Source organism: Peromyscus californicus, unplaced genomic scaffold, assembly GCF_007827085.1.
Source record: "Peromyscus californicus insignis strain IS unplaced genomic scaffold, ASM782708v3 Scaffold_5__1_contigs__length_169319896, whole genome shotgun sequence".
In the NCBI taxonomy this organism is placed as follows: Eukaryota; Metazoa; Chordata; class Mammalia; order Rodentia; family Cricetidae; genus Peromyscus; species Peromyscus californicus.
The window spans coordinates 89,604,981-90,711,188 of NW_026294573.1; the positions used below are offsets into that span (position 1 = coordinate 89,604,981).

The window sequence follows — 1,106,208 nt, forward strand, 5'->3', positions numbered from 1 at the left end:
GGTGATTGTGACAACTCTTTCACTTGTTACAAGTTCCTAGACAGAGTCATGTCAATTTTTCCCTGCTCATACTCTTGGGACCTATCGGACATCAGAAGCTGCTACATGAAGGAAAGAATGAATGAATGCGTGAATTATTAAATGCAGGAAAGGCGTACAGTAATTCTGCATTTGCGGTGCGCAGGGCTGAGTACTACTTCAACAGCCTGTGATTTCAAAAGGTCCTCAGGAGTCCGCACCACTGATCAGGCAGGCCCTTCGGGGAAGTTATGCAAATATTCACTTTGGGAGGCTTAGACACCCACCCTCCCCCCCATCCCCGAGAGAGGAAAAGAAGCCCAAAAGGTGAGCAAGCAGTTTTCAAGGCATGTTTTCAACTCCACGAGGCCCCGCGCATGTTTTCCTCTACAGTGTTTCCAATTACTGTGGCACTCTCGGTATCCAGATCCATCTCCAGCGAATTCCTCCGCAGCTCCTTGCCAGACATATGGGATCAATCAGTGCGCTTGTGAGGGACTGTTGACAGCATGACAGGCGAGGGGTTCTGGTGTCATGGAATCTCCAAGAGTCTTTAGCTGGATCCCAGGGAAGAGCGAGGGGGAGGAGAGAGATAGAGGAGAGATAGGGGAGAAGGAGAGGGAGAGGAAGGAGAGGACAGACAGAAAAGGAGGGAAGTGGCTCTGGCTTCACTGCCCCCTTCCTTCAAACATTTTATAGGCTTCGGGAGAGAGAGGGGAGGAGGAGAGAAGCGAAATAGCGGAGAGCCAAAGGACCAGAGCTCTCCAGTCCCTCCCGAGTCCCGTCCCTGAGCTGCCAGACGAGTCTGGATCGTGTCCCCAGTGTCACAAGCAAGAGCTCTGAGGCTCGCGGCTGCTATCCCCGGTCCCCTCCGCCTAGCTCAGGCTGCCAGGCTCCTCTCCACGCTCTGGGGGACTGTCGCCTTGCACTCTCCGGGGGGCCACCGCTCGGTCCCCAGCGCGATGTGGTCGTGCCTGGCCTTTTGTTGCTGGGCTCTGGCAGTGGTGTCCGGCTGGACCAACTTCCAGCCCCTGGCCCCGTCGCGCAACTTCAGCTTCCGCCTGTTCCCCGAGGCCTCGCCTGGGGCTCCGGGCAGACTGGCCGTGCCACCCGCGTCCGGCGAGGAGGAGGCGGTGGGGAGCAAAGTGGAGCGTCTGGGCCGCGCGTTCCGGAGCCGCGTGCGGCGCCTGCGGGAGCTCAGTGACCGCCTGGAGCTCGTCTTCTTGGTGGACGAGTCGTCCAGCGTGGGCCAAGCCAACTTCCTCAACGAACTCAAGTTCGTGCGCAAGCTGCTGTCTGACTTCCCCGTGGTGTCCACGGCCACGCGCGTGGCCATCGTCACCTTCTCGTCCAAGAACAACGTGGTGGCGCGCGTGGATTACATCTCCACCAGCCGGGCACACCAGCACAAGTGTGCGCTGCTCAGCCGCGAGATCCCGGCCATCACCTACCGCGGCGGTGGCACCTACACCAAGGGCGCCTTCCAGCAAGCTGCGGTAAGACCCCGACCCCCCCCCCCCCCAGGCCAGTGCTCCCGGGTTCCTCCCGCCCACAGCCCCTTCTCCAGGCCGGTTCAGCCCCAGCAAGGCTTAACACGCCCCAGGCGGGGGCGAGCGCTTTCAGCCGCACAAACTGGACCATTCTCCTGCTGTCCTTGTGTGGGTGCAGAGGGACAATGGATTTTAAATGTTTAGTGAGGTGTCAGGCATCTTAAAGGATCCCTTTGAAGGATCCTAGTAGGAAAGGATCCTAAATCTCCCTCTCATATCCACACTTGTGTGTGACCAAGCCGGAACAGGTATGGTTTCACAAAACGTCTGTGAAGACGGGACATGCAGTGAACTGAGGCCAGCCCTGGATCTTTGACACATTGTAGAAAGAGCGCACAGTAACTTCGCTCCCAGTCTATGTTTTGTTTATTTGTTTGTGACAGCCTCTCCTGCTTCCCAAACTGGTCGCCAGCTTACCACACAGCAGAGGGTATCTGAGTTCTGATCCTTCTGCCTTGCCTCCCAAGCGCTGGGATGACAGCCATTGGCCACCAAGACTTTAATGCTCCAAATCTTTAATAAATAAATGTTCAGCATCTGACAAAAGTCAGTTTCACATGGCAGACCTTTATAAAAATGTATCTTTTTCCTAACTTCAAAGTAATACGTAGCTAAGCATAATTTGGAACACAGAGAAATATTTAAGGCAGTCCAGCAAGTCAGTGTTTGTAGAGTAAATGAAACAGAAAGGAGTGGGGAACCCCTCATGATCTCTTCATCCTTAAAATTCCAGTTGATATACAGTTGAACATGGTTTAGTATGTGTATTCATATATTATTTCAACAAACTTGCTAGCCTAGGGTTTTGCAGCCTGCATCCTTCAGCCGTTACACATGATTCAAATGCACATTAGTTCATAGTATCCTGTGCCCTGACCATGGATGTCCGAAGAGGAAACTGGATCCCCTGAGTTACAGGCAGTTGTAAGCTGCCATGTGGGTGCTGGTACCGGAATTCAAGTCCTCAGCCTGAGCCAGTGCTCTTAACCACTGAGCCATCCCTCCAGCCTCATGACAACCGAGTGTTTTGAACTAATGTGTAGACAGCGCACCTTCACGTCTTTTAAATAAGGAACTCGGGAAGCCCCCTTTGATTACTTCCTTAGGAGGGCGTCCTAAGTCCTTTATTTGGTAAACTATACGAACATTTTTAACTTCTTAGTCTACTGTCACCTCTGCCACTGGAGAGTTGTATACACTTACATTCTCCTGTTATGTGCACCTGAATATATGATTTTTAAAAAGCATTATTGCTAACTTGATAGCTAACTAGAGGCATTGTTCTGGCAAGTTCAATTTTGATCATTTTTGAGGAGGAATATTAGCTACTGTATTTAGCGGGCATTTGTCTTTCTTTCTTTCTTTTTTTTAAACCTGGTCATAGTTTTTGCCCTTTTGCTATGACAGGGATATTTGTTTATTCTTAGTGGTTTGTATACACTCTTTTTGTAGTGAGGCCAGGAACCCTTTTTGTATATGCAGCAAATACATTTTCCAGTTTGCTGTATTTTATCTGTTTAGTACAGTCCCATTGAATGAACGGTTTAAACCTTCATTTGCTTAAATCTATCAAACTTTGCTTTTTAAGATCCAAACCTGGGTAGCTGTGGAGAGGTGGCTCCCCAGTTAGGAGCACTTGCTGCTCTTGTAGAGGATCTGGATTCATATCTCAGCACCCAGTTGGTGGCTCACAGCTATCCTTAAGTCCAGCTCCAGGGGATCCAACACCCGCGTCTGACCTCCCTGGGCATCAGGCAGGCACAATATACAGACATGCAGACAAAATACTCATACACATAAAATAAAGAAGTCTTTAAAAAATCTTGTATTTTCTTATATTGCTAGAATGACTGTCGGTTAGAACAACTCTCTTACTGCCCAAACCAGAAATGCTTTCCACCTAGCTGTTTTCTTAATCTGGAACTTGCTTAGGGGTCCCATACAAAGATGTCTCATTTTTTTAAATGTTTATTGTTCCAGCTCACTAGCTTGCTCCCTACTCACTCATTCTCTCCCAATTTATTTGAATGTCTCTTTTTTAAAAAGATTTATTTATTTTATAAAATGCACATGTGTGTCTGTGAATGGATGCCGGATCACCTAGAACTATAGTTACAAACAGTTGTGAGCTGTCATGTGAATGCTAGGAATTGAACTCAGGTCCTCTGGAAGAGCAGCCAGTGCTCTTAACCTCTGAGCTATGTCTCCAGCCCCAACTTGAATGTCTCTTTAACCACCTAGTAAATGTGAATGGGCACTTGGCCCCTCCTGGTCTTCTAGTTTATCCTCTCTTATCTTAAACTGAACCAAAATGATTCAGTTACCATAACTTTACAACATATTTAAATGTGAGATAGTGAAGAATTTCCCCTTTGTCTGTCTGTCTTGTCTTTTTCCATCAGTCTTTCCTAGGTGCTATATAATGTGAATTTTTAAATTATTTTTGTATAGTTTCAAAGAAACTAATAAGTTTTTTTGTTTCAATACACAAAATATTGAAGTGATTAGGAGTTACTACATTTTTATAATAGTGCTGTACTCATTTATACTTTTTTATATCAATCAATAGTTGTGTTTTTTCAAAAGTCCTGTGTAGCTGAAAGTTTTTCTGTGTCCCACCTGGTCTGCAGCCGCTCAGACCCAAGTAAACACACAGAGGCTTATATTAATTATGACTGCATGGCCATGGCTCAAGCCTTTTGTTAGCTAGCTCTATATTTTAAATTAGCCCATAACTATTAATCTATGTATCGCCACATGTTCCATGGCGTTATCTACGTCCCATTACATGTTGCTCCTTGGGCGGCTCTCTGGCATCTCTCTCTGCCTTCTTCCTATCTCTTCCTTTGAATTTCCTGCCTGCTGCTAAGCTGCCTTGCCATAGGCCAAATGGCTTTATTTATCAACCAGTCAGAACAACACATATCCACACTGTACAGAAAGATATTCCCCATCACTTCCCCTTTTCTGTCTAAACAAAAGGAAGGTTTTAATTTAACCTATTAAAATTAAATATAACAAAACAGTTATCAAGCAAGAATTACAGTTAAAATATCTAGTCTATTTGTATTTTGTAAAATTAAAGAAAATATTCTATCTATCTTATACTTGTGAGTATAAATTTCATATCTAATTTATCTTCTATCAGAACCATGGAAAATTATAATTATCTAGTCTTCAACTACATCAAAGACCCCAGAAGGATACAATATTACCTAAGTAAACAGGAAGAGCATTGTGAGCAACTTCCAAAAATCTAGAATGACAGAGACAGCTGCTTGCCTCAACAGTCATCCAAAGTTCTTTTCAACTTTCCCTTACGGTACTTGACTATCGGTCTCGTGCTAGTATTTAGCCTTAGATGGAGTTTACCACCCACTTTGGAATGCATTCCCAAGCAACTCGACTCCAGGAAGACCTGGCCCTGGCTCACCTGGGGCTGCTACTGGCCTCACACAGTCCATGGACTGGGCCTCGATCAGAAGGCCCTCCTGAACTCTCTCTTCAAAGTTCTTTCTAAAGTAACCACCTCCCCACAGTCCTGTAAATCCTTTTAAAAATTTAGACCGAATTAGACTCAACATTATTGTCTGTGACTCTATCCTTCGTGGACCAAGGACCAAGCCTCGGCTCTCATACAAGCTGTGTCAATGCTCTGCCACTGAGCTACAGCCCCAGGTTTCTTTTTAGCTTTTTATTATTCCTTTTAACCTTCTGTCACTATGAGACAGGGTCTCATTAAGTTGCCCAGACTGATCTTGTATTTATGATCCTCTTGCCTCAGCTTCCTGAGTAGCTGGGATTACATGCCTGTACCAAGAGGCCCCATTCATCTTTTACAGTTTTATTTTAAACAATTATTCTTGAATTATTAAAATATTTTTAATTTTTGCATCTATATCTCTTCTTCATGCATATATGCTGGTCATATCATCCCTTGTCTCTTCCCTCCAGCATGCCCTAGCCTCAGACCTCCAACATAGATCCCATCTCATGTCATGTCTTTATTTTTTTATTTTATTTATTGACTGATTGATTGATTTTGGTTTTTTGAGACAGGGTTTCTCTGCATGATACTCCTGACTGTCAGTGAACTTGCTTTGTAAACCAAGCTGTCCTCAGACTCACAGAGATCTACCTGCCTCTGCCCCCCAAGTGCTAGGATTAAAGGTGTGAGCCACCACCTGGCTTTTATAATCCACAAAGTCCAGTTAGTGCCACCATCTGCACATGTGTGTGTATAGGACAACTCTTACTATACTGACCAGGTCATCCTAGAACCTTCCCATGTAGCTGGGACTACAGACAAGGGCCACCAATACTTAGCAATCAGATTCTTAGTAAAATCTCTTAGACTCACTGTTTTATTTACTCTTTATAAATTTTACTTACTAATAATGTATAGGAAATGAAATAATCAGAAAAGTTTCCTGTAAACATGCTATGGTGTGTTGATGTGTTGATACATTATATATATGTATATACCTGCATATGTATGAGTGCTTAAGTAGTATTTACCTAAAAGTGAAGAAATTGTCCATTCTCTTTGGGTTTTTGTGTCACCATGCCCCCTTTTTTCTTCAGCCTACTGTTTATAACAGGAAATTCACTTCTACTCTACCAGTTCCTTTTATGGTCACATGATTTCTCATCCTGTGATTAGCTATGATTGGACAGGTAGGCTGCTACAAACAGCATATTATATGTTTGTCCATATCTTTGACCATCTTGTAAGTGCAAACTTTTAAAGGGACATCATCGCATCTGAGAGTATGTGTGTGTCAACTTGCTCAACAGAAAATGGCACCAGATTGCACTCCCATGTGTGGTGACCATGTTGGTACTAGGAGGCAGACTGGGCAACCCAGGCCAGGTTTTGAATACTCCTTGACTCTGTGTGTGAGGGAATGCATTCCTCTGTTAGCAAGGCTAAACATGTCCCCATGTACCCTGACCAGTTCTGTAACTCCCCGTTTTTGAATACACATTTGAGCAACTGGAGGATTGTCACCCATTTTTCACTTGGCATGGTTCTTTTTCTTCCTGGTTGGCAAAGACACTTTAAATCCTAGTGCAGCCCTCAGATGAGTTAGATGGTGCCTACCATGTTATCAATCCACTGATCCTGGTTTTCTTTTCCTTTTCTTGCACATGCTATGACACTTTAAAGGCTATCCCCTTAAGGGGTAAAGTAAGGACTGAGGGATGCTCTCTGTTTCTTGAAATAGTTGGCCCAGGTAGAATCTGCTTTTGAGCATACCCTGGTCTGACATCCACTCCCAATACTCATCAGAGCATCACAGCTGGCCCTGTTCTTAATGTCACTCATTGCCCTCTTTGCCAAAGGAGAACACAGCTGCATTTGGGAAACCGTGCCATGACCCAGCTCTTCTGTTTGGCTTCACCAGGCTTGCTCTGGGTTTCTGAGAATGATGATTCCTATAAGTGAAGTGGGGGATGCTTTTTTGGGCGAGGCCACAGTGCTCGCCTCAAAACCTGTCTTCAGCTTTCCCCTTCCAAATACTGCATACTGTCTTGGAAAGCAGAGTTGCCAAAACAAGGCTCCTGGAGTATTTATTCTCTTTGGCACCATCTGTGACTAGCAAGCAGAGGTTTCTCAAATGTTTCTCTTAACTGAACTTTGCCCTGACTTTATTCTCTTTCCTCATTTTGGTTATCAGAAGAGACAGAGGTCAGTGGAGCCAGTCCCTGTTCAGCCAGAAACCTACATGTCTTTCTTATAACCTTTGCAGACCTCTGATGGGCATACTTAGATATAAAATAGAGTATTTAGAGAAAAGTGATGGGAGAGAACCAGTTCTAGGAAATGGTGCTAGTGGGGCTATGAATGAATTTTTTTGCATAGAGAGCACACAGGTGCATTTCACTGCCAACTTAGTTTGCAAATGGTAAGCCGTAGAGTTTGGGTTCAGATATAAAACTTACACAATTCATTGGAAATGAGATCATTCACCAGATTCCCGTGTGTTTGCAGAATAGTGACTCTTGAACTGTTTGTGGCTTGGCCTTTATGTGAAGTACATAAATATACAAGCACAGATAAACACCTTTACCTCTTACAAGTTAAACACTTTATTTTTCTTCTTGTATATTTCTTTTACAATCTTATGTGTGTGTCTGTATGTGGACTTGTGCATACGAGTACAGTGCCCAATTTTGAAGCTGGAAGAGGGTATTAGATCCACTGGAGTTGGAGTTTTAAGTGTTTGTGAGCTGCCAACATGGATGCTGGGAACTGAACGCAGGCCCTCTGCAAATCATGTGCTTTCTTAACCACTGAGCCATCTCTCCAGTTTATTCCTTATTCCTCTCACATAAAACCTGACTCTGAAGAATTTCCATTACTAACATAAACCTTTCTCAGCATATTTTTGATAGCTTAAACAAGAAGGATAATAGCTTCCTGCTCTTGATATGTGGTGTTAGAACTGTTCACCCTTTTTTGGAGTGTGTGGGAGGATGCCTGTGCTCATCACACTTGATTTGAATGGGTGAACTTCAGTGTAGGCACACTTTCTTTAGCTGCTACCTCTGGCAGGCTTCAAAGAGTGTAGGGCTGGAATAGTGAACTCTGTAGCCAGCACTAGCCCTGGGATGTGGGCTCCTCCTGCCTTGCTATCGCTCTGTACACATTTCTATCTACATGTCCCTAATACAGTGCACTTTCCCTCCTTCTCTCCCCCTCCTCCCCCTTCTCCCCTCTCCCCATCTCATCCTCTGTCCTCTCCTCCTCTTCCTTCTTCTCCTTTGAATGTTTCTACTATTAGGAAGTCATTCTAAGATCTCAGACAGAACAAAAAGTAAAGACAGCCAACTCCACTTAAGGGAGACTCTTGTCACAGCCCACATAATATTTTCCTAAATGTCTCATTGAGAGAAACTTGAGCTTATGCTCACCCTTAGCTTCAGGGTGTTTTATCAATGAGAAGAAAGAGCAGGATAGATGCTGACATATCTGATGTATACCAGAGTCAATAAAATTGTGTTTTTAAAACTGTTCAACAGCATGGTAAATTGTCCAGAGGTATGCAGTATCAAAAACTGCCCACCATAGAACTGAAACTTCTTTGGCAATTTTATTTGTCATTACTTGGATGTTATGGCATACATCCTAATGCTAGCAACTGGGAGGCAGAGTCAGAAAGATCAGGAGTTCAAGGTCATCCTTGGCTTAGTCGCAAGTTTGAGGCCAGCCTGAGCTACATGAGACTTTATCAAACAATGTTTATAGGAATAAGGAAAAGCCAGGCAAAAAAAATATCCAGAATATGAGCAGTGTTTATCTACAGGGAATGTATTTACCAATTTGAATATCTCTGTTGCCCTCCATTTGTAAATGTAGTTATAGTGAGCGTGTTTAACTTACTAGGAAGTGAAGTATCAATCTCGTACTTAGCAAAGGTGACAGCAAGGGGACAACACCTTTGGGACTTTGAGAGGTACAACCTGCTATGACTGCTCTCAAGTATAAAATGCTTTTCCTTTTTTTAAATATTTATTTATTTTATGTGTGTGAATGTTTTGGCTGCAGGTATGTGTGTGCACCATGTAGGTGCTGGGAAGCAAGCCCAGGTCCCCCTGAAGGATAAGAAGTGCTCCAAACTGATGAGGCATCTCTCCAGTCCCCCCAAATCCCTTTAAAACATCAGCTTCTCCCCTTAATCTTCACGAGAATGTAGCATCCTACCCCACAGGACAGCTCTACTTGCAGAACCAAGAGAATGTCCAAGTTTATCGTCTGGAAGTCGAAATGAAAAAATTCCAGTCTTGTTTTGTCAGACGCCTGAGGCTGTAGCTTTGAGTCTTTCAGGGGTCACAAGCTGTGCTGGATGCTGGAGTCACCCTCTCTGCCCTCCCGCTCACTCCAGCTGTTCTTTACTCCCCCTAAATTCACACCGGCTCTTGAGACCCCAGGCACATAGAAAAACCTGCAAACTGGTGGCAGTAGCTCTTTCGGTGCCCGGAGACCTCTGTGAAGAGGAGACCCGATAGTCAAGATGTGACGCCAAGTGTGTGTTGAGGCTGCGGATGGTGGAAATAATTGACTCCTTGATGAGAAGTTGGGAGACAGTGGCCTTCCTTGGTTTGTCTCACATGGATAGGTCAGTGACTAATGTTCTGTCAGATTCTCTCATTTTTGCTAATAATGAGCATCAAAGACCATTTCTAGGGAAGAGAGATATCCTCTAACATTTGATGCTATCCCACGTAAAAGCAATTGCATCAAAGGATCCATTGTTCGTGCTTAGTTCTCCTTCCCTAGCTTCCCAACTTTACTTGTGAGTTTTGTCCTGTTCACTACAAGGCAGGCTCTTGGCTTCTTGTCATCAGCAGAGATATGGGTTGCTTGCTAGGGGCATCTCTTTTCATCTTGGCTCACTTGTTTTGCCTTATACCAATGTCATCCTATTTGCAGAATAAAACTGTACACATTAGTCCCATCCTATAGCCTCACCTTTCCAACTGAATCTGAAATAGACCTTGAGGAAAAGACGGCATTTCATTTGCTTATTTGTGGTTTTTCCACAGCACCATTTCCAGACAGGCTTTGTCTTTTTAGTTACATTTCCCCTTAAACTGTGCACTCTTGACTTCTGAGTATGGCTTCAAAAGTGATGATTTGGGGAGGTTGTTACTGGAATTTTCTGGCCCTAAAGATACTAGAGTTAAGGCTGTTTGTACACAGCTCAATCTAATTAGTAAAACCTCACATGGTAAGTAAGCTGCAAAGGACGTTATATGAGATTTTGTTTTCTCTTGCCCTAGATTCAGTGCCAAGACCCATGGCTTGCAGTAAGGAGCACTGTGCATTCCACATGTTAATGAGAAGCACTAACAATTGAGAAGAATATGTTCCTCAGAGTTCATGGGTCCCGTGCAGATCTGCCCCAGCAAAGTCAATCACATCCCTCCCTTCCCACTGCCTAACACCTTTCTCTGGCCTCTGTAAGCAGGCAAGAAGGAAACAGAGAGAAACAGAGCATGAATGCAAGTGTTGGATTTGGGTGGAGAGCAGTATTCTTATAGCAAAACAGATTTCTCCTATCTCTCGTGTTTTGTGTTTCCCTTGCTCCAGCTGGGTCGAGGGAAGACCCACATTCTATGTGCCAGTTGCTAATTTAGATGGACAAAAGCCTTGATTTGATTCTGTGACTAGAAATACAGTCAGTGTCTTGGTTTAGATTTGGACAGAAGTCTAGCCCAGGAAGAGCACTTGAATGTAAGAGGTAGCTGATCTGGGAGGTGATCCAAACAGCTATGGGTGGGAGAGGAAGGAAGCGAGACAAGGATGGGAAGGATTGCCAAGGACAACACAAGTGGTAGTTGGTGTTTAATTCCACTGTGGAGCACTGGGGGCCAGTGTCAGCTCAAGCCACAAGCCTTAAGCATCACAACTGGAGGCAGCAGGGATCTCAGGTCTTTAAAAAAGCTTCTGATGTCAAGCACTGTTGTGGGTTGCTGCGGTGGTTAATTCTGTCGCTGGCACATCCTCTGCACTCTAGCAGAGTGGTCTTCAGGCAACCAGCAAAGAGACGCTGGCATGAGAACTCTGGGTAGGAGGAAGGTGACTAAGTGGAACAGGTTAGGGTTGGGGCTACGGTTCCACAGTGCAGGAGATGCCATGCCATGTATGAGGCCCTGGTTCCAATCCCCAGCACTACAAAAGCAAAGATGTGGGACTTTACGTGGGAGGAGAGACATGGAAAACAGCTGCACCCCAGTGATGCTCTGGCCGCTAAGCAAGAAACCCACAGTGGCCTAAGATTACCGCTGAAGTGGAAGGTGAGAAAAGAATGGGAGGTTCTCCAGAGAACTCACCATGGCCAGCCTTTGACATCCCACAAACCCAGAGAGGAGCGCTGACATTTTTCCTTATTTCCTCTCACCTTTTCTATTTCAATATTCCCTGTCTCTTGTGGCTCTGAGGTTAAAGAACTGAAGATGAGATTTATCTGGCAAAAGTAGCCATCATACCAACAGTATATTTCTTTTCAGGAATTTTGCAAAGTGCTTCCTTTGACATTCTCCCAAAATGTAGGAAAAATAATGTTTTAGTTGCTTTTCCTATTGCTGTGGTAAGATCTCCTGAGAAAATCAAATTGTGGGGGAAAAGTTTGATTCCGGCTCACAGCTCAAGGGTACAGGCCATTAAGATGGGGGAGGTTACAGAAGCAGGAACATGGGGTGGCTGTCACATTGCATTTGCAGTCAGGAAACAGGGAGCTAAGAGTGTTGGTGTGACTATCTTTATCCTCATGCTCCATCTAGGTCCCAAGCCTGGGTGCTTCCCACTTTTCCATAGGTCTTCCCATGTCAGCTAACCTGATCAAGATAATCTTTCACAGGTTTCTTACTTTTCTATTGCAGTGATAAAACACCATGGCCAAGACAGCTTATTAAAGAAAGTGTTTAATTTGGCTCACAGTTTCAGAGGATAGAGTCCGTGATAGCAGAGCTGAGAGCTCACATCTTAATTCACAACCACAAGGCAGAGGGAGAGAAAATCCCAACAGTCTTTTGAAACCTCAAAGCCTGCTCCCTGTGACACACCTCCTCCAACAAGACCACACCCCCTAATCCTTCCCACACAATTCTACCAACTGGGATCAAGTATTCAAATATATGAGCCTGTGGGGGTCATTCTCATTCAGCCACACAGCGGGCATGGCCAGAAGCTTGTCTACTACGTAATTCTAGAGCCTATTAAGTTGACAATCATTATCAATCATCACAAATAATACAGGGAAACTAAGGAAACACAAATCCAGGGCCTTTAGTCCATAGCTCTTCCATGGCACTCATCAGCTGACGTTACATCTCTCCAGGACCTAGAGACAGCACTCACTACAGTCTCAGGATCCTTGCACAGTGACGTGTGTGGTTAATGTCAGCACAGTAATGGGTAGTCTGGTGCGTCTCTGATTTCTCTTCTGCTCCAGATCTAGAATGGTGCAGCTGGGATTCTCAGGGGTGCTCCTCTTTTTAAATAGTCAGTGAGTTGGAATAAACCCACCCTCCTGTGGGGGCAAGAGGAAGCACTGAGAATAATGTCACACAGGTATGCATCCACACAGCTTTAAAATCTGCTTAGGGAATCACATCTCAGCTCCTAGAAAGTTAGGAGGCTATGTGGTGAGTTCAGCGGGAATCTACATGCTTTAAGCTTCGAAGCACGTGTCCCTCTATGTCACCATCAATTTACCTCTAGCCTCCTCTAGAGCCCTCATCAGTATAGGGTCTGGGAACCATTTTTTTTTTTTTCTTTCCGTGACTGAGCAAAGCCAAGTCCTTCTTGTCTCTGATGGAAATGGGCAATTATTTGGCAGAGGATCACACTTCTCCAGAACCTCCGGAGCTACTTTGTCAGCCTCCACAAGCATGCTCAGTTCTCAATAAAATGTTGATTCTATTGTAACTGACACTTGTCAGGCCTGCTCTAGCAACATAGCAGAATTAAATCATTACAAATAAGTGCTAAGTGATGGTTAATTGCCTCTAAATAATTAACCTGTGTGAAGTCATGAAATCCCCAGAAGAACAAACTTCAGTTAGGTTATATTACTGTTATCATCCCCAAAGCACAGGGGACACAATGGAGTGGGTAAGACCGGGGTCATACTGTGGATAAGTGGGTGAACTGAAATTCAGGTCCAGGTAGTCTGCATGCAAAGCTACCTCTATTATCTACATTGTATTGTCAGAAGGTCTAGTGCATGCAAGATGTACTCATGTGAGCCTGATGGTGATGTTGGTTGAAAAGCCTTTCTGGAGAGGGCAGCTAAGAGAGGAGCCTGGGTAGACAGATGACAGAGGCATTATAGAGCAGACACACAGCCAAGACCCATGAGCATTTGAAGGCTGCCATTTTAAATGATGCTGTCTGAGGCGCCTGATAATCCCTATTGGTCTCCATTGTCCTCACTGGTTCTGCCCCCTTTCAGTCCAGAGAATTGCTTTTCCTGAGTATTTTCATGTGCTGTAGCTGTATCAGCTCCCAGCTCCCATGTCAATCACTGTAAAGGCCACGACCTGTGGACAATGCAGGAATATATCAAGTAGCAAAATATCTTTCCAAGTCTCCCTTATTAGTCTAGATTTTTGAATTCTTAGGTTTAACTAATCCAAGATCAGCACTAAGTCATATTCCTTATTGAGATAAAAATGTGATTCAAGCAAAAAAAGTCAACATTTTTAGTCTTAGACACCTTAAGTGCGACTGTCAATCATGCAGCTCAAGGTTAAATTTATGGATTTAATTGGTCTTTCAACTAAATTTCGTTTATCCTAATTTGATATCTTCAAAGTTGATCCCACCCCCACATCCCCACACACACATACACAAAAATATTTTTAAGTACTTATGTATTGAACTAGGCTTTTTTATAAAATCTAATTCATTAAAAAAAATACGTGTGCATACTGGTGTGTGTGTGCATGCTGGTAAGTGTGCATGCTGTTGTGTATGTGTGTGAGTGCATGTGGACATGCCTGTGTCCAGGCGTGAGCTACGGTGTGCATGTAAAGGTCAGAAAACAACTTCAGATGTCTGTCTTTACTGTCTACTTTGCTTGAGATGGGCTTTCATCTCCATCCAGCTCAGGAGAGTGTCATGTCTCTGCCTTCTGTCTCAGCATTGGGATTCCAGGCACATGAGCTGCTGAGTGGTGTGAGTTCTGGAGATCTGGACTCATTCTCTGATTTATACCCACTAAACTATCTTCCCGAGTCTCTAAAGTGTTTCGTGAAGAGTACTCATTGTTCTAAAGGTATGCACACAGTAAACTGTACAGGTCATTTAATCCCCTAGAGACAACACTGTACTCAAAATAACTTAAAGGTCCACACCATTGAACGATGACAGATGTAAATATCACAATAGTCTCTGACTGACAGTTTAAATGCAGACATCATTTGAGTAGAACCAGAAATAGTTGAGGCTTCAGAATCTATTTTGATTTTGGAATATTTGCATATATATAATGTAATATCTTGGAGATAAGACTTAAGTGTAAGCATGAACCTTCTCTACATTTCATACACATAGCCTGAAGGACAATTTATAGAATAGTGTTAATGATTTTTCTTGTGGACAGAAGTTTCATTGCTGGAATTTTCCACTCATGATGTCAGCTTGGCGCGAAAACATCCCTATTTTGCAGCATTTGGATATCAGATTCTTGGATTAAGGATCCTGCACTTGTAATGCATCATCTAATCCATGAATAAAACTCAACTGCAAATCATTTGGGGTTTAATTTCTGCTTTTTAAAGATATAAACAGAGTACTTTGCTCCATGTTTAATTAATGTGATTATTTGTACAAGCAAGTATAAAAAAGAAAAAAAACACAACAAACTTCCAAATATCATTTACTTGGAATGCTAATAAATGTCACAAATTAAATGTGTTTTCAAAAATAAATTTATGTAACTATAACAAATAAAATACATCATAAGTTCATGAACTTAAAAGTCTCCCTTCAATCCTCACCCCTTTGAGTGTTCCATTTCTTTGTAGATTTGACTTAAAATCTCTCTGGCTTTCTGAAGTGTTGCAGACTAATGTTGTTGAAGACTGCATATTTTCAATAGAACAATTGGCTTTCCTGCATTTTTCACACATTCTGAACACCTGCTGATGTTTTCCTTCCTGGTTATTAAAATACCGCATAAAATGCATCATTTCTTTCCTAATGACCTTGGATCATAAATAATAGCTTTTATACTTTCTCAGAAATACTCTTACACTTGAATTTTCTTAACTTCTACACCATCATGCCCTGTGTCTGATGCTCATTTGGAAGGAGAGTTGACCTGATAAATTTCTCCATCATTTTCTCTACTGGAAACATTTAAACATACCATTAAGTTATTTCTTCTTCTGGTGGGCTTTTAGTGCATGTCAATCAACAACACCTCTCACTGCGAATCGCCACCACCCTCCTCCCCTCCTGACCACCCATGGAGGTTGCCTTTTTCTGGCTTTATCAGTCTCTTGAAGGTTAACATGGCTCCTTTTGGTTTTCCTCCTAGCAACTTGAACTAAGGCACAAGGAGCCCAGAGAAAATACATTTTTGTTTTGTTTTGCTTGTTTTAGCAGTAATTAGGGAATATAGCGTCAATACACAGGAAACAGGAATCCCACCAATGTAAGGAAAGTGAGTAAGTTCATGCAGGGCGGACTAGACAACATGCTGTGTTGTCCAGAAACAGAAAATAGGGGGAAGATTGAAGGGAGGAGCCACCTCTATTCCTAGAGATCTCTTGTTTCTTTTTCCAGTTTTTTCTGGGGTTCAGCTTTTCTCCCTGACCTTGGACTGGGAAAGATATTCCTGTGTGCAAGTTCTGAGTAAACCTCCCACTTCCTTTAGGCCAGCTAAGTAGATATCCAGTCCTTATGGGCTACCAAGTGTGATTAAGGCATCTTTTCAAATTTTCCAAATCTTAAAAGTGAGCATGATCATAATGCATTATATACACGTACGAAACTGTCAAGAAGCAAATGTAATAATAATAAGAAAATGCTGCATTTGACTTTGAAAATCAGGTGGCAGAGTTTGTTATTTTCTAATAAACTGTAACCTAAGAAGATTTTTTAAATGAAAAACCCTTTAGTTCAATGATGACCATGAATTTTTAATTAACTTGCACTGTCTAACTCCCTAATAAAAATAATACAGCCGGCCGGGCGGTGGTGGCGCACGCCTTTAATCCCAGCACTCGGGAGGCAGAGGCCGGCGGATCTCTGTGAGTTCGAGGCCAGCCTGGGCTACCAAGTGAGTTCCAGGAAAGGCGCAAAGCTACACAGAGAAACCCTGTCTCGAAAAACCAAAAAAAAAAAAAAAAAAAAAAAAAAAAAAAAAAAAAAAATAATACAGCCGTTAGTAGTTTCAGATGAAGCGAGGAACTACAACTGCCATAGTTTTTATTCATATCCTTTTTTATGTTTGTGTGAGTTCATTGATACTTACTCGTGATATATAAGGAAATACTTCCTAATTTTTACTTTTGAAGTTGAATACTGAATAATTTCCCATACAAGAAGATCTTCTCCTAATGAGCATGTTTCAAGTATATGTTATCATGTAGACATAACCATGACTGGACTCTTCAAAGGTACCTTTTGTGTATCTGTGGAACCAGGGATAGAACCCAGGACCTGACACACATTAGAAACACTAGTGCTGTAGCACTGAGGTGCACCCCTAGCCCCAAAATGAATTTTTAAATCTATTCATGGTCACTTGTTACTATGACATTTTATAATTAGAATACTTATGCATATATTTTTTTCTCAACATCTCTCACTATTTCTTTATCCTGATTTCCTTCCATCTGAAATAGGATCTTTTTATTACTAGATTTATCTCTGTTTTTTGCCCAATCATATTAGCTGGAATTCCCACTCTTCAATAATGGGGACTTTTTGTCTCATTCTTGAGTTTAGTGAGGGTGCTTCAAGCATTATTTTGGCCATTAGTTTTATGGTAATTCCTATTTGTCATACTAAGTAAACATTTTTCTATTCTTTAATTCACTTGCAAAATTATAAGTGTATGGCCACTTGCCGATGATATTTGTAGCACTTGAGATTGTTTTTGTCCTTTGATTTTTCTATGTGAATCACATGAATGAATGATTCATATTTGATTTTGAGCACTAAATGCTATCTTACAATATTGTATAGACATTTAATATATCAATTACTATTATTTTTATTATACTGTGTGTGTGTGTGTGTGTGTGTGTATGTGTGTGTGTGTGTGTGTGTATGTGTGTGTGTATGTGTGTGTGTGTGTGTGTGTATGTGTGTGTGTGTGTGTGTGTGTGTATGTGTGTGTGTGTGTGTGTGTGTGTGTGTGTGTGTGTGTGTATGTGTGTGTGTGTGTATGCGTGTGCACCATGGTGCATGTGTGGATGTCAGAGGACAACTTGTAGGAGGAGTAGGTTCTCTCCTTCCACCATGTGGTTCCCGGTGGGACTGAATTCAGATTTGGCAGTGAGCACCTTTACTCATTGAGCCATCTTGCCAGCTGGGCTGTGGTTGTTTTATGAAGTTTTTCACATTAACAATGGAGTTTATTTTGATATTTATCTGAAGGTAAATTAGCAGCGTGCTTTCTGTGACAAGTTAGACGTGTGCTTGTCTGTGGTAGGTTAGCAGTGTGCTTGTCTGTGACAAGTTAGCAGTGTGCTTGTCTGTGACAAGTTAGCAGTGTGCTTGTCTGTGTTAGGTTAACAGTGTGCTTGCCTGTGATAGGTTAGCAGTGTGCTTGTCTGTGACAGGTTAACAGTGTGTTTCTCTGTGACAGGTTAGCAGTGTGCTTGTCTGTGACAAGTTAGCAGTGTGCTTGTCTGTGACAGGTTAACAGTGTGCTTGTCTGTGACAGGTTAACAGTGTGTTTCTCTGTGACAGGTTAGCAGTGTGCTTGTCTGTGATAGGTTAGCAGTGTGCTTGTCTGTGATAGGTTAGCAGTGTGCTTGTCTGTGACAGGTTAACAGTGTGCTTGCCTGTGACAGGTTAACAGTGTGCTTGTCTGTGTTAGGTTAACAGTGTGCTTGTCTGTGATAGGTTAATAGTGTGTTTGTCTGTGATAGGTTAGCAGTGTGCTTGTCTGTGACAGGTTAATAGTGTGCTCACCTGTGATAGGGCATTTGGTATTCTGATGGCTCTACTTTTACTATTCAGATTTTCTGGAGCTCTGGGTGAAAGGAGTGGATGTTGGAGGTTGGCATGAGTAGGAAATTGTTTGGTCCTTGTGAATCTGTTCTGTTGTTTTATAGTCTGGATTAGGTCTGCTACTCATCAACTCCTGTGCACACCATTTTCTGATTTGATGTACTGTCCCCATGGGTCCTTTTCAATCTGATATGTGTCCTTGTTTAATAACTAAGGCATGTACGTGGGTGGATGAACTGTGGACCCATAAATCTGAGATTAAGTTCTCCTCTGACCCTCTGGTTCCTCTGTGATTTGGCTAGACTGTCACAAATAGCCTAAAGACTCCCTGAGCCAACATTTTTTCCCATTCTAGAATTTCAGTCTGTGATGGTTGAGTAAATACTTGCAATAAATGAGACATACTAAATATGATTCATTTGAAATCACAAGATTAATGGAAAAGTTTCATTGCTGCACAATACTCCACTTAGGCTTCTGACATTTTTATCCAATTTGGTTTGTGTTCTTTTCTCCCACTAAATAGCAAGCGCAGTTAGGAAACACTCAACACAGTGCCTGGTGTGCTATAGACACCCACAATGGATGTGCTGAAATGAGCATGAAGATGATATTGGACAGTTTTCAGTTCAGAAGAGCACAACAAGATTCACTCTTTGGTCTTGAGTTTACTATTTTATCCTGCATGTTGGACATATAGAGAGCAAATATTATACCATGTATCTATCTGTTCATTTGTAGGCCTCACGTTAGTCTGGAGACAGGGTTTCATATATCTCAGACTGGTTTTGAACTCCTGATCCTCCTGCCTCCACTCTGGATTACAGGAATGTGTCACCATGCCTGGCTCCTAGTCACCAACAGAGTAAAAATGTAAGATTAATTTGTCACATTTAAGTCTACTTTAGGACACAGCCAGACATACAAGCATCAACCTTAATTTGATGGATTTAGAATGATGAAAGATGAACAGGTTCACCAAGATGGGTTTGTTTTATGGCTAATTAAGAAGAAGTTTCTACAAAACAAACTTTAAATCTAAACTATAGACTATTTAATAGGTAGACTATTAAAAGAGGATGGGAGGCATTGTTGGAAAAATGAAAAAGAGTTATGTGGAATTTTCAGGCACTAAAATAAGAAAGTATTTTCCATTTGGAAAGCCCCAACTGGGCCACCATAGCTGAACCAGAGTGAGGAGGTGGCATGGTGGACTCAAGAAGAGGCAGGCATGTGGGAAGGGAAGTGGCTAGAAGGCTTGTTTAGGACTGGATAGTAGAAGAGCTTGGGAAAGAGTTTGCGTTTCATTTTACAGATAGACAGATTGACAATATTGAAAGTTAGAAACATGATTGCATTGGATTTCAGAAAAAATAACCTTAATGGCAGGTCAGAAAATGGACTTGCAAGAAGAACCCCCTCCTCTAGAGATGCTTAAATGGCTGCCTGGAGCAAGGCTGAGGCAATGAGACTAAGCAGTAGGCAGGTAACATGGGTGAAATGCATTGGTTTGGGTGGTGACTAACAGTGTGATAGACCAGAACAAAGCCACCATATGTCACTCTGGAATTTTAATTTGGAAGACAGGGGATATGAGGTATTGAAGACAGAATTATTTGTGCATGAATTGGATATACTGTGTTTGGAAGACCTTGTAGTACATTCAGACAGAGATGCCCACTAGGGAAATCTTGGAGCTTCATGTGGGTGAACCTTGGAGTTTAATTTGATGTAGGCTTAGGAGTCGTTGACTTCTGGGGAAGGCACAAAGGAGAGGAAAAAGAAAAATATGAAATGATGCAACTCTACATGGTAGAAGTAAGCAAAAATCCCCTAAATACACTGTTAGGAGATAGTCGGATATTATGATGTGTGTGTTGTCAACCATACTCAAACACTCGTTTACACACATATATTTACAAAATACAGTATGTTCACACTTCAGTATTTCCTCATATTTATTTAACTGGTATTTTGTTGTTGGAATTGAATAGTTTCTGATCTTTTTATGATTTCAAATTACTCTAAGATGCAAAGCCTTTTGATTACTTGTGTATGGATGCATGGCTATTTCCTCATGATATCCAATAACTGTAGAATTTAAGAGCAAATTGTGTGACAAATGTAAGACTTGGATGACTTTCTCAAATGACATTCCAAATGTTAAAGGTTCCAGTGTCTTTCCCAGCAATCTCTGCTTCTCCACATGTTTAATAATTTAAAAATATTTAAATAACCATCGCATGTGAGAAGTCAAAAAGAAAGTTATTATTATTATTTAACTTAATATATTTTGGCATTAGTAAAACTAAATATTTTTATACATTCTACCAATAGACCACTTGCCCTCCTTCCATCCATCCATCCATCTATCCCTTCTATTTTTTTTTTTTTTGCTTTCTTTCATTGCCTTTGTTTGGTTTGGTCAAAATACACACCTAGTTTCCTGTTATTTTTCTCTTTTTAGTTAGATATCTGTAAATTTTCTTTATCTTTTAAGGACACTAAAATGTGTTTGATGAGCATGATGTGTATATTGTACAATTTGTTCTTTGTTTTCTAATAGAAAGAGAGAGGGAGAGAGAGAGAGAGAGAGAGAGAGAGAGAGAGAGAGAGAGAGAGAGAGAAGAGATCAGAGCAGTAACAAAACCAAGTATCACTTTCTAATGATATATCTTAGAATCTTTGTTAGACTTTTCAAAAGAATCTTAATTATTGGTGAAGAAAAAATAAATCACTGATTTATTCCTTATCTACTTGGGATCTGCTGAGTTTCTACAGTTTCTACTTTTGTCTCGAGATAAATAATTTAGGGCTGGTGAGATGGTCCAATGAGTGAAGGTTCCTGCCACCATGCCTGACGACCTGAGTTCAGTCTCCATGTCCCACGTGGTAGAAGAGAACCAACCACTGGAAGTTATCCTCCAACCTCCACTTATGTACATGGTACATCCATGCCCCACAATCAATAAACAAGCATCATTAACAATTAAGACTATATCATTTATTGCATGAATTATATAATTTTATCATAATGTTGTATTCATTGAAAAAGCAGAAAATTTCATTATTTCTAGATACTCAAGTTGATTTTGCATTTCTCTCATTTACAGAATATCAGAAACCTGCTCTAGATTTTCTGTGTTTGTCCTGGAGTGAAAATACAGCTCTCTTGGTCTGTACTGGCCAATCCTGTACCCTCTAGCCATGTTTGTCTACTTAAATATAAGTTAATTAAAATTAAGGACAATTATCAATTTGGTTCCCAGCTACAAGTGCTCCACAGTCACATGTGGTGAAGGTCATCATGTTGACACACAGATAACCTGCTCTGCTGCTGAGTTTTTGTTAACTTGACACAAGCCAGGGTCACTTGAGAAGAGGGAACCTCAACTGAGAAAATAACCCCATCAAATTGGCCTGTAGGCAAGTCTATGGGACAATTTTTTGATTTATTGGTTGGTGTGGAAGCACCCTGTCCACTGTTGGTGGTGCTACCCCTGGGCAGGTGGTCCTGGGTGTTGTAATAAAGCAGGCTGAGCAAGCCGTGGAACCAAGCCAGTCAGCGGTGTTCCTTCATGGCTTCTGCTTCAGTTTTTGCTTCCGGGTTCCTGCTTGGGTTTCTGCCCTGACTTCCCTTCATGGTAGAGTATAAACTGTAAGCTGAGATAAAGCCTTCCCTCCCAAAATTGCTTTTGGTCATGGTGTCTTATCACAGCAATAAGAAAGCTAACTAGGACAACTGCCAATCAGAACAGAAAGTTCTCCTGGGCAGTGTTGACTTAGCTCATCTGCATTCAAACCAACATAGAAGGTAGCTTATTCATAACCCTCATCCCTTGTCACTTCTGTCGGTTATCAGCTTATTTTAATAATAATGATAATGGTCATAATGGCAATAATAATAGATAGGAATATTGATAGCTAAGGACTCCAAGCACCTACTTCTCCCAGATGTTTGTTGTTTGTGGCAAATGGTTTACCTAAACGCATACCTTTGTTCATGGATAAGCAAAACAAAAGGGACAAGCCCTCAGATCCCTCTGGTTTCTTTGATTATTCTCTGATAGACATGATAAAGATTGGCTGTATGCCTTTAAATAAATAAAAAACAGATTCAGAGAGGCAAAAAATGGACAGACAACAAAGTGAAATTAAGACAAAACTGTAAGGAATAAAGAGAGAACCGAGTAAGGTAAAGAAATATTATAGCTAGAAAGAAAAAGTACAATTCTAATCTCAATTCTTTTATTATTTTAAAAATGGATTCTTTGAGAATTTCATATATGTATGTGTATATATATATGAATATATATATTCATATATATATTTCTTAATAGGTAGAAGGGAATAAAATAATAACATTACACGAACAAGCAACAACAAAAATGATATTCAAGAAAAGGCTTGAGATGCCCCCGCTGGATCCAGACGGCATTAGGATGAGATCAAAATTGAAGAAAACAAAAAGAGAGAAAAGAAAAACTGGAGTGGATGACATCCAGGAGATGGTGACCCAACAGAGAAACGTCTTCTCCTGTGAACTCCAGAATATACATAAAGAAAACATTCCCAAAGAATATCAGACAGCATAAAATGGAATAATAGCTGGAACTGGAGGAAAGTTGGAGTATGGAGGTGAGGGAGTCCTACATGTAACTTCCAGGGCTCAGTTTGTGCTTGATGTTTCCCAGCAAAGAAAAGCACTGGGTGGAAGTCAAGTGGAAACTCTGACTTGCTTTACTAACTTTCTGCTCCGTGGCAAAGAGGTCCTCAGACACAGTCACAGGGTGGATTTGTCCACCGTATGAAGTCATTAAAGGGTGAATAATGGCTTTCTCTAGTTGGCATCCCCAGGACAGGCTGGTTGTAACGGGTCGTTGCAGTTTGGGTCTCGAAGTGGCTCATGTTGTGTTCTGTAGTTTAAGGATCAGGGTTCAAGAGAAAGTGTTGTCTCTTTCTGCTTTTACTGTCGTCTCCAACTGTTTCCAGAACATTTTTGCAACAGCTCTTTGGAGGGAAAAAAAACGCTTTGGGTAGGGGTGCAAGTGGGGGGTGCAGTCTTGTGTAAGGATGATGGATCTCCCTGTTAAACCTGAATTGCACAATCCTGCATTTTTATCATTCTGATGACTATTGCTGGACTCAGGAAGCCTCTTTTTCTTGCCAGCTGTTTATACAAGCAAATCAGAGGCGTGATACAATGCAGATGGCGATAACCTTTTGCCATACAGAATCCATGTCCACTTTTGATTTGGCAGGATCCTTTGTCTCATTCAGTATTCTGAACACCCCCTGAAAAAATATGTAGCAGATGATGCAAACTGTTTCAGAAACACAAAAGAAAAATGCCAGACTTCTACCACATTCCACAGCCATTATCACAGACCCATTTGGCTCTGAAATCCTGGTATGAAAAAATGTTTTATTTGAATTATGTTTTAATTCAAGAATAATGAGCCAAATAGATGGGGAGAGCTGTAAATTATTTTCAGTAATACATCCTCCCTTGTCCATCTTTAATGCACATTCCAAACCCAGAGCTTGTGTAACTCTTTGCTTGGACCACTAGTCCTGCCATTATTCTTATCTTCAGCTTCATGGATTGACCTGCCAACAGACCTGACGGCTCCTGGAAATGCTGATCAGTGTCTCTGCAAAGAGAAAATAGCAGAATCATAGCTCAAGGTTTTGTCTGTTTTTTATTTTTTTTAAGATTTATTTATTTATTTATTTTTCCTCTGTGTATGAAGTGTTTGATCTGCATGTGTTCCTGGTGCCCGTGGAGGTCAGAAGAGGACGTCAGATTCCCTGGAACTGGAGTTACGGAGGGTTTTGAGCCACCATATGGGTGCTTAGAACTAAGCCTGGGTCCTCTGCAATAGCAACCAATGCTCTTACCCACTGAACCTTCCCTCTGCCTCCCACCCAGCTTAGAGTCTGTGTGTCTGATGAGCAGTGACTGTGAGAAGGACGTGCTGAAGTCCATGCAGACATGGAGGAAAGGTCTGGGGTCAACTGAGGCTGACATTCCAGGAAAGGTTGTGTTTGTAATGGAAGGCACAAAAAGAAAATTAAATGTTATATCATTTAAAATATTTTTTATTCGTTGAACTATTCATATATTTATACAATGTTTATTGACCATATCCACCATCTATTACCTCTGTCCAAATCCACCTAGAATATTTTTTGTATGAATAGTACACGTTTACACACTCACATTCCTACTACTTACTCCAGACCAACTCGTTCCAGTATCCTAGTTTCCCCCCTCGGTTCATTGAACAAACATTTATGAGCACATTCTTTACACATACACTGCTCGTGATAGCATGATCGAAAGTACCACGATGGAAAAGAACTCTGCTTCTCTCTTTCCCCTTTGATCATTACTCTCAGGTTTTCAGTGTCTTGCTTACAGTTAGCTGCCATGACCTTGTCAACCGGCCATTCAAAATGACCATGAGCACTGTGAAGTGTCTGTGGAGATGCAATTGCGACTTCTGAACGGAACTCGAGTCTATGTCTATCTCCATCTTTGCTCTTCACTAGGTTGCAGACACAACCCACTGCCTCCTGGAGGGCTGGAACAAAGTCTTTCCCTCCGACCACAGAAAAATAGAAGTTTACAAACAAATTACCTCATGTCATTCTAAACAGATAATTGAGCTTTTCCCCAGGAATAGTATTGAGCAATACATGTGTTCATATGGGTGTTTCAGGCCATTCCAATTATTGTTTGTTTGTAGAACTTTAATGTATACATACTACTAATATAAACACCCCCCCATATGTATAATTAAACTTGAGAAACTTAAGTGCATTCAATTTCTCATCTTCATCCGTACCCAAGCTGCCCCTCATTGGCCTGCAGAAGGAGTTTTGCAGCTGTCCCTGGTTTCTTTGTCTTTGCTAGTCTCAGGCCTCTCTGTTTTCTATGTGAGAAGCCTCAACCTGTGTTGTACATTTCCTGCCTTTGGACAGAAATCAAACACTTTCTTCACAAGTTTCTGGCACCTTCTAGTGGATAATGGTATTTAGAGAGCAACCAGCTCATTTCTACTGGGTTAGTCTTTGATTGATTGATTGATTTTGTGTGTGTGTGTGTGTGTGTGTGTGTGTGTGTGTGTGTGTGTGTGTGTGTGTGTGTGTGTGTGTGAAACTACTGGGTCAAACAGAATTTAGAGAAAAATTTCATGAGCTGATTCTCAAGCTCAGCTGGCAAAGGAAATATTTAAGTCTAACCACAAATACTTTAAAAAAAGAAAAAAGATGGTTAAAACTTCCTTTCCAAGATAAAAAAAGAATGTAAAGCAATAGCACCCCACACTGTGTGGTTATTAACCAAGAACAGAGAGACAGAGAATAAAACAAAAAGGAGAGGATTGATCCGTGAATGAGTGGGGGAAATAATTCTCTACTTGAATAAAAATGAAGGTAGTCTCTACTGTTCACTAAAGTAAAACAAAACTTAAGGATTTTTAAAATAACAATTTTAGTGTGACACATAGGCGAGTATTTGAGCAGGTTTAGAGTGAGGAGGAGGCAGAAGTCTCTGAGGCTTTCTCCTGAGCACAGAAAGAGCTGCTCTTTATTGGCCAATGTAGACAGAGTGTTCTCTAGATTCAGATACCAAGGAATTTAAATAGCCTGCCCTCAGTGGATCTCATGGGAGAAGACCACACTTGCAATTGAAACGCCCTTACCCTCGAAATGCCTGGCTGCCACTGCAAACACCCTCGAGCTGTGCAGCAAAGTCGCCTTCTCCTGTCATCCCTGCCCCTCATCTCTCGTCCTATAAATGTGTAGAGGTGCCGAGGTCCAAATGAGATTCCCTACTTACCTCCCAAGGTACCAGGGAGTCCCACTGGGGTGAGAAACTGTGTGTTGAGACGAAACATTTTCTTATGGGCTGGTGATGGCTTTTAAAACTCTATCTTACTAATGCTGAACGGAATGTATATTCGTGGACATTTCTTTACATTGTTTTGGGGGTGGAGCCCAGGTGTGGGTCATACTAGCCATGCGCTCTACCCCCAGCCTAGAACTTTTTCTTTGATACGCTCTTCCACATGATGAGGAAACAAGACTAGCCATCTACAAGCATCCAAGAAAACTCAAAACTAGAAGTTTCCAGTACTTCCCTTTTGACAGATGAGTCATGTTTAGACTTCCTCCTCTTTCCCCCTTTTGCAAAGCTGCCTGGGGAATGTTCACCCCTCAGATCTCTGAGCGTCTGTTTTCTGAGTTGTACAATGGCCTCATTCATGGTCAAGCTTCCATCCTGAATATCCAAATGGAAGAGGATCTGTGACTCTTGGGGCCTCAAGAGATGTCTATCTGTCATCTTCTCTGGGACTCAATTGGGTGTGGAGACAGACTGGTCCAGACTTCAGGGTCTCACTCAAGAGTATAACGTCTCCTTTCTCCAGCCTTTTCCCTCCCCTTCTCCCCAAAGGCTCTTGTCTGCGGATTAGAAAAGTCCCACACTTGTCGTGCAGTCATCCCAGACCACTTGTCCTTCATCAAGTGGACAGCTTTTTAAACTGTGAGATCCAAGACCATGAAGGCTGCTGATTGAGGCCCTGGTGTGTAGCTGAGGAATTTGAGGCCCTGGTGTGTAGCTGAGGAATGTCTGTTAACATTGTGTGTCCTGTTCTGTCACACACACAGCCTTCTTTCTAGGCTCCCATCTGATCTAGCTCGCAGTACTGGGCTTGATTCTTGGGGGCTGTGGTGACGTACTTAAACACCTCTTCTCAAACTGCTGGCCCTCTAGGTGGTTTCTGGAGTCATTTTCAGTTCGATTTTCTGTACATTCAGGTTTGGCCGGTTTAGTTGCAGCTCACAGTAGCTAAGTTCAGGTAAGAACAATTCAATTATAAGCAGCATCCACTGAGTATCTAGCGATAGACTTCATACAGATATTGGTCTTAACATCTGAAAACAATCTAGACCAGCTCGTGAACCTACTCCCTAAAGTAAGTGGAATCGAATTTATCCTTCAGACCATACCTTATTTTAATTTTGACAAATGTAGGGTATAATTGTTGCTGTTCTGGCCCACTTTCTAGAAAATGGGCAGTGGCCCTCCCGTTATTGCCTAATAAGCCAGGCTGCCTTCTAAGTAAGATCTGGCTAGAAAATGTATCCTGGTACTTCCTTGCCTTTCCCACAAAATTCTGACGAAAAGCCACAATAGAAAATTAGATGACAATGCTAGATCCACACCTGGAGTTCTTGTGCCTTTGAGGTTTGACATTGTAAAGCATCTCTGGCAACGGAGTGTTAAAAGCTTCATCTGTGCTTCTGTCCAGGGCGAAGGAACTACACACGCATCGTAAAACAAAATGACCTGTCCTAAAACAATAAAGCTCACATTTCAGGCTTAGTGAATCCATGTTTTCTCATGAAGATAGAATGCTGCCAAAACCTGCTGATTTTATGCGAATCTGGGTGGTCCGAAAAGATGAAGTAGTGGATCAATTCTACATTTTTGAAGGAGTAGTGGAAAAACAAATATAGGAAGAAGGTCAGCCATCATAAACCCTGGAAAAGACACTTTCTGATAAATTTTTCTAGTGGGGGTGGTTTCGATAGAGAGAGAGGTGCAATGTGGATGCATAGAACTCAGGGTTGGTTCACGTTTCCAGGACTGGAGAACCGATAGGTTAGCTTCACAGGAAGTGGCAATTATTGAATCAATGTCGTTCTGTAAACCCTTGTTCTTCATTGGCAAGCTCTGTGGCGATGAGGATGATGGTGACGTGGTTATAGCAATGATGATGATAACACATTGTACATGGTTTTGAGGCTCGTTTCGCATCTGCAAGGCCGTTGCAGATCCCAGTCTCTGCCTGTTTTCTGTTTTTCTCTCGCTGACCGGCGTCTCTCAGGTGCTGCCTTAGCCAGATAAGGAAGCAGTGGGTCTGGGGCCACTCACACTCGGATCTTTCCTGTGTCCTTACAGCAAATCCTTCGTCACTCTAGAGAAAACTCCACCAAAGTCATATTTCTCATCACCGATGGCTATTCCAACGGCGGAGACCCCAGACCCATCGCAGCGTCGCTGCGGGACTTTGGAGTGGAGATCTTCACGTTCGGGATTTGGCAGGGGAATATCCGGGAACTGAACGACATGGCTTCCACCCCAAAGGAGGAACACTGCTACCTGCTTCACAGTTTTGAAGAATTTGAGGCTTTAGCTCGCAGGGCATTGCATGAAGGTAATGGAAGTTAATAGCATTACAGGTACCTTGAAGTGTTGTTGTTGTTGTCTGGTTTTGGTTTTTGTTTTGTTTCTCTTGTTGCATGAAGAAGAATGATTTCAAACTCTCGAGGCTTGTGAGTGCTTTGGGTGTCCTATCATACTCTGAACTGCCCAGAGAGGGCATCCCGACCTGGCAGAAACCTTGTTTTGCTTTGTTTCTTAACAGCTGTGCTGAATTTTCCCTAGAACATCCATATGTTCCCACCTAGATCCATGGGATGAATTGAGGTGTGTTTGGAGGCCACACACAGAGTGGGGAGCCTTGACTGAGATCGCATTTACAGCTATCTGGACAGATGAAGTAAACATTCTGAGACATGAGCATTGAACCTCACCAGAATGTTTCCAGAAATACGCGGGGAGATAGGGCACTAAACACTTAACACATACTTCTTGCCCTGACAACTCGGAGATAAATCGCTTTTGTCTTAAGAACGTCAGTCCTAAAGGGGGTGAAAAATTAGCAAATGCATTCATGGGAGTCCTTGACGAACCGCGTATGAGGATGTTTAGATGTACCATTCTCAGTTAGATGGACTTGCCTATTGTAATTTGAATGAGGGGAAAAGAATGCAGACTGTGAGGAGTTGACAGGAGATTTAGCCATGTGCCAAATTGGGCATGATCCTGGCAGGTACTCAAGTGAGAAATTTGGCATAAGGTGGGAATCATAGCAATGGATTTGAAGCATCCGGTGAGGCTAAAAAAATAAACATACAAGCAAACAAACCAACCAAAACGACCAGGTTAGCCCTGGTGGAATTCCAAGAGAAGAGCTTCCAGTGGACTCTCAGGCTACTGCTGTGGGTCTAGCAAAAGGATCAGACTCTCTGGGGTAGGGTGGGGGTACTAGCTAAGCTTATTGGGGGTAAGAATCTTAGAAATGGAGAGGGACTTAGAGCAGGGCTTGAAAGTGGGGAGGAGGTGAGTGTGGGGAGCAAAACCAGGCTTAGGTTTAAATCCTAGGCCTGTAACTGAAGTTTAATTTTTAAGAGCTAAGTCATAAAAATTCAGAACTCTTGGATTTGGATCCTTGTTTCATCATCTACTAAGTGAGTGATTTGGGGATGAATTATCTGTCTTTTGACACTTCTCGGGTTTCTAGTTAGTGGAATAGGGAATGAGAGGAGTCTTACTTCACAGGCTTGCTACAAGAGTCAAATAGTTAAAGCACAAAAGGCATCTAGAAAATTGTTGATGAGGTGTGCAAAATGGACCATTGGGTAAAAGGTGCTCGCTGCCAAGATGGACAACCTGAGTTTGATCCCCGGGACCCACATGGTGAAAAGAGGGAACCAATGTATGCCCACATACGCACACTATATAGATGCAATAGAAAGAAAATTACTAATGGCATGTTTAAGGGCTCAGTAACCACTTCTTTTGCTATCAATTACTTATTAAATATAAATGCTAATGGGTCATTTGTTATTAACTGCTTCAGGCAATCAAGTATGGGCTTCAACCGTCTCCTCTTTCAAAACAGGAATTATGTAATAATGTGTACCCGGTTTTCTCAAGAGGATGAGATCTCTACATTTGACCAAGGCTGCAGTGTCTAGTACATGGCCATAAGTAACTGGCACTTCCTTTGTTTCTCCCTTTTTAGAGCAAGTGGTGTGCTAGCTGGGGAAGCAGGGAGGTTATAGTTGGGGACACTAGATGGTATATTATATAGTGGATGCTACTAGATGGTATATTATATAGTGGATGTTACTAGATGGTATATTATAGAGTGGGTGTTACTAGATGGTATATTATATAGTGGGTGTTACTAGATGGTATATTATATAGTGGGTGTTACTAGGTGGTATATTATAGAGTGGGTGTTACTAGATGGTATATTATATAGTGGGTGTTACTAGGTGGTATATTGTATAGTGGGTATTACTAGGTGGTATATTATATAGTGGGTGTTACTAGATGAAAGTATAAAGTTAGGGGTGCTGTGATCTATAGATGTTATATCAAATGAATCTCTAGTCCAGTTGTTCCTCTCTGTCTTACCGGACCAGTGACTAAAGTGAGTTAGTGAAGAAATCAGGGCAGACAGGGCTGTCAAGGAAAAGGCTGTTTAACTGTCACACACTGGACTTACAAGGCACCACATGTATTACACTAAACTAACATCTAGAGTGTGTCATACTTTGGTTGACTCTCCAGAGTTGGTAAGAAGAATCTCTGCTTTTACTGAAAAGATATGATGGCATCAGAGGTGAGTCTGATGTCCTCTCCTCCATACGCTTCAATTTGGACGGATCCACTTTCAGCCCCCAGACCCTCTGTTTCTGAACACTCTTAGTAGCCCCAGATTGCAGCATAGATTTCCACTTAACTCCTCTCCTGGGCCCGAATGCTACCATACCAACTTCGATAGCCAGGCTTTTCTTGCTCCCTAAGGTCTTCTGTTGCAAACAAACCTCTGGTCCAGTTTCTCAGAACTAATTCCCAGGGACCACAGTGCAAACCTTTCACCCACAGCTTTGCCGCTGAGCTGGAGTTTTAAGGCGGTGCCTCGTTTTTCTGATCTCCTTTCCTGGAGACGGAGCCTTCCCCTAACTTTTGTCCCTAGCTGCTGTACAAACTCAGCGTAAGTTCAGATGTTTCCTATTTGAGACCATCTCGCATCTCTTTCCCAGATCTTCATCTGCAGACTGTCTGCTTAGCCAGCAGTCACCCACTTGCATTCTTCCTAGGGGCCCATCCCTGAATCTGGACTTGGCAGCCTGACCCTAGTGCTGGAATTCAGGCTAAGATCTCTTAACTTCTTCAGCTGAAGATGTAGACTTACCGCTTGCTCCATTCGAGGCCATCCATCCTAGCTCAGTAATCTGCAGCCTTAACCCTGCCTTAAGTCTGTTTCTGAATGGCTCTGCTCAGGGATTCCTGGCATGCTTTCTTTCAGCTCTTGGCTCAAATACTCAGAACTGTCTCTTTCTGTATAACATGTGTTCCTATACTTAAAACTAAGAAGCAGGCTGGATGATGGCTGTGTCATTTAACTTATGTGGTGATGTTCTTGAATCAGATGACTACAGACATGATGTTATTTATTCTAGAGACAGTAGCCCGCAGTCAGCAGCACCCTTCCACAGTGGTCAGGATTGCGGTTTTATTTCTAACTTGAACAGGATTTGGAAAGTCTGGCTACTGCTGCCTGACCTCATTCAGAGGTCAGGGAATGCTGCTGTTGGAAGCCAGAGGAATGACCTGAAGGACCAAGGGCGTTGATTACCTGCTGCATCTGGAGCATTCATTCTGCGGTGCTCCATTTCTGCATGACCCTGCACGGCCTGGAACACTTAGGATGAAGTCCCAGACTGAAATAACTGAGTTGGCCAAAGCTAGCCCCCAGAGTGTATTCCTGCAAACAACACATATCCATGTGTGGGTGGAGGTAGGGAAGAGTGGGAAATCAGACAGCTCAGAAGAGCTATTTTCTCCATCTTGCTCTTGATTTGTAATGACTAGAGAATGGAACAATCAACTGTTATTTTTTTAATTGCTTTATATCTTATGTCCCTGGTAGATCTACCTTCTGGGAGTTTTATCCAAGAGGATATGGCCCACTGCTCTTATCTCTGTGAAGCTGGAAAAGACTGCTGTGACCGAATGGCCAGCTGCAAATGTGGGACACACACAGGTCAATTTGAATGTGTCTGTGAGAAGGGCTATTACGGGAAAGGTCTACAGTATGAATGCACAGGTGAGTCTCTGGTTTGGGTCCGACTATATCAGTCATTGGTTGCTGTGTAACAAATGAGCCTGAAACTCTATAGCTTTGAAAGTGTTGATGGTTGCTCACATGAGTCTGCTGGGCAACTCCTTTGGTCTCAGCTATCCTGCCATCAGCTATGAGGTGGTTAGGATCTTAAGTGCATTCTCTGAGATGTTTTGGAGTTGGCTGACTGTGGACTGATCTAAAACGACTTCTTCTGAGACATGGGAGTCTGTCTTATATGAGGAACTGGTGGTGGGAGCAGACGGACAGGCTGAAGAATGAGAGCTTGCAAGGTCTCAGAACTTGGAGAGAGAGATTTGAGGTCTTCTATCTGTAGTCACTCTGTCTTTTAGGTGCCTGAAGCTAAACTGTGCCTCAGTCTATTGGAACAAAGCCAGTGAGATTCTGGTTCCTGGTCTACAGATAGTTGTCAGATTATCACAAAACCAGCAGAATACACCCTATGGCCTTTTAGCTTGTCACAAGACTCCCCAAAAGGAAATGAAAAGGTTCTGAACATGCCGTCACAGAAACATAGAACTCACTCCATTGACATTTGTAATTTTCCTTCTCCACATGTTCTAAAAAGACCTTAACAGTCAATAATGAGACGTTCTCAGGAATCTTGTATGCTGCATTATATTTTAGATACGATTAATATTTATAAGTAGTCTGTAGTTTTTCTGTATTGGATTGTGTCCTTGCTTATGTTGATTTTAACTTAAAACAGTAGCTTCCAGATTTCTATGATGTGTTTGGAAAACTGTAACCCCATGGAACTTGTTTCCCCCACCCTCACGTAGGAGCAGGGCTCTGCTTTCCTCTGTACTACAAGGTTGCCTACTGGTTTTTCTTTTAATTCATGTAACATTATCTTGCTCTGATGTTTGGTTGGGAGGCCCGGGCTGCATCACAGACCCACGGAGCGCCCTCTGTACCTGCCATTCTTCTGCCGCTCTTTCTTCCTCCCTCCACTGCCTCTGTGTCGCTAACTCTCCTTTATTCTCGTTCCTCATCTTACTTCCCTTTGTGTCTGCTCTCTCCCTTGGCTCTGATGCCATATGGCAGCCACATCCTTGCCAGGTCTGACCATCCGTGTTCACCCAGCAGACCTGCTACTTTCTTGGCCCTATTCCCACCCCACCCAGCAGGCTTCCCTACTTAAGCAGAAAGGGGAGAGATCAACCCAATGGCCTCCCAGCTGGCACAGAGCCTCCTCTTGATTTTTCCCTTCTCTCAAATCTTCCCACACTCTCATCAACAGCCTGGCTTGGCACTCTCCACAACACCCCTTCCCTCACCCCTCCTGTCCTAACCTACCGAACACAGGCAGAAAACCCTATTTTCCTTGCTTGATGCTGTGTGGTCGGCATGCCTGCCTTCCGTGTGGTCCTAGGCTGCACTGTTTCTGGCCAAAAGACTGCTGTCATCACTGTGTGGCTGCCCAGCAGCATCGCTCACTATCGGCCATAGTCCCCGTTGCTTCAGGGCACTAGAATTTTGCATCCCATAAGATCAGCTGCAAGAAGAAAGAGGTGGTAGTTCACAACCCTCTGTCCCCCCTGGAAACTAAATGCCGAAAGGAGCAAGAGTCCACCACATGTAGGAGGTTGGATGCCATTGGAGTGTCCACAAAGGGGGTTGGAGGCCTTCTGTTGTTCCTTCCGGCCAAGCTCATGCACAGAAGGATTAGTCTTCCTCCCACTCTCCTGAATTAGCAAGCCTCCATTTGATGCTTTCTGACAGATGAGACAGAAGTCAGATATGGTTACACTGGTGTGAATACGCATATCATCATCTTCAGCTGCTGGTTTTAAGAGCTGGGGGAAAGTGGCATTGGAACTCTGAGATAACACACTGTGACTCTGCATAGTTGGAGGGGAGCACTTGTGGCTGGCCGCTCTGGCCCAAGAGGAAAAAAATAAAGCCAAGAGAAAATCAACAGCGTCCTTCCTACAGAATGAAAGACTCCAAGCCAGACCTGTCTTCCCAAAAGGCAGGGAGAAATATTAGGTCTATAGTATCCAGTACTGAATCCTTGAGAGCATGGAGTGCCTTCTAGAATCTATTTTGTTAACAAATATTATGGAGCAGCCTGTTCAACAAGGAACCAAATCCATGCTCATTGCCTTTGGAGCTACGCCCGAATCACACTGGTCAATTTGTAACTACAAACGGCAATGGATGCCATCAAGTACAAATGCCCTTGGTACGAAGCACAGGCTCTAAGGAAGGCTGAAACACTCCACTACGATGGAGGAGTCCCTAGGCTCCCACTGTGCTCCAGGGAGAGGATGCCAATATCCATTCAAAGTGTTAGAATACTTAATGCATTCCCTCATGGAAACATTGCCTTTCAGAAGCCAGCCATCCCTTTTCGGAGCCAGAAGCAACCTTAGAGATGTTCTGTTTTAAACCTCTCATTTTTCAAGAGGAAATTGAGGCCTTGGAAGATGAACATTTGCTCAGGATGACACGTCTAGCCATCAACAAGACACAGAAAGCAACCCAAGACACTGTTCTCCAAGTTCTGTATCACTTCTAAGCTGTTATGCTGCAGATTTTCCCAGTCTTTGAAAATAACCTCTTGTGCATCTTTCTTTTCTGAGACCAGAAATATGGAACTATGCTCAAAATATTTAAAGACATAGAAAGACCTGGCTTAAGTTAAACCTCTGCTAATTACTGTCAGGTCCAAAGGAAACTCCATTTCTGCAAATTCTGGTTAGACAAAAGTCAGCATTCCTCAGGAACTTGTGAAGCCAGTTCCCCTCTACCAAAAGATAGGACTTTGGACAAGTTAATCTCTTCTGACTCTCAGAGACCTTTTTTCTGCAAAATGGGCTTGATTACGGACACACACATGTACATGCACATACATGCACGCACACACACACACACACACACACACACACACACACACACACACACGTGCTGTATTAGTTACTTTTTCACTGCTGGGACAAAGCACCTGGCAGAAGCCACTTCAGGAAGAAAGAGCTTCACTTTGCTCACGGTTTGAGGATACAATCCATCGTGGTGGGGAAGTCATATCTCCAGGAGCATGAGGCAGCTGGGGACACTACACTTGCATTCAGGAAGTAGCGTGAGATGAATGCCAGCCCTTAGCTTGCTTATTCCGTAGGACTTCAGCCTATGGAAGGCTGCAGCCCGTATTTAGGGTGCGTCCTCCCACTTCAACTAACCAAGTGAAGAAACTCCCTCACAGACACGCCCAGAGGTTTATCTCCAGAGTGATTGATTCTAGATCCTGCCAGGTTGATAATATTAACCATCAGACACACACACACACACACACACACACACACACAGAGAGAGAGAGAGAGAGAGAGAGAGAGAGAGAGAGAGAGAGAGAGAGAGAGAGGCACATGTATGTCTATGCATACAGAGTTATATTGATATCATATATATAGACACACATGTAGATATGAACATAGACGTGTGTGTGTGTGTGTGTGTGTGTGTGTGTGTGTGTGTGTGTGTGTGCATAGACTGTGGAGTTAGTTGAGAAAATAAAGAAATACATTGCTTTCATTTCTGGCTCTATTGCTGGTCTTACAGTCTTCATCCTTGACCTCTCCGCCCAACAGGTATTTGGATTTTCATGATGATGACGACAATGTTAATGATGAAAGTGACAACATAATACCTGATAACAATATTAAATAATAAGAACTAGATGTGAGACACCTTTCCAAACACTGGTATATACCAACTCATTTAAGTATGGTCATCTCAAGTATGACCCACTTTAGAGATGAAGAATTGAAAAGTTGAGAGGTTGAATAACTTGGCCACAGAAACAGTTAGTAGAGCTGAGATGTGAACCCAAGTTATCTGGCTCCAGTATCTCTTTTCTAGTCCTAATAATAAACATTTAACAAATACTCTCAAATTAAAAACATAATGTCAAAGTGGACATAATATCACATGTCTATAATCTTAGTACTTGGGGGCCTAGGCAAGGAGGATCATGGGTTCAAAGCCAGGCTAGGCTATATAGCAAGATTGATGCCATATACATATATAATATTAAATTTTAAGTTAATTTATTCCCAATGATATTATCATTATTTGATCATTTCAATTTACAAAATAGCAGCTTCATATGGTTCAACCAAGAACCAGAAATAAAAAAGAACAGAATGAGTTATAGAAAACCCAAGCCTGGACACCACACATCCTTGCTTTGCAGTATTAAACTACAGTCCCTTCACCGGATAAGCTAAAACTCCACAGCGTGTTTGTATGATTTGAGGCCTCTTTTACCTTGTTCTAAACATCAGAAGGCTTACACTGTCCTCTGACTTCTACGCTATCTCAGTTCCCAACCTCTGTCTTCGGGCTCCGTTTCCGGCAGAGGACCTGTTGACTTTGTTCCCACTTCATCACACTGATGGGCAATGACTTCCTGACTTGTTCTGCATTCCCAACTGCTTTTCTTTAGACCCGGAAATAAATGTTCAAAAGAAAATGACATAGACCGCTTACCTCGTGTACGAGTCACTTTCCACATGGCTGGAACAAAACAGACATCATGACAGAAAGCAACTGAAAGCAGGAGTGGGGTATTTCCTCCTCCTGTTTGAGAGGATTCAGCCCACCAGCTCCACAACAACAGGAAGTTAAGGCAGCTGGCCGCAGGGCATCCCAGTCAGGAAGCAGAGAGTGAAGAATGCTGGGGCTCGCTCCCTTTCACCTGTTCACTCAGTCCGGGACCTCAGTCCATGAAATGGTGCACTCTGCGCTTGGGGGGGGGGGGGGTGTCTCTCTACCTCAATTTACCTAGCCCAGAAATTCCATCACAGACATCCCAGGAGGTTTGTTTCCATGGTGATTATAAATCCCATCAAATAAAAAATGAAGACTAATCATAACATCTAACATGTACAAAGCCTCACTAGGTTCAACCTCCAGCTTTTAAAAAAAAAGTCCTGGAAAAAGGAAATGGGTAAAAACTTAACTTTGATATCAGAATCTTCTGGACAAAACTCACAACTGAAACCTCAGACAACTTTTTTTTTTTTCCATGCCTGCTTCACCACCACAGAATTCCCTGCCAAAAGCAGGTGGCACAACATGTTTTTTGTTTGTTTGTTTGTTTTGTTTTTTTTACAATGTGGTTGATATATTTGAAATAAAAACATTTACATTTGGTTGACCTTGCCAACAATAAATTAAATGCAACATACAACTGATTTGCTAGAATAGCTATTTTAAGATGGACAGATCATCAAATCAGTTTCAAACAGTCAGGGAACTCTTGTAAATCCAAGTGGTTGCAGCTGTTCTGGGTTCCCCAGGAGAGGATTGAGAGATGAGAGACATGGAGTACAGGGCCAAGAGGCATCTTGAGGACACTGCTTCTTCCAGAGACTGACTCTTTCAGTGAATGTAGAAGGAACCAGCTGAAGTTGTACCTCCAAGGATGAGGCCCCTACATAACTTGAACAAAGTCCTAGCTATATTATATTTCCTCAAAGGAAGATACCATTCAGAAATAGAAATGTGCAAATATTTATATAAAAATGTCTTGTTATACATGTACCTAAATGCATCTAACTCCTCACCCCCACTCTACACACACACACACACACACCACAGACCACACACACACACACACACCACAGACCACACACACACACACACACACACACACACACACACAGAGGCATGCATGCATACACGCATGCCTGTATAGATATTATGTCATTCCTTTGGAAAGAGAGGACAAAGAATTCTAGAAATTCTTGCATGGAAACAAAAACATTTGGAAATCTTGTCCTCTGAGCAGAACTTAGCTATTCCCCCCTCTCACCCACCAAAAGGATCCCCAGCGGTACCTAGTGATGGATTTATAAGGTGTAAGGAATGTGTGCAATGAATTCCTCTTTGCTCTTTATGAGGGAACATTGCTAGTGTGTAGACATGGCTTCCTGTCAGCTCAAAGAAGTTTGAGCAGGCTGGTTTGCTCTGATTTCCACTCAGTGAGGTGAGTGGTCAGCCCTGAGGGTGTTTTCCAGTCAATCACAACGCTGTAGCAATAAAACACATAAAATTAGACCATGAGTATGTATTAGTTTGCATTAGTTCCCTTTCTGTTGCTGTGATGAAATACCATGACCAAAAACATCTTAGAGAAGAAATAATTTACTTTGGCTTATGGTTCCCGAGTCCACAATGTGGGCTTCAGGGAAATATAGCAGTCAGGGGCTATCTTTATCCATATACAGGAAGTGGGGGGGGCAGGAAGTGGGACAAGGTAAGCTATAAAACCTCAAAGCCTGTCCCCCAGTGACAAACTTGTAGCAAGCTGTACCTCTCTTCCTGAAGAATCCATAACCTCTGCAAACAGCGCCACCAACTGGCAGCCAAGCGTAATGCATGAATCTATGAGGACATTCTCATTCAAACCACCACTGATGGGATGTATCATAAAACTATAATGACAACGTAATTTACTCTGTAGAAATAGTCATAAGAATATATCCAGCAGCCTAAAGCTTTCAGGGAAAGAACTGCAACCAATAATTCTGCTTTTCCTTGTAAAACATGACTTCCCTCCCCCAGTCTCACTGCAAGGGGTTCTTTCCATTTATAATGACAAGGGGATAAGGAAAAAAACATTTAAAATCTGCTAAGCCATGCTGTCAAACATTTTGGATCATGTGTCAAAATATTGAACATCTGTGTATCCCTGATTAATTTCCAAGTAGGTGACTAAAGTTACTTCACGGGATTTTGAAGGAGAGCAATAACAGAGTGTTGACGTTTTAAGACAGATACTGCATCACTCTCAAATACAGCTACGGAAATTCAGGCAGTGTAGGAAATTTGATTCTGTTACCAGGGTTTTTAGAGGAAAATCCCAGAGCCTGGAATAATGGTAAAAAGCAGAGGGTTGTTTGGTATGACTATAATGGGAAAAGGAATGGATTAAGGGACACACTGGACCCTAAATCCACATTCAGGGTACGGATGTATGTTTAGATAGAGGGAGAACTGAGACAGGACGAGAAGAGTGCATAATTAAGCAATCCTGGTCCAGGTGTGATCTCTCTGATCATGGTCTCAGCCCCAGTCCTGTAAGGCGAGGAAGTCCTTACTGTTTGGGGGAACAAGAGAGTTCTCCGGAGATGATTATTTATGCTCTAGGGCACAGTCTGAGTCTCCTGGGAACTGCCCTTGCAGCCTGTCTATCCTGGGAGGAAGCCAGGGACTCCAGGGGAGGCTTGAAGACAGTGTCTTATCTTTGTGCCATTGGCTAGAGCAAAGGAGATTAATAGACACAAAATGAAGGCGCCAAGAGCAGGCTTCCACACTGCTTTTAGTTACCCGGGGGGCCTGGATGAGTGGTCAATGAGTCCCAGCAAAAGCAGCCTCCAAGGGGCTGTTGCAGCTGCTCAGCACGCTCATCTGGGAGCAAGCACATTTTCAAGCACGGGAACCTTGCCTTATTTCTGTTCTTCCTTCTACCACATACCTCTAATTTGTATGTCCCAAGCCCCTCCACTATTACAGCACTGTGCTTCACTGCCACCAGAGTTGTTGTGAAAAGCTACTTTTTTTCTCTTAAAGATGGTCAGCATTCCATGAACCATCTTTAAAACCCTATGTGTATGCATGTTTGACCAACTCCAGGACACCCCAAGACAGGACCCTTCCCAACTGTCAGATTATTCTGAGGTTGAGACCCCACCACTGGGGTGAGACACAGTCACCACTCTGCTGTAGGATAGAAACTAAGTGAATTTCCCACCATCCAAGTGTACTTGTATTTTTCTTTGGGCCTCCAGCTCACAAAAAAACGACATGGAGACTTAACTGTTAATTATGAAAGCTTGGCCTTAGCTTAGGCTTGTTTTTAACTAGCTCTTATAACTTAACCCATTGCTATTAATCTACATTCTGTATGCTGCTTCTTCTGTGTCTTCTGGTGACTCCCATGCACCTAGATTCTCCTCCTCTTTCTTTCTCTCCCTGGAAATCCTGCCTATACCTCCTGACTAGCTGTTGGCCGTTCAGCTTTTTAGTACACCAACCAGAGCAAATACATCTCCACACCGTGTACAAATATCCCACAACACCCAAGTGCTGGCTTGCCTGGTTTGGGCTGGTGTGCGTCCTTCTGGAAGAGTACATAGCCTTGCCCGACCACTTGCACTTTGTTGGCGTGTCTCTCAGTGTGACAATGGGAATATTTTCTTTCCACCTTTGTGAATGTACATTAAAATTCAATTTTAAATGTTCTATAACAAAAATTGCTGCTTGGTTGAATTATCACTATTATTTGTAGATGATTTTCTAAATATACATTTTGACTATAAGGATATTGTTAGAAATTCACCCCTTAGTGAGGTTAATGATTAATGTATACATGGATTTTGTTATTACTTATTACTCAAAGTTTGTTTTTACCTTAAAAACATGACATTAACTTCATTTCTCTGAAAAAGTCTTAATGGATTTTAGCATTGAAAACGTCCTTCATATAAATATATAATTGGGACTTGAAAGAGTTTGTTACTGACCTTGGGAGTCACAATAGTGCCCCAAGCCAGGTCCAGCCACAGTCCTCAGTCAGCTACCTAAAGGAGCAGAGTTGAATGTGGAAAGCTAAAAAAGGAAGAGGGACAGAGAGATCCAACCACCCCTGCCAGTCAGTCTTTAGGCCCTGAAGCGGGATGAAAGTTCAAACAGAGGGCCAAGGATGTGCACATCCAAGCAGTCACAGACAGCATGTGGTCCTGTCCACCACAGACCGCCGTGATCTGGGCTTCAGTCTCATGCTGCAAGGCAATCTAACATGTTGTTAAAATCATGTGGTCTCCTTTTGGGGAGACAAGTTTCCCCTCTGGCTGGCACCTTCTTCTCCCAGCATGAGATTCCTGGGCAAAATCCCATTTCTCTAGTGTCTATTGTTTTAATAGTCTGATAATCCGATTGAGACACAAGTGTCTCTGTGGAGTATCTTCATTTCTGCCAGGCCTATTACAAGCTGTGTTATGTTACTGGGTCTGAATTCTTGGAGTTCCTCCAACTTACATGCCAAAGGTGACATCAGTTATCTGTCATCAAAAAAGTGCTATTAATGGCTTATCAGCTGATAATTCCTTTGGGTCCCTTTTCAACTTTATCAAAACTAAAAAAAATAATGGAAATCATTTAACTTGCAAAAGGAGCTGGTACTGTGTCATTATTGGCAGTGTGTTCTCATTTTCCGAGAAGGCTCCAATGGGCTTTACAAAATGTACTACGGGCTGTCTGCTTCTGTCATTCTTGCCAGGTAAGTCCTGGAGTTCTTCTGTGCAACATAGTTCCTGAGGGGGAGGGGCACCTTCCAGGGGCCTTGATTATTGATTCATGAAGGGTTTGTACAGTGGCCATCTGCTACGTATGGTAACTAGGAAGGGATTGGCGAACAGTGAATGATTTCACCCTTTAGCTCAGTTTTGAAAAGGTGACTTGTTGAACATACTTTGATAGAACAGTGAGCCAGGCAGCAAAGAGTAATGTCTATAGTATGGAGGAATGGACCACAAGAAATCTCCATTTGAGAGAAGTGCCTTGACGATTAGGGCGAGTTTGCTACGAGCACTTTCATAGGTGGCTTTAGTTTTCAACTTGGCGTACCTGGGGAGAGGGAACCTCAGGTCAGGACTTGCTTCCATCTAATTGGCCTGTGGGCATTGTCTGTGGAGGTATTTTCTTGATTGCTCATTGATATAAGAGGGCCCAGCCCACTGTGGGCCGTGCCAGCCCTAGGCAGGTGGGCCTGGGCCAAATAAAGAAACCACCTTAGCCGAATGTGAGCTTATTAGAAGCTAGCCAGTAAGCAACATTCCTCCCTGGGGGGTCTCTGCTTTAGTTCCCGACTCCAGGTTCCTGCTTTGAGCTCGGGAACTCTTGTTCTGATTTCAAAATATGGACGGGCTGTAACCTATAAGCTAAAATAAACCCTTTTATCCCCCAAGCAGATTTTGGTCAGGTTTTTTTTTTTTTTTTTTTTTTTTTTTTTTAGTCAGATCATCAGAAAGCAATCTAGACCATGTAGTTTACTGGCATGGAATGCATGCCATGAGAATAATAGTCCAGATTGGCTGGTGTGCTGTGCTGCTCTGGGGGGTTAGTGTGAGCCACTGTACATTCACTTAATTTTCAGTTGTTACAGTTTTGGTCATGCAATCAATGGCAGTCCTATCTGAATAAAGTTTAGTCTTCATTCGAAAGTTGAGTCAAGGGCTCTGGGCTGCAGCTCTGCTGTGTCATGTTATAGAACTCCATGGCTAATAGTTTGTGACTCCTGGACCATGCCTGAGAAATTTCCTGATGGAGAGTAGCTCCATTTCTAGCCTCTTATTAACGGCCCTCCCTCCACAGGAAGTACACATTTCTTTTGAAAAATTGTAGACAGAGTGAAAGGTTGTAGATGGGGGTTCAGGTGGAAACTGGGATAGATTTTTGGGGGCGTGGGGTTTATTAGAAGAATTATTAATGTTAAAAACAAATGAACAACAGTATGTGGGGTCTCAGAAGAGCGTGCAGGCCCCAACACCAAAGTCAGAATGGAGAAGACTCTGAAGAGAAGAAATTGGGGCCCATGTGGCAGAAGTGAGGGTCTCTTTTACCTTTCTGAGGATGGAGGAAGTTTGAAAGCACATGGCTGTCTCCAGGCTCTGATTCCCAGACAGGACTCAGGGAAGGAGATGGGAAGAGGAGGTATGACCCCAATACCCAGGTTGATGTAAATCCTAACACCTGGGAGTCAGTCAGCTAGAGTTTCACAGGTAACATCTTAGTAGAGGCACCTGTGGGTATCTGTGAGCTGGGAAGGACGGCTGCTGTGGTACTGTGGCCTGAGCAGCGCTGGATTCCAACATCACATTTTTACATCCCAGTCTCTGTTTTAGAAAGAAATAGAGGAATAATATTATGGGACAAGGATGTGGAGGGGGATACACAAAGGATATTGGCTGTCCACTTTTTCTGACTTCTACACTGGACATGACTATGAGGGTGGGCCTCCCCTTCTCCAGGGAGAGTCTGCTTTTGGCTTCTGTGGCACAGACTGGCTTCAGCACCTTTCACATCAGGAGGGTGTTGAGTCCAAGTAGCCTTCTAGGCAGGATTAGTTAGTTTTAGAATTTTGAAAACAACTTTTGTGAATAAAATTATAACAAAATAAAAATTTAGACCAGGTGGTGGTGGTGCAAGTCTTTAATCCAGCACTCAGTAGGCAGAAGCAGGCATATCTGAGTTCGAGGCCAGCCTCTACAGAGCCAGCTCCAGGACAGCCAGGGATATACAGAGAAACCCTATCTCGAAACCTCCCCCACCAAAAAAACAAAACAAACAAACAAAAAAAAACCCTCAGGAAGACAGTTATGAAACACTAAATGTACATCGTTAAGTTGAACATAAATGTTTTATGATCTTAGAAGTAACCATAGGTTTTATTATGCGATTAACCTTTTAAAAATATGTTATTGTACACGCTTTTTTTTTTTTTTTTTTTTTTTTGGTTTTTCGAGACAGGGTTTCTCTGTGTAACTTTGCGCCTTTCCTGGATCTTGCTCTGTAGACCAGGCTGGCCTCGAACTCACAAAGATCCGCCTGCCTCTGCCTCCCGAGTGCTGGGATTAAAAGCGTGCGCCACCACCGCCCGGCACATTGTACATGCTTTAACATGAAAGGACGTTGTATATTTCATGACAGTTCTGGCCAGCAGACACAGAACGATTGAGAAATGACAAGTTACTTACATGGTAGCAACATCCTGAATAACATAATTGTTTTGAATCCTCGGCACAAACATTTTTAGGGACTTAGTTGAAAGCTTCTAGATTTGGAGAAAAACAGTGCACAGGGACCAGGTCAGAGGGCAAGAGAGATTTAAAAGGGGTTGTTTTGAGGATGAGTTTCAGAAAAAGCTAAACCTATTTTGAAGTAAAATCTAAGCCATTGAGAAGGAAAAGGACAGCCTTTGGAAGAGTTTTGCTGTGCAGGAGGGGGCTAGCTAAAATCCCCTCCTCCCTTTATTTTAAAGGTAACTCAAGGAGACATTGAAATGGATCATTGAAGATTGAGTATGGAGTTGACAACAAAGCATTCTTTGTTTAGTATCAGTTGGTTTCCTGCTGTGATAAAATACTAAGACCAAAAGCAACTTCAGGTGGGGGTGGGGTGTTATTTTGGCTGAAGTTCAGGGGTAATAGAGTCCACAATGGTGAAGGAAGTATGGCATGAGGGTGGGAGCAGGAAGCTGGCCCACCACGCTTCCGTCGGTTCTCGGGAAGCAGAGAGAGAACAGAGCAGCAAGCATGGCTAGACTCTAAACCGTCAAAGCCCGCCCCAGGCTCCATAGCCATCCCAAACAGCGTCGTCAGCTGGGCCCTGAGAACACATTAACCTGTAGAGGATGTTTCTCATTTAAACCCCCACCCCACTAATAATTCTTCTAATACGCTCCGCACAGTCTGCCTCAGTGTCCCCTGGAGAGCTTCTGCAGACAGTTGTGGAAAGCTGCTTGCAGGTAGTTTCTCAGACATGTCTGTTAGGAGGGTGTGAACGTGGATGCTCTAGAAATGATCTGTGCCACGTCCATATGCCGCTCACCGCCATGTCTTTACCTCCTCGTTTTCCTTATTTGCAAAAGAGGAAACAGTTCTAAAGAATTCAAGAAACATTTTTAGTGTCATCCCCGTCTAGGAAGGGGAGTTTGCACTTGGTGCAGGGAGAGCAGCGAGGAGGAAAACACTGTCACAGGGTGAGAGGAGACAGTGACCAGAGATCTTTGTGCAGGGAAACGTTCTCAAGGGTAAAAGTGGAGATTGGCCAGAGAGACCACTGCAGAGGAAAACGTTTTCATGGAATAAGAACGGAAGTGGACGAGAGGCCTTTGTGCTGACCTACATGTTTAGACAGGCTTATCAATACTTTGTAAAGTTTCCAGAACAGACAAATTCCTTGGGGAAGTATTTTCCTATTCTGATTTTTGACTGGCTTATTTTGATTAATTCTTTGTTCTTTACCAGAAAACCTCCGGGTGCATAATAATCTTAGAATCTGTTTAGCAGTGAAAAGTGATGTCTGCCCCAAGGGCCAGAGCTATGACCCAAAATTGTGTAGTAGAATAGATCAAATGGGATTAAAGAATAATAAACAAATCTATAAAAAATAACCCATGTTCTCCCAGGAGTAAACAGCCTTCCTTTCAAGGTCCCCAACAAAGCCCCATGCTTCTAGCTCCCTATCTCTTTGTGATCCGTGGCCATGCTTGCCTATGACATTTCCAATTCTAAGGAGAATCAATTTTACCTTCTCCCTCTTTTCATGCATTAATAGTATTTCAAATACCAAGGAGGCGAAATCGTAATATTTACTCTTCTTTAAATTAATATGTTGCCAGGTCCACAGGAGTTGTGAGAGAGGCTCCATCCTTGATGATCTTCAAGCTGGCTGCATTCTACCTAGCTACCTAGCACAGTTACTTTCAGTCCATGCATAGCTTGTATGATCATTGTCCATCAAAGAAATCGCTACTACGTACTTAGGTCCTTATTTTCTGCCTCAGTTTCCTTCTATGCCAAAGAGCTTAGGAAACAGAAATTGGTAAAGGAAAATGGGTTTAGTCACAGTTTGTCCAAAGCAGGGAAAGAAAGAATTCTAATTTTCTCCCTTGATGCCTGTGGCCATCTTACAAGTTGTAGAAAGCCTTTATACAAGAGCTAGAAGTTTGTAGCTTTAACTGTAACACACGTTAGTCAGTCCTTTCCCAGGAGCAAAGGGATCCAGGACCCAGGTTGCCTCCATTGTCTCTGCTCTTGCTTGCAAATGTAGTTTTATAATCCAAGTCAGAGAGGAGGAAAATGGGGTCTTAAAGACGCTCCGCTCTTGAAAGGGAAAAGAGTCTCAAGGAGCTTTGTGGAATACAAGATCCCCTCATTCCAGGCCTCACATAGTTCTTGGCTCTAGGTTCATTCTTTTGTTAGGTGGATAATAGATGTAATTGGGAATTTTTCTTTGGGTGTTGGTTTGAACTCCCCTTGAATGCCTGTTAAACACACTGTGATTGGTAGCGTTAATTGTGAACTTTACAGAATCTAGAATTGTTCAGAGGGCAGGCCTTTGGATATACCTATGGGAAATTATTGACTATTCAATTGAGGGGAAAAGACCCACCCACTGTGGGTAGCGCCATCCCCTAGTTGGGGTCCTGAGTGGTGTAGTGGACAAAGGAAGTGGAGTGACATTCATTTGTTGCTCCACGCTTCTTGGCTGTGGATACAGTGTGACCGGTGCCCTCAAGCTCCTATGGCTGTAGCTTTCCCATCACAGTGGGCTAAAATCTAGAATGATGAGCCACAATGGACTCTTTCTACCTTAATTCACTTTTATCAGAGCATTTTAGCTCAGCAAGATGAAAAGAAGCTAAGTGACACTGTCCTGAGATACTGTCAAAAACATAGATGAACACATCATTGTCTTTTCACAATGTCAGAGTTTATCAAAGAATAAATTTACAAGGTGCAATAGTTTCATTGGCAGCAATTTACCAGATTTTCCCATTTTATTGTTAGCCCTTGCCAAGGCAAATGCAGGTTATTGCACTCTAGTTATAATAACCATCAGTTCTCACATTTCATTTCATATAATAAATCTCTCTCCCTTGCCCTATTCTCTCTCTCCCCGTATGTGTGTGTGTGTGTGTGTGTGTGTGTGTGTGTGTGTGTGTGTGTGTAGGTTACACAATTCCATCTTGGAGGGAATCTCTTAAGACACAGGATGTTAAAGGAATGTTAAGCCTTCCAGCCTACAGGAAAGCTAGGCAAGCTCAAGAAGTGAACAACTCAAAGGTTTCAGGAAGTCCTTGAAACTGACTAGATACAGTCTATCCCTTTCTCCCAAGCACATATAAGCAGTAAGAACTTCTGAGAGACATTCTCAGATCAGCCAAGCCACTTAAAAGCAGGACCATCTGAGCTGCCTAGAAGAGACTCAAACTGGTCAAGCTTCTTGGAAGAGGCTCAGACCAACTGAGCTACCTGGAAAGGGAACGTTCCAACTTTTTGAACGGCTTAAAGTCATGCAGTGAGCTTCGGTGTTCCAGCTTTTGCTAGCCATCACCCACTGAGGGTGGGTCTTTGGTGATGCAGCTGTCTTTGAATCATTTCTGCTCCTGTAAGTAACTCCAGGAAAAGTCGTTGGTTCACCAAGCTGGGTTTTGGTGTTGTTCTTACTTTGATCTGTTGTTGGTTCCCTGTCTGGGGTGAGTTGGCATTTCCCTATTTCTTCCCAGGAACAGTGTCACACAACACAAACCTAGTAGAATCTACTAAGTAATGGGGTTGTGGCCAGGGAAGCTACAAGGATGTACAAGACATTGCATAAACCCGAGTTCCAGTATCAGTAGCACAAACAAACAAACAAACAAAAAACCTATTCAATATTGACAAATTAAAGTTGTGCGCTACAGTGAGATTTGCAAACACTGCTATCTCTCTTTTTAAAGAGTTTAAGAAGAAATACCAGAGGTATGTGGCTATGGAAAGGTTGGATTCTTGCTTGAGTAGAAACTTATACTGCAGCTTCCTCAAACTGCTTATAATTGTGAGGTCCCTCCTTGCGCCTCTTCATGTCCTTTGCCTAGAATCTTCCACAGCTTACCTGTGTTCAGCACTCACTAGTTCTCCAATACTCACAGCAAATGCTTCTCTAACACAGTATTGACTCTCATCTCTTCCTCCAAAAGCTTGTCGGTCTGACACAGTTGTGGATGCTTGGGTTCCCTTAAATACCTTCTCCCTGCTTACTTACTACATAGCATTAGTATTAGTATGCCTTCTTTTACATTTTGTAAATTGCTTCTGGGTGTGATTATTATTATTATCATTATTATTATTATTTTATAACCCACATTTCATGGCACATGAACTTGGAATGAACATTAAATTTTTAGTGAATGAATGAGTAAATAAATAAAATGAGTTGCATGTTTAGATGCTAGAGAACGGCATATGGGAACTCTGCTTGGCTTTCAATTTCCTGGGAATTTTCCATTCCTCTTATAGAGAACTAGAGGTGAACAAATCTACTGACCCTGAGCAGCCCTGGCTCAGAATCAAAGGGAACCATCTGGAAGGCTGATTTCAACAATAGGAAGTGGCTAATCACACATTTATCTCTTTCATGTTATCTGGGTACTGAGATTGCTTCCAAATTTCTTCTGAAGGTTTTCTCTCTCTCTCTCTCTCTCTGCAAGTTATTTGCCTGCTTTAAAGGCCTGTGATAATGTTTTGATTCATACAGCAGTCAACACAAGACCTAACATTCCAGGGTATTGTACATTTTCACCCTTTACCACTTGCACAATTTTAACATTTAACAAATGTACAAATCAAATCATGATTACTGTTATGTAGCACAACGTTAGCAGTTGGGAGGTTTTTATTAGAATGAGATTTACAAATCTTGTCAAAATACTGGGGAAGCTATATGAAAATAAATCATGAACATAGAACGAATTTTGAGAAAACGCATGCTGTATGTGAATATTTATGCCAAAAGGAGAAAAATGCCATAAAATAACATGTTTTTATCATTTTATGCTTAAAATAAAAAGAATTGTCTTATTATTTGCATGATATACTGTTCCCCCTTGGAAAGTCCAAAAGAATCAACTGTAAACCAATAACATCAGCAGAATAGGTTTGTAAGGCAGTCGGAGAAATACTTTGAAATCAATAATTGTCCTAGGACGGAACAGTAAACTTAAAAATGGTAAGATTCCATTAGGAGTAATAAGAAATGTATATGATTTCTAAGAAGAATTTGAAAAGGCTTTGTGTACACCTCCTGAGGAGCTGTGGACTGGACCAACGCAATTTGCCCTTTCTAGTCTGAAGAGTCCCCAGGCTCTTCTTCAGATTCTGGTCCATGTCTGGAAATGTCTATAAAGCAGAGAGAGCTAAAGGGTAATGGTGAGTCTTTTGTGGTATCAATGCCCACCCCCAGTGACACACCTCCTCCAACAAGGCTACACTTGCCTATCCTTCCCAAACAGTTCCACCAACTGGCGATGAAGTGTTCAAGCATACGAGCCCGTGGGGGCCATTCTCACTCAAACCACCACAGAGAGTGACACTGATGCCACCATTTTTGCTGCCACAAGGGTCACTCAGTTACTCTAATAGAACCCCAATAGTTCCTGCAACTCCTAGCACCCCTGCACCCCTCTTACCTCTGGAAACCACTAATCTGTTGTCTAATCACATAATGTCATTTCAAGAATGATATATAAATGGAATCCTGCAGCATGTTGAGACTGAATTGAAATCTAGTCTTTCCAGGGTCTGTTTTATTTCAATTAATACAATTATCTCCAGTTCCATTCATTTTCCTGTGAATATCATAATCTTGATCTTCTTTATTACTAACTAGGACTCCACTATGTGTACTTATCAAATTTTCTTTATCCATTTATCTGATTCCATGCCTTGGCTATTGGGAATAGAGTAAGGATCAGCATGGACCTGCCAGCATCTCTGTGGTTTGCTGACATAGCATCCTCCGGGTACACTGTTCAGTAATGGCACAGCTAGGTCATGTGGTAGTTCCGTTTTCAGCTCTTTGAGGATCCTCCCTATTGATTACAGCTCCCCATCGATTAAATTCCCACCAACAGTGTATAAGAGTTCCTCTTCCCTCACCCTTTCCAGCATTTGTGGTTGTTGTCTTGATGATGGCCATTCTGTAGAATCTCTGTGGGTTTAATTAGCACTTCCCTGGTTGCTAAGGATATTGGGCAATTTTCCAATTATTTATGGTTCATTTGTATTTCTTCTTTCTGTTCCACTAATTAGCCCATTTATTGATTGGATGGTATTTTGGGTGTTTGATTTTAGGGTTTCCTTATAGATCCAAATGCTATTTCCCTGTCCTTTGTACATTTGTCAGTGATTTTATTCCAAGTCTCTTGGCTCTCTCTTCATTCTATTGATTTTTTTCCTTTGCTGTGAAGAAGCTTTGAAATTCCATGAATTTGTCAGCTCTGTGAGATTTGCTGCTTCTGGGGTCCTTTTGATGAAGTCCTTGCTTGTTCCTTTAAGAGCGTTCTCTGTTTTCCTCTGGCTGTTTCAGAGTCTCACATCTTACACGAACATGCCTGATCTGTTTTAAATTGGTTTTTGTGGGGGGTGGGTGTGAAGAGATGTGGATCTAGTCATTCCTCTAAGTGTGGGTATCTGTTTTTCTTGGCACCATTATGAATGCTGTTGTACTTGAAGGAGTCCATCTATCAACATTTCCCCCTGAGTTTTAGACTTTTGCCTTCCTGACTTCCAAAGATTTTGTCCTATGTTCATTCTAAAAGCATTTTAGCCTTGCATTTATATTGACATCCGTGCCACATTTTACTTTTGAGGTGTGAGACTTACGTCTGGTTAATTGTTTTACCTGTGTGTACTGAGTTTCTTCATACTACTTCCTGGAAATATGGTGTGTTCCTCATTGAATCATTTTGTACTTGCCGGATGTGTTAGGACCCGTTTCTGAGATGCTCTCTGTTCCATCAGTTCCACACAGTGTCAACCCCTGTAGCTATGTGGAAAGTCTTGAAACTGGTTGTGCTCATTCTCCTGTATCAAAATCACTGTAGCTACTAGTTCTTCATCTTTCCATATAAAATGTAGAATAATACTATCTTCATGCACAAAGAATCTTGCTCTAAATTTCGTAGGCACTGCACTGTATCTTCACATCTACTTGGTAAAAATTTGACATTTTCATTATATTGAAACTTCAAATTTATGAACACAAAGTTTGCTTAGGTCTTTGGGGTTTTTTTCAGCATTTGTAATATCTCATATATAAGTTCTGCATGTGTTTTGCATAATTTACACATATGTGTTTTGTTTGTGAGCCACTGTGAGTAATTATTACTGCATTTTTAATTTCACCCGTGTGTTCATTGCTAATCTATGGAAATGCAATCAACTTTTGTTTGTTTTCCTTGTGTACGAGTTTTATTTAAGCCACTCGTCAGCTTTAAGAGAGGTTCTGGTTTTGATATATACGTTAGAACCTTCTACAAAAATATCCTTTAGCCTGGGATGATTTCCAATATCAAGTAAGTCTAACATCCCTGAAGTAAGTCTTACTGGTTCATGATGTGAAATTTATCTTATATATTGTTAATATGTTATTGAGAATTTTTGTGTTTGCATTTATAAGATATAGTAGTCTATAAAGTTTTTTTTTTTTTTGGAGACAGGGTTTCTCTGTGTAGTTTTGGTGCCTGTCCTGGATCTCGCTCTGTAGACCAGGCTGTCCTCAAACTCACAGAGGACCGCCTGGCTCTGCCTCCTGTATGCTGGGATTAAAGGTGTGTGCCATTGCTGCCCGCTGTCTATAAGGAATTTTACTTTTTTTTTTTTTTTTTTTTTTTTTTTTGGTTTTTCGAGACAGGGTTTCTCTGTGTAGCTTTGCGCCTTTCCTGGAACTCGCTTTGGAGACCAGGCTGGCCTCGAACTCACAGAGATCCGCCTGGCTCTGCCTCCCGAGTGCTGGGATTAAAGGCGTGCGCCACCACCGCCCGGCAGGAATTTTACTTTTAATTTGTATTTTATTAGTTTTTTTCTTTCTTTACACTTTCATTGTTTGTGGAAGTGGAAGTTTTCAAAACTACAAATTCAATTTCCCTAACAACAGAGCTATACAAATGACTTACTATTATGTATATCATGGTGGTGTGTAGTGTTTGAGGACCCGGTCTGCTTCTTTTTTTTTTTTTTCCTTTGTGTAGCTTTGCACCTTTCCTGGAACTCACTCTGTAGCCCAGGCTGGCCTCAAATTCACAGAGATATGCCTGCCTCTGCCTTCTGAGTGATGGGATTAAAGTGCTTTCGTCCTGCACAGGGACAGGGGTCCAGATGGAATGCTGTACTTTATCCCCGATATCCATTACACCTTTTCATCCATTTGAAGGTCTGTCTCACAATATTAGTTTGCAGCTTTGCTCACCCATGCAGGAGTAATGGGGGAAAAACAGCTTTCTAATTAGTTACATAACTTAGGATCAGAAATATCCAAGCCCTCAGTAATTTGGGGAATTTTCCTTTCTTCCACACCCTATTTTAGTGGGTGAAATGGGAGAAAGATAACGATATAGAGAAATCTCATGTGTTGAAAGCATTGCAGTTGCCAAAGTAAAGTACTTGCAACTTTATTTATGCAAATGTCATTTGGAAGACATGTCAGATGGTTTAATATGGAAGTCTAAAGAAAAAGAAAACCATTACATAATGACTTACTTCAAGAGCGGCAGACCAGACCACACAGGCAGGCTCATTCATTCCATCTCATGGAAACCACGAAGAAAGTCCTTTAAATCTGTTCATTGACTCCTTCAATTGTTTGTGGATTACTTTTTAGGTCTTCTGGTGGATAAGACTGTTGCCCAGTACTTGCTAAGATAGCTTACTTTGAAATGAGGCTGGAATTGCTAGTAACAAGTCAGAATAGGTATCACGACCAAGAATTATGAGTTACACTGTGTGCACTCATGCATATACACTGTATTCACACATACTCAAGTTCACATGTGTGAGTGTGGACAGGTATGTGTCCCAGTGCACATGATGAGATCAGTGAACAATCTTGGGCCTTGTTCCTACCCTTACACCTCACTTACAACAGGGATGTTTTGTTGGACGACCCTGGCCCAAGTTCAACTACAAGCTCTGTCTCTGCCTCCCATTTCACAGTCACAACAATGAACTACTGACAATTTTTAAAACTATTGATACCCAGGGAAAGAGCTCAGTAGGTAAGGTGCCTGCCTTGCAAGCATGAGGTCCTGAATTCAATCCCCAGAACCCATGAAAAATGCTAGGCATGTTGGTACACACTTATAATCCCAGCACTGGGGAAAAAGAGAAAGGGGGATCCCTGGGGCTCACAGGACAGATGGTCTACCTTCACTGGTGAGCACCATGCCAGGGAGAGACCCTATCTCAAATGAGATTGATGGAATTACTCAGGATGACACCCAAAGTTGTCCACTGGCTCATACATGATCTCTCTCTCTCTCTCTCTCTCTCTCTCTCTCTCTCTCTCTCTCTCTCTCTCTCTCTCTCTCTCTCACACACACACACACACACACACATACACACACACTTAAAAAAAAACTATTGTCAGGTGTGGTGGTGCATCCTCTAATCCCAACATTTGGAAGGGGGAGGCAGGTGGATCTCTGTGAGTTTGAGACCAGCCTGGGCTATGTAGTTAGTTGCAGGCCAGCCAAGGCTGTAAAATTAAATAAAAAAAATCAGGTAACAGAAATAGTAAATACCCAGTTTTAAAAAAAAAAAAAGGAGTGCAAGAAGCCACTTACCTGTAACCCTGGTAATATGGATATACAATAGTTCACCTCTAATGGCTCATGAGTTTAAAAAAAAAGGCTAATGTTTTTGAGCTGGAAAGGTAAGTGTGTGTGTGTTTCTATCTGTCTGTTTGCCTTCCTGCCTGCAAGCCTGCCTGCCTGTCTGTCCCTCTGTCTGTCTGTCTTTCTATCTATTCAATTCTTAATATATGACAATTTCCATACCAAGGCATCCTTTGAGGGCTTGGGTTGGTTTGTTTGACAGTTTCAGTAATACATCACTCTCCTAGCAAGATTGAACAGGTGCTTCCTATCGCAAGTGGGGTAGCCTGCAGTTAAGGCACCATTTGCTGTTAAGGCACCCCACAGTGTTCAAATTCACAATTTTGTTTAAATACTCTGGACTCTAGCCAAATGAACTGACCAACCCAGGGAGAGTGGCAGGACACTTACACATTCCACACAAGCACTGATGTGTGAGACTTCAGGGTCACTTAATTCACTGACACAATCGTAATGGATCAGAGTCACCGAATGGAAATGGAGCCCCTCTGTGTACAATTAGATCTTGTTCTTGTGAAAGCATCGGCTCATCGCCGGAGAAGGTGGTTCTTTCCGACAGCAATGAAGTCTGTGCTCAAAATCCTGCACAGCTTCCTGCAGGAACAGACTCTGTGTTCAGATCAAATGTGTAAGGTTGGGAAGATATGCGATGTTATTTTAACGTCACATTTGATGCCTGTCCTCGGTAGAACAGAGTGAAGGCTTCTGCATGGCACAACTCCACGGGCTGCCATTGCATTCTGCCTGGCTTCCTACACCACCAGATGCATCTCATGCAATCTCTCAGAAACTACACTCCTTAAAATTATTCACTAGCCTTTAGAGATGAGTCATGCAAGGATCGAGGCTTCCAATATCCATCATGATTTTAAAAGTTAATCTTAGAGCATGCGTAAAGAAGAACTTGATAGAGTGGCAGTCCGTGTATGTTGTGTGCTACATAGACACATAATACACCCTGGATAGTGTATGTCGATATTTAATGGGCCTGCCATTAGAGAGCACAGAGGCCTTTCTTTTTACAGATTCCAGAATAGTTGATGTATGAATCTACTTCAGTCAAAGGAATTCACTGTCAGCTGAAGAAAGATCTGATGTTTGTACATGAGAACAAGACTCACACTTCAGTAATAGTAGCTACTAACCACCAACATGTTTCTGAAAAGAGAAAGTGTTTATTTTAACAACAACAATGAGAGAAGTTAAGAAATAATATTTTGTTTACTTCCAGGAGCATTGCGTTTTAAACAGAAAACAAAACAAAACCATATACCTCTAGCAAGCCTTGAAAAACTTGCTCAAACCACAGATTTATTTCATCTTTTCATCTTTGCTTAGTTTGGGATGAGGATGTGTTTCTCCCTTGAAAGTCCAGGAAGCTAATTACACCTCTCCCCCTAGGATTGTGTAATGCCTCTAAATAGTTCTCTGAAGTCTGTTTCCCATCATCGCTGTGAATGTCACAATGTGTTTCCAAATGTGCTTTTAGATATTTTTATCCCAAGCACTATTCTCCAATATTGTAAACCCTTGTATTCAAGGAGGTTTGGCAAATACTAATGTAGGGTTAGTTTCTTCTCTAGTTATATTATTTTTTAATGTCAAATATCAAATCTGCATCCAGAATCTGACTGCCCTTTGTGAAGACTTCTTCAGATTGCTTTTTCCTATTCTATTTATGGAATCTTCACATACTACTTTTGGAAAGACCTTAGACATCGATAGCTTTAACTTCCTGACGTTACAGAAATAGAAAATGAAAAATCATATTCCAGCACCCCGTAGCTTGTGAATGGAAAAGGCGAGATTGTGGGTCGATTGTCTTGCCTCCAAGTCTAACATCTTTTCATTTCAGCCCATTGTTGCCCTTCATATTTTAGTGTGGTCTCCACCTAGGCCCACCCTCTGGCGGATGCTGTTTTCTCTTGCCCTCCTCTGATTGGATGACTGCTGACGGAGTCAGTGGGATAGACAGCTGTGGGATCCAGTGAACTGGAGAAGTCTGTGGACTTACCAAAGTGTGCTGCCCTCTTGAAGAAAGAGACAACTAAGTTGTTACACATGCTGGAAGCAGAGTGCAGGGGATGGTGATGTGTTGTGGGACTCCGAAGAGAAGGGGCACAATTGTCGAAAGAGCTGGGGAGACTGAAGAATAAGTGAGAGTCATAGAGGATGCCGGAAGTCCGCTTAGAGAAAGGGAAACCTTGCAAAGACAAGCTAAGTAGAGGACAAGAAAGGGAAAGAAATGGAGATGGTGGGGGAGGCAAATTCACCACGTGCTGAAGTATCTGTTGATTACAACACACTCATGAGACGAGAAGAACACCCCCCCCCCCCACGTACAGGGTTGGGAAATGATGAGCCGGGGAGCTGATTCAAAATTTACTGAATGGTGGATGGAGAAATGGCTCCGTCACGAAAAGTACTGGCTGCTCTTCCCGAGGATCTGGGTTTGATTCCCAGAACCTAAATGTCAGCTCACAGCTATCTGTCACTCCAGTTCTGGAGCATCCAATGCCCTCTTCTAGACTCCAGGAGCCCCAGGTATACACACAGTGTGCATACGTGCATAGGCAAAACACCTACATATAAAAATAAAATAAGTTTTAAGATATTTAGAAAACATTAATTAATATTTGACTCCTTTATTTGAAGAAGAGAGAGAGAGAGAGAGAGAGAGGGAGGGAGGGAGGGAGGGAGGGAGGGAGGGAGGGAGGGAGGGAGGGAGGGAGGGGAGAATATTTGTGTAGATACTCGTGTGTACATGAAGGGCATATGGAATGCCAGTGGAGGCCAGAGGTTGGTGTCTGGTGCCCTCCTTTACTGTTTGCTCTCAACATTTTTTGTCTTTGAACTTGGAGCTCCCTGATTCAGCTAGCCTGGCTGACCAGCAAACTCCAGTGACCTGCCTGTCTCCACACACCCTAGCATGGGGATTACAGATGTGTACTTCCGTGTTTGGATATTTTGTACCCAGATGATTAACAGTGTGAACGCTGGTCCTCAGGCCCACACAGGAGGCACTTTACTGAGGCCCCATCTCCCCGGCTTGGGAATTATACTTCTATGGCTACTGCCTGATGGGTTGGATGTGTCTTAAGAACTTAACAAAGCCTTTCTCTGTGAACATTTGCATCGTCATCAATGCTGTACAATAATCAACAGTGTCTAGTGTACATTCTTGGTTCTATTTCGTTGGAACACCTTTAGAAACAAACTCCTTAAAGAGAACGCACCCTGTGAGACTTACAGTGAATTCCCTCAGTTTACCCTATAGAAACATTACACATTTTTCATGGCTCAGGAGAAAGCCCTTTCCTCACACACCCGTCCACAGGAGGTGCTAACATCATTTGAGATGTTGCCAAGTTAAAAGGTAGCCATTCATTTTCACTTCATTCTAAGCAATAAACCGTTTGCCCTGTGATTGTCGGCAGCACACATTTCTTCCTCAGGAAAAGCTTCCTTCTTCATCACTTTATTGGTGCACTTATCTCTGTCTTGTGTTTTTACCAGTCCCACTCCCATTCTTCTTTCTCCTCCTTTCTCCCCGTCTCTACAGGGACTTGTTATGTAGCCCAGGGTAGCCCCAAACTCGCAATCTTTCTATCTCAGCCTCCTCAGTGCCAGGATTGAAGGTGTATGTCACAGCACCAGGCTGTTCTTCACATGGTTTTATTTCTCCATGAGATGGTAATTTGTTTCCTTCACCAGGACATTCTGAAGATTTTTTACATATGTTTTAACAGCATGCTATTTTCAAACTGTAAGTCTGACATATTTCAGGTTTCTATCTTATCCACAGGGTTAAATTAACTGCCTGTTTGTGATAACCGATCTGTTTGGCTTTGCCTCTGCCTCCTTCATTTATGGACTTTGGTATTTCAGTCTTCCTTGTTATTTCTTCTCTCTTTTTTGGTTCCTATTGTTCAGATTTCTTTGTATTTTTCTCTCTGCTGGCTTGGAAGTCATACATTCTTTCCCCATTCACAGTTACACAAGTCTTTTTATAAACAAATTGGATCCTGCGTTTTCTTTCCATTTCATCATATTGGTATATACGGAATGGATTGCTTTCTTCCTCTTGTCTACCTGTTCCTCTCATCTCTTAAATCTTTCTTCTTTATATTACCCAGAATCATTTTCTCTCTTATCATGTCTTTTTTGAGAAAAGGGAGTTTTACTTGATATTTGTTTCAATTTTCACAATTATTTTAGTGTGATACTAGAATGTTACTACATGTTCCAAAAGTAGTTTCTCATTCTCAAACAGTTAACACTATTTTCCACAATTTTGTGTTCTTGATTTTGATTTCCTTCTTAGCCAATGAAATACATCTTTTTTCCCCCTAAAGTCACGCATATCATCCTTCATTCTTGCCCAGTGTTATGACTATTTGGATTCATAGTATCCTTTTACATAACTATCTTCCTTGTACACAGCTATCTACCTTAATCCACGCTGCTTTTCTTTCCTGACATTTGCTTTTGCACTGGAGAATTGATGGACCTGCCCGATTCTCATCACTGTCTTCTTGATTTTTCTCATAAACTTGTGGTATGTTTCCTTCCTGGTGGGTGTGACTGTTGTTAATTTCGCTTGGATACTGCTGTGTACCTTCCAGTCTCAGCCTTGATATCGTAACAATGACTACGGTTGTGCCTGCTCAGTTCTGCTGTCCTGCATTTCTGTTGCCTGTCAGTTATCCCCAGTGGCAAGATTCATTCTGCAGTTGTAATTTACTGCTCTTGTGTATGACTGCCTTTATCTCCATCTGGCTCTCCTGCAAACGCCGGCTTCCCTTCAAAGGAGCCCTTGCTGTCTTACACTAACCTGAGGTTCCTAATCCTCAACGTTGGGGTGAAGATATGTCTGGTATAATGTGTAATTCAACAGCACTTCACTACTCACAAACAAAATGCTTTGAAGTAATAGTCCCTTCCCTTATGCCCAACTGTTTTTCATAGGCCAAGAGCGGTATTAGTATTTTTCAATGTCTCCCTCATTTTTAAAGTTTTAAGTGGATTCAGAGCTAGAATTTTCTAGCCTGTGCCACGGGAGTTAGATGGTCTTTTTTTAATGATGAATTTTAGAGCCGTGGTTGTTTTCCTAATAGCTGCTTTATATTATGATTCTTACTTTTGATGTGATTACTTCATGCTTTGGGCTTGGAAATACATGCTCCTTGGTTGTGGTTTTTCTCAATAATCAAACCCACCTCGTGGCTGTGCTTCATTTAATTGCTCAGCTGAGTGCCGCCAAGTCCCCTTTGTTATCGAATGTCTATTCTCGAGCTGTTTCACAGATGGGCAGCCCCAAAGGGCTGAAGCTACAAATTCAAAGTCACACACTGTCAGTACAGAGGGGTGACCGAAGCATGGTCAATTAGACTCCGCTTTTCATCTTCTCTCCCTGTGAGCCTGAAGAAGCGGGCTCTCTCATTACTTTTTCTTCAAAAGACCTTTTCCCATCAGTTGCGTTTTTCACTGTAGCCCTTCACTTTCTCTTCACCTCTTGTCAAGTGCTTCCCACAGAAACGACGACCCAGTGCTTTTGCACATCCACATCGAGGGGGCATGGGGGCCTTGAGGTGGCGGTGGAGTGACAGCACGGAATGGGGGAGATGAAATACAGATTTCCTGGGTGCTATGATTTGCTTAATCTACTGAGTGTCATTGAGTCCTTGGAGTCCCTTAACATACACTGCTATATTGAGTTTTTTCAAAAAATCAACCCAGGCATGGCAATAATGTCATATTTTATGACAGAAACTAGCTGTAGGCCAGAGAAGCTTTCATACCCTGCACATAACAAACAAAATATGTCATCCTTTAGGGGGTTTTGCAGCTGCTTTTGGAGCTGAAGAGATGGTTCAGTGGTTAAGAGCATTAGCTGTTCTTCCAAAGGACCTGAGTTTGATTCCCAGCACCCACATGGCAACCAACAGCTATCTATAACTCCAGATCCAGAGGATCTGATGCCCTCTTCTGGCCTCTGTGGATACTACATACACATGGTGCACATACAAATTTACAGGCAAACACACACATATAAAATAAAAATACAATAAATCTTTTTTAAAATTTTCTTTTTTGCTTGAATTATATAATAATTATTTCTATGTAGAATGATTATCTCCACCCCATTGTTTTCAACATTTTTCTAAGTTTCTATGGACATTACACATAAATGGACTTCTCTGGCTGCTTGTCTGCCCACAGCTTGCCCATCTGGGACATATAAGCCTGAAGCTTCTCCAGGAGGAATCAGCACGTGCATCCCATGTCCCGATGAAAACCACACCTCTCCACCCGGAAGCACATCCCCTGAAGACTGTGTGTGCAGAGAGGGGTACCGCACATTTGGTCAGACCTGTCAGGGTAAGCCACCCACTGCGAACAAACAGGAAATGCAAAGCTGACCTTGAACTCTGTGGAGCAGAGTGGTGGTTGCACCAGACTCATTTAGGATGGTCTCTAGCATCCTGTCTTTGGTCACACTGCGGTGGGGGTGGGGGTGGGTCATTTGCTTGTATTACATAGCATTTATTAGCACTCACGTAGGCATCCTGCTCTGGAGAAAGGATCCGAGATCATAGGAGTAATGTGATTGCAGAAAGCACGGATTAGTTCTTAGAAATGAAGAATGCTACAACTTCAGCAGTGAATTTGAACAGCAAATAAGCAAATAACCTGGTAGTGCTCAAATTCACTTTTTAAAAAGAGTTTGTTTCGTAAATATTTTTCCATCATGTCAAAAGTAGAAAATATTAACATAGTATGTAATGCATGATAAAAGCTGTATCTTTTTCCTGAGTACTGGGATTAAAGATGTGTGCTACTACACTTGGCTTTTTATTTCTTCATTATTTTATTCTACCTTGATTAAGAGATAAAATATCTAATGATCTATGAAAGTCAAGAACTAGGGACATAGCTTGGTGGTAGAGCATATGCTTAGCACACATGAGGTCCTGGGGTCCAGCCCCAAAGCTGGGGGAGAAAGCCTAGGAAAGCTTACATTTGTCTATACCAGTATCAAAATAAAGCCCTTTGAAGTCTGAAGTGTTCAGCCTATGTTACATTTTAATTGGTAATAAATACCTACGGGGAGTCATATGTAGGGATTCTTCTTCCAAACACACTTAGAAATCAGATGGGTCAAATGGGAGCACTGTGGGGAATTAAGATCTGTAAATATGGATGTATATATGGAGACAGACAGACAGACCAATAGACACATGGCATGCCTTGTTAAATATACTGAAACACTACAGTTCCATAGACAAAATCTGACTGTGCTCTTTGCTTTTCTCTCTGTTAGTTGTCCACTGCCCTGCTCTGAAGCCTCCTGAAAATGGCTTTTTCATACAAAACACTTGCAGAAACCACTTCAATGCAGCCTGTGGGGTCCGATGTCGCCCTGGATTTGACCTCGTGGGAAGCAGCATTCATTTGTGTCAGCCCAATGGTTTGTGGTCTGGGACAGAGAGCTTCTGCAGAGGTACGCAGTCTGGCCAGGTCATGTCGTTTCTTGGTTGTCTTGCCCGACTTTCACAATTTAGAGTCTAAGGGGCCAGTCAGTTATTTGCTTATATGCCTAAGGAAGTGAAAATTGGACGAAGGTTGAGAACTGCTAAGTTTGACTGACCTCATCATTGCAAACTATGCCATTCATATTCCTCTGATAAACAAGCTCTGATAAACAAGCAGGTGTCTCTTGAGCAGTGGTTCTCAACCCTCCTAATGCCATGACCCCTTAATACAGTTCCTCGTGTTGTAGTGACCCCCCAAAGTATAAAATTATTTTCATTGCTACTTCATAACTATAATTTTGCTACTGTTATGAATTGTAATGTAAATGTAAATATCTGATATGCAGGATATCTGATTAGTGACTCCAAAGGGGTCGTGACCTACAGGTTGAGAACTGCTGGTCTAGAGGTAAACAGGTTACTCCAACTTCAGTAGTCAAGGTGGGGTAACAAGAACATCAGGACTGGTGCCAAGTTTGGGGATTGTCAGAGTGAGGGCTAAATTCCTACCACAAGACAGGGCTTGAGTCATGCCATAATCCTTCAGTGGGAGCTCCTCAACTCAAATGTCTCTAGCTTTAGAAAGTGGAGAATTTATTATGGTGAGATTCCAAGGAGGCAAATCAAGTCAGTGAGAAAGAGAATGGGAACAGCAGTTGGGGTCAAGGCTTCCACCAAAGGCAGAGCAGTGTGTCAGATCACCCCATTTGGCCATCTCCATTACCTGAGTTCCTAGTTCTTACGACGGCATAGCCCTGATCTCCAGAGGCTTCACAAGGCGGGCAGGAGGAGGTTTTCCAAGGAAAGAGAAGAGCAAATCAAGGACTTGAGGACCTCCCTCCAACTGCCTGGCCCCCAAAGCTACTCTGTCTAGAGTACTAGAGTTGGGACATAGGTATATGTTAAAAGTAGTAATTGATTTTTCTGGAGTTCAGACTTACTTGGACATCTTGGTGGATTGATTTGTTACTGAAACTTACTCTGTTCATTGTCAACACCCTTTGCTGAGGACTTGACTTCAAGACTTTATAATTTCACCCAGATCACTGGGTAAAGGGTGTTGTCTCCGGGGAACCTCAGTGCTTCTATACCCATAGGGGATGCTCACTGACTTGCATTCCAAAAGCATTTGAACGTTCCACAGACATCCATTGTCTATGTTTATTAGCCACTAAAACTGAACCCAGTAGTAAATAGAAGATGATGCCAATCCGGTCTTATTCATGTAGCCTGCCAGAAGTCAAGGACAAACTATGGCCAGCGAATTGGCGGACAAAAATGGCCGACAAGGAAGCATAAAAAGTTGAACAGTGGAGCCTCCAAGGCAATGGCAGCAATCAAGGAAGACTAGGATTCCAAAGAATTGAGGGGAACTCTAAGAGTAATAAGAATCCTTAGAGCAAGAAGGGGGAAATTACAACTATTTGCACCATAAACACATACTTCAGAGCCAAATTAATTAACTGGAAAATGTAACCTGAGAAAGCCCCTTGAAAGTAGAGGGTGATTTCAAAGATAACAGAATTCTGAAGAACATGAATTGACAGAAGAGCAGACACTAGACGTGTCCTCTCTTGTTAGGAATTCAGAGAGTGACTGGAATTGTGGAGTAATGGTAACAGAAGGTCAAAGAATATAACCCCACGGTGAAATCTTGAAAATAAATATGCTTGCCGGGCGGTGGTGGCACACGCCTTTAATCCCAGCACTTGTGAGGCAGAGTGAGGCGGATCTCTGTGAGTTCGAGGCCAGCCTGGGCTACCAAGTGAGTTCCAGGAAAGGCGCAAAGCTACACAGAGAAACCCTGTCTCGAAAAAAAAAAAAGAAAAAAGAAAATAAATATGCTCAACCAAAGCCTTTAAATCTAGTTTAGCATCAGTTAGTGAATGCCAGAAGAAAACATTAAAAACAGATCGATGTCTGGAAATAATCTTAGTGACATTTCTGAACACCCCAGAAAAACGCAAAACAGCATTGGCTTCCTAGTTACAAAAAGCATTACCTCCAAGAGGCTCTGACGAGCCTGAGGCTGTTTACTGGGCATTCGAAATGTCTGGATTCTGAGAGAAAAGACTTAGACTATTGACTTCCAGTCTCAAGCCACTGTTGATGTGTGAAGGCAAAGGATGGACACTTTCCGTCAAGCAGTAAAACCCACACATCCTTACTAACATAATTGTTCTGACCACATCTGAAACATTTTCCTTGAAATCACCAAATGAGGTCACCAGTTCTGTGTGCAATCTCTACTCATTCCTCCAAATAGTGGACAGTGAAGAAGATGGACATTTTTAACTTTTCTACACCTGACTTTTCAAAGGAGAAAAGTGGAGTGGACAGTCCACTGTCCCTTCAGGGAAAGGTCTTGACTTTGCCTCCCTGCCTTCCGTAATCTAAACCCAAACTTTCTGTCCTACACTAAACAGCTGTCGATGTCCATAGTGCCTCTCTGAAAGCTGTTCCTCTGCAGGCCTTGTATTATGCCTTTGATCTTCATCCGCATAAGCCCTCATCTCTTGTCATGCTCTTCAGTCTGAGAGGCGTGGGCCTGGACTGTTTACTGCAGTCTTCCAGCCAGCCCTGATGCTCTGACAGGGCCACTCAGGGAAGCATGTGTGTTGTTGGGTTAGGAACTTGTTTTGGAGGTCAAACCCTACACAATTTTGGAAGGAAACTGAAAACAGAAAGCCCAGAAGAGCACCAGAGAGTCCCTCATGAGTCAATCTAGGCCTGTAGAGCTTTCAAAGTGGAAACCACCGGACACTCTCAGACACATGCTGGGGAGTCTAAGAGCCTTCTCCTCTGTGTAGCTATGCCCCTGTGGCTCCACAGCTGGAAGTGAACGTGGGCCACCATTGGTCACCAGGATTATCAGTGAGGATGTGGAGGCGAGTAGGGACACATTGGAAGGCACTGGGTCTACCTGCATTTGTCCGTCACTGAATCCGACTGCAGTGACCCCTGCCACACTTCTGCCTCCCAAAGCAAATGTAGGCTTCTCTTCTGAGCAAGCCTGACTTGAGACCACCATGGGGATTCTGGCCAACATATTTCTTTGTTGACCAACCTGTTACAATACAGGCTACCACAGCCATCCACATTGTTGATTAGCTGCTTGACTGTTAATACAGCACTGTTAATATAGACTTAATATAGAATATTTTTTCCTCCCCAATGTTCTGAGTTATAACTCTGGCAAATGAAATTTCAATTTGACAGAGATGCATATTGATAAACATATAAGCAGAGACCTGAATGGATCTCCTTTATGTGCTTCAGTTGCTATTCTAATATAGGCATAATAACATTAATTACAAGAGGGAAGACTTGGCAAGACTATGGATTGTAGGAGGCTTTTTTGTAGGGGTCACCAACCAGCTCCCAATTCATGACATGGAGACTTAATATTAGTTATGAATGCTTATCTTATGCTCATTTCTTGATAGTTCTTATAACTTCACGTTTCTCTTCATCTACATTTTGCCTTGGGGCTTTTAACCTTTTCTCTCTGTATGTCCTACTTTTCCTGCTTCTTCCATGTTTGGCTGCCTGGCAGCTGCCTGTCTATCTAGAACAAGGGGAAGCTCCCTCTTTTTCTCCCTCATTCTCACCTCCTTTTTCTCTCTCAAGCCTAGGTTCCTCCTTCTACTTATCTCTCTGCCTGGCAGTCCGATACATCCCTCCCCTCCCTACCTATTGACTGTTCAGGTTTATTAGACCAATCAGATGCCTTGGGCAAGCAAGATGAAACAAATACAACATATCTTTACATAATTAAATAAATGCAGCACAAACAATTGTGATACATCTTTACATCATTAACAAAGGCAGCAGAAACAAACGTAACACACCTTTACATAGTTAAAGTAAATATTCTGAGTCTTTGCCCAGTAAAATAATATTCCACAACAATGGATTGTCCTAAAATCCCACAGCTTCACCACCAAAGCCACTACCTAGCTCACCTTTAAGTACAGTTGTCCTGAATGAAGACCGGGTCCTTTCTTTCCCATATTATCAATGCCTTCTGGATTTACTTGATATCCAGTACAACAAAACATATACTTTGTCATCAACTCTAAAACGTATTTTTTCTTATTTTTGTGTCTGTAAAATTGGACTGCCCCTTAGAACCAGCAGCAGTAAACAGCTTCATGGGCACGAGTGTGGCTTTAGTAGTGACTCATAAACAAAGGTGTATATGGGACTCTGAGATGCTTCCATTGGGCAAGGCTGCTTCTGTTTCTGGGGGATAGTATGGAGAAGTAGTTTACAGGTATAGCTTAAAGGACAGAGAATACTTTTAATTGTATCATAGTTTTAATAAAAATCTAAGATTGAGTCAGGAAAGAATGACTAGTGGAAATTAGATCCTATGTTCCTTGTATTTTACATGTTTTATGCTATACTGTCAATATTATGTCGTGTTGAATGATGATTGACAGGCTTCATTCTTCTTTCTCTTAGTGGAGCACTTATTCCCCTTCATAAAGCACTTACAGCCATTTCTAATTGTCTTTGAATTATATGCTTCATTCTAAACCACTGAGGGAGTCTTGAGTGATGCCTCAATAACAACTAACTAAAGCACAGTAAATGAACTCCTGGGATACTAGTGTTTCTCCTGAGAAACAGTTTCAACAGCAAGATGCCTGCATTTAGCATCCGATGTGCTCTATTTCCAGTAATAGACAGAATCACAATTTGGAGATTGACAAGAAACATATATCTGAAAAAAATCCAATTCATGTTTAAGATGAAACCCACAGTCCATTTGTAGGTCTGTCATCATCTATATATAGATTGTTCTCTTTTGCAGGACTGAGTTCCTGCCTATATTTTTTAGTTTTACTCATTTTTTTCTAAATTATTAGCTGTTGTATAATCTATCAATAACAATTGTATACATTATGGAGTAGAATAATTCAATGCATGTATACAATGTGACATGGTCAAATTAGGGTAAGTTGCTGTTTTCTTCATTGACCATATTTGGAATTCTTTGAGACAAATATAAGTTGAGAAACAAAATAATTGTAAGTTTAATCTGTAATTAAATGTGTACCTATGAAGAATGGTGGTCAATACTCATTCTTGAATGAAGTGCATAAAATGTTTAAGAAATGGCTGTGTTTGCTTTGTTTTCCATGTGGAGCAATGAATGTTTATTAAAGCCAACATTTGAGAAGCAATACAGTTTGCATCTGCGACACCAACTCTAATGTGCTATGAGTACCCTTGAGAGATGTTACAGATCCATTCATCTTAGCTCTGGAAAGCTCTGATTTGTTTTTTGAGATTTTTTTTTTTTTTAGCTGAAGCAAAAAGTAGTTGTCTGATATTATTTTCCATTTTATATATCTAAATCATAGGAATTTATCTCACTTATCTTTTAAGACAACCCAGCAGTCAACATGACACTGTGCATGATGGACACATTCAATAACAGTCCTATGTGGCAGGCAGAATATTTTGATAAGTATTTTATTAATAGTTGACTCCAGCCCAAATTGTCCCACAGACAGCAGAGGACATGGTTTCATATTTATCCTCTCATTTAATTCTTGAATTTCCTCTATGGAGTAATAAATCTGAAATTTATATTTAATTCACTTAATATTTATGCTCTGCCAACTGATGTAATTTGAATGAGTTCCCACAGAATAAAGTCTGCCAGTAACTTCAGTAGAACGCTCACTTGAGGATTTTGCATGAGCTTTCCTTCCTGTTCTTTTAAAGTTTTCAAAATAAACAAATACACATTCTTGCATAAAAAACTTGCTCGTGCATGAAAGTACACTCGGAGTCCTCACAATATTCTTGATCTCCAAACACTGTGCTGCAGATTCTTTAGGGATCGCTATGCACTCTTCTGGCCTTCAGAGCTCTCCAGTGCTGTCTGCAGTCAAACGGGACTTAGCTCTTCCATAGGGCCTTTTTGTTTGTTTTGTTATTCAGTATCTTTCCCTGGAGAATTGGTACAGGGAACAAATGAATGATGCTTAGAAAGAATTTGACATGTGTACAGCTCCTGGCATCCAAGCTCTAATTACCAATACCTTGGAGTTTAAGGTTTTCCTCTTGTCTAAAAGAAAGACAGTATAGATATTCCAAAGCTGGTGGAGGAACTCCACTGTCACCAGAGACTAGGGTTTCTTTAGTGTTTCTACACTGTCATCTTAAAGCACGGCACTTTTCCTACAGTGCTGGTAAATATGCAACAGTTAGCTGGCGCAATCTCTCACACACCTCTGTCTGGGAAGAGAAGAAGAGGAAAAGGGAAAGACAGAAAAGTGCTCCATTGGTTGGAAAGTCCCACTCAAACTCAGCTGCATCTCATCGGCTCTCATCAACAGCAGTGAAGTTGGGAAACTATGATTGGGCACATTATGATGCTATGTTATGCTGGAAAAATGGCTACTGGGTGGGTGTGGTGGTTTGAATGAAAACGGCCCTCATAGCCTTATAGGGACTGGCACCATTAGGAGGAGTGTTCTTGCCAGAGTAGGTGTGGCCTTGTTGGAGGAAAGGTGTCACTGGGGGTGGGCCTTGAGGTTTCAAATGCTTAAGCCAGACCCGGTGTCACTCTTTTCCTGCTGCCTGCCAATCCAGATGTAGAACTCTCAGGTACTTCTGCAGTACCATGTCTGCCTGCATGCTGCCATGCTTCCTGCCATGATGGTAATAGACTGAACCTCTGAGCCTGTAAACTAGCCCCAGTGAAATGTTTTCCTTTATAAAAGTTGCCATGGTCATGGTGTCTCTTCACGGCAATAAAACCCAAATAAAGTCAGTGGGCAATTCACAGGCTCTGCCGCAGCGGCTGGGAACAAGCTATTTTGTTACATAGCTGTCATTATCTATTCAGAGGTAGACTCCACACACAGTCTAAATTCCCACCCATGGGCTACAGACTGTGGATTGTACTGGTGCAAGTAAAATGTAGGTTTGTAAGGATGCCACATTTCAAAAGAAATGATTGTGTGTTGTTTATCTCTTGACACTTTAAGAAAAGGTAATTGTCTTGTTTATAACACAAAGCCATTATTAAAGTAACAATTTCCACTTCTGTCTGTATTTAGTAAAACGCAATTGTTGACATTTTTTATAGTGAGAACATGCCCTCATCTCCGCCAGCCCAAACATGGCCACATCAGCTGCTCCACTGCGGAAATGTCCTACAACACCGTGTGCTTGGTCACCTGTAATGAAGGATACAGATTAGAAGGAAGTGCTAAGCTCACCTGCCAAGGGAACACCCAGTGGGATGGTACAGAACCCCGGTGTGTGGGTAAGTGGCCGGAAAGTGTGAGGTCTGAGCAGATTATTTGTCCGGGATTCTGCAAGGACCTGGAATTGAACACATGCTCCTGATGCATAGGAATAAACAGGTACATGTGCATACGTGTGGTGCTGTAGAGATGCATTGCCAAGTACATTGTGAAGTCACTGTAATCCTTCCAGCATTTTTTCACCTTTGTCATTTCAAACACATTTTCATCAGAACCATAAGACACTGATATCTAGGGGCTAAGAGCACTTACTGCTCTCCAGGTGATCCTAGTTCAATTCCCAGCACCACATGGAAGCTTACGACAGTCTGTAATTCCAGCTCCAGGGGACCCGAGCCCTCTTCTGGCATCTGCAGGCACCAGACATGCACATGGTGCACACACAAGCATGTGGACACAATGCTCACGTGTATAAAATAATGTCCACCATAGACCCGCAACCACCATGGAGAAACAAAAGAGACCGTTTTATGGAAACTGGGAAAAAAGGAGGATATGCGATCATTCATTATCATTAATAATGAATCACAAGACTAGAGATACTGATATTCAGTCTCATCGTGATTGGTGGACTACTAAAAAGTAAAATTAATCTACCCAAAATACTGAGAGTTCATCTGAGTCATAAGAACAGCAAGTAAGCAGCTTGTATTCATCCTATGAGAACTGGGACAGATGGTGAAAATCACATTCAAATGACTGGTTGAAGTGTGCTCGGGGTGTAGTTCAGTTGGATGCTTACCTAGCATGCAGAGTCCGGGGTTCATCTCCCTGCACCTTGTAAAGATGGACATTGTAGCACACACCTATAATCCCAAAAACTTGGGAAGCAGAGGCAGGAGAATTAGAAGGTCAAGGTCATCCTTGATTATATAGCAAATTCAAGAAATACCTAGGATATTTGAGTCACTGTTTCAAAAGACAAAACAAATAAAAATCCCAAAATAGCTACATGAAATACATAAGAAAAAATTTAAACAAATGAGTGAAACTTGTATTAAACCAACTAGAAGATGCTTCTGAAAAGCAAAAGGGGCATCTTAAGAACAGACATAATTTTATCAAAATGTTGTCTTCTCCAAATATATGTGCATACATAAAATGCAGCCTCATTCCAGAGCCTAAATGGAATTTTTCTTTTGTTCTTCCTTTTTAAATTAGAGAGTGGTTCCAAGGTTTTCCTAGAAGATGGTACAGTCTAAGATAAGCTTGAAAAAGAAGAGCAACAGGAAAAGAGGACAGAAGCTGTAACCAGTGGCCTCTTAGAATCTCTGCTACAATAAATTAATACACACACATGTATTCCTTCACACATGAAGTCCTAGCCTGGATTTACCACTTCTGTCTACAGTCTGCTTAATCTGCCGGCTATTTTTTGTGCTAAAGATAGGATGAAGCGTCAAAGCCCCAGTTGTAACACAGTTGTCCGCAGGGGTAAAGATTTTTCTAAAATATACTCACTTAAAGACAGAACCCCCTGTTGGCAGAAGTGTGGGTGAGCCAGCCCCAATGTTATGAGCATGGAAGAGCTGCCGCCATTACTCATCTGTCATGTGGCAGGATGGGCAGGGAAGAAATGCCCACCCCCATCAATGCCCGAAGCAGGTGGCAGAGCTGGCCCTGAGGTCATAAGAGCGGGAGAGCTGTCCCTGCCCCTTGTCAGAAGCAGCACTCAGGGAAGTGGCCCCTACACCTCACCTAGGCAACACAGTAGAGCTGGCTCTAAAGGTGTAGATGTAGGAGAAACAACCCTGAGGACATGAAAGCCAGAGAACTGGTCCTGCCCCTTGCTCATCACTACAAGGGGTGAACTAGCCAGGGCAATGCTGGAGAGCTCACCCTGGTGGTGAGGACAGGGGAGAGCTGGCGGGCTGACCAACCCTGCAAATAACCAGGCCCAGAATCAGGGCTATGAGTTGGCCCACCCCAACATCCACCCCATCTGTGATCTGTTGGAGAATGGGGGCAGGGGTGGGGTTGTCCTATGGATCCAGGACTGCAGGATCTCTATGACACAAGGAAGCAACAGGATGTCCAGGAAGGATCCCGGTGAGGGCCCAGTGTCGATGGTGGATGGTGTAGCAGAGACCAGGGGCCTTGAACCTTGAACCTTGAACCAGACTCTTTGTGATGAACACCTGCATGTAAAAATGTATGGATAAAGGGGTTTACTGAGGGACTCACTGTGTCACACTGCAGCTTCCATGATGAGATTTTCCCTTTCTTCCTTTTTTTCCCTTTTTTCTCTTCAATTTTATTTTGTTTTTTTTTTGGGGGGGGTGGAGGGGGTGGGATGGGGAGGCATGATGTAAAAGACACAAAGAATAAATAAAAAAGAAAGTTTTAAAAAAGACAGAACCCGGGCTGGAGAGATGGCTCAGCCATTAAAGGCTAGGCTCACAACCAAAAAAGACAGAACCCAAAAGCTGATAAAATAAAATCAGTTGCTGAATACATCACTGAATCCATGAAAGCTGGAGTCCAATTTATACTTCAACTACATAAATATTATCAACAATGAATGAAGTTTCCTGAAGCAGATGATAAAAGTCACAATCAGCAAAATGCCAGAGACTTTCCAGGTTTTGATACAATGGCAAAATAACAGAAGAGGGTCTGGGGATACAGCTCAGCTGGTAGAATGCTTGCCTACCCTGTAGGAAATCTGGGGTTTGATCCCACATAAGACCAGGTGGTTGCAGTTCATGCCTTCTATCCCAATGCTTAGGAGGTGAAAACAGGAAGATGAGAAGTTCAAGGTCATTCTTGACTGCATGGCAAATTTGAGGCCAGCCTGGACTACGTGAAGCCCTGTCTCAAAAAGAAAGCAAAACACAAACAAATTAAATAAGAGATAACCAAAGAGATAGCTCTACACTTTTTATAATACATTGTACATGCAGTATCACACACCATCATTTAGGGGTGGGGCTTGTCAGTCTAAGGTAGCACAGTTACATTTGAGGGTGAGGTAAAGGGACTCTGTCCTTTCTGTTTTGTAGGGGTGCAAATAACGTGCTGTCATTTCTCTGAAACAGAACGTCATTGTGCCACCTTCCAGAAGCCCAAGGGTGTCCTCATATCTCCACCTAGCTGTGGCAAGCAGCCAGCCAAGCCTGGGATGATCTGCCAGCTAAGCTGCCGCCAGGGATACGTTTTATCTGGGGTCAGAGAAATGAGATGTGCCACATCTGGGAAGTGGAGTGCCAAAGTTCAGACAGCTGTGTGCAAAGGTAGGTGCCTGCATGGGGCAGGAGAAAAACCAAATTCCTGGGCAATGGCATGTTAGTGTTGGGTAGGGATGCCCCTCTGGGGGTTAGGCTGCAAGTCCATGAGAAAATGGCAGGTTAAAAACCATGTAAGAACTAGGAAGGTTTCTGGTTCAAAAGTGAATTTGTAAAAATCCAGTTGGGAGAGGACGACAGAGGAAACAGGAAAATGAAGACGGTGTTAGTGCTGAGATCAGCTGAGAGTTTCCGTGGGGAGATGGCAATCTGTGTCTACTGCGTATTCAGCAGACAAGCCGGTACTGGCTTCAAGGAATATGAGCCACACGCGCTTTGAAGATTGCATCTTGTGACATTATCATTTGCCCCACAGCAAGAGCAACCTGTGTTGGAAATGAAAAACAAGAAAGAATCCTAAGAAGTAAAAATAGTGTAGAGATAGAGTCCTCCGAAATATAAATGTGTGTGTGTGTGTGTGTGTGTGTGTGTGTGTGTGTGTGTGTGTTCCAGAAGATAAGGAGAAAGTATAAAAATAAGAACTGGAGTGGATATTGTTGAAATATCACTAATTTGAAGTATCAAACTGAGAATTCCTTTGAAATAAACAAGTAATAAGAAACCTGAACACCCCAACTGGTCAACCCAAAGAGACTGAAGTTGGGAGATGTGAATGAGATCAAGGAACGCTACACCTATGTCATGAAGAGAAGCAGAAGCTGAAGGAAAGGGTGAATTTTCTTTCTTTCTTTTTTCTTTTCTCTTTTTTTTTTTTTTTTTTTTTTTTGGTTTTTTGAGACAGGGTTTCTCTGTGTAGCTTTGCACCTTTCCTGGAACTCACTTGGTAGCCCAGGCTGTCCTTGAACTCACAGAGATCCACCTGGCTCTGCCTCCCGAGTGCTGGGATTAAATGCGTGCACCACCACTGCCCGGCTAAAATTTTTGTTGTTGTTTCTTTTGTTTTTTTGAGACAGGGTTTCTCTATGTAGCTTTGGTGCCTGTCCTGGATCTCACTCTGTAGATCAGGTTGGCCTCAAATTCATAGAGATCTGCCTCTGCCTCCGGAGTGCTGGGATTAAAGGCGTGGCGCCACCCACCGCCCGGCAATGGTGAATTTTCTTTCCATCTTTCCTACCATAGAAAAGTCTCCCTGAAATGTCTGGGTCTTTAGCCTGAAACAGCCCTTGAGCCTTGGGCTAACAAACTTCCTCTGCGGGAAACGTCTAAGTTGCAGAGTGAATGAGGAAAACTTAAATTTCCAGAGAAAGAGAAATTGTACCAAAGAACCTGAGTCTGATTCACGTTACAGAAAGAAAAGCAACCATGCCTCAGGAGATGGGAAGAAGTAAATATAAACAAATTTCAAATCCAGCCAAACTATTACTTAACTATGAATGAAAACTGCAATACCATTTTGTTTTCAGATTATCAGTGTGCAGCTGTGCACTTCATAGGGGAAATATAAATGGAATAGAATTCCAGAGAAGCAATAAAATGAGACACAGTATAGGCAATCTAGATACATCTATCTGGGAAATTAGCAGCCCTCTTTTAACATGGTTTAGAAATAAAAGATGTATTCTAACCCCTAACAAGAGTTTGACTTCAAGTCACTACAGTTTGACTGTATAATGTCAGCAGACTTAACTCAGCATGCAACATTTGTAGTGTGTAAAGCTTTTCCTCTGTAAAAAGAATCATTAGCTTTAATTTGCTGTTTGTTTGATGGTACATTCTAGGACTGCTAATTAATTCTGATTGATAGCCCCATTTTCAAAGTGTAGTTTCTACCCCAGTCAGCTTTCATTTTCTCCCATTTATTTCTCTGTTTCATTAAAAAGAAAAAAATATTGATCAAGTTCCTACTGTATGCCAGGCACTAAATAAAACAGCAGGGTGAGAAATACTTTCTTCCTCCAAATAAAAGGGGGAGAAACTTCTGTTTCACAATGGCATGCCTGGTTTTCTGGTTGGGAAGAGGAGAGGCTCTGAGGACTCTGGGAGTGAGCGTGCCAAGTGCTTCGGGAGAGCCAGGGGCAGCTTTTGAGTAGGACGAAGGGATCTGCAGCTGCTCTTGAGGTATGGGGGAAGAGGGCATTAAGGCAGGCCAAGAAAAGAACCCGGGCAAAGGCCCAAGCACAGGGCCGACTGCGGAGTTCCGTGAGCTAACAGCAATCCCATGTGGAGCGTGAGTTCCCAGCAGCAGAATGTGGATGTAAGCTACATGGCTGGGCCAGTTCAGGAAGGGGTTTCTAAGCCACACAAGATAAACTATGCAAAGTAGTTGTGTGGTCCTAATCAATTAAAAATTGATAAATTGTTAAAAATTATAATGTATTCATATAACCAGATTTTTACCACCTTTTAAAAATAATTTAGAAGTACATGCCAGGGTGTTTAACTGAATTGTGTCTTTTTTTGGGGGGGGTCAGATGTGGAGGCCCCACAAATCAGCTGTCCAAATGACATCGAGGCTAAGACTGGGGAACAGCAAGACTCTGCTAACATCACCTGGCAAATCCCAACAGCTAAGGACAACTCTGGTGAAAAGGTAAGGTTGGCCTAAACACTCCCATCCCTTCTGATCGGATTCTAAGTAAAACCACACATGCGCGCAGTGTGGCAATTTTACTATACCCCAATGACATACCGTACCGTTTCTCTATTTCACTCTAAATATCAGCTCCTCATCTGAGAGAGCAACCAGCATTGAGTTTTTAAATAGAAGCATCAGACAGATAAAAATTGGACAGAAACTTTTCATTTAATGAGTTTGTCATATTGTTCTTTCCACTAAGACCCGTCATTGATAATTCTTCACTCCTTGGGTAGTTCTGAAAAATCTAAGAAAAGAAATGTGGAATCAGCCTTGATTCCTAGTCATGAACGTATTTTTTAAATGATGGACCCCGAAGGATGGCAGATTGGCCAAGCTGAAGGATGGACTGTCAGCATTTTTTAGTGTTCCTAAATCCAGCCTTCCTCAGTATTTTACCCATCTACGTGCTCTCGCTGGCTCCAGATGATCAACCATCAGCTGCTGGGAAGAGCTTCACTGAGGAATTAGCACTGCAGTTTCCTGTTACAGCTACCCTGTGTCCAGATGTGTGCAGATATCGGTCAACGGCGTTTTGCTTTCACAGCTGCATGTAAATATGTGGAAGCTCATCCAGGCGGGATACATTGGGGGTGGGAAGCAAAACAATAGTAATTATTCAGATAATTGTGTTGAATTCATTTACATTCAAAGTAGCTTTTAAAATTCTGATGTAGGACTAAATGTAAGAAGGTGTCCTCAGGCACAACGGGACACCTTTCTATTAAACATACAAATATGCGCCATCTTCACCAATATCAAGGGGTGCACTTTGGAATCTGATGAGACAGTGCAGTAAGTGTAGCACCTGTGTGTATACAGATGCAGAAATCGTGTATCCATTGGTCTCTGAGAAAAGTCAGCACAACCAGCATCAGCAGGAAGCAGGAAGCATGTCTTCCTTTCCCCTGCCCGCTCTCAGGCAGGGTCTCAAAGGCTGTACTAATACGTCACTGTCTTTCGTTCCCCATTGCCAAGAGAGTCAAGAATGTGTTCTTCAGTGTTACTTCCGTTTTTCTCAGTAACATCTCACACACTTGTAGCCAACTCACGCAGTTGAGTATAAATCACTTCCAGTGCCCGACCCTTGACTCCCAACCCAGCCATTGTCACTCTTCCAGATAATTCAACAAAAGCTAACTGCAAGACTATGAAGAATTTCCTGTGACAGCACGCATCCAGGGGTGTGTGGTCCTTTTAGGAAAGTTCTGTATGTAGGAGAGAGTGGATCCAGGGAAGCAGGACGTTGCCCAAAAGCAATGCCTGTCCTGGTTCAGAGAATCCTGTGCTGCCCATAGGCACTGAAGATCAAGTATACTGCCAAGGAATCTGTGGCTTGTTAGGTCAACCCTCATGTTCAGAAATTCAGACTTTGCAGAAAAGCCTCCTGCCTCTACAGGAGGCTCGTCGGCAGTAAGATGGTACAGTGGACATTTAGTCTCAATGTTGTCATCATACAGACTGTGTCTGATGACACCAAAGTGGGGTGAGTACATTTAGCCTGGATGAGTCAGGGTAATCTTCTAATTTGATGATCCTTAATTCAGTCACATCTCCTAAATGCCTTTTGCCATGTAAAGTAACTTCACAAGTTCCAGAGGGGACGTGGATGTCTTCTGGGGACTGTTGGGCCTACCACATGGAGAAGAACGCAAATGTGCCTAAAAGAAGGGAAATAGAAATGGAATGACCCGTTTGTGGAAGGAGAAGTTGGATACACAAGGAAAAGCTGTTGTGTGTGGCTCATGGTCAGAAAATGGTCAGACTCAAAGCATAGCTGGAGAGGTCTGCCAGAGACATAGAGATGCTGGAAGTCTGAGGAGAGAGAGGAGGAGAGCGCCGACCAGAGAAGTACAATAGGATTACTGGACAGTGTACAGGGCTGGTTTGAGACTGGTGATCGTTATAGCAAGATTAACCTGCACAGTTACGTTAATACCTTCAGAGGCAGTAGGATTGGGGGGACAGACACAAGGGGCAGGTGAGGTGGCTTTTCTGCAGCAATATAGAACAGTGAAAAGAGAGAGGCAAGGCAGTTCCAGAAGAACTTACAGTAACAACGCACAACACGACACGAACTCAAGGCAGGTTAAAGATGGAACAAACGAGGCTTCTGTGAGGACCCTTTCTAGACTGTTGCCTTTCTCTTTGGTTAGGACGGTTTTTAAAAGGGAGGTTTATTGGTGGGGGAAAATGATGCTAAATTACAGATACAATGTGATCAAAACTATAATTGTATGACTCACCTTGAACAAACTCAACTGGGACAGACACCAATAGGAAATAACTGTTTTTCCCCAGTCACGGGCTTGGTTATTTGGGATATAAAAACAACTTCTTTCTGTAATTAAAATCCACTTTCAAGGATTAAAAAGAAGAATCTCACTATCTAAATAAGAATTTGAATTTTATATGCACTTCAAAGCTTTATCCTGCTATTGCCCAGAGCTGACCCAAGGGACTGGAACGTCAGCTCTGTAGATGCCTTTTTATTTATTCTCCACCTCCTACCCATGCTTGGGCTTCCCTAGAGCCAGAGTTGGTACAATCAGCAGAATCATGTCCACCCCAACAATGCCATTGTCCTCCAGCACCAGCGATGCTTCATTATATGGCAAAGAGATTCTACAGGCATTGTTAGACAATAGATTTGGAGGTAGGAAGACTCCCTTTTACTGTCTAAGTGAGCCCTGCTTGATTACCACATCCCTTAAGAAAGAAGCACCAGTTCCAGTTCTGAGAGAGATGTTCTGATGGAAGCGGATCTAGAAGATGTGGAGTGAGAAGCGCTCTGTCAGCTTGGCTTTAGAAGCTGGAGGAAGCCTCCATTCTGGAAGTCTATTCTGGAAGCCTCTATGCTAGAAAAGCAAAGAGCCAGATTCAGCTCTGCTGATACCTTGATTTCAACCTTGTATGAGCCATTAGCATCTTGACCCTTGAGACTGTGGTGATAAGTGTGTGCTGTCTGAAGCTGCTGAGTCTGCAGGACTGTGTTTGGCAATAGGCAACAGTTGAGCAAGGAGTGATTGTGAAGACGGGTTCGCTTTCCCATGCTGCTGTCATCTCAATGTCTGAGATGCTCAGAGACATTAGCATGCACTTACTGCCTCTTTTATCCCTTCCATACACAGCTTCTGCAGGAGACCTTGCAGGGGTGCCCTCGCTCTGCCCATACAGTTCCTGAACATGGCACTGTGCTCTCGCAGAAAGTCTTCTGCCCAGTCAACTGCCCAGAACAGCTCAATCAGTGTTCTGTTTCCCTTAGTCTCCATGACTTCACCTTGCCAAAATAGGAGCCAAGGTTAACTCGTGATTAGCATGTGTATCAGTTACTTTTCTATTGCTGATAAAGCACCATGATTTAAAAGCAATTTATGGGGGGAAATAGATTATCTGGGGCTTATAATTACAGAGGGCTGAGAATCCATTATGGTGGGGAGGCATGGCAACATGCTGCAGGTATGGCAGAAGCTGATTGGTCACATCCTCAATCACAAACAGGAAACAGAGAATGACTCAGAAGGAGGGTGAGGCTATGGACTCTCAAAGCCCACCCCACAGTGATGTACTTCCTCCAAAAAGTCTACACCACCTCCCCAAACAGCAGCTGGGGATCAAGTGTTCAAATCCCTGAGCTTATGGGAACATTTTCCTTCTAACCACCACCACATCCTTCCTCCCTCACTACTCACATTTCTCAGCCAAGCCTCCTGGCTGCAACGTTCACCAGAGGAAGAGCAGACACCTGTCTACATTCATGTATGTCCCTAAACTCCAAGAGATGGTGATGGTCAGTCTCATCAAACACACACCACATTAGAGAGAATGTATGGGTTTCTACTGCCCAGCAAGCTTCCATCTATCAGTGGAGTGCAGAATCATGTAGGTGGAAGTTTCTGTCCTGCCAGCAACTCCCAAATACTCAGCAGCTACTTCTCAAGTAATTGACTTGGGGGCTTAATATTACTTATAAATGCTTAGCTGATAGCTCAGGCTTATTACTAGCTAGCTCTTGCATCTTAAATTAACCCATTTCTATTAATCTATGTATCGCCACATGTCTGAGAAGTTATGGCATGTTGCTCCTTGGGTGCCTGGCTGGTGTCTCTCACACTCTGTCATTCTCCTGTATCACTGCTTGGATTGCCTGCCTGCCTCTATCCTGCCTTGCCATAGGCCAAAGCAGCTTTATTTATTAACCAATGGGAGCAACACATATTCACAGCGTACAGAAAGACATCCCATATCAGAATTCCATACAGCTCAGTCTGCACTACTCGGGTGTTCTGGGCTATTGTCTGAAGCAGCTACTTCCCTATGGACAAAACCAGAAATTTTCAGAACTCTACCCCAGTGAGCACTCCTGTTTCCACAGAATCTCTCTGCTCCTGTGAGCTGATGAGGGTGCTGGGACCTGTTTGGCAACTTGAATAGCAGCCTCCTGCCAATTCATCTATCTGCAGGGGCTCTCTTGTAGAACATGGCATTATCTGGACTCTGTAGTCCTCTGTTCTGGGACTTTAGCTACAATCATAGACAGGGGAAATATACAATCTTTTAAATAACATTCTTAAAATACTTAGAAATCCATAATTATTTAATTCCCAGTAGGGAAAAAGTATAAAATTACTGGTTGAGTCTCTTGCAAGCAAAATAATCAAATGTATTAGCTGATCTTTTTAGCCATTTTAGGTTTTGTTGGTATATAATGTGCAAGTCTTATTCTAATTCATTATTGGTTAATTATTAGTTTTTCACATTATGTATATTCCCTCCCCAAATTACAACTTTTCGTGTTTGTTTCATAGCCACAGTTATGAGCCCTGTTTTTGAATGAGTCCACGGTCATGAAGTTGTGGGGTTTGCAGCTAGTCCTTTAATAGCAGGGGACCAGGACTTTTCTTATTTGTGAGGGGTTTAAGTTCACCTTTTGCTTGGTGTGTTTAAAATTCTTTCCTTCAGAAAAGTGTGTGCGTGTGCGTGAGTGTGTGTGTGTGTGCGTGCATGTGTGTGTGTGCATGTGCATGTGTGTGTGCGCGCGCGCGTGTGTGTGTGTGTGTGTGTGTGTGTGTGTGTGTGTGTGTGTGTGTGTGTGTGTGCAGTGAGCTTGTAGGACTTCCACATGTCCCAGAGCTTTCTTATTCCAGACCAGCATTTAATGATAAAGAGAATTTGGTAGGAGGTGCTATGCCTCCACTTCTAGATGGCCTTTTCTCCCTGAGTCTTGTGGACATGTTTCACTATGCGCAAAATTGTCTAAGATTTTCTTAGGTACTGGTTGCTCTGTCTTGACTTTTGCTTCATACATCGAGAGTCCTTTTCATAATATCTGCAGCCACACCTTCAGTTTCTTCAGCTTGGGGTTTTCTTCTGTGTTTTTAGCGTATTTTCCTCCTCTAACCATTCTGTTTTCTTTTTCAAGAATGTCCTGACTTTTTCTGGGAAGATGTGAACATTAACATCTATTTACCCCCAAATAGAGCACTAATGAGAGACAATGCTACTTTTCTAGCTTGGTGAATGAGTTTATTGGGTTTCAGTGACTCACAGGCAGCTCTGTAACCAGAAAGCCTACCCCAGCCTGACTGACCACTCACAAAATCTGCCTCCCTAGAGGGCACTGCCCAGCTTGCAGCTGTCTCCACGGTAGCATGTTCACCCCAGAAATTGTTGTCTTGTTTTATGACCTACTGGGTTTAATCAGCTCCCCTCACCCACCTGTGGGTCTGGGTGTTGGGGGATCCATTGTTGCATGGGCAACTCACCAGTGACTATAGCACTGAAGACAATGAGTCCCTGTCTCCTAGCAACCCTCAACTGGCATTCACTCCCATGGGAGGGCCATTCCCATGAGCCTCTCCCCGACCTATGACTGAATGTTGACCATCTGAGTCTCTTAATGGTTAAAAATAAAAGAGTACCATCAAGTACATATAAATGCTTATCACATCACTTCATAAAGGGCTCTCTAAGCTTATTTAAAATATTTTTTAAAATCTAATGGAAAATAAATATATTTTACTATATAACTATTTTTACTATGTATCTTTTAACTTTTTAATCTAACAATAAATATCAAACTCAAAAAGCACTTTAAACTTATCCAGGGTTATAATGTTTATTATATAACACACTGGTGTAACTTTTATTACATCACAATTGTCCAGTAGATAAAGAATGGAAACATGAGAATGTCATCTTTGCTGAAGAGAAGTTGGACCTGGCATGTAGAACAGTGTTGGATGGCTTTGCCTAGCATGTAACCCCAGTTTTGATCCACAGCACCACCCTAACACTCTAAAATAAAAACATGGTTAAAACAAGGGCCTACACCGTACTTCTCACTTTACACAGTTGAAGATATTTAATACAGACCTGAGAACTCTGACACTCACATCATACCCCAGACAGTGGGAATGCAAGTTGTTACCATAACTTAGGAAAGAAATGTTTATTTCCCATCAATAAAATATTGATAGTCTGAGGTCAGGTCTATACGTGAAGAGATATAATAAGATATAATAAGAAAATTGCAAAAAAAATGTTTAAATTGGAATATAAAACTGTTTAAAGAAGTAAAATTTGGAAACAAATAAAGAGTTCTTGAACATATTTTCCTGAAAGAAATCATATTTTGTACATGTAAAAGGCATCTTAAGTTCTAAAGATCACTCAAGAGTATAAAAGTGTTCTACTGTATTTTGCTTAAAATATAAGGAACAATATGTGTGCCACCTCTATAAACTGTGGAAAGAGCAGTCTAAAAAATACACCACACGGGTGGGCTTCAACCCTCCTTTCTCTTTATGGAATACTGTATCACCTTATTCCTTTGCTGATAGTATGTCACTCAGAAGAAGATGAATGTGCTACCGACATTATCAAATCTTTGTCCCCATAAGGTGTCAATCCACGTCCATCCGGCCTTTACCCCACCTTACCTCTTCCCAATCGGAGAAGTGGCCATCACCTACACAGCAACGGACCCATCCGGTAACCAAGCCAGCTGCACTTTCTACATTAAGGTCATCGGTAAGTCCTCCAAACCATGTGGATGGTTTACAAAAACAACCCTTGTATTCATCAGTATCCTCTGCCCAGGTTCTTCCTCCTGAACTTGAAACCCTTCAGGACCCTTTCTCATATCTCATAACTGTCACCGTGTCTACTTCTTGCCAGATGAGCACTTTGGAAAGTTCCAGATGGCTGCTATCTCTCTCTTCTTACTTGACATTAATTCTCAAAGTCATTCAAGCCTAGACTCTGTTCCCTTTATGCCTTTTGATTGTATTGTTGCCAAAGTCACCAACAATCTCTGTTGTGACTCTTACCTGCTGTTCCTATGATCCCCTCTGAGACCTGTGCCTGGATGTTGAACATCCGAGTCTCTTAGTTGTTAAAAAAAAAAAAAGTACCGTCAAATACATACAAATGTTTATGAAATCACTCCATAAAGGGCTCTCTAAGCTTATTTGAATTTTTAAAAATCTAATAGAAAACAAATATATTTTACTATATAAGTGCTTTGACTCATGTATCATTTAACCTTTTAACCTAACAACAAATACCAAACTTGAAAAAATACTTTAAACTTGTCAAAGGTTATAATGTTTACTATATAACATGCTATTATACAACATCTTTTTCTGGAGGAAATTATACTTTGTACGGAAGCTGATGGAGGCCTTGAAAAGTCATCCTGAGTTGACTTGGTTCGGGGTTCTCAAAGAGCACTGACCTGCCAGGAGCATGTCTCCTGTCTTTGCTTTATTTCGCTCCGGCTTTGAGTGCCTGCTGGGGCCAGGTGCTGTGCTGCTCAGTGGAGACTTGAGTGTGAACCAAAGCAACTCCATCGCTGGTTTGCAGAGTTAGCAATCTAAAAGCACCAAGCCCAAGTTACTATACTCATGAAATGGCAGGTGAGCGAGAAAGACAGAAATTGAGCATTTACTTGCAAAAACACAGGCTAAAAGAGAAGTACATACATTCTCAGGGTGCAGCTCATTTGATTTCAGAATGTGTTTTCATGCACAGACCCAAAAGTCTTGGCCTTGGTACTATGACTACAAGTTATTAACTTAATGACCTCAGGTAACTCAGGTAAGTTCCTTAAGTTTGTCTGGCCAATGTCCTCACGTTAAAAAAAAATTAGAGTAGTAGTTTGTACTCTCTCCTTCAGACTTCAAAGGTGTGTAATTAAGAACACTTTGAACATGCAAAATCTATAATCAGATTGAAATTCCTTCTTGTGCAATTTCTTTATTGTCATATATATGTGTGTATATATATATGTATATATATGTATATATATGTGTATGTATATATATGTGTGTGTGTATATATATATATATATATATATATATATATATATATATATAATTTCACCACATTCCATCAGTACTTTAAAACATGGCTTCCCATCCTACCTCAAAGCCATCTCTTCCAGGCACACTTCTGTTGTTGGGATAAAACACCCTGATCAAAAGCAATTGAGAAAAGGAAAGGCCTTGTTTGGAGTATTATTGCAGGTTACAGCTGATCACTGAGAGGTAAGTTGAGGCAGGAACACACAGCAGCAAGTCACATCACATCTACAGTCAAGAGCAGAGAGATATGCAAATGCACCCATGCTGTCTCCCTGCTCGCTAATGCTCAGCTAGCTTTCTTCCCTCTTCCAGAGTTCAGGACCCCTATCTAGGGAATGATGCCACCTGCAGTTAGGGAGAGTCTTACCATCTCAACAACCAGAACAGTCTCACACAGGCATGCCCACAGACCAACATGGTCCCTCAACTGAGACCCCATTCTCTGATGATTCTAGGTTGTGTCAAGTTGACAGTTAAAACTCACCAGCATGCCACCCTCCAATCTGAATTCTAATGCTCAGTCAGGCCATCAAACTTGAAGGTCACAGCCCGTGCCTCCAATCAGGTTTGGCCACTCATCCTTAACAAGCCAGTTAAAGGAGTCAGATCAATACTGGAAAGGAAAAAAAATGAATTCATTGTGGCTACATTGGAAAAAGGGATAAAGCAACCCCCCAAGTCTGTCTTTGGGGTCCTGAAGTGAGATTAGAGTCTAAATGATGGTCCAAGGATATGACCATCTCTAAGCAGTCCACCTCAAAAAGTGGCCCCACCCACCACTGACCCATCATTGTCTGGGCTTCAGTCTCATCCTGTAAGATGTCTAACAAGTTGTTAGAGCTTTGTGAAATCTCCTTCTGGGAGACAAGCTCCCTCTCTGGCTAGTGCCTTCCCCTTCTCCCAGCAGATTACCTGGGAACATTTGGGGTTCATTGTTTCAATTGTCTGACAGCCTGGGAGGCACAAGAGTCTCCTTGGAATATCTTCATTTCTGCCGGGCTGGTTACAGTTATTTTAAAGAGCAGTCATGACTTCTTTGTCTGATCCCATGTTCTGCAGATGTGGAACCGCCTGTCATAGACTGGTGCCGATCTCCACCTCCCATCCAGGTCTTAGAGAAGGAGCATGCGGCCAGCTGGGATGAGCCCCAGTTCTCAGACAACTCTGGTGAGGACGCACAGATCTTGTTGTCAGATGGGTAACGCTGGCCAGGTTTTACTCTTAAAAGAATAAATAACAGCTAAGAAGAAGGAGAAATAGCACCAAATGGTGTGTTTTAATACTCATATAATTTAATATTAGCATCTTTCTTAGCCATTGGGTTTTCTCTTTATTCAATACTCACTGGGCATGTATTAAACTTTTGCTAAGTTTTAAATTTGCAGGTTTTAATGTGTTTATTGAATTGAGTCTATGATGTCCTAGGACATAAAGAATGAGTTCCTATTGGCATCCCCAGTCAAATTCTGTGTATTCACATTCACTCCCAAACATCAACTGAATAAATTACAGCAGGTCATAGGAAGGTGGGGGGAAACCCAAGCGAATGTAACTGAAGTTCATTTTGAAAATTTGCCCTAAAACAACAAAGAAAGTCAATTTCTTAAACCACCAATATTCTAACAGATCAAATCAAGGATACTTCTGTTTATCAAAATTCCTTAAGTTAATAGGATTTTTGAGTCTATTATTTCTCTGGTACAGCCTAAATATTGATCTTTTTTTTTTTTTTTTTTTTTTTTTTTTTTTTTTTTTTTTTTTGGTTTTTCGAGACAGGGTTTCTCTGTGTAGCTTTGCGCCTTTTCCTGGAACTTACTTGGTAGCCCAGGCTGGCTGGAGAGATGGCTCAGCCGTTAAAGGCTAGGCTCACAACCAAAAATATTGATCTTTTATCCTCTAGTAGTAGACAAATCATGCTGATTGCTCGGCAAACTTGCACACATAGAAAATGAGAGCACATCAGATAAAAGGCCATAACTACAGAGTGATGCACCTCAGAAATCACACCCTTTCTTCCCTCCGTAGGGGCTGAATTGGTCATTACCAGAAGTCACACACAAGGAGATCTCTTTCCTCATGGGGAAACTATAGTGTGGTATACAGCCACCGACCCCTCAGGCAACAACAGAACCTGTGACATCCACATTGTCATAAAAGGTACTCTCTCCACCAGACCCTCTCCCAGCTGACATTTGTTATGTGTGATCACTGCAGTTCTCTCTGGGGGACAGGGGGAGATAGACAGAGTGCTGAGTTTTCCAGTTGAAATGCTGACAGATTGTAAGTTCCCAGTTGACATCCTTGAGCTTGTGCCAGATCTTCTGAAGGGTAGCCTTTAATTCCTGTGTTAACTAGAGCACCCTAGAGGAAAAGGACCAGTTACGAAGGGATTTCCTGAGTTGTCTTAGATGATATGGGCTGGAGAGCCTAACCATGGTTTCTGCACACTGGTGATGCAGCCATTACTCAGTCCAAGAAATTGGAAGCCAGAAGGGTGTATCCTCCATCCTCATGATGCAATGTTGAAGCTCCTTGGAGAGTCACTGGGAAACGAAAAGGCTGAAAGAACCTGGGTGTGTCCAGGAGTGACAGCAGCACCATGAGATGCACTAGTTCAGGAAGAATGAACACTCCTGCTGCCTTTCTCTTCCTCTCTTTCATCCCACCCCATCTCCCAGCCTATTGGATGGAGCTGCCACATTCAGGGCAGGTCCTTCCCCCTGGTGGTGACTCTCCCACTTGCCAGTCATCTCTGGAAACACCTTTCCTGACCCCTCCCCAGGGGGTTACTAATCATCTAGGCATCACTCAACCCAGTTAAGTTCCTAGTCACAGTTCATCATCACAACTGCGCTTTTATGAACCTTTTCCCCTGATACTGCAAAGAGTTGCTTTAAAGACCCCAAAACTGTCTTTGCCACATAATGCTAGTGGTACAGGTTTCATTTTTATTCAAGCAGTTATGGCAGAAACAGTAGTGCAAGGTCAGATACATGTTTGCTTTCTTATAAAATGTGCAGGACTCCTCATTGTACATTGGTACAACTTTTCAACATCTGCCCACAATACAAGGAACCAAAAGTAGTCAGTGTTGCTCTCCCAGACTGAGGCCCCTTGGGAAAATGTTTCTAGGGAGAGCAGGAGGCAGGAGGAGTCCTCTGCTTAGCTCAGCATTAATTCTTGGACTATGCTGCTCCAAAACTATAACGGAATAATACAGTGTTATTTCGGCACAGGTTCTCCCTGTGAGGTGCCCTTCACCCCTGTAAACGGGGACTTTATCTGTGCCCAGGATAGTGCTGGAGTTAACTGTACCCTGAGTTGCCGGGAGGGCTATGATTTCACAGAAGGGTCTACTGAGAAGTATTACTGTGCTTTTGAAGACGGTATCTGGAGACCACCCTATTCTACTGAATGGCCGGACTGCGCTAGTAAGTTCCAGTTCTCACCTTTTCAAGTGTACTATGATGTGCCTTTCTGTGCATCACACAGAAAGTGTGCCTTATAATGAGAATTAGCGGCAATGTGTATGGTTTAATATATTAGCCACCAGAGTCTGGCTAGAGATTGGGTTACTACAGAAAGGCAGAACTATCTTGACCTCATGATTTACCAAAAAAACTTGAAGAAGTTTGTGATCATGGAATTCTCAGACTGGAAGCATGAATCTGAAGTTTCTTAGTGAAAGAATTTATGTAACTGAATATCCAATGTAGGTGATATAATACAGTAGATTGTGTGGTGTCTTTAGATTTAACTTAGAGTCAGAGCTGCTAATTCTAAGTGTGGGGGTGGGTGGAGTGTGGGGGAGGAGTGGGGGGATGGGTGGTACTGGGTGGGATTCGAACCCCTGGGTCACCACATCCTAGACTCTGGCAGCCCACAATGCAAGCTTTTGCTACAAGAGCAACATTACCTCTGTGGAAATTATACTTTCAAAGATTGTGACTACGCATAATAGTTAAAACTTTTAAATGTCTGTTAGTTGAAAATGCAAACACATAATAAAAACTTACATAAATTTAAATAACTTTGATGTCGTCAAGATCAAAGGATCTCTTATTCTTGCAGTGCTCCTTTTCTCACAGGAGTGGAGGTTACAGAACATTAGATCAAAGCACACTCATCCCAGCAAAGGAGCCAGAGCCACTGGGCTGTGGTTTACTATGGCCGGTGGATGCCTGGAAACATTCACTGCCACCTCGCCCTAAGAAAACAAGCGTATAAATAATGTCAGAATCAAAAAAGAAAACTTTAAAATACTTTTTAAGTTAGCATGCAAGACATGAGCCCTCACTGTGGAATTACCATACACACGTCACGGCCCTTTGTAGAATTAGTCCTTCTCTAGGATCCAGGTTTGGAGTTTCAGTTTGTTCATAGAAAGCTAGATCTCTGCGCTGGGGATATAGCTCGGTGATAGACATTTACCTAGCACAAGAAGAAAGGAAGGGAGGGGACAGGAGGGGGGAGGGGAGGGGAGGGAGGGGAGGGAAGGGAGGGGAGGGGGAAGAAGGGGGAAGGGAGGGAAAGAAATTAAATTTGTCTTGGAAATTCTACCCAACTGAAGCTGTTTCCCCTAAACTTTTCTAGTAAAACGTTTTGCAAACCACGGGTTCAAGTCCTTTGAGATGCTATACAAAACCACTCGCTGTGATGACATGGATCTGCTTAAGAAGTTCTCCGAAGCATTTGAAACTACCCTGGGGAAGATGGTATGTCACCAGGAGGCCTTGGCTGTGTGGGGGACACTTAGAACACCCCTACGGCTGTCTTAACTTGTCTGGGTCAACTGAAATTCCTACTCCTAAATGTGTCCCTCTTGGGGGTCCAAATTTGCATTTAGAATTATTTATTGAGTTTAGACTTCTGAATTCAGTTTGCCTTAAAATGCTGAGTTTTGAAATACAGTGAACCAGAAAGTTAAAAAAAAAGGTTTAGAGTCTTTGTAGTTTAAAAAATACTTGTCTTATTTCAAGTATGACAGAAAATGCCCAAAATTATGTTATATTATTCTATGAAAAGAACTAATTGAACATTTAAAGATTTTCTTTTTTGTTGTTGCAATTTGGTTTCGATTTGGGGGTTTGAGAGAGGGTCTCATGTAGCCCACCCTGGCCTCTAACTCACTATGTAGCTAAGGATGGCCTTGAACTGCTGATCCTCATGCCTCTAACCTCCCTAGTGATGGGAATACACTTTAGTGGTTCTCAAGCTGTGGGTCGCAACCCCTGTGGGGTTGAACAACCCTTTCAAAAGGGTCACTAAGACCATCTTCATATCAGATATTTATATTGTGATTCATAACAGTAGAAAAATTAGTTATGAAGTAGCAATGAAAATAATGTTATGGTTGGGGGGTCACCACAACATGAGGAACTACATTAAAGAATGGCAGCATTAGGAAGGCTGGGAACCACTGGATTACAGGCATGTATCACCACACCCAGTAATTGTTACTGGGGCATTGTATCCAGGGTTTCACGCATGCGAGGCAAGCTCTCTACCACCTCAGCTACATCCCCATCCAAAAGGACTTTCTATTTTATGCATTTTTCTTTAGGTCTCCAGATAGCCATGCAATGCATTTAACTGAAGGCAGGGAACATGCTTTTGTCTGCCAGAATGGGTGGAGATTTGTTGATTTGCTAATAAACATTTTAAAGTGCTGCTTGTGAAATGCCAAGTGTTGTTATAAAGATGTCTGATGAATTAACTGGCATATACTTAATAAGCTCTTGTTTTAAAATGTTTTGCTTAAGTTAAGTTGGTAGAACCAAATTCCCAAAAGGAAAATCATAGTCATCATTGCCAACAGAGGGAAGACTGTGTTCATCTGGTCACTGTGAGTACAGGTCTATACTCTAAAGGGCAATGATAGTATTACATAGTATTACTCAATGACTCAACCCTGACTCAAACTAGTGAACTAGTCCTCCAATAATAAATAGGATTCACACTGAAAACTGTGTGAAAGTGAACTTCATTTGTGCTAGTGGCTTTCTTTTGTCTAAAACAAACTGCAAAAGATGGCAAAAGATGGATCAGAATGTGATATGAAATGTACTTTCATTTAATCAGTATTTAGTCAGTATCTATGGTCTATGGAATAAAGCAGGCCAAGCCTTATGCACTCATAGACTTCATATCCTAGTGAATAGAGAAACAATAAACCAATTACAAGGGAAATATACAGCATGCTGGGAGGTAAGTGCTGGAGAATAAAATAATTCAGAACGTGAGAAACCTCACCAGCAAGTGTCCTGTTTGAAAAAGGGACTGAAGGGATAAGACAAGGGGCTTCATGCAGAAGAAAGAGCAAGCACAAAGGCCCTGAGGCAGGAATGTCTTTGGGAATTTAAACCACTATAGAGTTGAAAATGGCAAGAGTAGGTGGGGGCGGGGGGTGGGGTGGGTAGTGGAATGAGCTAGGATAGGAGATGTTCCAAGAGTTCATGGGGGGCAGAGAAAATGGGAGTGAGAAGGAAAATCGGACTGTGGAGAGCCATAGAAACCGCTGTACTCTGAGATGGACATAGACTGGTTTTCTCATGACCTGGACCAGTAGGAGATGCGGAGGGTTGGAGCACCTAAGATCACACAGGAAACTAAAGCAGGAACAATGGGAGGGTTGCTTGGGCGGTAGTAACAGCTGTGAGAAGGAAGTGCGATCCGGGACATTCACAGACTCTGCTGGTCTAGCTGATGGATTGGGTGTAGATTATGGAGGAAGAGAACAGACAGGAAGCTGAACACAGCTGCAGGCTGTGGGCTCCCATAGGGTCCGGAAGTGAGGGAAAGAACCTTCACTGACTTGAATTTTACTGGTGGGGCAAAAATGACCACCAGTGCACAGGGATGGGGAGGGTGGGTGCCAAGAGTGGGGAGAGAGAAGCCGGGCGGTGGTGGCGCACGCCTTTAATCCCAGCACTCGGGAGGCAGAGGCAGGCGGATCTCTGTGAGTTCGAGGCCAGCCTGGTCTCCAAAGAGAGTTCCAGGAAAGGCGCAAAGCTACACAGAGAAACCCTGTCTCGAAAAACCAAAAAAAAAAAAAAAAAAGAAAAAAGAAAAAAAGAGTGGGGAGAGAGAAGTGCAGGGCATTTTTAGGTGACCTTAATTGATCTTGAATGAAATGTGACAGGATTGGCAAAAGCAGGGGCTGTAGGTCCTCTCAAGCCATCATCAGGTGAGAAAGTTGGGAACAGGTAAGAAAGGGGGGACAGGTGAGAAAGGGGGACGGGTGAGAAAGGGGGGACGGGTGAGAAAGGAAGTGACCACTTCAACCTGTTTAAGGTTCTCTAGCCAACAGAGTAGGAAGGTATCCAGGTGAACGGGCATTCCACAGGAAGGGGTTGTTTCATGGGGATGGACCACAGAATCTAAGACAGATGTGGGAAGATGGGAAGGGCTGAGGGAGAGAGAAGGCAGGAGACTTCACACATTACAAACTCCAAGGAGGCCACAGATTGCTGAAGAGGGTGGAGTCGCTGGTAGTGATGTAAGGTGAACACAGGAGTGATAAAGTCAGATAACTGGAGGACAAGTGAGCAGAGGAAGAGGAAGCTAAGGGGACGGAAGGTCAGCCAGGAATAGAGTGACCCAGTAAGAAATGTTCATGACGTGACTGCTACGAAGGACAGTGAGGGTGGAGCTGACAACTTGTGAGGCTTCGAGAAGGCAGCAGGGAGCAGGATGATCTGGAAACAGACGGAAAGTATGGGGCCATGGGGGCGATAGTTCCGGATCTGTGATGTTTCCAGAATCATTTTCCGAAAGATAGTCCAGGAATCGGAAAAGTTGTGTTTCATTTGGAGCAAAGGTGAAGAGAACAGAGAGAGATAGGACTCTAGCAAGTTTTCTCTTACAGGCTGAGTTCCAGAGAACACAAAGGAGAGCTGGGGAACTAGAGGAGGGAGAGGCATGACCTAAGAAAAGGGAGCTGTCCTAGCCAGGGTTTCTGTGATTGCGATGAGACACCATGACCAAAAGCAAGTTGGGGAGAAAAGGTTTATTTGACTTACACTTCCACATCGCTGTTCATCATCAAAGGAAGTCAGGACAGCAACTCAAACAGGGCAGGATCCTGGAGGCAGGAGCTGAGGCAGAGGCCATGGAGGAGTGCTGCTTACTGGCTTGCTCCTCATGGCTTTGCTCAGTCTGTTTTCTTACAGAACCCAGGACCACCAACAATGGGCTGGGCCCTCCTCCATCAATCACTAATTAAGCAAGTGCTTAAATAAATAAATAAATAAATAAATAAATAAATAAATAAAAAAGAAAATGCTGTATCTTTTCTTTTTAAAACAGCTGGATCTTGTGAAGGTATTTTATTAATTGAGGTTCCCTCCTTTCAGGTGACTCTAGCCTGTGTCAAGATGACATAAGATTAGCCAGCACAGGGATTAAAAAGTCTATACTGTGGTAGTCTCAGGTCAGAGAGATCCCAGGAGTCCTGTGCTTCTTCGGGTGGTTGACATAGGTGGAGATTAAAAAATAGAAGTTTAATCCTGGTGGCCTGAGACTGTGAGAGGCCGTAGGTGAGAGAGAGGAGGGAGAGGGGATGGTGGGGAGGAAGAAGAAAGAGAGGGAGAGAAAGGACTTTTCATAGCATGTAGAGTTCTGGAAACATGCGGGACCCTCCCTCTCCTCCCACTGATAGGAATGTGAGGTCCAGGGGAGCCAAGGGCTGGTCCCTCTCCTCCTGCTGATGGGGATGTGAGGTCCAGGGGAGCCAGGGTTCATCCCTCTCCTCCTTCTGGTGGGGATGTGAGGTCCAGGGGAGCCAAGGGCTCACCGGAAGCACACAGGGGTGTGGTTTCCATGCTCTTCCTCTCCATCTTCATTTGCAGGTCCCATCTTTTTGTAGTGATGCCGATGACATTGACTGCAGACTGGAGGACCTGACCAAGAAATACTGCATTGAGTATAATTATGACTATGAAAATGGCTTTGCAATTGGTAATGGCATTCTTTAGCGGTGGTGGTTTGCAAGATAGATCAGCAAAATGGAATGACTCCACGAGAGTGGTGGAAAACAGAAGAAGAAAATTTGCTTTTATTAATTTATTCATCATGTATTTTAGGATGACTATATGAGCTGATCGTGTGATAATTCACTATGGATAGCTTAAATTTTGGTATGAAATAAGTCACTTTAAAATATTAGCCAAAGCACTTCAGGATAAAGGTCACATGGTGATGACTATTTAAAAAGTGACCTATCATAGACTATAATAACAGTCGTAAGGTATTTAAGCAGTAATTTTTAGATGGTGTTCAAATGGCCTTGCAAGTAAGCCATTGATTCAAAATAGTTATACATAGGAAATAGCCATATTTCTCACCCAGGTTATAAAATCCAGTTATTAAAATCTAATATCTAAGTCTAGGCATAATTTTGAGTGTTTTTCCAAGTAGACTGAAATTTTTCTATCGAAGATTTTCTAAGTATGGTAAACCAATTTTCCATAATCGCTACATAGTAGTTGTGGGAAACTATGTAACTAAAATCACAAAAATATCGACCCTAGCTTTTTAAATACATACAAAAGCAAACAAATCTTTAAAGACAGTTTACCTAAGTGACAGGCTCACAATCACAACTACTGTGTAAAGGACAAAACTAAGCGTCAGTATGGCCAGAGCAACATGGGTATCACTTAATTAGTTGACACACTGGGGTTTTGTAATGAGTCAGATATTAAACCAAATGGTGCATATAAATTGTCCCATCTTATTACAGACAAAGCCATGAAGTCAGGCTCATTATCTCCATCTATTAATGAAGGAATCCAAGTTTGGAAAGATGAAAGCAATTTGGCCGAGGTTATACAATCATGGATCATACCTCATGAAGTGAAAATGTGGTGTCTGGCTGTTAATTTCAATGACATCAAGGGCACTTCATAAGTCAGACACATCCATGTCTTCTCCAGTGACACGAACCTTACAGGCTGCCTTTGCCGGCTTCCCCACTTTTAATATATGAGGCAGATATTCTGAATAATATTTACAAAAGAAAATCTGACTATGTTCATTAAGCTTATAAAGCCATTTTTTAAATTGGAGGAAGGTATAGAAGAGAAATGGAAATTGATTAGACTCCTGCACATCCTCCCCAATTCCCTCTAAAGTGGGGATAATTACCTGGTAACTTAAAGATGCTGTAAATCCCATATACTTTCAGAGGTAAATGGGTTATAGTCTCTAAATTAAATGCAAAAGCCTCCAAAAATGACAATGTAAGGCTATGGACCAAACCCACATGGACACCGGGGGCAACTGAGTAAACGGTTGTGGGCAGTTTGGTTTGTGACTTTAGAACCTGAACACAGGGAAAGAGGCACCTGTCTGATCACTTGTTTCTCTGCATCAGGACCAGGGGGCTGGGGTGCAGGCAACAGGCTGGATTACTCTTACGATCACTTCCTGGATGTTGTACAAGAAACACCCACAGGTGTGGGCAAAGCCAGGTCGGCACGGATCAAAAGAACTGTCCCGTTGTCTGACCCCAAAATTCAGCTAATTTTTAACATCACAGGTAAGGATAAACTTTCCATTTGCCGAAGTAATATGAGGTGAAGTCTGGGCTTGGAGAGCTAGTTCTGAAATCTGTTGTGCCTGGTGTTTATTAGGAACTAACCCTGGAAAGAACTAGAGAGAGCGTGGCCAACTAAGCATGGCCATGGTTTCCTGTTTAGTGTTGCCGATTTGTTTTCTGGTCCCTGGAATAACCAGCACCCTGCTTTACCTGTGTGTGACAGGGTGAACTAAGAGGCCTGTTTTAAAAAGCAAGACTATAGAATAATTCATCATGTCATAATGAATTCCCTCAACAGGTGATGTTAACCCAGCATCTAAGAAAAGGATCCAAACAAACATATTTTGTTCTTAATACTACCCACATGTGACTTATCCAGTCAGAACTGATTGGCTTTATTCTAAATTAATTTCTTTTTCTGAAGGACCTTAAGAGTTCCTTGGGGGTAAAAATTATTATTATAGTTAGTACCTAACACACCTATTATGTGAATGTGTATGTGTGTTTGTGTTTGCATGCATGTTTAATTTTGCTGTGTTGTTATCTCAGCTAGTGTGCCGCTGCCAGAGGAAAGAAATGATACCATTGAATTGGAAAATCAGCAGCGACTCATTAAGACATTGGAAACAATCACAAACCGCCTGAAAAGCACCTTGAATAAGGAGCCCATGTACTCTTTCCAGCTTGCCTCGGAGATGGTGGTGGCTGACAGCAATTCCCTGGAAACAGAGAAGGCTTTTCTCTTCTGCAGACCGGGCTCTGTGCTGAGGGGGCGCATGTGCGGTAAGCTTCCCCTGGGACCTAGCTGTTTACTGTGCACTGGGTCAAATGAGCTGGGTACAGATATTTTCTAAATGCGTATAAAGAGCATTGATATGAAACAGGCATTTTGCATTGTTCTGTGGTTATTACTACACTGTATTGTCTTGAGAACCTGAGTGTACACCATTGTTGAGGACAAGCCAAGTATTTTATGTGAGGGAAACAAGGCTAGTATTCAATTATAGCTCTTTAAACCTCATAGTGGTGCTAGAGAAATGACTCAGCATCCACATTTGGCAGCTCACAGCCACTGGTAACTCCAGCTGCAGGGGTTCTGATTCCCTCTTCTGGCCTCTACTGACACTTGTGTGTGTGTGTGTGTGTGTGTGTGTGTGTGTGTGTGTGTGTGTGTGTGTGTGTTTGTGTGTGTGTGTGTGTGTGCGCGCGCTCCAACAACAGTAGCTCACATATTTGACCATTTTTGTGTATCAGATACACACCTCTCCCATTTAATCTCGTTCAGCATCTCTATGGTGTGCTGTTAATATTAGTACACAGTACAGACTAGAAGAGTAAAGCCAGAGAGGTACTCACAGAAGGTGATGTAGCAGAGACTCCTAAGTATACAGCCAATTCTAAAATCTTGACTTTTTTTTCAATTAGGGTAAATTTCACATAAATACATACTTTAAATTGAACAATTCAGTGGCATTAAGTTCATTCGCAGGATGCAACCATTACCTCTGTCTATTTTCAGAACATCTTCAAAGTCTCTCATATTCGCTAGTCATTCCCCACCTTCTCCCTATCTCCTTAACTCTACTCCACACAGCTATAATTCCAATCTGGATAAGCTCCAACCTGTTTCCTAAAGAAGCCACCACACACACACACACACACACACACACACACACACACACACACACACACCGAACACAGTGAATGACATGAATCTCATCTTGGTTTCCTTTAAGTCACGGCCTTGTGTCCTGTCTGGGAAACCTCCTTTGACAGTGTGTACAGCCATCTGATATCATTTGTGCTTTCCCTGCGGTGACAAAATCAGCTCATTCAAAGCTGTTATTACGATCCTACTCTGGTTTCTTTTTCACTCTGAGAACAACCAGGAATCATCTTGACCACTGTCTCTCCTGTCTCAGTGGGGCCTTCAGAAAGCCTGTGCCAAACTTAAAATGCTTGTGCTGCATCATGGCTCAGGGCCATGAACTAATTCACCTGACACATTGGGGATAGAGAACTAGGGATCCATTTTTAATAAGCACCCGGGTAACTCGTTGTACTTATTAGCATCTCTGAGTCACCAGGTCTGGAGTTGAGGTGTCTCTCTAGAGTGCTAACTTTAATAACACCCTGCTCGGTGAGTTTAACATTCTCTTTGACCTCAGAAATTCCATGTCACTACAAGTTATAAAATGTGCCTGTTTCCTTGGCACCCCTAGATTAGAGGACGCCTTCATCGGGCAAGAACTCCTCTAAGCACGGCCAAGGCTCTTCCTCATCTGTTTTTGTCTTACTGTGTTGACGTGTCTCTTGTCTCTAGAAATGACACAGAAGTGGACATGTAGTTTAGTCTTATGGGGTGGGAGGAAGCATGCAGAGAGACAACTTAGAAAACATTTTCAATATCACCAAGCCATCACAAGTTCTATTACTGAAAGCTCTATCATAGAAACCCTAAGATTGGTCAATAAAACTTATGCATCTTCTCAAAAGGAAAATCTACTACTATTGGTTTTTAGAAATATGTTTCTGGAAGATCTACTCACTGTGAAGGTAAAACTTTCATAGTAAAATTTAACACATGAACAATAAATAGTACCTAGAAGCAAACTTCATAGGAAAAAAAGAACTGAAAGGTGCCATGGTGGGGGAACTTGAATTTCCTGGCCATTTTCTCCACAGTCAACTGCCCCCTGGGAACCTATTACTCTCTGGAACATTCCACCTGTGAAAGCTGCCTGATGGGATCTTATCAAGATGAAGAAGGGCAGCTCGAGTGCAAGCTTTGTCCCCCCAGGACTCACACGGAATATCTCCATTCGAGAAGCATCTCTGAGTGCAAAGGTAGAGGCTTCCTTCCACGCTTTGAAGAAGCATGGTGGCTGTACCCTATGTGACCGGCTGTAGAGGAGGAGTTCACGTCTCTGCCACACCTTCGACTGGGGAATCTCTACGCTGTATGCAGCTAATTTTAAGCAGCTCAATTTTGCTCACTGCATTGTATGTGTCTTTTCAGCTCAGTGTAAGCAAGGCACCTACTCTTCCAGTGGGCTTGAGACCTGCGAATCGTGTCCACTGGGTACTTATCAACCAGAATTTGGATCCCGGAGCTGCCTCTCATGCCCAGAACCCACCACAACTGTAAAAAGAGGAGCCATAGACATCTCTGCTTGTGGAGGTTATCATCAATGCTTTAGATGTTTATATTTATTTACATATGCTAAGTTCTCTGCGTGGAGGAGTGGGATGCTTTTAACAAACTAAATGTCCACAGTATGCAAAGAATGTAAATAACTGTTTCTTTACGGGGAGTTCTTTTTTTTCAGCTGGTCAGCCCTTCAGTATAAACAATGGGCTCTCTGTATATTGCACAAGACTTCTATCCCAGGCCTCAGTAAAAAGTGTGAGGCGTTCTGGTACCATAGAAATATAGGTTTCTGGTCCTGTCCCCAGAATTTTGATTCACTGGGTGTCATGTGCATTTCTACCTAGTATTCAGGTAATGCCTACTGTTACTAGTCCGGGGATCACACTGTGGCAGCCACTGGTTTAAATAGAAATGAAAAGGTCAGCATTCCACTTTGAATATCTCTAATATCCTGGCTGCATATAGTTATCCAGCCAGAAATTCCTGAAGATGTAAACAAACTAGAAGATAAAAACTTTACACTCTCAAAACCGGGACTGAGAGTCAAAATTGATCTGTTACGGGTTGGGAGACGCCTCAGTCACTAGATGCATACATACGCATGAATACACACACACATAAATGTATACAGGCACATGAATACATGCACTCACATAAATGTATACACACACATGAACACACACAAATGTGTACACACACATGAACACACACAAATGTGTACACACACATGAACACACACAAGAACACACACACAAATGTGTATACACACATGAACACACACAAATGTATACACACACACACACACACACACACACACACACACACACACACACACCACAGCAGCAGCAGCAGCAGCAGCAGCAGCAGCACCCTGTTGTAGAAACTCTGACAGTCCGTTTCTCTGTAAAGCTGGTGTAGTTGTATTCACAATAAAAGGTTGGTGGGCCGCGTCTACAGTATCACAGAGACTCACAAGCAGGGCTACGTGGTGACTCTTAAAAGCATGAGTCCTCCCATTCTTTACACTCTGCTTTAAAAGCCTGAGGTTTATGGCAACCCAGAGAGTAAAAGAGATGTTTTCTTATTGCAATGCTGCTGTTCCTAAGAACCAGCCCACTCTGGGCCAGTTCCCCAGGCTACAAAGGGAGCCATGCACACACTTCCTTCTTGAGCTACAGCCACACACAGCTACCACCAAAAAGAGACTGAGATTCCTCGCCACTGGCCAAGAGCGAAATGGAAGGGGTAGGCTAGAGATGCCTCTAAGGAAATGGAGTCCTCAGAAGTTAAGAGCCGTGGGCACAGGAGGATGGATGCTGAGTGATAAGTTTATACATCTTCCCATTTGTGTAAACTGTCTCAGGGGACCAGGGTCATGGTAGATAAGAGTTTTAGACCTCACACACTCCTTGAGCAGTGTCCATCAAGCTACTGTTTGACCAAAGAGTTGAGAAGAGAATTTCTCTAGCCTGTGCTTGAAGCCCATAAACCGTGCCTGTTGTGGCAAAGCTGCCTCCAATTTAATTTTAAAGTCAATAAAGTCTCACATTATGCTTGAAATGGCTTTGCTAGACACTCTCTGATTTTCTTAATGTGGGAACTAATTTTGAAAGAAAGTCTGCAGTAAAATAATTCTGCCCCTACCCCAACATCCTCCAACCACAAGCAACCGGAATTTTTGCAGGGAAGCGAGCTCACATTTGACTTTTCTTTCTTTTAGCTTTCTAAATAAGCCTTGAGGTTTGTCTGTTGCCAACTTTGCAATTAAGCAGTTCTAATTCCCAGAATGTGGCAGAAATTCTGGTAAATGCCCCGTGTCTCCTAGTATTCCTAGCATAGTTAGCCACATTGTCCTCACCATGGGTGAGAGGCAGGAAAAACTCAGCTCTCTCTTGTGGCGTTGGACCAACACTATTGTACTTTAAAACTGAAGTGTATGTGACTTACAAAATGGACCTTCACATATTTTCTCTTAGTTTTCAACTCCCTTCCTTCCTTTCTTTCTTCTTTCCTTCCTTCCATCTGCCTTTCTTTCATCATTATTTTCTTTCTATATTGATTTACATTTATAGATGTGTCAATCTGTATATGACAATTTTGCTGAGCTTGCCTTACATTTCTTAAAAAGAAAATACCTTTTTTGTCTCAGCATGCTCAAAATTAATTGTTATAATGACTATAACAATTATATGTCACACATTACTACTATGCCCATGCACTACAACCTTTATTCCTCTTCTCTCTTTTTACATATATCCTCTGGCTTGTGGCTACAAAACCTGAAAACTTTTGGCCCCATAAATGATAACTGGCCATCGTTGTTGACACATTCCACCCCATAGGACAAGGATTTATGAGGGCCAGAACGATATACCTCTCATTCTGAGCCTTCAGGGTAGAGTTAAAACAGGCATTAAATGACCTCTGGCATTGTCTTTGGAAACATATTACCTTATTCATTTATTCATTTTTGTATGTTTAAGGTGTGTTGCATGTGACATGCTGACACCATACTTATATGCTCACTGTAGTCAAATAAGTTAATGCATCTCACCATCTCTGTAGGGTGCTGTAGATGTAACCGTCTTGTTAAATAAGAAACACAGAGCCAATGCAGAAATGAAAGCCCAAGAGGTCAGAGCTAAGAGCTAAAAACCTTACCCTTCACTGCTGCTGCTGTCCTCTTCAGCCAAGAGACCTACTTCCTGTGTGTCTATCTTTATATAGACTTTCTGTTCTGCCTTCTCATTGGTTTTAAACCCAACCACATGACCTCCTTGTCACTGCCCATCTATACAGACCTCCAGGTCTTCTATGGTTGGTATTGAGATTAAAGGCGTGTGTCTCCATGCTGACTGTATCCTTGAACACACAGAGATCTGCCTAGCTCTGTCTCCTAAGTGCTGGGATTAAAGGTGTGCACCACCACCACCCAGCTTCTGCTATGGCTTGCTATTAGCCCTGACCCCGAGGCAACTTTATTTATTAACATACAAATAAAATCACATTTCAGTACAAATAAAATATCACCATAGGGTGGCTCCTGAAATCTATGGTAAAGGCTCCTGAAATCTATACCATTGATACTTCCCAGATTATAATATAGTATTATCAAGAATCCAGTAAATTTAGCCGGGCGGTGGTGGCGCACGCCTTTAATCCCAGCACTCGGGAGGCAGAGGCAGGCGGATCTCTGTGAGTTCGAGGCCAGCCTGGTCTCCAAAGCAAGTTCCAGGAAAGGCGCAAAGCTACACAGAGAAACCCTGTCTCGAAAAACCAAAAAAAAAAAAAAAAGAATCCAGTAAATTTATTTAAAGGCCAAATTTATTAGGCTCCATGGTTGTTTTTGCTGTCCTTAACACCATCAGTAAACAGTATTTGCAAGGTAATATTTTCTCCTGGCCATTCAGGTGTACTGTTTTAAAATTGACTTTACTACTAATATTGGTAGTAAATGAAATTTCTGTATTGTTTCCCCATGGCCAGGACATTCATACATATATATAGTCTGTGTATGTTTAGCTTTATATTAGGTACTAAGTAGTACTGCTATGAAAGCATGTGCCTTTGTTTACTGCATATATATGTACAGATGCACCATTTTTCATCTTATACTATCAGTTAATTAATTTAATTAGGTGTCTGGGACTTCCTTTTCCAAATAGAAAGAGACAACACAAGTGTTTCAGTAGCTTCTCACAACTGAAGGTTAGGGAGCTTATCTTAGATGTAATGAGTCATTTCACATGCACAATCTCTTTTTTCCTTTGTAGTGCCGTGTCCAGTAGGAGAATTCTCCCGTTCTGGGCTAACACCTTGCTATCCATGTCCTCGAGACTATTACCAGCCCAATGCAGGGAAGTCCTTCTGCCTAGCCTGTCCCTTTTACGGAACTACGACCATCACTGGTGCCACATCCATCACAGATTGCTCAAGTGAGTTCTCAGACTGTGTACTGGGGTCTTACCTGTGCCACTCTGGTCTCTTCTGTTCTGAACACCACCATTTCGGATGGATTTTGATATCTGGGTTCAATTCATCCTTCTATGGTCTTTTAAAACAATTTCATTACATTTGTTTATTTATGTAGTCATATGTGTGCACACATGTGTGTGCAAGTGTGTGTGCATGCATGTGTGTATATGCACACACACATGTGCAAGCCACAACCCTTGTGGGAAGGGTAAACAACAGAATACAAGGATCATAACATACAACTTCCCCCATGTGTGTCCTAGGATCGAACTCAGGCTACCATGCTTGATGGTAAGTGCTTTTACTCACTGAGACATCTTCCCGGCCCCCTTTAAGATCTCTTTGATGCCAAGACTAGAAGAATTATTTTGGAAACACTGCACTTGGTAACTTTCAAGTGTCTTTCTCAGGGTCTAGGATGGAGTGACATGCCACCCATGATGTTTTCCTGTTTAGTATGACTAAAACAAAATGCGTGTGGCGTGACTCACTCTGCAACCAGATCTTACCCTGAGTATTTCGAGAGAGTTTAGTTTTGAGCCACACCTACCACCCGCTGACATTTTGCCTGTCTGTTTTCTTAGGTTTTAGCTCCACTTTCTCAGCAGCAGAAGAAAGCATCGTGCCCCTTGCAGCCCCTGGACATACCCAAAAGAAGTATGAAGTAGGCAGCCAGGCAAGTCCGCTCCCTGAACAGAACGTTTTCTTCAGTGGGATGCTCAGGAAATAATTTGCCATTTTACATATTGCAGAATACTGGGGTTGAAACCTTCATCAGATTATGAGTACTATAAGGGGCTATTTAGTTACGATTCTTAATAAGAACTTTCAAAAAGTGAAACATTAGATGTTCTTAGTACCAGAAATTGGAGTTATTTTCCCAGAAATGCCTGCTCAACAGTATGTAGATGTGGGAGGCTTTGATTCACTAGTTGATCCATCATTGCAAAAGGGGGGCTTGATTTACCAAAGCCTCTTTCGGGGGGATAGAAATATAATTCAGATTTTATTTCAAAATTGTTAACATATTTTGGGACCAAAGAAATTGTTTCTTGGAATAATGTGTAAAGAATTAAGAATTGTCACTCAGGAACATAACTAAACCAATTATTTTCCTCTTGTGTGTGTGCATGTGCATACATGCTCATGTGTGTTCGCACATGTGTGCACACATGTGTATGGTACTTAGAACTGAACTGACAACCTCACAGTGCTGGCCAGGTGTCCTGCCAAGGAACTCCATTCCCAGGCTTGCTTCCCTCATTTTTTTTTTAAAGATAATCTGCTATGTCAGATATTTTGGGTAGAGTCTGCCATTTCCCTTAATTCATCCTACCCAAGAGTCAAGAGTCCCTTGGAATTGGCATTTTTAAAACCAATGATACGGTATTTCTTCTGTCAGCCTCCTGCAGCCCAACATAGAGAGCTGCTGGGGCTCTACGCATCACATTTGAAAATGAGGTGGGCGAGCACAGAAGTTTGTAGGAGCCTCTAACGCAGTGGTGTGATGGGGTCCACGGGCCACTTCTAAATAATCATGTATGGACTTCGCACTAGAGGCTCTGTTTTATCTGGCCTTGGTTGACCCCTGTGCTTTGCATACTTCAAATAAAATCTCTAATGGATTCTAACCTGCAACCAGCACTTAGGAACCCTGCATGCATTTACCTCACTGGAGAATCATTGTTTGTGCCCATACATGGCAGGCTCCTATGATATGGCAGCTAGCTTGAAGAAACTCACTCAGAAGCAACGTGATAACATTACAACCCCTAGGTGGGAATGCTCCGAAATGACCCGAGTGCTTCTCTGTAATACATGTCTTTTCTGCCCAGTAGGTCTTCCATGAGTGCTTCTTAAACCCTTGCCACAACAGTGGAACCTGCCAACAGCTGGGGCGTGGCTATGCCTGTCTCTGCCCACCTGGATACACAGGTGACATCAAGGAATGCTAACACATTTTGTGTGAAATTGGTGCAGCTTGAGTCAGACTATGGAATACTAAACACACAGCATGTAAAATACATTAGATCATGTTAGTAAGGAGAAATATGGGGTCGAACAAGATAAAATGCATGCATACCTAACAGTTTTCTTTGTACAGTTTGGAGAAAAGGGGGAAAAACTTCACTATGAAAGCTAACACCGTAGCTGGGGGTATAACTGGAATACAGTCCAGGAGTCGTATAACACAAATTAAAGGCATGACACTCAACTTGGTCCAGCACAAACATTTTAGAACAAATTCCTGGCTTCTCCCATTTGTTACTCAAGAGTGGAAGTTCTTGTTCATAGATGAGCTTTGTTGCTTTGTCTCTAGCTTCAGAACTTCATGGCTTTGGACTAGAGGCTATAGGAATAAGTAGGAATTATTTTTATTTGCAGTTTGGTTCATATTGCAGATGTGTCCAGAAACAATTTTAGGAGAAAACAAACTGTATTTTAAAATTGCAATTAATTTAAAACAATCCCTTATTTTCTCTAAAATAGACTTTTGCTTCAAAAAAAAGTATGCAGTGAATTCTGAAAGTTTTTCATGGAAAATTATATTTAAGTAGAATTCACCAAAAAAGAAATAAGCAAAAGGAAAATTGGAAACAAAGGCTAGCCAAAGGCTAGCAAGAATATTGGCATTCTGTTTATCACAGTTGGCTCATGTGTATGAGTTCTTTTTTAAAAAGAAAAGTGCTGACATTTCATAGGGTATATGGAATTTGCCAGGCATGATGGTACATACCTTTAATCCCAGCATTGGGAGGCAGAGACCAGGGATCTCTCTGAGTTCAGGGCCAGCATGGTCTACAAAGTGTGTTCCAGGCCTGCCAGGGATACACAGCAAGATCCTATCTAAAAAGACAGAAAGAAAAGGAGGAAGGAAGGGAGGGAGAGAGGGAGAAAGGGAGGAACGGAAGGAGGGAAGGTCTTCTCTGAGAATTCTACACTTCAGTGGTGGCTTAAAGAAGGAATACAGAATAGTGAATCTCATACATTAGTGTGTGCTATAGCTATTTGGAACGCTTGCCCAGCTACAGATCACTGGACCCTAGAGAGTCTGGTAGTCCCAGCATTCCTGATGCAGTGTAAGGTATGGCTTGAAATGCAGTGTTTCTCTTCTGTCTGAAGGTGATGCTGATGATCAAGTTCCCCTGGCGGGGAGGTTTCCTAGCAGAGCTAGCCCAGCAAACCTGTATGCACCCTATGGAAATCCAATGCCCACTACAGGGCATCTGGTTTAGGAGCTGAGATTTAGCGAAACTTGACCCCACTCCATCTCTTGAGCCAGGTGACCTTGGTAGCAACTCTATATAGTTTTGTGAGGTTTGCTTTGGTTAACATAATTTATGGCTCCTATTTATAACTGCCAGCTTCCCCCTCCATTCTCTTAATGCTTTGAGATATTTTGCTATTTCCCATGTAGTGTTGTAATGTATCTTAAATATGGAAACATATAGTGTCTTCATTAAACACAACTGGATGGTAGCTCTTCCTTATACATCTAGATTATAGAGATCATTAATTTCAGCTGACCATGCATATTTATTATTCTCTTGCTTTGATTTATTATTCAGTATTTGGTTTATATTTTAGGCTTAAAGTGTGAAACAGATATTGATGAATGCAACTCACTGCCTTGCCTCAACGGTGGAATTTGTAGAGACCAAGTTGGGGGATTCACTTGCGAGTGCTCCTTGGGTTATGCAGGTAAGGAGCAAGGCTAGTGTCTTTATAATATAAACTGGGTCTTGTTTTGGGTTATTTCTGTGCATTTGGAAAGTGCTCATTATATGGTCGTTATGTAAGGAGATATCAAATTTTCAGTATGAAATTGCTTATGGTTTATAAAATGGTAACATGAGCAGACCTGGTTCCCTCTTTATCTACAAGATGTGTGACTTCAGGGCCTCCAAATGTTTCTGAACCTGTTTTTTAGGTTCATAAATGGAGATGAGTTCTCACGGGATGCCAGAGAAGTACCGGGTCCTTCCCCAGCTCTTCACTGTCACCTTACCGACATTCTGAACTGGATGTGTGTGTGATTTTTCCTATGGATCAGTCACTTTTGTCATTATAGGCTCCGTTCCTCTCTTTTTTTTTTTAATTTAAAATTTTTTTCTTTCCTTTTACATACCAACCCCTGTTCCACCTCCCTCCCCTTCTCCTGCTCCCCCCACCTACCTCCACCCCACCCCATCCCCTCCTCATAGAGGGTAAGGAAGGCCTCCCTTGGGTAGTCAACACAGGCTGGCATAGGTTTGGGCCAGACCTAGCCCTTCCTCTTTGCATGAAGGCTGAGTAAGACCTCACACCATAGGGAATGGGCTGTAAAAGGTGATCATATATTTAAGTATGTATCATATTTAAGTCAGAGAATTGCAGCTTTCAACTATCCTCCCTCTAAAATAGTCCAGAAATATCAACCTCATTGTCAATTCCCTTGTTAAATTTCATTATAATGATTCTAGTATTGAGAATAGAGTCTTAGGAAATAGAATGTGTACCAGGCTTTTTCTTTTGGGCCATCAACCAACTTTTAAATCAAGACACAGAGACTTATTAGTTATGAATGCTCGGCCTTAGCTTAGCTCCTGTTTTAATCTGTTCCTCTTCATCGACGTTTTTGCCTCTTTCCTTCCATATGTCTTACTTTCACTGCTCCTCATGTCTGTCTGTCTGGCAGCTGGCTGGCTTCTGGCCCTGGCATATCCCTCTCTTTCTCCCTCCTTCTCTCTTCCTTATTCTCTCTCGAGCCTAGATTCCTCCTCCTGCTTGTTCTCTCTGCCCACCAGCCCCACCTATGCCTCTTCTACCTAGCTATTGGCTGTTCAGCCTTTTATTAGACCAATCAGGTGCCTTAGGCAGGCAAGGTGAAAGAAATGCAACACATCTTTACATAGTTAAACAAATGCAAGACAAACAAATGTAACATGTTAAATAAATGCAGCATCAACAAATGTAACAGACTTTCACATACTTAAAGTGATATTCTGCAGCATAAACAAATGTAACACCCCCCTCAAATAGTTAAATATTCTACAAGAATGTGATTTATGATCTAAGAAGTAGTAACCATCTTATAATATTGTTATGACAGAAATAGAGATCATATCAGCAAGTTATCTCTGTACCTAACTCATGAAATTATCCAAAAAATACATTTAAATAAGCATTGTAATCCATGCATGTATATTATTTTATGTATTTAATACATCTTTTATAATCCTTACAACACATTTCACAGTCACTAGATTCTGAAAACATTATCTCCAAAAAAACAATTTTATAATGAACTGAAAATGTTAATATAATTTATGGTGGCAATCCTTTGAACCAATTCCATTTTGTCCACTTGGGATCCATGATCCATGATAGCTCTAGTCTTAATGGGAGGGACACTGAGTTCATACAGTAGAATTACATGTTGTCTGGAAGACCAATTCAAAGATTTCTGGGTATTTTTATTTATAAGCTTTTTTACTAAAAAAAAAAAATCTTGCAAATAGAACTTCTGTGCAGTTTGAATAGTGATTCTGAAGCCATTTCACACTGGATTTTACAGTTTCACTATCAAATAGATTTTTATGCATATAGCTGCTATCAAAAACAAAAACAAAAAAAAAATCCATGACAGAATTAGAACAGAGAAGCAATTAGCTTTATAACTTCTTTCATAACTCATGTCCATTTTCTGCATTCAGTCCAACATCATCCCCTAGTATTTAGATTTCCTTGTTCTCTTTTCTACATATTATACTGTACCCTCATGCACATTTGTTTATATACATTCAAAGATTTGCATAAGGAAAAGTCCTAAGCTGAAAATCGCCTTGAAGTTCCCTCCAGTAGGCAATCAGGCAAACAGAGAATGTATGCCTATATATTTCCAACAAGAAAAGAGATCTTTTTTGTTTGATGTGTGCCAATTAAAGTGTGTGGTTTGTTTTAGGGGCATGTAACTGGAATTCAGCTCTATTTCAAGAGGTAGACCTGCTCAGATTCTAATTGAGGAGGCTGCAGATCAGCACACTTGCTACTCATTGAAGATATATGTGCAGCAGGTGGATCCGCTGCCAGATTCATTGCCATTTCAGTTTTATTTCCCATGCTCCTTCCCCTCGCTCTTTGCCTTATACATATGGTTGCATTCCCACATACAGTATAAAGATGATGTCTCTCTACATACATGTATCTACTTAAAAGATAATCTCCAAATTTCAGCTTAGTATCACCCAGGACTGTAACATAACTGTGAACAGAGTGGTAGATGCACACTATGAGGAAATTAGACCCAAGCTTCTGAATAGTATGTATTTATTAGACTCTGAAGGTACTGTGCTGCTTACTAAACATTAAATGTGTTTTAAGTATTTACTAAAAAAAAAGTACTTGTTCTAGTTTGATCTCTTGCTATGATAAAACACTGACAAAAAGCAACCTGGAGCAGAAGGAATTGTTTGACTTACACTTCAGATCACAATCCATCATTGAAGGAAGTCAGAGTAGGAACTCAAAGTAGAAACTTGGAGACAGGACAGAACTCTACTTACTGGCTCTCACTCGGCTCATGTGCATCTGGCTTCCTTATAATAGCCCAAACCCAGTTGCCTAGGGATGGTGCTGCTCACGGTGGGCTGGGCCCTCACACATCAATCTTCCAACATTACAATCTCTCACAGACCTGGTTATAGGCCAATATAATTGAGTCAGTTCTTCAATTGAGGTCCCATCTTCCCAGGTGACTCTAGGTTATATCAAGTTGACAATGAAAAGTAATATAACAGTATTTATTGTACTCTGTGTGAATATGTAGGTTTGTTAGAATTACTGCTTTCAAAATCTTTTATTGATAAAATTTCTCTTTAGTGTAGTTTGTGGTGGGATATATATGCTATTAGATGTCTGCTACATAATTCCGTGTGTGCCTTGGATTTAAGTATCCTGTACTCTTCCAACTGAGAAATCTTTGTGTACATCACTGAGTTTGAAGATTTGTCTGTCTGGTTTGTTTCTGACCTGTACTTGGTAATATCACAGGCCTGGTCTCTGTTCCTAGGAAATGGAGGAAAGGGCGTCAATGACATCAGTTGTCCTTTTACAGACCATGGGGGCAGCCGCACAGAAGTTTGGCTACTATTTTCTGGATTTGAAGAACAAAATAAGTTATTTTCTTTATTCAGTATTTTTCTCAAACATTTTGTCAGTTTGGGGCAGTTACAGCTCCACTTCAGAAGGAATATACAGCCAAGAATGAGCAACTAGTGAACAGATAATGTGAGAAAAGGACTTTAAGCAAGATCACACCTTCTTAAAAATATGGTCACATGTTCATGGATGTCATTTCTCACTGTATGCCAAATATGTTACATTTCTGGCTAAACTTTTTTTTAATTAAAAAATGGAAGAGAAATATTTGTGTCGATGTAACTGGCAAAAAGCAAAAAACATTTTACAAGCCCATTAGCCATGATTTCCAATTGCTCAGTTTTCATGCTAAACAACTTGCTTGAGCAAAACTTAACGCTTTCTCCAGCTCAAAGACCCTGTGATTCTCTGCAGGCCAACTATGTGAAGAAAATATAAATGAGTGTAGTTCCAGTCCGTGCTTGAATAAAGGAACCTGCACCGACAGCTTGGCAAGCTACCGCTGTACCTGTGTGAAAGGATATGTGGGTAAGAAGTTCGCATTTCTCTCCCTTGTTTCAAAATTCTGTAAATAAACATCAGTGTCTTTACTCACATATTATCTAACTGTTATATTTGGACTTTATGACCATACTGTTGGAAATAAGTCATGTAAATGATGTTCATAAAATGAGTGTAAATTGATATGAAATAATATATTTTGCAAACTGATGAAAGAAGTATGGTTAAAGAAATATGCACTTCATTTTCTGGGAAGAAGTCTGAGGGGTAAAACGCTAATGAAGGAAAAACACGAGGTCAAACAAGCAGAAAAAAAGGGAGCTAAATTCATTATCCTTCTAACCCTTATTTCAGCTTGATGCCCGTTGCTAACTATAGTTTCAGAAGGAAGATGAAATAAAGCTGAGCATCAGACCTGCAGAGTCCTGAAGTGACTCCACAGAGCCAGGGCTCATGCTCAGACGCATCATGAGCAGGGTCAATGGCAGCGGCGGCCCTGCCTGCCGCCTAGGAGTCACATCAGGGTCGTTTTTCCTGCCGAGGTGATCATCCCAGCTCTTTCTCGTCCTCACCCACCCCCAGGTGTGCACTGTGAGACAGACATCAATGAATGCCAGTCGAGCCCCTGCTTAAATAATGCAGTTTGTAAAGACCAAGTTGGGGGGTTCCTGTGCAAATGCCCACCTGGATTTTTGGGTACTCGGTGTGAAAAAAATGTGGACGAGTGTCTCAGCCGGCCGTGCCAAAATGGAGCCACTTGTAAGGATGGTGCCAACAGTTTCAGGTAAAAGGCCAAGTCTCGAGTTTCGCTTCATGCTTCCTTGACTGAACAGTCACCGTACAGTCTTAGTGGAGCATTGGCTGCAAAGCCCCGGGTCAGCTGTCCTCACACGCTCACCTCACCCAAAGGCAGGAACAGTAGAGTCTCGCCACCACTTGTGATAAGACAAGGCTAGGCCTAGATGTGAGCCTACAGTTTTTGTTGTTGTTGCGCGCGCGCGCGTGTGTGTGTGTGTGTGTGTGTGTGTGTGTGTGTGTGTGTGTGTGTGGTGTTGTTGTTGTTGTTGTTGTTGTTGTTGTTGTTGTTGTTTTTGAGACAGAGTCTCCTGTAGGCCAGTCTGACCTGAAACTTACTATGTAGTTGAAGATGACTTTGAACTTCTGATCCTCCTGCCTCTGCCTCCCTAGTGCCGTGATCAAATGCAAGTGCCACCATGCCCGGTGTTTTGCAGTGCTGGAGATGGAACCCATGGATCCCCTCAAGTCAGGCCAGCACCACTGAACTACACTTCCAACCCCAAACCTGTAATTTTAACATAGGCACCTCAAAGTGTTTGAAGTCTATGAGTTGGATACATGCCAGGTTTAGAAACTTTGGCTTTTGGGAAATCATAAAGGTGAAAGGAGGGTCTGGAGAGGTGGCATGGTTGTCGAGTGTTTGCCAAGAAACATGAAGTTTGGCTCCCTAGGACCTGTGTAACTGAAGCTCGGCATGGCAGGACCTATTTGTGATCCCAACGATGGGACCATGGAGACAGGTGGATTCTATAGCTCACTAGCCAGACAGATCAGCCAAATTGGTGAACTCCAAGTTCAGTGAGTGACCCTATGTTGGAAAATAAGGTAGAGAAAGATCTAGGAAGACAGTTGACATCAACCTCTGGCTACCACATGTCTACACACATACAGAAACACGCACATGCACAAAATAATGATGAAGGGAAAGACGTACAGCTCCAGCACATGGAAGTTAACATGTTAGCACTAGATTTAAAACAAAAAAATAAAACAAACAAACAAAAAAAAACGGTATTTTTAAGCATTTTACCTTTTAGCTGAAATGCTTGTACTAGGTAAGATAAAAATGGGCTTATATGGATCATACTGCCTGAGGGCCTATCCGCACTGAAAGTCCATGGTGTTCTAGCATCTACTTTAGGAAGTTTTCATCAAAAGAAATCTAACAAGAGCACAATAAGTAAAATCATAAAAGTTAAGCCTTTGTGGGTGAAATAGAAGTTCTTGGGGGTGTAAATGGACATTTCCTGTCCTGACTGCTTGGTCCCAAATAACCCACTCAGAGGCTGAATATGAATCATAAATGCTCAGTCAATAGCTCAGGCTTGTTAGTCGCTAACTCTTACACTTAAATTAACCCATTTATATTCATCTATAATTAATGCCACATGGCTCATGGCTTTACCTGTCCTCTAGCATGTCTTGCTTCCTACAGTGACTGGCTGCTGTCTTGTCACTCGGCCCTCCTTCTTCCCATCACGCTCAGTTTGGCTTTCCCACTTACCTTCCTTCCCAGCTCCCGGCATGTCAGATTTTTATTAACCAATGAGATTAATACATATTCATAGTGTAGAAACGGGTTGTTCCACAGCATATTCCCCTTTTTATCTAATTAAAAAGGAAGGTTTTAACCTTAATATAGTAAAACTATATACAACAAAAACAGTCATTAAGTAAGAATTACAGAGCTGGGCAGTGGTGGCACACACCTTTAATCCCAGTACTCGAGAGGCAGAGCCAAGGCCATCTCTGCGAGTTCAAGGCCAGCCTGTACTATAGAGCAAGATCCAGGACAGGCACCAAAACTACACAGAGAAACCCTGTCTCAAAAAAACAAACAAACAAAAAAAGAATTACAGTAACAATATCCAATCCATTTGCATTTGGCAAAATTAGAGAAAATACTTAATTATCTCTCTTATCTTGGTAAGTCTAAAATTTTGTATCTAATTTACTTTCTATTATAACTAAGGAAAAACTATAATTATAACTATTTAGTCTTCAACTCCATCAAAGACCCCAGAAGGGGGAAATGTTACCTAATAACAGGGACATCAGGCTGCCTGGACAGTCACCCAAAGTTCCTCTGTAACACTGGGGCATCCAAGTCTAGCCTACAGGCCTACCATATTTAACAGACTTTCTTGTGAAGCAGGGAATATTGAAGGACTGTCCTACCTTGTCTTGGCAAAGTTCGGCAGTCACCTTTCTTGTGTCCTGCTGGTCCAGTTTGGACAGTAACTGTCCGCAGTTAAGGCAAGGGCAGTTTCTTTGCCCACATGGCTAGCTTTTGCCCTAAAGAAAACAAACTCCATATGGAGTTTCTTCAATGTCCTTCATCCTTTTTGAAGTAATTGGTGCTGCCAGGAGTAGACATGTCTCACTGTCAAGAAAAGTCTAAGCTCTTAAAACATTTTAAATGCCATATTCTGTAGGTCTTTGAAGTGTTTGAAGCCTAACTAACCTGACTATAAGTTTGCTATTATGTATGACTATTAATATGTATTTCTTAATTATATATTACAATTTTTATAAGCTGCAGAAACATAATACCCCAGCAAGAGTAGAAATATACATAGTGTAACAAAATTAGCTTTAAATTTGTATAAATAAACCAAAATCCATATTAATGTAAAGTTAGTAGTTGCTTTTTGAATTAAAGTAGATTCAATAATCTACCCCTTTTATCCTATCATTTCTATATTCCCCCCTTTTTCTTTTCAAAACAAAATTCCTGAATCTAATATCTTTTGTTAAGCATTTCTCCTGACCATTATCCATCACAACTTGTAACCAACCCCTCAAACGATGACAAATCTCATAATTTACTTTTACGAATATGAGTGTAGTTTTCTAGACTACTTCCTGTTGATTGAGGGCACTGATAATCTCTGGGGGACCCTGAGAAAATTTAGGATGATGATCAAATCCTGACTGGAGTATTCTGTGAGGCTGGATCATCTCAGCCAGTAGCCTTGAAGCCTTTCTGGATGCAGAACTCAGAGGAAACTGCAACAGAGGTGCTCTGAAACATTGGATCATCTGGGCCATCCGTTCCCATTGGAGATTTTTCAGGGGGTCTTCCTTGATCCAATCTGATCTTTCTTAACCCAGAATGAATCCAGAGCCTTTCGTTTCCTGTGGAAATAAAAGCAGAACCTCTTTCCCAAAGTAACATATCTTTTGTCTTAAAATTTGAAGCCAAGATATTTTTAAAATATATAGGTTGATTTAATCCAGCAGTTTCCATAATCCAATGTCTCTTAGCACCTAAAAAATTCAAAGACAACATAATAATATATAGGATCCAGACTTTCTGTGTATTTCCCATCTTTCAGTGGCTTATTACATTTTTTTTTTTACTACTCTTATTTTTAAGGATTTTTTCTACCCTTTTGCTTTTCTCTCCTGAGCCTACATATATTTTTAAACACACTGTAATCTGTTTAGAGGAGGAGTTTTCTGTCTGAATCTGTCTTTACTGCTTATCTGTAACCTTTTCAGTCTGTATGAGCAAAAACCCTAAATCCACCATGCATCGTACTGGCAGAGCTTGCTAGCAACTAAGCCCACAGGGAGCAGCTGGAAGAAGCCTCTCTATCAGCTGAGCATTTAAATTTATGTTCAACCTCTGAGTTGGTTACTTGGGACCAGGCAGTCGGGACAGGAAATGTATGTTTACATTGGGGGAAAGACTTTGCCTTCCTGAGGGAGCACATAGGGTGTCAGTAGAATGCAATTTAAAAAACAGCCTCTCCAGTCATCTTCTGGAGTCCCCATGCATCCCCTAGCCTGCAGGGAGATGTGGAAGACAGCATTTCTGCAGTGCAGAGGATAGGCTGTTCTTGCTCATGAACTTAAGAAATACCATGGTCCTAAAGCTGCTGCTCGATCCAGCAGCTCGCAAAGTTAAAAGAAAAAAAAATCAAAGTCACCCCCTTACCTTTCACAGTCCCCTCCCAGCTCTGCCCTTGCCTATTATCACCCTCCCACAAACAGCCAAAGCTCTGTGCATTCAAATACATATATGGAAGATGGCTAGGCCAGTGAATGTATTGTCAGTGTGCAAGTGAAATGTTTACCAATATAACATCATCTTCTTATGGAAGTTCACATTTTCCAACAAAGAGTGCCTCACCATAGGCTGTAAGAAACTTTCAGGTGAACTATAAGAGTTCTAACCTCACCCCAGGGTTCAAAACAATGGAAGAATATATAATTCATCTAGAACCAGAAGAAAGGAGAGGATATGCTGTCTCTAGTCAGAAGAATATAGAGGATTAAGTGAGCATCATGGACAGAGCTATGGCAGTGTTGTCCTGCCAGATAAAGATGCTTGAGGCACTAGCCAAAACAGATTTACCATAAAGTGCAGAGACCCGGACAAGATGGCCCTCCATTCTCAGATTTCCTTCCACTGCCATGATCCCACACTAGTCACCTTCAGATCAACATGAAAGACAGCTCCAGGTGAATGTGCTAGTGTTGATAATATGACTTCCTTAAAAAAAGTGTTTCAGTCACACAGAAAATTGTGAAAAGTAATAAAGACATGCACTCAGCTCTATGATTAGCAAATCTCAGAATTTGCCTTATTTGAGTCACATCTTTTTTAAAGGAATAAGTTCTAGAGATAGAATTGAATACGGTTTGCATACACACACACACACACACACACACACACACACACACACACACACACACGTTCTCTTTCCTAGTGGCAATCAATATTCTGAAGTTTCTATATAGACAGATAGAACTCACTTATGTTTTATATTTTACATCCTAAATCACACCCAAAAGCAATAAACAGCAATGTTTTTAGGCGTTAGGTAAGTGGGATACACCCCATCAATACCATTTGTCATTTGTCACTCAACATTGTTGTCAAGTAGATGCATTTGCATTGTGTTTGTCACGATGGCTGCTGAGTATCTATGACACGGGTGTACCAGGGATGGCTTTCCCATCCACCCCACTAGAGCACTGCTGTCATGAACACAGGACAAAGGGTGTATAGCTCTTATGCAATGATTTTCTAGAGTAAACGATATGAAGTAGATGCACAGGGCTCTGGGGACAGGCTCTCGAACACCCTTGACACTGTAGGAGTGTAATTCTAATTTCTATCTCAGATTCCCTATTTCACAACACGATGGTCAGCATTTGTCATTACTGGATGTGGTTTTTGTTGTGGTGGTGGTGTTGGTGGTTGTTGTTGTTGCTGGGTGTGTAAACAATTGGTTATGACCACAAATCCTGACACATGAGTAAGAATGAGGTTGAGACTCTCACCCCACCACTGAGTAATAGCAGGACTTCCTCAAATGACTTAACTGCTGTAGCAGACTTTAACTCATCAGTGAAGTAACACCAGCATTACCCCATTACTGTAAAATTGGCATAATAAGTTAAAAGGCTTTAGAATAGAATCTTAACCGTGTTTTCCTAGGAATTTCTGTGGGGAAAGAGCTCACATAAAACAAATTTCACTTGGACCAGAATCCCTTTTTGCTTTTTTTTTTTTGTTGTATTTATGATGCAGAGTGTCTTAAAGGGGCTTACAATCAGATGAATGGAAAGGTGAACACATTTTATGTGCTTTTTGGATTAGGCAATAGGTTTTAGCATTTAAGTCTCTGAAGTCTTCTGAGACAAGGTTGTTGTAAGTTGGGGACAGTTTCTCTAACGGATCCTCTAATGGTTCCTGTTGCTGCATTTCATTTTCTTCCAGGTGCCAATGCCCAGCAGGCTTCACAGGGCCACACTGTGAACTAAATATCAATGAATGTCAGTCCAACCCATGCAGGAACCAGGCCACCTGCGTGGATGAGCTGAACTCATACAGTTGTAAATGTCGGCCAGGATTTTCAGGCCACAGGTGTGAGACAGGTATGTATGAACTTAGATGTGAGGCAGGTGTGTATGAACTCAGGTGTAAGACAGGTGTGTATGGACTCAAGTTTGAGGCAGGTGTATATGAACTAGGTATGAGAGAGGTGTGCATGAACTCAGGCATGAGACAGGTGTGTATGAACTCAAGTGTGAGACAGGTGTGTATGAACTAGGTATGAGAGGGGTGTGTATGAACTCAAGCATGAGACAGGTGTGTATAAACTCAGGTGTGAGACGTGTGTATGAACTCAGGCATGAGACAGGTGTGTATAAACTCAGGTGTGAGACGTGTGTATGAACTCAGGCATGAGACAGGTGTGTACGAACTCAGGCATGAGACAGGTGTGTATGAACTCAGGTGTGAGACAGGTGGGTATGAGCTCAGGTGTGAGACAAGTGTGTATGGACTCAGGCATGAGACATGTGTGTATGAACTCAGGTGTAAGAAATGTGTGTATGGACTCAGGTGTGAGAAGTGTGACTCAAAAGGACTGCTAACAATACTCAGAATAGTTCTAGAACAGTGTCGGTTTTTGCCAGTGTCATACACTGCCCACACACCAGAGGCTCTGCTAAGCGCTTGAGACTTATTTCATCTTCCCAGCCATCAATAAACTGGGTCCTGCTGTCAATATCCCCAACAGCATGCATGAGGAAACCGAGGCTTAGAGATCTAAGAGGGAAACGCAGAAAACAATTTGCCAGACCTCTCCCATGGTTCCCTTTAACCTTTTGGTTTTTGCTGCGTGCATCCAGGCTCTGCCACACACCAGCTGTTCAGTGATTATTCCTTGTAGATGTAACCAACCTTCTTATTAAATAAGAAACACAGAACCAATGCAAAGAAGAAAGCCAAGAGGTCAGAGCTAAGAACTAAAACCTTACCCTTCCTCCTGAGGTGGTCCTACCTCTCCGAACCAGAGCTACTTTCTGTGTTAAAGTCCTTACATAGAATTTCTGTTCTGCCTTCTCATTGGTTGTAAACCCAACCACATGACCGCCTCCTCACAGCCTGTCTGTATAGACCTCCAGGTTTTCCATGATTGGTATTGAGATTAAAGGCATGTGTATCCAATAATGGCTGTATCCCTGAACACACAGAGACTTACCCAGCTCTGCCTACCAAGTGCTGGAATTACAAGCGTACGCTACCACTGCCCTGGTTTCCTATGGCTTGCTAATAGCTTTGACCCCCGGGCAACTTTATTTATTAACATACAAATAACATTTTAATACAAATAAAATATCACCATATTTCCTCTTCTTTCCCCCCTCTTTCTTTCTCCTTTTCTTCCTCCTTTATGGTCTTGTGGCAATGTGTGTGTGTGTGTATGTCTACATGTGTGTGTGTCTACGTGTGTGTGTGTGCATGCATACATGTGAGAGTAGAGGCCAGAAATCACTGACAACTGCTCTTCATTTTATTTATTTTTGAGACAGATTCCCTCACTGAACCAAAAGCTCACTGTCTAGACCGGCAGACCATCTAGTTCTAGGGATCCTTCCATCTCTGCCTCCCAGAACATGCCACCATGTCTGACTTTTCATGTGGGTGCTAGGGTTGGGAAATCATGTCCTCATGCTTGCACAAGCTGGCACTTTACCCACTAAGACAGTGTTTCTCAACCTTCCTGATGCTGCCACCCTTTAATACAGCTCTTCATGTTGTGTTGACCCCAACCATGAAATTATTTCATTGTTACTTCATAACTGTAATTTTGCTACTATTATGAATCATAATGTAAATATCTGTGCTTTCCAATGGTCTTAAGCAACCCTTGTGACCCACAAGTTGAGAACCATTGTGCTAGGCCATTGCCCCAGTCCCAATATTGTTAATTTTAATGGCATTTTCATAATAGAAAGTTGAAACATTACAATTACATAAATTTATTGGAATATGAAGAGCATGTTATGACTATGAATACAATGTAGAATATTTAGAGAAATCTAGTTAACATATCTATTATCCCAACTGCTTCACACATTTTGTTGTGTGAAGACTTAAAATGTACTCTCAGCAATTTTGAATTGTATAAAGTGCTGCTATTAACCATATTTGCCATGTTATGCAGTTGAACTCAAGCAAATGAACCAACCAAAGTACTCATCTCTGAAATTGTGTAGCTTTTAATTATCATCTCAATTTCTTCCATGTGTCCAGAAAGGACACTAAAAAGCCATTTACCTTGGGCAGTGAAGGTTGATAGACAGATAAGTCAGAGAGTCAATAGATCAATGCTAATTTCCTTCCAAGGAGACTGAAGTCTTTGGGTAAAAGACTTTTGTGATAGAATAGGCTTTGCAGAGCTGAATAGGAGAAGGGTTGAATTGTTCGTCAGCTATGGAAGAGACATCCCTGAGAGAGGGCGAATGCTGCCCTTGAGTTAACTTTCTCCCTCCTCTGCAGCACCAACCCCTCTCTCTCCATAGTCCCTCCCATCAGCGTACACCCTGCCTTATCAGCTCTCAGCCTTTCTACCTCTACAATCCTGTTTTTCTGCTCCCTTGCACAGCTGTGTTCTCTCCTATTATTATGTATACTCACTGATTAAATATATATAAAATACATAATTTCATAAGAATGCGCTACTTAGTTTTGAAATCGCTACTCAAATCTTCATGTTTGTGAAGTTAACTTCTTTGGAGTTGGTGCTTCTTGCCCACTTCTTTCCCGGACAACTGGCAGTGCCCAGGAATGCCACATTCTGCACACTCTCCTTTTCGTTGCAGAACAGCCTTCAGGTTTTAACCTGGATTTCGAAGTTTCTGGCATCTACGGATATGTCATACTAGATGGAGTACTTCCATCTCTCCATGCCATAACCTGTGCATTCTGGATGAAATCCTCTGATGTCATCAACTATGGGACGCCGATCTCCTACGCTCTGGAGGGCGACAAAGACAACACCTTCCTCCTGACTGATTATAATGGGTAAGCAAAAAAAGGAGGGTGTCTCCTGACACCAGGTTAGAAGTGAATCCTGCCTAGGGCTTACCTTGGGAACCAGTGAGCATGAAGCCTTGGATGGCAGTCAACTAGAACACCTGGGCAAGCTCTCGGGGAAAGCCAAGTATGGGTGTTGTCATAGATGTTGTTTTATTTTCTCTTAACAATGCCCTGGGGAAATACTGCCCCTTCTACAGACCAGACAGCAGAATAAAATTTCAGAAAGCCTAAATGATTTGCCCTGCCCTGCCCCTTACAAGTCGTATCACGGGAAGGTCAGGTCTAACTCTCAGGAGGTTGGTGCTCTTCTTTATATAGCAGGATATCCAAAGATTAAGGGTTATCAGCAACACCTGTCTGTGGGAGACAGGTCTATTGAGTAAGAATCAGTGCAAAACCTCAGGGTACAACAACTAAATCTAACGCCCGAGACCTTCCCCCGCACTGTTGATAAAGTCATCCCAGTTGTATCTAGAGTTTTGCTGAAGAGTCGCGACTTGGACAGCCCCCACCACTGGTCACCTGTCCACACTTGTTACTGCTGAGCTGTGCACTGGCTTAGCCTTTGTGGTCCTATGAAAGGCCCCCCCAACACACACACACACACACACACACACACACACACACACACACACACACACACACATTCTTTTCCACACTTGCGTTCCTCAGGGAGGCTGCAAGTCCACCCCTCAGCGAGGCTGCACAGGATTCGATGGGGCCTTTCTTCTCACGCTCACCTACCGCGTTGACCTAACGAGCCAATTGCAGGTCTCAGAGATCTACTGGGATCTTTCTTATTCTCAGGCTTGGAGAGTCTCATTGTTTTGGTAGGAATCTCATCAAACACAATTCTTAGTGAACTTGAACTGCCAGGGGAGAAAAAAAAGTCGAGGCGTTGGCAAACACTTGAGGTACAATGTACATAAAGAAATGAACTGTTGCCTGCTTGGCTAGAGAGAGGAAAAGGGGAAACTAGAGAGGAAACAGTGTAGCAAGAATATTCCTCTCCTGTGGAGGTTGTTGCTAGTGTCTGAGAAGACTTACTCTCCTCCTCCACTTTCCACGATCATTTCTTCTTCTCCATCCACCTTTGGACACTTTCCATTTTAAACTGTTTACTGTCTTTACACCACTCCCCTGAGTGGTGGGGTTTCTGGAACCCTCGTTTGGTTCTTTCATTTGGACAGATGTATTTGGGCTTCCATATGGCCAGTCTGGCAACTGCCTTCGTCTGTTCAGGCTAATAGAAAAAGTCTGTGCTCAAGGTAGCCGCAGAACCAGGGTCTGGGGAGAGCCCTTCACTGGTTCACAGATTCTTTCCAGGGATGGTCTTCCTGTGCTCTCAAAGACTGAAGCCGCAAGGCGTCCCTTCTGACCTCTTTTGTAACCGCAGCGATCCTGTTCCGAGGGCCCTGTCCTTATGACCTAGTTACCCCAAAAGGCCTCTCTTCTTACGCTGCCAGACTGTTGGTTAGGACTTTGAACACATGAATTGTGAGGAAACACAGATGCCCAGTCAGTAGCATAAGCCCTGAAATATACTTCCTTCCTATGGATGTCCGAAGTTTGCTTCTGGTCTTGGAAAACGCCTATTCTAGAGGAAGACTCTCAGACAGTTGAGCAACTCTCACTCTTTCTTGACTTTCCAAAGGATGGTAAATCATTTCAATTATCTTGACTTATCCTCAGACTTTTTCTCACTCATCAGTGTTTACATTGAGCTAGAATTTAGTTTAATTAGTAACTCAGATAAGCTTCTAAAATATTATGAGATGGAGGCGGGAAATGACTAATGGTTTACACAAGTACTTCACACACACACACACACACACACACACACACACACACACACACACACACACATGATAAAGTGTAACATGCCCCAGGGAAAGAACTGTGGTGCCATTGACTGTATTCCCTGGAATCTTTCTCTCCACAGCTGGGTTCTTTATGTGAATGGAAAAGAAAAGATCACAAACTGTCCCTCCGTAAATGACGGCACTTGGCATCATATTGCAATCACGTGGACAAGTACTGGTGGAGTCTGGAGAGTCTACATAGATGGGAAATTATCTGACAGTGGTACCGGCCTCTCCATTGGCAAAGCCATACCTGGTATGTCTTAGCAAAACCAGTACATGTGTGTGAGACTTTGGAGGTGGCCGTGCTTACACGGACATAACATTGGCCAACTTTGCTGCCGTTACTTCCAAAGATCCACGGTTGTGTCTTTCCCTCACCACCCATCAGTTATCTAGACCGTAGCTGTTAGACCCTTTTCCCTGGGTGAACTGCGTGACTGTGTAAGCAATGCCTTTGGAGATCTTGGTTTGGCCAAGAAGCAAGCTGGGCTAAGAGTGTTTATTAAGCTGTCTTCTAAGGAAGCCATTGGCTATTACTGGACCCTGCTTGCTTGCCTACTGTTTTTTGGGGGCTATCTGTTTTGTTTTGGGACGACAGTGTATATAAGCTGAGCCGCTGGGTATATTTTTCAACTTTTGTGTCCTTTCTCAGGTTGAACTCAACCTTTCCTCTGAAGTCACTTTAAATATTCAGGGAGTGTTAGTTTGAAAATTGCCAAAGACTTACATGGCAAGAAATTTGACCTGTGTAGATTCAGCCATGGAAGAGTTATATAGACATCATTATCCTTCACTTTACTCATGTTTCCAATGCTTAAAAACATTATCTGGTTAAAATAAAATTCAACTAAAATAACTTAAAATATTTAAAATGAACTATTATCTTCCAGAAGCAAGTTATATTGAACCAAGGAAAATATACTAATAATTATATAACAAAAAATCAATCCTCATGAAAATGTGATGAGGTCACCTTTACAGAGCCACAAAAGGGATATTTAATTTATATTTTAGAAACTATGTCTCTTTGTTTTACTTTTTAATGCCAAAAGATTATAGAAATGACATTAAAATTTATTGATTTATGACTATAGAGAATATATACTGAGAACCCACCCCCTAATTAAGTTGGGCACTCATGAAAGGTACTGAACATTTAATAGTGAGCAAAAATCAAGTAATTGCTGCCCTCCAAAAGGATTGGTAATGGAGGAATGGTATATTGTTTTAGGTCTGTAATCACATGCAGTTCAAGCTGAGGTAACCACTGTAGGGGAATGGAACACATCTCCATGACAGCCCACAGCCAAGGAACTGTGTAGAGTAAATGTTAACAAAGGCTAGGGAGATGTCTTTCCTGAGTTCTAAGGCTAGTCAAACACTAACCAATGAAGAGGACTGGACTTTGTTGAAAGAATTGAACAAAGAGCAGTGGAAACATCTGGAATGTAGATGAAACAAGTGAATGTACAATGAACTGCACGAATCTGTAGAAATGGGTCATGGCCAATCACACAAAGTCTTATAGGGCAGGTTAACAATTGAGGTTTTCATCCAAAGTCAGTGGGACATCACTGATGGCCTTTAAAGTGGGGTAGTCATCCCAGGCATGGTCAGCATGGAGCGACAGGGTGCATGTGTGTGAAAAAAACCACACCATACAGCTGTATTCCTTCTGGCATTTTACTCCTTTGCCCTGAAGCTCTATCTTTCATCTGCATAAAACTAACTCTTCGTCAAGCACGTCTTCATAATCTCTTCTCCCCCTCCCCCTCTCCCCCTCCTGCTCCCGACGGGTCTTCCATTCTGCTTACCTACAGTTTTGTACTCGCTGCCCTAGAGTGGAAAGTGTTTGGTGTGCATATCTTCTCTTAGAATTACAAGCTTTCTGCTCTGCTTTTCCACCTGTGAAGTTCCAACCCTGATATTGTAGCCAGCACATCTTGAGGAGCTACTTAAGTAGCTGCAGCCTCCATCGAAGGCTGAAACAGAGTTGGCTGGATGAGAGAGTGAGTAAAGGCATCCAAGATGTGAGAACCTCTGAGATCAGAGGCAGGGAGCCATGTGTACTCTCCACTGGAGCCTGATGGGCTCACCCTCCAACCGCCTTGGACTGTCCACATAACTTAATCTCAATCTGTCCTTGTTGCTAAGCCATGCAATAAAGTTACATAGCTTCGCTGTCAATGACACTTTCATCCGTTTGTATCAGCTATACTTCCATTACATTGGCATTTGGGGAATAACAAAGCATTAGGCCAGTGTTCTTCTTCTTTATTCTCACGCTCCCTCTCCCTCTCTTTCTCTCTCTTTCCCTAGGTGGTGGTGCATTAGTTCTTGGGCAAGAGCAAGACAAAAAAGGAGAGGGATTCAACCCAGCTGAGTCTTTTGTGGGCTCCATAAGCCAGCTCAACCTCTGGGACTATGTCCTGTCTCCACAGCAGGTCAATTCCATTTTCAGTGTATGACAGTAATGAGATACAAAGGTACAAACCTAGTAAAACCATGAACAGTCTAATGTTGACATAGCTCATTGTAAACACCTAATTAGCAGGGTTTATCACCAATACTGGATAGCTTGGTCTGTGAGGCGGATGTTTCTACACTGATTTCCATTGGTGGCCCTTTTAGTTTCTCAGTGATATGACATTTAAATGGGAATGGGTATTTCATATATATATATACTTCTTAGATGGAAAGAACATAGAGACTATGCTTCGACTAGGTATAAGGACATCTGTAGATGGCAACAGATGGATTTGTATTTTAAGCCATGCTTGAGTCCAACAGTCTGAGATCCAACCACAGTTCAAGAACAGTATTTCTGGGATGGTTTCAATCATGTTACTCCATCTCTTTACACTTCATTTTTCTTAACTATAAAGGAGAGAAAAAGACATCTACATAACAGAGTTCTAGCAAGATTAACAAAAGACCACCTACACATTTGTGGGATTGTTTGCCCCATAGCGATGGCTTGATAAATATTCACTCTCAAAATCATACTGATAGATGGGGCTGGAGAGATGGCTCAGTGGTTTAGAACACTTGCTGCTCTTGCAAAAGACCCAAGTTCAGTTCCCAGAATCCATATTAGGCAGCTCAGAATTGCCTGTAACTCCAGCTACAGCTGCTATGATGCCCTCTTCTGGTCACTTTGAGCACCTGCACACAGGCACACACAAGCATAAATAGTATCTTTTGAAAAAAATATGACTTAACCAACCTTAACATCTAGACAAGAGACTCTGCAAAGGATTCAAAATTGCAGGCCATCATGAGTCTTTTAAGTGGGAGAAATACTAGGGAGACCTAATCATGGGAATTGGAAGGAAGTTTCCTGTTGCCTTTGCAATCATACTATACAAAAATATGCTTCTCTTCACCTCTGCCACAACAATCTGTGGCTGCTTCAACAGGGTTAAGTATTATGTGCAAGCTCCATTTTAGTAGAAGTTTTTTTTTTATGGTTATACTATAACTAGATTTTAGTAAGACTTCTTCCTAGTCTTTTTTTTTTTAATTTGTATTTTTATTTTGCAATACAATTCAGTTCTACATATCAGCCACGGATTCCCTTGTTCTCCCCCCTATGGTCCCCCTCACCTTCCCCCCAGCCCACCCCCCATTCCCACCTCCTCCAGGGCAAAGCCTCCCCTGCGGACTGAGATCAACCTGGTAGACTCAGTCCAGGTAGGTCCAGTCCCCTCCTCCCAGGCCGAGCCAAGCGATCCTGCATAGGCCCTTAGTAGAAGTTTTATCTAAAAGTGTGTTTTAAACTCACAGGTGAAGTCGCTGGCCAGCTCCTGCCTAGAGGAACTCAGTCGGGGAAACGTGTTAGCCTGGCCTGATTTCTTATCGGGAATCACAGGGAAGGTGAAGGTTGATTCCAGCAGCATATTCTGTTCTGGTGAGGATTTCTCTCTCACACCAACTTTGCCATGTCTTGACTCTTCCAGAATGGTCTGTCAAAAGCATGTAATTCAGAATTCTCTCGTAGCTACATCATGGCGCATGTCAATCTGCCCCTTTGCTAGGTTTCACATCTACCTCATGTCCATCCAAACGGTGTGGTGTTTTGAATATTGAAATTATTTATGTACAGCAGAGTACAAAGTAATTGGGTAGGATATTTGGATGAAGATAAAGTAAGATTTAAAAGATGGGGGACTCTGAGTTTGTATTGTTTTTATTTTTCCTAGATTTTTAAATTTTATTTTTATATGTATGTTTTTCCTGCACATATGTCTGTGCACCACATCAGAACCTGGTGCCCCTGAAGGCCAGATAAGGGCACTGGATCCCCTGGAACTGGAGTTAAGGATGGTTGTGGTCTTCATTGTGGGTCCTGGGAACTGAAACTGGGTTCTCTACAGAGCAACCAGTGCTCTTAACCACAGCCATCTATCCAGTCATGTTTTTGTTTCTAATAATCATCAAATTCCTTGGCTCCTACTTGAGATGAAGATACTTTTGTGAAACAAATAAAGTCAATGACTGTTCCCACCTACACCCTGAACATTCACTCTGGATAATCTATTTCCAAAAATCAGTGCATTTAACTGAATTTTTAAAGTGTTGTGGGATTCCTGACTTTAGAATGAACGGTGCACTACTAACCCCCAATGCCATTTGTTCCTTAAGAAATACCCAACAGGTTTCTGTTGAAAGGAGGAAAATTACTTGATGATGCAAATAAGATCTTTTTCTTATCATTTTGTTTGTCGGTGACTGGGGTACATGAAAACTTGATTTCAGTAAAGCTGGTTCCCTGATGGTACAAAAAGGGAGTTTGAGCTCTTGACTCCACGGCCCTGCTGCTGTGCTGCTGACATGCTCTGTACCTGTGCTCTGTGCCCTCAGATTGCCCATCTTTAGAAGGCTCCGTACCACACCTGAGAACTGCGTCAGGACATCGAAAGCCGGGCTCCAAAGTCAGTCTGTTCTGTGATCCGGGCTTCCAGATAGTCGGGAATCCTGTGCAGTATTGTCTGAACCAAGGGCAGTGGACACAACCCCTCCCTCACTGTGAACGTGAGTGGCCTTTGTTCAACTCACGTGGGTGGCTCTGGAAAGTTATGGGATCCACATAAGCACTTGGGGAATGCTAGATAAATGCTCACTATCTGCTGTCACAAGGACAGAGAACATCCATCAAGTCCTTGCCCTGTGTAAGAGACTGGGCCAAGCGCCATGTGGGAAGTAAATGATAAGGATGCAAAGAGACCCCTGACAAATGCATCTAAGGTGACAGCGAGGACCTAGAGATGAGGGAAATAAGGACCTGTGGGCTGGAGAGCCACCCTGAGGTGTGCCACTGCTGGATGAGGAAAGAGGAACAGGTGCCTTGAGCTGAGTGTATCCACTCATTCACTGACTCAACAGTATTTTAAATACTGACCTTATCTAAACACTGATACATGTTCTAGAGATGCTGACCCTGTCCTTGTGTTTACATTCTGGCAGAAGAGACAGGAGAAAAATAAACAAGCGCATACAATAATGTTTATTTATAATGAATAATAATGATAAAGGCCAGAAAATTAAGCAAGCAGTAGGGCCAGGGAGATGAAGTGAGGAGATTGGTACAGCCAGGATTCCTGCCTTGAATAGAGAATAGCAGCTGTCACCCCACACCACACACATTTATCTTCTTGTCTGTCCCCTTTACTGGACAGGAAGTGCCACAAAGCAGGAACCCCATCTCCTTAGTTCACTTCTGTAAGCTAAGTGCCTAGGACAGTGCCTGATGGGTGGTAAGAGTGCCACGGGTGCTTTTGAATGAATGAGTTGACTGCCTACTGTGAACCAGACAATGTGCCACATGCCGAGAGCACCTGTGTGGCTCCAGCAATGTAGAGCACTCTCTAGCCAATGATTGTATGCAGTCGGAAAAATCCCATGCATAAGGCTGCTACATGAAACGAGGTTCAGGCGAAGAAGATGTCCTTCGAGCGCTTGGCTCCCAGGGCAGTTGTGTTCCTCCTTCTCCAATCCAGGTATTCGCTGTGGGCTGCCTCCTGCCTTGGAGAATGGCTTCTATTCAGCTGAGGACTTCCATGCCGGCAGCACCGTGACCTACCAGTGCAACAACGGCTACTACTTGTTGGGTGATTCCAGAATGTTCTGTACAGACAACGGGAGCTGGAATGGCATTTCACCGTCATGTCTCGGTGAGATAAATGCTGGCAACTGCTGTGTGGATTTAGTCATGTCCTTTGGAAAACATTTACCACAAGTTCTAAAGGCTCTCCTGGCATCCCATTGTTAACTCCACCCTATCCCAGTAATCCCTGGGCAAAGGGTAATGGCAAAGCAGCTATTTCTTCCCCAAAGAGCCAAAAATGTTCCTCATTTTAATCAAGTTCAATAATAAGACTGTATCCTCATCCCTGTTCTTCTGCTTGCCTACCTATCAACTGAAGAGGTAGTAGATTCTACTGTTCATTTGCAATGTAATCACCATGGTTGCCTTTAAATTTCATAAAAATACATACAGTGGGTCTGGAGAGATGGCTCAGGGGTTAAAAGCACTAGCTGCTCTTCCAGAAGTCTTGAGTTCAATTCCCAGCAACCATATCGTGGCTCAGAACCATCTGTAATAAGACCTGATGCCCTCTTCTGGCATGCAGGTGTACATGCAGAGCACTCACACATAAAATATAAATAAATACGATTCAAGAATGCGTGCAGTGCTACGTGTTAAGTGATATGGAGTGACCTAAAGGCAAAAGCACATGTCTGACACATAAGAAGAACAAATCCCCTGGACAGTTTGTAAGGTGTCTTCATTTCAGATGTTGATGAGTGCGCAGTCGGCTCGGACTGTGATGAGCATGCCTCCTGCCTGAACACCAACGGCTCCTACATCTGCTCTTGCAACCCACCATACACGGGAGACGGCAAAAACTGTGCAGGTATGGGAGTTCTTGTCTCTGTTGCTCAATTCAAGTATGCATTTTAGGGGTACGTTATTTAAAAATAAGACAGGAGTCTCATGTTCAAAGGCCAAAGGGATAGGTGAGAAAGATAACGTTCTCATCAAGGACACATAGGAACCCATTAAAGACACAATTAATTAGCATTGAACTTTCCCTGTGTATTTCTGAAGCACAAAATTGAGCTAACTGTGTTGTCTGATGTTAAAGGAAGCTACGTAGTAGAAGAATAGCAGTATATTCAGAAATACCATTTAGCCTCATGGCCTCAAATAGAGCAAGGAAGATGCTTTTCATAGCTTCACCATCAACCTCTTTCCTCTGTCTTAGTCACAGAAAATTATGTCCTTGAGGGAAATTGACACCTTGCCTCAGGGCATCACCTTCCTCTGTTAGCTTTGGTAATGCTGGCCGGCGCTCAACTCGCTAATATATTCCTAAATTTCCTTTTTTTTTTTTTTGGTTTTTCGAGACAGGGTTTCTCTGTGTAGCTTTGCGCCTTTCCTGGAACTCGCTTGGTAGCCCAGGCTGGCCTCGAACTCACAGAGATCCGCCTGGCTCTGCCTCCCGAGTGCTGGGATTAAAGGCGTGCACCACATATTCCTAAATTTCTTATACGTGCAATGGCCAGAAAACAGGGAGACAGAGAGTAGAGAGGAATTTTTGAAAATTGGTCAAAACATCTGCCTGTGGACCCCCAAAGTAAAATATACCATTTGAGACAGACAGAAAAGACAGAAAGGGTTAGATGATGTAGGGATCCTGTTTCAGGGATGGGAGTAAGCATGAAACAGTAACAACAATAAAAACAAGCTGCCCAAGAGTCACACAATGGAAATAGAAATGTAAACTAGTTAAAACATAGACAATTTCTTGGTTACAGAGAATGTTGAATGTCTACCACGCATTATATGATTCTTGGGCTGAAAAGATCCACATGCTACCCCTGTACTATTTGAGACCTAGATGCAAAAATGTTCCACAACAATATCTTACTTAGACGCATTTCCTCTCTTTAAAAGATCAGTCTTAAATGGAATAAAACATAAGACCATTGTAAAAATATTTCCACTCAATGAGAAAGGAAAGTAATTCTGAAAATATGGAATGTGCCCCTTAAAGTGAGTTAGCACAGGAGCCAGGAAACAACTTCAAGAGGCATCTTATGCCTGATGGGAAACAGGCTCATTTATTATATTCTCATGTCCCCAAAGAGTTTGAGAACATAACTTTAATTTCTGTTTTATAATCCACCTTACAAATTTCCCATAAGTAACTTTTCTCTGTGTTTGACATTAGATAATATCTGCTATGGAAAATAGTGAGTATTTGGACATCATGTTTTTCTGCTCACTTAACGCTATTTTTCTAAAATTCAATCCTATAATTGCAATTACTTTCTGAGATTATTTCCTTTAAAATCCTTAAAGGGTTTGAGGGTATAGTTAAATACTAGAGCAGTTGCTGAGCACGCTCTCTGCTTGCCCTCTAGTGCTGCTAAGTAAATAAATAAACACAGTCTTTGATTTCCATAGACTAGATATCTTGAAGAAGATTAAGTCAACACAGCCTTCCTCCCTGCTCCTTTTTGTGTTACTTGTGGGAAGGTCAGAGGACAATCTGAAAGAATCAGTGCTCTCCTTCTACCATGTGGGTGGCAGGGATCGAACTCAGGTCATCGGCCTTGGCCGCAATCAAGACTATGCAATCTTTTTTTTTTTTTTTTTTTTTTTTTTTGGTTTTTTCGAGACAGGGTTTCTCTGTGTAGCTTTGCGCCTTTCCTGGAACTCACTTGGTAGCCCAGGCTGGCCTCGAACTCACAGAGATCCGCCTGGCTCTGCCTCCCGAGTGCTGGGATTAAAGGCGTGCGCCACCAACGCCCGGCCCAAGACTATGCAATCTTTAGAGCAGCTTGAAACCAAGTTTGCTGCTGTCTTTAACTGTGTCTGAGGTTGGGAGGAGGTGAGGAGGGAAAGCCTTCTGGGACATGTGCTCATAGCATCACTTCCCCATTAGATAACTGCCTTCATGGCCACATAAAATTTCCAAATTCTTAGTATTCATTTCAGTTTCAAAATACTACCATTTAGAAGCTAATGAGAAGGCTTGGCAGTTAGTTGAAAGTATACACTGCTCTATCACAGGACCTGAATTCAGATCCCAGTACCCAACCTGGGCAGCTCACAAATGGCTGTAACCTCTGCTCCAAAGACTCTGGCACCCTCTTCTGGCCCCCATGGGTACCTGCGCAGGCGCGCGCAGCGCGCGCACACACACACACACACACACACTCTCAGAACTTGGAGAACATACTGCTCTTGAAGAGGACCTGAGTTTGATTCCTAGCACCCATACTGGGAAGCTCACACCTATCTGTAAATACAACTCCAAGGGGATCCAACAGCCCTGGTCTCCATGGGTACCAGAACTCTGGTGTGTATACCCACATGCAGACATATGCACATAATTTAGACTAATAAAATAAATCATTTGAAAACAATAAAACTAACCTTAAAAAATATTGTATAAGTGCTATACAATGTATTTTCTGACTAATGTCCAGCAGGTCCCTGACCTTTGTGCCTCTTTCTTCAAAAGCCTTTGTCTCATGTTTACAGTTGGCTCAACTGCTGTAGAATTCTTTTGCTTTGTGACTTTGTATGGTTGTGTGAGTGCCACTTAATATCCCACAAAAACTTTCCTTCAAGAACCTGTAAAATGTAAAGCTCCAGAAAATCCAGAAAACGGCCACTCATCGGGTGAGATTTATATGGTGGGTGCCGAAGTCACATTTTCCTGTGAGGAAGGGTACCAGCTGCTGGGAGTGAGCAAAATCACATGTTTGGAGACTGGAGAGTGGAATCACGTCAGACCGTCCTGTGAAGGTACACTGAGAAAATGGCCTGGATTAAAGGGTTGGGCAGTTCTAGAAAGATAAAATGATTGATGTGGTAAGCTCTAAGTCATGTCAGTCTTTGTTCTGAAAGACAGAACAAAGTTTAAACAGGACAAGGGGATAAAATCTGAAAGCCATGCGCTCTCAGGGGGCTTTGCAGGGAGTTTCAGAAACCTCACTTTCTGTTTCCATCCTTCCAGCCATTTCCTGTGGTGCCCCACCTGTGCCTGAAAATGGTGGTGTTGATGGGGCAGTGTTTACGTATGGCAGGAAGGTGACATACAGGTGAGTGCTAACTTCAAAGGTAGGGTGCAAGACTGGGCATGGCGGCCCACTCCTTTAGTCCCAGCACTCGGGAGGCAGAGGCAGGTAGATCTCTGTGAGTTTGAGGCCAGTCTGGTCTACAAAGCAAGTTTAGGATAGCCAGGTCTACATAGAGAAACCCTGTATCGAAAAACAAAAACAAAAAGACAAAAAACAAACAAAAGATGTAGTACACTTGTTAATGGCATGTCAGCAGTAGTATAATACTAAGGGACAGGAAATAATCCCAGAGGATTTTTTTTAAATAAAGATTCAACGTTTTATTTTTAATTTATGTGTCTTTGTCTGTGTGAGTATATGCCCCATGTGTGCAGTTGCCCATAGAGGCCAGAAGAGGGCACCAGATCTCCTGGAACTGTAGTTATAGGATGTTATGAGCTGCTGATGTAGATGCTGGGAACCAAACTCTGGTCCTCTGTAAGAGCAGTGTACTCTCTTCACTGCTGAGCCATTTCTCCAGCTTCCCCAGAGGGTTTTTACTATTATTATTAATATAGAATTAATTGGGTTCAGTATAGTGTAAAGAAATCAAATCTGATAACCTACTGGTAGTCATATCTTTAAATATCCTGAACAATAGCCTGTTGTGGCCACCAGCACCCCCTGAGGCACCATGGTGGAAGGCACTCCCAACTGATGGATAACCTTGATCATTAACCACCTGAGAGTCCAAGCCTTATAGACCAGGGGCTTAGCCCACATCACTCTCAAACCCAGAACTGTCCATTCCCAGCTATTCATCCACGGCACTTATTGGAGACAAGCCAAAATTTCACATCTCACACTGTAGGATATGATATTCAACCTTGCAGAAAACACAATTTTAAATCATTCCAATGTGAAAAAAATCCCCAAATACATGAATTCCTTGTGTTTTTCTAAGGATTTGGGTACATATAAAATAATACAAAATAGGGCTGGGGAGATGGAGGACCTGAGCTTGAATCTCCAGAGCTCAGGCAGAGCTGGGTGCAGTGGCATGCATCTGTAATCCTCACACCCCTACAGAAAGATGAGGGGAAGAGACAGGAAACCCCTGGAACTCCCACACCTGCTCACCTAGCATACGCATCAGCAAACAACAGAAACCTGTCTCACACAAGAGAGAAGGCCAGGATGGATACCTGAGGTTATCCTTCAACCTCCCGGGTGTATAACATGGCATGTACATGGCTGCACTTACACACACAAACACACACTCATACACGCATGTTATACACTCACACAATTTTCAAGTGTGCAAAATAAAGCTATTCATATTCAGTCAACCCCTCTGTCTTCTCCAGGTGTGATAAAGGATATACTTTGGCTGGAGATAAGGAGTCAGCCTGTCTTGCTAGTGGTTCATGGAGTCATTCCTCTCCTGTGTGTGAGCTGGTCAAGTGTTCCAGTCCTGAGAGCATAAATAATGGGAAATACATCTTAAGTGGGCTCACCTACCTTTCTATTGCATCGTATTCCTGTGAGAACGGCTACAGGTAAAGGGTGGGCCACCAGCCTGACTTCCTACCTTCTCCTGCTGTTCCTAGGCTTGAGTGGATGAACTAGCTGACTTTCAAAGCAAATCTATACACATGGGGATAGTCTCAAATTTGTGTGCTTCTTGGAGCCTGATTTACAGCAAATGTCAGGGAGGTGGTCAATCTGTGGCTCCAGCAGTCCTCACCGTTCAACTGCTGGAGCATCCAGACTCTAAAGAGGAAAGCCAACTCGGTTGTGGAGCACAGTATCAACCTTTGGAAATGCCTTTCCTTGTATCTTTTTTTATATACACACACTTTATCAAGATTATATTTAACAGTACGTGGGTGGCATAGTGTAAGAAAAGCATGGAAGGGTCTTAATTCTATAAGTTCATTTGATAATTGTGTTTGTGTGTGTGTGTGTGTGTGCACACGCGCATGTGTGTGCAAAGAGGAGGAACAATAGAGAAAGTCAGGCTATACCCAGAAAGGTATTCAACAGATTCTAAAGTGAACAGATCAGGTGGATAGGAAGTAAGAAATGAAAGGCCAGTGAGAGCTCAGAGGATAAAGGTGCTTGCATCCAAGCCTGAGAATGTGAGTTCGATTCATGGGACCCACGTGATGGGAAGAAAGAACTGACTCCTTCAAGTTGTCCTCTGACCACACACACACACACACACACACACACACACACACACACACACACCAGCGAATAAATAAACAAATGAATTTTTTAAATGTTTAAAAAGAAATCATCGAGGCTGTCCGAATCATGCTGGAAGCACATGATATGGGATGCAGGGTTTGTGAAGTCAAATGACAACCAGAGGTCAGAGTCATGAGCTACACAGCCCAAATGCCAGGTCCTGGAAGGACAGCACCCTTGGGCCTTGGTGACTCTGACCACCTCTCTGTTAAGGTGTCCACCTTCCAGCTGGATAATAATTAGTCTATTAACATTTCTCATCCCCGTTATCTGCCAGTTGGAAGTCCTGGAGTTCCTCCTGCACCAACAGGCACATCAGACTTGAATTTTGCACCAAGTAGTTGTGATATTTCTTTATCCATTCATTGTTTTATTATGGTCTGGGTGATGAAAATTTCTCTTCTGTTCATAGAAAGCAATACAATGTGAAGAAGCGTGATTTTATGCACTAAAACTCATCGTACAGCCTGTATTTTCTTCCGATTTCCCCACAGCAGTAAACAATCGCCCAGTCAAAGGGATGGCCTGAGCCCTCTTTCTTCTCTGTAGCTTACAGGGCCCGTCCCTCCTTGAATGCACAGCTTCAGGAAGCTGGGACAGAGCGCCACCTACCTGTCACCTTGTCTCCTGTGGAGAGCCCCCAGTCCTCAAAGATGCTGTCATCACCGGGAGTAACTTCACTTTTGGGAACATGGTCACTTACACATGCAAAGAGGGGTAAGTAGAGCCTGAGAGAAGAGGAGTGTGGAGCATCAAGGACAGAAAAAGAAACTTCCTGGCAGCCACACCTGAGAACTTCCTGCGCTTATTTTCTGGGCACCGAGAAGAGGTACACTTCCCTGTGGAAACAGTGTCTCCCTGGAATATACTATCATTAGCAAGTTAAGATTCAGATATTAGCTTGGTGGTGGTGGCACATGCCTTTAATTCCAGCACTCAGGAGGCAAAGGCAGGTGGATCTCTGAGTTCAAGGCCAGCCTGGTCTACAGAGCTAATTCCAGGACAGCCAGGGCTGCACGGAGAAACCCTGTCTCGAGAAAAAAAAAAAGATTCAGATAATAGACAATAAGCAATGCAGTGCAAAATACCTTTATACTTTAACCAAGAATGTGGAAAAGGCATCGAAGCTGACATGTATCTGTCTGTCATCCACAAAAGCCAAGGCCAAGACTTCAAGTCAGGATATAAGGATGAGAAGTCAGCAGGTGGGGCTTGCCTTCTCTATTTGGATGATCTTACTTGGTTGACAGACGGTAGTTGGAAAAATGGGAAACAACTTACAAAGGCTTTTATTTAACCAGTGGCCTCATTTAGTCTCAGGCAGCGAGGCACTGAGTGTGGTTAAACCTCAGGAGGTCTTCCACTGTGGCCACTGTGTTTCTTCTCTGTGCACACCTTCTTGCTAAATGGTTTCCTCATCCGCCATGTTGGCACACTCTGGAGTATGTCCTTAGCCGCTGCTCTCTGGATTTCTGCTTCAGCTCTGTCCTTTGATAACTGTGGACCCTTGGGTAAGCAGCCTGTCCTTTCTGTGTCCTGAATGTCCTCCTAAGCCAGCTCACTAGAGGCTAACATTTGTGAGTGTCGTGAGGGAACAAAGATGATGACGAATGGTTTAGTGGGGAGGGGGAGGGTCAATGAAGCCTTAACTGGAGCAGAGGTGAGAGCGTGCAGATTCTGAATTGTCAGGGAGAATGCCTTTCACGTCATCTGTCCAGATGCTCTCACCAGCAGGTGGTAACAACACGTTCTTGAGGAGATCTTGAGCTTCAAATGCCAACATCAAAACTTTCTGAAATCCTAAATTAAGGCAACAACAGCAACTGATCCATAAAGAGCAAAAGCTGTACACATTACATTGGTGGGGCCCCATATCGTGTTTCCACACACGTGCATTTTGTGCTGTTTACCTGGAGTTTGAATATCTGTCTCCTCCGGTGTTTATCATTTCTTCCTGGGGGAAGTGTTCAAAATCCTTGCTTCCAGCTTACTGAAATGTATAGTCCATGATGGTCCCTGTATTCTTATTGCGATCCGACTGTAGCTTAGTTCTCATTGACCGACTTTTCCCCAAGCATCCTCGCCCTCATACTCACTGCCTCTGGCAACCACGATGTTATTCCAAACTTCTGTAAGATGGACTTCCTCAATTTTAGATTTTAATTTCTTAAGTGAGGAGGAGATCTCTAACATTAAATGTCCGTGAAGGGCTGGAGAGTTGTCTCAGCAGCAAAGAGCACTGGCTGCTCTCCCAGAGGACCCAGATTTCACTCCCAGCAACCACATGGTGACTCACAACCATCCATTAACTACAGTTCCAGGGTATTTGATGCCTTCTGGCCTCTCAGACACTGCACACATGTGGTACACAGACATACATGCAGGCAAGACACTCATACATGTAAAATAAAAATAAAGAAGAATTTTAATGTCGATGCAGTACTGACTTCAGAAGGCCTCCAGCATCCACTGCAGATTGACTCATGTAAGATTTCCCCCCGGAGCTAGTGGGTGGGTCAGTTAGTAAAGTGTCTGATATGCACACGTGAGGACCTAATGGGAAAAGCCAGAAGTGACTAATTAAGGCAATGTATGACTATCATATAAAATGAGAGAATAGAAAATCTATATGTAAAAATTCCCTGTAATTTTCCTATCTAGAAAAAGCAATAGCATTGACACTTTGTTTCATTTCTCCCCAGAATTTTGTATATATTTTTAATATTAACAGTCATGACATCCACAGATTTCTCTCTTCTCTTTTCTTCATAAATTATTTGCATGGCCAGAGGGTTTCCGGCTGGCCTATTGTTAAGCCTCTCCATTTTACAGGTGTTTATTTGCACAACAAATAAAGATAGCTATATAAATTCTATCCAACCCACTCTCTTGAAGAGGTTTTTAGTTTCTTTAGAGAAATTTCTTGTGGGTCACTTTACATGGTTCCATAAGAATCACACATCTCTTTATTAGTCACAACAGGCTTTTCTCCCCTCTGGGCTCTAGGGCTCGAACTCAGGTCCTCACACTTGCACCATGAACGCTTTCCCAACTGAGCCATCTCCCTAGACTCTTCCACACAGATGAAATTTGGAAGAAGAAATATCTTAGAGATACTGCCTGGTCTTCACAGGTAATGTCTGTGGATTCTTTTCTTATCAGTGAATAAATGGAAATTGGATCCTCCCATGTAAGTCTCATAGCTACTGAGGAAAGCTGATGGGTTTTTATAGTGGTGCTTCGTATACACACGAAGCACCAGTACAAATATGACTTTACCATTGTGATATGATTATCATACGAAGTCCATAATACAGGAGGGAACTGTCTTCACTGTTTGAACAAATGAACAGTAAGTACCCACAGTCACAGGTCACTACCTGTTGGTAATTCTTTTTTATAAAAGGCAAAAACCAACTATTAAGAGACAGTTTTCCTTTTCCAGAGTTCAAACTCTCAGTGATAGAAAGGACATTAAGCTCTTTTGTGGACGCCATCCTCTCCTTGGGGTTCCTCAGGGAGCAGCAACACTGGAGGGAGGCTTCTGTTTCGTCCCCTTCCCTTCTGGCCACATCTTTAGCAAAGTCTTTGAAATGTACAGACGTGAAAATAACCAAATGCCTTGTTTAAAATCGCCTGTGTTCCCATCGCTGAGACAAAAGTACATGCAGTTGGTTTTTGTTTTTTTTACTCTTACTCTCTGCTCTTTGGGGGCCCACCACCCAGCTCCCAAGTAAATACTCAGAGACTTACTCTTACTTATGAATGCCCAGTTTTAGCTTGGCTTATTTCTATCCGGCTTTTCTTAACTTACCCCATCTACTCCTTTGCCTTTGGGCTTTTACCTTTCTCTGTTCTATATCTTGTTCCTTCTTACTCCATGACTGGCTGTGTTGCCGGGTGGCTGGACCCTGGCATCCTCCTCTCCTACTTTTCTCGCTCCTTGCCCTCTTCCGAGATTTCTCCTCCTGTTTGCTCTCTCTGCCTGCCAGCCCTGCCTATTCTTTCTCTTGCCTAGCTATTTGTTCGGCTCTTTATTAGACCATCAGGTGTTTTAGACAGGCAAAGTAACACAGCTTCACAGAGTTAAACAAATGCAACGTGAAAGAATGTAACACATCTTTGCATCATTAAAGAAATATTCCACAGCACAAATGAATGTAACGTATCTTCAACTAGTATTCCACAACAAGTACATGTTAAATTTTTACTATAACTAAATCGATTTATGAAGGAAATATGATATGAAAGATTCTCCCAGAAGCCACTTTCCATATTCTTCTGCTCTTCTCAAGGTAACAATGCCTATTTTGCCATTATTACACACACATTTTGCATAGGCAAATATACTCTTAATTTACATGTTTATGCACATTTGTACATATTGTTTCATTAAAGAAGTGACGTTCAAATTTTTCATTTTCACATGAAATCACTTCTCTCTTTAAATACTGACCTTACTTTAAATTATGTATATGTGTGAATAATCTTCTCCCTAGATACATGCTAGTCCACTGAACCTCTTTCTCACTGCTATGAAAGACACCCTGTCAGAACGTGTCGTCTCTGGACTGCGGAGATGCTCAGTGGGTAAAATACTTGCTACACAAACATGAGGTCTGACTTCAGCTCCCCAGCTCCCAGATAAGAAGCCAAGCTGTGTGGCACATGTCATAAACCCAGTGCTGGTGGAGGCAGAGACAGGCAGATCCCGGAGGCTCCCTGGCCAGCCTCTCTAACCAAAACAGCAAGAAGGTTCAGTCGAGAACTTGTCCCAAAAAATAAACTGCAAAGCAATACAGACACCTGATGTTGACATCTACTCCCACCACACACACATACACACACACACACACACACACACACACACACACACACACACACACACAACATGTGTGCACAAGCACCATCTCTAAATTACCCATATCTCTACTGGGAGTAGGCTAATTCATTCCTACTTTCTTTGCTAGTAAAAGCAGAGCTGCACTGAGTACCCCTGCATGTTTCCTAGCACATATAGAAATGGAATGGATATCCTTGGCCTAGACATTGCAAGTTGTGACCACGATCATGGGATTTTCACATTTTGAGCTTTGCAAGATAGTAACAAATTGCCAAAATAAAAAGTGACTTTGCCAGCCCAATAAAGGTGTGACTTACAAGTAACTGTCAGCAGGTGGCGACAACACCTTCAGGCAAGAAGACCTTGACGGTCCAATCATTAACAGCTATATGGAATTTCAAATCTATTTTGTTAAAAATAGACAAATGAAGAGAGGGTGGAAAGACTGTAAAAGACAGAAGACCAGGAAGTTGGCTGTGATATTGAGTCTCTAGAAATGACAGGAAGCTGCACCCATAATACCCCAACAATGTGTCTGTCTAAACAAGACCTGAACAAGAACAATACTCATAGTCATGCCAAGGCAGAAGGGGAATTCTCACCGGCCCCAACCCCTAGACAAAGAATTATAGGCAGTTAAGGAATCCCGAATGAGGGAGAATTAGTCTTCCCTAGGGATGAGCCCCCTAACTGGTTATCCAACACCAAGTGGTCAGCCTTGAAATCATACATACAAGCAACAATTAGTGGGCTCAGCAGATTGTAGTTATATATTTATGCATATATATATATGTAACAATAATAATGAAAGAAAAGGAGGCCATCAATTTGAGAGGGAATGAGGCAGGAGAATATGGGAAAGATTAGAAGGAGGAGAGAGAAGGGAGTAAATGATGTAATTATATTTTAATTTAAAATTATAGTCTAAAAAACTGATACATGAAAGTCTAAGAATTATGTACATTGATGGGGGTATCATATAATGCTTCAATACATGTGTACCCAACATAATGCTTCCACCGGGTTAAATGCTCCTGTCTTCTCAGTTATTTGTCATTTCTTTATACTGAAAACTTCTAGAATCCTTTCTTGTAATTTACTGGAGTGTGGGGTGCACAGCTGTTACCTACAGTTTCATCTTTCACTCTGTGCATCTTTACCTTAGTGCCTACTGACCGACCTTCCCCTAGGCCTCCCAGCCTGCTCTTTCTGGTCTCTGATACCCAGCATTCTATGCTCTACACTTCAACAATAGCTGCTTTTTTAACCAGTATGTCAAGTTTTCTTCTAGTATCTCATTTACCGGTGCTTTATTCTTGCAGTTCCTTGTGGGTGCTGAACTTGTCATCATGGGAAACATGCCCATCGTGCTACCTAGTTTTGTGTCAACTTGACACACGTTAGAGTCATCAGAGAGAAAGGAGCCTCAGTTGAGACAATGCCTCCAGAAGATCTGGCTGTAAGCAAGTCTGTGGGGCCTTTTCTTAATTAGTGATTGATACAGGAAGGCCCAGACCATTATGGGTGGTGCCATCCCTGGGCTGGTGGTCCTAGGTTCTATAAGAAAGTAGATTGAGCAAACCCTGTGGAGCAAGCCAGTAAGCAGCACCCCTCCATAGCCTCTGCATCTGCTCCTGCTTCCAGGTCCCTGCCCTGCTTGAGTTCCTGTCCTGACTTCCTTTGGTGATGAACAGCAATATGGAAGTGTAGGCCAAATAAACCCTCTCCTCTCCAACTTCCTTTTGGTCATGTTGTTTCATCACAATATAGTAACCCTAACTAACCTGTGTACGTCTTGTGATTCCAGATTCTCTCCTTACAGAAAGCAAGGCTTGCTGTGTCAACAACAACCTCTCATGAGCTAACTCTCTGGATTCTTTTTTCTACCAGCTACCCCAGGGCCCTCAGTTTTATATTCATTTATCAATTTGAAAGGTTTTACATACAAAGCGAGTAGTATGAGGTCTAATGTGAAATCCATATGAGACACAGAATTATAGTTAGCTGGGGCCTCATTTTTCTGCCCAGCACCTCTGAAGGCACAGAGATGGATTGAATTTTTGCAAGTTCACATGTTAGCAAACCTCTTTCTAAAACGTGGATTCCTGCCAGACACTCCTGTTACTAATACAGTTCCAAGGCTGTGTTTCTTTTCTTCTCTGGTTCCTTTTTTAGACTAATCCAAAGGCAACCACAGCATTTATTGGCAAGCTTACTTTTCTGGTTTCAATGTCTGCCTCTTATTGGGAACATGGAGATTTCCTTTCTGGTCAGCCTAGCTATGCATTTAAAACAATGTCTGTTAGATGTCATCAAGTATTCTAGAGAGAGCGTTTACAGATTATGTGACAGCCAGAACCAGGACTCCGCTCTCATCCTCTCTCTGTCTTTTTCATTTGTATTTTCCTCTCAAGAGCTTGTCTGGCACACACAACCTCTCCTCCCTGCATCTTGCTGTATTAAGAATAGTATCATTTAAACAAAATGTGGTACATATGCACAATGGAATACTACTCAGCAGAGAAAAACAATGACATCATGAGGTTTGCAGACAAATGGATGGATCTAGAAAAAATCATCCTGAGTGAGGTAACCCAGACTCAGAAAGACAAACATGGTATGTACTCACTCATAGCAGGATACTAGATGTGGAACAAGGATGACTGGACTGCTACTCACATCACCAGGGAGGCTACCTGGAAAACAGGACCCCAAGAAAAACACGGGGATCGCCCAATGACAGAGAAATGGAATGAGATCTACATGAACAGCCTGGACATGAGTGGGGGTAGTGAAGGGCAAGGGTCGAGGGAAAGAGAGCTTGGGGGAGCGGGAGATCCCAGCTGGATCAACAACAGAGAGGGAGAACAAGGAATAGGAGACCATGGTAAATGAAGACCACATGAGAATAGGAAGAAGCAAAGTGCTAGAGAGGCCCACAGAAATCCACAAAGATGCCCCCACAACAGACTGCTGGCAATGGTCAAGATACAACCCGAACTGACCTACTCTGGTGATGGGATGGCCAAACACCCTAATTGTCGTGCTAGAAACCTCATCCAACTACTGAGGGATCTGGATGCAGAGATCCATGACTAGGCCCCGGGTGGAGCTCTGGGAGTCCAATTAGCGAGAATGAGGAGGGTTTATATGAGCGAGAATTGTTGAGACCAAGGTTGGATAAAGCACAGGGACAAATAGCCAAACGAATGAAAACACATGAACTATGAACCAATGGCTGAGGGGTCACCAACTGGATCAGGCCCTCTGAATGGGTGAGACAGTTGATTGGCTTGATCTGTTTGGGAGGCATCCAGGCAGTGAGACCGGGTCCTGTGCTCATTGCATGAGTTGGCTGTTTGAAACCTGGGGCTTATGCAGGATCGCTTGGCTCGGCCTGGGAGGAGGGGACTGGACCTGCCTGGACTGAGTCTACCAGGTTGATCTCAGTCCACGGGGAAGGCTTTGCCCTGGAGATGGGAATGGGGGGTTGGGCTGGGGGGAAAGTGAGGGGGGCGGGAGGGGGGAGAACAAGGGAATCCATGGCTGATATGTAGAACTGAATTGTATTGCAAAATAAAAATTAAAAAAAAGAGCTAATAGCCACATACATACATATGTACATACAAAAAAAAAAAGAATAGTATCATTGTATCCAAGCCATGACTTCTGTGTAATGGGACCTGTCTTGCTGTCTCCTTCCACATCCTGAGATGCTCTCAGCCTCCTGAAAGTGGAGTCTACTCCCTTTCAAGTCTCAAGTCTGCCTTCCCTCTGCCTGTCATCCTGTATAAGACACCCAGCCCTCCATACATCACGAACATGCACACATTCCTACTGTTGTCTCGCTGTTGTTAGTTTTAATATAATGTTTTTGTTCGTTCCTTGAGAATTTCATACATGCACACAATGTCCTCTGATTGTATTCACTCCTCCACTCCTCCCTATAACTCCTCTAGGATCCCCCTACTCCCTGAACCCTCCTCCCAACTTCATGGCCTCTGCTTGGTTTTGATTGTTTACCAACCACCGGGTCCAATTTGTACTGCCCAGATGTGCACGGATATGGAGCTGTTCCTAGAGTGTGGACCACCTACCTGGGGCCGCACCCTTAAAGGAAGCTGTCTCCCCTTCGCTTAGCATCCGCCAATAGCTCTTCAGCTAGGCGTGGATGCTGGACTGTTGTTTAGTTGGTTGATTGTTTTTAACATTTATACTGGTAATGAGCTTTGATAGAGTCTTTTCCTGAATCATGGGAGCAAGACATGGTCTCAAATTTCTGGAGAGGAGGCAAGAACTTCAAGAGATCAGAGTAGAATAACGGATGCCAGCCAAGGAAAGAAGCAAGCAGCTTCATCAAACTTGCCATTCCCAATTTATCATTTACCCAAACGTTTATTTTTCTAAATTTTTATCAACACCCACACGCCAGGGGCAAGGTGCTTCAGTTGTTTGGCCAAATATATGAGGTCATTAGTGTCTCATTTTTCTTCTCATCCTTAGGTTGGCATTCGTTGGTGTGAAACTCAGAGGCATGAAAGGGTTAATGATGTCATTAAAAACCCTCCTGAGTTTCCCTCTCTTGATTCTTCTCACATATAAGTTTCTAAATGCAATTATTGGTTCTATTAAAACAACAGCTTTGATCTTCGATTGTTGTTATGAATTGAAACAAGATCAATTACTGATGCTTCTTCACGCTTTCTATTATTGTCTTTAGCCTGCAGCTGTTTAATGAGCTGCTTTTGTCTTTTAGAAGGGGATCTGATGCCTCTCTCTGAGCTCACTCAAAAAGCTCCCAGGGCCCATGCTGGCAGTAAGCTTCCTCTAGGCCTGTGAATCCAACTGTTAAAAAATCACATCCAAAAAGTGTTCTGTCCATTTCCAAAGGACTCTTGTGTATTGCTGGTGTCCTAAGGCGTCCTTGGGATACTGATGGGTCGTTTTACCTGGAACATAGTATGTGTGTGACTGATTTTTAGTAAAAGTATTAAATATTGTCCTCAATACCTCTTGAATGAAAATACAAAAGGTTACAAAGAATTTAAGTGAGTATTCCTTCAACTTAGATTGATATGTTTTTCTCACATTTTAGACTTAGCCTAGAGTCACATTTTCTCACTTTGGTAGCCAGCATTTATAGGCATATGTTAACAATTGTAAATGTTTATCATCCTCTGAATGATCCCTCAACAAAATAAGTGAGTAAAAGATGTCCTCTATAGTTCGAATACACTTTGAAACTTCTAACAGAATTAAATAGTACAAGTGATTTGGGTTTTTTTTTTTAAGAGATTAAGTGATAGCTTATAGGAATTCCTCTTTTGTGTCACTTAGAATATATATCCTTCTTTATCATCTTAAAGTTCTGACATTTAAAAAATATGTTTATCTTTGTTCATGATCTAGCCTCACCTTCAGTGAGCACATTGTCTATTGATACAAAGCCCTGGAATGTTGGCACTTGGAAAATTACAAAGGCCTCAGGAACTCCATGTTAGGCATGGGCAGAGACCAGATGTGTATCTTACAATGCCCCACAGTTGGACTCAGCCTGCCACATCAAACCATTATCCATTGCAAACAAGTACTTCACTAGTGCTGTGTTTGTGCCCCAAGCAAGTGACTGGCCCACAGCTGGCTGCAAAGAGTCATGTGTGAAGAAATAAGTGTCAGCTGAAATGCAGAAAGGAAAACAGGTCTTAATCTAGACTGGGGATACTGAAGATTCTGAACGTGAATTCTTTACCTTTATATGTTTCAAGAGTGTGTGTTCAGTGGTCATTATCCATTCTATTAGAAAGCTGGCTTGCTGTGATTTTTTTCCATTATGAAAAAAGTAGTTGATGGAGCGTTCTCAGGAGGTCAAGGGTCAGAGCCCCCACCAAGACCCGCCAAATTATAAAACACTGTTTCCATTTTCTCAAGATGCTCTGTGGAATAAGGAAGATTCTAGAGACAGATGCTTCTGCCTCAGAACATCTGGAGCCAGGGAATAAAGGGAAAACTTTATGAACAATGGATTCCTACAAATCAGGGCTGTCTGAGTCTGTGCACATGAACTTCAGCCGGTGAACAGTGCCAGCCACATCAAGGGGTCGAGGACGGTGATGACGCATGTTTCAAAGTGTGTGAATGATTCAAGCTGAGCTGCAAAACAACAGGAGCCTCAGTAGGCAGACCTTTCAGCCAGGCCATGCCGCATGCAGGGACAGTCAAATCAGCAGGCCAGGCCTTGTGGTTTGTCAATAATAAAATGATGCTCTGAGCATACTGCTGTGGGTGCCTTTCTGTAACTGTTAGTGAAGATGTCATCTAAACACTTGCTAAGTCCACATCTACTTACAAAGAACTGGGTTTTTCCCCAAACTATGAACTGAAAAGGCTCTAAGTGGATACTTCACTCATCTATTGGAAGTATCTAAGAGTATTTATTCATTTAGACACCACTTCTGTGCATTGCATGGTGCATGACCATAGCTAAGGTGGATGCATAGTCTTCTACAGATATCTGTCATTTTTGTTGAATTGTCCATCAGTCTCCTATAGATAGTATGAATATTTCTGATGAAGTTGATGGAATCTCAGTTTCTCTCTAATAGATTATTCCTTTTAGAACTAAAAGGGACCTCAGTGAAAGTTTTAGTTACTAATGACTTGAGAATCTTTGCTGAAAGGTGGGCTAAATAATTTATACTCTGACAACTCTGTGTAGTTTCCCCAGCATGCCCACACACAGTAGTCTTGACTAACTAGTCTGAAAAGAAGAAAAACAAAGGGAGAAAGCAGCATTGTGGAAAAGACGGAAGTGTTGGAATCTAGTAGCCCAATTCGAACCTCACATCTTCTGCTAACAGCTGGGTGGTAGTAGGCAAGTGACTGGGCCTGTCTGATTCACCACTCAGCCAACTGTAAGATGGACCAATCACAATGTCTAACAAGGATTCAATTAGTCACCTGACTACTTTCATTCCCTTACTCATTATTAGTAGCAAAAGGACAGACTGATCGGATGTCAGATATCCCTTCAAAACTCTGTTGTCTAAGAGATTGAAAGTGAAAATCAGAATGCCTCAGATGCAGCTTCCCTAATACCGCACGGCCTAATGTTTTGTTCTGCATTGTGGAGATAGCCCTGGGGGGCATACTGTCAATTTGTCATCAGATATGGGCAAATACCTGGTACATAAAGAAAGGCTGGGAGCTATTGGGCAAAACGTATCTGTACATTCATTGCCTGGCGTAATAGACATATGCAGAACAAAGCTTTGTAACTCTAACCACATGGGCAGAGGTTTGAAAACACTGGAGCCTAGAATTATAATCACTGTTTTAAAGTTCACTGAATGTAAGTGGGCAGCTATAAGCTGTATTCAGGCTAAATATGGCCCCTTGAAGCTTTTTTTAATAAGAGTATGAAAATTAACAGACTAAAGCTGTGAAAGCTATGGAGGCCTGGTATTGAATTGAGTCATATAGGACCAAAACTTATTTCTCATTTTTATTTTAAAAATGAAAAATAGTTAGGGGCTGGGGATCAGGCTCAGCTAATAAAATGAGGACCTGAGTTTGATCCCAGCCCCTAGTTAAAAAACTGGATGTGGCTGTGGTGGTGGGGCCTGGGGCTCACTGACCAGCCAGCCTAGCCTAAGCAGAAATCTTCAAGTCCCAGCAAAAATCTCCTTCTCAAAAAATAAGGTGCAGGGCTCCTGATAAATGATCATGACCTCTGACCTCTCCAAGCATGTGTGCACATACAACTGCACACACACACACACACACACACACACACACACACACACACAAATCTGTAACAATCATTAGAGTTCCTTAAATAGCAAAAGTCTTAACTCTATTTCCTTTCTGATTGAGCATTAAAATCATTGGATCAATAAGCTCAATATTCAGATGCTAAATATTATTTTTTAAAAAAACTAAGAATAAAAGCAAAGTTAGTATTGGAAAGATTAAAAAATGAAAAGAGAAGACATAATGCCTTTTCTCAATACTGTACTGAGTTGTCTCTTTCTCTTCTATACCCACAGCTTCACCCTTGCTGGCCCTGACACCATCGTATGCCTAGCCAGTGGCAAATGGAATTCAAGTAATCATCAGTGCCTGGCCGTCTCCTGTGATGAGCCCCCCATTGTGGACCACGCCTCTCCAGAGACTGGTCACCGGCTCTTTGGAGACACTGCATTCTACTACTGTGCAGATGGTTATATCCTGGCTGACAATTCCCAGCTCTTCTGCAATGCCCAGGGGAAATGGGTTCCCCCAGTGGGCCAGGCTGTGCCACGCTGTATAGCTCACTTCTGTGAGAAACCCCCATCTGTTTCCTACAGCATCTTGGAATCTGTGAGCAAAGCTAAATTTGCAGTGGGCTCAGTCGTGAGCTTCAAGTGCATGGAGGGCTTTGTGCTGAACACCTCGGCAAAGATCGAGTGCCTGAGAGGCGGACAGTGGAGCCCTTCTCCCATGTCAGTCCAGTGCATCCCGGTGCGGTGTGGAGAGCCTCCAAGCATCATGAATGGCTATGCAAGTGGAACAAACTACAGTTTTGGGGCCGTGGTGGCGTATAGCTGCCACAAGGGATTCTATATCAAAGGGGAGAAGAAGAGCACCTGTGAGGCCACCGGACAGTGGAGCAGACCCATGCCCACCTGCCACCCTGTATCCTGTAGTGACCCACCTAAGGTGGAGAATGGTTTTCTGGAGGTAAGAGACCAGCTGCCAAATGATCCATGACTGTCAACACTCACAGGGCCGTGAGTGATGACGTTAACCACGGCTAACCCGGTGTTGAGAAGTAGAGGCATTAACAGATTGATCGCTGAAACACAAGTGCCTCGAATCTATGCACAGTGTGGACTGAATAAAGGGGAATCGAGATAATTGTGAAACCTTACAATATATATCTTTTAAATGTTTATGTTATGTGTATGGGTGTTTGCCTGCATATGTGGCTGTGGACCACGTGTGTGCCTGGTGTCTAAGGAGACCAGAAAAGGGCAACAGATTCCATGGGACTAGAGTTACAGACAGTTGTGAGCCTCCATGTGGGTCCTGAGAATTCAAACCTAGTCCTCTGGAGGGGCAGCCAGGGCTCTTAACCACTGAGCCGTTGCTCCAGCCTCCTCAGTATACACCCTTCTGCATTATCGTAACCTACAGACATTCCAAGGCCTTTGTAGCCGTATCTTTGCCTTAAGTATGAAGTCAGAGTAAGCCAATTTTAACGAAATGCCATTTTTCTTTTTATATAATTTGTCACCTAAATGGAACTCAGAGATATTTGTTGTCACTCTGGTTTTTAAATGAAGTATGAGGTGCAGTTTTTGCATTGCTCTTTTGAGATACCTAAAGGTAATTTCACTACGAAGAGCAAATTGTTAAGTGTGATACAAATATGATCTGCTTCCACACTAAAGTATCTTTCCAGTAAGTGTGTCAGGAGGCAAGAACAAAGAATATAGCAGTATCTCAGGGGATAAAGTGCATTCTGTGCAAGAGTGGGGGTTGTGAGCTTGATCCTCAAACCCCAGGGTAAGAAAATCCAGGCACCGAGCTGCACACCTGTAACCCCATATTGCCAGGCAGAGATGAGGCAGTCTACAGGGCTCCCTGGCTTGCCACCCGGCACCGAGCTGCACACCTGTAACCCCATATTGCCAGGCAGAGACCAGGGAGTCTTCAGAGCTCACTGACTTGCAGCCTGGCCTGCCTGACGAACAGTAAAGACTGTCTGAAAGAATAAATGAATAAAAGCAAAGTGGATGGCATCTAAGAAATGCCACCGGAGGCTGACTTCTGGACTTCACACACATTCGTCCACATATACCAAAAGAGAAGAGGAGGGGGAGAACAGTCTGGTCTTCCAATCAAAGGCTACAGTGCCATTGTAAATAGACAATATTTTAAGTGAAAGAGTTTTTAAAGCATCTATGTATTTTTTTAATCCTACCAAGTTCTCTGTGTATACTGTTGGTATTGCCCTTTGACTCATCAATCTGTATAGACCCCTGATCTTATCTCTTCTGGGTTCTGTAATAATTTCTACAGAGGAAATCACCTCATTGGATCTTCCACATTTTACTTCTGCATTTTCCCTTCCTACAAAACTTAGGGCAGACCTGTAGCAAACAGCACAAATCTTTACTCATGGAAGTCCTAATGGATTCATTGTAAATGTGGTTCTTTGGGTTCTGTTCGGCTAGCAATGCATTACATCTGTGGGCTTTTCTGTTCTGTGAGCTGTACTGACTCTTCTCTCTCTGTTGCTCAGCACACCACTGGCAGGACCTTTGAGAGCGAAGCGAGGTTCCAGTGCAACCCGGGCTATAAGGCAGCTGGAAGTCCTGTGTTTGTCTGCCAAGCCAATCGCCATTGGCACAGCGACACCCCTCTGTCCTGCACCCCTCTCAACTGTGGGAAACCCCCTCCCATCCAGAATGGCTTCTTGAAAGGAGAAAGCTTTGAAGTGGGGTCCAAGGTTCAGTTTTTCTGTAATGAGGGATATGAGCTTGTTGGTGACAATTCTTGGACTTGCCAGAAATCTGGCAAATGGAGTAAGAAGCCAAGCCCAAAGTGTGTCCCCACCAAGTGCCCAGAGCCTCCCCTCTTGGAAAACCAGCTCGTATTAAAGGAATTAACTTCCGAGGTAGGCGTGATGACCATTTCCTGCAAAGAGGGGCATGCCTTGCAAGGCCCTTCTGTCCTGAAGTGTTTGCCATCCGGGCAATGGAATGGTTCCTTTCCCATCTGTAAGATGGTCCTTTGTGGCTTGCCTCCCTTGATTCCCTTCGGCCTCCCTGCTTCTTCTGGAGCTCTTCATTTTGGAAGTACCGTCAAGTACTCGTGTGTCGATGGGTTTTTCCTAAGAGGTGATCCAACCATCCTCTGCCAGGCTGACGGCACCTGGAGTTCTCTGTTGCCTGAATGTGTTCCCGTAGAATGCCCCCAACCTGAGGAGATCCTCAATGGCATCATCCATGTACAAGGGCTTGCCTATCTCAGCACCACGCTCTACACCTGCAAGCCAGGTTTTGAGTTAGTGGGCAATACTACCACCCTCTGCGGGGAAAATGGCCAGTGGCTTGGAGGAAAGCCAATGTGCAAACCCGTTGAATGCCCAGAGCCCAAAGAGATTTTAAATGGCCAATTCTCTTACATAAGCTTTCAGTATGGACAAACCATCACATACTTTTGTGACCGCGGCTTCCGACTCGAAGGTCCCAAAGCCCTGACCTGTTTAGAGACAGGTGACTGGGATATGGATGCCCCCTCTTGCAGTGCCATCCACTGTAGTGACCCACAGCCCATCGAAAACGGTTTCGTAGAAGGTGCGGATTACAGATATGGTGCCATGATTATCTATAGCTGCTTCCCTGGGTTTCAGGTGGTTGGTCATGCCATGCAGACCTGTGAGGAGTCAGGATGGTCAAGCTCTAGCCCAACATGTGTACCCATAGACTGCGGTCTCCCTCCTCACATAGACTTCGGAGACTGTACTAAAGTCAAAGATGGCCAGGAATATTTTGATCAAGAAGACGACATGATGGAAGTCCCATATCTGACTCCTCACCCTCAACCTTTGGAAGCGACAGCTAAAACCTTGGAAAATACAAAGGCATCCCCTGCTACACATGCATCCCACTTTCTATATGGCACGATGGTTTCCTACAGCTGTGACCCTGGCTACGAACTGCTGGGAAACCCTGTGCTGATCTGCCAGGAAGACGGGACTTGGAACGGGAGTGCTCCTTCCTGTATCTCAATCGAATGCGACTTGCCTGTTGCTCCCGAAAACGGCTTTTTGCATTTTACACAGACTACCCTGGGCAGTGCTGCACAATATAGCTGCAAGTCCGGGCACCTCTTAGAAGGCTCCCACTTGAGACTTTGTCTACAGAATAAGAAGTGGAGCGGTGCTGCGCCACGCTGTGAAGCCATTTCGTGCAGCAAGCCGACCCCACTCAGGAACGGACTCATCAAAGGAAGTGACTACTCATACCTGGGGGTGTTACACTATGAGTGTGACCCTGGCTATGTGCTCAATGGCACTGAGAAGAGAACATGCCAGGAAAATGGAGACTGGGATGGGCACGAGCCCACATGTATTCCTGTGGATTGTGGCTCACCCCCAGCTCCAAACAACGGCCAAGTGAAGGGAGAAGAATACACATTCCAAAAAGAGGTCGCGTACTCTTGCAGGGAAGGGTTCATCCTTGAAGGGGCCAGGAGCCGTGTCTGTCTTACCAATGGAAGTTGGAGTGGCACCATTCCCAGCTGCAAGCCTGTCAGATGTACTGCCCCACCGCAGGTGGCAAATGGGGTGACAGATGGTGTAGACTATGGGTTCAAGAAGGAAGTAGCATTCCACTGTCTAGAGGGCTATGTGTTACATGGGGCTCCTAAACTCACCTGCCAGTCAGATGGGACTTGGGATGCTGAGGTTCCTGTCTGTAAACCAGCTACCTGTGTTCCTCCTGACGATCTTCCCCAGGGCTTCCCTAATGGCTTTTCCTTTTATCACGGGGGCCTCATACAGTATCAGTGTTTTCCTGGTTACAAGCTCCATGGAAACCCTTCAAGAAGATGCCTCCCCAATGGTTCCTGGAGTGGCAGCCTGCCTTCCTGCCTGCCTTGCAGGTGTTCCAGACCCAGCATTCAACACGGAACCGTCAATGCAACTGACTTGGGCTGCGGGAAGACAGTCCAGATTGAGTGCTTCAAAGGCTTCAAGCTCCTCGGGCTTTCTGAAATCACCTGTGATGCCAGTGGCCAGTGGTCCGGCTTCCCACGCTGTGAGCATGCTGACTGTGGTTCTCTCCCAACCATACCCAATGCAGTCGTCAGCGAGAGCAGCCCTCTGGAGGACAATGTGGTAACTTATAGCTGCAGACCTGGCTACATCATGCAAGGTAGTTCAGACCTGGTTTGTACAGAGAAGGGGACGTGGAGCCAGCCTTACCCAGCCTGTGAGCCCCTGTCCTGTGGACCCCCACCGCCTGTTGCCAATGCAGTGGCCACAGGAGAGGCATATACCTATGAAAGCAAAGTGAAACTCAGGTAAGACCATGGATGGCTACGGAGTCCGCAAGGAGCGTAGGCAGGATTATAAAAAGAAGCGAAGAGATCAAAATGCAGCTAATCTGGAAGAGAGCCACCATCCCTGGGCTTCCCTCCCAAACCCAAACTTCTAGCATTTGACTTTATTTACTCAGGATTATGTAGAAATCCATTTACTATACAAATAAATTTATGCCCTTTTCATGCTATGGTTTCTAACATAATCCTCATGGCGCTCATGAAGCCACAAGGTCCTCCAACTGGTTTCAATCATTTTTGAAACACTGAGCAATATGAATAAAGAGGCTAGCCAGCCTGTGCTACTCAAACAAAGTACGCAGTGCTCAAATAATGGAAACTCCTTGGTCTGAGGAGTATTATTAAGCTAAATATTAAAATAGAAGGTGTAAAAATTTGAAATGAATTTGGGAATTAGGAAATTTATTTGAATAAGTAGCCATCACATTCAAATAATCTCAACTGTCTCAAGGCTTTGTTTCTGTTCCTGGTGAACTGGGTCTTCCAGGTATTTACACCTCAGCTCTAATCGACAACTTAGCCCCTCTTCTGGAGCGATCTGCTGTGAACATTTTAGCCTGCCTTCCTGTTCCCTAACTGTAGTAAAATCTGGAGTCTGTGGAAGGATGGCGTGTGAGGAAGCTGAACAGTAGCAGCGGCCTGTGCACAAAACAGAAGGGCAAATGACCACTCCTGGACTCTGATGTACATTTCAAACTCCATGTGGATGTTGATGCATCAGGCGTTTTGCGACTCACAGTGTCACCTGCCCATCAGGATTCTCCTGGGGCTTTTTCCTTGGAGTGTGCCAGTGACACTGAGTAGCAGATCTTTACTTAGTTTCCACTAACCAGGTTGTTCCAATTGTATAAGACTTCTGTAATTACCTAACCTGGTAATATTTGGAATTTACAAGATGTTCTCCAATGATTAGATGGTTTGATTTAAAAGTAATGGTAGGAGCACGGATTCCAGAACACTCCCTCTAGAGTATACAGTTTTACCACATCCCACAGTTTTACCATAACCATGCAGAGTTATGTGGCTTCAAGGAAGGTATCTAATCTCTCTGACTCCAACCTCATCAATGCCAAATGGCAAAGAAGGCCCTAATGGTACCTGCTAATGAGGTGACAAGAGAATTTGATGAGCTGATATTTGGTTTTGGTTTTGTTTTTTTTCTTTTCCGAGACAGGGTTTCTCTGTGTAGCTTTGGAGCCTGTCTTGGACTGGATCTGTAGACCAAGCTGACCTCAGACTCACAAAGATCTGCCTGGCTCTGCCTCCTGAGTGTTGGGATTAAAGGTGTGGGCCACCACCACCCCACATGAGTTGATATTTACAAAGCACACCGAGGGATCACCAGAAATTAATCATTGCACAGAACCATTTGCTGCATGAGTATGCACATTTTTAAGTCACGGAGGGCTTTTAGAGCCAATTAGACTTGAGTTTGAACTATACTATAGCTACAACAATGCTTAATGAACAAGCTTAGAAGCAGTACTTTGTATAAGTACTGCAGACGGTGCTTGTTGCACAGTAGATAAACCAGAAGCAGTATTCTTGCCAGTGTCTAAGTATTAATAGTAATTGAACTTCTCTATAATTTCTTGAACTAGTGGCTGTTTTAGAATGAATGGATAAATAAAAGAAACTGACTTCAGCCACATCTAAGACTACTTTAGTCTTGGCTAATCTTGAATGTGGATTACTAAGAATTTATCTGGATGTTGTTCTATTAATGTTTCTGTGATATTATCCATCTGACCTTTGAGCCAGTTTTGAGGTTTCTCATAAAATGTCTCCTGAGCGTTGTGGCAGCTCCTTCAATCTGAGCCCAGGTCGGGGCGTAGCGTGCTCCTTTCTTCAGGCGTTCATTTTTCTCGTCTGCATTGCAGGTGTCTGGAAGGGTATGTGATAGATACAGCTACAGATGCATTCACCTGTGAGCAAGATGGTCATTGGGTCCCTGAAAGAATCTCCTGCATTCCTAAAATGTGTCCTGTACCGTCAAACACAACACGCATGCGTGTTCACGGAGACGACTTCCGGGTGAATAAACAAGTTTCTGTGTCCTGCGCAGAAGGGTTTACCTATGAAGGAGTGGACTTGTCAACCTGCCAGGTGAGATATGCCTCTGAATGGGAACGTGAAAGTCTATCTGTGGCTTTTGTGACTATGAATAAAATGCCCACCGTGCTGGCCAAGAAGGAAAGGCAAATGCTTCAAGTTTCGTTAGCATCCAAAGAGTTGAGAACTTTCTTAGAAATAGAATGTGGATCTGGGGAGATGACTCGGTGGTTAAGAGCACTGGCTGCTCCTCCAGAGGACCTGGGTTTGGTTCCCAACATCCACATGGTAGCTTACAACTGTCTGCAACTCCAGGTCAGGGGATCTGATGCCCATGTGCACAGAGAAACGTGCAGGCAAAACACTCCCACGTATAAAATAAATGTTTTAACAAAGAGGAAAAAAGAAATAGAACATGTATTTCCTCCTAATAGTCCCAATTTTAAACTAAGAAAGAGCCAATGTTGGGGGAAAAGTTTAAAACAAAAACAAAACAAAACAAAACAAAAAACCCGCAACATCTCTAATGAGATATTCACAGCAAAGCAACCAGACATCTGTGACAGTCTCAGAAGAAGGCCTGAATACTGGCTTCGCTGATAGACTGCTTGCCCAGTATGCCTGAGGCCCTGGGTTTTATCTTCACACCACATAAAACTGAGTATGGTGGTGCACACCAGTAATGCAGCACTTAGAGATGGAGACATGAAGAACAGATGTTATACAGGGAGTTTGAGGACAGCCTGGGCTACAAGATGAGGGAGGGGGAACCTGTACTTCAGGTTTCCTTATTTGAAAACAAGTGTGTAAAATAACATATATCTTATATAGCTGTTGTGAAAAACCACAGCATTGATGGGAGGAAACGCCTAACTTCTGCCAACTTTGACCTTTCAAAAGTCCCCAGCTGGTTTGTGCACACAGACACTCTTGGGCATAAAATGTATGGTTAGTTTGGCATGAAGTGTTTTGTGTGCATATTTAGCAGCTTGCTAACTGTAACACCTTGTTCAGGACGTGAACTGCCACACAGAGAGCAGGCCTTCCGAGCAGAGCCCCTTCTCCTAACTTGCTGGAGTCAGGCTGAGGACTGGGAGAGGAGGCTACAACAGAGCACAGGCATGCCCTTTCCCTCAGCATGCGGGTTTGAATGCCATCGCTCACATTTGGAGGTTCCTCAACACGTCATCCTTCGGCTTGGTTATTTGTCAGTCTGTGCTCATTGGAAGGATTCAGTTATTTAATGTGTCTAAGTGTCCAGAAGATGCCTGACACATAGTAGGGACTCAAGAACTTTTTTATTCCTCTTCTGATTTTCCATTTATAAACCATGCATCCCCATGATTGGCTACCGCCAAACCTAGAAGCAGAACCATCACACCGAGCAAGTACAATAGCCGTCCAAGGTGCCAGGCTCTCAAAATATGCCCCTTTTTATTCAGAGCCAAAGGTCATAAGGGGAAATTTTCCCCAAGACTTTGAGCTTCTTGAACACATAGGGCTTTACCATGATGAAGAGTTTTGATGTTCTCTGCATTGGGTTATGGAGCACTGGGTAGTTCCACGTGTGCTGTCTGGGGTCCTGGGACACTTGTAGCATGAATCTTAAAAGTTCTTATTAATAACTTTTAATAAGAATTAACCTGGGGCCAGTTATTGGGGTGAATGCTGGAGATCAGAGAACCAGAACAAACCACAGCTATCTCACCTCGCTGGATCCTCAGCTGGTCTTGTTACCTCAGACTGGAGGCCTCTGAGTCCTCATCCAGAATGGGTCTCAGCTGAATTGCTGCTCAAAAGCCTGAATGCTTAACCAGCCAAATGCTTAACCAGGCCAAATGCTTCTAGTTTCTGGCCCTCACGCCTTATATACCTTTCTGCTTTCTACCACCACTCCCCGGGATTAAAGGCTTGCTTTCTGGGATTAAAGGCATGATGAGTCACCATGCCTGTCTGTATCCTTGAACACATGGATTTCTGCCTCTGGAATGCTAGGATTAAAGGCGTGTGCTACCACTACCTATCCTTTATGTTTAATATTGTGGCTGCTCTGTCTCTGACCCCAGATAAGTTTATTAGCATGCACAATATTTGGGGGAACACAATACCACAGACACTGGTGGCTAAGTTCTCTTTCTCTGAATCAGTAGTTTATTTGTGGTAATCTTCATACCTTCTCACCCAAAGTGTGATTTCTGCCCTTTTTCCCAGCGGGGTTCTGCTTTAATTTTTGCTCTGAAAGGTAAATTGAGTCTTTCTAAGTAAGTATTCAGATACAGAAGTTGCATAGAACGGTGTTCAGTGCCTAGAAATATTTTTATTATAATGTAACAAAATTACTCAGCATGTCATACAATGAGTTAAATACAGTTGTTAAAAAATGAATACTGAAGCCAGGCAGTGGTGGCACACACCTTTAGTCCCAGCACTCAGGAGACAGAGGCAGGAGGATCTCTGAGAATTCAAGGCTAGCCTGGTCTACAGAGTGAGTTCCAGGACAGCCAAGGCTACACAGAGAAATCCTGTCTTGAAAAACAAAAACAAAAACAAACAAACAAAAAACAAAAACAAAAAAAAAATAAATACTGAAGAAAGCCTCACCTACCCAGAAATTAAGACACATTACAAATTACAAATTTTCTATTAGTGTGGTATTGGTGTAAATTTGGGGGGAAAAAAAAACAAAAAACATGAAATACAAAAAAAAAATGAGCTAAAAAGTAGACCTTGGTGAAGAAATCAAGGTAAGTAATAACTAATAAATCATTCTGACAATTAAAGTAACTGTCATGGAGAAAATTGAAATAATCAAAACCAAATAACAGATATTTCAAAAGCACACAGCAGAATGTAGTTTTAATTTTTTAATCCAAGAAAACAGAACAGAGAACTGACTGGGGAAAGAGGAGAGACCAGCTTGAGACAGGGCAAGGAGAGGGAGGCACGGTGGGGGAGGGGGTGTGGGGGAGGGTTGTGGGGGAGGGTTGTGGGGGAGTGTTGTGGGGGAGAGGTTCTGGGGGAGGGGGTGTGGGGGAGGGAGTTGTGAGGGAGGGTTGTGGGGGAGAGTTGTGGGGGAGAGGTTCTGGGGGAGGGGTTGTGGGGGAGGGTTGTGGGGGAGAGGTTCTGGGGGAGGGGTTGTGGGGGAGGGTTGTGGGGGAGAGGTTCTGGGGGAGGGGTTGTGGGGGAGGGTTGTGGGGGAGAGGTTCTGGGGGAGGGGTTGTGGGGGAGGGTTGTGGGGGAGAGGTTCTGGGGGAGGGGTTGTGGGCGAGGGAGTTGTGAGGTAGAGGTTCTGGGGGAGAGGTTCTGGGGGAGAGGTTTGGGGGGAGGGTTGTGGGGGAGGGGTTGTGGGGGAGGGTTGTGGGGGAGAGGTTTGGGGGGAGGGTTGTGGGGGAGGACAAATAACCAAAGTGTAACACGTGTGAGGAAGCCATGAGGAAACCCACTGTTTTGTATGCCAGCCTAAAAGATTCAAATTTTTCCACTAATCTTCAGAAATATTTGTGCAAAACTTCGGTTTGTTGAAGCATCAGTTAAAATACTGAAAAGCTGGGTGCAACTTCCATACATTTGGAGAATGAGTGGTTGTAATATGGGCATATTTATATGTTTATTTATATAAAATCACTTCTGTGTTATATGTATGTTAAAGAGTTTTGCCTCAAATACTGTTTAAAACTATTATCAACAACACCCTTCTAATGTCAGTTACATAGGGCTGTCCACACACACACCAAGCAATCAGTTCTGCTGCAGATGTTAGCTACGTGCCCCTGGTCAACTCTGACACTGTACCTGGAGGTTGTGCTGTGCCCCACAGGTTAAGGACTCAGTACCTAAGGCTGCCCACCTCAGTCACCAGGAGCAAGCCTGAGCCTCTGGAATCTCCTCTGACCTAATGAGGACTAGTCAGGGTTCCCTCTACCTGTTTCTCAGGCTGCAGGATTTCCTACAGTGTCTCACTGAACTCAGAAAAGAGGTCATTAGAAGAGCCTCCTTAGGAACAATAGATGAAGAGACACACAGGGCAAGGTATGGAGAAGTCAGGCAGGTGGCAGCTTCTGTCTGGTTCCTGCCGAGTTTAGGTGTGCCACCTCCTGGAGTGTGGATGAGTGTTGTTTACTGTTGCACAAGCCCCTGTGTGCCCAGGTGTCTAGAAAGTCTCTGACCTCTATTCTCTGGAGACTTAATAGACACTTCATCACACAGTCACAATCAGTAAAGCTGATGGTGTAGAAGTGTGATTGACAGTGGGGTATGTTCTAACCCTGAGAGGCCCAGTGAAGAAACCAAGCAAAGCTTGTCCAGAGTTTCCTTGGCCTTTCCAGGTAACTCTCCTTCCTGCTAGGTTCAGTCCAGGACCCCTTCTGAAACTGGGCACCTGAGTGCCAGAGAATGTGTTCTTGGACCACTCTAAGAGAGGCAGGGAAAGATCTGGGCTTTTGTGGCCTGTCTGGGAGAAAATGTTATGAGTAGGAGCAGTGGATAACACCAAACACACACACATACATACATGCATACACACACACACACACACACACACACACACACACACACACACACACACACACAATTACACTAAAAGCAAATAAATGCGTTAAGTTTTTAGAAAATTCATGTTAATATAGAGAACACCAAACCCATGCTTCAAACTTCGAGCTCATCACCTGGTGCTGCTATTTCTCAGAAACTTGAAATCAGGACATGGAAGTCACATGAAGGACAAGGGTGTACTGGGATGAATGGTGGAGTATTTACACCGACCCTCCCTAAGTCCTATAGACCAGCCCACACTCTAGTTAGTGTGTTCTAGTGGAGACTTCCTTATGGGATGGGTCTATTTGGAAGAAAGTGCTTGTTTTGTGTGTGTCGGGGATGTCAAGAAATGTTCAGCGCTGACTATAAGAAACCTTCTAATGGTTGATGTGTTTTGAATAACTACAGATAGATATCAAGCAACACAATTAGGGGGAAACCTTGGGTCCTTTTGACTCTCCATTTGGGGCTGAGTCTGCCATATAAATAACACACTCACGTATGAAGTCCTAACTGACTTACAATTGGTGGTCTGTCCTTTAGGCCGATGGTACATGGGAGCCGCCATTATCTGATGAATCCTGCATCCCAGTTTTTTGTGGGTACCCTGAAAGTCCAGAGCATGGATTTGTGGTTGGCAATATGTACAGCTTTGGAAGCACCGTTGTTTATCAGTGTGATTCTGGCTATGAATTAGAGGTAAGGTAACAAATTATTTAACAAAAATTAATGTGCTATTCTGATATGCTTAGGATTCTTTTTAATACTTGAATAAATTAATTTTACCAACACTGCTCCTAAAACATCTTATTATATTTTGGTACTTTATTCTCTTAACACCTTTTGGAAAACTAGTTAAGATGACTTAGAATTTTTAAACACACAAAAACTATCAGCCAGGTATGGTGACTCACACCTGTGATCTCAGCTGCTCCGAGGCAGAGACAGGAGGGTGACAAGTTCAAGGCCTGCCTAGACATCTGTCAAGGCTCTGTCACAAAGCAGACATAAAAGAAAGGGCAGGTGTGGCTCAGGGACAGAGTACTTATCTAACATATCCAGGGGCCTCATTCAATCCCTAGTTCAAAAAACAAACTGGGGCTGGAGAGATGGCTCATCCGTTAAGAGCACTTGCTGCTCTTGCAGAGAACCTGGCTTAGGCTCCCAACACCCATGTCAGGCAGTTCCCAACTGGCCCCACTATTTGTCACTACAGGACAGCCACCACAAGGAGGTACTTCCTCAACAGTGAGCAGCGTACAGGTACTGGCAAGCTCTCACCTGAGATGCCAGCTTCCCCTGAGATATGTGCAGCCTGAAACTTCTCAGAATTCGCCTAAGCAAACCCCAACCGTATCCTTAAGCTGACTCCTGACTGCAATATTCTAGTCCCATCAGCAGCACGTGCATCTCCCTGTGAACTTTAATGGGAGCTCTGAGGGGAATTTCTCTGATTATTATCTCACCATCAACTCTGTCTAGGAGAGCGGCTGTGAATCACAAGAGATTGTCATCTGGCTTTTCAGAAATCTCTCAGCGTTTGCAGTGGTGTGTAAGAGCAGGTCTACCTGAAGTATTCATTACCAGTCAGCTGTTAAATGTGTGTGGCACGACCCATTTTTTTTTTTTTTGACTGTGAAATCAAAGAGTTTTCATAAGACAGGGCCAGAAAAAACTGGGGCCAGATTTCTGTGGTTCTTAGTTTATTTCCTCAAAGGTTAAGAAAATAAACACAAAAAGAATGATGACAACCTAACAATGGATTGTGGGAGAATTCTCCTGTTTTTGAAACTGGGACGTTCCTTACATGAGATTACTGACCTTGAAATATCTTAAGAAAACATATATGTACTTTTGGAAACAAAATATACCACTAACTCATGAAATTTGTAGAAACTAATAATTTAACTTAAAATGTTGGGGGCAATGGCCTGCTGTTAACTATAAAGCTGAAAGTTTATTAGTAACTGTTCTTATTCCAAGCAACCAGTAAAATCACCCGAGACTCTTTTCAAAAGATTTATGCCCAGCTACTTGGAAAAACAACAAATACCAGTCTATAGTGTAAGATGAAAAAGACTGCCTGGAAGGCCTCATCACCTGAGATAATGGGAACCCAGAAGGGGCTTGAGAGATGGCTCAGCAGTCAAAAGCACCAGCTGCTCTTCCAGAGGACCTGGGTGCAATTCCCAGCACCCACACGGTGGCTTGCAGCCCTCTGTAACTCCAACCCCAGGGGATCCAATTCCCTTTCCTGGTCTCTGGGCAATGCACACACACGGTGCTCAGACATATAGGCAGGCAAAACATACACACACATACAATAAAAATAAGTAACTCCTTAAAGAAGGCATGGTGCCAACTAGAGGAAGTTTCAAAAGCCCTCAGAGCAGCGATACAGACGATCATCCCAACAGAGTGACATGCGTCAAACACATAGGAGGCTCATAATGATCCCAAAAAGCAGTGAGTTGGAGCTCTTCACAGATGCTGCCATGCAGACGCCCGTTGAGAACACATAACTGAAGAGGAAGGATTGGCTCCTTAAAGCAGACAGCATGTGCAGATAACCAAATGCTAAGTCACGGGACACTCACCTTCATAAGACACCCCAGTGAGTGAACAAAAGAGCAGAATTTACAATCCCTATGAACTGCTGCATTTAGGCATTGATGAGCTGTGCCTGCCGATGGCACACCCACAAAATAGATAGTAGGCATTAGGATCAGCTGTGCCTGCTGAGGGCACAACCACAAAATAGAGATAGTAGGCATTTAAATGGTGTCTCTGGATGGGAACAGCTCATATGTGAGAATGACTTGATTTTATCAAGCTTCTAAATCTGATAAATAGTGTCAGTGACATCTTGTAAAACAACCAGCAAAAGTGTGTCTGGGAACATCAGCAGAACAAATGACAAGTTTTCCAGATCTGAAACAAATAAATGGACAGGGAAGAGCAGGAGAAATAGAGAAGGAATTAGAGGTTTCGGAAGGTGTAATTTTTAAAAAATATATGACATATTATTATTTACTGTAGTCATGGTATTCTGTAGGGGCATGCTGGCTAGGTGGGGTTTTTTTTTTGTTGTTGTTTTGTTTTTTTGTCAACCTGACACAAGATGGGGTCATCTGGAAAGACGGAACTCCAATTGAGAAAATGCTTCCATCAGCTTAGCCTATAGACATATCTGGCATGTTGTTGACTAATGGTAGATGTTGAAGAGCCCCAGCCCACTGTGGGTGGTGCTACCTGTGGGCAAGTGGTCCTGGGTTATCTAAGAAGGCAGACTAGACAAGTCATGGGAACGAGCCAGTAAGTGGCATTCATCCATGGTCTCTGTATCAGTTCCTGCCTTTAGGTTCCTGCCTTGAATTCCTGCCTGATTTCTCATCATGAATTGTAAGCTGTATGCAGAAATAGCCTCTTTCCCCCACACTGTTACCTTTGGTTACAGTGTTTATCACAGCACTAGAAAACAAACCAGGTCAAAGGTTTTACATTTTTAACCAGCCTCCGGCACCAAAAGCTGGTGGATGGGAAAGTGGCTCCAGGTCAGGTCTTAGTCCCAGCAGACTCCTGTGACGGGCTGCTCTACCGAAGGATGCAAAGGACACTGAGGAACTGAGCTGTTCACCCTCAGCCTGTTGACACATACAGTGCAGTGAACTTCCTTGCTTACATAGCTCTGATGGCTGTGGACAAATGACGGCACCATTCTCAATGAGTTATCCCAAGTCTGTGCAGGGTAATCACCATCATCCACTCCCAGTGTTTGAATTGCTACCAAAACCAAGCAAAGCAATCAAGATACCCAATATCAATGATGTCACATTCTTCTACCATGTAAATATGCCCCCATTAGTGTGTGAGGTGAATACCTTTTTATGAGCTATTTGAATCTCAAAAAAAAAAAAAAGGTACCATGCCTGAAAAAAATACAGGAAACATATATCTAAAGTCAACTAAAGGATAAATCAAAATAAAAGAGTGGAGACTGGGCTGGTTATTTTAAAAATCGCCACTAGTGAATAATATAATGGTTGTTAAGGCTCTAAAGTGTCATATAAGAATCTGGACAGGTTGGTTAGAAACTTAGATGGGGCTGTGTGCTAACAGATCTAAAACTCACACTTGAGAAGAAGCCAGGCAAGTGAAGGGGAAGAGAAAGGAAAGGACAGACGTGCATATTGCCAGTTACTAAACAGGAAGTTAATAGTTACTGATAATTCGTTTGAATTTATATTAGAATAAAAATGACATGGTCAAACAGAATATTTATCATTGAAATCATTACAGGAAGAGAACAGTTAAGGACACTGGGAAAATGCCAAACTGTTGACCTAGCCACTTGACTACGGTGTGCTCTGTGAGTAACTGGTTAGTAAGCTAAGTTGGTAGGCAGTTGTCTAGTTCTTTTAAACTAGTAAGAAAGTAACATATAATTTAGGAAAATATTTTTCTGTCTACAGAAAAAGCACAAGAGTAGCTGGAGTTTTCTCCAGCTCTGCCTGGCCCATGATCAGGACAAATCTCTCTCACCTGCCAGTCCCACAGCCACTCAGACCCAACCAAGTAAACACACAGAGACTTATATTGCTTACAAACTGTATGGCCGTGGCAGGCTTCTTGCTAACTGTTCTTATATCTTAAATCAACCCATTTCTATTAGTCTATAAGTTGCCACATGGCTCGTGGCTTACCCGTATCTTAACATCTTCTCATGGCGGTGGCTGGCAGCGTCTCTCTACCTCAGCCTTCTACTTCCCAGAATTCTCTTCTCTGCTTGTCCTGCCTATACTTCCTGCCTGGCTACTGGCCAGTCAGCATTTTATTTATACAGAGTGATATCCACAGCACACAAGGGTTAAAATTTGTCTTTGGATGAATAATTGTGGAAGCTTTATTTTTCTTTCATATGTTTTTAACTTTTCTACAATGAATATTTTCTACAAAAATGTTACTATTTTATTAAGCAGAAGATAATAAAAAATGTGTTTTTAAAAAACAGTAAAACTTTTTAAAAAACAGTAAAACTTACGAACTAGGAGTTTTTTGTTTTGTTTTGTTTGGGAAAGTCAGGACAGGGCTATCTCATTAAAATCAATAAGATCTTTTCAAGTGAAGATTTATCAATAATTAAACTCACGGCTCAAGAAAAAAACAATACCTTCAAAGAGGACACTAAGGATATCAGTCGATTGGGATTAAAAACAAGAGTAAAGGATTAGCAGCTTCCTAGCTGTTGCTGATTCAGAACACAGCTGAAAAACATGGCAGGGGGCTGGAGAGATGGTTCGGCTGCTCCTATGGAGGACCCAAGTTCAGTTCACAGCACCCAAGTCAGCTGGCTCCCAGCTACCTGCAACTCCAGCTCCAGGTGAGCTGTCTCTCTCTTCTGGCCGCCATTAGCATCCATATACATGTGGCATACACTGGAATACATACAAGCATAAATAAAATTAGAAAGCAAACAGGTGACAAAATCTATGTGCTGAAAAGTCCACACTCAGAGGGAAGCTCCTGAAGACTTACTAGGGAGCAGGAGAGAGAATTCAGATAAGAATGCTCACTGCACAACCAAGAGGACCTGAGTTTGGAAAACCAATACTCTCATTAAAAAGCAGGTGTATGCATGCCTGTGACACCAGTGATGTGGGGAGTGGGGACTAAAGGACCCCTGGGGCTTGCTCCATGCTAGCCAAACTCCAGGTTTAATGAGAACTCTGTCTCTAAAGACCAAGGTCCACAGATAGATAGGTGGGTGGATGATAGATAGATAGATAGATAGATAGATAGATAGATAGATAGATAGAAAGATAGATAGATAGACAGATAGATAAAGAACAGGCTGACTGCCATTTGTGCACCATATACACCACACATGAGAGAGAGACAGAAACAGGGAGCAAAAGGAGCATAAAACCTGGTCTTTTTAATACATAATGTTATAAACCTTGAATTAGTTATTACTTCATAGTTGATTAGGGACATAATACAAATTGGAAATACAGATGGTTCTGGTAAAAGACAACAGAAAAACAGAAAGCAAAGATCTACAAAATTTATACTCAGGAATCAAAGACTAGTCCCTTAGATACCACAGGAGGCAAGCAGCTTTCATAGCCCTGAAAGCTATAGGACATTGGAAAAATATATTCGGATAATTACAAATTATTTTTCAAGAAAGTGGTATCTCAGAAGGCAGAGAAGCAAATTTTAGACTTTACCCAGATTATTTAAAACATTAAATACATAGGCCCTTAATAAATTTAGGTGCAATAGATAATTCTTGTGGTTGAAAATTTCAGTCCTCAAGCTAACACAGTATCTCATGTGCTTTGTTTTATGTATCAAGTATTGAAAGATAAATGCAATTCAAAATATTTTAAATATACAAATAAATTTATCTCTGACATTTCTAACCCATTCTTTGTGAGTCTTTGCTATGGATTATAATTAGCTGTCACTTAAAATGGTAGATGAAGCTAAGTCTGCCTTCATCACGTGATTCTGCCAGGGAGGAATTTTGGTGAAATTGTTTTTGAGAGTCTAAACTTTATACTATATTGATTTATTATATTCATTCAGCATTCCAGCACTAAGTCACTCAAGTCCATGACTAAGATGGCTTTGCAGTCCTTTCCTGTCTTTCTATTATGAAATTAGAACCTGTTCATGACCCTTCTCTGCTGCTTCACAGGGGAACAGGGAACGAATCTGCCAAGAGAACGGACAGTGGAGTGGACAGGTGGCGATATGCAGGGGTGAGTTCAAAGGCACCTAAGGGTCCCAGGAACAGTGCCAAGGACACAAGATAACAATGCACCTCCATTTTCTTTATATCTCCATTCTGTGCCTCAATAAACAAACACATAAACTACAAGAGAACACTTAATGGCTTTTGCTCAAGGTCCCCAACCAATTAAGGGTCAGAGAGTAACTGGAACATGGCATAAGGTTGCTGACCCAGCAACAACACAGGGTTTGTTTAGAAACTTGTGATTATTTGCACTTTTGTGGTGTTTTCTCCAAAAATAAGTGTAAACAGGCTTAGAACTGTTGCTTGTAGATGAAACCAGCCCTTAATGACGTCATTTTTGACTGATATTGGAACATCAGCCAAATCGATACCCACAGTTGAGCAAAACGTTGCGGGAACTCAGCTTATAAGAATAGCCAAGATTCCCTGATGATGTGTGGGTTAATCTCTGCCCACCACGTCTTCCCTATGTTTCAGCCACATATTCAGAGGTAGAAGAGTAAAATAACTTTGCATTTCCAAGAACCTTAAGTCTGTAATGAATATTATATGGTTGTGAAGCAATGAAGAAAAATGTCTTTTTTTGTTCTCAGAAACTTGGGTAAACACTATCATGAAAACATTTTTAAATATTCAGTACCATCTCAAGTCACAAAAATACATTTGTTTAGGACTTGGGGCAGTCCATAATAACATTTCTTTTTTTTTTTTAATTATCCCAGATTGCTTCTTTTGACTTCAAATATATTTTATTTAATAGCTGAATTAAATCACATGTCAAAATATAATATAGTCCCAAACATTTAACAGTCTCTATTTACTTATCACCTTTAAAATTTTTGCATTTCATATGTTCATTATACATGCATCATTACATAAAGGCATTTTATACAACTTTATGTCATATGCTGAACTTGCATATCCCAACCCCAGGAACATGCTATCTAAACTGCTCATGTTCAAAAGTGTTTGTGTGTGCAGGGAATAGGAGGAGAACAAAGAGGAATCCCACACATCTGGCTTCATGGTGTTGATGAGTGCTCGTTTTAAGTTATTAGTCATACAAATTAATTTCAAAAAATCAGACAACGCAAATCAGGAAAATATTTTTAAGGTCACCGCTCAGAGTAAAAACTACTAATATTTTGATATCTGTTATTTATTCACTTTTTAGGTATATGCAAAGCCACAAATATTTGTGGGGATGCAAGTATAGGTAGTGAGAACCTGATCTGAAAATCCTTATACAACCTGTGTAATGGTTGAGTTTGTTCCTATGTGTTATCAGATTTCAAGGGAGCCTGTGCGCATCAGTAGGGTGCCCTTGACAGTGTTTCTCAAAAGCACAGCCCACAGACTGGCAGCATCAGAGGCACCTGGAATCCTGTTCAAACTTGTTCATACTGCTTATAAAACAAGAGGAATCGACTAGAAAGTAGAGTACAGTGGGAAAATAGGAAGAATGGAGAACCATGAGCTTGAAGAAGGTCAGAGGGAAGAACGTTTTTGCACACCTTGTTTGAGAATCCTGTATTTTTATATGGTCTTACAAACCAAGTGTTATAAAAAAATAATAGTGTAACTAGTATCATATGGTAAGTTCACAGCCCATACCATCCCTTTATTTCATGCACATGTTCATCCAAACCCCTACCACATCCATCACTATTAGCAAACTACATAAAGACAAATGAATTACAAAGGACTAAATAGCAATCTTCACTTGGAGCATGTGGTAATCCAACAGAAATATACTGTATGTTTTTTCTATATCAATAAATGTTATTTGTTTCATTCATAAGTAGGCATATGTGTGTTAGGTATGTATATATATATATGTATGTGTGTATATACGTATATAATATACATTAATAGTCCACATGTGTGCACGCACAACTCACACACACATACACGATACAAAATACCTTCAGCAACTATAGCAAAAGAAGCAAAGGGCATTTGGGGAAGCATTTAATACAGGGATTTATTCTTCCTTTCAGAGAACAGATGTGAGGCTCCAACTGAGTTTCTGAATGGGAAGGCGGTCATGGAAAACAACACATCTGGACCCAGCCTGCTGTTTTCCTGCCACAGAGGCTACACCCTGGAAGGGTCCCCTGAGGCACACTGCACTGAAAATGGAACCTGGAGTCCCCTGATGCCCCTCTGCAAACGTGTGTGTTGACTTGAAGAGCTGTTTTAATCACATTTGGCTCCCCAATTAGCTTCCCGCGTATCTTAAATGAAGGGGAAACACTAATAAGTGAGATTGGTCCAGGGAAAGCCACCTCTGGCCATTAAGCCCAACTTTATAGGATATTTTAAATCTCTACTTGTATTATGTTATAGCAGTCTATCTAAGAATCAGCTTTTATCAGATACCTTGACTGAGTATAAGTGCAGGCATTTAGAGAAAATACAAATTAGTGAAAGTATTTCAAAATGAAGATATTGTGAATTCTATTGAGAGGAAGAAAGGAAGAATGGAAGAAGATATGGTTAAAGACCGATGTTACTACAAAACATAAATGTGGTTAACAGAGAGAATGTGGCCACTGTAAAGAAAACAACGCCAGAGGAATACAACTTGAGAGGGTTTCTGGCTGTTGTTGAAAGTATCGTAGTGCACAGTGGAGCCTTTAGAATTAAGAGGAGCCCTACCTCAGCGTGACTTGTTTTCCACCCACTTAAAATCAGAAAAACTGAAATAGCCTGAAGCCTGTGTCAACGTGTGACACACACTTGCTCTAAACCAGCTGAACACTGGCGTCACTTCCTGTGTTTCCCTTGGAACTGTGGGAGCATCCCGTTTTCCTCATCAGGCCCACAAACTCACTGTGAAGTTCTATCATTTTGTTCCTCAGTACAGGTCTGAAGTCAGGCTATATTCACATAGCAATGTCTGATAGCTCTCTGAAGGATGTTGGGTAAAAGGAGTTCCACAGAATTTATCATGCTGTTGACATCCATCAAAAATGGAGGGAATACTCAATGTGGTCCTTGATTTCTTAGATACCTGACTTTTAATCTGCACAAATAATTTCATGTGGAGTGAAGCAAATGTATGCTTAATGTTTGAAGTTCTAAACTGTTAAACCTTTTGCTGGGCATGGTGGACTGAGTCAGGAGGGATGTAAGTTTGAGACCAGGTTGTTTGAAATTTTTTCAAATATCCATATTGTTACTGTCATTGAGAATCGATGTTCTGCAGGCCAACTTTGTCTTTAAAGAGAGGAATTAGGGAGAGAGGGCTACTCAGTGAGCATCTGCCTTCCTTTTTACAGCAAATCCGTGCCCTGTCCCTTTCGTGATTCCCGAGAATGCTCTGCTTTCTGAGAGAGAGTTTTACGTCAACCAGAATGTGTCTATCAAGTGTAGGGAAGGCTTCCTGCTCAAAGGCGATGGCGTCATCACCTGCAACCCTGATGAGACATGGACACAGACCAACTCCAAATGTGAAAGTAAGTCAACGGGCAGAGCCCAGTGAGGGCCATTTAGTGTAGAAGGTTCTCCTAGATTTCTGAGGGTTTTTTTTCCTTTTTTTTTAAAGTATAATTTATTTACTATTAGTGTGGGAATGGGAAGAGGGAAGCTGGGAGGAAGGAGGAGGAAGAGAGAGAGGAGAGAGGAGAGAGGGGAGAGAGAGAGAGAGAGAGAGAGAGAGAGAGAGAGAGAGAGAGAGAGAGAGAGAGAGAGAGAGCGAGCGAGCAGGTATAACTTAAAGCATACATGTGGAGGAGGAGGTCAGAGGACAATCAGGTCCGAAGGATCCAACTCAGATTGTCACACAAACCTCACAAGTACTTTTACCTGCTGAGTCATGTTTCTGGCCCTGTGAAGTTTTTTGGGGGGGGTGTTTTTGTTTTAATTAATGTTTGATTCTATTTACAACAATAGTTTTAAACCTGGGTCTGCAAGAGCAGTAGACAGTAGACGCTCATAACCTCTGAGCCATCTCTGTAATCCTCTGAAATTATTTTCAGTGAAGTAACTTAGTTGTTCATAGTTAGATCTCTGCACTCTTTTAGTTACCTTCTGCACTGATGTTTAAAACAACAAAAACACATTTGAATACTGAACATTTTTTAAAAAATGGATTTTCCAGACAAAACTAAAACCTTCCTAATTAGGAGAGTAGGATTCACTGAGTAGATTTGTCAAAATGTGTGCTTTGGAGAAAAAGCATGACACTAAGCTTAAAATATATTTTTCTCCTCCACGTCACCAAAGTCTTCACATTATCCTTTAATGGGCTATGAGTACTTTATGCAAACAAAAATTACCCTGAGATGGTTTTCAACCTTGAACCTGCATCAGAAGAACTTCAAGAGCTCACTGGAACACGGATAGCTGGGCTCCACTTTCCAGTTTCCGGTTCTGGGTTTTTGGATGAGGCCAGACAGCATCAGTTTCTAACAATTCCTGGGTGTTGCTTACGGAGATTGTTATAGTTTGAATATGAAATGTTCCTCATTTACTTGTGTTTTGCATGCTTGGTTCCCTGCTAGCAGCAGGACTTTGAGAAGTTCTAAAAACTTTAGGTGGTGAGACCCAGTTGGAGAAAGTAGGTTACTGGGGCAGGACCTTGTCCCCAGCCCCTTCCTCTCTCCCTCTCAACTGCTATGAAGTAAAGAAACACTATTGCCACGTGGTTCCATGGTCACAACTATCTGTCCAAGCACAGGAGCTCAAGAACCATGGAATGAACCATGTGGAACCATAAGCCAAGATAAGCCGTTCATCTCTCAGGCCATTCCTGACAGGTATTCTGTTCACAGTGCTGAGTAAGCAGAGAAACACTGCTGGTCCAGGAGCACCATGCGAATCCATCCATGTTGCCACACTGCCTTCTGCAATCTAGAGACTTACCCTGCTAAGTATGATTCTCTCCTGACAGCTCTTACCGCGTTTCCACTTTAAACATCTCCACACCCGACATCCTACCTCTTGTCTCCCTTGTTTCCCCAGCTACTCTGTCAATAGCAGTCAGTAGACATGTTCATTGGATCTAACCACATGCAAGGCACTATACTACATGACGTAAGAACATTTTGCCCCAGATGTATTCCATTTCAAAACACTTGTGCTCCAATTAATGAAACCAAGACATACGCACATGAAGACTAGGTTTGAATTCTAGCCTCCAAAATTTTAACTCTAAACTTACATGAATGCCGTAGTATTCTTTGTCTTAGGATTCTCATTTGTTAATAGTAATAATACTACTTTTCTCCTGGGTTTGTTTTCAACTAGAAATCAGTTGATATATGCTGTATCAGCAGTTTCTCTAGACGGGAAGAAATGCCCGATAGCTTGACATCTCCAGAATTTTTAGCTAGCAACCAGGCTACTGCAGCATTAGACTGTATTTTTTTAAAAAAGCCAGAAAATTCCACACTGTATTTTTAGCTAAGATTTGATTCTCAGACACTTGAGAAATCTACCACTACTGAAAGGGAAAGAAGTAACTGAGTGTACATTAAATTTCTCTTTGGTCTTCTGGTCTGGTTTAAAGCCACCTGCCTGAAGGGAATCGGGCCAAGTGGCCTCATTCTGCCCACACATCTTCACCTTGGTTCTTGGCTCCCTGGTGCTTGCCATTCAGACCACTGGAAGTAAGAGCAGGAAGAGACGTGCGTTTGGTACAAATGCTTCTTCTGTGCATGCCTGATGACGTTCGGTATTCTAGAGTGGGCCACAAGTTGCCTTGGAGAGGAGACGGTTTCCATGATTGCTAATCCTCCAGCCTCTTTCGCATTTTCTATCAGACAGGAAGTTTTTGGATTAAAACCACACATCCTTCCCTTGTCTAGGCAACAACCTCCCTCCTCCTGACTACCTGCTTCTCATATTAATCCCTACAAATCAGAGATTAAAATTTAATGCACATGAGAATCACCCAGAGTGGGTATGTAAAATGCAGGTTCCCAAGTCAGAAACCCCAGAAATGTGTACTTAAAACCCCAGATGACTCCCATATGGGTGCTGTGATTATCAAACTGCTATAAGACAACCATCAGTTCCCTGTGATCTTTCTATAGGCTGTTGCCCCAGTTAGAAACCTTCCCCTCTGGCCCACCAGCACTCTCTAGCATGGTACAAATGCCACTTCACTGTGGTTCATACCTTGACAGCTCTAAGCACAGTTATATGTACCTTGGTGTTTTTATAGCATGGCATCTATCCTCATGACACAGCTCACAGGAGGCATCTGTCCTTCTCTCCTTATCTGAGCAAAGCATGACATTTATTTCTTCCCAGTCTCTGATACACCATAGGCATTTCATCTAGCCTAGAAGGAAAAGGAAATGTAGAAACATCACACAAATGTATTATTTCCTCTACTAAATCTTAATGACAGCATGATAATGAAATGCCTTTTGTAAGCAGGTCATGCAGTCTGAACACCTGTTAGATTTACACAAACTAGATACGTAGTAGAATACTGAGTTCAGCCCAGTCCTCAGTGCACCCCAGAATTATCTTGAGACATCTTAAAAAAAATCTTCAAAGCAAAATAGCTATAATAACCTTGATTTAAATATACTTGAAAAAAGGACAGTTACTTAATCTAACATAGATTCCCAAAGATATTTTGCAGTATCAAAAAGGGGTCTTGAATTTCATGAAATTCAGCCACAGGCTATTGTTGGCATCCATTCATTTTCTAAATGCATACTGAGCTCTTGGGCTGCCGGTGCTGTTCTAAGCAGTAACAGAACATTTCATAATCCGTAGGCTACGATGCTCCTTTTTGCCCTGTGCTAACTTGATAAGCATTCTGTTTCAACCTTCTCTGGCGAGTTATGAGAACTCATCCGTGTTCTCTACCTCCTGTCTTTCCTTGGGTTTCAAATAGCTCAGCCTGGACATTGAGTCACAGGACAAAGACCCTGTGGTATTGTAATCTAATTCCACTAAAATGGCAGATTATGCTTTCAATTCCGAGTATTCTAGACATTATGCAGGTGGAAGTATTTTTTGAATATATTTTATCTATGATCGTTAAACTGATTTCAGTCTTCATGGTAAGGCTGTGCTCTCAATCTTGGTTAGTTGGACAGGCTCAATTGTTATTTGTGTCTTCCTATAGAAATTTCATGTGGTCCTCCAAATCATGTAGAAAATGCGATTGCTCGGGGTGTCCATTACCAATATGGGGACATGATCACCTACTCCTGTTACAGTGGGTATATGCTAGAAGGTTCCCTGAGGAGTGTATGCCTAGAAAATGGAACGTGGACATCGTCTCCTATTTGCAGAGGTAAGAGAACATTTGATCATTTCCAAGTGATGCTGCAGAGAAATGTGTACAGAGGTCAATATGACCAACAATTGGTATGCGCATCGCTTTGATTTTCCTTGGTCTTAAATTTGGCTTAACAGCTGCATCATTTTCCATAATTTGCTATTTTACTTTTTTGAAAATCTGCTCAAAATAGAAAAAGGTAAGCTGGGTGGTAGTGACACATGCCTCTAATCCCAGCATCCAAGAGGCAGAGACAGGTGGATCTCTGTGAGTTCAAGGACAGCCTGGTCCACAGGGTGAGTTCCAGGACAGGCTCCAAAGCTACAGAGAGAAACCCTGTCTCAGAAAAGAAAGAAAGAAAGAAAGAAAGAAAGAAAGAAAGAAAGAAAGAAAGAAAGAAAGAAAGAAAAAAAAATGGAAAAAGATAACAAGATCTCCAAGTACACTCCTCTAAAGCTGATACTTTCCTAACAACATCTGAATGGTTTTTGAAATCACAGTTGTTTCATTCATTGTAAAACCATTTGCTAAAAACCAAGAACTATGTTACTGAAAATACAGTCTAAAGTAGTCAAACTCAGAGAGCTGTGGGGTGCAATGGTAGTTCAAGCCCTGAAGGAAGAGGCATATAGACATTAGTCACAGAATACAGAGTTTCAGTTAGTTGAGATGGACACACTCTGAAGAACACATCTGATGCATTTCCGCTACAGTTAACAGTATTGTACTGCAGTCTTGAAATTTGCAGGGAGGAATGAAAGGAGGGAAGGAGGGAGGGAGGAAGGGAGGGAGTGAAGGAGGGAAGGAGGGAGGGAGGGAGGGAGGAAAAGAAGAGGAAGGAAGAGGGGGAGAAAGAACTGGTAATTATGTGTGCTAACAAACAGTAATTGGCTTGACTGTGCTTATTTTATAACACGTGCATAAAACAGACTATCAAGTTCTAAGTTGTCAATACAGTTTGCATTTGTCTAGTTCACCTCCATAAAGATGGGGGCAGGTGTCATGGTAACAGCCAACAACTCGTGCCTCTCCTTATGTGTTGAAATTCTTTCTTGGTGTTTAACTGTATTTCTGTTCTCTAAAGCCTGCACCATTTATGACTTGTGAATGAGAAATCCTGCTGTCTAATATCAACTTTCCCAAATTCCCTGGAATTATGAATCACCTTGTTTCTTTCCAGCTGTCTGTCGGTTCCCATGTCAGAATGGAGGTGTCTGCCAACGTCCAAATGCTTGTTCCTGCCCAGACGGCTGGATGGGGCGTCTCTGTGAAGAGCGTGAGTCTGTCCTTGAATGTTTCTTTGCACGCCATCATTTGCTGAGAAGCTGCAGGCGTACGATAGTTCCTGGGAATGCCTTCACTGCCCTGCAGAACTGATGGTCTCAAATCCTTGCTGCAGACCTGAGTGTACAGAGCTACACTCATAGATTACTAGGCTGCAGAAGATCTAGCTACAATATCTATAACGTTGCGTATGCAGCTGCCTCATCCAAAGTCTCACATGCCTCCTGGTTAGGAAGGGGCTTGTGATCCTGCCACAGCGCTCTCTTCCCTTACCTCAGTTCAGTGATAACGAGCGTGGCCTTTGCTACAGTTGGAATGACTGTGCAGCATCCCAGAGCACTGTGCCTTTCACCATGGCTCTTGGTCATTCGAAAGTCACTCCTAATTAAGAAAATAGGGGAAATCAGAAGTCCTAATCTATACGATATTTAATAAATTAACAGAATTTTTATCTTTACTTAGAATATGCTTAGCTTATCAAGGGCATATAAATAACTTCTTTGAAATTTATTTAATTATTTGTGTACACGCATGTGCCATAGAGCGTGTGTGGAGGTCAGAGGACAGCTCTCAGAAGTTGGTTCTCTCCTTCCACCCGGGGTCCTGGGGCTCACGCCCAGGTCAATAGGTTTACTCGGCACGTGCTTTTACCTACTGAGTCATCTCGGTGGCCCTCGGTGAGTTGTTTGAAATGATTTTTAATGTCTAAAGTTGACTATTTCAATGTCCTAATGTGTCAGGATCAGACAGTTTCCTGTATGGATAGGCCATGCTGAGGCATTGGTGTGACAGCAGTCAAGGTAGACCAGTTGGGTTCTTTCCCCTAAACACAAGGCCAACTCTAAAACTTCATGTGACTTTCTCAACTGTTTTTTAAAGGAAAATGAGTAACGGCTGTTATCAAATCAAGTATCTTCACAGTGGCTAAGAAAAAAGAAGTGTCACTTTTTTCCTTCCTATCTTCATTCCTTTTCATGTGGGGCTGGCTCCCAGGCTTCAACGCTGTAATACTGAGGGTCCACAGATCCTGGGGTGCCCCAGCCACAGGCCAGGATTAGTTAGCTTAGCTTGCTGAGCATATGCCTGCCCTTCTGCATATAGCAGGGGCAGCACAGACTTCGACTGGCATAGAAGCTTTCTTGCAGAGGCTTTAAGATCCAGACTCTGGTTCAGTTGACCAGAGACGGGACCTGAGAGTCTGTGCTTCTAACCAGTTCCTAGTCCACTCAAGGCAATGATCTCACATACTTGAAACATCCTCTGCCTCTTCTAGAGGGAGTGATTGCTATGGAGGGTGGAGAGGAATGTCTGACCTGTAACCATCAGGCCTCGATTCCTGGGAAATAAAGAGTGAGTTGTCCTATTACCAAAACATTACAAACAAGAGCCTATGGTACAGCCCAGCCGTCGCCCATTCCCACATATAGTTCAAGAAGAAAGCCTGAGGCAGCCGAATCCTCTTACGGCATTTCACACAATTCTCAAAAGAAATTTGAAATGATGATAAATGGAGTTTGTTCTGCTTATGTTGCAAAGAGTGAAATCGGAGCACTTTGCAAACACCGGAACAGAGTGCCCTCAAGGAAAGCGTGCGTTTGGCCTCTGCAGTTACACCTGAGTCAGGAGCAGACTCCCACCTGATTGTGCTTTCCCAGCAATAGTTGTTAGTAAGCAGGGTGCATACGGGAAGGAAGAGCCTCCAGTGAGCCACACCAAGTTTCTCCTTCAGCAAGATGGATTTTGAACATTTGAGCAGGCCTGAACCTGGGCGCTGTGATCAAATCCTTTGTCAACACATTTTTATCTGTTCTGGTTATTTTGTTTTGTCTTTCAGCAATATGCATACTTCCCTGTTTGAATGGCGGGCGCTGCGTGGCCCCTTATCAGTGTGACTGCCCTGCAGGCTGGACTGGGTCCCGCTGTCATACAGGTAGGCTTCCTCCCGTGGTTCGTTTCTATAATGGTTTGGTTTCATGAAACCGTAGGAGACACTGATGGGCTAAACTTGGACTGAAAGGTGATGTTGCAACAGAAGGGTACCAGCCTTTCTCAAGAATGTCTCAGGACCACCATGTGACCAGTTCTAAACACTGAATTAGATCACCCTGAGAAACACCTTTCCAGAGAATGCACCAAAGAACACCATCTACATCATCAGCTCTCCTCGATCCTTCCTGAACAATGTCTCTCACACCCTACTGTACCCCATTAGCTAGTAAAAGACCTCTTCTCTGGATCCTATCCAGTATCTACTAGTTGGTCCTTAGTTCCATTTCCAGGCCAACCATCACTAATTAAGAGTCACTGGATGATCATTCCACTCAAAGGTATGGAGCATGCAGATGCATAGATCCACACTGTTGTGTAACTGCAACTCCACCACATCTGACAGAAGCCATAAGAGAACACAGGGGCATGGCTGGAAAGATGGACAGCATCAATTAGGAAACGCATGTGGCAAAGTCAAGGTGCTAGGCTATGCCGTGGGAGCAGAGGAGCCCTGGAGGGTTTTAGGCAGGTAAATGAGTGGAGACTGGAGAGATGGCTCAGTGGTTAAGAGCACTGGCTGCTCTTCCAGAGGACTGGGCTCCAATTTCCAGCACCCACACGGTGGCTCACAACTGTCTGTAACTTCAGTTCCAGGTGATCCTATGCCCTTTTCTGGCCTCTGTGAGCATTCAGCAAGCACATGGTACACAAACATACGCACAGACAAACCACCCAAGTACTTAAAAAGGTTTTTTTTGTTTTGTTTTTGAAAAGAAAATGTGGTTTTGGCAGCAGTAAGAGATTAGATGGGAAGTTATAGGTACACTGTAGACAAGAAGTAACAAAATCTAGAAAAATTATAACCCCAAAAAATGTTGGCTCTATGACAAGCTGGAAAAGTAGAATCAATGCCATTTGGTTACAGATCTGGTGGGGGGTGGGGCGGGACGGGGTGTGTGTGACGGGGGTTACAGGTAGAAGGGGAGGTGATTCTGCTCTTTCCAGTTTGGCCTCAGGAACTGAAACCAATGCCTGTTGTTTTTGTTTTTGCTCTTTTGGGAGGCCCGCCACCCAGCTCTCAAATAAATCACAGATAGAGGCTTATTCTTAATTATGAATGCCTTAGCTTGGCTTGTTTCTTGCCAGCTTTCCTTAACTTTAAATTATCCCGACTACCTTTTGCCTCTGCGCTTTTCCCCTTTCTTTTGTACATCTTAGTTTCATTCTTACTCCATGGCTTGCTGTGTAGCTGGGGGGCTGGCCCCTGATGTCTTCCTCCTTCTCTGACTACATCTTCCTACTTTTTCCCAGATTTCTCCTTCTGTACATTCTCTCTGCCTGCCAGCCCCGCCTATCCTTTCTCCTGCCTTGCTATTGGCCATTCAGTTCTTATTAGACCATCAGGTGTTTTAGACAGGCAAAGTAACACAGCTTCACAGAGTTAAACAAATGCAGCACAAACAAAAGTAACACACCTTAAATAATATTCTACAACAGATGCCATCTACTGAACTAGAAGAGCCAGGGAACACAGGTTGGTGTCTAGGCAAGGAGCTGAACTTGAGGAATCTGGGACACACAAGGGCAGTGGTCTGAATGGCAGTCACACGATAGTTTGGGTTCCCAGCAGACACATCTAGATTGAAGACAGATTTGTATATCATCAATAAAAGGCATTTAAGGAGGGAGGAAATGGCACTGTGCAGAAGACACACAGGAGTAGGTGGCCCACACAGGCATAAGAAGGAAGGAGGAAGCAGGTGGGAAATGAAAATACTGCTGGTGATGACTCCAACCAGGGGCCACCAAGCAGTGTGCTCCTGAGAGAGTCCCGATGTCTTATCTCCGCAAACAGAAACTGTGGGGTCTTGGATCAGGATGCTCCGGTTTTATTTTTTGCTAGGCTTTATTCTGTTTGTCTCATTTTTTTTTCTTTTCTGATTAAACTGCAAGTAAGTGTGCCCTGCTGACCCTCTCTTACTTACTCTTACTTAGTAAGAGGCTCCTGCAAGGGGCCAACCTCGTGTTTACGTCTCCCTTCTCCTCTTGACCCCTGGGTCTCGTGCTGGGTACCTGCTCGGCAGACAGTTCACTGTATTTTATGAAGGATGGGTTTTCATCCAGGAAAGGGCCTGCCTAGCTGTGCTAAGGTAAAACTCATGTCCGGTTCTTCCCTGTATGGACTCACCTTCCCTCATGACAGGTGTAATGGATAGTCAGTGGACTTTTATCAGTTTTTCGACTCCATGGTGTTTAACGACCAGACTTTGTGGGCTTGTGGAAAAGGCACCTGTGTAGCTGATCTTTGGGCATTCTCTCCGGGTTTCTTCATGACTAATTTTAATTTTAGCCCTAAATTAATTATTAATGCTGGTTTGTTTGTTTGTTTGTTTGTTGCTTTGTCTAAAAGAGCATGAGATGTGTCTCCTGGTCAAACACAAAGGACTCGGGCGCCTGTTTTATGTGTATGAGTGTTTTGTGTGCATATATGTCTGTGTACCACTTTTATGCCTGATGCCTGAGGAGGCCAGAGGAGGGCATTGGATCCCCTGGAACTGGAGTTACAGATGGTTGTGATCCCCCTTGTGGATAATGGGAATCAAACTTGGATCCTCTGGAAGAGTAGTCAGTACCCTTAACCACTGAGCCGTCTCTCCAGCCTCATGTGTTGTTCTGAGCACTCTGTGTGACAGACTTATTCTCCTGTCAGCTGGTGTCTGACTTAATCAGTTTAGAGTTTATTGCTGCCCCCACCCCCACCCCGAGCGCCACAAATTAACTGAGTGCATGAAAAACTTAGAGCTCAGAACAAAGCGCCAAACTGGTTGCACACATTAAAATAATACTAAAGTATTTTAAAAGACAACCCAGGGGGCTTGACATGATCAGTACAGCTGATCTTAGTGTGGTGAAACTTAATGGGGGGCTTGGTGTGAAAATCCAAGTAGCTCAGAAGGGGGACGGGAGGGCGTGATGCCACATATGGCTGTAAGGTGTGTGATGAGTGGTCTGTGGTGGCTCAGTGGGAAGAAAGGGCAAATCCTACCACAAGCTTCTGTGACATCTTCAGAATGTCTAAGCATTGACTAAGTGAATTCATGCATTTTTTTTTCATCACAGCTGTTTGCCAGTCTCCCTGCTTAAATGGTGGAAAATGTGTAAGACCAAACCGGTGCCATTGTCTCTCAGCCTGGACAGGACACGATTGCTCCAGGTAAGACAGCCCAAAACAAACGTTGAGCTACAACTCAACTGTATTTCAGGGACGATAGAAGTTCAAAAAGAGCCAGAAGGTATCTCTAGCTGTAGCGTGAACTTTGTTAATCACGGGATATCTAGGTGTTCTCTCTAAACCCAAAGCATGAAGAAGACAAGATCTCAAAAATAAACAGTACTAGGTTCCCTTCAGCGGCACATATACTAAAACTGGAACCATACAGAGACTGAGGTGGCCCCTGTGTGTAGGTGATGCATATGGAACTTGTGATCCTCCTGTCTCAATCTCCCAAGGCCTGGGACAGACTTTTCCATGATTAAAGAAAAAAATTCAGGGCTGGTGAGATGGCTCAGCAGGTGGAGATGATTTCTATGAAGACTGAGGACCTGAGTTTGATTCCTGGGACACATGTGCCGGAGGAAGAGTACCAGTTTCTGCAAGTTGTCCTCTGACCTCCACACATGAGCCGTGGTAGAGGCACACACATGTTCGCACACATGCATGCATTCACACTTACGCATGCATGCACGCACACATTAAATACATAAATATTTAAAAGCAGTAAAAATTTACGTAAATGATAGATAATATTCTTGAACAGAAAATAGAAAATAAATAATGAGTCGGGCGGTGGTGGTGCACACCTTTAATCCCAGCACTTGGGAGGCAGAGCCAGGTGGATCTCTGTGAGTTTGAGGCCAGCCTGGGCTACCAAGTGAGTTCCAGGAAAAGGCGCAAAGCTACACAGAGAAACCCTGTCTCGAAAAAAAAAAAAAAAAAAAGAAAATAAATAATGAACTTAATGTATTTTATTGAAAATGTTCTAGCAAGGTAGGGTATAATGGTGTACATCTTTAATCCCAGCATTCCAGAGGCAGTGACAGGAGGATCTCTGTGAGTTCCAAGCCACTCTGGTCTACATAGCAAGTTCCAGGCCAGCCAGAACTACATAGTGAAACTCTGTCTCAAAAAAATAACAAAAAGAAGGAAGGAAGGAAAGAAGAAGGGAGGGAGGGAGAGAGAGAGAGCGTGCGCCTCAGCCAACGTTTGAGCTTTTTGACTACAATATCACTATTGAAGTTGATAAAAATGTTTCCTAATACTTTAATTTTTTCATGCCCCTTCCTTCTCCCAAGGAATGACCCTCATCCTTAACAAGTATTTTTAGATGCGCCTACTGGGCTAAAATTTACTGCCCCCTCTCCATGAGTACCCCAAAATTTCTCCCCACCTCAACTTCATCGTTCCTCTTGAAGCTGTTGATTTTGTTGTTTTCTTTTTCTTCAGGAGGAGGAGAACGGGGTTTTGACACCCCCCGGCCCCCTCCGCCTCTCCCGAAGCAGGGTCATCTCCTCCTGGTAGCTCCTGGAACTCACACCAAGGAAGGCCAACACGGTGCTTGGGCTTGTTTGTTTTATAAGCTTGAGGTCGACTTCTTAATTTTGTGATCTGTCTTGTTATTCTTTGTGACATCCTTTCTTACATGTTTCCATTGTTTAAATATGCTTGCATTTTCTATATAAAAGTTATATTAAACGGATGCTGCTCCACCTTCACCAGATGTACATACTCTGCTGTCTGCTGAGAAAGTCCCCGGAACACATTTTTGTTCAGTTACTTAAAGATGACTTTCCATTAAAATATATTTTGCTACTAAATAAGATTTGCTGGAGAGTAGCTTTTTTCTGAGGTGGCTGGGGAAACAAAGAAGAGGACTCATAAACTTCCTTCTAACCCTCTGGCATAGCATGTGAAATGCACTGAACAGTTCCGATAAAAGAGGCCCCTCCTTTAGTCCTGTCTTGTTTACAGTGTGTGGCTGTAAAGGGCCCCTTTCTTCAGTAAGAGGACACCTGTTGGACCCAGTGCCCTCTGCAAAAACCTGACCTGATGTTGAGGGTGACTTGAGGATCCTTTTCCTCATTTGGAAAGCTGTGGACATCAACTTAGTGGTGGGGGGTGGAATGATCATGATTTATGAGTAAATATACTCTCTGAAAAATTCTCAGGCTCCTGGGTCCCCTGAAAAGAAGGGAGGGAGAGAGGGAAGGAAGGAAGGAAGGAAGGAAGGAAGGAAGGAAGGAAGGAAGGAAGGAAGGAAGGAAGGAAGGAAAGAAGGAAGGAAAGAAGGGAAGGAAGGAAGAAGAGAAAGAGAAAATTACAGATGGTAGCCAGGAGACAGTCCAGCTGCCCAGTTTCCATGACTTCATCTACGTCCATCATTACATCTATTTCAGAATAAAGACTTCCCAGACTCCAGAAAATGAAGACAAACCCTAGATTTTGTTTTAATACACTAACTATATAACTATATTGGCTCTGCTCTCTAGAAGAACTTCTTCCATGGGGCACAGGGCGCATGGCAGAGATACAGGACAGGTGACAAGGGTCTGGCTGTTCCTAATGGTCTCTTCGTCATTGGCTCATTCTCCTGACATGCCCCACTTCTCATTCTTACGTCCTTGCGGGCCGCTTGTCATTCAGTTTGTCTACAGTCTGTCGGCTTCCATCCTGTGTTGATCCTTGTCATTTATAACCATAAAAATGCAAAATACGGGTTAAAATCTATGATTAATAAAAAGAAAGCCATTGATAGTAACACTTGGTTCTCAGGGTACTGCTGATGAAACATACCCTGCCAAGCGGGGTGTGACTTCTGTAACTTTGAATAGGTTTAAAAGTTTAGACTTTGGATTCTTTTACTTTGAATGGACTAAAAGGGTTATAAATCCAAAGTAAGCCAAATTAGATGTGTTAGGCAAGGTTTTAAGGAAGCAACCCATCATATAAGTGAGGGGTTTTTTTATCTTTGGGGTGGGGATATATGATGTTTAGGGGGTTGCCCGTGTGCGTGCATGCACATGCACATGCACACACTGGTCTTCACCTTCCACCTTGTTTGAGATGGGGTCTCTCATGCACTGCGGCACACACCAGGCTTGCTGGACTGCAGGCTTCTAGGAATTCTGTCTGCTTCTGATCTCGCTGCAGGAGCCCTGGAGTTGTAGACATGTGCTCCTGCACCAGGCTTGGATCCCATAGTCCCCCCAGCAGAACAGCGACTGCCTTCAGAGCAGCTGTGCCTGCTTGCAGTAGAGCTCAGGAATGGACCCGCGGTAATCACCGCTCCCGTGGAGAAGGAGGTGGCGGGGCAGCTTTCTGGACCCTCACCTGAGACAAGGCCAAGTGAAGACATGTTTTAGGATAAGGCAGTTTTTATCAGTGAAGGTATGCACGGAGACAACACCCAGTGTTAGGGACCCTCAAGTACACTACCTTCATGTTTGCAGAATTAAATATTATGCAGCCCTCAAAAATAATGCAGCACCATGGAACCTGTCAGAAGCTGAAAGCCATGGGGTGACAGGAAATAGGTGAGAATTAGGATACGAAATGTTGTAGACCAGGGTGTAGTTCAATGACAGAATGGGTGCTTATGTGCAGGAGACCCTGGGTTTAATCCCAACTCTCTTCTTTCAAACTTCCTTGCCAGAAGACTTTAAAAAAATCTGTTTTAAAAATAAGAAGGAAAGGCTAGGTAGTGGTGGGGCACACCGTTAATGCCAGCACTCAGGAGGCAGAGCCAGGCAGATCTCTCTGAGTTCAAGACCAGCCTAGTCTACAGAGTGAGATCCAGAACAGGCACCAATACTACACAGAGAAACCCTGTCTCAAAAAACTGAAAAAAAAATAAAAGGAAGGAAAACACCCAACATTACAAGTCATCTATGTGCATTATATCTCAATTTAAAATGTGAGATGACTCAGAAATTTTAAAAGCACTTAATACTCTTGCAGAGAACCAAACTCAGTTCCCAACACCCACATCAGTTGGTTCCCAGCTGCGTTAGTTCAGCTCCACAGGATCTGAGGCCTTCTGCAATTACATTCATAGGCGCGCGCCCACACACACACACACACACACACACACACACACACACACACACAATTTAAAAAAAAAAACTGAATTTAAAAAAATGTAAAACAAGGTATGTGTGGACCCAAATATCTCTGGGTGAAGTCCCTGTGGCTTCTCCACAGAGAGAAAGTGGAACAGAGCTAGCCGTGATCTGAAGGAGAAGGAAGCAAACACAGGTGGCAGCACAGGGAAGTCTTCTATTTGTTTTTGTAAGATATGACGGGCCCTGGCGTGTTGTCACGGTCAACAGATGAAAGTCGAGGACAGTGTCATGTGATTTAAGATGGTTTTAAAAGTGAGACAGACAAGATCGGGCGTGTTTAGGGTAGGATGGCCATAGACTCCAAGAACACCTCAAAACAATTATCCACCATGATCAAGTAGGCTTCATCCCAGGGATGCAAGGGTGGTTCAACATGTGAAAGTCTGTCAATGTAATACACCATATAAACAAACTGAAAGAAAAAAATCACATGATCATCTCACTAGATGCTGAAAAGGCCTTTGACAAAATCCAACACCCCTTCATGATAAAGGTCTTGGAGAGATCAGGAATACAGGGAACATTCCTAAACATAATAAAGGCAATTTACAGCAAGCCAACAGCCATAATCAAAGTAAATGGAGAGAAACTCAAAGTGATTCCACTAAAATCAGGAACAAGACAAGGCTGTCCGCTCTCCCCATATTTATTCAATATAGTACTTGAAGTTCTAGCCAGAGCAATAAGACAACATAAGGAGATCAAGGGGATACAAATTAGAAAGGAAGAAATCAAACTTTCCCTATTTGCAGATGACATGATAGTATACATAAGTGACCCCAAAAATTCGATCTAGGAACTCATAGAGCTTATAAACACCTTCAGCAATGTAGCAGGATACAAGATTAACTCAAAAAAATCAGTAGCCCTCCTATATACAAATGACAAACGGGCTGAGAAAGAAATCAGAGATACATCACCCTTTACAATAGCCACAAATGATATAAAATACCTTGGGGTAACTCTAACTAAGCAAGCAAAGGACCTGTATGACAAGAACTTTAAGTCCCTGAAGAAAGAAATTGAAGATGTCAGAAAATGGAAAGATCTCCCATGCTCATGGATAGGTAGGATTAACATAGTAAAATGGCAATCTTACCAAAAGCAATCTACAGATTCAATGCAATCCCCATCAAAATCCCAACACAATTCTTCACAGACCTGGAAAGAACAGTACTCTACTTAATATGGAAAAACAAAAAACCCAGGATAGCCAAAAGAATCCTGTACAATAAAACAACCTCTGGAGGCATCACGATCCCTGACTTCAAGCTCTACTATAGAGCTACAGTAATAAAAACAGCTTGGTACTGGCATAAAAACCGACATGTGGACCAATAGAACCGAACTGAAGACCCTGACATTAATCTGCACACCTATGAACATAAGATTTTCGACAAAGAAGTCAAAACTATACAATGGAAAAGAGAAAGTGTCTTCAACAAATGGTGCTGGCATAACTGAATGTCAACATGTAGAAGACTGCAAATAGATCCATATCTATCGCCATGCACAAAACTTAAGCCCAAATGGATCAAAGACCTCAACATAAACCCAGCTACTCTGAACCTGCTAGAAAAGAAAGTAGGAAGTAGTCTTGAATGCATTAGCACCAGAGATCACTTCCTAAATATAACACCAGTAGCACAGACACTGAGAGAAACAATTAATAAGTGGGACCTCTTGAAACTAAGAAACTTTTGTAGGGCAAAGGACACGGTCAACAAGACAAAACGACAGCCTACAGAATGGGAAAAGATCTTCACCAACCCCACATCTGACAGAGGGCTGATCTCCAGAATATATAAAGAACTCAAGAAATTAGACATCAAAATACCAAACAATCCAATTTTTTTTAAAATGGGCTATAGAGTTAAAAGTGAGGCAAATGCCAATAGTAAGGAACAGCAGGAATATCCAGTTCACTCTTGAAGGGAAATAACTTCGACCCTCCTATCTGTACAATCAAGGTGATTTAGGGACGTGACTATAAGAAGATTCTTTTGTTGCTGTTGTTGTTGTTGTTGTTGTTGTTTTTCGAGACAGGGTTTCTCTGTGTAGCCCTGGCTGTCCTGGAACTAGCTCTGTATCCCAGGCTGAACTTGAACTCAGAGAGACCCACCTGCCTCTGCCTCCTGAGTGGTGGGATTAAAGGTGTGCAACACCACCACTGCCTGGCTATAAAGAGAATTTTAAGTGACTCCAGTCTGGAAATAGAGACAGGAAAAAAAAAAACCACTAAAAGTAAATCTACATCCTAAATCATGGTTTTGTCTCTATACAATTGGATTTCATATTACTTCTCTTATCTCTTCTGTTTCTAAATATTGTAGTTTTTTATACTGATAACACAGATCATTAAAAATACATTATTACTAAAAATTAGGGTTACATGAAAGTGCAGTAGCTTGCAGGGAGAGCAATTCAAAATAAATGTAAAGAAGAATAATTAAATTAAGGCCAGTACTAAAATGTAATTCAGCTTTGAATAGTTCAGTTTGTACCAACTATAAAGAGCCAGCTTGGTGTCTATGGACTAAAACGAAAAACCTAGAACACACAGACATAGGTGATAAGCTCTCACTGGTAGCTTGGGGCCTCTGAAAAATGGACCAAGACAGGGTTAGGCAAGTGAGAAGTGTATTAGAGGTGGTGCTTACGAGACAATGGGTAATGAGAACTGGGAGAAGCAAGGAGTTACTGACCTGTTAGTCACACACTGTTACTATGACAAAATGTCTGAGGTAATCAGCTTAATAAAAGAAAAGGTTTGTTTTGGCCATATTTCAGTCCAAAATTGCTTGGCCCTATTTCTATGGGCATGTTACCACAGGAGATGAGGGCAGGAAGAATGTGCTAGAGAAGGCCTGTTCACTTCATGGGAAAAAAAGACACAGACAGGCATGGGCCAGAGTCCCAAAAGTCCTCTGAAAAGAACAGCTCTGGTGGCCTACTTTCCTCTCGCCTCTCAAAGATTGCATCATCTCCCATCAGCACCTCCTGTGGGACCCACCTTCCAACACACAGACCACTCACTGCAGGCCTGACCCTAAGTGAGGAGAGGACAAACAGCATCAAGGACGGTAACATGGGATGTGACCGACAGGAATTCTTGGGGGAGTTCAGCAGGACCATCAGAGAGAAGTTGCCCCACAAAGAAGGAGAGAAGGGGTTCTAAAACTTATCCCTTGACCTCCACGCACACTGTGCAAGTGCATATGACCACACTCACAAGCATACCTCTCTCTCGTGTACAATAATAGTAAATTTAAACAATTTAAGTAAGGTATTAGTTAGTCGATGTCCCTATGAAAACATTTAATTTAGACGGAAATATGAAAAAGCAATCTGGTACTAAGAGAAAGAGAGAGAAAGGGGGGAGGGAGAGAGAGGCGGGGTGAGGGGAGGAGAGAGAGAATACTTATGAAAAATAAAGAATTAGCTAACAAATTGCCTAACAAATTGGCAAAGATTCTGGTAGTGATGTGATGCTGCTGATGCTGGTAGTGGTGGTGATGATGGTAGTGGTGATGATGCTGGTGGTGCTGGTGGTGGTGATGGTGGCTGTGGTGATGGTGGTGGTGGTGGTGGTAATGGTGGTGATGGTGATGATGGTGATGGTGATGGTGATGATGGTGGTGATGGTGGTGGTGGTGATGGTGGTGGAGGTGGTGGTGACGATGGTGATGATAGTGATGGTAGTTATGATGGTGATGGTGGTTGTGATGGTGATGGTGGTTATGATGGTGATGGTGGTTGTGATGGTGATGGTGGTTATGATGGTGATGGTGGTTGTGATGATGGTGGTGCTGCTGGTGGCAGTGGTATTTGCCTAATATAATGTGCAGTTGGCTATTGGATAAGATTTCTGAGGCCTCTGTAGTGGGTGGAAACAACCTGTCTTCAGAACAGTTGGTAACCATGGAACAAAAACATTTAAAGCAGGAATTTATACTTTTAGTTCAGTAATTCTCTGACTCAGAAGAAATCCCATAAGGAAACCTAACTTTGCAGTAAACATCTGTGCACAAAAACAATTATTACTGCATTATTACATCATTTAAAAAGGTGAGGGTTTATATCATTTAAAAACCTCTGTGGTTCATGGTTTATTTATGGGATTAAATATTAAAAAGCCATTAAGTATTTTGTAAATATATTAACAAAGATTGTTAATGACATGAAAAACCAGTACGACATGGTATGATTTGAAAACAGAACATAGAATGTGTTTCTATGGGTTCTCAGTTTACATACAAAGTACATGGAGAGCTGCCGAATTTCACTAATAGTTATTCTCTGTAAGACAGGGGACTGTGAGTAATTTTTACATCCTAGTTCAATTTTTCCCTCTATGTCTGACTTATTTTCAATGAAGATATGTCACTTTTAGAATCAGATGTGATGGGACAGGCCCACAAATTCCTGCACAGGGTGGGAGGACCCCAAGTTTGGGGCCATCCTTTCCTAGACATCAAGTGCCAAGCCAGCCTGGACTACACAATGAGACCCTATCTCAACATCAAAAATCAAAAGCTACATCACATTTATATTTGTAAATACACTTTCCTCTCTGTGACAAGTGATGATCTCCATAAAAACTCACTGAAATAAGATCCCTCCATGAATGTGTATGTACGTATAACTGGTTCACCGTATTTGTAGGCAGATACCATATAAATTTAAAACCTGCCTCTATTTAGTTTTGTTTAAACACACCTTCAGAAACCACTGGAGAAGAATTAAGATCACAATGGCTATTAGTTTTATATGACGTAGGAAGGCCTGGCCTGGTGGTACACAGCTGTATGCACAAGAGGAAGTTGTCTGATGATTAAACTAAGGTGTTTATAAGTCAAGCATTTAAACCAACCCTGTCATTTAGCCTCGTGTACTATATATTCTCCAGGTAAAGGGTTCCATAAGAGGCAGATATCTATAATGTCTCAAATTCCCCAGCCATGTCCTACCATAATTCATTCTGGGGTTCCTTAGCAACCAGCGTAACAACGGGCCGTGGATGACGGCTCCTGCAGTACTCTCCTCCTGGATACTTTAAGACAGTGACAGCAACCTCCTTTTCCTGTTAATGTTAGATAAGCCAATTCGAGGAAACCTTGGCCCAGTGTTTGGGTTTGTGCAAAACCTGAACGAACAATCAGTCCTGACCATGACCATGAGAAGTAGTGAGCCAACTACCACTGGGCTTCAGGGAAGTGAAGTCCCGTGTCCTCAGCCGCCAAAGCCACTTAAAATGCATGCCTTTCGGGGCCCAACATTTCTGAATACTTCAGGTTTTTGAAGAGTGAAACCACAGTAAATAGCTACCCCCCCCCCACCCCCAACAAAAACAGGCTGCTGGATGTCTGACCAGTTAGAAACCGAGCACTGCGGGCCTCCTCTTGTGCTCACCGAAACGTTTATCAAGTACATTTTCTCGTAAGTTCTAGGTCCTGAGCTTGTCTAATTACACACCCACTCCTCCATCAGTCATTAACATTTCTCTTTTCATCATGTCCGCTGGATCTCTTTGCTGTCCCAGCAAGGTTCAAGGGAGGTTAATGCTTCTTTAACTCAAAGTATATCCTATCATGGCGGGTAATTGGGAGCCGAGTCAAACTAGAAAAACCTGCCAGGAGAGACTGAGGCAAGAACCACAAAGAGGCTACCTGCATGCATTTCCCAAGAACACCACATTCTTCAAACTGATTCCTGTGAATGGATGACATGGTTCGAGGGGAGATACTCCCAAAGCCTTTCTTGACACACCTTGAAATTTGTATTCTGCTTTGTCATTTAAACTGCATTTTTTCCCTACACCATCATCTAAAGCTTCGAGGATTCAAAGCTCTTTGGACACCTGTCATTTTATAAGTAAGCAAATAAATCTCTGTGGGCCTCTTCTTGTTCCTGCTTCCTGCTCAGCCCCTCCCCAGCCTGCCTCAGCACATTCTACAAAGCTCCTCTTTCACTAAGAACTCAGAAGCACAGAGGAGTCATCGTGACCAACCCCAAACCCAGGTCAGGCTGGGCTAGGCCATCACAGCACCCTTTCCAGGGAACGATCCTCAGCTGGGCCCTGACCTCGACGTTTTCAACCTCATGGAAGGTTTATTAGTGTGGTGGTTTGTCATTACAGCCTATATGTGTGATGTTTGCGAAAGAAAATGTCCTAATCACAAGGCACCTCTGGTTTAGGAGAGAGTCCCACCAAACACCCCCAGGCTGTGTTTAAAGGACAGCCCAAATGTTCCTGAAGTCATAACTGCAAAACAAAGAGGCACTCATGATGAATGGCTTCCGGTCTCTGACTACACGATGATGGCCTCTCATCCGGAGGCCTTTGCACAAGGTATTTCCCTTACTGGTACCACCTCCCTCTACTCCCTGGTCCCACTAGCTTGACCATCATGACCCCACCCTCACAATACTCTCCCTACATTTGTTCTCATGTGGGTGCATGTTTGTGTGTGCATGTACATGTGAGGGGCAGAGGACAAGCTTGGAAGTCACTGACCTGTTTTTGAAACATGGTCTCTCACTGGCCTGAAACTCACCAAATAGACTAGGCTGACCTTTCACCAAACTGCAGGGACCCTCCTATTTCCATTTCCCCCAGCACTGAGATTACAAGCACTCACCACTATGCCTGGCTTCTTTACTGTGGGTTCTGAGGTGTAAACTCAGATCCTTCAGCTTGCAAGCCTTAACTGAGTGAATTATCTCCCCAAGAGCTAGCATATGTTCCTGAGCTCTCAAGTACTATTGACCTTGACATACACCAAGGTCATCTAATCTAGGAGAGTAAAAGAATGAACTCTGCCCTTTTCTGTCCCAAGGTCCCTTCTAGTCAGTGATGATAATGAATAGAACAGACAAATGAACATAGGTACCCAAACATAGAATGAAAACACTGTGTGTGTGTGTGTGTGTGTGTGTGTGTGTGTGTGTGTGTGTGTGTGTGTGTGTGTGTTATATTGAGACTCAGGAGAAACAATAAGTTTGATATTATCACTCTCACACATACACCACAATCTATTTATCACTATTCAAACAAGTCCATGACCTTGGTGTTGACTCACTGCCCAGCTTTGTAACCAAACAGACACCAAAACGTAGACCTAGACCCCAGGAACAGATGCCTATGGTACAGTGGTGTTTTACCCCTGTGTTATAAGAGTATCCTGCATGCTGGAATTGTGGAAGGGAAAACAGGTACATGCTGGAACTGATGCCTCACTCTGCACAGGCTGCCAAGATGGTCGAGCTGACAAGCCTAGAGTAAACACGGGCGGAAACAGGAAGACATGCTCCATATTGTATCCTGCTCTTGTGTGCATCTCTAGAGCCCTATACTATTTTGCTAATTCTATAGTTCCACTGAAGGCAAAACAGATGTTCACAACACAGTTGTGCTTCTCCCCTTCCAAGCAGCAGAACTGGTCTTCATGGTCTGGTCCACCGAACGACTGTCTGACTTCATGAACCTCCTCCAGAAGAGAAGTGTGCACTGGCCGGGAGGCGAAGCCAACTAGATCACAGATACTCCTGAAGAGTGCTTGTTTATGCTTTAGATTTCAGTCATGTTAATACACCTCCAAAGATTTCAGGATCCAGAGCCACAGCTAGGAGTAAAAGAGTGCATAGGACACACCAGAGCGGGACAGTTAGCTCTCTCCATTCCTAAGGACACACCAGAGCAGGACACTCAGCTCTCTCCATTCCTAAGGACACACCAGAGCAGGACACTCAGCTCTCTCCATTCCTAAGGACACACCAGAGCAGGACAGTCAGCTCTCTCCATTCCTAAGGACACACCAGAGCAGGACAGTCAGCTCTCTCCATTTCTATACCCTCTCTCTTAGACATGAAAGATTACAAACTATTGCAGAGAATTCTTTCTGCTTTCTCCCCTCATTTCACATCAGGATACATTTTAACTCGGGCATTTGACTCATTTTATTCCTGCTGCCTTCTCTCATATAGAATCTCCACACCCCTCCGGTTTCCCATTGACCAGTAAGTGTTGCCCGTCCAGTCCAGTCAGGAGCTGTCACTCATCTGACTCCCTCCTTGGAGAGAATCATTGTGTCTTTTTCATTCATTTATCCTTGGTAACACTTGGTGTCTAGCAAGCAATAAGCACCGAGGAAGAGAAAAACAGACTTAGAGGGAGAAATAATTCATACAATTTGGGTAAAAACATTCAGGAGAGTTTCTAGGAATATTACATCATAAAAAATAATGGAATAGCTTAGATAATGTTTTTATGTTTATATACATACAAACACACAGCTGATTTTTTTTTCTTCAGAGCAAAGCAACCTTTTTTATTTTTAATTGGAAGAAAGCACTTGTTGTGGCTTACAGTTCCAGAACGAGAGTCCGTAATAACAGGGAGTGGCATGGCAGGAGGCCAAAGCAGGAAGCTAAGAAATCGCATCTTCCGCTGCAACCATGAAGCAGACAGCAGACGGGAAGTAGGGTGAGCTTATGAATTCCCAAAGCTAACCCCGATGATGGACTTCCCCGAGCCAGGCTGTAGCACCTCCCAGAAACCTAACATTTTAATTCTGAGTTTATAACTTGTCTTTTCAACACCAAAGACAGAATAAATAGATCTGAAAGATATAATCATTGATGACCATACAGTGGAGGCTGGCTACGTTCATCGAGTGCCAAGAGTAGCTGTGCATGGCCACACATGGATGTAATGCTGAGGCTTGGAAAATAGTTCAATAATGAAAATTACTTTATCCAAAGAAATGTTCAGAAGCAGCATTAAATCACTGCCTTGTGAGGTTTCCAGTGTGAGTGACCACCTTGCTCGGGAGTATTGCAGCCCAGCTCCTCTGCAGCACTCACACTGTCTCAGGGGCTTCAGGTTCCATCACTGCCTATTGTTTATTGTTACACTCAGGGCTTTTAACCTTACACATAAAGTTATGCTGCATCTGCTGCCCGTAAAAACTCTACACTGTCTTTTATCTCCTCACCACCTAATTGTTCATTAGAAAGGTTTTGAATCCATGGATACAAGTTCTGAAAGTACTGAGCAATAAAATGTGTCATTTCTTCAAATGACAATGTGGCTGATTCACTCCCGAGCTCAGGTTACTTATTAGCATGTAAGCTCCTTGAACCTAACTATTTCATCCTTTGGGCTTCGTAGCACTTCAAACATATCTCCATTAAAGCACATCTCTCTTTGCAGGCTGGCTAGTTTATATGTCTGGGAATTTTTAATGGCAAGGCTTATTTTTTATTTATGGGTGCAGAGCTCTGGAACTCCACCACCCACATCAATCCATACCCAGACCCTACCAGCCGTGTGACTTGGACAAAGTGCTGTTCAAATGCCTCACTCTCCTGCTAGTGTAATGGGGCACTGGTGGAGAAAAGGCGAGGCCTCAGACTACAGGTACTCACCGAATCTGTTAGGTGAGTCAGCTTCTCTCAATAAGAACCCTTCTGAGTTAGTCCATGGTTTCACTAACCATTAATGAGACCAGGCTCTAAGCTCTGATTTCCTAACTCCATACTGGATCCACTGTAAACAGAAGTTTCTGTCCCACCGGCAACTCCCATATACAAGGCAGCCACTTCCCAAATTATCACACAGAGGCTTGTATTAATTATAAATGCTTGGCCGATGGCTCAGGCTTCTTACTAGCTAGCTCTCACGTTTAAATTAAACCATATTCCTTATCTATGCTTTGCCACTTGGTTCGTGGCTTGTTACCTCATTTTCTACACATCTTGCTTCCTCGGTGGCTGGCTCGCACCTGCTGACTCCACCCATCTCCTTCCCAGCATTCTCAGTTTGGCTTTCCCACCTAACTTCCTGCCCAGCTTTTTACTAACCAATGAGAACAATACATTTCATACTGTGGAAAAGGATTATTCCACAGCAATCCACCCAAGTGGGTTAAATTGAAGAAGCCTACACAGCTACCATCACAATTATATCTGCAGCTGAAAGACTCCCTTCCCAGAGGAAAGGACAGCCAGCATATGGCTCTGGAGTGCTCCCAAAACTCTTCCAGGAATGAAGAAGGACCAACATTAGGAGGTGTGGCCTTGTTGGACAAAGTGTGTCACTGTGGAGGTGGGCTTTGAGGTCTCATGTATGCTCTAGCCACGCCCAGTGAAACAGACCACTTTCTGCTGCCTGTGAGTCAAGATGTAAGGATGCTCAGCTCCTGCTCCAGGACCAGGTTTGCCTGCATGCTACCATGTCACACTATGATGATACTGGACTAAACCTCTGAAAATATAAGCCACCGCAATTAAATGTTTTCCTTTATAAGAGTTGCTATGGCCATGGTGTCTCTTCACAGCAGCAGAACACTGACTAAGACATGTGCTCTGAGATCTAGTGACCAAAACATTTTTTTTCCTAACCTCCCTTTCTGGTTCCCCTGTTACAATAACTACAATCCTCCTCACTTAGCTTCACAGGCCTGTGTTCAATATTCAGTTGAGGACTAATGAAATCTCAAAGAGGGGCACCCTACCAGACACCCCCAGATTAAAGTGTCTGAATCTCAATCATATTTTTCAACAGAGTTAAGCCAGTGAATGTGTCATATTCATCCAAAAACCATTTTTTATGTTTGTCACCTCTGAAATGGGAATACCTCTCACAACAGAAAGGCACAGTGTGAGTGTATGACACTGAGAGTTAATGATGCCTCTTTTTTTTTTTTGGTTTTTCGAGACAGGGTTTCTCTGTGTAGCTTTGCGCCTTTCCTGGATCTCGCTCTGTAGACCAGGCTGGCCTCAAACTCACAAAGATCCACCTGCCTCTGCCTCCTGAGGGCTAGGATTAAAGGTGTGCGCCACCACCGCCTGGCCTAATGATGCCTCTTACAAACTTAGATTTAATGGAAACTGATCAAACTAAACCCTCAGTGTCTATCACTGTCTCAGAATATCAGGCATAGGAAAACTTACAAGCTCAGGTGAATCAGTCACCCCAGACTCCAGGGGTCTTTTCTGCATCGAAGAAAGCTGTGTGATGCTTTTGTCTAGGAACCTTGTTCTTAAACTACTGGACTGCAGAGACAGCTCAGCTGGTAAGAGCATTTGGCTGCTCTTCCGCAGGACCTAGGTTCAATTCCCAGCATCCACGTGACGGCTCACAACCATCTCTAACCACATTCCCAGGAGATCTGAAGCCCTCTTCTGGCCTCCACAGGCACCAGGCACATATTTGGTGCACAGATGTACATGCAGGCAAAACACTCATACACATAAAGAATAAAACAAATGAATACTCTGCTATTTCTAAGAAAAAGTGAAAACAAATGAAAGCAGTGTTGCGTGAGTTCTCTGAAACTCTGAACTTGAAGGCACCTTCCTAAGCATTGGTTTTTGTTTGTTTGTTTGGTTGCTTGCTTGCTTGCTTTTTTTTTAATGAGTCACTTTGCACCGTGCACTGACTTGCTAAACTCTGAAGGGACCTCTTCATTGATTTTCCTAAGAACTGAGTAAAGAATACGAGAACAAGGAGTCAATTGAGAACTTCTCTTTGCTGTTTACAACAGGCTCATCCACTTTCACACATTCAGACTGCCTCTCCACCCATCACTGGCCATGTCATCCGTTCTCCGGTGAGTCACATAAACACACAGCAGGCATACCTCTTTGGCAGCAGTAACTGGACTCCGCCCTCCTCCCCTGCTTTGTCTTTCTGTTGCTAGTAAGATCATTCTTTTTCTCTTGTTTGCTTCTGCTTCAGATCATCTGGGAAATGTGTTCTCCCAGTACCAGCTTCTGCAGGGAACCAGTACTCTTCAGCCCCCTCCACAGTGCCATGCTTAGAGAGAGCCTTAGCTCAGCACTGTACGTCTTTAAGGATCATGGCCTGTCTTGATTTTCAAATCTAAGAATTAAGGCTCAGGTAGTGTGAGAGTTACCCTAGTGACATCATCGTCAGTGAGAGAGTGGAAAACAACCTCAGCCACTGCCTCCAGCCCTTCCTTCCTCCAGGTTCCTGGTTCCTTCTGCCCTGTTATCCTCTCTCAGCTCAAGAAGAGCAGAGAAATCATAACACCATGCATGGCATAGTCCTGGAGTATCTAAAAAGGTGTGGGCATGCACTGCACACTACTTTTATAACAGTGGCTTTGAAGATACAACAATGTGATCAGAAATAAGTTTAAAAATATGTGTGTGTGTGTGTGTGTGTGTGTGTGTACATGAACTGTGAACCAATAGCTGAGGAGCCCCCATGGTACTGGACTAGGCCCTCTGGATTAGTGAGACAGTTGTTTAGCTTGAACTGTTTAGGAGGCCCCCAGGCAGTGAGACCGGGACCTGTCCTTAGTGCATGAGCCAGCTTTTTGGAACCTAGTGCCTATGCTGAGACACTTTGCTCAGCTTCAGTGCAAGGAGGAGGAGACTGGACCTGCCTCAATTGAATGTACCAGGCTCTGCTGACTCCCCAGGGGAGATCTTGCCTTGGAGGAGATGGGAATGGGGGGTGGGATGGGGGGGGAAGGGTGGGGGTGGGAGGAAGGAGGACAGGGGAATCTGTGGCTGATATGTAAAATGAATAGAAAATCTCTTAATAAAAAACAAAAAAAATGTGTGTGTATGTCTTTGAGAGCAAGGAAGGGAGATGAGAAAATGGTTAAGTCAGTAAGTGCTTGCACCATGAAACTATGAGGCTCTGAGTTGGACCCCACAGAACCCACATAAAGAACCAGGTGTACCCCATCTCTAAACCACAGCACTGCGTAGCAGGGCAGAAATAGGTGGATCCCTGTAGAGCACAGACTGGGCAGCCTGCTGAAGCAGTGTGTATAAATGGAATGACTGAGGGAAATACCAAATACCAAATCTGAGCTCCACACACATGTGCACACTAAAGCACACACACACACACACACACACACACACACACACACATATGCCGCACATGGGCACACACACATACAGGGAGAAAAGAAGACCCAAAAAGAGAAGATGATGTGAAGAATCAACAATGGGCGTGGTCCACGCTTGTCCTTCGGCGTCCTCACTCAGTCAGACGGTAAGTTCCCACTCTTCGACAGTCTCCTCCGGGTTCCTGTCCTGACGAGATTTCTTCGTTGTCCAGTTTTCGCAGCACAGTTATATGGTATTGACTGAGGAGCTGTCCTTCTCCTCCCTGGGTGTTTGCCATGGTGACCGCCCTTCTCTCTCGAGCAAAAACATGTGGGAACACGTGCACAAATACACACACATGCACGAACAGACACACGATCCTATCAAGATTCAGTAATTCTGTATTATGTAAAGACAGTAAAATCAAAATTCAACAGACTTAAGTGGTGGGGTGCAAAGGGCCAGACGAATTGACTTCTGGTCAACCACTGGACCTCTTTCTTTCTAAATCAGGGTGGCCCTCCCTTCCCGGACTTCAGTGAGGACGCCCAGCATTATAGAGAAGCCAAGCCAGAACTTCCCGCTCTCTCCTCTTCTATATTCCTTTAACACTGCTTGCTTTTTTTTTTTTTTTCAAAAGTTCCACCTCTCTTTGGTGCTGATTCCTAAGTGTACAACACCTCTGGAATACACATTAAGAAATTATTTTCAGCACCTGCCTTTTTCTACCAAATGTCCATGCCCCTGCAGGTATCTTGTGCCAGGCAGACCTGCTTATGACATGCTTATACTACACACCCATTGTGGCAACAGTCTGACCTGATAGACGTCAAAGAGCACTCACTCACATCCCCAGTGCCATGCATGTATTTGTGGAAAAGCCAGTCATCTTGAAGGTAATTCCAGTCATTCCTCAGAGTGGGATGGAAGTCTAGTCTCTAAAAATCTGTTTCCCTACATCCTGCTCTTTCTTCCCAGCAGGAATCCCCACATGTCTTCCACTTAAAGCCTGGTGTTTCATTTTGAAATTTCAATATGTATAGTTTCAATTTTTGAAAGTGATTATGCAATCTCCCAGGCCTCTCTGCCTTACTTTGCTCTGTGTTTTATCTATTAAGAAGTAGAGTGATCCTACTGTGGCCAGGGTCTGCTGTTGTGGAATAGAATATTTGTTGAACTATGTAAAGATGTGTTACATTTGTTTAACTATGTAAAGATGGGTTGCATTTGTTTTACCTTATCTGCCTAAGGCACCTGACTGGTCTAATAAAAAGCTGAATGGCCCATAGCTGGGCAGTAGAGGGATAGGTGGGGCTGGTGGGCAGAGAAATAAGTAGGAGGAGGAATCTAGGCTTGAGAGAGAATGAGGGAGGGGGGGGGATGCCAGGGGCCAGCTAGGCAGCTGCCAGACAGACAGAAGCAAGAAAGTAGGACAAACAGAATGAAAGAAAGATTAAAAAGCCCCGAGGAAAAATGTAGATGAGGATAAACAGGTTAATATAAGAGCAAATGGCACAAGCCTAAACTAACACTGAGCATTTATAACTAATAATAAGTCTCTGTGTCATGATTTGGGGGCTGATAGTCCAAGAAAGTCTGCTATAGTCTGTGTTGGTGTCCATGGCCCGTATTGCCACTGAACAGTATGCGGATGTCCATGATCTGTACTGCAGTCTGAGCCCACGTTGATGTCCAAGGGCCATGCTACCTCTGGGGACCACATTGATGTGAGTGGCCTGCACTGCCGCCTGAGACCATATTGATGTCTGTGGTCTGGGCTGCCTCTGAGAGCCTTGTCTGGATCCATGGTCCTAAAGCAAATGAGAGCAGTGTTCGTGGTCTGTGCTGTCACCAGAAAACATGAAGAAGCCCGTGACCCATGCTCCCGCTGACTGTGAAGAACAAGGAAGCTACTTTTGCAGTGATACCGATGACTGCAGATGCACAGCTGAGAAAAGAGGCACGTGGAAGGCTTCTGTGACAACCCCCACCCTCATTCCATCCACTCTCCCCTCCCCTCCAAAAAAGTAACAGCCAAAACAGGAAGCCATGGGGAAAAAAAAAAAACTCTTTAAAAACTATGGTAAGGATGCTAAAGTGTAGCTCTCCACTATTGATGGCTTCTTGCAGGGGTGCTGGAGGGGAAGGACTCAATGCTATTTAAGGGGCAGGCCACTGGGAGTTTGATCATGCTCCAGTGAGTATACAGATAACACAAATTGGACTTGTTTTTTCCCCATTCTTTAAATTTAAATTTTTTCCGGGGGGGGGGGGTCACAAGGATGGGGGATGGACATGGAAGGACTCAAAAATGAGTGTGATCAGGGTACGTGATATGAAATTCCCAAAGAATCAATAAAAATATTTTTTAAGTAGACTGCCTCCAGATTATAAGGAGGGTGATCAACTACCAATGCCAGTGCCAAGGAAAACTCCTATCAGTGGTTTTGTTCAAGATTTATTCATATTAAGCAAATTTGGAATCATGGGCCATGCCTTGTCCACATCCTACACAAACCCAGCAGGCTCTGATACAGTTCTCAAAATAGACAATAACTGTCTTGGTTACTTTTCTATCGCTGTGACAAAACACCATAACCAAGGCAACTTCTAAAAGGAAGTGTTTAATTGTGCCTGTGGTTTCAGAGGGTTAGAGTCCAGGATGGCAAAGGCATGGTGGCAGGAATAGCTGAGAATGCACACCTTGACCCATAAGCAGAAGGCAAAGAGGGAACACTAGAAATGGTCCAAGTCTTTTGAAACCTGAGAGCCTGACCCCAGTGACACACCTCCTCCAACAAGGCCACACCTCCTAAGCCTTCCCAAACAGTTCCACTGACTGGGGACCAAGTATTTGCATGAGCCCTATGGGGCCATCCAACCACCACAATGACATTCAGTCAAGGCAGAATTATGTTGAAAACCAGCAGTGGCAATGGTGCAGGGTTTCACAGGAGACTGGTCATGCAAGAGCTAGAGGGTTGGGAGTGCAGATTGGTGGTGGAGCACTTGACTAGCAGGTGCTGTATTCTATCTCAGGGAAAGGTGGTGGGGAGGGGGAATGGGCCATCTTCATTTCCTTTCCCATTGCTATAATAAGATACTCTGATAACAGCAACTCAGGAGAAAGGGGTTATTCTGGCTCACAGTTCCAGGGAGACACAGTCCATCCTGGTGGGAAGATATGGCAGCAGGCAGGGAAGACATGGAGGCAGAAGCAGGAGACTGGATGGTCACATTGTGTCTGTACTGAGGAAGTAGAGGCAGTAGCAGAAAGTGGGGCCAATTATAAAGCCTCAGGACCTGTCTCCAGTGACCCACTTCCTCCAGGGAAGCTCCACCCCTTAAAGGCGCCACAGTTTTCCCAAACAGCACCACCAGCTTGAGACCAAGTGATTAAATGCAAAAGCCTATGGGGGCCACATCATATTCAAACTGTATCAGGAGGCTTCAAAAACAGAAAGAAGAAAGGAAGGAAGGAAGGAAGGAAGGAAGGAAGGAAGGAAGGAAGGAAGGAAGGAAAGAAAGAAAGAAAGAAAGAAAGAAAGAAAGAAAGAAGGAAGGAAGGAAGGAAGGAAGGAAGGAAGGAAGGAAGGAAAGAAAGAAAGAAAGAAAGAAAGAAAGAAAGAAAGAAAGAAAGAAAGAAAGAAAGAAAGAAAGACAGGCAGATAATAGGCTTAGCCCGGCATGGTAGTAAACGCCTTTAGTCTCAGCACTTGGGAGGCAGAAGCAGCTGATCTCCAGGTAACCTGAGTTCCATATTATTTTCTTTTAACTATTCATCCTTATCCCCCAGTATAAGCACCCAGTGACTAGTAGCTTAGTGTAGTTCATGGCTAACAGACTCATTTCCATAGATAATCTCATTTGATCCTTAAAACTCAGTAAGATCACCCCACTTGATGGAGTAACAGCCGTCAAACATGTTTAGGTCTGGAGTAGGCAGAGGCCATGGTGCCTTTTGAGGAACAAAATGGACTAGTAATATTTAAGTTATATAGTTCTTTATAGGTTCTGGGGTAGGCAATATTTGACTACAGAGCAAATAAAAGCCATGTGGGCTAATGAGGGAATGATTAGCCAAGACCCTTCAGAGAAAGAGGTGTGTGTGTGTGTGTGTGTGTGTGTGTGTAACTTTATTGAACTGGCTCATAGGATTGAGACTCAAGGACAACAAGCAGGTTGGTCCTTTACCCTAAGTCTCAGGATGAGAAACAGGGCAACTCATAATTCAAGGTCAAGAAAAGATGAGGTATAAAATGAGCAGAGAAAGTCCTCCCTCCCCCACCTATGTATGTACCATTCATGCCCTCAGCAGCAGGACAGTGCTCAGTCACACCCAGAAGAGCCATCTACTGAGTTAATCTCATCCTCCAAGACACACCCTGCAGGATCACTTGACCTGTGTATCTCATCGGAACATCTCAGCTTAGCTCAGGGAGTGCCAGTGTTTCAAGAGCAAAGAGCTTAAGACAAACAGCTGTGAGTGAAAAATACCCACCCATGAGAAGTCAAATGGCTTGATTTCTCTCTGCCACAGAGGCAGCCAGCAACGGAGTCAGCGTTATATGCTTTTTCCATGAAATGACGCAAACTCTTTAAATTGCATTCACTTGACGTGAAAATCCTCAAGGCAGAGTAATAATCGGGGCAATGGAAAAGTGGCAGTACTCTATCGAAGTCAGTGTAGAGGTTCCTCAAAAAATGAAAATAGAATTGCCATGTGACCAACCTGTGCCACTCCTTGCTGTATACCCAAGGGCCCACACAAATACTGGTATACCATGTTTGTTGCTGCAATATTCACACTAACCAAGACACAGAACCAGCCTAGATGTCCATCAACTGACAGTGGATAAAAAATATGTGCCACATGTACACAGTGCAATTATTTCCAGGTATAAAGAAAACAAATCATGACATTTGCAGGGGGAAAAAAATGGAAGAAACTGGAGATCATTAAGTTAGGTGAATAAACCAGACTCAAAATGACAAATAATACATGTTTGCTCTGAGACGAAGGCTCTGGATTTAACTGTATGTGGGGGTGGGGTCATGAAAGTAGGGAGGGGATGAGGAGGAGGGATGAAGAGAGCCTAAAGGAAGACATGTGGAAGAGAGGGTAATAACATGCAGGTGCCGTGAATGCAGAAGGAAGACTATCTGGGGGGACGTTGGGGACCAGCGAGAGGCGGAAATGGGGAAGGGGCAGGCAGTGGAGACACGCATGAGTAAGGACAATGTGCAGTAACATTTGTATGAAAATGCCATAATGAAGTGCATGGGTTTGTATGCTAACGTATGTATGCAAACCTGATTGCAACTGAAGTGGCCCTGGAATGATAGAGATACCTGATGCATCCCAGTCTTATCCGCAGAATCATGTATGACACATCCCAATCAGGAACATCCCAAAGCATCCAGAGGTGAAAAACCATTTTGTGTCCTGCTTGATACACTGGGATTCTCCTACTTATTTCTTGTGTCTCTCTGGGTATTTTTGTTATTTTTGACTAACTGTATCTTATTCTAGGACATGGGCTGTCAAAGCAAAGCCTCTGAGATAAATTCAGTTCAGTGTCTGCTTTTAGAAATAAAATACCTATCTGTGTATTGTCTCTAGCTGCTTTTGTATGACAGAAAATGTTTGCTAACCACTCTTTTAGAAGACCCGGCGATTCAAGCTGAGTGTGGTGACACAATGCCCTCAATCTCAGCCCTCCAGAGGCAGAGGCAGGAGGATGACCAGGAGTTCAAACAAAACAAAGATAGTGACTCTTCTAAAAATGCTAGTGAAAGGCAATTTGCAGAAACAGGCAACTTGAGCTGAGCCCAATAATAACAGGACTGCTATTGGCAGCTAACACTTCACCAAGAATATGAATCCTGTGCTGTCTTGTCAGTGATGTGCAGGGCAGTGGTCCACTGGATAAGGAGAACCATATGTCCTTTGCATCCTTGGCATCAATTTCCTAATTTCTCTTGAAAAGAACCACTTGAGATGACCAGGGGCTAAGTTTCTCCCCAGTTTAAGAAAAAAAAAAAAAGGTTCTGGCCATACCTCCCAGAATACACTCGTCAAGCAAAACAACAAAACAAAAATCTTCTGAAGACCAGAGTGTGGTTGCTGAGAACAGTGCTGTTACGAAATGTCTCCCACAGGCTCGTGTATTTGAAGAATTCATGGTTGGTGGGTTGTTTTAAAAGGTTGTGGACTTGGGGCCTTGCTGGTGGAGTCGAGCCAGAGGGTGAGAGTTCTCTCTGGTTCGAGCTCTAAATCTTCTGCATCCTGGTTCACCAGGCTGTGAGCAAGCTGTGCTACAAGCCGCTATTGAAGAGCCAAAATAAACCCTCCCTCCATTAAGGATGCTTCTTGGTGGGTGTTGGTCACGGTGACAGAGAGACTGAGACAGCTGCCTTGCTCAGTGGTTTACGGGGAGAGGCCACTCTAGGAGGGGAATTGTGTGCCCCTCTATCCCACGACTCAGTCACGGTTCCTAGTACAGGGTGTCAGTCAGGAAGAACACATGAATGACTGAAAAGATGTTTCTCCGGTTCAAAAGTATTCTCAAAGCACGTTGTTCTTTGCTGAGCACACTCCACATTTAGTGACTCTCCTCTCATGGCAGGCTAGAGGCTGGGAAGGAGTCCAGGGACGCGCTGACAACCATCTTCCTCAACTTAGGTGATGGGTTATTTTTTCATTGTTGTTAAATTTTCTTTAAATATATGTATGTAATTTTAATCAAAATGATAGAATATATGATATTTTACAAACATGTTTGTGAGATGCCTGAAGAAAAGTAAGCCCTTTAACTTTTTATTTTCATTCTCAGACAATCTGCTTTTCCTGTTGTTGCAAGTTTTCTTAGGGCAACATCTCCAAGCCTTGTGATAGCCACATTCGTCGTTATAAGACGCAGAATTGGCTGTGCACAATTGGAGGTCCAACCTGACCTATTCCGATCTTATTTGTAAGCTGCAATTTTTTGTTCCTTTTAATTTTTTGTTTGTTTGTTTTGTTTTTTTCGAGACAGGGTTTCTCTGTGTAGTTTTGGTGCTTGTCCTGGATCTCGCTCTGTAGACCAGGCTGGCCTCAAACTCACAGAGATGTGCCTGTCTCTACCTCCCAAGTCCTGGATTAAAGGCATGAGCTACCACCACCCGGCCTCCCTTCTATTTTTTTTCCCTCCTTTAGAATGAGTTTGTCCCCAGGTACAATGGTAGGTAATGGGAGGCAGAGGCAAAGGATCTCTGTGAGTCCAAGGCCAGCCTGGTCCACAAATCGAGTTCCAGGGCCATCTAGGACTACATAGAGATTCTGTCTCAGAAGAAGAGGAGGAGGAGGAAGAGAGGGGGAGCAAGGGAGGTAGGAAAGAAAGGAAGGAAGGAAGGAAAGAAAGAAGGAAGAAAAAAGGAAGGAAGGAAGGAAGGAAGGAAGGAAGGAAGGAAGGAAGGAAAGAAGGAAGGAAGGAAGGAAGCAAAGAAAGAAGGAAGGAAGAAAAAAGGAAGGAAGGAAGGGGCTGGAGAAAAGGCTCAGTGTTTAAGAGCACCCACTGTTCTTTCAGAGGACCAAGGTTGAATTCCCAGCACCTACATGACAGCTCACAGCTGTCTATAATTCCTGTTGCAGCAGATCCAATGCCCTCTTCTGATATCTAGGCAAGCATGCAGTACACATATACACACGCAGACAAAACAGTCATACACAAAAAAGTAAAATGAAGTTTTTTTTAAAGAAAATAATTTGTTTGTACCCATACTACCCTACCACTAATTTTATTTCTGTTTATTCATGAAAGAATAAATGCCCTTCTCAACAGGAACCTCCTCACCACAGCAATCAATGTCTTCCCCCTCTCTGCTCACCTGAAGCTGGGAACACTGGATCTCTTCCATAACTGGGATGTCTAATCACATGACCAAACTATGATAATTAGGCTGACTTCTGCCTTAAATGCTCTAGCATAGTAGCCTCCAATATTTAAAGTATTGGGCTATATATTCCAGTTTCAAACTTTCATCCCCCATGAATTTTTATATCATTAAGAAAATGGGTTTTTTGGTGTGTGTATACATCTGGGGGGCGGTGCACATATGTGTATGTGTTGTGTGGTTACACTCACCTGTGCAGGTATATGTGGAGGCAAGAAGGTTACACCTGGGTGTTTTTCCTCGACTACTTCTCCAGTTATTTGTTTATTTACTTGATTTCCAGTCTCTCGTTAAACCCAAAGTTTTCCTTTCCATTAGACTGGCTGACCCACAGCTGATGTCACAGACAAATGCCCTTTATGTAGGTTCCAGGGATCCAAACTCAGGTCCTCATGCCACTGAGTCATCACCCCAGCCTATGTGCACACTGTTTATTAACGATTCTTCTATAGCAGCATTATACATTCTAGCTATAAGCAATACACATGTATGGACCTCCTTATTAACTATCCCTTCTTCCTGTCCCTCTTCAGCACTGGGCTGCTCCAATCAGGCAGTTTGCCTGAACCTACCACAGTGACTCTTTCTTGTCACACTTTACAACTGTGAAGATCTTTCAACAGGAATCTGTGCCTCTCATTTTACCAATAAGAAAACTGTGAAACTGAGAGCAATTTTGGCTTTGGGGGTCACCCTGAAGTTAGGCATCACAGAGGTAAAGTAAGTTGGTGTCAGTCATTTTACAGCCTGATGAGCTAGCAACAGTCACCTTACAGTCTGATGAGCTGGTGTCAGTCAGTCACCTTGCAGTCTGATGAGCTAGGCTGCACCATCCTTGACAACACTCTGAGACCAAAGGGGTGTGGTGAGAGAAGTTTGGCCCGTTTCTGCACACTGCACAACAGAGGACAGAGACCTTGGATGTGAAGGCTCATGTTAGAGCTCCTCCTTCCCAGGACCTGGAAGGATGGAGTCACTCGAAGGCCACCTAAATGGCAAAGCTAATGAGCAATAACTGCTTTGGGACTCCTCATCCAAGAATGGATAAATCCCACCTTGGGAGCTATGGAGAGATAATGATGAAGACAGCATTTCTTGGGGATTGATTTTAAAAAGAGGTGTGTGCCTGTCCACATTCCCATTTTGATCAGGGACTATTTCTGCAAGGCTGACAATGGTGGAGATCTTGGACCCTTTCGTGTCCTTTAAATACCTGAAGTACATACAGAGTTGATAAATATTCGCAGAGGATACTGTCATTTCTACCTTTAGAAGTGAAGACTGTCTTCTGCTACACAGCTGAAGACAGAGGTAAAATATAGTCAATGAAAGAAGGAAGGTCAGGAAGGGATTGTAGACAGAGAGAAACAGACTTACACGCAGGACTTTCAATGTGTGGAGATGAGGAGTGAATTCTCTTTAGTGTCCCAGTCCTTGCTATTCAAGTCCCACAGAGACCTTGATTCAAGGTGAAGCCCTCATTGGCATCAAGTGGGGACTTGGTAGAAATTAGGACTTCAGACTCTACATCAGGCCCACTGATGAAGAAAGGACCTACCTTCATCCTGAGGCTGCATGTTACTTGTGTACATGCTGATGTTTAAAAGAATGACTATCAAGATTCATTTCTACCTGAGGCTCTCTGTAGACCCGGGAACGAGCTACATCAGCATGGCATTTGAACTGGAAAGAAACTCAGCCCCTGGTCATCTCATGTAGTGTTTTTCAAGTGAAACTGGGAAATTGATGCAAAAAACATATGGTTCTCCCTATCCCATGGACCACTGCCCTGCACTGACAATTTAGCACAGGATGCTTACTCTTGGCGAAGTGTTTAGCTGCCAATGGCAGTCTTTTATTGGGCTCAGCTCCGATTGTCTATTTCTGAAAATTACCTTTCACTAGTATTTATGGAAGAGTCACTATCTTGTTTGGTTTGGTTTTATTTGAACTGCTGGTCATCCTCCTGCCTCTGCCTCTAGAGTGCTGATGTTGCAGGCACTGCATCACCACACCCAGCCTGAATCCTTGTGTCTTCTAAAAGAGTGGTTAGCAACCATTTTCTGGAAAATACATTTTCTGGAAAATAAAAAAAAAAGTTCTGCAGCTCCCAACACGTCTCTCTGGATCTGAGCTGACTCCTTTTAGCCTGCATGGCATCATCACGATACTCATCCTTTATGAAGCATGGCAGGGCTGCCTCAATTTTCCTACTCAAGAGCACTGAAGACCCTTCTTTGTTGCTTATGAACGTCAAAGTCCTTCTTAGAAACCCTTCTGTAATCCAACCCTGTCTCTTTAACTCACCCTAGTTTTCTTAGACCTCAGCTCATTCTTACCCTACACAGGGAGAGCTCAGTTTTCAGACATTTGTCTTCCATAGAATTCACATTTCTATGTTAACATTTAACAACATCATCTTCCATAGACAGATTCATTTTATACCTCTTTATACATCAATGATTTTCATGACTTTGTTTGAAGCTAAGAAAAGTTTACAAAGGAAAAGGTAATGGTATTAGCTTTTATATTTTAATTGATTATGTAATAAATAATCATGGATCTGTGGTAGGAATAGACACATTGGAAATGCCTTAAGATTGCATTATCACACATGACTTCTAGTAGTTTCTATGAGAACTATTACAAAGCAATGAGAAAAATTGATAGTAAATTAGCTGAAGAAAAAAATTTTTTCCTTCTTTCTTCACCCACAAAATTAATTTGAAAAATACTGAAGAGTCTTACCGTGTAGCTGACCGCAAACTCGAAGTCCTCCTGCCTCAGCTCCTCAAGTGCCACCGTGCCTGAGTAGTATTTTAGTTATTTAATGGTTAGGTACATCTTTGTCTTTTATGTATTTTTAACCTTATATTTGTCATAATAGATATTTAAATCATTTTCTACAATAGCTTAGTTTGAAAACTAAAATTTACATTTGACACCAGGAAAAATTTAAGAATACATAAAGAGCCACAAAATAGTCACATATTTTAAAGCACGTGATGGAAAAATGACTTTGTGTCAAGAGTGTAAAGAATCCACATGTCGAAAATCTGCCCTTGGAACTGCTTTTCACTCCCGTGTAAAAAAAAAAAAAAAAAAAAAAAAAAAAAAAAAAAAAGCCTCTCACGTCCCTTCATGCACGTAGCAGGAGCTGAGAGAAACAGGCGAATCATCATTTCCGTCTTGGTCTTTCTTTAAGTCCTTGGCGTTTGCTTTTTTTCTTTTCTTTCACACACTACCCAAAAGGCGTAATTACCCAACAACCCCGCTGTCTTGGCTCCTTGAGCCTGTGCCAGTGAATACAGCTCCTTCCTGTCCTGGTCTTGGGTCAGAGGACACAATAGAGTTTTCTTTCCTGATAGTAAAGGAATCACCGACAGCAACAAGCTCCATGGAGATGCCCATTTCAATCCTAGATTTCCAGACAAACACAATTTTAAATAAACATTTCTTTTCTGAAAAAAAAATAATGTACTTGATGTTGTGTGTATGAGTTTTTCCCCCGCATGCATGCATGCGTGTCACATGCATGCTTCGCACCGAGGAGATTAGAAGAGGGAGTCAGTTCCACGGTACTAGAATTACAGAAGGATGTGAGCTACAAGGTGGGTGCTGGGGACTGAACCAGGAGCCTCTGCAAGAGCAACAAGTGCTCTTAACCGCTGAACCATCTCTCCAACCCCACAAACACATTGAGTTTTCTGACAAACCACTCGCTTTTTTGAGTATTGATATTGAAAACTTGTTATCTAGCAGCTGTTTGTTACATTCATTATCAATATCACACATTGTTCAGCCAATACACACAGAGACAGCCATACTAGGTTATAAATTATTAAAACACATGGCGGAAAACTGGGAGGGGGTAATAGCTCAGTGCTAGAGCCCTTGTCTAGCATAGTCAAGGCCCTGGCTTTGATCTATAGTAACGTGCCCCACTTCCCCACACTCCCCACACACAAAATCTTGCATGATGGTCAATAGCCTTGGGTCTCACTACTCTTTCCCTTTGTCCCACCCCACTGAGGCTGAACAAATCCCTCCTTGGGAACATCCTGGTTCTCTCCCAAACCCAACAATCAAAAGGGTTAATGAATGCCTGGCAGGAACTGAGCAGATACGCTGCAGGCACTTCCCATCCTGGCTGATTAGCACCAAGCCACTAAGGGGTTAAGTATATTGACTGTCACCCCACAGCTTTGGGGTGTTGAAGCTGCCATGCACCTTCCTGACATAGATCAATCCAGTTGTGTTTTGTTAGGTTTTGTTTAAATCTACACCAATACTGCTCAAATTCGAGCATGCAACAGAATCCCTAGAGGACTTGTTAAAGCATGTGCTGCTGGGCCTCACCCTCAGAGGTTCTGAGTAAGTCCAGGGTGGGGTCTGGGAATGTGTGCTGTTCCCAAGCCATGCTGATGTAGCTCATTCACTGGTCTACAGAGAGCCTCAGTTAGAAATGGATCTTGGTAATCACAGTTTTAAAATATTAACATGCACACAAGTAACATGCAACCTCGGGATGCAGGTCCTTTCTTAATCAGTGGGTCTGATGTAGAGTCTGAAGTCCTAATTTCTACCAAGCCCCCACTTGATGCCAATGAGGGCTTCACCTTGAATCAAGGTCTCTGTGGGACTTGAATAGCAAGGACTGGGACACTAAAGAGAATTCACTCCTCATCTCCACACATTGAAATGCCTACATGTAAATCTTTGTTTCTCTCTGTCTACAATCCCTTCTATCCTTCTTTCTTTCTTTCTTTCTTTCTTTCTTTCTTTCTTTCCTTCTTTCTTTCTTTCTTTCTTTCCTTCTTTCTTTCTTTCTTTCTTTCTTTCTTTTCTTCCCCCTCTCTCCTTGCTTCCTTCCTTCTTTCTTTCCTTCACCAACTCTATTGTAACTCTGTCTTCTTTTCTTCTTCTTCTCACCAGCTCCCTTCTCCCGTTCATCTCTCTACTTCCTTCTCACACTCACTCTCTGGTTTTCTTGCCATCTTTAGAAGTCTTTAAAGTCCTGGACTTCTCTCAGGACTGTGTCTCTGTGTCAGTTTTTTCAATAGCAAACAAAGTAATGCAGAACAAAAACACGGCTCTGATTGCTCATAAGGAAACTCTCCCCAGACTGTCTCCGACTTTCACGTTTCCAAGGACGATGTCGGGAATGAGTCTAGGAAAATGCGTGTGAGCACATGTTAGGGAAACAACGCAGCCAGCCAGGTCCAAAGGGAATGCCCAGACATCTCTTACTCTAAAAAGTTCTTAACTGGGACCATTTTGTCTGAGACTAGAAATGTTCCCTGTTTGTGAACTAATGTAGCAAACATTTTTTTTCAGATATGGGTTTTATAAACCTGTTTTCTGGCTTTTAATGCTGCTTAAACCCTAGTTGAGAACAAACAGGCTTCTGCGTGCCTTCCTCTGTACTCTCCTTGCCCTAGGGCTGGGCAAGCTGCTTGGCAGCCAATTCTGTGGCAATCTGCATGTCTTAGCACTGGAGGACAGAAGCATGGCTCAGCCTCACAACCCTCTGGTAACCAGAGACTGAGGCAGACGTTTGTCATTAATTAGCTGTGTCTGAAAGTTAATTCTGAACGATCTTCTTTAGTTTTGTCTCTCTCTGTGACAAGTGGCCGGGGCTTGAATTCTAAATCAGGTCTAGCAGCATAAAGCTTCAAAACCTGCTGCACATTAATCGCTTCACCTTATGGTGAGGAAACAAAACTATCCAGGAACTTGCAAGGCAAACCACATGGGAGCAATGCCTAGAAGTCAGCCCTCCGTTTGAAGCAGTAGTTGCTGAATGCCAGTACAAGTTTGCACCCCCAGAAGTCATTTACAGTTGTCACCACTCCGGGATGCTAGTGACACCAGTAGGCAGAACCCAACATCCCCATGCTGTTGAATATCCTACTATGCTAACAAGGTCCCCCCATCCGCCTTGATAGCAAAAACTATGGTCCAAAGCATCCATAGGGCTTCGGCTGGAAGGCCTTGCTCAGAGGATGCTCAGTCTGCATCACATCTGCTTCCCTTCTTGAATGAAAACTGAGAGAAAGGAAGGGGGAATTCATGAAGATAAGACCTTCAGTCTGTAATCATGAAGTTTGTTTTTGTATTTGGGGGTTTTGTTTGTGTTTTCTTGTTTTGATTTAAGCTGCAGTTTGCCAGACCCTGGTTGGAATGACAGAAGAATCAAAAGTAGGAAGGCACCAAATTCTAATGCCAACAGGGTCTAGAGAGCAATATAAGTAAAGCATTTCAGGGGGCAAAAAATGGGGGTGGGGATACTGGACGAAGACATCAGAAATACTTCTATTTGTTATAGAAGAAAATAGCAGCACACCCACAACCAAAAGTAGCATGTTGACCCAGTTCAGTCTTCCCAGTCAAGGAAGCCCAAGGTCATTAGCACAGGTGCACACGGCCCCTCCAGGCAGAACCACCAGTCTCTCAACTTGACCATCAACACAGGACTGGGGTCAAATTAGCACATGTGTACACGTCCCCTCCAGGCAGAACCACCGGCCTCTCCACTTGACCATCAACTCAGGACTGGGGCTATGGAAAACCCAAACAAAGATATTCCTCATTTTTCTTTTATTGGAGAAACAGCTATTTCTCACATCTTTTGTTGATCTTGTTGCTCTGAGAAATTGAGAAACAGAAGCCAGGGCCAGATTTATTCTGTTTCAATTCTGGAAAATTATAAATTGATTGCTTTTTGGTTTTTTATTTATTTTTTTTGGTACAGCTTGCTAGCAAAGAATTTTAATTTTTTTTACAGTTTTTTAAAAGCTGTAAACACAAAGATGGTGCTACAATAAAATGTTATGTGGCCCGTGAAGCCTAAAATATTATTTGCTACTTACAAAAAAAGTTTTTTTTGAACTCTCATCCAGTGACTGATGGAAGCAGATGCAGATATCCACAGCTAAGCCCCAGGTGGAGCTCCAGGAGTCCAATCGGCGAGAGAGAGAGAGAGAGAGAGAGAGAGAGAGAGAGAGAGAGAGAGAGAGGAGGGATTATATGAGCAAGAGATATTGAGACCATGATTGGAAAAAATCACAGGGACAAATAGCCAAACTAGTGGAAACACATGAACTGTGAACCAATAACTGAGGAGCCCCCATGGAACTGAACCAGGCCATCTGGATAAGTGAGACAGTTGATTAGCTTTTTAGGAGGCCCCCAGGTAGTGGAACCAGGACCTGTCCTGGTTCATGAGCTGGCTTTTTGGAACCTAGGGCCTATGCTGAGACACTTTGCTCAGCCTTGGTATAGGGAGGAGGGAACTGGACCTGCCTCAAGTGAATCTACCAGGCTTGGCTGACTCCCCAGGGTAGACCTTGCCTTGGAGGAGGTAAGAATGGGTGGTGGGTTGAGGGGGAAGGCTAGGGGGTGAGAGGAGGGAGGACTGATATGTAAAATTAAATTAATTATAAAATAAAAATATTTTTTAAAAAAAGTTTGCCAACTTCTGATTGTGTGAAAGTGAAGTTTCTTTATAGTCTAAGTGATTTAGAACAAAACAGCAAAGTTCTGGAATCTGTGAGTCATGAAATGAATTTACAGGAAGCTTATTATAGGATTAAAGTGTTAGTACTTTTCTACACAGCGTATTTTTTTTTATTCTTTGTGGATTTCACATCGTACACCTCAATCCCACTCATCTCTTTGTCCCTTTGTATCTGCCTTCTGCCCTTGCAACCTCCTCCTGAAAAGTAAAATAAAATAAAAATTAAAAAAAAAGACAAAAACAAAAATTTCATCATGGAAGCTGTAGTGTTACACTGAGTCTCCATACATCTTTACTCGCAAATGTTCGTTAAGTTGAGTCATTGGTCCTATAAGCGGCCTCTGGCTTCTGCTACATTATCAATCCTGGATCCTCACTGGGACTCCTCTTAGATATCCTGTTGTTGCCCTGTGTCATGGAGATCCTGCAGCTTTGGATCTGCAGGACTGGCCCCTTCACAGGCTCCAGCAGTTCATAGATGGGGTAGATGTTGGGGTGCGCCAACTCATAGCTATGGATCTGGGCCTGGGTGATAGCTGAGTTGGTCAGCCCACCAGCTCTCCTGCATCCTCACCACCAGGGCAAGCTCTCCAGCACTTCCCTGGCTAGCTTAACTCTTGCCACAGGCAACAAAGGGCAGTGCCAGCTCTCCCACTCTCACACCTTTGGGGCCAGCTCACCCACACTGATACTACCAGGGCCAGCTCTACGGCACTGCCCAGTCAAGGGACAGGGCCAGCTCTCCTACGTGCTGCAGGTGGCAAGGGGCAGGGATGGGCATCTTTTCCTCCACCACACCACTGCACGGCCAATGAGAGACAGCACATAATTTCTTCATGAACTCAGCTGTGCGTTTCTGATGTTTTCTGCTTAGGTGGGGGAGGTCAGAGAAGAAAGAAATGTGTGGAAATCAATGACCAAAGGATAAGGTCAAGATGAGAGAAACTGACGGCTGGCTTCTGAATCCAAAGCCCTTGGTTTTCAGGTTCTTGGCTTGCCAACTAGTTGCCTCTAGTCACAGCCTAAAGGTGAGACTAGGTTCAAAGTCTGCCAAAGTTCCAGGTTCTGAGGTGACCCATTCAGTGACGTCACAGGAAAGCTACCTTTACATTCCATCCAGAATGCCACGCTTACTGGGACAGCTACAGTGGTCCACCTGAACCAACAGGAGAGGGTTATCAGGAGTCCCAGATGTTAATCATGGTGCAGATGATCAATGACATGGTAAGTAGTTCGTTGGCTTCATGAGATGTTTCAAGATCCTTCAAAAGCAATATTCAGTGAGACTTGTTAAACACTTGGAATTATTTCCTCTATCCAGGATCCCGCCATCGCTCTCTGTCAAGGGAGATCGTTCCACTCTTTGGTTTGTTTTATGTCTTTTGTCTTGGGGTCTCACTAAAAGAAGAGCCCAAGTAACTCTGGCTGACTTGGAGTTCACTGTGTAACCTCAAAAGCATGGGAGAAGCCAGGTCGGTGGTGATGCAGGCTGGTACTTCCAGCTAGTCGGGAGACAGTGGCGGGAGAGTTGCAAGTTAGAAGCCAGCCTAGGTTATACAGCGAATACAAGGTCCAGCCTAGGCAAGACAGTACAATTCTGTCTCAAAATAAAAAGTAACAAGACGGCTAAAGACAGACTTCGTCTAGCTTGTGCTGTGTCCTGGGTTTAATTGCTAATACCACAGGAAACAGATGAAACTGGGAAACAGATGCCTGTCTGGGCTGCCTGAGAACCCAGTCACCCATCCTGCAGAAATACAGGCCCGGGAAGTGGGAGCACCTTCTTTGAATCATCAGTCTCACCTGCCTGAAACTAAACCGAACGGGAACTTAATTATCAAGTTCTCCTTGCTGAAGGGCAAGCATGCCATCTCTCGGGAATTAACTCCACCCCTAATGGGGATAGCTCTGCTCTGCTTAATCCAATTATGAACTAACCTGATTAACACCTAGTCCAGGGGTGCTTAAGGTGATGATGTTCACCACAGTGAAAAGAGTGCTTTTTGTCTTTTGATTTTGGAGGAATCAGTATTGGTTGAAGAAATATGCTCTGTAGTCAAGCTGCCAAAGTGAACAATCCCAGCCGCAGAACCACCACCCACTGGCTGGCTACAGGGAAGTTGGGGAATGTCTGCGCCCTTGGCTGTGAAATGGATAAGATGAGAATATACACTGAACACGGTGGGCATAAAGACCACAGTTCGGAACATCAGAGTGGATGAGCTAGTCTCAATTCCAGTGAATAATGAGAAAATCAACTGTGAAGAGCACTCACTTCCTGTAGCTAGCCTTCTCCCATCCAGTGGGCGTTCCACAAGGGCTTACCATCCGCAAGTGAGGGGCTGGGGAAGAATAGGAGTGAACCAGAGTGACTCCAAGAGGAAAAACCAGGCCCCAAAGAGCTAGTTTAGGACAGTCAGAAGCAAATATAAATACAGTGACCTGAGGTCCCAAGATGGAAGACTTTAAGTGATATCAACAATTATTGGAAATTTAACTTAGGGAGTTTAGAAAAAAAAGTCAAATTATTAAATAAACGGTATTGATTAAGACTTTAAGAGTGATCACTCCCATGAAGCAAGACATTTCACCACTGATACATTTCACCTGTCTTTAAAATTATTAAATACAGAGATCCAGCTTGCACAGTACTTCTCTTCTCACCTTAATACTTTCATTTCTTCCGGGCTGACCCACTTCCACCCAAAGGTAGCTGCTGCTACTGTGCCATTTGGTAAGCAGACTTCTAACTTGTCTGCCAATATATCACCACTCGTGTGTACTCACGCAAAAAAGCTATGTCTAGTCTCAGGCTCACTAAGAAAAGGTTGGACCAGCTGAAGGACAGAAAGGTAGGGTGCCTGGATTTGAAGACTTCCCCAATTCTTGTACCCTTCGCAAGATTTTCGTTTTATTTCTTGCAAGACTTTGTGAGAGTCCATGACCACGAACATTTCCCCATGTGTTCTGGTTTCAGGATGAATTGAAAGAGTTGTTAAGGGTTGCTGGGAGCAAGCTTGTGGTGGTGGAGTTCTCAGCAGCGTGGTGTGGCCCCTGTAAAAAGGTTGGCCCTATTTTCCAGGTAAGTATTTCCAGCATCTATCTCATAGCTGCCAAAGGAATTTTGGTCCCCCAAAGTTTTCCCAGCTACTCCTAAAAGTTTTTCTACTTCTGAACTATTCCTAGGGTGTAGTTCTGTTGTGTTGTTTGTTTGTTTGATTTTAAGCATCCCAGTGAACCAGAAGCTAATATCCTGGAATTTCATTAGGAGATAGCCAAAGACTGGGATTATTTGTCTGTGGGCAGTTCACCAAGGAACACCAGGATATGCTGAAGAATTACAGCGTACAAATGAATGGGAATTCATACCATTACATCTTACCCAAGTCGGAGCCCAGAACTTACAAATATTGAGAGACACCACAGATAGACACACTATTTATATTTAGCCGTATTATATGTCTGTGCACCACTTGCATGCCTGGTGTCCATGAAGGCCACAAGAGGGCATCAGTTCCCCTGGAACTCGAGTCACAGACAGTTGTGAGCTGCCATGGGTTTGCCCAGGACTGAACCCCGCTCCTCTGGAAGAACAACCAGTGCTCTTAACCACTGAGAAGTCTCTCCAGCCCCCACATCAGGGAATTTTAGTTTCCTTTCTCCTAGTTGTACAAATGTCTCCCGGTTATTTTGGGTCACCTTTGTGACATGTATTCCTTCCTTCAAACATGAAGAAGTTTTAATTCCATGATGACTGTCTTAGTTTCTATTGCTGTGAGGAGACACCACGATCACAGCAACTCTTATAAAGAAAGCATTTAATTGGGGTGGCTCACTTACAGTTCCAGAGGGTCAGTCCATTATCATCATGACAGGGAGCATGGCAGTGTGCAGACAGACATGATACTGGTTACATCTTGACCAAAAGACAGCAGGAAGTCAACTGAGACACTCAGTGGTATCCTAAGCATAGGAATTCTCAAAGCCCGCCCCCACAGTAACACACTCCCTCCAACAAGGCCATACTCACTCCCAGAAAGCCACATCTCCTAATAGTGCCACTCCCTACGAGATTATGGGGGTCAATTACATTCAAACGACCACAATGAGACAACTAAAAACCTTCTACTCTGTTTTCAGTGAGATTTTTAAACGTCTTGGATTTCCTCACTTGGCCTCTTGAATCTGCCAAAACTAATTCTAACAACAGTCACAACCATCAATATTTAGTTGTGAATGAACTTGTAGCAGATAAAGAAAAGAACTACATGACATTTCTTTTTTGGCATTTGTATATGTGTAGTGTACATGCATGTATGCAAGTTCACATGTGCAGGTCCAAAGTTGATGTAAGATGTGTTCCTCAATGGCTCTCCATATCACTTATTGAAGCAAAGTTTCTTGCAGAACTCAGAGCTCATCAGTCAAGCTAATCTGGCTGGCCAGATTGCTCTGGGGATCCACTGTCTCTGCCTCCTGCATGCTGAGCATATAGGCATGCACCATACCCAAAGGCTTTCACATGGGTTCTAGATATCTCAGGCTTTACACTTTCATGGCAAAGGCTTTACCCATTGGACCACCCCACCACACATCTATATGCCTGAAATTTTTGAACTATCCAGAAGGAACATTTTAGTGTTTGACAGACCACTCTGTCACTCAAAACTAAGAAAGAAGACTCCCTAACTATTCCACAGAAATAGCCAGTGCTCAGATACAAAAGTGTGAATCCACTCAGGTGACATACAGTTAAAGCTGTTGCCAGTAGCCAATAAAAGGCACATAATATGCCACCTAAGGGTGTGTGTGTGTGTGTGTGTGTGTGTGTGTGTGTGTGTGTGTGTGTGCATATGTGCAGGTGGAGGCCTAAAGACAACCTCAGCTACCATCATTCCTCAAACACCATCTACCCTCTATGTTGTTGTTATTTTGGTTTGGTTTGGATTTTTGAGGCAAGGTCTCCAACTGGGCTGGAACTCACTCAAAGGATAACCTGGCTGGTGGCTAATGAGCCCAGAGATCCATCTGTCTCTAGCTCCCCAGAGCTGGGATTACAAGTGAACACCACCACACCTAACTATTTTTCACATGGGTTCTGCGGATCAGAATCAGGTCTTCATGACTGAACATCAAACACTTTACTGATGAACATTTCTCCAGCCCTAAAATCCAAGTCTTTTTTTTTTTAACTGGTGGTGGATGTGGAGAAACTGTATATTACATTTTTGTTGGTAGAAAGGTAAAACTAGCCGGGTGGTGATGGTGCATGCCTTTAATCCCAGCACTCAGGAGGCAGAGGCAGGTGGATCTCTATGAGTTTGTGGCCAGCCTGGGCTACAGAGCGAGTTCCAGGACAAGCTCCAAGCTACACAGAGAAACCCTGTCTCAAAAAAAACAACCTAACAAAAAGGTAAAACTATATAGTTACTCTGAAAATAATTTAGTAATTACTTATAAGGTATAACATACATATATATATATATATATATATATATATATATATATATATATATATATATATATATATATATATATATATATTAGGATGTTAGAAGAAAAATAAAGGCCTATAAATAACTTAATATAGCATGTTAAGTTATTAATTAACCTGTGACCTAAAAATTAACATTCAATTAATCTATGGCCTAACAGTTGTGCTCTTGATCAAATAAAATGAACCTACTCATGAACATTCCTAGTATATATCTTCAATATTTAAACGCTAAAAGAAAAGTTCATGTCTTCCAATAGAAGAATGAAAAGGAATTCTATAGCCTTCATTTATTATATATGCAGATAAAACAGAGCAGAAGGACATTTGTCAAAGAGGGATTTTTTTCTGTGAATAAGTGACCTGGCCTAGAACTCCATATATTACCCAGCAGGCCTCAGGCTTGTGAGTCTCCTACCTCAGCCTCCCAAGCGCTGGGATTAGAGTAGCACCACCACACCCAGCTCAGAATCATTGTTTTAATCTGAGAAATATTCTCAAGCCCCAAAGATCTTTGTGTTTATTATACAGGAATTTTTTCCCATATCACCATTTTGAGGGACCACAGGAGAAAGAACCCCCACATAAATCACAATCCACACACAAAACTGCAGGAAGGATTGCCAGTGGCAGGGTTTCTCACACATCCACCTAAGCCCTCCCGTGTCTTGCAGCTTCCAGCTTCTCCCTCCCCGGGGAGAGCTCCAGCTGGTATTGACTCCACTTGGCCAAGCTTTGGACACCTTGTATGTCACCTTCCAGGAGTAGTTCCATTTGAGAGGGGTGACTACAAATGCTTGTGACATGATTTTTAAGCAAATCAAGAGACGATATATCAAGTGCCTATGGAGTGTGCACACAGCTGTCTGAACGTAAATCTGGGCTGACGTGAGACACCACTATCCCTCATCCTCACCCCAGAGCCAGGACCCTGCTGTCACCACTTCTGTAGAAAGCATTTCCAGAACAGAGTAGAAGCAGGAGCTAACCCCTTCCTCCTTCCTACCATCTTTCATGGCTTCCCATTGGCTAGTTGGAAGTCAGCGAACAAGGGAGTCTGGAAAGTCCAGTTTCCGTATACAGTAGATTGCAGGGAGTGCGGGTGGCTGGGAGAACACTAGGCTGGTGATGGTCGTCAAGAACCCTTCTACTGCCTCCAGAATCCACCTCCCAAACTCCTTCAAGATGAGAAGGTCAAAGCACCAAGTACACATCAGGTTCAGAGAACTGCATCTTCTGCCCAGATGCTAGGACCACGGCCCAGTTTCTAATGCTGATCTAAGCCCACCCCCATCGCCCCAGACAGATTTTGAAAACCATTACAGGTAATCCCTTGACACCTTCAGGAAAATCCTGTTTTGCCTCCCCACCCCCAACAGGGTAGGTCTGGCCCCCTGCACACAGCTCAGTTGCTCTGCTTTTGGTCCTCAAATCTAGAAACTCCAGTCTTCAGTTCTGTTCTTTGACTCTGCAGTGGATCCTTGCTGGACCTTGAGGGGCTTCAAGTTCTAGGCTGTAATGAACCTTCAGAAGGATGCTTGGGTCTCTTTAACAACCAAGTCATACATCTCTTTTTTTCCAAATGACGGTTTTGGTGCAAATGTTAATATTTATGTTATTTTATTCTTTTGTCTTGAAGGCAATGTCTTTAAAATACCAAAACGTCATGTTTGCTAATGTGGACGTGGACTCCTCTAAGGTAGGACTCTGAAATCATCTGTGTGGACCATCCAAACCTGAATGCAATGTCACTGAGTCACTCTGTGAAAGTGATGACACTGCCTGGTTAAAAACAAGTGGGGCTCCACCTCTTTGTTTTCATGATGAATGTAGCAAACTGTTTTACATAATTTTCTTCAAATGTTAGCAAATACGTGGTACTCCCTCCTGCTGTAGCAGACATCAGCAGTCAATTCCAACAGTCTCATCACTTGCTCCCCAGCCTGTCAGTGTAGGCCAGGGGTTCTCAACCTGTGGGGCACGCCCCCTTTGGGATCACATACCAGATACTTACATTATGGTTCATAACAGTAGCAAAATTATAGTTATGAAGTAGCAACTAAATAATTCTATGGTTGGGGGGTCACCACAATATGAGGCACTGTATTAAAGGGTCTCGGCATTAGGAAGGTTGAGAACTGCTAAGGTAGGCAGACATTACAATGAAGCCAAGGTGAAAAATTATTTTTAGGTTGTGGTAAGTTAATACTTTTCTAAAACCTAACTCAATAATTACAGACATTTTAACATGTCTCATTTTGGTATCCTAGGTGTTTGAGTTTTTTTGGGGGGGTGCTTATACAGCATAAAAAATTTCCAGGAAATCCTTCCCTCCTGTCCCTAGATCCATCCTCCCCCTTCTCCTGTCCCTCCCCCCAAAATAATCAGCCTCCTAGTCTCAAGCCAAATATGTCTTACTAATATTTATCTCCTAGGGATTATTCTTCCTAGGAGTTGTTAATTTATAATAAGGAAATGTAAGTGTATTAATTAGCTTTCTGACACTATAGAAAAATGCCTAAGAGAAAGAGAAAGGTTTATTTTGTCTCACCGTTTTGGAAATTTGAGTCCTTGGCCAAAGCCTAGTTGCTTTTGGACCTGTGGAAGGCAGCACATTTGGACTTGTGGAAGGCAGCACATTTTTTTTTCTTTAAGTTTTTCGAGACAGGGTTTCTCTGTGTAGCTTTGGAGCCTGTCCTGGAACTCACTTTGTAGACCAGGCTGGCCTCGAACTCACAGAGATTCACCTGGCTCTACCTCCCGAGTGCTGGGATTAAAGGCATGCACCACCACATTTGGACAGGAGCGCATGGCAGAACCAAGTGATCCCACCATCAGCAGGAAGAAAAAGAGAGAAAGAAGGATGTAGCTAGAGTTTTCCTGCCTGGCCCACAGTCAGGGTAAATCTCTCTCACCTGCCAGTCCCACAGCAGCTCAGACCCAACCAAGTAAACACAGAGACTTATATTGGTTACAAACTGTATGGCCGTGGCAGGCTTCTTGCTAACTGTTCTTACAGCTTAAATTAATCCATTTCCATTAATCTATACCTTGTCACATGGCTCGTGGCTTACCGGCATCTTCACATGCTGTTTCTCATCGTGGCGGCTGGCAGTGTCTCTCTGACTTAGCCTTCCACTTCCCAGCTTTATTTTCCTCCTTGTCCCGCCTACACTTCCTGCCTAGCCAATGGCCAATCAGTGTTTTATTTATTGACTAATCAGCAACAGAAGGAGCCAATGTCCCACAGTCCCCTTTAAGGGCATGGTCCAAAAGGACTAAAGGCCTCCTGGGAGGCCCCTCCTCTTAAAGGTTCTGCTACCTCCCAATAGCTCCATGCTGGAGACCAGACTAACCCAGGAGAGGTATTCCGCATTCAAACTAAAGCAGAAAAGATAGCAAGGGACCTACCCAAGCATCGGATTGAAGCTGAGCTTTAAAACCATCAGAAAACCAAAAGTTCATTATCTTCTGTGTCATAATTAGTCAGAATGTTGTCAATGACACAGACTTGGCATACTTGGGAAGATTTGAGCTCTTTGATAGTATTTGTATAAATTTTACTCACTGCTACAGCAGAGAGTTCTGATCCCCACATTCTTGCCAACACCCGTTACTCTCAGCTGTCCGATTATAGCTTTCTGTCTTTTAAGGCGAAGCAAAAGACACACTTTTCTAATAATAGCTTTTGGATTAGCTGTTGCTGTGGCAATTGTAACTAAAAATACAACTTAGTGTGTGTGCAATCCTCCTTTGTGTTTGTGTGCATTGTGGGTGGAAAAGAGTTGAAGTCAATCAAATGGTATATCAACGAGAGAGTTCAATTCCATTGTCAGCTAACTGTATTCACCTTCTAAACAAGGGGAATAAAAAATGCCATTTGGAAGCCAGTTGGTCTGGATTAAAATTATGGCATTCTGGCCCTTTCTCCTGTCCTTGGGCTCCAAATGATTCAGAAGTAAAGATGAGTAGTGAGGGAGAAAGGATACCAGGGCTTAAAGGGAAAACTGCTAGCCTTGAGTGTGTCTCGCCTGTCTTCAGTGCGACTGATGAAGACATGCCTGGTCCTTCCTCTTTTCGCAATATGGTATTTCCATAGAGGCTTCCTGGGGCTCCTCTGCCATCACTCAGCGTTGTTAAACACCCTCATTTAGTCACTCCTCATCCGTTCCATTTGACCTCCATCTCATCCCTCGCCTAGAGCTCTGGGATAAGAAACCCAAGAGTACCAGAATGGTCCTCTTTACACAGGGTTGTCCTGGAGGCTTTGAGAGTATGTTAGGAAAATCCCATGAAGTGTCAGGGGCCCTTGGGATTTAAGACACTGCTTCTTAGAAGTCACCAAGTAGCACACTTGGTACAGAGAAAGTCATCAAAACTGTGACTTAGTGACATGTCTTTTCTTTCCCAGGAATTGACTCAACTCTGTCATATCAAAGCAGTACCCACATTTCAGATGTTCAAGCACACCCAAAAGGTATGTTTCCATGGAAACCAGCAGGGATGGATTAGATGATACAACCATCAGAGCTAAAATAAAAACCCTGGTGTTCCTTGATTAGATGAAAATACTTGTTTTTTTTTTTAAATATAAGTCTTCATTTCAAACACAATACACAATAGTGAAAGATAAAGAAAATACATGACTTATAGTAAATCGCTCCCCATGTGAGGCATTCAAATCATAAAAAATCCCACTATTCCCTCTACTCTGGGACAGAATTATCAAGAACCTGCCAGAGAAGGGCATGATGAAATTCTCACACTAGAGTATATAGTCATTAACAGGATGTGAGGAAACATCTACCAAAACTTATCATAAAGCAATACAGCCTCATGACTGAGTATGCCTGGCCTGGGGTCAATCCCCATGGTCCAAACACCAGTTCTCCCATTCTTAGCTATGGAGCCCTTGGTGGCTTACTTAGTCCTTTCATGTCCTTGTTTCCCTATTTATAAAATAGAGATCACTATAAAATTTCCCTCATTTATTGTAAACATGAAATATGTTATCATGATTGAAGTGTAAGATCCCTCCTGACATTAGTGGTTTAATTAGTTGTCCTCTTGTAGATATGAATGGGATAAAATGGCTAAAGTATCAGCACATGATAAAGCTAGTATTTTCAGATATGACTGGAGGCATTGATAGTCACTCACACATGCTTCATGAACTATTATTTTGTAGCAAACTCAGGAGGCACAAAATATACATTGTCTTTCATACCAATATCTTGTCCCTGGGAACATATGCTGTAGAAACACCTCAAGGGAAAAAAACAGTAACTGAATATGTAATTGTAACATGATTTCTAATGTTGACAATAGAAGCAATTACAATGCCTTTTTCAGCAGAATGTCTAAGTGAGTTATGAGTCATCTATTCTATGGAATAGTTTGCAACTAAAATGTTATGAAAAATTTTGTGACATTTAAAAGTTATGCTTAGGTTTTATAGATCATGTCTAAATTGGGGGAAATGAAAGCATTTATTTGATCTACTGGCTGTACAACTATATTTTTTGTTTCTATTTGTTGGTAAGTATTTGCTGTAATATATTTGGTGCAATAGATTTAAGACATTTTTTAAACACTACATATTTCTTCCTGTGGCTTTTAGTTGAAAATAAAACTATTTAACATGTGTTTCCTCAACTTGCCCCACCTACATGTCTAATTGCCTGTGTATGTCATCTTTGTCACCATCTCAAACACGAGAGCATGTTCTTGTAAAATCAGTCACATCTGTACCCCTTGCCTACATCCCCTCCATCTGTTACCTTCTTCTGGCTTGGTGTTTTCCCACCCAGCATCCACACTCCCTTTGTCTATCAGGAGCCCTATTTCCTACCTTTAGTCTCAAGGCTCCTTTTCTAGGTTCCAACCTATCAATTAATTCTATCCCCCATCAGATATGGACCCCTTTGTTTAATCAAGCCAATTCATATCACACCAAAACTAATGCCAGAATTTGGTTGAAGGGGCTATGTCAAAGTTTTTTCTTTTGCTGCTGCTGGATTTACAGTCGAGAAGTGCAGGACAGAAGCTACAGCAGAGCTCATCTCCACATGGGGTCAGATAAAGAAGCTACCATGCAGAGGAAAGCAGAATCCAGCCAAGATATCAGTGCTTTAAACTCTGAGTTTGTTGGAGGTGTAAGGAGGGCTCAGCGGTTATGAGCACTTGCTGCTCTTGTACAGGACCTGGGTTTAGTTCCAACTACCCAATGGTGGCTTATACCTATCTACAACTCTAGTTCTAGAGAGTCTAACACTCTCTTCTGGCCTTCTCAGGGGCCAAGCATGCACAAGGTGCCCAAACATACATGCAGGTAAACACTCATGCACACACACACACACACACACACACACACACACACACACACATACACACACACACACATACACACACACACACACAAATAAATAAATTAAATAAATAAATAATAAACTCTGAATTTATCCACAACTTAAGCCTAAATCATTCCCATAGAGTCTCCATGTTTATAAACTGGATATATTTTAGCATCAACTACAACAAAAAAAATCTAATAAATTTAAGAAGAGGAAGAGAAAGAGGTTGGGATCCTATAATTAATTCCCCTCTAGAGTATGCCTTCAATGCATACTACTACTAGTCCCCACCTCCTCCCAACAGTGTCCTGGGGAGCAAGAGCTACCATGTGGACTCTTGTGGACACTCGACATCTGAAAATAGCACTAAAAGACTCAGATTTAAATTTGCTGATAGGCAACTATCAGAAAATAAAATTAACTGAATTGATGATATTACCAGCAGCTCCTGTAACTCCCTAACTTCTATTCCAGGACCACCCAATAAGCCTCTGATTATAATGTACATAGATATGTTCCAAAAAGTTTCCTTAAGAATTGACGTTTTCATTGAATACTATTAGCATAGCATCCTGATTATGGAGTTTAAAACCTAAACAGTTGGACTGGAGAGATGGCTCAGTGCTTAAGAGTCCAGTTCCTAGCACTCATGTCCTATGGCTCACATCCACCTGCAACTCCATCTCCAAGGGATCCAATGCCCTCTTCTGGCCTCTGTGGACACCAGCATGTACATGCAAATATACACAGACACACTGAGAGACATATAAAAGTCTCTTTTTTAAAACTAAACAATTTGAAATGATTTCTACAATGTATGAATGCATCTATTTCTAATCACGTATGAAAACCTGCTTAAAAAAAAAAAAAGCAACAAAACAACTGTCTACACCAAAGGCAAGAGCCAAGAAAAAGATGTGGAGATCTGAAGGGGGATAACACTCTAAACCTTTTACTTCTTTCGACTCAAACCTCAAAATGGGGTCTGAGCAGGTCTTTAGGGTTCCATGGGGCCCTGCTTTTCTCATTGTGTCAAGAGTTAGAGTTAAACCATGGCATGTCTGGATCCTTCTCCCCCAGTTTCTGTCTCACAGTGGTCTGCAAAGAGTCACTGCAAAGGAAGGGGCTTAGGGTGGCCAAGCAAAAAGATGCGTTCCTTTGAATGTCTTCCTGTTAGGAGAACAGAGCAAGAAAGCTTTCATTGGCACCAACTGTCTTCTAGAGAGTAGAGAAAAATGGAATTCATATCTTTGAAACTACTTCCAGAAATGGGCTCCACCCCTTCATCTGGGTCATGCAACTGGAAACTGACTTACTGAAGCAATTAAGTACTGTTTATCCATTTTTAAAAGCTAGAGTCCAGTTTCTATTGAGGGTTGTTTCAAGAAATGTCTTTATGATTCCAGCAAGACATCTGGCAAACAGCCACTGTGCACTGTGCCTCTTAAAGGTTCACAGTTAAAAAAAAAAAAAGCCATAAATCACCCTAGAACACAGGAGCCTCTCTTCCTCCTTTGGGAACACAGTGTGTGTCCTTGTGTCAGATAGGAAGAGCTAGGGTTCCCCTTTTGTTCTGTAGATGCCAAGAATCTCAGGCTTGCTTTGCTCCAATCCCGCGACCCCCACCTGCCGTGTCTCCAGCCTTTCCAAGTAGACATTTCCCACACTACGCCTTCCTTGGGCTTTCAGTCTTTTCTTTGGCTGTCATTCTTGCCCATGTCCTTTGTAGTGTATATACATCATGAGTAAAGTAGAACTCAAAAAAAAAAAAAAAAAACAACCGAAAACACATAAAACCATATATCATGACTGGGGCTGTGGTAATTAGTGGTCCTTCCCTGGCTGCTGGAAGTTTTCACATAAGAAGTTGTTTGGTGGGGATGCAATATAAGAAATGACTGTGGTGGGTAGGGAGATGGCTCAGTCAGTATGCTTGCCACAGAAGCACATAGACCTGATTTTGAAGCCCAAAACTCATATATGAAAAGCCAAGTGTGGTAGTGTGCATTTTAAATCCCAGTGCTGGAAAGACAGGCAGGAGGATGACTAAGGACTGCCGTCAACTAAGACCGTCAAATTGGTGGGTTCCATACCATGTGAGAGATGCTGTCTCAAAAAACAAGGTGGATAGTGCATGAGGAGTGATACCTGAGGTTAACCTCTCACCTCTACATACACCTGTACAAACGTGCATGCACACACACACACACACACACACACACAGAGCAAATTCCACATTCCAGTAATAAATCAGGTTGCTGTTCCTTTCTGTTATATTCCTTAGCGTTTTCATCTAAGGCATCATATCATGTTCCAGGAAGATTCACTGTGGTAAATACTGACTGTAGTGTTCTACTGTACATGCACTAATCTCCCTTTATCAAAAAAGAATTCATTCCAAGACCACCAGTGGATGCTCGAAACCACAGAATCTACTGAATGATCCTATCTATAACATGGAGGGGTTGCCCTATTCATCTTTACTGTAGATCTTAGAAATGTATATGATGCTTTTAATTCCTTAGTAAGTAAAGAATGTTTTACATTTCCATGTAAAATAAATATTTTATAGCTTCTCTTCGGCCACCAATCATTGCTCTTAACGGTTTGGGGTTATTACTAAGAAAAGCCAGGATTACTTGAACATAAGCACGTAGGTCTGATGATGAGATAACTGAATTCCTAATGGGCAGGCAGAAGGAACCATTCACTCCTCAAGCATGAAAGTTCATCATGTTTCTCAAAGCGGCATCTAATTTTAGGCTTTTTGTTTACTTCAGGAATTTTCTATGTAATATTTCAGATCATGGTTACCTAGGTAAGAAAATCATAGAAAGTAAAACTACATACAAGGTGGATCATATATTTTTATTATATATATAGATGATAAATTTTATGGGCCATTCTAAAAATCCACTAAAGGCTACAAACTCTCTTCAGAAAAAAAAAATGAACAAACATACACGTAATGATATTTGCAGATGATACTAAGGGATTCCGTGCCTCTGAGACTGAACAATGGCTCCACTATACCAATAACTTTGGTGTCATGCTAAGCAGATGTCTGCAGAACATAGGAAAGGAAGCAAAACAAAGAATTAGCAAGTCTTGGCCAACTGCTTATGCCTGAGCCAACTATCAAAACTTAATTTGCGACTTTTATCTCTTGCGTTAGAGTAAAATTGTTTCCCAAAGCGTTTAGATAGGCCCACTAGTAAGAGCAATGGAAAATGGGCATGTATGTGCTAATAAACAAATTATTCACAAGTGAATAACTTATAACACAAGAAATCATTTGCTGGACTCTCACATTAAGTAGGAGGAAGCTCTTACCCAGATGTCTGCAAACTCTAGGGCTCCTGTTGACATCACAGAAGTCATTTCCAACAAGCATCTGCCATAAAATAAAGCAGGTGTAGAGGCAAAAAGCATCCTACATCATTTGCTAGAAAAAGAATGGGACTGAAACAGAGCTCACACACAGTGGCCTAAAGACCAGGAAAAGATAATAGATGAAGCAATGAGGAAGGGGTGTGCCTGAAACATCCTTCCCAAATGCTTGTGCTCAACTACTTCAAAAACACATTATGCTTGGCCTTCTTCCCAGACAGTACTTGCAACTGGATCTCACTATCCCAGGAATTGGACCACTGTTGTTTGAGTCCTCTCTCTTCCTATTACTGAGCGACTTAGGAATGTAATAAGCCATCCTAAGGTTCATTTTCCTTCTTTGTGAGATGAATACTACATCACTCATCTTTGAAAATTTGTCTTGAAATTCTTCAAAAAACTGCACAGAAAATGCCAAGCACTAGACTTGATGCATACCTTACAATATGATCCTTATAGTTGATTTGAAGGTTATGGCTTACTGCTGAGTTGTTTAACAATATGGCTGATATCAGAACTTCAGGATCCAGCTATGTTCACCTCCCTACAATTTCATAAATAAATAGAAATTTAGAAATAAAGTTTGAGAGACCATTTAAACTCTTCAAATATGTACAACGTCTGCTTACATTGAGTCAGCATCACTTGCTTACTCAGTAAAATCCATCCTGCTACAGACAATAGCAGACAAAGGAGTTCTTTCTAGGGAACTAAAAAAAAAATCTCACCTGGTCCTCAGGTTCTGGTCAGCTGTCAGTCAGTCTCCAGAGCAGCTGATACTCTAGACAGAGAACTGTAGAGTTCAAAGACTAAGCAGGATGGAAGGAAAGTTAACAAAGTGAGGTAGCTTTCAGCTCAGTTTAGTAACCCTTAGTACCACTGCAAAGGATACTGCTGTTGCCTTAGCAACTGAGAGGCTCCTATGTGTGTCTTCTCTGGGATTAGCCAACACAAATCACCCTCCAGTGTTGTAAACTATGCTTTTATTTAATGCTTTACATTCTGTCCATTAAGGAGTTTTGTATTAATCTTTTAGTAGTTAAATTTCTATCAAAATGTCATTTATCTTGATTACTGAGGGTTTCCCACTCTTTACATTTTTTACCCAGCCCAGTTCTTCTCCTCTGAATTTTCAATTGGTGAGATATAGCAATGTTCCATTTGGTGATTTGTGAGAAATAAGAAGACCCAGGAACAAGTTATACTCAGAGTTAAGATTTATTGCATCAAAGAATATAGAATAAAAGCAACAGGAGAAGTACTCATTAGTGGGATCCAGAAAGATCTTTTGATGCCCTCTCTCATCAGTGGACACAGATTACCCCAGAGCCACACAAGGCATAAGCAACCAGACATTACCTCTTTTCTCATAATGAGTCATGCAGATAACCAAAATATGACCTTTATCATGAGTACTTGTGGTGCTAGCTGGTGCTCATAAAACTTAACGCCTGGGACCCACGTGAACAGTGGTTCTCTTGAAGTCTAGACCTTGAGGTGGCCCGCCCATGAAAGGATCTAGGGTTGCACAGATGAAACTTACCTGCCCAGATGAAGAAGGCCCTGCTGCTTTGCATGACTCTCAAGTCCTAAAAGGGAGCAAAGAGTGGTTGGTGGTTTCTCACCTATCTGAGGATGACAAACCTGGGCCCACGTTCCCCAGGATGTCCACAAAGATTGAGGGGAAAGCATGGCTGTGCCCTTAATCAGAGCACCCCAAAAAGAGAGAAGCTAGACATGAGCTTATTCATTCGTCTGGGCTTAAGAGGCCCTCACTCTGGGCTCTGTGAGTAGGAGTGGGAATGGAGATAAGCCAAGGGTTGTTGAAACCCAACACTGAAATTCTGAGCAGATTTTCCCAGTGGAAACATAAGGATGGGTATACGCCATTGAAGAGAATGACCCGAAAGCTGTGTTTACCCCAAAGAACATAGTCCCATTCCTCACCCCCAGTGACAGGCAGGAGATCATCTCCGGTAGCCACAGTCCAAAATGGCCTTTCCTATTCTCAAGGTGGCTGGAGATGAACTCCGACATCCCACCACATCCCCTTCAGTGGTAAGTCACACTGTATTGAGGACATAGCCCTGCAGCAGCTTCTCATGTCTGGTCAACAGAATCAGCTGGTGGCACAGGGTAAGAATTCACATACTCCAGCCAAAGCTGCCCCTCCACCTGTTCATAAACGCGCACACAGGAGCACAGCCATGCCAGTTTGTTTCCTTAATGCTGTCTGCTTTTGCATTTCCACAGGAAATTTGAATAGCCTACCAGGCCCTAAATGAGTAGTCTATGAACAAAAAAAGTTGGTTACTACCACAGAAAAAAGAATCGTATTTCTGTCATCATTTGTGTGGCTGATGCTCAAAGAGCAGGACATGCAGGCAGCTTCAAGCAAAGAAAGTCAGTTAGTGTTTTGCTGTTGTCTCGCAGTCAGAGCAAGTTCAAAAGGTGCCGTCCAGGAGAGATAAGTGGTGGGAACGGGAGTCTGACTCCAGCTATTTGCCCTTATCTTGAATTTGAGTGCACCTCTTCCAGGTGCCTCCTGGGTATATTTTAGCTCAACTCCAAAGGCTTTAATTGAACTACTTACATTATCAAGGTCCACTTGAGGCATAGGAAAGGCAACGAGGTTCAGATACCTGCTCATGATGTAAGTGGTCCTGAAGAGAGAAGTGGAAGGAATCGAGAGAGAATCCACAGCAGTCACCATGTCCCCTTCTCTTCCGTGAGGCAGCTTTAAAAGCTTCTATCATTAAACTTATCTTTTCCATCTTGTCCATACCGTCTAATCCCTCAGCAAATCCATCTATTTGAAGGAGAATGTATTCTCCTTTTCTTCGTGTTATAATAAATTATAAGCTGTATTACAAACATCTCTACAGTCATCCCCCAAGGAGGTCGTGTGTCACTTGGTGAGACTGCGCTGTTGTTTATTGTCGTATTGTTGCTGGTGCATTGGGGGTTGCGATTGTCCGTGTTGTTGTTAACTAAGTCCAAATGTCTGGGAAATTGATGAGCTCAATCTGGACCATGCAGCTGGTCCAAATAAAACTTCAATATTCACTTAACCAAAATGGTACAACAGCTGGCCAATGCATTTTATTATAATTATCCTATGTATGCATCATTAGTCTAATTTTGTCTCTCAGATATCTATTTGTTAGGAAGAGACCGCTGTCTCTGAGCCCTTTGCATTTTCCTGGTAACAGCAATAGACGGCCTGTAAATGTTAGAATGTCATTTGGCATTTGGCCTCTGGTTAGACCTAAGCGACAGGTAAATCAGGAAGGAGTCACTTTATTACTCTATTTTGTTCATTTGTTTGTTTGCTCCTTTTTGTTTTCGCTTTTTGAGACAAGGTTTCTTTGTATAGCCCTGGCTGTCCTGGAACTATCTGTAAACCAGGCTGGTCTTGAACACAAAGAGCCGCTGGTCTCTGCCTGCCTCCTGAGTTCTGGGATTAAAGGTGTGCGATATCACCACAAAACAAGCATTACTCTATTTATGTGTGTGTGTTTGGAAATGTCCATAATGAAAGCTGTTTTAAAACATGTTGGATTTTGGTATTTCTGTAGTACTGAATAGACTCTCTCCTCCCATTGGCCTCAGAAAAACAGCATCTTATTTTTGTTGCAATTATTTCCAGCATGCAGCAGTATCCCATGAAGAATGACCCTGCTAGGTGTGGTGGCACACCTATAATTCTATCTCTTGGTTGACTGAGGCAGGAGAATTGCAAGTTCAACACCAGCCTGGGATGCATAATGAGACCCTATCTCAAAGTGGGGTGGAGGGGGTGCATAGTGAGGCCGTATCTCAAAGCGGGAAGGGGGGCAGGCAGAAATATTTTAAAATAAAGGAGATGTTAAGAGAACTGTCAACTCACTTCCTGATGCTTCTGGTCAAAGCCTTTGAGAGACACAAGACAGTACCAGATTAAAAGGGGGAAACACTTTGGTCAGAATTCACAAGCCGTTTATAGTCGAATTTACATATCTGTGGATTCTACAGTCTTGCATTCAATCAATAGATCAAAAATATCTGAAAAAAAATACTTATACTGAAAATGTACAAGCTTCTCTTTCTTGTTATTTCTAAAACAATAGAGGGTAACAACTATTTACCCAGCATTTATACTGTACTGGCTGTTATAAATAATCTAGAGAGGATTTAAAAATTATGAGAGAACAGGCCTGGGTTCTAGGCATGCACTCTGGGGCATCTGTGGACTTTGGCGTTCCCCCTACTCCCTGGTGATATCCCAGGACAATTGCAGATCCGGTTATCAAGGCCATTGGTGGAATAAGCTATGCTCAGCAGCTTTTCCTCATTTATTCAGTTTGCTTATTAAGGTCCCAGATACAAAGCCCAACTCTGGACAGGGAGGTGAACTGTAACATTTGTCTTTGGTCGACTAGGCAAAGAAAGAAGACAGTAATGAGGCTGTAGCTTGGTGACAGAGCTCCTGGTGATCGAGCTCCTGGCTAGCATGTGGGAAGGCCCTGGGTTCAGTTCTCCAGCATAACAAAGGAAAGTAGAGGGAAGGAAGGAAGGAGGAAAAAGGAAGGCTGGCAAGAAAGAAGGAAGGAAGGAAGGAAGGAAGGAAGGAAGGAAGGAAGGAAGGAAGGAAGGAAGGAAGGAGGAAAAAGAAAGGCTGGCAAGAAAGCAGGAAGGAAGTTGTCTTAGTTACTGTCATGACACTGTGATAAAATACTCTGAGAAAATCAACTTAAGAGAAAAAGGATTCGTGTGCGCTTACAATTCAAGGTATAGCCCATCATGGCAGGGAACCCAAGGCAGGAAGAGCTTCAGCGGCTGGCCACATTACAACTGTGGTCAGAAAAAGAGAACACTGAGTGGATGCATGCCGCTCCTGTGCCTTTCTTCACTTGTACAGTCCAGGATCCCGGCAAATGGTGCCATCTACAGCAAATGGGTCTTCCTACCTCAATTGATGTAATCAAAGTATTCCTCATGGGCATGCCCATCTCCAGGTGATTCTAAACTCTGTCAAGTTGACAGTTAACACTAATCATAGGGGTGGGAAGGGGACAGACACGACACTTAATTCCTGAAATTTAATACAACCCCGAGTCTTGAACTCACACTTCAATGACCAAAAATGAGTGTAGCAGAACTCATTCTAATAGATACTAATTTGTATGAGAATTCCAAACTGGACACTAAAAATATGCTGAAAAAACTGTAGTCTCCCTCCTTGAGCTAATGTGCAGACTGATGACAAAATCAATTACGTCGTAGTGGCAAGTCCAGAGTGCGACAGGAAGGTGAAGAAGATGGTACAGAAGGCTTCATCAGGGAGGGATGGGACTGGATAGGGAGAAGCAGGGAGTGATGGAGTAGCATGGGTGAGTATCTGGAATAATTTCCATGCTTATATAACAACAGCATGGAATTATTATTAGCATATGAGCTCCTAAGAGGTTTTATCTGTTTTGTTCACAACGCCCTAGCTCACTGTAGGTACTCATTAAGTGCAGGTTCTAAAAGAAAACCATGTGACCATAACCAAAACATCCAAAGTCAGAAATGTTCCAAAATCTGATACTTCATACCAGCATGATGCTGAAAGACTGATGTTTCAAAGTTCACAATAAGACTTGGTTTTGTGAATAAAAATTAGAAAAAGCATTGTACAAGCTTACTGCCTTGGTAAGCCTTCATTGTCAACTTGACACAGGCTGGTGTCATCTTAGAAAAGCAGCAGCAACTGAGGAACTGCCCAAGTCAGGTTGGCCTGTGAGCATGCCTGTGAGGGACTCTCTTGATTATTGGCTGATGTAGGAGTACCCAGCCCACCATGGGTGGCACCATTCCTCAGTCAGTGGTCCTGGGCTGGTTAAAGGTAGCTAATCATGAACCAGGAAGTGATTGAGCCGACAAGCATCATTCCTCCATGGTTTCTCATTCCAGGTTCCTGCCTGACTCCTCAGTGACAGATTGTGACCTGGGAGTTGTGAGATAAAATAAACACTACCATCTTCCAAGTTGCTTTTGAAAAGAGTGTTTTACCATAGCAACATAAAGGAAACTAGAGCAGACTTCAGGTTGTGAGACATGTGAAACATAAGCAAATTTCAAGTTAGATTTGAGTCTCGTTCCCAAGATACCTCATTATTTATTTTCAAATATTCCAAGATCTGAAATGCTTGCAGCCAAGCACATTAGCTGAGTGGTCCTCAATCCGTGTTTTATAAGTAAGTCAGCAAATCCTCTGTGAAGTGTTGCTAGAGTTCAGGGTTCATGTGAGGAATGGTGTTGAGGTGGAAAAGACAAACTTCAGACATCATTAGAAGACTGGACTTTATGGAAGAAAACACAGAAAAAGCTTGGATGTCACAAGCACATTTGTGGTTTTGAGATTCATGGGAGGGGGGACATAAAAGGCACAAAACTGAATACAGAGAAAGTTATGTGGTGATTGCTATTTGTCCATCTTAAAGGTGGCTAGTTAGGAATCAAAGGTAATGTCACTTAAAGCCACCAGAATGGCTGACATTACAAAAACTGGTGATTCCAAATGGTGTCAAGGATGTGGAGCAACTAGAACCCTCTTCCTTTGCTGAGACAGTTAGTTCCTGGGACTGCACTTGTAATTCAGTTGGTAGGATGCTTGCCTAGTTAGCCCTGGATTAGTTTCTAGAACAGCATAAACTGAGTGTGGTTGTGCATACAGCAATTCATGGTGATCCTTGGGTATGTTGTATGGTGAAGACCAGTCTGGTTACATGAGATCCTTTCTGAGAGAGGAGGGGTTAGAGGAGAGAGTGAAACAGAGAGATGGAGAGAGAGAGAGAGAGAGGACTTCTATTCAAGTTTAATCCCATAATTCCATTCTTTAGGTATACAGCAGAAATGAATTCTTACATAGACAAGAATGTTCACAAAAGCATTGTTCCCCATAGCCCAAGTGGATAAATTATGTTATACTCATGCAAAGAAATACTGAAACACTTACAGACTGCTGCTGAACAGATAAATACCATGAGCTTGATACTGAGTTAAAAAAAAAGTTGAACATAGAATGCAGTCTGTAGGGCTGGAGAAATGCCTCGGTGGTTAAGAGCACTGGCTGCTCTTCTAGAGGACTCAGGTTCATTTCCCAACACCCACATGGCAGCTCACAACTGCCTGGAACTCCTGTTCCAGGAGATCCAACATCCTCATACAGACATACATGAAGGCAAAACACCAATGCACATAAAATACAAAAAATTAGTTTTCTTAAAAGAATAAAATCTGTAGAATTCTACTTGTAAATTTCAAAAATATGCAAAAAGCAACTCATTGTGAAGTACTCCGAAGTAAGGTTGCTTTTGAGCGTAATGATGTGAGAGGGTGAGCATGGTGTCTGAGTATGGTTATACAATGATTCCCTCACAATAATTCTCTAAGGTTTTACTTAGAAGTTAGGGAATTTTGTGCAATTCTGGCTCATGTAACAGGGTGGGTGACAGTCCCCTGTGGTAGATTCGATGTCTCTCTGGAAAGACATCAGACTCTACAGTAGCCACGGTTCTTATTGCTCCTGGCTGCCCTTGGTGGCTGACGAGTAGGAATCTCATAAGCCCATAATCATGGAGATCACCCTTCTCCAGAGCTGCGAGCCTTTCTTTTGCATTCCATAGCCTGTACCATCCCACTGTGAGACACAGCTTTTTCCAGTTAGAGAATTCTCTCTAGAGGGGCCCCCAACCTCTTTTTTTGTTTGTTTGTTTGTTTTTTGTTTAGTTCACACTGTCCTTTGAAGTAGGAAGTAGGCTGAAATAAAGCAGACAAAATACGATCCACTGAGTGTATCTCTAAAGAGATGAGGGCAATATCTTCTAATGGAGCCTTGGGAGTCCAGAGAGCCATCTAGAATTACACAGTGGTGGTCAAGGGAACAGATCTTTTCTCTGTGGATGCTGTTTCCCTCAGGTGGTCTCACTTGTCCCTCCAATTGCATCGGACTCCCCAGTAGCAGAAGAAAAGACAAAGATTTAGGAGGATCCTTGGACATAAAGTCCAAAAGAAGATTAAGTGGGACCACTATTCTTGCATAGCGATTCCCACCCTTCCAGCTCCCGTGGGAAACACAGAGACTGAAGTGGAATCCCAAACCTCCCACACCCTGCATTCCACTACAGTTCTGGCTTGAGACAAGGGTCAGTCCCTTTAAGACCCGATAGTGAAACTCCCTTCATGCCCCAGAGCTACTCTCTAGTTCCATAATATTAGGAAGAATCACCCCCTCTCCCCTAAAACAAGGTCTAATGTAGCCTAGACTGACCCCAAACTCACTATGAAGCTCCAAATGACCTTGAACTTTGGATTCTCCTGCCTTTACCTCCTGAATGCTGAGGTTACAGGTGTATACCACCACAGTCAGCTTATGAGGTGCTGGGGATCAAAGCGAGGACTTCATGTGTGCTAGGCAAACATTTTGCAGACTGAGCTTCCCCCAACCCTGAAAAGGAGACCCACTGACAAATCCCTTCTGATACCTTCCTCCCCTGGCCAAAAGCCAGGAGAACTATTTATAGGGAGATGACTACAGACAGGCACCTCAGATAAACCATGAAATTCTGCACCCACACATAGGTCACTCTATTCTCAAGACTCAAAAGAACATTGTGCTGTCTCAGAAGTGGAATGGAGGATGGGAAGGTAAGTGAAATGAAGCCGAGATGGAAAGAACCCACACCTGGGGTTGGCACTCAAGGCGTGAATAAAATGGCAGCCCCGGAGAGGATGCTGCTGTGTGGGGGAGCAGAGACGAGAGGTGCGGGGCCAGTTACTTCTCTGCAGCACACTGAGCACAGAGGTTTGTTCTGGAGTTTTCCAGCCCCTACTCCAAAGTCCTCACACATTCCTGGCTTCAAAACCTTCTTATCAGAAGCTCAAGTCTTCACCCAATCCTCATCTCAGTTTACTGACGTTCTTCCCTACATCCAAATAACCAATCCACCTCGTATTGACGGGGCAGTGGGCTTAAAGGGCAGGTTGACATCCTGGTTTCATTGCGTGTAATGTGTTTATTTTGTGTGTTCATGTGAGTGTATGTGAGTGCCTCTGGAAGCCAGAGGACAACCTCAGCATGGTTCCTCAGGAGCCATCCATCTTGGTGGTTTGGGGTCTCTCACGGGAGATCACCAATTATCTAAAACAGCTGACCATCAAAACCCAGGGATCCATCTGTCTCTACCTCCCCAGCTCTGGGGTTATCATCACACACACTCCACCACACCTCACTTTTCAGTTGAGTTCCAGGGAACCAAACTCAATACCTCATGCTTGTGTATCAAGCTCTTCTCCAGCTGAGCTATCTCCCCAAACCAAACGTGAGAGAGCTATTTAAAAGATGTTCTAGCAGGATATATTCGCTGTATGCATGTAATCCTAGTACTTCGTGGGTGGAGGCAGGAGGATTAGGGCTGGACTTCACGGCCAGTCTTGGCTGCCTAAGACCTGTCTCAAAAAGAGAAAGTGAGAGAGTTTATTATTTTATATACTACTAAAAAAATGTTGCAATTCAAATTTACCATCCACTAGAAAGTGCACCCTGAGTTAGGGTCGGGGAACAAGTGCAAAACATGCACTTGTTAAGAGTCAATTGTACAACCGTGAGTTGGGCAGGAGTCACAGAAGGACTTTTAGTTTTGGAAAATTGTGACTCTAAATGAACAAGCCCTTGATGCCAATATATAAAAAGCTCTAATTCCAAGGATTGGGCTTCTTCATCTCCAGCATGGTCATATGTTTTAGGTCACACATTAAGAAGAATTATAGAGGCCTGGAGAAATATTCATATCACCCATTTTGAAAGAGTAGCACATTGTCTATGGCCATACCACCTGAATGCACCCAATCTCGTGACAAATAATAAGAGGTCATGAATTTAATCTATTTAATGTGTATTTGTACTTGAAGTGCCTTAACAATTATGGAAATGAGCAACCACCTTACAGTCAAACACACAACTCCTTGACACGTTGATGGCTTTGCAGCGCTTGAATCAATAAACGTTTTTTGTGCCTTTGTGTATTTGAAACAGATTTTTGAACTTCATGGAGCGGATGTTAAAAAACTGGAAGAGAAGATTCAAGAGCTGATGTGAGCTGCCACCCAAAACCAAATATACCTGGGACATTTCTAAAGTGTCAGCAAGTGTTTGGTGTTCTGATTTCCAGCATGCCCTGTCTCTTACTTTCTCTCCGTCTCTCTCCTGATGTTTTGTGGGAAGAACTTGGCATTACAGTCCTCCCAAGACCTGGATTGAAACCATTGCTGTAGCAGAATTGTGTTACTTCCCGGGGCACGTTCCTTGGGTGATGTTTTTGTGACCTTTGCAGCAGAGCCCATATGAAGCTAAGTAACAGCAGGTCACAAGGATTTCCCAGAGATAGCCAAAGTGCAGTTTTTCCCATGATGAACTTTGCCATTCTTAGGTATGCCATTGTTGGGGTGAGCGGGGTGCTTCGTTTTGTCCTGTTTTGTTTTGTGTGGGGACCAAGAATCAAGCTCAAGGCCTCACACATGCTAAGCAAGGCCTCTTACCGTAGAACTACACCCACAGCCTGGGGGATACTACTTGTCCCAGATTGCTTTCTATTGTGTGATAAAACACCAAGACAACTTTGGAGCACACAGTCCTAAATGGGATGTCCTTATCAAGCCCCTCCCCTCAAGGCTCAGGGATGTATGTGGAAGATGAATAGCTCCAAGGAAACTGTTTTTCAGACACAACAGGACTGATGGACACACATAGAGACTTACAGACACTGTAACCACACATACAAGACCTGCACAGGGTCAAGCCAGACAAGGTTTCAGCATTAAGGGGGAAGTAGGCACAGGCTCCCACCCCTAAATGAGAAGGTATCTGCAATTGATACCCACCAGCAAGAGGAAAGTCAGTTTTCACCAATGGAGTCTCACTGGGAATATTAACCACACTTCAGGGCAGGGCCCATGGCCAGGAGTAGTTGCCCAACAAGAAATTAACTCAGCGGTATTTGTGTAGACTTTTGTATTATTTTGATTTGTTTAGGTTTGCTTTGTCTTATTGGTCTTTTGATTGTTATTTTGATTTCCCTTTTTGTATTTTTTTTTTGGGTGGGGAGAGGGTGTTGTGTGTGTTTCTTGTGAGTTTTTGGGGGTTTTGTTGTTGTTGTTGTTTGTTTTAAAGAGAGAAAGAAAGAAACTGTAGAGAACAAAAAGGGAGGTAGGAGGATCTGGGAGGAATTGGGGGAGGGAAGAACATCATCAAGCTATATTGTATGAAAAACACTTTTTCAAAACATTAAAAAACATTGAAGATAAAAAATAAAACACCATGACCAAAAGCAACTTAGGAAGCAAAGGGTTTATTTGGCTGAACAAACCACAGTCCATCACTGAGGAAAGTCCAGGCAGGACCTCAAGGCCAAGCAGGAAGCTGAAGGCAAGAACAAAGCAGCCACCAAGGAGGAATGTGCTTACCAGCCTGCATCCCATGGCTTACTCACCACAACAAATGAAGAGGTGGGAAAGATGGAGGAGTGGAGTGGGCTTTTTGTTGTTGTTTTTGTTTTTGTTTAATTAATATTTTTATTTTCTTTTGGTGGGGGGATGCTGCAAGGGAGAAGGGCAGATATGGAGGGATGGGAAATGAGTGGAATTGGGGTGCATGATGCGAAATTCTCAAAGAATCTATTAAAAATATGCTAAAAAATGATAAGAGAAAAAATTAGCATAAGCACATTAATATCTGTTATCCCTAAAGCACAAGAATAGAATTCATAAAGAGAACTGAATGGGTCCTTCCTCACATTGTACAACAAAAGCCAATTTCTGGAATCCCCACATTCTATACTGATGCAAATAAATCACAAAAAGCAGGATACAAATCAGGAGACTTAAGTAAAGTGGTTCAAAGTCCATACAACTCTGTACAAAAAGCAGAACTGTATGCCATTCTTATGGTATGATGGACTTCACAGAACCCCTAAATATAGTCACTGACTCTCAATATGCAAAGAGAGTTGTTTTACATATTGAAACTGCTGAATTTATTCCTGATAATAAAAAATTAACTTCACTATTCATACAATTACAGGAAACCATCAGAAATAGGGAATATCCTATATATATAAAACACATATCAGACCCCATAAGGGTCTGCCAGGACCTCTAGCACAAGGTAATGATGAGACTGATCAGTTACTAATAGGTAACATGCTAGAAGCCTCAGAATTTCATAAGAAACACCGTGTAAATAGCAAAGGTTTGAAGAAGGATTTCTCCATCACTTGGCAATGAGCTAAGGATATTGTGAAAAAAATGTCCTACCTGTCCCTTCTATAACCAAACTCCATTACCTGCAGGGAACAATCCAAAAGGTATACAAAGAAATGAAATTTGACAGAGGATGTGTTTCATTTAGCAGAATTCGAAAGATTAAAATATGTACACCACACCATTGACACCTATTCAGGATTTCAATGGGCAACTCCCATGAGTTCTGAAAAGGTTGATTCTGTGATTACATATCTATTAGAAGTTATGGCCATCATGGGAATACCTGTACAAATTAAGACAGACAATGCCCCAGCATATGTCTCAAATAAAACGAGACAGTTTTTTGCTTATTACAATATAAAGCATGTTGCAGGTATACCACACAATCCTACAGGGAAAGTAGTCATAGAAAGACCCAATCAAACTTTAAAGGATATGCTAAATAAACAGTAACAAGTAACAAAGACTCCTAGAAATAGATTGCATAATGCTTTACTAACCTTGAATTTTCTCAATGCTGATGAGAAAGGAACAACAGCTGTGGAGAGACATTGGACGACAGACAAAACTCCTGAGCTAAAACAACCAGTTTATTTCAAAGATGTGTTGACCTCAGAATGGAAACCTGGATATGTCCTACATTGGGGAAGGGGTTTTGCTTTTGTTTCTGTAGGAGAAGAAAAGCTATGGATACCAACAAAACTAATAAAAATTTGATTTGAACAAGAGAAACCCCTTGATGAGGAGAAGTAAAAGCTCATCCACCAATATGATGTCTCTACAAGTTGTAAGAAAAACTTAACAGATAAGGGTTGGGGCAGGGTTCTGTTTTCTGTCTTTACAGGATAATAGAAACACCCATCTTCCAGAAATCATAAGGCCTTGGATATCCAGACATATACAACAGAAGGAAAGAATCTATTGGTACCAATATATTCTACTGGGTAATACCTCACTGCCTAACGCCAATATCTCTTTAACTCTAGAATAGTTGTAGTCTCAATTCAATTATAAATCAAGCTGGCTTTGGAGTTGGAATTTAGCTCTCTCCTTCTCTAAACCCAATCATATTAAAAATTAGGAGATTCTGTCTCATATTTGAAGAGCCAACTGGTGTGAGACAGAAGAAAACCAATAATTTAGGGACCACTGTCATCTAGACTCTATGTCTTTCTATGCTTTTCCTTGCCTTTGAAGAATTCCATCTCTATCCAGTATAAATCCAAAACTTTCCATCTTGATATTGAAAATGTTCACGTTTTCCACAGTAAAAAAATAAGTCTTTTCCAATAGCAATCTCTGAAGTCTCCAAAAGGAAGATGGGGCCCCATAACAATGACTCTACCCAATACAGAATGATGCCATGGTATTCATAAATATTACTCAATGATCAACCTTGAACTGAAAACTCTCCAAGATAGTTCCATGATAAGATGGCCCATCATACTATACTTCTAGCCAGAATCTCAGACAACCTTAACTCTGAGACTAGCTACAGAATCTACAGTTAGTCCAACTGAGACCTAACTATCTGAGCTTTCTTATAGGACCCCACAGAGATACCATTGCCCCATAAACAGCAGAAAGCAATTCTAAGGAAACGACGTCCTTTTTCTCAAAGGTTTCATGTTTCTCAGGGTTATGGATAATGATTATAGGGTTGAGGATGGAAGAAAATATTGGACTTGGTGTTCTCCTTAAGAAAAAGGGGTCTCCAAAGCGAGTTCCAGGAAAGGCGCAAAGCTACACAGAGAAACCCTGTCTCGAAAAACCAAAGAAAAAAAAAAAAAGAAAAAGGGGAGTGGATAAGTATAGGATATTAAGGTAGATTATTGCAATACTAGTAAACTAACTTAGTAAATATCAGCTTTAGACAAATTGCAGTTATGGATTCTTGTATATTGATACAAATGTAAACGATTTTTATATTTCTATTTAATAATTTGTATATTGATACAAATACAGAACTATATTTGTTGTAATGTACATATATTTCTACTCTTATTTGAAGTGTGTGTATATTGATATAAATGTAAAATTATACTTGTCATACTGTGCGTATGTTCTACCTCTGTTTAGAGTATTTTGTATATTGATACATATTTAGGATTATTATCATATTACATATTGCACTATACATTTCTACTTCTGCTTAAACTATTTTGTGTATTGTCACAATTTTGAGGTCATTGTCTTTCTACTGTACATTTACTTACAGACTGTTTACCTTGTTTACATGAAGCCTTAGTCCTTAGGTTATTTAGGTAGATAAGACTTACAGATTTATAGTCACCTATGCTTGTCATCTCTATAGTTATGTTAATTAGGTTGTCCAGATTTACAGATATATAGGTCAGATGGACAGGTAATCTTCAAACGCTTCATAGACCTACAGAATATGGCATTTAAATAACTTAGAATTCTGTTGACGTGAGACATGATTGTTCCTGGCAGCACCAATTTGATCTGGAGAGAATGTTGGGCTTCTAAGACATTTCCCTTTGGAAGTTTTCTTCTTTTTGGCACAAAAACTGGGCAAAGAACTGCCCTTGCCTTGACTGCTGACAGTACAAATGCTGTCCCTCCTGAATGAACAGGACACAAGGAAAAGTGACTACTGAGCTCTGCCAAGACAGGGTAAGATGGTATTTCAAAATTCCTGCTTCTGAAAAATGGTCTGTCAGATACTCTAGGCCTGTAGCCAATTTGAATGCACCAAGGATGCTGAGCAACTTTACGTGACTGTCCAGGCTGCCCACTGTCTCTGTCTACTCTTGCAAGACTCCCAAAGTTGCTTTCGTCCATCTCCCATTTCTCAGGTATTATTATATTCCTTCTCAGGTCTTTGATGGGATTGAAGACTAACAGTTACAGTCACAATCTTCTCGTATCTTATCTAGAACATATTAAATATTAGATTCAAGTTCTTCAGGATAGGACACCTTTTGGAATGATCTCAGTAATGTGCCATTTACCTATGTTCCAGACTTCTCTGGATTTTAGTATGTGTCTCTTGTTTGATGTTGCTCTTGTTGGTTGTAGTTCCATTTGTTTGTCATTACCCTTTATTTCTCCTTGATAATTATTCCTATTGTATATAGTTTTATGTTAGGTTAGAACTTTCTTCCTTAGACAAAAGGGGAATTCCCCCTCCTGGGTCCTGCAACCAACTCCCTTATGCTTGTTGTGAGTTAACCCAAAATAAATCCCTTTGATTATTAGACAGACTATGTGCAATTGCCACAATAACCTGCAGTTTGAGTTCTGCAAGGTCCAGTAGATTAAACATATTGAGTAAAGTGAAGTAATTTGGAATAAAAGTTTGTCTTAAGAAAAAAATTTCAGATTTTGTCTGTTGTGCTCATCTTAATGAGTCAATTATAGAGTTGGAGGTGTGGTTGGGGGTAGAATATTTGCTTAGGATGATGAAGGCCTTGGATTCAGTCCCTAACTCTTCACCAAAAATGAAGCAACAGAGAAGGAAGAAGGGAAGAGGGGAGGAGAGGAGAAAGAAGAAGGATTGAGTATGGATGCAAATTGCAGCTGTCAAATCAGACAGATTAAAAGTGGATTAGTTCCCAAAGCGCTTTTTGCCCCTTTCTGTTTTTAAATACAAATCATATTTTTCTTGTTTTGCACTTTTTAGTCTATATCCTTGCCCCTGGAGGTGCAGACAGCAGCCTTTGTAGAGTAAGGAGACTGAACATAGCTTCTGAGACTACAACTACTTGTCTCAAACCTGGAACTCCCTTCCCACAGTTTGGCCTTACCATAGGACAGCCAGGGTTACATAGTGAGATCCTGCCTCCAATAATGACATTAATCCATTAATCACCTCCTAAACATCCCGCATCTAACACTGGTGCATTGGGGGGTTATGTTTCCAACATATTAACTCTTGGGGAACATAAACTATTAGCCAGCACTGTTTGCAAGGCAGGCAGACCCAAGTCAAGAACTAGTGTTTCAAAGCCAAATCTCAAAAGCCACTAGTCCCCTGGAAAGAGCAGCCTTGAAAATGTCTTTGAAGAGACAGAGCAAGGTGGAGAATGAACCCTGCCTGTATGTGACACATGAATTCTCCTGGTCCCTTAGGCATCTCACACTCTCTATATACAGGAGCAGGCAGGTGCCTAATTTGGGGCATTGTTTTTCAGCCTAGCCTTTAGCAATGGAACAGTACTCACCTCAGAACCCAAGAGATAGTATTGCTGTCCACAAAGGGCTGCCCCATCTCATCCTCAGCAGTTAAGATTTAAGTGTGACTTTGCTTGCTTAAAAGCAGGAGGTAGTGTGCCTTCCTATTGCAACAGAAGAAGAGAAAGAAATATAACTTGGCTTTTGCCTTACTATCCAATGCCAAGTTGTGGGTTTACGCATTTTTAAATTATTTTTTACTTACCAACACTATCATCTTCCAATAATACAAGTCAATCTACCTGTGGACCAGACTTTTCTTACAAAGAAAAGAATCAAGGCATGTCTACTGTCGTGCTGGTAGGCATTTCAGGAAGCTTGCTTAGTCACCTGTAATAGGCTCATGCCATCAAATCTTATTGTGAAGTCACATCTGAAAGCCAATGGGAGGGAGCCTCATCTGGGTAAGGCATGATGACCAGGTAATCTCAAAGAGAGGATGTGGAACCACAAGCCTCAGCACGGCTTGAAAGCTTCTTGGAAAGGCACACTCAGCCCCTTCCAGGTGCCTCAAGTTAGGAGACATACAGGAAATCTGGTGGTTCTGCTGTAAACACCGTACAGCTGAACATATGGGGGGGGGGGGTGCTGGAAATGGCTCATCAGTTAGGAGTACTTACTGCCCTTGTAATGCCCTGAGTTCCATTACCAGAACCCACATCAGCTTACAACAACTCCAGTTCCAGGGAATCTGGTGTCCTCTGACCTCCTCAAGGAGCTACATGCAAATGGTGCACATACACACACACACACACACACACACACACATACACACACATCTTTTTTTTTTTTTTTTTTTTTTTTTTTTTTGGTTTTTCGAGACAGGGTTTCTCTGTGTAGCTTTGCGCCTTTCCTGGAACTCACTTCGTAGCCCAGGCTGGCCTCGAACTCACAGAAATCCGCCTGGCTCTGCCTCCCGAGTGCTGGGATTAAAGGCGTGCGCCACCACCGCCCGGCAACACACACATCTTAAAGAAAGAAAAAGAGAATATGGGAACAAGAAGTCGAGAGGTCAAAGGGCAACAGACGGGGACCGAAATTGAAGCTGTGCTTTTCCACTTGTGTGTGCCCGATAACCAAGACTTGATCACATACTCAATAGAGCCTTGTAAATGCTGGTCATGTCAAAGGCTACATACGTGATTTCCCATAGGACATGATGGATGATCAGATATCCATGTCTACTTCTACCTAGGAGGCAGCCAGAAATGGAGAGTGAAAAAATAATGTGCTCAAATTTAATGTATTCCATACTGTATACCTGGCCCCGTGGGAAGGCTCAATATTGTCTGCACTATTCTCTAGTTCAGTGGCCCTCAACCTTCCTAACTCTGCGACCCTTTAATATGGCTCCTCATGTTGTGGTGACCCCCAAACATAAGACTATTTTCATTACTACTTCATAATTGTAATCTTGCTACTGTTATGAATCACAGTGTAAATATCTGATTGATATGCAGGATATCTGATATGTAGCCCCTGTGAAAGGGTAGTTCAACCTCCCTGAAGGGGTCATGACCCATAGGCTGAGAACCACTGATCTAGTTCCTCTGTGACAATGTAGTAGCAAATCATACAGTGCATGGTTTCTAGGCACTTTCCATGCTCCCACACAGACCACATTATGAGCGTGAGAATTATACAGAACTCACAGTCAAGCACAATAAACAGCAGCAGCACTCCTGATGGAGTCTACTCCCTGCTGTGACAGATTCTGCCAGTTAGTCACTGTGTTCAGCTTTGAATCTTCACCATGGGGGCAATGAGCAACCACGGAAGGACCATGTGCTCTGACGTTGGGCAGACCTCAGCATGCAGCCATGACTCCGCCACTGCCGAACTGGGGGCCACCATGGAGATCAGTCTTTTCATCTGTAAGCCGGCCTCCAATGGATACCTCCAAAAAGTCATTGAGAGTATTAAATGGATAGAGTATTAAATGGATACATGAAAAATTTGGGGTGGCACTCACCCAAAACAGGTGTTCGTGAGCCATGCTAGGAGAGGATGATGAAGACAGGCATATTTTCATCTGTCTTCCTAGTCTTTGAGCATAGTAACTTTCTTCTTTTTCTTAATCTTCCTCCCTCCCTCCTTCCTCCCCATTCCTTCCCTTCCTCCCTCCCTTCTTCCATCCCTCCCTTCTTTTGTATTCTTCAACAGCCTCTACTGTAAAGTGCAATGGAGAATATTCATCCTGTAGACACCCAGGGAAGTTGAAGTTTAAAAAAATCCCCAGTAGTTAGTGCTTTTCATAAGGTTTACAATGTTTAATCACAGAAGGGTAAGGTGTGAGAAAAAAAAAAACAGCGTTTGCAAATGACTGTGTATTGTCCCTTATGGGTCTTTAACAGATAAAGTTTGGGCAGATAAGAAATTCTAGAGAAATGCCAGCTACACCACTCCCATTAAACACCTGAAGGACTCAAGTCAGGACACCACCAAGAGAACTTCATAGTTGTGTTTGCCTCTCTCTCTCTCTCTGTCTCTCTCCTCTCTCTGTCTCTGTCTCTGTCTCTCTCTCTCTGCCCCCCCCACCTCACGGTCACTGTCTTACCACACAAGCTCTTAGCTACTACTCCAGCAACATGCCTGCATATCTGCTGCCATGCTCCCTGCCCTCAGGGTCACAGACTCTAACCCTCTAAAATGGTAAGTTCCAAATAAACTTATAAGTTGCCTTGGTCGCAGTGGTAGAAAAGTAACTAAGACAACCTACCATGAAATAAATGGATAAAGAGAATATGGTATGTGTGCACAGTAACATTTTATTCAGCCATAAAAAAAATGATGTCGTTTGCAGGAAAATGGATGCAACTGGAGATTATCCTATTAAATGGAATGACTCAGACTCAGAAAGACAAACAGCACATGTTTTTCCTTATTTGTGGATCCTGGATTTCATGGAGATACATGATTCATAAATGGGTGGATATGGGACAAAAAGGTGGAAGAGAGGCTTTCTGAGGGAATAAATGAGAATGATGGGGATAGGAATGGGAAGGTAAACATAGTAAATACAGTCAGCTATATGACATATATAAAAATGTCTATGAAACCCATCACTATGTACTGTGATTATACACCAATATGAATTGTCTACTGTTGGGAATCTCCAAACCCCACCCAGATGTTCCGCTGGGAACTTGGTCCCACTCCTCCCATCCAGACCCCGCCCCAGAAAACCCACCAAGCAGTGACTCCTCCCCCAGAGCTCAAGACCACACCTACAGGGTATTTAAGGTCTGGACCGTCGACCCTCTGTGTAACTTCTCTCCTGCTTCCTCTGCCCCCCACCCCAACCCCACCCCCGAGAGTCACCCGGGAGTTGCTCTGCTCAGATTAAACCTGGTCTTATTAATTCAGCCTGATCTGACTTATTGCATCGTTGAACTTACCCATTACCAGGGGATTTTCAAAATACTTATCTATTAAGAGAGAAATTTCAGAGAAATGAAGTAGTCACTCCGATAGTGAAGAGTAGTTTGGGTGTAAAAACAGCTCTTGACACATTGCTCAGGAGATAGTCTGTTGAGTATGAGCCCTCACCACAGGCACTGATCTGAGCAGCTCCACAGAGCTGCCCGGGAGAAGAGTTCCACGAGACCATCCCACGTGAGAATGGGCTCACTCTCAGCTGATGCACACTCACCATGCCAAAGGCCTGGTCATCCCTGGTCTAATTCGGCCACAGCTGTCATCCAACTTTTCTTTCCATAGTAAATCACTTTAATCAAAACTATCCAAGTCCTCACTGGTGCTCACTTTTCTAACCCCATTGCCTCTATCCCAAAGCCTTGCCTTGTGACTCTGTAGCTCTGGACAATTACCTGTGACAGACTTACCCTGAGCCAAGGTCTCCTTAACACCAAGTGTAACTCTGTGAAGGCGCAATTTGGTCAAGTTGCATCTTTAACCACGTTAGCATTTATTCTAGGTCAATTCAAATACGAAGTCAAGCTCATCTAGGTAAGAAGAATACAAAGATTGAGATTTCTCTTATTAACCAGGAAGGCTGCTCCATCTCCTGCTTACAAGGCTTAGAGACTAACAGGGGTCGGACAGGCTTTGGGGGTTGTTGGTTGTATCCACTGTTATCAGTACAATGGGGAAAATAAATACACTACAATTGCTGTGTCCTGGTCTACATCATTGGCAGAGCCTGATAGGGCTGGTGAGATGGCTCAGCAGGTAAAGGCACTCGCCACCACGCCTGCCCACCTGAGTCCAACTCAAACATCATTTGGTAGGAGAGAACAGACTCTTACACGTCATCCTGTGATACCACACACACACACACACACACACACACACACACACACACACACACACCACAAACAAATAAATGTAAATTAAGTTCTAAAATCAGGATGGGAGAGGATAAAGAATTACACTAGAGTGTGGCACAGGTGGGTCTGTCAGCAGTGTGAGCAAAGTGAAACCTTCCCAACACATTTCTGTTGTTTCCTTATTTGACCACCGGTTCACACAGTTTTTATGAGAAGCTTATCCACATGACACGGTTTGAACAAATGTTTTCAAATGCCCCAAGAGCATGAGCATCCATTTCCTTATGGTCAGTGCTGCTCTCCCAGCAATCTGTCAGAATCTGCCAACCTATGTGCCACAGCAAATCTCCAATTTCTCTTTAAAGTTAAGTTCCTGGGGTGGGGGGTTACTTGAAATCAGATAAAGGAAGGGTGGATTCCAGAAATGCCAGGCAGGAGATAAAGGTTATGCCTCTGTGCTGTGTCTGAGGTTGAATCTGGAATTGTGGATTCTTCTAGAAGCCAGATCTGCCACATTCCTATCCGAATTGCTCCTTACCCTGGGTAGATGAGGCTTCTCGAAGGTTCTGGTTGCCCTGCGCCAGTGGCGGCCTGCGAACTCTCGGCTGGAAAATCAGACACCATCAGGATACATCCATTCCTTTGAGTGCCGCCAGGAGCAATGATGCTGTTTCTTCCAAGCAGCTGCATTTTGTGGACACTGTGACCATAAAGCAGAGCAGCCCATCCCTCAAAAAACTGGTTTCCTGTCTTGCTGTGGGAGCTCTCCTTCCTACATGTGATCTTGCCATTGTAAGGTTATTCACTGTCTTGTAAAGTGTTCTCTTATAATTGTTGTCAGCCAGGAAGTATTTGTGATAGCATGGCTGCCCACTGATGTTGCACTAAATCACAGCTGTTTGTGTACCTCTCCATTAGGTACATTAGGTATCCATAAGGATATCTGCCTTCACCAGAACCCAGCAGAAGCTGCTCAACTGTGAGCTAAGTAAACGTCCTTCTTAATATGGCACTTAGCCTGGGGTATCTCATTATTGTCATAGAAATGAACGAGTATAACCCCCGCAATGTATCTTAGGCTCCGCTTCCAGGAATTTGACACTTGTTTACTCTATCACTGTATCTAAAACACTACCAGCTCTACAGTTGTCATTACATATCAACAAAAAAGAAAGATGCTGCCGAGGCGAGGCTACCAGGCCTTTCTATAGTGAAATCCTCATTTTAGGAGAGTAAGATGTGGGAAAATGAGCATCTTTGAACTAATTAAATATGACATGTAAATACAGAGACTGCCTTGCTACTCCGCAGGCATCCTAAAAGATTCTGACTAGCCTCGGCTGCATAGCATGCTGACATATAGGCAAGTTATCCTGCCTTTACGCAAAGTGATTGACAAACCTGAGACTTGGGTCTAAATTGAGTTTTAAAGGTATTTTACCTGTGGGTAAATTTTGTCATATTTCAAGACCTAAAAGGTAGCCATATGGGGAAGGAACTGTACCTTATCAATAGACAGATTTCTGTCAGAGCCTTTCAGCAAAATGATTCCTGTCCTTAAAGTGAGAATTAGCCTTTGGGGATAGTTTCCGACAGGGGCAGAAGTAAGGACAATTAATCTTCAGGGAAGCAATGTTCTTTCAGGATGAAGACAACAGTTTTTAGCATGACCACAGGGCTATATGTGATTGTACTCCCAGCTGCCTCTCTTCTCGTTGCCCCACCCCCCATTCTCACCACTGGCACTCCATTTTGCAAAATGATCTTAGCAGCAGACGTCAACAGACAAGAACCAGGGAAACATCATAATCAAGAAACAAACCAGTATCAACACTGTTGAGAATTCAACTGAAATGTGAGCAGGGGCTGGAGGGCAGCTCAGTGGTACAGCACTTGCTTTAACATATGTGAGGGACTGGGGTTCCTCCAGCACCGGGAGCAATGGAGAGGTACACAAACAGCTGTGATTTAGTGCAACATCAATGGGCAGCCATGCTATCACAAATACTTCCTGGCTGATAACAATTATAAGAGAACACTTTACAAGACACATCACAACTTTAGAGAAGTTAGGACCAGATAATTAGGTCATCATTAACTTTCTGAAATATATCATACTTTGTTGTGAGGACAAGTACTTTAGCGTATATGGAGTGAATAGGTTGTTCCTATGAATCTGGGACACATAACAGATCTTCACTGTCTCCAAGAAGATACTGTCACCGTGGGCAGGCAATCTTTGGTCACAGTGTCCTCTCTTTGGGGACTGACTATAGACACCAGGCCAACTAACATCTCCCCCAGAGAGCCAGCACAGTCCTCCGACAAACGCATTCTCTGCAGTGATGGAAGCAATCGGGAGCTTGGAGAGATGCAGACTTTTTCAACCGTGCAGTGGCAATATAAGATGTGATGACCTCCTTCAGCCAGCCACATCTACAAAGAGAGAGTACAATCACTGGGTGTACAGAGTCTGGAACCATGCAAGTCAGGAGTGAGGCTTGGCTATTTCCGGCCGTGGGATTTGGAGCAAGTTATTTCATATTGTTGTGCCTCGGTTTTCTTATCTATAAAATGGAGATGCCATATCTGTATTTCATAGAATCGATGATGTTCTTCATTATAACAAGTATCATATACTATAAAATAATAGCCGCCTGATCAAACTAAAGCATGAGTGCCCCAGAAAAATATCAGCACCGTGAAGGCAAAGGGTTTTATCTGCCTGTACACTGGCACGTCCCCAGAGCCCAGAACACTGCTTGACATGGTAGGAGCTCAGCACCTGGAGTTGAACGACTTAGTGCCTGATTCCACATGTGTTTAATAGAGTCGATAATAATGGGCTGAGAGAAGTCCACTGTGGAGGAGAGCAACTATAAATAAAGCTATAATTGTCTACTTGCCCCTTTTCCTGCTCAGCCTTTTAAACACCCCCAACATGATGAGGCAGTTTTAATGGAAATAAATGCTAGAAGCTGAAATTATACAATTAACTATGCTCAGCATAGATTTCAATAATTTATTGTTCCAAGGATGCTCACGGATCACCTAGCAACAGCAAAAGGAAAACACAGGTGTTTGGGCTCAGTTCACACTTGTTAACTAAGAAGATGAGCATTTTCCCCTTGGAAATTCTAAGCAGTTTTCAATGTACTCAAAAAAGGATAGCTGGAACCCAGGGGCTTTTGGCAACCTCTGTTCAGTCCCTTGCTCCTGGCCTTCAGCTCTTTTTGCACCTATACCATTTTATTCAGAGAGTAACCGTCTGAATCAAGGCTCCATAATTTACCAGCCTTGTGACTGAGAACTGGAGAGATGGCTCAGTGATTAGGGGCACTGGCTCTTGCAGAAGACCCACATGGCGGCTCACAACCAACCATAACCCCAGTCCCAAAGAATCTGCCTCCTCTTCTGACCTCCACGGGCACCAGACACACAGGAGACGCACACACATACATGCAGGCAAAACATACACATAAAATAAAAATAAATAAATCTAAAACAAAAGCAAAGGAAGGACACACCAGTGGACAAAGGAAGGACACACCAGTGGATGACAATGAGGAGTAAACAAAGAAGCAGTGCCCTGTAAGCAGTAAATGCTATGGTGTGTTAAACATATTAGCAAAATACGCTTTCATTCCCAATAAACTTTTTCTAATTGATTATATGATAGCTTAGGGCTATAAACACATTTATATCAGGCTTATAGTCACACATGCCTCCTCCCAACACTATACACAGAACCAAGCTTCCACCCACACTCCCACCCAGCTCACCTAAACCATAATAGCTAAAACACAGCACTGCCCTAAGTGAAGCCACTGGAGAGCCCCTAGATCCAGGCTTCCGAAAGGCAATCTCTGGGTCCCTCACGTGACCCATGGAGGGTCCCTTTAGGAATGACTCCAAGGAGCGTTTCCCTCTTGCATCATTCCCCTGGAGATCTGAGTTCTTGTGAGAGTGGGAGTGGCCTGAAGACACATTCCCACCTTTGGGGGTTAGTGTCTGGGATGGGATCAGGTGTGGCTGGTTCCCACGAGATGACAGGGCACAAGGCAGAGGAGAGAGACACAGAGAAGTGGGGTGCTAGCTCCCCACTCACCCCTGCCCCGCCCCCAGAAAAGCCAAGATGGCTTCCAGGCCAGCCAGAGCAGCAGCTGTCCACCACATGAAGAAAGAAGGTATTTTTTAAAATATTGTTTATGTTCACGCTGTGAGCCTGCCCAGAAATCTAAATATCCGGCTCTCCTCAGAAAATACTTCCTTCCTCGGTGGCTGTTTCACCCTCCTGGCATCCATGCAAAAGGAACAAGCATCTGGCAGTAATTAGGAACTGCCTCTTTCCCCGGCCTAATGAAACAGCTCTCCGGTCGTTTGTGTTGCATTAATTTCAATAGTCATCTCTGCCTCACAATTTCATAATAGCAACAGCTTCTAATTCCACTGAGACGCTTCATGCTAAACTTTCTGATTTCACTAAATGATGAGTTATATAAAGGTGCCTCACAGATTCAGGAGGCCTTTTCTCCGTTGGGTTGTTTTTGGCTGTGTCAGAACACCCAACTTGAAACCGTAGAAGCCAAACAAGAACCTAAGAGTCCAGGCACAGGAATAAGGCAGGCTTCTGAGAACTTCATCGGTGATCCAGCTCCATCCTCAGTGATGGCCAGGATGCCTTCTGCCCTGGTTTTACGTGTTTTTCATCTGAGGCTAGAAGCAAAATGTCTGAAGGATTTCTTGGATTTACCAGTACATACAAAGCTATCTGGAAGATGATTAAAATGAGATTATTTATTTCTCCTTTTCAGGTGTTTGTATTTCTCTCTGTGTGTATGTCTGTGTGTGTGTGTGTGTGTGTGTGTGTGTGTGTGTGTGTATCTATGTGTATGCTAGGTATCAAACACAGTCTTAAGAATGCTGAGTAAGTCCTCTTCCATCATGCTACACTCCAACTACAAGCTCATTTCTTAAAAATTATTAATTCATTTTATATTTGTTTTTATTTATGTATGTGTGGGTGCCATATGTATGAAGGTACCTGTGAAGGCCTGAAGAGGGTGCTGGATTCCCTGGAGCTGGAGTTACAAGCAGTTAGTTGTGAGCCAAGTAATGTGGGTGCTTGGAACCCAACTTAGGTCCTCTGGAAGAGCAGGAAGTGCTTGCTCTTAACTGCTAAGTCACCTTTCCAGGCCCTATTATTCATTTGGGGGGGGGGGGGTGTGAGTGTGTGTGTGTGTGTGTGTGTGTGTGTGTGTGTACAGTCATGTCAGAGTGTAAGTGTGGAGGCCACAGGACAACTTGCAGGAATTGGTTCTCTCTTTCCACCACATGGTTTCCCAGAGATCCAACTCAGTAATCGGGATTGATAGCTCTGTGCCCTTACCTGCTGGGCCATCTCACTGCCCCACAAAGTCATTGCTTCATGTCCGTCTCAGGAATAAAGTAAATTCTTCCAAGATCCTTAAAGCAAACTTTACTTTTATTTCATTGACCCAGATGGAGTCACATGCTTAATCCTGAAATAACCTGGCTTGAATCTGGGTTTGCATAGTCACCTGCAGAGATTATGTAAACCACACCCGGCTTATCAGCCTCCACACAATACCAAACATGAGGAGCACAGGATGAAGCGATAGGAAATAGGCCTTGGTTCCCTGCTGCCACAGGTATCTGAACCTCATGATTATTCCGAGCAATGAGTAATTGCTTCTCAAACTCCGTGTTTGAGAAACTTAAGACTTAGCAGAAGACAGAAGCCATTGTCCTCTAGCTATGCTGAAGACACCACCGGGGACTTCTTGCCTCCACCATGGCTGGGGCAAGGGCTTTGGACAGAGGCCTCCCTTGCCACATGGACCGGTGTTAGTTGTCAATATTTCAGAATCTGTGATCTAGAGAACCAGGAACCACGAGGAAAACCACTGGAGTGGCAAGTCTGGCTAGTCTCCAGGAGGGGCAGTACCAGCAGCAACGGGATACCCAGGTGTAAAGTTCACAGGTACAGGAAGCTCGGGTTATTTTGGATTTCAGATAAATAATAAATGACTTCAACATACTTACTTTTGCCCCCATACTAGGACAGTTTCCAAGCCTACTTCTAAACCTCTGCCGGGAATCCTGTGAGAACACACCATGCAATATAAGCTGCTATCACTCACACTTACGACCTTTGGTCGTACCCATCTCAGCGCCCACTACAGAGAGGTGAGCACATCCTCCAGCAATTGTCATAAAATATGAGCAAGCCCAGAAGAGTGGGTGGTACCACCGTCTAAAGTCTAGGTCTGAGAAGAATGGGGTTTTTGAAAGTGTCTGTCTGGTCCCCAGTGGAAGGAAAAGCATGCAATCTTTCCGGCCTCAACTGAACTACATTTAAAATGAAGACAGAATGCTATGTGACTTCAGTACTAAGGATTACAGGGCTGACAAGACGGTTCGGAAGGAAGATGGCACAGCCCAAGGACCTGAGTCGGGGGCATAAACCAATGGCGGAAGGACAAAGCCATCTCCCCAAAGTTGTCCTTGGACCTCTATGTGCATCCTCACACACACATACACACAGGTGTGTGCAGGCAGACACACACAATAACAGTAACAAATAAAATAATAACATTAAATATTACACAATTCTGGCATAGACAAGGCATAGACAAAAAAATTGTAGGATTTTTCCTGTCCTTTGGTCTATTCTGACGAATAAAACTAAATTCTTCTCATATGAAACAACTTCGCTATTGCTACACGGATACACTGAAAATCCATATTAACATTATTAATATTGTCTGCTTCTAAATTATACTGTATTGTTATTAACTGTCTTATTTCCCAAGAATAATATGTCTTCCTGTTGAATTCCTGCTGAATGGAAGGCCAGTGTTAATTCACCAGTTGCCATGGTAATGTAACTGGAAATATTCTGCTCTGCTCTCCCTAGATAACGAAGGAGGCAGACAGCATCACGAAATCCCTGCCTTAGCACGTACGTACGTACGTACGTACGGATGCCAGAGACTGGTGGGGACTGGGACTGTCACTTGTTTCAGCTTTTTGGGTTGGGAGTTCTCGCCAGTATGACTTTGCATTCAACATCCTCCTGCCTCCGCCTCAAAATGTTAGAAGCATAGGCATCTAACTATTCCTAGCATCTAGAGGCTTCTCAGCTGATATTATAGGTAGTTTGAACTTGAATGTGGTTCTTAGAAAGGAGGTAGGCCTCTGCAGATCTTCCAGCTCTCTCTTTACAGCTAGAGCTTCTCCCGTTGCTCTGGGATATAGTATGAAGCAGAGATTCCTCTAGCAACTAAAAATTCCAAACACAAGAACTCAGGAGGTTGATGAACTGGATCCTCAGGACCCAAGAGGAAAAGCCAGGCATGGTGCTGTGTGCTTGCGATCTCAGGACCAGGGAGGCCAAGACAGGCAGATCCCTGAGGCCTGCCAGCCAGGCAGTGTAACCACCAGCAAGGTCAAGGCCAGTGAGAGACCCTGTCTCCACAAACATGGACACCTGAGGAACAACATCTGAGGTTGCCCTCTGGCCTCCACATATGTGTGCACAGAGGCGCACAAACACCAAAAAAAACTTTAAAACAAACAAAAAGAAAAACGCTCTTAATGTGATGCTAATTCTTTTAAATTAAAAAAAAAAAAAAATCAGGCCGGGCGGTGGTGGCGCACGCCTTTAATCCCAGCACTCGGGAGGCAGAGGCAGGCAGATCTCTGTGAGTTCGAGGCCAGCCTGGACTACAGAGTGAGTTCCAGGAAAAGGCGCAAAGCTACACAGAGAAACCCTGTCTCGAAAAACCAAAAAAAAAAAAAAAAAAAAAAAATCAGGACTAAACCTGAAGAGAAAGTTGTTAGATTTCTTTTTTTTTTTTTTTTTTTTTTGGTTTTTCAAGACAGGGTTTCTTTGTGTAGCTTTGCGCCTTTCCTGGAACTCACTCTGTAGTCCAGGCTGGCCTCGAACTCACAGAGATCTGCCTGCCTCTGCCTCCCGAGTGCTGGGATTAAAGGCGTGCGCCACCACCGCCCGTCAGTTGTTAGATTTTTTACATTACTTTAAATACTTTATCTTTAGATTGTTTGTGCCTATTATTTATAGTTTGATTATAGCCAGTTTTTTACTAAACTTTTTTATTTTTTTGAGATTATAATATAATTACATCATTTTTCCTCTTCCCTTTTCTCCCAAGTATCCCCTTGCACTCTTAAATTGATGTCCTCTTTTTCTTTAGTTACTATTTGTGTGTGTGTGTATTTCTAACACATAAATATAACCTGCTCAGTCTGTATAATGTTACTTGTATATTTGTGTTCTCAGAGCTCCCCTTTGGATTGGATAACCAACTGTTACACCAGGTGTACAAAAGTTAGGTGGAGGCGGCCATGCCCCTGCCCTCTTTCTGCTTCCTGTGTACCCTGAAGTGAGCAGCTTTGCTCTTTCATATGCTCCCTACCATGTCTTTATCACATGCCGAAAATCAAGAGTCAGCCCTGGGCTAAAGCTTCTAAACGCCAGGAGTCAAATAAAGCTTCCTTTTTTCTATTGTTTATTTTTGTTATTTGTCCCAGGACAAGAGCTAACGAACACATCTTGGGTCTCTGTGACCCTGGATTTGGGGTAAGCATAACAGAGCAGTTACTTAGATTGTATACATTTAACATCATTATCTTCCTGAAAGCTACAGTCATAGCTATTCAAAATTTATCCACTCTAAAATGTATTCTTCCGATTAGCCATGTTTGACTCTTGTGTGTCCCAAATTAACAGCACTGCCTACATGTTTAAATTTATCTCGTCTTTGTTGCGTGTCAATGTATTTTCCTGGCCTTAAAGATGGTTCCTGTGCCTTAAAAAGGATTAATCAAAGACTATATTTTTTACATTCTTAATTACTGGGGGGGTATAAGTTGTGCCTGTAATAAAATATGTCCACTGTAATGCATTTTTCCATAAGCTGTAGAAAGTACATAGACCTGCATCCCCAGCAGTTTCCCTATCCCTCTCTGCAGTTTCCAGCCCCAGCAGAGATTTGCTTTGTCACTACAGACTGACCTATTTTACAACTTCCTATGAGCAGGCTCTTAAAATCTTCAATGTCTGGCTTCTTCCACTCAACATAAATGAATAATCATCTCTGACTGTATATATAATAAGCAGCTTACTCCTTCTTGTTGCTACATATTCTACCCTGTGGATATATCACCTTTATTATTATTTCATCTACTGATGGACGTTTGGGTTGTTTGGGACTCTGGTGAACAATTTCTTAGGAATACTCATAGGCAGCTCTTTGTGAGATTGCATTCCGAGTTCTTTTAGGTAAAACCTAGACATAGGATTACAAGGCTATATGGCAAATGTGTATTTCACTTCATTTGAAAACAAAAACAAATGGACTTACAAAACTGCTTTCCAAAGTGACTATACAATGTCCCATTCCTATCAGCAATGTCTGATTTCCAGCTGATCCACAATTGGTGGGTTTTTTCTCTCTCTCTTTTAAATTTAACCTAGCCTACGGAATGCATGTGGAATCTCAACTGATTTTAATTTGAAATAGCCTGATAACTAATGATGTTGAACAGCTCTCTGATCATATGCACATTAGCTATGCATGCACCCATCAGTGTGTGTGTGCGCACACGCGTGGGCGCGCGCGCGCACGCACACACACACACACACACACACACACACACACGAAATGTGTGTCAAGTTTTTACTTTTTTACTGGATGCTTGTCTTATTGAGTTATAAGAGGTCTTTATATATTTTGGATTAAAGTCTTGTTAGATGTATGTATTAAGCAGTTCTTTTCTACTCTGTAACTTGCCTTTTCACTTGTTTTTAGACATTCCTTTACAAAGTGTTAGAATTCCTAGCACTCCCCCAGCTACATGACTACACATGTGCTGTCCAGTAGCCAGGCAAAATACTTAGTCATTACCAGGGCCTTATGTCCTAAGTAATCCATGCACTGAGTGATTACAAAATTTGCGAGCAGCGTGATCACGTAATCTATGTGCATGTGTGGTGTAGCTATGTAAGCCCATATGCGCATATTGGGGGGGTGACTCTATAAAAGAGGGTTCCACCTATCCCTCTGCCCTTTTTCCTACATGATCATTCCCATAGGCCTAAGCACATCCCTTCTGTTCCCTTCCCCTAATAAACTCTTATAGTGGGTTTTGTTATACCTCGTGGCTTTTCTCAAATGGTAAACAGCGCTGCTTAATGAATAACACAAAGATCAATGGTTTTCAGTTTAAATATTCCATGTTAGTTTTATTTTCTGGCTATGACAATTTTCCATTGGAATACATATCCTTCCACAGATCTCTGCAAGACTTTTCACAGCTCTGTTAGGGTGATAGCTGTGTGTGTGTGTGTGTGTGTGTGTGTGTGTGTGTGTGTGTGTGTATTTCTGTGTGTGTGCATCTGTGTACAGGTGTATATACATGTGTTTTTTACCTTAAAATAATTAGCATTGCTGAGCAGAGTGGTATACACCTTTAATCCCAGCACTCAGAAGACAGAGGTAGGCAGATGTCTATAAATTTGAGGTTAGCCTGGTCTACATAGTTAAGTCCAGGCCAGCCAGGGCTGCATAGCAAGACCCTATCTCCAAAAGAAAGGAAAGAAAAAGAGGAGAAAGAAAATGCTTAGCCCTGAAAGTATGCTATCTTATGTATAAATTGGTTTTTAATATCTAAATAGTTAACATTCAAGGTACCGTAAATGGAGTTCATAAACTAGCATATTACGTATTTTTTTCATTGGTGAACTGAGGAGTACTAAAGACCTATGAATGACCTTAACAACGGTGCTGGCCTCCTCCTCTTCCAGAACAGAGCCTGAGAATCACCTCCTTGAACCTTCACCCCCACCCCTCCCCTGTTAAGCAGGAAGAATAGTATCTGCCACCTCTGGGTCACTGAAATGAACAGCAGGACACACCCAGCTCCTCCTGGCAGCGACACTGTCTCACACAGTTGTTTGTTCCTTTTCCTTCTACCCGGTTCCCTATCACTTTCTGACTCAGTTTATGTCACTTCACACACGCCGTCATCTCAACTAGCCTGCTGGACACTTTTTAAAATTTAACTAATGCTGGCCTCTCTTCCTAAAGACCTTAAGGTCAAGGCTGATCCACCTGTATGGACCTGATGAGCTGTCCCGTCAAATGCAGATTCCAAGGCTCTGTCTTAAAAGGCCATGCTTCTCCAAGTCTACCTCAGAGTGGCCGATGACTCTACAGTGCCACAGAGCTCCCTTACTATGCTGTTAAACCTGAGAATCACAAGAGAAAGGACCAGTTCCACAATTTTTTGAGCCACATTTGAAGCAAACTTTAAATACTAGCCAGGATGATGGACTCTGGCCAGGACCATTCAGGGGTTCCCAGAATATGGCAATGAGTCATATGTTGCAGAGGCTTATTGTGGGGGGCCCCAAACTGCTTGACCACACAGCTGCTGTGACAGGCTTAGATGCCCAAACACAGTTTCTGTGACAGGCTTACTGGCAGGCAACACCCAGACCCAGGAAAAGCCATAAGCTGACCCCACCGAGGGAGGGCCTACATCTAAAGGAAAGTACCTGATATTCCAAACATTCTAATCATTAGATAAGGTTAGACAAGATAGCCAGATGTCCCTGAATCTAGCACACACCTACTTCTGTTTTACAGATACCCCTAGACAAATGTCAGCCAATCAGGGTCCTGACCCTGGAAATCCTCTCACCCCAACCTCTGCTATGGTAAAAATCTCTACCTTGCCTGAGCTCAGGGCTCTCTGCTCTTACCCGCTGAATCAGACAGACAGACCAAGCTCAGAGCTTGAAAATAAAGGCTCTTTGCTTTTACATATGGGATTCTGTCTCCATGGTGGTCTTTTGGAAGTCCCCACAATCTAGGCATAACACTTACAAAGGCAAATCCAACCCATAAGGCCACAGTATTTCCAAACAGGGCCAATCAGGGGCAAGCATATATCCTGATGTACTTCCTTCCTGCGTATCTCCTACCTACATACAATCAGGGTAGCAGTTATAGTTACAACTTATTATATATATATATATATATATATATATATATATATATATATATATATATATATATATATATATATATATATATATATATATATATATATATATATATATCTTAGAACATATTAAGTATTAGATTCAGGATCTTTAGGGTAGGACACCTTTTGGAATGATCTTTGTAACATGCCATTTACCCACACTCTAGACTTCTCTGGATTTTAGTATGTGTTTCTTGCTTGATATTGTTCGCATTGATTGTAGTTCCATCTTATCTAGGTCATTATCCCTCATTACTCCTGGACAATATTTGATAGCCATCCCTTTGTATATAGTCTTGTATTAGGTTAGAACCTTCTTATTTAGACAAAAGGGGGAGATGTAGTGGGTAGCCATTCCAGCTTTGACCTAAGAGAAATAAATCTGTGGTCTGAGAAAAAAAAAAAAAAAAAAAAAACCTGCTTCAGAAGTCCTGCGGCTCCATTTTCTTTAAAGCAGAGTCAAGATCCAGACAAAGCAGACCAAGCTCTCCATGCCCACATGGTTCTCAGGCTGAGTACCACAGAAATCCGAAGCAAGCTTGTCATCCATGTCCCGCTTCTACTTTTCCTGATCATATGAAAAGATCCTTTTGATTCATCTAGCTGTCATGTCCCCTGCCTCTGGTACCCCCTGGATTTCCTCTACTGCTGACCTAATGATTCAAGCAAAGCTAACCCCTCCTCTCCCAGTCAAGCAAGGCCAGCTCCTTGGACATTTGCAGGAACCAGGGAGAGTAGGGGTTCTCTTCCTGCAGAGACACTGGGCTAGAGGAATCCAAGCATGGGGTACCTTTAGTGGAGACAGACATCCCACCAGAAGAGGACAAAAACTGAGATGCTGCCCCTGAGACCAGCAGCTTTAGGACCCTGGCAATGAGCTCCTCTTGGGTTTAAGTCAATTTGAGCTAGAGTTCCTTGCAAATGGGAGTACTGGTTAGTACCTGGAGTCAGTTCCTCAAACGAAGATCTTTATATCCTCTCTCCTCTTGCCCCATACTGCTCTACACAAATGGACCTTCCATTCCTGGGCTCCCATGAAACTCCTCTGCACACCACTCTCCACACAGAATATCGCTTCCTTACAACTGAAATCCTAAGGACCATTTCCCACGCACCTGTACACAGGGATCTTGCTTAAGGCCAGGTCCAGCTCACTTTTCTTGCACCCTTTGGGAGGAAAGCAGCCCTTTGCTTCTGAGATTCATGTTACAGCATCGGTGGTTTTTCGTTTGTTTTGTTTTGTTTTGACGAACTTCCTGATTACTTAAGACTAACACCTGTTTTCTAGTCTCCCCATCCACCCCAGCTCTGCCCTCACCTCAGACGTCTTTTAGTCCAACAGCCTGCAGTCAGTTCATGTGGTGCTAAGCAGTGAGCACAAATCTCAGTACTTTACACATGCATACAGTATTGTAGCTCAAGCCTTCAGCATGAGGTGGTATTATCTCCATTTCACAGGGGAAACTGGGGCATGGGAAAGCTAAATAAACTGGCCTAGAGTAACCCAGCTGCTAAGTGGGGATGCAGACAGGAGAGATGGCAGGGGGACTCTGAACATATTCTCTGACCTCCCAGTTCCTCATTCTGTATTTGCAACATCCTCCACATTTACCCCATGTGCGTTGGTACTGTACAGGTGCCAGGGAGTCGGGACTTCCTAAAACAGAGGCAGTGAGGGTCTGTGGAGAGGTGTCAGTTAAGGGAGGGACCCTTCCAGGTCCTACAGGTCAGTGATTTTGTGTCCTTGCTAGACAGATTCACCAACTACTAAATAGCCAGGAAGCTGGAATGTAGCTGGACTGAAAAGACCAGCTGAAAAGCATGTTATAGATTCTGTTCATCCAGTCGGGGTTCCTCTCTGCCTCAATTGTCCTCATAGGGAAGGCTACTGCCTTCAGGGAGGCATCCACTCTCAGTCCAGTGCTGTGCTCAGAATGCTCCTTCTTGTCCACATCTTCACTCATTACTCGCATTCCTCAGCCCTCTAAAAACTTCGCACAATTGGTTAAAAAATTCTGGTTTTCTTCTAGTTCTAAACAAGGGGAGAAGGGGGCGGACAGTTCACCACTTCCAGTGCTTATGGATGCAGATTTATCTAGATCTGCTCAGCTCTGAAAATGCAGGCTTGGCTACTTCCTCCCAGCATGCTAGCTCTCTGTCCAGTCTCCACCTCAGCTTCGAAACCTGCACATACAGACGCACTCAAGCCTTCGGGCTGCACAAAGCCACCTTAACAATGTCTTAACTACCATCACACCCCGTCCTCCTGCACATCACCCCAGGTATCACTGACACTCTTCTGGCGTCTCCCAAGGCAGAAATATCTCCGCAATGCATGTATACTGTCATTGTAAATACAAGGCAGCCAAACTCAGCAAGGCCCGCATGGCAACACGCAAGCCTAATTAGTGCTCACGATGGCTATAATTAGAATCGTTTATTGAGTCCTTCCTATGTGCCAAGCGCTGTCCTCGTCAGTTTTCAAGCCCTTAAATCCTTCAAGACAACGCTGTGAGCTGGACAACCCGATCTCCATTATGCCTGCGTGCGTATGGGGCACAAAACAAGGGCACTAAACGGCTCTGTCCCTCTCCAGCAGCAGGTTCACTTTCGAACGCTAAAGAATAAGGAAGGAGGGGAGAGAGAAGTGTCAGGGAAATCTTCAGAAAGGAGGGGAGGGCGCGCACTCAGACACTTCCTAGTCATCGTTACTCAGCACTTTGAGGTGAACCGCAGCATGGCCGTCCTGGTCAAAGGATACACCTCTGCCTGGGCAGTCCTAAAGTTGTCCCCAGCCCCAGTCTGGAAGTATCTGACTTACATCTGTTTGGGGCATGGCCAATGTGATCCTAGAGGGACTCTAGAGTGTGAGAGGGGGCTGCGATCAACCTCACCCAGCCGTGCACAGTGGACAGTGAAGGACGTTCAGTTCCTTCCCACCGTGTAAGTTCAGGGCAGTGTCTAGGAGCCGGGAGATCCCCGAGGCTGCTCCAGGCGCCTGCGCTAGCCCCTCCCCCTGGACGCCAAGGTCCCTGTTCGATCGCGCGGAACGCAGGGCCAGCACTAGGGCAGTCCCGGCGCTACTCAAGTAGCCGGCTATGGCTCCGCCCTCGGCAATCCTGACTTCCGCTCCACCCCTTGGAGGCGTGGCTTGGGCGTGGCCTGCCGAGGCGCCTTGGCGGGAGGCTGGGGAGCGCGTCCCCGCCGCGCGCGCCCCCGCCCGCCCCGCCCCGGCGTGCTCCTCCCTGTCGCTATAAAGAGAAGGCGGGCGCCGCGCTCGGCTGCAAGCTCCGTCCGGCGCCTCGGATCCGTTTCCATCGGGTTCTACAGAAACTCGTGTGGTTCCTCCCGGCGACAGCCAAAATGGTGAAGCTGATCGAGAGCAAGGTACGCGTGCCCGGGCGCCGCGCGCACCCCGCGGTGCTGTGGAGGCCGCCCTCTGTACCCCTGCCGGCTGAGCGGCCCGGGGCCTGTGCGCGCCCGGGGCTGCAGAGCACGCCCTGGGGGAGGGGACCCGGAGACCCTGGAACGCCGGGTACAGGAGGTGCACGCACTGGCAGCACCTGGGTTCCCCGAGCTGCGGTCTCCCGCACTCTCCTTACCGCCAGCCCGAATCTGGCGGAGGTGAAACCAGGGGACGGGGGTGTGGGGGTCCTCCAGTGAACCCGGGTCTGAATCAGGATTCGGAATCTCAGGGAGGAAATGGAGAACCGCCGCTCCTCGCGTATACGGTGCCATACGCAGCGCGGCGGTGTGCTGTGCCGCAGGGCTAGGCCGGAGTTTGCCTCCATCAGTGGCCCGCCACCTAGAGGACCACCAGTGCCCGGTCGGTGCACGGGGGCGGGTCCCTGTTGGAGACCCTTGGATGGGTGCCCCTCCAGGTGACTGCTAAGGAGAAAGGTCCAGGCCGCGCCCGCGGGACTCCTCCTCCTCCTCCTGCGGCTCAGGGCGTGTTTCCGGCAGCGTTAGCTTTGGAATGACTCAGTCCCCAATGTCTGGGCCCAAGGGGCCTCGCTACCCTAAGGTTTCGGTGATTGACCCACAGTAAGTGGGCTTTGCTGCAGTCGGGGAGTAGTCCACTACAAAGTCCTGGTTTTGCCCTTTGGGAAAAGAAAAAACTACCCAGGGGAAAAACTGTTGCCATATTCGAAGGTTACTGAGAACCAAAATATCCTCCAGATTGGGAAACCCAGCGCCTGTTACACTGTAACTACTCGGGGAATATTTGTAAAGTGGACCGTGAAAGGGGCGGTGGTGGGAATTGGTGTATGGAAGACTGCCTTACAGGGTAACCTAGTTAACTTGTTAACCCAGCTGACTAAGGGAACTCGAGGAAGGCAGGTCCACGCCTCCAGTTTTGAGCAACTGTTTGGGCCTGGTTGGGTCTCAATACAAATGAGTTTGCTCAGAATCTACCCACTCACTACCAGTGGTTTAGACTCGGCGCCCATTTGGGTCCTTACCAGTCTAAACTGTCTTCCTTACGGGACCTTTGCCATTCCAGTAGGAAAGGAGTACGTGGGTGACAGGAAACCAGTTATTCATAAAAGGCTTGGGCCCCAAAGGTTAATCTAATGAGCTTAAATTGGCTGCTTTAACCATGCGCAACAGCTGTTTCTGAGGACTGTATGGGTAGGTAAGGGCCCCTGGGGTCTGTCTCCAGACAGGAGTGGAGTGATGGACGGTGGTGTCTTGAAGAAACCAACAGGTGGTTTGCTTTGTTTATTTTTAAGACTAAAACTGCTATTTATTGAACTACACACAAGGCACTTTGCTCAGTGCTTTACAGACCGCTGTGTTAGACCAGGGTGTCGGCTCATGCCTCTAATCACTAGCACTCAGGAGGCTGAGGCAGGAGGATCACCACCGTCCTGGGCTACAGGTGAGAACCTGTCTCAAGAAGCAAAGAACACTTTGTATTATTTCCTCTGGGCTGGGTATGGGTTTGTGTTTGGGGCTTTCTGTTTCGTTTTAAAGTTATGTGTAGGGGTGGGGCATTCACTTGTGGGGATCAGAAAAAGACAGCTTGGGAAGGTTGGTTCACTCCTACCTTGTGGGTCCTGGGTAGTGAACTCGGTTCCTCAGTCTTTGTGGCAAGCACCTTAATCTGCTGAGTCACCTTGCCGGCCTCGGAGCTTGCGTGTGTGTGTGTGTGTGTGTGTGTGTGTGTGTGTGTGTGTGTGTGTGTGTGTGTGTGTGTATGTGTATGTGTGTGCGCGCGCAGATGAATGGTAGTGACTGCTCCTAACTGCTGCGTCTGTGTTGTTTTGTCTCCAGATCATTGTGTCAGTGATGCGACCATTTACTAATTGTGATTATTAGTTTCTGGAGCTCAGATTTGGGATTTGCTTCGTAGTAGATAATTCTGAATACTCTTCAAGCCTGTTCAGGCAAGTGTACGCATCTGGAGAAGAGAACTTGTTTATGAAGTTTGCACATCCCTGCCTCTGTAACTCACGTTCCCTGAAGCCAGGAATTAGGGTGGCAAGGCTCTTTTTCAGAGTCCTCGGTAGTTTGACCTAGATTTGATTCAGAGCTGTTTGGGGGAATCCTTGAGAGTGTTTGAAAATGCAGTTCGTCCTGCTTTTCATGCAGTCTCGTCAAATTTTTATTGAGGGTTAACTATGTTCCAGACGTAGGTGTCGTCAGACCAGCCTCCCATACCGTCTTGACCTTTGTCTTGTGGTAAAGAATGGGTGGTGTGGCCTGTCAGAAAATCATACAAGGGGAGGTTTTATATGAAATTTATCTGCATCAACCAGTGGTAGTTTGGAAGAGTAGTTTCCATTACTCTGCACTGCTTTCCTACTAACTCCTGACCCTAACACTTAGCTCTCTTCATACCCAGAACATGGGGTTGATGACCTGTATAACTAGGCTAATCTCTGGAAGTTGTCATAGCTATTCTGTACTGTTCTCAAAAATGACAGGTGATTATTTTTCTTGAAAAAATATTAGCTAGAAGTTAAAAACCTAAAAAAGTAATTCATTGTAGTCGGGGCTGAAGAGATGGCTCAGAGGATAAGATAAGAGCACTCACTGGCTGTTTTTCCGAGGATGGCTGTTCAATTCCTGGCACTCACGTGGTGGTTTGTAATCATCTGTAACTCCAGTTCCAATGCATCTTCTGGCCTCTGAAGGCACCAGGCACCAAGTGATGTACATAAATACATGGAGACAGAAACATGGATACACATAAAATTAAAATAAAAAAATAATAAAATAACTATACTCCATGAAAACTCATTAGGTTTTTTTGTTTTGGGTGTGTACATGTATGTTATAACTTTATAGCGGTGTATATATTTACTTTCCTTCATTGGGCCAGATCTAATATGATTCTTAATTTGTCTTTGTTGTTGTTTTGTTTTTTGTTTTTCCAGACAGGGTTTCTCTGTAGACTAGGCTGGCCTTGAACTCATGGAGATCCACCTGGCTCTGCCTCCAGAGTGCTGGGATTAAAGGCGTGCGCCACCACCGCCGGGCTGCCTTGGTTTTGGATAGCTAGTTTGACCCACATTTTTCCTCTGGAGGAAGTGTTGACTGCAGATATAGCTGTTTGTGTTTTGGGACTCATCTTTGTTGGCCCAGTTTGAGTTTTGGTCAGCACCAAGTGACAGATGCGGTTTAAACGAGTCCCTGGTAACTAGAATGTTAGGTTCCCAGGGTTACAGTATCAAGGCTTTGGGTAAATAATTCAGGGAGGCTGGTAATGAGGGTTTGTTTTTTTAATCATTTTTTTGCTGGGACTTTCATGTGATGGGTGTTACTTAAGCAAAACAGCCAAGAAGAATTTCTTCTTGAGGAACTAAAACTTGGGTTCATCTAAAAAACAGTGAGTTTTGGTCATAGGGCAAAAGCCAAAGGTTGAGAAGCAGTGTGATCCCAACTCTAGAAGCCCTGTGTAAAGCACCCCGAAGGGGCTGGAGAGCTGGCAGAGCTGTGCAGAGTGCTTCCTACTCTTCCAGCATGGCTCCAGCTCAAGGGGCTCTCATGCCCTCTTTGGGCCTCTGTGCACCAGCAGACACACACACACACACACACACACACACACACACACACTAAATCTTACAACAAAGCACACAAAAATCTGTTTATGCTAATAGTGACCTGAGTAGAAGGTCTGTCTCCTGGACTCTGCCATGGGGTCTGGGATCTTTCCCATGTTTCACCCTAGACAAGTTCTTTTATTTCCCCATTGGTTAAGTAACTTGTGACTTTTCCATTGCTTAACTGTGTCTTGGGCCTTCTTCATTCAGTCTTGGAGGCTTCTTTCGTCAGCCCCTAAGAATCCAGTGTCTGTCATAGGAAGCCGTCAGGGGCTGGAGATGGACCACAAGGGCAGAGCACTTGCCTAGCATGGGCAGAGCCCTGGGTCCACAGCACCATCACTACGCCCAGATTAGTCAGTTCACAATAGTTTATAAGGCATTCCTGGAGACGTGAAGACTTTCTCATTTCATCTTGTCAAGTATAACAGTACCAACTGTGTGCAAGATTCCTTTCAAGCCACTTTATTTGGTTGCTTTGGATAAGAAGTAGGCCCTAAGAGCAGAAACTCCTAGGTTGTACTTAATGGCTCTTTACTGTTTGTTTGTGTGTTTGCTTAGGTCTTTTCCTTTTGGCAGGGAGAGGGTTGATCTCACTGGCTGGCCTGAAACTGGCCAGTGTAGACCAGGTTGGCCACCACCTGGAGATGATCGCCTACCTCTGCCTCCTGAGAGGGCACTGGGTTTGAAGGCATGCATCACACCTGGCCGTGTCTTCTGGAAAGTGAAAGTATATAACACAGGTGTTTCTTTCTCCCTCCTCAGGAAGCTTTTCAAGAGGCCCTGGCATCTGCGGGAGACAAGCTTGTAGTTGTGGACTTCTCTGCCACGTGGTGCGGACCTTGCAAAATGATCAAGCCCTTCTTTCATGTGAGTCTAGGAGCTCTGGGCTTCGAGGCTGGCTAGTGGTCACAAGCTGGGGTGAAAGGACTGGTAATGAGTGGGTGGGTGTGAGGGCTGTGCTTGGTTTTCCTGTGTCATTGGCCCAAACGGAGTGGCTTTAACAACTTATATAATAAAGTTTGCTGGGGACAACTTTCGGGAGTTAGCTTTGTTTAAGTAATTTTTTTTTCTCTCTCTCTGTCTCTCTCCTATTTGAAACCTGGGCCTAGTGTGAAATTCAGGCCTCAGTTATAGTACCAAATTAGTCTACACTTGAGAAACTTCAGCTCAGAGACAGCTGTGTCCCTGATGCTTACCTAGTCTCAGCTGGATTTTTAGACCTGACTGGTGAGATTGCTCAGCAGAAAAGGGCACTTAAACAGCTTGCTGGCCCGGTGTGGGTCCTTGAAACCCACACTGAAGAGAACCAGCTCCCAAAAGTTGCCCTGTGACTTCCACGTGCATGTTATGGCATGCGTGCATACATACAGTAATAATAATACAGTAATAAATAAAAATTAAAAAATTTTTAGTATATGGAACTGGAGAGGTGCCTCTGGTTAAGAGCTGCTCTTCCAGGGGACTTAGGTTTGGTTCCCAGCACCCAAATGGAGGGTCACAACCTTCTATAACTAGTTCCGGGGCAGTCAGCGCCCTCTTCTGGCTTCTGCAGGCACCAGGCACACACGGTACACAGACGTGCATGCAGGCAAAACACTCATATGCATAAAATAAAAGTAAATAAATCTTTAATCTCTACATTTCTCTTGAAGCGTAACTATGTTGACTGCCATTATCTAGTTCTAACACTTTTTGGTTAATTTTTAATTTTCCAGTCCCTCTCTGAAAAATATTCCAGTGTGGTGTTCCTTGAAGTAGATGTGGATGACTGCCAGGTACGTAGTGAGAAATTGGATGCTGCCAAGCGTCTCAGAGTGGCCTGTCCTTTTAAGACTACCCTGTTCTTTAAAGTAAAGGTGTGAAGTAATACCCAAAGTAGGGGGCTGGAGAGATGGCTCAGAGGTTAAGAGCACTGACTGCTCTTCCAGAGTTCCTGAGTTCAATTCCAAGCAGCCACATGGGGGCTTACAACCATCTATAGTGAGATCTAGTGCCCTCTTCTGGCATGCAGGCATATATGTAGGCAGTACACTGTATACATAATAAATTAATAAATAAATCTTTAAAAAAAAAAATTTCCAAAGTAGGACTCTCTCTCTGAGAAGCTCTCTTTTGGAAGAGCAGGACATGTTCCAGTTATGGTTTTAACTCCAAACACAACTTCTCTGTCTCAGCTTTCCCGTCGCTAAAACGCGGCCGATACCAGTACAGGGGTTTGGTGGTGGTAAAGATATCAATATGTGGAAAATACACAGAACAAAACTGAGTGCATGTGGCACGTCGTAAAGAGGGTATCTAAACAGTAGCTCCGGGGTGATGGAGGCCTTTGTGTTGCATAGGCCTGTGTTCTACCACCATTCTGAGATGATCTGTAGATGAACTTTGCTCTCGTAGATAGTGGATTGGATGGCATCCTGAAATTGTGAGGTCACTTTTGAGATACTCTGAACTTCCTATGGCATGGGAGCTGTGGTCACAGGCTTATTCTAATGGTGCTTGCTCTGAATCAGTGAGAAAGCCCAAATGTTCCAATTAGAGAGGCCTGGGTGCCTTGGCGAGCCGGGAGAACGTAAGGGGAAAGTCCAGGCCTGGCTTTATTTAGCAGGTTCTTGTTATGCACTCAAGTTTTGTTCTGTGTATTTTCCACATATTGATATCTTTACCACCATCAAACCCCTGTACTGGTATCGGCCGCGTTTTAGCTATGGGAAGGCTGAGACGGAGAAGTTGTGTTGGGAGTTGCATGGAGTCAGTATTTAAAGTGGGGCGGCAGGGCTCCCCTGCCCTTGCTCTTACCGTCTCCCTCCCTCCTACACACACCCTTGAGGGGTGCAGATCGGGTTCTTAGCACATGACCTTTCCTCTCACAGGCCTCTGGGCTGGAAAGGCCCACTTGGGATGGAGCACCGGGGTTCCATGATGCATGAGCACTTTACTTGCCCTGTGGGGCAGGAAGAGGTAGAGAAAAACGTATTGGACTGGACTCTGGTACTGACTCGCTGGCTTCTGTTTTCTGCTAATCTCCCATCTTCAACAGTCAGCTCCCCAGCCCCAGCCATCAGCCTGGCAAAGGTTCTGGAGGGTCACATAAGGTGTACACCTGTCTTCTTGAAACACCCAGCTCCCGCCATGCCCAGCGTGTTTTTCTCTCGCACACTTTGGGACCTGTCTTCACTTGTGCTGTCCCTCTCCCTGACTGTCCTTTCCTGTCTGACGGAGCCCCAGTCATGAGCCTCACTCCTTTTCCATGTCCCCATCTCCGTTTACCTCTTCCGTGGCACACTCTGGGTTTCTTTTCCTGCCTTGGGATCATCTTTGCTTGTCCTCCTTCCCAGCTTACGGTGGTAAGAGGCGGTGGGTCCTGTGCCCGTGCCGCGCTACCCTTCTATATTGACAGTGGGGGCTTGCTCGAGTTACTTTCCTGTGCCTCCTCTCATCCTCTAAACATTCCCGCATCACACATAAGGCGCTTATCCAGATTGAACAAGACTGTAATTGTGAAGCCTTTGGAGTGCCTGGCTCCTAAGTACTGGGTGAAACCTGCCTGCTTTTACAGGTAGTGGGCATCCGACATCCAGCGTGCTCTGAAATCCAAACTGCTTGAATGCTGGCATCATCCAGGGGAAGTTTTCAGATTTTTTTTTTTAATGGACCAAAACAGTAAAGTCTGTGTAAATATTGCAAGATCTAAAACCTTGGAGCATACCTGGTCCCAAGCATTTTGACTAAGGGATACTCAAGTGTAACAACATCTCTTTGTCATTAGTCTTTGTAAAATGACTAAGGAGAGTTACTCTTCTTATTAGAAGTATCCAGAGTTAGGGAGGGAAATGAGAATATAACTTGCTTGTGGAAGCAAGAACATTCTTGTTTCTTGTTTTCACAAACCGTTTTGCCCGCACCCCCAGCCCCTTCCTGTATGGTTAATGACCCAGGAGACATTTAGCTCAGTTGACCCCATCAGATAATTACACAATTTCTTTTAAGTAATGGTATACTGGAGTCTAGTGGCCTCTGCATGTGTTATCTTGAACTGCCCATAGTAACTGAGAGAGGGTATTGACACTCGCCCTGGGTGGGGTGTGGAAGCAGGCTGCAACATGGGCCGTGATGGAGGCATAGGAAGGCCCTGTAGAACTGAGGGCAGGCACTCCTTCTGCCTCAGTCTCCACCCCCTATAAAGATACATAAAGCTGCTGGGGACATGGAATGACAGCTCCTTTGTGTCTGTTTGGAACTCTATCAGCACCCTAAATGTCTTTCAGAACTTGAAGTGACCCTGTGACAAATAAGAACCTTTAACTTTGCTTCTCCATACTCCAAAGACGGTGTCATAGAAAAACTAATAGAAAGTCCCCTCACCCACCTGAGTAGGAAGAAATCCTGCAACCGATTCGAATGGACAATTTCACCTGCACCCGCAATGTATAGGAAAATGATTTTATGATCACAGAAAAATACACATATAGGCCCTTTTAAAAATGATGATATTACAGTGGCGGCCAAGGGGATGTGATGCATATTTTGTAAATTAAGCCAAAAAACAAGACAGTCTGTAAGCTTTCAAATACCATGTATTTCAGCTTCGCTCAGAAAGCTAGACATGGATTAATATGAGTGCAGTGACTAAGTGTGGTTAACGTTACTGTGATTCTGTAGAAGACTATCCTAGCACTAAGTAAGGTTCAGTATAGACCTGTTATACACACTCAAAAAATCTGAGATTGGGCATTGGGGGAAAACACGTCAGCAGTTACCAGGAGTGGGGTGTGGGTAGTGATTAATTTCAACAAGGGCAGCTGGGAAAGCGAGGGGCTGGTCTACACCCTGCTGCTGGTCACATGACCCTGCATTGGTCACAACTCAGAACTTGTGAACTCTGGCAAAATGTGAGTTTTCCCGTATATAAGTTTTTAGTTTTTAAAAAGCAGGAAGTAGGGATGTGACCCCAGGTTAAAGGAAGGGATGACGAAAGAAACTCGGGATCAAGAATGGTGTGTCTGAGAATGTTATGGCTCACGCCTGCAGTCCCTAATCTGAACAGACTGCAGCATGAGATTCTAAAAGCAAAAGACCAGTCTGTGGGTCCCTCGGGTCACTCAAGAGAGTAGGCTCACGGCCCATGGAGCATTGACTGAGGGAGTGAAAAAAGACCTATAAGGACGACAGAGCTTTACGACAGGCTTTACTGAAGTCCATAAAAGCTTTATAGATGGCAGTGCTACTGTGTTTGTGGACATTGACTTGGCATCATTACAATGTCAATACTCCAGAATTTCAGTTTAACCCCGTCTGGAGCTGGTGTATTTGGGGAATTTATTTATGGCAATGCTCTGAAATAATACAGACAGGAAAATCTTGGACAGTGTTTTTATTTAAAAAGAATGGAGAAAAAAGGTGGTGGTGGGGACATTAGTAAAGCTGTATGCAAATGTATATTAAAACATTGTTTTAAACCCACACTACTTAACCATTGTTAATAATTAACCATTTAGAGTTAAGCTGTTGTTGGTCTATCTTGATCTCTACTGCTGTGTAAATCTAGAAAGTAAAACGTGTGGGAAGTACTGGACATACAGGAATGGTAGGTACTGTAAAATAGCTTTCTCTTTTGCTGCTAAACATAGAGACTGCAAGAGCTGAGGCCTTAGTAGAGGGGTGTATGAAGTCTGCCCTGGGTGGGCAGGGCTGGTGGGTTTGCTGGCATACAAATCATGATACTGAAGTACAGTCAGGAGTCTTGCCCCTGGGGTTGATGAGTGGGAGGAGCAGATCACACAAGTGTACAGGAACGTAGATGAGGATTGAAAGCGCACTAGGCAAAAACATCATTCCCATGTCAACTTGAATTGCTGGAGAGGCGACTGGTTAAGAAAGAGCACATACGCAGAGGACCCAAGCTGTGTTCCCAGCACCCACATCAGGTAGCTCGCTGTAACTCCGGTTCCAGGAGTCTGAGTCCCTCTGTAGGTATTTATACATTGCCTTAATTTGGGTTTCTTTATCCATGATGAAACACACCATAACCAAAAGCAACTTGAAGAGGAAAGAGTTTGTCTTGCTGACGCTTCACACAGTCCATCGCAGAGGCAAGTCAGGGCTGGAAGCTGGAGCTGATACAGAGGCCATGGAGGAGAGCTGCTTCCTGGCCTACATAGCCTGCTTTCTTATAGCATAGATCTTTAACAGAAGTATTGTTATTCATACAGTGGCCACTGTGGGATGGTAAAAAGTGGGGTGCATGAGTGTGTTTCATATGGGAAAGTCCGTATCTGTGCATGTACGTGTGCCTGTGTGTGTGTGTGAATGCGTGTGTGTGTGAGACAGGGCCTACAGCGTGCATTTTGAAAAGAAGGGTGTGCATTTAGGTGCATTCGTGATAAGATTAGTAAGTAATGGATAGCTTCCAGTTTTTCTTCATGAGTCAAACTAGAATTTTCTGGAACCCAGCAGTTCCATTTTATATTTTAAAACCTAAGGCTATATGTATTTATTCACAAATAAATATATATATTTATAATATTTATAATATATATAAATATATACACATAAGTTGGAAATGATCTAAAAGATTAAGAGGAGTTAAAATGTGAAATAAAATACTATATCACCTTTAAAAAGTCACTTTGACACACAGCAGAATGACAAAGTTCTTGGTTTTATTCCTTTTTCTTCTTTTAGATAGATTCATCTTCTGTATAAGCATTTTGCTTAAATGCATGTATGAACACTCATATGTGCTTGGTGCCTGTGGAGGGCAGAAGAGGGCATTGGATCCCTGGAACTAGAGTTAATTAATCCATTAATAAGATGATTTGAACCACCTTGTGGGTGCTGAGCTCAAACCCAGGCCTCTGCAAGAGCAGCCAGCCAGTCCTTTTAACTGCTGGGCTGCATCTCCAGACCCCATGAGAAAATTCTTAATGTTTTAACTAAAAATGTATGTGAAGATAACAGTTGCACACAGACACTTAAGAATATCTCATTAAGACCTCCTTTTTCAGTGTTTGTGATTTATTTATTTGTGTGGGGGTTGGTTTGTACACTGGGTCTTACAGTCCCATCTGGCCTTAAAGTGGCTATGTGGCTGAGGATAGCCTTCTCATGCCCCTGCCTCCACTTCCCAAGTGCTGAGATTTCAAGTGTGTACCGTCATGCTTGGCTAAGGGTAACTTGGGTTGTAATTAAATATCTGGCCCTTAGCCCAGCATCGTGTGTGCACGCCTGTTATCCCAGCACTCGGGAAGCTGAGGCAGGAGGATCTTGAATTCAGGCCAACTTTGGCAATGGGGCAAGATCCTACCCAGAGGGTTAGGATTATTTGCCTAGCATGTGCAAAGCCCTAGCTTCCAACCCCAGAAAAACAAATAGTAGTTACCCAGCCATCATCTGTATATACCCCACTCCCTTAGTAAAATTGGAAAAACTTAGCAAAAACCAGGAGCTGCTAATTCTCAGGAGCAGAAGACTATGTCATTTCCTCTCGATACTGAAATGTTGAGAACTTCACTGATTGAACAGCGTAGTGAGTGGCTGTGGCACTAGCTGATCCCAGGAGCCTCCTTTTCATTAGTGCCTGTGCTTGGACATAGGTGTTAGGAAGAGTTTCTCATGGAGAACGCAGCCCGTTGGGCTCTCAAAGTGTTGCCGCTGTATTGGTTGTATTGATGCTCATATGTTCAGAAGGTTCTGAGGCTGAAGTTTGGGATATGTAATGGAAAAGAGGTCTGGGTTTTTGAAATTTTCCGTCTGAGTCTAACGTTCACATTCTTGTTTTCATCCTCTCTCCCTGACCACTTTCCCTGATACCCCAGGATATTGCTGCAGAATGTGAAGTCAAATGCATGCCGACCTTCCAGTTTTATAAAAAGGGTCAAAAGGTATGTCTCTCTGACTTTCAGAACACCAGCCGGAGCTGAGTGTAGTGGCACACACCTTTAATCTCAGCACTCGGGAGGCAGAGGCAGACACGGATGGATCTCTGAGTTGGAGGACAGCCAGGTCTACACAGAGAAACCGTCCTCAAACACCAAAAAAAAAAAAGACAACAGCTGGGGCTGGGTGTTGTGGCACACTTGTAATCCCAGCACTGAGAGTGACCTGAAAGATGGCTGTAAGTTCAGGTCAGCGTGGGCTACGGAGTAAGACCCTGTTTCCAAAAACAGGAAGGAAAAAAAACACCAAGTGGGCAAAAGAATGTGTGTGTCAACACAAGTGACTGGAGTGACTCACCTGGGAGATGTGTGTCACCATTTTTTTTTTTTTTTAAACATTTTTTTTTTTAAGATTTATTTATTTATTATGTATACAGCATGTCTCCCTGCAGACCAGAAGAGGGCACCAGATCTCTCATTACAGATGGTTGTGAGCCACCATGTGGTTGCTGGGAATTGAACTCAGGACCTCTGGAAGAGCAGCCAGTGCTCTTAACCTCTGAGCCATCTCTCCAGCCCGTGTGTCACCATTTTATATTTCGTGACTGTAGAGCCTTGGCCTGATGTTGCATACTTTATTCCAGCACTTAGGAGGCCAAGGCAGGAGGATTGCTGCAAGTTTGAGGTTAGCCTGGGATACATAGTGAGTTGCAGGCTAACCTGGGTTACAAAGGGAAACCACATCTCAGCTAAAACTGTACGTGCAGAAAGCGCTGAAGTGACTTAAACACAAGAAGTGTGTCACCACTTTGTACACTCAAGATGCCGGGGCTGGGTGGGATACTGTGATCTCAGCACTTGGGAGCCTGAGGCACAAGAAAACACCTTGGGTTCAAGGCCAGCCTGGGGACCAGAAAAGACTTAGTCTCTTTTAAAAAAAAAAAAAAAAGGCATTGTCTTGCTTCCTGGACCTTTATGCATAATGCAGTGCCTAATTGAAAAATTCTTCTATTAAAGACCAGTCACTATCTCCATAGCTGGTTCATCATTCATGTCAGAAAGCATATTTTCCTAGACCTTGGCAGGTCATTACTGGAGCCCTTTGGTTTTTCTCCAAAGTGGTTTATTTTGGCTGTTAGTTTTGTCTTTCGTTTTGGTTTGTGTTTTTTGAAAACCATTATTCAAGAGTCTAAGTAAACTCCCACACTTTTTGTCCTTTTGTGACTGCAGCTCTGTGTAATGGCTCTGCTCACCAATGTCCTTTCATCTCTTACCAGGTGGGTGAATTCTCTGGCGCTAACAAGGAAAAGCTTGAAGCTTCTATTACTGAATTTGCCTGATCACCCTGAAAAACAGAACCAGCCACCAGCTGTTTAAACCTGTAACTTTTTTTTAATTTTCAAACAAATATGAAGTGTGAGGAGAGTCTATGCCCAACTGCCATCTGATTATAAATGACAATAAAATATTAATTCTACCCTTTTTAAAACTGTCTGTTGTCTTTTAATATAAATGAGAAATGGCCTGATCTAATCCCTTTATTTTTAGTAACATTTAGCCTTTGGTTTTGTTGTTGTTGTTGATTGTTCGTTTGTTTTATGATTTAAAAGCTAGGAGCCTGGAGAGGAGGCTCAGTAGTTAAGAAGAGCATTGGCTGTTCTCGCAGCAGACCTGGGTGGGTTTGCTTCACAGTACACATATGACAGCTAACCACCTGTTAATTCAGTTCCAAGGAATCCAATGTCCTACTGACCTCCCTGGGCACCAGGCATGCATGCAGTACATGTGTATACATACATGCAAGTAAAGCTATTAAAAAACTTTTAAGTCTTAAAAACAATTTAGAAGAAATACCAGCTTAATATAGTTTTAGAAAAATCTCATGCAGTTACGTTAAAGTCTTCAGGGATTTTTGTTGTTTTACTTTAATAAACAGAAAATTAGCAGATAAACAGACCCACTGTGTGGTCCTGACGGTGAGCATGACTGATGGTTCACTTGTGATGAAACATTACCATAGTCACTGATTTTTAAAAAGCCTGGTTTTAGTGGTGGTATGGGCCTGTGGGCTTCATGAAACTGTGTATACATACATGGAGATTCTAAACTGAGTAGGAAAGTGGAAATGATTCAGAAAACCTTGTAAACAGCAAGGGGATGGGGGCTGCCTGATGAAAGTTTTCAGGTTGATAGTGAAAACCATAGAATGCTCAGTCTTAGGCTAGACATCCCATGAATCTTGGCAATAGTCATTGTTGGTATAGATGCTATAGTTCCCAGTCACCAATGAAGACAGGCATACAAGGATTAAGTAATGTTCCCAACATCCCAGCTAGTCAGTGGATCAACTGGCATTTGAACTAGACAGTTGTGACCCCAGAATACATCACCCTTAGTAGCAATCCAAGGATGGTGTGTGGTAGTGATTGGGTCTAGGTTTCTTGCCTCTAATAAAGTTAGGGCAATAAACTTGGAATTCCTCAGTGATTGATTGACTGGAGGAATGTAGTATGTGCAAGGCCCTGTGGGCTTGACATTTAGCTGTGAATAGGACTGAGCATACAGCTTACACAGAAGAGAAGAAGGGGCAGTGTGGGGTGCATTTTATGAGGCAGGAAGAACCAGGAGACTGGCCACAGTAATAAGTAACAGTGAAACCTGCTCCAGATCAGGTGGTTGGGTAGGGTGCTATGAGATGGCGGGGCTGAAACTTGATAGACGAAAATGACTCCGACTGCCAAATGCCAGGGACTCGGCTTTCCGAATGAGAACACCAGGCACAAAGGGTCCAAGGTGAAGAGGGTGGTACAGAAACCATCAAAGCATGGAAGAAAGATGGAGCAGCAGAGCCCAGGCATCCCAGGCTCCACTTGTGTAGGTGATGGGAGGAAGCCGCCGGAGGACAGATAACTGGCTGTGATGGTAGAGATCCATTTCAGCGTGAGGCATGGAGGTCAAAAATGAAGCCAGGTGGACCTCTGTAGGTACCTAGGGCAGGTAAAATGACAGTAATGAGAGATGTGGGGAGGTTGATGGGATGGAGCGAGCAGTCTGAGGACTTGGGAGAGTTGGACCCAAGGAGGTATCCTCACTTTCTGAACTAAACACCTATGGTACTGTGGGGAGGAGGGTCTGAGCAAGCAGGTGAAGGTAATGAAGTCTCTAGGAATTGCAGGTGCTTTCAGGTTGCTCATTCAAATGAGAAGCCTGTGGAGGGCAGTTGGGTACTTACTTTATATTTACTCTGCAGCGCAGCACTGGGCACAGAGCTCAATCCCAGCCCCAACACAATGCTAGCATAAAACTCCACAAGGCTAGACAGGAACAGGAATTGGAAGACATTATCATGCAGATGCCCTTTAGGAACATTTGGGGAAATCAAGGAAGAGAATCCAGAGTGAAGATGGAGCCTAAAGAACTCTTAACATTTGGAGATGGGGGCGGCACAGACTAGGAACAGAGGAGACTTCAGGTGGCCAGAGCAGAAGCAGAGACCAAATGGTGCCGAGATTTGGGGAGATGGGGAGGAGGAGTCGTCTTAATGGGCGTAGGCTGAGGTGGGAGGAGCGGGGGGAAAGACAGACTCTTCAGTGCCGCTCGCTCGTACAAAAGGCTGAAATTGAATCTCGCTCTCATCCTGTACAAAAATCAACTCAACACGAATCAACGACTTCACTGTCAGACCAGAAACGCCATCCTTGGTGGTGACACCTGTTAGCCCAGAACTGGGAAGGTGGAGGCAGGAGTCAAGTAGCCTGGACGACCTAAGATCCTGCCTCAAAAACAAGTAAATAGGAATCTCACTTATACAACTAAGTAAAACATAGCTCTCTGAACAGATGAAGATAGGTCCCTTCTGTATCGCAGAATCTAATCAATATTTATATGTATAATTCATCTATCATTTGGCTTAAAAGGGCTTATTGGGAAATGTTATCATTTTTACTATTTTCTACAGAGAAAATATTTTACTGTTTAACCCTGGACTTTTAAATTATAACCTGTTTTTATGTTCAGACTATCTGAGTATTATTTCTCCTGTAGTTGTACATAAAATGTTTTTACATTCAAAAAAAGGACAAATACTATAGAATTGTATTACATGAAATATATAGAATATACAAATTCATAGAAACAGAAAGATTAAACGTTATCTCAAGACAGAGAAGAAAGGAATATAGAGCAATAATTTCCTAAGTACAGAATCTCTGTTTTGTGTGATGGGAAAACCCCACAAATGGACAGTAATATCAGGACATAATATCATGAATGTAATAAATCAATACAATTAATATAATTAATGAATATCATAAATATAATTATTGAATGAATACTGTGAATATAATCAATGAATATCATGAATGTAATTAATATGAGTGTAATTAATGAATATCATGAGTGTAATTAAAAATTTTTTTAAAAGAAACTAAAAAAAAAAGTAAAATAAATAAATAAATAAATGGATAACCAAAAAAAGTGGAAGCTGGTGATGCAGTAGAAACTCCCATAGTGTGATGGGGACGGAAGCCAGATTCGTGAGAACAGAAATCATTTCTTGTCATAATCCTATAGGAAGTCTCCCCTCTTTGTAAAGAAACATGTCTCAGGGTGATTTTGCATCTTTGTTCAGAGCAGCACACATGGTAAACATGAACAAAGGCATGCATTCACTAGTCCATTGGGCTGTGCTCTTGACCGGATGTGATGTGACCAGTTCCTCCAAGCTCCTATCACCTTGACTGTGATGGGTTGTGACCTGGAATTGTGAGCTGAACAAACCCATTCTCCCTTAAGTTGCTTTTGTCAGGGTATATAAAGTAAATGCTGTTCATACTAAGATAGGAAAAAAGTCTATGAGACAAATTGCAGAACGATACTGAAAACCAAAACAGTATGATCGTGTGTGTGTAGAACACAAGGCATGCTAGCTATCCCTACAAGCAAGCCTGCATGTAAATTAGCAGGAAAAGCTCTTTGAGGACACATTCCAGCTATGGACAGAGGTGACCAGGGAAGGAGTAGTATAAGGATAAAGCCTAGTTTTATCTGTAAGTATTTGGGTGTTTTATAACATTAACAAACAATTCCAGGTCACAGTTTGTCACTGCCGGAGGTCAAAGTGACAGGAGCTTGAAGAAAATGGTCACATCACATCCACAGTCAAGAGCAGAGCACAGTGGATTATGAATGCATACCTTTTCCCAGCTCACTTGCTTTCTCTACACTTACACATTTCAGGATTCCCTGCTTAGGGAATGGTGCCACCCACAGTGGGTAGGTCTTTCCCACCTCAATTGATGTAATCAAGATAATCCCCTACAGATGTGCCCACAGGTCAGCTTGATCTTGCTGGGACTCCCTTCCGAGATGATTCTAGAGTGTGTTAAACTGACAAATAAGACTCACCATCCATCCTGTGCAATCATTCTTTGTCTAACTACCTAAAGAACAATGGAAAGTGGCATAAATGATTTCAAAACTTGGTGCTAAAGGGACCAAACAGGTCAAACAATAAGATAAGTGACTATTATCCAGGATGGAGAACTTTTAATTTTATGGGTGGTTAGGTAAATATATATATAAAGAAATGGAAAAGAAAGAAAGGAAGGAAGAAAGAAAGAAAGAGAAAGAAAGAAAGAAAGAAAGCAAGAAAAGAAAGAAAGAAAGAAAGAAAGAAAGAAAGAAAGAAAGAAAGAAAGAAAGAAAGAAAGAAAGAAAGAAAGAGAAAACTATATTTGGTTTAATTAGGTTATCAGAGATAATTGCCATTTCAACTAACAGTTTGCATGCCTGTAGTACAACTATCAGAAGAACAAGAAAATTAACACAAATATTTTGGTTGTTTTATGCCTTTTGTAAGAGATGCTGCTATAGTGAGTGATGTGGAAACTAAATACCCTCCCATGTGCTACTGACATCTTTTCAGATGTTCTTTGAAGTCTTTGGTTATTTCTGGATTGTTGTCTTTTTCTTATTGATTTGTAGGAGTTCTTCATATATGCTAGTGTGAAACCATTGACTAATATTTTTATATAAATGGTGTACCTTGCCTTTTAATTCCAGTGGTATTTTTTATAAAAAATATAAGGATTTCAGGGCTGGAGAGATGGCTCAGCAGTTAAGAGCACTGGCTGGTCTTCCAGAGGACCCATGTTCGATCCTCAGCACCCACATGGTGACAGCTCACAACTGTCTGTTAATTCTAGTCCCAGGGAATCTGATAGCCTCTTCTGGCCTCCAAGGGCACCAGGCATGCAGGTGATGCATAGACATACATATAGACAAAATATCTACATATATAAAATAAATAAATAGAAACAGAAGAACACAAGGATTTCAAGTCAGACATGGTGGCACATGCCTATAATCCTGACACTTGAGAGGTGAAGGCATGGGGGATCAGGAATTCAAAGCTAGAAAATAGTGAGAGAGGGAGTGGAATGTAAAGATGTCTTAGTTTTAATGTAAACTACTTTATCTGTCATACTCTTCATCATTAGTAGCTTTTATGACTCACGGAAGCAATATTTGCCTCATTTGATAAAACCAAATAGTCTATGGTTCCTCTTGAAGATGTACTCTAGTTTTACATATGGATCTACAGTTCATCCTAAATTGCAGTTTGTGTAGGGCAGGAGATAAAGTCAAGATTTATTATTCCCTAGGAATATTCATTGGACTTAACAGTATCTACTGGGGAAATCATCTCCTCCCTGCTGCTCCATAGTACAATATTGTCAAACACATTATGCTGTTTATTTCAAAGGAGTTTTCCACTCACAAATGCACCTGCAATATGGACTTCAAGAAACATGTCCTTTATGGAAATAAAATGTGGCAGTTCCTCCAGAGTTGGGAATTATCTACCCCAAGATCCAGTTATCCCATTCTTGGGCATATACTAAAGGACTCTAGATCCTACAACAGAGATAGTTGCTCATTCGTGTTCATTACTGCTATATTCATAATAGCTAGAAAATGGAAACAGCCTAGATGTCCATCAACAGATGAATGGATAGTAAAAATCTGCTGCTTTATACAATGGATATTTAACCATTGAAAAAAAATGAAATTATAAAATATGCAGGTAAATGTTATTGGGTTTTTTTCCTCTTTGCTTTTTGGGGGACTCACTACATAACTCCCAAATAATCACATGAATTATCCTTATGAATGCCCAGCCTTAGCTTAGTTTATTTCTAGCCAGCTTTTCTTTCCTTAAATTAAATTAGTTGCCTCTGGGCTTTTACCTTTCTGTATTTGTTTATCTTTTCTTTCCTTCTTATTCCATGTCTGGCTGGGTGGCTGGGTGGCTGGGTGGCTGGGTGGCTGGGTGGCTGGCCTCCAGCATCCTCCTCTCCTCCTTTCCTTGCTCCTTCCTCTTCTCTTTTTCTCCTTCTGTTTGTTCTCTCTGCCTGCCAGCCCCACCCATCCCCTCCTGCCTTGCTATTGGCTGTTCAGCTCTTTATTAGACCAATCAGGTGTTTTAGACAGGCACAGTAACACAGCTTCACAGAGTTAAACAAATGCAACATAAAAGAATGCAACACATCTTTGCATCATTAAACAAATGTTCCACAGCATAAACAAACATAACACATCTTCAACTAATATTCCACAACAGGTAAATGGATGGAGCTAGAGAAAAATTGTAAGAGTAAGGTACCCCAAACCCAAAAAGGCAAATATTGTATGTTTTCTCTTATATGTGGATGTTAGCTTTTAAGCTTTTGGTATATATGCTATAATCAGAAAAACTACAGAAGTTAGGTACCTAGTAAGGAACAGGGGATGGGGGGAGATCTCCCAAGGAAAGGGAAATAGAATGTAGTGTTACAGAGAAAAGAAGAAGAGACTAAAATAGGCGGATTAAATGGGGAGGGGGTGGAAGAGAAGGGTAAAGGAGGGAATATGGGAAGGGACAACTAGCCCCAAATGCCATTGTAAAACCATATGGAAACCTACTACTGTAGAAGCTTCCTAAAATCATATATGAAAGGAACCTAAATGGAGTCACCAAATAATAGGGGAGACAATTTCCCAACTAGACATTTTATGCCACCAAGTAAAACCTCCAGTGCCAGGAATGGATTACACCTCATTGGGTCATTGGCCAAAGGGTTCCCATGGAAACTCCCAAACATCAGAGGCTATTGCTAAGGCTACTGGTTATTCTCCACAACCTGATGGTAAGGTCCTGTTGCTGAAGACCATACTTACTTATTGCCGGTGGCCATGTCAAAGGTGCAGCAGGTGGCAATTGAAGTTCAAGGTATCAGCCCACCAGGAGGAAACTCCCTGATGGGTGAATCTCATTTAGGCAAGGCCATGGGACTACAGACCCCGGAATGTCTTTTGCTTCTGCTGGGCCTTTACATGTTTGCTGCTGCTATCTTTCTCTGGTATCTGGCATAGTATAAATGGGTGTGGGGAGATCCCCACTGCCTGTAATATAGTGTGTTTATTTCATGAAAACATCCCAATTTACTGGGCATTTTTTTTAAATTGGGCATTTTTTATCTGTAGGTTGTCAAGATGATTCCTCCCTAAGCTGCACTGTCTAATTGATAATAATAACGATAGCCTATACAGAGTTTGGATAAATAAAAATAAACACAAGGAAATGTTTCATAGCTGAGGCCTAAGAGTTCCACATAGGAGCTGCTTTAGATCACAGCTCAGGTTGACAATTAAGGAAAATAATTGAATTCCCCAGGAACCAGGCTGGCTCTAATCCTCTTAATACTGAAAAGTTGCAATCATGGGTTTCAGTGTGCACCATTAGCTGAAACAAAGCTTCAAAATAACTTTAGGATGCTGGGCAGTGGTGGCACATGCCCTTAATCCCAGCACTTGGGAGGCAGAGGCAGGTGGATCTTTGTGAGTTCGTAGGCCAGCCTGGTCTACAGAGCGAGATCCAGGAAAGGCACAAAGCTACACAGAGAAAATCTGTCTCAAAAAATCAAAATAATAATAATAATAACTTTAGGTTAGACCAGATGCCTTGCTAATATTTTTTAAGATAAATAACCTCAAAAAAACAATCTAAAGTTCACAAGGACACATATCTGAGTTGTCTGATTCATTAGGCTAGGGTCGTAAATACAAAAGAGCCCAACTGTTAATTTATTGCACCCATTCCTGGCCTCAATTTTTCTGAAATGGGTATGCACCTTGAAGATTTAAAGTTCAGCTGACTGACTGTTTTTATGTATGAAAGTTTAGGTTTGTGACTCCTTTAAAATTCCTTATAAGATTACCTCTCAAGATAAATAATAAAGTGATTGATTCTTTCTTTGTAACCACAATTTGCAGCCTGTCAACAAAAAGGTTGGCTGAGAAAATATAGTCCTTGCTTGCTCATGACCTATTATCTGTGACAAGTTACCTAGATATATTGTATGTGAGTTGTCATGATGACTCTATTTATAATCATGTAAGGGGGATAAAAAATATTTTTACCTCTATCATTCACTTAAAATGAAATGTGCCGGGCGGTGGTGGCGCACGCCTTTAATCCCAGCACTTGGGAGGCAGAGCCAGGCGGATCTCTGTGAGTTCAAGGCCAGCCTGGGCTACCAAGTGAGTCCCAGGAAAGGTGCAAAGCTACACAGAGAAACCCTGTCTCAAAAAAAAAAAAAAATGAAATGTAACCTCTTTGTGACTCCTGTATTGCCTGAAAGAGTTTGTTGGGGTACATAAGCTGTAGAAAGACATGAACAAAGGGAGAATGGAGAATAAAGAAGGAAACCATCAAGAGAGTGTGTATCTTTTTCTCCAGCTTCCTCAGATAAAAAAGTCTAGTTAACACTGATGCTGTGGCTTTCCCTCTGAGCCCTGTGCTACCTGGAGGCTGGCCCCCCTCAGGCAGTGATAACTTATGTCATTGAACATGAAGAAGTCAAGTTGGTACCCAACTAGATGTTTCACCCCTACTAACTATTGTTCACAGTGCTGCAAGGTACTCTGAATGCTACTAGGGGGAAGAAGGTAATCATCCATATCACCCAGCTACAGACCATGCAACCTATAAACAATACAACCCGCCTGCAAGATATACTTGTGCAATAGTGGCACAAACGTTAGGGGAGCTACCCACCACTCTCTGGTTAGACTTAAGGCCAGCACCATGAGATGGAACTCATACCTAACACTGCTAAGTGTCCAAAAACCTGAGACTGGATAGGTCATGGGCCTAGAGGGAGCCTACTATTATTACTCTGCTAAAGGAACAGAGCAATAAAGACCCCTAACGATATATTGTATACCCATAGATCAATGTCTCACTCAGCTCTCATCAGAGAAGTTTCTGGAAATAGATTGTAACCAACACCAAGAGTGAGAAACTTTGGAGCATTCAGTTCTAAATGAGATGTCTTCATCAACCCCTACCCTTAGGGTTCAGATGACTATGTGGAAGAAGAGGCAGAAAAAAAAATCTAAGAATCAGAAATGATGTACCACTCCAAGGAAACAGTGCATGGTAGCATGCACAAAATCTGCACAGATTCAAGTCGGATGGAACCCCAGCATTGAAAGAAGGAAGTGGACATGGGCTTCTACTCCAACCAATAAATTATTTGCAATTGAACAGTAACCAACACTAAAGGAACTCCGTGTGTGTGTGTGTGTGTGTGTGTGTGTGTGTGTGTGTGTGAGAGAGAGAGAGAGAGAGAGAGAGAGAGGAGAACATAAAGTTAGATAGGCAGAAAGTGTCTGGGAGGAGTTGGAAGAGGAGAAAACATGATCAAAACATATTGTATGAAAAAATTTTAATTAAAAAAATGTTTAAATTATGTCCTTAGAGAATGCAAGCAGATTGGAAAACTTGCCATGAAAGATGTAAGGACTCTCAAGTGTACACAAGTCCCAGGCAAAGCACAAAGTCAGGGACAAGGAACCGAGCAGTAGATCATAGTATCCCTGTGCAGCTGAGCAGAAAGTACAATGAAAAGGGAAACTGGCCAAACAAGCTGTTTCCACATCCAAAGCTCTTCAGGTGTCGATATGAGTGAGAACTAATGATGCTTCCTTGTGGTCAAATAAAGTTCTAGATCTGCGACAACCAATCTTTGGTTAAAAGAGAGAAGTGGCTACCAGTAGGATTAGGGATTTTCTTTTTTCTTTCTTTCTTTCTTTCTTTCTTTCTTTCTTTCTTTCTTTCTTTCTTTCTTTCTTTCTTTCTTTCTTTCTTTCTCTCTCTCTTTTCTTTCTTTTTCTTTCTTTCTCTTTCTTTCTTTCTTTCTTTCTTTCTTTCTTTCTTTCTTTCTTTCTTTCTTTCTTTCTTTCTTTCTTTCTTTCTTAGGGGGGTAGTCCTAGCTGTCTTGGAACTCACTCTGTAGACCAGGCTGGCCTCAAATTCAGAGATCCACCTGCTCTGCCTCCTGAGTGCTGTGGTTAAAGGTGTATGTCACCACCACTTGGCCTTTAGGGTTAGAGATTTTCAGTACATTCTCCTGGAGTTTAGTGCACACACGTAGATCTGTGCACAGGTTCATATGCCTACACTGCAAGTGTACAACAGAGCATAGGCCTGGGACTTGGAATGCTGACGCTCTCAGCCTGAATAACAAGATGGAGCAAACTGGCAGGTCAGAGGGAGTGAATAAAGCTCAAGTCTGTGCAGTTGGGTGTACTTGGCTTCCCTGAACCTGTGTGAGAGCTTCAGAGTTCAGGGATCTGTGTACAGAATGCAGGTCCTATGTGAAGATGGAGCTGAGGACTCCGGGCAGAGAACTAAGGAAGATGCAGACCCGAGGCAACCCCTTCCCTTTCTGCTGCCCCTTCGTGGAAATGACTGCACCAAACAGCCAGGAACACAAACAGACCAAGCGTCGTTGCTCTGAAAGAAGGAAGCAGTGTGACAAGGAGCCAGTTAGATACTGCAGTGGCTTTTGGTTTGGGCTGCATACTAGCAACTTTCAAAAGTACTCATGACAGGACCATACCACCCTCTCCTGTGATCTGAAATGAAATGAAGTGATGCCACCTGAACCCAGCACACATAATTTTTAAAGTCACTCAGATGGTTGGTTTTAGTGAGTTTTTGTTTTGTTTTTGAGATGGGTCTGTTGTGATTTGAATGTGAAATGTTCCCCATGGGTTCACATGTTTGAGCACATGATCCCCAGCTGCTGGAGCTGTTCAAGAAGGTTGTGAAACCTTTAGAACATGGAGCCTTGCCGGAGGAAGTACATCAGTGAGGACCAGCTTCCTGTAACCCCTTTTTACTACTGCAGGGTGACAGATTGGCCTCATGCTTCTGTCATCCTGCCCTCTCAACCAGGACAGATTCATCCCCTCCGGAACTGTCAGTCAAAACAAAGCATTTCTCTCTGAAGTGGCTTTTGTTAGGTTATTTTCTCATCACAACAGAAACTTAACTAAGGCAGGTCTCTCTGGCCTACAACTTAATATGTTACTCAGGTTGGCTTCAAACTCACAGCAATTCTGACTCAGCCTCCTTAGAGCTGGGATCCTGGGCATGAACCACCTTCATAACTCTTCTTTGTTTGTTTGTTTTGTCTTTGGAGTAAACAGAAATTTATTCTCCACTTTACTCATGGTTTTGGGTGTTCTGTATGGCGTCTTCTCAAGGAATCCCTTGTTTATTTGTTGGTGGTGGTTGGTTTGTTTGTACTTTATACAATGTACAAAGTCTCATACATTGCAGGCTTGCTTCAAATTCACTTTGTAGCTGAGGTTGATTCTGAACTCCTGATCTTCCCACTTCCACCTCTCAAGTGCAGGGGTCACAGGTGTGAGCCAGCAGAACTACCTCAAGTGGCTCTTCACATTCAGTCCAGATAGAGAATCCTGCATCGATGGAAGACCCTTAAACTAAAGCCACAGCTGTCCAACTACAACTAAGACAGAGACTAGACCTCAAGAATGTGGGCCTGAACTTGTGGAAAAGACTCTTCAACCAATGATCAGATTCAGAATGGGTTGACTGGAAGAAGAAGACAAGGGATTATAAAGCAAGGACTCAAGCTGTGCCCATCTGTTAACTGATTTTTTTTATTTTATTTGAGATTTACTTATTTTATTTCATGTGTATGGGTGTAGTGGGTAGCTGTTCCAGCTTTGACCTGGAAGTACCACCCCCTTTGAGGCTTTAGTAACTGTCACGCCTACAAGCCAAGAGAGGACCCTGAAGACCTGAGATCTGAATGGGCTGGCTCTCTTGGTTCCTGGAGCCTGGACGCTGGAGGTAGACCAAGCAGAGTTCTCCAGAGAACACCTCCGGACTGCGCTACACCCTTCCCAGACCCTGTTACCTATCCCTTCACTTGTAAGTTACCCCACAAAATAAACCTCCCTTTTAACTATGTGGAGTGGCCTTAATATTTAAACCAATATCTGGTGAAAGTTAAAACCTTCCTTTTTGAAAAACAGAAAAGGGGAAGTGCTGTGGATGATTGCTTGATAAATAAACTGCTGATTGGCCAGTAGCCAGGCAGGAAGTATAGGCAAAACAAGGAGAGAGGAGAATTCTGGGAAGTGGAAGGCTGAGTCAGAGAGACGCTGCCTGCTGCCACTATGAGAAGATGTTAAGGTACCGGTAAGCCACGAGCCATGTGGCAACTTATAGATTAATAGAAATAGGTTAATTTAGGATATAAGAACAGTTAACAAGAAGCCTGCCATGGCCATACAATTTGTAAGTAATATAAGTCTCTGTGTGTTTACTTGGTTGGGTCTGAACAGCTGCGGGACTGGCGGGTGAGGGAGATTTGTCCTGACCATGGGCCAGGCAGGAAAACTCTAGCTACATAGGGGTATTTTTCCAGCACAGATGTCTGTGTACCACATGTACTCAGTGTCCCTGGAGGTCAGAAGAGGGCATCGGATTGCCTGATATTGAAGTTACAGATGGCCGTGAGCTACCATGTAGGTTCTGGGATGTAAACCAGCTTAACCAGTGCTCTTAACCACTGAGCCACCTCTCCAGCCCCGTGCTAGCTGATTTTTAAAGCTTCACAAAACATCACGTGATGATAGCCTGACTAAATTAATTCTTTAACCTATTATTTCTGCTTATTTTTTTTCACATTGTGTGTGTGTGTGTGTGTGTGTGTGTGTGTGTGTGCAAAAGAATGTCACAGAGTGTGTGTGTAGGTCAGCGGACAACTTTTAGGAGTCAGGTCAGTTCTCTCTTGTGATGTGGGTTGAACACAGGTCGACAGGCTTGGCAGCAAGTGAGTTTACCCGCTGAGCCATCCTGCCAGCCCTCGCCCATCAATTCTTTAAAGAGGGTTTTACCCTAGCAAACGTGGAGTGAGCACCTAATCTCGTAACTCGTAGGCATTGGTTCGGATACTGTGTTGTGTGGCTTATGGGTTAGTGGAGAGAGCAGGAACATCAGTGCAGTCAGTCATTAGTGGCGAGATCTTGGGTGGGTCTCACTCAGCTTCTTGGAGACTTGAGTAACTCCTCTGTAGGACAATATCTGTCTCTCTGGGGACCTGAAAAGATGAAACAAGATTGCATATTCAAAGCACTTTTATTGGTTAGATTTTATGTTGGAAACTACTTGGGTTAATACTGAATTTGAAACACTTAGGAAAGGTGAGGGGCAGACAGCAGTCATGAGCCACACCAGCACTTCTGTGGTGGATTGAATAAGAATGACCCCCATAGGCTCATATGTTTGAATGCTTAGTCCCCAGGTGGTAGACCTGTTTGGGAAGGAGTAGGAGGTGTGGCCTTGTTGGAGGAGGTATGACACTGGAGGTGGGCTTTGAGGTTTCAAACGCCCACAAGATTCCTAGTTAGCTCCCTCATGGTGGTGGATCAACATGTGAGCTCTCAGCTACTGCTCCAGTGCCTCCTGCCTTCCTGCATGCTGCCACTCTCCCCTCCGTGACGGTCAGGAACTCACCTTCTGAACTGGTAAGCTCTAAGTAAGCTCTTCTACAAGTTCTCTTGCTCATGTTGCCTGATGACAGGGATAAAGAAGTAGCTAAGACAACTTTCCTGAGCAGCCTGCCAGTCATCTCATTAGGACAGACGGCAGCCCCGGCCACCTCCACATCTGATGTTTTCAAATCCCTCCTGGTTCAAATTCTTCTCACGCCTGTTCCTTGGCTATGGATGAATAGGCTTTTTCTTGCTCCTCTTTGGAAATTTTATTTAGCTTGGCCCCTCACCTTCCTGTGTGAGGACCCTCAGCTGGTAGACCTTCCAGGCCAGACCATTTGGCAGGCAGGCTGGTGACTATACATCCATGGCAGCCCAGGAAGAGTAAAGCCACATGATGCCAGCACCCAGATCAAGAAGGGGTGCCTGCAGCAGTCAGGTGTCTCCATACCTCTGAAGTACCACGGTGGGACCCCCAACCATGAGGAACCACCATAGCTATTCAAAGAGCATTAATCCTCTCAGCTCTTTGTGTAGCCGTGACTGAAAGTGTCCACTAGAGGGCAGGAGACTTACATTTAAGTTGCACTTTTCCTTCCACAAACCAAAGACCTGGATACAATCACCAGAATAATAAATAGTAATTATGGCAGCTCACAACCATCTGTAATTCCAGTTCCAGGGGACTCGGCACCCTCTTCTGGCCTCTGTGGGCACCAAGCACACAAGTAGTGCACAGACACATGCAGACAGAACACCCACACATAAAATATTAGTTTATAAAATGAACTATACAGAGAGAGAGAGAGAGAGAGAGAGAGAGAGAGAGAGAGAGAGAGAGAGTGAGAGAGAGAGAGAGAGAGAGAGAGAGAGAGAGAGAGAGAGAGAGAGAGAGCATGTACCTATTGGATGATATAAAACCCTTGGCACAGCTTGATCGTCACAGCACTTGAGAGGCTAAGGCAGAAAGATCACAGCTGTTCTGAGTCCAGCCTGGGCTACAGAGAGAATCCTTTCTCAAAAAAAGAAAGTGTGGTATCCGTACCATGAAATTCTGCTTAACAGGAGAAAGCAGTGAAATGGAGGGACATGCAGTGACCCACGTGGTCCTCACCACCACTGCGCTAAGTGAGAAAACCAGACACAAAAGGCCACCGATTACTTAGCTGTGTTTATGTGCTACATCCAGAACAGACAAACCCACAAAGACTGAAACCAGATTGGTGATTGCCAGGGATGAGGAGCAGAGGAAGGAGGGACAAGGACTTCCTAACGGGCTCTGTGTGGGTGATAAAAGGGTTTTGGAAGGCAGAGGCCGTAGTTGACTAACATCAGGAATGAACTAGATGCTCACAACCTGCTTGAAAACTATACATAGTTGTGTCTCTACAAAAAGGCATGAGATAAAATAAATTTAAAATAAAATTCACCTGCTGTGAATATGTGTTGCTATCATTGGTTAATAAGGAAGCTGCTGTGGCCTGTGGCAAGACAGAATAGAGCCAGGTGGGGAATCCAAGCAAAGAGACAGACAGAAGGAAGGTAGAGTCACGGGAGATGCTGAGCACTGTTGGGGGAGCAAGATGTAATGAAACACAGGTAATGCCTACGAAGCCACGTGGCAAAGGATAGATTAGTAGAAACAGGTTGAATTAAGTTGTAAGACCTAGTTAATGATAAGCCTGAGCCATAGGCCAAACAGTTTGTAATTAATATAAACCTCTGTGTGTTTACTTGGGACTGGGCGGCTGTGGGACACAAGAAAACTTCTGCCTACATTCACCTTCATTTTAGGACTTGAAATTGTCCCATTTTCATAAATAATGAGTCCAGCTTACAAAGACTTCTTTCATCACTTTGACTACGATATAACTAGTCATCAAAGTGTTATCATTTGCTCTTTCTATTTGCTGAAAAGATAATGAGGATCAAAACCATGAACAGATATGGATATTCACCTAAGCACTGACAAGATCTCTTTGAACACTATAATAATTTCCTGTGATAAAATGTGTCCCTAAAGACCTATAATGCAATGAAGGCAAAAACCATTTTGGGTGCAGAAGCTGAATTATGTACCACAGTTTTTTGTTTGTTTTGTTTGGGTTCTAGTTTTTTTTTTTTCAAGGCAGGGATTCTTTGTGTAGCCTTGGCTGTGCTAGAACTCACTCTGCAGACCAGGCTGGCCTTGAACTCATCCAACTGCTTCTGCTTCCCAAGTACTGGGATTAAAACCCTATGCCCTACACCAGCTTCTGTGAAACTTTTGAAAAACACATTTCCCAGACTTCCTTGCAACTAAGAGACTGGACACCTACTTTGACCAATAAAACACATGTTGATAAAATTTTGTGGGCCCAGAGACAGGATGCAGGGACCTGCTTTGTGGGTGTGGCTCATGGCAAAGGTTACATATGGTTAATGAGCCAGGAGTTGCCCTGGAAGTTTCTTAATTTAACAATGGTTTCTCTGTTCAGTGCTCTGCTCAGCAATAACAGTATCTTTATTGGAATCTTCTAGGTATCCTAGAACCCCAACGCTCGATGAAATCTACCCTACTTGCTTGCTCAACTCCAGCTGCTGCCCGTCTTTGGGGATTGCTTTTCCTCGGGCACAGAGCAGTGAGGCAGCCGCCCAGAGGCACATTGCTGAAGCAGGGCAGGTGAACTACAAGTTCACCTCAAATGGCTTAAGTCACAGTCTTAACTCTGACATTCTATCTGATCTAGAAGCTGAGAAGTGAAGCTAGCAAGGAGGGAGGTATGTGTGCTGCAGAGTCAGTGGTAAGGAATGTTCTGGAATACAGAGAATGGCACACACCAAAGTTCTCAGGAGAAGAAGACACCGGGGCCATTCACATCATCATTCACAATACCCAAAAGATGTTAACAAGCTAGTGTCTACCACTTCATAAATGGATAAATGAAATACAGCATGCCCACACAATAGACTGTTATTTCCTTTTTTAAAAGGTATGATGCTGTGAATATACTTAACACTTTTTTAAAAAATAGTTTATTTATTTATTGTCTATACAGTGTTCTGACTGCACACCAGAAAGGGGCACCAGATCTCATTATGGATGGTTGTGAGCCACCATGTGGTTGCTGGGAATTGAACTCAGGACCTCTGGAAGAGCAGCCAGTGCTCTTAACCTCTGAGCCATCTCTCCAGCCCTACTTAACACTTTTGAAATACACATGTCCTAGCTAGGTTTATGTCAACTTGACACAAGCTAAAGTCATCTGAGGGGAGGGAATCTTAATTAGGGAAATGCCTGCATATGATCCAATTGTAGGGCATTTTCTTAATTAGTAATTGATGGTGGAGGACCCAGCCTGTTGTGGTGGTGCCATCCCTGGGCTGGTGGTCCTGGTTCTACAAGAAAGCACGCTGAGCAAGTCATGGGGAAGAAGCCACTAAGTAGCACCCTCCATGGCCTCTGCATCAGCTCCTGCCTCCAGATTCCAGCCCTGCTTTATAGTTCCTGTCCCGGCTTCCTTCAGTGTTAGACTATGATGTGGAAGTGTAAGCTAAATAACCCCTTTTCTCCCCAACTTGCTTTTGGTCACAGTGTTTCATCACAATGATAGAAATTCTAAGACAACACACTATAAAACCATTAATATTATTTGTACATTGCAGGTGCAATAGAGTTTAAACACACAGTACATACACGTGTTCAATAGAGTTTAAACACACAGTACATACACGTGTTCAATAGATTTTAAACACACAGTACATACACGTGTTCAATAGAGTTTAAACACACAGTACATACACGTGTTCAATAGAGTTTAAACACACCGGAAAAGAAGATGAAAGAACGGACCACGCAATCCTGATGACCTGAATTCCATCCCCAGAAGTCATGTTAAAAAGCCAGATTCAGCAGCATGCATCTGTAATCCCAGCACGTCTGTGTTGAGATGTGCATGGGTTACAGCTCTGGAGGGAAAGGTATCCTAACTTGTCAGGAAGTGAGGCTATACCTGCAGCTGTGAGGAGAAAGGTGTCCTGACTTGTCTGGAAGCCAGGCTATACCTGAGGCTGGGGTCCAGTGGGGGATGGTCTCCCCACAGGATGTGGCAATCCTGCTCCTCTCCGAGGGACAGCCTATAGCTGAGTTCTGCTCAGTTCCCAAGAGAGTTGCCCAGCAGAGAGTCTGCTCCATGCTGGTGAAAGATCTTCACCCAAAACTCTTTCAAGCTATGTGTTTGAGAAGGAGGAATCCAGGAGAGTGGCTGCCTCTGCTATGGTGGAGGAGGGCAGCTGCCAACTGATCAGGCAGAGGGGCTTACATGTAGGGCTTCTTATGGATGGAGTTTTTCCAGGGAGAAGATTTTCAAGGAGAGAATTGGGCAGATTTCGATACCCTAAAGTCCGGACAAGCTCAGATTGGCTGGATTTCGTGCTCAGGGATTGGTTGGTTTTCTTCTCAGGGATTGGTTGGTTTTCCTGCTCAGGGATTGGTTGTTTTCATGTTCAGTTGGTCAGGGGCAGATTTGGCTCTGGTTTCAGGGCCAAAGTATATATCTTTCACTGGCCCTTTTCAGCCTTTTGGCTCTAGTTTCAGAGCCAGGGTGGGTTTCTTTGGCTGCCCCTTTTATCCTACAAGATGGGAATCAGAGACAGGAGAACTAACTGGCTGGGAGCTTGGCCAGCTAGCCTGGAGTACAGCAAGATGGCAGAAACAGCCAGAGCGGCCCTCAGGAAAACAAGGCAGAAGAGAACCCATTCTGGAAAACCTGTCATCTGGCTTCCACGTGTGTACCATGTCTCTTTCTCTCTCTCTCTCTCTCTCTCTCTCTCTCTCTCTCTCTCTCTCTCTCTCTCTCTCTCTCTCTCTCTCTCTCTCACACACACACACACACACACACACACTTAAATCTTTTGTTTAAAAAATAATTAAAATAGTAAAACTTTTGCACATTTCCCCACAACTGTTTGCTTGTGAACGCAGAGTGACTAGCGCATACCTGATCCACTAGTTTGAGCTCAGGTACGCAGTCCTTGTTTTCACATAACTGCTCAGCCGTATCCTCCCGGCAGAGGCAGGTGTCTTATTCTGGGAGGCTGAGAACACGTCGTTTATGAGGTTGTCGGCTGAGACACACTTCTTGACACCCGAGTCTTTCCATATCACAGCTGCACTCATGAAGACACTGCCTCTTACCACAGAGACACACAAATCACAGCCCATCAGAGGAGAGGCCACCTCCTCCTCACTGGAACCGGGACCCAGGGAGGCCTCGCTTCCCTCGTGATCCTGTCCCTTGGGGTTCTCTATGGTTACCGCACTGTACTGTAGGGATGGGATCATACCAGACAAAAATTGCTGTAGGGAGAGGAAAAGCTATGACCAGAGTACTGAGTTTTCCTGAAGTCTCCAGGGGAACATCGGAGCTGAAGTCCTTCTGCAGGGCAAGGTCCATCCCCCACGCCCACAGAACACCTAGATGTCCATCACATCAGCTGCCCTAAGGGCTTCCTCTTCATGTCTTCAGACCTCCACCCACCAAGGCTGACCTTTCTGTGACAGACAGCCATGGCAATCAGTCTCTCCAGAGCAGGACCCCGGCAGTGAGTGACACCAGTTGCCAGCGACACCTCACTGAATAGCTGTAGCTGAATTCCTTTGCACCTTGTGGTCCTGAGTCCTGGGAGTAGGGGGGACTGTACCTAATTCCTTTCACTATAAACACCAGTGAGGGCTATGGAAATGGGGGCGGGGTGGCCCCCTTAGAAGCAGCCCTGCTACCTGACTTCACAGTCATCTACGACAAACAGTACATCACAGGTGCAGTGGTGTTAAACACACAGAGGAAAAGATGTTTACTCTAATAGCATATCAACTCATTCCTCCGCCCGGCCTGACACCCCAGCTTGGACCATGATTTCCTGATTTGTTGGGGGGTCTGCTGGGACAATGAAGGGCACCCTACTGTGACAGCAGTCCTGCCATTTCTCTGCCTCATCCCAGCCTGTCATTTATTTCTAAAGACTCCCCGAGATGGCATATGGCTGCCCTTTGTTTCTTACACACAACAGGAAAAAAAAAGTTTATTCAGTAAGTGGTAGTGTGACAATTAGAAAATTATCTACAGGGAAGCATAGCTCCATTCTTGCCTTATACCTAATACTTTAATACTACAGTAAATTCCAGGTAAGGTAAAAGAAAGACGGCGGGGGGGGGGGGGGGGGGAAGCTGGGACTAGTGGCCAACGACCGCTACCCCAGCGCTAGGAAGGTGGAGGCCGGAGGATCAGGGCTTCAAGCCAGCCTTGGCTGTCTACCAAGTTTGAGGCTAGCCTGGGCTACAAGAAATCATACTATGAAAAAACGAAAACAGAATGAATGAAGCTCTCTCTCCTACCACTTGTCCTCTAACGAGAGGCTGGGGCAGCCGGAGCACAGGGCAGCTGCTTCTCCAGGGCAGCAGGTGTGATGGGGAGAGACAGTGCAGGGGTTCCTCCGTCCTGTCTTCTTGCTACGGCCACTTCAGGTTTGACTAGAATCTTATCTCCCGTAAGCAGAATCCCATGGGAAATTACCTCACTCTCTTCTAGGAACCAAAGGTCAGGATGTCCTAGCTACCTATATTAGCTTCTGTCACAACTGCTTGCTCCAAACTGCTTACTTCTATGAAGCTCCCCTACAGCTGCTGCCTGAGCCAGATGCCCGGATGTGGTTTCTGCTTTAAAAAAAAAAAAAAAAAAAAAAAAAAAAAAAGACCCATGTTCTGGACACTCGAGGCTATACCCAGACACTTGGGTGTGGTCCCAGCCAGCTGGAATAAAGATTTCTAATTGGCTATAGTAGACATCTCTGCTGAGCACCCTGTAACACTGTAGAAGTGTACAAGTGTACAAGTGTCCTGCTGCTCCTCCGGACTGATGGAATCAGAATGCTCAGGGGAGACACTCAGCAGTGGGGCTTTAACTGTGTCACCAGGAAGATCACCAGGATCACGAGGGAGGCTCGGACATTCTGTCCTCCCCATCTTAGGTCACCTGGTATGGGTTGAATGCTTTAATGCATGGTCCCCAGCTTAGGACCCTGTCTTAAGGGGTTATGAAGTCTTTGGGAGTTGGCCATTAGTAGGGTTGGAGATGGTTATTGGAGACTATACCTACTGTCTTAGTTAGGGTTTCTATTGCCGTGAAGAGACACCAAGACTTTATAAGGAAAAAAATTTAATGGGGTGGCTTACATTTTCAGAGGTTCAATCCATTATTATCATGGTGGGACACATGGCAGGCATGGTGCTGGAGAGGGAGCTGAGAGTTCTCCATCTTGCACAGACAACAGGAAGTAGTCTGAGACGTTGGGCATGGCTTGAGCCTATATGAGACTGCAAAGCCCGCCTCCACAGTGAAATACTTCCTCCAACAAGACCACACCTACTCCAACAAGGCCACACCTCTTAATAGTGCCACTCCCTTTGGGGGGCATTTTCTTTCACCCATCTTTGGTTCCCATCACTCTCTGCTTCCTGATGGGCCTTAATATGAACAATGTTTACCACGAGCTTCCCCACCACAGAAGAGAAAGAAGACCCAGAGTAGGAGAGAAGGAGGAAGAAGAAAATAGGACTTCTCCATGTGCCAAATCCGAACATGGACATGCTAATGGGAAACCAACAAGAAAGCGAGTCAAGCATGGCCGTGTGCCTATAATCCTAGCACTCAGGGTGAAGATGGGGGTCTGAAGCAGGGGGATGGCCATGAATTCAGGGCCAATCTGGGCTACAAAGTGAAACTGTCTCAAAAATTGAAAAACAAGATAAAAAAGGAAGGAAAGGAAGAGATGAAGGGAAAGAGGAAGGGAGGAAAGGAAGAAGGGAGAGGGAGGGAGGAAGGGAGGGAGGGAGGGAGGGAGGGAGGGAGGGAGGGAGGGAGGGAGGAAAGACAGGGGAAGAGGCAAGTTGAGGAGATGGCTCAGGCAGTTAAGTGCTTGCTTATTCAAGCATGAGGACTTGAACACAGATTCCCAGCCTCACATAAAGGGAAGGCTGGGAGACATGAGTCTGTGAGCTCAACGCTGTGAGCATAGAAATCTGCAGATCCTGGGAGCTCAGTGGCCAGCTGACCTAGACAAATTGATGCACTCCGAGGTCATCAGGAGTCTCTGTCTCAAAAACAATGTGCAGAGTGATGGAGGGCAGCTGCCATCAACCTCGGACTCCCATGCACACATGCACACACATGTGCATCCATACACATGTGCACATATAACTCATGAACGGAAGAAAGGGAGGGAGGGAGAGGTCAATTCAGGGTCAGTTCTTGATTCTGTATATGCCTAACAATGGAGCTTTTCCAGGAATAAACTATCGTTTTCACAAACAATGGCATTTTCAGGTGAGATTTCCCCATCAAGTATCTGACTCCCTCCTGCTGCCAGAAAGGGTCAGAGACACCCCAACTATAACACCTAATACAAATCCCCCGGCCCCCACCCCCCACTGTCACCTCTCTCCTTCTTGTCTCTCTGAATGGAACTGTCACAGTCTACCTGACATGTGCTAAATCGTATCCCCTCAACCCCAGTTCACTTGCTGAAATCCTAAATCGGGAGCCTACAATGTGCCCTACTTGGAAGTACGTTTATTGCCAATTTAATTAGTTGACTTAAGATGAGATTAGGTTAAGCACTACTCCAATGGCTGATGTCCTTAGAAGTGGGAAATGTCAACAGAGACATACATAAGAACATCACAAGGAAACAAAGGTGAAGCGATTCCTTCATAAAATATAGATCACCGAGTAGCGAGAGCAAGCCACAGATGCTAGGCAAGGTGTGTAGAGCAGACTGTCCGACACAGTCCCCAGAAAGTACCGTCTCAGCTCACACTTGATCTTGGACTCCTAGTCGCTGTGAAACAACCAGAACAATGTCTGTTGTGTAAGCCAGCCAGTTTGTGGGCTTTTGTAAGAGCAGCCCCAGTGAACTAATTACACTACCCAGTGAAGGAAGGTTTACCCTCCCCTGTCTCCTCACCCATTGCTCTACAAGAGTGCTGGGCAGGTGGCCAGTAGTAAGTGTTGTGTTAGAAGAAAGAAAAGGACTTACTTGAGCAAGCAGAGCCAGGGCAGGTCAAGGCTAGCCTTAGAAGAGGCAGTGTCTGCCATCCAAAGAAATGGCAGGGCTGGCCAACAGAGGGTGAGGGTACCCATAGCTGGGGGCAAGATAAACACCCACTTATTGTTTAGTTGGAAAAGGCCGAGACCACAGAGGCCGCTCAAATGTCAAAGAGGTGGGGCTGGCGGGAAGCCAGCGATCCCCTGGACTCTGTCCCCATGGCAGACTTGGTGGCTGAGTTTTTACCCGGGAGGTGTGTCGGGGGTGGGGAGGGGGCGCTGCATGGAGACCCTGGGGTGATCCTGGACACACCGGGAGTCCCAGCTTTTAAGGCTGCTGAAGGTGTTTCTCTTTGTGAAGGTTGCTCATTAAACCAGCGGGGTTCTGATGACCTGCTAAGTCAAGTTCAAAACATGTGTGCTGAGCAGGCGCCTGGCACTCCTCAGCCCAGCTCGGCTCTGCCAGGAAACTGGAATCTTGCTGTAGCTCTTGGAACTGCATTCTAAACTTGACCATCACCAGGTAAAGCAGCCGGAATAAAAGCTTCTTGGGCTGCCGGAAAGATCCCAGGGGCTCTACTAGCCTTTCCCTTCAGCACCCGCTCCTACCCTCTACTCCATCCTCACCTCCTCCTACCCTCTACTCCTTCCTCTCCTCCTCCTACCCACCCCACTTCCTCACTCCCTGCTCTCACCTCTCTCCTCTTAACTCCTGTTACTTCACTCTCTTCCTTCTCCCTCTGCTCCCCCTTTCTTGACCCCTCCCCAAATCTCCCTCTTTCCTTAAGAACTAACCTTTGCTGCTTCTCATTCCTCCTATTCCCACCTCCCCGTTCCAGTCCCTTCAATTTCTCCCTCCCGCTCCCCTCATCTTTCCAGCTTCTCTTCTTCCCCCTGCCTCCCCCCCACCCTCTCCTCTTCTTTCCCCCTCCCCTCCCTCTGCCTCAGCCCTCAGTGTTTGCTTTTCTCCCGGATGCGGATGAAAGGGTTGGCCTGCCCGTGCCCTGCCCTACCCAACTTCTTGGAGCTGGGGGCCTGCTTAATGGCTGAGGCTTCCCGGACTCAGGCGTCAGGTCAAGGGCCTCCTATCAACATCCAGTTCCTTCGCGCCCAGTATGAAGGTCTGAGGAGACAGCAGAGGACCCAGGCCCACCTGATGGTGTTTCCTAAAGGTAGGGCTGGGCAAGTTCCGGAGAGAAGGGCCCTTCTGTGGGTGGAACAGATGACCCAAAGTCCAAGGAGAGCAGGGCCATGGCTGGGCCAGTCTCCTGAAGAGGAAGAGAAGAGCTGCTGTTGACCCAGTCAGAACTGAGCCATGGAGGCTAGATCAGGGTGGATCTGCCCAGTCTGTCCCTTGGCCAAGAAATAGAGGCCTCTGCCAGGTATTTGGCCAGTGGCCACTGTTCCTGGTCTGTGTGCCTATTTCTCCTTGGTCTGATCTGGCCAGACCGGTTAGGTGAGTGGGCTTGGCCCCCTGCTAGGCTAAGTGTGTGTGTGTGTGGGGGGGCAGGTGATGGAGGCTCAGCCTCTTGACTGGATCCACATGCAAAACTGAGAGAATGGCTTTGGAGAAGATGCTACTTTCATTGTCTGGAAACTGACGGGGCCTGAACTCGGGGCTCAGGGAGACAGAGTTCTATGTTCTACAGTGATAGGTATCACATCATAGAATGGAGTGATTACATACATAGCCTTGGAACAAAGCCTGAGTTTACAGTCCCCATCCCCCTACAGACCCAATCAAATCAAAACAGATGTAAAGCTGAAACACGGGGAAGGAGGAAGGAGAGATGGCTCAGTGGTTAAGAGCACTTGTTGCTCTTTCAGAGGACCTGGGATCCATTACAGCACCTACACGGTGGCTCACGACCATCTGTCCCTCCAGTTGCAGGGGATGTAACCTCCTTTTCTGATCTCCACAGGCGCCGGGCGTGCATGTCGTTCAACATAGGTACATGCAGGCAAAACACTTACACACATAAAATAAAATTCATCTTTAAAAGCTTTTTAAAAAGAAAGGAAAAACATAGTATAAAACTTCTGTGTTCTTGAATATTCTCTTTTGCTTGAAGATGGAAGACAGACCCTATTCTAAAGTATTTGTGGGCAGGGGCTGCAGCAGAAGATTCCATTATATGGTTTGGGGCCACGGGCATCTGCCCTCTCCCTCCCTCTGGACCCTCCTTTCTTCTCTTCCTTTGTGTGTGTGTGTGTGTGTGTGTGTGTGTGTGTGTGTGTGTGTGGTGTGGTGTGGTGTGGTGTGTCTGTGCGTGTGGTATGTGTGGTGTGGTGTGTGTGTGTGTGTGTGTGTGTGTGTGTGTGTGTGTGTGTGGTGTGGTGTGGTGTGTCTGTGCGTGTGGTATGTGTGGTGTGGTGTGTCTGTGCGTGTGGTATGTGTGGTGTGTGTGTGTGTGTGTGTGTGTGTGTGTGTGATGTGGTGTGTCTGTGCGTGTGGTATGTGTGGTGTGGTGTGTCTCTTTCTCTTTGTCCTGTGTGGACCACACCCTGGAACTGAAAGTTAAGAGGTCCTACTATGAAGACCTGCCTGTCTGTCTCTGCGGCCACCCCCCACCTCCAGGACCCCCTCTTGGTAGATGAGAGAGGATTCTGGTTTCCTATGTTTCCCAGCCCCTCCCCATCTTTCCTCATCCTCTAGTTCCTGCAGAGCATCTGAGTACCATGAAGGCCGGTGGGTGTGCCTGCCATGCTGAAAGCTAGTGCAGTTCTAAGTGTGAGCAGGTCACCCTCCTCTCTGGGGTCACGTGTGCGGAATGGCTGCATCTGCTCTTCTAGTTCTTCTGGTATTTTTGGATTTATCAAACTGGGGCTCAGAGGGGCTTCCCAATGACATCATTCCTGCAGTACCTTCTCTCCATTGTGCATTGTTAGCAATGGGGCTGAAGCCTGTTCAGAGAAGGAACAGGCGCTTCTCAAAAGTGTCCATGGACTCTCTCCTGCTTTGGGTGACAAAACCATTACTAGAAGTGTAGGACACAGACCCCATAAGCTAAGAAAAATATTCTCCTGTGAGGTGTGTGTATGAATTTCAATGGGAGTATGTTAATCAGTTGTCCGTCATGTAACAGAACATCAGACAGAATAAACTAGCAGGTCTGTTTTGGCTCGTGGTTCCAGAGGTTCCATCCCAGGGCCACTTGGTCGTGTTGTTTTAGATCTTTGTCACCACAGTACATCATAGTAGAAGCATGTGGTGGTGGTGCTCTACTCATGGTAGCCAGGAAGCAAAATGGAGGGAAGATACTCATGTCTGGTACCCCTGGAGGGCATGTCCCTGTGAGCCAACCTCCACTGAGCAGGCACCTGGCAAAGTTTCCACAATCTTCTGATGACATCGAAGCCGGGGACCAAGCCTGTAAAGTGGGCTTTTGGGATGCTTAAGATCTAAATCACAGCAATGTGTGTGTGTGTGTGTGTGTGTGTGTGTGTGTGTGTGTGTGTGTGTGTTGTGTGTATTTGTGTGTGAGTGTGTGTGGTATGTGTATATGTGGTGTTTTGGTGTGTGTATATACCCTTTATCTTTGTCATTTTTAAATACTAATTCTCACTTCTTCCTGGAGCTCACACACTCGCATTGAAATTTTTACTTCATTTATGCTTGAGTTTTTCCATAAATTTGATTAGCAAATGAAATATTTTCATTGAAAAAAAATATTTTCATACTGTATGTTCTGATCATGCTTTTCCTCTCCCTCAGTTCCTCCCAGGTGCTCCCCACCTCTCTCCCCACCTAACTTCAAGTCCTTTCTCTCTCTCTCTCTCTCTCTCTCTCTCTCTCTCTCAACAAACAAGAAAACACACATACAAAAAATAAATTTATAAAAACACAAAACTGGAAACCAAAATACATAAACAAAAGACCAGTAAGACAAAAAACAATGCCCAAACAAAGTAATATGAGACAAAAAGTCTACGTGATTACCATGGAGTTTGTTTACTCCTGGGCATGGGGCCTGCCCTGAAGTGTGGTTAATATACCCAGTGAGACTCCATTGGAGAAGACTAACTGTCCTATGTAGGTGGGTACCAATTGTAGAGAGCTTCTTGGTTGGGAGTGGGAGCCTGTATCCACTTTCCTCCCTCAGTGCTGGGACCCTGTGTGGCTTGAACCTGTGCAGGCCTGTGCATGCTGCCACAGTCTCTGTGAGTGCTTATGTGCATCAGTCCTGTTGTCTCTGGAGGATGCTGTGTCCTTGGAGTTATCCATCTCCTCTGGCTCTTACAACTCCCTGGGCCTTGAAAGGGCCCTGATGAAGACATCCCATTTAAGAACAGGTGCCAGCATCTGTCACTCTGCACATTTTCCAGGGAGCACCTGGACTTTTAACACGCGTCTTTGCTTGTTGCCTTTCCTCGATATTAGGACCCATCTATAAGGTTGTGAGTATTCTCACTGCTATATTTGTGGAACCTCAAATAAAAAAGGCCTTGGCTATAGCAAGTGCTTGATAAATATTTGTTGAATTATGAGTAATTGTAATTATATGTTGGGGAAGAGTACATGTGTGTGAAAAAGAGTACACACATGCCAGGTCATGTGCGTTTGCATGTGTGAGTACACATGTGCAATGTTCTGGTATCTGGCCCCCTTGGCATTCAGGATCCCCCTTCCTTTAATCTGAAACCTATGGGTTTCTCTCAAAGGGAGCTACCCAGAGACCTCCCAATGATGACACTGCTGTGCCTTCTCTTCTCAGAAGGGGCCATGCTTACTCCAGCTGAATCGATGACCAGTGCTGTTTGGATTAACAAGGGGAGAAAGAGCTCACTGTCCCCGGATGAGACTGACTCTGAGGTTGAGGGGACATTGGAGGAAGTGGACAGAAGCTGCCATCAGGCTCCTGAGACTCCATGGCACACATACCTAGAGATGCACCGCTTGGTTCAAACCCTCCATCTGGAAGCCAGCCACCAAGGGAACCGCAAGGGCTCCCTTGTAGAGTCAGAACCCAGGCTCTCTCCAGAAGGAGACCCTAACATGTTGGAAAACAATCACAAGACTCATCAAGAAGCCAAAATCCCAGAGGTGGCCCAGGGTCAAGGTCAGGAGGATAGTATCCCATTACAGGCAGCGGGCTCCAGTTTACAAGCCAGCATCCAGCATCTTCCTTCCACAAAGAACCGACACAGGTCTGGAAAACCAGCTCACTATCCATTTCCCCAGAAGAAACATCCCAGGATCTCCCAAGCTGCCCGGAACCTGGGCTTATATGGCCCACCCTGAAGCTTTCCGCTCAGCCAGATGTCTCATCCTTGTGACCATCCATCAACTCAATCAGGGAAGGACACAGAGCCGCAACCAGACAGAGCCTTGAACAATGAGCAACAGTTGGACTGCCCCGATTGTAGGAATCATGGGAAATGAACTTCTTAATGGGAAATGGTCCTTTCCTTCAAATCCAGGAGAATACCCATCAGACTGCTGACCGTTAAGATGAACGTGCTCTCTTTTCCACGCAGCCCAGTTTTAGTCGTCTAGGGGGACATTACCAACAGTCCTAGATGCTTTTCCATGGCTGGGACCAGTAGAACATTTGTTGGTCCCAGAAGTAAAACAGGAACCTTAGCCAGAGGGATATTTTCACAATGTCTGGAATATTGTGGTTATAGGAACTCTTTTTTTTCCCAACATTTTCTGATTCTTTGTATATTCTGGGAAGGTCTCTGAGAATTTAGAACATTTTTTCTAGTAGCTCTGTCTGGGGATTTAGACGATTCAGTTATTAGTAGTGATCACATTATTTCATCTTAAGCCTCCAAGACTGTGGTCGTCCCTGGTGAAGAGGATCAGATCCGTTCCACCTACCATCTTGTGTGCTCAAGGAGTCCTTGGGAAAGAATGCTTTTTCTCAGCTGTCACAGAGATGGTACATACCTGCTTCACTACAAATCTGTTTCCTGTCAGCCTTCCCTTCTATCTTTTTTTTCCATTCTTCCTACCCTTGTGTTCTCTTCTGTCAATTGACTTCATACTAAAATCCACCAACCACTAGCCAGGTGTGGTGGCAAATGCGTGTAATCCCAGCAATCGGGAGGAGGAGGCAAGACCGTCAAGAGTTCATGTCTGTGTTATCTGAGATCCCCCAACCAAACAACAAACACACAAAATAGCTGCCATTGTTGAAAACCCAGTCATCAGAGCTGAAGGGAGGGGGGAAGGGGCCCTTCCTGCTTGGAAAACAGGTGTCTCCACAAACTACCTCCTTTGCAGCCTCCTGATCACTCAGGTCCCTCCTGAAAGGCCTAGCATGCTTTGGAGTAAGACATCTATTAGAAGAGCTATTAGCATGAACACCATGCACAGACAGACAGACAGGCAATAACAGGGCTCTGAAGGGAGTGCAGGCTCACAAGCTAGGGCTGATATCTTGCAGATCTCAGAGGAAGGGGCAGGTTTTACGTGGTCAGTCTTTCTCTGAGATTTGTGGGTTGCAGGGGTGGGGGCGGATATTCTGGAGTAGGAATGTGGGACTCTGAGGCTTTGGGGGGTTGGGAGGGAAGGACACATCTGGTTGAGATGTACCCGTTACCCGTTATACAGATGTGGGATGTGTCACCATGGGCAGCCGTCTGGTATTCCAGTCGGATGGGAGGATGTGCCACCACAGGTAGTCCTCTGGTGCCCCAGAAACTGACAACCTAGTTAGTTGTTGAAGTGAGAATGGCACCTGTCATTCTCCTGAAATTTGGGCATCTGGGGAGTTTGTCTATAGACTCATGGGCTCTGGGAGGGGCGTCGGTCTCTCTGTAGCAACAGGAATCCCAGAATCAACTGTGGAGACAAAGGCGGCTGTAGATGAGCATACCCTGGGCAGTGTTTGGTCTGAGAATTTGTGTTTCTTTCCTGGAGTCTCACACAGATTCACGACCCAGCTCAGCTTGAAAGCGGCTTGTCAGTGGCTGTGAGACTAGAGAAATGAGAGGCTGCTGTGAGCAGGTGTGGCCTGATTAGCCCCAACCCAGAGTCCTGCTCCCCAGTATCCAATATGCGTTTTTAAACAAAGCGAAGCCTGCGTCCTGGAGTGTGTGTGAGGGTGGGATCCCTCTTTCCTGGTCCATGTTTAGGGTTGGCACCAACAGCAACTCCTCCCATACCAGATTCTCTCTCCATCCACATGCTCCCAGGCCCCCTGAAATCCACTGCATTTTTAGGGAGTCACTGTTCTTCCTTTGGTGAACAATAAGTAAGATATGGTTGTGTTTTTAATACTCTAATAAAAATCAAGGACATTTTCTGGAAACAACAACAACAACATTCTTTTTTTTTTTTCTTCTCAATTCACATGTAATTGTTCTCTGATGCTGATATTGTGTGTGTTCATGTACAAGTGTGTGCACATGTGTGTGGAAACCAGAGGTCAACTTCAGATATTATTTGTCGGGAGTGGTTCCCTTTGGGGTTTTGGTAGCTTTTGTTGTTGTTTTGTGTGTACTTAAGTGTGTGTTGGTGTCAGCATGGCAGGTGTGCACCTGTGCACGTGCACTGAGACGAGAGGGGGTGCCAGGCACCCTCACGTGTGTGAGGCACCCGCTGAGGAGGGTGCCAGGTGTCCTTCTCTAGCACTCTGCCTTACTCCCATGAGACAGTGTCTCTTCCTGAACCTGGAGCGAGGCTGGCACCAGCAAGCACCAGTAATCTTTGTCTCCATCTCCCACAGTTCTGGGGTTACAGGTGTGAATGACCATGCATGACCAGCTTTTGACGTGGGTGCCGAGGATTCAAACTTAGGTCCTCGTGTTTATACAGCAAGCTCTCTTAACCACTGAGCCATACCCCTAGCCCCTACCTTGTTTTTTGAGACAAGGTCTCTCCCTGGGGCCAGTTTGGTTAGATTGACTGAAATCCCAGAGATCCCCCTGTCCCGGCCTCCCCATCACTGGGATTATAAGCAAGTGCTACACTGCTCAGCTTCTTGTGTGAGTACTAGGGATCCGAACTATGGTCCTCGTGCTTGCACAGTGGTGGGAGCCAGGCTACTCCGAGGCTTTCTCAGAGGCCCAGATGGAAAGGACAAAGGGAATGCTAGTCCTGTGTCCTTGCCCAGAGACTGTCTTGGCAAGGTCTGGTCTGGGGCTGGGACTGGGGCCTGGGCCTTGAAGGAGTTAAGGTTTCTGTTTCTGGGGAAGCTTGCTTTCTCCTCTGAAGGGCTGTGGTTATCAGTCCCAAGGCAGCTGTGTCTAAGGGTCCTGTGTTCTCTTTGCTACACTGTCTCTGTTGATGTTGGCCCATTCTCCCCTTACAAACCGTGTATAAGATTCTGTACTTTCTCTCTCTCTCTCTCTCTCTCTCTCTCTCTCTCTCTCTCTCTCTCTCTCTCTCTCTCTCTCTCTCTGTGTGTGTGTGTGTGTGTGTGTGTGTGTGTGTGTGTGTGTGTGTGTTTCAAGACAAGGTTTCTCTGCACAGCCCTGGTGTAGCAGGAATCTTAGAGAGTCTTATTAATAAAATCAAACCCGGGGCCAGTTATTGGGGTGAAATGCTGGATGGTCAGAGAACCAGAACAAGCCACAGCTAACCTCACCTGGCCAACTTCTCAGCTGATCTTGTTTCCTCAGACTGGAAGCCTCTGTGTCCTCATATCCGAATGGCTCTCAGCTGAACTGTGCTGCTCAAAACCTAAAAGCTTAACCAGCCAAATGCTTCTAGTTTCTGGTCCTCACGCCTTATATACCTTTCTGCTTTCTACCACCACTCCCTGGGATTAAAGGCTTGCTTTCTGGGACTAAAGGCGTGTGTCACCATGCCTGGCCATTCCCAATGTGGCCTTGAACTCACAGAGATCCAGAGGGATTTCTATCTCCAGAATGCTAGGATTAAAGGTGTGAGTGCCACCATTTTCTAGCCTTTGTATCTAGTGGCTGTTCTGTCTCTGACCCCAGATAAGTTTATTAGGGTGCTCAATATTTTGGGGAACACAATACCACCACACCCTGGCTGTTCTGGAACTCACTCAGTAGACCACACTGGCCTGAAACACGGAGATCCACCTGTCTCTGCCTCCTGAGTGCTTGGGTTAAAGGCGGACTTCTTAATAAACTTGCTTGGCATCAACCATCAGCTTGTGCAAGACCTCCCAGTCCCAGTTACTGCTTTCTTTCTTCTCATCCCTGGTCCTCCCACTCTACGCCTCCCCATCTAGACCCTTATCCCCATGGGTCCAGGTCAGCACAGTGAGAATTTTGCCGACTGAGCTGTCTCCTCAGCCATTCTGCTTTTGTTTTAAATAAGTAACTACCCTTTGTATAGCTTTTAAATCTCCCTCATGTTCCAAAGCACATCCAGCAACCAGGGTCCTGCTTATGAGACAACGAAGAACATGCAGTAGGTAGAGTTGGCAGTCTGGGTTTTAATCCAGCTGTTCTTGATGAAGTAAGGTTTGGGACAAGTCACTCCATCCTTCTGTTTGGCTTGCATCATCTGTGAAGCGAGGGAGACAGTCCTGCCTTCGGAAGGACTGGGAATAGTGTATAGCGTTCCTAACATTCTCACTAAGAGGGATGGTTTCTATGTTTTACAGCCCCTTACATCTCTCCCCTGTATCCCCCTCTCAGCATCCTCCTCCAATAAGCTTGCCTCTGCTCTGAGGATTGACGGTCTCTAGCCACACCCCCTAACCAAATTCAATCTGTTCTTCTAAATGTTGCTGTTCTTTTCCCCTGCAGCATTCATGGTGATGCCCTTGACCTCTTATGCTTCTTTCCTCCTCCTCCTCCTGCAGTTTGGGGGTCTCCCCACAGTCTAAGAGCTCCTTCATATCTGAATCATCCTACTCTCCAAGCCCACACAATACATGGAGAGAGTACTCAATAAAGATCTTGTGTGCCCAGTACCTGTGGGCCTGCTGAATGAGTGAGAAAATGTGTGCCACACTCCCTTAATCCCTCCCACTTAGCCAACCCCCCCCCCCACAAATTCAAAGACTCTTCCAGACTTTGACTGTCTACTCTTTCTTATGTGTCCCCTGCCGGGGCAGCAGTAAGGTCCCAGTGGGCATAAGGGCAACAGATGGTGACATGTTTAGGAGCTGAAAATATGGTGTGATCCAAACACTAACCAAAGGAGGGGCAGACTCGAAGGCCATGCATCAGGGTTTGCTGTGGTGACAAGCAACCCCAGATCTCAAAACAAAAGCTAACTTTCACCGCTGTGCACTGGGACTCTCCTCCATGGACAGTGTTACCCCCAGTCCCAGGCCACCACCAAGTCACTACTGGCTCCCCCAAGCAGTGTAGCAGAAGCTAGTGAATTCAGTGTACTGGTTCGTTAATCACTTTTGCTCACATTTCATTGTCCAAAGTCAGCCACACAGTTACCCCTACGTGCAGTAAGATAGTCATCCCCTGTTGGGATGGCATGCCCTTGGAGGGCATGAAGAATTGGAAATGTGACCAGAGATGTCAGGGCCAAAGTCTGGGCTCTCAAACAAACTCTGCCATTGGTCTTCAACAGGCCAATCAGGGGAAAAAAAAAAAGTGGTGGCAGAAAGCAGAAAAAGGCGATTTATTGAATGTGGCCACATTGGGAGGAAGAACAGTGACTCCTCGGGTCCATCTTCAGGGGTCATAACATGTGGTTTACATTTAGAGGCAGGAGGTATGCATAGCTAAGTGGTTTCTGTCTCTATCAAAGTATAGTCTGCCCATCACCTTCTGGGCTCCAGTGTGCCACCAAGATCTGCACAAGTTTGTTTTTGCCTATAACTGCCCAGACTGAGTCATCCCTGTGTATAAGTGAGCTGAGAATTGAGTGTTGGGAGACCGGTGGGGCTAGGCTGATCTTTGTGTTAGTCCCCATCTTTCCCACAATGCTGCTTCAGCTAAGAACATTAGACCAGAAACACATCATTCACACACTTGGGCTGTCAAACCTGCTCCAGGCAAAAGGCTCAGATTACCACCTGGGCGCTCTCTCTCTCTCTCTCTCTCTCTCTCTCTCTCTCTCTCTCTCTCTCTCTCTCTGTCTCTCTGTCTCTGTCTCTCTCTCTCTCTCTCTCTCTCTCTCTCTCTCTCTCTCTCTCTCTCTCTCACACACACACACACACACACACACACACACACACACACACACACACACACCGCACGCACACACCACCCGCTTCACTCATTCTGAGTTCTGAGTTTCTTTCCTGAGCAGGTCACGCTGGTCCCATAGTCTCCACTCAGCAGAAGGCTTTCCTGAGGTGGGAAACCACCAACTCTCATTGTAGACACTGTGAGAGGTGGGCAGTCTGCACTCAGGGGATCCTTGCCTGCCATGTCGGTACTACACCACAGGCTTCCACCTTCCTGGGGTGCAGAGCAGCGAGTTGGAGTTCCAATTCCCTGCTGCTGGAACCCCAATGACCCACGCTGAATCGGACTTCCCAGATACAATTGGAGGTGATAATATTTCTGGGACGGCTGGAGAAAGAGTTTTCCCTAAGCTAGGAACAAACGTCTATAACAAAAAAAGTCTTATTAAGAGTTGCCTGTACAGCGGGATCCAATTTCTCCACTAGGAGGCGGGCTCTCCACCCTGTCAGATTGCCCAACTTCGGGCTTTCTGATAGTAAAGCTGTGTGTGCAGTCTAACTTGTTTTTGTGTTGAGACAGGGTCTCTTTACATAGCCCTGGCTGTCCTGGAACTCACTATGTAGACCATGCTGGCATCGAACTCACAAAGATCACCCCGTCTTTGCCTGAGATTAAAGACAATCACCATCGTACCCGGCATCCGACTCTTAAAGACTTGAATTTAAAACTCCATTTCAAAGCAGCTGATTTGGCACATGCCTGTACTTTTAGGTGATGCCCTCGGTAAACTCCAGCATTTGGCATGCCCAGGAACCACCTGAAACACTTCTTAACAGATCGCAGGTCTTTGCCATCAGAGCCACCAAACTGCAATCCGGGGATGGGGGTGGGGTGATTTGCATTGGTAGCAAGCCCCCAGGGGACCTTGATGGTGTTGACCTGGGAACCACTCTGAGGGCTACTGTTCTTGGGAATGTGGCCAACACTGGTGGTTTTTAGAATGCAGGTTTTTTGTTTTTTGTTTTTTGTATTTGTTTGTTTGTTTTTTTAGACTTTTGTTTGTAGTAGCGAATTATAGGGATTGTTTTGAGGAAAAAGAGGTAAACGCCCATTGGCACCAGAACTATCCAATTACAGTTGCTTTTCATTGGTGTAAGCCACGGGATCCAGCCTCACTCAGGCTGAGAGATGGAGAGAGAGCTGTGTGCAGGGATGGAAGGCTGTGACATTATCCTGCCTGTGCCTCTGCTGGCTGGGTGAGAGGCTCAGCCCCCACTCTTTTGTAGGAATTCAGTTCTGCCGTGGACCCCCAGGTGAAAGGGAGAATTTCCTCCCAGAATCTGAGTGAGCTGTTGATTGATGCAAGAAAATAACAAAAATCCAGTCAGGCCCGGTAGAGCAGAACTATAAGCCCAGAACTCCAGAGGTGGAGGGAGGAAAATCAGTAGTTCAAGGCTAGCCCAGGCTACCTTGTGAATTTGAGGCCAACCTAGTCTACACGAGACCCTGTCTCAAAAACAAACAGGACTGGAGATATGTCTCAGTAAAGAGCTTGCTGGGCAAGCCTAAGGACCAGAGCTCAGTCTCTCAGAACTCGTAAGGGAGAAGCGACAAGAAGCTGGACATGACAGCGTGTAGCTTTGTAGCCGCCGGCCGATCCAGAACTAACTGTATAGACCAGGCTGGCTTCAAGGTTAGAACAATGCTCCTGCCTTGGCCTCTCCGGTGCTGGGATCACAAGATACCTGGCTAAACTCTGCACTGTGCTAAACTATTTCTTTCTTACTCTTTCCATCTACTTAGTCCTATACCGTCATTGCCGGAAAATCTCATAATTTATTTATTTTGCCTGGAACTCACTCTGTAGACTAGGCTAGCCTCAAACTCACAGAGATTTTCCCGACTCTGCCCTGCTAGGATTAAAGGAAGGCATGCACCACCACAAGTGACACTAGTGAAATTCATGCTGCTAACTAGAGGCCAAAGAAAACCACAGAATGTTTTGCAAATGCCCCTTCCTTCAGTCCAGCCTTTGAAACATTGGTTCAGCCTCTCTGATCTCCCCAAATATCCATTTACCCATCTCACTTACTTTCAGTGTTCTATTTCTCCCCATACGTTCCTGGAAATTCTCAACTGCTATGAAGGTGTTTTCCCCACAGCTAATGAGCAGAATTCCTTGATAACATTCAAGGAACTGAACCAGTAATTTTAGTACTTGGAATTAGGGTGGTAATCATCACATGGAGTTTCCTCTAGAACTTCAGTCCAGAAAGATGATTCATCCACTGGGTACTTATTCACCCTTTCATCTCTCCTTTATCTGTATCCCAATAACCCCGTCACCTGGCTATGTTTGAATTCACCCCCTGAATTCCCTAAACCCAGGTTCATAATCAAGGCCTGGTAGCTTGCCAAGTCCCTCAGCCCCAGCTGAGAAATAAGAGGAGGAAAATGCCAGTCGTGGGGAAAGCTGTGGCTTCTGCCACCCCAACCTCTAGATTAGATAATATTTCTAATCCTTTTTCTTTTTGTTTAAAGACCCCTGCCTACCTGGATATGCTTGACTTGATCATGGTTGTATTTTGTGTTGTTCTTGTTTTTTGAAAAAAGATCTCATGTAACCTGGGCTGACCTTGAACTTGCTATCAAGCTAAGGATGACTTTGAACTTCTGATCTTCCTGTCTCTACCTTCTGGGTACTAGGATGATAGGCATGTGACACCACACTTGGTTTATTCAGTGCTGGAGATGGAACCAGGGATCCAAGGTTGATGACATCTCTATGAGACCAAGCATAGCCCTTGTCAGGGCCTTCAGGGACCCTCTCCTTTGGGTCTCACTGTCATTCGACTTGACTTTTTTGGGGGTGGTCCTTTACTGAAGTCAACCTCAATCTTATTTCATCACACCAGCTCTGTAGTCAGAATGATCAGGAAGTGGTCCACGTGAGACTCACGGCTGTTGCAGAGTGTGTGTGCACTGTGAAGATGTGTCTTTACCAAGATGCCTCCTGTTTGGTTTAATAAAGAGCTGAATGACCAATAGCTAGGCAGGAGGTATAGGCGGGATTTCCAGGGAGAGAAAGGAAGAAAAGGAATAATCTAAGCATGCAGGAAGTGAGGAAACACAAAGAGGTACAAGATGCAAGAGAGGTAATGCCACATGATAGAACATAGATTAATATAAATGGGTTAATTTAAGTTATAAGAGCTAGTTAGTATAGCATGAATCTTAAATGGTCTTATTAATAAAATCAAACCTGAGGCCAGTTATTGGGGTGAATGCTGGAAGATCAGAGAAGCAGAACAAGCCACAGCCACCTCACCTTGCCAATTCCTCATCTGATCCTGTTTCCTCAGACTGGAAGTTTCTGAGTCCTCATCCAAATGGATCTCAGCTGAACTGCTCAAAAGCCTAAAAGCTTAACCAAAAACTTCTAGTTTCTGGTCCTCACACCTTATATACCTTTATTCTTCTCCCATCACTTCCTGGGATTAAAGGCATGAGTCACCATGCCTGGCTGTTTCCAGTGTGGCTTTGAACTCAGATCCGGATGGATCTCTGCCTTAGGAATGCTAGGATTAAAGGTGTGTGTGCTGCCATTTTCTGGCCTCTGTATCTAGTAGCTGTTCTGTTCTCTGACCCCAGATAAGTTTATTAGGGTGCACAATATTTTGGAGAACACAATATCACCACAAGTTAGGAACAAGCCTAAGCTAAGGTTGAGCTTTTATAATTAATAAGAAGTCTCCATGTTGTTATTTGGGAGCTGGCTGGTGGGACAGAGAAAGACTCATTACACATGGCACCCAATGTGGGGATTGAATATTCAAACATAGGGCCTGAGAAAGCTAAGAAAAGTTCTGGACAAGAATCCACTAGGAGGGCTGGAGAGATGGCTCAGAGGTTAAGAGCACTGACTGCTCTTCCAGAGGTCCTGAGTTCAACTCCCAGCAACCACATGGTGGCTCACAACCATCTGTAATGAGATCTGGTGCCCTCTTCTGGTCATACATGCTGTATACAAAATAAATAAATAAATCTTAAAAAAAAAAAAAAAGAATCCACTAAGATGTGAATTCCTAGTCCTGCAATCTCTCAGGCCGTCTGATTCTCAGTATCACACAGAGATGTATCTCCTGGCTGCTGCCTGTAGGCTGGAGCCAGCTGCCAGAGCCATGCATTAGTGCCATGTGCTAAGCTGAGCCATGCAGTGGCTGACATGCAGTTTACGATTTGTCTCGCATGATCAGAGAACAATACAGGCACTACAAGCCAGGGCCAGACACAGAAAACCTCTTTTAAAAAAAAAAAGCTACAATATGTTTAAAAATGTGCTTAGATGTCTGTGAAGAGACACCATGACCACATCCACTTTTATAACAGGAAAACATTTAATTGGGGGTAACTCACATTTTCAGAGGTTTAGTCCATTATTGTCATAGTGGGAAGCAAGGCAGCATGCAGGCAGACATGGTGCTGGAGAAGGAGCTGAGAGTTCTTATATCTTGACTCACAGGCAACAGGAAGTAGTCTGAGTATCTTAAGCATATATGAGACTTCAAAGCCTGCCTCCACAGGAACACACTTCCTCCAAAAAGACTACATCTACTCCAACAAGGCCACACCTCCTAAGAGTGCTACTCCCTTCAGGGGACCATTTTCTTTCAAACTACCACACAGAGTCTAGTATAGAGAGTACATGCCTGTTCTAGGTTCCAACCTTCTCCAGCATGCCCAACTGCCAGAGATAAAGGGAACAGACTCGGAGAAAGTCATACACCATGTTCACGAGAAGGGTGAATTTTAAACGTATCAGAAGCTGAGCATGGTGCTTTGGGCCTGTAATCCCAGCATTTGGGAAGCTGAGGCAAGAGGATGGATGCAAGTTCAAGTCTTTTGTGGGCTCCCTAGTGAATTCCAGGCTATCCAGCTACAGAGTTGGCCCTTGGAGATGATACTGTCTGCATGCCACACATATCCCTGTGCCTCAAAGGTATACAGCCTGACTTCTTTTTTCAATAGCAGTCCACCTGTTTGCAACTGGCTCATGCTGAAGACAGAGCTTAGCTAGCTATTGAACTGAGATGAGGAGAAAATTGTGGGAGGAAGGGCTTTGGTGCAGGCTGCCTGGCTTGGAATCCTCTCTGTCGCTGTCCACTGAGCATGTCACTCAGATTCTGAACACATGTCTCTTCACTTGTAATGTGGAGACTGTGCTAAAAGTGGTATAAAAAGTGGCTGAAGTAATCCATGTGATGCATTCACCATAAAGTCTCCTACAGAGCCAGCAGGTAAGAACTGTGGGCTGTTACTACTGGGAGAGACATGCAGGGGTTTCCTGTCACCTGGCCACAATGGTCGCTGCCACATTTGACCCGAATGTAGAATTTAAAAGTACTAGTTTTACTACCTTATTATAAATATTTTGCTTTTTTCTTTTTATTATTGTTACTGCTTTTTTGAGACGGCATCTCGCTATGTAGCCTTGGCTGGCCTAGAGTTGGCAATGGAGACTAGCCTGGCCTCAAACTGATACACCTCTGCTCCAGAGTGCTAGGATCAAAGGTATAACATGAATTGCTAAAAGGTCTTATTAATAGAAAAAAATCCGGAGCCAGATATTGGGGTAAAAGCTGAAAGATCAGAGAAACAGAACAAGCAGCCATGTTCTTACCTCTACAAAATCCTCAGCCTCAAGACAGTGAGTTCCTGTTTCCTCACACCTTATATACCTTTTTCTGCCCTGCCATCTTACTTCCTGGGATTAAAGGTGTGTGTGCTTCCCAAGCAAAGGCATGAGATCTCAAGTGCTGGGATTAAAGGTGTGTGCCACCACACCTGACTCTGTTCCCAGTGTGGCCTTGAACTCACAGGGCTCTAGATGGATCTCTGTCTCCCGAGTGACAGGGTTAAGGGTGTGTGCCACCACTGCCTGACCTCTATGTCTAATCTAGTGGCTGGCTCTGTCCTCTGATCCCCAGATAAGTTTTATTAAGATGCACAATATATCACCACACAAAGATGTACACCAGCAACCCAGCTTTGTTTCATTTTGAAGATTTATTTTTATTTTGTGTGTGTATGCCACAGGTGTGTGTGTGTGTCTCTCTGTGTGTGTGCCACAGATGTGTCTGTCTCTCCCTGTGTGTATGCCACAGATGTGTTTGTCTCTGTGTGTGTATATGCACAGATGTGTGTCTCTGTGTTTGTGCCACAGATATGTGTCTGTCTGTGTGTGTGTGCCACAGATGTATGTCTGTCTTTCTGTATGTATGCCACAGATGTCTGTCTCCTTGTGTGTATGCACAGATGTGTGTCTGTCTCTCTGTGTGCACAGATATCTCTGTGTGTGCACATTTGTGTGTCTGTCTCTCTCTGTTATGCCACAGATGTGTGTCTGTCTGTGTGTGTATGCACAGATGTCTGTGTGTGTGCACAGATGTGTATCTCTCTGTTATGCCACAGATGTGTGTCTGTCTGTGTGTGTATGCACAGATGTCTCTGTGTGTGTACAGATGTGTGTCTGTCTTTGTGTGTGTGTATGTCACAGATGTGTCTGTCTCTCTGTGTGTGCACAGATATCTGCCTCTCTGTGTGTGCACACAGATGTGTGTATTTGTCTCTGTGTGTGCACAGATGTGTGTCTGTCTCTATGTGTATGCACAGATGTGGTGGACCCACAGAAGCTAGGTGTCAGGTTCCCCAGAGCTAGAGTTCCAGGCAGCTGTGAGCTACCTGACATGCATTCTGGGAACCGAAATCAGGCTCCTTGTAAGAACAATAAGAGCTTTCAACTGCTGAGCCATCTCTCCAGCTCCTTGTTTTGTTTTTGAGACAATATCTATGTAGCCCAGGCTGGCCTGAAACTCACTATGTAGACCAGGCTGGTTTTGAACTTATGGCCATCTTCCCGTTTCTGCCACTCAAGTAAGTACTGGGATTGCTGGTGTGAGTCATCACACCAGGTCGCACAGTGGTTTCTCATTGAAGTGTTTGAGAAATTCCTATCTATTCTGAAGGGTGGGAGCCCCCAAGGAAGGCGCTTGGCTAGGGACTGCTTTTCCTTTAGGGACCACTGCCATCGTGTGGCCACTAGTGGGCAAAGATGAGCATCAGCTAACTGAAAACAGCAGAGCTCCACCCTTCCCATGGTCAGCTGAGGCAGTGGTCCTCAACCTTCCTAATCTGTGACCCTTTAATACAGCTCCTCGTGCTGTGGAGACCCCCAACCATACAATTACTTTCATTGCTACTTCATAACTGTAATTTTGCTAGTGCTATGAATTGTAATGCAAATATCTGTGCTTTCTGATGGCCTTAAGTGACACGTTAGGGGGTCTCGACCCACTGGGTGAGAACCACTGAGTTAAGAGACTTCTGTACTACACAAATGCCCTACCACAGAGATATACCCCCAATTCTCTGTTTACTTTTTGAGACAGGGTCTCACTAAGTTGCCTAGGCTAGCCTTGTATCTGTGATCCTCCTGTCTCACCCTCCCAAGTAGCTGGGGACACAGATCTGCACACTAGGTCAGGCTGGACCATTTGGTTTGAATAGCCCAGTGATGCTTTTCAGACCTGTGACTCTCAAGTATGAACGCCATTACTGAGCTGTTACTGTCGGTGATCTGTTTGCCTGACTATTTATTGCTCAACAGCTGGGCTCTCTTCCCAAGATGCCAAACTCACAGTAATGCCAAGCAATAAAATATTCATCTGGTGACAAGACATTAAAGAAGTTGGGCTGGAGTTTGGTCTAAGTGCTCAGCGTCAAAACCAAAGGTGTTGGGAGAAAAAAAAAAAACAACAAACAAACAAACATATGTCTGACTTTTTAAAAGAAACTTTCAAGTTTGAAAATTACATGTACGTGTGTGTATCTGTATACGAGTATGTGCACATGTGTGCAGGTGCTCACACAGGCAAAAGAGGACATCCCCTGTAGCTGGAGTTATTGGCAGTTGTGAGCTGACTGACCTTGGTTTGGGGAACCAAACTTGGGTCCCCTGCAAGAGCAGTCCGCATTCCTAACCACTGAGCCATCTCTTCAGCCCACTGTTGAATTTTTACGTTAAGCCAGCTCATCATTGCTACTACTACACACAATAAAAATTTCTTGATGTTTGAACAAATTTCTTTATCTTGCCCTGAAATTAAAATTTAAACATATATGGATACAGTTATCTTCCTCTTTTTTCCTCCTGGAGACAGAGTTTCTCTGTATAATAGCTCTGGCTGTCCTGGAACTCAATTTACAGACCAGACTGGCTTCAAACTCAGAGATATGCTTGTCTTTGCCTCCTGAGCACTGGGATTAAAGGCATGCTCCACCACTGACTTTTTTTTCTTAATTTGCTGTCTTCGGTTAGAGGTACTTCATTTGAGAATCTAGGAGGCATCTCAAAGCTGTTTCACCAAGACCCACAGATGGTGAACTGCGGTACTGGGGTGATGCACAAAAGCTCCCCAGAGCCACTGTATCTGCAGCACCCCAGGGGTTCTGTTTTAAAAACTGTATTCTGCATGTATTGTTTTGAGATACAATCTCATGTAGCTCAGACTGATCTCAGTTACTGTGTAGCCAAGGCTAGCCTTGAACTCCTGATCCTCCTGTCTCCGTGTAAGTATGTGTTATCACCCCTGGCTTGTAGGGGTTTTGTTATTTTGGTGCACTTTTTGGAAATAAGTTGAATATAACCCTGTCTGGCTTGGAACTTGTTGACCAGGCTGCCTTGAACTTGTGGCAATCCGCCTGCCTGTGTCTCCTGAGTGCTGGGATGATGGATGTGTGACACCAGGCCCAGCCTCACGAGGCTTGTTTTTTTGTTTTTGTTTTTTCGGTGCTGAGGACAGAACCAGGGACTTACATGTGTGAAGCAAGAACTGTACCACTCAGCCCCATTCCTGGCCAAAGTCAGAACTCTCAACAAATAAAGTTGAGAAGATGCTGTCCATGACAGGGTGCCACAGGAGACCCCTCCCAGATGTTCAGAGTAAGAGGATCTGGCTGGAAATCCTGGGTACAAAAAGACCGAAGAGTCCCAAGTGGGGACAAGAAGGCAGAGGCTGCTGGAAAGCATAAGAAAGAGGCAGGGCTGGGAGACACAGGAAACTGGGGGACAGGGTTCAGGAAGTGCAGGGGCTGGGTGAGGAGATGGAGTACCTGGAGACTGATGGGAAGGGAGGAGAGACAGGCAGATGTGGAGGAGGAAGGGAGTTTCCTGAAGAACTCCTGCTTTTCTGTGCTTCTTCAAGCCCGTAATTCAACAGTCCTTCATAGAGGACAGCCAAACACAGATGCATGCTGGGAATGTGATAAGGATTAGCACTAAGGGCAGAGGACTCTGCTTGGTTGGTAAAGTGCTTGTTGGGCAAATACAAGGACTTGGGTTCGATTCCGAGAACCCATAGGAAAAAGCCTGGCACAGTGGCACACACATGATCCCACTGATAGTGAGATGGAAGCAGGTAGATCCCTGGGCCAGCCTAGACTACTTAACCAGTTTCAGCCCCGGAGACATCCTGCCTCATAAAACAGCTCTTGAGGTTCAACGGCTAAAGTTGACCTCTGACCTTCACATACACAGTGTGCACCCACACGAATGAGCTCCAAGCCTACACCGGAGGCATAGCTTGCAGGTTCGTTTTGTTTTGTGGACTCTGAAGTCCAACTACTTCATCAAGGGACACCTGTGTCATTTCTGTGGGTCCTGACATAGGGCTTGTCACAGGGATGTTTTATTAGCTACCAGTGCTTCTTTGGTCCCATACATGGGGGGAAGCTGAGGCAGAGACCCAGGACATCGGTGTGCCCCTCAAAGCTTGGCCACCCGATCTCCCAACCTCCTTCCACAGTCAAACAAATAGCCATCCAAAAAAAAAAAAAAAAAAAAAAAAAGGAAAAAAGAAAAACACCACACACATGTTGAATTTTAATGAGAAAATAATTGTATAGTTGCATCGAATGCCTCACAGTCACTATAAAACTGAAGCAGAATAAAAACATTTAAGTGGTTAACATAACACAGGAAAGCCAGGTACAGAGTATAATTTTTTCAAACACAGTATTGCTGCTTGCCCCGCCCATCCCACCCCACCCTTCCTCCAATTTAAAAAAAAAAAGGAAAAGTCATTTGGATAAAGAGCAACACAAAATAAAAATTGGCAGCTCACTGAGTGCTTAAAATTCAGGAATTGGTTTTATAACTGAAACTGGGTACATTCACCATCTCTAACACTTAAGCTATTTTTTTTCAATACATAGTTTAAGTCCATTCTTCAGGTGAAAAAAAAATATTTTTGAAGACAACAATCAACACTGTTTTGGTGTTCCTTATTCTAGTGTGTGTATGTGTATGTGGTGTGGTGTGTGTGTGTGTGTGTGTGTGTGTGTGTGTGTGTGTGTGTGTATGTGTGTGTGTGGACACTGATCTATATACTGTTTCTACGCCATTGCCTAGGGTGGGCAGCATGCATGGGTCAGAGGAAAGGACATGCACTGTGTCCTGCTTCCGTCATTCCTAGATAAGAAAGCCAAGGCCGTCAGTCATTGGCTCTGGAGGAAAGTGATTGTATTAACACTTCGGTGTGGAGTTCTTTCAGGAAGGTTTTTAACATCTACAGAAGCTAAACATTTCTTAGGGCTGAGACTAACAAGTGTGTGTGCTGATGCAGGGGAGAGCTAAGCGTCTGAGGCAAAACTAGTGAGGAGCCTCTCACCTCAGGTTTATGGGGCAGGACAGATTTCCATCCAGGGATCTGCTGGTTCATGTTGGGAAAGTGACAGGGGCCCACGTGGGATCCTAGAGCCTAGCACAGAGATGTGTCCAAAGCAATGGCTCAAATGTGTCTTGAATAAGGAAAACAATTCAACAACACCCTCCCGCCCCCAAACAAAAACATCTCCCAGAACACAGAGAGAAGCTGGCTCTCCCATGGAGCTGCGATTTCCATTTTAATAGAATACACCTGTCAGCAAGGAGCGGGAGGAAACAGATGGCAGTCATTAGAATTCAGGGAAATGGGTAACACTGGGAAATGGAGGCGCCAGTGAAAAAAGCTGTGTGACCAGGAAAGAGTCGCAGAAACTGGGTGTCTCCTTATCTACAAAAGGCGTGTGGCGCAGGGGACCCCAGCTCTATAAATCCCCGACCTTCAGAATTTCTTGCTCAATCTACTGCAGTCAAAAGAGTACTTCACCTGCCACCGAAGTAACTCCATGGATTGTGTGGCCCCCCCGACTGACTGCCAACTCTCTCCTCAATGTGACCTCCGTGTGGGTCCAAGGTTCCCTTCCAAACAGGACATGAAATGTAAGGAAATCATGAGGCCTGTTTCCTCTTGTGAAAACTGAGGAAGTTGGTAGCTGGTTTACACTGCCTCCAGTCTCCAGCAGATCCAGAAAACATGAAGCAGGTCTTTTCTTGTATGACCCAGCACTATCCTACCCTCCAGCCGTTCTAACTACCACTGTGTGGGGCCATGGGACTCTGCAGCTACCCTTTCCCCATGTGTCCTTGTCCCTGTATTTCCCAAGGGAAGGAACACCCACATCACTGTGTACTCAAGCCTGGCATTTGGGGCCTCCAGCTGGAACTCCTTAGACGAAGATGTGCCCGCCAGTGTGGCCATCCACCTAGCAGGACTTCTAACCTGACATGGATGTCATGTTCCAGGACATTAGCTTCTGGACGAGCCTCCCTTATTAGAAAGCAAATTCCCTGCAGCAGCTCCTCATTTGTCTTCTGTCCCCAATGTCTAGCATTTTAAAAACATCATGTCTAAAAGAATGAACCATCTAAAGACAGTGTGCGCTTCCCTCGTACAATTTGGCTACCATCTGCAGAATTTGGCTTCGAGTTACAGGGTCCCTTGGCAGTTTTTAAAGATCCTGATAAGTCACTCGACAATTCCTTTTTACCTTGTGCCCACTACTTATCCATGAATAAGCTTTCCCCTAAAGTCAACACTAGTCTAATAAAAAGAGCAAAGATAACATGTGGAAAGGTATATATAAATATGGTGGAGTCGCTACTTATTAGAATAACATATTAAATCTTATGACATAACATAAAAACAAAAATGAATTTCAGCAAGGTCTGATTTAATTATTGCTTTTAAGAAATAGTTTTTAAAATAAAGGAAAAATAATGAAGACTGGTTAGTTCTTTTTTTTCTCCTTCCCCTCCCTCTTCCCCGCCCCCTCCTTGCCAGAAATGAAACATTTCCGCATCCAGAAACTCAGGGCACCTGATGAGTGAACCCCTTATTCATATTGCTTTAAATGAGAGAAAGAGTAAAGCTGAATCCTCTATAGCTCATGAGGCATGAATACAAAGCATGAGAATAAATAGGCCGTGTTCTAAATGTCAAATTATCAATACAAAACTGCGCAAAACTTCACAATCATGACTCATGCAAATACCATGTTAAGTCAGTTCAATATTAGAAATACTGCGTCAGCCCTGTGCCTTTATATCCCTTTTCATAAAAAAAAGAAAATTGTCACTCGCTCCTGATGCTGGCAGACAGCTGTGGAGGAAATACTGTCCACCCAAGTGTCACAGTCAACACACACACACACACACACACACACACACACACACACACACACACACACACACACGCCATACCTTACTCATGAACATACACCCTTTATACAGGCACACAAAGGCATACACACCATCTTTAGGATTTTTAGCTGATTCCACGTCTGTACTTAAATTTCTATTCTATAGTTTTCTCTTTGTCATCCTGAAAAACACTGGTTGTTCAGCAAAAATAATTTCTCTTCCCTCCTTTCCCGCTCTTTCCCCCTCCCACCCCATTTCTCTCTCTACCTCCAAGACTTTAATGTTGCCTTTCTCAGATCCAAAACAGTCCATCCTATGCCCCAACCACCTCTAAGGCCCATTTTAAAATACAAAATAGTTATAAACACTGTGTTCCTGATCATCTACCCTTCTAAGGCAGAGTCTGCCCCCTTTTGTTTCCAATTATTGCCATTCTAAAAATACCCCTACCATCTTGAACCAAGCTGTTCAATGTGTACAGATTTTATCCATGTTCCTATTCCCCCATCCCATCATAAAAATAGTCATTGCCCACTAAATATAGTTTTCATATGAAGAAACATAACTGTGAAAGTGTGTTTCCCTAAACTGATCAGTCACCAGGATAAGCAGAGAAGGTCCTAAAGCTAATAACCCATTTGGTTTGGCTCTCTCCCCCACCGTTCTCAACCTCCTACTGTAGAATAGATTGCATCTGCAACATGAAAAGATACTGTCTTTAAAATGCAGATTTTATATATTGTGACCATTAAGTGTTCCCAATTAAAAATGATTACACATGACAGAGATTGAATCCTCATCGCCCTTTTTGGGCAACTGTGGAAAGAAACACCATTTGTTTTACAGCTGCTGGAGAAAAATGGAGTCAACCCAACACGTCTGATGCCTCAAGAGAGAAAGGGGCGGGAAGCTGGTGTGGAGGAACAGACAGCCCTGTTTGTTGCCTTGGAATGACTGTGTCACCGTTGGCTCCTCCTCCTCCTCCTCACCCAGCCCAGGCTGGCTTCAGTTCTGCCTGCAGCATGACACTTTTGTCATGCCTGGGTCCCTTTGGACTGGTTGTGGAATGGTCCAAAGCCAGGGACTTCTTTGAACCACAAAGAAATCCTTTCTCTTCTGACTCGCGGGTCTCAGAGTTTGATGGGTGGACTTCCTCTTCGCTTTGCTTTTTGTTTTGTTTTTTGTTTGTTTGTTTGTTTGTTTTTTAAATCATTGTGTTTTGCAGCTTCTGGTCTACATGAGGATTGTTGAGTTTGTATGCACTTTAATAAATAGTTAGTTAAAATGCTTCTGAATTGATAATCTCTTGGTTTCTTTGCAGAAACTCCTTCAGCAAAGGAGTTTCCTGGGCTGAAGGAAGTTTATTCGTCGCCTTCCTCCTCCTGGTTGGCATAAATCCCTGCCTCCCAGCGCAAGGCCAGAGCGCTCTTTCTTCGATTAACCCGTGTGGCCTCCAGGACCTGAAAAAAGAGGGAAAGAAATTAACAGGGTTCACAAAAACCAACTTCCTCTTTTTCTTTACTCCTTTCCATTTCCTCACTCAATGCCATGTTCACGAGACGAAGGTGATACAGGATCTGGTACTGCTGAGCAGAGACTGAACAAAGGGAGCTGGGGATGGAAGAAGCTGGATAAGGCTTCATTTCAAAGCAAAATCCACTAATTATCTGACACATGGCTTCCAGTATCTTTTTTTTTTTTGGTCACATATTTACTAGTTTCTTTAAACTAGACTTGACTCTGCCTCAGGTTTTTTGGGGGGCTGTTTTTGTGGTGCTGGAGACTGAACCTGGAGCATTGACCACACCGGGCAAACACTCTTAAGGCTGAGCCCTACCTGGTTCCCAGAGCTGAACATTCTAAAGCAGCTCTCTACAAGCTGTCCAATCCTGTTGTGTACAGACCTTTACAACATACTGAAACTTCATCTGGGCCATCCAAAGTGGCAGTCACTATCCACATGTGGCCACTAAGCCCTTGAAGTACAGGCAGCTGAGAAATGAAATATTTTAGTGAATTATAATTTAAATTTAAATAAGCCCCTGGGGCTAGCAATCACCATTTTGAACAGCACAACTCCAAACCCTCTTAACTGACTCATAAAAGTCATCAGCATTCTGGGGTGTGTGTCATCAAAGTCATATGTACTAATAAGAAAAGAAATTAAAGGTGACAACATCAAGGCCTAGTAGGCTCGCCCCCATGGAGGTGGGACCTTCCTCCCTCCTGTTTATTAGAATCATTTGTGGCCTCCCGAGAGAAGACATCAGGTCACCTGCTCCGGTTTTTAGTTTGCATAGGATGGAATCCACACAAAAAGGCATGTGAGGGCCAAGACACAGGTCAGGCCACAGTAACAAAAGCAGACTCATGGACACCAGAGTGCTCATACAGGCTGCAGAGTATTTGACTTCAAAAGTCCTACTTGGTTTTCCGAGCTGCGACAAACACTGCTTCTTCTACAAACGATCATTCAGGCAAGGGAGAGTGACGTTGGCAACTCCAGAGAGGTAGGAAGATGCCACATGGAAGCAAATGCTGGGTAGACTGAAAAACGGAGGTCCATCCCAGCATGCTACTTTGCACCTGTGTCAAATGCAAGGACTACCCAGAGCTTCTGGATGCTTCCATCTGGGAGGTCTTCCCCAGGTCTCCCAACATAGGACAGCTGGACTTGACAGGTGGGATGCAGCAGTCACGCCTTGGCTGTGTGAATGCTGCACCGTTAAGAACCATAGCCATGTCATGACCAGTCCTGTGCATACGCACACATTGGAAGAAGCATTCTGCCCAGCCTGGTAGCTACACAGGAGCTTTCGGGCCACTGTGTGATAGCATGGGAATGAGTGACAACACCGATGAGTTGTAATTCCCGAGCCCTGCACTTCAGTTTTGTCTCTTGTTCACCTTGTATTTCAAGTTTCTTTGTTGGCTCATTAGAGACTGCACTTGCCCTAACAGCATGGGCTTTCTCAGAAGGCAGTATGGCCTCTGAAGCTCGATGAGGTCTTGGTTTTAAATCGTAGCGACAGTGTGACCTTGTGTGAAGTCACAAACTCCAGTGCCTCAGTATCCCCATGTCAAATGGGCATAATAAAAGCCACAGCATCGAGTCTGCCTGAGGGACAAACAGTTTCAGGAGCACAGGGCAGTCCTCAAATAATTCTTCCCAGCACCTGAAAGGGTACAGACCCCGGAGTGGAATATGAGCACCGATTTTGTAAGGAAGGCTGTGATGTGTAAATTGCTGGGGTTTGCCTTCCAGACGTAAACTGAGACATTCCCAGGAACAGGAAAATAAAGCCAAGGTTCTGAAAAAAAAAGCTTTCCTTAAAAAATAAAAATAACAAAAAGGGTTTTTGTCTTGCTAGTTAAACCCATTTATCCCCCCGCCCCAAGATATATTTATTTTTATGTGTATGAGTGTTTTTGCCTGCATGGATGTTTGTGTACCACTTGTGTGCTCAGGGCCTGCAGAGAGCATCAGATGCCCCTGGAACTGGAGTTGCAGACAGTTGTGAGCCCCCATGTGGGTGCTGGGACTGAAGCCAGGTCCTCTGGAAGAGCAGCCAGTGCCCTTAACCATTGAGTCGTCTCTCCAGTGACCTCTTTTCTATTTTTTTTTTTGAGACAAGTTCCTATCATGTAGCCCAGGCTATCCAAGAGCTCACAATCTACGTATCTCAGCCCCCAGAGTACTAAGATTAATGGCATGCAGGTACCACACGTGGCTTTAAGTCTCGTTTTTAATGTTTAGTAAATCTCAGTCAAATTTCCCTACTTCAGAAACCCATGTTAACATCTATCCCATCATTTCACCAGTATTGACTAGGTTCCCAACACGTCACAGGAACAGTGTAGCATGTGGAGGTGTGAGAGTTCCTTTCCTCATAAAATTCAGTAACAAAAGGTGCAGCAGGCAGGAAAATTATATTTATAATTGTAGAAACATTTAGCAAAGCTTGAATTTGAACATATATTGGTCAAGAACTCAAATAGCTCATCTACGCAATAATGAGCTCTTAATTCACCCCCGCTAATTTGGATGCCCTTCTCATGAAATACCCAATTTCTGATAAGATCTAAATCTCCCAGTAAGGACACAGAAAAGAAAATGAATGAGCCAGTACTGAAATGGCTGAGAACCTCAGTGTAAAGCTGCCCTTGGGCTCTGGAAGCTTAGAACTGGGGACTATCTTGGAGTAGAGTCCTGCAATAGGACTTGGGAAGATCCAAAAGCCAAGCCCTCGGGGGAGGTATGAACAAGCTCTTGTTCTACAGGTCATTCAGATGTGGGGGAGGGTGTATGTCTAAATTGACAGCAAACTCTGAACTCATGATATTTCTATTACTGCACCTTAACTTTCCTTCCTAAAGCCTTTGCTGGGCCCAAAGTGAATGTCTCTGGGGCTCTAGACATAGCACACTTTCAATCCCAAGTACTCGGAGCCAGTTACTACCGTAATGCTCAGGTCTGTCCTGGAAGCTTCACGCCATTACTGCTCACATTTACTTCCTAGGAGGCTGACACCCGGGGAGGGTAAGTAATTTGGCCCTGCATTTCTCAGTCAGCGGAAGGAAAGGCCAGGATTTAAACTCAGCTCTTCAGGTATGGCGTCAGTGCTCGAGGCCATCAAGCCACATGGCTACTCAACAGCTGTGAGACTCGGGGAGCAGCAAGCACCAGCAAGCACCTTTTACAACCCAACTTAAGGCTTTCTTACTGTTTTCACCAATTAATTCAATCTCGGGTCTGGTGGAAGAAAGACAATCACTTCTTGTTGAACAGCCTCTAAAACGAATATTCTTTCTAATGCTTGGGCGTTTCAAGACAGTTGTTCAACTTTTAGGTGGCAGTCTAGTGAGGGTTATGAAGCAAAGGACTCCATCAGTATTCAAGCTAACATGGGATCCTCCTACTTCAACTGAAGGCCGACTGGGCCCAAATCTGTCTTCCTCACACATCCTTGGCCAGAGTTTCTCTGTTCTAAACCATACTGACTCAGTGAGGATGGGAGAGCAGGGCCTGGTTCTCCAAGGGCTGCTTCCTAAATGAGGACCGCAGTCAGACAATGGGGAAGGTACATGCCGTGATCGTCTCAGCGTTAGCTTTAAATCTTACACACCCGTCACCAATAGACCAAATCTACAGCTACAAAATACGGTGACTTTGCTAATAATGAGCCATCATCAAAATACATGTGGTGCTGGAGGCTGATACAACCAACTTGAAGAACATTTGCAAGAGCTGGTAAATGAAAGTATGCCCAATTGAAGGTAGAGACGTTGTTCCGTATGTGCCCAGGAAGATGTGTGGTAATGTTCACCGGTGCTTGCAAGAGGAGCTGGCTTCAATCCCCAGCACAATACAACAGTGAAACAAACAAAACCCCAGAAAGTTCACCAGAAAGGACTTAATCTACAGTTCCATCAACATGAAATTGATAGGGAAGGATGGACTCATTCAACAGAACACTGTTCAGCAGTTCTACCGAATACCCTAGAACCACCAGTTAAACAGGGACATATCGAAGAACAGTGGAACAGGAGCTGCAGAGATGGTTCAGTGGTTCAGAGAACTGGCTGCTTTTGTGGAGGACCCAGGTTCGAGTCCCAGAACCCACATGGCAGCTTACAACCATCTGTAACTCCAGTTCTAGGGGATCCAATGCCACCTTCTGGTCTCCAAGGGCACTGCATGCACATGGTACACAGACATACATGCAGCCCAAACATCACATACACGAGATAAGAGATAAAACTAAATTTGAAAATAAACACATAAAATAAAAGCAGATGAATAAAGTAAGAAGAGAATACCATCATGTGACTTAGCATTTATAGAAAGTTTAAAGCATGCAAAAAACCCCTAAGGTGTTCCTTCTGTGTGCAAGCACAGGTGTAGTTTAAAACCATGCACAAGAATGATCCCCATCCCACGAATGGTGATCCCTGGGAGGAGAGAAAGAGTGACAGAAACAGAAAAATGGGAACTGGGAGAAGCAACGAGAGGGCTTGACCTGAATTTGCCAATGCTCCGGAATTACAGGAACGGGACAGGGACAGAGGCAGACGGCTCCATGATGTCAGGAGCAGCTGCCTGCTGCTGCCTTCTTGGGCTCTACTATAGTGTCCAACTCACAGTCAACCCTCCATAAATTGTGAACTGGGTGGATGAATGATTCTCTCTACAGTTCTGTACATTTGAAACAATTCTTCTGAAATAAAAGTTCAATACTATAGAAATGAAAAATTACAGGAAAAACAGAGAAATGTGGGGGGGGGAAGAAAACGCTTTTTTAAAAAGAAAAAAAAAAAAAAGGACTAGAACCATAACTTAGAGAGTGCTTGTTTGATGTGTGTCAAGTCCTGGATTCAATCCCAAGCATGCATGCATATGTATGTATGTATGTATGTATGTATGTACGTGTATATATACATACAGCATTTAAAAAATTTTAATTTGGGGGGCCAGGGGGGAGACAGAGTTTCTCTGTGTAGTCTTTGCTGCCCTAGAACTCTCTATGTAGACCAGGCTGGCCTCAAACTCACTGAGATGCTCCTGTCTCTGCCTCCCAAGTGCTGGGGTTGAAGTCATGTGCCACTATGCTGGGCTTTAAATATTTTAAATTTGTTTAATGTGTATGTGTCCTGGATTCAGTCCCTATTGTGTGTGTGTGTGTGTGTGTGTGTGTGTGTGTGTGTGTGTGTAATGCTGCATTTTAAAATTGTTTAAAATGTTAAGCTCATGTGTGCATGTATGTGACCATATATGTGTGTATGTGTATGTATGTACGTACACATTCATCAGGTGCCTGCAGAGGCCAGAAGAGGGCATCAGATCCTCTGGAGCTGGAGTTATGGGAGATTGTGACCCACCAGATGTGGATGCTAGAAGACAGACTCCCTCTTATCCTCCGCAGGAACAGCAAGCATTCTTAAACTACTGAGCCATCTCTCCAGCCCCAATAGTACTGCATTCTTACAGCACATGTATTTGTGAAATCTGTGTAAAAGGAAGTTGTCTGGGGAAGGAGATGGTTTGGACCATGGCTCGGCTGAGCTTCCAAAACAAAAATACAGGTTCCAAGATTGGAGAGAGGAGGGAGAGCTCGGGATGGTTTGCCTTTGAAATAAGTCACCCACATTCATAGAGCAGGGCTCTCTGGGAATCGTGTTAAGGTTAGTAGAGGACTAGTCAGAATCCCGAGCTCAGTCTGCAGCGGTGGCACTGTGTGCTAACCAGACCAGAATATATTTGCTACTTGTGCCTGAAGAAAAAAGGAGTCTACACAGCCTGTCAACAGTTGCCCTCTAGTTCAACGTCTTCCAGATCCACGGGTGACAAAGGTTTTCTCCAACCCCCCCCCCCCCCCCCCCCGCCCCTTCCCAGCACAGTACAGCACAGCACAGCAGTGTTCACTGTTGTGTGGACTCCAGCATTTGAGTCAGAAGGGCAGGCAGAAAACACACGTGGAGAGAAGGCATTTTTCTTGCCATTCTTATTGAACACGGCAGGAGACAGCAGACCACCACAGTGTGCACCAGGATCAAGCATGCATCAGAACCCAGACAGACAAGTTGAAAAGTACCTCGGAAGTCACCTTGCAAGACAGTAACTTAGAGGTGTACTGGCAGAGAGGGAAAAAACCAGGGTTAGTACATGGCAGAGACACATTCACAGACACCCCTCCCTTGGCGCCTGGGTACTGGCATCATGCCAGAAGTGAGGAGGAGGGATGAGGCTTGCGGGTAGGTGCCATTACATAACCTCTGCGAGAGTTGCTTCATCTGATATTTGTTTATTTAAAAGAAGCCTGTATCTCTTGAGGCAAGGAGATACTCTATTACTCATTAATAAAAATATCAGATAAGCCAGGCTTTGTTAATTCAAGATGTTGTTGTTGTTTTTATTTTCTGCACGCTGAATTAACAAGATTTCTTCTCCCCCCTTGTCCAACCAGCTGTCCACCAGCAAGGACCTAGGTGGCCACGCCGGATTTGATGGATTCTGTAACCCAATAGCCCTTGCTTTCCCTGTGGGCTTCTCTGAACCTTTAACAGCCTTGTACCCCATTGTGTCATTACAGCAAGACCCCATTAATCGAGGGAAGAGAGGAGGACATGGAGGGGAAGGGGAAGAAGTGGGGCAGGGGCAGGTTTGTGGAGGCCGGTTCTCTAAACCCGCCCTGAGGGTGGTACCATCTCACTAAGGAGACCGACCACAGCTTCCCTCATCAGAACCTCGTGGTCCGGTTAAGATTCCAAGCTTGGGATGGTCCTTGGAGAATCATTTGAAATGATTATATTTAGGACTGGTGTGGAAATGGAATGGAGATAACACAGAACAGGGTCGCCAGTCCAGACGGGTGAAGACTGCCAGGAGCGGTCTGCCCGAGTTCTGAGTGGGGGAAACCTTTGGACAGTTGTCATGTTCTTTGTCAGACCTTTTTTCTTTTTTTTTCTTAAACAAATGAGGTCATCCACAGATACTAACTTCCTGTCACTGACACGGAGCCTCCCAGACAGTCCCAAAAAGCTCAGTGTTTCAATTTCTACCTGTCATCAACTGAGCCCTCAAACAACCCCCTTGTTCCTAGCAGGAGAGGATAGTTCAGAAACATGACAAAGGCCACCAAAGGCAGTGTGGCTTTCCCACATTCCTCTCTGGCCAAGGATTCTACCAGTCAGGACCCAGTCAATTTATCTTTTGTATGATTTTTTTTTAAATTTACTTATATTTTGAGTCAGGGTCTCCAGCCCCGATTGTTCTCAAACTCCCCGTGTAGCAGAAGATGACCTTGAAGTTTTGATCTTCTTGCCTCTGCCTCCTGAGAGCTAGGATTACAGGTAAGTGCCACCAAACCCAGTTTATGAGGTGCTGGGGATGAAACACAGGGTTCCATCATGCCAGGCAGGCACTCTAAGAAATAAGGGAAGTCCTCAGCCTTGAGTTCTCATCAAGTGCAGAGACCGAGGAAACAGGCCCTTGAACCGTGGATAGGGTTCTAGAGACCATCATTGCTCTGATGTGGCTTCTAGTCTTCAAAGGAGCATACAGAAAGGCCATCAAGGGTGATGCTACAACTGAAGATACCAGCACGTGTTATGGGAGGCCCTTGGCGGGTAGAAAATCAAAGAAGCCACAGGTCACCCTGCGAACAATGTGTGTGAACGGGGCCAGGAGAACAGAGTTGCATGGCTTCGACCAGAATCACCGTTAGCTTCCTAGAGACAGGAGAGCCAGCTACATAATGACGGCTAAGCAACCCATCTCCTCCTTATTATCATCCCGATACCCGAGACAAATAAAAATGGAGATGGGGTTAGGGACCAACTGCGGGGAGGGGGTGAAACTTGTTCTTTTCTACACAGGACAGTGGGAAGGTGCCTTGCATGAGAAGGGCTAGTGGGTGCTTTGGAAATCAATTTTGGCTGATGCCCGTATAATTTCTCAAGAAGCAATTTGAGCATGGGTTTTTTTGAGATTTGGGCCTCTTTTAAAAGGGGGCAGGGAGGGGTGCAAGGGATTGGATAGATTTTTTTTGTCCTGTTCCCTAAAAATTTTTCAACAATTGACAGATTTTTGCTCTATTGTGATACCAGGAAAAGCTCAAGACACCCCGCCTTTAAATAATAATAAAAACAAACCGATTCACTAGCAGGTTTCTTCCTTAGCTGACATGTTGGATTGCTTGCTTGGGTGGAATAGAGACAGGAGGCCATTAGTACATTAGAATGTTGACTCCAGGCAGCCTCATTCATTCAGAGGCAACTCTGGTTGGCATTCCCTAGGTGGGTGCCTGAGTGTCAGTGTGCCTTAAGGAGGGGTCTAGATTTCTGCCTATGACACGAGTATCTCCTTCCACTGTCCCAGGCAGACCTTGATTGTGTTATCTTCCTATGTCAACTTCCCAGTGTCTGAGATTACAGACCTGTGCTACCAGGCATGGCCATGTGCTGCCCTCACGTAATATCTGCACCCCTGTGCAAAGAGCACACCCGAGAAACATAGACTGCACTGAGGAAGCATGTGTGCGGGTCACAACCGAACAGTCCATGACTCTTCGGCTAGCTTCCAGCAAAGCGGCCGATGTACGCTTTTGAATCACAGGGAGAGAAGAAATCGTATGCTGCTAAGACTGCACTTCAGACTGGGACCAACAACACCAAAAGGGGGACTGCCCAAATAATAGGGCTGCTCACATGACTTAGTAAACATAAGCTGCTGCTGGCAGCGGCCCGGTGAAACCCAGTACAACCGGCTACCCAGGGCAGGCCTCTATCCAGAGAGGCCCCTTGGCCTTGCAGGGCAGCTAAGCAAGCACTCCTTCATGATTAGGCAGAGGGATGTGTGTGCTTTCATCTTCTCTTTATCACTCGGATTGAAAAGAAGCCTTCAGCATTTGGCATTCATTCCAGAAGCCCTTGAACTTGGAATTATCCAACCAGGACATGAAAGGCATAGAGTTGGCAGGGACTTCCCATCGTGAATCACAGAGCATTTGAGCTGAGGGTGATTGCACAGCTTATCCAAACTGGGACACTCTGAAGAGTGAGAGGGGATGTTGTACACATAAACACACCGGGACAACAGGCAGAAACTAGGTAGTTTATCAATCCGAGCTGTTTGTGACCTCAGTGTAATGGTGTGTGTGTGTGGGGGGGTGTACTTTGATGAATTAAATACTGATGCCAGAGACTCTCAAGTGTTTGTATGAACTCCAGGGCTGCCCCCAGACTTGTGAGGGATATTTCAGCATACCTCATAAGTCTTTTACTGGACAAGGACACCAAAGAGCAGATGACTTCCTTCATAGAGCACATGACCAGCATGTGCACAGTTCTGGGGGGTTGAAGGTAGATGGGGAGTTATGTGGTTTTTAGCTGTCATTTAAAACGGCTCTTTCCTGTATGACTACACTCACAAAGAGCCCCAAACACAGTTAGTACCTTGAGCAGTGTGCAACACATAAGGATTGATCACGGCATAGATTCTGAAACCTGGGGGTGCTTCCAGAGAGGGTGCACTTTTCTTTACTGTAGGGCACAAGCACACTATCTCCCTCCACACCCACCATCTCAGGTACCAGACTTGCCCACCACCTCAAGCTTGACTTAGCCGCCAAATGACCAGCTCTTGATGATAGATATTTTTGAGATACGAAACAAGCCCCCCCCCAAAGTACGTTAAACCCCTCATTTAACAATAAGTTTCAGATCCACGATGCAAGAGAACCAGACAAATGCACACACATCCAGGTCTGAACTAGGACACAAGCGGGCCACACTGACAGTCACCCTCAGAAAAGCGAAAGGAAAGGAGGAAAAACTTACACTACTATCATCCATTCTCTCGCGCCTTTTAGATTTGTGTGTCTCATAGTCTTCCATGAGGGTCTGCATCAGGTTCTTGGGCCGCTGGGTTCCGGCGGCCTCTTCAGGGGCTAAGTCAGGCTGCAAGCTGGGACCTTCAGTTGTGGGGGATGGAGGAGGTCTGACTTTCTCTATTTTCCCTGAAACAACATGAAGAGAACAAACACCCTTTCTAAGCTTGTCTGCTCGGCACTGCTTTTAGAAAGAAAGAAACTGGTTCACACACACACACACACACACACACACACACACACACACACACACACACACTTGCAAAATCGAGAGCAGAACAGAGTCATGGTTAAGTGGAAAGGTTTCATTACAAGATCAAACATTCAACACACATCTCAAGGCCACCAGATCTAAAGAGTCAGTGAACTCAAATAGGCCCGGCAGGCATTTTGCAACATGTCAGACAGACAGACGGACGGACAGATAGGACATTAGCTCCAAGGCTGTGGCGACATGAATTCTCTGAGATCATATCGTAAGAGGTGGCAGCGCCATAGAGATCAACTTTTTACAGGTGAGGAAGCTGAGATTCTATGAAGGCCATCCAAGGCCACCCATGATCCTGACATCCTCTGTCCTCTTCATCAGAGGTAACCAATTATCAGCTGACCTGTCCTGCTACAACAAAGTCTTTGACTGAGAAGGAGACTCCAGATTCCCAGGAGACACTAGTCTTAATTGGGCAGCTTTTTGCATTTACCTTACCTGCTAAAGACCCAAAGACGCCCTAGACTTTTTGGAATGGATGACAACAGAGTCGGAAAGGTAAGATTTTAGCTTTTGAGATTGCCCCTTGGGAGTTGTCAGGTGGGCAGATTAGAGTAATGGTTAATTAAACAGTAGCGTGGGGCCTCTAGGCACATTCTCTAAAACTGTCAGCATCCTTCAAAAACACATGTCAGACAGACAGACAGACGAGGGCTCCAAATGTCCAAGGGACATGTATTCTATCACAGACCACGACAGCAGGAAGTCAGAAGGATTGGCACTTTGGAAACTATGTTTACAGTATCTCATGTTGTCAAGGATGGCCTTGAACTCATTATAATAGCCCAGACTGGCTTCAAAACTCACTTCTCCTGCCTCTGCCTTCCAGGGGCTAGGAGTCCAAGCTTAGCCACAATGCCTGGTTTCTGCAATGCTGGAGACTGAACCCAAGCAAACACTCTACCAACTGAGTACCTCGGCCCCCAGAGAAGCACTTCTTGCAGGTGGGAAAGGCCTGGCCTTTGCTTCTGGATCAAAGACATGCATGGGTCTTAGTGTCACAAAACTCAAATGCATCTCTGAGAGGGTGCAATGGTGGGCTGTTCTCTTATGACGGCCACTGTGGATGACATGGTTGGGGTCTGCGACAAGAAGTATACAGCAAACGCACTGAATAAAGGGGTCCACTCATATCCAAAAGTTGGGGTAAAGTCCCAATTCCTTCATCTTTTCCTCACTTCACATCCCAGATGTCTAATGTGACACCCATCATGTAGAAGGGCTTGCAGGGAGGCTGAGATCGAGGTTCTGGGAGGTAGGAGGGAGGCAGGGAGCTGCAGCTTTTAACCCACACGCTCTCCTTTTGAGGGGAGCTGGGATGTATGGAGCCAGAAAGCCCAGGGTTTGATTGCTTGTTTTTTGTTGTTGTTTTTGTTTTATTTTCGAGACAAGGTTTCTCTTTGTAGCCCTGGTTGTCCTGGAACTCCGCTCTGTAGACCAGGCTGGCCTCGAACTGAGAGATCAGCCTGCCTCTGCCTCCCGAGTGCACCACCATTGGTAAAAGCCTAGGTTTTTAACTCTTACTCTTCCTTGAACCCTCCAAGCATTTGGAAACAGGCCTCCTTTAAAAGCTCCACTTCAACTCTGAGCTAATCATTCAAATTCTCTCTGCTTTCATTTCCATGTTTGCGAAAATGAGTATTTTTGGAAGGAGTGGTCTCTGTGACCTCTTCTAACTCATTGTACTGATTTTAAGGAGTGAGGGGGAGACATGGGACCAGGAATCACACTGAGGATTAGGTGAAAAGTAGCTATTGGCATAGAGAAGAGAGCTCTCCTCTACATAGCCACAATTACAATAATAAGTTATTGAAACTCATTACTTTTATCTGCAGAAGTGAGATAAAGTCTTTATATGCTAACAGTAAAATAATATTTCAAAGTCTTCAAATTCATTAGCTATATCTTTTGCTCTTTAATTATGGAAATAAGGTAAGATGGTAAAGACCACATACATGTCACAAACATCATCTAGACAAACATATACCAAGATTTTATCACCATCTCTCCATCTGAAGACTTGCTGAATTTTAAAAACTAATTCTAGACTTAAAGTCATTTCAGCCCTGAGTACTTAGTATATAGCTCTAAAAATTACTACTGAGCTTTTAAGTTAAAAAAAAAAAAATTGAAGCTGGGTGGTGGCGGCATACATTTTTTTCTTTTTTTTTTTTTTTTTAAGATTTATCTATTATGTAACAGTGTTCTGCCTGCATATATGCCTGCAGGCCAGAAGAGGGCACCAGATCTCATTATAGATGATTGTGAGCTACCAGGTGGTTGCTAGAACTTGAACCTCTGGAAGAGCAGCCAGTGCTCTTAACCTCTGAGCCATCTCTCCAGCCCCTTTCTTCACGACAGTCTTTTTAACTGAAGCCTTAATAAACATTACAGAGGATGCTCTAGATTCTAGACTCTAGAGCCAGTACGCTGGAGTCTGGACCCACTACTTACCAGCCAAATAGCTCTGAGCCAGTTACTTACTCTTAGTAAAGCATCCAATGATTGCAACTGCTATTTGACTAGAATCTGAAGGAATAATGCAACTGTGAGGTGAGAATGTGTAATTCCTTGGGCATTCTACATACTATTTGTGTAAATCCATAAAACCAGAACTAGGTATCACATTGCCAGGTTGATGACTATTGCTTTTCACCTGACCTCTCAAGTGTCCAGGTCATCTCCCATCAACCCCTCTTCCAACAGTAAATGTCTAGGAAGCAGAGGAAAAAGTCTACGTCTAGCTTCTGTTTCTCACACTGACATCTTCGCCAGATAAGATTTTATTTACAGGTCTGTGAAAGCCATTTTCTTACAGTGCCCTGTATCATCTCCAGCTGCTGAAGTGCCTGCCATCTCGAAAAAACTGTAAAATCACAGGAAGACACAGATCATTGCAATCGTCTACGAATCCTTTTAATTCACAGTGGAGTTTCTTCTGTCCTGACTGCTGGATCCCAGGAGAATAAGGCACAAGGTAAGATTCAATGTGTACTTAATAAGCTAATAATTCTATTGTAAAATGTGCATAATTGCCTTAGAAAGCAGTTGTATGCTAGGATCAAGCCCCCATCCCAAGAAAATCCCAGGAAAAAGGTCAAGTGCCTTCTCCAAAGCATGTAAAATGAAACAGTCTAGGATGTGGGTGTGGTGGCTCATACCTGTAATCTCAGTACTTGGGAGCCAGAGTCAGGAGAATCTTTATGAGTTTGAAGCAGCCCATGCTACACTGGTAAGTTCCAGGACAGCCTGGTTATTCCATAGTCTAGCCAACAAAACCCATCGCTGGAGCAGGAAGTAATACCAGCAACAGTCACTAGAGGTCGCATGAGAAGCAAGGCTGGCTTAGCAGCGGGGGGGGGGGGGGGGGGGGGGGCAGTCTCCAAAGAGGGGTAATTGACAGAAGAGGCTTCAAGTATTCAAGCCTGAGGAAGGACTGTCACAGGCCCCAGAGACAAAGGAGAAACTGTGTCTCATCCTCAGACTTCTGGTCATCAGCCTTGGCATTTTCACAAGACGATGCCTTGGTCAGCCTTCTCTGCTGGACCCTAAGACTGCCAAGCATCCTCCCTACAGAATGGTTCAAGTCATGCCTTAGAATCCAACCTTAGGAGTCACACAGGCCGCTGAAAAGCTAGAGAGGGACTGCCCCACAGCTGACTTGTTCCTCAGGGTCCTGAGTTCAGTGTCAAAGACTTCTCACAAAGGATGATGGGAAACTTCTGGTACTTCTCCTTCCGGCACCACGCGGTTCATGGGGTCATTACAAGACTGTAATACATATGGTCTGTGCACATGTCTGGGCAGTCAGTCACATTAATCTATGGCCTCCGACAGGAGGGTCCTCCAAGTTCTGTGACCTAGGAGATATACCCCAATAGAATTCCTAAACTGTTGACTATCCTTGGTGTTGTGGTATACATCTCATTGCTCCAGTATCCCCCACTTTCATCCCAGGTTGGCCTATCAAACCTGGGATGAGCTCCTGAATTTGTCTATTCACTTGGTGAATGATCAAGTACCTGATGACACCCGATCATGGCCTCCCTAGTCTATGATTAGCATTCTGCCATCCAGACTGTCTCTGGAATGGGCCTTCTCACAAAATGGAGCTCTTGAAGGATCAGTCTGGGTCCCTGGGAAACAAGAGCAGACCATGCCAGGCAGAATTCAGGGTGGGCCCGTGTTGGTTTAGGCTGAAGGCTGGGACTGACATTTACAAAGCGTGGAACAGGTTCAGTGTGACCTCTGCAGTTGTCACAAAGAAACCAACAGGACAAAATCAGCCTGGGGTCCTAAGTAGAGGAAAGGAAACATTTCTAACTTATTTCATAAACATAACCTTGCCTAAAACAATGGAGTAAATTTGTACCTCACACTTTGAAGATAATTGAGGGCAGGTAGCTGCCCATGGCTGGATTGATTCCTACTAGCTTGGCTATATGAAATAATCCTCAATGTTACAAACAAATCAACAGCATTGCACAGGCAAAACTGTCAAACACTGGGTTAAAAAAGGAGTCAGCAAGATGACTCAGCAGGTGAAGGCATTTGCTGTCAAGCCTAAGGACCTGAGTTCAACATCTGGGATCCATACAGTAGGAGGAGATAACTGACTCCTGCAAACTGTTCCCTGACCCTACCTGTGCATCATGGCATGCTCATGCCCACAGCCATTGTGGTAGTTTGAATGTAATTGGCCCCCATAAGCTCATAGGGAGTGGCACTATTAGGAGGTGTGGATTCGTTGAAGTAGGTGTGGCCTTGTTGGTTGGAAGTGTGTCACTGTAGAGGCACGCTTTGAGGTCTCGTATGTTCAAGTTATACCTAGTTCAGCTAACTTCCTGTTGCCTGCAGGATCAAGATGTAACTCCTTCTCCATTCTCAGCTCCTTCTCCAGCACCATGTCTGCCTGCATGTTGCCATGTCCTGCCACTGATGATAATGGACTAAACTTATGAAATTGTAAGCCACCCAATGAAATGTTTTCCTTTCTACGAGTTGCTGTGGCCATGGTGTCTCTTCACAGCAATAGAAACCCCGGCTAAGACACCCAGCCTATACCCACACACAATAAATATATGTCTATGTGGTGGTTTGAATAAGAATTGCTCCCATAGGCTCATATATTTGAATGCTCACTCACCACAGAGTGGCACTATTTGAAAGAATTAGAAAGATTAAAATGTGTGGCCTTGTTGGAGGTGAACTTTGAGGTTTCAGAAGCCCATGCCAAGCCCATGGTCTTTCTCTAGACCTGTTAATCAGATTGTGGCTCTCAGCTACTGCTCCAGCATCTGCCTGCCTGCAGCCATGCTTCCTGCCATGATAATGGATTAAACATCTGAAAGTGTAAGCAAGCCACCAATTAAATTTCTTTTAATTTATTTATTGTTCTTTTATATACATTGGTGTTTTGCCTGCATGTATATCTGTGTGAGGGTGTCAGATCTTGGAGATACAGACAGTTGTTAGCTGCCATGTGGGTGCTGGGGATTGAACTCAGGACCTCTGGAAGAGTAGCCAGTGCTCTTAACCACTGAGCCATCTCTCCAGCCCCTTAATTTTTTTTTAATAAGAGTTGCCACATTTATTGGCCTCCTGAAATTCACTTAACCCCCTTTGAAGATACCTTAAAATTTATGAGCCTTAATGTAGCCATTATAAGACCATTAGTTATGCTCCTTGTGAGCTGCCTGTTTTTTCTTTATGGTTCTTAGTTGTTCTTTTGCAGAGCTACCAGCTTAAGTCATGCTGGGATCAAGAAAAATGGGCCTTGGCGGTTCGTGTTCCTAGAGTTGTATCCATGCCAGTGGATGCTCACATGCTCCAGAAGAGAATTTGACATCGCTCCTGCCATTGTTGCTGTTATAGCAGTAGTGGCCACAGCTGCTACTATTTCTGGGATTAGCATCTCATAATTGGTTACTACAGCTAGCACATTGGAGACCCTGGCAGCAAAAGTAGCTACCACAGTTAATTAATTTTTCATTCTATTGGGCATAATAATTTAATTCAATAGTTATATACAGTTCGATTGGCTTTGAAAACTATAAATTTATAAACTCAAGATTCATTTGCTTTTGGGATACCATCTTACAAGGACTCCAATTTGCAATAAGGCTCATTAAGGAAGGGAATGGCTCAGTTGCCTTTAGCCTACTGGCTATGGGTGGTTTAGGACTTCTGTTGGTCTTTTCTGTGTCGAACACACAGATTGCAAGCCCAGCGCCACTTTGAGATCTTTGGCAACAGTTAACTCTGCAGCTCACACACAATTGAGCCTGTATAATAATGAGTATCCAGAGATGGGTAATGCCTGAGGGGTGCTCACCAACCTAAGACAGAGCACCTGTGTGGCCTGGGCAGGCATCTCCATGACAGGTAAGGTGACCTGCTGACGTCCCATGTAACCTAAGTCAAAAGCTCATTTTCTAGTAAAAGGGGGACCTGTAGGGTCCTTCTCCCCCCCCCCCCTTTTGGATAACTGTTGCCTTGCTTGCTGATCTTGACCTTGATATCCTCCCTATGCTAATTCCGTGCCAGGTTCCACCCTCCTGAATGCTTAAGGGAAGTTCCTTGTCTGTGTATCCTGCATAATGGGCCTTAACAGTTTAGATGAAAGATTGTAAAACATTGGTAGCGAACTTCTGCCCTCTGGGGTTCTCCTATTGTGCTGTAAGCCTGTATTTAAGACCTCCTCCCTCCTTCAATAAAAGGCATTGGGGGGGGGGGGGAGTTGCCTTAGTCCTGGTGTCTCTTCACAGCAATAGAAACCGTAATTAAGACAGTATATAGACATATATACAAATAAATAAATGCAATAAATAAATGTAATAAATACTTTAAAAGATGTGTTGGTGTGTGAGAGAGCCTTTATGAGAAGACTTCTAGTTTCTGTGTTGATATGGCTGTGAGCCTCTAATCCATGAGTGGGAGTACAGATCACTCAAATTCATTTAACAGGAGAACCCTGCTTCACGGAATTCCTATTAATATCAGAAGGAAAATCCTATTAATATCTCATGAAACACAATTCTCTAATATATACTAGCTGACCAACTCCAAGACAAGACTTGGCACAGGTTCAGCTAATATCTAAGCAAAGGCATAAAGCTGTGTACCAGAATTTCCTCTTTTGTTTTTTGTTTTTTCATGTTTAAACCAATTTATTTACCTGTGGAAGAACAATTATACTGGTCTCATTGAGTAATGGAGTATTATATAGTCACTACCAATCATGTTTTAGCCATGAATTTAGAGGAACAGCTAAGGGGAAATAAGGAAAGGCAGGCCACAAAAGCAGATTTACTGAGAGTAAGTTGGGTGTGGTGGTAAATTCTTGTAATCCTATCGTTAGGAAAGGAGAGGCAGGAAGCTCTCAAGTTCAAGGCCAGCCTGGACTAATATAGTGAGAATTTATCAAAAAAAAAAGGAGGAGGGTGCTGGGTATGTAGCTTCAGTGGCGGAGTGTTTGCTTAGCATGTGTGAGACCCTGGGCTCCATCCCCAGACTGCCTAGACTCAAGTACTACTTCCCCAGTCTTTAGCTGTGGTAAACATGAAAGACATGGGGCTCAAAATCAGTCAGCACCAGATGAACAGCACTGTCTGGTCAGCAGCAGAACAGCCTCCCTAAGGAGGGCCAAGCCCTGACCTCTGAAACCTGTGATTATATTGCCATTGTTAGGTCAAGAAACCCGGGACAAGTCTCACTTGGTACCTGTGGCTCCACCCAGCACTTCTCACCGGGTACCCTTCCCTAAAACTCCCCCTCCGAGGGGTGGGGCTTTCGCTTGTGGTCCCTCAGCTTCTGATCCCTATATAACTCAGCCATTTTGGACCAAGGGTCGCTTGCTCTCTTGGTTCTTGGCTGGCTCTGCTCCTGGATCTCTCTTGCCCTGCTTGCCCCCCCCCCCCCTCTTTCCCCATGGCCCACTCCAGTCTAATGATCATGTTCAATCTGGACTCTTCCAGATGCCTCTCCCTCATATCTACAATTAAAAACCCTCTCCTCAACCATACCTTGGAGTAGCCATGTCCCCATTTTTCGGCCATACATGGTGATCCTCCTGCCTCAGCCTCCCCAAATGCATCTGCCTCAGCACAAATGAATTTAAAATATAAAATAAATCAGATTTCTTTTTTTTTCTCCTTTTTTTTTTTAGAGTCTCATATAGCCCAGGCTAGTCTCAAACTTCTGATTCTCATTTCCACCTCTCAAGTGCTGGAATTACAAAGGTGTTCCATCCCACTCAGCTTGGAAATATTTGTTTTAAATATAATTAGTTCGTGCAGCAATAGATTGGATCAGCCTGCCCACCTTAACCTTCACACACGCAATGAGCTTACATATGTCAGAACTCACAGCTGCAGTATAGAGAGGCAGGCTGAGAAGTGAAGGGCGCTAGAATTTCCCTTTGAACTAGCCAATCCTGTCTCCCAAGACAAACAGAGAGGCAAAGACAGCCAGGAAGTCTGAATGTGTTTCCTATCTAAGTACCAGAAATAGTTAAAGCATTTTCTGGTCCAGAGAAGACCTCTGTGCTTGGTTGTGCTTTGGGGTTTCCCTTGGGTAGGCTGCACTGACAGGGGGCAGAGAAAAGAATCTGTAATTCCTCCCACTCACAGAAGGCAGGGAAGGCTGTGTCTACTGGGACACAGCATGTCATCCCTAACCAACTCAAGTCTTCCTCAGGACCATCCCTCACTTCTAGAAAGCCTGGGATGCAGACTCCAGGAGTTTAGATAGTGTTGTCTGAATATGTAAACCAGGTTTGAATCTGGGTGATTATCGCACCCTATCTGGAGAGTCTGTGGTCATAACTCAAAGATCCTTTGTTTCTAACATTTCTCAAGAGAAAAAGCTATCACCCACTCAAATTTTAAAAAAACCAAGCCAAACTGAACAAAAACACCCACCAGATGACGTGCCTTGGCCTGTGCCTGTCAATGGTGGCTTTTCTTCACACAGCTTGGGGGTGAGTCGGCAAGCTTCTAAGGCCACTCACAAGTCCCCAGAGAGCCCAGAGCTGCAGTTTCCACTTCCTTTCTTCTTGGTGAATGAGTGACCTGCTCATCAGCAGCCCCCCAAATATATGGGCTTGTGTGGCTCCTGCTGTGACCCCCACGCCATGAGCATATCTTCCTTCTTTCATCTCTTCCTTTGAAGGCCCCCGTGGAGAATGGGTTGACAGGAACTTTAGATCATAAACAGAGTCAGGAATAAGAAACACCCTGGAAGGTGGAATAAGTCTGAAGAACTGTCAACTATGGTTGCTTCAAAGTAAGTTGGGGTGGGGGGTCAGGAACTGCTGACTCTGGGGCTACTCTGTGAGCCTTGCTGGAAGGGAGGTGGAACCCTAGGAGGGAGGAGCTCTGTCTCTCTGAAGAAGATGATTGGTTTAAGATGCCATTAGAAAACAGAAATGTAGCTGGGGTGGTGGCGGTACACACTTTTACTCCTAGCATAGGGTTTCTCTGTGTAGCCTTGGCTGCCCTTGGTAGACTTGCCTTGGTAGCCCAGGCAAGCCTCCGAGACCTGCCTCGAGAGTGCTGGGATTAAAGGTGTTGTGTGTTCTGAGATTCTCTCTGAAAGAGGTAGGGAATGCTTTTATGCTATCATGGGTAAATTTACTGTCACCGAGGACATTTTAGCATGGACTGTCATCCTTTGGATTTTGACATAGTTATGGAAAACTCCTTCCCTTAATTCTAAGTAAGTTCTCAGCTGGAAAAGGAAATGACTTCATAAAGCACCTTCAGGTATTTAACTCAAGGTTAAAAGAACAGCTCATCGGTGGCTCTGTTGGCGTCTCTAGGCCTTTTCTTAGAGCCTGGCAGCAACCATAAATCAACAGTAATAAGCCTTAAAAAATAATTTTAAAGATTTATTTATCTTATGTGTATGAGAGTTTTGGCTGCATGTATTTATGCACAGCACGTACATGCCTGGTACCTGCAGAGATCAGAAATGGGGTTTTCATCCCCTTGAACTGGAGCTGAATGGCTGTGATCCAACATGTGAGTGAGTGCTGGGAACCCAAACCAGGGTCATCCAAAAGAGCAACAAGTGTTCTCCACCACTAAGCCACCTCTCCAGTCCAGTAATCCCGATTCTTGGGAGCCTTTTATGTAGAAGACACTGTCTTACATTTTTGGTAAGGTTGTTACTATATTGTTCCCATTTTTATTGATGAGGAAACAGGTTTGTAGAGGTGAAATGAAGTATTCACACTGCTAGTGAGCAACTGAACTTCAGATGTGACTCCAGAGAAGTAACTAACTCATTTAAAACACCTATCTTCCTTGACTAGTTCTTTTGTATAATATATGACTTTATGTTTGAATAACGGGAAATAAGAAAGAGACTGGTGCTGTCTAGGAGACCTGATGCCAGATGCATACAAATTTTGGGAAATGTCCACCTTCTCCTTCAAGGCCAAAAGAAGGAAAGGAGCATTACGTAGACTGCAGATGGGTTCTTTGGGTTTCTCTGGCACTTTTTCCTCCTGCCTCCCTCCCTCCCCCAGTCTCCTCAGTAGAGGCTTATTCACAAAGATCAAATGCATCTGAAATGCCAATCTCCTTGGAAGCACACAAGACTAGTAAGAGTCGCAGTCATATCCTGTCCAGGCTCCAGCAGTCACGGGTCGGGACATCCTGCTCCCAAGCTGGCTTTGATTAGCTCACATTTCTCAACAGGGATCTTGCAAGAATTAGGCCTTTTGATTCACTTCCTCTTTGTAAGATTCAGACTGTAGACTTTTCCTTGTATGTGGCTGAGTCTGATCCCTGGGAAAAAGTTGCCTTAATTCCCAGAGCACTGAGTAGCCATGCACATGTTAGTAATGAGGACCCCATGTGGTGCCTCCCACCAGGTAGGAGCACAACCAGGAGGCAAGGCAGATAGATACCCAGGGTCAGTCAGCAAAAGAGCTAACACAACTTGAAAATGGAAGAAACTGGCTTCCATAGGAGGGAATTAAACTGAAGTGGAGGGTTTGCTTTCTTCAAAATGGTGTTAACTGAAAGCCATAACAACTTACAGGCTTGCCACAGAGGATAGCCTGGAGTCTAATCCTTCTCAGAATCGAGAATGACAGGTTTGAGCATGATAGTTACCCTTTTCAAAACCTTTGAGAGTGATGTCCAAAAATAAGATTGCACTCATGTGGGCCTTGCTTATCGATTTCTTTTAAATGGTGGGTACTTTATAAAGGAAGATATTTGCTGGCTTCAGATCAGTAAAATACAGGGAAGTTCAAAGGGACAGAGAACACAGAAGGCAGTCGTTACGCTCCAGGACTATCAGTGACCAAATGTCATTGACTCCAATCTCATGACACCAAGTGTGTTCAGTCAAAAGAATAAAAACTAATCCCGGCTCATATTCAGATTAATCCAGTTCTTTTGTAGATTTGGGGTATGCACCCAACTCTGGCTAAGCGTCTTCCTGGGAAATGAAGTGGCAGAGAAAACTCACAAGGCAACCAGTCTAGACAGCTAACATGCCCCCATCTGCTTAAATCTTTGGACAGTGCCAGCAATTTAGCCTATTTGTAACTAAGGCATTGACATTCAGTTCTGAAAACACCAACGAGCCATCCAAGTCACCAGGGTAGCTTTGCTTCACCTCTGCCGGCAAACCACACACACATAGGCCATTGATAGCCTAGAACTACATAGATAGATGAATAGATGAATATAGATAGACAGATTAGATAGATAGATAGATAGATAGATAGATAGATAGATAGATAGATAGATAGATATGAGAGAGAGAGAGAGAGAGAGAGAGAGAGAGAGGAGAGAGAGAGAGAGAGAGAGAGTTAGAGAGTTAGTTCCAGGGCAGCCTGAACTAAGAGTAAGACTTTGGCTAAAAAAAAAAAGGTTTATGTGTATGTGTGTGTGTGTGTGCACACATCCATATGTACACATCTGTGCATATAGCCTCATGTCTTCATATCATTGATATCATAAAGGGCTGCTGGGAGGAGTAAGTGACACATGAGAAAATATGAATGAAGTAACTAATATTGCATACTGCTTTAAGGTCTTGTTAAGTTGCAGCTAACATGATTAGATTTACTCGGCAAAGAATGTTCAGGAAACAGAGCAATGGATGCCAAGCACCTGCTGGACATTCCACATAAAGCTTATGCTGCTTCACACAGCCAGCTGGACGTCTCTGAGCTGTCTAAACTGGGCTTGCCCTATTTCCTGGTGGAGAGCCTTCTTCCACTTACAGTCTAGAAGAATCCCCCCAGCAGCTGCCAGTGGGGCAATGAAGCTTGGCCTCCTCTGGCTCTTTTAGCACAGAACAAACCACGGGGCTCCAGTGCATAGGTACCATTCTAACATTCATCAGTACTTTTTTTCTGTCTACAATTTCCCTTTATATTTGAAGATAATAAAGAAGAAGAGGTAACAATCCAGTTAATACTTTCTATATTAAGGTAATGATCAATTCATGCGGAACTATAATCCAAACTGACAACAATGTTCCCTCTAAATTTTTCTTTGGGTGGGGGTGCATGTTGAGACAAGTTCTTATTATGTTGTTCAGGCTGACCCAGTGATCTTCCCATCTCAGCCTCCTGAGCGTTAGAATTTCAGACATATATCACTAAGCCTGTCTACATCTCATTTTATGCAAGGTGTATAATGATCCTATCATCCTACTATTAAGAGTACTCAAAGAAGTAGGGCTCAATGGTCACATCTACTGTTTTTTTTAACCACTCCCCGTAATGTACCACTTCACCTTGAAAACCACCCAGCTTGCTGTATCAAGTCAATATCTGGTGTGAAAACCGAACTATAAGAAAACGAAGTTGCTCATCACCTCCCTGAATTTCCCCCGCTTTCTTAGAACCTAGAAGTGAAACCCAGGCACCTAATAATAGATACAGGCACTGAGAACTGTCTGTTGGCCTCCACAATATGCAAAGACTTGGAGGGGCCCTTAATTATCACTTGAGTTTTTAAAGATGTTTGAGTATGCACACCCCATTCTCTCCTCAAGGGTATTTTACCCTAACGTATGGGTTTCCCCTTTAAATCCGGCTCATACACCTATCAAGGGGCTCCTTTTTTTTCTTCTCCTTTCTTTCTCTCCTTTTTGAGGTATGGGGATTGAACCTATGGCCTCGTGCATGCTAGGCAAGTGCTCTACCACTGAACTCCCCCAGCCCTTTCCTTACTTATTTTGAGAAAGGATCTTGTTAAGCTGCCTAAACCAGCCTTCAGCTCACTCTAGCACAGACAGGCTTTGAACATGAGACCCCCTGCCTCAGCCTCCCAAGCAGATGGAATTATAGGCCTTGACCACTCTCTTATGAAGGAGAGCAGGACTGGAAAACACCTTCCAAACATCTTTTCAATACTTAGCAGATGGAGTTTTTTTTTTTTTGTTTTTTTTTTTTTTAGCTAACAGTGGGAAGAACTTGTACATCTCTTTCTCTAGCACACCCGTTCTCAGTGAATTTCATCTGCTTACGGTCTTAGGATTCAGCATGTGGCCAGCATGATTTCTACCAGATAAGGAATAAGTCATTTTTTCATCACCTAATATCATTAATCTGATCTGAATCACACAGAAAACCAACTGAGTCACTTCTGGCAGGAAACATGAAGCGGTGCAGAAGAAACGTAGCAATCTTTCATTCATAAAACCCATATTAGAGCCAGAAGTCCTAACCCACAAATTGCCAGAGTAATGTGTCAGCTTCCTTCTGGTCAAGCAATACTCCAGAGGTTTCCAGGCACAGAAAGAAAGAAAAGTGAATTTTTATTCACTTACATGTTGGTTCCTCTCTTCATGCTGTAATTCTAGGAAGCAGAAGTATCTTTCCTGCATATTCTGGCTATAAATATGAAGGAACGGGGGTCTGTGTGCATCACGCTATAACAAGGCCAGGCCAGAAGGCAGAACACACTCAGATAAATCACTGTCTTTTTTTTTTTTTTTTTTTTTTGTTTGTTTGTTTGTTTGTTTTTTGAGACAGGGTTTCTTTGTGTAATAGCCCTGGCTGTCCTAGAACTCACTCTGTAGACCAGGCTGGCCTTGAACTCACAGAGATCTGCCTGCCTCTGCCTCCTGAATACTGGGATTAAAGGCGTATACCGCCACTGCTTGGCCCGTTTGTTTGTTTTTTGAGATGGGATCTTTCTACATAGCATAGCTCTGACTATCCCAGAACTCACTCTGTGGACCAGGCTGATCTTGAACTCATAGAGATCCTCCTGCTACTGCCTCCTGAGTATTGAGATTAAAGGTGGGTATCATACCTGACAATTACTGTCTTCTTAAAGGGACTAAAATGAATGCTGTGTGGATAAGACATGGAGAAGGAGATCAGCATTCACACAGAAGAAGGTTCTAGAGAAACTGGGACCAGGTTGCTGTGGGTCAAGGGGCAAACACACTGGGACCCTGGTTTCTTGTAGGGAAGCCCAATCTTAGTAGGGAAGCCTGACAAGCACATCGGGTAGGGGATCCAGACAAATAGCAGCATGTCATGTCCTCACGTAGAACAACTGTTCATGCAGCAGAAGGAAAGTTGAGGTCAATATGGTGGGAGATGCCATTGAGAGACTGAGTGGAGAATCCAAAATACCTCCTGCCATGGTCTGCTATTTGGGAACCCCATGCCTCCATTGAAATGTAGGTACCTATGTTTGCTTTTAGGAGGGAGCCTTGGGGAGGTGATGGACTGAGTCAACATGTATAGGATTAATGTCCTTATGAAAGAGGCCACAGGGACCTAGCTGCATTCCTCTTTCCCACCATCTGAGGGCATCAAGAGGGGGTTCCATCTATAAACCAGGATATGGGTCCTTGCTAGCACTTTAATCTTGGACATCCCAGCTATAAAGTTGTAAGAAATAAATTTCTATTGTTTATAAGTTACTCAGCCCAAGGTGTTTTGTTATAGTGGACTAAATAGTCCAAATTGTCCATCGACCATATGGACTTCAGAAAAGGTTTTATAATGAAATAATGCAATGGGGGGGGGGCGGTGTTAGGCAGAGTAGGTTGTAACTGGTGGTTGGGAGGGAACCATGGTACCTGCCTTCCATGTAAGCAGAAGGAACCAAGACGCTCACAGACTGTCCCTTGGTCAGCGAGGCTGCCAACTTCTGGGTATCACTATTACTTGCTTGTGCAGTTGCTCCCAAGCTGGGGCTGAAGTCAAGCGGTACAAAGACTTTTCTCCAGGACAGGATGCTCAACTGCCATCCACATCAAGCCAGCTCTCAGGCCAAAACAATTTCAAGTGAATTTGACAATTGAGAATTGTCAGGAAAAGCCAAGTTCTTGTGGCTAACCACTGACAAAAAACTTTCCCCGACAGTTTTCTTGCCTTAAGCACTCAGCTGGCCCTGGCCTGGGACCAGAAGGAATTAAAAACCCATCAAGGAAATCTCTGTACTCTTCCTCCCCCACCTCCCTTCCCTTTCCTTCCTGAACAACTCAGTCCAAGAGTCATAAGGTGATGCTTAAAAAAAAAATATGATGCCTGCAGAAGCTGGGAGGAGCCACCGTGAGTCAGACCAAGGTGGGCAAGGGACAGCAGTGACACGGATAGGGTCTCTTTACCAAGAAAGGTAAATAGAATGGGGGGGGGGCAGACAATGGCAATCACCTAGAAATTAATACTAGCACTTAATTTAATGAAGGAAACAGGAGTGTGGTTCCACAGTGTGGCTAGTGAGCTCACACAAATAACATCGATGACAACAAGAAGTTGAAATATGGAGAAGGAAGCTGTAACTCTGGAAAGGGAAGAAGTGTTTTGTAGAACATGGTCCTCTAAACAAAACACCCGCCACCTGCATCACACAGGCTGGACCTGCTTGCAGAAGACCATCACCAGTGGGTATGTTGACTGTTTGCTCAGAGAAAGAGGGGGTGGGGAGGGGCACTGAACCCTCACCTGAGCTTCCCAGTGCTCCCTCTTGCCCCTCCCAGGCATTTGTATGCAGTTCTGCACACAGCCTCCAGGCCTCAGGAGTCTCTAGAATATATAGGCTGGGGAAGGCTAACCAAAGGAGGAGCTCCATTTACACAGCTATGGGGAAGCTATCATCCAAGTGAGGCAAAGACTTCATTCAGTGTGGCAGCCTTGGGGTCAATATGCTCCTGTAAGCGACCCTGCACCCCTGCTCTGTAAATAAGCTCAACAAACTCATAGGGGACCTTGGGAGCTTATAAAGAGGGAGTGGAAATTGTTTGTCTCCCCAGGGAAGAAATCCTTATGATAAATGTGAATAACTCTGTTAAATCAGAATTAAAAGATCCCTGGGTGAGTAACTTTACTCATCATGCACCCCTGACAATCCGAGTTTGGATCCCAAGAACCTGAGTGAAAAGCTAGATGCAGTATTGCACACTTGTATTCCCATGTCCCTACAGTGAGAGTCTGAAGGCAGAGATGGGAGAATCACAGGGAAGACTGTAGACTGGCTAGTTGGGGTACACAGCCCAGGTGCAGGAACAAGGGCCTGCTCAACAAGGTGGAAGATGAGAATTGATTTCTGAAAGTATCTACTAATCTCCAAATGCACACCATGACATAAGCACACTCAGTCTCTCTCTCTCTCTCTCTCTCTCTCTCTCTCTCTCTCTCTCTCTCTCACCAATTTTTTAAAAAAGATCTACATTAACCCATGGTTTCCTAGATATAGATAGATAGATGATAGATAGATAGATGACAGATGAATAAATACGATAGACATACAGATAGATGTTTAACCTCCGATTCTGTCCATTGAGGCTGCCCATGACCACTAATAATCCAACATTAATGTGCATGTCGATCTTGAAGTATACATCCTGTTCCTCAGCAAGAGAAGAAACCCTCTTTGCTCTAAGACTGATTTCAAGACCAGGCAAGCACAGGATAAAGTGGAGCATTGTGCGATCACTAGAAGGAAGGCAGTGCTCGAAGAATAACCGCTTCTCAAAAAGACAAGAAAGTGGCCTGGAGGGGATTCCCACAGCTACAACTAAACAAAATTACGATAAAAATAACAAGACGAGTGATACCAAATTATTGAATGTAATGGGATTCCATGACACCATACTGATGTACATAAATCCTAGACTTCAAGTCTGATAAGAAGTAGGATAAAAAATCCAGAGTCAAATGTGTCTAAACAAAATACATATTAATTACAAAAGGAAAGCCTAGTTTCTCTGTGAGAAGCCTTACAAACACTCCTTAATCAAGTGATCAAAAGTAATATTGAATGGTCAAAGCTAAGATCTGCCCATTCTGGAACGAGTTAATACCATGTGCAACTTGCTTAGACACTGTGAGGATGCAGCATCAATTTGATGCTTGGGCGGTAGGGCATTGTGGTGCCAAGTGACTCTCAAACAGCCCAGAATACTTTTCTTGAGAACTCTCCTTTAGGTTTGAGATTACCTCAGAATTTAAAAGTTAGATATAAAGAGTGATCCTGTGCCACTGTAGATTTGATGGAGGTCAAGTGTTAATATGAAGGAACTTAGATCTCAATGATCCAAGTTAAACAGTAATTATACTTTAAGGTTGTGCTTCTTAAACTGTCTTTGATGAAGGATCAGTTTCCCCATAAGTCCACTATACAATACGCAATCCCACACTTGGATTTCAGGATGCTTTCTTCTAAGGTCTGCACTTATCTCAGCATGAACCATAACAATGCAGGGACTAGCTTTGACCACACCCAGAGAAGCACATCTCTAAGATAAGATGAGCAGACCCCCAATTGCTATAATATCCACATGGGAAACAAAAGCTTCTGGTCACATTGTTAGCCACAGTGGCATCCACAGCATTGCCCTAATCGATACCAGCCGTCTATACCAACAATTCAAGAAAGGGGCTGCCCAGACAACGAAAGGAGATTAAATGTGTCCCTTTTGCTTGTGGTAACTTCACTTTTCTAAATGGACAAGAATGGGTGGAAATACCCTGATTTCTGAGTATGCACGTATATAGTCTGAGCTTGGGAGGTTGGGGAACCATTCTGAGAAAATGTCTGAGGAAGACACTGTTAGGTCATCTCACGGTGTGAGCATCACAGAGAAAACTAAGAAACCAAGATGGTTATACTTTCACACTGGGTGGTATCTTATGGGATCACTACCTTATATGCGGTCTATCATTGCAGGGTTGTAACTGGCTGTGATCACATAAAGAAAGCCAAACCCAACCGCAAGAAGATGAACAGAATATCTGCAGTCTGCAACCCCGAGTCACTGCCGGGAATAAAGCCAGCATCCCAAATGGGGTTGGTGGAATACGTTCTCCCAAATTAACTTTTGAAGACACAGACGGCACACGGGCCCATTCAACCACACTTGGCCAAGAAGCAGCCCTCCGGTGGGGGGGAATAAAAGAATCTATACAATAAATCAAGACAAGGCAGACTGAGAGGCAAGGAGCCCCTGGTATCCACTGAAAAACAGCAACCACCACCTCAGCTTGGCATCCTTGCAGTGGACACCCTAACACCTCTGTTGCTGAAATCCCCCTGCCACAGGCACAGTGGAGGCTCCCCACAGAACCGTGTAAGCAGCAGGCGCTCTGTGTGACACCTGGGCACAGGTTGTGGTTGTCACTCACCTGGAGCAGTCTTGTAGCAGGCGGTTCTAGAAGGCAGCGATGGGGCGTTCTTGGCCCTGGGGCTCGGGACGCTCTGCGCCACTTGCCTCTGCCGCTTCAGCTCCTCTTCCCTTTCCTGGGCGGCTCGGATCTCTTCCTCAATCATGGACAAAGTCCGCTGCTTCCTCGACCTCAGTTTGAAGGGCCCGACCATGACGTCAGACTCTTGAGTAGCCAGGAGGGAGGCTGTGCTTCTCAGCTCGGCTGCCTCCGAGTACTTGCTGAAATAGCCTCCTTCGGGCCTGCTCTCTTCCATGTTGACCGGCCCACTGGGCTGCACAGCTGTCGGTGGCTGCGAGGGCCTCTTTTCCCTGAGTGCCCTGTCCTCCACGGGGAGGATCTTTGGTAATACATCCCTTTTCTCTTGAACGGGAGAGGACACCTGAGGTGGCGCAAACATGCTCTGGGGTTTCTCGGAGGCGGAAGCCTGGCTTTCGGCTTCCTCGGCGGCTGCTTCAGGTCCCTGCTGTTCCGAGCTCTCCTTACTGGAGCGTGGCTCATCCTTATCCACCTGCTCAGCTATGGCTTGTTGAATGGCATTCTGCACCAGGAGCCCAGCCTGATATTCCAAGGGGTCATCAACTGATGGGGAATCTCCCAGGGTGGAGGAGGGAGAATAGAAACCATGGTCGCTGAATGACTTGGAGACCCCTTCTCGACCCTCTGCGGGGTTGTCTGTTTGGGGAGTCTGAGGCAGAGAGAAATCAGCCAGCGAGTTTTCCTGAAGGGCATTGGGCGTCTCGTTGGAAGCCCCACTGTCACTGATGTTGTCCATGCTGAAGTCATTGGACAGAGTCTCCAGGACAGCGGTGTCCTGAGACCTCACTGACAACTCATCCAAACCTGAGTCTAGCTCCTCTTGGGTCAAAGATACATTGACGGATCTTGAAAACTGGTCCAAAATCCCGTGATCTTCATCCTTGACTACAGTAAGAACGGCCCGGGCACTCGTGAACTCTCCATCCTCTGCCCATAGTTTAGACAAGGGCCCACGTTTGGAAGGCTCACTGTATGGCCCTTCCTTTCCCTGAGTGGCAGTGCTACCCGGGCCTGATCCTGCAGACTGGCTCTCAGATACACAGGACACTTTCTGCCCCTTGGCTGCCAGTGTGCTACTGTCTTCTGAAGGTCCCCCGACAGTAGGTGGCCGCAAGATAGTTGGTGGCTTGTCTGAGTTGATGGATCCAAGGGGTTTGTAGAAAGGCTTGATGGAGAACAGCCTTGGTGTGCTTTGGCCCTTGGCCAACGTTTGCCTGGAATTCTCCATCAGCTGGAACTGCTTGCGTGCAGCAGAGAAGTCAATCTGCTCAGTGACGACATCCTCCTTAATGTGTTCAATGCCATCTAGATGTTCGTGAGAAGCTGGGGCTGTGCAGAGCTGGGGCAGGGGCAGTTGCTGCTGCTGTTGCTGCTGCAGCTGTTGCTGCTGCAGCTGCTGCTGCTGCTGCAACTGTAGCTGTTCCTGCTGTGCCCTTCTCTCTTTACGCTCCTTGTACTTTCTGTGGGACTCCAGATGTTCCTCATCCAGCTGTTCCTCAATAGTTTTTTCCTGGGGGGGATTCCACCACTTGGCGGCAATGCCAGGATTCTTCTTCACAGCCTGACTCCGAATGAGCTCCCTCCGCTCCTTCTCCAGCTCCAGCATCTCTTCGGAGGGCCTCACTTTCCGCACGCAGAACTGCTCCTTCTCGCGCTCGTCCTCCTCAAAGAGTTTGGAGGGTTTCTTGTCCTCGTGGAAGGCACGCAGCTCAAACTTGGCCTCCTTCTTCAGCGTGGTGAGCGTGAACTCCCCATCTCGGGAGGAGCAGTGGGAGCTGGTGGAGGAGCTGGGACTGGCAGGTGCCTGCAGGCCATCCCCCAGCATGCCTTGGGGCTGGTCAGTGGAGTGTCCATTGGCTCTTTCTCCTTCAGCCATGGTGTCAGAAGGGCTTCTGCTGAGCTCAATGTGAGGAGGCACCTGCCTGCCAGATGCTTCCTCAGTGGGTTCTGCCTCGGTAGCTGAGTGGGCAGGTGTATAGGCAGGTGAGCCCAGGCTGCTCACCAGTATGGCTGCACCAGGCTCTGGGGAGGAGATTCCGTTGTAAGTTCCATCCACGGAAGAGTCACAGCAGTTGGCCTCCAGCACCTCGTCTAGATATTGGATCTCTCGGGCGACATCATTATCTAAGGACTCATGGTGATCAGTGAGGAGGCCATTGTGTGAGGGCGAATAAAAAGGGGAGGAGTGGTCCTTGGAACGGGGGGTAGAGGTGATTCCAGGTGCACTTTTACATTCTGTCACAGACACCTCAATTTCCATGTTTTTGTGATCTGGGGAGAGAGGGGTGGCAGCAGGCTCCAGGCGAATGTCACCACAGCTGTCTCCCTTGTTTCTCAGCTGATTAGCATCCTCAGAAAGCTGGGGAGGCTTCTAGAATAAGGAGAAAACACAAGTAAGAGTTAAATACACATTTTTGGATACAGATGCAAAGAAACTCACTCATAAATAACACAAAGGAAACGGGAAAGAACAGCGGCACCCACTTTTCTTCTTTTGAATAGAGATCTCTCTTCTAATAATCCTCTAAATATCCATTCTGTGTGTTGACACGTGCCTAACTCTCCTGGTTAGCTTTAACTATCAACTTGATGTAGCCTAGACTCTTCTGAGTAGAGAGCCAGAACAAAAGAATTGGCCCGTGGGCATGCCTATGGGGGATTATCTTGTTGGTTAATTGATGTAGAGGCACATCCCACTGTGGACAGTGCTATCCCTATGCAGACGGGCCTGAACTATATAAAAAAGCTAACTGACTACAAGCCAGGCTCTGAACCAGCCAACGAGCAGTGTCCTCCAGGGTTTCTGCTGTCCTTCTTAACAGTGAAGTGAGTTCCTTGGCTGGAGGAAATGTCGTGTGGACTAGCAAGCAGGCCCAGGTTTGAGTTCCTGCCTTGACTTCCCTCAGTGATGGACTATCATCTAGTATTGAAAGCCCAACAGACCCTTTCCTCCCCTAAGTTGTTTTTGGTCAGGGTGTTTTGCCACAGCAATGCAAAAGAAACCTGACCACTAGACCTCTCACATTTACAGATTCCATTTTGTGCACTCGGGGTTTAATAAATACAAGCTTCATTTGGAAACTTTATTTTCTAAAGGAGAACAGGGGGTCAGCAGGATAGTTTAGCGGGTAAAAGCACCTGCCATTCAGCCTGAGGAGCTGAATTATCCATGGGATCCACAAGAACCAATTCTCACTAGTTGTCCTCAGACCTCCACATGTACACTGAGGTATGCATGTATGTGCATGCACGCGTGTGTATACACACACACACACACACACACACACACACACACACACACACACACAAATAGAAATGTACAAGGAAATAAAAACTAAAGTAGAAGACATTGCATGGTTAATGTACAGCCATCACAGTCTATCACAGGCTTCTGACGAGACTATTCCCAGGCAACCCCCAGTATGTAAAGATGGTCTTTCTCCAGAACTACTTTTCTTCTCAAAGACATGATTCTTGGTCAGATATAATGCAACTATTCTGGAGATAAGAAACTTTCGGGACTCTTTCCATAATATATACTAGAAAGCAGTAGATTGCTGGCTTCTCACAAGCTGCAGTTCCCCACTGCCAAGGCTACAATCGACTGTATACATTACAAACACTGTAACCAAGGCCACCGACTGCACAGTTCTGTTCTCCAGGACTGCATAACACAACCCTCCTCAGCTGCCCCGTGCTTTAAAGAGCTAGTGACCAGTGGCCATTTCTAAAATGTTTTCTACAAGATATAATCTGTGGTTAATAAGAAAATGGGCCGGGCGGTGGTGGCACACGCCTTTAATCCCAGCACTCAAGAGGCAGGGGCAGGTGATCTCTGTCAGTTCCAGGCCAGCCTGGTCTACAGAGTGAGTTCCAGGACAGCCAGAGCTGTTACACAGAGAAGCCTTGTCTCAAAAACAAACAAACAACAACAAAGAAAGAAAGAAAGAAAGAAAGAAAGAAAGAAAGGAAGGAAGGAAGGAAGGAAGGAAGGAAGGAAGGAAGGAAGGAAGAAAAGAAAAGAAAAAAGAAAGAAAGAAGAGAAAATTGGATTTTATGCTTCTTAATGCATCCCATTTTCCTCCCAGTTGTGTATCTGTGTAGTCTTGTTATCTGGCTGCTCATCTGTTACTTTGAGTTTTTGTTTTGTGTTTTTTTAAATTATCTATTATATATACCCCCATCCAGTCGTAGTGGTACACACTTTTATTCACAGCACTTGAGAGGCATAGACAGGCTGATCTCTGTGGGTTTGAGTCCAGCCTGGTCTATAGAGAGAGGTTCCATAGCACGCATAGCCCCCCCCCCCCCCCCCAAGGTTCACTCTCCAGCACTGGAAGGCGGGAGTTTAAAAACAAATTACAGAATTTTTCAATGCAGAAACTTCCTGGCAGACATGCAACTCCAGCCCTCATGGGCTAAAGCTGGCTCACTTCGTGGAAAGTGATTACAGAGTAAGCAGACCAAGCAGGGAAGGGGATGGAAGGTGACAGTCACACCAGCTTGGGCTAGCCAGTGATTAACTACAGGAAAAGCAGAAGGTCCCTTCTCTCTCTTTAACTTTAGGAAGGAAAAGTGGGAAATGAGAAGAAGCTAGTGGGAACACAATAAAGTTAAAAAAAAAAGTCACGGCTTGCTGAAACCCCTCAGAACTGAGAAAGAAGACACTGTAATACAAAGGAAGAGAAACCGAAAGGTATTTACTCACTGATGCACTCACCAAACAGGCAGGAAGTGTATTTTAAGAGTCTGGTGACCAGCTCTGTCCTGAAGGAAAATTGGATTTCCCATGCTGCCCGTGGAGCACAAGTTTATTCCAGAGTTTACGTAGAGTGAGGCCAAATGAAGCCCCTGACTCTACTCGGGCCCTGTTGGTCCCTAAAACAGGAGCGAGCACCTGGAGGCCTGTCTTCCACAGCACTTCACAGCTCAAGGGTGCCTGCCACGCTGCTCCACTGACAGCACTTTCCAGAATTCAGAAATTCTATCTAGATCACAAAGGAATACTTCATGAACTGGAAGCGGCTGGATATGATATGTTGAAAATCTGAAAAGAGCATTTGGCAGTATATTTTGGCTGTGTCGTCCCCCCCCCCAAAAAAATGGGCTTTGAGTTAGAAATGACAACACAAATACTGTGTCTTCTGTCATCTGTTAAACTGAGATTTAAAAAAAAAAAATGGGTTTGAAATGCCTCAGTCAGTACAGAACTTGCATGAGGACCTGGGTTTGAGTCCCAGAACCTGTGTGAACAAGTCGGCTGTGGTAGCACATGCTTGTAATCCCTGTGCTGGGGATGCAAAGACAGGATTCCAGGGCTTGCTAGCCAGCCAGCCTGGCCTAATTTGAGAGCCCTAAATCCCAGCGAGCAACTCAAAAATCAAAGGACACAGGAATTTGACCTCAGGCCTTCACAAACATTCTCACCCATACACACACAAGAATATACCCAAATGATAACCGGGCACGGTGGCTCACCAGATAATCCCAGAACTCGAGGCTGAGGCAGGAAGACCGCCAAGAGTTTAAGGACAGTCTGTGTTACAGAGCAAGACCTCACCTCAAAACAACAAAAGTTACTTAAAAATAATGGTAAAATGGGCAGGCAAGATAAAAATACCAGTCACCAAGCCTGATGACTTGAGTTCAATCCCTGGGACCTGCTTGGTGGAAGGAGAATGCCAGTTCTGACAAACTGTTCTCTCATCTCCACACAACACAAATGATGGCAGATGGCATGCATGTGCACCCCCACCTCGCAAAGTGATAAAACATAACTTTAAAAAACTGATTGAAAATCAAAATTTGGAGGCCAGGTGTGGTGATGCATGCCTTTAATCCCAGCACCCAGGAAGCAGAGGCGGGTGGATCTCTGTGAGCGTGAGGCTGACCTTATCTACATAGTGAGTTCCAGGACAGCCAGGGCTACACAGAGAGAACCTGCCTAGAAAAACAACAATTAATCTAAGTTTGGGCCCATGGTATAGCTTGAAGAGATTGCTCTCCAATACTTTTTTTTTTTAAGCTTCACACTAGAAGGCATAAACAGGAAAGAGTTTCCCTTCCTGTGAGTTACAGACAGTCCAATCTTTTTCTTTCCTGATTGATGCTCCATTCTCTCCCCTTCAGGGAACAGCTGCTTCCCAGGCGATCTGAGAAGAGCTCAGAGAGACACGGCAGCATTAACGATCCACACCTAGCTCCAGAAGTTAGGCAACAACTGTGGCAAAGGAACAAATGCCCCAGGCCTGATACAATCAAAGCCACCAACAACCTCACCAGGTGAAGGGGAACCGGCTACGGAATCCGGACGGCAGCAGTCCGGGCTTGACATCACTAATGATGTCTTGTTTCAACCAGCCAACGCTTACTGCTCCCTTTGAAGATTAGGGAAGAACCAGAGTTTTCTCCAGGCCCAGTTTCAGATAAAACGCACAACCCTGACATTGACTAGAAAATCCTTTCAGAGGTGATCTCCTCTAATGTAATAAAGAGACGCGAAAAACCACCAAGTGGGGTTTTCTGAGGTCAAGGAAAAAGTAAGGTGCTAAGGGCTTGTGGGTGATCTTTTGCCTCCCCCAGACAACCCTCCAGGTAGAGTCTTAATACCATGGTACATAATACCTGCCCTCCAACTGGCTTCCCAGACTAGCCAGCAGCTGGTGAGGATGTCTGCAATTTACTCGGAATTCTTGGGCAAAGGCAATATAATATAATGCAGCTGTGTGCTTCTGAAATGCATTTAAATTGCATTCCAGGGGCAGACAGCCATCCTAGCTGAGGATAGAAACTTAAGGAGTGGTCTCCCGGATCATTCAGGAATCCCACACTACAAAGGTGGCTTCCTCCAGCACTTCCGGCTTCCTTTAACCCTGCAGACTCCAGAGGATTTGCTAATTGGCATAATTAAAATGAGAAATGGGTTAACATTAGAGAAATCAGTGGCTTGTCTATTAGCATAATGAATGCTAGAAATGGGTGAAGTGGGGGACACCCCCCCCACCCCGGTCTGGGGATGAAGCCACCATCTGGACTGGAGACTCCCCTGACCTTGCATGAAAAATGTGAGCCCCAGGTTGGTCCTGGCTTGCAGAGTCTCAGGGTTGCTGGTTTTTGAGGTCTGAGAACTAAAAGTCTGGTTTCCAACCTTGGCTTCAGAGGACAGGGGGTGTTTAGTGTGGTAACAAAATCCATCCCGTGGAAAACTACGACATCCCCCTTCAGAGAACTGGAGTGTGAGCTTCTGGGGCCTTAGAAAGCTGAGGCTTCTGTGAGAGTCCCAGATCAGGATTTTATAGCTATTTTTATATTGTTTGCTTAATAAATGTCAGTGTGAGTGCTGGAATTTGGCTCCAACCCTGCTTTTAATATAACCAAGTAATCCCTTTGCATCTAAAGCTGCCATTGTTTATCAAAAGAGAAAAAAAAGTTCAACAGTCAAGCAAATCAGTTTAATAGAATTTACAGCTCCAAGATTTAGGCCCTGGAGTCAGTCTTGGGTCTTCCAATAAGGATTCTGTCAGGCATTTTATACCAGCCAATTTTGAGCTCTCCTGCAGATGCAACTCCTTGGTAAGCTCTCGAATATTTTGAAAATTAAACTTAGAAAAAAGGTATCTAAACTGCATTAAGAAAATGGTAAAATGGTTAATGTAAATGTTAAAAAAATGTTTACTTTTAAGCAATTTTACATTGAAGTGCAAATGACCAATATTAACTTCTTTCTCGGAGGAGACTGACTATCTTGAGAAGAGAATTGCATTGGATTATGATTTTCAGAACAAAAAGTGATAACATGAAGAAATTAAAAGAATCAATCCAGAATGTCAGACCCAAAGTACTTCTATTCTCCCAAGCCCTCCCCACATCGGACCCTCCAATGTTTATTTTACTTCAAAGCTAAACACATTTGGGAAATGTTACTTGTTGCTAAAGCCAGGAGAAAATTTTCATGAAATGTCCCTAACAGTCAAATCTTGGGAGCTGGAGAGATGGCTCAGCAGTTAGGGGAAGTTACTGTTCTTGCAGAGGAACCTAGTTCAGTTCCCAGCATGAAGGTGAGATGTTCACAATGCTCTAGCTCCAGGGGACCTGATACCCTCTTCTGGCCTCTGTGGGCACCTACACTCCCATGCACATATCCACACACAAACATACTTACATAATCAATTAAAAACAAAATTAATACCCAGCAATTGGGAGGCAGAGGCAGTCTACATTTCGAGTTCTAGGACAGCCAGAGCTACACAGTGAGAGAGACTAACACAGTTATTATATATTTTTTAAAGCAGAATCAAATCCTGAGGATGCACTGGATGCGCTGGGGGTGTAGCTCAGTGACAGAATGTGGTACAGGGAAAGCCCTGGGTTGGTTCCCTCCCAGGTATGTAGAAAACATCAGTACAGGGATCACTTGTGTGAAATGGAACCTGTCCACCCTCAGTGTTTAAGTAGCCATGGAAATGTTGCCACGAGTGAGGTCGCACAGTAAGCCTGTCCTGTGGGCACACTGAGTGCCATATAATTAACATCGGTCTTAGGTCTTAGCAAGCCACAGCATGCACCCATATGTGTTCTCAGCTGACACACAGAAGACCAGGCCTCTCTGTTTTAAGTTGGAAAAGAGGTTTCACTATTTTATGACTTTGGAATTAAGTGGTTTAGAGAAATAGAGAAGACATTTCCCTAAGATCACACCTGGCCAGTAAATGTCACAGCTCTTCTTAATTTTATCCCAATGTGTCAAAAGGTTTTCTTCCAATATGACTGAAGGCTTCCAGAATGACATGGGAAAGGGCATGAAGAATGGTCGGGGTGAGAGAGTGTCTGTTTGCCTTTGTCTCCCATCCTTGCTACCTTGAATCTCCTTAGGTGAAATTAAACTCAGACTTCGGGCTTAAAAGTCACCCCTTCCAGGCTGGAGAGATGGCTCAGAGGTTAAGAGCACTGGCTGCTCTCCCAGAGGACCCAGGTTCAATTCCCAGCACCCACATGGTAGCTCACAACTGTCTGTAACTCCAGTTTCCAGGGGATCTGACACCTTCACACCAATGCACATAAAATGAAGTTAAATAAATTTTTTTTAAAAAAAGTCACTACTTCTTTCTTTATCCAGATGAAGGCAGACTCCCTGGAGATGTAACTTCTGTTTTTCTCCTGGAGTTCTATGTGTGTGTGTGTGTGTGGGGGGGGGGGGGGGGGTTTCCAGATGGAGATGTAACATGGCAGTCGAGGCGCTGGCCCTTTGGGCTAGCTTTGCTTCTGCTGACAACTTCTCAGGGTGAGATGACCACGACTCCTACCCATACCACAGTCAATGAATGGCACACGTGAGAACCTAGAAGCCGATCCGGTTTGCACAAAAAACACAACACTGGTGGCTGACCCCAGCCCCAGCCAGGCAATGGACAGCAGCATGCTCTTTCTACCTGGACCTGCTGCTGAGCACACCATTCTCAGGAAGAACTAGGAGGAAGCACCTTTCCTCAGCAGGCCACACACCAGAAAGATACACTTTACTACAAGGAAAAGAAAAGTTGGTGCTTACGTTAAAAAGACAAAAAGCCAGGTAGGCATCCACATTTCTGTCTCTCTCTCTCTCTCTCTCTCTCTCTCTCTCTCTCTCTCTCTCTCTCTCTCTCTCTCTCTCTCTCTCTGTGTGTGTGTGTGTGTGTGTGTGTGTGTGTGTGTGTGTTCTGCTTATAGGAAGATTTATTTATTTTATGTGTATGAATCTTTGCCTTCAGTATATATGTTCCTGAAAAGTTCAGAAAAAGACCTTGGATTCCTGAGACCTGGAGTCAGGGACGGTTGTTACCTATGGTACGGTTAGCTACCATATAGGTGTTGGGAACCAAACCCTGGTCCTCTGCAAGAGCAACAAGTGCTTTTAACTGTTGTGCCATCCCTCCAGCCCTTTACTCTGCTTAATATGCCCAGAAGTGATTGGGCAGCCTCAGACTCCAGATGTTGTAAACCACAAGTCCATCCTGCCCTTATGTCAAAGCATGAGCCAAAGCAAACCTCTCCAAAGGAGCAGGAGGAGTTGGAAAGATGGCTCGTTCATAAGAGTATATACTGCTCTTTCACTGCATCTACACCCAGAGGCTCAGAACAACCTGTAACTCCAGCTCCAAAGAAAACAACGCCATCTTCTGGACTCCTATGGCATCTGCACTCACATGCACATACCCTTCCCCACATACACATGGTTAAACTATAAATATTAAAAAAGGGGCTGGAGAAACGGCTTAGCAGTTAAGAACATTTGTTGCTCTTGCAGAGGACCTAGTTGGGTTTCCAGCTCCCAGTGGTGGCTCACAACCATCTGAAACTCTAGTTCCAGGGGATCCAACGCCCTCTTCTGGCCTCAAGGACGACTACACACATGATAACTTACATATACATAAGATGAAAAGAATAAGTCATCTTATTTTTTTTAAGGAGTAGTTGTTTAAGTTCCAACACTTCAAATGTCTGCTCTCTTCACAGTGACTCCATCTCCTCACTAACCACGGGGTATGTCTCCTCTTGATGGCGTCTGGCCCACCACTACCTCCCAGGCTCCCAGCCTAAATGCAGTGTGACCCAAATTGCTCCAACACCAGGTGCCTGCTGCATGACCAGGTTTCTCAGTTCTGAATAACCCAGATTACTTCCTGCTGCAGCCACTATAGTTAAATTAGAAATGCTTTTCCCCAGGTAATAGGTGACCTGATCCTTTAATCCAGTTATTTTTAAGTTCCATCAAAAATATGCACTCATTGCTGGCCTAGGAACAGAGGCATGGTTATAGAATAAAACTTCCTCATAGCTGGGAAATCAAAGGACATCTCTGTCCCCCTTCTTACCCTCCCTGGCTTGCATAAGTCACATGTTTGGTAAGCAGGGCACAGTTGCTACATAGCAAAGGACTGGCTCCTTGGGCCACGCGTGCCTGCCTCGAGGATGGCTGTTTCCAGACTCTTAACTTTCTGAACTCAGATGCCTTCTTCACAAGTACCAATCTGAGGTGATACAACCTGGCTGCTGCCTAGGACCCCTTCCCAGCTGAATGTCATCAGCCCTGGAGGAAGCAGATAGAGCTCCAAGTCGGGGTGTCTATACAGAGGAAAGCAATGGGGTCTGAAGGAGGAGATATGGGCTGAAGAGGTTAAGCACTGTCCCGTAAGACTGCTGTCATTCTAGAGGCCCAGCCTGAGATTCCCTCATGGTGACATATTTGCTTGAGGCTAAGGAGTGTCCTCAGAGCTATGAAGGGATGGCCCACTCCCAAGAAAGGATCTGGTAGCCTCAGGGAGATGGAGTCCCCATTCATATAAAAAGAACAAGAGGCCCAACATGATGGTATTGAGAGCCTCAGCAACCATAGGAAGCTTTGGACCTTCTTGCACGGTGCAAATGATGCCGGCTGCCAAGAGTTTACAAAGAGAGCTGAGCCCACGGAAGGTCCTGAGTGGGTGGCTTGCAGCTCCTGTGATCCTGTGTGCTGCAGATGGTGGAACAGAGCTCAGGTTAGGACTGAGCAGCCAGTCCACACCCCCTGGAAGGCACAGAACAGGAATACTAGCCTTTGTTAATTCTACTTTAGGGAAGCACAGCAGAGGGGCCACATTCCACGCCGGAAAGCCCTTTCCTTTTCCACCTCCCAGCAAAGATGGCTTCCGGCCCGTGGAATTACCGGTTTGTGTTGACTGTGGGAAACAAGACAGCAAACCACTCCTGACAGAGATCAGCTCCCCCAGCTCTCAGCTGAAGGAAGGCAGGCAGCCAGACTACAGACCCCAAACCTTCCTGAGGCAGCTGCAGGCTAAATTTAGACCAGGAAAGCTCAGGTCATTGCTATGACCCCTGAAAGGGGCTATTACTAACAATGCCTGAGCGTCTTTCCCTCCCTAAGACATCTTGCCAGAAAACCATCACAGCATTGTGACCTGGGGGGGGGGGGGGGACATGCACAGTTTTTGTAATGAAACACCAACCCTTTGGTGGCTAGAAGTTCCAATCCCGTTGAATAAATAGGCCCAGCCGTTTTTCCCCCAAGAGAGCTTCAGTGGGCTTAGTCTGAACAGCAATCACCAGGCAGCCCTTTTCCCTGTCGTTCTCAGGTGGAGCTCTAAGTGGATAAAAACACTTCTAGAAACCATGAACAGGGAGCAAAGTCACCTGTGTCTTGGCTCACGTTCCCATGGAGAACTTTTACGGTAAGGGAGTTTCTGGACCACAGCCTGCCCTGTTAAGAACGACCCTCCCACTTCCAGCCAGGCTGGAAAACCAGACTCATCACGCTGCAGCACATCTAACATCTGGAGAATGTTAAGATGCTGTTTGATTAGCACATTTACAGCTTGGGCTTTCTGTGAAAGAAACTGGAGACGTGTGTGGTGGGCTGAGGAGTGGGCAGGGACGCAAAAGGAAGGAAGTTGTTGTGTTTGCTGAGGCCCGCTACTAAAAGAGCTGTTACTTCTTTTTCTCTTCCTTTGAGACAGGGTCTCACTTTGTAGCCCAGGCTCGACTCAAACCTGCTATCTGTCCTCTGGCCTAGCCTTCAAGAGTTAGGATGACAGGCGTGCACCACCCTGCTGGCCCTAAGGGTGCTTTCTTTCTCTCCCTTGGAGACTCCTTACAGGAACCATTGAGACTAGCTCCTAGCTCCAGGTTCCCATGAATAAGAGTGATAAGGTTCTCTCAAGACTTCTCACTAGGGCTACTTTGAAGGAAGTCCCCACCCCTGGAATAAAGCAAGGCTGCATAAGGAACTCTTGGCCTTTGCAGCCTGAACTTTTTAAGTAACAAATTCAGCAGGCACAAACACACCTAGTTTAGTTCTTTCTAACTTAGCTACAGGTCTCTTGCCTTTTTTTTCGTTTTCTTTCTTCTCTGTGTAGCTTTGGCTGTCCTGGACCTCACTCTGTAGACCAAGCTGGCCTTGAACTCACAGAGATCCACCTGCCCCCCACCCCCACCCCCCGACTCCCAAGTGCTGAGACTAAAGGCATGTGCCACCACCCAGCGCTCTCTTGCTTTTAGGTAGTTCTGAGTCTTGGGTCCTGCCTAGCCAACTGGTCGATGACAGGAAGAAAAGCTGAGTACCACAGTGGACCCAGTAGAACCCACTCTGATGAGGCGAGTCCAGAGAAAAGAAAACTGTGCTGGGGTGGGGGAGTCTAGCCGCCTGTGCACAGAGAGATGAGTCTGGGCAAGGAGCAGGGCCTGGGAAGGGTATCCTGGAGTGTCATAGAACCTCCAGGAACAAAGTCCCAAGTCCCCCTTTGAATATGGTTAACCCCATACCATGGAAATGGAAGGCGGGCTGTAGAATTCAGCATTGGGTTCCTCGAACAGATACAAGACATCTAGAGAACTAGTTACCAGAATCACGGGGTCCCGAGGCGGAGGCAGCTTTCTCTTGTGGAAAGGAAAAGCACACAAATTCTCATAGACTCGCTCACACGGGGTCTTGAAAGCATTTTCTGTCACACATGCAGCTTTGGTCTGCCTCTTAGCACCAAGGCTGGGAGCGTGACAAGATTCGCAGGAAGAAAAAGAGACGCAGTAAGTGCTCAGCTGCCCACCAGGCATCAGGCGAGGCCTCCACCACACAGCGATACAATCCAGACCCTGACTCCCTCCTCCGAGAAGACTCTGGCCTCGAGAGAACTTTCTCCTTCCAGATCGGAAAGCAAAGGACCATGAGATCGGTCAGCAGAGCAGATGTATCTTACCCTGCCCAGAGAAGCAGTCCGGGGCGCGCGCCTCCAAGCCCGCAGTCAGAACCGCCTCTTTCTCCAGACGGATTCCAGCGCTCACACTGGCTCAGCCGGGACAAATTCCTTTGGAGTCTCCGGACTGGAGACTGTGATGTCACCGCGGGCCCTCCCTCTGTTCCCTAAAAGGCCATTCACACCAAGAAGGACTTTAGTCCCCTTCAGAGAAGCCTGGCCCCTCCCTAGCCGGCCCAGGCGGGGAGGGCAGCGGCTTTCCTTCCAGAGGCAATGAATGCTAGTGGCCTCTGTCGGCCTCCAAGGCTGTGCAGAGAAGAGCAAGAGCCTGGAGGTGCCGATGGGATCTGTTATTGCTGCTTCTTTGAAACTCAGAGATAGGCCAGCGCTATGGAGTGCAAAAATTGGAAGGATTCCGGCCGAAACTACAACCTTTTTTATTCTTTTCTACAGGGTCTCACTGTGCAATCCTGGCTGGCCTGAAACTCATAATGCAGACAGAGCTGGCCTCCAGCTCTTCCTGCCTCTCCTCCCTCAAAGCTCAGGTTAAAGGTCTGTGCCTCCACCGCACCAGGCCAAACACTACAAACTCTTCAGGACCACTTGTACAGGGACAGTCAAAGAAAAATAAGTACCAGAAGTGAGTGTTTACTATAACTGAGACCAGACAGTATATGCAATGAATGTGTCTTGGTTAGGGTTTCTGTTGCTGTGATGAAACACCATGACCAGAAACGACCTGGGAAGGAAAAAATTTATTACAACTTAAAACTCTCAGCACATTCCACTGAGAAAGTCGGGGCAGGAACCCCAGGCAGGAACGTTAGTGTTAACAGGGAGGGTGCTGCTTACTGGCCTCCCCTCTATGGCTTGCTCAGTCTGACTTCTTTTTTTTTTTTTTTTTTTTTGTTTTGTTTTTGTTTTGTTTTTTTGAGACAGGGTTTCTCTGTGTAGCTTTGCGCCTTTCCTGGGACTCACTTGGTAGCCCAGGCTGGCCTCGAACTCACAGAGATCCGCCTGGCTCTGCCTCCCGAGTGCTGGGATTAAAGGCGTGCGCCACCACCGCCCGGCTCAGTCTGACTTCTTTTTTTTTTTTTTTTTTTTTTTTTTTGGTTTTTCGAGACAGGGTTTCTCTGTGTAGCTTTGCGCCTTTCCTGGAACTCACTTGGTAGTCCAGGCTGGCCTCGAACTCACAGAGATCCGCCTGGCTCTGCCTCCCGAGTGCTGGGATTAAAGGCGTGCGCCACCACCGCCCGGCTCAGTCTGACTTCTTACATGCCCTAGGACCATCTGCCCAGGGATGGCGCTGCCTCCAGTGAGCTGGGCCCTCCCGCATCAATCACTAAACGAGAAAACGCTCCACTGTCTTGCTCCATGGACAGGCCAGTATAACGGCATTTTCTCAATTAAAATTTCCTCTTCCCAGATACCTCTAGGTTTGTGTCAAGTTGAACAACCAGCATACAATGTGATAGTCAATTTCTTACTTTCCACATTATCTGACAAGCACTTTCTATGTTATTTAATGGCATCTATTAAATTAAATTACTTAGGAATTCATTTGCTTTTGTGGGTGCTAAGAATACAACCCAGGGCCTTGCACATAGTTGGCAAGTGGTCTACCAATGAGTTACACCCTCAACCCTTCTGTTGTGCCTGTTGTTGGTAAATTCCAGACAGGGCCTCACTGAATTACCCCGGCTGACTCTGAGCTCACTTGGCAGCCTAAGGCAGACCTTGAACTGGTGATTCTCCTCAGCCTCCCAAGTAGCAGGTATGAGTACAATGCATTTTAAATGATTGTATGATAGCTATAGAAGGCTGGGTGCAGTGGCTTCATCACTGAATGAAGAAAAAAAAAAAAAAGAGGAGGACGTGACTGTTGCTAAGGGCTGAGGATGTTATTGTAGATGTAAGAGAGAATATAGGCGGAGAGAGATACTTCTGGGAGAGTCCAGACTGGACCTTGCCTGCAGACTGAGCCAGCAGGCCATGAGAGAGGGGGAAAGGGGGAGCAGAGTGCAGGAAGGCTAAGAAGCTAGGAGACCAGAGGAAGAGCCAGGGACCAAGAGAATAACGTAGCCAAAATAGCTGAGCTATATAGGGGCCAGAGGAGCTGGGGGAAGGGCTGCCCAGCCCCTGGGCTGAAGAGTTCTGGGTAGGGGGCGGGGTATGCCAACCAGGAGGACTACCTAACCCTTAGGGTCTGAGGGATGCTGGAAGAACCGGACAGCCAGCATCAGCTTTGGTATGTTAATAGGCACCTCCACGAGCCATTTGTCCCCAAGTTTGAGCCCTAACAACCACCCCATAGCTGACCAAGAAAAGAGCAGTGTTTGCTTTGGTAGAGGTGCCGCTTCCCTGGCTTGTTCTGCCAGAATCAGACTTCACAGCTCTAGTAAGTATCCTGGAGAGTGTCTGAGGAGACCCACTGGCTCCAAACCCTGCCTCCAGGTCCTACCCATCTCCTTCCCTGGAACTGCAGATTGACCTGGAAAAATTCAGGGCCTAGCTGAGTCTCTGGCTGCTTGGAAAGTGAGTCAGAATCCCAAGTCAATTCAACACCGTGATGAACTCATATTCTTTAATGAGAAAGACAAACGCCAGGTTTACAGTAAACTGGGCAGGAAAAGAACATCAAGGCTTCACAATTGTGAGAGGCCAGCTGGTCTGGGGTCAGTCTGAGAGCAATTTGTTCTGATGATAGAGTAAACAGCCCCCAGACTGCAGGCAGGGTTCCCTGTGGCCCGCAAGTCAGTCAGCAACACAGACCTCGTGGGCCCCTCCTGTGCACAAAGGTCAAGGAAGAAACAGCCAGAGGGGATGGAGCTGGTGCCTAGAGGCTTCCTCTGACAGGAAAGTTAAAGTCTTCCCTACAAATATTTATAACATCTAAATGACATTTTTTTTAATGTGCTTAACATTTGGATATACCGGGAAATTTCTTGAAGCCTGCACTAGAGTTCTCGGGGAACTCTTGGGCCCTTTGGAATAATCGGAATGTTCTGCTAGGTAGCTGAAGGCATTTCAAGACACCACTTAGCAATCTTATGTAAGATGAGGTGGGAAAATCACACACTGAGGAACGCCACTGGTCTACTTAGGCATGAGGGATCAGTATTGGTTACCATGTTCCAGATACTCCGGAGGCTGAAGCAGGGAAATCCCTTGAACCCAGTAGCCTGGGGCAGCCTGGGCAAGAGCAACACCCCCTAAAAGAAAACAAAGACTGAGGAACCAGAAGAGGATTTGCAGCTCACTGTGAGGCAAGGGTGACATCTGGCACCCACTAGATAATCACTCCAACCCTATTGTACCAGTGGGAGATTTGTGAGAAAAACGATTGTAAATCTTCTCTACGCATACAAGAGAAAACAGCCCTATCTTTAAAATTCTCCAAGTAGTAAGAATGCTTATGACGTGAAGTCCATCGGATGCAACAGCCCATTAAATGCACACTTGTTCATTCACGAGCACACCAACGTGCACACTCACGGGCTTCAGTTGGGTCCTTCCCACAGATTCATATGCCTGTGCCAAAGCCCTAGCACCCAGAAGCCTGGCTTCCGATTTGAGCCATTACAAATAACAATAGTAATAGTAACAATAGCAGTAGGGAGGCTTCGCAGTTCAAGTGAGGTCATAAGGGCGGGGCCCAACCCAGGGAGACCAGAGGAAATTCAGACACAGAGAGGTGAGCAGGATACAGAGAAATTACCCTGCATCGACCAGGAGGAGAGGCCTGAAAAAGAGGCCCCCCTGAACCCTCAGAATGAGCCAACTGGGAGGACACCCACACCCTGCCTGCACTTCTGACTTCTACAACTATGAAAGTGTAAATGTTTGCTGCTTAGCTATGGAGGGTGGTACCTCATCAGTGTAGTTCCATCAAAGCAATACACACACACACATGCTCATGCACTCATATTACACACACACACACACACACACACACACACACACACACACACACACGAGTCTATGCAGTTATTCATACAATGCACACACACTGCCCAGCCGCAAAAAGAGGGCAGAGCTTAGAAAAACAAAACAAAACCCAGTTGAAAAGTCACTGTTACGAAATGGTTTAGCCTCAGAGGTGAGGCGAGAAATGAAAAGGGCTAGCCAGGTGTGGGTTTGAGAAGGATGAACTGAGATGACCCATGGATGACCGTCGAGTCCCCACACAGAAATGTTCGCAAGTCCAGCAGGGACCCACTCACAGCTGCTTGCTCTGGTCAGCCTCAGCACAGGCTGGGGATGGATATTCTGAATTTATTTTTTAAAATGTATACTGCCACTTTAAGCGTTAAAAACCCAGTCTTGGGAAAGCCTCGCACTGGGAAAATGGAAGCCATTTTAAATCTTGGTCCCGTTTGACTGGTGTATTCGCGACTTTCTTTGAAAAGAAGCTAAAGGAAGGGAGGGTTTATTCTGCCCGCGGTCGTAGGGTACAGCCCTTCACAGCGGAAAAGTCAGGGTTGCACGAACCGAAGGCAGCTGGCCACTCTGTGTCCACAGCAAAAGCAGAGGGTTGGTGTTCAGTCTGCTTTCTTCTTGTCATCCAGTAGTCTAGGGCCCCAGCCTTGGGAGGGTGCCACCCACACTGAGGGTAAGTTTTCACACCTCACAGATGTCTGGAGAGGTTTGTCTCCAGGGTGACTCTAGACCAAGGTGACAGCCAGTGTCAACCACTACAGTTGAGAAGCCAAGTGCAAACGAGCCAGCAGGTAAGTTTGAAGACAGTTGACCCAGCAATCATCCATTTGCATGAACAGTGGGTGCCAGGTGGGTGCTCTATTCCCTTAGTCACCTTCTAGCCCACCTTTCATTAGATCCCTCTAAAAAAGGAACCCCCCAGCTCACGGTGGCCACCACATACTCTGGTGTACATCCTCAGAGACAAACAGCTAGCCAGCAACAGAGCTTTGGCTAGAGCTTACAACCCACCCATCAGGCAGAGCACTGCCTCTGCAGGTTGCAGGTGGGAAGAGAGGTAGACTCAGGAAGTGCAGAAGAGGCAAGAGGAACATCCTCAAAGCATGAGCAACACCAGCAACAAGCTGCCCTGGACCCCTAGGGATTGTTGTTGCCCCTCCTCTCTGGGATTCAACGTTTTCTGGCCTGTAAAATAAGGGAAACAAGGTAAACCCACAAAATTCACTGCCCGATTCTCCAGTATCAGCATGAACAGAGAGCAAAGGTGAGATCATTTGGTGTAGGCTGTCAGGATGTGTGTGTGACAGAATCAGAGAGAGAGAGAGAGAGAGAGAGAGAGACGGAGATGGAGACAGAGACGGAGATGGAGAGGGAAGGAAGGAGGGAGAGACAGAGACAGACAGAGAGTCAACAGAGCCAGTGGCTGCGGCCTCTAAAACGGGTTAGGAATACTTTCACCAAGAGAGAAGTTGAGTCCCTGGAAGAAAGACTAGCTTCATCTTAGACACTCCCCTTGGCAGAACTTGATCACTTTGGTGGAAGGATTTTATTCTGCTCCCTGTAAACGCTCTATTTACAATGGCTACAAGTCACCAGTGCCTTACTGTATAAATTTTTATTTTTATATATGCATATACGCAGGCAGGTATATGCATACACGATTCCTGGTAACAATAATTTTCTTCGGAACGGAGACCCAAGTGACCCTCTTTTCTCTGTCCCTCACTGGACCTTCTGATCTTCACATGTGCGTCTATTTATTACTTTCTGAAAGAAGGATTAAGTACATAAAAAACAGAGAGAGAGCCAGATGCTGTGGCACACATCTGTATGTAACACTGACGCTTGGGAGGTGGAGGGGTGGGGGTCAGAAGCGGCTCACAGTGAGTTTGAATTCATGATTCTCATGCCTCCACCTCCCAAGTGCTAGTAATACAGGCACACACTACACACCTGGCTTTAATTACCAGTGTGTGTGTGTGTGTGTGTGTGTGTGTGTGTGTGTGTGTGCGCGCGCGCGCGCGCAGGTACAAGCTTCTGTGGAGTGTATCTGATATAAGTGTGCCACAAAGTAGAGGGGATGCCAAAGCATGTGCAGAGAGGCCAGGAGGGACTTGTGTGTCCTGCTTTATCCCATTCCACCACACCGTATTTTCCTGAAACAGGGTCTCTAAATGGCCAGCCAGCCTGGAGATTATCTGGTCTCTGACCCCCGACCCCAGCACTAGGGTTACAGGTCTGAGTAACCATACTAGCTTCTTCCTGGATGCTATGGATTTGAACTCAGGTCCTCAGGCTTGCACAACAGGTTACTTACTCAACAAGCCATTTCTCTCTCCCCTCGATCTCTGTTTTATGATTCGCTCATCCAACAGTGAGACCTTGACTCAGGATTAACAGATGATATCCAGCTTGGCCTTCTGTCCAGTAAATTCTTGAGTATGTCCCATCGTAGGAGCAGACTCTCCCCTCTCCACAGCTGCATGACAATACAATCCCCCTTCTTCATGGAAGATAAGCAGCTGGGACTGTCCATAGACATTTCCCTTTCATGAGCTGCCCTTTCCCAGAAAAAGTTGCGCAATGCTCTGAGTAACTAAATTCTTCCCCAGGAGTCAAATGTCACAGAATTTAATTTCATGAACTATGTCACTGGCATCTCAGGAAACCCCCATTGATAAGCTTCCCAAGATCCGAACAGCCAAATAAAGATTTGGAGGCAGAACTGATTATTCTAAATAATAACCTTTAGCTGGTACAATGGCACACACATGTGATCCTGGCACCTGGGAGGCTGAGGCAAGAAGATCATGAATTCAAGGCCAGCCTAGGCTCCATAGTGAGATTATTTCTCAAAATAAAATGGCTTTCCCCCTTCTCTATTTAAAAGAACTAATAAATCAATCTAGTAACTTTCTCACTCACCTAAAACACACACATACACACACACACACACACACACACACACACACACACACACACACACACACGACCCCATCCAAGTTCAGTGATTTGAAGTCAACTCTCTGTTTTTTGTAAAATATGTCAAAGTTTTGAGTGAACTTTCAAAAAGAATATTTTGGACTTCCTAAATCTAGTCTTCTGTAAGCAAAGGCTACATCCTTCTTTTAGTGTAATGAGTGTTTAAAGTGAAGCCAGGAACTGAGACAGACTGACACTGTACTTAGGCAATCCCAAACCCAGCACCAAGTGGGTGCCAGTCCATGCCTATGCCGTTCAGTTCCGTTCCTCACTCAGTAGGGCCCAAGGCCCCAGAGCCGAGGCCCCAGATCCGTAGGAGAACTCAGCGGGGAGGAAAGATGGGAAACAGACCAGGCAGTAGGTATTAAAAGGGTTTAACCTTCTCCTCCCTTAGTTAGGTAGTGCTCACAATTCCAGAGAAGAGAATCAAATACAGCAGTGCTTTTGAAATGACGGAACTGATACATTCAAAAAAAAACACCCAACAGAAAAGACCTACTGCTTTCCAATAGGAAAAGCTAGCCTCTGAGGGAGCAACTGTTCCCTGAATACAAGGAAATCAGTAGAAGGCTCTAGAAGGTTTAGATTTCTGCACTGTTCTGCCATTGGGGACATGAACATCAGCCGGAACTGCTGCCTGCTCAGAACCCCTAAGTTTCTTCAAAGCACACAGTATTGGGAGTGAAGCCGGACTGCAGCCAGCAATCTCAGGTCAAAGTCACCCTACAGGGAAAAAAATCTCCAGGAAGTCCAGATGTGCCTCTGACAGAGCTTCTCTGCCAGGATGGAGTCGGGGAGGTGGTAACTCAGGATCAGGGTAGTGCTGGGAGCACCGGCCCAAATAAGGACACAGTATGGCAGTGGCCAAAAAGCTATAAAGACTCAAGGCAGGGACTGGGCAGACTGGTTCGTGTCTGTAATTCCCACAGTGGAGGCTGAGGCAGGAGGATTGCCCTGAGTTTGAGGCCAGCCTGAACTACATAGTGAGTTTAGGTCCGAACCAGGCCCCCTCAAGTTTTGTGACACCCATTTTCATGATGTAAACCAATGTCATCGTCTACACAGATCTCTGAGCCTGGTTACCAGAGTACATTTATAGTTTAAGATAAGTGATCTTGGGGCTGGAGAGATGGCTCAGAGGTTAAGAGCACTGGCTGCTCTTCCAGAGGTCATGAGTTCAATTCCCAGCAACCACATGGTGGCTCACAACCATCCGTAATGAGATTTGGTGCCCTCTTCTGACCTGCAGGTGTATATGCAGACAGAACACTGTATACATAATAAATAAATAAATATTAAAAAAAAAAAAAAAAAAGATAAGTGATCTTGACCTTGAGAGGCTGACTCTGGTTATGGTTCCAATTCCAAGTTAGGGGGAACATCTGGACGCCTGCCTCTTATCCACAGCTCTGCCCCTCTCCAGAGTACTTATGGAGCGGCTCTGACCGACCATACTCTGTGAAGTTCAGGCAGCCAACTCTGGGGGCAGCTAAGGGATGGCCACCTTCTTCCACCCGTGCCCTCCTGGCTCCCAATGCCAGGAAGGGAACCTCTGCAGCAGAAAGGCAGGGCCTGCATGACAACCAGAGACAGAGAGGCAGGCTCAACAAGGAGTCATGGAGACGGTCATGTAAAGAATGGTGGTCCTTCCCATTTGCTTTCTTGACCCAGCAGAACCTAACCCCGTCGGCTCTGTTTCTGTTGTTGTTTGTCTGATTGGTTGGTTGGTTGCTTTGTTTTATGATTTATTTTTATTTTTTATATGCATTGGTGTTTTGTCTGCATGAATGTCTGTGTGAGGGTGTCAGATCCCCTGGAACTGTATGTAGTTACAGACACTTGTGAGCTGCCACATGGGTGCTGGGGGGAACCCGGGTCCCCTGGAAAAGCAGCCAGTGCTCTTAACCGCTGAGCCAGCTCTCCAGCCTCCCTGCTCGGCTTTACAGGCCATCTCTCTGCCATGCCTGGCCATGGGATCACCGCAGCACAGCACTGCGGTTAAGAGTCAAATGGTGAAACTGACCGTGGAAACAGGGTAATATCTGAAACCCAGAAGCAAGGCAAGGGTCACTGTGCTGGCCGATTCAGCATCTGCTTCACCTTGTTCACCCACTCAGGTCCCTTTGATCTGGGGCCACTTGCTGCTGACCCCCGTGCTACGGTCTGGTATGCACTCGGGGTGAGATGATGCAGTGGGAAGTCTGGAGGAGAGAAGGACATGGTTTGAACCTCTGGTACCCGCTGATGGTTTGAAACCTATGCAAAGGACATGCTCCTTGACATCTGGATTTCCTTCTCTGCTAAATGGGCTTAAGACTGTGTTGTATGGGGCCACTGAGGTAGCTTGTCTCACTAGCCTAACAATCTGAGCTTGATCCCCAGAACCCAGGGCGACAGAAGAGAACCAGTTCCTGACCTCTGAGTACTCACCATGCAATGGGCTCTCTCGCTCACTCACTCTCACTCTCATAAATGAATACACTGTTTTAAAGTTTTAGAAGAATTGCAGTTGAAAGTTGAATCATGTTTCCCCAAATTCGTATCCAACTAGAATTTCAGATCATCACCTTAGATGGAAACAGGGTCTCTGCAGATGTAATGTGCTACTGTGAGGTCATACTGGGTGAAGGTGGCTCTCATCACAAAGAGTCACCTTTGTAAGAAGAGATGCCATAGCGATACAGAGGAAGGAGCCGTGTGAAAATGCAGGCCAACTCCCAAGTCACGCATCTACAAACCAAGAGTATTCAACCACAGGAGTCAATAATTGAGACACAGGGTACCCGCCATGCTTCATTTCCTCCTGGGCTAGCAGCATATATCCTGTAAGTCTGTCAGTCACTACGACTGTGGTGGTTTGTTAGAGAAGGGATAGGAGGTGAACGTGCTGACCTCACAAGGCCATCACGAGGATGACTCGGAAATGCCAGGCCCTCAAAATGAGGCCCTCCAGCATGAGTTGCCTACTGGTCTTCATGCAGAGTTTTAAAGCCAGAAAGAGCAAAGGAATACATGAGAAATAGGGCTTCCTCGGGTAGCGGCCCCTGCAGACTTCCCAACTACCTAACTGGAGCAGAAGCCTGCATGATACAGCTGAATGAAGAGGCCAGTGTACAAGATATCTGGTCTGGAACTGGTGATGGGGGTGTCCCTGTCAAACTGGAGAGGCACTGTAAGAGCCCAGAGTTCCCAAAGGTGTTGGCCAAGGCTGCTGAGTGGGTGAGCAGAACCTTTATTGTCTGTGATACACCAGGTATCAGACGTGATCTTCACACACAATCACGTTGGTTCCTTAAAATAAGCCCAAGAAGCCAGTATTTAAAAAAAAAATTTTTTTTTATTTCATTTTTTATTTATTTTATTTTGTTTTGTTTTGTTTTGTTTATGGAGACAGGGTTTCTCCATGTAGCTCTGACTGTTCTGGAACTCACTCTGTAGACCAGGCTGGTCTCGAAATCAGAGACCCACGTGCCTCTGCCTCCTGAGTGCTGGGATTAAAGGCGTGTGCCACCAACCACCCAGCTTAAAATGTATTATTTTATTTAAGACAGGATCACATTGTGGAGCCCTCGCTGGCCTGGAATCCTCTATGTCAGTGTTTCTTAACCTTCCTAATGCTGGGACCCTTTAATACAGTTCCTCATGTTGTGCTGACCCCCAACCATTAAATTATTTTGTTGTTGCTTCATAACTGTAATCTGCTACTGCTATGAATCGTAATGTGAATGTCTGATATGCCAGATATTTGATATGCAATGCTCCCCCCTCCCCAGGTCTGGACCCACAGGTTTAGAACCACTGCTCTATGCAGACCTGGTTGGCCTTGAACTCAAAGACAATGGCCTGCCTCTGCCTTCCAAATCCCAAGATTAAAGATGTGTGCCATCATTCCAGGCTGATATTCTTGCAACTATTTTATGGCTTAAGAAAGTGAAGCTAAGAGAGTTGTTGTATTTGTATTTCTTTCCATCTATCTATCTATCTATCTATCTATCTATCTATCTATCTATCTATCTTTTTCTCTATCATCTCTCTATCATTTAGCAGTACTAGGAACTGAATCTAAGGTCTCATGAACAGTAGACACGTATTCTACCATTGAACCATATACTCAAGCCCACTTTACTTTTCTATTTTGAGACAAGGACTCACTAAGTTAAGTTGCCGGGGCTGGCCTGGAATTTATGACCCTCCTTCAGCCACTTGAGTAGCCAGGATTACAGGCTTGTGCCGCCCAGCCCAGTTAGGTTCAGAGAATTTCCTTGTCTAAGGGCCTCAGCTGAATGAATGGCGAAGCTGGAGACAAGGCATCCCGGCTCAGGGCTTTCAGCCACTAACTCTTTTACATGTAAAAGTAGAAACTGGGGCAACCTGAACTTGAACCTCATCTAACAAGCAGGACTGGCCACTGGATCATTTTTCTCCCTCACCAGCTACAGTCAGCCCTACACAATTCTAGGTTCCCTGTGGATGGATTCAACCAAGCATGACTGGAAAAATACCAGAACGATGTGTTGGTACCAAACAGGTACAGACTCTTCCCACATGTTATTCCCTAAAACAACACATCAGACCAACTCGTTACACAGCATTTACATCATCTTGGGTATTAGAAGTATTCTAGAAGAGATTTAATATGGTAGGCAAATCCTATGTGGTAGCTCAAAAATCAGTGCTCCATGAACACAGAACTGTACACTAAATGCTTTCTAGAATTAATAGCACCACACACCATGCATGCGTGTGTGTGTGTGTGTGTGTGTGTGTGTGTGTGTGTGTGTGTGTGTGTGCGCGCACGCGCGCGCGCATGTGTGCTGGCATTACAGAAAAAAAATGGCACAGATAAGAATAATGGAGCAATTATTAGCCTAAAACCTGCACTGTGTGGGCACTCTGCTAGCCTTTGACATGCGCTGTCTTCTATTCTTCCAGCAGCTCGGTAAGGAATGCTAATCTCCAGTCCACAGATAAAGACACTGACGCTCAGAACTCAAGTAATTTGCCCAAAGACACAAAGCAAGTTTAGGCAGAACAGAGAGAGAGCTAAGCCCTGCTCTGTCTGGTCTCCAAAGTCTGCTATGGAGAAATGAATCTTGGCACCTCTCTGTCTGCTGCCCCACAACACATGGTATGCCATGGCTTGATAAGGAATGAACTGGAGTGGGCAGGAGAAATCGGTTAAGAGGGGTCAAGAGCACTTGCTGCTCTTGCAGAGGACCAGGGTTCAGTTCCCAGCACTCACATGAGGGCTCACAACTGTAATGATACTGAGGCACACCGGGACCTTTGGGCCAAGGTGCCCCACAAGCGGGTGAGAGACAGAGAAACCATGCAGGCAGCACTCAGTGAAGAGTTCTATTTGGTGGGAAGAGGAGAGGGGGAGAGGGAAAGAGAGAGGTAGGGAGGGGGGAAGAGAGGAGGGTGCACATCTCGTGGGAATAGAAAGGGGGAGAGGAGTTTTCTCTTAAAGCAGGCTTTATGTCAGGACGCAGGGCGGGTCCCCAAGGGGCGGGTCAGAACGCCAACAACAACTGTCTGAAACTCCAGTTGCTGGGGGCCCAATACTGTGGACACAGGGCCTCTACATGGTGCACATTCATGCACAGAGGCAAAATACTCATAAAAATAAACCTTAAAAAAAAAAAGAGGCTTTAATTTCAGCACTAGGGAGGCAGAGACAGGCAGATCTCTGTGAGTTCCAGGCCAGCCTGGTCTCCAGAGTGAGTTCCAAGCCAACCAAGGCTACATCGTGAAATGTTGTCTCAAAAACAAAAACAAAGAGTAAAGAACAAAATAGAAGGCCAACAAAATGGCTCAGCAGGTAAAGGTTCTTGGAGCCAAACATGACGACCGCAGTTCTATCCCTAGGAAGCCCATGGTAGAAGGAGAAAACTGATCTCTCAGGCTGTGAGATCACATGCACACCCACACAAGCAAACAAATAGGAACTTTTTTAAAAAACATACAGGAGACCCTTTACTGCACCTCAGCTAGGAGAAAACGCTGGGCTTGGCCACCCAGCCCTCGGGATGCCTGGCATTCTCAGTCTCCCTAACACTCTAAGTGAGTTTTCTTCAGCTGAGTGGTTGGAATTCTCCAGATAGTGTAGGAGCCCCTCCCAAGAATGTCTGTTTGTCGTGTACACAGGTTCCAGCACAATAGCTAAGGATCTTGGAACAGCCAGGCCATTCCGGATATGGACCTCTCCCCAAACAGGCAGGACAGAGAAGGTGGGGGGTTGGAGCATCTAAGAGCAGGAAATTGTGGCGGTAGTGGGGGCTTGGTGTCTCAGGAACACAACCTACCAACAGTTCAAGCTGTGAGACGCTGCGTGGTTGGAGGGACCGAAGGGTGACTGCAGCCAAAGTGTTGCTTTGATGTATAGACTTCCTGCCTTACACTGGCTCAGCTTGGGATGTTTTTACTCCTGTGCGTGCGTGTGTGTGTGTGTGTGTGTGTGTGTGTGTGTGTGTGTGTGCGCGCGCGCGCGCGCGGCGCGTGTGCCTGTGTAGACCAAACCTACAGTTTCTGAGCTACATCCATAGTCTTTTTGTTGTTGTTTTTGAGAGAGGGTTTCTCTGTGTATCCCTGACTGTCCTGGAACTCACTCTGTAGACCAGACTGGCCTTGAACTCACAGAAAACCACCTGCCTCTGCCTGCCAAGTGCGGGCATTAAAAGCGTGTGCCACCACCGCCCCGCCCATAGCCCATTTTAAATTTTTCGTTTGAAGACAGGGTCTTGCTAAATAACCCAGACTACATAGCCCACATATGTCTTGAATTCACCATCTCCTGCCTCAGCCTCCCTCCCAAACAGCTGACATTACAGGTCTGCAGCGCCAGGCCTGGCTGAACCTTTTACTTTTCAGGGGTACAGAAGTGATGGGCATTCAGCAAAAAGCCCACGTTGCATTCCGAGCTCCCCACCCTGAACCCCTCGGGACTCTGCGGTAACTTCCGCTTTCCTCTGCTTCGCCGAGTTCGGTGTTTTTCATACTCACCTGTGAGTGAGAGCACGCAATATCTGGCACCACATTCCTCCACTCACCCGCAAATGGACACTTAGAGTGACTCTGGTTTGCTATCGTGGATAATGTTGCTGTCAACATTGACTACAGACATCTCCTCAGTAGACGCCTTTCATACTTTAGCCGTATATCCAGAAACGGAATTTCTAGATCATAGAGTATTTTTTTTTTGCCTCTTTGAACCTAGACTTAAACCAAGCCAAAAGAAAACAACAACACCTGCCCCGTCATAACAGGAAATTATGCCCCGGCCACCCTTTTCAAACCTTACCTCCTTTCCAGAGCCATTCTCCCTCTGGCCCCTCCCATTGCTGTGTGAACCCCTCCCTTCGGCAAAGTCAGTAGGTTTTGCACAGGGAGGATCAGATCAGTCAAACCTGCTCCCCTAAGACATACAGCATCTGCTTCATCACAGCCTGCAGGTCTTTCTAGAGAGCCTGCCAGGTTCGGGCAGATGGCCCCTGTGAACAGCGTTATCTTTTGTAAATGTTTTTTACCAGTAATGGTCAGGGGCTGTCACGGTCACCCACTGTCTTCTAGGGCTAAGGAGGCCTCTTCCAGACTTTTGTTTCCTAGAAGGCTTGAAATCCCCCAGCCTGACCATAACCTTTAACCTCTAGAAGTTTCTGAAGTTTTAGTAACATTCTACAATCTTTCAAATTACAGGTCAAAATTACCACAATTACTAATTAGTACTTAAAGCATTGTTCTTAAGCCCCCATGAAAAATGCACTCTATGTTAGACTTTTCTCCTAACACTACACGCTTAAGTCTGCCAGTAATTGTTGAGGGGAAAAAAAATGGGGTGGGAATATAATTTCCATATACTTTAAAAAACTGAGGTGCAGGGCTGGAGAGATGGCTCAGTGGTTAAGAGCACTGGCTGTTGTTCTTCCAGGGGACCCGAGTTCAATTCCCAGCAACCACATGCCTGATCACAACTGTTGGTAACTCCCAGCTCCAGGGAATCTGGCACCCTCACACAGAGAGCAGGCAACAACACCAATGCACAGAAGATAAAAAATAAATAAACCACTCTGAAAATAAATAAAAAACTGTGGTGCAATCATATAGGGCATCCTAGTTGTTATTTTAAAAGCATGTAAAATATACAACCCGATGGTGTCAGATGTAGTCACAACATTGTGTGGTAACTGGCACTGTCTCCAAAACACATGCTCACCACACAAAGCTAGAACTCTGCGTTCATGAAGGAAGATGGACCACGGCTTCTATGAGGTTAATTGGGACATAGAACCTAGGCGGTCAGATTTATCTCATCACAAGACTGACGGTAAAATAATTAGAATGCATCATTGTAGCGGAGTCCGGGCTCAACAAGCCACTTCCTGAACACCAGCATTTAACACCTGCCATTGTTTTAAGGCATCTAAAAAGCAAAAAACAAACCAAAACAAAAACCATTTACTTATTTAACTTGCAGATCTTAAGCATACACACGGGCCTCATTTGCACTGTGTTTAGGAATTAGTATTATTTCAAAACACCATCACAAAAAAGACAGCTCTCTTCTTAAAAAAAAAAAAATCTTTTAAACCTAACAATTTAATAGAATTATAACTAATAATTTTAAGGGAAATTAAATGGCTGATTATTTTGAAAGGAAACTACGGTCTTTGCCCCAGCCTCCAAGGATCAAGATCCTTTCTAAACCCTCTTTTAAGCCAAGTAACTAGAATGCTTTCACATCTTTGTTACCATCCGGCTTGGGTGGAGATTAAGTCCCCACAGAAGAATATGTCCCCAGATAATGTCAATCAGCGCTCACAATTTAGAGATAATCCCTTCCTTGAGAAGTCTATTTTCAGTTTACCCTAGCCTTGGGTTAATTGATGATTTACCTTCCATTAGGAAACCCCATGCACTTCAAAACACTAGGACAGACGCAAGTGAAGGAAGGAGGTTCCTTCACCCTGAGGGCTAATTGCTGGAGCTGAATGTTTCCTTTTGGAGACAGCAGGTCTCCTTTTAACAAACAAGCCGTTTCTTTACTTCAGAACTGAAGTGGAGATCCGATTCCTGGGGAGTTGGTGGATGCATGTGCACAGACAGAGAGCAACATGAGTCTTTGTCCTCCAGACCTCTCAGATCTTCATTGCAGGCACTCTCTCCCCGCTTTGCCTAGCCCTACATTGCTGTTCCTGGGATAGGCATGGGTCCTCTCAACATGCCTGAAATGTAGGATTACTCTGGATCAGAACCAACACTGAGCATCCCTTTCCACTCTCTTCCCAATGGCACCCTCCTCTGTACATTAGCAGGGGACTCTTCCCTTTGTCTCATTCTTTGCAGCCTTCCACACGCCCTAGCAATAGTGACATCAGCCCTAAAGTGGTTAGAGGTTCAGTCCTTCCCACTTAGACCAGCACCTTTCCCCCACCCCCAAAGCTACTTTTCCCAGGATAAAAGCGCTCTCTCTCTCTCTCCAATTCTGGCCTCAGGCTCTGATCTCCCAGACTTACAGTCTTATATGTGGGGCTCAGGATATGACTTTAAAGATACCCTGGATCATCCCAACAAGGTCTCCATTGCAGAAGCAGCCAGGGTGCTAGACCCGTTTTCCTCTTCCAAACCAGACTACATCATTACGTTTGTCAGGAAAGCTAACACTCGTCGATGCTAAAGTATGCAGAGGCAACCAACCACTTGAGAGTTGCTCAAACAATAAAGGGTGTTGGGTCATGTCATGGTTTTTATAATCGTAGAGTGCAGAACAAGGCTGGGGTAGGGATTTGGAATTATGTGCCTGGATTGCTTGCTTCATCAACAGATGCTTCTTCCTATAGCATATTTCATTCTAAAAAGATTCTGAAAGGGTGGGATATAGCTCAATTGGTAGAGTGCTTGCCTAGTGTATACCAAGGCCTGGATTCCAGCTAGCCCCAGCACAGATAAACCAAGTATAGTGGCTCATGTCTGTAGGTAGAGGCAGGACCTAGATCAGAAGTTTAAAGCCATCTTCAGCTACATGGTGAGTTTGATTGAGCCTGGGATACATTAGACCCTGTCTCAAAATCAATCAATCAGTCAGTCAATCAATCAATCAATCAATCAATTAACGGGACAGCAAATATAAGATGATTCTAAAACGTTGATGAAGCCAAGTGTGGTAGCTCTCACCTTTAATCCCAGCACTCAGGAGGCAGAGGCAGGAGGATCTCTGTGAGTTCCAGGCCAGCCTGGTCTACATAAAAAGTTCCAGGCCAGCCAGAGTTACATAATAATTAAAAATAATAATAAAACGGTGATGGAAATAAAGAAGGGGGAGAAAGAGGAGAGAAGAGAGACATCTCTTTCAGTAAGGCACAATGAGATACAGCCATACTTAGATGTTTCATTAGCTCTGTGGGTTAGCAGAATGAATGAGCAGCAGGACATGATAAAGAGGCCTAAGTATTCCGGGTCTCAGACTTACTAACTTGTAGCCTCCGCCCCCAAGTAAATGGACTTTTGTTGAAAATTAACTGTTAACTCTTCCTTCCTTCTTCTTTCCTTTCCTCTTCCTCCTCCTCCTCCTCCTCACCTCTTCTCCATCAGGGGTCTCTTGTAGTCCAGACTGACCTCTAGCTCTCCGTACAGCTGACGATGACTTAGAACTCCAGGTCTTCCTGCTTCCGCTCCTACCTCCCAAGTGTGTGCCACCACACTCAGCTAATGATTTCCTTAAAGACATACACACAGTATGTGGGCACATGTAGATACGTGACCGGAGTTCCTGAAATCGGCAACCATCTGGTGTTTTGCTTCATTTGTTTTGATTTTAAAAACAGGTCTCATGCCAAGTGCGTGGGACACATCTGTAATTCCAGCACTCACTCTGGAAACAGAGGCAGGCAGGATATCTGTGAGATGCAGGGCACCTTGGTCTACATAATGAGTTCTAGGACAGCCAGGGCTACAAAGTGAGACCCTGTTTCAACAACAACAAAAAGACAGGGTCTCGTTATGTTGCCTTAGCCCTGGTTGGTCTCAACTCACAGAGATCCTCCTGCATCTGCCTCCCCAGTTTTGGAATTAGGGTGTGTACCATCATGCCCAGCTCTCACATGATGTTAATATTAAAGCCTGACTGGTACTTTGAAAAAAAAAATGCCTAATGGCCTGAGTTCAGTTCCTGGACCCCAACTAGAGGTGGGAGGGCAGAACCAACTCCACAAAGTTGTCTTCTGACCTCCACACAGGTTCCACGATACATGAGCCCGTCCCCGCCCCCCACCAATACACATATCTCACACACATATACAAACGAAGATAATAAAATTTTTGAAAAGTTAAAAAAAATAGGTAGCTTCCACTAAGTACACTGAAGTTAATTCACATTTCAAGTGGGGTCAACAAAGCAGCCCAATTAGAGTACTGTGGGTAGCAGAGGCTGTAGGGCCAAGGCTGGTCTCCAGCTTCTGCCTCCACCTGCGAGTGCTGGAATTACAGACATGCATTACCCTGCCTGAAAGCAACCCAATTTTAAGTGGTAATACAGCAAGCATTCTGCAGCTCTAATTGGATGCTATGCTGTATTGCAGAGAGGCCCGGGGCATAACTCTGCCACAAATCTGTTCTATGTGCTCTTTCCTGGTGTCATTAACCCAATGACTTTCTCCCAAGAGGATCTGAAAGAAGACACAGGCTGCTTAGGTATTTAAGCCTCTAATTTATTAGTCCCCAGGACAAATTCTTCTAAAAACCAACCGACTGCCAGGTATCCAGAGCTGGCCTGAATATATAGTCTGGAAGTTATCAAAACCTGGCTCCTTCTACCAGCTTCTCTTATAAAACAGGGTGTGCTTGGCTGGGTGACACAGTATATAAACTAAGGGGCAATGATATCATGAGCATGAAAGAATTTCCCAGACTATAAAAGACAGCCTCAATATAGTCTCAGGCACACAAGACAAACTTAAATTTCTCTGGTACTTTGAAGACTGCAAAGTCTATTGCCCTTACAGTCCACAGAGATACACAAAGAAGCAAAATTTAAGGACAACACACATTTGCCAGGTACACCTGTCTCCAGTGAGTCAGGTTGGAAGCGCATTCCAGCCAAGCAGAAGAGTTGGGTTTTGAAATTCGTTCCATTCCACATCTGTGAGCTTTGGCAGTTTCCAATCTTGACTCTGCCTTCTTGGAATTCCTAAGCTGTCTCTGCTCATCCCAAATATTTGGGTCTAAGGGGTTTCCAGGCCATTGGAGCTGATAAACCAAGGGCTTATACCAGCCATTGAAACCATCCTTCAGGACTTGATAAGGTGAGGCCTCCATGGGGCTAAATAAAGATCATTGTTGAGTCGCCTGAATTGTTTTCACCAGGGATGTTTACCCAGAACGCAGCTACAAGAGCTGAGCTTAGAGACTTGACGATTTGTGTGCTCTGGGAGAAATCTGAAAATACCAAACCTGGAACAGTTTCAACTCAAATCTCAGAATGTTTGACGGTAAATACCAAAAACCCCGACAACAACAAAAACTAGACAGATTGTAATTCGAGATTGGACTGAACTCAAAATACAATGATTTGCCAAAAAAAAAAAAAAAGTCAGAGCTGTTAAAAGTTTCCTGGGCTGCATTTAGATTTTAGACAAGGAAGAGTTGAAACGTGTGGCCAGGTGACAAACTATAATTTGGGAAGGATTCTGGGAGGGATTCAGTAGGCTCCACTGTTTTGGGGTCACAGCTGGGTGCTCTGGCTGGAGTTCAATCCCCACTGTAGTGACAGTGGAGCTGATGAAGCCCTTAGGTGGTGATTAGGTCCCAAGAGTTCCATTCTGGGTTATCACAGGGGCAGGCAGGTCAGAATCAAAAAGCCCGCTTCCCCTTACACGCTTGCTCTGCCTCACTATGGGATGGTACCACCCTTCATCCAGAAGCAGGAAGGTCCTCAATAGATGCTCACGATCTTGCATTTCCTATCCTCAAGAACCCACAAGGAACAGGAATCTAGGGCTCTGCTTTGATTGTCCTGGACCCTGGAAGAACCCAGTGTTGCCTTGGGCCTTTAAGAGATGGTGGTCCAAGGCTTTAAGACTGCAATTCCACAAACCCATACAACTACTGGAGGGCTGAGGCCTGCTGCACAGGTCTCTGCCCCTGTCTAAAGAGGACAATAGCAAGACGAGTCCATCTTTTTCCTGGTCTAATGACACCTATCCTGCCCTTTTGAACCTTAGTGAGAGCTGAGGTCCAAGTTCTAGCCATCGGTAAATCAGATTTACAAAAGACCCAAGGCTGGGCCTGGATGATGGATCAGTCAGTTAATGCCTCGTGAGCACAAAAACCTGTGTTAAATCTGCAGAATTCACACACACACACACACACACACACACACACACACACACACACACACACACTCTCAAAGCTGGGCTTGGTGGTGTGTGATTGTAATCCGGTGCTAAGGGGGCTGAGGCAGGTGGATGACTGGGATTTGCTGGCCAGCCAGCCTATCCTACTTGTCAATCTCCAGGCAATGAGAGACTGTCCAAACATAAAAAAATGACAGTGATGAGATTGTCCTCTGTGCCCTCAGGTCTCCACACAGACACAGATAGACAGACACAGAGACAGACAGACAGACAGACAGACACACACACACACACACACACACACACACACACACACACACACACACACGGACAAACAGAAGGCTCGAGGTTGTTTGCTAAATAAAATCTATTACTCAGTTCTTAGTATCTTAAAAAATATATTTTATTATAGCTGGGTGGTGGTGGTGCACGCCTTTAATCCCAGCACTCGGGAAGCAGAGGAAGGCGGATCTCTGAGTTCAAGGCCAGCCTGGTCTACATAGTGAGTTCTAGGACAGCCAGGGCTACACAGAGAAACCCTGTCTCTTAAAATGAAAAAAAAAATTTATATGTACAGGTGTTTTGCATGCAAAAAGTAAATCTGAGTATCAAATGCATGCCTGCTGCCAATGGGAACCAGAAAAGGACATTGGATCCCCTAGGACTGGAGGTGTACATGGTTGTGAGCCACCATATAGATGCTGAGAATCGAACCCAGGCACTCTAGAAGAGCACCCAGTGCTCTTAACTGCTGGGCTGTCTCCTCACCCTCCTCTCAGTATCTTTCCAAATGAAGTGCCTAAGACTAGAATATATATACACACACAGGGCTGGGCGTCACATAGTTCTAAAGTGCTTGCCTAGCTTGCACAGGCCCCGAGTCTGACCACCAACACCACTGTATAAACACACACGTTCTACATGTCCTCTGTATGCGTGTATATACACATATACACAAGTGGGATTTAAATTATCCTCTCAGCCCATCCTCTCACTCCTCCTTCCCTCCCTCAGCAACCCTCTAGGCTTCTGCTTTCAGAACTCAACTGCACAGCTCAGCAGTAGGAAGAGACGGGAAAGGAGGAAATCAAAAGCTATTCACAACTGACTTTGCTCCTATTCACAAGAAATGGGCCTGAGTTAAAAGTCCTCTCCGTCGTCACAGTGCAAAATTGCTATGGTTCCTATCAGTCAGGTCAGAGCAGCTTGACAGCACACCAGCTTTATTTAGACAGGATATCCTGAGTTCTGGTCCTCTTTGACCATTTCTCATTTTTCAGACCTTATTTTCGGGGGACTTCTGAACCCACTGATGCACGGCAAATGAGAGTCCGTTATACCTTGTGCTCCCACACCAGCCCCCGGGGCAGGCCTGTTCATTAAACATCGATGATGTAATGCCAGCCGATGAGGCAATGCCAGCCAGCTGCTAGAAGAAGCCCTGGTGTAGTGTCTGGGCACCTGGAAGGAGGAAGACCTGCTCAGGTTCATCTTAGGGAAAGAAGGATGATAGTGCCTCTCACCTTACTGTTCTGTCCCCGGGAGCCCGGGAGGCTCAGAAGAACATCTCATTCACGGCCGCCCTCGAAACCTGAGTACTTTTTCCTGACAGCAATTTCACTGGTCCAGGGGAAGTAGCTTTTCCCTTCTGGGTACCAGATGTCAGTGAAAGGAAACCCTGGAGGAAAGCCAACAGCAGAAGCTCATGGAAGCAGAGGCTAAGGCTAACTGCGGCTCCAATACGGTAGAAGAAAATGGAAAACATCAGCCTTGTGCTCCTACAGCATTAACTAATGCATTCGTGATTTTCAGACTTAGCCAGGCATTCAAGCTGGGACCGGATTCTCCTTTACCATCGGAACAAAACTGGGCACTAATCTTTGGTGGTGGTAACGGGTGGGTGACTTTTTAAAACTCGGTCTCTAGGTTGCAATAGGAAGCTGTGATTTTTAACCATCGAAAATTAAGAAAATGGGTTAAAGCAAAGACTCAGTGGTTAAGAACACTGGCTGTTCCTTCAGAGGACCTGCACTCAATGCCCAGTACCCCCAATGGCAGCTCACAACTGTCTCTAAGGGATCTGATATCCCACTCTAGAACCCAGACATGACCCCTGTAAGCTGTCTTTTGACTTCCACGTGTGTGATGTGGCACTTGCCACACTCCTGCTGAGTGATAAGTAAGTGTGGGGGGGGGGGCTTTTTTTTTTTTTTTTGGTTTTTTGAGACAGGGTTTCTCTGTGTAGCTTTGCGCCTTTCCTGGAACTCACTCTGTAGTCCAGGCTGGCCTCGAACTCACAGAGATCCGCCTGGCTCTGCCTCCCAAGTGCTGGGATTAAAGGTGTGCGCCACCACGACCCAGCTTAAAGTATTATTTTTAAAAGAAAAATTAAAAAATAATTTGTATATAGTAATACAGTTTGCATATAAAATAACACCATAGTAGAAGGATTTGGTGTAGTTTTTTAAAAGAGAAGGGAGGAATTACTTTAGGTTAGGACTTAAGATTTTTTTTTGGTAACAAAAAAAATCAGTACATTAAAAAAAAAAACTATTTATAGTTGAGCATGGTGGCACAAACCATTAATTCCAGAACTCAGAAGGCAGGCAGGCAGATCTCTATGAGTTCGAGTCCAGCCTGGTCTACAGAATGAGTTCCAGAACAGTCAAGACTATACAGAGAAATCCTGTCTCAAACAAACAAACAAAAACAAAACAAAACAAAACAAAAAAACCAACAACAAATAAGGGGGCTGGAGAGATGGCTCAGAGGTTAAGAGCACTGGCTGCTCTTCCCGATGACCTGGGTTCAATTCCCAGCACCCACATGGCAGCTCACAACTGTCTGTAACTCCAGTTCCAGGGGATCTGACACCCTCACATAGACATACGTGCAGGCAAAACACCAATGCACATAAAACATAAATAAGTTCGTTTTTTTTAAAAAAAAAACGCAAATAGAATAAAATAATAAATACGAAATTTATTATTATTTGTGTGCACAGGCATGCATGCTGTGGAGTGGATGTAGAGGTCAGAGGACAACTATGTAGAGTCGGTTCTCTCCTTCCACTTTTACGTGGGTTCCAGGGATCTTTTACCTGCTGGCCATTGCGCCAGTTCAGTTAATGCACTTTTTCTAACAGCATCAGGAGATATAATCCACATGCCATAAAATTTACCCTCTTAAAGGGTGTAACACATGGGTTTTTAGTAGATCCATAGATTTGTGCAGTTATTACCACTGCTAAGTTTTTATTCAGCGAATGAATAATTTAAAAGTTTAAAAGTGGCCCAGCTTTGTGAGTCAGATTGCAGTCAGACACTTTTGTTTGTTTGTTTTGTTTTGTTTTTTGAGACAGGGTTTCTCTATGTAGCTCTGGCTGTTCTGGAATTCACTCTGTAGATCAGGCTGGTCTCGAACTCAGAGATCTGCCTGCCTCTGCCTCCTGAGTGCTGGGATTAAAGGTGTGCACCACCACCACCTGGCTGTCATTTCTTTTCAAAGAAACTAATGCATACCTCCAAACCACAACCACCATCCATCCATGACATCAGTAATCTCATCCTGCTTTTCAGAAGAACCAACCAAGGTCTGGGTTGGTGTAGAGCCAGCATCCTTAACCAGTCTGATAATTCTCAAGTTCTATTAAAAGAGGCTGACACAGTGAAGTTCCTTCTTCATTACATCATTCCTGCTATGAATAAGAAGAAAATGTCAATCGCCTTCCTGTTCATGTTTATGATGAAACTGCTGTCCTGAGCCAAAAAGTCTTTTTCTCCAGTGAGTAGGAAGGTCTACCCTTAAGGGTGGGAATGCATCTGACTAACTTTGGGTCCCCAGCAGCTGACATATAGAATCTCAACAAATGACTGAAGTTACAAAACAAACAAACAAACAAAGCACTGCTGCCATGCATTAGCCATGGGCCAGCAAGTATCTGTCTCCATCAAGGTCACTGCTAAATAGAAGAGAGATCAGCTGATGGAACAGAATGGAGCTAAGTCCTACCAGCAGAATCAGAGGCATCCCTTCGGGAATGGAGACTTGGAGGCTGCTTCCCCACAGGCCTTCACTCCTTGTTTGGGCCAATGGATGACAGATGTCTGAAAACGGTGAAGTTGGGCATGCCTGCCTTCATACTGCATCTGCCCTCTTCTGTGCAGATTCCTGTGTAACTCTGCACACAGACACCTTAACCATTTAAGGGGTGTCTGTGGAAAAGCTGGCAATACAATCCACCTCTTCTCTCTTGTCCCGCTTCAAAGCTAAGGACACTAAGTAAGATATTTATTCCAAGGACAGGGAGCCTTTATAGCAACCAAGGCTGCTCTCCAAATTGAAGCAATTAACCCATGGTAGGAATCAAGATTTGTATGATTCTATCCTGAGAGGAACTAGACCGCCCCCTCAGGTAATAGTGATTTTCCTAGAGTACAGATTCTAGATTCTGTTTTCGTTTATTTGTTTTTCGAGACAGGGTTTTGCTGTGGGATGGTCTGTATGGCAAATGTGTTGTTGATTGGTCAATAAATAAATCACTGATTGGCCAGTGGCCAGGCAGGAAGTATAGGCGGGACAAGGAGAATAAAGCTGGGAAGTGGAAGGCTGAGTCAGAGACACTGCCAGCTGCCACGATGAGAAACAGCATGTGAAGATGCCGGTAAGCCACGAGCTACGTGACAAGGTATAGATTTATAGAAATGGATTGATTTAAGATATAAGAACAGTTAGCAAGAAGCCTGCCATGGCCATACAGTTTGTAACCAATATAAGTCTCTGTGTTTACTTGGTCGGGTCTGAATGACTGTTGGACTGGCAGGTGAGAGAGATTTGCCCTGACCGTGGGCCAGGCAGGAAAACTCTAGCTACAAATGGCGTCCAACGTGGTGGCAAGAGTTTCCACCTAAAACCTGAGAAAAGATTCTAAAATGGAGCTAAAAACAGCTTCCTAATTGTCTCTCTCAAATGAGCGGCAGCTGCCGGTTTGAGCTACTTTTGCGTTCCTAGCGTGCGTGCTTGACCTGCAGTATGGCGGGAATGAGGCCTCTGCAAGTGGCACATTAAGCTGCGTGGTGGATTTAGACTTTGCTAGTACAAAACAAAAAAAAAAAAAAAAAGAGGTTTCTGGGCTACATGCTGCTTGGATAAAAGCATAGACCCACGATAGCTCCCAGAGCTGGCAGAAAATGTACTACTGCCATGTTGGGAAGCTGAGGTGGGCGGAGCCAGCAGCCACAGCTGCTGCAGCTTAAAGCAATAGATTCACAATAAGACAGATTCAGATGTAATAGTTTACAATGTGTGTAAAATATACGTAGGCTTGAAAGAGACAAAAAAAAGGTGATATATACAGTTATATAAACAAATACATAGTTTTAAGAAATAAAGTCTTTAAAGAGACAGTAAAATTAATATAAAAAATAAGCCACGTGAAGATGAATATTACACAGAGAATCTGGATTGTGTTCTCTTTGGGATTTTTAACTGCTGAAAAACATTTGATCGTAAAAGATGTTGAGTTAAACCAATATGTATATTTTAAAGATACCTTGACTTCAAAATTTGGATGTAAGGATGTGTTGCTTTGGAAAGGAGACTCTTGCTTTTGTTCCCACAGAAAGCCAGAGGCTATGGATTTGTTCCAGATTAAGATACATCTGATTTGACCAGCCAAGACCCCTGAAAGTTCTCCGATGACACCATGGCCCAGATGATCCAACATCCAGAATGGTTTGAAGGCAACTGGCTCAGACAATACAGCCTCATGGACTATTCCATAATCCTAAAATTTTCTTTGTGTCCCCATAAGATACTGCACCCCCCTCCAGCAGGAAGTAGTAAGAGAAGCTACACCCAAATTCCCAAATTATATGTGATTTTACTTTGTTAAGGTTAAAACCTTCCTTTTGAAAAAAAAAAAAAAGAAGAAAAAAAAAAAGAAAAAGGGAAGTGCTGTGGGATGGTCTGTATGGCAAGTGTGTTGTTGATTGGTCAATAAATAAATCACTGATTGGCCAGTGGCCAGGCAGGAAGTATAGGCGGGACAAGGAGAATAAAGCTGGGAAGTGGAAGGCTGAGTCAGAGACACTGCCAGCTGCCACGATGAGAAACAGCATGTGAAGATGCCAGTAAGCCACGAGCTACGTGGCAAGGTATAGATTTATAGAAATGGATTAATTTAAGCTGTAAGAACAGTTAGCAAGAAGCCTGCCACGGTCATACAGTTTGTAACCAATATAAGTCTCTGTGTTTACTTGGTCGGGTCTGAATGACTGTTGGACTGGCAGGTGAGAGAGATTTGCCCTGACCGTGGGCCAGGCAGGAAAACTCTAGCTACAGGGTTTCTCTGTGTAGTCCTGGCCATCCTGGAACTCACTCTGCAGACCAGGCTGGCCTCGAACTCAGAGCCGATGGCCTCTGCCTCCTGAGTGCTGGAATTAAAGGCATGTGCCACCACTGCCTGGCTTGAGTACAGATTCTTAAACTGTGGGTCACAACTCCATTTGAGGTCATGTAACTGAATGTGGAGGTCATGAAGAGTTTAGCAAAAGTAAAGGACTTCTGAATGTGTGGGGACCACAAACTAACTCACAATCAAACGTGTAATGAATGTGAGCTGTCTCTGGGTGTGCATGCCCTTTGTTGCACCCCACAACTTCACTGCAGCCTTGGTTCTGAACACACAGCATATGCACTTTGCACTGCGCGTTACATCACATCACACAGCACAAATACCTGAAATACCTTAACTCTGACTAGGGACGTGTATGTTATGAGTTGCAGTGTTTTCCTGTGTATACATACAAAGTTTTCTGCTCTTATAGTAACAGTTTTAAGCTGGGTGGTGGTGGCACATGCCTTTAGTCCCAGCACTCGGGAGGTGGAGGCAGGTGGATCTCTGTGAGTTTGAGGCCAGCCTGGTCTACAGAGTGAGTTCCAGGACAGACTCCAAAGCTACACAGAGAAACCTTGTCTTGAAAAAAAAGAAAAAGGGAAAAAAAAGAAAGAAAGCAAAGAAACAGTTTTAATTACTGAAAACAGATTCTGAATGTTATCCTACTGTCCTTCCTCAGCCTGCAAGTAGCAAAGTAGTGTAATGTCTCTTTGGGTTGTATTGTGTTACAATATTTTTTAATGACCTGCTCTATCTAGTATCTATCTATCTATCTATCTATCTATCTATCTATCTATCTATCATCTATCACCCATTCATACTGAAGTAACGGGATTTGAACCTAGGACCTCGCACACACTGGGTAAGGGCTCTACAACTCGGCTGCATCCCCACCAGACCGTTTGCTTTTAGAAATTGCTATTAGAGCTGGTCATGGTAACACATCCCTATAATCCAGCACTTGGTAAATGGAAGAAGAATCATCAAGGTCACCCTTGATTAGGTAGCAGGCTCAAGGTCAACCTGGCCTACATAAGAATCAACCTCATTAAAAAAAAAGAGCAAACTATAACGACATATATGTACACTAATCAAAAAAACTACTTAAAAGTTTAATTGGTCAAGATAAACTAAGAGCGAACACAGGATCTTGTACACACAGAATCGTGCAGCTCACTGCTGGATGACCGGAAGCCACGTGCCTCACCATGCACGTGCTGAGGGCGGCAGAGGTTCACTGCTTCAGAGGCCTGACTGAACACTGAGGAAGGTGAAGACTAGGACATGGGCCCCTTCAACAGTGTGCTGCACCCACTCTGCTACGGTTTCTGTGTGAACTTTCCCCCCTAAAGGCTTTTGTCCTGTTATAGGCTTGGTCCTGTGATGGCCCACCTTGTCAACCTGACTACATTTGGAGTCTCTTAGGAGACACAGCTCTGGGCATATGTCGTAAGGAGGGAAGAGCCACGGTGAATGTAGGTGGCACCACCCCATGAACTAGGATCCCAGACTGAATAAAAAAAAAAAAAAAAAGGAACAAAAGATAATGAGCAAAGCACCAGCATTCACGTCCCCCTGCTTCCCGACCACAGATGTGACGTCACTACCCAGCAGCCCCCTGTTCCGGCCATGCCATACTACCTTCATGAACCGTATTCCTTCTCAAATGCTGACTAGCAATAAAGCCATCTTCCCTTAAATTGCTTCTCTTGGGTGTTTTGTCACAGCAAAGAGAAAAAAGTAAGCAATACAGTCCCTGGTACAAGCAGCCTCCAGAGGTGGGGCCTTGGGGAAGGGCTTGGATAATGAGGGCTCTGCCCTCATCCATGGTTCCAAGTCTGAACGGACTACTGAGTGAAAGGTAGGTAGGCTCTAACTGGAGGAAGGTTCTAGAGCATGCTCTAGCAATCGTGAAGTCTGCTCCACCACACACCCCTGCTGTCATGATATTCAGGACCACGGCAATGGAACAAACAAGTTGACCACTGAAACCATCAGCCAAACATATCTTTGGTCTCTTTAAGTTGGGTATTTGTCACGGCAATGAATATGGTGAACATAGAGCCCTCACACCTCAACACGGGATAAGAAGTGGCCTCCGCGGGGGAACTGTACTCAAGTGCTTCAGTACTCCTTCTTCCAAGGCTTCGTGATGCGACCCCTGAGAGCTGGAGACGGGACACAGACCCTATGAACGCCAGCCAACTGCTCTACAACTGAGCTACACTCCTGCTCTCTTCTAAGTCTCTTAATAGTCATTACTTTTTCCACTGCAAAGGCTGAACATTGTACATTGACCTAGAAAAAAAAAATGTCTGATGCCCCAAAATAGTACAAGATGTGGTGGGGGCAGGGAAAGAATTATAGCCATTCGTTTTCAGACTTAAAAAAAAAAAAGGCCATCTTCCCCACCTTCCCACTTCCTTTGTGTAACTCGCTGAGGACAAAAGGACAATTGTCATGCTTGACAGAGGGCCAGATGGGGTCTCCTTTCAGAGCTTTGGGTGTATAGGAAATCTCTCAGGATTACAAGGAAACCCAGATACAGGCTTGGGTGGCTGAAGGGAGGGCCGGCCCATCTCTGTTTCAAGGCCCGTCACTAGTGAAAATGCAAACGGATCCAGTTCAAAAGAGGGCAGTCCTCGGGACTGTCCAGCATGGAGCTCACAGCTAGCGGAGTCTGCAAAGTCAGTCAGTCAGTGTCTTCTTGGGCTGAAATCCTGAAATGAATGGAGTCCCATCCTGGGCCATGTTATTAAGAATGGTCTCCTCAGTCGGGCGGTGGTGGCGCACGCCTTTAATCCCAGCACTCGGGAGGCAGAGGCAGGCAGATCTCTGTGGGTTCGAGACTAGCCTGGTCTACAAAGCGAGTTCCAGGAAAGGCGCAAAGCTACACAGAGAAAAAAAAACAAAAACAACAACAACAAAAAAGAATGGTCTCCTCACAGTGTCCCCTATTGACATGGTTTTCAGAGAGAGGTCTCCATGGGGATTTTCTCGGCTTTGGGGGCATCCTTCTGCTCTTAGGCCAAAGTCGCAGGCAAAAGGGAGCCATGGTCTTGCACTGACGTTTTGCACAAGGTGGAAACAGGAAACCGCATCGGCCAAATGACTTGAGATCATGAATTCAAATTTGTTACTCTCTGATTTTCTTTGCTCCATCTTTTTTTCTTTTTTCTTTTTCTCATCTGACCAACCAGACAAACGCCCACACACCGGGAGGGGAAACACCATGGTCAGTGGTGAGAATAAATATTCACACGAAGTAGCAGAAGAGCATCCAAGGGGTGTGGGCGCACATCACCATCATGTGAAATAGCATCCTAGCTTAGGTGTGGACCCATGGAGGCCGCAAGCAAGAACTGCACAAATGCTTTGCTGCCTGTGTTCCCGGGAACACTATTCACAACAGCCAAAAAAACTAAAACAAAACCATGTCTGTTGACTGGTTAGTGACTGGAAAATTAAATGTGGTCTTTATAAGCGATGGAATAGTATTTGATTATAAAATGGAACAAAACCCCGACACACACTACAACTCAGATGAATCTTGAAATCAGTATGATATATGAAAAGAATGAATATTTCCTGATTTGTTTGATCTCTTTTTTGCCCAGCCCTCTCTCCTCTCTCCCTCTCTGTGTGCAATAGATGTGAAGGCCAGAAGCTTATGTAAGACGTCTTCCTTGATCATTCTCCATCTTATTTCAGGGTCTCTCATCAAACCTGAAGCTCAGCAATTTGTCTAGACCAACTGACCAGCAAGCTCCAAGGATAAATTCCCTTTCTCTACCCCCACCCAGTACTAGGACTACTGGTGTACGCTGCTCTGCCCTACTTTGTGGGCACTGGGGATTCAAACTCAGGTCTTCCTGCCTTCATTGCAAGCATTTTACCAACAGAGTCATCTCTTCTCAGATGCCGGGTCCTCTTGTCATAGATAAGCATAGAACTGGCTTTTCTTATGTCCCATCAGCCTAATGCAGGGAGTCCACAGTCACTTGATTTCTATTCTTCTCTAAGATATTGACACATCGGGTGTTTGTCATTTGTGGTCATGCCTCTGGCACCTACAGGCCTCTATTCCCCTAAGAGAACTATTCCTTGAGACACTACCTTCTGCCCTGTGCCTGAGGAAGCTCACATCCCTTTCATCTCTAGGAGGGAACATGTGACTCAACCTTGGTCAATGAAAACACTCATCTCCACCCCATGTCCCACCCACCCTGGGCAAAGAGGTGCACCAGAATCGATCAGAGCCAGTGCAGGTCTCTGAGACTTGTTGGAACTGTAAGCAGCTGAGAAAACAGGCAAAGGGCCGGTGCTGAAGTGGGTCATCTTGATGCCACCAGCAGAGGAGAGTTCAAGAGAGCAACAAAGGCTGAATACAGAAAAAGGACGGCAGTGACGTCATGGGAAGCCCTGGACCTCGCAGTTCCTGAAGTCAGTTGTGGTGTCTTCCAATAGAGCCATTAAGACTCGGCCCCATGCCCTGCCTTCAAAACAGGGTCTCACGTAGCCCACTGGCCTGAAACTCTCTATGCAGCTGAAGCTAGCCTTGATTCTCCTGCCTCTGAGTGCTGGGGGTACAAGCCTGTGCCACCACACCTGGATAAACTCCCCTTCTTAAACCAGTTTGCACTCCGAAGCAAACAGTCCTTGCTTCTAAGGGTATTTCAGAGCTTTTACCACCACACAGACCTTACATTGGAAGTTCACATTTAAGCTTTGAGGAACAGCTGTTGAACATTTCTTCAGATTTTAAAAAACATATTGCATGATCCCTATCACTTTACATCCATGAATTAAAGCAGAAAGAAACAATCACACCATTTCCCCATTTATAACTCACTGAGGAGGGGTTCAACACATCAGATCTTGCTTCTGACATCTCAAACAACGTATGAGCCACCGGGCAGTGACTAATCATTGTGGCTGGAAGAAGCTCATGTATACAGATGCATACTCCCTTCGCTTCTTTACAAGACTACCTCTACACAGGCAGGTTAGAGTCCTGATTCTGACCCAGGCTGAGACACACAGATGTGAAAATGACCCCCAAACCTCCACATGGTAGAGTACCTGGCCAGAAGGGGATCTGCAAGGGGATGCAAGAAATGGTTTTCAAGCAATAAAGAAGGAGCTCCCCCTCGCCTTTGCTCATGCCTGCCCTCACTGCCAGCACAGTCAGGATCAGGCTACACAACTGGAGCAGATTTTACAGCCCAACATGCACGCCATGAGCCTGGCTTTTCAGCAATGCACCTGAGATCTTTACACGCTGGTTCAGAAATCATTATACACTAAATCATCTGCTTAAAAACCCCAGAGAACAGCCTCCCCGAAAAGAAAGTGCTGTGTAGGTAAAGGAGAAAGGGGCAGGGGCAATGAGCAGGGAGGACAAAAACATTGGCAGTCATACAGCTTCTCACTTTAGCTTTCTTAAAGAAACAGTGTCCACAGCAGCACAGCACTGGCTTACAGCGGGAAGGGCCAGGGAGGTGCTTTCTCTTCCTGGGTGACTCCAGGCCTTGAGTTCCTAAATGACATGTCCTTAAGGAAGAGGGGGCTGCTGGGGATAGTGGTACACGGCTGGAATCCCAGGCCTCGGCAGGAAGCTCACGTTCAAGGCTACCCTCCGACACATAGTGAGTTAGAGACCAGCCTAGGTGACTTGAGACCCCGTCTCAAAGAGAGAAGAGAATGGGGAGTTGGGGGAATATAAAGGGAACTAACCGAAACAAACAACTAAAATAAAGAACAGAGAGGAGGGCTGGGAATGTAATAATTCAGTTGGTGGAGTGCTTGCCCAGGTGCACAAAGCCCTGTATTTAAACCCCAGCCCTGCATACATAAGCCAGGCTCATTAGGGCACGTCTTCAGTCTTAACACTTGTGAGGTGGAGGCTACAGGATCAGTAAATTCAAGGTCATCCTAGGCTACATAGTGAGTTCAAAGTCAGCTTGAGCTACATGAGACATTGTCTCTAACTAACTAACTAACTAACTAACAACTAACTAGAATAAATGTGGGTCAGAAGACAGCTCAGCTCAGTGGGTAAAAACACTTGCTGCCACAGCTGGTGACCTCAGTTGGATCCCGGGGCCTCCATGGTAGAAGTAAAGAATTAGCTCCCTACAAGCTGTCCCCTAACCCCCACACCCACGTCCTGGCATTTGAGGACACTCCAACACATACACACAAAATAAATAAACAAATGTAATTAAAAGTAGAAATCAGCCTCCGAGTTTGAGGCCCGCCAGACATACATTCTCAGTGGCAACTCCATGACCCAGGCGACCTACCGTGAAGAGGGAGAACAGCATCCAGGTAGCAATCATGACCTGCCGCCCCTCTGTGACACCTAACCTTGAGAACCAGCTGCTCAGAAAGCTTCACCGGGGTTTCTCTTTCTCCGCTCACACATCAGATGTGAGGACACAGCCACCACCAGGTCGGTCACAGTGCTCAGGTGAACGGGACGGGCTTGTAGCTCACACCTGCGAGCTCGTATTGGATGGACACTGCCCCAAGAGACACAGAGTGCAACGAGAACCCGCCCAGCTTCTCCGATTCGAAGGTACAGCTTGGAACCATGCTGGAGCTTTCAAGGGCGAATGAAATGGGAGTCGACTGTATTTACTCTTACACACCTACTCACGATCGTCTTACACTTATCAGCCCGATTATGATTCAACAAGTGTGGGCTATCCGTTGAATTTAAAAAGACTTTAAAGTCCTGGGTGAGCAGGGCTTCTCTTTGTGGTTTTCATTAAGTGACCCCACGGCTTGTGGCTTGTTTTATGATGTAAATGGCAGAGAGTGACCTTTAAGACTGCTTTGGCCTCTCGTAAAGCTGCTGGCTCTCCACAATAAGGAAGGGACACTGGACACTGTGTTTACAGTAAAGAGAAGTAACTCAGTTGGTTCCAACAAAGGCACCTTTACAAAGACTGGGAGAAAACCTGTTCCGCTGAGGTGAGGCCGGGGCACAGAAAAGGCAGGGCGACTGGCGGAAATTGATAGCAAACGAAGGGCAGATGCTCCGGTCAAGGAGAGGAGAGACAGGTTCTAGCCTCCTAGGCGGGGCTAGGTCCCAGTTCTGCTGAGAACTGGATTTGAAGGGATTTTTACTTTACATTGCCCTCTTTCTTTCTTTCTTTTTTTTTTTTTTAAGAGAACTAATGGTTAAAAGTGTATGTGTTGGGGGTGGGGGAGGTGTCTGTTCTTAGCTTCAGTTAAGTGGCTGCTTCCCTCCTTCTAAGGCTAAGGGGTCACCCCCTGACCTCATCCACTGGCCCCTGGAGTCTAGGATTTTCCTTCTTGAAGCCTCCCCCCCTTTTTTTGAGACAAGATCTCACTCTACAGTCAGGTTGGTCTTCTACAATCCTCCTGCCTCAGCCTACTGAGTGGAGGGATTACAGGCATGCACCACCATGTCCTTAGCTTGAAACTGAATGTCTCCCAAAGGCACACTTGTTGCAAGCTTGGCCCTCAGCGTATGGTGCTGTGGGAATTGGGACCTTAGGAAAGCCCCTGTTATGGTAGAAGACATTGCTAGGGACATGCACTTGAAAGGGAGATTGGGACCCTGGCCCCAGCTGTCTCATTTTGTTTTCTGCTGCTGTGAGGCGAACTGGCCTCATCCGACACATGCTCCCACCATGATGCGCTGCGCCCCCACCATCCCAAGGTAAGAAGGCCAGAAGGCTACAGTCTAGAACTTCTGAAACTGTGATTCGAGGAAAACTTTCAGTCTTTTAATTTGATGAGCTTGGGTACTTTGTCACAGTAATGAGAGCTGACTAACATCAGTCTTGTGGCTGATTATATTCATGCCATCTGCTTGAAGCAGTGATCTTCCTTCAGCTGGTTTTACTTACGTGTGTTGTATCATCTCTAAATATCATTCCCACTCTACTTTTTTTTTTTAATTTTTATTTTTATTTTGCAATACAATTCAGTTCTACATATCAGCCACGGATTCCCTTGTTCTCCCCGCTCCGGCCCCCTTCACCTTCCGCCCAACCCACCCCCCATTCCCACCTCCTCCAGGGCAAAGCCTTCCCCGCAGACTGAGATCAACCTGGTAGACTCAGTCCAGGTAGGTCCAGTCCCCTCCTCCCAGGCCGAGCCAAGCGATCCTGCATAGGCCCCAGGTTTCAAACAGCCGACTCATGCAATGAGCACAGGACCTGGTCCCACTGCCTGGATGCCTCCCAAACAGATCAAGCCAATCAACTGTCTCACCCATTCATAGGGCCTAATCCAGTTGGTGACCTCTCAGCCATTGGTTCATAGTTCATGTGTTTCCATTCGTTTGGCTATTTGTCCCTGTGCTTTATTCAACCTTGGTCTCAACAATTCTCACTCATATAAACCCTCCTCATTCTTGCTAATTGGACTCCCAGAGATCCACCCGGGGCCTAGCCATGGATCTCTGCATCCAGATCTCTCAGTAGTTGGATGGGGTTTCTAGCACAACAATTAGGGTGTTTGGCCATCCCATCACCAGAGTATTAAAAATCCTGCCAGGAAGCCGGGCCCATGATGACATATGCCTTTAATCCCAGCACTCGGGAGGCAGAGGCAGGTGAATCTCCATGAGTTCAAGACCAGCCTGGTCTACAGAGTAAGTCCTAGAATAGGCTCCAAAGCTACAGAAAGAAACCCTGTCTCAAAACAAAATCCTGCCAGGAATTTTCTTTGTATGTGTAAGTTAGTATGTAACTATTTCCCAAAAGCTGAAGACAAATATTCCAGCCCAGAGACCATCTGGTTTCTGTGTATTAAGAACAACTGAGTTGATTTGTTCTGTGTACAAATTCTTAGCTGTAAATAAACCTGGGAGCCAAGGGTGATTGAATAGGAAGGTGTGTGGGGTAATAATAAATGGTTGGTGTCCGTAGGAATGAGTAACAAAGTCGGAGAAAGATGAGTAAAGGTATGGTTATATAAATGAAAAAAAAATCCTGCCAGGCATATCTCATCTTGGCTTCGGCCCCAATTTCAACAGGTAAAATAGAAGACAGTAGTTATTTGACATATACCCACATGGTCCTCAACAAATAATCTATTTTCCCTTTACTCTTTTCTTTTTCTTGGTATAGGGGGTGGATGGATGAGTTTCAAGACAGAGTTTTGAGCTAGGTATGATGATGCACACCTTTAATCCCAGCACTCTGGAGGCAGGGCCAGACAGATCTGTGAGTTCAAGACCAGCCTGGTCTACACAGTGAGTTCCAAGACAGCCAGGGCTACATAGAAACCCTGTCTCAAAAAAAAAAAAAAAGACAGGGTTCAGGGTTTGGAGACATAGCCCAACTGTCCTTGAACTTCCCCACCCCAACCCTGTGTGGTGCTGGGAATCGAACCCAGGACCTCACACACGATAGGCACCTGGGAACAATGACCTCTGCACTCTTTATATACCAAACTGGAAAACATGAGCAGTCCCCTCTCTTGTACTGTTCTGAAGGAAACAGCATGTGGGGATTGCATGTCTCTTCTGAATTCACGTTCTATGACATACCAGTGACCAGATATTAGCTATCGTAAGAGCATTTACACCACAGAGATTGATCGCAACATGGTCCTCCAACTCTTGGGAAGTCACTAGTTCCAGGGAGAGGCAGACTCCGAAACATCAGGCTGGGCCATTGGTTCTGAGACTCTGCTAACAGGGGGCTTGTGCAGTCGCTATGAGAGCCCCAAAGCTGAGGGTGGCCAAGGAAGGCTTCCTCCAGGGAAGCTGAATAAACTGTCCTATGAGGGAAGGGCAGAGTTAGCTATGCTAGAAAGGATGACTGGAGTGGCGGCCGTGCGGGACATGGGTGGAGAGTGACAAGATTTCTATGTAGGAAGAGTCACAAGAGCAAGGACATTGGGGCCGAAACGGCACATTTACAGACAGCTGTTGGTGCTTTGGCTGTACTCGAGTGATATCTGGGATGCCAGAAATAAGGCCAGAACCACATGAGTGGTATGTGTGTGTGCTCAAGTGTGTGCACACGTAAAATCCTAGCATCCTAGCTCCTGCAGGCCTTGAATGCCAAGGATTTGGTGTTTTTTTCTTAGGGCCTAACACCTGAGACAACTAAATACACTATGTAGGACAGGGGTGGAAAATGCTGCCTGTGTCCAGATGCCAAATGGTGTCAAGGAGGTTCAAACTGATGTGGCTGCCCAAGCCAGGCTGATACAGCCGTATCATTTAAAGCAACTTTATAAGCTAATGAGTGTCTACATGCACATGTACACGCAGGCACATGCTGTGGGGGCATGAGCATGTGCTCATAGGTGTAAAAGCCATCATCAGTAGAACCAGAACAAGGAATGCCATGTTGGAAAATTAGATGGTCCCGGAGTCATTCTCTATATCTTTGCAAGGAACTGTCTACGTGCACTGGGTCAAACACACTTTAGATTCTCAGCAAGAAAGTATTTAGCAATTGTTCTGTGCCAGACTCTCTCACAGACTTATCTCTTCCGAGAATAATAAAAAGTTAGGTTAAGGCTTAAACTGTGGGACTCTTATCACACACCCTCTCACTTCCCAGTCTCATACAACTTTAACTCTTTGTAATTTTCTCTCAATAAAAATTGATTTTATTTCTCTATTTTATTATTACTATTTTCCTTTGTATTGAAAAAAAGGAGAGTTTCTCTATGTAGTCCTGGCTGTCCTGGAACTCACTATATAGACCAGATTGGCCTCCTGCCTCTGCTTCCTGAGTGCTGGGATTAAAGGTGTGCTCCTGGGGTTGGGAATTTAGCTCAGTGCCTAGCAAGTGCAAAGCCCTGGGTTTGGTCCTCAGCTCCGGGAAAGCTGTGCTCCTCCTTGTCCAGCTTATTTTTAATATTTTATCTTGCGTTTGCATGTGTCTGTGTGTGTAGATACGTGCACACGAGTGCAGGTGCCTGCAGAAACCACAAGAGAGCATCAGATCTCTGGAGCTGCAATATAGGCAGCTACCTGATATGGGTGCTGGGAATCAAACCCAGGTCCTCTGGAAGGGTGAGTGCTCTTAAATGCTGATCCATGTCTCCAGCCCTTTCTCTTTTCTAAATATGATGTTTGGGTTATATTACTTTTTCTTTTATGAGTTTAGACACTATCCATTGACTTCCCCTTTGCCCTCTCAACATTTATATTTGCTTAAGAACTTTTGATTTATTTGTTCTTACATGTATCTATGGTCACAATTATGTAAATTTTGTACTGCTTGCCTAAGCAGCACAGTATAATTCATTTTTCTGTTAGTTTTTTCTCTCAAGTTAACACTTATCTCGAAGTCCTCAAATGCTGAGTTTTCCAGATACTTCATAACTGTCCCAGAACTCCAGATCTGTGCAACTTCCCAGAGAGATGTTTTTGTTGGTTGGTTGGTTGGTTGGTTGGTTAGTTGGTTGGCTTCTACAAGACAGGATTTCTCTGTGTAGCCCTGCCTATCATGGAACTCACACTGTAGACCAGGCTAGCCTTGAACTCAGAGATCTACCTGCCTCTACCTCCCTAGTGCTGGGATTAAAGGCGTGTGCCACCAGACTTTTTGGATTGTTAGTGCGTTGGAAACGGTATCTTCTCTGCTTTGTCCCAAAGATGCGTGCCATGTCATTTCACCCTCTCCCGAGAAGGAACCCTGGTGTTCTACCTGCCTGTCTTCTGCTTTCTTCACTCACACACTCATCGTGCTGGAGCACATCCTCCAGCACCTCTCTCTTGACCTTTCTCACGTTCTATTAATTTTATATAAAGTTATCTAGGCACAGACTTAATAATTCTATGGATTTATCAAAAGCAACCAGTTCTTCAAGTCCAGCCCTTCAGCCTGCTTCTCTGCAATTCTTCCCAGCACCAACGTCTTTCAGGTTGTTTTTGGTATCAATTGTATATGTTTTGTGATTACTCACTTGTTGACATCGTTTACTGACTTTATTGAGGACTTAGCAATGTTTTTATTATGGAATGAGATGCCTTTACGGAATGAGAATAACCTTCCCTTATATAACTACACGGAAACTTAGAAAGAACAGACTCTGAAGTGAGGTGTCATTACCTCCAGCTGAGTCACGTGGTAAATTATGAATCTCTTTTCCCTTTCCTGATCCTCCTATTTTCTCCGGAGTGAGTCACAGTGTTTCCTCAGCTTTTGTTTTGTTTCGTGTTCTCCGCTGTGGAGATCTCACCCAGGCCTCACCCATGCTGTTCCCAGTGCCCCACCACTGAGCTGTATGTCCGCCCAGCCTTTGAGTCGTATTTTATATAGCTCTCACTAGCTATTCTAGCTTCTACTGCTGTGGTAAATACCCTGACAGAAAATAAAGTAAGAGAGGAAAGAGTTTCCTTGGCTCACAATCCAGGTGGTAGCCCATCCTTGCAGGGAAATCGAGGCAGGAACTCAAGCAGCCAGTCACATGACACCCACAGTGAGGAACAGAGACACGAATGGACCCTTGCTTGTCTGCTACTCAACCGGCTTTCTCTACTCTTAGACAGTCCAGGGCTCTAACCATAAAATCTGCCACCCACATTCAGGGTCTTCGCACGTCAATTAACAGTCGAGACAAACTCTCACGGTCAGTCCCACAGGCCAACCTAGTCTAGAAAAGTCTTCATAAAACTCTCCAGGCCAGGCACAGGTGCCCACCTTTAATCCCAGCACTTGGCAGAAGTAGGTGTGAATTCAAGGCCAGCTTGGTCTACACAGTGAGGCCCAAGCCAGCCAGGGCTACACACTGAGAACCTGTCTCCAAAACAGAAGACCTCTTAACAGGTGCTTCTAGGCTGTACCTAGTTGACAGTTACAATCAACCATGACACTAACTTACCTTCGACTTTTTGTCATTCCTTCAAATCTCTTCTCCTGGCAATGAACAGTGCGGGGTATTCTGTCAATCCATTGAAAGAACAAAACGGCCTCGCAAACCGTGACACATTTAGGAAGCACAACGGGTGGTCACTCTGGGATTCCCCACCACCAGCACCCGGACGTTTCCGGTCTCTTTCATGCTGTGTCTGCCGCTTCCTGTACCACTTGTTAGCGTGCTTCCTCACCAGCAGTCACTGTTTCCTGAAAACTTACACCGTTCTACCCTCGCCTTTGATCAAGAGTTTGACTGGGAATAAAATTGTGGCTTAAAAATAAAATGTCAGCAGGCAAAAGGCGGACAGAGGTTAAAAAAACCAAATATGAAAACCTTCGGGTTGGAGAGATGGCTCAGGGGTTAAGAGCACTGGCTGCTTTTCCAGAGGACCCAGGTTCAGTTCCCAGCACCCACATGGCAGCTCACAACTGTCTGTAACTCCAGTTCCAGGGTATCTGACATCTTCACATAAATGCACATAAAATGAAGTTAAATAAATTATTTTTAAAAAAGAAAAAGAAAAAGAAAATCTTCACAGTGTCCATCCAAAGCCATCAGTTGGGAAGGCGGGGAGCCATCCAGTGTATCACAAACAGTGTAAACCACTCGGGAAGATTTTGGCTTTCTCTATCCTGACGGAATCTCCACATACCTCTTCAGCCTTTTGCCTCACATTTTGGGACATCCCCTCCCTTCCTGTTCTGCCTATAGTTGTAAATTTAGCTCCCTTCCCCTCCTCCCAAAAAGGTGCACATAGCTCACTGTAAAGACCAGAGGATCAGTGGGTGTGACAATAACTAAAGAAAAGCTTCTGGGCGAGGAGCCCAGGTACTAAACTGGACGGGAACTAAGTGACAGGAAACAGTGAGCCTTCCTGTCTCTTGGGCTGGGTTACCTCTGTCAAAAGGCCTTGTCTGTGCACAGGAAGAGCAGCGCTTGGGAAGGGGCTGTTGGCACTAGGGACTGCCAGCCCTTTGGCCTGGGTGTTCTGCGGAAGGGTCACATTCATAGAATATTGCCTCAAGCAGCCATCAGAAGCCTGGCCTGCCACCGCAGACACTGGAGGCCGAGAGCTCTATTTTAGGAATGTCGTCGTCCACTAAGGAAAACATACTCCAAAAACAGAAATACATGATTATAGGTGACAGGCAAGCCAACCTAGCCTTTCCAAAAGTTCTCCTGACACTGTGAGTTCCAAAACATAAACACTCTGCCCCGAGGTGTGAATTTTTCCTTTGTAAGAAAACTACCTTCGGATTCACCACTTTCACAGTGGAAGACCTTGAATTAATATGATTGTAGTGAATTAATATAATTCCAGAAAATGAAAGCAAGGAAGTATCTGAAGAATCACTTCCTCCTATTTATTACAAAGCACAATATCCTTTCTGTAACTCCTCCAAAGCCATACCCACGCACCGGAAGGTGGTAACAGCAGCTGTGCCCACTCACAGCTTTGTCCAAGGAGTTCAACTTCAGCTTATCCAGAAATTAAGATTGGGCAGGACTTTCAGAGGAAGAATCAGAACCTGCCCAGAACAGCTGCGATGGTGACTCTCCAGTCAACTGGATGAGATTTAGCACCACCATGGAAACAAACGGACAGGCATATCTGTACGGAAGTCTTTGGATAGCGTTAACTGAGGAGGGAACCCCACTGTAAATGTGGGCAGCACCAAGCATGAACTCTGGTCCTGAACTCAACACAAAGAGAGAAATGGGGCTGAACACCAGCATTCATCTGGCTACTTCCTGATCTAGGAGAGGAGAGAAAGTGCCTACGGTATTTGATGCTGCCATCCCCACTGTAGTCCCCATTGGGTCACTCCCTTGTCATTCTGATTATCCCCAATAGTTAGAAGTGCATCGGCGTTTTCTGCAGAATCTGTCCCATAAGGAAAAGAGATGAACGTTTATGGGATGGATAGATTTTTGTCTCCTCTGTCCTTATTTCCCACACCCTTAGGAGAGACAGAACACACTGACATCCTGAAAGCAACTTTTTTTTTTTTTGCCTGTTTGCATCATTCACACTAATCTCCTTATGAAGTGTGGCCTTCAAATGGCAAGTGGGTTAAGAACGGTGATGGCTGACACATGGGTCCCCAGAGTAGCCTCATTCAAAACCCAGCGTGTATGATTGCTGGATAGGATGGTCATAAAACTGAATGATGGTAAGCTGAGAACAAAGTCAGTTATGTGCTAGGAAACCCCAACACACACACACACACACACACACACACACACACACACACACACACACACACACACACCCCTACTTCTCAGCAACAGGGACAGACAGAGGCAGATGCACAGTGTAATAACACTCTCAGAAAATGATAGTGATAGCTGGGGATGTGGTCCAAGGATAGAGAGCCTGCTTAACATGCTTGAAGCCTATAATTCCAGAACTCAGGAGGTACTACATGCAGGAGGATCAGAGTTCAAAGGGAGTTTGAGGCCAGCTTGGGCTAGAAGAAAAACCCAGAAGTTAAGATTATCTAATACCGGGGCTGGAGAGATGGCTCAGAGGTTAAGAGCATTGACTGCTCTTCCAGAGGTCCTGAGTTCAATTCCTAGCACCCACATGGTGGCTCACAGCCATCTATAATGAGATCTGGTGCCCTCTTCTGGCATGCAAGGATACATGGAGGCAGAATGTTGTATACATAATAAATAAATAAATCTTTTTTAAAAAATAGATTATCTAATACCTTATGTTTTTTTCTTTTAGGTTTTCAGTTTGCACCTGTGTGTGTGTGTGTGTGTGTGTGTGTGTGTGTGTGTGTGTGTGTGTGTGCCACTGGATCTCATGTCCACTAGGCAAGCATTCCACTCCTGAGCCACCTCCTCATCCCCAACATTCTAGTCTGAAGATTCGACATCAGAAAGTGGCATTTGCTCCCTTCCACAGCTGATTGTTGAGCACATTACTGAGACTTTGAAGGCACTTGATCAGGATTTACAAATGAGAACTATGTCTTGGCAGGCTACTGCGGAATAATTATTGAAGGTGACAGAGTACTGGTTTTGAAAACAGGTGTCTTTATTCAGTTGGGGTCAAACTGTCTATGGCAATATTTCCAAATAACTACGCAAGTTTTCGAAAACCAGTGGTCATGTGAACTAGCTACTGTCAGACACTTTGGTAGAAAAAATGCAGCTAATTGTATTTTGGCCATGGGGTTAGGAGGCCACCACTGCCCAGAGGAATGTTCTTGAAGCAAACACTCCACGAACACCCACATGTTGATTCTTGTCTACATTGCACAGGGCAGCAGCTGACCTTTGAAAGTATAAATGTGTCTCCAGCCATTATTTTTAATGATCCGAGTCAACATTGGTACAAGGGTGAAAGTGAGATGCATTTGAGATGTCTTCTTAATTAAAATAAAAGCCGCCCAAATCTGCCAGAAAGAGTTTAATTGAAAATTACCCTCTGCATGAGAACCAAAATAAAATAGCAAATGGATAGATAAAACGAATGCTTAGAATACCTGAAAATAATTTTTCATCTACATTTGAGAATAAAAAACTCTTTCCCAATCTGTTTTCAATGCACAATAACATGAAAGAATTTTTTTTAATTTAAATTCCTGACTGGGTGTGGTGGTGCACGCCTTTAATCCCAGCAACCTCCCGTGCTCCGAAATGTAAATTCCTAAGAACTGACTAGCACAGTGTTGGATGCCTGTAATCCCAGCACTTGGGAGGCAGAGGCAGATGGATTTCTGTGAGTTTGAGGCCAGCCTGGTCTACAGATTGAGTTCCAGAACAGTCAAGGCTACATAGAAAGACCCTCCCCGCTCAAAAAATAAAAATAATAAATAATAAACAAACAAGAACTAGAAAGATGGTTCAGCAGAAAGTGCTTCCAGCTCTTGCAAATGACACGGATTCAGTTCCCAGCACCCACATCAGGTTGCTCACAACCACCTGTAACTCCAGTTCCAGGGGACCCAACACCCTTTGACCTCCATGGGCACCTGCATGCACACACATGTAATACATAGACGAAGGTAGGCACATACACATGCATATAAATAAAAATAATAAATAAATTTTTTAAAAATTAACTACTGGGGTTGGAGAAATGGCTAAGCGGTTAAGGGCACTGGCTGCTCTTCCGGAGGGACCTGGGTTCAATTCCCAGCACCCATATGGCAGCTCCCAACAGTCTGTAACTCCAGTTCCAGGGGATCCAACACCCTCACACAGACACACGTGCAGGCAAAACACCAACGCACATAAACTAAATAAATCTTAAAAAATTCCTTTCATTAAATACAACACAATCATTTTCTAAATGGAAGCATACATAACTTTAGGACGACTGTTCACAGGAAAAAGAGACATCTAGAAGCTCTCATGTATTAAGTGCACAGTACCCAAGCGTCTGCCACATGCCTGGCCCAAGCTGTTCCCTGCTCTGTGTACCAGGGGGTGGTAACCACAGTCTAGCGCATGGGCCCAGCCACTCACTGCTGGCTCCAGAAAATGCAGTTCTACCAAGATACCGCTAAGCCTGCTCATTTACGCTGTCTGAGGGTAAGGCTGCGTTCAACAGCAAAGCTTAGTTATCTCCAGAGACCACATGGCCAGCAGAACCCAATAAACGCACAGCTCGGCCCTCTGCAGAAGACCAGCCCGAAGGCTGTCTGAGTCCAGCCTTAACTGGAGAACAGGGCAGGCAGGGCTGGCTCAACACTTGCCCAAGAAGCTCTGGCCTCCCAGTACCAGGAGTTATGAAACAGGAAGCCAGTCTCGCAAAAGGAAGAGCCCCACCCCAAGGGTCAGAGACCCGAGGCTCCTGCCCAGCCTCTCCAGTCATGTGACATACAGTGCAGGTTGGCAGGCTGTTTGCTGCCTCTCTGGGGATTCCTACCTGTCAAGGGAGAGTATTGACCCATGTGACATGCCTCCCTCAGCCGAGAGGAAAGCACCATGAGAAAATACAGCTTGCCGGAGAACGCGGACAGCTCAGAAGCTGTCACGGAGTGTACAGTCTCCAAGTGCCAAGTGCTGGGTGCTTCTGTGTGTCCCTTCATGGCGTCTGCACACCTGCTCTGTTAGAGAGGTGTCATGGTGACCCTCTTTCACAGATAAAGGAAGGAAGGCTCAGAGAGGGTAAGGGCTTTACCTACTGTCACACAGTAGTGATAGCGTAAACTGAGCGAGCCTCAAACCCGAGACTGTCAGACTCTTCTGCCATTAACCAGCAAGAGTCCCGAGTCTCCAAGTTCTCAGTCACTGTATGGTAGCTACCAGCTCGGCCCATTTCTCTGAAAATGACGACTGGAATTATCCTGAGACAAATGCTAGGCCTGAGCTCGGGACAGAGGTGTTAGTCAGCCTGTGGGACAACATCCTCACTCATCTACTGCAGGTTATGAATGACCCATGAAATACAATGAAAGTCTATGCAGAAAGGTGGCAGAGCCCTGAATCAACAACACAGCCGTTGCACCTTGAGAGATTCTAGGATCAATTTCACATGAATAAATAAACCACCAAGTGTGGCTTGAAGCAGGCATGGTGGCACACACTTCCAATTCCAACAGTTAAGAGGCTGAGGTAGGAGGATTGCTGTGAGTTTGAGGCTAGTTTGAGATAGATAACAAAACTCTTTCTCGATAAAATAAATCGTTGGGTCTGGAGAGATGGCTTGGTGACTAAGAGCACCTTCGGCACTCCAGCTGCAGGGGACTTAACTCCTCTCCGGCTCCTTCAGGACCATGAACTCATGGCACATACCAACAGACATGATATACACTCATAATTAAGAATAAAACTAAGAGGCTGGAGAGATGCACAGCAGTTAAGAGCACTGGCTGCTCTTTCAGAGGACCAGAGTTCAATTCCCAGCACCCACATGGCAGCTCACAACTGTCTATGACTGTTTCAGGGGATCCAACGTCCTCTTCTGGCCTCCTTGAGCACCGGACATGCAGGTGCATATATTCAGGCAAAACACCATACACATAAAATGAAATAAAAATTTAACATTTTAATAAAATGATTTAATTAAATTTTATTTTGAGAGCCGGGCAGTGGTGGCGCACGCCTTTAATCTCAGCACTTGGGAGGCAGAGGCAAGCAGATCTCTGTGAGTTCGAAGCCAGCCTGCTTTACAGAGTGAGATCCAGGAAAGGTACCAAAACTACAGAGAAACCCTGTCTCAAAAAAAAAAAAAGTGATTTTATCTTGAAAAGTGGTTTGCGATATGTACAAGGTTAGGAGGCAGCCTCAGTGGTCTTGTTTGGTCTATACTTCTAGACATTACACATGCAGAATTCAGGACCATTCATGGCTACTTAGCAGAGTATACCTAACAAAGATGTTATAAAAAACTTAAAGCAATAATGATCTAGGATGTATTACCTACGTTTTTAGTTTACACTCCAGGTTTCAAAAATGGAGTGTTGTTTGGCAATTTGTGAGGTTATTGTTAGCTTTACCCTTCTGAGAAGTGATTTGGGCATGCATGTCTTAGGAGCTAATTTTTATTTAACCAAGGATGCTCATAAAAAAACTAAGTATGAGCGCCCACCTTCTAAGTTCGCTAGGACTCTGCCACCCCTGGAGGGCCTTGTTTTCTTCTTTCTTAATGAATTGTTTCTGTTTCTAAATCACAACAACAATAATAACTATCACAGTGATATTTATAGAGACAAATGCTAGAAGGCCCTAGATGAGAGAGCTGCAGACACAGCTCAGAGGGTAGAGCACGTTCCTCAAAAGCGGAAGATCTGAGTTTGAACCCCCAAACCCATAGAAAAGTGGAGAGAACTGATTACCAAACATTGTCCTCTGACCTCTACCCATGTAGGGCTGCTGCACGAGTGTGCACCCACTACAGTAATTAAATAAATAAAAACTTAAAAGAAAAAAAACAAGCAAGTTACTAGATCACCCTTAACATGAACTATCTAACTAAAATCCAATGGAATATTAAATAACCATTAAAGAACACACACACACACACACACACACACACACACACACACACACACACACACTCACACACCCTAAATAACTAAATAAACAAACAGTTGTCATTTTTAAAAAGAGCACATACCCAAGCATGACAAACAGGAACTCAAGAATGAGAGCCATCTTTAGAAGTCTGTCTAGAGTGTCAACAACAGGCTGAGACTGAATTTTCTTTTCATTATCTTTGCACTGTTTTTGTTGCTGTTTCTTTTTTTCGGTTTTTGATCCAGAGTTTTTGCTATGCAGCCTAGGCTGACTTCAGACTTAGGATCCTCCTGCCTCAGCTCCTCGAGTGCTGGACTGCAGGCCTATGATACCATGCCTAGCATTTTCAGTTTCTTTTTTTTTTCTTAATCTACCTTTGATAATGGGCAAGTGGTGTTTTCCTAGCTGGGAAGGAATGAATCACATAAACATCTGAGTCAGGCTTCAGATACTTCTAGGTTCCAGCCTGACGCTTCCCATCCATGGAATGTGCAGAGAAGACGCCTAACCTAAGCACGCTGAATTCTGTTTGCGGCAGCAACACCGTATTAGTTAGTTTCACAGCACTTTGGAATGGCCAGTCCCCTCAGAAGAGCAGGGCTGGATTAGCGTGTGACAGGGCTGACCCCCTAAGTTTATGCCAGTGTCTTCCCAGGATGATAACCGACAGCATAGCCTTGCTGGTACTCAGGAGAATGCTGCATTTCTTTTTTCTTTACCTATTTACAATTCTAAAAATCAGAACATTACCAGGGAGTAGCTCCATTGGCGGAGTCTTTGCCTAGCTTGAAGCCCTGGGTTCGATGCCCGGCTAAACAATGCCCAGCTAAACCAAGACAGGGTGATCATACACACCTGTCATTCCAGCACTGAGGAAGTGGAGGCAGGAGGATCATAAATTCAAGGTCACCCTTAGTTACACAGTGAGTTAGAGGTCAGCTTGGGATATATGAGACCCTCTCATTTTAAAATTAGAATCAATATAGAGCAAGCATATAATATTTTTCTGAGTCCATTGTAGACTCCATTGTTTTGACTTAGTGACTATTTCCTAAAAAAAAAAAAAAAAAAAAAAAAAAAAAAAGCCAGCCTCCACCTTCATCAGTTCTAGTTCTTGAATCCCAGACCCCACACAAAATGGCCAATTCAGGGTCCAAGTTCCATTTTAGGTCTCATATATCATTAATCTCTTCCTATGTGGAACACTTTATTGATACACTCTTACTGTTCATGACTTTTGAACATCAAGACCAGCTATTTCATTGAGTGCCCCCTAGTTTAAGATAATATAAAAGGCAGAAAATTTTCCAAGCAGGGTTAGAAAGATGACTCAGTGAGTAAGAAAACTCATTGATCTTCCAGAGGACCCAAGTTTATTTCCTGGCACCTACATTAGAAAGTTCATAACTGCTGTAACTGCAGTTCTAGAATATTCAATGCCTTCTGGCTTTTGAGTGCAGTGTATTCATGTGTGTGCATGCACACACACTCACACTTAAAAAAAAAATAAGGTTGGAGAAATGGCTCAGGGGTTATAAGTGCTCTTCCAGAGGACCTAGATTCAATTTCCATCACTCACATGGCAGTTCACAATGGTCTATAACTCCAGTCCCAGGAGATTGCCACCCTCAGACACGCAGGCAAAACACCCATACAAATAAAAATAAATAAAAATTTAAAACATTATAAAATAAAATGTAAAACATCCTTTTTAAAAAAAATTTATATGTAACAATCACCAGGGCAAAACCAGCAGATTCTCAGAATGTATTTACTCATCTCCTTTTAAGAAGCACATTACCACCTGGGTGGTGGGGGTGTCTTTAATCTGAGCATCGGGAGACAGAGGCAGTCAGATCTCTGAGTTCGAGGCCAGCCTGGTTTACAGAGAGATCTAGGACAGTGAGGATTACACAGAGAAACCCTGTCTCTTTAAAAAAAAAAAAAAAGGACAAAAAGGAAGGAGGAGGAGGGTACCCCTCAAACAGGTTTTCAGAACTTAGAAAACTTAGGGAGAGAGTCCTATAATGAAGACATAAAAGATAACTCTTTTATCTGCATATGTTACAGATGAGGTGACATTCAGATGTCTAACCTTTTGTCCCTGAGGACACTGAAAATATATATATGATTTGTCCTCTAGTGCTATCCTTGGAGGGGGCAGCTAAAATCTATTCTTAAATGTTCTTTGTTCATTTAATCAAACATTTTCAATTGAGATAAAACAATTTAGACCCACTCAACCCAACAATTGGATATCTACAAAGTGATCTAAAAAGTGTTACAGGCCCATGTGGGACTTCCATGTCAAAGTCATATCAGCCCTAACAGTGCTCAGTTCAGGCCAGGAGCCGCACTGCACAGGTCTCGGCTCAGAGGCCTTCCCCGTGGGAGAAGAGCCTGCTGTCCTTTTATTTAATCATCTTCTTTCCTGAAGGCTGCATTTCACGGGAGGCTAAGCCAGCGATGACGCACTCTTGCTCAGAGCACTGTTGGTTAAGATGGACTCACAGATAGAGGCCTCGGGCCTGAGTGCTGAAGTCTCCCGGTGCTTTGGAATGTATGATGAGGTCATTATGAGAGAAAGACAGAGTCCATTGTAATTTTCCTTTCTTGTACCTGGCAAGCCCAAGAGTAGAAACCTCTCCTTAGGCAACACTCTGCAGTGGGGGCTAGATGCTGGGCGAAATGTCTAGAAATAAGCAGTGTCTCTCTCCTTTCAGTCCTTGCCTCAGATTTCTATTTTCTAATAAAATGATTCACCTCAGAGAATCAAAATGGAGTTGGCATTGCAGAGTTAAGCAAGGAACGTGGGAAAGGTCATCGGAGGTGCCACATTAGGGGAGACCTAGGGTAGAACTTAGGAGGGGAGCCAGCCTGGGGGTTGATAGTTGGGAGGTAAGCAGAGGTCACAGGGAAGTGGAATTAACTAACCCAAGGGCAGTTGGAGAATGGGGCTCTCTGGCATTACTTGAAAGTTGGCAGCACTGGAAGGCCTTAACTCGCAGAGACAGATTATGCCTCCAAGTAGCTCACACACACTGATAGAGCATTTTTGCCCCTGAACAGGACACTCTCATCCTAGGATCAGCTCCAAATCCCACTCAAACCAATGTCTCCTCCAGCACCAGCTCTGTCCTTTCAACAAAGCCTTAGCTCAAGTCTTCAAGACGCCAGAAGAAAAGACACGCTGTTCCTCTTAGTTCCATCTTCAATTTCTTTTCCTATTATCCACTTGATTCGAGAAAGATCTAAATTTAATAGCAGTCCTCTGCTGCAGATCTCTGAGATCAGTGACTTGGCCCTTGGGTTCTGCTTACTTCTTGCATGGTTCAGAGCAAGCTCATCATCCCGAGAAAGAGTAAACGGACCTACTTAGGGTCTTTGGAGAGGATGTGTCTGCTTTCCCGGCCAGGGGTCGTGTGACTACCTTCCACACACAGGGGGCGGGGTACGCTGCAATGAGACCCTCTTTGATGCTGCCAACCCTCAGAGACCATCCCATTGTTCCTCTTTGGTGCCACCCTGCTTGTGAGTTGCTGTTTACGAGAAGCCAGAGTTGACTTGGTAAATTCCCAGAGCATAATGTAAATGCCAGATCTTAAAAGGCTGCTCTGGAGTCCTGCCCTGGCAGTGCAGAAAGAAAGAAAAAAAAGAGGAAGAAAGGGAAGGGAGCCAGGAGGGGGTCAAACACAAGGTTAGAGGAAAGGGAATCATTTTGTTTGTTGGCTTTGCTGGACTCCATCAATGCAAGTGACTCCGAATCCATCCTCTAGGTCTCTGAGAAACTAACCAAAGGAGACTGGTCAGAAACCCTGTGATCTGTCTACATTAGGTTGCGTTTCTTAATATGGCATCTGTGCTGGTTAGTTTTTTTGTCAACTTGGTACAAGCTACAGTCACCTAGGAAGAGGGAACAGATGAGGAATTGCCTCAATCAGATTGGCCCATAGGCAAGTTTATTGGGGAATTTTCTTGATGAATGATTGCTGTGAGAGGGCCCAGCCCTCTGTTTGAGGTGCCATCCCTGGGCTGGTGGTCCTGGGTTCTACAAGAAAGCAGGCTGAGCAAGCCATGAAGGACAAGCCAGTAAGCAGCTCTCCCCCATGGCCTCTGCATCAGCTCCAGCCTCCAGGTCCGTCCTTGACTTCCCGCACTGATGGACTGTGACTGGGTCATGGTCTTCATCACAGCAACAGAAAGCTAACAAGGACAGCATCTGGATGCTCCGCCTTACCCTGCCCTTTCCAGGTTACGACATTACTGAGAGTCACCACGGCCTTACCGCACAGAGGTAGAGGAATTTATTCTCTCAATTTTTCCATTTCTTCAATTTCCTGCCTTTGTCTAGACTTCAATACCAATAAGACGCCTAGTGCTAAAACTATGCAGACAAGTCAAGCAGATAACACATACACCTTTAGCTTTCCTGATACAAGACTAACCTTGAAAACGTAGATGGAGAAATGGGTATTCTGACTTACGATATGAAGTTGAGTGAGTCAGGTTTTACATAAATGTTTGTTTCCCTTGTCTCCTTTCAAAACACAACAAAAGGCTTAGAGCCAGGGTCGGGTTGGCGGCACAGAGCTAGAGTCCCAGCACTGGGAGGGTGGAACCCGAAGGACCAGAAATTCAAGGTCACAGCAAGTTCAAGGCCAGTTTAGGACTCAAAGAGACTCTATTAAAAAAAAAAAAAGGAAGGAAAGAAGGAGCCAGTGATATGGTTCTTAGGTAAAGGTACTTGCATTTGCTGCTAAGCTTGATGACCTAGTACAACCCCTGGGACCCACATGGTGGAAAGAGAATGGATGCTTGTAAATTGTCCTCTGACTTCTACACATACTCTGTGTTGTTACACACACACACACACACACACAAAGAGAGAGAGAGAGAGAGAGAGAGAGAGAGAGAGAGAGAGAGAGAGATAATGAAAATATTTTAAAGAAAACATGAGAGATGAAAACTCCAATAAAGGCATGCCCAGGATTCAAGGACATAGCGTAGGCATATCGAGAAGTGTCACATTAAGACCAGGCTCTCCCACCTCTCTCCAAGATCAGGAATTAATGAGTAAAGCCCAGGGCGAAAATCAACCCATTTACTTTATTAAGCTTTGAAACAGATTTGCCACCACCACCGGCTTATCGCAATGACCCAGTTGTGCGTGTCTTGGTCTTCTTATCTATAAAAAACTAACGGATTTGACCAAAGAATTGATAAGAACCGTCTTTTCATTTTCTAAAATTTAAATGACGATTACTCTAAAATCTGTTCTTGTTCTTTGAGGACTGCCCAAACTGCCGCCTACTAGATAGTGAGGTCTAGGATGGGTAGACTCCCCTGACTTTGGCGGTCTGGATCCTTCTGGAATTTTAACAGAGTGTATGTGACCTTGAACACTTACTTACATCTTTTGTTTCTTCATTTCTTTTTTGCTTTTTTTTTTTAGGAGACAGCCCTTCAGGCTGGCCTTGAACTCCCTATGTAGCCAAGGCTAGCCTTAAACTCCTTAGCCTCCCATCTCTACATCTTAAGAGCTGGGATGACAGATGTGAGTGACCGTACCCAGCTGTTTCTTTGTGTGCGGTATGGCGTAGGTGTAGGCAAGGTCACCATCAGTCCAGCCCCTTTCAGGAAGATGAACACACCAAGGTGAAATGGAAGTGTTCCCACAATGGGCTCCATGCTGAGCTATCCCATCACTCTGCTGAGCCATAGTCACATGCTTCTCTCTGTGCAGGGTGCCAGGATGCCCGTCGGGCGGGAACACTGCCAACCCCTTCCTCTCAAGGCACACAGTTACTTAGCAAGCAGCCACTCACAATGACTCAGGGCAATAAAGGGAAGACAACCCTGATCTAATCAAATGACAATTAAAAAAAAAAAAAGAGAGAGAAACAACCACTTGATTATGACTTATCCAAAGTAAAATGCTCATAAAACCTCTAAATCATGCTTGTTTCCTCCTGATAAATCAGACCACATGGAAACTGAAGCGTGTGAGCGAGCCACTACCAGGATTCAGTTGGTAGCAGCTTTATCTCTAGCACGTTATTTTTGTCTGCAAGGTTCTGCAACCAGGTGGACCCTGGGAGAGCATCATCCTTTTCTCCGCACCTCATCCACGTCTCAGCATTAGCGGTGAGAAAGCCAGAATGAAAACGCTTGTGTCATTTAATCACAGGGTGAACGGGAGTTTGTAGGGTCAGCGAGAGCTTACACTTCAGAAGCCCATCTGATGGTGAAGACAGCTAAAGGTTCTGCTCCATCGAAAACAAGGAGGAAGACATGGACAAGATGGCAGTCAGTAATGGCACTGGCCACCGAGCCTGAGGACCCGAGTTCAAGCCCTGGAACCCACATGGAGGGAGGAAACAAGTCCCTGAAAGTTGTCCTCTGACCTCCACATGCCAAGGCGTGCATGCCTGCATATACACAAACAGACACACAGATACATATTCATGCACTAAATACATAGATGTAAAATATGGAAGGGTCGAACCGTGTTAATAAGCCACAAGAATGACTTGCAGTGGACGTCACATACTAAAACACATCTGTCTGGAGAACATCTGTCTGCATCCCTCTGCTGTCATTGGGATAAACATATGTTTTAAAATAAACGTTAGCCAGGCATATTGGCTCACACCTGTAATCCCAGCATTTGAGAAGCTGAAGCAGAAGGGGCTGCTGAGAGTAGGAAGTCAGCCTGAGCTACAGAATGAGACCCTGCCTCAGAAACAAAAACAAAACAACAACAACAACAAAAATACAAGTCAATGCATTTGATACTGAATTTGGAGAAAGATACTTGACTTGTTAGGGTTACTATCGCCGTGATGAAACACCATGACCAAAGCAACCCAGGGAGGAAAGGGTTTACTCAGCTTACACTTCAATATGACAGTTCATCACCAAAGGAAGTCAGGACAGGAACTCAAACAGGGCAGGACCCTGGAGGCAGGAGCTGATGCAGAGGCCGTGGAGGGGTGCTGCTTACATGGCTTGTTCAGCCTGCTTTCTTGTAGAACCCAAGACCACCAGCCCAGGGATGCACCACCCAAAATGATCTGGGCCCTCCCACATCAATCACTAATTAAGAAATGCCTTACGGCCAGATCTTATGGAGGCATTTCCTCAATTGAGGTTCCCTCCTTTCAGATAACTGTAGCTTGTGTCAAGTTGACATAAAACTATCCAGCACAGTAATTTATGTTTATTGAAAACTAAGTATGTGCCAGCCACTTGGGATGTTATTATGCTTTATTATATATTATTATTATTATTATCATTATTATTATTTTTATTACTACTGCTACTTGAGATAGTGTCTTGCCATGTTGCCCATACTGAACTAAACTCAAACTTAAGATCCTCCTGGTGCTAGGATTATAAACAAGCATTACCTCTCCTGGAATTGGAGTTATAGATAAATGTGGGTGCAGGGAACAGGACGTGGGACCTCTAAAATAGCAACAAGTGCTCTTAACCACTGAGCCATCTCTCTATTCCCTTGAATTATGTTTTGTTTTAGTTTATTTTTAAGGAATTGATTTTGTGTTGTAGTGTGTGTGTGTGTGTGTGTGTGTGTGTGTGTGTGTGTGTGTGTGCATGCGCGCACGCGCGCACATAGAGGCTGAAGAATGATGTTAGGTTGTCTTCCTCTATGAATCAATCCCCACTTTATTTTTTGAGACAGGGTCTCTCCCTGAACCCATTGTTCACTGATTGGCTAAACTGGCTGGCCAGTGATCTCTGGGGATCTACTTGTCCCCAGCCTCTCAGCACTAGGGTTACAAATGTGTGCCATGCACTGCCACACGGGGATTTTTGTGGCTGTGCCAAGGACCCAAACTCAGTTTCTTATGCAGGCTGACACTCTACTAACTAGAGCCATCTCCCCAGCCTCAAGGAAGCCCCAGTTGTGGCCAGTCATAGTGGCGCACGCCTTTGTCCCAGTAGTGAGGAGGCAAAGGCAAGCTGATCTCTGTGAGTTCAAGGCCAGCCTGGTCTACATAGTGAGTTCCAGGACAACCAAAGCTACATAGTGAGAGACCCTGTCTCTAAACAAAGCAAAACCCCCCAAAATAAAAGAAAGCTCCAATCTTAAGAACATCTCAGCTCTACCTCCAGAGTAGCAGGAACAGGGGAGTCCATATGACCTTATAACTAGTGTTACCAATCCCACTGACATTCCATTTAGCAACCACATCACTATTAGGGGATATTTTGGTCACACTCTGATACTCCTGAGACTGTCAATAAAGTTTACTCTGAATCAGGGGGTGGAGTTAGCTACTAGCTGACCAAAATTATCCCTAGAGGTTTGGAGGACCCAGGATATACAGAGAGACACAGGAAGTTGTGGGGAGGGGCTTAGAAAATTCTCGGCCCTTTTGGATCGAGGAAGGAGAGAGAGAGAGAAGGACACCGGTCACTTCTCCACCATTTCTCTGATCAATCAGATTCTCACCCCGACATCTGACTCGAGTTTTTATTGATAAAGAATAATTAAATAACGCTTCATCTGAGGCACCAAATGTATCGAGCTTTCTTGTTGGACTCTCTTTGGATCACCAGCCCCCAAATAACGACACGGAGACTTCTTATTAATTATGAATGTTTGGCCTACAGCTTAGGTTTGTCCCTTCCTAACTAGCTCTTATAAGTTAAATCAACACATTTATATTAATCTACGTCCTATCACTTGTCGTTACCTCTCTTCCATCTTGCACCTCCTGTTTCCTCTCCGTGTCTCCTGAAGTCTCCTATGCGGGTAGATTCCTCCTCCTCTTCCTTTCTCCCTGGAAATCCTGCTATGCTCTCCTGCCTACCTTTTGTCCATTCAGCTTTTTATTTCACCAATCACAGCAATACATCTTCACACAGTGTATCCCGCAACACACCACCATCCGCACTCCAGTGATGCTCGGCCACCCTTTAAATGCATAATGAGGAAAAAACATAAAAAGAATAAAACACAAAACCGGCCCAGTGAAATCTGCTGGAGACCTCATCCTTTTTAACTAATTCATTGTGGAAGTTTATTTGAACAAAGTATAAAACCCCAGAAAGTTATGGAACCCTGATGCAAGTCAGACCCAATCTGGGAAATGCTCATTTGTTAAATTCAGGCTTAGCCATGGCAGCCACATCATTGTCAAGAGATTTTGGCAAAAAGAAATGCTTCAAGATTTAGATACACAATCTACAAGCTTCATTTTCACTTTAAAAAAAGACTCATTCTTTTTATTTTAATTATGGGGCAGAGGGAGGGGGTGTTGTGGGTATGTGCCCATGAGTGCAAGTGCTCACAGAAGGCAGAGGTGTGTCCCCCTAGAGCTGGAGTGACAGGACTTGGTGAGCCACGGGGCTTGGGGAACCAAACTCCAGTCCTCTGCAAGAGCAATCAATAAACACTCCTTGAGACCACTAAGCCTTCTCTCCAACACCTTCATTTTCACTTTTTTTTTTTTTTTTTTTTTTTTTGGTTTTTTTGAGACAGGGTTTCTCTGTGTAGCTTTGCGCCTTTCCTGGAACTCACTTGGTAGCCCAGGCTGGCCTCGAACTCACAGAGATCCGCCTGGCTCTGCCTCCCAAGTGCTGGGATTAAAGGCATGCGCCACCACCGCCCGGCTTCATTTTCACTTTTAATGACAACTAGAAAAAGTACATTTTAGGACAAAACAACATACCCTACCAACTACACAGAGACTGAGCAATGCTCAAACAAAATTCTTGACTAGAGCTAATCAGGGAGCTGAGGCAGGAGGATTGCCACAAGTTCTACATGGTAAGATTTTTAAGAAAGGAGGGGCAAGGAAGGAGGACAGAAATATAACACAGGATAACACGTGCATGTTGAAAAAGCCCCCAGGAGCACCTAAGAAGCCTCCCTTAACCCAAGCAAAACTCAGAAATGTTCAAGGTAAAGCACAAACTCTCAGAGCATTTGGAGGGAAGTCTTCATTAATCCTAGTAACCAAAACCACGAAGCGATACCCTCGGGGAAAGAGGAGCCCGGCATACTTCTCCTCTCTCACAATATTAGCTTACAGCTTTGCAACAGTCGGGGTGGAGGAGGAAATTCCTGGTTCACATCCACCCCCATCAGGTGCCTTTTTAAAGAGGACTGTGTACAAAGCATTTTAAAAGTCTATTGTCGGGGGGGGGGGGGGGGGGGGGGGGGGACACTCAGATGCTCTGTTGTTTCTTCTCACAACTGATAACGGATTCAATCGCCTTGAAGTGGGAAACACCCACCCAACAGACAAACAGGAAAAGAGTAAGGAATGTTCTAGAGCAGCAGTTCCCAATCTGTGGGTCACAACCCCTTTGTCAAATTCTATCTCCAGAAAAAAAAAAAAAAAGACATTACAATTCGTAACAGTAGAAAGATTACAGTTATGAAGTAGCAATGAAAATAATTTTATGGTTGGGGGTCAGCACAACATGAGGAACTGTATTAAAGGGTTGAAGCGTTAGGAAGGTTGAGAATCACTGCTCTAGAGGATGCTGCGCCCCAAATGTACATTCTAGAACACCTTGGGGAGCTCCTTAATAGAAAAATGTTTTATCCATCAGTTCTACTCATTTCACTTTGTAGTTTTTAAAGCCTTCCTTGTGACCCAGGGTGAAGCTGTTTGTAGCTGTTAAGGATGTTTAGTTCAGGGGTGGAGCACGTGTGTTGCCAGTTTTAATCCCCAGCACACACTAAAATGACTATCAGTGTTATTATTACTAAAACAACAAGAGCATTCTGTTATCCTGGATTAAAATAACCCACACATGAAGTCCTTAACTGCCCTGAATCACTGACACTCCAAAGAGACTGAGCCCGGCATCCAGTCTCCCTGCTCTGCCTGGAGCTAACTCTTCCGTTTGAGGCACTGGACAAACAACAGACTGAGAGATGGTCGTTTTCCTTCCTCCTTCTGTATCTCCCCAACGATAAGAAAGTCCGGGCTCTGCGTGCCTTCATCATCAATTATCTGATAAATGAAAGCTACTATCTTGTCTCTGGACATGATAACAAGGCTCACAAACAGGATGCTGAGCAGAAACTACTGACCCAGAGGGAGACAGACCAACACTTAAAAAACGGCAGCAAAAGCCGGGCGTGGCAGAACACACTTTTAATCCCAGCACTGGGGAGGCAGAGGTAGATGGATCTCTGTGAGTTCAAGGCCAGCCTGGTCTACAGCATGAATTCCAGGACAGCCAAGACCCAGTCTCAAAAAAAACAAAAAAAAAGAAAAAGAAAAAGGAAAAAGAGAATGAAAAATTGCAGAGAATACAGATGCTCACATTTCTGGTCATATTAAGAACAAATTTTACAGACAGCCAGATGGACTGATGTTGTGTAGACAGTATTTTGCTTCCTGATTCTCAGTACTACATGCCAGGTTGTCCATTAAACTCCATGCCTGTGTTTCCCAGCTTAACCCTCCTAACTGTGAGCTAAGTGCCATTCTCCGAGCTGTACAGGTGGACACCGAGCTTCCCAAGGCCCAGTGTGCTTGAGCGGACAAAGAGAATGACAAAGCCAGAATTTGAAACTGGCTCTGGAGTCTCTGTTTAAATCTATCCTCTCATGGAACAGCCCTTCATCTGCCCCGTGAACCACAAGGCAGCCAGCCACCTTGTCAATCTGCATCTCTCCTTCTTCTATGGCTCCTTGAGTAGATGGCTCACATCAGACACATTTTCACTCTGAGTCTTTCCTGAAGGTTAAGCTCCTTCAGGGTAGGGACAGAGAATTCTTCTGATCTCTTGGGGGCCTTAGGAATGGAACATGCCTCTCCGAAGCAAGAGCAACAAGATGGACCCACATGACCACAGAAGGATGGAGTGGACTTTAAAAGCATACCATGAACTATTTATTACTTCATTATTTTTCTAGTCCTGGGATTACAACCTACACTTACTGAGTTTTGAAAGGAATAAAAGAGCTTGGGTGTGATGGCACACGACTGAAATCCCAGAACTTGGGATGCTGAGGAAGAGGGAGCACCTCGAGTTCAAGGCCAGCCTGGACTATATAGCAAGTTTCAAGTCAACCCAGACTACATAGCAAGACTCTGTTTCAAAAAAGGGGTCGGGTGGGGCAGTGAGATGGCTCAGTTGGTAAAGGGACTAGCCACTAAACCTGCCAATCTGAATGAGTTCAATCCCCAGAACCCACATGCTAGGGAGAACAGATTCCAGAAAGTTGTCTTCTAACTTTCACACGCACACTGTAGCATGCCCACGTGCATGCACACACACACACACACACACACACACACACACACACACACACACACACACACACACACACACACTAAATGTGATTTTCTTTTTTTTTCTTTTTTTGGAGCTGAGGACTGAACCCAGGGCCTTGTGCTTGCTAGGCAAGCGCTCTACCACTGAGCTAAACCCCCAACCCCGTGATTTTCTTAATGAAAGACAGCTGAGTGTAGAGGCACAGGACTGCAGTCTCAGATATGCTAGAGACTGGGGAAGGGAGGAGCTACGACGTAAATTCAAGAATTTGAGACCAGCCTAAGCAACAGAGCACAGGGCTCAGCCTCACAACCCCCCCAAACCTTAGGTGACTGTGCAGAAGGACAAATACCAGGCCTGCTGGGGCCACGGTACGAGACTGTCTCAACAACCACCTTCCTCTTACAGCCAAAGAGGAACGGCTTGACTGTAACCCCAGCACTTGGGAGGCTGAGCAGGACCCCTGAAGTCCAAGGCCAGCATGGGCCACACAGGCACTCTCAAAAGCAATCAGTTAATTCAGGGCATAAAATCTTGCCACTTGCCACAATCTGGATAAACCCTGAGTGAAATAAGCCAGTCTCAAAAATCAAATACTCTGTGATTTGATGCATTTGAGGTTTCTAGAATAAACAAATTCAGAGAGACTCAAAGTAGAGTTTGGTGTGATGGGGTGCACCTATAATTCCAGCACTTGGGAGGTGGAAGCAGGAGGATCAAGGGCTGTATAAGCAGATATCTAAAATAAATAAATAGATAGATAGATAAATAAATAAATAAATAAATAAATAAATAAATAAATAAATAAATAAAAAAGAGAGAAAGAAATGCTTTTCTGTACTATGCGTTCACAGGCTTTCAGGCAGAAGCCACACTGCTGTCATGGATATCGGAAAGCTGGCTCTCTAACAGAAAGTCATTTCCTGATGTGACACCAAAAGCATTCTAACAGGGACAAGCCTTTCAAGGCTGCTTGCTAGTGCTGTGTGCCACGTGCAGAAACTCACAAGTCCGAACACTCCCTTACCAACTGAGAAAACAAAGTCCAAGAAAGTATGTCTTCAAGATTCTGATGGGCTCCCCTTCCTGCTTCAGAAAGTGTGGAAGTGGGGGTGCTGTCCCAATCCCTGCACAGCAATTCAACTCATATCCTCATATCAGTCCAGAAGCTGAACACACAGCTCTGATGACCCCGTCTGTGGAGGCCAGAGGTTGGATCCCTCTGGAGCTGGAGTTACAGGCAATTGTGAGCTGCTCAAGATGAGCACTGGGAATTGAACTCAGTCCTCTGCAAGAGCAGTAAAATCTCTTAGCCACCAAGTCATCGCTCCACTCCCCACTGGGTATTTCTTAACTGAATGGAGCGTTTGGACCTGCAAACACTCTGAGTATTTCCGGCTCACTGCGGTGTCCTCCCTCTGGGGAGGACAAGCATGTCACCATCCTGGGGGCGGGGGGTCCAGTTGGTTTTTCTCCTCTAGCTTTCACAAATCACTTTTTCACGAGCCCTTCTTCAACAACATTAACACCTTCCCAGCTTCCTTCATTTTCTCTTCCTGATTCCTTCAGTGGGCGGCTGTGGTTCTCAATGCTTGGTCTGGATTGGGCGTTTGATACTAAAGCTCTTCCTGGCTTTTGTTAAAATAGGGATCAAAGCCATTAACATGAAGACATTGGGTATTCTAGAGCAAGCCCTTGCTGCCTTCACCCAAGAGTGTTTTGAACAGTTCCTTAAAAGCTCCTAAAAAAGTGAACAGACTTCAGGGACTCTCTCTGCTCCAGGTCCGAGACTAGGTGTAGGCAGCCATAGTAAACTGGTAGGACAGGCACCTGAAACTACAGACAAATCCAGGGAGAACACCGGGTGTGGTGGCACACGCCTTTAATCCCAGCCCTCAGGAGGCAGAGGCAGGTGGATCTCTGTGGATTCAAGGCCAGCCCAGTCTATAGAGAGAGTTCCAGAGCAGCCAGTGCTACCTAGTGAGACACAGGTCTTAAAATAAAAAGTAAATGGTAATAATGAAGTGTTGGGCAGGGTGTGCTGATGCTTGCCTTTAATCCTAGCACTTGGGAGGCAGAGTTAGAAGGATTTCTGTGACGTCGAGGCCATAGTGAGTTCCAGGACAGCCAGAACTACATGAGAGCCTGTCTCAAAGGGAAAAAAAATGTACATAGTCTGTAGCAACCATTAAATTACTGATCACAGTAGCAAAACACACAGGCTGTGCATGATCAAGACACCTATAGTCCCAGCTACTTGAGAGGCTGAGGCAGGAGGATCACTAGAGCCCAGAAGCTCAGGGCTATCCTGGGGAACAAGGGAAAGCATCTCAGGAAAAACAAACATGTGCACAAGGTGCGCTCTGACCTTGCTTCTCTTCCTCTTGTTCATGTACCTTCTAGACTGGTATATGTTTAAATGGGGGCTAGGGTGTAAAAGTTCTGTGGTAGGGTACACACTGAGTATAGACAAGACACCCAGCAGCCCAGGGATGACTTTATTGAGCTCTGGGGGCTGAGGGTGTAGATTAGTTCATTAATATTGTTTGCCTAGCATCCACAAAGCCCTGGGTTCAGTCTCCAACACTACATAAAACAGGTGTGGTGGTGCATACCTATACGCACATGGGAGATAGACAGGAAAATCAGAAATTCAAGACCATCTTTGGTTTCATAGTGAGTTCAAGGCCAGCCTATGCTTCATGAGATCTTGTTTCAGAAAACAAGAAAAACAAACAAACAAACAACTAAGCTCCAAATTATTTTCTCAAGACAGTTGCTAAGAATCAGTTGGAGGTACAAGCCTTCCCTTTGATGACCTAGCTGGTAGTCCTGCATAGCATCCTCTCATGGTCCACTCTCCTTTTACTACTGGAGTGGCTCCTGGTTTTCTTCATTAGGGCCCTTTGGAGCAGATCAGCTGGAAAAACCCAGGCTTCGCTGCCTTGAGAAGCCACATTCCACTCTGATCTGAGGCCCAGAGCTCTGGCTCCTGAGTCCAAAGGCTGGAGCTGAATGTTCTGCAACCAGCTGGGTGCTGCCCGTGACCTCTTCTCCAGCCAACGGCCCCGCCTCTCATTTGCAAGGGAGATGAACATTATGAAAAAGAAACCGCACAGAATTCGCAAAGGGCTTTCTTTTCCTTGGCATGACCCCATGATAAATCTGGTTTGCTTTCAAAACCCAATTAAAAAGTAGCAGAAAGTGATTCTTTTACTAGGAAAGGCAGGAGGACATGAGACAGAGGGGGGGAAATGGAGTAAAACAAGAAAGTAGGTGAAGGCTGCTGTAGCAGACCTCCAGAGGACTCCCAGCTGGGGATAACAAGGATGTAAAGCAGAGGGAGAGCGCTTGTCTAGCACGTTGGAGGCCCTGTAGATTAACAACGGTTCTTTAATGGATATAATACTACTTCAAAACACTGGAGGGAAGGCCTCAAGACTGCGTGGGTTCCATCCAGGTCTTGACTCAGGTTCAAAAGAAGGAAGGATGGAAGCGAAGGGGACAGAGGGAACGGGGCACAGCATCTAATGAAAAGGTGGGAGTACCGGCAGTGGTACCCAGGAGATCAAAAGGCTCTGCAGGAGAAAAGCAGCAGCAGCAGGACTCCCGGGGCTGCAAGTCCACTTCTGCCCCCACTCCCCAGCCTGGCATTTCTTCGCCCAGCCTCCAGGTGGCACGGGTGGCCTGGCACAACCTGCTTGGGTACTACTGAAAGCTACGGCAGTCTGGGGCAAGTCTCAAGAGTGAAATAAGGAAATACAGCGCAAGTATTGACGGGGTGGTGGCAGACAGGACTGGGTCACTTGTTTAGACACCCATTCAGTATCTCCTGTGTACTAAGGCCAGTGACATCTCGAGGTGCTAGGAGCATCACAGGTGTTTCTGATCCGTGGCTTTCTCGCTCAAGTCCCAAGAAGAGTTTACCAGCTGCATTCAGCACAGCAGTCTGCAGCATCTAAGACATGTTGGCTAGGGATAAGGTGATCAGCAAGCAGGCTAGGGTTCCTTTCTTGTTCTCTTCTTTTCTTTTCTTTTTTTTTTAATGATTTATTTATTTTTATTTTCATGTGCATTTGTGTTTTGCCCGCGTGCATGTTTGAGTGAGGATGTTGGGTTCCCTGGAGCAGGAGTTGCAGACCGTTGTGAGCTGTCATGTGGGTGCTGGGAATTGAACCTAGTTAGATCCTCTGGAAGAGCAGTCAGTGCTCTTAACCACTGAGCCATCTCTCCAATCCCTTTTCTTCTTTTTTTAAAGAGAATGATAAATTCGCTTTTTTTTTTCAAATTTTATTTATTTAGTTGTTTGTGTTTGTTTGTTTGGGGGCAGGCTCTCTCTATATAGCTCCAGCCGCCCTTGGAACTAGAGATCCACTTGCCTGTGTCACCGGCGTACTAGTTATTTTATTCTTAAATAGTTTTAGGTAGCCCTAGCTGGCTCCTATTTCACTATGCAGCCCAGGATGACCTTGAACTTCTGATCCTCCTGCCTCCACTTCCAGAGTTCTGAGATTACAGACAGACCTATACAACCAAATTCTCTGTAAGGAATCAAACCAAGGTTTCATGAATGCGAGGCAAAGCACTCTACTGACTGAGTCATGTCTCAGTTCCAAGACCCTTTTGGTGGTTTTTTGTTTCTTTCTTTTTTTGAGAGAGGGTCATAATATATACCCCTAGATGGTCTGACACTTGCTGTGTAGACCAAGCTGGTTTGAATTCACAGAGATCTACTGTTGCATGAATCTTAATTGGTCTTAATAAAAACCCGGAGTCAGATATCAGGGTGAAAGTTGAAAGATTGGAGAAACAGAGTTAACCACTTCTCAACTCACCAACTCCTCAGCCTGCAAGAGCCTGAAAAGACCTGAGTTCCTGTCTCCTCCTGCCTTATATCCTTTCTCTGACCAGCCATATCATCTCCTGTCTCAACCTTCCTAGTGCTGGGATTAAAGGTGTGAGATCCAAGTGCTGGAGTTAAAGGTGTGTGCCACCACTGCCTGGCTGTTTTTCTTTTAGACTAGGTTAATCTTGTGTAGCCCAGCGTGGCCTTGAACTCACGGAGATCTACACAGATCTCTGCCTCTGCCTTCTGAGTGCTAGGATTAAAGGCATATGCCACCACTGCCTGACCTCTATGGCTAACTCTGTGGCTAGCTCTGTCCTCTGGTCTTCAGGAAAGCTTTTATTTCTTAGATTACAAGCAATAATCTGCTTGTCTCTACCTCTATTTTTTAATATTATATTTATTTTAATTATGTATATATTTGTGTGGCTGTGTATGAGTGTGTACATGTGAGTGAAGTACCCTCAGAGGCCAAAAAGGGCCTTGAACCTCTGGAGCTGGAGTTCCAGACAGTTGTGAGCTGCTCACCATGGGTGCTAAGAATCAAATCTGGGTCCTCTGCAACAGTAATATGTGTTCTCAACCAGCCCCAAGGTCAAAGTTCCTTAACATAGTCATTATTGACATGTAGAACAGGGTAGTTCTCTGTTGGGGTGAGGAGGCTGTCTGGTGCACTGCAGGATGCTTAAATGCACCATGGTGTGTACCAACTCTCAGCCTCACTAAGGTAGACCCCTCTTTCAGTTCCAGTCCTAAAGTTTAGACAGTTTTCATGCCCAGCCTACTTCCAAATCAGAAGGAACAGAACTTCCCTGCATATAAATCCTTGGGAATTTTGTCAAAATGCAGACTGTGACTCAACAGATCTGAGATGGGGCTCTGTCCTCCCTCCCCTCCTTGGTTCCTCCCACCACCAAGTGCTGGGTCTCCACACTAGGCTCACACCCTGTGGCAGAAGGTCTCAAGCTTCTTGGCCTTACCAGGAGAGGCAGTTTGAAAGGCAGTACCCAGGCTCCTAACTGTGTGGTTCCCAAAGACCATACGTGGATGGAGGGACTCCTACACCCATGAGACCAATGTGGAAAGATTCCTGCAAGTTCACAACGAGCCTGAGCTCCAATATGAAAATTCCATCTCAAAAATAAATAAATAAATAAATAAATAAAATAATAAAATGGAAAAGAAAAAGAAAAGAACCAAACAAAAACCAGTGTGTGACTCTAATCCTAACATTTCTGCTAGGACTCCGGGTTCCCAGAATCTCCCACATCTGTCATTCTGGGAATGACAGAGGTATATGCCCAAGTCAATAAGGTGCATTCCTAGGAAAATCTACTTAGTGCAGAGCTTGGATCATCCTTAACGAATCCCAAGGAAGGATGCTGGATCATCACTGGACCTGAACTGGACAGTCTCCCTCTACCGACATCTGGGGGGAAGGGTTCCCTGCAGCAGCCATTAACTGAAAGGAAGACTTTCTAGAAACTGTCAGGAATAGCACGTTCTGCTTCTAATCACGTTGTGTGTGAATCCCTGGTTACTATTTCAAAGCAGCGTACTTCATGGAGTGTTTGGTCCATCTTAGCCTAGGATAGCTGGCTACTCTCATTTGGTAGAGAGATTTGGCCTAAGAGTAGAGAATGTTTTTTTTACCTGTCTGATTTTCAAAATGGGCTGACAGGATGGCTCATTGAGTAGAGAGCTTGCCACGCAAACCTGACAGCTGGAGTTCTATCCCCAGAACCGACTCCACAAAGTTGTCCTCTGACCTCTGTCCATATGGGCATCGTGGCATGCACATGCCCCTACACACATCATACATATGAACAGTAATAAATAAAACTTTAGGGTCGGTAGACAATAAGTAAAGCACGTGCTACCAAGCCTGAGGACCTGAGTTTGATCCCCAGAACCCACACGGTGGAAGGAGAAAAGCTCCTTCCACAGGCTGTCCTCGGCAGCGGCACGCAACAAGTGTCCATAAACACACAGACATACACACACACACACACACACACACACACACACACACACACACACACACTTAAAAATATATTCTGTGCTGGGCAGTGGTGGTGCGTGCCTTAATCCCAGCACTCGGGAGGCAGAGGCAGGCAGATCTCTGTGAGTTCGAGGCCAGCCTGGGCTACAGAGCTTGTTCTAGGACAGTCAGAACGGTTACACAGAGAAACCCCATCTCAAAAAGACAAATATTAATAATAATATATTCTAAAAACCTGTTTTGTACTGTGCAAGAATTAACTCAAAGTTAATGCTTCCGCTAAATTCACCTCATTGAGGTGCCACAAAACAATCCATAAAGACATCAGTTAACTGACAGAGTGGACTGCATTATCTGGGCTTCTCAGGTTTTTTTCTAAAACTTTTTTTTTTTTTTTTTTTTGGTTTTTTGAGACAGGGTTTCTCTGTGTAGCTTTGAGCCTTTCCTGGAACTCACTTGGTAGCCCAGGCTGGCCTCGAACTCACAGAGATCCGCCTGGCTCTGCCTCCCGAGTGCTGGGATTTTTTATTCCAACTTTCATTGAATGTTATCACTTCTCTGCCTTAGCCATCCATATTAGTTCCTTAAGTTACCTGTAGCTCTTTGGGAAGGAGATTCCCAGCAGTACCCATCACACTGTGGGTCAATGAGTGAACTTAAAGCCAAGATTTGGGTTCTGAAAAAAGGTCCATCCTCCTCATGTTTGGCCTATGACTTCTCAAGTGAAAGTGAAGGAAGGCCAGTGTAGCCGGGTGGTGGTGGCGCACGCCTTTAATCTCAGCACTCAGGAGGCAGACGCACGTGGATCTCTGTGAGCTCAAGTCCAGCCTGGGCTACAGAGCAAGTTCTAGGATAGCCAGAGCTACACAGAGAAAAGTCTTGAAGGAAAAAAAAAAAGTTCAATGTGGAACCAAAAACAGTACAAGGACTTGGAGAAGAAGTGGGAGAGAATGCCAGGCAAAGCAAACACCAGCAAATGAAAAGGAGAGGATTTGAGGCAGGCATCAGGCTCAGAAAATCTCCACAGTCAAACTCCTACATCAGTGTAAAGGATGAATGATGGGCCTCCTACAGTCACTGGCATTTAAAAAAATAGCTTAAAAAAACCATTTACCGCCAGATGTGGTGGCATACACCTGTAATACCAGGACTCTGATGACCCAGGCAGGAAGAAGAGTTCCAGGCCAGGCTGGGCTACATAATGAGACTTTGCCTCAAAATTCTGAAACAGACCATGTCGGTCTTAAAGTATAAATAACAGTTCGGTTGTTAATCTTTACCCCAGGGGTTGGTTTTCATTCATTCATTCATTCATTCATTCATTTTTATAAAATATAATCAGATCAAACAAAAAGTATCACAATGAAGTTGGACAAGATAAACCAACAGAAGGAAAAGAGCCCAAGAGAAGACTCATAAATCAGAGATCCACTTGTTCACACACTCAGTGAAAACACTAAACTGTGAGCCATCATATAAAACATAGAGGACCTAGTACAGATCTGTGCAGGCCCTGTGCATGCTGCCTCAGTCTTTGTTGAGTTCAAATGAGCTTTGCTCATGTTAATTTAGGGAGCCCTGTTTTCTTGGTGACCTTTATCCTCCCTGGCTTTTACACTATTTCTGCCTCCTCTTCCACAGGGTTCCCTGAGACCTAAGAAAGAATTTGATGGAGACATCCCATTTAGGGCTCGGTGTTCCAAAGTCTCTCATTCTTTTTGAGTAATGCCTGTCTGTGGTCTCTACATTGGTTCCCGTCTGCTGCAGGAGGAAGCTTCTCTGGTGATGGTTGAACAATGCACTGATCTATGAGTATAGCAGAATGTCATTAGGTATCATTTGATCATTACATATTTTTTTTTCTTTTTAGACCAGTATTATTTGGTTTTACCATAGGTTCCTGGGCTATCTAGTTTCAGGGTTTTGGTCACCCAAGCAGTGTCTGGGTATGTGTTCTACATCTAGGACCTTTAGTCAAATCAGCTATTGGTTGGTTATTCCCACAAATTTTATGCCACCATTGCCCTAGCATATCTCGCAGGCAGTATACCTCTGTAGATAAAGAATTTGTGATTGGGTTGGTGTTTATGTTTTTCTTGTGGTAGCAGGCAGAGTACCTTCCTGTACCAAAGACAATGGACCGCAGGGTTGAAGGCTCTCTGTAGGCACCAGCTCAACATCTCCATGCTCAACGAGCTGTGTAGGTGGGGCCTTGCTGTCCATTTGTGGATATCAGTCTTACATGTTCTTGGAGAAAATTGTCTTATAACAAGGAAATTCCTCTTGCTCCTGCCTCTTTGTCTTTTTAGTTTTTGTTTTTCCAGTGCGAGGATGGAACTGGGGCCTCGGGCATGCATGCTAGGTGAGCACTCTACCGCAGAGCTACATCCTCTGGCCTTGAGAGAGGAATACATAAGGAAGGGCTTATCTCATCCTCCACTATGGGGATTTTGAACTATGCTTTCAACACCCACAGTGCTGGTGGCCAGAAGACACCTGATGTTTAAGGAGTTCAGTGGTTTTCTTTTTTCTTTTTCTATTTCTTTCTTTTTCTCTCTCTTACTGCTTTTAGCTTCATAGAAAATCTGCCTCTGGGTGTTGAGTTTGTAAGTATAAACAAAACATACCATTTCCTATCAAAACTTACTGAAATTGTTGAACTTCATATACATACATATATTAAGCAGTCTTTTCAAACTGCCAGTGGCTGGCACAGACTCTACCCAGTTATCTCAGCACACTGGTGACCCCTGTTCTTCAGCCACTCCAGGAGCTGACTGGAGTTGCAGCATCAATTCTACGGTGTTGGAATAGGTGTCCATTAAAGCATGGAACTAGACATCAAACCTTCGGTCTTGAGGAGTTCATTTTCAGCAGAGCTCCTGTTTTGACTTCAAAACCTCTTAGCCTGACCTCCATCCAAACTCAGTTTCATCTTTATCTAAACTTCTCATTACCCTAGTAAGCAGAGGTCACTAATAACAACTGTGATAGAAATCTGGGCCACGGGTATTTTAAGAGCCCACTAATTTTCATTTAAAAATGAGTGGGTTAGTTTTTTTTTTTTTTTTTTTTTTTTTTTGAGACAGGGTCTCACTATGTCGCCCTGACTGACCTGGTGATCAAGCTGGCCTCAGACTCATAGAAATCTACCTTCATCTGACTGCTGGCATTAAAGGCATGCCCCCTCCCTTTAAGACAGAGTCCATTCTGTAGGTCAGGCTGACCTGGATCTCAAAGTCCTCTGGCAATCCTCCTCCTCCTTCTTCTACTATACTAAGAGTATATATAGGCCTGAGCCGTGTGCCCTAAAGGAGGCCCCCGGAACTACGAGGACAACATCAACAGTAACTAGAAAGTCCACAGTGCTAGTGGGTTAGCCCATATTGAATGTTTGAGAACTAGAGCAAGCAGCGGGGTCATGTTCCCCTCATTTGATCAGAAAGTTAAGACAGCCTGCTTCACCTTACTCACTGGAGAGCCTCTGGCTCCTGGGTCAGAACAAACCACTTATGGAAGTTAAATGAATTCTGACAACACTACACCACACTCCGCAGGCAGAAAGCAACATCAACTGTCATGCCAGAGCTATGAGATAATGGGGATTTCAAAATGTTTGTCCTCACTCGAAGTCCAGCCAAGCCTTTCACAACTGCACCGCAGCATCCCAGAAAGAAACCAAGCAGAACTCCACGGTGCATTCTGATGGGCCGGGGATGGAGACCTAGGCAGGGTTACTTTTGATGCTCATGGCTCAGAGCTAATTTTGTTGCCTCAGTAAAACTAACGGGAGGGGGGGGGGGGTCCACATGACTTTTGAGGTTCCTCTATCCAAAGGAGAGCATTCAGAAAGAAAGAAAGAAAGAGAGAGAGAGAGAAAGGAAGGAAGGAAGGAAGAAAGGAAGAAAAAAACTAAAGAGGAGAGAGCAAGCTGTAGCCAGTTGATCAGAACACGCACATCTACGTCATAAAATGATAAAACAAATTCCTTCCCATAATACTACAAAATCTAGTTGGTCAAAATTGGGAGTGACGCCAGACTGGAAGAGAGGATGTTTGGTTAAAATGGAAACTCTGCCAGGGAAGCAAATGTGATGCTTAAGTGAACTCATCAGAACAAAGACAAGCCGGTCCCCAGGGATGGAGATGGCAGGTGCGCACCTCCTCACCCTGTGAACATGTGCTGAGACAAAAAGAGCTCCCAGGGAGAAGACAAACGTGTTCACAGATTCAAAGACATAATATGCCAGCCGTGTAGACGTGTAGGCAGATAAAATCATTTTTCAAAGACAAATGCCAATAGTAAATTTGCCAGGGTGGTTACCACTGAGCTTGGAACCGACACAGGGAAAGGCGCTAATTTGTCAAAGTCTTCAGTATGCAGTCTTTGGGGACAAATCACTACCGGGCCTGGGGAGAGTGAGTACACAATGTCATCTCTTTCACAGACACCCCCTTTATGTGGCTTGGGATGATGGATCCCTTGGGCTGGTGAGTGTCCTGCATCTGTGCTGCGGAGCTCGGCGACCCGGCTGCTGGCCCAGCCCTTTTGGCTCATCATTGGTTGCTCGGACACTTGCCACCGGCTCTCATCCGGCCACCTGCACCACTGCTCTCAAGTGCGGGTTCCAGTTCTCACGGGCTTCCTTTCAGTCCCTTCTAATCCACTGGCTTTCTCTAGAATTTCCCGGGCCGCCAGAGTCTCCCTGCTCTTATCCCCGCCGGCGTGCCGCCTCCACAGACTTTACCCGTGGCGCTTTCCTCCGCGATCTGCTCCTAGCATTTCCCTCAAAGTGTTCCCAGAGACTCGCGCCGGATGAAACACCAGATCTGAACTCCTGAAGGCCGAGCCCAGGACAGACGAACCTGCTCAGCTCGAACCCCAACTGCCCCCTGGCCCAGAACCATTGCTTCCTCCGTTAGCTAAATTCAGTACCCTGGATTCCAGACCAAAATTACTCCAGCTGACCAGGGACCAGACTACCCTAGGCCTTAGTTTCCCCGCAAAGCTCTGGACTTCCCAAGATGCCGCCAGCGCCTCCACCCGAGCAGGCATGACCTGCGCCCTTTTGGCTAGCTGACTTCGGTGGCTCCATCCTTCCCGGCTCTTGTGCACAGCCACATTTAATTTCACCGTTTTCCCTGCACATCTCGGTGGAAGGCGGGGCTGTTTATTTTTTTTTAAGTATATGTGAATATTGAATAAAGCAGTCCGAAGCCCGACGCTGCCCCAAACCTAAGAAATTCAAAGACACATGGACTCTTCCAGCCCGACCAGATACGATCCACTAGGCAGAGACTTGCATACTCTGAGCCCCTCAATAACCACTCTTCCCCCATGCCGGAGAGCATGCAAACCCCAGAATTCTGAACCGCCGGGCCCCAACTTGAACACCCACCTTCGAGGGCGCAGTCCTCCGCTCCGCTCCAGCGTGGCGCGGTCACTGCCTGCTGCTCCCGGCGTCCCGGGAATGACGCGCCACAGCCCCAAGCAGGGGCGAGCGCATCTGCCGGGAGCAGGAGCTCCTGGGCTGGCCTGGGACCCGGGAGCCCCGCCCACCCGTCCGGCCCGCCCCATTCCAGGCCAGTGGTCCGCCCCTCCTTTTTCACTGCTCCTCCCCATTCATCCACACCTCCTCTTGGCAGATAGGACAGAACCTAAGTCCCAAGAAAAGAATGAATGAATGCACGCATCCATGACTGCATGAATGAATAGAGAAACTGAAGGGATGGAGAAGTGTCGAGAGAACGTGTTTCCTAACTGGGGAGGGCGCTGTGTGTCCGGAGTGTGTTAGTGCATGGGTGGGTGTGCCTGTGAGGGCGTTGCTGTATGTATATGTGTGTATGAGAGTGTGTGGAAGTGTGTGAATGCCTGTGAGCGCTCACAGAGCCTAGATGCCGAGCTCCTACCTCAGCGGGGAGAAAGCCATGGTCCCCGGGTAAGAGCCACCGCACCGGGGTTGGTTGGGAATTGTATCTGGGTTATAATAAGGATTTAATGTGGTCCAGAGGCTGAGATGCGGGCCTAGAGCCTGGGATATCATTGGTTCACCCATGCTTCAGGCTGCGGTGCCTGAAGCTTCGTGGTGTCAAAGCGCGCCTGTTAGTGCCCCCGGTGGAAGGAAGCAGCCGACACAGAGCATTGGGCTCCATTAGGCAGGTGGCCAGCCACCCTCATCTCAGAGAGGTCTGAAATTTCAGTCTGCCGTCCCTTCCCCCTACATGAATATTTAAGTAATGTTAATGACCCTTTGAGAACCGACCTGTCCTTAGAGAGGACACCAATATGCCCATAAATGTCCCACACAGAAAACAGCATTTTCAAAAAGCAGGCTATTGTGTGTCTTACTCGGCTTTGGGGAATGTTCTCTGCAAAGGATAAAAATCACAGAGTGCAGTCATTTTCAACTTTTCCCCAGTGATCCACAGCCATCCCAGTCTGATTCCTCTACAGTCCCTGGGGCTTTCCCAATTCTCCCCAGCCACCCCACCCCCACTCACAATCACAGGCCCCCAGGGATCAGCTTCTGAAAGTCAGTTTGAATGACAAATACAGCTGGGGAAAGTCACTGTCCCAGCCTGATTTCACTTCCCTAACCTCCCCAGGTCCCAGATTTCCAATACAAAGAAGCGCTGCCCCTGCGAGGGGAGTTTCCCTGAAAGCTGCCTTCACTTAAGGACCTGGGAACCAGGCCTTCTCCAAGAAGGGCTTTCTCTTGCCTGAACCTTACCTCCACAATGACCCAGGAAACCCAGTCAGCAGGCTTCTTTTCCTTAGCAATTAGAGGACTTAGTACCCGGTTTTGATTTAGTTTGTTGGTTTGGGGTCTTTGGTCTTGTGTCTCTATAGTTCTAGCTGGTCTGAAGAGGCCATCATGCCTACCTTTACCATTGGTTTTTCATAGTTTTTTTTGTGTGTGTGTGTGTGTGTGTGTGTGTGGTTTTTCGAGACAGGGTTTCTCTGTGTAGCTTTGGAGCCTGTCCTGGAACTCACTCTGTAGCCCAGGCTGGCCTCGAACTCACAGACATCTGCCTGCCTCTGCCACCGGAATGCTGGGATTAAAGATGTGCGCTACCACCGCCCAGCCCGGTTTTTCATAGTTTTTAGACACGACTGAATTTCAGTAGTATTTATTGACTAGCATCAGCTTAACCTTTCTTCCTTCCTCCCTTCCCGCCTCCTTTTCCTCTTTCTTTCTCCCCGCTTCTTTCTCCTTCCCCCCTCCCTGGCCTGTAATCTCAGCACTTGGGAGACTAAGGTAGAAGGACTGCTATCACTTTGACACCAACCTGGATAGTTCCGGGCTAGCCTGGGCTACAATCCGGTGAGTTCTGAGCTAACCTGAGCTACAGTGTGAGATCTTGTCGCAAAAAGAAAAAGAAAGAAAGAAAAACATTTGGGTGCCCTGCATCCTGAACTATATTGAACACATCAGTATCACAGGAGACTGCTCTCTGCAACAATTGTGCGTGGTTATCACAAGTACCTGTCTTTATGGACCACAGACTGGACAAGAAAGGCCTTGGAGGTCACAGCAAAGGTGAGGCTTTATACAAACCCTCCCCCCTCTTCTCATATATGCCTAAATTAGAGTGAGAATAAAATTTATTAATGTAATTTGCTTCATCATTAGGATGAGTAAATGTTGAATTATTTCTTTTCCAAAGCAATGTCAATATTCTGTTTAAAGTTAACTTAAACTGGGCAGTGGTGGCACACACTCTTAATCCCAGCACTCGGGAGGCAGAGGGGCAGCACACACACACACACAAAAACCAAAGAAAGTTAACTTGAAAGTTTATATTATGAAGGGAATACAGACTCCATCTTAGAATAGGGCCACCATCTTAGATCACCTGCTGTACTCAGTTCCAGGAAGGACCTCAGGAATGTGCCATGACAACTTGACAGATACAGGGCAATATGCTCCTGTAGACACTCTGTCTGCGGTTTATGGCCCTTGAAGAGATCTAGATAATCCTGCTGAGCAGCCCAGATAATCCTGCTCAGCAAGTTGTGATTCCCCACCAAAAAGTCCAATCCAATAGTTTCAAATGTGGTTTCACGCCGAAAGTCTAGACCAATAATTTCAAAAAATCACCTTGCCCCATATCCCTTCTACCCAATCCCAAGTTGCTAAAGCATGTAATTCCCAGTTTGCGGTTTTTCCCTATAAAAACTCTCTACCCCTGGGCCACCACTGCCACATTTCCCTCCGAATTTCCCTCCTGCAGTGGCTCAGGTTTGAACCTGACAATAAAAGGATCCTTATGTGCTCACATCGGAATCCAGCTCCTCAGTGGTCTCTGGGGGTTTCACAAAAGGGATACAACAATATCAGTGTACAGAAAAACACTGGTAGGAAAAAAAGCTTGTTCAACACATGTTCATGTTATATTGGAAACCTTTTCTGTTACTTTTCAAAATATTGAAGAAGTAGCTATGTTTAAACTTCTTTTTGGTGTTTTTTCCCGTGTGTGTGTGTGTGTGTGTGTGTGTGTGTGTGTGTGTGTGTGTGTATGTGTGTATGTGTGTGTGCTCCATGTGTGTCCAGCAGCCAGAGGTCAGTCTTGAACGTCATTCCCCAGTCGTTAACCATCCACATTGTTATTTTGAGACAGGGTCTGTCATTATCCTGGAGCTCACCAAGTAGGCTATCCTGGCTGGCCAGAGGGCCCCCAGGGGCCTTCCTGTCCATTGCTCCCCAGTATTGGGATTATAAGTATGTGCCTCCAAGCCTGGCTTTTGTCCATGGGTTCTGGGAATCAAACCTAGGTCCTCATGTTTGCATGGCAAGTACTTTACCGGCAGAGCTATCTCCCCAGCTCCAGAATAATAGTAAAGCTGAGAGTACTTAACAAACAGGCACATCTACTCTCCTCTCCTGCATGTGCGTTAGAAGAAAATAAATGGCTACTACTTCTGTGGAAGAAACATGACCTGAGGAAGTAAATGTTACCTCTGTGAAAGCCCTGTACTGTCCAGGACCGACAGCCCTCCATGGCGAGATCCTTCCACAGAAATTTCAACTAGGTGAACATTTTTCTCTTGTGATGCCTCTCCTCTGCTGTTGGTCCACTTTAAACAATGCCTTGGGCGGGAGTGGCCGTTGGGGGACCCAAGAAGTAAGACAGAGGACGAAAGCGACACACAGAGCAGTCAGAGGAGACACAGACCCATAGAACCCGTTCTCCCCTCCCCTCCAAACTGAGCAGAATGAACCAAGTCCATAAGGGCCTAGCAGTGGACACGTGCCCCAAGCTCGGAGAAGGGAAGCTTAAAGAGACATGAGATTGTCCCTGAGAGCTGATCTGAAAACCCAGAGGCCAAGACTGTCCGCCGTGAAAGGGAATTTACCACCTCATCCTTCTAACAAGGAACAAAACAAAAAGCATGAGCTGGGGGTTTCGTGCTGGGCGTGTTCCCAGTAAATCAGAAGCCAGCCTGGGTGCTACATAGTGAAACCCTCTCACCCCATCACCACCACCAAAAAAAAGAAAGAAAAAAAAGACATGAGGACAATCTGGCTGTGACATCTGTCACTCATGATTGTCTGGGCTGATTCAGCTGGTCTGTGTTAGGAGGGAGTCTCGTTTCTCCCTCCTGGGTCCATGAGTTTCCCCCATTTAAAGCTGCACCCCTAGTTGATGTACCCTCCCCTGACAGAGAGGGACCGTTCTTCACTCAAGAGTGTTGAAGCAGCTGTTGGTCGGCCCCACCACCTCCTCATCCCGTTAGAACCTCCAAATGAATACACAAACAACTACAAAATAAAGAATAAGATCACCATTCTAGAGCCAGGCCTGGTGAGAGGACCCAGCAATTTCTTGACACAGGAGGATCTCAAGTTCAAGGTCAGCCCAGGCTAAGTGCCAAGACCTTCGCTCAAAACGAATAGACAAACAAACAAGAAAACATTTGGGTGTGGTATCTCAGGACTAGAATCCTAGAATTTGGGAAGTTGAGGTTAGAGGATTGTCATGAATCTGAGACCAGCCAGGGCTATGTTAATAAACTCTGTGAGCCAGTGTGAGCCAGAGTGAGACCACGTCAGAAAACAAACAAACAAACAAAACAAACAAAACCTCACCCTTCTAAAGAACAAAAACCTTGCTCTTCTAGAAAGAGACAAACAACTAACTCTTCCAAAAGGTTAGAACATAACAATAAGTGGGGACCCATGGGTAAGATGCCCTAAATCAGTGGTTCCCCTGTGTGTGACTGTGTGTGAGTATGTTTGTATGTGTGTAAGAATATGTGTGTGAGTGCAGGTATGTGAGTGTGTGAGAATGCACCTGTGTGAGTGTGCATGTGTGTGAGTGTGTGTGTGAGAATGCACCTGTGTGAGTGTGCATGTGTGTGAATGTGTGTTGTGTGTGAGTGTGTATTTGTCTTGAGCTCTTTCCCCTGGGTGCTCTGGATCCAGGAATCTGTATTTGTCTGTTTGCATTTGTTTCTGCCCCACAGGCTGGTTTGGGGAGCACACAGTCGCCCCAGGTGGGGAAGAAGGGTGTAAGCAAAGGGGACAGCGTCCTCTGAGAACACTTGGCTCGGGGACTGTGTTTACTTCAGCTCCTGGCTCCTGGTGCAAGTTGCCCGCTGCCAAGCCCACCTTTCCTTTGCTTCCTCTCTGGGGTCTCCCACTTCCTGTGCCCAGAGAAGTTTCTTTCCTGCCTATTCCATGTTTATTTCCTTTTCCCACATCCTCACCCTTGGCCTCTCCTCTGCCAAACTCTCCGACATAAGGAAGTGGTGACCTGATTCCATTCACCCAGCTGTTTCAGCCTTTTAAAACAGCTCTTTTAAAAATGTGCCCATGCTGGCCAGTGGTGGCACTCACCTTTAATCCCAGCATTAGGAAGGCAGAGAAGAGGCTCTCTGTGAGTTCTAGGCCAGCTTGGTCTACAAAGTGAGTTCCAGAACAGCCAGGACTACACAGAGAAACTCTGTCTCACAAACAAACATGTGCCCAAGAAGGCCACTCGAGGTGGCCCATGCTTGTAATCACAACACTCTTGGACTGAGGACGGCTCACTTACATAAGTTCAAGGACAACCTGGCCAGTTCCAGGTCAGGCAGAGCATAGTGTGAACTGTCTTTAAAAAAAAAAAAAAGACTCAGGCTATCATCCCCATGGTAAGGAAAGAAACAGTAAATTAAACTAGTTATGATAGCACATGTATATAATCCTAGCCTTCAGGAAAATGAGGCAGGAGGATCTCAAATTTGAAGCCCACATGGACTCCATAGTGAGTTCCAGACCAGTCTAGGTTACAGAGTGAGACTTTATCTCAAAAACTAAAAATCCACTGGGCATGGTAGTGCACCCCTAAAATTCCAGCACTCAGGAGGTCAGAAGTTCGAGCTCATCCTTGAATTCACATAGTAAGTAAGTTAAAGGCCAGACTGGGCTACATAAGACTATCCAAAACAGGGACTGTGGAGGAGAGGGGAGCTTAACAGGTATATACTTGATGCTGGTGGGCCTTGAATGTCTTGGCTGCAGAGGCCTGTGCACTCATCTGCTGTTAATAAGTGTACCCTCATGGGAGCTGGAGGGATGGTGCAGCGGTTAAAAGCACTGGCTGCTCTTCCAGAGGACCTGGGTTCAATTCCCAGCACCCACATGGCAGCTCACAACTGTCTGTAACTCCAGTTCCAGGGAATCTGATACCCTTACATAGATATGCATGCAAGCAAAATGCTGATACACATGAAATAAATAAATAAATAAATAAATAATTTATGAAATAAATAAATAAGTAACACTCATGTATTAGTTTGGTCATTAACAACGAAATCCTAGGAGGTCCAAGTTCTTTGTGTTCTGGCTGAGATCTTATCATTGTTTAGCTAATGAAGCATTTGTAAACTCTAGTAAACACTCCAGAGGTGATGCCCTACTGGAGAAACAACACAGAACAAAGTGTTCTTTAAGTATGGTGCTACAAACCCAGAAGATGTTTAATATACTTGGAATGCATGTCGCCTGCTTACACTCTGGGCTAAGCCAGAGCCAACAGCAAGGAACTCTAAATTTTCATCCAGACTTCTCACCAGTGACCTGGGGGTCCAGGCAAATCTATCTTTTGATTCCAACGATGCTTAACTCTTCTCAATGTCAAGTAAGATGGAGAATTTTGCTAGCTTGTGTCTGTTTTTGGATTTGATGCTGGGAATCAAACCTAGGGCCTCACTAAGCAAACACTGTACCACTGAGCTACAGACCCAGTCTAGAAAGCTATGTTTAAGTTTATTGGTGTCTTGTGTCTTGGGTTTGGCATTTTTTTTGTTTTGTTTTTGTTTTTGTTTTTGTTTTTCGAGACAGGGTTTCTCTGTGTAGCTTTGCGCCTTTCCTGGAACTCACTTGGTAGCCCAGGCTGGCCTTGAACTCACAGAGATCCGCTGGCCTCTGCCTCCCGAGTGCTGGGATTAAAGGCGTGCGCCACCACCGCCCGGCCTGGGTTTGGCATTTTGTTTGTTCTTTTGTGAACCAAGGTAGTTTTGAACTCCTGGAGATCCTGCCTCAGCCTCCCCCTCAAGCGCTGGGATTATAACATGGGCCATCATGTCTGGGATTTTTGTTGTTATTTTGTTTTGTTTTTGTTTTTGTTTGTTTGTTGTTTTGGCTTTTTGAGACAGTGTTTCTCTGTGTAGCCCCTGCCAGCCTGAAACTTGTTCTGTAAATCAGGCTGGCCTCAAACTCAAGAGACCCACCTGCTTCTGTTTCCCAAGTGCTGGGATTAAAGGCGTGCACCACCACGCCCGACTGGGCTTTGTTTTGTAAAGGCAACAGGTTAGGAGTTTGACTAGTATAAACAAAGCCTTAAGTTTGATGGCCAGAAAAATAAAACAAAATAAGAGACTATAGAGTTTTCTTAGTAATTTCCAAACTTTTTCCTCCCTCCAAACTTTTAAATACAGACTGTTAATTATAGAAAGAACTGTGAAGATTTTTGGTTATATCAGGGGACTAAAACAAAAACAAAAAAGACTAACTTGGCATTTAAATTTGTAATAATCCTGATTATTGAAGAGGTGGTATTTGCAGCGATCTTTGATTTACTCATCAAAGGTTTAAAAAACATTTTTTTTTTAAATGTTGCTGACTTAGTTGTTAAGAGCACCTGTTGCTCTTGTAGGGGAACTAAATCCACATCAGGCCACAACCACCTGTCCAGAGGATCTAATGCCCTCTTTTGACTTCAGCAGACATGTGCACAGACATACAAGCAGACAAAACACAACCACCCCAACATAAACTACTAAAAATGTTGTTTTAAGCCCTGTCAGATTGGGACCATGGCCAAGACAAAATCACTTTAGAGACCATAGTAGTTGGGCTGGCACCAAGCCATGGAGTATGATGACTAGTATTTGATCCTAGGGACCCACAAAATGGAAGGAGAAAACTGACTCCTGCAAGTTATCGTCATCCTCTGACCTCCACATGTATGTATATTCATGGCATGTTCGCACACACACACACACACACACACACACACACACACACACACACACACAAATAAATACAGCTAACTTTTAAAAATTAAAAAGAAAAAGAAACTCCAGTTGACACATGTGGACTTGCGGGTTTATAACCCCAGCAACCAGAAGACTGAAGCAGGAGTTGAAGACCGTAAACAATGGCGATCAGAACACTCAAGCAAAACTTTCTTATAAGAGAAAGAAACCACAACAACTTATAATAAAATAAACTACGACGTACACAACATGGGTTTTTATCTTAACACATCTTCTTAGAGCCCCGTCCACTGCTCCGGCACTGGCTACTAAGTAATTCATAGGCAAGCTGAGATAAAACTGCGCACAGAGGAGGGAGAGCAGGGTCCTCACATGCTGGGGGGGGGGGGGGGGGGGTGCTGCTGCTCCTGTGCTCCTACGCCAGGCTTTGGCTTTTTGTTTTTTGTTTTTCCTCCCTTATATGGCTGAGGACAAATCAGAACGTTAGTTAGAGCTAAGATAAAAATCCAAGGACACTAAAGTCATTCTTCTTATTTTTCAATACGGCAGAATGACAATTAAAAAAATGAATAAACAAACAGAGCCAGGAGCACAGAGCTGTGTTTAAGTCTTGCTCCTTCACTGTGTGAGTTTGGGAAAACTGCTCAGCCTCTCTGTTCCTCCAAATCCTCCCTAATCTTTTCTAAGACTTATGCCAGGCAATTATTATACCCCCCTCCCCCTACAATAGAACTAGTCTGGCTGCCTGGGTGTGGTAGTGCATGCTTTGGACTGTTTCTTGGCCCCAGTATTCTGTCAGATAGCTGAAGCAGGAGGATGGAGAGAGAGAGAGAGAGAGAGAGAGAGAGAGAGAGAGAGAGAGAGAGAGAGAGAGACTGTTAGTGCTTGGCAGACTGTTTTAACCAGTGAACCAATCATCTTGTCTGAGTACATGCTTTCTCTTTCGTTTGCTCTTTTAGGTATTTTGAGACAGAGGCTCACTGTGTAGCTCTGGCTAGCATAGAACTCATTTTTTAGACCAGTCTAGCCTTGAATTCACAAAGATCCTCTTGCCTCTACCTCCAGAGTACTAGAATTAAAGGCACCACTCCTGGCTTTTTTCCCTTTATTTTTAATTACAAAATATGTATTTATTTTATGTATGTTAGTGTTTTGTCTGCATGTATTTCTGTGTGAGGGTGGTTGATCCCCTGGAACTGGAGTTATAAATAGTTGTGAGCTGCCATGTGGGTGCTGGGAATCGAACCCTGATCCTCTAGAGGAGCAGCCAGTGCTCTAAACCTCTGAACTTTCTCTCCAGCCCCTGTTTTTAGTTTTTAAAAGATCGTTTTATGTATGAATGTTTTGCCTGTGAGTATGCATTTGCCTAGTACCCACAGAGGCCAGAAGAGGGTACTGGACCCCCTGGAACTGACTGCAAGCCACCATATGGCCATTAGGAACAGAACTCAGTTCCTCTGCAAGATCCACAGATGCTTCTAACTGTTGTGCCCCTACGTACATTTACTGCAGCTGGATATGGTGGCACACGCCTGCGATCCCAGCACTTGGGAGGGAGGTAGAAGCAGTAAGATCACGAGTTCAAGTCCAGCCCTGGCTACATAGTGAGCCTGGGGCCAGCTTGGGCTACAAGAGACACTAAAAAACAAAACAAAACACAAATAATTTACATAAATGTCTTGATGGTCGTTGCAAATTTTGTTTTGTTTTGTTCCAGGTCACTCCCCGTGCTCCAGGCAAGTGTTCTACTGAGCTACATTCTTGGCCCCATAGTGTGCTGCTTAACCATAGGTTTTTACTACAACAGACATTAGTGTCGGAGAAAGCACTGGAGAATGGGTAGGAGAGATGGGGAAGGCAAGGTAGAAGCACTAGGTGCTCGTTTAAACAACCTTCAGTGTCTGTGAAACAAGGTGGTTCCTCCTGTGAATCCAGCAGTTGTTTCTGGGGCCTGGGCTGGAGAGTGAGGCCTTTGTGCTCTCTTAACTATTTCAGCAACATGGAGTCTAAGGTGAAGGACCTCATGAATTCTAGTCAGACTTTTGGAATCTTCTCTGATCATTTGGAGCGACAACTGAGGCCCACAGGTGCTGGATAGACAACCCAGATCCCTGCCTAAGTGGGATCCAGGTTGGCCACCTTTCCATAGCGCTTCAGGCCGGTGGTTTCCGTGGTTGCTGTCTGTGGGTTCTGAGTGTGGCTTGACTTGGTTCTTTCTGTTTGAAACCACAGGCTCTGGCTCTTCCACGTGAACCTTGTTTCCAAACCAGCTGGCGCAAATCACTGTTAAGATAACGTAGGTGTCTCCCCTGGGCTGACACAGAAGATACAGATAACACCAAGAGAGGGCTTCTAGAGCCTTCTTGTCACCAGACACTCCCATCGCAGAAATGCTCACAATGTACTTGGAGGAAACACACGGATGTACCGAGGAAATATCTGTGAATGTTTCGGAACTTTTACGAGAAATATCCCTGCCAGCGCCATCTATTTTAGGAGGTAATCACTCACTGAGAAGTTTTCTTTTCTTTTCCTTTTCTTTTTTCTTTTTTCTAAAATACAGTGTCTTGTTATATAACTGAGGTTGGCTTTGAACTCAAAGATTCTCCTGCCTCCTGAGTACTTACTGGGGATGCCCAGTATGCTTCACCATGGCTGGCTTTTGAGAAAGAGAGCATCTTAGCAAGTAGCGAAGTTTGTAAAAGTGCAGGAATATTTCACCAGGGGCTGGCGTGGTGGCTCGGTGGGTAAAGGTACCTGCCACCAAGCCTGATGACCTGAGTTTGATCCCTGGAACCTGCACAGCAGGAGAGAATTGAGTGTGGAAAGTTGTCCTCCGACCTCCACACTCACAGGCCCGTGCACACCCACCGACACCAACCTACACCCACTCGATAAGTAAATAAACGGAATAGAAAAGAATATTTGTCAACATTTTAGGAGCTGGAATGATGACTTGACCTGCAGTTCCAGCTACTTAGAAGGATGAAGCAGGAGGATGAAAAATTCAGACTCTCAAAGTGAACTCAAGGCTGGATTAGGAAACAGAGTGAGCCCGTCTCAAAATTTAAAAAAGGCTGAAAGTATTCTTAATGGGAAAGCACTTTCCTAGCCAGCACAAGATCCTAGGTTCAATCCCTGTCACCACCTAAAACAGAGAGGGGGGGGGCTGGCATGGTGGCACGGCGACATACACACGAGGGTGGCATGGTGGCACACATATGTAGGGCTGGCATAGTGGCACACACTTGTAATTCTAGTGCTTGGGAGGTAGCAGGATGATCAGGAATTCCAAGTCATATTCAGCTACATGACAGGTTCAAGTCCAGCCTGGGCTACATGAGACTATGTCTCAAAGGGGTTGGAGAGGGGAATGTAAGGATTTGGTCCTTAATTATGTCATCAGCCTTCGACGGCGTCCCAGCCTAAAAAGCGGGTGGGCTCTCTGTCTTTCTCCTTTCCGCTCCTTCCTCCTGTCGGCCCCCCCTCCCTCCCCCCTCTGTCTCTGTCTCTGTCTCTCTCCCCCCCCCCCAATAAAGCTCTAAAAGGTAACCATGGCTATGATTCTTTCAATCAGCACGCTCCTCCGCCGGCATAGCTGCTGCAGGCGGTGACCAGCCACGAGGAGCAGCACCGTAGCATAACCAACAGGGAAGGAAGCTAATGGGTTCTGGGCAGAGTTTTCTATGATTTTACTTTGTAGAGAAACTGGATCCAGTTGAGGACCTTAATTCCTAAGGAAATGTGCATAGAGAAACATTTACTAATAGGTCACCAGGGCTTCGCTATGTGGCTTAGACTGACTTCAAACTTCAGGGCAGGCATTATAGGTACAGGCCACCATCACACTTAATAGTTACCAGTATATTGTGCACACTGAAACTACACCTTTGTCTGGTTGAAAGTTTCATAAAATATATGCCTTAAATAATTACGACTGGAGTCCATAGTTTGGGAGTAGGCTTTCTCACCGGGCCTCAACAGACCAAATGCACTGGCTAGTTTTAAGTCAACTTGACACAAGCTACAGTTATCTGAAAGGAGGGAACTTCAATAGAGAAAATGCCTCCATAAGATCTGACTGTACCATTATCGTCATGTCGGAAAGCATGGCGGCATGCAGGCAGACCTGATGCTGGAGAGGTAACTGAGGTTTCTACATCTGGATCCACAGGCAGTAGGAAGAGACAGTGAGCCACGAGGCCTGGCTTGAGCTTCTGAAACCTCAAAGCCCACCCAGTAGTAACACACTTCCTCCAACAAAGCCACATCTACTCCAACAAGGCTATACCTCTTAATAGTGCCACTCCTTATGGACCAAGCATTCAAACACATGAGTCTATGGGGGCCAGTCCTACTCAAACACCCAGAGTCAGGTAGGCATACTTGCTGGACCCAGGGACCCTGAGGGAGAGACAAAGCCTCTAAGATATAAAAATCATTTGCTACATAGAATTTGCAGGAGTTGTGGAGTTTGCTGTACAGATAGGCTCTTCTTGCAGTACAACCCAACTCATCGTGTTCAAATACCAATGTCACAGCTACTCAGCTGCCCAACCATGGCCACACTGTGGCTCAGTTTCCTCATCTGTGACAGGAAGAAGCAGAAGCATCCACCCCTTCAGTTTCTCTGTGACTACTAAATAAGTATTAGTGCCACACAAAATGGCTGGTACCTAGTAAGCACTCAATAAATATTAACTAAGATTGAGAAGTGGCTGTAAATCTCAGCAGATAAGTGCAAATGCTATGTAAATGCTAGATAGTAAAACACCAAGTTAACAAGAATAAAGCTCAGGTGGATCTTTAAAAAAAAAAAAAAGATCTTACTGTAAGGCATTTTCTTAATCAGTAATTGCTACGAGGGCCCAGCCCATTGTGGGTGGTGCATCCCTCAGCTGGTGGTCCTGGGTTCTATAAGAAAGCAGGCTGAAGCAAGCCAGTAAGCAGCATCCCTCCATGGCCTCTGCATCAGTTCCTGCCTCCAGGTTCCTGCCCTGTTTGAGTTCCTGCCCTAACTTCCCTCAATTAGGGACAATGATGTGGAAGTATAAGCCAAATGAACCCTTTCCTCCCCAGCTTGCTTTCGGTTGTGGTATTTTATCATAGCACTAGAAACCCTAACTGGAACTTCAGAGCAAAATCAAAATGGAGCCATCCAAATGGAAGTTATTTGTCATCAGACTGAAAGCAAGTAAGACGTTATACAAGCCTTTAAGAAATCAGGCCAGTGAGAGACAGCCAAGTTTTCCAAGCAGAGTATTACAAAGGGCTTCTGCTTCAATGCTTATGCCCTTTCATCCTTTGGCTCACAAAGGAACCTGAAGTGGATCTGCAGCTAACCCATCACTTCCATTTTTCTGTCTCCCAGACCCCTCCTCTACAAAGGAAGCAGCCCCGAGACAACCAATACGCCTTTGCCGCTTGTTTTTGTCCTTTTTATCTCCTTTCAGACTACAAAACCATCTGTCCAGCCGACGGTAGCGTTTCTCATATCTTACAGAAGTACTGCCTGATTCTAGAATCAAAAACAAGGCCACTTAAGATCATCAAACCAAAGCCAGGCATGGTGGTGGCTCACGGCTGTGATCCCAGCACTTGAGAGATTCAGACAGAAGCGTTGCCACAAGTTTGAGGCTAGCCTGGGCTACATAGCAAGACCTTGTCTCCAAAAGCCCAATAAAATTTCAAGAAACAGATGTTTGAGCTAAACTGTAGTTTTTATTTGCACACTTGTCAGTTTTGAAATTAAAAAAGAAAAAAATCCAAACCCCCAACTAAATAAATAAATATCAAAGCACAGTAATCGCCATGTTTGCAGCACTCTCCTGCCTCCGACTTCTAGACTCAACAAATAAAACACAGACTACCCCGTGAAACTGAACTTTAAGTCAATAACAAGCGAATTCACACTGTAACCCAGGCTGGCCTGGAATTCACTATGTAGCCAAGGCTGACCTCCAACTCCTGACAATCCTCTTGCCTTAGCCTTCTCAGTGTTAGGATGAGTCATGAGTCATCCCTCTTGGCTGCGAAGTATCTCTCTGTCTGGTTCAAAACCCGGCTTCTGGAGCTTTGGTAGGTGAGCTAACTTCACCTACCGCAGTCTTGACCACATCTGTGAAAAGGATTAGGAATAGTTTTCCTTTGTAGTGTTGTTTTGAGGATTATATGGGATAGACAGAAGAGAATAAGAACAAAAATAGAGGAGATGGTGCGTGTAAGGGTTTGGCACAGTTCCTAGCTCAAAACAAACAATCCATTCTGACTGTTACTATTAGCGAGAGAACACAGTGAGAAAACAGAAACGGCTCAAAACGTACCTGGGGCCTTTCATGTGTCACCCATGACCCTCATCGACACGTACCTGAGGTGCTGTGACTTCATTTAGTGGACACTCACTTCAGTTGACACTAAGAGGCAGCACACAGGAATAATAGCTACAGTGTCGATGGAGTATAGTCGCTTATGACAAGTCCTTTCATATGTATTTCACTTAAAATTTTTTGGTTTTCTTTTTTAAAGATTTATCCATTTTTATTTTATGGGAACGGGTGTTTGCATGTATGTGCACCACACGCACGCAGTGCCGACAGAGGCAATTGAATCCCCTGGAACTGGAAGTGGAAGTAATTGTGAGCTGCCACATGGGCACTGGGAACCAAACCTGGGTCTTCTGGAAGAGCAGGCTGTGCTTCTAACCACTGAGCCATCTCTCCAGCTCCTTAGCCTTGAACTCTCTATCCTCCTGTCTCTACTTTCCAAGTGTTAGAATCACAGACATTTCCATTCCGGGCTGGGTTTTTTTTGTTTTGTTTTGGGTTTTGTGTAATTTTAAATGTAATATTTTAATTTATTCTTTGAAATTTTCATATATGTATCTTGATCATATCTATCTCTTACTTTCCCCCTTTTGCTCCCCCCAACACCTCGTTCTCCCAGCTCCATAACTTATTTTTTTAAAAATAATTTCCTCGGCCGGGCGGTGGTGGCGCACGCCTTTAATCCCAGCACTCGGGAGGCAGAGCCAGGCGGATCTCTGTGAGTTCGAGGCCAGCCTGGGCTACATAGTGAGTTCCAGGACAGGCGCAAAGCTACACAGAGAAACCCTGTCTCGAAAAACCAAAAAAAAAAAAAAAAAATTTCCTGACTCACATTAGTGCTGCCTGTATCACAGGGATGTGAGCCACACCCTGGAGTCTAGGCAGCCTGCTGGAGACCACACCCCTTTAGAAAAATAACTCTCCCTTCTCCAGCAGCCATCAGTTGCCAATAGCTCAGTTTATAAAGTCACTATGCAGATCGGGCTGGCCTCAAACTCACAGGAATCTGCCTGCCTCTGCGCCCAGATGCTAGGACTAAGGGGGTGCACCACAATATCCACATTTTTTATAAAAAAGCTTTTTCAACTTTTATTTTCATTTTGTGTATGGGGTGTTCTGCTTACATGAATGTCTGTACACCATATGCATGCAGTGCACCCAGAGACCAGAAGAGGGCACTGAATGCCATGGAACTGGAGTTACAGATGGTTGTGGGTTGTCATGTGGATGCTGGGAATCTGTCTTGGGTCCTCTGGAAGAGTAGCCAGCACTCTTAACTACCGAAGGAAGTGTCACTCCAGCCCCGGTACTGGACTTTCAACTGGTTTGATTTTGTGCAGGTCTTGTGTGGGTAACCACAACAACCACATCACATTGAGAACACAGTATTTCATGTATTCTTCCCATACCCTGGCTCTTGTATTCTTTCTGCCCTCTTCCTCTTCAGTGAGGTTCCCTGAGCCTTTCAGAGGTGGAATAGAGGCTGACTTTTTTAAGATGGGCTTTTCTTGTGTGGCCTAGCCTGGCCTCACATTCAACATTCGGAGGTTACACGATATGCTGGCATTATAGGCATACACCATCCCATCCAACTACAAATGTGTGTATTATGTAAAAAATGAAGGACAGAGTCTTTCACACAGCTCATGATAGACTTGAACTCACAGTAATTCTCCTGTCTCAGCCTCCTAAGTGCTGGGATTGCAGGTGGAAGCAATCACACTCAGATAAAAATATCTTTGGACTTGGGTTTTTCTTTTTCTTTTTTCTTTTCTTTCTTTCTTTTTTTTTTCTTTTTCTTTTCTTTTTTTTTTTTTTTTTTGAGACAGAATCTTGACATGCAGCCCTGGCTGACCTGGAACTTGCTATGTAGACCAGGCTGCCCTTGAATTCACAGAGATCCTCCTGCCTGTCTTCCAAATGTCAGGATTAAAGGCGTGCACTACTACACCCCCTTGAAAAGATGTCTTTTGAAGAAAACTTAAGACGTTACTCTCAAAGAGGAAGTACTGTGAAAAGTGTGCCATCTGAGTCCGGGCTGCCTCCTCCCCACCACGGCCAACCCCCACAGCCAATCCACTACCTTAAATAGACTGACTCAGAGACCTAAAAAAAGGAAGGCATGGTGAAAATGTCCTTTAGCCGGGGAACAAATTTAGAGCAACCTCTCTGTGAGTGCACAGCGTAGACCGACTTCTGGGCCCAGATGTGTCTTTTTGTCCTGGGCCCCCAACACAAAACAATGCCACGCAATGTTGCCATCATCGAGAACAAAGGGCGAATGAGTCTCCACCACGGGCAACAAAAGGCTCTCCAGAGTGGCTTTTTATACCCAAAGCCAAAGAAAGCTATAACCTGTGACCTCTATTCACCACAGGAAGAGTCAAAACGCTTTCCCTGCTTTTGTAACAGAGAACATCTGCCCGTCTCAGGGGACAATGTCTCTCCCAGTGACACGTTTCACACGGAGAGAAGCATTCTATTTGCATGCGGCTGTCCACCCAGAACCTTCCTTGACTTGGAACTGTGTCCTCAGCTGCTCTACCCACAGCCTCTAACTTGCCTACTGGGTGCCAGTCTTGTTTGTGGCTTAAGCAAGGGAAAAGTACTGAAGATATAATGAGAATATAAGGCTTTTTTTTCTAAAAGAAATCATGATGTTGGTATGTTTGTGCTCCTCTTCAGAAACACTCTCTCTCTTCCTTTTTTAAAGATCAGTTTTCATTATGCAGCCCAGGCTGGTCTCAGACTCACAGAAATCTGCCTGCACCACCACACCAGGCTAGTTTTTAGTCTTAATATGCATAGAACAAGAGAACATAGTGGAACCCACTCCCTTAGCATTGAAGAAACCATGTATTATTATCCAGGAGATGTGTTGTTATTGATAGAAAACGGAGCATTTGATGATCAGGTTTCTAGGAGAGAAGAGGTTTTGAGGGTGCAATACAAGCCACTCACAGCAGAAAGGCGGAGTCGGAAGCAGCTTTGAAGTGGGTCTTCCCAGACCTGGCCTGGCCTGGCCTCTCCCAGCCACACCGAGGAGTTCTTCCCTGGGCAGGGTTTTTAAAGGACAGGTTCAAGCAGGAGGGCTGGGAAGTGCCATCTGTTCCCTTTCACCTGACCCAAGTGGGCTTGTAATAACAAATTACATCCCAGAGTTGAGGAGGTCAGCGAGGATATTTTCTTTTCATTATAAGTAATTAGACAACGACGACGGGAAAAGAGCTTAGTCGGTAAAGTCCTCGCAAGCTTGAAGATTGGAGTTTGACCCACAGAAACCAAGTTAACAAGCCAGGCATGGTGGTGTGTGTTCAGACTCCCAATGCTGGGGAGGTGGGAAGGGTCCCTGGGACTCCCAGGGCAGCCAGCTTAGACTACCTGGTGAGCTCCAGGGCCGGTGAGCAACCCTGTCTCAAAACCAAAGGTAAATAGTATCTGAGGAGCCATGCCAAATGTACACACACACACACACACACACACACACACACACACACACAGATTACTTCAGAATTACTAGAGAAGTAACATTACATCATGGACCAGATGAGAGTAACTCCGCAAAACAAACACATTTCAATAAAAACAATCCAAGACCTTCTAGCTTGTTTGCTGTCCAGATTGACCCCGTTTTCCATACAAGAGGTCATATTCATACTGCTACTCACATCTTTCAAGATTGAATTGTTTCCAGGAACACCTAACCTCTTCCTTGGAGGAGTTGCGGCATCTTCGAAGGACATATCATCACAGAGCACCCATACATGGATGGCCTAACTGTCTCCAGATGGAAGTTCCTGGTAGCCTGGTTACTCTGTCCACAGGCCTTCCAGAGTTAGCTTGTTAAAGACTGTGATCTATTGTCCATGTGGGCTCAGAAGATGAGAGCCCATTTAGTCTATAAACTCTGTTGTGACTTTTCCTGGTAAACAGAAGAGCTCTTTAGTACAGATGTTGCTGGCAGAGGCAAACTTTTGAGACCTCTTCTTGTCCTCTTGTACTCTTCTTTTTCTAATGTTTTTTTTTTAATTTATATTTGTTTGTTTGTTTGTTTGTTTTAAATCCAGGTTTTCACAACCAGCCTGGCTGACTAGACTAAATGCTGCTCGTTCCAACAGGGTGAAATTCCAAAAGAGCAACTGTGCATCCCTAACTCTGTAACACATTTCCCGAATGGTTAAGTACGGCCTCCTCTCGTCTGCTACCTCCCTGGAAACTTGTGTTTATCGTAGTGTTACTGACAGCAAGCAGGAACAACCCCTAAGTCCATCAACTTGTGAAAGTACAAAACCAAAACTAAACAGGGCTGGGGAAGTAGCTCACAGCAGAACACTTGCTTAGCATGTGCCAGGCCCTGGGTTCCTGCCCCAGTACCCCAAAACAAAACCCCAAACAGTGGCATACTGGCACACTCATTAACCAAATGTTATTCAGCTATAATAGGAATGAAAAGAGTGCTGCCTGGAGCTTCCTTGTGTGTAGACCTCCCTCCAGATCATACTAATCAGGCACAAAAGATCACCCTGTAAGACTCCACAGCCTGGAGTTGGGCTGGGGGCGGTGATAACAAGGAAGAGAGCATGTAGGGTCTCACTGGAATGATGAAGATTTTTGTAAATTTATTTTTATTTTATGTTCATTGGTGTTTGCCTGCAAATATGTCTGTGTGAGGGTGTCAAAAGCCTTGGAACTGGAGTTAAGACAGGTTTGAGCTGCCATGTGGGTGCTGGGAATTGAACCCGGGTCCTCTGGAAGAGCAGACAGTGCTCTCGACCTTTTGGCCATCTCTCCAGCCCTGATGAAGATATTTTTAAGGCTGGTGGGATTGGACATGTATTTGAGTGGTAGAGTACTTGCTTTTTGCTTACAATGACACATTTGCTAAAAATTATTAAAGCAAACACATGGATTATCTTAATGACACAAAAAGTATATGCCTTAAAAAGTTGTGTTTTTTAAAAACTAAAGGGAACTAAGTGGATGTGGTGGCAGAGGCAGAGGCTGAAATAGAAAAGTTAGGATTCAAAGTTGCCCTTAGCTACATAGAAAGTTTGAGGTCAGCCTGGGCTACATAAGACTTTTATTTTTTGTTAGTTTGTTTTCTAAGACAGGGTTTCTCCGTGTAGTCCTGGCTGTCCTGCAACTCGCTCTGTAGACCAGACTGGCCTAGAACCCAGAGAGATCTGCCTGTCTCTGCCTCCCCAGTGCTGGGACTAAAGGTGTGCGCCACCACTTCCTGGCTTATTTTAAGGGAAGAAAAAAGAAAGAAAAGAAGGAAGAAAAGGAGGGAGGGAGGGAGAGGGGGCAAAGGAAGGGAGGAGATAGATTTTTTTTTTTAAAGGAACTGAAGTTTCAGAGCCTCTAGAAGGTGGAAAAAGTAACTGTGTGCTACAAGAGAATCACGCTGTGTAGCCCTGGCTGGCCTAGAACTCACTTTGGAGAAGCAGCCTGACCTGGAACTCACAGAGATCCACCTGCCACAGAATTCTTCCTGCTTCTCCCTCTTGAGTGTGAGTTCTGGAAGGAAAGGCATGCACCATCACACCTGGTGAGATTTTCTTTTCATTTTTTTTCCAATTTTCTTGTATTTTTTGAGACAGGAACCAGTTAAGTAGTTTAGACTTACCTCAAACTGCCATGTAGCCAAGCTGTTTTTAAACTCTCAGCAATCCTCCTGCCTCCGCCTCAGTCCTCCTGACTTCCTGCACCACCACAAAGGGACTGAATCTAGGACCCACACATGCTAGGCAAGATTTCTACTCCCCCTCCTTCCTTCCTTTCTTCCTTCCTTCTTTCCTTCCTTCCTTCCTTCCTTCCTTCCTTCCTTCCTTCCTTTCTTTCTTTCCTTTTTTTAATTTATTGCATCTAGTTATGATGGAGATGTACTAGGTCTTGTGAGAACATCCAGCAAGAATACTGGACAGAAAATGTCACAGGAGGAGGGAACATCTGAGTGCTCAACTTGAAGAATGAACCAGGCTGGGAAGGGGCGGAGGGGAGGAGCTAGCTAGCTAGGAAACTGTGAGTAAAAGCCAAATTGGTTTGTTTTTTGTTTTTAAGTAGGAACACTTCCCCAGTGTGTGTGTGTCATCCTTCAGCAGGGGACATGCTAATCTTTGCCTCATTCCAATTTTAGTACATGTAACGCCAAACTAAGCAGAGCCACGGGGCTTTAAAAAACGAGGCACCTGCCCTTGAGTTTGGTCTGTTCTAAGGAGTGAGGAGGCTGGAAGGGCTTCAGACAGAGGGACTCATGGGATTGAAAGGGGACTGGCTAAGGACTGGATGGAGAGGGTGGGGAAGGACGCAGAGATGGAGTGGAAGATATGGCGAGAAGTGCCCTGGAGTCGAGTGAAGAAGTCTGAGCCTCATTCCCTGTGCAGAGGGAGCTGATCAACCATGTCTGGCTTTGCAGGCCTGTAATCACAGTTACTTAAGAGACAGAGGCAGGAGGATGGCAAATTCAAGGCCTGCTTGAACAATCATAGTGTGACCTTGTTTCCAAAGGATATAGCTCAGTTGTAGATTGTCTAGAATGTTCTAACATGTTCAAAGTCTTGGGTTCAATGCCCAGGACTACAAAACAAAAAGAAATAGCCAAGAAATGACAAGACAGGCAAGTCCCTAAACTCTGTCTTGATCACTTAGGCCCAGTGGTGCAGACCTACTTGGAAGGTTGGCAAAACAAAGTAGCAAGGTCGAGCCTAGTCTGTCTCTTTTTCTGCTTCTGTTTGTTTGTTTTTAAGGAGCTGCGATTAGAGCTCAGCAGTAAAGTATTTGCCTAGTATGTGTTCAATCCCAAGTATTTTGGGGGTGGGGGTGAGCTCTCATTTTTAATTTCAGATCTTCTGAAATCTGAACTTTAAAAGCAGCAGCCTGGAAAGTTCCTGTTTCTGCTGCAAAGGGGATTCCCATAGCCAGGCAAGTTTCAGCAAACAATAATCCATACCATTCACATACTTATTCACTCAATGTCCGAATAAACATTAACACAGAAAAAGTCAACTCGAAGCGCTCCTGAAGTCTGACTGTCCTTTTCTCGTGGTGAGCAGTGATGACACAAGCTGAAATAAAGTCAACACTTCTCCCCAAACAAAGGATGAGCACAGCGAAGTGAGCTGCTGGGACGGATCTGTGCAGTCTGGGTTTTCAGCCTCTGTAGCGTTGGTAGTCAGCAAGTGTGAGCACTGTTCTCGGTAGACACACAGGATCTCACTCGATAGCTCTGGCTGGCCTGGGACTCACTATGTAGACTAAGCTGCCTTGAACTCACAGAGATCTGCCTGACTCTACCACCATACCAGACCACATGGTAGAACCTTTAGTGTATTAGTCTCCTGGGGTGGCTATAACAAATTGCCACAGACAGAGTACTTTAAAAACCACGGAAATTCATTTTCTCGCATCTCTGGAGCGCCACCATCTGAAATCATCATCATTATTGCTGCACTCCTCACCAGGCTCCAAGGAGGCTCCTTCTAGCATCTTCCAGCTTTTGGAGCTTCGTCAGTTTGGAGTTTAGTCTTTTCGGTGTGCTAGGGCTTACACAGAGCCCTCACACATGGGCTGCCCCTGAGCTACCCTTCACCTCCCCATTCGGTTTTAGCTTGAGGCTGCAGAACTCCTGTTTCGGCCGGCCTCTGTCTCTTCATATGGCCTCCACACATGCCTGCTTCTTTCTTTTATCTCTTAGAAAGACACATGTCATTGGCTTTAGCACCATCTGGTAAAAGTGGAGTGATCTCATCTCAAGATTCTTAATTTTATCTACAAAGATACTTTCTCTAAGTTAAGATCACATTCACAGATGCCTGAAGTTAGGACAGATGTTTCTTAGGGTTGGGGTGGGCAATGGTCTTTATTTTAATTAGCTAACAAAGTAGTAGGTTTCTCTAAGGAATCTTTATATTTAGTTTTGGTCCATCCCCCCCATCTCCTCAACCTCCACCCCAGTGTATAGACCCTCCCACCCACTATTCTCTCCCCCCACTTTCATATCACATGTGTTTTATTACCTGCTCTCCCCAAAAGTCTTTTTTTTTTTTTTTTTTTGCCTCCTCATGGTTCCCTTTCTAGTTCCTGGCCTCTATACCCATCTCTTCCCACTCATCAGCTTTTTTTCCTCAGCTTCCCATGTGCTGGGCTTACAGGAAGGATTACCAGGAATGAATTTATTTTATCCCCTCTCCCTGTAGCCCTGGGTTGCCTTGAATTCACAGAGATCTTCCTGACTGTCTCCAGAGTGCTGGGATTAAAAGTGTGTACCTCCACACCTAGCTGATTTTTAAAATAATATTCTTAATCATGTATGTTGTTTAGATCTGTGCATGGGTGTATACATGTATGTATGGGCATGCACATGTATGTACAAATGCCCAAGGAGGTCAGAGGTATCAGTTCTTCCTGGATCTGGATTGTGCACCACCTCACCTGAATGCTTAGAATCGAACTCTAGTCTTCTGGAAGAACAGTGCATGCTCCTAACTGAAGAGCCATCTCTCCATCCCCCTGAAGTTTTTTAGTAGTATACATTAATTGTTCAAAATGACAGGCTTCATTCTGGCATACCTGGATCATATTAATCCCTTTATTACCCTCTCTTGTCTCCCTTTTCTTCTCAAATAATCCTTTAGCTATGCAGTGTTTTGAGACAGGGTTTATCTGTGTATCCCTCACTGTCCTAGAACTGTAGATCAGGCTGGTCTTGAACTCACAAAGATCTGCCTGCCTCTGTCTCCCAAGTGCTGGGATTAAGAACGTGTGCCACCACTGCCCAGTAAGATGCAGTGTTTTACAATTCACAATTCAACCCACTACACTGAGCAATTTTAAACTATCAAACAGGTTCATATGATGCTCCTGTCTACACTGATATATTTAGAAAGTATTTTAAATATAAAAGTTGGGGTCTAGGGCTTAGTTGATAGAGTGCTTGCCTGGCAAAAACAAGGCCTTGGGTTAAACCCCCCAGTATCACAAATAAATAAATACATAACAAAATGGAAATAAGCTCTTCATTCAATGCACATAGTGTGGGTTGATCAAATCTTCTCCCGCCCCCTTTCCCTCCTTCCAGTTCCTCCTCTGTCCCTCCTACCACCTTTCCCTGTCTCGAAACGACAACACAAAACAAAAGGAAGGCTTTTGTGGTCTTATGTTTCCAGAAGAAAACATTCAGAAATGGCCCGTACTGAAAATTCAAGTCATCCAAGGAGAGACAGGAGGAAGTCCTCCGCATCCAGGCTTTGTTAACTAAAACACAACAGAAGAAGAGGAGGCAGCTTCCTTCGTACCCAACCCAGTACGGCGGAGCCGCTGGTCCTGTTCATTAAAGAGCCCTTAATCCATGTGATGATTATACATTTCATGCATTTCATTTGCACGGCGCTCATTTCATTAACTTCAGATGACTCATTTTGTAAACCTCTGGCCATCACTATTCCTGCCTGAGTGGGCCATGTGCTGCCTTCCTGCTGACATCACTGGAAATCTTGAGTCTGAACCAAAGCTGCCCTGTGCCTCCATGACCTTTCTCCACAATGCACAGTGGGGCCGGACTTCTCAAAGCTCAGAATATTCATGGCTGCTGCTCTGACCCCATGGAGGCTACCGTTTGAACTTAGCCTATTCTTAGATGTTCATGAATACCCTACAGCAGGCCCACTGGAGATCAAGACATAGATTTTTGGCTTTCAAAAACTTTGCGAGGGCCAGTGAGCTGGCTCAGCAGGTAAAGGTGCTTGCAGCCAAACTTGACATTTTAATTCACTCCTCAGAACACGAACGGTGGAAGGAGAGAACTGACTCCTCCGAGTTGTCCTCTGACCTCCATTTGTGTTCTGACACATTGCAGGACCACTCACGCACACTCATAGTCACACAAAATAAATAAAAATGTAACAAGATTTTAAAAAGCTTTCCTTGTCTGCTCCTAGATTTCAGGAAACCCTGTGTCTGTTTGCCTCAGTAGAGAGAAGGTCAGCGGGGCAAAGGGAACAAGCCACTGCCTCAGTGTGACATACAGATGACCTTGGAGAAGTCACCTGAGAAAGGTCTTACCTCAATGGCCATGTCTGCGTCGGTTCCTATGGGATCTGCAGTTGCCTCATCCCCCTGTAGCAGCGCACTGGACCACCCGGATGCTGGAAAAAAAAAAGGGTATTTGAGCCAAGTGGATTTGTCCGAACTGATGGAAAGCTACAACAGCTGTCATTTTGCAGATTAAAACCCACGTGACTTGTAAGGGTTTACAATGAGTGGGAACTAGCATGTGGCTCCAGATCTACCTGTTGGCTGCTGGTTACTGACAAAGTTTCCTTTCCAAGATACAGTCTGTTGGCCTATCCTTTGTTTTTACCTAATTTCTGACTTCGGAGTCCTGTTCAAGCCCTGTACCTTTTTGTTACTCTTTGAGACATGGTCTTGGTTAGCTCAGGCTTGCCTGGAACTTGCTGTGTGGCAGAGGCTGGCCTTGAGCCCTCTCTTTCCAGCCCCCTCCCCAGGGTTGGTATTTCAAGCCTGTACCACCAAGCTTCAACTGTATTATAATCCTAGAATCTGGAAGGGACTAGAATGATTTCCATAGGCACACAAGCCTCACACTGAGGCCCCACTTGGGGCTTAGAGTGAACCCCAAGCACAGAAATACGCACCCCTAGTTCAGTACCCAACAGAAGCGACGCTAGTGCCGGGCATGGTGGGCCACAACTGTAATCCCGGCACTCGGCAGGGGAATCAGGAGTCTCACAACAGCCTGGAATAACAGCAAGGTCAAAGCCAGCCTAGATAACTTACTGAGATCCTGTCTCCAAATATTAGGGAAAAAAAAACACCCACAAAGCAACAACTAAATGACTCTAGATTAGTTCCTATTTTCAGTTCCACATACACACCAGAAATAACCAGTCATTTACCATCATTTTTTTGTTTTTTTAAATTTAATTTATTTACTATTATTATTTATTTTTTTCTGTCATCAGCTTGATACAGTACAAATTGTTATCCTAGGATAGAGAAATGTTTCACTGATGCTTGCGTAAAACCAAAACTTATTTTAAGCCACAGTCATCCTAGGGTCCCCCCTGCTATGGAGCCTCCCTGGATCTGTGGGTTGCAGTCTGATTGTCCTTTGCTTTATATCTAGTATTCACTTATGAGTGAGTACATACCATGTTTTTATTTATTTATTTTAGCTTCTTTGTTTGGAGACAGAGTCTTGCTATGTCACCCAGACTAGCTTGGAATTCTTGACAGCCCATAGATCAGCTTTGGTCAGAAAAGCTTCTTACGTGCAGTGGGTCACAGCTGCTGCAGAGCTTCATGACTGGTCAAAATACCGAGAACAAGTAATTGCTGAATGTTCAGCCCTAAATGGGACATCTCTATCACGCCTTCCAAGGCTCAGGAAACATCAGGGACAAGGAGGAGGAAAGAAAGTACAAATTGAAGGAAGGGCCCTAGGATGTTATGGAATGCTGACTCCCACGAAGGAGATGGTCATGGCACTCACAGCAGCTGGCATTGCTTCAGGAGACCTGTACAAGACTGGGTTGGCCAACATTCCACCATGGAAAAGGCAGGATCTTATGAGGCTCCACTCCTTCCTGAGGAGCCACAGGCAGTTGATGGTTGCAGGGGGAGGGAGAGACATTTTCTTCAGTGATGCAGCCACTGGTAAAGTGCCTATGATGCTGTAAATAATCCCTTACTCAGCTTCTGTGAGTATCACCAGTTAAACTCGCTGATTCACATACATGTGCATGCATGTGTGTGCGTACACACACATACAAAGTAAAGAAAATGTGGGTCTCATATGACAGAAGGAAAGAAAGGAAGAAATACAGTTAGAAGAGGGAATGAGCTTGAAAGAAGTTGGAACAAGAAGCGGAGAAGATCCCTGGGGATACTAAAAAGGACTTTTGAGAAAACCAATGTCCACAAATCAATGTTAAATTCTCCTGAGGTGTTATGATGTATTTGTCTCTTTCTCTCAAAACTGCAGTGGTGACCTGTTCTACCTGCTCTCTTACGTGGTGTCATCTGGTGAAAAATGAATAAAGTCCCACATGTAGAGTCAGAATGGAGAGAAGAGCGCTGTGCAGACATAGGAATGCCCCAAGTATATGTGGACTCCTAGGAAGACCTTGTAACAATGTCAGAGAAGGTACTTAGCCACACTCTACATACAATAGGGCTACAGGCCAACTTTATTTGGACAGTAGAGAAAAGGGGACCCCGTCATGATGAGGACTCAAAGATGCAAGACAACAGACAGTTTTTATGAGACGATGTGATGCTTATCCATCTCAACATGCCACTTCCATTTTCAAAATGGTGGCTGCCACCCTGTCAGCGTGTAAACGCATCATGACCGGGAGAAGAAGGAGAACTGATCTGTGAACTCTTCAGCTCCAGCACGCTGCAGTGACTTTCAACATCTGCTTGCATGTCAAGTTCCAGAGAAGACTTTCCATCCCACCAAGATCCATGACTTATTACTATTGCACAAATGCTCAAAAAGCTCAGATGTGGAATGTTAAAAGACATTCCAGACACACACACAGCTATTACTAGTTACAAAGTACAATCTCCTTTTCTATGAAGAAGATATTGGAAAAATTTGACCCAAGTCTGGAATTCTATTATACATGCATGCACACACAAACACTGTATTTCGATATAAAGTGACCCTCACTTTAGCTTTTTGAGATAGGGCCTCATTATAACTTATGTTGTTCTAAAATTCACTCTGTAGATTAAACTGATCTCAACTGACGTCAAAGCAATGCTCCTGCCTCAGTCTTCAAGAATTAGCATGAGCCAATAGGCCTATCTCCATAAACTACTTTTTTTTTGGTTTTGTTTTAAAAATTACTTTATTTATTTACAAGTGTGTGTATGGCAGGGATGGGATGTCCAAAGAGGCCAGAAGAGGGTATTGGATCCCCTGGAGCTGGAGGTTCAGATGGTTTAGAGCTACCTGACAGGGGTACTAAGAACTCTTGTCTTTTGTCAGAGCAGCGAATACTCTTAACCATCTCTTCAGCCCTTGTTTGTTGGGTTTTTGAGATGGAGTCTCATGTAACTCATGTTGGCCTTGAACTCATACATAGGTAGGGTGATCTTGGATGTCTGATCCTCTGATATCACCTGAATACTGGGATTACCACCACATCTGGTATTCATGAGGGGCTTTTAAATAATCACTTTCCTCTCATGCTGCCTTTTTACAGCTCAACCCACCCCACCCCCCCACCCCCTAGTGCTGGAGGGTGAACCCAGGCCAGGGCCCTCTGCTAGCCAAACTCGCTTAATATGTCATTGCTCCAATTTTTATTTATAACTTCTCTGAGAAGAGAAACAATATTTGATATTATTCCTACAATCTAAAAATACCTTTGTATTTTTTATTCCGTGTTTGAAAGAACGGATCAAACCTTCAGGGGGAAAAAAACCATCTCCCTCCCAGCAACAGTAAGTTTTCATTTCCTTGTTGTTAGAGATACAGAGAGCCGTCATCCTGTGGCTCACTGTACTTACACACACTCCATCGGGGACAGTTTTAGAAAGGTGTCTCAGGCACAAAGGAATTGATGGCTGTGACCGATTTCTTATCGCTTTTGTTGCATCTTCTCACCTGGCTAGAGTCAGATGAGTGAGATCTCTTTCCCGGCCTCTTACCTTCCCCCATCTGCAGGCACTGACTGGGCTCTGCTGTCTCACATGGCTCTTCCCTGTTGATTACACTGTTGAGCATGTGTGAGAGAGCTGACAGGGCAGAGCAACCGAAATGAAACAACCAAGCCTGGGAGAAGCCAGGGACTCCAGATAATCTGAGAGAGGGACCTGGGCTGGGAGCAGGCAGGCAGAGGTCTGCAGTACAGCAGCCCGTAGACAACACAGCTTTGTGTGTTTGAACACATGGAGACATTGTAACACTGACCAATGATGATAACATGGCAGCAGTGAAGGAGGTCTTGGGGGTGCAGCAACTTAGGGGACTCTGAGGATAAGTATGGGGGAACTTCATTTGAGTCATTGTTAGTACAAACGGGGAAAGAGGCGGGTGGGAGATGGCTCAGATATAGGAGCTGAGATCGACTACGGAAACAACAAAGTGATATCTCCATTGTTACCCTCAGTGGGGATGTCATTCAAGGTGTTTGAGGATGCAGGCAATAGGTTAGTAAGTGGAGGCCTTAAAAATAGAGGACAGAGCTATTAAAGACATGCCTTTAATCCAAGCTCTCAGAGGGAGGAGGCAAGTGGATCTCTTGAGTTTGAAGCCAACGTGGTCTACATAGTGAGTTCTAGGTCAGCCAGGGATACATAGTAAGACCCTGTCTCAAAACAAAACGAAACAAAACACCCACAAACAAACAAAAAACCCAAAAGACAGATTGGTTGGTGCAACATAAAGTCTCAAGCTAGGATGGCGTTAGAGGTGGCCAAGTCACTGGCCCTATCACACTAGTCAAGCTCTGTAATTCTTTTGACATTCCTCTGTTCCCGAGAGGGTCACAGAAGCACCATGAGTCATGAAAATGTCCAGAACTCAGAAAGGGGAAAAATTTCCCTCCTTACTTAAATTCATTTTTTTGTTGTTCCTCTGGGTAGCCCAGGTAGGCCTTGAACCTCCAGTCCCCCTGCCTCAGCATCCTGCATGTTGGAATTACAGTCCTGCACCACTATGCCCAACTTCCCTTCACCTTTGAGAGAAGCCTTCTCTCAAAGCAATCCGCACCCCAGCCGATTCTCAAACTCTCACTGGTCAGAATGCAATGTGAACCGAGTCCTAAAGCAGCCATGGGAAAGAGATTGAACATATCAAAACTTCCCAGATCCACCTCCTGGGGTGGGGAGGGTCTCAGCACACGGCCACCTAGAAGAGGAACAAATGTGCAAAATGGGTTCTTGGCCAGCGAGAAAGAAAGGTGCTGACCAGGAGATGAGTAGCCAGTATAGTCATCCTGTCACAAGACGACAAGCACGTAGATCACTAGTGAGAAATGCGTATTTGAACGCATGAATAACTCAGGCCCTTTGGGGACTCAGCCCTCCAGGACCAAACCTTCTACGGCAGTGTCTAGCCTCAGCCCTACAATGGTGTCTCTATCCTCACTGGGGGTTGGGACTTTCGCTGACGATTCTGCAGACTAATAGTGTCTGATCAGAGCTGATTGTAGTTAAGTGGGAGTGTTGTAAATCCAAGAACCAAAATTATCTTGGTCTATCTTCAGTCTTCTTAATAGCCATTTATCACCTGCCTCTGTGCCTGATTTAATATTCTTTGACTCTGAGGTCAAACTTTTGGATATAGTAACTAAAAACAAAAACAGAACAACCACAAAAAACCATCAGTTTCCCAGACCCCCAAGGTTGAGCACTCAACAGAGAACACCTCAGCTCTGCAGCAGAGATATCGCTGCGGTAACCTGCCTACTCTTTGTCCTCACTAGTGTGTTGTTAAATGCACTGATTTGTGTCTGTCTCTTATCTTATGGCCCTAGAAGTTCATATAGCTGCTTCCATGGTGAGTCATGTCATTCAGGGCAAGCTGAATCTGTGTTCTCAGTCCACGGCCACTCATTTGGCTCAGAATACACTATCTTTTATTCTTTTTGGAGCAAGACTTGTGTTTGGCATTGGCAGAGCTCACGGTTCTGACCTTTAGCCTCATTTCTCGGGACATGAGTCGGGAGAGCCCTGTGTGTGTCTACCATTCTTTGCTGTCAAGGCTGCCTCACTGGCCCCATATCCATTAGCTTATAAGCACCCGTGGCAGGTCCTGGGCCTGATATAGACTTGGTTTTATTCCAATGAGAAGGGTTAACTTAGGATGGTCAGTTTGGGGAATGGGAGCTTGGCAGCACTCAAAAGAGACAAGAGGGATGAAGCTAACGGTAGAGGGCAAAGTCCCATGTCTTAGCCCATGCATTCAAGGCCAAAATAATGGCAGCCCGTGGTTGGCCTCATGCTCCAGGGCTGGGAAAAGACCTCCAGGTAGGGACCACATGGAGATGCTATCTATCGACAGACAGATATAAATCACCAGGGGTGTGTGTGTGTGTGTGTGTGTGTGTGTGTGTGTGTGTGTGTGACCTGGAGTGCTTTGAGGAGAGAACCTGCCACTCCCCAGCCCCATCCCTGAGTGGGCACAGTGAGTCCAGTACCCCATGGAAGCTCATTAGCCCACACTGAATGAGAACGGAAGAGGCTTCAAGGCTGCAGACTTTGTTGTTGTTTCTCTGCAAGGAACCCGATGAGTTCTCCGCTCCTGCAGCCCCTTCCCATGGTCACAGTCCTGCCACTGCACAAGGTCAAGCTCATAGGACAGCTGCTGTGAACTGAGGACCAGCTGAGCCACAAACAGGATGGAGAATTAAGGCCCCCAGCGTAGAGGAGACCGTAGAAGGCCCTCGAGCACTACAGCGACTCTCTTGTTCGCTGGGACTTTCTGGATTCCTTCTCCACGGCTTTAGATGATCCATCACAGTTATTGATTCAGATCTTAATTCATTGCAGTTTTTCTCCTCTTCATCAGCCCGATGACCTTGGCAGCCAAGGAGCCATGGGAAGTGTAGAGTCAGACCTTTGAACTCTGTGCTTCTGAGGAGGAAAGAGCCTGCCCAGGTCCCTTCGAGGCTGTCCCTTGACAGAGAAGAGTTGTCTCTCTCCCATCCCAGGCTTCTTCCTGGGGCACACAGTCTTAGTTCTTAGGGGCCATGTTCCATCTTTTTCATCCTCATCCTCACCCAAGCCTCTGTGTGGAGAGCTCCAGAATTGATCTTCCTTTTAATTGCCTTTGGCTCCTAGGATTTTAAAAACATCGCATTCTGTTCTTGGAGGAGTTCTCAGCTGGGTGGTTACAAAAAAATTAGCGGAACTTCAGAACAATGATTTGCCTTTAAACACGGGCTCTCGGAAGCCTCACCCGAGGATAAGCTGATGGGGCCTGCTTCCTCTGGGTGGGAAGCCCTGCCCAGGGATTGGGGGAGTAGAGCAGGATGTCACCCACCCAGCCTGACCTATTCCAGGTAGTGTCTCATCCTTCCTGAGGCCCAGCTTTCTCCTGCTTGGGGCGGATGGTGATGCCAGGCCCTGAGAGAGCCTGTAGAAGCAGTTGTGGCAGGGGCCTTCCTCCTCCAGGATGCCTCTTAACCTGGAGGGTTCATTGGGGTGGAGAAGCAGCTTCCCCTCTTAAATGACAAAGAGTTTTCTTCCAAATGGCCTAGCAGTCGTTGGGACCTCACTTTCTACCTCTACCTTCCTACCCTCCCTGAGAGGGGGAAGCCTCCCTAGGTGCCTCTGAGGAGGCTGTGGTGGCTCACATCTGTAATCCCAGCATGAGGGTTCTGAACTAGAAAGGAAGGTTGTGAGTTCTAGGTCAACCTGAGCTACAGAGTGTTTAAAATCAACACCAAAAACACTCCCCCCCGACCCCCATCCGCAAACCAAAAGACCTAAAACAAACAAAATAAATGACCAAAGAAAAGTCTATAGCTTGCCAGCTTGTTGGTCTCAAACCTGGGGCAAACAACTGAGGTGCCTAGTTAACATATCAAAGAGGACCTGGCAGTCAGGTTTTCCCAGCATCCCTCAGTCCCTACTTGTTAGAGGGTGTGACTGGCAATCCATGCCCTCTACCCTAAACTTCTCCAGTTAGGGGCTGGTCTGCCCTTCCCCCAGCTGCCCTTCCCTATATAATACAGGCATTTGGTTACCCAGCTCTTTTGTCCACCCTTTACTCTCCTGACTCTCCCCTTTCCTCACATGCCTGGCTCCGGGGCGTGTTCACTCTGGACTCTTGCAGATGCCTCTCTCTGGCTGTGCTTCCCTCATCTACAGAAGAGACCCAGGAGCAGTCATGTCCTTTCTTTCTTATCTTTTCTCATTCCGTTGCCCTGTGCCTTTTTGACACCATAGATTTTATTCACCAACATGGCAGCCAAACTCTACCCAAGAGATACGTGGGACAAGGATTTGCCTATGTGTGTGTTTCACTTATGCCTCCTGTAACCCCATCAGCCAGATACAACATTATCCCCACTTTGCAGATGAGAAAACTGAGTCTGAAAATTATTGAGCTAGCAAGTGGTAAAAATATCCATGTGTCTGTGTTCTTTAAAGATGTATTTATTTAGTTTTTTTTTTTTTTTTTTTTTTTTTTTTTTTGGAGACACAGCCTCTCTACATAGATAGCCCTGGCTGTTTTGGAACTCACTATGCTGACCAGGCTGTCCTTGAACTCACGGAAATCTGCCTGTCTCTGCCTCCCTTGTGCTGGGATTAAAGGCACGTGTCATTATACTCAGCAAGATTTATTTTTACTTGACATGGATGAGTGTTTTGCCTGCATACGTGTATGTGCACCACTTATGTACTAGTGCTCACGGAGGGCAGAGAAAGCATCAGAGCTTCTGGAACTGAATTACAGATGCTTGTAGACCACCATGTGCATGTGGATGCTGGCAACCAAACGCAGGGCCTCTGCAAGAGCAGTAAGTGCTCTTAACTCCTGAGCCATTGCTCCAGCCCTGTTTTTGTTTTGAGATAAGGTCTCACTCTACAGTCCAGGGCTGGTCCCCAAATCACGGAGATCCTCCTGCCTAGCTTCTTACGGAATCAATGTTTCTGAGCACGTAGGCTGTTTGCCTATCCTATAAACTTTGCTAAAACCCCATGATGAGTGTTGTGCTTGTCTTTAGAGATGGGAACAGGATTCTTGAGGACACGGTGGAAAAGAAGATCCAAAGAGAGGGGATTCCCTGGGGCTTCATGTCAGGCTGGTGTCTGAGTTCTCAAAGCTCAACTGGGAGGAAATTTGTTATCACTGCTTTAATTACATCCTCATTTACTAAGTAACTGTTCCTTGCAGACAATTTAGTAACCCATCCAGCAAACAAAAAAGGCCCCCTGCTGTGGCTTCCAGCCTAGCAGGGACACAGAAGAATCAATATGCAATCAGTTTCTTAGTTGTTAAAACACACCTACCCTTCAGCAGGGCCTCGGTCAAGGGCTAACTGTAACACAGAAGACTGCTAATCAAGTCTAGTTTGGAGACCAAAATATAGGAAACAAATATCCATAGTTACCAGTTGAGATTGCTACTATGAATAGAAAAGATTTCAACCGTGGGGTCCCTGGAGCACACACAGCCAGGCGGGCCCCTGGTTCAGGCCCACCTGGTTCAACAAGTGTTACCATAGGGCTCAGGGGCTGCTCTGTGGCAACCAGGATTCAAACAGTAAGGGGTGGGGGGGAGGGAAAGCGCTTACACTACCTTTGGTGGTGGCATGCCTATAGTCCTAGCTCACAGTGACAGGCAGATCCCTGGGGCTGGCTATTAGCCAGTCTAGTCTAGTCTACTGGAGAGTTGGAGGCCAATGAGATATGGTTTCAAAATAAAAGATGGAGGGTGCCTGAGAAATGATATGTGAAGTTGGTCTTTGACCTACACACACACACACACACACACACACACACACACACACACACACTCACTCACTAATGTGTCACTGCACAGACACTCATTCACTCGTGTCACTGTACACATACTCACATGCACACACACAAATATGCATATACTCAATATACACACATATGCACACATTAAAACACACACATGAACATAGACATACTAAAATGCACACATATGCACACACACATGCAAACACTGACATGCACACATGCATACACACACTAAAATACACACACATACACCAACACACACACACAGAGCTCCAGGACACAGTGCTCTGGGAATCTAGGACAATCTAGTTTGCAGAGAAAAAGCAGACGAGCAGAGCTCTAGGAAGACAGAAAGGATGAAGCATATGAAAGCATCCTGGGCCTCTGAGCTTCAGCTTGGGGTTAGAAACCCAACAGAGAGCCCAGGGCACGCTCTCCATGTGGTACCTGGGATGAGAAGGCAGTTTGCCGTTTCTGCCTGACCCTCTTCCTCTAAGCGTGAGGTGAGGAGGAATGACGCTGTCCATAAAAATAGCTATTGCTTCATCAGTGTCTGTCATGTGTCTCCATTGTTCTGTACTTCATACATACCGTATCATTAAAAATATTTTTTAAAACTCCAAACAACATAGGAGCTGTTGGGCTGGGGATGTAGTACTTGCCTTGTGTCCACAGAGCTCGGGTTCCATTACCGGCATCACATAAACCCAGCGTTTGGTAGGTAGAGGCAGGAGAATTAGGAGTGCGGTAGCATCCTAGGTTACACTGAGACCTTGAAGAGAGCCTGGGATGCACAAGACTCTGTCTCAAAGAAAGTCAGGGGGCTGGGGATGGCTTAGTAGTTGAGAACTCTTGCTGCTGTTGGCGAGGACCCGAGACTTGAGTTCAGTTCTCAGTGCCCACTCCAGCTCAAGGTGATAGGACGCCCCCATCTGGCCTCCACAGGCACACACATATGTGGCATACGTATACCATACACATAAATAAAATTAGTAAGTAAGTAAATCTTTTTTTCTTTCCTCTTTCCGGAGCTGGGGACCGAACCCAGGGCCTTGCGCTTGCTAGGCTGTACCACTGAGCTAAATCCCCAACCCTGTAAGTAAATCTTAAAACAACAACAGAACCCAAGTTACATAAAAAATAGGCATCATCACTGTTTAATTTTTATGAAATAAGTAGACAGCAAAAATGAGACTTCAAGCAGGTATGGTGGCTTGTGCCTATAATCCCAGCACTCAAGAGGCTGCTGCAGGAGAGACTGTCTCCAATTCAAGTCCAGCATGGACTGTATAGAGAGTTCTAGGCCAGTTTAGGGTACAAAATGAGACCTTGTCTCAAAAACAAACAAGGAAAGGAAAGGCCGAGGGGAATGCAGGAACTTTCAAGAGATCAGCAGTTTGCTTAAGAACATATGCACATAGGCACCTTTGAACTTGTGCACACAGACTGCACACTCACAGCCCATGGACATATTCATACATGTGTGCACATGCATGTGTGTATGTGTGCACAAGCCTGCACATATGTGGACACGAAGCTAGCTCTATCTGCCCAGAGGACTTATGCCTCTTCTGAAGGGGAAAAGCTGTCTTCCCTACAGCATCAAAAGACTGGATCAGAACACTGGGTGTTTCATCTCCTGCTCTATTCTCAAAGGTCTTCTCAGCATCCTTCTGTTTAGGAAGGAAGTCACAGGAAGGCGAGAGCAGAAAAGCTGCCTGGTGCAATTTTAAATGAGTTTTAGAAGACCCTTGTGTCTAAACTCATTCTGAAACCAGTTGTTTCTGCAGGCCTGTGCCTGTGCTTAGAATCAAGACCCTTTCAGGCAACCGTGTGACCCACAGGCATCTCAAGGACTGTTCCCCCGAAGAGTTCCCATTGGGGCAAGAGACTAACAGTCTGGTTTACTCTTTTATTCTTTTGTAAGGTTTTCTACTTCAGTAGGGTTTCTCTGCAGGTCCAATAAAAAATTCTGCTACGCTCTCCACACACCTGAGCAGACAGACAGGTTGGATGACCTGGTTTGCATAGGTGGAAAGATAATTGATATTTACACACACACACACACACACACACACACACACACACACACACACACACACACACACACACTATGAAATCAAATCCAAATCCAAACCCAAGCCACTGTCTTGGATCCAGTCTCCATTCAGAGAAAATGCCTTAGCCAATAAATAAAACTCCAGGACTGGAGAAATGGTTCAGCAGGTGAGAGCATTTGTCGCTTTTACAGAGGATGAGTGTTCAGTTCCTAGTGCCCAAACAGCAATTCACAACTGACTCTAAATCCAGTTCCATGGGATCTCATGCCCTCTTCTGGACTCCTTAAATCTCCGCACATATGTGGCAAACATTCACACACATAAACATTTTTTTTAAATGTTAAATAATTAAACCTCTAGGGCAGTCGGTGATGGGGGTCACATTTGGCCTTTGGATTCTTGGGAGAGTCAGCCAGGTGAGTTGTGTGCTTTCGTTTTCCTGCAACAGTGGCAGACAGAATCCTGGGGGATGCTTCCTTCCCACCTTCCAGAGCCACCCTCTCCACCCCTACTCCAGAGCACAAGCCTCTCAAGTTCCTGTCTCAGGTCTGTCCTCTCTCATGTCCATCAAAAACTTTCCAAAATGTAGCCATGGTCACATTGTTCCCTCCTTGTATTTCTGTTGTGTGCCAGGCTGGGGCTGGGAGACTCTGATGCAAAGGTCCAGCCCTGTTCTCAGGGATCGGCAGGCAACATGGGAGGTGTCCCAGGCAACCTGATTTCCATCACTGCCCCATCTTCTGGCCTCCTTTATCACACAAATCTTCCCTAGATAAGTGGGCTGGATGTCACATGTCCACTCAAAGTTCTAGATGTCTTTCCAGACTTCCTTTTCTCCTCTGGCTTTGGAGGGACATAGTATAGTGAGCTCATTCAGGCATTCAGAAAACCCACTTGGAACAGATAGAAAGGAATTAAAAATGCCTCTGTGGCCAGGCGGCAGTAGTGCACGCCTTTAATCCCAGCATTCGGGAGGCAAAGGCAGGCGGATCTCTGTGAGTTCGAGGCCAGCCTGGTCTACAGAGCGAGATCCAGGACAGGCACCAAAACTACATAAAGAAACCCTGTCTTGAAAAAAAAAAAAGCCTCTGTGTAAAGTTCATGAAAGGTCTGAGGGTAATCCTTAGACCCCTTGATCAAATGGTGACCCTTCTAGATTGTGGCCATGTTATGGTAGGTTGTCATGGCAACTTTAGCACATAAATACATATGGGTACCACTAGGCAAAGGCATAAAATGAGAAAGCCCTGCCCCACGCTGGTGTGAAGAGAAGGCAGTTAGCAGAACCAGGTAAGTGGTAAGGTTGTATGTCAGAGCTTCCTATCAGGGTCAGGCCCAAGGAAGGGATACCACGGGGAGGGAATAGGTGTCTTCTTGGGCAGGAGCTTAAAAAGGCTGTGTGTAGGAGCACCAGCAGGAGTCAGACTGCAAAGAAAATAAGAATGAGTAATGGAGGCTGGGAAGGCAGGAGGTGGTCAGAATGAATTCCAGGACTTGGCTGGGTTGCTGAATGCTATCAGCAGTCAGTCTGTGATATGTGTGGGGTGGAGGTGGGGTGGTTTGTTAAAAGGATTTGAGTCTGAGTAGCTATGGGCTGGGTATCCTGAAGACAGTAGATTAGTTCATGATACAAGTTTATTCTTATTCTTATTCTTATTCTAGCATACTTGTATGATTGGGAACAGACAAGGCTAATAGTCATCAAAGTTAAAACCTCCACTGGGAGTCTGGTTTGATCTACTGCAGAAGTCAGGAGCTGGACCCCAGACACTGCCAAAGTTGATTTGGGATGTTGCCACAAGGCAACACAAGAGCATTTACGACCCGAAGACATCTTTCCTCAGCGTGTGTAAGTTCACCCAACTTGTGAACACAGACTCGAATTTTTAGAGCACACACAACTCACAAGGACACAGGCTCCCTTGGTGATGTGCTAGCACACACGGCTCACAAGGACACTGGCTCCGTCGGTGATGTGCTAGACTGTAGGGAGAAAAGTCTGAATGTCACTCCTTCCCCTCCTTCCCTCCAGCTGTTAAAAAGAATTCCACTTTGGCTAGCTCCATGTCTGTCCCTTCCTTGCCTTTTAAAGAGAGTTCAGCACTTGCCAACCCAGTAGCCAGGCCTTTATAATAGACATTTGGGACACTGAATAGGAAGAAGCAAGCTTAGAGGCAGGAGGAAGGCTGAATGGGGGAAACAGATGCAAAGCTGCCTGGTCTGAGACACGGAAACAGGAAGAACAGGGAGAGAGATGGAGAGAAGGGAGGGCTAGTGGATGGATGGAGAGAAGGGAGGGCTAGTGGATGGATGGAGAGAAGGGAGCGCAGTAGATGGTGTCGGCCTTGGACTCCTGCCTCTTAGCAACACTCCCAACTCCCTTCTCAGTTATAGCTTCACGCACAAGAGGGAAGTGCTCCACCACTGAGCTAAGTCCCCAGCCCCCTCCCTTTATTTCCGTTTTTATTCATGTGTGTGTCTCCAAATGTGTGTGCCGTGGCACATGTGCAGAGATCAGGAGTAGGTTCTCTCCTTCATGGGTTCTGGGGACTCGAACTCAGGTCGTTAAACTTGTGCTTTTACCCACTGAGTCATCTCACTGGCCCTCACATGAAATAAATTCTTTTGAGTACTCTGTCTCCCCCACCTCCCCTTAGTCAGGGATGCAGGGCCGCTCCTCTTAGAGAAGCTGCACCCTGGACTGGCGCTTCTGTCAGAATTAGAGGGGAGGAGTAGATGCCCATACGAAGCCCTGGACCTTCAGAGAAATCGCCCCTACTGCCCTGAGAGTAAGTCCTACACTAGGCGAAAAAAAATTGTCCAGTGCTATGGGGGAAATGTGGAAAATGCAGAGAAAGCGTACGGATGTCATCTTTTTCTTTTCCCATGAGTAAAGCCGTTACCAAAGAACTACAGGATTCTGAGCTGGTGCTGATCCCACAGTGAACCAAAGACAAAGAGTTTGGACAAATGCATCAATCCCTGTGCATGTCACTGTCCTGTCTGCACCTCTCCACTCAAGCGACTTGCGGCATCGGGCCGATTCTGCCTGAGGGGAGACAGAGCGGGAGACAGAGCTAGCTGTGTTCTGTGTAGTCAGTACTATGGACCTTTGCTTAACAGACAGCTGAGTTTGGGAACCATTTTACTTGTTTGTTTGTTTGAGACAGGGTCTTGCTATGCAGCCCTGACTGGCCTGGAGCTCACTATCTAGACCAGGTTGGAGTTGAATTTGCAGCCATCCTCCTGCCTCTGCCTTCCAAGTGCTGGGACTGCAGACATGTACCATCACCACACCCACTTGGAGCTGTTTTCTTACAGCAGTAGCTCCTATAGCAACAACTAAGAATCTGAATAGTTGGCTCTAGAACATCTCCAGGTCTGTGTTTAGACCGGGCCAACATGGGGTACCCTTATGTAGCATCACATACAAGCAGTGTTTATGTGGCTCACACTGAGGGGGGCCCTTATCTGCCTAAGGCCTTCTAGTAAATCTGTAAAGGAATCCCACATTACACAGTGGTGAAAGTCAGGAGTTTTCTTCTCCCGAATTCTTTCTATCCTGGAATAGTACAGAACTCAGGAAGGAGACCGCCATATTTCTCCCCTTTGGTAGGTGTTGAAAGCGGCAATTAGCAATGGAGAGGAAGATCTAGTGCTTCATCGTCTGGATTCAAAGTCTCAGGAGAGAACATCTCTGTGCGTGTCTGTGAGGGTTCGCAGAGGGGTGTAACTGGAGAGGGAAAGCCCCACCCTAGATGTGGGCGGCACCATCGCCGGGATCTGGGCTCTCAGCCTGAATAAAAAGGGGAAGCCAACAAAAGGCGCTGAGCACAGACATCTCCTGGGTTCTGACTGTGGACTCAACGTGACCAAGCAGTATTACTACCTCTGCTTTCCCTGCCGTGCTGGACTAGACCCTCTCAGCCCAAAACAATCCCTTCCTTCTGTAAGCTGCTTTTGTGGTTTGCTGCAGCATGGAGAACACTGAGTGATGCAGGATCTTTGGAGACACTGAGATAGGATCTATGTGCCCACAAGGCCAGTGTCAAAGGGCAGCTGCCCACATCAGTTTGCCATGTAATTAAGAGGCTGGACTGAACGGAACTGACAGCAGATTTGCAGGGTTCCTCTGGGTGCACAGTCACACAGTCAGCTGAGGCTGGAAAAGACAAATCTCTCTACATCCTTCGTGCTGTTCCTGAGATCAGCCAAGGGCCCTGTGAAGGGTCTCTTACCTGAACAATGTACTGAAGGTGACATGTTGGGGTGATAAACTCTAGACAACAAAGCTTATTATTGTTAAGCTAAGGTCCATTCCCCTGACAAATGTGAGGACTCAAGGTGCATGGAATTTGGATGCATAATTATAAGGGATGACAGAGTGAAAGGAGAAAGCAGAAGAGAATGGGGGCCCTGTCCACAGCATCCTCTGAAGTTGGAGAATATTAGTCATGAGCTCTGAGCATGTGATCCACAAACACTTGCCTCCTTTGGTTACCATGAGAACAGATGGCAGAAGGGAACAGCCTATTTTTTCTTTCTCCTTCCTTCCTTCCTTCCTTCCTTCCTTCCTTCCTTCCTTCCTCCCTCCCTCCCTCCCTCCCTCCCTCCCTCTCTCTTTCCAAAACAAGCTTTCTCTGTATAACACCTCTGGCTGGCCTGGAACTCCCTTTGTAGATCAGATTGACTATGAACTCAGAGATCTGCCTGCCTCTGCCTCCCGGGTGCTGGGATTAGAGGCGTGCACCACCACAGCCTGGTCAGTATAGCCTATTTTCAAACAAAGGTGGGGAGTAGATTTGCTGAGAGAAGTACTGGCCAGTAACTAAAGAAGTATCCTTTTCTCTGAGACTCAGTTGGCCAGGGTATGGTGCTTCATTCTTGGAGTCCTGGTATTTAGGAGGCAGGGGAAAGATATTCAGGAGTTTAAGATCATTTTTGGTACATAGTGAGTTTAAGATCAGCCTGGGCTGCAGGAGACCTTGTAGCAGGCTTTCTTGTCGGGCTACCTTTGGATCACCATCCCCCAAATAACAACATGGAGACTTATTATTAATTATGGAACCTCGGCCTTTAGCTTAGGCTTGCCCCCAACTATCTCTTATAACTCAAATTAACCTGCTTCTGTTTATCTACATTCTGCCACGTGGCTTTTATCTTTCCTCAGTAGGGCACGTCCAACTTGCTCCAAGTCTGCTGGTGAAATCCACAAGCCCAGATTCCTCCTCCTCTTCCTCTCCCTCCGCAGAAATGCTGTCTGTCCTCTCCTGCCTAGCTATCGGCCATTCGGCTCTTTATTAAGCCAGTCAGAAGGTGCCTTGGCAGAGACACAGCTTCACAGTGTAAACAAGTATTCCTCAACAAGACCCTGCCTCAAACAAAGATGGACGAAACAGTACAACCACATCAAAGGATCCACTCTATCCTTGGGTTCCAAAGTATCTAGAGTTCTTTACCTATCAAACATCTTTCCCTTCTTTGAGTTTTCTTTCCTTCCTTCGCTTCTTCCCTCCCTCCAGGCCTTTCTTTCTATCCCCTCCCTCTCTTCCTCCCTCTTCTCCTTCCCTCCACCCTCCCCTCTTCCTCCACTCTCCCCTCTTCCTCCACCCTCCCCTCTTCCTCCATCCCTCTTTTCTTTCACCCCTATCTTAAAATTTTAACACTCATAAGGAAGCTTATTTTTTTTTGTTGTTCTTTTGTTTTTTGTTTTTCAAGACAGGGTTTCTCCTCATAGCCCTGGCTCTCCTGGAACTCACTCTGTAGACCATGTTGGCCTTGAACTCATAGAGATCTGCCTGCCTCCACCACTGCTGGGAATAAAGAGATCCGCCTGCCACCACCACCACCATCTTGGAAGTTTTTTGTTTTTGTAATTTGGGCTTACATACTAGATGGAAAAATATTAGATATGGTCTGTCATTCAAAAGTCCTGTAGATTGATGAGGCATGGCAAACGAGAATAGCATATAATTACAGGGACAATGAGTTGCAGCAAATGCCCCATGTGATTGCTATATAAAATCAGTCAAAATATTTTTTTCAAAGTCAAAGAAGTGATTAATTGCATAAATCAACGAATCTGGAATTAATAAGTTCCTATTCAAACTGAGGAGTTTATTGTTTCTGAGAGAGGTTGGGAGTGTGACGCGGTGGGACATCATCACCCGTATCGGGCCTTGGATTCAATCTCTGGTACCCCCAAAAGAAGTTTCCATGAAAAGAGACAGCACTTGGGGCAGTGGTAAACTGTTTGGACCCCCAGGACTTATGTAAAAAGCCAAGCATGGTGACATGCATCTGGAATCCCAGACTGGGTACCAGGGAGAAAGGTGGATCTTGGGGGATTGCTGGCCAACCAGTCTTGTCAAAACCAGCAAGTTCTGGATTCGGTGAGAGATCCTGTCTCAAAAAATCCGGTGGAGAATGTGGTGGAGAGACACTAGACATCAAGCTCTGTGTTTCCCCTGACAATAACCAAACTACCAGAGAGAGCTTCCAAATGATGCCAAGTCCATGGAGTTCAAAGAAGAGGAAGAAGAGAGCAGGAAAGTGAGAAGAGGAGACGAAGGGAAAGGAAGGTCCTGCCTCAGAGAGTGTCAACATTTTGAAACTTATTTTCAAAATTATGTCATAGGCCCAGCCCAAGGCTTGCTTTAATTGGCACAGACAAGGGGATTAGAGAATCTAAGTCAGGGAGGTTGTTGCCCTGAGAAGCTGTGCCTGGATGTCCCAGAGGATGCTGGGAAAGAATCCTGGGAAATTCCTGTCAGGAAGTCGGCAGGACCCCTCTGTGGGAAGCACTTTGAGCCTTTTATTTTCAGAATTCCTCTGCTAAAGGCCACCAGCAAAACCGAGTTCTGTTCACAGCCTTGACAGCAAAAGAAGACAGATCAGAATGTCAAGGCCAAGAAAATGACTGAAAAATTGGGAGGTTCACTATGAACTGTAGCAGAATAATTCAGGAAAACACATATAATAACATCTAATCAAATCCACTTCTCCCCCTAAGCTTTTCCATGGCTTTTATGCCCTTCAATTTCTCCAGCACTGATTCAAAGAACACATTATTCCAAGGCTTTATTAGACATTACCTCTCTTTGTATTTTGAAGCACAGCCCCAGGTTAATTGTTTTCAGATCTGGGTCTTGGTGGTGGTGGGGGTCATATTTCTTTTGAATTTGATGAAGAATTACCAGTTGGAGCCAGTTTAATGAGGTGAGAGGGATGTCAGATTAACTGGGAGGTCTGTGGCAGGATAAAAGACAACTCAGTAGAGTTTTATAAGGCAATTAAAAATATTCCACATGGGGGTAAAAAGCCTAAATGCATTTTACCTCATTGCAGGTAGCAAATGCCTCGTTTAGGCCTATAATGCAGATACGCCCTGCTTTCTAAAGTCTGAACATACAACCTTCCTAGAGTCATGAAGCATAAATTCCTTAACATAAAAAGGAGCTGCCTTGTATTACTTGTGATTTGGGGGGTGTTAGATGTTGGCCCTGGGGTCTCATGCATGCTAAGCAGGGAGATCTACCTTTGAGCTACACTCCCAGCCTTTCAGGGGTAAGTTGTTGTGTGCATACTACCTCTAATCAATGAATCAGCTAATTAGCTATTTCTCTTTTCTTTCTTTCTTTTAATGTTTCAGCTTTTCTTTCCCTCTATTTGTGTATCTGTGTGCATATATGCACATGTGTGTGGGTGCCCAAAGAGGGCAGAAGTTGGTGTCAAATCCTCTGGAACTGGAGTTACAGGCAGTTGTGAGTACCCTGAAGTGGGTGTTAGGAACCGAACTTGGGTCCTCTGGAAGAGCTGCATGGACACCTAACTACTGAGCCATCTCTCCAACCACAAATTAGTTTACTTACTTTTCATTGCTGGGATGGATCCAGAGCCTGGGTGCATGCTAGGCAAGTGCTCTATTACTTGGGCACACCCTGAGCCCTGTATCACTTTCAATACATCGATCTCACCTGACTCACAAAGATTCCACATACAAGGAGATGTTCAGGATTGTAATTTTTACTTAGAGATCCATCCAAGAGACTAGGACTGTGCATCCCAACACTAGTTGATTTTTACCTACCCCAATAGTATTATTACAGCCAGATGGAATCAAGGCTTCCAAAGGCAATGGAAGAGTTAGCTTTAAAAAAATGGCCAAGAACCAAAGGTGAAGCCACACACACCCTAGGAGGATTTCAGCATCCAGGCTTCTAGGCTTTTGAATAATTTTTTACCTTGATGCTGAGAAAAGAAAAGGTGGTGACTTATTCAATCAATTCACATCTCAATCATTGTGGGTTTGTAGAAATTATTTCCTTGGTGCTAATGGGCACCTTTATTCATGATTTTATGTAAAATGTCTTAGGAGGAATATTCACACCCAGAGAGATCCTGGGGCCCAGCCTCAGACCAAATTTTGAATCTTCTCGCCACAAGGAGAGCCTTCTGATCTAAGCACTGACCTTTTTATTCTAGTTGGCCCTTAGGGAGATGAGTGCCCGCAATGTGCTATTAGTGATTAGGGCAGAAATAGAAGTATACCCACATCCACATAATGGAATGCTATGCTACCATGCAATAATGCCAACAGCACACTCCATTGGGTGGATACACACACACACACACACACACACACACACACACACACACACACACACACACGTGTGTGCGCGCGCGCGCACGTTAGTATAGGAACCTTTCTAAACTGTGTCATTAATTAAAGAAAAGTACATGGTGGTCTATATAATATCACTTTTGTTAATATATCCAGAATAAGTTTTAATCCTCCTGCCTCCACCTCTCAAATATTAAGATTGCAGGTGTGTGCCATCATGCCCTGTTCATGTGGCATGATGCACTATCCTTTCTGTAGACTGGTCTTTCCTCCTTACAGCTCTAGGGGACTAAGGATGCCAAGCAGGACATCTGGTTCTGCAGAAAAGGAAATAGAGGCACAGATCATGGAACTAGCCAGCACCTGCTTGGGATAGTGGGCCCCTAACCACAGTGAGATTCTTCCTCTCAAATGGGGTAATGTTTGGGAAAGCACCTTGTGCACTGAGATGACAGAGCTGGAAATAACCAGCTAGAACAGGTTGCTCTGTACGGGCGGGCAGGCGGGCGGGCGGCACCAGTGCCCTGTAATCAGCCAGCCAGAGCTCCTGCCTGGTGAGTGGCACTTTCCTTTTTTAAATAATGCTGGGGATTATAGTCAGAGCTCACAGGTGCCCAGCAAGTGCTCCAGCCCTGAGCTTCAGCCCCACACCTGGGAGCCTATATTTTAACAAGAGGCCCAGGCACTCAGTCATAGGATCTACGTTTGGAAGCCCTGTGCTAGTGAGAAAGAGGGGCTTTTGAAGGCCAAGTCCACGCAGGTCTGAACACACCACGTGCAATGTAAGTTGGTGGAGTGCGAGCATCAGCGGAGCTCTTCAGCCCTCCTGAGCCTTGGATGCAAAAGAAATGTGAAGAGCTTGTTTGCTTTCTTTCTTTCTTTCTTTCTTTCTTTCTTTCTTTCTTTCTTTCTTTCTTTCTTTCTTTCTTTCTTTCTTTCTTTCTTTCTTTCTTTCCTTCTTTCTTTCTTTCTTTCTTTCCTTCTTTCCTTCTTTCCTTCCTTCTTTCCTTCCTTCCTTCCTTCCTTCCTTCCTTCCTTCCTTCCTTCCTTCCTTCCTTCTTGGCAGAATCTCAATATGTAGCCCAGGTTAGCCTCAAATTCAGGATCCTCCTGCCTCAGCCTTCAACTGGCTAGGATTTGGGGTATGTTCCACCTCTACCACGTGAGGTTGATATGGAGACTTTTCAGCATATTTAGACCTTCCAGTTACCTTGAGAAAGAGGAACTCTGCACAAAACAACCTGGACAGCTTAGTAAGCTTTTGTTTTGTTTTCAAAGATTTATTTTCTCGCCGTGTGTGTGTGTGTGTGCGTGTGTGTGTGTGTGTGTGTGTGTGTGTGTGTGTGTGTGTGTGTACGCGCGCGCGCGCATGCGTGTGCTTGCTTGTGGGTACATACATGTATGTTTGGATGTCTGTGGAGGCCAGAAGAGGGTGTCAGGACCAGAAGCTGGATTTACAGACAGTTGTGAGTCTCCATGTGGGTACTAGGAACCAAATTCCAGTCCTCTGCAAGAGCAGCAAATGCTCTAACCACTGAACCATCTTTCCAGTCCATAAATTGGTCTTCCTTTCTTCGTCTTTACCTCTCTTTCTTATTTATTTGTTTTGTTTTTCTTGAGATGGGGTCCCACAATGTAGCCCTGGCTGCCCTAGAGCTCACTCTGTAGAACAGGTTGGCCTTGACCTTACAAAGACCATCCTGCTTCTGCCTCTTGAGCTCTGGGATGAAAGACTGTGTGCCATCCTGAGTTCTTATATATATGTGCATGTCACTTCATCAAGATGATTGCTTCATTGAAAAATAAAATAAAATAAAACACTAGAAGTCATGCCTTAAAATGGACAAGGAATCCCAAGGAGAATTCCACGAGAAACAAAGATGACTTAAAGATATGAGAAATGCATCTCTACTCAAAGGTTCAAGATGACGAAATAGAAGGCCACAGGGGAGACCAAAAACCTCAAGATTCTTCTTCAAGGATGGTGGAATGCCTCAGACTCTGAAAGGCTGAGCTGAGGTGGGAAAAGAGCCTTGGGTAGCAGCATCAGTAGCATGGGGGTGGTAGCTAGCTGAGACATAGACGCTACTTTCCAAAGAGCATCTATGTCCATATCTTTGGAAGCAGTTGGTGAACTGGGGACAAGGTTTGACATAACACGAGGGCTTTCCATTCCAATGAGTTTACTGAGTCTGGGCAGGACACTGAACAAGGCGCTGGTGGTGTGCCGAAGTTGGTTGAATAGATGAGCCTGGCCTTTCAAGATATTTGATATCCCAGTCATTTCTTCTGAGCACAGCTGACCTCTACAGCATGTCTCATCCTGATACGTAGACTGTGGGCACTGGGAAGGACGGGGCTTTCCTTCTTCTCCCTCTCTCTACTCCATCCATTACTGAAAGGCAAACATCCATTTATTCACTCACCCACTCACCTCTAGGGTTTTCTGGTAAACGCTCCTTCACTCTTTCCAGTGTTATGGTTTGGGGAAAAGTTACCATTCACCACCACCCTTCCCATCACATTCCAGGCCAGGCTATCTGAAGTGTCTCTGGGCCCTGGTCCAGAAATAGACTGGGCCATTGCTCAGGATGACCACTCAAGGGCTCTTCTCCTAAACCCAGCAACTGTGCCTCTTCGTCCTTATTGTGAACTGAAAATGAAGAAGTTAAAGACAGCCATGTCTCCAGCGGTGGAGAGAGCCTGCCTGAATGCATGCTGACCAAAGAGAGAGGCAGGGGGTCAGCAGCATAGCTCGGGCAGAATTTGGAATCCCTGGTTAGTCACACTCAAGCCCTGGTTAGTCATAGTGCCCAGCTGGCTCACTGCCCTTCCTGTCATCAGACTGTGTGAGTTAATAAACACCCATTTTTTTTTCCAGACCAGTTCAGATTTGGCTTTGTGTCCTGTAACCCAAAGACTCCTGACTAACATATGCTTGGGCCTCCCTGGAGCCAGAGCATCACGAGGAAGCACGTGATCACTCTGTACCTCCCTTCTGTCGATGTTTGAAGTCTGAGCGATCTGGAAGGTGCATGTAGCCTAGAAGAGAGGTGGTGGAACAGGGGCATGGGGCTGCCCGATTCTGCAGGAGCACCAGCATGGGGCAGACTGTTCAAGTCCACAGGAATGGAAGCATAAGAGTCCAGATCAGCCCAGCTCCAATAACAGTTGGAGTCAACACTAGATCAACTTCATTCCAATAAATAAATCTTGAAGTGGAGTGGTTCCCATAAAAACTGAGTGTGTATGTGTATGTGTGTGTGTGTGTGTGTGTGTGTGTGTGTGTGTGTGTTGTGTGTGTGTGTATGTGTGTGTGTGAGAGTGTGTGTGTGGTATGTGTGTATGTGTGGTATGTGTGTATGTGTGTGCATGTGTGGTATGTGTGTATGTGTGTGCATGTGTGGTATGTGTTCACGTGTTTTCATGTGTGCATGTGTGTGAGTGGTATGTGTGTGTGCCCATGTTTATTTAATTTGCCCATGTTGGGTGTTCTAGTCTCTCACTCTCTATTTTACTCCCCTGAAGTAGAGTCTCTTACTGAACCTGAAGCTGACCATTTGTATCAGTTCCTTTTTTTCTATTGCTGTGCTAAAACACCATGACCAAGGCAACTTATAAAAGAAAGCATTTGATTCAGCTTAAAGTTTCAGAGGTTAGAGTCCATAGATGATTCAGCAATAAAGTTTCAGATGTTAGAGCAAAGACATGGTGGCAGGAACAATGTGGAGCTCACATCTCAAAACTACAAGCAGGAGTCAGAGAGTGGGCACTGGAAATGGCAAGAGTCAAAGCCTGTCCCCAGTGACACACCTCCTCCAACAAGGCCACACCTCCTAATCCTTCCCAAACAGTTCCACCAACTGGGGACCAAGCATACAAACATATGAGCCAGTGAAGCCATTCTCCTTCAGCCCACCATACCATTTCAGTCAGGCGGACTGGCCAGTGAACCCCTGGGATCTGCTCGTCTCCACTTCCCAACACTGGGGTGATAGGGACAGGCAGCCATTTCCCTCAGAATCCGTTGGTAGTTGTCCTAGTTTACTTTCTTGTAGCTCAGGCTGGTCTCAAACTCATGTAGTAAGGTGACCTTGGACCTCAGCCCTCCCGAGTGTTGGGATTGCAGGCATGCACCATCATGCTCTGTTGATTCAGCGTTAGAGACTGCATCTATGGTATTATGCATGCTAGGCAAACACTCTTACTAACTGAGCTATATTCACCCTTCCCCCAAGACAGCTGTAAAAAATATTAATTTATGGGCATGTGTGCAGGTGCATGCATGTGTGGTACCTGTGGAGGTCAGAGGAGAGTGTCAGATCTCCTTGAGCTGGGGTTACAGGTGATTGTGAGCTCCCTGGGTTCTGGAAACTGAACTTGACTCCTCTGTAAGAGTAGCAAACCCTCCTAGCTGCTTGCTTTAAGAAAAGTCAAAATGTGGTTTGTTTTGTTTTTGTTTTTCTGGTTTTCTATGTGTTTCCCTGGCTGTCCTGGAACTCACTCTGTAGACAAGGCTGGCCTTGAACTCACAGAGATCCACCTGCCTCTGCCTCCCAAGTGCTGGGGTTAAAGGTGTGCACCACCACTGTTTTGTTGTTGTGTTTTTATTTTAATTTTTTTCTTTTATGTGCGCTGTTGCTCTGCCTGCATGCCTGTCTGTGTGAGGGTATCAGATCCTCTGGAACTGAAGTTACAGACAGTTGTGAGCTGTCATGTGGGTGCTGGGGATTGAACCCAAGTCCTCTGGAAGAGCAGTCAGTGCTCCCACTGAGCCATCTCTCCAGCCACCCGCTTCCCCAAATGTGTTTTTAAAAAATTATTATGGTCCACTCTTCAAACCATGCTGGTGGATCTCCACCCCTCCCCCCATTTTAAATCACTCTAATATTAAAATTAAAAGGATTCAGGGAAATGAGAGCGGCATGCTCCAGCCATCTAAACAGTATGTGTCACCATGCTGACTCATCTCTCCAGCTGCAACCGAACTTTTAAGACTGTAAATTCAAAGCACATTGATGTCTGTAGTTTTCAGAGCCAATCTCAGGTATTTGTATCCATGAAAAGCATTTGTACACATACATACTTTGTGTATGCATGTCAAGTTGAGCAGGATAAGAGATACCCAGATAGGTGGGGGGAAAAAAACAAACAAACATTGTTTCTCGACATATCTGAGAGGCTGGCCCCCAAAGAGTGAGTGTATACTGGAGGATTGGGTAAAGATCTGCCCTCACTGATGTGGTGGGCGGGCATCATCCCATCTACTGAGGGCTGGATGAAGCAAACAGGTGGAGGAAAGACCAGTTTGCTGTCTGATTCAGCTGAGACACCCAGCTCTGGTCGTTCCTGCTTCTTAGACCTTTGGACTCAGGCTGGGACTTACACCTTAGACTCCCCTGGCTTCTGGATATTAAGTTTGGATTGGACTATGCCACTGACTTTCCTGGGCCTCTATCTTGAAGATGGCTGGTCTTGGGGTGTCGTAGCCTACCTAAACAAGTGTGAGACAGCCCCTTATTATCCACCTCTTCACATGCACCCACATTTATCCTATTTTTTTTTAGCCTTAGGGAATGAGTCTGGACAATGACTAACATGCATGCTACATAGATGTTTGGATGCATGAATATACACATAAGTATATATGGCTTTGCAAAATTATCTAAAATGTCAGTAGAGCACAACTAAGCTGAGAGTCACCTCTTACAAAAACATTTCTCTGCAGATGTGGGATTTGGCCGGAGACAGCTGTGGGACACATGTCTCACTTTCTGAGTGGCTTGTTTCCCAGCCCAAAGCAATCTCTTTTGATGAGCAATGACTTACTATGTCATCGGCTTTACTTGTAGAGTCAGGCTGATGCTGAGCCCCATGCTTTGGTACTGAAGTTTTATGACCAAAAATATGTTTATTATTATTATTATGGTCACTCTGCAAACCACCTAGGGGGTTTTCTTCCCTTCTCCTTTTTATCACTCTGCCATTAAAAAGGACAGGGATCAAGGAAGAGAGAGTAGCTTACTCTGGCAGTCTAAGCAATCTGTGTCACCATGCTGATTCAACAGAAGACTCAATCTGGTTTCCCTTTCTCTCTTAGACTGACACTGAGGCCTCTGGATCTTTGTTTTGGTGGCGTGCATGGTTCTGACTGCATGTAAGGCAGAGGTAAAGCCATGAGGCATGCCTATGGGCAATACCCGCAGACACTGACTTCCTGAGAGTGCCCTCTAGAACTCTGGACTGGGGACTGTTCTCAACCCTGGCTCCTCCTCCAGGCAGGGCCTTGACAAGAGCCTCACGCTACAGTCTTTTGGCTTTTGGTCTCTATGTTGTCAGCAGAGTCAGGTCCAAATCTTGGGCCAGTGCATGATGAGCTCTTGCTCTGCCCTGGACCCCATTCGTGCTTCACATTTTTGGTTTGATTTTAGGCTCTGGGAGTTGGGAAGAGTATCTGTGTGCACATCACCGTGTTTCCAATGTCAGGCACAGTGCCCAGCACACAGTAATTGCTTTATAAATGTTTGTTCAGTGACAGCATCTGTATACAATGAGAAGCTGTGGCCCAGCCCAAAGGTGGTTAAACGCCACTAAATCCAGCTTCAAGCCAGACACTTGTGCCAATTACTGGCTACATCTCGGGCACATTAGTTAGTCATGCCAAGCCTAAATTTTCTGTATCATAAAGCAGGGGTAATGATACCTGTGTCACAGGGTTATTAGGAGATTCATAGTAGACAGTACTCATGGCAGCATGTGGGCACCATGTTATCTTTTCCACTATTTTCTGCCTCCCTTGTGAGAAGATTATATATGCTCATTCAGTGACAAGAAACTTGGAGAGCTACTTCGTAAGAAGGGTGTATTGCTCTATCCCTCCCATGCCAGGCCCAGGGGAACATAAACTACAGGTGCCGTAGTTAAGTGTGAAGTATGTGAGTCAAGGGGGGTTCCGCAGGCGCTATTCACTTCTGTGTCAGAGACCATGCGTCGTCGTCACACAGCGGGATGCCGTCCTCATCCCGAGTCCTAGAATAAAGCCGTCTAGAACAGAGCTGTAACCACACCCATGAAACATAAAATATGAGCAAGCTAGGTGTGGTGGCCCACGCCTATCATCTCAGCACTTGGGAGGTGGAGGCTACCTCTGGCCACATAGCAAGTTCAAAGTTAGCCTCAGCTACATAAAAATCAAAACCAGCACCCAAACAGAAATAATGAAAGAATTATGAGCAATCACGCCCCACCGCCAGAGCTACACAATACAGTGACATGGCCTAGAGAGAAAGTAGACTTATACAAAGTGCACGCCACAAAACAGGGATTAGGTAAACCCTTCAGGACGGATGGACACGTCCTGAAGCCTCTCTCACACCCCCTGTTCCCATACTTTTGTGTTTGTAGTGTGACAGTCAGTCAGTTTAATCACTGCAGTAAACTCAGGTTGCATTTTATGGCATAAAAGGGAAACAGAATTATTATTTCAAATATTTTTATTGATTTACTCGTGTGTGTGTGTGTATGTGTGTGTGTATGTGTGTGTGTGTGTGTGTGCTATGTGCTGTAAGTGTGTGTAGATTAGAGGGCAACTTTCAGGAGTCGGTTCTCTCCTTCCACCAGTTGGGGCCCAGGAATCAAACTCAGGTCCTTAGGTTTGGCGGCAAGTGCCTTTACCCACTAGCCATCTCGCTACCCTGTAGCTGGAGAATTTTTCTCTGGGTCCCACCAAGCCCCTGAAGTCCCGTAGCCCAGTTATAAAATAAACACACAGACTTTTATATTATTTAAATTGTTTGGCCTAATGGCTCAGGCTTCTAGCTATCTAGTTCTTATATCTTAAATTAACCCATTTCTATAAATCTATACCTTGCCACATGGCTTGTGGCTTATCAGTTTCTTATATGTTGGTACTCATGGCAGCATCTCCTGACTCAGCCTTCCTGTTCCCAGAATTCTCCTCTCTCCTTGTCCCGCCTATACTTCCCACCTGGCTACTGGCCAATTAGCATTTTATTTATACAGAGTGCTATCCACAGCACTCCCCCAAAAATCATTTTTACCGGAGGTGAAGCTGAATCACTCTACCAGGGTTTACCAGTAGCACTTAGAACTCCACTCAGCATTCCTTTCCTGGATTATTCACTCCCACCGCTAAGTCTGTATTTACTGGACCCTTTTGTCTGTGTTTACAGAGCTATAACCAGAGAGCAGTGTGCCATGTGTCCTGTCCTTACCAGTGTGCAGTGACCGAAGAACACACCAGGCCCAGGGCAATGGCATGTTAGTCACCCTGCTGTCCGTGGCGGAATGGGTGAGGACTATCACCTTGATGTCCCTCCCTGTAGATGGCAGTGTGTCACGTGCTGTGGCTTCCCATTCACCATGCATACGCCTGGTAGAAGGGACCAGCATTGCTCTTCTTAAACAGGTAAAGCAGTAGGGGTTTTGAGAAGTGAAAAGGCTCCCCATGGGCCACAGCTCATCCAGCTACCAGTGACACCTGGACTGGAAGCAGAGGCCCCAGCCTTCGGGACAGTGACCTCTCCTCCATGTTAGGGTGTCCCCATGCTCATGCGTAGTCACAGTCCGTCCCTTCTGCTTATCCTAGACTGAGTCATGTTCAGCCTGTGCTGGCACAACCCCTCAGACTGGGGTCTCTGTTTCTCTTACATCAGCAGGCGGCCCAAGGACTGCCCTAGGCTAAGGAGTGAGAAGAGGCAGGGGGCACTGGGAGAAGGCAGCATGGGCTTATTTTTCTTCACCAACTTCTCCCCAGTGAGCATTTTATTTGTGTGCATGTGAGGCCCTGCAGTAAGCACAAATGAGTGTTCGTGAGCATTCACAGGGTAGCCCCTTTGTCCTAAAGCAATTCAACCTTAGCCAGAGGACAGACCTGTAAACTGTAAGCTGCATGCATGGAAGGCTTTTCTTAAGGGACTAGAAAAGAGAGTGTTAGTAGATATGAACTCTGGTGAGTGTGAGAGCAGGCAGCAGTAAGCCTGGCCTAGAGGGATGAGTAATTTTTCTGTAGGCAGGCATGGCAGAGAACATTTTAGAGGAACAGGACGTTCAGGACAGGGAGATGGTCCATGATGGAGCAGGGATTGCGCAGTGAGTCAGATGCCTGGAAGCCTGGGTTGAAACCCAAATTTACAGCATGTAAATCCCAGCCTAAGATGGTCTTTTTTTTACCCTTATAAGGTCTCTCTCTCCTCTCTCTTTCTCTCTCTCTCTCTCTGTCACACACACACACATACACACACACACACACACACACACACACACACACACACACACTCAGGGTTGGTTGGTTTGTTTTTATACAGGGTCTCATGTAGCTCAGGCTAGCCTCAACTTACTATGTAGCAGAAGGCAACCTCAACCGCCTAATGCTTCTACCTCCAGAGTGCTGGGGTTACAGGTATGTGCCCGCAGATTGGCTTCTATAATGGATATATCTTAATCCAGCACTTGGGAGGCTGAGTTCTGCACCAGCCCGCGCACTGTGAGACCCTTTCTCACAGCAGTAACAACAGCAACAACCAACTCTTCAGTTTACTCTTAGCCCAGAAAAGCTGAGCTCTGGGAGACAGTTCAACTCTTTCTTGGGTGTGTGAAGGCGAGAGACAAAAACTCCAAGTAGCCTGAAGATTGGAAAATAGCTTCCAGGGATGAGCAGGCCATTAGTCCAGACAACAGGGAGATTTCCCCTTTTTTGTAAAGAAGGGTTAAGAATAAACACAAACTAAGCATAGATGAGGGAACAAAGCTAAATTTTGAAACTCAAGTGCAGATAAAGAAACAGTGACGTTCACTGCTTAAGCTATTTAAGAAGCATCATCTATGGTCCACACGGTTCTGGGCATTTGAGCAAGATCATCGAATGAAAATCCATGCTCTTCTCAAGTTTTGTGTATTTGCTTCTTTGTTTTGAACTACATATAGTTCAGGCTAGCCTGAAACTTTTTATATAGCCCAGGCTGGCCTGGAGCTTACTGCAACCCTCCTTACTGAGCCCTCCAGAAAGCTGGAATGACAAGCCTGTGCCTCCATGTCTGACTATTGAAACTTCCCTTTGAAGGGAACTCACAGCATCAGTTCGTGTTTTCTATCTGCCTAGGGCATGATTCTATGTGAGTAAACACTTGCTGACTCAGAGTCTCTGCACACACCCAGACTTCAATCTTGAAGGGCCTGTGAAGGCCATGACCATGGCATTGCAGAGGACCAGTGGAGGTAGGCCTTCAAGATAAGCATGACATCTTCCTATGCAGATCCTGGATTGGAGGAAACCTCAAGAATGACTAAGACTAAACTGTTTGCAAGACCAGAAAACTTGGTGTTTCTCGCCCATGGATGTGTGGACCAAGATGGGTACCTGTTACCCACTGTGGCTGATATTTAGGAGTTAAGTGACTGAGAAAGGCACAGGAAGGTGAGATAGAGGAAGAAGGTCTTCAGGAGGCTTGCAGTCCCTCAGGCAAGACACCAGACATAAGCGGACCCCTTGGCCTGGACTACCAGATGTGGAGCTGTAGAGTCTTTGCCCTGGCTGCTCCTTTAGTCTGGGATATTCTTGGCCTGGTGGCCTTCCTCCTCTCGGGATGTCAGCTGGAATGCTTCATCTTCAGTAAGGCCTTCTCAAGAGGCATGAGCATGCCTTTGTCAGTACACATGCGCATAGATGTGTTAGGTCTCACAGGCTGTCCATATGTCTAGAAACGAGCTCAACCTGGACTGTAGAAGGATTTCTGGTGGGTAGATAAACTCCAGCACTCCTCAGGAACTTGTGAAGCCAGTTCCCCTCTGGCGAAAGCAGCCATTTCCCTCCCTGCTGGAAAAAGGGCTATGCGGCTTCTTGAGGCATCTATCAGCATATCAAAGCCCATGCTGGCCTCCAGGCTCTCTCAGTATCACAAGTCCCTATGATACATTTCCAAGTCCATGCTAGTTCTTCCCTCCCCGCAGTCCCTCCTCCTTTCAATCCACACGATTTGTCCACCACCTCCTCTCTCACTGTCCTCTACTGCTCAGTACTCTCCTGCTCTCGTCTTCTGCTCAGTACTCTCCTGCTCTCGTCTTCTGCTCGGTACTCTACTGCTCTTGTCTTCTGCTCGGTATTCTCCTGCTTTGTTTACTTCTCAGTATTCTCTTACTATCCTGCTCTCTCCACTGCTCTTTCCTGCTCTCCCCCTTTCCTGTCCCTGACCACATCCAGGCTGTTTCTCTTTCTCTCCACTCTGCCTCTCCCAGATGCCTCTGGATATTTTCTCTCTCTTATTCACAATAAAAACTTGGCCCTAATAATGGAGTGTTTATTTCAGCAGTTTCTCTACTCACTGCCTCACATACAATATACACGTGTGCATATCTGTCTGTGCACATGTATATTGTGTTTGTGCACACTCAAAGTGCCCAAGAGTGTGTAGGGAAGAACCACCAGGCCAGAGTCCTTGCATTTGACAACCCCACAGTGGCTTTCTGGCACTGTCTCTTCTGAGCTTATGTCTCACTGCTGATACCAAGCTCCTTAGTATCAGCAAGTAGGAGCCAAGACATGAGCTAGGACACTCCATGAAAAGTGGGGGATTGTGATGCTGCTGAAATAGATCCTGAGATAGACAATCTGATGGCTAGCTAGCCTACCCTATGCCTGACAAAACAGCCTTTTTGGTTACCAACAGACTACCGGGTGCTGAAAAGCCCAGGAAGGCTCTTGACCAGCTCTGACCATCACATAAGACTCCTGAGGGCTCCCTCCCTAATTTCTTTGTGCTGACTGTGGGGCTGGGAGCCAGTTCTAAGTGGTAGATGCTGGAGTGGGTGCAGTGTAGAAATTCTCACACTCCGTGGAAGGTGCAATCAGACCTCCCAATTAGCCAGAAAAGTGGGACTTGTGCCTTGGGAAATTCCTGCCTCCTTCCTGCTGCTGCTGTAGTTTGAAGTCCCCAGGGAAGCCCCTGACAGCGGCAGCGGTTGCTTCAGTGTAGGCTGTAAACAGGAAGTGGAGAGATCTGCATCAAATGGTACATCGTTGTCATACACCGGTCACTGTCCATTTTCATTTTCTCTTCAACCCCTGGTTTCAGTTTCTATTTACTGCAGGTCGAGAGGTTTCCCCTGTCTATCAGGCCTCCTATAGCCACTGAGGCTGCAGGACAGGACAGGTCCCTACTGCTCTGGTGACTTCCAAACGAGCCTGAAGTCAATGCCTTGCAGATTCTAAGGGCTGCCTATTTCTTATTATCCTTTTTTTCTGGGAGAAAAGCCAAGGAGGCTAGTTCTGGGCAGGTTTACAGAATTCCAAGTTTCTTTTGCAGACCCCAGAATCTCAGTCCTAAAACCATTATCAACCATCAGTCCATCCATCAGTTCATCCACCCCTCCATCCATCCATCCATCTATCCATCCACCTACCCACCCACCATCCATCCACCCATCAATCCATCTATCCATCCATCCATCCACCCACCCATCCACCCATCCATCCACCCATCCATCCACCCATCCATCCATCCATCCATCCATCCATCCATCCATCCATCCATCCATTTATCTATCTAACAAATATTTATTGGGTCCCTTTTGTGTTCCAAGCACTGTGCTGGACACAGGACCTCCTGAAGAGAAAGAGGTTACATTCTGTAGTCACAAAGTCTATCACCTAGTAGAGACCGTCAGTACCCAGATACTCATAGGCCTACCCAGCCCGTTGAAGCAGAGACCCACTTGGCTTCCATGACATCTCAAGCCACACATTTAAATATAACTCCAGTAGATGAGTCCACAGCTTTCTGTTCCTGTTACAGCTTTCTTAAACAAGCCCTTCCTAGTGACTCGAAGACTCAACCAATTTTTTTAAAAATACTTCTATCTTCAAAAAAGCGTCCAGTCGGGTTACCCTTGCCCATGGGCAGCCGTAGTGACTTCTCATAGCATTCAGAAGAGACAAAAGTGGTGGAGCGAGACTGTGGAAGCTAAGTCAAGTGCTAGTGCTTCAAGCTTGGCTTTCTCCCTGCACAGATACTCTTGGAACCCAGCTGCTGAGCTCCAAACGGCTCCTTGCCATGCGAGGATGCTGTGGGGAGAGTAGGTGGGTGCTGTAACTGACAGCCGCAGATGAGGTTCTACGGGACAGCTGGCATCATGCCCTAGAGCTGAGAGCAATAAAGCCCTTGAGGTGTCTGCGGTCCCAGCTACTGTCTGTCCATATTGGGAGAGACCCTGAGCAAGAACTGCATACAGAACTCTGAGTGATGTTGATGACGACAACAATTACAAATATGATCAGTCCTCAGAACCCACAGAGGATTGGTTCTAGGACCTTCAGAGGGTATCAGATCCACTGAAGCTCAAATCCCTCGTGTATACAGCATGGCATTTGCATATAATGCACACATCTTCCTGTGTACCTTATACAGTACAATCACTACACCACGCTCTGTGCACAGCTATGCTTTAGGGAGTGATGAGGAAAGAACATTAGCACACATTCAGCAGAGATGCATTTCCTCCCAAAATTGTAGTCCATCTTGGGTGGTTGCATTCCTGGCTGTAGAACTTGGACATCGAGGGCAGATTGCAACTATTTGGGCTTTAAGTCACTATGTACAGGCAATCTGCTCTATCGCCTAAGGTAACAGAACAGCACTCAGTCCCAATGACTCTGCTGCTGGAGGATGGGCTAGTGGCCTAGCAGTGTTAGACCTCCTGGAAGTCCGGGAGAGATGCAGACCTTGGATCTACCTGAGCCTAGCCCTGCCAGACCCTGCATTTGAACAAGAGTCCCAAGTACTTTCCATGCTGATCAAATCTTGAAAGGTACTAACTGCTCAGTGATATATATATATATGTTTTTAGGTACCTTCTTTTCATGTTGTTATATATATAAAAAAAAATGGCCCAGCGGTTGAGAGCACCATCTGCTTCGCCATTCCCAGCACCCACCTGGCAGCTCAATTCTGTCCCAGAATATCGGACTCCCTCTCCTGGCCTCTGAAGGCATGCACAAGGCACACCGACACACATGCAGACAAAGCACCCACACACATAAAATAAAAAAGTAAATCACAGCCGGGCAGCAGGGGCACACGCCTTTAATCCCAGCACTCAGGAGGCAGAGCCAGGCGGATCTCTGTGAGTTCAAGGCCAGCCTGGTCTACAGATCGAGATCCAGGACAGGCACCAAAACTATATGGAGAAACCCTGTCTCAAAAAATAAACAAGTAAACAAACAAAACAAAACAAAAAAGTAAATAAATAAAAATTTAAAGATAAAAATAATCCAAACATACAAAATAAGGCAATGCATATCAACACACCAGCCTTACTCCCCACCTCCCAGGTTTGACAGATTAAAAACAGCAAGCATAATCCCTGTGTTGAACACTGTCTTAACTTCTTTTCCTATTGCTTGGACAAAATTCTCTGACAAAAGCAATTTAAGGGAGAGGGGTTTGTTCCGGTTCGCAGTTCCAAGGTACAGTCCATTGTGATGGGGGAAGCCAATGTGGTCAGAGCTAGAAGCAGCTGGTCACATCACATCCACAGCCAAGCAACAGAGAGCAATAAATGCCTGTGTTCTGCTGGCTGTCTCCGTTTCTACAGTCCAGGATCCTCTGCTCAGGGAACGGTCCTGCCCACAGTCAACATCACTCTTCCTACACCAGTGACTGTAATCCCCCACATCCATGACCTGAGAGGCCCATTTCTCAGGCAATTCTAGATTCTGTCCAGCTTGATAATTAGCATTAACCACCACGGACACCATGCTAAGTTCTTCTTAAATATAACTCATTTCACCTTCCTGGCAGCCTGATGAGAGTAAGACACTATCATGTCATACATCCTTATATTAAGGAGGAGGAAACTGAGGACAGAGAGCTGCATTACCCACAGAAGTTCAGGAAAGTTCATTAGCAACAGTGGTGGGGGCCTGTGTGAAGGACCTGTGCCCAGGCTTAGGCTGTCCTGCTTCTGGGCACTTCTGTACTGCTTCCCTCCTCCCCATATTGAAAGTCTATCAAGTCTCCTTTGGTCCACAGTGACCTCCATCCTAACTGCATCCAGAACACCTGGCTGCCCCTCAGGCTCTGGTCACACCTTAGTTTGTTTCTGGGATGTCTCGGGTTACTCTTTCTGCAGCCTCTGCCTCCTGCATCATCCCTGTCCACACCGTTCTAGGGCCTTTGCTCTGCCTAGCAACCAAACAGGTCAGCTTGAACTCCAAAGCCCTTGAAATCGGGTCTCCTCTCCAATATCCAACAGACATCAGACTATGACACAGAGGTATCACCAAGTCTCCATTAAGACACACTCAGCTTTGCAGCTGGCGTGCACATCCCCTCCTGCCTGACTCTGCCTCCTCCTTTGCCTGGTCTCATTTGGTAAATTCTTCCTTTAGTTAAGTATGAGCTCATCTCTGAACGTAATGAACATTTCATGGGATCTTAATATCATCTTTAACTCTCTTTACATTTACAGTTTAGTAGTATTGAGTATATTCATCCTGTGGTGCAACTCTAGCTACGGCCCTTCTCTCGAACTTCCCCTTCATTCCAAACAGAAAATCTGTCCCCATTAAACACTAACTCCCCATTCATCCCTTCCCTGGTCCTTGGCATTCTCTCTGCTACTTTCTGTCTCCAGGACTTTTACCAGTCTGGGAAACACACATACGTAGAACAGTACAACATTCGCCACTTTCTTACCTGGATCCCTTAATTGGTATAATTTGCCAATGTCCGTGTGGCAGTACACCTCAAGATTTCATTCCTTTCCATGGCTGAATAATATTTCACTGCATGGACATATTCTATTTTGTTATAGCTATCTGTTAATGGATAATGAGGGGTTTCTCCATCTTTTGACTGTTTGGAAGAATATTGCAATGAATATACAAGTAATCTATTCAAATTTTTGTTTTCAATTATTTTTATTATTTTGTTGTTTTGAGAGAAGGAGTCCTGTAGCCTAGCTAGCATTCAAGAAATTCCTGCCTCCTAGACATGTGGGTCCCATCTGGTTAGATCTGATTTTTCAAGAGAAGATAAAAATATGGGAATGGTTGGTTCCTGCACAAAGGAAAGTCAAACCAAACCAAGACCCTTGTGTGAGCCAACTCAGTATGTCCGTGGCCTGTAGTATGTCCGTGGTCTGTCCTTGAACTTGCAGATTATTACTTATTCCCAGAGGAACAATCTGATCATCCACAGCCTGGCCTCCAGCCACTTCTTCAGTCCCTTCAGAGTCCTGGGTCCTACCCTATCAGACTACCCTCCTCCTGTCTGGAAGGTTCTTCCATAAATGTACCACTACACCCCACTTAAAATAGTCTAAACTCTGCAATGTAGATGTTGTTTCCATTTTTCAGATGAGAAACAGGCTTGAGACTGACTATCTGAGGGTGCCCCACTGACTAACACCATGCTTTGGATTTTACTTCATTCCCAAATCCCAAGCTCACACTTTCCTGCAAGAGCTGAGAGGGTCAGAACCTGGACTGTTTCTGCCTACTCCAGGTGCTTCTGGGTGTTGTGCCCAGGACCAGATACACAGCAGACTTACCTTAATAAGCTTAATAAATTATCGTCACAGTAAGTAGTATAATACATAGGAAATGCCTCAGGTTGGCCCACACACCAATTAAATGGGGAACTATGGGAGGGGCCCTCATCATTATTGGTTTTTAAATGTCTCCCCAATTCTATTACATCAAAAGCAAGAAAACAGAAACAAAAATAGAACTCCAGGGCACGGCGCTTCCTGAGAATTGTCCAACTCTCGAAAGCGTTCACCACACCCTGCAGACGATGCTGTGCTCGGAGTATGGCTTGTCTCCTCTAAGATGCTCACCGAGAGCCGAGGGCCACTGTAGTGGATTTGGAGGCGGGGTCTTTAGGATGTGATTGGTTAGGCAGTAAAGAGGAATCAAGTCTTTTCTCAAAACAGCGAGTTCTTGCTCTCCAGGGACTGTGTTAGTTACAGAGACAGTGGGCTATTATCCAGGGAGAGGGCGCTCATCTGATTTGTCCCCCTGAAGTCACCTGCTTGTCTTTTCACCTTCCACCACGTTATGACACAGCTACTCCTGGCAGCTCTGGACTCTCCAGCTTCCAGACGGGAAGCTAAATACTAAGTTTCTGTACTTCGCAAATTATCTAGTCTCAGGTATTTTGTTATAGCCACAGAAAATGGACTAAGATAGGAGAGACTAGGTCTCAGGCAGAAGCCGGGCTCATCTGATAGGAAAGAGAAAGGTGAAGGGGAGGAAAGGAAAGGGAGGGGAGTAAGAAGCAAGAAGCACCGTGGGTACTGCCCTTTCCCTCAGCTCCCCTTATCCCCTGGTGATCAGCCAGGTCACAGTTCACACTGGCTCTTCAAGAATTCTCTGAGCCGGCACCAGGGAGAAGCCATCTTGAGGCTGAAGGTGAGCGTGCTTTACCATGGAACCATGAGTTCACCAGAGGCCCCACAGGCTTGCGTTCTGCTCCCCCCATCCTCAGCTCTCTGAAAACTCACATCTGCCATCCATTTTATGCAAGTAACACAGCAGGAGCCAATCAGATCGGACTCTGGGGGTAGAAACACTGCTTATGCCCAAGTCAGCTCTGGTAGAGCAGATGTTACTGCTGTGTGGTGAAGCAGTCCGGATCTTGCTGCAGAGTCTGAGTGTGCTGCTGACGTGCGTGACTTCCTTGTTCAGTCGGGACCAGTGTGACGGATAGGCACCTGGCTCAGCAGAGAGAACATGAAGTCACTCTAAGCTGTGCTGGAACTTCAGCTGTCCCTGCTCTTCCTGTCACTTTGAGCAAGTCATTTCAGACTTCTCACTCTGATCTTTGAAAGGAGAAACTGGGATCTTACTTTTTAAAAATCCAAACAGGGGAAGAAGTGTTTCCTTGGCTTTTAGGGTGGCTGACAGTATGAGACACTGAGGCCCATGCCAAGAGAATGATTATCATTCTGATTCTCTTTCCTTTTGTCTGATCATGGTAGACGTAGAGTAATAATTACGACCATGTTAGCTACCATAGTTTTCCTTTTTCTGAACATACAAGAGCTGTTCTCAGGTGACTTCATTGCTAGGAGTCATCTGGGAATCAACAATGTTCATTTATTTTGAGTTACTTTCATGGCATGTGATAACTATTTAAGGTAGTGCACTAAAGTTTACTCTTGAGTAAGTTTATGTGTGCCAAAATATTAAACAATACCACACACTCTGATATGTGCACAAGGTAAAATTAACTGACATGACCCTCTAAAGTCCTGAGTTGTGGGGGACTGAGTATGGGTGTGTCAGCTCCCTGAGATGGGGCTAGTACTTAGCATTTCAGGAAATGCTAATGTGACATTGACATAGACAGGTCATGTAGACTGCAGAATTGTCCTCACCTTGAGGTTGTCCTCAGCCTGACTGAAGGACCCTGGCCTGAAAAGAATAGGTCAGTGGGGCTGACGAAATGGTTCAGTAGGTAAAAGGTGCCTGCTGCCAAATCTAAGGACCAGAGTTCAATCCCCAAGACCCAAATGGGAGAAGGAGAGAACTGACCCCACAAGTTGTCCTCTGACCTCCACCCCCAAATAAACAAATAAAATAAAAACGTCCAATCTGACACCAAGCCTTGGAGGGAAAGGTCCCTGCCTCACCAGTCCTCCAAGCTGCCTGTCTTTGATGCTCATTCTTATTGTCGGTAAGACAAGAAAGTGAGCACAAATACCAGACCTAAGAAACACAGTAAAGGAGTACCAATCAAAGCAGAGGAACGGTTACATTTAAACTTCAGTGAAGATGAACTTTGAACCGGCCTTCTTTTTTTTTTTGGGGGGGGGGGGCGTGTTTCTATGTAGTTTTGGTGCCTGTCCTGGATCTCACTCTGTGGACCAGGCTGGCCTCGAACTCCCAGAGATCTTCCTGGCTCTGCCTCCCGAGTGCTGGGATTAAAGGCGTGCACCACCACCGTCCAGCGAACCGGACTTCTTTTTTTTTCTTTTTTTTTTTTTGTTTTGTTTTTCGAGACAGGGTTTCTCTGTGTAGTTTTGCGCCTTTCCTGGGACTCACTTGGTAGCCCAGGCTGGCCTCGAACTCACAGAGATCCGCCTGCCTCTGCCTCCTGAGTGCTGGGATTAAAGGCGTGCGCCACCACCGCCCGGTCCGCGAACTGGACTTCTAATGAATAGGTGTTGACATCACCTTGTTTCTCTTCAGGAAGTGTTGCAGAGACACCCCCAGCCTACAGAGGGCGCTGTTATCCCCGACTATTTTCTCAAGTGTTTAAAGGTTCAAATAACTGGTGCCATTTTATCTTTTCTTGAAAGAATGACCCCTGCTTTTCCAATCTTTCTACATCCAATTTCATGGTCATTCTTACATCACTTCCATGACAGAGAGCCTTCTGTTGTGGTGCGCCTTGGAAGGCTGAATGCAGAACTTGTCACCTGGAACTCCCGATCAATGTTCTGCTCTGCTATGTGCATAGGGTAATTACTATGCCCTTAACATCGATGATGTCAGCCTCACAGGGTTGGTGGATTAAAGAACGTCATACTCCCCAAGGGGAATGCCCCACCCCCCACATACACATGAACCTTGAGGGTGCTGAACTTAATTCCTTACCAAAGTTCTGGTATTTTCCTTCATTGGAATGCCCTAGAGTCGTGGGTTATGTATTGTGATGTACTGTCATGGCTGTGGTCTAAGCCTACACGTTCCACATTATAATTTTGTTTGTTTGTTTTGAGACAAGTTTTCTCTGTGTAGATATGGCTGCCCTGAAATACACTCTGTAAACCAGGTTGGCCTTGAACTCATAGAAATCTGCCTGCCTCTGCCTCCCAAATGCTGGGATTAAAACTGTGTGCCACCACTGCCCAACTGACATTATAATATTCTTTTCATCAAGGAAATAATGTAAAGAAAGCCTTGACATGGACTGGAGTGATGGCTCAGCAGTTAAGAGCACTGGCTGCTCTTCCAGAGGACCCAGGTTCAATTCCCAGCACCCACAAGACAGCTCACCACTGTCTGTAACTACAGGGGATCTGATACCCTCACACAGACATACTTCCAGGCGAAACACCAATGCACATAAAATAAGATTAAATAAATAAATAAAAAGAAAGCTCTGCCACCCACAGCACAGGATGGATCAGGGGAAACACAGGCCTACAAACACTTGGGCTGAATGCTTAGATACTTAGGAGCCATGTAGTTGCAGCATCTCTAGCACTTACGATAGGGACAAGAGGTCTTTGCATTTCCTCCACTTTGTATTGGTTCAAATTCCTATCAGCTCCAATCCGGCAATTGAATAGTCTACAAGGCACCATCTATGTTTCTGCCTTTTGTTAATTTCCAAGCATAAAGACATCCCTCCAAGTCTACCTTGAAATCCAAATGGATAGGCACCCTCAACTAATTTAATCTACTGTATGTCCTCTAAGAACACAATTTTCTGTGACACTTCCATAAGTGATGTCACATGCATTTTTTTTAATTCTTTCATGCCACAATTTAATTTTTTTTTTTTTTTGATGTACCTACTGTGTGGCAGGTCCTGTCCTACCTAGGCCAAAAGATGACAATTTACAGTCAATAGGCCAGATTGGGCCTAAAACCTGCTTTGTGAATCAGATCATTAAAATCCAGTCACAGTGTCTCATTTGTATGTTGTGTAGGGCTAAGGTAAGTAATTATGACAAGGACCACTTGGCTCACAAAACTAAAAAATAGTTCCTATCTGCTATTGTATAGAGCAAGCTCATCAGTCCTGGTCTAGATCATGTAGATACAGTGATGAACAAGAGAGACAAGTAGCTGTGTTTCTTTGGGAGTGTCTGGATAGTGAGCATACTGAACGAAGATTACTAACTTAACCTAAGGGGAATCCCAAGTTTACCCAGGAGATAACACTCTGAGCCACTGCTGGGACTTGCAAGAAAAATAAAAAAACAAAACCCACAAGACAGGTATGGAAAGAGATACACAAAAAAGCCGGAGAGAGTCATGCTGAGAGATTGGATCAGTTAGTGTGGAAACCAGCTAAGACAGGCAGGCTACCGGGAGCACCCGGACGTGTGGGCCAGACAGCACATGGGTCAGAATCACCTGAGACACTCTTTAGACGGAAGATTAATGGTTGCCTCTGGGAATCTACGTTCCATAGGTAGGACTGAGCTTTCCTCTCATTCCCAGGCACACCCAGGTGATTCTGGAACAATCCACAGTCTGGGAGCTATTGGATTCATCTTAGGTTGTAGGGGGTGACTGGAGGCGCCTCCAACGTGGTCAAGCCCAAAGTCCATTTAGAGCAAGTGAGAAGCGGAAAGAATTAGGGCCCAGACACACAGAGGTAGGTGCAATGAAAAGGCAGTTTATTGTCTGTTAATACTGTACAGAGGAACAGAGAGAAGCCACGCGGACAGCATCAGATGGCGCTGGCAGTGATTTTTTTTTTTTCTGAAGTTGGTTTTTGTTTTGTTTTGTTTTCATCTGAAGGAAACAGAACAGTCAAAGTACACTTCAGGTTACAAAGTACAGCAGCTAAGCCCAGCAAGTCTAATTCAGAGTAAGCACAACAGGCTCCCAGCCCCCCACCCCACTGACCAACCACACAATGGATGTATATACAGAGGTGCCACTCACCCCGACTGAGCAGCTAAAGCTGAAAATCCCATCAACAACCTACATTCAACTGAAAAGCTGCATCAGACACAACATTTTCTGGAACCCTTGTTAAGATTTTTGTCTCTCCTAAGCCAGGAGTTTGAATGGAAGAAAGAATGTTCCAGAACCCTGAAAAGACAGAACTCTTCTTCCCACTTGTCAGAATAGGATAGCATGGAATTCAGTGGAGCTACATGCAGAACAGTTCAGATCAGACAGTGCCTGGTGACCTCTGACCTTTTTATATAGAGACTTGGCACTGCAAACCTAAGTGATATTGCCCTGCCCACCCAATCTGGAAGCCAGGAGGTTTCCTTGGTAACAAGAGTGTCTGGCTTTCCCTCAGCACCAGGCAGCACCTTCAGGCAATTGCATAGTTCTTTTTGCTTTTTGCAGCGGTCTCCATGGCAGTGAGGTTCACACATGGGCTTGAGTTGGGCTTGTTTTGGGGGATGGAGGTGGGGTGTGGATTCTGGTGATGAAGATTTTAAAATTATTTGCCCGGAACCACAGGGGTTATTTTTATTGAAATAGAAAGAAATGTTTATGGCCTTGCCTTGCTAAGAAAGGATCTTGGTCTCTTGGGGCAGGGAAGGATGCTATCTGGGAAGCAAGTCAAACAGGAATGGTGGGAAGGCTCTGAGGTTTGACCCGCTCTGTCAACTGGATACAGGAACAGGCATGGGTGAAGAGTTTCATCAAAAACAGAGTGTGACAAATGGGGACTCATAAATTTGTCATAAAATTGGGCAACAGACTCAAGAACTGTACAAATTCACAATCCCATCTATGGGCAAAGATAAAATTCTTTCTGGTTTTTACGGATCTCAGCAAGCACAATGCAACCTCAGCAATGGATACAAGGCCAATGAGGTGAGTTTGATGCTGTCTCTATTTCTGCATAGACTATAGATCAGGTACAGCCAGCCTGCAGCTCATACACTGTAAGCATCCCTGATAGTGAATACCCAAAATGTTTTATGTGACATCATCATTTGACAATGTCAAAAGGTTGGACACCTCTGCCAGTGCAGATGGTTATATACTTCCAACTCATCATCTCATATATCTTATTCCATATATGTATAAATGTACCACAGGGAATGGTCCCTTAATCATATATGTGAAAGAACTGGACTTGGATCACTGCTAGGTTTCTCTTGCATAGAAAAATGCATCTCCTTCCCAAAGGCAGTTATATATTATTAAAGATGTGGTCCAAAGGGCCATCAAGCTAACACAATCTAATGGGCCGCGCACAGAAAGCTCAGTCTTACAGCATACATCTGTTGGAAACCTTGGATTTCATGCAAAGGCAGTATAAGGCTGAGTCACGAGAGCTGGGTTAGTGCTATAGAACTCACCAGAAAGAAACCATAAGGGAATGGAGAAATAACTCAGTCAATCAAGGGTGTTTTCAAACACAAGCTCCATAATGCATATAGATTTCACTATAAAAATATTATTCTTTAAAAAAATACATAAATGTAAATAGTCCATTTCTATAGTGGCTCCTTACCCCACCCATTTCATGCTACTCATTTTAGACCACAGTAAATACATGCCCTGAAGGGTGGCCCCATAGAAGTCTATGTCTGTTGCTTTTCCGAGCTAGTCCTTACAACTTACAACTGTGCTCCTGGACCCGGGTAGGGGGCCTAACAGGGTCTCTCACAGCAGGCAGTCCAGTGAGGAAGTCTCTGTAAGAAGACATGTGCTCCCCATGACCTGCCCCTGGAAGGTCAGAGGGATTCTGCAGGCTCAGATGGGAACGGAAACACATTCAGTTGGTGGAGGGGGAGAAACAAGGCCCAGGCTCTGTCTACGGTAACCCCTCTGGGCCACACCTTCAGGTTCTGCCTGAAGCTCCTGTGATGCGATCACAGTTCTGGGTTGGAGTGGGGAAGAGAATGTTGTGTCAACACAGCTTTGGAGTACAACCTTTGATCTGTTTGTTTGTTTGTTTGTTTTTTCAACAGGACAGAAAAGGAGAACATAAACAGCACTGCTAAGGCAACATATCCACTGGCACATCAGAGCTTTTTTTGTCATTCATTGTGTTGACATCACAAGGCAAATACATTCTGTAAACATATATGCTATACAGTACATTAACCGTCCAAGAAAAGGAAACGAAAGTCACCCTGTATGTCTTTTTTTTTCTGGGATTCTGTTCTTTCAAGTCAGAAGGAGTTGCCGGGAATCTAAAGGAGAATTTTATGCTTGGTAAGAGAAATGCTTTTCTTTAGATTATGAAAAAAAAAAAAAAAGTGCAGTGACTTGAAAAAAACCCAAGCGCCCCAGGTTACCATTCAGAGGCAGTAGGGGAAGAAATGACCATTCACACCTCAGCTGTAGAAACTTAGAAATAGTCACAAAATATAAAAAAGTCATTGACATCAGGAAACATTCTGTTTTCCTGCTTAGTAAGAGAAAACAGTGAAAAATTATTGTTATCATCTTCATCATCATCATTATTACAAAAGTTAAGGCTGTCCAGATCTTGGATGCAGAAAGTCTGTGGTCCCTTAATTATGTATTTTCACATTGACAGCTAGGTTTTTGTGTGGCAGTTCTGACCCTCTGGTGTTAGACCGGCATGGGGAAGGGACTCATAGGCCTCTTAAATTGTGTTCACATGAAGTTGGGGGAGTTGGCCGGAGGACCACCAGTGCAATTTTCTTTTAAACATTTCGGGATGTAATCTTTATACCGCGCTGCATCCAAACAGGCAGCATTTGGGGTTTTCATGATGTGGGATTTGAGAAGTTTGCTGAAGCCATAAAAATCCACACTCTTCTAAGGAGGGGCTTTAGTTTTCCCTACAAGGTGCAGGTAGGTTTTCCTGGTAAGTCCTAAGGAAGGCTAGGCTATGAAGGTGAGCTGCCAGCAGGAACCTAAGATCCGATTTTTCTCATTATTTTGAGCTGTTTTCTATGTACCAATCGCGCCAAAGCCCCTGCAGTGTTTACTAACCCAGTAGAAGAAAGGATGCTTTCGCAGTCTGTCCTAATCAATACACCTTGATTAAGAGACCACGAGTTTTCAAATAATTAACTGCATATTTATAAAGTTTTTGAAACCCATCTCTTTAAAAGACTGGGAATTTATGGATTCAGTTATAAATGTAGGTGTTACAAAAATACAATATGAAACTATTCACCTTGGAATGGCTTAAACTGTAAACGGACACCACAGGAAATGAGGGCGCATCTTCCAGGGAAGGGCACACTAGTGAGTTAATCTCTGCAGGTAGACGGCCACACAGAGAGAGAGCCCAGTGTCTAGGTTTTAAGTAAGAACAACACCAACAAAATATGTCCTCAGTGTACATTCTGTCTACTTTCATCCATGCTTTAAATGGACAGGGTCAGTGTTTATTAAGAAGGAAGGGCCAGGACATGTACTTTGGCAGTTTGCCTCGATCACCTCACTCTGTCTTCTGCTTTTCTGATACCCATTTTTTTTTTCCTGGCCTTAAGTAATTTACAGTTTGCATGAATGTTCTGTGGTTCCTGCGAAGAAACTTCTTTAGGAAGTGAAGGAGTTTGGCTTCAGAGTTTTGTCCCAGAGATGACACTGTATCCCTTGGAAGCTCTCTCTATTGTGCTTTTCCCTTTTTATAAACTTTCAACACAGCAGGGAATTTTTCGGACCTTTCCTGGACACCGCCAATGATAAGTGGAATCACCGGATACTAGCCAACCATCTGAGAAGCAATTTGGGTTTTGTTGATACATAAGGAAAATAATATAATTATGGGTAAAAGATTAAAAAAGAATTCCCTAAGGAAAAAAAATGACAAGACTATTCAAGCCATAAAGATTCTTTAGCTATGTCGGGCTAGACTTGGTCATTGTTACTGTCAAAGAATCTGATTAAATACTACTGAAATAAAAATAAATATCTCTTTCCTCCTTTTTTGACTCTTATTTAAAAGGGAACTGATTGTATAATATATATATGTATATGTATATATTAGACACATATATATGTGTATATCTGTACATTTTTGTCTTGCTTTTTTGTTGCTTCATTTTTTGTTTTTGAGGCAGAGTCTCGCTATGTCACCCTAGTTAGCCTGGACTTGCTATATAGATGAGGCTGGCCTCAGACTCACAGGGATCTGCCTGCCTCTGCCTCTCTGATGCTGGGATGAAAGATGTGCTCCACTCTGTTGAGTGGAACGGATTATACTTTAAAGAACAGCCTAACTAACATTAGCTCAAAACAAGATTGTGGCTTTTGCAACTTCATCATGGGTTCTTTACTCTGGTTATGTAACCACACAACCACATACCTTACTGATAGAAGGGGTAATATCACAGACAATAATGAGAGAGAGAGACAGAGAAACACACAGAGAGAGACAGAGACAGAGGGACAGAGAGAGACAGAGAGATAGAGACTGTCAGTAGTCATGGGAAAGGCAGAGTCACAATTACAAGCCTGCTTACATTTTCATCATCAAGGCCATGACTTGATGCTGTAGGTGGGCTGATTGAGGATTTGCTGAGCCTGAATCCCCCACAGAGACTGGAATAGTATGCAAACATCAGCCATATTCAAATATACTTTCATTTACTGTAGCCACAAATAATTTTAATAAGGGCAATATGTCTTACTTCGATTAAATGATATTCTTTAATAGCAAAACTTTAGAGCAAATCCTAACTTGGAGTTTGCCAGTCACTTGCTCATAATAATAATGACCCACAGATGACGGCAGGTTATCCTTGGTCCTTGAGATCTTATGAAGAGTAGGAGGTACAGACTGTTGTCTTCATAGATAAGCAGTTCTCTTAAGAAGAGCAGGGGGGATGTGTCCTAGAAGCTCCAAACGTAAAGCCCAGGGGTCCTGAGCTCTGCCATCCTCTCCCTCACTGTGCTTTTGAAACCTCACATTGAGCAGTCAGAATCCCCAAGAGAGTAAAGGAGGCAGGCGAAGTGAACTTTTAGATTGTGCATTTCCCAAATGAATTCTTAAAACAATAGATTGTCTAAAGCCTTGGGCACTAGTTTCTCCTTTTGTGGAAATGCGCTTATCCACATGGCGTTTTATTCAAGGCTTGTGTGCTATCTAATCACCTGTGGGGGAAAGTGAAGCTGAGGGCAGCGAGGGCTGTTGGCACTGACCCAGGCTTCCGGATAACAGAGTCACTGCACTCTGACCCAGGGTTCCAGATAACAGAGTCACTGCACTCCACTGCAGCTGCTTTCCCGGCTGCCCAGACCTAGGGTAATGCTACAGTTCTCTCAGGGAAACCATGGAGGGGACATCTGAGAAATTAGTTCACTTCCTTTCTTTAATTTTTCTTGTTTACATATTAAAGATTAAAAATGACTCATGTGCTGGGCGGTGGTGGCGCACGCCTTTAATCCCAGCACTCGGGAGGCAGAGGCAGGCGGATCTCTGTGAGTTCGAGGCCAGCCTGGTCTACAGCGCGAGATCCAGGAAAGGCGCAAAGCTACACAGAGAAACCCTGTTTCGAAAAACCAAAAAAAAAAAAAAAAAAAAAAAAAATGACTCATGTGCTCAATAAAATGAAACTACTTGAGAAAAAAAATGTCATTTTTCTCTAATCATAATAAATATAATTTTAAGCCAAGAAATGAACAAAACGACAGATTTATCCTCCAACAAGCTAAATGGGACAAATTTAGTTGCCTCTGCAATTCTTCAAGCTTCCTTATTTTATTATTTTTTCTGAGCTACTTTTTAGATATGTTGAGACTTGATGTGGGAGGTCAAGTATACGGTTCTTGAGGCTATATTCTGTGGGAACATACATGATTCTATTATTGATTTATACATAATTTATGCATATTATGAATGTCTGGGTAAATAAAGTCACCTCTCATTAAACAGTTAACACCATCACCACCTCATCTTATTCCTGTATTAGAGTTTTCTTTTCTAAATTCCTTCCCTTTGGTTTCACTAAATGCATGGCTGTCCAGATTGGGGCAATGCTAACAATGTATTTGAAGGGCTGTTCATCATGTTTTAGATTAAAAAGAAATTCCTCAATATTCTAGAATTTCCAGAAATTGAATCGAAGCTTTAAGAAGCCCAGGAATGTGCCACTCAGTCAGACCATGTGGAAGAATTTAAGATCTTTCTTTATCTTTCAACATTTCTCACAATGAAAAACATTTGTTTGTTTTTTGTTGAGACAGAGTTTCTCTGCGTAGCCTTGGCTATCCTGGAACTCACTCTGTAGACCAGGCTGGCCTCGAACTCACAGAGATCCATCTCATGTGCCACTACTAGTAGCCAGGATGTTTTTTTTTTTAAAGAGTGGAGAAACCTACACCTTGAGGTTACCTGAAACATTCTCTTACCCATGGGGACATTAAAAAACAAAAGAAAGCACAGATGTGAGACAAATCTACCAGGCACAGGAGATGGACAGCTAATGCGTACAGCACCATCCTGGATACAGTGGGGGGTGTAACGACAGCCCCCAAAGGTCAGAAAGACTGCTTTAAGAAATATGGTCACTGCAGAGAGACTTCTCAAAATGATCCCCTCTTTGAAAATAGATGAATTCAATCAGAAAATATCCATGAAAAAGAAAACAATATAAAACTTTACATTTCGGGGGAGCATGGAGACAAGGCTTATGGATTGGTGAGCACTACGGACACTGAAAACAGTGCTGGCCTGAGGTCCTTAGAAAATCCTGTATAAAGGGTTCATTGGGCAAGCCAGAGGAAGGGAAAGAGCTGCTGACTGGCGGGTGATAAATCCGTCCCTACACTTCAGCTGGGACAGGCGCTGGGTTCTTTGCTTTCGAGTCAACTTCATCTCGGTTTTAACAGAAGGAAAATACAATACTGTAATCTGGAAGCTTATGTAAGGCAGCAAAGAAAACGTGTCATCCTAGAACAGCCAGATTAGGTAGAGTAGGTCCGCTTTTGGCTATGCTAGCAACCGGCTAGAGCCCACAGCATTTTGCTACACAAGATATATAAAAAAAAAACAAAACAAAGATCCACACAGCAAAAGAGGCAGGTGAGAAGCCAGGGGCATGGCAGTGTGTGTGTGAGTGTGTGTGTGTGTGTGTGTGTGTGTGTGTGTGTGTGTGTGTGTGTGTGTGTGTGTGTCTATGTGAGAGGAACACACGCCAAAATGAAAACCCCCGGTGCCAATGGGTTTGAGTCCAGTCAAGTCAGTTAAGGCTACTAGATAACCAGTTGCTATGAAGAGTCCTCTCCCATCGAGCAGTAGGGCACTGATTCACTCTTGAAGACACAAGGAAAGGTTTAGAGGAAAAAGTAAGTTCTCGGGGAGAAAAAAAATGGAGCACACACATGCACGTTGTTTCCCAAGTGAGAAGGAAAGATGTGAGTGAGAGATCAAAGCAAATCCAACTGCGAGGCAAGGCAGGCGTCTGCTTCCAGTTCACAGTATCTCAGTTAGTGGTACAGTGAGGTCTACTTAAGAGGTGGAGAGTAGAGAGGCTGCCCGGAAGAAAGGGGAGGAGAAAGAAGTGGTCACATGACAACACAGCATTGACACCGCTTTTTCTTTTGGGTACCTGGGGCCGGCTCTGTGGCCAGGCTCTCTTCCTTGCCTTCTGGGGATGAGGGTTCTGTGGTATCTGACACGGGCCTCCCGGACACCAGCTCAGCTGCGTTCCCGTCGATTGTGGACACATCCGTCACCGTCTTCTCTCTTAGCGACTTCTCATCGTCTTCATCGATCAGGACTAATTCGGCCTTGATGGTTTCGTCGTAGCCTAGCACCTTTTTAGTCTCCTCTTCATCTTCGATGTTTTGGTAGCCCATAAAAATCATGGTGACGGGTTGATCCAGGTTCGCCTCTGGCCCTTCCGTGCCGGAGGGCTGGGCCTGCTGCGCGGGGTTTCCCGAAGCTTGATCTTTCCTGGATTTTTGCACCATTTCTAACTTGGCTTCTTTGCAGAGCATGTGTTCCTTGGGATGGCCCAGGCTCCCATCTGCAACAACAGTCCTTTCCGACATGTGCCCCCTGCAGCTCGATTGTCCAGCCTTCTGAATTAGTTCTTCCACATCCCTTGCGCTTAGTTTGTGGACTCCGTTTTCTACCACGGTGCCTCCTGAGTGCACCTCATACACTACTTTGGTACCATCATCATAGACTTTGACTCCTCTCTGATGGACCCCCTCTGGGCCAATGGTGGATGCAGAGAGAATCTTGGTCTCTCCTGTTTGTTTGTCTTTCTCCACATTAATTTCCATGGCGTATACAGCTTGAATGAAAACAAGAGAAAGGAAGTGCATGTTACAACAAAAAAAGCCAGTGAATGGTTAATTGCCAAACAGACAGAAAAAAAAAAGTGGTTTGTGCCCTTCCTATCGTAACCACCGAGCATCCTGAGTAGTAGCAGGAGGTGTGCAGTGTGGACAGAGATGGTGTGTGTATTCTTCACACAGCAGCTTCATGCACTGGGAAGACAGATGCAGACAGTGACCACATCTCAATGAGCTCGGACTTTTTAGGAGACCAGCTAAAATAAGAACCTTCAGATCTAACAGGACAGAATCTATCAGGGAAGGCCAGCGACATGCAAGCGATTCTGACTGAGATCTGCTTAGGCTTATAGACAATTTCCAAGATGTGCCTACATTCCAGAACCTTACAGTTGTTTTTCCAACTCTTTCACCAAATGTGCACCTATTTTTTCCTCCCCATTTCGTTGGACCTGTTAATGCAGAAGATGCCGAGTGTTTTGCCCGTGGGACATAACTGTCCTCCCCTAGGCTACAACCAGCTACTCGTAGAAACTGAAAGAATAGGAAAGCATGGTACTGTGTTCTCTGAGAGTCATCCAGTCATTAGCTGACCTCCAGCCAAAGTGGGAACTTACCATATACAACCCTAGGATGAATTATTTGTATGACAGAAAGCATCCTTCAAATGGCTCAGTGACCACAGCACCATATGGAAGTCACAGAGTCATTTTAAAGGGTTATTTTCAAATCACATGAGATGGAGTACATCTGTGTCACTTAGCAAAACTTCTAAAAAAGAACCAGTGAAAGAATAGGTTGTCACGGCACCTATAACATAGGAACTGAGGATGATGCCCAGAAGGTCCTCTGTCCTTTCTCTCTCCCCCTCCTCTCTCTCTCCTCTCTCTCTCTTTCTTTCCTCCCTCCCATTCCCTAACACCCCAAGTCTCTCTCTTTCAGCTTTTCGAGACAGGGTTTCTCTGTGTAACAGCTCTGGCTGTCCTGGAACTCACTCTGTAGACCAGGCTGGCCTCGAACTCACAGAGATCTGTCTGCCTCTGCCTCTGCCTCCCCAGTGCTGGGATTAAAGGCATGCAACACCACCGCCCGGTGCTCTGTCCTCTCTTATCTGCACAGTGCTAAGGCTCATGACTCTGTCCCATTATATTTTCCCTTCTGTTATCTTTTCTTCTGCTCCGATCCATACTGTGCCTGATGCTCCCCACCATGAGACTCTCCGCTCCTTTTGTCTAGGCTGAGGAAGAGTGTCATCCAAGGGACCTGATGCTGGTTTGGTGTTCCTAAGTACCAGCTCTCCCCTGTCCTATAGCCTCTTGGGATGCCCAACGTTTGTGTCCATTCCCTCGGAGGCTCCTGTGAGACACATGTTGTGGATGGAATGGTGGCCCACGGAGCCACCTGGCTGCAGGCACCCTTCACGTAGTTGCCACTCAGACCCACTGGACTCAGCAGCTTCAAAACCCTTACATCTTTTTCTCTTAACTCCTCCCTCATCTTGGTGCAGGGTGACACTAGTCCCACAGTTTAGGTGCTTAGTTGTTAAGCCAGAAGCCTGGAATCACGTCTATCCCTTCTTTCTCATCCCTCACATGCAGGCACTGAGAGCATCTGCTGAGCATCATTACCAGGTTTCACATTTCAGTGACTCTTCTGTTTCCCCACTCAAGTCCCGAGGACGACGCCTATGGACAGAGGGCCCAAGGCAGACTGGGGCCTGCTTTTGTATGGCCAGGAGGAAGAATGGTTTTCTATACTTTTTAAAGGGTTGTATAAAAAGAAAGAAGTCATTTGGGAAGTGGAGACAGGGGGATTAGGAATTCAGGGTCACTCTCCACTGCACAGTGGGTTTAAGGCCAGCATGGGCCACCTGAGACTCTGTCTCAAAAAGGGAAAGGAAAGAAGGAAGGAGACAGAAGGAAGAGGAAAGAGGAAGAGAGAGAGACTCAGAAGGAGGAGAGGGATAGAAGGGAAGAGGAAGGAAATGGAGAGAGGAGGAGAGAAAAGGGAGAGAGACGGAGGGAGAGAAGGAGGGGAAAGTGGAGAGGTAGGGAGGGAGGGTAGGAGAGAGAGAAGAAAGATGAGAGGGAGGGAGATTGCTAACAGAGACTATGTGGTTCACAGAGTCTGAAATCTTTACGAGCGGCCATTTACTGGGGAAGCCTGCTGAGTCTGGAGCATGCCTGACCTGCCCTTCTCAGAAACCTGCTCTTGTCTGGGCGGGTTAACCACCAACTCCCCGGCTCAGCACACAGTTCCTGTCAGCATCTGTCCCCATCCCTCCTTCCTCCTCATCTCATAGTCTGTCTTACTTTCCATACACGCTGGCCACCACAAACCTCACTTTATGTTCACGACACTGACCAGACTATTCTGGGCCTGTGGTTCTTCTGCCTAACCTGCTTTTCACAGTTCTGCTCCAGTAATCTTCTAGAATCTCACATACTTGCTCGTCAATGCCTGAACCCCTGCCCTTTTCTGAATATCTACAACCTATTAAGAAGATCCTTGTTGCTTTTTTAGCTGTCAAATCCTCTCTCTCTTTTCTCCTCACATAGAAACAAATCACTCCATCACATGTCTAAATAGTTCCTGATTTAACGATTCTCCCCTGCAAAATCCTTTGCACTTTCTACACATCCAAATACAACAACACAGTCACCAAGGTCAAGATCAACTGCCCCTTCTCCCAGATGTGGACGGATGCTTTCTTCGAACCTCCCATCTCTAAGTCATCACTTTCTTCTTGAGACTCCATGGACACTTTCTAAACTTGTGAGGACACTGAATAATTTCTACCCAGCAGTGTGTGTGTATAGTCTAGGGTGACTCTGAACTCCAAATCTTCCCAAGTGCTGAGACAATAGTGTACACCACCACTAGTATTTGTAGGGATGATTTATCAGCTTCCTGTATTTATATATATATATATATATATATATATATATATATATATATATATATATATATATATATAATGGTTCCTCGCCTACCTTCTTTGTGTGATCCTCCATCGCCAGCCCCTACCCAGAACCTTTTCTACAGAAGGTACCTGATAGATACATTTGCCAAATAAATGTAACTAAATGGTCTTCACCAGTCACAAATACCAAAGAAAGGTGCACAATTAATGCTTGTAACAGTTTAAGACATCAGCAATAACATTGTTCCAGTTGCTTGCATGATAAGATACAATCTGTTCAAGGTGGACATTGAGCTAAAATGATTCAGAAGAAAAAGTCCAATGCCTAGTTTTCACAATATCCATTTTGAATGTTTTAGTTGCTTGGCATAAAGATAACGATTTTTTATCAAGTAACACTATGGGAAGCCAACCATTATTTGTCACAGAGGCACATGGGTTCACACACAAAGACTGTGATATAAAAATTGTATTTATCTCAGTGATTTCCTGATTTTCCATACAGCATGTGGTCAGAGAAACAAAATGTGTATTTACAATTTTACATGGACTCCAAAGCTTGTTTTTAAAATATTACAATTGAATTAAAATTCAGATTTGGATTAAAATATAGTTCATCACTATTAACATAATGATTGACGGTGGTAGGTAGAATAGTGAATTCTCTCCCAAACTTCCAATGACACGTGAACAAAATGATATATTAACCTGTCATCAGTACAGAGTATGGAACAAAATATTTCTATGCTGGTGTGTCAGGACACAAATGATTAACGGGGGGATGTTTAGAGACGACCCCCTCTCTGCCCAGAACACTCTCATAGTTGGTCCATTATCGCTCCTTCCCCATCACTGCACCCAGCCTCCTGGATGTTTAGAGATGCCCCTCTCCCTGCCCAGAACACCCTTATAGTTGGTCCATTATCGCTCCTTCCCCATCACTCTGCACCAGCCTCCTTTCCCCTTTGCCTGGAACTAGAGGGTAGGGAGGTGAGTAGTCCTTCTCTGGAAAGGTGATGTAGGTCCACGGTAAGAAGTGGACAGAGTTTAGTGGGAGGGAGGGTAAAAGCTGGGTGGCATGCGGAAAGGTGGTGAATGAAGCTGGAGTAGTGGTGAGAAAGGAAAGCGGATGATGGAATCCGAGAACTACTGCTGAATTAGTGGAGGTGGGAAGTAGACATCAGGCAGGAAATCCAATCTCAGATTCCTTCTTAAGAATCCATATGATGCTCAAGCTGGCTTCAGGTTTGCTTTCCAGCCTCACCCTCTGGAGTACTGGATTACAAGCACGGACCACCACACTGGCCTCTGGATTCCTTTTGATTTTTTGTGTGCCATTTTAAGTGTTATTAAATGTGACAGGACACTGGGACAGGACCACATGTGGACACAGTTTCATGAGGGGTGTATATGCATATTTATAAAGTACATATTGTACATGACCAGTTCAATGTTTCTGTCACTGAGCACAGAAAATTTTAAGCATGTTATGACTTAGCTTTATGTTATAAAATACAATATACACAAGTACTTTGTCCTTCTTGACAAAAAATAAGGCTTCAAAAGGAAGCATAGATTTTTTCCTTTCTTTTTTTTTGTAGCAGTTCATCAGGGATGTGGTCCCAATTTCTCTCTGCCTTTACTCTTCTTTGGTAAAGGGTACTGAGGAAGACTCACTGAGAATCTCTGACTTAATTAAAGGCAGTGCTAAGTCCTCCTGGATGGGAACGTGGGAATATCAGCTAAACTTCCGGAAAGCTACACAGGAGGTAAGGAAGCTTACCTTGGTGTTTTTAAATGAGATTCACATTTTGCTTTTGTTCTCAAACAGTAACAACAAACTGAACGAGGGTGGAGATGGATCAGTAGGGTACAGTCACTTCCGTTTTAACTTCATTTTCCCTGTTTCTGTCGGGGTTAAGATTGAACCCAGGGCCTTATGCATGCAGCTCCAGTCCAAACTTTTTTTTTTTGAGACAGGGTCTTGCTACGTAGCCCATTTTGCCTCAAACTTGCTGTCTTCCTCTTCTGTCTCTTGAGTCATAGGGCTGCAAGTGTGCTCCACCACAGTGGGCACCTTTTGGGGAGTTTTTTTGGTTTTGTTTTGATTGGTTTGTTTGCTAAAAGAGTAACTGTTCTGGAGCATCCAGTATTGAACTACAGCCCTTTGCGCTCTAGACAAATGTTTTACCATTCAGCTACATCTGCAGTCATCGTTTTATTTTTTAAGACATAGTCTCATATAGTCTAGGTTGTCCTCAAACTCACTATGTAGTACAGAATGACCTTGAACTCCTGAACCTCCTCCCTGTACCTCCCAAGTGCTGGGATGACGGATGGGTACCACCATACTTGGCTCCCTGACCCATTTTACTTTTATTTTGAGACATGGTCATACTCAGTTGCTCAGGCTAGCCTTGAACTCTTAATCTTTTTGCCTCAACCTCTCCAGTCATGGGATTACAGGCTTCTGCCATCAGGCCTGAGAGCATTTTGTTTTCAATGTATACAATTTTAAAACATTGTGTACAAAGAAATTTCTATCCGAAGCCTCTCCCTTCTGGCATGCCTTCATCTCTAGCCTCCCCACACGAAAGGTTTCTGTAGTTTGTGCCGAGGTGAGACTCATGAGGGAAAATGAGGAAAGTGCTTTCTTGGCCAGGAGCCCTGCCAGGACTGTGCAAGAGCCCTGTGGATGTGAGAGAATCTGAAAAAAGGCTTCCATGGTTCCTAGAAAAATGACCTGGGAGTGAGGGACACGAAACTCAAGACCGTTTGATGGGAGTCTCACTGAGAGGCTGCTTAGCGTTGGGAAGTACGCTGCTAGTGATGAGAGATTCAGTTGTTGGGTTTCAAACCTCGTACATTGACATCAGGAAGAGCGGCGCACGTGAAACCGTTATTGTCTTCCACTAATTCAGCAAGACAGCCGGGCAGTGTGTCTACTTCACTGATAAATATCAAGGGCCAATGCGACTCGATTCTCTAAAGAAACACAAACGAGCGGCTATTTTGGTGATTTGACTGGAAGCCTTAGTTCTCATCCCTGACACCCAAATGACAGAAACCTTTGTGATGGCAGAGGGCTTTGGGCAGCCCGAAGAGACGGGTCTGAGCAGTGGTTAATACTTAGTTTCAGTTCAGACTTATTCCCAGGCTTCCCTTTAGCTCTGGCAAACAGAAGGCAACTGTAAGCGTGGATGCTGTCTATAACAGAGAACAAGAGCACCTGACACAGGAAAGAGCAGGAGCAACCAGCAGGATCCTGCTGCAGAATCAGTCCAAGCACACAAACTCAAGAGGATGGAAAATTCCATTATGGTACAATCCCCTGATTCAGGCTTGAACTCCTAGCTTGCTTCCTTTGCCTCTCAGAGGTCATGTGTAAGTAGAAGCAACACATGCCTCACTGCCATTTGTCAGTGTGATGGGAGGTGTCCAAAGGGGCAGCAAGACAGTGGACCTGAACATGTACCCAGGTCATACCCATCTTTGGGCCCCATCATTCTTCATTTACACCGTGTTGGTGCAGCCTGGGTGGTTCATGAGCCAGTGACGTGTGGAGTACACAGGAGAGCAGTAGCAGGCAGATCATTATAGTCACTCACAATGGAGGATGTTGAGCTGGGGATATGTTGCCTGGAAGATCCCTAGCAGCCAGCATTATAATCTCTCACAGGCAAGTTATGCATATGCCTGGCTTATTAAGCAGACATACCTATAAGTGGTCTTACCCCTCTGAGCATATGGTTATATTCACACCTTCTCTTGAGGTTGGAGTGTAAGATTGGCCATTGTGATATCAACAATGAAAACAAGGGAATCAATTCAGAGTGGCTTTCCTCTCTCATCTCACAGGTCAATCTCTTACTCCAAAACCAGGCTGAAAAATGTTTCTTGACCCAGTTGTTTCCCCGAGACCTTAGTATTCTGCAGCACAATAGGGTGTCTATAACATGTATAGCTGCATGTAAATAGTTAAATCCGTAACTAGCATGCGCATAGAGTAAATGACAATATTTTATGAAGAAGAAGAAGAAAAGAAGAAGAAGAAGAAGAAGAAGAAGAAGAAGAAGAAGAAGAAGAAGAAGAAGAAAGGAGAAATTAAAAGGTTTCCAACATGAAAAAATGGCCAATGCTTATACAAGGATGAAAATATTGATATTCCTGATTTGATTACTACATATTTCATATCTATTCTGAATTATCACTTTTCATCCCATAAATACACGTAATTATTCTGTATCAATTAAAATAACCCAAACACCTAAAAATAAATAAATAGATAGATAGATAGATAGATAGATAGATAGATAGATAGATAGATACTAACAGATGTGTGATGTTGATGGGTAACAAAGGCAAATCAAGTTTCTTATCATTGGCTTCACCCCTTTTTGGTTAAGAAAAGCAAGCCAAGCTGAACAGTTCCAAGAAGCACATTGTAGAGGAGACACAGAGCCCCAGTGAATCAAGCCTTGAAAGTCATCCAGCATCCTGGGCTACGGCTGCTCTGGGCTTTGAGCACTGGGTCTCAGTGCCCTTCCCCAACAACTTTATCTCAAGAATCCTAAGCTTCATAGAAGACGCTGGAGGTTGGCACTCAGAATTCTGATTTTTAAAAAGGAGAGATGCTAGACTCCATAGGAGTGTGATAGTCAGGATAACAACCCTAGAGAGAGTTTTCAAAGAGCAGAGGCCACCATGTGCTAGTATGGACCCATCACACCGAATCTACACAGGGGAATCTCATTTTGTTTTAATTCAAACTCCCTAGAAAGATTAGTTAATGTTAAGTACATGTTGATTACAAAGATGTTGTGTTTCTGTGGACAAGATGGAAACATGCTCTGGATATTGGGACAGTCATCAAATCTTGATGACAGTTATGGTATTCACTAATCTGATTACCGGAGTAGGCCAGTTCAGACACCCACTTGACTATTGCTAGTAGTCTAAGGTGGGGTCATCCTTGTGGATTCCTGGGAACTTCCCTAGCACCCTGTTTCTCCCTGTTCCCATGATGTCTTCATTTATCATGGTATCTCTTTCCCTGCTCTCCCACTCTGTTCCTGTTCCAGCTTGAACCTCCCATTCCCTTATGTTCTCATCCCCCATACCTTACCCCCACCCCCACTCCCAGTTTTCATCATAGAGCCTTCATCCAGTAACTGATGGAAGCAGATGCAGAGATCCATGGCTGGGCACCAAGACCATGCTTCAGGAGTCCAACTGATAGAGAGAGGAGGGATTCTATGAGCAAGGGACATCGATATCATGATGGGAAAATGTACAGAGACAACTAGTCAAACTAGTGGAAATTCATAAACTATGGCCCAATAGCTGTGGAGCCCCCATTGTACTGGACTAGGTCCTCTGGATAGGCAAGACAATTTAGCTTGAACTGTTTAGGGGGCTCCAGGCAGTGGATCAGGATCCATCCCCGGTGTATGAGCAGGCAGGCTTTTTAGGGCCCAGTGCCTATGGTGGGACACCTTGCACAGCCTCGGTTCAGGGAGGAGGGGCTTGGCACCACCTCAACTGAGTGTACCAGGCCCTGCTGACTACCCATGGGAGGCCTTGCCTTGGAGGAGGTGGGAATGGGGGGGTGGGCTGGGGGGCAGGAGGAGGGAGGAGAGTGGGATCTGTGGTTGGTATGTAAAATGAATAGAAAATTTTTTAATAATAAAAAAAAAACTTGATGACTGATTACGCCCATAGGTGTTAATTTAAAGTTACCAAGAACCAAGAGATCTTTAATGGTGCATGTAACCTCAGTGCCCTGACTTTGTTTTTTATCAGTAAAACAATAAAGACTAACGTCTTCTTTTCATAGTTGAGGTGGAAATCAGCCATGAAGAAAAGGGAGGTTCTGAGGTACCATAATCAAGAAGTATAAAGCCCCTAACAGTGGAGAAAGAGTTTTCTGCTTTCAAAACGGTTAAACCCTTGATTCAAATCTGATGCAGAAACACAAGATGCAAACACCAGTGCTTCTGGGCTGGAAATAAGAAAGGATGCTAGAGGTCTAGCTGTCAAAACATGACACCATTCCCTCCCTCCTTCCTGTTGCGGCTCTGGAAAACTCCCAACACTCAAGAGAGACGACTTACAAGAGGTTAATGGTCATGTCCGATTGACAAAGGCAGCAGGACACACAGCCCCTCCTAGTATTTCTCTTTGCAGAGTAAGAAATAAAAGCATTGAGTGGGGGCTGGGGGGATGGCTCAATGGGTAGAGTGACAGCATGGGACCTGAGTTTGGGTCCCTAGGATAAAAAAGCAGAGGGTGGCAGTGTGTGCCTCTAAGCGTAGTGCTGGGGACACTGAGGCAGGAGGATCTCTGGGGTTTGCTGGTCAGCCAGGCTAGCCAAATCAATGACCAGCAAGCAGGTTTTGCAAGAAACCGTGTCAACAAACAAACAAACAAAACAAAACAAAAAACAGAGAATGATTGAAGAAGACACATGACTTGGATTTCCGGCCAGCCACTATACACATCTGCACACATGTGTATCCACCCAAACAAAAGCATTCTGAAGGCTCTTATGTGAAAGGCATGGAAGCAACCGAGGGGAACAGACTACATGTTTCAGTTGAAAGCATTCAGACACACTGCCTGTCATGGAATCGACAGTGATGCTAAGTGGGGTCCCCCATAAAACAACACCGAGGCTTCGCTTTGGACAGGGAAGCGGAAAGGCAGTGGCGACCGACACCATGGGTACCCCAGCCTGTGGCATCATGCTTTGAGAGAGAATCTCGGTCTACCACAGAGCATCCTGGAGGGCTCTGAGTATTGCTCTGAGTTTAGAAGACCGGAAACAAAGTGAGGTGTGCTTGTGGGAGAGAGAGAAGAGGGTGGTAGAAGTTTTGTCAAAGCAACCAAGAGACTGTGCAGTGTCATTGAGGGGTATCAGGTACAGAACAAGGACCAGAAGGTGAAAGAGGAGGTAGGAAATGACAGTCCTGTCGGGGAAGTGTTCTAACAGAACCAAGCGGAGACGGAACGGGCCACTTGGGTGGAGGTTAATCTCTGGTCACTAAGGGATAGAACTGTGGCTGGAAGGCTCCAGGGTTTCTGTTTAGATAGGGGCTGGAATAGGGCTTCATAATTCTGAAAAATCAATGATTCTAAACACATTGCATTTAGACAGAATCCCAAGCCTTCCAAATTCCAAACAATCAGAATGTGAGCAATAACACTAAATAGAGATGTTCAAAGGGCCTGAGGTTGTATGAATTTCCGAGAGGACATTCCTAAAGCAAAATGGGCGGTACCGAGGAATTCTAGCAGCAAATGTTCCTGGTAAGTCTGATGCACACCCTGTGATCAGTTCACTGTGAGCCATAACTGACAATGAATATGAACAGCCCGGTCCAGAAACAGCCTGCGAACCAGCTGACCACAAGACATTCGATTCCTTCGGGAGCTGCACTTATACATAAATACATTCTTAGCTTAATAAATGTGGATATAAATTTACTTTCTAAAAGGCTCTGGTCATCTTGTACTTCTGAAAATATATTTTCCACCTGGGTCATTATGCATTCGTGGTCTCCTCAAATTGGCAAGGTGTCAAGTTGTAAGGGAAGGTATAGTCTTACATGTGGCTTCAATTGCATGGGTGCATTACCGTTGAACTTTACACTTTACACTGCCTGGCTATCAGTGCTGCCCCAATCCCTCCCTCCCTCCTCCTCCCTCTTCTCTCTTTCTTTCTCTTTAAGACAGGATCTCTCTACATAGTCCTAACTGTCCTGAAACCCACTGTGTAGACCAGGCTGGCCTCAAACCCACAGGGATCCTTCTGCCTCTGCCTCCGGAGTACTGAGATTAAGGGTGGGTGCCACCACACCCAGCTTCCATTTCTACCTCTCGACATGAATTCGGATATACCCTCTCTGTGGGTTGACTGGCCCTTTAGCGGGATCATACATGTCCTTTGAGGAAAAGAACCGAAAAGCTTCTTGCCACCAATTGCCAGGATCCACCAGCACCAAGCTTGTATAACAGAAAGACGTGGTTTTTCAGCATTTATTACCCCAATTGACCTTAGACATCACCCTGGGGCACTCCAAAGAGTCCCCAGCATGACAGCTAGTGAGTCTTTTCTAGAACTTCGAGCTTCAGTTCTAGCTCACCCCGACTCTAGATCCCCAGGGTTGGGGACCTGTCCTGGGTGTGGCCAAATGCCACTTACAGCCCCACCAGGCTCCAGAATTCTTGAAAAAGCAACGTGTAAGGAAGTGTTGAAAGACATCTGTTAGTCACTGAAATTTAGTTAGTGGACATGCCACCTGTGCCAATGATTAGCTTTCTGTGTTGCCTTATAGTAAAATAAGGAGGGACTTCTTGCTTCAAAAAAAATTCAGGTTAACCTGTATAAGGTTTATTCTGGTTTAAAAGCCCACAATTATTTTGTTTTAGTAACTATGTCATTGTGAGACTTATTTTAAACAAGAACTTACCGAGATCAGATAAACCAAAACTCAGTGTTCATATTTGAATCGGCCTGCACTGCCACTAAGTACAACTCAAGACAACTCATTCCTTCATTCACCCTGACCCATCTTTCTGAGCAGAGTAAGTGGTTCGGTGGAGAGAGTTATTGTGTGTGTCCCTGTGTTCTCATCTCTGGGGCATTTATGGGTGTGGCTCTTCATGTTCTACATTCACAAATATGGAGTCTGTACAGTTCCCTATGGTCAGCAACATTAGCAAGAAGCACACATTCATTAAATTTCTGCTTTCCTCCCCAAATATCCCCCAATAACTAAGAACTCCAGAAAAGTAAAGAGTTAGTGGTACATACTCATATTACGGGAAAGCTCGATTCTCAGTAGATTCATATGCTTTGAAAATCCTTCCCACCCAGCCTCAATCACAGCCCCTTTCCAGATGTGCAACATCAGTGAGGAAAATTAAAAAAAAAAAAAAAAACAAAAAAACCTGAGACACAATACAGGTTTACCTTAAGAGCAGAGCTAGGTACAATGACCACAGATACTAAAAAAATATGTCCCCTTTCCACCAAAGCTGGAGGGACAGTGCCCTGTGATTTCTTTATAACTCCTTCCTACTAGTCCTCAGCTGCCTTTGGGGCCAGAGTCGGCCCTGTGTGGCCACTGTCCATCTGAGACTGGGCTAAGGAGAAGCCTCCCTGTGTGAGGACACCAGGACCCCATCTCATAAACCAAGCTCAGAAGAGCACAAGCCCCCTGGACAGTCCTGGATTTGAAGCTAAAAAGGGTCGCAGGACTTACCAGCTGCTCTGCAGGCCCCTGCCTGCCCTGGTGATGGATCTGCTGTGGGTGAACAGATTGGCAGGTCAGGGAGCTGAGAGGAAATAGAACTTACTGCATTTGGTAGCAGAAAACAGGGAATACAACAGATGCAGTGTTGGGAGGCCCAGTGAGTTCACTGCCCAGACAGCAGCTTGCTTGCCCTACATAATGGACAAGAGGATCAGAGTCAACAGAGCCGAGCGTTAGCCCAGTGGCTGGAAGTCAACAGAGTCGCTGAGGCAGGAGGGATGCTGGCCAGACAGCTCAAGCCCCAGGAGTATCTGTCTATGGGAAGAGTCATCAGAAAGATCCAGAGTCCAGACGATGGAAAGGAGCAAAGACAGCCCAGCTCCTAGAGGCACTGTGAACTTGGTACAATTGAGCAAGCATGGGACACCCACTGAAATGTGCACGGAATAGTGCATTCCTCTTCTCTGCTCTCCATCCTGAGCTCCCCTTGTCCCCCCTGCAATGTTGGGGCTGAATCCAGGGCCTTGTACATGCTAGACAAGTCTGATACACTGACACCCTCTGGTAGAGAAAAGCAACAGTAGCTACTGCTGAGTTCCCTGCCCCACTGGGTGCTTTCATCCATCTGAAACTCCCCAAAAGAATCCCCATCCTTGAAAGACCAACTACATCCCCCCACTGCCAACCCCCCCAAAAAAAACCAAAAAACAAACCCAAAACCTGTTTTTCAGAAAAATTGAAATAATCTCTGGACACACTATATATATATAAAATTTATCTCTCTTCTCTCTCTCTCTCTCTCTCTCTCTCTCTCTCTCTCTCTCTCTCTCTCTCTCTCTCTATATATATATATATATATATATATATATATATATATATATATATATATATATATATTGAGACAGGGTTTCTCTGTGTAGTCTTGGTTGTCCTGGAACTCGTTCTGTAGACTAAGCTAGCCCTGAACTCAGAGATCCACCTGCCTCTGCCTTCTGAGTGCTGGGATTAAAGGTGTCTGCCACCACTGCCTAGTTCTTTTTTTCTTTTCTATGAAAGTGAAGTTTTTAAAAGAATCAGTTACTGTGCTACTGTACAGTAACAGAATCGGACTCGTTTGCAGCCCCTAAATACTAAGTAGAAAATCTATTTTTCAAAGTGGGTCTAACGGCTCGCATATTGCTCTGTAGTTTCCTTCTGGCAAAAGATATTTCAACGCATAAATGACTTTTGAAAATTATAAAAACAATTTCACATACATGGCTGTTTACACTCATGGTCTAGATCATTTCTTTACAATTCACTGCCTGATGATTCCCAGACGAAAGGTAACCACATGGAAGGGTTTGCTCTGACTTGCCCCCGTGCTTTCTTTTCCAAATTGTTATCATTTGTTTTCTCTAACACTTTATGCCCTCCCTGCCATCATCCTCACTTTTCTGAAACACAAAAACCAAGCATCTACCCCAGGCTTACCCCTGTGCAATCCACTCTGTGCGCGGCATCCTACGCATCCTAGGCGCCTCCCCGTCACTCCCAGGATAAAGCCATGCCTTCCAGGTTAAGAACATCTGTGTTTGCACTGCAGCGTGACACTTCTGTACTCTAGTCTAAAGACATTTCCTATGACTCTTAGCCGTCTTTCCTGTCCTGTTAGACTAGAAAACCCAACGAAAACAGAGACTGCTCTCTGCTCATCATGACTTCCCGGGGACCTAGGCCAGCACCAAGTATGTACTCAACGTATATTGTTAAATAAGTTAAATCAGCTCATTTGTAGTATAGATACAAAGACAACTCATGACAAGATCCAGAACTAAAGCCAAGCAGAAAGCAAGGTCACAGTGGAAGGCAGTTTCTAAGTGAGTGGGAAAGCAATCCATTCTGAAGATTTTTAAATGCTGTTACTTCCAAAATATAATTTCTTCACGTCTAAGAAAGAGTGACAAATGTTTTTAGTGTTTTTTTTTTAGCTCAGTCAATCCACTGTGTATTGATACCTAGAGACTGTAGAGCACATCAATCTATAGTGAATCAACACAAAATTTTAGAAACAGAGATTTGTGGCTTGCCCACCAACTGTATTATCTGGTTTATGTAGTCCCTGATTGTACCAATAAAACATAAATGCAGGGAAAGTGGAGGAAAGTCAAATATATTCTCTGAACTGGAAACAGAGCTTTCTGAGATATATTCACTCAGAGGACCACTTTTTATACACATTAGAGAAAACTCCAGTCTTTATCCCATGTTTTTGCTACTTCAGGCTGAGGTTCCAAATAACACTGCCAAGTGAACTCACTGTTGGCTCAGCAGAGGATGTGAAACTGGACTAAGGTGGGAGACCCTCACCTGCACTTGGGGATAAACACCTTGACAAGCCCACTTAAGAGGTAAGACATGAGGGGAATGAACACTGACAGGTATGCCAAAGTATCAGAAGAGACAAGGAAATCCCTGGAGTCAGACAAAAAGACCTGGGCATCTCCCAGAGAGAAGCAGGGAAGCAAAGAAGGAAGATACTAGAAAGCTGGGCTCTGTACGATGCTACGCCTTCGCGTGCATCATGGTTAAGTCCGAGGATCTTGGAACGACAATCACTCATTAGTAGTTACATGGAACTACTCCATGTCCCTTACATACCCCCACCAGAATCAGTGCTGTACTCATCTGCAGCTTCTCTTGTATTCTGCCTTGTGGCTTCCTACCTACAGTTCACTCAGGATCCTGGATGGTAGCCTTAACTCCTCCCACTTCAGGTCTCCATCAGTTCTTTGCCTGTTCCCCATCTCATACCTACCTTAACAACAACAACAACAAAAAAGTATGTGTGTATCTTGAGTGTACACACATGTGTGCATACATGCATGCATCCTCAGAGGCCAGAAGAGGTTGTCAGGTGGCCCCCTCTGTCTATCACTCTCCATTTATTCCTTTTAGGCAAGGTCTCTCCGTGAACCTGAGGGCATGCATATTCTTGGTTAGGTTGGAAGCTAACAAACCCCGGCAATCTTTCTGTTTCCATCAACCCTTGGAGACGGGATTACAGAGATGCCTGGCTCATTATATTGGGGCTGGGATCTGAAATTTGGTCCTCATGATTTCAGAGTCCGTGCTCTTAGATACTGGGTCATTGCTCCAGCTCCTTACCCTCTTTAACCTATTCTGTTGCTTTAGTACTGGCAGATCTTTTTTTTTTTTACTCCCCCTTCCCGTTTTTTAGCCTTCACACTGGAAAGACCTATAAACAGACACTGGACTAGGATCAGTTTCACTCTATGGCAACCAGGCCATGCACTGACTCACATATGAGTCTGAACAGTGCAGGATGTACTGATATTGGACCATCATGTTCTTAGGGCAAAGGTGGAATTTCTCTAAGACAATGGATTTTTTTTCCATATCAACCATGTGGGATTGAAAAAACAGGACACAATGCAGATAAGGTGCCTTTTTATGCCTGTAATTCCAACATCTGGGAGGCTCAGCAGGAGGATAGCCAGAGTTCAAGCCAGCCTGGGTAACATACCAAGTTCCAGGCCAGCCCAGGCTACAGAGTAATGCCCTGACTTAAAACAGGAAGAGCAGCAACACCCGGACAGATGTGGTAGTGCATGCCTGTAATCTCAGTACTCAGGACGAAAAGACAGGAGAATTGCCACAAGTTTGAAGCCAGCCTACTGTGTGTAGAATTCCAGCCCAGCCAGGGCTAGTCTAAGACTATCTCAAACAATCCCCCAAAGCAAAGTAAACAAGGAAAGTGGGAAGACACTGGACTGGAGTAAGGTTCATATTCCTTTTCTCCTTCCCCAGCTGTACAGGCATTAGAGTTTGGATCCCAGGCAGGAAAGCCAGATTTGAATATCCTTTTACTTCAGGGAGGAAGTCAGGCTGGGCGGTGGTTATAAAGATGCCTGAAGGGGAATCTGTGAAGATGAGTCTGGATTGGAGCCAGGGGTTGAGTAGCCATACAAACACTGGATATTTTTCTCTAACCTTGAGCTTCTGTGACTCCTGAACTCAGAGTGCAGCTGTCTCCCCTCTCTCACGCTCTCACTGTGGGGAGGTATGCATGTCCCAGACAAGCACAAGGCAGGGCCAGCAGACATGAGCCAGTCTGGAGGGGTTAGAAGTATTTTGCTAGCAATGGTTCATGAAAAGATGACGAAGCTATGAGGGACTAGAGCAGCTGAGGAGAGGGAAGATGAGCAGACCAGATTTGTAGACCTTCTGAGTGTCACTAAAGACTTCCAGACATCTCTGGAATGGTATCTCTGTATTGGGTAGCCATTCCAGCTTTGATCTGGAAGTTCCAAACCCCATTGAGGCTTCGGCAACTGTCACGCCTACAAGGCAGGGCCAAGGGAGGAACCTGAAGACCCGAGATCTGGATGGGCCAGCGCTCTCTCTGTTCTGGGACCCTGGACGGTGGAGGTTGACCGAGCAGTGCTCCAGAGAACACCACTGGACTGCGATACACCTTCCCCAGACCCCGCGACCTACCTATCCCTTCATTTGTAAGTTACCCACTAAATAAATCTTCCTTTTAACTACGTGGAGTGGCCTTAATAATTTCACCAATAGATCTCAGCAAGTGTGACTTTCTGTATTCAAATGAAATAGAAGTTCAAGCCATCAAGACCAAGTAAGACATCAGAGACGGGTCACACATGTATCTAGTACATTCTATGTTAAACATAGTGTTGCTAGGGTGAATGTTTTAGCAGATAGAAGCAAAAGTCACTTACAGACACAAGACTGTGCTTCTGAAAGAGCCTGTAGCTCAGGGCTTATGACCTATCCTACTCCAGGAGGCTGCTTCTGGCCAGAAGTGAATGAATGATGAAGGTACCCTATTCTAATGTCCACCAGCTACAAGCCCAATGACCACAACTCTTGGGGGGATTGGGAGCTATGTGACTTCTGCTAGGAGACAAGGGATGGAGAGCAAGACATCAGAGGGAGACCAGAGTAGCCTCCTCAAGTACATCAAGTGCACATCTTTAATACCAGCACTCAGGAGGCAGAGGCAGGTAGGCCTCTGTGAGTTTGAGGTCAGCCTGGTCTACAGAGCGAGATCTAGTCAGGACTACATGAGACCCTGTCTTAAAACAAAAAAACAAAACAAAACAACTCCCCCCCAAAAAAAACAGGAGAAAGAGGAGGTAAAGGAGGTGGACGAGGAGGAGGAGGAAGAGGAGGAGGAGGAAGAAGAGGAGGAGGAGAAAAGGAAGAGGAAGAAGAAGAAGAAGAAGAAGAAGAAGAAGAAGAAGAAGAAGAAGAAGAAGAAAGTACTAAACCTTATTTGTTAAATAGCCAGGAAGTCTGTGAAAGCTCAGCACACAGAATAGCAAATGGTCTTTAGCTGGTCTTAGTCACTAAGGTGCCCTTTTTCTGTCAACACCAGGGGTCTCTCAGCATTGTCTCTGCTGTCAGAGAAGATAGAGCACACCACATATGGGGCAGATATTCAGAGTGCATCTTTGTTCCAGCATAGCTAAAACACTGCAGTACTTATGAAGAACACGTACAGCTAGAGCTGGAGGCGCAGCCTTGGTGAGAACTCTTGACACATGACTTAGAGATAGACAACCAAATATTGAGATTTCCCAATCAAGGTGTGGAGGTTTTGGTGTGGCTCCAGGACACCATCGACTGGGATAGGACAGGAATCTAAGCTCAGCAGCCAACAGCAAGACTGGGATAGGTCCAGGATGCACATGCTCCTTTACTTGTTTTGGCCAAGGCTTCACTTAAGATATATACTGTAGGTATATACTGTGCTGACTAACTTAGTTGTCAACCTGACATAATCTAGAACCAGCTGGGAAAACGGTCTCAAGGAGGGGTTTTTCTAGATCAGGTTGGCCTACAGGCATATGTGTGGGGAATTGCCTTAAATATTTTTTTTAGATTTATTTTATGTATATGAGTGTTTTGCCTGCATGTATTATGTGTCCCATATCCATGTCTGATGCCCTCAGAATTCAGAAGATGATAGTGGGTCCCTTGGAATTGGAGGGCACATTGTGCATGTTGGGAACCAAACCTGGGTCCTTTGCAAGAGCAAGAAGTACTCTTAAATGCTGAACAACCAATTTCTCCAGCCCCTTGGGAGATTGTCTTATGTTAATTGATGTGGGAAGACCTGCCCACTGTGGGTGGCACCATCTCCTAGGTAGGGGATCCTACATGGTATAAATGAAGAGAGGTGGTTGAGTTCGAATACGCAGGTAGGCATTCACTTCTGTCTGCTCTTGACTGTGGCTGTGATGTGACTAGCTGATGTTCCCGCTGCTTTGACTTCCCTGCTGTGATGGACTGTAACCTGAGATTGTGAGCTAACAGAAACTCTCTTCCTCCAAGCTGATTTTTTTGGTCCCGGTATTTATCGCAGCAACAGAGACAAAACTAAAGCACATACCATATGCAATTTATACTCACATAAAACACTGAAGGCTCTGGTAGGTAACCATGTTATTTAAAGAGCAGAGGGACACATCACAGCTTGTTCGGGAAATTGTAACCAAGAGTGGAATGTACTGTTCTTCCAAGCAGGGCTTCCATAACATCAAAACCCATCAAAGACTCAGCAATATTACCACTTCCTCTAATATATGTGGGATCATATGCAGGGGGGTATCCAAAGAAGACCTGTTGTGTGTGCGTCTGCAAACACACACACACACACACACACACACACACACACACACACACACACACACACACACGCACACGCAGGCACGCACCCACCCTCCTCATCAGTACTCATAGATAGAGGACGCTGGAATTGACTCTTTGCAGCATCTACACAGTTCATACAGTCTAAGCTAGAACTAGATTCCTTAGCCAGCATGTCTATGTCTCTGAAACTGAGGTTTTTCCTTTCAGTATCATTATTCTAGAATAATTTCTTACTAAGCCTTAGTAACAAGTTGGTTACTAAGAGGGTCTCATCAACTTAGAATCTTTGAAACAAAGAATTTGAAAATAGACCTCTCAATGTCCCCCAAGTGGGATGCATTTGGGGGTTTTATTCTCAGATCATAAAATGACCTTGACATGGATCATATTCTTATTAGCATGTGTGCCCTTCTTCAGACGTCTTCCTTTGCTAGTAGGTGTGACTGATGGAGGTCATGAAGGCTTAGAACCACAGGGGTCAGTAATCACAATGTAGGGTGACAGGTAAGACCACAGAAATAGCTCCTGAGGATCCCTGAAAATCATATCCTCCTAAGTCTGAGGTCACCCATCTCTGGGGTTCCAATGTCTTTTGTCAGGATGCCTCCTGCCTCTGTGAATACTTGCAGGGTCCAGAGAAAACACTGGGAAGGCCTCAGGAGGAAATGAGCAGGGACTTTTGGGATGTAAATGAAGGAAACAGGAGTAACAAATTACAACTTGGCTCCATTTTGGCTTATTAAGTAGTAGACTACTCAGACATCCATGCCAGACACAGCCAGCTCAGGGGCAGGATATACAGATTCCTTCCCTACTCTGACAATCGGAGAGAAGTCCAAGGATGGTCGTGGTTAGAGGATGGGGTAGCAGGAGGCAGGAAAGGGTACATCATGAAAGGACAACATGACTTCTGCAGATGCAAGTGTCTGTGGGTCCATGCTCCAGCCACAGCATGGCCTGGCCATGATTCCACGTCCCTGATACCATAACCTCTGCTGCTCTCTGTGCAGAGCTCCCAGGTCCCCGTGGCCACCCCCTTCATCTGTGTCCCAGTTGAGTCACAACCTAGAGGGGCTGGGCTTCTCTCCTAGAAAATGCAGTTGGTCCTTTTCTCCCAGAGTTCCCGCTGGTATGTCCCTGCTTCGGGTTCTGAGAACAGAAGGTTTCATTTATGTCCTTCTCAAAGATCACCTACAAGGGAGCTCAAATCCAGGGCTTTCACTTGCTGGGGGTGGGGGGTGGGGGTGGGGTTCATGATACCTTCTCTGTTGCTTTATTTTGCCTATCTTTTGCACCAGTCAGAACTGTCCTACATGCAAATATCTGGTCTGTGGTCGATCCAGAAGAAACGTATTACACATCATCATATTTTTAAGAACTGTCCTCCATTTTTTTCCCCTCAATGACAATGGGAAATGTTCCGATACCAACTCCTCTGACCCCCGATCATCTTCCTGAGCTAGAGGCTGACTGTGTAAGAGCCACAGGAGAGGCAGGTAGCAGCTGATGCTCCCATGTGTCCTTGCATTTCAAAGCCCATCTAGTGAGGACCACGATGAAAACAGCAACTTGGAGTTGGTGGCTGAGGTCAGGGGATGCAGTGAAACACAGAGGCATAGTCCCATGTTCATCCCCACATCCTAGGAAGGCAGAGGAAGGGAGAGGAGAAGGACCTGTCCCTTCTCTCTGGCTGGGAATAGGGCTACTAGAGTCCTATTCCCATTTGCCCGGGCTCAGGGTCAGATATCATGGAAGGAAGGGAAGCTATGCCTCGCCCAGTTTCCCTGGAGGGCTTGAGAGACTCGAGTGGCCTTGGATGATGGAGGGAATGAGGCCCTCCACCCTTTCAAAAGAAAGCTCCAGAGGCCTTAGAAGGGTTTCCTGAACACCAGATCACCTCTGATGTGACCTGGAGACTTAGTGACTGGCGAGGATGGCCTGGTTCCTGCAAGGGACTTAGCTGACTTCAGCACATTCTTTTGCCGACCCATTTCAAGAAAAGTCCGGACAGCAAGTCTTTGGGGGAGGCTTGAGCTGGGGGAAAAAGCTGGCCAGTGTGCTAATAGAAGCATCAAGTCAAGAAGCAGAGGCAGTAAAGGTGGCAACGTGGGCCCCTTGAGGCCCCTTGCCAGCTAGGCTGCTGCCCCTTGCCTGGGATGATGCCCTTGGGAAGTGCCAGTTCACATCTCTCTCCTGGTGAGTCTGTATGAATGAGAAGCCCTCAGCAGACCGGGAGGAAAGCATCCGTGGATAGCCAGGGCAGAGTGCACTTACCTCCATCAGCAGTGGAGAGACTCTGTGGAGACAAGAGCAGGACAGAGTGTCACTGTGTGTGTGTGGTGTGTCCTAACCCCAAGCCCCAGACACAGAGCCAGAACCTGGCAGGCAGCAGACAAGACCCAAGCTTGCTTTTCTTCTGGGATCAGTTAAGGATCTGCCATTCTCAACTTCCACCGGATGTCAATCAGTTTATTGGAAGATCATTTCAATCATCCAGCAACAATTCTGAGTTGTGCTGGAGATGCTATGTTAGAAAATTCCCATCTTGAACTTAATTTTATATAGCTTTTTTTTTTCTCTCATCACAAAGACAGGAGGCAGAAAATGGGGTCATGAGAAATTAGGGCCTCTCTGGTGTTACCGCTAAGAGCCCTGGGGGAATTCCATGCATTTACAGGGTTTGTATTGGGAGTTCCGCCCATTTGCTACAATGTTGTCTCTGGCCCTTTCATAAGGGAAAGGCTCCAAAGGCGAATTCTAACTAAAGCTACCCGAGGTTGTCTAATCTGCTTAAAAGGAACTGGGTTTATAATTCTGGCACCTAATTTGAAGACTTTTCAGACATTTGGGAGATATGGGGTGTAGACAGTAGCAAATACATAGGATTCACCTAACAGACTTGTCTCCATGCCTCCCAGTGAAGACAGGCCTCTCTGCTGCTGGGATGGAACCTGCTCCTGGCATGTCTGCCCTCTTCAGTGTACCGTTCAGATTTCTCCAATACAGTCTATCCCAGTGGTTCTCAACCTGTGGGTCATGACCCCTTTAGGGGGTCCCATATCAGCTACCCTGCATGTCAGATATTTACATCACAATCCCTAACAGTCGCAAAAGTACAGTTATGAAGTAGTAATGAAGTAATTTTGTGGTTGGGGTATCACCACACCATGAAGAACTGTATTAAAAGATTGCAGTATTGAAAGGTTGAGAACCACGGCTCTGCCTACTTCTCCCGGGGGCTGCCTCCCATTCCCTGCGGTTAGAGAAACCCGGCTTTCTTCCTTCACCTTCTGCAGGTCCTTGAAGGATTTCTCTGTCTCCTTCAGTTTCTCGAGGATGAGCTGCTCTTTGGCAGATATCTGGGACTCTTCACTTTCGAGCGCTTGTATTTCCTGCTCCAGCCTGGAAGACACACAAACAGAGGACAAGAGGCTTTATTGTCCTGCCATCCATTGGCAAGGAAGCAGCCACCTTCCTGCAGAGCAACCTGTACCTTCCATTGTTCACTACACTGAGAAACCAGGCCAAGGTTTTTCCATTACGGAGTATCCTGTGCATCCAACTTGGTTGCCAGGAAGACACCGATCAAAGGAAAACCACCCAGGACTGCCTCCATTGCCTCATGGCCACTGCTCTGCAACATGTTTGGTGTCTGTCCATTGCCCTGGCACCCCAGCAACCCTGATGATGTGCGTATTTCTTATTCAGGGGTAGATTGTGTTCACACAGCTCAGGACATACGACCAGTAGGAAACAGCTTCAGATTCTCCTAGCTGTCTCAGAAGAATGTCTCTTTTCTCTGGATGGCCAAAGGGCAAAGGGCAAAGGGCAAAAGGCCAGTGTTCCTCAAAGGAAGTATACTGCTAAGAAGTGGCTGGTGGCCAGAACCCTGGAGTTGCTGTCTCTTCCTCAGGGATCTCTACTGCCAAAAACAGACACAATGGATGGGACAGAGGCAACTGCTGTTTCTGGATAGTTTCTTAGTTGCTTCAACTATTCTATATTGTTTCAAGAAGGGAACTTTTTAGCACTGCCAAGAGAATATTCCAGAAGAGCAGCTATGGCTGTGCTTGGGGGTAAATCTCAGCATTTGTACTCTTCTAGTATAATGACAGGAATAATGATTAGCTGTTGAGTACTTGCTCACTGTTCCGAGAACTAATCCACACGGTGTGTGTGGCTACTCTTGGTTGTCAATTTGACTACATCTGGAATGAACTACAAGCCAGACATGGAGGGCACACCTGTGAGAGATTTTCTGCTTGGTTTGAAGTGGGTGAATCCACTTCTAGTCTGGACCTTTGAGTCAGGAAGACCTACGTCTTTGATCTGAATCTTGGGGTGGGAAGACACACCTTTAATCTCGGCCATACCTTCTTCTGGAAGTCTATATAAAAACACAGAAGAAGGAAGCTTTTGCTCTTTGCCTGCTTGCTGTAGCCTTACATCCATTCCTTCATTGGCATTATAGCCTACTTCTTCGGGACTCCAGCATATACTGAAGACCAGCTAAGACATCTGCTTTGTGGACTGAGCAACTACTGGATTCTTGGACTTTCCGTTCACAGCCAGCCATTGTTGGATTAGCTGGACTGCAGTCTATAAGTCATTCCAATAAATCCCCTTTCTCTATATATATTCACTCTATAAGTTGTTGCTCTAAAGAATCCTTACTAATACATATGGGTCATTCATTTAACCTTCCCAAGGACTTTGTGAGAAGGGAACCCCATTTTAGAGATGAGATCACCAAGGATTTGTGTGGTTTAGTAGCTATTTCAGAGTTTTGACACAAGAATGCAAGCAAGCCAGGAGGTCTAACGCCAGCCCCCCACCCCACCCCCAGTCACTGTCCTAGCTCTTACTGCATTGGTTCCACAATGTCTCACATATTCCTTGTTCAAACACATTGCTTGTATTGGGATAGTGGGCCAGTGCTGTATTGCAACCAGGTCACGGTGTATTATGCAGAGATAGATGTCTTCTGTCTAAAAGACTCTACACTTCCGGTCCTCTTGAATTTTTTGATCTGAACTTCTAGTTCATTCATTCATTCATTCGTTCATTCACCCATTGGTCAATCACTCATCCATTTTTGCTGGTCGCCATTGCCCATGGCCATCATGGAAGCTTTGCTATAGTTGACACCTGACTAGGTAGATCTCCCTTGTTCTCCTCCTCGCCATCGTCTCAGCTCTCCTGGGAACTGACCACCAAGTATGTTAGATTCACACTTGAAACGAAGAGCTCTGAGTGAGAGTTCTGAGAGGCAAGGGGCATCAAGGCACAGGCGTGAACTGATTAGGGTGAGTCTGTGCTGCAACCTCGGCTTTTGTCCCTGGATGTGAGAAATGTACATTCCACAAATGACCACACTGTCAGACACACTCATTAGACTGCTCAGGAAGAGTGGGAGCCATGCAACTTACAGCACCCCAAAGTATCCTCTCAATGTGGCCTCTCAGTGCCACCTGACCCCCTCCGTCTCTGTCAGGTTTCCCTTTGGGCTTAACTCGCACGCACAGCGGCTCTCTTTGCTCTGACACACTACACTTCTCTCTCCTCTGGGAAACTCATCGCACACCTAGAACCATTCTTAACTCAAGTGCCCCCACCCCTCAGTTTCCAGAGAGTCACCTGTAGGGGTGACTTCCCTTTTTCTGTACCCCTTTCTGCTGTTTTATTTGCTCTAAGACAGGACCTCAGGGATCCCAGTCTAGCCTCACACTTCTGACTCTGCCTACTGAGAGCATGTACCACCATGCTTGGTTTATTGTCCGTGGAACCCAAGGTTTTACATATGCTAGGCATCCTTAGTCCCACTCCTGCATCTTTCTTAACCCATTACTCTTATTTATCAGCATTTTATCAAATCTACTGTAGGTTACAGTACCTGTTTTCTTTTTTCTTCTTCTCTTTCTTTTTGTTTTTGGTTTTTTTGTTTTGTTTTGTTTTACTGTTTTTCGAGACAGGGTTTCTCTGTGTAGTTTTGGTGCCTGTCCTGGAACTTGCTTTGTAGACTAGACTGGCCTTGAACTCACAGAGATCCACCTGCCTCTGCCTCCTGAGTGCTGGGATTAAAGGCATGCGCCACCACCACCCAGTTTAGCAGCAGTTTTCTGTAGAGGTGACTTTCCTCTTGGAAGAAAGCTGCAGCATCTCTACTCTGGTTGTTTATAACTCAAGGAAACAAGTACTGGTGTTATTGACATCTAGCAAATGGAGACTGGAGATGCTAATAAACATCTTATGATACACAACCAGTCCCTGTAAAGAAGAATGACCTGGCCCCTAAATAGCAGAAGGCATTACTAATTTCTCCACCTGGATTAAAAATTTATCAAGGTGGGGAGGGACACACATTCTCAATATCCAAACACTCGATGAATTAATACAAAAGCTGAACCAGCTTGCACAAAGGCTACGAGATGAGGTAATCAGAATTCCTGAAACCAGAGAACATTCTCCAGCAAGCGTTGACCAGGGAGGCTGAGTGTGGGTTGAATGCAAATATGATCCAAATGAGAGGGGCTGAGTGCTACAGAGGTATGGATGCAGATGTGGAACTCTTTTACTGCCCCAAATGTTCAGAAAAATCTTCTGCATACATCTCTGTGAATTATTCTAGGGAGAAATTGATGCAAGGCATGAGAGCAGAACAGGAGCAACACACAGAGGACAGCTGAGGTGACCTATAAATCACAGCAATGCAATTTCTGGGCCAGAAATCTCTTAGACAGGATGCATGGAACTAGTGACCAGGTAAGTTCCAAGATTTCACCTAAATCTCAAAAGAGTATCTCAGCAGATGCCTCAGATATTATCCTTTAACATAGTCTGTCCCTTGAGGACTGCAGAGGTAGCCCAGTGGTTAAGAGCATTTGTGGCTCTTTCAGAGGACCTGAGTTCGAGTACCAGTACCCATGTCAGGTGGTTCACAACTGCCTGTAACTCTGGCTTCAGGGGATCTGATGCTGTCTTCTGGACTCCATGGACATTGCACTTACACAAGCACATACCCACACACGAGCACACACCACACACAAATGTAATGGTGGTGGTGGTGGTGGTGGTGCGTGTCCATCCCTCTCACCTTTGCCTCCCCAGGAAGAACAACCTCTTCCCTGGACCACTAATGTTGATCTTAGCCACTGACTTGCTTTCATTTCCCTCGACTTTGGATTTAGCCACGTGATGTGTGTTGGCCAATGAAATTAGAGCAAACAAGACAGAAGCACAAACAGAGGCTTGTGTAGGTTTGCATTGTGCTTGTCTCCGTGACCTCTTGGCCAGAGCCAAGAGACGATGAGGTAACCTTGGCCTCAGAAAGAACGGATCCGAGTTTTGCCCATGGTTAGAAGGCATGCCCAGTCAACGCCATGCTGTAACCCAGAGCCACTCAGCAGAGCCCAGCTTGCGAAAGAGTCAGAAAGAATAAACAACTTTAAACTTCGGACAATGGGTGTGAGGGAGGTTGTGCTTGAGTGAGACAGTCTCTTTATGCAGCCCTTGCTGGAACTCTGTATGTAGAGCAGGCTGGCCTCGAACTCACAGAGATCTGCCTGCCTCTGCCTTTCCATCTGCCTCTGCTTCTACCTCTCAAGTACTAGGATTAAAGGCTTGCACCACCCTACCTTGTCCTTTGTTTTGTTTTGAAAGGGTCTTGCTACTGTATCCCTGGCTGCTCTTGAATTGATAATTCTCCTCTGAGTGCTGGGGTTACAGGTGGATAGAATTGTTACATAGTATTATTGTAGTAACAATTGAGACTGGCCCATATGTGTGTGCATGAAATTATAGATACTTATATTCTAATATATCCCTATAATGTATATCTCAATTATAGTTGATATATGTGCATGTATACATGTATGTATTCATACATGAGGGACGTTTTTATTTATCTAATACTACCTAAGGTTGAAAGATTACAAAGAACTTAAGTTAGCCTGCTGCTCCCTCCAAATCTAAATTGTAAGTAGGTCACCCTTTAATGAAGATTAAGACTGAAAAAATAGGAAAGTATGTCATTGGGTGGTAGGGTTATAGACTATTTTGGTTTTGTTCTTATAAGTTTAAGTATCTGCTCAATTTAAAATATGGTGTGGTTGGGCATATAGCTCAGTGTTAGAGTGCTTACCTAGCATATTTGAAATCCTGGCTTTGATCCCCAACCAGACGGCTCAGTGTGTAAAGGTGCTTGCCTCTAAGTTTGGCAACCTGAGTTCAGTCCTTGGGATCCACACAGTAGGAGGAGAGAGCTGACTTCTGCAAGTTGTCCTCTGACTTCTACGTGTCCATTGTGACACACATGTTCCCACTCCCCAGAACGTACACACACAGGAATTAAATAAAAACACAATAAAAATCACATGTTATTTATCTAACTATGTGGCCTGATTTAGAGACAATTAATTGCCTTTAAAACACCCCCTGAGGACTTGTGCTTGGAAGGCAGTGTCTTCCAGGAGGTGGGATAAACAGGGACCAGGACCTCAACTTCTTGGTGTCAAGTCAAGGGGTTAAAAGAGTGCTAACAGCTATGTAAATACAAACCCAACATTTACTGAGCTTGTTTGGTTGAAAGTGGAAGCAAATACTTCAAGGGATTATAAAACAAATCAAAATTGTGTTAAATATGACTGACTTAAAAAAAAAAAAGTATGGGGAGCTTCCTTCTGGGGCAGCAGCCCCAGGTAGTCGAGAACTGTGACCCGATGACCACGGGCTGCCTTGCATCTCCACAGCCTGCCCCTGTTCTTTCGGTTTCAGGGAGCTCAGCTGTATGGTTCAGATGCTAAAGATTTGGGTCGTGATACTGTGCCACGTAACTGAGAAGGAAGGGAGAGAGAGAGAGGAAAACAGCGAAACCAAACCTTTGCGATACCAACCAAGTTTTACCCCAAATGTCATGACTAGAGGGAACGTGAGTCTATGGAAGCCCTTTAAGCAAGCCAGGTCTAAGAAGCTGAGTTTCCTTACAAAATACCTGCGGCTTTGGGCCAGGTGCTAAGGGCACTGGGTGGCCCAGGCCACCACTTTGCTCATACAAACCCGAGTCTCAGAACTGGGGAGCACCGTAAGAAACAGCGTCTCGGGGTTAAATGTGCTGCCGCTATGTAGTTTCGTGACTGAAACCTAACTCGGTCTCTGGGTGCCAATTAGATATTGCTGTGCTAAAAATAACGAATGGGCAGTAAGTGTAATTTATACACAAGGTTAATCGAGGCTCTATGAGCTGTGATAGGTACACACACACCAGCCTCTGGTCAGTCTCCTCGGTTCCTTCTGAGCACAGAGCAGACTGTAAAAGGCCGTAAGAACTCAGTGCAGCTGCAGAACACAGGAGATGGTTTGGATCATGGCTAAAAGGTCTTGTAAAACGTATCCCCCCAGCATCCTCATGAAAGAACACAAAGGGCCTCTGGCTCTATAAAGCACATCCATCATCCCCTGTTTAAAATTCACTCGTGCGTTCATCTAGCTAGCTTTATGCAAATACTGTCTCTGGACCAGGCAATGTGCTGAGCCCCAGAGACAGGAAGATAAATCAAGCACTGAGTCTGCTTGTGAATGCCCTCGGTCGAGCAATGAAATCCACCCACATAACCAAACACACTAGATGGAAAGGGCAACAGCAGGGTCAGGAACAGTGTGTTGTGGCTGTGTGTGCTAAAACCCCAAGTTGTCTGCCCAGCGTCCTTCCTTCTTCCTTAACGAAAGCCTGTTTTGCAGGGGAGGGCGATGAGCTTGGTGGAAACGTACATACCACAGCTCTCACTGTAGCCAAAGGCACCCATGAGGCAGTTTGGGGGGACAGCATGTGCATAAAAGTGTGTGTGTGTGTGTGTGTGTGTGTGTGTGTGTGTGTGTGTGTGTGCGCGCGCGCGCGCGCGCATTGGGGGCAGGGACTTCCAGAAAAGCTCTGTAAATGTAGAAGGAGTGTTGCTGTTAGTGGCACACACCTTGGCCTCCCTCTTCTTCTTCCAGGTTCCCTCATGGGAGAGTGTCACAGCAGCTTCCAGTCACTGCCCTGACACCACTACAAGCTCAGTGGCTTTCAATATAGAGTAGCTTGCATATCCAGGGGTCAACCACCCGACATGCGGGGGTGGGGATGGGGCACATCAGGCCAACGTCAAAGTGTTTGTCAGAGTTCTGTCCCCTTCTAGAGGCTCTAGGGGAGCATGCATTTCCTCCTCTTTGCCCACTCTGTCAAGCCATCTGCATTTCTTGATTCATAGACCTCTGCCTCCGACTTTGAAGTACATGGCTCGTCTCTCTGACTATTTTTCTGCAGTCAGCCCGCCCTATTCTTCTACTCCACCTCTTGGCCTACTTGATAGGATTTGGATAGTGTGCTCCCCACCAGCACTGAATGTGCCTGGCCCTGCTGTGGCAACCCTAAGGTAGTGAAATTTTTAAAAGATGGGTCCTTCTTACAGGTGTTCAGTCACGGAGGGAGCTACCCTTCAAAGGGGTTGATGTAGTTCTCAAGAGGTCCCATTTAGTTCCTGCAGCATGTTGTAGTAGATGAAGCTAGCCTGACTCATGAATCCTTCTTATTTCCCCTTCCACCGTGTGGTTCCTTCCCATTTGCACCCACTCCCATCATCATGGCGAGAAGTAGTCCAGGGGATCCTCACCAGAAGCCGGAATAATGGGTTCTATTCTTTGACTTTCAACTTCAGAAACTGCGTTACATTCACTTGTTTTTCTTCCTAAAATGCCCGTGGTATTTTCTAATAGCCACGGAGACAGACAAACACAAGCCTTATTTCTCCTCCGTTAACTTACCACAGTCACAGATTTAGAGGTTAGGATGTGAACATCTTTGGGGGTTCACTGTTCTGTTGGGGACATGGCGCTAGAGGAGCAGTCATATCATGCCCGCAGAGGCAAGAATGTGCTAAGGACAGTTAAATGCAGAAAGCCAGGAACAGCTTGGCGCCAAGAAGCCATAACGGAACACCCACCCCACCTCCGGATCATCTGCTTCGAGGTCCCTTTTTATGAATTGAAACCACTGTTGTGACCACAGCCTAATGCAATTTCCAACCTCTACAAGATGGGAAGAAAACTTGGTTGGGTAGACCACACATTAACTAGGCTTTTAAGGATGCAAAAGAGAAATAAACATGCTAGAGAGAGGATACATCTCAGAACATCAATCTTCCTATTTGCTCAGTGGCCTGTGGTCTTGCATGGCCTTTTCAGCCAGGCCAGGCTCCCTCCAATTGCATGCCTTCAGAGAGGCATCAACATTCCTGTCCACACCCCAACAATTCACTGTGCTGTTCAATTTCTTTTTCCTCACCCCAAAATGCCTAGATTTCAAGGCTCTGTTGAAAGTCAACTTTATTTCAAGATGTAAACAAAGAGAGGAGATGGGAAAGGCTGGCCAATATGGACACTCGGTACTTCTTCCCACGATCCTCTTGCTCTTGCTTCCCATGGTCCTCTGCTACATCTTTGCCCTCTGACCTACAGAAGCCAATACATGTTTTCTTTTTCTGAGTGTCTTTCAGTTGAATCCAAAAGAGAACAATCTTACTAAAAACTTGGTTTCTGGGGCTGGAAGATGGCTCATTGCGTAAGAACACACACTACTCTTCCAGAGGATTTGAATTTGGTTCCCAGTACCCATAGCAGGTAGATAACAACCTCCAAAAGCCTGACACCCTCTTCTGACCTCTGCACACAAATACATTCATGTGCATGCACCCATACACACACACACACACACACACACACACACACACACACACACACACACACACACCTGCACACGCACACGCACACGCACAAATAAATTGATTAAATAAAATCTAAAAATGACTCAATAATCTCACACAATTGCATATAAAACAATATGGGTACATCTGCAGCAGAACTATTATATCATTGTTGATAAAGAAAGAAAATGAAGTCCATCTAAATTGACAAGGAACCCTTCCAAACACTGAATTCCTTGGGAACCAAGGTCTAGGGAACTGATTATATGCGGCAGAACACAGATGTGGATTGAGGACTAGTGGTAGGGTATGGGGTGGTGGGGAGAGTACAAGAGGAAAGTGGAAAGAGCCAGGGGCAGGGAGATGTCCAGGCTCCTTCATGAAGAGAACTCTGCACCAACTGTGAGTGAAGGCAAGACAAATATCAAAGGAATGTCCGTGGAATCTCTAGGACCCGGAGTATATTCTGGAGCAAGCAGGTACTCTACCATTGGGCTGTATCTCAGAACAATGTTGACAGTGGATGGAGCCTTTCCAACCTTTCTCACTACTGAGGGACACACAGGAGTGCTCCACACCGCTGCTCAGTTGACATGAGTGTGAATCTCAACAAGCACTCTCAGAATGAAAGCCGATGCTGCCGGACTAGCCGAGGGTACTGAATTCACCTGAACCCTTCTCTTGAACAGCAGTTTCACAGCTGAGCAGTCAAGTGAGGCACCTGTCTGCCCAGCCTGCCAAAATGAGAGTCACAGGAAGAGCTGTTCAGAGAAGCAGGCTGCCCCCCACCGCCCACCCCCGGTTGCTCAGTTCCCACAATTCCCTGCTTCATGGCAACTCAGTCCCTCGGGCAGAGCAGGGTATACAGCCACAGGGGATAAAGCCCACTGTGCTGACTAGTCTTATGTCAACTTGACACACAAACTAGAGTTATCTGAAAGGTTAGAAACTTAATTCAGAAAATGCCTCCATAAGACACAGCTGTAAGACATTTTCTTAATTAGTTATTCACGGCGGAGGGCCCAGCCCATGGTGGGTGGTGCCATCCCTGGGCTGGTGGTCCTGGGTTCTCTAAGAAAGCAGGCTGAGCAAACGATAGGAAGCAAGCCAGTAAGTAGCAGCCTCCATGGCCTCTGCATCAGCTCCTGCCTCCAGGTTCCTGCCCTGTTTGAGTTCCTGTCCTGACTTTCTTCACTGATAAATAGCAATATGGAGGTGTAAGCCAAATAAATCCTTTTTTCCCCAACTTGCTTTCTGGGCACGGTGTTTTTTCATTACAGCAACAGAAACCCTAACTAAGACACCTACATTTCTCAGCGTTTTTTTTTTTTTTGTTTGTTTGTTTTTTGTTTTTTGTTTTTTTGTTTTTTGTGGCCACATGTAGCCTGTTCTGACCAAAGGAAAGTAAGTAAAAGTATTGTAAGGTAGCTTCTAGAACCTTCCTTAGTCCTTGCTTCTTTCAGCTTTTCTTTACCCTTCTGCCTGAAATGCATCTGTGGAGGTAAAGCTTTATATACCATTTTGAACACACAGGACAAGGGCCATCTTTACAGTTAGGAGAGGTGACATACTAGAAGACAGGGTCCCTGACTCACTCCCAGAGGACACCACCAGATGGCTCATGGCTATGTGTCTGCTGGAGGGAGAAATAAACCTCATGTTTAAGCCAGTCACTGTAGCTGTCTATCACACAAATCTACATCTTATCCCAGTCAATACAAGACACATGTATTGAGTGAATGCTTAGAAATTTTCCAAGATTCAGGGCTGAAGATTGTGACAACTCAGAGCCGTAACAGTGAATCAGCAGAAGGGTTAAAAAAGGGGGAGGGCCAACAGAGAGGGAGAACAAGGAATAGGAGACCATGGTAAATGAAGACCACATGAGAACAGGAAGAAGCAAAGTGCTAGAGAGGCCCACAGAAATCCACAAAGATACCCACACAACAGACTGCCGGCAATGGTCGAGAGACAGCCCGAACTGACCTACTCTGGTGATGGGATGGCCAAACACCCTAATTGTTGTGCTAGAAACCTCATCCAACTACTGAGGGATCTGGATGCAGAGATCCATGACTAGGCCCTGGGTGGATCTCTGGGAGTCCAATTAGCGAGAATGAGGAGGGTTTATATGAGCGAGAATTGTTGAGACCAAGGTTGGATAAAGCACAGGGACAAATAGCCAAATGAATGGAAACACATGAACTATGAACCAATGGCTGAGGGGTCCCCACTGGATCAGGCCCTCCGAATGGGTGAGACAGTTGATTGGCTTGATCTGTTTGGGAGGCATCCAGGCAGTGGGACCAGATCTTGTGCTCATTGCATGAGTTGGCTGTTTGAAACCTGGGGCCTATGCAGGATTGCTTGGCTTGGCCTGGGAGGAGGGGACTAGACCTACCTGGACTGAGTCTACCAGGTTGACCTCAGTCTGTGGGGAAGGCTTTGCCCTGGAGGAGATGGGAATGGGGGGGGGGGCGCGTTGGGGGGAAGGTGAGGGGGACGGGAGGGGGGAGAACAAGGGAATCCGTGACCAATATGTAGAACTGAATTGTATTGCAAAATAAATTAAAATAAATTAAAAAAAAATAGATGGATGCATAAAAAAAAAAAAAAAGGGGGAGGGCAAGACTTAATTCGTTACTGCTAATCAACCTTTGTAACTAAGGCTTGGCTAGAACTGTGCCCGGAACTTGCAGTGAAAACCTCAGCAGGGGATCTCAACTGACCAGAACCAGAAGCATCTTTCATGTCATTGACTGGGAGCTGAGCTTTATCAGGATGAACCTTAAACACTGGCCTTCACAGTGTGGCCTCTTTTTTTTTTTTTTTTTTTTTTTTGGTTTTTCGAGACAGGGTTTCTCTGTGTAGCTTTGCGCCTTTCCTGGGACTCACTTGGTAGCCCGGGCTGGCCTCGAACTCACAGAGATCCGCCTGGCTTTGCCTCCCGAGTGCTGGGATTAAAGGCGTGCGCCACCACCGCCCGGCACAGTGTGGCCTCTTAATCACCACATACAAAAGTCACTGGTGACTTTGAGGCTCCAGTTCTACCCTGGAAGCTAAACACAGATATGTGTCTCAGAAGGGACTGTAGAAATGGAAACAAAGGTAAAGGGCAACCGTGAATTTTGCCTGTCTGGGATTTTCCATTTTCCTCAATCCCTTTCTCCGTAAACAATTTCCAGTTCATCTAGTGAGAAAAAAAATTTTTTTCTGTGGGTTTCCCTGTGGATCTGGTAAAACTACTGATCAGAGGGTCCACCTCCCTGGCCAAGGAGTAGAGGCCGCCTAACCAAAACCAGTGTGGTGGCCCTGTCCTTCCAGGATTCAGCAGGGGAGGTGGATCAAGAGTTCAGGGCTGCTATGGGATGTTCTGTATGGCAAATGTGTTGCTAATTAGTCAATAAATAAAACACTGATTGGCCATTGGCTAGGCAGGAAGTGTAGGCGGGACGAGGAGGAGAATAAAGCTGGGAAGTGGAAGGCTGAGTCAGAGAGACACTGCCAGCCGCCACGATGAGAAACAGCATGTGAAGATGCCGGTAAGCCACGAGCCACGTGGCAAGGTATAGATTTATAGAAATGGATTAATTTAAGCGGTAAGAACAGTTAGCAAGAAGCCTGCCACGGCCATACAGTTTGTAAGCAATATAAGTCTCTGTGTTTACTTGGTCGGGTCTGAGAGGCTGTGGGACTGGCAGGTGAGAGAGATTTGTCCTGACTGTGGGCCAGGCAGGAAAACTCAAGCTACACAGGGCCACCCTCAACTGTACCATGAATCTGAGGCCATTCTGAGCTATGTGAGACTATGTCTCAAAACAAATAAACCAACCAACCTAACTTACCTAGGCCAAGTATGCTCTTAGCCAGAAATCTGTTTTTGAAAAGAATAACCCAAGAATAGAGAGAGCAACGTGTCCGATCGATCCCACTGTAGGGTCCTGTTGTTAATTTCTGCTGTCTAGAGCCCCAGACTTTCTGAGACCCCATTCACTGATCCTGGCCTTTGCTCTAAGAGTATTTATTGTGCAGATCCGTCTTTCTCACTCTGACTTAGTATTTCTCCGTTTCTCTATCATAGGTAGAACATCGGGGAGAACATTGTTTTCATCAAGTAGGTAGCTAGCACATCCATTATCCACATTCCAGGAAGATGTGCATCTGTTTCTATGGCACTCCCCAAATATTTGTCATCTGTGACTCCCATTCACAAGGAGACCACTTCCTTTTATTGGAATGAGTGTCTCTGGAGTCACCGTAGGTCGTGTGGCACTTTACAATGAATAATGTTCGGGGCCCTTAAATAAACAGGATTTCCATTAGTCCTTCTGAGAGAACAGGTCCTCCCCGACTGGAAGGTGGCCATGGAAACTTGAGCCCATTTCACTTCTCCCACGTCACCCCTTGGATGGGGCTATGACCGAGAAGAGAAAGGCCCTTCTGAGAATTCCAAATGTCCATGTTACATCCTCTCCATAGGAAAAGCTCTGGCCACTCATCGCCTCCTCAAATCCAATCCGACATCCCAGGCTGGAAGTCCACACCTTCCAGGCTCTGCTCCGACCTCTTCCCAGGCTGCGATCCCGCCCCCGACCCTCTGTGCCCCTGTGGTACGGACAGCAGTGGAGAAGCCAGGGCTCATTACCACATCTCCTTCCCTTTCCTCTCTGCCTTCCGTTCATTCCCACGGAACCCGCTCTCAGTAATGCCCACGCCATCCCAACTGCCAAGTCTAACGGATCTTCATGGCCTTTTTATTTGGTTTGTTTGTTTATTTATTTAGTAATGTGTGGGGTCAAATCCAGGACTGCATGTATGCTAGGCAGGCACTCTACCACTGAACTGCATGCCATGCCATGCTGTGGATTTCTTGGCTTAATAGCCAAGGCTGGCTTGCAATTTGCTATGTTTACAATAGGCGCTAATTAGCAATCATCCTGCCTCAGTTTCCCAAGTATTAAGATTACAGGTTTGCCCTAGTAGTCCAAACCTTTTTTTTTTTAATTGATTTTTTTTTTGAGACAGGGTCTCATTATATATCCTTGTCTGGCTTGGAATTCTCTATGTGGACCAAGGTGGCCTCAAACTCAGAGATCCTCCTGCATCTACCTCTTGAGGGTTGAGATTAGAGGCTCCCAATCTTTATTTTTAAATGTACTGTTGATGACCCTTCTTCTCTTTAGGGGTGTATGTCAGGGTGTTATATTCTCAATATGTGTCCCACTTCTCTCCTTTTTCTCCTGTGTGTATGTACATGTTTGTGTACAGAGGGGTGCACGCATGTGGAGGCCTTAAGTGAGTGCCAAGTGTCTTCTATCACCCTTCACCTTATTCTTTGAGACAGGCTCTCTCACTGAATCTGAAGCACCCTGATTTCGCTAGATTGGCTGATCAGCAAGCCCCAGGCACCCTCCTGTCTCTGCCTCCCCAGTGCTTTGATAGGGTACTGGTGTGTGTTACCATGCCTGGCTTTCCCAGGCTAGGGCATCAAACTCAGGACCTCATGCTTTCCCAGCAAGACCTCTACCGACAGAGCCTCCTTCTCAGCACCTACCTTCACCTGCTTCTCTTCATCGTTTGTTTGGCCCACTGTTCTTGCTCAGCATTTCTAACTGGCAATTGTGTCTGGCCTCGTGTTGGATCATTCCTGCCTACAAGCTGATGCCCTGTTTCATCTGGATTCTCAGCACCACTCCTGACCCCAACCTCCGTGTACAACTGCCTTTTAAGTCCTCCAGATGCTCCATCCACAGGCACCTCCAACTCAGCCCAAGAAAGATCAGCCTCACCTCCTTCAAGCTTCCCCCTCTCTGGCATTCTGGTTTTAGCTCAGTTCCTAACACCAGGATCAATCCACTCAGCCTAAGACACCCTGAATGTTCTCTTGACCTCTGACCTGCTGTTCTTTGGCAATCACCACACAGATATGGAGGATCCTTAACTGATGATAGAGTTACCCAAGAAATCCACCATAACACATGGAACCTCCCAAACAGAAGAACTCAGCAATCCAGTCTACGGCACAGTATCAGTTATGCCCATCCCCCTGAACTCCATGGTTACTAGGAGCTGTATCTGTCGCCACTGCCTAGCATCTAAGAGAGACCTTACCATGTGTGACTAGCCTGGGAAAAATGAAAATTTAAAATTCAAAGCATAGTTTTTTATGATGTGAATCCCTTCAGTGCCACCATGAAGTTGAAAAACTGTGGCCAGAATCATTGTACATCAGAGTTCATATAAATATGAATATATATATATATATATATATATATATATATATATATATATATGAGTCCATTTGCTCCACAACTCTTGCATCCCATTTTCTCTTTAACCCTAATGCAGACTGCCTCCCTAAATGCCTGCAACGGCCTACTAAACAATATGCTTGTCTCCACACGGCCCTAGCACCCTCAAATCCAGAACAGGCTTGGACCATACCACAACGCTCCATCCCTGCTGGAAGTCACTCTCGGGCCTCTGATACGATCTGTTAACTCCAGGGAAAACGATTTCTTAGTGGATCAATCCCTGCGCACACTGCTGCCTGTGCTGTGCTCAGTGACTTTCCCGTGCCCCTCTGTCTGGATTGCCTTGGCTCTCTCCTTTCCCCTGGGCTCACTCTCTCAGAATCCACTCAGGGTTCGTTCCCTTCTGCAAGCCCTGCTTGTACACGGCCTCTTTGCTGCTTTAGCTCAGACACACTTCTACCCATTGCATTTTAATCACTTGCTGATGGATCTGCGGCTCCCTCCCCAGCAGGAGTTAGCAATGATGCTGAGGATCATTGCTACCCCTTCTGCTGCTTTGACTGTGGCTTCTAGCATTTAGCTAGCCTTGCAGATGGCATGGAACTGATTCATTCATTGAAAGTTCTCCGTGAATGTTGATTCTGTGTATGTATGATTTCCATGAACGCACAAACGGTTCTCAAGCAGACACAGCCTCTAGACTCAATCTGTGCATCATTTTCTTCAGTAGAAAATGGCTCTGAAAAGAGCAAATTCAAAATAGTGACACTTCTGGGTTACGCAAAACAGTTGCTTAAGAAAAAACCTGTCTGCTTGTGGGATAATACAAAAAGGAATTGCAACGTTTTCTGTGATTTTCATTTCTTTTAAGAAGTTTTTTTTAAATAAATTATATGTATGCCTGTGTGACTCTGTGGGTTTGTGCATGTAAGTACAGGTGCCTGTGGAGGTCAGGGGCATCAGATCCCCTGGAGCTGGAGTTAAGGGCAGGTGTGAGCCACTGGATGAGATGGGTTCTGAGGACTGAACTCAGGTCCTCTGTAAGAGCAGTGTGTGCTCTTAACTGCTAAACCATACCTCTAGCCCCTACTTTCTCTTTCAGATACCTCCAATATATAATTTCATCGGACTGCAGGTATGTGTGTCTTTATATGTGTAATCAATTTTTCTTTATTCTCTCAGGGTCACCTAAATAAAAGCATACGTGCAGATACCCTGGTAAGCAGGCATGGGGCCGGAGTGATGTAAGTGTTGGCATTGACTTCATTTGTCCGGTGATTCCCTTTCATTCACGCCCCACGGAGGAAGCATCTGGCCTCCTATACCAGATTGCGAAAGTTGTTTACGTGGTACATTCCTGTCTTCCAAATCCCTGTTTACTCATTGTTTGTATCTAAATTCAGCACTCCATGTTAGCTCTCGAGCTGACTCAGGGTTTCCCATTAGGGCGTGGTGTGTGTGTGTGTGTGTGTGTGTGTGTGTGTGTGTGTGTGTGTGCGCACGCGCACACATGCTCATTTTCACCCAGATAGCTTCATCAACACATCTTCACTTGCTGTCTGTATTAGAAGTCATTCTTGGGGAGACAAGCAGTGCTTCCAAGACTTGGAAGTTAGAATCTTAAAGACTGACTCAGGGCTGGAGAGATGGCTCAGTGGCCGAGAGCACTGGCTGCTCTTCCAGAGAACCCGAGTTCAATCCCCAGTAACCATAAGGTGGTTCACAATCAGCTCTAACTCCAATCCCCAGGGATCCAACACCCTTGTCTGGACTCTGTGGGCACACACATGTGGCATACATTCACACACGTTTAAATAAAAATAACTAAAAAATAAGGATTAAACAAGATTCACCAAAAGAAATGATTATTTAGTATCTAACACAAGTGGTGGTAAAAATAGCTCACATTCTCTGAATATTTCCCGAGCTAGACAGCAGAGGAATGATAGGCACGGTTCCGTTTCTTACCATTAGAACCCACACCCGGCAGAGGAAGAGCTGGAGGCTGAGGGAGGCTGAACAGCTATGAGCTGCCATCCATCAGATGCAGAGCTGGGTTTGCTGGAGCCTTGAAAATTAACTGCCACTCAGCACAACCCTGTTTCCTAAGAAGAAATGCAGCGTTCCTGTCCTAATGGTCTTCAGTTCTTCCTCACTTTGGGATAGAATCAGCTCCTTCCAATACTTTAAGCACAGGGAGCTGTGCTGGTTGAGGAGGGGGCTGATTGAAACCTCTGCCCACACCATCTCTTGCCTCAGATTGACTGTTCACTGGAACAGAAATAGAAGCTGGGTACCACCCCCCTTGAAAACATAAACAGCATCTCATGTGTTATGGGCTACCTTCACAACGCCTGGGAGAGTGTTCATCCACATCCAGAGCTCACATTCTACTGCAGAAAGAAGATTCGAGAAAGGAGCCCTTTCCTCCTGTGGCCGTCTCCACCATGGGCATCCATGGGCTGCCTAACCAGCTACCAAAGAACAAACAGGGCCTCTGCTATTTGAGCCCTAGAAGGGAGGATGTCAGCCCTCCTATACCCTTCAGAAGGTATAGATGACAAGTTCATTGAGCCTGAGCCCGAGGCTCAGAAAATGGTCAGAGTGGGGGGCAGAAGGAGGAGATAGGAGGCTAGGTAAATACAAACAGACCTTCCTGAAGGAAACTTCGTCAGAGCTTTTGGGTGTTCCTAGCCATGTTTTCCGTGCTTGACATTACCAGGTGACAGCTCCTTTTCAGTGGAGAAGTTTGTCTCTCCGCTGGGACAATTCCAAAGTTATTCTAAGAGTTCCTGCACTGAGCAGATCAAGCCAATCAGGAAGCTCCCCCGAATGGGCTCCGCTCAGCGGGTTGTTTCCCACTTGGACACTTCCTGGCATTGTTCTCTGGCTTGTTCTCAGAGTCACAGAGCAGGGCCCTGCCCCTTCCTCTCAGAAGCTGGGGACTGTGGTCAGGCTGCGGCCCAGCTATGGGTTGGTTGCCCTACACAAGGCTGGGGACCAGACATCTGGCAAGGGGGGAGGCCTGTAATGAAAAAGAGCTCTTAGCCCAGGTGAGCAAAGCAGAACTTACAGCACATGGAATGCTTGTGAAGCAGGGGGTCCTGGGATTTTGAGAGACAAGTCCAAAATGGCCAGTGTCATTTGTCAATGTTTACCAAGTGAGAGCTGAGCTTGAGGCAGGGATGTTGCTGGGTTTCTACACGGGGGTGTGGGGGGGTGTATCCTCTGATGGGGAAGGTGTGTTAACAGTTGTGGCATAGCACTTAGCAGAGCTAACATCCCAATTATGAAGTGCTGTGGGACCGTGTCTCCGTCAGGGTTTCTACGACTGCAATGAAACACTGTGACCCAAAAGCAAGTTGGGGAGAAAGGGTTTATTTGGCTTACACTTCCACATTGCTGTTCATCGTTGAAGGAAGTCAGGGCAGCAACTCAAACAGGGCAGGAATCGGAGGCAGGAGCTGATGCAGAGGCCGTGGAGAGGTGCTGCTTACTGGCTTGCTCCTTATGGCCTGCTCAGCTTGTCTTCTTATAAAACCCAGATTGGTCAATCCAGGGTGCATGATCCACATTGATCTGACCCCTCCCACATCATTCATCTCAAGAAAATGTCCCATGGGCTTACTCACAGGCCACTCTAGCTGGGGCATCTTTTCAGTTTGAGGTTCCTTCTTCCAAAATGACTCTAACTTGTGACAGGTTGACATGAAACTAGCCAGCACAGACTACAACCAAGGAGGACATTCGTCAACTGCCTAGGGCATGGCAGGGCAGAATTTCACAACCTTGGCACATATCAAACGAGATCTTACAGGATGAGAAAAACTGCTGAGGCACAGAAGTGTTCAGAGGGCATGCCAGCCAAGGTGGCAGTGTGGACGAAGGAAGCAGAAATGCACAGGGAGGGGGCAAGTGTGTGGATGAGACTCTCTGAAGAGATGGACTACAACAGTGTGTACTCATGACAGGAAGTGGTGGGAGGGCCAGTGTGGTGGCTTCTGAATGACACATTCAGGAGATTAATCCTGAAAGGCAACAGGAAATCTAAGTTTCTTTTTTGTCTATTTTAAAGAAGTAATGGGGGCTGGGGGCTAGAGAGCAAGCTCAGCAGTTAAGAGTACTTGATGCTCAACCATGAAGATTTGAGTTCAGATCCCAGCACTCAAGTTAGGTGGCTCACAAACACCTGTAACTCCAGCTCCAAGGAATCCAGCGCCCTCTTCTGGCCTATGTGGGCACTGCACACACATCTGACACATATATAAATAAAATAAAAAGAAAAATTTAAGTGATTGGATCAACTATGTTCTAGAAAGCCCATGCTGAATTGTGTTTATCATGAACCATAGCTTCATTTACTGACTGTTATAATCACATTAATGACTTCCTAACCAAACTTTGTGTATTAGTGTGGCCCCGCAGGCTGGGATGAGAAAAACAAAAAAGCAATATTAAACAGTGAAACTGTGTCTAAAAATAAATGAGGTTGCACAGTGTCTAGAATTTGTGTGTGTTCAGCAAGACCTGGGGTTCCTCCTTCTCAGCCCCACCTCCCTGTCAGCCACGTTCCTACAGCAGCAGAGCTGTCCAAGGCCCACAGGGCCCACTTCCTGAGAAAGCAGAGGACATTGGACTGCAGGTGGCGGAGTCTCCACTCTGGAGATCTCAGGTTGAGTGTCAGTCAAGGAATGGATTTGAACTTCAAGCCCCTAACTTCAAGTCTCCCAAGGACGGAAATGGTCTCAACTCCACAAGTTCGCACTAGAAGGACAATATGCCCCACTTTAGATGCTGCTCAACACCCTTACCAGGTCACAGCAGGAAATCTTTGGAGCCACAGTCTGAGGATGATTATGGGAGTTGCGGGGGGGGGGGGGGGGGGTTCCTAAGCAAACTCAAGCTTCTCTTCAGTGGCTGAGTCAGTGGCACCCAACAGTGCCTCCTGCTAGGGCTGTAGACACATCGCAGCCCAGCACTGCTGACCCCTTGGAGCCTCCCTGACAGCTCTGTCATTTTTCTCTCTCACAGACATAACAGAAATATTCTATCTTTAAAACGCCAGGGAGAGTCCCTATGGGGCTTTTTCCTGTGCCTTGGGATTTTGAGGTAGAAGCAGCTACAGCCTGGCTCAGGCTCACGTGTGCCCCCTAGTGGCTAGAAGGTACAAAGGCCCAGGATGGACGGCTTTGGAGGAGTCCAGCTGGTCTGAGCCCTAGGTGGTCTCTGCTTAAGTGAGCTGAGATGGCCAGTGTCTTACCATATTTATTATGGTATTTTCAAACAACAACAACAAACACCTTTAGAAAATAGTCATAGAACTTGAATTCTAGCGACCTTTGTCCCTGTAGATATCACTCCTGCTTTGTGACAGCTATTATGATGAGAATGTGATGCTGAGAAAGATGTAGATGTCTGGGTTTTCCAGCTCACATGCTCTGAAGGGTAGAGTTTCCCTCACACCAGGAACTCCCTAATGGAAAGTTCCAGATGCAAAATGATTCATGCATAGGGATCAAAGCCAAAGTGAATAGGATGCCTTAAGCTAAGTTAGAGTTTTTGTAATACTTAAGTTCAGGTCCAAAGGAAAACAATGCCCCTTAAGAGTTCTCTTGTGCTGTGCTAGACATGTAGCTCAGTGGCAGAAATACTTGCCCAGCATTTGTGAGAACCTAACTTCCATTCCAGAACTGGGAAAATCAAAACAAAACAATTTACCTATAGACTTAAGCTTTTAATTAATGCCTTGAGTCAGAGAGACAACCTGATAGGCCATTTGAAATGTAAATCCTGGGAACAGGGACATAGACTGAACATTTTTTTTCAGAAATGCTTGACTAATTTTGAATTTCAGCTTTCGCAGAGTCTCACGTAGCCTGGGTTGGCCTTGGATTCACAACATTCTAAGGGTGACCTTGAACTTTTGACCCTGTTGTCTCCACAGACCAAGTGCTGGGATTACAGGCTTCGGTTTCAGATTTGGGGATAATTATACATGGTAATGAGATTTCTAGAAGATGGCACGAAAATCTTAGTTCTATTTTCCATGTGCTTTATTCATGTAGCCTGATGGTAATTTTATAAGTTCAATGTTTTAAATCATTTTGTGCATGAAACGAAGGCTCTTGCTATGAAATTTTCCAGTTGTGGTATCATGATGGCACCCCAAGGAGTTTCCAACTTTGGAGCATTTCCAATTTAGGATTTGGGGATTAAGGATGCTAAACCTGTAGGACATAGTGTGCTAAAATTATGTAATATGTTATATATGTACACACACACACACACACACACACACACACACACACACACACACACACTGTTTAGTGAGACCTTCCCTCTGCCTTCCCCATACTAGGGTTTTTAGGTGTTCACTAGCACAGCCAGCTCTAGAACAATAGATATTCTTACACAGCCCACTTCTTCCTGTTGGCTTATATGCCCCAGCACTGGTCATCTCTGTATTTGTCAGCTCCACTCTAGAGGTCATCTCCCTGTCTCTGTCTTTCTTGGCTTCTGAAACTGTTCAATTACCCCCTGAAAGCACAGGGAAGCCTCAGTACAACCCCAACCACAACTGAGTCCAGGGCAGACTAAACTTGACCTGTAAATAAGACAGGTGCTTGGGTGTGGGAGGTCTCTGGCAGAGGCCATGATCCAGGACTGGCATCACATGATTTTGTGTGAGCAAACAGATGCATGATCACATGGGTCACACTTGAGAATGCTTGCATTTCCATGAAGCCCACACTCTACCCAACAGTGGTAATGATGGCAGCAGTGAACACGTCCATGAACACTTTTGAGAGTATGATACACTTTTCACAGTAGCTGGGATTATTTTATTCCAGCATTAAAAAGGAGAAAATTGAGAGGAAGGGAGAAAGAGAGAGAGAGAGAGAGAGAGAGAGAGAGAGAGAGAGAGAGAGAGAGAAATCTAAACACCTGTCATGTCAGTGAGAATTCATGCAGCCTCCTTGCTCATTCAGGCAGGGGATCGAGTAGGGCATCCTGTAAATAGGCTGGATTAGGAGTCCCACTAATCTGAGATTTTTTTTTTTGAGATTTATTTACTTTTTAAATTTTATGTGTATGAGTATTTTGCCTGCATGTATGTCCATGTACTGCATTCAAGGGGTATCCTCAGAGGCCAAATGAGGGTATAGGATCCCCTGGAACTGGAGTTACAGACTATAAACCATTGTGTGGGTTCTGGGAATCCAACTCAGGTCCTTTGGAAAAGCAGCCAGTGTTCTTAGCTGCTAAGCTGCCACTCCAGCCCCTAATCTGACTTTTATAAACAGTTCTCTGCCCTTTCCTGGCTGAAACACTGGGTACATTATACATCCCTCAGTTTCCCCACTTGTGAAATACTGGCAGCTATGGATCTGAAACTAAAAATTATGAAGATTAAATGAATTTGAGTTTGAAACACTAAGGATACTGCCCACTGTGGTAAAAGCACTGTTTAAAGCTTTGTTCTTCTTGTCAATTTCATATAAATATATAAAAATATTTAAAGACTAGTCTGTTAAATGCAGCTTACACTGCTTTACAGGGCAAACTAAAACATACTGGTTAGTAAATTCATATTCACCTTCTCAATGCTGTTCTTTAAGTTTGTGGCCTAAAAGATCCAGCAACATCTGCAGATTCTCGGGTCAAACTGAATTTTCAGAGAGCATGAGTCTTTATCAATTCAATACTTACAGGAACACTAAAGAATGGATATTGGCTTCAAGAATGGCGACTGGATACACGGGTGAATATCTACATTTAAAATAACTGAGCTGGGTTGAGGATGGATCTTGGTGGTAGAACACTTTGTCTAGTATGTGAGAGGCCCTGGGCTCGCTTTTCAGTACTTCAAAGATCAAAATAAAATAAGTTTAAAAATTCCAGAAAATCATATTCAGTTTCCCCATGCAGGGCAGGCTTGCATGCTTGGGAGGCCATCTAGTGGTGGGCAATGTCACCCCGCAAACTGAGCCAGTCTGGAAACTGTCCCTTGCATGTTTGGTCATGGATGATGACTTGGGAAGACAAAGTTCATTTTATCGAATCAAAATGTCCTCAACCTGATTGGTTGTGAGGCTTGACGCTCACCTTCTCCACAGCTCTAAGCTGCTGCTTCTGATGCCGCCTCTGACTCAGACACGGTGACCTCAGGGTTGGTGAAGTGACTTGTTTTATTTGTGTTCTGGTGTCCTGGCACACCCATTGTTGGTACACTGTCTTCCTTAATCCTGCCAAATTCAACCTAATGTAGTACACTGCCCAGTTGGTTCCCAGGCTGCCCTTGAATTATTTCCCCGACCTTTGCTCTAATGGCAGCATGGAAGCAGATTCCTAGCTTCACCAGTGGGTTTATTATAACTCTCAAACTCTTTTTTTTTTCCCTCCAGACAGGGCTTCTCTGTGTAGCCCGGGCTGTCCTGGATCTCACTCTACAGACCAGGCTGGCCTCGAACTCACGGAGATCCACTTGCCTCTGCCCACCAAGTGCTGTGATTAAAGGCGTGCACCACCACCACCTGGCTTATAACTCTGATACTCTTAATAATGCTGCCTGATCTCTAGGCTAAATTCTACCTCCCTCCACTCAGCACCCAAAGCCCTCCATGACCTTCTCTTATGAGCTTCTTCTTTTGCCTTTTTCTTTGGAACCCCTTTTGTGGTTAGGCTTGAGATGATCACCTTTAAAAGGCTAGTAGGACCTGTGAGAAGAACCACTCCATGGCAACCACTGTTGTCATGGGAGATGCACTGTGTGAGCATAGAGACACGCCGTTCACACTTCCGTCTCCAAGCTTCCCTTCCTCTCCAAGGAGAACCAACACAGCAGAGATAGCAAGGGCCCCCAAGAGCATCTTGGCCCCATCAGCCATTTGTAGCAAGTGACAGAACTGGGAATAGCCAAGTGGGCCTGGTCTGCATACGGCATCCACAACACCCTACCCACATTGCCAGCTAAGCTCCATTCCCACACGCACATGGCCACTGGTTCCTAAACATGACATCATACCACAACTCAAATCCAACTCTGGAGCTGGGATCTTGCTTAGGGCTGGAAGAGACCAAAGCCTTGCTGAGGTACGGGAAGGGTCTTCATTTTCTAGTGTGGCTCCTTCTAATACTGAGCTTCAGCTCACACCCCAATGCAGCACTCACAGTTTATGTTCTCTGACCGTAAAGTTTCCTTCCAGTTGAAACACATTGAAATTGACTGTTTTTTGTTTGTTTGTTTGTTTTAATGGGTCAATCATGATGTTAAAAGATTCTAGAATTTATCATCTAAGATTCTAGCTTTGTGTGGTGGCTCATGCATATAATCCCAACACTTAGGAAGCTGAGGCAGGAGGCTAACCATGAGTTTGAGGCTGGCCTAGACCAGATAATGAGTTTCAGGCCAGTGTGTGCTATAGTATGAGATCCTGTCTCAGAAAAAAAGAAGAAAAAAGGTTCTATGTAGGGACAAAAATGTCTCAAGTCAAGAGTAAGTTCATTTTAAAACTGAATTATGGGATGTATGTGCCCAATAGACCCCTACTAGTAACCTCAATTCCAGCCTATGTCCAGAAGCTTCAGGACAGCCCTGAAAATCCAAAATTAAGGAGGAATGCAGAGTCGTCTCCCATGGTGACTGTTTCCATCCCTGCACCTCTAACCTATTTTGGCACCAGTGTAAGCATTTAATTAACATTTACTAGGTGAATGAATCAATCTTACTAAGATTAAACTCAGCCAACCTCCAGGGAGATAAAAGCCTAGATCTTAAGACTCTAAATTTCTACCCCAAGGACAGATACAGCATCTCTCAGCACCTACTGAATGCACATTCCATCTGCTGGGTGCCTAGGCCGAGGGAAAGAGCCTCACCTCTCTCGCAGCACCTAGCCACTGGTTCCCACGATGCTCCGTGGGTCCTTATGTAATAATTCCAATCCAAACAAATGTTACATCAACCACTTCTGAGCGATGTGGATGTTTTTGTCCCTGCTTCTACATAAATTAAAACCATGCCAATACAAATATCGCCTTCCTTTGGTTCCCGTCATGACTAGACATCAATCAAAGTAATAGAGGCAGGTATAGTAATCCCAGCTCTCAGGAGGCTGACAGGGGCCTGAACAAAGGATGAGACAAGGGCCCAACTTCCAGCTGGAAATATCTGCAGAAAGAGATCTGCACAGCATTTACACCCAAAGCACCTGGGACCATGTCCCTTGAACTTCCTTTTCTTCCTCCCCTCTGTAAATACACAGGAAAACTCTGAGCCAGAACGTGTACTAGGATCTGAGAGTACAAAGATGAGTGTTACATTCTCAGTATCTCCAGGGGACCTAGGCTAGCAGAGGAAAGAAACACGGCTTCTCACATGCTGATGTAGTAAGTTCTGAGCTAACAGTGCCTTTGGGGAACATTAAACCAGGCTTAAACCATGAAACCACCAGGGCTTACAGAGAGAAGCATCTGTTTTTTTCCCCCTTTTCTTTGATTTTTTTTGAGACAGGGTCTCTCTATGTAGCCCTGGCTATCCTGGAACTTGCTATGCAGGCCAGACTGGCCTCAAAATCACAGAGATGCCTGCCTCTGCCTCCCCAGTGCTGGAAGTAGAGACGTGCGCCACCAGCCTGGCAAAAAGCAGTAAGTAGCTTGAAGAATGAGCACTGGCTAGCCAAGAGGGCTGCAGCTAATGAAAGTTCCTGGATCTAGAGGCAGTCTGTCCAAAGAGCAGGACGCACAAGGAGTTGGATACCTTCAGGGAACTGCAGATGGTGCCTGGGTGGTCAGTGATGGGAGGACCACGGGAGGACAGACCAAAGAAGCCGGCCGAGGTCCCATCTTCAATGGTTTTCTTAGCCACACCGGGGAGTTCAAACTTCATTTCATGCCCCAAGGGGAATAGAGAAAGGGTTTTAAGGGGGACAGTGACATCATGAGGCATAAACTTATCCTTCTGGAGTTGGGCAAGAGGCTATTGCAGTAATCACAAATGATGATGGCGGACTGGACTCAGGCTATGACAGTATGAAGGGGCAAGAGCCAAAAATTAAAGAACTTGTCATGGTATAAAGTAACGAATTAGATGTGTGTGCGCGCATGGGGGAGGGGGAGGTTAAGGGTCAAGGACAATGCTCCAATTTTTGTCTCAAACAACTCTGTGGATAGTTATACCATTTCAATGAAATTTAGCACCAACAAGAAAGAACCAATTAGAGATCAATGAACTTACTCTTGCTTTGTGGTACTTACAATCAAACCAGGGCCTTGCATGTATGAGGCAAACTACTCTACCATCGAGCTATGCCCCAGTCCTTAGGTTTTCCTTTTTCTTTTTTCTTTTGCTTATTTGAGACAAGGTCTCACTTAACTAGTCCTGACTGATCTGGAACTCATCCTCTTTAGCCTACCAAGTGCAGGGATTGCAGGCTGGTGCCACCATGTCCACCTAAACTCAGGGTTTAATATGTGGACTTACCACGCAGGCACACATACATATACAGAAAGTTTTGTAATCTTAAAAAAAAAAATCTGTTCTAGTGGAAAGTTCGAAAGGAAGGAAAATGTGTCGAGTTATAGGTGTTTGGGGATCATCCAAAAGGCAAGGACAGGAGGCGAAGCTGACATATGAGGGACTGAAGACGAAAACTGAGCTGAAAGACTGTTCCCACTGCCAAAGCCACGGCAGCCAACGATTTCACTCGGAGATAAAGAGCCGTTATGAAGCAGACAGTGCCGAGATAGGAGCATCAAAGGACCAATACACATTTCAGGGCTGGAGGCAGGGAGAAGGCACAGCAAGTCAAGGATGCTGTGGTTCTGAAGACCAGGAAGAGTATGCACTACATGAAGAAATAAGAAGTGACCGACAGTTTCGATCTCAGTCAACCAAGATCCAGATTTGAAAATCTCCATTGTACTTAGCCACTAACCTGTCACTGGTGACTTGGCAAGGACAGGTCATTGACAGGTAGAGAAGTGAGTGGGAGGTGGAGACACTACTCGGGAAGTCAGGTACAAGGAGGACACGTGCTGACCAGTAAAGACAGGACAGAGCCTGTGGAATCTGAAGGTGGACAGCGGCCTTTTAAAAAACAAGTTGTCATTGCAGACAGGCGTCCCTAGGACCTTAACAAAGTGCAGTTTTGTGTTTTTGTTTTTGTTTTCTAATCAAACTTGAGAATTTTTTTGAAGGTTAAGTAATTAAACAAACAGTGGTATGTCCTGACAAAAAGACATTCATCTCCTATGACTATGAACATAAACTAGTCCGGGCAAGAAATATTTCCAACATCCATAAAGACACAATTATGAATTCAGCACTCAAAAGATCTGTTTCCTCATCAATGCTGACGGCCTGGATAGAAAATGTGTGAGAGCAATAGGGTGTACTCAGTGTGAATGCGCAGGTCAAGTTGTCCTTGGAGTTGAAAAGTTGGGAACTTGACCTGGGTGCTGTTCTGACCTGAGGCAGACGGGAGGGGGGCACCTGTTGCAAGGGAGGGTAGACACCACTGCTTCTCTGTGGCCTTTCTGTTCATCTTGATATTCCATTTGTTTTTTAAGTGCATCTTTGTATTCTTGTTAGAGAACAGAGAGAGACCTACAGAAGATTTCCCTATTAAATCATCCCTTCTGGGTTTGTGATGTTATCAGAGTTGTGTCTGCATCCATTGGCCACAGGATACATATGGAACACGAGTGCCACGTTCCTGAGATAGGAGAATTCTCCTGGTGACTCAGCAGCTAAAGGAGTGTGCTTTGAAGAAGCCAGGCTTAATATCGTCATTGTAGACTCTTTGGTCTCTATTTATTTACTTACTTATTCATGCAAGGGTGGGGACTGGACCCAGAACATTATGCATTCTTGACAATCACTGCACTGCTGAGTTACATCACCAACACCACCCCTTTTATGCCTTAAGAGAAAAGTATAAAACCCTGAAAACGTGGGTGTAGTCTCACCTGAAAGCAGAGGGTAGAAGGAGCCCCCACATGAACTTTTAAGCGTCAGAATCTCACACAATGAAGAGCTAAATTCATTCTTCTTCCCCAGACCAACTTCTCTCTCCAGGCTCCCTCCTACAGCCTGACAAAAATTCTTGGGATGTCCCCAGGGAAGAGAAATCTTGTTTGTTTACATTTATAGGCTCATTTGGGACATTCACTCATTTTCTCAGGATCACAAACCAAGATATCTGCAGGGCCAGTGTTAGAACATCAGCATCTTAGGTTTCCTCACACTGCTTAACTGCCCTGAATTCCTGGGATGGGAGGCTGAGATGGACCACATTCCTATTCCAGAACAGCTCCTCATACCATTCATAGGACGCCAAGGTGGATTGTGGGGATCTGGGGGCTGCGGTTCTGCTGTGGTGTTGACTCAAGGCAAAGAATGGAGGCTTTGAAAGAACACAGAGGACTTGAGTTTAGTTTGTAGGGAATGCCTGGCCAGCTGGGCCGTTCTGAGAGCCCTGTGACCTCAGCCATGCTCAGCTTCTCCACCTTTAAGTTGAGAGGTAGGGGAGGGGATTCGTTTTTGAGATAAACAAAAGAAGTATAAAATAATGACAACGGCAACATTGCAACATTTAGGAAAGGAAAAGTGATTTGGGGCATATGGTCACCTTTCTGACATTCATTTTGCAGCAGGCACACTTTTTAAACTTTATGTGGTCACTAGAGTTTATCACACTCTGTCACAGCTGATGCTAACACTTGGCTCATGATACAAGCATCTCACTGTGTGATTGCGACAAAAGCCCACTTGTCTCTTCCCTCTTCTGTTAGATGGGCCCATGGGAGCTGGAGGGGCAGCCGAGTGGTACAGCCTTTACTTATAGCCTGGATTCAGTCTTTAGCACAGGGGAGACAGACCACCCACTTTAGTGTCACAATCACATCCAATTTACGTAAAGAAAGTTTTCAGATGCTTTGTTCATGATTCCCATCCCTTGATTATCACAAAATGATACAGACTTGCCTAACCAGGAAAGAACCCGTGAGTCATACATATAAAAAAAAATAACTAAGCTTTAAAATTCTTTGACAATTTCATTCACGTATACAGTGCATTTTGGCAATTTCCAACTTTTTAAAAGAGCTACTTGCTGAAGAAATGCGCGTCTCTCCCTCATCCAGTCCGGTCTGTGCACAGCAGTCTGCTTTCCTCTCAAATCTGTCTACTCCATTGTCCCGTTTCTTCTGCGCTCAGGGTTGTTCTTTTTCAGTTTCTATCTTACCTGGCAGGCTTCTCCTGGGAGAAACAGCCCTGGAATTCCTGCTGAGGAGTGTGTGTGTGTGTGTGTGTGTGTGTGTGTGTGTGTGTGTGTGTGTGTGTAAAAGACAAGAGCCTTCCCAGGGCCCCTTGGCAGGAGGGAAGCTGGGCAGTGCTCTGGAGCCTGGAGCCGCTTCTCAGAATCTTTTCTCACAGGGCACTGCCACGGCCACCTTTCCTTGACCCATTTTCACTCTTCCGAGAGGAGTTATCCACCACTCCACACTTGACGGGAGACTGAGCTCCTTGGTGCCCTGCTCCATCACCTCAGGCCTCGCGTGAGGTGGTTCACAAATGAGGTAGAGTGAGAATCTTCATGATCAGCAAGGATGAAAGTAGCCACGGATGCTTGTACATAGTGCTGCTGCCCCAGGACGTGGCCGAGGGACCATAGAGACAGAAGTCTTTTCAAGGAGTGGCCTCTCCCCGCCTCGTGTGGTGCTGCATCTCCTAATGTCACAAAGATGCCACGTGGTTCATCTAGAATAACTCAATGCCAATGACATCTAGAGTGGTCTGGCCCTGGCATGTAGAATCTGGCTAAGGCAGCATCATAGTTAGTTTCAGCTGTCAACTTGACACATCTAGGAAGAAGGAACCTCAGCTGAGGAACTGGCTCCATCAGACTGGCCTGCAAGCATGTCTGTGGGACATTTTTTTATTATTATTACTAATTGATGCAGGAGGGCACAGCCCACTGTGAGCAGTGCCATCCCTAGACCTGGGCTACCTAAGAAAAATAACTGGTATGGAGGGGGGCAGAGACAAGCGGGTCTCTATGAGTTTAATGCCAGCTTGGTCTATATATTGAGTTCCAGGCCAGTCAAGGCTACATTGTGAGCCCCTGTTTTAAACCAAAACCACAACCAAAACCAACCAACCAAACAAACAAAAAACCAGGAGAATGAGCCTGGGAGAGAGTCAGTAAGCAGTGTTCTTCCACGGCCTCTGCTTCAGTTTCTGCCTCTAGGCTCCTACCTGAGTTCCTGCCTGACTTCCCTCAGTGATGGACTGTGATGTTAAAGTGTAAGCCAACTAAACCCTTTCTTCCCCCAGGCTGGTTTGGTCAGTGTTTTATCACAGCAACAGAAAGTAGACTAGCACCGATGGCAGCTCTCATGCCACACAGCACAGCAAAAGCGATATTCCTACTGAAGTGTCCCCATAACCCTCTGGGCACCAGCAGTCTTCAGACATCACCCCCTTCCCCTTTGTCTTTCTCCACTTGAGGAGAACAAGATGAGGATGCCCAGAGTAGGTTTTATTCTAGTAGAGATTCTGTTTCCAAGGAGACAAAGTGGCCTGGCAGTAAGACAGGAGATGTTCTGGTCAGCAGGAAGCAAGTGGTCCCATGAATCCTGTGGTTTTAGAAAGGCCACATGCAGGCCTCCATTCCTTAATACTCTGTTATGCAAATAAAACTGAACATGTGCTCAGTATGTTTAAAAAAAAAAATCTCAAAAAGGGAATGAGAACTGCAAGTGTGGGAAACGCGCTGCTAATTCACCTGCCCCTACTCAGCTTTGCCGGGACTGCCTGTCCCTCTGCGGTCACTCGCTCGCACTCACTGCCAAGGTTTACAGTTTCAGCTTTCGGTGAGGGAGCCTGGAAGTCTGAGCTGCTCTAGGCGGGAGAAGGAAGAGCAGTGCATGAATGTGCTAAGGAATTGGATCCTGCAGATGAAGGGGGGTTTTAGCTTCTGTATCCTATCTGTTTCCTGGAAGGGTCCAAGTCTGGACCTAAGGGCAAAGAGAAGCTGGCTCTGGGCCTTAGTGATGGAGACATCCAGTCTGCCTGTTTATGCTGGTGCAGTCCCTTTCAAAGCTTGCCTTAGTCTCCTGTGGGCACTGGACGGCTATCACCAGACCCAACTGTAAGATTGTCATGTTGTCACTGGGAAGGACTGACACCATATGCTGTGGTTTGGATATGGTCCATCCACAAAGGTACCTGTTTTGAGAGTCTAATTTCCTGTATGACAATGCTGAGAGAGGGTAGAACCTTTAAAGGGCTGGGTTCAGGTAAATTTTGTTTAGGTCACTGGGAGTCCTGCCCTTTAAAGAGATTAAGGTATTTTTGTGTGGAGATTCTGAGTTAACTACTGTAAAAGCCAGGTATTAAAAGAGAGCCATCCTGGTTCCAGGATCATTCTCCAATTCATGTCTGCTGTGGGATGTTCTTTATGTTAAATGTGTTGCTTGATTGGTTAATAAATAAACACTGATTGGCCAGTAGCCAGGCAGTAAGTATAGGTGGGATAAGGAGAGAGGAGAATTCTGGGAAGTGGAAGGCTGAGGCAGAGAGACACTGCCAGCTGCTGCCATGAAAAGCAAGATTTAAGGTACCGGTAAGCCACGAGCCACATGGCAACTTATAGACTAATAGATATGGGTTAATTTAAGATAGAAGAACTAGATAACAAGAAGTCTGCCACGGCCATACAGTTTGTAAGCAATATAAGTCTCTGTGTGTTTACTCCGTTGGGTCTGAGCGGCTGCGGGACTTGGCAGGACCCAGAGAGAAGGGTGAGAAAGATTTGTCCTGACCATGGCCCAGGCAGGAAAACTCTAGCTACACATGTCTTCCCCCCCCGCCGTTTTTCTTTATTAAGAAATTTTCTACTCACTCTACATACCACCCACAGATCCCACTTCCTCCCTCCTCCCATCTCCCAGCCCTCCCTCCCAAGCCACCCCATATCTCCACATCCCCCAAATCAAGGTCTCCCATGGGGAGTCAGCAGAGCCCCGTACACTGAGCCTAGGCAGGTCCAAGCCCCTTCCCACTGTACCAAGGCTGCGCAAGGTGCCACACTACAGGCATCGGATTCCCAAAAGCCTGCCCACACACCAGGGATGGATCCTGATCCCCCTGCCTGGGTGCCCCCCCAAACAGTTTGAGCCAAACAACCATCTTCCGTGTCCAGAGGGCCTAGTCCAGTCCCATGGGGGCTCCACAGCCACTAGTCCACAGTTCATGGGTTTCCCCTAGTGTGGCCGGTCATCTCTGCACTTCTTCCCCTCATGATCTCAACGTTCCCCGCCTGCAGAATCCCACCTCTCTCTCATCAATTTCCGATTCATGTCTTAGCATGGCATCTCTTCTTTCACACACACCTGCTTTGCTGTCATCTAACATGATGTGAGGTCATCAAGGGATCCTCACCAGAACTGGTACCATGTCATTTGGTGATTTTTTTTGTGTGCCTCTACAACTGTTAAGATAAACATCTCTCTTTATAAAGTATCCATCCCTGTGCATTTCATGCATTGCATTGTAATAGCGGAGTAATACTCTATTTCACACACTCCTTCAGGATGGATGACAAGTGAAAAGCATGTAAATATTATCAACAGAAGGGTCAACACTTCCACTCTACCAAGAAAGTAGGAGGGTGAGAAATGATATTACAAGCTATAGACACACAATGCTTTCAAATTAGAAAAGTTGGTTGTAGAGGAGAAACTTGGGGTATGCCAATAATAAGCCAAAAGGCTTGGAATCAACTATCAAAGAAGTTGACTTTGCCGAAGGCCTTCAACTGCAGCAGCTGTCTGAAGGTTGGAAAACTGCAAACATTCTTCACATTAGGCTCTTACATGGGCTCTATGCATGAAATGTGCCCACCATCTTCACAGTTCTGGATCTAAATTACTAGACACCAAACAAGGTGATGTGGATGTAGTGGTTCTCAACCTTCCTAATGCGGTGACCCTTTAATAGAGTTCCTCACGTTGTGGTGACCTCAACCATAAAATTATTTGTATTATTTCATAGCTGTAATTTTGCTGCTGTTATGAATCATAATGTAAATATCTTTTTTTTTTTTTTTTTTTGGTTTTTCGAGACAGGGTTTCTCTGTGTAGCTTTGCGCCTTTCCTGGAACTCACTTGGTAGTCCAGGCTGGCCTTGAACTCACAGAGATCCGCCTGGCTCTGCCTCCCGAGTGCTGGGATTAAAGGCGTGCGCCACCACCGCCCGGCTTAATGTAAATATCTTATATGCAGGATATCTAATATGAGACCCCCCCCAAAGGGGTCATGATCCACAAACTGAGAACCACTGTTCTAATGGTGCCTGGAGAGCCAGGGTAGAGCACAGTGCTTGTGACAGGATGTTCCTGTCACTGAGTCACGTTGAAAAGCTGGAGTACAGTTTAAGAAGTCTTGCTCCCACACCTGTGCTGGTGTCCAAAGCTGACACAAACTGTAAGCTTGCAAGCTTCTACTGTCTATGAAGATGGTCTTGGCTGTGTTGTCCCAGAAGGTAGGGGAGGGACCAGAGAGAGGCTGGGAACTGCAGGAACAGAATTTTCATCCCAAAGTAGGGTCCTTTGCAATAAGGAAACTTTTGCAATCTGAACTAGTTTGATCTTGCAAGTCCCCTGTCACTTTTCAGCCTTTGAGGAGAGAATGCCTATCTCCTCTGGCTCCCCAGGACCATGGCAGACTCAGCCAAGAGTCGATCCAGATAACTGACTCACGCATACTCAAGGGTCTGTGGTCTTATGAGTTCCCTTAAAAAGGACTGCCTTTGTAAAGCCAGTACAATGGTGGGTGAAAAAAAAAAGGGCAGACATTTTACTTAAACTCAGAGCTGACTTGTCTCAATGCCTCAAGGTGGGTGAGAATCTCTTCAAGGTTCCGTACTCTAAAGCTCCCTACTGGAGAGATTTTCATCTTATAGTCAAGATTCGTGCTCTGGTTTGCCTTTTTTTCTTCAAGTTTTGAGTTTTGTTGTTTTGGAGAAAGGATCTCACTATGTAGCTCTGGTTGTCCTGGAACTCATTCTGTAGACCATTCTGTCCTTGAACTCACAGAGACCCGCCTACCTCTGTCTTCTATGCGCTGGAATTAAAGACCTGTGACACTACACCCAGCCAGTTGTTGCAAGATATTTGATTACATTATGTAAAGATATGTCATTGTGATTGGTTTGATACAAAGCTGAACAGCTAATAGCTAGGCAGGAGGTATAGCAGGGACTCCTGGACAGAGAGAGCTCTGGGAAGAAGGAGCTGCCAGTCAGACACAGAGGAAGCAGGATGGGCAGGACAGAGTAAAGGTAACTGAGCCATGTAAAAGAACGTAGATTAAAAGATATTGGATATTTAAATTTTAAGAACTAGTTAGGAACAAGCCTAAGCTAAGGCTGAGGTTTCATAATTAATAATAAGTCTCCAGGTCATTTTTTTGCGAGCAGGTGGCCCAAAGAAAAAATTCATTTACAGCCAGTTTTGAATTTTGAGACAGGCTCTCAATATGTAGCTCAGGATGATGGCCTTAAACCCATGATCCTCCTACCTCAGTCTTCCCAGGTGCTAAGATTATATTAAGATTCCTTAAGCATCTCCTAGAGATAGTTTCATAGACTTTTCCTCCAGTGTGCAGCTGTGTTCAGGGGCAGGGCCTTGGGGCTATGACTTAGTAGGATATGAACCCACGGCAGCTGTGTTCAGCATCGAGGCTTCGGGCTCCTTCTTAATAAACAGATAATGAATCCACGTACAGAGTCCCAGCCTCACAGGGATTGGGGGAGGGCTTTACAACACAAGTGAGCTCACTCTCTGCTTCCTGGCTACCTCGAGGCAAGCACCTTTGCTCTGCTACCACACACGCCACCATGACGTTCTACACTACAGGTCCAGGAACAACGGAGCCAAGTGTCCATGGACGCAAATCTCTGAAACCATAGCCCAAATATGTTTCTCACCTTTAATTTGACTTTCTCAAGTATTTTGCCACAGTGACTGAAAACAACCAATAACAGATAACTCCATGCTTTATATGTGGTTCCCTATTTGGAGGGATTTTGTTACTCAGCAGACAGCTGATATGGTCTGAGTCTTTTTCTTTTTTTCTTTTCTCTTTTTTTTGTTTTTTTTGTACTAACTAGGGTTGGGGCATGGTACAACTGGAAACTATCCCTAGGTTGAGCCAGACATACTATTAAGTTTCATGCAGGGTATAAGGTAGCCTCCAACAACAAATAATTATGGGCCCTAAAATGTCAATCATGTTGTTGAGAAACACTGCTCCAGAGAGATGGAAGAGACAGTAACAGTGTGGTGCTTATGGACAGCTTGCTATACCTGGCTCTTCACAGGTACACAGGATCTTTACATACTACACCCACCCTGAAAGGCTGGGACCATTTTCACCAATGCACAGTTAACAAATCACATGGGTAGTCAAGATCAAACATGCAGAACCAGGACTCCAAGTTTGGTCAAATTTGGTGGTGCGGGCTCACCGCCACTGTGCTATGCTGGGAGGCTTTTACATACGGTACACCATCTCTAGCAGAGAGTCAGGCTGTATTCAGGTAAGAAGATTCACTCAGGAGTAAAGAGCTCTAGAAAGAGACCAAAGGGAGCCACACCTGACGTGGAGCCTACATTTCCTGCATGAACCTGAAGGAGGCAGTCTCTCCAGTCATGAAAACTGATATGGGGAGGTTGGAGCATCCCTCTCCCAAGTCATGGGAAAACAATGTATTGCTCAGTAAGAGGCTTTTATGGCACTGAGGAGGAGCATGTTGCCTGTTCATCTTCCTACATGTTAGTATGAATGTTAGTGTCATAGGTCTCCAAATATTTTGTCATAAAATAATAGTTGTAAGAAAACTAACACTAGAAGATCAATTGCTGCATCTAGTACATTTGTATGTAGTACAAAGTATTGTTTTGGCTTGGGAAAATGGCACCTCTAAATAGGTTGTATTTGGGAGTGTGCCACATGTGGGGCAGGAACCCAGGCGGGGACAGCAGGGATAGAGCATGCCGATGTGGATTGTCCCACTGGTGCTTCAAAAGAACAGCACATCACAGAGCTAAAAATAGCAAGCACAGAGAACACAGTGAATCCCAAGTAAGCATCCTTTGTAATTTCAAAGCAGATTTCTGTGGGTGCTGGTTCCAGAATAGCTGTGAGTGAGGGCTGTCTCAGTGGTTGCCAAGTCCCATAGCACAACACACACATACTTAAGCCTCAAGTGTCTACCTCTGTTTTGAGACCCTTAATAATGTAGAGAATTAAATGGATTGTGATAAGCACCAGAGACAACCAGAGAAAAAGTGGACTAGCCTACTTGTATCTTGACTTTTTTTTAAAGCTTCATGGCCCTCTCCTGGTTAGCAACCAAGACTTCAATATTTTATACAATGAATATTTGATGTGACATATTTTCGAACTGATAGCTGTTCGGATGAGTTAGTCATCTCTGAGGTGAATCAGTTACTTACAAATGGGTCTTTTGTTTCATGAGAACCTAAACATCTCCCCATATTCTGACCTGTATCCAAAGCCACTTCCTGCCACAACAGTGAGATTTCTTTGCACAGGTGTGTTTGTTTAAAGAAAAGCTCTCTAGCCAATTCCTCAAATAAAAGAACCTCATGGCTGGAAGATCCCAAGAGACCTCTCACTGAAGAGGTGAGGAAAGAGACCAGAGACAGTGAGAGATTGCCCAGTCACACAGAGAATTGCTTGCAGAGCTGAGAGTTCATTCCGGTTTTCATTTACTATTCCAGGAGGTTTCCCACCTTCATTGGGGTAATTCCCCGGAGTAGGATAAAGGAACAGATTTCGTCTATAGTTATCATTAATCAAGGAGATTTAAGAGCACACTACATCTTTGAATAAGACCTACTCTATGATGGGTAAGCTCCACCGTCAACTGGACTAGATTTCGAGCCGCCTAGGCAGTTGGTGAGCCAGGGCGCCTCCTCCTTCTCTTTCTCTCTCCATCCTTTCTTCCTCCATTTTCCTCTTTTTCTCCCTCCATCTATCCTTCCTGAGTGTATCTGTGAGGCTGTTCCCAAATGAGACTCACCCTGAATGTGTGCAGCACCGATTCTAGGGCCTGGGTGGAATAAAAGAAGAAAGCCAGCTGTCGGCCGACATTCTATCCTTCCGGCTCCTTTTCTGTCGTGAAGACAGCCACTCCCACATAGGCCTACTGCTCCGAGATTTCACCCAAGTGCACAGAGCCTGACAACCACAGATCCACCCCTCCGGAACCAGGATCCGAACCACCCCTCCCTTTCTCACGCATGTGTCAAACATTCTGTCACAGCAAAGAGAAAAGTAATGAATGCATGACTGAATTAGAAAGATACACAAGTGGGAAAAAACCACCAGGCAAGCAACAAGCCCTGTTGACGGGAACAGATAGGAAATAGACCAAGCTAGTGTGGATCTAGCTGCCTGAAATCTCCAGAGCATCAGGGTGAGGTTCTGTGTGACCCCAGGGGCACACTGAGACACTGATAGTAGTTGACCATGGGATTCCTCAGTATAACATCCCAACAGGAAACAATGCATTGAGATTGGTTTTTTAAAACACAGGAGTGTGTATAGAGTCTGCTCTCAAAAGCCCTCGTCAGTTTTTTAGCCTCATCGATCGCCACATTCAGCAAGTCAAGAATATAATCATACCACAACCCAGGCAAGAGCAGAAAACACTGACAAGCTAGCTCTCTGCTACAGTGGTGAGGCTCTCGCCCTCCTTTTCAGCCACTCTGATGGCATGACTTGAGGCCATATTGCTTATAACTTTAGCCATCAATCTTTGAAAAATAATAGAAATTTCTGGGCTTTGAGGAGGTAGCCAACTTCCTTGACCTGCGTCTGTATTAGCCTAGGAGGCCGAGGTTGTTTCTACTGAAGTTCAAGGGGTCGGAGCTCTGCCAAGGGGCCTCTGGGAAAGAACTCAGCTGTGTGGTGAGCGGCTCTCACAGCAGTCCCCAAAGGTGGTTTCAAATGTCCTCGAGTCAAAGCCAGAATCAGTCTGAACTCAAGGGTCACGGCTGCTCTCCTTCAGTTTTGTGTGTTATGTTGATTTTCCTGGCTTTAGTGCTGGAACTGAATCTTGCACTCTATTTTTCCTCTGTGTCCAGCAATCCTTGTATAATATAATTGTATGGAATATGCTTAACATTTTTAAAAACAGTTATACATTGTGTGTGGGAGTGGGTGGGTGAGAGTGGACGGGCATGGACATGCCACAGTGCTCATGTGGAGGTTAGGAGACAATCTTTGAGGGTCAGTTCCTTTCTTCTATCACATGGACACCAGGAACTGAGCTCAGGTTATCAGGTCTGGGGACAAGGGCCTTTACCCCCTGAGCCACGGACTCCTTACTTGAGTCACGGAATGCAAACTTCTGGAATGAGACCTATGAATTATTTTTTAAACCTCCCTTCTAGATTTATTTTCCCCACCTTCCCTCTCTCCTTCCTTTCCTCTGTCCACCTTCCTCTGTATGTCCTTCTTTCCCCATAGGCTAACTTGAAAAAAATCTAACCAGCAAAGACAATAGTTCTGAAAGGCAGATGTTTCACACCAAGGCACTGCCAATGTTTAACTAACATTTTAGAAGAAAATTCACCCAAAGGCCTGAGATTTCCCACACTGATCTAGGCTGTAGGAGTTAAAAAGTGTATTTTTGTCCTTTCTTGATGTTTAGGGAGATAGTCATGTCAAACTGTAAGTCTTCATGTTATATTTAATCATATTAACCATATTCAGATTGACCTAATCATAAAGAGGACATCACCTGAATTCTAGACACACTTAAGGTTCTGGTGGGCCATCACCACCCCCTGTTTTTTATAAATGAAATGACCCAAGTTTACCCTCATTTTCCCGTGCAGAAAGTGCCTGTGTTCTTTGATTACAATGCTCTTTCCTTCCTGCAGACTTTTTTGGTTTCATTTCATTTTGAGAAAGGGTCTCATATAGCCCAGGCTGGCCTCAAACTCTCTAGGTGGCAGAGGACGACCTTCAGAGTATAACCCTCCTGATTCCACTTCCCAAGTTTTGAGAGTACAGGTGTGCACCACCATAACAGGTGTCTATGGTGCTCGGGCTCAAACCCAGGGCCTTGTGCATGCCAGGCAAGTGCTCTACCGACTGAGCTACATCCCAGTCTAGATGGAGAGTGGGTCTCAGGTAGCCAGTGCTGGCCTAGGATGACCTTGAACTGCCGGATTCTTTTGCTTCCACTTCCAGGGTACAGAGACTACAAAAACCACATCACCATGCCTGGCTTACTTTAGTATCTGAAAACAGAACCACGTGTCCCTTTTAGGTGAACCTAATGCATTGCAAGGGAGTGCCTCAGCGCAGGGGGCGGAGCGCTAAAGAGCTAAAAAAGAGCTCCAGAGCCATGTTTGGTGGCACAGATTCCTTTATTTGGAGGCTCCGTGGCATCCTGTCTGTAAGTCACTTCTGGGTTTCCTGTTCGGTGAAGGTCCGGTTCTGGACAGGACCCCCAGACCTCTCCTTTTCTCTCTGTTCTCTTCTTCCATCGCCTCTGCCCTACTGTGCTGTTAAGGGTTTTTACTCTTTCTCAACCGCTGGCTCTTCTGCAGTTTCCTTTTTCAGTTCAACCATCATGATTGTGGAAGAGGACTTATTCACCCCACCCTTTACCCTTCTCTTATCTGTCTGTCACCTCTCCTTAACTGGGCGTGGCTACCAGCATGCTTCAGCATCTAGTTTATGGGCATTCTAAGGATAGGCCTTGTTTCTGCTCGGCTCTCTGGCTCCTTTGTTATTGCTGTAGAAAGACAATAAGAGCAGTCTGCTAGCCTGTTGGTGTACAGAAATAAAAGCAGATGCATCCCACCTACAGCTTAGAGCCAGTTAGCTGAGCTCAGCCAAAGCCAGCAGGGTCCTGTGGCCAAGCCTTAGACATTGTCACACAGCAGAGTGCCAGCTTATGTGTCCCCTGAGCCTGACAGCTGTTCCAACAGCCCTCTAGGAGACAGGACTTACTGAGCCCAAGCACAAGGGAGTATCTCAGGGGAATGAGGGATGGCAGTCCCTTGTCTTCCCTTGGGGCTGGGGTGTGAAGACAGGAAAGCCTAAATAGGTTGAGCATACTTAATCCGAAGGCTTGATATTGGAAATGCTTCCACCTCTGAATCTTCATGACCCCTGACAAGCAGACCTCTCCATACCTGCCCTCCACTGGGCCAATGTACAAAGTTTGTTTTAAATGAAAAATCATTAAAAGATATTGTACAGAGCTACCTACAGACTATGTATAAGGTATGTGTATAAAACAAACATATTTTGTGATTCCATCTCCAAGGGATCTCATTGTCTATAGGCAAGGATTCTGAAATTAAAAATATTAAAATCTCATATGTAAACATCTCTGATGCCAAGTGTGTTGCACAACGGTGACTCCGTCTACAGAGGAGAGAATACCAGAGGCAGGGAGGCAGAAATCAAATTCCAGAGTAGGAAGGACCGTCAGGAGGCCTGGAGGAGGAGAAGGTGCCCAAAACAGCCTTGCTCATAGACAGGAGCCCTGAGAACACAGATTCTCTGGTGCACACCCAGGGCCCATGAGGCCAGTGCCTGGCAGACCATGACAGGAGCAGGCAAAGCATCCCCTGACTCAGCTCAGCCACTCGCTCCGACAGGCCACCATGGTTCCTTTACTCTGTCTGGGCCATTTCACTCTTCAAGGGGCTCCCAGAAGGTCCTGCATACCTATGTGTGAGCTCTTCATCCTCTTGATTCAAAGGTGGGACGATCTGCTCAATTTTTCTGTAGCTGGCCATGCCCATCTGAACCCCTAGCTCTTACAACACACCCCATGGGTTGACTTTGCCCAAACTTTGCCCAAAACACACACACACACACACACACACACACACACACACACACACACACACACACACACACACACTTTTTCTTGACCATGTCTCCCACAAGCAACAGTCAGTCAAGCTGTTCTGAATGGTCTTTAGGAGACACGAGGGCTTGGGCAAATCAGGAGCACAGGCTGAAGTGTGCGTTGGGGTCTTCAGCCAGCTTGATTATCCATGCAGTGATACCACTGGCACCTCTGAGATGCCTCCGGTCTTCAGCTTGGAGTGTCCACAGCGAGTAGCAGCTTAGCTGGTATACTCTGCTGTGTTTGTGTGATAGCTAATCTTGTCTGTCAACTTGACTGCAACTGGGATCTACTAAAAGGCAAGCGCAGGCCACTCCTGTGAGGGACTTTCTTGACCAAGGTACTTGAAGTGGGAAGAGCCACACCAAACAGAGGCAGCACCTTCTGGTGGCATCCCAGATCATAGGGCATGGAAGAAGGAACGCTTTGCTTTTTGTCTGCTCGTCTTTGCTTTTGTGGACAACTTCATCTAACCTATGGCTGTGACGGTTGCGTTCCTTAGTATAGTAGTACCACCAGCTTCTCTGGGCCTCTGAATGTAGACTGAAGACCAGCATCTCTCCCAGAATCCTTCAGGCCGACAGTGCCAGATTGGAACTGTGGACTGAGTAGCTACCAGATTCTTGGTATTTCCCTTGGGAATCAGCCATTGTTGGTCTACCTAGACCTTATCATGTAAATCAATCTAATAAACCTCTCTTTCATACATACTCATTCTCTCAGTTCTCTTCATGTAAAGCACTGGTTCTCAACCTTCCTAATAGTTCCTCATGTTGTGGTGACCCCAACCATGAAACTATTTTTGTTGCTACTTCAAAACTGCAAATTATTTCCTGTTATGAATCATAATGTAAATATCTGATATGTAGGATATCTAATATATGACCCAAAGGGGTTGCAACTCACAGGTTGAGAACCACTGTTCTAGAGACCTGACACACTTGTTAGTTGGAGACAGGATATGACTATGCATCCTAAATTGGCCTTGAGCTGGAGTATCTCCTGTCTCCTGGTGCACCGGCCAAGCCTTTGCTTCAGCCTCAGGAGGAGATGGAGGGCCAGAGAGAAGGTCTCAGGCAGAATTTGGTGGAATGGGTTGGCTGGAAAGACTCGGTTCCAAGGCCTGTATGCACACCACCTTCCATCCTCAGCTCCTACATCTGTCTCGGTATCCTGAGACCTGGGAAGGCTGGAATTGCCAAAGAGAAAACTCTGGTTTTGCTCCTGACTGGATCTGACTAGTTTCCTGGCCACAGACAGGTCACCTGTCTTCTATACTGAAATAGTCAGAACCTGGTTGAGGGCAGTCAGGGAAGCAAGGCACTCCCTGAGCAGTTCAAGGAGGCCAAGCAAAGTTGATCTACCGAGCTCAGGCACGCAGCCCGTTCTTTCCTATGCTCTCTTCATCTCAGTTCTGAGAGCCTTGGCTACAAAGTCTCCCATCTCAACTGATCACATGTGGTAAATCTATGCAGAAACCTGTCACAGTGGCCACAGCAGTCAACAGCTGGGCCCACAAAGGAAAAAGAAGAAGCTGATGGGAGACCTCAAAAGAGGGCATTTGGGGAAGGGCAAACTGCTTATAACACCTCATTGGTGAGGGAAGGCATCTCCATACTGTACTACAGACAAATACAGTATTAGTATTATGAGGAATAACACTGATTCACACGGAAAAGTCAGACAACACCAGTATCTATTTAGGAAGGCAATTCTACAGCCCCAGGGAAAGGTCAAAGCATGGAGAAAGCGCCCCCTACAGGATGGCCGGCAGTGGTTACTGCAGTCTGGGAATCACCTACCTCTGAATGTTATCTTCAAGCTGCTTGACTTTGAACTCATCCTCCTCAGACTGCCGTCTCCTGGCTTCCTCCTCCTCTGCTGTTCCCGCAGGCACACCCTGCAGCAGCCATTTTTCCCGAAGGACTTTGGACTGTGGGAAGGAGGGAAGACAACAGATAAATGACATCTTTCGGCCCACATTATTCTCTGGACTAGCAGGGCTTCTGCATCAGATCTGCTCCTCAACAGTTCAGGCCTGACCACTGCCTTCACCCTCCCAGACATGGCTATCTACTTCTGCCAGGCCAAGCCAGGATTCCTGGGATGTTTCTTTTCTACATCTTTTTTGTTTTGTTTTGTTTTTAAATTCAGCTGTGTATTTATTGAGACCTTACCCAACACTACGTGGCTGCCAAAAACAAACAAACAAGCAAACCCAAAACCAATTCCTTCCACACCTTCTCTCCAATAAGGAGAAAATGAAGACATAGTTTCTGCACACATATGCAGATAGGTGCATATGTGTGTATTTCCCCATACATGTGGTTATATATGTATGCTCACACACATGCACAAACATATAGATGCACCCCCACACAATGATTCTGGGAATTCAGAAATTAGGGAGAGGGATAAAGAAAGTGTTGCTATATTTATGAGATGGGTCTAAAGGGCTTCATTGATGAGGTGATAGTTCAATAGAGAATCGCAAGAAGTCAGACACCAGCTTTACTGATGTGATGATCTGGAGAAAGGATGACCTTGAGAGAGCTGGTGGTGGTGTCTGTGCTTCCTAATATTAACCATTCTTTAAGAAAAAAACTCAAAATAGAGTAAAGATAACAAATCTATCTAGATATATAATCAGGACTATTTTGACATATTTCCACATTATCAAGGCTTTTAAAAGATTAATTTAAAAAATTTTTTGTGACTATGTGTTTGTGTATGCATGCACATATGTGATTGTAAGTGCCCTAAGAGTCCAGAAGAGGGTGTTGGATCCCCTGAAGCTAGAGTTACGGCAGTTGTGATGAGCTGCTGGTTTTGACTGCTGAGAACCGAACTCAGGTCCTCTATAAAATCAGTATGTACTCTTAACCATGGAACCATCCATCTAGCCCTGGCACCAAAGCATTTAAAAGCAAATCTCAAACACCATGCTATCTCATGATATTTGAATATGAGTCTCCAAGAAGAACATTTTTCTATGCAACTCTAGTCCCACTGTAAAATTTTCGAAGACCATGTGATATCCAGTCCATATTGAAGTGTTCTTTTAAAAAAGTCCAATGTCGTTGTCTCCTCTTAAGTAGTGGGTGTGGTGGTGCATGCCTTTAATTCCAGCACTCGGGAGGCAGAGACAGATGGATCTCTGTGAGTTCAAGGCCAGCCTGGTCTACACAGCAAGTTCCAGGACAACCAAGGCTACATAGAGAAACCTTGTCTTGAAAAACCAAAACCAAAACCCAAAAACAAAAACAAACAAAACAAAACAAAACAAAACAACAAAACCTTTAGGGACTCAATACAGTCCCAGCAGTGTCTCTAAAATCATATACCCCTCATGTGCCAGTGTATGAATACATTATAGAGGGGGCCCAAACCTTTTCATTTCAGTTCCATGGTGGGAAAAGAATAATTACTGCTTTGGGAAATGAGATTAAAAAACAACACATGACAAGTCCTGAAAATGAAGAGCAGGAACATAGGCAGGCAAGTAGCTCTCACTTTGGGGTCCCTACATGGAAAGTAGCAGTTACTAGATGTCTGTAGAGACTGGTCTTGTGCATCATGGTTGAGGACCAGAGAGTACCCGAAGTGGATCAGTGGTCATGGGAATGAACCAGTGTGAGGGCTCAAAGGACCAGTTCTTTCAAGTAACAGAAGGTAACAGGAAAACAAGAAAAATGGTCAATAATGCTGGATTGAGGGATTAGTAAATAGTTTCATTATTAATCACTATAGATACCTGCTTGATTACTCTCACAGTGTGCTAAGAGGCAAATTTAGGGGCTGGAGAAATGGCTCAGCAGTTAAAAGCACTGATTTAGAGGACCTGGGTTCAATTTTCAGTACCCACATGGTGGCTAGCAATCACCTGTAACTCAAGTTCTAGGGGATCAGACTCCCTCTTCTGACCTCCTCAGACACTAGGTGTGCATGTGGTACACAGACATACATACAGGCAAAACACTATGCAAATAAAATAAAATACAAGCGAACTTACATTTACTCAACTTGAAGTTTTCTAATACAATGTGAATTTTCTCACATCTAAGTGATTGTTGTATAGTTAAAGTAACTGGAGATAGTTTCTCACATCTAAGTGATTAAATTGTATAGCTGAAGTGACTGGAGATAGTTTCTCACATCTAAGTGGTTAAATTGTATAGCTAAAGTGACTGGAGATAGTTTCTCACATCTAAGTGATTGCTGTATAGCTAAAGTGACTGGAGATAGTTTCTCACATCTAAGTGATTGCTGTATAGCTAAAGTTACTAGAGATAGGATTTGCTCCCTATCTGTCCTGGTCAGCTCTGTCAACTGGACACAGCCTAGCATAATCTAAGAAGAGAGTCTCACTTGAGGAATTGTCCAGGTCACATTGGCCTGTGACAGGTCTGTAAGGGACTATCTGGTTGTTAATTGATGTAGGAGGACCCAGCCCACTGTGAGTGACTGATATCATTTCATGGACAGGTGGTCCTGGGCTGTATAAAGAGGATAGCCAACCACAATCCTGAGAGCAAGCCAGCACATAATTTCCTCCATGATTTCTGCTTCAAGTTCCTGCTGTGGATACCGTTCTGTATAAATAAAACACTGATTGGCCAGTGGCCAGGCAGGAAGTATAGGTGGGACAAGGAGAGAGAAGAATTCTGGGAAGTGGAAGGCTGAGTCAGGGAGACACTGCCAGCCGCCGCCATAACAAGAAGCATGTGAAGATGCCGGTAAGCCACGAGCCATGTGGCAAGGTATAGATTTATAGAAATGGATTAATTTGAGATATAAGAACAGTTAGCAAGAAGCCTGCCATGGCCATACAGTTTGTAAGCAATATAAGTCTCTGTGTTTACTTGGTTGGGTCTGAGCAGCTGTGGGACTGGCAGATGACAGAGATTTGTCCTGACTGTGGGCCAGGCAGGAAAACTCTAGCTACAAGTTCCTGCTTGAGTTCCTGCCCTGACTACTCAGTGTCGGGCTGTGCTCTGGAAGGGTAATCAAAATAAATATTATGCTGCTTTGGGTGAGAGTGTTTTTATCAGAAATAGGAAGGATGCTAGAACACTAACTCAGTTCAAGATTACCCAAGAGTCACTTCGGGGGAGGCTGAATGTATAGACAATGGTAAAGCATGTGCTTAATACATATGAGGCTCTGGGTTCTGTCTCTATCACCTAAAAACACCCAGTAAGATTTACAAGCACATTAGGCAACTTCACTGCTCTCTCACATGGATAACTATTCTCCATCGTCCCCAGCAATGGGTTCCACACTGATGCCACCCTACCCTCATCCCCCAGTCCCTCACAGTCAGGTGGTGTACCATGTGTCCATCCACAAGGTTAACAGAGGAACCTTGTTGTTGGTCATAACAAGTAACTGCTGAAAGAACAGATGACCAGAAAGCAAAGTTCACGCACACTGCATGTTAGCAAATGCCTAATTGTAGGCTAATGAAGCAAAGAAAGACTTGAAGACGGTCTGCCCAAATCTTCCTCCTTTACAGCTAAAGTCACTGACAGGAAGCAACTTTTTGAGTTGATCTAGGTACACACTAAGAGGGGTCTGGAGCAGGATGGAATGTGAGAGATGGATCAGAATGAGCAAAGCATCTCTCTCTCTGTCTCCTCTCTGTCTGTCTTCTTTCTTCTTCTTCTTCTTCTTCTTCTTCTTCTTCTTCTTCTTCTTCTTCTTCTTCTTCTTCTTCTTCTTCTTCTTCTTCTCTCTCTCTCTCTCTCTCTCTCTCTCTCTCTCTCTCTCTCTCTCTCTCTCTCTCTCTCTCTCTCCCTCCTAATCAGATATTTGTCATGTTTATAAAGTCATATTTAGCAATCTTTTCACTTTGCAAGTCTAGCATTGATGTTGGATTTAGACAACTCCCTTGTCTTCAGGCTATGCAGATATTCTCCTGTGACTTATTCCTGTGGTTTCACGAGTTTATCCTTTACTCTAGATCATGCATCCATCTATAATCTGACTGAAGTTATCATTGACTGCATTTGTGGGTGATGGTTAGACTGTGGATAACTTCACACTTCTAAAAGAAAGTGACTTAAGACTCAGGGTGAGGCAATAGCTATTTTTGTACTTTCCCCCCATTTTTTTGGTGTGTGTGTGGTATGCATGTGTATACGCACATTTCTGCGTGTGTGTGTGTGTGTGTGTGTGTGTGTGTGTGTGTGTGTGTGTGTGCATGCATGCACACATATATATCCACGTTGAGACCTGAGGCTGATATCAAGAACCAAGTCTTATTACTTTTTCCACCTTACCCACAGAGGCAGGAACTAAGCAGCCAAACCCAGAGCTTGCCAATATAGCTAGTCTTGCTAGCCAGCTTTCTCTGGCGAATCCCGTGGCCTTTCAAGGCTGGAACTTCAGGCAGGTCATCATGCCCAGCTGGAATTTGCATGGGTTTCTGGGAATCCAAACTCAGGTATGATGCTTGCACAGAAATCACTCTTCCCACTGAGCCATCTTCCCAGCCTGGCATCTGTGTTTTGACTCACTCACTCTCTTATATTCTTTCCCTCCCCCTTCTCCTAACCCTTGAGTCTTTTCCTCCTTTTTATACCTAATAAGATATTGTTTTGGTTTGGAGGTTTTGTTTGGGTTTGTTTTTCATAATTTAGGGAGAAGCCAAGCCAAAACTTCTAATGAAAGAGATGGAGCTTCATTCTTCACTCCAATTCTGATCACAGTGCAGAGACATGATAGGAAAAGCTTGGTGGCAAGAACCTCCACCACTGAATCTTCTTACTGGTCAGAATGTTTAAAATTTTGACATTGGAGTTTTATACATACAAATAACAAAGAAAAATCTGAATTAGTGTCAAAATAATAAAAGATACCTTAATACCTTTGCAACAAGGCTCCTGATACCTTTGGGCTATTCGGCAAATGACCTTAATGGGTTGACAACAAATATTTTTCTCAGTGATAATTTAGTATTCTCTCCTTTCTCCTCTCTCTCTCTCTCTCTCTCTCTCTCTCTCTCTCTCTCTCTCTCTCTCTCTCTCTCTCTCTCTCTCTCTTTCTCATTCTGTTGTCCCTAAAGGAAAGGTTGTGGTCTTCAGAATGTAATGACAACTTTTACAGCCTAGGACAGGAGAAAACTCTAGTCAGAATTGCCTGCCCGTGAATAAGTATTGAAGATGTGATACATGTTGAAGATATGATATTAGCAATTTGTTCCTGACAGTGCTGATAAACACTTCATAAATGTGGCAGTCCCAAAGGAATGCATGTTGTGATATACATGGAACACACACTCTACCCTGGGTCTTTGAAAAGACTAATAAAATAGACAAATCTTTGGCCATTTAACCAAAAGGCAAAAGAAAAATATTAAGTTCAGTTTGTGCTGGTATAAGACATCAGATGATTTATTTTTTAATTCATATTATCACAAGTCATAGTATATAAAAAATAAAAATAAATCATTGTTTCCATAGATTAAAAACCAAAACCATTTTTCAAAAGAATAATAATGATGACTCTTGTCTCATGAAATATTACATTGTATTAACACAACTCTAGGGATTAAATGAGAATGGTACCAGCTCAGGAGTGAGCAGATAAATGGAATAAAAATAATCACAAGGTGTGGACTTGGGTCTAAGGATGAAATATGCATGTCATACAGATGACATTTAAATCAATGAGAGAAAGGATGAATTAATAAATCATGCCGATGGTTCGCTGTGAGTAAAAACGGAAAGCTTTATTCTCATCTCATGCCTTATTGGAAAATAAATTCTCGATGAATTAAAACTGCTGAAGTAAAGGCAAGCCTGTGGGCAAACATTTGAGATGAAAATCTTCCTAAGTATGATTTTAAAAAGCCATAATGTTATATAAGATTTCATAAAAATTAAAAGTTTGGCTTGAGAATTCAAAAGTGCCTTCATATAAAATTTTTTTAAAAGATAATTTGGATTCAAATGTCAGTATAAATTAATTTCATTCCAAGGCTGAAGCCTGTGACAAGGACTATACACCTTAATCTACAGAAATATATCAGGAGGTTATATAAATCATATGCTCTGTGGGGGAAATATCTGGATGGTAAGTTGTTCGGTTGTTTTTTTTTCTGATGTCCTTATTCTTTGTTTTTGAAATGATGATACAATTCTTCATTGTATTGAAGTTAATGGAGCTATCAAAACGGCTTACTGGACTGATTTCTGAGTATTTTCTGGGAATTCTTACATAAAAACATTAATTATCAACTAAAGATGAACATCTCAAACACAGCATCTCAAGGTTTCCTGTCATGGGCATAGCAGGTAGGGTCTTAGCATTTCATACACTGGTCATCTGCCTCATTAAAGAATTTGCTCACAGTTGTCACATAAAGTCACGGTATCCTATTCTGTGGCATTACCGTGCGCTCCTAAACGTCTCAATGAGTAAGACTATTCAGCAAATACACACATGCCCAAATCACTACTTTGCTTTCTACTTATTTGTTTTGACAGGAGACCAGTAGCTCTGTCTAAATAACTCATATCTCAGTGCATGACAATAACCATCCATAATTCACTTGATAGGTGAATATACGTGAATACAGATATGAGAGGGGTACAAAGAACATCAAATTGTATCTTAACGGATATGAAACCCAGCTTTAACGCTTTTCTAATTTGCCTTTGCACAGAGAGTATTTATTTTCTCTAAGAGTGTCTGGGATTTTGTGAATTAGTGAAATAAATGTCAATTACTGACATCTTTCCTACCACTCACTACTTTAAAGAACCTATAATAATCATGTTGACATGTCTCCACACAGTCTAAATCTTCCGTAGCCCCAATATACTGAGAGTCGGAGAGGCAGTGGTGACGGCAACTAGACAAATCACCTAAAAGGGACCATCCCTTCAAAGAGAACAGTGTCCTGGAGAGCCTTGTCCACAGAAACAGACACCGCCCTAGATTTCAACCTAGGCTCCCTCACTTAGCAGACTGTGTGCTCCTGAGCAAATTCCTTGCCTCCTGAGTTTGTTTGCAGACTGCGAGATGGGGAGAGTGACACCTACCTCGTGATGATTATTGAGAGTTTATATTTAAAGTCCCAGGCACATGCTAGGTACTTAAAAGGAACAGTGAGTATTACTGAGTGGATGGGAGGGTGTGGAGGCTCCTGGGATGTGGGAGGAAGCTAGCAGCTCTCCTCTGAACAGTTCACGCAGGAAGGAGTACAACCTCAGCGCATGATCCTCCACCTAGGGGTTGACCACCAAACTGGCAACTGATGGATGGTAGGAAAGATGACTCACTACTCAGTTTAGTCAACGGTCAGTTCATTTAAAATGGAACTCACTCCCTTCTGGTGACTGAAGTGATCTGTCCCTGCATCAGGTACCCTCTTCCTTCTGTGGAAATCAGATAGCTACTTTAGGAAGACTGAGCTTAGAACAAAGGGAGATGGAATCATAGCTGCTTTACATGGGCACAGCAAGGCCTCTCCTTGCTTTATCAATATTCTTGCTTCCCTAGTGTATAGAAACGGGATACTTTTCTGGGGGGTACCTGATGCAACTGCCACCTTTGGAGCTTTGGGTCTTTCCTTTTTAGTTTTCAAGGCTAGCAATCCATCCTCATTCTACATAAGCCTTCCTCCAAGAGAGGAAAAGGCAACATTGGTCTCTGCTTACTAAACTCACAGTCACCTTCAGCCCTTCCCATCCTGTTTCAAGATCACCGTGACGCAAGTGTTGCATTACCTTTCATAGCCAGACTCAGAAACTGCCTGATGCTCATGTTGCCAAGTCCCTTAGGGAACCCCAGTACTTCCTCCCATAAAATGAAGTTCTATTGTTTCTTTAAACTGGATGGGAGGATGAGAAATGGATAGACGCAATACGAACAAAGCAGTGTAAGACTATGCTGGACACCAGCAATAAACGAGTCCCTGGCATCTTATCTGGCACTCAGAACAATGACAAGGGGAAGAAGGAAACATGGTCTCCGACATGTCCACCCTCTGACTTTGAATTAGGGAACACGGAGGCATTGCGCTGTGCTGAGACTGGGAGGAGAGAGACTGCCGGCCGAAGCACCCACTCTTATCAGCAAGTTCTCCTTTTAGCCCATAATTCACTGAGTTCTCAGTATACATCTTTCTTACACAGCGGGTGAATTGCCTCCCTCTGGGCCAGAGACTCTGCTCTCTCCAGATTGGCCTTGTGCAATCTTGTTAGTGTTTGTAAGCCCCGCCTCCATAGAAAGATGATCCTAATTTTAGCCCCAGCCCTCCCCCGGGAGGGAATGCTGTCAGGAGACAGGGACAGCATCTGAACACAGTGCTGCGAGCTACTACAAGGACAGGCTAGAGATGGAGGGACAAGACAGACAGAAACGGACAGTCAGCACCATGCTGCCTTTTCTTCCTCTAGAACACATGTATGTCTCTGGTTAAAGTTCATGGTGAACTCACAAGTATGCCGAGCAGATATAGGTCAGACTGCTCTTTGAAATTACGAGCCAGCTTGCTCATGATTCTCACTCTGAGGATTCTTTTAGCACAACCTGGTTTTCCAGAGAATGAGACATGCAAGAGTACAGGCCCACTCCGTTTCAAAGAGTCCCGAGAGTGCACACATGGCAGCACCCCATGAGCGGCCCCTCTCAACCTCCCAACCTCCTCGGAGAAAAGCGATTCTGCACACACAAATCATGGCAACTTGAGGCCAGCGGGATGCTTTCCTTAAAAAACAAAAAAGCTCAGGAACAGTCAAAGGCAAGCAACAACTCCCGGCTGGTCCATGGACGTGGCCACATTATTATCCGAACACACATTCAGGCACTGGTGGGGCGTCCGTGACAGTGACGGAGCTGTCTCCTCTACTGTAATCAATCACAGTGCTTAAGTGCATTATGTTTTAAAGGGGAAAAATATCCCAACAATCCCCCTTCCCTCTCGCTTTTTAATAAGGTACAACAGACACTTAACCAAGTCAAATCATTTGAAAGCCATGTTTGACCAATCACTTGTTCTAGCAGGACATTGCTGACGTTGTAAAGTCAAAATAAAATAGATGAACAATCTGAAACATGCAGTGTCGTCCTTTTATCAGACCACACGGTCTGGTCTCATTTCTCCCCCTACCCCCACCCCCCAGCAAGAAAGATTTTTTTTTCATTTCCAAAAAGTCCATTATGTGAAGTGCAGCTTTTGGAGTCTCCGAACAAAACACACAAGAGAAACGACACGGGACCGTGGGGAGTCTTCACATCCAGTTCCTCTATATAATCGACCACGTTGCACAGGAGCAGTGGCATCTCATGCCTGTAGAAATCAGAATGCTCTAAGGATGCCTGACTCTGAGAAAGATTACAAGGAAAGCCAAGAGACACCCTCCTGGTTGCTCGGAACAGGCTGGTTCAGGCAGCGCTGCGCCTCCACGCCTCCACGGCAGGGCAGACTCTGCCCGCCTCTGAGAAGTGTGGTCTGCAGGGCTAATAACGCCCAGGTTCCTGGGCTGCTTACCTTGGAATGCTGCAGCAGCAGGACCTGCTCGTCAAGCTGTCGTCTCTTTCCTTCTATTTCTGTCTGCCTCTTTCTTTTCTCCTTGAAAATGAAGGGAGAGAGAGAGATGCTGTCAGAGTGGGTGGGTGTTGGCTCCAGGAATCTGAAGGCAGGCAGAGGGAGTGGAAACGGTACACATCTGTGCAGACACTTCCAGAGAGGCTGGGCACACGCAGCGTCACCTGCTCCACCGTTGCCGGGTGGATTGCAGGCAGCAGCCTTCTCTGAATATGTCTGCGGTGGGCTCCATGAGAAACAATTTCATTCAGAAGGAAAGGACACACACACACACACACACACACACACACACACACACACACACACACACTGTTCTCTGTGTTGTGCAGGGCTAATTTGGAGACAAAGAATAAAAATGTCTTCAGTGTTGCTACAAACTGCAGAGAGGATGAAATGGTGGTAGGGGGGATTCTAGGGTCGAATTCTTTTCATCCAAATCACATGCAGATATAATACAGTGCAATTTTAAATTTGGAAGACTAAATCATCAAGCTGGACACACCAAACAATGCAAATGAGAGGGGTGGTCCCTGCTTAAATAAGCCTTGTGGCAAAGCATTTCATGTGGTGGGTGGGGCTTGCTTGAGGTTAGGGTAAATAAAACATGGAGGATCTGCCTGGGTTCAAGTGTTGGCCCTGCCCATTACTAGTTCTGTGCCTTTTAAGCAAGTTTTTACCCTCCCCTGGGTCTCCTGAATGGAGACTGCCCAAACCACATGGCTGAAATGTGTCTTATAAGTGAGATGATACATACAGAAATCCCGGAACAATGCTTGGTATGCAGCAAGCATTCATTCACCACTGTCTGCTATTATTTGTTTGCCACACATTCATTTCTAGGAAATGCCTAGAAACCTGGTTGAAAGGGATGTATTTCTACCATAACTGTTCCACTGGAATGCACACTTCACATTTTTTTTTTCTCAATACTTCTCCAGTGCAGACAATAAACAGCGCAGGAATGTGACTCATCAGAACAGAGCAGCCCGCCCTTCCCACAGCAGACTTGCCTTGTTTTGTTGCTGAAGTATACAGGGGTGTTTTATTGAGACATGCTCAGCGGTGGATCACTTTCCTTTACTCACAGATATAGGGGGAAACTTGTTAGGCAGGACATGTTGGCATTTCACAACACAACAGCCAAACCCTGGGGGACGCAGTGATGCTGAAGTCTGGCTGCCACGCTTGGTGTTAATGGAAGCTTTGCTTTTACGTAGTGCCATGTTTCCGGGGATGTAATCCTATCACTGCTGTTCAAATCAATGTCATACATGCAATACATAAACTTTAAGAAACATCAGCTCATAATCTTGAGCCACTAGAATGCAATATCTAAGTAGGGACAGAATCTCATAGCCAAACCAGACCTGTGGGTGTTTTAGGAACCATTTTCCAAAGGACTCTAATCAGTAGCATGTAACCAATGCTACAGAATCCCAGAGTATGACCCAATGCGTGACGTTTCTGGCAGTGGACAGGAAAAGCAGGGCTCAGTAGGAAAAGCCTACCCCCCCCCCCCTCAGCATCTCTGAGGAACTTCACCATAACGAAAGACCTCCACCCAGGCCCTGGGAATACTGAAGAGTAAATTTACTAGAAGCTATCATTCATTGTCATTGACTACCAAGACGCGCAGGTTTCCTGCGTTTAAATCCAGAACAAGATGCAGTGTGATATGTATACAAGACGTCCATGATTCAGCACACGTTCTATGTGTATAGTCTTCCCCCAAACTTCCCTCTGCTTTCCCACCCCTGTGCCTTCATGTGTATGGAAAACCTCACTCCTAAGATGCCCTCATGCCGACAAACCATTCCCTGAAGAGGAGAATTAGTACCAATTAAACTGACAAGTGAGATGGGCCGTCACAGTATGCCGCCATCACAGTCTGCCATCCACCTCTCTTCAGAACAAGACATGAGTCAAGCCACAGGAACTTGAGCAGGGCGCTGTAGAGGAACACATTTTTCGTTCCTGACACCTGCTTACATGGACCACTGAGGACTCAGCCCGTCTCTCACTTGACTAGTTTTTGTATGCAGATTTCTTCTTCCCTAAACCAAAAGCAAACCAGGAACTCTTGAGACCTTCGGCCTCACCAACCCAATAATCCTGTAATCCTGCCACTCCTGTAATAATAATCCTGCCACTCCTCTGAGCTCCACATTCCCACACTGAACATCCCAAAATAGCTATGGATGGCGAGTCAGTGTTCTGTTACCATGAATACATGCAACTGGCATCTCACTCATCCTCCTCATCCTCTCTTCACATCCAGCCTTTCTGTATTCATCTCAGCAAGTGACATTACTCCCATGAATCATCCTATACTCATTTTCTTGAAAGAGTCCTTTGGATCCCACCCCCTGTTTTCTGTGTGTTTTTCTTAAGGCCATCAATGTAGACATTCTACATTAAGACCTTTAGCATACCAGATATTTAAATGCTTGTACTTCAGTTCCATCTGGATTACTGTAGTGATTTCCTCACTGGTCCCCATTAACCAAGTCTCCATCTAAAGTTGTTACCGGAAGGGTACTCTTTCTTCTTTTTATTGATTGGTTTTTTTCGAGACAGGGTTTCTCTGTGTAGTTTTGGTACCTGTCCTCGATCTCACTCTGTAGACCAGGCTGGCCTCAAACTCACAGAGATCCACCTGGCTCTGCCTCCCAAGTGCTGGGATTAAAGGCGTGTGCCACCACAAGGTCAGGGTGGCCTTGAACTCATCATTTTCCTGCCTCAGCCTCCTGAATGCTAGGATTACAGGCATGTATCTTCATATAAGGCCACAGCAATATTCCACTATGAAAATGTAGCTGTCCTTAGCCTTTACCTAAAACCCAGACTGTCTTTACTACTATACTATCAAGACCAGATTCCTCAGCATGGCCAAAGGCTGTCCTCTATCCCACAGCTTCACCATGAGGAGCAACCCCCAGCCTATATTCTTCCACCCCAACTACCCCCTGCAGCTTCCTGACCTGCTGAGCCAGCACGTGTCTCCCTGGTTTCACTCCTATTGCCTTCTCTTAGCAATAATGGAGGCCTCCTACTGCTCCATTTGACAAGAACTATTCACCTTTGAAAGCACAGCTTAAATATCCACCAGGCTGTAGTGACAGCCTGCTCTTGGGTTTCTCTTCCTAGTCATCCTTCCTCGGAGGAACGCAGGTGTACAAGTCACCCGAGGGACACCAGTCAGTGCTAGTCACACCCCTGCTCATCTTGACTGACAGATTTAAACAAGAGTCATCTGAACCAATCACACACCTTCACCTTGTTGCAGTGTGTGATTGATGTAAGGGGCAGCAAAGTGACCCAAGCAGAATGGATAAGAGATGTTTCCAAGGACAGACACCAAGTATTAGGATAGGAGAATGAACCCCTCCTTTCCTCTAGAGCACTGAGGTGACATTTGTCCCCGTGGCTGTTCTGCCAAGTGACATGGAAGTGGTGCATATATGTTGGGGAAAATGAGGTCAACACAGAGAGAAGCAGGACAAAAGACAGAGAACAGGATCCTAAAACATTGTTGGGGCCCCAGGTCTACTCAGGCATAAAGCCAGAGCCAACCTTGGAGTCCCTAAACTACCAATACTGAACTATCTACCTGTTGCTTGAGCTAGTTTGAGTGACTTGTATGTCACATCTGAAAGCAGGCTGTGATTACAGAAGCCTTGTCTGCTCCCTCCCAAGACCTCATCACACCCTCCTTTCTCCTTTCTCTTCCTTCTCCAGAGGGTGAGAGTTTTTTCTTTCTTTATGGACAAGGCCTTTTTGTATAACCCAGGCTGACTTTGAACTTGCCATCCTTTCACCTCTAGGGATGTGGGTCTTTCTACATTAGTACTTCAAAGACTTCATTCATCTACCAACTTAGATATCTTCACCCTCTATCAAACTATGGACTGCTGGAGGGCAGGGACACTGGTTAAAGCTAAGGACACTGTAGGATAAACACATGTAATAGACACCTGCTGAACAGCTCTAAATGAATGGACAGGCCTCTTTGCGGTCCTCTGCTTGGGTTTCCACTTAGCCATATCTCTCACTCAGATGCATTATGAATTAGCACTTGTGATCAATGGCAACAAATATATTATTGAATACACATTAGCTATTAGTCAGCAGAACTGAGTGTCATAATGATGGAGGTATTGATCCATATGGATCACTATTGCTGTGCATATGGGAAAAGGGTTGAAAAAGCTAATTTGGGAAAGGATCAGGGAAAGCAGAAGTAGTAATTGCACAGGAAAGCCTAATGGGCAATGGTAGCAACCATTGGGAGGGTCAGTTCTCCCCAGGAGATATCTGGAATGAAGTGAACTCAATCCATTAGGAAGATCTCCGGGTGCCCCCCTCCATCTGGGAGGCCTCACAAGCCATGCCCATTGTCTTTCTGTAAATCCTATGCTTTCCTAGCAGATGTTTTCTGGCATTGCAACCTTATAAACACTGCAGACACTCAGTGTAGTAAGGCCGGAGTGAAGCACACACTGTTCAAAGGTGCTAGCGAGTTCTGCGGGAAGCGGCAGTGGAGGGAGTTAGGGAAGCCTCTCTCCGCCTCGCTGCAACTTAAGGCTCCCGTCTACTCCTGCTGCATGCCATGCTGTCTGGGCACTGGGAAGTGTAAGGTGGTAGCTGGGGGCTCGGGAGGTCTGTTATCACTTCACTTAACAAAAACTCTTCGACATCATTGCTTAAAATATCCACGAAGCCATAGTGGCAGCCTGTGGATTGATCCAAGGATTGGCTAAGCTGCCCTCACGAGGAGCCGGGAGAGGCAGGAAGAGTCTGAGTTGGGGGGGTTGCAAGAAGCAGATACATCATTTCCTCTTCTGAAGCCCTATCCCGACTTAGGCTCACACTCAACGTCCCAGGGCCCAGTAATGGGAAGACCTACTCAAAATACTGTTCCTATCCAGAGATATCAAAAGAAGAAAAACATGCGAAAAGAAAAAATGGCAAGACAAAAAATATAGAAGTATAAAAGGTAAATGTAATATGTCTTCCTCTGATCCCTCAAGAAAATCCTGCTTTAACTCCACTCATGGTGAACTGAAGGGAATTTTGTGTCCCTCGCCCCTCACAGAGCCAGTAGCCCTGACTTTCTGCCAGCTGCTTCCCAGGCTTTTTGCAACCCAGAACAGAGAAAGAGGTACAGTACTGAAAACTGCAAGGAACAGTTTTAAATAGCTTCCCTTTGGAAAGGGAATGGGGGAGGAAGAGATGCCACATAGGAGAGAAAAGGAGAGAAGGTATGAAAAAGCAAAGGACAGGCAGGGCTTGAAGACAGATTGGTGTTTATGAGACGGAGGTGGGCTGGGGAGGGAGCCAGAGGTAGCCTGCTTCCCTGGCATGACTGAGGTCCTAGGTTCAATCCCGGCACTGCAAACAAACAAGTATAAAAATGAAGAGGCTGAGATGGAAGGTTTGGGAAAGATAGCCTCAAGCTCCTGTTTTGTGGCTGATGATAAACATCTCTGTGGCTGTTCCCCTAAAAGAATCCAGTGGGGTGCTGAGATTACCCCGTCAATTAGACTGTATTTCTTTGCGACTTTGAAGTCTAACTGGATCACCAGGGTGCCCAGGTTTTATATAGGTTACACTAAGACATAAAATGTCACTTGAAAATTAAATTCTGGAAAATCAACTTGCAAATGGGGATTGGAGGAACTTCATCTATTAAGGAATCAGAATGTCATTCCAGGCATGGCTGCATTATAATTACCTGTTTAGCGCTCCTGTGGTGTTGATGCTATTTAGGTATCTGAGGACAGAGAAGGAGGATGGGCTCTCTGAAGCAGGGTGGCAAAGCACAAAATAATCCAGGCGGTGCCCACTCAGCTTTGCCCAGCTGCCTGTCCAGTTCACAATAGATGTTGGGCTTGCTTAGCAGACCTATCACTGTTCAAGATCAGTTATCTCATCTCACTTGCCATTAGACATTAAAATTCTCACTCTCCTGGCTTGAATGTCAAGGTCACCGATCAAGATCTTTACTACGTTCAGGCTTCCAAAGTAGTTAGCCGAACACAGAGAGCACTCCTGTTTGTTAGGCCACTGTGATGTCTATTTGCTGTGAAATGAGTGAACCAGTTTCTTAGTTACCATTCTCTCATAAAATAAAGCAGTTAATTGAAGGCTTGATTACAGTTTCAGAGGGTTAGTCCATGATCGTCACGGCAGGAAGCAGACAGGCATGGCGCTGAAGCAGGAGCTGAGAGCTTTACATTCTGACCTGCAGGTAGCAGGCAGAGAGAGCCCACTCCCGCTGACACACCTTCTCCAACAAGGCCACACCTTTCAATCCTTCCCAAACAGTGACACTAACTGGGGACCAAGCATTCAAACATATGAGCCTATGGGGGCCATTCTCATTAAAACTACTACATCGGTAGTTAAGTGTATAGATGGGTACACTGAAAACTAAGGTAGCATATTGTGTGTGTGTGTGTGTGTGTGTGTGTGTGTGTGTGTGTGTGTGTGTGTGTGTGTGTTTGGATCTCACAAAAAAATAAGGACTAGAAAGAAACTGGAATGTGCTTAAATGGTAACCTTAAAAAGTATTAGCCAGGGCTATAGAGAGCTCAGTCAGTAAAGTGCTTGCCTTGTAAGCACAAGGATCTCAGTTTAATCTCCAGGCACCTAGAGCTTGCATTAAAAAGCAAATTCCACCTATTAGCGGTAGCGCACGCCTTTAATCCCTCAGGAGGCAGAGGCAGGTGTATCTCTGGGAGTTCGAGGCCAGCCTGGTCTACAAAGTGAGTTCCAGAATAGCCAGGACTATTACACAGAGAAACTCTGTCTCAAAAAGCAAAATACAAAACAACAACAAAAACCCCTAACAAATTCCAGCACTGAGGAGGCAGAAATAGGCAGATACCTGGGGTTCACTGGCCAGGCAGCAGAGCTGAGTCTACTAGGCAAGTTCCAAGCTAGTGTGAGGCCCTACTCCCCACTGCTCCCCAAAAGAAGGTGGACAGATTTTGAAAAACAACAGCAAAGCCTGTTCCCTGGCCCCACCGTGCACAGCCACACATATGCATGCACACATGTACCCATGCTTGGACATGTCCACCCCACACACAGAGGGAGGTGCTTAGCCAAAAGAACAATTTAGATCTCCTATAATCTAAACTGCTGCTCACCAGGCACCCGTTCGACTTACAACATCTTCACATGGCATGGAAAATTCTACAACTCTACCCATTTCCTGTGGCTTAGTTTTGATTGGCATTTTCATTTATATAACTTTTCTTTTATGCAACCAGTTTTGACCTCTAGTTGCTATCTGTGGTAAATGAGGGAAATGCCTGTGTTGTTTTTTTGCTTTGTTTTTGTTTGTTTTGTTTTGTTTGTTTGTTTGCTTGTGACAGAAATTGTAAGGCCAAGAGAAGACTTTTAAAGAGACAAAAAATATACTAATTGATTCAAATTTTAAAACTTGCTTTTGAGAGGGAACTCAAGAAACATCATGAGGGGTTAGATGAAATACTATGACACTGAACTATTAACATATGTAGCTTATTAATATAAAGCCAAATGCAAACCACAGCAATTTGCTTCAGATCTTTTATGGGCACTTTATCTCACACACACACACACACACACACACACACACACACACACACACACACACACATACACACACACACACACACTGAAATAAATGTTTAAATAAATATAAAATTAAAGTATCCAAGGGAGAATATGTGTAGGCTTATGCAAAAACTGCCTCCTTTTATGTAAGTGACTGAACATGTGTAAATTTTGGTATTCAGGGAGATCCTGGGATACCAAGGGACAAGCATAATAACAATAGCAATAAGATTTATCAAGGGTCAGGAATTTTTGCAAGGACTGCACTTCACTGAGTACTCAGAATAGTCTCAGACATATATCTTCAGTTGCCTCAATTTTGTTAATGAACACAACCAAGCTTGGTGGATATGTAGAGTGCCCAAGGTCATGAGAGACAAGCAGTGGCCAAATGAATTTGAAGTGGAGTCATTCTGGTCCTAGAACACTGCCTGAGAGTAACCACCACTCCTCATGTACATACACATACATACACATATACATACACATACATACACATATACATATACATACATACACATACACATATACATACACATATACATACACACACATACACATATACACATACATACACATGTGCATATACATACACATACACATATACACATGCTGCCTGGACATCTCCACATATGGATGCAAACACCTTCCAGAGCAAATGAGATATTGAAGATGCCACACATTTTTGATGTAGAATCCACCCACCCCTGAAGAAGGAGGCTTTTAATAAAATTGTAAGCCTTCCCCGGTGTTAACACAAATGGTCAAAGCTGTGTTTGAACCACCAGCAATATCTGGTGAATTACAGAATGTCCATTTCCTCCTTGAATCCTTGTGGCAGACACTTTCAAGGGACTGAATGGCCTAATAAATAGAGCCAATGTAAAATATTTCTATTCCATTTGGATGTTTCTTTGTCAGGGGAGGGTCATGGGTTCAGTAAGAACGGAGGGGAGACTCGAGACCACTGAATACTAGAAGATGTCTCCCTAAAATCAGGTGTCTGGAAGAAGGGACGGAGTGTTCCACCAAGCTGGCTGTCTTGTCTCACGAAGATGGGCAAGGCCCAGAGGAAAACCCGGAAGGCAAGAAGCACTTGGACATTCCATGGATCTCGTAACAAGCAGTGTTGCTATGGGCTCCTATCCAGTCTCCAAGCTGCAGACCATGAGGCAGCTCCGGGGTTAGGGCATACCTAAAGCGCATACCTAAAGTGTCTCACAGTAGGATAGGAAACATAAAATAGGGTGTATAAAAATATGGAGAAATCATCATACATCCAAACCAAGAAATGTGAACACTCAGAAACTAGCGTGAATCCAGAGACATTGTTGCCTTTTCTCCTGTTGATCTTAGCCCAAAGGCAGGGATCACTGCTTTTTGATCTGGGTCAACTGTGCTTCTGTTTGTTTATTGTTGATATCTGATTAATCTTTATGATTTATAAACATTTTTAACACAGAAAAGCATAAAGTAAGTCACTCAGAATATCCCCACACAGATAAGTACTTGTTAGCACTGGAAAATATAAATACTATCGATACGTGCACTAACGCACAATGACAAATTCCTACAATTCATACAAATAAAATTAACCCAACTGCTGCTTCCCTCCCAACATGCCCTCCCCATTCATCTGTTCCTTCAGGCAATAATTCCTATCAGTTTTCTGTGGTTTCTACTAGAAAAGGAAAATGAGTGCCCCAACATGCTATAGTACCCCAACATGCTAGGGTACCCCAACATGCTAGGGCACCGCAACATGCTAGGGTACCCCAACAAGTGCTACAGTTGGTGGGTCCTTTACAGATAGCATCCATGACCTGCTCTCCACAGCATGCTGTCTTCATTGTGGTCCGTTTACAGGTTTCTCTCTGTCAGCACATAGAGCGCACCTTATTCTTTGAACTCTTACATGGCACCTCGAAGATGGATCTTAACTGATCCCACCAGCTAACTGCTGATTCATTACCTAGGAGCTCTCTGTATTTCATTTGTCATCATGAACAGAGATTCACTGGGCTTCCCTCTACGCACATCTGAGATGTACTTTTGTGATGGCATCCACAGGGTACAATTCAAGCAGCCAGACTTACTAAGTTGAGACATGTGAACATTTAAAACTTTAGTAGGGACAAACTGCCCTCCCTCAAAACCCATTTGCTGTGTTTCAAAGGATATAATTCTAACAGGAGTTAAAACTCATTCAACTAATACATTTTGTCAGTTTTTGTCATTTTTAGTCATCTTTGGGGGACCCCAAGGGACTTTAAATGAAAAAAACTACCTACCACTTCATTAATAACTGCTATAGTCTCAAAACATGCTGGTAATTAGTTCTTCTCCTGGACCTGTGTCTCTTCTTGTTAAAACGACACTAAGTTTTAAAACAGGACTAGAGCTTGGTGTGGTGACGCACTCCTCACTTGTACTTAGAGCTCTGGGGAGACAGGCAGGGGAATCGCCCATTGGAGGCCAGCCTGGGCTACACAGTGAGAGCCTGTCTCAACAAAAAAAAAGCAATGGCTGCTACTTTGTGCACAGATGTCTAGGATGAGCCCACTGAGTTTCCCAGAGAACTCAGATTGACTTCTAGGCCTTGAACCATTAATATCAGAATGGTCTGAGAAGAGACTGATCCCTTCTGTCATTTCTGAATTCCGTAGTGCAAAAGAACATTTTCCAAGCACCAAAATTCTTTCTAGATAGGCTCGGGCTGTGTAAAAAGTGAAAACACAAGAAATGCCACGAGTACATGATTTTAGGACGGGAAAAGACTGTTTTAAAGGCCGTATGAGGAAACCCACAAAATATAAAATTGGTGATGTTTATTACGAAAAAATTTTAAACTGGTTTTTGGAGTGCCAATGAATCGTAGTAACTCAAAGGCAAGTGTTAACTAAGGACAACACTTGCAATGTATGCCAAATGGTCAAGAGTTTAGTAAACAAAGGATTTATTATAACTCAATATGATTTATAAGGAAAACAGAAACATATTAGCATAGGAAAAAATAAAGTATAGGGAAATGTTCAACATTTTTAAATAACCACATAAATGAAAAACAACTACTAAAATGTCATTTTCCATTCATAAAATGGATACCGTCCTTGGGGCTAGTGTGGGAAAATCAACACCCTTTCTATCACATTTTAAAGATGTTCATTTGATTTTACATGTATGATTGTTCCGCCTACATGTGTGTATGGATACCATGTGAATGCCTCTTACTCATGGGAGTCAGAAGAAGGCACTGGATTTCTTGGAACTGGGGCTCCAGATGGTCCTAAGTCATCAGGTGGGTGATGGGACCTGAACCCAGGTCCTCTGCAAGAGCAACAAATGCTCCTGACTGCTGAGCTATTTTTCCAGCCCCTCTTCTTCCAATTCATAAAATGTATTTATTTATCTTGTATTTTTTTATGTGTGCTTGTGGGTGGGTGGGGCACACTAGTGCCATGGTGTGAGTGTGGAGGTCAGAGGATAAGTTGTAGGAGTCTTCTACAGTCATATGGGTTCTGGGGATCAAACTCAAGCTGTCAGGTTTGGTGGGAAATGCTTTTACCCACTGAGTCACCTCGCCAGCAGCTCTTACTCTTTCTGTAATCTCTGACAGACAGATAAATAACAGCCACCTCCACAGAGCTCATCACCTGCAGCGTTTTTCTAATTTATTCGGTCCCAGTCAATAAGTCAACAGATGCATGCTCCATCAAGAGCATGTCTGTCTGTCTGTCTGTCTGTCTGTCTGTCTCATCTATGGTTTAACTCTCATGCCTGGAACCAAGCCAAACATAACGTATGCCTAAATAAGGATTTCTTGATGGATTAATTAAAAATAAATAAATCAAATCCAGCCATTAAAATCTATTTTAAAAAGCTGGTAAAGAGTAGCGTTTTCAGTATCAAAATATCACTCTTTTGGAAGACTGGAGACAAACCCATGGCCTTATGCATAGTGAGTGAGTGTTCAATCACTGAATTGTCCCCCAGACCCACAGAGGGGAGGGGGGGAAGGGAGAGGGGAAGAGCAAGGAGGGAGAGGAAGAAAGGGAGAGGGGAGGGGGAGGACTGATTCTCACAAGTCAGGTTTAAAAATCAGTCTGACCTCCAGGTTTGTTGTTGTTTTTGTTTGTTTGTTTGTTTTTCTCACTATGCAGTCTAAGCTGACTCATGCTCCTGCCTCAGCTTTTGTTACTAGAACCTAAAGCATACATGGGGGGGGGGGGGTTGGGTTCTCTCCCACTTACATCTTCTGTCCTTCACACAGTAGCAGTGGGGCTCAGGTTTGGGCTTGTCCAGGAACAGAGTCAGCTCTACCTGAGCCCAGGTAGCTAGAGCTCTGTCCTGGGGGAGCTATTGAGGGAGGAAGGTGGGAATCCACATCAAGGCCAGCTCAGAATAAGGTGAAACGTTCTTTCTGCCACCATTCTTTCCCCAGATTCTGTCTCCCTCAGGATGGGGGATCCTCTAGAGTTGTGGCTGCAGTCCGGGGCAAGATTCAAGAACGCAGACTACTAGAGCCATGGAGGTGGCGCCCCAACCCCGTCACTAACATCTGCCTTCCAGCTTCAGATAGGTTGAACCTGCGTGAGCCAGCTTGAGGTCTGCCACCTCAGTTTGACTTTAATTCCCCCCACAATATGTAATCCTAAGAAATCGTTAAGGTCACCTGAGGAACATTAAACATTCCAGGCCCCAGCCTCCGAGATTTGGATCTTACTGGTCTAGTACTGGAGGCTTTAAATGCTCCCAGGGAGTTTCAATGTCAGCCAAGGTGGAAAGTCCTTGCTGGGCATGGTGTCTTGGCTCGGGCTGTAAGCAATGGCTTTGGCTTCTGTGAATCTGGGATCTTTCAGTCGACTGAACTATCAATGTTATTAGAAGGCGTGGCAGGTCCGCCACATTTCTATATTCATGGCTAAGTCCTGGCTTTTGCTAGTCAAAATGTAGGTCCCTGCCAGAGGCTGGTGGGGTCTGAGGCACAGGGACAGGAAGAGCCTGTCTTTGGCACTCGGGACCGTCAGTGCTGCCTCCTTGTGGCAATACTTCTCATCCTCACCCACACATACCTGATTGCCCTTCCATGAGGCCTCTTCTACCTTTATTTTATATTACTTTTTTTTCCTTCCTTCCTTCCTTCCTTCCTTCCTTCCTTCCTTCCTTCCTTCCTTCCTTCCTTCCCTTGAGACAGTGTCTCAAGTAGCCCAGGCTGACCTTGAACTCTCTGTGTGGCTGAGAATAACCTTGAACTCCTGATCCTCCTGCCTCTACTTCCTGACAGCCGGAATTATACTGGGGTACCAGCACCCCCAGTTTGGGAGGTGCAGGGGCCTGAGCCTTAGGCACGCCAAGCAGACACTTGACCAGCTCAGCTCCTCAGTACCTCGATGACTATTATCTACCTGGGCCAGGGATGATAAACCAGGCCAGAAGGCCAAGATAAGAGGGAGTTACAGAGCAGTGGTGGACATCACCAAGACGGTCCAATCGAATCTGACTTTGAGCCGAAATAAAAGACTTTTGTGCTTCAAACATTCCCTTAATCACCCTAGTGCTACACTGCATTTCAAAATCCAAGAAGGCGGCATGGAAGAAACTCTCCATCTTTCAGATCAGGTACCTGTCATGTGGCCTCCATGAATGGACAACAAATTGGATCATCTGCAGAGCTGAGGGGTTGTGACAGAGCCTGTAAGGCCATCCTGGTGGGGGCCAAGGACACATTTGACCTGGGCAGATGACACCCTGAGGTCAGGGAGAACATCTGTTATACCGAGAACCTGTGAGATCAGGTGCTCTCGGGGTTGGCGTGGCCTCCTGGACCAGCAAAACGGGCATGGGCCCCTGCATCACCCTTCTTGTTCTTACTCTGTCAGTCACCTTGACCAGAATCTAATTTCCGGTGCCTAGCCAGTGTGAAGACTGGAAAACAAACATTAATATGGAATATTTGATGCAAGTCTGGTGCAATGAAAAACTTAAAAAAAAGTGTAAAAAAGAAAAATCATAAGCATGGAAGGTGACAGGCTTCCCCACCACTACCATAGGTTTCTACTTCTTGTGTGTGTGTGTGTGTGTGTGTGTGTGTGTGTGTGTGTGTGTGTGTGTGTGTGTGTCTTTTCCAGAAAGGGTGTTTTTGAGGCTTTTTGTAGAGTGTGATTTTGTATTTTGACACAAGAAAGCCATCTAGCTGGCAGGAGAAAATGATCACCACAAAACAAACAAGGTTAATGAAGGGATACCAAATCATAAGGAGGAAGACAACTCCTCTCAGATTCCCAGCTGGGTGCTGAGGCTGCATGCTTAGGTGTGGTTTGAGAGGTCTGCCTGCTGCAAACGTAAGTGACTGAAGCCTGGGGTCCAGGGGTCCAGGGGCTCTGGGTCCTGCATTTAATCTTCCCAAGATTCCCGCCTCCAAGCAGAGAGCTCAAAGTGTCACAGGTAAACCCTAGACACTGGGCATTGCATTTTTCAGGAAGTAAAATATTTCGGTGAAAACTGCCCTTCATCCCTTCTGCAAGGATTCTGCATGGTTAACCTCTGCTCTCTAGTTGTAGATGGGTTGGCAAACTTGGTCTGCAAAAATTCACACAGTGAATACTTCTGGCTTTACCGTCTCTATCACAACCCCTCAGCTCAGCAGACAGTCCAGCTGGTTGTTCTATCTGCGGCTATGGCACAGAATCAGCAAGAGACAATGGATAACCCAGCAGGCACAACCCCATGAGGAGCAGCATGCCCCATTATAACAAGGCTTCAAACCCTTGGAACCTGTGACAGGGACCTTACTTGAAAGAAAGGTCTTATGCACAATGTAACTAAGTCAGGGATCTCGAGATGCAGAGAACATTATGCAGCCGCCTCCTCAGGGGCCATATTTCTGGTGGAGCTGAGTGCCATATGCCTGTTACATCATCAGCCACAGAACACTCGTGCAAAAATAGAAACTGTCCAACCAATGAAAAGTTGCCTTGGCCAACATTCAAACAGGAACAGTCAAGCGAGGCAAAGAAGGAATGTTATTTGATGTGTGGTACACTGTCGGCCCAATCATGATGCTGTCCAGAAGAAAGCAAGGGACCAGCCTTAGCCTGCTGTATTCCTTAATCCTAGCAGGAAGCGGGGAGGATGTGTAAGGAAGGCTCTGTCAGATGCCACTGTACCTGTGTCTCGCGTCGCCATGAGGAGGCTTCACCATCCTGCTTTGCGGATGAAGGAACGACAGCTCAGGAATGCTGACGTCACAGAGGCAGAAGGGAGAAGGACTATTGTTACTTGCCACAGCTTTATCAGGCCCTGCAGTCACACTGTGTGCTCCCCAAAGTCAAGGTTTCAGTGACAGAGGATGGCCAGTCCTTGGCCAATCAAGGGGACCTGTGCAAGATCCGCAGTAGCCACAGCCACCTTGTGTGATGCAAAGCCCTTGTCAAGCTAGCGGCCCCACCCTTGGGCACCGTTTAGAATTTGCCTGGGGAGCAACTGTAATGCCAACCTGTTGCCTACCCACTTCCTCTAGAGTAGCAGTTATCAACCTGTGGGTCACGACCCCTTCGGGGGTCGCAAACTCTTTCACAGGGGTCACATATCAGATACTTTTTTTTTTTTTTTTTTTTATGATGGGAACAAAAATATACCTAAAAGCGAAGCTTCTGGAAAAACCATTTGTTCTTCCCTGTCTTGTATCTTTCCTCAAACTTGACCTTGGTCTCCCGCCTGGCCTTGCATTTCAGGGCTGGGTCTCTAAAGACATCCTTGTTGACAACTGTTTTGTCCAAGGGGATGTCCACAGAGTACCTTGTGGGCATGAGGTGATTGTAGTTATAAACTTTCACAAAGGACTTGATCTTTGACCTCTTGGAGATTTTCTTCTTGCCCATGGCAGCTGTCACTTTTTGGGGATAGCGGTCAATTCCAGCCACCAGGGCATGGCTGTAAGGGTGGTCTGAGGTGCCATCGTCAATGTTCTTCACGATGACGGCTTTGTATCCAGAGTAGCGTCCAGCCAGGACCAGCACTACTTTCCCGGGTTTCATGAACTTGCCCATTTCGACAGCAAGGAGCCGGTACCCAGCAGAAAGCGCATATCAGATACTTACATTACAATTCATAATAGTAGCAAAATTACAGTTGTGAAGTAGCAACAAAAGCAATTTTATGGGGGCTGGAGAGATGGTTCAGTGGTTAAGAGCACTGGCTGCTCTTCCAGAGGACATGAGTTCAATTCCCAGCACCCACATGGCAGCTCATAAATGTCTGTAACTCTGGTTCCAGGAGATCTGATATCCTCACACAGACACACACACACAACACCAATGTACATGAAATGAAATTATTAAAAAAAAATTCTATGGTTGGGGGTCACCATAACATGAGGAATTGTATTAAAGGGTCAAAGCGTTAGGAAGGTTGAGAACCATTGCTCTTAGAGTCAAGGCCCTATTACCATACTCCTTGATCTCTTTTTATTCATTTTCCTACGTGTATGTAGAGTGTATATGTGTGTGTTTAGGTATGTTTTGCATGTGTGTGGGTACACATGTGTGGGTGCACATATGTGTGCATGTGGAGGCCCATGGTTGATGTCAGTAATCATCCTCAATGGCTGTTCTACTTTATTTACTGAGGCAAAGTCTCTCAGTCAAACCCAGAGATCACCGATACAGCTAGTCTTGCTAGCAGCTTGCTCTGAGGACCCCCTGTCTCCCCATGTTGATGCTGGAATTACAGGCAGCCACTATGGCCACCTGACATTCAGTGGGTTCTGGGGGTCTACACTCCAGTGCCCATGCTTGTGGGGCAAACACCTTAACCACCAAACCATCTCCCCAGCCCCAGGCCTCAATCCTGACGCTGTGATGCTGTGATGCTCTCCCAGCCTGAGTCTTGTCTTCATCCCAGAGCTCTCTCCACTGTTATTTGGCAGCTCCAGCTCCTACACAGGACCTCAGAGACATAAGGATGGGGAGGAAGAGCCTACTCTCCTCTCAGTCGCCACTTTCCTGTCTCCCTTTCATTCTTCAGTTCTCAATCCCAAAGCCACACCTTCACCCACTCCATCTAAAGTCCCTATCCCTCCATGCTTATTTCCCACCTTGGTGTTTCTCACGTCTAAAACGATCTCTGTTTACTCATTTGCTGCTTTTCAAATCCATTGTCTCTCATTAGGGTTAGATTCCCTGAGTCAGGATTTCTGAGACTCATGAAGGGGTCTGATGCATGGTAACCACTCACTTCACAAATTAGTCGATTCTGTTGGCAGCAAGGATGCTGAGCTGGGGAGAGCTCTTCCTGAGGTTATGGATGGGGTCAGGGAGCAGGCACTCTGACCCCAGAACACCCTTCTTCTGCACTGTTCTAGAAAGCAGGCAGCCTGACAGCATGGCTTCTCCTTCTCCCGCACCACATAGTAAGAAATGTCCAGTACAGGCTGAAGCATGCTGCCTCTCTCTGCCGCTGGAGGCCCTGGCAATTACAGCGAGAAGCACTCCCAGCCTGTACATCCCGAGAATCTCTGAGTCTAGTTAATAGAGCCATTTTTAGCAAGTCGAGCACTTCTGTAGACGTCTCACAGCAACCCAGGGAAGCTGATCTCTCCTAAATTATGAAGAATCTTTACTTAGCTTTCTGCCACCTCCCAGGACACCCTCATTAACTCCCTGGCAAAACAGCCTCTCTGTGGTCACCCGCAGTATGAAGGAAAACAAAGGGGAATCAGTGGGCACAATCCCTAGGCTGGATTTCCCCACCAGTGACCCACAGGACCCCTTTGTGTTCCTCAGGAAAGACGAAGAGAAGACAAAGCTGAGCCTTCACTAATGTGCCTGAATTTGCGGCTGTAAATATCCAGACAGGAGGGGGACATGTAGGATGTACTTGGGTTAGTCTGTTCCAGTAGATGCTATGCTCACTTTCATCACTGACTTGAAACACACACACACACACACACACACACACACACACACACACGCACACGCACACGCACACGCACGCACGCACTCACGCTCGCCTTTCCAGTACTTGATCATGGGGGACAAGACTCCCATTCATGAAGCAGAGCTACCACAGCACAAGCAAGGCCTCACAAGAGCTACAGGGCATGTCACATTTGAGTGACATGTGTGAGCTTTCCTCCCTCTCATACCTGTAAACATTTGTGGTGGTTTGAATGGCCTGTCCCCCACAGTCTCAGGCATGTGACTACTTGGTGGTGGTATTGCTTGGGGAGACTTAGGAGGTGTGGCCTTGTTGGAGGAAGTGTGTCCATGGAGGTGAGCTCTGAAAGTTTAAAGACTTGAGCCATTCCCAGCGTGCTCTCTCTGCTTATTGATGGGTGTTCAAGACGTGAGCTCTCAGCTGTTCCTATCGCCATGCCTGCCTGCTATGGTGGTGATGGACTCTGATCCCTGGCACCATAAGCCCAAATAAATCTTGCCTTCTGTAAGTTGCCTCGGTCATGGTGTTTTAATTACAGCAATAGAGAAGTAACTAATACAACATCCCACGTGGGTGTGCAACGGGGAGTTTGACACACGCACCAGTGTACTCAAGTACTTGTGCAAGCACCCATGCACAGGAACACAGATAAGATGGGCATTTCCATTTCTGAAATATCTTTTAATTGCCAATCATTTTAGATTCGTAACAACGTGAGAAAAACAGTGCAGGAAGTTGCTATTGTGGTTTCTTTTCTGTTGCTGTGACAAAACACTCAGACCAGGAGCAACTTAGGGGGTGGTATTTATTCCATCTCACACTTCCAAGTCACAGTCCGTCACGGAGAATAGTCAGGGAAGAACGCAAGCAGGAACACTGCTGCCTGGCTCGTTCTTGCTCACGCTTAGCTAACTTTTATGTACAGCCCAGGACCAGCTCCCAGGGACTGGTGCCGCCCATGGTGGGCTTGGCTCTCCTAGATCAATTAACAGTCAAGACAGTTCCCCACATGTTCACACGATGATCTGATCTGGAAAGCCCTCAGTGGGGACTCTCTCCTCAGGTGATGCTTGGCTGTGTCAAGTTAACTGAGCACTAACTAGGACACTTGCAGTACATCCTTTAACCAGTTTCCAACACCACATTTTACGTAACCATGGTGCATCTGCAAAAATCAAGACATAAGTGGTGTTGTGGTGCTACTGGCTAAATTATAGACTCTGGAGTCTACCTGTTCTCTGTGGTGATATTTTATTTGTGCCAAAATGTGGTGATATTTTATTTGTATGTTAATAAATAAAATTTGCCTGGAGATCAGGGGACATAGCCAGCTATAAACAAAAGTCAGGCAGCGGTAGCACATGCCCTTAATCCGATCACATGGCAAGCAGAGTCTCTGTATGTTCAAGGACACAGCCAAGCATGGCGACACACACCTTTAATCCCAGTACTAACCATAGAGACCTCGAGGTCTGTACAGACAGGCAGTGACAAGGAAGTGAGGTAGCTGGGCTAAGAGCCAATGAGAAGGCAGAACAGCAAGGCAATAAAGGCGCAGGTTAGATAGGAAGAGGTTCTCTTGGGAAGCTACGGCAGCATGGTGAGCTAAGGTTAGCTGGTGGCTCTCACTATTTCTCTGATCTCTACGGCTTTCACCCCTGTATTTGGCTCTGTGTTTTTTATTTAATAAGATTGTTTAGAAATTTGTCTACAATTCTCCCCGCACAAACACCTTCCCCCACCCCCACACATACACACACACCTCTGCCTGCCTCTGTTCCAGAATCCAATCCAGGGCATTTCTATTTTGAAGATCTAGGTTGGCACACCCCCTCATTTCCTTAGATTTGGAAATAGAGGAAGTGGCTCTCAGAGCAAGAAGATGCTGTGATTTCTCACGTCCATCTTGCCTTCACGTTCATGACAGCACAACTTGTGCCTCAGTCTGCTTATCTGTAGAATGGAGCTTGGCTGAACTTGGCCACCACATTGGGCAGTTTTCTGGGATACAGGAAACCAGGGGCTGCCATCTTAGTGGTACTCTTGCTGATCATGAATTTTATGGATCAGAAATCTGCATTTTATGAGTCTTTTAAGATGTCTGGGTTTCAGATTGAGGCATGGCAATCATATTTAAAATGTAATTTCTAGGTTCACTTTTCCTAACTTTAAAAGGACATCCCTGGGGTCTCCAGAGATGGCAGCATGCTTGTGGCGCAAATATGAGGATCCGGGCTGGGACCCTTCCCCCACGCCCGCAAATGGACTCCTGTGACGCCATTGCTTAAGGGTGCAGACAGGAGGGTCCCTGGAGCTCGCTGGCCGCTTGGTCTTGACAAATCAGTAAGCCAGGTTCAGTGAAAGACATTGCCTCCAAAATCAAGGTGAAGATTATTTCATGAAGAAATCCAATGTGCACTTCTGGCCTCTATCCACATGCACTGAACCACTGAGCCATCTCTCCAGCCTCCATTCCTCCTCAGAGTGAAACTGAGGCTTACAAACATTATAACTTGGCTATTTCTACAATGTATTAAGTGAATGAGCTGGGATTTGAACTCAAGTATGGAAACTTGCCAAATCTTAAATCTGGAACATTCTGGCATTTCTGGAGTAGTAAAAACTACGGCATGGTACATGATGTCTTTGACTCCTCAAGAGAATCAAGACCTTGCTGTTTCATGCTGAGTCCTTTCTACCTGACTTAGTCTTGCCAATTAGTGAGGCTTCCCCTTGTCTCTCACACAGGTGGGTCACTGGAATTAGAATGAAAGAGAATCTGTCAGAATTCTCCCCAAAAGAAAATATTTATATTCTGGCATCTGGTCTGGATTTAAGAGTTTGTAAGGCTCTGCTGCTTCAAAATAATTGGCTTTCTAAATTTAAGTGACAGCTCAAGTTACTCCAAAGGAGAAACTTTTTTATCTTTCTTTCTTTCTTTCTTCCTTCCTTCCTTTCCTTTCCTTTCTCTCTCTCCCTCCCTCCCTCCCTCCCTCCCTCCCTCCCTCCCTCCCTCCCTTCCTTCCTTCCTCCCTCCCTTTCTTTCTTTCTTTCCTGGTCTAACAAAAAGACGACGTTAGCATCAGAATGAGAGTCATATATTGACTTAAAGAGTTTTCTCATCACAGAAATAGATTGTTTTAAGTTCAGTACCTTCCAATGACCACCCAGGAATGCTGGGCATGCCAGTTATAAACAGCCAAGAAGGCTAGGGCTAGACTTTCAATATCATTATTCTAACTGATGCTGTGACCAGTTTTCAGCCTCATGGGATCATTGGTAAGATGGTGAGTTCTTCCCTGCATGGAAGATTGTCCTGAATTAACACGCAGCATGTGGTGGACTCTAAAACCCAGCCCCTTTCCTTCCTCATCCCCAGTGCTATTCTCCCAAGTAGGTTTTAGAGCTATTGGCTCAGCCTTTGGAGCTCAAATCAAATGAACACACTCCAGTCTCTTCAGAACCACGGCTTAGGCTGATGTTATTCTTCCCTTTTCCTCACAGCTCTGTCTCCCCCAGCTAACTAAAGCAGGAAAGGCAGGGATGAAAAGGCTTTACTCAGCCTTGCTTGGCAGTTGGACCAAGATCAGAATTTTAAGCATAGATGTATGATATACAAGGCTCACCAATCCGAGAGTCTTTCTAGTCAATGAAAGTCAATGAAATCTGTGTCTCTAAAAAAAAAGTCACATTCAGTTTCTAGCACAAACACATAAAGTGAAAGCTGGTTACTCTCAAAATCACTCTTGAAAGACACTTAGAACGTTCATGAATGCCAACACTGTCTCACAAGGAATCCATGCAATCACCCTTTCCTCCTAACCATGGACCAAGTCATCATTTCTCTGATGACCACATAAAGCTGGTTTGTGTTTAGGGGCCATGAAACATGAGAAACATCTGTTTATTTAAACACTAAAATAATTAACAGGGGCCAAGAGAGATTTCTGCAAATTCAAGAATGTGTCAGCAAATACCTGACAAGAAGCAACCTTAGAGAGGAAGGACTTATTCTGGTTCATGGTTTGAGAGAAAGCCCATCATGGCAAGGAAAGAATGGTTGGTAAGAACAGCTCCTTGTTGTCAAGGTAGGACCTCCTTCACATCTGGGCAGATCAGGAGGCAGAGAAAGTGGGTACAAGTACTTGTTTGTCTTTTTCCATCCTTTGTATTAGGTCTGAGAACCTGGTACATGAAATATGCTACTCATACTTAAGATGAGTTTTCCCTCCTTAGTTAATTCTCTCGAGAAACACCCTTAAGGTCATGCTCAAAAATGTGTCTCCTAGGTGACTCCAAAGGGACATCATTGGCCAATAAGAACTGACATGAAGGTTAACTATCACACATGAGTCTCTTATCTCACACTCACTCAGGTATGTGCACATAGAGAAATAGTCCCCTTATCTCAATAGGTTGGTTTTTTTCTTCCTTTCAGTCTTTTGCCTATTTTTTTTCTTTTTTTGCCTAATTGGATTCACTTATGTTACATGCCTACATGACCAAATTCTATATCAAGGATTATTTTGTATTAGTTATTTTCATAAAAAATAATGGACAGTCTAGGGAGATTGTTCAGTGCTTGCTGTGCTAGTGTGAGGACCAGAATTTTTATTGTGAGGACCAGAACTCTTATCGTGAGGACTAGAATTCTTATTGTGAGGACCAGAACTCTTATTGTGAGGACCAGAATTTTTATTGTGAGGACCAGAACTCTTATCGTGAGGACTAGAATTCTTATTGTGAGGACCAGAACTCTTATTGTGAGGACCAGAATTCTTATCATGAGGACCAGAATTCTTATTGTGAGGACCAGAATTCTTAATCCCAGAATCCACACACACACACAAAAAGAACCAGGCACAGTGGCATGTGCTGGTTATAACAATGTGGAGGAAGTAGGGAAAAGCTTGCTGGTCAGTCAATCTAGATTAATTGGCAAGCTCTAGGCCAGTGAGAAACCATCTCAAAAACCAAGGTGGGTGATGTCTGAGGAACGGCATCTGAAATTACGCTGTGCACCTCTCCACACATACAGTTAATGACTGGTCAACTGATGTTCTACACCCCCCCACACACACACACAGTTAATGACAGGTCAACTGATGCTCTGCACCACTACACACACACACACACACACACACACACACACACACACACACACACACACACACAGAGTTAATGACTGGTCAACTGATGCTCTACACCCCTCCACACACACAGTTAATGACAGGTCAACTGAAGCTCTACACCCCTCCACACACACAGTTAATGACAGGTCAACTGAGGCTCTACACCCCTCCACACACACAGTTAATGACAGGTCAACTGATGCTCTACATCCCTCCACACACACAATTAATGACAGGTCAACTGAAGTTTTGTCAAGTGAATGAGATTACTAAACACAACCTGGTCTCTCAGTCCTGAGACCTGAAATGGAGACATTAAAACAAATCACATAGACACACCTCAATGCTCTAGCCTGGAGAGAGGTTGTGTAGTCCTAATAAAGAAGTGAGAAAACAACAGACCAAATGAAAAAGTACAACATGGAAGACTCCTTTGTATGCAGAAATACTTCTTGTTTTGCTCCCCACAACCCCAGAGCTTTACCGCAAATGGGGGGACTTAGGAACCACAGTTAGCCACAAGTCACAACAAAGCAGGACATCCCTCAAATTCCCTTAACTAAATTTGTCACCAGCTGTGGTCTTTGCTCAACAGTGCTGGAGAAACCAAGATACATAGGTTGAGCTTAAGTCTTAAAGCCTTCACAAGCTACAGGGAAGCAGGTGTCTTAGTTAGGGTTTCTGTTGCACCATGACCAAAAAGCAAGTTTGAGAGGAAAAGGTTTATTCGGCTTATATTCCATACTGCTGTTCATCACTGAAGGAAGTCACAACAGGAACTCAAACTGGGCAGAAACCTGGAGGCAGGAGCTGATGCAGAGGCCATGGAGGGACGCTGCTTACTGGCTTGTTCAAAGTCACAGCTTGCTTAGCCTTCTTTCTTATAGAACTGTCAGCCAGAATCACCAGCATAGAGATGGCACTATCTATAAATCACTAGTTAAGAAAATGCCCTACAGGCTTGCCTGTAGCCCAATCTTATGGAGGCATCTTCTTAATTGAGGTTCCCTCTTCTCAAATGACTTTAACTTCAGTCAACTTGACATAAAACTAGCCCAGACAGTAGGTAAGGTAATAACTCACTGAATTCTATGAGTCTAACAAGATAATCTTGTAAGAAAAGCAGATTCCTGGTAGAGAATGACCATAGGCCCTTATGGGGAGTGTGTGAGACTACAGAGTATGAGATGGGCATCTCAGGGAGAGACAGCCTTGACCAATATCCAAGTTTAATTTAACCAACAGTAGGGAATTTTCCTTATCCTAAAAAATTTATAGAAGTAAATATTTCTTTCATATGCTAATCAATAGCTGTGAACAAGAGCTGATGCAGAAAATGAACTCCTATGCAATCAATAACTACAGATTCACCAACTGCATCATATTTCTTCCACCTCTCTTGACCACTTGTGATAAAAGAATCCATTCACAGAAAAATCTCAACACCCTAGCACCACATCACTACCTCTGGCAAGGCCATTTCAAGATTCATTTTTTAATTACAGTTAATTGACCTTATTTTAGGTCTGTTTCTGCAGTTTCTTTATTCTCTCCTGCTACTAGATTCACATGCTGGTCTTCTTTACTTTCCATAGAATCAGAAGACATGATCTCATTCGTTCATCTCAATGTCAAAACTCTCATCCTCTTTCAAGAAAGCCAAAAGGCAGCAAGCCTACATGAACAGTTCTTCTTGATGAATGAATCTCGATCTTGTGAAATAATGTTGAGAGTTGAGCAAATACTTCTGGCTAGGAGGGCAGCTGCACCTTAACCGACAGAGTGCCACACACCGGCCATTCCCGTGTCATACACTACTCTAGAAGGACCATTAGCTGGGCAGGGGAGCAAGTATCATGAACAAATCAAGTGAATGGACCACTTATCTGTGCTGCCAATTAGTCACTGCCTGATACCTTGATGGATAAAATAGAGCTGAGATGTGCAATACTGTGCTAGCTGAGAGAGTCTTATGCATGGATAAGCCCTGACAAGACACACATGCCCACTCTGCCCCTGAAGTAAAAAATGGAAGGGATAGGACTAGACTCAGTTTCGGTCAAGGCATGCTTGGAAATCTGGACCAAGTAGGACGCACCTCCTTATTAAGAGATGTTGCGTACCACCACTTTATTAAACCATAATAATTCCTAACTGCCTTATACATCCATATCCTTATACCCACAGATAAGCATAGCTCTCACCCTTCATCAAAAAAGCTGTTGCTTCTTTTTTTTTTCTCAGCAAAGACTATTACAGAAATCCACAATGAGCCAAAATGCAGGCAGTAACTGGATGTGGGATGCCCGGCCCTAACTGATACATCTACAACACAGTCCCTGTACCCACAGCTCAGGAAACATCACAGAAGAGGAGGCAGAAAGACTGTAAGAGCCAGAGGACATGTGAGAAAGAGGATGTCTGATGAAGACGGCATCTTCTATATATGACAGGGAAGCTGCATCCGGGAAATCTCAACAACGGCCACCCAAACAAGGCCTAAAACATGATAGAACAAATTGACATGCTAATGTAGATGAGAGAATTCTCACAAGCTCCCACCCGTAGAAGAAGAGCCCTTGGGAGAAGGACGAGCCTCTTGACAGGTTCGCCAGTCCCAAGAGGTCAGCCCTAAACACAGAAGCAACAGTCTATGATCTCTGTGGATTGTGGTTATAAGCTTTATAAGATCCAACACGTGGGTCCCAGGTACTGAACTCAGGTCATCCGGCCTGGCACTAAGTGCCTCTACCCACTGGGTCGTCTCACTAGCCCTTAAACTTCTTCTAAAATTACCCACTTGATCCACTCAGTATTCCACCCATGCTTTTCCTTTTTGTACATCTGAAGCCTTTGCATGCAGGTGTTATTGAATGGCTGGTAGATTTTTTTAAATAAAATATTAAAATGAAATGTATTTATTTATTAGTATGTGTGCGCCGCACGCATGCATGGGCACGCATACGCCCTTGCAAAAGCACGCACGTGGAGGTCAGAGACAACCCTGGGATCCAACCCTGGTCACCAGGCTTGATGGAAGGCACTTTTACCTGCTCAGCCGTCTTACCAGCCCAGCAACTAGACTTTTAAAAACATTGTAATTCTTCTTTATTATTGAGAATCTCATATGTCTATCATAACAACATATGACCATGTCAACACCCCCCCCCATTTTCTCCCTCCAACTCCTCTCATATAGCCCAGCACAATGAATCCCTTCCAGCTTCATTTTCTTAAAAAAAAAAATAATAATAACCCACTATGTCTAGCCAGTCCTGCCTATATGTGCATGGAATGGGTTCACCCAATGGAACATGGGAAACCTACCAGCGAGAGTACCTCAAGACAGACAGAGTCCTTCCCACGGCAGCTATCAACCTCCAATAGCTCCTCAGCAAGGGGCAGGGCTTATTCCCATCTGTGTGGAATTTTTGCTGGCTTGATCTTGTGCATGTCTTGTGCAGGCCACCACACCAGTAGCTGGACTTTCTAACAGAGCAATTTGAGTCTTTGAACTAATTTAAATCTACAGTGGAATCCCAACCGGAGTTGAGAAAGACTCTGTCTCACCACCACTACCATTAGCACCCGCATCAATAAGTGAAGAACCGTAAGGACTCTCTAGTATGGAACCCCAAAGCGTTCCAAAGCGGGGCTTAATAGTTACTAGTCTAGCAACCCTTGCTAGCATGCTATGAGGTGTTCACCACTCATCGAAGCAAGGACTCATGTTTTTATCTCCACTTGGTTAAGTAAACCATGTCCTTGAGAAGACCATACTTTGATAATCAGGGCACTGACATGTAATCAGGCTCTTTTGAATCAATTATGTCCACTCACAGGAGATGTGAAAGGCTACCGGGTCTCAGTGATGATCACCAATAGAAATACCAGGTAGTACAGCCTGGTTCACCCACACTCCATTTCTACCCTGTTTATACTCCAAGGCAATTCTTGTCACTCTCTAGCTTCTCTTCTTTTTTTTTTTTTTTGTTTTCCGAGACAGGGTTTCTCTGTGTAGTTTTGCGCCTTTCCTGGAACTCACTTTGTAGACCAGGCTGGCCTCGAACTCACAGAGATCCACCTGCCTCTTCCTCCCGAGTGCTGGGATTAAAGGCATGTGCCACCACTGCCCGGCTCTTTAGCTTCTCTTAATTCTCCATTTTCTTCCAATTCTTCCAGAGAAACTTAATTCTCTAGCTCCTTTTTGCAAGTCAAGAACAAACCAAATGATAAAGTAAAATTAAGTAATTATCACAGCATCAAAATGTGTTTTCCAGCATAATCATACATAATAAAGTAGCATTGCCATTATCCTCTAGAATCCTTGAGGAGTCCAAGAATCCCTCTGGGAGGCTCCATGAAACACTTCAGTAGCTCCTTATTGCCCGACTAAACATGCCATGCCTCAAGAACTGACAATCACAACTGAAAAACAGAACAACACTGTATTCTGAATTCAGTTTTAGAATTCTGTATTATTTCCTTACTAGGTTTCCAAGGCATCTTTTTCTAAGTTCTTTGGCCATGTATACTAATTCATCATGTATTTTAAAAGATAATTGTGGGTTGGCCTGTGAAGGTGAACTCTTTTAGATTTAAGTTCTTAGTCATACACTATCTTGGAGCAAGTCTTCAACGTACCTTCTAGGAATATCAAAGCCATCGCCCCTTATTTAAATATGACATCATTCACGGCAATCACAATTGCCGTGTCTGCCCTAATGATCCAATCTTACACTTTATATTCTCTTGATATGTAAAATCGATGTGTGTCTAGACCTGTGTCATGGCTGCTGTGTGTATATCTGCCTGTACTTGGATGACTCAGCGTCAACAATTATTAGCACCATAACCGCCATAGATTGAGAAAAGCTGCAAGTCATGTAACTGTCAAAGCAGCATAATGACTTTGACCAAAGAATTCTTCTGGAGACATTTGGTTCTAGAGATGGAAAGGGCCAAATGTGCCCATTAGGAACTTAGTTAACACGCTCTGCCAATCAAACCCAGCCTCTTGTCTCAACTCCAGAGAAGACTTCGGAAAGCCAAAGTGATGATATCAGAGGTCGTGGTGACGAAGGCGTTCGGTTGGATCCTCCAGCTTGCCCCTGCACAGTCCAGGAAGCCCCATTCCCATCTGTCTCTCTCTCTCCAAACCCCGCCCACTCAGAGAGTCTCCAAACAAAGGAAAGGTGCCAAAAGCCCAGTTCTGCATTCTTGGCAAGTATTGCAACTTCCTCCTCTGCAGCCGCCGGCTGCCCAAGTCCCCACCTAAGTGTTCAGTTTTTGTCCCTACTTGGGCATAAATCCAGCTTGTGGCAAACACATCATCACCCCTGCCTACAATCTATAAAACCTCCTTACTTTAGTCCAATTTCTCTGGCCTTGATCTCTGAGACAGGTGAACTCGCCAGGGAGTTACTTTGTTCAATAAATCTGTTGCTATACATTTTCAATTCGGTTTGATTTGGCTTACTGTGTCGGGGGAGAAATTTATTATTGGGGGCAGAAAACCTCTTATCTTGGTGCTGAAACCCAGGAGAAGTGGAGCTCCCAGCTGTGAGCCAGGTCCTCTGGCCCAGTGGGGTGCTGCTCCTCTCCCTCTATCTTTCTCTCTGCCAAAGCAGATTGACTTTTGACTTGGGGAAAGTCCATTTCCCAGCCACCACCTAAAGAGGTACCAGGTACTTCTTCTGGGTCCAGGGCCCCTAGGATCCCCTGCCAAACCTTGGCTGCACCAGAGCAAGCCCATTCTGGAGCAGAGATGGTCTCTGTTCCTTCCCAAGGCTATCCCACCTCCATTGCTCAACCCCAGGCTACCACTTGGGATACCTTGCCCCAGTCTTTGGTCTCTGGCACAAGCTTGGAAAAGGACAGTGCCAAGTCTAAGTGTGATTCTCAGTAACCCCTGAGGTGTCTGCTGTGAAATTTATCCAAACTGGGACTGTCTTGAACTATATGCCCTAAATGCCCGATTTTTCTTTGTTCTTTGGCCTGGCCTCAGTACACTCTAGATTACCAGTCAAGATGGCCACCAGAGGCCACTCTTGACTTTAACATCTTCCGTGATCTTGAGAATTTCTGCCGGCGTATGGACAAATGGTCTGAGCTTCCTTATGTCCAGGGTTTTTGAGCTCTGTACTCCTGCCCCTTTCACTATAGCTAGTGCTCCATGGCCCAGGTCTTTTGGGCCTGGGTTGTGGTACCTCCAGATGCCTTTTCCTCTGGGGACTTGGACCCTGAGCCCCCTGCCCTGACTAAGTCACCCAAGTCACTGGCACCCCTACCCCTTCCCCAGTCCTGCCTACCCTTCTCCCTTCCTCATCTGCCACATACTCCACCTAGTGGCCAGCCTTTTTCCTTTTACCCATGCCTTCCTCTTTCTGCCCCTCCATGACAAAGGTTCCCCCCTTACCCACCTTCCTCTCTCTCTCCCTCTCCCTCCTCCTAAGGCCCCTCTTTCTTCTCTATCACCGCAGGCTCCACCTAATGGTCTACCCCATCTCCTAGATCCAGGCCCTCTCCATCTTCCTCCCCTCTCCTTGCCTTTCTCAGATAGGAAAGCCAGCAGCCAGTCCCACGGTAACACCACTGTGCCTGCAAAATTTAAGTTCAATGATACACAGCCGGGTGGTGGTGGTGGTGGTGGCGCACACCTTTAATCTCAGCACTCGGGAGGCAGAGGCAGGCAGATCTCTGTGAGTTCGGGGCCAGCCTGGTCTACAGAGGGAGTTCTAGGACAGCCAGGGCTCTATAGAGAAACTCAGTCTCAAAAAACAAAAAACGAAAAAATAAATAAAAATAAAAATAATTCAGTGATTCACAAGGTACTCTTCCCTTAAAATCCCAACACTAGAGACAATAGGAAAAGTTGTGTCTATTTTGTGTAGATGGATGGATCTGCGCCTGTAAGTTTTGTTGCGGACATGGAGCCACACAAAACGGTGTCAGGCTCAGTTAAATGTATAAATGCCTGTGACCACTCCCCTGCATGCGTGTTTCTGACTGCTCTTCAGTGTGTGAGCTTACTATGTTCCATGTGTCTTGGTTGTAGCTCAGCTGTTACTACTGACATTAGCTGCCTGGGCTCAGAATTTACCTCTGGGATTTCTGGCCACTGAATATGATGTAATAACAGAGATTCATACATCATTTGGGTATAAATAATATTAAAATGGTTTTATGCTATTTTACTTTATTTAAAAAAAATTGCTGCAGAATTGGGTTATTGCTCAGCCTCTTTTTCAGACCCAGGCATGTTTTTAAAGTCTCTATGTCCAAGGTCAAAAACTGGCAGGCAGAAAAAAATGAGCAAAATAGCTAAGGGAATTTGGTGTGGTTAAAATCTGTAACACAAGTTACTTAAAACTCGTGTCTTGGAGTTGGGGCCATTCTGGGAAACAAGACATGGCTTGCCGCCATCTTAACTAAGGGCAGCCACATGGGTGGTCACCATTTTGACTAGGGTTGGAGAAGATGAAATGTCATGGTCTTACAGCCATCTTGATTGAGGGTGACCACACAGTATGAGACAGCCAAAGAGACAACAGGTCTCAAAGGACACTTTTAAATTGGGGTAAGATTTTTGTGTAGTTCTTGTCCTATCTTAGAAATCAGGTTTATAAAAGATAGGATTTAAAACAATGCTGGTTTAATGAGCTTTTAAAACTGCTCCTCCATGCATTCACATACAAGAATGTATCTTGCTGGCAGCCAGACTTTGTAATGTACTAGTAATCCACTTGGTGTTAATTTTAGAGACACTGAATTGTTTACACTGCTGAAACTTGGTTTTGCCTTCTACAAATTACAGTTGTGCTCTATGTCTTCATTCTTGAAATAAAATATTTATTATAATATCCAAACTTTAGTTGGATATTACTAGAACCCACAGTTGAGAGATCTTAAACTTCTTTAAAAGGAAATTCTAGAGTTTTACAAAAAGTTTAAATAAACTGGATATTTTTAAGAAACAGTTTTTAAAATGTTTAAATTTATAAGGCATAGGATATTTTAAATTTTATAAGGTATTTTATTATAATGTCTTTGTTAATATATGATCTTAATAAATAGGTAAATAAAAAGCTAAAACTTAGGCCCACAACAGAAAACCGAAGTCTGAGGTATTCCTATCTTATGATGCAATAAAATGATGACCTCAGCAGTCTAGCAAACAAAGTTGGAACCACTGGCTTAGAGAATGTCTCTCCTTACTTCAGGTCTATTCAAGCTAACAGAGACGTGTTTAAAGATATATGTCCTCCTTGTTTTTGCTGGCATTGTTAAGCCATAGCTATTTAGTAAACTGAGTCACACAGGGAACTGTTATGTTCTGTAACAGCACACAATGTAAGGACCAAGGAAGCCCCCAGTCTCTATGTAGGCTTTGCTTATAAGTCTTACCTTGATACTAAAAAAGCTCCAAATCAGAAATTGTTATTTTATTATAAACTGTTAAAGATGATTAAGTCTTGAGGTGTTCAGAACTATAGTTGATAATGGCCCTCAAACTGTCATAGATTAATAAAATATGGCATTTAAGATATTTTAACTTATATGACAGACAAAGACTCCCAGATCCCAGCAGTGACCCCCAAAGCCTCCAAGAAGACAATGGACAGAGTGACAGATGACTCCACCTGGACTGTGGTAACACTAACCACTGGGAAAAACTACAAATTATGGACAAGCAGGACACTGGAGAGTTGATTGCCCCATTTTGCCCAGACAAAGTAAGGTCAGTCCCTCCCCTCCTCATGCGCAGAAAAGTCTCTCATCTTCTGGATCTGGTAGCCAAGGCTGCTGACCTAGTACCCCTATACCCAATGCCATGGAGATCACAAGAGCCTGGGATAACTGTCTAGGTAAAGGACTATGGACTAGTGTCTGTCGTTTTGGTTGGTCTTTCTTGAATCTCTGGTCACGTTAATGGCTAGACTAACTGTGGTTTTTGTCAGCTAGGGAACAGCAGATGATCAACTCCTCCTCCCCACCAAGGCTACAACCATGTTGGTAGTTCATTAGTTAAGTTTCTTGTTAAAAATACAGACAGGTTTGCCTTGTACACAGGCTTTATATTAAAGGATAAACAGGTTTCAGATGTAACTTTCCACTAAAGGAACAAGGTTTGCAATGATCATTCTCAGTGATAACTACTTGTAAATGATTAGATGGAAAGAAAGGGTTAAAGTCTATGCAAGTTTTGAGGGTCTAAGAAAATATTTTAAGATATATAAAGGTCTGAAGATGTGAAGGTTTAAGTAAGTTCTGAGGGTCTCAAAATAATTTAAGATGTAAGTACAAGTTGGAAACATATAAGTAAGTAATTTAAGGTATATGAAAATGGAAAATGTTTCAGATTTCTTTCCCCTTATGCTCTCGTTACACTAAGATTTCAAAAGTTCAAAGTTTTAGCATTGATAAATGGAGTTCTGATAAACTGACAGAGCACTGACTACTTACTATTCAGTCACAAGCTCAAGATTTTAAATTTCCTTTGGTCTTCTAAGAATAGACTTAAAGGTTCGTTTCATCAGGCTAAAACATTTATCAGGCACTCTAGACACAGGAAAAAATGTGTATGCTTTTTAACCTGAAGCCATAGCCTTTGCTATGATGCCAAGGTGTAAATCTGTTCCAGCTGTTTTACAGACACCTGCATGTACCTGGGGAAAGAGTGCCTCTACTCCATCAACGATTCTGGTTGCTAGAGACCCGGGTTGTGTCACTCCAGAAACTGGGGAGGACCTAGGTGTAAGCGACCCACTTCCTCTCCCTTACTCTGGAGGCAGCCCTCCTTTTTTGCCTGGCTCACCCCTATTATGGGGTCATTCTCATTTGTCTACTTTTCTTTCTAGTCCCTTGCCTTCTCTGCCTTCTCCAGGAACAAATTTTCAGGGTTTCCCAGGTAATGGTTAACTGAATGCTTCTTCACCCCTATCTCCCACTGAGCACGAGCCCACCGACTCCTGACTCCCTCTCCCTACTTCCTCCCATGCCAACAGGAAGTAGCCAGATTTGAACCAGCACCCATATACCCAAAAAGGTCAGGATGTTAGGTTGGAGCTTCTGGCTCACCCCTGCAGGGTCCTGGAAGCCCCATTCTTCATCCCCTCTCTCTCTCTCTCTCTCTCTCCAAACCCCACCCACTCAGAGAGTCTCCAAACAAAGGCAAGGCACCAGAAAACCTAGTTCTGCATTCGTGGCAATATTCCAACTTCCTCCCCTGATGCTGCCAGCTGCCAAGTCCCCGCCTAAGTGCTCAACTTTTGACCATACTTGGGCACAAACCCAGCTTGTGTCGGAGATGTCATCATCGCTGCCTGCAATCTATAAAACCTTCCTGCTTTAGTAGGGGTGCATGACTTCTCTGGCCTCTATCTCCGAGACCAGAGAACCTGCCTAGGAGTTGCTTTGCTCAATAAACCTGTTGTTATACTTTTTCAAATCGGCCTGATCTGGCTTGCTGTGTTGGCAGAGGAACTTTTTATGGGGGCGGGGCTGGGGGGGGGAGAAAACCTATTAAAAGGCAATGATAACCACACGTCACTGGAGGACTAGAGGGGGCCCCCAGAACCACACCCCTAAACAGGCTCCAGAGCTTAACCATAGATTAAAAAAAATCTGCTCCCCTGACATCTGTCCAACCTCTGGTAATCTACCAGGGAGACAAAGGGCAAAGAAGAAAAGGAGAGGAAGAATTCCACAACTCCTGTAGAGGGAGAAGAACTGGTGGTGTTTCCATAAGAGAGGCCACATTAACGTTCTCCAGGCTCGTGACCTTGAGAATTCTTGCAACCCAAAACTGTAGCAGTTCAAAGGCTGTGAAAAGTACAAATCAGAGCAAAACATTTCTTTTCTCTTTGTTAAAACAATTCAGAGAGTATTCTCCATAAAGAGCATTCAAAATTCCTATTATTCACCCCCCACACATACACATGAATAATCAAGGTAAGAAATGGGCTAGTGTATCTGTGTTCTGTGAACCTTTTGTGAGCCTCCTCCAGATTTCCTACAGTGCCAAGGAAGGCCACCTTTCTATCAGGCGGCCAGCTCCAAGAGCGAGCAGCCTGCCTTCCAGAAGTTTCCTCGGGATCTTAAGTCTCCTGTTGCTCCCCAATGGTTTCCATCATGATGACTGTACTGCTAACACACTTGTCCCTTCTCCTGTCCTGTGGCTTTTCAAAGAACTCAAAGTTACCTCAAGGCCTTCTAATTTACATATAAAATGAAGGCGAAGCCAGGGCAAGGACAGCCCCAAATTCCAGTGTTATTTGTAGGAGTTATAACTAGAACCTAATTATTCTGTTGAGCTCCAAGTCTGGAGCTGGTCGGAACCATGTGTCCTCACATGGGTTCAGAGCAAGGCCCACCTGACCATCTCCCATCAGAGGTGTGGCACAGAAGGGATTTAAGCAAATGGATTCTAGATGCTGCTCTGGGTGTAGACGGGGGCACATTCAATCCTTTTGGCTGTATCTGTCCTGCTCAGAACATGTCCCTTCTTCAGGGGCTGCCCAGCATCTCGAAAAGCAGCCTCCACGAGTGATGTGAGAATGAGCCTATGAATTCAGGCCAAAGCCGACCTAAAGGGAATTGCTGATGTGTCTGGGCTTGTGACACAGAAAATTAGAAAGTTGAGGACAGCAAGGTTTGAGAAATCCATGCACCAGAAGAACAGAGGCAGCCGAACAGAGAGAGAAGGAAAAGAGAAAAAGTGGAGGAGAAGAGGAAAGAGAGGAAGAAAGATGGGCAGAGATAGAAAAGGCAGAAAATTTTCTAGTGGCTTTTTGGAGCTTCTATCCAGCACAGCTACATTTGTTTCTGGTTCTGGGAACTAGCCCTGTACCTTTATAATGACTCCCCTCTTCTTCGTTGGACTAGCCCATGCTGGGCTTCGTTTCTTAGAACCTCTGGCTCCCCACTAATACATTTCTCATGTAACATGCAGCCGTGGATCTGGTATTACTTTACCCTTCAAATCTAATTAGGTGCATGAGCCGATAATGAATAAGGAAAAGGCACTCAGGTCTCAAAGGAAAAACATTAACTTAGGAAAAAACTATTTTTTCATTGAAAAAAAAATCCAATGCCTTTGGTCCCAAAGTGCCACGGCAAGCAATGGAATCTGAGACATTTTATGTTTCTGACACACAAAAAAGATCATCTTACAAAGTCCCTCCAAGATTGCTGGAGTCATGTCCGGGGAGGCAATGGAAACAGCTGGGCAGCAGGCCTGGCGAGGCACAGGATAGCTCCCCGTTTTATGGGTTCCCCAGACTTTTCTAGTCAGAGAACACAGAAAGAGCATCATTGTGATCTGTGCCCCACAGTCCGGTGGCCCCCCCATCTATAGCAGGGTGTCTTTTCCTCAGTGTTGTGAAATGAAATCTGTGATGGCGAGGCCATGCCCTTCCCATAACCACATTCTCATCATTAGCACATTATCTAACAAAAGTAAGTTTTTCATCATTGTTGAGTGAATGCATGAAAGACTAAACACACAGCAGTCTATGAGCGAACCTAAGCGGGGCGAACCCCAGGGGCTCAGCTACGTAGGGTCTGTGGTGAAGGAGGCAGCCTGCTCATTGGGTCAGGTTGGACCACCGTTAATTCAGCCACTCAAGGAAAATGATGCCACTCCTCCTCTCCAGGTTGAGTGATCAGGAGGCTCCTTCTGTGGGCTGTACCTGGTGCCACCTGACAGCTCACGAGGCTTCCATTTTCCTGGATGGTGATGATCCTGGAGGTGGAGCCTGTGCCTGGCACGGAGAGAGGGGAACGCTTCTAAAATGATCTGAAACTCAGGGGTCTGAAATAGACTCACACGCATGAGTGAGATCCAGGTGTGTTGTGGTCAGGAGATTCTGTGGTGGTCAAAAACTAAGGAAGACAAGCTTTAGTAAGCAATTCCGGAAGCTTCAGTTGTCACTGTCAACTTGACTGGATCTAGAATCATCTAAGAGGGGGTGTGGTGGTTTGAAAGAAAATGGCCCCCACAGACCCATAGGAAGTGGCACTATTAGGAGGTGTGGCCTTGTTGGAAAAGTGTGTCACTAGGGGGTGGGTTTTGAGGTCTCAGAAGCCCAAGCCTGGCCAGTATGTCACTGTCACTTCCTGATGCCTGTGGATCCAGATGTAGAACTCTGTTACCTCTCCAGCACCATGTCTGCCTGCATGCCGCCATGCTTCCTGCCATGATTATAATGGACTTAATCTCTGAAATTATAAGCCAGCCCCAATGAAATGTTTCCTTTATAAAAGTTGCCATGGTCATGGTGTCTCTTCACAGCAATAAAACCCTAACTAAGCCAGTGGGTGAGGCATACCTCTGTGTTTGTCTGTGAGAATATTTCATGGCTGTCTTAATTAGGGTTTCTATTGCTGTACTGAAACACCATGACCATAAAGCAAGTTGGGGAGGAAGGGGTTTATTCAGCTTGCACATTGCTATTCACCACTGAAGGAAGTCAGGACAGGAACTCAAACAGGGAAGGATCCTGGAGGCAGGAGCTGATGCAGAGGCCATGGTGGGGTGCTGCTTACTGGTTTGCTTCCCCTGGCTTGCTCAGCCTGCTTTCTTACAGAACCCAGGACCACCAGTCCAGGGGTGACACCACCCATCATGAGCTGGGCCCTCCCCCATTGATCACTAAATGAGAAAATGCCTCACTGCTGTGGGATGTTCTGTATGGCAAATGTGTTGCTAATTAGTCAATAAATAAAACACTGATTGGCCATTGGCTAGGCAGGAAGTGTAGGCGGGACAAGGAGGAGAATAAAGCTGGGAAGTGGAAGGCTGAGTCAGAGAGACGCTGCCAGCCGCCACGATGAGAAACAGAATGTGAAGATACCGGTAAACCACGAGCCATGTGGCAAGGTATAGATTAATGGAAATGGATTAATTTAAGCTGCAAGAACAGTTAGCAAGAAGCCTGCCACGGCCATACAGTTTGTAACCAGTATAAGTCTCTGTGTTTACTTGGTTGGGTCTGAGTGGCTGTGGGACTGGCGGGTGACAGAGATTTGTCCTGACTGTGGGCCAGGCAGGAAAATTCTAACTACACCTCACAGCTGGATCTCATGGAGGTATTTCCTCAGCTGAGGCTCCTTCCTCTCTGATGACTCTAGCTTGTGTCAAGCTGACACACAAAACCAGCCAGTGCAATGGCCCACCATGGATGTGAGGGGGACAATCCTGTGGGCTGGAGGCTGGGTAGAATAAAGACGAAGGAAGAGGAGGAAGCCAGCACCCCTTCTCTGCTTCCTGGCCCACTGTGATGACCTGAGCTTCTTGGCTACACCTCCCAACCACGGTGGATAGGCACCTGAAACCAGAACCCAAAGAACCAGCACCCCTTCTCTGCTTCCTGGCCCACTGTGATGACCTGAGCTTCTTGGCTACACCTCCCAACCACGGTGGCTAGGCACCTGAAACCAGAACCCAAAGAGCCCCCTCTGTCCTTAAGCTGTTAATTTTGTTCTAAATATGACTCTAAACATTCCAGAGCTGGAGTGTCCAACTCCAAGTCTGAAGGCTGTTTGAGGCCTGGGACAGCGTACTGTGTGGATGTGTCAACAAAATAAACCTATATATGCAACCTGTGAGCTGTTGTATACTTTTGGTTTAATGTGCAGTTGGAGACAATTCTTTGTCCAAAGTGGCCTAGAGAGGCCCAGAGGAACGCGACTATTTTATATTCTTGCAACCCAACACAGGCCTTCTGTAAGGTACGCATGTGTTCTGACTTTGCCATGTCACCGATCTGCTTTGCCATTTGCAACAGTTATATAATATTCCACACATATCAATCATATTGAACACTTTTCTTAATGAACCAACCCCCAGTTTTTATTTTATATACAATTCCAAACTAAATTTTCTTAAATTTTTTTTTATCATAGTGGGTTACAGAAGAGCATTTTCATGAAAGTATAAATAAACTAAATTTTCCAATCCCTCTTTTTTCTTTTTTTCTTTTTGAGACACGGTCTCATTGTGCAGCCTTGGCTAGCCTGAAACTTGCTATGTACACCTGGGTGCCTCAAACTCATAGCGATTCACCTGCCTCTGGCTCCCCAGTGCTGGGTTTAAAGGCGTGTACCACACTGGGCCACACCCTCTTTCTTGCTGCACAAGGCCCTCACTTTTACTTTTCATTTAAAAGAGCTAAGCTTTTGGTGGTTTGTGGTCTCACAACACCAGAGAACTCAAGACCTGTCTATTCTAATTCATAACGACGGATCTCTACATAAACAGTGTTATGGAGAAAGAAAAGAGGCCCCCATAGCTGGGCACACATAATGCACTTGTATGACCCAGTTGTTGGGAGAGAGGGAGACGGGGCCAGAAGGGAGGATCAAGGACCTCTCGGAACCGGCAGAGTTCACTAAGGTGTGTGGAGAAGTGGCCACTGAAACTCACGCTCCTCTGGCTGTGCAGGTCTATCCGCAATAACGGGAAACACAGGTGGAGGTACAGGGGCAGGTTGTCAGGGGCAGGTTGTCAGGACCCTGCCACCTAACCCTGAAGCCTGGAGCAGAGTCTTCTCTCCTCCCCAGTTTTCCCAATAGCTAACAGTATATTACAGAAACCTAGCAGGTGCTGCTGGAGTCAATTTGAGTCTTTGAAGTTTACTGCTAAAAAAAAAAAAAAAAACAAAAAAAAAAAACCCAAACACACAAAACTGAAAACTTATTTCTCATCTGGATTGTAGGAATGTAGAGGCTTCTGTGAAATTGTCTTTAAGGGAAGTTTTAAGCGCATTATATGTCTTGAATAATTGAGTTTGAGTGAATAACTTGGAATTGTGGGATTGACTGTAACTGTTCACAATCAACTAGTGTGGATTGCTCCTCCCTCCAGGGCTTTTATGTGATGTGTCGCAGCAGAAAATGCTCTGTAGGAATTGTCATCATCGTCGGAGAAGCCAGATAATTCAGTGCTACTAACACACGTTTGCCTCTCGATTCTAAAACAGAATGTGATTTGTTTTGGGACTTTAGGACTCACGACGGGGTGCCTTCCCTGTCGATCTTCTTTCTCACTCTATGTATGTGTGCACGCCTGTGTGGCTGGGTGCACCACACGAGTCATAGTGTGTATTTGCAGGTCACGGGACAACCTCAAGTATCCGCCCTTGCCTTCTGTACTGTTTGGAGACAGGGTCTCTTGCTCTCCCTGTGCGTATTGCTAGGCTAGTTGGCCATCAAGGTGACAGATGTCCCTGCTTCTGCCTTCCTCCCTGACACAGACACACCACACCTGGCTTTATGTGTGTCCACATCCTCACGTATGTGCATCAGGTGCTGCTTCACCCACCGAGCTCTCTTCCCAGCCCAAACTCAAACTCTGATGACGATGCCAACCCTGTCAATATGAGCCCAGCCGGAGCTGCTCTTATTATTCTGAGAGCACTGAAGTGTGGAATCTGTACATGCCTTAGTGTCTTTGAGTTTTCCCATTATGGGTTGTTAGTTTAGAAAGGAATGTAGATAATTAAAGATTTTCATTAAAACACGTTTTTAAATTAAACACAGGTCTAGTAAAAGAAAGTCAACATTTAGATAAAGGAGTTCTTGAGTATCCACCTTCCAGTTAAAAAAAAAAAAATAGACCGTGCCAGCATTACCAGAAGCCTCTTGGGGCTGGTCAGCAGATCTCCCTCCACTTGTCTGGAACCCGACTGCAGCTTTTTGTGTTATGACTCTCCATAGCCCCTCAGGTTACAGGATGCTGTGGCTCACAGCCATTACTTGTACCATTAAAAGTCTGGGTGGTAAATAGTCTCTGAAAGCCTTATTTATACCTCTCCTGTTTCACTGCTGCCCACAGTTAAGAAGCACTCATTAGCGTATGTATTAATATGTCTTCTCATTCCTGAGAAATATGAGAGAATGCGGTTAAGAAATTTCCTCCACGAGGGGGCGCCACATCACTTTATGTTCTCAGCAGGCGAAGTCAACCCTTATCTAGCCCAGTGAGGCTAGAGGACATATGGGAATTCCACTGAATGATTTCTTTACCTTACTGCGTTTCACGAAATGGCTGGCTGGCTTAAATTCAATCCCCAAAGGTTGCCAAAAGTCCCGAGGAGCAGCTGCTTCCAAGAGCGAACCTGTGTGTCAACGACTTCTCCACTAAGAACCAAAGTCCGTGAAATTGAGGAATGGGGGTGCCGAGGACATTTGGAATGGACAAAGGGCCCTGTTTCCAAGCCTAAATGAAACACAGCTGGCTTACAGCTGTGCTACTTCTTCACCGCACACGGAGTCAAGTCACAAAACAGAACGAAGCTTTCTGTGATCACCTCTGGGACGTTAGGGAATTCTGTGCCTCCCCGGCAGGCCACCAGCTACGAGCTTCCTGTATTCCCTTTGACCCACGTCCTGGATATACTCGGGTCCAGCTCATCAGAGAGGTGCATTTCTACAAGTTCATGTGATACACCTTTTTATTTTACTTCTTAGTCTCCGTGTGTGTGGTGGTCAGAGGACAACCTCAGGTGTCAGCAGTCACTTCCCACATGGACATGGGGTCTCTTGTTCACCACTGCACAAGCCAGGCTCATTGGCCCATGAGTCCCCTGTCCCATCTCTCATCTCACCATGGGAACATTGAGATTACAGACACGTGCTGTTGTGTTTGGTCTCACGTGGGTTCAGGGCCTCACACCTGCTTCGGTAAGTCCTTTAGCCACTGAGCCCTCTCCCCTGCCCATCATTTACCTTAACGCTTTTGTTTCTGCTTTTTGGTTTTGGGTTGTTTGTTTGTTTGTTTTTCCTGATCTTTAAAGCTATAAAGACATCTGAACTCTTTAATCACAGCAGGTTAGGCTTTTAAAATGACACTTGCCCCCTCTGTGGTTCATAGCTATTTACATGTTCCTGGCCTGACAGTTCTCTGCATTGGAGCAAGCTTGGATGCCAAGTGTGCATTAGGGCAAGACATTATGGTGATGTATGGGGCATTCCTACTTCAAAACCAGCCTCACATCATGCCAAAAGGCCAGCGACTGCGCCCAAGTGTCAAGCAAACAGCCACAGCAGTGCCAACGGGACTATTTTCGCATTTTAAATGCTTACTGAAATTCAAATTTTAACCATGGATTTATAAGCATAACTTACATTGATTACGGGAGCCTTGTGTTGCATGTCACTTTATTCAAATCATTTTATTGGTTCTTAACGTTCTGGTTTACTGATTTGGACACCTCAATGGGGGTGAATACATTCAGCTGAATACAGCTGAGACAAGACCATATACCCTGTAGTTTGGTTTTATTTGTTCTTTAGAAAAGTGTGGTTTACTCCCTCCAGGCCAATGGTATAGTTTCAGACTCGGTGAAACATGTAGGACAATCCTGAGGACATGGGCTTTTGAGTCAGACAGCACCGAGATCAGGAAGTGGCTTTGGGAATGTCCTTAGTCTCTGATGAGACTTCCAGGTGACAGCCCCTCTGACCTCACGAGAAAAGTCTCATTCCCTTGTCTTTTCAATCCTGTCACTAACTGACGTTCTGGTCATTTACCCTTATCAAGTGATGACTTCATCTTCTGGTTCACAGAATCCACATGAAATCCCACAATCACCCTGGGTGACTCATCCAATTCCTGTTCCCACGACTCCATTTCTAATGACTTTCATCCCCATGCTCCTCATCCACCCACATTCAAGGCCAAACTCTGGCCTCTTCACAAAATGAAATGTCTAGATGCAACAGCCCAGACTCCAACTGCAGCATCTCATCCTTCCTTGTCTCTCACTAGCTTATTCTCATCACATCGACTCTTGACCTCACCTCCAACTTCTTCCTCTTTCTCTCTATACATCACGGCTCTTCCAGCTTCCCTTCATCTCTTTTCAGCTAAGATAATGTGGGTCACTAGTATCAACAAGTGTTATCTTATACCCCTAAGGAACTTTTGGCTTCCTCTTGGCTATGGTCATCTGGCAAAATCCCAAATCAAGGTTAAGCCATCCTTCATTCCAAAGATCAAATACCTTCATGGAAATATTAACTACATGCATATCTCAGGCAAGCTCTCAACACAGTCTAAGAATCTTTGTGTTATTATGAGTCAGTGAAAGACACATCCATCCCAACTCAATCTTACACCTTACATAGAAACTCAACATAGATGCTGTTGTCTGTAAATAAGGGCTAATAACTATCCCTTTGAGTTCCATTGCTTCGTGACTTCCGAGGAACTATCCTTTATCCTTCTACCCATCCATAGCTGTCACCTCTTTCTCTTCTCCGTATTCTTTCATTGAAGGATTTAGACTTTTTCTATGTAAACCCTATGTCCTCTCTAATGAGAGTCTTGACTTTCTTCTTTCCCACAGCCACACTACTTGCAGAGACAAAGACTGCATTCACCTTGCCCACTTCCTGTCTACTGGATCTGCTTCTCCATTCTTCTCATGGCTGCTAGTGACCTTCAGATTGGTATGTTCAATGGACAATGAACACTTTCCAGACTTGTTGAGTTACTATCAACAGTGTTTGGCATCGTGCATAGTCCCCTATTCCTGAAAAATTCTTTCATTGTCTCCAACCATCCTTCTTCTGCTTCCTGATTGCTCTCCTAACCCTCTGACTGCCTCATAACCTAAATGTGGGCCATCAGACTGACTTTATGTTCTTTCCCTGGATAACATCATTCAGTTAGTTCCATGGCTGTGGTCCCCAAACCAGATCACACTCATTAGTTACATACTTCGATAGCCATTTGCCACACCAGGCATCTCACCTATGTGTTTTAAAGATATGATATTGATATATCCATACTGTTTATTGTTCTCCCCACATGTGTTCATTATCAATTCATCTGCGTATGAAACGTGGATATCAACTCTACTTCTACATACCTCTCATTCCTTATTCAATCAGTCCCAAGATCCATCAGTTAATTCAATGCCATATTCACCACGTCTATCCCTTCTTCCCCATCTCCACAGCCACTTTCTGCCTTCACATGGTCCTTAACTTATTCTTTGATCAAAATTGGTATGGATGCCTCTGAGTGATGTTCCTGACAGTCTTTTATCTCTCCCAATTAAACCCACATTGTATACTACAGCAGAATACTCTCTCAAAATGCATACCCAGCTAGACTACTTCCTGAGAGAGAGAGAGTCCCATTATCCACGGATTGAAATTCCCATTCTTTATCTGCCATGACATACAAGGCCACAGTCTACCACTCTATCGCCCTTGCTCCCATTTCTTATTTTGACCTTCAATCCAGTTACAGCAGCTTGCGTAGAAAGTATATTGCCCAATGTAGTGACCACAAGGAAATAATGTCTTCTGGACACAGCAGGGCAGCTGTCCACATGAGCTCACAGCAGTTGTGACAACATATATGAGACCTGTACAAGCCCAAGCCAGAACAAGTGCCACATAGGAGGTGGGCATGAAGCTCATCCCTGGCAGTGGCATTATTGGCAAGTGTCAGCTGCTGGGAAAGGAAGAAACAGTTTTCTTTTAAGAGTATAAACAGCCCCTGGTAAGTTGACCACAGTCTAGTGGAAAATCACACATCCAGGAATACTTGAGCAACACCAACAGTTGGTCTTGGTGTTTAGTTGTTTTGTTTTGACATCAAGTTGGGTGGGTAGGAAAGGGGTTTGTCTGAGACATACTGGGGTGGGAGTGAATATGATCAAAACATGTATAAAACTCTCAAAGAGCTAATGAAAATTTTTAAAGAAAATACATTGCCCGACACCTGATAGGTAAGTCTTGGTGTCAACCAAGTAAACTTGAGTGGCCTTTTACTAACTTGTGACCATGGCTAAGTTGGCTAGTCTCTGAGAGTACCACTTGCTTCTCTCTTGGAGTACATATAGCCCTTGTAAATCCTCTTTACCAGTCATTTTTCCACTGGACCATCTGTAAATTCTCAGCGCACACAGACCCTTAGTATTCAATCTGCATGTAAGTGGCTGAGTAGAACAGGTGATTTTCCCCATGCTTGGAAGCCCGTCTTCCCTTATGACTAAATATTGCACCATTGCATCTATTTGTTAGGAAAGTCAAGGGCATTCAGAGTGTTAGAGTCTTCCAACAATCATGTTCAGACTTAGTATACCCGACTTGTACTTGGATGTTTCTAGATTTTCTTTTTTTTTTTCTTTCCTTTTTAAAGATTTATTTATTATATATACAGTGTTCTGCCTGCATGTATGCCTGCATGCCAGAAGAGGGCACCAGATCTCGTTGTAGATGGTTGTAAGCCACCATGTGGTTGCTGGGAATTGAACTTAAGACCTCTCAAAGAGCAGCCAGTGCTTTTAACCTCTGAGCCATCTGTCAAGCCCTCTAGATTTTCTTTACTTGAAATTTCATCGATACTTGGACATCTAGTGTACATTTAAGTCCACGGGAAATTACACTTACATGATGAACTAATGGAGCACTAAAGACAGCAATGTGACTGAGCCAAGCTTTGTTGTGATGGCACAAGAGGGCGCCAAGTACCTTCTTTTATGTGGGATAGGCTTCCCATCTGTGTCTTAATGTGAATCTGGGAGATTTGAGATGTAATCATTCAGGGCACTCCTGTTGCACAGGAGTGTTTAAGGGTGGGTCAATGAAGCTCAGTTATAGCATTCGTACAGATCTGAACCCAACCGAAGTCAACTGCTGGGCCAAGAGTTCAAAACAGAGAGTAAAATAATGGCACAATCATAGGCTGGGTACCGAAGATGTAACTCAGTTGGTAGCATGCTTGACTGGCATGCATAAAGCCTTGGATTTTAGCCCAAATTTTGCATAAACTGGGCCTGGCAGTACATACTTGTCATCCCTGCATTTGGGCGATGAAGGCAGGAGCATCAGAAGTCTAAGGCCAGCTTTGAGGCTAGCCTGGGATGCATGAAACCTTGTTTTAAAAAAAAGAATAATGAAATAAATAAAAAGAGCAGATTGAGTACATATGACCAAAGAGCATCACAGGGGACAACTATGAACCATCTTGTAGTGACCACAACTAACTTTATCAATTGTGGTACAGAGCATGCTCTTGGACCTGCCATAAAAAAGATGAGGTTATAAGCCTCTTGACAAGCCCAGAATGGCCTGGAAGAGCTCCCAAAGACCTGGGTAATTCTGAATGGGTGCCAGCTCTGTAGCATAGACTGAGCACAGGCATCCAGATCAGGTCTCAGGGCACCTCCTCTTCCAAGCTTTCCTCATCTCCAGCTATGTTTAAAGGGAGGGCATAAAATAGAGGAAATCCTGACCTTGGGAAGTTAGGCATTAAAAAGCAGTAGCTTCAGCAATGAGCCAGGAATTTTTAACTAAGAAAGGAATAATGCAAGAGAGGCCACTGTTGGCAGCTGGAGTGGAAATATGACCATTTAGTCTAAACATGTGATTCACACATCTCACTGGCTTCTCAATTACAGGAATCCCAATTCATTACATCGAGCTGAGTGATGGGCAGTCTTGTAATGTTGGTGGATATCTCTTGGCTCTTGACAAATCAAACTACAGTAGCCACACAGTGGTTTTTTTCTTTCACTCCCTGTGGGAAAACTTCTGGGGGAAATCTAGGTCACTGATAGTCTGCCGCTTGATTTACAGCAATGACCAATTTCAAACTTGGCTTTATCTGATCGTCTCAGGAAAAATATTTCCAGGCACTATGAGCAGTCTTGTTAAATTGTGCAGACCTGCAACCATTTTTCAAAAATCACTCGACCATCAAAGATTTGATTTGGCCCACTTAATCTGTGCTGACCTCAGTTCATTGTGCAAGGCCAAGGCCTCTGCAGTCCAACCTACCAATGAAGCCTCCCAGCTGTGCTTTGAACTGCATTTCCCCGAAGCACTTCCGTAGTTTTTATCTAAATGCTATCAAGAGAACAGGTATTGCTATTTCCACACCAAGGATGTGAAGATTCCAGCACAGGAAGATCACGTGACAAGGCAGGGATGCCATTGCGTCGGAGTGTGGATTGATGGGCTGGTAGTCTTGTGCCAACTTCCAGATGTTAATGTGGCATGCACACCTACTGTAGAGAAGCATAAAGATGCCAACAGGAGGGCCCTGTGGCTTCCCTTCAGCCTGTTCTGATTCATGTGAATACTGAGCAACGTGGCTACAGACGAAATAAACCTGGATTTTGCCAAGGATGAAGTGAATGGTGTAGCGGTATTTAGGCCTTCCATCTGCTCAGTGGGACGACAACAGCTGTTCCTCATCAGTCCCTCTTCACATCCTCTGCCCCTGCCTTTCCCAGATCCTACAGCTGGATCTGTGAGTGCCCCGACCACAGGCCTCAGTCCTAGCCAATGGCTGAGCCAGTCCAAACTGTGGGAAGTGTGTCCTATGCCCAGGAAAAGAGGAACTCAAGACCTTCCGTTTCACTGTTTTTTTCCTCAACCTCTTGGGTTCTGTAAACAACCCTCATCCCCAGATGTAAACCTGGTGACCAAGCAAGAAAGATCAGGATTCCACAATACCTTTCCTAGGTGTTTCTGTCCTCGGCATGACTCATTATCCATTCCCCAGTTGCAAGATGCACTCAACTCCCGCGAACCCCCTGTTCCTGCCTTCGACAGACCTTGGATCCAGCTGCCCAGTCCTGCCTCTCTGCTAGCAACCACTACCCTCTGACTGGACACCCCACTGCTCATCGGCCATACCATCATCCTTCAAGACTGTTGCTCCTTTGGCCAGCGGACTCCAGTCACATGCTCAAGTCCAGCCTTGGAGGTTTGGTCAGAGACCCTTTCCTTCATATGTGGTCTCCACCCTCATTCTGCCAACTGCCTCATGTTTAGTTTCTCCTAGATACTCCATAATTCCATGATAAGCCTTTAAAAATACAATATAAAGGCCGGGCGGTGGTGGCGCACGCCTTTAATCCCAGCACTCGGGAGGCAGAGCCAGACGGATCTCTGTGAGTTCGAGGCCAGCCTGGTCTCCAAAGCGAGTTCCAGGAAAGGCGCAAAGCTACACAGAGAAACCCTGTCTCGAAAAACCAAAAAAAAAAAAAAAAAATACAATATAAACAACAATATCAGTAACAAAGATGATGATTGCTATTATACAGAGGGTTCCATCTATAAATATTTACTGTATTTTAGCACAGTAACTTTCTAGCATGCATTGGAAGCATGATTTAATTTATAAAAAGGAATACAGTTTATAGAAACGAATAAAGCCTAATACTGCTTTTATACTGCCACAAGCCATTCATTCCAGTGTCCTTTGTGTGTCTGGCACACTCAGTCCCCTTTCTGGTCAGCTTTTCGACTCCATAAACAATAACCAGAGCCATGTGGTACACTCGCCTTCACCTGACCCCTCACCTTGCCCTCTCCATGTCATCTTGGTCCGGCACACCTAACTCAGATGAAGTGCAATAAATTTGCCAAGATGGCCTTCGTTCCAACTTCACTGAGGAAGCAGAAGCAGACAGAAGGGCCTACCCACAGTGCCCTGCTCATCCCAACTCTGCTGCTCTGGTACAAAACAAGCCCTGTAGGGAAACATGTGGTGTCCTCCTCATTCATCAGCGGGGGACCATCCCATTCTCCACTCCAGTGGTCCCCCTCTCTTGCCTCCTTCTTGTTTACCAGATCATTCTCAAAGATGCTCACACCATATTGCCTTTATTGATCGTGACTGTTTTCTTTTCTCATTAACATCAAGACACAGTGAAGAATCGACACCCCTCTTGGCTCCCGGTCCCCTTATTTCATTCTCCCTTAAATTCTACCCATCTAGGGTTCCCCCAACTCTCTACCACAGGAGCTCCCAGCGAGGAGCCTCCATTGCTAAATCCAGTGTACAATCCATGGGTCCCAAATTTCTTAGCCTCAGTCAGCACTTGATAAACATGACTCTCTCTCTCTCTCTCTCTCTCTCTCTCTCTCTCTCTCTCTCTCTCTCTCTCTCTCAGCAATTCTTTAACCCAGGGCCCAAGCTTGGTTCTCACCTACTCACTGATTACCCCTTCTTCATTTCATTTGCTGATTCTCTGTCATCCCTCCTAACAATCCAGAGCTCTAACTTCTGACACCTTCTCCATCGACCGTGAACAACACGGTGCCCTTCCAACCCCTGAACTTAAAACACCATCCTAAGTAACAATGCCTGCTAACACACTTGTCTTTTTGAACACTTCACACACACACACACACACACACACACACACACACACACACACACACACACACGTCTATCTGAAGTCTATGTGCTCCTGAAATTCGTATGTGAAAAACCTGATCACTGATGAGGTGATATTAGATGAGGCTTTGGAGTGTTCAGATTACAGAAGCAGTGAATGAATGAATGGGACCAATTCCTTCATGAATGAACTGTTCTGTGTTAGTTTCCTTCGTCTGCATTGCGGCTAGTGTTTAAGCAATCCACCCTTTCACCAATGAATTGACCCGTTATTTTTGTCTTTATTAAGTTCTCGCACACATTGGGATTCTCCTTATGTATAGAAAAAGGAAAGAAGGACAGCTGGGGCAATGGCTCAGGAGGTAAAGTGTGTGTCACACAAGCATGAAGACCTGAGTTAAGAGCCCCAGAATCCACCTAAAAGAGCCAGGTGAAGGAATGCTTGCCTGCATCATTGAAAACAATGGAGTAAGAGAGCAGGGCTTTCCTGGTAGCCAGTCTAGCAGATTCAGTTTGCCTCAGGTTCAGTGACACACTTGTCTCCAAAAACAAAGATGGAGGCCAGGAGTGGTGGCACCTGCCTTTAATCTCAGCACTCAGGAGGCAGAGGCAGGAGGACACTCTGTGAGTTCTGGACCAGCCTAGTCAACACAATGAGTTCCAGGACAGCCTGGGCTACATAATGAAATCCTGTTTCAAACCAACAATGAAAGATGACTATTCCTCCACATATATGCACGCGCACGCGCGCAAGCACACACACACACACACACACACACACACACACACACACACACACACACACACACAAGCACACACCCCAGGAGAGGAAACGGAAGGCAGGAAGAAGCAGAGTAAGGTTTCAGAGGCTTGCAATGTCCCCTTCCACCATGCAAGAACGCAGAGATGTCATCCGAACCTGGAAAGAGGACACCAAATGCGGTGTCATTTCAGGCTTGAACTTCTCAGCCTCTAACACCATCACCAATAGACTTCTAAGCCATCCAGCTCATGGCACTGGGTTGCGGTGGTCCAGACAAAGACACTGCACACTTTACACTTCCACTTGAGCATCAAGTGAGCAGCTCTTACTCAACATTTCCAAACTGGGCTCCAATTTCCCTTCCTACCAGGTCCCGCCCAGAGGTGTGTCCAGTTCATTATACTGAAACTCCATCCTACTTGTTGCTTGAGCTGAAACCTCTGGGGCTTCATTAACTTTTTCCTTTCTCTCACATCCTACTTCTCCTGGATGAGAGACTCTCCAGAGCTTGCTTTATCCGGAACTCACTACCTCCTGGGAGACTCTTCGGGCTCTCAGGGGTCTCCTCTCCCCACGCATTACCGCAGCGTCCCTCTAACTGGTCCCCCTGCTTCTGCCCGCTTCCTTAATAACTAGTCCCACCACACACCACAGTCATCCTTTGTAAAAAATAACCCAGGCTGTGCGAGTCCTGTGCTTTAAACCTTCCACAAGTCATCACCCCTGCAGACAGACGCTGCATCATCCAGCTGGCCTCCCACATCTTTGGTCCCATTCTGCCAGTCCCCTTTCCCCTACTCCACTCCTGCCCCTCTAGCCTCCCCACCCCTTCTTGAAAGCACCAGGTCTGCTCAAGGCCAGTGCCTCTGCTGTGCCTTCCCCAAGCTGCGTCTCCTGCAGGTACCCATGTGGCCCCTTCTTTGCTCTGACATGCAAATGTTTCCTTCCTAGAAAGGCCTTCCCTGAACAGACTATAAAGTGATCTCTCTCCTCAGCACTCTCCAACCCCAGGACTGCAAGGGACATAGTATATATCTACTTGATCTATAAATATTTATGTATTTAGGTCTTGCTAAATACAGTCCTGGCTAACCTGATACAATAAGGAACCCCGGGCTGGCTTTGAAGTAACGGCAATTCCTATCTTAGCCTTTTGAGTGCTGGGATTACCCAGATGGACCACCAGGTCCAGCTAACATTTACTTATTCATTTAACAATTATTCTACCTCATCTGTTTGGGACTGCAAGCCCTGTGAAGGCAGAGACTACACTGTACTCAGCATCCAGATACATGATATCAGCAACACAGACATTAAAAAATACTTGCAGCCTGAATTACAACAGACTCAGACTCACACATTCATTAACCATGTATGACCTCAGAGTATAAAGTTCACTTCAATAGGATTTCTTTTACAAATAAATTTAAAAGACAACTTTTTAAAGGTTTATTCTAGTTTTATAGTTGGGTCATGTCAAAGGTGGAGCCTATATTGATCCTCACATTTTGTCGGAACAAAAGGGGAATCCTAAGGCATCAGGAAAAGCAATAAAGTCTTGATAACGGGCAGTGAGGAAAAAGATGTTTCACCCTGGACAGGCTTGGTGTTCAGTCCAGACTCAAGATGTAATGGCCCCAAATCCCACAGGTACGAGGAGTCTAGGAGGTAAATTACTCCACACAGGTACCTTTCAGGTAAATAAACTCGTTCAAAGGCAACACTGGAGAACGGTTCCACCATGCAACAGGTATCATGGGAACTGGTAAAGTATTTAGAAAATATCCCCTAGTTTAAAATCGGAGACATGCATATACCGGAGGTCAACTGGTCCCCTTCATCAGATGAGCAAGGCTGCTCCCACGCCATCCCAGGCATCTATTCAGTCCTTGCCTCAAGAGACACAGACCCACCACCCGCCAAGTTGTTAGTTCCAAATTAGAGCAGATCTAAAGATGGACCAGCCCTCTTCTCTCTGCACCTTGTGTTCATAACCTCCTCCCTGAAGCTGGTGTCTGTTGGTTCGGGTTTTGATCCTATTTTGTGGCTGTTAGTGAAGTTCAAGTCTGATAGGACTAAATACAACCCAGGTTTTCAGTCCTGCCACTTACCTGGGAAACAATCACACTGGAGTTCAAAAAAAAAAACATTTAAAGATCAACTGCCTTTCAACATGACAATTCTAATTCGTGTCTCTTTATCCTTGGAAACGTTTCTATAGAAATTAGAAAGCATCTTCCTCATCGCCCTAGTGTGCGGCAAGAGGGCAGGGTTGGTGCCTTCTCTTCTAATTTTGAGAAAATATCTCATTAAACTACCCAAGTTGACCTTGCATTCACTCTGTAGCCCTGGCAAGCCTTGAACTCATGACCCCCCTGCCTCAGCCTCCTTAGTAGCTGGAATCATGAACCTGGGCCAACAGTCCCAGCTTTTGGAGTCATTTTGAGCCAACAGAGGTCATATGATGCAGCCCCACACAGCACATCCTCCTGCTTCCTCCAGCAAGGCTCAGGCTTGACTTAGGGCAGTCATCACAGAAAGCGGTGCAGCTGTAGGAGCTGGTTCCCTAACATACTCTGCAGGTAGAGCCCATGTCCCAAGAACTCCCACTCTTGACTCGACTCCTTTTCCATAAAGCTAAAAATCCCTGTAGACTGCTGGATCTCAGATTTTCTAATACTTACAGCCAAATGGACTCCTAACAAACTATTATGTAGTCAATTAAAAATTACATTCATGAAAAGCTTGCAACAAACAAGAAAATGTTTATGAAAATGGTAAGTAAGCCGGGTGGTGATGGTGCATGCCTTTAATCCCAGCACTTGGGAGGCAGAGGCAGGCGGATCTCTGTGAGTTCAAAGGCAGCCTGGTCTACAGAGTGAGTTCCAGAACAGCCAGGACTGTTTCACAGAGAAACCCTGTCTTGCAGAAAAAAAAAGTAAGTGAAAAGCTTAATGCAAAATTTACATAGAATGTAATTATAACTCTACAAAATCTATGCAAAGAAAATCCCCCACCATTTGTCACAAGATGAGACTTTGTTTTCTTTCTCTCCATTTGTTTGTTTGTGGTGTGTGGGGGAGATATGTGGTGTGGGGTATGTGTGTGTGCATATGTGTGTGTGCATGTGTGCACTTGGCATATGTGTGTGTGTTTGTGGTGTGTGTGTATGTGTGTGCGTATGGTGTATGGGTATGTATATATGTGTATGTGTGTGTATGATGTATGTGTGTTTGTATGATGTATGTGTGTGTGTATGTGTGTGTGTATATGTGTGTGTATATGGTGTATGAGTGTGTGTATATGGTGTATGTGTGTGTGCAGGCACTTTTTGCCATGGTGTACACACGGAGGTCAAAAGACAACTTTGGGAATTAGGTCATCTCCTTCCATGTGAGTTCCAGGGATCAAACTCAGGCCAGCAAGCTTGTGCAGCAAGCACCTTACCTGCTGAGCCAGCTCATAGACTCTGTTTCTCTTTTAAAACGTTAAAATATTGACTAGGCTTGATATCTTCTGCCAATAATCTTTAAAATTATTTTTTCTACTTCTGGGGAGTACATTATACATTTTATTTAAAGATTTGTTTATTTCTAACTTTCATGTGTATGGATGTTTTGCTAGCATGTAAGTCTGTGTACCACATGCATGCCTGGTGCCCACAGGATGCCAAAAGATGGCTTTGGATCCCTTGGAAATGGAATTAAAGACAGTTGTGAGTCACCATGTAGATGCTGGGAATCAAACCCAGATCCTCTGCAGGAGTGCCGATAACCACTGAGCCATCTCTTGGCCCCCATGTGTTTTATTTGAAAAGAAAGTGGGGGGGGGGAGAAAACTATTAAAATTTTAGGTTTTTTGCCCTGGAAAACTGAAAGAAAAGCATCAGCCAGCTACGATCTGGGTAAATGTACAGGAAGAAACTTGGCCAGCTCTCTCTGATCTGCCTCAGTATTTTGATTTGTCAGCTAACCGGAGAAAATACTGTAGACATTGGGAGTTGTATCAGTCTACTTTCCACCGCCACCAAAGACACCGGAGAAAAACAGTGGTTAAGAAGGAAACGCTGGCTTGGGTTTCAGTCTGTGGTCATTAAGCTCCTTTACTTTGTGGTGAGATAGAAATCTTGGGGGAGCATGGTAACCAAGAAGCAGAGAGAGAGGAGAGAGAGAGAGAGAGAGAGAGAGAGAGAGAGAGAGAGAGAGAGAGAGAGAGAGAGAGAGAGGAGGGGATTGGGTGTAGTAGGTGACTGTTTGAGCCATGCCCTGAAGCATCGCCCTTAGTGAGGCAGCTGGAGCTGCTACACCTGCCTATGACCTTGAAGTACCTGCCCCTGAGGTGTGGCCACCGGGGACCCTTAAGACCTGGAATGCACAACGCCCTCTCTCTTGGCTACCTCGTGGTTTTGGATGCTGAGATCTTGGACCAAGCTGTTCATAGTGGGACATAGCTCAGCTTTCCTGGACCCCATGATAAATCTCCCATGGTTGTGAGTTTACCCCAAAATAAATTCCTTTGATCATTAAATAAGCTCCATAGATTAATCCCATTAGTTGGGGGCACAATCCCTGTGACCTAACTTCCTTCTCCTAGGCCCTACTTCCTCAAGGTTCTGCCATCTGCTATAGCCTCAGAGGCTGGAGACCAAGTCCTAATAACATGTGGGTTTGGGGAAGATGCATTCAATCAGGGCAAAAGTCCAGCAGGGAACTAATAAACTCTCCTCAGCTCCCCAGGCACCAAAGACAACCTCTTGACTTCCGTCCTGGTTCTTCACAAATCATCAAGATTGTTGACTAATGAAGAAGGACCAAACAAGTCCAGTGCTTCTGCCGTGGAATGATAGGCTTGTCTTGGTCACAGAAATGCTGTCTTGGAGGAAGAAGCAATTAAAATCAGACTCCCTGAAATCCAGACTGGTATTTTGACTTGCGGTTAATTAACTGCACGCCGATTGTGTGCAAATGGAATTTTAAAATGTAATCAAAATACGTGGATGATCCCATTCCTGCCCTGCTGTGACATCATGCTGGCCATGTCATTTCCTCAATACTGTGCTCTGTTCCTTGAAGGAAGCCACAGGAGGTCAGAACCTATTTTCCTCAACGGTGAGAGGACACAGACAGAAGAATGTCTAGGCAGCTGGAATTTTCCCTCAACTCAAGGAGTAGCTGGAAACTCGGTTGCATCCAGAAGCCCTTTGGGAAAACAATGTAAGTGGTTTTGGCAATGGCTGTCTGCACAACTCAGACACTCACATCAGCTGTCAGAGCCCCTTTGAGTTATCGCTCTCTAGAGCTGCCTGGGAGAAGGTGAGGCCTCTAGGGTGGCCAGAAAAACTGATACTTGTCAGGGCTGGAGAGATGGCTCAGCAGTTAAGAACACTGACTGCTCTTCCAGAGGACCAGGTCTGATGCCAGCACCCACCACACACTGACCGCATGCTGTGGGACTTCTCACCACAGCAGCCATTTGGGGACCCTTCCTGCAGGCCAAATACCTCTCCAGGTCAACTGGCCAAGCCTAACATCTCACAGGGAGGAGGGCTTCCATCTCCTGTTCTGCACCCCCCACCCACCACTGTTCCCCCCCCCCCCCACACACACACACACATTCCGTGTAACCACTCAGGAAACTGGTCTGATCTCTGTCCTCCATTTAAAAGCTGGACATCAGTGATCCCTGCCCCACTCTTACCATCCCCTTTTGAAGCCTTGGGTCCTGTTCCAAAGTCCCAGGACTATGGCTGAGAGCCTGCTCCCTGCTAACAGGCCTGAAGTGGCTATTGGTCTACAATCATCAGGTTTTTTTGTTTGTTTGTTTTGTTTTATTTTAAAGTAAAGCAAAAGGTTTTTATTTGCATTGACTGTGCTCGGGATGGGTGGCCCCTATGTGCTGCCTCCCACCCATTTCATCTGTCCAACTCTGCTTCAGCTCACAAACAGTTTCCACAGCCCTGTCTGGATTCTTAAAGTAAGTAATACACTTCTGTGGCTATGGATGCTCCAGGTTTAGACATAGTTCACGGGCTTCCTTCTGAACCAACTAATGTCTTATCCTACTGCTTAGGTGGACTCTCTCTCTCTCTCTCTCTCTCTCTCTCTCTCTCTCTCTCTCTCTCTCTCTCTCTCTGTGTGTGTGTGTTGAAGCTGGAATTACTGCTGGTTGTGAGCCACCTGATGTGGGTCTAGGAAAAAAACCCAGGTCCTCTGGAAGAGCAGCAAGTGTCTTAATCCTGACCATCTCTCCATCTTCTCCACTCTCTTACCCGAGTTCCCTTTTAAAGATGTGCCTTCTCCCTGTTGGGTCCAGGCCCCCTTGTGCTCTCCCTTGAGACAGCTGTGTGTCTGCTGCGCTGACATGTCTCACAACAATGGGAGCTGTGCCTGTGCCTTTGCAGTCTGTCCCATCATCATCTCATGTCCTAACCTTCCCACCATCCCATGATGTCATCTCAATATCCTGAACCACTGGAAAGCTTTGCCTGCTTTAAATGGCATGAGGCTTTACAGCTCATTCCCCACCTAAGCTGACTGTCCCTGTCAAGGCTTTGGGTCCCCAGACAACATTTGGCCCACCAAGGTGCTTAGGATCCATAGCAAAAAAACAAAACAAAACCAGAATCAGGCTGTCTGTCACTGGCTCAGCATTAGTCACATAGCCTGGTGACCCAAGTTCCTTCCCCAGAAGCCTCATACAGGTGGAAGGAGAGGACTGTCTCCACAAAGTTGTCCTCTGACCCCCACATGGGCCCTGCAGCGTGCATACCTTTCCCATCATGCACAGACACAGTAACAATAAATAAATAAAAACACACAGACTCTCCACTGGCTGCAGAAAACTGTACTGAGTTCTCGACTTCCTACAAATGTTTAATAAAAAACAAAAGATTGTAAGTAGCTCTTCAGAAATGAGCAACGGGGGGCAGAAAGCCACTGCAGAATTAGACTACTTTTGATTCAGTACAAAGGAAAATAAAGTCAAAATGAGGGAGGGGTTTTCTTTCCAGTCCTACCAGGGTTCAGCTGGGAGTACCGGCTGCCTCGAGGGCTGTGTTGAGAAGGATCCTAAGGCCAAGTCTGAGGTAAGCAGGAAATACTTCCATGATCTATTAATGACCTAAGAGCACAACCGCGGGGTGGCAGCAGGTGAGACACTTGTTAGCCAAGCCTGTTGGGGTCACAGGCACGGGCTTCAGGGTTCCAATTTGGACTCATACCTTGGGTCTGAGTTTAACGCTCTGAGGTTAACACGAATCGCTCGTGAAAAGAAGGAAGGCAACACCTCTAACCGAGTACCCATGCTTCCATCAACTGAGGTGACTTTTGCAAAGATCCTGCAGTGTGCTGCTCATTGTATGTGCCCAGCGACAGGATAGCAGAAGCCTTTGTGTACCAGTTCATCAGCCCTTAAAATACTCCACGGACTTAAAGGCGTGTTGTCGTCCATTTTACATCCTCTGTACAAATTCATAAACCTGGTCCTGGAGGAGGAGGAGCTCGGGAGCTGTCACTGATGGGCAATACAGTATTTCTGCCTGCTGATCTCTGACCCCAAAGCACACCACGGGCAGGCAGTAGGGAAGCTAAGTGGCTCCAGATTAAATTCTTAGCTTTCCCTAAAATAAGTGCAGGCTGAGTCACCCCCTTTATTCCCAGGCTCTTCTGAAAGTTGAGGATGTCATTGTCCAGAAATAGCCTTCACATTCCAACATTAAACTGGCTCTCCAAAGGATACAAGGTCTCCAGCAGAAGAGGGTGAAGATAACTGCTGTGGGTACCAGTCCACTGGAAATGTCTCCAAAGCTTATCAATGGACGCTTATGTGGACCAATGCTCAGGATGCATGGGAGCCACCACAGAAGTCTTCTGGGATGTTAACCGCATTGGCAGTGATGGGACTAGGAAGGCTCACACCTCATCCTGTCTCACAGCAGCCCCTGAGAAACCACACGTCTCCAGGTTCTACCACATATGGGACCAATATGAGTTCCTGCCTTGAACACTACTTTACCCTACAGGCCTTATTTCCCAGCAGGCTCTAGCCACAGTAGACTCCAGGACACTTCCAGATGTTCTTCTCTTCCATCTCACACCTATTGACTTAGGCCTGCTAGGAAATCTGTGAATCTCTGCAGCTCTGTGGCTCTGTGGCACAGACATGGGTCAGGGACCCAGAAGAGAAATGCAGGCATCGGGGAGGTGCGTTGGAACAGCAGGCAGCTGGCACAGAGCAGGAAGAGTGTGGGCTCTGCATGGAACCCTGCCAACCTGTGACAAACCTCCTCTCAACTGAGCCTGAGCCCCCGTGGGAATTAACACCTGCCCTGCTCATGATACCCCAGCATGATGAAAGAGAGAGAGAATTATGTCATCTAGGGACAACTGTGACCCTCTGGGGACCATTTTATTCGCTATTTATGGTAAGCTAGGAACATCCCAAGTTAAGGAAGAAAACACAGACGGTAGGGTTATAAGTGATTGAATTCTTGTTCTGAATTCTAGCGAGGTCACCACTTGTCTCAATGCTTTCAACCAGCTTGGAGTGATGTCTAACACTGGTCACAGGGTGGTCTGAGATACTGTACTGCTTTCTCCTTTCAGACAAAAGACAGAGGGGCCAGGAATGCTGAAGATCTGGGACTAAGGAAGGCCCCTGTGAAAGCAGGATGGAGGCCTGGAGCAAATGGCTCTTTCTGCACATGCTCCTGAGTCCCTTCCCTTGGGGCCCACAGCTAGAAAGAGAGCAGGGTGCAGACACAGAGTGCCTGTGAATGGCAGGGACCCAGAGACGGGGTGTGTCTTATCCCCCCAAGTCTTCACTTCCAGCTCCTCAGAAGGCAACCCACTCAGTCTTTACAGAAGAATCAAGTCAAAATGACGTCACCAGGGCAGGCTCTGAAAACAACCGGTGTCCCGATACACGGGGGAAACCTGGACACAGAGAAGGAAGATGATGTCAAGGTGACTCTCTGCACACCAAGGAGAGAGGAGGCCTGGGTAAAAAATCCTTCCTCACAGTCCTCAGAAGAAACCACTCCCACTGCACTCATTGATCTCAGACTTCTGGTCTCCAGAACTCACTGAAGAAAAGCAGGCAAGGGAAAGCGACAGGAAGCTAGCTAGTTTGCGTTTTTTTTTCCTCCTTTTAAATGCTCTGCCTGACCTGTCCCCATCAGTGGACTACAGCACCTCCACTAGACCATGCAGGATGCAGTCATTTAGAAGAGCTGTTCGTCTGGAAAACTCTAACATGCATGCAGCTGTACCGACCTTGTATAACGGGGGCTCCAGCTGCAGCTCAGCTAACACTGCCAAGACCCTCTCTCAGAAGACTGTTCACACCCGTCCAGCTGCAGTTCAACTAACACTGCAGAGACCCCCTGTCAGAAGACTGTTCGCACCCAGCAATACCACATAGTTTGTGCACCAAGGACAACTCCAATCCAGCTAATGTCCTTTGCTTGTTTGGTTGGTTTTGTTTTTGTTTTTCGAGACAGGGTTTCTCTGTGTAGTTTTGGTGCCTGTCCTGGATCTCACTCTGTAGAGCAGGCTGGCCTCGAACTCACAGAGATCCACCTGGCACTGCCTCCTGAGTGCTGGGATTAAAGGTGTGTGCCACTGCTGCCCGGCACAGCTAATGTCTTTTGCTCAACCCTAAACAACAGCTTCAAAGTTCTTCCTCAGATAACGTAACAGGTAGCTACTGTCTGAGTTTCACATACAACATGAAAAGTCTTTGCCACCCCAGGCTCTAGGCATCACCTTTTTTGAGAAATCTGTACTTTTGTAGGCAATTCTGGAAATTAAAACAAACAAACAAAAAAACCCAGGGCTGGAGAGATGGCTCAGTAGTTAAGAGCACTGACTGTTCTTCCAGAGGACCCGGGTTCAGTTCCCAGCACCCACATGGCAGCTCACAGCTGTCTGTAACTCCAGTTCAGGGGACCTGACACCCATGGCAAAACACTAATGCACATAAAATGAAAATAAATAAATTTAAAAAAAGCTTTAAAAAACCCAATACAACAAATTCAACAAGATTTGATTTTTAAAATATTTGATTATGTATATGTGTTGGGGGATATGTATATGTGAGTGCACGTTCCCACAGAGACCACAGGCATCTTGTTCCCCTGGAGCTAGAGTTATAAGTGGTTGTGAGCTGCCTGACATGGATGCTAGGATTTGAATTCAGGTCATCTGCAAGAGCTGTAAGAGCTCTTACCTGCTGAGCCATCTTTCCAGTATCCCCCATCTCTACCAAGGTTAAAAGGAACAAATCATTAAGTCTGAGAATTAACACTTCAAGGAATGAATCCCTGATAATATAAAATTGGGAAATGCAGTTCGTCTGTAGCCCTTACTTTACACATCCTTCTCCAAGAAGCTTATTTTTGATATTCCTTTGTTTGAGACAGGTCCTATGTATCCCAGGCTGGTCTCTAACTTACTATGTAGTTGTCTTAGTTAGGGTTTCTACTGCTGCGGAAGAGACACCATGACCATGGCAACTCTTATAAAGGAAAACATTTAATTGGGGTGACTCACTTACAGTTCAGAGGTCCAGTCCATTATCACCATGGTGGGACATGGCGGCGTGCAGGCAGACATGGTGCTGGAGAAGGAGCTGAGAGTTCTACATCTTGCAGGCAACAGGAAGTGGACTGACTGTTACACTGAGTGAAGCTTGAGCAAAGGAGACCTCAAAGCCTGCCTCCACAGTGACACAGTGACCCTTCCTCCAGCAAGTCCACACCTCCTAATAGTGCTACTCCCTATGAGATTATGGGGGCCAATTACATTCAAACTTCCACAGTAGCCAGAGATGACCTTGAACTTCTGGTTCTTTTGCCTCCATCTCTCAAGAGCTGGGATTACAGACATTGACCACCATGCCTGCTTTATGTAGTACTAGGAATTAATCACAAGGCTTTGTGCATGCCAGCTAAAGTACCAACTGAACCATATCTCTAGCACATCAAAGGGGGTTATTTTATCATCCAGGGGGCGCTTGGCAATGACAAAGATTATTACAATTAGGAGAAGGGGAGACCAGGGATGCTACTAGTTGTCATGTGAGCAGGGGGCAGCCCCACAGCAGAGAACGATGTGGTCTGAAATGTTAATGGTACCTAAAGTTCAGAGGAGAAATCCTGAACTTCACTGTAGGCTTCTCTTTCTCTGTGTAGCTGCTAAGAAGCAGCCCAAACAGAGTGTTGGGGTCAGGACCTGGAAGCAGAACCCGCCCATCTACAGAGCAAACAATTTGAGTGTCCACACTGCTCTCTCCAGCATGGTCACATGTCCAGCCCAAGGCCTGTAGTTATTATGTTTTTTTGAACTTGATTTCACAACATGACTGTCTCTCCAAACCTTGGGCAATGTGAAAATATTACAGAGACACCAAAGGCCCTGGGGAAATTTCCAGGCTGAACAATTCCAAATTGCAGCTGACCTTTCTGAATAAGGCATGGAAGGAAAGGACAAAGGAAGCGCCTGATGCTTCACGGGAGCCCAAGGTGGATCGACTACCACTGGCCATCAGTGGCTTTCACTTGATCCCACTTTATTGGCAAATCAAGGCAGTGGCCTGATGGGTTCCAGGAGGTGGCAGACCCTGAGGAAAAGGTTTGGTTGGCTGGAAACCACCTCTGCTTGGCTCCTTCCTCAGACACAGAAAACATAGTTGGTGTGTTCTCTGACCTCTACTCCGACACTTCACCTTTAAAGTTCTCCAGAGGAGAAAAGTAAGCATTCTAGTAAGTTCTATGGAATACAGAAAACTCACATGGAAAATCTGCAGTGCTTTTTCCCCCTTCTGTCCTCTGTCCTTATCAGTAGAAAAAAATGTTTTGAAGTATATTGACATTTTTAGATGAGCCGAACTACTACCCAGAGGACCATGTTATCAGGTTTCCTAAAGACAAGAGGCAGCTGGCTTAGGTGACAGGGACTTCAGGGGAAATTCGCATACCAGCTCTTTAGTAAGTATTAAGTCTCTTCTCATGGTGCCCCAAACTGGTCTCCATAATTTACAGCAAACACTTTTCAGCCTCAGCCATCTCCATGGCCCCCTTAGGTTCTTTAACTAAAAGCTTTTTACAACCTTTACTATAATTACAGTCACAGAAGATGAGCTGCACAGAGACCAGAGATCAGCAAGTATTTTAGGCCTTAGAGGTCATTTGGACTCTGCTGTGATAACCCCATTCTGTTGGCTTCCCACAACATGGCCACATGCAACACAGAAGTAAACATGCAGGACTGTGGTCACAAAGCTTCACTGGTAGGTAATAAAATTTGAATTTCATGACACTTTTATGTGTCATGAAATATCCCTAAATTTTTTTTCAGTAATTTAAAACCGTGTAAACCTGACTTCTGAAGGGAGGCTGCTGAGCGTCTCTGATGCATGGGGGTACAGGTTATTGGCTCCTATTCTAAATCAAAAATTGCATTTTTGTGGGGCTACAGAAATGGGTCAGCAGTTAAGAGCACTCTTTGCTCTTCCAGAAGACCTGGGTTCAGTTCCCAGTGTCCACATGGCAGCTCACAACTGTCTGTAACTCCAGTCCCAGCAATCTAATGCCCTCTTCTGTGTTGTGGAATAATCTTCTTGTACACTGTGAGTATGTGTCACTCTGATTGGTTTAATAAAAAGCCAAACAGCCAATAGCTAGGCAGGATTTTGGGGGCAGAGAGGATGCTGGAAAGAAGAAAGGAGAAGCCAGCCAGACGCTGAACAAGTTGAGCATACAGAGTGGGATTGAAGTAAAAGCCACATGGCATAACATAATAAAAAATGGATTAATTTACGTTATAAGAGCTAGTTAGAAACAAGCCTAAGCTATTGGCCAAACAAATTTCATAATTAATAATAAGTCTCCATGTCTTTTTTTGTGTGTGTGTGAGCTGGTGGCCCAAAGAAAAATCTATCTACACTTCTGGTCTTCACAGGCACCAGGGATGCAAGTGCTTCACAGACACACATGGCTTAAGTATATTTATTATACTTAAAATAAAATAAAAATAATTCTGCATATTAAAAGAACTGTGAGTGCCTCTGTTATTGCTGTTTTTAATTATGACAACATATTCTCCATTTCAGATTTGCTATGTAGAATGCACTGTCTCTCTTGTCTCCTTACCATTCAGAAATCACCATAGTGAAGTAGATGAGCGAAAGAGCAAGATAAATAAATCAACTATATCAGTTACTTGTCCCATCACAGCAGCTAAAAAAAAACAAAACAAAAAAACCCCCTGACTAACCCATCTTCAGAAAGGAACAGTTTATTTGGGCTTCCAGGGCACACAGTCCAACATTACTGGGTGGGGATGGTGGCAGGAGGGGCAGGTGGTCCTGGCTTGAGGCTGGTGGTCACATTGCATTCATAGTCAGGGAATAGAGAAAAATAAATGCTGGTACTCGGCTCGCTTCCTTCTCTTATTCAGTCCAGGACCCCTGCCCATGGAATGGTGCCACCAACAACTAGGGTGTGGCTTCCCACTTCAGTTAACCAAGTCTAGACACTCCCTCACAGACATTCCTGAAGACGTATCTCCTTCTAGAGTCTATCGAGTTGACAATCAATGAATCATCACATCCACTATCACAGCATCATCAGCGTATCCAGACTAGGAACGGGGTGACTGTGACTGTGGTGTGAGTCATTCACTGCTCGCTAGGAGGCACCATACTGTTCCACGAAGTGTAAGATCTGTGGATTGCTGAAGGCTGATTGTCAAAGCTGTTTTTATGGACTGCTGAAGGCTAACGTTTCTTCTTTTTACTTTAAGTTTATTTTATTTCATATAGATGAGGGTTTTGCCTGCATATATGTATCTGCACCATGTGCAGGCCTGGTGCCTGCAGAGGCCAGAGGACATTGGATCGTCTGGAACTGGAATTAGAGACAGCTATGGGTCATCATGTGGGTGCAGGACCTGAACCCAGGTCTTTCTGCAAAAGCAGCTAGTGCTCTTAACTGCTGCGCCGCCTTTCCAGCCCTGAAGGCTAACATTTCAGGGCTGTTTTATAACTCAGTATAACCAGTTTTCTTATTTAGCCTTTACAGTTTTCTGGTATTCAGATGTTGAGTCAGAAAAGAGGAATGGAGGAGAGCAAGGAAACACACTGATTTCTCCATCCACTTGGTCTCCTGCCCAAATATATACCAGGCCATTTCTTGTTCTTTTCTGAAAGGACATGACTGCTTTCTCATGGAATATAGATGTCTAGCTGGTGGGGGTATTTTTGTTTTTTTGCAGTGCCAAGAACTGCACCATGAGCATTTTGCATACTGGATGGCTGCTCTAGCACTGAGATATGACCCCATTCCCTGTTATTTTATTTTATTTTTAAGATAAGAGTTAATTATGTAGTTCAGGCTGGCCTTGAACTCTTCATCTTCTTACATCTGCCTTTCAAGAGCTAGGATTAAAGTTTGTGCCACCATGCACAACTTCACAAAACATTTCTTGAAAGTACATATTAACACACCAGGGAGACAAACATATATTCTTTCAGCACATGTCCATGTCCTGTGATCTTCCAAATGAGCTATTTAAAATCAAAGGCATAGTCCAGGGAGAGGGCTCAGTGGGTAAAGGTACCTGCCACCAAACCTGATGACCTTTGTCTCATCCCCAGAACCCATCCATATGAAGGAAAGGGAGAACAGATTCCCACATGTTGTCTTCTGACCGCCTCAAACACACACACACACACACACACACACACACACACACACACACACACACACACAACACACACCCCCCACAACGCAATTAAATAAATAAAGTGACACATTCTTTTTTGCTTTTCTGACAGACACCCAGATGAGGATGAGGTGGATTTTAAACCTGTCTGTGAAGATGACACTGTGTGAAGCAGTTGGGCTTGCCAAAAGACAAACAAAAGCAGTCCAGTTAATTGTGAATTTCAGATTATTACTATAGGTACACCCATGCAACAACTCGACACCCTACGTCTTAAAGTGCTAAAAGCAGGGACGGTACGGTGGAGGAGCCAGGCAGAAGGGGGAGGTGTTGACAAGGGAGACGCAAACATTCATCACATGAATCTGAGGACTGGTGTTCAAGACAATCTCACCATGACAGAAAGCTCCAGCTCTCCGTTTCAGCCCACACTCCAAGTCTTAATCTACTGGGACTCTGCACATGCAGAAGGTAGGATCAAGCGAACTGCCTAGATTGTGGTTTAAAGAACAATGCCTCCTGGGAGAGCTTTGGGGGAGGTCAAATTATCCTACTCTGTTCTGGCAGCTACACAAATCTATAACATATTAAATTCAGACGTCAAAAAGCTGATGTCAGTTTTGCTCTCTGTTTATTAAATTCTCTTTTTTAGAGGGATTACAGTTGGGATTTCTTACAGAGAACTCCTGATTGCCCCGGCATGCTGGAGAAGGGACTGATTCCAACAGCAGCCTTGACTCTGAGCCCAGTCTGTGTGCTGTTTGTTTACTTGTTTGTTTTTTAGTAGTGGAAAGATCCCAAAGGGCCTTTGAGTGTATGACAAATAGGCTTTTTTGTGGGTGCATCTCACCATTCTGTCAAACAGACATACATGTCTTTATATCTCACTTAGATCTAAGCGGTAATAGCCCTCCACACCCACCCAATACACTATTGCTGCAGGATTAAAAAAAAATGTACTCTGAGGGCATTTGTGGAAAAGTGATGGCCCAGGATGGAGCTGAGGGTAAGTGGGGTGTCGTGGGGAATGAAGCTGATTAGGTCCATTTTAAAATCTTGTTATGTTTAATTTAAACCATTTAGACAGCAACAGAGGTTTTTTCAAAAGTCAGACTTTGGGGTTCTCTTGTAAAGGTAGAGGACTCTAGGCTTGAACCCTATAAATTAGTCACCTGGAATTAGGAATGACTGCTCCTGTCCCCAAGAGCCTGGTCTTTCTCCTTTACCATGCTCTCAAGGGCTTGGCTATACCAGTCTAGCTCCTGTGGATATCTAGGGTTTATCCTAATGTAAAATACTCCATACAGTGCTTCCTACCCAGATAATCTGAAAATCTGGGACACTCACTTTATCTCCTCCCAAAGTAGCCACAGTGTAGAGTGACCATCTTTTGCTCAATTTTTGGACCTCCTGAATACCTGTCTCTAAAAGAGAAGGTGACCAATTAAGTTAGAATGTCCCCCCTAGGCTCATATATTTGAATGCTTGGTCCTCAGGTAATAGAACTGTTTCGGAAGGATTAGGAGGTGTGGCCTTGTTAGAGGAGGTGTATCACCTGGGATGGGCTTTGAGATTTCAAAAGCCCACAGTATTCCCAGTTAGTGCATGCGCCCTGCCTCTCTCTCTCTCTCCCTCTCTCCCTCTCTCCCTCTCTCCCTCTCTGTCTCTCTCTCTCTCTCTCTCTCTCTCTCTCTCTCTCTCTCTCTCTCTCTCTCTCTCTCTCACACACACACACACACACACACACACACACACACACACACACACATCACACTTTCTCACTCATCGTTGTTGTCATGCCTGCTTGCTGCCAGGCTCCCCACCACGGTGGTCAACGGTCATGGACTCACCCACTGAACTGTAAGCCCCCAATAAACTGTTTCTTCTATAACTTGTCTCAGTTCGGGTTTTTATTGCTGTGAAGAGACACCATGGCCATGGCAACTCTCATAAAGAAAACATTTAATTGGGATCACTTGCTTACAGTTTCAGAGGTTCAGTCCATTGCCATCTTGACAGGAGCTTGACAGTGTGCAGGTAGACATGGTGCTGGCTACATCTTGACCAGAAGGCAGCAGGAAGTCAACTGACACACTGGGTTGTATCCTGAGCATAGGAAACCTCAAAGCCCGCCCCCACAGTGACACATTTCCTCCAACAAGGCCACGCCTACTCCAACAAAGCCACACCTCCTAATAGTGCCACTCCCTATGAGCTTATGCAGGCCAAATACATTCAAACTACCACAGTATTTTAGCACAGTAACTTAGAAAAGTAACTAAGACACCCACTCCACTTAAAAAGATTCCTTCACTAGTTCAGGCTGCTTCCAGCTTTGGCTTAGGGAAGAGTAGAAAGCTTCGACTAGCCAGAGGTAACTAGAAACATGTTAAGCAGGAAAGGCGGTAACTGAGGGATGGAAATCACTTTCACCTTGGCCTCCTCTTCTCTGTTTTCAGAGGCAATGCTTTCTCTTCATTCCCCCTCCTCAGATCCAATGCGGGTCTGATGTCCTTCATTCTCACTGCTGATAAGGCTGGGGGGAGGGTGTTTCTATAGTTGGGAGGATTCAAGAGTGTGTCCTATGCCCAGTCTCCAGGATGTTCTCATGACTCTGTACCACACTCACCCATCTATTGTTAGTATGATGGAGTTTTGAAGTTTTACTTGATTCTAGCACTGGGTTTTGAACATGCATGTGTGGACTTCTACATCCATGAATAGGTTTCACCCCATTAAAGAGGGCAGATGTTATCAAGTCAGGGGGCAGAAACTCAGGGAAACTGCATGGGGCAGAAACTCAGGGAAACTGCATGCCTGACTCCATGCCACTCAGTCAAGAGCCACCTTTCTTAAGTCCCAGCCTCACTCTCTTGTCACGTGTGGAACCCACACGTTATCACAGCTACCCAAAGCCTGAAGACCTGACTGGTAGTTATCGGCTTCAACGTTGTCCACTTCAGCACTCAAATCCACAAAAAGGAAGGAAAGAAAGAAAAAGAAGCCCCCCTCCCCGCCCCCGCCTTTGCCCACTGGGTTAAGCTTTCAAGCATACGTTTTTCTCTTAAGAATAACTTTTTTTGGTAACCCTCAAAGTTTTATATTTCAGCCCTGGACTTAAAAATAAAAGGAATACTTATGTGACTGGTTATAATTTAGCAGGGGTGGGGGGGGTGGGGGGAAGAGGGTTCCTGCCACCACCTAGAATAGTAAATAAACCAGTAAAAAGGCTATTCAATTTTCCAGCAAGAAAGTGGGGAGGGGGCAGGTTTTACAGATGCCTTGAAGACATTTGGTCAAACACAGAAGGTCAGGCTGGAGGGCCCTCAGGGTAATGAGACCATCTGCAGCAGGGGAAGTGAGGAACAGAAAGATGGACTCCATGGAGGGCTGGCCTCAGGCCTTTCAGACATATCTGGGGTTTTAATCTGGAGACTCAAATGGCTTTTCTTCTTGCTTCCATGTTAGACAAGGGAAGGGTGCTGCCCCCCACCCCATGCCTTGCTTCTAGCTTATGAGATACTACAGGCACTGAAACTCAAGTGCTGTGCAAATAGGCTGTTCTCTGTCTCCCATGTCTTTCATTCTGTGTATATACGTGGATGCATGCTCACATGTGTATGCGTGTTCACAAGTGTGTGAGTGTGTGTGTGTGTGTGAGTGTGTGTGTGTGTGTGTGTGTGTGTGTGTGTGTGTGTGTGTGTAGGTGATTGTCAAAGGATAACTTTGGCTATCATTCTCCAGGTGCAATCTATCACTTTTATTTTTATTTTTATTTATTTATTTATTTTGAGACAGGGTCCCTCATTGGTCTGGAGCTCATTAACTAGGTAAGACTTTCTGTCCAGTGAGCCCTAGGGATCTGCCTGTCTCTGCCCCTCCAGTTCTGGGATTACAAGTCTCACCACATCCAGCTTTTCCCCATAGGTTCTGAGGATCGAATCCAGGTCCTTGTGTGTGTAAGAGAGGTGCTTTACGGACTGACCCATGTCTCCATCGCCTGCCATTCTGTGTGTGTCTCTGTTTACTAATCCTTATGAACACAGGACTGCTGGAAAACACAGAGGTAATGATTAACCCCGGACACACACAGCTGGGACATGTGCCTCCTCACATCAACCTCTGCTCCACTGGCCTTTCTGGCTGAAATCAGACTCATGTGTGTGGTATTCCCAAGCTCAGAGCATGCCTGAGAGACCTTTTCTCCAGCCAGCGCCCTGTGCTCTGTGGCCTGTCACCCACAGTCTGCCCTTGTCCTCTCAGGCTCCATCCAGCACAGGGCAGTGTCTGTGCTTTGTATTATGTGACAAATAGAGACTGGGTAAGTGAATTCTTCCAGAAATGAAGAGCTGGCTCAGACAATGGATGTCCCTACAAATAGAGACACCTGGATGGCATCCTTGGGAGAATAAACTCCTTTTGGATACACCAAAGACAAGCCATACTTGTGTGCACGCACGCATGCGCGCACACACTCACGCAGGCTGGAGAGACTCCTTAACTATCAGGAAGTCATGCACATCAGCTGCTGCTCATCCTGACTTCCTACTGGAGCCACCACAGGTGAAGCAGCTGCTTTGAACCCACTGAAGGAGGCCCCGTGAGACTTGATTGGCTAGTTCGCAGTGAGCTATCTGCACCTCTAGATAACATCACCACATCCCGGACTTCTCTCCAGGGGCCTCCCAGGGCTGCTGGCAGCAGAGCTAGTTATTAGGTGTGGTTTATGCGTGCATGTGACAAGGTGCTCACTTATGCCAGAGGTTGACTTCTGATATTTTTTGTCACTCATCACCTTAGTTTCTGAGGCAGTCTCTTCACTAAACCTGAAGCTCCCCACTTCAATTAGACTGCCTTGCCAGCACCGGAAGAGCACCTCCGCCCACCCCACCTCACCCTTGCACTGGGGTTACAGTCCACTCCACCATGCCTGGTTTTGATGTGGGGGGGGGGCAGGGATCTGAAGACAGGTCCTGGTGTTTGCACAACAGACACTTTACCAACTGAGCTACCATCTCCCTAGCCCTTGAAATCTCCTTTCCTGAATCTCTTGTCTTCGATGAGCCACCCTGAGAAAGCTTCCTCAAGGGAATTTTATAGGGCATAGTTTGGGTCGGCCCAATCCTGTGCAAACCTCAGCATGAGTAAAGACACCAACGCTCTCAGCCCATCCCAGTTCCGTGCAGACCCCTACAGCCTGCCCAGACAATCCAGGCACCCCCCCCCCCACCTCAGCCAAGTCACTCATCTAATCCCAAGAAATTCTCTTAAAAGTTGTCTTCAAGTGATGAACAGAATTTTTGCTTGACTTCAGTAGAACTAAGCAAGTAGTCAAGGTAAACGATGGCTTCTCCCCACAAATCCTTAAACTCTAAAGGTCAACCACAGAAACTAGCGAATTAACCACTAAGTCCCATCCCCAGAATAGGCCTTCTCTTGGTCAGGTACCTGATGTGTGATCCACCAGCACCATCTTCACCTGGGGCTGTTTTAAGTTCTTGTTCAGCGAGACTGAATTTGTGTTTGGTGTTTTTAACTCTCAAGCATGCCATGATGAACTCATGCCCTGTATCAAGACTCAGACCGTCATCTGTCTTTACTACTGATCTTCTTCAACTTGAGCGATGGTTTTCAAAGTGTCTTCCCCAGAACAGCAGCTGCAGCTGGAAACAGCTGGGAACTTGCTAGAAAAGCAAATTCTTCTGTCTCCTTCCCATGTCCACCCATTCAGACTCTGTGGGAGTGGGGAGCATCAATCTGTGCTTTAAGGACATCTCCGGTTGATCCTAAAAGGAATGTGCATGCTATTCTGTACTACACAGGGTGCATGCATGTGCGTGTGTGCACATGCGCACACGTGTGTATGCACACACACACACACACACACACACACACACACACAGACTATCACAATCTGTCACTGCTGCTCTAAGTGCTTTGGCCAGCCTTGGCTTCCTGTACCATTACCTGAAGCTGATAATAACTTAGGATCATCTGGAACATCCGGAAGTGAGGCAGACTCAGATTCGCACAGCTGACTTAACATGTCAGATTTGCATATCTCAGGTAAATGTTCTTCAAGATTCTTCTATAATAACAGGGTCTTCGAGGTTGTTAAGTTAGAAAGCAGCCGCCTTCCCGCATGTAAACACTCTGACTTACAATCCTATCCGCAATTTCAAGGGGCTCAACCTGGTATCAAAACTATAGCAAAAGGGTATTGTTTTTCATGAATCCAAACATCAGGATACGAAAGCCATCAATCCTTAAGGAAAATACAATCTGATTTTGCAACCTTATGAATGACCTGGGAGAATATCCAGAGGACTTACTTTACAGCCTCCATATGTATGAAATTCAGCTAAATCAGTGCATATAGAAAGCAAACTGTAAAGTTCAAAGCCCTACCCATCTAAAGGTCACAAAATGCCAACCTGTTGACCAAAAGGAATGGCACGTGACCACAAACCTTTTCAGTGCTTAAACTCATTCATATTCTTTGTTTAAATTGGAGGTCCTACGCTTAAACATCAGTTTTCTGGCTTCTCTTGGAAACGAGTTGCTGTAGTAACACAGGACCCACGTTCTCACACAGCGTAAATCACCTGCATCTTCACCGCTCCGTGACACCTGCTCCATAGGGTCCCGACTTTCCCTGATTTAGGTTGCACACTTGCTCCTGCAATCCACTGAGCTCACAGCTACAAAAGATCCTCATCATGGGGGCTGGAAAGATGGCTCAGTGGCTAAAAGCACTTGCTGGATGAGCATGAGAACCTGAGTTCGAATCCCAAGACACGCACAAAAAGCCAGGTGTGGTTTCACACAGGCCTAGAACCCTGGTGCTGTGGCAGCAGAGACAGGAGGGTTGCCAGGGCTCGCTGGCCTCAGGCCTACCTCCAGGTTCTGAGAGAAACCCTGTCTCAAAGGCGTAAGGTGGGGAGTACAGAGCAGGACAGCCAGTGTCGTTCCCCCCCCCCCCCCCCCCCCCCCGCCCCGGTCATTACTGCTGCCAGCCTACACTGAGAACTCTACGCAGATAGCACGTTCACCCGCAATTTCCTAATTTGGCAAAAATGTTGAAGTTGACAGAACTGTCCCTTTGTGACTCTTTTCTATTTCGAGATACACGAGTTGTTTATTTACTGTAAATAGAAACCTTCTGGGCATGCTCACTGGATGTCTGCTCTGAGCGCATCTGAAGAAATTTCCCAAATCTCCCTGACAGTACTCCACGATGAGGAGTCTATCCTTACCCCCATCTCACAGATGAGGGAACCAAGGGACAAGGACATTGTGCAGATACTAATGAGAAAGCTCGAACCTGAGCCCAGAGCCCCTGCTCCTAACTACCCTACCAAACTATGCAAGGCCCTGGCAACCTTTGAGAGCCCTGTCCTACGCATCATGCCCATGTGTCATCTCAGCACAAGTCACGTCACATGAGGTCATTGTAATGAGTACCTGTTCCACCTATGACCTTGAGGTACCAGCCCCTAGAGCGTGGCCTCAGGGCTAGCTTAAGACGTATGCCTCATTCTTCTCTCCCTCATGGGCTTGAGCGGTGGGGACTGACTCAGGCGGCAGAAGCAGCATGGGACAGATCATCAGCCTTCCAGGACTCTGCGATGGAATTGCCATTTATCCTGTTTAGTGAGTTGTTTTCCCCAATATAATTTCTAAATAAATAGTTCCAATATCAGTATCTGTGGATTAGCTCAACAGGTCATGACTACCAGACTGCTCCCAATATCCCCCCCCAAAAGAATCAGTGATGATATGGGAGTAGTTCCAAGGACCAACCGCAGTGGTCCCCCAAAGTACTGGATAGCTCCTATAGAAAGGTGGGTGTGCCTGCACTGTTAGATACGGTCATTCATAACCCATAACTCCCATTGCTTGACTTTTTAGAAAGTGCTGCCAGGCGGTGGTGGCGCACGCCTTTAATCCCAGCACTCGGGAGGCAGAGCCAGGCAGATCTCTGGAGTTCGAGGCCAGCCTGGTCTACAGAGTGAGATCCAGGACAGGCACCAAAACTACACAGAGACAAACCCTGTCTCGAAAACAAACAAACAAACAAACAAAAAGTGCTAAGTACTCTGCTTTCCACAGCACTTTAAAGTCTGGAGAACAGCTGCTCCTTGTCCTAGGAGACTCAAGCCCTAAAATTCCCAGATACGAATAACTATCCAGAGAGTTCTGTGACCCTTGCACATGCTTGTGTAAGGCTCCCTCAGCACACTCAGGGCCTGTAATGACCCTGAGAGGTCCCAAAGTGACACCTATTCACCGGGCAGCCTTGCAAACTCAAGCCAGGGCAAACCCTTCCTCTCCCTGATAACCTTACTAAACGATTTCTTAGGCCCTGACTTGGAGTTTCAAAGGCAGGGTGCGGTGTCATCTCTGTCTCCGAGATGGAAGTAGATAACAGATAAATGCCCCAGATTCTTAATTCTCCAGTTCTTTGTCAACTCACCAGTGACACAGGTCCACAAGGGATGTGTATGTTAGAATCAGTGTTGGTTACTAAACGGTTGAACTTTGGGTCTCTAACCCCTCTGGATCCCTGACTTGGGATGCCAGGGTGAGTCATAGGTAAATCCAAGCAAGGACTTTTCTGCAGCTTAGGCAGAGCAACCTCAGTGGCATGACTCAACTGGAGGCTGGTGGCCTCCTGGGACCTTAGGCTCCCATTGAACTTAAACCTCAGAGACGTAGCACTTGAAGGAAAGTCAGGGCATGAAAGGTTGAATCTAAGGAAAAACCGAACCAATATTTCCTCTAGACCTACTCAGGACAAAGAGTGGGAGCAGGTGGAAGCCATCGACACACTAACTGAACCAAGGACCAAGAGAGAGGAATGGAAGGATGGAATGAGAGACAGGGGAGAAGAGAGGGAGAGAGAGAGGAGAGGGAGAGGGAGAGGGAGAGGGAGAGGGAGAGATTAAGCAAGATCTCAAGATCTCAGAGGGTCCTGATTTGATAAAGGCATAGCCAAGCCTGTGTACCTCCAAGCTCACCACCCTCCTCCCAGCCCAGGAGGATAGGATCCAGGCTGGATATGCCATTGACACTAGAAATTAGGCAACAGGAGAGACCAAAGCTTCCCCGAGCTCTTCCACATCGCACTGTGTGGGTCTGGATGCTCCACTGTGCGGTGGAGAGAGAGACTCCACAGGTCAGACTGAATGCAGCATAGGGACCATTTGTGTGAGTTCTGAGCTTGTGTGCAAGTGCAAAAGGGAGATTTTTATCATTCCACAGAGTGGGTTCCTAATACAGGACAAAACTCCACAAAGACAACTGTAGGTTAGATTAGCATTCCATATTTCAGCCCACATTGATACAGTTATGTTTCAGGCCTTTTCCATGAGACACTTGGGGTTTACCCAAGACAGCCTCTATAACGTTTAGTCATTTTGACTCATGCCCAAGGAAAGCTATCTCCCCCTTGGATATGGAAACAGAACAACACCCTCCCCTCAAGTCAGTTTCCATTGAGATGGAGCAGCTTCTTCCCCAAGAGAATGTTATTCACTGGGTTAAAGTTTAAAATATTGGGATTCTCCACGCTCTGGACCCGGCTTGGAAGAGTTTTCGAAGGATATAGGTCTCCTGGTTTACTCAAGTTTTTCCAGTGCTACACCTTCTGCTGCTGTGTCTGGGGCTCACACTGAGGCTGTAGACCACCTGCACAGTGCCCCCGTGAGAAAAGATGAGGTACTGCAGCCATCTTCCATGGCAGTTCATGGCCTGAGGGCTGAAACCCTGATTTTGGCACTGTTTAAAGTTCCAACAGTTTTCTGACTGGCCATCTCTAAAATGGTTTAGGAGAGTAATGTCTACTTTTTAAACTTCCTGCTAGAATTAAGTGAGATCATGTATATTAACAGGGTTTCATGAGGAGCTGGAGAGATGGATCAGCAGTTAAGAGTCCTTTCTGTTGTTGCAGGGGACCCAGGTTCAGTGCCCGGCATCCCCATCAGGCTGGACTCAACCACTTGTAACTCCACTTCCAAGAGACCCAACTGCCTCTGGACACCTCAGGCCCCTACAATCACATGTTGCACATAAACTTACACATATACACATAAGTAAAATTAATACATTTATAAAAGCATGTCATGGCAGCTGGGAAGATGGCTCAGTGGGTAAGGTACTGACTGTGAGTGGAGCCCTGAGTTCAGAGTCCTAGCATCCATGTAAAAAGCCAAGCATGGAGGCACATGTCTATACTTCAGTGCCGGAGCCAGAGACAGGCAGATCTTGGGGCTGGCTGGCCAGTCTAGCAAAACTGGAGCACTCTAGGTTCAGTGAGAAACTCTGGCTCAGAAAAGCACATAGAAAATAAGAGGAAGATACCCAACTTCTGCCTCTGACCTCTACACACAATGGCAAAGGCTACTGCATCTGCACACACACACACACACACACACACACACACACACACACACACACACACACCACACATACACACACACACCACACACACACACACACACCCGTCTTTCATGTTCTTACTGCCAGCTACTGACTTAACTTCTCGCTTTTGCCTTTCTCTTCCCCACACTAATTGTTCCAAAGAAATAGTAAGCAAACAAAAATAAATAAATGCCCATGGCCATCAGGAAGGTTATGATGTTAGTGTTTATGTTATTTTATCCGACCTCTAAGCCTTGTTCAAGTGACTACTCTTGGGGCCCAGGAGTGGGGGGCACTCACATGCCTTGAGACTGTTTTCCATGTCCTACACTTGAGATCGTGGACACTGTCCTGCTTGTAACTCACAGTAATTGTTCACATGCTCTCCCAATTCTCGGCTGTGAGCAGCTTTGTGCTAAATCGAAGCCAGCACTTAACCCAAGGCCTTGCTGAATGTACAACGTTTAATAAATGGGAATCCTTGTATCATTTCTCCTCACTCACTCTGTTGCCTGGAGCATTTTGTTGGTTCTAAAGGTGTAATTGTGGGAGTATCCTCAGAGAGGAAAGGCCCAAGGAGGAGGAAAGATGCTTTCGAAAGATGGAGTTGATCTTCTGAAAGGATGTGAGAACCTTCTTTTCTCATTGGTTGGTCTCTGGGCTGACTTAGCAGACACAGTTGAGGCACTGTAGCCACTTAGTAATTCACACTGGGTGATTCCCACCCACCATCCTGCAACAGATATCCCAGGTCACCGGACACCTGACCTTTCAAACATTAAGCTTGAGGCCGGGAGTGGAGGCACACACCTTTAATCCCAGCACTCAGGAGGCTCTGACAGGTGGATGTCTGTGAATTCAAGGTCAATCTGGTCTACATAGTGTGCTCCAGGCCAGCCAGGGCTACATAGTGAGACACACACACCCTTTTCAAATCAAGCATGCAAGGGCACTTCCTAATGGTAGTTGTCAGCATTGGTGATACCTAGGAGAGAGACACTCCACAGAAACCTGTGGAATGAGCAGATGAATGGACCTTCAGGTCCCAATCCCTGCTGCAGAAGAAGTGACCCTGGTTAGAACTGACCTCCCTCAGAGTTGAAAAGGTAAACAGCTGTCCCCTGCTCTCCCAGCTGTGTAGACGAGCTGAGGGCTCTGCTTGAACATCATTCCATGGCAACTGTGGGCCAAAGTGCCTCACCTCCCTAGTCTTCAAAGGTAGCCCACGAGATAATCTCCTGGGCCCAGTTTATGAAGGAAAAAAATTGAGGCTCAGACTCAAGACTGAGCAAGACCCAGGAACCCAAGTAGGTGAAGATGTGAAAGATCTTCTCTTCCCTTTTATCTCCAGAGGGACTTCAGGCATAATAGGGTCTAGGGAAGGACTATAAGCATCTCAGAGCCCCCTGAGAATTCTGGGAAAGTGGCCAAGAGAGGCAAGGTTTGCTGAATCTGGGAAGTGTGGACTAAGCCAAAATGTGGCATAAAATTATATCCTGATTGTAGCCACAAAGTCTACTCTCACTGTTCTCTTCTGTTTCTTAACACCACCCCCGCCCTCTCTCTCTCACACACACACACACAGAGTGATAACACTTTGACAAATTTCCCCAACACGGATTTTTGCTGGCGTTAACTCCCCTCCATCCCCAAACTCCTCAACAATTCCTCAGGTCCACGGGATGAACTCAGGGCCACAAGTGAATGGGCGTGGGTGGGTATTTATCTTCTTATCTGCTCAAGAGAACCCTGAGGGTACCCCTAGACCTTTCTTGAAAATCACCTTGGCCATGGCTGAGGTTACTCCAGCCCCCTTGGAAGGGGTGACCCTGGTGTTAGCGACTGTTGGCACTGTGCTCAGAAAGCAAGTCCTTTCATGGAGTCAGCTGTCCCCCAGGCATCCGGGGACACTGGTCATACAGAGGCAAGAAAATGCGACAACTGTTGCCAACAGCCAGCAGCAGCAGCAGCCCATGGGAGCGGCTGAGTTCTCCGGAGCAGACACTTGTCCACAGTTGAAGCAGCCCATTATCCAGTTACACAAAACACCCACCAGCTCCATGGCACCATTTGTAGCAGATTCAAGACAGACTGCCACATTGGCTTGACACTGACTTCAGAATCCATGAGCAACTTTATTAACCACCCAAACGCCCATGCACTGCATGGAAAAGGGAAGAAAAGAGCAAACAGCCCCCCTAAGTTCAAGGACCAACTCCAAAGACAGCCTCAGAGGCCAGTCATGGTATTTCACCATGACCCACGTTCAGCGTTCTCCTTCTGGGCATAGCCTTTCAGATTAGAATAGTTTGAGAAAGGGGGTCTCTGAGCTACTGAGCCTACATTAGGCCTGCATGCATTTTCCCTATGAAGACTCCATCCAAAGGCGTTTGAAAACACTTTCATACATACATCGCTTCCAAACCGTTACACAGTATTTCTCCAACAAATTTATGTGTTTCCAGGGAACTCCCGGAGTACAGGGGAAAAAGTACTTAGGTGAAAGAATGTCTGGAGGTTCTTTCATGCCAGCATTCTAGCAGACCTCCTTTAATTTGCTATTATTTCATAGAGCGCCAGTAACCATTCCCTCATCTGCAAAGGAAATATATAATCCAGCTGTGGTGGCTCCAGTGAAAACCACATCTGTGGAACACTGGCAGAGCTGGCGAGGCCTCTCCAATCCAGGCAGTGTGAGACAGCTCTCGTCTGAACCCGGGATGCACATGGTATGGTGCTCTGAAAGTGCAGAACTTTGCCAAAGCCGGATGCTCCTTTGTATGCTGAACCAACGGTTTTCAGATAATCCACACCCATGAGAATGAGACACTCCTGAAATATCACTCCCAAGCCCCAGCTGTAAGAAGCCCCTGCCCACTCCAGGGTGGTGGCCTGTGCCAGAGTCCTTGCTAATGTCAAACAGGGGAAGGAAACCCTTCACTCCTGGTTTCTGGGGGAGGTTGTACCAGGCAGTTGGCTGGCTGGGTAGCTAGCAAGGCAGAGAAGATAGCCACTGTGGGGTCATCGTTCTCTCCCTTCTCCGGCCAACGTACTTCTGGGCACTGGGTGATAATATTCCAGGAGTCCCCCTCAACACACACACACACACACACACACACACACACACACACACACACACACACACACACACACACACACACACACTCCCCCCTCTCTGTTTAGTCTATCCCTGAAGCGCGGCAGCAAGCCTCTTATTTCTAAGCCAATTTTCCATGTTCAAATCTTCCTAGTCCCAAGTGCGCCCCAGGGGTTTAGTCTACAGACATATAAAGGCAAAAGGCAGCGTCGCCAAACCTGGGCAGACTTTCACCCCAGCACAGGGCCTGCGGCTACTAGGCTGGCATGTTGCTGGCCTTGAGCCCACTGGTCCCCGTCCACCCCAGACAATAGAGCAAGAAAATGAAATGAAAAGTGGACTTACTGCTATGGCTTGCAGCCTCTCCTTGTGCAATTCCGCCTCTGCCATCCTGGAGAAGGGCACACGGGCAGGGGAAGAAGGAAGAAAAACAAAACACACGCTGTAGTCACTCAAGGAGATGGAAGGGCACTCGTGGGGGGCTCAACGACCCCGGGGACAGCCGAGGGGCGTGTGGGGTCCGCTCCCGGGGGGCGGGCAAAGCTGTGCGCAAGGCTGGCTCAGAGCTCAGCCCGGGTCTCCGCCGGCACCGCCGCCTGGCTGCGCCCCAGCGCGCCGCCGCGAACTGCAAGATCCCGGGCTCTACCGCCACCGCTACCACCGGCCGCGCCAGCCGGGGACGTGGGCCGCCGGCAGCCTCCCGGAGAGCGCGCTCGGCCGCGCTAGGTCCCCGCCCTGACGTCTCCGCGCCTCGCTCCGCCCCTGGGGTGTGGGGGACTCGTGGCCGCCGCTGTCGCTCGCGAGTGGGGCACCTGGAGCGCCGGTGATAAGCGAGCTGGGGGGCTGGGGGTGGGGGGCGCACAGCTGGCGCGCCTCGGTGGCCAAGCGCGTTGCGCTCGGGGTCTAGACAAGACCAGGCGGCGCCTCTCCTCTGAGCAGAGATGCCAGCAGAAGGGGCCTTTGGCAGAATGCGGCCCCAGCACGTGTCCTTACATGCCGACTGCGGCCACCCAGTATCCCCAGCGCCTTCTAGCTGGCTCCAGATGCTTGGGCTCCACGTGGGGACATTTCCAACAAATAAATGCTGTCTTGTTCATGTGCTTCGGACGGCAGGGCCCTCGAGGGCAGGGTTTATCACCAGATAGGCCACCCTTCTAGTGACACACCAACTCTAGACAGCTCTGAGTTTGAAGCCCTGGGTGCCTTCCTGGACAACTAAGTCACTCGGAGCCTCAGTTTCCTTATCTTAAAAAAAAAAAAAAAAGGGAAGGATTGCCAATGACTTCAGAGACATCCTTAAAAATGAATGTGATAGGGGCCTGAGGAGATGGTTCAGTGGGCAGAGCACTTAAGGGTGAGGACCTGAGTTCATATTCCCGGCACCCACGTAAAGGTCACGTGGTCATGGGCACACCTGCGGTAAGAGGGAAGCCTAAGAGCAGCAGCTCAGGCACTTCTCTGATGACAGGGATGCGATGACAGTCTGATGCGCAGGCGCCAATAATAAGCATGCTAAGAAGAAATGGCTCTTTTCCATTTAGCTATGTATTTTAAAAGATACCAAAAAAGAATGTTTGGTGACGGCGGCTAAGGATATTATAGCTCAATTGTAGAGGCTTGCCTAGCCTGTACTGAGTTAGTTCTCGGTTGGATTCTTGGGAATGAGGGGGAGGAATGATGGCGCCGAAGAAGGTGAATGTACTTAAAGTCACCAAAATGTATGTGTAAAAATGGTTAAAACAGCAGATTGTATACTGTGTACATTTAACAGCAATTAATTTTCATAAAAAGGGCAGGGGAAGGGAGATGACGAAGGAACAGGGCCTAGGCAACCCTTCAGAAGTCATCATTTGTAAAGATTTGAACTTTACAGCAGAAAAATTAGGGTTGGGCCACAGTGCTCAGCACACTCACCATGCTAGTCACAGCCTACGAGCTGAGAGAGCCAGGATGGGAAATCTAACTAGGGAGAAAGTAAGGACACAGATGACGTAAAAGATCTGAAGAGAAGAAGGAAAAAAAAAATGGAAGATTTACACCAAAAGCCACCACAGAAGGACAGGAAATTGCATCAGGGTCACGTGCTTCTGTGCGGTTCAGGAGAAAGTAGGCTAAAGAGAAGCTGTAGGCTTCGGGAGTGAGGAGCTATGGGTGACTCTGGAGAGCAGTTAACGCAGAGGGCAAGGCAGGAATTGCTTGGGAGGGGGACAAGAAACGGTAAGAGGTGGAAAACACTCTGAGTACAGCTACGTTTTCCAGGTCTTAGGAAGTGCAGAAGGAACAGGAAGGGAGTCAGTGGAGAGAAGGGTTTTTAGATCAAAAAGATTTGAGGACTTGGGGATCAAAGGGAATATTAGACACGAGAGACGCTAGAGCCAAGGGAAATTCACATTAGGCAGAGTGGCCTCAGGTTGGACCAGAGGGCGTTTTTGTTAGCAGTCCTCACCAGGTCCCCCCTGGAAAGAAGGAGGAATGCAGCAGGGAATGAGCAGCAGGAAATGGGGAAAGACAGGGAGGAAGTTTGAGTTAGAAAGAAGTTGGGGAAGTTCTCCTTAGTTGGCCTGACTTTCCCTGCAGAAGGAAGTGGTTGAGACTCATGGGATTGGAGGGAAAACTTGAAATGCTTTATAAAGGAGCCGTGGGAATTGGGGGACAGTAAAACATGGATCCTGGGACTGGATGGATCAGTGGTTAGGAGCCCTGGTAGATTTACCAGAGGGTCTAGGTCCAATTCCCAGGACCTACGTGGCAGCTCACAATTGTCCATGACTCCAGTCACAGTGAATCTGATGCCCTCTTCTGGCCTCTGTGAGCACTGCACACATGTGGTGCCCAGACATACATGCAGACAAATATAAATAAATTTTTAAAATTGGATCCTAGGCAGACATCTGCATTAGAATTTTATGAACACATGCATAGAATTAAATTTCTATATGGTAAGATGGGAATTACAGATGGACTTGGAAACATTTTATTAATGGAGTTCACAGGACCAAAGACTTAATTGTGCGTATTTCCTCAGTGGTTTTTAAGCACCTGAGGCCCACTAAGCCATGATTATGCTTGCCCAGAACTGAGGACTGTCAAAGCAAGTATGGCAAAATGTCAAAGAAGAGAGGGAATTTAGGATGCCTGACATTGGGTTTAGCCCAGTGAGGAAGTTTAGGAGACACAGATTATTTTTAGCTGCCCAACTGGTGAACCCTTTTCCATCTTTGGGGGGCTCCCACATTTAAACCATATGAGAAGCAGAGCCATATACCATCACAGAAGTGGGGAAATGCCAGACACCTGCTTCCCCAGATCTCCCGGAAGCTATGCATGGCTTGCAATCTGGGCTTAGCCAAACACGTACACCTGCCAAGAAGTTTGAAGACAGCATTTTTGAGAATTTTTTCAGGCTGGTAGCTCATCTTAGGTCTTGCCCATGAGCCAAGCCTCTTCTATAGAGCTCTCAATTGTTCTGCAAGCTACCAAAGGCAAGGCAAGTGCCTCCCCTCTCTCCCTTTGTCAACCAGAATTCATTTCAGTTGTTTGTAACTAAGGACCCCTGGTGAAACAGGAAGACATATGAGATGGATGGCTGAGGTTCGGCCAAGAAGCAGACGGAGACTATTTTCTCTTCCAACACTGTTCCCTTCCAATCTAAATTCTAGCATTTAGAAACCATTGGACCTCTCATAAACAGAGACATTTATAACCCAAATTGTGTCTATTTTTTTTAGACAGGGTGTCATGTGGCCCAGTCTAGCCTCACACTCATTATGTAGCTATGGATGGCCTTGAATTACTTATCCTTCTGCTTCTGTCTCTCTGCTGATAGGGTTACAGACATGCACCACCATGACTGGTTTATGGGCTGTTAAGGATCCAACACAGGGCCGTGTGCATGCTACACTCTACAAATTAAACTATATCCCAATAATACATTTACTTTGTAGCTATTCAATACTAGATATCAAGTGATGGCCTGATATTACAAAGGTTTGACAGTCCAGGGTCACAACTATATTGGCTACTATTTTCCTTCCAAACATTTAAAAGTTGGTATGACACCTTACAGTGGTACATAATCTGTGTCACAAATCACTGGCTCTTGTTGGGACATTAAATTGTGCTGTGTAAGTACCATCCAGGTGGTGGGATGATTTCTTTGATAGATGCGACACTGTAAAGCACCACACAAACTGAATACAGAATGGTTGATGTGCAAAATAAATGTTTTGATGATAAAAATTTCTGGAATCTATTTTAGGACAGGCGTCCCTTGGGAACTGCAAATGAGCACAGACTATTTTCCCTGTGGGGAAGCAGGAGCTCGGTAAGCCAAAAGAGAAATGATTTTCCAAAGCCCATCCTTTAAGGAAAGTCAAAGTCTTGTTGAGGAGTCGGTATGAGTGTGAAATTTATAAGCAACCTAAAGTGGTTTGGAAGGCATGCCAGCCTCTCCTGAAACATTTGTCGTGGCTCTCTTTTGCATGAGATCATTGAAGAATATATGGTCATTTAAAGCATATGTGATAAGTGGGATCTAGAGGGAGAAAAAGGACAAGAAAGTAGGAGGGAGACTATTGGGGATGTGGAAGGGGAGAGGAAATGAGAACAGAAGGAATATGGCTTATGTGCGATGAAAGTACATTATGGAAATGTATGGAAATGTCATTATTGAGTGTCTTTGTATAGTTAGTATATATTACTTTTTAAAAGTACATGATTGTTACACAGAATCCAAAGGAGGAAACAGTGCTTGGTGTCCCCTTGGCTCCTGTGGTTATCAGTGCTTTGGAAAAGTTGACGGGCCTCCAAGAAGATGCTGTTTTTCTCTGTGGATAAAAATGAAAGAAACACAAAGGGAGTCCTTATGGAGCAAGAAGACAGAGAAAGGTTCAGGTGCAGAATGCCAGAGTGAGATAAAGTAGGCCATAGCTACTTGAGTACAACTAGAGACCAAGGCTTCTACATAGCAGATTCGGTGGGAAATCTGGCTCAGCATGAACATTGGTATCCAGTACGATGGCTTCCTTTTCTCTTGGTTGGCTTTGACAATAGCACTTTCACTTGACTGATGTGAGTCGCTGGAGAGAACAGGGCGGCATAAAGACAGTGGACAGGAATTCATGTTGGATGTTTAAGAATCATTTCATACATACCTCACTACAATGTGTTTGGAGACAATATTGCACAATTTATAAGTTGGCTCAGAATAGTCTTGAAAATAAAAGCTTTGGAAAGTGGAATTAGGAAGCGGGAGGTGGGCATGACATAGAATAAACATGAGTTGTAAAGCCAAGTTGGAATCCTAAGGGTACTGTGAGAAATGGGGATAACAGGTCAAGGGTTTGGATGAGCCTCAGTGAGTGCTCCAGATGTGGTAGGTCTTAAGAACTCAGCCTAATCATTGCTAGATTCAAAGTTCACAGACCAGACTGATTGAATGACTTGGTTTTATCCAAACATTATTTTAATGCATCCTTTTTTTTTTAAATAAAGAGAGGTAGCCTATCAATATTTTTTATTTCATTTTATGTATATGAGTTTTGGTATACATGCATGCCTGTGTACCACTGCTGTGGGATAATCCTACTGTATACTGTGACTATGTATTGCTCTCACTGGTTAATAAAAAGCTAACAGGCTGGTAGCCAGGTAGGAAGTATAAATGGGACAGCCAGACACAGAGGACTCTGGGAGAAAGAAAGGCAGAGTCAGGAGACACCAGCCAGCTGCCAAGGGAGCAGGATGTATAGAAAATGAGATAGTAAGCCATGAGCCATGTGGCAGAGGGTAAATAAGAAATATGGGACAATTTGAGTGTAAGAGTTAGCTAGTAACAAGCCTGAGCTATCAGCCGATCATTTATAAGTAATGTTAAGCCTCTGAGTGGTTATTTGGGAACTGATGGGTGGGAGAGAAACATCTGACTACACATCACATTGATGTAGTACCTTCAGAGGTAGAAAAAGACATCAGAATCCCTGGAACTGAATGGCTGAGAGCCATCATGTGAATGTTGAGAACCAAACTTGGGTCCTCTGAAAGAGTTGGAAGTGCTCTTAACCAATAAGCCTTCTTTTCAGCCCCAGAAATTTCATGACTAGATTCTCCTTCTAATGATTAATATGCACCTATAGTCATCATTTGGAGTGAGTTAATTTAATAAGTCTAAATAAAAAGATCCTTTAAAAAATTTTTTCTGACTCTACCTCCTGAACCGGGTACAGGTGTGTGACACCATCTCTGGTTTACACAGAGCTGGTGACTGAACCCAAGGCTTCCTGCATGCTAGGTGAGCATTCTACCAACTGAGCTACATCCCCAGGCCCAGGAGAGAATTGTTAAGTGGTGATAGACTAAGTCCCAGGAGAAGATGGGAAAATAATTATTTCTGAATATTTGGGGAAGGATCTCATGCCTACATAGTAAAAGTGCTCAGCTGTAGAGCTGATTCCAGGTTTGGGGGTGAATGAGTTACAAACTGGAACGATCTCTGGGAAGGTCAGATCTACCCTAGCCTGGTGATCTGATGCCACTAGACACAGTTGGGTCACTGGTTTCATTGAGAGCTTAGAAGCCAGTCCAGTTTGTCCCAGCACAATGACCACGATGTGCCCTGTCAGCGTGGAATCCCGTTTTGTAGTGTGGTCATCAACACTTTCATTATTATCCATGATTCCATAATGCCCTGTGCATTCTACAAGTCAGCACTGCTGACCAGAGGAGAGATTTCCTGCAAGCTTGGCAGTGGACAGATGATGGCCTGCCACTGCAATCCTGTCCAGCCCAATGGCTGGGGGACGGAGAGGGAGACTGGAAATGGCCTAGGTTCTGAGCCTACCACAACCAGACCCTGAGCACAGGTCCTGGTGCCCGTTTCATTCAGAGGACTCAGCCAGACAGTTCCAAAAGTCACTCCTGGCTGGTGAACAACCCCCAGGGGCGCACCCTGGTCATATTGCTTTTCCCTGGAGCAGTCTGGGGTAGAAAGAACATGAGACAGAGGCTGCAATCCGGGCTCTCATCCCAACTCTGCCACTGAGGATGACTGCATACGAGCCACCTGAGGGCTCTAGACTGAGTTCTCCTATGTGTACGTCAGGGCTAGTTTTTCTGTTTGTCACCTGGGAATAGGGATAGCCAGCTACTGACCTGCTTCCTGCTAGAACAGTAGGGTAAAGGGCCAGAATGAAAGATAAGACTCCGAAGTCAGTGCCATAGTTAACTTTCTATGCAGTGATAAAGGACTACAAACAAAAGGAACTTGGGGGACAAAGGGGTTTGTTTCATTGCAAACTCCCAGGTCATGGGCTATCATCACAAAGGGAAGTCAGGGCAGGAACTCAAGCAGGCCAGGACTGGAAGAACTGAAGTAGACATTGGATGAATGCTCGCCACTGGCTGGCTCCCATGGCTTGCTCAGTTTGCTTTCTTATACTACCCAGGACCATCTGTCCCTGAGTAGAACTGCCCCTAGCAGGCTAGGCTCTCCTATCTCAACCACCACTCAAAAATGCCCCCGTAGACTTGTTTATAGGCAATTTGATAGAGACATTTTTTTTTTCTTTCAACAGAAGTTCCCTTTTCCCAGAGGACTCTAGCTTGTGTTAAGGTGACCCAAAACTAACGAGCGCAGTTAGTGACGTAGGGATATGGTGAATATGGGGGGCATATTTGAGCAAGTGCATAGGCTCAACACGGTAGGATAAAAGCCTGTGCCTTTTCATAAGACAAAAATAAAAGACGCTTTGAGTTCTGGATGGGTCTCCAGGAGAACTGAACCAATAAAGGGAAACTACCACGGGTATCTGGGGCTTTCTTTGACTCCCAGATGACCCCTAAGTCGTAAGCAACTGAAGACAAACAGCCCCACATCTTGGCCTCCACACTTAGTTAGCTTATGGAAACGCAGAAAAGGCGACAGTGGTCTGAGGATGCAACGAGAGAAACAGAGAAAGGCAGCGGGGAGGAAACCGAAAGTCTTGGATCTGTTTTGGGCCCGTTGTGTGTGTGCCAAGCCTATATTTGAATGCTGTTTGGCATGCATTTGCTTCCACGGGTTCTTCTTTCTGCCTTCATTCAAGGGCTAAATTTATCCCACTAGAGGGGAAGGCATACTTGAGGAGGTGGGGAGAAAAAGTTGTAGACACAAAGGCGGCTGCCTGTTGGGGAGCCAAAAGCACCAGGGAGCTCCCTGCAAAAAAAGGCAGGGAGCCAGCACTCCCAGGGAACCTTCCCGAGACCCTGAGCACAGGTCCTGAGCTGACCTAACCGTGGAAGGCATCCATGCCTTTCCCTTCTAGGAAAGGTACAAGCAGGAACCAGACTTCACATCTTGTGCTTTGGAGAAAGTAATTCCCTGACTCCCATGAGTCCACAAGTCTGACCCAGCCCTTCAGGAAATGGAGATGCTGTAGCTCTCCAGACCCCTCCTGGGACAGCAGCATCTGCCCCCAAGGTTCTGATGAAGAACTGATCTTGCTGTCTGTTGGATTGCCACTGCAGTTGTTTGGGGAGCTGCTTGCCAAGGGTGGGTGTACAGAGGAAGAACTCTGTATTCACCATCTGGGTGGGACTGGGTGCTGTGCAGCCATCACTAGGGAGAAGATGGCTGACCCTTGCTGGAACTGGGGAGCCCTGTGTTGTTGCTTTGTGTTTTCTCCTGTTTACACTCAGTTTTCCACTTTGCTTTCTAATTTCTTACCTCTCAGTCACCCATAGCATCTTTGCAAATGGACAAGTCATTACACTAGGTAGCTTTTCCTGTGACCATAGTTCCCATAGGACAGGCAGTGGCTTTCTGTCTGAACACTGCCTCCATATTTTATGAGATATCATTCTCTTTGTTAAGATAGGTGAGGGAAGATCCTCAAGACTCTGGGATGGCTCCCCTCTGTTTTAGCCTCAACTAAGCCACCAAAGTGTCTTGCCGGAGTTTCCCCCCATATTTGGCATCCTGGACCCTCTCCTCCTCCCCAGAAAACCTGATACCTTCTTCATCTGTTTGTACCACTCCAAATTTGGTGCTTTCTCATACCATGAGCTATGCCTGGAATGCAGCCTCCCCCTCCCTCTTCGAACTTCCCAAGTCTCCTCTTGTTAACTTCACAGAGCTCCCAAAATCTCACCCACTCAGAGTATGCCTGTCTGTCCCTTGGGGAAGAAATGGTTATCCCACCTAATTCCTGACATAATGTGCCACCGGCAAATTGACGGCTCCACTTGTCCTTCTTTCTAAACTCTAAAAATCACAGTCACAGCCTTGAGGGAGATCTTGTCAGGGTCTTGTCCCACAAGCCGCCATTATGGTTGTTTGTAAGGAAGGAAGCTGTTTAAGCTAGGAGGAGCCATGGATTAGACAAACATGGCTGAGAGAGAGAGAGAGAGAGAGAGAGAGAGAGAGAGAGAGAGAGAGAGAGAGAGAGAGAGAGATCAGTGTGGATGGGTTTGCATGCCACAAATCCTATGTGGAGATCAGAGAGGACGGTTTTGTGGAGATGGTCCTTTCCTCCCAACTTACATGGGTTCCGGGACTGACTGAACTCAGGTTGTAAGTCTTACATTATCCAGGGTCAAGTGTCCTACCTACTGAGCCATTTCAACAGTCTGTCTGTCTCTGTCTCTGTGTGTGTGTGTGTTTCTTTCTGTGTGTGTCTCTCCTTTATTTTTTGATTAATTTTATTTATTTATCTACTTATTTATTTATACCTCCATCCAAAAGAGTGCCTCTAAGCTTTAAGGTGGCAACAGGTAGGACTGGAATCCCGTCGAGACTGTTTGTTAGGAATGGCAAGCTCTTTTTCCACAACAAATGTCTATGCAGGCAGCACTTCATGCATAAGTTCCAGAGTTCCAGGAACTCTCTGAGTCCTTCCAAGCACCTTTCTAGAAGACCCATGGATTTCTGGCTTAATAAGCTAACAAGCAAACAACAACAACAACAAAAAATGTCAGCTCCAGAACTCAGGCTATCAGAGGGCAAGGACAGTGGTGTGATCGCTAAGAACCTGGAATCTCACCTTGGTCATTCATGCCAGCACATCAAGACACTGAGAAACTCCTGCTCAGCACCAGAGGCCCAGATCCAGCCAGTGGCTACCAGGCTGCCCATTGTCTGAGCTCTAAGAGCTGTGGTCCACACTTCCACTAACAGTCACTGGCAGAGAAAGACAAGACATGGAAAAAAATAAAAGCCAGCAAATTCCCTCCCTAGGAAGGCTGCTCGCTGACTTCTTCCCAACCACAGCTTCCTATCACTCACTGTCCACCCAGCCTTGGGTCCCCCAGGCTGGCCTTTTCTCTGCAGCTCCTCACAGCAGGGAACACTGCTATCTACCCTTACCTCCCAAGATTAGCTTGGAACTGTTTTCTGTTCTAGGGGGAAACAAAAGCAAAATAGAAGGAGAGCTTATTTCAATAAAACCCGGGGCAGCCTTGACACGGTAATCATATGATTTCTTCATATCTCTCTCAACCAGTGTCCGGTTCCGCTTCATTAAGCGCCATTATGAAGAGCCTCCAACACTGGAAATCTCCTTTGCAAAGGCTTGCCCAGCCTTCCCCTGAAACCACTGTTGGGTGAAGTCATTTGACTTCCAGTTGGGAACTTCCAGCCAAAATCCAAAGCTTGACTCAAAACCATTGGGCTCTCTGCTTCCAAGGAAAACAGTCTGTCACCGAATTGAAGGTGCTGTTAGCTTGGTTCAAGCCAACACAAATGCAGCAGGCTTTTCATTAATAAGGGGACAGCAGCCTTCCAAGGTGGCGACCTAAAGAGGCAAGTGACAAAAGGGTGTCTGGTTTCAAAACCCCAGCCCTCACCAACCTCAGAGTAACCTCCTCGGGATTTCACACTTGCCCTCTGAGCAAAGAAAGCCCAACACTTGATAATCTCATTATTTATAGAACAGCGCAGCAGCCCAAGCCTACAAAAGCCATGTATTTGATAAGAATATGACCATGGGCGTGGGCTAGGCAAAGACATGTACAAGAGTCAAACTAGTGTTTTTCATGAGTTGTAACAAGACAGAGACAAATTGGCTCAAATAAAAATCTGAGTTTGCAAACATTTTTCTAAATGAAGTAAAAGCTTGAAGATTGAATAAAATATTTTGCATTGAAGTAAAAACATTTTTTTAAATTCAATATGCGCATAGCACCATGCCCCTGAATCCACTCTAAGTGCTTGGACAAATGTTAACTAATGTAATCTCCGTAACATCCCGGCTCTTGTCCCTATTTTCTCAAAGAGGAGGTTGAGGCACAGAGCGCTTCCGGTTGCCTGGCCTCTAAGTGGCTTTCGCTATCATACCAGATGCTGAGCTTGCTGGAGGGTGTGCCTTTGTAAGACTAAATGTTCCTACCGTTTGAAATACTTCATCATTTCTGAGGAATAAGATCTCAAATAACAGTCAACTGAGTCAACTTCTCCCTTCATTTTGTTCTGTTCTCTCTCCCCTTCCCTTCCACCAGCCCGCCTCCCGTCTTGGCATACATACTGGGCCCACACTTTATATGGGGTATTGTCTCTTTTACTGGAAATTAGTGGCTTTTTTGCACTTACAGACAGGGAAAGGAGACAGTGGCCCAAAGCAGAGAGATCCATGATATCTTTCGAGATTTTCTGAATATAACTCAGCACGGGAAAGGGAGAGAGTTGCATGGGCTGGTTTAGGTGTGGGAGGAGATTTGGCTTGAAGGAGCAGTGGAGCCATGCAAACATTACGGGGGTGGGTGATCAGGCTGAGGGACCAGACAGCCTTTGAGATGCAACTGTGCTCTGGATATTGGGCACGCAGAAAGGGGACCACGATGGCAGGGGAGGAGTGTGGGACAAGAAGCCCACTGAAGGGCTCAGCCAAACCCAGGCCCTCCGAGTTGGTACCAGTAAGGGAATGAAGCGTACCTGGCTGCCAGAGGTGAGGAAGGGATGCAGGAATGGGTAGGGAGATGTGACAGGGGGTCTTGAAGAGATCTCTAGGGCTGTGGTCTCAGCGGGCAGAACAATGGCAGCCTGCAGAGATGCTGTCATCCATAGAAACAGGGACTCCTGGGAAGTGTGTGGCATTCGGGTGCTGAGGGCCACATGTGCACTGATAGAAGTAGGGCCCAGACATTCCAGGAAACCTCACCCTTGCTTAGAGGGGGAAAGGCACGGCAGGGCACGGCAGGGCATACGAATCCAAAGTCCCCCCAGGAAGTTACAGGAGACATGGGGGAAACAACGGGGACCCCGGGAGTTCAAACTACAGCTTGAATGCTTACAAAGTACGATGTAAGGCCCAGAAATTTGCATCACATTTCTTAGGTGTATTCCTTCATTTAGAAAATGGAGTAAATGGTGTTTAACCTGTATTTGTATTTTCAGGGTAAAACAGACAACCTGCGTTGACATGACGTTTTAGATTTCCAGTGCTGTGGCGATAAAACACAATGACCAACAGCAACCTGGGAAGGAAAGGGTTTATCTCAGGCTCCAGTGGTAGTCCAGTCTGAAGGGAAGCCATGGCAGGAACCGAAGCAGAGGCCACGGAGGAACGCTGCTGCTTGCTGGCTTGCTTCCCCTGTTAGCTTTTCTATACCACCTGCTAGGGGTGGCTCTGCCCGCGATGCTCTGGGCCATCCCTCACCAATCATTAATCAAGAGAATGTCCCCACAGACTTGCCTACAGGCCAATGTAATGGAGGTGTTTTCTTAATTGAGGCCCCCCTCCCAGATGACCAAAGCTTGTGTTAAACTGACAAAAACCTACGCTGTAGATTATAATAAGCCTGTGCTACAAGTCTGTGCCTGGCATGTCCCAACACCCTCATAAAAGCTTGTAAAGCTTGTTAGCAGCGTGCATACAAAAGGCGTCATGTGGGACCAGAGAGATTGCTCAGCAGGTCCAAAGTTTGTCCTTTGACTTTCACATGTGAACTGCATAAACACCACACATATCACACACACACACACACACACACACACACACACACACACACACACACACACACCACTACCACACCCGTAGAGAGAGGAAGAGAGAGAGAGAGAGAGACTAAAAATAAATAAATAAGTAAGTGTAGTTTTAAAAAAGGAGTGGCAGCCGGGCGGTGGTGGCGCACGCCTTTAATCCCAGCACTCGGGAGGCAGAGGCAGGCGGATCTCTGTGAGTTCGAGGCCAGCCTGGACTACCAAGTGAGTTCCAGGAAAGGCGCAAAGCTACACAGCGAAACCCTGCCTCGAAAAAATCAAAAAAAAGAAAATAAAAAAAAATAAAAAAGGAGTGGCTTAGGCCACTGGTGCCAGAAGGTGCTGGGTTCAACACCAGCCACACATTTGTAGAACAGGTAACTCGCCTCTCTGTTCCCAGTACCATCCTTGGTAAACTGACGGTAGCAGTAATTTCTGTCCTATGGGGTCCATGAGACGGTCTAAATTGTTTTTTATTTTTCTAATGACGAGGAGAAATGATGGGATTGAAACATTGTAAAGTGGGAACCCAAGGCATAGGATCTCACACAGAGAGCAGGTAGCTGTAGGCCACTATGCAAATGAGCAGCAATGAAGATCCCACCAGCTTTGCCTTAGCAGTGTTTTCATGATGCTGCTCATTCCACACCCTCCACACCCCACACACCACACCCCTACACCTCCACACCATATCCCCACCCCCACCCCACAGACCATATCCCTACACCTCCACACCGTATCCCCGAACCCCACCCCCACACACTCTACCCCTAAACATACCATACCCCACATACTTACACACCATACCCCCACCCCCACCCCACACACCATACCCTTAAACACACCATGCACCCATACAGACACCACACTATACCCCCCACAACTACCCCTCTACCATACCCCATATACCTCCACCATACCCCCCACACTCCCACACACCATACCCCCAAATACACCAAACATCCATACATGCACCATATCTTCCCTTACCATACTCCCGTACCCCCACACACCATATGCCCCCCACACGGTACCATACCCCACATATCCCCCATATACACCATAGGCCCCACATCATACACCTATCCAGACACCATACCATATCCCCCCACACCCACACACATACCATACCTTACCCCCAACAGTCACCCCCATACACCACATCCCCACACCACACATATACACAAACACACAACACACACGCACCATACCCCCACACCACGTACACACACACCACACACACACACATCATCATACCCCCACACCACATACACACCACACACACCATACCCCACACCACACACACACACACACACACACGCACCCCACACCAGACAGCAGACTCAGGAGAACACCTCTGCTCACAGCTTGAGCCTGGGGCAGGCAGGCTGCAGAGAAGAGACTGCAGTGAGTTAACAAGATGCAGAGCTGGCTGCGGTCTGCTGACCGCTCACTCCTCTCCCGTCTGCTTTGGCTGTGGGCCTCTGAGTCATTACACCTGCACCAAATCGAGGGCCAGGAACCTTGGCATCTCTTGGTGTTTGGAAAACATTCAAATCATTCGTGCCAAACGCAGGGACAACACTACTATTCTCACTCGGGAGAGTCACTGGCTCAGCAGCTTGATGCACAAATGGCCCTTTTATGGGCAGAACTGGTGACCCAGAGCCCACAGTCTGCAGAGCTAAGTGCTAAGTTTGTGAGTTTTTCTTACCCGTTTTCTGAGAAGACCCCAGGGGGTGGCCATGAGTGTACGATTGACGGATCTGATTAGAGAAGTCAGAGACTCTGCCTGCATCTTCCTGGGATCTAGCTACAGAGATATAGGCTGAGGCAGCTTTCTGTGCAGAGTTATGCCAGGCATGTTGCAGGTCTGGGGATGATCGAGAGCCACATGGCCTCCATCACAATCCATAGCTGTCTTGACACCGACTCCTGGCCTTGTAGGCTGTGTCTCTTAGGCCCCCAGGTTTCTCTCCCACCAGAGTTCTCATGCTTAGATGCTCACAGTGGACCTGTGCCCAGGAAAATCACGGCAAGGCTTGTTTTCGATGCAGATTCACAACAATCCAAGACCCACTGAACACAGAATCAGCTCTTAGAAAGTCCTCACATGATTCATGAAAGGAAAAGTATCAGCTCAGGATCCCAAGACCAAGTCCTCAGCACAAAGGAGATTTATTTGCCCCAGAGAGACAGAGGGCAGGGATAAGGGGCAAAGACCAGAGTGGAGGAAGAGAGAACAGGGGAAAGGGATATTTGTCCCAGAGGAACAAAGGACTGCCTCTGGATAGAGGGAACACAGACGTGGCACATAGGAAACCGGTAGTTTATAAAAATACAAGGGGAAATGCCTTGTTAGAATGAGGTGTTTACTTTTAATTGAGCATGTTAGTTAGGTGAGTCAAACGGGGCTTTTGCTTGCTGGATTTTAATCCTTTGATAGCTGGACCTTGGTAGTCAGCCTCAGGAGGAGGGAGTGGCCAAATAAGGGGCTAGCTTCAGGACTGTAGTCTAACAGTTTTTAGCAAGGCAGAGGGAATGGGGGAGAAGGGCAAGGCCTGCCAGCGCCACATGCTCGAGTGGGCTGGTGTCCCTTCAATTTATGTGCACATCTGCTCTACATCGCTGTTACCCACACACTGCCACCGTCTTCATGAGGTCAGGGGTGCCTACTGCTTTTACCAGTCTGTCAGGATTGGGTCAGTGGATTGTTGACATCTCCTCTGAGATGGAGGGAGTGAGGAGGGCCAGTGAGTGTTCAGATGCTCCCCAAAAGCCACATGTAGTCAATTTCATCCTAATCCACGCATCACCTGGGGCCTAGGGGCGGGACTAGAGTCTATAGGCTGAGGAGGGCCAGAGAAAGAGGCTTTATCTGTGTGGCTGTGGCGAAGCCATCATCCATGTTGGATAAAGAACTTCTAATGTGGCTGTCTGGAGGTCATGCTCCTGTGAGCAGCCCCTCACCCACGCTCTGTAAGTAAGCAGGGTGAACTGGGGTGGGGTCATTCTTTGTTTTGTTGTCAGGACCTGGGGAGAGGGGTGGATGGTGGTCACTGTTCCCTCAGGGAAGGACTTCGAACAACAACATTCAAGGTGAGAAGTACCACTGCCAATCCACCACAGTCTTCAACTGTGGAGACTTCGGAATTATACCCGTGCCCAGGACCCTCTCCAGACTGTCCAAGTATCTGTTCTTAAATTGCCCAAGTGATTTTTTATTTTTATCATTCAGTCAGGATTCAGAACAACTCATGTCTTTCATGATGGGGGTGTTGGTGATTACAGGTAACATTGAACAAAGTGCTTATCAGTCCAAACTCCTGTATCACTATAGTAACACACTGGAGCCCTGTGGAGAGAAATAACCTTTACTTCCCTTCAGAGATGAAGAATTAATACACTGCCTATGGTTATAAAGTCCCATGGTAGGGTCAGAATCTATATTTGTGTGTATGTGTGTGTGCTTGTGGAGGCCAAAGACTGATAACAGGGTACCATTTTCTACCTTGTGTTTTGAAACAAGGTCTCTGGCTGAGCCCATAACTCACCCATTCACCTAGACTGGCTGGCTGGCAATCAATCCCCAGGACCCCTCCTGTCTGCCTCTTCAACAGTGGGGTCTCAGGGGTACACCGCCAGAGTTTTTTGTTTGTTTGTTTTGTGAGTTCTTAGAACCCAAACCCACGTCCTTAATCATGTGTAGCAAGCATTATACCAACTGAGCAATCTCTCAGCCCCAGAATTTGCATTTTTAAAAACTATCCCCTAGTTACTGATCCTGCCCAAGACTGATTTTATCCGAATCTCTCAAGGTGAAGCTTAGGCACCCACGGGTTCTACTTAGCGAGTGAGTCCTCTTCTTCCTGAAGTGTAAGAAATGAGGATCATAGGTTATCTACTCCTAAGGGGGCTTCTTTAACTTCGATCATTGGAAAACGAGAGGAAACAGAAATCTTTGGGGAGCTAGCATGAGCTTACAGCTGCGACTTTGGATGTCCCATTCAGTACCGTTCAGAAGCACAGCTGGTCATAATTTGCCCAGCACAGCTGTAGACCCTGAAGCAGTCACCTCTCTCCTCACTTCTAACTGGTCAGAGCACCTAAGCACACACGGTTCAGTTTTAGTCCAGGATTCACTTTGGGGCTCCACGTGGTCCCTGACTCAGGTTTCTTTTTCCTACGTATAACCCACCCTTCCATTCACTTGCCTACCCTCTCCATTCCATTCATCCAACGGTTCTCTACCCACCCATCTATCTCATCCTATCCATCCATCCATCCATCCAACCATCCATCCTTTCATCCATATGTGCTATCCCAGTCTCCCATCTAGCCACCCACTCACCCATCCCTTTCTACATCACTCAACATCTTTATTACTGCACTGACATCTGGGTTGCAGAACTGAGTAAGGTATTGGCCTCGATGAGCAACACTGATAGGCCTTTAAGGAACAATGGATACGCTGTGTGACAGGGCTCAGTTCAAAATGTGATAAGAGGGAGGAAGAAGGGGGGAGGCCAATCCTTGGGGCCTGGAGGAGCTGCTGTAGCTCAGTACAAAAAGGTTTCTCCAAGCCGGGCGGTGGTGGCGCACGCCTTTAATCCCAGCACTCGGGAGGCAGAGGCAGGCGGATCTCTGTGAGTTCGAGGCCAACCTGGGCTACCAAGTGAGTTCCAGGAAAGGTGCAAAGCTACACAGAGAAACCCTGTCTCGAAAAAACCAAAAAAAAAAAAAAAAAACCAAACAAACAAACAAACAAAAAAAAGGTTTCTCCAAAGAGATGCAGTAAGAATGGAAACTCGGAGGCTGCATGGGCGTCCACATCAGAGGGTACAGGGTGTGCAAAGGCCAGCATGCTTGTGTTTGGGGCACTGGAAGTCACACTGTTCTGCAGAGAAATGTAGAGGAAATGGACTTCCAGGAAAGGGCAGAGCAGCCATGACGTGAGCTCCATTCCCAGCCTCCTTTAGCAGGCTAGCTCTTCCAAAGGCAATGGGAAACACTGAAGGGTGAGAGCAAAGGACTATTTCAGAAGGATCACAGACTACTTGGCTGAGAATGAATTGCTGTGTGGAGACTGAGGCCAGGAAACAATTTTAATTGCATGCACAAGAAGTCAGAGTCCTGGGTGGGAGGGGTCTTGCTATGCAGACCAGGCTGGCCTAGAATTTGATCCTCCTACTTCTTCCACCCAAGTGCTGGAATCACCATAGTGTGCCATCATATCCAGCCTGACAATAAGACCTTGGAACATAATAAGTATGACCATTGTAATGAGTTGGATAGTAGCTCTCCAAAAGATGATCCAGTTCCCAACTCCCAGGACCTGTGAATGGGACCTAATTTGGAAAATAGGATCTGAAGATGTAATTAAATTAAAGATCCTGAATTTAGGGATATCCTAAACCTAAGGATGGATATATTTATAAGAGAGAAGGGACTGATTGGAGACAACATAGCTCCATGAACAGAGATGGAGATTGGAGCGATGTGTCTATGAGTCAAGGTAATCAGGGGTTCCAGCAATAGCAGAGTGGCCTCTTCCATGAATGCTACTGTAGTCTATTGACTGTAGTACTATTCTCTATTGGCTCCTCTCTCCTCTTGGGCACATGCCTGTCTGACACCATGAGATGTTTTTCCATCTCTGAACTCTCCCCTGGCCCTAAAATTTTAATGCTTGCTCTGGTATTATGTCTAAGCATCCATGTCTCCTTCATGGCCCTGTTCCCTTACAAGCCTGCCCCCTAGGTAAATGGCTGCTAGGAACACTGTCTCTTCCAAGGCAAAAGATCACATGCTCCATGTGCCTCTCCCATTTCCCCCTTTACAAGGAGCTCTTTCTCATTGGGGGATGTAGCTCAGGGAGGTAGCATTTGCCAAACATGCATAGGATGTGGGTTCCATCTCTAGCACAGCAAGAAAACAATGCATGCACAAGTCCTCTTTACTCCTCTATCTTAGACTCCTCTAAGGTAGAATGTTTTCCTGACCAAGAGTGAATAAGCTCCACCCACCTGGCTTGGAGTGATGAAATTCAGACTCTGACATATTGCTGCCACACAGACATGTATATGACTTTTTGCCAGCTGCTGAAATGCCCTGCATAGCTCTGTATGACAAATATCCTATTGAGCACCAAATGATCAATTAATTTAAATGTAAGTATTAGTATGTATAGTATTAGAGTGGACTTTTCTTATACTTTAAGATAAAATAGTACTAGGAAGTTCTAAGCTGTTACAGACATTAGAAAAAAAAATTTTGATTCTATGTGTATGAGTGTTTGCTTACATTCATTATTGGTGTTTGCAGAGGCCAGAAGAGGGCACCTGATCCCCTGGTACTGAAGTTACAGGTGGTAGTGAGCTGCCATGTGGGAGCTGGGAACTGAACCTGAGTCTTCTGCAAGAGCAACAAGCATTGTTTAACCACTGTGCCGTCTCTCTAGCCCCAATGCATATGTCTTTAATCTTTTTTATGGGAACTTAGACCTCCAGTCTAGACTGTCTTAGACAGCAGTCACAGGGCAGAGCAAAGAACAAGGGCAGGGAGGGTGGGGTACCACAGATGCGGAAGCAGAACAGAAGCCACCTTCTTCTGTGGACTGAGACTCATTGCCAAAAGAAAAACTATTAAGAAACATAATCATGTAAGCAATAACGAGAAATATAAAATCTGGGCAGTTCCTAGAGGCAGGGAACCTCCTTTGGAAGTCTCTGAGTTCATATGACAAAATGCCATTTTTACACTGTTTTCTCTTGGTCCTTAGACATCATTTCAGAGTATCCTGCAAAGTGACACATTCTGTTCTCATTTCCAACATAACTATCTGCTCTTGTATTCCAAACATTACAGGCTGCATTTCCAACAATACAAGTTGCTTTTTAAACAGCAATAATGTTATTTGAGGAGAAATTTGCCATCTAACCCTATTGATTCATCTGTGTTTTGAATTACCATAAATATAAGAGTTGTCGTTTATCTCAGCACTCGTTTACACATAATCTAATTATATTCAAATAGATCTAAGACATAAGATATTTATTACAGTTATTCCTAGGCACTCACATTTAGTTATCTGACTTAATGTTGATTCTTACTCCTGTGGTCTAGAGAAAGAACACAATAAGAAATGATTGACTGAATCTGACGTCTGGCATGATCTTTAATGAGTGTAACCCATATTCTTCATTCAAATGATAGTTCAATAGGGGGAAGGTGGAACACACTCACACTTTTCCATGTAATGTGTTGAAACAATTTGTCCTGCCCCCCCCCACACACCTCACAGAGAATTCAAAGATGATTTGAATTTGTGTCTTCACTAAAAACAAGAAAAATACAGTAGTAAAAAAAAAATGACCTGGATGAGATTGGGAAATATGTGCATATGCCTTGGAAGGGTAGAAAGTTGGGTCGATGTGTCCTGGTTGGTTCACTTACCAATATTTAATGAGCACTTACTATACAGGGCACAGCACTGATTTGGGGCTCAATGTGCTGAGTGGAAGGGAACCCCTTTTTTATATAGCTTTATAGCTGTGTACCATATATCACTTTCACTAGACTCAAGGGAAGAAGAAGCCTGAACCAGCCCACAGAACGAAGTCCTTCGGAGTGTAGTTCATTCTATTCACTGTCAAAGCATCAGGACAACATGAACCCAGCATCCTCGTCTGCAGAGAAGGAAGAGCAGCAAATCCTAAGGTTGTCATGGGGATTCTAGAAAATTCTCTGTGCAAAGTAAAGACTGACATAATGAACACCAACCTTGGCTTCTGTTCCGCTCCCACATCTGTGGTGCCCCACCCTCCCTGCCCCTGCTCTTTGCTCCGCCCTGTGACAGCTGTCTAAACCACGGGCATGACTTCTGTGAGCTAGGCTACTCAGCCTAGATTCCATAGAGCCAGTGGGGGAATTGTTTCCCCGAGGTTTAATTGGAAAGTACTGTGGCCAAGAATAAAAATAGACCCACGAAGCTCCAGAATTCATGACTTCTAAGACGTTCTGAAAAATGCCTTATGTGGCAAAGCCACTGGGGCAGAAATCAGACTAGTAACTGAGGGGGCCCGAGGGCGGAGGTAGGGCTCAACAACACCGGCCCGAGGGTACATTGTGTAAAGGCAGAATTGTTCTGCCTCTTATTTGGGAGGTGACTGCACCTCTAGATATTACTCCCAACTCAGTGACCCAGATGCTTCATAAGGGCAAATCTTACTATATGTAAATCAATAATTCTAACTTTAAAAAAATTATATTTTGGGACTTTTTAAACTTCTTTTAGGAAAGCAAAATCTGTGATTGAAGTAGGAAATGAGCCGTACTTTTGAGAATAGTCTTACATGTAACTGGCTACAGGAGAAGACAGACTTCCATAATCCCCTTAAAGGACCAGAGTTCTCTGCCAATCAGAGGCAAGGGAAATATCCATCCAGGGAACTCAAGAGGCATTTCAGAGAGAAGGGGACATTCGCCTAGACCTAATGGACTTCGGTTCATTGTTTACTTTCTTCTCCCCTAACTACAAAGACTATATGAAACCCAACATATCTTTACACACGACATGCAAAATATGTTACAGCTTGATCATTTTTCTGTTTGTTTGTTTGTGGCTATTGAGATGTAATCTCATGAAGCTCAGGCTGGCCTCAAACTCTCTCTGTGTAGCAGAGGCTGTCCCTGAACTCTGTAGCCAAGGCTGACTTTGAGCCCTTGCTTCTCAATGTCAGGATACAGATGTGTGCCACCAGGTCTGGCTTGTTTTTCTAGTTCTAAAAGCTGTAATATAGAGACATATTTGCCAGAAATTGAAAGATTCATGTTTCTTTTCTTTTCTTTTCTTTTCTTTTCTTTTCTTTTCTTTTCTTTTCTTTTCTTTTCTTTTCTTTTCTTTTCTTTTTTTTTCCAGACAGGGTTTCTCTGTGTAGCTTTGCGCCTTTCCTGGAACTCACTCTGTAGCCCAGGCTGACCTCAAACTCACAGAAATCTGCCTGCTTCTGCCTCTCAAGTGCTGGGATTAAAGGCGTGTGCCACCACCGGTCGGCAAGATTCATGTTTCACACTATCTTGCCATGCAGACAGATGATCAACGTTAAAACTGTGGTTTTCAGTTTGTGCTACTCAGGGAACTGGTTGGCTTTACATGATCTTTATAAACTGTCCTCTCATTCTATGAAATGGAAAAAAGAGCAATGCCATTAGAGGTCATTCAAGTGTATGGGAGCAGGGGATACAAGAATCTGGGTTCTATAAACTGTTGGTCACTTCACAAATTAGGAAAGAAAAAAAAAAGATCAAGCCAGGCCTGGTGGTGCAGGTGTGTGACCCCAGCTACTCTGGGGGCCAAGGAAGAAGAATTGAAAGTTAAAGGCTCACCTGGGCTAAAGGAGAGTTCAAGACCACCAAGGGCAACTCAGTGAGACCTTGTCTAAAAATAAAGAGGGGTTCAGCAATAGAGTGCTTGCTTAGCATGCAGGGGAATCCTAGATTCTGTTTCCGGTCCCACAGAAAAATACAGTTGCTCTTAGATCTATAATAAGATATCAACTTTACTATAATGATTGAGTTATTTTCCTTTCTGTGAATCAGTAGACGATCAACCATCTAGGAGAAAAAAAAAAAAAAAAAACAAGCAAGGACAAGGAACAGCTAGAATGAGAGCAGAAGCCACAAACACACAAACAGAACCGTGAGAAGATGGTTTCACCGCCCATGCTAGAAGAAGGGCAGATGAAAACAGCACCATCGTGCGCGGATTGGGCCAGCCAAGCGTACCACGTTTGCTAGTATGGTGTTAATGAGGGTATAGGGAACCCAGCTACCTCTGGGATAACTACTAAAAGTTAACTACATCTTAAGTAATATGAAATTATTTTAAAAAGACGTGTCTTTGAGTCATATGATAAAAGTTGAAATTCTGATTGGTGGCAAATATTTAACTTTGTTAGAATCCACATTCCATGAAAAAAGTCTCAGGGAAATTCCATATCTAAGGAAAATAGGAATATAGAACGTGAGGGTGGGAAGAGATTTTGCGGGTCTCCAGAGAACAGAAGACACCCTGAAGTAACTAACAGGTAAAGCCGGCCCACTGCTTTTGTAGGGTATATTTTTTTGTCATCAGGAAAGGGGAAGCTAGGACAAGCTGAGGAAGAATACAGCCTACTTTTCCCTCCCTCTACTTACGAGAGCAGAAGTTGAATGTTTCAGGAGCCACATAGCAGCCAGTCACCACAGGATCCTACAGCCCCGAGGTCCCCCTCAGGCCTCGGTTCTAAGCAGTAGAGTCTCCATGGCTCCGTTCAGGTGGGCACAGCCTAATTTCTCTCCTTGAAGAAGTGACAAGTTCTGCCACAATGAACACACACTATGAGTCCAAGAGTCAGGGGCACAAATTTCGGCTTCAGTGTTTTGTTTCGAAAATCCCAAGTGACGTCTTGGGCAACAGTCAAGATGTGGACTATGAGACCTGTTTTCTGGATTACCATGGAAGATGGATGAACTTCAGCCTTAGCCAGAAAACAAGCGGGTTTTGAACTTGCCTTCCTGGGCCAATTGCTTTTCTTGTCACTTGGACAAACACCTACAGAAAGCTTGCAGGAGGAAAAGTCTGTCTGGGCTCCTGGTTTCAGAGGGCAGAGGTCTATTCTAGCAGAGAAGCTGGTGGGACAAGCATGGCAGAAGGAATGTGGTAGGGGCTTCTCACGTCCTGACCAACCAGGGAAGCAGAAAGAGGAGCTATACTAGAACCAGGGGCACATACAGTCTTCAAAGGCCCACCATCATGACTTACCTCTAAAAACTAGGCCCTGCCTCCTAAAGGCACCTAATTTTGGAGGATTGATATGGAGATGGAATCATGCATGTGAGATGATCAAGACATGTGTGTACATGTCTTTACAAATGTAACACTTTTCAGATCCATATTACATACTTGTCTGCGTATCATGGGGAATTTGACCCACACATTCCAGACTCTTTTACAGTTAAGTCATCAAGTCATGTAGATATGGAATCTGTTGTTTCTTTAGTGATGGGAAGGATTTAACAGATGTGGAAAGACTTCAAGATCCAGCTCCATAACCTTCTGAAGTCAGCTGTTTGCTTTCCCCACTATTTGGGTTCTTCTCTTGAGTAGATCCACACAGTTGTCCCACAATTCCTGCCACTAATATGGCACTATCCTCAGTCCATCTATCACATTGCAGTCAGGGTGGCATTTCTAAAATGAAGTGGTTCTGGACATCATTTTGCTTTAAACTCTTGAGAGGACTTCCCTTGCCCTCAGAATGAAAATCCCCAAGTCCTTAATACTACGATCAAGCTACCCAATGACCTGATTGCAGCGTCCATGGTCAAACTCAGCTTTACACTTCTATTACTGTGCAGGGCACTCCTCCATTTTTTTTTAATAGTGCATTCCTCTGGTTGGGGTATTTGCGTCGTCTCCTTTCCCCTCTTCCCATATCAGGTCATCATTTAGTTTCTTCCTACTTACTCTAGTTACCTTTCTGTTGCTGTGATAAAACACTCTGACCAAAAGCAAATTAGTGGAGGAAAGGGTTTATTCAGCTTACACTTCCATGTCATAGTGCATCACTGGGGGAAGCAAGGGCAGGAACTCAAGCAGGCACGTAAAGCAGAAACCATGGAGAAATTCTGCTGGATCGCTAGCTTGCTCAGGCTCATCCTCAACTAGTTCCTTGTGCAACCCAGGACCACCTGCCCAGGGAGTTGTACACCCACAGTGGGATAGGCTCTCTTACATCAACTAATAATCAAGGAAACCCCTCACAGATATGCCCACAAAACAACCCAATAAGAAATGCAATTATTGAAACCTTTTACAGGTGATTCTAGGCAGTGTCAAGTTGATAGTCAATGCTAACGAGGACATTACTCAAAGTCAACATTGACATTGCACAGAAGAGCTTGAGAAAGCAGAAGCCCCTATTCCATCCCAGTCCCCTTGGATTAAAATCATCAATAAAACAAGACTGATTCCTGTGTGACTGTTAAGCACATGAAAGTCTGAGAGCTTATGATCTAGGTATTGTCTACCCATGCTTATTTTAGAGGCCACCTCCATCCCAAAGCCTCTCTTTGTACCAGCACTACCTGGTCTATGCCCAATGCCTTTCTATGACTTCCTATCATCATATATGTGCTTCTCTCCACATTATTGGACACAGTATTCTATTGTGGGTTCTTCTATTCCTAGTACACAGTCTGGTTAGTACGTGTTAGGTATTCAAACAAAATCTCTCCTGAGTAGATACAAAGAACCATCAGATCAAATAAAAGTTCGAGTAGACAGGGTTCCTTGGGAAAACTCTCTGCTGCTGCTTAACGTCCCTTAGACTTTCTCCCGTTCTGGCTCTTCCTACATGTTCAACTGTCAACAGCTCAGATCAAGGACACCCAGTTCTCAACATACTCCCTCGGACCAGTTGCCATAGACCTTTGAACAAATGAGTCTTCCAGTTCTTTACCTGGCTGTGGATTCAGCTCAGCCTAGAAATAAAAGCTCTGGATCCCGACAACCTTTTTGAAGGGTCCCAAACCCCTTAGAAGTCCTAGTTTCGTCTTGCGGGGCTTCCTGCCGGAAGCCAGCTTCTCTGTTTGTGAGCATTTAGCTCAGTGCTGCTCAGACCACTGCGAAATCTCAAGCACATGGGGGAGGAGAAAAGTGCTTGGAGAGGCCCAGGCACGTGGCCACTCCGAAACCTTGGACCACTGTGTGTGGGTGTGACTTCCAGAAGCAAACCCAAAGGGCTACTAGCCAAATAGCAGCATGGCCAGGGGTTCCCTCCAGAGACTGGCCAGCCCTGAGGGCAAAGGAAAACAAACAAAAGACACATTCTTTGGGCTCTTGAGTGAAACAAAGACCCTACTGAGAACACTCAAGATGTAGTAAAAGCTGTAAAAGCCGCAGAAATGGGGGCCCCTGTCTATGGAGCCCACATCTGGTTTCAATGTAAACATCCTTAAAATGTTTCCAGAATGAATACACATTTGAATAACTGAGTACTAAAGTGGCCCCCTCACTCATGAATATGGGAGGAAAATGCAGAACCAGGAACATTCTTGCTCACACCTAATTCCATGCGTCCCCTACACCGTTTAGACCCTTTTTGGGGTACAGTATACATAGAAAAGCATTTAAAGGCAAATGAAACAACTGACTGCCTGCAAAATTCAGGGCTTCCAGGCTGGTACAGTTTGAAACATGCCCATGAACTTTACACCTTAAATAGATGGTACAATCGGGTAAGCAAGAGGCAGAAGTGAGGATGTGGTGGAGACAGACGCATCCCTGGCTGCACTGGCTTCTGTCTTACATTGCTTGTTGTTTGAAATCCTCAATATAAACATTGAAGCTCAGAGATTGAAAAGCAGTGGCCACGCTACAGTTTTTCTTTTAGAGTGGGAGAGCAAACTATGTCTTTCAAAGGAAGAATATAAAATAAGCTAGGCATGATGGCATATGCTTTTCATCCTGGCACTTAGATGAGGCAGGAGGATCATCATAAATTTGAGGCCAGTTTGGGCTCTAGAGGAAGATGCTGCCTCCAATGAACAAATAAATGCAATAAGGTTTTAACACAAAATTGGTTGTTGACATTTAAAAAATGTCTACATGTCTGTTGCTCCAGTATCGACTACCCTAATGCATTGAGCCCAGGTGGTTCATCGAGGCTAGCTTCCTGGTGCTTGTGTATACACACAGCCTAGAGTAGAGCCCTGGGGCGGGGGTGAGAAGATAATGAATTTTATCTCTCCTGGTTGGCCACCTTGGTCTTGAATGATTTTTTTCCTAACATAATGAAATTTCTTTACATTGCTTTTGCAAAATTATATAAATTGTGTGTGTATATATGCATATTCCATTTCCAGAGCATAAATAGGCAACTTTCAGCATTATGACAAAATGCCATGCACACACCACGATCCTGCTTCTACTACAACAGCGTCAACACCAATCATTTGATCAAGGTAGGAAACGCAAACACGTGGGGAGATGGCTCCGTCAGAACAGTGCTTTCCCGAAGGACTTACATTCAGATTGCCAGCATCCAGGGAAGAAGCCAGGTGTGGTGGTGCACATCTGTGATCCCTGGATACACCATCAGCTGGGGTTTTGCTAAACGCTGCTTGTATGAGCAGAGGTCATCAAATTCTAATCAGAGTAAAGTTCCCTGAGGCTCCACCGGATAGCCGTTCAAGCCAAATCAGTGAGCTCAGGGTCCAGTGAGAGATCCTATCTCAAAAAATCACGACAGTGACTAAGAGTATGCTTAATATCAGCCTCTGGCCTCCACACACACCTATGCATACACATGAACACATATACATAAAAGAAAAGAGGGAAGGAAGGAGGAGAAGAAAAGAGAGCAAGTGAACAAAGGTAAACTGGGCTTGGCATTTTGTAGCCTTCCCTTTACCCCCTTTTTTTCTTCTCCCTTAGCGCATCACGACCTGAAGACCCTGTCCTGAGTGAGAGTAAGAAGCTGGGCTGGTGCCACGCACCCTGCAGAAGGGCAGCTCAGTTCCCAGACCAGATGAGAAGAGCACAGAGCTGAGCACATGCCCCTCACCGAATGCTATCTCCCTCCTTCCTCTGGTCATTCAGTCAAAGTAAAAAGACACAAGTCTACTTCACCTAATGACTCATCAAACAAGAGTGCTGGGAGAAATTAAACACGTAAATACCAAGATGGCCACCAGCTTCCGCGGCAGGAAAATGACTTTCAGCTGGTAAATATTTTAGTAAAACTGGTCAAGGGAACAACTTGGCAGCTGGTGTCCTTTGAAATGATGGAGCCACAGTATTTCAGCAATGAGAACATTACTCTTTGAGTGGAATTTGCTGACCCCCTGCTCATACAAGCAGCATTTAGCAAAACCATGGCTGATGATGCATCCCACTCACAGATGCCGTTTACCACATGCAAATGACCAGCAGGAAAGACAGATTTTTATGTTCATCTTTTGAGTCCACACAGTTGGGTAAGATTTTAGGCCAGTTCTTCATGAACCCTGAGGTGAAGCTGCCAGTCACTTTGAGAAATAGAATACATGTTCGATAACATTTCTAGAGTAAAATGCCCACTTTAGAAGTATTGGCAATAAGGGATCCCTTAGCAGAGGCTTAGTCACTGAGAATCCTACTGGTGGTGTGGCTTGCTGTCAACCACTCATAAGACACGGGCATCTGCCTAAGAAGGACACAATGAGGAATAAAGAAATATAAAATGTCTTGGCTTTTCCCTGTTAATGGACCAAGATCCTGAGACTTGGTAGGTCAAAGGCCTAAGGGAGAACCTACTGTTCTTATTCTGAAAACAAAAAATGGACATGGCATTAAAGCCAAATTCTTCTACCTGTAGGTAAGCACATCTCTCAGTCCTCAACAGAGAGATTTTTTTCCCTCCTAGTAGATGGTGATTAATACAGAGACCCACAATTAGTCACTGTGCAAAGCATAAGAGATCATAGAGTGTCCATCCCTAAATGGAACATCTCTAACACACACACACACACACACACACACACACACACACACACACACACACACACACAGGGGTCATTGTAAGAGAGAGGCCATGATGGCTACAGCAAACAGCGTTTTTCAGAAACAGCGGGTCATTGGTCCCTATGAGCTGGCAGCAGCTGTGACAGCATGCACAAAACCTGAGCAAGACCAAGCCAGACAAAACCCCAGCATGGAGCGGTGAGGTGGTCAGGAAGCCCCTCCTCCAGCTGAGAGGCTATTGATGGCGGCTAGGAGAGGGGAACTCAGCTGTCTTTGAGGATTCAGATCCTGGGAGGCTACCCAGGCCCCAGGAGATAGCCCTGGATCCATGCACGTGCTGGCACCACTAAGTGAGTTTAAAAAGAAAAGAACGCATGAACTTGGGAGGAAACAGTAGTGATGGAGACAGAAGTTGAATTGAAAAGGAGAGAATAGGGGGTGGACTAGATCAAAACATAGTATATGTCTATATGAAAGTCTCCATCAATAAAAAAATGAATATTCTCAGAAGGAAAAGAGCCTTGGCTCTCACTAGCAGTAGTAGTAACTGTGCATCCAAACCTGAGGTCAAGCCTCTTCGCTATTCAGCAGGAGCTTGTATTTCCAGTGTGATCTCTCACTGTCCTCTTAGGAACTTCCTGGACTTGTTCCCACCCCCCAGGGTTTGCTTTGCTTATGTTCCTTCTACCATCTCTGCCATGCTGTGGCCCCTGCCACTCTATACCATTTACAAATTCCACTAGAAGACTGGGATGATGGCTCCTCCCCCTCTGTACCATTGAGAAATCCACTAGAAGACTGGGATGGTGGCCCCTCCCCCTCTGTACCATTGACAAATCCACTAGAAGACTGGGATGATGGCCCCTCCCCCTCTGTACCATTGACAAATCCACTAGAAGACTGGGATGGTGGCCCCTCCCCCTCTGTACCATTTACAAATTCCACTAGAAGACTGGGATGATGGCTCCTCCCCCTCTGTACCATTGAGAAATCCACTAGAAGACTGGGATGGTGGCCCCTCCCCCTCTGTACCATTTACAGATCCCACTAGAAGACTGGGATGGTGGCTCCTCCCCCTCTGTACCATTGAGAAATCCACTAGAAGACTGGGATGGTGGCCCCTCCCCCTCTGTACCATTTACAGATCCCACTAGAAGACTGGGATGGTGGTGCACACCTTCAATCCTGGCACTCCGGAGGCAGAGGCAGGCGGATCTCTGTGAGTTCCAGGCCAGTCAGAGCTACAGAGAGAGACACTACCTCAAAACCAAACAAACAAAATGTCCTCCTAAACCCAAACTGCCTAGGGTTGAGTTCTAAGTGACCACCAACTAGCTGTGCCATGTTGGACATGAGTTTTAATCTCTCCATGCCTTTTTTCCCATTATCTACAAAATGCAAATTAAAAAATAGTATTATCAAATAAGATTGACATGAGAAGTGAGACTGTATTCCTAAAACACCAGAGTATCCAACCTGAGGTCCAGAGGCCAAACGTGGCGGAAGGCAGTTGTGAATTCAGCCCAACACAGAACGGTAACTGTACTTAAAATCTTTTGCATTTTTTTTTTGTAACTTTGTAAAGGCCATTATGTCACAATGTTAATAAAAGGCTGGGCACCCCTTCCTCAGGTAGATTTTTTGAGTGTGAGGACACTTCAGCAGGGTACTCATAATTATTCATCAATAATAACTAATATTTATATCTGTTAACTCTGACTTTAAAATTGAATTGAATTAAATGATTAAATATGAACATATTATTTGGGAGCTTCTATATTGCTCCATTTTTTTCTACTTCTTATGCACTGTTCTGAATAGCTGACTTGCTGGGGTGGGGGACACATTCCTTTCTCACATGGAGCTATCTGGCCAGTGTCTCTAAGCGGCACCTAGTACCCTCTCAGCCTGTCGGCCTCCCAAATCCATTATCAGGGAGCAGGTCCTGGAGCAAGAGGTCAAGCAGATAGGACTTCCTGGGACTGAGATCCCAGGGGATTCGACATTGTCATCTGTTCCCTGATGGGGACACTGTAAGTGGCTGTCACTCCCTTTTACCTAAGGGAGAACTCCATATAAGGGAAGGCCAAGCAGGTCTGTGAAGCTGCCTGAAGTGTTTCCTCAGGCTGTGAAGCCTCCAGGGAGGGCGCAGCACCCCTTGGCAAGGATTCCAGCGCACTCCATCTAACTCCAGCCGGAACAAAGCACTACTGTTACCTCAGAGCCGAGCTTCTTGGGATGGTAAAAACCTACACTCTACCTTTTCACTAGCATGGGGGCAGCTGGCTTTCCTGCGCTGCTTTGGATGGAGTCACAGAACACAAATAAACTGTGTTCTGGCCTTTGAATGTAGGAAACCCAGAGCTAGGGTACAGTGCGGTCACTGATGGGGCGATTCAGACAGTCACGTAAATCAAATGCTGAAGCCAGGGGGCCTGATGGCTGCCCCTGCAAGGCTCCTGAGAGGAAGAGCATTAGGGAGTCATTACTGCTGGCCACTACCCACCTCAATGTGTTTGCTGCTTGTGACTGGAAGATTTTTGCCTGTTTTTATTGCAGCTAAACATCTAGTAGCTGAGGGTGAGGAGATGGTTTGGCGGTAAAATCCTCCCACATAAATGTGAGGAGCTGAGTTCCACCCACATAGAAAGTCAAGTGAGCAGAGCAAGCCTGTAATTCCAGGGGAGGCCGAGACGGGAGGATTCCTGGGGCTCACTGGCCAAATTGCCTAGCCAAACTGGTGAGCTCCAGGCCTGCAAGTAACCCTGTCTCAAAAAATAAGGCAGAGAAACTGTTGAGCCAGACACCTGCCATTGATCTCAGGCCTCTACACACATGTGCACAAACATGAACACATGTACATTCAAAAATGATCTGACAGCTGAATAATGTGTTGGACATCTAAGTAGCCCTGAGGCTGGGGAGGGTGTGAGAGCAGTGTGTACTCTGCCATTCACCTCTGGCCCTCATTAGGATTAGGTGTACAGGTATGCATGTACACACACACACACACACACACACACACACACACACACACACACACACACACACACACTGTAGCAAGCACATACCCCAGTTACGGGGGAGGAATAATCACTCTTGATTCAGACTTGGTATAACACTCATTTATTCACACAGTAAGATTACAATCAATATTCATCCCGTCTTCCAAATGGAAGCAGAAGTACCTCTCCGGGTGTACAGGTCCAGACTCGCCACGTCTGTTCCTCTGGATCTTGGGTCAGCCTTCCTCAGGTCAGCCACGTCTGCACTGGGGACAGGATCTCACGTCTCTGGCAGAGGAGAGTCGTCTCGCGCGAGGGCCTGACGAGCTCTGTTGGTCGGGTCTGAGGCTTCATCTTTTAGATTCTTTCCTGGCTAGGTTTCTAGTCTTATCCCTACTTCCACACATAGCTTATAGCTTATCACTACTCCATTTGTGGTTTAATTACATCACTCTATTGCTTATCACTCCTGACCAGGGTTGTTCACCCTAGGCCTTACATGTGTTCCTCACACACACACACATACCACTAGAGATGACTTCAGAGGTCCAGGAAGAAGGGAATTGAGGCATTATCCCCTCAGCCAAGAAACAACCTCCAAGAAGAAGAAGAAGCCTGGGCTACATGCTCCATCACTGGTCATGTGATGTACACATGATGTGGACCTTCTAGCTTCTTGAACCCCAAACTTAAACCTTTCAGTGAAGACCAGAGTAGGTAGCATCCCAGAGACTGAGGTCCTGATGTTACTGTGAAAACACTGGCCATGCTCACAACATTCCTGGAGTTCATTACTACATTGCAGCAAGCGGCATAAAGATTTTGGGGAAGTGGGAGACTCCAACCACAGTTCCCTCTATCTATCCCTGATGAGAGGCTAACATAGTCAGTGGCGAGCTTAGCTCCTCTAGCCTTCAAAGTGTTTCTGAACTCATCAACGATGAGATCTAGCAGAGATCTACCAACCTGCTGACCACCTCTGCTCCAAAGACACTGGAAACTGAGGCAGACGTGACCAGGCTGAGCAGCTACACAATGATTTTTATCCCAGTGTTTGTCTTTATCCCGGTGATTGTCTAGGCTGTGAGAAACATGTTCTGTGTTTGGGAACAGCCTCATGATTCCCATTCCAATTATTCTTAGCAACTGGAAATGTCTATGATTTTTAGGTAGGAATTTCAGTCACTGCTCTTTAAAGCCAACAATATCACCCTGTTACTCATGTATGCTTTCCCTTTCTCCTTACGTTCAGAGGGAGATTTTTAGTTTATTTTTTCCAATAATGATTTAATCTCTGTGTTCAGCTCTGCTGTTATTGACTGTTTAATCAGAATTTGACTTCTGCTCCTGGGTTTCTGGCTTTCAGGCTTATGAACCCACTCTGTGGTTCTATTGTACCTTCACCATGCTTCTTTCCCCATCCCTCTGTCCTTGTAGTTTTCTATTTTTGCTTTTCTAAAGGTCCTCCAGGACTGAAGAGCACACTTGCAGATCAAGGGCAGCAAAGAATACACTTTGTCATTTGCTGGGATGATTCAGTAATCACTGCTGAGTTCTTATGACAAGCAGTATGCAGAGTCTCAAGGTTGGAAACAGAAATGTACACAAGATCTATCCCTTCTTGTCAAAGTGCATGTGTGAATGTGTGCGCAGATATGTACCGAGAAGGTCGTTCCGTTCCGGGGCTGGGAAGATGGATCAGCTGGGGAAGTGCTTGCTCTGAAAGTGTGAGGACCTGAGTTCAGATCCCCAAGCACCACATAAAAAAAAAGACGAACAAAGCAGCACACATTTGTAATCAAAGCCCTGGGGAGGTAGAGACAGGAGGATCCCTGAGACCTACTGACTAGTCAGCCTAGCCTAGTTCCAGGCCAACTCCAAGTCAAGTGAGAGCCCTGTCTCAAAAAGAAACAAACAAACAAATCCTAGGTGGCATTCTGGGGAACAACAGACAAGGTTGTCCTCTGGCCTCCAGAGGCATGTACACAAACATATGCATGCATGTGTACACAGGAACACACACATAGAAGAATGACATGTTAGGGGTAGGGGATGTAGCTCAGTGGTAGAGCATTTGGCTGATAAAACTGAGTCCCCCGAGTTCAATTCTCAATCCTGGGGAAGATCTCTACCATTAATATTCATAATCATGATGCTAGATAGAAAGTGTCAACTTCCATTAAAAAGATTTAAATCTCAAAAGATACTGAGACTTCTGTGCATTTCAGGTTTTTTTTTCCTTCCTGTGTCTACAATAGATGTTTGCAGCACATTTTCTACTAATTCTAAGAACAGGGCTCATTTGCACAGTTTTGTTTTTCAATGTAATTTTTAAATAAAGTAAGCTCTCCTTAATCTGCATGTCAGCAGCCACACTCAGGCTGGGGTTGGCAATTTTGATATCAGTCTTTCACTTGTGTGATGGCCTCACGGCTCCAGCTGGAGGACAGGTGAAGTGACAGTTTTAGATCTAGTGCAGCTTGGATTCTGTGAGCCTCTTGACTCAACCGATGTGAGAAAGAACTCCAGGGAGTGCAGACACTTCTGCCCCAGATCTGACTTCTTAGACCCCTCTATCTGCTGCGTGGAGGGAACCACACTTCCCAGGATGCATTGACGGGAGAGAAGAAAAGAGCCCTCTTTCCTTTGCTCTTGTTTAGGGGAATTTCTGAGACTAGTGGTTAGGGAAATGAGGGTGGAAGGGAGACAGCATCCTGGCTGTCTTATGAGGAAGTAGCCACATAGATACAGGAGATAAGGAGGCACTCTCCATTCTTGTCTCTCTTTGCCCTGCCCCCACCCCAATGCCGCTGTTCCTTCCAGGAGACCATGAGCTGTATGACCTTAAGTCTTTCATTCAGTTCCGGGCTGCATATTGCCTCTTGTTCTAAATCTTTCTGGGGAGTTGGACGAGCTACAGCAGGGCTGTGCTCCAGACACTCTTCCTCTGCTGTCCGCAGATGCTTTCTTAATCCTCCCTATCCCAAATATGACAAGCATAAATCAAAAATAGAAGCACAGTTAACCATACAAGGGCTCAGCATATGGTTATGCGGTCTGGGTCAAAGGAATATATAATCCTGCGTGCATATTATAAACTCCCTGTTAATCTGCGACTTATGAGCCCAAGTGGGAACAGTCAAGGTCTGTGTGAGATCCTATAGGACAAAGACAGATGAGTACATCGCGTGCTAAGAAAGAAGAACAGACTTGGTTGTTAGGATTCAGATGTTTGCTCTTTCATGGAGTATGGAAAGTATGCTAAGCCTTATGCTGAAGGTGAGGATAAAAATACAAGCAAGACGTGGTTCTTGTTCTCAAACTGAGAGTGTGCATGTAGTATAAATGTGTTGTGAAAGTAAACACCAGTGGGCTGGGAAGATGCATGAGCTGCTTGCTGCCTAAGAATAAGGGCCTGAGTTTGGATTCCCTAGCACCCACGTAAGCAGCCAGCTGTGATAGTGAATCCCTCTAACACCAGTCCCCAGATAGCAGAGACAGGTGGATCTCCAAGACTTGCTGGCCAGCCAGCCAAGCCAATTGGTGAGCTCCAGGTCAACCTATGAGACACCCTGTCTCAAAAAGAGAGAAAGAATGGAGAGCAATCAAGGATAACCTGTGACTTTAACCTTAACCCTCTACAGGCTATTGCACAGGTGAGCACACCCTCCCATACACACATACACACCCACTCTTACCATACACACATGCATGCACACACTCACACAAGTGCACACTAACAACTACAATGTAAGGCAAAAAGTGTTTATTGCCTTAAGAAAGTCTTACGACTCTCCAGCGGCTCACTGGAACTTAAAGAAAGGTGTGTTTTCGTTGTCATCATCATTTGGCTGTGATGGATGTCCCTCTGCCAGCGTAATTCAGTGGAAAATACAATGTTCTGAGTAACTGATAAGGAATTTAACATCTGCATCTTCCCCCCACATTCCCGCATTCACAAATATCGATGCAAGTTGGGCTTAGAACTAAACCTAAATGGTAAGACTATAGCAGTCATAGAAGAAAACACTTTCATGATTATGGAGTAAATAAATAACTCTCCTCAGGATAGAAAATAGCGCTAATCAGACCTGGGGAGATGGCTCAGTCTGTAGAGTTCCTGCTGTGCAAGTACAGGGATCTGGATTTGAGTCCCCAGAACCCATATAAAGAGCCAGGAGTGAGAATATGCTCCATCACTGGGGGGCAGAGTCAGGCATGGCCATGAACCTCATTGGCCAGCCAGTCTAGCTGAATCAATGAGCTTTAAGTTCAGGGAGAGACTCTGTCTCAAAAAATATAGGTGGACAGTGTTACAGAAAACACACTCACTGCCCTCCATATGCATCGTACTCACATGCACCTACTTACACACCCACGCTAACAGATGTACACGCATCACAAGACAAAAAGCACTAATCATAAAAAAATGAGAAATCAGATTTCATTTCAAGTAAAATTTCTGCCCTTCAAAAAGTAACATTATAATAGTAAGTATATACACAGCAGGAGAAAAGATATATTATGTACAATATATATAAGTACATATTACATACCTATTCATATTATTTATGTAACATTTTATATATATATCATATATAGAAAAGTGTCTTTGTGTGTCTTCCTGTTGTTTTGATAAAATAGCCTGACAAGAGTAACTCGGAAGAGAAGGGTTTATTCAGGATCAAGAATACATTCCATCATGGTGAGGGCTTACGGGTGGCGGGAGCTGGAAGCAGCTGGTCACGTCACACTCACAGGCAGGAAGCAGAGAGCAACAGGCGCTTGTACTTAGCTCACATTCTCCTGGCTATTAAATCCAGAACACAACCCTAGGGAATGGCTCTGCCCACTTTCAGGACAGCCCTTCCCACCTTAGTTAACCTACTCAATGTAATCTCTCACAGGCATGCACAGAGGTTAACTAGTGCCTCACAGGTGTGCCTAGAGACCTGTGATTCCAAATCCTGTCAGGCTGACAACTAATAAGAACCATCATAAACAAATGGGGGAAATAGACGTAGACTTGATAAAGGACTCATATTTAAGACATCTTTGAAAAAGCCCTACAATCAAGAGACAGCCCAGTTTCAAAAGGCAGGAAAAAACGCATAAACAAACACTGCGCTAAAGAAGTACATGTTGGGGCAGGCAAGATGGCTCAGCAGATAAAGGTGCTTGCCACCAACCCAACCCCAGGATCTAAGTTCAATCCCTAGACTCACATGATGGAAGAAGAGAACATTGTCCTCTGACTTCCGGGCAAATGCTGTGGTATGTGTGCTGCACACACACAAAATAAGTTTTTAGAAGAATGCAGATGCTGAAAAGCTGATGACATGCTGGTCAACATTAGAACTCAACAGTGAAACACAAGGGTTAAAATACAATGAGGGGTAGGGATGTAGCTCAGTAAGGGAGCTCTTGTCTGGCATGCCTGGGTTTAATCTTTGGCATGGGATGTGGAGGGCTCAGAGGAGTGAGATGTGTTTATGTTCTCCAGAATGATTAGAACAGAAACAAACCCATTAAGCAGAACCAAATGTCTACCAACTTGTGGAACAAAAGTACTATCCCATTATGATGATGGGAGTATACTACAGTACCACCACTTGGGACAAGACAGGTCACTCTCTTATGTAGCACATTATTGCAAAGCATGTACCCAGGAGTGATGGAGACAATATTCACCAAAAAAAAAAAAAATATGCTAGGGAATATTCATAGCAGCCCTATTTAGAATGATTCCAAGCAGGAAGAAACCCAAAGATGCATCAAATGAAGTACGATAGAGTCGCACACTGGAGAGGACTCAGCCATGCACTAGTGAGACATGGGTGTGTCTCTATGGCGTCATGCTGAGCGAAAGCACTCAGATTCAAAAACGTTGTACTGCCTGATTCTAAAACAATGATAGACTCAGAATGCTGGAAAGCGACCTACAGGGACTTACTAAGGTAAGACAAGTTCTGGTTTTACACAGTGTTGGCTACCAAAGTCCTGCCGAATGAGCGCTTAAAATCCGAGTGAATGATCTCAGTCCAATTTCAAACTCCTAATTAAATAAAACAAAAGTCCATGCTGTCACATAAGGCATTATCTTCTGTTATCCTCTATTTACTCATTCCACAGGGGCCATGCTGGTCCTTTGTGTCTTGAGTATAGCCAGCAGTCTCCTGACTCAGGGACAAGTCCTTGATATTGTGTCTACATCTAGAACGTTCTTCCCCATATAGCTACACAACTTGTTTCCCTACCTCTATTGGATTTGCACACATGCCACCCTACCGAAGAGTCCCTCCTCAACCGTAGTTTCTCCCCTACTTCCTCTCCCAACTCACCCATGTTGGCCACAGCACTCATGGACACCTCATAAATAAAAATGTCCCTTATACCTGTATTTACTGTTTGTGTGTCTCCTCCAGCGTGAGTATCTTAGCAGCAGTGACTTCATTTTGTTTGCTGCTGTTTCCTGAGCGGCTAGAACTATTTCGGGCCCAGAGGAGGGATCCATGAAGTCGTCACCGAATGAATAAAAGAGAAAATGAGTCGAAGGTGACAGTCGAACAGATGAAAACCATCATCTGAGGCTTTTTAAAACTGAGACTTCTCTTTCACATGACAGGCCAAAACACTGCATTTTAAGATCCAAATAAAATGAATAGCAGATGTGTTGAAGGAAAAATAAACAACCTACTTCAAAGAACCCTGTGATACTTTCCAGGACCTGCACAACCAGCTCAGACAAACCTTTTAAGATGAGAAATGGAGCGGGATGGTATATGAGACTGCCTTTTGTGTGCAGCGTGGAAGCTCCCGGGGCTGAGATGCCCCGGGGTGACTGAGTTCTGTAGTCCTTTCTTGGGGCACAGCTAAGGCTGGCCATGGAGCTGTCATTAGCATCCACAGTCAGAACGGGGTGCCTGAAAGTTATTGTCTAGCACAAACTAAGGGGGATGTGGTGTTCCTTAAGCTTTACTGTGGTCTCACAGTGTGGCAGGGTTCTGGATCCCAAGACTGATTCTGCCACCCATTAGTGACCTCAAGTGATGAGCTGAAGTCTCAAAGGCCCTTGTAACTCCAGTTCCTCTGTGGACACCACAAGCACAATACATACATACATACGTACATACATACATATGTGTATATATATATGTGTATATATATACAAAATACCCATATACATAAAAAATTAAGATTGAAATGCATATTATATATACATGCTGCTATATCTTTTCATAATTGGTAGCATTCTCTAAAATGCTCCACCCCCCCTTTGCCTTCCTTTCTGACCAGTGGTTAAGTGATTGGATATAAACACTCATATTTCCCTAAACACACTCCAGTGCTCTCCCAAAGTCAATAATTGAACCGGTACTTGAATGGGTGAAAGTTCATCTTTATCAGCTAAGCCTGGTGCTTTATGTGAATCGTTACATATTTGCAAAGTAGATTGTCCTTCCACTATGTGTACCTCTGTCACTTAGAAGCACAGGGACTTAACGATCTGTTTAGCAACAAAGTGAGTTAACAACTTCAGTCTTTCCTTAGTCGCAATGTATCATGAGCATCAGATGGATACAAACTGAAAAGAGCAAAATTGAACATGCAAGAGAACGCGGTTTATCTTGATATTGGGCCCTGAATGCTGACCGTATTAAACAGAGACGCTGGGGCTCAGAACAGGGGTAGAGAACACCTCAGATGTCACCATCCACAGGACACAGGACTCGGGAAACTGGCAGACATGCTGCAATGAAGAAAAACAGCTAGCTGAGTTACAGGGGCAGCATTCAAGCCTCGGGTCTGGAGCTGAGCCGCTGTGTCTCGGGTGTGTGGTTCAGCACTTCTGGGCTTGTGTAAAAGACTAGTGTGAAAAAGAGCTCAGTTCCCTGGAAACAAAATGTCCAATAATTGCTGTGTTCCTAGTAACTATTCTCTGTTGACCCTATTTTCTTTTGGAGACTACGCTCCTTTAAAAATAAATCAACAAGATTGTCAGGGATTATGTTTTCCCAAGTAAAACATTAAAAAAAAAACACTACCTTCCAATTGTTTATCACTATGATATAGAAATGTGTCAGGTGTTTGCATGTAAGCTGACCTACGACCCTGAGGCCTTGCTCTGGCCACGCCTTAGTCCTGACTAGCTTTGTCAATTTTCTAATATGCTATATAAACAATCTCTGAATAAAGGTTAATTTATTCTCTTTGTTTCTGTCCATTTCTCAAGAAGAAGGGAGTAATCCCAAAGTCCCGCCTGTACCTCTGACTTCTTCTGACTTCAAGTTTCTCAGCAGTAGGTGTGGGCAACAGTGAGAAAACAGAAAAGGAAGACTTGATGCGTCCCAGAGCTGCGTCTTTATCTTTAAAGGGGAAATAGGGATCCTGTCTCCCAGGCAAAGGCAAGGTCTTACGGGGAAGTATACAGCCAGCGCGGCCAGCAAGATGGTTCAGTGGGTCAAGGTGCTTGCCGAACAACCATGACGGCCTAACTTCCCTCACTGGAGCCCATGGTGGAAAGAGGAGAGACTCCAATGCTGTGGGATGTTCTGTATGGCAAATGTGTTGCTGATTAGTCAATAAATAAAACACTGATTGGCCATTGGCTAGGCAGGAAGTGTAGGCGGGACAAGGAGGAGAATAAAGCTGGGAAGTGGAAGGCTGAGTCAGAGAGACACTGCCAGCCGCCATGATGAGAAACAGCATGTGAAGATGCCGGTAAGCCACGAGCCATGTGGCAAAGTATAGATTTATGGGAATGGATTAATTTAAGCTGTAAGAACAGTTAGCAAGAAGCCTGCCACGGCCATACAGTTTGTAAGCAATATAAGTCTCTGTGTTTACTTGGTCAGGTCTGAGTGGCTGTGGGACTGGTGGGTGATAGAGATTTGTCCTGACTGTGGGCCAGGCAGGAAAACTCAAGCTACACTCCAAAGTTGTCCTTTGACTTCCATATGCAGGTGCTACACTGCATGTGTCCACACTCAAACACACACATCATATACAAACACACATCATGATAATAGTAATAAACTAGTAATAACAAATTTAAAAATAACAATAAAATAAACACACAGAAAATATAATATATCACTTTCAATTGGTGCTCAGTTAATGAGTATTACGTTTTATTAACAATTCTGGTATCAAGGACACTTTCCATTCAGAAGCCAACTGTATAATGATGGTCTGTGCCTCTTACTGTCTGGATGATTCAGTCAAGATTTTTATACTTGATAAACTGTTGCTACCTGGTCTCAGACTTTGGGGATGGGACTGCACCACCTAAGTGTAACCGCTTGGGGAATACACAGTTAGAATGAAACTTCCAGTTAGATTGAGGCTGCCCGTTTGAACAGAAATGACCTGGATGAACAGGTACCTCTATTGGTTCTTCAGGAAGAACAAGCTTTGGAATCCAGTGGGTGAACTCTGAATAGGTTTCCAAAGCAATGCAGTGTCAAGATTCACTATAATCATGCCCTGTGATAGACAGGCAGGATTCCGGTTGGACTGTCAATCACTTCAGTAAACAGATCCAGCTTAGATTTGCACAGCCCCAAACCTGGGTGTAATCCCACTGTCTTCCACCTTCCACTCTGTGGGTCTGGCTTCCTTCTGTCTGACCCACACTTTCCCTGCATACTTCATTTCAGTGTACAATGGCGGTGGCTCTGTTTCATTTGTGTCTCTTTTCAAACACACCCTGGTGGTTTCAGTGACACTTCTCTGCATGATCCAGCCAGACCTTCCCCTTGGCCACATGTCTGTGGAGTCAGTGCGCCCACTAATTAGTTCCCTCAAGATTTGAAAGGACATAGTCCCAGCTATGATAGAATCCACTGGCCACTTCTTCTGATTACCACTCAGGGAACCTGGGGACTGGCCCTACATGTTGTTCATTCTGACCACTAGTCCTGACATCTTTTGTGCCTCTCTAGAAGCCACTTGAATCAGATGGCTCCCAGGGGCCCTTGAGTTTTTTCTGATCCAGAATAGCCACCACTATTGTTTTTCCTGTATGACTTGGGTTTGTAATGACAAAAGATGGATGCATCTTGGCCTTTCCTGGACGATGAGACTAAAGGATGTGGCACACTGTCCTCCTGATTGATCAGTTTTCAAATGCTCTCAAGTTCATAAAGAAGTTGAAGATTAGAATGACTAAGGTTAAGCAGAGGACACACACACACTGCTCAGAGACTCGGGTCACTAAGGCTGTTTAACCCTTTCCTGTACACTGATCATGCGCAATGCACAAACAGCAACGTGGTCAAGGGGAGTAAGGCTTTCTGCCGCCTTCTGGAACGGAAGGGACTAGTCTTTTCAAAGGACCTGTGTCCTCACCTCCTAGCAAAACAAAAGTCTCTCCTTTTGTTTGTTTGGCTTTTATTTTTGTTTTTAGAGGCAGGGTTTCATGTAGCCCAGGCTTGCCTTCACCTTGCTGTACAGCTAAGGTGAAAGACCTTGGAATACTGATCATCCAGTCATCTAGCTTCTACCTCTCAAGTGCAGGGATTACAGACATACACCACTTATGTCCACCCTGAAGGGTGCCTCGTCTTGCTTGGATTATCATCTGGCCAGGGTGACTAAATGGAGATTTGATGTTTGTTTGTTTGTTTAAGAAGACTAACCGCTCTCCCAACATCCACACCATCTATTAAACATGTCTTCCAATAAGTTAGCACTTCATTCGATTTAAATGTAAATGATCAATGGCTCCCATGTTTGCTGTCCTTATAGAAAAAAAAAAAGAAAGGTTTGTTCTAGGCCATGAATTTACTCTCATGCCCATTCACAAAGGTTTATATTTATGGTCATTCATTTTGTTTTACACGAGACTGGCCCCAGATTCTATTTCCCGTATAGATGAACAAAGGACAAGGCTAAACACTGGGGACTTGAACCCTGCTTATGCCTGTGAAGAGTCTGAGTCTGAGTGGTTGGTGGTTTTCCAGATTCTCAGAACCAGTGCGAATTTGGCCCAGAGCCCATGAGCAGGCAATGACCTCAGCACAAACTAAAGATAACCACCGTGGGAGAAATATTGACTCGGCTTTCCTTACGTTTGGCCCCAGTCCCTCACACTTGAAAACCAGAGGGATACCCGCATCTTCCCAAGCCTATTGCATACAAATAGAAAGTGAACTCAGATTCTCACGCGAAAAATCAAAGAAACCGTGGCTCCTTTTTCTGCTTCTGGTCTTCATCAGCGTGGTGGGAAAGAGCATCACAGAGATGCACTTCTGCCAAGCCCTTGAACAGTCCCAATGGACACCCCAGGAAAATTACTGTGTGTAAGTCAACTTTGATACCGTTTCCCCTTTTCTCCCTCACCACCAAAGCACATTTATGAAGAGTGCATTGTAAAGGAGATATAAAGTGTGTATGTGTAGACATATATGTAACATATGAGTAATATGTGTAGGATATGCTATTTTGAAATCTTTTTTGTTTTGTTTAGAAATACACTGTGAGCATCCTTTCCTGCCCCACTCCCCCAAAAAGAGCAGAATAACTTAAGGAGGAAAAACTTTCTTTCTTTCTTACTTTTTCCTTTTCTTTTTTTTCTTTTTGTCTTTCCACACCAGAATTTACTGAATGACAATAAATTCATAGGGTATATCAGTTTTGAGAAGCAACTTTTTTTTTTTTTTTTTGGTTTTTCGAGACAGGGTTTCTCTGTGTAGCTTTGCGCCTTTCCTGGAACTCACTTGGTAGCCCAGGCTGGCCTCGAACTCACAGAGATCCGCCTGCCTCTGCCTCCCGAGTGCTGGGATTAAAGGCGTGCGCCACCACTGCCTGGCTGAGAAGCAACTTTTTAATTGTGCATCAAGAAGTCCCATTAGGAGATCACTGCTTCACTCAATGATTGACATGCTGTGCAGCTGTGGTCATTTCATTCATCTCTACTGTATCCAGATCTGCAGCTTTGCAATGGAAATGGTTCTACTCTAGCCTAAGGTAGGCGGTAGACATGGTGTTACCTGGGACTTTTATTTTAGCCCATGAAGCTGCCTTTAATACAGAGTCTCTAGATGTAGGGAGTTTCTGGAATATGGCTTCTCATACTTCTCAGAGAGCACACTGGCTAAGTATACAAATGCGCGCGCGCGCACACACACACACACACACACACACACACACACACACACACAGCCCAAGTTCTACTTAAATTCAAGTTGCTATACAGTAGGGTCAGCTGGACATACTTCTGGATCTAGTGTACATGGCAATATATAGACCCGGAAGAGGACTTTAGCCAAAAAACCAAGAGAAGAAACCAGGTAGCCGGAAAGAACAGACTACTTCAACCTCAGAGAATGGGCTTGTTGTGTATCTAGTCTTGCCCAAGGTAACAGCTGAAAAGCCAAGTATTCTCATCCACCCTCTTGGAAAACAGAATGACCTACCAAAAAGGCTCATGCTTCAGAAGACCTTTTCTCCCCAGGTCACTTGAGCAATGTAATTGTCTTTGACAAGATGGAAACAGAGATGCTTCTGTCTACTTCTCTGGGATAAAGATGGCTGAGTTCATTGCTACAGGCCCTGGGGATGACTCGGTGGAAGGGCCTGCTCTCCACAGCTACAAATATCTTTGTCCATACTGCCAAACAATTCAGGAGCTGAGCGATATTAACAAACTGGAAATAGTAAGAAAAATTCTTTTTATCTCCTCCGCAGCAACCAGTTGACATCCGTATATAAGTAAGCTGCTGAAAATATCAGTGATTAAAGCATATGGAACTAAAATATTGTAGAAACTACTTGACTAGCTCTTCCTGTCTCTTCATACATCCAAAAGAACTATTGACTCTTGACTAGGAACTATTAAAATTCCTAGATTGGATAAAATTATCTTCGAAGAGAGAACATAGTATATCTAGCCTATAATGTGGTGGGCAGTCATATGTGGTCACTTTAAACACCTGAAATTTGTTAGTTAGCTAGTACAACTAAGGAAATACACTTTAATATCATTGAATTTGTAATGAACTTGAATTTAAATGGACATGTGTCCAAAAGCTACATGTTAGCACAGTTCTATTTAAGTTTCAGTGTTCAGTTGTAATCTATTCTTTTCTTACTGTCTCCAGAACGCCCTTTCTGATGTATTACTTACTCCTAAGTGGTTATCTGGATTGACTCTTCAAGATAAAGCTGAAGGGGAAAAATGACTACACAATTTTCACAAAACCATCTAAAGCCACTGCAGGGTGACAGGGGTGGTTATCTAAAAATGGACATAATCAAGTCATAGTGCATCTTAAATGAGATGAATACAAAATGACCTCCAGACTCTGCCAAGGAAAAGGGAAGTTAGTTATAATTGTGGTCTCCCTGTTGAGTTGACTTTAAGTCTAGGTTAAATCATCTAGAATCTCTTCTAGGTGTTCCTATGAAATTATTCAAATATGCTGCATCTCCTTTGCAATGGCGGGTCCATTACTGAGTATGCGGTTGGACTCCTCAGAGCCATGCTCCAGTCTCCTATAAACTCTTCCTTTGTGGTCTGAAAGAAACTGTGATTGTGACCAAGTAGCTGACAGCAGCAACTTTCTGTTTCCTGCCAAGGGAACACCAAACCCAAACATCTTTCCACTGTCCTGTTGCACAACCACCATCCCTGGTAGCAGAAAGAAAAAAAAAAGATGGTTTCCAGATTGATCCTCCAAATGACTATTAAATGCTCTGATTAACATTAAGGGAATGTGTAGGGATAGTGAGTTCCTTTCTCTGGGAGATAGAAGCTACAGGGTTATAAGCCATGAGTCAGAAGGGACTCACTATGGTTCAGTGTTACTGCACAGATTAGGAACTAGCCCAACACACTAACTGCAAACAGTGAGAAGCACTTTGAAAAGGTGGAAACAATGGCCACTCTGTGAGTCTCTGCTTTGTGGAAGGCTAAGACTGTATTCCTCTCTCTTCATTCATCTTGTGCATCCATTAATCGAGATCCAGCCTTCCTTCCCATTCACTATTCAAGATCTATCACCCCAGAGTGTTACAGGTCATTGCAGGGCTTCCTGAAGATTCTGGAGGAGAGATGGAGGTCAGTGGTCCAGATACACACTGCACTTTGAACTATCTAGTATGTATTCTATCTCTTCAATAGTCCTCCTTAGCCAAACCAGTGGGAAGGGAAGAGAGGACATCAATCCACTTCCAAGAAGCATAGAAACCACTGGTTCACATCTCTGGCTCTCTAGCCCTCTGTTACAACCTTCTAGATCCATCCCTTTCTTATATACACTAACAGAACATCCTTTTCAAAACTCTCTTACAGCATACATTCCATTCGGATAAAAACTCCTTACCCAGACCTGTCTACATGGATGAGAACTACCTACCTCCCAGACCTCACCTCCTACCACACATCCTTCACTGCACTGTGAGTGTGGAGGTCTCCCTGGAGAATTCATCATCTCATCCTGCTCAGTTCTACAGTGGGTCTTTGAATATGCATGTCTTCTGCTAGAGACATTCTTCAACCCTGCCTTTTGAATGACCTGCCCTCTCAACAGAGAAAGGGGGCTTCTCTAAAAACTCCAAGACAAACACCTTCCTCTAACAACCCTTTCACTCCAGTGATCATCCAACCTTCCCCTGACTTTCTTTTGCCCCTAGAATTCACCATTACCCCAATTTCACTGTTTTTCCTACTTAACTATATGGCTGTTTTCTTTCTGTCCTGAGTAGCAGGTAAACTTTGGATGAGCAGGTTCTCTTTCTGTCTTGGTGACCCTTATCTCAAGCATCCATGTGCTGGATGAGCAATGGATAAAATTTAACTCTTTATTAACCCTTCTAGATCTACACACTGAATGTCCATCCACATAAGCAAACAAAGGATCCTCCATGTATCACCATCCACCTTCCAGAGAGAAGAGAAATCTGTGCTAACAGCAAACTTGTAAGAATGGGTGAGGATACCGTGGGGCTGAGCTGCTTAGGGCCACAAGCTAAGATTACAGATGTTTTAACTCCAATGCTGTTCTCATCAGTCCACTTGACCCACTCATCTCCTGTGGCAATGTTCCCAAGAGTTCTGGGGAAACGATGGCACAGGATATGTGTGAAAGGACTGTTATTATTTTATTTTTCCTTTTCTTTTTCTATTTGGGATAAGTTAATTTTAATATTTACTTACTTACTTACTTATTTATTGTTTTTACATTCTAACCAAAGTTCCCCCCGCCTCCTCTCCTCTCAGTTCCTCCCCACCCATACCCACTCCTCCTCCTCCTCTGTTTCTTTTCAGAAAAGGAAGGACAGGCCTCCCATGGATATCAGCCAGCCATGGTATTTTAAGTTGCAGTGAGACTGGGCACTTCCTCTCCTATTAAGGCTGGATGAGGTAACCCAGGAGGAAAGGGTCCCAAAAGCAGGCAACAGAGTCAGAGACAGCCCCTGCTCCCACTGTTAGGAGTCCCACAAGAAGACCAAGCTACACACATAACATATATGTGGAGTGCCTAGGTCAGTCCCATGCAGGCTCCTTGGTTGTCAGTTCAGTCTCTGTGAGCCCCTATGAGCCCAGGCTAGTTGATTGTGTGGGTTCTCGTACAGTGAAGGACTGTTATTCTATTCTATTCTCAGGTCTCAGTTGATGTGAATGAACACTGGCCTTTGCACAATTTCCAGTCCAGCTTTGTGGATGGAGATAGATCAATGCTAAGGTTACCCCACGCCTTGTTCAGCATCTCAAACAAAATAAGACAGTAACTTTGCCCTCTCCCCTCTGACACATAACTGTTAGCTTACACCATGGCTGTTAACGGTCCCTCTCTTTACTTGAGAACATGTTGAAGGTGTACTATGTTTAATCTGCTGTGATTTATATAATAAAAATTTTCACAATCTTTAGTATGTAATTACCACTAGTAATAAATTAGATTTAATATAACTACATCTGAGGTCCAGTGGGACAAAGGGCAGTTAGGCAATCAGGTTATGCAAAGAAAGACATACTCTAACTTAGAATTTCACTTTAATTTAAACGTGACAGGAGAGCAGAAGAGGGACAGTTGGAGGGAAGGAAAGGGATCAGCTAAAGGTGGGGGAGGGGCAGGGGAGGATGAAGGAGGGGTCCAACATGAGCCAAGTGCAATGGCGTGTGACAATGTCATAATGAAACCTGTTATTTTGTATACTAACAAAAAACAATAAAATTGAGCATTATAGTTCATCATTCCTTCTATAAAACCTCAAAGAGTGATCACGTTTGGGAATTGGAGTCATGAACAACTTTTTTCTTAAATTTCTTTGTTTTTGGAAGAATGAGATGGCGAGAGTGAGAGGAAAAGGATGAATTTGCTGAAAACTAAGCCGTCAAAAGCGTTTGAGACTGCTGTCCAGCACAGAAGAGGGAGGGGCACGTCCAGTGTGAGCTGGCTCCTTCATGTGGTTTCTGAGGGCACTACTAAGAACAGTCAAGGAAGAGATGGGACCGTTAGGGGAAAAAATTTAAAAAGCAAACCAGTTCCTTCTGTCATCATTTCAAACTAGTTCTTCGCCGTCGGGCTTGGGTGCCTGAGGTAACTGGTGTCCACACTAGGCGGTAAGTCGACATCTGCGGGACCCAGGACTAACTAAGTCCAACGTAAGGAAGCTTGGTTAGCATTGGATGGCGGCTAACTAGGAAGCCGGAAAAGCTCTTCAAGAATCGCTGTCTAACTCTGTGCCAAATGATTTGTTCATTGTGCAGGATGAACAAGCGTATAGGAACCTTGCATTACACGCTTCTTTTTCATTGGTAATTGAGTGTTATTTGAGATGATGTCATTGGCTAGAGAAAGTAAAGCCACCTCCACACTGGCAGGAGAGAGAGGGGTTCATAACTCGGTGAGCCCACTTAGCCTAACACCTTTGGAAGGGACTGTGGCCTCATTCCTTTTAGCAAAGCATCCCACCAAACAGAGAAAAGGATATCTCTCCTGTATCTATAAAAGAAGGCAAGTATGAGTTTTTAAGAATAATATAATACTTCCATTAGTTCTTTGATCATTTCATACAGTACATTTTAAAATTATTTTGGGGACCTTTTTATTTTTATTTTATGTGTGTGGGTGTTTTGCCTGCATGTATGTCTGTGTGCCATGTGCATGTAGTGGCCATAGGGACCAGATAAGGGTGTTGGATTCCCTGGGACTGAAGTTATGGACAGTTGTTAGCTACCATGTGGGTGCTAAGATCCACTTTGGGACCTCTGGAAAAGCAGCTAGTGCTCTTAACTGCTGAACCATCTTTCCAGCCCCCCACATGGCATATTTTGACAAATATATTTAAATATTTCTAAAACCGAAGGATACCTAGAAATAATCCTAGATATATGATGTCAACTCCAAGTGCTCAGAAGCACACTGACAGAGGACAGCAGTCAACCTGTTGTAGAAGAGTTTCATGGTCTGTCCTGGGTTGTTTATTCTCCTAGTATTTCATCCCAGGCAACATTCTAGAATAAGCCCGCACGCTGCAGTATCCCTATAAAAACAGCAAGGAGGAACAAAACACCTTCCAGAAACGGCTCATTGTCTCACAAAAACAATTGGCCTCATATTTTAGCCTAGGTCCAACTTCTGGCCAGTGTTTCTTTGTAGGACATTTAAGAACTGGGATTTTGTTTGCATTTTATTATGAAGATTCACTATTGATTACCTGGTGCTTGGCTGTCCACCTGGATTTCTGCTGGAAGGGTTAGATGCTCAGGATCCACATTGCCATTTCTTTACTTTTTATTTCCTTTGACTATAATTCCTATACCCCTTCCTCTCCTCCCTCCTTTCACCAAGAGAGCTCCTGCTCACCAGCAATACCCCACTTCCAATGGTCTCCTATGCAAGGGGGCTTTTCAGTCTCCTCAAGGAACTTGATTATCACTTTAGTTTATTCAATAAGTATTTATTAGATGCCTACTTCCTAAGTCACTAGAACAGTCTGGAAACTCAGTGAAATACAGTATAGAAACTCTGTGTGTTCTTTTGTGAATATGGTGGGGTGGGGGATCAAACTTCATATTGTTTAGGACCACCTCCTGCACCAATTCCCCAGTACAAAATTCCTCTTCTTTAGAAAACAATAGCCTCTGGGACAGAGATGTATTCAACAGTAGGCTGTTGTTCTTTGAAGATGACAAACACCAACCCTGGAGCTAGCTGGCACTCTGGGAGCATCGGTCTCCCTGGTTTGGGCACAGTTATGAAAATGTGTGTGGTTTTAACTGATGCTCACTTGGAGTTGTGGTCTATCATACCGCACTGACAGAAGAATTCCTTCTGGCCTTGTTGGCTAAAGAGCTGGCAGGGGTCAGATTTATTCATTGATCCGAAGCTACCTATGGAAGAGACCCAGCCCTCACGGCGCCTTTGTTCCAAAAGACCTAGTCCTCATGATGTATTTGATCTACTGGCCTGTCAGTACCTGAGTTCCTTTTTACTGGTATCGTCAAAGGATCAGGGGATTTTAAATGTTGGAAAGGTGTGTGCGTTAGTCCCCATTGCTATGAGCTAACATAAGAAGTGACAAGGGAAGAGAGGTTTGCTTGGGCTGTGGTTTAAGAAGCAGTGCCATCCATCCTGGAGGGGGACGAAGGGAGCTGGTCACATCTGCAGTCAGAAAGCTGAGAGAGAGGTGTGCTGGTACCCGCTTGCTTTCTCACTTTTACACGGGCTGGGATCCAGTCCAGGGAATACATCTACCCATATTTAGGGTGGGACTCCCCACCTCAGTCAACCAATTCTAGAACCTCCCTGGAAGACACACCCAAAGATTTGTCTCCTCGGTGGTTCTTGATCCTGTCAAACTGACAATTGATATTACTCATCACAGCACACGTCCATATCAAGAACAAGAAGCCAGTTTGGAATATGTCAGTGGTGCCTCTGAAAGGCCCAGATGGCCTCAGCAGCTCCAGCAGTAATTCACACTGCTCACTGACAGAGGAAAGGCCTTAACAGGAGATAAGAGAACTTATCAACTGACTGGCTGTCGCCTTTGATAAAGGGGTCACTAAATAGCATGAAATACACTGCAGTCAAAATATCTCAACAATTCCCTCAGAGACAGTAAAAATCCCAGGAGCTTTTGAAATAAAGTTGCAGCCAACAGAGACCAAAATAACCCCCTTCAGGGCTACCTCAGCTTAACATGCTAAAATATCCCAAGACCTTTCTCAGCACACGTGTTATTCAAAGGTCAAAAAATTCCCTGTACAAATACCTAAAATATCTAGAGGACGTTTCAGCAAAATGCCACATCAAACTGTTCCTCCTGTACAATGCAGGGCTTATTTCTCAGAATGAGGGAATCAGTGGGTCTAATGTACCACTCCCCTAGGTCCAACCAGCTCTGGGAAGGCTGATTCTTCATCTACTAGGCGAGATGAGACTTTCAATGGCCTTAACCAGGAGAAAAAAATTGTTCTACAGATGCCTTCATTAATATTTATCCCTGGGATAAGGTTATGTGTCTTTCCACTGATAATGTGAATTCTAACGAGTCTGTAGGGTTCCTAAAAACTCATGAGTGAAAAACTGACCCTCAACACTTAGAGGGATCTAGAAAGATCCCCACAGAGTTTCAAAACTTCAAAGTGCTGGGGTAGATGACTTCAAGCACAGCTGACAGCAGGGATCAATTGCTGTCACCAGAATGAGGTTCCGATTAACTCACTTCTTCAACTTCTGCCTTCTGCACCTGTGAGCATTCTCCATCTGCATGTGGTGGCAAGATGCGTCCGTGACTCCCACTCCCAGCACCTCTCAGCTCTACCCTGCCGATCAACTTTGAGGTGTGAATAAGGCAAGGCAAGCTGCTACCTCCTAGAGCCCCTGCTTCCCCATCTCTGGAAAGGGGGAGATAGTGGCCCCAAATCATAAGCATAGGGAATGCTTAATGCAGAGAAAAAACTTACTACACGGGATTGTGGTTTGCCACACCCCACTGACAATAAGGAACGTACAGATCGGTGGTAGGAAATTCTAAAAGAGGCTAGAGAGATGGCTCAGTGGGGAAGGTGCTCGCCATGTGTGCAGGAGGACCCAAGTCAGATCCTGACACCCATGTAAAAAGCCAAGCATGGTTGCACTTGCCCATGATCCCAACACTGTCTTGGGTGGAGACAGGAGGATCACAGGGACTTGCTGGCTGAAGTTCCAGGATCAATCAATGAAAGATCCTGTCTCAAAGGAGTAAGGTGAGAGCAACAAAGTAGAACGTTGGTCTTCCTCTGGGTTCCATGTGTGCATGGGCATGGGCATTAGAACACACACATGCACATAACACAAACACACGCACATGCACACACACACACACACACACACACACACACACACACACACGCATGCACACATGCACAGCCATAATGGTAAATGTTTTTTAAAGACTCAAAGCTATGAAATCTGCACAGGCTTCATGGCCTCTCCTAGAATACTCTTGCTTCTCCAGAAGCTTAGGACTATCTTTCAGTCTGATAATAGAAGTGGAGAGACTCAAGAGAGGGGTCGGACCCTGAGGCATGACCGGGAGTTCCGTGGTAGGAAGAAAGCCCTCTGCAGGGCCCCTGCATTCGAATTTCCTCTAAGATGCCCCAGGTGGCTGATCTCACACAGAAACTTTGAAATGTGAGTTCGAATTTGTTTTTTAGGAGAACACACAGCTAGTTATTTTGGAACAATTTTATCTTTTTTGGTAGACTGTGTTCCTGTAGCAGGCAATGAATTGCCAAGCATGAAGCTGGGCCACCCAAAAAGAGAGTGCAGATTTAAAACTTAATTATTTGCAAGTCACTCACAAGCATTTAAACATCAACCATCATAATCATAAAAAATTGGCCATGGAGTTAGTTGGGGGGTGTGTCGGTACATTCTCACCTTGTTATTTTTTTTTCACTTTACATTACGAGCTTTGCCACCAGTAAAATGGGACAGTGCCAATTAGATTGAATAAAGGTTCCTTTCTGCGAGTAATATAACGGAATGGAATGCCTGCCTCCCAACTGCCTGTGCCCATCAGCTTCAGCTCTCCTGAAGAAGTCTAACTAATCCTCAGAGCCCATGTGAGATCATGGAACTTTGGAATGTTGATAACATAAGCACACTTAGAGACCAGCCCATTGAACTGCTTCAGTTGACCGGTGAGGGAACTGGAATCCAGAAAGTGGAGTGATTTGCTCCAAGTCAGGTGGCTGGAGTCATACACTCGCCTCCTCTCCAGGCTCCTTCCAGACCAGTCACCAACATGACACCCCTCCTGGGAATCCCCTCATGCTCACGGGAACCCCATTAAGTTGGCAGGACTTTGAGAAGAGCTGTGGTCTATGCCCAAATAATTTGAATCAATTCACTGCCATAGTCTCAGCAAAGAAAAGGGGAGGTTAGAAGGCAGAGGGTGAGAAGCAAGGATGATTTAAACAGCGAGGTAAAACGTGCCGTGATCTACTTGTAAAATCAGTGGGTTTTTTTTTTTCTATTATAATATGGTCACATAGGGCTGCTCATATATAAAGTAATCTTTTTCTCTCTGGTTGCTTGGTGAGATGGGACGATGAGCATTCAAGACCCTTCTGGACTATGCTGTCCAACAGAACTCTCTGTGATCGTGGAAGTGTTTCAAACATCACTGTTAAGTACCCCATCCCCCAGCCACATGTAGCTACTGAGTAGTCACATGGTGGCTGAAGGTTTCATTTACTCTTAATTAATTTAAGTTTAAATAGCCATCTGTGGCCAATAGCTACTCTGTTGGATTCCAGAGCTCTAAATAAACGAAGCTGCCAAAACATATCAACTTGACCTAAAAGCTTGTTCTAATTTAAGAAATGTGCAATAATGGATGTTGAAATCAGATTTCTCCACAAAATATGGCAGTGCCAAAAATAACTAACAATCAGGGTTCTTCAGCTGTAAGTAGTGGAAAGCAAACTCAACTAATGTAACAAAAGATGTGTTTGGGATATTAGGGGTCCCGGCACATCTCTGGAAGTCCAGCAAGCCAGGCTCAGTGGCTGTATGGCCAGAGACAAGTTAGCGTCACCCTGCAGAGCGGGGCTCCAGGCCATCAGCCCACAGCTTGCTCTGCTGACCCCACAGACGCTGGGCTCTGGGAAGACCCCCTGCCACTGCTGCTCCTAGAAACTCCTGAGCCTGCTGTCACAGAGCTGCCACAGTTGGTTCTTGTGGTGCCCGCTGCTTTAAGCCACTGACTTAGGACTTCAAACCCGGGGCAGGGACACGGATAGACCAAGTCCAGCCTGTGTCTTTCTTCGCCATTGGTGAAGGGGAGGCTGGAATAACAGGAAGCTGGCCTCTGCTGTGGATGGCAAACTCCCAGCTGAGTTCCTGCAAATGAACCAAACGTCTATGCTATGGTGTCTTCTTTCTAGGAACGAGGTCAGTGTGTGAAGGCATGAGGTCTCTGGAGTGATGGTTAGAGCTACAGAGAGAAAACATGGGACCTGGGGAGGGGGATAAGCAGATTGTGTGTGTGTGTGTGTGTGTGTGTGTGTGTGTGTGTGTGTGTGTGTGAATTTGTGTCTGTGAGGTTTTGTGTATGTGTATATATGTGCTTGAGCTTATGTATATTTTGTATTTTTGTGGGGAGGTTGTGCTTGTCTTATGGGTATATGTGTCTGTGTATATGTATTTGTGTGTTTATGTCTATTCATATATGTGTTTGTGTATATGTGGTTGTGTATGTGTGTTTGTTCGTATGGGTATTTATATGTTTGTGTGTGGGATATGCATGTGTATCTTTGTATGTTTATATATGTCCATGTTTGTATGTTTGTGGGTATATGTGTGTATATATGTTTTTATGTATATGTTCGCATGTATTTGTATCTATGTGTTTTTCTGTGCATATACATAAGTGTGTATTTGTATTTGTGTTCTTCTGTGTATGTGCATTTATATGTGTGATTTTTTATTTTTCTGTGCATATGTATATGTATGTCTATGTTCTTCTGTACATGTGTATGTGTGTGCTGTATATTTGCATTCATGTGTGTATTGTGTTTCTGTGTGTGCGTGTATGTGTGTGTGTGTGTGTGTATGTGTGTGTGTGTCTGTATGTGTGTGCATAGTCTTTGGGATCATTGTGAAACACAATTCCAGGCACTCTAGCATTTTAATATATTCTTTAGTGCACTTTGTGTACTTTTTCCTCTCCCTCCTCCCCTCCAACCCCGTTGTTGTTGTGGCGGTGTTTTATTTTAGACAAGTGTCCCCATGTAGCCTGCCCACTTTGACCTTAATCTAATGAGCCTCCTGCCTCAGCCTCCCAAGCTCAGATATTAACCTCATCCTTTAACCGTGCATAATTCTCTGTCGGATTTTTGACATCTGTGTGGTACTCCACCATATTGTTATTTTTGATATCTGTGTGGTATTCCACCGTACTGTTATTTTTGACATCTGTGTGGTATTCCACCGTACTGTTATTTTTGACATCTGTGTGGTATTCCACCGTACTGTTATTTTTGACATCTGTGTGGTACTCCACCGTACTGTTATTTTTGACATCTGTGTGGTATTCCACCATACTGTTATTTTTGACATCTGTGTGGTATTCCACCGTACTGTTATTTTTGACATCTGTGTGGTATTCCACCGTACTGTTATTTTTGATATCTGTGTGGTACTCCACCGTACTGTTATTTTTGATATCTGTGTGGTTTTCCACCATACTGTTATTTTTGACATCTGTGTGGTATTCCACCGGACTGTTGTTGCAGAGTGCCATCCTCTGAACATCACAGCTGTTCATGTCTTAATCAGGACCATGTGACTACCTGCAGAGCCCCTCAGGATCGAGCCTATTGACATTCCCCCACAGAGGAGCGTGGGGAGGGCCATTAGGGCTCACTTGGGATTCTAGTCACTCTTTCTACCTCTCCATCCCAGCTCTGTGCAATTCTGTGTGAGATGCATGTGATCCCAGGGTCCTTGGATGTTAACCAGGGGTTGGGGATAATTCTGTCTATGAAGCTCTAGGGATTACCCATGCTGGGGTGAGGCTTTCCAAGGGTTTGGTAGTTTGGGGATCAGCTATCCTTCTGTAGGTAGCCCCTTTAACTGTAAGTAAGCTCAATAAATTCATTGGTTCAGCAAGCTGGGCTTGCGTGAAACCGTGCTCTGGCCTGTTGACAGTCCCCTACTGGGATGTTTGTGACTCCCGGAAATGTTGACACAACATTTGCACATTGCACCTGACTTTACGGAACCAGTCCCCGCAGCTGGTCAGTTAGATTGTTTACACTTTTTCTTTTACGTTTTGCTGCAAGAAGCGTGCCTGTGCATAGATCCCCATGCACTCACATGTCATCCCTTTAGTCAAGAGGGCAGCAGTTGTGCAGACCTGAAACCCGGAGTGCATATCCTCAGAACTCACACAAAAGCCAGGTGGGTGTGGCAGCCTGCCTATAATTCCAGAATAGAAGAGTGAGTTTAAGAGCAGCCTATGCGACATAGTGAGACCCTGTCTCGTAATAAAATGGAAAGGTTGTAGAGACCAATGACACAGCTCGGAAGAAGAGCCCTACCCGACCTACTTTGCTTCTTTATTGCTGTGATAGAACACTGACCAAAACCAGCTCTGGAGAAGAAAGGGTTTATTTGGCTTACACATGCAGGTCACAGTCCATCGCCTGGGGAAGTCAGGGCAGGAACCTGGAGGAACCGAGACATAGGACATGGCAGAGCACTGTTTACTGCCTTGCTCTTCAGGCTTGGAGTCAGCTTGCTCTCTTACACAGTCCACTACTTGCCTAGGGATGGTGCCACTCACAGTGGGCTGGCCCTCCTACATCGATCATTAGTCAAGAAAGTATGTCATGACCACAGGACAACCTGATGGAGGCAACTGAGGTTCCTTTTTTCCAGGTAACTCTAATTTGTGTCAATTTGACCAAAACTAACCATCATAAGCCCCACCTTGTATATGCAAAGCCCTGGCTTCAAGCACCCAAAGAAAAGTAAAGTATAATAAAAGGAAGGGAGGGAGGAAAAAACTCAGTAATCATACAGGCAAAATACCTATGCACATAAAATAAAAATAAAATCTCAAAAAGTGCTTTTTTTTTAACGTTTGAAGGGTGAGAGGAAAGAAAACACCTATGTAACCCAGGCTGGTTTCACACTCACTGTGTAGCCAAGGATGATCTTGACTTCCGGGTCCTTCTGGCCTCACCTCCCAAAAGGTGGAATCACAGGCACGCGCCACCATGCCCCACTGAAAACCCCACACTCTGCAGCCGTGGGCATGTGTCCTCACCTGCACGTGTTTTGGAATGACTTGCAGGAATCTTGTGAGAACTAGACGAGTAACACAACACACAGAGCAACGCCGGGCGCATGGTAAGGACTCCGTAACGTCAGCCATCGACATGCTATGCACACAAGGCGAGAGTCTGGCGTAGCATGCTCTGGTCTGTTCCAGTTTGCGTTCCTCCTGCAGTGCCACACTGTTTTAATTACCGTAGATTTATACATTGTCTTTTGATCTGGCGAGGCAAAACCACCCATCTCATTTTCCTTGGTTTTTCATATTTCTCTTGGCTCTCCTCACCCATTTATACACACAAATGAACTTTAAGCTCTGTTTGTGAAGTACCACAAAATTACACTGGGATTGTAACTGAAGCTGTATTAATTCTGTATATTATTTTAGAAAAGTGTGGCATCTTTGCAATATGAATTTCCCATCCAAGAACACAGAGTTACTCTTTGTTCTATATTTAAATCTTCTTTTTATCTTTTACCATGTTTATATCATATTTATGCATATATCTCTTAATTTTCATCTTGTATGCTGTTATTTTACTTGGCATTCCTAATATTTATTAATATTTTTATTACTAGGATTATATATATTTATAAGTAGATGATATTAACATGTTTTATTTCAGTCTTCATTTTGAACCCCCTTTACTACTTCTTTTTTTAATTTAATTATGTATTTATTCAAAATATCTGACCCATGCACCAGAAGTTCCTCAACCCTCAGGACAAAGTCCAAACTCTGGAACCATCATACATTCATTAACATATCTCAAATATTTAAAATTTAATTTAACTGTGTGTGTATGTAAATGTGTGTGTGTGTGTGTGCACGCGCACGTGCACTGGTTTATGTGCAAACGTGTATTTGTGCACATGGAGGCCAGAGGTTAAGTATCTTCCCCAGTTTTCTTCCACCTTATTATTTGAGACAGGGTTTTTCCAGATTGGCTAGACAGATGGATCCAAAGTCATGATCCAAACCAGCACAAATCCCTTCTGGAGGAAGCCTGTTTACTAGCCACGCTTGCTCTGTTTATTGATGTTTCTCTGCAGTTCTACACTGCCTGACACGGAGGAGATGCTAAGTACATATTTGTTTATAGGGAAAAGTGTTGGAGGACTGGGGAGATTGCCCGCTACACAAAGTGTTTGCCATTCAAGCGTGAAGGCTGGACTTTGATCCTTAGAACCCACATAAAAGCTGGGCACAGAGGCACACATCTGCAGTCCCAGTGCTGGAGAGGTAGAGGAGTGAGGATCCCCGGGGCTTGATGGCTTGAAGTTTCAAAAGATGCACACCATTTCAAGTCTCATTCTCTTTCTGCCTTGTGCTTATGGATCAAGATGTGAGATCGCTTCAATTTTTTTGGGGGGGGTGAAGTGCAAATGTAAATTTAACAAGAAGTTGTAGATTTTCAATACTGTACACAAACTCCTTTGTTACAAATAAATATTTATGCTTCTAAAAAACAAAAAAAAGATGTGAGATCTCAGCTACCACTCCAGTGCCATGTCTGCATGCCTGCTTCCATGCTCCTGACCATCATGGTCATGGACTCTAACCCTCTCAAACCATGAGCCCCAAATTAAATACTTTCTTTTATAAGTTGCCTTGGTCATGGCATTTTGTTATGAGAATAGGAAAATAACTAAGAAGTTGATGTTACGGTTCACACTCTAGCTTCCCTCCGTAGTTTTGTGACCTTGGGCAGAGGACTTGGCCTCTATGAGTCTCAAACTGTCTATCTTTAAATAAAGTAGAGCTTCAAAGATTTAACTGCCTCACAGGGGTTTGTTATGAGGATTCAAGCCGTTCGTGAGTGGTGGATAGCACGGGAACACTTCAGTATTTGGAAGGTATTTAGTCTCATCACCCAGCACCAGCTGGTATCTGATAAGGCTTATGGTGAACCAAGTCAGCTTGTAGAATTTTGCTCTCTTAGGGGAAAAGTCCAATGAGGCAATCTTAAGATTTCTGTATTGAGAAAGTTCTGAGAACCAGACCTTATAAAATTAATGCCACAGCAGAGCAAATGAGCAATGTCTCAGTAAGTCACATAATACGACATCAACTCAGAAAAGTCACTTATGGGTCAAAAAACATCAAATTATTAGTATATGTGCAGTCCTTCAGGCCTGCTGAACAACATCCCATCAAGACAGAAACTTCTTTGTGGTACCAAGGAGCCTCCCCTAAGTGCAGGGGAAGTCACTCCTTACTTGCATGTCATTCCAGAGGGAAAGACAAAAGTGGCATTGGCCTCTCCTCAGGTGCCATCTTGTGCTGGCATCTGTTTCCGGGTAGGTAAGCTCTCCCCCAGGAAGGCAGTGATGCAGTGAGCAAGTGTCTGCATTCAGGGACCAGGCCTCACAGTATCCATTTTGTTCTCTACCTCATTTGTCCTCCTGGCAGCAGGTCCTGCCACGAGTAGGTGGGGAAGGATGTTGTCCTAACAAACATCCCACAGCCTGGAAGATTCCAAGTCTGTGGAAGGGCTGAGTTAGAAGACAATGTGTGGCTGGAGGCAACCACGTCTCACCGAGATCCTCAAGGTGGAATGAGACGAGAGCCCGGAGGTTTGACGCTGAAGGGATTGGATAGAATGCTACACGGGGTGGGAAGTTGTGTGGCCGGAAGACCTACCTGGCAAGAAGAGAGGGCTTGTATAGAGGAAGATGTAGAGCTTAGAGAGAGTGACTTAACCTGTCACCTAAGATCAGATTGGGAAGGGTCGGCGGAAGAGCTTAATATTGAATTTTAGGGTGTTTCTTTATGTATTTCTTTATAGTAACTCACATGGCTCAAAAAGCAAGAGACCCCACAGTTCAGGAGTTTGATCCACTCCCACTCCCAGACCCCAGTCACTCACATCCCAACTCCAGAAGCAACTGATATTTCTTATATACACCTAGGGACATTATATGCATATATAAGAAAATTGTGTGTGTGTGTGTGTGTGTGTGTGTGTGTGTGTGTGTGTATGTGTGTGTGTGTATAGTGTGTGTGCGTATGTGTGTATGTGTGTGTGTATTCTTTTCTACAATGCTAGCTCTACTTTTTTCTTTTTTTCCTTTTTTGGTTTTCTGAGACAGGGTTTCTCTGTAGTCCTGGCTGTACTGGAACTCACTCTGTAGCCCAGGCTGGCCTCAAACTCAAAGATCTGCCTGCCTCTGCCTCTCAAGTGCTGGGATTAAAGGTGTTCACCACCACTACCCAGCTAGCTTTTCGTATCTTACAATATAGGTTAGAGATCATTATCATCAGTATGTAGAGCTTGCTTTATAAATGGATGCATAATAATCCACTATGTGGATACATTTTATCAGTTACTAATTAGAAAAAATGAACAGAAACTTTAAGTAATTTCCTGTGTTTTGCTACTATATACAATCCTACAAAGAATAATTTTACAAATAAGTCACTGTACACGTGTGACTATATTTATAAAACAGACTCCTTAAAATGTTCAGTGCTAGGTCAAAGGGGAGACTAGTAAGTTTAGATTCTAATCTGTGCTGGAGATGCACTGAAGACTATCTAGCTATAGAGCATATACACACACTATATTGAGGAAAATGTCATACACATAACTAATTAGATAAGGTAGATGACAAGAGGAAAGTGTCTAAAGGTACTCTGAGTCTATTAATAAAAATTGGACAGTAGCAGGCATAATTATTTTTCTGCTTCCCATTTCTTCTACTATGCAGACCTTCACCATGGTCTCACCCAGACTGGTATGAAATGGCTGGGTATGACTTTAAAGAACCAGAGAGAGTGTGGTGGTTAGCTTTTCTCAACTTGGTACAAACTAGAATCACCTGTGAAGAGGGAACCCCAGCTGAGGAGTTACCTCCATCAGATTGGCCTGTGGACATGACTGTGAGGCATTAAAAAAAATACGAATTGATACAGAAGGGCCCAGGCCACTGTGGGCGGTGCCGTCCCTACACAGGCGGGCCCCCGGCTCTATAGAAAAAGAAACTGAGGGCCGGGTGGTGGTGGTGCACACCTTTAATCCCAGCACTCAGGAGGCAGAGGCAGGTGGAACTGTGAGTTCGAGGCCAGCCTGGTCTCCAAAGCGAGTTCCAGGAAAGGCACAAAGCTATACAGAGAAACCCTGTCTTGAAAAAACAAAAAACAAAACAAAACAAAACAAAACAAAAGAAGCCAAGCAAGCCAGTGAAAGTGAGCAAGTGAGCAGCTTTTCTCTGTGCTCTCTGCCTTAGTTCCTGCCTCCAGACCCCTGCCTTGTCTTCTCTCAATGATGGACTGTAACTTGTAAGGCAAATAAAACCATTTTCTCCTCCCACACTGCCTTTGGTCAGGGCAACAGAAACCAAAGTAAGCCAGAGATTAAGAGACATCATCGGGTAGATATTGATAGAAAGTTTTAAGGGTAGGGCTAACTAAAAAGCTAATTTAAAAAAACAGACAACATACTCCCAAGTGAAGAAAATCTCTGTTCTTCTAATTGTCTAAGAAAAGTATAATGTAAATGTTAATCTGGGGAAAAACAAAATAGTGGAAAGATTCACCTTCATTTTGTTTGGAGCCAGAAGCCTGGAGCTAGACTACCCTGATGAGGGGTGAAAATGAAAGATAAATAATAACATAAAACCAATCTGTGCAGGGTTTGTCCTCAGAACCTGCCGCGTCCATCAGTGATCTTGGCTGTTCCCTGTCATCTAGCAGTGACTGTGGGAAGGAGACGAAGTGCCTGCTGAGGCCTCTGCAGAGTGAGCCCGCCTGCAAATGCCGAACTCCCGAGTAATGCCGGGCGCTCAGCTTGGTGACTAGCTGCGAATTTCTTTATGAGGAATAGGCCTTGGCTGCAATCCCACAGTCAACCATCCAGTTAATTTTTTAAGTGAGAGCTACAACAAGGGAGTCAAAGCCGATGACCATGCAGCAGAATGCAAGTGAGCCCTCAGCTTGAAAAATCCAGAACATCTACACACTGCATGGCCTCTCAGGGAGCAGGCTCTAAAGTATTTAGGGTGTGTGCGTGTGTGCGTGTGTGTGTGTGTGTGTGTGTGTGTGTGTGTGTGTGTGTGTGTGTGTGTGTAGGTGTAGAAGAAACCTGTCTTTCTCATTGCTGGATCACTAATGGTTAGATAACGCCAAGAACATAGTAGGCATTCAGTGAATATTGAATGGATGAAAAGAATGAGTTTCTAGACCATGAATGAGTGAATGAATGAATAAATCTTGTATGTGCATACCTGTGCTTATATTTGTAGATACTATTACATAACACTAGCCTCAGCAATTTGTCTTATTTTTTAAGATTTATTCATTATCTTATGTGCATGTGCTTGAGTGTATGTATTTAATCCAATAATCCACTTACCATCTCTATTTGTACATTCTGCTTTAGAAGTACCTCAGAACTAAGGTATTGTGAACTAATTTTAACCTTCCATTCTTTCCAAGCCTATTCATTCTCATTCATCCTGTTTATTTTAATAAGCACTAAATAATAAAAACATGAAGGAGTGCTATTGAAGATAGGTAGCACTATTGAAGAAGTGCTATCTTCAATAGCCATCCACGGAGTTTACCATGTAAAACGTCACTCTCCACTCCAGAATGAGTGAGAAGGAGTTGTTTTCTAGTTCAGGATTTTGGTTATGGTGTTGGTCTACACAATGACTGAATTATGGGTTGGTACCCAAAACTTCACTTCTCTCATCCTTTAGGACAACAGGAAAGAGTCTAAGAAGAAATCCAAGCACCAGAACCAGGTAAATCCTCATCTGTTTGTTGGAATCATCAACAGGGTTCAGAAGCATCAGTCTTGTCTTCAAACACCAAGTCTCCATGAATCCTCACCAATACAGTGCAACAACATTCTTATGGTGACTCTCGTCCACAAGAAGATGGCTATTATTTAGTGATTTTAGCCTTCTGGGAATTTGATTGCAGAGTTAGAAGCCAGGCAAAGCTTCAATCACCTCTCGGTTTGTAACTATCTTTTACAGTGACGACATCAGGGTCAAAGGTTAAGTCACGGGCCTTAGAAGACAACCGGCCCAGGGTTCACAAGCTCCTGGCATCACTTCTTCCTGGTGTTACTGGAGCAAACTTTTGTTGAGTGCAAACACACAGTGATTGTCAATGCAGATGCTGAGGTGGACAGACAGGCTTTCCATCTTGCGCTAACTCACAAAACTTCATTGTGTTTGTGTCTTACAGTCCCGTTTCCACACTGAATCAGGGCTGAAGTGAGTGATTTTCAAAAACAGGAATTATTTGTATGTGAGATTAAGTTCTAGAGTTTGACCATGGACTTTGAACATGTTTTGATTTTACCTGTGAGCACATTTTTTTTCCCTCACTAGAATGTGTTTTTTATTTTTGCTTCAGTTTCAACTTGAGGAGTGTGAAAATCACTTTTAAATAGTTTATTTTACAGGTGAAAATGTAAGAGGAGACACAGTAAACACTGAAATCCAATAAGCAAAAGGAAAACAGCGTTGAACAGGGACCACACATCGACACCAAGGCCAAGGGTAAGGTCAGACTCCCCGAGCTGGGAAAACACCGATGCCTGCCAAGGATTTTTAACCTGTGAAGACTCCAGCAGAAGTTCATTGAAAAGTTAGACCAAGGGCCTGTGGAGATGGTGAGCGGTTAAAGGGCCTGCTGAAAAAGCGTGAGTGAGGACTGGAGTTCAGAGTTCCCAGGAGCCCACATAAATGCTAGGTATGTGTGACAGCGACCTGCATCTCCCACAAAGGAAGGAATGTGGACACGAGATTCCCAGAGCGAGCTGGCTGGCAAGGCCGGCCGCATTGGCAAGCTCTGGTTTGACTGTGAGATCCTGCCTCAGAGAGTAAGGGGAGAGTGACGAAGGATGACTCCTAACATCAACCTTGTGCCTCCACGTGCATGAGTGTGCAAAACCACGAGTACACACACATATCACACACACACACACACACACACACACACACACACACACACACACACACTAGAAAGGGGGTAGGGGAAGAAAACTTCGAGCAAGAAGTGTTTCCACAGCCATAGGTGAACTTTCCACGATTTTAATATCAATGTACTTTGAAGAAAGTAACTGGGGCAAGAAATACCTTGGGAGTTAATTGCATTACACACATCTTCGTGGGAAAAAAAAAATTACTTAAAAACTGAAAAAGTAAAGTAGCTGAAGAGCTAACAGTGGTCTTCAGTAAAGTACCCGATACTGTAGAACTAAGGCAAAACCAAGGCACAAAAAGAGAATAAAAAGTCATGTCCCGGGGTTAAAGGCAGCCCCACTACAGTGGTTTGTGTGGCACTGGGGTTCGAACCCAGGGCTTCGTGCACACTTCTGTGGTCTCCTTCTCTCTGTCCGCATCTTTCCTGCACTTTCACATCCTCCAAACTTCCTTCTTTGTTCTTGGTGGCGCCGGCAGCACACCTGGGTAGATATCTCTCTGTGCCTTGGCACGAGGCACACCACATTAAACACCTCAGACAGAGACTCCAGACCTCGTGGAAACACTTTTCTGTGGATGGGGCAGACTGCTCAATCTGGAAGCTCACTCCTAGGCCTGGCCTTTTTTTTTTAAGTTTTTTTTTTTTAAGTTTTTTGGTTTTTTTTGCTTTTCATTTTACATACCAACCACAGTTCCACCTCCCTCCCCTCCTCCTGCTCACCTCCCACCTTCCCCCAACCCCACCCTCCGTCCACTCCTCAGAGAGGGTAAGGCCTCCCATGGGGAGTCAACAAAGTCTGGCATATCAAGTTGAGGCAGGACCAAGCTTGTCTCCCTGTATCGAGGCTGAGCAAGGTATCCCCCCATATGGAATGGGCTCCAAAAAGCCAGTTCATGCACTCGGGATAAATCGTGGTCCCCCCCCTGCCAGAGGCCCCACAAACTGCCCAAACCACACAACTGTCACCCACTTTCAGAGGGCCTAGGTCAGTTCCATGCAGGTTCCCCAGCCATCAGTCCAGAGTCAGTGAGCTCCTACTAGCTCAGGTCAGCTGTCTCTCTGGGTTTCCCCATCATGATCTTAACCCCTTTGCTCATATAATCTCTCCTCCCTCTCTTTGACTGGACTCCGGGAGCTCCGCCCAGTGCTTCGCTGTGGATCTCTGCATCTGCTTCCATCAGTCACTGCATGAAGGTTCTATGATGACAATTAAGGTAGTCATCGATCTGATTACAGGAGAAGGCCAGTGCAGGCACCCTCTCCACTATTGCCTGGAGTCTTAGCTGGGGTCATCCTGTGGGTTCCTGGGGATTTCCCTAGCACCAGGTTTTCCCCTAACCCCATAATGGCTCACTCTGTTAAGATATCTCTTTCCTTGCTCTCCCTCTCTGTCCCTCCCCCAACTTGACCATCCCATTCCCTCATATTCTCTTGCTCCCTCCCCTTACCACTCCCCAACCCCAGGGCTCCCAATTTACTCAGGAGATTTTATCTATTTCTCCTTCCTAGGGGGATCCATGTATGCCTCTCTTAGGGTCCTTCTTGTTACCCAGCTTCTTTGGGCTTGTGAATTGTAGCCTGGTTATCCTTTGTTTATGTCTAATACCCACTTATAAGTAAGTACATACCATGTTTGTCTTTCTGGGACTGGGTTACCTCACTCAGGATGGTTTAAATTGGGAATCAATCCACCTCATGATCCAGCAATACCACTCTTGGGCATATACCCAAAGGATGCACATTCATACCACAAGGACATTTGCTCAACTATGTTCATAGCAGCATCATTCATAATAGCCAGAACTTGAAAACAACCTAGATGCCCCTCAACTGAAGAATGGATAAAGAAAATTTGGTACATTTACACAATGGAGTACTACTCAGCTGTTAAAAAAATGACATCATGAAATTTGCAGGCAAGTGGATGGAACTAGGCCTGGCCTTTTTAGAACAGGCTCCTGCCAGGCTTATGAGTCCAAGCAGAAACCACAGGCCACCCACAGAAGCCGATGACCACATTTTTCTCATTGTCTCTGCTTTCCAGAGGGAGATGACCTTCTGTGTCATCCAGTGCTGTCTTTCTCGAGTGACTCACCAGCCTTTTGGACCTGTACTTTGCTGTTTCAGTCAGACCTGCTCCTTCAACTGTTTCTGCTGTCTTTTCCTGGGGCATCTGGGACACAGTCTGCTCTCTGCCTCAACTTCTTCCTGGCACCAGTGAAGGCAATTTGGGGGCTGCTACTCCATAATTTAGGCCACTCATATTGACCTCACGAGTGACTACCACTCTGGACCCACAGCTAGCCAAGACAAGGAAGACAAGCTGCCTCAACTCTACCACTGAGCTACATTCTTACCTAAAAAGCTACCCTGCCAGAGTCTCCTGAGTTGAGAAGTCATAGAGTCCAATGGCCTCGGTTGTCTCTGGCTCTCCACAGCTTTCACCATTACCAACTAAGGCATACTGGGCTGAGGGTCAACTCTAATCTAAGCTCTTACTGACTTCTCTCCAGTAACCAAGTTGTTCTGTCATGCTGGTCTGCTGCTCGGATCTCACTGGCTTTCTTTTCTTTTCTTTTTTTTAGACAGGGTCTCATATATCCCAGGCTACCCTGGAATTCACTATATAGCCAAGGATAACCATAAGCTTCTGATCCTGTCTCTACTTCTCAAATACTGGGATTATAGGTAGGCATAACTACACTCAGTTTATGCAGTGCTGGGGATCGAACCCACAACTCCTTGCATGCTAGGCAAGAACTCTGCCAACTGAGCTGCATCCCAGCCCCTCTCACTGGATTTTAATGCCACCCAAACCAAGGCCAAGTTTTCCCGGTTATTTTAAACACTGGATAGTAGGTGAGCAAGCATTCTACAGGGAACCAGACCTTCACTGAAGACAGCTCTACTATCCCCATTCCCCATGACTTCGTCTTCTTTCCCTTGCCCCATTGCATTGCTGGGATGCCAGTACACCTGATGGCCAGCCTGCTCCATAGAGACGCTGACTTTCTTGAGGTGCATCTGGGGCTGCCTGTGTTGTCTTTCCTCTCTTGCAGACTGTGGGTTCTGCAGACCTTCCTGGAGTCACTTCTGTTCTCAAAGGGAGAAGAGCTTTCGATCGCTAGCATGCACTATGACCTTCTTGTGAATTACTAAATGTGTGATAGTCCCTACTCTCTAGGATGAAAACTCTCACACAAAATTGATTTTTCCCCTTGCAAGAGGCAGGTCTTTCTTGGTTCTTGACAACTGTCATTTGTCAGATTTAGAAAATAAAACTATAGAAAATCCACTAGAACTTGAATTTAGGGGAATAGTAGCTATTTTTTTAAATCTGTAATTCAGCTGTACCTAGGCATTCTATATTGTATTTGGCTCTAGCCAAATGTGACTGGAGTCCATGTGCACTAACCAACTTAGCTTCCTTGGTACTGGACATAGACTTCTTCTGTCTAGTGGACATGATGTCACATGCTTGGAATACTAGCATTTGGGAGGTGAATGTGGGTGGATCAGGAATTTGGGGCAGCAGCATCTACATAACAAGTTACATAGATACATACATGCAATCTGTATACATGATCAACAGTAAAGCCATCCTAGGTTATATGAGACCCTGTCTCAACAGACTAACAAATAAAAAAAAATAAAACCTGTTCATCTGTCCACAGGTTTGGAGTGGCTAACAGATGTAAGCACAGCAATGTCTCGCCTAGTAGTGTTATAGACTAAGGAAGACAAATTAGGACTTTTCTTGGGGATGACATGTTACAAAGAAGAGTGAGTTCTACCAAGCCAAGTTATCACAAGAACAAAAAACTTTCCCACATTTTTACTTAATTATCATTCCTAGAATCACATCATGGAACTGTTCTGGCTTATTTAAACTTTTATATCCACCATGGCTGACTGCAATGGCTTTTCTTGTTGTTAACTTCACTACATCTGGAGTTAACTAAAACCCAAGTGGTTGGGTACACCTGTGAGGGGTTTTCCTTAATGAAATCATTGATTTGAAGTGGAAAGAGCCACTTTCAATCTGGATCTTTTGAGGTGGGAGGATCCACCTTTCATCTGGGCCACACCTCCTGGTGACAGGCTATAGAAGGAACACAGAAGAAGGGAGCTTGCTCATTGCCTGCTCGATCTCACTGGCAACTCCATTCTTTTAGGAGCATTAGTGCTACTCCTTCCGGATTCCAGCATGCACTGAAGACCAGCTGAAACAGCCAGCCTCTTGAATTGAACAACTATTGGATTCTCAGACCTTCTGTTAGTAGACAGCCATTGTTGGACTAGCTGGGCCACAGCCTGTAAGCCATTCTGATAAATCAAGTGTGTGTGTGTGTGTGTGTGTGTGTGTGTGTGTGTGTGTGTGTGTGTGTGTATATATATATATATATATATATATATATATATACACACACATATATGAGTTCTGTTCCGCTAGAGAACCCTGGCTGACACACTGACATAGCAATCACTCACACAGAAAAGATTCAAACACTTCTCGCATGATGTCAGAGCTGAGAAAATGCTCTAGCCATTCCCATCCACCTGGCAGGACAATCCTGGCCTAGCAGCATCAAAAACATGTGGACACCCAAAAGGGGTAAGAAACAGTGGGGAAGACATTTGCTTATAGACGTGGTCAAAACCCGTATTCTGGGGTCCACTGTTCTAATATATATTACATTGCATGAAAATGAAGCAATGATATCATTCTTTTAAAAAAAATACATTGTTCTTGAGACTGAAAAGATGACTCAGCAGTTAAGGGCATTTGCTGCTCTTCCAGAGGATCCAGGTTTGGTTCCCAACTCCCAAATCCAGCAGCTCATAAGCACCTACAACTCCAGTTCCAGGGGGTTTGACCCCTTCTTCTGTGCTCTGTGGGTACCTGCACACATGTGGCACACAATAATTCATGAAGGCATACATATACTCATAAAATAAAATAAAAGTCTTTTTAATTGACAGTATCATATATAAATAGTAAATTTTAGCCATGTTCTTCCCACCCCCCTTTCTCAACTCCCTTCCTTTTCCACTGGAATCCTTCTTCTCGACAAGACCCCCCATGCACTACACACACACACACACACACACACACACACACACACACACACTCACACACTCACACACTCACACACTACACATACACACACAACACACACTCACACACACATTATACACACACACACTACACTCACACACACCACACACCACACACCACACACCACACACACACATACTTTCATGTCTTCTTTTTGTGTGTGGCCCACTGAGTCTGAGTTTCTTGCCTGAGATGGGAGGGAGGTAATTTACTGGAGCATGAACAACCTATCAATGTCTACACCACCAATGAAAATGCCACCAACAGTAACTCAAGTCAATAGTGCCTCAAGGAAGGGCAGGCCCTGACTCAGGATGAACATTCTTGAGATGCTTCCAACCTTCTGAACTGAGTGACAGATAAGAGCTCTAGAGTGGAAAGTGAGACAAGCTGGCCACCAGAAGGATACATTTTCATCTGTGCATCAGAACCCACAGCTACTCAGAAGGGGGATGGGGGAGTCATTCACCTCTTCCATCTTTCCTCTATAGGAGCCAGCCTCCCTCTCTCATCAGACTGAAGGGGTGTTTGAGCCCCCCCCCCCCCGTCCTCTCCCCCCCCCCTACCCCCACCCCGGCTTGTCTTCTTCTCTCCTGCCTGGTAAATCTGAACTGGTCTGACCTCTTGTCCTCTTTTAGAGTTGTCAAACTCAAACAGGGCCAGAGCTCTTGCTCTTTTCCTGCGCCCAAAGATAGCTGTACCTGTGTCACGTACGAGTGAGGACTCGCAGGAAACAGGAAGGGACCAGAGCCACTGCCTTCACGCCTGCCTCCTAGGAACTCTGAGTTTTAGCCTAACAGATTTTCCCCCTCTCAACTGATTCAAAATGAATATGAGGCTGGGTGTGGTGGTGCACACCTTTAATCCCAGTTCTCAAGAGGGAGAGAGAGGCAGATGGATCACTGTGAGCTCCAGGCCAGCCTGGTCTACAGAGTGAGTCCAGGCCAGCTAGGACTCTCTTTCCAGTTTGCCTTTCCAGCATTCTATACCATTGGTAACTTTTTTGGTAGGATTTGCTAATGAGATCCTGAAATTGGATTTGATTTTCTTGGAAATTCATTTGATTTTAAACAGGGCACTAGTAAGAGCTTCTTTTCTTTGTGCTTTATTTGCCAATATTCTTAAATAAGTTTGTTTTTAAAGTGGACTTTATATTACTCTTATTTATAGAAATAAATAGGACATATTATTTTCTCACCATAATCAGACAGCCATGAGGCATATCCTTCAGACAGATTTAAACGTAATTGTAAAATGACCAGCCAAGTACTGTCTGAAAACACTTTCCCACCACCTGTTGATGCCCACACTTTAGGACACACTGACTTAGATATTCCCTAGCCTCTGTTTTTGCCTCCATTCCTTTGATCCATAGTACAGCAGCCAAGAAAAGAAAACACCAAAGGAAAGAGATGTTCTGTCTTAGAGTATGTGAAGAGCTTCCAAGTGAAAGGAGGAGGGGAATATTCAATAAATGCCTACCATGTGCCAAGCATCATGATGGATGGCTAAAATACATTATTTGGTCCAAACACCACAATAGACCAGGCAGTAGAGTTCCAGCCTTCACCTTAAAGATTGAGAAAGGGTTCTAAATTGCCCGGCAACTTAAGTGAAGTCAAATCCAATATTTCTATTCACTTGTCTAAAGTGTGCAGCCCATCAGAGAAAGATTTATTCTTCATTGTTTTAGAAAGCAGACGGAAGATGAAATGTTACATTAAGTGTATTTCAGCCCAACAGAACTGTCCTTGGAAGCAGGCTGCCTTGGGAAGCAGGAAGCTTCCTTTCTTCTGGTGGTGCAGAGACTGCAGCTGGAGACCACCTAGACTGGAAGCCACAGAGGCTGCCTCCCCAATTGGGAGGTGGGTAAGGGGCCCAAAAGACCTTCGGCATCCAACTCTCCATGACTCCAGCCTCCATGGCTCCTTTTGCTAATACCTTCTTTCCAAAGAAGAAGTCAGTCGCTGACTTGTTTGAATGTCAGCGGGGTATTAAACACTACTTTGGGACACCCCAGTCTTTCTGCAGCCTTTAAAAGAGGGGGGGTTCACATGAAAGACAGACAGGAGGCATCAAAACAATGATTTCCAGATGGCCCTGACTAGTTGAATTATTTAAAAAAACATGTCACTGGACCGCTGACAAGCTTCTGGAGACCAGGAAAATTCATTCCATAAGTCTATCCTCACCACCTTGGATAGGGATGAAACAGCCTCGCAGCTAAGAAATATATTGAAATGTGATTTGAGTATCAGCAAAAGACTCTAAAATTATTCTTCTCCTTTGTCAATAGATACTACCACTGACTGCAGGACAGCGCGTGGATGATGCTTTACTAAGTCCTTCAGCATCTTTTTTACCTCTTTAGCAATGGACTTTGGCCAGAGAAGTCCTGGTAGGTAATACAGAAAGGGGACACAAAGATAGAAAAGACTCTCATATTGCTACTGTTTCATGAGGTGATCAAGTGTGCCCTTTCAAAGCACACTTGCCCATTCAAAATTACAACTTAGTCCTTTAAAGCCTACTTTTTAAAATATGCATTTTTAATGTGTACAGATATTTTTGCCTGCATGTATGTCTGCATACCACATGCAGGCCTAGTGCCTGCAGAGGCCAGAAGAGCACGTCAGATCCCCTGGAGCTGGAGTTACGGGTAGTTGTGAGCCACCATGGAGGTGCTAAGAATCAAACCAGGTCCTCTGGAAGAGCGGCAAGTACTCTTAACTGCTGAGCCATCTCTCCAGTCACTGAAGCTGACTGTTTATGTGAGCTGCATACACACATGCATGAGCATCCAAGCGGGCCCCCGGGACAGGCACATGCCATGGGGGTGATTCTGTAAATCACCACTCCTTTGGAGTAAGTCTTCATTAACAATTACATAAATTACGTAATTCATTAATAATTGCATAAATAAACATCCAGGCCGCAGTTTCACTCTCTGCTGCTCTGAAAGCCAAACCACTTGAGATCCTCCCGCCATCTCCCTGAGGGCCCTCATGAATGCAACAAAAACGGGCTCAGAATTCTCTGGAAAAAGCCAATGCATACTCAGCCCTCTCCTCTGTGTCTCTTGTCTCTTAGGCGAAGCACAAGCTTTCAGAAGGCAGCTTTCATGAGAGGACAGGATATGACCTTCCTCTCTTCTCATAGTCTCTGGGCACCCTCCCCCATCACCTCTCTAATTTAGAGATTCAAGCCGTGGGCCTCCAACATTACACTGGAGTGCGCTTGGAAATACAGACTTAATGCCATCCATCAGATATCTGTCACACAACAACAAAACGTGATCAAATTAACAGTTTACAAGTATAGATTAATATCATTTCAGAACACTATGCAGCTTCATGTTCAGAACGCAGAGATGCCCCGAGCTCCAGGGTGGCCGCTCAGATGCCATTTGGATAAATGTGAATCTCATTTTCCTTTAACTCAAGGTGACCGCCACCAACCCACCCCCCACGCACACCTTGTTTTGTTTCTAATGAAAATAGTCATTGACTTTGCCTGCCAAAGATAATGACACCCAAATATGAACATCCTAGAGTTGAGGACCCTTTCCCCCATGAATTCCTGCTGAGGCTGGCATGACGATCACAGTACTGTGTTCCTCATGAAATACTCCTAAACGATTTGTACATACGAGGTGCTATGTACAAAGTCAAGATGCAAAGAAGGTTTGAAATTGCGGCCATGTGAGGGAGATATTTGAACGGGATGTGTCCCCACAGGCTTGAGGATTAGAACTCTTGGTCCAGCTGGCGCTGTTTGCGAAGCTTATCGGGTGTAGAGCCTTGCTGGAGGAAGTACATCAAATCTGATGTTGTATAGCCTCACCCTGTTTCTTATTTTCTCTCTCTGCTTCCTGTGTGTGGATAAAATGAGACAAGTGTCCCTCTAGACTGCCAGGCCAGCCTCAGCATCCTGCCTGCATGTCTTCCCCACCAGGGCAGACTGATTGCCCCTGGAACTGTAAGTCAAAACAAGCCTTTCTTCCCGAGGCTGCTTTTTGTCAGGGTATTCTATCACAGCAACAGTAACCCAACAAATACAGGAAGGAGTGGTTATAAACTGTAGTTCTACTGAGCTTTTGTCTCTCTTTTCAAGGAAGTATAGGCTTCATCCTTGAGCAAGGCCCAGTGAGCCAATGGTAGATGCTACTGGCCGCTGTTCCAAGAGGCATGAAACTTTCCTGGGCTGAAACGGGTTTTCAACACAGGTCCAAGCAGATTTCTTGCTATTTACAATGATCATACTGGTTACCCAGAGTAAGGAGGAAAAGAAAGGAAATATATATCTAAGGAAGACAAAAGGGACATCAAACACCGTACATTGTCATATGAGTCTGTCAGTGAGCCAGCAAAGTCACCAGAACAGGAATTCTCATCAGACTGATTGACTCTCCAATTCTTTGTACTGATTCATGCCCTGGATCTTGGGTCTCCATCAAAGCCTTGGCGAGTGATAGCGGAACCAGCCTGTGAGGTAGGATGCTGCTCAAGCCAGTCTTCACACTGCCCAGGAAGTCATGTCTACTTGCTGGTTGTGAGTTAGTTTCCTAGATCTCTTGTACCCTGTTGCCAAAAGCTGACTTAAGGCAACAAGACATCTGTCCCAACAGTTCTGGAGCCTTCACATCCAAAACTTCAAGGTCTACCAGGCTGCTTCCTTCAGAGGTTCTGAGGGAGAACCTGCTGGAAGCCTTCCTCCTTCCTTTGGAGAGCTAATAGAAAGTCGTGGCATCCATTGGCATTCTACTCTCGGCTTCCACCCATCTTCTCTGCATCTCTCTCCTTTTTATAAGGATGGCTGTTGCTGAATTAGGGAAATCTAGAATGATCTCACTTTAAGATCCTTAACTGCATCTACAAAGGTCCGTTTTTCCAAGTAAGATCACATTTACATGTACTGACTGTGAGGACCAGCATGTGTCTTTTGGAGGGCCACCTCTCAGACCAATACACTTTGTGGATGAAGAGTTTACTTTTTAACTGTCCCATCCTAGTGAGATGTGTTTTTCTCTTTGGCATTAGGCACCTATGGGCTAACAGAGCCCCGGTCTCCTTGCTGGATTTGCTGACTCCTGCCATCCATCATTTTAGGCTTTTTGGCTGATTCCTTCTGTTCACGCCTTTGCCCAGGATCGTGTCTGACAGCTCTTGAATAGAAGACAGAGGTTCCACTTGACAAGAGGTAGAAATGGACGATACTGATGGAGAAACATTCCCTAGCCACAAGCAGTAGCTCTGGTGATCAATCAGATGATCAAGTCACCCAATGGGCTCAAAGGCCAAAGCAGCAAGAATAGGGTGGTAGCACTCTTGTACAAGTCACATGGGAGGCAGTAGGAAACCTGAGAGGTGAAGCCCGTGTCAGCCCTGGGCTGGGTCTCACAGGGGTCCTAGAGAGATCCTCATGAGAATCACGCTCAGTGCCAAAAATCAGGACCAGAAATTAGGACAACAAAACAGACATGTGTAGCATGAATCTTAAAGAGTCTTCTTAATGAAAATAAACCTGGAGCCAGTTATTGAGGTGAATGCTGGAAGATCAGAGAAGCAGAATAAGCCACAGCTTCCTCGCCTCGACAGTTCCTCAGCTGATCCTGTTTCCTCAGACTGGAAGCTTCTGAGTACTCATCCAGAATGGATCTCAGCTGAACTGCTGCTCAAAAGCCTAAAAGCTTAACCAGGCAAAAGCTTCTAGTTTCTGGTCTTCATGCCTTATATACCTTTCTGCTTTCTGCCATCACTTCCTGGGATTAAAGGCGTGAGTCACCATGCCTGGTGGTTTCCAGTGTGGCTTTAAACTCACACAGATCCATATGGATCTCTGCCCTGCAAGTGATAGGATTAAAGGCATGTGTGCCACCATTTCCTGGCCTCTATATCTAGTGGCTGTTCTGTTCTCTGAGTTTATTAGGGTGCACAATATTTTGGGGAACACAATACCACCACAGACATGTAGCACCCTGGGATGGACTGTTTCCTCACCTTGGTCAGGATCTCTTTGTGCCACAGTAATCCTGCTGGAGGGAGGCAACTGCAAGGCAGAAGCCAGTCAAGGCCCCCAAGCTCAGCCCCTCCACAAGCTCAAGCACCCACCATGGGTGACCTTCCTCACCCTCACCTGCCCTGCTTCATTTCCCTTGCCTTCTAGATCTGTCTTTGGCAGGTACAGTTCAGTCTTCTGCCTTCTCCTGCTCACCCTCCTAGCTTTGTCTTGCGTCACACCATCCCTGACTTTGCCCTAAGCATGGGATTCAAATGATGCACACTGGCAACCAGAGAGGAAGGCTTCCTGTGCCACTGAAGTAGGAAGCGGGCAGAACCCTCAGCGGCTTTATTTTTGGCCCTCGCATCACCAGTTGAAATGCATAAGAATAGATGTTCAGAGGCTTTCTAAGAATGCTCATGTGCACAAAGGCTGGTCTGGACTGGCTTCAGAAAGCCAACCTAAATTCCATTCTGGGAATTGAATGGTCTCACAAAATCTTCAGCTGCTAAATAAAAAAATCCCAGTGACTGATAATAAAGGCTCGATGGCACACATGTCTTTACAGTGTTTATACTTAGCAAACATTTTCCACTCTGAGATGAGTTCCTGCCAAGAATATCACATTCCAATACATTTTGCCATACGATGCTTGATGCTTGTTTTATTGTTCCCCCAATCATCGTGGCCATAGAATGTGGAGTTTATGATGGAAACATGAGGAATGAATTCAATATTTTGTCTTCAGTCTGTCTCCAGATTAAGGATATTTATTGAAGGCCTACTGTCTGTAGTAAATTCAGTCAGACTAACAGAAAACAGACCATAACCTTATAGCATGAGATGGAGGTTTTTTTGAATGGGGAAGAGACATAGGCAGTGAGGAGAGCAGCATTAGATTTCGGCAGCTGGTGCCTTCCTGAAGTCTGGTCACCTAGACAACAGGAAGTGACTGGAGGCTCTTGTACAGGGAAGCTGGTGATGCTTTATGAAGAAACCTGGCAGCGAAGCTCACAACAGTTTAAAGGAGGAAGACAACATTGTCAGGAGAGGGTGGGGCCTTCCTATCTGCAATTCATGGACAATTAGATGGGACAGCAAGGAAGATGAAGACGAGCCACAGAGATCCAACCAGAAGGACACAGGGCTTGCCTTGGGTTTGAGTCCTCATTCCCATGAGACTATTTTCTCAGCATCTAAGTCCCTAAGTTATTCTGAGGGATAAATGAGATCATGGATGGCACAAGGGAATCACTGAGCAGATGGCTTGCAGTATCTGAAGAGCTGGAGACTGGGATGCAGGTCCCCCGATGTACCAACTGCATCGAACAGGATTCTTTTTTTTTTTTTTTTTTTCAAGACAGGGTTTCTCTGTGTAGCTTTGCGCCTTTCCTGGAACTCACTCTGTAGCCCAGGCTGGCCTCGAACTCACAGAGATCCACCTGCCTCTGCCACCCGAGTGCTGGGATTAAAGGCGTGTGCCACCACCGCCCGGCTCGAACAGGATTCTTTTATCGCAGAGAAACTTATGGAAGAAAGGGGATTGAGTGGAAGGATATTAGTTACCTCACACAACCACCAGGAAAGCTGAAGAACCACATTGGGAAGACAGACAGGAGCTGCTAGGCACCTAAGCAGCCTTTGATCACAACCCAAAGCATGTTCAGAGTGAGATCTCCTGCTGCTGGGCACAGAGGGCCAGGCCATGTGTCATGCCCATTGTCTGACTACAGACACAGATGCTGTCCCTGAAAACACTGCCCAGGGTTACAGCTCATCTGCCATTAGAATGCTGTCCATACTTCTTTGCCCTTAGCACCTGCCTCTAGGTCTGGGGTGGGGTAGGTTGTCCAAGCCTAGATTGAGATCCACATCTCCAAATGAGCTGTAAGCAGATAGCCAGTGTTTTCAGTTTTCCAAATGAAAAACTCTCTAGCCAGTTTATGCTATAACAAGACATCAAGTCTGGGTAGTTTATAAGTAACAGAATTTCTCATAGTTCTGGAGAGTGAAGTCCAAAATCAATGCTCTGGTACTTTGTGAGTGGTAAAGTCCTTCTTTTCTGTTTTGATTTTGGTTTTCGAGACAGGTTATTATATAGTCCAGGCTTGCCTTGAACTTAATATATAGTAAAGGTTGGTCCTGTGTTGCGGGATATTTGATCACACTGTGTGAAAATATCTGTTTTACCTCACTTGCCTAAGGCATCTTGTGATTGGCTTAATAAAGAGCTGAGTGGTCAATAGCTAGGCAGGAGAAGATAAGAGGGACTTCCAGGGAGAGAGAAGAAGTGGGGTGGGGGGAATCTGAGAGGTGGGGGATTTGCCAGCTAGATATGGAGGAAGTCAGACGTAAGGTACTGAGGAGAGGCAAAGAACCACATGGCAGAATGGAGATTAATATAAATGTGTCAATTTAAGTTTTAAGAACTAGTTGGGAACAAGCCTAAGCTAAGGCCAAGCTTTCATAATTAATAATAAGTCTCCATGTCATGATTCAGGAGCTAGAAGTCCAAAGAAAGTCTGACCAGAGCCATGAACTCCTGATTCTCCTGCCTCCACCTCCCAATTGCTGGGATTACACATACGCATCAACATGCCTGGTGAGTCTTCCTGTAAAATCCTTACATGGCAAACAGGCAAGAAGAAGCCCAAGTACTACCCACCCCCAACAGGAGCACTAACCTTAATAATTTAACCACTGTCCACCTTCTCAGCACGATCGAACTGACGGATCACAGGGATTCACAAGGATTCACAGGGTCACCTTCAGCCCATGGCAGAGGTCAAAGCTGTATTCCACCAAGATGAACGGGGAGTTTTCCCAGTTTGGAAATGGATTCAAAGGTCAGCCAGAAACACGACAAAACTCCAATCGTGTTACTGACTAGTACGGGAGGCCATGTGGTGAGAAGGGGGAGAAATGGTTATTTAAATGCTGGACACTGTAGCCCACACCTGTAAGACAGTCTGGAGACGCTGAGGCAGGAGGATCATGAGTTAGAGGCCAGCCTAGATGACATATCAAGATCCTGACCGGAAAAATAAAAAGAAAGGAAAAAAAGGAAGGAGAAGGCTAGGAATGATGAAATAGAAAGTCCAAGGCCACAGTTCGACTTCCAGAACCCCAAGAAAACAAACTGATTTTAACAGCCTTATTAAGACATCATTTACACACCACAAAGTTCACCTGTGTAGGTTTTACTATCCAATAGTTTTTAGCATAGTTGAAGTATTGTGCAACTGCCATCCACTGAGGGACACTTGTACTGGATCTGCTTCTTACTATTATAGATAAGGTTGTTATAAATATCCATAGACTGTTTGGGGGTGCAGATGTTTTCATTTCCCTTGAAGAGAGATGTAGTAATAGATTCACTAGGCTCTTAGGCCACTCTGGTTTATTATTTGTGAGCAACTGCCAAATGGTTTTTCAAAGTGGCTGTACCATTTTACATTTTCAGTAAGGTAAGACTCTGCTCCAGTTTCTCCACATCCTTACCAACATCTGCTCTTGTCTGTAGTTTTGAGTTAGCCATTTTAATCTGCAAGAGTAATAAACTGGTTTTTGGTTTTTTTTCTTTTATTTATTTTTTAATTACACTCATGATACTAATTACATTTGTGGTATTCATTGATTACATTTGCAGTATTCACTCAATAACTATATTTATGATATTCATTAATTACATTTATCATATCCTGTCCTGATACTACTGTCCATTTGTGGGGCTTTTCCATCACACAAAACAGAAACTCTGTACTTAGGAAATCATTGCTCTATATTCCTTTTTTCTCCATCTTGAGATAACATCTAATCTTTCTGTCTCTATGAATTTGTATATTCTATATATTTCATGTAATACAATTCTATAGTATTTGTCCTTTTTTAATGTAAAAACATTTTATGTACAGCTGCAGGAGAAATAATACACAGATAGCTTGAACATAAAAATAGGTTATAATTCAAGAGTTCAGGGTTATTTGAAACTGGAAAATATTTTCTCTGTAGAAAATAGTAAAAACGATAACATCTCCCAATAAGCCCTTTTAAGCCAAATAATAACTGAATTATACATATAAATATTGATTCTGGGATAGAGAAGAAACCTATCTTCATCTGTTCAGAGAGCTACGTTTTACTTAAGTTGTGTAAGTGAGATTCCTATTCATCTTCCCCTTCACTGTTTGATTTACGGCAGACATTTTTCTACAGGCTAATCCATAATCTAAAAAGATTTTAGCCTCCCCTTCTGAAAATACAGCCAGCATTTTCTTTCATCAGCTTGATACGGTATAAATTCTTATCTGAATAGTGAAATATTTCACTAAGGTTTGCCCAGTGATTGGGCAAAACCAAAACTTATTATAAGCCACGGTCATCCTAGGGTCCTCCCTGCTAGGTAGCCTCCCTGGATCTGTGGGTTGTAGTCTGATTGTCCTTTGCTTTATATCTAGAATCCACTTATGATGAGTACATACCATGTTTGTCCTTCTGAGTCTGGGTTACCTCACTCAGGATGATATTTTCTAGTTCCATCCATTTGCTTGCAAATTTCATGATGTCATTGAATAAACTGGTTTTTAAGTTTGACTGGGGGTATCCAAGAAAACCAAAGCTAAATACACCATTGTCATCAGCACCATCACTTTATCATCACAATCATTACCATCATCATCACCACCATCTCATTATCACCACTGACATTACCATCATCAGCAGCACCATCAATTTATCATCACAATCATCACCATCATTGTCACCACCATCATCATCACTACCACCATCATTATCACTCTCATAGAGTCAAGTCATAAAAACCAAAACATAAAATGGTTTTTTGTTTTACTTAGAAATTAAAAAGGAGCCTTTTAAAAAGAAATTATTAATTTCATCTTGGACAGAACTAAGGACATCTTCTGGGAGAACATCAACCTTCCAAGCCTTTTAAGCATCTCTGTCTCAAGTGTGACTTAAATCTCTCCCTACAAGTCCCACCACTTTCCCTTTGCCCAGGTTTGCCCTCCTGATGGAAAGACAGGGGGGTGAGTTGGTTTATTCCTTCATTCCTTTCCTCCTGAAGTGGGACTCTGGGGTCAAGCAGAAAGACTGGGGATTTAGAATGATTCTGTTACTGTTCTTATGTACAATTCATTTGGTTCAGTCGCATTATGCAGTAGGGACTGCTATCATGTTCATTTGAAGAAGCAGGAGGGACTGAGAGTTTAAATAATTCAACTGAGAACAGGCAAAAGGCAGGTTCAAGCTTAAGTAGTTTGTCTTTCCTTTAAAAAAATAATCTGTGCTCTTCCCTGGCACTCTATATTCAGAAAGGGACAAATATCACCTTACTAAACTAGGCAGTTTTCCCACGGAGAGGTATTTGGCTTCAATTGTTGGTTCCTTTTAGAATGTGTGACACATAGCAATATTCTACCCCACTCAACATCCTCTGAAAGCCCTCAGCATGAGTCATTGCAGAAACAGAGAGAAACTGTTACAATCGGAACCATGGATGGTGGTACAGCAAGGTGTGGGTGACACCATGACACCTCCTGCTGAGTTGGGCAAGGTAATCCATGGAAGGACAGCAAGTTGAGAATTTTGCACCAGAGAAGAGAGTCTGCCTGAAAATCAAGCCAGGTTCCAGAAAGTGACAAATATGGGGGATGGTGGAACCTGGGATAGAAGCAATGGTATCCAAGATCATAGGTTTGCGGGTAGAAATAGAAAGTAGTGGGGGGGGGGGACTAATATCAACTGAAGGAGAATATGTGGGAGGCAGTAAATGACGAAGGAGATTGCCCACTCATTTGATGGCCTACACTGTCACATATAACAGTCACAGGGTTAAGTTCTTTACAAACACATGACCTTATTAGGCTCCAGAGTCTTTAAAGATTCAGTTCTATGTGTTAGCACTGTAATTCTCCAGATGTGGTTAGAAAACTGGGTCAAGGGCCTGCAGCTGCCTAGTGTCGAGCATGATCTGATGCTCACAGCCATGCTCTCACACAGTTAACTCTCCTGGCTCTCAACAGGTGGGACTGGCCTCAGGGAAACGGGAGTGGGTTAAAGCAGGCCACTGGAGACCTGCCACGCAGGAATGGAGACAGAGCTTGTCGAGCAAGTGAGAGCTGAGTCCAGGTGAATGGAAGCTCAGGGGACTCTGGGTTTTTGTGGGTATATGTTGCCCTTGGGTCCTCTCAGGACAGAGGGACAGCCATGGAAAACCCCAACAGTGACCCAGCTGGAGAGTGTCACAGGTGTGGAATGAGACTATCTTTCCACATTCAACCAGATGTATGTCAATACTGCAAACCTTTATAAGAGAGAGTTCACAATCCAAGGGCATCTGATTTTAATCACACATCAGATATAGGAGGTAGCTCAGAAGCAGGGCTTCATTTAGTTGTGGCTTCAGACACGTTATAATAACCAAGAGAGTTTGAAAGAAGCATCATCATGGATGAGAACCTACTGCATCATGTACCAGTCCCCCTACCCTGCTGGCCAAGCCCCTGCTTCAGGCTCTCCCCAGGAAGATCTCTTCTTCCTTTCCACCTTGGACACACCCATCTTCTACCCTAAGCTCTATCCCAAGTTAGGAAATCATCATTTTCTTCTTAGAGAAAGGTTCCTATCCCACTGTCCCAAAGCTGAAAGGCTGCAGTGTGAGGCCTAAGACATACGTGCCTGGCCAAGATACTTTCTGGAAGAGACCAATGTGAACCAGAGACACATGAGTCCTTCCCCACTGTTCTCAATGGCTGAGGACCTCTGGACTTCCCATGAAACTCAGGAGAGTAGACCTGATAACTAAGTAAACTAAGACTGAATCTCACACCCCCAGACAGACATAGAGACCCAGAAAAATTCTTATGTAAGAAATACATCCAAGGATGATATAATTCAACTATCTTATGTAGATTAATTGAAGTATTTTCAATCTATCACTTAGATGAAGACTATTTTTCTTACCTTTGTAATTGCTATGAATGACCTTTGCCACCATCAACCCGAATCATTTACAAATATTAAATTTATAGACTTAAGTATATCTCTACATGTAGAGTCCTTCCCATTGACATCATTCCCTTTCTTTAATGTTCTAATTTCTGATATGAATAAATAATCACAGTTATTCCCAGCAATTCTAAATTAGTCCCTAGAGTTGACAATTTGTCCATTTCTTAGTTTTTTTGGCATAGAAAAAAGATGTTATTTTGCCCAAAATTTTGTCATTAGTCAACATCATTTTGAAACATTTTAAGATACAATGAATGAAAATATCATAAAAGTATGTTTCCTGAAATATGCAATAAACATCCTAGACTTAATAAGACCCACCCTATGATCCTATAAATTGAAAACAAATAAGAACAATCCTTGAGTCATAAAAAAGAAACAGACCAAGCTGAAACTGTTTACAACAAATAAAACAAAATAAATTATCTGATGCTGAATGCATTTTCTTGGGAGTATTGACCTGAATGCTCTCAGTTCCACCAAGAGAACTGTAAGTTATTTTTTATATACATTTGAACTCCTAAGTTTAACCAGATGGGAAATACTTTAACAAGATGATAAAAAAGAAAACCACTCCATTATGTTGAAGGATTTATTTACTAACCATAAAAAATACTATAGATTTGTTTTATTATGTCCAAATATCATTTTTATATCCCAACCTTACATTATCTCTTAAAATTTAACACTTAGTTCAAAATCTTCTTTTGAACATTTCCCCATCTATAAAAAGTTGCATTTAGTGTCAATTTCCAAGTGTACCGCACACATGATCCCGTTCTCTTTTCCTGTCATGATTCCAGCTGTGCTATTGACCTAATGCATTTTTGCCAGCTATATTCATGTTTTGATTTTTTTCAATGAAAAGACCATTTTATTTGCTATTAAATGCAAACTCTAAAAGCATAAGATGGGAAATGGAGGGAAAGAAAACCAAGAAATGATTCATCTGCTTTCCTACATTGAAGAGTATTCCAACTCAAAGACCCCCAGACCAAACAAAGCAGCCAGAAAAACATCTTCAAATAAATACAAGGGGAGGATGCCAAGAACTTTCTAGAATAAACATTGAGAAACAGCCTGGTATTCCCAGGGAGGAACTGAGTATGTAAGAGTAAGCATGGAGTCAGATCCTGGAGGACTTTGAGACGTGGAACAGTCACATTCAGAAAGACACTGGGAATCTTTAAGGACTTTGACAAAAAGTCATTTGAATCCTTTTTCGTGTATATCTAAAGTAAAGTGAATGTGGTGTTATTTTGATCTCTTATCATTTGTTATGATATTTTAATATGTTATCAAAGTGACGTCTATCTGTTAACAATTGAGACATGAAGATACAGGGCAATGAAAAACAGGGAAAAAAATCCCTCCTCCCATCACGTGTAAGCAGCCTTCCCGAGTATCTCAGCCCCTCCCTCCTGCCCATGGGGACATTTCTGACAATTTACTTTCTACTGTGCTTTTAATCCGTCTTCATGGAATAATATGTCTTAAGTGGTTTCCCATAATCACACTCCTGGAAAATATGGATATTCATGATAGAATAACCTTCCATCACAAAATTTTGTTTAACCACTCAATTTTGTAGTCAATCATTTGACTACAATTTTCCATGATTATAAATCATGTTACAATAAACAATTTCATACAAAAATTCTTTTATTTATACCTCTGATTATTGCCTCAAGGTAAAACTCTGAAAGTGGAATTACACAGCAATAACTGGGTTCCAGTTTTCATTTATACTGTCTAATTGTGCACTGGCTGGTACCAGAGAGAGGCACCAATGTACATCACTAACCATTGTGCCAGCTTTTCAATCACATTCCACCCTCGTGACATTCTACAATCCCAGCATTTTGCTGCTTTCGTGGATAAAGGTTATCTGTCTTTGCTGATTTAATGTGGTCATTCTGGTGACTTATCTGTCTTTTGTGCATGCCTCTCCTGAGTGCCATTAATTCTGAACAGTGGCCCACCTTTTTTTTTTTTTTGGTTTTTCGAGACAGGGTTTCTCTGTGTAGCTTTGCGCCTCTCCTGGAACTCACTTGGTAGCCCAGGCTGGCCTCGAACTCACAGAGATCCGCCTGGCTCTGCCTCCCGAGTGCTGGGATTAAAGGCGTGCGCCACCACCGCCCGGCTAGTGGCCCACCTTTTAATAGTCTACATGCCACAACCAAAGTGTCATCTTTTCCACATGTGTATTACACTTGTATACCTATGTGTATGAGTATAAGTGTACTACAGGTGCAGATGTGTCCATGTGTGTGCACACGAGCATGCCAAGTACACACACTGAGGTCAGAGAACAACTTGCAGGAGTTGGTCTTCTCCTTCTACCAGTAGGCCCTGGGGATCGAATTGAGGTGGACAGGCTTGGTAGCAAGCACCTGTACCCACTCAACCATCTCAGTGGCCTCACCTTATCTTTCAAGACAGGGTCTTTTCCTGAAGCTGGCACTCACCAATTATCTGGACTGGCTGGCCAGCAAGCCCTCCGGTACCTCCTGTCTCTACACCCTACACTGGGGCTATAGACCACACTCGGCTTTTTTACATGGATGCTGGGAATCCACACTCAGTTCCTACGCCGCAGACACTTTAGCCATAGGACCATCTCCCTAAATGCTCACAGTGTCATCTGGAGCCTTTCAGTTTCCTCTGTGGTAGTGTATAGAATTTTACATTCTTATGTAGCAAAATTATATATGTAAATATTATATACTCACATGGTGTTCAGTTTCATAGTGTTTTCCTTTTCTCTTTTGTGTGAAAAAATGACAGTTACTTCCTGCCTAGTTCTCAGAAGGAAGTATCAGTTTCTCAGGGCTCTATTTACCAATGTTTGCTCAGACTTCTAGTACAGGACAAGGCACATCATGAAGCCCTACTTAATACTAGTGAAGAAGAGCCAATAAGCAAATACCCACGTCCCACAAGATGCAGTTTTACCAGCTCCTTGACCTGTGTACCCTAGGCTGTGTCTCCATAGATTCATGGATTTATCAGGGTGAGCTGGGAGATAGAGGGGACATATGGCCAAGTGAAGCATTTTGCTATAATTCTTTGTCTGCCTCACACAGAAACTCCCATGATGGTGGAGCTAGAAAGAAAACAAAGTCACTTAATGGGTCTCTACACTGGTCACAGGGAATGGACAGAGAGAAACATCTGAAATATCTTCAATTGTGTTTCAGCTCCACAAAGTCTTTTTATGCAGCTGTGACCTCTGCCCTGTGATGCAGAAACTATTTGTAGTCTCAGGTCTCAGTGCTGTGTGCTGACATCATTTTGCACAGAAGTCCAGGATAGTGTGTGGAGCCCTGAGGGTGACCCTGGGTGTCTTTCTCAATCACTTCTCCACCTTACTGTTTGAGACAGGGTCTCCCAATGAACCTATGGCTCATCGATTCAGTTATTACTGGCTAGCAAGCAAGTCCCAGGAATCCTCCTGTCTCAGCTTCCCTTACCATGTGTTCTGCTTCTTACATGGGTTCTGGAGATCTGAACTCAGGTCTTCATGGTTACACAGCAAACACTTGCCATCTGAGCCGTTTCCTCAGCTCACAACATGCTATCGTATATCATGAATACAATGTACAATCCACCACAGGTCTGCATGCATAATTTGGAAGCAGAGGCCAATGCTAACTAATAATGGTACAATGTCTATGTGGTGGCAGATATAAATAAGGCAGGAAATCAATCACCATTAATGTATTAAAATGAATGGTAATTGAATGAAGTTCAGAAAAAGCTCATTCACTTGAATGATTTGGCATTTTGGGGTCATTTAAGAAGGCTCCCATTGGAAGTTTCCATAATGTTCACTATAAAGGAAGTATTTAGTAAGTAAATTAAGCAAATTCACAAGAAGAATCCTTAGATTTTTAAACAGTGAAAAGCAACGTTGTACCCTTCAAGGACTTTAAAAAGGATGTATTTCCATTAAGAGTACTGACAGCTAACTTATGAAGATCTGACCTGTTCCTGAAGGCAAGAGAAAATGTTCCTGAAAAGTAACATTCTCCAGGTCCTAAGTTACTTTATAGCACTAATGACTCTTTTTTTGCCTTAATGAAGTTGAAATAATATAATTTGACAGGTGATTTATTCACACAGTGGAATAAAAGACAGAAAAAAAAAGAATAAAGCCCACAGCACACTGTGTTTCCTTCCCTCCTGTCTCATGGATCCAGGTCAGGCCTCCTTTCATCAAACAGGCAGTGTTAACATCTTGACCACACTTACAGAGATGCTGAGCACATCCAGTCACACCTGTAAAGACCTTAATTTTTGGGAGCACAGAGGTCCTTGCGCTCACTGACGAGCATTAGGGAAACCAGGAATGTTAAACATGCAGGGTTGTCTTTTCAAAGGGAGAAATACATAACCTGTTTCCCCAGAAGGCTGGGAATGGAGGTGGCTAATAGCCTAGGTGATCCCTGCACCATCTGCAGGGCCAGGCCATACCTGGCTCCCCCAGGCTCCCACAAGCAGGACTGGAGGTGGCTGATAGCCTAGGTGACCTCTGTGCTATCTGTATGACCAAGACCCCACCAAATCCTTCCTTAGTACCTTCAGATAACACATGTAGCCTACCTATAGAACCCATCTTCATGGAAGAAGTGACATGTCCTTCAAGAAGAGTTTTGATGTAATCATGTCTCCTTGTGCACACAGGACTGTGTTACACCAGGAAACGTTTTTTCCAAATTGTATTATACTTATAAATGCCTAAAATAAACTGTCCAGTGTCAGACTCAAAGTTTGAACCAACGCCATCTATTGAATTGTGTTGAACCAGATTGCCTTCTTGCCTCACACACATTGTTACTCTGCTGGCCCTGGTGTTTGCAGAGGGCCGCCACCACCACCACCACCACCACCACCACCACCACCACCACCACCACCACCACCACCACTACCACACCCACACACACATTTGATCCTCACATATTAATCTATAACCTATTTTTTCCATTGTAGTTTTGAAGTGACTCTAACAGGACATAGAAAACTCTGACTTCTACTTCATGACTGCACACTACTCCATTATATAGAATGCTATAATGAACCACTTTCTATTAATAAGTATCTTCCAGCGTATCTCCTAGAAGCAAAACCTGGCAGAGAGACCCTTAAGAAGGTGATTTATTGAGAAAGGCTTTTAAGAGAAAGGAAATGTCTGCCTGATCTCACATGGAGCTCTGGAGCATGAAAGTGCTGCCAGACCCAAATTTGACATGGGGGCCGGGGATCCCACATCAGGTCCTGATGCTTGTGCAGGACTGATTCACCCACTGAGCCATCTCCACAGTCCTCAAAATGTTCTTAAAGTCATAGATGCTGTTCGCTTTAACGACATCCATATTTTAGGTCGTATTTCCTCAGTCTCCAACACAGCAAAAATTCAATGATGGCTTGTTGTTGTTGTTTTGATTTTTAGGGTTTTATTTTTTTACACCCAAATCTTTAATTCAAATAGAATTTGTTGTGTATAAAGAACAAATTAGTAAAATCGCCTTTTCTCCCTCCTGCCTAAAGAGCGCTTGTGGAGAGCTGCAGCGATGCGCAAGAGAAAGGCTTAAGGTGAGAGGAGCCAGGAGCCAGAGATCCACCAGCCGGACTGCCCACCACGTCTGCCCCTGCACAGCAGAGTGGAAGCCTGAAAGAGCATCAAACTTCAGGAAAACGAAGACCGGAAATGTTGCTCAAACAACAACAACAAAACAAACAAACAAACAAACAAACAAACACCAAAGATACAAGCGCCAAAGCAGTTCCTGAAACCAAGCCAGAAGATCTTCCACGTTGCAGAAGTCTGCAACGTGGAAAATGCTGGAGATGGAGAAGGCAGCATTACCGAGGAACCCATCCCTAAGAAAGAAGCTGAGGAAATAAAAGAGCAGCTGGATGGAGACGCCAAAGAAGATGGAAGAGAAAGGAAAAGAGCAGTGAGAGCAGAAGAAGAAGATGGTGAGAGAGGTCAGGAAGAAGGGAAAGGTCTATAGGGGAAGAAGACGGCAAAAAAAAAAAAGGACGGAGATAAAACAAGGTGAAGACGGAGAGAACAAGGAAGTGAAAGAGAGGAGGTGAAGAGGGAGACAAGAGGGTGGAGATGAAAAGCGGAAGACAAAGATGAACCAGGAAAAGATGAAAAGGAAGAGGAAAATGGAAAAAGGCAAACAAGAGAAGGCAGGAAGGAGGACGATGATGAAAAGGAAACAGGAATAAAGGAGGAGCTGGAGAGATGGCTCAGCCGGAAGAGCGCTGACTGCCCTTCCGGTGGTCCTCGGTTCAATTCCCAGCACCCACGCCGCAGCTCACAGCTGTCGACAACTGTCGTCCGGTGGGATCTGATGGCTTCTTCTGGGTTCCTGATGTACATGCAGACAAAACACCCACGTGCATAAAATGCATCGATGATAAATACTGAAAGTGAAAAGGAGAGGAGGTGATGGGCGAAGGAAAAGAAAGATGGAAACAAGGAGCAGTCTGGAGAAGAAGCTGAAAACGGAGGAGAAAAAGAGGCATCTCTGGGTACTGCCAAAACTTCCCTATGTGACATCACAGCTAGGTAACATGTACCTTCCTGTCGTAATGTTATTAGAGACAAATATTTTATCAGCTATTTTATAAACAGTGCTTTTCTTTAGCATTATTCAACCTCATAAAATCATCATACGCATCATTAGTTGCAAAATACAAGACAGCATGCTTTTACACATTTTGTGACTGGAATAGTGTAAAACATAAAAAATGTATACTTGAGAGTTTGTCTGGCATTGCATTTTGTGTAAGTTATGGATTAAGTCTTTGAGTTTTAGTTTTATTCTTAGACGTGATAATTTTGCAAAGTAGAAGGATTTCAAAAGAAAGAGTTAGGCTGTCTAGGTTGTTCCCAAAGGTCAGCCATTTTCACGTCAGGCTGAGTTAGAATTGCCAGGACCAAACACGACAACTCTACTAGTAGCTTGGAAGGAATATAAAGCTTCAATTTCATTTTTTTTTTGGAGACTTTTTTTTTTTTTTGGTTTCCCTGTGTAACCCTGGCTGTCCTGGAACTCACTCTGTAGACCAGGCTGGCCTTGAACTCACAGAGATCTGCCTGCCTCTGCTTCCTGAGTGTTGGGATTAAAGCAGTGCACCACCACTACTCAGTTTCAATTTCATTTTTCAAAGATATATGATTTTTTTTTCAGGAAGGCAGTTTTGGTTTAAGTTTTGTTGCAAATATAATGAAATGGTTTCACAAAGTTTTTTTTTTTAAAAGAACAAACTATGGATCAAAGTTTCAAACTACTTTTCCAGATGGTATTCTACTGTCCCTAATACCATGCATTCATTAAAGTGGTAGTTGTTCATTAAATGAAATTGAGCCCACGTGACTGGATGGGTTTCTGCAGGTACTGGGGCACAATTCGAGAATCTCCTCCTTCATAATGACCTGTTCATCTACCTTGGCCTCAGTGCTGGGCAGTTTCCATTGCAGTTGGTCCAGGTTTTAATGTTAATGGGACAGCAATCCCTGACATATCTTCCTTCCACAATTCTTCTCACCTGCTCTGGAAGACAGCTTTATTTAGACAGTAGAGAAACCTTATTTCTTTAGGCATGACTTTCCATTTACAGATTAATTTAGGGAAAATATATCTTGATAATATTGAGAATCCTCTCCAAGAACAGACATCCATTCAGCTTAACTTTTGTGTTTCCCAACAGTGCTCTGGAGTTCTGTCTTAAACACTTTTGTTACATTTGTTACTGGATACTAGATCTTTTATGTTGCTGATATAAACAGGATCATTCATTATAATTTAAAGCTCATTTTCAATCTCTCCGAATTCTAGAAATAAATTTCTGTAAGTAACCTGGGTTGGCATTTTGTTGAATCCAAATTTTAAGAGCTATTGTGAAAACGACTCACATGAATATGTAGTTTAGGAAGCAATTGTGTGTGGTGTGTAAAAAAACAAATTTCAGATGCTGGCATCTTCTCAGTGAGACATGGACATGACAGGAGTCCTCACGGTTCTCATCCTAGCCAGGAGGAAGTTGTTGCTCTGGGTGTGTGGTGCAGGCCATTCTTGACTCCAAGCTTAAGTGTACAGATATCCATTTGGTATTTTAAAGAAAGGATGTAAACTTATGATCAGGACTATAAACCCACTGGTTGGAAACACTAGATCCTAAGCAAAATAAACATAGACAGAGCTAGGACAAAGCACATAATATACAATTTCTAAAAGCCAGTAATAAAGAGAAAAATCTTAAAATAACCTATTAAAAAAGGACATATTATGCACCAAGGATCAGATGACTGATATTTCGTTATAAACAACAAAAAATATCTTTCAGTCTTTAAAGTATCAAAGGAACACTCTCAAATTTTTAAATGTAGAAGGCATCTTTCAAAAATGAAGATAAAATAATTGTTTTTTCTGATAAACCAAAGGTGAGAGAATATATTGCTATCAGATTTGTGTAACAATAAGTGCTAAAGAGAGTTCTTTGGGTAGAAATAAAGCATATTTGATGAAAAGTTATATTACATAGGGAGAAACCAGGTGCTAGGGAAGTTCCCAGGAATCCCCAAGGATGACCCCAGCAATAGTGGAGAGGGTGCCTGAACTGGCTTACCCCAGTTCAGTGTATTCAGATTGGTGGATGAATAACCTAACTGTCATCATAGAGCCTTCATCCAGTAACTGATGGAAGCAGATGCAGAGATCCACATCCAAGCACCAGGCCGAGCTCCAGGAGTCCAGTCAAAGGGAGAGAAGAGGGATTCTATGAGCAAGGGGCATCAAGACCATGATGGGGAAACCTATAGAGACAACCGAAGCCGGGCGGTGGTGGCGCACGCCTTTAATCCCAGCACTCGGGAGGCAGAGCCAGGCGGATCTCTGTGAGTTCGAGGCCAGCCTGGGCTACCAAGTGAGTCCCAGGAAAGGCGCAAAGCTACACAGAGAAACCCTGTCTCGAAAAAAAAAAAAAAAAAAAAAAAAAAAAAAAAAAAAAAAAACCTATAGAGACAACCGAACCAAACTAGTGGGAACTCATGAACTTTAGACCAACAGCTCTGGAGCCTCCACTGGATTGGACTAGGCCCTCTACATAAGTGAGGCAGTTGTGTAGCTTAATCCTCTTAAGGATCCCCCTAGCAGTAGGATCAAGATCCACCCCTGGTGCATGAGCTGGCTTTTTGGAGCCTACTACCTATGGGGGGGGGGGAATACCTTGCACAGCCTTGATGCAGGGGGAGGGACTTGGACCTGCCTCAACTGAACGTACCAGGCTCTGCTGACTCCCCATGGGAGAACTTGCCTTGAGGAGGGGAAGGGAGATGGATTTTTGGGGGGAGGCTAAGGGGTAGGAGGAGGGAAGAGAAGGGAATCTGTGGTTGGTATGTAAAATGAATAAAAAATTTCTTAATAAAAAATCACTCAAACCAAGAAAATTTAGATTACACAGAAGAATGAAGGATAGTAGAAATGGTAAACACAAACGTATCCTTTTTTCAATGATAACTTTAAATATTATTGACTTTTTAGCCAAAAAATTGCAATGCACTATGGGGTTTGTAGCCTGTATTAGATAGATAGCAATAACAACCCAGAGGCAAGAAGGAGGTAGAAGAGGCATATGTATATAAATTGTCACATTATGTTTAGAGTGGCATAATGTTATTTGAAGAATGCATATTCTTAGTTGAAGGTAAACGTAATGGGCTTAAAAATGTATGGTACAAATGCTACATTAGCAACCACAAATATATTAGCAGAATGCTGTGGGATGGTCTGTATGTCAAATTGCTCTGATTGGTCAACAAATAAAACACTGATTGGCCAGTGGCCAGGCAGGAAGTATAGGCGGGACTAACAGAGAAGAGAACAGAGAAAACAGGAAGGTAGAGGGAGTCACTGACAGCTGCCACCATGACAAGCAGCATGTGAAGATGCCGGTAAGCCACGAGCCACGTGGCAAGGTATAGATTTATGGAAATGGATTAATTTAAGCTATAAGAACAGTTAGCAAGAAGCCCTGCCACGGCCATACAGTTTGTGAGCAATATAAGTCTCTGTATTTACTTGGTTGGGTCTGAGCGGCTGTGGGACTGGTGAGTGACAGAGATTTGTCCTGACTGTGGGCAAGGCAGGAAAACTCTAGCTACAGTAGAATGTGTAGCAAACACAGAGGAAAGAATCATTAAAAGTCAGATAATGTAAAAGAGAGAAAAAAACTTAGATTTCTAAACAGAAACAAAGATAATAGATTTCCACCACCAAACTGATAATCGCAATAAACACTGACCATCTCAATATCATAATGAAGAGACAGGATGCTCTAATGGGTTACAAAAAGCCAGAATTATGAAATCATTCAATGTTGTTCACATACACACAAAAAATAACACAGTAAATATAAAAACATAGAGACCAAAAAAAGGACATGAGTTTGTGAGGAGGATGTTAGGGTGGATCCAGGAGGAGCTGGAGGGGACTTGGGGATGAAGATGATTGAAATGCATTTTGTGTGTGTGTGAAATTCTCAAAAAATAAATTTAAATACTATATTAGAAAAACTACAGAGACATTAAAAGTGAAATAATGGAAAATTTTGTCAACTGAAAACACCACAGGAGGCTGAAACAGTTTGTCACCCAGGATCCATGAGCCACAGAGTTAATAGTTAAAAAATTCAAGGTAAAGGGGAAGTGGTGGTGATGCACGCCTTTAATCCCAGCATTGGAGGCAGTGGTAGGCAGATCTCTGTGAGTCTGAGGACAGCCTGCTCTACAGAGCTAGTTCCAGAACAGCCAAGATTGTTGCACGAAGGGACCCCGTCTCGAAAAACAAACAAACAAACAACCACAAATTCGAGGTGAGTTGAAAATCACAAGAGATGAGGAGAGAGTTTCTGCTTCCTACCCAGTCACACAGTGATTTAAGCTTGCTCTCACTGCCTCTGCTCATGCTGACAGATTAGGGTTATCTGCAGAACATAGAAGTACTGTAAGTATGCTTACGTGTGTGTAAATAAAATGTGCAACACTCACACACCTGAGACTGGCGTGCTTGGGGACAATTTATATACTGTATATTGTTGTGTTTATGCTTTGATACCTGGCAATTGCAAGCCAGTTGCAATTTTTTCCACTATCCCTTCAATTTTTCCACTCTCTGCATCTACAGGATTCACCAGGCCTCTCCTGGAGGCCCTTCAGAACCATTTTCATAGCCTTTGCTCTGAGGCATACACATCCATTCTTCATGATGAGAAGGGGCTAGTGTGCCTATGTACAGAGGGGCATAGTTACTGTCTCAGAACATATAACAATATAAAACTGGGGTCTTGCTTCACTTCATAATGGTACAGAATGAGGCCATAACTCATAAGCCATTCCCATGAGCACTGTGTGCTGGAAGACAGCTCTTAAGATTTGCATCACCATAAGCTATGCATATTTACTTATTTGGAGCATTTAATTGCAGGCACCCATATATCTTAGGTTGGCTTATTTTTTAAAATAGTTTTAGATCTATTTTACTTTACGTGTGTGGGTGTTTTCCCTGCATGTATACATATGTACCATGTGGGTGCCTATTGCCTGTGGAGATCAGAGGAGGATGCTGGGTCCCCTGGATGTTGTGAACAACCACATGGGTGCAGGGAACTGAACCTGGATCCTCTGAAATAGTAGTAAGCACTCAACCTCTCTGAGCCATTACAGCCCCTTGGGTTAGTTTTAATCTTTGATTCGGTTTAAAAGGAAAAAACTCAACATGTGCATATGAGATAAATTACTGTTGGGTATTTGTTACAGATTATGAGCCTTGAGTATTCTTCCTGGTTATGTAATATTAAGCTACACCAACTAAGAGAATGTAAAATGTCATTTCCAAACTGTAAACTGTTTGAAAGCTAACTGGATCTTTTGAGATTGAGAGGTACAAATCTGCAACAGTTCAGAATAGCCCTTGGAAAATCCAAGAGGAGTTGCAACCATTTTTAGTCAACATCCACGAACAAAAAAACCTTTTTGTTCTAACTTCAGAATTACATGAAGATACATTTTAATATTTTCAAGATATGTTTGCCTGTATCTAGTCTCTTTTAGGGTGCTTTACTATTAGAGTTTTTGAAAGCATACATGTCTAAGTGGTGAGACTTTTAAAAATGTCACCTTGGTCATAATCCAAGGCCGGGTGATACACCAGTTAGCAGTAGCAGGCAAGGACAGTTTCCTGAGAGTGGGGACAGGTAGTCCTGCTGACATGGGGATGACCTGGAGCATCCACACGATGGACGGTCCCAGGCTGAAGCATCAGGCTTGCTGAGTTAAGACTGAACGTTCTCACTCCTGCGGTCGGTACACGTAGAGGAGGCTTTATTTCCAGGACAGGCCTGGCCTCCTCCCAGCCCTCCGCTATTCTTCTTGTGAACTTGGGGAAGGAAGTGGGACTGAACCAGCACTAGTTCTCAAAGTGAAGAACCCCCAGAGAACGCACGACTAATCCGCTCCTCCAGGGACAAGCTTAGTCTCCACAGAAGATTCAGAAGGCTTGAGACCCACAGGGCAAAAAGCCTTCCTATACTGGGATTTAACAGCTCATGTGAATCTCACACTGAACTATGGATCTTAGCCTTTCATGTGCCTAAAGGTGAAATTTCTGTTCTCTCACCTATTAATGCTTATGTCTTGTTTTCATGATTTTGTGAACTCTGGCAAGTCATGGGAGTACTGTTTACTGTGCCCTCCTCAGGACCCTGGTATACTGTGCTGTGCCCTCCTCAGGACCCTGGTATACTGTGTTGTGCCCGCCTCAGGACCCTGGTGTACTGTTTGCTGTACCCTCCTTAGGACTGGTGTACTGTGCCCTCAACAAGGCTTTTTAGAAGGTCTTACTTTCCTTCTGACCAACTGGAAATTTGAGGAAGCACTGCAGTGAACTCCTGTGCTGTTCATCATTAGTCCTCTCTTGCAAATGGGATTCTGCAGTGTCTACATCCTCCCTCAGGGTAGGGGGACATTACACCCCTTACTACTGGTGGTGGATGTACAGAAAACTACAGTATTGTAGTCAGTGTTAGATCACTTGCTATGAAGAGACACCATGATCACAGCAATTCATATAAAAGAAAGCATTTAACTGGGGCTTCCTCACAGTTTCAGAGGTTTAGTTCATTATCGTCACAGTGGAGAGTATGAGGTCACACAGGCAGACAAGGTTTTAGAGAAGTAGCTGAGAGTTCTACATCTGAATCCACAGGCAGCAGAAAGAGAGAGACACTGGGCCTGGCTTGGGCTCTTGAAACCTCCAGGCCCACCTCCAAGGACACACTTCCTCCAACAAGGCCACACCCACTGCAGCAAGACCACACCTGCTCCAACAAGACTACTCCTACTCCAACAAGACCACACCTGCTCCAACAAGGCCACACCTCCTAACCCTTTCAAATAGTGCCTCTCCTTGTGACCTAGCATTCAAATCTCTGAGCCATAGAGGTCATTCTCATTCAAACTACCACATACAGGATCCTCAAAGATGACCATATCGACAGGAGTCTCAAGAACTCATGAGCAATCATTACAGCCAAATACACTTGCACAAAGGATCATAAAGGCTATAACACAGTGTACCTTTCCTCTGAGCTTCAACTTTTTCTTATCTTTTCTTTGGTACCAAATTTCTTGGCAGCTTAATAAATCAGAGCATTTATTTGCCTTTCACCCATACCATAAATATTCATTAGCATCTACACTCCAGAAAGTATATCTTGGCCCCTATTTTAGGATTAATATTGCTGCCCCATTTCAATGGAGTCAAAATTACACTATCTCAAACAGGGGGTGCAAGAGAACACTCATAACTCTTTCCACAGACACATCTAAGAAGCTCTTTCCAACTTTTTGAAGAACTATTTTGAAGGACCAGATCATTGTCTGTTTCTGATTCTAACCTTGTAAGACCTTGGACTCTAAGCTGCAGCAAGGCTCTGTGTGCTAGCCTATGAAGCCCCCACCTCCCAGGTCAACACTCTTCAAAGTTTGGCCTGGGGACCAGCACCAGACTATTGTTCATCCACTACCAGATCTGGACAGAAATGAAGAATCCATGTTCATCAAGTTTTGTAGCAAGTTAAACAGAACCTGGGGTGTAATTTATTTAAAATAACACTCACCTGCTTTAAGAGTATAGTTCAATTAATTTTGACAAGTATATGTAAATGGCAAATGTATAGAACCACAGGGTTTCCATTGCAGTCAAAACAGAGACCACCTCCATCCTGATGTAACTCCCTCCTCCTTTGCAGGCTGGGAACAACCTTGACCTCAGGTAATCACTGGTCCTCTTCCTATCCATGTACTCCTCCCTTTCTAGGAATATAGACAGGTAGATCATGTAGACCAGAGTCTTTAGGGCTCAGCTTCTCTACTATAAGATTACTCCAGGATTTGTGTGTATCAGTAAGTTATTTATTTTTTTTAGTTCATTGTTGGGGATTGTGCCCAAGGCCTCACATGTGCTCCATCACTAAAACATAACCCTGGGCCTTCTTTTTATTACTAAGTATTATCCTGGTAGACCATCATTTACTTATTCACTCACCTGCTACTGGGTGTTTGGATTGTTAACAGTTCAGGGCTCTTGGGAATTAAGCTGCTTCGAGCACATACATACAATTCTTTGAATGTTTATAGATTCCATTTCTCGGATAAGGTATTGTTAGATCCTATGTTATATACACATTCATACCCTTTTTATTAATCTGGCAAAATAAGCAATGTCTATTTAATAGTAAAAGCTTATGCATTTATTTTTGTGTAGCTTTAAAATATTAAAGCAATTCATTTGTGAGGAATATTGGTCAGATAGTCTGTTAAATTTGTATAATTCATTTTTATTGTATTTTACTCAAACATTGGCTGTCACAAATGGGACAACTTTGTCAAACACACACACACACACACACACACACACACACACACACACACACACATACACACACACACCGAAACTCAGGAACCGTTATGGAAGAGGAGGCAGAAAGATTCTAAGAACCAGAGGTCAAGAAGAACTGGAGGGAATCGGTGTCTTTTGGACATGACAGGGCCACTACACTCATGGTCTTATAGCAACTGTGGTTGCCTGCAGAAGACTTCCACAAGATCAAGCCAGTCAGCACTCTAACATGGAAGAAGAAGGGAGTTCATGAGCTTCCACCCCTAACTGGGGGCTATTGATGGTTGATGGCTTCTGGGGGAGAGAGGGTCCATTTTCTTTAAGGGTGTAGCCCATTGGACTGACCATGCTCTAGTAGATGGCCACACACCCATGAGTATATAAGTTGTACCAACTGAATTCAGTGGGTCACTAATTAATAAAAATTGTGAGGGGTGGAAAGATCTGGGAAGAGTTAGGGTGAGGAGTTGGAGTGAACATTATCAAAACACATTGTACAAAGTTATTGAATTAGTAAACAATATTGTATATGTATGTGTATATAAAACAGTGGCTGTGAGAGATTCACAGTGTTTCATGAACTGATTACTCACCTCAGATAGTTTGGAACCCTTTGCTCTAGCTGACAACTATCTCTTGCCTTTGTACCTGCTAAGTCTCAGATTAGAGATGCCAATGAGTTTTATACCTAAAAATAGAGCCAAAACCTCCTTGCTTCAAATATTGAGCCATTTCTACAGACCAACATATATTCAGGGTTTCTGGGAGCAAGACCTATACACTGGCACCTCAAACTTCTGCAGTGTACAATCAGAGCAGAGAGCCAACACATCAAATACCTCAGGGAAAGATGTTCTTGAAGGTCTATCAGCTCTGAGGTGATCTGGGGCTACGAAAAATTATTGGTTCAGAAGAGAGAAGAGCCCGGTGTAAGAAAGGATTCCTCTCTACAAAGAGCTTGGCAGCAAACAGCATCCTGGCTTGCCTTCCATTCATTGGGCTAGGAGATGCTAATGAGTCTCCTTTGCGCAAGTCAAGATGCCAGTGAGAAAGTTTAGACCACTCTCGTATCTGCTCACATTACCAAGCATTTGTGTGCTTTGGGCCCTAAGATAAGCACTTTACATGCAGTATAATACTCCTCTTTGTCTGTGGGTTTACTTTTTCTGGTCTCAGTTATGCTAGGTCAACCATAGTCCAAAAATATTTTTACAGTTCAATGAGGAATTAAGCTACTGGAGGAAGACAGACCACATGCACACAACTTTCACCTCAATACATTGCTATAATAATTCAACTCTGAGCCGGGCGGTGGTGGCGCACGCCTTTAATCCCAGCACTCGGGAGGCAGAGCCAGGCGGATCTCTGTGAGTTCGAGGCCAGCCTGGGCTACCAAGTGAGTTCCAGGAAAAGGCACAAAGCTACACAGAGAAACCCTGTCTCGAAAAACCAAAAAAAAAAAAAAAAAAAAAAAAAAAAAAAAAAAAAAAAAAATTCAACTCTGCATTGCTGTTTATTTCATGCAACACATAATTTATAAGTTTAACTTTATTACCAATATGCATATGTTGAGGAAAACAGATAGACTGGGTTCTATGGTATCTACAGTTTCAGGGATCCACAGGGCGGGGGTGTTAGGATGTGTCACTATTTTATCACAGCTGACACCATGCCCATTCACATTTACAGACATTGACTCGGGGAGACAGACATTGACTCGGGGAGCAACAAGTCACCGACCCAGAGCCACACTCCTCACTGTGGGAGGAAGAACATGAATGCCAGCGGGCCTGATGCTGCTGTAACAGACTCGACACACAACTCCCTGGCTCCAACCTCTACCTCTATCTTCCTGTGACCTTATCTTCCAGGTCTCTGTGTCTCAAATCTCTTTCTCTCTCTGCTGTCTTCTAATAAAGGACAGCTGACATGAATTTAGAGTTCCCCTTAAGTGACACATTATCTCATCTTCATATCTTTGCTGTTCAACCCACTATAGGAAGAAAACTCAGAGACAAAGAAAAAACGTCAGAGATAAGGGAGGGACATTGCATGGTGATAATATGTCTCCACTTAGTGCAGAATACAAAATGGTACTGAACCATTGGGTCCAGAGTATATGACACAGAATTAAAAAAAAAATGATCAATTGCCCTTAAAAAAATCCCTACATGTGAACTGCTGTACTAGCTGTTCCCAATCTCAGGTCTGTAACTAAGAAGTCATTTGACAATGGGCAAGACTTTCTCTGGGCCTGAATCATTATGTGCAAGAAAGAAAAGCAGCAATTTAGTTAAAATATGAGCAAGCCCCTTCCTGTTGTAATATTTCATGTTTCTATTCATCTAAAGGCCAAACATGCTACAGATAAATGGTTCTGTAAGAAGCATGCTTTCAGCAGAAGACATCATGATTGGGTTATCTAGGGAACTGTGTACAAGGCTATTTTTTTTCCAAAAGTGAGCAAGGCAAAGTGATCCAGAAACATCAACACAGCAAATATTGTGAGAAATGTCACCACTGACACCATTATCATGGTTAACATGCCAGTCACTAGAGTTTACAGACTGTGTTGAGTGACATTAAGCTGCCAGGCTATATTATCAATCAGTGTACTCTTTGGGATGCTCTCAGCCAAGGCACCTGGCACAGACAATGGCCCCTGATTGCCTTGGATAGTATGAAACAATGAAATCAGGTCAGATTATTTTGTGTTATTGACCATAATGTTTTTCCTTTTTAAAATTAAACTTTTTTCCGTATAATATCTTTTGATCTTATTTTCCCTCCTCTCCAAACTCCTCTCGGATCCTCCCTACTTCCCTACCCACCCAATTTATGTGTACTCTTTCTCTTTCTCTATTTCTCTTTCAAAAAAACCCACTACAAAATAAAAAAAAATCTAATAAGATTAAAAAAAACCACAAAAACAAAAATTACACATACACACACAAAATGGAGTTCGTATTGACTAACAACTCCTTGGCATTGAGGCCTGCCCTGCGATGTAGTTGATATAGCCAGTGACACTCCATTGGAAAAAAGTAACTTTCCCGTTGCCAGAGGGTATCAGTTACAAATAACTTCCGGGTTAGCTGTGGGAGCTTGTGTCTACTTCCCTCTCTCAGTGCTGGGCTTGAACCACTCGGCTTGAACCTGTGCAGGTCTTGTGTGTGCTGCCACGGTCTCTGTGAGTTCATAAGTGTCAGTCCAGTGGTGTCCGGAAGACACTGGTTCTTTGTAGTCATCCATCACCTCTGGCTCTCACAATCTCTCTGCCTCCTTTTCTATCGGTCCCTAAGGGAGGGGTTTGATGAGGACACCCCATTAGGACTGAATGCTCAAAAGTGTCTCATTCTCTGCACATTGTTCAATTGTGGGTTTCTGTCTTCTACTACAAGAAGCTTCTCTGGTGAGGGCTGGGAGAGGCATTGACCTATGCAGAGAGCAATATGTCATTAGAAGTCTTCTTATATCTATGTTCCTTTAACAGAATAATAATAGTAGACTTTCCCCTAGGCCTGTGACCTACCTAATCTCAGATTCATGGTCTCACTAACAGTTTGGGGTAGGGGTTCCATCCTATGGAGTGGGTTTAAATCCAATATAAAAAAGAAAAATGTTCGGTTACTCTCCTAACATTTGTGACACTAGTACACCAGTTTATCTTGCAGGCAGGTCACTCTTGTAGGTCTCACAATTTGTAGTTGAATGGCATTCCCTTTCCCCTCTGGTAGCAGGCAGAGTTCCTTCCAGTAATCACTGAACACTAATCAGCAGAGGTGAAGCTTCTAGTTGGGCGTGAGTTCAGTTTCTCCATGTTTGATGACATAAGTAAGTGCTGTCTTCAGCAAAAGGGCCATACCATCAGGTTACAGAGAACAACCAACAGCCGTAGCAACAGCCTGTGCTCTTTGGGGGTTCCTCGGGACCCTTTTGGCCAATGTTTAAACCTGAATTCAACATGATTCCAACTATTTCTGGCACAGGAACTTTTACTTGGTGTCTTAGAGTTTCTGTTGCTCTGAAGAGATACTTAGGACTACAGCAACTCTTATAAAGGAAAACATTTCATTGGGGGTTGGCTTACAATTCAGAGGTTTAGTTCAATGTCATCATAGCAGGAAGCATGGTGGTATGCAGGCAGACATGGTGCTGGGGGTAGCTGAGAGTTCTACATCTGGATCCAAAGGCAACAGGAAGAGAGAGCACCACTGGGCCTGGGGTGAGCATCTGAAACCTCAAAGCCCACCCCCAATGATATGCTTCCTCCAATATGGCCACACCTCCTAAAAGTGCCAATCCTTATGAGCCTATGGGGGCCATTTTCATTCAAACTACCATGCTTGGTGATATAAGATGTCTAGCTGAAGCATTGTCTTCCCAATTATTCATTGATCCTATTTAGGTTCCTTTCATATATGTATCTATTTTGGGAAGCTTCTGTAGTAGTAGGTTTCCACATGGTTTTTCAGAAGGCCTCTAATGTTAATTTTTTATTATACTTAATTTGTATGTGTGTGTGTGTGTGTGTGTGTACATATAAGGGAGGGATGTGTATATGCCACAACCCTCATGTGGAGGTCAGAGGACAATTTGCAAGTGTTGATTCTCTCCTTTCACAGTGTGGGTCCCAGGGATCAAACTGAGGCCATGGCCCACTGGCTCATCATGTTAAATTTTTTCACTTTGGAAAATGACCATGAAGTATTACTGTGATGCTTTGTCACTCAGCCCAATGGCTTTAAATGACGTATAAATGACAAAGCGGGGTACTATCTCTTCCTGGCAGAAATCTAGAATCACCTGGATTCTCCAAGCAGGTTTCCTTTGGGATGGAGAGAAGGGTGTTGAATAACTTAACTTGGACACCTCCAGACTCTACAGTCTTCTGAGCATTCCCCACAAAGTCAGTACCATCTGATGCACAATGACTTGGAATAAGGCATAGAACTGAGATTTAGTATAGTTAGTGGTGTTTTTTAACTATCTGCCTATTGCCCTTGAAAATTCTCAGCTCCACAATTCAAGTCTCAACCTAGCTCATCTACATTTTCTGTGAAAAATTAAGAGTGTTACAGAAAACAACAACAACAACAAAAACTACTGTGCTCTAGCCAATGCTTTTTGTCATATTTATCCCTAGGTTCGCCCTTGTTCACCTTATCCTTTCAATTAGGCTTTCCTACTGGACCTGTGCCATCTGCCAGCAGGAACTGTTTGTCTCATCTACACATCCCCTTGTGCCCCCAGGCTTAGTGCAGTGCCTGTCATGGCTTACAGCCTGGGAACTCTCACGGCCATCTGAATTGCATTGTTAAGTGAGGCGAACACTAGCTTATCATAAGCATTAGATGGTATAAAAATACTCAATAAGGGCTGGTGAGATGGCTCAGTGTGTAAAGCCCTTGCTGTGCAAGTCTGACAACTTGAGTTTGACCCCTGAAACCCACAGAAAGGTGCAGAGAGAGACTCAACACCATAAAGTTTTACTCTGACTCCCACCTGGCACGTGCCCCTTCCTCATACATGCATAAGATGCACACACTTCCACACACAATAAATTAAATTAATGAGTGAATAAACAAAGAGTACATAAATACAAATAATAAGTGAGAACTATTGAACATAACTCTGTTAGAAATTAGTGAAATTCTTCTATCTGATGAAATATCACAAAGCTATGAAGATGACATTTTGAAAATGTTCAGATGTAATACAGGTGGTATAGCATATATTATACTTTATCCACTTTGTACTCAGCACTAACTGGGCTCCTCTATCATGTGGCCATTTGCTGTGCCCTCAAAGAGCTCGTGGCCCAATAGAAGAGAAGCAATGGATGAATTAGAACAGGAAGCAATGTTTTTAATAGTTTCTTCAGCACGTATATCTCGAAAGATGACAATCTGCAAAAGTTAAGATAATAACCAAACTGAGACATATTTACTGTTTTTAAATTATGGTAATATATATATAGTTATTAATATTGATTTGAAGCATAATTAACATTATCTATGAACAACACTGAAAAATAAAGGTCTCTATTTTTCTTATATCTTTTCTTTTGCTTCTTTTATTATCTCAGCATAGGTGTCTGAACCTGGCATAGATCTAGGGACCCAAACTGGACTTGGGCAGTTTACAAAGAAAGAGAGAGAGAGAGAGACAGAGACAGAGAAGGAGGGAGAGGGAGGGAGGAAGGAAGGAAGGAAGGAAGGAAGGAAGGAAGGAAGGAAGGAAGGAAGGAAAGAAGGAAAGAAGGAGGAAAGAAGTTGTGAGGGGATGGGGGTTAGAGGTGATCAGGGAAGGGTAGGACGAATATGATCAAAATACATTGCATGCATGTATTAAACACTCAAGTAATTAATAAAATATTGCCATTTAAAATTAATTTTTAAAAAAGAATCTGGGGAACCTATGAGCTAGGGTAATAAAAGGAGAAACCAATTTACTCTCACTAAACTCTAACTGAAATCCAGCATTTCTTCAAATGTAGACAACAGAACACAGTGAGATCAGCAGCAGCCGTGACTTTGTCACCAACAGGATTCACAGGGACTTTCACACTATTACGTTGTTTGCCGCTGTATTGAAACAACTGTGACGAACATCGCGGCTTTCAAATGGGTGTTTAAACCATTGTTGTATTTGAGTTTAGTTCGGAAATGAAAAGTACATCCTTTGCAAGACCACAAATTGATGCTTAGAATATTTCAATGTAATTAATTAGTGTGTGTGTGTGTGTGTGTGTGTGTGTGTGTGTGTGTGTGTGCAAACACACTTTCCTATGTAGTCAGAGGACAACTTTGAAGTATCTCTTCTCAACTTCTACCCTATGGGTCCTAGGGATTGGATTCACATCATCAGCCTTGGTGACAAGCACCTTTACACACTGAGCCATCTCACCAGCCCAGAACTATATAATTTGTGGAACATTTTTAAGGAGTCTATAGGCCTTGCCAGATTACGGGAGAGAGTCACAGCTCACGAAAGTCTGACTCTTGCTTTGTGTCCTGACAGTAGCTGTTTTCAACTGTGTGGTTGAGGTCTTTCTCTGAGATGACATTCAAAGACAGGAGCATTGGGACTCAGTTATATGTGGAGCGCCCACCTGAGTCCTGAGCAGGACCACACCTGCTGTGCAGCCATGTGTGGGGAGTACAGATGATGCTGCACGTTTCTGCATCCCTTGTGGCCACCCTGCTCTGTGCTCTTGAATCTGGGCATGTCTCTGCGTGTGCCTGGGTGTCACCACTGGGGAATGCAGTTCAAATCTAATCTGCACGATTTGAATCAAAACCAAACCATACACATTCTGACGGGAGGAAGCAGCTGGGCAAAGCCAGGTATAACAGCAGTGCTCAAGAATCTTGGTGGACTGCAAAGCAAATGTGAATCACTCATAACTGACTAGCTCCCAGAATAAATGTCAATGAAGTATAAAATAGCATTAGCATATAGGGGAGTTGAAAATGGTTCTTCTTCTTGCATGAATTTGCATAGATTAGATTATTATTCCTGAAGGGCAAAGCCTGTATCTACAGCATGGAAGAGAACACAGTCATCCAGCTAATTCAGGAACTAAACCCTTCATAGGGCTTCTTGTTGAACACAAAGGCAGACCCTGTCATTCCAGCTGTCCATTAATGTCTTTTCTTTGCTCCTTTCAATTATGAAGCAGCTATCTTTTTTAAATATAATATAAAAAAAAACTTTTTAAAAATATAATATATTCTAATCATGATTTCCCTTTCCTGGACCCCTCCCAGATCCTTCCTACCTCCCCACCCACCCAACTCCATGCCCCTTCTTTCTTTAGAAAGCAAACAAACAGACAAACTAAAATAACAAATCAGGATTTAAAAAAAAAGAACACAAGAAACACACACACAAAATCAGAAACTATAGCATACAAGAAAAAGACCAGTAAGACCAAAAATGCCCAATTAAAGCAATATTAATAAAAAGTCTACAAAAATACCATTGAGTTTGTTTTGTGTTGGCCATCTACTGGCGGGCATGGAGCCTACCATCAAGTGTTGCTATTATACTCCATTGGAGAAAGCTAATTTTTCCTTTGCCAGTGGATGTCAATCACAGATAGCTTCTTAGTTAGGGATGGGTACCTGTGATCCCTTCCCCTTCCCAGTGCTGGGACTCCATCTGGCCTGTAACTTACACAGGCCCTGTGTGTGCTGCCACAGTCTCTGTGAGTTCATCAGTCCTGTTATGTCTGAAAGGCGTTGTTTCCTTAAGTCATCCATCCCCTTCTTCCACAATCTTTCTGCCTCCTCTTCTGCATAGTTCCCTGATCCTGGGGAGGGGCTCTGAGGAAGACATCTCACTTAGGATTGAGTGTTGCAAATCTCTGAGTCTCTGCATAGTGCTCAGTTGTGTGTCTCTGTGTTAGTTCCCGTCTACTGAGAGAGGAAGTGAAACAATCATCTTTCATGCTTTCTTCCCTCACACAGGTTATGGCTCCAAAATCAACACTCAAGACAAAGCCCTTCCCAGGCACAGTTTGGAAACGTCTGAGCTGGAATGCTTATGAGATGAAGCACCAAGAGGAAACCTAATACAGCTCCTGACAGAGACCCAGTCCCCAGAGACACACCACTTGGAGAGACTTCAGGCACACAGAGACTTATTCTTTTAAAACACACTTTTAATTTTAATTAACGCATAACTATTGTGTGTATCCAAGGGATAACTAGATGACATTGAAATACATATCTGCAGTATGTAATGTTCAGAATAGGGTGGGGCATGGAGATTTCTAGCAGGATCTTACAAAGGTGAGGATCTACTTGGGCAGACACAAGTCTGCCATTGTCATATTGTATTTCCTGGAGAACTTCCCCCAAAGATGGGTTGAAAGCTTTCCATGTTGAACCTTACCCTGAGATAAACTAAGTTTCAAAGCACACATGCTATTACTTACTGTTGTTTTTTTTAAAGTATTGATTTCCAGCCATCTATGGCTCACCATCCATTAAACTTATCAAGCCAAAAACATCAGCAGTGAAATTAAATTTTGGCTTACCTCTGTAACAGTTGGATGAACAATGATTTCCTCTTCCTAGGGCTTTAATTTCCTCTCTCTGTACCTTGTCTTTGCTGGACACTGGCAAAGGCCCATTGATTGCCTCTCCTAGATAAGTTATATGTCCTGAGAAATGGCATCTATTTGAAAATCTTAGTGATTATAAATGAGACTTAATGTTCTTATCAGCTCCTTGTCCTTGAGTGCAATGCATGATGAACAATGGGGATGGCAACTGAGTGATGATAATCTCAATCCATTCTGAAATGAAATAGGAATGGTCTTCATGTTGGAAGGGGAATGAACACTGAGAATGGGATACTGTCTGGACATTGTTTGGGGAATGAGGTTTGCTATAAGCACTAACCCAATGACCTAACCTCTTGTGTACAAAGCCCTCCAGTGACCCTTGCCAAGACTTCATTTGCTCTACAGTCATTTCACATTCTACTTTCAGTGAGGGACATAGTAAAGAAATTGCTATAAAGCCTTCATGTGTACTGATTGTGAGAATCAGTGCACACACAAGAGAGAATTGTCTCGCAAGTTTTAGTGCTAAGAAAATCTGTTTTCTCCTTAGTGACCGGCTTGGTTTTGTCATGAGACATTGTAAACCACGTCACCAGTGGTTTTCCCTTCCCTGTTCAGTCCCTAATAACCTTGGAGCAAAATCTACAGCCTGTCTTTATCTGCTGAGAATAATGTCACACCAGTTTACTGTATACTAATCTTGCTTGGCTTTAATTTATATTCCAAACCCAATTTCCCCTCTGCCTTGATGTTATCATTCTTTTCTTTTGATCCAACATATTGCTTATTTTAATCATCCCAACCCCTGTGCAAAACAGAACAATTTCTACTGAGTTTTTCTGTTAGCATTATAAATACTGAGGGTGTGTGCTAAAGTTATGGGGCTTAAGATATGAAAGACCTCTTTTTGAAAACATGGGACAAGGTTAATCCCATTCTTGACATGGCAGAAAGTCAATTGTATGTTAAAGCTCTCCATGATGCTGGTGCTAGCATAATGTGGTCTAAGAGCTCAACAATCCAGAGATCTCTAAATCAGTCCTGTAAAGCTGCAGAGTAAGTAGTCTCTTGACCAATAAATGTACCTGTTCCTGTCTATCCACCGGGAACTTGTTCATCATTCCGTCTCCTTCATCCACCGCATCACTTCCTTTCATAAGAAATCATTGTATTCAAGTCTTTGTCACAAACAAGAGAAATCTCCACTGATCTTACATAGCCTTCCTTCTGCTGCTCATTACCTTCACTTTCAAAATCAGATTTCTAGAAAAGCCTCTATGGTCCTCACTTTGCCCGTCTCCTCCTCCTGTTCTCCCGTTGCTCCTCTGAAATGTTTTTTCAGAGACAACCAGGCTGTAATACCATTGTCACCCGTCAGCACTCACCCTTGCTTACCACTCACACATCACACATGCGCACTACACATGTACCTATTTAACTCCTCCCTCTGAAGGGCTCGTCTCTGTAAACTCCTCATTTTTAAATACTCCCTTCCTTGGGACTCTGAGACGTCACTCTGTCTTGACACCTTTCCACCTCTTTCTCTGTCACCCTAACTTTACATGTCCATCATCCTTTGCCTGTACTTAAACTGTTGGTTCTTTGAGGGGATTTTTTTTTTCAGGTGCCTCTTCTCTATTTTCACAATCCGTACCTGTTCTGTCTTAAATGCCAATCAAACAGCCAAGTACCTACCACTTCTCCTGAGTCTGTTTGAAATGTCTTAATGATTATAAATGAATGTGAAGTACCGCAGATCTTAACAATTATAACAAAACACCAGAGGGGCCTCTGGCTCAGCAGGTGCAAAGCTGAGTTCCTTGTCTTCCATGTCAATGTGCTCTTCCTTCAGTCCTTCTTAATGAAGGGCCCTCCTTCACCATCTCTCACCATCACCCCAATGGTCTCTTCCTTGCCCCAGCTGGCCTCTGCCACCAGCTGTGCATCCTGATAAAGCAGACAAACAGTAATTGCATTGGCTTTTCTTTGTTTTCTTGGCACAGCATGGTCTTAAATAGATGTCTTGAAGTGAATCGAGATAAAACTACCTGATTGCTTAAGTGGTATCAATGATAAAGCAGAGAGGGCAGAGAGGGAGGTCTCTCTTTACCTCTCTTAGGGACACGAGGCTAATTATTCCTAAAGCAAAGCATGGTGGGACACTGTTCAACTCCATTGACTGTAATTCACGAAAATTCCTTCTAATGGTTACAAAGAAGGTCATGTGTCTCGATGTTGGGTGTTGAAAATGTTCACCTGTCTCTTCTGGATATTTCTTCAAAAAATGTAGCGTGGTGGGCTGCTCTAAGAGCTGTTAGGACAGCACTTACTAAGATTCTTTTACCATCCTTTTAGAACTTTCTTCAGATACAGTAAAAATGTAGAGAGTCCTCCCAGGGAGGCAAGACACACAGAAGAGTTTAAGAGTCTAAGTGGAAAATTGGCATGAAGAATTCTCACTGTGTGTGAGTAGGCCTAAGAGAGAGCCTGACTGAGCAAAGCCTGGTAGTGAGATGTGGTCAAAAGGCGAAAAGGCACTAAAAGCAATGAACACAGTATCAGTGATGGCCAAGCAGAGAACAGGGAACACTTTATTAATTTAGAAATTTTCTCATTTTTGGAGTGATTGATTAGCATCTAGCTACTGGTATAAAGGCATTCAAATTGGTAACTGACTTAATGTCTATTGATAGAAAGACCTACACATATCTTTCAAAGGAAAATTCAAGCACCTTGGTGTCTCTTAACTACAAGTAACACACAAGGTGTTTAAAAAGCTCTGGACTCACATTATTCCATTAAATTTAAACAGTAATTCTATTTGGAGTAGAAAATAGATTTCCCCCCAATTTCTCTCATTCAAATATTTTGGTCATATTTTCATAAATATTTATGCATACCGAGCATGACTACAGTTTAGTGGTGAAATACTTCTCTGACATGTGTGAGGCACTGGACTCAATCTCCATCACCACAAAATATGTATGACTATATATGAACAAGGCAGGCACAGAGCAAAACCGATGTGGAATAGGAAGGAGACAGGTTTTCCTATGAGATATTGCCCATCTATTTAAATACATTCTTGCCACCCCCTTACATGAAGGGAATACATTCTTACCTCCCCCATACATGAAGGGAATACATTCTTGCCACCCCTTTACATGAAGGGAATACATTCTTACCTCCCCCTTACATGAAGGGACTTGTTAAGCACCTTAGACTTCCCATTAGAGTCCTGGGGGAGGGGCAGCACACTTCAGAGTAAGTACGCATGCCCTAAATAAAAGGACCGCAGTACTGTCTCACCCTTTGTTTGGCGTGTGTGTTTATTGGTTTCCAGGAGCTTTTCTCATTTTTGCTGCAGATCAACAAAATGCCTCACTGACTAAACGTTACAATATCTAACTGAACATTGAGTCAAAGAAAAGGTAATTAACACTGCTATGGTTGGTATATGAAGTGTCCCCCCAAAGACTCCTGGGTTAAAGTCTGGGTTCTCTGCTGGCAGGTCTAGGGAAGCAAATAGATCATGAACCTTCAAAAGCTGATGTCCTGGGAAAATGAATGAACAACATTAATTAATTAATGTTTAATTATTAACTAATTAATAACCTAAAGCTAATAAAAAAAGAAAACACTAACATATGAAGAGTATAACATGGGCTATCCCTGTAGATCTGCAATAATTAAAAAGATAAAGGCCTATCATAAGAAACTTTGTCAATTAATTTATTAACCTAAGTTATATGGAAATATTCCTTAGAAAATGTGATTTTCTCACCCTAGCACAAAAAGAAAAATTAAAATCTGAGTATCTAACATTGAAAATCTTTTAAGATAGTCAATTTAGACAATCTGAGCCATTTTACTAGTGAACTCCACTGAGATTTTTAACAGAAACCATGATGCCCTCACTTAAATGCTCCCGGAAAATAGAGACACATGCTTCCCTATGAGCATTGAGGCCATCACAGCTCTCCACCAAACCCTGACAAGAGTATTACAAAGGAAGTACATCACAGGTCACATCTCTCCTGAACATAAACACAAAAGAACTCAACAAAACTCAACCATATCGCCAGATCTCGAAAAATGTATTGAACAAATATAACACTTACTTTAAAAATTATAAAAGCGAATCAACTGTCTCACCCATTCAGAGGAATCCGTGGCTGATATGTAGAACTGAATTGTATTGTAAAATAAAATTTAAAAAAAATTATAAAAGCGGATACCAGTCGGAAGAACAGGATGCAGGCCACACCAATTGGAGGAGCAGGTGAGTGACACACCTGCCAGCTGGATTTCCCCACTCCCTGGATCCTGTTTCCCCAGGACCCACTCCACAGCCCAAGCCCTCCCACCTCATCATCCTCCCCAAGGCCAACCCTTTCCCACAGCTCCAGCAGAAGTCATTGGCTCAGGTACAGTCCACACCAGTCTGAAGAACAGATGAGTGTCCTTACCAGCTGAGCTACCCCACTTCCCAGATTCTGCTCCCCCAAGACCCATTCTGCTGCCCAAGCCCTCCCACCTCATCACCAGCACCACTGATAGGCATTGTTCCCAACTCCAGCAGAATTCCTAACTGCTAGGGTGCAGGCCACACCAGTTGAAGGAGCCAGTGAGTAAGCTCCTGGCCAGCTGGACTACCCCACTTCCTGGATTCAGTTCCCCAAAAACCCATTGTGCTGCCCAAGGCCTCCCACCTCATCATCCTCCCCATAGCCAACTCTTCCCCCCAACTCCTGTACTCACCATATCAGTTGGAAGAACAGGTGCAGACCACAGCAGTCAGAAAAGCACACCTCTCCATTCAGAAGAACAGAAACCTCCTACTGCACCAAAGACCAAGCTAACCTCCAGAAAGCCAGCTTCCAACTTGGACAGAGACTCCCTGCTACATCAGAGGTCACACCAGCCACTAGAAATCCAAGATGCACAAAAAATAGAAGTCTAAAAAGGAAACAGAAACCAAGGAACAAAACACCCATCCAACAAAGACAAAAATCAGAAATCAGCACCTAGACCTACAATCATCCCCAAACCAGATGCCTAAACACCAGTGTAAGATCACAATCAACAACAGCCCGAGCAATATGGCACCACCAAACAGACCCCAGCTAACCTACAACAGCAAGGCCTGAATATTTCAAGGCAGCTGAAGCATAAGAAAATGACCTCAAAAGCACTTTTATGAAGATAATAGAGGTCCTTAAAGAGGAAATGAAAAACTGACTTAAAGAAATTGAGAAAAAGACAACCAAAAAATTGGAAATAATCAATAAATTCCTTAAAGAATTACAAGAAAAAAAACAGGTGAAGGAAACTATTTAAGGCCTGAAAATTGAAATAGAACAAAATGAGGGAATTTTGGAAATGCAAAGTCTGGGTAAGCAAACAAGAGCTACAGACACAAGCATCACCAACAGAATACAAGAGATGGAAGAGAGAATCTCAGACGTTGAAGATAGGATAGAGGAAATAGTTTCATCAGTCAAAGAAAATGTTAAATATAAAACACAAAACATCGAGGAAACCTGGGACATCATGAAAAGACAAACCCTAAGAATAACAGGAATAGAAGGAGAAGAATCTCACCTCAAAAACTAAGGTAATATATTTAACAAAATCATAGAAAAAAATTTTCCCAGCCTAAAGAAGGACATGCCTATAAAGGTACAAGAAGCTTACAGCACACCAGACTGGATCAGAAAAGAAAATCCCCATGTCATATAGCAATGAAAACACAAAACATACAGAGCAAAGAAAGAATATTAAAAGCTGCAAGGGAAGACAGCAATGGCTGCTGCCAAGGCCCTACCAAAGCAGCACCTAAACCAAAGTTTGTGAAGTCTGTGAAGGTCTCTGCTCCTCGAGTTGGTGGAAAACACTAACTTGGTAGATCAGAGTTTTGAATAAAGATCAATCTCTAACTCAAAAAAAAGCTGCAAAGGAAAAAAGCCAAGTAACATATAAAGGCAGACTTATCAGAATCATACTTGACTTCTTAATAGATACCCTAAAAGCAAGAAGGGCCTGGACAAATGTCTTGCAGACTCTAAGAGACCTTGAATGCCAGCACAGACTATTATACTCAGCAAAACTTTCAATCACATAGATGGAGAAAACAAGATATTTCATGACAAAGTCAAATTTAAACAATATCTATCCACAAATTCAGCTCTACAGAAAGTACTAGAAGGAAATCTCCAACCCAAGGAGGTTAACTACACATGCAAAAACATAGACAATGATAATCTCACACCAGCAAAACTCAAAGAAGGGAAACACACAGACACACACACACACACACACACACACACACACACACACACACACACACACACATACACACACACACAATCAACAACAACAAAAAATCAGGAATTAACAAGCACTAGTCATTAACATCCTTCAATATCAATGGACTCAATTCTCCAATAAAAAGACACAGGACAGCAGAATGGATTAAAAACAAAACAAAACAAAATGGGATCCATCCTTCTGCTGCATACAAGAAACCCACCTCAACACCAAAGATAGGCATTACCCCTGAGTAAAGGTTTGAAAAACATTTTTAAGCCAATGGGCTTAAAAAGCAAGCTGCTATAGCTATCCTAATATTTAACAAAATAGACTTCAAACCAAAATTAATCAAAAGAGATGGAGAAGACATTTCATAGTCTTTAAAAAAAAATCCACTACTATGACATTCCAACTCTGAACATCTATGCCTCAATGCAAGGGCACCCACATTTGTAAAAAAAAAAAAAAACAAAAAACAAAAAACCACTAAAGCTTAAAGTCACACATTAGTAGTGGGAGACTTCAACACCCCACTCTCACCAATGGACAGGTCATCCAAACAGAAACTAAATAAAAATAAGGGAACAGATGTTATGACTCAAATGGACCTAACAGATATCTACAGAACATTTCACCCAAACACAAAAGAATGTACCTTCTTCTCAGTACCTCATGGAACCTTCTCTAAAATTGACTATATATTCAACCACAAAGCCAGTCTCAACAGATACAGAAAAAAAATGGAAATAACCCCCTGTATTTTATCAAACCACCATTGTGATAAATTAAAGGTGAATTTCAACAAAAAAAGAAATTACAGAAAGTCTACAAATGTACGGAAACTGAACAATTCTCTACTGAATTACCACTGGGTCAAGGAAGAAATAAAGAAAGAAATTAAAACTTCCTAGAATTCAATAGAAATAAATGCAAAACATACCCAAACTTATGGGACACTATGAAAGTGGCACTAAGAGGAAAGTTCATAGCACTAAATGCCTACTTACAGACTTTGGAGAAATCTCACACTAGCAACTTAACATCACACCTGAAAGCTCTAAAACAAAAAGAAGCAAACTCACCCAAAAGGAGTAGACGACAGGAAATAATCAAGTTGAGGGATGAAATCAATAAAATAGAAATAAACAGAACAATACAAGGAATCAATGAAACAAAGAGTTGGTTTTTTTGAGAAAATCAACAGGATAGACAAACCCTTATCCAAACTAACTAAAAGGCAGAGAGAACATCCAAATTAACAAAATCAGAAACAAAAAGGCCATAACAACAGACACTGAGGAAATCAGAAAATCATTAGGTCATACTTCAAAAATCTGTACTCCACAAAATTGGAAACTCTAAAAGAAACGGACAAATTTCTACATACATACCACTTACCAAAATTGAATCAAGATCAAATAAATAATCTAAATATACCTCTAAATATAACTCCGAAGGAAATAGAAACAGTCATTAAGTCTCCCAACTAAAAAAAGTCCAGGGCCAGATTGTTTTAGCACAGAATTCTACCAGACTTTCAAAAAGAGCTAATACCAATACTCTTCAAATTATTCCACAAAATAGAAACAGAGGGAATAGCCAAATTCTTTCTATGAGGCCACAGTCACCCTGATACCCAAACCACACAAAGACTCAGCAAAAAAAGAGCGCTACAGACCAATTTCCTTCATGACTATTGATACAAAAATATTCAATATAATACTGGCAAACCAAATCCAAGAACATATCAAAAGGATCATCCACCATGATCAAATAGGCTTCATCCCAGAGATGCAGGGATGGTTCAACATACAAAAATCTGTCAATGCAATACACTATATAAACAAACTGAAAGAAAAAAAACCACATGATCATCTCATTAGATGCCAAAAAAAGTCTTCAACTTTCAAAGAAGAACTAATATCAACACTTCTCAAATTATTCCATAAAATAGAAAGAGAAGGAACATTGCCAAATTCTTTCGAACACTGCTTCAAAATGAAAGTCTTAGAGAGATCAGGTATACAAGGGACATACCTAAACATAATAAAAGCAATATACAGCAAGCCAATAGCCAACATTAAATTAAATGGAGAGAAACTCAAAACAATTCCACTAAAATCAGGATCAAGACAAGGCTGTCCACTCTCTCCATAACTTTCAATATAGTACTTGAAGTTTTAGCTGGAGTAATAAGACAACTAAAGAAGATCAAGGAGATACAAATTGGAAAGGAAGGAGTCAAAGTATCATTATTTGCAGATGATAAGATAGTATACATAAGTGACCGCAAAAATTCTACCAGGGAACTGATATAGCTGATAAATACCTTTAGTGAAACTGGATACAAGATTTACTAAAAAAAAAAAATCAGTAGCCCTCCTATATACAAATGATAAATGGGCTGAGAAAGAAATCAGGGAAACAACACCCTTCATAATGGCTATGAATAATATAAAATATCTTGAGTAACTCTTACCAAGCAAGTGAAAGACCTGGATGGTAAGCACTTCAAGTCTTTGAAGAAAGAAATTGGAGAAGATATCAGAAGATGGAAAGATCTCCCATGCTCATGGGTCGGTACAATTAACATAGTAAAAATGGCCATCTTACCAAAAACAATTTACAGATGCAGTCCCCAACAAAATCCTGACACAGGGCCAGGTGGTGGTGCCACACACCTTTAATCCCAGCACTCCGGAGGCAGAGCCAGGTGGATCTCTGTGAGTTCAAGGCCAGCCTGGTCTACAGAGCAAGATCCAGCACAGACACCAAAACTACATAGAGAAACCATGTCTCGAAAAAAACCACACACACACAAAAAATCCTGACACAATTATTTATAGACCTTGAAAGAACAATACTCAACTTCTTATGGGGGGAAAAAACAGAGTAGCTAAAACAATTCTGTACAATAAAAGAACTTCTAGAGGTATCACCATCCCTGATCTCAAGCTCTCCTGCACAGCTATAGTAATAAAAACCACATGGTATTGGCATAAAAACAGATAGGTGAATCAACGGAATCAAATTGAAGACCCAAAGATAAATCCACACACCTATGGACACCTGATTTTCAACAAAGAAGTCAAAATTATACAATAGGGGAAAAAAAAGAAAGCATCTTCAACAAATGGCGCTGGTATAACTGGATGTTGGCATGTAGAAGAATGCAAATAAATCTATATCTATGACGCTGCACAAAACTCAAGTCCAAGTGGATCAAAGACCTCAACATAAATCCAGTTACACTGAACCTGATAGAAGAGAAAATGGGAAATAGCCTTGAACACACGGCACAGAAGACAACGTCCTGAAAGTAACACCAGTAGCATAGACACTGAGAGCAACAATCACTAATTGGGACCACCTGAAACTGAAAAGCTTCTGTAAGGCAAAGGACACCATCAATAGGACAAAACAGCAGACTATAGAATGGGAAAAGATCTTCACCAACCCCAAAACCGACAGAGGGCTGATTTCCAAAATTTATAAAGAACTCAAAAAGCTAGACATTGAAAAACCAAATAATCCAATTAAAAATGGGGTACAAGTCTAAACAGAATTCTCAACAGAAGAATTTCAAATGCCCAAGAAACACTTAAAGAAAATGTTCAACATCCTTAGCCATCAGGGAAATGCAAATCAAAATGACTCTGAGATTCCATCTTACACCTGTCAGAATGGCTAAGATCAAAAGCACGAATGACAGCTCGTGCTGGAGAGGATGTGGAGCAAGGGGAACACTCCTCCATTGCTGGTGGAGTGCAAACTTGTACAGACACTTTGGAAATCAGTATGGCAGTTTTTCAGAAAACTGAGAATCAATTTACCTCAAGACCCAGCTATACCAATCTTGGGCATATACCCAAAGGATACTCAATCATATCTCAAGGACACTTGCTCAACTATGTTCATAGCAGCATTATTTATAATAGTCAGAACCTGAAACCAACCTGGGTGCCCCTGAACCAAAGAATGGATAAAGAATATGTGATACATTTACACAATGGAATATTACTCAGCTGTCAAAAACTATGACATCAGAAAATTTGAAGGCAAATGGACGGAACTAGAAAAAAATCATCCTGAGTGAGGTAACCCAGACTCAGAAAGACAAGAATGGTATGTACTCACTCATAAGTGGATATTAACTATAAAGTAAAGGATAACCAGGCTACAATCCACAGACCCAGAGAGGCTAGGTAACAAGGAGGGTTCAAGGGGGGGGGGGGATACTCACATGTCCCAGGAAGGAGAAATAGAAGAAATTTCGTGGGTGGACTGAGAGCGGGTAGGGATGGGAACATAAGGGATCAGGTTGGGGAGGGGGATGGAGGGGGAGCATACTGAAAGAGACAACTGGAAAGAAAGCATATTTGGGGGCAACTAGAAACCTGGTACAAGTGAAAACCCCCAGGAATCTACAAAGGATGACCCCAGCTAACTCTTCTAGCAATAGGGGATAGATACATAGCCTGAATTGGCCATCTCCTGTGACCAGGCAAGATTTCCAGGGAGGGATTGGAACACCAACCCAGCCACATAACCTTCAACCTACAATCTGTCCTGCCTATGGGATGTGCTGGGGTAAGGGTGTTGCAGAGATTGAGGTAGTGACCAACTAATGACTGGTCCAGCCTGAGACCCATGCCACAAGACTAAGCCCACCCCTGACACTGCCTGGAGTGCCAGGACCCAGAGGGTAGATGTCCCAGTGACCTAGGATAGAACCAAACACAACTGGAGAAAAAAAATGTCAACATAATGATGCCTAACAATATTCTGCTATACTCATAGATTGGAGCCTAGCCCAATTGTCATTAGAGAGGCTTCATCCAGCAACTGATAGAAACAGATACAGAGACCCACGACCAAACATCAGGCTGAAATCAGGGAATCCTATTGAAGAGAGGGAGGAAGGACTGTAGGAGCCAGAGGAGTCAAGGACACCACAAGAAAACTCACATAATCAACTAACTTGGACTCATAGGAGTTCACAGAATCTAAACCGACAACCAGGGAGACTGCATGGGACTGACCTAGGCCCTCTGCATGTATGGGACAGTTGTGTAGCTTGATCTTCTTGTGGGACTCCTAACAGTGGGAGCAGGGGCTGTCTCTAACTCTTTTGCTGCCTTTAGGGACCCTATTCCTCATACGGGGGTACCTTGCCCAGCCTTAGTACAAGGGGAGGTGCTTAGTCTTATTGCAACTTGGTATGCCATGTTTTGTTGACATCCATGGGAGGCCTGCCCTTTTCTGAACAGAAACAGAGGAGGAGTGAATTAGGTGGGGAGAAAGGAGATGAGGGGGAGGGACTGAGAGGAGAGAGGAGAAACTGCAGTTGGGATGTAAAAATAAATAATACATTTAAATAAATAAATTAAATAAAAAAATAAATTTAAAATAAAAAGTACATAAAAACAAAAATCCTTGTCAACAAACAAAGAAAACATCTTGAATTTCATTTTTTAAGGCATCTATGAGGACTGGCAAGATGGCTGAGCACTTGAGAGAGTACATACTGCTCCGGCAAAGGATTTGAGTCAACTCCCAACACCCCACATGATGACCTGTAACTGTCAAACTCCAGCTCCAGGGGTTCGGATGCCTTCTGGCCTCCTTGGACACCTGCACTCATGCATGCATATAGCCACACACAGATACATATGCATGCATACAATTAAAAAATTAAGATAAATCTTTGTTTTTTTAAAAAATCTATTAAAATATCTACAACTTATGCTACAAAGCAAAAATCTTTTATCCATAAATATATATCTATGTATACGCTTATCCTATAGCTGGATTTTCCCCTCAGGGACAAATGGGTTTCCACCCAGGACCAGGCAACACCTGGCATATGCTATTTTACCCTACAGACCCTTAAATCTGGGAATGAAAACCAGCAAAAACCAAAGCTCACAGAGTGTCAAGATGGGTGGGTTCATTAGCTGTTACCTGCAAAGTCAAGGTGTATAGCTCAAGATCTAGTGAGAATGGCATAGTAGTGAGATTCGGTCTTACAAGTGTGAAGACAGAGGCATCGAGCAGCCATTACACATTGTCCCCTCCACCTGAGATCACAGCATTCCCAGGAAGCCTTCAGATCCTAAAACTAAGACCCCATACAACACACCTCCTTGAAAATGTTGACTAAGTCATTCTCCCACAGACCATATTAAAGAGATGGGAGATAGCAGATACGTGGCTCAGCTGCAAGGTGCCAGTCGAGCATGCTCAAGGCCCCAGGCTGGAGCCCCACAAATCTCCCTTTTATAGACCCTGCCTTTGCCCAGAACCACTATCCCTACCTCACTAATCTCAGTCATACACAGTTCATCTTCTACTGTGGTCTGTCTGAAAATCCGGGTTACATTTTGATGGGTTTTTTAACAGACAACATCATAGTTTCAATGGGATAAAACAACGATGCTCCCTCTTCAATGAGGCTGTTGTGGACCCTCCTACTAGAAAAAAATAACAAAGCAAATTGTCCTCTGTAAACCAATGCCAGTTTTATAAACAGATTAGCAGTGAGTTTCCGGCTTTTCTCCCTAGATGTTGTCAAACAGATACATGATTCAGTTACTTAAAACTAAAGCCATTACTTAAAAAAAAAAAAAAAAAAAAAAAAAAAAAAAAAAAAAAAAAAAAACTGTCCCTATTGACTCCACACATGTTGCTTGTTCCTTTACATCTTGCAGCTAACCTATCCTAAGCCATAATTGCCTTATTTCATGTGTTTTAAATGTTTTAGGTGGTTAGTTGGTTGGTTAGTTGGTCAGTTTGGTAATTGTTTAGTTGGGTGGTTTTTTGGGACAAAAAGTCATTGAACCAAACTCTGTGAGTTGGAACTTTGGGCCTGGATCATCTGTGTCTTCGTGTATTAGACCAAATCCTAAAGTATCTCTTGAGGAACATTTATTCAATCTTCCAGTCACCTCTGATGGCAGTAAAGTGGTACCTCCATAACTTCAGTTTCAGGGGATCTCATGCCCTCTTCTGACTTTTGAGGTGCACTGCATGCACATAATATACAGACATGCATGCAGCAAAACACTCACAAACATAAAATAAAAATAAATAAACCCTAAAACTGAGGATAGGAGAGAAGTGAAACTGACTGTAATCATCTACCCTGGAAGAAGTGTGTGTGTGTGTGTGTGTGTGTGAGAGAGAGAGAGAGAGAGAGAGAGAGAGAGGAGAGAGAGAGAGAGAGAGAGAGAGAAAGAGAGAGAGAGAGAGAGAGAGAGAGAGAGAGACAGACAGAGAGAGACAGAGAGAGACAGAGAGAGACAGAGAGAGACAGAGAGAGACAGAGAGAGACAGAGAGAGAGAGATCTCATCTCTGTATTCAATGTAAAAAAAAGAACATAAGAATATTTCATTCCTTTGCCTAGGCCCGTATTTTTCTGTTCTGTGGAAAATACAGAAAATATTTGAATGTTACTTTTTCAAGCTGAGATCCATCAAAAAGAGTACCTCTAAACAACAATCCATAAACGTGTTATTATACCCACAAATTAGTGTAGTCTTCTCCCCTCATCAAGGAACTTCTCTTTGCAACAGATGGAGACCACCACAGAAAATCACAACCAGCCAAAATATAGCACTATAGAGCCCACTCCCCAAGGATGCATTTACAAAACACTCCTGCACCTAAGGCTCAGTGAACATTGTGGAAGAGGGGGCAGAAAAAGTGTAAGAGCCAGAGGATGGGGAGTTTTCTGTGAGATTGTGTCTCCAAGTAAAAGCATCACAATATGAGTGCCCAAATGTGAGCTGAATAAAGATGGCACCAATGGACGTGCCAAAGTGGACAGGGAAAAGCCCATGAAGCCTTAATAATACACAAAGAATTATAGGCAACTGAGGAAAGCTGAGAGTGGGAGCGTTGGCCTTCCCCAGGGAGGAGCACACTGATTGGTTGACTAGTAATAAAAGGTCAGCCCTGAGAACATACATATAAGTAATATTATTCAGACTTGACAAGTTATATTTAGGAGCATATATGTACACACAAATGCAGACGATAACAATTCGTGAGAACAAAGAGGCCATGGGTTTGAAGAGAGAAGGGAGAGACATATGGAAGGGTTTAGAGGGAGGGAAAAGAAGGAAGAAATGTAACTAAATTGTATTCTCAAAATTCTTCTTAAAAATTAAAAAAAGAATACCTCTAATCATGTTTAAAAGATACTTTGGGGATGCAAAGAGGGCCCAGTGGTTAAGAGACTCGTTGCTCTTCCAGAGGACCTGAGTTTGGTTCCCAGCACCATATCAAGCAGCTCACAACCACCTGTAACTCCAGCTCCAAGGGATTCTACACCCTCTCTGGTTTTCGCACGGAACCACATACCCGGCATGCACTCACACAGACAAGTGCACAGAAAAACAGTCTTTGAAAATAAACAAACGGGGGCTAAAGGCATGGCTCAATGGTAAGAGTTTCTCTTGCAGAGGAGGAGGGTTTCAGCTCCTGGTACACACATCAGGCACCTCAAAATTTCCTGTAACTCCAGTTCCAGGGGATCAGATGCCCTCTTCTGGACTCCATGGGCACTACATGGTGCACAACGTACAGACAATTGGGCATGTGCCCATGTGCACACACAAATGATACTAAATTAGAAGATACTTCGGGCTGGGGAATACCATTCAGTAGTCAAGCACTTGCCTAGCATCTGAGAGGCCCTAAATTCAATGTCCAGGACTAAAAACAGTACAACAATGAAATAAAATAAAGAACACTTTACTGACGATGTTAAAACAAAGCCATTTTGCTAAAACTTCTTCACTTACGTGCTTTTATTTGCATTAATGTATAATTGCTTGCTTTGTGTGAGTTTTCTACAAAAAGAGCTTTGTGTTGTTAATCTTGAACTTGCAGAATAGCCCAGGGCAGCCTCAAACTCTCCATTCTCCCAACTCAGGCTCCCGAGTGCTGGGATTCAGGACGCAGTGCCGGCCCTATAAAATATTTTTTAATGGAACAGCATATTTTTTTGTCAGAATGAAGTATGGATTATGCAATTTTGCTTAAAGGTGATTCACATCTTTACAAAGTGTTAAATATTTAAAATCATGTTGCTTGTATAAAGGAGTATTATTCACCAATGAAAGATGAAGTACTAGGACACTCTTCGATGCAGTTAAACCTCAAAAATCATTTTGATGAAGTAAAAGCAGCCAGTCACATGAGATCAGCTGGTTTCATTATTTCATGTGAAATATCCTAAGCAGGGAAAGCTATGGAGATAAAAACAGATTTAGTGGCTGCTGTGGTCTGGGAAACTGGGGCACTAGGGGTGACAGATAAGAAGAATGGGAACTTAGGACTAATTAAAGTGTTCTAAAATTGACAGTGATGGCTGCGTAGCTTTGAACATCCTCGAAGCCACTGAACTGCATATGTTATATGGATTTACTGAGCAGTGTTTGAATGACATCTCAACAAATGTATTTTAAAATTCTGCTTATGGGGCAGGAGAGATGGCTCAGTGGTTAAGAGTACTCACTGCTCTTGCAAAGGACCCAGGTTTGGTTCTCAGTACCCACACAGTAGCTCACATCTGCCTGCCACTCCAGTTTCAGTGGATCTGACACACTCTTATGGCCTCAATGGACACCAGATACATTCACATGGTACACATATATGTACACATAGAGGCAAACACTTGGACACATAATATAAAATAAACAAATCTTTGGAACAACAACAGAAAAAAATTATTCTTTTTTTTAAAAATTCTGCTTACCACAAAAATACAAACACTGCATATTCTCCCTCATATACTGAAACTGGAAACACTTGAAAACAAGTTGGAAGGGGTCAGTAAAAAAGGGAGACTGGGAAAGCCAGTGAACTATTCTAAACTTCCAGTCAGAGACAAGAAACAAGCTCGTGGTGCTCAGCACAGGAAGGCGACTATACTTTAAACAACGTCTTAGGCTGAGTGGGCATAATGGTGCATGCTTGTAATCCCAGCAGCACTTAGGAGGCTAAAACAGGAGGATTGGAAACTCAGAGCTAGTTTGGGCTATCTAAGCAACCTGAGCCACATGGTAAACCATGTCTCAAGAATATTATTGTGTATTTCATAGTATCTAGAATAGAGGACTTTGATTGTCCCTACCACAAAGAAATGACAAATGTCTGAGGTATTCAACAGCTAATTACTGATCCTGATTTGGTCACTATGTCCCTCAAAGTGTCACAGTCCCCCAGGAATGTGTACACTTCTTACAGGCTGATCGAATGTAAATAATAATTCCACTTACTCTGGTTTGACCTAGTCTCTGAAGCGATCCTTCCTCCTCATGCCAAAGACCCCATTCCATGGTGTTTTTACCATATGTAGGCCATGAAACACTTATATGGAGGTGGACAGAAGGCTGAGTCAGATCAAACATCAACACCTTTTTGATTAGTGCCTCTGTTCACCAAGAAGACATTTTTCTTGTCTGACTCATAGGCAATTTTCTGCACAGACATAGAGTTAAGCATAGGCCTTTAAAATGTTCTAAATTATTTTCCCTCCATAAAGGTCTTACGCATTTGTTTACAAGTACGTCTACTTTGGTTGCTGTTGAAATTGTGTTTTCATATTACACAGTAGATTTTCCACTGTGTATACTGTGGGAACATCTGAATTGAATCATTTTTGTATATTTATCATGTAATCCTTTTTGTATATTTACCTAGAAAGCTAAATACTTAGACACTTGGTTTCTTCAGCCAATAATGACACTCTTGTTTCTTCCTACCAAATTCACAAAGCTCTTACCTCATCTTCTTGCTTTACTGTTTAGGTAGAATTTTAATTGCTGTGTTGAAAAGAAGTCATGATGTGGAAGATATTACTGTAGTCTTGACTCTGCAGAGACTGCTTGCCCTTTTATATTACAGTTGCTACATTGTTTTGTACATAATTTCTTCTATTTCTGATGTACTAAGCATTCCTTATGGACACTGAATGTGCTAACTCCATTTTTCTTAATTCTCTTGAGATAGAAACATAGTATTGACACATATGCCATATACATTTAAAAGAAGACATTTAGGGAAACCTCTTTTATGGAAATGAACATATGGGTAAAGATCAAAATTATTGAATAAAAAAGATTAGAAAATTTTAGTAATCAGTTTGAATCTTATCTCTGTCTCTACATCATCTACACTGAATACCAAAATGATCTCATCAATTGCCATGGACTATAAACTCCCTAATTTAATTCCTTCATCTCCTTGAACTTCACTCATACAACTAATCCCCTCCCAGACTTTTGCATTTGCCTGTCCATTAAGTGACTCCAACTTTCATATGCTAAGCCTTACCTGTTTCTCCACCCCTAAGCATAGCTCCCTCTCTTAGCAAATAGCATTTCATTTACCTATAGATTAAGCCAAAATGCCTTGACCAGTTCATGATCTCTCTCCCACTGTCACACAGAATCTGCCACCACCACCCCAAAATCACTCTGTGAACTTGTCTTAGTCAGGGTTGCTACTGCTGTGATGGACCCTAACTCACCATCTTCCGGGCTCCTCCCAGGGGCTTGGGTCCCTTCTCCAGCTCTGCCCTCTGCAGCACACACACGACTTGAATCCCAGGCTCTGGCTGGCTCTGCTGCTGCTGCTGTTCTTGGTGGTCGTCCCATGGTACTGGCATCTCCAAAATGCTGGGGTCTTCTGCTGCACTGGGCTGCGCTTTCACCAATAAATAGCCTCCTCTCCTGGGCCCTCTCCATGGTGTCAAGCCTCAGCTCCTCTCCATGGCCCCTTCGTGCCTTCAAAATCAGTACCACCTAGGAGACTCTTACACATCACCAAGTTCAGCTGCCAGCATGAAGTCCAACCTTGACTGCCTCTGGATCACAGCCTATGTGCTGACCTGGAACACTTCCCAGAAGATTTCATCTCAATGATGTTGGTCTCTTTTTCATCACAGCTGATTCTTCAGGCCCAACTAATCAGGATCCATTGTCCCAGCAAAGTAAAGGTTTTTTCGCTAGTGGTTCTGGTCTCTTGTTAATCACAGCCAGTTCTTCAGCTCCAACTGACCAGACACCACAGATTTTCCACACAAACGGCCTAGTGAAGTCTTTGCTTCCCTCTGAAACTTCCTAAGTTAGGACTCCGTTGTCTGCTCAACCTTCTGATCTTCCAAGCTCCTACAGCACAGCCCACTGAGCTCTCCACACTCAATGGCTTTTCTAGCCCAAAGTTCCAAAGTCCTTCCATGATCCTCCCCCCAAAAAAATAGCCATGTCTGTCACAGCAGCACTCCATTATCCTGGTACCAATTTCTGCCTTAGTTTGGGGAGGAAAGAGTTTATTTGGCTTACACTTCCACATCTTAGTCCATCATTGAAGGAAGCCAGGGCAGGAACTCAAGCAAGTCAGGGACCTAGAGGCAGGAACTGATGCAGAGGCCATGGAGGGGTGGCTGCTTACTGGCTTGTCCCCTAGGTTTGCTCAGTCTGCTTTCTTATAGAACCAAGACCACCAGCTCAGAGGCGGCACCACCCACAATGGGCTGGGCCCCACCTGTCAAACACTAATAAGAAAATGCTCTACAGGCCTGTTGACAACCCGATCTTATGAAGGCGTTTTCTCAATTGAAAGTTCCCTTCTCTCAGATGACTTGAGCTTGTGTCAAGATGACAGAAGACTAGCTGGCACCGTCTGACCCTTGTCTGTGACCTCCGCTGCCACCTCCTGGTTGCCAGATGGAGAGAGACCCCCAGAAAACTGCCGGTGAGCAGGCTGAGCTCTGCACCTAGAAGCAATGACTAGCTAGTCAGTTCCCCGCCCCACACCCCAGCTTCTCTGAGGATTTAGTCCCCTAAAACCTAATTGCTATACTAACGCCTCTAACAGGCTAGCATTCCTCTCCCTCTTTCTCTCTCTCTCTGTCTCCTCTCTGCCCATTCCTTCCTCCTTAGTCTCCCTGACTCTTCCCAAGACCCTCAGTTGATCACAACCACACACACACACACACACACACACACACACACACACACACACACACACACCTACCACCACCACACCATGCTAAGTTCCTGGCTAATTGCTCACAGGCAATGAACCCTTTCTTCTCAGTCCCCAGATGAGATGGTTTAGAAAATATGAGCATTCTCCCTTCTCAAAAAGAAGGGGGAGGGACCTATCATAATATTTCACAGCCCAGATGAAAGGCCTCAGCTAGTGGGTAAAGCAGCGAAGTCATGAATTACAAATGACAAATGCCCGGTATTTCTCCTGGTGCTGAAGCAATCTCAGACGCTAAAAGAATGTGGTAGAGGGCCACAGAGACGCTGGCCTGGAGGCCTCTGAGCTTTCCTTTTCATTCACTGACATCTATTTTACAGAGAATTCACTTTTCAATACCTGAGCTTCCAGTCACAAGACAGTGAAATCTGAATAGAGACACAGGTATTCACTGACTATGTTCTAAGTGGGTGCATCATATAAGCTTGAAGAGCATTGGAAGGGGCCAGTTAGCTCCTAAAGTCAACTGTTTGGCAATAAGACTACGAGATTTATGTCTGGGTCTATGGTCCTACCATAGTCGGGGTCTGTGTTAATGTCCATGGCCTCTGTTGCCACCAAAGGCCACAAAGATGTCTGGGTTCTGGGCCACCACCTATGGCCATGTTGACATCTGAGTGCCCTGCACTACCCCTGGGACCATGGTAACATTCAGTCCCAAGCTGCTGCTGAGAGCTATGTCTGGGTCCATGGCCTTTCTACAACCAGGGTCTTTGTTGATGTCCATGGCTCCTGTTATCACTGAAGGCTGAGCAGATGCCTGAGGTCTGGACCAACACCTGAGGCCATATTGGTACCCAAAGGTCATGCTGCCACCAGGGCCATATAGATAGGGGTGGTCTGTACTGCCACCCGGCCTGAACTGTGGCCAGGAGCCATGTCTAGGTCTGTGGCTCTACCACAGCCAGGCTCTGTGTTGATGTCTGTAGCTCCTGTTACCAATGAAGGCCATGCAACTGTCTGGGGTCTGAGCCGACACCTGGGGCCATATTGGAGTCCTGGAACCACACTGCTGCTGGGCCCATGAGGATCTACGAGACCTGCATGGCTGCTCAGGCCCATGGTGACATCAGGCCTAAGCTGCTGCTGCTGACCATGTCTGGGTCTGTAGTCCTGCTGCAGCTGAAGTCTGTGTTGATATCCTTTGCCCATGTTATCACAGGGGCCTATGCGAACCATGTTGAACCATGTATGAGGGCTGAGCCCAGCTGGCCCTGGCCCTCACTGGCCTGTGAGAGCCACCCCCACACATACCAGAGAGCTGGCCCCTCCCCTTGATGGCCCTGGGATAGTGGACGATGACCTGGGCACAGGAGAGCTGGTCCCATCTCTCAGAGGAGAGCTGCTCCCCCACAAACACTTGGGAGGGCTGGTCCCACCCCTCACCTAAGGGGAGTGGTCCCAGAAGCCAAGTTTGACTAGCTCAACTACCATCCAGGCACACATTCAGGACTTTGAGTTAGCACTCCCCAACATCTACCCCGTCTCTGACCTGCTGGGGTGTGTGAAGGGACTGGTCCTACAGAACCATAGCCACAGGATCTCCAGGACTCAGGGCAACAGCAGGATATCTGAGAGGAATATCAGTGGTGAGGGTCCAGTATTGATGGTGTACCAGAAGCCAGAGGCCTTGAACCTGACCAACAACTCATTACACAATGAACATTTGCAAGTGAAGCTGTGTGGACAGAAGGACATACTGCATGACACACAGCAGCTCCCAGTGCCACCGAGAGGAGTGAAGAGGCCAGGAGGGAAAGACGAGGAGCAAAGTGTTGTTGTTATTTGCTTTTTTGTTTGTTTTGTTTTTCTTTCATTTGTTTTTAATTAATATTCTTATCGGTATTTTTTATTTTTAGTTTTCCTTTGCGGGGACCCTACATTAGTGAAGGGTGGATATGGAGGGACTGGGAAATGAGTGGGACTGGGGTGGATGATGTGAAATTCCCATCATGAAAAATGTGTGTTTCAAAAAGACTAGAGATTTGTGAGAGTGAACTGAGGAGATGAGATGAAATGAGGACCTAACTTCCTATCATCAGGGGTGTGTTAGCAAAGTCACCCTGTCATTGTGGGACCAGTTTTGAGTTCTCTCCTCAAAGACCACAGCACATCTGACTACTTCCTACCATCCCCACTGCCATAGCCTCGACCCAACTACCACCTTCACTTCAGGATGGAGCAGCCAACTAGCCAGGCCAGGCATCCTCCTTTGTCCACAGCATGGGTTGTGTGGCTTGCCCAAAATTTTTCTTTTACCAAAGCTGCTTGGGGCAGGGGAGTGAGTGGGGAGATTGCTGGCCCCATAAGCATGGGAACTGAGATCAAATCACTGGCACACACGTAAAATATCAGATGTGGCGGTGTGATCCCAGAGCAAGAGAAGTGGAGACAGGATTCTTGGGGCTTGGACCACACTCCCGTGCCAATCAGTGAACTTCAAGTCCAGTGAGATGCTGTGTCTCAAAAATAAGCTAGAGAAAGGATTGAGAAAGATGGTGGATGTCACATCTGATCTCACATTCACACACACACACACACACACACACACACATACACCACAACACACATAAGCGCAGAGATGAAAATACTACTCAAAGCTGCACCATGCTTGATTTCCCTCTAGAAGAGATTCTGCTTCCTTTGTGTTTAATCCGAGGGTCTTCAAATGTGTCCATCTGAGTAGAAGAGCAGCGTGCCAGAACCAACAGGTCCTAACACAACCCAGTCACCCGAGCAGCACATTCATGTGACCATAGCTTGACATCTGCACCAGGACGCTACTGACTTTTAAGGACATGAGATCACAGATGATTAGATTCACCCATTTTTTTTAATATCAAAGAATTGACCAAAGGAAAAAGAAGGTCTAGATTTTTTTAAGTTAAATTTTTCATACTCATATTTTGAAAGGTAAGATGAGCTTTATCCAACTTGTAAACAGTTTGGACACACATCCCGTACTGCTGACTTTCAAAACAAACTTCTATGTATTTGACCCACTCGTGTGGAACTGCTCAGTTACATAAACAAAAGGAAGAACCAGGGTTTGCTTGTGTGTTTGCTTGTTCTGCATGCAAATCGCTGAACTCCAGCTCATCATGGAAAACTCCTGCCTGGAACCGTATTTAGGGAAGTATAGAAGGATGATGAGACCATCCATTTCCTGCACTAGTAACAGCCCTCCACTGGGCATATGGCTGGAACCATATTTAGGGAAGTATAGAAGGATGATGAGACCCTCCACTTCCTGCATTAGTAATAGCCCTCCACTGGGCATATGGCTGGAACTGTATTTAGGGAAGTATAAAAGGATGATGAGACCCTTCACTTCCTGCATTAGCAATAGCCCTCCACTGGGCATATGACTGGAACTGTATTTAGGGAAGTATAAAAGGATGATGAGACCCTCCACTTCCTGCATTAGTAATAGCCCTCCACTGGGCATATGGCTGGAACTGTATTTAGGGAAGTATAAAAGGATGATGAGACCCTTCACTTCCTGCATTAGCAATAGCCCTCCACTGGGCATATGGCTCAGGTGTAGCATGCTTGCCTAGTATGCATGAAGCTCAGGGTTCAACACCCAGTATTTGGGCATGGGGAGAGTCTATCATAGGGATGGCTGTAGCTCTGAGGTAGAGTGCTCACATGAACAGCTCTACATTGTGTCTCTACATTGTGAGCAGCACTAGGCCAAGACAGGAGCACCACCTTGTAAGATGTATGTTGGGAATATGAGATCTCAAGCCTGATCCCAGGCCGACATAACCACAGTCTCCTTTTTGACGTGGTCACTGGTGGCCGTGTGCACATTATACTGATAAAGGTACCATCTTTGGGACTGAGATCTTATTCTTCTTGTCATTAATGTCTGTACTTTGTTCTAGAGAAAAACTTAAAATAAATTCTTAGCTGGAAGCTTAAGAGAGAGAAAGAAAGGCCATGCCATTTGAGTTAGGCATGGAGGTCAGCCACGTGACAGGGAGAGGAGCTTTAGGGGAAAAGAGAAAAACTCCAAAGTGCCAGAGAAAGCTTGCTTGGGCTCTGGCCAGCATCTGAAAAGAAAGATAAACAAAAAGATAAAGGAAAATTGGGGCCTTTCTGAGTCAAGACCCAAGCAGAGCCTCCCAGGAGCCACAGGGACTGCCAAGGCCATTGATTTGAAATGCTCTGCACCCCCTTCTGGAAAGCAGTAAGATCTGCACTAGAATATGGAGATTTTAAAATTGTTCCCAGACCAAGCTCAAAGTGGCTTATCTGAAGGGATCATAGCGACAGTCCAACAGTTTTGATGCCTTTCAAACCTTCAGAGGTTTAGTGGCCAGGTGGGGCAGCTCGGTCAATAAAGTCCTTGCTTTGCAAGCACAAGGACCTAAGTCTGATCTCCAGAGTCCATGGAAAGGATGCCAGGTATGATGGTCTGTGTCTGTATTAACACTGGAAACAGCAAGAGAGAATATGGGGCTTGCTGGCCAGTCTAGTCTAGTTGGCATGTTCTAGGCTAATGAGAGACCCTGTATCAGAGGAAGTGGACAGCCTTCTAAGGATGACACCTGAGGCTGAGCACTGGCCTCCATGTGTATACACATGTGTGCAACACACACACATACACACATACACACACACACACACACACACACACACACACACACACACACACACACCCCAAGGTTCAGGGTCTTTAAATGTGGTCTCAAAAACAAATTACATACCTTCCAAGGCTCCTTGTGTGCCCAGAAAATTTCTACCTCTATTTTGCTGCTTTATTTTATTTTATTCCATTTGCCTTTATTTCCTTTATTTTTAGTGATTCTAGTTTGTACTGTCATCTGAAAAACCAAGTTTCTGGTTCGTCAACGGGGCAGACATTCTCTACCTCCCACAGTGAGAAGAATCATGGAGGAAGTCTCAGTATAGGAAAAATGGTTGACTGTTAAGTTCATTTTTCAAATTCTGTTTAATGCTGTCTGAAATACTTCTTTAGGAACTAGGATTAAGCTGTTGTAGGACAACTCACATAGATGCTAAGCATAGAGGGTTTTTAATGGTAAATTCATCTCAGGGGCTAAGCAAGAGCTTGACTTTAAACATCTCAGTCTCTCAGCATCCCTAGACCTCCCAAGCTCACTTTGGCTCCTGCACCCCACGTCTTCTGACAGCATCCCATCACTTGTTCTCTCTCAGCAGAACACAAAGTATTCTTACCATGAAGACTTAAGCCATTTGTGTTTGTTCCTCCTTGGAATGTGGAGGCAGGGATGGAATGGTCTTTATGTTTGTATCGTGGGTACAGCACAGTGCTCAGCACACACTAGGTCTTAATGGTGATGGGTTGAAGGAATGATAAACACAACAGAGAAATGGAAGTTCTGAAAGTAGGACAGGCAGTCTGAATAACTTATTCTCCAAGTGGAAAATACTGTATAAAATGAATGGAAAAATAACACTCTTAATTTATAGGCTCTTTATTCACAACTTATGCAAATACCTCTTGGTTAGACTACATTTTATGTTTTAGCATTGTAGTGGTTTGAAAGAAAATGACCCCCAAAGGGAGTGGCACTAATGGGAGGTATGGTCTTGTTGGAGGAAGTGTGTCTCTGTGGGGGTGGGCTTTAAGGTCTCCTATGCTCAAGGTACATCCAGTGAAACAGACTACTTCCTGTTGCCCGCAGGTCAAGGTGAAAGAACTCCCAGCTCTCTCTCCAGCACCATGACTGCCTTGCTTCCCACCATGACGATAATGGACTAAACTTCTGAACTATAATCGAGCCACCCAATTAAATGTTTCCTTTATAAGAGTTGCTGTGGTCATGGTGTTTCGTCATAGCAATAGAAACGCTAAGACAAAGACTATCTTTGAAAAAGAGGATTAAACAAAATAAATCTAGGCATAGTCATGCACAATCTTACCACTCAGGAGACAGAGGTAGGAAAGTGTCAAGTTTGAGACTAACGTAGGCTATATAGCAAGAGCTTGTCTAAAAACTAATCTTTTTTAAAAGGAGAAGATTGAAGAAGATAACTGACTTGGCACCAAATTATAGAGCATTCATTTACATACCATGCCGAGGTAATTTATCATTATGTTTAAACAGTAGGTCAAACACTGTGAAGGTGAACTTGCGCAAACAGAATTTTAACTAGGATGATCCCTTCCTATAAAGAAATGAAGTATCTCTTTAAATAAAGTAAGAGTCTAAGCCCTGTCATGACTGAAAGTAGTTTTTTCTCTGAGGAATCGAACAGGGTGAACTTTTTATCTTAAGTCATAAGAAAAATGCTAATTTCAACAGAAAGCAAAGAGCATTTTGGAATCTTCTGGAATTGGAGCTTCTTCACGGCTGTGCGTGCTCATAACAGTGCTCAAGATTTCTGTCCTGTTTTGTAGCCTGGAGATTGAACAATCAGAATGCATTCATAAACAACCTTGGCTAAGTTTCATCCATGTTGTAAACTGTATTTCTGGAAGGCATCAAATCTTCTGTGTTTCACACATTTTTGTTGAGGATCCCAACTAGAACTAGGGGGTATCCTCACATTGGGAAGTTGAGGCAAGCTTCAGGAAGGGGCTGTTTACAAGAGCAAGGGCAGGGAAAGCCCTGGGAACAGGGAGACAGCCAGGAGATAGCCAAATGGTGAGGTAGCTATGGCCACACCTACCTCCAGAGGAGTACTGGAAGGAGACAGACGACAGAAGCTGTTGGAGAGGCTGGAGCATGGGCCTGCCCATCACCCTGCAGGAAGGGAGGCCCTGCAGGAAGGACTCCCACCTCACTCTTCTTCTACTGTGACTCCGCAGCTAGTGTCGTCCCCTGATAGACCCAAGGGCAATATGGCTGAATATACAGAAGTCAGATTCATAGAGTATCATGCCGTAATGTGTGGGGCAGAGCATGAACTTGAAGTGTGAGGTGGAGAGTATCTACCATGCACACTCTTTCCAGATTCTTCTATTGCAAAGAATTTGCCGTTTCACTTGTGAACTATATTGTCATAAAATGTATAATAACAGCGAATTTACCAGTAAGAACAGTACTTGATAGCTCTGAATTTTATTTCCTAAGAATGCAAGATTCATGACACATTTCCTCAAAAGTATTGCAAAGGCTATTTTTCCTTATATTTCCCCAGAACTTGCAGAAATGAACTAAGGAGTGGAATATTTAAAAAGTCACATCTCCTATGAAATAAGAGTTGAGATTTGAAATTACAGACTATGAAATCATCTGCCAAAAGAATGTCTGTTTACCCAACAGACAAGTCTAAAGGATAATACTTCTTTTTCTAAAGACCCCAAAGAGTGTTCAAACTTCCTTCCCAGTAAAGAGAAAATTCAGGGAAGCGTGCAGTTGGGATGGTGAGGAGGGACATGGCAAAGCATGGGCGCGATCTGTGTGGAGTGGCTGGTTCACAGTGATGCCGAGCATGGCTGCTGGAGGGACTGTACGAGCCCACTGTCTTTGTAACTTAAAGCTTAACACAAATGAAACATCCAGAGGCAAGGGATGCAGAAAACAAAGGCATCCCCACGGCCCTGGTTGATGATTTCCCCTACCTCACTTCACAGATGCTGTGATAGCTGCTCTCCATGCCAACTGAATAGGACTTAAAGTCCCTACAGAAACACACCTCTTGTATGTTTATGAGGGTGTGTCCAGAAAAGTTTAACTGAGAATGGAAGATCCACACTGAATATGGAGGACGCCATCCCATGGGCTGGGGTGCTGTGGTGCTTTGAATGAAAATGGCCTCCCATAGACTTATAAGGAGTGGTATTATTGGAGGCAAGTCCTTGTTGGAGAAACTGTGTCACTGGGGATGGGCTTTGAGGTTTCAGATGCTCAAGCCAGGCCTAGTGGCTCACTGTCTCTTCCTGCTGCTTGTAGATCCAGACTCATGCTTCCTGCCATGATGATAATGGGCCAAACCTCTGAACCTGTAAGTCATAGTGAACATGTAAAACATAGTGAAATGTTTTGCTTTATAGGAGTTGTGGTGGTCACGGTGTCTCTTCACACCAATAGAAACCCTAAGAGTCAGGTCCCAAATTGAATAAAAGGAAAAAGTGAGCCGAGCACCAACATTCACCCATCTCTGCTCCCTAGTGGTGAATGCAATGTGACCAGCTGCCTCACAACCCTGAGCCCATGCCACTCCTGCCATAGTAGTGAGTGCCTTCAAGCTATGAGTCAAAATATGCTTTACCATCCTTAAGCTGCCTCTATCAGGCATGTTATCAGAGCAAAGAGAAAAAACAACCACTACAAGTGCTGGCTGGAAGCAACTAAGTGGTGATAGGGACTCAACACCTACCTTCCGTGCATGCAAACACATTCACAGAGCCAGCCAGGACATGTGGTCCAAGTCATCTGCTCACTCATCATGAGGTTTTGTTTTGTTTGTCTTTTAACAAAAAGACTTGGTAGAATTACAGGAAATATTCATGAGACAAAATATTGGACCTAGTTCCTGTCCTCGCAAACTGGCTGTCTCCATTTCTTCCTAGGAAAACTGTTCCATCTCTAAGTAATAAGTACAAAGCACTCAGCATGCATAAGTGCATTATGCACACTTATTCATTTTTAAAGGAAAAGATTTGCAAGTAAGAAGCAAATGAGGAGATTTCAGAACATAGCATAAGAAATACATGAAACAAATAAACTCTTCTCCAAGCATGCAAAACACTTTTTAAAATTATAGGTCTTTTTTTAAAAAATGTGCCTGGGACGTAAAGAAACAGTTCAGCAATCAAGAATTATCACTCCACAATCATGAGGACTGGAATTGGGACCCTAGCATCCATGTAAAAAGCCAAGGGTCCCCACAAATGCCTTTGATGCTAACTTTGTGGAGGATGGAGATAGAAGGACTTCTGGGGCTTGGTAGCTTTTGGTCTAGCTTAGAAAATACAAACCCAGGTTTCAGGAGAGACCCTGCCTCAAAGGACATTCTGGCCTCTGCACATACGCTCAAGAGTACACTCACACATCACACGTGCATACATTCACACACACACACACACACACACACACACACACACAAATACCAAATAAATCAATAAATAAATCTTTAAACAAGAATCAAAAAGAAGTGCCAAGTGACCTGTCAGAGTCAGGAAAAGAGCTGAAGATAACAATAAAACCACTACAAATATGAAAACTATATCAGAATAGCAATCAACAAATGATGTCTTACAGAGTGAAAGTGCCCATTATCCATAGACTTCTCAGTGTAATAAAGCCTTAGGGACAAATCAGGCAAAGAACTAGTTATGGTGGTGTAACGGTGAGGTGCCCCTACAGAAGGAAACAGAGCAAGCAGATCTTTGTACGTTGAAGGCATGAAGAAGCTATTCCACAAATAGAAGCCATCAAGGTTAATGCCACACACCTACAAGGTTAGAACTCAGGAGGCTAAGGTGAGAGGATCATGAATTTGAGGCCAGTTTGAGCAAAGCCACAAGATCCAGGCAAGCCTGGGTTACATAGTGAGACTCTGACTCCAAAAACCAAAACAAGCAAAAAATAATATTGAATACATAAATGGAAACATGATTCTTCAGATTAAAGGAATCACTATTTTCCAGGGAAAACTAACACCATAACTTGAAGTGAGAAACCCCACAGAGAAGTTTCAAAGTTTTCAATGTTTAAAAGTAATTCTACCATCGGCCGGGCGGTGGTGGCGCACGCCTTTAATCCCAGCACTCGGGAGGCAGAGCCAGGCGGATCTCTGTGAGTTCGAGGCCAGCCTGGACTACCAAGTGAGTTCCAGGAAAGGCGCAAAGCTACACAGAGAAACCCTGTCTCGAAAAACCAAAAAAAAAAAAAAAAAAAAAAGTAATTCTACCAGCATGGAAAGCTTACAAGAGTATGGAAGGGTAGGAGACAAGCCATCCACAAAAGAAATAATCGGGCTAGCTTCAGACTTTGCCACAGCAAAGATCTGAGGTTCTGACATACATCTATGTCAGAACACCAGAGAATACCACATAGAGTTACAAGAGGGAAAGACATGATATTGTTTTAGACAGGGTCTCATGTAGCCCAGGTTAGCCTTGAAATCTCTGTGTAGCCAAAAATGGCTTCTTTCCTGTCCCAAGCTCTCAAGTGCTAGGACAACAGATGCACAGCACCATGCCACTCTTGACATCCAACACAGTTCCTTGCATGCTAGGCAAGGACTCTACCAACTGAGCTACATCCCCAGCTCTGTGATCTGAAAACTCTGGGCACATTTGGTGTATTTATTCATCGAAGGAATGGGAATAGGTTAGAAAGACTCACTGCCTTTGAGTCTTGCTTGAAAATGAATCTTTCAACTAAATATTAAACCCACAGAAGCAGTTCAGGAAGGATCATTGCCCTTGACAACAGTGCTCCTGGGGAGCTGACGCCACAAACATCTATGCCAACATACAAAGGGCTCGCTAATGTCCTTGGAGTAATGTGAGGCTGTGCTGGAGGTACAGCCTTTCTGGAGACTTGGAGAGTAGTTGACGAAATTTATAATATGCACATTGATTCACTCACTCCGCATTTCCAGAAAACAGCTTTCAGTTTCATTTTTGAAGCATCCAAGATGTTCACTATAGCATTGTATATAATGAAAAGAAATGGAAACCAAGTGCATGTCCAGTGAAAGCTGGCTAGCCACACTTCCAAAGTAAAAACAAACTTGTTAGTAAATGCTAGTAAAGTGTATGTGGGTATGTGGGTATGTCAAAGCATGCACAGAACAGCATGGACGAAATGCAAGCTATAGAATAACACGAACAGAATGCAAGCTACAGAGCAACACATAGGGGTGTTGTGGGTGGAAAGGAGTATTAACCTACAAAAGCACGTTTCTGACTCTGCTGTGGGCGTCCAAGTTAACCAGGAGGATATCTCCCAACAGTTAATGGTAACAGCCTCTTGGGGCTGAGATTTGAAGGAAAAAATGGAAAACAGAGATGTGTATACCACAAATTCTGTGACACTATAATTGTTTAAAATCATACATTATCATAAAATTAACTTTAGACATATTTACACATTCTTATTTTGGTGGTGGGGATCAAACCTGGGGTTTTGTGCATGCGAAGCATGGGCACTATACCGTTGAGCTCCCACACATTATGAAACATGATTAATGCTCATAAGGGACTGAGCCCAGGACATTGCACAGGAGGCAGGATTAGCAAAGCGAAACCTCCCAACATGATACGGCATCTGTAGTCACATACAGCCTACCCCGTGAACTCCTTGAAGACAGGGCCAAGGATGTCTGGTCACCATTTATACCGCTTTACCTCTCCCAGCACTGACCCAGAGAAAACATTAAGCAACAGCTTGTGAAGTAGATGAACAGCTGCACGAATGAACGAAGGCATGGGTGCTGGTCCTGAGCTTGGGATTCCATGCCCCCACCACACTTACACCTTGGTGGGCCTGGATCTGCTCATTTGTAAAACCTAACTTTGAGCCAAGTGTGGTGGTGCCCATTTGTGATTACAGAGCTCAAGAGGTGGGGCAGGGAAAGTGTGGGTCCGAGGCCAGGCTGCGCTGTACAGTGGGTTCTCGGTCAGCCTGGGCAAAATAGTAAGACGGTGTCTCATTCCATAACCCCCACCACCACCAGGTTCAGCTGCTTTATGGTCTCCTCTGAGTGGTTTGAACTTGCCTCACAGGCCGTGTGAAAATCAGGCCTCTGTCTGGGTGGATGGGAACGTCAGTTGGGCTCCGAGGCTGCCACGGGCTTCGCGAGAGCCCCAGTGTTTGCAGAGATGGCAACAGTTTGAAGAATTCCCACGTCGTGTGTCTTCATGCCTTTCGGATCCCACGCTGTTTTGTAGACTGCTCCAGAGAAGTGTGAGGCAAAGCTTCCAGAGTGGCATCAAATTAGTAAGTGGGAGAACTAAAGTGTGTCCTCCCAGCCACATCCATCTCACACTCAAGCCACTGAGAACCACAGCCAAGGAGCTGCAGTTCTGACACATTGTACTGCACCAGAGCACTGGCACTGCACAGACCACACCATCCCTGTCTCCGCTCTTCCACAGTGGAGCTTCTCAGATCTACACATCCTGAAGAGAGTATTCCAGCAAGGAATATTCTAAACTCAGTGATTGGCTACCCTCTTTGCTCAGTTACTGCGGAGGCTTTCCTTATCCAAATGAAGGAGCTCTTATTTGATCGAAACCAGTAACGCTCACAAATAAAGGAGTACCTCCTTTTGGTTGTATACAGTTTCATTTTGTTTGACAACCTTGGCTTGTTCAAGACTGTCAGACTCTGGCATACAGTCAGTTGTATTTTTAAATTGATTGCCCCTCCCCTGGGGCAGACACAGCTTTCAGAGACTTGGCTAGGACAATTTCTAAGTCACCTGCTTCAAGTAACTTTAGAAGAAAAAGCGGGGAAAACAGTTTAGGGGTTTTTATAGAATGTTTAGACTTGATGTTTTATCACCATTTGCGGAGACCCCTAAAACACTCACGGTGAAGTCTGAAGTCCTCGTGAAGTATCTACTACTTCGTGACCTTCCATGATGCGGTTTAAATGTGAAATGCCCCTTACTGGCTCATGTGTTTGAACACTTGGTCACCAGGTGGTGGCACTGTTTGGGAAGGTTATGGAACCTTTAGGAGGTGGAACCTTAGAGGAATTCCATCACTAGGGCAGGCTTTTAGGGTGTATAGCCTGGCCCAAACTGCTCTTCTCACTCTGCTTCTAGGTACAGACGCAATGTGACAGGCTGATCTCATGCCCCCCCTGCCACAATAGTTGTCCCCCGCTGAAACTACCTGCCAAAATAAGCCCTTTCTCACATAAGTCATTTTGGTCAGCGTATTTTTAATCACAATAGAAGAGAAACACACACACACATACACACACATTCACACATGCTCACACATTCTCACACATGCATTCACACAGTCTCACACAGATGCTCACACAGACTCACACACATACACTCTAACACACATGCTCACACTCTCACACACTCATACACACACTCACTCTTATACACACACTCTCACTCTTATACACACACTCTCACACACGCTCACACACACTCTCTCTCACACACACGCTCCAGCCTCGTCCCTGGAGCATCTTATGCTCATTCTTTAAAGCTCCAGGCACACCACCTTTCTTTCAGTTCTCCCAACTTGACAAGATGATTCCTGCCTCGGGACCTTAGCACATGCTGCTTCCACAGCTCCAGGCGCTTCTTCCCTTCATGTCTAACTCAGCAACTCCTACTCATCCTTTAGATCTCATGTTAAATATCAGTTTCTCAAGGGCCTTCTCTGACTAGCTGATCCAACCCCCATGCTCCTCCTATCACTTCTTCTGAGTCCTGTCCCATAGTGTGTGTCACACCTTGAATAACATAGCTCCTGTGGTTACTGGGTTAGCAGCATCACATGGCTCCTGTGCTTACTGGGTTAGCATCTGCCCTTATTAGATTTTGAACTCCATGCCATGAGAAACATGACTGTTTTATCAACCACTGCTAATCTTAACAAATCTTACCCACTGATTAAATGAAAAAGCCAATTCAAATTCATTCCCTCTTTTAATTAATTTTTCACAAATACAAGTTGGACACAATAAGTGAAGGGAACCAAGACTATATCTTACTCATATTCAAAGAAACCTCGCTACCTAGGATGAAATGAGGGGATAGGATTCCATTGGCAGAAGTGCAAGGCTTGATATTTGAGAAATTTTGTTAGACCCGTGGATGGACAGAAAATGTAGTATTATGAAGGAAAGAAAAAAGTGGGAAATTGGTCTCCAAAGCGAGTTCCAGGAGAAGCACAAAGCTACACAGAGAAACCCTGTCTCGAAAAACCAAAAAAAAAAAAAAAAGAAAGAAAGAAAGAAAGAAAAGAAAAAAGTGGGAAACTAATTGCATTAAGGAAGTGGATGAAGTGTGGCAGACAGACAGTGGGAAATTAGGCAGGTTCACCGGAAGGTGCGGAGCACTTTCAAATGTCACAGGGGGTGAAAAAGCCAAGGTCAGGCTGACCAGAGTAGAAGGACATGTATATACTGGAAAGGAGAGAGGGAGAGAGAAAGGCATAGGTAGGCACACCTGGCACCAACCACAGCTAAGACCAGGAGGAACCAGGGGGGTGTCCTAGAGGCTCTGTGCCACAGTTATGGAGTCCAGATGCCAAGTCTAGGGGGGATACATTAGTGTGGGGATGAAAATCATCATTCCTCATCCGCAAAACAAAACCAGGCTGCCGTTGGCCCTACACTATGAGACAGCTGGGCCAGCATTCAATCTCTGGTAAAGGGCAGTCTCCATAGTGAAAAATGTGACCAATGGCAATGAAGAACTCCAGAGGCCAAGGTGCCCGGTGACTGTACTGAGTCCCAGGAGCTTGCCCAAATCCTCACTCCTACAATGTCGTCATGGGGACTGCGGTAGGCTCCGTTGCCCTCAGGACATTGTGTTTCTTTACAAATTATCTGTGATCTGGAGAGCTACCCAGATGGTAAAGGCACTTGCTACCAAGCCTAAGGACCCAGGATCCACACAGTGCGAGGAGAGAGTCAACTCTCACAAGCTGCCCTCTGACCTCCACGCCCATGTTGGGGCACGTGCACACACAAAATAAGTAAATAAATATTTTAAATTATGAAAACTGTCCAAAAACTGGCTTTCTACCAACCTAATACCCCATAAACTGTCAACAGAGAAGGCTGGAGACTGCGACAATAATAATAAATGACAGATACTACTTACAGACATTAGGTGATACTTATTAAGCATACTTTATTCCAGGCCTGTTCTAAGGTGTGTGTGTGTGTGTGTGTGTGTGTGTGTGTGTGTGTGTGTGTGTATTAACACATATGTATTTATATATGTATATCAATTGCTTAATTTTTACTAAAAAAAACTCAAAATAGCTACTATTATTATTCCATTTTCCAGAAGGGGAAAATGAAACCCAGAGAGATTGACACTACTCAGCAATGTGTCAAAGGACTAAGTCCCGGACAACCTGACTCTGGAGACCAGCTGTTAATGTCTAATTCCCTCTATTTGTTTTTACAATTAATAAAGCGCTTCAGAAGAGAAGCAAATATTATCTGATCCTCTCAGTAACACTAAGTAAAAAGGACCATCTTTTCCCCATGTGCAATTGGGGAAACCGAGGCTCACAGGCATTCAAACACTGGCGTGGGAAATCAACAATGCTGCTGCCAGCCAAAGAATTCTACAGTCCCTCACTCCTACCGGCCACATCATCTCTTGCTTCTCCTTCCCACTGGGTGAGGAGTAAATTGCATCTACACAATTGGCTATGCAGAAGGATAAAGGCTGAATCTAGAGTTTTGGGGTTTGGCATGGAGGTCCTGGTATCTGAAAACATGGCATTATCTCCAATCTGAAATATGATTTCATATGACCTCAAAGTCAGTGAGTATCCGTGGGAAGAGAGCGAGAGGGAGAAGCGGACCAAGTGAGCAGAGATGTAATTGCTGGCTTTCTTGGAGCGGCAGGCTGACGCCTGTCACAGGGACCTTGCTGCAGTATCAGCCCGGGAGAGTGACCAGGAACGTGGAGAGAGACAGCAACCCTAGGCTGGGTCCACACCCGGAGCCCTCACTGTGTCTTTTTCTGGTTACCGCCTCTCTTGTCTTCATGCCATCTTTTCCCCACCCTCCCATGCAATGCGGGTGATGCCCAACATTGTCATTGAACCTCAGACTGCTGCTAGGACATTTCTGTCTCATTTCTCCGATTACCCCAGGAGCTAATGATTTTCGGGTCCTCCAGTGGCTTCTAGTAGCCAGTTCTGGCTCATATCTCCCAAAACTCATCATCCTCCCATCACACCCTTCCTATGGAATCACATTTGCTTCGGATCCGCAGTGACACCCCCCTACACGCACACACACACACCTCTTAACTGCAGTCCAATAATGCTGACACGGTTAGGAATCGGAAGTAATGGCTATTGCGGCCAACTCCCCGAGACGGACAAGGTCGGGGGCAGGGACCCAGAGAAGCTTAAAACAGGTCTGGCTTCTTAGCAACATGACCCCTCATGTATCCCCAAGGCAGTGGCACAAATCCCCCGCAGCTCAAGGCTGTCGATACCCCCTCCGCAGCGGCTGCTATAGAAACAGCAAGAGGAACACAGTGGACTGAAATTAAACACCCAGGCTGGACCGAGATGAGCGGGGATCGGTCACCATGGCAACATGCCCAGGGAGGCACCGAGCGGCGCGCAGCGCGGGGATACTCACTCCATCGCGGGGATCCGGGCGGCCCGGCGCACTGCTGCGGGGCTCCAGGCGCTGCTGGCCTCTGCCGGGGCCGGGGCGCTCTGGCCTCTCGCAAGGTGGAGCAGCCAAGCCGTCCCCTGGTCCCCGCCCGCCTCCCTCCTCCCCTGGAGCACTGGCGAGGGAACGCTTTGGCTCTCGCAGCTCCCAGCCTGTGAATAAAACGGGAAGCAATTGGATAACGTTATTCGCTGGGCGCTAGACCGAACCCCTTTACTTCAGGGGATCCGGGAGGGAGCGCGCCACCAGCTGTGCACCGGGCGAGGCGGCCACCTCACGCCCTAGTCCCCCCGGCGCCCCAGGCTCCAGGTGCGCTCGCGACTCCCCTGGGATCCACGGCGGCGCCACGCAGAGCTCCGGGAGAAGCGTGGGAGGGGGCAAGGGGCGGTGGCGGCGGGTGGCACGGCCTAGGGGGCGTAGGGAAACGATGGAGTCCTTGGCAAGGTAACAGCTGTCGCCGCCTAGAAGTTGCAGAAGGCTCCTGGCCTCTGCAAAATAGCAAGCGTTGCCCTCAGCCGGGTTTGTCTGGGACTGCGAAACGCCATTACGCTAGCACAGCCGGCATCTGCCGGAGGTACCAGGAAAACTCCAGCTGCGCTGCGCAAGTTCATGCGGTGTTTCCACTTGGGCGACCCCACGCCCTTCTTGGTGTCACACCATAGGCTCCGATTTCCTGCCTGCCAGGTAGATATTCTTCAGATGTCCCAGATCGGTTTTCTTGAAGAGTTACATTGAATATGATTTTCCAAGTGACCTCAGCCCCACCCTGTGGTAATAAGCTCCCTGAAGTCATGAATTCTCTGCTTACGCCCACTGGAAGAGTTCTCTACCAGCAGGCTCCTCACCCACTGCGATGAACAGGTGGGGCAGGCTTCAGGGTCTCCATGTACTGCCTGGTCCACCTTTGAGCGGGGCTGCTGAGTACTGCCCGGGCAAAGCCTTCAGTCCCTGCCCTAGCCGAGCTCCAGGCTGAAGGAGAAAGACAGTGCACAGAAAGAAAAAACATGGCTGAAAATGTTACTATTAAATAAATAAATAAGGCCAGAGAGATTGTTCAGCGGGTAGAGGTGCTTGTCATGGCCAACCGGGCGACCTGAGTTTGATCGAGGTGCAAGGAGAGAAGCAATTCCGTAAAGCTGTCCTCTGACTTCCACGTCCTGCCATACCCATCTACCCACAGATACAAAACATGTACACATGTGCATATTAATGTTTAGTCATAACATGCTATGTCTGATCATCTCAAGTTAATTTGTGATATTTGCAGAACTCTGTGAGTAATCCAAAAATCACTGATTTTTTTTTTCTTCCGAGTGATTTTCTTGGTAACTTACTACATCTTTTTAATGGTCTAGCTGGGTATAGTGGTAGGCACCCCTGTAATCCCACCCCTTGACTGGGTAGGCAGAGAAGGAAGAACGGCAGGTTCTCAAGGTTAACCTGGGCTACAGAGTGAGATAAGGGTCTGCCTCAAAAACAAACAAACAAACCAACCAAAGGTTGAGTGACCTGCCTGGCCAGGCGCTGAGGAAAGTCTCTGCCGGACTGGAAAGGACAGAGGACACAGACAGGCGGTCAACAGGAGCCAGCAGCAAGTGAGGGCTGTGGGTTGCAAAGAGCCCCACCCATCATAAGGACAAGACAGGCAGGGTTGAGCTGGAACTGCAATGGAGCCTCCTGCTTTTCCCTAGAGAGTGAGTCAGGGAGTCAGAGTCAGTGACTGCTCATGGAGCTTCTTTCCACGTAAGCTCTCTGTCCCCTTGAAGCCGTGGAGACCCTGGTGTCAGTTCGGAAATTATCAAAGCCTTTGCCACTCGAATGCCTCTCCACCTGCCGTCCTACCTTGACACTTCCCTTTCACTGTTCTCCATATTCACCAGCTGGACACCCACCATTTCCCGTCTCCTCTCTGTCACAGAATTGGTGCAGATTTGAGCCTCATCAAGAGGCCTAGACAGAAGAACTCTTGGTCTCCTGCTCCCCATGGGTGTGTGTACACTCGCATGCCTACACGTTTGTAGAGGCCAGAAGTTGACACTGGGTATTTTCCTCAGTTACTCTCCACTTAACTTTTTTGAGGCAGCATCTCCCTGAACCCGAAGCTCACTGATTGGTGAAGCCAGGTGACCAGATGACTCCAAAAATGGCCCCTCTGCTTTACCAACACTGGGGTTGGAAATCAGGGCTGCTCCATCATTCTTCTTTACATGGCCGCTGGGGACCCGAACTCTGGTCCTCCTGCTTGGGCTGAAGTACTTGACCAACCGCGCCATCTCCTCTCCCCACTGTCTTCTACTCTTAAAAATTCAGAGATAAGCAGTTCTGGGATAACTTACCAAGTGTTTTCAAAAGGATAAATGGTCCAGGATCTTCCAAAATTTTGCCGTTCCATGTGGACTTCCTTCCTGAAATCATTTCATAGTCCAACTTGGCCTCACCAGCTCCAGTCTTGACGTCTGCATTTCAGTCCTCACAAAGGCCAAGGATGTGTGCCAGCTACTTCCCAGGAAGGCTCTCAGAATTCTTCCCCTCATACCTCTTTGTCCACAGTTCAGTCACATGGTGTCACAACTAAGTCTCCAGAGAGACTGGGCAAAGCAGACCTCGTTCAGCACAGCCAAGAACACAGCCAAAATTAGGGATTGTGTACTCCCATGAAAGGAGAAAACCAGATATTGAAAGGCAACCACCAATCATTGGTTGACCCATGCCTCAAGCCTCAGCATTCTGGTTTCTGCCTCGCCAGGCCCATGGCCACTGCTCACCATAAAGTCTCCAATGTCATATCCAATGGAAACATCTCAGTCTTCTTGTGTGGTTTCTAAGGCGTGTTTGACATTTTGATCACCCATTTCTCCTCCTCGCCCTTTTTCTTGAAGTCAGTTTTACTCAGTGTAACTTACAGATAGACAAATTGGTTCTTTTATGAGTACAGACTCAAGAGTTTGGATGCATTACTCATTTGTGTATTCTCAAGGAGACAAGAATATTAGCATGGATCATGCATTTATTTTCTCAATTAAGAATATATTGACAGGCGGGGAAAGATGGCTTAGAGGGTAAGGTATTCGACACACAGGCTGACAGCCTGAGGTTCCCAGATCCCACGTAAAGGTGGAAAGAGAGAAGAAACCCCACAGTCACCCTCAGACTTCCTCATGCATCCATTGCATCTTGCCCACACACCCCATGTATACATGCACAACAACAATAAAGTTTAAAAGATATCGCCATACCTATAAATATAGCAAAGCTATAAAATAGCAGACTATGACCACTCTCTAATAATTAATTATGAACTAACAGTTAACTAGTTAACTAACAGTTCATAAGCTGAGCTTACTGAGGACTATTTATGTTAAAACTTGGAGAATTCTCCAGTTCAAAGTCTGTGACTTAACAGCCCCGAACTTTAGACTAAAACTGGGAAATTAAGAAAAGAGCATCACAGGTCTCTGAGATAACACACTTAGCTTGGGATGATCACAGAGTTCTTTCTAAAATGATTCTTCTTTGAGAATGTCACACATGTCTACAATGTATTTTAACCATTCAAACTCTTTACACTCCATTTCCTTCTGGATCTCACCACCACCACCCATCCCACCACACTCTCTGCCCAATGTCATGTGCTCTTTCCTTAGCCACTAATTAGTGCTATTCTAAGTGCACAGGCATACGACCAGCACAGCAGCATGGACAACCTAACGAGGGACACTTCCCTAAAAGAAAATGACTCTCCTTCCCCCAGCTGTGAAACTGTGAAAACTGTCAAATGTGAAAACTCCTCAGCTAGAGAAGGGACTTCATGAGTCCCCTCCCCCGTCTATGCCAAATTTAACTGCCTTTTTTTAATATAAGGAAGTTATCTTTTAATGTAAAAATTTTATTAATGCTCCAAAATCTCCATATAATATATTATAATATATTTTGATCATATTCACTCCCTAACTTTTCTCAGATTCCTCCAGCTCCCCAATCAAATACAACTTCCCATCCTTTTTTTTTTCTTTTAAATAATCCAGAGTCCAGTTGGTGCTGCCCTTATACCATGGGTATGGAGTCATTCACTGGTGCACAAAGTTCTTAAGTGATTCACAAAAACTATGAGACATTTTTTGCTCAGGGTCAGAGGGTGAGAATTTATTTTGCTTATATCAGACAGTTCACTGACTCCTGAAGGCTGGCCGTTGTCTAAGGATCCCGGACCCTTCCACCTGCCTGGAGGGTGCAGCCTGCTTGCCATTCTGTTGTTTTATTCTTATCACCTTCTGTAGATGAAAAGACAAGTTTGGAGTACTTAAATGCCTGGCCACATCCAGTGTTAGCAAGAGTAAAATCCATCACCAGATCCAACGTCTTCAGCCTGGTAGTCTATAAGAGAAGCCGTCTGAGAGAGAACGCGGAGGGCGTTTTCTGAAATTGTGCTGCATAAGTTTTTGAACAAGAAATCTTACATTGAGAACCATGTGAGCTTCTGGGAGATGCCTGGAATTCTGGGGAGCGTTATGGCTTGGGAGGAGGAGGAAGTTGAAGGGTGAGGTCTACTGCTCTTAGCACAATCTCAGTGTTCACAGTGAACAAACTGTACATGTGACTAGAGATAGCATTTAGCTTGTTTGGTTCATGTTTTCTAGGTTACTAGGAATAGAAGCATGTAATTAAAAGGGGCTGGAGAGAAACGGGCAGAGTGCTACTTCAAACCAATAGCTCCAAGTGGGGAGAAAATTGTGGTAGCCTTACAAAACAACACAGCAACATCATCTTGGGATCACTGGGCAGAGGACTACAGTGAGGGTCTGGTCACCATCATCCCTGAGCACATCAGGGGCAGCAGTGCTCGGCATCTGTGGTTAAGAATACACAGGTTTTTGACCTTCCCACTCTCATTGTTCCTCATGTTGATATTTTGTTGAGGCCAACATTTACTTATTTCGAAACTGTGCTCAGTGTGTGCGTGGCACTCTCATCCCTTGTCAGCGGTGGGTAAGTGAAGCCATTACTGGAATTTGACAGCTCTAGCTGAACAAGGAGGAAATGAAACCAAGTTTCCCTGTGCTGTACAAGCCAAAAGCAAATCACTGGATGGATCACTAGTCTACGAAAACACACCCAGCCTCGTCACCTACTCAGCTTTCCTGGATTTCAGTTGTGCTCTTTCAACAAGAAGTATTGCCCACGAAGCTTCTTGCAATGTTTGTGTTTGATGATGCTCTCTGCTTGACTTTTTTTAGACTTCTACGCAAGTAATGTTACTGTCAGCTACACACAGGAAAGAAACATTTCTCATAGAAGAGATGTTTGTCTGTCTAGAATTGTGCATGCAGGATGTGTAATTTTGTTGATCTGCTGGTCTCTGTTCTATTTATGGAGTCACTATGAGCTTTTGTATCTGTCTGCTCGCACTAATAAATTCTCTCTGAGACGTATCACCTCAAACACTCACTTGTATTCCTACTGACTCTATGGGAAAGTTACCCATAGACTGAAACAGGAAGGGTGATGTCAAAATGTTCCTTTTCTTTCATTAAACATGGACAAAAGGGCCTCCATTCTGCATCGTGTTCCTGTGATTTATGTGGCTTTATGGGTGGACTGAGGCAGGGCACTTAGAGCATCGAGTCTTGACTCTTGGATGATTCTTGTGATGACAGTCTATTGACAGTAAGAGAGACCCTGGGGATCAGTGACACACAGGTCTGTGCTTGACCTAGGATCATCCTCCTTGTTATAGCCTGTTTATTGTTTCCTTCTGCTCAGAGGACTGAAAGGACCTATTTGTTTTTTGTTTATAGCATCCTCTCCCCCACCCACAACATGACGTATGTGTTCAGAACAGCCCATAATTATGTGTGTACTGACAGAGCCAGAACATTTATTCCACCACTGCCAAGTCTGACCTACAATGGGAGAAAAACAATGAACTCTCAGAGATAATCCGGTGACACCATGGACTCATCCAGGGATCTTTGCCAAGAACAATGGCTGCCCCTTAACCACCAAAGAGAAACCAACCCGATGTCACCCTGAGATTCTACACACTGGCCAAACCATGAGACAGAGGATCCTGGTGCTATGTGCTCACTAGAAGGCTACTCATCTTGTTCAGCATCATCCCATCAGCTCCACCATACTGACTGAGGCTTGGGAGCTACTTTGTTGATTTATGTTATGTTTAGTGTGTGTGTGTGCTGGCTAGCTTCCTGTCCACTTAACACAAGCTAGGGTTATCTGAAAAGAGGGAATCTCAGCTGAGAAAATACTTCCGTCAAACAAGCCTGTAGGGCATTCTCTTGATTAATGATTGATGTGGCACCATCCGTGGGCATGTGGCTGCGTGGTTTAAGAAAACGGGCTGAGCAAGCCACGTAGAGCAAGCCAGTAAGCAGTGTTCCTCATGGTCTCTGCTTCAGTTCCTGCCTCCAGGTTCTGCCCCGAGTTCCTGCCTTGGCTTTCCTGGCGATGGACTATAACTTATCAGCCAAATGAGCCCTTTTCTTCCATGCTTTTGGTCATGGTGTTTATCACAATAGAAACCTAACTAACAGAGGAGGTTTATGTAAATTATCATTAACTATTTCTATCTCCTGATACAATGTTAAATGACAATATTAAAAACAACCCTGGCTGAGATGGGCCTTGGGATATTTTTTTCTTTTGACACATTTTTTTTTGAGGCAGATCACATGAAAAGTTAAAAATCTTATTTTTTTCCTATAGGTTTATCTCCAAGGAAGAGTGTTAATTTTTTCTTAGGAAAAATATGAATAGAATATAGTCAATCACCCACTAGAATATGAGACAAATGGGGACAAAGACTTACATTTATAACTTTATTCTCTTATATGACCATATGTGCAAACACACAGTAGGTGCTCAATAAATGTTTATTAAATAATTTTTTAAAAGCTCCTCTTGAGGAAGTGGTTCTTTCTTACATGTATCTTTACTCAGATCAAAGTCTTTACAGCTGATGGTTTCCATGGCAACATTTCTCTTGGCACAGCAGCTGCCTTATGCCTAGACAGGATTGTTTGTACTTAAAAGATCCAGAATGTCACACATGCACATACATACATATACAACGGCAGGAAAGTCTACAAAACTGTCTTCCTTTTCTTTAATGCTGGAGAAAATTTCAAAAATACATACATCTGGTGCTTGAAGCAACACAGTTTTGATGGCTCATGTTCTGACTTTGGTGTTCATAGTCAGGAAATTGGACTTTGGGCCTATGTTTAAGACCAAATACTATATTTAGTATCTTTCAAAGGTCTGTAGGATATGATCATATCCTTCTAGGTAAGGGAGGGTTTCCAGGAATAATCTCACCCACATCATCTTTGGAATGGAAAATACGGACTACAAAGAACAGATAACATCAACACCATGATGTGAACAGAGACCACCATGATACATAAGACCACCTAAAAATCTCAGAGTCTAATGAGGGAAAGATGTACATATGATTGATATTAAAACACAGTGTTGTAAGTGTTGAGAAAGATGAAGATGAGAAGTGAAATAGGAAGTTTGCCAGGAGGAGTTGATAGCTAGGCAATGTCTTTAAAGATGAATAGCTTTTAGCCAGAAGCCAAGTGAATGTGTGTGTGTGTGTGTGTGTGTGTGTGTGTGTGTGTGTGTGTGTGTGTGTGCGTGTGTGTGTAGCTCTATGAACCAGTGTATCTACTAATGGGATGGGGCGAGCAGTTGTAAGAATGATTTTTAGGAAGAGACACCAGCAAAGTTGAAGACAAAGAAACAAGAACCAGCAGGGCAAGGTCTCTATATTTACAGTATTGTCTTAGTGTTGAACAAGGAGAAGGACCACGGTATTAGTCAATTCCAGTCATACACAGTTCCATTTACATACAATGTGGTGTGGCATCACTCGGTTTGGGCAGTGCAGTGGTCCTGCAGTGACTAAAGATGAAACAGGAAGAGGAAACAAGGGGACCTTGAATGCAGAAGCCTAGGTGAAGGGTGGGGAGCGCTAGCAAATTCGACATGTGCCCTCTTCACTCCCTCAAATCATGTATAGGTCATCATGATTGTAGACAAGTGTCTTGGCTTATAATTTCAACTTAAAATTGCGGAAACATATAAAGAACAAAGAAAAGCAGCTTTCATGATTGACTTCAGAGATTTTATCTGGAACCATATTTACATTCCATCACATTTCGTATGTTAGCATTTTCCTCCCTCTAGGGAATTGAGAGAGTGTCTGGCGGTGTGAGAGGAGGGATTACTTGCCTGGTAGACAGGGTGGTAGCTCCCACCCAGGCTCCAGTCACAGCTCCATGTCATATTGCCAGGTTCTAGAATATAGTAGATGATGGATTTTAGGACGTGCGAGACTGGAAGGCTGCCCCCATGGTGTAAAAACAATAATAAGGTCCTCAACTAGGACAGGAGGAACTGGCATGGAATGGAATGTGTGGAGAAGTATGCCACAACTCAGAACGCGTGGGCAAGAGAAAGGCGTCCAGCCTGGTTCTCACGGCTCCAGTGACTCAGGGTAAAGTGATGGCATTAGTTCAGCGGAGAGGTAAAGAGCAGCTGCCAGGCGCCACTGGAGGAGTCTGACTTCAGCACAGGAAAGCATGCTGCCAACTGATGAATGACCAGATGGATGGATGGACGGACGGATGGACGGACGGACGGACGGACGGATGGATGGATGAATGAAAATAAATAAGTGTATCATCATTTCCCTCTGGACTGGAACCACTTTGTGCCTTGTGTACAGCCTGGGAAAGATACTGACCTGCTTTTAATACCACCGAGCAGTGGCCAGGAGATGCAAATTAGCAGGAATGAAAGGAACTTGAGTTTCTAGAATATGCTCACCTGAAAATTACGATGTCAGAAAGTCCCGGGGTGGAGGAGTAAGTGAAGCAATTGTTCATTCGGAGGCTGCCCTTCCAGCTCTTTCTAAATCTAAAGAACTAGGTAAGCCACAAGTCACTCTCAGTAAAAAAAAAAAAATCACTTTGTTTTCTTACAACAAACTTTCTATCATTAGAAAAATCAATAAACTAGAATGAATCGTTCCATAACCACCAATTACCACTTCTGCCCATTATACATCCATTGTTGGCTAAATGTTTGTGTATGTATTGTGTGTGTGTGTGTATGTGTGTTGCATGCACACCACAATGTGACAAGTGTGTGTAAAGACATCAGAAGATAACTTGAAGGAGTCAGCTCACTCCTTCCACTATGTAGGTTCCAAACATTGAGCGTTAAAAGCTTGGTAGCAAGCACCTGCTAAGCCATCTTTTCGTTTTTCCTTTATTTTTATTTTGTGTGTATGAGTATTTTGCCTGTATGTATGTCTATGCACCATGTGCATTGAAGTGCTCACTGAGTCCGAAGTAGGGTGTCAGGTATCCTAGCATTACAGACAGTTGTAAGCTGTCACGTGGGGGCTAGGAATCAAACTTTCGGAAGAGGAGCCAGTGCCCTTAACTGTCGAAACACCTCTACAGTTTCATGCTGTCTTTCCAGACCCTCAGATGTTGTCCTTGGAACCAGTAAACCATAAAAACCTTTCTGTCCCATCACTCACCCACATTCCCTAAGACACCATGAAGTCCTCTTCCTGATGAGCCCACCAGCAGGTCATTGATGTAAATGCAGATGCCTTGTGCAAACCCTTCAAAGTCTCCTTGACTCCCAACCCCAGCGACTTTACTTTCATCCCACTCAAGGCACCAGCTCCCGTCAGCTTCCACACCCACGTGACTAATTTTAAGCTAGGATAAATGCACAATGACCTCACTTTACTTTCTCGGAGTTTGAGAAGCCATGTTTGTCCACATCTTTTGTTCCAGTCCCCACAAACTAAGCTTACTATGATATTGATGGATGCAGCCCTAGCCTGTACCACAGCTTAGGAAAGAGATGGTACCATGCCACCTCCACATTCCTCCTGATTTCTCCTTCACAGCCATGCTTGAGAGGTGGGCAGGCCCTGAGGACACACATTCAAGGAACAGAAGTGAGGGAAAGTTCCACTGAGGACAGTTGTTCTTCCTGTTTCTCAGACATGGTGCTCTTGCTCTAGAAAGCCCCAGACTCTTCCAGGGAAGGGAGGTACTCCACATCCTCACCATTTGTCCAGTGTAGCTGATGCATGGTGAAAGGTCTAAGACAGTATCAGAGGAGGGGTCTGTAATGGTCTGCAAGGAAAAACATCCTCACAAAACATTTTAAAACATCATAACTTTGTTTTCAGAGCCCTCCCAACTCCTTTTCTATCCTCTTTGTCATCTTCTGGGATCTTGCTCCCACATGGGCTAGATGTCAGCCTGGAGGAGTCTAGGCGAGCTTTGCAAGCTCGGCAAACTGAGACCACAGTGTCTTTTTATTGCTGCTGTGAGGACTAGCCCTCAGCAGCTCAGGGACTGAGGTAGATCCATGGAGTTGGTGAACTAATCACTCAGTTTGACTTTTCTATCTGAGGAAGTAAAACTTAATTCTCTGGGGCCAGCAAGGGAGGTAAAACTTAACTTTCGGGTACTGGAGAAAAAGGGAAACACACACACACACACACACACACACACACACACACACACACACACACACATCTCCAACATGTCAGGATCTCACCTAGGGTGCTAATGAATGGCAAGCCTTCAACAGATCCGAGACTGAAGAGGAGATGCAGAGCAGGTGAACGACTGGACAGACAAACAGACACATGAGAACTTTTCTGAGGGTCAAAGCTTAGTTCTTCATTTTATTACATTTTCTGTTTCTTGTTCTGCTCTATTCTTTTCTGTTCTGTTCTTCTATCCTGATGTTTCCATTCTATCTATTCTTAATGTTTTCCTTACAGCTTATACACTCTAGCAAAAGCTCTCAAGCAATATAAAAATTACAATGTGGTTACATTCTATTTTTAAGTGAATGAGTACAATGAATACAAGTTAAAAAAAAAACATGCTTTCCATATCCCTTACATGATTAAACATTTTGCACACTACAGATGAATGACAAGTTGTCCCAAGAACCTGCATACATTCTTACCCAAGTGACTTGTTATAGATTAACAGAGTGTAAGCAGGAAAGTATTTTTCTCAGCCAGTTCTTTTGCTGGCAGGCTGCATTTTGCAGCTACAAAGAAAGGATCAATCACTTTATTATTTTCTCAAAAGGCAGTCTTATAAGAAATTTTAAAAGAATCATGAATCTAATTTTTATAGATGAAAATCAACCAGTCAGCTCTACTTTAGGTCCTCAGGGTACATACCCACTCATCAACAGTTTTTATATCAGGAAGCTGAGGGCAGAAATGGGTACAAGGAATTAGTCATCACCCTTGATCACCAACCCATCCTAGTAAGACAGGTACATCAGCCAGCAATAGTCAGGCTACCATTGTTCCTGCTCCATGACCTCAATGAGTCCCTTGTTCAACTGTTAAAAGTGTGTCTTTATAGACTTTAAGTTGTTCCCCAAGATTTTCTACCTGATAGCTATTAACAAAAACACCTTAACCTAACCTTACTAACAAGTCTACATGTCTAAATTCTTCCTAAGGGTGGTAGTTGAATCATTAATCTACTCTAACAGCAATGCTTGGAAAATGTCAATCACTATTATTGTAAGTACCAGTAACACTGCCCAGTGAGGGACCAGAAACCCACTGAGAGTTTTCATACAACCCACAGATTATGAGGGATGTGGTGACCGAGAAGGCAGCAATCAGAATTATGCTCAACCGGGCAGTGGTGGCGTATGCCTTTAATCCCAGCACTCGGGAGGCAGAGCCAGGCGGATCTCTGTGAGTTCGAGGCCAGCCTGGGCTACCAAGTGAGTTCCAGGAAAGGCGCAAAGCTACACAGAGAAACCCTGTCTCAAAAAACAAACAAACAAACAAAAAACCAGAATTATGCTCAGTAACAGCATGAGGTCCTCGAGACACGTAGTCCTTGGGGCTTTGCCTCTCCAAGGCTCACTCAGGCATGGCTTTGCCAACCACCCAGTCATGTTCCGTGAGTTCCAGTGCCGCCTGTTGGTCCCCTCACATGGCCCTGACATGTTTTAAATGAGTAAAGGAGCTATGTAGAGAGGCTACAAGGGATGATGGGGACTGTAACAATCAGGAGCCTATCTCCAATCTGGACTCTACTTGGCTATAGCCAGCTACCACCATGTAGGAATATAGGTAGATATGAGGCATCCAGATCTGAATTTTCTCTGGAAAACAATCTTCACTTTTGGATAAAATCTCTTCCCCAAGATGATGATGAGTGACAATAAAGTAGATAAATAAATAAAATGAAATATTAATAGTCCTGAGGATCAGTGGGCTGCATTTGGTCTAACAATCTCTGGTTTAAGGCATAGGTTGTGACAACTTTGAATTTCACATCAATGTTTCATCTTTCCTTTGGTTACACAGTTTACTGATACACAGGCTATTTAATGGTAGGTCTGGTTCTATCAGGGGAGGGGAGTTCCTGTCATTTATGGGGGTGTCTGGGGCTGGAGTGATGGCTCAGTGAATAAAGGGCTTGTCCTGGAAACATGAGGACCTGTGTCTGGACCTCTAGCATCCACATAAAAGCCGGGCTTAGCAGTGCACCTGTGTATTCCTAGTGCTGGGGAAACAGAGACAGGCAGCCCTCTAAAAGCTCACTGGGGAAGTACTCCAATCAAATCAGCAAACTCCAGCTTCAGTGAGAAGCCTTGTCTCAAAATATAAGGTGGAGAGAGATTGAAGAAGACACTGATTATCAACCTCTGATCTCTACATGCATGCACACACATGCACACACACCTACACGCACATGTGCCCACACGTGAACACATTCAAGTTAACATTAAAAATTGCAGACTAAGGCAACATATTGGTCAGATCATTGTAAACTGATCCATGCAAATTGGACAGACCTTGTGCAAGTCAGAAGATACTCCCATCCAAATAAGATGCTGCCGTCCTTCCTGGACTAGACCTGGGATTTGGTTCCCTATGCCATAAGGCAAAAAAACGCCCTAGAATATGTTCTGCTTCTGTGACTCATACCTTCAGTTCCCCTGTGAAGAGGAAAGTGGCCCCTCCCCTAATCAGTACCCAAAGCCCGGGCTGACTGCCAAGTCTCCGCCAGGGTGAGGGAAGGACACCAGGTCTAACAACAAGCTAAGGTCAAAACCAGCAAACCCAAGGAGGCACAAGAGGGGAATTTCAAGAAATTCAAGAAAAATATGTAATCTTGTGAGTGGCAAGATAAGAATATGAGGTGAAGAAAGTCTCTTGGGTTCTTCTGATACTGAGCAGGCAGAAGGTAGATACAAGGTAACTAAGAAAAACTGCAGCTCCATCTTGGTAAATGAGTCTCCTGACAGTCAGATTCCCACTAGTCAAATATCCTTGAAACTGTAGTTGGGTTTTTCCTGCTATATCAGAAACTAAGGCACCAGTACACTGCCACAGTTGCTACACCCAATAAAGAGTCTGCATCCTCAAAAGATGTAGACTTCATTATATCATCAATTACATGGTGGTTTTTATCCCCACCCCTACCACCTATGGAAGAAATACTCTAAAAGGGAGATCTAGTCCACCATTGCTTGAGAAGAAATATAATTACCTTAATCCATAAGTATACTACCTAACTCACAAATAGTCATTAAACACTTCTTGAAAATCCACAGTGCAGGGAGAGAATCCGTGAACCTGCTTGGCACCATGAGGACTGAGTGGGCAGGGATAGACACATAGGCCCACCCAGAGCCATTTGTCCTAGGCAGAGAGAAGAATCCATGATCCTGCTCCATACCATGAGGACCAGGCAGTCAGGTGCCATTATGGTGAGCAAATATGTTGGTGGGGTATGGGAAAGAGAGAGGCAGAATGGTTCATGTCCTGTGGAGAGAGGCAGATCTGAAGAGGTTGATGGAAGTGGGGAGCAGGCTGATGTAGGAGGCCCGCTTGCCATCCAGGACCATGGTGACTTCTGGTCCTGGGCTGCTATCAAGGGCCATGTCTGGGTCTGTGGCCCTGCTGAAGCCTCGGTCTATGTTGATGTCCATGGCTCCTGTTACCACCAGAGGCAGTGAGGATGACCTGGGTCTGGGTCGCTACATAGGTCACATTTATGCCCAAGGAACATGCTACCCCAGGGACCGTCCTGATCTGAGTAGCCTGAACTGTCACCCGGAGCCATGGAAATGTCTGGGCTTAAGCTGTAACCTAGGGCCATGTCTGGGTCCATGACTCTGCCACATCCAAGGTCTGTGATATACATGGTTCCTGTTACCATCAAAGGTTGTATGGATGCCTGGGATCTGGGCCCCCACCTAGGTTTTGGTGTCCGAGGACCACCCTGCAGCCAGAGTGATGCTGATCTGAGTGCCCTACGCTGCCACCCGGAGCTATGGTGACATCTGGGCCCCGGCTGCTGCCAAGGACCATGTCTGGTCTTACCACAGCCAGGGTCTATGTTGACATCCATGGCCCATGTCACCACCAAAGGTCACAAGGATGCCTGGCTTCTAGGGCACCACATGTGGCCACGTTGGGGTCTGCGGGATGTGCTACTGCAGGGCCCATGCCAACCTGAGTGGCCTGCCATGCTACCCATGGCCATGATGTCATCCAGGCTCAAGCTGCTGCCAAGGGCCATGTCTGAGTCCGTGGCCCTATGGCAGCCAGGGCCTGTGTCGATGTCTGTGGCTCTGGAAACCACCAAAGGCAGTGCAGATGCCCAGGGTCTGGGCCAACACCTGAGGCCACGTTGGTGGCCGAGGTTCATGCTAACACAAGGGCCATATGGATCAGGGTGGCCTGTACTGCCACCTGGGGCCATGTTGATGTCCAGGCCCAAGCAGTGGACAGGGAACTTATCTGGGTCCATAGCCCTACTGAAGCCAGGGTCTGTGTTGAGGTCCGTGGCTTCTGTTACCATGGAAAGCTTTGGGACTATCCAGGGTCTGGGCCACCATTTGGGGCTATGTTGGAGTCCAGGAACCACACTGCTGCTGGACCCATGCCAATCTGAGAGGCCTGCCTGCTGCTACCATGGTGACATCCTGGCTCAAGCTGCTGCTGATGGCCATATCTAAGTCCTGGGATCTGTGGGTCTATTGCCTGTGTTACCACAGGGGCCCATGTGATCCATGTGTTGAACCATGTGTTGAAACATGGATTGAAGTACCGAGGGCCGTACAGAACTGGCCCTGCCCCTCACTGGCCTGTAGAGAGCCGTCCCCGCCCCACACCAGAGAGCTGACCCCACTCCACACCAGAGAGCTAGTTGACCCCGCCTTTTACAGGACCTGGGATAACGGACCCCAATGATCCTGGCCGGGGAAAGCTAGCCCTACCCCCTAATAGAAGAGCTGTGCTCCACCCCCACCCTCCCACCCCACACTTGAGAAAGCTGGCCCCACTCCTGACCACTGGCATGGGAGAGCTGGCTCTGCCCCTCACCTGAGGGAGGTTCTAGTGACCCAGACAGAACTATCCAGCTACCACCCAGGGCTTTGAGTTGGCACTCCCCACATCTACCCCATCTGTAACCTGCTGGAGTGCATGAAGGGACTGGTCCTTCAGGATCTCCATGGCAACAGCAGAATATCAAAGAGGAGATTTGGTGAGGATCCACTATTGACGGTGTACCAGAAGCCAGACGTCTTGAACCTGACCAGCAACACATTAAACAATGAACATTTTTGCAAATAATGCTGTGTAGACAAAGGATATACTGCATGACACACAGCAGCTCCCGATGCCACCAAGAGGAATGAAGAGGTGATGGAGAGGCGGGAAAGATGGAGGAGTAAAGTGTTCTTTTCCCTGTTTGCTTTTGTGTTTTTGTTTTATTTGTTTGTTAATTAATATTCTTATTTGCATTTTTAATTTTTTACTTTTTATTTTTATCATTTCTTTTTTAGTTTTCCTTTGTTGGAGGACACTACAAGAATGAAGGATAGATACAGAGGGACTGGGAAATGAGTGGGATTGGGGTGCATGATGTAAAATTCCCAAAGAATCAATAAAAAATTATGTTAATAAAAAATCCACAGTACAGAATCTGCTTCAGGATGGCCGCTCTCTTCTCTCTTTGGAGAGCTTTGTTTGGCTAAATAAACTCCTACTTAAAAGTACTGTGTCTCTTGACTGAATTCTTTCCTTTGCCAAAAAGACCCCTCCCCAGCATTTCTGGAAGCGTTTCACAGGTGAAGCATTCGAGAGTTCTCCAGTGTGGATTGTGTTATTACTGGAGCAAATGTTAACACAAGCTTGTCTATAAAGGGGCTGGGGTGATGAGTTAACATACCTGTGACACACCTTACATCAACCAAAGCATAGAGTCTCCACAGAGAATGGGTGTTGGTGTGTCAATCATTCAAGACATTAACATCAGGCTTCAACCTTGATAACCAGATGCTGAATGAAATACCTTCAATCAATTATTGTCTTTTTATTCCCATCATATCATATCAAAACCACAGCCAACTCTGGAGATATAGTCACTGTGAGGATTTTTTTTAAAAACTGTAGTAAGGATAGCCTTGAACTGCTGATCCTCCTGATCTCACCTTCTAAGGGCTAGGATGACAGATACGGGCCACCATGCCAGATTTATGCAATGCTGGGGATTGAACCCAGGGCTTTGTGCATACTACTGACTGAGCTGTATTCCCAGCCTTGGTTTTTGTTTTTAATTTAACAGGGTTTCACATAATGAAGGTCTGACTCAAATTCACTGTATAACTGAGGATGACCTTGAAATTCTGATCCTCCTGCCACCACCTCCTGAGGATGGCTACTCTGTTCCACCATGTTCGCCCCGTTCCACTTACTTAAAAGATAGTAACTTGTAAGCCTGTAGTGAAGTTGCTTAATAGCATGATATGGGTAACAGAATGTGGACAATAACACATTATTTTGAAGTCATATCAAAATAAAGCATATAGTTTAGTGAAGCCTTATCAAAGAATATCATATTAGGACTACCGTCAGAACTGAACGTCAGTTAAATCCAAATGACTATGATAGTAAAGGTAGGCTACCTTCAGGAAGAGAGGACAAATGAGAAAGTCCATTTAAAAATGTGAGCCAGCTTCCTCAGGGAAGGAGCAACTCACACTGAGAGAGAGGAGACCAGAAAGAAAATTGTGCTGTTGGACTGAAATAGATGTTCATGTTGGCGTATGGTGAGACAGATGATAGAAAAATATACACACACACATATACATAAATATACAAACATAACATGTTTCCTCTAACTCTGCCTAAAGAGAGATGGCCTAGGACCACCAACTCCCCAATAAAAATTAGGATGCATATCCCCAAGATCCAGGTTTTTACACATTATTCTATACTAAAGGGGACTGTCCTAATTTGCTCTTTGTTGCTGTGATAAGACACTAACCAAAACCAACTTTCAGAGAAAAGGGTGTATTTGGCTTACAAAGAAATTAGAACAGGAGCCAGACAGGAACATGGAGGCAGAAACTGAAGCAGAGACCATGGGGGAAGGCTGGTTTGCTTCCAGGCTTATGTGCAGCCACCTTTTCTTAACCAGCCCAGGCCCACCTTCCTAGGGATGGCTCCACCCATAGCAGGCCGGACTCTTCTGCATCAATTAACAATCAGGAACATGGTCCACAGATATGCCCAATCTGTTAGAGTCAGGTCCTCAAGTGAGGTTCTTTCTTTTCCCCAGGTGTGTCAATTGGCAACCAAGATCATCCACCGCAGGAACCAAATTGCCTTGGAGAAATTACTTAGGCCTGAAACAATGTGTGTCAGAAATGTTAAGAAGTTCTCAAAGAGTGTTGAAACACTTCAAAAGGGTCTTTTTTTAAAAAAAAAAAAAGGAAAGATTCAACGTGAACTGATCTGGTGTCAGGAGTGAGGAATGATGATACATTATAACTCATTAATAAAAGAGGGATGTGTGACTCAAGGGAGGATAGGAAGAAGAGAGAGAGACAGAACGGAAAGGGCACGAAGAACAAGAGAGAGAGAGAGACTGAGACAGAGAATTAGCTGGATGGCAAATGAGCCAGGAAAAGGTTAATCATGGCAGGCACCACCTTTGCCCAGTGACCAAAGTGAATATCACTAGCAATAGGGCAAACAGACACGATGGACCACTTGATGGGATGCAGAGAGAAGAACAGAGCATCTCCTCTCAGACATTCTTGACAACGACACAGACCCTGTGCTAGTCCCAACAAAACACCATACACTTCCTTGGTCCCAGGACTTACCTGGTCATTCTTCAGAAATAAACAGCCAAGCACTTCCACTAGTCTAGCCGATGTCCAATCGTAGTCCAGCTGTGTTATCACTCATTTGGGAGTTGCTTTGGGGTCATGTGCTGATGTCTGTAGGGACTCTTGGTGACAGCGGTACCCCATGAAGCAAGAACATGCTGAGGGAAATAGACGGTAGATGGTCAGTTATCTCACATCATGAGCATCTCTAATCCAAGAAGACTTCAAACCAAGACATTGGACAGGAAGCTCACACAGCACAACTACCTTCAGCTTAAGCTAATTTCTGTTAGCACTGTGTGCGAGAGTGTGTGCATGCATGCTTGTGTATGTCCTCAGCACACCTGCGCTTAATGTTTGGTTTGGTTTGGATTGTTGAGAGAGGGTCTAGCTGTGTATCCCAGGCTGGCTTCAAACTCAGGATCCTCCTGCCTCTGCCTCCCAAATGCTAGGACTACAGGTGTGCACCACCACACCTGGCTCTTCTTTAACTTTGACACACTTAGAACCTATAGCCTGAAAGCTAAACTTTCCTGTAGTTATTATACATGATATTATTCTGTTTAAAAATGACACCAAGCGATAAAGGTTCATTGTGAACAGTAGAATATTAAAAAGACATAAGAAGTAGCAGTTTAAGCCCCAATCCCTCAAAAAACAGAAAAATATTGTAAATAGCCATGGTTCTTGTCTTCTGCCTCTTTTTCTCATAAATCTATTATAACATTTCATACAAATCATAAAAGCCTTCATATTGCAAAAGTAATACAAAACACACGTCTGCCTATTTTATGATAATATTTCACACAATTGCATTATGTTATATTTGTCATATACCCTTGATCAGTTTTGCTTTAGTAGATCTTGACTTTTCCACTCTGAGTCTTTGTAAATCCAGAACCTTCGTTTGTTTTTTCCCCAAAGAGAACAAAAGCAGTGGGCACCCTGGGTGTGGTTTAGAAGCTCAGACGTAGAGGAGACATTGTCTAGTTGTCCAAAGGCAGTATTATGTGTGGGGTATGAAAGACTCTGACTCTCATTCATGACGTATAGATGGCTACATTCTTGAATGCGGGAAAAGAGAAAAAGTGAATGAACACTCCTGAGGTGGAGTGGCTGAACGGCTGAATGAAGCAGCCAGTCAGTTTAATTTCAGCTTTCAGAATTCTCTCACATAATGAGCATTGCAATTATTCTACCTCTGGTGAAAATAAGTAGACTGTATTGTGTTGGTGATTGTATAAGTGAAGGGAAAAACAAATTGGAAATTCGTCCCTTGAATCTGTTTCTTGTTATTTACACATAATGTTTCTATTTTGCCGAGTCCCACTGTTTATAAATGGTGTGTGTAGCCCCCCAGTGTGATGGCTATTCTTGATTGTCAAGTTGACTATATCTGGAATGAACTACAATCCAGAAATGGGGGCACGTTTGTGATCCAAATCTTGAGGCAGGATGACAACATGCCTTTAATCCAGATCTTGAGGCCAGAGGTACACCTTTAATCTGGGTCGCAGTTTCTGCTGGGAGCCTATATAAGGACAATGGAAGAAGGAAGGGGCTGTTCATTCTTTGTCTGCTTGCCTTCTCCTTGTCAGCTCATCCATTCCTTCACTGGCACTGGAGCCTACTTCTTCAGGATTCCAGCATCCACAGAAGACCAGCTGAGACACCGAGCCTCATGGGACTGAGCAACTACTGGATTCTTGGACTTTCCATTCACAGCTAGCCATTGTTGGACTACAGCCTACAGTCATTCCAATAAATTCTCAGATAGATAGATGGATGATAGATAGATAGATAGATAGATAGATAGATAGATAGATAGATAGATAGACAGACAAATAGATAGATTCAGTCCCTAAGTTCTATGTCTCTAGAGAACCCTAACTAATATACCCAGTATCTAGGTTGTCAGGCATTCTGCATGAAAATGCAGGTTCCTAGGTCTTACTTAGACATCTGAGTTAAAATATTTGCGAATAGAGAAAGATAAAAAGAATGTTTGGGAGACAGGGTGGGTGTTCCTGTGTAGCCCAGGCTAGACCCAAACTCGTGAAACTTCTGCTTCCACCTCTCAAGTACATACATTTCATTTTTAAAACTCGCTCTTGAGAGCCAAGGATGAAGCTCAGTAATAGCACATTTAGCTACCATGCGCAAGGCTCTGGGTTCGATCCCCAACACTGCAAAAACAAGCAACAACTGGCCTGTTGCCTGTTTGGAAACCATCTAGTCCTCATGAGGTCAGGACTGCCATGAGTTCTTTCTTTCAAAGAGTCTAACTGCCTTTCTAACCTTCCTGCTTTGTCCCCACACCTCCTCCCCTTGTTTACGCACTAACCCCAACCAGATTATAGAAAGGAGAATCTTGTGTACTCTTGGGTCCCTCCAGCACCTGATGCCCCAGAACAGGCAGAGCGGCTGCTGTCTAGGTTGGGCTTGAGAATTGCTCTTAACTCCCTGTGTCCAGGAGCAGGAACTATTCCACAGTGGATGTCACAGATAAATATGCTCTGTGTGGGGAGGGGGGCTGGGAGGACAGAGCAGATGAAAAGAAACACAAGGAAGGATGAGAGGACAAGGACCACTATCGGGAGCAGCATCACCTCTTCCCTTCCATCTTGTCACTTTGTACCACAGTGACCAGCAGTTACTCTTTCATTAAAAAAAAATCCTTAATGTGGTGACTTGACTGTCAGCCTGACAGAGTTTGGAATCATCGTGGGAACAAATCTCTGGGCATGTCTGAAGGGATTATCTAGTTTAGGTAGGTTAAGGTGGGAAGACTCACTGTAAATGTGAGTGGCACTAATCAGAGGGTCAGGTACTGAACTGACTAAAACAGAGAGAAAACTGAGCACCAGACATCTGTGGCACTCTGCTCCTAAGTGTAAACTCACTATAACCAGCCCCTGCTACCATGCCTTCCCTATCACATGGATTGTATCCCCTAAGCCGAAATAAACCCTACCTTCCTAAGATACTTATGTTAGGTGCTTTGTCCTAGCCAGGAGACAAGAAACCACTACAATAGCCCATCATGATCTATTCCAGTGTATCCACTTCACTGCTAAAATTTCCACTAAAAGGGGTGGGGCTGGAGAGGTGGCTCTGTGGTTAAAAGCCTTTGCTGCTCTTGTAGAGGACATGGGTTTAGTTCCCAGCACACGCATGCCAACTCACATATCTGTAATTCTAGTTCCAGGGGATCCAACACCCTCTTCTAGCTTTTGCAGACACCAGACACAAGCATAGTGCACACACATGCAGGCAAAGCACATAAAATAAGAATAATTAAATCTTAAAAAGTAAATAATAAAAAAACCATTGCAATTCTCAGAACATAATAAAAATAATAATGTTTATAATTTGTATTATAAGTCTTAGGTCCCATATTCCAAAGGCTAAGAGAAGTTAACTAGGTGGATATCGCAGGAAAATTAAATCATCAAAGAAAAATTGCATATGCTGTCCATATTTTATAACTGTTTTTGAATAAGTAAAAGGTGAGTGTATGGATGAATGACTGAATGATTGTGTTTAGTATTTAATTGTCATGGTGCCAAAACCCATAAGAATAATTTTCTAACCCCCAAGATGACTGCCCATTAGAAAGATGTGTATAAGTGTTTTTATCAGAATGCCATCTGAAACTCTTAATGATGTCCACAAAGAAAAAACTAGTGAGAACAGTCGATTTTAAAACCCCAGAGGACAGAGCACAGAACGCCCTGGAAATAGTTTGTTGTGAAGACCAGTAGAAACCAGTGCTGGAGTTGACTAGGTGTGAGTCAAGGCTTTTGAAGTAGAGAAAGAAATAGGGCCATGTATGATCAGGCAAGCCTTTAATTCTAGCACTTGGAAGGCAGAAGCAGGCAGATCTCTGTAAGTTTAAGACTAGCCTGATCTACATAGTGAGTTCCAGGCCAGTCAGGGCTACAAAGTAAGAAACACACACACACACACACACACACACACACACACACACACACACACACACACACACGAAAGGGAGGGAGGCACAAGAGCCAAGGTCAAAGGACATCCATGTGCAGATACTGCACCTCCAAATCTAATCTACTCTGGCCAATCTCAAGGGATCTGAGCATTTCTCAGGCACCACTTCTAACTAGACATTTTCCCCTTTAGATTAGTGACAGAAAAGGAAAATAACATTTCATGGGACAGAAAATGAAATAAGCATGAATTTTCCACCAGCTGGAAAATTCATGCTTATTTCAAATTCCTTTAAGAATACAATTTACCTACTGCAAGAGTCCAAAAATGGTCTTGAACATCCAAATTGTGCCGTGTACTACTCAAAAGGGGAAATTACTGTGGCTCTCTCAAATGTGGCCACTACCTTTCTGACAGGTTAACCCTCCCATGGTCCCAATTGACAAGCTTCCTGCCACTCACCCCTTGTCCAGTCTCCTCCCACTAAGCATGAGCTGGCCACAAACACAGCAGAGGTAGTGGGATGTGACTAGGCAGGCTGCAATGTCTGCCTTTGAGCAGCCTCCATCACCTGTGTCCTTGGATACAACACGCAGCAGCCCACTGGAAAGGGCCTCAGAGCAGAACTGAGAGCAACATCCAGTCATGAGCCAGCACAATTCTGCGGCCCTCCACTCGACACTTCTCCAGGAACTGAGTTCTGTCAACGTGAGTGGTCTCAGAAGTGGCCCCTTCTACACCTGAGCTTTCAGAGGAGACTGTGGCCTGGGGGACAACTTGAATGCAGTTTTGTAAGAAATCCTAAAGCAGAAAATTCAGCTAACTCTGCCAGACTTCTTTCTGATTTATTTATTATCCATTCATTCATTTATCCATGTATTGATTTTTTAACTTTTTATCCATTCTTTGTGGCTTTCACACCATGCATCTCGATCCCATTCATCTTCCGTTCCTTCATATACGTCCTCTGCCCTTGCAACTTCTCCCCCAATAAAATTTAAGAGAGAAGAGAAAAGAAAGAAAAATCTCATCAAGGAAGCTGTAGAGTGACCCAGTGAGTCACACAGTAAACCCTTTAGTCCATATAATTTTACTTGCAAGTGTTTTTTGCAAAGAGTCATTGGTCTGGTTCGAGGCCTCTGGTTTCTGCTACATTATCGGTACTGGGTCCTCTCTGGGATTCCTCTTGGATATCCTGCTGTTGCTCTGTGTCATGGAGATTCTGTAGCTTTGGATGTGGAGGACTGACCTGTTCATGTGCTCCAGCAGATCATAGATGGGGTGGATATTGGAGTGGGCCAACTCATAGCCCTGGTTCTGGTCGCAGGGTTATTCAGCCCGCCCGCTCTCCCCCATCCCCACCACCAGGGTGAACTCTCCAGCATTGCTCTGGCTAGTTCACCCTACCCAGCAAGGAACGAGGCGTGGGGCCAGTTCTCCTGTTCTCATTCCTTTGGGGCCGGCTTACCCACACCTACACCATCAGCGCCAGCTCTGCTGTGGTGCCCAAGGGAGATGCAAGGGCCACTCTCCCAAGTGCTGCAGCTGGTAAGGGGCAGGGACAGCTCTCCTGCTCTCATGACCTCAGGGCCAGCCCTCCCAACTGCCACAGGCAGTAGTGGGAGGGGCATCTCTCCCTCGCCCATGCCACTGAATGGCAGATGAGGGGCAGGACCAGATCTCCCACGCTCATGCCCTCCAAGTGGCTCGCCTGTGCTCTCCATCAACAGCGTCAGCTCTACTGTGCGGCCCAGGTGAGGTACAGGGCCCACTTTTCTGAGTGCTGCAGCTGGTTAGGAAAGGGGGTCAGTTCCCTCACCTGCTGCAGGTGACAGGCAAGGGGCAAGGGGGCGCATCTCTCCCTCACCCACGCCACCAGATGGCAGATGAGGGAGGTAGGACCAACGCTCCCACTCACATCTCTCGAGACCAGCTCGCCCATGCCCCTACAAACAGGGTCAGCTCTATTGTACTACCCGGGTGAGGTGAGGTCCTGCTCTAGCTAGTGCTGCAGCTGGTGAGGGGCTGGGTCAGCTCTTCCACTTGCCACAGGAGGGGAGGGGGAAGAGGGATGCCCTCCCCCATGCCACCACGTGACAGACAAGGGAGGGGCTGGCGACCTTCACGGCCCCAGGGCCAGCCCACCCACGCTTTGCAGCCAGTGAGTGGCAGGACCAGCTCTGTACAGCCCTGTCCTCTTGACCTTCCCTGGTATCAGGGACCGCAGACATCAACACAGACTGCAGCTGCAGCCGGGCCATGGACCCAGACACGACCCTTGGTAGCAGCCTAGGCCCCGGGTAGCAAGCAAGCCACCCACCTCAGCCCGCTCCTCACTGCCTTCCCGTCTTCAGATCTGCCTCTCTCCACAGGACATGAACCATTCTGTCTCTCTCCCACACCCCACCATATATTTGTTCACCATAATAGTGTCCAACTACCATGTGCCACAAGGGCAGGCCTGTGTTTTCCTCTCCTTGCCTGAGGCAAGCTGCCCTGGGCAGGCATGTGGGTCTCCTTCTCCAGCTCAGTCATAATGGTGCTGGGTTGAATCGCACATTTATTGGTTTTTTGGGTTTTTTTTTTTAAACAAGGTATCTCTATGTAGCCTTGTCTGTCCTGGAAATAACTATGTAGACCAGGGTGGTCTCAAACTCACGGAGATCCACCTACTGAGTGCTGAGATTAAAGGCATGCACCACTACCCTAGCTATACCAGACTTTTTTAAATTTTAACCTTTATTTTTATATTATGTGTACGGGTGTTTTGTCTGTATGTGTGTCTGTGCATCACATGCATTCAGTACCCTCAGAGGTCAGAAGAAGCCACTAGATCTCCTGGGACTGGAGTTAACAAATTGTGGGCCATCAGGTGGGAGCTGGGAATTGAATCCAGATCCTCTGAAAAAAAAAAAAAAAAACAGTGCTCTTAACCACTCAGCCATCTCTCCGACCCCTGTGACAGACTTTAGGCCCACAGAAACCCTCAGACAATAAATAATAAATGTGCACACTTTTTAAGTCACAACTTCTTTTAAAGATTTATTTTATTTCTGTTTACAGGTAAGCGTATAACACAGGCTGCTGGTGTGTGTGTGTGTGTGTGTGTGTGTGTGTGTGTGTGTGTGTGTGTGTGTGTGTGTGTCTGTAATTCTGTGTGTGTGTGTGTGTGTGTGTGTGTGTGTGTGTGTGTGTGTGTGTGTGTGTGAATGCCTGTGGAGGCTAAAAGAGGCCATCAGACACCCTGGATGTGAAATCACAGGTGAATACTGCTGTTCAACATGAATGCTGGACCTCTGCAAGAGCAACAAGTGCTCTTAACCACTGAGCCGTCTCTCCAGCCCCTAGCCACAGACTCTTAAACTATGGGTCATGACTCCACGTGCATTCTTGTTACTGTATTGAGGACTAAGAAAATTTTGGCAATAGTAAAAGATTACTAAATTTGCAATGACCAAAACTTAATTCAAAAATTAAATCAAACACGTAATGAATCAGAGGTATTTCTAGCTGTGGTCACTCTGTGTTCTGTCATGTGACTTCACAGTGGTCTTGGCTGTGAACACATTATCTAACATCAACAAACGCCACTGAAATACCTCAAGTCACGTTAGAGACATCCTGTTACGAATTGTAGTGCTTCTACTGTGCATACACAATTTTCTGCTCTTGTAGGAACACAACAGTTTAAAGAAAACAAAGACTTAGTATTTTCCCACTGCCCTCCCTCAACATGTAAGTTTCAAAGTAGTATATCTCTGGGTTGTATCATCTTAGAATATTTGGTTTTTTACTTTGCCAGTTGAGTTATTGACTTGAGTTTTATTTTAAAAATTATTTATTTATTTATTTATTTATTTTTGGTTTTTTCAAGACAGGGTTTCTGTGTAGCTTTGTGCCTTTCCTGGTACTCGCTTTGGAGACCAGGCTGGCCTCGAACTCACAGAGATCCACCTGCCTCTGCCTCCCGAGTGCTGGGATTAAAGGCGTGCGCCACCACCGCCCGGCTACTTTTAAAATTTTTAAACTATTCAATAAAGCTGCAGATAGCTCAGTTGTTAATATGCCGAGGAACTAAATTTAATACCCCAACCCTAAGGAAAAGTGCCAGCATGGTAGCACACTTGCAGTACCAGCACTGGGGAGGCAGAGCTAGGTGGGTACCTGGGGTTCCCTGGCCGGTCAATCTGGCCTGACTGGTGAGCTCCAAGCCAATAAGAAGCTGTGTCTCAAAGGTTGACTGTATTCCCAAGATGGCCTCTAGCCTCCACACCTGCACACCTGCATACACACACACATACACACACCTGCACACACACATACATACACCTGCACACACATACACACACTTGCACACACACACACACACACACACACACACACACACTACACACTTTAAAAAGAAGCTATTCGATTCATTTTGGCTTAAGAGTAGAACAGAATTTCCAACAATTTCTGAAATGACCCTAAAAATACTTCTGACATTTTGCTCTACATATTTATGCAAAGCAGCATCCTCAGCATTTAAAATCAAAATTTCAATCATCTCTGAAAAACACTGAATATGCTTTACATCCTGCAAAATCAAATTTTAAGCCAAGATTTAATTCTTTATGCAAAAATTAAAAAGCACATCCACATTGTTACTGTGCAAATTTGCTTTCATCTTTAATAAATGCTAAAATTGTGTGTATAATAAAGAATTTTTTTAGATTATTGTTATCGTTTGTGTTGTGCATCCCCCCCACAGTGTGTGTGTAGAGGGCAGAGAACAGCTCTGTGGATGTAGTTCTCTCTTTCCACCTTTACATGGCTTCTGGGGGTTAAACTCAAGCCAATAGGTTCACTGGCTCAAAAATTGTTTTAAAATAAATTCCTTAGTCAGTCATGGTGCACATGCCTTTAATCCCAGCACTTGGGAGGCAGGTAGATTATTGAGTTTGAGGCCAGCCTGGTCTACAGAGGGAGTTACAGGACAGCCAGGACTACACAAAGAAACTCTGTCTCAAAAAATAAATAAATGTCTTTATGATCTCTTAGTAGTAAATATTTCATTCATACACACCTACTTCCTATATCTGTATGTCTAGGGTCATGTAAAAATGTCTCAGGCAAGAAAAGACAATGAGTGGAAAAGCTTGCAGAGTCCCATTAAGCAGTGAGGTGAGTCTTCATAAACAATAAACAGCGAATACAAGGCTGATCTGAGCTGAGACATCCCGGAGAGAATGTGCCTGTGTTCAAAGCCCCGGAACTCTGCCTCTGTCCTCAGTGGTGTCTTTGGGACAAGACACAAGTCTTCCAAGTTGCCTGTATTCAGCATACCATGGCAACAACCCAAAGAGCCACAGGGGTATCTGAGGTGCCCAGTGGAGAGGCTCTCATTATCCTCAGACCAAAATATTTACTGATCTTGGCTTGTGTTCTGAAGAGCTCTTTAAAACTCAGAGAAGAGCGTGATAAATTGAGTGTTACCCCTTCATTTTTAGCCAAGGGCTTCAAGTTTTAACAGTTCCACATGCCACCATCACCAGCTACACATAAAGAGGCCACCACATGGAGTAAGTCTTCAATTGTCTGAAGCTGGGATTCATGTTTTTCCTTTAGGGTGTGGTTTGTGTATGCACATACACATATACCACACATACACACATACATATATGCACACACACATACACACACACACACACACACACACACACACACACACACACACACACACCTGGCTCTTTGTAGGAAGGTGGGGTCATCAGACTTCATTTGTGGCTGATCATTTTTTGATGCAGTGATGAGTGGATTCAATCAGGTGGAAATCCTAGTTGGGTTCCCTGGGTATCATGGTGTGCAGGACAGAGGGTAGGACCTTTCTTTGCTGTCTCTCCAGACTACAGTCCTATGAGGCTCTCTGGCCGGAAGACTTGATCAGCATTGCCCAACCTTTTGGTTTCTCTGGCCACATTAGATGCAGAATTGTTTGGGACCACATATCAAACCAGGGTGTCCAACCCCCAGCCAGGTGAAGAAAACACATGTATGTTTATTTTGCATAACAATGTGACATGAGCTATCCTGGCCCATCAGTGAGAAACCTCTACATCAGCAGTTTTCAGCCCGTGGGTCTCAACCATCAGAAAACATATTTCCAATGGTCTTAGGAACTGAGACACCACTCACTAGCAAAATTACAGTTATGAAGTGGCAACAAAAAATAGTTTTATGGTTGGGGGTCACCACGCCATGAGGAACTGTATTAAAGGGTCACGGCATTAGGAAGATTGAGAACCACTGCTCCACATCATTCTCAATGAAAACTGGTGTAAAGGAAAACACGAGTCTGCTGAGGCACTTGGCCAAAGAACAACAGGACTCTTCAGTCTCTTCTTACTCCTCCAGGTTCCCAAGGCTCAACTAACTAACACTGAGTAAGACCTGGGTCACCTGGGACTCCTCTTAGTCAAATGTATACACTTGCATTGGGAAGTATAGTGGTCTGTAAGAACACTCTCACTGATGAGAGTAATTTCAAGTTCAAGGGTCCCTCGACAATTCAAGACAGGGACTCAAGAAACCCACTGACTGCCATAGCATTCAGCTATAGCCTATGATGACAACAAAAGAAACAGGTTAAAAGCAGCTTGGAGCAGAGCAGCTCACAAGGGTGATGATGCGGACTGCACCCCGCTACCTTGGCTGACAGTATGCAGAATGTTATCAACTAGACTGTGCCACCAGAGACTTGGTGTCCAAAAGTTTTCCTTGGAGCTCAGCTACACAGACCTGATTGACTGCCCTGGTCAATCTTAATCCCAGGCTGATACAGCACCCTCCATAAATGACATACTACCTAGCATGACCCAAGGCCCTAAGGAATCATGGGATGCACCAAGGTCTAGGGTTACTTCCCAGGGAGGAACAAGGTCAACCCTCAGCTGCAGAGCCTAGCATGTCATAACCCAACAATTAGACTTCCTGTTCTACTTGTCAGAACTTCCCGTAACACCCCCTCATCTCAGATCTCCCCTGATCTCCCTTCCCAAGAACACCTCCAACAAACACATTACTGCTGCTCCAGGCCAGGCCCGCATCAATCCTCACCTGTATTATTTCAGCCTCGCAGCTCCTTTTCTTTACTCTTGTCACGTGGCAGGCCAATCCCTCCGCAGGACAGAATTCAAATCATTTCTCTGCTTCTTTCCAGCCCACCGAGAAGGGCCCTCACACTTAGGAAAGAAGTCACAATTACTTTTCCAGTTCTGACTTGCAGAGCCCTTAACGATCACCGGCCTTCCCCGCTCAGCTCATACTGAGTCCTATGCCTGCTTTCCTGTAGTACTCTATTTCTGAGATAAGTACATCCCACGCAGGGGTGTTAACATGGTGTGTTGTCCCTACAGTAGAGCCTCTGCCCTCAGCCTTCCCGAACTTCCCCTTGAAGGTCAGTTCTCACGATGATGATGATGATGATGATGACGATGATGATGATTATTTTATTTATGTATATATGTGTAGCCTGATTTCTGTATGTGTACCATATGCATGCAGTGTCTCTGGAGGCCAGAAAAGGGCCCCCATTTCTGTCTTAAAACTGTATAATACTCTTATTTAGATTAAAAAGTCATAGTTTGATCTATAGTTCTTCCACTGATGCACTCTTAGTTTGATTTCATGTTTCAACTATTGTGAATTATGCTACAGTAAACACTGGGATGCCTGTATCTCCGCAACACACTGAATCTGCACCCTTGGGATATATGATGTAATAATGGTAGTTGATGACTGATAGATCACAAGTTCTCTCTTTAATTACAGGGCAAGTTCCATGGTGGTTTTCTCTAATAGTTGTACTAGGGTTCCTTTCCACACCTTTGCCTATATTTGTTACGTCTGATCGTTTTGATGGTGGCCATCCTAACAAGTATCAGGTGCTATCCCATTGTGGTTTCTTTCTTGAAAGTCAACTAGTAATTGCTTATTCAGTCCTTTGTTGACTGGGAAGGATTTATTGAACATCCACTACATGGAGTCCAGACAAAGGAGAGCATAGACAAGAAGCTTAAAGGGTCATGGAACTGAAGAGGCACCCTTTGTCTCCATGTCTCCCAAAGCCTTGCCCAGGCATAGAGCTGCACTGAGGAATGAATGAGCAACAATAGAACTCTGATAAGATGCTAGTAGCAACTCAAATGGAGACAGTAGCTCTTAGAAATAAAAAGATAAATCTGGATTTTGTCGCAAGAAGGAGGAAGCTCAACATCCTGCATTATGGGGCTAGCTCAGGCAAAACAAAGAAAGGAAAGGCACCTCTGGGGAGGACCAAGTAGCCCAGTCTATTATACAAATGAAGAATATAAAGGGCAGTTCAATGGAGAAAAGTGAGGGGTCTTGGAATCAGAATTTATAAGATCCTAAAGTTTGAACTCTAGGCTGTAGGTAGCTACTGAAGTTCTAGAGTAAGAGATGACCATGACCATGATCATGACTGTGCTTTGCAAGACCTAAACTCAGGTAGGACTGGCTTCTGTGTGGTCCTCAGACTCCATGCAGAAGGGCCCTGCATTGGGTTTCACGAAACTATGCTATGCTACGTCGAATTATTTTGAATGACAGTCCTCTGCTTTATCACTCCATGCATGTCTCTGTAATGTGGTCAGTCCTTGGGATGGCTAATCTTGGTTGTTAGCTTGACTGAATCTGGAATCTACTAAAATGCAAGGCACTGGGCATGCCTGTGAGAGACTTTCTTCAGCAGATCATTTGAAGCGGGAAGAACTGCCCTAAACGTGGGCAAACCTCTTCTGGTGATGTCCCAGATATAAGGACAAGGAAGAAGGAAAGTTGGCTTTTTGCCTGCTTCCCCTCTTGTTCGCTTGCAAGTCCATCTATCCTGTTGCTGCAACCAGGCTTAAATCCAGCTCCTTCAAGGTTCTAGCATAGACCGGAAGCCAGCAGTTCTCCAAGAGATTGGGGCTTCTGAGACAGCCAGTCCTCACAAATCGAGGACCTATTAGATTCTCAGCCTCTTAGGATTGAGAACGCCATTGTTGGACTACACAGACCATAGTGTATAAACCAGGCTAATGAATCTCCTTTTAATAGACATGTTCATCCTACCAGCTGTTTCTTTAGAGGACCCCGACTCATGCTGTCCTTGATTCAGGAGATAAGGTTTTGAGGAGTTACGGTGAGGGAAAATAAAGAGCAAGGAAACCAGACCAGAGACCGTTGCAACGATGAAGCAGAGTCGCTTTCACAGTCTTATTGGTCTCTGTAAGTATTTAAAAAGGGAGGCCTTTTGTCACAGACCTAAGACTGTCATTTGCCTTCACAGTCCCTGAACGACACAGAATTGTTCATAACTAGATACGTCAGTCAGGAGGAAGTTTAAACATCAGGGAAGCCATTTCAGCTGGGATGCTACATGCAAGTCATTCAATAAGTACCCACTGAGCATCTGTTACTCATGAGGTCTGGCAGTGGAACCGGAAACCTACAGTATCCAGGGACTCGTGGGTCCGGTCACAAACACTGCCGTAGTGGTCAGAATTTGAAACCAGGTGTTTAGTTACAATAGATGCATCATTTGATTGGTTAAGAGCACTCACTTGGGAACTTCCAGAGGAGCCAAGTTCCCAAGCACTCATGTTGGGTGACTCACAACTGTCTGTAACTCCAGCTCCAGGGGATTCAACCCCTCTGACCTCCACAGGCACTGCATGTACATACACATACCCACATGCAGACACACACATATTCATAATTAAAAATAATAGAAATTAATCTTAAAGAAAAGATTGGTAAAGTAGAAAAAGAAGCAAACTGAAAGAGAATGTGATGGTCTGTGCGGTGGGGGTGGAGGAGAGCAACACCCTGCTCTTTAGTCCGCTTCAGGGGTAGTCAGCAAGCACTTGCGGTGGCAGGTGAAGACTCTGCACCCGAATGAATTAACGCCCCTGTCAAGCTATACACCCTTCCAAAACCCAGGGCTAGTTGTGAGCACATTCAATTAGATCAACCCTCCTCTAAGAATACAGTAACCTCTGCATTCTAGGGGAGCTGTGCTTTTTCTTCCTTCTCAGCAACCACGGCTGATGGAAAGTGGGCATCTGGGACCTGCCTGAAAATACAGAGGCTCACCGCCTATCGCGGAGACTATTGGGCTGAAGCTGAGCAAACGAAAAACACTACCCAGGTGATAACTCGTCCTATGGCCTCTCCAGATTTAAAAAGACTAACTGTTGTTTTATTAAAGCTCCTATTCCCTGCCACAGAGACTATCTTATTGGTTTGTCTTTGGTTTATTCTGCCTATCTCCAGAATTCAAGGCAATTGGTTTATATAGCCTGGAGGAAGCTAACAGAAATACTTAGGCCATCTTTGGAGGTAGCTATCTATGGATGCTCTTGAGCTTGTGGTACCCTGTTCTCAGGGCTCTTTTATCTAACTGTGAAGCATGGGGGGAGGGGGAGCTAGCAGACAAGGAAACAGATCTAGGTCAAAGCTATAGCTGCTCTCTGATATCCTCAGCTCCCCCAGATTGCTCTGTACCTTCCTATCCTCTTCCCTGTGTGAAGATAATCTTTTATCATGATACTATATGACGGTTATGGTTAGGGGGCTGTAGGTATTAGCAAGGGGGAGATTAATGTGTCCAGAAAGCACCTTGCTCTGAGAAGTGCACCCTTTCACTGTTATCTGTCTAAGATTCAACATCCTCCAACCAAAGGGCCAAGAGGCTTGTCCATAAGGCAAAGCGGCTCCATGGAAGTAGAGCCCCAAGGAGGTGAAGGATGGAGAGGTGCAGACAAGGAGGAAGACAGGTGTGCTAGTTGCACGTGTCATTGCTGTGATAAAATGCCCTGCAAAAACAATGTAAGAGCACCAGAGCTTGTCTTGGCTGATGGCCTGATGTTACATTCCACTGTGACCGGGAAGGCAGAGCTGCAGGAGCATGGGACAGCTAGCTGGTCACAAAGCATCCACAGCTAGGGAGCAGAGAGTGATGGATGCGGGTGCTCAGTCCCCTTCTCCCTTTTATTCAGTCTGAGATAGCAGCCTGTGAAATGGTGTAACCCATATTTAGGGTGGGACTTCCCACCTCAGTGAGGCAAAGCTAGAAACTCCCTCACAGAGTTTTCTCTCTGTGGTGACTCTAAATGCCACCAAGTTGACAATCAAGATTAACTGTCCAGAGAGGGCAGCTTGGGAAGAGCCTTCTGGCCTCCTGTCATCAGGAGTATTGCACCTGAGATCTAAGTGACATGGGGATGGGATCATTCATCTATCTGAAGAGACACATGCTGATGTACATACCTTGCATCTTTAGTTAACCCTTTAAGCTGATATTAATTGATTTGGGAGAGATGCCAGCCATCCTGCAGTGCCCTCCCAACTCTGCTTGGGCACCATGACCTCGACTTTTATCAATTTCATACTATGACATTGTCCATTGTTACCTCAGCATGGGCCATGATTGAGACTCTCCATTAAGAGATCCCACTGAAATGACCAAAGGCTACCAAGATAGAGAGAAATTGTGCATTCTGGAAGTTGGGAAACAGTGCCCTGCGAGGAACCTGTACAAAATAAAAGGATAACCACAGAAAAACTAAGGGGAGTTTATTCAACACCCCGTCAGTAAATTAACACCCTGGAAATCTCTATTCTTCCAAGCTGAATAAGAACATGGTGAGGAGGCACTTCCACACATCAACAACCAAATAACAATAATTGATACTCATGTCAGAGGAGGAAGTGACTTCACAGCTGCTGCGGGAGCAGGCTGTAATAAGCACATGCTTTGCTCCACAATACGAGGCTTTGCCGTCCCTAAGACGTCTCACAATCTACACACATGTGAAAGTCAACAAGAGCTCACCTCCCAGGGGACCTGGAGAGTTTGTGGTGGTCCCACGTCACAGGATGCTGAATGACTGGCACACTGAGCCACCCACTCAGCAATAAGCATTCACATTGTGCCTCTGTATAAGACTAACTCCCAAAGCAAACCTTGGATCATGAAAGAAGAAACACATTTGGTACATCACTGTTGGGTTTTGAATAACAGAGAACACAAATAGAAATGACACCACTAGCCAGAGAGATGACTCAGCGGGTAAAGGTGTTTGTTACCAAGCTTGAAGCTCTGAGTTCAAATCCTGGACCCACAAGATAGAAGGTGAGAACTGACTCCTGCGAGTTGTCTTCTGACCTCCACACATATACGTCACACACACACACACACACACACACACACACACACACACACACACTCACACTATAAAAAAATTAATGAATAAATAAATAAAATTTAACATTTTTTAAAAAGAAATGACACTGTGAAGTATTATTCACATTCTGGTAAAAAGCTTGTCAAACTATAAAGTTTGCCCATCATATGGGGCAGAGGAGAGGACAGGCAGTGGGCAACACCTATATGGAAAGGATATGTGAAGATTCGGAAACCAGAAGAGCAGGAGGCCATTTGGGAGGTGAATTGCCATGGCTAAGATTCTTGTTAAAACTCACCTTCTTGATCCACAAAGAAAACAATAAAAGTTTCCATTCAGCATCACTGTGAAGGCAGAGCAAGGTGTCAGGGAGAGTTGTAAGAGTCATTAGCAAAGGGCTTGGGGTGAGCTCCTCAGAAAAGAAACACATTCTCTTTTCCAAAAACTGCATTTAGATGATGAGCTGTAGATTCCCAACAGAGATGATATCCCCCCATAAGGCAAAAACTGGTTCTTGGCCTGGTAGTATAGGTCAGTGGTAGAGTGTTTAATCAGCATTCATGAGACCTTGGGTTCAATTCTCAGAACTACAAAAAAGTGGAAAAGCTAGGGAGATGGATCAGTCAGTCAAGTGCTTGACACACAAGCATGAGGACCGGGGTTTGATCCCCCAGAACCCATGTATATCACACATGTCTGTAATCCCAGTACTGAAGGCTGAGATTTGTTGACCAGTCAGTCAATCAAGTCAAATCAGTAAACTTCAAGTTGAATGAGAGACTCTGCCTCAAAGAATAAGTGGGGAGTGATTGAGAAAGACACTCAATTTTAATCTCTATCCTCCACATGTATACATGTGCACATACAAGTAAGTACACAAACATGTACACACACACACACACACACACACACACACACACACACACACACACACACACCTGATTCTTGGAGTTTGTCTCGAGTTGAACAGAATCCTCCAAAATTAATGTCCATCTCAGATCTCAAAATGTGTCTTCGTTTGGAAACATGATCAGAACCCATATGGCCGCTCACAACCCTTTGTAACTTCAGTTCCAAGGTATCTGATGCATCCTCTAACCTCCACTGGTCCCTGTATGTACACAGTACACATACTTACATGCAGGCACACACACATACACAAAATAAAATTATTTTTAAAGGTGAAATCATATGACTGAGAATGGGCTAGAAATCCAATGAGAGTGTCCTAAGAATAAGAACAGAATAAGACTCAGACAGAGGAAAGAAGGCAGGATGATGGAGGCAGAGAAGGTAGGTACAGCCATTAGCCAAAAAATTGCTGGAGTCAACAAAACTGCAAGAGGCAAGGCAGGATTCTCCCTGAGAACATCCAGAGGGTACCTGGCCCTGCTGATACCACAAACCTAGCCCTGCAGCCCAGGTCCATAAGAAACTGAATTCATGGTCTTCAGTCACTGTCAGTCTGTTTAACATAACATATGGAACTGGGTAATTATGGAGAGCAGAGATTTGCTCATTGAAGTTTTAAAGACTGGGAATTGGGTGTGTTTCTGGGTGAAGGCTTCCTTGCTACATGACTTCATAAGCCCTTTATCATTATGATCAAACATATGATATAAATTAAAGGGGGAAGATTTATTTGAGCTCAGGATTTCAGTGTGTGGCTGACTGCATTCACCACTTTGGACCTGAAGCAAGACAGGATCATCGTGACAGATGGTGAATGGCAAAGCAGAGCTTCTCACTTCACATGGTCAGGAAGCAGAGGCAGACAGAGAAAGGGATAGATATGCTCCCAGTGACCCACTTCCTCCACTATGTGGGCCTCACCTATTGAAGTTTCTATCACCTCCCCAAATAGTCCCCACCAGCTGGAGACCAAGCCTTCAGTGCATGAGCTGTAGAAATATTTCCTATTCAAAACATAAACTACATCACAACACAGTGATTAGTAACACAGCAGAACAGTAACTAGCTATTCCGTAGCTGTGACACTACGCCTTAACCAAGGCAAATCTTATAAAAGAAAGCATTTAACTGAGGAACTTGCTTATTGTTTCAGAGTGTTAATCCACGATCATCATGGTGGAAAGCAGACAGGCATGTTGCTGGAGCAGTAGCTGAGAACTTTACATCCCAGTCTGCATGCAGCGGACATCGAGACACACACTGCATGGCCTGGACTTTTAAATCTCAAAGCCCACTCCCCAGTGACACTTCCTCCAACAAGACCACATCTTCTAATCTTTCCCAAATAGTTCCACTAACTGGGAATCAAGCATTCAAACCTATGAGCCTATGGGGGCCACACACAAGACAGAGTAAATGTGCTAGATTTCATCTCTCTTTCTCCTTCTCTAAAGCCATTAACCCCATCACCAGGGGCCATGTCCTCATCCCTTGACCTAAATTCCAATTTCCTCTTGTATTAGTCAGTGTTCTCTAGAGTAACAGAACTTATAGAATGAATCTCTCTGTCTTTCTGTCTTTCTGTTTCTCTCTCTCTCTCTCTCTCTCTCTCTCTCTCTCTCTCTCTCTCTCTCTCTCACACACACACACACACACACACACACACACACACACACACACACACACTCATATATGGATTTATTAGAATGACTTACAGGCTGTGGTCCAGCTAATCTGACAATGACTGCCTATGAACAGAAAATCCAAGAATCTAGAAGTTACTCAGTACATGAAGCTGGATGTCTCAGCTGGTCTTCAGTAGATGTTGAAATCCTGAAGAAATAGGCTGTAATGCCAGTGAAGGAATGGATGTGCTAGCACAGTGACAGCAAGCAGGTAAAGGACAAAAGCTTCCTTCTTCCATGTCCTTACATGGTGGTTCTCAACCTCCCTAATGTCGTGACCCTTCAATACAGTTCCTCATGTTGTGGTGACCCCCAACCATAGAATTATTTTCATTGCTACTTTATAACTTAAATTTTGCTACTGTTATGGATCACAATATAAATATCTGTGTTTTCCAATGGTCTTAGGCAATTCCTGTGAAAGGTTCATTCAACCCCCATGAGAACCTTACATAGGCTTTCAGCAGAAGGTATGGCCCAAATTAGATCTGGATTAAAGATCTGGATTAAAGAAGTGTCTTCCTACCTCAAAGATCTGGATTAGAAGTTGATCTTCCCACTCCAAACTAAGTAGAAATCCCTCACAGGTATGCCTTTCATCTTTGGGTCTTAGTTAATTCCAAATATAGTCAAGTTGACAACCAAGAATAGCCATTACATTTTCAAACAAAGATCTCTAGACAACAACAACATTTGACTTTGGAGAGTGAATTTCCAATATGTGGGCTTTGGAGAGGACACATCTGAAGGGCAGCATTTGTCATACAAAATTAACTAAGAAGTTTTATAAGGTAGAAGAATTCCCATCCTTATTTTTAAAGTATCGAAAGCTCATACTGTACATAAACAGATTTATCTAGGGCATTAAATCTTCATGGGAAGGGGAGACTAAGAAACAAATGTCTGAGTAAATTATTTTTATTGAGTTATGAAAGGTTAAGCAGGGCACTGGGCTGTGAGGGTCTTGAGGGAGGCTAGAGACAGAGAGTGTTTTAGTTGAAAGTTACTTTCTCCAGTTATGAGGAGCACTTATTTTTTTGTTCTTGGCATATAAAATAAATGTCTTCAATTATTTCTTTTTTCATTCTGGCCCAAACAATTACCACGAGTTACCGAAATTGTTTTTCTGTCTATGTGGAATCGAATTCATCCCCAAATGAAGCAGCATAATCACCTGTAGTGTGCCAGTTTTCGGGCTTGTGTTTCCACATCATCTGTTTTCTTGCTTCCTGGGAGCTGTAAGGAAGGCAGTGCCAGCACTTCTGTAGTCTGCGTTTGCTCTCATTTTGCTGGCTTTATGTTACAGCTGTAATATCTGCAGGAAGGTTAATTTGAGGTAGTTGGCCATTTCACCATTAAGTTGCATTGCTTCCTCTGCCATCTTAAATATAACTAAAAGGAAATTGTGTGTGGCAGAGGTCTATAGTGAGTTGAAATACTCCTTTGAAGTTCATGTCTATCTGAAACCTTAGAATGTATCTCTGTTTGGAAATAGATATTGTTAAAGGAAAGATCAAGACAAGATCATGCAGAGAGTGGGCTGTGAGTCCAATGAAAATGACCTTCTGAGAGACACACCAAGATACACAGACAGAACAAAGAAAGCGGGTGACAATGGGGCAGAGATGGGCTTGTTGCTGCCATAAGCCAAGGAATTCCTGGAACCAGGAGAGCTGTGGAGTCAGGTTCTAGGCCTAAAGCACATTCAGTGAGTGCCTAGTCTGTCCTGCTGTGAGTCTCAGATAGGTAGTTGGAACAGCTCTGCTTTGGTTTAGGACATTGACAGAGACTCTTTGGAACTCAGTGCAACAAGGAGGTCTCTAGAGAGTTCAAACACAAGGTGGAAACCAGAACCCGAATGTGTTTAAGTCTCTGAATTCTTCACAGTGAATCACAGCAAATGTGATGATACTAGCCTCGTAGATGTTGACAGGCATCACCGCCCACTTCCTTTGTAGTAGAATGTTAATCATCCTGCCTTCTCTGGAATGTTCTGTTTTGAATAGCACTGTCTCCACATATGTAGTAGGGTTAGAGTTATGAGGTATCAACTGTGCAAGTCCCTTCACTAAACAGCAATAATGGGGTCACCTAGGTAACACGTGAAACCTTCGCCTGGCACATGAGGACAGGCTGAGGATTTGTCACAGAGACTGGGAGGTGAGGTGGGGTTCTTTTGAAAAGTCTCAATGTGTCATGGCCTTGTACTGCATGTGACATTAAGGGATGGGAAAGAAGTGGGAAGTCATTCTTGATTTAAGCCAAACGTGTGAGTCTGGGTTTTAGGTCTTGGGAGCTTAACAGGTCCTACCTCTGGAGACTGAACAACAGAAGCTGGAGCTGCCCCATGGGAGATGTTGCCTGGCTAGCCAGAGGAGCCACGGACAGAGAGGGAAGGACTGCCTTGAAAATCGTGGGCACCTGATGAGTGTGCAGGGCAAAGACGCTTATGCAGGGCCAGAGGTGGAGCTCAGTGGTGGACCACTTTCTCAGCATGTACAAGGCCTTAGGTTCAGTGTACATTTCCAGATGTTAGAAACAGATCTTTCCACAGAGAAGAATGTTAGTAACACTCAAGGATGAAGCAGTCCCACCAGAGAGCACGGAGGAAGCCATTGAGACCAGAGACCAGCGTAGGGACATGCTACATCAAGGTACTGCACCCTGCAGCCCCCAGCAAGAGATCTTTGAGGAGCCAAGGAAGAGTCCTAGGAGAGAGAAATAAGCCTTTGTTCTAACACCATCAGAGCTCACCAATGTAATCACAACCATAAGCACTAGGGAGATAACACACACACACACACACACACACACACACACACACACACACACACACACACTCCCTTACCCTCCTTTGGTTATAGCCTAACCCTAGAGAAGCCAGATCAATGGAGCAGGGAACTGGAAAAGTCGGGAAGGAGTGAGGAACTCAGTGCCGGCTCTTTTCCTCATCATCAGTCTCTCCTGCCTGACCCTGGTCCACAGAGTGTTAGCAGAATCTTAAATGGCAGAAAGGTTGACATTTTCTTCTCAACCAGACCAGACTCCATACCTGGAGCATCAGACTATGCATTGATATCTGAGAGTGCCATCAAACGCTTTGGGAGCATCCAGGGCATGAGAGGACCTGCCGACGGGGACGTTTAGAGGGACAATGGGGAGGAAAAGTCCAGTTATGCTTGTTTAATAAGCTGCTCACGTGACGTCTTTTGGGTAGAAATGTGTCCAAAAGATGGACCAGGATAAAATGACCCATAAGATGGGTTTTCAAATATAGACTGCATTATTCAGCTATCTTGGTAACTTCAGAAAAAAAAATGACAGAATTTGAGTAAAGAGATTACGTGAGTATGATTTCATTGTCTCCGCTTATTATAAGGACTGAGAGACAACAGACAACACTGAGAAATCCCAGGCCAGCTTTCCCTGCAACTTCCTTCGGCCTGTCCAGTTACTGATGCCCTCTTCCTCTATCTCAGCAGGCACTGAGGCCTCCATGGGGTGACTCTTAACCCCAACTGCCAATTTTGTTGGATCTGAAGTCAAGTAAAAGACATGCCCCCAAGTGGGTCTCTACAGGCTTTTCCAGGAAGGACTAACTGAGGTGAAAAATCCCTCTCTCAAGTGGAGGGCAGTCTCCTGCGGAGGGGCTAACACCAAGAGGCCTAAGGGGAAAGCAGCACTGTTTGCCTGCCTGCCTTTGCTTCGTGCTGGTGAGTGCGTCTGTTCTGTTGTTGCTGCTGCTATCCAAGCCGACACTGGAACCCCAGCTTCCTGGCCTTCCAACATGAACCGAAGACCAACAGCTCTTGGGGAATCTCTCTGGCCTTCAGATCTAGATTGAGACTGAGGAGGCATCAATTTTGTGATTGAGCAGCTACGGGTTTCCCAGATTCTCCAGTGCCCCTTGGCCATTGTCACCCACAGCCTTCCAAATCGAGCCACAAGCTGGGGCTTGTGAGCAGTCAAAGCATGAGCCTGTGGGGCAAATTTCAAACTCAAACCACAATACATCTATTACACAAACGAGTCTTAGCCATGGAAACCCACTTCTGACAGCCATCAGATCCATTATCAGGGTCTCTGCTGGTGGAATGGGGATGTGCCTTGGTGGTAGAGTACTTGACTAGCACGCACAAAGCCCTGGGTTCAGTCCCCAGCACCACAAAAATGTCTCTTGAGGTGACAGACGCAGGGTACTCAATGGTTGCGCTCGCTGCCTGTGGCCCTTCTGACTAAATGCTAGTCTGACTAAAGCAACTGAGAACCCCTAGGGAGTTCTGACAAGTATGTATACTCGCGTATTCGCATTCACACCCTTGTCTGCGCTCAAACAATTTAAAGTAAATTACAGACTCCATAGTAATATGCAAATAGAAAACCACATCTGCCCAAAGTAACTATTTTGGTAGTCCCGTAATTGACATCCATGACTCTAAGTAGAAAACTGATTTAAATAATGTAAAAATAATGGAATGTGCTGATTCTGTTTTTTATAAAACTCAATCTTTTTATCCTTTAATTTGGAAAACATAAAAAGCGTGAATTAAGTTAAAGTCAGCCACAATCCTATAGAGAGCTATCAATGTCTAGCATTTTCCTTTCTTACCATTCAAAGACATGTGCATATTCTATGAAATTGAATAACCACAATTGAATTGGATAAGCTTTATAATACAGAATTAAACTATGACTATTGGCCTTTAAATATTTATCATTAAATGGTCTTTCAAATTTTAAATTTATGTTATTGTATATTTAGCTGCACCATAATTTACAAACTAATTCTTGATGAGATTCTGTTAGGTTGTTCCTATTTGTTTTCCTTTTTTGAATACAAGGTCTTACTGTATAGTGCTGGCTGGCCTGAAGCTTGCTATGTAGACCGGATTGGCCTTGAACTCACAGAGATCCACCTGCCTCAGCCCTGACGAGTACAGGGATTACAAGCATGCACCACCCGCAGATCTTTTATTAACATAAACAAGTTCATACTTAGTACTCAGAAAAACACAGAGGATACACATACATCGCAAAGCAGAGCTTAATAAAGGGCTGCTTATGGCCCATGTTACCACCAAAGACCATGAGGATGACTGTGGAATGTGCTGTTGCAGGGGGCCGTGTGGATGTTCGTGGTCTGTACTGCCACTGGAGAGCTTGCTGAGGTCCGTGGCACGTGCTGACGACAGAGACCATGTGGATGTCCGTGGCCTGTGCTATCACCAGAAACCATGGGGAAGTCCTCTGGCTGACTGTAAAGGGCAAGGAAGCTGCTTTTGCAGCAGCATTGATGACTGCAGTCTCGCAGTTGAGGAAGAGAAACAGAAGGCTTCGGTGACAACCCCTATCCTCACCCCACCACACCCCACCCCCAGAAAATAGTGCCTAGACAGGAAACCATTAAAGAGAACTTCTAAAAGTTGTGATAAGGCTGCTGAAGTGCAGCTCTCCACACTGATGGCTTCTGGTGGGGGTGGGGGTGGGGAAGGACTCAGTTTTCCTTAAGGCACTGGCCACTGAGAGTTTGACCAAGCTCCAGTGAGTGTATGGGCAACACAAATTGGACTTATGGGGTTTTTTTGGGGGGAGGGTCGCAAGAGTGGGGTTGGACCTGGGAGGACTGGGAAGTAAGTGTGATCAGGGTGCATGATATAAAATTTCCAATAATCAATAAAAATATTATGAAAATAAATAAGTAAATAAAGGGCAGCTTACAAAGTGAGAAGGGATCCCATGGTTTGGATCTGAAAAGCTCCCCAAAGGCCTTATGCCTTGTGCACAGCCCTGTGCTCCTATAGGGAAGTAGCGCAACCTTTAGGAGGCGGGGCTGAGTGGGAGGGAGGAGGGATGTCCTTGATGGGGATGTTGTTACCTTTCCTCTCCTTTGCCGCCATCATACGGTAAGTGGCTTTGCTCTACCTATTCTTCCATGAGCTTCTGCCTCACCCCAGTCCCAAAGCTGGGAGGCCAAGTGGCCATGGACTGACACCTCAGAAAGCATGAATGAGCCAAAATAATTCTTTACTTCTTGTAAGCTGATTATCTCCAACATTTTGCCACAGCACCAGGAAGCTGACACACACAGGAAAGGTTTAGGGAAAACAACCTCAGACAGAACACATGCCTGTGGCTTAAATCATGGAGGAGCTGTTACCTACCCCAGACTTGGATAGGGAAAGTAAAGAGAGGGCATGGATGGTGGCACTGAATAAGAACTGCACATGGCCTGCAGTGGAGACCTGCCTGATGGACAGGGATGGCTAAACCCATCCAGAAAACTGGCCAGAGGAGGCCCATGGATATTGTCAAAGGTTTCATTATTCTGAGAGGAGCAGGGCAAAGAACAGAAATCAAATTAGGGAAATACTGTTCATCTTCAGGCATAAAATCCACCCAGACTTACAAGGTTAAAGACATGCATCCAATAAATCACTTCAGCACTAAAAAATGTTATCAATTATCACAGGAAGAAGAAAGTGAGTTCTGTTTAACAAATTTAGAGGGTCCCGCTGATGAATGATGCTACAGCTGAATTCTGGTCCAGGACTGAGCAAACTACCCAAGACCCACATGACTGATAGAAAGTATTTATCATGGATTTCTGTGCCTGGGTAGATGGATGGGGTGAGTCTGCAGCAATGTTTTCGTAGTAACAATCCTCAGCCTTCTGACACTTACTACCTGGCATGCTCTTGCTGAATGATCTCATTGAACCCTCCCAGTAGCCCCCAAAGTGAATATGATTATAACATGTCTTACAGAGGAGGAAGTGAAGATCCAAGACATTCAATGATGTGGTCAAGTTCACACATTTACTGAGTGGCAAAGCCAGGATCTAGGCATCAATAGACCAGAGTTCAAGGCCAAACTACTCACCCTGTGGATAGTGACTATATGAGCTGTCCAACACAGAATTACTTTATAAAAGTTATGGTAAGTAAAAATTAAGCCATTACATGGAATGTCTATCAAAATTTAAAGATAGGAGCCTGTAGGGATAGCTCAGTGGTTAAGAGCACTGGCTGCTCTTCCAGAAGATCAGTGTTCAATTTCCAGCATCCACGTGGCTGTCCACAACCATCGGTAACTCCAGTTCTAGGGAATCCAACACCTTTTTCTGGCCTCTGTAGGCACAAGGCATGTGTGGAACACAGACATACAAGCTGTCAGAACACCCATACACATAAAAATAGAACAAAGTATAGAAAATAAATTTTAAAAGTTAAGAAAGTGATAAAATTGAGAGTGTTACTCAGTTTTATTAATGAGGCTGAAAGGATGGCTCTGGGGGTAAGGGTGCTTGTTGTTCAACCATGAGGACCTAGATTAAGTGCCCAGAACCAACGAAAACAGTCAGGTGTGGTCACATGCACACCTGTAACCCCAAATCTGTGGGAGGGGAAGACATGAGGATTGCTAGGACTTCCTGGATGCCAGCATAACTCCAGGTTTAATGAGAAACCTCTCTTAAGGCTAAGTGAAAAGTGATAAGAAAGGACACCAAGGTCCTCTGTAGTGGGATTTCAGTTCACCAGTTAGTTTTGAGGATAAGCCTTAGGGCGTGGTTTCTGATCCATGTATGTGATGCTTAAAAGGAAGGAGAGGGGGGTCTCAGCTCTGCTTCTTCTTCTTCTTCTTCTTCTTCTTCTTCTTCTTCTTCTTCTTCTTCTTCTTCTTCTTCTTCTTCTTCTTCTTCTTCTTCCTCCTCCTCCTCCTCCTCCTCCTCCTCCTCCTCCTCCTCCTCCTCTTCCTCTTCCTCTTTCTCCTCCTCCTCTTCCTTCTCCTCTTCCTTCTCCTCTTCCTTCTCCTTCTTCTTCTTCTTGGGGTGGATTCAGACAACTGGATCCATTCACTCCCAGGCAGAAGAGACAGCGGCTGTTCACCTGGTTCTGTGTTGGTGAGTGAATCTTCCCCTTTATTACTTTAATAAATCTTTGTTACTTCCTTAAACAGACTCACGTGGATTTCACGTAATAGTCCTCCTTGTCCTCTGCATGCATGTGGACAAATGTACTCACATACATGTACACATACATCACCCACACACACACATACACCACTCACATACATGCATAAAAAATAATATGCATTAATCATTTCTTGGAGTTTTCTAGAATACCAATTCATTATTCAAAAAATTAGCAACAGATTAAGAACCTTTCATTAACAAAAATTAAGAACCCATTGTGTTTTTCCATTTTGAACTGTATTTCATGGTAACTAAACAGCTAATGGGTATGTGTTTGGGGGCAGAAAATCCCAGATATTACATACAGAAAGAATGACAGAAATACCGTTTTCCATCTTTTCTCCTCTCTCTGTGTGTGTATGTATGTATGCATGTATGTATGTGTGCATTATGTATGTATTATATATGTATGCATGCATGCATGCCATGGCGTATGTGTGGAGGGCAGAGGAAAACTTCAGGTGTTAATCCTCACCTTCTCCCTTATTTGGTCTCTTTCTTGTTTTTCCACAGCATATACCAGGCTAGCAAGATTCTGGGGATCCTCCTGTCTCTGCTTCCCATCTCCCTGGAGAAGAGCTAAGATTACAGATGTGTATGCCACTACATCTGGCTTTATATGAGAGATTCAAACTCAGGTCCTCATGCTGGCACTTTATTTACTGAGCCATTTCCCCCCCAAGTCTTAGTGAAGTGTTTTATCTATGCCATCATTGGTGTATGTTAAAATCATCTCATATAGGATTGGTAGGAATACCAGGCTGACAACTCCCTATCCATTGATCGTCTCAGTACCACGTAGCCAGTAGGAAATCAGGCCCCATGTTTTCCTATGTGGTACATCCATGTATGCAACCATGTGGTATGTAGGGGCTCAGAAGCAAAATCCACGAGCATCTTTCCGAAGTGACGGAACCATAATCTAATCAAGTCTCCAAATAGAATCAGCACTAATGGAGAATGAAGGAGATAAGGAAGTAAGAAAAGCTGATGAGATGTCAAAGACAGCTCGCCCGAGCCAGAGTATGGGAATTTCTGCAGAGGAAATGACTGCTGTGTTTATTTCTCAAATAATGATGTGGTGGGGGAGGGTGGGACTGTGACAGATGTAGAGGCTTAAGAAAGTAGCTGCTGAACGGGAACGGAGCATGATGAAAATGTCCTAGGATTCAAGGTAGAAGTTGTACAACACTGTAAAAATATTCACTGCTGGTGAGCAGTTCACATTAAAATGATTGACTTCTGTGATGAGAATTTTACTTCAATAAAAAGAGATTTAAAAAATTCAGTCAAAGGGCCAGAAATGCAGCTCAGTGCAAGAGTGCTTACCCCGATGTGTGAAGTCCTAGATTCAATGCACAGCACAAGCCTGAGAGAGAACAGACAAGAAATAGAGCCATTGTACGCCAAGTCTAGATTTTTATCTGGCACGCCTAAATGAAAATCAGTCAATGAGAATAGCCACTGGGTCAGTCAAGTTACAACCACAATTTATACTCACCTCAAATTAGAATAACCAACATCCTAGCAATGTTCTATTGCTGTGAAGAGACACCATGACTACCGCAACTCTTCTAAAGGAAAGCTTTGATTGGGGCTGGCTTATAGTTCAGAGGTTTAGTCCATTATCATCGTGGCGGGAAGCATGGCGGTGTGGAGGCAGACATGGTGCTGGAGAAGTTGAGAGTTCTACATCTGGATCCACAGGCAGAGGGAAGGAGAGAGAGCCACTGGGCCTGGCTTGGGCCTCTGAGACCTCAAAGTCCACCCCCCAGGGACACATTTCCTCCAGTAAGGCCACACCTACCCAACAAGGCCATACCTCCTAATAGTGCACTCCCTGGTGATCAAGCATTCAAATCTATGAGCACACGGGGTCCATTTCGATTCAAACCACCACAACCAGCTCCAACTTTTTAAAGATTATTTTATGTGTGTGGTTGTTTGTCTGCATGGATGTCTTGCACCACATCTATAGCGCAAATGGAGAGAGTGTCAGATCCTCTGAAAACGGAATTAGAGATAACTGTGAGCCACCATGAAGGTGTTAGGAACCAAACAAGTTAACCTCTTAACCACAAACAAGTGCTCTTAACCACTGAGCCATCTCTCCACTCTCCAGCTTTTTAAGACTGGGAATGAATGTTAAGGATTTAAATTACAGTATATTCCTTTCTGAGTCTGAATACTTCTTTTTTTTCTCCTGAAAAAAAAAAAACCATGTATCCTGACTGTACCCCTCAGCAGCTCATAACCTTTCAAAGCTATTCTTTTCCCCCACAGAACAACTCTGACTGCTGTGGCTTCTGTTCACCAAGTTGCAGCCAGGAATGCCTTCCACCAAGCAAGGCACACAACGCAAACACCATGAAGGATTTTGTGATGCTGCCCTGCTAGCCCCGGTGGGGCCCAGCCTTTCTCCTCCCTGGCATTCCTGTCAGCTGACCACTCTTTAGTCTCCAGCCTTCTCAAATTCTAGAATGCCAAAGACCGTTCATTAATCCAGGAACTACCTGGCTTTCTGAAGTGTGCCCATCCATGAAAATTCAGTGGAAATGTCATGTCAGAAGTCCTGTTTCACTGTCATTTTCTATGCCACACACTGACTCTCCAACTCCTTAGACTGCAGCTACACAACTTAAGTTCAGTGTCTCCTCATTTCCCACACATTAGAAAATAGTTTAGTTAGAGCTGTCTTGAAATATAGAAGCAACCAAATGTAAATACATCCTCTAAATAGTTGAAGTAGAGATGCTCTAGCCTTTATCATTCTAATAATTTTTTTATTTTATTTTTTATGTTATGTCAATGAGTGTTTCTCCTACATGTCTGTGTACCATGTGAATGCAGTGTTCTTGGAGGCCAGAAGAGGGCATTGGAAAAACTAGAGTTACAGATGACTGTGAACAGCCATGTAGGTGCTAGGGAGTGAACCCAGGTCCTCTGGAAGAACAGGCAGTGCTCATAGCTGCTAAGTCATTTCTACTGCCTGTTCTAATAATCTTATTTCCATTGGCACAGTTGAGACCCAAAAAACTTTTGTAAGTATCCTTCTTCACCACTTATTAATATTGAGATCCCCTAATGATGGAAATTCTTTTTTCCACACCTTCTAAATCAAATATTCTATTGTCCCATATTTGGTGTGTTATTTTTAGACTCAAGAATCAATAGCAACAACTTACTCCATTAAATGTGGTTTGAATGGGTGTATCTATCACTGTCAACATCTATACATCCCAGTTCTGCTCCCTGGGATCTTTATATTCCTACACCCTCTTAACATGATATGTGAGAAGTTAAGGCAAAGCTCATCCAGAAATCCATACAGGGCAGAACTGAGCACAGAACACTCTAGTGTGCCCTAGAAATCTCTCTCTAAATAAACTTTTCTTCATTAGTAAAGACTCTTGATAAATTCTTATGAACAAGTTATTTCTTGTACATCCCCATGTATGTTGGGAGTTGGTTGAGTGTTTAATCTTTTCTAAGGATCAATACCATACCCCTGGTCTACCATTCTGTAACCCATTCTTGTTCTGCCCTGAAAGTCCGAGGCACCTCAAGAGGGCTCTGAGCAGTACTTGGCTTCTGGTCAAATATCAAGAGGGACCATGTGAGTGGCTGATATTTGTAGAAACAAGTTCTTCATACTGTAAACTATTCTAGCCAATGACCATGATGTATCCTACTCTTTAAAAACCAATATAATATTTCAGCAGATGGAAGCAAGGTATCTTGGGGAAATGTGTAACACACCCAGAGTCTCCACATGATGTTAGCTTGGGCTGTTGACTCCTTCAGTCTACTGGATAGCACCAACCTCCAAATCATCTTACAGATCATCCACAGCAGCTTCATAGAGCTCTGGTTCTTCTAGCCTCCAGTTCTAACTCCTCTGAACCTGGTTCTTGCTCTCTCCTTAGCTTTGTTGGCTACAGTTCTGCTTCTGTGAACTCTGCTCTACCTCTCCTTTCTTTGAACAGATTAGGTCGAGGCCAAACTGTGGACCCTTCACTCTGGCTTCTTTCATAATTCTGGAGTCCCTTCCTGTAACCTTTTGCCTTTGCACTATTTCAGTTGAATTAGGTATTTTTTAGTATTGCTTTGACCAAAATACGTGTGAGAAGAAACAACTTAAGAAGGGAAGGGCTTGTTTTGGCTTACAGTTCAAAAGAATACAGTCCATCATTGGCAGGAAAGGTATGGGCAATAGGACCCTGGAGGCAGCAGGTCACATTGTTTCCCTAGTCAAGAAGGAAAGTGCAGTCAATGCTGGTACTCAGCTACCTTCCCCAAGGCCATGGGATGGCCCCACCCACATTCAGGGTATGTTCCCCTCCTCAGGTAGACATCTCTGCAACACTCTCATCAGTACACACACCCAGAGCTGTGTTTCCACGGTGGTTCTGAAGCCACTCCAGCTGACAGTAAAGATTCACCATCACACCAGTGTGCTCCGGTGAGCTCATCACCTGTCCTCATCAATGCCACACGACCATCAGGCTTTTCATCTTTCTTCAGCCAAGGACCTCTTTTTCTTTCTGAGTTGTCTTTCCTTTCAGTCTATCAGGACCACTCCCCACAGGCCTGCAGCTTCCCTGGCGAGTAAAGCTGCCTTCCCTACCACAGTTGAGAACATCCCCTTCGGCAAGCCCGTCACTACACCTGGGAGGCAGTGCCGGTGGGGAAGTCGGGAATTCCTCTCCTTTTACTCTAAAATTTTCATTGATATTTTTTCCTCCACCGTGATAGTGAATGGTTGGTACCATAAGGCATTCAATGCCTTTTATTTTCTTCAATTTGTCATTTCCTTAGAAAAATGCTTTCTCTGCAAGCTTCCTGAAGTGTTGTACCTCTCTCATATGCCCCCTCAAGTTTATCCGGACTGCCAGTTTATTCCCAAGTTAACACGGCCTGTCCTCAGGTCGTCAGAACTCTCAAACCATTATAGCTGTAACTCTCAACTTGACCCAACCTACAATCATCTCAGAAGAAACACTGTTTTTGTTTGTTTGTTTTTCAAGACAAGGTTTCTCCGTGTAGCCCTGGCTGTCCTGGAACTCACTCTGTTAATCAGGCTGGCCTCAAACTCAGAGATCTGTCTGCCTGTGCCCCCTGAGTGCTGGAATTAAAGGCAGGCACCATCACTGCCCGGCTGGAAGAAACTCTTAATGAGGAATTATCTAGATCAGGATGGTCTATGGGCGTCTTTGAAGGGTTGTCTTGATTGCTAATGGACGGAGGGATACCCAGCCCACTGTGGGCAGCACCATTCCCTAATAATAGATGAGAGGTGGAAGCTAGCTAACAGCAAGCAGAGGCACAAGTGTGTTCATTTCTCTTTGCTCTTGACTATGGGTGTGATGTGACCAGCTGCCTCATTCTCCTGCCTCTGTGACTGCCCTACAATGGACCTGTAATCTGGAATTGTGAGCCAGACAAACCCTTTCCTCCCGTACACTGCTTTTTTCAGGAAGTTTCATGACAACAGCAGACATGAAACTAGATGGGAAGCTTCAACTGTGGGGATTTTGCCCTGACAAACCCTTCACTCGTGCATATGTGTGTTCATGCATTTGTTTCACAGCTACATATAGAAGCACAACTATAGGACACGTTCTCACTTGAATAGCTCATGGCTTCCATCATCAGAAACCCAAAGTCATATGTCAAATATACCTGGTGCTCTGTGTGACGTTCTGTGTGAGATTGTATTAAAATAAACAAAGTTAGCCGGGCGGTGGTGGCGCACACCTTTAATCCCAGCACTCGGGAGGCAGAGCCAGGCGGATCTCTGTGAGTTCGAGGCCAGCCTGGGCTACCAAGTGAGTCCCAGGAAAGGCGCAAAGCTACACAGAGAAACCCTGTCTCGAAAAACCAAAAAAAAAAAAATAATAATAAAATAAAATAAAATAAACAAAGTGAGTAAAAACAATTCAAACTGTTCTCCATGGAAGGCAGAAAGACCACATTTTCAGCACCAACAAAACATCTCCACGTTCCCTTCTGTACCTCTCAGTCTCTCCCAGGGCTGCAGATGTAGGTTAGATGGCAGAGTACTTGCCTAGAATGCATGAAGCCCTAGGTTCAACCCAACTACAACCTAAACCAAACAGGGTGGTGCATACTTGTAATCCCGGCATTCAAGGGACAGAGGCAGGGGGACCAATGGCTCAAGGTCATTTTTGGCTGCACAGTGAGTTCAAGACGAGCCTAGGACAAATGAAACTCTGCCAAAATAACTTTTTTAAAGAATGTCTTTTCTAGGGTACTTTGGTTCACCATGACAAATATACCCTAACCTGTCATGGAAGAAACTCTCACTCCCACCTCAGCCACAAGCATGCAAAAATCCAACGCATAGTCCTCTCCCTAAAATAAGGTGTTTAAAATACACAGATGAATTAGAAACCAAGCTCAGGTGTGCTGACAACGCATTAGAACAGACAGGACCTGACCTTGGCCCTGGCAGCTTGGAGGCTTGGAAACAAATAGCGAAGCCTCACATTCTTTGAGGAAAAGGAGGGAAGGAGGGAGGGAGAAGGAAGGGAGGGAGGGAGGGAGAGGAGGAGGGAAGAGAAGAGAAAGAAAGAGCCCTATACACCATGCCATGAACTGTGACAAATTTCCAGGGCCACTGGATGGAGTTCAGAAAAATGCTACACACTGAAATGGGTATGGGGGGGGGATCTCAATTTTATTTGCCAAGTAAAGGAAAGAAGGATGGACTGAGGAATCTAGAGGGTAACAACACAAAAAATAAGAAGGAAAAAAGACTCAATGCAACCTAATCTTTAACGTATTTATACAAAAGTATGGAACAGGGGCAGGGTGGAGAGATGACTCAGTGGTTAAAAGCATTGGCTGCTCTTCCAGAGGACCAAGGTTCGATTCCCAGCACCCACATGGAGGCTCACAACTCTCCATTACTCCAGAGCCAGGAGATCTGATGCCCTCTTCTGGCCTCCCTGGGAACTGCATGCACATGTTCCCTAGACAAACATGCAGGCAAAACCCCCATACACATAAAACAAATAATAATTCAAAAGTGCATAGGCATTGTTATTAAAAGAACTAGATTAGTTATTATTACAATACGTTATATTATATGGATGATAACTATGTTTTATATATGTCTACAGACGTGTTTATATGCAGAGAAAGTAATTAGAGCAGTATTTCTCAACCCCGGGGTCATGACCCCTAAAGGGTCGCATACCAGATACTTACATTACAATTCATCACAGTAGCAAAATTACAGTTATGAAGTAGCAATGAAATAATTTTATGCTGTGGGGGTCACCACAGCATAAGGAACTGTGCTGTGGATATCGCTCTGTATAAATAAACACTGATTGGCCGGTAGCCAGACAGGAAGTATAGGCGGGACTAACAGAGAGGAGAATTGAGGGAACAGGAAGGCAGAGGATTAGACTGCCTGGAGCCGCTGCCAGGACAAGGAAGATGTAAGGTACAGTAAGCCACGAGCCACGTGGCAAAGTATAGATTAATAGAAATGGGCTAAATATAAGAGTAAGAGCTAGACAATGATAGGCCTGAGCTAATGGCCAAGCAGTTTAAATAATGTAAGCATCTGTTTGTTTATTTTATAAGTGGGCTCCGGGACTGGCGGGATTTGGTGGGACCCGGAGAGAAAAGCTCTCCAGCTACAGAACTGTATTGCAGGGTTGCTGCATGAGGAAGGCTAAGAACCACTGAACTAGAAGAATACATAAAGTTTTTGAATGAAGAACTAGGGACCAGAGCTAAGAAAGGTTTCTTTTTATTGTTTATCTTCTGGTACCATGTGATAGTTTCCCATACGATTATCTAGTTTTTCAGACACATGCGAAACACCCTCAAATCATTCTATATCTACACAATTACATGTAGAAATAATGTTCTGCCAACCTCGCCCTATCACTGTGATGATTTTGAATGAGACAAAAAACAGCATGGAGTGCTCTCTACACAGTGAGTTCCACACAAACAGATTGTCAATGCAATAATTCCTCTGTGAACGTAACGAACATGGGTCCTGTCTCCTCATCGCATCTTGACTGACAGGTGCTAGCAACACAATGATAATCCCAAGCCAGAAGCATTCCCTTTGGGGGAGGTCCAACTAGCGGTTCAGAGGGCCAGGCAAGGTGAATGGACACTGGGTCCTCTATTTCATGCAGGCTCGATTTCCTCTTAAGACTTAGAAATCTACAGGCCCGGACAATCCCCACATTCCTGGGGGACTTCTTTTGGTAACTGAAACATGATAATTAGCTAAGCCAGAACCAGAAATTTTTTTCTTACAAAAGAGAAAATCTCATTTGGAGTCCCTCTCCAGCTCCTCCCAAAAGTGCATGACCTGCTGCTGCTCAGTGGATTCTATTCACACGATTTCAGCTTGTCCAGTCTGAACCACTATTTCTGCAAGGCTCACCTGTAGATACACCTACTGTTCCAGAATCTTCTTCCCAGTTAACAGGAAAAATGCAGGGGAGGTTTCTGTTCTGAGAACACAAGTGACCAGTCCAATTTGGTCCGGTAGGGTTTTTGTTTGTTTGTTTTTGTGGAGGGTGGGAGGAGTAAATATTTACTCAGCTGATGCCAGGCGACTGGCACCATTAAGTCAGTGTGTCAGAAGGGCATGAGTAATGATTTCCGCTTTGCGCCAGGAAAAGCAAACCACCTTGTGTATTATCTCTTTTGTGGTGAGAGGAGCAGGCACTCTGATGGAGACAGCTCCACAAAGGAGCCATCAATCTGTCATCTCAGCCTTTTCCCATTGTCACAGGATTACATGGCCAGAGCTTGGGGCCCTAACTTGAACACATTATACTGTCTGTTGACTGTGGCTGAGCCATCAAAGACCGTATTTGCTCGGTAAGTTAAGACTAACCTAGAAATCTGCGCAGAGACGAAGTCTGACAGAGACTAGGAAGGGAGCTTCTCCCCAGGCCTGCCCAGAACTCTGCCTATGCAGCAATGACCTCAGGGCAGCAGGCATCTTACCAGCTGGCAACTGTAGGAGCCATGGGAGACACCGACACCTTTCCACCAAGCTCAGCATCCCGCCATGGTGGGCACAGTAGCAGATGGGTAGAGGCATTGCCTTATGGGGTCCCTGAGGCAAAGAGAGCAAGGGATCTGTCCCAAGCCTGGATGTGAGCTTCCAGGCAGAAGATTAGAGATGACAGAAAGGACTGATGATGCCCGAGGTCCCCTAGAGTTCCCAGGGGTACTTCTACGCATCTCCAGATGAATGCTAAGGTGTTAGGTCTGACAGTGTGCAACATAGGACTGGGTTTGTTTTCCTCTGTTTCTATGGTTACCTCATGCCAGGTCCCAGGGATGGAGTGGCATCTCTCATCTCTCAGCTTAAAGAGAAGGATGTTCAGGGAAAGGAACATTGGGGAGAAACACCCCTGAATGTCAAGTGCACAATAGCAAGCCTGGAAGATTTGAGGGACGGAATCCTAATTCTCTGTCCCTGCTCTGCTGTGCTGGACTCCCTCCCCATCATTCAACTTTGAGCCTTCACTTGAGTTACCACAGGAGAGCCTCTGCTCAGACCTTCCCACCCGAGTGCAGGGTGTACCCCGTCTGAGGGATGCGGCCAGCACTCAAGCATCTGATAGGCATCAACTACATCAACAGGCAGAGAGAACCGGCCGACAGACAACAGCTAGGCTAAAAGGACTCAACAGACTGACTCTGCATGCTCACCACCCACCCACCTACTCTGTCACCCCCAGCATCTGAGAGAACAGCCCCTTCCCAAAGCAGACAGTGACCCCGCCCATGGTTCACTCCCCCTCCAAGTCCTCCTGGGTTTTCTTGTGTATTCATGTTCTTGCTTTTAAAATTGGACCAACCAAAGTTTCACAAAAGCACCGTTTAAAATTAATCTGTAGGTTTTTTTCCTAGTGTTTGCTGTGGGAAGAGCCCAGATCTCACAACAACCTAAGCTGCCCTTGCCTGGCACGAGAAGAAGAAGCCAGCCCTATTTGGAAACCTTCCTAATAACTATGGGAACCTGTCAGATGCCCCGAGGCAGGGAAGAGGGTTTAATTAAGTGCAGTGTCTGATGGCTCTGATTAGGGAACCAAGGACACAGGAACTGGGTGTCATTCAAGCCATGATCTGCTCCTTTTGTGAAGACACAGTGAGGGTCTCTTTTCACCTACAACAAACTGAAGGCTGTAATTACACAATGTCAGACTGCTGCTAGGCATGCTATTTTGGGTTTCATATTTTCCTGGAGAGTTCTCTACAGCCTAGAAGACGAAGAGCCTCCCCACTTGAGTCGTGGCTGTGTGTTTGAAGTACATGAGTCCCTGTAACACTCTATAATCCTAATTATACTCTTCATGGCAAACAGAGAGTCACCAGCCAAAATCTGGTGGTGTGTGCTTCACACAGCTGTGGGAGCCTTGTGACGTTTCCTAGCACGGACTTTGTGGTTTAAACAGCAGAAATGTATTCTCTCCCAGTTCGGGGGAGCTGGAAGTTCAGTCTAAGGTTGTGGCAATATTGGTTCCTTCTGAGCCCTGTGAGGGAAATCTGTTCCATGTCCCTCTCCCAGCTCCTGGTGGTTGCTCTTGGCTTATAGATACATCACCCTATCTCTGTCTTCACCTTTACAGTTTATCTCCGTATGTACTCATCCAAACGCCCCCTTCTTGAGGGCATGATTATCTTGGATGAAGGCATATTTTAACGGCCTCATCTAGACTTTACTGTAGCTAGAGTTTTCCTGCCTGGCCCACAGTCAGAACAAATCTCTCTCACCTGTCAGTCCCACAGCCGCTCAGACCCAACCAAGTAAACACAGAGACTTATATTGGTTACAAACTGTATGGCCGTGGCAGGCTTCTTGCTAACTGTTCTTATAGCTTAAATTAATCCATTTCCACAAATCTATACCCTGACACGTGGCTCATGGTTTACCGGCATCTTCACATGCTGTTTGTCATCATGGCGGCTGGCAGTGTCTCTGACTCAGCCTTCCACTTCCCAGAATTCTTCTCCTCCTTGTCTCACCTATACTTCCTCCTGCCTGACTACTGGCCAATCAGTGTTTTATTTACCAACCAATCAGAGCAACACATTTGCCATACAGAACATCCCACAGCACTTCACCATCTATGAAGATTGTGTTTCTAAGTTCATAGTCCCAGGGACTGAGAGTTAAGATGTCAATGTGTTTTAAAGTAACTCAGTTCAACCCATATTGTATTGGTTCTAATTACATCTTAGGTGGATACTTCCTGTTGGGAAAAAAAAGGAAGGAAGGAAGGAAGGAAGGGAAAAGAAGAGAAGAGAAAAGAAAAGAAAGAAAAAAAGCAGGTGAGGCTAGAACTTCTGTGATTGGCATGGGATTGCAGAGTACATGGTGAGCTAAATTCCACTCTGTCAGTCCACCCCTCGTTCCCATCTCAGTGAGCCTGCCCAGTGATGCCCAACTTCCTCTGGTTTTAAATGAACTAAACTGAGAGGAAACTAACCATAATTCACACACCTCCATGAGCGTGTGTCAGAGATTTATTTAACTTGTTAATTAATAAGAGAAGCAGCAAGGTGTTACTACCAGATCAAAAGAGCAGACCGTGAACATGCCTGTCAGGATAATCTGGAATGCTGCGATGAAGTCACAAATAAATGCAGAACAGTCGTATCCACAATACAATAACCAACCATATCTCCACTGGGAAAAAGCCATTTGCATTTCTACAGGCCAGGGTCATTTGCATTACTATCAGTTTCCAACAAATTACTGGGCGGAAAGCCCATAGGCAAGATAAGCCAGAAGGGAGCCCTGCAAGGGCTTCCCAGGTGCTTGGACTGCTTGTTCAAACTGGACTGCTGGACGGAGAGGTTCTGGCTTCTCTCAAGTTTCAGAAACTATCAAGATGGTACCTGTGGGGCCAGTGAGAGAGCTCACTGCATGAAAGTACTTGTCACTTAGCCTGACATCCTGAGTTCAATCCCCAGGACCTACACTGTAGAAAGAGGGACTATTTCTGCACATTGTCCTCTAGCCTCCATACATCCGCCACAGTGCCTCTGTGTGTGTGTGTGTGTGTGTGTGTGTGTGTGTGTGTGTGTGTGTGTGTGTGTGTGTGTCACACTAAATAAATAATAAGTAAACAAATGTTTAGAAACTAGCCCCCTGAGGAGCTAGGTATGCTGGTAGTTGCCAATAATCAAATTCTTGAAAGGCTGAGGCAGGAGGATCTCATGTCTAAGACCAGTGTGGGCCAATAAAGCAAGTTTCTGTCTCAAACAATAATAGCAACACGAAGGTGGTCCCTTCCTCACCCTGGCCCTTGGGGAGACAGCACTTCCTTCCTCAGGAGCTCTGGGGCTTTCCTAGCATCCCTGTAGGCCGGGCTTTCCTGTACATACATCTTTTGCCCTGCTGCTCTACTGTTTAGTTCTCTCTCTCTCTCTCTCTCTCTCTCTCTCTCTCTCTCTCTCTCTCTCCCTCCCTCCCTTCCCCTTCCCCTCCCTCTCACCCCCTCCCCCTCCCTCTTCCTCTCTCTCCCTCTCTCCCTCCCCGAACTCTAGACTCCACTTCCCCTCATCTATCCTTCAGGACATGTTCAGGACTTGGCTCAGTCCTGCCTGGGCATATTTCTAGGGCCATTTCAGGCCCAGAAGTTCACGAGCCTCGACAGTGACCTTTTTCTGTCCTCTCTGGTGTGTCCAAAATTCACTTTGTCCCCTAACCTAGAGACTCGATCCTGAATTGTTCTCTTGGCTCCATTAAAGTCCCCCTGACCTCAAACCTCAGTGTGACTGTGAGGATAAAGGGGCAAAATGATAACAGGATCTTCCACCCACGATGTCGACTCTCATCCCCACCCCCAGTCCTTCCTTGGAAACTGCCTGTACCCAATAGTCAATGTCTAGTCTGTGTGGGGACAAAAAGTTCATGTCTTTCTTTAATTTAGAACATGTTGGAGAGTTATGCAGCCTCAGAGATCCTCAGAAGAAGTGTCTGTGACAGCCAGCTAAGAGAAGCTTCCCCTGCCCGGTCCTGTCTCTGGCTCCATGACAGGTGTGTTCCCAAGGCACTACCCAGTAGAATTCTTGCATACCAGCCTTAGTGTCTCCATGTCTCTTCCCTCCAGGAACTCAATCCTGCAATGATAAGAAAATCAGAGAAGGTAATAAGGGCTCAAATGCACTCCAACAAATTATGTGGCCCCCATCTCTCATGTCTCCCTGGCCTTGGTTTTTCTAAACCCTACGATTAGTGTGTCTGCCCCAAATAGTCACTGAATTTCTTTTAAGCAGCAACATTCTCCCAGTTTCTGAACAAGGAGCAGAAGGATGGGTACATGAAGGAGCAGAAACCAGCCCCGTCAATGTCCCCACCACTGTCCAGGTTTCACAAATATGTGCTCACTCGGGTACATTACAAAGGAAAAGTGAGCCAGCCTTGGTTGCGAAGAGCAGGACTGGGCCAGAGAGGGTGGCTCTTTCTCTGCTGGGCTCCAGCCCAAGTTCCAGTGACAAGGTGGGCAGGGAAGTGCCCTGGGTGACCCGAGATTCTTTTCCCTCCCAGTGCTGCCAGACTCCCGACACTGATAGCCCTGGGAAAGGCTGACAGCCTGGTTACATTCTCTCCCAGGTCAGCATCAGCCTGGGCTATCCCTCTACATCTGGAATAAGAGCTGGGATCTTATTTGTCAGCCACACAACAGCACCTAGCCCAGATAAGGCATCACGGACACTGCTCAGGCCACTCGCCACTCGGCAAGGCACAGAAACAGTCTTCCATCTCTTGACTAGAGTACAATGTAGCCCCTGCTTAAAGTATAGAGCACATCAGGGTCTATAGAGCCCAGAAATACTGGTGGAATAGTAATAAGCACACACACACACACACACACACACACACACACACACACACACACACACACACACACATCTCACTTCCTACTGACACTCTTGCCCTTGCAAGCCCAAGAAAACACAAACAATTATGTAGAACTCAGTCATTGTGAGACTTTGGGTAAATTAATACTCCTTAGGGGGTGAGCAGGAGGAGGGAAGAGAGGGGGATCTGTGGTTGATATGTAAAATGAATAAAAAGTTTCTTAATAAAGAAAAAAATACTCCTAGGCCCAACTTTTTCACCTGTAAAATGGGAATGAATGTCAGTGTGGGTACCACAGTTGTTCTAAAAGGTAAACCCCAAATATCTCAGTGCCTTACCACCAGAGGAGCTTGTGTGATACTCCCACCGAGTGGGAGTCGTCCCCTAAGTTTGCAGCTTCTGCTACCCAATGCCTGTCTGCCCAGATGGAGGAGGAGGAAAGAACACAGAGGGTCTCACACAGAAGGGTTGATTTAGCCAGTACTGCACAGTTGTCGCCAAAGTAATAACAACAATCATCCCACTGTGCTTAACTGCGAAGTCACCTGCTAAATAGAGTATTGCTGTGTGCCCAGGATGAGGAACAAGTTTGTAAGAAGGTAGCCAGTCCCTCCCCAAGATGAAAACCTTATAGCATTGTTGGATTGAGTAGGATGGTACATGTTCTTCAGCTACCAGTTCTTGGAGGGTGGGAAGGGGCTTTGGTTCCAAGTAAGGAGGAGGAGGGAGGCAGGGGCGGGGGGAGTGTTCTTCAGCAACACTGTAGACCTCTACCTGCCACTCTTGGACAACTATGGTGAGTCTCGGGATTCCCACGGGAATGCAATGCCCAGATTCTTTGTTTCACGGGCAGTTGAACAAAAAACAGTAATGAAAATATATATTTGCTTAAAAGTGAGAGTAAGAGCATAGAGTACACTCCACAGAATGGAGAAGGCTCCAGTAAGCACACGGCTGGCATAGCATCTTCTTATGAGTCTGGACAGAGGAGAGGGCCTAATCCCCAAGGGCAAGAATGGGATGGGTCCCTACCATGATTGACAGATAGATTCTTATATAACTGTATAAGCTGTGTGTGGGTGAGCTGTACATCCCATAGTCTTAAACATGCATACCCTCCATTATGCATGATATGAAAATAGGGGTTTTGGCCCCATGACAAGTCAGTTCAAGGACAGATTGGCATGTACTCACTCAGCTCACACCCAATACAGGCATATTAGTTACCTTCTGCTGTGCTAAAATACCATGACCAAAAGCAACTTATGAAAGAAAGAGTTTAGAGCTCATGGCTCCAGGGGGACAAGAGTCCATCCTGGTGGGAAAGCATGGCCACAAGCAGCAAATGTGACAGCAGAGGCAGGAAGCTGAGCACACTCAAAGCCCACCCCAGTGATGTACTTCCGCCAGCAGAGTCCCTCCTCCTGACCCTTCCCAAACAGCGCCACCAACTAGTGAACAAGTGTTCAAACACCCAAATGTATAGGGGACATATTCATTCAAACCACTGCCAGGGGTCTCAGTTGGCCTTTTATCTCTCTTTCTGCCAGCTTGTGCCCGACAGCAAATTACCCACAAGAGCAGAGCCTCTGGGGGTTGCCTTACCAGGAAGGGGGGGAAATGATTTTTTTTCAATGAGAGCTCCCTCTGACCACCTTGCTGTTTCAGCTTTCTTCCTATTTGTGTAATCAAACACTGGCCAAAATCAATCTGGAGGAAAGGGTTCATTCTTCTAACAGCCTCAGTCCATCACTGACGGGAGTCAGGGCAGGCACTGACTGAGGCAGGGACCACGGAAACAATGCTTACTGGCCCACTCCCCATGACTTGCTCAGCTTGCTTTAGTATACAAGCCAGGAAATGCCCAGAGATGGTACCACTCACAGTGATCTGGACCTTTCCACATCATTCATCAAGAAAACGCCCCTCAGGCCAGGCTTGGTGGCCCATGCCTTTAATCCCAGCATTTGGGAGGCAGAGGTGGATCTCTGCTAAATTCATCCAGCCTGGGTCTACTTAAGGAGTTCCTGGACAGCCACAGCTGCATAGTGAAACACTGTCTCAAAAAAAGAACGGAAGAATGGGGGGGCTTGAGACATGGCTCAGCTGTTAAGAGCACTGACTGCTCTTCCAGAGGACCGGGGTTCAATTTGGAACTCCCACAGGGCCGCTCACAACTGTCTATAACACCAAGATCTGACACCCTGACACAGACGTACATGCAGGCAAAACACCAACACAAACAAAATAAAAATAAATAAACTATCATTATAAAAAAAGAAATAATGAACAAAAGAGAGGAGAGTCCCACAGACTTTCCTACATACTGATCTGATGGAGGCATTTTCTCAGTTGAGATCCCCTCTTCCAAGGTGACAGCACACGGGCCTTAACTTAATCACCCCCTGAAAAGACAGATTTCTAAATACAGTGGCGTGCTGAAATATTGTGGTTTAGTACTTCCACGTGTGACTCTGAAAGGATCCACAGCCCAGTCCTTAACAGTAACCTTGTATCAAATAAAAAAAAAACTGGAGTTGGAAATGCAGAAAAAGAAAAGGACTAGAGTGATGCTGTAGCAAGATGGGTAGATCATGTGGATAATTCTGGTCCTCCAGCTCTGCAGCTCCTCCAAATGTGGTGCCATTTGATTGATTACACGGCATCAGAAATCCCATTTGTTCACCCCACGACCACACTCATTGGAAGAGTCTGCAAGGATTTCGGCGTTATCCCTGTCAAGCTTGTGGGGACAGGAACAAGTTTTCCAAAATTCTCGCTCATGCTTGGAAACATGGATTTGATCATTGGTAACAAATACTGTTGGCTATTTTTCTTGAAATAGTCAGCTCGTTTTGTTCGTTTTGAGAAAAATATTTGCCAGTTCCCCTCATCCCAGCAACCACAGTTGTCCTGACAGACACTCTTTCAAACAGAGTGGGTTCCACAAGAACAGCTCTCAGTGTGTGACAGTAACTGGCCCGGGGTACAGCAGAGGCACTGTTACTAAATGTGTTTTTTAATTAAGTATACAAGAGCCAGATTTAGTTTCTGCACTTCTTCCAGCTCCTTCTTTTTTTAAAGATTTTGTTTTGTTTTATTTTGGTTTTTTTTTTTGTAGCCCTGTCTGTTCTGGAACTCTCCCTGTAGACCAGGCTGGCCTTGAACTCACAGAGATCCACCTGCCTCTGCCTCCTGAGTGTTGGTTTTAAAGGTGCACACCACCACTGCCCAGAAAAATTTATTTTTATGGGGTGTGTGTGTGTGTGTGTGTGTGTGTGTGTGTGTGAGTTCAGGTGTCTGTAGAGTCCAGATGAGGGTGTCAGAACTCTTGGAGCTGGAGTTCCAGGCAGTGGTGAGCAGTCCAGTGCAGGTGCTAGGAATGGATCCTGGGTCCTTTGCCAGAACAGTGTGTACTCTTAATGACCAAGCCATCTCTCCAGCCCCCTTAAGGTAATCCTTGAGAGAAGCCACTTAGTTTCCTTTCCACAGTGACTTGTGGTAGCTCGGGATGCATGAGTGACGAACACAGTGTGGTGCCATGGCCTTGATTTGTTCTAGACTTGTACAGGTTTATACGACACTGGTTTTGTGCCATCTGTGCACATGTGGGTTCAGTAAAAAATAAAATAAAATAAAATCAAGTAACACCCTAGCGTTTGCTGTGGACTAAATATTTGTGTCCCCTCAAAATTCAGATGTTGCAAACTGAATCTCCGATGCCATGATGTTCAGAGTTAACAGCTTGGCAGGGACATCTGATTATGAGGGTGGCGACTTCATAAATGGAATTAGTGCATTCATTAAAAAGGCAAGAAAAGAGGCCTCAGAAAACTGCCTCACCCTTCCACTGCACGAAGATACTCCATCAAGATGCCATCTGCGAACCAGGAAACAGGGCTTCTCCAGACTTCCAGCATCTAGAATTGTCAGAAGTCAGTGTACATGGTGAGAAGCCACCCAGACTAGAGCAGCCTCAACACACAAGCACATTGTATCATGAAAATAGTTTTCAATCGGAACATCCTCTAAAGGAGGCTGTGGAAACTCCCCAGAACCCTACAAGCACACTCTAAAGAACTGGCACAGACCTTGCCGAAGTACCACTCCACTGGTCCCGATTTCTCCACGACCACCACCTCCCAACACTTCTGTAACCACAGTCCCAACACTGTCATCCATCCTACCACACACTTACACTTGGGACTTTCCCACAGAAAACCTTGTCCATTCAGGAGCTTGTCTGCCTAGTCAAAGGCCATGCTATCCATGCTGCTTTCCAATGTGCCGTTGCCACAGCACTTTCATTTGTCTTTTGAGAGACGGGGTTTGCTTAGTCTGGACTGGTCTCCACGTTAGTCAGTTAGTATGGGATCGCGGGTGTGCCTCCAGGCCTTTCAGCTAAAACATTTCTCTCTCCTTTGGGATCTACAAGTTGATTAAAACGAATGAAATCATTTAAATGTTTTTCCTTCATTTTTATTTTATGCATATGGGCGTTTTGCCTGCATATAAGTCTGCACCGTGTATGTGTGGTGCTCAAGGAGGCCAGAAGGGGCCGTCAGGTCCTTGGAGTCAGATGGATGTGAGCCACCATGAGGGTGCCGGGAATCTAACTCTTGTCCTCTGGAAGAGCAGCAGGCTCTCTTAACCACTGGACCGCCTCTCCAGCCCTGTGAAGTTACTTTTTAAACTTCCTAGTCATCCATAGGACGCATTACCTTATCCATTCTCCCACCTAAGAAAAGTTCCTTCATTGCTTTCAAAGTTCCGGCTTTACTTTTTGAGGTACATCTTTAAGGAGTGCCCTTTTGAGCTGCACAGTGATGTGCTCCACAGATAAGACATCATCTGTAACGTGCAGATGAGACACAAATAGCCCCATCCACGGCATCTCAAGGGCGAGGTGACATGCACCAGAGTGAGCTTCACACTCGGCAGGGACGGCATAGGCTGCCCAGCGTATCTGGTGTCCGGTTTCTCTCTCACGAGTCTTGGCAAGGCTTCAGGGCCCCGTGGAGGCATGAAAAGACATCATTCTTGAAGTTTCAGATGAAACACGCTCTTTATTTTGCTCCGGTCAAGGCCCTTCCCTTTTCTGGAGCCGAACGGTACACAGAGTGTCCTTGTTCCCCTCCAGTGAGGCTCAGGTGAATTTCTTTTTCCATCCCATGCCCACAGCACAGTGCAGCGGTCAGCCTTCAGCAGTTCTGAGGTGGTGCCATGCTGTGCCCGACCAACAAGCCTTCTTTGGTAATCACCTCAACCGCCAGCATTTTGGTCACAACGGGCACATGTAGTAGAGTTATTGCATTTCTTTCTTAGACACTTGTTAACTCGGATGTGGTCTAGGGAGGCCTCTCAGTTGTTGGCAGAGTGCTTCTCTTGCAAGTGCAAGGACTTGAGTCTAGTCACTGGACTCCCCATACAAAACGGCAAGCACCCTGGCAGGACTTTGTAATCTCACCACTGGCAACGCGGGGAGAGAGAGAGAGAGAGCACAGCTTTCCTGGGGAGTTCCAAGTCAGCAAGAGACCCTGTCCCCCCTCCAAAAAAAAAAAAACAAAAAACCAAGTGGATAGACCAAGGGAAACAACACCCGCATTTGTCCTCTGGCCTACACGTGCCCACATGTACACATGCACACACCCTTTCACGCTCCGTGCACAGGCACGTACACAAACATGCACACATACACATGTACACACACAAGAACAACAGGAGGGTGGTTTCAGGTTGTCATTGAAGTTCAGAGACAGGCCACGAACTCTGGAGGCGCTCTGAGATAAATGGGACACACTGTACTGCCACTCCTGCCACTCCATAGTGGTGCGACACCGAGCAGGTCGGTTAGGGTCTGTACACACTCATTTGTGTGGATTTCTGCCAGTTTCTGATACGGAGCTGTGAGCACCACCTGAGACCATCTGTGCAGCGTGGTGGTCAGAGTGTGAGTGAAAGGATCAACAGCGCTGGTGGGTCGGCCGCGGCTACGACTCCAGAGGTAGAAAGAGCTTTATTAGAGAGAAACCAGGCCTGGCGAGACAGAAAGATGGTGGGAACAGAGAGAAAACAGAAAAGAGAGAGGGTGGGGGTCCGTGTGCGGCTTTTCAAGGCGGAGATTGAGTGACCACGCAGTCGCCGCGACGCCCCCCCCCCGCCGCCCCCCCCCCCCCCCCCGCCCCGATGATGTAAGACATTAGATCCCGAAGAGTGAGTGCAGGATCCCAGCAGTGAGCACACTAAATAACAGCTGTGGGTACTTGTGTGTCCGCCACAAAAGCTATGCCACAAAGTCCTAGGGGATTATTTGATCAGAATTCTGGATTTGGCTCGACTCTACACTATTCTAAGGAAGTGTGTACTCCTTAGCTCCTCGTTTCTCCTCAGCTTGCATACAACAGAACTGTCCACAGCCCGCCTCCACTCCACACGGCACACAACCAATCTTTCTGAAGTAGCCACAGCAAGCATCGGGGCCATGGGCTTGATTCTGTTTAAATGCAATACCAAGAGCGGAAAAGCCTAAAGAGACAGAAAGTGGATTCGTGGTTCTGGGGGCCGGGAGGGAGGAGAAGGGAGAGCGACTGTAGTGGACATGTAGGATTGTTTGTTTGTGGGAGTGGGAGATGGGAGCGGGAAGGCTGAAACATCCTGGATTTGGTTAATTAAACAACCTAGTGATTAAACAACGTAGGTGCTAATTGCCCCTCAGCAGTGCTCTCTGGAAGGTGAATTTTCCAGCATGTAACTTACATCTCAATTTTAAGAGTGTTACGAGGCCGGGGAGATAGCTGAGCTGTTAAAGGCAAAGGCTCATAACCAAACGTTAAAAGTTCAGCACCCAGCACCCACATCAAAGTCTATCCCTCAGCTTCCCTTTGGGGGCTGGAGAGATGGCTCAGGAGTTAGAAGAAATGGCTGCTCTTGTGGAGAACCTGGGTTCGGTTCCCAGGGCCCACATCAACAGACAACCATCTATAACTCCAACTCCAGGATCCAATGACGCTCTCTTCTGACTTCTATGAGCACCAGGCATGCACACGGTGCACAGACATACAGGCAGGCACAACACCCATACACATAAAATAACACAAATAAATCTTCTTCTAAAACAAATGTTAAGAGTATGACACACTAGTCAGCATGGTGGCACACATCTTTAATCCCAGCACTCGGGAGGCAGAGGCAGACAGATGTCTCCGAGTTCGAGGCCAGCCTGGTCTACAGAGTGAGTTCTAGAACAGCCAGGGCTACACAAAGAAACCCTTTCTCAAAAGACGACAACAACAAAACAAACAAAGAGAGTTTGACAAACTGAGAACCGCAGGTGGCCATTTTCAAACCTGGTGGAAACTTTCAGCACGCAATAACCACACCAAAGAGTGTGTACCTGGGAAAATATGAAACATATTCAAATCATGCTTTCCAACCTATGACTTCCAGAATGTGAACATCTTATATTAATGTCTCTAAAAATTGTCTTCCTTTCCTGTAACATGAGAGCATTGTCTAAGTTGTGGGGCTGTTCGGGGATTAAATGAGACCCTAAGAGCAAACTAGTGTGCTAGCATGGTTCCACCCTTTTAATGGGTCCCATTGGCTAACTGATATTATCATTTATTATTATTGTTGTTGCTATTATTTTCCTGTCCATTCATTTCAATAGGTTTCTTATTTGACATTTATAGTACAGAGATATTGAATGTCTCCTGTTTTTTGTGAAGATATCCTTAGAGAATTCTCTAGAAGATATGGCTCGAAGGAAATCTGCTTTTAGAATACTGAGATGTCTGCTGTGCCTCGTCCGTGAAACAGGTAAGTGATACAATATAGCAGCAGACAAGCTTGTGCCAGGAATTTCTTCGAACTGATCAAGTCGCTGCAGAACTGTTTGCTCAGGGCGCCCTCTTATGGTAGCTTGAAGAAACTGCTTCTGCTCGGCCAGCACCTGACATTACAGTTCAAGGTGCCAACCTCAGAGTCCAGCACAACATGCCTTGTTAGAAACTGAGACGTGGAATTCCACCCCCTAATCAGAATCCCCAGAACCTGCTCCCCAGTGACTTGTCTGTGTGCTAAGTTTGAGAAATTCTGGATGAGAGATGGGGAGCATGCCATCCATGATGCCAGAATCATTTCTTGGGTGTCTGAACTGGAAACATTGTTATAAGTATCATCCTTTCCGTAAAGAGTTGTTTACTTAAAGCTTTATAATAGATGAGTCTCTCACTTTTAAGAGATTTGTTTTATGCCCCTTACACTGTGACTATCCGCTTTGCAAAGATGGATGTTTCTGCTGTGGTCCTGGTATGAGTTTGTTCTTTGATGGACGGAAAGACGTCGTAGCGATCAAGAGACAACAATCCCGGGCTCATTTTTCACTGGTAATGGGAGATGTCAAGAATCTAGCTCACCTCCAGTATCCTAGAACCACTGTCTGCACGATTGTATCTGGACGTTTTGGGCATTAATTTTGTTCCGACACTGGAAATTGAAACCATTTCCCTATATTTCATTGTATTCCCTTCTTATGTCCTTCCAAAAACACGCAAAAACCGTGCTTTCAATGTTAGCCTCCAAGGTTTTTAATAAAAATATTTCTTTTTGTACTGACTTTAAAAATATATAAAAGGTTGATTTTATGGTAAGTGAATTATATCTCGATTTTTAAAAACCAAAGAGGGGGCATAACAAGTTAAGAATCGTAAGCCACTGCTCTAAATCCAATGGAAAAGTTCCACGGACTGTCTGTAATCCCAGCAGTCGGGAGGCTGAAGGAGGAGAATCTGAAGTTCAAGGCCAAACTGGGTTACACAGTGAGACCCTCCCTAAAGCAAGAGAGGAGGTGTGGTCAGGGAGGGGAGTGGCAAAGGAGGACTGACTCCACAAAACTGTCCTCTGACCTTCCCGTGTGTGCCCTGGCACACGCGCGCGCGCACACACACACACACACACACACACACACACACACACATGCGCATGCGCATGCACGTGCACATACACGCATGCACACAATAATAAATAAATTTTTAAAGAGTGGATAAATAGATGAATATACATAAATTTCAAAATTCTTCTTTCAGTAATTGTTAGAATATGTAAATAAGATCAGTGAGGACATAGAAGACTGGATAATATTATTAACCAACTTTGGTAGGCCAGGTGGGTCAGTGGGTAAAGGCACCAAGCCAAAGAATGTGAATTCAATTCCTGGGACTCACGTGTTAGAAAGAGAAAGCCAACTCCCGCAAGTCGTCCTCTGCCCTACATGTTAGCATGGCGCACACACACTAAATAAACTGTAAAAATAAAAATTCAACCAATTTGACCTTGTATTTCTAGAACACTTAGTACAGCAACAGCAAATGTACACTTTTTTCAAGTTCACGTGGTATGTTCAACAACATACAACATGCTTAATGTCCCCAATGGCTTGTGCCCAAACACTTGATCCCTGGCCCGTTCTGCTACTAAAAAGTTGTGGAACCTTTAGGAGACAGGGCCTAGCAGAAGAACATCAGGCCCTTGGGAGATATCTGGATCCTCACCCCTTGTCGCTCTTCAAATTTCAACATGCTGTGTTTTGATTTTCATTCAGTTAAAAAAAAAAACTATTTTATACTTTTCCTTGTTCTCCTTGGACTCATGATTGGGTTAAAAACATGTTGTTTCCTTTCCAAGTACTTAGAGATTTCTCATTTTTGTTTATTATGATTGATTTCTAACTTAACCCGACCATCGTCAGACATAATGCTCTGCAGCATTTAGATATTTTGATTAAGTCTTTTGACATCTGAGATCAGCTCAGCTCGAGTTGGCAGGAGTGCCATGATGTGGCCGGGGAGGCCCATTCACTACATCACACCCAGGGGGTGAAAAGAGGCGGGGGCTGGTGAGGGGGCGCAGCCAGCAAAGGCACTTGTTGCTGAGTATGATGATCCAAATTGGATCCCCAGAGCCACACGGTGGAAAGAAAGAACTGATTCCTGCAGATTGTCTTCTGACACCCCCGCCCCCCCCCACACACACAATTGAAGTAATAAAAAAATATTACGGTCTTCTGGAGAAAAAAAAAGAGGACAAGTTTGTCTATTTTTATGAAAGTCTAACAAGAGGAGTTCAGCCCCTCCAACACCCCAAATGTACAGAAATAAACCTAGTATCTACTATTGACACCCCAGCTGCTCCCACGCAGCTGCTATGGCCCAAACCGGAGCCCAGAATGGCTTTCTTCCTGACCGTCTACGACCAGTGGCAATGTCTGGGGGCAATCCAGTTGTGCCACAGCCGTCATTTCTCCAGGGACAGACAGAGGGCTTTGTTAAAGTTGACATGCCCCACAGGCTAGCAGGAAATGGCACGGGCTTGTACACAGGGCTCCCCAGAGCAGGGCTTCTGAGCAGAAAGGGGTCTAGCAACCCCAAGAACCAGGTAGAAAGAAGCAGCTGGGAGCCTGCGGGGATCCCCCAGTGACTCGTGGAACAGATCCCACAATGCTTTTAGTCATTACCCTGAGCACCAAAAGCACAAGGCCCGAGACCAGCCAGATCTTTATGCTTCTGGGGACTAGATAGGAGGGATGAGGAATAGTAAGATTATTCATGCTAATTTTGATCCCCCTTTAATAGTGTGTGTGTGTGTGTGTGTGTGTGTGTGTGTGTGTGTGTGTGTGTGTTCATGTATGTATGTATCAGAAAGCACACGTGTGGATCCCTAAGACTAAGAGTGGGTAGAAGAGTGGTTAAGGACACAGAGAATATTTTAGGATGCTAAAAACCGTCCTTAAATTGATCATATAGATTACATAAAGATAGAAGATAACGTAAGTATGTCAAAAAGCACCAAATGCTTGTGCAAACTTATGGGCTTTTGTGTATGTTATACTTCAATTATTTATTAATCACAAAAGTGTATCCATAGGGGTTTTTAATGAAAACATTTCCCTGGGAGGGTCCTACAGTTGCTGTCAGTTGGCACTGGACCATAGAATGTTCTGGGGTCACCTGTGAAGTCCGAGAAGCCTGTTGGTTGGGCTCTGGTGACAGTTGGACTCCTGAACGGTCGTACTGGTGGCAGAGGCCCAGGGCAGTGCTCTAGGTTGCTGCTTTAGGGGATGTGTCCCTGAGCATTTGGGGAGAGGAGAGGCTGCGGCTGACTGTTTTGTTTGGGGGCTCGTCCCGGCCCCTAGAAAAGCTAGATGTGCCTACCTGCACGAGGACCGAGGGGAGGGCACTCTTCTAGAAGCTGCCTGGTGCAGACAGAGGTGAGAGGAGCCTTGGGTAAGAATGCAGCCTCTCCGGGGCCAGCTAGGAGTAAGAACTCAGGCCTCACAGGGAGAAAAAGGCCCGGGGCCCAGGAGAGGTTTATGGGTTTAGTGTCCTTCCTGTGGGAACCAAGCGCCTGGAGAAGACAGACCCTTCCTTAGCCATCTCTGTTTAGAGCCACCCTCCGGCCCTTCTCACTCCTGTCCATTTTCCAATGGCCACAGGAGGATCAACTTCACTCCCCCAAACCCCATTTTTCTAAGAAGGAAAGGAGGTCCTGGGAATTGAAATCCAGATGCTGAAGAATTTCCAAAGAAACCTGGAGTTCAAATTGTTCTCTCCCATTTATTAACCAGATGGGTGTCAACAAGGGCCTTAAGCTTGTTAGGCCTCCATTTCTTTCTCTGTTAATAGGTTCAACAGCCCCGAGGTTGCAGAAGACAGTCCTACAACCTTACAGATGTTCTCTGAGTGCGCGCTGTACCGTCAGACCTAATTTTGGTCTTTGATTTTGAGAAAGCACATTTCAGTGTGCTTTCTGGCCTCTCATTTTTTTTATTTGCTCTACCTTAAGGTACGCAAAGAGTCAACAGGGATTTTCTAGCTCCACGGTTGGAGGTAGGAGTGGGGTAATAATGACACTTGGTGTGCTTGTGTGTGTGTGTGTGTGTGTGTGTGTGTGTGTGTGTGTGTGTGTGTCTACCTTGTTGTATTTGTTGGCTTGAGACAGGGTCTCACTCCAGCCTGGACCTCACTAAGTGAGCTAGGAACTTGCCCATCTCTGCCTCCCCAGCGCTGGGATGACAAGTGTATACCACCACACCTGGCTTTTGTTGTTTTGTTTTAACACAGTCTCTGGGGATTGAACTCTGGCCCTTGTGTTTGCACAGCAAGCCCTTCACCAGCTGAGCCATTCCCCGGTCTCTGCACCACCCTCTTCAGAAGTCCCAAATAGCAGGAACACAGGGCAACAGACTGCAGCTCTCTCCACAACCAACACCCACCAGGAGACACAGAAGTGGCAGCCACCACTTTCCAGCCCAGAGCCTCCCAGCAGGAAAGACGAAGGGATGGAGATTATTTTCCCAGGTCCCAGCCAGACCTAGAGGACAGAGTACAGATGGCACAGGGTCACAGGCAGGATCCACTCTGAGCCAGAGGCTTTATCACAGATGTTCACTCTTCCCCACATGACCTCACTACCTGGCCCTTCCACCCCCCACCCCACCCCCCACCCCACCCCCCCACCCCGTTCCAACTCCTCTCCCCAGGGTGGCGTTCATGAGCCAGACGGAGCGAAGTCTGATTTCGAAGCACCTCTACGTCTGGCTTTGAACTAAAAAGCAGCTTGAGGGAGCTGGAGAGGTGATTTGTTGCTTAAAGAGCACTGGCCAGTCTTGCAGAAGTTCAACTCCTAGAACCCACATGATGGGAGTGTAAACCTCTTAATTCCAACTCTGGGGGATCCAGCGCTCTCTTCTGGGCTCCTTGGGCACCGCACACACAGGCAGGCAAAAACACTCATATGCAAAAAATAAAAAAGCAACTGGGAAAGGCATCTCAAAACTCAGGTAGCCGGAGGGACACTGGAGGCATCTTCAGCAAAAGCCTTTAGATCCTGCAGTGTCGCTGGCTACCTCCGCTGCTAAAGTCCCAAGGGAGCTGGGACTTGACAAAAGCCTCTCAAGTCCATTTCATGTGTGTCCTTCCTGCTCAACCCTTCTGGTCCAGAACTGGAGCTCTGGACACCCTGACCCTGGTCGTGAGGCACCACCAGGGAAAAGAGGAAGGAGTCCGGGTGAAACCACAACCGTCACTCAAATCTCTGCCTCTGCTCTTGTGATGTAGGACATGGCGCTGCCTGCCTGACATCACAGTGGGCTGGACTCGGATCCTCCTGGAGTCACATGGACTTGGTGCTCTGGAGACACACTTGTAACCCCTGCAGGTATTCCCGATTTCCCTGCTCCGTGGAATGGTTGGTGGGGCCTCGCTGGGCAGTTTATATGAGCACGGGACAGAGACCTTCAAGCCTGAGAAGAGTCTCCCAGCGCCCCCTGGGTCAGGGTGGAGTCAGTGGGGGTGGGGGACAATTTTAGGACAGTAGGATTGACAGAAGGGTACTTCTTGCTTGGAAGGAAGTGCCCTTGTGAGAACATGCAGGGTCAAACCGCAGGCAGAGAGGGCGGTGGGAAAGGCCACAAAGACACAGTGTTAATGCATCAGAGTGTGGAGAGCCCACCCCCTTAGCTGGTGGAAAATGCTGTGTGGTAAGGACCGAAGAGGAGAGGCTGAGGTATGAGAGAGTCCAGGTCCTCACAGGGCACACGTGTCAAAACAGCGGACAGGGAAGGAGAGAGAAAAAGAGCAGGTAGCCAGGCAGGGTGTCCAGGGAAGCGGCTCCCAGGGAACATGGTACAGAGCAGCCAGGACGGGGACATCCCTGAGGCCCAACCCAGGTCTGAAACAGCTGCCAGCCACTGGGGACCGTGTGGGCAGATACAAGCAGGCAGTGGGCTGGAGCTGAGTTTCAGAAAACACGGCTGAGCAGTCTTATCCTCACACCAGCAAGACTTCCAGTTCATCTGAAGAGGCAGGACAGTGCACTCAACCTTGGCCTATGGTTTCTGGGTGTATGTACTCATCCATTCCTAGCAGCCAGAGGGACACAGGCCTCTCACCTGAGCACTCACTAGGCAAGTTAGGCACTTTTCCTGAGAAGCAGAGACACACCTCCCACACCCAACACCCCCGCCCCCACCCCCTCCACCCTCCCACATCTCCCCACCCCCCACTGCGTGTGCGGTAGCATGCCCATGTCTTTAGAAAGACTCAAGGGTGTGGATTGCAACTTCCTAGTTCCCCAAGGCTTATATGGAGCCCATCCGTGACCTTAGAGACACCCAAGAACTGAGCAGGAACCTGAGCCTCTCTTCCCACATCACAGATTCACGCCCCCTTTAATTTAGCCCATTCCCAGCAGCAGCCCGTTTCTCTGAAGTCACCTTTGCCCCACCCATCTTGAGCTCCAGGGGCTTCCTAGGTAACCTAGAATCGTCCTGGCATCTCTACTGGTCTACAGCTGCAGACTCGTGGGGTTACAACAGAATCATGCTGTTGTAACAATTTGCTTGGTGTCTCCACACTTGGATGAGCCTCTGGGCATAAGAGCTGGTCTTCTAATAGACAGGGCCACCTGCAGGGTGAAGACCAACAGGTTGATGTCACCTTCTCAGTTTCGATAAGAAAAGACTAAAGCACAGAGGCAGCATGGTTGCTTAAGTGATCACACAGGGACTTAGCACCTTGCTGCCCATTGGCAGCCACTGGTCACTTACGTTAGCTGAGTTTGGTTCCCAGAATTCCTATCAGCTCAGAACTGCCTTTGACTCTAATTCTGCAGAATCTAACATCTTTTGGCCTCTGAAATCACCTCCATATGTGGTGCATAGAAACTCCAGGCACACACACACACACACACACACACACACACACACACACACACACACACTTTAAAAATAAGTAAATTTTTAATTAAAAAAAAATTACAACTTCAAGTCTACAATTTAAACTTTACTTCCCAATTGCAATGGTCCTATTTTATAGACTCAGTAGTTAGTATGCAGCTAGCAGATACCCCATCAGGGAGCTCAAATAGTGACCTCCAGCAACACCTCCCAAAGAGCCTCGGAGCCTGCCAGTGGTCACCCACGGTACCTAGGTAAGGAATCAAACCACCGTCTTGCCTATAGGTCGCTCTGACCCTGACTTGTCTTTCATTTTCTGCCACCAGCTTGTTCCAGTCCCCAGAGTGCCTGGAACCCTTGCCTCTGAGATGCAAGTAAAGAATGAGATAAGTACTAAGAATGTGACCAACTGTGTTTGAGTCCCCCCACAAACACGTACTGGATATCCAGCAGGAGATATTACAGACTGGAACCAGAGTGTCCCCTCCCCGCCTCACCTCCAAGCCATGTCCTCACCAGCTTATCACCAGACACGGGTCTCTAGTAGCTTCTGGCATTTCAGAGACCAGGGAAAGTCAAGTTTACTCAAAGTCCTGGATTCCTCTGGCTTCTCTATGCTCAGAACTTACATTAGGAGAACAGTTGTTCTCTCAGGAGCTCCCACACAGCTCCTCGCTCTGGTTACACTCTGCTGATGCAGTCTGCCCAGCATGGGAACTGGTCTTCCATGGAGGCACCAAGGCTGGGCCACCTTGACCTTCAGAGCCATACCCACAAGGCTGTCCAGATGTGTTCTCCATCCTCCTTGTCAATCTCCTGCCTTCGGTCCTCGACCCTGAGGCTGTCTATACCCCTTGCCTTGGTCTCTGTCTCCCTGCTTAGCAACTGGCTCATTTGCCATCTACAAACAGCTTCCAGACACCCTGTTCTTTCTTCTGGCTGTGGGTAGGTCCTGCTCAACTGCTGCTTCTGTGACCCACAACTCGAGGGGCCGGAGATCCGACTTGTTCTCCTTTTCTGGGCTGCCTCTGCCGTATCTGACTCCCCTTCCTATTGAGTGTGCATTCCGAGTTCCAGGCTGCAGAAACCAACCGGCCACCTGAGAGTCAAGTATCTTCTCTTTTCCTTGCATGGAGTATCCACAAGAGAAAACGGGTCCCTTTCTGTAGGCATGCCTCCTCCATGTCAGACAGGATGTTTCTAATGGGCGCATCCTTCCTTTCGTAAAGCCCTCAAAGGAGCCTGACTCCCTGGGGTGCCGGAGGCCCTTTCCCATCAATTGGGAAGGTGCTGCGATCCTTCCCATGGATCCGCAAAGAGTGGGTACCAAGGATCTTCTTGCTGTCTGGTAACAGAAAACAGACTAAGACCTTGTGGGAAGAACAGAATGAAAAAAAAAAAGAATGTGAAAGAAAAGTAGTTGGGGAGAGAGATTTTACAAGGCTTTTCCTAAATGTCCCTCCACACTGGTCCATTTTCAGACCTATCCTGTTACTGTTTTGTTTACTCAAGAGCCCATGTGAATTGGTTAAAAGCAGGCATGAAAGGAAATGCTCACAGAGAGACAAGGCAATGGAAGTGTCTAAAGTGGACTTGTGTTCAATTTCATAGACAGCCAAGGCAATGAAGCCTGCCGCCCAGGGAGGCCAACTCACACCTGTCACATGCTCAAGAACCTGGAAGGAGGGTCACTTCCGGTAGTGGAAGACTGCTCTGTCAAGCGAGTGGAGGCTTTGGGAGCTTTCCCTCCCCTTGCACAAGTTGACACATTTTATATGTATTAATGGATAAAGAATATGAGGTGCTGGGGTTATGGATGAGGGTTTCTCAGAGATAAAAACAGATGCAGGAACACAGCATGTATCTGCTTCCTCCCTTCGAGTCCCACAGGCCACAGGCAGCAGGGACTACACAGCCATGACAGAGAAAACAGCCCGCCTACACCCTCTACACCCCCCCACCCCACAGTGGAAAAGCCTTTATCCTTTTGGGGAGGATCTGGATTCTCCTCCCAGCCTTTTGGAATATAAGACGCCTCTCTTCAAGAGCCCTAATTTGTCTCAGGCTTTTAGAACCAGAGAGAGGTTTCCAAGGTGTGGAATGTAATACCTGGGACGGTGGGGATGTGCCGTCCCTTTGTCCCGGCATCTTAAGAACTTCACCTGAGGTAATAGGATGGATTTTAACTACTTGATGCTCTTAGGACATTAACTGAAAAGTTTTATTATCCTTATGGATCAAAGAAATTTAAAAAACTGAATAGGGTGGAAAAAAACCATCTGAGCTCTAGTCAAAGCAAACAGCCATCTGCTGGCCGTGCAGTGTCTGTGTCCTGGGACTGCTAAGACACTCCAAAAGTCTTCTTTTTGTTGTTGGGGTTTTTTTTCCTTTAACAAAATATAAAACAAAAACCATCACATTGAAGTTGGAGAGGACAAACAGAAGGAAAAGTGCTCAGGAGAAGGCACTAGAATCAGAGGCCCACCGGTTCCCACACTCGGGAGTCCCATAAAAAATACTAAAGCAAAAGCTCTAATGTATACTCAGAGGACCTGGCTCAGACCCACGGCCTCCACTAAGTTGCAGAGTCTGTATTTTGGGTTTCGCGGATGGAAATGCACATCCTTACGATTCTTCATGGGGAGGAAGAGACCCGGGAAAGTCAGCTCTGGCCACACAACTTTGACTCCAGAAATTCCACTTTGTGAAGTCAAAAGGAGTTGTTACAAGGCTTCCCGTGACAGGATGGCTGAGATTGACAGAGCCGAAAGCACAATGCAAAGGAAGCTATGCAGCGGACGTCGCAGAGCTAGAGTGACAGGGAGATGAGGATGGAGATGCCCCACCCCACCCCGTGAAGACGACACCCTTTTTTTTTTTTCTCTGTGAGTTGTAAAGTTGGAAACAGAGGAAATGGCAACTTTGCTGACTTGTGTCAATGTTTGGTCAATGTTTGCAGCTTTTCCTTTGAGAATGTGTCCGATCGTGGACCTGAGAAACCAGTTGTGACTGCAGATCTGAACTCTTGGCTTACTACATAAAGTATGGTGCTAGTTGTTTTTAGATGATCCTTCTATATCCTGATCTGGAATACTTTTCATTGTCTACTTAAGTGAAAACTGGAAAACACAGCTCTTGCTCCAAAAGGAAGAAGAGAATTTGTTTTGAGCCAAATATGAATGGCCGAGGCCCAGAAACTCACATAGAGGTTATCTTAAATGTGCTTACAGTACTCTCCTCCATGGAAGAGGCTATATGAATGTTCATAATATAGAACAAAAGGTCAAATATTAATACATTTACCCAATACATTAGTGAGGACATCAGATACATGGTCACTCAAGAGGAAGGAAATCTCTTCAAAAGGACCCGGGTTTGGGTTTGGGGCTGGTGGGAGTTGGTCATTAATGGCTTTTAAGTCAGACTGAAGTTAGCCGGAGATCAGATCAGTCTGGCACCTGATCTACAACACTGCCGTCTCCTGGCCTGGGCTTCTGATTGGTCAATTGCTACAGAATCTTCTATGTGGATGTTCAGGGAACTGCAATTCCCAGCATGGGGAAACATATGGCAACATTGTCTTTGGCAGAATATGGACTAGAAGAGTATGCATGCCTAGCTCAGTATCAATGGAAATAGAAAATTCCGTGAGTCTGTGCTAAGGAACAGACTGCATCCGCTCGTGGATAAGGGCTGGGCTGTGATAAGAACAAATGGAAGTATTTTCTTAGGGGCTCAGATTTATTCACTCAGCAAATATATTGTCTACTCTGCGCCAGGCACTGAATTCTTCCCGAAGACTCAGTGCCGGACAGCAGCCTCCACCCCATAGAAACTGCTCTCCAGTAGTAGGGCTGAAGCAGACAGAGATTACAGTCAGACAGAAACCAGTCCCAAAACGTCAGGGGGCAGAAACGCCGTGATGGAAAATTAAATCGGGTGTCCCAGAGACGGGGCTGCTATTTTGAGTGGGGTGATGAGGGAAGGTTTCTCTCTAGGAGGTAATAACTGGGCTAAGACCAAAAAAAAGAGGGGCGCCAGGCAAGCGCTTTCGTGTCAAGCACCATTTTGTGGTTCGTTTCTAGTCTGTCTCCGGGGACTCCCGTTCAGAGCACCCCAGGCCCAACCCTAACACATTCTGGGTGATCTTTTAGTGTCAGAAGACACCTGGGTCCATAGCCTGCCCCTCCAGTCTCTCTGCATTCCAAAAATGTGTGTGTGTGTGTGTGTGTGTGTGTGTGTGTGTATTGGGAAACAGATTGGTAAAGAAAAATGGATTTATTTACAGTTTGGAGAAAACAGAAAGAGACAAAGGCCTTGCTTTTTCTCCTGCAGTGTCCTGTAGCATTGTGTTGCCTTTCATGTGTGCATAAAGACACACATGTACAAGAAGTGTGCCACTCAGAGGACCCTGTCAGGTGCAAGGTTCTGGTGCCCGGCTCTCTCTTTCCAGGGACATCCTGGAGAAGTCCCAATTCCTGTTTGTTTCCTCGGGACTTGGGGGTACCGCGTTCCACCAACACGGAGCAGAGGTGTGGCTATCATCTGCCCTCTCTCCCCTGGAAACACACCAGGTACTGTTTATTACACAAACCAGCACGGTTCCAGAGAGGGTAAGATGTGAGAGCAGAGAGTACGCCATCCGGAGAGGCATATTCCAGGCTCAGCCCCTGCTTTCCTATTGTGTAACCTTGACCCTGACTTCTTGGTAACGTTTATCTCTAAAACAAGGAGTAATTTCAACTATCCCACAGCAACAATGCTTTTAAAGACTTCATCAGTGTCTGGTATAGAGGAAGTGTTAAATCTATAGCTTACTGTTGTTATTGCTACTAACTTGAGAGAGTCAGCTCTTGTGGAACTTGGAGAATTCTTGTCCCCCAACTGGACTGAGTACAGTTGACAAATAAAGCTTTCCTGTATTTAAGAGTGTGATGTTTTGAGATATGCATTGTGAGATGATTACTGAAATTAAGCCCATTCGTATCAGAAGAACCACAGCTTACCTTGTGTGTGGTGGGGCGGGGGGAGTTGCAGGAATAACATCTAAGATTATCATCTTAGTATGCTTCTAGTGTCCAGTAATTGTCACTAGCTGTAGTCACTCTCATTATGCTATCAAGAATCCAAAATTAATTCCGCTTGTGGCTGACACTTGTTCCCTGTGACCAAGATCTCTCCATTTCTCACACACCCTGATTGCTGGACGGTCTGTAACCTTCTGTGTGTTTCTATGAGCTGAGACAGACCAACTAATCTTTTTTTTTTTTTAAGATGTTCTATTGTGGGGTATTCACCAGAGAAGACTGCTCAGAGATGGATTTAAGCCAATAGAAAGTCTTTATTAGCCTGCCGGCAACTACATTGAGTATTTGGGACCCCAGTGTAGCCCCAAGACTTTCTCAGGATGAGCTTTTAAGCACAAAAACCATGTTCTGGGTTGACATGCTTCAGTTAACAAGAACTGTTAGCCAGAAGTGGAACTACCAAAGCTAAAAAGCAAGATTAGTGTATTTTGAGATTTCCCAGAACTATTAGCTTTGATAGATTGGATTTTTGTTTTCATTTTGGCTGGTGGTGCTGTCTACATGCTGAGTTTTACAGCCTGAATGGCACTTCCATCACGAAGTCAGTTGTGCCAAGGCCTGGGGCCCTGTTACAGTTCATTCCAGATCATGATTCTGGACGTCCAAGGTTGAGGGCCTGTGCCTTCTCACCAGCAGAGTCCCTAGACAGTGTGGGGGCCACATGACAAGCAGAGCACGTGGTTTCACTTAATAAAGAACCAGATCCCACCATGGGGTTTCATCCTTAGGAATTTAAACCACCCTTACCATTCTCAAAGACCCTGCCCTCAGACACCGTACTTGGGTTGAGTTTTGACCCTCTCAACATCTCACAGTGGTAGCTTAGTTTCAACACACAAAGCCTCCAGAGATGCTCAAACTATATGAAAGCCATATCACCATCCAATTAATTGTGAATGTTACCCTGCTTGAGCAAGGTCAAGAGTTTCCAGATTCTTGGGCTCTTGTTGGAACTGAAATAAAAGCTCACACAGATCTACAAAAGTAGCAGGGAATTTGTATTTAAAGCAATGGAAATGAGTGCACTACAAGGGCTTAACAGACCACACTTGTGAAGATGCTTCGGGGCTCAGATGATTGTTTGGGGCTCCTTTTATGGGGTTCGGGAGGCTTAGGGGTGTAACATGAGTGGGTTATCTTTCTATTGATGGAGGTCATATAATTTATGGCACATGTCCCTTCCCACAATGCATCTGAATGTCCTTGATCAGGTTGGTTTGGTATAGATTGAGATTTAGGCTGGGGTCTCACTGTGTAACCTTGGCTGGCCTGGAACTTAGTATGTAGACCAGGGTGGCCTCAAACATGAAGTGATCCTCCTGCCTCCACATGCCCAGTTACTCATGGGCATAAGATGGTAAGTAGGGACTTCTCCCTAAAAGCTTATTTGAAGACACAGTTTTTCCTAACTGCACGTGCATTCAAAATCAGTCCAGGCTAGACCGACCTTTCTACTCCATACCCAGATACACTGGGAATATATTTGAATATAAGTTTGGCAGTGGTGAGAAAAGGAGAAACATCCCATTGTCTAGATAAAGGAGCACTACAGGTATAGCCCAATGCAGGGAGGGGTCCAGTGTCGTCCGCTGCACTGGGGTGAGATGTACTTAGTACATTCAGGCAAAGGGCCTGGAATGCCAAGTGCATTAGAACAGGGAAGCGGGGGAGCCCAAGCCAAGTGGAGTCCCAGGATACAAAGACAATCCCTACGCTTGCCTGCCTCACTGGATTTGTGCTTCCCTGGTGATTAGTGATGCTGACTGAGCACCAGATTGTTTTCTTGGAAAAAACACGTCTAGTCAGATCTTTTAACTCATTTTCATCAGGCTACTTAGGGACTTTATTTACATTTTTTTTATTCTTGAGGAAGTGTCTCCTTTAGTCTAGTTTGGACTCACATACTCTATGCAATCAGGGATGATCTTGAACTCTTGATCCTCCTGCCTCTGCTTCCCAAGTGTTGGGGTTCCAGGTATACAGGATACTAAGCAAACCATATGCAAATGTTTCTCCCATTCCACAGTGAGTTTCTGTTTCCTTTCTTGGGCAGATTTTTCCCATTAGACCTATCATTTTTTTGTTGCTTGTCATGTTGGTGTCAAAACCCTTGAAAGGCCAGTGTCGCAGCCCTTTCCCTGTCTTCTTCCAGCAGTACACTTCTGGTTTCAAGTTTGATGTTTGCTTAATCCATTCTGAGTATTGGTTGCTGATGCCAGCATGTGTGAGTGCACGAGTGTGGATGTGTGTGCACACACACGCATATGTAGTTAGCATGAGACAGGGTCTGTATGCATGCTGATAATTTTTCCCTTGTCATTTATCAAATTTTTTCCCTATTTGTGTATTTATGACTCATTAGTTAATTATTAGTTGACCCATATCTGTGTAGATTTATTTCTGAACTTTCTGTTCTATTTCACTGGCCTCTGTTGTCTACTTTTGTGTTTTTACTATTTTAAAAGTTTAAAATAATAAAATATTTGAAGACAAAAAAATTCATAAGGAATGTATGCTATGCAACTTTTTTCTCATTTTAGTATATTTCTATTTTTTTCATACAGTATATTTTTTTATTATATTCTTCCCCCAACATCTCCCAGATCATCTCTACTTCTCTACCCATCTATCTTAGTTACTGTTCTATTGCTGTGAAAAAAAAAATGACTAAGACAACTCTCATGAAAGAAACCATTTAACTGAGGACTTGCTTACAGTTTCAGAGGCTTGGTCCATGATTATCACTGTGGGAAGCAGACAGGCATGGCACTAGAGTAGTAGCTGAGAGCTTTATGTCCTGATGGCAACAGCAGGCAGAGAGAGAGACATGGGACATGGCATGGGCTTTTGAAACCTCAAAGCCTCCCCCCGCCCAGTGACACCTCCAACAAGGCCACACCTCCTAACCCTTCCCAAAAAGTTTCACTAACTGGGGACCAAGCATTCAAACATATGAATCTATGGGGCCATATTGGTGAAACTATTAAGGCCACTCCACATAGTTAAAAGGGAGGTTTATTTTGTGGGGTAACTTACAGGCTACAGGGTCTGGGAAAGGTGTGGCACAGTCCAGCGGTGTTCTCTGGAGAACTCTGCTCGGTCTACCTCCAGTGTCCAGGGTCCAGGAACCAAGAGAGCCCACGCATCTGGATCTCGGGTCTTCAGGGTCTTCTCTCAGCCCCGCCTTGTAGGCGTGACCATTACTGAAGCCTCAATGGGGGTTGGAACTTCCAGGTCAAAGCTGGAATGGCTACCCACTACAGGGCCATTCTCATTCAAACTACCACACCACCCAACTTCATGTTGTTTCAAAAGAAAGGAAGAAAGAAAAAAGGCTGGCATTGAACTCATAGAGATCTGCCTACTTCTGCTTCCCACATGTTGTGGAAATTACTTTAACTATGTAAAGATGTGTTACATTTGTTTATGCTGTGGAATATATATATATATATATATATATATATATATATATATATATATTTGGTTTTTCGAGACAGGGTTTTCTGAAGCCTTTCCTGAAACTCATTTTGTAGCCCAGGCTGGCCTCAAACTCACAGAGATCTGCCTGCCTCTGCCTCCCATGTGCTGGGATTAAAGGTGTGCGCTACCACCACGTGGCATGAATATTACTTTAACTGTGTAAAAGTGGGTTACATTTGTTTATGCTGTCTTTGTTAATGAGGTAAAGATGTGTTGGTGGTTCACCTTGCCTGCCTAAGGCACCTGATTGGTCTAATAAAGAGCTGAATGGCCAATTGCTAGGCAGAGAAAGGATAGGCAGAGCTGGTGGGTGGAGAGAGTAAGGAGGAGAAATCTAGGCTTGAGAGAGGAAAGAGAAAGAATGAGGGAGAAAGAGAGAGACACACCCAGGGCCAGATGCCAGGCAGCTGCTAGCCAGCCAGACACAAGAAGCAGCAAAGTAGGACAGACAAACAGGTAAAAAGCCACAAGGCAAAACATAGATGAAAAGAAACAAGTTATAAGAGCTAGCAAGAAACAACCCTAAGCTAAGGCCAAGCATTCATAACTAGTCAGTCTCCATGTCATGATTTGGGAGCTGGTTGGTGGTCTGGAAAAAAAAAAGCCTGGTACATTTGGTGTTCCAACATTGGGCCCATATTTCCACATAGGGCCTGAGATAGCTGGGGGGTAGAGGGGAGAGCCTGACACTAAGTAGAAATAAGAAGCTAAGTACAAATGCCTGCCACAGGGAAGGGCACCAGCTTCCCAGAGCTGGGGCGGTTGAATGCAGTTCCCAGTCAAACAGAGCTCAGGATGGTGGGCTTAGGCTTGGCTTTCACAGACCCAAGAAGGGGGGCAGGGCCAGCCACCAGAGCCGCCAGCAGAGGGCCCAGCCACCACCACTTAGCAGTTTTAAAGAAAAAAGAAAGAGGGTATAGACAGTCATAGAAAAAAAAGTTTAAAAATAATATCTTTAAAGAAAGAGTAAAGCAGTATAGAAAAGACAAGCCACGTAAAGATGGGAAATGCACAGAGTCTGGATCCTGTATAGTGCCTTGCTGATTTTGAATTTTTTTTGAATGCTGAAAACTACAGCTGCTGAGAGACATTGGATTGTAAGAGGCACTGTTGAATTAAACCAGTATAGATACTTTAGGGATGTTTTAACTTTAAAATGGAAATCAGAAAATGTTGTGCATTGGGGAAGAGGTTATACTTTTGTTTCCACAGGAAATGAAAAGTTGTGGATTTGTTCAAGGTTAATACAGATCAGGTTTGATCAGGGGAGACCTGAAAATCTTGACTGCAGATATAAAGAAATAAACCTAGAAAAACTATAAGACAAGTGACACATATTTTACCTGCTCAAACATTAAAAAAAAAATCTTCTCTGGCTGGCTTGTATACAATGCACAGTTCTGCAGGACTGGTGGGCAGAAAGAATAAGAGGAGGAGGAATCTAGGCTCAAGAGAGAAGGAGGGAGAACGAGAGGGACACACCTGGAGCCAGAAGCCAGGCAACTACCAGCCAGGCAGCCAGACATGAGAAGCAGTGAAAGAAAGACATACAGGGCCTGGAGAGATGGCTCAGCAGTTAGGAGCACTGACTGTTCTTCCAGAGGACCCAGGTTCAATTCCCAGCACCCACATGGCAGCTCACAACTGTCTGTAGCTCCAGTTTCAGAGGACACGACACCCATGACAAAAAAACCAATGTATATAAAATAAAATGTTTTAAAAATCATAAGGTAGAAAGCAATAAAGGAATACACTCAAAGTCCACCTCTACCTTGTGTGGGCACATGCACATGTGCGTGCATACAAAATAAATGTAATTAAAAAAAAAGATATACAGAAGGAAAGAAAGGTAAAAAGCCCAGAGGCAAAACATAGACAAAGAGAAACTGGTTAAGTTATAAGTAAGGATTCTGTCCTTATTACGTCATCAGCCTGCAAAGCAGACATGCCCTCCCATGCGCTCTCTTTCTGTATTCCCTCTGTACTTCCCCTCCGCACCATCTCTGTCTCTGTCTCTGTCTCTCCTTCCTCCTAATAAAGCTCTAAGAAGGTAACCATGGCTCGTGATTCTTCCGCCACCACAGCATCTAGCACCAGCCACTAGCGCTGCATACCCGCTGCAATAGCCACGGCCAGCCTTGAGCGCCACTTACCCTTTCAATAAGAGCTAGCGAGAAACAAGCATAAGGTAAAACCAAGCATTCACAACTGATAAGAAGTCTCTGTGTAATGATTTAGGAGCTGGCTGGTGGCCCAAAAGAAAAAGCCTGTTACACTCACATACGTAAATTAAAGGTGTGCACCACCACACCTGGCTGGCTCCAATTTTGTTTTCCTTTCTTCTTTTCTTCCTTTCTTTCTTTTGTTGTTGTTGCTGTTGTTTTTTTTGTGTGTGGGGGGGGGGGTTTGTTTTGAGACAGGTTTCTCTGTAACGATCTTGGCTGTCTTGGAACTTGCTCTGTAGACCAGGAACTCACAGAGACCCACCTGCCTCTGCCTCCCAAGTGCTGGGATTAAAGGGGTGTGCCATCACTGCCCAGCTTCCCATTTCTTTTCTTACAATCCTTTATCAAACATTTGCCATTTAAAAAAAATATATATATCAGTCTAGCCCTTTGAGTCGGTCCTCTGCTATCACCAAAGTCACAGGCAATGAAAGGGTATGTTTGGGTTTTATAAATATCTTCACTTTCCTATGCTGTCGCCTTTGCAGAGTGGGAGGAAGAGTTCATTCCAAATGAACTCCAAGATCCAAAAAGAACAGCCCTCTCTGGATGCAATCCTACCAGGAACATCTGGTGAGGTGACAGGCTCTGGCATCTGCAGTGTCCCTCCAGCTGATCACATCATTTTCGTTGTATCTGATTGGCTGTCTTGTGTGTTCTGAAGGAACTGTTTAGGCAGGATGCGTTTGGGAATTTCATTTTCCCTTCACTATTTATTGAGCATCTATTATGGGTCAAAGCTGGAACAGCTAGCTACCCACTACATAAACCCATCCATCTATCCATTCTCATCCACCCATTAATCCATTTGACTAGTCAGCCACCCAACATACCACATGTCCATCCATTTATGCATGTATCCTAACTATTCAACTGTCGGTCCATTCAATAAACATTTACTACCTTTTGTGCTAAGGAATGTGCCTCTAAAGATGGAAGGACTTGGGCCTTGTTTTTAACCTCAATGAATAGAGGTTTAAAAAGAGATAAACAGATAATCAAAACAATACCATAAAGTGTTAGAAGTGTCAAGACAAATTCATGACTCACTCAGTGATCCCATAAACAGTGGTAGAGTGAGGGTGAGGCTCATTAAAAATAAAAAAAAAAACCCTCCAGAGTAAAGGAGCCACCTGCACTGTGTAGAAAGCGCTGATAAGATAGGGTGCTGGTGGGCAGTTCGATCAAGGAGCATCAAGACATGAAGACAAGGCACCACTGTCTGTCAGAGGAAGGTAGGTCTTAGATATTGCTAAAGGGAATGAAAAGATTAAGTTGTCTGGAGTCATCAAAACTCCAGACAAGTCTGGTCAGAACAAGTGTTCCAAGAGGATTGTAATCAAAGAAATTGGAACTAGCCAAGTGTGGTGGCGCACACCTTTGACCTCACCACTTGGGAGGCAGAGGTAGGCAGACCTCTGTGAGTTCAAGGCCAGCCTGGTGCCCAAGGTGGCACAAGAAATAGGCAACTACAGGTCCAAGTTGAAAACATAGGACAGACCTCCAGGATAGGAGGCCTGGCGAGAATCTGAGAGCTGGGAATCAAGAGCCCTCCAAAGGTCTGCGCCTTCAACAAACACATGTCGAGTGCCAGGTTTATTTGAGACCTGGCAATCCCAACCTGAGGAAGATAAACCAGTGAAGTCAAGAAAACACAATAACTTTAATATAGTGTAATAGGAGCAAGAGCAGAGGGAAACTCAAGAGTTCCTGAAATGCACAGGAGAGCAGCTAACCAGGCCACATAAATCAGAGGCAATTCCAGTGAAGGTGACAACTGGAGTCTTAAAGGCTGAGTCACAGTCAGCTAGGTAAGCTAAATGCTCTAAAGTGTGCCGGCATGTGCCGGCATGTGCCAGGCAGCCGGCTCATCATCGTCAACGGCAAGGAAGCAAGCAGCCGGAAGCACCAGCAGTTCCGTATTTCTGGGCCGCCAATCAGGCATGAGGGAGAAGACTGGCTGCAGCTGATGGGAGAGGACAGCGGAGAGGTGTAGAAGAGAGCTCCTGGGAAACCTAGGAAAGCAAGGACTTCATCCTGAAGGCCGAAGAGAGCCCCCGAAGTGTTTCACAGATGAGCGATAGACCAGGAAGTGCATTTAACTGAGAAGTTTCTGTGACTATGGAGACAAGGGACTGGGCACCAAGGAAGTGGTGGGTGGGAATGAGGAAGAGTAACTAAGCAGGAACCTGGAACTTAAAATAAAACAGGAGGAAGATTCAGCCTGGAGAGGGACTAGGAAGGAAGTGGGAGTGTAGAATTTCTAAATGGTCTTATTAAATTAAAAAACACGGAGCCAAATATAGGTTAAAGCCTTGGAGACATCAGGGAAATATGGAAAGCCACAGCTAACCCTACCTCACCAACTCGGCAGCTTCCAAATGGGAGTTACTTCCTGTCTACCCATGCCTTTATTGCCTTGCTGTTCCGCCATCTCATTGGCTATCTTATCCCGGCTACATCACTTCCTTGTCACTGTCTGTCTGTGCAGACCTCCAGGTCTCTATGGTTGGTCCTGGGATTAAAGGCCTATGTCACCTAGCTTGGCTCTGTTCCCTAGTATGGCCTTGAACACAGAGACCCTGCCTGCTAAGTGATCTGATTAAGGGCATGTGCCATCTGACTTCTTTGTTTACTTAAAATGGCTTGCTATGTCCTATGATCTCCAGGCAAGCTTTATTAAAGCACAAATAAAATGTCACCACATTTCAGCACAAATAAAATGTCACCACATGGGACGGAGCAACAGTGCTTTCAGAAATCATGATAAAGGCTAGAGAAATGGGTCATCAGTCAAAAGCACTTGCGGCTCTTAAGGAGTACCTGGGTTCAGATCCCAGCATCCACGTGGTACCTCATAACCACACTTAACTGCAATTTCCAAGTATCCACTGCTCTCCTCTGTCTTTGTGGGTACCAGGCACACATGTGGTGCACATACATACATGCAGGAAAAGCACTCATACACATAAAAGAAGTTTAAAAATCATGACAAGAGTATAAACTCATATTTGTGAGTGGGAAAATGTTCACCAGGGGCTAGAGAGATGGCTCCATGGTTAAGAGCACATACTGCTATTACAGAGGACCTGGGTTCAGTTCTCAGCACCCACATGGCACCTCACAACCATCAGTAACTCCAGTCCCAGGGGATCTTATGGCCTCTTCTTACCTCCTTGGGAACTGCACACACATAGTGCATATACATACATGAAGACAAAACACTCATACACATAGAAATATTTCTACAAAACTGTTGAGTGTGGCAGTGGTGGCACATACCTTTAATCCCAGCACTCAGAAGACAGAGGCAGGAGGATCTCAATGAACCTAAGACCATCCTGGCCTATATAGTGAGTTCCAGGACAGTGTGGACCTACAGCCAGAGCCATATAGACATTGAAAAAAAATTGCTAAGAGAAAAAGGATTGAGAGGCACTATTTCACAGTAAGTGTGAAATAACATTTTAAAATGAGCTGTGTGTGCATGTGCACAACTGTCCATACACTTAGAAAAGTCTAGAAAGAAAGTGAAGATAAGCTCAAGGTAAATTTTCCCCAGTATTGGGATCCCAGGTAACTTTCTGAATTATCTTTCTATTCTTCAGTTGATATGCCCAATCTTCACAATCAGAAAAATTTGTAAAGCTATTTTCATTCTGGAAAAAAAAAATCCAAGCAAGAGGTGACAAGATGGCTCAGCTGGGAAAATGCTTGCCTTGCAAGAACCAGGACCTGAGTTCAATCCCCAAAACCAGGGTAAACAAATCACGAGTGGCGGCACATGGTTATAAACCCACTGCTGGTGAAGCAGAGACAGGAAGATCCTGGAACTTGCTGATCTGACAGCCTAGCCTGCTCTGCAAGTTCCAGACCTGTGAGAGGGTCTTCCTCAATGAAAAAAAGTGTACGGACATATGAGATGCCACCCAAGGTTACACGCGCACACGAGCGCACACACACACACACACACACACACCTACACCTAAATGCAAACCCTACAAAGTCACCTCCTGCTTCCTTTCTGGTTGCGCCTGGACAGCCACTCTTGCAGAATCAGTGAACTCCCAGTTGAATGAGAGAACCTGTCTCAAAAAATAAAGTGGGGAGCAACTGAGGAAGACACTGAACATCAATCTCTGGCTTTCCTGCATACATGTCTGTACATGCATACTACATATACATATGCACACACATAAACACAAAGAAATGGAAGATGTTGATGACACTTTAATCCACAGCAGTACACCGACTCCTCTTTTTCTCAGGCCATTTTGTCTTCTTATCCCCATATCTATAATCTCTCATTTCTTTCTAAAATGTGTTTCTCAATTTTGGATGCATGGATGAATTACTAGGGAATATGGTGATATTTTATTTGTATTAAAATGTTATTTGTATGTTAATAAATAAAGTTGCCTGGGGGTCAGAGCTATTAGCAAGCCATAGGAAAGCAGGGCAGTGGTGGCGTACGCTTGTAATCCCAGCACTTGGTAGGCAGAGCTGGGTAAGTCTCTGTGTGTTCAGGGATACAGCCATTATTGGATACACATGCCTTTAATCTCAATACCAATCATGGAAAACCTGGAGGCCTATACAGACAGGCCGTGAGGAGGCGGTCATGTGGTTGGGTTTACAACCAATGAGAAGGCAGGACAGGAACTCTATATAAAGACTTTAACACAGGGGTAGCTCTGGTTCGGAGAGGTAGGACCACTGCAGGAGGAAGGGTAAGGTTTTAGCTCTTAGCTCTGACCTCTTGGCTTTCTTCTTTGCATTGGTTCTGTGTTTCTTATTTAATAAGAAGGTTGTTTACATCTACAAGGGAACTCTGTTTACTACATATTCTCAGGACCCATTCACAGCTCTCATTTCTTGGATCAAGAGTGAGTTGCAAGAGTTTGTATCACAAGAGTACTGGGTGATGTTCATCCCATCTTGAAAATCATTGTCTTAGAAGATGTGTTTTTTTTCATCATTCTCAACACTGACATGAGATGAGGGAGATGTGAACGCTGTTGTAGCCAACATTCTCTACGTCCCAAAGTTCTTGATCCTAAAAACTCACAACAGCCTTGTCAGTTCTGACCTCAGACACACTCTGGGATACAGAGGTATCTGTGTATAAGGTGTAGACTATGGCTGAGTGACAGCTTCCCAAGCCTTCCACACTTGACTCACAAATGTGGTGACTTGGTCCCATTATATATCATAACAATAATTATCACTATCACCACATCGGGAACTGACATGTGTAAAGCCCCTACTAAGTTTCAAACCCTATGCAAAATCTTTTATTAGCATTGTCTTCCTTCATACAGTAATGCTCTGTGGCAAATACTATCATTATCCCCACTGTCCCAGTAAGGAAACAGATTAAGGGAGGTGACATTCAGGGTCATGACCTTATAAACAGTGAAGTCACTTAAACTGAACTATGAATCCCATCTGTTTTTTCCCATTAATATTCCTGATGTGTTCTCCTTCCAAATGTTCCCTGTATCAATAACAACATAAGAACCGTAATAAGTTATGAAAATATCAATGATCTAAAATGAAAAGGTGGGGCCAGCGAGAAGACTGAGCAGGTAAAATCACCTGCTGCCCAGCCTGATAACCTGGGTTCAACTCCCGGAACCCGCGTGGTGGGAGGAGAGAGCCGCTTCCCACAAAGCACAATGCAAATCCTCCTTTGACCTCCAACTGCTGGAAGCAAAACCATTTAGTGTTGTCTGGTGGGATTCTGCAGCTAAATGGATGTAATAAATGCAGCCTTGCTATAGAGGGGAGGAAACATATATTGTTTTAAGGTTTCTATATTTTACCTGATTTTGTAAAATATTAACTCTAAGCAGACTATAAAATTTGAGGTGTGGAGCTGAGGGCATAGCTCAGTGGTGAAACACTTGCCTCACGTGCTTGACATTCTATATTTGAGCCCCAGTTCTGAAAAAAAAAAAAAAAGGTAAAGCAAAATGTTAGATATGTATGCTGTCCTGAGTAAGAAATAAAAAGTGCATGTACAAAAGTTACAGTCATAGACAAAAGCTGATTAAAACAGGATGTTGTTTATCTAGTCTGAAGAAGACAGGAAAGAACAAACAAGATCAACAGAAATGACACACAGTGGAATTAATCCAAATATATCAATAACTGCATTAAATATAAGCAGTTGAAAGGTCTGAGAGAGCTCAGAGGAAAAAGTGCTTGCCATGCAAACCTGATGATCTGGGTTCAGTCCCTGAAACATACATGAAAAGCCCTGAAAAGTAGGATACAGTGGTGTGCATCTGGAATTCCAGCACTCCTCTGGTGAGATGGGAAGCAGAATCAGGAGAGATGCCCAGAAGCCTGCAGGCCAGCTGGCCTGCAACACACTGCTTAGCAGAAATGGAAAAAGAGATACTGCCTCCAAAAAGGTGGAAAGTGAGAATCAAGTCCCAAAAGTTGTCCTTGGCCTGCCATAAGCACCATGGTGTACATGCACGTGTATATACATGTCTAAGCATACAAAGAAAGTGTTCTCAAGTTATATGATCAAAAATATTGAAATACTTAGGTTGTCATAATGTATTTGGGGTTTTCTCCCCCCTCCTTGCCACATATTTTTTTTAAGACTCTACTGCTTGTCTTCAAGAACCACACTTTGAGTCTGGGAATTGGCTCATTGGATAGAGGTGTTTGCTGAGGTGTAGTAGTTACTTTTCTGTTGTGATAAAATAACATCAAACAAAAGCAATTTTTAGGAGAGTTTATTTTGGCTTATGGTTCCAGAGAGAGAGAGAGTCCATATGGCAAGGGAGGTATGGCAACAGGCAGCCAAAGCAGGAAGTTGGTTGAACACATTTTTTTATTTATTGTATTTATTATGTATACAGTGTTCTGCCTGCATATATGCCTGCACGCCAGAAGAGGGCACCAGATCCCATTATAGATGGTTGTGAACCACCATGTGGTTGTTGGGAACTGAACTCAGGACCTCTGGAAGAGTAGCCAGTGCTCTTAACTGCTGAGCCATCTCTCCAGTCCTTAAACACATTTTTTAATGTGTATGTGAAGGTTTCACCTGTATGAATGTTTGTGCACCTGTGTGTCTGGTGCCCTTGGAAGTTAGAAGAAGTCATCTGCTCCCCTACAACAGGAGTCACAGAGGGTTGTGAGCTGCCATGTGGGTGCTGGGAATTGAGCCTGAGTACTCTCCGAGAGCAGCCAGTGAGCTAAGCCATTTCACCAGGCCCTGGCTGATCACATTTTATCTGCACAGAAGGAGAGTAAGAACAGGAAGTGAGCAAGGCTATAAGCCTTCAAAGCTGGGTCCCACTGCCGAACTTCCCCTAGCAAGGCTGCCGTTCTTAAAGGCTCCACAAGCAACCACTGGGGACCGAGTGTCTGAATACATGAGTCTGTAGGGGACATTTCTCATTCAAACCACCACCCTGTGCAAGCCTAGTGACCTGAGGTAGATCGCCAGAACCCAGATAAAAGCCAGAAACAATATAGAACTTGTGTAGTCCCAGCACCCCCTCTGGAGACATGAGAGGCAGAGACGGAATTGATGGGAGCTTGAAGGCCAGCAAGCCTGGCTCAGAAAGCAGAGGAGAGACTGTCTCAGAAAAGGTTAGGACCAACTTCCAAAAGTTGTCTTCTGACCTCTATACAAGCACTGTGCTGGATAGTTTTGTGTCAACTTAACACAAGCTAAAGTCATCTGAAAGGAGGGACCCTCAATTAAGAAAATGCCTCCCTAAGATGGGGCTGTAAGCAAGCCTGTAGAGCATTTTCTTAATTAGTTATTGGTTGGAGAGGGCCCAGCCCATGGTGGGTGGTGCAGTGCCTGGGCTGGTGGTCCTGGGTTCTGTAAGCAAGCAGACTGAGCAAGCTAGGAGGAACAAGCCAGTAACCAGCATCCCTCCATGGTCTCTGCATCAGCTCCTGACTACAGGTACTTGGCCTGTTTGAGTTCCTGTTCTGATGGACTACCGATGTGGAAGTATAAGCCAAATAAAACCCTTTCCTCGGGGCTGGAGAGATGGCTCAAAGGATAAGAGCACTGCTTGCTCTTCCAAAGGTCCTGAGTTCAATTCCCAGCAACCACATGGTGGCTCACAACCATCTGTAATGAGATCTGGTGCCCTCTTCTGGCCTGCAGGGATATGTGCAGATGGAAAACTATACATAATAAATAAATAAATCTTTAAAAAAAAAAAAGGGCTGGAGAGATGGCTCAGAGGTGAAGAACACTGGCTGTTCTTCCAGAGGTCATCAGTTCAATTCCCAGCAACCACATGGTGGCTCACTGCCATCTATAATGAGATCTGGTGCCCTCTCCTGGCCTGCAGGGACACATGCAGGCAGAATGTTGTATACATATTAAATAAATAAATCTTTAAAAAAAAAAAAAAAAAACCCTTTCCTCTCCAACTTGCTTTTGGTCATGATGTTTCATCAGAGCAATAGAAACCCTAAGACAAGCACCATGACACAAACATGCCAATATCTACACACGAGAACATGTACACACATATACACACACATGTATGCACAAAATCCTTACTTTAAATAGATATAATAAAACTAAACTAGAGAAGGACATATCACAAAAAACCACTAATCAAAAGTAGACAAAGTAGACACCATGACAAGGAATATTTATCATCAGGTATAAAGATGTGTATTATATAGCAACAAAATGTTCATTTCTATCCCTACCCCAAGAAGACGCTGTGGTCATAAAAGTATATGTACTTCAAAACAAACCTTTAAAGTATATGAAACAAAAGAAAGAGAAATAGATAAACACACTGTCATAACTGGAGAATTCAGTCTGCTCAGCAACTGGTAGAGGAAGTACACAGATTATGGGGAAAGATACAATAAACCTTGGCCTGTGGAGAAAGCTGTCAGGAAAGTATTTGGCCTGAAAGCATTAGGTTTGCCCCCAGAACCCTCATCAAAAGCCAATCATACTGGCATGCCCTTAACCCCGACACTGGGGGCACAGGAAACAACAGATCCCTGGGTCTGACTGGCTGACCGCTGTAGGGTCTCAGTGAAGAGACTCTGCCTCAAGACACAAGGCAGGAGATTAGAGAGATGGCTCAGCAGTTGAGAGCAGCCCCTGCCCTTGCAGGTTGGAGCGTGGTGGCACAGCCTTAGGTCTCAGCTCTCAGGAGGCAGAGGCAGACAGATCTCTGTTTGAGGCCAGCCTGGTCTACATAGTGAGTTTCAAGACAGCCAGGGCTATAGAGAAAGACCCTGTCTCAAAATAAATAAATAAACAAACAAACCCAGGACTCATGTCACAAAAGCAGACTTAAGACACAGTTCTGTCACTAGCTGTGTGACCTCAGGAAGTCTCTGTTTCCCTCATTTGTAAAATGGTTTGACAAGGGACAAAAAACATGAGTGATAAGCCTTTACCTTCTTGTTCAGCAAGGAAAATGCTGTCTGTGTCTCTGGCTCTCCCGTTGCTTACCCATCACTCGTTACCACTACCCCAGCACTACTGACGGCTCTGTCTTCAGTCACTACCCAGCACTACTGACAGCTCTGTCTTCAGCGCATTCTTTCCCCTGCTGTGCTATGCAGATCAAGGAATATCTACTCATGTTGAAGTGGAAAGAGTGTCACTAGGTTTGAAAATGTCTCAAGAAGCTGGGCGGTGGTGGCGCATGTCTTTAATCCCAGCACTCGGGATGCAGAGGCAGGTGGATCTCTGTGAGTTCGAGGCCAGCCTGGGCTACAGAGTGAGTTCCAGAAAAGGTGCAAAGCTACACAGAGAAACCCTGTCTTGAAAAAAAAAGAAAGAAAGAAAGAAAGAAAGAAAAGAAAATGTCTGAAGAGAAGGAATAGGAAGGAAGAAGAGGAGGAGGGGAGACAAACAGGAAAAAAAGAGAAAGAAAATATGAAATGGGAAAACTGAGAATTTTTTCTAAACATTATACTATCTCAGTTTGAGAGATTTAGGATTTGAGTTTGACTGAGGAAAGAAGACTGATGTGAGGCAGGCAGGTGAGTGAAAGGGTGATAAATATGTGACAGATAGAGGGGTAAACAGATAAGAGTGGATGGTAGCTAGATAGATGATGGATGGTAGATAGATAGATGATAGATGATAGATGGCAGATAGATGATAGATGAGATAGATAGATGATAGATGGTAGATAGATAGATGATAGATAGATAGATAGATAGAGAGAGAGAGAGAGATAAATAGATAGAGAGAGAGAGATAGATAGATAAATAGATGGATAGATAGATAGATAGATAGATAGATAGATAGATAGATAGATAGATAGATAGATAGATGATAAATAGACAGACAGAATATACAGGAAGGGAAGGGGGAAAGAACATGACAGCAGACAAGTTCTACTCTGTCACAGACATGCTTCCTTCAGGACTTTTTGAATGATAGGAATAAAAACTCAGATTATTTTGCATTGCCCAGCACACAATAATGTCTAGGCAAGACCATGAGTTAGGCTGATTTTATAGGCCACATGGGGAGAACCCACAGAGGTAGAGAAGGTCCAGTGAGATCCTAGGTACAAAATTGTAATTGTTTTAGTATGAAAACATATTACAAAACATACTTCAGCTGTCCATTTTAAAGTTAGTTCACATCACTAACTCTATATTCCAAAGGACCCCCAGTTCAATTCCCAGTACCAACATGGTGACTCACATCTATCCGTAACTCCAGTCCCAGGGGAACCTGATGCCCTCTTCTTGCCTCCTAGGGGCACCACATGCATGTGGTGCATGAACCCAAGACAAAACACATAAACACATAAAAATTTTAAAGTCTTTAAAATTTATGAAACACGAGAAATAGACAAATGTGCAATCAATGTTTCTTCCTCAGCGATTGGTAGAGGAAGTACATAGGAAAGTTATAATAGACCTTCAGCTGTGGAGAAAGCAAAGGGACCACAATTCCCATCCTTAGCACCCATGTAAAGCCAGGAACTGCCTCATGGCATGATCTTGGCTACTCGCCAAGGAAGATGATAATTACTGAACAGAGCATCTGCTATTTTAACCATACTTGGCCACTTACTACCTGGATTTCCTTGAACAGGGCACAAGCCTGTTTGGGCCTCAGTATTCTTACCTCTAAAATGGACATATTGGTGGCCATCCTGCCCTCTGTAAAATGTTATCAGGAAGAGGAAACAAGAGCAAAAATGAAGGTGCTTTATGTTGGATCCCTCCTGTCTGGTGGCCTAGATCCATGGCACCGCTCTCTTCTTTCTTTGGGATTGGTAAGAAGCAGTGCTTAGGTGGCCCCTAGAACCATGTGAGCACCGACTGGAGACTACACGGGTTGCACTCAGCCTCAGCACAGTGCTCTTCCTCAAGCACAATCATCAGGGCACAAAACAAATTTATTTGCATTGTGAAACAGTCTGTCTGCTATGAGACAACAAATTAAGCTCGGGTGACTATTCCTGTAAAACATGTCCTGCGCACAGCACTACTATTATGGGGTGGATAGACCTGGTGAAGAATCAATTAAAAACTCTGACACACGAACTGGAGCCCGAAGACCTGTTTCACAGGTTTACCCAGAAGAAAATAATCCTGTAACATTAGCGCTTGGAAGCCGATGGAGGCGAGACTTCTGAGACAGATCCCCGGGTTTGCAAGACAAACCAGAGCCCTTCTGGAGTGCTAGTTAAAGGATTACAGCTCTCCTGTCACCATTGGGCCAGCAGCAGCATGGTGGAACAAGAGGGGTTACCGCCACGTGGGCCACAGGAGGACAACCGTGAGTTCCTTTGAGAGGTGGAGGGAATCGGGTGGTGTGTGTTCTTACGTTTGCTCCCAATTTGAAGCTAAAGCCATCGCCGAGGAGATAAAATCCAAGGGATATTAAGCCTGAAATGTCTTTTCTGTTTCCATCATTGGGGGGTCTCCTGTGAAAAAGTAGATTTGGAGCTCAAGAACTGTCTTTCAAAAACAAAGTTGCAGGACTCCATCCAGGATGAGCCCCCACAAAAATAGAGAGAGGGTGAACAGTGGACTAGGAATCGTGTACATTCTGTAACAGCAAGTGCGATGTTCGTGGTGGTTCAGACATCTGCGTAAGCCATCTTCCCAGCTCACTGTCTCTCAAGCTGAACAAACAGAAGAGAGTTTGAAGTTCAGGCAGGATAGCTCCAGAAGTGTCTTACCCATGAGCATCAGTGGGCGTCAAGAAGCCAGCCAGGCGGGAGGAGGGGGATGGGGCGCAGTGAAAACTCGGAGTGGTCCCTGCTGAGGGATAGGAAGTACCAGGGAGACCCTGCTAAGCCCTGATTCAGAAGCAAAGAGAGAAAAAAAAACAGTACTAGGGCACAGTGTTAATGCCATGCTCTCAAGACGTTTTGTTAGAAGACAGAGGCCGAGAAAGCTAAAGAAACAGGCGCAGGACAAGACAAGGCCTGCCCACTCCTGTGCTGAGCCTCCATGCAGAGTCGGGCCTTTTCACAGGAAATGTTCTCATAGGGCAGGAATCCATTCAGTTCATAGGAAAAACTGTTTGACAGTTCTGGTCACGAAATCTACTCTCAACATCTTTCCATTTTTAATATAAAAAATGTGTATATATATATATATATAATTTAAAAGTTTGATATAAAAAAAAAAAACCTGCCCTTCTTAGCCAAGATCATTACTCACTATATTTCAAAAAGAGTTTCTGGTTCTTTTCTAGCCTAAATTACTTTTTAAAAAAAACTTGTATTTGTTTACTTCTCAGTGTTGGCATGGAACTCAGGGCCCCATGCATGCAAGGCTAACACTACATGTACCACTGAGCCACACTCCCAGCCCTTTAGTTGCTAATTTAAATTTTTTAATTTATTTATTTTATTTGTGTGAGTGTTTTGCCTGTATGTATGTGTGTGAATCTGTGTGCCTGGTGCTTGAAGAGGCCAGAAGAGGGTGACGGATCCCCTGGAACTGGAGTTACAGATGGTTGTGAGCCACAATGTGGGTGCTGGGAACTGAACTCGGGTCCTCTGGAAGAGCAGCCAGTGCTCTTAACCACTGAACCATCTCTCCATCCCTGCTTTTTAAAGCTTACGTCTCCTCTACTGCTTGGAAAACGTATTTTTGAAGGTCATTATAAACCTATGTCTATTAGCTTTCTTTGTCTTTGAGAGGCTCAGAATAAGCAGGGAAATCAGAGTCTTGGAGGTTTGCTAAGGTTCTTTGGATGCAAAGAGTCAGCCATGCTCATGCCCTGCTCCACTCTACCCCCACCTCCACTCTACCCCTACCTCCACTCTACCCCCACCTCCACTCTACCCCCACCTCCACTCTACCCCCACCTCCTCTCTCCTCATCAAGTGCACTTTCCAACCCCACAAGGTTCTCACCTATGAGTTCAAATTTTCTTTACATTTGTAATAGTTTATTTTATGTGTATGCGTGCTTTGCCTGCACGTGTGCATATGCACCACATATGTGCCTGGTGCCCTCAGAGGTCAGTCAGAAGAGGGTGTCAGCCCCCTGGAGCCGGAGTTATGGATGACTGTGAACCAGACCCAGAACCTCTCTGCAAGAGCAACAGTGCTCCTGTCTCTGAGTCATCTCTCCAGCCTCAGTTCGTATTTTTTAAATCATGTTTCTACTGTATAAAGCAACAAGAAGAACTTTGTATCACAAAATAGTTGATCTTTTCATTGGACGAAAGAAGTATGAGTTAAAGGCAAACCAATAGTAAAAGCCCAAGCGCATGTAAACTAATTCTCCCGCCATGAACTTCTTTTCTCTTTGTTCAACAGAGTGGGGAAGGTTGTCCTGGCCCCACCTGTTCCCTCTTCCCCGCTGGGTTATCTCCCAAATTCCAAAGCCTCACCACAGATATACCAGTTCCTCCTTCAAGATGAAACTGTGGGCTGGGAAGGCAACTCCATCATTGAAGAGCTTGCCATGCCCCAGTGAACAACAGACTTAGATCTCCAGAACACGTATTAATAATAATAAGTTGTCATGGTAATCCCAGGGCTGGCAAGGCTGAGATGGGCAGATTCTTGGGCTCAAAGGGCAATCAACCTAGCTTAATTCCTGGCCACTGAGAAACCCTGTCTCCAAAACAAGAAGGTGGATGGCTCCTGAGGTTGGCCTATGACTTAAACAGAGAGAGAGAGAGAGAGAGAGAGAGAGAGAGAGAGAGAGAGAGAGCACACAACCCTTCTAGAGACACTCCAATCCCACAAGCATTTATTGAACATCTTTTCTGTGCAGCCCCTGTGACAGGTACTAGAGGTTGACACATGAATTCAGACATAATCCCTGCCCCAAAATATTTATATAATCTGTTATTACTAAAGATATCTATAATTTTACTATGACATATGTTCTCTTGAATATATATGCTATGGGAACAGACATACATAGACATAGATATACATAATGGCAAAACACTAATGCACATAAAAAATTTTTTTAAAAAAATAATTACCTGTGAGCCAGCAAGGTTAGGGATAGATATACATTATGTCTCAAAGAATATAAAACAGGTGATCAAACACATATGTGGACATACATGCACTATTCACACTAGCCGAAAGATAGGAGTCACCCAAATGCCTGTAAGTGGGTCAATGGATAAATCAAATGTGAAGTGTCCACGCAGAGGAGTATCACTCAGCCATTAAAGAGAACAAGACTCTGCGTGCAACCATGTGGATGATCTTTGGAAACATTAAGCTAAGCAAAAGAAGCCACACTCAAAATTCCAGAACTGTATGATTCTGTCTATATGCAGTATCCAAAACAGGCAAATGCACAGACAGAAAGTAGATTAGTCACTGCTGAAGGCCAGAATGAGGGGTTTCTTAGAACAGGATTTCTTTTGGGGTGATGAAAATCTCCAGGAACTAGAGTGCCCTTACATTAACATTTCTTTTTGCGATGAGAAAATAGCAGTCGAGGGAAGAAGGGTTTACTTCGGTGCACAGCTCTAGGGTCGAGTGCATCGTGGCTTGAAGGACATGGCAGCAGGCACGTGAGGCAGTAGCATCTGCAGCAGGGAAGCAGAGAGCATGGATTCTGATGAACAGCTCCATGTCTCCTTTTTATTTGGTCCCAGGCCCTCACCCACATTCAGGAGGGGTCTTCACACCTCAGTGAACCCAAACTGAAACTTCCTCATAAATGTACCCAGAGGTTTTGTTCCCTGAGTCATTCTAGAGCCTGTCAGGATGATGGTCTAGTTCTTGCAGAGCACTGAAAATGAACTAAATGCCAGAGAATCAATTTACTTATTTATTTAACATGGTGCTGGCTATGTCAACTTGACACAAACTAGAGTCATTGGAGAGGAGAGCTTCGATTAAGAAAATGCCTCCATAAGATCAGATTGTAACCAAGCCTATGAGGCATTTTCTTAATTAGTAATATGGGTGGGGATGCCCCTGGGCTGGTGGTCCTGGATTCTATAAGAAAGCAGGCTGAGCAAGCCATGATGAGCAAGCCAGTAAGCAGCACCCCTCCGTGGCCTCTGCATCAGCTCCTGCATCCAGGTTCCTGCCATTTGAATTCTTGTCCTGACTTCCTTTGATGATGAACAGTGATGTGGAAGTGTCAGCCAAATAAACCCTTGTCTTAACCCACGGTGTTTTTTTGGTCATGGTGTTTCATAACAGCAAGAAGAACCCTAAGAACATGGTTAGTTCTAAGATATGTGGGTTTTTTACCCAATTGCGAAGGTGGGGGGGAAGATAGGCAAGGTCGGGGGAGGACACCTAAAGAAGTTGTGGGAGAACGGACACTAGCTGGTAGCATCAGAAGAGATGACTTTGGATTTGGTCCTGAGAGAAGTGGAACAGTCAATAGAAAGCCTTCAAGTAGGAAGAGGATGTGATCAGATCTGAGGTTTGCACTGGGCATTTGAGTAGAGGGCTGATTTGTAAGAAGATAGAAGCCATATGTGAAGACTGCTGGCCCAGTGAGATCATAAAGAACGTTCCAGGTGTACAACACCTGCCAGGTCATGTTTCAGCTAAGTCACTTAGAAATACTCTCTGCCAAATTCAAATTCAGAAATACTAGCTAGGGTGAGGGGGAAAAAAAGTACCTTTCAAACTTATTTTTAAAACAACATAAGCCCATGGTTTTGCACATCCTACCAGCTTTGGCATCCAAGTTAACCTACTTCCTCTTCCTGTGCAGATTACTCACACAAACTTGCGCCAGCACAAACACCTCACCAAAGCAGCAAGCCTATTTCTGATGAGAACAAACTGTAGCCAGAAAGCAGGCTTGAAGGGGAGCTGAGATGGAGAGTTGACCTCAGGTTAGGTCAAGGTCGAGTCACACATTCTGAAAACAATGCACACTGGCTCCCTTACAATCGACAGCTACGTTACTTGTTTACACAGAGTCACACCTGAACACGGAGTGCAGAGATGGCTCAGCTGCTCCAAGCCCTTGCTCCTCTTCCAGAGGACTGGGTTCCTGGCACCCACATGGAGCAACTCACAATCGCCTGTAGTTCCAGCTGTCGGGAATCCGACACCCTCTTCTGGCCTCCGTGGGTACCTGCGCACACATGTGCACATACACAGAATGAGAGACACACATACACATAACTCTTTTTACAATTGTTTGAATGAAGACAGAATAGAACTTTGATCCACCCCACACTCGTGTAAGCCCTAACATCAATACATCCTAACAGGGCCAACCGAGTCGAACTGCAGGTGAGATTCAGACCTTAGTCCTGTGATGAGTGATTTTCATCTGCCAGCTTCTCCCTGTTGTTCTAGAGACATTAACCACTTGGGAAAAAAAAAAACAAGGCCCAAGGGGTTTTCTGAAATCTCAGTGAGAAAACCAGAACTTCTAGGCACCCAGCTTCCACTGCCACCAAAACCTCCTCCTCAGACATGGGGTTGGTCTCATTTGAAAGTGACAAAGTGACAGAGCCATGAAGAGAAGAGAACATATGCCATCCATACTGCAGAGAAAACACAGCAGGCCTCCACATCCAAAGCTCACTGGCCACAGGTTTCCCATTAGCAGGATCCTAAGGCTCCATCCACATCTGCAGATTCAAGGACCAGTCAAAAACCTTCAGGAAAATATGCAGCTGTACTGACCACTAACAGACTCTTCCCTTGTGTTAGTCTTGAAGCAACACCATGGGGCACTCATCAGCATTGACCTAATGTTAGGTGTTCTACGTATGTGGTTGGAATACCCAAGAACATTGCACAAGTTATATGCACACTGTAAAGCATTCCATGTGAGGGGCTTGAGCACCCAGGAGTCATATGTCTGGAATGATCCTGGAACCAATCCCCTATCAATGTAGAAGGCTGCCTGTGTGTTTAAAGAGCAAGAATTCAAGTGAGTTCTCAGATTCCTGGCTGCAAATGTGTATCCTGACCATATTGTGGTTTCTAGGCATGCTGCAGGAGAGTTTTTTTTCCTTTTCTTTTCCAAACCATTCAGTAAACAAATTCAGTAAACAAATCCTGCTGGAGTCCTCCACCTGCTAGGCTAGGATTTGGAATACAGAAAGGAAGATGGTCCAGGTTGGTCTCTAGAGATGCTCACAAGCTCCAGGCTGAGCAGAGGATGAAGTGAGAGATAACCTGTCTCACACAATGGAACTAATAATTACAGGCCCCAACTTCCAAGAGTGAGAGGCTTGCATACATTATCTCTCATTCTTACAAGAAAAACCTCAAGGACATTATTATTATCCCCATTTTCAAGATAAGGAAAAGTAAAACCTAAGCATAAGGAAGTTATGGAATTTAGCCAAGGCCACCCAGCTAGTACTAGCAGAACAAAATGCCAACCAAGGCTTTGATAAGGTCACTCGGCTCCAGTGGCTCTGCCCTTCTCTTGGTCCTAGGGCCTCTTTCAGCATGGCCAGAGTTAAGATCATGGTCATTTCTTTTTTTTTTAAGGTTTAGTTTACTTTTAATTATGTATATGAGGAGTATGCACACATGAGTGTAAGTGCCTTAAGTCCAGAAGAGGGTGTTGGATCCCTCAGATCTGAAGTTATGGGTGTTTGTGAGCCCCTGGACATGTGCCCTGGAACTAGATCCCTCTGAAAAAGAAGCATGTGCTCTTAAGCACCAAGCTGTCACACGAGCCTGTCATGGTCACTTTTCTGACCTTTCTCCAGTGTGTCTTTTATCAGACAGCAGTATCTATACCCCAGATTCATAACAAGATAACCAGGTTTTAAACATTCATGCTAAATGGCAGGATAGGGAACTGGGGTAGTTAAATACAGAGTAGAAGTTACCAGGAAGTTTCATGAGTTTGACTTTGGCAATGCTTTCTTTTTTTAAGATTTATTTATTTTTATGTACATTGGTGTTTTGCCTGCATGCATATCTGTACGGAGGTGCCAGGTCCCCTGGACCTGGGGTTACAGACAGTTGTAAGATGCCACGTGGGTGCTGGGAATTAAACCCAGGTCTTCTGGAAGAGCAGTCAGTGCTCTTAACCACTGAGTTATATCTCTAGCCCCTGACAATACTTTCTTAAGTAAGACACCAAAAGTATAAGAAACAAAAGGGAGAAGAATACTCACTGAACTTCATCAAAATGAAAAGCCTTTATGTATGCATGGACAAATGCTAGTAAAGAGTGAATCCCCACAGCCAAGAGCACACCACTTCCCTCACTCAAACAGCTACTGGAAGGGAAATGGCTCAGTTGCTAAGGTATTTGCTATCCAAGCATGAGGTGCTGAGTTCAGATTCCCTGAACCCATATATAAAGCTAGCTAAGCTGGTACATCTGTAATCCAAGCATTGGGGTGACAGACCAAATGCCTGGAGTTTGCTAGCCAGCCCATCTAGCTGAATAGGTAAGCTCCAGATTCACTGAGAGACGCTGTTTGAAAAAAGTAAGTGGAGGGATTGAAGTGGTGACCAAGCAGTTAAAAGCATTTGTTACTCTTCCAAAAGACCCAAATTTCACGTCCCCACCTTGGGAGGCTCACAAATGCCTATAGTTCTAGCTCCAGGGGATCTGACACCCTCTTGTGTCCTCCATGGGTACCCATACTCACACAGCATATACACAGAGAGACCCATGCACTTAAATAAAAATAGAAGTAAATGTTTAAAAAAAAAAAAAAGATGGAACCCAGTTAAGAAAGACTTAATGCCAACCTCTATCCTCCAGGACTCTCTCAACACAAAGAAGTACAACACACACACAGACAGATGGTGACTGTTTATTTAAAGCAAACAGAAAATAACAACTGGTACCAAAAGCCATAAAGAAATTGGAAGGCTTGCACACCACATTTGGGGATGTAAAATGACGAGGCTTCAATAAAACACAGCACAGTCTTTCCTGAAAAAGTCAAAACTGGGTAGCCAGACAGATTGGTGCACGTCTTTAATCCCAGAACTCAGGAGGCAGAGGCAGGGGGATCTCTGAGTTTGAGGCTAGCCTGGGCTACAGAGTGAGTTCCAGGACAGCCGGGGCTACAGAGAGAAACCCTGTCTCCAACAGCCAAAAACAAAAACAAAATCCTAAAGCTGGAATCACCATATGACCTAGTGACTCTACTTCTGTCCCAAAAGAATTGCAAGTGGAGACATGAAAGCACATTTGCACACCCATGTTCTTACTGTTCTGACTGTGCTCACAACAGCCAAAACACACCAGCAACCCACGTGTTCATTGTCAGTAGACCCAGGAAAGTATGCTGGGTACACACAGCTGTTAGGTAGGTCCAAAGGAAACACCAACTCCCCAGACTCCAAAAGGCAGTCCAAATATCCAGGAAAGAGTTCAACCTGGACTACAGGAGGATTTCTGGTGAAGCCAGGTCCCCTCCACCAAAAGGAGCCATTTCCCTTACCTCTGATGAAATGAGCCTTTGGTGCAGGGCTCATTCACTATCACAAGGACCTGTTACACATTTCAAAGTCCACACTAGCATCCTGTCCCTTCTCACCTTGTCCCCTATCCTAAACCCCCTCCAGCTTTACCCCAGCTTTCATTCTCCTTATAACCCTGTTATCCCCCCCTTTCCTGCTTCTCTCACCATGTTTTCTCTGCTCTCTATCCACTGCTATTCTCCCATCTCTCACAGATAGCCCTGGCCATGTCTAGCCTACTTCTTTCTCTCCTGTTCTGAACTCTTCCAGATGCCTTTGTTGGTTATCTCTCTCATAGCTACAGCCAAAAACCTTCCCATACCACACATAGCATACCATAGCATAGCATACCATTCCATATCATACCATACCATGGAGCTGTCACGTCATCAGTTTAAAGGAGGAGGATCCGAACACACACACACACACACACACACACACACACACACACACACACACACACACACACACCATACTGTAACCCTGATGAACTTTGAAAGCACTACACCCAGTGAAACCAACCAGTCACACAGAGACAGAGTTGTATGTATCCACAAGTCAAGTTCACAGAGACAGGGAGGAGAAACGTGACTGAGAATCTGGAGTAGGGGTGGGAGATGTATTGGATGAGCACAGAATCTCAGGTTTCAGTCTGAGGAGGACAGAGGCATTTTGGGGATGAAGGGTGGCTTGTGTTGACAGCAGCGCAGCCCCTGGAGTGCACATAACTGTGCCTACAAATGCTTGGAACTGTGCATTCCCTGTATTTTATGTTATGTTTCATAGATTCTATCACAATGAAGTAAAAATGAAAAATGCCATACAGGGCTGGAGAGATGGCTCAGAGGTTAAGAGCACTGACTGAGTTCAATTCCCAGCAACCACATGGTGGCTCACAACCATCTGTAATGAGATCTGGTGCCCTCTTCTGGCCTGCAGTCATACATGCTGTATACGTAATAAATAAATAAATCTTTTTTTTAAAAATGCCATACAAACACATGCATCTACTGATCTCACATTCCCCCAAATTGCATTTGATAAGCCAAAAATGTGCTTTTAAAAATCCATTAAAGGGCCAGGCAGTGGTGGCACATGCCTTTAATCTCAGCACTCAGGAGGTAGAGGCAAGTGAAACTCTGTGAGTTCAAGGCCAGCCTGGTCTACAAAGCAAGCTCCAGGACAGCCAAAGCTGTTATGCAGAGAAACCCTGTCTTGAAAAGCCATTTTAAGAAAAGAATAAAAATCCATTAAAGGGCTGGGAGATGGCTCTGTAAATTACCTACTGAGGTGCTTACTCCCACAAGCCTGGCGACCTGAGTTCAATGCCCAGAACCTGTGTAAAAGGTGGAAAGAAGCAACTCCTCACAGTCGCCCTTTGACCTCCACATGCACACCTATGCAGACACACACCATGATTAATTAAACAAAAATATTCATTAAAACCAGGCATGGCAGTACACACCTGTAATCCTACACTCCAGGGGCTGAGGTGGACTCGGACACTACTGACCTGTATACTCATGAATGGTTAAGGTGGCAAACTCCATGTTGTGTAGTTTACAATGAAAACTTTTAGGAGTATCCATCACAAGGCTGGGCATGGTGCCTATAAATCCCAACACTTGACTGAGGCAAGAGGATCCTGAGTTCCAAACCAGACTGGACTATGTTTTTTTTTTAAAAAAAAAATGTGTTACCAGCCTCCCTGAAACAGGGAGCATGCAGAGTGACAGCCTACAGGGATGAAGGAATCTGTGGTTGTTCAGGAACTTAACTGGGACATTCTCTGATGCAGTCGCTGTCAGTCTCCAGCCACCAAGAAACTAGAAGATGGGTGAAAGCAGACTTCTGGCCTGTCCTGATTTTGATGACCTGGGTGGAGTGAGGACTTGGAATTTCTAATAAGTGTGAGTTTAGGAACCGGGTGATACCCAGCCACACCTGCCTGCCCTCCCTCCTCCTTCACTTACCCAGAGTTGCAGCATCCATCCCAGGTAGAGTGCAGGGCACAGGCACAAGGGCACTCAAGAAACTAGGAGACTCCACACTAGTAGACATCTGCCAGGACCTATGAGCATGTCCTCCCCATAATGAAAGGAGGCAGCTCCTGAAATCATGTCACCAATCTTTGTAAGCTTAACAGACTTCTAAAGTCCTAAAGAGCCTCAGCCAAGAATGACCAAGAATTGATACATGAGGAGGTAGAATCAATCAAATCAACATGGTCAAAAAATTATATATCTTGGGGTTGGGGATTTAGCTCAGTGGTAGAGCGCTTGCCTAGCAAGCACAAGGCCCTGGGTTCGGTCCTCAGCTCTGGAAAACAAAATTATATATCTTTATATGCTCATACTCTAGAGGCACACAGAGAGGAGAAAGAGACTGGAAGAAAACCATGAAGCCTAATATACACAAAATTCACCAGTATTGGGCTCAGTTACAACTGGAATTCATTCTAACACATGGAGATCATTTTTAGACTGTAGGCACTCTTAAAACCACCACCTAGATCCAAATGAAGACCACATCCAGGGCCAGACATGGTAGCCCATACCTGTCAGCCCAGCACACTAGAGGCTAAGGCAAGAGGGTCATGAGTCTTCTCCCTACACAGAGAGACCCTGTCTCTAAAAGAAAACAGAAATAAAAAGAAATTTAGAATAGATTAATAGATCAGATCCTTTCCTGCAGAAGGCTCCTTTCCCAGCCTATGACCTCCATAATTCCTGCTCCATCCACAGATGCCTAGCTTGAAGCCTCATATAAATGGAACCAAAGACTATGTGATCTTCATGTCTGATCTCTCACGCAGGCTTTTGTCTGGGACATGCACCCTCCTTGCTGTGGATAGCAGTAATTTGTCTTTTGTCACTGGTAGTAATATCCCACAGACGAGCGTCACACTTGTACACTGCTGTTGATGGACATCCAGGGTGTTTCCACTTAGCTCTTGTAAGCGATGGAAAGACTATTCATATACATACATGCTGAAGACTATCTGTCTCGTATCTATGCTGACTGGCATTGTTTGAACATAAAGATTTACTTGACTTTAATTAATTTCATCTATTGTCTGAGAACTCTAGCTGTTCTATATACTTGCCAACACCACACAGTATTCATTGTTTGAATTACTGTAAATGATGAGGGAGGAGGCACGTGTAGTTTTAATTTGCATAATCCTAATGAGTAATAATAAGTACTTTTTATACACTGATTATTTGAATATCTCTCTTCATTGTTCAGCCTATTTTGTTATGGGATTGATTTTTTTATTGATTTGTAAAAGGTCTTTACATATGATGTATTCAAGTCCTTTAACAAAGCTACATGTATTTTTAGTTATTCTCTACCACTCTGTTTTCCCTTCTTGATCTTGTGATGTCTTTTGGTTATTAGAAGATATTTGCTTTAATGGAGTTGCTTATCAAGCTTTTTGTTAGTTTGTAATTCTGGGTATCTATTTGTATCTTTGTATTCTATTGTGAAAATTGATGTTTACCCTCAAGTACATGAAGATATTCTGCTATGTTTTCTTTTAGAATCTCTTTTAAAGATTTATCTTTAATTGTGGTGGGGGGGCACACACAATTGCACTTGAGTGCTGGTACCCTCAGAGGTCAGAAGAAAGCATCTGACCCCTGGAGTTGGAACTACAGGTGTTTTGTAGCCCAATTGATGTGGGTGCTGGGAACAGAGCTCAGACTCTCTGCAAGAGCAGCAAGCACTCTTAACTGGCAAGCGAACGCTCCAGGCCCTGCTTTTAGAATCTGTATTATAACAATTGCTTTTGTGTTTATACCTATAATCCAACGTGTAATCTGTGTGTGTTGTGAAGGATCCAATTATTTCCTGCCTTTCTTCCTCCTTCCCACCTCTTTCCTTTCCTAGAACCCCAATGGACTCGACTTCATTTAATGACGTTTTACTGATCAGCACTTCCACTGACTTGCTATTGGAACACTTGTCCTAAACCACACACTCTCAGGAGTGAGCCTGTGGCTGGACCCTCCAATCTATCTCGGGGTCTATCTGCTTTCATTAATTTAGGGGTTTTTTGTGGAAAGGGGACAGGTTTTTTCTGGTGGTGGTGCTTTAGGCAAGGTTTCAGTTTGTAGCTCTGGCTGTCCTGGAACTCACTACGTAGACGAGACTGTCCCCAAACTCACAGAGATCCACCTGCCTCTGCCTCCCAAGTGCTGGAATTAAATACAGGCACCACACCCATAAGTTAGCTTGCTTTGTTGTGTTGTGTTGTGTTGTGTTGTGTTTGAGATGGGGTTCTGCTGTGTAGCCCTGGATGTACTGGAACTCTCTTTGTAGACCAGGATGGCCACGAACTCACAGAGATCTACCTGCTGGCACTGAAGACATGTGCCATCACACCCATATTTAGTTAGTTTATTTCTATACAAGTTTGTTACTGGTGCCCCTCTTCACTCTCCCCACCTTTAGCCTTTGCTGCCCTAGGTCTTTTACGGTCATACAAATTTTGGACTAAATTCCCCAGTGTTCACTAAAACTAAACTGGAATTTTTGGAGTTACAGGTGGTTGTGAGCTGCCTGATGTGGGTGCTGGGAATCCAGCTCAGGTCCTCTGGAAGATCAGTACATGTTCATATAACCACTGAGCCATCTTTCCTGCAGAGGGTAATTTTTTTAGAACTAGTATGGTGGGACCCATGCAACAACCATGACCAGAGGTGACTACTTAAGACTAAACTCTGTAGTTTTCTCACTTTGCACAGCAAATAGTCTCAAGGTTTTGCCACCTGCAGACATCATCTTGCACAAGGATTCTCACCATGGCAACGCAAGCTTGCTTTTGACTTTGTAGTCACCGTTCAGTGTAAGCATTTTGCTTGTATCCCGACCTGGGAAGGCAAGTGAGAGCCACAATTTCAAGTGTGGGCTTGGAGATGGACAAACCTGGTTAAAATACAAGCTTGTTCTGATGCATGGGGACATGCCACAAACAGACACCTTAACATATGACTTCCACAGTCTCCAGCTCCAATAGGAACAGTGGTGCCTACACTTCAAAGGTACGTCCTAAGAACTGCTTGGAAAGCCACAGTAGTGAAAGCATCAGGCTTTCAAGGAATCTGTCTGTTATCAGTGGAACAGTAGGGTCGTCTACTGAAAGAAACTCTATAAGGAAGGAAATTCGGAGTGGAGAGGGACAAAGGGAACTCTCTGGCATCCAGCAAGGGAACACCATGAAAGAGTGACTGGCTGAAAGCCGCCGGGCGTGTGCGCCTATGTGTGTGCATTTGTGTGTGTACTACATGCTGTCAGTCCAGGCCTACGTATGATAAAGTTACCATAAAAGAGCAAAAGTTAATGATGATCGTGGGGATTCAAAAATGACTCTGGGGACTCACGAGATGGCTAAGCAGGTAAAGGTGCTTGCTGCCAAATCTGACAGCCTGAGTTCAAGCCTCAGAACATCATATGATGGAAGGGAAGACCGGACTCCGGTGTTCTCCACGTGAGCACTGTAACCATGCACACCCCCCAAACCCCCCCACACACACACACACACAGAGTAAAAAATTTAAAAAAGAAGAAGAAACAAAGTCCCTGGATGACCTGTCTCAATAACGACAGAACAAGCGCAAGAGGCACACTGAATGGGATGTGTAAGAGGCACACTGAATGGGATGTGTAAGCTAGTTGAGCACACTCACCTGCCCTCTCTCCTTAAGGCTGGAAAGAAAAGAAAGAAATCCCTAGACCTAAAGCAAATAGGGCTGGGGAAATATCCTAAGGGTCTTGGATTTATCTCAGGATATCAAGCCCTGAGGTGGGAAGAAAGACAGCCTTACATCTGATGAGGTGGGAGTAGCAGACCATTCTATCTGCATATTGAAAACAGTGATATAAATCTGTGGAGAGGCACTATTACAAGCCCTTTCATGAACATAATTAAGTCATTTGATCTTCCCAGCAGCCCCATGAAGTAGATACTGTTATCACCCCCATTCTCCAGATGAGGAAATGGAGGCATACAGCAGTGAAGTCAGCTTTCCCAGAGTCACCTATTACAGAGAGACCATGTTCTTAACCCCCTGGACCCCAAGCAGGTGACCTAGGGCACATGGGTGTTGGACAGTCTTCATAAAGACACAGGTCATCATTTCTACTTAGTGCCCTCAGTATTTTCCACTTTCTGCTGTAATAGACACTTCTGTGCGTGTAATTTTCCCTTCTGGTAAATCACCTCTCAGGATTGCCTCCCGTAAGTGACATGACTTTGTCCCAGGCGATAAAACACGCTACGGTCATTGCTACACGCTGTTTGCCAAACAGGCAGTACCAGTTTACAACACAGAGTGTGATTTCCCCACTTTCACCGCCACCAGAAGGAGCAAACGAAGAAGCAGCTGTAGAACTAAACGCCCGATTCTACAGTATTTAAATTTAATAGACACACAGCTGCTTGGCCATTCACAGCATCTGACACGGTAAACAGCCTTTCAGCTAGGGTTCTGGAAGTCTCTTTGTTCGAGGCCTTTTTGCTCACCACATCTGTTTAGCTGGAGTTGAACTTTCATCCTCCATCGCTCTAGGCCGTGGGCTTGCAGTCTATCTAGAACACCAGAGGCGAGGGGCCCACGCTTTTGACTTTCTCCACAGTGGACACTAAATGCACAAGATGTTGGCTACGGTGCTGTTTCGTTTTCTTTTTCTGTTTTCATAAAATCAGAGAGATTTTAGAGACAGGCTAGCTATCCTCTTGCGCACTGAAAGAGACTTGTCATATCTTTATTTTGTCTATAAAGTCCCTGGAAATCTCATTAGAATGAAAAGTCTAAATCAGCTACTTCAGGGGGGTCAAGGGAAGGGCCCAAGAACCTGATAACTCCCTTCAGAGAGCTGATGAAGGCAAAGCATCCTCAAGTCTTAGATAAGCACACAGCAAACAATGCCCCCAGGATCCCCATTAGAACCCTCTGTTTCCGGCTCTGCCACAGACGACCTCCAGGTCTGCAGTCTCCACCCGCTCAGTGCCTCAGTTTCTCCATCTGAGTTACTCGATTTTCACTTCCATCTTGAATGATCTAACCCATTCACATCATTTCCTCAGAACACTCATTCAGAAAGTAGTTCTTGAGTTCAGAGAATGACCACGGCCCCCACTTAACCAGCTAGACATCACCCCTCATTTTGTGGAAATCTGATGGGAAAGACAAGCAGGCTAAAGGTCTGGATGAGTCTGATTAACGTTTTGATAGGAAAGCCAAGGTTACTACACAAGTGAGTGAACTATGAATGTCACCCAGACCATTGGGAGTGATCGGGGACTGCCTCCAGGGAACTGCTTGCAGGTTGACACCTGAGAGATGGGAGAGAGGTGACACTGGCCAAGGCAAGTGTCGAGAAAAAGACATGGCAGAGGACTTGAGCAAGAAAGAGCACAGAGATCAGAAAGGACCAAGGCTGGCTGGAGAACCCAGAAGAGCAGCGGTGAGAAAATCACAGAGATCTAGAGCTTTCCAAAGCACCGAGGACCTCGTGTGCCACGAGTGTGGGGTGTTTCTCTAAGAGTGATGACAAACCCTTGCGGCTGGGGTGGGACTGGAGTTTAGGAACATCACTTCTCCTGGCACGCAGATTAGACTGGAGAGCACAAGACTGAACACAAGGACATCAGGAAAAAGCCTTGCAAGAGTCTGACGGTAAAAAGCCTGGTCAATGACAGCAGTGATGGGAAAGGAGATAACTGGAAGAATCAGGACAGATGTGGGAGGCGAAATGAGCAGGCTGGATGAGGCAAGTGAGGGACAAAAGCGAACAGAAGTCCTAGTGGCTTGCATCATGTGCGCTTACGTCCTATTTGTGTGTGTGTGTGTGTGGGGGGGGGGGGGGGGGGTCCACTAGGCTCAAGCTCGCTCAGCCGGACTTGGTTCTGGGCAAGTTCAGGTCTGCTCCAAGCATTGCCCATCCAGGGATCCAGGTGGAAGGCATAACGGCCACCTGTAGCATCTCCATCTTGCTCTTCTCGCCACGGATGGCAGGAGTGTAAGGGGAGACACAGTGAGAGCCCAGCACTGTACCACGAGAGCCTGTTAGAAACTGTCACATGGCCATTCCCTTGTTCAAAGCAAGACCCACAGAGGAGCCAAGACCAAGTGACGCAGACAGACACATAATCTGTGAGTTGACATGGTGAGGGGCTGTGGGTACTGCATAACAATAGTATATTCTAGAAATGGGAAGCCAGGCCAGCTCCAGGGAGGCACCCACCGAAGTAAAGAACGCAAAGGAGAAAAGGTGGGGAATGAAGAGGACCTTCTAGGGCATGTTGAGCATATCATCCACGAGAGCCTCGGTAGAGATATAAAAAAAGGCATCTGGAGAGATGGTCTGCAGGGCTCAGTAATGATGGGTTGAGAGAGTCTTGATGAGTCATCAGCATGCGGTTGGTCAGGAGAAGGGATGAGGTCATCCCAGGAGAATCTGCAGACTTAGAAATGAAGCAGGCCTAGCAGAGCACAGTCCGAATTTCAAAGTAAGGTTCTTGGGGGGAAATACCTGCAAAAGAGACTAGGAATATTGTTCCTAGGAACTAAAGATGGAGTGTTTTACAAGAGAGAAGTCAAGAGATTCAAGCAGTAAAACAAAATACAATGGTCCTGACAACCAGAGATCAATTTCAGAGGCTTGGGGCAGTCAAAGGGGGAGTGTATGTAGCTCAGTGGTGGAGTGCTGTACCCAGCATGCATGACAAAGCTGGACTGTAAGACAACAAATGATAGGGCCTGGAGACATGGCTCAGCAGTTAAGAGCACTTAATGCTCTTCTTCCCAGATCCAGCATCTCATAACAACCTGTAACTCCAACTGTAAGGAGAGCCCACAGGACAGCTGTGACCGTACTAAAGATGTGCATGCGAACGAGAGAGAGTAGAGGATGGGTCTGGAATTCAGGAAGATCACTTCTGGCACAGTGCAGATTAGCCTAGATAGAATTCGAGGACAGCAGGAAAAACACTTGACCAAGCTAGAGATGGCTAAGTCCCTCTTCAGCGACGTTCAAGTACATAATGTTCACTGGCGAATAACACTCGAACTCTAAGTGCACTTCTGAGTACAGCGTCTTCACAAGGCTGGGATACAAACAGTAACATCCTCAGAGCCCTCTGTCTGCCCCAGCCCCATCTGCTGATGCCCTGAACCCCAAAAGTTTGGAACCAGAGAACCTTCTATATAGGAAGTTTCCAAACTCAGAAACACACTCTACCCCTCACCCACACCTCTCACTGCTCCTCCTCATCCCCAACATCCTTCCTCAGCTCACTCACTATGTCTTCTTTGGGTCATCTGTCATCATCCTTTGGTTTAACTTGTGTGGAGGGCTCATGTATCCTATGCTGTACAAGGGGACAGGGAGGGAATACGAAGGCAAGTGACATCAGACTTTGAGGTAAAAAGACAAGCATGTCCACAGGCCGTTGGCATCCAGTGTGGTGACCATAATGATGGAGTGGCGCTGGGTCAGGTGCAGAGGGTGTGTGCTTGCACAGTCAAGAGGCAGCACTTAGGGAAATAATTGAAATTGTGTGGGCGAGATCAACAGGACTTCCAGGTCTGGTGGGATAGAAGGGAACTGGCCTTCTCTCTGTTACATTATGGACTTCTGTGAATGAACTTGGTAGCTCACAGCTTATTTTAAGTGTAAAGGCTTGCTTACAAGAAAACAGCTTAACAAATCAGACCAACAGAGCTGCAGCTGAACAGTAGAGGGCACCAAAGACTTGTGCTTGATGCTAAAATTATATACACACCATACACACACACACACACACACACACACACACACACACACACACACACACACACCATCCATCCACCCTCCCCACCCCCCCAATAAAAACATTTCATGAAAGTTTTCTGAAAAGTGATAAGGAAGCATATGAAGTCCAAAGAGTACAGTCAGATACATCTCCTCAATAGCAGGGGGAGCCTGGTCTACCAGGCTCACTCAAGTTACCCTGTACTGCTCTCAATTTTCCCAAAATTCCCTTTTTAGAATCCAGATGCTTCATGCATCTCTTTTAGTTTTAATTTCCTTTTCTCATTTTCTTTAAGAGGTGGTAAAGAGACAATGAGCCATGGGTAGAGGCGTATTTTAGTATAAATGTCTTACCAATACGACTGGCCCATGTCTTCCCTTTCTTCCTGCCTCTGAATGAAGCTGAAGACTCAAAGCATGGGTGTCTTGGCTTGAGTGGAAGCCCTTTCTCTCCTTAGTATGGTCCGAGATGCATTTCTTCAAGCCTTTGGACCCCTGGCTGTAAAACCAGGAGCTGTTCACATATATACCTCCAAGACTGTCGGCAGAGTTGAGAAAAGTGGTGTAAATTTGTCTCACACGGTCCCTGGCAAGGAGCAGGTGCTCCATCAAGTGGTATTCCTATAAGGAGTCTCAACCCCCGAGGTTCTCTGTACCAAGTCCCGCTCTGTCATCAATGACACAGGTCCCTTCTCTGTGGCAAGCCATAGTCATCTCATTCTTCAAACAAGAATCCTAGGATCACTGGTTGTTGTTGTTGTTGTTGTTGTTGTTGTTGACTAGTTGGTTGGTTGGTTGGTTTTGCAAGACAGGATTTCTCTGTGTAATAGCTCTCATAGCATCACTGTTATTCCTACTACTGCTGCTAAAACTATTTATTTTAGTTCAGCAAAACAGATATATTTCCACTGTTTTACTGTGCTTTGGGTACAATGCTGGGTCCTAGAAAGAAATGGACGAGTGGGTTACAGACAAATGCCCAAGAGTCTAGCAACCAAGGGTGCTGTATAAACTCATGGCTTAGTGAGACCTTATTTCAAACAAGGGGGGGGGATGGAGAGGGGAGTGTTGTTCAGTGGTAGAGTACTTACCTAGCATGCTCAGAACTCTGGATTCAATCCCCAGGTTAATAAAACAGAAGAAGAAAGCACTAGAAAGAATACAAGCCAGAGGGCCCCAAGACCACTGCTCTTTCTAGTGATTTCTTTCTCACTGGAGGAGGTGAAATCTCATTGTCTTTTAAGGGATAAAGAGTTTGCTGGGGATGGGGAGGGAGCTGGAGAAATGGCTCAGCAGTTAAGACCACTGGCTGCTCTTCCAAAGGACACAGGTTCGATTCCCAGCACCCATGGAGCAGTTCACAACTGTCTATAACTCCTGTAACAGGGCATCTGACACCCTCACACCAGCATGCATGTGGGCAAAACACCAATGTGCATAAAATACAAATAAATAAACTATTTTTGAAAAGGAGTTTGCTAGGTTTACCCTCCCTGACAGTCCGCAGAGGTAGCTCATAGCCTCAGGAATCCCAGTGGACCATCTAGGGCACATATCAGACACAACTGTTATCTTCACCTCAGAGCTCCCGGGCCCCCGATGCCAAGTCTCCTTGTTTTCTCTCAGATGCTCCTCTACTGGGAGCCAGTGGGGACCACCTAGGTAGCCAGTAGATTCGGGGCTCCTTGAAAAGAGAGGAAGCCAAAATTATAACAACTGGAATGTAGTGGGGCTACCCAACCCACACAGTTGACCTAGAGGTGGGAGCACCTCCCAGCTGAGACCCAGTTGAACCCCCCCGGTGCAGTATGTGGTAGGTACCCTAACACTTCCATTCTTCAGCTAAGTGCCCCTCGCCCGTATCCTCCCTGCATCCTGCCTCCCAGGAAACTGGCTGGGTCCCTGTCTGTAGGTTCTGTGTCTGTGTTTTCTCTGTCCCCGGCTCCTGGCACAGAGCCTGATGGAGAGGACCTCACTCAGTCAATGTTTGCTAAATTGAATTGAACTGAGCTGCACTGAGGCCAGAATTATTGACCTTTCCAGGCAATGTTTTTGTTTTCCTGTCTTTGCAGGAAGCACAGGGCACACTCAAAAAGGTAATTGGAGAATGTGTCATGGAGAGATTCCTGAGAGAGGGCTGAACAGGTTCAAGGAGATGGAGATGAGAAAGTGTGCGGGCATCTGCAGGCAGGGAAGCAGTTACCTCTCCCAGACTTAAACGGGCAAAGGAAGGGATCTTGAGAAGAACTTGGCAGGCTGCAGACTTCGAGAGGAACTGAGGACAGGGTGCAGCCACCTACCAAGAGGCAGCCAGTGGGCAGGGTGAGGTAAAGATCCGTTCCACATTCTCCCTTCTCCACTGATGTTGTCTCTCAGTGGCTGGACCCAAACAGAAGCCAAAGAAGCCTGGGGTACAAGCCTACAGGGCAATTTCTCTTGGCTCAAAGCAAAAGGAATGAAAATCAAGACCACATCTGGCCAGATGTATGAGGAATGCCCAGCACCGGTAAGTTCTTTCCCCCAAACACCCTCCACTTTGCACTGGCATCAGAACTGCTTCGGAAGCTAATTTCTCTTTTTCTTTTCTTGTTTGGTTGGTTGGTTTTGAGACACGGTCTATCTATGTAGCCCTGGCTGTCCTTGAACTTGCTCTGTAGACCAGGCTGACCTCCAACTCACAGAGATCTCCCTGCCTCTGCCCCGAGTGCTGGGATTAAAGGCGTGCGCCACCATGCCCTGTCACCTTAGAATAGTCTGTGGTCCTATGGTAGTTGGTGCTGTCAACTAGATAGAATCTAGACTTCACCTAGGAGATGGGCCTCTGGACATGCCTATGGGGCATTATCTTGACTGTGTTAGTTAATTGGGATAGAAAGATCTGCTCACTGTGGGAGGCACAATTCCCGGGCTGGGACCCTGGACTGTATAAGTAGGGAAAAGGAGCCGAGCGGCAGCTCCTGATAGTGGGTATGACCAGATAAGCTGCTTCAGACCCTGCTGCCTTGACCTCTTTACCTCGATGCACTACACCCTGGAACTATGAACCAAAAATAACCCTATTTCCTTAAGCTGGTTTTGTCAGGGTATTCTATCACAGCAACAGACAAAGAGCTAAGGCATGCCCCTTCCGTTAGTCTCCGATTTCTCTAAGAACAGACCATTCATGTCACATTTGCCTCTACATCCTGATGCACAGAGTATCTTCTAGCCACCATGGGGGAGTGGAGTGGGTAGAGACCAGTATATGGATGAATTGGAAGTTTGTTTTCAAGAGGACAAGGAAGAGATCCGTAGGTCTAAGAGCAGAAAGTAGGGCTTAGGAAGGAGTGAAAAGTATTGTGTGAGTTGAACGAAGAGAACATGTCATTGTCTGGAGTGGAGAGGGGACAGTATTAGCATCTGAGGCTTGGAGTCTGGGCAACTGGGAAAATAGTGGGTGGATAAGAGGACAGAGAAACCAAATTCATAGGAGTAGCTTTGTGTATGGGAAGGGGTCATCAGGAGAAGATGTGGGGCAGACTGTCTCGTTAGATTCACTCACATATAATACTACATATAATACGTAGGCAAACTCTCCTATACTTGATAGATGGCCAACAGATAAGGAATAATTTTTATTGGCTAGAACTTATCTGTCAGTTTGAGACTTGTTGAGTTTGAGGTGTTCACAGGACGTTCAGCCAAAGAGTCTAGTAGACATCAAAACTTTGGAAGTGTCCTTCAGAAGCAATGCTTCGGACTGGAGAGAGGGCTCAGGGGTTAAGAGCACTGGCTGCTCTTCCAGAGGTCCTGAGTTCAATTCCCAGCACCCACATGGTGGCTCATGACCATCTATGATAGGATCTGATGCCCTCTTCTGGCATACAGATATACATGCAGAGCACTCATACATAAAATATAAATAAATTTTTTAAAAAGCAATTCTTCATTAATATGTCAATTCAGCCATCATATCCACAACACTCACATATAATACGTAGGCAAACTCTCCTATACTTGATAGATGGCCCCACTAGCCAACTATCAGGCAAACAGCTTGTGGGTGCTAGAAGCACAAAAGTGGGGTTGGAGAGATGGCTCAGTGGTTAAGAGCACTGATTGCTCTTCAAGAGGACCCTGGTTCAATTCCCAGCACCACATGGCAGCTCACAACTGTCTGTAACTCCAGCTCCAGGGAATCCAACAGACACAGACATGTAGGCAAAACACCAATGCACATAAAATTTTAGATAAATAAATAAATAAAATAAAAAAGAAGCACACACACACATCAGAATAATGGCCACTTCTGTGGCAGGGGAGTGCCTCTGTCTCTAGACATCCGCACCGGCCAAAGGCAGCCCCTGGCTTCCACACACTCAACCAACAAATGTATGTAAAATCCCCACGCTGAGTGACAGTTTGCTCAGAGTTAGAAACTTGTAGAGAACAAGAAAAGGGTCTTTCCCTCAAGAAGCTGTGTCTCAGTGGGGATGGGAGTGAAATTTAAGAATTTCTCCAAGAACAACCTGGGTAAACATCTAGTGTGGGGTCAAAACAAGGTCAGTCAATTGCCTCTGGACAAAGTGTGCTGACACGAACGGGTGTTAAAAGTTCAAAACCCAAGAGCGTGTGGAGGGGCAATAAAGGCCATTCTGGACATTGTGCCTGGCTTGAGGCAGGACTAAGGAAAGAGGTGAATACACATGACGCTGGCACGTGGGAAGGACTGGCCCATGAGGACACGAAGAAGGGGCAAAGATGTCAAGGGAAAGGAGATACCCAGTTGCATTTACCAAGGGAAGGATCCAGACATGTCCGGAGCCAGAGGTAGTCTCACACACCTTTAATCCCAGCACTCGGGAGGCAGAGGCATGTGGATCTCTTTGAGTTCAAGGCCAGCCTGGTCTACAGAGTGAGTTCTAGGACAGCTAGGGCTACACAGAGAAACCCTGTCTCAAAAAAGCAAAACAAAAACCAAACCAACAAAAACAGACGTGTGTCCAGGAATACCCTTCCTGGAAGCATTTTTCAGCAGGGATCTCAAAGATTTGCCTCTTGTAATGATTCCTAATTGGTTTTCTGAAATTGGGTAAAATGGGGCTGGAGAGACGGCTCAATAGGTTAGGAGCTTGTATTGCTCTTACGGAGGACCTGTGGTCAGTTCCCAGCACCCACTTCGGATAGCTCATAACCTCCTGTAGCTCAGTTCCAGTAGATCTGCCACCCTCTGAGAGCAATTGCACTCACATGCATATATCCCACATAGACCCATATGCATATATATAATTAAAAATAAACAATTTAGATGAACTGTTTTAACCCTCTCCATGATATAGTGAAAGCATTCCGAATTCTGTGCATGGTGTTTGGAGCTCTAAAGTAGGATCATATGCCTTAGTTATTCCATCCTCACAGCATAGAGGAGGCAGATGCTATGCACATCTGTTAGACAGATGAGCCATTAAGACGCACAAAGAGCTTTTTCCCGAAGGCCGAGGGAATGGTGTGGGGGTATTCAACTAAGCAGGTGTGCACTCTGCTCTCAGGAGTGAGATGAGCAGAGTTGACTGCCACATGCCTTTCAGAGGTTTGTGGTGGCTGGGCTCCCAGATGTCCTCATTGATGGACCAGTTTTACCCAGGAGCTCCTTAATAATCTAGGCCATGACTCTGCCCTGAGTGCAGACCACGGGCTGCTAGGGTGAAGTGGTTTTCTGGGCAGCTCAAAAGCACAGTTACTGGAAACTTGGCTTGATGTGGTCCTTCCACTGTCCGTCTCAGTATCACTTGGCTGTCTTCATGCCGATGCAGTTACCGGGGGCCCCTTAGACCTTCCAAAGCAGTCTCCAGAGGCACTCTGTGGTCCATATTTTAAACCAACCTCCAAGGTCCATTTGCTCATTTATTCACAGACATTTCTTTGGGTCTGGCTACATAATGGATACCATTCCAGGATTGGGGATGTACTAGCGAATAAGACCAATCATGGAGCTCCCTTAAAGAAACATGCTTTGTCTCCGCCCTTTTAGGTGCGGTTGGAAAACTATTGCCTTAAAGTAATAAGGGGGTGGGTGGGTGGGTGTGCCACCAGAGTGGGAGAAGGGTGGCAGGGATGGGGGAGCTGACAGAAAAGAGAACCACAAAACCCAACTTGCTTGAAAAATTTATAATAGTATCCAAGACACTGTATGCCTATTTTAAAAACTAAAATAATAACAAGGGGCTGTTGTAGGGCTATAGGAGGCAATGTTTAGCTGGGGCTAGGTGAGCAGTTGGTATATGGAAGAACTCGAGGGATCAGGCGAAGCCACAGGGGTCCCTTTCTCTGACCACTTTAGCTATGTTGCCTGTAACAAAGACCCTTGGAAATACACTGCCTGGAAGTGGCACTGGTTTCTTTTTTACTTCTTATGATTCAGTGCGTAGGCAGGCAGCTCTAGTAATCTGCTTTATGTCGCTGAAACAAACCTTGCATGGCCGGGCCTCTCCCCACAGAGAAGTTAACCTTGGTGTTGGGGATGCAGCCCAGGGCCTCGTACATGCTAAGCACACGCTCTGCCAAGCAGGCCCTGTCAGCCCCATTCTGGGCTTCCCCTCTGGTTAACTGTCTCAGGGTTCTGCCAGGGCCAGCACAAACAAACAGAGGTCCGTCTGGTCCCTGCGCGCGGCATCCACTGATGTCACACCTGTCAAACCAAGACGGAGCCATGCTGAGCCCAACACAGGAAGGAAGTCACGGTGGTGTGGACCCCCAGAGGGTGACTTCTTTGCATGTCACTGCCATGGGTCAGTTACTCTGGCAGGCTCCTGATCCAGGGATTCTCTATGTGCCCACTCTCTTTCCTTTTGGGATCCAGTATAAACTCCCACATGGAGGAATCCAGTTGATATGCTAAACCCTCCCCTAGAGACCTGGGGACTCTCACTCACGGAAATCCTCACTGGGCTGTTGTCAAGGAGCCACTGAAGCTCCCACAGGACCATCAGCAAGTCCTGGCCAGTGCTACTGTCACCCTGAGTTAAAGGCATCCTCCTGTAGCTTTTGTGTGTTTATTTCTGGGGACAAAGTTGAAGTCTCATGGGGGGGGGGTTCTTTTAAAATTTGTTTGTTTGTTTTGTTGAGCTGGGGAGGGATAGGAAATATGCTGGTGCCCTTTTGGAGATCTCTTTGTGCTCTGGGTTCTGGGACTGGAACTCAGGTCTCGGGCTTGGCAGAAAGCACCTTTAGCTGCTGAGCCACCTTGCTGGTCCTCTTCTAGACGTTTCTATGTGCACAGGTATCTTGGTTTACTATGCAATGTTGTGAGTACAGCCTTGTTGTGTTATGATGTTCTCCCAAACTGTATGACTAGAAATGCTCCCATGCCATTACAACCCCTGCCGAAAAACCGAGTTACAGGAGAAGCGATGAGACGTGCTATGAGACGTGCTATTTTAGTCTTCCTTTAGTCACTGGGTTCGTATCTCCAGTTATTATCAGCCACGCTCTCATGACTCACTTCAGAGCAGAAGTCTTGACCTGCACTTGGATTTTTGCCCCCTTGAACGGATTGAGTCCATGTTTTCCCCCTTACATGCTGAGGTGTTCAAGATGGCTTCAGTGTTCTCGCGCGTGAGATGTGTGCCTGCCTCTGTTCCACGAGCAAAAGCTGGCCCGGCAGAGCCAGGACTTTCAGAATGGGACTGTTTCCTCTTGTTTGGTTTCCTCTCTGTTGACAGTCCTCATCTGTCCCCGGTTCCCACGTGGGTACACAGGACAGCCAGGCTGGGTTGGCTTTTCCCTGATTTTACCCCAACTGCAGAAAGCTGTGCATGTTCCCACGGGCGCCCCTTTGTCCAAACTATGGAAAACTGGCCTTTTCTTTTCTCATAACTGGCACGGGCTGTGTTTGGGTCAGGAGCCCAACACAAACTACAAAGAGTGACCTCAACCCGGGGAACTTGAGAAACATCTAGATAACACTGTTAGGAAATTGTTCCCTCACAGGAACTGGCATTTGAAATATGCACTGGTTTTATGTATATTTTTATAGCACTCAAACTAGTGTAATGGGGAGAAAACTGCACTAGCTTTCACAAGCCAACAGATTTAGCCTAGGGCTGGGGCCGCAGCTCAGTTGGTGGAGTACTGTCCTAGCTTACACAGGTCCTGGGTTTGCTCGTAACACTGCGTAAACCAAGCCTGGTGTTTCATACCTGTGATCTCAGAATGTGGGAAGTGGAGGCAGGAGGATCAGAAGTCCAAGGTCATCATTGGCTACATCATGTGTTTGAGGGCAGACTGAAAGATATGAGACTCTATCTCAAAAACAAACAAACACACAAACATGTTTTGACTTGAGTATGTCAATAAGATACTCCAGAGTTGTGGGCATAGTTCATTGGCTGTGGGCATAGTTCAGTGGTTGTGAGCATAGTTCAGTGGTTGTGAGCATAGTTCAGTGGTTGTGAGCATAGTTCAGTGGTTGTGAGCATAGTTCAGTGGCTGTGGGCACAGTTCAGTGGCTTTGGGGCATAGTTCAGTGGCTACGGGCATAGTTCAGTGGCTGTGAGCATAGTTCAGTGGCTGTGAGCATAGTTCGGTGGCTATGGGCATAGTTCAGTGGCTGTGGGCATAGTTCAGTGGCTGTGGGGCATAGTTCAGTGGCTGTGGGGCATAGTTCAGTGGCTGTGGGCATAGTTCAGTGGCTGTGGGCATAGTTGAGTGGTAGAGAACTTGTTTAGCATGCCAAGGTCAAGGGTTCAATCTCTATCACCAAACAAAATAAGTAAATTAAAAAAAAAAAAACAACAATAACTGAGGATTGAAGAGATGGCTCAGTGGTTAAGAGCAAGGACTGCTCTTCCAGAAAAACCACGTTTGGTTCCTAACACCCATGTCAGGTAGCTCACAACCACCATAACTCTCTAGCTCTTCTGGCCTTCCAGTGTGCCTGCGCTCACGTACATGTACACGTGTACACACACACACTTAAAATAAATCTGCATAAAAATAAGGCCGACCAATTTCAGCCCATTCATTCACTTGTCACTCTCAGTAACAGGGCTCCAAGTGTAAAAAGGAAAGAAGTGAGAGAGTTCACAGTTGGGATGGCGGATTTGTACACATGTACGCAATGTGTGAATGTGTGAATCGGAGGGAATACAAATGCAGGAGGAGGGGCCTCTACCTGCCTATGCAAAGAAAGCTGGTTACTACAAACTGTACACCACCCAGACCTAAAGGCCTCCCAGGGGTTTATCCGGTAGTGTGAACGTTGTCCCAGGGGCTGACAGAGCTGGGCAGCTGCCTGCGGTTGAGACAGGAGTTGATTCTAGATTGCAATGATACTGAAACCAGGAGACACAAGAGGATTTTCACCCTCTTATTACTGCCTGGTAATTCCAATGAGGGATTTTTCTGGCTGTGTTATCGTCTGTCCTTCTACCTAAATGCGGAGGTTACAGCCCCAGAGCTGGTTTGGGAACAGCTCACTCAGCAATGCAGGAAGAGACCGAAAGGGTGTGGCCTTCACCTGCAGGTGACTCTTGGTTGTGGAGAAGGAGGGAGGAGGGCAGGTAGGTGACTCTGTTGTGGAGAAGGGGGTGGAGGACAGTAAAGCTCCATCTCCTTTGACTGCTTCTCATAGGCAAGGCATTGAAAGTGCATCAGGACACCCATTCCCAGATTTATTCTGCCATTCAGGGGACGCTACCATATGTATCTCACCATATCTCTCTACATCACTTCAATGCAGCTAATGATTGATCAGTTATCTAGCTAACAAGCCAAGTTCCAGAAGGATTTTTGAGCAAGGACTATTTGACACAATAGAACTCTTTGTTCACAGGGGACAGGGAAACTTTTTTTTTTTTTTTCAGAAAGGACTCAAATTTTTTGTGATGGGTAATCTTGATTGTGTAGAATCGCGAGAGAACAAACCTTGGGTATGTCTGTAGGAGAAGTTCTAGACTGGATTAATTGAGTAGGAAGACCGGCCCTGAATGTGGGCATCGCAATCCAATGGACTGGGGTTTCAGGCCAAAACAAAGGGAGAAGCAAGTTGAGCATCAGCATTCATTACTCTCGGCTTCCTGGCTGCAGACGCGACATGATCAGGGGCTCCATATTCCTGCTGCCGTGATGGACTGTATCAAATAGACCCTCCCTTCCTGGGGCCTGGAGAGATGGAGTCGTGGTGGTTAAGAGCACTTGCTGCTTCTGCAGAGGCTTAGTTCCCAGCACCCACACGACAGCGCACAAGCAGCGAGAAAAGTGACTAACGCAGTCTTTCCAATGCTTTGCTTAGGAAGAACAGCCACAGTCAGTGGCATTGGGAAGAACTTTTAGGGGATTTCCAGAAGTCTTCCAAAGGGCAAATGCACATTAATAGGAAAGTGAAAATCAAATTATGATGTGAAGCAGGAAAGGGCAGTCCAAGCACCCTATGCGGATTCCTGGCAAGTGGGGACCGTCTGGGAGGGAGGCAGCCGGAAGACAAGCTTTAAACACAGCGTGGATTTCAGCAGGCAGACTTGGTGGCCCGAGTCCTTTCGGGAGAATGATGCAGGTGACTCATTCTTCAAGGGGCAGCAGGCGAGACATTTGTGACGACGCTTGGGTTGGGACAGCCAAGGCTGTGGTGACATCGAGGGCCTGAGAGAAGCTCAAGAAGGTGGCTATGGTCTGAGTTTGGTTGGCTTCCTCCAAAACTGGTGTTGAGCTTTGATTCACTGTGCAGTGATGCTGAGAAGGGATGGGAGCTAAAGATTGACACCTTTCTCACAGGACTGGATTAGTTCCCTCCCCCAACCAAGGACAGATTACACAGTAGTACTGTAAGCCTGTAACCTGCATAGCCCCCAGAAAGCTGAGGCAGGAGTTCAAGATCAGCCCAGGCGACAAAGCCAGTACCAGGCCAGTTTGAGACTTTGCTGCAAAACAAAAGGAAACAACGTCAACAAAAAAGCAGTAGACAGCGATGACATGAGACAGTCGCTCTCAGTTTGTCTCTTCCTCTTGAAGTGCTCACTTCTCACCTTCACCCATCACAGAGCAAGATGACGCCTTCCCACGATGACCAGACAGGGCCGCGCAATCTAGGCTTTCCCAGCCTCTAGAACCACGAGCCCAAAGAAATCTCTCTGTAAATTATTCAGACTCAAGTATTCTGTCACAGCAAGAGAAGACAAAGACGAAGGTGAAGAAATGGGAAGGTGACATTTCCTGACGGGACTGCTGGAGAACTGCATCATGGGAGGCGAAATCAGGAATGAAGAAAAGCAGCGTGTGTGTGTGTGTGTGTGTGTGTGTGTGTGTGTGTGTGTGTGTGTGTGTGCAGGCCTCTGTGACGTCTGCCTTAGAGCAGTGCTTGGGCATCTTGGCAGGATTCTGGGACCTTCGTCTAGCCACATCCCTCCCATGAAGATGATGTGCCCTGGGAACCCTGCTGTCCCCGCCTGAACATGAAGCCCTTTAACTTCACATGTGACTCATGTTTGCAGAGGCATGGCTGGACAGTCTGTTTGTGCCGTGATGCAATGGACGTGTGTCCCATGGAAAAAATGAAAAAGTCATCCCAGCAGGACGCCAGGGCGCAGTTGAGGAAATCCTGTGATGTGTCATCTGTGCAATGCTAGAAGGTCACCAGAGCACTGGGCGGCCCAGCAGCAACTCTGTTCTTGAAATGTCACCAGGAGGTGGGGCGTCGTGTTCCCGGGGAACAGATCAAGTGTCTGGTGTCTCAGGGATGAAGCAGAGAGCCAAGCGAGCTGAGCCCTAAGGTGATGGCTTTGCCTGGAAATGCGTTCCCACAGAGCCCTGGGCATCACGGTTCTCCCGCCATAGCGCTGGATCAACTGTGTCAGGAAAGCATCAGGCCTGACCCCAAGGTGACTGTGGCCATTTCTCTTTCATCCTCATCCAAAGTTCTGTTTCCTGCTCCACCCTTCAACCATGTGAATTTCCAATGGGAGTTAAGAGTGCTCGGGGTAAGGCACCCTTCCAGCACCCTCTACATGACTGTGTCCTGATGTAGCCAGAGCCGTGACGTGCCCAACAACCAGGGCTTTGCTCTTGGGCAGTAGAAACAAAAAAGAAAAATATTTTAGCAAAAATATATTGCGCACTCTTGATAGTTTCCCCTCAAGATACAATGCCTTTATTGTTAAGTTGGCTAGATATCACATGCTACAAAATTCAGAAGACATCAAAATGTTTAGGGTAAAAGATAAATGTACATCCCTCCTCCCACCGACTCATTCAGTCAGTTCCTCCTGGGGCTGTCATGACCTCTCTGGGTTCAGTTTTCGGCATCTCCCACATACAGCTCTCCTAGGTTGATTTTAAGGTCCACTCCCCCTAGCAAACATGGGCATTGTGAGTACTACCCTCATCACTCCCTGCTCTCTTGTCACGTGATTAGCTGCTATTGGCCTCAGGAGAGGGAGCCAAGGTCAAGGGCAGAGAGCCTGACATCTGGAAGGCATGCCCTCTCTCCTGCTCCTCTTCATTTGCCTTCTGCTCTTTTGTTTGGTGAGGACAGGAACCTCAGAGCGTGGCTGGGACACTTGAGAAACCATTCTCTCTGGGTTCTGGAAAGTGATAGTACCCATTTCATTAGAGGTCATCGCTTAAAAATGCCAGCCACAGCGCAGGATGACAGCTTCCTAATTCTACTTTCTCCTTGTCTGTCTGTTTCTAGAGCCTCAATGCATTGGGTTTCCAGAGCAGGACCCCACAAGTCCTTCGACTTACATGTTTGTTTTCCCAAATAACAGCTAATTCATAGGGTCTATTATGGTCTGGTTCTGTCAGTTCTAAGATGCATGCCTGAGGGCCTGCACAGGGGTACTGGAAGGTCCAAGCATCCTGAGAAAAAAAAGGTTAATGCTGTCTTTCCCTGTATGAACAGTCTGCACGTCCGGCTGACCTCGTCAGGGACAGCCGCTGCATGATTTTCAACCCCTTATTGGAATCTATGCCCACCGTCAAGTAGACCCGGGGCAGCCTTTCCCTTGGGATGTGTTGGCAGGTGCTTGAGCCACCAGGCAGCTGGCTAGCTCTGGAGGGCTGAGCCCTTCCTAGTGCTGGTGGAGAAGGTGCCTACCTTGTTCTCTGCCACTTTCCTCAAGGCCTCAGGCTTCCTTCCTGTACATCTGCTCCCTCAAGGGTATTAGAAGTGGCTGCTTCTGCTGTCGGAAGGTTTCTCAAACCCTGTGGATAACTCCCTCCTCTCCTTCAGGTCTTTGTCAAACAACTAAGTTTCTTGGTTTTATATAAGATCGTTGTCTCCCGTAGCAGGTCAGAGCCTTAAACTCACTATGCAGCTGAGGATGACCTTGGTGGGTTTTTTTGCTGTTGTTGTTTATTTTGTGGGGTGTTTTTGTTGTTGTTGTTGTTGTTCATTTTGTGTTTTTTGAGACAGAGTCCCACTGTGTATTCCTGGTTGGCCTAGAACTCATTATGTAGACCAGGATGAGCTCACATAGATTCACTTACTTCTGCCTTCTGAGTGTGGGGATTAAAGGGACCTACCATCATGCCAGGCGACCTTGACTTTTAAACCTCCGACCTCTGTTTTCAAGTGCTGGGATCACAGGCATGTGTCAGGTGTCACTCCGTCTACTTTTCTGCAGCGCTGGGAATAGAGTCTCCTGTATGCTAAGCAAGCCCTCTATCAGCCCAGCCACATCCCCAAGACTTGCTTATTATTCCTCTTAACTCCCTGCATTCGAATTCATTGCCTACAAGTGAGTGAGAGCTATTTGTTTTGTCCACTGCTGCAGCTGTTTCCCAAGCATGTAGAGTAGTGCCCGGCACACAATAGGTGCCTAATAAATAGTTGAACGAATGCTCTAGGTTTGAGGGGTCCTGGACTGACCACTTCCTCCTCTCTCTTACTCTTGGGCCAGGAAACTGCTACTCACTGCCACCACAAAGGAAAGGCCTGCTTGGTCCTCCATGAAAACAATTTCTTCCTACTTTTTGTAATCTCCAAGTAACCCTTTTTCCTCTCTTTCCGAATTTTTTTCTCTTGCCAGCTTTAACATTTGTTTCATTCCCCTCACCCTGACAATAAAAGAAACCAGGCTTGTTGTAAAATGAGAGCCTGTGAGCTCTAAGGACATTTTCATTCATGTACGATACCTTCTGTGGCTGCTTCTCTGCCCCTAAAGGCAATAGTAAGACCCAGCCACCATTCAGAGGTTTGTGCAACTCACTGAGTTGAAACCCACGGAGCTGCCCGTGTTCAGTCATTCTGACCCACACAATGGCAACCTTCTACGGTTCAACCCGGCGATTTTAGTCTCAGTGGAGGCCATCCTATGCACAACACTTGACGGCTTATTCTTTTTCACGCGCTCCATCAGTACCACTTACCCATCCTCCTCTGTTCTGGAACCCCTCTTGAGCTCGCATTAACAGCACAAATAATTCATAAGCATTAGCAAGCCAGCGGGGGATCCCTGCCACTCAATCACTGTCCAGATTTCCTGAGTCTTGATGGGAATGACTGATGGTCTGTGGTGCTTTTTCCAGGAAACTCTTCCCACTAATTCCCCCAACCAATTGCTGCTTTGCAGTGTTGGGCTCTGGATACTCTGCACACACGGTGTCTTGGGGCTGCTGCTAACCATGCTTGCTGCTCACACTGCACTCCTCCTCCACCAGTCTGCTCTCTAACTAGCGGTGAACATTTAGCCTGCTGTGTATCTTCCTCTGCCATGAAATCATGCCCCCCGGTTTGCTGTTTGGGGTTTTGGATTTCTGTGCCAGCACCATTGAGACAAAGAGCAAATTAACTTTTGGAGCTAAATTGTCAAAGGGCTGTTCCAGCAAACAGCAGCAGCACTGAGTCCTGAGGGGGTCTGTGGACAGTGTGTCTCCACTAAGCTGTGACCCTGCCCCCCAAATGACTGTCCAGGGACACCATCTATCTACACGGATCTCTTGGGCCTGGCCTCATTCTCTGGGGCTCAGAACAGCCCTATTCACAACTGTGCCTCATTTGCTTTTAGAGCTGGCTAAATTCAACTGTGAAGATTACATGTCCACCCAAAAGCCCCATTCACATAAGATGGGGCATGTAGACGACTATAAGATCACCTGTCATTGAGGCTAATAACATCATGCCAATCCAGCTGCACCAGATTAAAAAGGCTGGACTTGAATATTTTGGCCCCAAGAACAAAACAGTAACAGGAGACCAGGACGTTAAAAGTAATCCACAGCCTACAGAATACATCAAACCAGGGCGGGCGGGGGTGGGGGTAGTGAGGGGGATGGGGAGGCACACAAAAGAGAGACAGAAATGACAGTCTCCGCTACTCATCCATCAACGGCTATCTCCTTTACACAGGGTGACAGACCATAAAACCTGACACTCCGCTATGAGGTCAATGGGCTTGCCTTCAGATCCTCCCCAGTGTGTCACCAATATGAACCCCACCCCCTCCACCTCCCCCCTACCCCTCCCACTCCCGTCACCAGCTGTGAACCCACCCCAATTGTTTTCCGTGAAACTGAGCTGAAAGCCAGCAGCAAAACCACCTATTATAAGGACTGAAGAAAGAATTCATGGAAAACATTGGCCACATTTGAACTTAATCACAGCAGTTTAGCTATACACAAGACGAAAAATTAATTTGACCTTTCCTGTATTTATTTGGGGGAGGATTTTTGAGACAGGGTCTCTCTCTATAAAGCCCTGGCTGTCCTGGAACTTGTTCTGTAGACCAAGCTGGCCTCGAACTCAGAGAGACCTGCCTGCCTCTGCCTCCAGTGCTGGGATTAAAGATGTGCGCCACCACGCCTAGGTTTTTATGTGTTTCCTACCACAAGCACAGCTACAAGACATTAATCAACTTTAAAACCAAACCAAGCACAGAAACAGGGCACACCACCACTCCTGGTTTCAAGACTTTATTTTTTTGCACTTTTGGTGTGTCCATGCAGCATTTCCACAATCTATTGTTTTCCTGTTGCAGCACACTTGTAAAAATATTTTCAATTACAATTTTATTTATTTCTATGTATGCGTGTGCAAACACGCGGAGGTCAGAGGATAATTTCCTTACAGGGGTCAGTCTTCCACACCATGGAGGGCTTGGGGACTGACTGAACTCAGGTCACAAAGCTTGGCTGCAAGTGCCTTTACCACTGAACCGTATCAAGGACCCAGAGAGATCTAGTTGTGATAATTATTTCAAGGAATGTATCGGAACACAACCACTACCCTCCCTCTGAGCATCTGCTTTGTTTCCAGTTGGAGAAAAGGATTCTTTTATTATGTTCCTGGTTCTGTTATGTGACTTGAAATATGCATTGAAAAGAAAAAAAATCTTGCCGGGTGGTGGTGGCACATGCCTTTAATCCCAGCACCTGGGAGGCAGAGGCAGGTTGATCTCTGAGTTCGAGGCCAGGCTGGTCTACAGAGCGAGTTCCAGAACAACCAAGGCTACTTAGAGAAACCCTGTCTCAAAAAGCAAAACAAAAATAAATAATAATCTTTAAGGCTTTAAGATTCACAGCTATTTTCTAGCTCAAACCCGGGAGCATTGCTTAAGCAATGATGAGCAGAGAAAAGGTAACGGTTTTACTTCAGCCGACTTCAACTGGACAGCTCTAAGAATTCCCGATGCCTCACCTTAGTAGTCCGTGTTATGAGAGGATGACAGATAATTGAGATAGACACTTCAGAAATAACTCTTGGGGCGGGGCTTCTAGTTCAGCAGTGGAGTTTCATGCTTACTGTGCACAAAGCCCTGGATTCAAGCCTCAGCAAGGGGGAAAATATTTAAAGTGGACTGAATAAATTCACGTTCTTTTTTTTTTTTCAGTCCCCACACGCCCCCGGATCCAAGCGTAGGCATTTGTATTATTTAGGGCACAGAGAGCGCAAGGCTCTGGTAGCAGATCACACAGCAGCTGGTAGAGGACAGAGCGTGCCGTCAGCTGACTCTGAATTCCAGGTCTTCCCACCATGCTTGGGGGAGGAGGGTTACCCAGCACTCCCTGCCTGGAGGCAGAAAGCTAAGTGTGGGATGGCCAGGTGGGACTCAGTGGGCAGCCTCACCAACCCCTCCAGGGGGCTTTTCCTTCCGGATTCTGGGCTCCCCAGGCTCCGAGCATGCCCAGTGCTTTCCCTGCCGGTCCGAATACTGCTGCCACGGCGTCGTGGCTCCAGGTTTTGCTTACGATCCTAGGCGGGGCCAGGGCAGTGCAGCCCCTGGGACTCCGGGCTCTGTCGGAATTCCCCGGACGCGACGCTCCAGCGGCGTCCCTAGCTGTGCGCTACCTTGGGACCGGGATCGGGATCTAAGCCAGGAAATCAGGCACGGTCGAGGGCCTCATGGTGGCATGGGCACAAAAGGTTCTCGGGACATCTGGCACCCAGGTCCGACCATAGGGTCCTACCCATCTCTCCATCCTTTGGTTAGCATCTTCATTCAACAAAACGTTTTTAGTTCGTGCCCAGTAGTTTAGAGGCTAGGTCTCTTGAGAGGCGGAGCTACCGAACTGACACTGAAAGGAGGGACCCCTTAAGGGGGGATCTAAGTCACGAGAAACAGCCAGTAACCGACTCCGTCTGCCCCTCTGCCCTCTTTCCCGTGTCATAGGCACAAAACGTGCGCTCCTTGTTTTGGGACTGGCTTTTCCGTCCTAGGAAAGCTTCCTCATTTAGTTGCATGACTGAATGGTATTTGTCACCTGATCCGGCTGTTCCACCAGCTCTCACCGGGCCACCCCCTAGCCTTCTTGCCCGGCTCTTTTTCCCTGTTCTTAAGAATTTATCACCTCATACACTGCGTTGTTTGCGGACCTGTTGTTTGTTGCGAGAGACTCCCTTCCAAACTCCCAGCAAGGGAACAGAATTTTTGTCTATATATTAAATGTGAAGAACGTAAGTAACTGTTAAATGGATAAGTGATACATGCTTAGAAGGCGATAACGGACGTGGAGTGTGGACAAGAGGCCAGGTCTAGTTCAGAAAGGTAGCTAGAAAGGCCTCTCCTACGAAAGGTACCTGTGCGGTGAGAGGGCGCCGGGCACCAGCAAAGCTGGGGAAAAGACGTCCTACCCCGAGGGAAAGGCAGTGCAAACGCCCCGAGGCGAGTCAAGTTCAGAGGGTGTGATGGAGAGGAAAGTGCACTCAGCGCGCAGGAAGGCAGGTGTGGGAGGAGGCGGAAGAGGCCGGCAGGAACGCCCGCCAGCGAGGGGCCCTGCAGGCCTTGGGACCAGCCAACCCGCTTAGCGTCCTAGGACCCGCCAAGGAGCACTGCGCTGGAGTCAGCGCGACCCCCAACTCAGCCACGGAGCCCCGTGCAAGCTCGCTGTCATTTCAAAGATCCATTGAGCGCCAAGCCCTTGCCATTCCTAGGCATGCAATCCCGGAGAGCCAGGCACACAGTAGGTGTTCAATAAATGCTTAAGGTATGAATGGCGGCGTGCGTGAGCCGGGGTCTCGGAGGTGTGCGGGAGTTCGGCAGGTGGCCCGCGGGGGCGCGTGGCAGTGTCTCCCGAGCCTGCCCCGGGCCCGCCCCTGTCCCGGGTCCCCCGCCCCGCGCGCGGGCCCGTCGCGGCCACAGCCGGGCCGGCGGGAGCCGCCCGCGGGCTGCACTGGGCATGCTCAGACGGCGGCCAGGTCGCGGCGCGAGCGAGCTTCCGCGCCGCCCGCCCGCGCGACCTACCTGGGCGCCCGGCGCCCCCGGATGCTGCAGGTATGGGCGGCTGAGACCTCCGCGGGGCGGGCTGGGGCGCAGGCTGAGGCGATCGGGGACACTCGGGGCGCCACCCCACCCCCACCCCGCCCGGGGCGCGGCGGACACGCGGGAGGACTAGCGGGAGGGCTGGCAGCCCCGGGTCCCCGCGCCACGTCGGGCATCCGGGGGGGGGGGGGGCCGCAGGCCCGGATCACCTGGCGGGGCTGGGGCGGGGCGCGGGCGGGGGCGGCGCAGGACTGGGCGTTCAGGACTCGGCGGCGCGGGCGTGGGCGTGCGCTCCAGACTAGCTGAGCGCTGGGCCCCGCGCCGCTCTATCCGGAGCCCAGCCGAGGGGGCGCACGGCCGCGGTGGTCTAGTCCTCCGCGGCCCCCGAGGCTCGAGCCCCCCCCCCCCAGGGGTGGGCAGATTCCCTTCCCGAAAGATGGCATTTCCTGGGCCTGGCACGAACTCCAGCGCCAAACCAATCCGCCCCGTTCCGCGGGCGACCGGGTGGCTTCTCTGTTAACTTGCGGTGGCACTGCTGCGTCGTGCGGAGAGAGAACGCTCCCCGGAAGCCCTCGCCCCCGGTTGCTGCCACCCAAACTTATTACGGAACTTGCGGGTTGCCTTTAAAAAATTCATGAGAAGTTAAGACAACTTGGCACCTGGGTGTCCGTGAAGGTGCAGGGAGCTTCTGGTTGGGAAATGAGAGACCTAGCTAGGTTCAAGTTAGGCTCTTCCCCTTGGCCAGCTGGTGACCTTGGACGAGTCGTTTAACCCCTCTGATCCTCCATTTCCTCCCTTGCATGCAGGCAGTAATAATGCCCACCTCGCCTGGTTGGTGGTGGATTAAGTAGGATAAATGATGTGGAGGTGTTTGGCTCCGTGCCCAGCAGAAAGCAAGCGAGCAGTTGGCGTGATGTGATTTTAATTCAGTTAGAGACCCTCGTGGCTCCCATTTCGTCAGGAAATTAGAATTAGGCAAGCATTTTCGGAGCCTGTGTTTGTGCCCAGGAGAATGTCTGCCGAGGCTTTGGAAAAGCAACCCAACGGAGCAGTGGTGAGCAGAGAGCCTCTTATTTAAAGGCAGTCTGGAGTTCAGAAACTCCAGAAGTTGACACTTGGGTCCCACTTACAGAAAGAACTATTTTTGCGAGGTGATCCGTCGTGCAAACGTGGAAGCCGATGAATTGGAAAGCCTGGTTGGGAAGCTGCCTACGCTGCAAAGCTCCCAGGCCTAACCTTAAGAACTTGGATCAGGGTCAGTCAGCTTTGCGCCTTCTTTGCGGTGGGTGCCCCTTGTGCATCATGGGGTGCAGAGCAGCCTCCCTGGTCTTTGCTCAGTTGGTTCTAGCAGCAGCCCCCTTCCTGTGCTAACCAGGAATGCTTCCATGCATTGTCTGGGTTGAAGTGACTCCCCCCCCCCCCCCCCCCAGTAGACTCATTCGTGATAACCTCTGCTTTCTGTCTAGTCTGGGTTATCTGAGAATTTCATCTGGGGCCTTTTATGATAATATAGAACCTTTGCAGTTAGAGTCGTCTGGTGTCTATGGATCATCTCATTTCGGTTTTACAGTTCTCCTGTGGAGGTTGGTGTCACTCCCGTTTTAGACAGGAGGAAATTGAGGATCTGGGCGGGCACCTGTACTGTCCTGAGCATGACTGGGATGGAGGAACCCAAGGCTTCTTGGTTCTAGGGGCAGGGCTTTTTCTTCCGGAGAAGACTGCCTTGTGTGGTGTGGGAAGACCTCACATAAGATGTCTCTCCTGATGATTAAATCAAGATCTAGACTGTATTGAAAACTGGGAGCTTGCTGAGATTGACTAGTTGAAAATTAACAACGGTAAGCTATTATCTGACAGGGAATAGGCCATTCTAGTTAAATATTCTAGTATATGAGCACTCCCATAAATCCCCACATACAGTTAATGGAATACCGATCTGTCGAGAATTAGAATAGAATAAGACTTGCCTAATACTCTGTATTGATCTGAGTTGTCTCTGGTGATGTATCTTCTCCGAAGACTAGTGTATGCAAATGAGACAAGAATGGCGGACTGGAGGTCAGGTTACTGAGGGCATTGGGAAGAGCTGAGGCGTGCCTTTGAGCAGATGTTTCTGTTTGGCCACAGCGGGGCTGTGGGTAGGGAAGCATGGTGAATAGGCCAGGGGACCCCCCCCCAGCCTGGAATCCAGATTGCACTTCCCTCCAGCTCAGGCCAGATCCTAGTGTGGTTCTGGGCTCCCAGCTTACCTAGGAGCCAAATCTAAGATCCCACCTTGAAGCCCTCATTTTATCTGATCTCATAGCAAAGGTATGATAGCTTTTAATATGCTTGCTGAGGTCTCAACTCCCTGCCAGTGAGACAGGGTTGTAGGCTAATCACATCCCAGGAAGAAGTTCGAGTTCTAGGTTGGTATTCGGTCTCAGGCCTAGGATGGTAACTGCTCTCAGTTTTTGTTGGCTGTGACTTGAAAGTTTAATTACAGTGTTGTGCCCCACTCTCCAACACACGCGCGCGCGCACACACACACACACACACACACACACACACACACACGTGAGCTAGCAAAGATTGAGACCAGAAGCAAGAGGCCTTCCGCGCTACATTGAGATCCGTGAACGCAAGAGGCACTCTTTTCTAGAATGTGTATAACCTACTGGGGGGGACCGGAAGACATGAACACCCTCTTTCCTTCCAGTTCCAAGGGACTGGCATGTTGGGAAGGGACTGGTGATTTGCGGTCCCCTCTCTCAACCATAATCGCAGGGCTTACCTTCCTGCAACAGCGGGTCCGTTCCTGGAAAGCAAAGGCTGGCCGGCCCTCTTTCTCTCCGCAGGCTCCGGCAGGGCTGGAATGCTGATGGTATTCTGCATACCCTAGCCTGGCTGAGCTGGTGGGTGTGGGGACCCAGCCTCTTCTGCCTTTCCCCTATACTGCAGCCGAGAAAGGACTGGATCATGTGCATACTGCTCATGTCTGGATCCAGTGACTTCAGCCCTGCGTTTACAGAGGTCTCCTGTCTTTCGGCTGAGGAGACCCAGTGAAGCTCTTCATAGGCCCCTGGCTGAAATCGGATCTGGCCATGACTTCTGGGACCCAGAAGTCTTGCATCTCTAGAGTTTCTGCTAGAGTCAGCGCCTGCAGTCACCTCTACCTCCAAGTTATCTGTTACCCCAAGGCCCTCGTAAGTGCAGGTCCAATAGCAAATGCTATTGTTATTGTTGTTGTCCTTAAGTCTATACTGCGTGTCAGGCCCTAATGCCGAGTGGGGTTGTGTGTCTCCACCGGCCCACCTATCTCATAAGGGACACTAGGGGTGGCAGCCACACGTCCATCCTGTGTTAGTTTTTCTCATTGCTGGGACCTGACAAACGCAGCTTAAGTAGGGATGGTTCATTTGGGCTCCCACAGCATAGTTCGTGATGGCAGGGAAGTCAGGACTGCAAGAGATTCAACTCTCTGGTCACCCTGGACCCACCACAGTCAGAAAGCAGAGAGAGATGGCCAACCCCCTGTGTTTTGCCCACTTCCTCCTTTTTATGTAGTCTGGGACCCTGGGTCATGGGATGGTGCCAGCTACAATGTGAGTGGTCTTCCCACTTTAATTAAACTGATGTAGACAGTGCCTGGCAGTCAGGCTGGCCCCCTGTGTGATTTGAGATCCTGTCAAGTTGAAGGTCATTATTAAGTGCCAGGGATGGTTGCCAGGAAATACACAGGGATGGGTGTGTCTTATTACTTGCGTTACGCCTCCAAGGTAGTTGGCGTTCAGAGTAATTGGGGTGCTCCCTGGTTGCTGAGTAAGGCAGGCCTGGCCATGTGTAAGGCTAAGTGCTGATTTTTCTTCCCTCTGCATTGGAGTACTTTGTACCAAGATGCCTCTGGGGGTCTCTTACTCCAAATTAATATGGCCACGAGGCGCTGCTTGAGTGCCTAGGCCTCACCGCTCTCTAGCCATGCTGCCGCCCCAGGAAGGCTGCAAGGAAGGGAGGTGAGGGCTGAGCCCATCTACCCTCCATGTGTCTGTCCCTCAGTGGCTGATGCTCCCAGTGATGGAGCCATCTTTGGCTGTAGCCAACAGAAGTGCCTGCTGGGCAGCTACCAATCCGGAGATCACAGGGAGTCCTGATGGCCATGGGATGTTCTCCCTGACACTGGGTCAGCAGAGCTCTGCTGACAACACTTTCTGAACCAAAGACTGGGCTCTCTCCTGTGAAAAAGAATGTTGGAGCAGGCGCTCTGAAGGAGGAGGCCCAGGAGGTGTTTGGATATTGAGAGAGTGGAATTTTTGAGGCAATGTGATGGTTTATGTGGAAAGTTAGGACACAGCTTTAGAACTGGGATAGTTCTGGAAACTGCAAGCCCCTAATAAACTGTCAGTATACACGTGCTTTTTTTTTTTTTTTTTTGTTTTTTTTGTTTTTTGTTTTTTTTTTCGAGACAGGTTTTCTCTGTGTAGCTTTGGTTCCTGTCCTGGATCTCGCTCTGTAGACCAGGCTGGCCTCGAGTTCATAGAGATCCGCCTGCCTCTGCCTCCCGAGTGCTGGAATTAAGGGTGTGCGACACCACCGCCCAGCTGTATACACGTGCTTTAACCAACGTGTAAGTGATGGGTTTTCAGTGCTACATCTCTGGTTCTGAAGCACGGGGTCCCTCTCTGCCTCTAAGACTTAGTAACTCCCATTTCACAGATGCATTGAACAAACAAGGCTGAGAGATGACAGTGACTTCCCAGAAGCCCCCACAGCCATATGGTGGGGACTTGAATCGGCATCTGTCCCCTAGAGTGAATATTCACCTGTAAAGCAAAAATCATCACAGAACTTAACTTCTCTTAAACAGGCTTTCTTAAATGAGCTAAGGAGCCACTGAAACCTGAGACAGTGAAAGTGGTTCCCCCTCCCGCCCCGCTTTGGTATTGGCCTCTTGGAGTCACTCAAGTCGCTCAGTTGCTGGGTGCTGTGTGGAGGCCCACTCCCAAGTCAGGCCAAGGGTTCCCTTCCTCAGGTCCTGGAGGGCTTTGCTGGCTGCGTGCTGTGTTTATGAGCTGAGATGGGCGTGGGCGTGGGGTGGAGCCCTGGCTTCTGTACCCTCCTCCTTTAGATGAGTCAGCTTTGAGGGCCAGACCAGCGAGCAGCAGCTCCCTGGCAACCATCCCCTGCCCACTCTGGGCACACGGCTTGACCCCTCTTATCCCCGGCATCCCCTCCCTGTGTCTGGTTGGCAAATGAATGATGCATGTGGTTGTAGAACATTGCAGTGTCTGGGGGCAGGAGAAACAGGCAGATGGTGCTTCTTCAAGAAGCAGCTGTCGCCGCCACCACCACGGTGGCCTCCGCATGTCCTGTCACCAGTCCAGTCTTTTCCCTGTAGCCAAAGGTCCCATTGCTCCCCGAGTAAGGACAGATCCAGTCTCAGTTCTTCCCTCGGGCCCCCATGCACCTACTCTGGTCTTGAGCTTGCAGCTCTGCCTCACACAGTCCTGCAGCCTGGGACTAACGGGCCTGGCCAATGGCTTCCTCCCACCCGGGTCAGCTCGGCCCTGGGCTTTAGCTTGGAACGTTCAGTCCACCACAGCCTTGCCTCGACAGGCCTTTTCACACTGGTGATTCTGTGGTTATTTAGTGTGGTTTGTTTTAGTACCTGTGTCCCCATGTGGGCTGGGAGCCCTGCTGCCAAGTCAGGCTAGATCTCAGTCCCTCCCTCTTTCTCGCTCTCCCTCCCTCCCCTCCCCTCCCCTCCCCCTCCCTCCCTCCCTCCCTCCCTCTCTCTTTTCTCTGAGCTTTGGTTTTAACTTTATTCTGACCTAAGGAAAAGTTTCAAGAACACCACAAAGAACTCCCGTGTCCTCTCGCCCACATCCCCCAGCCCCCATTACCACTTTATCCCATTTATCATAGCCTCCTGTGTACATTCTTTTTTCCTCAAACCATTTGAGGACCACTGATAGGCTCTTCCCCCTAATATATGTATTTCCTGAAAGCAGTCACATCCTTTGACATAACCACAGTACACGTTTTATTTCACTTTTTAGTTAGCATACAAAAATCACAGGTTCTTAACCTTTCCTTACACTTGCATTTTGCTCGTATTAGCTCCTACCACCCTCCCTTCGCCTCCTGCCTTCTGCTGCTGGTGCCTTTTCCTCCCCACACATAGTCCCTCTTCTGCTTTCATATTTTCACATGTGTGTGCACACATGTTCATGCTCGTGCGTGTGTGTAGAGAAAGATTTATATATGAGAAAAAGGATATTTCATAGTATACATTTTCCTTTTTTGATTCTGAGATGGGGTCTTATGGAGGCCCAGGTAACCTCAATCTTTTTTTGTTTTTGTTTGTTCGTTCGTTTGTTAAGACAGGTTTTCTCTGTGTGGTTCTGGATGTACTGGAACTACCTCTATAGACCAGACTGGCCTCGAAGTCACAGAGATCCACCTGCCTCTGCCTCCCTCCTGCTGGGATTAAAGGCGTGCGCACTGCCCTGCCAACCTCAATCTTTATATGCAGTTGAGGATTTCAGGTGGGAGCCAGCACATGCAATATTTGTACTGGTAGAACCCAGAGCTTTATGCTTGCTAGACAAGCGTACTACCATACCAGCCTCATCCCCATCCCTTTCCTCCACCCCTATAACTTTTAGACTCACAAAATTAATAGTTACAGTACTGCTGCCTAGTCTGTAAAGCTTATTTTTTGTCCCTTGCCTCACTTATGTCCTTTGTGGAGCAGAGTGTGGCATGCTCAGTGTGGAATGCTCGTTATCATGTCTCTGTGAGAGCCATTTCAAGTAGACCAGTTCGCCAGCTTGCCTGTGACCTTGGCATTTTTGCTGTGCCCAGGTCAGTCACTTTGTCACAGGTCCTTCAACTTGGGCCTTTCCATTTTGACTCACTGTTGCATGCCTAAAGTCAGGCACAGGGCATGGACAGTCCAGGGTTCTCAGTAAACACTTGATGAGTTTGGAGGGGAGTTACACAGTGGTGGAAAGCGAAGCAAGTGTCCTGGCTTTCTGCATCCCCAGCCCTTGCCTTGCTGAAGAATGTTATTTGCTGTAATCGTATAAATAAGTTTCAATACTTCTCTTTTTATTATATCTTTACACCCCAAAAGGGTGGGATAGTTGATAGAAATTCCCAACACGCCCCCACGGTCGGGCATGGTCGCGCATGCCCAGTGGGACACTTAGTCATTTCTGCCTAGTCATTTGCAGGTCAATCGTCCTGCGTGACCCAGGACCCCGTGGCCACATGGCTGTGTAAAGCGTGCCTGAAGCGCACAGCGCAACCATGTGATCTATGCAAATGCGTGGAATAGCCACGTGGGCCTGTGTGCGCAGGCGCAGCTCAGCCTTTATAAGCCGGCGCCATGATTCCCCGGTCCCCTTCACACATGTGTCTTTCCACAGGCCTGTGCACATCTGTCCCTCTCCAAATCTTAAAAAAACTCTTGTTAGTGGATTCTGTCGTGTTTCGTGACTTTTCCTCCCAGGGTAAGAGCGCCGATAAAAACCAACAATAGCGAGCCTACTGTTGGCGCAAGCATCCTCAGTAATGGGTTGGCAGGTATATTGGAGAGGCCAGAGGTATACTTGATGAGAAAGGAGATCACTCTGGAGGTTCCTCTACCTCAAAAATAGCATCCTCCAAGTGCACCTTTGACTTCTCTGAATTTGGGGCTCAAGCATATCATCCAAACAAGAACCTCTTGAGAGTGAAAGGGCGTGTTGTAAATAACTACACCTGATTGGCAGGCCTCAGCTGGGCCTACTCTAGGTACATAAGTGTATGTGTTCAAATTTAACCAATTGTGACTTTGAGGTTGAGATCAGACCAGCCTAGCAAACCTCCCGGCATAGAAGTCATCCATCTGGATGAAGACAAAAACCCATCGATGTTCTTGGCATTGCCTCGGGGCTCTGTGTGTTCCCTGCTTTGGTTCTACACCTCTGTGGTCACTCTGTTCCTGGATGTGCCCTTCCCAAGCTCTTCCTGTCACGGCCTCTTTATAGCCCCCACTTTACTTTGCTCTTTTCTTGCCTGGAGCCTCACTGCAAACTCAGACTGGATGGAGGAGCAGGGCAGGTTTATGGTACAAGGCCTCAAGGCGAAGTGTGCCAGTCCTGCTGCCCCCCCTCCCCCCGCCCGTACTGAGCAAATTCCAGTAGAATTCAAAGGGCAGATGTGTGCGCAAGGCCTCCCGTCTCCCTCGAGGAGGGTTTCTTTCTCCAACCGCGCACAGTTCTCATCGCCTTCAGCTTCAGTTCTGTGACCAGATCCATTGGCAGAGGCATGCAAGCAGGTGGTACTGGGGACCTAGTCACCAGCGACTGGGTATTCGATGCCCAGTCGGTCCAGACAGGTTTGAATGTAGAACAACCAGGCAGGAAGCCAGCCTAGAAAGTCCTAGTAGCAGTGTGGTCCAGGGCCGTGTATCAGGAAGTCTGGGTTCCCAGTGTTACATGCACACAGGGCAGGGGCAGGCTCTGGAGCCCATGCAGTCAGGTCCTTTGTGTATTTGCACCCCCTAAGAGAACACTACCCAGAATTCCTGGGTTCAAAAGGACTGTCGGATGGAAATGGGAAGTTCCACAGCTATTTTCTGGAAAGCTGGCTAGGTGGTCTTCAAGAATCATTTAGGGAAGCACGATTTGATCTCAAAATGAAAAAGTACAAATAGAAGGCTAGGCCTGTGACACAGTGGCAGAATGATTGCCGGGCGTGTGCAAGGCCCTGGGTTCAACACCTTAGGACTACAGAAAACCAAAACAAAACTTCTATATATATTTTTTTTTAAAAATGTCCTTTTCCCAAGCTCAGAGAGGCAAAAACATTTAGCTTTGAGTCTACTTTTACAGGACAAAATGTCACAGTGTCAAAACTTAAGGGGACCTTAAGGCTACCTTACCTTGCTCCCTTCTCTTATAGATGGAGGTCCTAATGGGATTTGGCTTTCTCAAGGGCATTCAGACACATAGCAGAGGCTGGAACCCACATCTCAGAGTTCCCAGCCCCCAGGTCTTGGGTGTGTTCTTAGGTCTGCTCCAACGGAGCATATCAGACAGGCTGTATAGTTTTATTATTTGTTAATAGCCTTTGGCATTTCTCTTACCACACAAATAAGTTTGCTGTTGCCTTTGGAGCAGTTAGACATTTCTTGTTCTTTTATATAGAAGCTGTTAGGCTGGTGGGATTTTTTTTTTTCCCTTTTTCACATATATTTGTAAAGGTTGTATAAACTTTCCATTGACTCTCTGTAGTCTGTGGTTGTGTTTCTCAAATTCCGAACATCGGAATCCCCTGGAGGACTTGTGAGACTCAGGCTGCCGGAACACATTCTCTAAGCTCTGTTGCTCTGACTCAGATCCTCGGTGGGCCAGAGCATTTTCATTGCTGCTGGCTTTGTGGACGCCACTGATCGTCCTTTGAGGAGCTGTGCTAGAGGAGGAGATGGGTGAAGATGATGGCTGTGACCGTGCAGGCAGCTGGCTCTCCCGGGTGGTCCTTCTTTGCTCAGATTGGTTCACCCCCCAGCCTGGACCTCTACATTCTCCCCAAGACTCTCCCAATTCTCCAGGTCACCCCAGCACCTCTGCCTCTTGCCCTGGAAGGCTGGAGGCGTTGGAAGGAACATCCTCACCTTCCCTGCTTGTCTTCATCTTCTGGCTCCGCTCCCCTTGCTTTCTGTCTGTCCTTCAGTCTGAGAAGAATAAATGTGTCTGCTGTGGACTTCCACCTTTTTTAACCGATCACCACCTGAAGGAGAAAAGGCCCCTACCCGCTTCCTGCCAGGTCTCTGCCCAGCTTCTCTCTTTACCACCAAGCATGTTGGAGGGACAGTCAGCAGAAACTGGGAAAGAGTGGTTCTCTTTCCACATTCCACAGACTTGCCATTCACTTCCAAATAAGATTGGTTTCTTTGTTTATTTGTCCCTATAATGAAGGAAAGGCCTCATAAAAAAAAAAAGGTGGTTAAAAAAGCCAGCACAGGTTAGAATTTTCCATTTGGCCATTTTCAAGTGTCCAGGTTAGGGGCGTTAAATGGTTAAATGCATTCACACTGTTGTAGAGTGATCACCGCCATCTGCAGAACTCCACATTTCACCCTTGGGAGTAGACACCCATTAAATGACAGCTTCCTGTGTACCTCTCTCTGAAGCTCCCACGACTGCCTCCCTCGTGTTTCTGTCTACCAATTTGAGTGCTCTGAAATACTTCAGCCCTGTTCCTTTACTGTCTGACTGATGTCACTTAGCATATGTGAAATCAAGCCAGGCATGGTGACACACACCTTTCATCCCAGCACTGGGGCTGCAGAGGCAGGCGGATCTCTGTGAGTTTGAAGTCTGCCTGGTTTCCAGAGCCTGTTCCAGGCCAGCCAGGGCTGCAGAGTGAGGTCTCAAAAACAAAACAAGAAAGTGAAATCAAGCTTCCTCCATTGTTGTAGCATATGTCGTATCTCCTTGAAAATACTGAATACCGTTCTGTTGTGTGTTTTGTTTATTGCTTATCCACGGACGGACAAGTGGGTCGATTCTGCCTTTTGGCTGTGGCAATACTTCTGGAAGCACGGGAGTGCAGGCAACACCATTCTGATTAACTTGCCTTCTCAGGTGCATAGTGAGGCATTTATATAGCAGCCACACCCTGCCGTTGAACCGATGTTGCCGGGACGGCCATGTTCTGTTCTCTTGTTAAAACCAGGGCCTACTTCTCATGTGTGAGCCCGTTTCTCATGTGTGAAGGCCATGTGGAAGGCACTCTCTATGGTAGGGCCTCTGCAATGCTGTTCTCTTCTACCCCAGCCTGCTTGGCTTCCCCCCTGACGTGGGTTCCTCTGTCCCCTTTTCTCCCTGTCCTGGAGGCCTTCCTCTGTCAGCAACCTAGTCCTGTGGTGCTCTCGGGTGTGAGCCTTTGGCTTGGTCAGCACTGGGCATTTCTGGTCTTGGATATGTCACTGCTGAGCATCTCCCTGTGTGGGTCCCCAAGTCCTTCTCCAGCATGTCCAAAGCAGCTCGCAACCTTCTTTCTTCAAAAATGTCCTGTTGCCCAGTGTGGTGACAGACACCTTTAATTCCAGCGTTCCAGAGACAGAGGCAGGTGGATCGATGCTAGCTAGTTCAAAGCCAGCCTGGTCTATATAGTGAGTTCCAGGCCAGGAAGGGCTACATAGTGAAAGCATGTCTAAAAAAAAAAAAAAAAGTCTGCCAGCGTCTAAGGACTTTGAAGTCACCTGTCTCTGGTCCTGACACCTGTCCTGGACAGATCTTTCTCCACCCCTTTCTTAAACCAGCTTTCCCCCAACTCTTCCCCTTTTTTCTCCCTTTGCCGACAGACAGTCCCCTATGCACCCTCAGACCCCTCCTTACTATTGCCCCCCAGAAAATGTTCCCCCCAAAAATCATATGGGCCAGTCTCCTCCTCTACAGACTTTGAGTGAGCTGGTGACATCTGTCCTTGCCTTCTGTAGCCTTTCCCCAGCACCTCAAACCGTGACTCCAAGCCAGGCTTCCCCAGCTTCCATGTTTTAATGGAGATGCCCATTCCCTTGGGCTTAGTTGAGTTCTATATTCTTTGTTTCCAGAAAGTTCCCAGAAGATGCTGAGATGTGGCCTACCACAGTTGGCACAGGTGGACTCTAGGACTCGCCTGTTTCATAAGGTGCTGCAGACCTATTTTCAGGCTAAGAGTTTGCTAGAATTCTTTGTGTGTGTGTGTGTGTGTGTGTGTGTGTGTGTGTGTGTGTGTGTGTGTGTGTACACATGTATGTTTGTGTAGGGCTTTGTGCATGTGTGCTTGAATATGCATTTATAAGCATGCATGTAGAGGCCTGAAGTTGATGTCAAGTGTCTTCCTCAATCACTGACCACTTCATTTATTGAAATACGATCTCACTGAACCCTGAGGTTACCACTTAGGGCTAGTCTGGTGTGGTGGTTTGAATGAGAATGGATCCCATAGGCTCATATATTTGAATGCATGGTCCCCAGTTGGTGGGACTGTTTGGGAAGGATTAAGAGGTGTGGCCTTGTTAGAGAGGTGTGTCATTAGGGAAGGTTTTGAGGCCTCCAAAGACTCCTATGATTTCCAGTGCGCTCTCTCTCTCTCTCTCTCTCTCTCTCTACCTGTGGCTGTGGATCAAGATGTGAACTCTTAGCTGTTACTTTGTTCCCACATCATGGACTCCAGCCCTCTGAAATCATAAGCCAAATTAAATGCTTTCTTTTATAAGTGGCCTTGGCATGGTATTTTATCACAGCAATAGAAGCCAGATGGTGCTGAGAGTCCCTGTCTGTGCTTCCCAAGTGCTGGGGTTACAAGTGGCCGCTATGCCTGTAAATGTTTTGATGGGTGTAGGGATCCAAACTCCAGTCCTCACACTCATAGGACAAAGGCATTAACCTCTGAGCCATCTCCCCACACTCTGCAAGGATCCTTAAGTTTTGTGTTGTAATTCTAACCTTTCCATCTTACATAAAGTTGATCTTACATGGCTGCAGTCAGGAAGGCAGATTCCTAACCTCAAAGACGTTATTTTCTTAGCCATAGGCCTCAGGCATGGAAGGTCTGTGGGTTGAGGAGCCTCTTTGAAAGGGGCACCCTCTTACTCAGCTCTGCCCCCAGGACCCGGCATGTCAGGGAGATGGGCTTCTAAGGCTATTGGTGGGAGGAGTGAGCAGGAGTGCCCCAGGGCCTCCTGGGAAGAGGTGAATGTAGGAACAAGATTCCAGGTGGGAAGACTGCTTGGCAGGGGTTCTGTTCTGGGGAAGATGCTGCAATCATGCAAGAGAGAGAGAGAGAGAGGACTAACACTGGGTCTTTTGAGCTTCATTCTAATTGAGAAGCCAGCTGCAGGCCGTTTCTGGAGTGGGGGTTCCGGAGGGCTGTGGATTGTGGGAGGTTGAGCAGGCAGCAGACGGGGCTCTGTACCCCTGGGAGCTGGGGCGTGGGGGCGGGGAGTGTTAAGTTCCAAGTAGGGACATTAGAGTTGTTGGTTGAGGAAATGAGGTGGATGACAGAGAGAGGGGCTCCCCAAACTTCATTACCTTCCTGACCCCCTCCCTCTTGTCCTTGAAGCGTTTTGGCGTCCGGCCTCCTCCGCTTGCTGAACAACCCTCTCCTCTTCTAAGTCCCAGCCAGGCGATTGTCCCCACCGAAATTCACGTGTCTTTTCTCAGTGCCAAGCTGTCGCTCAGCAGAGTAGGCCGTGCTCAGTTGGGATGCACAGTGTGTGTGAGCATCAGTGTTGTGTGAGCATCAGTTGTGAGCCTGAGCAGGCAGACTCTGCCCGCACCCTCTATGACCCCAGCTGACCCCTAATCGCTGTTTACTGTTCGGCACTTGAGGCATGACAGTGATACCCCGACTTCACGAGGTCACATGAGGGTCCCTGACGGCACAGTGGTACACGCTGATTACTCTGACATTGCCGCTTGTCAGTGTCTGCTGGTTGTGTGGTATTTGTCTCTGGTTTGAGCCAGCAGCCTTAAGGATGGAGAAGGCTGTCATTTGTGCTTGCTGCCTGAACTGTGGAGGTTAGCCTTAGCTCCTTGCATGGATAGTGACAGCTATCAAAGATGGCAGCTAGCCCCAGAGAGGAGGAAGCTGAAGATCCAGGGAGCTAGCATCGAGGTCATAGCAGAGCCTCCTCAGCTTTGCTGAGAATACGACGGCATACGTGGATTTGCCAGGCCTGGAGTGGGACTCAGAAGTCTTCATTTCTATTAGGCGCCTTCTGATTCTAAACTGTTGGTTAGAGATCACCCTTAGTGTGGTTTGGAACTTGCTTTATGGAAGTGGGAACTGTAGAGCATACAGTATAAACACACTAGTATACTATGGATTTTCCTGACTGTCCATACCTAGGTTACTAACCTATAAATTAAGCACAGTAAGAGATTAAGAACTAAAAATAAAATAGAAACTGTAACAGCGCACATTGTAATAAAAAGATATTTAGCTAGGTATGGTGGCACACGCCTTTAATTCCCGGACTTGGGAGGCAGAGGCAGGTGGATCTCTATGAATTCAAGGCCAGCCTGGGCTATGTAGTGAGACACTGTCTCAAAATAAATATGTAAGTTAAAAAATATGTAAGGGTTAGGGAGTGGGTAGTTCATTTGGTAGAGTGAGCTAGCATGTCCAAAGCCCTGGATTGCATCACCAAGAATCTAGCATAAACCAAGGATGGTGGCACACGCCTCTAATCCCAATGCTCCGGAGGGGGAGGCAGAGAAACCAGAAGTTCAAGGTCACCATCACTACATAGGCAGTTGGAGGCTAGCCTGGGCTACATGGGACCCTGTCTAAAAACAACACTGAAGAGTTATATAAAACTTATGAATTGAAAGCTTAAAGTATATAACTTGGTAGCAGCCCTGGGGTGCTGGGTTCCTACGATCACCTACCAAAACATCCTACCAAAAACAACCCTTGTGAATTGTTTACTTCTAGAACTTTCTGTTTTATGTTTTCAGAGCTCCTTAATTCTAAGTACCTCAAACTATAAAAAGCCATATTCATCCCTGCTGAACACTCATCCTTACACTCAGCTCCTTAGTGGGACAGGAGGACTTGGATCTGGGGTCTGGCAGGTTCATTGGAGTGAGATTGTAAGTGATAATGTGTCAGTTCAGTAAGAGCCCCAGAGAGCTTTTGAGATTGCATGGGGTGACTTGATGGTGGTGACATGCATTCCTCAGGGTCGCCTCACAGTTCATTTTCCCTTAGAAGGTGTTGTTTTCGGTCCCACTGATCTGCGGTCATCTCCGGAGGACGCCCCAGAAGCCAGTGGCACTTTCTTTCAGCACTCACCACACCAAAGGTGATTGATTATTCCTGCCTTTGATTAGCAGGGCCTGAGGTAGCCCAGTACTCACTTCCCTAAGCACCTGCCCTGTGGCATCTTTGGCAGAGGAGGGCCTCATTAATGCCTGAGGCATTGTAGAGCAGGACCCAAGCAGAGTTCAGAAGGGGAGATGTGTCTGTCCAGTTCTGAGATCAGCAGGCTACCTGAGAACCCAGAGCTGAGCCGGGGAGAAACTGGGGTATGGAGTCAGCAGGCCCTCCAGTGAAAGCACCAGGGATATAATATACTGGAGGTCTCCAAGGGGCCAGGGCCGGCTGTGAATTCCCTGAGCGGGTGGAGGGTCCACAGAAGGAACGGGGACTTAGGGGGCGAAGCCAGCAGTGTATGTGGGAGCCCAGAGCACATTTCTTCTCTGCTGTTTAGAAGATAGGCCCTAGGCCTAGGATCAGGTCTTTTACGCATGGGCCTTAGGGTGCTGGGCTCAGCGGCTCTCCCCCAGGCTATGGGAGCAGCATTTGGTATCAGCACCACCCAGGGAATGAGGGCAGAGCACTCCGGTTCCTAAGGAGGACTGGAATCTAGGTTCCAGCATTTGCTACAGGCATAGAGCCGGGATGCAGGAGGAGGTCTGGCTTCCGAAGAGCCAGCTCTGGTGAGAGTGTCTGCAGGAGGTCTGGAACCCAGCTGAGCACTGCAGGCCCTGAAGGACTGTGGGGGCGGGACCTCGGGCCAGAGCCACCCCTGGAAGAGGAAGCCAGTCAGGCCGGTTGTAAGTGGAAGGAAGGTGGGAGGTGTCAGGCAAGGGTGAGAGGATTAAGGTCTTAATCCCTGGGCACCCATAAAGCCTCAGGTGACAGCATTTCTTTCAAAGTTCTACCTGCTCGATTTTCTTTAAATTCATCATAGCTCCTTATAGAAAATCACACCGTAGGAAATCACACCTGTAGCCCAGGATAGCTCTAAATTCCCTGTGTAGTCAAGGGTGACCTTGAACTCCTGACCCATGTGCCTCTCTAGCTCCTGAGTGCTGGGATTACAGGCAGGCACCCTAGCCACCACCACCACCACCATCATGCCTGGTTCATTTTGTGAAATTTTCATGGCTCCCTGGTAGCTATCTAAGTTTGGGACCACACTTAAGTGGTCCCCAAAAGTTGGCAGCTAGCCTTTTCATTTTTAATTTTCAGTGTGGTAGATGTGGCCGGGAGGAAGAATTTTGCAGCTACAACCTTCCCCACGCCGGAGTGTTTCCTGGGAATCATTTCCTGTAACCACCTTCTGGCTTCATTGCAATGTGTTAAAGCTGACAACCCTTCTCTCACGGTGTGGGCACAAGCCTCGTGTGGGTGAGATGGCCACTTAGTCACTCACACATGCATCTCACAAACATCTATTACGGGTAGAGATTTCATCTCCTGTGGCTAAGTCAATTGCCACCAACATCTTGAGCTTAACTAACAGATGTAGGAATGTTGGATTCCGAGTGATGTTCTGCCCTCCCTGTCGTGGTCACAACTCAGGGGTCCCAGACAGCCTGCAGGTCCAAAAGTAAGTGTGGGTGCCTGTGTGGCCACACCTGTGCATATGGAACTGCCTAGGTAACCTCTCCTGTTTTGTGGACTCATATAGACTTGAGTATGCTATCCTCTCTTCCATCCAGTTACCCATGTGCTAAGGGAGAAAAATAAAGTAGAGTTCTGGGCATAAGGAAAGACATAGAAGACCATATTGATAAGGTGAAATTTGAGCAGACACATGAGGGAAGGGAGAGAGACGGGTGACTGTAAAGAAGGGTGTCACAAGGAGAGGGAACAGCAAGCATGAACCCCCGAGGTCTATAAGCTTAGTGCAGGCTGGGAACAGTCAGGGCAGCTGTGTCTAGGCAGAGTGAGCATGGTGAAGGTGGACAGAAGTGGCCACAGCCAGGTCATGCAAAGCCCTTGGATAACCAAGGGAGATCTGGAAGCTGGGGTTCCCACCCTCAACCCTTGGAAGCAAGTCAGACCTATGGCATGGATTTTTCTTGCAAATCTATGTGGGTGAACACCTGGGCCCAGGCTATGTTTGCTCCTAGGTAAGGTCCTGGGAGTTGAGGCCTGTTTGACTGCCCTTCAGTTCCTCATCCATGTGATGAGGACCCAAGACAGGAAGCTGGTAAGAAGATGCTGAGCTTCCCAAGGCTGGGACAACCCCCCGATCTGTCATTACTTAGGGGTGTTTATTCGATATTGTGTCATTTTAGGCTAGCCAGTGGGTGTGTGTAAACACCATGGTTTGATATTTAGTCTTTAATCTGTTTAGTTGATCAGATTTAACTTCCTTGCCAGGAAGCAGCCGGCTAGCCCTCTGCCTGCTGTGGGTGGTCATGTAGCAGTCAGGAATGTGAGGTGGAGGAAAGGGAAATACATGCTCTGGGATGGTTTTTCTACTCACAGTGGCTTACCCACAGTGGACTATTGATTGCATACTGAGGACTGGGGCCTGGGCTGGTTGCCTGAGCCATGGGGCTGATCTTTACAAGCCCAGATCAGCCTTCATGTGTTAACTCTGCTTCATCCCCTATCTAAAAAAAATTAACTCAAAATACGTTTGATGACCTACGTGTAAAAGCTAAGGCCCCAAACCTCTCAGAGAAAGCCATAGAGATCAGTCTTTATTGCTTTGGATTTAGCAGTGGGTTCTTGGCATATGATACCAAAAGCCCAAACCACAAAGGAAAAACTAGTACATTGAGTTCCATCAAAACCAAAGCTTTAAACCCTGTCTCAAAAAAAAAAAAACAAAACAAAACAAAACAAAACAAAAAAACCCAAAGCTTTGGTGCATCACATGAATGATGGTAGCCAATAGACCAGGAGAAAGTGCTTTAGAACCATAAGTCCATAAAAGTTTAATATTAGGAACTTATTCCTAAAATTAGGGGCAAGAGAGATTGCTCAGTGGTCAAGAGCACATGCTGCTCTTCCAGGGGACCCGAGTTCTGTTCCCAGCACCCACATTATGTGCAGCTCATAACAGCTTAGACTACAGCTCCAGGGGCTTCCATACCCTCTTTGGTTTCTGTGGGCACTGCAATCATAAGCACAAACTTGCACACAGACACACAGACACATATGCTTAAAAATAAATCCTTCAAAAGTGTCCTAAAATTCACCAGCTCTAATCTTGACAAGTTCATTGCAATAAAGGGCAGAGGACTCGAACAGACATTTCTCTTAAAGATGGATGGCCAGTCAGCATGCATGAAAGAGCGCACTCACTGTTGTTAGTCGTTATGGCTGGGAAAGTCCAAGCCATGAAATACTTCTATATACCTAGGAGAATGGTTATAACTAAAAGAAAGGGGAGGGGAGACACCCAGGTGTTAGCAGGGATGTGGGGAGGTAGGAAAGCCATTGCTGGTGAAAATGTGAAGTGAGTTAGCCTCTGTGGGAAAGCTCATTAGGTCTTGTGTCTTGGTTAGGGTTATCACTGATGGGATGAAACGCCATGACCAAAAGCAAGTTGGGGAGGAAAGGGTTTATTTGGCTTACATTTCCCATTGTAGTCCATCATTGAAGGAAGCTGGGACAGGAGCTCAAACAGAGCAGGAACCTGGATGCAGGAGCAGATGCAGAGGCCATGGAGGGAGGCTGCTTACTGGCTTACTCATCGTGGCTTGCTCAGCCTCTTTTATTATAGAATCTAGGACCACCAGCCTAGAGATGGCACCATCCACAGTGGGCTGGGCCCTCCCCCATTAATCACTAATTAAGAAATGCCCTACAGGCTTGCCTACAGCCCAGTCTTATGATGGCATATTCTCAGTTGAGGTTCCCTCTTTTCTGATGACTCTAGTTTGTGTCAAGTTGACATAAAACTAGCCAGCACACCTTGAGAAGGGTAGATATGGAATTCCCATATGACCTGGCAATCTGTCCTTAGGCATCGAACAGAACACAAGCATCCAAACAAATGCATTTGTTGTTGTTGTTGTTGTTTGTGAGACAGGGTTTCTCTGTGTAGCCCTGGCTGTCCTGGAACTCATGTTGTAGACCAGGCTGGCCTTGAACTCAGAGATCCACCTGCCTTTGCCTACCTAGTGCTGGGATTAAAGGCACGCACCACCATGCCCAGTCCCAAATGGATTCTTTCACACTGAAGTTGATCGCATCACTAGGCAAAACGGGCAGAAGGTGAAAACAACCTGAATGAATGAATGCCGGTGGGAAAATGCATTGAGCTAAAGAAACTGAATGTCAGGTAGTCATGAAAAGGAAAAAAAGTTGCGACACATGCTAAAACATAGAGGACATGCTGAAGAGCAGTGAGGCGGACTTAGAAGGAGGTGCTTCATGATTCTACTTCGTCCTGATTAGTTTGTTTTCGTTTTTGTTTTTGTCATCTTGACACAAGCTAATGGAAGAAGCTCCTGGGTTGAGAAAATGCCTCCATCAGATTGGCCTGTTAGCAAGTCAGTGGGGTACTAACTGATGAAAGAGGGCCCAGCCCGCTTTGGGAGGTACCGCCCCAGGGCAGGTGTTCCTGGGATGTGTAAAAGTGGGCTGAGCAAGGCATGAAGAATAAGCCAGTAAGCAGGACATTCCTCCACGGTCTCTGCTTCAGATCCCACCTTGGCTCCTCTTGGATCGCCTGTAACCCATAACCTAATAAACCCTTTCCTCCCCAGGTTAACTTTAGTCGTGGTTTTTATCCCAGCAGTAAATAGAAAGCTAACTAGGACACACTTATATGAAAGATCAGAAATAGGTAGAGCCTCAGAGGCAGAAGGTAGAGAGGTTGCTTGGAGTTAGGCAGAGGCCTATTGCTTAATGGGTACAGAGTTTCTGTTTGGAGTGATGGGATTTTCTGGAAATAGACAGTAGTGATGGTTGCACAACGTTGCGTATGAATATAATTAATGTCACAGAGTTGTACTTAAAAGCAGTTAAAATAGCCAATTCTAGACCCTACATAGTTTTAAGAGCATGATTAAAAAATAAGGTCGATGTTAACACCCTGTGCCTGGAGAAAGCTTGGTTCTGTCAGGAGCCCCTGGGATGTACTGTGAGATGAGGGTACCTCAGAGACACACAGGCTCACCGCAGGGGCTGAGCCCAGTCCCTGTCGCTGATATGGATTTCCAGCACAGTGTTGTGTCTCACTGGCCCTGAGAGGCATTCAGGGCATTCAGGCCCACCTCCCTGTGTCCATCTAGTTCAGTGTAAAGATTGCTCTGCCTGGTAAAAAAGACAAGAAAACAGCAAACTTGGGTGATTTTCCCCAAATTGTCCTCAATAACCTGTGTCCTGCTGGGGTTTTTTTTTGTTTTTTGTTTTTTTTTTTTTTGGTTTTGTTTTTTTTTTCCTGAGCATTGGTGTAGCCTCTTCTGGAAGCTCAGCCCACTCAGCTTTCACAGTTTTACCCGAAAACACGCCTCTTCTGGGCCCTGCAGCCATAAAGTTAGTGCCTCTGCTGGTCGCCTGCCCCTTCTTTCTCCTCTGTGTTTTCCGCGTGTCCCTCTGAGATCCGAGCTCCACGACTGAAGAGTCGGTTGAAGGTCCAGCTGCGGTCATGCGCACCCGCTTGGTGTACTGTAAAACCAGAAGACAGGAGGTCCGTGATGTGTTTGAAGCCAGCAGTCATGAGGACTGGCCTGATGGAAAACGCAGATGTTGCGACTTCCTGAAACAGATGAATACAGTTCCAGCAAACTCACACTGCAGATTGGCTTGTCGCTCTGCTCCTCAGAGTGTGTCCTTGGATATCACCTGTGTCTTCTCCTCTCCTTCAGGGGCAGCTCTCACCTATGCTCAGAGCCACCTTGCTTTGTCACATCCAGGTAGATTCCTCTGTCCCCTCCCCCCCCCAGCACCTCCCACTTGTGTTTTAGATTCTGAGGCTGCATTATAGCCTGTGTCCCTACCACACCCAGGGTGTCCCCTAGCTTATAGTCCACAATGACTGTCTTTCTTAGATCCTCCGTCCAGAATCCTTAGGTGTACCTGCAAATGTGAAAGTGCTAGGTCTGGCTGAGTTCTGGTTTATGGAGTCCAGGCTGCTGCTGTGAGGACCTCTCTAGTGTCATAGACTAGGAGGGGCCCAAGGTCAAATCCAGGGTCTGGCCTCAGGCACTAGGTGGCTCACTCCTGCTCCTGGGAAGCTAATAATTAACCCTGGGATGGCTTCTGATCTGCTGGAAGGGCCTTGATTGGCACATCATACTTCCCAACCCACACCTTTTTACAAAACTGAGGGAATCATTTGCTGTGTTTCCCAATTCCAAAAGGGGCTGAAAGGGCCATGACCTTCACAGAAAAGGACTGTCCTTTGGAGGTTGTTTCTTTAAGTTTTCTGGGACACCTGTTAAAAGCACTGTGTCACCTTACAGTAGAGGAACACAGGTAATAAACAGCCATATCATTACCCGAGTTTCTAATGTTGCAGAATTAATGGGGAGAAAGGCGGCTTTTCTGGACCATTTCCTTCATAACAGGAAATTCACCTCCATGTGAGCCTTGGGGAGTGCTTGTGAAGATTATCTCACCGGGGTTAAGAATGGACCTGTAGTCAGTAAATTACAGAGGCTGAGTGATTAAGTGTGGGGCCCTGTCTTACCTGCAGTGAATCACCTGTAATTCACCTCCCGCCCAGTGGCATGGGTCAGGAGACTTGGAGCTGGCAAGTGTGTGAAGTTAGAACTGAGTGGGGATCCATCTTCCTGGTGGAGTTGACTGGGCATGCTTCTCTGAGTTTAATCTACTGATCTGTACAATGGATCAGTGGGGACAGAAGTCATGATGGCAGGAGAGACAATGAGTAGAAAGGCACTTGGAAACCCCTGATGCCTCGTAGGGCCCTCTCTTGTTCCTCCCACAGCAGTCCCAGCTTGGGGCTAGCCCAGGGAGGTAGGAACCGGGTGAGAGGGGTGTTGACTATGGGCGTGGGAGGCCAGGTCCTCTGCTGTACTGGGTTTTAAACACGCCGCTCCTAGGGAGTGTTTACAGGGAGGCAGCTGAGACCTAGTAAGTTGGTTTGTCCAGGGTCACGTTAGTCTGCCAGTGGCCGAGCGGAGGCCTGCTGAGGTACTCCCACTAAAATGGACTTTACTTAAGTCACCAAGCACTCTTGGCCTTCAACGCATCTTGGGTCTCAGTCTAAATAAATAAATGCAACCATGCCAGCTATATAAATATACTTAACAGTTTAAACATATGCTTTTATTAGTACGAGGGACAAGTATACATTTCTGCATTTGTGCATGTTTGGTTTCTAGAACACGGTGTTTTGAATGTTCACATACATTTCTTTCAATTAGTCCCAAATACCGGCATTCCTCACACTAACATTTTTAAGTCTTTTAAAAAAGAGTTGTATTCGTCTTCTGCTCTCATTTTATCAAGAAACAAACCCCCAGGAAGCTGAATAGGTGTCATGAGAGTCCATCTTTATCTCTGTTTCTAGAGGCACTGGCTGCTGGCATGGTTACAGTGCCTAGTCCAAGAGAGATGGCCTGTGGGATTGAAGCCTTCCAGGCAGAGGGCTTTAGGGCTGGAACGAGCCTCTCAGGGGCTCTTGCCTAGGAAACCCATGAAAGAAAAGGTAGCTGAAGAAAAGCCTACCCAGCTTGATAGTCACAAATGGAAGGATGGGAAGTGGGTGTAGGCGTGGGGGCAAGGATAAGGGTGGGGGCATTTTTCTGTGTTTCCTTGAGATAAAAGCATGGGGAAGGCTGCTCGATGCTAGTGAGTATTGGTTTTTTTTTCTGGCCTGGCTGTCCCTGGCTTCAGACTTCTTGGCAGGGGTGGAGGCTGGCAGGACAGTCCCCTGTGAGATTCCAGCCTCTTGGCTGGGATGCACCACGATTAGCACATCTCAAACCTTTCAAAGTGACTTTAGCTGTTTTCTTTAGTGAAGGCTTCTGCTGCTTTTGGCTGTAAAGGGGTGGGGGCTGGAGCCCAAGACAGAAATATCAGAGGCTGACACCCAAGTGGGTGTGGCCACGGCTGAGGGCAAATATTAACACAGTATTTTTGTAGAGTTTATGCAACTTGATTCATGTTCCCGTAGAGTAAATTTATTCCATCCTGTTTTTTCCAGTCTGTTCCGAGCTGGGTGGAACTATCCACAGGCAAGATGGGAAGAGGTTGGTCGCTTAATTTTAGGTAGAAAGTGCTAAGAGTTGATGCACTTCACTGTCAGTTTTTAAGCCTTACATAATGCCCTGCTGTGTCTTCATACTACTTCGCCCTCTAACTCATGATCTGATGGACCATTTAAAACTTCCAAGAACGAGGCATCCATTTAGAGTGACTTCTGTGGAAATCCATGCAAGGACAGAGAGTCTGAAAAGTGGCACAGTTGAGTATGGCTTTCTGTAAACAGACATATACCCTGGGCACTTTCAAAACAGAAGTCAGGATGGAATTTTGGTCCCCAAAGCCTAAAGCTCATTTATCATACTCTCCAGTAGTAGCCTTCCACTTGATTACCTCTAGTGATGGGTGTTGGTCAACTAAGAACCGCCCACATTCCAGAACCGGGTTCCTCGGAGCTCCCCCACCCTTCCAGTGGGCAGCTCAGTATCTCCCATGTGTATGCAGCCTTTTCCTTAAGCTTTTTCTTCTCTCTGTTTCCTTTTCTTTCTTTCATTGTTCCTGTAAGTGTGCTGTGTGTGTGTGTGTGTGTGTGTGTGTATGTGTGTGTGAGTGTGCATGTGAGGGCCATAGCATGTTTGTGGACATCAGAGGATAAACATGGGTGTTGATACTTGCATTCTCCCAGATTTGAGATCAAGGTCTTTCTTCTGTATTTCACATCTGTGAACCGTATTCCAGGTCAACTGGCCTGGAAATCTCTGGGGATTCTGTCTCTGCCTCCCATTTTGCGGAAGGAGCTCTGGGGGCACACACAGAAGGACCCGGCTTTTACACAGTATTTGAACCCAGGTTCTCACACTTGCACGGCAAGTGGTTTACCCACTAGCCAGTCTCCCAGGCCTTGAAACCTGTTTATTTCACCTCTTTAACCATGGGGTGAAAAAGAATCAGCCCAGCCAGACTGTGGGGGCGCATGCCTTTAATCTGCACATGCAGAGGCAGGCAGAGTTTGAGGCCAGCCTGGTCTACAAAGTGAGTTCCAGGACTGTTGCATAGAGAAACCCTGTCTCCAAAGACAACAACAACAAAAGAAAGTTGATAATTTGCATACATATTCTCTGAAAGGCTCAAAACAGCCCAGGGAAGGAAGGAAACCTGTCTTTTTCTGGATAAGGAAAGTGAGTCTTAGAAAAAAAAAAGTAAGCAGTTGCTGAGGTTCCTCTCCACTAGGAAGTGATTAAGCTGGAGTTCACACCTTCCTACTGCCTTATGCTAAACCTCTCACCGTATCCTGATTCCTCTTTTGTGTGAAAGCCTCTAAAAGACCCTGACCTAATCTTCCCTGAACTTTCACTAAGATATCAGTTATCCCTCAGGCTCCTCTCTTGTCCCGGAACTCCTAAAACCTCCCTGAACTTCCCCTGCTGACCTTTCCTGCCATTGGGGAGCCTTCCCCAGGCCTGGAAACCTCAAGGAGCTGGCCCCATCACCCACCTCACCCTAGAAGGTCCCCAGCTCTGTAGCTTGTCCCCTGTCCCCTAGGGCTTCGAATCCTATGGAAGCTAGGCTCCCAGCACCCCTGCCTTCCCCACCCCCTTGCCACTTCCTGGCTTGGCCTGGGGCCAAGTCAATGAATTTTGAGTGAGTAAATGGTCCGGAACTCCTTTGCCAAAGTAGTAACAAAGGAAGCCAACAGTAATTATAAACAAGATCTACAGGTCCTGGGGTTTGGGGAGGGGGGCACACAAAATATCCGAGTATAAGGCTGGAATTTGGGGATTACTCGGAGGCTGTTGGGAGACACCCTGGCCCACACTTAAGTAAGCTCTAGAAGAGTCTTTCCACGGCATGACCTAGTCAGAACCGTCCTCCGTCTCTGGATCTTGCTTTTGTCCTGTTTGTCCCAGCAGGCAGGTTGGTGGCAGAGAACAGGGCAAGTTCACCAGTGACAGGGTTGGGTAAGTGCATGGGCAAGGCCCAGCACAGCCTATACCACTGTGTGCCTCCCAGAAACAATCCTGAGGAGAGGTGGGTCCGGTGGACTGTGAGGGTGTGGTTTCAGCATGAGAAGGTCTTCCCAAACATCGAACCAATAAAAATCTCATTTCCAACAGCCTTTCCAACAAGTATTGTCAGTCGGGGAGAAGAGACCTGAGGGAGGCCTGGAGCCTGGGGAGTTTGGGCTGCCTTTGCCCTGTGTGATACCCCGGGATCACATACCCTCCCAGAGTGGCCACCCCCTCCTGCTGGGCCTGATTTCCTCTTGCCCCAGGCCGACCTGTGTGAAGGTGGCTGAGGCCTCCAGGCCTGGGAACCTGTTTCCCTTTATACCACTATAAAGTTCATAGGCCTCCTCCCCAGCGCCTGCGGCTCCAGGAGCCTGTTTTTATCCTGCGCTTGGAGGAGTTTAAGCCGCTTCTCAACCTCCCAGTGTCCAGGCTAACTTTTTTGTTTTGTTAGTTTTGAAAGTGTCATGGTGTCCAGCCTATAAATAAAACCTATAAATAAACCCTGGGCTCTGGAATGAGAAAACTGTTTGACATTTTGAAGTCGTCTGGGAATGAGGGTGCTAATTCATTAATTCTTGATTTGAATGGAACTGACGGGACCAGTCATTCCATCCCCGCTTTGGTAGTGGCGGTGGGGACTTCTTTGGGAGGTCCCCCCTCTCTGAACAAAAGGGTCCAGGGAACAAGTGAGGTGGTTGATGCTACAGTTGTACAGAGGGAGTATGCGGATTGGTGGGGCCAGGTTAGTTGAAGCGGAGTTGTGTGGAAGTCAGGTGTGATTGCTCGCTCATCAGTGTGCATCTCATGACCAAAACCGTTAAGTACTTCTGTAAATGCATACCCAGTTTTTTTTTAAGTTTTTGTTTTCCCACCATTTGTAATTATCATATTGGTTAGCAGGCTTTAAGCTTTAAAAACACTATTTTAAAAGTTAACTTTTTTGGTATATAAGCTTAAGAGAAGTTGTTTACTGACTTTAACATTAATTTAGCAGTAAAATTAATGTTATGAAAATGCCTTGTTTGTTTTTGTTTGGGGGGTTTGTTTGTTTTTTCCCCCAAGACAGGGTTTCTCTGTGTAACAGCTCTAGCCGTCCTGGAACTGGATCTGTAGACCAGGCTGGCCTTGAACTCAGAGATCCATCTGCCTCTGCCTCCCGAGTGCTGGGATTAAAGATGTGCTCCACTACACCTGGCAAAAATGCTTTTTTCAATGAAGAGACTTGTTTTCCTTACTTAGTAGGTGTGTGTGTGTGTGTGTGTGTGTGTGTGTGTGTACACACGTGGTGTGGGTATGTGTGCCTCTGGGTATGTGGGATGCTGGGAGCCTTCCTCCATCACTCTCCCCACCTTATTCTTTGAGGCAGAGGAAGACAACTTCCTCTTGTGGTCTCCCATCTCTGCCTACTGAGTGCTGGGGTTATCCACAGACCGCCATGCCTGCCTGCTGAGTGCTGGGGTTATCCACAGACCGCCATGCCTGCCTGCTGAGTGCTGGGGTTATCCACAGACCGCCATGCCTGCCTGCTGAGTGCTGGGGTTATCCACAGACCGCCATGCCTGCCTGCTGAGTGCTGGGGTTATCCACAGACTGCTGTGCTTGCCTACTGAGTGCTGGGGTTATCCACAGACTGCTGTGCCTGCCTACTGAGTGCTGGGGTTATCCACAGATTGCTGTGCCTGCCCAGCATATACATGGATGCTTGGGAACCAAATTCCCATCCTCATGCTCAGGCTGTAAGCAGTTTAGAAACGGAGCCATCTCCCCGCCCCTAGCTCAGTAAGTGTTCAGTATTGACTGTGTACATTGAAAAACTAAAGTTAATAGTAAATCAGTATATTAACCTTTGTATTGTTAGGCTTTGTATTTAAGAAATTAAGAAAGCCAGAAAACTGAAAGGACAGTGGATAATATTGATCTGTTGACAAAAATCACAGCCATGAGAAAACAAAAGGTTAGATTCCATGTGCCACTCTATAATTTGGTTACCAGCACATAATTAAAATTAATCAAACAAAACCATGTTGATGGATGTGTTTTCCTACGGATGTGGGCATTTCACAAGCAAAAACTAAAACCACTGATTTTTAATTCACTTGGCTGAATTGAACTTCAAAACATTTGGCAAGCCTAATAAATCACGCTGAATGTCGGCACCTCTCTCTCTCTGCTCCTTTTTAGGAAAATGCGAGCAGTTTCTTGCACGCACTTCTGAGAGGGATGCACTTGGTGCGGGTGTCCTGATCTTTATTCTTAGAGGTTACGGATGGATAAAAATTTGGGTCAGGATGATGCCAGCTACTTTGAGGGAACAAGTCAAGACATCTGGTTACCTAGTAGCAGGTGACAGACAGAGCGCTTTTTGAACTTCCCTTCTTACTTGTTCTGACATCTGTGCTAATACCAGCGCTGACATATAGACTGGCAAAATCTGCCACTTCATCAACAATGATTTAGGAAGCACTTCTCCCACCCTGAGTGACGGGACAGCTGCGAAGCTACGGGCATGCTTTTTATGTAGCTCTGGGAAGTCACTAACACAGGCTTGGAAACTGACCTAGCAGTCTGGCCCCCAAGACCCTGGTTATCGGCACAGATGGGCAGAACCAAAAGAAATCCTGGAGATTATAGTGTGTGGCTCTCAGGTTGCCCCTATCATTGTCTTAGGGTGGAAGGTTTTTAAAAGTATATCTTCTCTGTGACAGTAAAACAAGTCTTGGTTTCAGATTGCGTCCTGGGACAGGAGGAAAGAAAGACTCAGAATAATTTGTAAAGTTTTCGTATGAGCTATAAGATAATGCTTGTTTGGTGTTTGTTTTCTTGAGTGCAGTAGTTTCACTGTGGTTTTGAAATAAGTATCCTTGGTCTGGGGAGATGCATGCTAAAATCTTTAGAAGTAACGTGATAATCTGACCTGTAGCATGTGCTTGAGAGCAAACCCTGCGTTCTGTATACATGTACGTGTGTGCACGTGCACGAGTGTGTGTGTGTGTGTGTGTATCTCACACGCATGTGAGTGTAATCCACCTGCCTCTGCTTTAGGAGTGCTGAGATTAAGGAATACACCATCACACCTGTTTTTCCTCTTATTTTTTTAGTTGTGTGTTTGTATGTGTGTCTGTATACATGTGAGCACAGGTGCCCAAGGAGGCCAGAGTTTAATGGTCTCCGCCAGCAAGCTCCATTTTATTTACTGATAGCTTCTCTCACTCAACTAGGAGCTTGTGGATTCTGCTAGTCCAGATGGCCAGCTTGCCCCAGGGAAGCTCCCGTGTCCTCCGTCTCCTGAGCACTGAGATTATGGGTGGCCACATTGCCTGGTTTTTATTTGGGTGCCTGGATCCAAACTCCTGAACTCCAGTCCTCACATTAGATGGCAAGTACCTTATCCACAGAATCATCTCCTCACCCCTGTAAAGCTTTGTTTGTAGGAAGAAATACCCACTTTCTTTAGAATTTAAGGAACACCTTAGCCTGGTCCCAAAACAAAGGGCTTGGTATGTCAGGTGGAGGCAGTGGTTGGAGAACTGGTTTGTTTTCTTCTGAAAGAACCATAAAGCATGTGTCATGTGATTGTTAGGGACCTGGCTGACACTCCTCCCTACACCCCACTCCACCCCCCCACCAGGACTAAATTAATACAAAATGCAGCCCAACTTCTGTGTGTTCCCAACAGAAAGAAAGGGCAATACTGATACTCTCTCAGCAGCCAACTAAAGCAGCTATGTTCCATCCATTAAATATTGAGAATTGCTGTTGATTTGGTGGGTCATTGCCTCACGTGGCTGATGGCGCATTGTGTTATTTCCTGTGCTAGAAATCTCCCTCTCCAGCGCATCGGTCATCTGTTGATACTCAAAATTAGAAAAGAAAAAAAAATGAGAGAGGAAGAAAGCTTTCCTCAGCCCAGTAGGGAAGAAGGATTAGGAAAAAGAAGCTGAGTTGCAGAGAAATTCTTACACTCTCAGGGAGTGATTGCCAGGTAAACAAGAAGAGAACCAACCTGTGTCGCCCCTAAGTCATAGGGTTGGAGGCGAGTGCTTTCTCCTGGTGGCCACTAGGTGGTGGTATTGGCAAGGTCAGCCTGAACATGCTTGCCTGGGTTGGTTCTAGGAGCAAGGCCCACCCATGCATAGTTCACTTACACAGAACACTCACACATTTCTTTATAAACCCCGACTGTTTCCTTTAAAAAGATCTGGGTGCAGTGCGGCATACCTAGTCCTGGCATCTGGCAGGTGGACATAGGAGCATCAGGACTTTAAGGCTATCCTGCACCACGTAGCAGCTTCTAGGCCAGTCTAAGCTACATAAGACATTGTCTCAGTTCAATTCAGTTACATTGAATCAATATTTACTTACTTGTTTATTTTTTTCTGAAAGTCTCTTCCCCTTAAGCTTCTGATTCCCCTGCTTCCCCCTCCGCCTGAGGTCTTGGGATTACCTGTGGATGTGGGCTGGCTTATGCAGTACTGTAAATCAAACCCAGGGCCCCATGCATGTTACCTATCTAATTTCCTTATTCCCTCCCCTCCCCCGGAGGTATTTAACATCTGTAGTAGTGACTAGCTTTGAACACCCAGCGAATTGCTTTAAAAGGAATAACATTATAGAAATGACACATTTATATGTCTGTAAGCTGTTTGACATCAAGACAGCCCTACGAAATCTGGACTCTGTGGTCAGCACCTGTGCACATCAGAAACTTAGCCTTGCATCCTGGCATGGTGGCACATACCTGTCATCCTAGCACTTGGGAGGTGGAGGCAGGAGGATCACACCCACCCTCAGTGATGTAGTAAATTGGAGGCCAGCCTTGGCATCATGAGACCCCATCTCAACAGTAATAAATAAGCAATGCCTTTTATTGACTATCTGGTATGTGTCCCCTCCGGGATGCTAGGCACCTTATGTATTCCATCTCGAACTCTGCAGTATTTACTGAGCCCCAGCTGTGTGCATCATGAGATCATGCTTTTTCTATAGATGTTTTCCAAATCTCATCTTTGATTAAGATCTGAATCACAGTAGAACCCACAGAGTGTTCCAGCTATCCCAAAGCTATAGCTCTCTGATTTGAAACACTGTGCAAATAGGCTTGGCTCCCATGGTATCAATGGTATCACCTGCAGCTGTGATGGTCTGTGGGTACTGAGGCCAGTGTGTTCCTGTTTGGGTTTTGGCTTTGTTTAGAATTAAGAGGCTTATAAAGGAAGCCATAGAAACCCCGAGTTCCCCAATTGCTGTGGTACAGGAAACAGGGCAATTAGTCAGCATCTATTGTCCAACCAGATTGTTTAAGATACAATTTCAAGACAATCTGGAACCACCTCCTGGCTTGATAATGTGTAGTTTAGCTTCGGGCAAGCTCTTATCAAGGTTTGCTGCTTTAGGGACAATCACAGGAAGAACATTCTGAAGTTTCCATAAAAATATCTTTCAATGACACCGTCCTTAGGCTCCAAGGCCTTCGGTGTGACAATCAGGGAGGAGGGAAAAGTCTCTCTGAGTATAATCTATGACCATGCTGGGAAGCATCATCAACCATGGTTCAGTTTCCAGGGCTAGGATCCCCATGCTGGCACAGGAATAAGAGGTTATCTGGGGGAACATCGATTTGAACCCTTCCTGTAGGTGATTCGTGTTGCTCTCATTCCCAGGGTCCTCCTTGAAGTCCCTGTTGGTTTTATGTCCAGGGTCTGTGTGAGGATATCTGCTCTGCAGACCTGGCTGTATTCTAAGGCCAGCCATGTGAAAAGCTGCTGTCCGAACCTCAACTCCAAGTCTGCCCTTTGAGGGGCTCCCAAAGGCCCAGGGCGCCGAATCCCCATGGGCGGTAGGACCAATGAAAGCATCACTTTCAAAAGTTGCCCCAGGAAGCGCTGAGGGGGTACTGCCCATTAATGCTATACTTCATAATGATGCTTCGGTATCTTCCGGAAAGCACAATTCACCTGAGATTCTTCAAAAAAGACGCAAGCAACAGAATTGACATTTCCAGTTGCATGTGGGATAAAGCATTTGGGAACGCATTTGTTGTCTTTTGATAACTTTTTGTATTACTCAGAAAATGCATCCCTGATTCCAGTGACATTTTTATTGAAAAGGGCATGGTGGAGGTGGTGGGTGGGTGGAATCTTCTGTGATTGAGTGTGTGTGTGATTTTTTTTTTTTTGAACTGCCAGTCCCAGGAATTTTTTTTATTAATATTTGAGATTTCCTGTCCTAGCTAGCTACTTTTTTTTTTTTTTTTTTTTTTTTTTTTTGAGACAGGGTTTCTCTTCGTAGCTTTGCACCTTTCCTGGAACTCACTCTGTAGCCCAGGCTGGCCTCGAACTCACAGAGATCCCCCTGCCTTTGCCTCCCGAGTGTGTAGCATGAATCTTAAAAGTTCTTTTTTTTTTTTTTAAAGATTTATTTATTTATTATGTATACAGTGTTCTGCCTGCATGTATCCCTGCAGGCCAAAAGAGGGAGCCAAATCTCATTACAGATGGTTGTGAGCCTCCATGTGGTTGCTGGGATTTGAACTCAGGACCTTTGGAAGAGCAAGCAGTGCTCATAACCTCTGAGCCATCTCTCTAGCCCTTAAAAGTTCTTATTAATAAAATCAAACCCAGGGCCAGGTATTGGGGTGAACGCTGGAAGATCAGAGAAACAGAACAAGCCACAGCCACCTCACCTTGCCAATTCCTCAGCTGATCCTGTTTCCTCAGACTGGAAGCTTCTGAGTCCTCATCCAGAATGAATCTCAGCTGAATTGCTGCTGCTCAAAGCCTAAAAGTTTAACCAGCCTAGTTCCTAGTTTTCATGCCTTATATACCTTTCTGATATCACTTCCTGGGATTAAAGGCATGAGTCACCATTTCTGGCCTCTATATCTAGTGGCTGTTCTGTTCTCTGACCCCAGATAAGTTTATTAGGGTGCACAATATATTGGGGAACACAATACCACCACACGAGTGCTGAGATTAAAGGCGTGCGCCACCACCGCCCGGCCTAGCTAACTACTTTTAAAAGCTAGAACTTTTCCCTAGAACACCTTACATGTATTGACAGGGACTCAATGCACTGCTCCTGCTTTCTTCCTGTCGCCATTCTGTGGTCCCTGCTGTCCCAGAGACTTGATTTTCAGTCTCTGGTCTGCTCTGCCCTCCTTTCCACAGCGGAGGGACACACGTCTGTCTTCTCTGCCCTGACGTTTGGTGCTGTCTTCCTGGGTGTCTATGCTTTGCTCCCCGAGAGCAGACAGACCCCGGATGGCTAACTTGAGCACCCCTTGGAAGACTGAGACATTCAGACTGACGCTCAGACCACACGAAGAGCTACTGCATCTTGGTCCAGTCCTGCTCTGTCTACTCACCTTGCAGTCAGTGTGAGAAGCACTGCACTGAAGGGCATCTCCACTCCATCCACCCTCGCACCGTCTTTCTGTCTTGCCTGCTCTGCTCCAGTCAGCCTGAGTTTGCCTGTGGCATGCTAACATTGTTTTTCCCAGACTTTGATTGCTTGGCCTTCTGTTTTGTGGTCCCGTGCATTTATCTATTGGTTTACTCAAGTACTTAATGGATCACCCATGGGAGCTGGGTGTCACAGGTACAGTGAACAAAAACAGGCCTTATTCCTACCCTCCTGGAGCTTGGTGTGTAGTGGAAAACACAGCTAGAAACACACACTGAGTTGTAAGGGTAGAATTACAGTGAGCACAATTGGGAGTCTATAATGCCCTATATGACTGGCTGGGAGACACTCGAAGGTGTCCCTGAAGGGGCGGGGCTTGTTCGTAGCACCAGGAGTGAGTGCCACAATCAGAGGGGAAGCAGGGAGGGGCACGTGTGCTCTTAAAAAGCTGCATCTGGCCGGGCGGTGGTGGCGCACGCCTTTAATCCCAGCACTCGGGAGGCAGAGCCAGGCGGATCTCTGTGAGTTCGAGGCCAGCCTGGTCTCCAAAGCGAGTTCCAGGAAAGGCACAAAGCTACACAGAGAAACCCTGTTTCGAAAAAGGAAAAAAAAAAAAAAAAAAAAAAAGCTGCATCTGCATTTGCTCTTCCACTTAACCAGTTAATCACATTTTCTCCCTTCCATGCTGAATTAGGCTTCCTGTATCCTCTGTCGAGGTCCAGGCCCTCAGCACACCCGCAGGGATGCTATGGCTGTATGCTCAGTTGTAAATCTCGTCAGTCTTTTTATTCTACCAATCCCACTACTGAACTGTTGGCAAAACCAGTTTGCTTACTCTTCCAAAACACAGTGGTCAGATTTGAAATTGCCCTCAATGCTCCCACTTCCTCTTTCTCTTTTTTTTTGGTGTTTTTTGTTTGTTCATTTTGAGAAAAAGTCTCTATTCTAGTAGTTCTGGTTGCCCTGGAACTCACTTTGTGGATCAGGCTGGCTTTAAACTCACAGAGATCCGCCTGCCTTTGCCTCCCGAGTGCTGGGATTAAAGGCATTTGCCACCAAGTCCAGCCTGAGGCTTCCTTCTTAAAAGCATCTCAAGGGCCTGGGGAGAACACTCAGCTGGGAAACACTTGCCATACAAGTGTGAGGGCCAGAGTCCGGATCCCCTGTACTTATGTGGAAAGCCAAGTGCAGCAGCGCACATCTGTAATCCCAGTAGTAGGGAGACAGACAGGAAGACCATGGGCTGCTGGGGAGCTGGCCTGGGCAAATCAGTGACCTCTGGCTTCAGTGAGAGACCTGTCTCTACTTAATTAATTAATTAAAAGATAGAATCAAGATAGAGGGTTGGTGTTGGTGAGACAGCACAGCAGGTAAAGGTATCTGCCCTCAAGCCTGAGTTCAGTCCCGGGGACCGACATGGTAGAAGGAGAGAACTGTCTCCTGCAAGTTGCCCTCTGGTCTCCACATGCTCACTGTGGTACATGCATGCACACACACACACACACTCACACACACACACGTTTAAAATGTGAAAAACAAAGTGGAGAGCGATTAAGGAAGTCACAGAGCATCAACTTCTGTTGCCCTCTGGCTTCAGCTTCCAGGTACACACACACACGCACGCACGCACGCATGCACGCACGCACGCACGCACATGAACATACAAAAGCATTCTGGACACCAGAGGTAGCCACTAGTTGGTCTTCGAACAGCACTGATTAATTTTGCCCATTTTTAACTTTCTATACATGGTATTGTGTTGTGGGTAAAATGTGTCTGGCTTCTTTTACTCAAAGTAACATTAAAGAGAAACCTGTGTTGCACTCAGCAGGAATTCATTCCTGCCCTTTGCTGCATACAGGTGCATGGTCTGAACATGCTACAGTGTATCCATCCTACAGCGGATGGCAATTTAGGTCTCTTCCCATATGTTATATTATAAAGAGTTTTGTTTATGTATTTTTGTGAATATGATGTAGTTTGGTTGTTGTTTTCAATTAGGCACATACCTAGGAATGAGATTGCTGTGTCATGGGACATGTGTGTGTCCATCTTGGTGGAGATATTTCCCAACAATTTCCCAAAGTAGTTGTGTTAATTTATGTTCTTTGCGGCAGCTAGCGAAAGTTGGAAAAGCTGGACACCTTCCACAGTGTTGTCAGTCTTAACCCATGGTCCTGCAGTGGACACATTGGGGGACTTTGTTTTGTGGCTTTACTTTGCATTTATTTGACAAGCAACTGTCTAAGTACTTCCTTTCATTTCTCCCTGCTTTTTTAAAAAAGAAAGTCTTTTCTTTTTATTTCTTAAATTACAGATATGCATGTGTGTGAGTATAGGTGTGTGCAGTTCCTCCAGAGGCCTGAAGAGGGCAGGGCAATGGATCTGCTGGAGCTGGAGTTAACAAGCAATTGTATGCTGCCTGATGCGGGTGCTGGGAAAAGAACTCTACCATAGCTGTCCCTGCTCCTAACTGCTTAGCCGTCTCTCCAGCATCTCTCCATTTTCTACTGCATTGTTTTACTCTCTTGGAGCTAAAGGAATGCTTAAGTCTTTGTAGATCTGTTGTAGATCTACTCCACCACTGTGGGGACTGCCTTTTTGGCCTTCTGAATAAATGTTCTCTTTTTAAGAAGTAGAAGAAGTTTTGGGGCTGGAGAGCTGAATCAGTGGTTTAGAGCACTTGTTGCTCTTGCAGAGGACCCAGGTTTGGCTCCCAGCATCCACATGATGGCTCACAACCATAACTCTAGATCCAAAGGATCTAGTGCCTCCTTTTGACCTCTGAGGGCACCAAGCATGCATGTGGTGCACAGGCGTATAGACATGCAAAATATTCATCAACAAAAAAATTCTTTAAACTGTACTGATTTTTAAAAAATATTTTATTTATGTTTATTTTATGTATATGAGTGTTTTGCCTGCATGCCTGTAAGTGCACCACGTGTATGCAGCACCTGTGGAGGCCAGGAGAGAGCATTGGATCCCCTGGGACTGGAGTTACAGACAGTTGTGAGCCACTATGTGAGTGCTGGGAATCTAACTCAGGTCCTTTGGAAGAGCAGCCAGTGCTCTTAACTGCTGAGCCATCTTATCTGCCAGCCAAAATAAAATAAATCCTTTAAAACATTTCTTTTACAAAGTAGTTCTTAATTTTAATATAATTTATTAACCAGCGTTTTCATGTTTTATATCATATTTATTTCATGCTTAGTTTTATAAAACATACAAATGCCTAAGGTATAAATTACGCTTTGGAAAATGAAAAAGTACAGACCTTGGAGATAATAGGACAAACAGATAAATAAGCCATGTATTTCCTTGACCTAACATCATCAAGAACAGGTTTTGCCTAGCAGTGGTTCTCAACCTTCCTAATACAGTTCCTCATGTCATGGTGACCATGAGCTCAGCCATAAAATTATTTTCATTGCTACTTCATAACTGCAATTTTGCTACTGTTACGAATCCATAGTGTAAATATCCGTTTTCCCATGGCCTTAGGTGACCCTGTGAAGGGGTCACTCGACCCCCAGGCTGAGAACCACTGGCTTAGAAGTGGACCGTGAAATGCGAAGATGGCTTGTTACCCTGTTCTCCCAGCTGCAGTTTCTGCAGCTGATGCTGTGAGGAGCCATGCTGACCCATGTGAGGAACTGTGTGGGACTTGATCTCTTGCATTTGAAAGCACTGACAGGTGTCTTACGTTACAGGTTACTCAGCGGTCGTTATGACCTCCCGGTTACGTGCGTTGGGTGGAAGAATTAATAATATACGAACCTCCGAATTACCCAAAGAGAAAACTCGATCCGAGGTCGTCTGCAGCATACGGTTTCTAGATGGCTTGGTGCAGACCTTTAAAGTTAACGTAAGTTCTCCACCTTTTTTTTTTTTTTTTTTTTTTTGGTCTGCGCAAATCCTCTTAAATAGTTTTAAGTTCTTGGCTTACAAAATGAAAAAGAGACTGACTGAAAAAAAATGAAAGCTTGAGCTTTCAGATCTCATATGGCGAGACTGGGCTGGGCATAGCCTTGCAAGCTTTGCCCGAGGGATGTGAGTCTCTTGGTGTCTCCCAACATTGATGTGCCTGATGTCCCCACCCACTCCCTCTAGGCAGAGCTGGCCCTTGGATGACTACGCTCTGTACGTGATGTGTCGAGCCCACGTGACTCTGCAATTTTAAAAATAGTAAAAATTACTGGGTTATAAGTCTCCTACTAAACGGTGAACCCCTTGAGGACAGGACGGGTGTCCTGGCACAGGACTGGGCACGCAGCTGTGCTCTGTGAGATGGTCAGCCTCATGGCTGGCAGGACTCCTAAAGGTCCTGGCTCGTGCTCGGAGCCCTTGATCTCGGGTCTTCACGTAAGCAGCTGTGAGAGAGGCAAGGAGAGCAGCTGCTTCAGCTGGCCCCACACCCAGGCTCCACACACCACCTATGCCCAGGACGGATGTCTCTGTGTGTCTCAGGCCTGATAGCATCAAGTCCAGCCCCAAGTCACTTGTGCCCCGGTTTTTAAAGTGTGTGCAGAGAAAGGGGGTAGAGGAGACAGACCGGATACGGTGATAAATGCCTGGGATTCAGCCCTTGGGAGGTGGACTCTGGAGGAGCTGGTTTGAGGCCAGCCTGGGCTACACGACACCCTGTCTTAAAACAAACACAATGGGGGGGGGGGGGGCGGGTTGACCAGAAAAGGCCATAGCACTTAAACCTTAACGAAAACTGTCAGACCCCTGCCGTAGCTGCAACCGCTCCACCTCCCCGACGCCTTCTCCTTTGACAGGGACTCACTATGGATCCCTGGCTGGCCTAAACTCACTCTATAGACTAGGCTAGCCTGCCTCTGCCTAGGATCAAAGGCTTGCACCACCACCCTTGCATTGTTTACCCAGTCACAGGATCTCTCTCTCTCTCTCTCTCTCTCTCTCTCTCTCTCTCTCTCTCTCTCTCTCTGATACAGAGAGACCATTACTGATCTTGGTACAGGCAGAAGGCAATTTTCAGTTCTTCCAAACCAGGGCCGGGGCCGCTGCCCCATGCCATGGATATGAGAATGTCCTCAGCAGCACCCAGGACTCAGGTGCCAGCAAACAGTAGCAGTGATTAGTGGGGACCTGTTTCCCAGCCTTCTTGCCCGCTCAGTTCCTCAGCTGTCTCTAAGGCCATGCTTTATTCCTCTGAGGATGGGACGTGTTATTTATTGTATCCAGAAATCTCTAGAAAGAGAAGAGCAGCAAGAGAGCTCAGTGAGTAAAGGTGCTTGCCGTCAAGCCGGGGACCCACGTGGTGGAAGGCCTGTACATCTGGAACGGCATGAGCCCCAAGGGAAGAGAACCAGAGAAAAGGGAGGTCAGAGGTCCCAAGCAGAGTTGGGGATGGGAGGCCAGCTGGAACCTGGGCACGCTGGCTTCTCTGCTGGGCAATGTAGAGCACACTGGATAGAGACCTGACATGACTTGACTTAAGGGTCACTCAGTCCCCAGCAGCCAGGGAGGGAGGGGACCGAGAGACTACAGTAGCAGTCCCTGAGATGGTCTTACGGGCTTGGCTGGAAGGAGGCCCTGGAAAGATGGAGCCAATAGGACTTGCTGGCAGGGCTCTCTAATGTGTTTTGCTGCTCTGGTTCGTCCCCATTCTTCTTCCTGGGATATAGTCTCACTGTATATCTATCCCCTGATGGTCTGGTCAATATCTAGACCAGACTGGGCTCAAACTCACAGAGATCCACCTGCCTCTACCTCTCAGGTGCTGGGATTAAAGGCGTGTGCCACCACACCTGGCTTTGATTCTATTTGAGTTCTTTTGGGAAGGAGGAGAATTGAGCAAAATTGATACCTGAATGTTTGGATTCTGTAGTCCAGAGGTGAGAGACTCAATCCAGGAAGAATGTAGGGCTTTGGTGTTGCACAGATGTGAGTCAGATGGCCAGATAGCTGCTGGGTGACAGTGTGGGAATGCCAGGCATGATGCCTCTCAGTGCCTGGTTCTTGGTGCCTAGTGTAGGAATGTCAGGCATGGAGCCTCAGTTCCTGGTTCTCAGTGGCAAGGCAGATGTTGAGGGCTACTTTGCAGAGCTGAAGCAAAGTGAATGTGGTATCATATCTTTGCAGATGTTCAATAAATTACAGTTGCTAATGACATAGTAAATCAAAGTTACATCAATTATATCCCCAAACGTATAAGCAATAATTACAATAAGGTGAGAAGACAGCTCTGATACATTAGGAGAATGTTTGCCAGGCTGGGAAGATGGCTCAGTAGGTAAGGTGCTTGCTTGCAAGCATAAGGACTTCTGATCCCCAGCAAACACAGAGAAACTGGCTACTGCTCCGTGTGGCTGTCACCCTGCACTGGGGTTGGGCGTGGGAGGTGGAGACAGGAGTACCCCTGCGGCTCACTGTCCAGCCAGTCTGGCTGAAGCTGTAAGCTTAAGATTCAGTGAGAAATTCTGTCACAGAAAATGACGTGAGAGTGCTTGATGATATCCCAGCGTCAACCTTTGACCTACATACTGCACGCACGCACACTCACTGGTAACTTGGGGGAATGGGTGGCCTGTATTGTTTATACCCATGGAGACTTTCTTGTGATGGATGCTGGCAGGCCCTGGAGCCTTCAGGATACAGCTGATGCCTTTTGGAAATAGGCAAGTGTCATTCTCTCACACAACAGACCAAATCCCATGAAGTCACCCGAAGACATTGCCGCAGGAGTGTCCTCAGGTTACCTAACTCTCCCCACCTTGGTCCTTGCGACCCACTTTCCACACATTACCTGCTTTCAGAAGCTCCCAGGGAGAGCCTCTTCTATACCTGTCTATTTCTGACTTGCATTGTCCTGAGTTAAATGGTTGGGTTCAAAGCATTCCTGGGAGATCGACCTCTTAAAATAGAATCTGAACTCTCCCAAAATGCTCCATGCTGGCTTGGTGTGCGTGTCTCATCCCACCCCCTGCCCCAAGCCATCTTTTGTTTGCGCCATCAGATTCAAACCGGGTGGGCCCACTAGATAGATGAGGGGGTGACACTCCACCCTGTTGTCCCCCTGAACACAGAGGGGTTCCTTATCCCTGTCCCCAGGTGGACCCCGCTGTTCATGCTGCCCTCTAAGGAATCTGTCTACCGTGTCTGGACGGGTTCAAAGCACTTGACAGCGTTTGACACCCCCTGTTAGTCACCACCTCTACAGGCGAGCAGGGAGAGAGGTGCTTCCTGTGGCTCTGTCCCAGTGCCCACGCCAGGCTGCCCCATAAACACTGGAGCAGGCCGCTGAGTCCCACTCTGGAGTGAAGTGTGGCTGAATGTCCCCACCGGCTTCTCACTTCAGATGACCGAGAAGCAACAGGGCAGATAATCCCACAGGGGGACACAGGCCAAGTCACTTTGAGGGTATTTTGGATGGCATTCGAGTATTTTTAGCTGTTAGTGGAGAGTTTTCCTCCGTGCACACTCTCTGGGTTCCTCCAGGGGAAGGAACTGCAGCTGGGCCCCAAGCAGCCAACAGGAGCTGACCTGGGATTAGCGTTGGCTGTGGGTAATCCGCAGCAGGTCATGGCGTGTTTGCTGCGTAATGCGTGAGTTTTCCAACTTAGAAGTCACTGGAGAACCTCAGCTAAGGGATAGAAGCAACTTAGAAAGCTAAGTTAAGCTCACAGTGTCATGTGTGTGTGAGTGTGTGTGTGTGTGTGTGTGTGTGTGTGTGTGTGTGTGCGCGCGCGCGCGCGCTCATGCATGTAGAGGCCAGAAGACAGCCTGTGAGGTTACTTCTCAGAAGCCATTAGAATCATTCATTGACCTGGAGTTTGATAAATCAGCCAGGTTGGCTGACAGGTGGAGCCAGAGGCCAATATTGGGTGACCTCTTTCATTGCCCTCCACCTTATTTTTATTTTCTTAAACATTTTTTCTGTCTTTCTATTTATTTGAGATAGGGTCTCACTATGTAGATAAGACTGACATCAAATTCACTGCTGAGAACAGCGACTGAAAATGTGCACTCACTGAGTTTTTTGTTTTTTGTTTTTTTTAATGTGTCTCTGTGTTAATAGTGCACATGCAATCAGAGGCCAGAAGAGGGCGTTAGGTCCTCTGTAGCTGGTGTTATAGGTGTCGTGTGTTGCTGGTTTTTCTTTTACTCTAGCCCCATGTTGGACACCAAAATGTTGTAGGTTGCTTTTTTTTTTTTTTTTTTTTTTTTTTTTTTTTTTTTTTTTTTTTATGGGTGCAGTGAACTTTATTGATGGTGTTCAAGAGAGTAGGGCTCCCTAAGCCCCTCCTGTTGTTCTGGGGGTCTGGGATGGAAACTGAGGGAGATGCTCAGTATCGGGGACTGAGATGGGACAGGAACTGCTCAGCAGCTGAGGGTCTCTCTTGCTGTCCTTGCTGGGGTGGGTGGTCCAGGGTGGGCTTCTTACTCCTTGGAGGCCATGTAGGCCATGAGGTCCACCACCCTGTTGCTGTAGCCAAATTCATTGTCGTACCAGGAGATGAGCTTCACAAAGTTGTCATTGAGAGCAATGCCAGCCCCAGCATCGAAGGTGGAAGAGTGGGGGTCACTGTTGAAGTCGCAGGAGACAACCTGGTCCTCAGTGTAGCCCAGGATGCCCTTTAGTGGGCCCTCCGACGCCTGCTTCACCACCTTCTTGATGTCGTCATACTTGGCAGGTTTCTGCAGGCGGCATGTCAGATCCACAACGGACACATTGGGGGTGGGAACACGGAAGGCCATGCCCGTGAGCTTCCCATTCAGCTCTGGGATGACCTTGCCCACAGCCTTGGCGGCACCGGTGGATGCAGGGATGATGTTCTGGGCAGCCCCACGGCCATCACGCCACAGCTTCCCAGAGGGGCCATCCACGGTCTTCTGGGTGGCAGTGATGGCGTGGACTGTGGTCATGAGTCCTTCCACAATGCCAAAGTTGTCATGGATGACCTTGGCCAGGGGGGCTAAGCAGTTGGTGGTGCAGGAAGCATTGCTGATAATCTTGAGTGAGTTGTCGTACTTCTCATGGTTGACACCCATCACAAACATGGGGGCGTCAGCAGAAGGGGCGGAGATGATGACCCTTTTGGCTCCGCCCTTCAAGTGGGCCCCAGCCTTCTCCATGGTGGTGAAGACACCAGTGGACTCCACAACGTACTCGGCACCAGCCTCACCCCACTTGATGTTGGCGGGATCTCGCTCCTGGAAGATGGTGATGGCCTTCCCGTTGACGACCAGCTTCCCGTTCTCGGCCTTGACTGTGCCGTTGAACTTGCCATGGGTGGAGTCATACTGGAACATGTAGACCATGTAGTTGAGGTCAATGAAGGGATCATTGATGGCAACAATCTCAACTTTGCCAGTCAGGAGGGCAGCCCTGGTAACCAGGCGTCCAATTCGGCCAAATCCGTTCACTCCGACCTTCACCATCGTGTCTCGGGAACGAGGCTGGCACTGCACAGAAAGATGCGGCTGTCTCTGGAACAGGGAGGAGCAGAGACGTAGGTTGCTTTTTTACTCTTTACTCTTTTGGGGACCCACCGCCCAGCTCCCAAATAAATTACACACACACACACACACACACACACACACACACACACACACACACACACGGAATCTTATTCTTACTTATAAATGCCTGGCCTTAGCTTGGCTTGTTTCTTGCCAGCTTTCCTTAACTTTAAATTATCTGGTTCATCTTTTGCCTCTGGGCTTTTACCTTTTTCTCTTACTTGTGTATATCTTACTTTCACTCTTACTCCATAACTGGCTGGGTGGCTGAGTGGCTGGTCTCTAATGACCTCCTCTCCTTGTTCTCTTGCTTTTTCTTCTCTCTTTCCCAGATTTCTCCTCCTATTTATTCTCTCTGCCTGCCAGCCCCGTCTGTCCTTTCTCCTGCCTCGCTATTGGCTGTTCAGGTCTTTATTAGAACATCAGATGTTTTAGATAGGCACAGTAACACAGCTTCACAGAGTTAATCAAATGCAACATAAAAGAATGCAGCAAAGCCAGGTGGCAGTGGTGTACTCCTTTAATCCCAGCCCTCGGGAGGCAGAGCCAGGTAGATCTCTGTGAGTTCGAGGTCAGCCCATTGTAGCTGGAGTTTTCCTGCCTGGCCCACAGTCAGGACAAATCTCTCTCACCCGCCAGTCCCACAGCTACTCAGACTCGACCAAGTAAACACAGAGACTTATATTGGTTATAAACTGTATGGCCGTGGCAGGCTTCTTGCTAACTGTTCTTACAGCTTAAATTAATCCATTTCCATTAATCTATACCTTGCCACATGGCTCGTGGCTTACCGGCATCTTCACATGCTGTTTGTCATCGTGGCGGCTGGCAGTGTCTCTCTGACTCAGCCTTCCACTTCCCAGCTTTATTCTCCTCCTTGTCCTGCCTACACTTCCTGCCTGGCCAATGGCCAATCAGTGTTTTATTTATTGACTAATCAGCAACACTTTGCCATACAGAACATCCCACAGCAGCCCATTCTACAGAGTGAGATCCAGGACAGGCACCAAAACGACATAGAGAAACCCTGTCTCGAAAAACAAAACAAAACAAAAATACAGCACATCTTTGCATCATTAAACAAATGTTCCACAGCATAAACAAATGTAATGCATCTTAAAATAATATTCTATGACAGTTGTGTGTGGTGATACTGTGTTCCCCAAAATATTGTGCACCCTAATAAACTTATCTGGGGTCAGAGAACAGAACAGCCACTAGATACAGAGGCTAGAAAATGGTGGCACTCACACCTTTAATCCTAGCCTTCTGGAGGCATGGATCTCTGTGAGTTCAAGGCCACACTGGAAATAGCCAGGCATGGTGACTCACGCCTTTAATCCCAGGAAGTGATGTCAGAAAGCAGAAAGGTATATAAGGTGTGAAGACCAGAAACTAGAAGCTTTTGGCTGGTTAAGCTTTTAGGCTTTTGAGCAGCCATTCAGTTGAGAGGCATCCAGTCTGAGGAAACAGAGTCAGCTGAGGAATCGATGAGAACTTTTAAGATTCGTGCTACAGTTGTGAGCTGCCCAGCTTGCATGCTAGGAACAGAACTTCAGTCTTCTGCAAGCGTAGGAAGTACTCAACTACTCCAGCCCCCTGCCTCAGTCTTTTGAGACATGATCTCACTGAACCTGGAGCTTTCCTATTTGGCCAGATTGCTTGGCCAGCACGCTCCAAGGATGTGTCTTCCCCCTTACACACATGGATTGCGGGGAGTCGGACTCAGGTCTTCACTCCTGCAAGGCAAGTACTCTGTTGACTTACTTTTTCTCCCCAGTCTCCTAAATTCAGTGTCGGAAATCATATTTATATTGTTTGTCTTAACCCTACTTTGTATCCCTCTTGCACCCTTGTAACCTGAAATTTATTAATGCGTCTGTTACTCTGGGAAGTATATATTCATAAACTCTGAAGATTTTAGTTTCCCTTTGCCTACAGTAAAAAAAAAAAAAAATGTTGCTTCCAGTTCTTAGTTCATTTTAACACTTTTTCCATTTGATGTTTTCTGATCTAGAAACAAGATTTGGGCCAGTCACTTCTGGATATGGCATATGGCCACCTGGGCGTGACAGAGAAGGAGTACTTTGGCTTGCAACATGGCGATGACCCAGTGGACTCCCCTGTAAGTGTCCACACTTAAGAAGTGCTGCTTACCTGCTTGGGCTAGTCTCATAGCTTGTGTTTTCTCACTCAACAGAGATGGCTTGAGGCAAGCAAACCCCTCAGGAAGCAGCTGAAAGGTGGGTATGATCTCACTTGGGTTAGTCATGGGGTGTGTGGCCATCTGTCTCCTCGGGGACCTAAGTGGGCGGGGCCAGGAGAGATCCTTCAGCTGTGCTTCAGAGCAGCCTTAAGGATCCCAGCTGTGCAGAAGGGTGAGGGGAGAGGAGGCAGGCAGCCCGCAAGGGAGCCTTCACTTATTTGTATGAGGGAGGAAGTGATGAAGGATGGGCCTTCTCAGCCCAGTGTGAAAAAGAGAGACATAAAAGGGCTGGGGTGATGTGTTAGTTGCTAAAAGTGCACCTAAGTTCAGATCCCCAGCACCAATATTTTAAAAAGCCAGGTACTGTGATGTATGCCTAAAATCCCAGTGCTGGGAGGCTGAGACAGGGGGATTCCTGGACTTTGCTGGCCAGACCCTCTAGCCAAATGATGAGCTCCAGGTTCAGTAAGAGACCTTGTCTCAAAAAATTAGATGGAGAGCAGTGGAGGAAGATACCTGATGTCAGCCTGTGGTTTCCACGTACATATGCAGACAGCCGCACACACACGTGCATGTATGCACATACACACACGCACACACACACACACACACACACACACACACACACACACACACGCACACTCACGAAGGAAGACAGACATAAACCCTTCCACTTCCCAACAGCACAGATGCTGGCTCATGCATCCTGAGGGGGCCCCTGTGTTTCTCCCAGTGAGACAGTTACACCAGTCACACCCAGCCTACCCTCTGGCCACCCCTTCTCAGCCCAGCTTCCCCCGTGGCTCTCATTGGCCCTGATAGGTCCCTGCTGTCCCAGACTAACTTGACCAGTCTACAGGACTTCCTCTGAACAGCCCTTCAGTCTCCTCCCTCTGTAGTGAATGCTTCTCCTCTTGACCCAGAGTCCGTCTGTTCGTATCCTGCCATTCCTCAGGGTTCCGTGGATATCTCCTGTTACCTGAAGGGAAGCGCTACCTCTCCCCTTCCCTCTCATTTCTTTGACCCTTCGCGCTGAGCACTCTTCCTGTTACCTCACAGTGAGGTGTTTCCAACTGCCTCTCAGGACTTCATTCTTACTGCATTCTTCTCTGTCCCCTTCATGATTCTTGACACACAGGAGATGGCCAGTCACATGAGGCCTAGGTCGCTGTGGTCTGCCATTCTCTCTCTGACACACCCCTAGTGTTCAGACCAAGGCAAAGCACTGTGCTAAGCCTGGGAAGTGCAGTCCAAACCAGATTTGAACCCTGCTCTCATGGCCAAGTGTAGAAGTCAAAGAGGAGTTCTGTGATAGATAGTACTATGTATACTCACATGTGCGTGTGCACGCACACGCACACGCACACACACATGCCCTGAGTCCACAGAAGAACCAAGAAAGACAAAGAGACCACGCCTGAAACACCAAAGTAACCAATGATGGAAGGGGGAGACTGGAGATGTGAGAGACGGACAGTGGATGGAAAAACTTTGCTACAGAGTTAGCGCCACCCACTGGTAGCTAGGTGTATATGCAAAGGCACACCCACCCACCATTAAAGAGTCTTTTAGCACCAGCCCAGAGGTGAGGAAGGAAGGAACTCAGGGATGATGGCAGACTGGAGCCAGGATGAACCAAGGCAGAGGACGAGATGAGCAGAAGGATTAGCCAGCTGGGCAGATCACAGAACGACTTGGATTTCAGAGAGCACCAAAGTGCTACGTGAGCCCGTAGACAGGACCTGGGCACATTTACCAAGTGCCAGAGACAGGGTGAAGTCATCAAAGTTGGGTCTCCCCATGTCTTGGCAACAGTCAGATCTTCTATCAGACACGTGACTACTAGTTTTATCCCATAAGCAAACTGGCCCTCGGGGCTGATGCCTGAGTCATATCTGAGTGACTTGTGGTATGGCACTCAGGGTCACAGTGAGTGTTGTGATCTGCACTGAAATTGTAACACAGGCTCTGCGTTGGAATTGTAAAAATGTTTTTCCAGTTTAAAGAACATCAAGTCAAAACTTGACTCAGTGTTACAGAATGTTCTGGTCTAGTCAGGAGAGCCATTTACCTCCCTGTCTGTAAAACAGATCCCAGTGAGCCCGCAGGTAGCCAGGGTGGTGTTTGATTTCTAGGTGCTACGTGGAAATGTTGGAAGAGCATAAGTCAGGTTGCTATGTAAATGCAAGTTGCTTCAGTTCTTTGTGGGTTTTATGTAGAGATGCTGGTTTTAAGACTTTTATACATTCTTAATACGGACATCATTGTTTGAACAGGGCGCTACGGCAGACATACAGCCGTTGTAGGTGATACCACAGTGGGGCAGGCATTATATAAGTACTTTTGGTGTACATGGGGACTTCTGAACTGTTAACTTACGTGTTCTGGACTTGAAATCGGGGCTTTTATGATGGCAAGTGTTGGGGCTGAGTGAAAAATCCTCCCTTTATGGGAGAGTAGCAACTATGTACATTGACTTTTTTCTTTTTTTAAGGGAAAACCTAATTTGTTTTTGAAAAATGTTATAGGAGGTTTCCCCTGTACCCTGCATTTTCGAGTAAGATATTTTATACCTGATCCCAACACACTGCAGCAGGAACAGACCAGGTAATAACCCTTTTCTCTTGAAGTTCTCTGTCTAGTATATACAAATCAGTAGCCACTAAAAATGTGCACTTTGTTTTCTAGCTGTGGACACATAATAGCTTGATTTGGGTATGATCTCCCCAACTATCATGATCCAAGAAAAAATTGGGGGCACATAGATTGAAATTTAACCGGCAGGTTTATTTTCAGTTTGTGGCCCCCATCTCTCAGCCCCAAACTGGCATAATTCCCAGCATGTGGGTACCCTCTCTCTTCCCTCCTCCTATCTGGTAAACGTTGTGAATATTAAGGATGCTAAGTCAGTTCTTCTCATGCAGGCATGGAGTAGAGCAGTCATCCACGGGACACGTAGTATGGACTCTGAGGGGCTGGAATGAAGTCCTTTGAGGATGACAAGGCTTAGCTGTAACCAGAACTTTCCATCAGGTCCCCTTCCTTTTGCAGGGGTGAGGAAGGAGAGCTGGGTTCTGGCTGGACCCAGCCTGTCCGCTGTGTGAATCAGCAGGTGCAGGAAGTTTGGGAGACAGATAAGGGGAGGGTGGTGATAGAAGCTGCTTACCCCGCGGGGCTTGCAGGCTGTGCCGCCGCTCTGGTTGGTCCCGGCAAAAGGGTTTTCTGAGTGGGGAAACTGGGTGTGCAGGATGAGAAGGGTGCAGTAAGAAAACTGTTGTTGGCTGGAGAGAGGGCTCAGGGGTTAAGAGCACTGGCTACTCCTCCAGAGGACCTGAGTTCAGTTCCCAGCAACCACATGGTGGCTCATGACCATCTGTAATGAGATCCAGTTCCCTCTTCCGGCATGTAGGTGGAACACTGTATACATACTAAATAAATTAAATATTTTAAAACAAAGAAAGAAAAGGAAACTGTTGTTGCCTTGGGACGGAAGACTGTGCCAGCCGCTTCCCCTGCCTTATGGCCAAGCTGCACCCCTCTGTTACGTGTTCCTTTGTTGTTCTTAAGCAGGGAAACTGTCTCCCTGGGAAGAAGCGAAGCTGTTCTGGATTATTGAACTCCATTTTATGGAGGAAAATCCCACTAGGAGATGCTCCATTAACTCAGACATAGACTGTTCCCTTGTTTTTTCTTTCTTCTTTTTTTTTTTTTTTTTTTTTTTTTTTTGGTTTTTTCGAGACAGGGTTTCTCTGTGTAGCTTTGCGCCTCTCCTGGAACTCACTTGGTAGCCCAGGCTGGCCTCGAACTCACAGAGATCCGCCTGGCTCTGCCTCCCGAGTGCTGGGATTAAAGGCGTGCGCCACCACCGCCCGGCTTCTTTCTTCTTTTTAAATGGTAATGACACCATCATATTTTAGCTTTTAGTATATTTAAAGGCCAGTTGTTCGTCTATTATTGTTTTTCTTTCTTGTGTATGTGCTTCTTTCCTCCACAGAGGCAGGCCTTGGGACTGGACCGTGTTTATCATTATGGTAAATGTGAAGTCTGTATCAGGGAGGCCTGGGTGGCTCCTTAGGAAACCACAGTGAAGTGCATGCTGCTTTGAATCATTTTGGCACACCATCATCACCACCACCACCACCACCACACCACCACCACCACCACACCACCATACCACCACACCACCACCACCACAACCACAACACTACCACACTACCACACTATCACCACCACCACACCATCACCATCCACCACCACCATACTACCACACTATCACCACCACTACACCATCACCATCCACCACCACCACACCACCACCACCACCACAACCACAACACTACCACACTACCACACTATCACCACCACCACACCATCACCATCCACCACCACCACACCACCACCACCACCACCACCACCACAACCACAACACTACCACACTACCACACTATCACCACCACCACACCATCACCATCCACCACCACCACCACCACCACCACCACACTACCACACTATCACCACCACCACACCATCACCATCCACCACCACACCATCACCATCCACCACCACACCACCACCACCACACCATCACCATCCACCACCACCACACCACCACCACCACCACCACCCCACACTACCACACTATCACCACCACCACACCATCACCATCCACCACCACCACCACCACCACCACCACACTACCACACTATCACCACCACCACACCATCACCATCCACCACCACACCATCACCACCACACCACCACACCCACCACCACCACACCACCACCACCACTACCACTACCATACCACCACCACACCACATACCCCCCTGCCACCACCACATAACTCTTTACTTTGGTGAACTAGGGACAGTGCTGAGACACTCAACCTAGCATGTCATGTCATAAGCTAACTGACACAAAACTGTGTTTTAAACTACCTTACCAAGGTCTCCTCAGAACCATGTGAAATAGCAGATTCTGGTTGAGGGACGCTTTATGATTACACAAAAAGAGCCAGACACATGGTGCACACCTGTAATTGGGGGAAACAGAGGCAAGAGAATCCTCTGAGCGCAGAACTTTAAGACCAGCCTAGGCAACACAGCAATTCCCTATCTCAAAAACAAACAAAAAACCTTGAAGAGTTATATGTATACACATGCTATTTTTTTTTTAAGTGACCATTGTGGCTCACCAAATTGATTTTACTCAGTTAAAAAGTTCCAGCTCATGTATAGTGACTGTCACCGTCCACCTTATCTCATTCCTGGGATGCTGGAGCCTCAGGTGTGTGACACCCTGTCTGCATGCGCATGCTCTGAGTAGAAGGGCCTGAGGGAGATGCTTCCAGGGTCGCCTTATCTCATGGTCCCTTCCAGTGCCCTTCATGGACGGCCCTCAGCTTCTGTTGCCGAGGCCTTGTAGAGTGAGTCTTCCTGTCCCCAAGGGACAGCTAGGGAAATGTAGGGTAGAGAGAAGGCTTGTGGAGAAGTGAGGCCACCTTCAGGTCTTCAGAGGAGCTGCAGGGGTGGGGACCAAGCGGACCAAGTGGGGCCACGGTGGGAGCAGATTTTAGCTGGAGATGAGTGACAGACTAGTTCTTGTCCTTACCTGAGTTACAGGTTAGTCACTCTTCAAAGTCACTGGTTCTGATCCCACTCCACTCCCACCTTAAGGTGCATGGTGTACAGTCCACTCTAGCTGTTTCCTCCTGAGCAGTGGGGACCTGGCGTCTCACTCAGCAGGAGCTAGGGCAGCGTCATGTGCCTAGAGCCGGTGGGCAGCTGGGACTGTGTTATCTTTTTCTTAGCACTGGTCTTAGATTCTTCCACTAATTCATACACTGCGTTGATTTTTATTCTTTAATTTATAGGAAAGGTTTTACCTATATTCCTGGCACATGCAGTCTTATGCTGTAGGTTCACAGCCTGTCCAAAGAGGAGTTTCCTTTTAAGGAAATTTGGCTCCCAAGAATCAAAGATGGGCTGGGCGTGGGGTTACATGCCTTTAATTCCAGCACTTGGGAGGCAGAGGCAGGTGGATCTCTGTGAGTTTGAGAACAGCCAGGGCTGTTATATAGAGAAATTCTGTCTTGAAAAACCAAACACACACACCACCACCACCCACTCCCACTCCCACCACCCCCCACGGCCCCCCCCAAAAAAAAATCAAAGAAGGAGTGTAGTGATGATGACATTGGTGGTTTTGTTTCTTATCTAGGAAGGGAGAGAAGTCATTGTTCGTTTTTGTTTGTTTTTTTCTCTGAAGTTAAGGTCTGTTCCATTTTAAATTCTGTTACTGTGATAAAATACCCTAGTCAGAAAGCAACAGAGGGGGAAAGGGTTTGTTTCCACTCACAGTTCCGGGTTACAGCCCTTCACTGCAGGAACGTGAGGGGAGAAATGAGATAGCCGGTCGTCTCACGTCCACAGTCAAGAACATGCATGCTCGCTTGCTTCTGTTCAGCTCAATTTCTTACACAGCTTAGGAACCCCTTCCTAGGCAATATGCTGCCCACAATGGTCTGCATCTTCCCATATTAATTCACTTAATTAAGGCAGTCCCCATAGACATGCCCACAGGCCAAGATGACGTGGACACTACGTCATTGAGACTTCCTTCCTAGGTGATTGGAGTTTGGGTCACATTGACAGTTAGCCATCACAGGATCTGGATGGAGTACACTCTCAAAGGGGGTCAAACATTTCTAAAGGTAGACATGCCAGGTTTCTCCCATTGATTAGCTTCCCTTTATTCTCGTGGGCACTTACATGTCTGTTTATTGGGAGTCTCCACCACTGCTGCCGCTGATAAATTTAGATCATTGTAAGCAGCATCCCACTTACTGACAATCTCTAATTACAATTTGAACCCCTTGGGGAACAGGATAAAGCCTCCCGAGTTTGGGGTGCATTCCATGATTCTCACTTCTTTGCATGTGATTCTGAGGGGTTGACTCGGGTTTGCTCTGCAAAGGACCAGGTGGCATTTGGTGAAGGATCTCTGAATGTTCGTGGCCTCATTTACGTCCATCTATGAAAGCCCAGGTTTTATCAGTGGATCAACTCGAGCTCTGCCCCTCTCTTCTTTCTCTCAGTATCCTTCCAGGAAGAGAGAACACTTAATTCTGGTTGAATGTTAGCTTGGATAAACATAGAAACGGACTAGAAAGAACTGGTTATGTTCTCCTAGGCGGAAAAGCTGATCCCACTACTGAGTGGGCATGAATTAGCACAAGTATTTTATTACTTTCCTTATTGCTGTGACCAAATCCTTAAGTAGAAGAAGCTGCTTAAGGGAAGAGGGTTTGTTTCGGCTCACAGTTCTGGATGATCGAGTCCGTCACGGTAGAAGGCATGGCGGTGGGAGTGTGAGGCAGCTGATCACATTGAACCCACAGTCGGGAAGCACAGATGGACACTAGTGTTCAGCTCACTTCCTCCTTTTATTCAGCCTGGGACCTCAGTCCATGAGTTATTCATCAGATTATTCACCTGTTATTCATCACCAGATTCAGGGTGGGTCTTCCATCTTTAGTTCAACCTTCTGGAGACGCCATCAGATACACCCAGAGGTGTGTTTCCATGGCAACTCTAAATCCAGTCAAGTTGACGGAAAGGTTAACCACTCATATGCCTGTGTGACTAATACCATCTATCAGTGCCCAACATTCAACACAATACAGAGTGTCGATAATAGATCCTAAGCTTAAAAATGACTTCTATGCAGCACACAGAGATTGTTCTCATAGCATGTAGGTCCAGGTTAAAGGAAAGCCACCTGTTTCCCCAGACTGGCAATTCTGACTGTAGACAGTTCATTGACATGTATAGTCTTTAGGTCTGTTTAATTTTGTAGTGTGATACTTTTTTATTTACAAGTTCTTTATCATAAAGCTTTTAATGAGTTACAACAGAGATGGTGTTACAACCTCACGGGTTCACTGGGAGGCTGAAATGAGGAAGAAAGTCTCAGAGCACCAGGCGCCCAGCCCCAGGCTGCAGATAGGAGGTTGCAATACTGTTTGAAGCATCCAGGTCTCAAAACAGCCAGCTCCCTGACCTTTCTCAACCCCAAGGAATATGAGACTGGTTTGTTTCAATTGCCAGAGTGAGCTTTCTCCTGCCCCCAGCACTTCTGTGCTTGGCTGTATTAGCTTTCAAGAGGGTTCCCTTTTGTCATCTTTGGCCAGACCCTGGAATGTCAATCCTGCTTGAATCTGGGTTTTAAAAAAGAGTGGGGGATAGGCGCCAAGCGTCACATGTATGCCGCGTCCCTAAATATAAATGCCTCCACGGTACTTCCTGGCCTTGCCAGGGCTGTTGATGTTGGCCTCCCTTTTCCCTCTCTGCCACAGGGCAGAGATGCAGCCTGCAAGGCTGAGGGTCCTGGAACAGTTTGCCCCCAGAAGAGCTCTGGGCTTTCAAAGCTGACTCTGCTGCTTCCAGGTCCTGGAACTGGCTACCCGTACTTTTTCTCCAGCACCCATAGTTCTTAGGGTACAGGAAAAAAACCCAGCCGGATGTTGCACCCCAGCCAAGACAGAGGTGGGAGTGGGGAGTGGTATATAAGCCCATTCAGTGTTTAGAACAGTGGCCTGTGAGTGTGTGGGGGCAGTTTGTACAGAATGCTGTGGGTCCCCATGCCTAGTTAAGAAGGCTCGTGCAGTAGGTGGGGCACCCTTGACTCCTATCCCATCCATCCCCTTAGCCCTCCCTCCCTAGCACAGGGCACCTAGGCAGTTTTCAAATAGGTAAAATGGTATTTGCGTATATCCTGTTTTTCAAATGTTCGTTTTTGTTGTTGTTGCTCGCTTACTGCGTTTTGAACATTCGTTAACGAACACCCGTTGTTTCCTAGGCATTTGTATTTCTTACAGTTGAAGATGGATGTTTGTGAAGGAAGGTAATGAGAATTTTGTGTTCTTCTTTTCCTGTCAGACTAGCCAGATTCCTGGTTTTAATCTAATGAGCACTCATTCCTGGCAACAGTATTCAATTTAAACAAAGCCTGTGTGTTGGGCTGTTTTCAACTCCATCTTGGTTTACAACGATCGAGAAACCTTGTTCCATACTGCGATTTTATTACAAAAGATACAGTGATCTTTCTGGTAAAGACTTGGGGAATTTTAAAAGGAAAGGAAATTAAAATGGGCCTCAGTTCAGGTAGCAGAAAAGTGTAAGTTAGAGGCACTTTTGAGCCCATGTACTTATGGGTGATTCATCTTCTCTCTGGAAGGGATTGTGTTCAGATGTGAGTGAGCATCTGCTTGTGAGTCAGGACTCTGGGTGTATCCAGGCCATCCCAGTGCTTGGGAGGTAGCTCAGAGTGGCTGGAAAGGGAATTAAAATCCCAAGCCCACGGAACCCCATCTTGCAAATCCTTAGTATTTTCTTTCTTTTAAAAAATATTTTTTTATTTATTACTAGAGATAGAATGAACTGTGCATGCATGTGTGTGTGTGTGTGTGTGTGTGTGTGTGTGTGTGTGTGTTTGTGCATTCATATGCCTGTGTGTGCATGTGTGTACCATAGGACTCATATGGAGTTGGTTCTTTCTTTCCACCCCTACTTGGGTTCAAAGGATTGAACTTGGGTCCCCAGGCATGAGCAGCAAGCGCCCTTACCCACTGAGCCCTCTCACCTGCCAGCCCCTAGCATTTTCTTGCCTTATGAAAAAATCCACAGCAAGAAAAGAGCCCCATCTCCTTCCATTCTCCTCACCCCCACTTCTTCCTGTGACATCAGTTCTACTGCAGAGGGCCGTCAGAGGCCATTGGCCTGCTGCACCACCAGGAGGTTGGCAGTGGTGACTGGTGACATGAGACAGGAGCCCATGAAGCAAGTGAGACCAGTCTGGGCAGTGGGGATCACAGTTGGCCTAGAATTTCAGGAGCCCTGCTGCTACTGTGGCCTAGAAAAGTCTCTGTGGGTTGCTGGGGGTAAGCCAAATTTAGGGTTGGTGGAGAAAATAAAAATTGGATTTCCCTGGACAGCAAGAAGGCCCTCCCATCCCCCATTCCAGCTGGAAGCCATATGTGGTTGACTTTGGAGGAAAACAGAGAGAGGGCTTTTCATACCCAGTGGAGGCGTGTATCTCACATCCACCAGACGGAAGAGAGCAGCTGCAGGGTCTTAGAGCAGACAGCAGGCTGTGGTAGGAGACACGTCCGCAGAGATGGTGTCTGTGTGTGCAAGGAGAGATGGAAAGAGACCAGGGCTTCCCTCGTTACCATCCTGCAGGCCAGAGTCAGAATCCTCTTTGAGGGGCTAGCAGAACTGTTGAGTAGTGATCACAGAGTACAGGATCTTCATGAAGTCTATATATCCTTTCCCCAAAGTACACCCCTTCTCCAGCACAAGCTGTAGACCGGTGCTGGGGACTCCTCTTTTGCATTTCGAGGCAGCCTCATTACACTTCAGGAGAACCCCATGTTGAAATGCCCACCTCCCCTCCTGGGTTCTTCGCAGTCATAGAAACCTGTTCCATGGCTCCCTTATGTGCAGACACTTTGTTTTTCCATAAATACTGGTCTAGCGCCTGTTTTTTGAGGCGGGTTCCAGCCTGTGCTGGCCACCAGGCCAGGACCTCCCCTTTAGACTTCACGTACTCCAAACTCTGGGACTACACAGTCCTCCTTTTTGCTTCCCCAAACAAGATGCCCCTGTGACTCCCAGATGAGTTAGCAGGAGTCTGCACCCTGGAGTAGATCCCCAGAGCACCCTGTCAGGTCTCCAGGTGGCCCTCACCACCTGCTCCTAGGCTCAGCTCAGGTGTGTATCAAGCCACCCGTGGCTAAGGATATTGTGATCCTGCTAGCATTTTCCTTGAGATATCAAATCTGACTTGTTTGAATAGTCACTAGTAGCCAGTACTGTGAGACCATCTCTTCTCTGCAGAGATGGGTCATCCAGGACAGTCCCTTCACTTGACACGTGGAGGCCTGAACCACAGAGAAAAGGAAATCTGCATAGGAACATATGGAATCCTGACAGGAGAATACAGGCTGTCATTGTTCTATACTTTGTACTTGAAAACCAACCATTCTTTGGAATTTTTTTTCTCCTTCAGTCTTCAGAGGATCTTCCCATCTAGTCGGAGCCTCCATGGCTTGTTTCTTGGCTGTCCCCCAATCCATTCAGCTGTCCATTTTCTAGCAAAGACACTAGCTAGATGTTGAATGAAGCTCATCTTAGTGGGAGAGTGACTTGTGCTCATCACATAGCTACCTGCTCGACTAAAGATGCTGTGGCTCAAGATGGTTAGATAATGAGCAGCCCTAGGATACATCCATAGACTCAGAGAGACCCGAGTTTCTGCAGGGACACACAGGGTTACTCATGGGGTCCGGGGGCCCCCAGAAAGGGGACGCTCCCTTCATATGCACCTTGAGAACCAGCAGGAGTACAGTGGACAGAAAGGGAAACTGTGGGGGGCCAACCAGATTAGACAAAGTGAGGTGATTTACACATGGGAACTTCATAGGCTGCCATGGAAACTACATGTCCCCCCAACTTGCCCCAGGGCTGGAAGCTGCTTTTAAAATCCCATTGTCTCCCAGTGTTGCCGGTAAGGATGCCTCCCTTCCCCAGTCTGCCCCTAGCTTTTTCCAGCCCATTCTTCCACTCAGCAGTGGCCCTTGCTCCAGGTCTGCTGGCAGAGCTCTTGAGCAGACCACAGAGTCAGATTGGAATGGAGAAAAAAAGAACAAGAAAGACAGGTAGTGTCACCGAGAAGGCGTTTGAGAGGACAGTGAGGTTAGCTGGATTTCTAGTGGGTGGCTGGAGACAGACAGGCAGATGGTTGAATCCTGTAAACCTCAGCAAGGTCAGTAGGTCGAGGAATAGTCAGTAGTTAGTGAATTAAGTAATTTAATTTCAGAGTTGCAAATGTTAAAATATAGAATACCTTTTCTCCCCCCCTTTTATTTTCTCATTTTAGAAGGTATCATCATCCCAGGAAGGAGATACCCGAGAGTCCTAAAGGAGGTAGTCAGAGCCCAGCAAGTCTCAGGTCTTTATTAGAAAGACTGGAAGGCCGCTCACGTCTCAGATTCCATTTTCTCGCTTCCCCTCTTGCAATATGAACGTACCATCCAATCTCAGACCATCAGCTTCCTGGTCTTCGTAATGGTTATAATTTTAAACCAAAAGTTACTTTTTTTTTTAATCTTCAAAAACCTCTTTAATGTATTCCCTGTGCTATTTGTGATCGATTTGTATTGTAATTGCCTTTAAGATTCACGTTGCTCATTAACAGTTAATAGAGAAAAGAAAGCCATGGGCTGTCTGTGATTTATGAGTGTCTGTGGTTCATCTGACTTAACTCGTCCTTATTTCTCTTGACAGGTTAACGTGTCCTCTCAACTCAGCGGTGGTTCTAGCCTCCTATGCAGTGCAATGTAAGTCCGGAGGGAGACTGATTAGGTAGTGGCCAGTTTGTTCCAGCTAGCGTATTGAGAAAGCCCCCAGCTGCTCTCTTTGAGGGAGTCTCTTCCCCAGAATTCCTGGGGTGGAGCACCTCTTGTTGTCCTGATAGTAAAATGTTTAACCTGAGCTACACTCTCCTCTTACTTGGGGATATCAGATGGACAGTGGTGCTGGGGGAAGGAGTGGAGTGGTGTGGCATTTTCCCCTCCAGGGAGCTATGAAACAGCAGACAGCTACACCCAGCTTTTTCCAGAGCCTCTGCCCAGGTATTTGGATCTGGTCTCCATACAAACCCCTGTGGAACAATATTTATATCCCTCGCCTCCTCTGAACATGGAAACTGAGACCCAGCTAGGTTAAGGAATTTGCTGGAAGGCACCCCTGCTGCTTGCCTGATGCCCATCTAAAATGATACTGAGATCTTATGAATTTATATTCAGAGCTTCAGTGTAGCTAGTGGATTATGTACTGGTCTGTGACCGTTCAGAAGCAAGAAGATCACAAGTTCAAAGTCATCCTTGGCTCCAGGGTGGGTTCAAGGCCAGCCTGGACTACCTGAGGCCCTCCTTAAAAAAACATATATGAATAAAATAATTTGAATGTTTTATTTAGCCCATTTAAATAGTATTTTAATATAGAATCAGCATAAAAGAATGAGCTATTTTTGTGTGGGGGGGGGTTCTTTTTCTTTTTTTTCTTTTTTCTCTTTTTAATTAAATCTTTGAAATCCTATCTTGGTTTTGCAATTTCCATACTTTTCCAGTTGAGCAAGCCACACATAATTACGGGTACCACTGTGAATAGAAAGTCCATATTAAGAGTTTTTCCACCAAGACTGGTTTAAACTACAGAAGAAATTTTTTCATTCTGTCAGCAAAACTTAATCATATTTGGTGTCAGATCCCTTGAAAGGTGAAATACCACTTTGCCGTTCATTAGCTGTGCGGTGCCAGCACACAACACCCCGTCCCTAGTATTGAGTTGTGTAGTAGCATAAGACTGAAGTGACTGTCCCCTCTGCCTTTCCAGAAGTCTCAGCCTACATGGCAGGTGGCTAAGAAAGCAAGATGATCAGATCTCAGAGCAGGTGCAGACCAAATTACCCATCTTACTGTGGCCTCAGAAACATAACGGCAAAAAAATAAATAAATAAATAAAATAAAAAATAAATAAACGGGCTGCTGAGGAGGCCCCAGGTGCGCTTCCTCCCTTAGCAACAAGGACAGAAACCAGAGGTGAAGAACAAGGCTGACAAACCCAGGTTACCTGCCTACTGCATGAAGCCAGAGAGGGGGAGAAGGGATCTTGGAGTTGACCCCATGATGTTGAGCATACAGCTAGCCTCCACACTGGAAAGGCACCCAGCATCAGCTCCATCTCACCTGCTTCCTCTAATCAGGATGGGATACTCAAAAGAGGTTGCTCTCTTCCCGCATTACCTCTGGGACAGACCAGCTTGTGGAACCCACATGGGGCATGGCACACTAGTGTGTGACTTCCTGGGAAGACGTGAACCAGTAACAGACCAAAGAAGCGATTCCATCCAAGCCTGGCTTAGTGACCCACTGGGTGTCTACTTAAAGGAGCGTGGCTGACTTAAAAAGAGCTGTTTCACCCGAGTTCCACTCAACGTGGATGATGACCACCCCAAAGCTGCGTGAATGAAGCTACCCCGGCAATTAACATCCACCTACTATGTACTTTAGTACCTTTTGAAACCAGGAAGAGCTGGGGCAGGGTTGCAGGCAGTAGGCAGGAAAGAATGAGTGGCTGGAATCTCAAGTGAGGGTCTAATGGCCCTCTTCTGACTCCTTCTAGGAGAGGAAGTTAATAGGCACAGTCTTGTGAGGCTCCGGATGATAGTGACGGCCGTTATGATTAAGATGGTGCCGACCATGTCGTGCCCAGAGGGCAGTGTTCCATAACACATGGCCAGAGCCTCCATGGTCTCATCAATCTCGAGATTTGTGGCTCCCATTTCTTCTGGGCTGATCAGAGACAGAGACAGGGACTTTCATTGAAGACAAGGTCGATGTTCACCGCTGGAGCATCAGGGCTGAGGGGCCAGAACTTGAGGAAGGAGAGAATTATGCTCAGTTTAACCTCACCCTCGTCATTTGTCACTGTGTGACGTCACCTCGCTGACCCTCCGGCTTCCCACCTGTGAGTGGAGGCGGCTGGTACCGGTGCCAACGTGGCAGTATGGCTGCTTCAAGGTGGCCGATAGTCAGAAATCCCTTATAGTTGAACCAACACTGACTGAGTCAGTGAGAACAGGGATGGAAGGAAGCTGTGTTGCCTGAGTCTTGACTTTTATCTGCATGACCTGACCTTCTTAAATATACTTTGTCTTAAAAAAATACTTTGCATTAAATAAATAAATTTTAAAAAAGTCATTAGAGCCTAAAAGGCATAAGCTGGCTGAGGTAGGAAACTTTCCATTACTGTCATTTACTGTCCTACTAAAAAATCATGGGTTGTCAGACAGGTGGTTTGAAGTTTAAGCTCTTTATAGTCCTATAGCCTTGATAAATAAATATATACAGATTTGCATACTCTGCATACATTTCTTTCTTTTTCTTTTTGTTTTTCGACACAGGGTTTCACTGTGGAGCCCTGGCTATCCTGGAATTCATTTTGTAGACCAGGCTGGCCTTAAACTCAGAGGTCAGCCTGCCTCTGCCTCCCTAGTGCAGGGATTAAGGGCACCACCACCTGGCATACATACATTTTTTTTGGCACAAAATCTTTTTTTAATGATTTATTTATATTTATTTATTTAATGTGCTTTGGTGTTTTGCCTGTGTGTATGTCTGTGTGAGGATATTGGACCCCCTGGAACTGGAGTTACAGACAGTTGTGAGCTGCCATATGGGTGCTGGAAATTGAACCTGGGTCCTCTGAAAGAGCAGCCAGTACTCTTAACCACTGAGCCATTTCTCCAGCCCCAAAGCTGTATTTATTTATTTATTTGTTATGTATATATCGTTCTGCCAGAAGAGGGCACCAGATTGGATTATAGATGGTTGTGAGCCACCATGTGGTTGCTAAGAATTGAACTCAGGACCTCTGGGAGAGCAGGCAGTGCTCTTAACCTCTGAGCCATCTCTCCAGCATGCATACATTTCTTATAGAACTGATTCTTAGATTTAAAATTAGCGGCTCAGAAGGTATACTGACTTAAGTCCTGTCTGTGATCTACTAACCAAAGCACATTTTCCTATTAGATTAGTATTCAAGAGATAAAATACTTTGAGCACAATGGCTGAAGATTGCTGCTGGGTAGTCAAGGGCTTCTGAGGCACAAGAAAAGGTTTGGGAAGTATGTAGTTTCTCCATAATGTTTTCTGAGCCTCTGCCTTGAGCTGACTCTGGACCAGCCTCAGGATGAAGGAAGCTTTCTGCTCTCCCTAAGGGCTCCGCATCCTGCTGGGGATGCTGAGCCTGAGGAAGAGCACAGAGTGTGAGCCCTGCCCTGCTTGGGGAGGGCAAGGGAGTCTAGGAAAGTATCAGAGGAATGAGCCCCAAGAAGAGGCCTGAAGATCAAGTTAGAGTTGGAAGAACAGCAGGTGGAGGACTTGCCCGTTGGGCCAGATTGATCATTTGAAACATGGGTACCTGGGATCTCAAGTTTGGGGCATGTGTTGAGCAAATAGATAAGACAGGTCCCTGTGGTGGGAGTCTAGGGATGCAAATCCTGCCTCTTGTTCTGTTTTCTTATCTGTTTAATAGGAGTAAAAGCATTACCCATGTTTTTTTGTGCTGTGTGGGACATTTGCTCAAGCCCTCCAGTGAGATGATGTCATTCATACCCTTTGCAGCGCCCCCCCCCTGGGGGGGGGACACCTCATTCCCCCCCCAGGCTTTTGCAAATGTGTATGATGTAGCTGTTAATGTTTCCCCCTAGTGGTTATCCCAGAGCGCTGCTCAGGAAGGCTCCCTGGTCTTCTGTCGAGATCCAAATGTTTGTCAGTGACTTTGCTCAAGCAAGAAGCATATGGCTTCTTCCTATCGAGTGGAAGTTGGGTTGGGACAACTGGTTAAGAGGACGGATGAGCAGATAAATGATTCTAAAGGCTACCCATGAGCTAATGAATCCAATAGGAAAATTGGAAAGGCTTCTGCCTTTGGGCTTGGGAAAAGATCTTACAGCACTTATTGACCTTTCAGGGCTTCAAGAGAAGACTCAGAAGCTCACTGGACAGACAAGCGGGGGAATTAGGGTGCTAACATAGACTACTATCACCTAGGTCTTGACTCTGCTCAAAATAGCATGTATCAGGGCTGGGTCCCTTTCCCTCAGTTTCTTTCTCTTTAATGTGAACTCCAGTGATGATATAGTAAGGCTGTCTCACTGGGTACCCTGTAAGAGCATCCTGGTGGTATCTTTTTAAGCACACTGTTGTGAGCTTAACCGCCTCTGCCCCTCACCCTTGCACTTACAAGGAACTTAGCCCTAAGCAGAGGTTCAGATTAGAAAGCATGGAATTGGAAACTAATGAGGCACTGGTTCATGTGGCTCAGGGCTTATCAGAACTGTTCCCATGGAAGGTATTTCTTGCGATGTTATCAGTGCTTGTTGATGGAGACCATAACGAGGAGGCAAGGCTAATTATGATTTTCCCACATTGTATCTTAATAGCTCATTTTGGAGACTTTAATTCTTCCGTACATCATCCAGGCTATCTTGCCGACAGCCAGTTCATACCAGATCAAAATGATGACTTTTTAAGCAAGGTGGAGTCGCTCCATGAACAGCACAGGTGCGGGGATGGGTGTGTGTGTGTGTGTGGGGGGGGAGTTTGGGACTCAGGCTGGGTACTTACAGATACTTTTTGTTTTATCACTTTATGTTTGATGCCCCTTGGCTTCCTATGCTTTTTTGTTTGTTTGTTTGTTTGTTTGTTTGTTTTAATTTAGCATCACTTGCATTTTGTGAAGCATAAAAATGCACTAAGAATTGAGGGTGATAGCTGGCACATTCCTCCTTCAAGATGTCGTAGACATTGGCTAATGCCTCCAGGAAATGCTCATTTTCAATCGGATTGATTGACCTACAAGCTGATTGAACCACACATACCTTTTAGCCAGTTACCTCGATTAATAAGTCAGGCCATTCCCTCAGGTGTTGTTCAGTAGACAGACAGGTGGACTGGAGAGCTACCTGGGTGGGTGGTCCTGGATTCAGACCACTTTTCCTCCACACAGGGAGTCGCCTAGGGACAAGCTTTGCCTCTGACAAATACTTCCCACTTCCAGTCTCCTCTTCCCACTCCTCACGTGACTCCAAGTTACTGTGGCAGATGCCCTGTTCCCATTAAATGAGGACCACGCTGACCCAGGTCGGCTCTCCAGAGACATCTCATTTCTTGGGAAGGCCATAAAAACAAAGGGCAAGCTACCAGCGTACCTTCTTAGAGGGCGCTGCCAGCCCTCTCTCCCAGAATTGCTCCTGGGACAGAAGTCAGCGTCCTAAAATAGCAGAGGGCCGCTGGCGTTTGAAGCGTGAGGCCACTGTTGAGAGAACAGACAGGCAAAAAGATGAAAGATTACCTATTAATTGAGCACCTTGGCACAGTGAAGGCAGGCATTCTGAAAGGCGACAGATAGTTTTCACTGTCTGAAGACCTCTCTGAGAGCCCATTAAGTGGGAAGTGTTTCTTAGTGAAAACTGAGGGGTCCAGAGGAGGTCAGGTTCCATGGACAAGAAGAAAAACCTGCTTCAGTAGAGTTAAGTTAGAGTGCTTAGGGGGACTAGCCCAAGGCATTAAATAACCTTTAATAACTATTACCGAAGACTACTACAAGGTTTTCTAGATACTTTTAATTTTTAAGAGCTCAAGTTAATGTTCTCCATCTACTGAGTGAGTGAGTTTTGCAATTTCTCTTCTCTTCTGCAGTGGGCTAAAGCAGTCAGAAGCGGAATCTTGCTACATCAACATAGCTCGGACCCTTGACTTCTATGGAGTGGAGCTTCACGGAGGCAGAGTATGTATCTTTTAGCCCAGAAACTATTGTTGATTTTTAATTATGCAGGTTCACAAACTTCCTTGGGGAATTGTTTCTCTCCCATTGTAACAAATAAGACCTTTTAAAAGGTGGCTGGGGGCTGGACAGTTGGCTCAGTGGTTAAAAGCGTTTGGTCTTGCAGAGGACCCGGATTTGATTCCCAGAACCCATGTGGAGGCTCACAACCTCCTTGGGAACCATGCACGCATGTGGTACACAGACATACATGCAGGCAAAACACTCATGCACACAAAGTAAGATATAAAACAAATCTAAAAAAAAATTTTTTAAAGAGAGGGAGATACTTGGAAAGCTTATTGAGTATTTATTGGTTTATCTGAGTCTTATAGGTCATTCAGTCAATTGCTTTTTTCATGCTTCTGAAGGATCAGGGGCACAGGAAACTTAAAAGCTTTCAAAGATTATTCTATATTATGGTTAAATGGGCAAAATCCATTTTTCTGTATTCTAAAATTTTTTAGTAAGCATACAAAATGATGGGTTTAGGGGCTGAGGATGTCTCTTGGCTGGTAGAGTGTTTCTCAGCGTTCATGACACCCTGGGTTCAATTCCCAGCACCATATAAGCTGGGCGTGCTGGTGTACACCGGTGATCCCAGCACTCAGGAGGAAGAGGTTGAGGATCAGAAGTTCAAGGTCATCCTCAACACACAGTGAGACTGAGGCCAGCCTGGCCCTCCATCTCAAAAAGTGGGGGAGGGTGTTAATATTTCCATGCATACATATTACTGTATTTTGTTCTTACTTGACCCATCATCACCCTCCTTGTCTCTCCTCCTCCTGACCCACTTCATCCCCATAAATGGCCCCCCTTCTACATTCACGTGATTTTATAAATCCATTTTTAAGTGGCAATTTAATGAACCAAGGTTTCCACTACATCTTAAAAGCACTACTCAGAGCTGGTTACTCAAATACAGTATGTGTGTATGTCTGTGTATGATTATGTAATGTATGTGTATGCATGCTTGTGCATGTGCATATGTATATGTATGTAGGTATAGCTGGATGCAAAGTGTGTGCATGCCTGTGGAGGCCAGAGGTTGATATCCAGGGTCTTCTTAGTCCCTCTCCACCTCCATCTTTTAAAACAGCACCTATCATTGAACCTGATATTCGCTGCCTGACTGCCCAGTGAGCTCCAGGGATCCACACCTATCTCTACTTCTCAGTACTGGGATTACAATCATGTACAACCATGCCTGGGTGCTGGGGATTAGAACTCAGGTCCTCATGCTAACACAGCAGCTACTTTGCTGACTGAGCCACGTAACATGAATCTTAGAAGGTCTTATAATAAAAAACCCAGAGCCAGATATCAGGGTGAAAGCTGAAAGATCAGAGAAGCAGAACAGCCAGCCACTAGTTCTTACCTCTATGAAATCTAAAGAGAGTGAGTTCCTGTTTCCTCATATCTTATACACCTTTCTCTGCCCAGACATCACTTCCTGGGATTAAAGGCGTGTGTGTGCTTCCCAGTACTGGGATTAAAGGTGTGTGCCACCACTGCCTCGCTCTGTTTCCAGTGTGGCCTTGAACTCACAGAGATCCAGATTGATCTCTGCCTCCTGAGTGATGGGATTAAGGGTGTGTGCCACCACTGCCTGACCTCTATGTCTAACCTAGTAGCTGGCTCTGTCCTCTGATCCTCAGGCAAGTTTATTAGGGTACACAATATATCACCACAGAACTATCTCCCCAGCCCTATTCAAGCTTAATAGTTTTATAGAAGAAATTACAGGGGGCTGGAGAGATGGCTCAGTGGTAAGAACACTGACTTCTCTTCCAGAGGACCCTGGTTCAATTCCCATCACCCACATGGCAGCTCACAACTGTCTCTAACTTCAGTTCCAGGGATCTGACACCTTTATATCAACACACATAAAATAAAGTTAAATAAATTTTAAAAAAAAGAAAGAAAAGAAATTACAGTGGCATAATTCTGAGACTGGTAAATAGTTTCCATTGGGATTAGTTTAATAAAATTGACTAATATATGTCATCTACTGAGCAAATTTCTGTGTCCAGGTAGACAATTTCTTCCAATAATTGCATCACCTTGGGAATTATCACTTTTCCCACTTTATAAATGAGAGATTGATTCTCTGGTATTACAGAGGTCACTCAGCTCTGTAGTAGTAGTAGTCAGGACATGGCCTCAGTACTGGATGTCTCAGTCTCTTTTTTTTTTGCTGTGAAGAGACACTATGACCAAAGCAACTTAGAAAATGTTTATTGGCGCTCATGGTTTCAGAGGGTTTGAGTCCGGTAGGGAGCATGGCAGCAGGCAGGTATGGCTCTGGAGTAGGAGCTGAGAGCTACATCCTGATCAGCAAGCATGAGGCAGAGAGTGTGAGAGGTCTTTTGAAACATTAAACCCTGCCTCCAATGACACACCTCCTCCTCCAACCCGGCCTCCTAATCCTTCCAGAACAGTTCAACCAGCTGGGCACCAGGCGTTTAAATATATAAACCTGGGTTGGGCATGGTGATGCATGCCCTTAATCCCAGCACTAGGGATACAGAGGCAGGAGGACCTCTATGAGTTCGAGGACAACCTGGTCTAAATAGTGAGTTCCAGGACGACCAGGGCTACTACATAGAGAGACCTTGTCTCAAAAAAACAAAAACAAAAACAAAAACTTCCCTCAAAACATAAGAGGCCCATTCTAATTTAAACAACCACACTGACTAATCATGCCAACATTTTAGCACTGACGCACTAACACTTCTGCCTGTCATTGGCCTACATCATGCCCACAATGAAACAGTTACTGCGATGGGAGATAGCTCACTCCGTAAAGTTCTTGTTGCAAAAGTACAGGGACCAATGTAAAAAGCAGGCTTGGAATCCCAGCGCTGGAGAGGCAGAGACAGGAGGACCCCTGGGCCTCAATGGCTAGCTAGACTAGCTTCCCGATGAGCTCCAGGCCTGTCTCCACCACCGAGGTCCATAGCTCCCAAGGAATGATACCCAGGGTTGTCTTCTGGCTTCCATATTCATGAATACACATGCGCACACACACACACACACACACACACACACACACAGTGTTAAGTAAGCACCAGCTGCAGGCTAGTCTTTGTTCCAGGTGCTTTCATAGGAGACCTTTTTTGGGTCTCATTTCTGCAGAAACCTTGCCAAATTGGTATTCTTGGCCTCTCCATTTACAGATGAGAGAGCTGAAGCCTGTGCAGATTGAGTAAATGATCCAAGCTTCTTTAGCCTGTTTAAAAATCTACACACTGTGTTTCAGAAACACTTGAACTCCTTTGTCTCACTTCTGTCCTGTGAGTTCTCCACTAGACAGGGTCTGACATGGCTCATAAATGGGGGAACTATATTGGCTTTTATACAGTAACAGCTTTGGGATGTAGCTGGTAAGTTTTATTCCCTTTTGCAACTTGATAGAATGTTTTGGAGAACCTTATTCAGTGGCAGCATAGTTATGCCTGTTTCCTGCCAGATTCAGTCTTCCTCGTCTCTACCCTCGCCTATCAGTGGAATGAACCCTTCAGGCTGATGGGGTGTGTCCATACCAATACTTGTGAGGGTGAGGCAAGAGGAATGCTAACTTTGAGAGCAGCCTGGGCTGCATAGTGAGTTCTAGGCTAGCCTGGTATACATATGGAGAGTCTATCTCTAAAGGGAAAAAAAAAATCCACTTGGTGGTTAAAAGTTCTTGTTGCTCTTGTAGAGGACCAGGGTTTGATTCCTGGCATCCACATGGTGGTTCACAACCATCCATAACTCCAGTTCCAGAGGATCCAGTGCCCTTTTCTGACCTCTGAGGGCACCAGGCACAAACAGGGTGCACATGCATGCATGCAGGTAAAACACTTGCCCGTAAAATAAAGTGAATAAATCTAATAAGAAAGCGGGGGAGGGGAAGGGAGAGACAGAGAGACAGAGAAGAAAGCACGAGACCAGCTGAACTCCAACCTCAGTCCCTCCAGGTGTAGGAGGCGCTTACACCAGGCAGTACTGAGTGGACACTCCCATATCTGAGTAACTTGGTACCACACAGAGTCGTTTTCAGTAGCCTTCTACTGTCATTGGGCCCACACTTCTCTTCAGGCAGCTCCTACCACCCAGTAACTCCCCGGTCTAGGCTTCTCCGCAGCTTTGCTGTCTTCCCATGTTGCTTCCTTGATAGAAGCCGGGGATGGAGGGGTGGGGGGGGTGGGGGGGTTGACACACAGTTTTTCAGTGCTTCCTTTCCACTTGTGCTCAGAGCTTGGTGGCCAGAACTGGTCACATCCTTCTGCAAAGGAAGCTGGGATGCAGGGCTGGTGTGGGAATTTAAAAAAAAAAAAAAAAAAAAATAGCTAACTGGAGTTAACTGTAGTTAGCTGGGGTAAAGGAGCACACTGAATGCCTGAGGAGATTCAGCCTTGGTCCACCAAGCCATTCAGTGTCATTTGCTGGTTCGTCCCTCTTCCTGACTGTGGTAGGTGTCATACTTAGGGCAGCCTTATTCCTCACCGCGCCATTCTGGCTTTGCTTACATGTGTGGTTTTAGCCTGGTGCCTAATGTGAACACTCAGGACTGGCTCTTTCCAGTTTCTGTACCCACCTTTGTTTCTCATAAGTGACGGCCCCACCCCAACAGAAAATGAGCATTTGTTACACCGGCCGTATGCCGATTCCCAATCTAGAGCATCAGATGCACAGTCCTGTTCCCGGTTCTTATTTTCTCTACTTTCAAGCCTGATAGAAACCTTTGAGGTGGATCCCATAATTTTTATAATGCTAACAGAAAAATGAACTCCAAACAACATAGGCTACAAGTGGCAGGCCAAAGGTTCACACTCACTTGTAACTGGCTCTGCCCCATGTTTATAGTAACGGTATCTGATTGGAAACAGAAATAAATATGTGTGACTCAAGGAGGGAGCTCTTGTCCTTTTGAATGTTACTTGCTTACACTCAAGTGGATTTAAAACAGCTTTAATTCTCTGTATTTTCCTTCTGTTTCTGTATGATATATGGTTGTGCCAAATACACACAAGCCCTTAGCCAACATAGTTACATTGGATTCGTAAGTAACATTTATTTCTTAATTGGATTTAGAGTCATGTCTACATGTGTAATTTTTCTTTATTATTTCATAATAGCCAAAGCCTTTTCAGTAACTGAAGTTGAGATTTGTACAGAGAAGAGAGGTCTGTTTGAGTCTCGTGTGGCTCCCAAACACTGATGGTTGAAAATTCAAGAGTGGTTTTGTATTTGATTCTGTGGAGTGAATAATCTTACCTGGTGACTTCCTAAACCAGATATCATGACATGCCGTGTGTGTGTGTGTGTGTGTGTGTGTGTGTGTGTGTGTGTGTGTGTGTGTGCGCACATGTGTGTTCACTTTAGAAGAGTAGGGTGCCAAGTACTTGGCTCTTAAGTAGCTGCTAAGTGGGGCTTTTTCCTGTGTTTGGTGGCATTTCCCCTCTCCAGCAGATACATCCTGCTATTTATAAAAGCGTGGGTGCTTTCAAGTTAGCAAGGATGAGCGTGGCAGTAACACCCTGTGAACCTGGACTCTTCTTTCCCCCGCTAGGATCTGCACAATTTAGATCTAATGATCGGAATTGCTTCTGCGGGCATTGCAGTGTACCGAAAATACATTTGCACAAGTTTCTACCCTTGGTGAGTGCAAACACTTCGAATTGTCTGAATCATGCTTTAAAAATATGCCGAGCAAAAGTAAAGCTAGCTCTAATTTTAAACTTTCATGTCTGAAGAAGGGCTGGAGCTCTCCCACCAAGCTTTAAGCTCTGAACTCTGAATTTGATCCAGATTTAGCACTTGGGAACGTAAACTTTGGTTTTCATTAACTTCCCTCTGCCAGTTGTCTTGTGGTTGGGGTAGTTGGTGGATAAATGGCACAAGGCAGGTCCTGGAGTTGAGCAATCCTTCCACCCTGTATGTGTGTGGAATCAGTCCTAGATTCTGGTAACCATGAGCCTGCAGATAATTCAAGCCTTATATATGTGCGGGGGTAGGGGGTGGGGAGGGGGTCTTCACCCCTCTGCATACATATCTGTAGCAAAGTTTAATCTATGAATGAAGTCTACTGAGAGATTTCAACAATACGTAATAAAATCAAACAGTTATCATAGTATACTGCAATGAAAAGTAGGTGGATATGGCCTCTCTCTCTTGAAAGAGTCAAGGCAGTAGTATTTTCAAATTGTGGTGGACTCCAGGCAATTGAAACCAGAGAAACCCAGAGCAGAGATGGGAAAGGGGAGAGTGGAATTGATTTTTCAAGATGAGTTTGAGTTTACTGTACCGGGCAAGGGAGCTTTCTTCAGGGAAACATTATACCTCCCGAGTAATGCATTTTTATAAATGACAGTATGAGCGTGTGCAGGGCAGAGGTGGGCCAGGTTGAAGAGAGCAAGTGCTGCAGGCTGTGGGAGATATGAAAGTACAGCATGCATAGAAAAGCGGCCCCACGGAAACTTCCAGAAAGGGGAAAGGAGACTTGGATGGCAGAGTTGTGGTACGCCGGATTTGACATTGAGGTTTACACCTGTTCCTCAGCTCATACTGGTGCACTTGAAACTCATATCCAGTTTGTCGATGCAGGATCTGTATTTCATTCTACCACTAAAAGATGTACTTGTGGGGAAATGCCTAAATAAGATACACACTTAGAGACATTGGGGTTTCCATTCATTTTGAGTACATTTAATTTTCAACAAAACACACCACAGCCTTATTAGTTTTGCCATAGGATCAGTGTGACAGATTCTAAGATCTTGAACCCCTCACTGGCAACAGGAAACCCCAGCCATGGCTTGGCTAGCTGGGGTGTGGCCTGCGGAGTTCTCTGGCCTGCTCAGGACAAAGGGCCAGGCAGTGGGCACGGACTTGAACCTCTCTTTAAGTGACTGCTGTCCCCCAGTATCATAGGCCAGAAGCCACCTGAGTCTGGCTTCATCTGTGGCTGGACCTTTGAGAGTTCCATAAACTGGGTCTGGACATCACATTTAAAGGTAGATATGGGTGCCATAAGGATTCTTTAGTTAGGAAGCTGGGAGCTTCGTAAAGCAAGTTTATAAACAGAAGCTTTGGGACAGGATGGGCAGGTTCTCTTGACACCCCTCCAGTCCCTCAGGCTCTCCTTCGGATAATGTCGGCTACTCCTCAGCCTCAAACTGGCTCCTGGTAAAGCCTGTCTCTCATGCCGGTGCTGTATTGGTTACTTTTCTGAACACTGACAGAATAGCCAATAGAAGCGACTTAAGGGAAGCAGAGTTGGCTCACAGTTCAGAGGACCCAGTGTGCCATGCAGATAGGGCGTGGGCACTTGGATGGCTCAGGGATTGGCAGGAAGAGTTTGCAACATGGCCTTTCCGAAGGCCTGATCTTAGTAGATCAGGAAACAGAGAGCTCCTGGTGGAACATTGAGGGTCTACTCCCACTGATCTACTTCTGATAACTAGGGCCTAGTTCCCAAAGGTTCCACAACTTCCCCAAACAGTACTACAAGCTGGGGACCAAGTGTTCAAACCTGTGAGCACTTCACACTCAAACTGTAACAAGTGAAAACCTCAGACACCAGTAGGAAGGTCAGCACTGGAGAGTAAACTCAAGGTAGGTCAGGTCACAGGGCAGGGTGCAGAAGGGCCCGGAGCCTGCAGGACTGACTCTAAAGAGGGTAGGCTTTGGCACAGGAATACATTCTAGAAAGAAGGTACAGAGTGAGTATATCTCCAGGAACAAGGGAGAACATCATGGTCAGTACAAGGTAGATGGTTGATTAGGCCTGAGCATGATGTGCCATGGCCAGTCGCTAGAGAATGACCTGGCCACCAAGAGCCTCACAGGACACTGGAGTGGAGACTTAATCCTCAGTGCTCTAATGAGAACTAGATTCTCTCACATGCAGTGGTCACAGGGATATGGCTGTGTGCGTCTCCTTCGTTAGATTGTAAATGTCCAGATTGCAGTACCCACTGTCTTGTTCTTTCTATCCCTGGGACCTGGCATAGGACTTCGTCCATCTAGACACTCAGTACACTCCATCTTTCCTTGTGACTGAAGGGCTGTAGGGAGCCCACTATAGGGCCTTCAGCCTGGAAATCACATATGCATTCTTCAGATTTGCTCCAGTGGAGAACAGCCAATGAGGGAGTTGCAAGCATTGAGGCAGAACACTCTGAACCAGGGGGCCTAGCAGGGGACCCCCATAAGAAGCCATGGGCACACGAGCAGTCTGTGCCCAGCTGTTCGTCTTTAATATATAATGCAAGTGTGCTGTGTATATATGTGTTGCTGATCCACTGGGGGAAATGCCACATGAATAAACTTTCACTTTACTTACTCAGCCTATCTGTTCTAGAATGTTCTTGTCAAGGTCTTGATATGATCCTAGTGAGTTCCTTTCTTCCCCCAAATGTATGGCTTGTAGGGGACCCACCCCTACTTTTTCCCCCAGAGTACTCTTGAGCAGGGAGAAGTGAGAAATATTTAGATAGAAATATAGAGGGGAGAGAGACAGAAATACAGGATAGCCTCAGGAGGGCCTGGATCATTATCCACTAGCCCCTTCTATCTCTTCTAAAGGGCTTTTTATAGGAATGCCAAGGGGTGGGGCAAAAGACCTCCCCCTAACACAGCCAAGTGCAGATCCTTCCAAACACCTGGTAACCATACACGCGGTCAATCCATCCCCTTATGCAGGCCTGCTGTGTAAAGCAAGCTCAGATCTCACTAGGAAACCTCTGTGGACCCCAACAGTAGCTTATAGTAGCTTGTCATAGTGAAGACAGTCTATTTAAGAGGTGAACTTATACTGAGCATGGTAGTACACATTTGTAATCCCAACACAGAGGGATCAGAGAGAGTAATCTCTGAGGTCGCTGGCCAGCCAGCCTAGTCTCATGTAGTTGGTGAGTTCTGGGTCAAATGAGAGACCCTGTCTCAAAGAATAATGTGGACAGCACCTGAGGAAGGATACCCAAGGTAAACCTCTGGCCTCTACATATGCACCCACATGACCACACACACACACACACACACACACACACACACACACACACACACACACACACTGATCTCATTCAACAGTTTTAATGAAAATTTTGTACCAACACTGAGAGCCTATGGTGCATTAAGAATCATGTAAAAACTTGGCATGCTTCCTACCTCTAAATGGTCATAGGACCATGGTAAGAAAGGCTGTGATGGGCCACCACTCAGCAGGTGTCACAGGGTCCAAGACCATATAGGCTCTGGAGGTTGAGCCCCAAGCTCAGAGCATGGCTCCCAGCCATGACGTCACTGCACCTCAATTTCCTCTTCTGGATAAATGCTGTTCAGGACTGTTGCAAGACCCAATGGAGGCAGTGCTTATAAAGCCCGTGGCAGTGGTCTAGTGTATGGAAATATGCTCCGTGACTGGTAGCTTTCCTTCTGTGTTATGCACACGGGAAAGAGATTCTGTCACACGTGGCTGTTAAGTAACCGAGCTGGGGGACAACCCAGGTCTGTCCTCCCTCTGCTCCACACTGCCCTCAGCTGTTGTCCCCTACACAGGCACCAGCAGCTCCTGCAGGGCTGCAGAGTCACAAAGAGGCTCACAGCAAAGAGTGCGCATGGCCCACGCTCCTGGTGATTTAAAAGCCGCCTCACAATCCAGAGGCCCCACGGAGATCGCGCTCGATCAGCTCCTTGAGTTCGGCCGAGGCACACTCCCAGCAGCCTGTGGTCACCGGTCATGAAGTAGAGGACCCATGCCGAAGAGGGTCAGCTCGAGCCCGGCTGAGCCCCGATGTCTTTGCTTGATTTGCATTTTGCTCTATTTCTTGTGTTATGTGTGGTTTTGTTTTGCTTTGCTTTTTACAGGGTGAACATACTCAAAATTTCTTTCAAAAGGAAAAAGTTCTTCATACACCAGCGGCAAAAGCAGGTGAGTTCTGCCCACACTTGCTGTGTGGGGTTCTGTCCGCTCTTGCTGGGTGAGTTCTGTCCACACTTGCTGTGTTTGCTGTGTTGTCGAGGCTTCCTCTAGACCCTCAGGGGTGGCTTTCTGTGTCCTCGGAAGGAAAGACTGTAGCCATCAGGTCTGTGGTCCTCTCCATGAGTCAGTTGGCCTCTGGTTGGAGAAGGGACTTGCTTTAGAGTCAGAGACTCTAGGTCTAGATCCTGGTTCTTCCCCTGGCACCGCCTCTAGCCCGTGTTACCTCCTTTCTAGGAGTTCAGGTAGTGCCCACTTCTCAGGGAGCTGTTTGAATTAGACAAAAAGGCCCAGCCTGAGCACCCAGCAGAGCCCACACGGCCGATTCCTTCCTTTCCTGTGTTCCGCGGGTGATGGCTTATGACTGTGCCTTACAAGAGGAGTCGGCAGGATCCTAGACAACTCTGTTTGTTTGCTTAGCCACGGCAGAAGTACACTCCGTAGGAAAGCCAAGGCTCCCACAGCCTCCAAGTGAAGGAGCTGGAATTTGAACCGAGGCGCCTGCCCTTTCCACACCACACCCTGTCTTGTTATGCTGCATAGCTGTCGCTGGCTGTCACTGTGTCCATTTCCCAACTTTTCAAAGATGATGTGCCCTTAGACTGACCCCACATAGTGAATGGGCCCTTAGAAATGGGATCACTAGAGCTCAGAGTACCAAGTTCCTCGGTTGCCTGACTGTCGTCCCCCCCCCACTGACTCCCACCCCACCCCTAGGGCAAGGAGGGTCAGGGTAGCACCACAATGCATATGGACTCGGAAGACCTAGGTGCAGGTAAACTGAAGGCAAGGCCAGGGATGAAATTGCTTATTTATATGAGCACCAGATTTCACTCCAGGGCGAGAAATGGAGACTCCCCAGGGTTCTAATGTCCCTACTGCCTGCTTGATGGAAGAGTATTTCTTCTGAAAAGAGGTGTGCCCGAGGCTGAGTTCCCAATTTTATCAGATGGTAGTTCCAAGTAAGCTCCCTCTTGAACTATAAGCAGGTTTGAGACAAGAGTGTGTGTGAAGGACCCCACATGGTGAGGAGACATGGATTCAGGTCATTTTTATTATCACACTCACAGAGACAATCCTGCTCCCAAATATTCCTGGGACACTGGGTATCTGAGGTGTCTGGATGCCTGTTCCCTCCCTTTGTCACATCTTCGCTGGTTATTCTGTGTGGGTTTCGAGCTCGACACATTTTAATCATCCTGTGCCTTTACATGAAATCCCTGCTGTTCTTCCCCACCAGGCTGAATCCAGGGAACATATCGTGGCCTTCAACATGCTCAATTACCGATCTTGCAAAAACTTGTGGAAATCCTGTGTCGAGCATCATTCATTCTTTCAGGCAAAGAAGTTACTACCTCAGGAAAAGAATGTCCTGTCTCAGTACTGGACTCTAGGCTCCAGGAACCCCAAAAAGTGAGTATACTTTAGGGGGACCATCCATGCTAACCTGAGATGTTAATATGTGCTGGTTGCCCCTGGGTCATGGACATCCTTGGGCAGAGCGGCAGCTCTGAGGCTGGACCCCAGATTTTAGAACCCTAAATGGCGGCTGAGTGTCTCCAGGGGAAGCTGTGCCCTTTATATACCTACTCAGGTACATCTCATATTGCCAGCATTAGCTTTTGCCCCCTCGAGCCTTTTGTCATCTGAGTTCCCAGACACCTGGAATTGGAATCGCAGCTGCTACCACACCCTGTCCAACAAAGGACACTGAGTGTCATTCTGGTGCCAGCATATTAGGCTTTTCACAGCCTGAAGCCACTAAGCCAGCCCCTCCTACACCACGTTAGTTCATAGGCACCCCATAGAAATGAACAAAGGTTTCCAGAGTCTGGTGACTTTGGAATATATTACCAAAAATAGCTACAAAATAATAGTTATAATTGACAGTTACCTAGTATTTATAAGAGGAACATAATTATATTTAATTCTTGTAATGAACCTGAGATAAATGCTACCTACAGAAATGATATTCAAAATATTTAATGATAAGAACAGTAAAATAAATTTGCATATATATATCATGTACATTATAATTTTTAAAAATAGTATATATTGAATCTTTAAGTAAAGTAACTGTGGGGCTTATGCTTTTGTTTATTCTAAGACAGCTTTGTATAAGAGGCAGCAGGAATTGTTTATCACGTTGTTAGAATTTCTAAGCCATTTGCTGGTTTTTCCGAATTGTGATTGATTGTGGTGAATGTGGCTTTTTCTGAATGAGGCTCAAGTATGAGCTGTTATTTGACGTGAAATTTGATAAGAATGTTCCAGTGACTTTCCTATTACATGTTAGTCTTTAGGTAATGTAATGATTTAGTAAGTGGCAAATTGCCTCTGGTAGGGGAGGTATTATGTCTTATGAACCAAGAGCAAACGTATTTTAAAGCCTTTAGCTCTTATAGTCCTGTCTGCATTCAATATTCCCCTACAGAATAGGCCATAAGAATAATGTTGTTGAGGCACCTGTGGAGCTGCCCTGTACCCAGGACGCTACCTAGAAACCAAATCCTCTTCCTGCCTGGTGGTCCCTCGAGCCAGCCAGAGGCATTGCATGAGAGATATACCCAAGCGTGGTGAGCTCAGCCACCAGCAATAGCCCCACTGTCTACAAAGAGCTCACCTGCTCCTGTGTCCCAGTGCCAGCATTGACAGCCCAGATAGCTGCAGCTGGTGGGGCCGTGCCTCTTTGTTAGGCACTCACTGGGTCACTCCATCCTGGGGATTTCCCTGGTGGAAGTAATGCTGAACACTCCAGGCCTGGCATCCCTCACCGTGAGCCTCAGGAACCTAGACTGTGCAGCAGCAGCAGCAGCAGCAGCAGCAGCAGCAGCAGTGGCAGATCAGCAGCCCCATGTCTCTGAGAGTCTGGGAGTGTGCTCAGAGCAGTGGAATCAGACTCAGGTGCTGCAGCAGGTCAGATTGGCAGTCAGAAGTCAGGTTAGAGAAACAAAAAAAAAATCGGTTTTTTGTGACCTCTTCAGCATAAAAATATAATTGAGCTAAAGCACACGGCGTAGATACACCAGTGAATGCTACTGTACATGGCTTCCTTGCTGTAGAGTGGCCGTGTAAGTAGTGATCTCACTACAGACGTGCAGTGAGACATCGTGGAGTTTGCAGGGGGCCTCCTTGTTGCCAGTGTATTGTTTGTGTGTCCCCACTCAGATGTTATATTACTGTTTATGTGGTCATTAAAAGGAAGCAGTGTTCTTCCAAGTAAGAATTGGCTAGACCTCGCCAGGCGGTGGTGGCCCATGCCTTTTTAATCCCAGCACTCGGGAGGCAGAGGCAGGCGGATCTCTGAGTTCAAGGCCAGCCTGGTCTACAGAGCGAGTTCCAGGACAGCCAGGGCTACCCAGAGAAACCCTGTCTCGGAAAAACAAAAACAAACCAACAAAATTGGCTAGAACTAATTCTCCAGGCAGGTTAGAGGTGGCCCATGAGGGACTGAAAGGGTACATTCCAACACAGAGTTCAAATCCTCCATCCCTCACCTGAGTTTTAGTCTGCTGCCTGTTTCCTTCTGCAAACTTCTCTATCTGCAGCCAGTACTCAGTGCTGGATTCTGGTCATCTTCTGTGTCATAAGAACAGCAGCAGTAGTCTATTACATCTCCAGATGTGTGGGTTGGGACTTCAGGAAGGGCTTACCAGTGACTCCTGTGCTCCATTATACATGCTCTGATAGGCAGGGATCTTGTGGCAATCAGGTGCCAGCAGCCATCTTTAATCTCTACAGAGGGTCGCCTGAGGCACAGAAGGCCGTTTGGGGTCCAAGTCATCAGTCTCTTATTGGTACCATCTTTGAATATACTGTTGATTTTGACTCTTAAATTGTCTTTTGTTTTTACATTTACTTATTATTTATGTGTAGGGGTGGGGTGGGGAAAAACACCTGCAGGCCATGGTACCCATGTGGAGGTCCAAGGACAACTCCTGGGAGGCAGTTCTCCTCTATGCTGTGGGTCTCAGGGGTGGAATTGAAGTCATTACCCGCTGAGCCATCTAACCAGCCCTTACCACTTTCGTTCACTTCACAAATGAGGAAACCAAGGTCCAGTCCAGCCCTAGGGTACATCTGTACATCTGTGTGTTGGGCCCTGTGATAGGTTCCATGAAAGAAGAATTTGATCATTCTTTTCCAGAGACAATGGAACAGTTTCAAGTTTCTATTAATAACCCATGACATGTGCTTTAGGGATCTGCCGCATTAAACCCTGGAGTCATGCTGCCTGATGGCCTTATTTTAATGTTACATCCTTAATCAGTGGTCCTGTGGCTTCTAATATGTGACCTCAGGGGAAGGGGTCTCCTAGAGATACTGCAGTTAGCACTTTGATTAGAGTGATGGTGACATTCATTATGATAAACTAGTGCGTAGACTTTGTTGTATTTCTTTGTTTTGTTGTTTTTGTCTGTCCGTTGGTTTTAGGCCATAAGGAAATCTACGGAATACTTAAGGCATTAGAGCATGGTATAAAATTGGAAATGCCAGCACTGTTACCGCTAACCAGACTTCAAACAATTTACTGAGGCAGTCTCTTCCTCGGGATTTCAGTTTTCTAGCTATAAGTATAAAATTCAGAAATACCCTTCACATAAGACAAAGACTATGACCTGAAACTGTTCTAAGTACATCCGAAGCTTCTCTGTCAAAGATTCCCCAGTGATTTATGATCGCCACATCTGCTGGCTGGCCAGGGGGACAGGGAGCATCTTGAAGGATGACGGTGCCTTTGTTCATGCCAGTGGGAGGCCAGTGAGGTAGATCACTGAAGTGATGGGGTCTGCGCTGGTCTGCGCTGGTCTGGCATTCCTTCTAACCTGGGAGCTTTGGTGATCATCCAGAAGCAGCTTGACTGTTTAAAGTTGTAGAGACAGAACATTTCCACCAAAAGACAAGATGTAACCTAAAGAAAAGCCAGAACAAGAAAAGAAGTCTGAGGCCAGTGGGATGGTTCAATGGGTAAAGGCAAGGCGCTTGCTGCCAAGCCTGATGACCTGAGTTCGATCCCCAGCCCCACATGGTGGAAAGACAAAACTGACTCCTGCAAGTTGTTTACTGACCTCCACATGTACACCACACCACACCCACACACGTGTGTACACACACCCGGGGCTGGTGTCACTGGGATGCTAAGTAAGTGCCTTCAGAGAGGGTTCCGGGGAGACTGTATTTCACGGATGCTGCGCTTGCTTTCTTGTTGGACATGTCAGTGTGGAAAGTGACCCTGCATCTGCTTTTTCAGGTCTGTAAATAACCAGTATTGCAAAAAGGTGATTGGAGGGATGGTGTGGAACCCAGCCATGAGGAGATCCTTATCGGTGGAACGGCTAGAGACCAAGAGCCTGCCTTCTCGGTCCCCGCCCATCACCCCCAACTGGTATGTCCTCTGCTGTGCTGTGCAGCAGCAGCAGACACCCTCTCTCTTTTAAACACAGAGTCAGCTTTAAATGCCTCAACAGGGACGGCCGAAAGTCAGACTTCCATGTGCATTCCACATGTTGTAGAAGGAGCATACATGTCAAGGCATACAGACCCTTTCCATACTGGGTAATGCTAAGGTGGCCTTAAAATAATAATAATAAATCCACCTATTCATGGGATGCACTGTGATATTCCAATACATGTGTAGTATTCAAGTCAACTGTCATATCCATCAGGCAAATTTTTAAGTTTTTTAAACCTAAAGTTTTGTAATAGATTTTTTTTTTTAATCCCTTCAGGTAGCCGGACATGGTGGCGAATATTTGTAAGCTTAGCATTCAGGAGCCTGAGGCAAGAGAATCAAGAGTTCAAGGCCAGCTTGGGCTACATGGACCCAATATCACATAGATAGATAGATAGATAGATAGATAGATAGATAGATAGATAGATAGATAGATAGATGGATAGATCCTTTCTACTAGCTGTTTTGAAATATTCAGTTGATTAATTGATTGTTATGCACCACAGTTCCCTTGCTGTGTTAGAATATCAGACATTATCCCTCTTATCTAACTACACTCCTGAAGTGCATCTGTAAAAAATTAGTAAATTGCTGGATGGTGGTGACGTGTACCTTTAATCCTAGTACTCCAGAGGCAGTGGCAGGTGGATCTCTGAGTTCGAGGTCAGTCTGATCTACAGAGCGAGTTCCAGGACAGACAGGGCTATACAGAGAAACCCTGTCTTGAAAAACAACAACAACAACAACAATAATAATAAATTGAGGAGGGGCCCGAGAGCATAGCTCAGTGATAAAGTACTTACATAACTCAGGCAGACCCTGGTTTCATTTTACAACCCTGCAAAATAAATAAAAAATAATATTTGGAACCTGAGGCCTGCTGTAATGTCTGCCTTAGAATCATAGCATATGGTAGCATCTTAAACACTTTAAGCCTTAGAAGTTCATGGTAAAGAATTTAAAAGGATAAAGGATGAAAAGAGAAAAGAAACCCTCAGGGTTCTAAGTTTACCTCAAATGGAATAATGTATGAATGCTTCTTCTTAAGCTTATTTCAGAAAAGGGTCAAATGGAATCTTCTAGTAGTTATTTTAATGATCCACAAAGATATCAACCATTTTTTGTGAACATCTCCTAAAAGGCCAAGTATCAGCAACAGGAGATGTGAAGCAGGGAAAGATTGTACCCTGGCTCCATAGGATTAGCAGTGTGAACCTGGACTTTTCCTAGCGAGGATCTAGATCTGTGGGCTTAAGGGATATGGGGAGAGAGGCCTGCTAGGAAAGGACCCTCCACAGCACAGGGGGCCGTGTGTCCTGGGCAGTGGTGATAATGATGATAACAAGTGTGCTGTAAAGCACCAGCTTAATTTATGTGGAAATTTGTCAAAGGAGCCAGAGAGAGCCCCAGGTGAGATCCAGGAGAATAGCAAGGTTGGATGCTACTCCATCACTGGCTTGGACCTCTTGCTGCTAATTAAAGATCCTTTCCCAGAAGTCACAAGAGCCATCTTGCTTCCACAATGGACACACATTATTGATTGTGAAGGAGCAGGGCGGATTGCAAGTGCCTGAGAGTCCCAGAGAGAAAGAGCCACCAAGGGGAGCTGGGAACACTGCAGGAGAAAAGTGCACTGTCATGTGACACCCGGCCTGGCCCAGGTGCAGTCCCAAGTGTTCCACCAACACTGTCTCATTTGGCTCATTCTCAGGAGCTCTAAGTACAGCTGAGGCCAGAGGTGATGGCACTTATCTAAAGTCAGCTGACTACTGCTGGTAATGGAAAGCAGGGCAGTGTTCTGATGCCCATCACGTTACAGGTGTTGGATAAGGAGAGCATTAAAAAAAAAAAAAAACCCAGGTGTCTCTGGTCTGCAGAGATGGCTGTGTGTTAAGTACTTGCTGTACAAACAGCAGAACTGAGTTCCGATGCTAGCACTAACATGAAAAAGCAAGGCACGGACATAGATGCCTATAATCACAGGGCTGGGAGGCAGGAGATGGGAGGATCCCAGGGTAGCTGGGTAAATGAGCTCCAAGTTCAGTGAGAGACCCTGTCTTAAAAAATAAGGTAGAAAGTGACAGAAGAAGACACTCAACACCAACCTCTGACTATGCGTGCACATGCATGGGCACACATGCACACACACACAAATACACATACACCACACATCCACACCATTTTTAAAGTCAGCTTTCCTTCTTGGATCAAGGGACATTCAGTGAGAAGTAACACATGTTGCCTTCTAAACCTGTCGATGTGCATTGTTGGATTGGTGAGAAAACTGCAAGATGGCTTAAGCCTTCTAGAAGAGTAGCTCACCCTTAATCAATACTCACTGACCAGAAGGTTTATTCTGCCTATTTCTAAGCTAAGACTATGGTTCTGGGAGCCACACTACTTACCCGAACATGTCAGAGACCTGTGTCGCCTTGGCTGGATTCTGCTGGAGTAAGAATGACCTCACTGGCTCATATTTATTTTGGTTATTTTTGAGACAAGTTCTCATTAATTCCCCTGACTGCCCCTTAACATTTGATCCTCATGAGTGCTGGAGTTATGGGTGTGTACCACCACACCCAGCTCTGGATCTGACTTTCTAAGCACCAGTCAGGGCATCATCCATGGAGAGGCCGGGTCACAAGGTCACTCAGCTGCCATCCGGTCAGACCTCTGTGTGGGAATTGCTCTCAGCCCTTCGCCCTGCCCTTCTCTCCTCTGCAGGCGAAGTCCTCGGCTCCGGCACGAAATCCGAAAGCCCCGCCATTCCTCTGTGGACAACCTCGCCAATGAGATGACCTACATCACGGAAACCGAAGATGTGTTCTATACTTACAAGGGATCCCTGTCCCCCAAAGACAGTGATTCCGAAGTTTCCCAGAACCACAGCCCACACCGAGAGTAAGAGTCACATATTTTCTATCTTTGTATCTGCTTTAGGCTGCTGAGGAGTTTGCTCAGGCCTGGGTGCCAGTGGAGAAGAGGCAGGGGCTGGTGCGTGCAGCCAGCTCCCAAAGGTGCTCTCCTGAGATGGGAACATAAACCCAAATGCCTGCCTGAGCAGGAGACAGACAACCTGTGTGCCCGGAGCTCAGAGAAGAACAGGTCCTGCTCTCCAAGGACCTGTCCTACCTGGAGCAGTATCTGGTTTAAGACATTTCTATATTGCACAAGTACAGAGTCACGGGCCTGATTCCTCTGCATCATGGAAGCTTGCCCTGTGATCTTCATCCTCAGTGCCATCCTGACATCCGGGAGCCGTCTTAGAACGACAGTATGCCCTCGGGTTTTGTTTCCTTTCCACTTTAGATTAATAGTGTAAAGAGAAAAACGAGACAAAACCGGCCTACCAAAATGGCTCAGCGGGTAAAGGCACTTACTGGCAAGTTTGTTGACCTGAGTCTGATACCCACGTGGCGGAAGGAGAGACCCAGCTTCCACCACATGTCCTCAGACCTCCACGTGTACATGCGCACGCATACTAATTAAAAAATTTTTAGCCGGGCGGTGGTGGCGCACACCTTTAATCCCAGCACTTGGGAGGCAGAGCCAGGCGGATCTCTGTGAGTTCGAGGCCAGCCTGGTCAACAGAGGGGGACAGGCACCAAAATTACACAGAGAAAAAAACCTGTCTCAAAAAACCAAAAAAAGAAAAAAAAAATGTTTCAAGTAGCGTTTTTATTGTGAAGTGTCCATCAAGGACGGCTTCTTCTCAAGCCTCCTGTGTTCTCTTTTATTGCTGTTTGCGGCAGGGACAGCAATGCACTTCGATTGGCCCCTCCACAGTGGCGTGCAGTATGGGACCACTGAACATCTGGTCTTCCACGGACCTGTTGTTCAGTATTCACTTGCCGCAGGCTTCATGGAGTCCAGGCTTGCCTCTGACTTGCTTCGTAGCTGAAGATGATCCTGAACTCTTGATCCTCCTGTCTTGACCTCCTAAATGCTGGGATGACAGTCATGTGCCACATACACAGTTTACATCCACTCTTCCTAAAGTATCTTTCCCCCGCCTCATTGATGAGGAAAAGCGTGTCTGTTCTGAAAGGCGGCTTTGGGCCTTTTGTTTAGTTATTCGGTGACAGCTAGTGCGTCTGCTCCCTTTTTGCCTTGGTTACTTGCTCAGCTATTAGACTCGACTGTGTTTGCTTCCCCTGACCCAGGTGTCTGGTACAGCCTCTTCTGCATTCCTCGCCTTTAATATACAGTTCCCTCATGTCTGTGTGCTTGGGAGAAGCTCTCTCATATTTTGAAGCAGATAGGACGGAGGTCATAAATAATATCTTTAAGTTAAATCATGATAGGAAAGGGTAAGGCATTCAGAAGCCAATCTTAGCCACTGAGTATTTGAACTATGAAGCGCCACATAATTGCCCAAACCAAGAAGGGTAATGTCTCCCCTGTTGAAACAGCAGGCACTTTGGTCAAGAAGTAAATGTTTACCACGGAAGCTGCTAAAGCTTCAGGCATTAAGTACGTCCTGCATGTGCATTAGGCATTCACAGGTGAATTGCAGATCTCCCCACTTCCACTGGGGGTGTGGGGGGTTGGGGATGGGGCTTGTTTCTCTGTCCCTGAACAGAGACCCAAACATGGTCTTCAGATGATCTACATTTTTAACACCTTTACAGACATGGTCCCTGTGGTCATTATTTCCTGTGACCTGAACCTCAGGATTCTTTTGTGGAAGTGATCGCTGTCTGTCACTGCGGTTTGCAGCCTGCTGCAATGTCCTGGAAGTTGCCGAGGGGTGTGAGCTTCGTGGCATGAACCTGTGGCTTTGTGCCCTATGAGCGGATCTAGAAATGCAAAGCAGGGGTCTAGAGGGTGGCTGTTAGAACCAGTCTGAGTCCTCCTTGGCCTCCAGACTCCGTGACTTTATCCCCCAGCAAGAGATACAGGCTGGTCTGAACTTAATTGAAAAGACACTCTACCGGTAACGCTGTATTTACAAAATGTTTAAGAAGCGTTTGACATGTTTTCTACAGCAGATTTGTGTTCAGAGTCTGAAAGAAGCGTTCTGTCAAAGAAATCAGAGGAGTGAGCTCACAGACAGCGAGGAGGGCTCTTTGGAGGCAGAATTAAGTGTAATGTTCTGTCCTCATTCAGAAAAGAAAAGGAAGAGAAAGAGAGAAAAGCGTGCTCGGTCCCATCACCCGCACCCCCGCCCCCGCCCCGCCCCCAGCTGCACGGGGAAGGAACATCGTCCCAGCAGATGAGTCACTGGTCTGTTCCATATTTATAGCAGCGCCGCAGAGTTTATGATTATAGTTTTGAAGCCTTGGCAGCGCGCTTTGTGCCCGGGCAGGCTGTGCGCTTTTGTTATTCCCAGCTCTGCTCTCTTGCTTCTCTACTCCTCCTTGCTTCCACAGGAAGTTCAGATTCTGGCAGAGGAGCAGATTTTCTTCAGGGCAGAAACAAAAACCAAAATCCCCCATCTCCTCACACCAGGGAGGAGGTGTGTGCTGAGGAAGAGCCTACCCTTGGAGCTGTCGCTGGGGAAAACAAGGGTACCAGCAGCTCAGGCTTGCATCCCAAAGACTTGGTGGGTGCTTCTTGGTCATGGTTGTTTTGGTGGGTCACCAATATGGCGCCCCGCGTGAGCCTCACTTCCTGACATAGTAGCCTATTGGCTGTTGGCTTCTTTCCGGAAGGCCTGTCCTCTTCCATAAGACAAAACTCTTATTTTCATTTTAAAATGTGTGTGATTTGGGCGGGACCTTATGGCAGTCATCTTCTCCATCTTACAGCCACAGTAGAGGAGTTTGTGTGGCCCCATCTTCTGAGCCCCCGGGGTCTGCGCACCCTACCAGTGACAGGGTTCCCTACAGTGTGACGGTCTTTTGTCCTGTTCGACACTCAGGTTGTTGGCACAGTTGACCCTCCCTGCCCACGTGCTCCGCATCCACAGACTAAATCATGTCCAGTGTCATGAGGCCTGCCCTGATCGCAGAGCTAAACACGCACAGATTTTATTTTTTCTTGTCAATTGGCATTGTGAGTTACCTAGAGATGATTTAAAAAACACAGGAGGGTGTATATAGATCAAATGAAAACATGAGAGCATTTTATATAAGATACTTAAGCATCGGCAATGGAGGGTGTCCTGGAACAGCTCCTCAGGGGATACTGAAGGACAACTGTGCTTTTCTCAGACTGTGCTTGTCTTAGTTAGGGTTTCTATTGCTGTGAAGAGACACCATGACCACGGCAGCTCTTATAAAGGAAAACATTTAATTTGGGGTGCCTTGCTTACAATTTCAGAGGTTCAGTCCATTATTACCATGGCAGAAAGCATGACGGTGTGCAGGCAGACATGGTGCTGGAGCTGAGAGTCCTTACATCTTGATCCAAAGGCAACAGGAAGTGAACTGACTCACCGGGCATGGCTTGAGCATAGATGAGACCTCAGAGCCCACCTCCAAGTGACACAGTTCTTCCAACAAGACCACACCCATTCCAACAAGGCCACACCACCTAACAGTGCCACTCCCTTGGGGGGGGGGGGCATTTTCTTTCAAACCACCACAGTAATCTACATTTTGATGCTGGCCTAGCATGCAGGCTCCTGCCTCTGGCTCCTGGAACGTGCACCATATTGCTTTCCAGTGCTCTTGGCAGCCCTGCCTTGAAGAACAGTAGTTCTTGGGCTGGAGAGATGGCTCAGAGGTTAAGAGCACTGGCCGTTCTTCCAGAGGTCCTAAGTTCAATTCCCAGCACCCACATGGTGGCTCATGACCACCTGTAATGAGATCTGGTGCCCTCTTCTGGCCTGCAGGGATACATGCAGACAGAACACTGCATACATAATAAATAAATAGATAGATAGATAGATAGATAGATAGATAGATAGATAGATAGATAGATAGATAGATAAACAAACAAGCAAGCAAACAAACAAACAAATAAATAAATAAATAAATCTTTAAAAAACAAAACAAAACAGTAGTTCTTTAAGTTAGCGGTCTAGTTCTTCTTGACACTTTCTACCTTTTCCTTCCCCCGCTACTCTCTGGGAACACTCGATCCCCTTACCAGAGGACAGTGCAACACCAAATGTGGGAGGGGATCCGCTACCATCCAAGGGTCTCTTCAGGGAGCCAGGGACAGGGTTTCATTAGTTGTGGGTAAGATGGAGGTGACGGCCATTATCCCTGAGCCAGACCAGGTCTCAGCCCAGTCTCTGCCCTTGACCTTTGTATTGGTGGTATGACTCCCGTGTGTCTTGGGGGAGGGACCATCGTCTCAGAGACACCCAGTTTGCACCTGCTGGGACCTCAGCCTTCCTCTGTCCTCTTTTCCTTCTGCCCTCCTCATTCATGCGGCTGGTCCTGATCTGCATCACCACCACCATCCCCCGACATCTTTTGGATCAGAGAAAACACCCTGCACAAGTATTCCATGGGAGGTGGTGCTGTTTTTCATCTCTCCAACATTGCAGCTCTTCAGACACTGTGATTCTCTCATGACTTTTGTTTCTGATGCTTGTTACATCTATAGTCCCAATGTCCGACAGTTTGTCTCTCTGACCCTTTCTGCCCAGGGAGTGTGACTCTTTCCCTCTGCCTGCTCTGTTTCCCAGAGGATGGAGACAGGTCTCTCGGTGTTGCCTACCTCCTGTCTGGAGGTGACTTCTTGCTTCCTTCACCCTACCTCTTTCTCAGCTCCTTTTCAGTAACTTCTGTGAATTCCCTCATTCCATGGGGCAGTGTCTCCTCCCTACGACTCGGATCCCCTTCAGCTCCACAGGGAACACCAACCAAACTGGAGAGAAAGCCATGCGATCCTGCATCTTCTCTCTGCATCCCATCATCTGCCTGCCCAGCTTCTCATCATTCCATTCCCTCTTTGAGTCTCTGTCCATCCATCCTGAACACCGAGCAGAATGTCATTGTGCTCAGCAGGAACAAAACCTTCTGTGTGCAGTTGATCCATCCAAAACCTAGCCGCTTGTTTATTAAGCCACTACCTGTTGGTAGAATAACCTCTCCAACCCTACTGAGAAGATAGGTTGGGGTGTGGGATATCTTAGACTATGTCAATGGGTGTAGTCACTACTGTTCACTGCTTTAAAATAGGATTAAATGTTTTTAGGTTTATTGTATTTTATGTGTATGTGTGTTGTGCCTGCATGTATGTATGTGTACCATGTATGTGCCTGATGCTCCTGGAGTTCAGAAGCTGAAGTGGTAGATGGTTGTGGGCCACCATGTGCGTGCTGACAGCCAAGCCCCGGTCCTCTGCAAGAGCAACAAGTGTTCTCATCTGCTGAGCCGTCTCTCTAGCCCCATGTTCCCTGTTTTAGATAGATCAAAAGATGTTTTGTTTTTTGAGACGGTGTCTGTCTACATAGCCCTGGCTGTCCTGGAACTCACTGTGAAGACCAGAGTTTTGTATTAGGAAGAGAAAAACACTTTGAAACCCTGTGAAATAAAACTCACAAACTAAAATTTTAAAACATAAGTAAATAGGATGCTCGTTGGTACCATTTTATTGAAAGTAGGTTTTTTTTTCACAGGCTGGGGAGATGGCAACCAGTAAACTCCAGGCCAGATTCTTCTCTTACACACCTCTGTTTCCACATTGGTCTGCCGCTGAATATTTTGTTCAAATAAATTAAGACTGTGAATCATTGTGTGTGAATAGGGTGCAGATTTTATATTTAGAGTAGGCTAATTTAGGCTGGGGGTGCAGCTCAGTTCTTGCTTACCATGTGAAAGGCCCTGGGTTCTCGGCACTAAAAAAGGAAGGAAGGAAGGAAGGAAGGAAGGAAGGAAGGAAGGAAGGAAGGAAGGAAGGAAGGAAGGAAGGAAGGAAGGAAAGAAACAAACCCCTGCTACCCCTGCCCCCCAATTTTAACTTGCTAGGAAAACAGAAGCAACATTTAAAGAAAAATGTACAGGCAAGGGCCTGGAACAAGAGGTTTAGTAGAAGCAGATGTGGGAATGTGAGGAATGGGTGGAGAAGCCATGCTCAGGGGCTTTTGCAGGCTCCTGTACTAGTCACAACACTTATACAGTATATACCCCACCCGCCTAAAGATTATTCTTTAAATGATGTTCCTGTTCCCTGGCAAGTTCTTATTGGTGGGTCCATGGCCAGAGTCCCAGCCACTTAGGAGGCTGAGGCAGAAGAATTCTTGAGCCAGAAGTTCAAAACCAGCCTAGGCAACACCTCTCATGTTAAAAGTACGGTGTTAAAACCAGAGTAGCTCCACGCATTTCTCCACCAGCCTTCAAAGCAGCTGGGAGAGGAGCTGTTGTCCATGGTCAGAGTTCTTCCCTGCCCTCCTGCCCTTTGCCCCTAAGTTAGATGTGATCGTATTTAGCCTAGGTGAGAGCATGGGGAGCCTGAGGACTTTTACAGAAATGCTTGTGTTCCAGGGTCCCACGGCAATCTCAAGATGCCAGCCACACACACACAGAGTGATATTTACTCTGATAATATTAATTGATTTATTAAAAACATCTCCTTCTTCCCCACAGGAGTTTGTCTGAGAACAACCCAACACAAAGCTGCCTGACCCAGAAGTCCTCCAGTTCTGTGTCTCCGTCTTCAAATGCTCCCGGCTCCTGCTCCCCAGATGGAGTTGACCAGCAGTTCTTAGAAGACTATCACAAGATGATCAAAGGGGGCTCCATTGAGGATGCCAGCCAGTACTACTGTGACAAGGTGAGGGGGGTCCAGGCGCTGCCACACTTGCCTGGGTGGCTCGGTGACCCTCTCTGTCTCGTGGGCAGGCAAATGAGTGGGTCTGACCGACAGAAAATATCTTGTCACCAACCGCTGCAGAGGGGTGTCAATGACACTCTCTCATGTCTTTTAGAACGACGAAGGTGATGGCTACCTAGTCCTGATCCGTATCACCCCAGATGAAGATGGAAGATTTGGATTTAATCTTAAGGTATGCCGCGGGTACGGGTAGCCCTCAGGTTATGTGCAATGGAACAGTCTTCAGGTGGATTTTGAATTGTAGTCAGAGATCTGCTACATACCTACACTGCATTAACAAAAGCAAAACCTCACTTGGGGCTCTAGAGGTAGCTCGGTCGATAAGGTTCTTGCCATGCAAACATGAGGACCTGATTTCAGGCCCCAGAAACTACCTAACAGAGGTGGGGTGTGGTCATACCCTCCTGTAATCCCAATACTGGGGTGGCAGAAGCAGGGGGATCCCCGGGACTTATGGCCTGTCTAGCATAATCAGAAAGCTCTGGGCAAGCAAGAGATACTGTGTCAAGAAACAAGTTAGGTAGCACCAGAGGAGTGAGACCCCAAGGATGACCTCTGGCCTCCACCCATGTGCACACACTCATTCACAGCTACTCAGGCCTAAGAACTGGGCCTTTTATATGGTTGTACAACTACCTTATATTAAGTGTTTGCAGTGTGCCTGACATTTGTGACATTATACTAGATTTTCTGTTATCTTATTGAGCTCTTAGAATAAGTGGTTGAAACAGAGCATGTGGGGACTAATGCCTGTAACTCCCAACATTTCGGAGGCTAACACAGGAAGATTATGAGTTTGAAGCTGGCCTAGACTGCGTAACAAGTTCATGGCCAGCCAGAGCTGTGGAGACCTTATCTCTAAAGAAATGAAATCCATAAAGCCTAAGACGGCTGTTGAACAGATCTTACAAATGAAACTGAGGCTCAGAAAGTAGAGTGTGTGGTTGGTGATCACACTCAGCCCACAGCCCACCCGGGAGGGATTATTTAGAGAGCTCTACAGCCCTGCTAGACTGATAAGGGAAGCCAGCTCTTCGAGTTGCTGGGCCTCCTTATCTAATGGGTCCCTCTCCACAACGTCTACAGACTGCAACCATGGGCCAGCACCCATCTGTTTGTGTACATAGCATTATTGAAACAGGTGCCACACCCATTCGCTTCGGGGATTCATTGGTGGCGTTAAGGGCCCTCTTTCCCAGTCAGCTTAAGTAGCTATTGAGGAAGCATCACCTAACTTCCATCACACTGACTCCCACCTCCCCACTCCCTCACCCACCCCATCCCTGTTCTAGAGTGAAGGGGGGGCAAACTGCCCTTGCTGACTACCAGCCTCTGGCATATCATACACACCCCCTTCTGCCCAGCGGCCCTCTAGGGCCCTGCTCACAGGGGGAGCACTCACAGTACACATGGCCCTTTCTGAGGCCTTGTGCCTCCTCTTTCGGAAAAGTTAACATAGCCCTTTTCTAGGAAATGTTGTTGGGTCCTCCAAGGGCATCTTCAGTTCCGGTGATGGGAGGTCAGGATAGACTTCTGAGCAGAGCTCTGGCTAACCTGCTGGGTAAAGAGGGGTCATCAGTGTGTTCTGTAATTCTGGAAGGGGTCCCCAGCCCTGTGGTCCTCCTGTAAAACCATCCTGAACTATAAGGCTCACAGTAAATGTGAGCCTTATATCTATATTACATCTACATATCTTTGTTGGCAAAACTACTCAAGTTTTTCATTTTATTTCCGGGTTTGTTTGCTTTAAAATATTTACAGGGAGGAGTGGATCAAAAGATGCCTCTTGTGGTCTCAAGGATAAACCCAGAGTCACCTGTAAGTAAACATATCCCATGGTAGTTACTTCCTGTGTTTGCTTTCCCCTAAGTCAAACAAGTTTCTATTTCTACGTCCCATTCCTGGGTTTGGTTGGGGTTTCGTTTTTATTTGATTGGGTGGATGGCTAGGTGATTAGCTCCTCGCTTGGTCTGATCAGTAGCAACGTGTATTTGGTAATACAGACACACACAGATGGAGACAAAGAGAGGGACTCCCATTAACTACAACCGTGCTGGGCTGTATGGTCCCTGAAACTGCAGCACCGTGTCACCTGGGGCCTTGTTAGATGTGCGGACCCTCATGTTAGGTGCAGGCCCAGGCCTATAGCCCTGCTTACCCTGGATCTGTCTGTAACAAGATCGACCCTTGGGCGATTTGTATGCACATCTAACTTTGGGAAGTGCTACTCGAGTGAAGGCAACAGAGAGCTTTCTGCTTGCCTCCAACAGAGATCTTGGCCTGTTTTTTTTTTTTTTTTCTTGCTTCTGTACATATTTAAGGTGTAGCATGATGTGTTGGCTAAGCCTGTATGGAGTGGACAAATGGGCCCTGCTCTCTTCCCTGGTTTTTGTGTGATGGTTTGCTTTCAATAAAATATTGCAACGTGAGCAACTCCCTATGCTCTCTGAGGGACCACTTGGCGTAGGGGTCACTCTTCAGTCCTCATGCTGACCACTGGGGCCTGGGAAGATGACTCAGTGGATGATGCTTATGCCGCTCAAGCATGAGGACCAGGTTTGCATCCCCAGTACCCACATAAAAGTCGGGGCGCAGGTGCAATAGCCACCTGTAATCCTATTGTGTAGGAGACAGACCGGGGAACCCGGAGCAAGCTGGACAGCAGGACTAGGTGAATTGATGAGCTCCAAGATGAGTGAGAAACCCTGCCTTGGGATACAGTGGAAAACAGTCAAGGAAGATACCCATTGTCCATGTCGTTTTGTTTTTTGTTTTTTGGTTTTTCGACACAGAGTTTCTCTGTGAAAGAGCCCTGGCTGTCCTGGATCTCGCTCTGTAGACCAGGCTAGCCTCAAACTCACAGAGATCCACCTGCCTCTGCCTCCCGAGTACTGGGATTAAAGGCATGTGCCACTATGCCTGGGCCATCCATGTCTTTATGCATGTGAAAACACACACATACACACACACACACACACACACACACACACACACACACACACACACACACATATATATATGCAGGTTTTTTTTTTTTATTTTGTTTTTTTTACAGTTGCCTTGCTGTTTACCAGTTGCTTTGGGTTTGTTTCTAGGGAAGAAGGTTTGCCTTCCCACACCATTCTGTTCATCATTTTGCTGTGCAGTGGTTTCTGCCCCTGCTATAGGGCTGACAACAATGTATTTCCCCCTTGTAAGACAGATAAATGCTCGTTCATAGCTGGCTAGGCATTTCCAGTCGATCCCACCAACAGAAGTTTGGAGGCATCCTTGAGTTGTTCTGATCAGCAAGGTGGGCTCCCGTGGAAAAGTGCTTCAGTAAACTTGGCTTCCCTGCTCTGATGTGTCCGTAGCTCACATTTTGGTCCCTAGCTCACATTTTGGTCCCTTTAAAGTCCCACCAACCGCTGTTCCATCCACCTCGCAGCAGCTACACAAACGATGACAGTCATACCCAGGGGAGAGGGGGTGAACTTGATCGCAGTCTCAGGTGTCTGGGATCGGAGAGAGGCGGCCTTCTTCTTCCCCCTGAGGCCAGTGCTATGGTAACAGAGACACTCACTTCCCTCCACCAGGCCGACACCTGCATGCCTAAGCTGAATGAAGGGGATCAGATCGTGTTGATCAATGGCCGGGACATCTCAGAGCACACTCATGACCAGGTGGTGATGTTCATCAAAGCAAGCCGGGAGTCCCACTCCAGAGAACTGGCCCTGGTGATCAGGAGGAAAGGTAACACACAGGCCCCTGGGGGGCGGAGCCGCAGGACGCCGCCTTAGAGGAGCAGCGGCTTACTACCCAGTTTCTTTGTTTTTTTGGTTTCCTGAGACAGCTCCCACACTGTAGTCCAGGCTATACTCCAGTGTGCAGCAATTCTTCTGCTTCAGTTTCCCGGATGTTCCAGTTATAAGCCTGAGACTTCATTCCCGGGATGCATGCTATATTTTCTACAGTAGTAGTCAGCGTTTGCAAAATGAAAAGTTTAACAACTGGGATATCTGGCATGTCACCACCACAAACAAAAAAATAGGAAGATCTGTCTGCAGGGGTCCTAAGCGCTCCTGGCCAGGCCTCTGGAGAGAGGCAGCCCCAGTACCCCTTTACATGGGCCTAGAGCCCTGTAATTCTAACAGCCCAGGCCCAGCTGGCTCACATCCCTCTCTTAGCTTGCCTGGCTCTGAAGGAGACTTACTAGGTCCTATCTTATTCTGGAGTGTTTCTCTTTGTCAGGGAGGCGGTTAGAATCAGAGGGCTGGGACCTGACCCCACCTCCTACACTGAGAAACCTCCAAGTTTCTTATGTCTTCCTTATGTTCCTCAGATGTGACATGAACATAGGTAGTCTAGACTCTTCCTCAGGGCTCCTGTGCAGATGAAATGACATACTCGGAGCACTGGGGAGATGGGGTGTGCTGTAGATATGTGAAGAAAGGCTTCTTGAATATCGTTGTTATTACTGTTGTTGTTTTAATATACTGAGCCAAATAGCCCCAACTAGGGACAGCGAGAGAATGAAGAAAAGATGTACATATAGACAGGAAAGCTGGGGTCTTATGAGCTGTGTGCACTCCGGTAGATGGCACAGCCTAGAACCTCACTGTGTTTACTGTGTACATTGCAGGGAGAGGAGTTAGCTAGACCCTGTAGGCGGAGTCTGGGGCCAGCAGTCTCAGGCTGTAAACATCTGGGAGGAGGAAGCTGCAGTTGCTAGTGTTTACACACACTGGCCAGTCATTCACAAACACTCGTACTTGGACTACAGAGTGGCTATGCCATTCTGAGCCTGACCTGAGGAAGGCTTTGCTAATTTCCCATGGTTCCAAGGCGTTGGTCCTTAACATGGCTGTGCCTGTAACAACAATACACATTCATTCAGGACTTTGTTCTTTATAAATTCACTCGAAGCTTCCTCAGCTCCCCACATTTCTGTATAGCCTTTATTATTATTATTGTTGTTGTTTTGTTTTGTTTTATTTTCGAGACAGGGTTTTTCTGTTTAACAGCCCTAGCTGTCTTGGAACTTGTTCTTAGCCCAGGCTGGCTTCGAACTTAATAAGATCCACCTGCCTCTGCCTCCCAAGTGCTGGGATTAAAGGCATGTGCCACTACCACCTGGCTATTATTCTTATTGTTATTATTACATTTATCCATTTTATCTTTGCATGCATGTGTGTGTGAGTACAGTGTGTACATGCACTTGGAGGTCAAAGGACAACCAAGGAGTCAGTTTCCTCCTTCCACCATGTGGAAATCAAACTCAGGTTGTCTGGCTTGCTGGCAGGCACCCCTGCTCACTGAGCCATCTGGCTGGCCCTTACATAACTTTAAATACTAACATGAATGGAGGCTGGATCTTAGTCTGGCCTTGGTGTAGTCACACCCCAATGCCCTACTCCCTGCTCCCACTATCCTGAGCCAGCTAGAGCCATGCTCACCCCACCTCTTCTGGGAGGCCTCGACAGCTCTCCAGCACCCATCCCATGACACCTCACCCCACAGATCCCAGCAGCCTGCTAGAACTCGGATGCTCAATGGGAGTCGAGCAGTAACAAACAGGACACACCAGGGAAAGTGTGCCTTGTGCTGGCTGCTTTATGGTGGCATGCCCTTTAACCCTCATGGGTCTCCTGAGCGCTGGGACCCTCATTCCCATTTAGACAAATCAGGAAACAAAGCCACCGAGTAGGGAAAACGGTTGCTTCACTGCCATGTGGCTATGGCCACATGTTGATAAGGGGCCAAAGGGGCCAGTCCACCATCTGTGATTTCCTGGGTATCCAGGCCCACAGGAAAGGCCACTTCGGTTGGCCACAAGGGACTCGTGCCTGCTGGAGGTAAGGAAAACCTAGCATATACTATGAGAGACCATCTGTTTTCAAGCAAGTATAATAATAATTTTATTTATTGCATAAACCTCTAAGTGAGAAATGTGAATTGATTTAAAGAAAAGGAAGTCAATGAATTTAACACACAGGGTTGCACATGTGACAGAAACCACAAGAAAAATTGATTTGCTGTGGCCAGTGAATGTGGCCTTTAAAGTCAGGTAAAGATGTGGACTGCATTCCCATGACCTGCCCAGACAGGCTGGGTGACTTTGGACGAACTCTCTGGAATGGAAAGCTCAACAGCTGACTCTGAAGATTCCGTGAGGAAATTCAGAGTTGTTTAGTTACTTTCTCCTTTCCGCTTGTCTTGAAAGTCGGGAGCCATTGAAAGCTCAGTGAGGGAATGTTAAAGGGAAAATTCAGAAATGATCCTAAAGTTTCAAATTTAGGAAGAGAGAGTCAGGGTTGATGATGGCGTCTGAGGTGAAGTGTTGCATAAGGCAGAGAAGGGGAGGAGATAGGCCTCAGCAGACAGTGAGAACTGGAATTCAGATCTCTAGCGCCCATGTAAAAAATGAGGTGCGTTATCCCAGCCCATGGGAGGCAGACGGCACCCCTAGAATAAGCAGCTAACTTGACTGCCCAGTTCATTGAGTTCTAGGTCCAAGTGACAGGCCCTGTCTCAGAATATAAGGTGGAGAGTGATGGAGGAAGACACGTGATATCAACCTTTGACCTCCGGAAGCACACAGATACACACACACACACACACACACACACACACACACACACACACAATGGGAGCTTGGGCCGTATTTTTCTCCATAGAGTCTGACATGAAGGGACACATTGAGGTCCCCACAAGAGGTGGGGCTGGTGTGCAGAGATGTTGGCACCTGTGCTAATCACTGGACAAAATTGATCTCAAATTAAAAGTAGGCTCCCGCGGGGAAGGAACTACACAGTGGGACAGTGAGATACAGCTCAGCGGGTAAAGGCACCCGCCCTCAAGCGTGATGGTCCGGTAGGAGAGAACCAACCCTAAGGTTATCCCTGATGTGTACACGTGCACTCACACGCATACACACATGCACACAAAATGATAAATAGAAACCTAATTTAAAAATTTTGTAAAAAGAAACTAGACTGTAGGAAATAGTAATGTCACAGGGAGAGCTTGGGGCCTCCCCATGTGTCTAGAAAAGTGCCCATGTCAAGGATGCTGTGAGAGAACCAGAGAGCAAACAGCTTCTTTCTTTCTTTGAGGCTCTGGAAACTGAACCTAGAGCCTCACGCATGCTAAGCAACCTCTCTACCACTAAGCTGTATTCCCAGCCCATGAGTTCTTTCTTCAACAGCATTCATTCCCATGCCTCACCTTTGGCCCACAGCCTGCCAGGGTCGCTCACCTAGAACTGGTATTGGGTACAAATGATGCCCGTGTACTTGATCATCTAATGAGGCAAGTGGACCACCACCCCTGGTGTCCTGGGCCGATGAGGAGAGTGACCAGCCCATTGTCCTTTCTATTCTGTCTGTTCCAGCTGTGCGCTCGCTGGCGGAGATCAGAGCGGAAGATGAGCTGAGTCAGCTTTTCCCAGAAGCCATGTTTCCTGTATGTCCTGAGGGTGGGGACAGTCTGGAGGGATCCATGGAACTGCTGAAGAAAGGTCTGGAGAGTGGTACAGTGCTGATCCAGTTTGAGGTAAGGGGATCCCAGGCCCTAGTCTCCACCCAGTTACTCACGTGTGCCTCTGCTGTAACTGGTGGCAGAGCTGGAGCTTGGTCCCGTCTCCTTGGCCAGGGTGACTCTGGTTCACAGGCCTCAGCCATAGAATCTCAGTGAGGACCACAGTAAGGCTTATACTCCCCAAGGCCTGATAGGGGCCACCCAATCCTCAGGTTCAGATTGATGAAGCATCAGGTGAAGGCCCAGAACCTCTTCCAGGTGTTCAACTCTCTCACTGTCTTCCAGCAACAATCTGTAGGCAGGACTGGCCTGTCAGAAACTGAGGATGAGGGGCTCTGAACCTTCCGGGCTGCCAGCAATAATGGTGGCATCCATGGGATGGTAACACGTCAGCGCCCTACCCCCAACTACACTTGGGAATTTAGAGAGTTGGTATCATCCCACAAGGGCACAGTGTCTGGCCTTCCAAGGCCACCAAACCACAGAAACATAGTCTGTCCTGTCTTCTCAGGAATAAGGGTGGATCTGTGGTACACGGGGTAATGCCTCTGTCTGCAGCAGCTCCCGCAGAGGCCTTTCACGCAACCCCCAAAAGCAAAACTGCTCTCCAGGGAGTTTTATCCACCACTAACCAAATGAAAAAAGAACGTGTTCATCTGCCATGTGTGTTTGAAGGTAAAAGAAAACAGTGTTCATGCAATGAACAGGTAAATGCATGGTGCCTCGGTATGCTGGAGGCTGAGGCAGGAGGATCACAAGTTTGAGCCTAGCCTGGACCACATAGTAAGACCCTGTCTCAGAAAGGGGGCTGGAGTAGGGAGAGGAGAAGAAGAAATACAGAAGAATCTAGTTAACATCGTTAACACAGTTAACGGTGCCGTACACGGTTGGTCTCAGCTCACAGAGTGAGGATAAGAGGAGCTGATGGGATTCAGGAACAGATGAACAACACATCATTGATTAGAAAAACCCTGGAAAAAGACAAGGAAAGGTGGGCAATTTATCCATGTGGTCGGACTGCAGTCACTCAGGAAGAAAGTGTAGAACAGCTGCCGGGCAAAGGAATGCCAAGCAGAAAGCCTTAAGCAAAAGGCTTACCTTAAGGTAGCCTAGGGCCCAGAATGTAAATTCTGCTAGAGCAGTGTGAGTTCAGCAGCAGTAAAAAGAACTCCATGGGAGAAAAATTGCAGAGGTGGTTGGTTAACGCCTCCCTTCCACCATCTCTGCCACCAATAGAGGATTCTCAATTTTTTAATTAACTGGTTGTCTGGACAAGTAGCATAAAAGTTCGCATCTTGTGGCAGTGATATTTGGATGAGAAATTGTGACATGAACACTCCAGAATAATTGAGGCAAAGACTCCAACCCAGGCTCGGACTCCATGAGGTTTCCCTTTCTGGGGCTGGGGCTGCTGTGACCTGGGAGGGCATTGGTGGATTATTTGTTGATTCAGCCAGTATGTCTGAGGTACTTTGGGAACATGAGGAGGGATGAGGAAGGATGCTTCTAGCCACAAGGAGCTCGTTGTCTAATTTTGGTGTATTTAGGGGGCTGTATCGTGAGACCAAGCAAGACAGGGTAAGATTTTATAATCGTGAGTGTATGTCCCCTGACAACTGGTAATTCCAGTTGATCAGAAAACCCACAAGGAGGCACTGTGGGCTCTCCTTGGGAACTTGAAGCCAGGCTCTTTCCCTAACAAAATCCTTCACTGTGCTCTTGGCTGAATTTTGGTGTGCTTTTTCCATATAGGAAGCCCCCAGAAGGTTCTCCTTGCCATGATTTCATCAGCTTCTGAAAGGTTTTAAAAAGTATTTCTTTTTCATAAGCACTAGAGGTACAGTGCCCTGTCTGTCATGCCACGGAGCCACCTTTAAGAGTATTTACTAAAGGGTGAGCCTGTAGCCACCTGTATGGAAATCATGTGGGGAGCCGTGGCCCACAGCTACCAGACATTGGTGTTTTAACAAAGTCACCTTGAGAGTTTGTGAGTGTTTAGGGGCACTAATGTATTATTATAAGCTCGTGATGTGGAAATGGGCTTGTGCGGCATGCAGTGTGCATATAGAGGTCAGAGGAGAGCCTTGTGATGTCATTTATTTTCTGTTTTGTTTTGTTGTTTTGTTTTTTGAGACAGGATTTCTCTCTGTAGCCCTGGCTGTCCTGGAACTTGTAGATCTGCCTGCCTCTGCCTCCCAAGTGCTGGGACTAAAGACACGTGCCGCCACCGCCTGGCTCGTTTATTTTCTTCTGTGTGGGTTTTGGAGATTGAACTCAGGTTGCCAGACTTTGGCATCAAGCACCTCTATCCAATGAGCTGCCTCTCCTGTCCTCACTTGAGGCCTTGATGCATCAATGGATCCCAGAGAAGAAGGTAGAAATGGTCTTAGGCTCATTGCCTGCTACGGCCTCTCCCTGCCCTCTGGAGGATGCTGTAACAACATGCACAGCTGGGCGGTGGTGGCGCACGCCTTTAGAATCCAGCACTCAAGAGGCAGAGGCAGGTGGATCTCCGTGAGTTTGAGGCCAGCCTGGTCTACAAAGCGAGTTCCAGGACAGCTAAGGGCTGTTAGAGAGAAACCTTGTCTCAAAAAGCAAAACAAAGAAGAACATGCACATTTGGGGCTTACCCTTCAGTCTGGTGCACTGATTTCATGTTCTAGGAAGCTCCCCTTTTAAATAATGTCTTATTGAAGTCTAAGATACTGACTGATCTGCAGTGGGGCTGTTGGAATCCCAGACCCCTCTGGGTGTCCCTCACTGCCCTTCAAGGAGCCCTAGGCTCCTGGGAGCATCACGTGACACCGGCATCTCGGGGTGGGAGGGTGTGTTCCAACACTAAGTGGAAGGACCCAAGGGAAACCAGACCAAACAGGAAACTCCCAGGAAAGGCAGCCTTCGTGATCCCTGGCTGTATCCAAGGCATCAGCATCTATAATTCTCACCATACCCCTGTTAGGTGGTTTCATCCCATAGCACACAGGAGGAAAGAGAACCTCAGATTGATCGCATGCTCGAAGGCTCATAGTAGAAGTCAGAGAGCCTGACTGGGCCCAGGCAGGGTACCAATACCTCGAGCTTGTTCTTTTAACCACCATGTACACAGGCTTAGGAAATTGAGATGTTCTTGGCCTGTGAAGTTGTTATTAGAGGCATACACGTCAACACTATCTGGGAGGCTGTCTAGCCACATGGAGCCAGACAGACTTTAAATTCTGGCTCTACCTCTTACCCCTTAACCTCTGCGGCCCTTGTCTCCCCATGTGTAAATTGGGTGTCTCCTGAATTGATTGTAAGGAGTGGATGAGATAAATGCTTAATGAATTGTCTGGCCTGTGATAAGAACACTGTAAAAATTAATAGCTGTTATTATTTATAAACCAAGAGAGGCTTCAAGAGCATGCCCAGCCTGAATAAGGTATTATCACTTGGCACTGAGCTTGGAGCCCTGGGCTGTCAATTCCAGAGTCATAGAATCCTCCCATCTCCCATCTCCCAGGTCTGAGTCCTCCCATCCTTCAGTACCTTGACTAGTGGGCTGCTCAGCTAGTGGTAGCTGTGCTCTGTGGACAAGTGCAGGAAAAATATCCTGGTCCCCAGCAGGCATCCGTAGTGCCTCCTCCTTGACACAGAGTGCCTGCCTGGGGGTTGTGGTCTGTAGACAGATCTCCCCACCTCACTCTTGTAAAGCTCTTTATAAACATTTTTTTCTCATTAAGGGAATCCCTTCATCCTTTTCTGTGTCTTCCAGGAAACAGAATGGTCCCCACCGTACCAGAACAACAATAATAATTAGCATTTCGAAAGCACTTTGCAGTCTACTGAGTGTGTTTCACATGTTACCTACATGAACTCTTACATCATCTGTGAAACAGATGTGGCAGGAATTATTAGAATCAGTCTTGTAGAGTCTTTTGGAGCTGAAGGTTGAACCCAGGACCTCTGCCACCCTAAGCATGCACTCTGCCACTGTGCCCCAACCACAGCCCAGATCACTCTTTTAGAAACGGAGGTTCAGAGATGTTCCGGAACTCATCCAGTGCATACACCTCGTCAAGGATAGACCTAGAATTAGATCCATGTTGACAATGAAAATCTGGGGCTAGAGATGGCTCAGCCGTTAAGAGCAAACACTGCTCTTCCAGAGGACCCAAATGCAGTTCCCAGCACCAATGTTGGATGGTTCATAATTTCCTGTAACTGTAGCTCCAAGGGATCTGACTCTTCAACTTCTAGCCTCATGTACCTACACCCATGTATGCAAATCAACACACATAAACATAACTAAAAATAAAATAAATCTAAAGACAAAACCCTAAAATCTAAAATATACCTGACTGGGTATTGGATACCTATAGTCTGAGCTACTCGTGACGTTGAAGCAAGAGGATCCTGAGACCACCCTGGGCAGCACAGCAAGACCTTGACTCAAATACACACATGAAAATTCAATCACAGCCGGGCGGTGGTGGCGCACGCCTTTAATCCCAGCACTCGGGAGGCAGAGGCAGAGGCAGGCGAATCTCTGTGAGTTTGAGACCAGCCTAGTCTACAATACGAGTTCTAGGACAGCCAGGGCAGTTACACAGAGAAACTCTGTCTCCAAAGAACCATAAAACATAAAACAAAAAAAACCTCCAATCATCGTCTGGAGCTCACACTTACTGGGTATGACTCAACTCTTTCCCATTCTGCTTCTTTCTGGCCTACTGTTAGTTCCTGCCTCCTTGGAGACTTGTGGAGTTCAGTTGATATAAAATGAGCCTTGCAAGGCAGTAACCTCTTCCCTGGATAAACGGATGATAGATGGGTGGGTGGATGGGTAAGTGAGTTGATGGATTGACAGATGGACTGATAAATGGGTGGATCATTAGATGGGTGGGTGGATGGATAGTTAGATGGGTGAATGGATGGATGGATAGATAGGTGGATAGATAGAGAACAGTATCCACAAGAGACCTCTGAGGGTCTTTTCCACCCCACCTAACTTTGCCCATTACCTTACTTCAGCCCATCTTTAACAACACAGAAAAAATCATCTGTGTCTGACCTGTTTCTTAGTTGACGCCTACATTGCCACTCAGGGAACTACCATTAGGGTCAAAACATGTGACTCCCTGGCTCCTGTGATAATTGCAGAATTTGTATCTGGAAGGGTGGAGGTAGCTCAGCAACACTTCCTCAGAGATTGAGATCAGTACATGTTGCAATTAGCAAGGACAGTTGCGCCTTCCAGATTAGATCTGACCCCTGGAAAGAGAGCATTGAAAAGAATTCCTTTCTGTCAGATTGGGTGACACACACCTATATCAGGAAGCTGAAGCAGGAGGATGGAGAAGTCTAGGCCAACCGAAGTTACATACCTCATTACCTATAATCTCAGGCCTCAGCAAGCTGAGGCCAGGGGATTGCCGTGAGTTCAGAGTCAACCTTAGGCTATGGAGTAGGACCCTACTTCAAAAAGAAAACCAAAAAAAATTATTTTTCTTTTAAAAAATGTATTATTGTTGTGCATGTGAGTGCGAGCACACATGCATGCCACAATGCACCTGTGGTGACCAGGGGACCAGGGGACAGTTTTGTGGAATCAGCCTTTACTCCCATCTTTCTGTGTATTTGCGGGGATTGAACTCAGGTCACCAGATTTGATGGCAAGCACCTTTATGCACTGAGCCATCTCACTGGCCCAGTTTTTGCCTTTCTTTAAGAAAGGAAAAAAAGTGAGCTGGGTGGTGGTGATACACTCCTTTAATCCCAGCACTCGGGAGACAGAGACAGATGGATCTCTGAGTTTGAGGCCAGCCTGGTCTGCAGAGCTAGTTCCAGAAGAGCCAGAGCTATGTAGAAACTCTATTTCAACCCCCTCCCCCCAAAAAAAGAAAGAAAGAAAAAACAAAAGAAAGGAAAAGTAAAGGGCATGGTGGCACACATTTAATTCCATCACTCAGGAGGTAGAGACAGGTGGATCTCCATGAGTTCCAGGCCAGCCAGGGCTTCATGGTGAGACTGTTGGTTAAGTGGCAGCACTCGTGGCTGGCCACTGCCCACAGCGGCCATGCCGACTACTGGATGCTGCAGTGGCAGAAGAATCACGAACCATGGTTACCTTTCTAGAGCTTTATTGGGAGAGAGAGAGAAAAAAAGGGAGAGCGAGAGACACCGCGCGGAGGGGGGGAGAGTATGGAAGGAGAGAGTGCAGAAAAAGAGAGGGCACGCCCGCTTTTTAGGCTGGGATGCCCGTGGCAGGCTGGTGACATAATTAAGGACATAATCCTTACAGAGACCCTGTCTCAAAAAGAAAGAAAGGAAGGGAGGGAGGGAGGAAGGAAGGAAGGAAGAATGAAAGAAAGAAAGGAATAAAGCCTGCAAAGATGAGTGTGCAAAACATTTATAGAGGAAGAGGGACATCTCCAGTGTCTCCCAGGAAGGGTAAACTGCTAATGCTTCCACCAGATAGTGCCAGGAGAACCACATCTTGGCGCCATTCTGAGACTAGGCTCTCTTTGGCTTAATTATATGGCACCATGTCTAAGAAAGCCTGACTTGTCATGCTTCAGTCATGTGGCTTCCACCTTTTGTTTTTGTTTTTGTTTCTGTACTAAGAATTAAACCCAGGGCTCTGTGAGAGCTACACAAGTGCTCTGCGGCTCAACTTCGTCCCCAGCCCGTTTGTTTGTTTGTTTGTTCATTCGTTCATTCTTTCTTTCTTTTAGAGTGACTTTGGTTTTGAGTGTTTTGTCTGTATGTGTGTCTGCACCACGTACATGCCTGGTGCTTGTGGAGGTCCGAAGTGGGGAGTCAGGTTCCCTGGAACTAGAGTTACAAGTGGTGGTGAGCTGGGAATGGACCCCAGGTCCTCTGCAAGAGCAGCAAGTACTCTTAACCACGGAGCCATCTCTCCAGGCCCTGTTCAATTGTTCTTGGAGAAGGGATCTCATTAAGTGTTCCAGTCCGTTCTTGAGTCCACTGTGTAACCCAGGCCTGAGCCTCCCGGTCACGAGGATTGTGGCCCAGGACCCCAAGCTGGGCACTAGCTCTGCTCTTTTGTAAAACAGCAGCTCCCAACCCTGCAGTGTTTTTACTGAGCACCTACTGTGTGGCAGCCACAGTGCTGACCTTCAGCTCTGTCTGGTTAATGGAACACGATCCCTGCCTTCATGGAGGGGGACAGTTGAGTGGTGGCTGTGGGGTGTAGACAGCAGGTACCTTTAAAGTCACCTCTGACACAGACGCTAGCTGCACTTTGCCCTCTCCTTAGCCAGGGTCGCCTCATCTCCTCTCCCCACCTTACCTTTCCCTGTCCCGTGTCACCTGCCCTCCCCCACCCTGAGGTTCGAAGCCTTCTCTGCCCCTGCTGGTGGTGGCTCTCATTTGCTCTGCTGGCCCTGGCCGTGGCCTCTGACTGGAGCCTGTTGCATGACTGAAGGCCTCATTGGAAGGGCAGTGACCCAATCATAACGCCCTGGCTGAATGAGAAGAGTACGTTGTCTTCCTGATGCCAGGAAGCTGGTGCAAAGCCCTGTCTGTCCAGCTGCCTGTATGTGCTAGGGAAGGCCAGAGCTGGACATGTGATCGTCACGTAGATCCCTCTGCTCCTTAGCATCTTCTTTCAGCCAACATCCCCATCATTTCTCCTCACCTCCAGAGCTTGGACCACACTCTGGTACGCTGAGGGTGGGGCACTGTAGGACCTAAATATTCATAGTTTATCGAAACAGTATGCAGTTTTATTCCCCTTCCCTAGGGACCCTGCCTCTCAGGCCCCCTGATTCTAGGACAGAAGTCGGGGGACTGTGCCCTGGAATAATCAAAGCAAAGTATATTTTTCTAGTCCATTGTTCTTTTAAATGCCTCCTCTCTAATTGCGACCACCACCACGGAGACCTAACTCACTCCCCCGTGTCTCTGACCTGGCTCACAGCAGGGTCTTCACAGCCACCCTAGGGTCCTGAGAAAAGTGGAAAAGTGAGTGCTTAACACCTGCTCCTGCCCCTGCTGAGACTGTGTTGGGATCCCACTCCCAGCGAACTGCTTCCATCCTGGCCAGCCTCAGCCTTTTGCAAAATGCATGCAGACTTGAGAGTGTTGCCAGGCCTCCCAAAGGCCAAACCAGACTCCATTTGTATTCATTTACTCTCCTTCTCGGGAACTTTTGTGATTTTTTTAATCATATAAATAGGTTTTCTGCTGTTCTCCTTTTCTGTGTGTGTGTTGATTTTAGAGGTTTATTATAGATTCATAGTGGGAGCTTAGGAGGGAGAAAAGAGATAGAACCAGCCAGAGCTCACAGAGCTGTGTAGTGGGAGGGATCCCAGGTCTTCTTTATTTGGGGCTAACAGTTTCAGAGGGTTAGAATTCATGATCACCATGGTCGGGGGCATGACAGCAGGCAGGCATGGCCCTGGAGCAGTAGCTGAGAGCTCACATTTTGAAACACAACCTCAAGACAGAGAGGCACTGGGAATGTCTTTTGAAACCTTAAAGCCTACCTCCAGTGACACACCTTCTCCAAAAAAACCACACCTCCTAATCCCTCCCAAATAGTTCCACTAACTGGGGACCACATATTCAAATATATGAACTTATGGGGACCATTCTTATACTCAAACCACCACAGCTACATTCAGGTAATTTTTAAAAAGTTACTTTGTGCCTTATAATGCTATCAACAGGTCATTCCCACTGAGACATGTGTAAAATCTTATGATAAATAACACCTTAAGCTGGGTCTATGGTTGTCTGCCAGAACGCAGATTGATTGCATTTACATTTCTGTTACTTGAAAATATATCTATCTTCTTACCTATAGGCTAGAGGTACCTGCTCGTATTCAGTTAACTGGATTTTACCAGTTAGTTTTTACTTTATAGTTAATCAGTTAGAAGAAAAATGGTATCTAGATAAATGTGACTGGCTTCTGTACTCTCTTTCTGTCAGCATCTGGCCAGAACCTCCAATAAATCACAAGTTCATTCCTGGAATGCACTCACAGTCTGTAAAAGCCTATTTTAGAGTGGGTTCAGCAGCTACCTTTAGACTGTTAGGTGCTGAAACTGTCGAGGTCATAGGTAGTTGAGTTCTTGGAGAGTTGGTGAATTCAAAATGTCAGTAGATGTATAAGATACAGATACAGTACCATTCTTATGACCCCTTATCTCCATGTTAACTCTCTTCTGGTAGGTTCTATGCAGTTTGCCTAATGAGAGAAACAGACCTAACAGATGCCAGTTTATAAAACAATACAATGCACAGAAATATGGCTGGGAGTGGGTGTTCAGCCTCCCCATTCAAAAATGCAAAGCAATCTTAATTAAGGATGTTGGCTACAGCTTGATAAACTGACCAATCTCCATTCCTACAGGGCAATACATTTCAGAGTCCTGGAAAATATGCTCAGAAGCTGTAATTCTGTTCTGAGATACTTATCAGAGTAAGAAGAATGCACAATGAGCTAACAACAAAGTAGACTAAAAATTAAGATAAATTATAATAATTAGATTATTGAGCCATTAAAAAATCATTGGAGTAGAGAATGTCTTGCAATATAGGAAACAGATACTGTGTAACAACAAGGATGAAATAGGCTTCAGAACTGCAGCAGTGTTTCCTAGAGCGCTCGCTGGCTATGAGATGCTGAGATCTTTTGGTTTAAATTAGCTTGAGAAATATTTGACTGGTCGTAATTAAAGAAGTGCATGCATCATAGGACTTGTCTGGTTAGAGATTTGTAAAACACGGGGTTAACGAAAATTGATATTGAAGCTTTTTCTGAGGAATATTGTGTTAGCTTTTTGCTGTTGTGTCTAATGTCCAAGAGAAATAGCTGAAAGGGAGGAAAGAATTGTTTGGGCTCGTGGTTTTGGAAGTCATGGCCGGTGGTTGCCTAGCTCCATGGACCTGTTTTTGAAGCAGAGCATCACTGTGCAGGGCATGTGAAGCAGAGCTGCTCGCCTCTCAGCAACCAGAAGGCAGAGAGGAGATGTCTGTCACAGGCAACCTCCTTCTTGCATTCCATTCCTTCCTGGTCCTAGGGGATGGTGCCACCCACACTCCCTGATTAACTATCACAACTGGGCAGTGATGGTACTCACCTTTAATCCCAACACTCAGGAGGCAGAGGCAGGCGGATCTCTGTGAGTTCGAGGCCAGCCTGGTCTACAGAGTTCCAGGACAGCCAGGGCTACACAGAGAAATCCTGTCTTGAAAAACAGAACAAAACCCAAAAAATTAACTATCACAAATACTTAGTACTTTAAGATACTTTATTTCCATTGACTCTAACATGAAAAATACCAGCATGTACTTCATTCTCATTTTTTAATGTTAAGAAGGTAATATTGGGGCTAGAGAGATAGCTGGGTGGTTAAGAGCACTTTCTGCTCTTCCAGAGGACCCAGATTCATACCTAATACCTGTGTTGAGGCTCAAAATTGTCTGTAACTCCAGTTCCAGGGAATCTTAGGCACTCCTCTAGTTTTGGGGTTTTTTGTTTGTTTGTTTGTTTTTGTTTTTCTCGAGATAGTTTCTCTGTGTAGCCCTGGCTATCCTGGAACTCACTTTGTAGACCAGGCTAACCTTGAACTCACAGAGATCTGCCTACCTCTGCCACCCCTGCTGGCTCCTCCTCTAGTTTATATGGACACCAGACACATGGTGCACAAATACACACACAGGCAAAACACTCCAACATAAGAAATATTTATGAGGGGGCGGTATATACATGCATTGTGTTTGTTTACACACAGACTTATGTATGTTTGCATACATGTAGATACAGAAGATAATAAGCTTGAGAAAATGTATGAAAAGACCACCTCAGAGTTCTAACATTACAAGTAGTTTGGTTTTTTTGTTTGCTTTTATTTTTATTTTAACTTAGTACCAGTCTGAATTTCCAAATTTGCAGTAAGAAAAAAAAAATACCTTTTCCATCATCGTGGAGAAGGGGAAAAAAAATGGCCTAAGTTCCCGGAGAGTTACTAAGAAGCATTTGTGGAAAGGTCTTGGTGACAGTTGTGGAAACAGCTATATAGAAATGATAAGGGAAGCGTGGCCAGCTTCCTTCAGACCTGAGTCTGTCCTCTTACATAGGATCTTGTGCTGAGTAATTACTTCTGACTGCCACGTACAAAAGTCCTAATACTTCCACACTGGCGGTGAGAATCATGTCAGTATCACATTACCTGTCCGTCCAGTCTGCGCAGAGAATGCTTTATTTTTCATTTCTAGTGGTAATTGTATTCGTGAAGAACTGTCTCTTTAAATGAAGTTACTGTATCAGGATCACTGTTCTGCTGTGAGATGTATTCCCGAAATGGTGAATGAAGTAGTCTTGCTCTTAAGCAAAGAATATGTTTCATTTCATTGAACTGGAGGAAAATGTGGTTTTAAACTAATTTAGATGAGTCAGAATTCCTCCTCTCCATCCCCCACACCTGCCAAGCAATTGCTGTTAAATAAGGTTTTACCTGGATCCATTGTCTGTGACTCAACCTCTGCCTACCTTCTTTCCCCTACACATCCTCAAATCTCGATATATATAAAGCTTTAGTTGGTTTGTTCTACCAAGATAGGATTTCTTATTGAGGTTTTGAAATGTTAAGATTGGGAGGTCTCACCAGGCAGTGGTGGCACACACCTTTAGTCCCAGCACTCAGGTGGCAGAGACAGGCAGGTCTCTGAATTCGAGGCCAGCTTGGTCTACAGAGCGAGTTCCAGGACAGCCAAGAATACACAGAGAAACCCTGTCTTGAAAACAAAACAAAACACACACACACATACACACACACAAAAAAAAAAAAAAAAAAATTGGGGGTTCTCAAATGAAGACCCTTGCCATTAGGATATGCTTTCAGATTTTTTTCATAGCAATGGGGTTTTGTGGGACTTGATATTGTTGTTTTTTTAATTTCTTTATTTGTCTGATAGCAACTCTACAGAAAGAAGCCAGGCTTAGCCGTCACATTTGCAAAGATGCCTCAGAATTTGGATAAAAACCGATACAAAGATGTGTTGCCTTGTGAGTATCCGGCCCGATGCCTCCTTCCCCCCACATGAGATAATGCTTCCCTTTTAAAACAGATTGTCTGGGATTCTGGACGGGCTTTCAGTGTGTCTGTAAACACCACCGGCTTTATTGCAGCCATCTCAGACTGAGAACAGTTGGGGAATAGTATTTATGCTAATGAGGCAAGAGCTGCAGGTGGGGCTGGGAGCTGAACCCTTGTTTACGTGGGATGATAAAAATAACACTCAGAATAATGGGTAAATTTTTCTCTCTCCGGCAGATGACACCACCCGGGTATTATTGCAGGGAAATGAAGATTATATTAACGCGAGTTATGTGAACGTAAGCTGGGAATCTGGGCAATAAAAAAAGAGCGCATTGATCTAGTAATGAGAGTGGGGACAGCATGGGGGACTTTGCCCATGACAAAACACACTCCCATTCGCTCCATCATTCTAGTACAGTGGCTTTGTGAGAAAGTGAGTGGTCTCACTTTACAAGGGAGCAAAGTCAGGTTCGCCGAGTAACATAAAAAGCCACGAAACTTTGAGAGATGGATCCAAACACATTCTAATTCCGTCATCCACCTGCACATGTACCGTTTCTGTGTTTATTTCTACCAGTGGTATGTTTGTAACTTTATGTGTTTTGCCCACCAGTTATTAGTGTCACCCTGCCTACAAGTAAAAATCTACCTCTGTGTGTGTGTGTGTGTGTGTGTGTGTGTGTGTGTGTGTGTGTGTGTGTGTGTGTGTGTGTGTATGTGTGTGTATCTCCCAAAAGAGAAAAAAGGAAAAAGTTTTCCTATCATGAGGACCCACTCATCATGGGCAACTTACCTGAACATAAATTTCTCCATTATCGCCAGAGTCTGCAAACTTTTTCTGTAGTGGACCACATTGAAAACCACTGTTAGGTAGCCAGATGGCAGACTTGGCCCCTGGGGCCACCGGGGGCTCAACCATGACCTTGCGGGGACCGCCCCTGTGAGAACTGCTTTAATCAGCCTTTCCACTACTCCATTCATGTTACTGTCAGAACTGGAGAGGGCTTTGTGCCACGGCTGTTGTTTCTTCTCTTGCTGGGCGTGGATAAGCCCCTTTCCTGGTATGATGCAGCCAGCTATTAGAAAAGTGTACAGTGGAGAATCCTGCCCAGCTTGTGCAGCTGACCGTCGATGATGCCTTACCTTTCTCCCCATAGATGGAGATTCCTGCTGCTAACCTTGTAAACAAGTACATTGCCACTCAGGGGCCCCTGCCACACACCTGTGCACAGTTTTGGCAGGTTGTCTGGGATCAGAAGCTGTCTCTTGTCGTCATGCTGACCACTCTCACTGAGCGAGGGCGGGTAAGTGGCGTGACTTCCAGTTCAAATGTGTGGGGATTGTGCTGTGTGGAACCTGAGTCTCGGGGCTGGGAAGGGTCTCCTAGTGACCTATCCATCTCCAAATGGACACCTGCAGGGATGAGAAGGAACTCAGCCTCCTCTTGCCCACTTCCTCAGGTGGATCCATTAAAACAAGTTAGAAGGGCTGGGGAGATGGCTCCATGGTTAAGAGCACTGGCTCCTCCAGAGGTCCTGGGTTCAATTCCCAGCATTCACATGGCAGCTCACAACCACCTGTAACTCCAGTTCCAGGGGTTCTAACACCCTCTTCTGATCTCCACAGACACTAGCACCTACATGGTGCGTAGACCATGGGGCATGGAGGCCAAACACTCATACACATAAGATACTAAATCTACAAATAGTTTTTAGAAAGACAGGCTAGGAAGCGGTACTTCTCTCCTTACCCCGCCTGCCCCAGAACCACTGTGCTGCCCGTGGCTCTGCCCACATGGAATCAGTGTCTCACCTCACACAGTGAGATTGTAGTCTGCAAAGGCAACGTCTCTTCCCTCTGATATGCTTGCCCTTGACTCTTGGCATCTCTGTCCAGCACTAGGCTGGGCTGAAAACAGTTCCTCCTGATTAAGTCATTCGCCTGTCTGACCTTGGCTTTCCTCCATGTGCACTGGAGACAGTAATAGTGCCCCCCACCTTGCGGGACTGGGGAAGACTGGACAGTATATATAAAGAGCTCAGAGGACTGTGTGTTTCCAGTGTCCAGCAGACGTCGTCATCATCATTTGGATTTAGCTCATTTAGCTGCCTTACGTCTCTGTCTTACCCTTGACTCCGACCATTGAGTCACTCTCGAATCAATTAGAATCTCTCTCATCCCATATATCAGAATAAAAACGTGGGAAGTCCTCCTGGAGATAGGAACTTCTTCCTGAAGGCTGTTCCTCAGAGGCACTACGGACACACTGTTGGAGCAGCTGCTAATCCTGCTAGCTCTGCTGTTACCCGTTTTCCCATCTTGCGCGCCCCGTTACTGTGAGAGGCTGCAGCTCAACTGAAATCACCTTGCTCTGTGGTTCATCTCATTTCTCTGTCTGAGAGCCTCATTCTTGTCTGTTTTTGTTTTAATAAGAGATGGAGTAACTTGGCCCTTTTTTGAACTTAAAGACTCCCAGCTCCTTAAGCTAGCTCAAGTGCGGTCCCTGTGTTTTCCCGAAGTGCCTGCATCTGTCTGGTTATGTGGCATATTGGGTAAGAAAGCCGACCCCCAGGCCAGACAGGGTCAGTTCCTGTTCTCGCTTCCTGCCTGTGTGATTAAGGAATCATGCAAAGCAGCACCCATTTTGTGGGGCTGGAGGGGAACTAAGCTAGTTGCTGTATGAAGCCTCTTCAAAGAGTGCTTGGGACATGGTCATTTTGTTGTTGTTGTTATTTTTGTGGCTTTTGTTTTATTTGGGGGGAATAGATTTTACTCTCTATATAGCAAGCTGGTGGTATTCCTCCTGTCTCAGCCCTCCCATGTGCTATGATCACAGTTAATGCTATACACATGTTAACCAGCAGTATCAATAATATTTGTTTGAATTTACCTTGATGACTATTACCAGAATTGCACTGTATTTGTTTGTGGTTATACTTTCTTTAAACAAACTTATTTTTGTTTTGCTTTCTTAACCTTTCAAATATGTTTCTTAAATATAAATCCTGTATCATTAGCCAAGTAAAAGTCTGTGTAAAAATTTGAAAAAGTGTTAAACAGAGCCAAGCATGGTAGCAAACACCTGGAATCCAGCAATCAAGAGGCAGAAGTACAAGGCCACCCCCTGCTACACAAGCTCAAGGCCAACCTTGGCTACATTGAGACCTTGTCTCAAAACAAACAAACAAACAAGCGAAACAAATATAAAAAACACTGATATTAAAGTCCAAGTGTTCTTCTCCCCCAAGCCCTCTATCTAAGGCAAGCAATACTCACCTCATTTTCTATGTGTTGTGAAAATAGGGCTACAGTGTTAGGGATAGAATGTTCGAGGGGTCCTAGACCCAGGTTGAGGCTTTCTTGGAGGCACAGTGAGTCACTTGACTCCCATGAACAAGAATCTGCCTCCATAGCTGGGCAGTGATAGTTCATGCCTTTAATCCCAGTACTTGGGAGGCAGAGGCAGGTGGATCTCTGTGAGTTCGAGGCCAGCCTGGTCTACAGAGTGAATTCCAGGACAGCTAGGACACAGAGAAACCCTGTCTCAGAGGAAAAATAAAAATAAAAAAAGAATCTGCCTGCATTCCTGGCAGCCTCAAATTCTGGTGTGTTATCAATAGCAGATATTTTGTGTTCTGCCTGCCTTTAGTTGGCCTTATATTCTGTAACTTTGGGTGCCCAGACTCCACGTTTCCTCAGGAGCGATTTGTGGAGCTGACACTCCACTGTTCCCTGAGGTCTTTGAATTCATGATGTAGTTCCTCAGAGCTGACACCTGAGTCCGCCCGGTGACTCAGCACTGGCTCGCTGGGGTCAGGCTTCTTGCTGTTTGAAAGTCCACTCTCGCCTTCCCAGCTAGAAGTCATTCTTCTCCTCAGAACAGGGAGCCCCTGAAGGAATGGCAGGTGACAGATGACCAGCTCAGGTGGCAGCCCCTCCTTCCCTCCATCTGCTTGTTCCAGCTCAGGGTGGAAAAAAAGGTCCTTTCTGTGATCCAAGAAACCTCACCCTCATCCATCCATCCATCCGCTCGCTCTTCCAGGGCCTGCCCCTGCAGCTCCAGGCTGCAGCCGGCCTTTCCTGTCCTCTGAGGTCCTTTCTGTGATCCGAGAAACCTCACCCTCATCCATCTGCCCGCTTGCTCTTCCAGGGCCTGCCCCTCCAGCTCCAGGCTGCAGCCGGCCTTTCCTGTCCTCTTAGGTCCTCTTGGGACCCAGTGTGTTTCTTTGTTCCCCAGCCTTTCCATAGTGTAGCTCGCCACCCTGCTTCCATGGGTTAGAGAGTCCCGGGAGGCCTGCCCAACCCTTCAGCTGGCCTTGGCAGCTTACTTTGTTGTTCATCAATAGTTAGAAACCTGTTCTTTCGAAATCCGAGGTGCCTGCTTCCCTCTCCTGTTACAGACTCTCGGGTGACCTGCACCCTTTGTCCTCCAGGCCCCGGCGACCGCCCTCTCTTCCCAGTCATTCCAGGTGAATGAATGGCTTTGCCCCTCTTCTGCTGGAAGATGAACTTTCTCCCGACGTCGTGCCTGTGGGAAAGTGGGTCTCCCAGCAGGTGTGGACTAGAGTCCATGCCCTTCCTGTGCTGCCCCTGCTGTCTGTCAGTCCCTGTGTTCAGGGGGCCACCTGCAGCGTCCCTCATCACCTGTGCGCAGAAAGCTTGCAGCCTGCAGGGTCACTGACCCCTGTCCTTCTTCACGTCTGTGGAGGTGGTTCTGGATAGGTTCTCTGTCGAGGCTTGGGGCGGCCAATCTCCCTTGCCTTCCATCAGATGTTTTTTTTTTTCCCCTTGGGGGTTGGTGGTGGCTGTATTTTATATATGCATATGAATCATGTGACTCATCTTCTTTCCTGTCCCACTAGTCACTTAAAGCACAGACTTTGAACAGGACTGTAAGGTTCCCATTTCCACATCACCACAAAGGACAGTGCCTGTCCCTCGAGTGGGTCTGTGTATGGAGAATGAATTTCTAGGGAGCTAAGCCACAGTCTCCCATTGTCTCCCTGGACCAGAGACAGTGGGTTTGCCCCGAGTAGAGCGGAGCCCATGACTATCGTGAGGTTGACAGGAAGAGGTTTGGGGTGACCCAGACCTCCCTTGCAACTCCCTTGTCCCCTGTCTGTGCTTGATAAAGTACGTGTGGAGGTTGGATGGCTCCCTCCCCATGGAACTGATTTCTGAGTCTGGTTATTCTCTGGATGCCCTCGGGTGGTCTCACATACCTTCCATCTCGTGACCACCCAGGCCAACTGCTTACTCTCTGCTTGAACAGCTATGTAAGATGATGCCAAAGCCACCAACCAGCCCCTCACATGGACACATATGGAGCCCATCCCCCTGAGTGTACCATCTGAGCCAGAGGCACAGTCTACCTAACTTGGCCACCCACACAGCCATCTGAAGCAGGTCTCGGCTCCCCCATCTCATCTCTTCGTCCACTCACCGTTGTTTAATGTCCCTGGCACCTATGTGATTCCCACTTTGTCCGTCCACTTTCCCTTCAGCTGGGCCTTGCCTGCGGGTCTGGGCCAGCATCCTCTGTAGTGGTTCCTAAATGCACAGAGCGAAATGTTGCCTGTCTCCAGACCAGCTGGGGCCCTTGGTGCCACTCTCCTGAGTGGTCTGCTGTCCCCCAGGTGCCCAGGTGACCCTTTGCGTTCTGCCTCCTCTTCCTTTGGCCTAAATGATCCGTCCTTGCCTCATCCATTGTAGACTTTTAGTCCTGAGCTCCCTGACCGCTCTGTCCAGGACATCCGTCACTTCTGCCTGACCTGCCCCCACCTGGGCCTGTCCTTTCTACCTGCGTTAACTCTGACTGGATTGGCGAGCACCCAGAGCATAATGCCACAGCATCGCTGATTCATCACACCCTCCCCCAAGGACGCTTGTTGACTGACTAAGTGAGCAAGGAATCAAGAGCTGATGATACAGCCTTCTTAATTGGACCCACCGCTCTCCCACAAACCCCATCTGGCCCATCTTCCTGAGACATTCTTCCTCTGCCAGGAACCCAGCCTTCAGCATGTTCCTCTGGTCCCCTAAAGCACTTCCTTTCCAAAGCCATTTCACGGTCACCTTTCCTTCCCGAATCCTCTTCTCAGAGTTACTGGGTGGCTAGGACCAGAAAACAAGAGCAGTCTCATCAGCCCTCAGTGCCTCGTGGAGACAGTACCAAGTCCTTCTGACAACATCTGCCAGTAGCTGTGGCCTCCCAGCCAGCTGCACTGGCCATTGTCCTTCCACGGCCTGCTTCTCTGTGGTGGCAGGCCCCTTTTTCCTCTTGTCCTCACAGCCTTGTTGATGTGTACTTACTTGTCCCTTCAAAAGGCATCAGCCTGGAATGAAATTCGGGCTCTGTCCCATAGTTCTTGTGACCTGACATGCGGTGAATCATCAGAGTCACCATCCCTACCTCAGGGAGTGGTCTTGAGGCCAATATAAGCAATGTCCATAAAAGCAACCCCTGGGACTCAGCAGATACTATTCCGAAGATGTAGGCCTTCTGTACCCCTCCCCCAGCAGGCATGAGAGACAGGCTTGCAAGATGCACACTGCATTCTAGAGCATATTAACAGGATGGAGAGCAAGGCCCTTCATAGACTTCTGATTCTTGTACTGCACCCCCAGTGCGTCCAGATCCAGCTAGAACTAAAATGAGTCCAGTTCCCTGCACATTCCCTGTGGATAAAGATCCTAGGGAATGCAGGTCTGTGTAACTCTGCCTTACACAGGAGTGTTTCACTTTGGAGGGGATCTTACCCTGGCTATCCCAGGGCAGGACCCTGGGGAGCCCATGGAGCACTTTTCTTCTCCTGTATACATAGGTTCAGATGGACAGACAGGCAGGTGTTCAGTCTTTGTCTGGCAGCTCTGCCCCTGGTCCTGCTGACAGCAAGTGCTCCAACCTTGGAGAGGCAGAGAGTGACTCCTTCATCATCCAAACTGTTTCAATAAACCTTTTACTCCAGCCCCCACAGCATACTTTAATTTCAGATATTCACTGTGACATTTGAGAGGAAGGCTAGGAGAGCTGTTTCCCAACAAGTCCCATGTGTCTGTTGGTTATACCACCTTTTCTGCTATAAACAAATGTCATTTTTACTTACATGGGTACCAGTCTAGATTTGAGGAAGAATTTTCTTTTTTCTCTTTAAGCTGTGCATGATGGTGCATGCCTGTAGTGCGAGCTCTCAGGAGGGAGACGCAAGAAGGTGGCTTGTGCTAGCTGGGCCACTCAGACATCTATAATAATAATAATAATATATAATTATTATTGTTAAATGAGTCAATGTTTGGCAGAGTAACAATGAACAAGCTAAGCTTGCACTAGATGTGGAAGCCAGGGATGGGAGCTACAGTGGCTTATGGAAGAGGCTGCAGGCTTTGGAAGGGGAACTAGAACATGGGATGGTCGTCATATTAGAAAGCCATAGCTGCCGTGTTGGGAGACACTGGGACAAACCGCAGGATGAATGCTAGACTGTGTCACAGCAGCTTTGTGGCCATGGTAGGTCACTGAGGGCACAGTGCACTGGATTACTCCTTTACTCTACAGGAAGTCTTGGCTCCATTTGGGAATTTTCTTTCTTATTTGTTTTTAATTGCTTTAATTTTATTTTATGTATATGAATGTTTTGCCTGTATGTATGCCTGTCTACCAGTGGGTGCCTGGTGCCCATAGAGGCCAGAAGAAGGGTTCAGATCACCTGGGACTGGAGTTACAGTTGGTTGTGGGCTGCCATTGTGGGTAGTGGGAATTGAACCCTGGTCCACTGGAGAAATAGTCAGTTCTCTTAACCTCTGGCCCATCTCCCCAACCCACCTTTAAAAAAATACATTATAACTTTTCTTTATTATGATCGTGTGTGTGTGTGTGTGTGTGTGTGTGTGTGTGTGTGTGTGTGTGCGTGTGTGCGCGCGCGCACACATGTGTGCTCAACATGCTTAGAGCACACATGTGGAAATAAGCATTTATGGGAGTCAGCACGCTCTTTCTGCAGAGGATTCAGGGATTGAACTCATCATCAGGCTTACACAGCAAGTGCTTTTACCCACTGAGTCATTCCCCACCCTCAGAGGGGCAGGTTCAAAGTCTGTACCCTCAGTGGTCCCAGACCCTATTTCCTGTGAAAGAAGCATTTGAGGTTGTAGGAGGCACTGTTCACATGAAAAAGGATAGTTGTCTCAGCTTGAAAGTTTTTTAAATGGGGACTTTGGAGGAGCCTGACCAACCTGATTCAGTTACTGTAGCTCCCATAACAATGGTATTAGTGACCACCGTTGACCTCACCCACAGCGACTCCACACTGCCACCTCCTCGGCCTCTGTCAGTGTATGAACACCTGAGACTCAAGGGGGGCAAGGGCTTTTGGAAGTCAAATGGCCAAGAAGTGGAGAGGAAATTCATCCAGTAGGGCCCTATCTGACACCCAGTGAGCTCATTATAACTGCCGTGTCCCAAGGCTCCTGTGAGGTGGGGTGGAAGTTGAGGAGCGCTGATGTGGGAGAGGCTGCTGAGAGCAGAAGAGAGGCCCGAGGAGCCTGGGTCAGCCTGGGCAGAGTGTAGGTGGCCCCTAAACCCAGGCCTACTGCTGTCCCAGTGAACAAACCATAGAGGGGAAGTTGGCTCCCTCCAGGCTGCAGCCAGGGCTGACTGGCTTCGGGTAGGCTGACCCACCCTATAAACCCAGGCCCTGTTACTCTCCCAGTGAACAAACCTAGAGGGTAAATTGACTCCCTTCTTCAGGCCCTGGGCACAAGTGGGTCTCACCTGAGTTTCTCCTCTCCTGTCACGTCTCCTTGAGCAGATGTGACGGGATGCCATGCAGTTGACTGCCCCTGGCGATGCCCTGCAGAAAAGCCTGACTTGTATTCTCTGGTTTCTCACAGACCAAATGTCACCAGTACTGGCCGGATCCCCCTGACGTCATGGACCACGGCATCTTTCACATCCAGTGTCAGGCAGAGGACTGCACCATTGCTTATGTGTCCCGAGAAATGCTGGTTACAAACACTGAGGTGAGCAGGGCTCTGAGGGGCACGGTGGTGGGGAGGCCCAGTGTCCTGTAACGTTTCGTGTAACGGCTACAGAGGATATCGACTGGGTGATAAAAACGAATTTCTGGAAGGAGGTAGCGGTGATGGTGGCCCCGCATTCTAACCATGCTTAATGCCGGTAAACCTTACCTCTAAAATTAGCTAAAATGGTAAACTTCCTTTAATGTATGTGTGTATTGAGGGTAGAGGTCAGCAATAGAAGGTGTGTTCAGCCTCGTGATAGTAGGGGCCCCTGACTGTTGGGAGCACGAAGGCCTCCACACCAGACAGAAGTGTGTGTATGCATGTATGCAGAGGCAGGGTGGGTGACCTGACGGCAGGATGCAAGGAGCAGATGAAAGGAACAGCTGGAGGCAAACAACTCAAGAAAGCCGTGTCTCGGGGGCAAGAGAGGTGTTTTGGGAGAGTGGGCGCTCAATGGGAATTGACTGAGACCGTAGCTGAGCTGGGCACAGAGGGACAGGAGGACACTGAGGAGAAGGCCACCCTGGCTGCTGTCCAAGGCGGGCTCATTGCTCTGCTGACTCCCTGACGCCGCCTCTTCCACAGACCGGGGAAGAGCACACGGTGACCCATCTCCAGTACGTTGCGTGGCCTGACCACGGCGTGCCTGATGACTCCTCAGACTTCTTGGAGTTTGTGAAGTACATGAGGTCCCTGAGGGTGGACGGTGAGCCTGCCCTAGTTCACTGCAGGTACTGAGCCTGACGGCGTTCTGTTTGAAGTGGTTCTGCCCCTTGGGAAAGACCAGGAGAAATAGGGAGACACCAACCCCACCATTATCCCACAAAGTAACATGAGCCTGTAAAACTATGCTTATTTCCTAACAGTTTCTAAACACTTGAAACGTAACGAAATCATAAACATGTAAGTGCACCTGGATGTTGAAAAGGAAAACCCCAACCACACCTCCTTGTTCTGAAGTTTCTGACCTTGACGGCCGGCATAACTCAGAGAAGGAGTGGATTTTGTGCTTCATGGATGGGTTTCCTCTTAAGTCCGAGCCTTAGGACCTGTGGGGATGGGCTTTTTCTTACGATCACACCTGAACATGTACTTTCTATTCCTGAAACCAACATCAGGGCTCGCCCTGGGGCAGGCCTTGATGAGGGGGCTCAGCTCAGCCTTGCACAAATGGTTTCTCTCTCCTCCCCAGTGCTGGAATAGGTCGAACGGGTGTGTTGGTCACTATGGAAACAGCCATGTGCTTAATTGAGAGGAACCTGCCTGTTTACCCACTGGATATCGTCCGGAAAATGAGAGACCAGCGCGCCATGATGGTGCAGACATCAGTAAGTAGAAACTCAATAGTAAAAAATGGTAGTAATGAGAAGAAAATGGTAGAAGTTGGCTAGGTGTAGTGGCACATCCTTTACTCCCAACCCAGAAGACAGAGGCAGGTGGGTCTCTGAGTCTGAGGCCAGCTTTGTCTATATAAAGCATTCCAGGCCAGTCAGGGCTGCTTACTGAGACCCTGTCGACACAACAAAAACAAAAAGACAGACATTCCCTGAGCTCACACAGGAGCGGCCATAGCCATAGCCAGTGGCACTGTGAATAGAACGAAGTTCAGGGGAACTGAGTCAGTGCCTAGACTCACACAGCTTGTCAGAGGCACAGTGACTACAAAGCCCGGGCCCGTCTACATGCATTCTGTCCACCTATTTGCCACTCAACCCGAGAGCATCCTGCTTGCATCCCATCATTACCCATCAGAAGAAAGCAAAGTCACTCGGGTTCCCTCACCATGGGCTGTCTCCTACCTTGTCAAGCCAGGGTGCCCGATATGACAAGTGTCCTTAGGAAGAAATGATCTGCTTGTCATTTTGAGCTGCAAGAAGAGCAGGGTATGGTTGATGTAGAAAGAGCATGATTCAGGCTGGAGAGTTGGCTCAGAGGGTAAGAGCACTGACCGCTCTTGCAGAGGTCCTGAGTTCAATTCCCAGCACCCACTTGGTGGCTCACAACCATCTAATGAGATCTGGTACCCTCTTCTGGTCTGCAGGGACACATGCAGATAGAATACTGTATATATAATAAATCTTTTTTTTTTAAAAAAAGGAAGAGCATGATTCAGGCCTCCTCACACACTGACAACCTCTGGGTAGCCCCTAAACCCCTCTGTAGGCCTCAGTTTCCCCATCTGGCAGATGGGAGCTATCCTGCCTTTGATCATTCATTCACCAGACAGAGTTTCCAAATAGAAGACACCCAAGCTTGGGTTGAGTAGAACTGACTTGGTTTGTAATCTCAGCCATGATGGGCAAAGCTCCAGGGGAATCTAAGAATGTCCTAGAAGAATTTTTAAGAATGAGTTGTCAAAGTCAGGGAAGCAGCCTCCTGACAAAACCCCCAGGGTGGGTGAGAGGGTTTAGTTAGTGAAGCAAGGAGCGGGAACTCTGTGTTCTCACCAGCTCAGAGCAGTTACAGGCAGCTGGACAGAAGCTGTAAGATTTCCCTAATAGATTGTGATGTGAGTCCTTAGTTTGTACCTGGGAACTACAGCTGAGAAAAACCCAGCTCAGGCCAGAGAGATAACTTAGTAGGTACGGATGCTTGTTATCTGAGTGGGACCTCCTGAAAGGCCAGCTGTCCTCCCATTGCCCCAGGAATAACTAAGGAAAAGAAAAAAAAATCATCTACTTAAGGTCATTGTCTGCCCTGTTTTGAAGTTTGGAAGACTAAATCAATGCTGATTTAAAATCACAGAGCACCCCCAGCCAGGCCTGGTGGTGCAAGACTAATCCCAGAGAGTCTAGATGTTGAGGCAGGAGGATTACAATCTTAAAGCCTACCTGGACAATTTAGCAAGACTTTGTCAACCTTCTTTATCTGTGGCTCTACATCCATGGATTCAAGTGGTCACAGATCAAAAGATAGGGGGAAAATGTTCCGGGTGGTGGTGGCTCACGCCTTTAGTTCCAGCACTCAGGAGGCAGAGGCAGGCAGATCTCTGTGAGTTCAAGGTCAGCCTGGTCTACAAAGCAAGTTCCAGGACAAGCTCCAAAGCTACACAGAGAAACCCTGTCTTGGAAAAAAAAATTATTTTTATTCCCCACAAAATACAGTATAACTATTCACACTGTATTAGATATTAGAAATATCAAGAGGTAATTTTTGTTTTGCTTTGGGGTTTTGGTAGTATTTGCAATGGAGGTTGTTTTAGACTCACTGTGTATACCATTGGCCTAGAACTCAGAGATCCACCTGCCTCTACCTCCCAATGGATGTACCACTATATTCTGCCAAAAAGGTGATTTTTAAAGTATACAGGCTTGCCGGGCGGTGGTGGCGCACACCTTTAATCCCAGCACTCGGGAGGCAGAGCCAGGCGGATCTCTGTGAGTTCGAGGCCAGCCTGGACTACCAAGTGAGTTCCAGGAAAGGCGCAAAGCTACACAGAGAAACCCTGTCTCGAAAAACCAAAAAAAAAAAAAAAAAAAGTATACAGGCTGTTATGTTGAGGGTGCTCAGAGGCTATAAGCAAATACTGTATCATTTTATATAAAAGATTGGAGCACTGAGGATTTGGATGTCCATAGGGAGTTCTAAAATTAATTCCCCATGGATACTGAAGGACCTAATAGCATCTTTCCCTAACTCTCTTAAGAAAAAAAGAATCTAGATTCCTTGTCCTGCATGCAAATCCCAGCCCGCCTGTGTCCCTATCCTTCATCACCCAGTCCCAGCCCTTGCACATGCCCCGGTATTCAAGGCCAGGACAGTGGGGTCCACACGTACACTGCTCAGAACAGACCTTTCTTGTCAGGGCTTCCACATCAGTGCCGTCCTTCCATTAGTGACTTTTCTCATGACTGTGGCCAAGGGCCTAACAACCGCAGGAGAGGAAGGATTTAGTTGTTCTCATAATTTGAGGACAGTCTATTATGCTAAGGAAGGCGTGACAACAGGAACCACAGCAGCTGTGTTTAGTAATCAGAGAGAGAGAGAGATTAACTCGCATACTACACTGCTTTCCTCCGCCCACACTTCTCTGAGGGCAGCCCCTCACCCCAGTCTGTTAAGAGGTGAGTTCACCTCACTCTTCCCCATCACGAGGCCCAGAGTTGGCACACAGGGAGAAAATATAATATGAATGCCCCCAGAGACACTCTCAAGCATGGTGTGAGGCAACACTCTTGGGGCTCTGGACGTGACAGCTGTCCTTTCTCTTCCAGAGCCAATACAAGTTTGTGTGTGAAGCGATTCTTCGAGTGTATGAAGAAGGCTTAGTCCGGAGGCTGGATCCCAGTTAGGACAACTGTGAAGCATTCATTCCTCCTTCCCTAGGGCGACTTCCTGAAGAAGGGGACGCACACCCCCCCTGGAGGCCCCCAGAGATGCTGGTCACTGTGGGAAGGAATGAGCTTATTTGAACCCAGGCACTTTAAATTTCAATTTCTGTGGAAAAGGTATCCTGTACATAGGAACTGATGATGTAGATATGCATGCCGCTATGATTTCTTTGGGCCCAGAGAAGTAAGCGACAGAGGATCTCCAGTTGAGATCCGTGCTTCTCCCTCGGTATCACCATCCCCTGTCAGCCATCCCTGAGCAATGAGAGGGGGACGCCAGCAATACTGTTGACTCTTCTCCCGCCGGAAGCCAGACAACGTGGCCACTTGTGGTTGCTCAGGCGTTTTGTGTGTTGATCTGTGTGGGACTGACTCCAAGGGCTGAACTTCCCTGGCAATTGGTGTCCATTACTCCTGACACCAGGGGAAAACTCAGATGAATGTACCACGGGCAGGGTCCAAGGGACTTCAGGCCGGAGGATGAACAGGGTCTATTCTGCCCCCCTCCCTCCCTTCTCTGCCTCATCTCCACCCCCTTCTGCGCTCGTGTTCCAAAGCACCCCATTCCCCCTACCCCCGAATTCCTTTCTTCAGGATCACACCCAGTGCCTGAACCAGTTTCGTAATGTATGTTCAGGTGACTTCTCAGCTGAGACTGGGAACTGGACTCTGTGTTCATGCTGAGTCTTAGCTTTAGAAGCAGGCGAGCCTCTGCTCACCCCTTACTGTGCACTCAGACGCCATGACTGGAATCGCCGATTACTGAATATGTGGATTGCTGCTACTTCAAAAGCTCTCACACTTGAAACAAGATGGCTTCCCTGGAGATGGGGGGGCGGAGGGGGGGCAGGGGGGAGGATGGCAGCATCCAAATGGCATCCAGAAATTTTGAACCCTTCTGAGAAAAGACCTTCTAGTAAGTGACCATAAGAAACACTGCTTCTCGAAGGTGTCATGTGTGTGTGTGATGGGTGACTTTCTCAGGATTCCTAACTTGATTCAAATTACTGTTGAGTTTATGTAAAGAATGAGTCTCTGTACAGAAGAACAAATGTGTGCATTCACCCTTAGTTACAATGGTCTCCATTTCATTTCAGAGGAGAGAATCAGACTATCTGAATATAAACACAATTTGATGTTAATTTATTCTAAGTACTCTGGGATTTTGATTGTCCTCAAGAATTCTGCTCTGTGAATACCATGGTAAAGATTTTTTAATTTGTGGCAGGACTGTAGCGAATTATTATTTAAGGAAAAATAAATTACATGAATGCTTTAAGGTGGTATTTTTAAATAGCGGTTTTTGTGTATCCAGAAGAATGTCAGCAGGTTCCTTAGTGGTACTTGTGGGAAAAGGACACTCCCATGGTATCATGTCAGTAGATTAAGCTACGTTGATACTTAGCAGGCACTGAACCAATTAATACATTTCCTAGTTGCAAGATGGGTAAGGACCTGTGCAGAGGAGCCCAGGTTTCTGAACGTTCTTTATCTGCAGGTTCAGCATATCCATCTACTTCCCTCCTGCCTGCCTTTTCCCCACGCATATCTTACTACTCAATGATGTGAGTGGGAGTGTGCAATGCCCAGTGCCCTGTGTAATGAGAAACTGGAATGGTTCTCCATACTACTCAATACCAAGCAGCCCTTAGCCTAGGAACCTAGGGTCTGTGCCTGTTATTTCCTTCTGCATAAAGTAAAGAGAAACAACACTTAGAACTTGAAGACAGAATGAGATTATACTATGGAAATTAATTTCCAGCCTGGAGTATATAAACCAATGCTGCTGAAGACCTAGGAAAGTTGACTTCTCTGTGGCTGGCCCAAAAATGCATCAGAAATGCGGAGCCCACTGGGTTTTCACAGAACAGTGTTCCAGAGGGAAAAAGCCCTGAAGACAGAGGACTGATTCAGCCTGGATTCTGAGAACGCTCTCAGCAAAGCACCAAACAGAGGAGGAGCGGAGAATGCTGGGTACTTTTCAGGGGTATCAGGCTGCTTAGCAAACCACCGTGGTTTGATAGAAATGTTTATCACCACCCTGTGTGCAAAACACTTGCAAGTTCTAAATGTCCTTGGAGATTGGTTTATTATTTTCTAGAAACAAGTTGTTGAATGTGGTCATGAAAATGCTGCTGTTACACTTACATAATATTCTGTGAAGCTTGAAAAGGCTGCAGCTCACCTCTCTGCCATTGTGTGGGGGCCCACAGTTCAGACACAGCAGAGGAGCAGCCATTGCCAGAAACAAAGTCCACGGAATCCTGGGAAGGGCGGGACCAGAAAATGGCCTCAAGGAGCAGAACACCCAAGTAAACAGGGTGGATATTAGCAATTAAAAACCAAAGCTCTGAGCTCCCCATTTCCCTGCATCCCACAGTTGCTCTTAAGAAACCGTGTTTTATCCTAAGAACTGCACCAGGCTAAATATTTTGCCTGGAAAATTTGGCTGGATGTGAATGGAGAAGATATTTATAACCTACATTCTAGCACCTTCCAGAAGGTCAGATTAGACACCCCACTGTGCTGGCTTTATCCAGATGGGACCCCTGCTGGCATCACTCTCTAGAACCTGTACGTGGTGAGAAATATTAAGTGAAGTTTATTTAGGGGTAGGGATACAGAGTGGATGGATCTCAGCCTTGTAGCAGTATTTTTAGTTTCCTCGCATGGTCATTGTTACCTAAAGATGCTTTGAGACTAGTGTAGATTCTCACAGCTGTGTTCCTGGTTGATCTGTCTTCCCCACCCCCCACCCCCTATCCTTAAAAATTTTTTCATTTCGGGCCAGTGAGTAGCTTCTTCATCCTCTCAAGGCAACAAAGAGGCAGTATCAGCAGGGAAACATTGTAAGAGGCAGGACATAGTCCAGACCTAAGGCTTACCGAGATGCTTTACCCTCAGTCCTCAATTGTTGGTTTGTGTGTTTTTGTTGAAAGGGGCTGATGATGGGGTGGACTAGATGAGCTCACAAGTGATTCAGGGAAACAGTTTAACCTTAACCAGATCGGAAGAGCTGACCTAGAGAAACATACCCCGTTTCTGTGACTTGTCCCTAAGAGGTTGTCTCAGCCCTTGTCATTGTGGAATTATTAAGAGAAAGATTGCCACCCTCCTGGTTCTTGCCTGTCATCCTAGAGCAGACCTAGGAAGATGGCAGAGCCCTTGTGACCTCAGCCTGGGGAAATCAAGCCTCCGAGACTGATACTACCTGTGTCGCACTCTGGGTAGCTCTCAAATCACTGGAGCAACCAAAGGATTGTGCTAAGCCATGTTTTGTAAAGTGTCTTAGTCGATCAGCAATACGTTCTTCTGTAAATTTGGAATGTTTTTCATTCTGACTTATTGTCGGGTACTCTACTGAAAAAGAGTTTGATTAATATAAAAGCATTCAAGCTATGCAACACAATTACTGTCTGTTAACATTTTTATTTGTATGTCTGATTTCTGCCCCTGCCCTTATCAACTCAAATGCTGTCTATCCATCTTACCCCCCTTTTTGGTTATGATTTCTCATGCAGTATTTGGCCTTAGCATTCACAATGGGTGGCCCATTTTTATTACAGAATTGTGTCTACTACTGTGAAAGCAATAGCTTGCACAAAGCCCTACCCTGCAGGATGGTTCTGTGATACAGGGTCCCAGGTTCCCCTAACTTGCTCTCCCATCCTCAGAATGCAGCGTCTACCTTGATGTCCAGATACATTCAGGAGCTGGACAGCATAACAGGAAGGGGAAGAGAAAAGCAAGACCTATGTCCCTAATCCTAGGGACATATCCCCTTCAAGAGGGTAGTTTTAATGCCAAGAAACCACATGCTGGGGCTAGGGATGTAGCTCAGTTGATAGAGTTCTGTGCAAGTTGATAGACTGCTTGCATAGCATGCACAAAGCCCTGGGTTCAATCCAGGAAACTGAAGCAGGAAGACCAGGGGTTCAAGGTCCCTTCATTACATAGCAAGTTCAAGATCACCTTGGACTACAATACATGAGACCCTAGTGAGATGGCTCAGTGAGTAAAGGCGCATACTATTAAGCCTGATGACCTGAGTTCAATCCCGAGGTCCTACTGTAGTGGAAGGAGAGAACTCTGCAAGTTTTCCTGATCCCCTCTCCCCGACCCCCATCCCCAATACTCACACACAAAGTAAATAAATGTTAGGAAAGTGTTTGAAAGGCTGGGTGTGGTGGCCCATGCCTTTATCCCCAGCACTCAGGAGGCAGAGGTAAGCAGATCTCCATGAATCCAATACCAACCTGGTCTACATAATGAGTCCCAGGCCAGCCAGAGATGGGTGAGACCATGTCAAAAAGAAAACAGTGTGCCTAACTAAAATTCAGGTGATCTATTTGTGAGAAAGAATTCGAGGGACAGTGAACCCTTCGGCCCCATGTGGTCACTCTTTGTCTCCCCTTGAGAACAACAAACTGAATGTCATCATGTCATATGACTAAAAGAAAATTACTTAGGAGTGATTTTCAGGCTTCTCGGTCTACTTTAGATGTGCGTGGATTTTTGTTTGTTTTTTTAAGCCCCGATGACTTGAAAACGAATGGTAAGTTCTTCTCGCATCATTTGTACAGAGCAATGAAGTCGACACGGGAAGCAGCCATTGAAGCTATGGGTGAGCAGGCAGCCTGGAGTCACTGTCCTACATTGTCAGCAAGCCCCACCACCACACGGAAGAGCAGAGCTCTCTGGCAGTGGCCAGTCCCTTGAACAGAACCTGACAGTCCAGTACTGCCCTCTGGAAGGATTCCTGCCCTTCCACAGTCACATTCAGAATGAGACTCCCAAATGGTGGCCTTGGGTCCAGCACAGATTTTCTAACTTGCCCACTTTTGAGGAAGACTTGGAGGTTCATCCAGCTGCTCTCAGGGTCCTGGAAAACAGGGCTTTCAGATTTTTCACAGCCAAAGATCTGGTCCTGATCTCATCCCGGATCCTCTAGCTGTGCCTCCTCCGTTTGAAGTTGGTGGCCTCCTGAAAGCTCGGGTTGACAGGCTGTGCTACAAGGCTTCCACACTTTGACTGGAAAACCTTGCTTACTGCCCTTGTCTGGTGTCTTCCCACTTCAAGGCCGTTGCTATTGATGGCCGCACTGGGGAGGACAGAGGAATTGGCACTTTGCAGTGTTTGGAGAAGTTAATCAGCTCCAAGTGCAGGCAGACTACCAACAGCCAGCTCCAGAGCAAAGCGCGACTCCTTCCTGTCTCTGGCTTTAGTTCCTCTCACTTTCATGGGACCTTGTGAAAAGCGAGAAGGAGCGACATCCACGCTTCTGCATCCTGCCACCATTGTCTCTGTTGCTGTGGTCTTAATATGTAGCCTACCTTCAGGGTGCCACAGAAACTGATTTCGTCTTAGGTATTTTTTTTTGTTTTGTTTTGTTTTTCGAGACAGGGTTTCTCCGTGTAGCTTTGCGTCTTTCCTGGAACTCACTCTGTAGTCCAGGCTGGCCTCGAACTCACAGAGATCCGCCTGCCTCTGCCTCCCGAGTGCTGGGATTAAAGGCGTGCGCCACCACCGCCCGGCTCGTCTTAGGTATTTTGGCATTGCTGACCTGCCAAGCCCATGAAGCCCCTGGCACGTTGTAGATGTGATTTATAACGTTTTTTTGTTTTTGTTTTTGTTTTTGTTTTTTACATATCCAAAAACCAAAGCAAAGGTGGCTGGAGCTAAGTAGTTTACTTCTTACAAACTCGGGTTCCTGGGATTAGAAGGGGTTGTGAGCCACCCAATATGGTATTGGGAACCAAACTCGGGACCTCTGAAAGCAGCAAGTGCTCTTAACTGCTGAGCCATCTAAACGGCTGAGCCAGCCCTAAAATTTGGTTCCGTTGAATAGGGGGATGGTTATGGAGGCACAATTGGCAGCCTCCCCTGGAAACACCAGTCTCTTTCCATCCTCTACGCCAACTTACAAGAGTCAGTCTACATTTCTGACCACAGCCAAAGCCTGGCTCACCCAGGCCTTCCAAACCAGAGACAAGCATAGGACGGGCCTGTGGGGAACTGGCAGCAAAGGTCCCCAGAGAGATAGATAGTAGCAGAAGGGATGGAGGTAAGCTGGCATCGCTTGTACCTGTTTGTAAGGAAGGAGTGATGGCCAGTCTGCCCCACAGCTGGCAGGCGCTCAGAGGGAGAAGCTAACAACAGGACTATTTCTGGATGGCAGCTGGGTGGATGTGGATGCCACAGACAAGAACTAGACCCTGGGAGGAGCTGCGTTGTCCTTTGGACCTGAATCTAAACTAGGACTTGTGTAGCTCCTCTCTGGAGCCTCGGTCAGCCATCTTTACATGAAACTCTCACTATAAACACTTCTGGGTGGTGTTCACCCCGGTTGGCCCCAGAGGTGGTTTTTGCACCATTCTTACTTACATATTAATCTATTCAAATGGTGTTGATAGCCAAATCTAGCTATTAAAATGCCCCTCTCATAGGGGTGGAGAGGTGGCTCGGTGGTTAAGGACGCTTGCTTCCCTTCCAGAGGACCCCATTCAGTTCCCAGCACACACATCAGGCGGCTCACAACCTCCTTTAACTCATCTCCACAGGTTCTGATGTCCTCTTCTCGCACCCATGCTGCTCTTGGCCCAAGGTCTAGTCCCAGCACTCATGTTGGGTGGCTTACAACTCCAGATCCAGGGGATCTGACCACTCTGGCCTCCCATAGGCACTTGCACTTAGATGCACATGCACAAAAATAAATAAAACATTTTAAAATGTAACTTAGCCTCTTTAGTGGATATATAGTTGTCTTACTTGAAGAAGGCTGCTGTAACAAAAATACCGAAGCTGGGTGCCTTGAGCAGTAGACACTGATTTCTCATCTTTCTAGAGGTTAGGAAGAGCCGGCTGGTTGTCCCCTGGCCGGCAGAATGCAGCCTTCACACAGCATCCTTAAATGTCAGTGAGAACCCATCTTGGTCTTTTCTTTTAAGGCTGCTCAGACTATCGTGAGGGCCCTACCCTACAACCTCATCTGACCTGTTCCTTCCCAAAGGCTCCATCCCAGAGCTGGTCTGTCTTAGTTACTCTCCTGTTGCTATGATGGAAATGGCCTGACGAAAGCATCATAAGGGGCAAAGTGTATTTGGTTCACCGCTTCAGGTTGTTGCTGGGAAGTCAGGACAACAGGCACTGGTCATATTACATCTGCAGTCAGGAAAAAAAGCAGTAAATGCATGCATGCTATACTCAGCACTCTCCTTTTCATTTAATACAGGAGCCTCAGCCCAGTTAAGAAAACCCACGGGTCAAACTAATCAAACTAGACAATTCCTCACACTGAGACTCCCATCTAAGTGGGAGATAGCTTCCATGTATGAGTTGAGCAGTCTTCTAGCTTTTCTGAGTTATCCTAGTTATTTCTAGAAGCCCAGATTCTCTCTGACCTTCCTCTCCCCACCTCACCTCTGGGTACTAGAACTCCTAGAGGCTTCACAAGTGCTTGGGAAGTAGGGCTCACAAGTCGACAGCGGGTTGGGTTCTTAGCCTGGGTCTTGATGTCCTCTGTTGACTGACGGTCTTGGCACATGCACTCTGTGAAGTTTTCTGATAATGCTCAGTTTCCAGTGTAGACGACCATATTTCCTTCCCCTGTGGGGGTGTACGTGCATGCTCTCCCACCCCACCCCTGCCTGGTCTAAGTTACAGTCTCTATCCCAGACAAGTGGCCCCATGGCCAGCCTCACATTCTCACCATCTCTATTCTTCATAGACAACATTATGAATGTTGTCCCCCAGAGCTATGCAAGGTGACAGCTTCCTCCCAGAGACCGTAAGAGGTACTAGGTCATAACCTGAGCTGTCCTGGAACCCACAGATGACTCAAAAGAGCTGGAGGGCTCTCCGGCCTAAAGAACTTAGACCTTTTGTCCCAGCTGGAAAGCCATTCATTTTGTTAATGAAAGGCTACTTCCCCACCCGCTGCATGCACGAGGTTTGTTTTTGTTTGTTTGATTGTCTTTATGTGTATTTGTGTGATATGCGTGCTTGTATACATGTTCACACGGATGTGGGCACACCCATGTGAGCAGATGCACAAGTTTGTGTATGTGAACATGTGGAGGCCTGAGTTTGAACTTGGTAGCAGAAGTCTTGCTCAATCACTCTCCACCTTATTCACTGCAACAGGATCTCTCAATGGAACCCTGAGAGATCTAGTCTAGCAAGCCAGCTTGTTCAGGAGGTCCCTTGTCTCTTGCCTTCGCAGCACTGGAATTAGAGGCAGACCATCATGTCAGCCTGACATGATATGGGTTCTGAAGAGCCAAACTCCAATCACTTGCATGGCCAATGCTTTCTCCAGAGTAGTCTCCCCAGCTCCTCAACTGTGTGTTAGTTAGTTTGTTTGTTTTAAAGATTGATTTTTGTAATATGTGTGAATGTTTGCCGTATGTGTGTCTATGTAGCACACAAATGCCTGGTGCCCAAGGAGGCTAGAAGAGAGCATTAGATCTCTGGAATCTGGAATTAGAGATGACTGTGAGCTGCCATGTGGGTGCTAGGAACCAACCCCAGGTCCTCTGGAGAACAGCCAGTGCTCTTCTTACCCGCTGAGCCATCTCTCCAGCTCTGCCTTCCATTATTTTTCATGTAGCCCATTCTGCCCTTGAACGAGTGGCAATTCTCCTGCCATTACTTCCCAAGTGCCAATATGCCACCCTGCTCCGCCTTGATGGAAGGGGCTTTGAGGTCTTGATTGGTACTTGCCAATCTTTCAGAACTGGCAGTTGACCACAGCAGGTCCACAGTCCCAGCAGGCGTCTGCAGGATATTAGATCATTCCTGGCAACTTTAGCGTGCATTCCCCCATTCTGTGCCAGGCAGACAAATGCCAATAACATGAGGAACTTGTCTCCCCTGCCCTCTTCCATCTCAACAAACTAAGTGGGCATGCCTATGAAGGGACTTCTAGAGTGGTGTAGCCAGGAACAATGCCAGACCTGTTCCTAAGCCAGGAGCCCATGCCACTACCCCTAGCCACAGAGTATCGTGCGGACCACAGACGCCTCCAGGCCGACCCTGCTGTAGACATGGCGAACTGTCCCAACATCTGCCCTCTTACTGTACACAGCTGCCACAGCTCCTGCTTCTTGTCACCCCTGAGTTCTGGTCAGAATTTGGGGGCAGGCATTTGTCCTCAGCACACACTTAGCTGCAGTGGATACTGACAATGCAGGCGCTCACATTTCAGCATCTGTTGGGGGGAGCTATGGGAGGTGCTCTCCACCCGCAGAGTGGAAGTGTCACCAGATGCAGAAGCTAGATCACCAAAACCCAATGTCCCTGGAGTCCCCCCCCCTTTTTCTTTGTCCAATAGGCTATTGGTTCTGAAGTGTAGGAATGATTCTGACATAGAACCTCACATGAAATGGAAATCCATTTCCCCAAAGACCCAATGAAACTCTGTTCTCCTATGTGTTCATAATACTGTCTCGTTTTCTTGTGCTTCATAAACTAAGTTGCACAGCTGATAAAATAGTGAAAAGGAGAAAAACACAAGAAAAAAATACGCCTGACATTGCCAGGAGAAGACAAGGGGAAGAGCCCCGTGGGAAGGGCACTGGCTGGAGCAGGGCAGCTGCCGGGCTGTGTCCCCAGGATGACATCACTCTGGCCTAACCCTGGCCCTCCGGGAAGGAACTCTGGTCTTAGATTTCACTGAGACTGTAGAGAGAGGCCTGCCTGGCGAGCTTTGGGCATGTGGAAATAAGAAGGAGCATGATAGAGATCAAGGCCAGAAGTCAGGTTTCTAAACCAAACCCACACTACTTACGAGCCACCATTCAGCCCTCCGTAACATAAACAGGAGAGTCTAGAGAAACACTTCCTCTTGTTTGTTTGCTTGTTTGTTTGTTTGTTTTTTGGTGTTTTGTTTTTTGGTCTTTCTTTGGTCCAGTAATTCCTCATTATGCTTGCTTCCCTATGTTTTGGAATGGGAATGTATATCCTGTGCCATTATATGTTAGAACTATGTGATTTTTTTAATTTTGATTTTATAGGGATTACTGTTATACTCAGATCTCAGGGGCCCCCGAAAGAACACCATGTAGACTGAATCCCATGTGTAAAAGCAAAGAGACTTTATTTCAAGCTCGAGCTTGAACTCTCTGCCTGACTCAGCAATGAGAGTAGAGTTGAGAAACACTTTCTTAAAAGTACTGAATCCCTAGGCCTTCCGCAGTCTGTTGCTTACACCCAGTCTATGTTGGGCTTAATTACAGCTAGCTTGTAAGAATTCTGCCTTTGACTTGGGTCAACATTATCTGGAAGCATGGGAGTTCAGAGACCTAAGAGCTGGACTTTCCTTTGTAAGCACCACCCCCTACACCAACCTCTTGTGTTTCTCCTAACTTACTTAAGCACATCAACCTCAGGTAAGTCCTCCCAGGGGTGTGTGAGTGTGCCCATCTGTCTGTCTGTCTGTCCTACTGTGTGTACTTTTAAGCCTTTCTCATCCAGGAGAAAGCTCTCCCCTCTACTTTCTTCACACTATTTAAGAACAAAGGAAGATGTTCATAGCAAGATGTTTTGTTGTGGTGATATTTTATTTGTGTTGAAATGTGGTGATATTTTATTTGTACTTTAATAAATAAAGCTTGCCTGGAGATCAGAGGGAAAAAAACAAGCATTATAAGTAAACAAAGAAGTCGGGCAACGGTAAAACATGCCCTTAATCCTATCACTTGGCTGGCAGGGATCTGTCTGGATCTATGTGAATTCAAAGCCACACTAGAGAGAGAGCCAAGTGTGGTGACACACGCCTTAAATTCCAACACTAGTTAACCATGGAGGTCTGGAGGTCTGTACAGACAGACAGGAAGTGACAGAGTTGGGCAGGAAGAGGAAGTGATATTAGCTGGACAGAAAGCACAAATCAGATGGCAGAACAGCAAGCCATATAGGCGTGGGTAGACAGGAAATATCTCGCATTTAGAAGCTGCCGAGTTGGTGAAGTAAAGTTAGCTGTGGCTTTCCCTAATTCCCTGATCTCTCTCAGGCTTTCACCCCTATATCTGGCTCCTTGTTTTTTATTTAATAAGATCATTTAGAAATTCATCTACAGTTTGTAATGGCCCCCCAAAATGGAAACAACCCACCCATCCTCCAGTTGGTGAATTAGTAAATAAGACGCATGAGTCTACTCAGTGGGGTGTCATTACCTGGTCAGTAAGAGCAATGGAATGCTGATCCATGTCACATGGACTGACCTTAAAAACATTATCAAGGCCTGGGAAGATGGCGTAGTGAGTAAGAGTGCTTGCGACCCAAACACGTGGACCTGAGTTCTAGTCCCCAGCACCCATGTAAAAACCTAGGTGTGGTCACACGTGCTTGTAACCCCAGCTCTGTGTGGGTGCAGAGACAGGAGGATTATTGGACTTTCTGGCTGCCAGCCTAGCTCCAGGTTCAGTAAAAGACCTTGTCTCAAGGGACTATGACAGAGACTAAACCCTTGACGTCCTCCTGGCCTCCATTCATGCATACAAATGAAGCTCAAAATTAATTATTTTTAAAAACATATTAAGTGAAAGAAGCCAGTCACAAAAGGTCACATGCTTTCATTTATAATAAGTTGTCCAGAATAAACAAATTCAAGAGCTGCAGCGGTATCTCAGTGATTAAGAGCATTTGCTGATCTTCCAGAAGACCTGAGTTCGGGTTCCAACATCCATGACAGGTGGTTCACACCACCTATAATATAATCTCTAGGGGATCTAATACCCTCTCCTGGCCTCTGAGGACACACACACACACACACACACACACACACACACACACACACACGGCATACACACAGACATATACATATAACTAAAATTTTGTAATGTTAAAAATGTAAGAATAATTTTAAAAATATTAAGAAAAATCAAACCCATGGGGACAGGGAGTGGCACAGTGGTTGCAAAGGACACTAAAGAGCAAACTCATAACCAATAATCCCACATTTAAGGGTCTGACCCAAAGGAACTATGATGATGTTTTATTTGTGCTGAAATGTGACTTTATTTGTATGTTAATAAAATTGCCTGGGGATCAGAGCTAAGAGCAAGTCATTAAGCAGAAGTTTGGTAGTGGTAGCACACGTCCTTAATCCGATCACATGGCAGGCAAAGTCTGTGTGTTCAAGGACACAGCCAGCTTGGTGACACACACCTTTAATCCCAGTACCAACCATAGAGACCTGGAGGTCTGTATAGACAGGCAGTGACGAGAAGGTCATGTAGTTGGGTTTGGAACCAATGGGAAGGCAGAACAGAAAGGCAATAAAAAGACAGGACACAGGAAGAAGGTCTCTCACTCAGGGGAAGGACAGCAGCGAATGGTAAGATAAGGTGGCCTTAGCTCTTGGCTACTGCTCGATCTCTGGGCTTTTAACTCTTTATTTGGCTCTGTGTTTCTTATTTGATAAGACCGTTTAGAATTACATCTACAGGAACAACTATAGTGTTTGCCTTACGACACAAGGACAGTGTTTATTTTTAACTGTGTGTTTGTGTGAGTGCACATGTGTGTGGGTTCCACAGGGGCCAGAAGGGGGCATCGGCTCCCAGGCAGTTGTGAGCTTCTGGGTTCCAGACCCACCTCCATAGAACATGACTGGAAGATGGACACAGAGAAGCTGGTGCTCAGAAGGAGGGAGGGCTCTTGTAGCTGGACTAGGTCCTAAGGGCCCTGACATTTTGCTCTGTCCTCCTGTGAGCCCAACACTGGCCAAAGCACCTTGGCACCCTCTCTCACTGCATAAGACCCTGGAGAGTACCCAGAAGCTGCTCCTCCAGCTGTAAGAGTTACCCTGGTCCTGGCCTGTACTATTTGCATGCAGATTCTATTACCCCAAGGACAAGTCTTCAAAAGGGACAGATTTTTTTCATTCTGTGTCCCCCTTTGATTTACATTCCTACTGCAAATGTGATTATGAATGAAATGAATACTTCAATTTGGAGAGTGGAGGTCAAACCTTCAAATGGCCTCTTTTACCCCAGCTCTCTTTGCAAGGTGGAGAAAGCTTACATCTGCCAATACTTTAAGGATAAGTATTCTGGCCAGTGCCCCACAGTGTCTCCTTGCCCCTGTCCTACAAAGAATGTGACGGTGAATATCCTCAGGATGTCCTCCGCTGTGTCTTCTTTCCTCATATTCACATGTCCCATGCCAGCCTGGCCATTCAGGTCCAACTCAGATGCCTCCTCCTCTAGGAAGCCTTCCTTGCCTGCACTTTCTTCAGCCGAGGATCTCTGGGTATCTACACCAGCTCAGGTTCAACTTCTCTCCCTCGTAGTAAGAGAACCATCTGTACCTAACCCCTGCCACACACACACACACACACACACACACACACACACACACACACACACACACCGTAATAAATTTCTACCAGAAGCATGTAGGTTGCTATGTAGCAGAGGGTGACCTTGAACTTCTGACCCTGCCGCCTCCACTAACAGCTTGCTCCACCATGTCTGGTTTGTGCAGTCCTAGGGATTGAAGCCAAGGTTTTCAAGCATGCCGAGCTCTATCAACTCTATTAACTAAGGTCAGCTCCAAGGCCGTGATCTTTGTTTTCAATGTTATTTAACACTCTTGTCTCCATTGGGAGACATTTTTAAGAGCCATGATAAGATAAAAGAACATGGTTTCTAAATCTGACCTCATCAACATTCAGAACACCACAAATACACGAAAAAGTCATCAAGAGACTGAGAAAAATATTTGCAGCCAATATGACAAATTAAAATGAGATTTTTTTTTTAGCTTAGACTTGGCAAAAACTGAAACTCGCGTTTTTGAAGCATAGTCAATGACAATTTCATGGAAAATATTTGGATTTTAAAAAGCTTCAAAGCAGCAATATTAAACCCAAACTGTGCGATGAGGGGCGTTTACTCTTCGTTTTGCTTTGCTGGTGAGATCAGATTTCTCTACATGGCCCAGGCTAGCCTCAACTCATGATCCCTTTGCTTCATCCCCCAGGTGCTAGGATTTGGGTCATGCCCTTCCCGAGGGTTTACACTTTGTTCGAAGTTTTGTTATTTTACAATTGATTTTCAGAACAAACAAGCATTATGCATATAACTAGAAGCAGAACTTGACAGAGCCAGGCTTGGCGGTGTATACCTGTGGTCCAGGCTACTCAGAAGGCTGAGGCAGGAGGATCACTTGTACTTAGAGTTCAAGACCATCTTAGGCAAGATAGACTCCATCTAAAAATCAAACAAATCACCTTTACTGATAAAACTCAGTATTGGTTAAGAAGTAAGAGGGTGGGCTGATTGGAACATAAATTGGCACAACCTTCTGGGAGGGCGATCTGTTTATTGATTTATTTATTTATGGTTTTTCGAGACAGGGTTTCTCTGTGTAGCCTGGGCTGTCCTGGAACTAGCTCTTTAGACCAGGCTGGCCTTGAACTCAAACTCACAGAGATCCGCCTGCCTCTGCCTCCTGCATGCTGGGATTAAAGGCATGCACCATCATGCCTGTCAGTATTTTATTTTTCAGTTGTTTGTTTTTAAGAGAATCTCACTATGCAAACCAAGCTGGCCTCAGAAATGAGGCCATCCTTCTAGTTCCGCCTTCGTGGTGCTGAAATTACAGGCGTGTACAACTGTTTCCAGTTTAGGAGGGCAAATTAACAGTACTTATTAAGCACTTTGAAGATATTTACATTGCCTAATCCAACTTGTAGTCATTGATCCTAGTAGCCCGATTAGAATATGGATAAGAACGTTGTCTAGTGACTTATTCTAATTACTAGAAGAAAAATGACTAAGGAATAAAGCAAATTTGAACAGCGATATGCACACAGACACTCAAGGCAGAGGCTTCTAAAGTATTGAAAAACAATGTAAGTGATTAATTAGTTAACTGAGAATTGTTATTTATTTCTTATTAATAAGGATGTGGGTTGATAAATTATGATGTGGTCAAGCAGTAAAAGATCATTGAAATCCTGAAAATACTTCATAGGTAGAATATTTAAGGAAAAAAGGAAAGTGAGGCAATGATGTAAAGTTTAGAGTAACAATCTAGATTTCTAAAAGCAGGAAACGAGTGGGAGGCCCTAGGTGTGTACATGTGTGTGTACATGAACTCAGAGGCTTACAATATGCAATGGTGAATACAGCTACATTCATTCATAACTCTAGAGGGAGATGCGGATCTTTTTACACACAATTGCCGGGTGTTTGTGAGTGCATGCATGTTCATGTAGGGGGATATACATGTGTATGTAGGGCAAAGGACAATCTTGAGTGTTACTCCTCAGTCATCACTTTTTTGTTTATTTTATCTTGTTTTTTGGAGGCAGGGTCTGTGGTGGTTTGAATGAAAATGACCCCCTTAGGCTCACTGGGAGTGGCACTATCAGGAGACATGACTTTGTTGGAATAGGTGTGGCCGTGTTAGAAGTGTGTCACTGGGGGTGGCTTTGAGGTTTTAGAAGCTCAAGCCAGGCCCTTAGGCTCACTTGCTCTGCCTGCTGCCTGCTGATCCTGATGTGGAACTCTCAGCTACCTCTCCAGCACCAGGTCTGCCTGCATGCCACTGTGTTCCCTGCCACGATGACAATGGACTAACCTCTGAGCTGTAAGCCAGCTCCAAATAATGTTTTCCTTATAAAAGTTGCTGTGGTCATGGGGTCTCTTCTCAGCAGCAGAAACCCTAAGACAGGGTATCTCATTGGCCTACAATTCATCAAGTAGGCTAGACTGCTAGCCAGGCATTTGCCTGTCTCCATCTCTGCAGCATGGAGATACTGGGGACCACTATACTGGGTTCTGGGAATCTAACTCAGGTCTTTGAACTTGCAAGGCAAATGCTTTACCATCTGAGCCATCTCCCTAGTTCTTTGCCAAGGTTTTTGTTTGTTTGATCACCAAGGGCCAGATCCCTTTTTAAAAGGTCTCTGTGCCTTTTAAATAGTGACAGAGTCAGCTGACATCACTAACACACTAGACTTTGACCCCGCAACCCAACCACCAGGACCTTGTGAGGTGGACCCAGCTGTTCACTGCAGCCCTGGGCTGGCAGCAGATTGGAAGCAACCCGATGCTCATCACCCAGATCTAAAAATATTTTTTTATGGGTGTGTTGTGAGAGTTTGAATCCAGGACCTTGAATAGGCTGAGAACTCACCCTACCACTGAGTCAAATCAGTAAGGACTCAGACCTATACTAGAACACTCTGTCCTCACAAACAAGCCTGAGGAAACTTTTTCAGATTTTACCATGATTATTATAAACTAATTATTGGTTAATAATCATAACTATCCTATGAGGGTTAGTCACAGCTACCAAATGCTCTTCAAGAGAGTAACAAATGAAACGCCAAAACATAACACAAAGGGTAGAGGAAGTTTGTAAGTGTGTTGAGAAAATATCATCTGTGTAGGCAGATGTCCGTAGCTCCAGCTGTGGACACTCTCTTCTGTAGGCGTAATTAACTGGAAGGTCACGTGAGGCTGAATAGGCGAGGGACTGTTTTGACTCAGTCCATGACTATATCCAGTGACTCGTAATGCTAGACACTAGAGTCACAATGGACAACTCCAGGCTCTTGAGCATCCTGAGAAGCTTGGACTGTGTATCCAACCTGCCTTGACTTAAACCCTAAGTGCTTGACAACTTTCTAGACAGCAGAGAAATGAGGGCTGTAAGCTCAGTACCCTTATCCACAAGATGGAGATGATGTGACAGTGCCATAGAGTACCTGTGGAATGAGCCACATAAAATATTTTCATTTCTATGTAACAATGCTAACAATATTATTAGTCCATGACTGTCCTGAAGATGGTCACTTATCGGGTCCATCAGAAAGGCCCTGCCTGTGCATTCCAGGCTAGCCTGAGCTACACAGGAAGGAACCCTGTCTCAAAAAAATAAATAAATAAATAAATACCTAAGTTTAAAAGAACACAGAACTTCAAAGAGCCACTACTGAAGATCTAGTGTTCATAGATTTGCAAAGTATTCGTAGCTCTAGGCTTGCAGAAGGCTCACAAATGTCGTGAACAGAACACTTGAAAAAAGCCAAGTTCATTTTTCTCTCCCATTTCTGATTTATGGGCTCCTTTTATTTTGATAATTGTTTATATGTTTCCTAGAATTCCTATGTAAATTGATTTTTTTTGTGGGGGAGTTGTTTTCAAGCTTATCTGTTTTCATACTGTTCGGCTCTTGCCTTAAGGCTTGAGGCACTGTTTATCTCTTCAAAGATTTCAAACATGCTGGTTTCTAGTTCTCAAGATTCAAGATCTAATTGTCCCTGCTGCCAAATGTGTGTGCTTTATTTCTTCACACGGTTGTGTAAATGTATTGCACACTCATCTCTGCAGGCTTTATTCTTTCCTTCTCTCTTTCTTTCTTCCTTCCTTCTTTCCTTCCTTCCTTCCTTCCTTCCTTCCTTTCTTTCTTTCTTTCTTCCTTCCTTCCTTTCTCTTTCATTTACTTATTTCTTTGGGAAGGAAGAGGATGTGCCATCATAAGCTTGTGGAGGTCAGAGGACAACTTTCAGGTGTCACTTTTCTTCCACTATGTGAGTTCTGGGGAATCGAACTCAGGTTGTCAGGCCTAGCGGCAAGCTGCTTGAATCATCTTGACAGCCCTTTTTCTCAGATTTCTGTGAGTACCTATAAGCCCTGACAGGGAGTGACTTGGATCAGTGAGTCTCTGAGCCAAGCAAACACCATCTTGTAGGGGAGGTGTGGGGTTCAACTGCAGAGGATCATCCGGATGGGCTTGTCAGGAGCCCTCCCCTGAGGAGCCAACCACTCCCCACCTTTAACCTGTTGTAGGCAACTCTGCCTTAATTGCATACAGCCTCAGGGAAGGGCTCATGACAAGGCCGGGGTAGAGGTGGACCTCTATCTCTGTAGCTATGGGGAAGCCCTCATCCTTGCTGGGTAAAGGCTTTCCAGGTTTGGCCTGCTGTTGGGGGAGCACCCACACCCCTGTAAGTGACCCTCACCTATGCTCTGTCAGGAAGTCCAGTGAAGTCATTCTTTCTCCAAAATGAACTTTGGCAGAATTGTGTCTCCGTTTGTTGTTGGGACCTAAGGAGATAGGGTAGATGTTGCTTACATCTCGCCCTGGGAAAGAATTTTTTTTTTTTTTTTTTTTTTTTTTTTTTTTTTTTTTCGAGACAGGGTTTCTCTGTGTAGCTTTGCGCCTCTCCTGGAACTCACTTGGTAGTCCAGGCTGGCCTCGAACTCACAGAGATCCGCCTGGCTCTGCCTCCCGAGTGCTGGGATTAAAGGCGTGCGCCACCACCGCCCGGCATCTGGGAAAGAATTTTAACAACCATCCTTATCTAGTGGCTTCATAGCCCCTCAGGTCCTCTCAGTTTCATCTGCTCTGATCAAGTGGTTACTTTTTTTTTTCACTTAGAATCCCTGTGTCACACACAAGTATGACTTCAGACCGCACATCTGTACATGGTCTGGAATAAAATACATGGAGTTTGTTTTTTTTTTCTTGTCCTTCCTTTTTTCCTCAGTAGACAACTCCCAATTCCCATCTTCCTAGGCAAACCCAGAGCCCAAGTCTGGATTTCTCTTACACAGAGATAGAAAATAGTTGCAACCACTCAGCTTTCATAGCCCATGCCCCCCTCGTTCAACATGATGCCTTCTTTTTTTTTATTTATTTATTATTGATTCTTTGTGGATTTCACATCATGCATCCCAAACCTACATTTTTTCACTTTTTTTTTTTCCTAGTGGGAAGGAGGATTTCGAGTCTTCTCAGCTCTAATCCTGTTGATGTTGGCCCTACCCTCCTGACCAAATCACCTCCCAAAGCCCCACTTCCTAACACCGTGATGGTGTAGGACTCAGGGATGTGTGGAACACACAACCTCCAGACACTTCATCCAAACGTTTGATGAGTGAGGAAAGTGTCCCTGAACTCCAGACTGCCCTGATATTTGTAGAGAGAAATGGACCCTAAAGCTTTGAGATAAGACTAGGGAAAGAAAACAGAAAGCTCCGGACCTAAGTAAGTCACTTCCTGGAAAATCAGTCTTCAAAAATGAATTTCACAACCCTTCAGAAAAAGAAAAACTCTGTATCGAAAGGCATGGAAGGAAAAAGCCAAGAGGGGCTGTGCTGGCTTTCGTGTTAAGGAATGCCTTTTTCTTTTCACCTTTCAACAATTTCTATTCCTTTTATCTGGAGGGGAAAATTCATAAGCCATTTTAGTGTGGTTTTCCAATCAGCTGGAAGATGACAACTGGGGACTCTTTCTTTCTGTCAGAGGTTGGTGACAAAGAGTAACAGCCATGGGAAGTGCCTGGGTATGGTCTGTGTTTGGAATTCCTGGAATTGGTTGGCATACCCATGGAAGTCACATACTCTAAGAACTTCCTTCTCCTCTTCTCCTGACGGAGATGTGTGTGTCAGTCATTCTTCTCATGTTTCTTGAACACGTGATCATGCCCTGCACTACTATAGCTCCTGTGGCTAAACAGAATTTTATCGCGATGGATGGACATGTCCCATATCTGTTCTTTCTAAGGTGGTAGCTTCAAGCCGTGCCTGCTCACTGAGCACTTGAAATATAGCATGATTGGCCGACAGATTTTTAAAATTTAAATGTTATTAAAAGACCAGTGGCTTCCACGTTGGGCAGCATCTCAAACAGCAGATAGCGCCTCTGCCCCTGTCTCATAGAGTGAGAATTCTTGTGAGAACATTGAGGCAGTGTAGAAACAGGACTGTGGGGTATGTGGCTGTTTCATGCCGTTTGAGCAAAACCAGTCATGAGACAACACTCAGCCAGAAGGATTTGGAAGGTCTGTGGCTGTAATGAGTGGGCATGGAGAGGTGATGGAAACACCCATCGGCTGGGCACTGAAGCTATGGTAACTAAGTCCTGGCCCATGATCTGGAGCACCTGCTTTAGGGGCAACCTGAGGGCTGCGCATGAAGTACACATTGCAGGGCAGGGAACAGCAGGTTTGGCCCAGTGACACCTGGCTGAGGGCACGCTCCTTCTCTCCTGAAGTCTGCTCCATGGCCCTCTGCTGCTTCCCTCCCATGCTCCTCAGGCATCTGGAGTTCAAGTTCCCTTGAAACTAGGCAGGGCTACCACAGAGCTTCATTTTGAACATGCTCCATTCTACTCTGCCTCTGTGAAACTTTTCTTCCAAATCAAACTGGATTTTTCCCTGAGAACAGAGGGGCAGAGCCCTGACTCCTCACTAGGCCTGATGCAGCATTCTGATTCCTCCTTTTTCTTTTCACACATTTTTTTTTTTTTTTTTTTTTTTTTTAGTGACTTCACTCACTCTGAAACCATCCTTTAAAATATACAGAGCCTCTTTCTCACAATATTTCCCCTCCTGCTATTGTCCACAACCGCAGCTGACTGGCCTACAGGTAAGTCCCTGAATGAGATACCAGCTTCTGGCCTGGCAGTGGTGGTGCACACCTTTAATCCCAGCACTTGGGAGGCAGAGGCAGGCGGATCTTTGTGAGTTCGAGGCCAGTCTGATCTACAGAGCGAGATCCAGGAAAGGCGCAAAGCTACACAGAGAAACCCTGTCTTGAAAAACCAAAAAAAAAAAAGAAAAGAAAAGATGCCAGCTTCTAAGATGGCAGACAGTGGATTGACTTGCTAAGCCTGTCTTGCTCTCTTGCAAAAAACCCAAAGAAGAAGAGAATCTTGAGAGACAAAATTGAAAAGTGGTTTAAAGGTGGCATTGGCACAACCAGAGGTCGTGAAAGCTGGACTTGACAGGAAGCAGTCACGCAGAGGTGAAATGGGGAAGTATTGGGGGGCGGGGAACAATTCACTCAATGGTGCTCTAGCTCTGGCTCCAGTTGTAGTGACTGAAGACACGGAGAAACCACTTGGAAGGCCCTGGGATAGAAACCAAAGTACCAAATGGAGGAAAGTACTTGATGCCCAGTACTAAACGGAGGGCCTATCATACATCTTATACCAAGTCTTCTCTCTGCTTCCCTCCCTCCATCCCTTCTACCTTTTCCTTCTTCTCATAAAAGCACACAAGTCAATCATGGGAGTGCCACCCTAATGACCTAGGCTGACATCACTTTCCAAAGTCCCCAGCTCTAAGCAGCATAGTTGGAGTAGGTTGCCAACTTTAATACTTCACAAGGGGATTAAATTTCTGTACAAGAAGCTTTGGAGGACCCTCATCCAGACCATAGCGGAGTCCGAAGGAAGTAACAAAGGGACAGGTAAGTAGCCTTAGAGATAGATCGTAATTACATAATGTAGAGAGGAAAGTTAAAGAAGCAAACGATCATCAGAAAATCAAGTGCCTGTTAAATGCTGTCAATATATGTCTATACATACATGTAACTGTGATACCAACATATCTGGTTGATGAGTTTGAAACTGAAGTCCCAGACATGGAAGAAAGAAAGAGAAGGGAAGAGAAAAAAAAATTTGAAGAGAATTTCAAAAAACGTCTAAATTCAAGTTGCTGGATGGACACAAAGCAAGATGAGCCTGAGCGCAGCCTGTCGCTCTATGAACAAGGTGCAGAGCTTGATGTGAAAGACAAGCACATCCTGGAAGGAGCAGAAGGGCCCCCCGGATTCCACTTCAGGACTTATGACTGGGGAAATGGCAGGCTTCCCATGCAGAGCTACAGGGGTCAGCACAGTGGAAAACACCTTCACAGCGGCTGCGGGAAAAACAACCTTCCATGTCTGGGACTTCAGGCTCAGGCAGGAGCATTGAGCCTGCGGTACTTAGAAGACCCTGTTCCAAAGAAAACACAGTACTATTCTTACGTTTCAAAAGATGGCTTCCTCCAGGCAAGTCTGTACTGTGGGGAATGCTAAGAGAAACTCAGACCTAAATGAAAGATGAAATCTCAAATCCTAGGAAGGAAAAAAAAAAAAAACCTTTCTGGGGTGGGGGAAAGTGGAAGCGGGAGCAGAGTTGGAAACTGAAAGAAAGGATGGAAACTCTGGAAGAAACACTTTCTTCCCTGGTACTGGGGATCAAACCCAGGGCCTTGAGACTCAAGCATAGTCGGCAAACACTCTACTGTGGGGTGTGTGTGTGTGTGTGTGTGTGTGTGTGTGTGTGTTATTTTAAATGTGTGTGCTTGAGTAATATGTGTGTGTGCCATGTGTGTATAGCAGCCCAAAGAGGTCAGAAAAGACACTGGATCCCCTGGAAGTGGAGTTACAGACAGTTGTGAGCTGTCAGCTGGGAACTGAACTTGGGTCCTTTGCAAGAGCAGCGAGTGCTCTTAACCACGAAGCCGTCTCTCTAGCTCTGGTCTTGGTCTTTTTATTCATTTAACAAACTCCCATCTTAACATTCAAACTCAGAACCATGCTGCCTGCTAATATACATCTTTAAAAAGATAAATACATATTTAAAGAAAAAACTCCAAGATAGGCATTTACTATGTGTTTCCTCCCTCTTTCCTTAATATAAAGCAAGTCCCCTGCTCAGGGACCCTCAGCTCCATAAAGAATATCTCTGAAAAGCCAGTCGCCTCCTTTTATCCTCAGAGTGCCTCAGAGGCCGGAGACAATGTTTTCCGGCTTTCCATTTCCTGATTCTAAGCCCTTCCCTAAGCTCAGTTGTATTTCTAGAAATTGATTACCAATGATGCCCTCAAACAAGCTATTAGCACGGCTCAGCAGGTGAAGTCCCACGTGGTGGAAGGACAGAACTAACTCTGGCAGATGTCCACTGACCTCCACACAGACAGTGGCAAGCGTGTGCCTCCCCCACCGAAGAAAGAAATTCTATAAGACAGCCCCCAAACCCTTGAAATCTCTATGATTTCTTGTTCTATGTATCTTAACTCAAACCGGTTACTTCCATCCAGAGTCGTACTGGACATACTGGCCTTGCTTACTGAGGCCACAGCTTTACCGGCAGGGCCCCAAACAGTCAATGATCTCGAGTACCTGTGAGATTCCCTCCATTTCCCAGCCTCAGTCAAAGTCAGTTCAGGGCCGGCCACGTGATCAGCTCTGGTCAGTGGAACGTGAATGGAAGTGATATGTTTTACTCCGGGGCCCAGTTAAGAGCCAACGCATCTCCCCTACCTCTCTCTACCTATCGCAACAATGACGCACTCATTCCTACACGGTGTGGTTGGAAGAAGGAAAAGAGTTCCTAACCTGCACTGGACTTGGCATGAACAAAAACACACAAATAAGCCTTTTGTGTGTGTGTGAGAAGCCTTTGAGACTGGGGGGAGGGGCAGCTTGCTGCAGCGCCTACTATTAATTACACTAACTATTATACACATTAAATTATAGGTAAGTTACTAATCCCTTTCATTAGGATCTGTTTAAGGTCAGGAGCAGGTGTGTGCCTCATAACTCTACCACTCAGCTGCTACAGGGCCTGGAACATGAAGAAGGCTCATTAAATACGTGTTGATTGAATTATGAGTCAATGAATCATTCCACTTGGTGTTTCCGTACCTACAGCCAACACGCACTAAAACTCAAGAAGGAATCTAGAAACTTCTAGAGCTGGAACTTGAACCCAGAATCTTCTAATTCCAAGCCCAAGGGGTTTAGCATATCACCGTGGTGAATGAACGGTGGGAACTGTGAACCAACCCCAGTATGTGGCCGTTCGGGAGACAGACGGCCTGTGTGCAGCTTTCTATGACAATTATTCTGGAAAGGCATTTCTGGGAAACCGCCCAAGAACTTACATACAGCAGAGAAAAAGACTTCTTTAGACAACGACTGTCATCATTGCCCTGGTCCTGAAAGGCTGAAAATAACACAAGTCAGAAGCATCCTTGGGGACAGGGAGCATCTGTCTGTTCACAAATGTCAACATTCCTACTAAACAATTCCTCGGGAATTAGCAAAAGGGAAGCTGAGCGGGTGGGGGGGGGGAGGGTGGCGGGGGGGGGGGGGGAATGCTTAGAATCCCACAATGGGGCTCAAAAAGTCAGCGCAAGTTCAGCGTGGGGAAGACATTTTGTGACAGCTTGCGTGGCTGTCTGATTAACTGCAGGCTCAGAAATAGTAAAGATATGTCTGTTTTGTGCTTGTCAGAGGGCGCAGAACTGAACTCCTCTGTCTTGAACTGAAGTGAGGAGGTGTTACTGCCATCCACATTTTATAAATAGAGGAACGGGGTTCATAGTAATTAGACTGCTTACACAAAGCCACCCAGTTAGAACGCGGTTGGTTCAAAATTCAAACCCCAGATGCTCTCCCTTTTCCAATGTGGTCAATGTGATTCTCTCATTTAGGAGCCTCAGAAACCCATTGAGAAACTGGTTTAGACAAAGAGACTTTATTGACTCCCAGGTTCCAGGAAGGATTGAATGACGGTCCCCTGGAAGGGCACTGATGGCACGAGGCTTCCACAGCACCGGCAACCAGACACCTGAATCCCACCCTCAGTCCTCTCTCTCCACTTTCTGCTCCTCTCTATCACCGCCATTCACCTTCCTGTCCACGTCTTTCTGCACACAGGAGAAAGCAAGTCTGCCAATATCTCCCCTTCCTTGTAGTGCTCAGCTCCCGCCAGGGCTGAAGAGCATCTGACGTGCTTCAAGGCACCAGCCTGGGGGTCCAGCTTTGTGGTGATACAGCCTAGCCATGGGGATGGCTCATCTCAGAACAAGTCAGACCCTGGTTTGAAAGGGAGGAGGGCACCTTAACAAACAGAAATGGTCGCGGGAAGAATAAACGCTTTGCATGGAACAGAAAACATACGGGGGCAGGATTTTCATTCTCCTCAAACCACCATGAGGAAGAGTATTCTGGAAAAGATGGAGGATGTGCTCTGGCTCATTAGGGGACCACTACATAGAAGCTTCAGGAAAAGCCAGCTGTGGTGGCTTGGCTCTAAAATCCCAGCACCCGGTAGGCTGAGGCAGGAGGATTGCTAGTTTAAGACCAGCCTGGGGTGCTAAGTGGAACCCTGTCTTGAAAAAAAAAAGATCTTTTAAGCCTCTGGGAGCTAGGTTTTAGGTTCAGGTTCAATGGCATCACAGAGTGCCTCCTGTGCCGACTACTTTCAAGTTTCTTCCCGCGACCAAACAAATCTGTCATGAGAGAAATTTCCATGTGAGAAACGGATCAAAATTAAAAAAAATCCTGTTAGAAATATTTTATTTTAGATGTATAAATGTTCCATCTGCATGTATGTATGTGTATCATATGTGTGCCTAGGTGCCTATGGAGACCAGAAGGGGGTGTCAGACCCCCTAAAACTGGAGTTACAGATGACTGTGAACCACCGTGTGGGTACTGGGAACTGAACCAGGGTCCTCTGTAAGCGCAGACAGTGCTCTTAACCACTGAGCCATCTCTCCAGTTCTATTAATAATCATTTCTACATGAAGAGTTGGACATTTCCAGGAGCAGGGAGCTGCCCATACCTAAAAGGGCCCCACAGAAGTCAAATGGCCATTCTCCCAGGATTTAACAATGGTATAGTCAAACTTTTATTTATTTTATTATAACCTATGTATTTATTTTTATATTTTTGAGACAGGGCCTCTCTATATCGCTCTGGCTGTCCTAGAACTCAGTATGTAGACCAGACTGGCCTTGAACTCATAGGGCCTTACCTGTGTCCTTGCCTCCAGAGTGCTGGAATTAAAGGCATGTACCACCATGTCCAGTACAACCTACTTTTTAAATGATAAATTTTTATTTAGAACTTTTTTTATTTAAAAATATGTGCACTTATACCTCGAAATATGTTTCTGTTTTTTGTTTTTTTTTTTGGTTTTTCGAGACAAGATTTCTCTGTGTAGCTTTGCGCCTTTCCTGGATCTCGCTCTGTAGACCAGGCTGGCCTCGAACTCACAAAGATCCGCCTGCCTCTGCCTCCCAAGTGCTGGGATTAAAGGCATGTGCCACCACCGCCCGGCATGTTTCTGTTTTGATGATATATGGATTCAAATTTCTGATCATAGTCATTGTTCTGGCACAGTTTACTTATGTGTTATTATTAATTAGTAGCAGTAGTAGTATTTATCGTGTGTATGGTCTGTGTATACGAGTGTGTCTGTGTGCACCGAGGTGAGTACGTAGAGGAGTTAGTTCTCTCCTACTTTATGAGTGTTCTGGAGACTGAACTCAGGTTGTCACGTTCACACAGCAAGCACCTTTCCACTAAGTCACCTCTGCAGCCCAATGACACACTTCAAAATGGGACGTAGGGGCAGACTAGAACTCCCTCAAGACACATTCCAATGTGGACTTAATAATTCCCAAGCAGTCACAAATTCTTTTTTAAAAAACTCGTTTAATGGGCTGGGGAGATGGCTTGATGCATAAAATCACTTGCTGCACAAGGCGCGAGGACCTGAGTTTAGATTCTCAGAACCCACATTTAAAAAACAGACTGAGTGGCGCAAGGGCCCGTGACGTCAGCACTGTGTCAACCGGCAGAGGGAGGCAGAGACAGGAAGATCTCTGGGGCTTGCTGGCTGGCTGCCTAGCTCAAGGCTTAGTGTGAGACCTTGTCTCAGGGAAATAAAGCAGAGCGCAACATCTGAGTCCCTTTTGTGGTCTTCAGGCTTGGGCACCGCCCTGAGAACCTGCACATATACATGTGTATCACACGCGTGCCCGCGCTCACACACACACACACACTCAACTTTGGACATCCTCTGTATACCACGCTCTCCCTTCATTTGCCTTTTGTACTCTGCTCTGGACCACACAGAGCAGACCCGTATGCACTGCATCACAGCTCCTGTCTGCGGGCTCCGAGTAGGGAGTCCCAGTCAGATCAGAGTTGGAAGGCCAGTGACTCTGTGAGATCACCTGTGACTGACTGGTTCCCCAATGGAAGGTCACTCACCATGACTAGGTTTAGACAATTCTTGCTCTTCCTAGGCTTAGCTAACCCTTTCCTTGCCTCTCCTTTTCAGTCTTCGGATGGTCCTAGCTCTTGGGCTGCTATAGCAACGGTCACAGCATCCCTGTGGCTCCACCACACACTCATCTTGTTATTTACTCATCCCTTTATCACAAACCTTCTGAAGACCTTTCTGGTTTGACGATACCGTTGTTTCCTAGGAGACCCTGAGTGATATGACTTTTTCTTGATTTTAAAGTTGTACCCTAGTTACATTTTTCTGCATGTTCAGCAAAGATTTTTCAGATAAAGACTAAAAATTAAAACCATCTATACCTATGTGTAGAAAGAGCTAACATTTTGGAACGTTTCTTTTCAATGTTTCCTCAGGCACACTCTGATATAGATTTTTATTGTATACATACAAGTTCAACAACACAATTGTGTTACAGGCATTCTCTCAGAGACTTGAGTATCATCATGTTTCATACCGGAATATTATAATGCAATGTGATTATTATTCCATGTCCATACTTAGGTATGTGTCAAATACCACTGCTATGATGACCATAATTCCGAAATCTTAATCCAAATCTCTAATTCTCTCCATTGGTCTTTTAAAATTTTGATGCCTGAGTGATGCCCAATATATTGTCTACACTAGGGGGCGCTTTTGGGTTCTCCGGAACAATGGTTTTCTGTGGCCTGGTGAAGAATGAAAAGAACCTGCCAGGACTGGCAGAAATATTAAAGGCATTTAAGGGTTTCCCTCTGCCGCTGGGAAAGCTAAGCTTGATCTCATAGTAAAACAATGTGGGCATTCTCTTCCCAGGTCTGGATCCATCTTGGGTCAGGAACAGAGTTTGTTATTGTGGCTGACACAAGTGTGGTCAGGAATCTTTAGATCTGCAGATGACCAACGGGAGACTGCCAAGGCTGCACTGGCTGACTGAAGAACGTCCCTGTGAGGAGGCCCTTGAAAGGAGCCCCACCCTAGCCCGAGGCAGTCACAGTCCCCAGCCCAGAGTGAATTCTCAGAGCTCAAGGCCAGACCTTGTTGTGGAACTTGCTGTACAAGTTCTTGGCAGCCGCTTGAGGGACTGTAGTGGGTAATTGTCCTTAGCCAAGGCACAGGGTCACCAGCAAACAAGTGGGTGGCAAGTCGTGACCAGGACAGTGCTGAGGAGGAGGTGGGGGGAGAGGCCCCGGCTCCTGAGGTTGGGTTTGCCTCCCACTTGCTTTGAGATGACTCTTAACAGAAGGTTCTGGTATAGAGAGTGTCTGCCACAGCCCATGGTCACTTGAAGACACAGTGGCAGGGCAAGTGCAGAAAAGAGTTGGGGTGGGGGTGGGGGCCCTCATCAAGTGACCTAGGGCGTGGGCTACTGGTGTGTTATCATGCATCTCCTGAGGATGAAGATGGCCTTATCTGTGACCCTTGGACTAAGCATTTTGCCCTCTCCCCTGGATCCGTTTTCCCCGGCAGGAGCCCTTCCTGGTCTCAGGATATTTCATTTGCTCATTTGTGTGGAAGACACACTAAAAGTGTTTCCCTTAAAACTAGAGTCATAGGAAGGGTCTGGGTTGTGTGCCGGATTATTTAGGTGGCCAAGGAAAGCAGTGGGATTTTCATAGTTGGCAAAATGGTCAGTAGTTAACGCAGAGATTCACAACGGGTCGAAGTGCGGAGAGTAAGCAACTATTGAATATTCCGCCCTGATGGGGATGTCTATATTAACCCCTGCCCCAAGGCTCAGGGAACAAGGAAGAGGGGTCGAAAAGAACGGAAGGACCAGAGGATTGGGAGGAGTGCTGTGGCATGCTGTCCTCTGGACACGACATGGCCATCGCACTCAGGAACGAACGCATGGCAACTATGGTGACCTGCACAAGATCGATCAACGTTCCGACAGGCAGCACTGACTGGACTCAGTGGATTGCCAAGAAAAAGGGAGGGGCTGTGAAACAGGGGGAGGGGCTGTGAGGCAGGGGAGGGGCTGTGAGGCAGGGGAGGGGCTGTGAGGCAGGGGAGGGGCTGTGAGGCAGAGCTCAGACGGAAGAGGACCAGGGACTAGGGAGTCGGGAGTGAATATGATCAAGGTAATTGTTTACATGTATGAAACTCCAAGAATTAACTTAATTCTCATTTTTGAAAAAGGTAAGATTTGGAAACAGTGGGTAGACAAATTCAAGGGCCTGTGTTGGTCAGTTTTCCATCAATATAACAGATATCTGAGATAACTTATAAGGAAGTCTGTTTTAACTCACAGTTCTGGGGGTTTCAGACCATGACTAACTAGTTTTGTTGCTTTGGGTCTATGGTGGCCCATTATGGCCAGAACATGTGACCAAACAAAGCATTTCACCGTCTGATTCAAGGGGCTAGAGTCCTACTATGTCCCTTTAAGGTTATGCCCACAGTTACTGGCAGACCTCCTACCAAGGCACCTTCTTGAAGTTTCCACTACTTCCTGGTAATTCTAAACTGGGGACTAAGCCTTTAACATATAGGTGGGACAGTTAAGATTCAAATCGCCGAGCCATGCGTGGCGGCACAGATCTGTAATCTCACTACTCTGAAAGCTGAAGAACTTCTTTCTTTTTCTTTTTCGTTTCTTTCTTTCTTTTTCTTTTTTCTTTCTTTTTTTCTTTTTCTTTTTTTCTTTTTGAGATAGGGTTTCTTTTGTGTAACAGTCCTAGCTGTCTGGAACTTGCTTTTATAGACCAGGCTGGCTTCAAACTCACAGAGATCTGCCTGCCTCTGCCTCCTGAGTGCTGGGATTAAAGGCATGCACCACTGCAGCCTGGCTAAGAAGTATTTCCTTCCTTCTTTTTTTAGATAGGGTCTCATGTATCCCAGACTGGCCTTACACTTACTATGTAAAATGACCTTGAACTCCTAATCTTCCGGCTCCCACCCTTCTCCCCTGTGCTGAGATCCTGTGTGGCCTGTCACTCCAGGTTCCTGCATGGCTGGGGACTGAACCCAGGACTTTGTGCACGCTAGGCAAGCACCCCACCGACTGAGCTACATCCCCAGCTAGGTTCTCAATCTCAGTTGTGCATAAAATCACTTTTTAAAAAATCACATGATTAGAAAGCAACTGTGTCAAAACCTTGGGAGATGGGACTCAGGCTTCAGCGTCTTTTAGAATGCCAGGTGATTTCCACATGTAGCCAAAGTGGAGAGCCACTGGCCTTAAAGTGCTGGTGAAAGACAGCCAAGGCTTTAATGCATCAGTAGTCCTATAAATTTAATGGCCATATGTCCTGTCTGTACTTGGGTGTTTTATTTCTTTAAATCTTAAAATGCATTCTGGCCACCATTTAGAAAGCCATTTAGAGGTCTATAAATAAGTTATCATTTCAGCACTTAAGTTTAATGAGGAAAAAAACCCTGTTACTTGTGCTCGGTGAGTTTCATCTGCTAGAGGAACATTTCACTGGCTGACAAACCCAAGCCTACTTTTTTTTTTTTATTGCAACTGACCATATGGATGGCCTGAAAGAATGAGAAGGTCAGGGTTCATTAAAGCGAAAACTCAGAAAACGTGTAAAAGCCGAAGGGTGTTTAGAGAAGCTTTAAGCACCAAATTCCACATTTTGGTTATAGGCAGCACCATAGCCTACAGGAGCTGGGAGTATGAAAGTGTCGGAGGTCACCCGGATGCTGCACCGACACTGAGCAGCTCCTTGGAGTGGCCTTTGGTTGTAGGCAGGAAAGTCAAGGGTCATCCAGTCCCAGAGCCTCCGTTCAACCGTCTACATTCTGTCTTCAACAGCCACAGCCCTCCTCTCTGGCTTTAAGAGGGAGGCATGTGAGGAACAGAAGGAGCAAGGAGCTTAGAGTGAACAGATGTTAACTCACAGCTTGGCTCCATCCCTCGCTGGCTGTTGGGTGGTCATAGGACCTCAAGCTCTTATCACTTCATTTTGTATCCGTGAGCTCATCAAGTGTCCTAAGAGCATGCCGTGCCTCTGTGTTGACTCTGCCTTGTCTGTGGATTAGGACGGCACCAGCTATTCTCCTCAGACCAAGGATTTTGTCTCTTCCACCTGGTTTCATCTCCCCTGGGTTTGACCTCTCCCGGCAACCATATTTGACGAGTTTATTTATGCAAAAGACCAAGTAATTGGGCTGAGGCAAGAGGGACCCATCTCCCTGCTCCTACCCCCTCCTCCCACCTGGTTCCTTTGACTACTGAGTAGAGCATTGTTGGTAAAGAACCTGCCTCTTGGGACTACTACTTCCTTTCCTGGACCACAATATGTGAGCCAAGATCCCTAATTCCCTGTCTAATTCAGACTGAGCTGGAGTGGGTAGCCATTCCAGCTTTGATTTGGAAGTTCCAACCCTCATTGAGGCTTCGGGAACTGTCATGCCTACAAGGCGGGGCCGAGAGAGGACGTTGAAGACCCGAGATCTGGATGTGCCACCTTCTCTTGGTTCCTGGACCCTGGACGCTGGAGGTAGACCCAGCAGAGTTCTCCAGAGAACACGACTGGACTGCGCCACACCTTTCTCAGACCCTGTAAATTATCCATTCACTTGTAAGTTACCCCACAAAATAAACCTCCCTTTTAACTACGTGGAGTGGCCTTAATAATTTCACCAATTCTGAGCCACTGGGATCCGTGAGGACTGTCCCACATTCATCTTCTTAAGGCTAGACGACATTGCCTGCCCTGGACTCAAAAGTGGGGCAGTGACTGGAGAGGTCACCACGATGGAGGTAGACAGAGCAAGGGCATCCTACATCAGCACACTTGTCCCATGTTGGTTCGAGATGGACTCAGGACCAAGAAGAGAAGCAGGAGCTCTCACTGCCTAGACACAGGCAGCACAGAACTGGATGAAATCAACTGGATTTGAAGCTCGGTGGGGTGGTGCACACTTGTAGTACCACCACTCAGGAGGCTGAGGCAGGAGAGTCACCATAAGTGTGAGGCCAGCCTGGGCTTCAGAGTAGGATCCTGTCTGACAAAGTGTATGAATGTACACACAAGTAGATGCTCAGTAGGGATTAGCTTTGCCTTCCTGGTTCATCAATACCATTTCTTAAAACATGAAGTTGTGAAAGAATTTCTTTCTTAGTGGGCCCCACCTCCTCCGCTTTGTCCAGAGAGTCGCTTTCCACTGTGTAGACTCCCTGGGGCTAGCTGATGAGGCCGCCAGGCCTTTCCACTGAGATACTGATTAGTCAGTTGACTGGCCAAACAAAGCTCCCATGCCAACCAGGAAGGCCAAGGCCCCTTCTGAAGTGCCTCTCAGGGGAGGTAACCTTAGTGTGGGTGGGGCTTCCAGGCCTTCCAGCAAGACCTGGAGAGAGAAAATTGTGGGTATTGGGGGCTGGGATGATCTAGTAGCCTCTTTTTTTGGACACTGAAACCTGTCTGCTGAGGTACAGTGACCCGAACTTAAGAACGGTACCTGGAAAACCTGCCATGCTTCCTCAAGGGCGAGGGAAGGGCGAGGGGAGGAGGGAGAGGGCCCACTTACCTCAGTGGTCTAGTCCCCAGAGAAGCCAGGCTTCTCTGATAAGTTGGAACCAGCTAAACTGGTTCACTGTGCGGAGCGTATCTCAGACTTGTTGCCAGGCATAGACTGAGAGCTTTGAAAGTACCCATCTAATTTCTGCATTTTAAATAGTAGGATTATGCTAAGTAGTTCGAGAACAGGGCTGGGAAAGGGAAGGTGGAGGGGACAGAATTTGCAAAGCACCACGGGAACAGAAGAGGTCCTGCACGTCGAAAGACAGTGAGCGGTGAACCCCAAAATGTGCAGAGGGTGGCAGGAAAGGCCTGGGGGCCGTGCAGAAATGACCTCTGGCACACTGATGTCACTTCATGGGTGACAGATGAGAATGCTCTTCAAATGACTTCTTCATTAGAAAAGCCAGCTTTAGACTTGGGGGAATTTCAAAACTGTGGTTTCTGAATGTTGACTATTTAATGTGTGTGTGTGTGTGTGTGTGTGTGTGTGTGTGTGTGTGTGTGTGTGTGTAAAATCTCCTGATTAAAATTTGAGTTTATCTGCTATCTATATTTTTAAAAAACTATTTATTTACTTTTATTTTATGGACATTGGTGTTTTTCCTGCATGTTATATCTGTGTTGGAGCCCCTGGAACTCTAATTACAGACAGGTGTGAGCTGCTACGCTGGGACTTGAACCCAGGTCCTTTGGAAGAGCAGCCAGTGCTGTTAACTGATACTTTATTACATTTATTTATGTTATGTATGTCGGACCTCTTGATTAAAAATTGAATTTATCTATTATCCATATTTTTAATCTGCCAAAGACACAAATTTGTTTCAAAATAAAGGAAAAAAATTAATTAATTACAGTTATTTATGTTGGGGTGTGTGTGTGTGTGTGTGTGTGTGTGTGTGTGTGTGTGTGTGTGTGTGTATACTAAGACATAATTTTGTGTATGTGAGTGCAGGTGCCCACAGAAACCAGAAGAGGGTGTCAGATCCCCTGGAACTGGAGTTACGGGTGATTATAAGCCTCCTGACATGGTGCTGGGGGCAAAATGTGGATGCTCTTAACCACTGAACCATCTCCCCAGCCCCTCTCCCAACCCTGAGCAAATGCTTTGAAGGCAGAAATTCATTTGTGAAGTTTGGTAAGCCACCTAGTCCTAAAATAGAGCTTGTCGAGAAAAATCACCACTCAATGAAGCACAGTGGAAACCTCAGCAAATTGAATAAATAAATCAATACTATTGCAAACACTTCACCCCACTGACAGGCCGATGAGACCTGTAATTCTCAGAAAGGTGATACCGGTAGCTCTGAGCCCAGCCCTGCAGGGTAACTTCTTAAAGATCAGTCACACCCACAGTGCAGGAACATGTTCCCATCTGTTCTCTGACAAATTTTATCCAACGGGCCTGAGGATTAGCCACGCAGTGAATTCACCTCCAAGCCCATCCTCACCTCACACCAGCACACTTGATTTTGACGCTTGATTTTGACTCTGGCTTGCCCCTTGTGAATGTCACGTTGGCTCATTTCAATGAAGAAACACTGGTCCTTTTATACTTCAGGTCTGTACAAATGCAACATTGTTTATTTGCCAAATCCCCGAGAGACTCGAAGAACTAATTAATCTATTAAAGCTTCTCTTGGAAAAAAATCAAACCTTTCAGATGGGAAACCTGGGTGGGTACCATCAGGGTGTTTTGCAATGGGGCTGGCCAGATTGCTGCAAACGATTCAGATGGCACTGCTCCTCGCGTCTGGAGGCTCATCGCGATGGGAGCACAGGCTAGGAATGCAAATGAGAAAGCAGCTGTTTTGAGGATCCAACAAGGGAGAGGAGAGGGGCTGGCAGTCTCCACCCGGCCAGTGACCATTGTCCTCTGCAGTGGGACAGGGTAGGCCAAGGCCTGTAGAACTCCACTAGAATAGAGGGGTGGTAGCAGCAGGTGGGACCTTGGAACCCCAGGGCCTGTCCCTGTAACCTTCCAAACAACACAGTTGAAGGTGGAGCTTAGCTCAGGTCAGAGAAGCTCCTGTGGATGGCTTTTGCTGGAGGCCACTGCTGATCTTGGTAGGAGGCTCACATGGTTCTGACAGAAAGTCTCCCAGGAATGAGAAATCTACTGTCAGAGACTGACTGGTGAGGTAGGCTTAGTTTTGCTTATTTGTGTGTTTATTATTTTTCCAGGGAGTTTTGTTTTTGTTTCTTTCGAGACAGAGTCTCACTTGTAGCCCTGACTGGCCTGGAACTTGTTATATAGACCAGGTGTGGCTGAAACTCACAGAGACCTCCTCGCCAAATGTTGACATTAAAGGTACGTGTGTGAGCCATACCGGGGCTTATAATTTTTGAGACAAGGTTTCTAGCCCAGGCTGGCTTGAACTTGCTATCCAGCCAAGAATGACCTTGAACTTCTGATCCTTCTACCTCTACCTCTTGAGCCCTGGGTTTATGGGCACTGCATCACCACACTAGGTTTATGCAGTGCTGAGGATCAAATCCATACCTCTCTACATGCTAGACAAACACCCTACCAGTTTTTTTTTGAAGCTACAGTCTTCCTTGCTTTCTCCAAACCTTAAAGGCATGAGAATCCTGGAAAGGCTTGACAGGGGCAAAGAAACAGCCAGCCAGTTCAGCCATCTCCGTTGAAAGGCTGATGACGGCCAGGTGCTGGCAGCGACAGAAATCAGGGGACCACTGTCCATCCTTGTCTCTGCAGAGGAAGAAAGCGTCATGAGAGCTACCCTCCAGGGAACCTCCTGGTGGCACCTTCATGGAAAGGTGCAATGCTCTTCAGAGGACTAGATTATGTAGTTTGGGTCTCTTATGGCTGTAGTTGGGTTTTTTTTTGTTTGTTTTGTTCTCTCTTTTGGCTCTTTGAGGGGCCCGAGACCCAGCTCCCAAATAATCACACAGAGACTTAGTCTTTCTTATGAATGTCTGGCCTTAGCTTGGCTTATTTCTAGCCAGTTTTTCTTAACTTAAATTATCCCATTTATCTTTTGCCTCTGGACTTTTACCTTTCTCTATGTCTGTATATCTTATCTTATTCAGTGACTGGCTGTGCGGCTGAGTGGCTGGCCCCTAGCATCCTCCTCTCCTTCTTTCTGGTCTTGTTGATCCTCCCTCTTCTCCTTTTCTCCTTCTATTTATTCTCTCTGCCCACCAGCCCCACCTATCCACTCGTGCCTAGCTATCGGCTGTTCAGCTCTTTACGAGACCCACTAGGTGTTTTAGACAGGAAAAGTAACACAGCTTCACAGAGCTAAACAAATGTAACATAAAAGAATGCAGCACATCTTTGCATCATTAAACAAATATTCCACAGCATAAACGAATGTAACACATCTTAAAATAATATTTCACAACATATGGCACCCAAGTTCAAATCTAAATTGCTCAGTGATCTCTAGATGGTTTTTTGTTTGTTTGTTTTTTGTTTTGCTTTGTTTTGTTTTGTTTTTTGAGACAGGGTTTCTCTGTGTAGCTTTGTGCCTTTCCTGGAACTCACTCTGTAGCCCAGGCTGGCCTCGAACTCACAGAGATCCACCTGGCTCTGCCTCCTGAGTGCTGGGATTAAAGGCGTGCGCCACCAACGCCTGGCTGGGTTTTCTTTGTCTGTAAGATGGGCACAGTGCATAACACGTTAGGGAGACTCCCGCTCATGAGTTCTGCCTAGAGGCTCTCTCTGCAGCAGGGAACTGACTGCTCCCTCCTGCGCTGTCTCATACAGCATCCCCCAGACGGGAGTGGTGACTGCACACAGGATGCTGTCTTGGGGAACAGAGGAATGGAAGTTTACATTTTTGTTCCATTTAAGAGAAGGCAGTGAGTCTGGAAAGATGGCTCAGTGGTTAAGCGTAACTTCTAGAGGCCTCAGCTTTGACTACCAGCATGCACACGGCGGCTCAGAACTGTCTATAACTGCAGTTCCAGGGAATCTGACACCCTTTCCTGGCATCTAAGGGCACCAGGCATGCAAGTGGTGCACAGACATACACGCAGGCAAAACACCAATGCACATACGATAAAAATAAGTAAATAACTAAAATAAATAAATAGATTAGTTACAATGGCATGGCCTCTGTTTAAAAAAAAATTGTTTATTTCATTTACATAAATAGCCAGTTGTGGAGGTGGCTTGCAGCAGTAACTCCAGCACTCCCAAGAGACAGAGGCAAGAGGGTTGCTGCAAGATGAGGCCAGTTTTGTGAGTTCCAGGCCAGCCAGGACTAGTGACACCTTGTCTCACAAAACGGGCCTGCACCCCAAGTGCTTCCTTCCTTCCTTGATGGTCATAGGTGTAAGTGAATGTCACACAAAACGGGCCTGCACCCCAAGTGCTTCCTTCCTTCCTTGATGGTCATAGGTGGTAAGTGAATGTCACACTCACACTGTAGGAAGTCTGCTTGCTTTGTGATGCTTCAGAAGGGCTCAACAGCATTTTTGTTTCCTCTTAGATTCTCCTTTTCCTTGCGTCTTAGTCATTCCAGCTTCTTCATGCCCGGCAGCTCCACTGCAGAAGGCCTCTCCTCAGTTAACCAGACTACGTTGGCCAGACTTCAGCAGGAAGACACATTGCACTATCTGCATCCAAAAGACTGCCTCTGAGCAGGATGAGGTTGGCATGGAGCGCTGAAGTGGAGTGTGAGATTGCAAACTGCTAATTTGCTAAAATAATTTGGGAAAGTGCTACTTAAAAACCTGACAGGAGAAGAGGCAGCACTTCTGAGATTTGTGGGAGGCCAAAGTCCAGGCCCCTGGAGGTCATGTTTGCTAATTGCCTCAGTGGCTGTTGGCCACAGAATATTTATTTCTCTCTTGGCCCAGGAAGCCAGCCTTATTCACTGAGAGTTTTCTACCATCACTGAAGCTAAACTTTGGGTTTGATTTCTTATCAACTAGAAATTTGGGGATCATAATCTTCCCCCTCATCAAGGATTCACGGGAGATTTTCATGATTGTGCTTGTAACCCAGGCCGATTTTCCGGTTCACAGGCCCATAGGAGAAGAGAGACAGGGAAGCGATGGAGATTGTATTCTGGACTACAGCCCAGGCACCTACAGCTGGTAAGATTAGGGCTGAGCACTGACCCCAGATCAGCCAATTCCGTCAACTGACCAGTGACCTATGACTTGGCACAAAAGAATGTCTCTCATTTTGGTCACAGTCATCCTTTCTAGACCTTAAGTGGGGAGAATCTGACAGAACAGTTGAGGACAAGCACGGGGAAAGCCAAATATAACAATTTAGGGAGTTCTGGGCCTGTGTGGCTTTATGTCAACTTGACCCAAGGCAGGGTCATCTGGGAGGAAGGAATCTTAAATCGAGAAAATGCTTCTATGGGACTGGCCTGTAGGCAACTCTGCAGAGTGTTTTTTTGGATTGATGCCATCCCAGGCATGTGGTCCTGTGGTGTCTAAGAAAGCAAAGCGAGAGAGCCATGAAAACATGTGGTAAGCAGCACTCTTCCAGAGGCCTTAGCTTCAGATACTGCCTCCAAGGTTCCTGCCTTGAGTTCCTGCCCCAGCTTCTCTCGGTAATGGAGTGTGGCCTGAGAGTTTTAACCTGAAATGAACCTTTTCCTCCCCAAGCTGTTTACGGTCACAGTGTTTCATTGCAACAATAGAAACCCTCCCTAAGACAGGGCCAGAGACTGATTTTTATATAAATTGGATAGAGCCTGAGACGTTGTAATTTTCAGATACCTCAAGTAACTCAGACATATGACTATCCACCCAATTTAATTTAATATGTACTTGATCACTTTGGACAAGGCACTTCTCCCTCCCCTCACACCTCCCACTTGAAACTTGACCCTCTGCTGTGTCCTGGGCTATGCTATTGACGGGTGGTATTTGGTATCCCAGAGTCAGCTTCCTATTCAATACTTTCTTAGGTAGATTGCTAGCACAGGGATTACCAAACCAAAGAGGTAGTTATCTTTCTGTTTATTACCTCCTGTTGCCTTCTATTGGGTTATATAAACCTAGTACCATTGATTAACTGGGGATGTCAGTTTCACCCCAGCACTATCAGCACTGGGAATACGATTTGGGGGCTGGGGAGATGGCTCGGTGGAAAAGCCTTTGCCCAGAATACATGAGGCCGTGGGTCTGATCCCCAGTACTGATTCAGAAAGAAGAAAAAAAAGGAGTCAGGCTTGGTGGCATAGCACATAGCACATTACACACATAATAGTAGCATCCTGGAGGCAGAGGCAGAATCGTGAGTTCAAGGCCAGCCTGGGCTATATAGCAACACCCCAACTCAATAACAAAACAAAACAAACAGTCAGGCCTGGTGCAAGCCTGTCATCTCAGCTACTCCAGAAATGGAAACATGACTATCTCAAGTTCAAGGCCGGTTTGGACAACTTAATGAGACTTGGATGGAAAACAAAAGCTAAAAGAGGACCGGGATATAGCTTAATGGTGGGCCTTCCCTAGCACATCCAAGACCCTGGGCTCAGTCTCAATACTGAAAAAACAAGCAAAGCCACCATAGGGCATGTCAGAAACAACCTCATTTGTATTTAGTTAAAAAAAAAAGAACACACACAAGCCGGGCCGTGGTGGAGCACGCCTTTAATTCCAGCACTGGGAAGGCAGAGTCAGGCGGATCTCTGTGAGTTCGAGGCCAGCCTGGTCTACAGAGCAAGATCCAGGACAAGTACCAAAACTACACAGAGAAACCCTGTCTCGAAACCGCCCCCCCCCAAAAAAAGAACACACACACACACACACACACACACACACACACACACACACACACACAAAATGCCTTATTATTATTTATTTCTTTTTAACCCCCACTACCAACAGAATATAAGTGTCCAAGGGCAGGAATGTCAATCCACACAGGTTATTTTTCATTGACTTAAAGTTATAGAATATGGGCTGCAGAGATGGCTCAATGGTTAAGAGCACTGGCTGCTCTTCTGGAGGACCTGGGTTCGTTTCCCAGCACCCACATGGCAGCTCACAACTGTCTGCAACTCCGTTTCCAAAGCCTCTTCTGTCCTCTGAGGGCACTGCACCACTCAGTGTGGTGGTATTTTACTTATACTGAAATGTGATTTTAATTGTATGTTAATAAATAAAGTTGTCTGGGGGTCAGAGCTATTAGAGTCATAGCAAGTGCGTGGCGGCAGTGGCGCACGCCTTTAAGGACCTGGAGGGCGGTACATTCAGGCAGTGACGAGGCAGTCACATGTTTGGGTTTACAACCAATGAGAAGGCAGAACAGGAAGACTTTAAAGACAGGCACACAGGAAGTAGGTCTTTTGCGGAGAGCTCTCTTGGCTGGAGAGGATCCCTGAATCAGGAAGGGTGAGGCTCTTAGCTCTGACCTCTTGGCTTTCTTCTCTGAATTGGCTCTGTGTTTCTTATTTTATAAGACCGTTGGTTACATCTACAACTCAGTACACAGACACGCACACAGTCAAAACCTCCACATCCGTAAAATAACAAAGCTTTTTATAGGGTAGAGACTATGTCGATATAATAGACGACCCTTTGGTCTGCACTGTTGGGTTTTCTATTTTCAAATGTGTGTTTGAAATGTTCACAGCACACTTTTTTTTGTTTTTATTTATAGAATGCTATTTTCTTAAAACGATGTATGAGTGAAATATTTGAAAAGAGTTATAGTTAACCCTCATAGCCACAGATTTCATATCCAAAGATGTAACCAGTTTGGAATAAAAAAATTTCAGAGAGGCAGGGCAGAGTATGTGCTTAGTACAGACAAGGCCCTGGGTTCTACCTCAGTACCCAAAAAGTTGTTTTTTATTTTTGGGGAAAAAAATGTGTCTTACTTATAGACATAATGTATAGACATTATTTTTTGGTCATTATTGACTAGGCAATTCAGTATAATAACTATTTATATGGTACCTATATTTTACTAGGTTCTATGTACCATCCAAGGATGACACTGTAGGAGAGGGTGTGTGGGCTATATGCAATACTGTACTGTTTTGAATTTTAGGTGTTCTTTCTATATATTCCTTTTTTTTAAGCATATGTGGGTGGTTTGCCTACATGTGTATGCATCACCTGCATACACTTCCTTGGAAGCCAGAAGAGGGCATCAGATGCCCTGGGACAGAGTTATAGACAGTTCTGAGCGGCTGTGCCGGTGCTGGGAGTCAAACTCTGGTCCTCTGTAAGCAGTTTAATGTTCTTAACTGCTGAGACATTTCTCTAACCCCTACATACATTCTTCATATACACATCTATGTTCTGGGTGTTCACTTCTTTTGAAGCATGTATTTGCAAATATTTCTCGTCTTCTCTGGGCTGTCTTTTCACGTTTCACTTGGTGTACAAAAGTTTATCATTTTAACGTGGTTAATTTCTTTTTCTGTTCTTGTTGCTGTTTTTCACACGTACTTCTGGTGCCATATCCAAGAAATCACTGCCAAATCTGGTGTCAAGAACATCTTCTGCTGACGGGCTTTCTCCTAAGGCTTAGTGTTTACGTGTAGACCACTGACTCATTTAGAGTCAGTTTTTGCATATGGGGATTAGGTGAGGATATGATAGTGTTCCACACACAGTTTGCTCAAGAGACTGCCCCTTTCCTGTTGAGTGATCCTGGCACCTGTAGCCGGAAGTTTTCCTGTGCCCTGCAGCCACTCGGTCCCAAATAAACACACAGAGGCTTATATTAATTACAAACTGTTTGGTCTATGGCTGAGGCTTATCGCTAACTCTTTTATCTTAAATTAACCCATTTTTATTAATCTATGTACTGCCACGTGTCTTGTGGCTTTACCTGTGTTCTATTACGTTTCGCTCCCTCCCCGTGGTGGTGGTGGGGGAGGGGGGTGGAAGGTTGCAGTGGCTCCCCTGACTCCGCCTCCCTTCTCCCTATATCTTTGCTTGGATTTCCCGCCTGTCTCTAACCTGTCTTGCCATAGGCCAAAGCAGCTTCCTTATTAACCAATGGTAGCAACACATATTCACAGCATGCAGAAAGACCATCCCACAGCAGGCACCCTTGTTGGAAAAGGGCTTCAACTATGCTTCTCAGGGACTTAGGTGAGAAAGTAAATCTGCAATTGAGTGTGGGCCACAGTTGTCTCTAAAGCATTCATTGTCTCCTTCCCAGAGCCAGAAGGGTGGGGTGGGACCCCTGACAGCACCTCCCAGGTAGAAGAGGCCTCAGGCAGCACCCAAGGGCTCTGTGCTGGGCCAGGCTGCTCCCTCTGGATGCCAGCCCAAACAGCCTGGCTTGGGACTGCCCAGACCGGTTTGTAGGCTTCTGTTCCTTGGAGCTGGCTCACTTAGCCACAGCCTACAACCAGCACCACCCCCCTTCTTTCTCTTTCTCTCTGCTTCTTCCCTCCTCTCACTTCTTCCTTTTCTCAATTCTTTTCTCTTAGCCCCAATGTAGCTGGTTCTCACCACACACACCCCAGACCCAAGGTCCTGAGACACTGACCTTTGTGCTATCCTGCCTATCTGTGTGCCCTTCTTCCCCTGGGCCCCTTGCCAGGCCAGTCAGGCTCCAACCAGAAGGTTCCTATGTTTTTAATGGATATAAAATTATCAATAATAACACAACCAGTAGCACTAACAATAGCAATAGCCATTTATTGGGTACTTACCAAACATAGTTTACATGCTTCGCATCGTTAACTACCCACAGCAGACCTGTGAGGTCAATGTTATTATCATATTCCTGTAACAGATGAGAAACTAAGTCGCAAGGGCTCACATTCTGTGCCCAAGGTCACACAGCCAGTGTGTGGCACAGTCAGGATTCATAAGTTGCCTGCCACTAATGTTTCTGGCCTAGACTCTGATGCCCACCCTCATTGCCTGACTTTGGATACAGCTCTATTTGAGAGCCACTGTGTCAGTTAGTGTGTGTGTGTGTGTGTGTGTGTGTGTGTGTGTGTGTGTGTGTGTGTGTGTGTGTTGGGAGAGAGCTCCACCAGAGATAAGTGCCTAGACTTTCTAGTCCCCCCTAGACACTGACAGTCTCTTGAGGGGGCAATGAAAGGCTAGAGCAGACAGAGTTAGGCAGCCAACAACTGAAATTTCTGGAACACAGCACCCCACCACTCTCAGACTGGGCTTGATTCTCTGCCCCTCCTGGCTAGACTCACTGATACTGCCTTCCCAGCAGGTTCTAGCCTGCCCGTTCTGAAGGAATTCCCTCCACTAGGCCTGTGTACAGCAGGGAATAAAGACATAAATAAGAGAAGCTTCCCCTTCAAAGCCCTGGTTCTACTTTGCTTTCTATTGCAGTGATAAACACTATGACCAAAAGCCACTTGGAGAGAAAAGGGTTTATTTTTCTCTTACCTCTTACAGTCCATCGTGAAGTAAAGTTAGGGCAGGAACTCAAGGCAGGCATCTGGAGACAGGAACTAAAACATGCCCTGGAGGAATGCTGTTTACTGGCTTTCTTTCTTTTTTCTTTTTTTTCCCATTTTTTGAGACAGGGTCTTTCTACATAGTCCTGGCTGTCCTAGAACTCGATCTGTAAACCAGGCTGGCCTGGAACTCATAGAAATCCACCTGCTTCTGCCTCCAGAGTGTTGGGATCAAAGGTGTGCACCACCACCACACTCAGTATTGGCTTGCTCTCTTATACAGGACCTCCTGTCCAGGAGTAGCACCACCTGAAATGGTTTGGGCCCTCCCATATCAACTATGAATCAAGAAAATGCCCACAGACTTGTCTACAGGATAGTCTAATGGACGTATCTTCTCAAAGGAAGTTCCTTCTTCGCAGATGACTCTAGCTTGCATCATGTTGACAGAAAACCAATTACCAAAGTCCTCTTGATCTGAGTAGAAATAGTGTAGGCAGCTATTGAGGAGGAGAGCATGGAGCCATGTTATACCTGCCTCCCTGACCCCCTGCAGACCACCCATTGCCATGTGATATGTGTGTGTGGGAACGCCTCCTTCCTTCTCTGCAGTAGTTCAAGACTCACCCTCTGTGACGGCTGAACACTGCCACCTCTTAGGACAGAATAGCAGCCTGGTGTACACAGGGGATGCGTGTGTACATGGTACTGACAATACCACATACTGACCCGGAGAGGGCTTTCCCTGGGTCCAAAAGGTGAATAAGAATTTACTGTGGGAAGAAGAGAAACTGTATTTGAGAGGGCCCAGATTCACATGGAATGGCTGGGAAGGCACCTTAGTGTGACTGAAGAACAACAATTTAGAGTTTAAGATGGGGTAAATGGCAGAGTCAAGTCCATAGCAAAATCGCCAGACTGAGAAGGCCTTTTCCCCAAGGGTAGGTTAAGGGAGTGTCATCTAAACACAGGCCTCCAAGAGCGGGACAAGCCCTACCTTAAACTGTGTTCTGTCTCCTGGGGAAATGCAGGGCAGCTAAAATTCTCATGTGGCTTTTGTCCAGTTGGCAACAGACAGCCCAGGTCCCCCTTCCAGACTACTACAACTCTGTCATCTTCGTTGTGTCCCTGTACCTGCCCCATTGAATGACTGTGAGTAGGAGACTAGATTGGTCCATTTCCCTGGGAGGAAGGAAGAGATGATGGGCAATGGATAAGTTAGAAGGAAGAGAAGCCGGGGGGGGGGGGGGTACAGTGGTCCAGGAGACCAAACAAAGGTGTTGAAAATGCTAGGGGTGGTATATAGAGGCTGGAGAATGAGGGAGAAGGAGAGAGAGATGTTTCTAGCTTAGCTTCAACTGTTGACAGAAAGGCTATGCCCAACTCCCCACAGCAGCAAGGACTCCTGCCCACCTCTCAGCTCTTCTTAAGAGTAGAGAACGTTAATCTGATGGGTTGGATGCCAGCACCAGGGTGAGGCCAAGTTTACCTGTGAGCTGGGTCACTAAGCGTAAAGGAAAAATGGCATTCAAGAATGTGGCCCTCTGTTCCTCACACCCACACCTGAGTACACTCGCCTCTGCTCTCCTAGCAGCTACTGACTGGAGGAGGAACCAGCCCCAAAGCGAAGGAAAGGTCAGAGACTGGGGAAGGGCACCGGGCAGATGCAGATCAACAGCTCCGGTGTATCTGGTTGCTGCAGCCCACAGTGGCTTCGTCCCTTGGGAATCCCAAGGGCAGAGCAGGGAGTGACAGGGCAAAGCTGTCCTGCAGTGGCTCCCATTTAGTCTCGTCAGCACGCCTGCCTTTATTTCTAACAGCTCAGACAGACAAAGAGAAAACAAGGCTGGAGAGATGAAGGGCCCTGTTTTCAGGGCAGGAGAGAGTGTGGTGCCTTCCAGGCCAGAAACTGGCTCTGGGGAGCAAAGAACCGGCCCCCATCCCCTCCCAATGAGTCAGTGCGGGAGGAGCTGGGTGTGGCCCCTGAAAGCGCCTGGTTTCAGTTTAGAGAGGCCACAGGCAGGGAAGTAGGCCCAGACACATGGCTGTGGGACTGAAGGACTCCCAAGCCAGCCTGCTGCTGCTTGGTAGCTGTGTGACCTGGGGCATCCATGGCAGCTCTGAGCACTAGTTTTCTCGGTAGACGCCTCCCTGCTGGGATGGGGGATGGGGTGGGAAGAGTAATTAAGCCTGGCAATAAGTATCTGTGACAGCCCTTAATGAGCCATAAATCTCTGAAGGAATACAGAGGTGTTATCCTTTTTGTTAGTCCCTTGGGAATGAAAAAACAAAACACCTCTGATAAGCATTTGTCAGGGTCCAGCGCCACCCATCTCCTCTAGCCTGTCTTTCCTCCAGCTTTGGGAAACACCATTCCTGTCCCCTAAGGCCCAGCCAGCCCCACGACTGTTTGTTAGAAAACCATCTCTTCCATTTTGATACCTTCTAAAATGTATCGGCCTTGTACATACTAAAATTAAAACCATGCCCAAACCTTTGCCCAGTCTCTGAGGCCCATCTAGGTGCTGTGTACCCATTTCTCCTGGGCTTACATTTGTATAGAGCTTTGGAGGTCTCGGTGTTAGCATTCAGGCATCTGTACTGGCCTGCCCTTAGGGTCCCGACAGGACATGTCCTCAGCTGCAGCCACTAAGAGCATTCCCCTGTGTACATTCGCTACCTTCCCTTATAAAAGGAAGGCCTGGCCCACCTCCTGTCTCTTTCTCTTCCGCTGCTCTTATCCCCAGGGACCAGTCTCTGCCCCTTCTCTCTCCTCTTCCAATAAACCTCCCATGTGAGCCCTGTTGTATGGTGTGACTCCTTCCCGCCATTTTAAAATTATAACACATGGAACACTTATTTGGGGCCTTGGTTATCTGTTTGGCCATATAGTGACATCATATTCCCATTTTATGGAAGAGAGAAGCTGTCTGACTAGAATTGGCAGGAAGTTCCTGTTCTTTTTTTCCAGACCCTTCAGGCCTCGAACCTCAGCGATGCCTCCCTTTGATGTCAAGATGTTTGGGTGGTCTGGCTCTACCGTCTACACTGTCCATCTCTAGTATATCTTGAGTCACACCGTGCAGCAGGCCAAGCACAGGGTGCCTAGCAGGACTACTTCCGGCTCTTTGTAGACCTGGTGCCCGTCAGTGCTTCCATGGACTGCGTCTGACTCTACCGGCCTCCTCCTCTTCCTCCAGCTTCTTTCTCTCCTTGACTTGAAGAAACTTGAGGTCTCCAGTGGAGTCAGATGGGGAAGGTTGCTTCTGGATCTATGTCGCCTACTCAGATACAGTGTGGCTGTGTCACCTGGGCTCGGGCCTCTGGAGATGGCATGCTGCTTCCATTGGGAGCTCTGACTGAGACAACAGTTCAAGCATCTCGCAGCAGCAGCAGCAGCAGCAGCAGCAGCAGCAGCAGCAGCAGCAGCAGCAGCTGAGATGCCAAGGGCCTCCCAGAACAAGGGTCACCTTGTTTTGGACTAAGTTGACAGCAGTTGGTGTGTGATTAAAAAAATATATAAATAAAAGTTATGGGTTTTTTTTCCCCATTACTGGGTGTTAAGCCCAGGACTGTGCACATTCCAGGTAAGGGCTTTATTAAGTGCATCCCTGGCCTTTTTTCTTTTGATGTTAAAGTCTAAGTTACCCAGACTGAACTCAAACTTTCAATTTTGTTGCCCCAGTGCCCGCATAGCTGAGGTTAGAGGCCTGAACCACCGTGGCCGAGTAATTTGATAGCAGGATTTTTTGTCTTATGACTTGGCCAGGCATCTGAAGGCTAACGCCAGCCACCAAGGATCCCGTAAAAGGGATAACTACCTGGATCTAGACCCTTCCAACTGGAGTGGATCAAAGGCAAGGGGAATTATTTCTTCTAAAGGTGATAGGGTGAGGTGCTACGTAAGCCTGCTTTGACCAATAAGATGACCAAGTTATTTGTGACTATTTAAGTTTAAATGAGATCAGATTAATATTTAGTACCTTAGTCATATTAGCAACTTCCCAGTGCTCAATGGTCATTTACAAATGGCTCTGAGGAGCTGGTGAGATGGCTCAGTGGGAAAGGGAGCTTGCTACCCATCTTGATGACCTGGGTTCAGTCCCTGGAACCTACAAGGTGGAAGGAGAGAATCAGCTCTCCCTAAAGTTGTGCTCTGAGTTCCACATGCATGCTGTGGCACATATGTTGGTAACGCGCACACACACACACACACACACACACACACACACACACACACACACTAAATAAATAAGTAAATGTAAAAAAAAAAGGAGTGATTTTTTTGTTTAGCTGGGGCTGAGGAGTTGACTCTGTGGGTTGGAGTACTTGCTACACAGGCATGAAACACCCAAGTTTGGATCTTAAGCTCCCACATAAAAAGCCAGGGCTTGGCAGCACACATCTATAACTCCACCTTTGGGGATTGGGTGGGGCAGGAGGCAGCTAGATCCTCGGGGCTTGCTGGTCAGTCAATCTAGCTGAAAAACCCCCGAGCTTTAGGATCAACGAGAGATCCTGACTCAAAGGAATAAGATGGCGTGAGAAAGAAGGATGTCTGATGTCCCTCTCTGGCTTCGACACGTATGTGCATGGTGTTTGTACTACCCACAACATGTGCTCCCCCTGCGGACTCCCCCCCCCCTCCCCCCACACACCAGTTCTACCTGCTGCAGAGAATTCTATTGGGCAACACTGATTTTAGTCCAATGGATGGAAAAGAAGCAAAGGCAGAAAGTATTCTGAGAAAGAGCAAATGTTGTGTAGCTATTTTCTCCAGACTAAACCATTCCCTCCTGGAGGGAGAAGGGCACCTCCTAAGACTCAGAAAGCTAAGGCAACTTTACAAGGCTTTTGTGCTCAGAGAGTTAGAAGCAGAAAACAGTGGCTGGAGGCTGGGGATGGGCGCGGAGCTCCAGGGACGCAGCTTTCATGAGTTGTGACCTGTGCTGAGGTAGCTCTTCGGTGAGGCAGCTGCCTTTGAATCCCATGGAAGCAACCCCAATAAACTCACTGGTCTACCAAGCCCAACTTGGTGGGATCATTTTCCTTAGTCTGCCCTCAGTATCTTTTCCAGGGTGAAAGACATCAGAGCCACACATCAGTAAGGGACAGAAGAGTTCACGAGACTTGTCTAGCAGGAGGGAGCCTAGCTTGGGTGACCCAAGGGCAAGGCGTATTGGAGAGGGAGGCAGGGAGGCAGCAGGGTGAGCAGGCACTGTAATAAATGCCTTCTTTGACTCCTTTCAAACCTTGGGTTAGCCTGGAGGAGCCATCCTATCAGAGCCATGGGTGTTTCCCCAAAGCAGTATGCATAACCTTCAGGGAAGAAATGGCTCCTCAGTTGGGAAACCCATGCTCAGGCTGCCAGCAGGCAAAGAACAGGCACCATTGCCTTCCAGATGTGATCTCTCATGTCTAGACCCTGGGCTAGATAATAGGTGTTTGGAGTGGAGATCTGGGGCTTAGATGTTGAGGCAGAAATCCCAAATGTGATGTGGAGCAGGAGGAAAAGATGGACCCAAAGCATGGATCTGGACTTAGTTCCAGACACCTGAGTCCTTCTGTCACATCTACTTCTGGATTAAAAGCTTAAGTGACTTATAACTACTCATTTAGTTCTTCACGATTCAGTGACAGGAGGTGCTGATTATTTGCTTGCAGTCAGGTTCTTCAAAATCTGAACAAACTGAATACATCTTTGAATTAATGATTATGACATCTGAGGCGGAAGATGGAGTCAGAGTCATCTGGACCAGTGGTTCTCAACTTGTGGGTCACAACCCCCCACTGAGGTCATCTATCCAATATTGTGCATATCAGATACTTACATTACAATTCATAACAGTAGCAAAATTACAGTTATAACGTAGCAACAAAATAATTCCATGGTGAGGTCACCACAACATGAGGAACTGTATTAAGGGGTTGCAGAATTAGGAAGGTTGAGAACCACAGCTCTAGATCTTTAAGTCTTTGAGTCAGGACAGAATGGTTCTGCATGGCAACCAACTCAAGGAAGAAAAATGGACATTAGGTTGGTAGAAAGCATAGCTGTCCATTACATGCTCCCACATGAAAGATTTTGTGGGAGCTGGGGAGAGAGCTCAGTTGGTAAAGTTCTCGCTTGTCCTGCAAGCACAAGGACCTGAATTTGATTTCCAGACCCACATTAAAGAAAATTTAAAAAGCCAGCAGTGGTAGCAAGCGCTAGTAACTCCAGTAGTGGGGAAGTGGATCCCTTGACCTCACTGGTCAGCCATCCTCGCCCAATCAGCAAGTTGCAGGACAGTGAGACAGTGTTTCAAGTGGACACTGTCTGAGGAATGGCGTGCAGTTGATCTCTGGCATAACCACCCCTCAAAGGCCCCGTCTTGTGAGTTTTAAAAGGACACAGGCATCGGGGTTCTGAAGACTAGTTTAAGGATGAAAACGTCATTCAAGAGTGATGCGTTGGGGAGCAGAAGAAGTGGCCACATAAGCATGAGGACCTGACTTTAATCCCTAGAGGCTGTACAGAAAAGCCACTCATGGCAGTACCCGCCTGTAACCTCGGTGCCGGGGACGTTGAGAAGACAGGATCCCTGGGACTTCCTGGCTACTCAGTCTATCTCAGTCAGTGAGCTTCAGGTCCGGTCAGACAGCATCTCAAATTAGGAAGAGAGTGACTTAGGAAAAACCGACATCAGCCTCTGGCTTCTGCATGCATACACATATGTACACACACAAATATGTCCACACAAATAGATTAAAAAAAAAAAAAAGAAGGTGCACTCATATGCAGGCAGCTCGGGCTGACTCATATTACTCATGGAGGGGGGAGGTCCAAGAAAAGACTATTAAAATCTTTGAGGGGCTGCTTACAGACTTTAGATAAAATAGTTAGGGACTTGAGGGTCTGAAGGCAAACCACCGAGAAAGGGCAGCTGTTAGAACACACAGTCCTGTAACTGAGAAATGCAAGTTTGCTCACTGAATGTTGAAACTCTGAGGTTGAAATGTCAGTGACAAGAACTGCTGTTAAAGTAATGCCTGGATATCTTATTTCTCCACCATGTAAGAGCTAAATGGAATGAGATCCATTAGAGGGGCAGGCCCTGATATATAGGAGTCCCCATGCAATTCAGGATGACACTGTCAGTAGCCATCAGATCTGAACGGAGTCACAAGTGTGGGAATCTAGGCTCTCCTCACCTTCATCTTCCACATCCCTAAGAGGAAATAACATAGTGTACCCTACAGAAGCACTAGGAAGAGGGAGTGGGATCCTGTGGCCATTCAACAAGCATTTGATGAGTGCTTACTACTTACCACCTGGGCTAGGTGCTGGGTGGGGATATACAGATAATAAGAAAAAGTTTTGCTTTAGTGGAGCCTGGAGTCCAACAGGAGAGAGGCTCTTAAAACCCACCCACCCACCCAGACGATGCTCATGAGATGGGTGGCTTTGGAAGTTGTGATGCCCCAAACTGACATCATGTAGTGCACCTGCTTCTGTTCCTACTTGGCTGACATCAAGATATGTACAGATAGAGTGGTTTAAGACAACATGAAAAATGTTATTTTACCATTCTGGAGCCTGAGATGGATCTTACAGGCTGAAACCAACATTACATTCCTTCTAGACTCTAGGGCGTAACTCATTCCCTTTTTAATCTTCTAGAGGAATGGTTCTCAACCTTCCTACTGCTGCGACCCTTTAATAGGTTGCTCACGTTGTGGTGACCCCCAACCATAAAATTATTTTCATTGCTATTTCATAACTGTAATTTTGCTACTGTTATGAATTGTTATGTAAACATCTAATATGTGACCCAAGGGGTCGTGACCCACAGGCTGAGAAACACTAGCCTAGATGGTGCCTGTATCCCTTAACGTCCGGACCCTTATTTGGACAATTGTTGCCTCTGTCACGGTCCTTCTCTCACTCTGACTTTCCTGTCTCCTGATAAAACCCCCTTTGATTGCACCGGTTATAATAGTGAGCTAATCCCCCCCCCCCACTTTTAGCCTTTTTAACTCAATCATAGACTAAAGGCCCCTCGTGCCACGTCTGGTGAAACCCAACAACGCAAATGTAAAATGCAAAGGTGGACATCTCTGCATGGCTATTATTCATTCTACGGCAGCATTCCTGGAGACGCCCT

General features: G+C 45.1%; 8 protein-coding genes, 1 long non-coding RNA gene and 1 other non-coding gene across 17 annotated transcripts; 5 read left to right on the plus strand and 5 right to left on the minus strand.

Moving 5' to 3' along the window:
* Positions 1-805: 805 nt before the first annotated feature.
* Svep1 (sushi, von Willebrand factor type A, EGF and pentraxin domain containing 1) lies at positions 806-178,666 on the plus strand. Its single transcript, XM_052717725.1, has 48 exons — positions 806-1,514; positions 28,244-28,499; positions 32,073-32,249; positions 59,950-60,108; positions 61,052-61,231; positions 68,374-68,553; positions 71,593-71,787; positions 74,211-74,329; positions 81,277-81,406; positions 83,800-83,907; positions 84,766-84,897; positions 85,977-86,171; positions 87,334-87,455; positions 91,590-91,698; positions 93,116-93,280; positions 93,830-94,063; positions 95,966-96,127; positions 96,300-96,461; positions 100,205-100,366; positions 100,991-101,082; positions 102,245-102,341; positions 103,995-104,108; positions 107,961-108,074; positions 108,630-108,831; positions 114,580-114,737; positions 117,474-117,675; positions 119,633-119,808; positions 121,875-121,999; positions 123,342-123,465; positions 124,419-124,589; positions 125,555-125,728; positions 126,353-126,472; positions 129,202-129,378; positions 129,590-129,674; positions 131,000-131,191; positions 132,435-132,602; positions 144,774-145,446; positions 147,014-149,799; positions 151,719-151,944; positions 156,967-157,122; positions 163,127-163,190; positions 165,187-165,360; positions 166,471-166,647; positions 170,280-170,450; positions 171,616-171,711; positions 173,554-173,649; positions 176,829-176,922; positions 178,213-178,666. Exons 1-48 carry the CDS (start codon positions 981-983, stop codon positions 178,232-178,234), a joined length of 10,707 nt encoding a protein of 3,568 aa, XP_052573685.1. The 5' UTR covers positions 806-980; the 3' UTR covers positions 178,235-178,666.
* Positions 178,667-210,414: 31,748 nt separating this feature from the next.
* On the plus strand, positions 210,415-238,436 carry Txndc8 (thioredoxin domain containing 8). The gene is made up of 6 exons (XM_052718435.1): positions 210,415-210,438; positions 212,192-212,296; positions 216,348-216,407; positions 219,120-219,185; positions 233,059-233,124; positions 234,512-238,436. The coding sequence occupies exons 1-6, from the start codon at positions 210,415-210,417 to the stop codon at positions 234,572-234,574; spliced, it is 384 nt and encodes a 127-aa protein (XP_052574395.1). The 3' UTR covers positions 234,575-238,436.
* Positions 238,437-241,972: 3,536 nt separating this feature from the next.
* LOC128097786 (uncharacterized) lies at positions 241,973-250,467 on the minus strand. The gene is made up of 3 exons (XR_008213991.1): positions 245,761-250,467; positions 244,779-244,898; positions 241,973-242,830 (listed from the first exon to the last, which is right to left on the minus strand). It is a non-coding gene; the product is annotated as an uncharacterized LOC128097786 (long non-coding RNA).
* Positions 250,468-260,565: 10,098 nt separating this feature from the next.
* Positions 260,566-273,733, plus strand: Txn (thioredoxin). The gene is made up of 5 exons (XM_052717228.1): positions 260,566-260,705; positions 265,133-265,237; positions 266,086-266,145; positions 272,185-272,250; positions 273,522-273,733. The coding sequence occupies exons 1-5, from the start codon at positions 260,682-260,684 to the stop codon at positions 273,582-273,584; spliced, it is 318 nt and encodes a 105-aa protein (XP_052573188.1). The 5' UTR covers positions 260,566-260,681; the 3' UTR covers positions 273,585-273,733.
* Positions 273,734-297,162: 23,429 nt separating this feature from the next.
* On the plus strand, positions 297,163-301,431 carry CUNH9orf152 (chromosome unknown C9orf152 homolog). The gene is made up of 2 exons (XM_052716379.1): positions 297,163-297,361; positions 300,905-301,431. Exons 1-2 carry the CDS (start codon positions 297,163-297,165, stop codon positions 301,429-301,431), a joined length of 726 nt encoding a protein of 241 aa, XP_052572339.1.
* A 15,713-nt stretch (positions 301,432-317,144) lies between these two features.
* Palm2akap2 (PALM2 and AKAP2 fusion) lies at positions 317,145-802,247 on the minus strand. 5 transcript variants are annotated; one of them, XM_052716741.1, is made up of 12 exons: positions 802,141-802,247; positions 660,920-660,965; positions 583,687-583,767; positions 573,989-574,119; positions 531,510-531,624; positions 530,497-530,518; positions 508,668-509,360; positions 459,363-459,445; positions 350,072-352,520; positions 331,135-331,313; positions 327,390-327,428; positions 317,145-321,257 (listed from the first exon to the last, which is right to left on the minus strand). In XM_052716741.1, exons 1-12 carry the CDS (start codon positions 802,143-802,145, stop codon positions 321,159-321,161), a joined length of 3,942 nt encoding a protein of 1,313 aa, XP_052572701.1. In that variant the 5' UTR covers positions 802,146-802,247; the 3' UTR covers positions 317,145-321,158. The 5 variants fall into 5 exon arrangements, with proteins under 5 accessions (XP_052572701.1, XP_052572704.1, XP_052572702.1 ...); XM_052716744.1 differs by lacking the exon at positions 508,668-509,360; XM_052716742.1 differs by lacking the exon at positions 327,390-327,428.
* Positions 455,358-455,459, minus strand: LOC128098037 (U6 spliceosomal RNA). The gene has a single exon (XR_008214076.1). It is a non-coding gene; the product is annotated as a U6 spliceosomal RNA (small nuclear RNA).
* On the minus strand, positions 598,986-599,396 carry LOC128096773 (60S ribosomal protein L27-like). Its single transcript, XM_052716747.1, has one exon. The coding sequence runs from the start codon at positions 599,394-599,396 to the stop codon at positions 598,986-598,988; it is 411 nt and encodes a 136-aa protein (XP_052572707.1).
* A 132,148-nt stretch (positions 802,248-934,395) lies between the features above and the next one.
* On the plus strand, positions 934,396-1,058,847 carry Ptpn3 (protein tyrosine phosphatase non-receptor type 3). Of its 4 annotated transcripts, none has more exons than XM_052716488.1 (26): positions 934,396-934,642; positions 970,928-971,082; positions 978,724-978,831; positions 978,907-978,949; positions 981,441-981,519; positions 987,772-987,816; positions 991,260-991,312; positions 995,983-996,103; positions 997,241-997,328; positions 1,002,922-1,003,010; positions 1,007,220-1,007,283; positions 1,008,572-1,008,744; positions 1,012,583-1,012,717; positions 1,015,508-1,015,684; positions 1,022,269-1,022,455; positions 1,022,610-1,022,687; positions 1,024,277-1,024,333; positions 1,026,091-1,026,247; positions 1,029,888-1,030,048; positions 1,041,962-1,042,052; positions 1,042,321-1,042,382; positions 1,043,244-1,043,390; positions 1,050,976-1,051,104; positions 1,051,693-1,051,838; positions 1,052,300-1,052,435; positions 1,055,322-1,058,847. In XM_052716488.1, the coding sequence occupies exons 2-26, from the start codon at positions 970,945-970,947 to the stop codon at positions 1,055,397-1,055,399; spliced, it is 2,742 nt and encodes a 913-aa protein (XP_052572448.1). In that variant the 5' UTR covers positions 934,396-934,642; positions 970,928-970,944; the 3' UTR covers positions 1,055,400-1,058,847. The 4 variants fall into 4 exon arrangements, with proteins under 4 accessions (XP_052572448.1, XP_052572447.1, XP_052572446.1 ...); XM_052716487.1 differs by having other exon boundaries at positions 934,396-934,618; XM_052716486.1 differs by lacking the exon at positions 934,396-934,642 and adding an exon at positions 934,798-934,929.
* LOC128096654 (glyceraldehyde-3-phosphate dehydrogenase) lies at positions 975,584-976,685 on the minus strand. The gene has a single exon (XM_052716490.1). The coding sequence runs from the start codon at positions 976,623-976,625 to the stop codon at positions 975,624-975,626; it is 1,002 nt and encodes a 333-aa protein (XP_052572450.1). The 5' UTR covers positions 976,626-976,685; the 3' UTR covers positions 975,584-975,623.
* Positions 1,058,848-1,106,208: the final 47,361 nt, after the last annotated feature.

Bases quoted from the DNA above. Each gene is read 5' to 3' on its own strand.
- Svep1 (XM_052717725.1), top strand. From the start codon at position 981: ATGTGGTCGTGCCTGGCCTTTTGTTGCTGGGCTCTGGCAGTGGTGTCC. The intron at 123,466-124,418 runs GTGAGGATTTCT...CTGTGCCCTCAG, and splicing joins CAGCAGCATATTCTGTTCTG to ATTGCCCATCTTTAGAAGGC. The intron at 132,603-144,773 runs GTAAGTAGAGCC...CTATACCCACAG, and splicing joins ACTTACACATGCAAAGAGGG to CTTCACCCTTGCTGGCCCTG.
- Txndc8 (XM_052718435.1), top strand. From the start codon at position 210,415: ATGGTGCAGATGATCAATGACATG. The intron at 212,297-216,347 runs GTAAGTATTTCC...TTTGTCTTGAAG, and splicing joins AGGTTGGCCCTATTTTCCAG to GCAATGTCTTTAAAATACCA. The intron at 233,125-234,511 runs GTAAGTGAAATG...TATTTGAAACAG, and splicing joins GTGGAATGGAGGATGGGAAG to ATTTTTGAACTTCATGGAGC.
- Txn (XM_052717228.1), top strand. From the start codon at position 260,682: ATGGTGAAGCTGATCGAGAGCAAG. The intron at 260,706-265,132 runs GTACGCGTGCCC...CTCCCTCCTCAG, and splicing joins TGAAGCTGATCGAGAGCAAG to GAAGCTTTTCAAGAGGCCCT. The intron at 265,238-266,085 runs GTGAGTCTAGGA...TTAATTTTCCAG, and splicing joins TGATCAAGCCCTTCTTTCAT to TCCCTCTCTGAAAAATATTC.
- CUNH9orf152 (XM_052716379.1), top strand. From the start codon at position 297,163: ATGCGGATGAAAGGGTTGGCCTGCCCGTGCCCTGCCCTACCCAACTTC. The intron at 297,362-300,904 runs GTAGGGCTGGGC...TTCTCTTCTCAG, and splicing joins CCTGATGGTGTTTCCTAAAG to AAGGGGCCATGCTTACTCCA.
- LOC128096773 (XM_052716747.1), bottom strand. From the start codon at position 599,396: ATGGGCAAGTTCATGAAACCCGGGAAAGTAGTGCTGGTCCTGGCTGGA.
- Palm2akap2 (XM_052716741.1), bottom strand. The intron at 530,519-531,509 runs GTGAAGGAAGAA...TTGTCTCCACAG, and splicing joins CCTTCAAGGACCTGCAGAAG to AGTCTCTCCACTGCTGATGG. The intron at 327,429-331,134 runs GTAAGTTTTTCC...CCTCTCTGCCAG, and splicing joins AGAGAATGGATGATAGTAGT to TACACCTCTAAGTTACTGTC.
- Ptpn3 (XM_052716488.1), top strand. From the start codon at position 970,945: ATGACCTCCCGGTTACGTGCGTTGGGTGGAAGAATTAATAATATACGA. The intron at 997,329-1,002,921 runs GTATGTATCTTT...TTCCCCCGCTAG, and splicing joins TGGAGCTTCACGGAGGCAGA to GATCTGCACAATTTAGATCT. The intron at 1,022,688-1,024,276 runs GTATGCCGCGGG...AAATATTTACAG, and splicing joins GATTTGGATTTAATCTTAAG to GGAGGAGTGGATCAAAAGAT.
- LOC128096654 (XM_052716490.1), bottom strand. From the start codon at position 976,625: ATGGTGAAGGTCGGAGTGAACGGATTTGGCCGAATTGGACGCCTGGTT.